This window comes from Jaculus jaculus, chromosome 18, assembly GCF_020740685.1.
Source record: "Jaculus jaculus isolate mJacJac1 chromosome 18, mJacJac1.mat.Y.cur, whole genome shotgun sequence".
In the NCBI taxonomy this organism is placed as follows: domain Eukaryota; kingdom Metazoa; phylum Chordata; class Mammalia; order Rodentia; family Dipodidae; genus Jaculus; species Jaculus jaculus.
The window spans coordinates 42,200,530-43,353,962 of record NC_059119.1 but is presented as its reverse complement, the minus strand read 5'-3'; the positions used below and the strand labels follow the sequence as shown (position 1 = coordinate 43,353,962).

Here is a 1,153,433-nt window from a genome sequence, read left to right as displayed (position 1 = left end):
AGTTATATATTAAGCAAGATTTGGGAGATCATGGTGAAAGAAGTCTATGGGTAGCACGAAAAAGTATGTTAGATGTTTGTGAGTTAGAATGGGGCATCAGAAATTGCTGTTTGAGTTTGTGATATAGAGACCTGCCAAAAGACTAGAAATGAATCAAGTGAAACTTGGCCAGTAGAGTATACTAATAAGAAGGAGGACATGTGGAGTAACCTCTAATGGAGGCTGAACACTTGAGCTGAAAAAGTGTATGTTTTCTAACTAATTAGAGAAAGAGAACTTTCTTTGTAAGTTGGTAACTGTTCAGAGGTGATATAGCATGGATATTACCATTAAGAAAGTGAAAGAGGGCTGGAGAGATGGCTTAGCGGTTAAGCACTTGTCTGTGAAGCCTAAGGACCCTTGTTTGAGGCTCGTTTCTCCAGGACCCACGTTAGCCAGATGCACAAGGGGGTGCACGCATCTGGAGTTCATTTGCAGTGGCTGGAGGCCCTGGCATGCCCATTCTCTCTCTCTTTCTCTGTCCCTCTCAAATAAATAAATAAAACAGAAAAAAAAATTAAAAAAAGAAAGTGTAAGAGATCTTTGATTTCAAAGTCTGAGTAAAAGTACTAAGCAAATAGTCAAAACACCAGCACTAATATTGCACACTTATTTTTTTTCTTCCAAAGCAAAGACTCACTATGTAGTTGCGTATGATTTCATGGCTTAGGTCGACCTGGGACTCTCTAGGTAGCTCAGGCTGGTGTTGAAGATCCTCTTGCATCAGTCTCCTGAGTACCATAGCATAACCGATAGTGGTGTACCATTCTTTCTAAGACATAGTTTTACCTCAATACTTCCATTAGACCCACTTTCCATAGTATCTAACATAAAGGAGATAAATAACATTTATTTCATTAAACCAGAAATTGTTGCTCCTGTTCTTGGAAGAAAAGGGATCAATATGCATCAGCACAAATAATTTATGTGCATCGCCTCTGCTTCCAAGTATTATGCTGGCTGGAGTCACTAAGTTGTTCAAAGTAGCAATCTTCCATTTGACTCATTTGCACACCTCATGTGCAGGTGACATCATCTGACATCTGAAGGAATAGAAATACTTGAGAATTAACTAGGTGCCCTTCTGACCACTGTTGCACAGCAGCTGCATAATCCTGTTCTCAACCCTGTTGCTATTGGAAGGAAAGACTTAACAAGGTCTTCACTGCTCAGACAAAACTTTCCTTAACTGTCAAACAAAAGAACAGTGTGTGTGGCTGTGTGTGAATGAAATTGTTAAACAATAAGTAAGTAAGTATTTTAAGCCCTATAAACAACAACTGAGAAAATTAGTTTCAAAACTAGGGATTCTAGAGAGTTTGTATATGTTTTTCATCAAAATGGGTTACATCTCAAAAAAACTTTTAAGAACAGCTATATTGAAATGCAGATGATACTATTTATCATTAGTTTACTCTTTGCTTTTTGATAGTAAAATAGTTCCCTTACTAGAAACTCATTGATGACAATAGTCAGAAACATAAGGACTTTGAAATATAATCTATGTTGTACAAATCCAGGGATTTTACTCCAAGAGAACCTCAGAACCTGGAATCAGGAATTTGGGAAGAACCTGGAATACACAGAGACATAGACAGACAGACAGATAGACACACACACACACACACACACACACACACACAAACACGCACGTGCGCACACACACACACACACAGCTTTTCCCTTATTTGACTATTAGAGAAAGTTAAGTCTGACTGGCAAAAGTGGCATGATCGGGCTGGAGAGATGGCTTAGTGGCTAAGCGCTTGCCTGTGAAGCCTAAGGACCCCGGTTCGAGGCTCGGTTCCCCAGGTCCCACGTTAGCCAGATGCACAAGGGGGCGCACGCGTCTGGAGTTCGTTTGCAGAGGCTGGAAGCCCTGGCGCGCCCATTCTCTCTCTCCCCCTCTATCTGTATTTCTCTCTGTGTCTGTCGCTCTCAAATAAGTAAATAAATAAAATTTTTTAAAAAATGTGGCATGATGGTCATAGCTAGAGAAAGGAATCCTATGCTCAGGAGAGTGTGAATATTGTGTCTCTTCCCCCACTTCTCTGACAGAAGTGACTAGTTGTCATGGTTTTTTTTTCCTCCCTCAAGATTTATAAGTAAATCCAGGAAGATTTTCCAATAACTTGGATTTAGGTACATGAACAGGTAGCATTAGCAAAAAGCCTCCAAACACCCTCGCAGACATTACCTCCAGTAGAGATTTCTGAAACTACTTTGTTGTCTACCGTTGTGAGTATTGTTCTACTGACCTCTTGCTCACAACAAACTCTAATTCCTTTTCTCATTTTCCCTGGTCAACGGTGATTGCTGTTATCTATTACTGTTACATAGTAGTCTCTATGTTGTGTAGGCTACATACATTATCTGATTTATTCCTCACCTGTCCCAGTTCTGTGGCTATATCGCAGAAAATGAGTGTCTCAAAGAGGTTTGGTAATTTAGGCTTCAAAAGTGGAGGGGCTACAATTCAAAGTCAGGTCTCTGTGTGACTATGAGTACTTTGTCATTCCCTGCTTGATCACTGTGTCACGCATAGAAAACAGAACACATTAGGCTTCTGTTCTCAGAGGTTTCCAGTTCTACCAATCCCGGCGATATTCCACCATATATCCTGCTCTATCTCTGTGTCCTCTGCTCTGGAATTCTGCGCTGCACTGACGCTTACAGAACCAATGCAGGGAGAGAACATGAATGTTGAACCAGCTGCTGGGTTCTAGGTCCAAGGGCTGCACCCAATTTGCTGCTTACAATGGATAACTCATCACCCACTGCTAATGTGTTTTCCTCAGAAACAAGATGGTAACACTTGAATGATTTCATGCCAGCGTCACTGTGACGTGGGACAATCAATGGGCCAAAGCAATCAGAAGATCAAAGGTCTTTATGAAAACATGACAGTTTATTTTCTATCTGTATCTCAGAGCAAGTAATGAATAGGCAGCTACCCCTACAAATAAGCCGGTTCTGGGCTAGTTCAGTTTACCGTGGCAGTGACGATGGGGACATTATGTCTGTGGGGACAGTTGTATCTGTGCCTTTCATGAAAGGAAGTCCTGTGAACTCAGGTGGCAGAAACAGTCATTCACATCACTGCCGTTTTGTTTCAGGCCATTAACTGCGGTGCTGGCTGTGTCGTGTGTTTCTGTTTATCTGTGAGACATTCTTTCTTCAATGGATCAGTGCTCTCTGGCTCCTATGGTTGGAGTAAATTAAATTTCTCCCTCCTTCAGAGTTTTATTATAATGGTTTATGTTTTTAGATGTCATAAAATCAATCATCTAAGACTATTCTTTGGTAATAGCTGGTATGTTTTATTATCTTGGAAGTAACAACTATTTTGACTAGGTTTTAGAGTTTCTTTCCAAAACTTGGTAAGTCAATTTTCCCCCACCTTCTGCCACTGGTCTGGAAGTGCATAGAGTGGCCCAGGTGTGAATCAGAGTGGCATTTTCCCTGGAGAGTGCATACTGACATAGCAGTGCCCCCCCCTTCTTGCCCATGGTGCCCACGTAGCATCCTTATAACCCTAGGAATTCTGGGCAGTGGGCAGAATGCAGTTGGACAGGTTCAGAACTGGGTATCACCTTGAGTGATCATCTTACTATTGTCATGCTAATGCTCTTTCAATTCTCTTTGGGGGAAAAGCATCCTATCATTTTTGGGAAACATGCAGTAGCCTGGGTGAAAGATTAGGCAGTGTTCCCTCTGAGCCCAGGAGAGGAGAGGCTGTCAATGCTCGAATTTCGAAATACGGAAGATAAGACAATCATCACAGGGCAGCTTCTATGGAGGCCGGTGTGTCCCATAAAAAAATAAATAAATAAAAACAAGACAATTCCAAGATTAAGCAGGTAGGATTATCATTCTTTGCCTCAACAGCTGGGGGGAGTCGCAGAAACAATACCCTAATTGTTTTGTCTTCCAAAAATAGGAATATACATTCTCTTCTCGCTCCACCATCATGAATGAATCCCCCTGAAACTGCATTATGAAGCTGTAGTGAAAATTTTTTTATATGGCTAGAACTTAGAAATCGTTATTTTTTTAAAAAAAAAAAAAACTTTCTGGGCTGGAGAGATGGCTTAGCAGTTAAACGCTTGCCTGTGAAGCCTAAGGACCCCGGTTCGAGGCTCGGTTCCCCAGGTCCCACGTTAGCCAGATGCACAAGGGGGCGCACGCGTCTGGAGTTCGTTTGCAAAGGCTGGAAGCCCTGGCGCGCCCATTCTCTCTCTCTCCCTCTATCTGTCTTTCTCTCTGTGTCTGTCGCTCTCAAATAAATAAATAAAACGTTAAAAAAAAAAAAAAAAACTTTCTAGGGCTGGAAAGATGGCTTAGTGACCCCAGTTTGAGGCTTGATTCCCCAGGACCCACGTCAGCCATATGCACAAGGAAGTGCATGCATCTGAAGTTCACTTGCAGTGGCTGGAGGCCCTGCCACACCCATTCTCTCTCTCTCTCTCTCTCTCTCTCTCTCTCTCTCTCTCTCTCTCTCTCTCTCCCTCTTTCTCTCTCTGTCTGTCACTCTCAAATAAACACATAAAAATAAACAAAAAAATTAAAAGAAAACCTTTCTAGATTATGAAATATCAATTACTAGCAGATTTACTTTCAATTATTATTTGGTTTACTACTTATTTGCTAATGCCACTAATAAAAACTAATTTATATCAAAATTTACCTGTAGAAGACCTGAAGGCTTTCCAACAACTGTGCCACTTTTATTTTTCACTCTGTCATTTTTATAAGCACAATGATGGCATTGTTACTTAACATTAATGTCATTTTGCAAGTGCTAAAAATTCACAAGTTCAATGATTCGCTTGGATTGCACAGTGGGTAGCTAAACTCGGATTTGAATTCACACATCCTGACTTCCCAAGTTCACTCAATGAAATAAAGCATATTAGTATGCTTGTAGATGCCACATTCATACTTATATTTCTCCTGTTTTATTGTTAAAATGTTTGGTGGTTGTTACTGACTTCTTTAACGCATGGCATTTCAGCCTGGATAATTAATGAAACGTCCTTGCCTTTGTTATTTTATTACCAGTGTCACAGTCTGTGAACGGATTCGAAGCTACTAATGATATTGACCGCATCAGTGGGTCATTTTGTTGGGAAGAGAGACTTGGGAACCCAGGCCAACAGTAGCATGTGCTCCTTGGGACACGTGAGCCAACATCAAGGCAGCAGATTGACTCTTCATGGAGGCAGCTGCCCTGGGGAGTAGGATATTCTGCCTCATGCTGGATAGCATCCGGGGGAAATGTAATTAGCAAGGTACCAAGAAAAACCACAGGAAACCAGTTTCATTATCAAAAGAGGAACTTGACACAGATTGTGAGAGAACAGGGCTTCATTCTTCCTGGATCTGAGGTTTTCCAACCCAGACAGACTTAGCCTATATGTTTCTGAATCTCCATTGCATTTTCCCCTCTCATGGTTGGTGAGGATTTTTGAGAATGGAATCATGCTGCACAGTCTCCTTCCCAAGCACAGCAGATGTGCGCCTCACCTGAGAACCTCTTTGTCGGCCCTTGGTCTTTTCTAGTAAAGATGTGATAGGAAAGATGTTTTTAAGGCTTTGATACTGGACCTGTGTAGGCTGCTTAAAAAACTTATTCGGAGGTCCTTGATCAATGGATTATTACTGTTATGGAGTATTGGAAAGTACTGTATTTGTAACCATATACTTTTTAAAAGGCATCCTTTAAAAAGTTATATTTATTTATTTGTGTGGTGGGGACACCATTGTGTACACATGGAGGTCAGGAAAGTTGTCTGCGCTTCAACTTCGTCATGACAGAGTCTTTTACTGCTACAAACCAGTCTGGCCTTCAAATTTTGGGTTCTCTGTCTTGTTTCCCATTGTTCTGTGGGCAATGGGATCACAGGCATGTGTCACTTTGCAGAGTGCTTTATATGGGTGCTAGGAAATGGAATCCAAGCTGGCAGGCTTTGCAAGCAAGTACCTCTATCAGCTGAGCCATCTCTGTAGCCGCTAGTCATGATTTTTAAAAAGACTTTCGAGTAAATGTTTAATCCGACTCAGCGAGCTAGTTTCCATGTTAATTATGGCATGCAGCCTATCCTGTGTTCGTGAAGATGTGTTAATAGAGCCCATTCTCTATAACCCTGAAACGGCTGTGTCCTCTTCACACAGATCAAATCTGTGCCTAAATGAGGGACTTCACCATGAAGCAGGATGATGAGGAACCTAATTATACAGCAAAATAACGCATGTGCTCAAACAGACCCATTTTGATTGTTCATCATAATTAATCATTAAATATGTGTCTAATACTATAGTAAGCCCTGCATCACCCCCCCCTTTTGTCAATTCCACAAATCCTAGTCTTTCCAGTTTTCAGACTGGGAAATGATTATCAAAACATTAAGTAATCACTCCAAGAGTAGGAAAGACCTGTATCTCAAAGTTCATCTGCTTCCAAAGTCCAGCTCATAATTGATGCTGCCTGTTTCACTATCACAAGTGTTAACGATATTGTTCAGAGCCTGAGATTTTCTAACGTATAACAAACTCCATTCATTCCACTACATTGAAAACCAAAAGTACAGCCAATGCACTCAGGATGGCTGTGAGTTCAAGGCCAGCCTGAGACTACCTCGTGAATTCCAGGTCAGCCAGGGCTAGATTGAGGCATTTCTTAAAAAAAAAAAAAAAGAAAAAGAAGAAGAAGGAGGAGGAGGAGGAAGAGGAGGAGAGGGAGGAGAAGAAGAAGAACAAAATACTAAAAACACAGAAGGGTCAAAATGATCCAGGATAAAGAGTTATCTAGGGAAAAATAAAATATGCAAATAGCTGAAAAGCTTCCTTCTAACTTACTTCTAGTCTAGTCTCTGTTAGATTTTAGGAAACTACCTCTTTTTGCTTTTTCATAACTGTGACGTGTAGCAATCCCAAAGGGCCCAGATCTGTAATCCTCGCCCTTAATTAATCCTCACTTTCCCCAGGGTAGAGGTATCAAAGAATGCTACTTTTTCACAGTTATTACCCATGGCTCTGTGTAGGATTATGATATTCTAGGCCTGACTTCCATTGGTTCCTGACGATCCAGCCACAGAGATGTGGGTCACTGAAGTCCGGCTCTGCAAGTCCTCAGCATCCCCTGCAGGGCCCTTCCTCACAGGGCAAGCTCCCCTCCCCCCAAATTCTTTAAATCTTCAACCTCCCTTTTCTGGAGGTTTCAAAACCTCTTTCCTTTGGCTTCAAGTCCTTACATTTTGCCTGGTGTTCCATAAATCTTGGGTCCCTAAGAAACAATTTACATTCTCTTAGTAGAAACACATTTTTGGCAAATGAGAACTAGGAAATTTAACCTCATTCCTCCATGCCAGGGGGTGGTCTAATCTATACATATGGTTTTTCATGTTAAGCTCCAAACTTTACTTTCCTTAGAGATATTTGTAATTCCAAATCCTTTCTCTGATTCTTTGATATGTAAATATTTTAAAAGTCTCTTGCCAGTTTCCTAATCTCAGACTATTTTAAATCAATGATTTGAGATCCATCAATTCACATGTAAACATCAGTGCATGTAGACTCAGGTGTTTTAAGCTTGTAACTTGGGTCTCCGGACCCCTGGCTGGAGGAGGTATCACTGGGGCTGGATCCTGAGGTCTAGCCTGAAGATTTGCAGACAGATAAGAGCTCTGGCCTCTGCTGCTTGCTGTTTGTGGCTTTGCTGGTTGGTGGTAGTTTTTCTCTCTGGATTTATGAATAGGATCCAGCTCCTTCCTCCATAGATGGAAATTTCCTCTGGATCTATGAGCTTGACATAGATCCGTCCCTCCCATAAACCAGGTCCAGTTTGGGTGTTCATCCTAGCAAAGTGAAGCTGTCTACAAGAGTGCTCTTGTCTCCCAGCCTCTGCAGAGAAGATCCTTGCTAAACTGCACCATCTCCTGCAGCTACAAAGGTGAGGAAGAAAAAAAAATAAGTTTCCTTTTGGGTGAATCCCTCCAGCCAGCACCCCTGGCCCTAAAGTCCTACATCCTTTCCCCCTAAAAACTCTCCATAAGTATTGTATTTTTACACATGAATCTATGACCTCGGACTAATTTTATACCTTCCTATTAATATTGTCTTGAATGAAAGTTCATAGCCTGTTTAACTTTGTTCCGTGTAATTCCCATTTTAATATCACCATGTTTAGAATAACAGACATAAAGAAGAATGATATGGGCTGGAAATGTAGGTCCATTACCACGAGGTCTAACACCAGGGTCTGATTCTTAGCAGAAGGAAAAAAGGGAAGACCAAAGGGAAGGAAGTTACATTGAGACTGATAACTGATGCTTTCTTCTGTTTTAAGCATATTCCATTTTCCTCTACCCAGTTTTCTGGAAAATTAAGTTCATGTGAAAAAAAAAATAACAATAATAAAATAGTTCTGAAGCCAGAATATTGTATCTGGACAGCCACCTTGTATCTGTCTGTATCTGAACTGCAGCCACTCATCTTGAATGGTGGGCAGGACCCTCCGTACTTGCTCAGTCATCGAGTGGTGACCGCTGCATCTACACTTCAGCTACCCATTCTGAATGATGCGTGTGGCCTCTCTACTGATTCAGACCCGGTACTCAAGAAATCCTCTCATGCCAAAATGGACTTGTGAGTGCGTTTTTTCTGGCTGTAGCTCAAAAATCTCCCATTTTTAACAGCAATGTGTTGGCTATTATGGGCTAATTAGACTCACTTTTGAATAATTACAGAATAAATAACCCAAATGTAAATGAAGAACAAAATTATCTTCTAATCAGACTCGAAAAATATGATCTATCAAATGATACGTTTCTTTAAATGATTGATTGAGATTACTTACTTAATGAAAAGATGAACCATGTTCAATATACACATCTTTATTCCTAATATGTTTAATGGGATCAGCTCAATAGAAATCCTTTGATCTTTTCTCAAAATAGCACACTGGAAAAGCCATCAAAATTGCAAGGCAATTGCAGTAAATTTACCCTAATGAATAGCAATACACGTAAAGGACCTTGCGCCATCAGATTCAAATTCATGCTAGGGAATTACTTAAATTAACATAAAAAAAAATCAGTCCTGTATTTGTGAACTGCCCAAATTCTAGGAGAACAACCCTCTGCATTCCAAGAAACCCGAAGCCTATTTTCTCTAGACCAGAACATCAGCTAGCACTTATTTACACCAAGTTATTTCTTCTCTCTGGACATTCTTAGCTATGAAAATACATAAAGTATTTTATGTATGTAAGGTAGTTTAAAGTATAGGAAGGTTCTGTTAAACCGTGAAATGGAATAATAGTGTTTGCAAGAACAGAAGAAGTTCCTCAGAAAATCCAGGGGACACATGTGGTTATCACCCATGTCACCTGAGCCTTGATCCACGTTCTGCAAATGCTGCTCAACCAACAGGCTCTCTGAGCAGCTGTGTTAATGGTCATACTCCCTGATTTTGCCAATCTTAAGAGACTGCACACACACACACGCGCACGCACGCACACACACGCGCACACACACGCACACACACATGCACACACACACGCACACACACACACATACACACACACACACAGGCAAGCGCACACTCACACACAGGTTTTGCCATCTCCTTTTGTGTAGCCATCCAATTTACTTGTTACTTAATAAAACTTCCTTTTTCTTTTTTAGTTTGACAAAGGTTTAACTGATTGGAAAGTGGTTCATCATTCAATTAGCTAAGCTTACCACCACCAAATGCAAAGAGAAGCAATCTGTTATTTTAGCATTGTAAATCTAAGGAAAAGTTATCCTTTCTAAATAGGGACTTCAGGAAAGAGAAAAAAGCTCTCCCACCCAAAGATGATCATTATTTTTCATGTAAGGTCCCAACAAACTAAAAAAAAAAAAAAAAGAAAAAAGAAAAAAAATCACATTTTGCAAAGTTCTCCACGAAGATTGAGAAAGTGTTCTATGAAGGACAGGACATAAAACTTTGATGTAGTAAGGCTACCTGCAAACTTAAGTCATCATTCAGTTTTGTCTTTTTGTGAGTTTTCTAAGTGAACCTGAACCTTCAGATTTCATAAAAATGTGGTTTACAAAGATACATTCAGGTAGGGGTGAGGGAAGGAACCTTGGAAAATATGCATGCAAGGAAACAGTATAATATGAAAGATAATTGACAGGAAATGAGCAAAACCATTTATTGTGAATCAGACATTGCACTTCAACACACTTTCACCACAATAATCCATTCATTCGAGCAACCACATATCTTGGCGAAGGGAAAAGACAGACGGTGCATATGGGCTTTTATTGTTTGTCTTGTTTCTTTTTTTAGAAAAACTATGAAGAAAAGGTCACCCATCTGTCAGGTGTTTATGCAACATAATCCAGGCATTTTTGGATTCTCATGGGGACCTGGGACCACCTGGGACCAAAGGTTGTTTTGGATGTCTACCTGTAGAATGTGAGTTGGGGTTCAGCTAGCTCTACTGAATTGCATAGCCTCCTTTTCTTCTCTAAGGTTCCCTTTGTACCAATATGGAGTTATCGCCCAAAGCTAACCACACAGAATGGTGAGCTAGAAGCAAATGTAATTGAGTTCCATGTGTTCCCACCCCAGGAGGTCATCCCTGATCTAGTTTCAGCATGTTTAGTTCGCTTTAGGAGGCTTGAGATGTTTCTTCAGTTGCCTACCAATTTTCAGCCAGAAAAAAACTATTACCAGTATGTAAAGAGAAAAAAAAAAAAAAAAAAAAAAAAACTTGGATATTATTGAACAGGAATGAATTGGGAAAATGAAAAGTTGCCGTTTGTGCTCCGCTTTACTCCAGGCATTGTAATATCTGCCTTCAATATATTAATTTTATTTTTTGCAACACTCCTGAAAAATAAGTGAAAAATAAGTCTTATGCACAAGGTGAAGACCCTGGAAATCAGAGGGGCAGGGCAGGGGACACCCTAAGAGAGAATGGAAAATAGCCCTTGATGTAATTGAACTCTAGGTACAAACTCTGTTTTTATTCCCAGGGGTTCTTGGGCATTAGTGTATTAGATGCATAGGAATGGACGCACATTCGTACATTATGACTCAACAGTACTTGAACAATGATGAAATTAATAACTCAGTACAAATCTGCCTGTTCATTAAGAGCTCTGAGTGGAATCACACAACAACTGAAATTTATGAAACATGATAAAACATATAATTTACTAGCATTAAGAAGATGCTAGATTTTTCCTGTTTTTCCATTAGCAGCTTTAAGAAAGCACCTCAATAATGAACATGTGACCCCAAAAGAAAGTGCTTCTGGAAGGTGAGGGGGAGGGTCTGAGTGATTAGAAAACTTTCATATGTAAATATTCAGGGAGAGTAAAAATACTCAGAAGCCTTGAAAAGGGCACTTAAAAATGAGTGCATCTCTGTTTTCACTATCATAGGGAATTTCTGATGCATCTAAGGCGATAAGGACATTTCTGAATATCCCCCTTAATATGTTACCTGTCTAGAAGTTGCTCTGCATCTATCAAAATTTAATGTACTTACAGGTGAGATGATAGTCTTGTGCATGCATGTGTTGTGTACATTCATGCGTGCATACACGTTTGTACGTGTGGATACAGATGTGTATGGATATGTACTTGTACATAGAGACCAGAACTCAACCTTGGGTATCAAGCCTCAGGAACACCCTGTACTTTTTTTTTTTTTTTTTTTTGAGATAGGACCTCTCATTGGCTTAGAGCTTACTAATTAGGCAAGACTGCCTATGCAGTAACCTTCAGGGATCTTTTACTCTTTCTGCCAATTGAGTACTAGGATTAGAGACCTATGGCATCACACCTGGCATTTTATGTGGTTACTGGGGAATGACCTCAGGGCCTCAGGCTTGCAAGGCATGCACTGTACTACTGTGCTAATTCCCAGATCTTAGTTTTAACCGGATATATCTAACAGTATCCAAAATTCAGTAATGACAGCAGTTATAATTATGACCAATATTCCTTTATGGTTATAAGCAAGGTAAGTAAAAAATAGGAAAGAAATGTAAGAAAACTGGTACATTCATGAACAATAACCTGTAGGAGTAGTTTCCAGAGTGGAATATTATTCAGATTCAATCAGGACAAAAAAAGAATAATGATATTCTTTAGTAATAGAAAGCATGTAAACAGAACTTTATTGGAAACTGTCATGTAAATTGTACCAATTTTGCTTTAGAAAAGCAATACTACATGGAACATTAAGGAAAAACATGGAAAAAAAAAACAGTAAATTGACTGTAAAAGTCAATGAAGAAAAAGATCTCATTAGCAAAATGCTGTATTGAAACAGAATCTGTCCGTCACACAAACTTTCAAGACTCACTAGAGAGGCTGATGGAAAATGACCCTACTGAGGCATCAGAGTTTGAAGTGCTTGCTTTAACAAGAGATGAACTGATGAGTGGAAAGCTAAGGAGGAAGGGAGGAGAAGACGAGAGAGCTAAATCAGGCGTGGCATGAGAGTGTTAGAGTTAGGGTTAGTTAGCTATACATCTTGTATTTTGGGCAACAGACAGTGCAGTAGAAAAGAATTTAAGCACCCTGCATCATGGTGCTGGCTCTCTTGTGGGAGGTATGGTGGCTATGCATTAGCAAATGAATAATACGTAAGTACCCAGGATGATGTCAGATAATGATAGACATGGTACGGAAGTCAGTACAGTAGGATCATCTGGAGCAGAACTGTTAGGAAACTTCTGCTCCCTTCCCACTCTATTAGGGTATTTATCAAAGCTGAGAAAGTCCAAGGAGATGGGGAGGATTATCTCCCTACTTCTCTCCTCTCCTCCTCCTCCTCCCCCACCATCCTGTTCAGAGGAAGACAGGGACCATAGAGTACTCTCTAGGGAACACTTAACAAGACCTATAAGCAATGGTTAGAATAATTGGACCATTTAGCTCAAGAAGAAAGAAGAAGTGACAATTTCAAGTGCAATTAGAGTCCTCACACTGGATTTACTGGGTACTTAAGGTAAGGGCTCTGTTTCAAACGGATGCTCTCCTATGCTCAGCACCAGAAGGATTTTAGGCTACTAGAAAATAGTAAATACTGTAATGACTAAGAACCCATCCAGATCCACTCACTGTCTAAATAATCTAAAAAATGCTAAAAAAAAAAAAAAGATACATTACCCTCAAAGTACACTAATTGTAAACAAAATCAATCACATGTACTCATACACCAAAATGCAAACATTGTTACTGGAACAGCCCATGCTATAGGATTTACAGGTGCGATACAAAAATACAATGTCTTTGTGTAAGGGGTCAATGCCTGAGAGCTTGGATATGTGGCCCAGGGAGAATGAAGGCAAAGAAATGGGAATGATGTAATGATGACAGTGATAACAATAAAAAATCTCCTCATTTAAAAGTAACAGAGAGAGAGAGAGTAGTGGGATTGTCAATGAAAACAGAGGTGGCGCTATGCACACAAACAAGAGGGAGAATTAATAGAGATCATGACGATGGGAGTACTGGATGGATGATCACCAGAAAAGTCAGCGCTATGGTGTGACAGGCGATTCTGGAACTGAGAGCCCTGTGAGTGGGTGGAAGGTGGAGCCCACTGAGGGAGGGCTGAAGCGCCCTTAGCCAGAGGATTGGATCCTGCACTGAACCTTGCTGGCAATGGACCATTGAACACCTGACCCCGGTGGAACTCGGCAGGTGTTCCTAAGAGCTTGCAGACACTTGCACAGGGTGTTCAAACACCAAATGCAGGCTAAAAACTTTTATAGTCAAATATCAGAATGAATAGACTTATTTCTAAGTGGCATTTTTCATAAGAACACAAATCAGCTATTTTACTGTGACAAGTTCTTTATATCAACTATCAGCATTTTATTAAAAGAAACAAGAAAATGGAAACTGCACTTCACCAAGAAAACTAATGGAAATGACCGAAATAGTTGTCTTCCTGAATATTTGCTATGAAACCCAGAGCGTGATTCATTCATTTTTAGGGTCCACAGTCTCCACTTAATGTCACAAGGGCCATATAGAAACAGTAGTTATATATGTCATTCACATCAGATAACACGCAAACATGCCCTGAATGGAAGGAGAAATTATGTGCTATCTGGAAGTAAAGTGCAGCTTACATTTTTGGAAACCGTGGCAAGACTCCACTCTTTGTCTATAAATCTGTCAAGTACCCTCCTGCTGTTTGTTTTACCTCTGTCACACACTCTAGTTTCCCAGGATCAGAAATATATCACTTAGGGAAATTTGCTACTAGAGTAAATGATGGGGACATTTTTTTTTTTTTAGTAGAAAGCTTAAATAATTTTTCACAATATACTGTAATTTTTTTTTCTTTACAATTTTACTACAAGTGACCCAAGGGGAAGCTCATTGTAACATTATACATGAAAATTATACTGTGAGGTAATGGGAAGTGAAAAGTAGCTTCCGTGTGCTACCCTTCATTCACCCATTGCTTCCTCTGAAATACATGTTCTTGATGGCTTGGGTTTGACTACTGAAAAGCATATAAGCATCCCATCTCCCAAATTCCGGGATAATAAGTAAGCGTCACCATGCCTGGCTTTAAAAAAAAAAAAAAAAAAAAAAAAAAAAAAAAAAAACAACTTTATATAATGGAGTAGCTCTCTAAATATAAATGGGTGGAACCTGTAAGGAATATAACATGCAACAAAGATTTACAGTAAAAGCAAGAAAGTAAGAAAAAAAATTTGACTAACCTAACCCACCTGAGCTCGGCTCACAGGGGTCGATATCCTCATCGTCGCTGGGACACTCTGCTGAAGCCACAAGGATGTCATCTGTCGTCTGGAAAAGAATGACGTTCAGCAGATTAACTTAACGTGCACTAAGAGATCCTCTCCTCTTGGTCTCACTGACATGTGAAACAATTCGAGTTTTCCTCCGAGACTGAGAAACCAAATTCATGATTTCTCTCCCCGATGACACAGAAATTAAGTTAGTGAACATATCTTAGATAGATCCCATGAGGATCTGTATGCAAATGCAGACAACCTCGTTTACGACTGTTTCAGATGAGCACACAGAGGTGGTGATCGACAGCCACAGACACCCATCCATCCATTCAACGGTGCACAGAAGCTCCCCGGAGCAGCAAGCCAATGTTTAAAGCAAGCTAGCCGAGACAGATACCTAGAACGTACTATACCCTGGAGCTACAGTGTGGGTATTTGTGCTTGGCCTATGAAAGTAGAACAGCCATAACCTTTTACACTCATGAACAGGTAGAATTTTATAAGCATTTTATTTATTTATTTATTTGAGAGTGACAGACAGAGAGGAGGAGAGAGAGAGAGTATGAGAGAGAGAGAAAGAGAGAGAGAGAGAATGGGCATGCCAGGGCTTCCAGCCACCGCAAATGAACTCCAGATGTGTGTGCCCCCTTGTGCATCTGGCTAACGTGGGACCTGGGGAGTCGAGCCTCGAACCAGGGTCCTTAGGCTTCACAGGCAAACGCTTAACCGCTAAGCCAGCTCTCCAGCCCTTTATAAGCATTTTAGATGTAGCATGTGATTATTAGAAAACACACACTAGATAGAGAACTAGATACTCATCACACCAATCCAAAAATGAAGTAAATAGTAAATGAAGTAATAGACCTTTTAAGGTACTTTTTCTTACTTTTTAAGCTTTTATATTCAAATATCATTTTCATAATGTTTAGATGATAAGTGCTGTTTCTCCATTGTCCTTATGATCACTAAGGCCTCATAATAAGTAAAGAAGTGTACTTAGAGGAGGTTGGAGGAGAGGTGACTGCTTCCTCGGTGACATTATAGTTGCTTCATTGCACTTACGGTTAAAAAAAAAAAAAAAAAAAGAAAGAAAGAAGGAAAAACCTGTCACCGCAGTAAAAAGCAGAGTGTGTAAATTCTCGCCGTTCGTCACACAGTCAGCACATTGGCAACTACCAAAAGTTGCGCTTTACTGCCACTTATGTGCAGCAGCAAGCTCAGCAGTTATTGATGGAATTTATGGAAGCCCACGTCAGATTTGGCTCATGCTAAGTAAGCCAGACAGAATACAAGGCACAAGAGGAAAAGCATCCCATTACATCTGCTGAGCATTAAGGAGACTTGGGTTGCTCAGAGGACACTCAACAGCCAAACTGATGCGGTCTTCATTTCAAAGTAGAAGTGAAATGATACGACATGAATTAAGCTCATTGAGGAGGCATAACATTGTCAGATACAATTCCAGGAAAATTAAGAAAGCTGAGGGATTTTGAAAGCTAGAGACAAGAAATGAGGCAATTTTAAGGCAAGCGGAGGTTTTAAACTCTTCCAAGTACACATTAGGCCTGTGGAATAGAGGATTTGTTTGGAAGCAAATGCTGCACCATATACCTTCAAAGAAACAAAGCCTCGAAGCCAGGCGTGGTGGCGCACGCCTTTAATCCCAGCACTCAGGAGGCAGAGGTAGGAGGATTGCCGTGAGTTCGAGGCCACCCTGAGACTACATAGTGAATTCCAGGTCAGCCTGGGCTAGAGTGAGACCGTACCTCTAAAAACCAAAAAAAAAAAAAAAAAAAAAAAAAAACCCTCGAAAAGAGCATGCTGACGTGTGAGTTCAGTTGTTTTGCTCATGATTCTGCTTACAGCATTTGTAGACTCTTTCATTCTGCTGATGTTATTTTAAAGAAATAAGTTCAAAATATTAGTTTTGTCTCAGGTGGGTGTTTTCACAAGGACACTGTCAGTAACTCGTATGATAGGTAATTTATCAGGCAAAAGCCTATCATTCAGGACAACATCCAAACTGATGATGGGAAAATGTCAAGTGATTGGATTAAGGGGTCTTCTAGGACAATTGTTCCAATACATTTCAAATCACGTAGCCATTTTCTAGATGTCAATGTCAGCAAGAGAGCTACTTTTGCCCTCATTTGAAGCAGGTATCGATAAAAGTTAAATTAATAATTAAGTATATAACACAATCTTTCATTTGTTTGGGGGAATTTAATACATATTGGTATAATCAGTAAAGTATTGCTGTTGTAACACTCTTGACAAGTGGTTGTGGTGTGAATAAATGATTTCAAACAGCAAGTGACTCTCATTTCAGTCGTGATATTGTACCCTTGGCCACCAATCAAAGCAAATAATATAACTTTCATGTGACAGGGAACAACAGCTTATTCTGGAGCCAAATATCAATATCTGTGGCTTGGAAACAGAGATATAGGTTACTCCAAATTTCATTTAAAATGAGGTAAGCATTTCCTGATGTCTTTACAGTGACAGGACAAAAGGAAGTCATGAGTCAGCACTGTCAAATGCTTGACGGGGAACATGGAGATGGCGAGTTACCACAAAGTGGAGAAATCAGGTACAGGACTAAAATGCTATTTCATAGGATGCTTAGCTTTTGGGTTGGTGGGGGCTAGGGACCAAAGGATTTCCCCAGTGGTCACAGGATAATGGATCACTCACAAATGGGCAAGAAATAGCTACTTAAGGAGTTAGTGATTTGCCTCTGGACCTGCAGCTTTCCAACTCCTCCCAATCACTGAAGGTCTAGTCTGTAATCAGCCTTGCAGGACACTCCGATAGATGCATCAGATAGATCAGATAGATGCATTTCCCTCTCTACCTGGTGGGGCTTTGGGAAGCGTTTACATATAAGTAAGGTTACTACTGGGATGGTGATGTGGGCCTGTCATTATGGGTACCTAGTGAGTAGAGGCCTGGGATGTTGTTAATTGTTCTAAAGTAGCACCAGAGCTCTATCGGCAAATAATTATCAATAGTGCCACCATTGAGGCACCCCGCTATTTTAAAATTTAACAGCTCTTCTGTGTTGTATCCTTTTTATCTGAAAAAAAAGTGGAGAGTCAAATAAACCTTTTAAGTACTAATCCAGAAATAATAAGCATATAGAAAAGAACCACATTGTCAATGTTAGTTGAAGTTTCAATATTATCAACATTGACTTTAATATTTCATGATCTTAATTAAATCATTTTATAGTAGATTTATAACTAAATAATTTCAGGTTTTAAGCTACAAGCTATAAGTAAGAATTATTTTCAACTGGAGACTAGCATTTATATTAACATTTATATTCAAATATAAGAGTTATAGCAGTGCTTTTTTTAAAAAGAGAGCTATTTTTATTTATTTATTAGAGACAAAGAGGGAAAAAAAGAGAGAGATAGAGAGTGAGATTGGGCACACCAGGACCTCTAGCCATGGCAAATGAACTCCCTGTACATCTGGCTTATGTGGGATCTGGAGAATCAAACCTAGGTCCTTAGGCGTGGCAGGCATGTGCCTTAACCGCTAAGCCACCTCTCCAGCCCCATAGCAGTACTTTTTACACTTAAATTTTTTAAATACTTTATTTATTTAAGAGATAGAGAAAGAAGCAGAGAGAAAGGAAAGGAGACAGAGAGAGAGAGAGAGAAGAGAGAGAATGGGCACATCAGGGCTTCCAGTCTCTACAAATGAACTTCAGATGCATGCATCACATTGTGCATCTGGCTTACTTGGGTACTGGAGAATTGAACCTGTGTCCTTAAGCCCTGCAGGCAAATACCTTAACCACTAAGCCATCTCTCCAGCCCCCTAGTATACCATTCTTATAGTTTGAAAATCATTAGAGAAATATAACCCTTTTCTAATACTGTTTGAGTTTTTTAATGCATTTTCCTTCTATAAAACATATATTCTTGACTTTATGTATTTTTATGTAAAAAAAATAAAAATAAACAGCAAAAGACTGGCAAATCAAAATCTCAAATCGATAGATGCCTTGATAGAAATCATCACAGTATGAAAAATCTGGAAGTGCTTTAAGTGTAGGGGAAAAAAAAAATCAAATTTCATTTGGGAGGCAGTTTTAACTGAACACTTTTCTAGCCAAAGCTATGTAATTGAAATTTAATTTACTGTGTTTTGAGCTGCCTCTCTCCCACTTACTGGTGAGAGATTTGTTGAAAAAAGCTCAAATATGTCACATTAATCAATTCTATTCTTTATTATGCTTTTGCTTGATGTTTTTAACCTTTTTCAGAAAAGGAATAACCTGCCGTAAGAGACAGAATAGTTATCAAGCAAAAGCATTAGCTTTACATAGCAGTCCATTTAGATAAATGTCTCTAACTGTGCATTTAACCACGTGCTGTCCAAAGAACCACAGTGATCTTCCCTGGTAGAGTGGTCCGTGCCTGCACATTCAGGCACCTTCTCTTGTTTCCAATATGGCTACAATTTAGTCGTTGTGCTTTTATGCAAAGTGATAATTTGGGCAGAAATTAAAAAATAACCAAAACTTGACCCACCATTTGTAGCATATACCCTGCTTGTTTGTTTTTAAAAGATGCCCCTTCAGGGTCTATCATTATGGTTGAAAACATATATATGGATGGATAATTCTAGTATGTAGCATTATATTCCTGCTAAAAACAAATTTCTAGGCTTTAACTTTCAAGATGATACAGGATTTCAGAGTTTAGGAGGGGTTCCCCTAAATTTATGAACCTCAATTTTGAGTCTTGTCCTATTTTTAACAAAGAGTTGATAAAAACGAACTCAAGAAGGATAAAATATGGATTGTTAACTTTATTTAGGAAGGGAGCACAAATAATGTGGCTTATTTAAGGGAAATTGGGATTTAGGAAGAGTGTGAGAGCAGTCATAAGCAAATGGGAGGTAGGGGATATGTATTCATGAGGAAAACACAGCAGACTTCATAAGACTCATTGAAGAGAAATTGAAGTTTTTAAGGAAAGACTGGAGCAGAGGCACAAGCATGTATTATTGATATCTTTCATTTATTCTGAAATAGTAAATAAAATTTTCTTTCTAAACTGCAATTGTGTATCCTTTTACATATATGTGTGTATATATATACACAAATACACACACACACACACATATATCGTTTCAATTCGTGTTAATCATTTGTAAAGTGCTGGTTGAAGTGCATTGCATTAGGTTAATTTAATTGCTAGTGATGGTTTTCTGTATGTGGAGCTCGTCTGAAAGAAGTAGGACCTTCTTGATTCACTTTCCTGACAGAATCTAGCAGTTCATTTAGAGATCACTACTATATGAGCTTCTTTGAAAAGGCAACTGACAGGATTCAGAATTGATACCAAAAATTCCACAAGAAGCATCCAATGCTTTGTACCTATCTCAATATGCAGTACTTAGGTTAAGTCCTAATTGTCACCAAGAGCAAAAACTGCAGAAAAATATATCACACACAGCATTCCTGAAGCCAGTAAGTAACTCGATTAAATCAAATCAATAAAGAAGTGCTTCAAGTTAGCAGTTTCAGTTAATGAACTATCTGCTTAGAAGGGCAAAGGGGAGGTAGACAAGACATTGATCTGAGGGTGGTCTCCACTTTTCGCATCAACTTTCGTCTCTTATTTGTTCATTCTTCCCTGAGTAATGGCTCCCATGTGAAGATAGCAGTCTCATGACTCGGTATGGAATAAAAATAAAAGTAATGACGTGAATCTATGGAGCATAGCTAATGCACATGAGCACAGGGAGGAACAATTAGTGACCAGCTATTTTTTTTAATTGTTTATCACAAGTCAAGGTCTGAATTTTGTTTCCTATTTCAATAACTTACTGCCCCCATTCTGTTCTAAAGCAGATGAACAAGGCCCTCGTCAATACAAACAGCAATCAAGTTACTCCAAATGGCACATTTTCACTGAAATGCAACAATGCTCCCCAATTTCTTACTTCACTGAATACTCACCAGCAGCATGCTTATCCAGAATACAGGTGGGAGCATGATACTTATGAGTATGATACCGAAGTGTTGCTCATAAAAACACCCACTTGTATACTCATTTACCCAATTTAAATGTGTGAACATTGGCATTCATGAATATTTAGGGCACAGTTTAAAATATCCTTGGAAACAGCCAACTTTCACATTTCTTTAATGTTCTTTCCTAGTTGGTACCCGAGGCTATGGCAGAAAGTGGCCATAAATCAGTTCTCTGCTTGGGGAAAAGACAGACTTAAAAGCCACTCAATTTTCTTCAACAATTTCTCAGCTACTTAAAATGTATGTAGTGATTTCAGAACAGCTAAAGTGGGTTTGAGTAGAAAAAATCCACCATGGTAAAAAGATCACATGTCTTAGAAAGTCTACCTATTATATTTATGGGGGTTTTTTGGAGGGGAGAGGGGTTCAGGGTAGGGTCTCGCTGTAGCCCAGGCTGACCTAGAATTCACTCTGTAGTCTCGAGTGGCCTTGAACTCATGGTCATTCACCTATCTCTGCCTCCAGAGTGCTGGGCTTAAAGGCATGTGCCAGCATACCTGGCCCATTCATATTTACATATATTTGGTATTAGTTTCCTACCAGGCAAAACTCAAAGGGAAATGCAAAGATGTGTGAATAATGTTGCAGAGAAATGAATTTGAAGGGAAAGAGAGAGAATTAAAGTGGACCAGCCACTGTTAACCCGAAAGGAGCATTGTTTTAGTAAGTTTATGCTAAACAATCTGTTAGAAAAGAAATCTTGTGTTACACAACTTGAAACTCAACATGTCTTAAAATAAAATGGCATGCGATTTTTATTACTTCTTTGAAGTACTGCTATTTTTCCTCTCATATTACATTTCCACTTTTGCCCAAAGTGATGCGAGATTTGACCCAAGACGAAGTGAATGCAATGTTTAAATTTTCCAGAAAGTGCCTGAATAATCTACCCTTGATTCTCAATAACCAGAATGTGGGGGTACAAAACTGCCAAATGCTGCCAGAGGATAACAGGTACCGTAAGGGAACGCGGACACGTGGCAGACAGTCAAGTGTGTTTCCCTTCCATTTGCTTTGGTTTTGGACGCATCACTCAATCAAAAGGTTTTAGCCATTTCCATTAAATAGTGACAGATGTTTAAAAATGGATATCTAGACTTTTAACAGTGCTAAAACAAATCTCTAGTCCAGCTATTATGTTTGAGTGGACTTATTAGTCACACAGGTTAAGCTGAAAATCCTTACTGGTAATGAGGCCAGACAAAATTTCTGGTTGTAGCATGCCAGTGGTGGATGGATTTAACCAGCATGACTCCAAAATTCTGGATTTCATTGTTGGCATATAATATGAAAGTTTGGAATAATGTGTAAGTTGAATAGTCCCATGTTTTCTTATATATAGGTAGACATTTGAGATCATTTGTAAAAGCCATTTGTAGTAAGTAGTAAGCCATTGTAGTAAGTATCAAATAACTGGAGCTAGATAAAATTTTAAAATAACCATAAATTATACTACTCATGAAGGGCCAAGATATGAAATTATCCGGTTTCAGTAGACTATAACTCTCTGTCGCTCCAGATGTCTACCTATCCATCTATGTATTATTCCATCCATCTATCCATCCACCCACCCACCCACCCATCCATCCTTAGGCATCTTCATTTCTTAATGATTTGATATGGTTTATAAATATTTATGATAAAATTAATTTGAAATCAGTGCAAACAAGGCAGAGGGAGAACAAGTCTGTATTGTAGACAAGAAATCCTTAAATGCATCAGGAGGAATAGACAAACATAAAGTGAGACAAGCACGTAGTGATTAGACTCTGACATGGTAGCAAACATAAAAAATGCACCAGGGGAGAAAAATCAATGCAATAGTTCAATTTTTAAAGTCTTGTGATAAAAATTCATCTTTTGACATTCAGAAACTTCTTAATTTACTTGGATCAATCATTTCAATATTATTTATCTAACTGCCATAAACACATAAATTCTTGGAGAACAGACAACGTAAATTATTGAATCTTTTTAATTTTTAGCCTACATGAATATCAAAAATCACAATCTTGTGAAAAAGTTAATACTGTGTGCTCCATTCTCCTTGATGAGCCACCAGTACAAGAATCCATTCAATGTGCTAGAGACACTGAGCAACAGTTAAAGTGCTTGTCTTCAAAGCCTGAAGTCCAAGGATTGATTCCCTAGTACCCACATAATGGCAGATATCCAAGATGACACAGGCATCTGGAGATTGTTGCAGTGGGTAGAGGCGCTGGTGCACACATTCTATCTGCTTCTTTCTCATAAATAAATACGTAAATAAATAAATAAATAAATAAATGAAAGAATAAGAAAACAAATCCATTCGATTTCCAATGTTTTTCTTATTAGGTACTGTCTTCATAAAGTAAATGCTAATCACATATTTCTGTCTGTCCCTCTAACACAACCATAATTAGGGCTTTGTCAAATTCATTTTTATTACATATTGGCATTATACAAACAGAAGTGGTAGTTTATTAGTAAAACAGTTTTTTTTTTTTTTAATATAGTCTAGACATGAGTTCACTGATCAAGTCTGCCTCCTTTTCATAAAAGCCTGAAATGGAAGTCCAAAATCAAAGGTGTTGGGAGGAACCACAGGCAGTTTTGAATAAACTATTTTTTGCTACTTTGTATTGCCACAATCAGTGTTCCCTCGATAGGCCTCTAACCTAGTGGTGTGTGCGAACTACTATCACACAAAGCTTGTAGCATGGAAGGATATAGAATATGAATGGTCTAGAGGACTTAGTTAACAAAAAGTTGAATTTGTTTTGTTTTAATCTATGAGTCAATTGTAGACAATGTGCTATACTAAGCTCCACAAATCTGAGCAAAACCACCATGAATGAATCTATGGAACAATGAATGAAAGTAGACATTATGACCACATATGTCATAGGCTCCTTTCTTCCTTTCTAAGAAGATTCACTCTTTGCTAGCTCCACGTAAGTTGGGGTACTAAGCTTCTGCATGTGATTTCTTCTCTCCTCTTGGGGTACATTTTGGTTTATTAAATGTAGCTGGGCCGTGACACTGCCACAGTGGCTAAACTCAATATCTACCCTGCTGACCAATATTGGAAGCAAATACTAGTTTAGAATACAAATCTTAGTTTTGGCTTTTGTAAGAAGTATGCTTTATTCTGGGTTGGTTAATGTATTCTAAATAGCACAAATGAGTACATGTGTGTATGTATGTATGTATGTATGTGTATATATATATATATATATATATATATATGTATATATATACACACACACACACACACACACACACACACACACACACACACACACACACATATATATATATATATATACATACGCATATGTATATAGTCCTGTGGCTATGTATATAGGATATATGACTATTGCTATATATTATATGACATATATATTTATGAGGTACGGTCTCGCTCTGGCCCAGGCTGACCTTGAATTCACAATGTATTCTCAGAGTGGCCTCAAACTCACAACGATCCTCCTCCCTCTGCCTCCACAGTGCTAGGACAAAAGGCGTGTACCACCACACCCGGCTCCAGAATTGTTTTAATTTTACTTCCACTACTTCTGTGTGGCACAGTTCATACTTATGTTTTGTGTCCAAAAAATAGTAGGGTAGTTTTAAAATATAATCATCACATAAAAACCTTACATCTATACATTTCGCAAACGTAATTATGAATGCACAAGTAACAATTTTGAAAATGGAATTCATCTTTACTTTAAAAATAGAAAAAACTTTACATATGTCACTTGAATTACTTAGAAGCATTACATTAAGCATTTATGAATGGGGAGCTATACTCTTCAGTGGTAAGTTTCCCATGTTAAAGAAAATAATTGCCCCCATGCTTATGCAAGTGACTAACTCAATGGGTTACAAAAACTAGGCAGAAAGAACCAAGAAAGTATGAAGGGTATTAGTTGGGACAAAGAATGAATGTAGAGGGAATAAGAACAGGATGGCAAAGGTCATAGGGATGGATATGAACAAAATACATTACATACATATAGTACATTGAAAAAATAGAAGAAGAACACAATCAATCATAACAATAATAACTTACCTAAGCTGGCTACAAATCTATTTGTAACAAAGCATCTGTCACAATTGCTTGTTCATAACAGCTCATTAAATCTCAAACTAATAGTGGTAAAGTATAGGTAATTTTCAAGGAATATGACACCTAAACCTGGAAGATATGCGCTGTGGAAAAAAAAAAATCATACTTTTTCAAAGATCCTATCTGCCTCATGGCATCTCTCTGGAAGTGACAGTGAAGCTTCAGAACCAGTTTTCACATTATAACACATGGTTGGAAATTCAAGGTGGAGAAAAAGGAAAAGGGGACATTGTGTTTCACTGAGAGAAGAGGGAAAGAAGGGCAAGCTGAAAATGTCTTTCAATCACTTGGTCTCCCACCTTTTGGGAGAACCCCCTCCAGTCCAGAGAGCAGGAAGGTAAAGACTTCCTTGTAGACAGGATTGTGAAAAAGTTCTCTCCTCTCTGTTTGTCCCTATGTGTTGTTCTTTAGTTGTCCCTCTCTGTCACAAGCTCTATGACCTTTAAAATGCTTTCCTTCAAAATTTTATGACAGAATGAAAGTTTCCTTTTCTTCCTTTCTTTTTCTTTCTGAAACAAGTTGCGTGAAAATGAGGACTGGCTGACATCAGCCATCCGATTCAAAATGAGATGTACATGCAGGATAAGCATAGCCATTGATTCCTATATAAACTGATTTATTTGTTTATTCAGCCACCCATATGCAGTCATTTCTTTAAGGTATTTGGATAATAAGCATTTCTACAAGGGGAAAATTAAAAAAAAGAGAGAGAGAGATAAGTTTCTGGCTTTGAGTATTTGTCCTGAAGTGATGGAGTGTTCTGTTGTCTTTTACAGTTTAAAGGTGACGCCTACATTTTTATGGATTAGCTAGCTTTGACACTATTGCAGTTTGAAGATTGACACTGTATATTTAAATTTGCTTTCTTCATTGCTTAATGTGGTTCTTAGCAATAGGGACAAATATCGGGCCCATAAATCTGATGCAATTCCAGCCAGTATATATGCTGTTGGGCTAACCAACAAAGTGCGGCATTTGGGCTCACTTGTAAAACTACAGGTTTTATACACACACTCTTCTAGTTATCATCACTGTGATTTTGTAAGTCTTTGATGCTTGGAAGTGTTGCTGTGAGAATGAATTTGTGATTAAAAAAAAAAAAAGGAATACTGCTTTGTTTCTCTAAAATTCTTTCTGGCACAAGGCAAGGGCTCTGTCTGTGTGGTTCTCCAGTATGAATGACTGGTATCCTATCAGGACAATTTGCCATATATTCATGGATGGTATGTGTGTGTGTGCTTAGGGATATTGGTAGCATTTAATAATTCTCAAATATTATTTCTTTTTATTTATTTTTATTTGAGACAGAGACAGAGAAAGAGAGAGAGAGAGGAAGACAGAGAGTATAGGTATGCCAAGGCCTCTAACCACTGCAAACTAATTCCAGATGCAAGCACCACTTTGCACATCTGGCTTATGTGGGACCTGGAGAGTCGAGCCTGGGTCCTTAAAGCTTGGCAGACAAGCACCTGAACTGCAAAGCCATCTCTCCAGTCCTCAAAGATGATTTCTAACATAGACAGGTCTTTCCATGGTGATCTTGAAATGCATGTTAAGTGACAAAATCTCCACGCTTAGAATTTTAAGTGGAGACCTTCATCAGCTTTGTGAGGGGAACCTCACTCTTTCACCTGCTCAGTATAGTTGGAGTTTGTTTGTACTACACTTGTACCCTCTAGGCTTAAATCCCAGCTCTGTCACTTACTAGATTGGTGGCTTTGCATTAAGTTTGCTAACTCCTCTATATTTCTTCCTGCATAAATGCGAAGTTATTTTCACTGATTAGATAGGAATATTAAAAGCATTAAATTCTCCTAGGATAGGCAAGAATGCTGCCTAGCATATCAGGTACATGTAATTGCTAGTGAGCATTACACACACACACACACAAACACACACACACACAGCTGGCTCTCAAAGTGGTCTCATTCTCACTTTGTTCTCATGGTAACATGGAAAGAAATAACTCCTGACGCAAGATTCTCTGTATGGTTAGGTGCAGACATTCCCCTCCCAGAAAGGACAATTTTTTTTTTTTCCTGACAAATTCACACTCCCATATTTACCCATTCTATAAACAGAATGAACTATATTTGATGTGAGACCATTTTTAACAAGCAAACACTTCAGGAAACATCAAAACATTATCCCTGTACTAAACATAAGGAGCTTCTCTACTGTTTAGCTGTGAGAAGTAAGTAAGCTTTCATCACATTTGCTGCTCTGGGAGCTGTCGCAGCACAAGCGAGGGAAGCCCTGGTTGGCCTGCTGAGATAGGGGTTACATGAGCAGGGACAAATCACCACTGTGCATGGTGTGGGGCTCAGGAGCAGATCTTAACCTACTGGCTTTCCATCCTGCTGGCATCTGACTCCTTCTGTCACTTTGGTTTCATGTTTGGATACAGAGATGATAAAAACAGCAGAGGGAAAGGGTTACTACTGGACTCCTGCACGTACATGATCTGCTCTCCTGCTTTATAGAAAGTTTTAGCGATTAAATGCAAGCATTTACCACAAGAGTAGTACATGATTCTTCCAGCAGTATTTATGTTACGCTAATTTCCTAATAGGCTTTTTCTTCTTATTTCACAAAAGTACAGGAAATCATATTGAAATTTTGATTCCTTGTTTCACAAGCTTTGTTCTTCAAGATCTAAACAAGTAGAAGCCCAAAATTCTTTATGTTCCACTGAGTTTGAGAAAAGAGAAATGGCAATGTATTTTTAAAAGGTTCCATTACTGTCTTTGAAATGTACTACATTTTGTCTACAAGGTTCACTGGCTTATCTAATGAGCACAAACTCTGACATGGTCACTCAAGTCTGGTGGTGTAAGTACAGATGAGGGGATTTATCAGGAGACACTGAGCAAATGGAGGGGTGCTCTTCCTAGCAGCCTTTCTTTTTGGCTTCTGAGGAGAAGCTGTTTGAAGTCTGGGCACTGTTGATGGGATCTTGTAATGGTTTACCCAAGTGTTCTGGTACACAGTGTGGTGTTGGCAATATCCAAGCTTAAATGCAGTTTTACCATTTAAGCTAATAGAACTTGAGAGATTTACATAAGAGCTTATTTGTAAGGTGGGAGGAATTCAGAACCATTATCTGCAGTGTAGCTGCAAAATTAAAAAAAAATTGCACATACTAGATGACATACTTAACGATGTTTCTGATAAATAATAAGCACTAAATAAGTCTTAGCTATTACCCTAATTAGTGTTTTATAACATGCTTCTAGCTTGTTAGGAGGCAACGTGTTTCTCACAACAGTGAGCAAACCCCCACGATCCTAATGAGTACAAGATACAGAGTGCACACTTCCTGACAGAGAGTATTGTGCTAAATGAAGGAGGGCTAAGTATTGTGTGAAGAATACAAATGCAGTGTGGTTTGTTTACCCTGAGTGTCCTATTTTGCTTTTCAACTTTAAACTTCACCTTATTCAGAACATACTACAGACCATTCTAAAACATTTTTTAGTTGAAAATTCTTTTTTTTTTTTTTTTTGTCTCATAATAAGCTAACTGCAGGTGCAAACTTGAGGGAGACAGACCTTAGAAATGTTAAGCATGTTGCTATAGCAATGGTTTGCAAGAATGTGTATGAATTCTACCTTAGCTCACAAGCATTCAAGTAGGTTCATATATGGACCTTCAAATCATGAGGCACAGAATGTTTGCCATTCATTGTGTCTTCAAAAGGTTTGGAAAGAACTGTGTGTTGCTTACAGCCAACAGAAAGACCTCAAGATGGCATTTATTTATTTATTTGCTACTTATTTACATAAATATAGAGATGTAGTTATTTATTTTCCATTCTAAACTGGCCTCTGTCCCAAGTTTGGTGGATGTAAGAGAAGCTGTATACATAAATTTTATAAAAATAACTTTTGCCATTCATGGAGTTACATTCATAGTAAGAATTTCTACTGATTTTCACTTTAACTTCCTCATTCAAGAAAAGTGCTAATTTCAGGAATTGTGAAGGATCTCTTTAAGAGGATCCCTTCTTATAGTGCAAGAAAGTGAGTGTATGCAACTCTATTCACTAACCATCACCCCTCCCCATCATTACCAACCACAGAAAATGACATGCACATGGCACCATTTTATCTCACGGGAATTATACTTCCCTCAGTTGTCCTGACAGGGTTTCACTAATGCTTATCAATGTTCAAACATGAAATTTGGACTCATGATGCAATAGGTTTGACCAAAGCTCATACTTTCAAAAAACAAACAAGTTTTGACAATTTTTGCACGTGTCATAGTATATTTTGATAATAATTCCCTGCCATCACTCTCTCATCCTCTGCCCTGTAAAAACCCATTCTTTCCCCCACAAAATGCTAAAATGTGAGAAATTAAAGTGATGTGTTGGCAGATGTAATAATTAATAACACAGTCTCTATAAATAATTTTTTCAGCCTCAATGGGCAAGACACAATATTTTAAATCAATTTTTTTTTAAAAAAATTATTCACCAGCAAAGAAAAGCTGTATTCCTCAGGATGTGTATTCTTCATTTTCTATAGTAAAAAAAAAAACACTTGCTGTGTTTCATCAGAATACGAAGTGCCCTGGAGAAAATGAGGCCACAGGGGGCTCCACCCACCCTTGTATTTGGCTACTCACAGAATCCTTTACAAACACTTTACTAGCCAACAAAGCATGACCGTTATTTAAAATTCGCTTTCCTGCTTTAAGTTTCACCCATCTTCCAACCCCCCACACACACTCACACACACACACACACACACACACATCCATGTAGACTCCTTGTATTTCCCACGCTACTTGCTTCAACAGGTTGCTCATGTACATTACAAGTGTTGTTGCACTCTTATCCTCCCCATCCCCAAAAGACCAACAGCAATAGTAGAATTAAACAAACGACAACACAATAATTAGCTATACAAACTGTCAAGTGCATCTACATAGGAAAAGAACCCAGAAGACAGGGTGATCATCATTTTCAAACACTAACAAAAATCTTCATTGAATTTCCATTTACTTTAAAGAAAAACAGATCCAGCTCTTTGAGAAATACTCACTGAAGTCTCTTTGGAAATAGGGCAAAGTGACTCATGTGTCTTTTAAATGTTAAATTTCTATTCTTCTTATAATATTCTATATTAGTTCTACATTCCTTCCAGATGAATTCTGTTCTCATCCTACTGGCAACTTTGAGTAGATAGAGAACATGTTAGTGGGTCAAATTACATTCTATACCCTTCCAGTTCCCAACTCCCCCTCAACCTAACCAAAATGATTTGATATGGGGTAGCAAAATGAAAGTGAGCTTTCAGTGAAAAAAAAGGAGGTAAAAATTCTCTAAATAGAAAATGTGTTTTTACAAATATTGGAGGGAGCAAGTATTTAGTTTTTCAGATAGAGAATAATAATTACATAAAAATGTAGCTAAATGTCTTGGCTTCTTCTTGGATAGTAACCAAATATATCCTTCCCGCTCAGCAACTATACTGAGTTCTTATGAGGTACATGGATAGTTCTGTAATAGACATGTTTTGTTCAAAATTCATCTAATGCTATCAGTGACTGTTAATGTTTCTTTAAACCATTTGCATCCAGCAACAGAATTGTAATATCAGAGTTTTTAAAAATTCACAATTTTGATGAGAAACAACTCAATTACTCCAAAGCATTTGCTTGCTTCAAGTCTCATACTTTAAAGTTGCTGAACATCTACCCTCTAGTTGAGAATATGATGTTCAAGGCCAGAGACTGATGCAAAATAGAACATAGTAATTAACTAAAAAGCTCTCTATCAGCCATCACACTCACTAAACTGGGCCAAATCCTTTCCTATTCCACTATAAGTAGGTTAAAGGAGATGAGCCTTCAGGTCTCTTTGAAAAGTAATGACTGTGAATAAGGCAAGGAAGCTTATGCTGATAGTATTGTAATTATAGTGATTGTGGCTCATTACGAGAAGCTGTACATATGATGGTATTGCAAGTGTTTATGCATACATGCTTGTACATACACACCCAATCACTACTGCAAGCATGACTGGTGCTTTTAGATGAGCACTCTGATTTATACCAACATAAATATCCCAGTTTGATACTGGGGTACATGAACAAAGTGTCCACCTGTCACAGAGGCTGAGTGGGGTCCAGTTAACTGAACTGCGCCTTTCATGTGTCACTCCCCTTAAACACCAGCTCATAAGACTGAAAGAAAAAAAAGTTCCCCATGGAGAATTTCCCTTCCTTCAGCATCTTCCACCAAAACTTAATAGGTTAAAACAAAGGAAGGTGGCTTCTTAACCAATCTTCCTGTATTTTGCTTTACAATTTTCTGTGAATTTGTGCTTATTTTACAATAAATAATCTTGTATGCTATGAACAGGCTTGATGACAGTCACAGATGCAATGATATACAAGAGCTAATGCTAAATGGAGTGGAATTCATTGACTGTGAACCACTTACTTTTCAGCTGAAAGGGACAGCTGCTACCTGAAATAATCACTGGTCTAAATGTAGTTACAATTTTTGACTATTCTCCATGATTCAAGGTAGCGATGTTCTCACATGACATACAATTACTTATAACGTATTTTCAGCTGCATTCTCTCATTTATGCCTAGGTGTTTAATCCTGAGCATTAAGATATAAATATCACTAAAAAGTTTGACAATAGGGTTGGGAAAATGGCTTAGCCGTTAAAGCACTTCCTGTGAAGCCTAATGACCCAGATTTAATTCCCTGGGACCCACATAAGCCAGATGCACAGGTGGTGAATGTGTCTGGAGTTTGTTTGCAGTGGCTGGAGGCCCTGGGATGCCCATTCTATCTGCCTCTTTCTATCTTCCTCTCTCTCCAATAATAAATCAATAAAATATTTTTTAAATGACAATAAAATTCTGTTTGTGATGTAAAAGACATAATGAAAATAAAGTGCAGATAAATAATATTTAAAACTAAAAATAAAAAGAGGTTAAAGGCTGGAGAGAAGGCTCAACAATTAATGCACTTTCCTGCAGACTCTAACAACTCAAGTTTGATTCCCCAGTGGCCACATAAATCCTGATACACAAAGAGGCACCAGCATCTAGAGTTTATTTGCAGTGGCTAGAAGTACCCATTCTCTCTCTTTCTCTCTCTTCTATATCTCTCTGATTATAAATAAGTAACTTTTTTTAACTACAGGGCCTAGGTCTGATTTAAAAATTAAACAACCAAATTTATTTCTTGATATTCTAGCTTCTGCTTACTTATCTATCTTTGTAGCATGTTATTTTATTTTGGAATTTTATGTATTTTATTATTTATTTATTTGACAGAGAAAGAGGGAGAGAGAGAGAGAATGGGCATGCCAGAGCCTCCAGCCACTACAAACAAACTTCAGATGTGTGCACCCAGCTAACGTGGGTCCTGGGGAATAGAACCTGAGTCCTTTGACTTTGACTTTGCACGTAAATGCTCTAACTGCTAAGCCATCCATCTGGCCCTATTTTGTGATTTAAAAATTCTTTAGAATTCTTTTCCATCCAATAATTACAATGAGACTTATATATTTTCTTCCAATAGCAAAGAGTTCAGCAAATTCTTAAAAATAATGACTTCCTGACAACAGTTTTATAACTGGTGGTATTTCATAATTTGATTCTTCTTTTTTTTTTTTTGGTTTCTTGAGGTAGGGCCTCACTCTAGTCCAGGCTGACCTGGAATTCACTATGGAGTCTCAGGGTGGCCTTGAACTCACAATGATCCTCCTACCTCTGCCTCCCGAGTGCTAGGATTAAAAAGGGTGCCACCACGCCCAGCTCAAAATTTGATTGTTAAATGACAAGGACAGAAGAAAGTAGAGGTGCCACTAAGCTTTGGGTGGGTTCAAGGTAGACGGAGACCTGCCAAGCAGCTCAAAGTGACACAGAAAGACAATAAGCAGAAGGAAGGAAAAGAGGAAAGATAAAATGTTCCCTCCTCCCACTTGGATATTTAAAGGGTCTCTTGGTCCATTTTTACAAGGAGATACATAATTCTTTCAGACATAGGGAAGTACAATTGATCTTTCACCCACTGATGTAGAAAATGCCTCTTGAGTTCAAATTCTAGAAAATGGCTTAAAAGAAAAGAAGCATCACAAGATGTACAAGAAATAGAGTTCATCAAGGCATCTCTGCTCTGGGACTAACCAGCCGAGCAGAGTCTGTTGGGTTTGGCTTTCCTAATACGAGTGAAGTCTTCACGACCCCAAACCATGTCTTAAATACAGAACATGAAGTGTCTTGCAGAGAACTCTCCCATTTTCACATGGCTTCTGGCAAAACTGAACAAGGTAAATCATGGAGGCCATTTCTCAGTCACTTCCATTAACATGGTCTGAGAATAAAGAGCAACGTGACGGTGCCATTTCACATATATTATACCCTTCCCAGAACTAAGTCCATCAGTTGCGATAAACTGAAAACGGTGACAGGAAATATTCACAGTAACAGTAGAACATAAAACAGATGTCTAGCTAAGCGAGACACTAGGAGTGGTAAGTGACTCACGTATCTAAGAGTTTCTGCAACATGTCAGAGACATAGTTTATGCAGCCACAGTTAAAAGACTGACCAAAAAGAGTGTATTCACCACACCTCTAACATCATACCTCCCTTTTTCTCTTTCCATTGAAGAGCTGCATTGCTTTCTTTGCCTATAAGGCCTGTTTGAGTGTTGACAGGTCTCACACTAACTTTGTTCTGGGAGCCAAATCTATCATTATAAGATTACCTTAAAAGCTAAGCTGCTACTGAAATGTCAATTTATACCTCAAACTTCTGGTTTCTTGGAACATTCTTTGAAACTTGGTTGGGGAGTAAACAGTCTCAGTTTAGATTATGGCAGCAAATGTTTAAACAGTGAAAAATACAATCTTCCATATCTTAAAAGCGTCTTGAAATTATAAATGTCAGTCTCAATTTTATGTCCTTGTGTCTATGAAGACTGTTTCCCTGCTCTGAGATTCCTGTGACTGTATACATTTGCCTGCTATTTTGGTTTTTATATACAAATGGGGAGCATGCAGAAGAACCTGCCTTACATGCTTAACCTTTCAGTCACAGTATAGAGCCACTTTCTTTTTCACTTATAAAAATATGCTTACAAAGTCTTTTTCACTGGGGAATTTTCTTCCCATTTCCATTAGAAGCCACAACATACCTTGCTTTTTAGAAGAGAATCACACTTGCTCAGTGTGAAGGACTTTCATCCCAGAGCTTACAGTCCTCAGTACAACATTTATTGATACAAACCCTAAAAGTCTAGGCAGTAGGTACAACATTCACCCTGGTCATTATTTATTGCATTAAGGCCTGATTTCACACTGCAGGGTCCTTATTAGGAACAACAGAAAGGAAATCAGAATTTCTTGACATACAGCAACAAATATTTTCATTTAAAATGAGTAATTCAGTTTGTGGCTTTCATTGTATGAAAAATAGGATTGGAGTAGTTTTAAGGTCTGTGCAGAGAAGTTTTGGGAGACAATGAGAGCAGGGAATACAAAGCACTGTTTTTGTTTTTACTGAGTGACACACAGTCAGGGTGCAAAGACGTTGTTTCTCCTACAGCATTTCCTATTGCGAGTTTCTAAGACTCCTAATCACTAGTTCTCTGAAGTCTGTCACGCTTACACATAGAACGCTAATGAACCCATGTAATCTTCATTATGAACACGCAAAACAGTGTTCTCTCTAATTAAGGGTAGCCATGACTGAATAATCCACACAATGCCAACATCATAACTCTGTAAGAAAATCATATATACAGTTCATGTGAGATGACTTAAATAATAAAGATCCATGGTATCTTTCTCCAGAAACTATTTTTAGAAAATTATTTATTTATTTATTTGACAGAAAAAGAGGGAGAGAGAGGGAGAGAGAGAATGGGTGTGCCAGGGCCTCCAGTCACTGAGATCACAACTCCAGATGTGTGCGCCCCCTTATGCACTTGTTTAATGTGGGTCCTGGGGAATCGAACCTGGGTCCTTTGGCTTTGCAGGCAAATGGCTTAACGTTTTAAAGAGGGCATTTAAAGTGTAGCATCAGAGCTGAATGAATGAATCCTCTCCTTACAAAGGGTGAAACCAAGTACCAAAAAAAGGAAAAAGAAAAATGGGTAGGTGGTCATTTAGATGTTGTATAGATTTTTCTAGTATACATCAATAGAAAAATATTTAGAAATGGAGTTAATATTAGGTACTTATGAAATTTCAGATGAATGATTCTAAGTGTACGTAGACATTTAGAAGAAAGGCTGGGCATTGGCATAGATTCTTCAAGAAAATCTAAGAAGAGGTTCTGAGACCCAATCAAGAATAAAACATTTATAAGAATAAGAAAAAAAAATAAATCTACAAACAAAAAGGTCCGTTATCCTGTCAATTGTATTTACTTATGAAATGTTCGATTGCTTATTTCTTTAGTGCAAACTCTGTGTGGTCCCTAGAGGAGGAGTCTCCAAACTAATGGGTAGGAACATGACATTAAAATTTCCCAAAAATGGCCTGACGCCACTCAGGAGCAGCTGCCATTGATGAGTGACACTGTTTATGATAATTGGAATCTTCCTGCCTATGTGGAAAACCAGAAAGTTGGGGATCTAGGGAACCCTTGTTGCCACAGATGCCTGTGTGACCTGAGCTTATTCATGTCTGAGACATTATGAAGCAATCAGAAAACTATTCAGTTTTGTGTTTTATACTAAAATAGTTTTCACTCATTTCAAATGAGTGGTTCTTGCAATACCCTGTAATTACTCAACATATTTAGCAGGGATATTCACTGAAGAAATAGTAGTATTAATAGCAGTTCTAATAACATGAGTAGACCCCTGCTACTGATAATGCCTACGTACATTCATTCTGCCAAAGGAAAAGCAAATCAAGAGATAGAGAATGAAATAGAATTAGCCTTATTGAACATTTGTTGGGTAATTTACAGACACAATGATACCTTAAAATCTGAGATAGTTACAGCAAAGCATGTGATTTACTGTTGGAAAACATGTTTCTATGCTAGGATTTCCTTCCTCCTCCTCTTCCTCTTCCTCAGTAGCTTGCTGGGTATTGAACCCAGAGCCATGTGTACTTTAGATAAGCATTCCACCACTGAGCTATACAAAAATATTTATCAACATGGCTACTTGTGATGAATAAAGAGAATAGTGTAAAGAGAATAAATTTTCAGATGATTTTTAAAAACATTATTTATTTATTTATTTGACAGAGAAAGAGGGAGGGGGAGGGAGGAAAGGAGAGAGAGAGAGACAATGGATAATGGGTACTCCAGGGCTTCCAGCCACTGCAAATGAACTCCAGATGCTTTCACTCCCTTGTACATCTGGCTAACATGGGTCCTGGGGAATTGAACCTGGGTCCTTTGGCTTTGCAGGCAAATGCCTTAACTGCTAAGCCCTCCCTCCATTGCTCAGATGATTTTTAAATGAAAATTTTGTACACATTTTGTATAACTTATTCACAAAGCATCACAGCTTCTTGGGGAAAGAAACTGACACATAACTAGTGAGCATAGAGAATAGCAGACTGCAACTTCGTCTAATTTTGAAATAAGCCCAGTGGGGCATTTCTTCATATTCACATAACTCAGTCATTCCACTGCCTCAGAATCTATGGACACTAAAACATGTGTAGCCCACAGCCCATATGATCTGACTTCACATTATCTTTTACTAGGCCTGCTTAAGCACAAGGAATGCATAGGAGAATGACATCAATTATTATTCTCTGACTCACACTGAACTATCTTTTGCTAAGCCATGACAACACGCCAACATGTGTTTACTGATTCATGCTATCAGGTAAGATAGTGCAGTCTTCAGGGCTTCCCTGGCTTATGAACAGCTTCCTTGACTGGTCAACTGAATGTGTAAGGTAGTAACTGTTTTACTTTCCTTTGAATGACATCAAGCAGATTTAGTGCAGACCAATAACCCAGTATGCATTGTATAGGCTGGAACTAACAGATATTCAAAACTACTGCAATGGGTACTAAGGAATTACATATGCAATATAATTTTCTGGAAAAGATAGCATATTTGCTATTGGCTAGGATGATTTTTAGCAAGCACAACAGTAATTATTCTCGGGGAGGTTTTTAGTTTGTCATGGACATTCTTCACATCTATTCTTTAATAACTACATATTTAGCCATGAAGAAAACAGATACACTTCATAGTACTATATTGAATTCTGAAAATATTACATTATTACTATAAACCTAATGGAAAGATGGAACATTCAAATCTAGCTAGACTAAAAGAAAAGTCATACTATGTGAATAAAAACAATGATCTTTTAAGCCAGTGAAGGATAGGAAATTAAAAAAAAATCGCAATATACTCGTGTCTCTTGCATATGAATCTACACTTTTGTATACACAATACTCTTTCCAAGTTCTTTAGTTGCTTACTTGGAAAACCATTTTTCTCCTTCTTCCTTTCTTTCTCTCCTTATTCCTTTCTTGTTCAGTACTGGGATGGAATTCAAGAGCTCACACAGGTTTTGCAAATGCTGTGCCACTAAGTTTCATCTCCAGTCTTGGCATTTTGTCTTGGGCTATACTCTAGAAGAGTTTTCAAAGTGAAAGGCGAAAAAAAAAAATCATCCTGACAAAGATGTTTCCACATAGCATTAAACCTTCATTTTATTCATGAGTTTACTGGCAAGTGTAGGTTGTAAACTCATATAACCATATTTTTGGCCAAACACTTGAAATATACTTAGCACTAACATTGTGCTTTAATAAGAAAGCAGTAGAAATAGAGGCATGTAAAATACTTCATGATTGACTTCATTAGGAACTGGTTATTTTGCTCCCCCAAAATAATGTTCAGTAGACTACTATTATAGATGTTGTCTTTTAAGCTAAGCAACATGCAAAGTGATATAATATTTTTAAATGTATTATGGTTGTGGAGAAATAGTAAGAAAACTAGTTTAGTGTTTTTTATGCTTTCAAGAAAATCATGTGGTTTCATCTAAAGATCAAAATTATCCTGAATAAATAACATTATTGGATTTTAAGAAACAGTTTCAAGATACTGATTAATATCTAATCAAGTGAATCCAAATGGATCTGAAAATTTCAGGACTAGTGGAGCGTGCAGGGGTGATCACATATTTTATAACAAGAATAGACAGTTTCCCATGGGTTCTTGCTTATACATGATTGCTATTCAGTTTAGACTCCTTCAACCTCAAAACTGCTGTGAGGTTCTAGAGATCCTAAGACTTCCTTCAATGACTTTGCATACTGGAAATTGCATACCTACTCCACCATAGTGTTCTTAGCTCCATTCTCTATGTCAGAATGACTAGGAAAGGAGGGAGTCCTTCAGGATATCCAAAAGTCAGCTGCAAAATAAAAGTGAGTAAATAACAGAGCCAAAAGGGGAATTAATCAGCCGGCTTCATTTATGGCTCCCCATAAGAAATGAAGGAAATTCAAAGGCTAAACATGGACCAGAACGTGGCACCATTGCGATGCTGTTGAACTAGTACCAAGATATTGTACGTGTTTAATAATTTTGAATTCTGGAGGGAATGATACACAATCTTTCTGACATATAGGAGTTTTGAGTCCATGTGCCATAAGTAAAACAGTGTAAGAGCGAATGTGGGGCAGAGAAAATGTGAGGCAAAAGATAACAGAAAATCATTACATGTTCAAAACACCACTCATTGATGGATTTTACTAGTTGTGCACAATGGTTGAATTAAGAACACCAATTTTTGACAACACAAAATATTGTTTCAAATGTGTTATTTGCCAAATCCATAATACAGATGTAGTTCTTAAAATATTTAAGTGTAATAAGATTATAGACAAAGGACTGAAGTTCTTGGGTACATGTTGCTGTTTCCCATATAAAAACTAAAAAAAAAATATAAGCTGTGAAGTTTTTATGTGTGTGTGCCACTCAATATTATTCTGCTTTCGGCATCCATCACACAGTTAATTGATTGCACTTGTGGTTTATAAATGTGCCCAGATGCTGAGGGATGAGCCCATTCCATAAATCAAAGGAGCATATGGAAGAAACACAGACAGTAGCAGTTCATCATAACTACCCCCAACATCTTGAATACGTAATGCTGTATCACTAATGGTTTTATAAGTATGTGAGCATTTCTCTCATTAGTGTTTATCTGAGGAATCTGCTTTGGCACATGAGTCCAAATGCTATTGTGACCAGATATTGAATAATGCTTCAGGTATTTTCTTGTGTTGTTTTTAGTCATTCTCTTATTTATTTTTGATGCTGGGTCTTACTCTGTATCTCTGAAGTACCTTGAGCTTGGTATATAGTCTGTGTTCTCTTTGCTCCTCCCAAGTACCTTGATTGGCATATGATGTATACTACCATGCCTGTATCTACAATTTTTCTAAGCATTTTCCTCTTTTCCTGTAGCCTATTGGACAACGTTGATGAAAAAATTATCCTTCATCACTGGGCCATTTTTCTTAATGGACATTAAGTCAACCCCACCCCCCTAAAATCTAAATATCTGTCCCCAATTTTAACCATAGATGCTGACTTCTTTCTAGAAATGTTAGAGGGGATTTTTTTTTATCTTTTCCCTCACTTTGTTTATTTTTGGTTTTTCAAGGTAGGGTCTCACTGTGGCCCAGGCAGACCTGGAATTCACTATGTAGTCTCAGGGTGGGCTCGGACTCCCAAACTCATGGCAATCCTCCTACCTCTGCCTCCCAAGTGCTGGGATTAAAGGCATGTGCCACCACACCCAGCTAGAGGGGATTTTCTAACTGGAGATCATTTTACTACTTTTAATTTCTAGGGGTGGTCCACACAGGAACAGGGCTAGACAAATGAACAGAAGTTGAAATTTTTCTTCAACTTCTGAAAAATATAGTATAAATGATCTGAGTAAATTATCTTCCATTTACCACAAGGTATCAAAGTTAAAGATTTTCATTAAGTTGTGTAGGTGAGAATTTTTTGCCTAACCAATCTTCAGAAGGCAAAAAAAGAGACATGAAACTGATGAAATTTCCTATGAGAATAAAAATTCCATTTGCTGGGTCTTCCAGCTTCATAATTAACCCATGACTGTGACTAACATAGACAAATAGATGTGCATGTACAGATAGATGAACATTAAAAATGTATTTATTAAGCCAGGCGTGGTGGCGCTCACCCTTAATCCCAGCATTTGGGAGGCACAGGTAGGAGGATCACCGTGAGTTCAAGGCCATGCTAAGACTACATGGTGAATTCCAGGTCAGCCTGGGCCAGAGTGAGACCCTACCTCGAACCCCCCCCCAAAAAAGTATTTATTTACCTATTTAATATTAGTTATTTAATATTAGTTTTACATGTGTATGTATGCATGCAGGTGCACATGTGTTCGGGTGCATGTTTGTGGAAGCCAGAGGCTGATGTCAGGTATATTTCTTGATCACCTTCCACTTTGTTTACTTATACAGGGTCTCACTAAAACTCAGATCTACTTAGCTTTTATTAGGATCCCCTGTGTATTACTTGCAGGCTGCCATGCCCACCCAGCATTTACATGGGTAAATGGATACAAACTAAGGATACAAACTTTGGTGCTCATGTTTGTACATCAAGTTGTACAATAAGCTGTGTCCACTGAGCCATTTTCTGAGTCCCACTGAAACATTTGCAATTTGTGTACCATCGATGTCATTGATTTGTACACCATTTCAGTCAAATTCACTTGTACTTAGAATTGGAGATGTACTCTGGGATCAAGAAAAATTTTATGAGGATCAGTAAAATCAGAGAATTCAGAAGTAAGTTGACATTTACCCTCTTTTAGACCTGTGATTTTTCTGGGGCAAAACTGGATGGGAGATACTGAGAGATTAATTTCATTTTATTGTTTGGACTGGTTAAACTCTCAGGATTCATAATAAAATTAACAAATACCTAAATAAAAATTGAAAGTATGAGCATCTACCTAAAAGGAGTAAGCCATAGTGGTTAATCTCCATAGGCTCTTAGTATTTTCAGAACTGAACAATTACTTAAGGAAAATTCTGCTAAGTCCAAGATCTGATAAACAAGGTTAGTGGTAACTGTCATATTTACATTTAGAGGCCACCACACCAACTCAAACAGCACAATAGCATCATTTTAAATTTGCAGCTACTTTTTTTTTTTTGGAATAAAGTAAAGAGATAAAAGGTTACAAACAAGACATAAGTAATGCATCTGGTAAAGTGACTTCTCTTCATGGGAAGTCTTCCCTAATCTGTGGAGCACAGGCTACTTAATTTACAATAGCTCTCACCACAGAGACAGCATTCTGATTCATAATTAAAGGAAGATGCAGTCAGGAGCTCTCCTAAAAAGAGAGACCAGGCTTCCTTCAATACCAGGCACACTCTTCCTTCCCCACCCCCAGCTCTTTTCTGACATGCAGTTCCTTCTGCCTTCCATCTGCTCCACCTCCACCTATTGTCTCCACTCTCTGCCAAGCATGCCAATCCCATCTGGCCACACTCTTGATTCTGCTAGCTTTAATTCCCTTGGGTCTAGGGAATGTTTGAATGCCAAGGCATTTTTGCTCTTCATAACCATAAGGACTAGCTAAAAGGGTACCAAACAATTCCCCAAGGTGCGCGTGTGTGCACGCGCGCGCGCACACACACACACACACACACACACACACACACACACACACACCACACTTGCTCATATACATAAACAGCAGTTTTTAGAGTGCTTTCCTCGGATAACATATTTTGGAAAATGTTTTTGAATCTTCATCTAGGAAGCATTTCTAAAAATCAAAACCTTGCTATCTTTCACATAATCAGCATTAATATTTCAAAAATATAAACACTCATTATCCAACATATACATTTTTTCCCAAAAACAGATTTAGTGAAAATAAGTATTACTGAAATCTTATCAACACTCAATATTTCCAGTAATCAAGTTTAATCAGTAATCACAAATACATTTAATGTTGTACCAAGCATGCATTTATTTTAGACAGTCCACCCTCACAAATTCTCAACAAAAATCTCACCATAACTAATAAAAATAAAATTAAAAAAAAAATCTCACCGTGCCGCAAAAGCATGCATGGTCAGAAGCTAAGCATATGTAAGCAAAACAAAACAAAACAAAAAAATCACACGAGTTCATTAACAATAAAAAAGCAGTCCAGCAAGTATTGAAAGCAGCGTTTATTCATGCTTTTACTTGAACCAAGTTAACACACACACACACACACACACACACACACACACACAAGTTTTGGTTGATTTTGCCTCAAGCATGCCGGAAAATCCTCTGAGGCTCACACGAAAAAGCAGCACACAAAACTAGAGGCAACCATGCTCAGGGTTTAAGGACAATTTCAAAAATTTAAAAGCTTTCTACATTCCATATAGAGAGCGAGCATAAATTTCACATGCAATCTCCGAGAAGAAATATTTCAATATAAATCTTAAAATCAGTCCATCCAAATGAGTTTGCTCGTATTTGCATTCTTGTTGATTTTTAAGCGTCTGGTATCTTAAACCCTGCATGGTGCAGACCTAAGCTGTGCTCGGCGGCGGCTGTGAGAGAAGAAGCTACCTGAGAGTTTTCACAGTGCCATCTCATATCCATGTCTGTCTGGCTACCCTGCGTGCTTAGAGCTTTTTTTCTTAATTCTTAATGGAAATCCTAGGAAATTTAGTCCATCCTCTGAAATCAATACTGGTGACAGGAGAGCTCCCTGACTCAGTGGGAGATCAAGATGATAAATTGCCTGCGCATCAGCCTGGCCTATCAGTGCCCTGCACACAGATGGGCGAGAAAAGACACGGAAAAGGCTCCATCCGTCACGTGTCACCGAGGAGCCAATGGCAGAGGCGCTGCTGCAAGAAAGGATGCTGCAGTTCCGTCTGCTGCTGACGACGCTGCTGGTACCCAGCCTAGCCCGCGCCCCGCTCAAAAAGTCCCGGAAGTCGCCTCTGGTTGCTTAAGAACCGGGACTACACAGGGGTACGGATCTCCCTTTAGCCCTGGCATTCAGATAAAGACCTATTTTTCGTGCACAGGAAAATTTCTCTGTATTACTTTCGAATCCATGTGATCACAAACTCAAAATAAAAACTATTTTTTAAAAAAACTTCAATATGCTTCTCTTTAGATGATTATATATTTTTGGCTAATATTAAATTAGAAGGCTTAAGTTGTGCAATTATCATACAACCTTCCCACTAGAATCCCCTCAAAGCTTTGTAATTCTAATTTTATTTCCAAGTCAATGAATGACATTTCCCCCCTGAATACGATGTCTATAAATGAGTATTTTTATGGGATGATTTTGTAAAGGCAATTAAGCGACATTAAAAAATACATTGTGCTTTTTTGCCAATCAGAATTGTTCTTCTAAAGATAATGTGTGTGTGAGTGTGTGTGTGTGTGTGTGTGTGTATAATCATTTGATCAATCACTAGAAATAAAAGCAAGCAGGAGGCATTACACATCTTGCTTCTCAAATCCTGAAGAACACATGTGGTACATAGCAATGTAGAGACTAGGGATTTTTGTGTGTGTGGGGGGGGGGTGCCTTTCTTCTGAAATTACGATTCATTTGTAAGCAAGGACTGAACATCTGGAATAACATCTGGAAGTATGCCCCCCCAAACACACCTGTTACCACTCATCAGCTTGAAATTATGGGTATGTTGCATAGCTCTTTCAAGTAGTGTGGGTCTGCTGGGCGTGGGGCAAAAGAGAAGAGACAAAAGTGTTTTTGATATGACAGTACCATGAAAATTTAAAGGGAAAAAGCTCAAAGAAACTGAACAATCTTCCAGAAGAAAATTTATATATGAAAAAAATGCTAGAAGCACTTTTCTTTATTGCTTTTCATTGCCATGCATTTTTAAAGGATTAATTCAAATGCCTGTTAGAGTTATCCAACGCTACTTATAAAAGGCGAATCTGAGAACAATCACTTAACAGGAATGAGCCTGAGTCCATGGAAGCTGAACTTTAGAAGGCTGAAATCATGAAGCTCGTTTTGCTTTAACTACTGCTAAATAACAATAAAACTGTTCCTTAAATATTGAATCCTGTCAAGGTTTCTGACATTATGCTTCCTCCCTTTAATCAGTATTACTATCAGAAAATAATAAAGCACTTTCTCAATTTCTCTAAAATATTTTGACTGGTACCCAGTATATCTATTTGACTTACTTATAATTTCAACGATAACCATCATCTTTGGCAATCAAATTTTATTCTTTTAAAGTAAAAGATGGATTGGGATACTTATTATAGAAAAAAATAATCAAATATTAGCACTAAGTTTATTTCAGCACAGCACTGTTTTGGCCCAAACCACAAACCTTGATAGTCAGTGAGATCAGATAGATGGTGTTGCAGCTTTCAGCAACATGCTGCATAGCCACGAGCGCTGTGCAGTAGTGAGGTACGCAGTAAACTCATGTGTGTTCAGAGGAAGATGTTTATGACACATTGGTACTTGAACAAAAATTCAAGGCACAAAATTTGAAATTTAGAACCCAATACCTAACACACACACGCACACACACACATGCACACAATACATGGAATATATGCTGAGTAAATTTCCATAAGGATGCATCAGTTCAAGGTGGCTAACATGAGGAAAGGGACTGAAATTTTTCTTAATAGAATTGAGATATAGCTTAATCGGGTACCATTTTATACATTTCCATCAAATAGTATGGATTTTCAAACTTAACAGCAGTTAAATAAATAAATCCTCTGTGTTTATTTATGTTTAGAAAAACATGACTGGTGTATGCTTTTGGGGAAAGTGTGAGTGGAGAGGAGAGGCAGGAGGAGAAAGGTGCAAGCAAGAAGAGCTACTAGACCCAGGGTCTGGAGTAGTTGGTCTCACCCTCAGCCTTTTATCACTAAATGCAAGCAATAACACCACCTTCCATGTTTTCAGACCTGTGTAGGTTGAGCAGCCTAAATTTTCTCTGATTATTACAGATGTGAATGTGAACCATTGAGATGCAAATAATTTCCCCATTTATCTAGATTTAGGGTAACTATCCCGTTCTTAGGTTTCTTAGCTGGACAAATAAGCAAGAAGAATCCGATACAACTGTGAATTTTAACTTAGGATATTATCGCTGCTTCAAAGGCAAGAAATGTGCAGGTTTATTTGTTAAATCAGTAACCGTTTATGGATAAAGAAGACAATATCAGTTTTCTTTTGTTCACTCGTTGGTACAAGTTTATTTCATCCAAATCTTAGAACTTAGTTTGTAGACTCTAATCTATTAGTGTTATCAAGATTCTCACATCACAGCTTTACGAGATTACAAGCTTAAAATAGTACTGAATTAGAACCTGGAGAGATGGTTCAGTTAATAAAATACCTGCTGTGCAAACAAGAAAACTAGAGTTTGTATCCCCAGAACACAAACAAAAGTGTGTGTGTGTGTGTGTGTGTGTGTGTGTGTGTGTGTGTGTGTCTACAGGCACACCAGGGTTTCTTGGCACTAGAAACAAATTCTCATACCACATTATTGGGTGACTGGGGAATTGGAATTGAAATGGAAATGACTGGAAGGCTTTGGAAGCAAACACCTTTAACTGCTAAACCATAAGAGTTTAAATAATTTGGCTTAAATTACATTTCAGTGGCATTCTTTGCCATCCTGTTCAATGGGTGAACATAATGTTGATTTTTTACTTTTTTTATTTTCAAAATAGGGCCTTACTCCAGTCTCACTCACTCACTCACCCTGTAACCCCAGATGGGCGGCCTTGAACTCATATTGCTCCTCATACTTCAGCCTTCCAATTTCTGGGAATAAAGACAAGTGCCACCACGCTTGGCTTTGAAGATTTTTTAAAACATCCAACAGCTATCAACAAGAATAACCTTTATGGATAGGGGAGAAGCTAATGTTAATCACAAGATAACAAAAGGCTTTAAAGCCCTCTCGATCTGCTAATGATAGTGAATGAACCCTTCATTATTCAGAAAAGATTAGTATCCTCCAAAACAGCTAAGTGATTATTTGTAGGTTATGAAATACAGACGGAGACATTTTGAGTTTTGTTTTTGGTTTCAATTGGTGGTTTCCTGTTTGTTTGTTTGCTTTCTTGCTTAGGGGCCTTATCTCTGACCTCACTTTGTAGGCCTGGGTGGCCTGGAACTCACTGTGGAATTCACATTGACCTTCAATTTGTGCCCATTTTGCCTCAGCCCCCCTGGGATTAGAGGCCTGAGCTGCTATGCCTAGTTTTTATTTTATTTTATTTTATTTTTGACTGTTTTCCTTTCAGAAGTATTTGAATGAAGATTTTTTTTTTAAATGTAAGTTCTCATCTGTATTCACACCATAGTCATGACAGATAGGAGGTGGGACGCATGAATGACTTTAAAAGACATATGTCAGGAAGGAAGCTCCTGTTGAGAGACAATATAGTAATTCTGGAACATTTGCTTTATTTAAAGAATGGGAAAAATAGAACTGGTATAAAAATCAAAGCAGTTTGACTTGTTTCAATTATTTCTTGCTTTCCTCCTTCCCTACAATAGCAGCACTTGTTTGAAGCCATGAAATATCACTGAATTCCTGTTAACCCTAATTTAATATATTCACATGTGGGTTCGTCAAAGAAAGGACTTCTTGATACCTGAGAAAAATTCCATAGTCATTGACTAATTTCCCTCACTACTCTTGTCCCCTCCACCAGCACACTGCTTATTTTTCTGGATAAATATGCTTCCAAAAGTAACAACGACCAAAAATGGCCCCATAAGTCTTTAGCCGTATTGTACCCAAGAAGTTATATCACGTTTAAAATCATGAAATGGAGACTTAGCAGTAGTTTGTGACGCTGATTCTGTGTTGGTTGGGCTTCCCAACTCAGAGGTGTATGTCATGTTATAGAAAAGTTATTCTCAAAATTCACTTAGGATCATCAAGAACCCTAAATGCCTGAATTTCTAGGAACTTCTCTGGAGACACTGATACTTTTTCTAATTTTGATGGAGCACAAGTCTCCTCTCTTAAAAAGCATTGTATCTTTAAATGTTAAGAACCACTGAACCATATTAGAATTTCAAATTCAGGATTCTTCTTCAGTAAAAAAAATTACAAAAAGGATTTCTAATGAGTAAAAATGAAATAAAAAAATGCCAATGGACAATAAAAAGAATATAGTGAGTCTATTTACCAACAGTGAAATTGGATTGGTGTCCAATTTCTTAGCAGAAAAGAAAAATAAAATGTAAGTGAAATAAAATCAACCATTACAGGTAGGTTCCCAAACTTGATTTTATTGTCTGTTTTAAGTAAAAACACTTCTGAACAAGCAATAATCATGCACATAGAAGAAATGTGTATATAGTGGCATTTTGAATAGCATGAGAGTTTGCTACACATGGTAGTTGGCTCAATTGGTTCTAACCTCATTGCAGCAATTAAAATCCATAATATGCAAGTACCAAGGCTGAAAAACTTTCCCTGTCCTAAGAATTCATTTGTACTGAGAGGTTTGCTTCGTATGGCTCTCAGACACTTTATATATAGGTGTAAAAAACAAAAAAAAAAAAAAAAAAACAAAAAAAAAAAAACTTTATTTTATAAAATCAGTCTTGACTGAAGTTTGATCAAAATGTTCTTGATTGCTTGACAATAAATACATACAGAAACAAATATCTAGTTCATCTCATTAAGAAAAGTGATTCTTGGACAGGATGAAAAAGTGTCCTGTACAGAAATGCCATTGCCTTCTTTGTTTGTCTAGCTAACTTCTAGGTACAAGATTGAATTTCAAAGAGTAACTGTTCTATACACGTGTTTTTGGGCAGACTAATCTTTTCAGGATTCACTCTAGGTTCTCTCACATATTTTTCACTTTTTTCTGCACTATTTGCCATATTGCATATTTCCTTGCTTTAAGATGAAGTTCACTTTTTTTTAATCTCAAGATTCAAAGAACAAGATTAATGTAGAGTTCTTCTACTTAGAATATAATGAGTAGGACAATTTTTTTTTTTTTTAGTAAAAAAAAAAAAAAAAAAAAAGTCAGTAACAGGGCTTAGTGGTTAAGGTGCTTGCCTGCAAAGACTAAGGACCCAGGTTCAATTTCCCAGAACAGACATAAGCCAGATGCACATGATGGCACATGCATCTAGAGTTTGTTTGTAGTGGCTAGAGGCCCTAATGCATTGATTTTCTCCCCCCCCATGAATAAATAAATAAATATATTTTTAAAGTAAATCATAAAGTACTTTTGGTCGGTGATTGCTGAAAAGCATTAACTACAAAACCTATAGTCTATGGTTAAGTCTATCAGGGGAAAGGTCCAAAAAAGGACAGAAAATAAAGGAAGGGAGGGACTGTTGTTTTGACTTGAATTTTTGTTCTTCTCTGTCATTTCTGCATAAACACATAATTTTAAAATACTATTTTTTTAAGAATTATTTATTTATTTATTTGAGAGCAACAGACACAGAGAGAAAGACAGATAGAGGGAGAGAGAATGGGCGCGCCAGGGCTTCCAGCCTCTGCAAACGAACTCCAGACGCGTGCACCCCCTTGTGCATCTGGCTAACGTGGGACCTGGGGAACCGAGCCTTGAACCGGGGTCCTTAGGCTTCACAGGCAAGCGCTTAACCGCTAAGCCATCTCTCCAGCCCTAAACACATAATTTTAAATAGCTGCAATAATATGCTTTTATTATTTTAAAAGTTACTATTCTACTGTCTATGCTGCATCTTAATTTAGAACAATTGTTATTATTCTAGTAGCAATAAAAATTAATCAGTCAAACAATGTCCTATGATTTATACAACTATCTTATATTTCTCTTTCTGTTTCTTAAATATTATGGATCTTTTTCTTTATTCTGGACTTTAATGGAATATGTTGGTATGTTTGCTTAAAAATGTAATAGGTGAATCCCTTTTCTTTCTAGGTTGTAATAACTAGGAAGGAAAACATAATTATCTTATATATTTCAGATAATAAACTGATAATTTTAATTTTATATTGCTGCTACTATAAATACATCTTTTCTTCTTTTGAATCTTTTCATGACATAAATTCCCACAAGTGAGATTGCTGTGCTAAAGATGTACATGTTTTTATAGATCTTGAAACAATCTGCCAAAGTACTTCTCAGAAGTCTTGTTCTAATTTTCACATTGTCTCCAGTATGCTATGTTCCATTGCATCTTCATAGTGTGAACATGTTGTCTTTTCTATCTGGGGATGCCCTTTTCCTATTTAAAAAAAAATTATGGTACACTCCTACATATGCGGCATCAAGCTCAAATGCTATTCCTTCTTGCCTCTTCCCAAGCTGGCAGGCAGTTACTCACCATCCCGACTGTGTTCCCATAGTACTTTGTAATAACTTATCAGATGATTCTGGATTTGTTATCACTTGTATATTTCTTTTTCTCCCTTCTAGAAGATTTGTAACTTGAAGGGTTAACTTCTAGCTCCTCATTGGAAACTCACAATGGAACCCAGGACCTGGTGTGTGTGAGTGTGTGTGTGGGTGTGTGTGTGTGTGTGGGTGTGTGTGTGTGTGCGCGCGTGTATGTACACATCTCTCTTTGGAATGTCAGCACAAAGCACAGGGATCTGATTATATTAGAGGTAAATGAATTGTTGTGCCAATAGGAAGGCATCAGGATGCCAACACGATGCTCAAGTTCAAGCCCATGGCTCCACATATGGGTAAAAACAATTTCTCTGTCTGACTCCATTATAGGCCACCTTCTGTAAGAAACAATATAATTTTGTAGGTCTTTTTAATTTTTTCTGTATTTTTAAATTTATATATTTTGTAGGTCTATATTTTTGCTGATCTACTTTTGGGCAGAGATGGCAGAATTCTGTGACTGACATGCTGTGAATGAGATCTCAGAGTTCTTAAATAACTTTTGGGAATATTGGACCTAGAAAATGTCTCTCTTTAGTCTAAAAGAAGCAGCTTTTATGAATTAAATGTTAGAATTAGTGAACAGGATGATAAGCTACTTGGGGAGATTATAGCAAGCCCATGACACCACCACAGACGATATTAAAGGCAAAAACAGCTGATGATAGATTACTCAACCATGTATCATCAATAATTGTCCTTCATCCTACATTTCTGTGCATTTTAACATGAAGTATTTCATTTTTTCTTTAGTAAAACTTGGTAGGAAATGCAAGCAAAGCAAGTATGCCAAAACTATAATGGGAAAGATGGAGAATCTAAAGTTAGAAGTGTGGCTTGCAAAGGGGAGAAACAGAGACACCATCCACATCTTCTGAGTCACATTTCAATACTCATTCTAATGGCATCATTAACTATTACTGAATTATTTTTTTTTTGGATTTTTCAAGGTAGGGTCTCACTCTAGCCCAGGCTGACCTGGAATTCACTATGTAATCTCAGGGTGGCCTCGAACTCATGGCGATCCACCTAACTCTGCCTCCCGAGTGCTGGGATTAAAGGCATGCACCACCACGCCTGGCTATTGCTGAATTTTTTTAAAAAATATTTTTATTTATTTATTAGAGACAGACAAGGAAAGAGAGAGAGAATATAGGGACACCAGGGCCTTCTGTCACTGTATATGAACTCCAGACATGAGTCACTTCACACATCTAGCTTTACATGTGTACTTCAGAATGAACCCATACACTCAGACAGTACCAACAAATGCCTTTAGCCACTGAGCCATTTCTCTGGCTGCCTGAATTGTTTTAATTAACCAAATTGTGAGTTGAGTTTTGAAATAATTTGTATTAGACTGGTATTTAAAAATTTTTTTGTTTATTTATTTATTTATTTATTTATTTATTTATTTATTTATTTGAGGGGGCGGGGGAATGGGCACGCCAGGGCCTCCAGCCTCTGCAAACAAACTCCAGACACGTGAGCCCCCCTGTGCATCTGGCTAACGTGGGTCCTGGGGAATCAAGCCTTGAACCGGGATCCTTAGGCTTCACAGGCAAGCGCTTAACCGCTAAGCCATCTCTCCAGCCCTAGACTGGTATTTTAGAATAATCAAAAATGAGGACAAATCTTTGACAGCAACGAAAACATTTCTTTTTTCCATAATGAACAGCTCAATCTGAAAACAGTTATCAGAGAACCCTCTCTGAGGTCGGAGGCCTTCTGGATTCTGCTCCTGACAGTTTCTCAGGCCTATATGCACAGGAACACTCTGCATCCTGTCCCAGTGATTCACCCAGTCATTAAGTTCTTCACTTAACAAACATTATAGCCTGATGAGGCACAAAGACTTGTGGGGAATAAACATGACATAAGAGAGAATCCTTCCCCATGTACACACCCACATTAGTGCAGTACATTATCATGTGCTTGAGCGGTAAGTGAGCATTCTGAATGTGAAACATGGTGACTCCCAGGTTACTCCCTGTACTGAACTCCAGACGTCCATGTCAGGAAGAAAATGAGGGCATACAAATGCTTGCTTCCTACTGCGCGACTGCGCACGTGTTGTGCGCTTTCTTTACAGTGGAAGCCCAGCGTCAACTTTGACTATCAAGTGCATGTAGCATTGGCTATGGGGAATAACACAGGCAGGGAAATCAGACTGAGTTTCCTGACTTTAGCCAGGTGCTCTGAATGGCTACGTAGCTCAGCTTCTCTGAGTCCCAGGTTAAGCATGCATAAAATGACAATAACAGTGGTGCATACCTTTAAGACACTTCCGTAAGGAATGATTGAAACAACAAATAACACAGAGCAGACAAAGTGGCACATATTTAGTGGTCAATAAATAGCAAATATCCTCATCTCTTAACACAAAGAAATTGCTTATAAGCACTATGTAGAGTCAACTCTGTTATTCTGATTAATTTCATTCTGATGTGCCTCACTCCTATGTAAGCAATTAATGTTGTTCAAAATTTAGTCAAGGCCAACAACTTTGGCTTGGTATATAAAGATGTCAAAATTTCCCTCATTCACAAACTATGTGGAGACTTACGCAGTCTTAGAAGGGTGCTACATTCTATTTTTTAAAGTGCTATATTTTGTCTATACTTGGGAACACACTAGGCTTGAGTTCATTTGTCATATGTGTGTAAACTCTCGTTAGATCAATAAAACATCAGTGACATTATTGTGCATTGAGCTCAGAGGCTTCTGTACATAACCCACACACTGCTGTGGAGATTTTCAAGTTCACTTTCACCTAACAAAGACACATGAAGGCCACAAGCACAGTCTACCACACAATACCAGGCACAATCCCAACAGGTAGGCTACACCCTCATCTTCTCAGTTATGAGGGCCTAGGGAAATGCTAGTAAAAGCAATGTTGCCTTAGATGTAAACTTGAATTCATACTGCTTGCTATGCAAAAGCAATAAAACAACTATTCATATACTCTGCACATTAAATATTATTCAAAGTACATCATTTACAGCATAGTTTACATCTTGAGGATATCAAGAAGTAACAAGTCATGGTATAGAGATACCCCATAGCATGGCCCAAGGAATAGCCAAGTCATCTTTATCTGTCTAATAATCAAAAACTCTTCCACTTTGTGAAGACAATATATTACTATCATGAAATAATAAAATGATGTTGTATCACATATTATGGGGATAATGCCACAAAGATGTTAATATTACCTGGGTCTAAATTAAACAAAAGCATAAATCATGTATAGTCCAAGAAGTCATGGATTTTCAAACCTATAGTCTTCTTTTCACTCTGAAAAAAATTACTAGAAATTCCAATGCAATATTGTTTAAGTTGATTATGTGTATGAATGTTTATGGATATTTACTGCACTAGAAATTAAAGATGAAAAATAAATATCTCATTTAAAATAATAAATCTATTAGTGTTAATATTAAATTAAATATAACTGAATAAAATGTCTTTTAAATATTTTATTTATATATTTAAGAGAGAGGACAATGTAGATATAGAGAGAGAATAGGCACACTAGGGCCTCTAGCCTCCACCAACAAACTCCAGATGCATGTGCCCCTTTGTGCATCTGGCTTACATGGGTCTTGGGGAATATAACCAGGGTCCTTAGACTTCACAGGCAAATGCCTTAACTGTTAAGCTATTTCCCCAGCCCCTAAAATGTCTTTTTAATAGCAGCTATCTATTTATTTGTACAGGTTTTTGAAACTAATCTGTTACATATCATATGCAAAGTAGTCTGAAAAAATGTAACTATACTCTTGTGAAAGAATGAGAGTAACAAAGAAAAATAAAATGTTACTATCATTATAAAAACAGTTTTAACATTATTGAAAAACATCTTACCTCAACCTTGACCCTGGCCACAAAAGAAAAGAAAAACAAAAAAACTTCTATCCTCTCAGAAATCCTGTCTATGGGCTAGAGGGAAGGCTCAGTGGTAAAGGAACTTGTCTGTAAATACTAATGACCTGGGTTCGATTCCCTGTAGCCACATAAAGCCAGGTGCAGAAAGTGGCACATGCATCTGGAGTTTGTTTGCAATGGCTAGACGCCCTGGTATGGCCATCTTCTCTCTCTCTCTCTCCTTTTATTCCCTCTGTCTAACTGCTTACAAATAAATAAGTTAAAAATTTAAAACAGGAGAACAGAAATACTGCCTAAAGTTTGTCTAAAATTTAGACACTGGCTTCATTATTAACTCTTGGTATCTAATTTATACTTATTTTTAGTCTTCATATTGAAATCTTCTTGATTCAGAAGAAAGACCAGGGCTGGAATTATAGTGTATATTACCATGTATATTTCATTACCTAATTAATTGATTTATAAGTTTAATGGCCTATTTAATGACCTTTGAAATATGTAATATAGAATTATTTGCACAGGTTTGTTTAGGTTGCTCAACTTTTGAGTTCATATATTGAACATTTCCTCAAAAAAAGGAAAATCTAGTTATTTCTGAAGTTATTCCAATTTAAGAAAAACAAAAAGTTCATTTCCTAGGCAGCAGCCCTGAATTTAATAAGGGAAATACACTCAAAGAAGCTAGAAGTCTAGGAAAGTTTTTATTACATTTATATTTAACCTCAAAAATTTTCCCTTACATGTCCTTTAGGCAGTATTCTATGTTATAATCAATTTACGTATTTAGCTGTAATTTCACAATTACAAAGCAATTGAAAGAAAATAACATGGAAAGAAATGTCAGTTTGTATTGGTTAGAAGCTATAGCTTCATATTATAATTATTTTTATTTGTTCTACTTTGAAATCAGCTCTTGTGAGAGACACCCACATAGGAACACAGAAATGAAAAAGTTATTTATTCACCCCTGCTGAATCCTTACAAAGTAGGATTGTAGGGAAAATATATATTAAACAATGAAATAGTCCTCCTAAATTAAAGGCTTTATTGCATAACAAATAATTTATCTGACTCTTAGAAAATGGTTCCATTATCTTATAATCAGAGGAGCCCACAGAGAGAGCGCGCGTGTCTCCCATTTCCTTGGTAATCAGATAACTGTTTTGACTAGTCTGACAGAAAAATAGTACACTGAATAAGAGGCTCTTTCCTGTTGAAATCTGGGTGGATAAAACAAAATAGCTGCTAGACAGGGAAAAAGAAAGGGGTCACACATCGGAGTTGATTCTTCCTTTGTTATGAGGGAGAGGACAGAAGATACAAAGCTGTATTTTGCTTTCAAAAGAGGCCTACATTGCCTGAACTCATGGCTGAATTCAAAGGATGATGCCTAAAGGCACAGGGGTTCAGAATCCAGAGGTCCCTGAGATATTTCATCTTAAACTAATTTTTCCTGTGACCTACTTAGACAGAAAAAAAGCCCCTAAGGCCTGCACGTCCACCTGTGAACACTTAACAGTGGATTGAGTGTTTCTTTACAGGTACCTTTTGAAAGCAATGGATAGGAAAAGATTTATGAACAAGTAATATTTGAGTTATAAAATGTATGTGTCTGAGATTTTGAGTAATAAAAAAAATGTTAGTTGATGGGCTAGAGAGATGGCTTATTGGTTAAGGTACGTGCCTATGAAGCATAAGGACCCAGGTTCGATTCCCCAGGACCCACATAAGCCAGATGCACAAGGTGGTGCGTGCATCTGGATTTTATTTGCAGGGGCTGGAAGCCCTGATGTGCCCATTCTCTCTTTCTCTCTCCATCTCTCTCTCTAATAAATAAATAAATGATTTAAAATAATGTTAATTGAAAAAAAAAAAACGCTGCATCATTGCAACCAAAGTAAGAACTTTAAAGAAACTAGATTGTAAATATTGAAAGCAAACATTGAAAAATTAGCTTACAAAGCATGTTGATTATTGTTTTGGTGTCTGTATGTTTAGTATGTTTGGTGTGTGTATGTGGGCATATATGCATATGCTACATGTAAACATATGTAGATGCACCATAACACACACAGAGGCCAGAGCTGAATACCAAGTGTCTTATTCTATCATTCTATTTGTATATTGTCCTGAAGCAGGTCCTGCCACTTAACCTAGGGCTCCCACCATTTCTCAGTTAGACGGCCTGACCAGGAAGCCTTCTGTTTCTGCCAATCTCAGCACTGGGGTTCCAGGCATATGTAACTATACTCAGCTTTTTATCGGGGTGCTGAGGATTGAACTGAGGGCCTCATGTTTGTGCCACTGGCACTCTTATCCACCTAGTTATCTCTGCAACCCCTCATATTAATTATTAATTAAAAAACATGTCCAACAGAAATAGGGTAGGTGGTCCTCCTAACTTGTTATAGAGAGTCGACAGTGGAAGGTTTCCAACCTTCTCAGCACAGCGATGAAAACACAGTCAATTCAATTTTAATTCCAAGTCACCAAAGTGTATGCTCTCTGTAACTTGGGTTATGTCTTTAATTCTTATTAAGAAGGCAGATAACTCTTAATTATCAAAGATCAGTGACTAACAAGCCACTTGCTTATACAAAAGAAAAGAAGCGCTTACGTTTCTGGCTCAGCTTATGATAAATCCAGTGGAAACCTGAGGTGTTTAGACCAAGGATCTGTGTTTGAAAAGTGTTCTAAAGCTTCTGAAATGTCAGTATAAAAATACTAAATAATACTTTTGTGCTGATCTTCTAAACAGAAGGCCTACTGAGGACATCTCAAATACAATTAAGAATAAGAAAAGGGCACTTCACTACTGGAATGTAACTTCTGTACCAAAGTCCGGAAAACCAACACCACTGCCAATGTCCCCCACCCAGACACCACTGAGAGCACACGGTGAGTTTTGAATCATGGTAGCAAGGGAGAACCCTCACCACAAGTTAACAAGAAGCATCTTGGTAAGAGAGAAACTCCGAGAAAGGGTTAAGAAAGCAAGGCTTTGCTTTGGATTAGGTACCATTGAGAAATGGTACTCATTTCAGACTTCTGTTCCTCAAAAAATGTCATCTATTGCAAGAACAAACTAGAGAAAAGATACATCATAGTTGTTAAAGTCCAACTCATTTAATCAAGAGATAATATAGCGACCATGATCCTGTCTGCTTTTTTATTTTTATTTATTTATTTTGAGGCCGGGGGTGGGGGGAGATAAACAGTGAAAGAGAGAATGGGTGCACCAGGGCCTCCAGGCACTGCAAATGAACTCCAAACGCATGCGTGACCTTGTGCATCTGCCCTCCATGGGCCCTGGGGAATTGAACCCAGATCCTTTGGCTTTGCAGGCAAGCATTTTAACTGCTAAGCCATGTCTCCAGGTCCCTATCTGCTTTTAAATGCAAGTATGATGTGGCCTGACTTGTCTGCCATGTCTCATATTACCATTGCCTAAGTTTTCCCTTGTGTCACATTGGTACTTTGCGAAATTGTTTCTGTCTACGGATGAGTAGCATGGTCTACCTTTGAGATGGATGCCTGCTTCTGAGGACATTTCTTGGGATAGAAGGTGGACTGGGCCTGAATTGAGGAGTGGGGATTTTCAAACCAGAATATTCACAGAATTTTACTTTTGCACACATTCCTCTCTAAATTCACAGAACAAAGTTTCATGGTAATTGGAGAGTAAATAAGAAGCAAAGATGGAAATTAGAAGGGTTTGAATATAAATGAAAGGTGACCGTAGTAGTTTGGACTAGGGTGGTGGTGATGGAGATAGCAAGAGGCACCGTTTTAAGGAGTTTTGAATGACATATGGATGGGTTAATTTGAGAGGTAGGGAGGAGAGAATGAGGAAGGGTGCTTCCACCAACTCTTGGGTTCTCAATGTGACTGATCACTTTTTGTTACTACTCTGGCTGATGTTGGCACTGTTAGAAAGCTTCAGAATTGTCCACTGCCGATGAGTTACACTTGGGGCTTGCTTCCTGACTCCATCTTTTGATTTCTAGGTAATTCAGCGTTTATGGAAAAGTGCAGAATACCTCAGGGCTGGAAATAACAACTCAACCTAGGTAGAATTTGCACAAGCGCTAGCTAAATGCTTCCTTTAGACTTGTAAATGGACAATCTAATAAACATGCAAAAATAGATGTGGAAATAAAATTAACAACAAATATAAAACTTTCTTAACTTTTTAGAATATCCAAAAAAATAACCAGTATAGCTAGCTTTATGTAGAGAATCATGAACTCCCACTAGGACCAGGAGTAAGGAATGGAAATCCTCTGTCAGCAGCCCCTCCTAACAGCAGACCAGGATTACTCACCAATATGTAAGACAAGGGTGAGAAATAAAACATATACATACTGGGATGAAGAAATAAAATTGTTCTTGCTTACAGATTACATATTTATCCATGTAAGAAACCTGAAGGAAATGAGAAAAAAACAATCTGAAACCCATTAAGCAATTGTAGCAGTATTACAGGATATATAATATAATATCACATAAGGCTGGTGCAGGCATCTAGGATGCAGTTGTCGTGGCTAGAGGCCCCATCATACCCATTCTCTCTGTTTCTTTCTTCTCTCTGTCTCTGTGTGCAAATGAATAAAATATTTAAAAAAAAACTTTTATGAGAGGCAAATGACCTAGAAAAACCAACATACTATTTAAAAAGAGGAAAGCTGAAGCCGGGCGTGGTGGCGCACGCCTTTAATCCCAGCACTTGGGAGGCAGAGGTAGGAGGATCACCGTGAGTTCTAGGCCACCCTGAGACTACATAGTGAATTCCAGGTCAGCCTGAGCCAGAGACCCTGCCTCGAAAAACCAAAAAAAAAAAAAAAGGAAAGCTGAAGTATTGTTATTACTCAAACTCAAGACTTAGTATAAAAATAATAATAATAGTTATTATTATTATTAGGTTACACCCATAATGAATACACCATGGTATTGGTGAAAGGAAAGACAGATGATCCCTTGAAGAGAATTCAACCCCCCATCCTATGCACGCAAATATGATCTTTTTGTTGTTGTTTTGTTTGTTTCTTTGTTTTTTGAGGTAGAGTCTCGCTCTAGCCCAGGCTGACCAGGAATTCACTATGGAGTCTCAGGGTGGCCTCGAACTCACGGTGATCCTCCTACCTCTGCCTCCCGAGTGCTGGGATTGAAGGCGTGCGCCACCATGCCCCGCTCAACTGGCCTTTTACAAAGACCAAAGACAATACAATAAAACAAAGACCAGGTTTTCAGTAAATGTTGCTGGGACAATGAATCATTCACTACAGCAAAATGAATATAGACACAGATCCCATTCCTCATACAAACAACAGTGGATGAAGGATCTAAATGGAAAATGTTAAGTGAAATAATCAACTTCTGCTTTCTGAGAGCCACCATCAAAAGCTTGGGAGGACAAATCACAGACTAGGAGGTAATGTTTGTAAGTGATATTGCCGATAAAGAGCTATTGTCCAAAATATGCCAGGAACTCTTGAACTCACCAAACTGAAAATAAAACAACCAAGGAGTGGGCCAAGGTTAACAGACACTTCACCAAACATAGACAAAAGGCAGGCAGTTAAACATGTGCAAAGGTGCCGTGTATCAGAGGTCATCAGGAAGCTACAAACTTAAGAGTAAGACCACCAAATACATGTTGGAATCGTGAAAATGGAATGCGACGCCACCACACACACTGACAAGGATGTGCATCAAAGCTCTTATTAGCTGCGGGTCTAAGTTCATGCCGTCACAGTCATGCAGGAATAGGCTTTGGAAGTTTCTTGCAAAACTAAAACACCTGGCCATGTGTTTCAGAAATTGGAGCTACAAGCTTCCGTCTAAACAGCAGCCTTGACGTGGACAAGAGCCTTCCCTCAGGAACAGCTAGTGAAGCCGGCTCTGGGGATTGCCTGAAGGCTGTGGTGGGAAACTTAGTCTTCCTGTGGGGAGATGGTCAGGACTCCAGCAGAAGGGGCCCGGGCCACTGAGCCATGCTACCTTTCTTTGTCCCCTCAAACTTACTATGTACCTGAGGATATCCTTACTCTTCCTTTCAAAATACACATGATAGATTTTTGAGAGAGAGAGAGAGACAGAGAGAGAAAGGCAGATAGAGCGTCAGTACCGCCATTCCCACCACACACCTCCAGCACTGCAAAAGAACTCCAGACACACGCACCACATTATTCTTCTGGCTTGAAGTTGGTACTGGGGAAACAAAGCCAGGCCTTTAAACATGTTAAATTTATTTGAGAGACAGACAGACAGACCGACAGAGTGAGCATAAGGTGTGCCAGGTCCTCTTGCAACGGCAAATGAACTCCAGTCATGCATGCCACTTTGTGCGTCTGGCTTTACATGGGTACTGGGAAATTGGACCCACGCCAGCAGGTTTTGCCAGCAAGTGCCTATGACCATTGAGCCATCTCACCAGCCATGCCACAGTTCTTTACCTTAGGGATCTGGCAATTTACGCTGCTGTTTTTACGTAGGCACAAATCAAGTATGGAATGTAAGTATGAGGTTTCCCTTCCTTCATTTTTCCTTCCCTCTTCTTTCCCTTTCCTTCTTTCCCTCCTTCCCTTTCTCCCTCTCTTTTTTTCTCTTTCTATGTTTAAGCCACATGATAAATAAAAAAGACAGAAATAGTCTATTTAGAAGGCTTTGTTTGCCTATGTCCTTGCAAGACAACAAGGAAGCACCTTCCATCCACAGAATCCCGTATCACGTGACACCTAGGTACAACTCCTGCAAGTCTAGCCAAAGGTATTTATTCATGCGTGCCCTTAGAGCCTATAGGCTTGCATATGTTTAGAATACACTCTCAAAAACTGCTGGAACAAACACACAAGACAATAACAGAAGTCACGTATTCATAACGTATCTGTGAGGACCTCATGTCCTATGAACTCATCACCATTGGAGGAACAAGTTTAAAGGAACAACGAGTGAACTTAACCTGTTCATCCTGAGGCCCAGAGGTAAACTGGCTGCCTCCAAGGAGCTTCCCTTGGCTATTAAGGCTCATTTGTTGTCATTCAAACCAGTTCTTTGAAGATTCAGGCAGATCTTTGTGTGAGGCAAAAGGTGAGATTGAATTTCTGAGAGTTAATAAAACATGTTATCAGTTTTCTTTCAGTTTGCTCATAGCACCATGGAAAAATCACTGAAGTGTTAAAAAAAAAAAAAAAACAGGATCCTGTCACAGGTGCCTGGCATCAATGTAGGGAGAGAATGAGATATCAGCATACTTACGTGTAATTCTCCTAATCCTGCTCAATTCAAAGACCTGACAGAAACATTTGTAAGTAACATTAAAACACCCAAGGAAGGGACAGGACAGGATCATTCTTCCTAACCTTCCTCACACCTTTCCCTTTCTTACAGCTAAGGATACACGCTTTTCATGGTGATTGAAGAGGGTGGAATATCTGTCAAGTCTGTACAGTCAAGACATGAACCTCAATTTTTAAGATCTCACTAGAAAATAAAAACTGGAGAAAGGTAACTTATGACTTATGGCAATTAGGTAGGTAGGAAGGAATAATTAAGTGCAATGAATGCTTTGGAAAAGCACAGTCCTTGACTTTAAAAGCAACTGAATCTTTACATTTTAATGACATTGTCGTGGGCATTTACAGAGGTGTTGAAATACTGCTTCCTCTTTTCTGAGTCTTAAATTTGTCTTCTGAGATAAAATAAAACCTTCAGATATAATGACATTCTTAAAAGGTGATACAGACTTATGCTTTTCATATAATTTTCCACAATTATGTCTGGATAGCCTACATTCTAAAAAGGGACTCATAAAAATGAGCAAGAAACTGAAAATAAAAGAGGAAAAAATAGAGTTTGGGTATATGCTCTTCGATTCTCATGATGGTCAAAATTATATGCTAAATTTCAGAAATTTATTAGTTCTTGCCACAAATCTTTACTGAGCACCCAGAGCAGGTGATGATCTGTGTAGGGAATCAGGGGTTGGATCAGAATAAGCACAGTCAGTGATGTTCAAAACATACCCTCAGGACAACCCAGTCAACACAGGAAAAAATAGGGTCTTTTTTTTTTTTTAATCTTGCCTTGAGATTTTGTGTCATAAGAAGTAAAGATAAGGTAAACTTTTAAATATGGAAAAATATTATGTTTTAGGGGGAAGAATTGAAGAGGGATCACCAAGGTCAACATAATTGATGTGCCTAAAAGATGGGAAGTCTTTGGCCAAGTACAGAAGGTGTAAAGACGTTTTCTTAGAAAGGGATGGCAGGACAAAGCCATGAAAAGAGACTCAGTTCACCCAAACTGAGAGAGAGAAAGAAAAAAAAAATACATAGATAAAGGATGTAGCATGTATCACTGTCTGTGCATGCCGTGTCCTAATCTGTGGAATTTAAAACTAGGTTACTTTAGCCGGAAAGGAATTTCCAGGTGTGATTAAGTTTTTTAGTTCTAAAGAGTGTCCTGGGTTCCCTGGCGTGTTGCGCGCAAACATGTGGATCTGTGTAGGGTAAGAGGGGGGTGCCAGACAGAGTCAGGGAAACAGCAAGCTAACCAGAGGTCAAGATGATGCCAAGGAAACACTGAGCCACGCCCTGCAGATGACTCCTAGAAATAGTTAAGTGCGTGCTGGAGAGATAATTTAGCGGTTAAGCGCTTGCGTATGGAGCCTGAGGACCCGGTTCAAGGCTCGATTCCCCCGGACCAACGTTAGCCAGATGCACAAGGGGGCACATGCGTCTGGAGTTCGTTTGCAGTGGCTGGAAGCCCCAGCATATTCATTTTCTCTCTCTCTCTCTCTCTCTCTCTCTCTCTCTCTCTCTCTCTCTCTTTCTCTCTCTCTCTGTCTGCCTCTGTCTCTCTCTCTCTCTCTGTGTTGTTCTCAAATAATAATAATAGTAAAAAAATGAAACAGGAAAGTGTGCAATTGCACAGTCTCCATAGAGGTGCTGGGAGTTGATTTCTGCTAATCCACTTTGGATTTCTAACCTCTAGAACTCTCAGATAAATAAACTCTAGTGCCTCAAGCAGCCACGTCCATGGTAATTATTATAGATAGTGGAACAACATTATATTATCAATAGTGGTTATCTATTCCTTCATGGTACAGCCACTATGGTTATTTCTTCTTTGATTACAACACTCCATTTTATTTTATATGGATTTGAGGTAAGGTCTCACTTTAACCTAGACTGACCTAGAACTAACTCTGTAACCCAGGATGACCTCGAACTCATGGTGATCCTTCTACCTCAGCCACCCCAGTGCTGGATTAAAGGTGTGTACCATACTACCTGGCTAACATTATATATATATATATATATATATATATATATATATATATATATATATATATATATATATATATACACACATACATATACATACATACATACATATATGTATGTATGTATGTATGTATATTTGACAGAGAAAGAGGGAATGAGAGAGAGAGAGAGAGAGAATAGGCACATCAGGGCTTCCAGCCACTGCAAATGAACTCCAGATGCATGCTCCCCCCCCCCCCAACCTTGTGCATCTGGCTAAAGTGGGTCCTGGGGAATCGAACCTGGGTCCTTTGGCTTTGCAGATAAATGCCTTAACCACTAAGCAATCTCTCCATCCCTAACATTTGATTTTTGAAGATTAAACACCTGTCTGCTATTGCTAAGTTGCCAAGAGAATAAATGTGGCATTATCAAAATATAGGAAATTCACACACAGGACAAGACTAAAAAGCAAAATGAATGCCAGGCGTGGTGGTGCATGCCTTTAATCCCAGCACTCAGGAGGCAGAGGTAGGAGGATCATTGTGAGTTCAAAGCTACCTTGAGACTCCATAGTGAATTCCATCTGCCTGAGCCAGAGTGAGACCTTACCTCGAACCACCCCACCCTAAAAGGAGCAAAATCACAACTTCTTTGATGGACATAATATATTTAAAATACCAGGGTTCCACATATTGAATGGACATTTGGAAATGAAAATTTCCATGCTTCCTAGATGAAGTTGGAGGTACATAACTCTTGGAAGCCATTACTGAATTTATTATTATATCTCATAAAATAGACTCACTCAATCAAGATCGCCTGTCTGCTCTGAGAAAACTTAGGTGGCATGCATTTATAAGAAGTGAACACTTGGGCTGGAGAGATGGCTTAGTGGTTAAGTGCTTGCCTGTGAAGCCTAAGGACCCCGGTTCGAGGCTCGGTTCCCCAGGTCCCACGTTAGCCAGATGCACAAGTGGGCGCATGCATCTGGAGTTCGTTTGCAGAAGCTGGAAGCCCTGGCGAGCCCATTCTCTCTCTCTCCCTCTATCTGTCTTTCTCTCTGTGTCTGTTGCTCTCAAATAAATAAATAAAAATTAAAAAAAAAAAAAAAAGAAGTGAATACTTTCATCAGGATATTTTGGCTCACTTTATTTGAAGAAATGCTTTGGTAGTAAAAGTTCCTGGCTGACAGATCACTGTTAGTTTCAAATCACCCTTAAGTTAACAATTAAGTAATCTGCTGAAGACGCACATAGGGATGGAGAAAAAAGATCTTTAAAGAAAAGCTCTGAGTTCTATGAAATATCTCCCAAAGGAGCAGCATTCCTTCAACTTCACCAATAGATCCTGAATACAAGTGCAAGGCAAGGTTCTCTCTTCAGTTCTCACCTAACCTGGTCTTGACCTTCAGAAGCCAACTGCTGTTTTTCACTGCTAGGTTTTGTGTTTCCTCAAAGTAGTGGGCAGTTAGCGAGAACGAAGCTTTCTCCAAAGGTGTGCAAGCCTTACGTCTCCCACAATTCTACAGGGCTTGTTTCTTGAGTCCATCTCTGTAGATGGGGGACAATCAAGGGGTACTGCTTGTGTAAGCGCTTGAAGGAAAGGAGTGGCTGCCTGCCCCGTGTTGCGGGGGCGGGGGGGGGGGGCATACACATAGAGAAGTGAGGCTTGTGGCAAGGGCAAGGAAAGCAACCTTGGCTGGTTTTAAGTCTTGGGTTGGCCTGGATTTACCACCACTTCAGGCATTTTTCTAAAATGATGCTATGCAACTTTTGCAAAAAAAAAAAAAGACAGCCTTGTCAGCAGTGAGGTGACCTCCACAGGGAGGATTCCCATGGTGTTTAGTCATCAAGCAGAAATTTCAAGGGCAGAAAGACAGCACACTTTCAGTTTTCCTGTCTTCAAATACAAAGCATGCAGGTAAGCCGTGAGAGAGAGAGAGAGAGAGGGAGGGAGAGCAGGGCAGAATGAAGGCCTTTACTGCTGGGCACTGAAATGCGTCTCTCTGAGCTGCACCCCACACACCTCCAGGGAGGCCTTCTCACATGATAGTCTGTATGTGAAAATGACTACTGATCTGACCAGAATATTTTCTGGCTGGGAGTTGTACAAGAATAAGCATGGCCTTCAATTTGTGATTTGTAGCATTTCCTTGCACACTCATATTTGATGGTAAAACATTTATAATGCATTCTTTAATCAAACCTTTTTTGAGGGAAACATTCAGTTCTTTTGCTGCTCCCAGCACATATGAATTGAACCCTATCTTTTCAAGTAACAATTAAAAAGTAAAATGAACAGACTTTGGCTGAAACCCATTCTAAAATTCATTATTCACTTCTCTGCCTTCTTAATCAAATGACACAGAACCCAATTTAACCTTTTTTTAAATAATGACATGGATTTCATTATTATGAGTGATAATTATTCTTGGCCAATGTGGCACAGAGACACCCTTAGGGATTGTCTCTTATATTGAGCTTAAATGTGGGCTCTCTGTATTTTTTTTTTTTCCACATGGAGTCAGATCTTTACATTTTTTTTTTCTATTGTTTCCCACCAGCATGATATGTTTTGACTGTCTTTTCTTTCTACTCTCTTTCTATTCAGTCATCACCCCCTGGCCAATCAAAATGAGCTATCCGCACTGTGCCCAAGCTCAGACATACTTCAAAGTGGGTTTTACAGCAATACTTCTCAAAGGTAAAAGTGCTAGCATAGAATGTACAGTCTGGAATGGGCTCAAAATGTTATGTTTCTGACCAGATTTGAGGAGATGGATTGCTGCTAGTCCTTTGAAAAGAGACCGTGAGCTATTAGGAATGCATAGGTTTCAGAACTGTCTATAAACTAACTATGACGGACAGAGTAAGGACTAGTCTCCTATGGAAAGGAATAAGGACCACTCTGCTCTACATAAACCATAGAAAACATATTGTAAAATAGCTGCCTTCAAAATGACTTCCTTATCAACCTGCCCACCTGCTGGCTCAACTGTGCCGGCATTCCCTTCTCTACAGGACTCCCGTCATAATTACTGTCTCTTTTACGGAGACTGTATCTTCAAACATTCTTATGATTATGTAGCTATGACTGTCATATCTGAAAAGCAACCAAGTTTTACATACTTGTGTTTCCCTGAAGCTGTACCATGCTCAGAAGTGGTTACTGAATAATGTGGAGATAAAGGAGTCAAGAGCTGCACAGTTCTTCCCATATAATTTTTGATTCTTTGTTGTGACTTTTTATACGATTAATTCATTTCTTTTTATTTGTTTGTTTGAGAGATAGAGAGGCAGACAGAGAGAATGGGCACGCCAGGACCTCCAGCCACTGCAAATGAACTCCAGATGCATGCACCACCTTGTGCATCTGGCTTACATGGGTCCTGAGGAATTAAAGCTGGGTCCTTTGGCTTTGTGGGCAAGTGCCTTAGCTGCTAGGCCATCCCTCCAGCCTGATAAATTAATTTCTAATAACCTTTACAACTTTGTTTTTACTAATGCCTTTTGTCTCAGTGCTTTCTTTGTATATCCCCTCTGAGTTAAATCCTATGGCTAGTAAAATACACATGTATGAGCGGGCACACACACACACATCTGAAGACATATCTATATCACATTCTAAAACATAGCTTCAAGGAAAGTTCTGACTTAATTTATACTAAAACACACACAACTCACTATAAATAAAAAATTGTTGCCTCCGTTTCTGAATATTTTAGCAAAAATAAAATCCTACAATGGAATATAGCAAATGAGCTTGTTGAGAAGACTTTGGGTTGTTAAAAGGTAAAGTAAAAGCAACATTTCCACAGAGGTACTCTGAATGCCAGTGGCATGTTGTTAGTGGTGGTGAACTCTTAACTTATTGCCGGCCCACAGCTTTCCTGCACCAGTGTTGAAGTCCATGCATTGAGACAAACTGCTTCCAGCTAGAAGTGAAGAATGAACGTATACAGAAAATGCCCATGGAAGTGCCCACTACAGAATCAGTCAATGCTGAGGCAGGGAAAACACAGAAATCAATGTGGCAGCTTGTTGGAATCTACACTGTCCTTTTATTCTGGATGGCAGATATGATTCATCATGTATTCGGGGTGGGGGGGGCACTTTCCAGCAACATCTATGTAATGAAAATAAATGGATATTTCCTAGACAAATATTTAGGTCACTTTTTAATCAATGAAGACGGACATAGTGCCCATTTCTGGGTTAATGGATACACTATTTACATAATTAATCCAGCACACAAACCTGCTACTTACCTCATAGTTTTAATTATTTTATTTAAAAAAATTTAGAGAGAGAGAGAGAGTTGGCATACCAAGGCCTCAGCCACTGAAATTGAACTCCAGATGCTTGTGCCAGCTAGTGGGCATGTGCAATCTTGCGCTTGCTTCACCTTTGTGCGTCTGGCTTATGTGAGATCTGGAGAGTAGAACATGGGTCCTTAGGCTTCGCAGGCAAGCGCCCTTATCTCTCCAGCCCTCATACTTTTAATTATCCGTGGTTATCAACATAGAAATCTGAATGTAATCCACCACAGGTGCTCCATGGAGAAAAGTGAGGCATAACACTCACAGCCATCACAAGGAAGAGTCATACGAACTTGGTGGAGGCTCAAACATGCTTGATAGAAGACAAGAAGGAAATGTCTCTAGATACTGTTACACAGTGCTGGAGACAGTCCATCTAATTACAGGGTACCAATGTGATGAAAACCACACTTAGAAGGTGTACATTTGCCTCTCCTGTCTCTCCAGATTGTTCATTATGAAACAGTAGGAAAGCACTTAGAAACGAGAGCACAGAGCCAGTCAGCAGAATATTCTAGAGCCACGAGAGGCTCTGGCTGGGACACAGGGAGGATGGCAACCAGATGAAGTTGCCATATTTGCTCTCTGCAGTCATTATGGAGTTGGTCAATTGTGAAAGACAAAAGTACCTTGATTGCAGATAGGATTAAAGACATACAATGGTGACTTTCCTTCTCACAACCAACCAAACACAATTCAACGCATTTTGCTGGAAAGACAGACAGAATCGGGTCCAGCCTGGCAGCGCCTAACATATTTCAGAGCAGGGTCACCCCAAGCCCAGTCTTTGCAGCCAAAGGGAACTGGATTTTGTCCCTACATCAAGAAATTTCTAACTTCTGTGCCCTTATCACCATGTGGACAGCAATCTCTACTTCATGGAGAGGCTATCAGGTAAACAAAATAACATTTATGAATTGTTTAACAAAATTGCTGCTTAATAGTTATCGCTACTTCAATGAGAGATAATCATATTCAAGTATAAATTTTATGATTTCCTTCAGTATGGATGAAAATTAAGGGGATGAATTAGATGCATGGAAAATATCTATAACCACCAGAGGCTTAAATGAATTAAAGGATGCAAAGTACTTAAGAGGTGCCATAAAACAGGAAGCTATTATCACAGAGAGATGATTAAAGTAGGTAAGATAGACTCTGGGGACTGAGCTCAGCCAGCAATCACTGTCATACCAGCATAAGGAACTAAGTTCAGACGCTCAGCACACACATAAATGCCAGGCAGGGCAGTGTGGACTTGGAACACCAGCACCCTAGGGGCAGAGAAGGCAGATCTGTAGGGAGAATCTCTAAGCTTTGAATTCGGTGAGAACCCTTGCCTCAAAAACATAAGGTAAATGTCGACCAGCCATCTGAAAGCTAGAAAAAGCTCCACTGTATCAGCGGTAAAAGCAGTAGACACTGGAAGCCTCAAGTTTGGCCAGACAGGCCAAATGACTGAACGGCTGCAATAATGGCATGTCTGATCTGGGGAAACCAACTGCTCTCTAATTGGACTAGAGGCCTGCTCTATGGGAGGAAATACATGTCTGGAACTGAAAATCAAAGCAAAAGCTGATGGCAGGGGAGGTCATGAGCCTTAGGGCTATAAAGCCTGCTCTTGTCTGGCTAAATGCATATATTATTCTCACCAAACTGCCCTGAAAGAACTACACTTAATGTTCACATTCATATATTAATGCTACTCTCACTTTTGGTTAAAGAATCTTCTCTTTTCAGATCGTGGTGACCACTAGGATGACCCAAAAGGCAACATAGCGCTGAGAAGAAGTAACGGAGGAGTGTTCATCACTGAGACTTATCTATCACACCCTCCAAGGCTCAGAGTCCATTGAGGAAGTGGTGACGGAAAGAATGTAAGAACCAAAGGAAGCATACCACACCTTGCAATGCAACTGTCCAGACAGAAATTGGCCTTGCTATCCATGATGCCACAGTGCCTAGCAATACCTTCACAAGACCCTCATAATAGGAGATAAAGATGATGACTTCAAAATAAAAGAGAGGAAAATGGAGAGAGGGAGGGGATATGATGGAGAGCAGAGTCGTGAAGAGGAAAGTGGGGGAGGGAAGGGAAATACCATGTCTGTAAATACAGAAGTTGTCAATAAAAAATTTTTTTAAATAAAGGATGAAAATATTTTTTAAAAAACTAATAATAAGAATAAGTTAGAGAGCAATTGATGAAGACATCACATGTCAATCTTTGACCTCCACTTATGCACACTTATGCACATGAACTCACCCGTACACATACAAACACACATACACATATAGGACACACAGATACGCATGACAAAAAAGAAAGAAAGAATGAATGAAAGAGAGACAGAGAGAGAAGATAGAATCTTGTGTCCATTATTTACTATTCCTTTCCTACTGCTGACTAGCTTTGAACAAGCCACTTAAACTTTCAGCCCCAATTTACTCACCTGTAAAATAAGAATAACAATACTAGCAGCTATTTATTAGATTGTTAAAGTAAGGTAATAGAGGTAAATAAGACAGAGCATGCTAAGCTCTCTTTAAGTCTACACATTCTCTAACAGCACCCACACTTGCTGCAGATAGATCTTGGAGTGAATGCCAGTCTCCCCTATTCCTCATGGCTTTTCAAAAACCCTCCTTTTGGGCTGGAGAGATGGCTTAGTGGTTAAGCGCTTGCCTGTGAAGCCTAAGGACTCTAGTTCGAGGCTTGATTCTCCAGGACCCACATTAGCCAGATGCACAAGGGGGTGCACGCGTCTGGAGTTCGTTTGCAGTGGCTGGAGGCCCTGACGCACCCATTCTCTCCTTTCTCTCTCTCTCTGTCTCTCTCTGTCTCTCTCTCTCTCTCTCTGCCTCTTTCTCTCTGGGTCTGTTGTTCTCAAATAAATAAATAAATAAATAAATCCCTCCTTGTGAGTGTGGACAGGACTCCTGACTTGCTTCTGGTTCATATTAAAGGTCAAAGTATGACCTCTTTGGTCAGGTTATGCTGTGAAGACAGTTTGGGGAAAATGGAGAGGTGAGTTCTCTCCTGGCCTTGATAGAGCAAGCTGTCAAGACAGATGCCAGACTGGGGAATAGGGTCATGTGGTAGAACTGTGGAGAGTCTCTAGACATTGCAGGCCTCAGGTCTATGACACAAAGAACTGAGTTCTGCAAAACCACACCAGTTTGGAAGAGGAAAGGAGCCCACTCTGGACAACAGTCTTCAAAGAGGTGAGCAAACCCGTGAGAGCAAGATATCACAAGTGTGTGCATTGCGCACACATTAACAGATGTTTGCTGCGATTTGTTACGTTGCAAGAGAATCAATATACATACTTCCTTGCTAAATTCAGAAAAGAAAGGGAAAGCGAATACATGTGCATTATCTCGACATCCTATGGGGCAAGTACAGGATGATCCATAGCTTAATCAAAGTCATCATAAGCATATTGCAAAATACACTGAGAATGGAAAGATCTGCCTTTGGAATAGATCCATATTCTGGTCCTCATTTAAACTTCAGCTTTCATGGACAGCACAAGTTTTGGGATATCTTCCCACTTCTGACTTGAGTTAAAATTTTAGTAAACAGAGGTTTTCGAAAGCCATTTTGAAAGCATAACTGGAAGCATGAAATATTTGTTCTTTGCTAACAAAACTCATCCTGCGTGACTGGAATTTTGATCACTTCTACCATCCTTTCATTTTTGTCTGCCCTTCTGGAAAACAGAGGAGGAGTGAATGGGGTTTGTGCACTGGTCTCGGCTGGGCATGGGGCTGGCTGTCTGGCTAAACACGAAGGTAAGACATCGTTGCTCTTATGGTTCTGGGGAAAAAAAAAAAACAGGTTAACTAGTAAGTAAAAATGAAGTTCTAGGAGAAATTAGTAGGGCAGAATAAGTTTAAAGGCAATGACATGGCAGGCTCCTCTGGAAAGCAATGGGAATCTGGTCAAAGATCTACAGAGCCCCAATCCTGCGTAGCAGCAGAAACCATTTTCATGCTTCATTTTCAAGCATGAGCCTGCTTATGCTTCAGAGCTTGGACAGGAGACCCATGGACACTGAAGACTGGAAAGTAAATTGTGTTTTCTCTTTCAGTCAAATGCGGTGTAACAATGGTGACTTTTAGAGTGTTAAATACAATACCAAGTCAGTAGGAGGGAGGACGCAGGCACTGCCCACTGATATTTGCTATGGCACAAGACAGGCCCTTGGCAGAAACATCATGTAGCCACATACTTCCTGCCTTTTCCTTCTAATCCAACTCCTAATTTATGCATGAGTGATCAGAGGCTTGAGGAAAAGAAATAGCTTGTTAAGCTTATACAGCTAGTTGCTTTCAACTCTGAACATAATTACAAAAGGCAATTTGTACGTTTGCTTATTCCTGTTAAGCATCTCTATTCATAATGCTAAACACAAATTTTTGCTACTTCTAAAGCTGTTTTATTTCTTAAATTTGTGTTGTCTGTTACATTTTGCCAGTGCAAGAAAATGAGTGTCTAATCTTGCCAATTTAATATTTCTTCTCAGTTCCTGCTATGTCTATTCCACTTTATCAGAAAGTTGATAGAATCTGCCACAACCTCCTAGAAGCTACAAAACAATAGCTCAAAGCCACTTGCAAAATGTTCAGTATGAATGGACTGAGGAACCCTTCCTGAGAATTTCCTGTCTTTAACTCAGTTATCCCAAAGTTGCTTGTAAATGTCACAGTGGTTTATTACTACTTTATATTCTTTTTATTTAATTTTTTTATTTATTTGCATGCAGAGAAAGAGAAAAAAGAGAGAGAGAGAGAGAAGGAGGGAGACAATGAGAGAGAGAAAGAGAGAGAACGGATGCACCAGGACTACTAGATGCTATAAACAAACCTCAGATGCATGTACCACTTTGTGCATCTGGCTTACTTGGGCACTGGGGAATTGAATCCTGGCTATCAGGCTTTGCAAGCATGTGCCTTTAACCACTTAGCCATTTCTCCAACCTCTATTTTATATTATTGTTTAATAATTTCCAGAACAGGTGCTGAAATGATTGCTCAGTGGTTATGGATCACATCTAAAATATATATTTCCAAATTTCCCTGACAATCATAGATAAGCACTTTGTACTTTGGGATGTAAACTACATCAAGTAACTTCAAGTGATCCCAGAAAAAAAAAATCTCAAAGATGCAATATTTTTCTTCTATTTCACTGAAAAGACACTCACTTCCGCTTAGAAGTAATCCCTCACAATAAAAATCAAACTGGAGGGCTGGAGAGATGGCTTAGCAGTTAAGTTGTTTGCCTGTGAAACCTAAGGACCTAGGTTCAACTTCCCAGAACCCGCGTAAGCCAGATGCACATGGTGGCACATGTATTTGAAGTTTGTTTGCAGTGGCCAGATGCCCTGGTGCACCCATTCTCTCTCTCTCTCTAATAATAAATAAATCATTATAAAATATATTTAAAATCAGACCCTTAAAAAAATCAAATTGGGGGGGCTGGAGAGATGGGCCTGTGAAGCCTGAGGTCCGTGGTTCGAGGCTTGATTTCCCAGGCCCCACAATAGCCAGATGCAAGGTGGCCCTTGCATCTGGAGTTTGTTTACAATGGCTGGAGGCCCTGGTGCACCCATTCTCTCTCTATCTGCCTCGAGGCCCTGGTGCACACATTCTCTCTCCATCTGCCTCTTTCTCTCTCTGTCTGTCACTCTCAAATAAATGAAATAAGCAAAAATATTTAAAAAAATCAAATTTGAAAGCTAGAGATGTATAATCTTCATGCAATGTGCTAAGTATTATTGCCTGGAGGTATGAAAAAAAAGTAGCCATGGGGTTCTGAAAAGGTAGGTGGGTTGGACCTCAGATTATTGCTAGTGTCGAGAAGTTAAAAGGTTAATGTTAGCTGTGAGTCAGTGGTAGAAGACATTGGAGACGGAGGCAGGCAGGGGCAAGGGGACAATGTGTCTCACCCCTTATCTTAAGGATCACAGTCAGTCTTGATCTTTTTAGCAAGAAAGTTAGAAGATCAGTAGACATTTTGGAAATTCCCGTGGAGGGAGGAAAAACTGTTGCTAAGTGACTCTTTCAACTATAATGAAATAGTTCCTGTACTCCATAGGCTTTTGTCACTCGGTGATATATTCATTAATTTCTCAGAATATATAAACACATATATGCAAACATCAGGTAAAAATTTTTTTAATATTTTTTTTAAATTTTTATTTATTTATTTATTTATTTGAGAGCGACAGACACAGAGAGAAAGACAGAGGGAGAGAGAGAGAGAATGGGCACGCCAGGGCTTCCAGCCTCTGCAAACAAACTCCAGACGCGTGCGCCCCCTTGTGCATCTGGCTAACGTGGGTCCTGGGGAGTCGAGCCTCGAACTGGAGTCCTTAGGCTTCACAGGCAAGCGCTTAACCACTAAGCCATCTCTCCAGCCCAGGTAAAATATTTAAAAGGTGTGAAAATAACTAGCATTCTTTGTACCCATCTGCCTGTGACTCCAGGCTTTACAGGTATTTTTGCTATTTGACAGTTGCTGTGATTTCCTTGAGTCTTCTTGGCACACCAGACATTACTGTTGCGAAAAAACAAATGGAATTTTAATATTAAATCTCATGTTGTTCATTTATATTTTTCTCTCTGGACATTTATAAGATTTTTCAATACTATCTCTTCATAACCCTCCTTTCCTACCTCTCTAAAAATAAGCTGAGTTAACGCATACTGTTTGTAGCAATAATGTATCTAATTTGACACTGAATTATAGTCTAGTCAGAGAACATTATGTGCAGAGTTTCCATCATCTTCTGCCTCCTAAACACTGGCTGATTATCCTTATTCATTCACTCTTTGCCATATGCGTTCAGTTCAAGTGCAAATTAAAATAGCTTCCCTCTCTTCAGGAAAGACTAGAGAGGCTAAAGGCAATTGCTCACCTCATTCCTAAACCTGAGAACCTTTTCTAAATTTCATAGATGGTGGTGCAATGAGCTGATTGTTTCAATCTTGCTTCATGAGGACACCACAGTTTAGAACACAGAGGGGCAGACTGTTGTCCTACAGAGAGGCAATAACCTAAAGTATTCAAGGAAATAAATGTCATCTGAAATCACTATCGTTCTCCACTTCAGTCTTGAATATTTTAAGTTTGTTATGCCAAGAAAGTATGCTGTGAAGAAAGTAAGGGATTGCCAAGTGCCACATAAGTAATTCTTATAACATATTATTGCATGCCAAACAATTGTAGGCAACTGAAGTGAATCAGAACTTTATATAACTGAATGCTATATAGAACAAGGATATGGTACCCTATAGAAGCAGAGAAGAAAATTATCGTGAAGAGATGGACTTTTCCACAAATATGATCACTTGATTTCAAATACATGAGAGAAGGGCTGTGTGCTTCAGCTCTTAAATGACTGTCTTTGTCTTGGTGTGTGTGGTACTCACGGGAGGTGCGGCAATCAGAGGACAGACAGTATCGCATGTCATACCTTGCCTTCCATCTTGTTTTAAGCATGGTTCATGAGGCTTGCTGGTCCCTGAGCTTCCAGGTGATTCTCGGGCCTCTACCACCCAACTCATGTAGCTGTGTGCTGGGATTAAAGACACCCTTCACAGCGTCAAGCTTTCTCTGGCTCTGGAATTTCAAACTCATGAACTTATGCTTGCCTGGCAAGTGCTTTATCCACTGAGCCATCTCCTCAGTGTCAATCTTTCCCTCTTTTTTCCTAGCTCACTGTTTTTCCATCGAGGATGAAGAGTATTGAATACCTGGGCTGTTAGGCGATTCTCCTCATTGTTACTCCAAGGCTGGAGACAGCACATGACTGAAGACATTATCCATGTTACACCTGTATTTCCCTCCCTTTCTCCTTCCATCTTTCTATCCGGCCCTCCTCCCTCTTTCTCTCTTTGCTTCCTTCTGTTTACTTTTCTTTGTTTTGTGAGACAGTCTCTTTTTGTGGCCCAAGCTGGCCTTGAACCCTGATCCATGTCCCTCTTTAGTGCTGAGTTTTCAGATGTTCATTCACTACCCTGTTCAGTCCCAGAGCAAATCCCTTTACATTCCTACTAAGAACAAAGTTTAAAAAAAAAAAAAAAAAAAAACTGAAGACGACAGCCTTTTAAGCTTCTCATTACTCACATAGTTAATGTCTAACCCAAAGTTATCCATCTCATTTCCCTCAGTATATAGTACAGTCCTGAAAAGCACTTTCAGCAACATATGTTGCTGCAACCCTAAGACTTGCCTCCCGCCAAAGCCTCTGTCTAGGACAATTATCTATTTTCACTCGCTGGGGCACTGCCCCGCCAGAGCTAGCATTTTATCACAGCTTGAACTGTTAGTTTCATTAGATTCCATTTTCAAATGTATATTTCCTTGAAAATATCATAGGTATCAGTCTGAGCTATGAAATTAGACAATAAATACATGTGGAATGATACTGGAACCATAGATTCATATATTTGGCTTTATCAGTGACTAGTCTTGTTTATTTTTAATGTATTTATTTATTTATTTATTTGAGAGCAACAGACAGAGAAAGAGGCAGATAGAGAGAGGGAGAGATAATGGGCACGCCAGGGCTTCCAGCCACTGCAAAAGAACTCCAGACGCGTGCGCCCCCTTGTGCATCTGGCTAACGTGGGTCCTAGGGAGTTGAGCCTCGAACCGGGGTCCTTAGGTGTCACAGGCAAGCACTTAATTGCTAAGCCATCTCTCCAGCCCGGCTAGTCTTGTTTTTAAGGCAAAAGTGGATGACTTCCCAGTAGGTACTGATGGATACAGTATTTCGTAAGATCACCTCATTCCTCTCTGATTCCTCCTCCAGTCTGCTCCCCCGCATTCACCAGCACTTCAGCATCTGCCGTGCCACACGGCACCCCCTGCCTATTTTCCCATTGGCCTTACCCGTGATCTAACTTCACTACTTCCTTGTGAACGGCTATGGTCGCCCCATCAGCTATTGATCAGGTTCCAGGCTCACCCTCCTTAGACCACCCTGCCTCCCCTGCGAATGTCGTTTGTCCAAAGTATGACTCTAAGAATTCCATTTTTTGAACTAAAACGTGGCTCTCTCATGCCTGCAGAACGAGTCTATTCACCTTTGTAGGTTTCATCTGTCTGCCATCTGCCTTCACACACTTGAGGCATTTCACATGCCAACCTGTCTCAGAATTACTGTGTGAGCTTCTCCACCTTTCCTGAACTGATCTAAGTTTCTCTTTTCATCATTTCTACCTGGTCATATGCTCAACTTTTCAAAAAAAAAAAAAAAAAAGAAAACAAGAAAATGTATTCCTTTGCAATTCATATTTTAAATATGCATTTTAGTTCATGCAGCACATTTATTGTATTCCTAAAAGCATACTAATTCACTCATGATGACTCATATACAATGCTGCTTTCATGATTAAAAGCTGCACAGCGGGCTGGAGAGATGGCTTAGCAGTTAAGCGCTTGCCTGTGGAGCCTAAGGACCCTGGTTTGAGGCTCCATTCCCCAGGTCCCACTTTAGCCAGATGCACAAGGGGGCACACGCATCTGGAGTTCGTTTGCAGTGCCTGGAGGCCCTGGCGTGTCCATTCTCTCTCTCTATCTTCCTCTTTCTCTCTCTGTTGCTGTCAAATAAATAAATAAAAATAAAACAAAAAATATTTTTTTAAAAAGCTATTTATTTTTTTGTTTCTGGAGTTAGACCTTCACAATATAGGTAACAGCTACACAATAAAAGGGTTTTTTTTAATGTATAAAAAGGAACAAACTTGCTGATAGTCAGCAGAGCTCAACAATGGATTAGGTTACATAAAGCATTAAAGGTAGTTGAGTAGAAGCCAGATGAGCCTTTACAGAGAATACTGAAGGGGATTTCTGTATTCTGCAGTCAGAGGGACTACTGCAATTCAAACACATTGACAACTTTTTAAAACACATTTATTTATTTAGTTGACAGTGGCAGAGAAAGAGGCAGCAAGAGAGAGAGAGAGAGAGAGAGAGAATGGGTGCGCCAGGGCCTCCAGCCACTACAATGGAACTCCCTACGCATGTGCCCCTTGTGCATCTGGCTAAAGTGAGTCCTGGGGAATCGAGCCTCAAACCAGGGTCCTTAGGCTCCATAGGCAAGCGCTTAACCACTAATCCATCTCTCCAGCCCTCATTGACAACTTTTAAGATTCTGTACTATCTTGGGAAAATCATGAGTTAACTTGCTCTAAATGTGAAATACGTGTGAAAGAACATAGTAGAATACCAACATAGGTCTCTCTGCATCGAGTTAAAACTCAAAGTATGTTAGCCTTGAAGAAAGGTGCTCTCCTGAGGAAAATAAAAGCATTTTTAGAGATGTATCATATATGTTCCCTTTATTAAGACAGAACAGTGCCTTATCCTATTGAAGTACAATTTTGCATTTTATATGCATACATACATATATAACATATGTATATATACACGCACATAGACACACGCACACACACACACACACACACACACACACACACATATATATATATATATACACATATACACACACACACATATATATGTCTGTGTGTGTATACTTGTGAATATATAAATGTTCAGAGTTATAAATTTTTGGACTGATTTATCTGAGAATCTTCCCTCTCCTCTCTCTCTCTCTCTCTCTCTCTCTCTCTCTCTCTCTCTCTGTGCCCATACATCTGTGTGCATGTGAATGCCCATGTGTATATGTATACATGTATATGGATGCATATGTCAAGGACAGAGGACAATCTTAGATATTGTTCCTCACATGTAATCAACCTTTATTAGATAAAGTCTCTTATTGTCCTGGAGCTTTCTAATTAGGCTAGACTGCTGGACAGTGAGCCCCAGAGATCTGCCTGCCTCAACCTTCCCCACTCCGGGATTATAAGCATGGGCCGCCTCTTATCTACTGGGCCTTTTCCCCAGCTCTGTTCCCAGAAAGCACTTCATATAGTGGCAAAAGTCGCTGTAACTCCCGGTGTTATCAAATACAATGTTAAACATCAGTGCTACCATCTGGCTATGGAGTATTCTTCAACAGTTTTTGGTTTTGAAAGTTAATTTCCAGTGAAATACCTTAGAAAGTGGTGGAGCCTTTAAGAAGCAGAACCCACTGCAAGCTGGGACACTTCCCTTGGAAGGAATTGATGTAGTTCTTGTAAGTGCTCACAGGAATGAGTTATTCTAAGACAGAAACACTGGCCTCTCCCTGTCTTCTGGCTTCCTGTTTTCCCATGCTAGCATTCCCTCTCACATATTATCCCCACCATAATACCATCTGTGACACAGCCAAGGTGGCCCCTGACAGAGTTTCGGCAATGTTAGCACCATACATTTCGACCTTCAGAACGATAAGCTAAATTAACCTCTCAACGAGAATTTCTGCCTCATATATGTTATTATAATAAAAAGAAGAGTCCTAGTATGTTAACCATTCCCACCAATCAATTCTACCTTTGTTTTGAAACTTAGATGTTAGTTCTAAAAACTCTATTCTAAGATCTCGTTTAAAAAAGAGTGCAACCTTTCTGTAATTTGTATAACTACCATCAAGAAAACAAAGAAAGCTATTCACAAATCAAGAAACTTTCTCCAGTGATATGTTTCTCAGGTACATAGATACCCTTCACAAAAGATTCAATTTTTTAAATATTTATTTATTTATTAGAGAGAGAGAAAACGGAGAGAGAGAATGGACACAACAGGGCCTTCAGCTACTGCAAACAAACTCCAGACACACGCACCCCCTTGTGGATCTGGCTTACGTGGGTCCTGGAGAATTAAACCTAGGTCCTTTGGCTTTACAAGCAAGGACATTAACCGCCAAGTCATCTCCCCAGCCCACCAATGTTTTAAACAACAGTGTGCAGGCACATGATTTTCTAACTGAGTTGGGTCAGAATGACACAACTCTAAAACAAAATCACTGGGTCCACCATTATTTAGGTGGAAAGAACATAAATTAAGGAAAAAATTTGAAAACTGAATTCTGTCCAAAGTTTGATTTTATTTATGTCCTGGGTAACTAGTTTATTACAGATGTAGGAAGAAGGTCACATGTAACAAACGTGAGCAAGTGTATGTAGAAAGTTGAGAAGTCAGAAACTGATGAAATCCTTTTCACTAGTAACTTCTTTAATATGACATGTTTCTCTTAATTCTTTTCCCCCTACATAAGTCCAGAAAGTGACTATGAACACCATGCAAGATACCTGAATTAACTATTAACTATGATCAATTGGTGAAAACCTATGTTTATGGAATCTGAAGTGGCCTACATAAATCAATATAACTGGAGATTAAGCTTTTAAAACTCTGAATATGCAAGACAGGAAGAAGGAATTGTCTGAGACTTTGGAGCTTTTGGTCTGCTGTGCTTATTACTCAACAATATTCCATCTCAAGCAAGATTTCTCTACATAACTAGTTATAATAATACTAGCATATATATATATGCATATATACATATATATATATAATCCTTATACATATATGTAATGTTTGTGGTTGGTGTTGCAAATTTTATTCATAAAGTATTTAAGAGTCAAGGCATGTCTTCATAAAAAAGCTAATAACATGAAATAGTAAGCATATCACTATGAGTCAGAAAACCCATGATGGTTTCAATCAATAGCCTATAGCTATGACTATTTTCCCCAAAATGTTTAATTAACAATGGTGATAATTTGGAGATCTCCCAATGAGATTGTTATAAGCTTGTGGCTGGAAGATTGTCCACTGTTTTTAAGGATGCTATTGCCACAGTCTCTGCATCAGTAATACAGAAGTTTTTCTCTGAAGACCTAGGATGGAGAAGAATTTCTAGGATCACACTTGGAGAACATTAAAGATAGAATCCTACAGTTCCCATACTCAGTCAATTAGAAAAGGGATAGAGGCACAGTGACTATGTGCCTTAAGCCTAAAAAAATAACTTGTTTGAAATTGATGTGCTGGAGGGAGGCTCCACGCCTTGGTTTTAATGATTCTCCAGCCAATGCAAACTGTCCTTAGTGGCTTTCTCATAAATTCCCTGCATGGCCTTCTTCCTTTAGAAGTGTAAAAAAGAATCCTTTCAAGAAATTTATGCCTGCATAGAGAAATTTTCTATTGTATACAATTAGCATATTTACTAAGGTTTGTCATTACCTTGGTAATTAAATTCATACAAAGAGAGAGACATATCCAATTCAAGAAAATTACAAAGTATAGTAACACAGTCATAACGGTCGCTTGACAATTATTAAAATATACCAATTCTTCCTTACAGTAGAAGTATTCACCAGAGTAGCTTCTGAATATGATCACTGCTGTGCTTTCTATTTAATGTTTTTTACATCACAGAAGATTATAATTACATTTGCATAACTACTATAATCAATCTAGAATTATGGTTGAAATTTTTATTCTGTAAATCACTATTCTTCCTAAGACTTCAGGAGTTCTGAGGCATAATGTGGGCTCATGGACTAGTGTATTAAATATCTTTTTGTAACCTTTTACATGAATAAGTTATTCTACAAGCATGTAGACAATAGGACTACGTTGTATAATTTCTGTCTTGAAAGAGACTACACTCTAATTTATCAAATGCATGTTATATAAAGCAAAACAAAATAAACACAAACAGCCAAAATAGTCACTCAAATTACAAACAGAGAATGCCACATGATATTCACGCTAAAGTTAATGGAAAGTTAAACAGGAATCTCTACATTTAGCATGCCCTGTACTTACTGAGATTAGTTGGGATGGCTGAGTTAATTTCTGCCCCATCTTGGGACCATAAACCAGCAATTAGTCTAGAATGTTCTGCTTTACTCCTGCTAAGTCCAACAGGCTTTTTGGAACCTTATGGCTTAGGAATATCTTTGAAAAAATCTGAGTCAGAGCTGACAAAAGTAATAAATACACCCCGAAATAAGAATCTGCCACCAGGCTTCCTGAAGAGTGGAATAGAAAAAAATTCTTTATGCAAACTTTCTTCTGGTCAGCCTACTGATAATCCAAGACCCTCATAGACAACATTTGTGGACGTCGTGTCTTAAGAGGAAAGACTGAGGTATAAGCATAAGGTGTTCTACTCTAAACTCCAATTTTATCTCTGGTCCTCCTGCAAGGTGTTTTTGGTTACCAAGACCAACTCCTCAAGGAAATAATATCTCCAGAGACCAGACCAAAGCAGAGTCAATTCTTAATAGCATAGACAATATATATTTACTGACAGGCATACTATGAAGTCACTATAAGAAGATGCTCAAGCATTTGTCTAACACAAAATTTCAAGCTTATAGCCATATGTGAAGATGGTAAGCCTAATTCAATTTCTTTCCACCTTGGAAGATTTGTAGCTGGGCTAAATATTTCACAGGAACTGTGCTAATGACTAATTAATTCAGGTTGGAGGATACATAGAAATAAACATGTTCAATGAGCAACATCAAGGGTCACATGGACACCCAAAGGTATCCTGAGCTTAAGAGAACTTGAGATGAGTGAAAGACGGGCATTAAGCTGGCAGTGGAAGTTACAGCCTCTGCAAATGCGCAGTCCCGTTTGTCTGTGAGCACGGGTGACGCCCACCATGAATAGCGGAGCCTAGCAGGCAGCTGCTGTACTTGTGTCTACACATTTCGTAAAAGTAGGTTCTTGCTTCATTATTTAGCAGTTGGACCAGCTTTCCCAGATGCAAGGAAGCATGGCATGCTTTAGGCATAGACTTCACATTCGCCCCAACATGCGCGAAACTAGACCAACCATATTCTCAAGACTTCCTTCTTTCAAAGAAGAAGACGACTTTTCACTTTTTGGAAAAGTGTAGAGAAGTATACAAAGGGTCTTAGAAAGTTGGAAGTGGATGGATATTAAGCCCATCCTAATATTTCCTTTTGTTTCTTCTCATTTTACGTGCATAAGACCTGGCGCTTAAAGAGATGAATGACGGACGCGGTGGCGCACGCCTTTAATCCCAGCACTCGGGAGACAGAGGTGGGAGGATCACTGTGAGTTCAAGGCCAGCCTGAGACTACATAGTGAATTCCAGATCAGCCTGGACCTTACCTCGAAACAAAAAAGGAAAGAAAGAAAGAAATGACCATACTTAGCCATAATCACATAGCTGGCAATGTCTAGAGCTAAATCACTTTCCATTGCATAACATCAAGTCTGAATAACTGTGTTCACATGATAGATGTTTGAGATACGTAATAGCCCAGGATGAACAGGAAGGGTGGGGTTTTCTGTGGTTAAAGTATCTGGGGTCCTTGAGCTTCGTCATATTGGTGAACCCTCTGGTGGTACACAGACAACCCACTGGGTTCCACATTCAAATGGAAACCTTTCTCATGAAAAGCAGTACCATCTACGTTCTGATCAAAGGAGGAGCATAAATTATTACACGACTGAAAGTAAATAAAAAATAACCATGCCATGTTCTTTGGAGGCATATTTAATTAGCTCCAATTATATATGCCCCTTTAATCTGATATTCAAGTGCAGGCTGTGAACCATCTATGTTCTAATCAAAGGAGGAGCATAAATTATTATGCGACTGGAAGTAAATAAAAAATAACCGGGCCATGTTCTTTGGAGGTGTATTCAATTAACTCCAATTTTATATGCCCTTTTAATCTGATATTTAAGTGCAGGCTGTGAATTAATATACTTATGGAAGAAATATGTTTGTCTCTATCTTTGTTAAGGATAAATACATTATAACTCATGCAAAAACATCAATTATGGTGCCAACTCTTCACTGGTTATATCTTCATATGTAGGTTACAGGCTATTTACCTTTTAAAAATTAGGGATTTGGATAATCATTTGAAATATTTTAATCAGTTAAGACCTTTCTACCTCCATTCATCTTATAGACCTTAAAGTCCAGTGATGATTCTTAACTGGAGAACCAGTCTTTGTCCAGATGCGTTATGTTGAATGTCATATTATTCTGGCTATAACAGTATATGTAAGCATTGTCTCACCTACTTAGTCATTGAAAAATACAATTCTACTACACACTGGGCTCAATACTACAGCCATGCATACTGTTATCAATAAAAATATAGATAATTTAGCATAATATGAATGAGGAAAAACCTATCTCTTCTTATCAATGCTCCAAGTACAAAGTAATTTTTAATTTGACTACATGTGTGTGTGTGTGTGTGTGTGTATACACACACACACACACACACACACACATATATATATATATATATATATATATTAGTTATCCAATGAGATGGAGTGGGTTTAGGCCAAGACGGTACTCTTGAGGGGAATTTCAATGTTTGTGTATTCATCCTGTCTCACTGGGGTACAGGCTGGAATCAGAAAGGGCTGTTGAGCCCTTTTCTAGGGAAGACCACTTGTTTAGGATACAGTCTAAGGACAAATCTTACATTTGCTCATTGACATGACCTCCTCTGCAAAGCCATTAACTGTCCCTCTAGCAAGTCACTCGTGTCATCACTTCATGTCTAAAGTGACCGTGGGTTCAGTTTCATTGAGTTTTGTGTCACTTTAAAAGCTCTTCAATATCAAAACTTTGAAGAAAATGCTCCAAAGGTGGAGAAGTTTTTGTCCTCCTCCTCTTCCTTCTTCTTTTGGTTTTGATGTAACTATGTAAAATGGCCTGGGGATATTTCTTATTTTGTGTAAAGTTCAACAATCTGCACAAATAGTTTTATTGGTCTTTGAAGCCCTTGTATTGAATAATCTCTATAGGATGAATCTAATTAGGTCAGTCACAGAATTCTATTTTAATCATCCTTATAACTTTTATCCTGATGTCCTATACCTTAACGTCACATGAGAAACTGCTACAATTACAAAGGACAAGTAAATAAATTTAAGCACTTCAAGCAAAACATGTGTTTATTAAAGGCCCCATACATGAAGGAAGCTATTGTATTTATTTGGTATGCTGAAATGTGTGCCACTATTTCCACTTCTTAGAATCTGCCAAAACCAGATTTGGAACCACTGTGCTGAATGGTCTACAAAATTCAATATAGTTCCATACAGCAACACCAAAAGCTCAGTGACTGATTTTCAATTTGGGCAGATTTATAAATGCATGCATGAAATAAACAAGGACATTCTCTAACTCTGAGATAAAGCAAACGTCCATAAAGGAGAAATTAATACAACTTGCACATTAATTTTTTTAATATTTATTTATTTATTTGTGATAAAGTGAGATAAATAGAAAGGGAAGGAGAGACAATGAGAAAGGGTGCACCAGGGCCTCCAGCCCCTGCAAACAAACTGCATACATATAAGCCACCTTGTGCATCTGGCTTATGTGGGTCCTGGGGCATTGAACCTGGGTCCTTTAGGTTTGTAAGCAAGTGCCTTAACTCCTAAGCCATCTCTCCAGTCCCACTAATTTGACAGAGGAATTGAAGAGTAGTAGAATGATGGAATGTTACAGACAGGTGAATGAAGTAGGAAGGAAAATTGTAAAAATTGATATGGGTCAAGAGCATGATGTACCTGTGGTAGAAATTAAATATTGAAGTTATAATAGCAGACACTATAGCATGTGTCCAGGCCAAATCAACACGTATGGGTAAAAAAGAAATGAAAATGGGGATATTGCTGTTACAGCTGAGTACACAGAGTTGAAGTACTTGTGAAGGCATTCAGAGTGAATGAGTAGGCGTGATTCTTTTAACAAAAATAATAACACAAAAATGATATAGGTGGGGCTGGTGAGATGGCTTAGTGTTTAAGGCACTTGCCTACAAAGCCTAAGGATCCATGTTCTACTCTCCAGATTGCAAGTTAGCCAGATGCACAAAGGTGAGGCAAGTGCAAAGTCACATATACCCACTAGGTGGCACAAGCATCTGGAATTTGATCACAGTGGCTGAGGCCCTGGTGCACCAATTCTCTATCTCTTTCTGTGTCTGTCTCTCTCTCCTGCTCTGTAAAATTAATTTAATTAATTAATTAATTAATAATGATACAGGTGGAAGATCAGTTACCAAGGCAACTAAACCTTAATGATAATGACTGACTAGGGCTTACTAGGTGCTTCATATATTGTCCAAGAACTACACACGCCATCTTATTTAATCCAAGAACTGTCAACCTCGGAACAAGTGACATTTAGAATTGGCTATTTTGTTTGTTTATTTTGAAGGCTGTTCTTTGCACCGAGGGATATTTAATAGCATCATTGACCACTGTGCACTAGGAGCCAGAGCACTTACACATGCTTGCAAGTTGTGATGATCAAAAATGATTCCAGACATTGTCAACTGCCTCCTGAAGGTAACATCTCCCTGAATGAGAACCACTGATTCGTTATCAATAAGCAATGAGTTAAATTTTATTAACCTTTGATTTATTAGGTTTTTTTTTTTTCAGATGAGGCACAAGAATGTTAAAGGACTTGCCCTAAGTCACAGTTAATAAGACAGTAATAAGGCTTGCCTGTTAAAATCTAGAAATTTGATTACAGGTCTTGATGTTTTAACCATGGTTGTTTGTTTCTTCTCCCAAATTTTTTTTCAGTTACCTGTCATGAACACTATTAAAATACTGATGCCTCCTTTTAGCTGAAATACTAAGATGTGATCAGACATCATTATTTTGGGTAATGTTATCACAGCTGTAGTCAAGATCATTGTCTCTTGTCATACTATTTATGTCGATACTGTGTGTGTGTGTGCATTTGTGTATGTGTGTTGTGTGTGTGTGTTGTATGTGTGTGTGATATATCACAACTAAGTAGAAAAAAACAAGGACTAGTGAAACCAAAAATGAAGAGAGAGGAACAATATGAAGCTGGATCCATAAAGTCCAATGGATTCAGGAATTCACAGATAGCAGGAGCCTGTTCTTGTCATTTGGGTGCATTTTCTGGAGTTCTAGTCAATACAGCTTGAAAGGAGATAAAGAATCCAATAGGGTGACAGGCATAAATTGCCAGGGGAAGGGGTGGCTGGGTGAAGCTATGTGTGTACAGAGAATAAATCAAGGATACTTGTATTCTGACATGGAAGCGAAGTCTGCCTGCTCCAGGACTATGTACAACGGAGAGAGGACTGCCAGTTTCCCTCTTCAAGACTTAGCAGTTGGCACAGCAGTAATGGTCATGACAATGAACCTGAAACTGATGGAATCCATAGCACCCATCCAACCTTCCCCCTGTCAGATGACTTCAGTCTCCAGCTTTGGGCTTTGGAGACATGCATCAGCTCCCAGAAACTGAGAGTGGACCTTTGATCAGCACTTCCCGCAGTATGGTTGTGTGAACTGTGAAATAATAATGGTGCCCTGCCATGTTTGAAGTGCTTTGGGTCCATCTGGATGGGAAATACGATATGAAGGGGATATGAAGGGGAAGTGTTACTGTTATTATTTATGTTGCTAATATGTCAATTCTAAGTCCTCTGACACAAAAGACACTTCTTTCAAATGTGCAGGAACAGCCCCCAAGTGACGCATTGTCAAAATATTTTTGAAATGAAAAAGCCAAATTAACCACAAACTATCCCTTTTTCTCTGTGAAAACAGTACAACACTATCAAGGGAACCAATGTTTAGCAGTAAAAGCTACAACAAAATAAAAACCTCAGAAATTGGAATGTGCCCTGTGTTTGGAAGGAGTCTGTTTTTGTAAATACCAACCATGATAATTTTGCTTTCCAATTAAAGTGCAATAGTGAAGGAACAAACTGTCACCCAGAGCATCTTCAAAACATCCCAGTGAAGTTGGGTTTGCCTTAATGAAGTCAAATTTTCAGCAGAGCTATTTCCCCGAATAAAGATTGAAGAAGAAATAATACTGTTTTGTTTTGTTTTTTACTGTGTGTTGTTCTTACCTCATTATATTATCCAACCCAGACATCTTTTAATGACTCATCAATTTATAAAAAAAATTCCCAGATTGGAAAGTATGTACTTAAATATAAAGTAGACAGCAAGTAACAAATTTTGGACCCCAGTTTTGTTTTTTATGTGGGAAAATCCTAGCACAATGTAATACACATTCTAATGTGGGTTATTCCTCAAGTCATTGAGCTTCCGCCTAGAAACAGGTGATATTTAACAATCCAGAAATTCATTGAGAGTACAGTTTAATTCTTGTTACCAGGAGATTTTGAATCATGTATGCTAAAGTATGCTATGATACTTTAAGAAAGGAGATGTTAATTTAAAATGTAATGGACTTGATTTCCTATAGTGTGGTTAACTTTTAATGGATGTAAAATTGTCGAGTTGCTTGCACTAGAAATGCATCAGCTCCTAGTGAGCTGAAAGAGTTAATAATCTTAAACACTTTGCATCAGGAACAGTAAAACAACATTTCCCTCAATAACACACCACGCGAGCACACTGCACACACAGCGCCTCTGCCTGGAACATCTTTAGATGATCATTTATAGGCTGGTTTCTGTCTCCTTGAGTTGACATTAATGTTCCATGTCTTCAGAAAAACAAAAGACTGCAACCTCTGTCAAATTACTTCTCAAATGCCAAAGCTCACTTTTCTGCCTCCTCAAAGGACAAGCAGGGGCTTCGGGTAGCATGGGGGGCGACTGGACTGCCCAGTGCAAAGAGATATGGGAATAAACATGAAGATGGTGACGGACCCATTCCAGCCATAACTTCATGACAAAATGCAATGACGTCAGCATCTCATTACTTGCTATCTTGTAATCTTTTGTATGATTACCATGCTTATTCCTTTTCTTTCTTGTATTCATTAGTATAATGGAAAAGAAGGTAAATATAAAACTTCCTGCAGTTGCATCACAAGTTGTCATAAAATTCAGAGATGGCAAAGTTAATATGAAAGGTATATATTTGCACAAATTAAGGATGCTAGTTATTTGAAACAAATTTGAAAGGAAAAAGTTTTTCTTGAGCAATCCTGCCTGGTGCATCATCTCACATCATATCCTTAGTAATCAACTGAAGCTGATTGTTGCACTAATATTTAGTTTCCCATTATATAAAATAGAATGATTGCATTAGCAATGAAATAGAGACATTGATTCAATGGACCCTTCTTGTTACTAATGTCAGAGTAAGTTGGCTGAAGTTACAATATAAGGAAAATATTAGGAACATCTGTAAGGTAAATAAAGGTGAGGGAGAAGGCAGAAGTCGAGTAGCTAGTACACAGAACTTTGAATCTCTTAATCGCTCCCTCTGCTTTGCAAGTCCTTCCAAAACATTAGCTCATCTGTGTTTTCAGCGTCCCCCAGTGTATAGGGTGCAATTACTCCTCCTATCCCTTTGCACAATGGAGACATTTACTTTTATTTTGCAACTGTAGTTGCCCTTCTATCATTCATTCAGCTTTGCACCTATTTGGCTTTCTTAGTTTTGTTTCTGTGTGTCTCGAGAACAAGTCAGAAAGCTGCAGAGGACAGGGACGTGTGTAGACCGTACTCCTCTCCTATTCCTCCTTGAAACCTTTGTGTTTAAGAGCTAGGTCTCAAGTGATTATCACAAAGCATGTTTATAGTTTTGGTTTTTATTGAAGGCTGCCTTTTAAGCATATTTGGATATATTTGCTAAATAGACTGAAGAATAGCTGTTCCCCATTTTATACTTAAGACCCGAGTAGCCGTGCCACTAAATCCCTCATCATTACTGTTATGTATTGTCGTGTGCTGAGGATTAAACACAAGGCCTCACACATGCTCAGCAATGGCTATGCCACGGGGCTACACTCTCAGCCCCTACTTACATATTTGTCTTTATAACAACATAAAAATAACATGTTACTCATACTGCATCATCAAAGAATGGCTATGTATCATTTTTATACAAAGATTTTTTTGACTACATGTTCAACTTTTAAGTGATTTTACCTTTTACGGTTGTAATAATTCTAATATAACTGACTTAGCACTCTAATGCTATGACAACTTTGGAAGTTCCACTTCTTTATAAGAAAATTTCTACCTTGCATTGGAGGCATATTTCCAACATGGTATTCATGTCCAAGCACAGTAATGGCCTGAATATTTTCCCATCTAGGAATATTTCCAAAGTAGGTTACTGTCAAGAATTAAATATAATTCATATGCCAGCCACTGGTGAAACTACATAATCATATTTCTTACTTGCTACACCCATAGTTACTTTCAATCAAAATGTCCAATATCATGCTTCAACACTAATTAAAAATTATTTATTTATATTTTATACAGAAAGAGAGAGAGAACAGGTATGCCAGGGCCTCTGGTCACTGCAGAAAACCTCCAGACACACGTGCCACCTTGTGCATCTGGCTTATGTGGGGTCTGGAGAATCAAACCTGGATCCGTAGGCTTAGCAGGCAAGCACCTTAAATGTCAAGTCATTTCTCCATCCCTGAACACTAATTTTGACATATTTGACACTTAGAGACAATCCCACATGAGGCAGCAATGGGCAAAGAAGAATACCTCATGCATGTTTCTGCATTCCATTTTTAAAGAAAAAAGTCTTCTCTCCTAAAAGTTTGTATCTATCATTCATCCATCTATCATCTATCCATCACCTGCCTATTATCCTCTGTCTACCTACCCACCTGTAACTCATCTATCTCCTATCTCTCTATCTTATGCATCTATTGATCTCTCTTCCTATCTATCTGTAATGTATCCATAGCCATCTAAGTATAATTGTTAAAAGGTCATTAAAAACCAAAATCTCTCTACTTATTAAAAGAAAAAAAAAATCCCTCCTTCCAAATTCCTTCTCCTTGCCATTCTTTAAATGACTTTAAATGACACATGTTTTCCCTGGCTGGAGGGCGGGGGAGGGGGGGATAACACGCATTCAGACTAATGTCAGGAAAGAATCCTTATTATGCTAATTTGGGTACAATATCAATTTTCAAATCAATCTAAAATTTTCATGAAATCATTAGGTATAGGAGGTTTAAGTGCAAAGCATATACTTTGAGCATTTTTAAACTATCAGTGTATACTGATGTCAGTTCTTGGCTGGCTGCTCCATCAAGATTTTATAAAGTATCAAATACCAAGGAGCATTTTAAGGAGTTGAGGGCAGGGTATAGAAAGGCCATCTACTTAAAACACAGCACAAATAGTGTTAATCTTAGATGCATCCTGTAATTTTCTAGTGTTAGTTATATTTTGCTTGTTCATTTTTCTCTTTGTAATTTAAGGACTAAGGTGCTTTGAGGGATCAGCTTCTCTTATGTTCTAAGGAGGACATGGATCTTTCCCATATTGTATGTAGCAAGACAGTGTAGTACATTGGGAAGATACTTCTGTTGGAAAATATACATACATACATCATGAAACAAAGTGTAAGCATGTATGTATGCAATAACATATGGGTGGTACTCCTGGACAAGAGTATCTTCCTTGGAATACATCATGCACTTATTAAATAATCTCGGTTAATAGACAATGAAGAACTATCTCTTCAAGAAGCAAATTACAAGGAAAAATATAAATAATTAAATTTGCAGGAAGATGGATGGACTTAGAACAGATCACACTGAGCAAACTCACACAAGCACACAAAGATAAATGCCACATGTTCCCTCTCATCTGCCCTTCCTAAACTGGAATGACTTGAGTTGCAGGTGCACCTAACTGTCAGCTGGAGGAAGAGATGAGATGGATAGAAGGGTTAGGGGATGGGGAACAGGAAGGACAAGGGACATGTACACAAATCCAAAATGAACCGGTACCATGGAAACCTTCCTCCTGAATAGCAGAATAAAAAAAACTAAGACTGGAATCTGGCAGAGAGCTGCTCCCCAGACAGCAAGCCTGGCTAGTGCTGGAAGGTGCTACATGAACTACCAGGGGAAAGTGGCCAACATGTATCCGAGCAACTCAAGGTCTAAGAGACTCAGAAGAAAACAACCTGAAGTGATGCTCACACAAGTGCAGTAGTGGCGCACAGCCATGGTGGGTAACCAACTGCTCTTGGATTGGCTGACAGATCTTCTCAGTGAAGAGGAAACCATATCTGGAACTGGGAAACAAGTCATAATCATATCTAGGTAACCAGTTTTCTTTCCATTGTCAAGTTTTCACTAATCTTGGGTTATAAGAGGGTCTACACCCAGTAAATTCTCTCTACACTAACAATGTTTATCTCATTTAACCTGTGTTGACTTCACTCTCCATTGGAATATCTGCTTCTCTTTTTCAGATAAAAGTGGGACTTGAGGAGAGAAATGACCCATCTCACTTCACCAGGGCCCCAGCTGAAACCATAAACAAATTGGAGAAATGAGCAAGAGTGCTGCTTCCTCCATGAACATGAAATCAGCACAAAGGTGAAGTAGATACACACTAATAATACTCAACACCTACCAAACCAGAGATCCAGAGGCTCCTAAGAGCTCATCACTGAAGTAGACTTAAAATGCACTCAACTTGGCTCAGGGAATTTCATGGAAGAGGGTGTAGAAAGATTGTTAGAGCCACAAGATGGGACATCATGCACAGAAACATTGTCTCTCCCCGTAACTGATGGCTGCTCCCACAATGCATGATCCACAATCCCCATGGGGATGACCAGGAGGGTCCCTTTGGAGGTGGGTGGTGTACTGTTTACATACTGAGTATGTCCATAACTAATAATAATAATAATAGCTCCAAATCGAGCATGGTGGCACACAGCTTTAATTCCAGCTCTCGGGAGGCAGAGGTAGGAAGATCACCATGAGGTGGAGGCCACCCTGAGACTACACAGTGAATTCCAGGTCAGCCTGAGCTAGAGTGAAACCCTACCTCAAAAAAATTAAAAAAAAACCTCCAAGATATAGTTCAAAACACTTCTCCACTTCTTTTAACCCATAAGAAGTGAAAACTTATATTCATAAAGAACGTATATATCCCTCAATAAAAGCATGGAGGGACCGTATGGGGTAAGAAGGGCCCTAGAGAGGGTGGGATAAAGCTTAACACTAAACCATTTGGCTGTGCTTTGCAACTCCTTGTACCAGAAACTGGTTAAAATGCACGTTAAGATATTGACTGGAGAGATCTACACAGTACCCAAAACAAGACAGACTTCTGTCAAAATATTTAACTACCTGCCTGAGGTAAAAGCTAAGACCCTATTGCTGAAGACACCACATGCTGCTGACACAGAGCACGGAAGACCTGGCTGAATCTGGAAGGAAGCCAATTCCCAAATGGTTAGCCCATGTGGTACTGAAAACTCACTACCTGGGATGCCAGAGGAAAATGGCTAACATGCTGGGAGCAAGCAGGGGGCACCGCTATATGAAAACAACCAACCTAAGAAGATGTGCACACATGTGCAACAATGGCACACAGCCCAGCCAATGGCTCCCTGACTGGCCATAAGATCTGCTGGGTATAAAAGCACCCAGACTGGAACTAGGGACCAAGCCAGAACCTTACGGAGACCAAGATAATGGACTCCAGTAAGAAGCTCCCACTAGTCTTTGTCCAAAAGTGAGGCTACATCCATCAAAATCTGTCTAAATTAACAATGCTAAACCTCTTTCACCTATTCTGATCTCACTCTTGGTTGGAGAATCTGTTTTTTAGTTTTTCAGAAAGCAGTGAGAACCAAGGACAACCATAATCTACCAACAAGACAAGAATAGACAGCTGACTTCCTGGATGGAGATGAACCACCTCTTACACAGCAGTCAGTGTCCCGGTGAGAAACCACAGAGGAACTGGCAAGATGAGCCAAGAGTGCTGTTTCCACTGCCAAGCCTGGGCCAGGGTGATGCAGGCAGACACTGAGGAGACTCAAAATGCACCAAAGCAGAAATTCAGAAGCTGCTGAGAGCTCAGCACTAAGGGAGACTTAAAGTACACCCACCACAGCTCAGGGAAGTTTGCAGTACAAGAGGCAGAAAGAATGTAAGAGCCACAGGATGAGAAGGAATATCCCAGAGACATAGCCCTCCCCACAATGACAGACTTCTGCTCTCACAACTCATAACCTACAAGTCCATGGTGAGTACCAGAAATCCCACTAAGGAGGGCACTCAGTGGAGTGGGGACATGGAGAAGGGAGATGATGGTACCAACATATGATGTGGCCATACAAAGCTTCTCCTGAAACAAAAATGTATTTTCAGGCGGAAGAAACAGCTCACCAGTTAAGGCACTTGCCTGCAAACCCTAACAACAATTCCCCAGTACCCGTGTAAAGCCGGATGCAGAAAGTGATGCTTGTGTCTAGAGTTTGTTTGCAGCAGCTAGAGGCCCTCTTGATCTTGTACTCTCTCTTGCAAATAAAGAAAAAAAGAATATTTTTAATTAAAAAGAGAAGTAAATTATGAGAGACCAAACTGTTATCTTTTATTTCACTAAACAGCTATAAGTAATGGGGCAAGGAAGTAAGTTCAAGCCAAGAAAATCCTTCAGTGCTAGCTTTCTAGAGTCTGGTCTTCCTAAAACATAGTCAATACTGAAGACACTGAGAAGAAACTTTTATATATAGTACACACATATTTTGCTAAATCTTCCATTCAGGAACCTTCTAGTTTGTAAGCCTACATGAAAATAATTCAAGTATAAGTGCAAATGAAAGTAATGTCAGCAGGTAATTTAAATATTTTTTCTTACTATTCTAATCTCGGATAAGGACATCTTAGTGCTTTTCTGTTGTAAAGTGTATTATTCTTATATTTCCTGATTAGATGCATAGGATTTTTCTAAGTATTCTAACAACTCATTAACAAGTATTTTATATCCCTAGAGATATAAGTGAAATATTTTAAAAATCACTTAGGAAGTACAGAATTATATTTGGCATCAATTCAAATTTCAGAACTAAGATAGCAAACATGAAATTTAATAAAATCATTGAAAATAAACTGCTATTTCTTCCCTAAAACTTTGGAATAAGATCAAAGCAATATAAAACAATTTCGAATTTATGATTCCTCAAAAACTGCTTATGTTTGTGTCCTACATTTTTGTTTCACTATTTCGCTGAAAATTGTGATGAGAAGTTGCTAAAATATCAGCAAATGAAAATAAATTCTTATTCAGTGACCTGTAAATGCATTGGTTGTCAAAATCTCTTATATAGTAGGAAAGCACAGAAGCCATGGGGACGAAATTCCAACTTAAGTTAGTGCTAAGATCGTGTCTAAATTTATTCCAAACTGCTGGATACATCATGCCGTATCACATTTTGTTGTCCTCCAAAGAACTGTTTCCTTCACTCTTTTCTGACACCCAGGAATAAAACAAGGATACACTGATGTAGTGATTTGTAGCAGATGTTAAAACTCCTTTAATATATGGTCATATGTGTTCCAGACTCCAGACTATACTAGAACCCATAAGACAGAACATAAATCACTACTAATGGGTTAGATCATCCTTTCAGGAAAGGACTTGGTGCACTTTGCCTGGTTTACTAAATCTCAGAGTTGTTTTTTTTTTTTTTTTTTTTTTTTTCCATTCCATATGAGGGCTGGAGAGATGGCTTAGCAGATAAGGCACTTGCCTCAAAAGCCTAAGAACTCAGGTTCGAACCTCCAGTTCCCGCATAAGCCAGACTCACAGTGACATTTGCACGTGTGCACAAGGGGGCACATGTGTCTGGAGTTTGTTTGTAGTGGCACACTCATCCTTCTCTCTCTCTCTCTCTCTCTCTCTCTCTCTCTCTCTCTCTCTCTCTCTCTCCATCTCTCTCTCTTTCTTGAAATAAATTTACAAAAAGAAATTCTATATAAGATTTTGGTTAATAATAACTTTATATGAAACTCCTCAGTTTTCTTTTTCAATTTAAGTATGTTTGACCACTGAGCCAGCTCTCCAGCTCCCATTTTTCTTTTTAAATGGTATTTCATGAGATCACAGTTGTCCTGACTCTTAAGTCCAACCAAGATCATTAAAGTGCTAGACCTCTCTCTCTCTCTCTCTCTCCCTCCCTCTCCCTCTCTCTCTCTCTCTCTCTCTCTCTCTCTCTCTCTCTTTCATCTAGGAAATCTCATCCATCGTGAATGTTTTCAACATGGGTGAACAATGATGGGTTTGGAAAGAGAGTTTGGTTCTGGTTTCTGCTTCCTTTGAATAAAAGGTTAACACAGGCTTCCTGGTCACTTGAAGAGCACATCACATTCAAATGTGAGGGACATGATGAAGAAGGGACTGTATTTACCTTTTGAAAGGCATTTTGGTGAGTACCTCCATCACACCATTAACTTCAGGGCCAAATGTGTTTATAACACTGATCTCTCTTGGCTGTTATACAAGTAAACTTAAATACTTAAGTATCAAAACCATACTGTGATAGATCTGGTGAACCTTTAGTGAACACAACTGAGTAAGTCTGGGATGTAAGTTTTACAAAAGTGAAGCCATGCTCTAATGTATAATATTTAATTAACCAGTTCAAATATGTCATCCAGAAATTAAAGAACTATTAACATTTACAGAAAATTTTATTACATATTTCAAGTAATCACCATAAAATCCATGTTTTAGCTGCTATTGTTCTTATCTTTTATGTGAAGGTTTTTGCTGAAATTGAGTAGTTGCTCATTATTCTGCTATCTCTGGAGGAACTGGGTGAGGGCCTTTCTTTATTGCTAGGAGGGATAACATCGGGATACATTAAGGACAGGGATTTGTGGTAGTTCTGAGGGTGGCTGGATATCCATACATATATGCATGCCAGAGAGGTTTAATTCATTTATCTTTAACCGCACTGCAGATCAGGTTAGGGACTGAGAGTGTAGAGTCCATTAAACAAAACCTGAGGTCCATTGTCAGTAGTGCTCGAGTGAACATTGGAATGCAGGTGTCTCTTCAGCACACTTCACGTCCGGCAGTGAGATTGTGCGGTCACATTGTCCTATTATTCGATTAGCAAGGAACCACCACACTCTTTTTCATAATGGCTATGCTAATTGACAGTCTCCCCAGCAGTGCACAAGGGACCCTTTTCTTCCACACCCTTACTGACATATGCTACGGTTTTCAGTGGGGTAATAGCAATTTTACTAGAGCAAAATGATATTTCACTGTGCAATTTATATGCAGGTCCCTGATTATTAATGATGCTGACCATGTTTTCACACATCTTATGGTAAGTCTTTGTTTGAGAAACATCTACTTAGGTCTATTTCCCAGGTTTAATATGTACAAATTATACAATTCTATTATTTTAGTTATAAAATAAATCTAAATTTTAGTAACACACAAATAAGCGGGCCTTGACTATTCAATTATAATTCCATTTAAAAAATTGGAAAAGTATTTGTCACAAGTGACTTTCTAAAATGTCTTATATCTACCAGTGTTCCAATATTAAACTTAAGGTTTTTATGAATTTCCCTTAGTCTAATACTCAAATTTCTTTGGATATATTTCTAAACACTTTTCTATTTATGAAAAAGCACACAATATATTTGCTACCCTAAGGGACATTAGAAGGGCTCTAAAACGGGGGTATTAAATACCTTGTCCAATATAAACATACCATTCCCATTTCTTCTTCCCCTTCTCCTTCTTTTTCTTCTCCTTCTCCTCCTCCTCCTCCTCCTCCTCCTTCTTCTTTTTTTTTTTTTTTGGTGTTTTTGAGGTAGGGTCTTACCCTCACTATGTAGTCTCAGGGTGGCCTCGAACTCACAGCAATCCACCTACCTCTGCCTCCCAAGTGTTGGGATTAAAGGCGTGCACCACCTCGCCCAGCACCATTCCCATTTCTACAACTAGTTTTGTCTCCAGGATAATTCATTTAATTCTTTAAATTACTTCAGTAAGAAAATCAGAATTCGAATGTAGCTGATGCATGAGATTCATCATTTTTAGATTATGTGATTATCAATAATATTGGTCAGCCTATGTATGTTCCATATTGTACTCAATACAACGAAGAGATCTACAAAAGCTGAGAAGACACAGTACAAGTCCTAAACAGCTTTATAACTTGGGGAACTCAGGGCTGGGAATGAGTGAAGAAGAGGAGGAACAAGGAATCTTTCTACAAGGAATGAATCTACTGATGTTACCTTTGTGAGTTCTGTAATAGACATATACAAGCTACAGTCTACCATAGTTTCATAGTTGTTCTGAGAACATGATACATAAAGAAGGTTTGGGACAAAAGTACACACAAATGAGTATAGAGATTTTTTTTTTTTTCTTTTACATTAAGACTACAGGAAAGTAGAGAGGAGGACTCGAAGACACTGAGATGGAATATAGTTCATACTTAATGAGGTAGAGAAATTAAATTTGCAAGTACACAGGGGTTGCCTTAACCGTGGAAGCCTTGGTCTTCAGGAAAGTGCTAGAGAAATTGAGGTAAGGGTGAGGAGGGTGAATGAGAACCAGAGTGTAGAAGAAAAATAGGACAAGTTCAATAGGAGGGAAATCTGAGTATGCTTTGGGACATCTGAATTTTAAAGCATTTACAGAAATGACAATATCAGCTTCTCAAGGGCCTACAGGTGCCAGCATTATTGCATGTCGTATCTGCTGGACTTTGTACAATTACCTTGAAAACTGAGTTCGTAGTTTCCTAATTTTGTGGATGAGTAAGCACATTAAGCAGTTGATCACTTGCTCGCTAGTGGGTAGCAAATCCCGGAACTGAACACTAATTTTGTAGCTGTGCACCAGTCACTTTAGTCTGTGTGTCTTAACAAAGACCAGCCACACTAGGGAACATTTCTACAAAGCCCTACTGCAATTCTCCACTGGCTCAGAGGCAGGTATCAGCTTTTTTTTATGTTCAGTGTCAAGGTAGATGAGTTGCGGACATAGCATATTTGAGCAGAAGATACTTTCTTAGAAAACAGCTTACTCTTACAGTTTAATGACTCTCTGCTCCTTGTCTTCTCGCTCTCCCCTGCTACCTGGCCATGTTAACTCAGAGTCTCTTGGGCTGCTTCCCAGTTTACCTCTGGACTAACAGTGGGGAAGGTCACCTCCCCCAACCCATTTCTCTGCTGACCACTGTAGTTCCCCTCTCACAGAGCAGTTACTTGACTCTTCTCATAAACTCCACTTCCTAGCTCAGCTTCAGTCCCTGTCTAGCCCCTCCTGCTACAGCTGCATGCATCTCTTTTCTTCCCATTCTTTCCCTTCTCTCTTTCTTTCTCTGGTGCACCCCCCTTTTCTCCCTTCTCTTTCTCCTCCTCCTTTATCATAAAGTTTTAGATCCAAGAAGCTGTCTGTCTTGGTTCTCCATTGAGAACCTCAAATTCTAACACTAGCTAGCAGCAAAAATTTCTTATTATCGTTACCCAGTCCAAGAACAGGAAGCAGGCACTCGGTGTGAACTTCAACCTCCATTGATTTTGGGAGCCCATGCTAATCAGAAACACCAGAAGCTTTGTTTAAAACAGGCTTTCTTTAGCAAGTTTAGCCCTGAAATGTCCTGCAGCTTTCAATGTCAAGAAACCATGCTATAGTGGTCTGGAGAGCCTGGTTCGTCACGAAAATGTGCTCTAGTTTTCACACAAAATTAATATCTCTTCCCTGCACATTGCTCAAAATATCTATTTCCTTTACATGGCTGTTTTATTATTCCTGTCATCACATCCAGCAATGTGAGATTTATTCAGGGGGACCATTTCATCAATTACAATGTATAAAACACACTCTGTCTCCCAAAGTTTCTAGTGACACCTTAAATAAGGCTTGAACTATTGAGAAAATTTCAAAGAGCATACTGTCCCTTAAAACCATTATAATTACAAATTCCAATTAGAAAAAAAAATAAAAGGCAAACAGATGGCCAAAATTTCACAGAGGACATGCTCCTTCATCTGGTGACTTGTTAAAAGTGCTATTATATAACTCCAGGAAGTTTATTCTTTCACTTCCTCTTTAAAGGATTTCCCTGAAAATATATCACCCAGGGCATGAAAAACAGGACAACTTGAGAGAAACTGATATAAATTAGCCAACTTCATGATATTTATGTGCTATCCATTTGCCTTGACATCCCTCCTTCCATGTTTGCCTCAGTGAAATTTATTTTCTACACGGCATCCAGAGTAATCTTCTTGAAATATAAATCACACTGCTTACTTAATGCCCTGGGGAGAAAACTGGAGTCTCCACATTTTCTAGAGAGCCCTGCATATTCCAGCCCTCTGCTCTAGTATAGGGCACATTTCTGTCTTAATGCCTTCGATCAATTATATTTACTTCTTACTTCTGCTCATATGTCCAGCCATCAGAGCTCCACTCACATATGAAAAGATTTTCCTTTCAGTGACAAATCAGGTCGTCTTCTTCGCTAGGTTGTACTGGCTGAGATTCTAGTTTTAAGATCATTGTGTTTGCTCGCTCAGTGCTTTTGCAGTGTCTTGGGGATAACACATACTGACACCGTACAGTAAAATCGAAGGTGAGGAAGGTCTGTGGAAAAATAAAAATCTGTTGGCAAATTCGGGGGTTCCTTTCCCTTACCTCTTAACTTATCCCTGAACATAATCATAGGGAATATCTACCAATATTTCAGAGGAAGCACATTCAGAGTAAGCTATTACAATGCTGCTCTTTGAAATGTCCTTGTGGTGAAATGAACAAAGCTTCTACACATCTAGAAATATAGAGAATCCTATGCATACTTCCTTCCCTAGTGTTGTTTGGTTTTGTTGTTGTTTATTTGTTTGTTTGTTTTTTGTCTTTGTAGCTACCTAGTAAGGAGAAAGAAAGACTTCTGTAGACATCACACCCACATTCTAAAGCAGTCTGTGTGTGTGTGTGTGTGTGTGTAAAATGTTCAAGATTCCAAATACCATATAACCAACCTTCAACAGCCATGTAATTAGGGATATGTGGCTTCATTCCCTACAAAGAGAAAGTCAATGTGATGACATATGGATACCATCGTTAAGATATGGGAATTTCAACCTCCAGCCACTGAGAAGGCAAGCCCACAGAGCATCTAGCCGTTATCTTCTCTGCATTGTCCAGACTGGGACAGTTCCAAGCAAGTACTGAGTACGCCAAATGAGCCATTAAATAAAAGGGTATGACATAAAGTTGCTACAGTCTTCAGAACTCTCTGACTTTTATTTCTCTTTTCTTTAATCCTTATATCTAAATGCTCCTATTATTACATTATTATTGTATTAGACACCTGTGATAATTAATCTCAGTTGTTAACTGGGTAGGATTTAAAATCATCATGGAGAGCTGGAGAGATTTTTCAGTGGTTAAAGATACTTGCTTGCAAAGTCTGATGGTCCTGGTTCAGCTCCCCAGTACCCATGTAAAGTCAGATGCCCAAAGTAGCACATGCAGCTGGAGTTCGTTGGTAGTGCCAAGAGACTCTAGTGGTCCCATTCTTTTTCATTTTCTCTCTCTCTCTCTCTTTCTCTTTCTCTTCTTGCAAATAAAATAATACTTAAATAAATCACCATGGAAATAAATTTCCGTTCATATATGTAAGGGATCATCTAGATTCGATTAGATGAGTGAAAAGAAAGACCCGCCCTAAATGTGAGTGTTGCCATTCCATAGGCTGGAGGCCCTGGACTCTATAAAAAGTAAGTTGGTCTAGAGAGACAAGTTAGCAGTTAAGACTCTTGTCTGCACAGTCAAAGGACCCAGGTTCAATTCTCCAGGACCCACAAAAGCCAGATTCACAAGGTGGAACATTTGTCTTGAGTTCATTTCCAGTGGCTAGAAATCCTGGCATGTCTTTCTCCTCTGTCTGTCTGTCTATCTATCTATCTATCTATCTATCTATCTATCTATCTATCTATCTATCTAGTTATTTGTCTCTCTAATAAATAAACCAAATTAAAATAGTTTTTAAAATGAAGTAAGCTAGCTAAGAACCAGAATTCACCATTTTCTGCTTCCTGGATGTGGAAGTAATATGACCAGCTGCTTTATCAGGATCTCACCATCATGAAGACTTCACCCCTTGAAACTCCAATTCATCTTCCTTACATTACTTTTCTCAGGTATTGGTCACAGCAACAATAAAAGTAATTAATACAACGCCTTGTTTCTTTTTTTAATTTTTACTGATGATGATTATGTGAAATAGCTAAGACTGATGGAAGAATCTTGGAGTCTTTAACTGTTATGAATTGAAAAATGAACATTTAAACCAAGGCAATGAACTAGGTTCAAGTTTAATCAAACCTTGGAATCAATCTTTACAGCACTTGCAATATTGCCAGTAAATGTAATAGCCATCTGAATATTGTGTCTCACACTAAATTTGAGAGGTGATTAATTAAGAGGGTGGTATCCATATCTCATCACACTGACTTTCTCTTTTTCTTTAATTTTTTTGTTTATTTTTATTTATTTGAGAGTGACAGAGAGAGAAAGAGTGAGAGAGAGAGAGTGAGAGAGAGAGAATGGGCCTGCCAGGGCTTCCAGCCACAACAAACGAACTCCAGACGCATGTGCCCCCTTGTGCATCTGGCTAACATGGGTCCTGGGGAATCAAGCCTCGAACCGGGGTCCTTAGGCTTCACAGGCAAGCACTTAACCGCTAAGCCATCTCTCCAGCCCCTGACTTTCTCTTTGTAGGGAATGAAGCCACATATCCCTATACTTTGCCAGTGTTTGGCTTACTCTCCTGTTGGTGTTGTTCACCTGAAGTTGGCCAAGAAGTGATGTCCACCCTCTGGTCATGCTGCTGTTTCCTCCTGTCATCAGGGGGCTTTCCCTCCAGTCTTTAATCCAAAATAAACAAAATAAAATAAATTCTCCTCCCATATGTTTATTTCTCTCAGGTTCTTTCTGCCAGCAACATGAAGCTAACTACAACAGTAAAATTGGTACCAGGAGTGGGATCCTTGTTGCTAGAAACCTGGCTGTGTCTTTTGGCCCTTGTGAACTGATTTGCAGGAAGAATATGGAATGATTAGGATCCTGGGCCTAAGAAGCAACTTATTGTGCTATAAGTACAGCTTGGCGGACTATTCTGGTCAAAGTTGAAAGAGCTGAATGCAGTAAGAACTATGGGCTGAGAGGCTTGGCTTATGAGGGTGAGAAAGAGCCTTGCCTGGACTGGGCTAGAAGCAGCTTGTGTGAAAAGCTTGCTATGTTCTGCCTGGTTGCATCATGAGAACTTGTGCAGGGTTGCATTGCATGGAAATGGACTGGTGTGAGCAGGTGGATATTATACAAAAATAAATGAAAGTTGCTAACTAAAGACAACATCTTTGTTCACCTGCAATTGTCTGAGAAATTACAATCTTTGAGATTGGGCCTGCTATTCTGCATTGGGATAGAAGGAAGAAGGTACAAGCTTTCAAAAGTAAGGGTCCTAAGTGCTAAAAGACTTTTCCAGCTCTTCATAGTTGCCTTTACCCTCTCCCCTCCCCCAGACTAACACATCTAGCAGACCACCTAGTGCTAGGGACTATAACAAATGCTGGAAAGAAAGGGTCATTGGGTTTACAACGTGGTTTTATGATTTGGAAATGGCCATGGGCAATAGGCATGTCCCTGCATGAAGATTCAGTGTAGATATGGGGATGAACTGTAGGTTTCAGTATAGAACCAGTAGAAATGCCAGGATTATGTGATGCCTGCCAAGGAGAGCTATCATCTCTGATGGGGGTTTTTCTCTGTGTTTTTGAGCAGCCCAGCTGTAGGGGTGGAATTGAAATTTCAGAGAGTGATTATAGATATCAGACTCGGAGCTATGGAACATGATTATGTGCCCTGTTTGTTTTAGATCTTGTATTGGTTCAATCTTTCTTTGCTTTGCATAATGCCATCTTTTGGAGAGTGAATGTTTATTCTGTGCCATTATGTGTGTGTGTGTGTGTGTGTGTGTGTGTGTGTGTGTGTGTGTATACATGTATGTGTGTGTGTGTGTGTGTGTGTGTGTGTGTGTGTGTGTGTGTGTGTGTGTATTTGGTATTATGGCTCAGTTAAAAGACTTTGGACTATGGGGCTTTGAATATTACTGAACTTGAAGTTGGACTAAATACACTATATTTTTCATTATGGACAATCATCAGTTTCTGAGGTTCAGGGCTGCAATGTGGTGATTTGAATGAGTTATCCCCCATAAACTCATGTGTTCTGAATGCTTGGTCATCACATGAAAGTCATTTGGGAATTGGAGAGTCATACCAGTGTGTTTTTGGGGGGAGGCTTATGTGTGTTAAAGCCAGCTTACCCTTTCCAGTGTTGGGCACCCTCTCCTGTTAATGTTGTCCACCTGATGTTGGCTAGGAGATGATGCCCAGCTTCTGCCCATGCCATAGTTTCTCCTGCCATCATGGAGCTTCCTGTGGAGTTTGCAAGCAAAAATAAACTCTTCCCTCCCACAGGCTGTTGTTGGATGGGTGGTTTCTGCCAGCAATGAGAAACTAACTGCAACAGCAAGAGCTGAAAAGACCCTAGTTATTCCTTTCACTAAGTGAAGACAATGTCAAAAGAACCAGGAAGCAAGACCTCACCAGGTAATCAAGTTTTTGTATTTTGACCCTGAAATTTCTTGGCATCAGGACTGTGAGAAGTAAATTTTTGTTTTCTACAAAACCTCTAATTTATGGTATTTTGTCAACCTCAATGGACTGAGATAAGGAGCAGTTGTTATGGACTGAATGGTGGCCACCCTCCCACCCATTATGTTAGAGCCCTAATTCCATTACTTGATGGCATCTGGAGGTAGTGTGTTTAGGAGATAACCAAATGAGATCATTGGGGTGAGGGCTCATTCTTAAGGGTAGGGCCCCAATTCATAGGAGACTATCTCTTCTCTTCCTAGCTTCCTTTACTTTTTCCTAAGTGTAGGCACGGTTGTCCATGTAAAAATACAGTCCAGCTGTTGTTATATACGAGTCAAGCCAAGATCCTCAGAGTGAAGCCTGAATCGTGACTTCTGGCTTTTCCTTCTCCAGCTGAGAGATCATTTAAGTTTGGTGGTTTACATCACTGAGTATTTGGTAATAACAGCCCAAGATGATGGCAGATGTTGAGTATAAAGGATTAAAATACAGGGAATAACACCAGTTAGTTGTCTGACTTGAGGGAATTTCTTAGTTATAGCCTTAATAAGCTCAAGTCTTAATATGATGAACCTTATAAGAAGAACTCAAAATGTTTTTGCAAAATGGACATGATATAAATAGTGCTCAGGCTAGAAGAATTAAAGATTGATCAAGACAATGAAAATATTCCTCTTAGCTTGTCTAACCTTCAGATAAGTTGCTTCAACAGGATGCTGCATGATTTTGTACACTACTCAGGCATGAAAATTACAGGCTTATTGATCTTACCTATGTAGATTAGCAAGCATACTTTTTCTTTTTCTAAGAATGTATTTTATGTGTTGATTTATCTAAATCAGGCTATTCCTATGTCCACTGAACATTTTATATATAATATATAATAATATATAATTTATATATAATATAATATAGATGCAAAAATTAGTGCAGGTGACTGGTCTGTATTGAAATCAGTTCAAAAGTTTGATTCATTGTTTTAAGCTGAAAATAAACTCTTTGTTATATTTGTGTTATAGTTAAAGTCATGTCATATATTTCTTCACCTGGTAATGAGGAGTAGATGATGATAAAATGAGAACATTTTCTTGTCTGCCTAATGACAGGAAGAAATAAAAGCTAATGCAGCTTCATGGCTTGAAGATAGAGGAGGGAAGTTAAGTATAAAGTTTAGATAATTTTCAAAAAGACATCATTTTATTTGGGGGGGGGTGGGGACCATGCTGGGAATTGAGCCTAGGGCTTAGGTAGACAAGAATATTACCACTGGGCTACAAACCAGCCTAGTCACATCTCCTTAGTTCTGTGGGATGTTCTCTAGTGTTTACAATTGAATTTCAGTATTACTCATGCCATAAGGTCACAATACTTAAATTAAAAAATCGTGTCTCCTAATTCTAATTAGTTGGTTTTATTTCTCATGTAATATGGAGTTTACTTGGTGCCCTCACTTCTTACAAAGGGTGGTTTCAATTTTTGTTTATTAAAATGTTTCCAGATTGTGCTGAAGAAATGGCTTAGTGGTTAATGTGCTTGCCTGCAAAGCTGAAAGGCCCAGGTTTGATTCCCCAGGACCCACATAAGCCAGATGAACAAGGTGGCACATGCGTCTGGAGTTCGTTTGCAGGAGCCGGAGGCCCTGGTATATCCACTGTCTCTCTTTCCCTCTGTTTCTTTCTCTTTCGATCTCTCTCCCTCTTTTTTTGCTCTCCAATAAATAAATAAAAATAAAACAAATATTTAAAAAGCCTGTTTTCAGATTATTAAAATAAATCACACCTGTGTTTTAACTTCTGCCAGATGTTTAATTAAGCAGATTTCGTAACAATGTCAAGGTGAATTTAAAAAAAAAGTGAGCTATACTGCAAATGAGAGACTGCTCTTCAGAGAAACAAACAATGGTCTTTTTCTGCATTCTGTTAGCTCTTCAACCTATTATTTGAATAAAGAGAGTGAAAAAGAATGTCTATGTCAACAAAGCACATACTTACAGAAAATAGCTTAAAGTATAAAATCGGCGAACAGGTAGGAGAATGTGGTATTATGTTTAACAGACACACAAACATTAACTATGGCAAATCTTTGTAATCAAGACCGGAAAATGAATGCATATGTGCTTATATATAAATATGTGTATATCTAGGTATATGCATATATTAAAGTTGTAGAGATTTTCCATTATTCAGGAAAAGATTTTCAACAGTCTTCATCTTGTGATGGAATGCACTTTGAATAGCGATCGCTGACTGTCACAGTTCACTGATGAATACCTCTAAGGAGTGGGAAGGACGCTAACTAAAGGATGGGACTTGCATGGCACCCAGTGCCTGCTAAACAAATTATCTGCTCTGATGCTTCCTGTCCTTAGGAAGAAGGGAGAGCAAAAAGAAGAGAGAGCAGGATTTTTGTCTAGGAGACAGTCTGCAGAGGAAGATGGGCAAAATGGAAGAGCTCGTATTCCAATTAACAATCCAGGAAGAGCCCATATACCAATTAACAATCCAAACAGTTCAAATTTTGATATACCTGGGTACACATTTGCTTGTTATCATCTGAAATTATAGCCAAAACCATTGCAATGTTAAAAGGTCATTTGGGGCTGGATTTGCTTACAGTGGCGGAAGGCCCTGGAGTGCCCAGTCCCTCTCCCTCGCCACCCCACCCGTCTTTCTCAAATACATAAAAATAAAATATTTTTTTTAAAGATCATTTAATGGCTGGAGATACGGTTTAGTGTTAAGTTGCTTGCTGGCAAAGCCAAAGGACCCATGTTAGATGCTGCATGCATTTGGAGTTCATTTGCATTGGCTAGAGGCCCTGGTATGCCCATTCTCTCCTTCTATCTGCATTTCTCTCTTAACTGCTAAGCCATCTCTCCAGCCCTTAAAAGAATTATTTATTTATTTATTATTTATTTATTTTTTTAATGCAGTGCTAGAGATTAAAGAGGCTCATGTATTAGACAGTTCACCCACCATTGAGCTATATCCCCAGCTGCCCTCCTTTTTTTAAAATCCATGTGTGTGTTTATTGTGTGCACATACGTCATGTGTGTATGTTATATACATGGATGGATGGATGCACACGTGCCATGACATGTGCATAGAGGTCAGAGGACAACCTCGGGGTCTTGATGTTTTCCTTCGACCTTGTTGAGACAGGATGTCTGTTGTTTTACTCCTACAAATGCCGGACTAGCTGATTCATGAGTTTTGGGATTTTCTTGCTGTACCTCCCATTGCCTTTTGGTTTGGGGGGGATTACAGACACTTGTCCTCCCTTATATGTACCTTTACGTAGTTGCAGGGGATCCAAACTCCAGGCAGGCTTGCAGAGCAAGCACTTTTAACCACGGAACCACCTCCTCTTAGCCCTCAGCTTGCTTTGTGTTGGGTTAGTTTCTGAGTTCTTTTATTTTTCACCAAAGAAAACAATAATATTGTTATAATTATCATAATTAAAACAAGTATTTATTAAGTCAAAAATAAAAACAAATACAGCACTAAATTGGAAACACAAAACTGGGAAATTGGGGGTGGGTGGATCTCTGTCCAAATGGGATCAGAGGCACTGAATCTGGGCCCAGCATGCCTTTATTCAGAGCCTTACTTATGCATGTATTGCAAACAGCAACCTTGACATAATACAGACTGTCAAGAGAGAGCTTCCTTGATTTTATGGCATGTGAACGTTAGAACATGGCTAATAAAAAAAAAACTTCCTCTCTTTCCAACACTACTTTCATATACTTTAATATTTCTGTTCCTTACTCTCTGGAACAAATTGAAATAGGACACCAAGATAAAACTACATCTGGGTTCTTCATTTTTGATTTTCTTCATTGTTGAACAGAGGGCTATGAAGTCAGAAATATCAGACCATTTCCTCCTAAGATTTCGTTGAAGATAAGATATTAGTGAGAGTGAAGACTATTGTGCTGGCTTAACACTTCATCTACTTCCAGCCATCAGAAATGAATAACAATAAAATAATGCAAAAGAACTCAACCCTTATCAACCAGAGTCATTTAGAGTTTTTGTGATTGCCCTTCTAGTGCAAACGCAAATTGCTAAACTTTGTCAAAGCGGAAGGATTAAAAATTAAAAGATGCCCTGAGGATATACCAGTGCAAAACTCTAAATATCCCAGAAGGGGAAGCAGCTTCAGGAGGTTATACTAATGGAGGTAAAACAGGGGGCTCAGAGTTCAGAAAACACCATATTTTCTTTTCTTTCTTTCTTTTTTTTTTTTTTTTTTTTTCGAGGTAGGCTCTCACTCTGGCCCAGGCTGATCTGGAACTCACTCTGTAGTCTCAGGGTAACCTTGAACTCACGGCGATCCTCCTACCTGTGCCTCCCGAGTGCTAGGATTAAAGGTGTGTGCCACCACGCCCGGCTTTCATGTTTTCTTTTTATTTCGGTGTTGGAGACCACTATCATATCTCAGTGTTGATGACAACGTAATTATACAAAAGTACATTGAGTCAAGGACGTTTATGATCTCAAAGCCATAAAGACACTCATGCCATCGCAAGTTGAGGAACACAGTTCTTCCTACCTCAAACTAGATGAGTTAAATCCTAACCACAGGACCACTAGCCAGAAACCTTCCTAGCAACCAAACCTCTTATTGTATAACCACGGGTGATAAAGTCAAGGCAGTGCTCTCATGATGGTTTGCATTATGACAGTTTTGTTTTTGTGATACATGCATAAGGAAGCCACAGAATAAAAACAAACACGGTGGGCCATGTTGAGCTGGGGTCGCAGAGAGCCCCCTGACTCCCGTCCTGTGTTTCTAAGTGACTGTTGTCTTTGTCTATGCATTGTGTCTTCCGTCTGGATCTGAACCCTTCAGCACTGACCACAGCATTTCAGAATATCCCCAAATTTGACAACTAGATTGATTAAGATTAACTGTAGTCACGGGGAAGCCTTTGCATCTGTAACATGACCGTGACAGGAAAATATCTGAAGTGCAAAGAATATTGTTTGCTGCACAATGATTTTGGTAGAGTGGAAGCCAGTGGTACCAAACCATCTAAAATGTAATTTTCTCAAGGGGAAGGAGGGATAGGTCCTTTTTGTCTCTGCATTCTAAGATCTCAGAAAAATTGTACCATGAATATTTTAAATACAAATAAAATAAATAAATAAATAAAATATTTTAAAAACCCAATCTCTCTCCCTGTCTTTCAAAATAAAATAAGTAAAATTTAAAAAAAAACACCCTCTCTCTCTCAAAATAATTAAATAAACAAAATATTTTTTTTAAATTAATTATTTATTTGAGAGCGACAGACACAGAGAGAAAGACAGATAGAGGGAGAGAGAATGGGCGCGCCAGGGCTTCCAGCCTCTGCAAACGAACTCCAGACGCGTGCGCCCCCTTGTGCATCTGGCTAACGTGGGACCTGGGGAACCGAGCCTCGAACCGCGGTCCTTAGGCCTCACAGGCAAGCACTTAACCACTAAGCCATCTCTCCAGCCCAACAAAATATTTTTAAAAAGCATTTTCTCTCCCTCTCTCAAAATAAAATAAATAACTAAAATATTAATAAAAAAAAACATTCTCTCCCTCTCCAAATAAAATAAATAAGTAAAATATTCTTAAAATTTGAAGAAAATAATAGTGAAATCAAAGAATTTGGGTTCCTTAGTGGAAAGCCAAAGGCAGATGAACCAGGGCTGATGAGTGAACTACACAGAAAGAAACACATGGGCCAGTGTGATGGGTGGACAGTGACAGTGATCTGGAAAAGATCAATGAGCCACGCAGAAGTGATCTGTTAAGATAATCCCAATTGGTATCTCCCTATTGTGATATCTGGGGGAGGGAAAACTCTGAGATGGTCCTCAGAGATCCTCAGTTCTTACATTCTATGCACTGGTGTAATGCCCCATTTTTGAGTGCGAGAGTAGATAGATAGCAGGCAGTATAAAATGTTACTTCTCTGATTGGGCTCCTAGGAGGAAACCTAGCATCCATTTGGTGCGTCCCCCCCCCCGCCCCCCCCCCCTTTCCACTTATCACTGATCCTGGGAAGCTACCAGATGAGGTGATGCAACTCGGTTCCCATAACTGAGAGACAAGACCTGACAAGAACCATGTAAATGTGTGGATGTGCTTGAGTGCAACACACTCACACACACACACACACACACACACACACACACTCAACTGGACCTTCATAAGAGACCTAGTGTCAGAGATACTCAGCTACATTTTATCCACATTTTTGACCCACACAAGCAGCAGGTGTCCACTGTTTTAAGCTCTCCAATTGAGGGATAACTTATTGTACAGAAATGAATAAGTAGGATAACCATCTAAAATATAGAGCAGAGTGTTGTTTATTTTTCTCCAATGAAGAAACAATCAAAAGAATAACATCTTTATCGCTACTCTTTTGTAAGCAAAGAAGCTCTGTGAAGCAAGGCAGGGCTTTTCCTTCAGAAGTTCCCTTGGATCTATCGTCTCTCACTACACTCATTTTGCACACTCTCAACTTGCCTTGGGTCTCCTTTTACCCTTCAGAGCAAGTAGCTCAGACTTATGCTCAGGAAAAAAAAAAAAAAAAAGATGCCAATGGAAAACATGTGCAGGGATAGAATCTGGTGATTGAAGGTGTGATTGAGAATTTAAAATATGAGGTCATAAAGGCAAGAGAAACAATGAAGGGGGAATAAAACTGCCAAGAAACTCCTAGAAAAAGAAAACTGGAAGATAAATATGACCCAAATATGAAACAAAATAAGATGACTGAGTTTAAGCAACTTGAAAGAAGATAATTCATTTGACCTTGGTCCTGGAAAAATTCCACTCTGAGTGTTCCAAGTGATATGATAATGAATCCTTCAGAAAAGAAAACCTTAACATAACAGATTGGTATTGAACAATATTTACACAGTAATGACAACCTAATGCTCTTCATTTTATTTACAATTTAGAATCCTCATAGATAAACATGAAAGGACGGGCTGCAGTTTCCAGACAAAATATTCCAGTGAACAGTCCTGGATGTACAACTAGATCATGTGATGTGGAAAAGGAGAGGTAAGGTAGAACAGAAGGAAAGAGCAGAATGGTCCCCATTGTAAGAGCCTGAAACGGTGAAACAGGAAATAGAGATGTAAATATATTATTTAAGGTAGCTTTGGGGCTGGGGAGATGGTTCAGAGGTTAAAGATGCTGCTTTCAAAGCTTGAAAGCCTGGCAGGGTTCAATTCCCCAGGGCCCACCTAAGGCTAGTTTCATAAAGTGGCAAATGTGTCTGAAGTTAGTTTGTAACAGCAAGAGGCCTTGGCATGTCTAGTATCAGTGTTCTTCTCCCTCTCAGGAAATAAATAAATTTTAAAAAATGACTTCCATTGAAACAGAAAAGAACAAACAGCCTATAAAATAAATACTAAAATGAATCTGTTTATATTTCAGAAGGGAAGAAAAGCATGAAAAAGAAAGGGGATTAAAATACAACCATAGGGCTGGAGAGACGGTTTAGCAGTTAAGTGCTTGCCTGTGAAGCCTAAGGACCCTGGTTCAAGGCTCAATTCCCCAGGACCCACGTTAGCCAGATGCACAAGGGGGCACACACATCTGGAGTTTGTATGCAATGGCTGGAGGCCCTGGAGTGCCTATCCTCTCTCTCTCTCTCTCTCTCTCTCTCTCTCTCTCTCTCTCTCTCGCTATCTATCTATCTATCTATCTATCTATCTATCTATCTATCTATCTATCTGCCTCTTTTGGTCTGCCACTCTCAAATAAATAAATAAAAATAAACAAAAAATTTTTTTAAAAATACAAACATATGTGGTAGAGGGTGAGGGTATGGTTCAGTGAAGAAAACACTTGCATCTGAGTTTGGATCCCCAGACTCCATCCACATAAAAAGCTAGAAGCTGTAGGGAGCATGTGTACTCTAGTGAGCTTACCGAGAGAAGGGAGGTGAAGAAAGGAGAATTTCCTGAAAAGTCAAGGGCCAGCTCCCTTGGCAAATGGAAGGATGAACAATGGGAGACCCTGCATCAAATAAGGTTCAAGGAAAACACATTCTTGAAAGATGTCCTGTGCCCTCTACATACATGTACCTACACACACACACACACACACACACACACACACACACACAATTAGTTAATTAATTTAAAAATCCAAGTTGATCCTCAGTTTTTGTCTTCAGGATGTAATAAATACTGTACATAAGGGATAAATGAACATGTGGAAACATAAGCTCATAGTTAAAAAGATATAAACTGAGGGCTGGAGAGGTGGCTTAGCAGTTAAGGCATTTGCCTGCAAAGCCAGAAGATCCTGGTTCATCTCTCCAGGACCCATGTAAGCCAGATGTACAAGGGGACACATGCATCTGGAGTTCATTTACAGTAGCTGGAGGCCCTCATGTGCTCTCTCGCTCTCTCTCTCTCTCTCTTGCTCTTTGTCCCTCTCAAATAAATAAATAAAAGTATGTTTAAGATATAAACTGAATTTAAAAAGAGAATTACAGCCAGACATAGTGGCACACACCTTTAATTCCCAGCACTCAGGAGGCAGAGGTAGGAGGATCACTGTGAGTTCCAGGCTACCCTGAGACTACATAGTGAATTCCAGGCCAGCCTGGACCAGAGTGAAACCCTACCTCAAAAAACAAAACAAAACAAAAAACAAAAAAGAGCATAACTAAACTATGTTATCCCTAAGCAATGAAACTGGGGTTCTTTGGGATGGTTAGAGGATTGTTCATTTTTATATACCATTTTCTAAGCTATACTGATTTTCTTTCATGTTCTTGTACTACCTTGATAATAATTTAACAATTATCCCCACTTGTTTAGCATCCGTGCAACAAAGAAGACAAGTAATTTTGCCAGCATTTTGCAGCTTATCTCAGAAATAGTACAAAAGGACATGGTATAATCAATGTTGCTATTAGCCACCCATTTTTAAACATATTGTATTTTTAAATAACCCATACAGCAAGAATAAATTCCTTTGGTATTTCCTGGGCTTTGTTGAGATTTGCCTGTTATAAGGAATTCATTCCACTTCCAAACTTCATTTATGTTTTTGTATCCAATTAGTGTTTATCTAACTTGCCCCTCTAATCTTCTCTTCTTATACTCCTCTAATTATTTGTAATCGGTCCTTATTTTAATTTGCCAACAAAATATATCAGAGCTTGTAAATGTGTTAGCGAGGGTGGTTTTAGAATGCTCTATACTTTGCCCAGTTTTGTGTTCCAGTGAAAGCCGGCACAATCTTGCTATGTAAAACTCATGGCCTTGTCAAAGATAACTGCTACCAACTGAGTCTACAGTGGGTCACCTAGCACAGGCTTCCTGGCTGTTTTCTTGGAGATTTTCACTTATCAATCCAGTGCTTCATAGTTGGTTAAAGGTATTAAAAATTCAGACTAACTACTTGAATGGGTAAATTTCTGACTACTCAAAGTGCACAAAAACCTCCAAAAGTCTGAGGTGTGGACAGTCTGGCCATGGCTGGACACAGCCAGCAAAGGAAAAGGATCACTTGACACACAGAGAGGCAAGTACTTCACTACAGGAAATTTAAAAATGGATCACAAGTGGTCATCATCTTCTACACACACACACACACACACACACACTAGAAATAATGTTTTTAATCCTAAAAAAAATCACACATAAATAAACCTGATCAAAAAATAGCTTGATGGAAATTCTTTGGTCGTGTCTACAACTTGACCAAATTCTAATCCTTTTTTTCTTTTTTTTAAATCCGAGGTAGGGTCTCACTCTAGCCCAGGCTGACCTGGAATTCACTATGCAGCATCAGGTTGGCTTCGAACTCATGGCGATTCTCCTACCTATGCCTTCCAAGTGCTGGGATTAAGGGCATGTGCCCCCATGTCAGGCTAACTTCTATTTCTAAGCAACACAAAGAAGGGACCATGAGCATACCAGCCTCACCTCAGCCAGCCACCATGATCTCACAGTGATGAAAAAAATCCCTGGAAGAGCCATCTATGACTTCTAACCATATTAAAACAGGCAGATTTAAACACCTCTGTGTCTTTATCCTTTCCATCTGGGCAGAAGTACTGTTGGAGCTTCCATTCTGTTCTTCCACAAAGAATGCCCAGAACATGAAAGAGAAATGCCCGGAACATGAAAGAGAAATGCTCAGAACGTGAAAGTGAAATGCCCAGAACGTGAAAGTGAAATACTCAGAATGTGAAAGGGAAGTGCCCAGAATGTGAAAGTTAATTGTCCAGAGTGTGAAAGTGAAATGCCCAGAACGTGAAAGTGAAATGCTGAGAATGCAAAAATGAAATGGCCAGAATGTGAAAGTGAAATGCCCAGAATGTGAAAGTGAAATGGCCAGAATGTGAAAGCTAATTGTCCAGATTGTGAAAGTGAAATGCCCAGAACATGAAAGAGAAATGCCTAGAACATGAAAGTGAAATGCCCAGAACGTGAAAGTGAAATGCCAAGAATGCAAAAGTGAAATGGCCAGAATGTGAAAGTGAATTGGCCAGAATGTGAAAGTGAAATGCCCAGAACGTTAAAGAGAAATGCCCAGAATGTGTAAGTGAAAAGGCCAGATTGTGAAAGAGAAATGCCCAGAACGTTAAAGAGAAATGCCCAGAATGTGAAAGAGAAATGGCTGGAATGTGAAAGAGAAATGCCCAGATCATGAAAGTGAAATGCCCAGAATGTGAAAGACAAATGCCCAGAATGTGAAAGAGAAATGCTCAGAATGTGAAAGACAAATGCCCAGAATGTGAAAGAGAAATGCTCAGAATGTGAAAAAGAAATGCCCAGAATGTGAAAGTGAAATGCCCAGAACACGAAAGAGAAGTGCCCAGAATGTGAAAGTGAAATGGCTGGAATGTGAAAGTGAAATGCACAGAATGTAAAAGAGAAATGCCCGGAACGTGAAAGTGAAATGGCCGAAATGTGAAAGTGAATTGGCCAGAATGTGAAAGAGAAATGCTCAGAATGTGAAAGTGAAATGCCCAGAACATGAAAATGAAATGGCCAGAATGTGAAAGTGAAATGCCCAGAAAGTGAAAGAGAAATGCCCAGAATGTGAAAGTGAAATGTCAGAACGTGAAAGTAAAATGCTCAGAACGTGAAAGTGAAATGGCTGAAATGTAAAAGTGAAATGCCCAGAACGTGAAAGTGAAAAGCCAGAACATGAATTTTCACTCCTGTAAGTCACACCCACACATTTTTAAAGATAAGAATGGACATAATATAAAAATCATATCATATTTCAAAATTGCCTTAAAGATGAAGTAAATTAAGCCTTTCGTCCCTTTATTATATTTACCACTTATTTTTATTTTTATTTTAGAGTCAGAGAGGGAGAGAGACAGACATTGAGAGAATTGGCATGCCAGGGCCTCAGCCACTATAATTGCACTCCAGATGCTTATGCCACCTAGTGAGCATGTGAGACCTTGTGCTTGCCTCACCTTTGTGCGTCTGGCTTATGTGGGATCTAGAGAGTCAAAAATGGGTCCTTAATCTTCACAGGCAAGTGCCTTAACTGCTAAACCATCTCTCCAGCCCTTATATATACCATGTTTATTATGTTCAAATTCGCATGAGGAAAATCAGGACTAGGCAACAAAAAAAAATTATCTTGGTGATGAACATGGGCTGTGTGCTGCCATTTATTTATTTTTACGAAACTAACTTACGAATCAGAAGGTATCATAGTGCTGGAAAGAAGTGACTGGAGGACTGAGTAACATCTTGATCACACCTTCCAAGTCTCAGGGTCTAATGCAGAAGAGGTGGTGGAAAGAATGTAAGAACCAAAGGAAGGACTCCTTACAATGTGCTCCCTCCAGACACAAAATGGCCTGGATATCCATGACCTCACAGTGCCTGACACTACCTACACAAGACCAGCATAAGAGGAGGAAAAGATCATGACATCAAAATAAAAGAGAGACTGATTGAGATGGGGAGGGGCTATGATGGAGAATGGAATTTCAAAGGGGAAAGTGGGGGGAGGGAGGGTATTACCATGGGATATTTTTTATAATCATGGAAAATGTTAATAAAAATTGAGAGAAAAAAGAAAAAAAACTAACTTACTAGTGCATGAGGAATTCTATATAGATTGATCAGGGAAATGTTTGCACTTTAAGATACTTGTCAGAGAAGATATGAAAGTTTCAAGCTCTGATGGATACAAACTTATCTTCCAAAAAAAAAAAAAAAAAAAAAAAAAGCCGGGCGTGGTGGCGCACGCCTTTAATCCCCGCACTTGGGAGGCAGAGGTAGGAGGATTGCCGTGAGTTCGAGGCCACACTGAGACTCCATAGTGAATTCCAGGTCAGCCTGGGCTAGAGTGAAACCTTACCTCGAAAAACAAAAAACGAAAAACAAACAAACAAACAAACAAAAAACCTTATCTTCCTATGTACTTACATTAATGTCTATTCATATATTTTTCTCAGGATTTATGAAAACATAAAACAGGTTTTCTTTAATTGATTGAGAAAGCATCAAGTAAAAGCAAAGTTTGAAATGCTCTTATACTATTCACATTAATACGTACTTTAAAATATGGAGTCTGTCACCTATAAGACCACATGTATGGTCTCAACATGGGGTGAAAGCGAAATGACCATGTGGAAGATAGGAAAGTCATGGCCAGAGGGGATATATGCAGAAACTGAATACAGAAGTTACATTTGGGTCGCTGTTATTTTGTTGTACTAATATTTTGTTATTTACAGCATACCAAAAACAAAGTTCCTGGTTTTTCACTGTGGCCTCTTTTTGGAATCAAGTTTCCAAATAATGCAGATTGCAAGGAAACACTGAAAAGTTTCAATTGACTTTTCCTCCAGCTGTTTACTGCTGAACATTGAATGCTGAAGACTTCACAGCAGCTTGCATGGCATGGGACAGACAGGGAGACTGTGTAGGAATCTTCTGGGCACTATCGGTATCACTGGCAATAGGATAGTGGTGGACAAATTCAGAACAATTGCTCTTTTTAAATATTTGAGTGATCATGTTTGAACCTGTAGTATCTAAGTGATGCCTAGCACATGGCAAGAAGAAAGAAATTGAACAGAGGATGAAGAAAAGGAGAATTGAGAGCATGGTAGAGACAGGGATGCCAGGAAGAAAAACTGACTACCTACTATGTATCAGATGCTGCGCTAAGAGCTGACAAATTATTTGATTCTTCCAAGGAGGATGTTAAGATAAATAGGTTCCCATCACTACTGGCTCACACTTGATGTAAGTGTTTAGCATTAGTGTTCATACATATATTAGTCTTGGAGTTTTTGTTTTGGGGGGTTTTATTTTGTTTTTGTATCACTTATCACTCTAGACCAGGCTGACCTGGACTTTACAATGTAGTCTCAGGGTGACCTTGAAATCACAGCAATCCTCCTACTTATACCTGCAGAGTTAAAGCTGTGCACCACTGTGCCCAGCTCTTTTGGGACTTTTCTTTACTTTTTCTAAAATTTTATTTACTTACTTGAGATCAAGAGATGGAAAGAGGCAGACAGAGAGAGAGAGAGAGAAGAGAGAATGGGCATGCCAGGGCCTCCAGCCACTGCAAACAAACTCCAGATGCATGCACCACCTTGAGTATCTGACTTACGTGGATCCTGGGAAATCGAACCAAGGTCCTTTGGCTTTTGCAGGCAACTACTTTGACTGCTAAGCCATTTTTCTAGCCCTCTCTTGGGACTTTTGAATGGTATAACGTGTGTTCTGTATCTCTCAGGGATTTTTTTTTTTTTTATGTTGCTATGCCAGAAACTTTAAGAATATAGGATAAGGGGCTGGGTTCATCAACTGTCCAGAAAGGATGAAGAACCTTTTTGCAACTTGGATTTTCAGCATGTCAAGGCAATTACAGCCAGGATAGTGTCTAGCACATTGCCAACACTTAGGAGAAAGTGAAATCATGAAGCGTTTTACCCAATCTGCTTGCTGTTTTGACAAGGGTGCCCTTTAAACCCTTAAAGTATTCCCTTTAAATTTGTCTCTGAGTTTCAATAGTATTAGCAATGCTGCTAATAACAGACTCCAAATACACCTTGCTACTGTGGATGTATACCACCTTATAATCTTTGTGTGCACTCAATCGTAATCAAAAGTTCTGAGAAAGGGTTCTTATAAAATGCCACTTTGGAAGCTACCTTGTCATAGTTCCTAGTAAAGGAAGTACAAATACATGAGATTCACGAGAACTATTTAGTAATCTGTAATTTTAAGTAAAAACACTGGGTTTGCAAGCTAATTTATAGCATGAAAACACAAAAATACATATTCACTGGCTTTTGGGAGGATAGGAGATTATAGGATAGGTCACCATGACTAGCATCTGTTTAAATGGTAACTAGAGAAAATATTGCTTAATCCAGGTGCTACCTACTTGAATAAGATTTTATATAAAGGGAAAACTGATGATGAAAATACATTGAGATATGCTGGTGGAGGACTAATGTAAGTAGATGAATTACCTAGACCTTTTCAAGTGATTCAAGACTGATAATGTTAATATGTTTATAATCCCTGGGAAATTTTTCAGCAGTAAGAACTGATATAGGCATAAGAAGACAAAATAGGTAAGAAATTACTATAGATATTTAATATAACCCTGACTTTAACTTATTGAATAAATCTCAATGATAAATATGTGTCATAAAGATAAGAGAAGTATTAACATGCAAACGTATAGAGACACATTTATCTTTTATGGTGATTACATGTAACAAAAGAATCAGCAAGTATGATGCAAACATAAACATATCTGAAATCTAGAAACTCACAAAATATTTAATATAAATAATTCGTAGTGATAACCAGAATAAAGACAATCCTATGGCTGGATTCCTTCTACACAGACACTGACTAACAAAAATAGATAGTCTGTTCCTATGGCTGAGAATGGAACTTTCAGAGAAATTATTTATCTCACCAATTTTCTCCCCTTAAAATTCCTGCCATGTGATGATTTCATGTAAATTTATCCTTTTGCTCCGATGCTGATTAAGATTATGTCAAGAGAGATTATATCAAGGATTATCAACAAAAATGTGTCCAAACTCACAGGGGAATATACTTTAGGACTTTTTTATACATTAGTATAATATTAATTTTTAAGCTTCCTAACCAACATGCTACCAAGGGCAGATACAGAAATCCCTGTTGCTAGATTCAGTTCCATAATTACATTAGTGTGAATTTGCTTCTTTCTGTCTATGACAACAGGGAACCAAGGACCAGCCATGGATGGACTGCCTGGTAACAACAGTACTAGGAAAATCAGGTACCAGTCACTGATGGAATGCCTAGAAACAGTATTATGAGGGTGATTAGGCAGGGGAGGATTGCTATAGTGTATGGGTCAGTGGCCAGTTACCCATTGTGTCCCCACATTGCTGAGTGTTAAGCATTTATGACTTTCTCCTACTCAATGCCAATGGCAAATCTAAGTTATTACTGGCCTTACACTTGCCCCATATAGACAACCTGAGGGGGAATGGTGCCACTTCACTCCAAAGGAAATTTAGGGCATAGGGAGATAACTTAGTGGTTAAGGCACTTGCCTGCAAAGCCAAAGACCCAGGTTCAATTCCCCAGGGCCCACTTAAGCCAGATGCACAAGGTAGTACGTATGTCTAGAGTTCATTTACAATGGCTAGAGCCCCTGTGTCCATTCTTTCTCTTTCTCTCTATCTCCTTTCTCTCTTTCTCTCTCTCTCTCTCTCTGTCTCCAGCTCTCTCTCAAAAAATAAATTAAAAAATAAAAAAAAGGAAAGCAAACTTTGTGTATGACACACAATCGATTTTGAAACACGAATTCAAAGCTATGTTTCCAAAGGCAAAGAAAATAGCTGTAAGGTAATAAATATGCTTTAATTTCTAGTTTAATGAAGAATGCTTCTCAAACATAACCAGCACTCAAAAGGTGTTTATGGCTGGGTGTGGTGGTGCACACCTTTAATCCCAGCACTCAGGGAGCAGAGGTAGGAGGATGGCAGTGAGTGTAAGACCACCCTGATACTACATAGTGAAGTCCAGGTCAGCCTGAGTTAGAGTGTGACCCCACCTCAAAAAAACACAAACAAAATAAGATGTTTATGTGTGTCACTTTGCTAAAGTATTTCCATTACTTTGTAGTTTAGAATGAGTAGTATAACATTTCCATTTATTGGCAGTAATAAAAATGTTCAGGGCTGGATGGATGGCTTAGCGGTTAAGGCATTTACCTGCAAAGCCAAAGGACCCAGGTTCGATTCCCCAGGACCCATGTTAGCCAGATGTACAAGGGGGCGCATGGATCTGGAGTTCATTTGCAGTGGCTGGAGGCCCTGGTGCACCCATTCTTTCTTTCTCTCTCTCTCTCTCTCTCTCTCTCCCCTTCCCTCTTTCTCTGTCTAATAAATAAATAAAAATGTTTTTAAAAATATATATTAAAATATATATATATATAAATATATATATTATAAAAAATATTCAGGTAACCCCACTTTTATGTAGTTCTCAATGATATTAAATATCTAATCCTTCCGTTGCGTGTGTGAGGCCACGGTGCCAGTTTTGCAAGTACAGAAATAAGGTCAGGAGAAGTCAAGGAACATCTAGTGTGTGGTACAAGGAAAGCTGTTATTTATTTATTTATTTATTCATTTATTTTATATTTATTTCCTGAGGTGCTCCTGTATCCCTTGACATTGGGCTGCACACTTCCTAACAGCCCACCAGAGTCCCCCTAGAGAACACAGGGTCTGTCATCTGATCCTGGCAGGTGCCTAGCATGGACCGTATTTATGAGCCCAGCCCAAGCCCACAGGAGGAGTGAGACAGCCCTGAGGCAAAGCTGTGCGCTATGCCACCCTGGATGAAGCGTTCAGGTCTCTTAGGGCAAAATTCCCTACCCTGTGACCCAGATATGTAGTATCTGGCCAGTGTTTCTTCAACAGAGGAACTACAGAAATTAGCCCACAGAAATAAAGAGCTGTGCAAGTGTATCTTATTGACAGAATGTCAGAGCTGGCCATCGCAGATTGTTTAAACCTACCCTTGTGAATCTGAGTCATAGAAATCAAGAGCTATAGAAGTTCACACACGTTGATGCCAGGGCTTCTGTTCAGTTTCACATGTTTTCATTTACTTATTGATGTGTGCATGTGCTCCAGTTGTACGACTATTTCAAACAAATGCCCATCAAACTTTATGTAGAATTGAACCCAGGCCAACTGGCTTTGCAAGCAAGTACCTTTAGGTTCTGAGCCTTTTCTTTAGCTCCAATGTTTCATTTTAAATATTTTATTTTAATTATTTATTTTACAGAGAAAGGGGAGATTGAGAGAGAGAGAGAGAGAGAGAGAGAGAGAGAGAGAGAGAGAAGAGAATGTATGAATGGGTACGCCAGGGCCTCCAGCCACTGCAAACAAACTCCAGATGCGTGGGCCCCCTTGTGTATCTGACTAACGTGGGTCCTGGGGAATTGAACCTGGGTCCTTTGGCTTTGCAGGCAAACACCTTAACCTCTAAGCCATCCCTCCAGCCCCAATATTACATGTTTTAAAAGAAACAACATCAACAACAACAGAGCCAGAGAGAAAATTTAAGGACATTGGATATTCTTTTGTTTGTATTTGTAGCACAGACATTTGATAATGACAGCTGTTTTTTAGGGTTCATTACTAACTATTGATGGCTTTATTAATTTTAAATGTTAATTTCTGATAAAATGCAAGTATAATTTATAAAATAGGATACCTGCTAAGGTTTTATCATTTTTAAAGTGATTGATTTAGGGCATTTTGTATTCATTCTAACAAAGAAAAAAAATTGGGGGGGTTATAAATACTGAACGATTAAATCATTAGTTGAGTCATTGACTTATTTATTCATTCAAACAATGTTCCAAGTACTATGCCTAACCTGTAAAATAGAAAAGAACATGACTTATAGCCTCCAGAAATGTAGAATCTAGTGAGAATGACACCTCACAGAAAATCCTCCTTAATGAATGCAGAAAACAGGATCTGAGTCAGCCTAGGAGAGATTATCTGAGAATTGCAGACTAGCAGAGGAGGGTTTCCATACAGAAGGCACGCCCTCTAGAGGGCACTGTCAGTAGTACAGTAAGATGTGGACACATGGGTGTGGAAAAGGACCTATAAGTAAGTGGACAAAAGTCTGGCTATAAAGAGCAGAACTTGGTGTCCACCCAAGGATCCCGTCCTTTACTCTACATATCCAGATGGGTTAATGAAGAGAATGATGTAATTATGTTAGCAGTTTTAAAAACAGTAGTTTGAGATTTAAGTGAAAAATCACAATTGATGTGTTTAAAATGGGAAAAGGCAGGGCTGTAAGTTTAGGTCAGAGGTTAGACACAGTCTCATGTACAATATCCTATTTGGATGGATACACCCCTCCCCAATGCTGAGTTCTGAACACAGACCACGTGCTGAGGCAGAAGATGAGATCACCTCAAAGTGCTCTGGAAAGAAAATGGTTGCATAGCCTGTGGTAAGTGACTTTGCTTCTGTGAGCCAGTATGCACATTGGTTAAAAGAAATCATGAGTAATGGGCTGGAGGGATGGCTTAGCAGTGAAGGCGTTTGTCTGCAAAGCCAAAGGATCCCTGTTTGATTCCCCAGGACCCACCTAAGCCAGATGCACAAGGGGTGTGTGCGTCTGGAGTTAGTTTGCAGTGGCTGGAGGTCCTGGCATGCCCATTCTCTCCCTCCCTCTCTCCCTCCCTCTCTCTCTCTCTCTCTCTCTCTCTCTCTCTCTCTCTCTCTCTCTCTCTCTCTTGCCCTTTCCCCCTCTCCTCCTCTCTTTCTCTCTGTCAAATAAATAAATAAAAATAACATGTTTTTTAAAAAGAAATAAAGAGTAATACCAAGCTGTACTTTTTGAGTTACCACCATTTTCTCAGACACCCATGTATTCTAGGAATGCATCATGCTTCTGATTTAATTAAGATACTTAGAAGTCAGAAGACCACACAGTCTAGAAGCTGAAAAAGCAAATCTCGGTGTCACTTCTGTCTTTTTTCCCTGTCTTCTACTTCTCTGAGTCAGTAATTAGCTACCCTGGTATCATCCACACAGGGTGTGACGCTGTGGACCTGAGGGGAAGTCTCACCTGAATAGTCACAAGTCAGTGTTCTCCTATAACTGATTGTTGCATCAGTAATCATCTATGCACATTTTTTGAAAACGAATTTTCATTTCATGGCCTTCACAACCACAGGCATTGACATGCAACCCTCCTTTGGTTTTCTTCTATAACATGTGAAGTTATGAGTACATATTCCTTTTACTGTTTATTCTTCATCTGGTTAATTTGATGCAGAAAAGTCCAATTATTCAAGGCTGTGTTTCCAATGCCTACTATAGTATCTGTTTTATAGTACTTGCTCTGCATATATATGTCCCTATGCTGTTGAGAAGACAGAAGGATGGAGATACTTTTTTGGGACAAGCTTTGTGAGAGAACATCTCAAAGCCCAGTTTGCATTCGCCAGGGGATCATCTTTTCATCTGCTCAGACTTCCAGACCCCCAAAAAAATGTACTGGACAGAATTTTCTTAAAATAAACCCTTGAAAGGCACAACTTAGGTAGTTTTGCTTGCCAGCAAAAAGGGAGGAAAAACACCTTCTAAATAGCACTTGCTTACCCACATTTGAAATTGCTATGAATTACCCTCTTCTCACCAGGCACCATTAGTTTCAGAGAACATGCCTTTGTATATATTTTAAAATCTATACCCAAGTGCTTTTCTTTCCAACACACACTACAACTTGCTATAAAAGTGTACATTAATTTAAGGGAACTCAGCAGAATGATTGGAGTATGGAAAAGAAAATTAATTATTCATGTCACCAGTAGTCTGAAGATGCACAGTGGTTATCAGGAACACAATAATTATACATAGCACGGTTACTTTTAATAATAAAGCCTCAGCAAAGGTTAATTATATTTTAAATAAAAAATAAAATTTTGTTCACGGGAGTCACAAAATGGATCTTGTTAACACTGAATATTTTTTCATTAAAATATGTGTATGCTTCATCTGCATTTTTCAAACAAATAGTATTCATTTTTCACAAGCAGCTCCAAAACATCCAGGAAGCAACAGCACAGTCTTAATACAGGAAGTACTGTTTCCTTGCTGGTCACACAATGGAGAAAGAAAAATCACCAGTGAAGATACCCAACAGTGGACACTGCAAGCCTTATATTTGGCCAGCTAGGCCAAATGAGCCAACAGGTGCAATAGTGGCACGTCTGTTATGGGGGAATCAAACCGCCTTCTAATTTGACTGGAGGCCAGTTCCATGGGAGAGAATACATCCCTAATACCGAAAGCCTACAACAGGGGTAGTCATGAGCCCTAGGGGTGTAACGTCTGCTGCTGTCTGGCTAAATGTATATGCTATGCTCATCAACCTGCCCAGTAAGCACTTCCCTTAATGTTCATACCTATATATTAATGCTACTCTCACTTTTTGTACAGAACCTTCTCGTTTCAGATGGCAGTGATCTTGGGATGACTCAGGAGGCACCATGGTGCTGAGAAGAAGAGACAGGAGTGCTCAGCACTGAACTCTCTCAATCACACCTTCCAAGGCTCAGGGTCCATTGTGGAAGAGGTGGCATAAAGAATGTAAGAGCCAAAGGAAGGGTAGGACTTCTTACAATGTGCTCCTCCAGACACAAAATGGCCTGGATATCCATGACCTCACAGTGCCTGACACTACCTACACAAGACCATCATAATAGGAAGAAAAGATCATGACATCAAAATAAAAGAGAGACTGATTGAGAAGGGGAGGGGATATGATGGAGAGTGGAGTTTCAAGGGGGAAAGTGGGGGCAGGAGGGAAGGAATTTCAAGGGATATTGTTCATAATTATGGAAGTTTTCAATAAAAAATAAAAAAAAAAGAAATGGACAGGGTGACATCTATGCCTTGTACCAGTAGTGATGAGAGGACCTAATTAGGAACATCATCACTAGATTCCATTAGATCTAAGAAAGACTCCAAAGACTCCCAGTGATCCATTCATGGCAGGGTCAACAAGGCAGAGGTACAAGAAGTTTAACCAATGTGTTCAAGCCACATGACAATGCAGCTGCTATGTGGAGGGTGTAAGCCGCTTCTATTACACGATATTCTCCCTAACAACAAAACAAATCACTAAGGTTCCAAGTTTTCTACAGTGTGAGCACAATATGTGAAATATTCTTGAAGGGAAGAACAGAAAAGGCCATTGGTATGCTATAAAGAATATTCTGGAAGAAATGTCACAAAGCTCATCTTAAAAGAAACAGCATAGCTCTACTTTCCTTTCTAACCCTACACAACAATAGCAATGAAAAAGCAAAGGAAGAGATAGAGAGGGAGGGAATGAGAGGCGGTAAAGGCAGGAAAGAAGGAAAGCAGGAAAGAGGCAGAGGAGTGAATGCTTTCTTTTTAGTCACTAGCATAAAGATACTTGCACCTCATAGGACACTGCCAGCATTTTCAGAATAGTAACTAGTACTTTGCTTCTAAGACAGGCATGGCATTCTGTGTTCCAAAACAGCTGCTTACATTCCAAAGGACATTATACCTTAATTATTATGGTGGGTTTTTTTTTTTTTTTTTTTTTTTGCAAATACTTGCATCCTGAGAATAGCCTTACAGAAAGTTTCTTACAAGTGATTCTGTTGGAAACACTTAAAAGAAATAATCTAAGGTGAACAAACTTTATCATCTTTATGTCTTTCTGCAAAAATTCTACTAATATTGTCATGTTCTCATTAAGAAACCATTTAATCAGAAGTGCTCTTTCATCATATAAAATTATGCTACTACCTAAAGTTAACCTTAGTATGAAAACTGAGCATCATACAGAAGAAAACTTCTTTCTCCCTTCCTTTTAAAAACACATTTACTTTTTTTTAAAATGTTTATTTATTTATTTATTTGAGAGAGACAGACACAGAGAGAAAGACAGATAGAGGGAGAGAGAGAGAATGGGCGCGCCAGGGCTTCCAGCCTCTGCAAACGAACTCCAGACGCGTGCGCCCCCTTGTGCATCTGGCTAACGTGGGACCTGGGGAACCGAGCCTTGAACCGGGGTCCGTAGGCTTCACAGGCAAGCGCTTAACCGCTAAGCCATCTCTCCAGCCCCCACATTTACTTTTAAGTAGGAATAAAAATTAGTTTTATGAAGTATTTTTAATGAAAACTCCTCTTTAACTGTGAAAACGAAAATACATTTCTCACCTACTCCTTGCCCTGCAGAATGGCTGAACAAACATCACCTCATCTATTTGAAATGAATCCAATTTACTTCTCCTTGACCAAAAATCTGTTTCCATAGTTCTATAACATGCAATCACCCCAAGGAACATTGCCATTGTCATATAAGAGGCTTGGTGTTATCACCAAGGAAAATACACTTTGATTGAAAAAAAGGTCCAGTGTGGCTTTTGAAAAATGAAATGACCCCTTCTGGTACACAATTTTGTAAGGCACATTATAAAAATAGACATAGTCACTATGGACAAGGTTTAAAGGACAGAAGCTTTGCCAAATCAATAAGAAGTAGATGAAGTTTATAAATTTGGGATTAGCATTACAAATCAGTCCAATATTTATATTTCCTGGATGTTTTTGTGTTTTTATCAAATAAACACTTTAAATTTTATATAGACCAGTAATGTATTACTTGTATTTCAAGGACAATTTGAAAAATCAATTGTGAAGTATACAAATTTTCAAACAAAATGTTTTATTATTCAAAAATAAATGGTGAGCTGGGTGTGGCGGTTCATGCCTTTAATCCCAGCACCTGGGAGGCAGAGGTAGGAGGATTGCCATAAATTCAAGGCCACCCAGAGACTACATAATGAATTCCAGGTCAGTCTAAGCTAGAGTGAAACCCTACCTCGAAAAAAAATAAAAATAAAATAAATAAATAAATAAATAAATTGTGTTCTTTCATAAAGATTTTCCTCTCCTTATAGCACCAGTTGCTTGGTTTCCTATAGTCATACAGATATCAATAGTAAAAGAATTTTAAACATGATTTTCAAACCTTAAAACATTATCGCCACCATTAAATATTGGTAGAAGTTGCAGCTTTGCACAAATTAATCTGAGTTAGTTGATTCCTATTATTTGTCTATGAAAATCACAGATTTGAAATATTTATTTTAAAATGAACCCTCTAATTTTTAAGTCAATATCCTCTCAAATGAACCAAGTAATTATGAATTGATTATATTGTTTACATCCATAAACTACCTCTGCCTTGAAACTTGTAATGTGTTATAATAAGAGACTATTTCACTGTCAACTAATAAATAGTTAACCATTTTCAGTTGTTTTAATTTATAAAATGCATACATTTTATTTCTATCTTCATATTTATTATCTTTTCAATCAGATAGCTCTTTGTACATTAACAAATTCCCAATATATAGTAGATATATATAAAATACCATTAAAAAATGTTAGTCATTTTGTCCTTCTATTGGGTCACAGGTGGTTGATGCGGGCACATTCGCAATTAAACCATACAACTAAGAAGAATAGCTGAATACTTCAAATTGTATTCACAGAAACACTTCCAACTTTGAATGGACTTGAATGTTCACTTATAAACTATTTTATGTAAAGGAAATAGTCTATTAATTTATTTGTGTTCAATTGTTCCCATCCCAGACTCACTTCAATATCTTAGTCATCGTTAGCTGAACAGTAAATCAACAATGGTAGCAAATCCATAATGAAATATTTAAAACACATCTCTAGCAAGGCTGTGAATGAACATGAGTCTATATGAAATCAGGAGTCTTTCTTTCTCCTAAGAGCCACATGTCATGATATCACCAGCAAACTTGTAAATCAAAACACAATAGAGGCAATCTGCTAAGTGATTCCAAGTGGGTGTGGGCACTTGCTTCTTTTTACCAATATTTCCTCATGCTAGAGCTACTGTCTGTCCCCAGGGTAAACAATCAGTGAATACATGCTGCTAGATGTCCTATGACAGTCCAGTTTAGATTGTGACCCAGTGCAAATAGGAAAGGAATCACAGAAAAACATAGATGGGAGAAAACGGCTTCACATGTGTGCACAATGTGCCATGTGACACTGTACCACGTGTAAGAATTTAAGTGATTTGTAATTTTGGTTCATTTTTCTTCTAGGACATTTTTCCTCTTCTCAATTTCCATGTAAAATTTTCTATTCAGAAATTAGAATGGATTTTGTTTTCCTTTAAAGTCGATCTTGATGCACAGAAATGACACAAACACGGTTTGCTTTCCATTGCTTTCTTTCCAAAGCTGATTCTTACACTATTTCAAACCTTGACTTAAAAGCAGTCATAAAAATAATTTTACCATTATTATCCCTTTAAATACGGTTCTACGGATATATGAGGATAATATAACTGGAAAGCCTTTATGTGGCTCCTGCTGAAGGCATTCACTATTAAAAGCAAAATGAAACAATTTTGAATAATGGAATTAACAACCGCAACTACATAAAGACTACAAATATCAAGACTGAAGGGACCAAACTGACACCATGACAGGCTTCAATAAGGTGCCACCTTAACTAGGCAAGTTCCAGGTTCCCAGAGAGGCAGGCAAGACTTCTGAGAAAGGGAGGGACTTTACTCAACAGTGATCCTGACATGTGGCGGGAAAAGATAATGGCCCAGCGGCTGAGTCAGCTCCTAGAGACATGCAGCCTTTCGCAACCCTTCTGCTCCAACCAATCAGAGATGCACAACTGTAATTGCTGCTTGCCTAGCCAATCATTGTAAAAATTACTTAACCCACAGGAAATTCCCCTAGATCCAGCCGGAGGAATCCTTAGGACCAATCAAAAGGGCGCAAGTACAACTACTGTTCAAATTAGCCAATCATGTTAGAAAAGACTAAGCCCACCAAAATTTCTCTAGCTGTGCTTAAAGGGAGACTGTGAGCTCCTCTCAGGGTCACCTTTTTGTATGAATGGTTGACCCAATGCATGCTGACTGATTCTGCAGAATAAGCACTCTTTGCTTTTGCTTACTATTTGAGTCCAGGGTCTTCAGCGATTCTTGGACCCTTACAAAGACATGACTAATAAAAGAATCTAATTCCATTTCAACAGCATCAAACACTATTTCATCAAAATATTTTTTTTTCTGTGTTCTTTGACATAATGGCAATGACTAAATCTGTACTTAATCCATAGGATGCAACCAACAGTATTTCTTCATGGAATCTATACACTTGCAAATTGCACCAATGCCATCTTTAAAGATTCTATTTCCTGGTAGTTTCAGACACCAAACTTAATAATGAGCTCAGCAAAGTGAATTCTAGGTGAGGACAATTAGTTTCATATCATGCAAGACATCTTAGCTCAAGAGATCTTAACTTAGCATACATTTGTGTATTCAGATAATATTGTGGAAAGTAGGCCTATCATTCGCCATGGTGGCCACATGCCTATCAACCTACTGATGTAAGACTTCAAAATACAGTAGCAGTATTACAAGCACTAAGCCGTCCCTATGGCCCACAAACACCATCTTTCCAAAGATCAAGTTTCGTTTTATTTAGGTGAAGAGCTGAGCCTAAACAATCTTGGCTTTGCAAATAAGTCGCTAATTTGCATTCATCTTAAAAACAAAACAGAAGGTTCTGCATAATTAGCAGACAATTTATTTCCACCTGGTCTAAGCCAAGGTCACTGAGTCCAGCTAACAACTCACAGACCTCTAGTGGACAACAAAGACTCATCTACTGTCCAGACTAAAAGCATGGCGTTCAGCAGTCTCAACAAAGCATGTGAAATCAGGAGGAAGAAAATCCGTTTAGAAAAGACACCTACATAGACAGAACACCTGCTTTCATAATCAACTCAAAATGCAAGTGTCACTCCCACGAGCTCACCTGGCTGATGGGTTCCTTCGTGGGGGGCTTTCCTCTTCTAGCCGTACTAGTTGCCAGGGTCGTGGTGGTCTCCATGATCGAGGTGGACATCTCTGACTGCATCGCAGTGGCTGTCGACTCGGTTGTCATAGAGGAAGGCACTTCACCAACCAGTCTCACGTTTCCCACTATGGCGATGTTGGCATCATTTTCTGCTGCCATGTTCAGAACTTTCAAGCCGTTGTAGTAAAGCCCAGAGAGCTGGCCCTGGAAGGGCTGGCCCTGATCTTTCCCGCCAATTATTATGGTTGCTTGGCTATTGAAGATTGTGAGCTGACGCCCTGTAAAAATAATATTACATACATGCAAAACTGTTGATTGTGAACGCTACATTCTACAAAGGATGATATATATATAACACATCTTTCATGGGGTGGATAATGAGAGCAATAAACTATAAGAGATACATTTGACTCATAATTCATTGCTTATAAATGAGGTGTCCATGAAATGCATAATTATTGGCAAATACTTATAAATTCTCAACTTATTGTAAATGTGGTGCTTTTGCTAAAAGACCAATCAAATATCCATAGTACAAATCAGATTTAGTGGACCCTTTTTCTCTTTGTCCTTCAGAGCTTAATATTATGGTTTTCTTAAATCTAAATTGTTAAATTTAAGAAGTGTGTCATAGCTGACTTTTCTAATAGTTGTCATCCTAAAATCACTTCTAAAGGAAACTAATCTATAGAAGCTAAATTCTAATTTTTAATTTTATAGTAAAATTTCAAAATTCACATATTGCCCACAGGTATCTGCATGGTACTCTTTAGAAACTTTTTTTTTTGAAAACAATAGTCCATTGTTATTTCAATTATTCTTTTTTTTTTTTTTTTCTGGCAATCACACTGAAAAGAAATGCATGGTTTACACTGAGCATGTCAGAGACAAAAAATGTTCCAAAAATATTTTTCTGATTGGCTTTCAGCAAGTCTATCAAAACAAAACGAAACAAATTAAAAAAATTAAACAACAACAACAACAAAAAAAAAAAACAACTAAAAAACAAGCTTCAGATGTAAAAAGCGGCTTCAGGAATGACATACAGACCCATGGAGCAATCATGACACATTTCTATCAAACAGTGACCTGAGCAGCAGGGCCATTAGCAGCAAACTGAGAATCCAGTTTCAGCAGATTTCTCTCTGCTCACAAAAAGCATGCACACAACTTGAAGTTCAGTTTTAAGTAGGGCAAACGTTAAAGGGACTTCATTTTGACTGGCAATCCATATTGCCCACTATTTAAGATTCCTAGAGTTTAAACAAAGAGTTTTGTTTTGTTTTGTTTTTTCAGGACCATGATAATGATATCCGAACTACATATGTTTAGTTAATAATTTAGAGGCTGGCACATGGAATATCATCTATAAATGATTTATCATTTTGGGTTAATGCTTACTGTGATGAGTACCTTCATAGATTGAGTTAGTGGATTATATTTAACAGTCCCTTTAACCTTAAGTTAACTGGGTGATATTATTAAACCGCTGGTACTTCTAAAAATGTATAGAAATTATTATACACGGTATGCAGATATTACTATCTACATTTTACTGTTTTAAATTTGTTTTTAATTTAGTTTTACGGAAAATTTATTTTTTATGTTTATTAGTGTTACAATGACGTACTACTTGGTTATGTTCAAATTATTTTTTTATTTGAAGTTTTAATCAATGTTTTTTACCTTTGTCGAGTAGCCATTCATCAACTACTCGACCAAGTCGATATGGAATTCGCTGTCTAGCAATCGCCAGGCGCTCGTTATCATTGTTTCCTTTAAAGTTTAAAGAGACATTTCATTGGTTAAAATCTGTAAGGTCAAAGGTTAAAAGTTAATACTTAAAGCTTGAGCTATACAGTTGCCACATGATTTTTTTTGAAATTTGGAATTTTTAAAAAGCTCTACCTAGAACATTTCATGTTTCCGACTTGTCATCCATTCATTTATTTTATTTTAGCAAACAAAATTATTCCTACGTTAATTGAAAATTAGAAAGCTGCATTTGAGCTAGGTTATTGAACTTATGTTATAGACAGACCCGAACAACCAATTTAAACAGCATATAATAGCTTTACAAAAAAATGCCCATTGACCTCAGGGTTTTGTCTTTTTGATGTTTCTTATTAACTAGTTAAACGTGTTCAGCTGTAACAGGTTTAAGTTTTCCAAATACATTCAACCTCTTATTCCAGAGTCATCATGTATGAACACCAAACTTAACATCATCTTTGGCACACTAAAATCATCTAAAATCAATCCAGCATACTTTATTTCCTGTCCTGAAAACATATTGCCTTATTCAATATATTTAAGAAAAACCACAAAGTCCAAACAGTTCTTGTGTATCCTATAGAAATTCATTTAATAATCGCTAGGACATAATAGGAGATTACATATCATCTAATACGTTTCAGGAAAAGGCTTTGACAAAAGTAACCTTGAGTGTCCTATACTTTCATTTAAAGCTTAACATGTTGAAGCATGTGACATTTGAAGAAATTGCATGTATGTTTTTATATACTAAAATAGCTGTTTTTATGAAGCTACTCTGAAAAAAATATGTGAGTTTAAGGTACTAATATAAGTTATAAATAATGGCTTTATTCATAGATCTAAACTGAATGATGACCTTGATGACCTTGCTTCTGTGAATAAAACATAAAACTGTCTTTAAATAATGTCTGTTAGAAACACTATTCAAATTCACCTTGAATGAAGCTTGCAAATAAATGAATGTTTTCTTGATCTATAAAGCACTTAGAAAGAAGATTGGCTGCGAACCCTGAGCTCAACATTGTGTATTATAAGGAAGAGTTTCTCTATTCTGTGAAAATGAGCTAAAATGGCATTTTTAATTAATTAATTTCTTTATTTATTTATATTTGAGAGGTAGAGAGAAGGAGAAAGAGAAAGAGAGAGCCAGAAATTCTAGCCACTGCAAATGAACTCCTTCAGACACATGCACCACCTTGTGCATATGGCTTATGTGGGTACTGGGGACTCGAACCTGGGTCTTTAGGTTTTGCAGGCAAGCATATTAACTGCTAAGGCAGCTCTCCAGCCTCTAAAATAGAATTTTGGGCAAAGGCATTTTTGGCAATAGCTCAGATGAAGACTAAGAGGTGAAGAAAAAAACAACACCTTATACGACAGTGTTACCTATATTAAAGGACTGTGACATTGTGCTAGAGAAGAAAATGAACTGTCCCCCCCTCAGATTTAGATTTGCTTATAAAGTACTTTCACTTCTTGATGATAAGATACCACAGTGAACAGACCCTAAACTTGCCTTTGGAGAAAAAGAAAAGAGCTAACCTTTAGATTGTTTCAATGTGTCTTTCAAATGTCACTGTGACAAAATATTTCAAAAAGTTAATATTCAATATAAAATGCAATTTTCAAAATTGCGACAAATATACATGTATTAATATAAACATTGATTTGTATTTATCTGTATTATGTAGTTATGTAAATACTATAAGTAGTACTTGACATATAGAAATGTATTTTTAACAACAATCATTTTTTGAAGGATGCATACAGTAAAAAAATCCAACTCTATCTAACTTTTAAAATGGGTATGGAATTTGTGTTCTGTGTGATTGCCTATATATTAAAAATATTGTTTAAGTATATGATTTTGTGTTATATGTGATTTATATAATAATCATGTTTCACATGCACAATTTGAAAATCAAATGAGAATACATTAAAATAACACATATCTTGGGCTGGAGATATGGCTTAGAGGTTAAAGATGCTTGCTTGCAAAACCTGCTGGCTTTGGTTTTAATGCTCCAGTACCCACATAAAACCCGATGCACAAAATGGCACATTTCAGTTTCAGTTTCAAGAGGTCATGGCATGCTCATTCTTTTTCTCTCTCTTCGCAAATAAATAATATTAAACACGAAAGACACATCTTTTTTTGTTGTTGTGGTTTGAGTTGGGGTCTTGTTCTAGCCCAGGCTGACCTGGAATTCACTATGTAGTCTCAGGGTGGCCTTGAACTCACGGCAATCCTCCTATCTCTGCCTCCCAAGCACTGGGATTAAAGCAAAAAGACACATCTTTTTTGATGAACTTCCGTTAGTCAATATTCCTTGCCGTTTTGTGTGGCATACCTTTTCTAACAAATTTATGGTTTGTTGCTTCCTCGAGTTATTTTGTTCCCATCATCACTAAAGGCGCATATTCCCTATGACACCTTCCAAAGCCAGGATATATGTTTCTCTTACGAGCCTGTGTCTCCTTGCAGTGGGTCTGACTCACTTCCGTACATCAATGAGCATGTCAGGATGCCACTAGTACACCCTCCCCACAGCCCTCAGGACAAACACCTCAGGCCTTTAATGAGTTGTTTGAGGACAGCCGTGGTCTGTTCTCTTTCTACCTTCACTGCCTCATCTCCTGGCCATCCTTTGACTTGCCCTCCACTTAGCCCCATGGGGTGATCTCCAGCTTTTCTAAATCTCCTCTTTCTTGCCTCTGGGCATTTGTAGCTATAACTTCTTGACATACCATCCCTTACTCCTAGTTCATCTCCATTTTTTCTCAGCCACGAGACTACTGGCTCCTTTTGTTTTATGTTGGCGTATGTCTTTTCTAGCTCATTCTTGGGAATGTCTTTCTTAGTGTTCTGTTCCTCTTTCATCAATTATAATTTTGCCTTTCGAATCAACAGTAAGAGAAGCAAATTTTTAAATGAAACAAAATTAAAATGTTTTCGATGAAATTTTTATGTTTGATCCAATCTCTGGAGCCCCTTGTATGATGGAACATGTCTATATATGTTCTGCCTATAATGTTGGGAGTGAGATTGTCTTCATGGGCCCACAAAATCATCGCTCTTTCACAAATCCTTTAGGATTTACCAAGGACATTGTTATTATCATTTACATTTCGTAAGGTAAGATGGTGAGGCAGAGGTAAGTAAAATTATAATACCTAGTACAGTTGAGAATCCAGAGAAGAAAAGAAATTAATTTGTTCCTTTTATGACCAAGCCATGCCATCCACAGCACCTTGAGACATAAAAGGTTCCAAACATTCCCGTTCTCCTGGAAGACAAGTTGTGCTCACAATGATCTACTGTGTCCTAATGGTTTGCTACCGGCCCTGTCCAGAGACAAGCTGGAAAGGAGAGAGGGTCTAAGTTGTGAGTCAAAACCCCAGTGCATTTCACTGGCCTGCGAAAAGAGAGCCTGAGCTCTGAAACGTGTTCAAAACTAATCTTGGGTGCTTGGTCGATGGCTCAGCAGCTCACCCTTCTCTCTGTGCAGCCATGAAGACATGATCTCCCTCTCCAGCACCCATGTGGAAAGGTGGACATGGCTGCACTTGCCTGTAAGGCCAGGTGTGAAGTGGATAGAGACTAGAGAAATCCTTGGCCTGCTGGCTCACCAGTCTGATAGAAAAATAGCAGCTCCTCCTCGTTCAGCAAGAGAAACTCGGCCTCGAGGTCATGGAGCTAAAGAGCCGTAGAGGTGGACACTCAGAGTCTTCCCATAGACACTGTAAAGTGTGCACATGGGCACACATGTCATCATTCACATGTGTATACCGCCTCCCCACACACACACCACATGGACTGCACACACACACGTGCCTCAAAAAATGGTAAAAGTAAATAAATAAATAGACTATTTTTGTTCTGGCTCTGTATTTGTTCCTTCCTTCATAGTAGCTCATCTCTCGTCTCTGCTTCTCCTTCGACCCACTTCCAGATCCCATGTTCTCATGTTGCTGCTAGGGAACTCTACTGTACATCTGTCTCTCCTTTCTCTGTCCATATCTCATCGCCTTCTGTAGTTCCAACTGGTAAGCTCCTGTTTCTTGACAATAGCTGGACTAGATGGTAGAAAAGCCATCTGACCCATCAAAGTGAATTCATAAGCATGAAGGATGTGCTCTGATGAAAGCATTGAGTCAAGTGTCCATCAGCACATCACATGCACTAGACAATGGAAGGGCGCACGCTGGGGGGGGGGAATCAGTGTGAAACAAAGGGAAGTTTAAAAATAACAAGTCTAAGTCAGTTTCATAAAATAGATAACTTGCCATAAGCATGCAATTAACCACTATGTGAAATGGAGCAGGACAGCAATGGATTACAGGTATGGTCAACCACGAAGTACCATACATATAGAGAGCAACCTCCCTCGGCTCAGTGAGACAATGGCTGCGTATCAGTGTGTTGATAATATAGAGATTAATCTCCAGAGGATTGATAGTGGATCCTTCTTTTAAGTTTCACAAAGCTATTCATTTCTATATGAGTTTTGTTTTTCAATAAACATACTTTGCCATGAAATGTAGTCTCTGAAATAATTATAGATATGAGAAATGAATACAATGTTTATGCCATGAGACATAAGCAAACTCTTAAAACTACTGACTAAAGTATGGTGGAAACCGTCAAGAATTTGAAAGATACATATACGTCATAATAATATTGGTCTAGAGAGATTGTTTAGCGGTTAAGCTGCTTGCCTGCAAAGTCAAAGAACCTAGGTTCCTAGGACCCACGTAAGCCAGATGCACAAGGTGGCACATGTGTGTGTAATTCCTTTGCAGGGCTGGAGGCCTTGGTATGCCCATTCTCTTTCTTTATGTGCCTCTTTCTCTTTGTCTCTCAAATAAATAGAATGCAAAAAAAGAAATTAAATAAAAATATTGCAAGAATTGGGGCTGGAGAGACGGCTTAGTGGTTAAGGTGTTTGCCTGCAAAGCCAAAGGATACTGGTTCAATTCTCCAGGGCCCACGTAAGCCAGATGCACAAGGGGGTGCGCGTGTCTGGAGTTTGTTTGCAGTGGCTAGAGGCTCTGGCATGCCCATCCTCTCTCTTTCTCTCTCTATCTCAAATAAATAAATAAAATATATTTAAGAATGGATGTTGGTGTGGGCCATTTAAAAAAAATTTAGTGCTGCATTATCAGTAAAATATTTATACATATTTTGTTTGCACCCACTGCTCCTTTAGGAACAAAGACAAACATTTTCTCTAAATTAAATACAGTGTCATGATGCGATGATATGACCCACGGGCCCTCAGTTAGTTCACTTACCACCCGGAGCCGCAGCCCGTAAGCAGCTCATTGTGAAGCGGCAGACCTTTGTATCCCATGAACAGTATCTCCTGCGAGACTGCTGCAATAGTGGCATCGAAAGCCGACTACGAGCTGCAGAGTTCACTGGTGACTTGGATGATATAAGCTTACTGCGTCTCTAACTGGCTTGAGAAATTTCTTCAAGTCCCTCTTTCATATGGATCTAAATTAAGATATCTAGTGTCCCTTGACACAAAAGTTTATAGAATTACTCATTCTTATTAGCGACTTACACTCAAAGCGCTTCACGTATTGTACCACCAGATTAACGACAAACAAAATGGCCTTTGCACATGTTGGATCTCATTGCCTTATTTATAGAATACTCATTTCCCTAAGCTTTTACATGACAAAAGACGGGATTGGCCTATCAAAAACCAGCAGCGAGAAATGAAAAGCAACAAGGACAAGCAGATAACCAAATGCAAAAGCTACTCTGATAAATTAAAGGTCATGATTTGTTATCATGCAAACTAAAGAGGCCTTTTGTGCTCTCCATGTAGCATTTAAGACAGAAGAATAATTTAACAGCTACAAAAATAGACAAAGCCATGACAGACATCACTAAACAGAGAAAATTTTCACAAAAGGAAACATAAGAACAGCCTCATGCCCCTCACAAAGGGCATCTTGTTGTTTTCCAGACGTGGGACTCTTGAGCATGGTTCTAATTCATAATGCCATAACATTTCTGCTTACATGCCCTAATAAGAACTCATAATCACTAAGCCATCTTTTCCCAGTTCTTGATGTCTGAAAAGAAAACTGTGGTTCAGCTGGCATTTCTACCATGCACACCAACCTTGGCTTCTCATCTAGTCTTCTTAAAATGTAGATTTTTTTTTTTTTTTTTTTTTTTTTTTTTGGAGAAGGGAATCGGGGAATACCTCATGCAGAAGTGGACGTGGCCTGTAGATGATGCATGCACAGAGAATTCACTGTCCTCACATGAAGAAAATGAGCCCGTTAAGCGGAGCCTTCCAATCTCATTTTCCATGGATTTAAATCTATTTCTATTCACTTGCAACTTGAACGCAGAAAATTGTTGTTTTCGGTTAGAAAGGCGGGGTCTGCCAACTCTGCACGAATTATTTAAGATTAAATGGTTTGAATGTTGAAAGGACAGGCTTCTGGGTCGTTGTTAGCCCCCTTCAGTTTTATAAAAGGTGAAAGCTCTTAAATACAAAAATAAATAAATAAAAATTTTTGTATATGAAGTGAACATTTTGAGTTATAGTTGAAATTGTTAAACTAACTTGTTTTGGAGTATGTAAGTAGTTCATGAGATTATAATGGTGCATGCCCGTGTGTGTGTGTGTGTGTGTGTGTGTGTGTGTGTGTGAGTCCAAGGGGTCCACATGACCACATGTGTGGAGAACAGTAAAGGACACTAAGTGTCCTCCTCTACTGCTCTTGCATGTCATTTCCTTACCAAACCTCAAGCTCACCCCACTTAGCCTCCTGTCTTTGCCCACTCTGAGCATGAGTGCAGAAATCAAATTCAGGTTCTTCTATTTATTAGCAAGTACTCTTACCAGCTGAGCCATTAGCCCAGCACCCAAAATGTATTTACTTCATCAGCAATTATTTCCTGAAGATCAGTACCCATATGATCAGCCTCACTGTGAAAAGAGAATGCCTCCACATTAAATCGCAGCTTCGTTATTGACTGGCCCAGCAACAATGCATGGAGACTATGGCATCTTGGGCTCTAGTTTCATCAGGATTAAAACGGTACTGGTAAGCATATTGACATAGGTCATTCTTACACAGGGCCTGGTACTTAGTAAGCTCTGAGAAATATTTGCCTTCATTTAGTAGCAGTGCCATTGTTTAATATCTGTCATGACCTGCCCTATGTGTCATATCATGGAAACTATTTTTCACCTGCCTGATCCTATGAAGGGAGGTGAGGGAAGTGTGACTAAGAGTAGAAAATAAATGTGTATTTCTTTCTTAGGGTGAATAACAGCTTGAGAGCTGGCCTTATTATCAGCAGTGTCCTGAAACTCATAGGTGTTTTATCAAAATTACTTCACTTCCCCCAGCAGTTGCTGGGGAATCACACAGAGGGAATAAAGCTAGCATACCTTCACTATTCAGGCCAAGGGCATGGCAACAAAATCTCCTTCTGGTCTAAGTAGTTTAGACAAATGAGAAATGGGCATTTAAACCCATGCATTGATGCCTCAAAGAGATCAGCTTCAAACAGAATGCTACAACCCTAACGTCGTGGCAAAGGGGGACGTATTAATTTTCAAAGGAAGCAGATGCTATGTGTGACGGAGTTGGTGGGCTGGATGGTCTCAAGGGGAGCCTCCAAAGCTAATGAGCTTGGTCTTAGGCTCTGGATTGGATGACCATATAGACAAGCATTAGGCAACAGTGTGGGATTGCGCTGGGCTTTCATACGGGAACTGAGTTTAGAGACGTGACAAACAAGAGAACCATAAGTTGGTTCCCGCTTGGCAAATATCTTTAGAAGGCAGTGAAATCTTTGACTTGGCATGTACTTTTTCTTCTTCTTCCCAAAACTATCTTATGGTGCTTAGGCAATTTTATGAAGTCTTCCAGTTGTCATCTGTGGGGATCTTTATAATTAAGCCATTACATTTTTCTGATCTGCTTGATATAATAAGCTTCTCTCTCTCTCTCTCTCTCTCTCTCTCTCTTTTTTATAAAAAGCTTATAGATACATACTTCACTCACTACCTAGTCATTTCTCTGGATTCCATCTACCGCCCACTGGAGCCTGTCATGGCTCTGACAGCCATTTCAAAGGAGACAGGCAGGCGCAGGTTAGGATGTAGAACATTTCGGTTTTACACAAAGTAGTTAAGAAGGTGGGAAGGGGGCACTGGAATGTTAGAAAAAAGAAAAGCGGTCTGAGTCCTCATTTGAAACTTTCAGCAAGAAGCAGGAAAAAGTGAAAAATCAAAAGAGAAGCTAACAGTCTGAAATCAGCGGCTACACTCTGCACACTCCTTCTGACCAACATGTATCAAAGTAAATCATTTCTTGGATCTGTCAAACAACTTCGTTCACACAAATTACACTGTTTCTGGTTCATCTCTCATCCTCATGCTCGGGTGAGTTCTCAACCAACCAAAATTTGCAAGTGGGCTTTTGTCATTTCTAGGCTGGGGGAAGATCATCAGTTGGGATCCAACGTCCTAAAGATTACAACAAGTCCAGATGACAAAATGTCTGTTGCATCTTTCAGGATCTCCTGTGAATTTCCTTCTGCTCTTGACACTTTCCCCTGAATTGAAGCTTCCTGGGATTTTTCCAGCAGAGCATAAATGAAGAACAGTGAGGAGCAGTAATGAATCGATTCATACATTTGTCTTAACAAGCTGAGCCGGTGATCTGTTAGTAAGGACTGTTGGACCTGGTCAGCGCACTCATTCTTGACTCTGCTAGGCTAGTACATCCATTCAGTTGTAACATATCCACACACTGGGAAGAAAAACTGGGAACTCAGCAGCTCAGTCCTAACTATCACAATATTTCCTGAAGTCATTTAAGCCCATGTTTCTAACTTGAGTAAAGATACCTTGTTTTTTGAGCCACGCATGGTGGCCCAAGCCTTTAATCCCAGCACTCGGGAGGCAGAGGTGGGAGGATTGCTGTGAGTTCGAGGATAGCCTGAGACTATATAGTGAATTCCATGTCAGCCTGAGCTAGAGTGAAACCCTACCTCAAACAACAACAAAATACTTTCAATGTCCTTCACACAACTCAGTAACAGCTACGCGATGGACTGTGTACCCTCAAGGTCTGTATGATGAAACCCTAACTATGCAGTACATTTGACTGTGATGTGACTATATTTGATACAGAGGCCTTCAAAAGAGGTTGATGGGTTAAAATGAACCATTAGAGTGGATCTTAATCTAATTTGACTTTGTTCTCAGAAGACAACGTTTGAACGCACAGACACAGCATGGAGGTTTATGAAGAGAGGAAAAACCAAGGACAGCCCACTGAGAAAGTGACCAGCTTTAAACTAAGGAAACATAACTCCAAAGAATCCACACCTGTTGACACCCCAACCCTTCAGCCTAAGGAGCAATGAAAAAGAAAAAAGAAGTGTCTGTTTTTTGTTTGTTTTTTTTTTTTTAATTTTTATTTATTTATTTGAGAGCGACAGACACAGAGAGAAAGACAGATAGAGGGAGAGAGAGAGAATGGGCGCGCCAGGGCTTCCAGCCTCTGCAAACGAACTCCAGACGCGTGCGCCCCCTTGTGCATCTGGCTAACGTGGGACCTGGGGAACCGAGCCTCGAACCGGGGTCCTTAGGCTTCACAGGCAAGCGCTTAATGGCTAAGCCATCTCTCCAGCCCAAGAAGTGTCTGTTTATGCCAGAGTCTGTGGCGATTTGTCATGGCAGTACTAGCAAATTATATGGAGATGATGTTAAGTTATTTTAAAATAGCTTAGTCACTGTAAACTTATTTGCAGATTTTACGTGTTAAGATGTGATAGTATTTTGCTGCAAAGTGTTAAATTAGTCTAGAAATAAGTACTCTTAAATTAGAGTTTCAGTAAAGTACTATGCTAATGTCAATAACATTTCCATTTCGATTACTGGTTTTAGTTTAAAAATGCATTGTGTTTTTTCATGGTTATGCTACAAATCAGAGAAGCCTGTACCAAAAACTTGAATTGGTTGGCACAACTACCGTCTCCCAATTTGCATTTTTTCCACTACTGATAAACTACAAGATAATTCAATAGATTTCAGAATGAAAGGTGTGAGTATGATTATATGTAATTGATTATGTACAATTTTCGCTTCAGGAATTTCAGCACACTTCATATCAGCATGTGACATTTTTGAAACAAAAGAGGAGTTTTGTGTTACTATCATTTTCTTTGTGTCTTCATTAGTACAGATGACTGTCCATTTAAGTTTTAAGTTAGTTTTCTTCTTGTGTATAACTGCATGTGTGTGCACATGTCTTGGGGGGGTATACATGCTCATGTGTGTATGTGGAGTGTGTGTGGAGGCCAAAGGATAACCTTATACACAATTTCTCAGACACCACTCACTACTTTTAAGACAGGATCTCTCATTGGCCAGGAATTCTCCAAGTAGGCTTGATTGGCAGGCCAGCAAGGCCCAAGGGTCCTCCGCAACTGCGGGGATTACAAGTGCTTGCCGCCACACCTGCTCTTTTCTTTCTTCCTTTTTTTTTTTTTTTAACATGGATTCTGGGGAAAAATCTCAGGTCCTCATGCTTGCAAGGCCAACACTTTATTGACAGAGATAATCTCCTTATTGTGTGATTTCTAATTTATAGACATTCCCAGTGCTAAACAAACAACTCAACAGAACAACAATGGGTAAAACAACTCTCTACACACATTCATGACTCCAAGGGGTGAGAGTCTCTTGAGGAAAGATATGGTTATCTCAATATGTCAACTACTGTGCAATCAGAAAAGGTTTATTGCATCCATTTCTAAAATTCTAAATCCTACAAGCTAGCTTTTATTTATTCATGCTAATTTCTATTCTTAGGACCTGCCTGAGGAAAAAAAAAAAGCTAAACATTGGAAATAATTATAAATGGTCATAGTTAATTTTGGTAAATTTCCAAAGAGTTGTGCAAAAAAAAAAATAAATAAATAAATAAAACAACCAGCAAAGACTGCTTGAATAGAATAATTACCTTCTAGTCAAGATTTGATGAAATTTGTTGGAAGTTTAACTCTCTTCTACTGATTATTATCACTGAGGAATTATGCTTGTTAGAAGCCCAATTCAAGACCTGGAGGCTACATAGCTCAGTGACGCTTGGATACAAATGATGGACCCTGACGGAGACACTCAGAGACAGCGAGACCCTGACCAATAGATGGATAAAGACTTGATCTCTGTGTACAAGGGACCATCACAGGATTGCTCATGTATTCAACAGTGTAGACATAGCTATGCAATCAGGCTTCAGGAAACATTTTGGCCTGAGTTTTACATGGGGACATTTTTGGAAGAAGTTAAAGACAAACCTGGATTTCGCTTTTACTTTCCTCAGACATTGTGGGGACTTGTATCTAACATCTCTGGAGCCTGCGTCTTTAGCAAGAAACAGACATTCACTTTCTTTTATTGTAGATAGGCTTTGTCAGATTACAGATAGAATTTAAGAGAAGGAAGGAAGGCAGAGCTCTTGCCCAAGGAGGAAAGATGGGATTCCTGGAAATGGATATGCCTATGATAATCGCTTTCAACACCACAGTGTCTTTTCAGTGTCTAGTTCTGTGCCATAGCCCAAGTAACACCTGGGCTACAAAATCGCCTCTGTGGTCCCTTTACACTTTCTCTCTGTCACTGGCCTGGCTCCTACACTCTAGCCCCAGGAGGTACTTGATGTATGTTTGATACGTTAGATTGCAAACACCCTGAGAGCAGAGGCTCTTTGCTTTTGATCACCACTGTTTTCCCAGCAGAAGTCCAAGCACATGGTGGCTCTTCCATAAACATTCTTGAGTGGGCTACTGAGTGAATTAGTGGACTACACCTCCTCAAGCATTGTCTTCCAGGTCCCTTTGCCCACGCAGGCCTTCCCACAGAGAATCTGCAGCCAGTATCAGGATGAAGTCATAATTATAGCCTTCCTTAATCCCAGATTGTGGTGTTGTCTAGCGTTCACACTGGATCCTCTTTTATTGTTGGTGGAAACAGTTATGCCCTAGAGTGATGATTCCTTTTCTCCTCGATGCAGCATAAAAACAGAAGTAATTTAACAACACAATGAGCTGTGGCGTCAACTTGTTTTATTAAGCGTGACTATTTGGGGAGGTACGCCACGACAGCTTGGCAGAAAACTTTGGAATCAATACAACGCGTAGGGCTGCTAATTCATTTTTAGTAAATCTTTGAGCATCTGATAAGAAACAGATCATAGGCAAACGCTGAGAAATGACTGAGGAAAAGGTTGCTGGTTTCCATCACAAAACAGACCACGATGGATAGAAAAGAGTATGTTTTTACACGGCAATCAACGGAGTTCATGCCCAAAGATACTTATTCATTAAAAGTGTGTGTGTGTGTGTGTGTGTGTGTGTGTGTGTGTGTGTGTGTTTAATTTTCCTCTTCTTCCCTTGTTACTGACTGCAAAAATGTTATTCTAGGAAAATAAAAATCTCTGGCCTGAAACCATAAAGACATTATTGAGTCCCAGTTCTGCTATTATTACAAGTAGACCTATCAATGCTTTATTTGGGTAGCTATTAATATTAAAAATATTTCATGTTGCCACACTTTTAGGGAAGAAACTTCAGTTGATGACTATGCTCAGGGAATCACACTATAACACCAAGAGTAGTCCACTTTAAATATAATTTATGTTGTCAGAATAATTTATGTGAAAATCATAGCACGGGTAACTTTAGATGATATATTTCTCATCATAGTAATTTTATTTAAGTATACTACTTTTCTTTAAGTGACATGCTACAGATACTTAAAATATAAGCATATTACGATTTATGGAGGAGGATAGTTAATTCTGTTTGATTTTTATGGAGGAAAACCCCCTAGGTTAAAATTCTAGTAATGTATACACTCATAGACATGTCACCAAATTTTTCCAAGTCTTATCACATCTGCAATATGGGGCCATTTTATCACATTATTTTAAAGAATAAGATGGGTATATGCAAGGCAGCTGGGCACCTTAGTGGCACATAGTAGATGATTAAAATGATTGTGTAACTGGCTTGAATAGAGTCATATGCCTTGAGAAATGAAAAGATCTTAGTTAGATTCCAGTCCAATCCCCATGTAATGTAGAATGATTTGTTTGATAAACTTGATGTCTAAAGTCTATAGTACTATAAGAATGTCTGAGAAGTACCTTAAGATCATAACAGTTGAGGTAAATTTTCTCTACAAACTCCTCTTCATGACATATTTTTCCTCAAGTATATGTAAATGTATATAAAGAACATCACCACCTTTCATGGAAAAATATAGTACACCGGTTGTTTTGGCTTGACTAAACATTGAACTATTTTAATTCCATGTTGCCATTAGGGATTTTGTGGTATCACAGTTTACAACCAGGGCCTTGTACGTGATAGGTAAGCACACTCCCAACTGAGCTTATCCTTAGCTTTCCATTTTCAAGTATTATTTTTTTCCTGGAAAAGAGGGTGCTGAGATATTACCCAGGTTGGTCTTGAACTTATGACCTTCCCACCTCAGCCTCCCAAGCAGCTGAGAGTCCAAGTGTACAGCAACTGATCATTCTAATGTTTCAGCAGGTTAAGGGCTTTTAAGTCTATTCAATAAATAACACAACAAAAAGTTCAAAGTATTGAATTAAAATGATAAATACAGTAAAAATAATAAGCAAAGGTGTAATCTTTGGTTTTCTTTTGTAAGGAAAAAAGATAATAACAAAATGCTTAGAAAAAATATGAATCAGAGAAATCAGATCTTCAAATAAATATATGATTCAAAAAACCAACTAAAATTTGAAAAACAAAATAACATTACAGTATATAAAAAAGTAGACCTGTGAGAGACCACTGGATGCTATACTACATCTCTGTTTACCAATATTAATTCTTTTTGTAGTCCTTTGTAGTAAGTCAGCCTAGTAATGGAGAAGCAGGGGAAGATGATGAAAACAATTCTTTATGATATGCATCTTGTCTGCACATGAGCCGGATTAAAGCATTGGAGTGGAGAAGAATGCAGATGGTTTATAGGTGATAAGAAAAGATGCCTGCCTGTACAAACAAAACAGATGCTTGATGAAACTAGCATAATGTCAGCACAGATAGAAAGTGATAGCAATGGGAAACTGACAGGAGAATCAGTGGAAACGAAAGTCCAACACTGTACCTAGTGACTAGTGTGCTTTGTTGACCTAACAATAAAGCTTTTGACACATGGGGTAGCCAGAAGTATGATCTTAACAACACAAAACAAGAAGGCAGAGGATGGCTAAGAGGGCTTGGAGAGTTAGAAACTTAGTAACAAAGTTTATATGTGAGCATCATTCAAATTTACTAAGCATTCATTAAACTATAGCCTATAGATAACACAGGCAGGAATTTTCTGGGTTTCATCCAAATAGACAGTTAATTTCCCTTGTTGTCATAGACTCAGAAACTCTTCTCATCTTATCTTGAGAGCCCAGGAGACTTGAAGTGGAAAGCAATGTGATGTCTCTGACTCCCAAGACATCTTGATGCCTCTGAAAAAAATTTCTATTGCCGCAGTATAGGCAGAGACCTATGACTTTATTCACTAGGATCATTACGCAGATTATTAAAAACACTTCATCACACAGACAAATATCATTTGTGTGGTACTTTATAATTCACGGTCCCTACAATGGGTACATAAGTTAACAGATGTGCTTATTGCCCTTCTAGACTAGACTGTGGCCTTTTTTTTTTTTTAATTTTTAGCATCGTATGTCTCATCTCCCATTTACTTCACATGTGTGAAGTTCTGCAATTTATGTTTAGTGTTAGGAAAGATGGCATTTCTAGTAATGAAAATTACTTCTCTAATTCATCCTTCCTCCTACGTTTACCCCAGACTCCTGAAGGACATAGTAATTTGTTGCTTCCTCTGCTCCTCCATGGGTGAAACAGATCTTTGAGCCCACTCACTAAAACATGGGGAGAAAGTGAGGCTTGTAGATTTGCGTTAGAGACTCAAGGTACAGTGTGAGTCTCAGTGCATAAAAGAAATGAATGGGCCTAAGACCTGAGTCTATTGTTAACACATTCAGGAATTGTATCCTTTTTCCTATGTTTTTTTATGCTCTTCTTGTTGTATGTCTAGACACAATGCTACTTCAGAATGAGGATTTGAGAAAAGTATATGTTTGATCCAGAAGTAAAAAAAAAAAAAAAAAAAACATTTAAAATAATTGTATGAATTAAGATGTGACTCTTTGATATGCAAAGGAGAAATCAAGCACAGATTTAGAAATGACTTAAGGTACATTACTATACCAAAATATTTTATAAGGATAAAAAAAGAAAAAGAAAATCTTTCAAATCGGGTAACAACTGCTATTCTAAATTTAGCCTTTCAGCTTTCCCACTCCCCACTGTAACATCACTAATAGACAAATTATAGTCTATCCAGGTATAAAGGTAAATAATAGCCTTAGTTCTACCAGCATGCCTGGCATTTTGAGGACAAGTTTGGCAAATGCTCTAGAGAGCCTGGAAAGTCTGTTTCTATCTTTACTCCAGGAGTAACCAGGAAGACTTTCTCTTACTCCCTTGGAATTGTGCCTGTTTGGATGATAACTTTTATGTTGCTTATTGGATGCTGGTATGTGAAACAGAGCAAGGAAACATGCTGATGGTTTGACCCTAGGCAAAATATTTGGGAAGCCTGGCATGCTCGGTGAAAAGGAACAGATACTCTTCCAGTGCCTGTTCCCATCAGGTCACGTAGTCAGGAAACCAAAACTCAGGTTGGTGTTCACCCCTGTCTTCCCACTAAGGGGAGTCTGATGAAATTCTCAGAGGCTATACCTCTGCCCAGGGGTCTGCTCACCAGCTAGCATGGTCTCCCTCATGCTCATTTATTAAAACCCAGATGACTCTCCAACACACAGCCATTTTACCCTTCTATAAAGAGTAAAGTCAACCTTAAATCACACTAGCCACTCCTCCATTTAAAGTTTTACAAACCATACTTTCTGTACCAATAATCTCACCTAAATTACATCTTTACAAGTGATGCTTTGAGACTGATTAATTTATAAATTAGGCATAGTAACCCATTAAGAGCATCAGTCATAATATTAATATATTATCACAACATATTGCCTTAGAATTTTCAGCATCCTTACTATTATACTTTAGTAACTTTACTAAGAATGATGGGCAGCAGAACACTACCCCTGTAATATCAACAGCTTAGGTCTAATCACCAATACGGCAATTTACTGACTAATGGATGTACTGGGTAGTATACAAGGTGCAGATTCTGAAAAAGGGGATAATTCATATCTGAGACAGGGAAGAGCAGGGAGAGATTTTACTACATTACTCAGAATAGTGAAAAATGAAAAAATCAAGAAATTCTTATTTCTATAGTGTCCAGTTTGATATTTTCAGATCATAGATGGCTGGGGGTACCTGAATACATAGAAAACAAAAAACAGGTAAGGAAGGAGTATGGTATACACAGACTCAGGGAGAAGAACCATGGCTGAGGAAAGCCAGAGGCTACTATACACACAGCCTCAGAAATAGCAGAGATCGCAGTATAGTCAACCTAACTACATTACACACTGCATCACAGGGACCAGAGCATACATTCCCCAGTGCATCACAGGAACCAGGGCTTTCTGTACACACTGCCTCACAGGGATCAGAGCGTTGTGAAGACACAGCCACACAGGTATCAGAGCCTTCTATACACACCGCCTCACAGGGATCAGAGCCTTCTGTACACACTGCCTCACAAGGACCAGAGCCTTCTGTACACACTGCCACACAGGGATCAGCGCCTTCTGTACACACTGCCTCACAAGGACCAGAGCCTTCTGTACACACTGCCTCACAAGGACCAGAGCCTTCTGTACACACCGCCTCACAGGGATCAGAGCCTTCTGTACACACCGCCTCACAGGGATCAGAGCCTTCTGTACACACCGCCACACAGGGATCAGAACCTTCTGTACACACCGCCTCACAGGGATCAGAGCCTTCTGTACACACCGCCTCACAGGGATCAGAGCCTTCTGTACACACCGCCTCACAGGGATCAGAGCCTTCTGTACACGCCGCCTCACAGGGATCAGAGCCTTCTGTACACGCCGCCTCACAGGGATCAGAGCCTTCTGTACACGCCGCCTCACAGGGATCAGAGCCTTCTGTACACGCCGCCTCACAGGGATCAGAACCTTCTGTACACGCCGCCTCACAGGGATCAGAGCCTTCTGTACACACTGCCTCACAGGGATCAGAGCCTTCTGTACACACAACCTCACAGGAATCAGAACCTTCTGTACACACTGACTCACAGGGATCAGAGCCTTCTGTACACACCGCCTCACAGGGATCAGAGCCTTCTGTACACACCGCCTCACAGGGATCAGAGCCTTCTGTACACACCGCCTCACAGGGATCAGAGCCTTCTGTACACACCGCCTCACGGGGATCAGAACCTTCTTTCTGTACACACCGCCTCACAGGGATCAGAGCCTTCTGTACACACCGCCTCACAGGGATCAGAACCTTCTGTACACACCGCCTCACAGGGATCAGAACCTTCTGTACACACTGCCTCACAGGGATCAGAGCCTTCTGTACACACTGTCTCACAGGAATCAGAGCCTTCTGTACACATCACCTCACAGGGATCAGAGCCTTCTGTACACACCGCCTCACAGGGATCAGAGCCTTCTGTACACACCGCCTCACAGGGATCAGAGCCTTCTGTACACACTGACTCACAGGAATCAGACCCTTCTGTACACGCCGCCTCACAGGGATCAGAGCCTTCTCTACACACTGCCTCACATGTCAAGACGTTGAGATAGAGAGGTTAGGGCGAATGGCCCAGTTCAGATAATCTGTATTTGATCTGTGCCTTGAACCCAGGCTCTCTGATCCTGAGACTTCTCTTAACCTCAAGCCATCCTGGCTTTACCCTTGCACTTAAGTTTGCAGGGTTTGTCTGAAGTTTGGAAACCTGCGGTATGGTTCCTATTCCCTGTATCAACTTCAGTGGAGAGATGTACAACCTGGACTGAGTACTGTTTGTTACATGTAGATTAAAAATATAATAAATTAACCAGTATAGAGGAACAGCATTATTGTAAGAATGTTAGAATTACAAGGGGCTTTCAAATAGCCTTCAAAGATTTGAACAGAGGTAATAAGAACTATGATCAGCTTGGCTGTGCATGGCAGAGAGCCTGCCTGGCATTGACTGGGCTCTGGGTTTTATCCCAGCAGTGCAAATAGAAACAAAATAATTGGTATCAACGTCTCAACACATCAAAGGTCTAGGTGTTATCTTATCTGGTAGGGACCAGCAGTAAATTTTTTTTGTACTTATTTTCAAAATAAGAAACAGCAAAAATTATGACACACACACACACACACACACACACACACACACACACGTGTGTGTGTGTGTGTATGTATGTATGTATGTATGTATGTATATTAATCAGTCTGTGCATTTTAACATAAATTTTTAAGGAGATGTAGACACACTGTAATGTATACTTTACAGCCCAGTGCCAGTGTAGAAGGTCCATGTTGTCTGTTCAAATCAGCGGGTGCACATGTGACATCCTATGCTAGGTGAGGTTTTTAAAGTGTGCTGTGGGCACCTGGAACTGGGAGCGAGCTCTGTTTCCTCTTCTCCCAATGCCAGTGCAACACCAGTTTCCTTTCCTGAGTTAAGGCGATGGATTTAGACGTCTTTGAACTCCATTTCCAGATAGCATGAGATTTTGCCTAATTATCCCCCAGTCTGCCTCCCACTGTAATAGTGACCAGTTTATCCCTATTGTCAGCAAAGCAAACCTGTGCATTTTAAAAAGCTCTCTGGTGTTTGTTTCTCCTGTTATCATAAATTGCACTTTCATCCAAGTCCTCTGCCAACCAGAACAGTAAAAATAATAAATGAGAGGACTGAAGTCTCTGCCTGGACTTCTAAACTGCTCCAGCAAAGGTGACCCTGAAAAATTATGATAGCATGCTATCAATTAGTTGACACAATCTAGAAAAATGAAACCAAATGTTCTTCTGTTCTGTCTAGTTTTATGTCTCATAAATCCACCCGAAATACTTCATTGAAAATGCACATGGTAAGATGTAGATGGGCTTCTGTTATGTATATTCTCTTTTGGATTCTCAATGGACATTTTAAATCATCAGGCCACCAGTGTAGATAATGTGCTCAAGATGACGAATGACTCCAATAAAACTTAACGCGAAGAAAGTCAGTCTCAGATACCCAGGGTTGGGGGAGCTCAGCTGCAGTGTTTCATGCAGGGATATTCATAAGCCCCAAAACAAAACAGACTTTAAAATGTTTGAGATAAAAGTCTGTCTTTGGGAACTAGTCTACCCATGAGGCTAAAAATGACACAAAATATTCATCATCACAATTTAAATTTTAATATATGTCCTATTTAAATGCTTCATACTGCAAAAGCTTTCACATTTATTATGTCATTGTGTTTTAATTAAGAAACCTCTATAATATTAGGTTTGTTGAGATCTTGGATTGTTAACAAAGTGAAGTTTGTATTCCTTAAGAATAAATGTACTTTTCCAATAATCACATGGGAACATACAGTTCACAACAAATACATGTGAACTAGCAATCCTACAAAAAAAAAAAAAATGACATTTTCTTGTTTAAGTTGTCTTTTCCTGGAGAGCATTGTGATATGAAGGTAATTGAACAAAAGTGTTTTTTTGTTGTTGTTTTGTTTTTATAGTGGAAATCATTTCTAATCTTTTTTTTTTTTTTGGACCCTCAAGCAGAGTGAAGTTTATACAATGTAAAAGAAACAGGCAGAAAGAACAGGCTCTGCATGGGTGTAGGGCATTTAATGATTAATTATTTAATTATTAATTATTCTAATTAACAATGAACAGAAAGTTGCAAGAGGTTGGCAGTGAGAGCCTGAGGTGCCTTTCATCCCCTTCCCCGCAACGCCGAATTAGAGACTTCAGCAACGCTTTCGTAATCCTCTAAAGCAACATGCCGTTTTAATAGTCAGCTCTTCTGGACCCTGACTCAGACCCCGCGGGGCACTAAATGCCGTGTCTTCCCAGTCTCCTCTGATCTGTCTCTCCTTGTCATCCATGCACCGGATGCCTGCCCAGGGTGCAAGTGAGTGTCCGGCCGCTTGGGCATGTCACGATTAGAAACAGATTATGGATCTTGTAGACAGTACAAAAATGTGAATCCTGTCAGGAAGTATACAATGTCAAGGCTTTTTAACATTTTACTTTTTTATTTGCAAGCCATGAGATACAGAGAGAGATAGAAAGAACAGAAGAAAGGGAGAAAGAAAGAAAGAAAGAAAGAAAGAAAGAAAGAAAGAAAGAAAGAAAGAAAGAAAGAAAGAACATGCGTATATCAGGACCTCTGGCCACTGCTCATGAATTCCAGATACATGCACCACTTTGTGCTTCTGGATTTATATGGGTACGGGGTAATCAAACCTGGGTCACAAGGATGAAATAAAATATAAAAGTCAGTCTTATTAGATTAAAGGAATATTATTTCATATGAGCTGGTAAAGGTTCTGCTGAAAAGGCTGTCTGTGGCTAAAAGATATGACAAGGTTCATAAAGGGTAGCTAAATTTTGCTAGGGCATGATTCTCATTTTCCTCTAAAATATCACCACCTACAAATGTCACCTGGAACAAAGGTGCTGACTAAGGTAAAGAGTCTTATAGATATTGAGCTACAAGTCCTAAAAGTCATACGCATACTTTAATGTTTAATTCAAATACATTATATTTTCTGAAGATACTGCATTCTACTTCATCAGAGCTCTATAGAGGCACTAATTTAAACAAAGTCAAGGAACACTGATCTATATCATGTCTACAAGTGAGCATGTTGCCTATTGAACTTTGTACCTTATCTAGACCCTTCACACTAGGGTATGGAATTCTAACCTTTCCAACACTCTACGGCCTTGGGAACATTGGCATTGCTGTCTAGAAATAAATGGAAAGTAATGGTGACTACTGATATATTTCTGAGCTCATAAAGAAAGGGAAGTAGGGGCTGGAGAGATGGCTTAGCGGTTAAGTGCTTGCCTGTGAAGCCTAAGGACCCCGGTTCGAGGCTCGGTTCCCCAGGTCCCACGTTAGCCAGATGCACAAGGGGGCGCACGCATCTGGAGTTCGTTAGCAGAGGCTGGAAGCCCTGGCGCACCCAGTCTCTCTCTCTCTCTCTATCTGTCTTTCTCTCTGTGTCTGTCGCTCTCAAATAAATTAAAAAAAAAAAGAAAAGAAAAAAGAAAGGGAAGTAGGCAGATGGATGGCCAAAGGGAAATGACATGAAGTGCATGAGCCTAGCTCATGATTGGTTTAAAATGATGACATTAAACTTGAGAGAAAAAAAAGGAGGCCTGCATTTTTCATTGCCACATCATTCACAAATATACTAAGTGTTACCTGTATTCATCATAAAATATATCAATATTTCTGGGCAATTAAATTAAAAGCTTTTGAGAAACTGGTCTATTGAGAAAGTGTTATTAGAGAGGCTGGTCACTGAGTTGGGAACATGACTTATCTTCCATTAAACTCAGGTAATTATTAACTTCAAGATATGAGAAAGACAATTTTGGACAATAATTGAGTTGTAAAAGCACTGTCACAGGACTAGAAGTTTTATTAAAATCAACCATACACACATGGAAAAATCATTTGAAGTTCATTGAAAGCCTCATATTAAAAATGTAATTTATCTGGCCTTTAATCTTTATTTTCTCTGTTCATTCCTCTGTCTGTCTCTCTCAACAGGGTCTCACCCTATAGTTCAGGCTGTCCTTGAACTTGTGGCAAACCTGCCTCAGGCTCCCTAATTCTGGGATTTTAAAAATGAGTCACTATACCTGGATAAGTATTCAGCTATTTTTACTGTTTCCACTTCACTGACTTATAATTCAAATTTGTATTGACTGTGACAATTGATCTCTTTATTGTTCATTACTCTGATTATGCATATCAATTTATTTCATATCCTGACTCAACTTAAATATGTTTCAGGAATAAAATCTGAATATCCTTTATCACAATGAGAATTTGTATTGCTAAACAAAGTATACATTGGGAACAGTAATGAGGGACACGAAGATGATCAGAGAAATATGGGAAATACGATCTTATTTTGTATGTTGTAGCATAAGGTACACTCCACTTACCAAAATTTCTCAGACATAGCAATGGTTAATAAATATTGACTCGCATTGGCTGACCTCCACGTATATCTTATGGACAACGATTAATTTATTTTAATTTAATTTATGAGAACCTGGTTCAAAGGCAATGAGGCAAACAGTACTAGGAAGCAGATAGCATCAAATGTAAGATAACTGTTTGGAAGTCAGGAATAGCTCTTATTCACAAGATTCCTAGTTTGAAATATGAAAAATATTCCCATAAATTCACAAGAATGAAACAACAGGGCAACTTATCATCAAACTACAAGACTTCAGTTTTATAGACGGAACAGCTCAGCCTTGTTGACAAGATGTTCTTGCGCCATGAGAAAATACCTGCATTATCTGTGTTTGCCTGTGCATAAAATCTAAAGTCCAAATCCCACCACCACCTCAGGGTAACATTGCATTAAACAAGAACCAGCAAAGAAAAACCAATATTCCCTACAGCACATGTGAGAAGTCTCATCCAGGTCACGGAAGATCTAAAGATGTGAGAGCCAGAAAGAAACCTGACAATGTGCCTTTCATGTCTTTGGACTTACTCTCTTCAAAGCCAGCTAGGATACTTAGGCAGCTATTTTTAACATACTACTCAATACAGTGGTCACTGCGCTTCATCAGTAAGAATAGGCCAAAAGGGCTAGCAAAACTGACTGCACAAAATGACAGTTAACACAGAAGAAACAAGAGTTTCGGCCACTTGTTCTCAATAACATTTCTCAGTGTCTCAGGGATGGTGGAATTTTTGTGTCAACAGGCATTTGACTGCATCGAACAGATGCCAAACATTTACGTATTGAAATAACTATCCATCCTATGTGTAAGCATACTTTGGCTGAAAACCACAGATGAGATAATGCTTTGGTATGGAAATTTAACCAGGAATCTAGAATTTAATCAACACATGTTTCTCACATCTCTGCTATGTATGTGTGAAGACTTCACCATTGCTTCATTTGTTGGACTCTTTTCAAAGTGATAATTTATTTAAAAATTTATTTCAAACTTCTGAATGGATTATTAGTTACCACAGTAGCTAAACTTTGTATTTTGCCTATCTCATATTCAGACTGAATATCTTATATTCAGTCATACATTTTCTGTGTTTATATAATTAACCAGAACATAGAGAAAGCACTTTTTTCTCTCAGAGAATCTTTAAGGATCCCAGGGTTCTAATTCTAGTGGTCTATAATGAATTTAATTAAGTTGTTCATTAACTTTCTCAAGTAAAGTTAAAACATAGTAACTGCCGACTACTAATGAATACTACTATTTCAAGCAATTGGGAAAAACCAAATAAGTGTGGCTTTGTTAGGAGGATATTTTTATTTCATGTGTAATTGTTTAATACTCATAGTTTTCTGTGAGTAGGAGTCAACAGAAACTGCAGACTGTGCATGACTTGTGACCAATCATGACAGTTCAATCTTCTAGCTGTGAAGGATACATTGAAGATGTCACCTTACCTTGGTTCTGTGAGCTATCTGCAAGAATCTGCATGCAGTTTTGACTTAGCTACTCATCTTACCTTGTGAAAATCGGCACACCTTACCAAAATTGTATTTGGTTGTTTCACAAATGAAGAAGGCTGAAAAAGCTTTGATGTTCCTCCCCTCTTTAAAATGTTGGAAGCTAAATGGGATATATTTTATTGGTTGCATCATACCCAGTAAAAATTAGGTTAAATTAGGTGAGATTTTCTTCAAAACCCAAATCATCAAATTAATCAGTATATGTGTGCCAAAAGAACATTGGCTAATATATAAATTGGCTTAGATATATATTCAATGTAGTAATGAGAACATGAATTACAATAAATTAATCAGTTACTCTAAAAAATTGTATAATTTAAAGGAAAGTCATATAAGGTTTCCCCATGACCTGAAGTATTTTATCAGTTTTTGCCAATAAACACAGAGCCAAGATGTAGAGATGTGACTTATAAGACCTTTCACATGGGCTGGAGAGATGACTTAGTGGTTAAGCGCTTGCCTGTGAAGACTAAGGACCCCAGTTCGAGGCTCATTTCCCCAGGACTTAGGTTAGCCAGATGAACAAGGTGGCACACACATCTGGAGTTCATTTTCAGTGGCTGGACGCTCCCATTCTTTCTATCTGCCAATTTCTCTCTGTGTCTGTCACTCTCAAATAAATAAATAAAAATAAACCAAAAATAAATTTTTAATAAAAAGACCTTTCATGTGGTACAGAAGAAAAGTACTCAGGCTATTTCTATGGTGTCCTTGGGCTATTCTTTCCCTTTCAAATGGGTTCACTGCTGATGGATTTATGTTACTGCACCACCTGGGCCGCCTTGCTCCTTTCTTTCGACTTGATTTTGTTAGTAATCTTCATCCTTTTTGTCTCCCAAGCAGACCAGCCTTACAGCAGAAAAATATTCTCCACGTCTTTGACAAAGAGAAGTTTGTACACCAGTACCTTACTGCCTCCTAGTGAAACACTGCGGTATTAGAATATTGGGTAGCTTTTATTTGTAAAACGGAATGGGGGAGGGGCAGCAAAAGATAGGAGAAGGGAGAGAAGAGGAGAAGAGATAAAACGAAAATGTAGTTCAGTCTTGCTCAAGTGTTCCATACTCATAATGCTTACAACGGTACTTTTTTCTTAATCATTTTTCTTGTAACATTTGAACTTTTTTATGGTTTTCTAAGTGCATTTGAAGTTTCTATCTTCTCCTGCTAAACCCTGAGGCTATACATGAATGCATGCTTTGCAAGTCTCAGATTTGGGGGTGGAGGGATCTTAGCAGGTAAGGTACTTGCCTGTAAAACCTAAAGGATCCAGGGCCCACATAGACAAGATGCACATGGTGGCAAATGTGTCTGGAATGTCTCAACAGTGGTTAGAGGCCCTGGTGTGCCCATTCTCTCTTTTTCTCTCTCTCCTTTTCAAGTAAATAAATCAAATTTTTTAAGACCAAAATTTTACTCACTATATATTTTTCACAGTCTTGTTACCTCATTCATTTCAAACTGATTTGCATTCCTTGGAATATGTTGCCTTTTACTATTTATTTTTGCAAATCTTATTTTTAGTCAAATATAAAATAGCATATACTTCCCTACCTATTACATTGTTAATCATGAATATTATACAATTATTTCTGTAACCAGACTATAAGCACAATCAATTCCTTTTATGTATTACATATTCCTTACATATTTGGGTGCTTGATGTGTTAATGGGAATAAAATGAAATTTTAACCTTGTATAGTTACAAAAAATATCTTTTTACATAGTATGGTAAATAAATGCAATCAAAACTTTATTTTTTAAAATAACTAATTTTGGCAGGAGAGATGGTTCAGCAGTTAAAGATGATTGTTTGTAAAGTCTAGTGGTCTGGGTTCTATTTTCCAGTATCCACATCAAGCCATATGTACAAAGTGGTACATGCATCTTAAGTTTGCTTGCAGTAGCAGGAGCACCTGATGCACTCATACTCATTCTTACATAAATTAATTAATTAAATAACCCAATAAGTTTCTAAATTAGAAAAATGAATTCATTTGGAATAATCTGAGATACTGGGCAGGCAAGAAGACATTGGATTCTGCAGATTAATACCAGGAGAAGAGGTCTATTTGTTGTTGAGTGAGAAAATTTTGCTACCTAATTGTAATTACAGACAAATCACAGATTAATGATGCGTTATACTCTAGAACTTTAACATGCAATCATAAATAATTTTCTCTCCTTTAAAAGCCTTGTAAAATATTATTTCTGTAGCATGTTCCATGTGAAGAAAACAGTGAAAACCACCTCTATTAATCATAACACTCAATATTTCTTCTGAAATGTGAATTGTTGGGTTGTAAGAATATTTCACTTTCTCCAAAAGAGCCTAAAACCTACTTGTACTAATTAGTTTCTCCGTGCAAGCCTTGCAGACAATTACAGGGTAATGCCACTGGTCAAGGCTTTGCGTGCATTTCATTAAAGGTATAGTGTCGTTACTACCAGATAAATTGCTTCATATAAAAGCACTTACCACAGAGCTCTATAATGGAAGGTTAAGTGCTATACTTAATTACTAATTTCAACCCTTATTACCTATATTTTGCAGTGCAGGCACTTTAAAATGAACCAAATATAGTCTGTTGGTTCCGTTCCTGCTTCACTGATTACAGGATTTGGTGGTAAAAGCATTAGTCCAACTGCTTTTTTAATGAATAATAACCTCCCCAATTCTTAACATGATAATAGCCAGACCACAAACTAATATAAAAGATGGATACTAACTTTGCAAATGAACTCATATTTAAAGTCACTTTGTTCCAAAAACTTTAATTTAGAGGACAGGACACATACTCCAAAATTTATGGCCAGCTAGAGTGCCATTGTTGCAGATGAAGTGTTTTTGAAGTTTCTGTGGCTTCTTTTATTCTCCCCCAGCATCATGGTAAAGTGTGCACACCAAAGCTGATGACTCATAAACAATTTGAGAGCGACAGGGGTGGCTTTGCTGTGTTCTTACATCATGAAGGTTGTATATGTACTGGATATGTGAAAATTTTTACGTTTTTTTATGTGTGGTATGCATGCAAGCTTCTCTTATATGTCTACATGTATAGTATAATGGAATTTTATCATTTTTGTGTGTAGGCTACATATAGACGTTTTCATATTTCTATGATGTTCTTTGTGTGTGTGTATGTGTGTGTGCATGTGTGTTGTACAAATGGTCACATCCATGTATGTGAATGTGGACATGTGGATTCCAAGATGTGTGTAAAGGTGAGGTGTGCAGGTTACATATAGACTTTTTCATATTTCTATAATGTTATTTTGGGGTGTGTTTTTGCGTGTGTGTGTGTGCATGTGTGCGTGTGTGGTGTGCAAATGGCCACATCCATGTATGTGATTGCAGACATATGGATTCCAGGATGTGTGTGAAGGTGAGGTGTGTGGATTACATATAGACTTTTTCATATTTCTATAATGTTATTTGTGTGTGTGTGTGTTGTACAAATGGCCACATCCATGTATGTAACTGTGGACATGTGGACTCAAGATGTGTGTGAAGGTGAAGTATGCAGTTTACATATAGACTTTTTCATATTTCTATACTGTTGTTTTTTAAAAAATTGTTATTTTTATTTATTTATTTGAGAGTGACAGACAGAGAGAGGAAGAAGCAATAGAAAGAGAGAGAGAATGGGCACCCCAGGGCCTCCAGCCACTGCAAACGAACTCCAGATGCGTGCACCCCTTTGTGCATCTGGCTAACATGGGTCCTGGGGAATCGATCCTCGAACTGGGGTCCTTAGGCTTCACAGGCAAGCGCTTAATTGCTAAGCCATCTCTCCAGCTCATAGTGTTCTGTGTGTGTGTGTGTGTGTGTGTGTGTGTGTGTGTGTGTGTGTGTTGTACAAACGGCCGCATCCATGTATGTGACTGTGGACATGTGGACTCAAGATGCGTGCGAAGGCGAGGATCGCTGGCGGATGTTTGGCATCACCTTCCACTTTGTTGGCGGCGGGGTCCCTTGTTCACTGCTGTGTGTGCCACTGGCACATGTGCTTCTGGCTTCTCCTCCTGTCTCCACATCCCATTCTGCAGTAGGTGCTTCGGGGTCACGGTTACCTGTGTTACAGCACCTGGCGTCGACACGTGTTCTGGAGATCCGAAGGTAGGAGCTCACTCTTCTGCAGCAATCCCTGGACCCACCGAGCCACTTCCCAACCCTCTGGTATGATGTGCTTGCAGGATCCCTCTGTGCATTTTCCCTGGAGGTAGCTTCTGTGATAATTGCAACTTTGTTCCCTCCTGATTAATTAATATTGCCTAAAATGCTCATCAAGAAAAGGACACTTAGGATCCTTGACTACTTATTAATGGTTATAACTAATGTAACTGTTTCAAAGGATTTGCTCCTTAGTGATCATGCCACTGTCAGCTTCCAATATTTAAATTTACTTTATGTTGTGTTCCTTATTCTGTTTAGTTGAAAAATGATATGCATTAAAATATCTAAACTAGCAAATTTGTGAATATTTTTTAAACTTCATTTTATATTTATTTATTTATTTGAAAGTGACAGACATAGAAAAAGAGAGAGAGAGAGAGAGAGAATGGGTGCGCCAGGGCCTCCAGCCACTGCAAATGAACTCCAGACGCATGCACCCCCTTGTACATCTGGCTAACGTGGGTCCTGGGGAAATCGAGCCTTGAACCAGGGTCCTTAGGCTTCACAGGCTAAGCCATCTCTCCAGCCCTACAATTATTTTTAAAATAGTTACCTAATATTGCATGTTCAGGTAGGAGTCCTAACATTAGACATTCACCTGTCATAAGAAGGTAGGGACCATGGTTTTCTAATTTTGGGGGGAGGGTATGTTTTACCTAGTACATGATTTCTGGTGTATTCCATTACAACAGTATGTATTGCATATATTCTGTAAGTGGCAAAATGTGGATCAAACTAAAATTTTAGAACACAAAGTGCTGACTAAAATGCACTGATGCATTTTAGAAACTTCCATTTGGATCGTCCGTGCCTGTGAGATGTGCATTTTGTTTCTCTTCTGAAGAGGTATTATGTATGTAAATAAAGTCTAAATATGGATAGTTTTAACATAGTTCAGCCTAGAATTTTGCAAAGTAGCTTTAGTATTATTTCTCTCTTTCCCCTGCAGATAGCCATTAATAACCTCTAGGACAGAGCTCCTAAAGATAACACTTAGGAAAGTACTTACAGTAAAATTTACTCTTGAAAGACATTTTTCATGCAATAACTGTTGAAACAAAAATAGGCTGCCAGAGGTTACTGCCACACTTTTTTTGTTTGTTTATTTTTATTTATTTATTTGAGAATGACAGACAGAGAGAGAGAGAGAGAGAATGGGCATGCCGGGGCCACCAGCCACTGCAAACAAACTCCACATGTGTGCGCCCCCTTGTGCATCTGGCTAACGTGGGTCCTGGGGAAACGAGCCTCGAACTGGGGTCCTTAGGCTTCATAGGCAAGCATTTAACTGCTAAGTCATCTCTCCAGCCCACTGCCACACTTTTGAAGTAACAGAAGTGGTAGTTTTCTATCTTGAGCTTGACATCTCATTGGCTGAGGAAAGACCTACTCACACTTTTTGTTTACAGTGGTGTTGAGGGCAATGACTTCTTCAAGACAGTAAGAATTGATGGACCCTTATTTTGGGAACATTACCAGTTGATTTTTCTATCATTTTGCTGAGGTTATGGTACTAGTTTTCTTTTTATTTGAAATTTTTTATTTATTAGAGAGAGAGAAGAAAAGTAGGGAGTGAGAGTGAGAAAGAAGAGAATGGGCCACCAGATGCATGTACCACCATGTGGATCTGGCTTACGTGGGTTCTGGAGAATCAAACCTGAGTCCTTAGGCTTTGCAGGTGAGCACCTTAATGGCTAAGCCATCCCTTCAGGCCCCCATCCCCCCTTTTTTTGTTTTCTGAGTTAGGGTTTCACTCTAGTCCAGGCTGACCTGGAATTCACCATGTAGTCTCAGGCTGGCCCTGAACTCACGGCGATCCTCCTACCTCTGCCTCCCGAGTGCTGGGATTGAAGGTGTGTGCCACCATGCCCTGCCAGTAAGTTCTTTTTATTTTCACTTATTTATTCATTAGAGAGAGGGAGGAGGGAGAGAGAGATATATATAATAGGTTAACCAGGATCTTTAGCCACCACAAATGAATTCCAGACTCATGCACCACCATGTGCATCTGGCTTATGTGTGTTCTGGAGAATCAAACCTGGGTCCTTAGGCTTCGCAGGTAAGCACCTTAAATACATCTTTCCAGCCCTTCATCCCATATTATTAAAAATATTGGTACAAGTTTTTAAAAATATTTTATTTTTATTTATTTATTTGAGAGCAGGAAAGAGGCAGAGTGAAAGAGACAGAGACAGAGAGAGAGAGAGAGAGAACATGGGTGCACCAGGGCTTCTAGCCACTGAAAACCTACTCCAGATGCGTGTGCCATCTTGTGCATCTGGCTTACATGGGCACTGGGGAATCGAACTGAGGTCCTTTAGCTTTTCATGCAAGTGACTTAACTGCTAAGCCATCTCGTCAGCCAGGTACTACTTTTTAAAAGTACATTTATACCAGGGTTTCAGAGAACATGTGGAGATTATTAGCAGGGGCAGTGTAACACAGCACATAGATTCAAGTTAGTGTCCTTTCAAATTTTCAGTTATTTCCCCTTGGCATAGATGGTAATAATAACCGTGTCTAGCTACTTACAGTGTAGAATTGTGACCATTCCCAGGACACTGATTTGGCAAATATTTATTGAATGCTTACTATACTCAGTCCCAGACATGTTATTACTTTTCTTGATTTTGAATTTTGTCATAGAGCATTCTCCCCTCTATTATTTAATTCAACAAATATTTTCAAAGCACTAGACTTTTAGAATAGATTGAAACTGAGGCTTGAAGATGCAAAATGACATATATCTGAAAACATTCTGAAGCATCCCAGTGCTTTCATTCCATTGTTGCGACTGAGTCTTAGAGAAAAATTGGTATTTATGTAATCAGTTACTAATTCCATCAAATTATTTCTTCCAAGAACCAAATGATTCTAGTAATTACTTACATATACCTCTTGATTTTCCCTTTTATTGTACAAAATGAAATACTGTTTTATTTTTTTTTTCTTGTTGGGAACTCCTTTATTGACCATTGTCACACCAATTTCAATTTTTTTTTTTTTACAGTGTGTGATAGATTGTATACTGTAGCAAACCACAAAGTTCATTTTACAGTCTTCAAATGAACAGAATTGGAGAGTCCTCAGGAACTACTGGTTATATGAAAATGAAACAAACTTCTATTATTAATGACTGTTGTTTTCGTAAGTGTAGATTTCTGAGTGTTCCTCCCCTAACTCCTGCTCTTCCTAAACATTTTATGAGTTTCAGATGTGCATCAACATCAAAGAGGCAGTCCAGCCTCATTTCTTCCTGAAAAAATACTGAGTTAAAATATTCCCTTCCTTCATTTTAAATTTGGTTACTTTTGACAAAGCCTTTCCTTTGTAAAAATTTAAAGATTCAGTAAGAAAAAGAGCCGTTGACATACTGTGTCTTTCATGTATGAATTTTTTTTCCGGTTTCACTGATATCCTGGATTTTGCAAAAGAGAATGTGTGCCTTAAAGATCACCTACAAAGTGCCATTTTTTACATACTAGCAAGAACAGTTTAGGACAGCAATTGACAGGAGTCTAAAGTCCAATAAATACTCGATGGTTTTTCAGAAAACCACAATGTGGAAAAAAATGGACACAATACAGTGCTTTTTGCTTTCCAGTTTGTTTTTCATAAAATCTTTCCCAGATCCATATTCCCCGGCTTACCTGCAGGGTAACGCTCGATCACTGGCCAGCTGTCCACCTGTAAGGTGGCGTTACCCCCACTCCTCGTGAAACGCACTACGTGGTACTTCCCATCATTAATGATTGCATTGGACTCTTCAATGGCGATGTCGTCTGTACCAACATTAAACTTAACTCCAATTTTTCCTTGGTGCTGTTAAGGAGAAAAACAAAACAAAAAGAGGTGCATGAAGTCAAAGCGATTAGTCAGCATTTGATTAAGTATCCCATATAAGGTAGGGTCAAATAAGAACATTTTGGACAGTAACTGCCCTCCTCTGATTTTGCTTCTCTAAAATTGCTTGCGGTAGAAGCAAGAGTCTTGACATCTGGATGAATCTGCGATATCTCTTTCATGGATAATTGATATTCCAGAAGACACACTTCCAAGGGAATTGGGCTGCCTCCTTCCCAGAGGCTAACAGAGAGGGGACACAGCCGCCTGCATGAAACGGCATGCTTTCATGTCCTTTAACACAGCTCCTTTAATCCACCCTCCCCACGTCACATGAAAAAAAAAAAAAAAAAAACAGGCTTGAGATCCCCCTCCCTTGCAATAATGGGTAAAGTCAGAAAAATGTCTGCTTAGAGCCAACAGACAAATGCTTACGATGCAAAAGATCACCCTGAGAGGGATGGGCCCAGAGAGGCATTTGCTGCAAGCCAGTCATTAGTCCTCAAACTGTCCACATCCTAATAGCTTAGCACTTATTCAATGCCTTTGTCTTACAGATGATGAAATGATGGCATAAGAAGGTACAAAGAATTACAATTACATAACTCAAGAGACACGTGCTGCTAGAACTAAGATGCAGTCCCCTCATGTTTAAATTATAGCTAAGATGAGATGAAGCTAGTGTGATTATCTAGACTCAACTCCGTCTCTCCATGACGTCATCCACCACAGCGAGGGGAACGCACACTGCTGTCCTCGGCTTGAGTGGCACTCTGCACCAGCAGGACCCTCAACGCTGCCATGAGATGTGCTGGACTTTTAAAGCGTGTGGACTGGCCTGGGCAGAGTCCATCACCTCCAGCTGTCTGTGGCTCACCATTGGTCAGGCCTCAGAAGGCAGAAATGACACGGGGAAGAGGGGTTTAAAGGACACACAGCCAGCCCACCTGCACAAATTTTAAATCATGGTGTGAAAAGCTGGAAGGTTCGGACCATATTGTCTTCTTGCTTTGCTGGATTCTCAGCACTGAACTAGGCAGCGCACAGAAGCCATTACACTATATTGGGAAGTCTTGTCAACACTCTTGAATAAAACTGCATCAATTAAAGGAAAGTATTCAAGATGCAATGTATAACATTGCTTGACATCTTAAAGATTTCCACCCAAACATTCCTAGTGTCAGGAAGGGGTCTCTTGAAAGTTAGTTTCAGTTCTAATTGTTTGTTTATTTATTTATTTTGGTTCAGGCTTGATGTATGAAGTGACTTTAAGAGATCATGTTTTATTTCTGATTGCATCTATGTGTTTATTAACTAATAGCATTACATAACTTAAATCAAAAGTCTTCAAATTTCTTATGGTGTTATGTCTTATACATCTTAAGATTACACACACATGCACACACACACACACATGCACACCTCATTAAATAAATAATTGAAAAGAGGAAAAATAGAGCTTCTCCTAAAAAAAGGAAATAATGAGTGTTCACAAAAATATTTGCCATATATATATATATATATATATATATATATATGGCAACATGGTAGAAAATAAAAATTTATCCAAAAGAAACAATATGCTAGTCTATGCAACTATAAAGTTATTCTAGCCCCTTTAACTCTGTTTCTAAGCAGCCACACACATGTAGGCATTTCATCAACAGGTACCTTATAATACTGCCATAAAGGAGGTATTATTTTATCTTCCTATTATAAATGAGAACATTATGGCACATAAAGATTAAGTAACTTGCTCACACTTTTAGAAAAGCTATAACTCTCTCTCCAGAGTCTGCTTGGTCACCATATGAGGCTGAATTTAGGAGTACTGGGCCATTCTACAGTAACAGCTAGTTGAGTTGTAAGTCAGCATTTTTTTTTTTTTTTGCTGTTTTATCTCTCCTGCTAACGTAGCTGCACAATAGTGCTTTGTATTGTGACTTAGAATTAGTAGATACCTATCATTTAATTAGCGCTTAGAATAATCTCACGGTGCATGGTATACAATGACCATGTGAATGTAATAGATATGAAAATAGATTCTTTTTGAAGTTTTAGCTGTTAGCATGAGATGCTAAAAATATACTTTTAAGCCAGGTGTGGTGGCTCATGCTTTTAATCCCAGCACTGGGGAGGTAAGAGGTAGGAGGATCACCATGAGTTCAAAGCCACCCTGAGACTACATAGTGAATTCCAGGTCAGCCTGGGCTAGAGTAAAGCCCTACCTTGAATGAAAAAAAAAAAAAAAAATATATATATATATATATATATATATATATATATATATATATATATATATGTATATATATATATACACACACACATACATACATATATACATATGTATGTATATTGAAAATCAGACTACTGTTTTGATGTTTCAAAATTAAAAGTAAAATTGCTTGAGCCAGGCTTACAAATGAGCACTGAGAACTGCTTGCAGGGTCCGAATACGACTGAGGAAAGCAGAAGGGAGTGCTAATTAGAAGAGGATCGCTCGCACATGGTTCGCTTGCCCACAACAGCAGGGCAGGTCCTGACCACCACAGCAAAATTCCTTTTATCCAAGGGCAGGAAGCAAAGGACCTCTATGGAGTGCCTCGGAAAATTTGCTGTGTTCTACAATTGTGCCGTGGTCATCAGCAAACTGGGATTTGACTAATCTTTAAGGGCTTAGAGAGAAGGTGGCTGCCTGGTGCCCTAATGGCCAAATTAAGGGATATTCTAGCCATGTGGGCTTTGAAGGTGGTTAAGACAAAAGATACTGAAAGGGTGATGCAGAGCTGTGAAGAGATCTCAGGAGGAAGGACTTGAAGGTACAGCCGTGGTTCCCCAGTGCCTGAGGTAGCGATCCTACAGGACCGTCTGAAGGAGGTGCATTCAACCCCCGCAAGGGAATTTCTAGTGAGGAATTTCTGGTGATGCACATAGAAGTTCGATAAAAGCACACCAAAAAGTGCTGTCTCAAGCTGGGCATGGTGGCGCACGCCTTTAATCCCAGCACTCGGGAGGCAGAGGTAGGAGGATCGCTGTGAGTTCGAGACCAGCCTAAGACGACATAGTGAATTCCAGGTTGGCCTGAATTAGAGCGAGACCCTACCTCGGAAAACCAAATAAGTAAATTAAATAATTAATTAATTGAAAAAAAAATATTTTAAGTGCTGTCTCAGACTGGAAACATGGCTTAGTGGTTAAAGTTGCTTTCCTGCAAAGCAAAGGACCCATGTTTGATTCCTCAGGACCTAGGTACCTATGTACAATCTGGCTTGTGTGTCTAGAGTTCGTTTGCAGTGGCTGGAAGCCCTGGCTGCCCATTCTCCCCCCACCCCCCCAAAAAAATAAATAAAAATAAAAAAGTACTGTCTCAAGAGTTTCAAATATGGACTAAGTCCAGCTCCATGCCTGTTGTACCATTAGACATACAGGGCCCGTTGTGTTCCTTCTCTTTCCTATTTCTCTGCCTTATCACCAGAGGATTCCAGTATGAGGGGTAGAGACGAAAATCATGGAAACAAGCAGACCAACTGTGTTCTACGTCTCTGCGCAAGCTGTATCTCCAGGGTGGCCCAGGCGGAGAGGATGGAGAGGTTTTGAACTGAACCCCTAATTAATTATTACTGTGGATGACTAAGACAAGTTACTTTAAAAAAAATCTAAAAGTGAACAGATGGTGTTTATAGTATCCAAAAATGACCACAGGAATATAGAGATCCTGCCTGGACTTATCTGAGAACCAGGACAGATTTGAATTCAGGTGGCATCCTAGGTTGCTGCCTTTAGTGTAGTGCATGAAGATATTTATCATAGGGCTGGAGAGATGGCTTAGTGGTTAAGCGCTTGCCTGTGAAGCCTAAGGGCCCCGGTTCGAGGCTCGGTTCTCCAGGTCCCACGTTAGCCAGATGCACAAGGGGGCGCACGCGTCTGGAGTTCGTTTGCAGAGGCTGGAAGCCCTGGCGCGCCCATTCTCTCTCTCTCCCTCTATCTGTCTTTCATTCTGTGTCTGTCGCTCTCAAATAAATAAATAAAAAATTAAAAAAAAAAAAAGATATTTATCATCTGAAGTCACCAGTGCTTAGCAGTCTCCTGGTAGAAATGTGTTCCTTACATTAGGAAAGACTGAGAAAGATATTGATATTTCTTTCTTGTTCTCAAAGGAAAACCACAGTACTATATTTTCCTCAATTTTTGACGTTTTTGTTTTTTTTAATGTTTTTCAAGGTAGGGTCTCACTCTAGCCCAGGCTGACCTGGAATTCACTCTGTAGTCTCACGGTAGCCTTGAACTCATGGCGATCTTCCTACCTCTGCTTCCCAAGTGCTGGGATTAAAGGCATGTGCCACCATGCCTGGCAATTTCAGACTCTTAAAGAGGGTAAATATTTGTGAATAGAAGCATCTCAATGTTGAAGCTAAAAAATGTCCTAAACTTGCATAAAAATCATAAAATACTTCTATATTACAACATGGAATTTTTTTTTTTCTCTCTAGAGTACACAAAATTTCTGATTTCATAGGGCTTTATTTATGGTACATATTAAATAAATCAGAAATAATGAAGTTGACTGATGCTTGGAGAGCCTTGGATTTTAAGTCATGTTCATCTTTTCTTAGGGTGACTTCTACCTCAACCTTCAATATTTCTCATACCTTGCGAACTCAATGTATGTAGAATAATTAATATGGAGCAGAACATTGCCAGGTTCTATCCAGTAGGACCTATGCCGTGCCAGGCGTCGTCTACTCCATTCTACGATAGGCAAAGGCTTGGAAAGAAATTTAACTGTGATGGCTAAGGGGTCACTCCCCCTGGAAAACACATTAAATGTAATAAACTATTAACATCAAGCATATTTTATAAACCCAGTATTTCATGCCACATGAGAAACTATAAATATGCTGAAAACACAAGCCATGTTGACAGGATCCCAAGTTATTTCAATTCTATCTATAAAATAAAAAAAGTTACCTAAACTTTCTTGTCAATGGATAACAACAATTTGAAAGAATTCATTTCAAATCTTCATTCTTGGGGATTAAGTGTGATTGTCCTGGCACATTCATATGAATATTACATTAGCAAAGCCAGCAGTCATTTCACTGGACAGGTACTGATCTCTTTGTATTGTATCACCCTTGAAATGAATAACTGGCTCACACCATAATTTCGAAAATCTATTATAAGAATATCAGTAATGAGGTAGTTATAATTTAATGAAGTCTTTCCATGGATTCATTAAATAAATACTGACAAAAGTAATTATTGATTTTTTTTCACAAAAGCTCATTTCTGAATTGAGATTATAATATTAAACCAAGTTAAAAGAAACATCATGAAATGAAACACTGGGAAGGTACTTGAAATTTCTAGCAAGTGACACTGCACTATCTCATTCCATCTGAAATAACATTCACTTGAAAAATATGTTTGAACCCAAGTTGAGATTTAATGGTATTCGTGATACCAGGCACATACTTCAGCAAGATGTTTTCATCTCCCAGAGGCAGATATGTTTGCATCTGGTTGCATGTGAACCAGATGAAATAGAATTCACATGTATAAGGATTTGTCCATAACATATAACATGCAAATGTGCCATACCAGACTCCAGTGCCATTTTCCTTTGTTTATTCTGGGGTTATTTTGTAGCTATGCCCAGAAAAAAAAAGACAGATTTTTAAAAATATTTAATTTATTTATTTGACAGAGAAAGAGTGAGAGAGAGAATGGGCACACCAGGGCTTCCAACCACTGCAAACAAACTCCAGACACATGCGCCCCCTTGTGCCTCTGGCTAACATGGGTCCTGGGGAATCACACCTGGGTCCTTTGGCTTTGCAGGCAAACGCCTTAACTGCTAAACCCTCCTGCCCAAGACAGATTTTTTTTTTTTAAGGGGGTTGTGGAGTTAGCTTAGTCCATAAAGTGCTTGCATTGTAAGCATGATGACCTGAGTTTGATCCCCACGTTCCATATAAAAAACACAGAGCATCCCTCTAATCATGCCTCTAATCCCAGCACTGAAGAAGTATAGACAGACAGATCCCCAGAGTTTGCTGGCCAACCAGTCTGGCATAATTGGTGAACTTCAGGCCAAGAAGAGAACTTTCACAAAAAAGCTGGATGGCGTTCCTGAAGAGCAACACACAAGGTTGTCCTCCTGCCTCTATCTGCCTAAGCACAGGTGTGCATGCACATTCACATATATGTGTAAAAATGAAAACTGTCTTCCTTTTCTTACATTTTGCTTATCGTGTTTGAGAGGATTGCCAGACAGGACGAAGTGTGCGGCCCTAGGGTTGTGTAGATCATGGGGCGGGGGGCTCTTATATTCAGTAAGTTTCTGTCACACACATAATGCGGTCTCGTGCCCCAGAGTCCCCCACTGGTCAGAAAGAGACAATACCCTCGGTTGTGCTCAAGTCTGTGCTCATATCAGAGACAGAACGACTCCCAGAGTTCAAATCCACATTGCCAGTCGGAACTGGAGTCAGACTGAAGGCTACACTTTGCTTCTGCAGAGACTAATACACACCAGGAAGCCAGGGCTTTATGGCATGGGGGTGGGGGACTCTGCGGCCAGAAGTCATTGTTGCTGAGGGAACGACCCTGCAGAGACCACCAGACAGCCACATGTTCTTCCACCTTAAAACACATGCACTGATTCTTATAATTACATTTTTTTGCTTATTTTTATTTATTTATTTGAAAGTGACAGACAGAGAGAGAAAGAGGCAGTTATATAGAGAGAAAGAATGGGCACACTAGGGTCTCCAGCCACTGCAAACAAACTCCAGACACATGCGCCCCCCTGTGCATCTGGCTAACATGGGTCCTAGGGAATCAAGCCTCGAACTGGGGTCCTTAGGCTTCACAGGCAAGCGCTTAACTGCTAAGCCATCTCTCCAGCCCTGATAATTACAAATTTAACTCAAACACATTTCCAGATGAGTGATTTAGAGGCACTGCTGGCATCTAGAGACTGTGGTTATCTATGAAGATATTCTCTAATGTTAAGAAGTGGTTTTAGGGCTGGAGAGATGGCTTAGCGGTTAAGCGCTTGCCTGTGAAGCCTAAGGACCCCGGTTCGAGGCTTGGTTCCCCAGGTCCCACGTTAGCCAGATGCACAAGGGGGCGCACATATCTGGAGTTTGTTTGCAGAGGCTGGAAGCCCTGGCACGCCCATTCTCTCTCTCTCCCTCTATCTGTCTTTCTCTCTGTGTCTGTTGCTCTCAAATAAACAAATAAAAAATTAAAAATAAAAAACAGTAACAAAAAAAATAAAAAAAAAATGAAGTGGTTTTAGTCTATTGCTTTAATTTGGCATTGAACTGAAAATCTACCTGACTAGTCAACAAACTTCAAAAAAGAAGTTTCTATCACCTAACAATCCTACTTTTACCATTGAATCATATTTTTATTCATTCAGTAAGTACATAAATATTGTTATTACTATTTTTGGTTTTTCAAGGTAGGGTCTTATTCTAGTGCAGGCTGAACTGGAATTCATTATGTAGTCTCAGAGTGGCCTCAAAGTCATGGTGATGCTTCTACCTCTGCCTCCAGAGTGCTGTGATTAAAGGTGAGTGCCACAATGCCGGGCTTTTAATATTACATACTTGATATGCATCTTACATTGTCCTATGAGAGGCCAATACAAAACTGCAAGGGGAAGCTTTCAATCAAAATGGTAAGATAGACCATACATCACACATGCATACACTCAAACCCACAACAGAGCCGAGCGAGTGTCTGGGAGTAAAAAGTGGTAATGGGGGGAAGAGTTTGGGGATCACAGGAAGCCTCCCACTGTGGATCCACATTTGGCTTGAGACAAATGAGGAAACTGAAACTCAGGAAAGCTGAGCATCTGGCCTATACCACTGGACTCTAGACAGTAATTCTAAACCTTCCATGAAGTCAGTATCTGCCTGGGCACCTCTGAATGGGTCAATGATGTGGGTGTTCTGAGATAGTCTTAGTAAGCTTGTTTGGACAACTTCCTTTTTCCCTCCCATCTCAAGAACACTTGGTTATAGAAAGATTCTAAATATAAAGCAAAATAATTAAGAGAGAGAAAAAACATCACCAGTTTGATTTTTGATGTACAGCAAACACACCTAAATTTGAATCTGAGTCTCTTATATTTTCTTCAGTATTGGCTAAACAAATAGACTCTGATTTTGTTTGGTTTTAGATGGAACACTTCTCTGTTTTTGGAGGGAAAGAGAATATCCTATTAGATTGATATATCAATATCGTATGCCCTTTGAGACGGTGTATCTTGTACCAGCTTTGGGCATTGGAAGGACTTGTTCTTATTGCTAAGAACCATTGCCTTGTGAAGTCTGGAGGCCTTGAAGTCATGAGTGAGAGAATAATCAGTGAGTTCTCTTGAACTGTAAAATAGACCCTGAACTCTGTTGAAAAGATCATGATCCTTCAGTATTTCTATTTCTTCACATATCTCTCTTTAGATGAAATATGTCAAAAATCAAAATAGTGTCGGGATAACATTAACTGACACAATGTCACTGTGGTATCTTTGAGTGAACCAATATTTGTGATGTTGGTACTTTGAGCCAGTACTCAATTATTTCTCATGTTATGTATATGAAAATATCCTTAAACTGTCGGAAAGCTTTCAAGCATGGTCATGGGTTCGAGGGTACATCAGGACTTTGTCATGATACTTCCCCAGTGGGATCAGCACATCTCTGCATGGTATCACCTGAGCTACAGAAAGAAAGAAATCTAGCTCATCCTCATGAAAAGCAGTCCCCTCACTGAGCTCATTAATGTTGCCTGCTGAACATTAGCCATTAGCAAGTAGAAATACCAATAAATAAATCTGTATGTATAATGTATCCCACTATTAAGCTTCTCATTCCTAATAATCAAAGTGCAGAAGTAAAAGAGAGGAGTAACTGAACACTAGCTTGGTGCCCCATGTAGTGTTACTAATGTCTCAGGCCGACAGTGCTACAGAGTTGGAGACTTACCCTTGTGTTCCTGCATTGCGACAAAGTATCAGAACTGCTGTGTGGAGTTCTCAGATCCACACCAGCTCAAGTGAAGCCTAGTCCAGAGTGCAGTGAATAGGTTAATTAGATATAAATGGTTTACGTTGCTGTGGATGGTTTTCATTTTCATGACTATAGCTTAAAAAAAAAAAATGTTGGTTTACTTTTAAATGTGTGCCTTTTCTCATTGGATGATTATTTAGGGAACCATATACAGTAAACATTGTGCTTCATGTGGTGATTAAAGTCATGATCTTTATTTCTCTGTTTGTCTCTGGGTTAGTACGCTGCTTATTTTTAAACTTCACTGGGAGACAGACGAGAGACTGTCCTATCCATTCTGCAGGATGTTGGCATTTTTAGAAAAAAAAAATTTTTCTATAAGAAAGGTTTAAGATTATTTGTGGATTTCATTTACTTTTCGTATCCCAAGACTATCATTTTCGTAAAGAACTCCCTACATAATTACAGTTTAACTCTAGTGTTCCAAACTTCCATAGCTTAGAGCATAATGTTTTTCAGACAAATATAGAAAACATCTTTGGATAGTAATTTCAGCCCTGTGCAGGGGAAATGTTACCCAAGTAATAAGGTGGTCAGTATAACGTAATTAACTTTTGTAATTAAAAAAATTTTTTTAACCTGATAATATACCTGAAGAGATTAATGAATTATTTTTCATGCCTCAGTTGATATTCAGGGTAATGTAGGAAAGGAACAAATAGTGTAGAGGGAGTATTATTGCTTAAAAATTTTGTTTGTAAATTGTGACTTCCAACCATGAAATAACGGGGAGTTGGTATCAAGTGTGTTTGAGGGACTGGCTTTATGATAATGTGATCTTAGTGTTCCCAAGCCTCAAGCACAGCCCTGACGTGAAATGCATCCGAAGGCAGCAGCTGACATGGCTACCTTTCCACTTCTTCTTGTCTTTTTCTTTTCCTCATTGACTTGACACCTAGGACTCCTTGTCCGACTTTCTCAGAAAAGGGAAATGTATCTATGTGGGCATAGAAATGTCACTTCGACACTGTTTTCTATAGAATCAGCAAGACTGTTCTCCCTGGAGTGGTAACTAATCATTCCGGCAGCCATCACAAATAAATCCATGTTTGTGTGTGTGATTTTGGTACAGCAGAAATTTCAGAGAGAATGTAAGAATTTTCAAGGCTGATGTTCCTCATGACGATGCCCTTTACTTCATCTTTGTAAAACGATATGCTCTTAAAAAAGTCAAGAAACTGATGAGTGGATAATGAAGATGTGGCACATTTATACAATGGAGTTCTACTCAGCGGTAAAGAAAAATGAAGTTATGAAATTTGCAGAAAAATGGATGGACCTGGAAAGTATTATACTAAGTCAGGTAACCCAGGCCCAGAAAGCCAAGCGCCACATGTTCTCTCTCATATGTGGATCCTAGCTACAGATGACTGGGCTTCTGCGTGAGAATGAAAATACTTAGTAGCAGAGGCCAGTAAGGTAAAAAGGAGACATAAAGGGTAGAGAAAGGAAGGGAGGAGGATACTTAATAGGTTGATATTGTATATATGTAATTACAATGATTGTAATGGGGAGGTGTGGTGGTTTGATTCAGGTGTCCCCCATAAACTTAAGTGTTCTGAATGGTAGGTTCCCAGCTGATGGAGATTTGGGAATTAATGCCTCCTGGAGGGAGTGTATTGTTGGGGATGGGCTTATGGGCTTTATAGCCAGTTTCCCCATGCCAGTGTTTGGCACACCCTCCTGTTGCTGTGGTCCATCTTATGTTGGCTAGGGGGTGATGTCCACCCTCTGCTCATGCCATCGTTTTCCCCTGCCATCGTGGAGCTTCCCCTCGAGCCTGTAAGCCAAATAAACCTCTTTTTCCCAGAAGCTGCTCTTGGTTGGGTGATTTCTACCAGCAATGCGAACCGGACTGCAACAGTAAAGTGGTACCAGGAGTGGGGTTGCTGCTAGACACCTGACTATGTGGCTTCAGCCTTTTGTAGCTGATTTTCAAGAGGAAAGTGGAAGGAGTTGAAACCTTGGCCTAAGAGATGCCTTGCAGTGCTGTAAGTACAGCTTAATGGACTATTCTGGTCTGAGCTCTAAGACCTGAATGCAGTAAGAACTATGGACTGTGAGGTTTGGCTTATGAGGGTGAGAAAGAGCTGCGCCTGGACTGGGCTAGCAGTCTGTGTGAGAAGCTTGCTCTTGTGCCCATGTCCTGAGAAGTTGTGCAGGGTTGCTTAGCGTAGAAATGAACTGGTGTGTGCAGAGGGATATGGCACAGAAAGGAAAATCTTTGGGTGAACTGCTGCCCGTTCAGCTGCAACTGAGAGATAACAACCTTTGAGACTGGGCTAGCTGACCTGCGCTGGGGCAACAAGAAAAATGTAGACTCTTTTGAAAGGGCCTGAGTGCTCAAGGAGTGTCCTGTTCTTCAAAGTCTGCTTTATTCCCCCCTGGATTAACAAATTGGCACCCTACCTGGTATCGTGGAGTATAAGAAATGCTGGAAAGAGGGTCATTGAGTTTGCAACACGGTCTTGTGTTTTTGAAATGGCCATGGGCAGTGTGAAGCAGGTTTGCTGGTTGCCTGCATAGAGACCCCATGGGGCCATGAGGATGAACCGTGGATTGCAGTGGAGACCCAGTGGAGATGCCGGGACCATGAGATGGCTGCCGAGGAGCTGCTGGCCCTGATGAAGTTTTCCAGGACTGTGAGTAGCCTAGCTGGAGGGGCGGAATTGGAATGACAGAGACTCGTTGCTGGTTAGAATTATCAGACTTGAAGATTTGTCACTGGTTTGAGTTGCTGGACTTGAAGCTACAGAGTTTGATGTTTGCCCTGGTTGTTTTAAATCTTGTATTGGTTGAATGTTTCTTTGCTATGCCCAATGCCATCTTTTGCAGTGTGAATATTTATTCTGTGCCATTATGGGTTTTTTGAGGTTATATTTTGGTATTATGGCTCAGTTAAAAGATCTTGAGCTATGGGGATATATGAACATCATTGAGATTGATAAAAACTATGGGGACTTTTAAAGTCAGACTGAATGCATTGTATTTTACATCATGTATGGATATCAGTTTATGGGGGCCAGGGGCGGAATGTGGTGGTTTGATTCAGGTGTCCCCCATAAACTTAAGTGTTCTGAATGGTAGGTTCCCAGCTGATGGAGATTTGGGAATTAATGCCTCCTGGAGGGAGTGTATTGTTGGGGATGGGCTTATGGGTTTTATAGCCAGTTTCCCCATGCCAGTGTTTGGCACACCCTCCTGTTGCTGTGGTCCATCTTATGTTGGCCAGGGGGTGATGTCCACCCTCTGCTCATGCCATCGTTTTCCCCTGCCATCGTGGAGCTTCCCCTCGAGCCTGTAAGCCAAATAAACCTCTTTTTCCCAGAAGCTGCTCTTGGTTGGGTGATTTCTACCAGCAATGCGAACCGGACTGCAACAGGAGGTAATATGATGGAGAATGGAATTTCAAATGGGAAAGTGTGGGGGTGGGGAGGGAAGGAATTACCATGGGATATATTTTACAATCATGGAAAATGTTAATAAAAATTTAAAAAAAAAGAAATTTAGGTCAAAATTTATTTTAGATACAGTACCCTTCTGAATGTACTCTATACTCTTCCCATGATGCTCTCTGCTTTTAAATTTGCATTGATGCTTGAGACCATAAACATTCATTTCCCTTAATTGCAAGGTTTTCTGGTATAAGTTACACTAAGATGCTCTGATGAATGAAGCATAACCCTCACATGTTTGTTTGTTTATTTACTCATTCAACAATTCCAAATGAGGTTCAGCGAGCTGGAGAGATGGATCAGCAGTGAAAGGAGCATGCTTGCAAAGCATGACGGCCTGGATTCAATTACCCAGTACTCACATAAAGCCAGATACATAAAGTAGTACATGTATCTAGGGTTCATTTGTAGTGGCAAGAGGCCCTGGTACACCAGTCCCCCCTCATTTGCAAATAAATAAATAAAAATATTTCTTTAAAACATCTAAATGGTCTTTTTGTTACATGCTTGTTGCTCTGTAAGTTCTGGAAAAACTGTTTTACAAAGCCCATGATGTGGCTACCATCCACGGACTTGATATCTCACACAATTCCTTCACACGTTAAGATTTACACTAGTGTATAACATGTGAATCTCAAGCAGGAAAAAGGCAAGGTGCTATGAGAGGGACTGACTGCTAAGCAAAGTCTCTTTGAGGAGCTAAAATGAGAATAATCAAGAACAGACAGCACCCACAGTGAGGTCAGGGGAAGAGATTGAGTAAAGGAAAGGTGGAGGGAGGGCTAATCAAAATCTAAGAGGATACAAATAAATCATATGGAATCCTCTGGTTTCAGACAACTGAACACTCAGGAGCCATAGATCATTGTTAGAAAAATTTCAGTGCCAGGGATGGGATACCTCCAGTGAGTTGATGGCCAGAGAGGTCCCTGATGCCCCCAAAACATTATAGGCCATTGCCAAGGCCCTTGGTTTCCCACAAGGAATAGAGGTAAGACCCTATTGCTGAAGACTCCACATACTTGGGCTACAAGGCCACTGAGAAATCCTGTCGGAACTGAGTTGATAACTTCCTCCATGTAGACCAGCTGATAGAAAGCTGGAAGAAGCCATTCTACATGTAGTTCAATGGGAGAAAGAGATACCACCAGTGAAGATACTCAACAGTGGACACCACAAGCCTTATAATTGGCCAGAAAGCCCAAATGAGCCAATGGGTGCAATAGTGGCACATCTGTCATGGTGGAAACCGTCTGCCCTCCAATTGGACTGGAGGCCCACTCCATAGGAGGGAATATATCCCTGATACTGAAAACTTAAAACAGGGGTAGTCATGAGCCCTAGGGGTGTAACATCTGCTTGTGTCTGGAAAAATGTTTATACTATGCTTATCAAACTGCCCAGTAAGCACTTCTCTTAATATTTATACCTTTATATTAACACTACTCTCACTTTGGGTAGAGAATCTTCTCTTTTCAGATAGCAGTGACTTTGGGATGACTTAAAAGGTATCATGGTGCTGGAAAGAAGTGACTGGAGTACTGAGTAACATCTTGATCACACCTTCCAAGGCTCAGGGTGTAATGCGGAAGAGGTGGGAGAAAGAATGTAAGAGCCAAAGGAAGGGTAGGACTCCTTACAATGTGCTCCCTCCAGACATAAAATGGCCTGGATATCCATTACCTCATAGTGCCTAACACTACCTACACAAGACCATCATAAGAGGAGGAAAAGATTATGACATCATAATAAACGAAAGACTGATTGAGATGGGGAGGAGATATGATGGAGAATGGAAATTCAAAGGGGAAAGTGGGGGGGGGGTGTATTACCATGGGATACTTTTTTATAATCATGGAAAATGTTAATAAAAATTGAGGGGAAAAAAAAAAGAATGGACAGCATGCATTATATGCCTATGGCACCAAGGGAGGAAAATACATGAACATAAAGGTGTGTGATTTTATGCACAAGTAGAGATACAAATACAAACATAGAGGGATTCGACAGAGATAAAGATATGTAAATTATAAATGGACATGAGAAGGTATTATCCAGATAATTTGTCTAGGAAGGTAAACTAGGTTATGGAATTATTCATAAAAACTAAAATGTATCATTTGCATAAACAAAGTGATTGAAAAATAGATGGTTATGCATAGTCATTAAATCTTCCAATTTGAGTGGAAATAGTTGCTATAAATGTAGACTCTAACAATATGCATCCTGACATTCATCTGATTGTTTGTTCCTAAATGTCATTCATCAATGTGCTTTATGAAATATAATATATAAAAGTCTTTCTGAATCAACAGGGACTCACCACATTTTCCAAAAGTCATTTACTTCTGCAATGTCAAAATATGATTCATCATTCTATGCTGATATTTCAAAGCTAATGTAATACGTTTAGTTTCTTTGTGAGGTGGAACGTCTTGTTAACTTATTTCTCTAGAGGGCCCTTTCATCTCAAGATGTAGCAAGAGTTCTTCATACAATTTCCATCTTAGAAATACAGTTTGAAATCACTTGGCTAGTTTTTCAAGTATCTTTCACAAATTAGTTGAAGGAAGAAGTTTTCACCTACAGCAAATTTAATTTAATTTGCTGTTCACTTGGAGGAAAAGATAAACAGCATTTTATGCCTATGTCCCAAAATATAGTCTTTGAGGTAGTAAATAATAAGTCACTTCAAACAACATATAGATTCTGTTGCAGTCAGGTTCACGTTGCTGGTAGAAATCACCTGACCGAGCGCAGCTTGGGGGGGGGGGGGTTATTTTGGCTTACAGACTCTAGGGCAAGGTCCACAATGGCAGTGGGGAAAGATGGCATGAGCAGAGGGTGGACATCTTCGCCTCACCAACATAAGGTGGACCATAGCAACAGGAGAGTGTGCCCAACACTGGCAAGGGGACATTGGCTATAATACCCATAAGCCCACCCCCAACAATGCACTGCCTCCAGGAGGTATCAATTCCCAAATCTCCATCAGCTGGGAACCTACCATTCAGAACACCTAAATTTATGGGGGACACCTGAATCAAACCACCACAGATTTTTTATCCAATTTTCATTCAGGAAAATTTTAGACCAACAAAGACAGATGCATATGTGCCCTATAATATGGCCAAGAATTCTGAAGCAGGAAACACACAGACATGCAAACTCAACAAATTCTTGGACATGATGTACTTGAGATAAATATTCACCTCTAATGATGCCAGATATACAACCCCTGGAGGGCTCCCGAGGGCATCCCTTCTCACTGTTCTCCCAGAACAGCCAGAGGATATGTCAAGAAGAATCGTGAAGCCAGGAGTGGTGGCTTACGCCTTTAACCCCAGCACTTGGGAGGCAGAGGTAGGAGGATCGCTGTGAGTTCGAGACCACCCTCAGAGACTACACAGTGAATTCCAGGTCAGCTTAGGCTAGAGTGAGACCTTACCTCGAAAAACAAAGACAAAAACAAAAAAATTAAAATAAAATAAAAAGAAGGAGAAGAATCGTGGATATTGACAATAAAGAGCCTGAGGAATAATTGGCTGGGACTGAGTTAAGTTAGCTGTCATGTAACAAAAGAGCACATGTTCTTTTTTATTTTTACGTTTTACCTGCTTTCCTTCCTTGCTGCTTTAACGCAGGCCTTTCATGTCTACAGACATGTCGTGTTCTGTTCCACCAGCATCTTTGCTGTTTCTTATGACAGCATAGTCTTTCTTTGCTTTGCCAAGGTGCACTTTGAGAACTCTTTGATGGGTCTAGGTATGAAATCTACTGAACAAAGGGACAGTTTCGTCTTCGAGCATGCCTCCTCCATGAAACAAAGACTTCACCCACTGGCTTTAAGTATTAAATACCAGTGCAAGATGAATACACTGATCTCACATGAAGCTTCATATATCCCCTGTCAGGCATTTCACCAAGAAAATGAACACGCCATCCCCTTTCAGTGGGTCCAAGATGCTTAAACCGGTTGTGGCTTAACTGTGATATCAGCAAGCCCCTTGGAAAGAAAAAAAATACACTGAAATTATTCTTACACATATCCAGTAAAATACCAAGTGCTGGGCTGGCGAGATGGCTTGGTGGTTAAAGTGTTTGCCTGCGAAAGCCTAGGGATCCCAGTTTGACTCTCCAGAACCCACATAAGACAGATGCACAAGGTGGCGCATGGATCTGGAGTTTGTTTCCTGGCTGGAGGTCCTGATGCTTCCATTCTCCACCCCCCCCCTCTCTCTCTCATTCTCTCTCTCTCTCTCTCTCGCCTTCTCCCTGGCTGCCTCTTTCTCTCTCAAATGAATAAACAAAAGATTTAAAAAACACCCACCAGATGCCTTCAAACCTGCACTTCACCTACAATCAACTCCATTTGCCTTTCTCAAAATGTATAACTTGAAGAAATCTGAAACTCAAAATGAGTAGGTACTTCTCTGAAGTCACACAGTTAAAATTCTCCAGGCCATACTGATCTCAAACTAGCTTCCTTGCTTCCTCCCTTCCCTTCCCTTCCTTCCCCTGTCACTTCCTTCTTCCCTCCCTTCCTCATTCCTACCTTCATATTTCTTTTGTCTGCTTGCCTTCAGGCTATGGATATGTATATGTGTATGTGTATGTATAATGTTTCACCATCACCTAAGTTAGCCTGGCACTCACTACATATCTCAGGCTACCCTTGAGATCATGGAGGTACTACCACTACATTCTTCTGGTAGCTGGGATTACAGGCAAGAGCCACAATAGTGTGGCAAACTAGCCTCTTCCAATAAGACAATGCATTCTCCCTCTATGGACTCTTCAGTGGTCTTTAGGACTAGAACATGTGATGTGAACATGTCCTGTGACCTCCAAACCCTGTCAACCTACAAAGTTTATATACTGACAGACTTGCCAAGTCTGGTGGCTCCTTTTTAATGGTCATTGGATGACGCTGCATGTTCAGAATTCCTAAGAAGCTCTCTTGTGGCTTCTATGTGGACCAGAACACAGTTGTTTATATTTTCAGAACCCTGTGAACAGATATAGTAGCATGAAATATCCTTCAAGTTTAGGTAAAATTTTGGATTATCACCAGATGCTGACAGACTTCAGAAAGGATGATCCACTGAATAAAGAGCCAGTGTTTCTCCTCAGTAACCCCATCTCTGCATTCCCATAGTTCTCAAGTGTCTTTCCTTTCCACAGTTAAAAAATCTCTTTAAATAATTTTTTATCATTGGATACCACCTTAGAAAGTTGTCTCAAATTTCCAGACAAATACTATAGAATTCATTATGTCATAACAAAATCAGTTAAGGGTTCTGATTAAATAAAATTTATTACTATATAATCACAGATTTTTTTTCCTAAAGGTAATAAGTTTGATGTTTATAAAGTATACTAATAGCTTCCCATAAATTGGGTCTTCCAATGTTATGATCAATATTCAAATAAATATAGGTCTTAAATCTGTAGCCACTTTCTATCAAAACATCCACTGTATGGTACTATTATGCAAAACTATCAAATAGTTTAGAGTAAAATATATGGACATTAATAGCTACTTCTTACAAACAGTAGTAAAACTAATTTAATCTATTGAGTTTCTGATATTTAGAATATAAATTGAGGCATTGGATTTATTTTTCTAATATATTTTCTAAACCCTTCTAGTTAATTCTGGGTTATGATAAGAAATGCCAATGTTAATGTTATTTCTTTTCTGTTCCCATTTAACCCTTCCCTTCAAAATAAGTGATTACTTCTCAGACCCATTTATCTGTTCCAGTCTATGAATGTTTTAAGTGTAAATTAAAATGATTCAAATAATTTCATTTTTCAAATCATTTAATTTTCCCTTAATTATTTGCAATCAGTCATTTAATCACCATCAACTTCTCACTATGCATAGGCTTGTAAGCATAGGTCTAAGCATTTAGTAATATTATTTGATATTGACCTGGTTTAATTCAAGGCTGCATAAAAATTGACAGTTTCGAGTAAATACTTCATGTAGAATGTCATAAAGTTAACCTTGGTGCTCTCCTGAAAAATGGACCAAAATTAGGCAAAATTCTTTCTCCTGAAGCATAGATCATTCTCTTATTTTTTTTGTTACCAAGTAACAAAACAAATATTTATTATTAACTCACAGTATTTAGAAAGTACATTTAATGATAGGTGAGTATGAGATGTAGGAAGCATTTAATCTTGGTCGAAGATGAATAAATATGAACCTAGTACATTTTGCTGGCTAATATTACATAAGCCTTCCTATTCAAAATTTAATCATTCCATATCCCTTTGAAATAATGATAATTTAATTTTCTGCTTTAATTAATTCCATTGCTATCTTAAACTTTGCTAAGACAATTAATTCTACACAAAAATGCTATAAGAAGAAATTCTGAGGTGTTTCAAGACAATCACATACTTAATATTTAAAATAAATTTGTCATTGTAGCATTTTATTGTTTTAGTTTTTAGTGGCTTGTTGACTCACTGTTAAGCTTTTCAATGTCCAATCTAATGTCCAGTTTCAAAATATGAACTATTTTAACTTATTTTTTATCAAGTGACTATACTAACAATAGTATGGGCCAATAAAACGCACTAGTTATAGAAGGTAAGTACATGAATAATGCAAACAATATCTGATGATAAATACAGTATGTAGGTGATAGTTATCAATACTCAAGTTCTCTAAGTTCAAAAAGAGACACAGAACGATGACCTCCTAAGATAATTTTAACCCTTTGTGCTCCTTGGAAGAGCAGTTACATTTGACATCCTAAAAAAAAAAAAAATAGCCATCTCACATATTGTGTAAGGTAACCTTTTTCTCTTTTAGGGTCTTTTAAAACTTAATATCATTCAATTTTTCACTAGCCTTAGGAATACTGTCCTATACTATCACATGCTATTTTTTAGAACATTCTTTTTCTCTTACTTAAGTACTATAATGGTAATATTATATAGCCAACCTTTAAAAAAATATCTATCTGTGTGTGGAGCTAGCTATATTCATATATTGCTGCAGAACTTTGAACGATAAACTAAACAGTTAATAAAACCAGCACAGAATGAGCTTCAGAAATTACCAATGTAAGAGGTTTGGATCTTTATATCTGAGCTATTAATAATGTCAACAATAATGTTAATAAACTTTATTTGTTAATTACTGGCACTTATACTTGAATATCAGTCCTTAAAATATATCTTTGAACTCAGTAGTTAGCTCATAGTAATAACAAAATAAATACTTACTGAATAATCATTGCATCTCTATATCAATCCTATGGGCATATGCTATTATCTTCATTTGACTGATAAGAAAACTGAAGCATAAAAATATTAATTGCTCTGGTGGTTTGAATGAGATATCTCCATAGCCTCATGTGTTTAGAATACCCAGTCCCCAGCTTGTGGCAATTTGGAATGTGCTATATTGTTAAAGGAGGTATGCTATTAGGGGTGGACCTTGAGGCTTATTTAGCACAGTTTTCCATACTACTTCTGCCATGATATTTGACAAACTTTCTGCTCATTCCATGATAAAACTTTCTCTTGGCTTAGCAGTTAAGCACTTGCCTGTGAAGCCTAAGGACCCTGGTTCAAGGCTCCATTCCCCAGGACCCACGTTAGCCAGATACACAAGGGGGCACACTCGTCTGGAGTTCATTTGCAGTGGCTGGAGGCCCTGGCACACCCATTTTCTCTCTCTCTGCCTCTTTCTCTGTCTGTAGCTCTCAAAAAAATAAATAAAAATAACAAAAAAAATTAAAAACTTTCTCTTCCAACTGTAAGCCTGAATGAAATCAACCCTTTGCTTCCATATGGTGCTTTTAGTTGTACGCTTTGTCTCACCAACAAAGTAACTAAACTTGCCTAAAGTCATTAGGCTTTGAATCAAGGTTGCTTTTTTCTCTAACATGTGTGCTCTTTTTTTTTCCTTCTCTTTTTCTACATGTATGATTTTAAGCCTGATTTTATATTGCCTTAATATAAAAATCCAAGAAACAGAAAATCTGTTTCACAGCATAGATAATGATAGACAACATCTGAATTCCTAAGATTAGACCATCATTATACAGGGACAAGTGAAGTGTTGAGTGCACATGAAAATGCATAGACCAATTTATATTATAATCATAACTACAAAAATCCTAGTGAACAAACTTTCTACATGTAACCAACCATACGTATGTCAATGAATAATCAACTAGAATAATGGCTGTGCATGCAGAGCCATTTGCCATAAGTGAGTCCATAGGACACTTTGGATAATAATCTACTTTTTCTTTATAATCCCAAGGCAACAATTTCATAGGTGAAGTAACATGGTACAAGTGTGCATGACCACTAAGTGTGAACCAGTACTGGAACTGAGTCTGTACCATCTTATGCCACATACTATGTATCTATGGTTGAGGCAAATATAAGCAATTTTGAGATGTCTCAAAATTAGGAGATTATTACCATGCATCATAAAGACGTTTGAGAAAAAAATAGAAATCGATTCTTTAAAGGTACTTAGTAAGCTCAATATATATTCTTGATTTTTTAAATTTTTTGTTGTTTATTTTTATTTATTTATTTGAGATCAACCCAGAAAGAAAGAGGCAGAGAGAGACAGAGAGAGAGAGAATAGGCACACCAAGGCTTCCAGCCATTGCAAACGAACTCCAGATGCATGCACCCCCTTGTGCATCTGGCTAACGTGGGTCCTGGGGAATCAAGCCTTGAAGTGGGGTCCTTAGGCTTCATAGGCAAGTGCTTAACCGCTAAGCCATCTCTCCAGCCCACATTCTTGATTTTAATAAATAACTACAAAAAAATAGAACAAAAAAAGTTCTTGGCAAAGTAAAGCCAAATTTCTTTGTAGCCAACAGCCATCATCATCCGACCCTAATTAAACTTGGTGGCCATAAAACAAACAAAAAATCAACAAAAAAACAACAGCAACAACAAACAAAAAAACCCAAGAACCTTGAAATGGGAGCAGACTAGTTGTGAAGAAGGAACTTAGCAGGATTAGGAGGGAGATAAGTAAATGGGGACTAAATATGTTTAAAATACAGAGTATAAACATATGAAATTGTCAAAAACAAAATAAAAATTGAGAAAAGAAAGCAGGCAACGAAAGCTGACTTCTTTCAGAATGCTGAGGGGCCTTGATAGTAAGTACTCCAGAGACTGGCGAAGATGCTACGTTCACAGCTGACGTTTCCTATCACAACCCCAGCTAATCCCACTTTGGCTGAGGTCAGAGGACTAGATTGAGGTGCTATAAATGTATCCAGGAAGTAATGGTTCATTATTATTTGTAGAGTGGATTTATTTTCATTTATTGAAGCAACACAAAATGTTGCTTTCCAGGTTTCTGCTGCATTTAACCTATGAAAATAAATATAGTCTAAACCACACTAAGGACATATTTTATGACTCTATGAATATAGTTTTAAATTTATATATATTTATTCTTCAAAATGCTTATGTAGTGAGCACCACAAGCCTATATTTTCTCTGCGAAGGGAAGCTTTGTTGAGCGTAAAGAGATGACATTAGGATGTAGGAACTTTTGTCATTTTTGTCAAACCGGCTGATTCACAATATGGGATATTGGAACGTGAGGAAACCTAGTCACCATGATGCAGAGAACCTGTGTCTCATTTGTTCAGAAACAAAGAATGATGAGAAAGTAGACCTTTTATTTGCATAACCTTCAACATGGAACATAACTTTTTAAATAGATTTTATTTATTTGAGAGAGAGAAAGAAGAGAGAGAGAGAGAATGAGAATAGGCATGCCAGGACCTCCAGGCAATGCAAACAAACTCCAGATGCATGCATCCCCTTGTGCATCTGGCTTACATGGGTCCTAGAGAATTGAACCCGTATCCTTTGGCTTTGTAGGCAAACGCCTTAGCCATTAAGCCATTTCGCCAGACCCCAGGCACATAATTTTTGTTTAATTCCTTTCTCAACTTTGTTTGTGGTATATGATTGTGCATGTGTGCATGTGTAATCTTGGGCAATAAAATTTGATGGGAGTTGGTATTTAAGGGGCCAATACTTGTATCTCTTTATGTTGTTTATATATTATTGGGTAAAAGTGGTTACCAAATATAATTCATAATATAGCAGAGTGAAAATCTCCCCCCTAGGTCTTAATTTAGAGTACACACTTTGTGTTGTAGTTATTTGCATTACTACTCATAAAAATTTCTATTTCTCCCCTACTGATAATTTAAGAGAATGGCCATAGCTGGCTTTGCTTTAAAAAATAACCAACACGCAGAAAGATAAAATGTCAACATCTTTTGCCTGTTCCTCCTAGACTTATGAATTGAACCTCATTAGCTATAATGCTTTATTTACATCTTAGTTGTTCAGGTAACTTAAAATATTAAGTTGCAAATAGTTATTTGGGAAATCAAAAGCCTAAAAGAGGTCAGAATTTCTTTTGTTCTATCAGGTTGGTCTGTGGTACATTAGGAGTAACTGGAGAGAGAAATGAGAGGGAGTTAATGATGAATCTTAACATTCTGAATAATTAAACAGTAAAAATTCTTAGAGTCAGGATACACTTTGGGGCCTAAAACCAGCCGCATTAGTTTAAAAATCCCTTAGTACTGAAAGCTACCTCATTTCCCTGTGTTAGCATGATGTGCAAATAGAGTGAAACATGCTGCCTCACACATGACCATCCTCCTTTGATTTAAAGACATTTATCCAGGACATTTTCCTACGTCTTCAACTCATCTGCTGCTGAAATGTCATGTCCCATTCTCTAACTATCCATCTATGAATAGTTTTTGTGACCATTCATACAGTCTGCTAATATGCTTTGATTCAAATAGATATTAACATGATACATTAACAATTCAACATGTGATTTGAGTAATAAATAGTGCTTGTGTCCCTTAATGAGACTCCAGCCTTCCATTTACATTGCCTGGGTTTTATAGACAGACAACCACTCACTAGTTTCTAAGCTACAATCCCCAGACCTGGGGATTAGTTAGTCACTAGTCAGATCTTCCTCAGAGTAGAAAAGGGAATTATATGACTTTAGCCAGCACCTCCAGATCTTCCATCTGTGTTTCCTTTGCTCCAGTATTATTCTTCATCCAAAATACTGACCTTTCATCTGTACAGTGTGAAACAATGATTCTCTTGTTTATCTGGGGCTACAGACGCTCCCAAATGCTCAAAGCAGAGGTAATGGGCCATTCTGGAAGTAGTCTGGAGACCAGAATGCTGAGAAATGTAGACAGTGGAGGCCAAGGATGCCTACTGTGACACTGTGGTGAGCAATGTTAATTTTGTGGATCTTTTCCTGGCTTGCCCACCGCTACGGAAGTTTATCAGAAAAAATTATGACACAGTTTTGTCAGCTCTAGTAAATGACTTTGGGATGTTGCGAAAACTCAAGGAAGTTAGTTACTACCTGAACTTCATAGAAATAATTAGAGATATAACCTAAAGTGTTAAGTCAGCTGTAAGGAACAAATAATCAATTAAAGCTTTTGTCAATACTTAGGGAAGTATGTATTCCAGAAGGAGGGCAGAATGCTGTAATAAAAAGAAATTATAGATTCAAACACAAAAGCTAAAGACCTCAAAATCATTTCTTACACTCTCTGAAAGTTTCAGTGGGTAAGCTCACTTAGGAAACAATACATGTAGGTGATCTCAGAAAGGTACAGAAAGTGCTTTCCATATCTGAAAGAGGACGGACTACAGGTATGGGACTCCAGTAAGCCAAGGAATACTTCTGTCTCTTTCCCAGATCTCCACTTCTGAGGAACAGGAAATGTTTTCTTTCCACTGAACTATTTGAATCTATACCAAGCAAAACAAGTCAACTTTCTTATAAAAACACTGCAGTATGAATGAGGCAATGATTCCCAAATACTGGAATGCTGCTACTGTTATTGGCACAGGTAGATTTCCTATATGTTTCTTAGTCAACTGCTTGAGATAAATCAACTGAAACAGACGCTAGAAACCCTGCATCTTTGTGGTATCTAATGATGAGAGGCAGTGAAATGAGAGATAACCTTTTTTTACTGGTTTCCTTAACTAAGTTGCAAAAGTAAACAGAAAATTGCTTTACATGCATGTATGTTGAATGTAAACATGCATGAAGGCATTAGGGGTAAAGGGAAAAGTAGACATTTTCAGAATGTTTGATAAAGATTGTTTTATCAGAGCCTGTTTGGACAAGAAAATAATAACTGAAAGCAGACATATGCTGAAATATTGTCAGCTCATATCCTGCCACTTTCATGTTGGAAATTGAGAGCCATAACATGATAAACACCCATCGGATTTATGGAATTTCTTCTGTCAGCAAAATCCCCAAACTGTTGTGAAAAACAGCAACAACTTTTGAAATAAAAAAAAAAATGATTAGGATTTACTGTGAAAATTATTTCACCAAGAGATAAGGAGAAGAGGCCATAAAGAAATCTGGGAGGAATTTTAAAAGCAGACATAAACCATGAGTAAGAAATGTAAGCGTTTGTGGGCAGCATACATTGGAGCCTGAAATGTAGAAGGTAGGGCTTGAAAATAAATTTTAATAAATCATATACTATGTAAGAGACAAATACCAAAGTAAAGATAGCACTTCAGAACAACTACTAAATGATTGTACCTGCTTCCAAAAACCATGTTGTAGCAGACAGCTTCAGGTTCACTGAGATGAACTTTCAGACAAGGCACAGTTATGGAGGAAGGGATTTATTGAAGCTTACAGATCCAGGGGAAGTTCCATAATGGCAGAAGAAGCTGGCCTGCTTTCACAGGACCAAACACAGAGAGAGAAGCACAAGCCTAAAAGCCAAAAGCCACAGCACGCTTCAGGAACTCCAGCTAGGCACACTTTGCATATCTTTAGATTGAAAAGGGAAACCTATCACCACAACTTAAGATCCACCCAGTCACATTGCCTCCAGCCAGGTAGCCAGAAGATGCAAACTACAAACAAACAACTGAATATATTGGGGGCCATCTATTCTATTCAAACCACCACACATGCCTTGCTATGTGGCTCAAAAAGGAAAAACCTATTTTTGACAGTATTTTAAGCAACTTGTGTGTGTCTTCATATAGCCACCAGAGGTGAGTTTCAATGAGCGCTTTTCACTGATTCAGTGAACCAAATCCTAAAGCCTCAGGCTGTCAGAAAAAAAAAAAAATTTGTACATTTTGACAAGAGCAAGACAAACATATATATTTGCCAGATTTCTATTGTGAAAATACTACTACTGGCCTATAGCCCTGCATTTCTAAGAGATTTGACATAATTAATTTTTTATGGTATTGTCTCAACTCTATAGCACTGGCAGGATTTTTGTTATATGTCTATGCTTGAAATCAACTAAATAAAGACCTAAGTGTACTTCTTCCTATAGGAAGAACTATTCCTACCCACAAAATATAAAATTTAGCTTAGTAAATGTGTATGAAGGTGACAGTGTTTATGGAGAAATGTGGACATAGAGACCAGTGTTCCACTTAACAGAAGACGTCCTTTTCTGAAACCATTTCAAACCACTGCTGTGGGACAGAGATTCACACACTTTAATGTGCTTAGGAATCTGGAGAGTTTAGTAAAGAATAGAATCCAACAGAACAGACCTGGGTATGACCCTGAGTATCTGTACTTCCTCTAAACTTCCAGGTGACCACGTTCTGCCGGCCCATAATTCACACTTCGAACAGTGAAGTTATGATATGCAGAAAAATTTTAGATGTAGGATTAACTATCTTTAAAAAAATCTGTAAATAATTGAAATTTGAATTATATTGGGAAAACCATCTGTGCAGACTTTCTAAAATCACAGGCTAGGCATGGTGAGTAGTTTTATAAGACAAAAATTTGAGTAATAACATGAGAATGTCATTCTAATGAGTGGTATTATTTTTAACTGAAGAACATTTCAATGAGAGCATTTCTAGCTCTGTGTTTGATTTTCTTTTCTTTAATTAAAAAGAAAAGCTCAATCACTATGTTTATCAAATATAAAGTCAACTGCTCAGTTCTTTATCTCAAGAGATACAGGGACTCTGTGGACTTGGGTTTCCACTGGCTGTCAAATGGACAATGGTGTAACTGAGTGACCAAGACCATGCAGACCATTCTGAGGCAAAGACGCAAGCTTTTATTAGGGAAAAACATGAGCTGCCAAGACTGACTCAGGAGCAGAGCAGTCAACTTGGGGTTACAGATAGTGGGCTTTATAGAACTCTTCAGCTGGGGGAAGGCAAAGAAGGGAGAAGTAAAGAAAGGTTTCTTTAGGGAAGGTCTAAGATAGCCAGAACAGTAATGGTGGTATCTTGAGAGATAAGGGGGCAGGACACCTAGACCTGGGGCATTGTTAGGCAAGGAAGGGATAACGGCTGGGCAGTTCCTTGAGGAATGTGGATGACCCATTTTCTTGTATCTGCCACTACCCTGATGTCTTTGGTGACTCCATTTTGGGGAAGCTCATCTTGACCTAATGGTAACCAAGCTCATCAATCACATCCTTATTCTAACATAAGTCAGAAACACAGTTTAGTTCACTAAGACAGGAAACCTTTGCACGCGAGAGTACAACACCAGCTTTGTTTTTGTGTGGGAGGCTTGGTGCAGATCCAAAACCACCTAGTATCCTGTTGTCGGTGTAGTTGGCTTGAAGACCTTCCGAGCAGCTTCAGGTAGATGCACACTGGCATTTCTTTCAGAACTGGTGCTCCATGGCTTTGACAGTGGGAGCGATCTCGGAGGGCTGGCCCTTGTTCAAGTCACTCCACACATTAGTTTAGAAGCTAGCTTGTTGAAATTTAATCCTAAACAGCCACTGCTTCTTTTTATACTTTGCCAAAATGTCTAAACATTAATACTTCTTGTTTTTTCTTTTTTTAAAAAGTCTTTGTTTATTTGCTTGCTACAAAGAAGAAAAAAAAAATTGCACACCATCCAAATTTATTCATTATCTCATGAAATAATTTTCCAGGTAGAGGTATTCCCAAAGGTGATTGTCCTGGGGAGGGGCGGTCTTGTATTTGGGATTGATAAACTGAGGCCACAAGTGAATGTCTGCATAAGGCATGAAAAGCCTCAAAAGAAATGAACTGGTAAATTTCTCCTTCTCTTTTGTTAGAGCTGTCTTTGCCATGCCTAAAGCCTGTGGCTTGGATTAGGGCAGTGAAAAAACTTCCTGCAAACTGAGAAGAGTGCAAAGAAAAGGGGGAAAATAATTCTGTCATTTGAATGTAAAATGTAAAAGTGACTCTACAAGTATGCATGGAAAAATATACTGAAGAGTATAATCCTAGCTCAAGAGATTTTGTTTTAAAATCCCAATTCATCTAACAAGGCAAAGGGAACTAAAATGCAAGGGCGGATTTAAACCTCCTGGCTCACCTGCCAGTCCTCACAATTGCCATGTAAATGATTTATTTTGAATGCTATTCCCCCATATTCTTGAGTAAGTGTTTAGACCATTTTTGTATTCTGGTTTTGATCTTAATCCTTTTTTTTTTTTTCTGCTAGAATTCAAGTAAATAATGGAAAAAGGCATTTTCATAATATTATTAGAAGGTGCTTTCATACCCCTACCTCTGGCCATTGTTTTGTTTCGATGCAAAGCCTTTAACTAGCTTTTCTGAATTCTATCCCACGCTCCCCTGGGAGCAGCCTACAGATTCTTGATCTATATTGATCAAGAAGCCAGTAAGGAAAAGGTAAATAAATAGATGGCACCCCATTCTTAATCATTCGTACTTTGCTTTCAAAGAATGTTTATGTGAGGTGCAAGAAGAAAATGTCAATAAGTTATTTTTTTAATTACTATACACTAATGCTTTTTGGAAAAAAGTTATTAAAGTACTCTGGAAAATGTTCAAGAGCTCAAACACATACATGCATATTCACACCTACCCACACACATGCATGCATTTACTTAGGTAGAACTAAGGCCCAGGAACAAGTTACTGATCATCATTGTTTAGTTGTTTTGGAGGGAGGGCTAGAGTTAGGGAGAGACTGGACCCCTGGAGGTTAAAGTGGTTAAAGAGGAAAGTTTGCACTTGCTAGAAATCAAAGATCTGATTTCTTATCTCTTGCCTAGACCTATTTTTCTACAGTCAGGACCACTCCTGGGAGGAAAGTCTTCCATAGGATTTAAACAATGTGGTAGGTCAAGTTCTGCTCCCAGAATTTTTTGCCAGAGCTAATCTCTTCCTGAGTCGCTCTCTCAGACCACTTGGGAACTTCCAGGCTCAAGCCCAGGCCCAGGCCCAGCCAGGAGCCCCCTCCCAGCCCTTACTCTTAATCCCCTCCTGCTCCCCACATGGAGGGATCTGTTTGAACTTCCTTTCCTCTTTTCTTTCCACACTTTTGTCCCCAGATCCACATCTGGTCACATGGACTCCTGAGATACATGTGGCCCACATGGGCTTTTGGGCTCCACGTGGTGTACTTCTCTTCCCCTCACTTTATCTCCCCTTACCTCCCAACCTTTACCTTTCCGCACTCTTTTGTAAAATCTGAATAAATGATTGCTATTTATCTTCGAATGTAACGGGAGGCATGATTTATTTTGAATTTGTATTATGTCAGTCATTGTTTTAAGCAGGTTACTTGCCTCAGCTAATCTTTACAATTGCTTTGAAACAGAGCTAGTGAATTAAGTTTATTTTGCAGATGACAGAACAAGGGTTAAAAGTTTTATTATTAATTCTCTGAATAAACACTACACTATACTGTGACATAAAAGTTTTATAACTAGTAGAGAAAAAATTATAGTCTGAGGAACATAGACTATAATTCTTTTGATTAGAATAGAAAAATAAACAAACCTAACAGCACTTTGCTATTAAAGCTTGCTGAGGCTGAATGATTGGCACACTTGAAGCCAACCTGTAGTACATCAAACAAAACAGAGCTCTGCTAAAGACTGCCTGAGGTCATTAAAGTTATGAGTTATCACAGTGTGATGTAACAGGAAGCATCATGCTAATGAGAATGGAGAAGGGCACATGCGATAAACGTCTGCAAAGAAAAATTGTCTTCATAAAGTTCCTCGTGTACAAAAGCCTTTGTAGGGGAAGTGATACCATCGCAGAATTTCACAAAACATCTTTTGGTGATAACATATGCTGAACACAAAGGAAGGCAAGTCCTTCAAGTCTAGACAGCTAAGCCTCGCTACAGCAGATCCACTTGCTATTTAAATATTCTCTCAAAAATCCATTTGTTTACCAAAATCCATTCCTACACTTGAGTGCATATTTCCTTGCTTTCTGAATGTGACAATGAATCTGAAGAGCCTTTCTCTTCGGTTACCAGACGTGGTAATGGGGAATCACATAGCCTCACCAGAGGCTGGGAGATGTCGGCTCATGGCTCTTGAGAGCAAAGGCTAATTCTCCCAAGTAAAAATCCTTCCCCCAGGCTGGAGAAATGCCTTAGTGGTTAAAGTGCTTCCCTGCAAAGCCTAAGGAACCTGGTTCGATTCCCCAAGACCCACGTAAGCCAGATGACAAGGGAACACATGCATCTGGAGTTCATTTACAGTGGATCGCTTTCTCTCACTTTCAAATAAATAAAATATATATATATATATTTTAAATCCTTCCCTGAGGAGTTCTGTTAATGTGGTCCCTGGCAAAACCTGACACTTGACTGCTCTAATTATATCAAGCTCCCTGGAAGGAAGCCCCATTCCCAGGGGTCTCTGGCGAAGAGGTGCTCCAGTGAACGGCAAGTTTCTTCCTCACTTTGGTGGTGTGTGAAGGGGACATTTTCAGCTCATCTGTTGTGAGCTGCTTACACTGAAGGTGTGCGCAGAGCAGATGGGAGAAGCGTCCGGCACTTAACTCTGCTGGGCTCTGTAAAGATGGTTCACACAACTCAACTTTTCGTTCTGAGAAACAGAAGCCATTGTAATCCTTGAAAAACCTGCCTTTTTCTTCCCAAATGTGGGATTAGATTTATACTTGATATGTCCTCAATACCCTAAATTACCAAGTAAGACGTCTACCTACATAAGCCTTCGGTTGACGGGCAACTTCTCCACTTATGTGTGCAACACGTCTGTTGGGATCATTCCACATCCAGATACCAGGCTAAATTTTCTTTTTACTGAAACTTTGCTGAGAAATTGAGCCCAGGAAATGTATTTCCTAAAGAAACAAGAAGGCATCTGTAGCACTTAGTCCATTCAATATCATTGTATGCATGTGGGAGTGTGCATAGGTGCACATACGTGGGCGTGTGTGCGTACATGTGCACATGCTCATGGAAGTCAGAGGACAGCTGTGGGCATCATTTGGAAACTTCATTCGCCGCTGCTGGGGGCACTGTTTGGAAAGGCCGTGGAAGCGTTGGGAGGTGAGGCCTTTCTGGAGGAAATGAGTTCCTAGGGGTGAGCTTGAGGTTTTCAAGCCTGTTTCTTAACTGCAAAGTGACAAGCCAGATGGATCATATGCCTTGCAACATCAGCTGGAGTAAACCTTTTCCTTCTGCAGGTTACTCCTCATCAGGGATTTGATCACATCCATGAACAAGTGACTAATACAGCCACAGACAGGTGTTTGAGACAAGGCTCCCCCATTGGCATGGGTGTCATCAGACAGGCTTGCCAACAAGCTCCAGCAAACCTCCGATCTCCCCAGTCTGGGTGCTGGGATTACACATGCACACACCTAATGTTTCTTACGTGGTTTCTGGGGGGATCTATTGCTTTCTACGTTCTCAGTTTGGCAAGCACTTTAAATGACTGAGCTATCTCCTCGGTCTCCCGTAAGTTTTTTTTTTTTTTTTGAAATATTTTTTGTTCAATTTATTTATTTATTTGAGAGTGACAGAAGGAGCGAAAGAGGCAGATAGCGAGAGAGGGAGAGAATGGACACGCCAGGGCCTTCAGCTACTGCAAATGAACTCCAGATGTGTAGGCCCCCTTGTGCATCTGGCTAACGTGGGTCCTGGGGAATCTAGCCTTGAACAGGGTTCCTTAGGCTTCACAGGCAAGTGCTTAACTGCTAAATCATCTCTCCAGCCTCATAAGTTTTAATGTATGCATGTTTACTCACTCATCTCAAATTTACTCAGTACCGTCTATCTGTCAGGCAAGTTTCTAGGTGTCCAGGAGATAAGAAATCACTGAAACATATAAGAACCTCTACCCCTCTATAATTTTCACTTTAAAAAATGGATAAATAAAATGATAGTAAAGGAAGTATGATTAGGTGGCACTGAAAGACAATATGGCTAGAGACAGCCTTTTTGCAAAGAGACTGGTACAGGTCAAAGGAGTTAAGCAAAGAACCATGCTGATGTCCAGGAGCAAGCAAAAGTTTTCACAAAAAGTTCAAAAGTAGAAGTTAGCATGGTATGCTGGGGACGTAAGTATGGCTGGAATAAAAGAATTAAGGGGTGAACTGAAAAAGACATAGGTCCTAAAACCACATATGAATTTACAGGCCAGTAGAAAGGTTTCGAACTTCAGCCTGGGGATATTAGTGATCACTGAAGGACTTTGAATGGAGAATTAATAGTCAAAGTTTTAAAGAGCTTGTGAAACAAAACAAGGGATACACAGGCAAAGTCGAATATATCCTGGATATTGAAATTAATATAATTGTGGGAGATAGGATATAAGTCCACATTATGGAAATAAAATTTGGAAGTATCAAATATAGGTGGTCATCAGAGCCAAGGGAGAAAAGGTCTCTCCAGGGATGTGAGTATAAACAGTAGTGTGAACAGGGCCAGTTCGGAGCTCCCAAAGCTTCTAGCAATGATAAGTCAGGCACCCAAGGAAGGGCCAGAAAAGGAGATTCCACAAGAAGAGCAGAAGATAACCTGGGGAAGTCTGCAGATCCAGAAACCAACGCAACAAGCCTTCCAGCAAAGCCCCTTCGGCCATGTGGAACGTTGCCCATATCCTACCAGAAGAGGACTAAGGACTGGCATTGTCTCCTGCTGCCTTGATGACAGTACTGACTGTGTTGTTGCCCTTGGTTCTGCCTTGGTCCTTGGTCAGACCTCTAATGTCATACTTCGGTGGTAAGGAATTCAGAACATCACCGTCTCTGATATCCTATAGAGAATATAGGTGGCTTCTCAAGGAGCCTACTTCTTCCCAATGCTAACACATGGAATCAATCCAAACTAAAAGGATCCATTAATCTTTAAGGCAACAGGTTTAGCAGTTGAGATGCATGTATAGGCTACATACCCACTATGACATTTCCATCACCCCCCTCCAAATTTCACTGCATAGTCGATTCCCCAGGACCCACATAAGCCAGGTACACAAGGTGAGGCATGTGTCTGGAGTTCATTTACAGTGGCCAGAGGCCATTCTCTCTCTCTCTCTCTCTCTCTCTCTCTCTCTCTCTCTCTCTCTCTCTCTCTCTCTCTCTCTCTCCCTCCCTCCCTCCCTCCCTCCCTCCCCATCTCTTTGTCTTTCTCTCAAATAAATAATAACAAAATATTTTGAAAATTAAACACTTTTAAAGATTATTTCACGGGGAAATGCATACACAATTTTATTCTAAATGTTTGAAGTTATCTTTCTCTACCACAACTCTGAACCAAAGATGATCCTCAAAGACTCCATACTATCTTCCTATCACCTTAGGATCTAAAGGCTACTCTGAGCTTGTTCAAGAATGAACTCCCAACACACCACCCATTCCTTAATCAAACATTTATTGTTCTAAGTAAGATTCAGAGCCACTCCCTGGTTGCTGCTCATGCACGTACAGACTGTCACAAACACTGCTGTTTCGGAACTGTCTGTCCCTCCGCATTCTGACCACTCAGCACAGTACCAGAACGTGAGCACTGATGTTTGTACTCCATTGAAAATTTATTGGAAATGTGACAGCAGTGCTATATCCTGAATCACAGCGTTGTCAGCAGTTCTAAATCCAGCTCTAGCATCTGAATATAAAATGTACAACTGAATATATTCTATATCTTTAAATTTTTTTCAAAGCCCTGTAACATAGAAGTATGTTTCCAGCTTTCTCTCTCTCTCTCTCTCTCTCTCTCGTGTACCTTTAAGCATATAAAATTAGATGTGTGGCATTGCGCCAGAAACAGGGACAGAAAGGATATGATATCCTGGGGATAAAAGGGATCTAATAGATCCTTTTTCGAGAAATTTTTCTTACAAAATGAGCCAGAAAGTGAAACTGGGACAATTCAGTGACAAGAATGCAAAGAAAAATCATGTCTCCTTCCTACAAATACATTAGCTAAAAATCCCATTGTTAATATTAATATTTTTGTTACAGCTAGGCTTTAACATTGATGGAATTCTCATTTGTATGCTAATCCCCAGCTATAAATACCAAGTTGCAGATGGGATAGACATTAGCAACAAAGGAAATTAGAGAGAATGAAAAATTCCCATAGAGTTTAACACACATAAATGTATGCCCACATTCACACCAGGGTGATATGAAAGGCCTCGGATATTTTTTTCAAAGTGACCTTTTTTGAAGGACTTCATACTATTCATCATTTTCCTGTGCTTTCATGTGGCATAACCTAGCTAAGACTTTTTAACAAAGTGTAGCTTTTTGTTTTGGAAAATTATGAGTGACTTATGAGTGACCTGTTTGCTGCATTAGGAAAGATGCTGTTTTATTCGAGAGACCATAGGAAGGGAGCAAAAAAAAAAAAAAAAAAAAAAAAAGGAACAATAGCAAAGAAAGGAAAATTATGGTCTTCAGAATAAAAACGTATTTCATCCATTTTGGCACCAAGACTGACTACTAAAAGGCTGCCAGTAGGCAGGATTTTAAACATATGCCCTTTTCAGCATACAATCTTAATATAGAACTTGACATATTGGGCATGGAGCACATATTAGAACATCACTCTTTCTGCTACAGATGTGTTTGATTGACCTTGAATAAATGTTAAGAAATACACCCTGCCTGTCCATTTTTTCCCCATGTATAAATCACTTTTCTTCCTATGTAACTATTGCTCCATCATTTAGCATTCACGTTGTTTAAGTGGTAGGTTCAAGAGGAACTCTGCAGATAAAAGAAAAATCAAATTGTAATATATTAATTTTAAGGGAGATCTTTGGATATATATATAGAGAGAGAGAGAGATAATATAACTGATATAACTGTATTTCCTATAGATTTCTTGGACTTGCAACTGTTGAAAAGCAACTGAGATATACTAGAAGCAAAAATAGAAAGTGAATAAGTTCCTGTCTTTGGAGTCAGTATATTTTATTACTAGATATTCATTCTCAGACTATATTGAAAAATACTTGAAGCAAATGGAGATTGGTTTTCTTTTCTTTTTTTTTAATTTTCTTTGAGAAAGGATCTCATTAACATGAATAGAAACTATGCCCAGAAAAATCCATTAACATTAATGGAAACTATGCATAGAAAAAGACTTAGATTAGTTTTTGGTCTTTTAAGGAGCATATGTATTCATTGGCTGGCTGTCCCAAAACCAAAGAATAGGAAGATTCTAAGCATATCCTGCCTTGTTTCTATGATTATAAATTTCATTAAATTATATTTAATGAATCATGAGTTAGAAAATGCACAAAAATATCTTAAGCTGTAATAATATTTACTCTCCCAATAAAGCAGGAGTTTTTGCAGCCCAGGCTTCATGCTGAATGTCACTGGGCAAGTGATATGACCATGGTTCTCATGAGCATCTTCTTTGTGTTTGAGATTAGGCTGTGTGCTAGGAGTTGAAATGATAAACAGTAAATACAAACCTAATGGCTGTGCCTTGCAGATCCCTAGTTATTCTTGGTTCCTCTCTCCACTGGAGAGATAATGTGAATCAGATGCTACCAACTCGATGTATGACCATAGTAGAATCTGAATTAGGATGAAGGAGTACATTCAAAAGGTAAGGTAACATTTTACAAACAATATTTATTTAATACTCACTTCATCTTTGAATGAAAACCAAGCTCTAACATTTTTTTAAAGACAAAACTCAAAGCATCACTAATAACACAGTACCTACAATGTTTTGAAAACCTGATAAAAATCAGTATTGAAAAGTATGGAGGTGTTTATGGCTTAAAAGTGGATTTTTAAAAAATATTTACATGTCAACCATAATGTAGCCTAGCATCAAGGGCTTCCAAACCCAACTTCTGAAAATATGCCAGCGTTGTTTCACCCTCTTTCATGTTTTCATTACAATATCCCAAGAAATAGCATGGTGGACTGGCTCAATATTATTTTCTCTTCTTCTTCTTTCTTTCTTACTTGTTTTTCTTTTTTTTTTTTTTTTAACTTGTTTTTGTTTAGTGGTTTTCAAGGTAGGGTCTCACTCTAGCCCAGGCTGACCTGGAATTCATTATGTAGTCTCAGGGTGGCCTCGAACTCATGGCAACCCTGCTATGTCTACCTCCAAGTGCTGGGATTAAGTGTGCACCACCATGCCCAGCTGACTACTTTCTCTTCTTAATAATGGGCTGGAGATATGGCTTAGTGGATAAGGCACTTGCTGGCAAAGCCAAAGGCCCAGGTTTGAGTCCCCAATACCCACATAAGCCAGAGGCACAAGGTATCACATGCGTCTGGAGTTCCTTTGCAGCTGCTGGGGGCCCTGGGGTGCCTTTCTTCCTCCCCCCTCCTTGCAAGTAAGTAAATAAAATATATTTTTTTAAATACTGTATGATATCATAGCACTCCTTCCATATCAGAGACACTAGAATTGAAGCTTAGTGAAGACTAAGAATGATTTTGCCTAATCTTGCAGTAGAATGATGTTGTAGTAAACGAAATATAAAATCCTTATGCTTATTTACATTTAATGAAGTTGTCTTAAGAAAAGGGAACTATTTTCAAATTTTCTTATATATGCAATAAAGGTTAGGTACCATAAGGAAGAAAATGACTCAGGAAATAAAAGAGGACTTTTGAGCTTAATCTGATAGCATAGAAGTTATATATCCCAAGGTTAATCAAGCAAAAATAAGCTTGGTAAAAAAGAACTTCCCTTGACTATGCTCCTCTGTTACTGCATTCCTTCCTATGCCATCCTGTACCATTCCTTATCTCAGAATACAGTCTCTTTTCCATCACTAGCTCATGCGTTAAACAGTTGAAAGACTGGTTTCCTTAACTAAGAATTAAAAAAAAAAAAAAAAAACAAGAAAACAAAAAAAACAATAAGGCTTGGCAGTTTGATCAAATATTCTTAAAGCTAATATACTGTAGAGGAAAGTTTGAACCTTACCATGAAAGTCAGATGCTTGTCTTGCTAAACACTGCCTAACCCCGGACAGGTATTCTGACTGACAAGACAAACCTGAGGCAGTGAGATGGGTGTCAGGGGGAAACAGCATAAGAAAACAGAAGTTGAGAAGACGTGTTGTCAGGAAGCTTCTCCCACATGCTTAATGTGCAAACTTTCCTCAAGTTCAGAAAACAGATGCTTTCATGCTTTTGCCAGACTGAGTTAAAATTTTCTTCTTTTCCATTTGAAAGCATTCAGATAATGTGCAACATGTGAGTCAAAGGTTGGCAACTTCTCTATTTTTTTTTTGCAATGACAAGCAGTTTACACTATAAATGTTTATACAAATATTTACCAATTGCAATTCTAAAAAGGTACTAATGACTTGCCTCTTTATAAAATGAGATGGAATAAGTGTCTGATATTCAGACCGAGTTAGGGCTATATTTATTGTTTAAAACCAAAGGTTCGTAAGAAAGATGGTATCAAATAAGTTAATGAAGCAATCCTTGAGCAACAAACCAAACTGAAGGAAATTGATCACCAAACAGTAACAGGCAAAGGAGAACTTTTTGATTTTGCTTATCTAATGAGCTGATAGACAGAAGGGAACTGAGACTATCCACACATTTCATTTTTACAATATTTGTTTCAATAGAAAAGCATTTCTGTGGGAGTCCAATTGATATAAAACTAGAAGGAAACAAAGGCAATGTCCTCTGTTCAAAACTTCTGTTATTTCCTCTGTCCAAACAAAATAATTGGAACTGTTTCTGACTCTTCCACATACATTTTCTCACTAAAACTGGATAAAATTTAGTGAGGCAAGATGTTGAGATGTGTACTGCCTTGGCAGATTTCCACTGGTTGTATAATTAAAAGGCTAGTATTTCACAAAGAAAATAAGTATGGGAAATAAAATTCAAGTTTATATAGGAATTTTACATAAAAAAATAATAATCAGTTACTCAGAATGGGAAGGGTACTATCAACTTAAAGACAACATTAATTCTTCTGAATAATATGCTAACTTCATAAAAGTCACGGAAAGTGATGTGGAAACCAAGCTGAAATTGTCACTTTTAAAAATGGAGTCCCCTGCTGGAGAGATGGCTCAGCAGGGACGATCACTTCCTGTGTAAGCATGAGAGCTAAAAGAGATGGGGTGGGTGGGGCAGCCACGAGACCACTGGATTTCAATCTCCGAGACACACAGAAGTGTTTTGGTATGGCCACCTGTGTCTGGAACCCCAGTACTGTAAGTACGTAGAGAGCAGAGAGCAGAGAGAGTCTCCGGAGCTCATTCATGACAAAATAAAACACCCAAGGCTTGTGATCAGTAACAGACTCCAACTTAAATCAGAGCAGATGGAAGACATGGCACCCATGGGGCTGCCCGGCTGGCATTCTGCTCGGGACAACTGCAGGTGAGAGCAGCCTGACTCCTCTGTACAAAGGCACAGGGCGCTGTGTCAGCACCGACATGTGCATACAACACACGTGCACAGGCATGCGCGTGAGCACACACACGGGAAAAAAATGGAGTATTCATAAACTTGTCATGAAAAAAAAAATTAAAAAGGTCTGTTTGGGGCTATGTGATGCAAGTGCCCAGTGTTAACCAAGACATTTTGGCTACTTCATAAATGGATGAAATAAATAATAAAGTAGCCATTTTGATGATAATGAGAAAGTCTTCATGCTTTAGGGTTTTTAGAATTTTTTTTTTTTTTGGTTCATTCTCGCCAAGACATAATTAATACATGATCCTTGACAGCCAAGTGAACCTAAGTATTATTTAAATCCTGTCCATAAGCCTAATAGACTACGGGGCAAATGGTGGACATGAAGATCAACACAAGTTACCTTACCCAAGCGTGTGTGAGAACTCTATATGCAGATTGGTCCCGTAGTCTACAGATACAGGACTCACGTAGTGATTACATCTTCCCAGGGACTGTGTTTCCCCTGTGTCTTCCTCAAGTGTGAGTTGGATATTTTCCCATGTGGAAGTTATTCTTAGCCGCACATGCACTCTGATCCGTGTAGTCAACTCAAAACAATTCATTTCCTTGCTTTACCCACAAAAAGGAACTTTTTCTTTTCTTTTTTTTTTTTTTTTTTTCTGGAGATGGTCACAAACAGCAGGTGGTGTAAGCATTAATAGCAAGAGCAACAATGTTTTTGTCTGCTTGTTTTTCTCCAGTTTTTGTCATTCCCTCAAAAAACCAAGATGCACCCTGTTGAAAGGGAGCACCCACATTTCCTTGACTGTTCCTGGGAGCTGAGAGACTCACTCGAGGTCACAGGGTCAGAGATTGGAGCCAAATTTAAGTGAAATGCCTGACTGGAAATTGAAGGGAATGTTCCAGCAGCTCCCCAGCTGTGCTCCAGGGAATGCCTTTAGCTACAAAACAAACAATACCACAGACAGCAACTGAACAGTAAGGTGCTCTGAGCAGAGCAACTTGGGGGGTGAAGGGGGCGGCTCTAGGGTGCATAATGATCAGCTCTCTTCATTATGAACCACTTATATACGAATCAATGCTATAAACCCCACAAAGACTGCAAGCCTGCCTATAATCCACACAAGTCTTTCAAATTCCTGGTCCATGAGCAGACTTGAAGGAAGTCACACAGTGCCATTTCCTGAGGGTTCAGAAACGTTGAACCCTAGCCAGTTCTTTTCCAGATGTACTTATGAATATAGTACGCGATAGTAAAACTAGCAAAACGTGTGCGCATAAACATAGCCCAGTATATTTAACCTAGATATATCTTCCCTGATATCACATGTAAAGATACATTCTTTTTTAAAAAATTGTCCATCAATTTATTTGAGTACTATTTAAATAAGTTGTTGATCCGTTCAATGAGGTTCTTTATCGTTAATCTAACTGAGCTATATCAATAAATACTATTATATTGATTAGCAAATGCTGATTACAATTTCACAAAATAAATAATGACAGTAGAAACACAGGTTTAAGTAAAATAATCATTTTAAACTAGAATTTTTGCTAGAGGTTAATAGCATCCTTCCTAACATTTAACCAGTTCCATGTTTAGAAGACTAAAAAAAAATGAGACATTGTTTTCCTCATTACAGTTCTTATCTTATTTTTAACTATGTCATAATCTAGTTACTGTCTCTTCACAAATTATTTACTAATGATGTGTTCTTTCTTGAACTCATGTTTAGTCTAAGACTAAGAACTTCTGAAATGTGAATGAAAGCTAGGCATAGTGACATACACTCATAAGCTACGTAAGCAAAAGAGCAAACATTTGACGTTGGCCGGGGTTGCATGCAAGACTACAAAAAAATAAAATAGGAAAAGAAAAAAGAAAGGGAATGACAAACTAAGAGAATAAACACGTAGGTTATCCACAAAATAGAAGCATAGTTTGAAACATATAAAAGTATTATCATGGCTATCAACAAAGACCTGATAGACATGATTATTGATCTCTAAACAAAAAATACTAAAGGAAATACTAAATGACATTATTTTGGAGCAATATTCATAGATTTCTGGAACAGTCCCTGAAGCTAGAGTTTCAAGCACTATCCATTCACTTGAATGCCACTGACAAAACCCTACTACATTTGCTCTGTTAGTGTGAAAAATGAATTATACATTTTTCTTTTCTTTATTTTGGTTTCTTGAGGTAGGGCTTTATTGTAGACCAGGCTGACCTGAAATTCACTATGTAGTCTCAGGCTGGCCTCGGACCCACAGCGTTTCCTTGCTTCCTGAGTGCTGGGATTAAAGGTGTGCACCACCACACCCTGCTAGAACCACATTTTCTGTAGTAAATGTAAGGCATCAAGACAAGGCCAGTGTTGACGTAGTCATCAACTCCCCACTTTGGCAGGATCACCTGGCATTGTGGGAATGACTCTTCCAGAAAAGAAGGACCTTGTCTTATATATCCCTGTGATCTCTAAAGTGCTCTGCACAGAATTGACGCTAAGTTCAATAAACGTTTCCTCAATAAAGGAAGAAATGTTCCGCTGCCACTTACAGTGCAAAGCTGTTTTCATCCTCAGAGCACTTTATTCGCATTAATTCAGCTATTTACATCTTGCTGATGGGTAAATGGCTATAGGGAGGCTAAATGGGCTGTTAAAGGCCAGAAAGAGGAAACCCTGCCCGACAGGAATAGAAAAATGGCAATTTCTGATGGCCGGTCATAGGTCCTGTTTCTTTGTTTTTGAAAAGATAAATAAATAAAGATAACACAAACAACTCCCATAACACAAGCCACACAGACACTCCTGGACATCCTAATGCCAGGACCAGTCAGTAGACATTTAAGAAACAAGCCCATTTCAGGATCCCAGCAGCTCTATGGAACAAGTGCAAATAGAAGTTACTTATGTGTGTGTTTGTCAACAGTTTTGACACACACAGGAATGCAGAATTACCTCTTCCCGTTTTCAGCTTTAGAGCAAAACACAGGTGACACATTCCACTTACACAGGAATTAAGACACAATGGACCTAAAGCTTACCATGCTCTTGCAAGGTGTGCCAACTGTGGCGAGCACAAGGCAGGCATTAGCACGATCACAACTGCAAACAACACATGAAGGCCATGTAAGTCTGCAGCCACCACCATGGATTAAAATACACAGAGCGCTGGAGAGGTGGCTTAGCGGTTAAGCGCTTGCCTGTGAAGCCTAAGGACCCCGGTTCGAGGCTCGATTCCCCAGGACCCACGTTAGCCAGATGTACAAGGGGGCGCACGCGCCTGGAGTTCGTTTGCAGTGGCTGGAGGCCCTGGCGCGCCCATTCTCTCTCTCTTTCTCTCTATCTGCCTCTTTCTCTCTGTCTGTTGCTCTCAAATAAATAAATAAAAATAAACAAAAAAAATTTAAATACACAGAGACTATGAGGGTGAGCAGTGACGCGGCCTCGTACGTTTCTGTTTAAGGTAATCTCCACAAATTCTTATGGTTTAAGAACACCTTATTGCGGTGTACATTTGGAGGGAGGCTCCTTGCTATGCATGACTCAATTTGCAGTTGTGTTTTGACCTCGCCTTTCCCAAAGTAGCTTTTGTTACACAAAGCTTGGGAGGGACTGGGGCACACAGATCACGAAAACAAGGATGGAGACTCATCCCATTAGGAAAGGAACTTATGTTAAGTTTACAAACTGGCCTTCTGGGCTGGGGACGTTGCTACATGTGCCCCATCTCCTGCTAAAATCTATGCAGTTAACTCACAACAGAGGACTTTCTCCACTGCACAAGGATACCATCATCAATACATGTGGGATAAAGTGGAACGTCATTTCTACTTAGTCAATGGCATTACATTCATAACATTATGCTTGGTTTGGGAGTAGTTTACTAAGGAGGTGTAGTGCAATGGAGAAGGTAAGACCGAGAATAAAAGAGCAGACCAAGTGATCAGCTCTTTTTGTTCAGGTATCAGATGAAGGCAGCAGACAACGCTCTTCAGATAAATTGGAGATAGCTAAGCTTTATGTAGTTGGCTAAGGCTGGGACTGGCTAGGACCTGGCTTGCAAAGTTGAACAGGGCATGAGGCTGCAGCAGGGAGTTTTCTTGGACAGGACTGACTGAAGTCTGTAGATCTCCCCCCCCCCCACCCCGGGTTTACTTAGTATGTTGCTAGGAATGACCTCAGTGCAACCTCTGGTATGGAGATTGATGAAAGTTGGTAATATGGATTGTAGAAATTTAAAGATTTATTAGATTAGAACAACCGCTCTGAAGTCTCCAAGGAAATGATTATTTTCATAACGTGAAGTAGATATGTCACATGACATCACACCCATCTCTCAACCAGCCTGCATAGTGCTGGATGAACTCTTTTGTAGGGTTTAAAGATCTTTGGAATTCCTGACAATTCTTAACTTCTGACCCAATGTTACACTTAAAGAAACACATTTATAAATACGTCAGTTGGTGCTCTGGAAAAGAAAGGTAAAATGTCATAGACAGGAGAGAAGGAAAAGTTGGCTCTCGGCTAAGAGAAGAGGGCCCTTCTACCGTCCACTTGTAAATGCACAAGTACTCCAAGAAGGCCAAAGGGCCACCTCAGGAAGCCTTAGTGATCACCTGGAGCAACATTGACTGCTAACTCATTATGAAATGGAGGCTTGGATGAGTTATTACCCAAATCCCACATCCAGTGGGAAAAGTGAAGACTAGAAAATATTTCTGTGCTGGTGTCTAGAATTCCTCCCAAATCTGAGGTCTCAAATGAAGCAGGGTGCCTGCTGAAATTTAGTTTAGGAACAGGGACTGTGGAGACCTTTGCTAAACCCCTGGCGTGGAAACATCTCTTTCACTTGCCTGCTCACATACATGTAACTAAACGTACTCTTGTATTTGCACAAACAGAAGAGCCCCCGAGTGTGGAAACCCCACAGTCCTGCCTCAATGAAATCAATTAAGGAATTTGACTGTGGAAAGTTTCTGTTATATTTAGCTTAGACTGTTCCTTGAAGAGCTAAAGTTTTGAGCAACAGCTGCCAGCTTACAGTAAAAGGAACTCAAAATTTATCCGAAGATTTTCCTTAGCCGGATGGCTAACCAAAAGTCATCATGTTATTACACACAGCCTACAGAGGCCATTTGAGAAAGAATCCAATACAAATAATAGTCTAAGAGAACCTTATTAATTCATCATCTTTACTTGGGTTAGGTTTCATAAGAAGGAATGCAAACTATTAACAAGGATTTTGTTTATTTTTATTTGTTTATTTTAGAGCCATAGAGAGAGAGAGAGAGAGAATGGGAGCATCAAAGCCTCCAGCCATTGCAAACAAACTCCATACACATGCTCCCCTTATGCATCTGGCTTACATGGGTCTGGGGAAATCGAGCCTCAAACCAGGATCTTTAGGCTTCACAGGCAAGCACTTAACTGCTAAGCCATCTCTCCAGCCCCTATTAGCAAGGTTTTATGAACTGACTGGTGCATTCATGATCACACAGTGGAGGTCATTGCCCCCACAGGACCTACACAGTTCTGAGCCAATTAACACTTTGACAGAGAGGATGGAGGAGGACACAAAGAATAAGATATCGAGACAGAAGAAGGACTGCTTGGAAAGAGGAGGGTGCTCAGTGGAATTGAGGTGGGGGAGAGAAGGCAGGAATATGCTCATGTATTAAAATTCTCAATGACAATAACTTTTTTTAAAGGCTGAAAACTCTTCACCATGCTTTGGGAAGACACTTAGTAAGACTGATTCTAAATGTTGAACAACCTGGATCCAAAAAAGCAAAAGCTTTAGGTAGGTTCCCAGCCACAGACCGTGTGAGAAGTATGAGCATCAAGCCCAAGAAATCATTTTCTCTGTCTTCCCTCTTAAGACATGCCAGATGATTTTTCTCTTGGATCTACTTGCTGAAAATGTTGCTTAACAAAGTCTGTGTTACCTCCTTTGACCCCCACAAACTCATTCTCAGGTTGCATATTTTTGATGTCATTGACAGAAGCCTCTCATGACTTTAGAAAACCCTAAAGTCATATAAATGCTATATACCTGACAGGTGATGACTTAACATACCAGCAGATATGATGTCTCACCTAGTTTTAAAAGTCTTAGTGGTTCACCCATCTTCAATCCCTTTTCCCTTCACACTCCTCAATTAGTGCAAGGTCATTTGGGTATTTCAGATGAGTAGCAGAAGTCTGAAATGTCAAAATATAACATGACCTTTCTTTCAGTCCCCAATGCTATCATGAGCAGCTTCAAGGCTATAGGAAATATGCTGCTTATTATTTAAGACTTGACTGAATTCTGAATAATAAGTAATTTATTGAATAGATATTTACTGATTTATGCTATCACATACTGGGAAAAGTGATAAATTCAGTGAGATCTAGTTAGGCAGCAACATTTTTCCATAAGCCATTATAAAATATTTAAACAGCTGTAGCAGGATGCATATGAATTAAAGAAACAGTTTAGAAGCCCCGTATCCAAGAAGAAACAAGCAGTGACCATTTTTCTTACTGTAGAGTAATTAAATTCTCTATAAAAAAAAAAAGTAAGGGTTATCTCATTTGTCCTGGTGCAAACTTACTCTCCATTGGATAATCTGCTTCTTTTTTTTCAGATAGATATAGATCCTAAGAGAGCCATCCCATCATACCTCAAAAGGGCCCCAGCTAAAACTAAGAGCAATTGGCGAAACAAGCAAGGGTGCTGTTTTCCTGGTGAACTGGATACCAGCACAAGGGTGAAGAACAACAAAGAGAGAAATCAACCCCTCCCAAATCAGAGAGCCAGAGACCCAGAGGCCCCCAACACCTCATCACTGAAGCAGACCAAAAGTGAACCCAACATGGCTCAGGGAAATTTTGCAGAAGAGGGGGCAGAAAGAATGTCAGAGCCACATGTTGGGTCATGATATGCAGAGACATTTATCCTACCCATAACTGAGGGCTAACTCCACAATGCATGACCCATATACCTCAACAAGGAGGGGCCAAGGGGGTGGGGTAAGTCATAGATGCGCCTAATAATGGTACCAAGCTGACTGTGTTTGCTGAATACAAAAGTAATTAATAAAAAATAAATAAAATAAAAAAAACTGTAGAGTATAAACAAACTGCCAACTAATGTCTGATTGAAGTAGAAGTGATGACTATTTTAGCTGCAGCGTAAAAAAACTTTCCAGTACAAGTGAGGAATATTTATGGATCCACTAATTAGTTTGTAGTGAAATGATTCTACTGAGAGTGAAAAAAGAATTTTCACAGGAAAATTGAAATGTAACATGGATATTATAAAGTCTACATTTAAAATTGACAGATTCTATCATCTGTGTTTGTGTGTGTATGTGTGTGTGTGTGTATGAGAGAGACAGAGAGAGAGAGAGAGAGAGAGAACGTGTTTTCATGTGTGCATGCATAATATATTGGAAAGGAGAAAAAAAAAGTGGTTCACAAATGCAACACAGGAAATTGCTGCACTTTCCCACTGTCTTCAATACAACAGTTGTTCATTCTCTTCTTATCTTCCTTAATAGTATCTCTTTCTTACAAAATGGCAAAGGAATACAATGTTGAACACTTTGTCCCTTAGTTAAGTCTTCCTATCATAAAACCATTTATTTAATTATGGAACAGGTAATGGATCTATGCATTAAAGTAGAATATGATGGCTCTGTGTATACAATTTAGCTTTGTTACCTCATCTAATAGTGCTTGTCTCAAGTACCACAGTTCATAATTTCTTAAAAGTTTCTGATAACTTGTGAATTGGTGTGGACTAGTAAAGACTTTATACCTACTTGCTTCCCCAGAAAACACTGCTAAGGAACCATAGGTATGCAGCAAAACTGCTTAGAACATGGGACTGCAGCTTTAAAGCAAAAAGAAAGGAAAAATGTCTGAACTAATCAGGCATGACAGCCATGAAATACTATGTGCAAAATGAATATGAAACTAATACTATTCTTACTGTCCGAAATGCATTATCTGTAAGATTGAATAAATAAAAAAATAACAATTTTTTTATGTGCTATGGTCACAACCAGTACCATGAAAGAAAAGCCCAAGAGAAAGAATATAACAGTATTCATTTGTGCACATCTCAGACAGAATAAATAGCACACTTTAAGTTTGAGGGCAAAAACTAAAATAATTCTCCAAATAAATGTCCTATTGGTACACCAGTGCTAAGTTCATTGTTTGATATGCGAAATATCAAACTATTTCTATGACTCCTAAAGAAAGTTGTGTACACACATATACAAAAACATAGAAAGTATTTGTAACTCAGTCCATTGAGAATTTTCCTTTGTTAACTTTGAAAAGTAAGGAACAAACCAACTGAATTATCTTTACTTTTTGCAAAATTCATTTCCGAATGTAGATATATAACAAAACATCAAATTGTTCTTCATAAATGTGAAATGCACACAACTATTTATTAATTAATTAAAACTTAACAACGAGAGTGTCTCTTAAAGCCAGCTTTGGTGGTTTAGATGTAAACTGTCCCTTCATAGTCTCATGTGGTTGAAAACCTTTTCACCAGATGGTATTGCTGTTCGGGAAGGTTGCAAAACCTGTACGAGGTGGCGTCTAGCTAAAGGAAGCCTGTCACATGGGACAGGTTTTGAGGGTTTTGTTTTGTTTTGTTTGTTTTTCAAGGCAGGATCTCTTCCTAGCCCAGGCTAACCTGGAGTTTGCTATGCAGTCTTAGGCTGGCCTTAAACCCATAGTGATCCTCCCAGACCCAACAAGGCTTTGAGGTTTTGCAGCCCTCCCCTGCTAGCAGTTTCTCTCCTTTTTCTGTGCTCCTGTTAAGATGGGAGCCAGCTTCCTGCCACGAGGAAACCTCCCTTCAAAACTAAACCCTTTCCAGGCTGGAGAAATGATGCAGTAATTAAAGGCACTTGCTTGCAAAGCCTGATGGCCCAGATTCAATTACCCAGCCCTGACGTAAAGCCAGATGCACAAAGTGGCGTGTGTTTCTGGAGTTCATTTACAGTGGCAGGAGGCCCTAGTGTGCCCATTTTCATTCTGTCTGTGTCTGTCTATTTTTCTGTCTCACTTTCAAATAAAGCAAAATAGTTTTTTAATTTAAAAAATACAAACCTTTTTTTCCTTAAGCTTGCTTTTAATAATTTTGTCCCAGCAACAAGAAGATAACTTATGAACTAGCCAAACTCCAACCTGGCATGCCTGTGATATAAATAGTGTTCATCAAATCTTCTCTATGGTTACTTGGGGAGAACTTGTGAAATGGTCAGCCTCGACAGTTACTATTACTTTGAGACTATGACCAGCTCTGATGGCCAGCCTCCAGAGGTCCACTAACATGGAAAGATGATCATCTCTTATGTACATACAATGAATTTACAAATGAGTTTTCTTGGTTTAGTTAAAATTGTCTTGTACTTGACTATGACTAAATTTACCAATTTCATGTGACAAAATAAAAAGAATGTAATAACCTTAGTGTTTTCTTCTAAATCTAGCAAGGCCAACACTTCCATTCAGCTTTATTAGTCAGTTCATCTCATAAGTATTGCCTAGGTCAAAGATTTGCCTTCCTGCCACTTACGATATCATTAGCTGGAGTGAAAAGAGGAGGCAATTCTGAACCAGAATACAAAACATGGCAGACTGTTTATCAAACAATGTTAGAACAATAACTTCTTAAATAGAAAAAATTAATAAACTCCCTTTTGGTTTTCTCTCTGCTTATAGCATTCCTCTAAACCATCTCTAGCTATTTCATGATGTGAATTCAAGTTACTAGATTTGATATGTGTAGATAAAATTCTCTACCAGGAGCCAGACGTGGTGGTGCATGCCTTTAATCCCAGCACTCAGGAGGTGGATGACCACAAATTTGAAGTCACCCTGAGACTCCATAGTGAATTCCAGGTCAGCCTGAACTGTAGTGAGACACTACCTTGAAAAAACAACAAAAAAAGTCTCTACTGGGTAAGAAAGCAACATTTACTTTTATGCTGTTTGTGTCACTTCACATGGACTTCGGTAATTTCAAATCCCACATAAGCCAGATGCACAATGTGGCTCATGCTTCTGTAGCTCATTTACAGTGGCTGAAGACCCTGGCATGCCCATTCTCTTATGTATCTGCCTCTTTCTCTCTCTTCAAATAAATAAATTTTAAAAATGATGCAAATAAGAGAAGCTAGAGAAAAAGAAAATCTCATCATTTTAAGCAAACTAAGGCAAAATATACTTAGCATCACTTGACTTTCTACATTTTTAATTTACCAACTCTGTCATCCTCTTAGTGCCCCATGCTTAACAAATTCAATTGATATTTTTTGCATGATTTCATAAGCATGCAAACTTTGGAGATAGCCTCACCTATACGGAATTTCTGTATCTGGATGAATGAAGGTAATTGGTATGTGACTGAACCATTCTGGCTTCCAAGAGTTTTAAATGTTCTCTATACAACATCAATACCAATTCTCAATGTCAATACGAAATATGAGGGAGGGAGGAAGGGAAAGAAAAGAAGGAGGAAGGAATGGAGAGAGAGAGATACACCCAGAGAGAAAGAATTGTCTATACATTTTGAAGGACATACTGAAGGTGGAGTAGGAAGTAAAGAATTGTCACTGGGCATTTGGAAGACACTAGTGCTAACACATAAATGTGGCTTGTGATTAGACAGAGCTGATATATCACAGGAAAATCCTTGACAACAAGGTGTGAATCATCACATCTCATTGCATCTGCTAGGAACCTAATGGTGTATCCATCTTGCAATTCTCATCTTACATCCTTTACTTATTATTTCTTGATTAGTCGTAATTTTACAGAAGAATTATTCTTTGATCACAATTAAAATAAGATTGACAGTTCTACAGATTTGTTTCATACACACTTGCATTTTCATAAGGTTCACCTTGCGGGAATTACTGCCTGTTGATTATTACCCATCAAGCCATCTTATTTTCTTGTTCCATTTTTCTATCCACACTCAAAGGGTCCCCAAAGAACAACCTTCTGAAGTTAGGAGCAATGGTCCCATTAGTTTGTCATAAAAGCAAAATGATACATGTGTTTAATAACAGAATGTGAACCATAAAAATCTGATTTCTCAGTTGGGATGGTTCTTTGAAATAGTAGTGCAGAGAAACCAGATGCAATGTGCCCAGTTGAGAGGTAAAGATAAAAGATTAAAAAATACTTCTCATAAATTCATGCAATTATCAATGTCCAGAGGGCACATAAGGGTGTTCCTCAGGCCATCCTGTGAACCTAAACTTATGTTATCCCAGGGCAATTCAAAATAGTCTGTGAGTTAAGTTATTGGCCAGGGAAGCCCCTGATGTCTCCTAATCATTACAAGCTATTGCCAAGGCTTTTAGTTGCCCACCAGAAATAGATGGTAAGTCCCTACTGCTGAACACTCCACATACTTGGGCTGTTGGTCCCTGAGAAATCAAGCTGGAGCTGAGCTGGAAGCCCCTCCCTGTTGACTAGCTATCAGCATGCTATCACGAGCTATGCAACCCCTTGCAGGACAGAAGTCTTCAACAGTTAACCAACAGTAGACACTACAAGCCTTACGGCTGGCCAGCCAGGCCAAATGTGCCAGCTGGTGCAATGGTTTATATGTGGTATGGAGGAAAGTGACCACTCCCTGACTGGAGCTGAGACCTGCTCCACCAGATGGAATTCATGCCTGGTAATGAAAACCTGAAATAACCTATGGAGGGGGAGGTCATAAGCCCTAGGGAAGAACTACTACTGTTGTCTGGCTGAATAGGTAAAGCCTGCCAAACTTCCATCTAAATACATATGCTGGTTATATTAATGTGATGCTCACTTTTTATTGGAGAAACTTTTCTTTTTAAAAAGTGGCGACCAATCCCAGCACTCTGGGGGTTAAGGCGTTTGCCTGCAAAGCCAAAAGACCCAGGTTCAATTCCCTAGGACCCACGTTATCCAGATGTACAAGGGGGTGCATGAGTCTGGACTTTGTTTGCAGTGGCTAGAGGCCCTGGCTCTCCCGTTCTCTCACTCACTCTCCCTCTTTCTCTGTCAAATAAACAAATAAATAACAATAAAATAGTTTTTTAAAAAAAGTGGCGACCACTGAAGTAACTCAAAAGTCATCACAGTGCTGAGAAGTGGGAGTGGAGTGTTCAGCACTAAGTGAGACACCTCTGTCACACCCTCCATGGCCCCAGTGCCACTGTGGAAGAGGTGGGGGACAGAATGTAAGAGACAAAGGAAGGGGGGGGGGCGCCTACAGTGCTGTCTTCCAGACACACATTTCCAGTGGCAGTCATAACCTCACAATGGCAGATGATAACTGCACAGAATCTCCATGATAGTAAGGGGGAAAAACCATGACATTAAAATAGAATAAAGACTAACTGGAAAGAAATGAAGATTCAGTGGAGAGTGGATTTTGAAAGGGGAAAAATAGGTATGGTGAGAGGGGATTGCCATGGTTTATTATCTATACTTATAGAAGTTGTCAAATAAAAGTTTTTTTGTTAAAGTTTGTGAGAAAATGTATTAACCTTGATTTTTAAAAATATTCTTATTTATTTATAAGGAAAGAGAGAAGGAGACAAGAGAGAGAGAGAGAGATGGGTGGGCACACAATAGAGAATGGGTGCACGAGATAAAAAAGAGAGAGAATATAGATGTGCATGCCAGGGTCTCCAGCCACTGTAAATACATTCCAGACGTATGCACCCATTGTGCATCTGGCTGGAAGTGGGTACTGGGGAATTGAATCCAGGCTGTCAGGCTTTTTAAGCAAGTGTCTTAACCTTATTTTATTTTTAAAAGTCTGTTTAATTTTTTTGTTCCAAAAAGTGCACTGATAATTGTTAGGACTTTGCACTCTAGTCCCCATTCAATTGTCACCAGAACAGATCCCTTAGTCACTATTAACTGACTCTGTTAGAACAGCAGAGTACTTCAGGTGAAAATTTAACTCTTTCAATATCCAACCTGATACATTCACAGCCTACTGGTAATGCCATGCATTTTTTATTTTTATTTATTTCTTTGAGAGAGAGAGAGAGAGAGAGAGAGAGAGAGAGAGAGAGAGAGAGAAAGGGTCCACCAGGGCTTCCAGCCACTGCAAACGAACTCCAGACACATGAGCCCCCTTGTGCATCTGGCTTACATGGGTCCTGAGGAATTGAACTGAGGTCCTTTGGCTTTGCAGGCAAACACATTAACCGCTAAGCCATCTCTCCAGTCCTGCCATGCATTTTTAAACAGCTACCAATAATGGTGTGATGAATAACATTAAACTTTACATAGATTTGTTTTGCAACAGTCGTTGTAACTGGGCAATTTCAATGCAAATAGTTTTTTTTTTTTTCTTTTTGGTTTTTCAAAGTGGGGTCTCACTCTAGCCCAGGCTGACCTGGAATTCATTGTGAAGTCTCAGGGTGGCCTTGAACTCACAGTATCCTCCTACCTCTGCCTCCTGAGTGCTGGGATTAAAGGCATGTGCCACCACACCCAGCTCGCAGATAGTTTTATTATACTAAAAATGTCTCATAAGACATTCCTTTCATATCAACAGAAAAGAATCATCATGGGGAGAAAAGTACTATTTACTAAGTGTAACTTGGGTTTTAATGAGAGTAAGTGAATAGGGCTGAGTACTGACATATATCAGTTTAAGCAAAAAACTATCGGTTTCTTTTGGTAAGACTGATCATTCTTTACTTCTCATCCCAGGATATATTAACTTTACTAAATCTGATTGATTAATACACATATTTTACTTTTAAGTAAATTATGAAGAACCATTCAAGAATTAATAAATGAGGAAAAACAGAAGACATAAATTAAATGTTACATGTCCCAATATAGTACAAGAGACTGTTTTCCCAATAAGGATTTTCTACCTTGAAGTGATCACTATTGACAATGAAAGGAGTTCTACCCATGAAAATTTAAGTTTGGCTAAGTTCAGGGACACAGAGTTTGAAGAACTTTCCCTAAGTACAACCCGAAGAGCATCATCATCACCGATTAGCATTCTTTCAAAATGCAGATTCCTTAGATCGCTGATTGGGCCTCAGCACATGATCCAGAAACTCATGTTTTACAATTTCTTCTTTTCCTTTTCCTTTGTTGTAAGGCATGACACCATGTAAGCTAAGTAGATCAGTCTGGCCTTGAACATGCTATGCCACGGAGGGTGACCATGAACTCCTGGTCCGCCTCACTTCCGCTTCCCAAGTGCTAAGATGACAAGGACGTGCTACCACATCTGGTTTCACGCAGTGCGGAGATCAAATCCAGGGCCCTGTGCATTCTAGACAACAGTATAATTCCTGAACGTCATCCAACGACCCTGTCATTCTTATCCCTGGAGTTTGCTCATCACCACACTTTCAAGTTCAGGGTGTTACTAAGTATCTAAGATGCTCAAATGCATATTTATCTAGGCATTTAAGACAATAGTTTGAAATGCAAGTACCCAGAGAAGCCAGTAAGCCTTTCTTGCCTGTTGCCAGGAATAATGACTTACAATGACTAATTCTGTGCTTAAGGTGTGCAGACCACTTCAAATCACTTTTTCAGATAGTCCAAGGTGTTTTCTTGTTTCCTGCTTTCAAAAATATAGGAGTTATATTGATATTCATTGAAAATGACCTGATTCTTGAATATTGACATCTAATTTCAAATACTGAAAATATGTTAAAGGTATATACATATGTATATGTATATATACATACATAATTTAACTTCTTTTTTTGCTTACCTATGTAAGTCACAGATAGAAAAGTCCCGTGTCTGCATAATCAATGCTAGATGCAAGTACTTTGGAAAGATAAACATATACCATTGGTTCTAGCTACAAATAAATTAGAAACTTATCAGAGAGAAAATCAATAGGTTAGCTTTTAAAAATATTTTTATTTATTAATTTACAAAGTGAGAGAGACAGAATGGTCACACCAGGGCTTCTAGCCACTGTAAACTAATTCCAGATGCACGTGCCACTTTGCGCATCTTGCTCTAAGTGAGTACTGAGAAAATAAAATCAGGTTTTGCAGGCAAGGTCCTTAACCACTTCAGCCCCCCTAGGAAAGCTTTACACTGAGTCAGGGACTAAATTAGACTACAGTTACAAGAAGGAGTGATTAGATGAGATGGGAACAACACAGACGCTTCCAAGAGAAGTTGTGCCTTAAATTGATGCCACAAAAGGTTTCTAAGTTTATAAAGAAATAAGTTGCAATAACTTTATTAAGAAACACTTTAAAATCTTTAATGCTAAAAATCTTGCCAGATTGGTTAGTACAAAGACTTACTGTAGGACTACATGATTTTTAAGGTACTAAAAATTTTAATCAAGAAAACATGCAGGGTGTGCTGGATTTACAAGGAGTGAAGGTCAGAAAGGACACAGCAGGCAGAAGCAGGACAGTAAAACTGGACATCAAGTTCAGCCCAGTCATCACACCTGCAAAACGTGGCCTGGGAAGCAGTGTGAACGGTTCTGTGGCAGTTTGCTGCTCTCGCTATCATTTTATCCATGAAATAGAATTCTAAGAAAAGAAATCAGGAAAAAGCAATATGACAAATTGTATTTTTATAAGCCTGGTTGGTTATATTTTATGCTGTCCAAAGACAGTCCAAGTGACTAAACCGATAAACATGGAAAAATGAAGAAGAAATTTAGAAAGCACAGCCATTAATCCTTCATAAGGAGAAATTCTACAAGGACATACAGAAAAGGACATGTGGGGAAATACTGACCCATTAATCTCATTAGTAAGCCCAGCCTAGAAAGTAATGGCTTAACTGCAGTGTGGAGAATTCTACATGAAATAATAGGAAAGAACTTCATAGTTATAAAAGGGCACTCAGGTGAGAGATCATCCAATCATGAGAATTTAGAGACACTCTTGTATGGAAGAGTATTTTTTTCAAGACTCTAATTTATTATGAGTTGATTTAAGTATAATTAAAATCAACCCAGATAGCATATAGGGGAAAGGCTATGTAAGTTTTAGCAATCCATTTATTATCAAAGGGCAGAAAGAGGAGCACATGAGTAAAATTGCTGTAAGGCTAGACTAATAACCTTTAAAAGTTCTATGTTCACTCCTCTTGGAAATCGCCACATGACCCACCCAAACTCACAAGCCTGTGGTTCAACGACCACATTCTGACTCTATTCTGATGCTCCAGCCATCTTTCCTGATCCTTCTCAACGGTGGCTATCCACACCCATTAGGGCACCCACTCCCACCTCTCACAGGGGCCTCTGACTATTGACACCCCCCAAAAAAAACTTATGTGTACCTTTCCAACCCTAAGTGTTGAAAACCAGTCTTTCCACCAAACTCAGTTATTTAATAGGGCCAAGTTCCCCTGGGAACTCTGGATTCCAAGCTAGTCCTTTCTATTCCTCAAGACTTCAACAGCAGTTCCTGCCCAGTTTCTTCATGTGAGCCCTCTTGCGTTGTTGCATTTTATGATTGAAATATTGCATTTCACCTTATATTTGAGTGCTGATGGTACTGTCGGAAACATTAGTGCTTACATTTAAGGGTATGTGATGTTAGTCCTTGTGCATGCTGAGTTTTTAATAGGCTCACTGATTAATCTTCAAAACCACTTCAAAGCTCTATACAGTCGATACCAATTCTGATATTATTCCATGTAGAGAATCTATACAGATCATATTAGAACAGTCTCCAGAACTCTGCCACATTTTTCTTCACTTCCCTTCTCATTCTTACGACGATTGTCCTGTGGGAAGTGCTAAGCTCCCAGAAGCTGATACATGACATTATTTCCTTACATGAGAAGTAACGCGTGCCCTGTCTTTCTCATTTCAGTGCAGACACAGCTCAGCTATGGCTTTGGGAGGATGAGAAGAGGGCCGATTCAAGGAGTCAGATTTGGGATGCACAAAATCTTTGCCATCTCCACTGTGTTTCTTTTCTGCTATTATTATTATTAAATCGGAGAGCAGCCGTGAGGGATGCCGAACCAACAGGATGTTTCTGCATGGGTTTGGGGTGGTTTCCCTCAGCTGGGTCCGTAACTCTGATCCTATTGTCACACATGTAGACAATCATGGTGCCTGTGGTGCGTGTGTGTGTGTGTATGTGTGTGTGTGTTTCCTGACTTCCCACAACAGCAGGCAGAAAGAAAATCCAGGGAACTGGAGGGAATGTTGCTGCACACAAAAGCTGTGGCAGGTACTGTCTGTCACCTACAGGGATTATATAAACTACTGGGATTAATCACATGCCCATCTCAGTCAGTTGAAAGGAAACTCTCGTTGGGATCCTGGGCATATCTAAACTACATGAATATGGTAAGGCTAATTTTATCAAATTATAATCTTTGATTTAGAATGTGGAATAATTATACACTTAAGCTAGGCTATATCGTCATTATGAATATAGACTTTTGGATTAGAGAAGGAAGAACATAAAACACCATATTTGAATATTTATTGTACAATACAATTCAAATCTATGATTTAAAACTTCATTTGAAAAATAATTTCACCACATAAAAAGAGCACAAAATAGCACATAAAATCCCTAAGAGAAATTCATCAGTTGTTATTCACATCTTAACTAATTTGTTTATTTGTTCTCTCTTTCTCTTTCTGTCTTTCTTTTTGTACACAAGTTTTTTTTGGGTTTTTTTTTCTTGGTCATTTCATACTGCATACATCACAGGGCTCTGACCTTGGATACCTATGCGTTTCCCAATAAGAATATTTCCTTACACAATAGCGGTATGGTTAGCAACATGATACAATGTATTAGTTGATGAAAACTACCACTTATATCCACATTGTTGCCAGATGATCTAGAAATATTTATCTAGAAATATTTTTCTTCTTGAGATAGGATACAGTATAGAAAATCCAGAACTTTTTAAAAGTTAAGTCTTGGGCTGGAGAGATGGCTTGGCGGTTAAGCGCTTGCCTGTGAAGCCTAAGGACCCTGGTTCGAGGCTTGGTTACCCAGGTCCCACGTTAGCCAGATGCACAAGGGGGCGCACGCGTCTGGAGTTCGTTTGCAGAGGCTGGAAGCCCTGGCGCGCCCATTCTCTCTCTCTCCCTCTATCTGTCTTTCTCTCTGTGTCTGTCGCTCTCAAATAAATAAATAAAAAATTTAAAAAAAAAAAGTTAAAAGTTAAGTCTCCTTTTGTGAGGAGAGGATGAGAAAGCATTCAGTTCCTTTAGCTGTTTAGGCTATGAGCTGGCGACACCCACTTATCTTTTGAATTTGTTTCTTCCTCTAATGAATGTTGAAATGAAGATTATATAATAGGCTATTTTGTAACTACGGATGCATAAAATTAAGTACACAATTTGAAGAATGGGATAAATACCTTTTATATGGTCAGAGGACCGATAGGTTTTTTTTCAACAGATATTTGACAATTCACGAAGGATTTTGTTTATCTCCTGCTACGTTGCCTCCTCCTTATACGCAGGTAGAGTTTTCCTATTTTATTTGCTCATAATTGCATTCTGTCGGTGTTGGTGGGAGAAGAGGAGAAGAAATCAGCTGCTGGGACGTGTTTAGTACTTTATCAAAGTTGGCAAACACTTGTGAGGACCGTGGAAGAACAACCGTGACAATGTCACGGGGAGAAGACGGCTGGTGAGGCTGATGGGCCAGCAGCAGGTAGCTGAAAAGCTGGTATTCAGTGTGCGCAGGAGAGCAGAGGGCGGCAAGACTAATGGCCACGATTCGTTCAGATAGTGCGCCCCGCAGGATTACCTGCGCGTGCCAAGCCGATATGCAAAACTTCTAAAGCAACTTAGGAAAGGTAATTGAAAAAGTCCGAGACTGTTTTGGCCTATTACTCCTGGTGCGACGAAGCACAACTGTACATGATTTCAGTTTCCTCAAGGGAAATTTTTCCAATGAGATCGCCCCCTGCCCCCGTACGGATCCATTACATGGGCAATGGAAGGTACTGGATGCACCAAACCGAGCCACAGAAATATGTCAGAAAGCCCATGCAAGGGCAATAAAGACTGATTGCTTAGAACACAAAACTAGCAAAACTTCTTTTAGCTAATCATTTTGAAATCTAAACTTTTTCACCTATATTTTATTTCCTACAAAAGAAAAACATTATACATTTTAGCTGGAATGCGTCTCAATATGCTTTGGGTTCGTTTTAAGTGTACATCCTGTCCACGTGATTGCAATACAGAATCAGTGAAATAATTGCAAATGACAGTGGAATTCTATGTTCTGCAGTGCCCTGAGTCATTCAGAACAATGTCCAAGTGCTTGCCGGTGCACTCCATTCAGCATAGGAATATGAAATTATACATACTAGAAAAATTGCAACACTGAAAATATTCTAAGAGGCTCTCCTTAATAATGAACGAAACAAAACATGTCCTATCAAAGCATTTTGGTTAAATGAGACTTCAGTGTACTTAGTAACCTTTTGGGAAATTTTTCTTTTGTTTGTTTGTTGTGCATCAGGTATAGGTGTTTGCGGTGTGTGTGTTTTAATGTTGTGCGGGTATACGTGTGCATATGTGTGTGTGAAGACCTAAAATTGGCATTGTATGTCTTCCTTACCTTTTTTCATGAAGACAGGGTTTTACACTGAACACCCATTCAGCTACTTGGTCTAGCCAATGATGAGCCTCAAGGATTCTCTGTCTCTTCCCTCCAAGCATTTGGATGATAAGGTGTGGTGGTTTCAATAGATGGCCCCCAATATATTCAGTGTTTTATTACTTTGTAGTTTGCATCTGCAGCCACCTGGCTGGAGGCAGTGTCACTGGGCGGATCTTAAGGTGTGGTGGTGTGTTTCAGATTTCAATCTAAAGATATGCAAAGTGTGCCTAGCTGGAGTTCCTGAGTGTGCTGTGGCTTTTGACTTTTAGGCTTGTGCTTCTCTCTCTTTGTTTGGTCCTGTGAAAACAGGCCAGCTTCTTCTGCCATTATGGAACTTCCCCTGGATCTGTGAGCTTCAATAAATCCCTTCCTCCATAACTGTGCCTGGTCTAGAAGTTCATTCTCAGTAAGCCTGAAGCTGTCTGCTACATAAGGGTATACCACAATTCTGGACAACTTTCGTAGATTCTATGGTTACAAACTGTTCACTTAGGAGGAGGGGAAGACTTTAATTTTAAATACTTTTAACGAGCTTCTAGAACAAGTGAACACACACATGCAGGTGCGTGTGCGCACGCACACACACACACACATGCTGCGTAGGAATGTGTGTAAAGTGCAAATATTGTGCTGCAGAGCTGCAGAAGAATGACAGCATTGGAAGTCTGTTTAGTCACTTGGGTATATGAGTAGATTTAGGAAATAAAATCAAGGAGAAAGAAAGTCCTGCTGTTTATTAGAAGAACTTTGGAATGCCAGGCTTGCTCTGGTCCCATTGAAAGCACAACAATATCCTTTTAAACATATCTTTCTTTCTGACAGCTTTTAATTTAATGTTACAAGTCAGAAATCTGGTTAAAATGGACTTACCCTCAATTTGCCAGAGGTTCAGCTTTCAAATTCTGTAACAGCATTACGTTCTGATGTCATTAAAAAAGAAACAAACAAAAAAAAAGTAGCAAGTGTCTAGGGGCAAGCCAGGATATATGAAAACAAAGAGAGGAAGAATATGTACTCTCAAGTTAACACGTTGAACACTTTCTTATAAAATACAACCTAGGGCTAGAGAGATGGCTTAACCATTAAGTGCTTGCCTGTGAAGACTAAGGACCCCAGTTTGAGGCTCGATTCCCCAGGACCCACATTAGCCAGATGCACAAGGGCGTCGCATGTGCCTGGAGTTTGTTTGCAGTGGCTGGAGGCCCTGGAGTGCCCATTTTCTCTCTCTTTCTCTCTGCCTCTTTCTCTGTCTGTCTGTCACTCTCAAATAAATAAATAAAAAATAAACAAAAAATTAAAAAAAAATACAACCTAAAGAATTGCATTTGTTGCATCATGAACACTATCACAACCTACAAGTTTACCCATTCATTGCAATTTCCATAAAGGTCATTTTGCTACTACCCAAGTAAAGGAGAGTTGATCTGGTCAGTATAAACATTTGAAATGAAGACCAAGTACTGAGCAGAGCAATGTCCACATTCACCAGAAGAATGACTCCTTTTCTGGTTGGCATTGTAATAAAGCTTCCTGCATCCCAGTTCTGTATTATGTATCCTTCATATCACAACAGCTTTTCTCACGAGAAATTCCCATGAACCCGTCCTTCATAGCTTCTTTCTCCCCCATACACTCTATACTGCCTTGCTTCCATTCACTCCTGCCTACCCCGTTATGAGATTTTTCACTTTTCTGCCAATACCTTATGCACGACACTTTCTTCAGAAATTCAATCATCTCCAAAAATACAATTTTATTTTCTCTGAGTTGACAAGAAGTTCAGACATTTTAAGATTAAACATGGAATAATTTCTTTCTAAAATTACATGTTACAATTACTTAGCGTATCTGATTTAGACAAAGTAATTTCATTCGATTGTGCTGAAGGCGTTTGGTGGAGTGACACATCTTTTATCTTTAATGAAACAAATCAGTGGTCAAAGGTAAATTCATCTGTAATGCATCTTGGGAAAAGTTTGTGTGTGTAGAAAAAAAAAAACTGAAATATTGAAGAGGTGTATGAGACAGGCTGAGTTCAAGACACGATTCCAGGAAGATCAGTGGAAATTTTCTGTCTGGATTAGAGGCAAATTATTTCTCAGAACTTTTCTTCTCAGAACTTTTATTTTTTACCACAAGCCCCTTCACCACACCCATACATCATTCCTATGCAGCATCATCTAAGCAAATTGGAGAGAATGGGAGGGATAAGAGAGGGTATAGATGATAGATAGATATGATCAAAATACATTATTAAGCTGGGCATGGTGGTGCACGCCTTTAATCCCAGCACTCTGGAGGCAGAGGTAGGAGAATCGCCGTGAGTTCTAGGCCACCCTGAGACTACACAGTGAATTCCAGGCCACCCTGGGCTAGAACGGGACCCTATCTTGAAAAATAAATCTATTATATACATATGTAACAATGTTATAATGAAAACCTACTATTATGTATAATTAATATATGCTAATAAAAACTTTAAAACAGAAAGAAAAATCCTGCCTGATAAGCTAATAATTTCCCTCAGGGCTTATGTTATTCTCTTTGGCTATCCTTAACATCAAGCCCATAGAGCAGGCTACCACACACTTCTGAGTATGAATGGATATAATACAAGTGATGGAACTCCAAAAGAAACCCAATTTTGTTGTCCTAACACCAACAGATTATCAACTCTGAAAAGTTTATTATATATTGATTTTATTCTATTTTATTTTTTTTACTTTAAGTGCCTTTACCTTTAAGCTTTAGAAAAACAAGCTCACATGAGGGCTAAAGAGATTGCTCAGTGGGTAAAGTGCTCACTGCTCAAACTAGACTACCCAAGTTCAATCCTCAGGCTCCACATGAAAAGCCCAAAAGCCACAGCTGGCTTCTGTAACCCCCATTTGCAGATTCTGACAGTGAGCGGGAGAAGGTAGAGACAGGGAAGCCCTGAGAGGATCAACTCAAAAGTTGTCTTCTGAGCCCCCACACACCATGCCTATCTGCTCCAACCCTCACACACAAAAGGGCAGTCAGTACAAGCTGTTAGGAGAAGGCCATAATGATGCTGTGTTTTTCTTTTTTTTTATATTTTTATTTATTTATTTGAGAGCGACAGACACAGAGAGAAAGACAGATAGAGGGAGAGAGAGAGAATGGGCGCGCCAGGGCTTCCAGCCTCTGCAAACGAACTCCAGACGCGTGCGCCCCCTTGTGCATCTGGCTAACGTGGGACCTGGGGAACCAAGCCTCGAACCGGGGTCCTTAGGCTTCACAGGCAAGCGCTTAACCGCTAAGCCATGTCTCCAGCCCTGTGTTTTTCTTAAATAATTGATCCGGAAGCCATCCATGGACAGTTGATTTGAAAACAAAACAGAAGATCAGACGCAGATCAGGTGTTTTATTTCACTTTTGCTCTTCATAGCATCTATTCAAATGGTTTGCCAGCCATATTATAATGAATTATTATTGAATCAACAAACAAATGACCGATCATTGGAAACAAAAGAAATAGACATTTCCATAAACAGGCCCAGTAGACACACATCAACTCTGTGAGATACAGGCCTATGAAGTGTAAACACCTAAAGAGCTTTTCTTAAGATACATGGATAATTGAACATGCTCTGGACAGTAACACATTTCAGTGGTTTCTGTACATAGGGTCCACCTCTGGACACTTGCGTCCCAGAGTGAGTGGGAAATAAAAAGGGTAAAAGGAAGAACAGGCATTGGATTTGGGAGAGGAGATTCTTCAACGGTCAGTAAAAATCACTCCTGTTTATCTGCTTGATAATAATACAAAATGATCTGTTGGAAAAAACAAAACAAAAAACCTCTCGGGCTGGAGAGATGGTCTAGCACTTAAGACTTGCTTGTGCAGGCCAAAAATCCAAGTTCTATTCCCCAGGACCCACGCAAGCCAGATGCACAAAGTGGCACATGTGTCTGGAGTTTGTTTGCAGTGGCTGGAGGCCCTAATATGCCCATTCTCTCTCTCTCTCTCTCTCTCTCTCTCTCTCTCTCTCTCTCTCTCTCTTCATCTGCCTCACTCTCTCTCAAATAAATAAAAAACAAAATATTTTTAAAAATCAAGTTAAAAATTTTAAGAAAGAAACTTCACCCTGAGTTAAACAGTAACATTCTTGTCATACAAAATTCTATAACACACTGGGAAAATCAGGGGAAAAAAAAGTCAACTAATTTGGTTTGGCTTTACTATGGTGAAGAGACACTTGTCCCATGAAGGAACGTGTAGTACAGGGCTTTTCCTCTTTCAGCAACAGGAAATGCAAAGCAGTTTTCTCTGCAGAGCTCATGGTGTCTTTTAAAACAGAATTTTTAGACCTTATCGTTGAAACCCCTTAGGGTGACGTGAGCATCCTGCTTGCCTTCAAGAAGAAAACTCTTAGCTCACAAATAGAATCTTGATGAGAAATGAATCCTGGGCTGAAGTTGGGCATGTAATATAGGTTTCCCAGTCTCTTGATTTGAGAAAATGGTTCTTGCTGACTTTTAAGGGTGTCTATCCTGACATTCAGCTTACTGATACCTCATTAAAGAACAATAGAGGGCTGGGGAGATGGCTCAGTCAAGGCACTTGCCTGCAAAGCCTAAGGACTCAAGTTTGATTCCCTAGTACCCACATAAAGCCAGATTCACAATGTGGCACAGGCATCTGGAGTGCGTTTGCAGTAGCTAGAAGCCCCGGCGCATCCATTCATTCCCTCTCTCTCTCTCAAATGAAGAAAATATTTTTAAAATTTTTAAACAGGGCTAAAGAGATTGCTTAGTGGTTAAGGCACTTGCCTGCAAAGCCTAAGGATCCAGCTTTGATTCTCCAGGTTCCACATAAGCCAGATGCACAAGGTTGCACAGGTATCTGGAGTTCATTTACAATGACTAGAGGCCCTGGCATGCCCATTCTCTTCTCTCTCTCTCTCTCAGTTTCTAATAAATAATTAAATAAAAATAAATATTAAAATTTATTTATTAAACAAAGAACAAATGTAGTATAGATGATAACCAGATACCAGTGAGGACAAAATGTGTGTGTGTGTGTGTGTGTGTGTGTGTGTGAGAGAGAGAGAGAGAGAGAGAGAGAGGTGGGGGGGAGGTTAGGGGCTTTCATGGCAAACCACATTGACATTTGCTGAGTACATGACCTGTCAAGTTGCTTAACCTCTGTATGCCTATTTCCCAGTGAAAATTAAAGGGGAAATACTACTTCTACTTCATAGGGCCCATATAATGAATAAAGTTGCTATTTACATAGAATGCTTGCTATGTTGGCCAATAAATGTTAACTCGTCTTGATACCATTATCGAGATACGTGAAACACAAGCTAAAGTGCAACTTCTCCAAGAGACACTTGTTAGTTTCGTTTTCCTTCCTGTCGACCCTGCATTGAGTCTAGTTGCTTGTCTTGTCTTTAACGCATGTCTAATACTAGGCACGAACCTACTTATCCAGGCGAGCCAGCCTTCTGGAAATTTCCCAAATATTGGCATCCCCTATCTTTCTCTTTGATGGGCACATGATTTAGAATCACAGTCAGAATGCGTCCCTGATGCTAATGTTTTACACTATCAAAAAGATAGAAAAATAAAATGGTAGATATAATAGGATAAGTAATCAGATACTCATTAGCAATGTGCTATCAGTTTGTATGATTGCATATTAATTGTGGTAAGACCTACCCTATAATTTTGCCTGAGTATTCACCCATTTTCTTGGGTACATGATAAAACAGGGCTTCAGGGAGCACTGGGCCACACAATGTATGTCTACTCTGATGACGTCAAGCTGTCTTGTGACATGGATGTGGCAAAGGAGGAGTAAGTGTGCAACACCCGCAATCTTCCCTGGGTTGAAAGCCTACTTTCCACGTCGTATGAACAACAAGTTTTCCTCACGAGCCCAGCATTAAGTAGTGACGAGAGGCCCTTGGCAGTACCAGCTTTGTTCTGCAGCGACAAAGCTGAGCGGCACTTATAGCTACAAAAGAGGCTGTTTCCTCTTTCTGATGCATAAGTTCACTGATGACTTGCTGCAGACATCGATGCCATGGACATAAATAGGCATTACTGTATAGAGCACACTTTTCTAGACACTGGAGCCACATGCTTATGAAGGGAATAAAGTAGAATTCCAGCAATGACCAAACCAAAAAGACAAAGGGTGGCCGTTATCTTAGACAGTTTTAACACAAAGAAAGTGCTGGCAAAGAAATGGACGTACATCCATATCACCTAATCATCACAACCGAGAAGTAACTCAGAGAAGCAACCGGCAGAGGTGACAAATGGAAAGATGTTCATTTCACAGAGAAGCAAGTTATATGAGATGTCACGGGCTAGAATAGCAATGCCAGAATAAACTCATTTCCCATAGTTTCTGCCCTCCTGTTCAGAGCACTCGAGATGCCTCTACCATGCTTACTGCTCTCCAGGGCCTAAAGAAGAATGATTCAAAGATAACACGACACCGAACATCTACCAGGACAAACGTAACCTCAGCTTATGCCCAGACTGACAGAGAGTAATGACAAATACGCAGACTGTGTGCCAGGAAATCTTCCTCATAACTGTCTAGGATTCTGGATAAAGACTCTGAAAAGTGTGACATCGGTGCCCCACCCACCAAGGTGGAAGCAATGGAAGGAAAGAATTCAGTTCTCCATGGATGCTTTTACCCTTTCTCCCTGTAAGGGGATGAGTGGAGATCCGAAACACTTGGTGGGGTTCTGGAACATGTGGTATACAGGTCACTGTTTTCTCAAAATGAGGTTTTTTTTTTTTTTTTTTTTAATATACCCAGAGCTCCAGGTGTTCAGTGAAATAACTGGTATAAATTCTCATAATGTAGACAAAATTTCTAGCTTCATCAAAGCTCAAGGAACAGAGATACTGGCGGTGCTACGATGATTCTTGTATTCCCCAGGCCTTTCCTCAACTCGCTAGTCTAGACAAACTTGTCCAACCTAGATGTGAAAATGATAACTTAACCAGAATTTTACAAGGGAATCATTTAGCACAGACTTAAACTTGCCAATTCACCACTTGTTCCAAAGAACTTAACTTATTCTAAGCAACTTAATTTCTATGATTTTCAACTTTCCTAAATCTTAAATTCTAAGCATCTTAATTTTATTATGTGAGACTCTAAATCTCAAGTGTTGGATGTGCTCTTTCTCCTGCAAAAGGAGGAAATTTTATTACTTTTTATATCCAGCATTGGGATGACTTACGTGTACCACATTAAGTATATGTGTCTTCCTTGATTCTTTCTGCCTGCTTGAGCCCGGTCTCGTGGGTGCTTACGGCTGCGCTGGCCTCCTCCTTTAGCCACGTAGAGCTTTTGCTCAGCCCATCTTAGCTTGGCCTTCCTCTCCTCGCTCATTTCCTTCATAGGTCTCTCCTCCTGCAGTCCATCTTCACAGAGGTACCAGAAGCTCCCAGAGAAATAAATCCAGCTCGACGTTACTCAGTCTCACTCTTCCTGACCCTAGCCTTCTCCCCTCTCTCCCGTAACAACCTGGGCTTAAAACCCACTTCACACTTGCTCTGTCCAAATGACAGCTATTAGTGCCAGGTGGTGATAAAAAATTAATTAAAATATCAGTTATTTGGTGATATGAGGCCGCATTACACTGTCAGTATCCAGTAACAATGGGCTTAATGACTTCATGTCAGACAGTGAAAATGTAGGCAGTGTCACACAGAGTTTTACTGGAAAGACGTGGTTCTCATGGACACTGGTTGCACTGAAATTCGACTTTCTGAATGGCCTTGTAGCATCAGACCTTTCTCATCTAGAGTGCTTTCCTCATCTTCTGGAAACAGACTCAGAGCAACCTCATGAGTGAGGCCATAGCTGGCACCTTCATTCTCATGCTGTTAGACACCGCGGCTCTGCCCAGCCAATTCTGACAACACTTACTCAAGCACACTCTTTCTGTTTTCTGACCTAGCTTGTCTGCTATGCTAGTTAGGCACAGAGACGGTGGCTTCTTTATTTTCAAATATTTTATTTTTATTTATTTATTTGACTGAGAAAGAGGGAGAGAGAGAGAGGAGAGAGAATGGGCACACCAGGGCCTCCAGCCACTGTGAACGAACTCCAGATGCGTGTGCCCCCTTGTGCATCTGGCTAACTGGAGACTCGAACCTGGGTCTTTTGGCTTTGCAGGCAAAAGTCTTAACCACTAAGCCATCCTTCCAGCCCTTCTTTGTTTTTATAGATGCAGCTTTTAGCTCAGCAATAAACACGTAGAAAGTTCAGAAATATCTACTATTGCCTGAATTCTCTGAATTTATCTTTGGTAAGATGGTTTGCTTTAAAGCAAGAGTCCACCTTAAGAAAAGATTTGGCCCCCAGGCCCAGTGTCTTTTCATTATTTATTGCTCTCCTCACTGCCTCCATATAACCATCACTAATCAGTAGAAATATTGATGCCAGATGGAACTTGGAGTTACCATTTATATTAGCCTGTGGTTCTAACACAAGTCGAAAGTCTACACCTTTTTTAACTTATAATTTCTTTTTATCCTGTTAGTGTATTTCTCCCTTTAGCCCTGGGGAGCATTGATGATTCTCTTCTCTGTGGACTCCATTACTTTAAAGAAATCATGCTTGATCACTTTGAGGAGATCTGAGCTTTGCTCAAACTGCAATTTAGTGAGCTGACCTAGAGCTAATCATTCATGCTTTACCAGTTCATTTATCAAAGAGACAAGCACAACGAGGGATGGATCCTGGCGCAGAGTCGTCTAGCGTCAGCCGTATCAATTAATTCCTGTTAAGGAGGTTTACGCAGCACTGTTGCAGTGAACGCGAAAATCTATAAACCCGGCCCGTAGCCTTGCTGTTCTGTCTACACTTAGACATCATCAGAACTAGTGAAGCTCAGGAATAAAAATGCTAAAATGTATATCTTAAATATTAAATTATTTTCATATTAAACAAAGCTCATTGACTTTTACAAAACACTTACCTATTAATAATTTCACATTTTGTAGATTTTAATATTTTCTTGACGAAGCAAAGATAACATTGCCAAATGTTACTAATTAAAAAAAACACAAATTCCAGAAGGCTTCATATGTATGTCATTTTGTACACTTTCACAATTTCTGAAGTGTATGAGGTTATTGGGTCTTTTAAGGTAAGAGGGAGCTGTTCAGGAATTATAGGTTAGAGACATACTTAATTTTTCATTTCTATTTGGCACTGCTTTTTTTCTTCTGGGAGTCAAACTACACCTTCTTGGGCTGGAGAGATAGCTTAGTGGTTAACATGTTTGCTTGCAAAGCCAAAGGATCCCAGTTCGAGTCTCCAGTTAGCCAGATGCACAACGGGATGCATATATCTGGAGTGTATTTGCAGTGGCTAGAGGCCCTGGTGCGCCCATTCTCTCTCTCTTCCCCTCTTTCTCTCTCTCAAATAAATAAACAAAATACATTTAAAAAAAAAAAAAAAAACCTGGGTGTGGTGGCGCACGCCTTTAATTGCAGCACTCAAGAGGCAGAGGTAGGAGGATTTCCTTGAGTTCCAGGCCACCCTGAGACTACATAGTGACTTCCAGGTCAGCCTGGACCAGAATGAGACCCTACCTCAAAAAAAAAAAAAACAACAACAACAACAACAACAACAAAAACTATGCCTTCTTTTGCAAGGATGTGATTCTGCTCTCACTGAGACTGACGGTGTGGCCCATCTCCCTAAGAGTATTCAGCTACCAGCGAAGCATGCTAGATACAGTTAAAAACGGTAATGCTCATGAAAGGGGTCTTTGTGAGCACCCATTTAAGTTTACTTTTCTTCGAAATAAGATCTGTTCAAGGCTGTTGGTTTGGTTCTGAATGGCACCTTCCAGTCCCATCCAGTCTGCCCAGCTGCTTTGAGCACAGCATGGACCTGTCAACTGGAACCCCACTGGACAGTCGGATGGACAGTCATTGTTGGAGTCTGGCTGCTTGGGACAAGTCACTGGCTGCAAGGACTACTGCAACCAACTCGTACAGATGCTGCAATGCCTGCTTCATGAGCTCTTTTTCCAGCCACAGTTACTTCAGACAACCTCCCCTGGCTCTGGAAGACTTCACCAGAGCGAGGCCAAACCTTGGGGAATTCCAGATGACACTGCTCATTGTGATCCAGTGAGGCGGGCACTTGCCCTTGGTCTCTCAACACAAGGTCTGAGATTGGTGCCCTCCAAAGCTCCTCTGCAGTGGGGTGAGGATTGCAGCCGATGCCAGGTGTACACACTTCCCTCTACTTACATAACCAGCTTGGCTGGGGGGCGTGCCCTGTGTCCCACATATACACGCCTTGTTCTTGAAAGCTTCAGGCACCAACCAAGCTTTTGCTTCCTTATGGTCTTAAGGGGAGGCTGAAAAGACTGGGACCTTGATGATACAAGAGAAGTGATAGAGGCGGAGGCAGCTGGTGTCCCATAGACCAAAGTTGGAGACCAATCCATACACAAAACTCAGACTCGAAAACAACGTAAGAAGCCCAGAGAGTGAGTGTGGGCAGAAAATGCGCGAAGATACAGAGCCGATGTAAACACTAACAAGGCGAGGCAGGATGCAGAAAGGAGAGCCATACAAGACAAGAGGGCTAAGCCAAAGCTGAGCCCTTCGTGGCTGAAGCTTCGGTCATTACAAGAGTTCAACAGAGCAACCAGGGCCTAAGGGGCAGATGGCCCCAGCACCCAGAGCTCCCGGTTTTGAGATGTGCCCTGTAAGCTTAAGGCCACCAACACAGAGAGCTTCCCCTTGCCTATCCACATACAGCAAAAAAAAAAAGAAAAAAAAAAAAAAAAGAGCCACCAGACAGGTATTTGTAACAATTCATCCACGGGATTTGCTGTGATCTCACACGACACTATCCACCTGGCCAGTGTTGACATGTGCCGGGGTAGGAACCTCATACACTTTCTTTTTTTTTTTAAACATTTTATTTATTTATTTATTTGAGAGCGAAAGACACAGAGAGAAAGACAGATAGAGGGAGAGAGGGAGAATGGGCGCGCCAGGGCTTCCAGCCTCTGCAAACGAACTCCAGACGCGTGCGCCCCCTGGTGCATCTGGCTAACGTGGGACCTGGGGAACCGAGCCTCGAACCGGGGTCCTTAGGCTTCACAGGCAAGCGCTTAACCGCTAAGCCATCTCTCCAGCCCCCTCATACACTTTTGAGTGGTCTCAGTGTGGGAAATGCTCCTAGCTCATTGCATCTCGAGTCATAGTTCTATGCCCATTTTCTTCCTCTAATGTTTGGCCTTTCAGATACTGCTCTGAAAATAAAAGGTATGTTTCTCGTAAATGGCAATGGTTTTAGCCACAAAACACAGGAGCCACCAGAAACCAAGTTTTCTGCCCTGTGAAAAAGTCCAGTCGGAAGAGAAACAGAATGAAGCTGACAGCCAGAGAGAGGCGAAGTGTCAAAGAAAGTCAGGTTGATTCTTGACAGTCGCAGGATCCCGGGAGTTGGCTTTCAACATTCTTTTTCCTCCAGCTCAGTTATCTGAGTCTCTCTTTCATTTTGGGAGCCGGTAAATCTCCCTCTTTGCTTAAATAATAGAGGTGGCTTCTCTGAGAGCTAAAATCCAAACAATATTAAATTGTGTTTATTAACGCTCTGTGGTAGCATGCTCAGGCAAAAAGAAAGTTATATTTTAGATTCTTCTTCAAAATTAATGAAAATAACAGCAGTTTAAAACAGACTGTTGAGCCAGGCGTGGTGGCACATGCCTTTAATCCCAGCACTTGGGAGGCAGAAGTAGGAGGACCACCATGAGTTCAAGGCCACCCTGAGACTACATAGTGAATTCCAGGTCAACCTGAGCTGTAGTGAGAACTTACTTCAAAAAAAAAAAAAAAAAAAAAGAAAGAAAAGAAAAAAAAGTCATAAAACACAGTGTTAATAATCACAAAAACAACATTCTTATTAACTCATAGTTCTCTAGCCCTTCCACTGCAGTTTTAAAGTGTATTTAACACGAGGGAACTTAGAAAGACAAGATCTTAGGCTTCTTGTTTTTAGTGTCCTTAAATAGAAAGGAACTTTGAAAACAAGTAAGAACTACAAAGATTTAAACCAAACAAATAAAAAAGAGATCAATAAATAATATGGGATAGAAACATAAACAGATTAGTAAGTGCCTGAGGCGAGGGAAGGAATGACTCAGAATGAACACAAAGTTTCTTTTTGGCTACGAAATACAATCTAAAAGTAGACTGCAGCAGAGCATGGCGATGCGGGCCTTTAACCCCAGCCCTCAGGAGGCAGAGGCAGGAGCTTCACTGTGAGTTTGAGGCCAATCCGAGACTACATAGTGAATTCCAGGTCAGCCTGGGCTCCAAAGAGACCCTGCTATGAAAAAACAAAACAAATCAACAATAAAGTTAGACTTCAGCAAAGCTTTTGAATAGTCTAGAAGTTCACACACACACACACACACACACACACACACACACACACATACACACACACACACACACACACACACAGAATTGGGCAGTTCAAAATGAATGAAATGTATGGCATGAAACATACCTCAGAAGGTAATGCCATAAGGAAATAAGCAAACAAATCTTCATATATGGGCCCTTGTAAATATTATGGACAGCAACCAATAATATTTACCAATTAAAGTGGAAACAAGTGGAAGGCAGTGGAAAAGTAGACAGCTAATAAGGTATTTTTATTTTATTTTATTTTTATATTTTTTGTTCATTTTTTATGTATTTATTTGAGAGCTACAGACACACAGAGAAAGACAGATAGAGGGAGAGAGAGAATGGGCGCGCCAGGGCCTCCAGCCACTGCAAACGAACTCCAGACGCGTGTGCCCCCTTGTGCATCTGGCTAACGTGGGACCTGGGGAATCGAGCCTCGAACCAGGGTCCTTAGGCTTCACAGGCAAGCGCTTAACTGCTAAGCCATCTCTCCAGCCCTGATAAGGTATTTTTAAATAAGTATGTTAAAAATTTACAATTTTAGTCAGGTGTGCTGGCACATGCTTTTAATTCCAGCACTCATGAGGCAGAGGTAGGAGGATAATGGTGAGTTCAAGGCCATCCTGAGACTCCACAGTGAATTCCAGGTCAGCCTGGGCTAGAATAAAACCCTACCTCGAAAAACAAACAAATAATAATAATAATAATAAAATAAAAATAAACAAAAAATTTACAATTTTAACCATTTTGAAGTATGTCAGTCTATGGGGATGAATGAGTATGTTCATGGCGCTGCCCATCTCCGTAACTGTTACTGTAAACTCCCATAACGCCTCTCTCCAGCCTCTGGAAACAAACACTGTCTTTTCAGTCTCTTCTTTTGACTACTCTAAAGTCACATTTACCTGGCCTCTTGAGCTAGTCATTACCCTATAACTAGGTCTCACTTTGCATGTCTTCAAGGTTCATGCATGCTCTTTATAGGATTGCTTTCATTTTTCAGGCAGTATAGTGTTACACTGTATGTTTAAGCTCCATTTTACTTCCTTCTGCCTTCATTTATCAGGGATTATCTTAATTTCTCATGTTTTTTAGAAAATATTTATTTATTTATTTGACAAAGATGGGGGGATGGGCATTTCAGGGTTAGGGTTGCAAATAAACTCCAGATTCATGTGCCCCCTTGTGCATCTGGCTAATGTGGGTCCTCGGGAATTGAACCTGGGGCTTTGCAGGCAAATACCTTAACCACTAAGCCATCCTCCAGCCCATAATTTCTCATGTTTAAAGAACATTTTTTAGCCAGATACAGGATTTTTTTTTTCACAAATTTTCCATTTGTTTGGGTTGTTTGTTTATCTGCTTGTTTTTGCACTTGGGTCTGGTTTCCAGAGTTTCCTATGGGAGTTTTCTGATCTGCATTGAAAATCCCAGAAATGTGATAAGTTGCTCCTATCTCACTGCTTTTAATAGTCTTTCCTTGTCTTTGACAGGTTTGTTATGCTGGTTATAACTGGTCTCTGTGGTGTATCTTTGAATTTACCTTACTTGGAACTTCTTGCCATCTCCTCAATTTGGGGCAGATCTTGGCTATTATCTCTTCAAATAATTCTCCATCATGGTCTTCTCCCATGACATCAGCCATATGTATTTTGGTCTAGTTGATAATATTTTAATGTTTCTATTCCTTAGATGCAATCATTTCAACTGCCCTGATTTCCGTTCACTGCCATTGCATCTTTCTAAGGAAGTTTGTGCTTCTGTTATTTGACAATTCGGCTCTATAATTTCAGTTTGGTTCTTGTTAGACTTTTCTCTTTGTTAGCAATCCCACGCTGTTCTTTCACCACTTTCTGAACTTTCAACAGTCCGTTCAGTTCGTCGAGCAACCGTCTCAGTCCTTATCTAGTATGTCTGGCATCTAGGTTTTCAGTGAGAGAGTGGCTGTTAGTTTCTTTTTATGTAGTCATAGTTTACTATTTTCTTTTAATCTTTAATTTAATTTAATCTTAGAGAGTGAGAGAGAAAAGGAGAGAGGGAGAGAGAGAATTGGCCAGGGCCTCGGCCACTGCAATTGAATTCCAGATGCTTGGACCACCTAGTGGGTATGTGTGATCTTGCATTTGCCTCACCTTGTGCACCTGGCTTTCGTGGGATTTGGAGGGTTGAGCATGAGTCCTTAGGCTTTGCAGAGCTGCAGCAATAGCTTAATGGTTAAGGAGTTTACTATTTTTTCTCACCCTGTGATTGTTGTCATGGGAAGACATGAATACAATCAGGTAGGTGTTCCCTTTTGTAATCAGACTTCTTTCCAGGGCTTACTGGCTTGAAATAGGTTGTTTTGGTTTTGTAGTTGTCACCAGTTATGCTTTGAGTATGAAATGTCTTCCATTAGCTCAGATTTCAGTGCTTGGTGGCCAGATGATGGCGCTGTTTGTAAAAGGCACGGAACCTTTGGGAAATGGAACCTTCCACTTGGCCCCTCCCTCTGCTTCCTGACTGTGGATACAATGTAACAAGCCGGCTTCTCACTCCTGCTGCTATGCCTCCGTACCATGATGGAGTGTACTCCCTCGAAAAGTTAGCCCAGAGAAACCCTTTCTTTCCTTCCCTTCCTCCCTCCCTTCCTCTGCCTCGTGTGAGATATGTAGCCACGACAATGAGTATAGTAGTTGATTCACCATCCTTTCATGCCAAACATGAGCCTGAGGGATAGACTTCCTGAGTTCTCAGACCCTTTCAGACTCTGTACCTCTCCCTTAGTGGGCACAGTGACTTATTTCTCCACTTCCTCTGCAGGAGTAATTGCTATTAAATATTGTCATCTTTCTTGTTTGTCTTTCAAGAGTGGGGACAGGAAAGCAAAGATGACGCAGAGTTAAGACTCCTGGAAATGCATTCAGCTAGAGTGTGGAGTACTTGCTTGCAAAGGTGGAGGAACAGGTCACAAAGGATCCCTGCCTCTGGAGCTGAGAGCACGTGCTCAGAACCAGTGACGGGAGCACAGACCCACCGCCTGGGCATGATGGGATCCTGCCCTGACCACAACTTTCATAAGCTGCATGCAATCTTGAAACAGACCTGGAAGGTTAGTGGCATTTGACAGGTATAATTGATGCCTAGGAAGGAGATGAAACTAACTGAAATAAATCGCCACTTATCACATAGCCTTTCTACTTTATTCTCCATGGCTCCAAAAATAATTACTGAAGACAGAGTTGACCAATGAAGCTGAATATGAAGGAAGGCACATTCTTGGGGTTCCTGGTTCTGACATCTTCCCAAAATCCTCTTCGAAGGTTATTTTTAATCCTGATCTAAATATACCTTTCTCCAATGCAGATATTACTTAAAATTATTTTAAAACAATTGAAATATTAGGAATTATAAATCATCAAAAATGGGTAAAAAGTAGGAATTGCACGAGATGATGAAATGAATAGAAGTTCACAAATAAATTTCTGCTCTGGAAAATCAAAAGTGATAGTGTATTGTTTAAAAGAAAGGAGTCTAAAGGTTAGAAAGTTTGGATGGCAAAACAATTCTGCAGAGAATAGCATAGTATTTCAATAAGAAACCATTTTTATATTTACAGATGACTCAATCCAAGAGGTGTAATTCATAGAAAACAAGAAAACAAAGACTTAAGAGATCCTTCAGGTAGAATGTGACTACAATTTAATAAAACATTTTATAAAGGACTTTTATAAAAGAGATTGTGGTGCTGGAGAGATGGCTTAGTGGTTAAGCGTTTGCCTGTGAAGCCTAAGGACCCCGGTTCAAGGCTCGGTTCCCCAGGACCCAAGTTAGCCAGATGCACAAGGGGGCGCATGCATCTGGAGTTCGTTTGCAGTGGCTGGAGGCCCTGGAGTGCCCATTCTCTCTCCCTCTCTCTATCTGCCTCTTTCTGTCCCTTTCTGTCTCTCTCAAATAAATAAACAAAAATAACAACAACAAAAAAATTTAAAAAAAGAGATTGTGTGGGAAAATGTGGATTAAGATTAATTCAGAATATGAAATAAAATTTTACTATCAAAAGTAAGAGTATGATCAATAAAGCAACCAAATGAAACACATATAAACAGTTCAGTGATCAATATTAGCATCATTATTACTTATGTATAAGTTACATAAAATAACCTTATCTTAAAAAGAAGAAAGTAAAATCATTCATATTAACATATACAGAATTTTATAGTCGATAGAAAAGAGGTTAACTTACCAAAGGTATAACTATGATTCCCCCCCCATTAATTGTGCTCCTCCATTTTAAAGTTGATTAAAGCTGAAAACAACTTACTCTGCCCTAGGAACGTCACTCAAACTTTTTATCTTTTTCCAAGGATTGATCCTGTTTTTATCATAGGAACAAGACTCTAAAATGCCAGCTGATTAAAAATGCAAGTCTTTCCTTAATATATTCCCCCAGGCTAATTTTTGGTTGTAAATAAAAAAGATTTTCAGATAAATTTCCTGTAGCACCAGATCTCTGAAATGGGGTGAACAAATATGAACAAGAGAGTATTTGGAAGTGCCAGCGTTTCACTAGGAACTCTCACACATGCATATGAGCTACCTGGTATTCTAATTAGAGCACAGACAAAAGAACACAGACAGCTCAAAGGGTTATGTTCACACATGGCTCTTAGGAGCACAGAATGCTATGGTGTAAACTGACGTGCCACTTCCACAGAACAATGAATAATGAATGGCTAAAGCCTTAAGATTTCACATGCTCTTTGATCCTGGCTCCCCCCCACCTACTCTCTGGGATTATTTTTAATGAAAAACACATGGATGCTATATTATCTAAACAACAACAAAAAAAGATGCTATCCATGAAAAGAAAGAATGAAAAAATGAAACCTCCTTGTGCATTAAACAAAAGCGTATTAAATTACTGCTATATGTTTATGTAACCGAATTCCAAATGCTTCTCCATTGATGACAGGATTACATTCTGGGACAAATCCATTGAAAGATGAGATATAATGAGGCCAAAACACATTTACTACAACCACTGTCAACCTTGTTTAGCTATACAATACTCTGTGGATTAATGATTGTTATTTTCTTCTGATTATATGTCTCTCCAAGGTATTGTGGTCCATTGTTACTGACACTACTATATGCCATTGGCCAAGGAAAATATAAAAGTTAAGTTAAAAAGTTAATGCATGTAAATTACATGGATATCATTATAAAAGTCATAAATGGGGCTTGAGAGATATGACTCAGTAGTAAGGCACTTACCTGCAAAACCTAAAGACCTGGGTTCCATTCCCCAGTACCCATGTAAAGTCAGAAGCACAAGGTGGCACATGCATCTGGACTTTGTTTGCAGTGGCTAGAGGCCCTGGAATGCCCATTGTCTCCCTCTCTCTCTCTCTCAAATAAATAAATATAAATAAAAATCATAAATGTATGCATTGTAAATCATGAGCTATTATTGTTGCTAATAACCAGTACACATAATAAATATATTTTATGGTAGATTGAGTGAGAAATTACATTATGATATATTATGTACAGCATATTTCTAGTGATTAAAAATGGGTTATGAGATAATACACATAAAACTACATACATCTTGAATTTGAATGGAGTAAAAATGCTATTTTATTCTGTTGTTTTTGGTTTTTCAAGGTAGGGTCTCACTCTAGCTCAGGCTGACCTGGAATTCACTATGTCGTCTCAGGGTGGCCTCGAACTCACAGTAATCCTCCTACCTCTGCCTCCCAAGTGCTGGGATTAAAGGCGTGCGCCACCACGTCTGGCCTTAAAAAATGCTATTTTTAAGGTCAAAATTGTAAATAAAAGAAAGCCTTACAATGTAAGTTCTATGTGAAGGCAACTTGGGAACTACAGCAAAGGGACTTGTCTCTGTGTTGTGAATTCATGGGCTACGTTTGCCTGGGTTTTCCCATGAAATAAACAGAGTGGTAGGTAACATGGTGTATGAGAAAGGCTAAAAGGCTCAAGTCTAGAAATCTTGGATTGACTCAGGTTTTGTCATTTGTTGGAAGATTGAGCAATTTTTGTTCTTCATTAATTTCTCTTTTTTTTCCACCTGTAGAAAAATATACAGATTTTTTTTTCTTCTCCAAGGGTCACTAATATTCTCCAAGCGTTCTAATATGTGAATATAGCTTATAACTATAATGATAAAACTGTAATGATTTCTTCATAAAATATTTGTTAAAGTTACAAAAGACAACTAATTGAATAGCGAAACTTCAGCAAAGCAAAAAAAGAAATAATCCTTAAAATAAGTTAGTAAAATACAGTCTTGCAGTGAACACTTCAAATCTGTGTAGTTCTGTGCAGCTGCAGTAAGTCCTTTGCATGTCTTCACATAGCACTTTGCTGCATTATTACGAAGTCGGTATATTTAAGTATAAAAGTCAAGGACATCAAAATTCAAAGGCCAACAGAGACTTGTGTCCATTTGAATGACACTCGTTTTAAGTGTCTTTTGTCATCTTATATGGATAGATATTATGACTGGTATGGCATGGCTTTTATTTCTATTTTTTAATAGTTTATCTACTTATTTATTTGAGAGAGAGAGGGAGAGAGAGAGAAAGAGACAGAATAGGTGTATCAGGGCATTCGGCCACTGTACTGCAAAAGAACTCCAGACACATGCACCACCTTGTGCACCCGACTCACATGGGTCCTGGGGAATCCTTTGGCTTTGCAGGCAAACGTTTTAACCACTGACCCATCTCTCCAGCTCAGGGCTTCTATTTCTACAAATAATAACATTCATGAGCAGAAAAATACATGCAAACATTTCTAAACAAAAATTGAGATAATTTCATATAGATTTCTTTCCTAAAGAAGTTGCCATTGTATCTGTATTTTAAATACAAGTATTTTTTTTTTTTAATTTTTGATATTCATTCAGGCAGAAAAAAAAAATGGTATATGCCAAAGTGTTGGAAGTGAGTTGGAAGCTCCTCTGTGCTTATGAGCTGTTACAGTGTGGGAAATTGCTGGGTAGGCTATTGGTGGAGATAGCCCGTCCTGCTTGCTACACAAACTGACCGAGAGGAACTCACTGGTGCATCATGTGCTATTATGTGCATCAGCAACTGCTCTTCTGTTTGCATCTGGGACCTGCTCAGTGGGAAGAAATTCGTGCATAATACCAAACAAGTCCATGGCTGAGAAGGTCAGCCCTCTCAATATTTATATTATATGTATTCCCATAGCTGCCTCGTTGTTAACCAGAGAAGTTGCTTTTCGCAAAAGGTGGTGGAGTACTTGGACACAAAACTCATCAAAGTGCTGGGAATAAGTGGCTGCCGAGTGCTCCGTGGTAAATGAGACATCTTTAGTATCCCCTCTGTGGTAGTTTGAATGTGATAGTGTAACTTGTGTGACTTTATGTGCCTGTAGACTCAGGAGCTTCATTAAAACTGAGCTGGCAACTTCAGCTCCTCACAGACCAACAGATCCCTGCTAGAGGCAGGCATGGCCCTGGAGATGCATCCTGGGATCCAGCCCTAGGGTGAGTTTAGAAGGCAGATCTTCAGTCCAAGGCTAGACAAGTGTGTGGCCAGGAAAAGCTCGCACACTTTTATGGTGTAATCCTGAATTTATGGAAGAAAAGTTGCTGCCATTTGATGAGAAAATATAGGATTATTGGGATTTGACCCGTCCTGGGAACATTTTCATGACTGAGATACTAGCTAAGGGATATGGAGTTGGGAGTAATCTAGAGTCGACAGATGAAAACTTTAGGAAAAAAAAAAATAAAATGGAGAATTATAAAAAAAAAAGAAAAGAAAAGAAAAGAAAAGAAATGAAGCTGGTTCAAAATAAATTTCAGGAATATTAACCAGGACTGTGGGTGAGCGACAAATTTAGGAGGGGGCAATTAAAGGATCACAAAAATCTGTCCCATTTCCACAGCACCTTATTTACGTTTTCTGTAAATGTAGACAGAATCCACAACACTGGCATCCCTATGTCTCTGTGCACCAGGAGGATGTGAATAGAGAAGAAAGTGCGCAGCTGCGTGTTTCTTGCTTCAATGGGGTTAAGAGTGACCCGCCCCCTGTTAAGCCATTCGTCACTATTGGCTGACAATTTGCAGACTGGAATTTCTTACAAACGTTTCTTCATAAAACTCCAGGAAAATTCACAGTATGTTGGAGCAAGGTGATATCTAGCACAATTGGAAGATAAAGACGCGTTCTTGACATGATTACCTCAATATTAATGTCCTGATCCTAATTTTCCTTACAAAAGCAAATGGTCTGCTTTGAAGTGGCTGGCTAATGAATGTAATTAACATCCAGGGTTCCTTGTGAAGAGAAGAAAAGTCTTCTCTTTGGAAAGCAAGAAGCTCAGTATTAAACTATTGTTTTGTTTCTAGTATAGGTGTATTTTATTCCATGGCAGTACTTACAGCATCACATGGAGAATATTGCTTATAATTAGGGGAAACTGCTGAAAACATTTGTTTAAGAAGAAACAGCTTAGCAATTCATTCCTTCTCTACCACATACTGTGTACTATGTTTGTTAAACCAGAGGCACTTTTTTATATTTGGAAAAAAAATCAATTCTATAAAGTATTATATGTCCATAGGGAAGGTGAATCTTTCATTGTTTGAATTAGGCAAAAACTGCCTAAAATAAGGACAGCTTAGGATCGTGTTCCATTCATCACGTGCAAGGTAACTGCCTTCCTTGAAGTTAGCCCAAGCAGAAAATGAACAGCTGTCCATGATAATCAGAGAGATTTAAAACTACCACTTCTAGGAATGAAAGTCTCCCTTCCTTTCCTTGTTAAATTAAAACTATTCTATGGGAAATAACAAGAGGCCCAGACTTGCTGAGATCACAAGTGTAGGACTGCTCAGTTGCCCTTGATATGTTTACACAATTTTATAATGATATTACCATCAGGTGCTCAAAAGTACTTTCCAAGCCAGTAAAAGCAAACAATCTGTTTTTGATCCTGAGTGCATTATTTTGAATTTTCAAAGCATATTATTCCGAATGAAGTTTTACTGAGATAACAATCTCTAGATCTCCACCATTTGGAGGCTTATAAATAATGGTAATTTACCATACTAGCATTTGAAATTTTAAACGTAGTTTTGATCTACAAAACTAAAACCCTTCTTAAAACAGAGATTCTATTTCAAAAGTTCAACTTCTGCTCCAAGTCTGTCTAGTCAGAGGATACAACAACTACCAGTACTAGCTAATTATTCAGGAAAAGAAAAAAAAAAAAAAACTATGCCATTCAATCTCAAACTACTATTATGAACACTCTGAACGAAGCAGTAGGTATAGTGTTTTTAAAAAATATTTTTTGTTCATTTTTTATTTATTTATTTGAGAGCGACAGACACAGGGAGAAAGACAGATAGAGGGAGAAAGATACAATGGGCGCGCCAGGGCTTCCAGCCGCTGCAAATGAACTCCAGATGCGTGCGCCTCCTTGTGCATCTGGCTAACGTGGGACCTGGGGAACCGAGCCTCGAACCGGGGTCCTTAGGCTTCACAGGCAAGTGCTTAACCGCTAAGCCATCTCTCCAGCCCAGGTATAGTGTTTTAATAAGCGACTACAGGCAATCAGTATTTGAAGAAATGATTAAAAGACACACAGCTCCGTTCTTTACTATCAGGTTCTGTCTTCATGATAGTGGCTATGGATGGGCAGATGCAAAATAGATTAAGAGTTAAGAGAAGCATCCCTGAAAAGGAAGGATGGGCCAATGCTAAGGAAGCACTTTTACTTTGTGGCCGTCTATTGATGCTGGAGAGAGTTCCACAAACATTCTGAGAGACACGACAATGCTGTGGCTCAACAGTGCCTTTGATACACAAGACAGTGTATTTTTAAATATTTTTTGTTCATTATTTATTTATTTATTTGAAAATGGCAGAGAGAGAGGGAGAGAAAGAGACAGATAGAAAGGGAAATGGCACGCCAGGGCTTCCAGCCACTGCAAACAAACGCCAGATGCGTGCGCCCCCTTGTGCATCTGGCTAACGTGGGTCCTGGGGAAATGAGCCTCGAACCGGGGTCCTTAGGCTTCACAGGCAAGGGTTTAACCGCTAAGCCATCTCTTCAGCCCTGACAGTGTATTTTTAAAGACTTGTCCTCATCGTCCTGGAAGCCATGCGTTCTCAACTTTACCAAAACACATTCTGTGATGAGCACTGTAAGCAGCAAGGTGAGGAATCATCCAGGATTTGTGACTTAAGAGATTTTGTATCATACTCAGCAAGAAATAATCTGTGGGTTTATCCACAATGCAACCCAAATCTTAGTATTGTTTTTATTTTTTCCTTTCATGGTCTCACTCTAGCCCAGGCAGACCTGGAATTCACTATGTAATCTCAGGGTGGCCTCCACCTCATGGTAATCCTCCTACCTCTGCCTCCCCAGTGCTGGGATTAAAGGCGTGTGCCACCATGCCCAGCTTCTTAGTGGCTATTTGACACCACAGAGTAATAGATGACAAGAGATCAAAACATACAAAATTGAATGGATCAAGGTGTTTTACCTTTTCTTATAATTAAGGAATATACAACTGCTAGCAGTGACAAGTTACAGAGAAAGGGTCTTTCTGTTACCAAAATTCAAATGAGTTATTTGTCACGGGGAAACTTATAAGTGTGAACAGGAAAATAAACCCTGAAGGAACTCTTCAAAGGGAGGCACTTGGGTACAGGGCTTCACAATGTGCTATCAGCGATGCTTGGTAAACTTTGACCAAAGAACCTAGCTCAGGGTGGTGAGTTTTCTGACACCTTTTCATTTGCTGAAGCATAAACAAGTCAGCAATTTTGAAGAAAAGAAATCTATAGGGTTTGCTATACTGCTTGGCACTAAGGAAAACTGCTTGAGGTTATTTCTTAGGCATTTAAAAATGAAAATCGTGACACCTTTTTCCTTTTGAGAAACATTTAAATAGTGGCCTGAAATATAATAATGAATAACTAGATTGACTTAAATTTCATTACACACGGTGTGTGTGTGTGTGTGTGTGTGTGTGTGTGTGTGTGTGTGTGGCGGGGGTTATCTATAACTGTAGATAGGAGGCTGTTATTTACCACTGTAGTCTCCATTGGAATAGCATTTGGGGGAACAATTAGATTTGCTGTGTCTCCTTTAAATTTATACAGCCTATTCTAGACACAAAAGCCATCATACTCCATCACAACTGCTAGAGCTGTGTGCAGTGCTTCAGTGGTACGGTACAGTTAATGTCACCACCACCCACCACCCATCTGCACAATGCACTTAACGCTACAAAGAATCTTTGTGTCTATTATCTCATTCCATCTTCAAAATGGTCCTATAAGGTGGGTAGAGCCAAGTCTATGAACTGAGTTTTACTTAAAGTGAGGTTAAATATATATTGATGGCAAAAGCTGGATGCAAATCACGTGGCACCGAACCAGTGTGTGCTTCTTGTGACATTTCCAGGGACTCTATACAGTGGTAACTCAGCCCATGAGGTAATAATGCTGAGAATGCTGGTGAATGTCACTGGGGTGAAGTGTATCCTTATTCTTCCATGTTAAAATCCACTAACTGAAGAGACAGAATGGAAGAGCTTTGGCATGAAAACTACTTTAAGATTTTGTTTATTTTTATTTATTTATTTGACAGTGACAGACAGAGGAAGAGGCAGACAGAGAGAGAGAGAGAGAGAGAGAGAGAGAGAGAGAATGGGTGCACCAGGGCCTCCTGCCACTGCAAATGAACTCCAGACGTGTGCGCCCCCTTGTGCATCTGGCTAATGTGGGTCCTGGAAAATTGAGCCTCGAACCAGGATCCTTAGGCTTCACAGGCAAGTGCTTAATCGCTAAGCCATCTCTCTAACCCAGGAAAACTACTTTAAATTTACACCCAGTCAGGTTTCCTCTTGGTAAGGCCAAGCTCACTAGTCAGTCATCTATTACATATGAATTATACGTAATAATTTTGATTCATCAAAGTACCCAAATAGTTCCTCATCTAGTCGAATTGATTTGTATGTTTTAGCTTCCTGAGGCTGATCTTTCACTCAGGCCAATAAACTACAAAAGAACTAGGGGTGTTTTATATGTTGTTAAGAAGAAAGCTGTACTGTTGGCACTTGTATCAAATAAAATTGCTTCCTGTGGCAAGCTAACTCACACTAGGAAAATGAATTTGTTGAAACTCTTTATAAACCATATATAAACCCTACAATATCCTAAATGTAAAACTCTGCTTATAAACATTATCAGGGCAAAATTTCATCTTAAAACAGAGTGATTGCTTCTATTTTCTACAATGTTTACACAGCAACTACCATGGAATTACTCTAAGAAAGAGACAGAACAGAAAATCAATAGCAACACTGCACTATGAAATAACTTTTGCGGCAAGAACGGAACCAAAAGATTAAGGTAAAACCATAAAAGTATGAAATAATAAAATGGCACCAAATGCAATCCTATAAAAATGATTGAAGATGATTTCATAGGAAGTTTTACATATATAAACATTGGGATGTAGACATTTCAGTATTTCACAGAAACATTTAAATTACTAATTACCATTATTCTGCCTAGCATTTAGAATTTACATTCCTAAATTAATAATACCAAACATAGATTGAACACCTTAATCACATGTTATATGTTAAAATACATTTGACAGCACTATTGACCATACTTTATTTCTACCTAAGTAATTTTTAAAGCTGATGTCGTTTCTTTAAACACAAGTGTTTAAATTAAAAAAATACCTACGCTGTTGTTCAGAATTCCAAATACTAGTTATATAATTAATCATTGCTACTTTTTCTATTTGTTGGCAACCTTTGTTTATTTTTTTATTTATTTTTTTAATTTTTTTTTTTTATTTGAGAGCGACAGACACAGAGAGAAAGACAGATAGAGGGAGAGAGAGAGAATGGGCACGCCAGGGCTTCCAGCCTCTGCAAACGAACTCCAGACGCGTGCGCCCCCTTGTGCATCTGGCTAACATGGGACCTGGGGAACCGAGCCTCGAACCGGGGTCCTTAGGCTTCACAGGCAAGCGCTTAACCGCTAAGCCATCTCTCCAGCCCACCTTTGTTTATTTTTAAGATTCCCATTTTTATCACTTCCCACAAGTCTAGAGGTATTATTTTAAGACTAAAATTTAAAAGGCATATTAATTTTTTTCTTCAACATCATTTCCCTTTCTAGATGAAAATTACTTTAGAAATAAAGTAACAAAAATGACATATATATATGGCGTTAATATATGTGATTATAGAAATTTTAATACTCTAAAATTTAGAAGCTGAAATAAACTTGTGTGTGTGTGTGTGTATGTGTGTGTGTGTGTGTGTGTGTGTGTGTGATTTAGCCTAGCAGGTCTCTGAAGCTACAAGTTTGAAGGTAACTTCTCCAGCAGTCACCTATGACCAACTATCAAGTCTAGTGAAAACTAGAAACAAACATCTTTCGTCTTCAAATTGTTCATAAGCCATAACTCGGCTGTCACATTCAAAACAATGACATCTGCTTCTTGTGGAAAGATAAAGCAAAACATACTTAGTACCAGTTCAAAACTTATCAACATTTGACTTCTCTAACATATTTGAGTCATTTTAGCCAAAGTGCTTCTGCCTCAGGGTTCCAGGCTATGAAAATGTCTTATATTTTCTTTTGAATTTGATAAATGACACTTTTTCCTGTGCTTTCATTGGAAAGTGCTTCTTCCAAAATTTTCGAGTCTGACATAAACTTTACACAAACAGAAATCCATCACTACTAAATGTGAAAAAAAAAATCCAAAAACTTCTTTTTCTTGATGTGAAATATACACATTTAAATCTATCCATGATATTATTAATTTAGGAATGTAAACATCTACCACCTTACAAAAAAGATAATATAGATTTATAAGGCCAAACCAAGTTCATTAACAAGTTGGGACAGACTCCACAGTTGATCACAGAGAAAGCAGTCCATGGAGCTAAGTTCCTGGCACTCCAGTGAAGAAACCATTACCCCATCCTTCCAAAGACAAGTGCATCCTCTAGGGCCTCACAGACCTTCTTCCCCCTGAGGATCTTGATTCATGTTGCATTTCAATTTTTTTTTAATTTTTATTTATTTATTTATTTATTTGAGAGCGACAGACACAGAGAGAAAGACAGGTAGAGGGAGAGAGAGAGAATGGGCGCGCCAGGGCTTCCAGCCTCTGCAAACGAACTCCAGACGCGTGCACCCCCTTGTGCATCTGGCTAACGTGGGACCTGGGGAACCGAGCCTTGAACCGGGGTCCTTAGGCTTCACAGGCAAGCGCTTAACCGCTACGCCATCTCTCCAGCCCTGCATTTCAATTTTAAAATTCACATCAGACAACTTTTACATTGTTCAGTGAATCCTGATATATATGATATGAAAATTAATTGTATTATGAGCAATATTCTGTTAGATTCCCTAATTACACTGACATTTATTGCAATTACTCACAATAAATTAGACACATTTAAATGAATTGTAGCAAGTATGTAAGTCAATGGGAACCACCTGGCAGAGTGACTAAAGATGGTGCTTTATGCAGAAGCAATGAGATGCACCATACAGCCTTCATGCTAAAACGAATTGGTTTGATTGACAAACATGAAAAGATTCACTCCCTGGTCAAGTTATTTTCACTCTCTTTTGCTTAAGAGTCATGGACCTTGGGGTGGAACTTGGTGTTAAGAAGTTAGAGAAGATTATAAAAAATATGGGACACCATAATTTTCTCTTCACATTGAAGAATTATCTAAAATGCCACATTAGTCTCTGACAGCAGGGTTAATGGTCACTTATTAAGTGCATCCTACACACTGGGCACCTAACTTAAGGATCATATTATCAAATGAACTTTTCACAGCTAGAGCACACTTATCAGTTCCAAGGAGAAATCAATACTTTATTTTCTTAATAATACGTAGCTGTAGTCCTGACTGAGGCTGTGATCAACACAGCTCTCACCTCCGAGCTTCTCTGAAACACATTCCCTAACCCATATTATATAAGTTAAGGGCTGAGACAGCACAAGGTATTACTATTGTAGATTCGCTTCTGTCCTACTCCAACATTAGATGACTTACTGCACTCGAGTCTCAGTTCTGATAGTTTCTCGGATATCTGTTAGTTGACTTGAGGTTTTTGAATGTCAGCTTTATTTGATAAAATGAGGGAGACAATCTTGAGATCATTGGGATTTTTATGAAGAGTAAGTCAAACCACACATTTAGAAATGACTTCAAGTGATTACAATATGAAGCACTGTTATTCGATGGGTGTTATCACCTGACTTCCACCTTCATGACTTATCCTTGTCATCTGATCATACAATCATACAATAACTCTTAGGTTAGTCAGGGTCTCTCACACAACAGAGAAGCTGGCATGCCCATATTCTCTCTCTCTCCCTTTCTTTCTTTCTCATAAATAAAATACTTGCAAAGCAGAAAAAAATAATTGTCTTTATATGTTGGTAGAAAATAAGCGTAAGGGTATTCCAAAGAATGAAAACGGCCAAGTTTTAAAGCTGAGTTTTGAGAATGAGGGGACCACATGTACATGTCATGACCTGCAGCCAGCCAGGAGAAAGAGACCTCAGAATGGCTTCTTCAAGGAGCTACATTCTGCTGAGAGCTGCAATCAATTGAAAAGACTTTTCCTCTAAGGCTTCAGATAAGCATCCAGCCCAGCTGGTGCTTTGAGCTCTGCTTTGTGCAGCCCTCAGCAGAGAATTCGTGTAAGCGCCACTGGACATCTGACCTGTAGAAATGTGTGATAATAAATAGAGATTGTTGAAAGGCTTTAACATTGTGATGATACTGCTCAAAACAATGTAGCGCTGTGAAATCAATATAGGTTTTGGTACCAAAAACTAGTGTGCTGCTCTGCCAATAACTAAGGTGTTGGTGTAGCCAAGGGATTGTGTAGGAAGTCATGTTAGTGAAATCCAAAACGTGAAGAGAGTTTGCCATGTCACTGCTAGCTTGAAGACAGAGAACAGGATGCGACATGGTACAGGGCTGCTGAAAACCCTCCTCTGCTACAACTCAGTGACCTGCCTATGCAGAATACTGTGCGCTCTGACAATCTGTAGCTTGGAAGCAATTCCATCTCCAAATGTACCTCCCCCCCCACACACACAAAAAGCCCAGAATCACTAATATTTCAATAGAAGTCTTCCAAAACCCTAAGCATAGAAAAAACTGAGCCCATCAAGACTTCTGACCCACAGAAATTTAAGCTGACTGGGGAGAGGGGATGGTTTTAGGTGGCTTACTTTATATCATTCTATTAGGCAGATACCACAACCTATTATTGAATAAATAATACTTGTTAAAAGAAAGCAATTAACTGATTGCTCATGAAGCAACTGGTATATAACATCAGGAAATATTTCATGGAAAGACTACACTTAGTATTTATTTTTTATTTTAGAGAGAGAGAGAGAGAGAGAGAGCAAGATGATTGGTGCACCAAGGCCTCAGCCACCACAATCGAACTCCAGATGCTTTCGCCACCTAGTGGGCATGTGCAGCCTTGCACACTTGCCTCGCCTTTGTGCATCTGGCTTATGTGGGACCTGGAGAGTCAAACATGGGTCCTTAGGCTTCACAAGCCTAACCACTAAGCCCTAACTGCTAAGGTCTCTCTCCAGCCCAATATTTTTCTTTGACTGCGCTTAATATTAGCCTTCAAGAATTTTGAGTTCTTGATTGTTAGAATCTGAAAAAGAACATTGAAGGCTAATTGCAGCTACAATTAACATACCTGGTGCTATGGAAAAGATAGGCTGGTAGTGCTGTGGAGTTTTCAGAAAGCTGCAGTCAAACAGGATAGAATCTCAGCCCCCAACTTCCATGGCTTACTCATGGGATCAAAGCACTCAGATTACTTACAATGGAGTGGTAGCATCTGAGCTTTAAAAAAAAAAAGAAGTCCAAGAATAAGTACAGGAATTGATCACTGGTTTGAAATGCCTTTCTGGGGAAGGCAGGACTTGCATGGAGTCCCAATGCTGAGTGCCAATGGCTAAAATAAAAAGAACACTCACGATGAGCTAACACAAAACTATAAAAATGATCAAATATGTCCTCTTCCCTCCCCAATGCATTCTAACATCTCATCACTCCTTGTCGAAAAGAACAACCCTCTTATTTTAATCTATCTCTGGGGAATATGATCAAAGAAAACTCTCTTGGGAACTTCATTATACTTCCTTGGAGGAGAGCCTGTCTTTAGTCAGGCAAAAATGTAAAGGTGACTTCATTTCACCCTGCTTACCATGCCCATCTTTGAAGATACGCTTGCAAGTTAGAAGAGCTGGAGGTGCAGCTGCTAGCCTGGCATATAGTAGTACAAACAGCCAGTATGGGGTTAACTACCCACAGGAATTAACATGGGCCTTTTCCTAAAAGACAATGCTATACAGACGATCTTCACAAATTCCCTAATGTGCGAAGGAAAGAACATAGTTTTGTCAACTATGTCAGAGAACTAATTGATAAACATTTGTTGACAAAGTATTTTTAGAACAATGGTTCTTGAATTTGACTGTATATTGGGATCAGCCAAAAACATTTAGCAAATTCTGAGGCTAGGGTTCTACCCCCTTGGAAGTTCTGATGCAATTGCTTTGGATTGTACTATGGGAATATTGTTTCAGGATATTCCTGGGTGATTCCAATTGATTACCTATTCATTAACAGTCTTATTAAATATAATTTCTTTTAAGAGAGAGAGTCAGAGAGAGAAATTGGCCCACCAGGGCCTCAGCCACTGCAATCAAACTCCAGACACTTGTACCACCTACTGGGCATGTGAGACCTTGTGCTTGCTTCATCTTTGTGCGTCTGGCTTATGTGGGATCTGAAAGTAGAATGTGGGTCCTTAGGCTTTGAAGGCAAGGCCTTAACCACTAAGCCATCTCTCCAGCCCTAAGACCTACTTCTAAGCTAAGGTTCAAGATTACTACCCTGATTCATTTCCAGAGAAAGAAAACTGAGACTACCATATCAGAAGGGCTGGATTCTATAAATATTTCAAATATAAAATTCGAGAGTGTTTGTTCTGCAATGAAAATGCTACAAAAAAAAACTCCTCTGAATGCTTTTTGCTTTCCAAAGGTGTTTTTCATCTTGTCTGATTGCATCAAGAGTATTTCGTGTCTGAATTAAACTTGAGTCTTCCTTTTTAGTAGAAAGGATTTGTCTTGGTTAAAGGCAAACACTGGCTTAGGGAGGAGGTATAGTGAGCGGAAGGGGACATGTGCAGCACCACAAGCATACAACACCGGTCCTGGAAGCTAAAAACTTTAATAATTACACTTTTTTTTTTTCAGTTTGGAGAAAAAAAACCTCACTAGGTAACCCATGATTACCTACTCATGATCCTCCAGTCTTAGCTTTCCAAGTGCTAAGACTGAAAGCATTCAACATTGTGTGTCCTTAGTAGTAATAATTTTTAAACCAACTTAAATGGTCACAGTAACAAATTTAACATCCTTTATCTTCTTTTATAAAAAAATATTTTATTCTTATCTATTTATTTGACAGAGGAAAAGAGAGAGAGAATGGGTGCGCTAGGACCTCCAGCCACTTCAAATGAACTCCAGACGCATGTGCCCCCTTGCGCATCTGGCTAATGTGGGTCCTGAGGAATTGAACCTGGGGCCTTTGAATTTGCAGGCAAGCACCTTAACCACTAAGCCATCCCTCCAAACCCAACTTCCTTTATCTTCTATAGTAATTGTAAGGAATCTATCTTCCAATAGTGAGAATACTCCAGATAGAGGATAGCTTTATACCTCACTGTGCCTGAAAAATGGGTAGCAAGACAACTTGTCTTTTTCTATTTAGCCACTGCAAATGCACTCCAGAAGTATGCACTACCATGTGTGTCTTGCTTATGTGGATACATGGGACCTGGAGAATCAAACCTGGGTCCTTAGGCTTCTGTGGCACATGTCTTAAATGATAAGCCATCTCTCCAGGCCCTGATCTGTCTTTTAAAATCAAGAGTTCATTTAAGGTGAAATCAGTGTAGAAAGGAGAGAGGAAATGAGTGAGAAAGATTAGACAATAATTTAATGTACAGGCAATGGGATTAATGGAGCTTTGATTTTTTTTTTCCATCTTACATTTTGGTTTTACCCTCATATACATATTGATGCTGAATCAATTGAAACATTTTTAAGTTTGCCAAAATCTAACTTTAGAGCTTAAATTAGGTTGTTTTCTAGCAAATTGACTGATGTAGAATATAAACTGGAAGGCTGGGGGCCAAACCCATGTCTTACAAAGTACTTCTGAACAGAGTAGCTGCCAAGCCCAGGACTTATGTATATCCAGACACATTAGAAAACTTGGAGGTATTTATTTAACACCCCAATACATCCAAGATTCTTGCTTGAATTTTAAAGCAACTACTGGCAATTTTCCTCCCTGTTTTTACAATCTATTCAGTTTTCATATTAAAAGAAAAGAATTTAGGGGCTGAAGGGATAGCTTAGTGGTTAAGGTATTTGCCTGCAAAGCCAAAGGTCCCAAGATCTATTCCCCAGGACCACATTAGCCAGATGCAAAAGGGGGGGCACACATCTGGAGTTTGTTTGCAGTGGCTGAGAGCCCTGACATGTCCTCTCTCTCTCTCTCTCTCTTCCTCTGTCAAATAAATAAAAATAAAAATATTTTTAAAAAGAATTTTGTGTTCTTTTTCTTTGAAATACTGATAGTTCATTTTTTAGGAAATTAGACCTTCAGACAAGAATGGATGAATGTATTTGTACCATAGGAGATAGAAATTGGCTAGACAGGAGCTAGAGAGATGACTTAGCAGTTAAAGTGCTTGCCTGAGAAGCCTAAGGACTCACCTTTGACTTCCCAGGTCCCACATAAGCCAGACACAGAATGTGATGAAAGCACACAAGATGGCACATATATCTGGAGTTTGATTATAGTGGCTGGAGGCCCTGGTGCACCAACTCTCTCTCTCTCTCTCTCTGATAAATAAATAAGTAAGTAAATAAATAAATAAAAGAAGTTGTCTAAACAGTTTAGGGTTAACTAAACTCCAAAGTGATTAGCCTTCTCCTAAAAAAAAAAAAAAAAAAAGGCAGAGCTGTGGGCATGGGTCAGCTACACCATTTTTTTTTTCCAGGTTAAAGGCACTAGCTTGTAAAGCCTGTTGTCCTGGGATTCAAATTACCACCCACCTAAAGTTAGATAGACATTCAGTTGCAGAAGCCAGTGATCCTGGTATGTGTGTGTACATACATACACACATACACACACACATGTGCAAATGGATGCACAATGTACAATTTTAAAGATCAGTGCACAGATGGAGCAGATTGGGGGAACATAACAAACTCATGGGGAATCATCAGAAAAACAAAGGATAAAGTGAAACAACATGAAATAAATGAGTAACTTTCACAGTGCACAGTGACCAGCTCGCCATAGTTAAGAGATCGCACGGACGGGAGAGGTCACTGGGGAGGCATGCTTCTGAATCATACTGAGTACTTTTTATCCTATAGGTTAGAAACTCTCAAGTACTTGTTTTGACTCTGAGCCATAGGGGAAAAAGGACACCCATTTTACATGGTAGATATCATATTTTATATTAATATGTATCATATATTTGGTGCCAAAATTGAATTCAAAATTTAAGAAAAAAAAGTAATCTTTACTAAATTGTATTGTATATTCTATTTTATAATCATGTCATTCTGACTTGTTTAGGAAATTAGTATGACTCTCTAAATATATTTTTAGGTCTAATTAAACAGCAGTAATCCGCAGTTTGAATAATGCTGCTGTGAGTATTATAATTACATGAGTGAACATCAAAGGGTTTTGGTCACAGAAGACTCAGCCTGACAGTCACTTCAACTAGGTCAATGTGATGGCACTCATTAGCTGTGAAGGGAGCATTTTGAATTACTTCTCAAGCTGATGTAAAAGAGGGCAGAGGAGACAAAATCCAATCCAGCTAGATACACAGTGCATCCATTAGTAGGATGATTTGATATTAGAAGCATGCTAAAGAAACAGTCATAGAACCATACCCCTGGACATGTTTAGCAGTCAGGTTCATATTGCTGGCAGAAGTCACCCAGCCAAGAGCAGCTTGTTGGGGGGAGGGGTGGGGAAGGTTTATTTTGGCTTACAGACTCAAGTGGAAGTTCCATGATGTCAGGGGAAAATGATGGCATGAACAGAGGCTGGATATCACTCCCTAGCCAATATCAAGTAGACAATAGAAACAGGAGAGTGTGCCAAACACTGGCAAGGGGAAACTGGCCGTAACATCCATAGCCCACCCCCCAATAATTATTGCCTCCAGGAAGTATTAATTTCCAAATCTCCATCAGCTGGGAACCTAGCATTCAAAACACCTAAGTTTATAAGGATACCTGAATCAAACCACCACACACCACCCCTGGCCCCCGTAAACTGATAATCATACATGATATAAAATGCAATGCATTCAGTCCAACTTTAAAACTCCCCATAGTTTTATCAATCCCAATGATATTCAAACATCCCTGTAATCCAAGTTCTTTTAACTGAGCCATAATACCAAAAGTAAAAAAAAAAAAAAAAAAAAACCAACATAATGGGACAGAATAAACATTCACACTGCAAAAGATGATATTGGGCATAGCAAAGAAATATTCAACCAATTCAAGATTTCAACAGGGCAAACATTAAACTCTGTAGCTCCAAGTCCAGCAACTCTAGTTAGTGACAAGTCTCCAAGTCCAATAATTCTAACTCCAGTCTCTGGAGTTCCAATTCTGCCCCTCCAGCTAGGCTGTTTATAGTCCTGGAAAAGTTCTTCCAGGGCCAGCAGCTCTCATTAGCAGCCATCTTGTGGTCCTAGAATCCCCAGTGGGTCTCCACTGCACCACAAGGTCCATCCTCATGGCCCCATGGGGTCTCCATGCCCGCATCCAGCAAACCTGCTTCACACTGCCCATGGCCATTTCCAAAACATAAGACTGTTTTGCAAATTCAATGACCCTCTCTTTCCTGCATTTCTTATACTACATAGTACCAGGTGAGGTGCCAATTTGTTAATCCGGGGGGGGGGTGGAAATAAAGCAGACTTTGAAGAATAGGACACTCCTTTAGCATTCAGGCCCCTTCAAAAGACTGCATTCTTTCTGTTGTGGCAATGCAGATCAGCTGACCCAATTTCAACGGTTATAATCTCTCATAAAATTGCAGATGAACAGACAGAAGCTTCAACCCAAACATTTCTTTCTGTGCCATATCCCTCTGCTCACACCAGTCCATTTCTATGCAATGCAACCCTGCACAAATTCTCAGGACACCAGCATAACAACAAGCCTCTCACACAAATTGCTTCTATCCTAGTCCAGACAAAGATCTTTCTCACCCTCATAAGCTAAACTTCACAGTCCTTAGTTCTTACTTCATTCAGCTCTTTCAACCCTGAACAGAAAAGTCTATCAAGCTGTACTTGCAGCACTGCAAGGTGTCTCCTAGAACAAGGTTTCAAATTCTTTTACATTCCTCTTGAAAATCAGCTCTAAAAGGCCAAAGCCACATAGTCAGGTGTCTATCAGCAAATGACACCACTCCTTGGTATCAACTTTACTGTTGCAGTCAGGTCCACATGGCTGTCAGAAATCACCCAACCAAGAGCAGCTTATGGGAAAAAGAAGGTTTATTTTAGCTTATAGACTTGACAGGAAGCTCCATAATGGCAGGGGAAAATGATAGCCTGAGCAGTGGGTGGACATCACCTCCTGACCAACATCAGGTAGACAACAGGAACAGGAGAGTGTGCCAAACACTGGCAAGGGTATACTGACTGTAAAACCCCTAAGCCTGCCCCCAGCAATAGACCACTCTGGGAAGACTTAATTCCCAAATCTCCATCAGCTGGAAACCTAGCATTCAGGGAAAACCTAAGTTTATGGGGGACACCTGGATCAAACAACCACAACATGTTTAAATGTAGACTGGAGCTGGGGCATCATCTCAGTGGGTGAAACACTTGTACAAATGTGAGAATCCAAGTTCACATCTCCAAACACACACATAAAAACTGTGTCCTGTGGTAGGCATCTGTAATCCCTGCATGGCTACAGCAAGAAGGAAGGCGGAGACAGTATAATTTCTCAGAAGCTCAGCTAGTGAATGCAACAGTGAAAAACAATGAGGAACCCTTCCTGCTTCAATGTGGAAGGCCAGGGCTAAAACTTGCAGCTGTTCTCTGACCACGACACTACATGTGTGCAACGGTACATGTGTACCCATGCTTGCACACGCTCACATACATAATACAGTCATATTCATCAAAACACAAAATAAGTATAATGAGAAGTCAGTTGCTTTGGTGGGGTTACTGACACATCCAACAAACAAGCCTGACATAAAAGGAAAAAAGAAGATGATCGTTGGTGCTCCTTTGGCTCTCTACCTATATTCCTGGCCACTGACCACCTGAGAATCAAAAGTCAAATGTGGCCTGGAAGAATGGCTTAGCATATAAGGTGCTTGCCTGCGAAGCCTATGGAGCCAGGTTCAATTCTCCAGGTTCTACATAAGCCAGATGTACAAGGGGGAACATGTGCCTGGAGTTCATTTGCAGTGACTGAAGGTTCTGGCATGCCCATTCTCTCTCTCTCTTTCTCTATCTATGTGGATGTGTGTGTGTGTGTGTGTGTGTGTGTGTGTGTGTGTGTGTGTTTGTTTGTGTAGAGAGAGAGTCTGCCTCTTTATTTCTCTCTTTCAAATAAATAATTAAATTTTTAAAAGTCAAATGTATGCATGATTAACATGAAGAATCGCCTATGTGCATTTATTATATTAGAAATACATAAAGTAGCATGACCATCTCTTCCCAATCCATTTCTCTACAAATGTCTCTACAGATAATTACCAGAGTAGGCTTAAAATATATTTTCTAATCTAAGAATATGATGATGCTCCTATCGGCTCTTGAAAGACAGTTCTATGAACAAATGCTATTAAATATGTTATAAAATGCAATTCTATCTTCAGAAATGCTGAAAATTGACTAAAATGCTATTCATGTTTTATTGCTATTGCACAATATTTCCATAACTTTAAGTATTTTAATGTGTGTGTGTGTGTGTGTGTGTGTGTGTGTGTGTGTGTGTGTGTGTGATTGCTTGTGCTCATGTGGGAGTGCCAGGGTCTCTTGTCTCTGCAAATGAACTCGAGGTTCATGTGCTACATTTTGCTTTTGTTTTTACTGGTACCACTGAATTGAACCTGGGCTGCCAAGCATTATAAGCAAGCACCATTAACCACTAGAACACGGCCCCAGTCCTGTTTGACTAATTTTAACCAAACTAGTGTATTTGGACTGCAACTGTTCTCTTAGTCTCTACCTTATATTTTATTTTTATTTATTTATTTGAGAGTGACAGACAGAGAAAGAGGCAGAGAGAGAGAGAGAAAGAGAGAGAGAGAGAGAGAATGGGCGCACCAGGGCTTCCACCCACTGCAGATGAATTCCAGATGCGTGCACCCCCTTGTGCATTTGGCTAACGTGGGTCCTGGGGAATTGGGCTTCGAACCAGGGTCCTTGGGCTTCACAGGCAAGCACTTGACTGCTAAGCCATCTCTCCAGCCCTTCACCTTATATTTTTGCACGACTTTAAATGAGAAAAATAAAGCCTAATCAATAAATTCCCATGTGAACCCATGAACTGAGCCTAATGAAGGCAAAGCGAGGTTCTTCAATTCCGCAATCTAAGTTTTTCATAATATCGAAGTCAGGAGACGAGTCGTAAGGTTAGTATGTAGAAGACGGCAAGGAACCAGACTCCAGGGCTGATTCCCCATAGGAGCCCACTTAGTGCCACCCCCTCCAACACAAGCAAAGAGTAGAAACACAGCTAACAATGGTGCCAATTCTGGAGAAGCAAGGCTTCCTGTTGACCTCCAGCTGCCAGAAACCTCACTCACTTTATTGCTTTATGTGGATGTATATGGGGTATTTGTATGGTTCTACACATGTGTGTGCATATGTTTAGAGGCTAGAGGTAGATGGTGGGGGTCTTGCTCAATCACGTGCTACTTTATTTTTGAGACGGGGCCTCTCGGTGGACCTGGAGGTCACTGGTTCTGCTATACTTGGCGGCCGACAAGCTCCAGGGACCCTCCTGTGTCTACCTCTGTACTTGGCTTTTCACGTGACGGCTGAGGATCCAAACTTAGCTCATCATCATGCTTGTGCAGCAAGTACCTCACTGACAGATCCAAACCCCCATTCCTTCATTCCTAAAGGGAGTATCTGATCTTCTCCTTCATAAAGAACACATGCAGAACTTAGATTTCCCCATTACCCTATTGAAGGAGAAAGAGGAGAAAGCTAGCTTCTTTTAGTTTCAGTTAAATTTGAGGCCCAGAGAGAACCAGGAGATGCCACCCCACATGCCAACCCCTCTGTGGCAGGAATGGAACTCATGCCTGATGAAGGCTCGTCTGCAAAGAGCTACAGTGTGCCCTGTTGCCCACAGTCTAGCATACTACCTAGGTGGGCTGCCCTCTGGGTCTGCCCTCCGAATGTACAAACCAATCAGGTCTTCCCCTTACATACCTGAATCCGAAAAATTTTTCAAGTCACTAGAAAGGCTGTACTTGGCCTCCTGGACCACCCCCTGTCACTCTGTGATTATTGGGGCCTTACCCTGTGTTACTTGGATACACATGAGTCTGGCTTTTCCCCAGCTGGTCTGGCTGAGAGAGATTAGCAGTGCTTCTTGGTCTGAATAATTCTCTGCCGGCCTCTGTTTTGCACCTTGGTACAACTTCTTACTTTAATTACGTGTACAATTTTCCTCTGGTCTCTGAATCTACCCCATGCACATCTCCCTTGCACTCCACATCTACCACATGGGTGCTTTCTCTAGCTCCAGGCCAGTTACCTGTGTAACCTCTTTAAGCTTGGGGTAACCGTGGGCACTGCTCCCTTCACTACTCATTTCTCATCTGAATTTCAGGGTCTTTGCTTTGATGTTTTCCCTCTGCTATTCTTCCATAAGCTCTCACCATTTGTCCTCACCTTCCTTCCATGAGAATGCGCAAGGGGGATGCTATGTGTGTTTTGCCTAAATCTCCCTATATATGCATCTAAGCCACATGCTCGTGGCTCAACTCCAGTTCTTCCTTGACAGCCTCAACTTCTCCTAGATGGGTGTAATGAGCTCTCCTCCAGGTGCCTGTGCCTCTACTCTAGTCTGTCCTTTAAAAACCTCAATTTCTCTTTAAAAAAAAGCCTTGTGAATTATGCAGTACTTTCCACATGAACGTGTTTCCTGCTGCCCACATATTTATGACTTTGCTCTATCCTGCCTAGATCCCAATTTACCTGAAATAAACTTCACAATTTGTGATTTCTCCATAAACAAACTTAATAATTCATAAGTCATCTTTCTTGAGTCTATCTTTACTATTTCTTTGTTAAAGGTTGGGCAGGACCCAAAATTGGGACTCATAAACTTGGGGGATCCATCCAGAACCCCTAAATCGTGCCTCGCAATGACTATTACCTGCTTGGTGCTATTGCGTCTCCTCATCTAAGCGCTGACTGATTGTAATTGCCAGAGCAGACCTGAGAGATTGTTCATGTCCCATCTGAAGCACCACAACACTGCAATGAATGATGAGGAAATCCCCAAACGACAGCTTCCGAAGGTATTGGAAATTCTTTTCAGACAAGATATAGGCTATAAGCAAAGAAATACACACAAACAGAAAGCTGCTTTCCCAACAACGTTGCCTAAATCTGACTGTGGTTTGATGGGAAGGCTTTGATTCAAGTGCCTATGTATTCCTCCCAGTTCAAATCATCATAGGCTTCCTCCACGGGCATACTTTAAGTGGAATGACACAGGTTAGATCTTCATTTGGTCAGCGAGGCAATCAGAACACCAGTGACACCAAGCACCCCTCCTACCTGGCCGTCCGGATTTAACGGTGTCTCCCACACTGGCTGTGAAGCAAAGTTATGACCTTCATTTAACCCCAACTACCTGATTTTAAGTGGCGACTTGCTGACCACACTGTCTCTGTGCAGAAGATCTTGCTTGCAAATTATTTTAAATCATTAGGAGGTGAGGCACACCTACACGCATAATCAGTCTGTTTGGTTAGCGTACCCCAAAGGACCTTCCTGCTGCACATTTCATACTGCTGTTGCCTTATGCTTTATGTGTCTGCATTAATGTTTTAATTTCCATATACACATCCGTAGGCCATTTTATGAAGGACATGACTTTTAAAACTAAGTCAATATATTAAATTAATGTTAAAAAAAAAAGTCATGTAGCAAGTAGTCCTAAATCAGGTCTCTGTGTACATTCAAACTTTCCAAAGTAATAATTTATTATCAGCAAAGCAGAAGTCAGATCTGGATTCTAAACTCTGGTCATCTTTCAAATGAACATGAATATACACTGAGTGTCTTTCATCAGATGGTGGGTCCTGGCATAAGTCTCTAAATTAATACACTAGCCTCGTCTCCCACGAGAACTAACGTAACCACAACTGGTTTAGAAATGTACTGGATAGAGCTTTGCACTGAGTTATTCTTACAATACTACCTCAACACCGCAGAAAACCTGTCCAGTATTATGTAAGCTTGTAATAGTAAATATGATGAGATAGTGACAGAGATATGGAGAGAATAACATGTGATTAGAAATAAAGATACTAGAACAAAAAGTCTCCATCAGGCCAGTGCAGCAATAAAATTTATCTTATTGCTTCATCTCTTTCATCTTCAGTTTCTTACATTCAAAATAAAGATAAGAAGAAAATGTACCATAATGCTTTTTTTGTAAAATAAGCATCCATGTGAAACATTTATATCTTATTCAAACTGTTTATTATTATTATTATTGCTAGTAAAATGATGACTTCAAGAGTTGCTACTAAAAATTAAGAGTTAGGGGCTGGAGAGATGGCTTAGCAGTTAAGCGCTTGCCTGTGAAGCCTAAGGACCCCGGTTCGAGGCTGGATTCCCCAGGACCCACATTAGCCAGATGCACAAGGGGGCGCACGTGTCTGGAGTTGGTTTGCAGTGGCTGGAAGCCCTGGCGTGCCCATTCTCTCTTTCTCTCTCTTCCTCTCTCTCTCTGTCACTCTCAAATAAATAAATTAATTAATAAAATGAACAAAAAATTTTTTGAAAAAATTAAGAGGGATCCAGATGCTGAAGTTAAACTGACTCAGTAAGGAATTGCACCTCTCACACTCATATAATTGTATCACATACATGTCCTCACAGTATAGCAGTTCAGTATAAAGGTTTGGTATTAAGTCCTAGCTCTGTCTTTTATAAACTGTTTTATTTGTAATCTCCACATGTCTGTAATATCGTTAATAGTATTATCTTCTTTCATAGTGTTGTTGGGTGGGTTAAGTAAGCTAACATATGTTTGGCTCTTAAAAGGATAAAATATATTTCAGAGCCATAGATATTTGCTGTTTTAATTATATAACTTATTTCAGAAAGGAGAATGTCTGACTGTTCAACCCAGTGGAACAAAAGAACTAGCATAGTAGTGATTAAAACAAAAAATAGTTTTGAAAACCTAATAACCATTAAAATAGCAATGCTATACTTAGATCAGGTATTATATGTATAATTTCATATATACTATCCAATATGGGCTTCTTAGCAAGCCCATAACACAGGTAGACTGTGAATTAATATCTATATATTAAATGCGTGAACTGGGAACTCAGAGGTCAGTGACTTGGGGAGCCATACAATATAGCTAGCTAGCATCTAGATTTGGGAGTCCTGATCCAAAGTCCTTTCCATTAAAGTACTTCTCAGTAGCTAAAGTCCGAAACTCAAAGCCAGGCCACCCAATATGCCATCCTGACATTCCTTTAATAGTCAAGACAGCCACACACGTTTTAAGAGCGTAGTTTCCTTAGTGGTACAGTTGTAGGGGAAACATAACAAACACCAAAACTGCGCACACTGAGTATCGCTACCACAGAGATGCATCTTAAAGCTCACCAGCTTCAGGAGACAAAGCCACCAGAGAAGAACTTCCTTTCTATCATCTTTATACTTTAAATTCACTTTGTCTTTCAAACCTGCCAATCCTTACTTCTAGCTAGGTGAAGCTTTTCCTGAATGCATTGTTTTTAAAAATCTCATCTGACTTCTAGTTTTCAATCAAATATTAAGATTCACCACTTTCAGTTTGTTTGAATCATTTAAAATATTTTTTTTATTTATTTGCAAGTACAGAGAGATAGAAGAGAGGCAGACAAAGAGAATGGGCATGCCAGGGATTCCAGCCACCTGCAAACTGACTCCAGATGCAAGCACCATTTTCTGTACCTGGTTTTATGTGGGTACTGGGGAAGAGAACTCAGGTCACTAGGCTGTGCTGGCAAGAACCTTAAACACTGAGCCATCTCTCCAGCCATGTTTTAAGAAGGAGTCAGGCAGCTTTGTTAGGCAGTTGGGCTGACTGGACCCCTGAAAGTACCCTTGCTATCTCCACTTTGCTAGAGATCCAGGTGTGATCTCATTTCTTATCTCTTCTCTAAATCTGTTTTTCCACAAACAAACTGGGTCCCTCCTAGGAGCCAAGTCGTCTTTTCTTAGGATTTAATCCTAATATTGGGGTTGGTCAAGTTCTGCCCCCAGAACTTGGCATCATACGTAGCATCTTCTTGAGACAGCCCTAATTCCAGACCAATCTGGCTGTATCTCTGGCTCTTGGTCTGGAAGGTAGGGCCCACCAACATAAGGTTATACGAATGTTTTCCAGGGGGGGGGCAGCTCTCTTGGCAGCCTGCTCATCAGTCACGAACCTCCAGTTCTGGTGAATTTCCCCTCACCTCAGCATGCCTGGTATGAGAGGTGGGGAGAACTCACTGTCCCCTACTTTCCACATTGGCTCTTTACCCCCTCCTGCTCTTAACATGGCATGAGCTCTTTGTAATTTCTTTCTTTCCCTCTCTAACTCTCTTTTTATGTTTCTGCCAGGGTGGGCTTTCAGACTAAATGGGTGTATTTATTTTCCTCTGCTTGGTTCTGTAATTCCCTCAATAAATATAATAATTTAATTATTATCCTACTCAGTCTTATTTTATCCAATTGTTTGGTTAGAAGTAGACACAAACCTGTGGTCTGGGGGGTCAAGGACTTTCCTGAACCCCTAGCACCCGATTTCAATATGAGTCATTATAACCTATGGAATGTATGTTAAAAGAACATACACACGAATCCATGTCTGTGTGTGTATGTGTGCATGCGTGTGTGTGTGTGTGTGTGTGTGTGTGTGTGTGTGTGTGTGTGTCGTTACCTATATAAATACACAGATAAGTACTAGAAGCAATATGGCATCTGTCACCTACCAAGGTAGCCACTTTCCTTCATATGTTAAAAAAAAAAAGGCTTAATTTTATATATTAGAGAATCAGGCCAGGTAGCACTCAACTGAGAATCCATGCAGTAGTACTGGGAAGGGAGAGGAAGAAAGGGAATCAGTAAACACACAGATATCACATTGACAAGCTGCCTTTTCTCCAGCTTTCCTTCAAGTTAACACTGATGTTATTTTCCTATTATGGGCGTCAAATGATTTTGCATAATTTTTCTCCTTCTGGAGTGAGGTCATCCCTGTCATCTCTTTTTTGAAGGGAGTAAACAACTCATGGATGCTGTCAACAATATCAAGTCAATTGAGCCCTGAGCTGGGTGCCGAGAACTAACTCTTGCTTAGTGAGAAGTGATACATTGAGCCTTCCTGCTTCTCCACTGATTCCCTCATATTATAAATGATATATATTTAAAAAGAAAAAGAAACTCTCATAATTTTTTGATCAAATACATGATGGCGTCATATAATGCAGCTCTGTATATAATTTTATGGGTAAAATTACTTTATGGCATGTAAAATTTTGAAATTTACAAGTAAATAACCCTAGTAGGCTGTTCAGAAGGATTCTCAAAAGCTAAGCATTTTAAGCTAGTGTTTCTTAAATTCTTTACATGTTGGGTCAGATAGCTCTTGGTTGGGGGAGGGTGCCCTGGAAAGTTTAAGTGGTTAAACAGCACTCCAGTATCTATCCAAAGACAGTGCGCTGTGACAACCAGAACAACTCCGGACCTTGTTAAAGTCCTCCTGGAAACAACACTATTCCTGATTGCTAAAAACTTCTGTCTAGAGAAAACTTCACAGGATGAGAAGAACTACATTACAAAGGCACCCTTCACGGTTGGCATGTAAGGGCTTGGGGGCAAATTACCTGCAATGTAAAATAAAAAGTCCTTTTTCTTCCTCACTCCTTCCCTCCTGTACCTTCTCCCTCTCTTCTCCTTTCCTCTACTTGTCAAGTAAATGAAGAGGCATGGAACAGAGCAAAGAGCAGGAAAATCATGAGAGACCTAACTGATTTGAGGTCTAGCTTGTTTAGAATTTTAAAAGGTAACCTTAATCTATTATTTCATTGGCAATTATTATTATTACTACTATTAACACCATATTTTGTATAGATACAACAGGAGTTGACACCCTCTTTTCCCTCTTCTTTGTCCCCATTCAAAGCAAAGATCCAGAAAGTGCTAAGAGCTCAACACTAAAGTAGACTTAAGACACACCCACCAAGGAGCAGGGAATTTTGCAGAAAAGGGGGCAGAAAGATTATAAGAGCCATCGGTGGGAGGTCTGACTGCTGTTCTCACAACTCCTAACCCACAACTCCATGGGGAATACCAGCGGTCCCACTAAGGAGGGCCCGCAGTGGAATGGAGGCAGGGAGAAGGCAAGTGATCGTACCCACACATGATGTGTCCATACAAAGTTTCTACTTAATAAAAAAAGAAAAGCAGGAAAAAAATGGCGTGCACTAAAAGTTACATAGAGCCCCTTCTGTTCAGGCACCGTTGAATTACCAATGTGTTTCTAATAAGCAGAACTGAGTAGGAGAATTATCCTGCACGCGAAGTTCTAAGAAACCCAAATGAAGTAAGTTACGCTGGAAAATAAGGGTGGGCTTCAGTTCTGAGCGTAGCTTGCAGACTGGCTGGATGGCAGTGCACGGAGAATCTCCTCAGTGCTGTCTGCACAATCTGGTCTATACATGTTCTGCCTGGAACAACTTTAAATTTCGGGAGCTTTAAACATTGCTCTTGGTGTCCTCTCCTGCAGAGAAGACAATCTGTGACAAATGTCATATTCATTAAAAGTCAAGTTCTGCAAAATTCTCACACTACGTTTGATCTACAATACTGCACTGACTTTGAGACTTGCTGCCCCCAAAATAGGAGGTATAAAAGATTAGAGAAAGAAAATATACTCTCCTCTTTTGTGGGGGGGGAGAGTTTTATCATTAAATGGGGTTCCAAGATGGGGTGGGAGAGTTTTATCATTAAATGGGGTTCCAAGATAATGTGTTAGAAGTATACAGAGAAATTTGAATTACAAATGGCCCAGTGGTGCAATGAACACACTTAGTGTCCTAGTAGCTTGACGTAGGACATCAAAAATGACAGCTGGAGAAGATTTTGTTAACTATAAATTGGTGAGGCTATTACCACATCCCTGCTGCGTAAGAGGGAATTGCTGTATAGAGACCACAGTGTTTGTACTGGGAGCATCTCTAAGAAGCAGCAGTCAGAGACACAAGTTATAGCCAGAAGCAGACAGTAGCTTCTGGAATAACATAAGAGCCGAAGAAAATGCCAAGTACAACTTTCCCCCCATCTTCCATTTCAGAAAGGCACAGAGGGAAGTAACAAGTAATGCCCGAGAACACTTTACATCCAAAGAAAACACTGAAGACCGTACAACCAGACATCAACGTTCTAAGAAGCCAGCCTCGTGGCCAGCCTCACCAGAAGTCATTTAGGACAACAGCAGTGGGTAAGTGGCCATAGGAACCATTGAGGAACACACCATAAAACTTCAATAATGCCTAGCATGTCTCTCCTCTGAAGGATGGGGCTGTTCCATGTTTCTCTTTCACAGGTGGGGAAAAGTATATGTGAATCAGCCCGTTTAGAGTCTGTGGTTACACCGGCATGTCAGCCACAGAGAAACAGTATAGATCAATTCCGGGACCGCCTGAAGTGACTTGTTGATCCGCTGCATGCAAGATCACTGCTTTTGTTGCATTAATTTTAATTACCTGTTGTTCTTTTGCCCTTATGACTTGGGAAGGAAATTAGACCTCGGTAGATCATTTTCTTTTACGTCCCTCCTCTGAGGTCACTAATTATTTTTCTGAAAGTGATACTGATTTTTACGGTAACAGGCACAAAGGTTTTAATCAAGAGAATAGATGCTTTTGTGAGTTTGGGAAAGCTTATAAAGTACCTCATTATTACACTCTCCCAATCCATGACCCCAATAATAGAAATCCCTAAATTATAAATAAATTAGATGTTTAAATCATTGACTCTTTTGCACAGTACACATTGAAGTACTCTTCACAATTTTCATGAGAGCCCTTAAGGGAAAAAAAAAATTAACAAGAAATGTGGAGAATGAAAAGGAAAAAGCGGAGGCTGCCTAGGGGAGCTTAACCTAGAGGTGGGACTCCAGAGGTCCCGACTTCCCTTCTCCCTCCCTCCTCTGTGCCTCACGGTGTACACATACTTCGGATGTACTGCCATATATAATTCTACACTTAAAGCACTATAGCAACTGTTTGTGAACAGTTATTTTGTTTTATTTTCAAGCAACTATTACTGAATTTCAACTTTTATTTATTTTAGAGCAAAAGGAAGGGAGATAGAGAGAGTGCGCGTGAGAGAGAACTCAAGCGAGGGTGGGCACACCAGGTCCTCCAGTCACTGCAAATGAACCCCTGACACATGAACCATCTTTTGCATCTGGCTTATGTGGGTACTTAGGAATCAAACCTGGGATCTTTGGCTTTGTGGGCAAGTGCCTTAAATGCTAAGTCATCCCTCTAACCTCAACTTTTTTTTTTTTTTTTTTTTTTTTAATGATACAGGTAATTCTGGTGAGGCCTTTGAAGCAGAACTCCAAAATCTTGCTAGTGTCCACAAAAATGTGAATAATTCTGCAACTGCTGGACTGTGTCTCTTAGATACCGATATGCTAGAAAGTTACTCCCTGGTATAATCATGTTCGGGTGTCGGCATAACAGAAGAGGTTAGGTGATGAGGAGCCTAGTCTCATGTAAAGATTATTGACATGCTAGGAGGAGCAGCTTTCTTTGGAAGATGCAAAATTCAAGGTGCCATCTTGGAAACAGAGCCCAGGCCCTTATAGACACCTGATGTCAATGCCTTGATGTCATCTCGGAAACAGAGGTCAGGCCCTTATAGACACAACATGTCAATGCCCTGATGTCATCTTGGAAACAGAGCCCAGGCCATCACAGACACAGATGTCAATGCCCTGATGTTGTCTTTGAGGCCTCCAGAACTGTGGAGTTAACTTTCTGTTCCTTGTTTCAGGTGCCCCCTTAGAGTAGTATAGGAGGACTGACACAGTCTTCATTTTGCAAAATATCTTAGTCTGTTTGTGAGGGTGCTGGTACGTCAGGACTGCTTGCTACTGCAGACAAACTTCAGATGCATGCACCACTTTGTATATCTAAACATGGATACTACAGAATCAATCCTGGGCCAGGAGTTTTTTTTGCAATCAAGTGCCTTTGATCACTGAGCCATCTCTACAACCCATGGATGCCTCCTTTAAACAGTTTAAGAGCTTTTCTGTGCAATAGTGATGACGCCTGAGGTGATTCAAGACTCATCCAAGTGCTAAGGATAACTGAGGCTGGAGTGCTCAGTGATAAATGAGACTGCTTTATCAATTCCCCCCATCAAGACTCAGCGAGAAATATGAAAGAGGGACTGGAAAGATGAAAGCGCCCAAGGAAGAGGAGCAGTGAATGCTTCGACCTACTGTTCTCCAGATGTGACATGGCCTTGATATTCATGACCTCACAGTGACTGTCGTAACCTGCACGAGATCCATACAATCCTGGGCCCATCAAGGGCATGTTCTGAATAGTGGAGGGAAGCACGATGCTCCTGTCCCACCCTGAGAAATTATAGCTAATGATGGCTGTAGCGGTGGAGAGCCAGTGGTAGGACCAGGGGCTCCGGTAAGTAATCACCACCCATGCCCATTCAGAAAACTCTGAGGGTCCCACCCACACACAAGAAGGAAAAGAGAGATGGAAAAGTAGAAAAGGGACGAGTTGAGAAGAAGAAAGGGTTCAGTGGAAGGGGGAATCAGGAGAGTCAAGAGAAGGTGATGGGTAATTATTATTAAAATACATGAAATGCATGTATAAGAAACTGCCGACTAAGAGGTGGGATATGCATTGCTAATGTTGATACGGTGAAGAGAATCACAAGGAAGAAGTTGACCTAACTAAATTATCATTTTTAGCACATGTTTATTATTCAAAGTAGTGATTATCTTATGACATTTCCATGCAAGCATATAATCAACTTGATGCCATTCACCCTTTCCATTCCATTCTTCATCCCTCTCCAGCTCTCCCTGTCCCCCTTCCACATGCCTCGCAGTTCCTCCTTTTTTTTTTTTTTTTTGTTTATTTTTCTTTATTTATTTGAGAGCAACAGACAGAGAAAGAGGCAGATAGAGAGAGAGAGAGAATGGGCGCACCAGGGCTTCCAGCCTCTGCAAACGAACTCCAGACACGTGCGCCCCCTTGTGCACCTGGCTAACGTGGGACCTGGGGAACCGAGCCTCGAACCGGGGTCCTTAGGCTTCACAGGCAAGCGCTTAACCACTAAGCCATCTCTCCAGCCCACAGTTCCTCCTTTTTAAGGAATTACCTTACATGAAAAATTGTTTTTTGCACATAGATTTTTCAAAAGCATCACTGATAGTGTTTGTTAGCGTGGAAAACTCATTTGATAGATATTTTCTTATACTTGACTATTCTCTAATTTTTCTTTAAGAAGTATTTAGTAATTAAAACACATGTGTTGAAATATTTTCAATTCTATTTATTTGTTTGAGAGAGAGAAAGAGGCAGAGAGAGGGAGAAAGAGAGAGAATGGGTGTGCCAGGATATCCAGGCACTGCAAACAAACTCCAGACACATGCACCACCTTGTGCTTCTGTGGGCACTGGGAAATTGAGTCTGGGTCCTTTAGCTTTGTAGGCAAGCACCTTAACTGCTCAGTCATTTCTCCAGCCCACATGTTTTTAAAAAGCACTCTTACTTACTAAGACAGGCATCTTTGAGATGCTCAGTGATTTGTTAGAGTTGAGTAGTTTTAACAACTTCATTTATTTCTCCGTGCATATGACAGTGTCTGAGGACATGGGCTGAAGAATGGAAGGAGAAACAGAAGTGTGTCTTAGAACATGGAACAAATTAAAGGTCATTTGAAGAAAGAAAAAAAAAAACCACAATTTTGTAAGTTGCAGTCAATAGGGAAATCCAATGTTGGATACAGGCTTGAAGTTTCTCTGAGGCCAACATTATGCATACGCAAATGCAGTTGTTTAATGGGTACAGAATTGCTATGGTAGAGCATTTTATTTTGAGCACAGACCCTTGCTCCCATCCTGCTTCCTATTGGCTTCATTATTAAGGGTCTGGTGATTTGTGTTCAGCCAGCTTCCTATTGGCCTCATGATTTTGGGCAAATTGGTTACTTTTTCTCTCAGGAGAATGCTAGATGAGATAAACATTGGTCAATAACAGCTATGAGTTACACCTTTCAATCTTTGCACTACTAATTCAAAATTAAATACTCTCTAGCACTACTGATAAGCTTTAAGGATAAGGAATAGAAATGATAATAACACTCAATTTATCAAGGTCTTAATTCCACAGTTCTAGTAATGACTGTCCTATCAGATGAGCTTGTAAAATGAATATAGTGTGTGAACTTTATGACCATTGGAAAGGTCATTCTTAGCAAGATCCACGACAGCATTAAAATGCTTATAAGTATTAAGAATGTGTTGTTGATACTTAAAATTTAAACAGCCAAGTTTTTCATACCTTTTTTGTGATATATAATGGAAAGAAGAAAAACTAAAGAGAAAAAAAAAATGTTCTTTTTCTTCTGTAATTACATTGAAAACTGTTCTTCAAATTATTACTATTACTCTGCCTTCTTAGATATTTATTTTTAGAATCTTTTGTAACCATATTGTTTTCCTCTGATTGACATAGAAAGCTGCTTCGTGTTTGGCACAAAACAGGATAGAGTCTCGATAAATGTTTCCCACTTTCCTCTCCAGTCTTTCTTATTTCCACGAGCTAAGTTTTGTTTTATAAGGCTCAAATGTCGACTTAATCGTCTAGATCAAAGAGTACATCATGTACTGGAGAAGACCAAAGTTAACCCCCCCAGGAGACTGTTACTAAGCCTGACTAGCTCCCACACCGTGGCTGCTCCAATTCCACGGGCCATGTGGTAGCTGCCGTCGGTGGTGTGACTTTCTTTCTCTCTGAGCCGAGTGCTCTTCCAAGCCTCACAATTCCTTCATCAGTTTTACTCTATGCAATGCTTCCACAAATCCAGCCTGAGTTCAGATGGATTTGCCCTCATTTTGACACACTGTGCCATTAAATCTATGCTACCCCTTCTTCAAGTGGCTTTTATGCTCTCAAAGTTTGTTGAGCTATACTTCTGGCTGAGTGTCGCCAAAATACATAAAATACATTCATGCTGGATGTTCACGACCATAAATATTATCACAGGATGATTTCACAAAGATCTATATAGCTCATTATCTAGGACAGACAAGTAAAACAGGAAAATCCTTCCTGAGAAGGACTCCATGGTTATGCTTTCCAAAATTCTTGGGAATGATCTCAGGAATGACTCCACCGCCATATTCACTATTGAGCAAATTCAGCCAAAGAAGGATATTAATCGGAGTACTTGCATGAACATTAAGGAGATAAGACATCTGAAGGGTCTTTTTCTAAGCTGTTCTGTCAAAGGGTGTTGCAATGTGATTCTCAATAGAGACGTTGTGGGGAAGCTGTTACCAGGTTAAAATGACAATTAAGTGCAAGCATTAAGGACTCACGTCATTAGGATTAGGCTGTGACATGCTTCAAACAATTTGAGAAGCGGTTTAGAGCTATGTGCTTCCTGATATTTTTAAATGATTTTTAAATGTGAGCAGGGAGGAAAAAGACAGAAGATAAAGCTACCATTTATTATTATTATTTTTTTTTTCCTGTTAGGGCAACATTGAAAATTTGTCAGAAGCATCTGTGCTTTAAATGACACAATAGACTGAAAATTGTCACATGAGGTTTTGGAAGTTATTTTCAAAGGTTTATTATACCACAGGGCTCATATTTAGCAGCTGTCAAATCGTCACTGACAACTGTAATAAAAATCAGCAAAACCTGAAATCTTCCCCTGCCAAAGCAGCAGCTGTTTCTGAACATTAGGAATTTGGGGGAGTTGTTGCTTTTTACAGTAAACTATCATCTATTTGAGAAGCACACTATTTTTACGTACTGTAACAACTTCACTTGAGAAACAGAAGAGACTGATATTATTTGACTGTGTATTGAAAGAGTACACTTATGAAAAACAGAATGCCTGTGGGCTTCTTGTTAGTTTGGTAATTTGTCCATGAAGACCAGAGACGCTGCGTTCAAGCACTGCTGCCCAGGATGGTCCTCACAGGGCAGGTACCACTGACCCTGTCTCCTGCGCCTTCCCTGAGCAGCCTCATTTCAAAGGACCCAAGGGAAGGCAGGGAGACTTCAGATAGGGTTACATTTCGGGCTTTACCAGCCTGATTTTCCATCAGAATTTGTTTGGCAGTGAGTTCCAGCATGCACAGACATGCTGTTTGAACAACAACATCAAGCTCCTTCATCTGAAAGTGCAGCAAGCACATTTGCACTGATGTAATTAAGTTTGTGTCAGCACTTATACTGAATATGTTTCTATGTACGACATTTTATAACAGGGCTATAAAAATGAATCTTTAGCTAAAATTGGACAGGCAGTTTCTTAGTTGAGTAGTAATTATTTTCCAAACGCACGTGAGTTAATATTCCATGGACTCCTTAGTTCATTATCAAGTTGATATTCACAACTTGAATACAATTTTACTTCTTATTACCAATCACTTTCTTAGATTGAAGATATTTTAAAACACATACATATCAAATGATCATACAACTAGATTATTTATTTCTCAATGATAATTTTAAGGGTGGTAAATCATAGAAACAACCAAGTTCAGGTTAGGAATAAGGGCTAATACCACATATTTTGTTGTAGGCAACTCTCCTTCCATTACCATAAAGTGCTTTTACACTAATATCAACCTACTTAAATATAAATGTCATTTAGCATGTAAAAAAAAATACCTTCCGAAATAAATCTAGTCTGTTAAAATAAGAGAGAATGAGGCAGATGGAAAATGTTAAGATCTAGGTCTTCTAGTTATAATACACATCAATTCAACAAAACTGCTTTGGACAATATAATCACTAAAAAGAGATGCAGAGAAGACATATTACATGATGAATTTCACTTAAATTAGGAACTTATTTCAAAATCTTAAATCTTGACAACTCTCTCCTTTCACTGGACCCTTCACAGTAGCGACTTCCTATACTTTTCTTAACAAACACTCATGTAGCTCTGACAATATGCCTGAAAAATGCATAATTGTTTCATGGACATTAACTCATCTAATTCTCTCAATGACCTCAGCATGTAGGTATACATGCTATGTATAGTTTACAAGTCATGAGACTGATACATGCAGAGATTAAAAATTTTGGCCAAGTTTTCACAGCCTGGGGGCAGAAGAGGGTTTCAGCTGCGAGCCATCTTACGCCAGAAACCTTGTCCTTTAGCCCTATGTGGGATTTACTGTTTTTTGTTTTTCATGTAGCACTGCACCTTATACTTACCCTAAGCATGCCTCAGCGGTGTGTTCTTGGAAGGTTTCAGTTAAGTCAAAGCATACGGGAAAGTGGCAGTTAAAGAGGTTGCCCTCAACAGTCTACAGGCTTGATCTGCCCTGCAAACCTTTAGAATTCAAAATCCAAAAAGAGGGAGTTATGAAAGACTCACTAATAACTTCGATCACTAGTAACCTGACCAACAAGGAGAAGCAGTACAGCCTGCTGCTAACGTCCAAGGACACTGGAACATTTCTCTTGGTCTAGTTTCTTAGGTCTGAATTGTAATCATTATATTTCTTCAATACTAGATAGAAGTGTTTGCTGTTTAAATGATGCCATAAAAAGAAAACTAGCTTAATAGCATGGTTAAGTTTTATTCTTCCCGGGCATGCCCGATCATATTTCCCTACTTCTGTCTAAATGTGGGCATGCTACTTTTTCTCATGGACAATATGAAACTGGGCATTCATTATGTGATAAACTCAACCCAAGGTTCATAAATGCAAGTATGTCCTACTTTTGTCTATGTTCCCTTTCCTAACTTTTTTTTTGTAATGTGGATGGAAAAGATGTAGTCATAGCTGAGGCCTTCAAGACTTTAATGGACAGTGAAGCCATATAATGAAAACCTTCTGTGTCCTATTTACAAATAAAAGCCTGGAAATGAAATATATTTGTTGATGTTGTCAGCTAGGAATAAGTGGTTCTTTTTTTTTGTTTTTTGTTTTTTTCCTGATTTTTCAAGGTGACCTGGAATTCTCAGGGTGGCCATGAATTTACCACAGTCCTTCTACTTTAGCCTCTGAGTGCTGGGATTAAAGGCTTGTGCCACCACAACTGGCTTAAATATTTTTAATACTAAGGCACTGAATTTTGGAGATCTTAAAATAATGCCCAGTTTTTATTGTACTGACTATTATAAAAGCATATCTACCATCCTAACAAAACCATCATTCTTTTAAACTCCAATATTTCTTGTCTTAAAACAATTTTATCCCATCTTCATTTTTCTCCAGAAGAGCTTTGGCAAGTTCCATGATCCATAAGCTGTTTTTCTCTAGTAATACCTTCTCTACACTGAGTCACTTTAATATATTTTGTAATTTCAAATGTTAAAATGCATGTATGGGCACAAAAGTTAAATATTTATGTGGAAATTCGCATACTACTAGTACAAAAATAAATAAAATATATTGAAACTATCTGCCATAAAATTTGACCATTTTATTCTTTGAATGTGTGAGCCATCTGGATGAATGAAATGAAATATGGCTTCACAGCACAAAATATAAGGCCAGGTTCTAAATAATACCCTTCTTTTTGCAAATATTATGCTGCTTAAAACTAGCCAATAAACCTTTACTTTGCTATCCCCAACAATATTAGTGAAAAAGTTTAGGTTTTCACATCAGTATTTCAAGAGGAGAACCTTAATGCTTGTAAATTGCTGAAAAGATCAATTTCATACAACAAGTTCTTGTAAGAAATGTTGTGTTCAGGTTTTCAAATATGAATTCACTATGTTCTCTTTAAAGGTAACATCACCCAAGTCTTTGGCTTGTGCTGGTTCAGGGTCAAGAAGAGGAACGACTTGTGTATTAGCCATAGCAAATGAGTAGATTCTCCAAATGTCTCAAACAGTTTTATAAGTAAAGGATCATTGCTGCCTTTGGCCACTTTCCACATTACATTTACAGTAACAATATCAAAAATGTATTACGCTATTTATCATACACACCTTACTCAAAGATTAAAGAGATATAATATTCATATATTTTATTGCAAATATATAAGCAAATGGCTTTCATTACATACTTCAAATTGCCTGTCAAGGAACAAAATCTTTCAACAATTTGAAAATGATTCAACTAAATATTCCCAGATTATAATTTGCTTCAAAAACACTTAAAATTTTATCTCTTCTAAAATTGTTTATTTTGTCCTTTCAGGATATTTTTTTTTTTATGATGCATGATCTGTGCGCAAAGTCTCATGTGGTCCTTGACTTTAATCAACATATACAAACTAAAGAATATTGAGGAAAGAGATATTTCTGAAGGTGAGGTCTAACAAGATAACATAAAATCAAAGATAATTAAATCATAAAATCACTGGCTGTGTCTGTGTCTTAAAATTAGATGACCAAAGTAATAAACATCACATAAATATAGAGAATATAAATATTATATCTCTTGAGAAATAGCTGTGAGATGGCAGTCTTGATCTCAAGTCTGCAAACTCAATTTGTATGAAAGGAACAACACTGAAGATTTTGCAAATCAAGGTCATAATGCATATATACATTTAATTAGTGAAATAAATTGTCCAGTATGCTTTAAACAAGTTCATTATGTTCTATGTCAAGGTTAGTAGAAGGAGGTTTTCAAGCCCTCTATGAAACTGATAGAAATTTTTAGTATGTAGTTGATATCTATATATGAAAATGTCTTTTCTTAATTATTGGCAAAATAAAATTTACACCAAGAGCATTTATTAATTTATATAATATATATATATATATTACATCTACATATATATTATGTATATCATTTTATATTTAAAGATATAACAAAACAAGTCACTATACTTAGTAGCAAATAGTCAATTAGAGAAGTCTTCTGGAAAGAACTATTTCAAAACTTTTCAGAAGATAATTCATCAGCAGGAAGGGAATATAGATGATAGGATATAAAAAAGTTCCCAAGTTTAATCACACTTCTGCTCATTTTGCATAGCTGATGACTTCACATAGGGATTGGAATTCCTCATCCTCACCAAATTAGTTCATCACATTTTAGTGAGGGAAGGGGTTCAGGCTCTCATACTGGCCTCCTTCCCAGGGCTCAGTGTGTACATGGAAGTGTTCTCACTGGCTTTCTTCTTTCACAGACAATTGCCAAACAAACTAACTTCAAACAAGTTCTGATCAATTAGTAGAAAAAGGATAACATAAAAACTAGAAGTGAATTCTAATCCTATATTACTGAATAACAAGGGGGCTTTATGTTACTAGCTTTTACAATGCAGATGATACGTTTGCATTCTTCCCAACTTCCAGGACTATTTCTAAACTCAGGTGAGAAACTGAAAGGGTCACTGAACACTGCAATTTATTATTTCTACTTGTCACGGGAAGTTTGACATTTCTCTAAATGATAGTGTGAATGAATTTGGACTAATTTTTCCTGCAACTTTGTTTCTTTTAAAGGGAAATACAACTATAATTCATAAATGAGTGAACACTTTCTAAATATTTTACATGTTTTCTGGGAAACCTAAAACATTCTTCACGCATGCATTATAATTTCAAAGATTCTTTTGTCTGAAATAGATGTGGCACTTGAAACTCTTGAGCATATGAGCAATTATCAGAAAGAAAAGGAGTCTGAAGATGGAGTTCTCTGGTGGTTCTCAGCATTAACTGAAGTCTTTTTGGTAGCAGCACAGGGATCTTAAAACCAGGAAAGCCCAACATTCTTTTCTGTTGAGTTCACTCTCTTCTTTAAAGCTACTCAACTTCTAATATTAATCGCTTCTAACATTTTTAATGTTTTCAGGTACATCATGTATTCATTAAATTTTTATCTTGAAATGTAAAGTTGAACAATGTACCAGAAAGTCCTGGGTGCCTTTCACTTCGTACAAATGATATCACCCTACATATGAGCATTGAAATATCAAACAAAGGAAACTGACTCTGACCAAAGGTTCATTTCACTTTCACTGGTTTCACACACACCTAGTTGTGTGCCTGTGTGCACGCATGCTCACACACTTCTAGGCACTGTTATTAAACGTGTAAGTATATGTGAGCACAACCAAAATCAAGATCATAAAACTGATTGCACCGCCACGTGGCTCCATCCTAGCCACCACTTCAAGCCACACACAAGCCCTTTCTCACATCCATCATTACTGGTACCGAGCTAAATGCTTTCCCATCACCAGAATTTTGCTACTAAAAGAATGTCATGTAAACAGAGTCGCGTTTGTGCAACTACTTGAGATGAACATTTCTTGCTCAACATTTCTCTTGGGCTCCATTTAAGATGTTGCATGCATCTATAATTTGTTGCTGCTATAGCAGCATCATTCTACTATATAATTTAATAAATAAATGTAGCATTATGATTATTTATTCATTTACTCATTTATTTTGGGGGGTAGCATCTTTCTGTAGGCTGACCTGGAACTCACTATGTAGCTCCAGGCTGCTCTTGAACTCACAGTGATCCTCCTACCTCAGTCTTCCAAGTAGCACAGTGCTACTTTTAAGACAATGTGTGTCTTTTGTTTTCAAATATATACCACTCCAAAGTAAAGTATCAATTAAACGATATATTCAAATTATAATAAACTATTTTTATATTCTATATAAACACATTTTAGAAGAGGGCTTATTTCCATAGCATTTGAAAAAAAATGCTCCACAAAGATTATTTAAGTTAGAACTCAGTTACTGAGTTCTGAAAGTGTAATAGATTCTGTGTAGTAGCTTAATAGTTAGGCATAAAATTGTTCCTATATCCCAGAAGTTCTTATATTTTAGACTGCATTTTAGCATTTATTTTTTTTTCCATATCAGACTAGGTTAGGTTGTTCAATATGATCAGGGATGTGATAGAAAAGTTAGCTTTTCCATAATTGATTGTTATAATATCATTTTCTTCGAAGCATGACATGCTACAAACTGCAGAGTAACTTTGCTGTGATGATATTTTCTTTCAGTTACATTATGAAAATAATTTGATTAAAGTAATTAGTGAGCATCCATTCAATATAATATGTAGCAATTTAGAAGGATAATAAAGGCATATAATTTAATAACACATGAATATATTCCAGAGCTATTTAGTCATTGACATAGCAGATTGCAAAGGAGTTTTCATAATATGATCCTACTTTTTAAAAATGACACGCACATAATCATACAGGTATAAAACTGAGTAGATTATTGCAGTAAAATTCCATATTTTAAAAGAAGGAGGACAAGAATACATTGATATATCAAGAAGAAAGAACTGCTGTCTACCAGGAGATGGGTCACCTCCACTTCATCTGTCCACTAATACTGCTCTCCCAGGTAGCCTGACAACCAGTCCCAGGGAAAAGGTGACAGATACTGTGATCACTCAATCAACAGAGAAAGAAACACTAAATCAGATCTCCACCTTCCCCACCAAGGCTCTGGGAGCATCTCTGAAGAGGAGATAGAGAGATTGTAAGAGCCTCAGGGAGGGTGTGTGGGAGCAGCCTGGGACACCATGTTTTTCCCCATCCTTGCAGAGACTGACTGAGGACTCTGGGTCCCCACAAGGAATACCAACACCCCTACCAAAGACCCTCAACAGAATTGTCGTGGGAGAAAGATGAGGTCTATGTGTCCAACCTTTATAAAAATGCAATAATTTTTTTTTAAAAATCAGACATTCTGAGCACTCACGTGGCATATTTGTGTTGAAGTGCTTTACAAGGAACTTAAACCCAATCCTGTGTGATTAGTGTTGTCATGGAAGGATAGTGTCTTCCTCTCATACCAGGGTCAGTATTCCCATTCAGTAACACCGCTCTCCTTTCTTACAAGTTGCACCTAATTTTATTAATTACCATGTTCTTTTCATTCATCCTCATTAAAGTAACCCACCCTGAGGCTCTTACAATCTCTCTTTCCCCTCTTCCGAGATGCTCCCAGAGCCTTGGTGGAGAAGGTGGAGATCTGATTCGGTGTTGCTTTCTCTGTATACTATGGATCTCTGTTTTTATGAAGATTGAGTGACGACAGTGTCTGTTGCCATTTCCCTGGAACTGGTTGTCAGGCGAGCCGGGAGAGCAGTATTACTGTCACCACTCAAAACTCTTTTCATATCTTTGTCACCAATAGTAGCACTGGTTGCATAACTGATTGAACACATTGCTTCAAATCAAAACTACAGTAATGAAAGACTTCCATGTCTCAGTTCTTGTTAATCCACCAAATTCAGCATTAAAAAAAAAAAAATGTAGAGGTTCTGAGCACATCCGTATTGCCCAGTCACACCTTATAATTTGCCCTTCCTTTAAATGTAACTAAGCCACTCTACAACTGCTCGTATATTTACTATTAATCCTGCTTATTTCACCATGGCTTTCCTAAATTTTCATGAAGTTTTATGGATTAATATAGTACATAGCCTTGGGTGGAGTTCCCAGCAGGCCCGTACTAAGTGCCCTCTCCTGTCCCTATTAGCAACATATAAAGACTGCTAACCCAGTTCACCTGCTGTGACTGTCCTAAGTGACCTGACAACTTCTGATAGCACTAAGGTTTAATTTTCTTTTGAATTAAAACATGCCTTTTATATATTAAGCATCAGTATTTGTGCTTCAAAGGTATCCATTACAGCATTTCTCAATTAAAAAATAAAGTGGTCACAGCATAATAAAGTCAATTACTAGCTAGCATAATTACTTTATTTTCGAATTTCACATCCATTTTCATCCTGTAGCCAGATTTTATCTCAAGGACATACTGTATTATTTTTGAAAACATAGTTGGGTCATTTAAAGTCGTATTAACTACTTCTAGAAAACTAATATTGATCCTACACTGTTGATAATAAAAATACTACTAATAATAGTTCATACTTTTATATTAAATACTATGTTACCTACTTTTAACTACTTTTTATTTTCTTCTTTCTTTTTTAAATACTTTCCTTTATTTGCAAAGAGAGAGAGAAAGAGAGAGAGAGAGAGAACGGGCATACCAGGGCCTCCAGTCACTGCATATGAATTTCAGATGCATGCACCACTTTGTATGTCCAGCTATACATATGTGGGTCCTGGAGACTCAAAGCCAGGTCATCAGGCTTTGCAGGTAAGCATCTTAACCACTGAGAAATCTCTCCAGCCTTTCTGTCTTTTCTTACAGGGTCTTACTGTGTAGTCCAGGTTGGCCTCACCTTAAAATTCCCCTCTTTCAACTTCTAAGTGCTGGGATTACCCCACCATGCCTAGTAATAGCTACTTTAATTTCTTTGGTCTTAGCAACACCACTGTTATGAAGCAGGCTCGTCAATGTAACTAGTCTACTCCAAGTCACAAAGTTAGCAGATAGGAACACTGCAAGTTGCACCCAAGTGGCCCAAATCTGACTACACAATCGTAGAACGGTTATTACAATTTTGAAAAATAGGAACCTCATCAATGTGATATTCACCTAAACCTTTTGGTCATGGTTTCCCTGACTTGCAAAGTTTCCCCTGGCTAGGCTGATGATCGCAGAAACTTCACAGGTTTTTCCAGAAGTTAACACAAAGCTTCAACAATCTTATATGGACAGTACAGCCCATCCCTTCACCATATTATGAGCCTCTGTACACTTAGCACCATGTACACATTAAAGAATAAGGGCTGGAGAGATGGCTTAGCGGTTAAGCACTTGCCTGTGAAGCCTAAGGACCCCGGTTCGAGGCTCGGTTCCCCAGGTCCCACGTTAGCCAGATGCACAAGGGGGCGCACGCGTCTGGAGTTCATTTGCAGTGGCAGGAAGCCCTGGCGCGCCCATTCTCTCTCTCTCCCTCTGTCTGTCTTTCTCTCTGTGTCTGTCGCTCTCAAATAATAATAAAAAAAAAATTAAAAAAAGAATAAAAGCCCTTGATTTTCAGCTACTCTTATGTCAAAGGTTGCCTATACATTTGCTTTGAATTAAGTTACAATTTCAAAAGTTGGTTTCGCTTTTCTTACCTCTCCTATTCTCTGAATTCAAAATACTGGCTACGATCGTATGTGCAATTCCATGCTGCACATGTTGCATTTCCTTTTGAGAGCTTGTTTGGAGGGTCTAGCAGGGGAGCGCCTCTACTCATATTTCCCTGGCCGAAGACCAGTCCTCCTGTATTTGGGAAAAGGTTGTTCTCTTTGATCTGAGCACACAGCATTGGGAGGGACATGCATGGAGCTGTGAGGGAGAAAGTGGACACCCACCTAGCCAGCCAGATCAGTTGAATCAACCCTGGCGATCAATGGGGTGACAGATCACCCTCACAGCCAACATTTATTTCCTTTTGAGAACGAGTGTCTGCATGTCAGAGAACTTGGATGTAAACCATCAGTTCTCTAACATCAGTAATTTACTTCCCCTTCCTGCCTTTCCTTTACCACACTCGAAGACTTACCTTTATAACTCCTATGCAATTGACTCTTTTATGGCAGTTTAATAATCCAAGAGGAATTATAGTTTTTAAATATTTTTAACATATTTTTATTTATTTATTTATTTGAGAGCAACAGACACACAGAGAAAGACAGATAGAGGGAGAGAGAGAGAATGGGCGCACCAGGGCTTCCAGTCTCTGCAAACAAACTCCAGATGCGTGCACCCCCTTGTGCATCTGGTTAACGTGGGACCTGGGGAACCGAGCCTCGAACCAGGGTCCTTAGGCTTCACAGGCAAGTGCTTAACCGCTAAGCCATCTCTCCAGCCCAGTTTTTAAATATTTTTAAATTTATTTATTTGCAAACAGAAAGAGAGAGAGAGGGAGAGAAAATGGGTATATCAGGGCCTCTGGCAACTGCAAACAAACTCCTGATGCATGCACCACCTGGTGCACCTGGCTTCACGTGGGTACTGGGGAAATCAAACCTGGGCTCTTTATCTTCATGGAACAAGAGCCTTAACCACTAAGCCATCTCTCCAGCCTTGTATCACAGGATTTTTTTTTTTTTTTAATGATGGCCACTTTAAGGAGCAACTATTGGAATAATTTTTCTTTCAGTTCTCCTTTCATGAATGATAAGAGGTAATTTTAAATATTTTACAGCAAAAACAAAATTAATTGACAAAGTTAATCTATATAATTTCACTGTCTAATTTATTTGAAGTCTTCTTGGGAAGAAATATATTAGCAATTAATATAGTGTGGAGATGAAGAGTGCCTAAAGATCCATGCTCTGAGCTCATTGACTGTAACTAGATGATCTGTGGTTGTCTTTTGCACCAGAACAGTTAAATCTTTAAGCATATTCTGAGTTGAAGCTCAGCTCCTATTTCTCTCGTTCACACAAAATTAGCATCATCCTTAATCTGTTTTCTGTCAAATATATATAGGAAACAAAATGAGGACCAAACCAATGGATCGCAGATGCTCCTTTAGCTTAGCTAAACTTTCATAAGAGATCACTTCAAAGCCCAATTCTGCATTCCACAGAGTCAGGTTAATCATTGTACTTCATCAGCCTGGTACCTGCTGCCCTGCTACAGCATGCATGGCCCTTGATGCCTATAATACCACAAAGTGCAATGCATGATTGGAAATTCTGCATGCTGTGCAAAGCTTCAACGTCCATGGCCATTTTAGAGGCTAGTGAGCGATTTACTATGTATCTAGAAACTATCACTCTTTTTCTTTTCCAATCAATAAAAGGGCTCTGTTTAGATAAAGAGAGAGAGAAAGTCTCTTTGAAATATTTACAGGACTGGATAGATGGCTTAGTGGTTAAGGCGCTTGCCTTTGAGGCCTAAGGACCTAGGATCAACTCCCCAGAACTCACATTGGCCAAGTTCATATGGTGACACATTAGTCTGGAGTTCATTTGCAGTGGCTAGAGACCTTGATGTGCCCATTCTCTCTCTCTCTCTCTCTCTCTCTCTCTCTCTCTCTCTCTCTCTCTCTCTCATAAATAATTAAATGCACACATACACACACAAATAAAATATTTTTAAAATATTTACAGGTCTACACATCAAAATAAAAAAAGAAAAAAGCTGTCTTACAAACATAGCTTTCTCTCACTGGCATTACTCTGTTCCCTCCAGCCAGCCATTTCCATAATTGCTCTTATCTTCGCAGGCTGGGAAGGTAGCAATAACTACCCTTGTCCCGGCAATTGTCCTGAAAGGAAAAACGCACCTAATACCTGATAGTGGAATTGCCTAATTATTCAACTTGCTGCTACTACTGGAAAAACTAACAACATTAACGCCTACAAAACATCAATATAGTTACCATTCTGATTTTAGAATGGAGGAAAATAGGAGAATCAGGGCTAATCTAACGGAGTTCCACTGTCTGCAGTTAATTCCCCCGTCGTTCTCTGGTCACGGAAGTGTTCCTGAGTGCTCAGAAGTGCCTTAAGATGCTCTGGCTTACAATGCTGAGACACTGCTACCTCCTAGATGGCCAGAGAAATCTCCCTTGCACATCATCAAATGTGGTATGGAAAGAACATGTGCTTATATCTTGTCAAATTTTAGTCTTTCATTATTATCTAATGTGGTAGAAATATCTGTGTGTATATTAAGTGATTTTCCATGGAATCTTTCTGCCATGCACCTTTATTGGGTTGAAAGAACACAGTAATAAGTACCACTGTGACCAGCCTGGAAGTTCAGTAAGAAGGTATGGGAATAGAACACAGAGTTAGTCATATATGCACAAAGGTGTATGTGTGGTACAAATGTGTTTTGTATATACAAAATGTATCTATATTCCCTGTAATAATAAAAGAAATTAGTTTGCCCACTTTTAAATGTTTTATCAAGTGTTATACTAACATATACATAATTCACTAGTATATTTTCTGTCAGAAAATTATAGTGTATACTTGGTGCTTATGATTTCAGAAATAACCAATCCTTTAATTTCACTGCCTATCTTTTTTATTTCAGATGAGCATAATAGTTTAAATACTTTTTAAAAAGTATATTTTATTTATTTATTTGAGAGAAAGAAAGAGAGAGCGAATGGGCACACCAGGGCATCCAGCCACTGTAAACAAACACCAGACACATGTGTCCCCCTGTGCATCTGGCTTACGTGGATTCACGAGAATCCAATCAGGATCCTTAAGCTTTAGCAGGCAAATGCCTTAACTGCTAAGCTATCTCTCCAGCCCTTAAATACTTTTTTCATTGTGTTTTGCCTCCTTGAGAAGGGTGGAGAGCAGGTTGACAGTGGGCTGGGAACCTGAGCGACTCTTCATGACTCATTCTTAGCTGCCCCTTAGCACATCAATTATTTCAGATACTTAAGTCAAGATGGGTTTTAAATAATAGCAATACTTCTATTAGCTTTTTGAAAAAAATCAGTGCTTGGTATTGAACCCAGGACCTTTCATTTGCTAGGCAAGCTCTCTACCACTGATCTACCTCCTTAGACTTTAGCAGTTGTTTTAATTGACATATGACAGTTTTGTATATTTATGAGATATAGTGGGACATTTTGATATGCATGTGTGTGTGTGTGTGTGTGTGTGTGTACATATGTATAGTACACAATGTATAGCATTCAGCAGGTATTTGTGCTAGGACCATTGAAAGTCCTCCACATTTGGCTGAATGGCTATCAAATTAAATTATTTTACTCTGCGATAGAGCATTAGAACATTTTTCCTGAACCCAGCTGCACCCTGGTACCTAATCCTCTCTCCGTTCTTCTCATTGTTGCTCATCCTAAGACGAAAAACCTGCGTTAGTCTTTGAAGAAACTTCCAGAACAAAAACATGGATGAATCAAGAGCCATCCTTTAATTCACTTAAAATGTAATGTTGCTTTTGATGTCTGTGTTAAACCCATTATAGTCATGCAAATGTATCCCTCTTATACTATTATTGTTTCTGAAGTTCTGCTTTAAAAGTTCACTTTTTTTCATTAATTTAAATCTTACATTTTCTATCCTTGAAGACTTCCTTTTGAAGATGATCTTTCAGTGGTAAGTAAGATCTTATTCTCATGTAAGTGCTTTTTGTCCCTTGCATATTTTTTTTTTCTCATCCTGGACAGACACCAACTGTGCTATTTCTCTATTCCAAGCACAATTCTCCCCTGAGATTTTCATCAATAAATAAAGAGACATGCTGCTATCACAGCTGCTTGACACCAGCCAAACCCCTCATTAGCTTCTGGACTACAACATGAGGAAGTGATATTTTAAAATCCTTGTTGAAAGTCTGATCACAAAGCTACATTTTGCTTTTTAACATTCTAAGTTAAAGGACTTAATATCCGCCTGCGTTTGGGAAAAAAAAAAAAAAAAGAAATCAAGTTTTATCAAAGGAAGCAGCAGGGGTTTGTGCATCCTTTGTTACTGACACCTGTTTTGTAGCTCTTAGTTGAGGTGTCCACTATGTAAGAAATAAATAAAAAACAACATAAGCAGCTAAGATTGCCACGTGTACTTGCCACTCTTCAATCAATGAAGAAATTCTGTTTGATTTCAAAACCTAACATTTTTTATCTTCTTTCAGTGTGTGTGTGTGTGTGTGCTTGTGTGTGCGTGTGCACATGCAAATGCATGAGAGAAAGGCTGTCTGCTCATAGACTCCATTCAGCTACCCCAGAAGTTTCAAGACCATGTCTATGCCATGGACATTCAATGTACAGTGTCCTGCCTTTGTCCCTATGTCACTGACCACCTGCATCCCACAAGCACATTGAAGCCTCGTGCCTTCAGGGTGTCCGTGATGTACCACCATCCTCAAAAAGCAAGCTAAGGGCAGTAGCCTAAGGCCTTGACATTTTATTTATACAAATTTAGAAGAATGGAATTATCTATGAGTTGGCATACTTATTCATACAGATCAATCAGATTGTAGGCAAACAAAGGACCATTAAAATAATTTAATCCACTCTGCTCAATCTTGTCTCGACATAACCAACCTGTCGAGAGCAATTTCTCCTATTCCACGCCAGCATTCGACTCTTTGTATCTTATGTCTTCTAAAAGCATCTTCAATATTTTTCCCACGATCAATTAAATATTTCTGTTCTTCCCCAGCTTCTTGATATCCATGATGTAATTGGGGAAACAGTATAATTCTTCAAAAGTAATTTTGGCTTCTAAAGAGAATTCAGCGATGTTAAATTGTACAGGTACAATTTTTTTTCTTTTTTTTCACGTGTGTGTGTGTCTTGTTTGTGCGTGTGTGTGTGTATGTGATCATACACGTGTGTGTGAGGAGGGTGCATGTGCATAAATACAGAAGGCAGAAAGAAGTGAATGTCAGGTGGGCTTCTCTATCATTGCCCACCTTGTTGTTTGAGACAGTGTCTCCTGAACCTGGAGTTCATTTCGCCAGACAAGCTGGTGAGCAGGGCCCAGGGACTCCCTGCCTTTGCTTATTCAGCTCTGGGGATATAGGCATGCACCACCAGGCTTTTACCTGGCAGCTGGGGTTTCAAACTCAAGTCCTTATGTCTGCGCAGCAGTACTCTATTTGTGACCCATCAGCCCAGCTTTTATGTGGGCACAATTTTTAAACCAATTTTTTTTTGAGGTTGCCCAGGCTAGCCTGGAATATTGGAACACTATCTCCACAGGAAGGGCTCACCTAGAATTTCTGATCCACTTGCTCTATCCTTGTACTACCAGGACCCATTTATGCTGTGCTAGAGACCCTACAAAGGGCCTTGGGCACACTAGGCAAGTATTCTACCACATGAGCTATATTCTCAGGCTCCATGTTTGTTTTGGCATAAGCTTTAGTTAGAAGCATCACTCCAGCAGCTGAAGGTGCCAAGCAAACAGCCCTTTATTATTCTGGATGTCAATATGAAATAGTGATTTAAAAGAAAAATCACCTTGTATTATTATTTATGTAAAAGTATTTGCCCCATGTCATTGCACTTTTATTCTGAAGAGTTTTGTTAAGCAAGTGGTAGGTTGTTAGTATTTACATTAAGATTTACACAGGACTGTCTCCATAGAAACAAATGCCTGTCTTTGTCCCCAGAGCCATAGGGAATCCCAGCAGGACCCACATGCCCTCAGGAGGGGCGCTACAGGTGCCTTGACTGGCTGCTACACTGTAGGAACAAAGAGTCCAAAGTGGCCAAAGCTGTAAACTCAGTTCCTTTCCTTGCTACCTGGGAAATAGCTCATCGAGCTTCCAATTAGTACCTGTCGTCAGGATGCACTGTTTCTCACAGAAATATATTGGGAGGACAACTTTATTGCACATTAGTTGGATGAAGTAAAATCAAATTCCTTCTAGTTAGACTTTTGTTTGGAGAGATTGAATCTGAAGGTTCATACTTTCATCTTTGGCTCAGATTTCATTATAGTGACTTCGGTCCAATGATTTCTGCAAAGATGTTTTGTAAAGCTAGTATTTTAGAAATCATATTGTGAAACCAGACTGGCTTCAATTTAGTGCCTTGCCAGAGAAATATATTTTTGAATCTTTCCCCCAAATGAAATTTGTGTTTGAGGGTGTTAAAGGATTATGGTTTATACAGGAAATTCAACAAATTTAAGGAAGTGAATGTGCACCCAATATCTCTCCCATTCCCCTCCTCCTTCTCTTTCCTTCTCTCCCTCTCTCTTTCTCTCCCTCTCTTTCTCTGTCTCACCTCTGACATAAACAGGTGAATAATGAGGATGTTAGTGTTTTTAAATTTCTCACTGAAAGCAAAATTCTTAATGCAATTTTACAAAAGATTTGTCTGTGAATTCTTTCCAAAGTAGCAAGAGAGTAGGCAATCCTGTTTTTTTTTTCTAATTATAATTTATACTATCACTTTGAGCTACATGAACCAGTGCATTAACTTACTGAATGACACAAGATGCTGTACTTCTGCTTTCCTAGAAAAGAGAGACATTCTCCCAGAGAGACCATATTAGATGCAATTTGTTCTGTTTGTCTGAACAACTTCATAAAGCAAAAGTGGAAAATTCACCCTAGAAAATGAGACATTACAATTCTGTAATATCATTACTATTTATAGACAAAGTTTCCTAATATACCTGCAGCTTTTGATTGTGATTCACAATGTCTGCAGTGGGAAAGTCAATGAGGAATGAATTCACTAACCAACTATATACTGCTGAACTTAGTTAAGAATCCCTTTATGGGCTGGAGAGATGGTTTAACGGTTAAGCGCTTGCCTGTGAAGCCTAAGGACCGCGGTTCAAGCCTCAGTTTCCCAGGACCCACATTAGCCAGATGCACAAGAGGGCACATGCATCTGGAGTTTGTTTGCCATGGCGGGAAGCCCTGTGCTCATTCTCATTCTCTCTCTCTCTCTCTCTCTCTCTCTCTCTCTCTCTCTGTCACTCTCAAATAAATAAATAAGAATGAACCAAAAAAAAAAAATTAAAAGGGAATCCCTTTATTTTCATATTTACTACTCCCTACTTTATGAATGACAATCTAATCATTACTTAATTTTATAAATATTTTGATTTAGCTATGGAAATGGACATCATAAACAACACAAGAGATTTCTTGCAATGATTAGCACCTTTAAATGTATATTATAGCACATGCTGCTTGCTTAGACTTATTTGAAGGGCATCTAGTTACACTCTTAATATTACCTATATTACCTGCTTGAAAACTTAAGATTATTTCTGCTTTAAGTCTTTTCTCTGCCATCTACAGTTATAATGATTCTATCTCATTGATTTTTCAACTATGAAATATTGTTTTCAACATTATCCTGACCTGAAATAGGGAAAATAAAACTATAATTGTGCAATGGAACTTGTCTGAGGATAATATAAAGAAATCCATGTTTTGGGAATAGTTGTGACAAGTCTACAGAATATATTTCATTAATAGTGTCTAGAATATATTTTCTTGTTAGAGAAATGGTTTAGAGGAAACCAAATGAGAATGTTCCAGTTTCCCACAAAAACTTTGAATGCTTCTGACATGCTAGCTAGTGGGAAGTATGAGCTGAGATTGGTAAAAGGTTTATACTGATGACAGTGTGTTTATATATTCCGTGAATTGTGTATAGGTATCTATCTGCAGACTCTGTGAATTGCGTATACACTCTATGGATTGTGTATAGATATGTGCAGACATATTCAAATTGCTTCAAAATCTTAGTAAGAAAACCAAATGAAGCCATTGTGGTGGTGAATGCCTTGATCCCAGCACTGAAGAGTCACAGGTAGGAGGATCACTATGAGTTTCAGGGTCAATTTGAGGCTACGTGGTAAGTCTAGGTCCACTTGGGTTAGAGTGAGAACCTCCTCGAGAACAACCAAACAAACTACCCAAATGCATTATCATTGCAGTGAAACCGACCACACTCTGTTTTGTTTAGTTTACTCCCTGTTTCAGAAACCTCTGGTCAACAGTCTGAGCACGTGTTGAAGAACTAAACAATGAAGTGGGGGACACAGGCCAAAAGATTAAACATAACAGCATCAGTGGGGAAAAGAATGAAAGGTCCCCGTGAAGGCAGCCTAGAAAACGGCAGGAAGCCCCTCCTGGAGCCCTAGAGGATGTGATGGACAGGCAGATAGTGCAGGGCCTGAAGAACCTCAGTCACAACACAGAGGAAGAGCTAACAAGCTTATTGTCCGGCCTCCTGACAAGGGAATTAAAGCCATAATTGAGTTCTTAGGGTCAAAGCTTGAAAACTTGGTATCTCTTAGTCTGAAATAAAAAAAAAAAAAAAAAGAAAGTCAAAGATAACTTGCACTTTCCCTTAAGCTTTACAGAGGGAACAACAACAAGTCAAAATTGGTCTAACCTTTCCTTAACAGGTTAAGGTAGAAAATAATAAGTTCCTAAAACCAGCAGTCACACCAGATCTATAGCTTCTGTCTGTAGTCATGAATGTGTCTTCCGTTACAGCTGAACTGTGGCCGACTCCATGTTGAAAGGGTTCAAATATTTCCAGGCTAGTCAGCGCTCTTCCATTCTAGTGTAAGTCAATATTAAAGTCGACGTTAGCTGACATTTCCTCCCACTGAGTTTGTGGGGTGTACTTGTTCTCTGGGTGACTCTTGACTTGTGGTTGCAATTGTAGTTACCGTTCTATCCTTAGCATCATGTCGAATCTAGATCTGACACACAGGTTCCATCACAATGCTGATTAACTGTGTGCTTCAGACTTGTTGACGGAATAAAAGGGCAGATGCATGTTCAATTTGTGTTGCCATATGTTATGCAGGTTTGTACGCAAAGATCATTGAAGCAAAGTTAAAACCATACAACGGAGATAAGACGCGGACAAACAGCTTCCAACGACCAGCTGTTAACTTTATGTTACTAAGAACCATGATAACAACAAATACTAAGGCTATAAAGTTCACCTTTTTGGAACAATACTCAAAATTTAAGAAATGATAAGACAATATAGTTATGTAAGTTTAAACCTTGAAGGGAAATAAACAACAATAGTTAATTCTTTGTTTTTGTTTCTTATTTCCTTCAAGAGAAATGCATTCATTTAAGTTACAAAATGTGTCTGTGTATTTATGTGTGCAACGCATACAAGAAAAAGTCTAGAAGATATAAAAAATTCTTCTTTATAGCTCACATGGAAGTACTGTTTAAATTATGGCCTTCCAACTTGTCTCCATGAGCTCAGAAACATGAGACCGTTGACTAAAGTACTGCTCCCAAAGAACAGTGAGAACATCAACCTTTAGAGGGTGTCTCAAAAACGAAAAGTGTTAACAGAATTGATATTTTAGTTGTGTGTGTATATGAACTTTTCTGGATATGACTTGTCATTTGGTTGGTTTCCTATCTTTGGCCCACGTATGTGCATATGAATATGTGTACTTCATATATGTGAATAAATCTTGGCCTTTGGGTTATTTTTGGCTAACTAGTAAGTGTGAAATTAGACATACTCAAGAGGCCAAAAATATCCAAATGGCAAGCCAATTATATAATTGTAATCTGCCTACAAGAGAAAACCTTGATTGGTTATAAAACTGTTAGTCCTAGTTACTATAAGGACTTTTACTTCTGATCCTACAGCTAGTCACAACACTAAACTCTACAGAGGACATTATGATTTGACATTGGTGAAGTGCCCCAAACTATCTTGCTCCTGCAAAATAATAATCTTACCTATGAGTTAAGTGCTAATAGCAATGCTATGGGAAGAGCAGAAAAGTGATGTCCAGAATATCTTGGTGGCGATGAGAACCCAGATACACCGAGCAATCGTTGGACAAGTGAATTGCATAGACATCTTATTAGTACTACATCATGTGGCACTGAGTACTGATAAAGAATTCTGCACTTCAATTTTATTATCTGTTAAGTGTGAATGATCATAGCTACATGTATGAAAATGCTATAAAAATGGAAATGGGTGTAATGTGTACACAGTGGCATTAAAATATATTTCCATCTCCTATAAGACCAACAAGTCAATTGTTTTTGTATCAACCTCACAAAAAATACTAATGATCAGATAGAAGACTACAAAAAAAAAAAAAAAAAAAAAAGCTATGGTTCAGTTTATTTAAGATTTTTTGGGTTTTTTTGTTTTTTGTTTTTTTTTTTTTGTTTTTTGACGTAGGGTCTCACTCTAGCCCAGAGTGACCTGGAATTAACTATGGAGTCTCAAGGTGGCCTCAAACTCATGGCAATCCTCCTACCTCTGCCTCCCGAGTGCTGGGATTAAAGGCGTGAGCCACCACACCCGGCTTTTTGATTTTTTTTAAGAATTCAAATTACCTCAAATGTCTAAAATTTTAAAAATATCTTAAATAAAGCCGGGCATGGTGGCGCACGCCTTTAATCCCAGCATTTGGGAGGCAGAGGTAGGAGGATTGCCATGAGTTCAAGGTCACCCTGAGATGACAGAGTTAATTCTAGGTCAGCCTGGACCAGAGTGAAACCCTACCTCGAAAAAAAAAAAAAAATCAAAAAGGAGTACTAACATAATGTGTGGAATATATTGTGAAATTACATATTATATATACACACACACACATATATAATTTCAGATAGCTAACCATCCACAAAAAAAAAACAACATGTCCATTAATGACCACATCATTAGTTATAGTATGTGCACATAGTTTAACTCCTGTAGCATCGAGATACATGCAAAAACATGGATGAGGGCTGGGGAGAGGGCTTAGTGGTTAAGCTGTTTGCCTGCAAAGCCTAAGAATTCACGTTGAAATCTCCAGGTCCCACGTAGCCAGACGCACTTTGATGCAAGCACGCAATGTGTGCAAGGGGCACGTGCATCTGGAGCTTGTTCGCAGCAAGCTGAAGGTCCTGGACCGCCGTTCTCTCCCTCTCTCTCTCCTCTCTCTCTCTCTCTCTCTCTTTCTCTCTGCCTCTTTCTATCTCAAAATACAAATAATTTTAAAAAAGTTTTTCACCATTGCTTAAAGAAACTGCTAAAATATATGATAATTCATATAAACATGTATACAATACAATAAATAACAAACACACATACATATATACATACATGCACACATACATACATACTTTTTTCCTAACTATAACAGTGAAAGTAAGTATTAGCATAGGTTCTTAAATTAATAATTATCACTAGATAGGGCAATTTTAAACTATACAGTTCTTGGTGCTTTTATTTTTTATTTTTATTTTCTCATGTGAGAATACATCGGATGGCAATAAGGACTCTGAGGACAATTTTACTTGCAAGTCAGTTAAAATTCTCCGGACTTACTTTTGACCCATTACTCCTTGTTATTTCTCTTTGGACAGCCTCATTGCATTTTGTGCTCAGTGGCCATCTCTTCTACTTGAAGCTGAGCACCAGCACTTCATGTCTTCTGTAGTCACCACCACACCTCTGCACCACATGCGCAAAGCTACTGCGGTCTCCCCATAAGTGGACACCATGGAATCTCAGGCTTACAGTGTAAAGTCATGTCTGGAAGGTATTCCTTGTTTAGCCTTGTTCTGGGTTTCAAGTAATATATAAAAATGTTGTCACTTGTTTAATTGCTACAACAAATCAATGTGTACCCAAAACATATATAGTCTATATGTGATAAAGAAGTTACATACACATTTAGATGGAATGTTTTGTTCTGAATCCAATGAACCTGGTGTATATGTACCCTGGAAACCTTGGAACTTCTCACTTTAGATCCATATGAAATATTTAAATCTGTACTTTTGGGTAAATTAGGTTAAAAATAGCTTCTCACCTAACACTCTTTTCCTAAACAAAACCCATAGAATAAACTTAGAAAAGTAGTCTAGAGGCTAAAATTCATCAGGAACATACTGACAAAAGCAAACAAGTTTAATCAAAATGCTTTATTTCAGGAGTGATAAGACTGTGTTCACCAAAGCTACGATATTTTATCCCCCAAATATTAAAAAAGAAACATCCTGACTTTGTAACAGATTCAGAGAGAGAAAGAGGAAGGGAAAGGGAGAGAGATACACATATATATACTCTGAGTTTGTGGTCTGAGTTAAGTTTCAGGACAAACTTATATTACATTTTAGATAATATATAATAATATATATATGTATATTACATTTTAGATAATATTATATATATGTTATATATATATAAAATAACAGATAGTATATGCTACATATTTGCATGTATATGGTATGGTATATAGTATATATAGAAAGATTCATATATGTATACGAATCCACTAAAAGTATTTGCAAAGTACCATTAAATTGTTGAGAAATTTCTCATATTTACATGCCTTGTCAAAAATGTATCCATAAAAATCTGGCAGTAAAGAGGGCTGGAGTGATGGCCCAGCAGTTAAAGGTACACGCTTGCAAAACCTGAGGCATTGGGTTTGATTCCCCAGGGCCCACATAAAACCTAACACACAAGGTGACACGCACCATCTGGAGTTCATTTGCAATGACAGGAGGCTCTGGCATGCCCTTTCTCTCCCTCCCTCCCTCCCTGCCTCTCTCCCTCCCTCTCTCTCTCTCTCTCTCTCCCCCCCCCCACTCTCTCTCTCTCTCTTTCTTCCTCTATCTCTCTCAAATAAATTAATCATATTTTAAAAAATTGAGCTAGGAAGCCAGGTGTGGTGGCGCACGCCTTTAATCCCAGCACTTAGGAGGCAGAGGTAGGAGGATTGCCGTGAGTTCCAGGCCACCCTGAGACTACATAGTGAATTTCCAGGTCACCCTGGGCTAAAGCAGGACTCTGCTATGAAAAACAAACTAAACATAATTGTCATTATAAATTCATTTTTGCCCCAAACAAACAGGGAATTACAGATGTTAAGTATCCTGCTAAAGTTCACAGGTGGTGTGAACACAGTTTGAGTTTAAATGAGGTACACTTTAGATTTCAAAACTTTCTTGTTCTTCAATGATATAAGTTGTCTTCCAAAAAGTATCCTGATTTTTGCAGAATGACAGCTCAAGAAACAATTGATCAGCTTTTGTTCTTGCAGTGACGGCCTCATTCTAAAATCTTCTGTACCAGCCACAATATTTACTAATAGCTCACAATAATATCTTAACCAAATCCGTAGCTTTTCAGCCATTCCAAATCTCCTGGTTAATCACCCAACCCAAATAAAAAGCTCACTTGCTGCCAGAGGAGTAGAAGGGTACCAACTGAAGTTGGAGTACACATGTATCCTTCTCCAGTTTATCTAGATCCAGCCTTGTAGGCATCGGTGAGGAAGAGGAGGAGAGCCGACCTTTCCTTGCTGGGCTTTCTAGGCTTATCTGGAGTCAGCCTTGTAGGCATCGGTGAGGAAGAGGAGGAGAGCCGACCTTTCCTTGCTGGGCTTTCTAGGCTTATCTAGATCCAGCCTTGTAGGCATCGGTGAGGAAGAGGAGGAGAGCCGGCCTTTCCTTGCTGGGCTTTCTCACTGGCAGCCTTCCTTAGCTCCGCAGAGTGCTTCTCTTACCCTCCTTCACTGACAGGAACAAGCACCGGCCTGTAGCCAAGTGCGGTTTTTCTTCTGAAATGCATACACGGACCCCCTGTACTGTAAAATCAGATCACACCTTCTAAGCCCATGGAGGGCAGACTTCCTGTGGCCAGCTTTATGGTGAAGTGTCTAATGAACAGGCAACGATAGGAACCTTCCCGCCTCACCGGTGAACGTACAGAGAGTGCTGCATCGTCCTCCGCCTCCTATCAGCTCAGTGGTGGTCCAAGATGACTTCAAAACCAAGAAATGCAAAGCTAGTCCTTTCATTACACAGTCATCTCCGGTCTTTACAAATGTTTCGCAGGGAGTTTCCCTTTAGATCTTTGAGAAGGCAATGGTATTTCTTTATCATGTTACATTCACTAAAACTCCATCTGCTCAGATCCCTCATCATCTTGATTTACAGGACAGATGATAGTGGAAGGGGTTCTTTTTGTTTGTTTGTTTCTGTTTTGTCCTCCTGACTACTAGCCTGGAAGGGCTGTATCTCGTTCTCCTTGCAGAAGCTCTCAAGAAATATCAATCTCAAATACTACTGTCCTCTTAGTTTGGGGCTGAGCTCTGTTACAGGACAACGGGAAAATACTCATTCCACATTCAATACAGTTCACTACAACAAAAATCTTTTTTTTTTTTTTTTAAATTACAATCCACATTCTTTAAAAGAGAACCTAATATAGTCTCCAAAATAAATATGCTAACATGAAATGGGGAGATAGCTCAGTGGATAAAATGTTTGCTACTCAAATCAGAGTCCTGGAGTTCAGTACTCCCCAGAACCCACAAAAATAAATTTTAAAAAAACTTCCTGAAACCCTAGTGGGAGTCAGTAATTCCAGTATTTTGACAGCAAACAAGGGGTGGAGACCTGAGAGTTTCGTGGAAGCTCTTGTTGAGTGCAGAGAAAGAACAACAGAGGAACATTGAGGAAAATCATGCCTCAAAATGAGGTAGAACAGAGAGAATGGGCGTGGATGCTGTCCTCTGACCTTCACACACACACACTGGGACATGCAGGCACCCCACTCCCTCCTGCACACACAAACACACACACACCCAAGCACATACATGAGCACAATTTTTTTGTTTGCTTTTGAGGAAGGGTCTCACTCTAGCCCAGGTTGACTAGGAATTCACTATGTAGTCTCTGGGTGGCCTTGAATTCACAGTGCTCCTCTGACCTCTGCCTCCCAAGGGCTAGGATTAAAGGTATGCACCACCATGCCCTGCGAACACATTTTTTTTTTTAAAAAAGAAGGGTAAATGTATGCTAACATTTATTTGTTAGTTGAACCATTCACGTTTTGTCATTCAGTTTAAGAAGTTACAAAAAATGAATGTATTTTAAGTGCAAAATTCTTTTATTATGAAGACTAAAGATATGTAATTTCCATTGAAAATTTTGTAGCAAATATAACTGACATATCACTTATTTCTTTATCCTAAATGTGATGTCCTGGCTCTGGTTTTGATTCAAGATCTGGGAAAACACAGAGCCACACTCCAAAGGGGACGATTATGATTTTGAAGTACTCTAAACACTGAGAGGGCAAGTATTGTAAATGTCCCGTGCTGTTTACCATGGAGTGCTCCATTTCATTAAGGCTACTCTGCTCACAAAAAGCCTAATAAAGTGACAGGCTTTCATGCATCTTGGATTGAAAGGGGAAGTTATCTTAGGTTTCCAATGAGCATTGAGGACTTAGTATTTCAACATGCATCACAATTGAAGTCTTTTGGACAAAATGATAATAATGATCACTTATCCAGTCCTTACAGTGCTAGATCTTTTAAGGCCTTTTGCCGTCCAATCTAGCTTTATTTTTAGAGTCCTCATAATACAAATAAATTAGGATTTAGGAACTAAGAAATTCAGATTGTCAAGGTAGACAACAATCCAAATTTATGCATTAAAAATAATTTTTAGCCATCTAGATTATTGTGTCTTAATAATGCATACTAAAGTAAAACAAAGCAACAAAAAACTACTGCACTGGGAAGTCCCCTTTAGTTTTGTCATAATTTATTTTTAAATATTTTTTGTTCATTTTTTATTTATTTATTTGAGAGTGACAGACACAGGGAGAAAGACAGATAGAGGGAGAGAGAGAGAATGGGCGCGCCAGGGCTTTCAGCCTCTGCAAACGAACTCCAGACGCGTGTGCCCCCTTGTGCATCTGGCTAACGTGGGACCTGGGGAACCGAGCCTCGAACCGGGGTCCTTAGGCTTCACAGGCAAGCGCTTAACCGCTAAGCCATCTCTCCAGCCCAGTTTTGTCATAATTTAATCTCTGTATTCTCATCATTAAAATATGTGTGTAATTAAGACCTATGTCAATAAAAATATGTCTAACATTTAACAAATATTTGATTTATTCTCACAGAAAGATATTTGATATTTGGTGTTTCCAAATTATTTGCTTGCTCCAATAAAATGAGGGACATGAAACACAATAAAAAAAATTAAATATTACTTGTACTTAAAATCTTGGCAGCAATTAACACTTTTTTCAACCATTACATATTATTATTGGTATAAACTAGCAATAATAATGAACAATTATGCTGCCATAGTTTATGTAGGTTATGTATTAATAGTATTAATGCTGAATAAATGATATTATTAATTCTCTTTAACTTTCAACTCTCTAATATCCATTTACTGTGCAAATAAAAATTGTAATTATATGTGTGAATATTATCATTTTAGGTAAATAATGAGAATCTGAAAATAATAAAATTCCAGTTAGTCCTAGGCAACAAGGTTCAGTCATGGGGGTCTTTTGACAAAGTAATAAACTCTTTTACTTGATTTTTAAGTAATAAACTTCTACTGGCTTCAGTGTGTGTGTGTTTCTAGGGAACAAAACTAGAGCTTGGCACAAGGAAAGACCTTTCACTGAGCTACAACTCCATCTCTGGGTCTGATTTTTAAGTGTTTTAATGAAAACCCATGTATTGAGAATTCATTATCAAAATAACATCTCACCATCCTACTACGTTTGGTTTGTTTTTAAAGTCCTCTTGAAATATAAATTTAACTAACAAGAATAATACATTTTTTCTCTACTGGCTTCCTATAATTGAGAGCATTGGTGGCACATGAGTCTAAAAGTTAACTCTGATTAATATTTAATTACATCCATATTCACCAGTATTAACTAAGAGTGCTTTTCTTACATCCCAGTTATTGCTGGAAAACTTAAGAGTGAGTTTATAATTAACATAAATGAACTCCAATGCTGAATAATCACTGATAACAACTGTTGAGTGGACCATATGAAGATAACACTTCTGATTCATATATTATTTTTTTATTTGAGAGACAAAGAGAGAGAGAGAGAGAGAGAGAGAGAATTTGCATGCCAGGGATACACATATTCATTATTATCATCCCTTTAAGACAAAGAGTACAAGACAGGCGTGGTGGCATGTGCCTTTAACTCCAGCACTCAGGAGGCAGAAGTAGGAGGATCACCATGACTTCGAGGCTACCTTGAGACTACATAATGAATTCCAGGTCAGCCTGAGCTAGAGTGAAACCATACTTCAACCCCCGCCCCCAAAAGACAAAGATTACTTATTCCTGTCTACCCATTTATGAACATGTATTTCATGACATTTTGACTGTGAAGAAAATTTCCCCTCTGCTAAATAATTTTTTAAAGATTTTATAACTAATTGATTCATTACTACCTATGGGATTATATAAAATATAGTAAAAACTTGCACTGTTAAACCTTACGTGCTTATTGTAAGATAAACTGAGAATGAAAGGTATAGTTAGTATTTAAGAAATAAAGAGGGAAGCAGAGATATTCATTAGTAGAGCATGTGCCAAGCATGCACAAGAATGTGAGTTCAAGTCTTAGCATTATTATACACATGAGAAAAATAAAATAGAAACTTAAAAACCCCAAATCATCATCATTACTTTTAGGTAATGGAGATCTGTAGCAAGTCTTCATAATACTCAAAGATTGTCACATAAATGCCTATGATTCAGCTACTTTAACCAAGTCAGAATAATGAATACATTCTAGGAGTTCTCAAACATCAAAATTAATGCACGGCTAACAAAAGTTCTATTAAAAGTATTTCCCTAAACATTGTTAGTATAAAATACTTATAATAAATTTTATTTATTTATTGACCTGTGAGTGCACACACATTCATATGTATGTGCCAGGGTCTCTTGCTATTGCAAATGAATGCCCATCTGACTTTACATAAGGTATCTAGGGAATTGAGCCAGGTCAGACAATCTTTGCAAGCAATTTGTTTTAACATTTTATTTATAAGCAATGAAATATAAAGACACACAGAGAGAGAACAGCATGTCAGGGCCTCCAGCCACTACAAACAAACACATCCACTACTTTATGCATTATGTGGGTGCTGGAGAATCAAACCAGGGTTGTTGGGCTTTGCACTGAGCCATTCCTCTAGCCCACAAGCAATCTTTTAGTAACCACTAAGCAATTTCCTTAGACCTCACAAAGGACTTTTTTTAAATAATAAAATTTGGAGTTAGGAAATTAACTTGAAAAAAATTATAGTGGCTACAAGAGTCAGATAGTATTTATTTGGTAGAAAACTGAGGAAGGTCAGTTTTACTCCATATTCAAAATATACCCATGTCTCAATTCGTCATAAGAACACTTAAAAACTGCTACTGAAATGGATCAATGGGTTCAGAGGAGCACACATACACACACATACATGCACCCCAAAAAACTCATGTTGTACTTACATTATTTTAATATTGTTTGCAGTATGCTAAATTTAATAGCACGTTGGAAATCAGAATGCAAAATAACATAAATAATTATTTATACTTAAAAAATATTCATAGCACTGGAAAGATGACTTACTTCTACATAAACATTCCAGTAATCTGAATTATAAAGGTTTTAGTATGTATGCTATAAGATAATAGCCTATGATAAGTACTTAATCACAAATGATATATGATTATGTAATCAGAAATATTAACTTTCATGTGTATTATAATCTGCAGAGCCTTTTACATTCTGAATTTCTCATTAAATGTAATATTAGCTATTAATTTCATGAGAAAATGACAGTATAGTAAAGTTTGAGGTTTAGAAATAATTCAAACTGTCAGGATAGCATATTCTTCTGCAATCAAAATCATAAAGTATTGAATACGTTCATTGATTATGTGTATATATTAAACACACGCACACACACACACAAAATATGTTTATCACTCTCAGTTCTATAGACCAGAAATGAAGTGTTTTTCCAGTCAGAGTTTTTTTTTTTTTTTTTTGAGGTAGGGTTTCAGTCTAGTCCAGGCTGACCTGGAATTCACTACCTAGTCTCAGGGTGGCCTCAAACTCACAGTGGTCCTCCTACCTCTGCCTCCCAAGTGCTGGTATTAAAGGCCACCATGCCCAGTTAGGAAGACTTACAAGCAAGAATTTTGCTTCATTATCTACAAAGGGGAAAGACAGAAAGATTATATTGCTCTTTAATCAATAAATGTGTTTTTTGAAAGGTTAGGGATATGCTGTACCTATACCACATATAAATCTTATATTTCCTTATGCTTATTGGCAGAAGCAAATCTGTGTGAAGGCCTGATGATTCTTAACAGCTACATTACCTAGAAACCTTTGCTTATTGACAAAACTATTATTCTGTACTCACTATTAAAGGTTCCTTCCCCTTTTACTGCCCCTCTCAGGCTCTAACTTACAAGCTTTCATTCCCTGAATTCTAGAACAAAACTTACATCTGTTTAAAAAGTCAGGAGCTATCTGTACTTTCTATTCAGTTTTAACTTATACTATTAAATTTTTAAACAATGTCACAGAAACTTACAGAAAGAAAGCCAAAAATCTGCAAGAAAAGCAGTTTCAAGATAGCAATCAAAATACACTTTAAACTTGCAAATAAATAATTTGCCTAGAAAGGAACATATCACCACCTTAACCTCAAGATAATTTCACTTATGGCATCTTATGCCTTGGTTAGCAAAGCAGCTGATCTTGAATGCTCACATGCAATTCTGAATATCCCATGGCATTCCTTTTGTCTAAATTTGAATGCTCACATGCAAGTGAGCATGTCCCATGACATTGCTTTTGGGTGCTTTGTCCTCTTTTCAAACACAGTTCCCAAAAAGCTGACAAAACTTGGAGCCATTTGTAAATAGCTTAATTGGAAAATAATAAGTTTCATTATTTATATGTTTGTTTAAATCTCTGACATTTCAGCCTGTCAAACCATTTGCAAATGGCATGGGATGTAAATGCTTACTTCGTTTCTGCAAGTGATTTACTCAATTTTGGAAGCAACTAAAACACATGGCTGGTGTCTACTGGAAAGAAGAACCAAGGAGATGGTGCTAGATGTCCTTATCAATCACCCCCAGACCCTTCACTCTGCTGGAACTTGCTGGAAGGAAGAGCCAAGGAAGGAGGTAGATGTCCTTATTAACCACCCCCAGACCCTTCACTCTGCTAGAACCTGCTGGAAGGAAGAGCTAAGGAAGGAGGCAGATGCCCTTCTCAGTCACCCCCAGACCCTTCACTCTCATGTGGTTCCCTTGCTTCATGTGTGCTACAGGCAAACTTGGAGCTAACACTGAACCGCATTTCTGCAAAGCTCAAGAAACAGGTTGTAAATGACAGTAAAGTGGTCATTCTTGTGTCACGGCTGTGAGAACATGCCTGAAGATTGGTTAGAAAAACAGTCCTTAAGTAAAGATTTGGCCTTTGAAATGCTTTCCCAGTGGCTAATTTTTCTAAAATATTTTATCATTGTAATTTTCGAAGTCAACATTGATACAAGAGCAGAGAGAGGATGACTTGCCATTTTGACATTAGAACATGGTAGATCATTGTTAAAGAAATGTTGGCTAACTGAACAAGGTGAGACCAATAAAACTGACTCTAGACTTAAACTGTAAAAGAGCAATATCCAATACTCCAGTAGAAAAATGTCCTTACACCCAAAAGGCACTTATATTACTACTTTAAGAAGGAGCTAACTCCATCTCTAAAAGCTCTAATTGTTACTTGGATTGTCATCTAGTAATGCAAATTATCTCATAAGTCCATAAGCAAAAACCCCAAACTCTTTTTTTCTGATGATTATATAATTTAACCTGTTTCCCATTTTTTTTGTCCTCCTTTAAAGATTTTCTGTTTAGAAGGTATACAAACGGGGCTGGAGAGAGAGTTTAGTGGTCAAGCACTTGCCTGTGAAGCCTAAGGACCCCTGTTTGAGGCTCGATTCCCCAGGCCCCATTTTAGCCAAATGCACAAGGGGGCGCATGTGCCTGGAGTTCCTTTGCAGTGACTGGAAGCCCTGGTGCACGCATAAGCGCTCTCTCTCTCTCTCTCTCTCTCTCTCTCTCTCTCTCTCTCTCTCTTTCTCTTTCTCTGTCTGTCACTCAAATGAAAATAAACAGTTTTTTTTTTTAAAAAAGAAGGTATACAAATGTAGCATCACCCAGATTCCTGATGAGCAGTCAGATAAAGCAAGAGAAATCCATCTTTTCCATCTTTCTTAATATCAATACATCCTTAAGTAGTAGTTACAGATGGAATAATACTACTACTGACAATAGTGAGTGTATATTAATATAGTGTATATTTTATTTGTTTCCAAAAAACATTACTGTTTTACTCAAATGTGAACCTCAGATTTTGTGGACTTACAATTCATTTCAGCTTGGGTTATTCACAATTAGCCATAACTCTGGTTATTAACTAATGTACAAATAAAATAATAATGCTATCTTCTGTACTTTCTCATTAAAAAATGTTGAATAATTTTCACTACAGAGCAAGGAATAAACTTTTAGCAGGAAGTAAATTGCTCACTGGGAGCTCATTACGCATAGCTATTGTCCCTAAGTGGGACAATCTTGAGCACAAATCTATGTTTGTCATATAGCTTATGTTAGAGAAACATTGCTAAGTCTGACTAAATCTTTTCAACAAAATCAGCAACTCTATCTTCTGTGGTTTCTATACTTAATGATAAAGTTGCCAAATAATTTGGATCATGTTTGTCCAGAAAGAGATAAATGTGAACATTAGCATGAGTAATCCAAGCAATTGCAACAATATTAATTGCAGAAGCTACAGAACACAACCATTATTTAACTACAAGATTGTGCTTCAGGATCATTTAAATTGCCTTTCTTGTAAGCACTTCAAGCTCTTATATAACTCTTGGTTTTTCTTAGGTATCTCCTAAAAAAAAAATCTCTTAGATTCCATGTGAAAGTAAAGACATATGTTATACCATATTTTATCAAAGTGAATGTGAGACAATAAAATTAATTTCTTGCATGATTTTCAGAAATAATAAAACTTTACATTATGTATGTTTTCAAAGATTCAGGGAACGTGCAGAACATTCAGAGGAACAGCACATTTTGAAATTGTCAGCTGTGGTCATCTGATATTTGCGATAATTCTATGGAGTAGAATATGTAGGTGACACTATTTTGACTTTATAAACCAACAAAGGATGACATGAAATATGCAGCATTTCTGACCTCAGCTCACTTTCATGTCGTCGGGTCCTTGATTTGCACTGAGCAGATTACTTGTCTCCATATCAAAGACAGGAAATGCATGGGTATGACCATCAAAAGTTGACTTCAGGGGCTGGAGAGACCCTCAGTGGTCCAGGACCCACATAAAGCCAAATGCACACAGTGGCCTATGCATCTGGAATTCATTTGCAATGGCTGGAGACACTGGCATGCCCATTCTGTCTGTCTTTCTCCCCTCTCCCTCTCTCTCTCTCTCTCTCTCTCCTTGCAAATAAACAAACAACTTTTTTAAAATTCATTTCAGCCAACTCGTTATTTATGTACCTTGCCCTTTCCTTGTCCCTGCAGAGTTGTAATTGCTTTTTGATGTGAGTTTTCTTTATTTTTATTGTATGGCATGCTGAACTTTTAGTTCTATCTCCATTCCAATTATACTCACATTTCCTTACCTGATTAAATAAACTATCCTCTTTTTACAACTACATTAAAAGAAAAAAAGGCTGTTATAAGATCTTTCTGAAAGTAGCCAGGCATGGTGGCACACATCTTTAATCCCAGCACTTGGGAGGCAGAGGTAGGAGGATTGCCGTGAGTTCGAGGCCACCCTGAGACTACATCGTGAATTCCAGGTCAGCCTGAGCTAGAGTGAAACCCTACCTCAAAAAAAAAAAACAAAAAAACCCAAAAAACAACAAAACAATTATTTTCTGAAAGTGAATAAATAAATGCGTACCGTATTAAACCCCTGGGGCACATTTGACGATGGAGACCTGTGATAAACAGACAACATGTATCAAGGACCAGTGAAATTCACGACCAACAAATGAATCCAATCAAGCAACGTGGATCACTATCAGATATAAATACTACAACTCTGCACCCAAGATTGCCTCTATCAGGTAGCATTGAAAAGAAATGGTTAGTTTATAAAAGTAGGAGAAAGGTCATTGGATTAGAATCAAAGACCTAGATTCTGATTATAGGTCTCATCTCACTAATTACGACTTCCATCCTTTCTATGTCTGTGTATTTATCTATTAAATATAGACAAGAAATAGCTGGGCTGGAGAGATGGCTTAGCGGTTAAGCGCTTGCCTCTGAAGCCTAAGGTCCCCAGTTTGAGGCTCGATTCCCCAGGACCCACGTTAGCCAGATGCACTAGGGGGCGCACGTGTCTGGAATTCGTCTGCAGTGGCTGGAAGCCCTGGTGTGCCCATTCTCTCTCTCTCTCTCTCTGCCTCTTTTTCTGTCGCTCTCAAATAAATAAATAAAAATGAACCAAAAAAAATTTTAAAAATGAAATAGCACTCTATACACATTTAGGAATCATTTCCAAGAGATAAACTATAAGTGCTATGAACTATACAGTGTATAAAGCGATCATAGTATCAATATTATTAAATTTAGAAATTACACTTATGTAGTAAATCATTTAGCAGGAAATTATTTTTGCCTATTCTTTACTGTGCTCAACTATTATGCCTTATGAAAAGTAATGTTTAACAAGCATATAGTTGACATGGTTATTCTGGTCCCTAGTTGAACTTCAGATGGTTAAAATGATTAGAGGAAAACAATCATACTTTGGAAATAAGAGTTATAAGCATAAGAAAGGTAAATGTAGTCATAATTTTAGGTCCATTGGACTGGGGATTTTTTTTTCCAAACTTATTACATGAATGGGTCAATCATGCCTGGTTATTCCTTAGAGAATTGTACAACTATCAATAAGTAATAAGAAATAGAAATTGAATTCACCAAATAAGTGGAAAAAACTCAGATTCAGTGGGTTAAAAACTAGAAGCAGTAGAGCAGAAAGGAGACAGTGCTTAGTAAAGTCTCTTTTTAATATTTTAATGACAAATTGAGTTTATACATTTTTCCTAATTTTTACTGTCTTATGAATATTATAATGCTGATGCATTTTTCAACTTTGATATTCTAATTTGAAATACCAAGAAAGAAAGTGGTCTAACTTGAAACTTTTGATTTTAAAGGTGAATGTGGAACCTGTACTGATACTCATTAACCCAAACCTTTAAAGTATTTAGACACAAGAATCAAACAACTGACTTACTGCCTTTGAATTGCTTTTCATTTTTATGATACCAAATGAAGAATTGTTGTAACAGACACAGTAAAAGATGGAAATGAGTAGAGCCAAAAGACAATCTTTTCTCTTACTTTCTGTTTTGAAGCCATCAAAAAGTAGATCAGAGTGTTTTATGGTGTTCAGAAAGACACAGCCCTACAAAACCAATGAACTTCCACATGGATTCTCTGTATATAATCAGTGGACTGGAAAGTTCACCTCACATACAAAGATCAATGGTACCACATACAACCTCGAAAAGTGAGGCTTCAGACATGAGGGTACTGAACATGCACCAGCTTGCCTCAAAGCAAAGGACTCAAGTCCAGAATAATCACAACTTCTGAATTGCATAGAGCATATTGTGAAATATCAATATTATTTTTAGAAAGTAAAGGCATATGTATTACCAAACCCATTTTGTATGTTGTCAGCCTATAAAAGTCATTGCTAAAACAACTTCTCTGTAATATTTTGAAAGGCCAAAAGCCATCACTTTGTCCTGTTCTGACAATCCCAGTGTAACATCTGGTCAGATCTTAGTGAAGATTAACATGGTGATTATGCATGCTGAGGGTCACAAGTGTCATTGTAGGAAGACAGAATTATTTATTACAGTGCCTCTTAATGCTGTTGGTATCTCTAATACTCTTCTAGTTGTTCATTGTGAGAACCACCATGCATGTATTTTGTAGAATAAAACCTGGAAAAATTAAAAATAGCAAGGGCTTTTAAATAGAAATTTATTTACTATCAATTGAATCTTAAAAATATCCTCTGAGCAGAATGTTTGGTGTACAGGTAACAATGATGTTTCCATCCCTTTATCGTTATCATGTTGCTGCCTACTGAGTAATTTGAAAGACCAGACAACTGGAAACCAAGATCTAGAAAAATCCCTAAAATCATAGGACCCTCATGTATAAAACTGGATCATAACTACTTGCTTTGAAACTCTTTATCCAGGCATGCAGTTATACATAACAGATCCTAGAAATAGGGGCTCAATTCTCAATTTTTATCATCTTGCAGAAATGCTTAAAGAGATGGAAAAAGGTAATTATAACAGGGCACCCCCCCAAAAAAATAAGGAGTCCTAGTGGAACAGACCTTTATGTGGCTTCCTACAACATTTTGTGACCACAACGTATGTGTAATGGTCATTTTTATAACCCACAGGACTATCCTGAAATACATCTGCAGTAAAGATGTGTGCTATTGCCTTACATAAGAAATCGTGTATATACTTCAAAATAATCTTTCTGTTCCTTGTCTTTCATTCTAAATGATTATTATTAATAATAAACTAGCTAAGGTTCACCCTACATTGTCCATCATTCAGAACCATTGATTGGTGAGTATTTGTGCTTTATATAAGAGCACACAATTAATAAGGCAAATCATGTTATATACAACAACACAGCTTATACTGTTCCTAATAGCCAACTCTGTTTAGCTTTGTCAGGTTAGCAAACTTCTCTGTCACATGTCTCAGCTACTTCCCTGGCAAAGTTGCCTTTGGAATCTCCAAGACAAAAGGTTTCATGCTGTTACTCTAAGTTCCAGGTCTTTAATTAATGCCATTATTTAAACATTTAATGTTGTTTGTTTAAAAGGCTGTCCCAATAGTCTTTGAATTTTTTTAAGTGTATACAATATTTCACCTAAAACTATATTCCAACAGATTAGCAAGGTTCTTTGTCTTTAAAAGCACACAGAGAGTGTTCATGAGTCAGGCATGGTCACACACCCTTATTATCCCACTAATGGATGGAGGCAAGAGGATCAGGAATTCATGGTTACATGGTTACATGGTGAGTTTGAGGCTGTTGATAATAAAATGAAAACTTGAAACAAAAGGAAAAGCAGAAATATAAAGAAAGGAGGAGGGGGGAATAGAGAGATAGAGAACAAAAGAACAGAGCACCTACCTGGCAGGAAAGGAAAAGAAAAGAACGAAGGGCAAAAGACCGCAAGATAGAGAAGAAAGAAAAGAGAAAGAACAAAAGGAAAGAAGAGCTGGAGAGAAGTCTTAGAGGTTAAAGTGCTTGCCTCTGAAGCCTAAAGACACATGTTTGACTCTCTAGCTCCTGTGTAAGCCAGACACACAAGGTGGCATAATTGCACAAGGTCACACATGTGTCCAAGATGGCACACCCATCTGGAGTTTGAGTGCAGTGGCTGGATGCCCTGGTACACCCATTCTCTCTCTCCTTCTCGCTCGCTCACTCACTCACTCTCAGAAGAAAAGGAAAGAAGAAACATGGGAGGGAGGTCTAGAAGGAGTATAGAAAGAGGCAGGGGAGGAAGGAAGAAGGGAGGGAGGAAACAGAAATGATTCATGAATGAATGAAAGACTTTTCCTCCCATGGGGAAGGCAAGTCAGCTGACTTACAGTCACCATTCTCAGGAAAGATCTACTCTACCTATCAAGTCTAACGTGGATTAGTCTATCTGAATAGACGAGTAACCACTATATTACATTTGAGTTGTGTTTCTTTAAGTATAGTATCTTTTTTGTTTCCCTTCTCAGAACCCCCAAGCTGCATGTTCAGTGACGATAAATATAGCCTCCACCAATAGAAAGACTTGGGAGAGAAAGCTGTTTGCTTCCCTTGGAGTATAAGACAGAATCTAAACTGTCTGCAAGGTGATAACTTGTACAGCAGTGAGATCCTCTGACTTCTCAAAAAGTAATGAGCTGGGCGTGGTGGCACATACCTTTAATCCCAGCACTCAGGAGGCAGAGGTAGGAGGATCAGTGAGAGTTCAAGGCCACCCTGAGACTACATAGTGAATTCCAGGTCAGCCTGGACCAGAGTGAGACCCTACCTAGAAAAACAAAACAAAAGAAAACAAAAAAAGAGTAGGGTCTTTGATGAGGATTTACAATGCAGGTCATCAACTAAGCCTGTTCCTTTCCAGATCCTGAAACCTACCAAGAATTAGAAAAACCTCGACTTGGTTCTTCATGACATTTTAATTGGTCTTCTTTTAAAAGCCTGTACATAACCTTCCGACATATGCAAAACAAAATCGTATTGCATGCTTTTAAGATAGTTTTAAACAAAGACATGTTAATGACCTTTGTATCTGTTTCTCTCCTGCCAGGCAATTTAGATAGATGCTTTACTGTGGCACTCCAAATGCAGCCCCAGTGGCCAGAGGATCTGCTCTCTGCAGGAACAGTGAGCACAGTGAAAAGACTGGCTGGATTTTAAAGTAGGTTGAGCTACATTGACTACATTCAACCAGGCTCAGATCCATCTCTCTAGCGGATGTAGCAGAAGACAAATAACCACTAGTTTGCTAATATCTAAATAACTCTGTAACCCCTCAAAGATGGTAAAAATGTTTGTGATGGCACTCCATCTGTATGCGCTCCACACAAACATTTTAAATACTGCCTTCCTTTGCACAATTGGGGAGAACAATGTTCTAATTCAGATATGAATTTCCTTTTGTATTGGGAAAGGCCCTTAGTCAGAACATGAAGATTTCACCAAAAATAATTTGTCATAAAGCCTATTAGGTAAAAAAAAAAAAAAAAAAAAAAAAAGTTCTATGGGGGTAGTTTTATACAACTCTTCTTTTTTCATGTCAATAAAGTGTAGGATGAAAAACAAGGTTATATCAAGAGTTTGTATACATCCCACCTTAATGTTTTGATATTCTTAATGTAATGATAGTCTCACTTTTCCTTCCAGTTAAACAGAAAGCACATGACCACTTACTGAGGAATATTTGTTTTACAGACAAGCTGGCAGTGAATTAAGGATCACACTACTAGAAAGCATAATCAGACCAATTCCCTAACCATATGCTGTGGAATCAGGGATTTGGGGAACACAGACAAAAAGAAAAAAACATCAAAACGGATTCTCTCACTTGGGCAAATGAGGAGGACTTCCCTAAGGTCTCCAAATATATGTGGATTGTTGAGGCAAGAGCAAAATGTACATGCTAATCTTGGTGTCAGGAAATTACCAACTCCATGATGCTTTACTGATTAGTCAAAGATTATGCAAATACTGCTAAGATGATGCCTTGAAAACATTTCGGAATCCCTGAACCACACTTTTTTCCCACATCAGATACTTGCTCTATTCCATGAAATTTGAATCAAGCCTTGTCATGTTCTAGATTCTGGGCTTGCATACTTCCCTCACCACACAGAGCAAATTAGGAATCCCTCACTTCAATTGGGTGTATCTAATTTCCACTACCTTACAATTTTCAATATAGCTGTGCGGGATCTTGTTAAGGCCTATTTCAAGTCATACACTCTGATTCCACATACTTCTGTGACTCTCAAAATATACTAGCTAGACCGTTATCTTATTTTAGCTTTAGAATGTATACCAGGCACTTTTTTTCCCAGACGCAAAGCAATTAAAGGATTGGAAAATAGCTCATGCAAAGCTCCAAAGAATTGATCTTCAGAGAGCAAATCTTGTAACACCAAAAAAAAAAAAAAACCTCAATTTCCCTTGGGCTCCTCTGCTGACAAGAGTTATTGCTAGTTAAGCAAACCAACCCAAGGATATGTACACAAACCATCACCATTAAGTACCCTCCTTCCCACCAAACAGAGACCTGCTGAGAAGCTGGAAGAATTTCTGACCAAGCTGTAGTTAGCACATGGCCACCTTACAGAGCTTCCCTGAACGTGGCACTCTGCCCACTTTGTATTGAGTACATGTATTTTGTAGCTGTGCGGTTAGTTGTGTTGTGTGTTTGGCCAAGTTCCCCTAGTTATTTTACTTGATAATCTCATGGGCTTTGTATCCTGAAGCCAAACAACCTGTTGGAAATAAACAGCAGAGAACAGAATCCCTCTTATCTGCTTGCTGCCTAACAAATCAAGACACACTGAAATCTGGGATTATTAGAGAAGGTTTGGGGATAAAGAAATAAAAAATAAAACCCGACTTGTCAAATGGGACTCCCTGCTGCTCAGGACCATGTGGTACCATAGAAAACTGCATCTGTCAGCTTTAAACGTGTTCTGAGTGTGATGCATGAGATGGCTTGGGGCTTTAATATTCTTACCCCTTTTCAACTCTTTGGTTTGCATATTGCATATGTAAAATATCACCACTGCTCTTCCATATTTCAATTTTCTCCTTCATTAATAAAACTGAAGGCTAACATATCTTGTATACAATTTTAACATGCAAAGAAAGGTAGTCTTGATCATATTTAATGTGTTTAAATTTTATCCATGTATTATTTGAAATAAACAAGTAGCAAACTAGCCAAGTTTCCTAATGTGTTTTTTACTCTCAGCTGTGATTTAGCTGACAAGAATCCTTAAGCAAATTGAAAACTTGAGGAATGCTCCATCATTCTGCCCATCCTATTCCCTTTCAGTCCAGTGTTAGCCATTATCACATGCTGCAGAACCTATGAGCTGTGTGAATGCAGTCGACCCTTCAAGCTTGAGAACTTTGTTACTTAAATAGGCTTTCAAGAGATAAGGCACTAAACGCTTAATAGAAGAACACATCTGTTGTTATTCTGTTTGTTATATTAAGATTAATCACAATAAGGCTGAATATTAATGCATTTAATAAGTTGTAAAGTTCCACCTCTATTCACGAGTCCTGAAGACACTATGGTTGAAATAAGAAGTGACTGGGGGCACAATGAAGAATTATGGACTGTGCAGAAGAACCCAGAGGCACACTCTGAATCAGGATCCTTTTCAGTAGGACACTAACCTCTTGCCTTCTTGTCTATTTGCAGTCATTACCATTTTATGAGAAAAATCAGATTTGATTTGTTCAGTCCCTTGCTGTTCTGAGAATGCCATCTATCAGGAGAAAGCCTGAGACTGAAGGCAAAGGGGTTCATGTCACCTGTATTCTGGTATAATTATAAAAACGGAAAGAATAAATTGGGTGCAGTGATGTGCAAGAGGAACGCCAGTATGTAGTAGATAGAACCAGGAGGATCCCAATTCAAGGTCTTTAAAGGGCCTTCCTGGGATAAATGCAATATTAATATCTGTGTGATCAAAAATTGTGTTGGGGGCTGGGGAGATGACTCAGTGGTTAAAGTCACCTACTCACAAAGGTTGCTAGCCAGCGGTCAGTTCCCCAGGACCCATGCTAGATTCAACATGGTTTCACATATATCTGTGATCTTCCTGAAAGCCCATGACAAGGGGAGGTAGAGCCAGCAAAGTCCAATGCTCATGGCCAGCTAGTGTTGGATTTACTTACTGTTTGGCAGTTTGAGTTCAGGAGCAAGGAATCCTGCCTCAAGTAAGGTGGACCACAGGCACTCTGAAGTTGTCCTCTTACACATGAACAGTAGCAAACCCCCCACCCCCCACACATACACATGTTTATAAAGTGTTTAAAATATGGGCTGGAGAGATGGCTTAGCGGTTAAGCGCTTGCCTGTGAAGTCTAAGGACCCCGGTTCGAGGCTTGGTTCCCCAGGACCCACGTTAGCCAGATGCACAAGGGGGAGCACGCGTCTGGAGTTCGTTTGCAGTGGCTGGAGGCCCTGGCACGCCCATTCTCTCTCTCTCCCTGCCTATTTCTCTCTCTGTCTGTCATGCTTAAATAAATAAAAAATGAACAAAAATATTTTTAATTGTTAAAAATATTAAACATTATGAATTTCTTTTAAAAAATGAAATATCCTTTAAAACCATTAAATTTTCTGCAAATTCATTATTTTTCTTCAATATACTTTATAAATCATTACATCTATATATTACACCATTTCCTACTTACCACATATTATCCTATACTGTGTGTATATCCTATTTATGTTTGGTACAACTTACTGAACCATTTCCTCTTGATTAATATCAAAACCACTTCAGAATTTTTAGTATCATAAACAATTTTTAAATGGGTATACGTGAGGGGGGACTTGCATGCCATGGCACATGTGTGTACATATGCAACTCTCTCTCTCTCTTTCTCTCTCTCTCTCTCCATATACATATAAATATATATCTTATATAAAATTAAAATATGACTAAAATTAAAGAATTTCAGACAGAATAGAAAAAAGTACATGACATGAAGCTTTAAATTTTTATTCTTATCATTGTTGTATGATCAAAATTTTTCAGTGAATACTTCTATGATACAGAACTAAAAGGTATTAAAAATATGACATGTTTTGAAAAGCAAATGGAGTCTTTCAGCCATAAGGCAACAAATAAAATTCAATTCATTTTCAAAAGCCTGCTGTAAAATAGTATTGGCCTTTCAGACCAAACTCCATGCATCACTAGTCTATTGAATCCAACGATGTCTATGCAAAAAAAAAAGAAAAAAAAGTCAGCAAATAAATAGAGCAGTTAAGTAATGGAAATACTGTCTACTGAAATGAGGAAGTTCACTCAAAACTAGGTAATTATGAAGCCATTGATTATAATATATTTCTCTCATAATAATAAGCAGCATTTATGTAGCAATATAAAATGACTAAAAGCATACCCCACTAGTTGCTTATGCAACACTCTTTGCAATTGACAGTTACAGATGGCTGAACAATTCCAGGTCTTCAGTGGAGCACTGGGAGGGGACTGGAAGTTACAGGGTGGAATGTCGCTGCAGAGTCCGCTGTTTAAAGATTCCAGGAGCTCATTTCTGAAACCTGCTTGAGAGTGGCCTGACCTTACTCCACATATTACTACTAAAATTTCTACTCCATTTCCCAGGCAATGCCCCATGGGATGGGGAACCCCCAAAGCCTGCCTTTTACTGATAATTGACAAAAAGAAGTCGGATGACATACTTTTCCCTTGAACACATCTGTGAGGAAAACGCCAAATGACGAGAGCTGCAGCTATATACAAATTCCCTTTATCTCACAATTGCATGCTTAAATACATGACATTCTCTCCTACCTTTATGCTAAAAAGATTAAAAAGAAAAAGGTAGGTCATACCGTCTAGGCCTCATGCTTCAGTTTTAGAACCTGGGAAGGCTGCACTGAGACAGCCAGCACAGTGTGGGTGATTTTGATCATCACCTCCACATGAGGCGGAGACTTTCGTGGCAGTATGATTTAGTGCTGCATTTAAGCACAACATAAAACTAACAAAGAAACCTGCAATGCTACTCATTAAGGGGGTTCTGCTATAAGAAGTCACATACTATATGAGGTCACTGTTGTCATTTAGTTCATTCATGTGTAGGGACAGAATTCCTGGCTCATGTCTTGATGAGTAACCCTCCCAGCACATTAGGTTAGAGGATCATTTGGAAAATTAGCTGGGCTAACCATAAATTTTCTCTTACCCCCACCCCCACCAAATAAAGAAAAGAAAACACCTGAAGTTTTCAAGTTGCATAATACTGGCTCAAATCCAGTCAGTTATTTATTAGCTATGTGATATTAGTCAATTCATTTTAAACTGCTATTCGCTCATCTGTAAAATTGAGACAATAATTCTATCTTCAGTGGGTTACTGAGAGTATTAGATAAGATATAGATTTTATGCAAAGTATTTGAATTAATGTGCGGTTCATAGCAAGCACACAATACATATTAAATGTTAGTTAGTTATCATTTGTCTTACTAAGGAAATGAATTAGATATGTGTGATTTCAGAAAGAAGGGGGAAGTTAAGCCCAACATAACAATTAAAATTTACTCATTACCTCCAGGTATTTAATATATATTAATTTCAAACTAGGAAAACCTGGGCTGGAGTGATGGCTTGGCAGCTAAGGTGTTTGCCTGCAAAACCAAAGGACCTAGGTTTGATTCCCCAGGACCCATGTTAGCCAGCTGCACAAGGGGGTGCATGCATCTGGAGTTCATTTGCAGTGGCTGGAGGCCCTGGTGCACCCATTCTGTCTCCCCATCTCTCTCCCCCTCCCTCTTTCTGTGTCAAATAAATAAATAGTATTTAAAACTATGAAAACCTTTTAGTCATTAGAGAATTTCACCATTTACATAATTGTCAGAGTTGGCAAAGGTAGAAGAAAATATAAATAAATACAGGCATGACGATCCATGCTTGTAATCCCAGCACTAGAAAGGCTGAAGCAGGAGAACCATGAGTTTCAGGCCAGCTTGGGCTACACAGTGAGATCTTGTCTCTAAACCTCCAAGGACTGAGAATGATGCTCAGTGGTAACCACACCACACTTTCAACTCCCAGCACTGGATAGGGGCTTCCACATGGATATTGAGTCATTTCATGAAGGACCTCAGCACTTGGGGCTCTGCCGTGTGTGTGTGTGTGTGTGTGTGTGTGTGTGTGTGTGTGTGTGTGTGTGCCTCAGTGGGTGTAGTTGAAAGTCCCAGCAGAGCATCACATGTTTTCACCGATGTCCTCTGGGAGTCTATCTCATATTATGCTCCAAGGAGCTTACTGCTGGAGTTTGCAACTGTACTACAATGGAAAACTACCAGCAGGCGGGTAAGAGAGGCCATCCTCCAAGGAAGGGCACAAGGGAGCTCATCTGATTCTCCTCTCCAGTTCCTCCTATACCAGTAACTATTCATTGTTTTCTTCATGCTAAGGTCTGCAAATATGGAGGTACAAAGATACATTGTACATGCTCACTGACATAGAAGAGTTCACAACTTATTCAGGTACAAGGGCATATAATAAAATAGTACAGTAAGCTGTATAGAATTGGTTCTCATATAGAAGAGAACTAAAAACAAGGAGGTGTAACAATACCAGAAGAGCACGGTGAGTTTTGTCATAAGGGACAAAATAAATCTTCATAAATATATGAAAAAAAATGGATCAAGTACTCCAGGGTAGAGAGGAGAAGAGAGCAGACAGGAATGAGAAGGCATAGGGAGATTCCAGAGTGGAATTAACATGAACACAGACCCTTTGGGAAGTCAATTTATACTGCCATGGATGACGAAAATATATCATTATGCTTTTCTATCTTTAAAATTGTGTATGCTCCCAACACAAAAATCAAACTAATTGCTAATTTTGACTGAGCTAGCCACAAAAATTGTTATAGAAAATGAGTTAGATGACTTCTATGCACTTAATTCACCAGAAGACACGATTCTGTGGCAGGTGTCTTAAAATGCTCCGTAATTTACAGGGTATTGGTATGTTAAAGCTAGGGATGTTTGACTTTACACACATGTACTGAACACACCAAAGTCAGGTTTAGCCTGATGGGAATGGTCTTTGCACTCTCAGCTGGTGCCTCTATCACATGAGCTGGTTGAGCATAAAGACAGAGGAGTCAGACTGGATGAATTCCACCAGCTTCATCATTTTGTCATTAACTAAATGAGGTTAATATTTTATTTTCACGGGGGGGGACTTTAATGCATAGTAGAGGGGTTCAGAACAGTTATGGGGGTGTTGCTTGCTTTATCAGGGCTACACTGAAAGACTGCTTCCTGATACTCAAAGCCCTTTCTTTGTGATTCTACACCAGAATGATTTGAAATACCAGCCTAGGAGCTAGAGAGAGGTCTCAGAAGTTAAGGCACTTATCTGAAATGCCAGCCTGTATGCCAAATATTGTGGCTATAGTACCGGGAGAATGGATTTTTATCTATTAATTCCAAGAAAGTTTGGGTCAGAAATCAAACTTATCTGAATCTGTATGTCCCATGCCCTTCAAAGATGCTTGGCACATAGACACTTAAAAAGCATAAAAAAAAAAAAAAAGCTTTGTCAAGGGCATAATACACTAACTATTTGGAAGTGGAGTAGTTGGAAATTAAGGCTGAAAAATATGTCCAGACTGTGCATGAAGTAAGACCAGCTGGAATTTGGCTTTCAATTTATTCATAGTGGAGTAGGTTAAAATGTAGTTCATCTGACTTTGGCATTAAAATATCAACCTCTAGATAGGGAACAAACTGCAAACATGCATTGAAATTAGCTAAAGTCATCATCTATAAATGACCCATGACAAGTTAAATGCACACAAACTTCTGAAGGAGAGCATGCCTTTGACTTTTGCAACACAGATCCATTGCCCTGGACATTTTCAGAGGCTAACAAATAGACAGAACCTCCAGTACCCCCAAAGTCATTCCAACCAATTATTAATGCCTAGCTTGCTAAGTTCCTAGCTCACGCAGGGCTCTGGTACAAAATGGAGGAAATGCCTTGCCATCATGAGACTTATCCCCTACCCCAACACACACACACAAGTTCAAGGTCTGCCTAGGCAAGACAGGTCCCCAAGGTGGGGGAGGGAAGCAGAGTGGCCAGGATGTAGCTCAATGGTAGAGCAATTACCTGGTATATACAATGCCACAGATTTGTCATCAGAAAGGCAACAACAAAAATTAAATATGTTAAACCAAATCTAAAGTCTTGCCTGCCTTACAGGATTGGCAAATAAGTCAGAAGAAACTAGAAAAACTAATTATATCTATATCTATCTATATCTATATCTATATATATATGTAATTTTTATTGGTGGTGGTGGTAGTGGTGGTGTTTTGCAGGTTTCCTCTCCAGGCATTAACTTTGTCTTAGAGAAATAAACTATCAAATATCTATGTATATAATTTTGATAAATATACAATGAGTTTCTCCATGAACTTCATTAAAAGGTTTCCCCAAAAGAAGACAGATTTCTGTCAGCGTACTTGATCACCCGCCAAAGATTAGTGGTAAGCCCCTACTGCTGAAGATACCAAGTGCTGTTGGCATGTAACATGGAGTGACATGGCTGGAAGCTAGGAGAGAGTCAGTCCCCAGACAGCACATGTAGTGCCAGAAGGTGCTACATGAGCGACTGGGGAAAATGACCAATATCTGTCCAAGCAACGCATGGTCTAACCTACTTATCAGCAAACAACCTGAGGTGATGCTCACACAAGTGCAATAGTGGCGCACAGCCATGGTGGGAAAGCAACTGCTCTTGATTTGTTTCAGTGGAACAGAACCCATAGCTGGAGCTGGGAAACAAGTCAGAACCAAATCCAAAAATGAGCCCACTTTCCATTATCAACCTCCCATGAATCGTGGGCTACAAGAGGACCTATTAAACTCACTCTAAAAAATAATCATTATCCCATTTATCTGGTGCTAACTTTACTCTCCATAGGAGAATATGCTTCTCTTTTTCAGACACACGCAGATCCTAAGGAAAGAACCACCCCATCATACCTCAAAAGAGCCCCAGCTGAAACTAAGAGTAATAGGGGAAACAAGCAAGAGCGCTGTTTTCGTGGTAATCCTGGGACAATCACAACGGTGAAGGAGATAGACACAGAAAATAGTCAACTCCTACCAAACCAGATATCCAGAGACACAGAGGCTCCCAAGATCTCATCACTGAAGCAGACCTAAAATAACGCAACATGGCTCAGGGAAATTTGCGGAAGAGGGAGCGGAAAGAATGTCAGAGCCACAGGCTGGGTCACTGTGCACAGAGACATTGCCTCCTACCCATAACTTATGGCTAGTCCCACAATGCACGACCCGTATTCCCCACCTAGGAGGGTCCTTGAGGAGAGGTGGAGGACAGGGAGGAGGCTAACAATGGTACCAACTTGACTATATTCACTGAGTACAAAATTAATCAAAATAAAATAAAATAAAAATCGGAAAAAAAAAAAAGAAATTTCACACCAAATCAGTCAGCAAAGGGTGCCAAGCCCATCCCTCACCAGGCTTGTTAACTGGCTAGGTGAGATGCAGAGCGGTAGGAGGATCCGTGTAAAACAGGCTCAAATGAGCAGACCTGTATGTAGCTCAAAGCCACTGCTTTTGCTGACTAAGGAGCAGCCCCGTACTGCTGCAGGTGAGAGGCTAGGCTGTCAGCCTGTCCATCACAATGGAATGCATTACACAGGAAGTTCAAGTGCCATTTGTTTTTTTTAATTTTGCAGCACCATTCTGTCAGTAAGGAAGATGAATTAGAAAGGGGTTGATCCCATGATGAGATCCATTATGCTGTATTTGTTTGCTAAGCTGAAATTCTGTGTAAAGGGGGAAATATGATCTTTGGAAGCAGAGAGATCGATTAGAGACCCCTTGCAACCGTTCAGGAAGCTGTTAGGAGAGATACAAAGACCTCAGGTGAATGCTAAAAGTACTGTTCAACATAGTAGTCAGGAGCTGCATGAGCACTTGAAATGTAACCATGAACTAACTTCAAAATGCATTTAACATCAATCAAATTAGAAATAAATTTAAAACTTGTAAAGGTTCCATTATGAAAAGGTTTTTTTTGAGGTAGATTCTCACTGTAGTCTAGACTGACTTGGAATTCACAATGTAGTCTCAGGGTAACCTCTAACACAGCAATCCACCTATCTCAGCCTCTGGAATGCTGGGATTAAAGGCATGTACCACCACACTGGCCCATTGTGAAAGTTTTAAGTATGCTTAGAATAATTCAAGTAAGTGAATCTACCTCTATAAGAGCTACTTTCTTGAGTAATCAAGGATTTTTTTTTTTTTTTTTTTTTTACCAAAAATTAGTTTATCTGTCAATCTTTCATTTCTTCACTTCAGTGGGCAGGAAGGATCTTTTGAACTGGTCCAGGAAGAGTTTTGATGGGAAGAGCCTACCTTTAATGTGTATACAAATCTAGTTGTAGTTTGATCTCCCAGGAGAAGTGAATATTCCCCACCAGGACTGTACTTTGTTGGCTGGAAGATTACTCAACTTGTACAGGTAGGCAAAGGCCTGCTCTGCTCCCACAGCTAAGCTAAGGATCCCCAGCTCTTGCAGACTACCTCCTAAAACACCTTCCGAAAGACCATTTCACAGCCTTTTTATCAAAAATATTTTCTCAGTGGCTACAGAGATGGCTTCATGGTTAAGGAGCCTGCCAGCAAAGCCAAAGAACCCAGGTTCAATTCCCCAGTACTCACACAAAGCCAGAGGCACAAGGTAAAGCATGTGTCTGGAGTTCGTCTGCAGTGAGGCCATGGCCTGCCCTTTCATTCTCCCCCCCCGCCCCCTCTCTTTATCTGCTTCTTTTTCTTTCTCTCTCTCTCTTTCTCAAATAAATAAATTAAATAATAAATATTTTCTCAGGCTTCATGAAAATTATCTCTAGTTTATAATGATCTCTGCCTCTGGTTTATACTTCAGACTCTGTTTTCAATAGGAACATTCTCTAACACATCCTACGGTACTTCCTTTGTTGAGATGGATTGCTCACAACCTGAATGGTCCACCATCAGCATGGGTAATATCCATAGCATCTTGTTACCTGGTCATTGGCCAAAACCTTTGCTAGGTTGCTTCTATGATTTTTTAATTTAAAAAAATATTATTTATTTGAGAGTGACAGAGAAAGAGGCAGAGAGAGAGAGAGAGAGAGTGCGAGTGAGCACCAGGGCCTCCAGCCACTGGAAGCTAACTCCAGACATGTGCACCCCCTTGTGCATCTGGCTAATATGGGTCCTGGGGAATTGAGCCTCGAACCCGGGTCCTTAGGCTTCACAGGCAATTGCTTAACCACTAAGCCATCTCTCCATCCCTGCTTGCATGTTTTAAAACTACTACAGCCTTTCATTTTTCTTATGGCTTTCAATATGATTTTTTTGTTGTTATTTTTTATGTACAACACCAGGCATTTTCCTTTAAATACCTATTAACATTGAGCAATGCCTTCATTCATTTTCTGTCAATATGTATTGAATTTAGAATTTCATAGAACTTGCATCCTTAATCATGCATTTGCATATACTTAACTCTTGCTCATTATATTTCTAGAACCCACAGACTCTGTCTGGATGAAAGGACATATCAGATATCTTCAGTGCACAGAAGTTCTTAGTCATTATTTCTCCCCTAATAAACTAGTTAGCATGCCCTCAGTTTCCTGAGCCAGCACAAGATTATAAATGATTTCTTTTTTAAGTCGCTAAGTTGCAGGAAAATTTGATACACAGTAATAAATAACCAGTGTCCTACAGTGTCAATTGCAATACAGGTAGTCCATAATGGTGTGTTGGATTGGCCAAAGAAAACATTTTTGGAGGTAGGGTTTTGAAAACTATTTAGCTACAGAAGAAATAAAGTTGTTATAAGTAGCTGTAAAAAAAAAAAATCTGGGCTGGAGAGATGGTTTAGTGGTTAAGCGCTTGCCTGTGAAGCCTAAGGACCCTGGTTCGAGGCTCGATTCCCCAGGACCCACGTTAGCCAGATGCACAAGCCAGCGCACGTGTCTGGAATTCGTTTTCAGTGGCTGGAGGCCCTGGCACACCCATTCTCTCTCTCTCTCTCTCTCTCTCTGCCTCTTTCTCTGTCTGTCTATTGCTCTCAAGTAAATAAATAAATACATGAACAAAAAAAAAATCTACAAAGTGATCCCTTACCTTGGCTGTTTAGCTTGAGAAAAGAAGGATGGCTAAGGCAACCCATCATGGTTTAGCTTACAGAATTTAAGTGATTCAACATGATACCCTGGGGCTGACTACAAAACAGTGGATTAGGAAGAATAGCAATCAGAGAAAGGACCAGTCTATGTACACCATTTTCTTTAATGTAGAATGTCTGGGGAATGCTTCTATGGCTATTCCTACCAGTTTTGGAAGCCCTGACTTTTATTTTTTTTCTCTCTCTCTCTCAGCTCAGGATGTGAGAAGAAGGAATGCTCCCAAATAGGAGCATTGGCACAGAAACTTTGAGGACAGAGAAGAATCTATTTAGTGAAAATGGGACTGAAACTTGTGGACATGAATTAGAAATAGAAGGGAGGAAAAATACATTTTCTTTAAAAGTGGGTTAGTACATTTTGTTTGAGTGGAAAATTGTGATGGAAATGTGGAAGATGGGTCTGAAAGCAGAAATTGAGATCAGAATTTAAAAGGCACTACACTTGGACAGGTAATGAAGTCTTCCCCATTCACAGTTGAGAGTCATCAGTGTTTTGTTTTTTTTTTTAACAAGGAATAATATGATCAAAGAAGTAATTTAAGATCAAAGGAACAATTTATAAAATTAACCAATATGAAATGGACAGGAAAGTGTTCAGTACAGAGATAAGAGGATAACCAATAAGGTGAGGCAGAACATAGATATCTAAGTGATAAACACGAGAACTGAGGCAGTACCAGGACAAGTCACTGGCTTTGCATCATTTATTATTTTTTAAAAAATATTTTACTTGTTTGAAATAGACAGAAGCATATAGAAAAAAGAGTATGGACATGCCAGAGCCTGTCTCCTGCCAATGCAGAAGAACTCCAGATGCATTGACTTTGTGCATGTTGAGTCACTCAAGTACTAGGGAATCGAACCAGGGACAACAGGCTTTGTGGGCAAGCGCTTTAAAGCACGGAACCTCTCTCCAACTTCAGCCCCCTCATGTAGTAAATTTAACATCAGAATTTCAGATGTGGAATGAATTCTAGAAATGTATAAGTCAGTTCAAAAGATTAAATGATGTATTGAAGGTAATTACCTGTAAATTAGAAAAGTAAGAAACTGCATTAACTTCTGTCCAAGAAATGTGAAAATTGTCAGAATCAAAGTTTGGTACTAATAGTACATAAATTTGGACAAGAATTTTACAGCAATGATGAAGCTCATTTGCCTACTCTTTCTTTTCAAATTCTAGCTAAATTGGCTACACATGTTCTAGTTAACCCATAAAAGAACCAAGAAAAATCCACATAAAGTATCTACTATTCATGACTTACAGATAAGAATTTAAATGTTATGTGGCAACATGAAACTCATAGGAAAGTGCATTTGTTCATTAAGAAGAACTTTACAGATAAAAAAAAATTCAATTCAAGAATAGCCTGTGAGGGAATAATTGTGTATGATTTCATTTATATTCACATGTACCCAGACATAATTACTGACGTTAAAGAGATGTGTTTGGATTGAATCTTAGAATGGTAAGCTAAAGTGTGTAATGTGGATAGAGACAGAGAAAATGAGAAATGCTGAATGTATCTCAAAATTGACAAGTAATTTAGGGGCATGCAATATTTACTATGGCCACACTTTCTAGTCTATCCTAAAAATGCTAATCAACAAAATCAATTAAGAGCTTGGCTTCCATATACAACTTCCAGCCCACCAAAGTATAAAGAAGGAACACTTAAGGCAAATATGTACAACAATTCACTAATCAGATTTGTAATGCTCTTTCATGCTCCCAAGATGAAAGGATTTCAAAGAACACTCTTCATTCCTCCTCTCCTCCAATCTTCATGGTTAGAATCAATGCACCTTTAATATTCATGGAAGTGAATAAGCCTTCATTTGTAGTGGCTTTCTTCTATAAATCAGAGAGGTATTAAGGAACCTCCAATTAACATCACTAGACTAATATAGGTAAGAGGCCTTTCTGAAAGTGACAGAACTGTTAAAATTACATGATATATCTGATAAAAAAAAACTTTAAGCTCAATTTTTGCTGCTATAAGAAATTATTGTTTAATATTGATTAAAAAATCCTCAACATCACTAATTTAGGTGTTTATAGTAAAACATGCTATAGCTTAAAAGCCCCTTTATAATCTTCATTAAAAAGCCATGATTTGTCCATTATTCTTACATATATATTAGACTTATAAATGCAAGGAGAGATGAGCAAATATCAAAAAGTATCACTCAGAGTAGGACAAAAAGTATACTGTAAATACTCTAGGCTGTCTACTGATATCCCAGCTGGTGTGTGTTCATTCATTTATCCAGTCAATATCTATTGAAGCAATTGGTAAAGTAGCCAGTTTATTCATATCCACAAAGCCTAACACAGGACTGAGTTATATTAGGGCTTAATAAGCATTATTATTTGTTGTTTTTTTTTGGTTTTTCGAGGTAGGGTCTCACTCTGGTCCAGGCTGACCTGGAATTATCTCTGTAGTCTCAGGGTGTCCTTGAACTCATGGCGATCCTCCTACATCTGCCTCCCAAGTGTTGGGATTAAAGGCGTGTGCCACCACGCCCGGCTTGATAAGCATTATTGAACAGCCTTGTAGAATGTACCGCAAGTGGTAGCAAGCCATATTTTATATAATTTTTCTTATTAATCTTCACCATTATTACAAATCAAGTTCTCTGCTATCAGAAGGTTCACCTCTATCAGAAGGTAATGGAGGTCTGAAGTGTCTAGCGAGCAAGTCCTCACAGAAACTGCAAGGTGATACATGAGGTGGGGCTGGAAAGAAAGCAGGAGTTTGAAAAACTCAATGCAATCCCCAGCACTGACATTACAGGCCAAGTGTGGCCACACATGCGTGCATGTGACCCAGTGTCGAGGGAAGCAGACACAGAACAGCAGGATTTGCTGGCCATCCAATCTGATGGAAGACATTATCTGAAATCCCCGTCTTATGAACAAGAAGTTCAAACATGACAGCTGACACTGATGTTCTCTGAACCCCACTTGTACATGAGCAAACAATACACAAAAAAAACAATAAAAATAATAACAAATGAGATTTTTTTCATTTTATTTCATTTGCAAGCAGAGAGAGAGAGAGAGAGAGAGAGAGAGAAGAGAGAAGAGAGACAAACAGAGAGAACCAACATGCCAGGGCCTCTAGTCACTGCAAACAAAACTCCAGTCACATGTGCCATTTTGTGCATCTGGCTTTATGTGTGTATTGTGGAATCTAACTCAGGTCATTAAGGTTTGGAGGCAAGTGCCTTAACAGCTGAGCCATTTATCTAGCCCAGTGTGGTATTTTGAGAGAAGTAACAATTTTTTCAACAAAACAAGCTTACCACAGAGTTTCTTTGAACAACCATGATCAATGTGTAGTTGAAGATTTATGAAATGAGTTCACATATATTACTTTTAAATAATATAACTGTATACTGACTGTAATGCTTTTTCTACATTGCCAACAAGAAGTTAGATGACTTTGTCATAATTACATAGAAACCAAATTGCCATGTTTTGACTATTTAAAACTTTTCAATTTATACAAAATCTAAGCCACAATATTTACCTAATTAAGTCAATTCATCTTTCTGAAAACATATTTGAATACAAACTTGGCAGATATATTAATTTCTCCTTACTTCATGCCTTTATTATTCCCTCAATTCCTAGCAACCTCTTGTAATTTCAATAGTCATGCCACATGGCTTTCACTTAATAGTGGTAGCATTTATATCATTGTGACAAAACACATCCACATGCACAAACTAGGCCAACTTGATTCAAAGCCATCTTGTCCAATGTGTCATATTTTTAAGAATACAGTTAATCAAAATTTAAATGTGACTACATTTTCCTGGGAGATCAAACAATCACTCTGAAAAGCCATGTCAAATATTCAAATGTTTGCTGAAATGAGATTCCAATCAGATTTTTACAGTTAAGTATTTGCAATTATACATTTCAGCAAGAATGGAGATTCTTGGGTTGCAGAGATGGCTTAGCAGTTAAGCACAAGCCTGTGAAGCCTAGTGACCCTGGTTCAAGGCTCGATTCCTCAGGACCCACATAAGCCAGATGCACAAGGTGACACATGCATCTGGAGTTCATTTGTCATGGCTGGATGCCATGGTGCCCATTCCCTCCCTCTCTCTCTCTCTCTCTCTTTCTCTCTCTCTCTCTCTCTCTCTCTCTCTCTCTCTCTCTCTCTCTCTCTGTGTGTGTGTGTGTGTGTGTGTGTCTTTCTATCTGTCTGTTTCTCTTTCTCTCTCTCAAATAAATATTTTTTTAAAGAATTGAAAAATAGAGTGGATATTCTTTTAATGAACACAATCAACTTTCCTACTCATTGCCACACTATGACCGCAAGATGAAATAAGATATGTTTTCAAATTACATCAGTACATAGTTTATATTTTTCTGACTTTGGAGGCTTACGGAAATGTCCCTGTCAGTTTGGTAGATAAGCAAAATTTCTAACTTTTATAGATAAGATATATCAACAACCATATAAGTCAGAGTATTTTTAAATCAATGATTATCAAAGACACACACAAACAGTAAAAACATAACATTTAGTAAGTCTTGTTTAACTTTTAAATTTCCAATCCTGCAAAGATGCAAAAGAATTAATTTGGGAAGCTTAGAATGAATGTTACATGTCTGGAGTTTGGCTAAGATGGCTGGAGGCCCTCATGTGCCAATTCTTTCCCTGCCCACTGCCAATTTACCAAAAAAGGTCACACACACACACACAGAAAAAAAAACCACAAAGGCACGCACAAAGACAAAAGTGCTGCTTTTATCACAGGTATTGTCTTAAGTCTCTATTCTCTCCTCCCTTCCTTTCTCTTGTCTTTCTGCCTTCTGAGTTTGTTCAATCTTGCATTGTAACTCCTTTCTCTTGTTTTAAGCACTGATTTTTTTTTTATTAAAAAAATAGAGGCCAACTTCAATATTAAATACATGCACACCACAAATACCCAAGTTAGTTTTAGGTGCATGTTGAAATACGGAAAGAAGTGCTATTTCCATATAGATGTCTTTTGAGTTTGAATGGCTAAGCCTCTTTTGGAGGCTGTGGACATAAAACAGGGAGGTGGAGGTTGGCCAGATTTACAATAACACTGGGGCCCAACGACAGGATATACAAGAGTGATAGGTTTGAAAAGAAATGAATATTTGGGGCTCCAAGGAACTAATTATCCAATTCCCATTTAAGGGAAGGCTCTAAGATTATGAAGATTTCAAATACAAGATGAAAACTGTTTAGAGACAAGCACTGAATCAGAAGTGAATGGCCAGGCTGGGTCAAGGGAGATTCACAGAGAAGCGGACTGCTACGGGGCGCCTACAGGGAACCCACCATCAATGGGAGTGCTGGGCATTGAACTGATTCAGATGTCACAGACGTTAGGCGGTCACTGGCTTACTTATGAAAGCACCCTAAACTCGTGTTAGGGTAGAATTGGAATGAAAATGTACATCATTATAGACTCAAACTCTGTTCATAAAACAAAAAGCAATAGAGTGACAAACTCAGGAACAGTCCTTCTGATTTGAGAGTGATCAGTGCAGAACTTTTTCTCAGGCTAAAAGTATAATTGGCTATGGATCAATAAGTAATTTCTTGTAGAAGAAAAAAGCTCCCGTTTTCTTTCTTTTTTTTATTTATTATTTTGAAGTAGTAAGGCTTTTGTATGAGAACTAAGCAAATATATTTTGAAAGTTGAGAGATAACAGCAAGATTCCATATTTCCCTGTTCAGTTTATCTCAACTGATATTTATTTATGCTGCCATAAAAAATCCAAATGCTTTCAATTTTGATTGTAAGATACTTGCTGAAAGGCAGCTGGCATTACTTTCCCCAAGTTCCCATTGTTTGACAAATGTACTTTGAATGGAAAAGTTACTATGTTCAATAATGTTTGTGCTGAGGACTTGCTTTCTGCTTGTCTAATTTTTTTCAAGGTTAGAGATGAATTCAGCAGTTGGTGATCTGTGTAAACTTCTACCGAGCTTATTGAAAATTCTAGATATCTAATATAAAAGTAAAATTAAGAGAAAAATAACAAAGTCTTTGAGAATAAAAGCCCTGTTAATCCATGTCAATGCAGTTTGGTGTTCGGTGTTTTTCATAATTATTTTAGGACTAGCCTAAAGGCCACTGTGTAACAAGAAAGAGCATGCTAACCTAATCAAATGTCCTTTGGGGCCTGAGTTCTAGTAAAGGCAGAAATTTAGGCCAAATAAAATGGATCAAAATGTCAACAAAACAGAAGAGGGACTAGTTGGAAAGAAGGACTTCAGTGGTAGAGGGATGTGCAGGCAAGTCAAAAGAAAATAATGGGAGAAGATTGTAATCAAAATACAATGTAATATTATGAAAATTGTAAATTGAAAAGTTAAGAAGGGGATTAGAGAGATGATTTAGTGGTTAAGGTGCCTGCCTGAGAAACCTAAGGACCTAGGCTCAATTCTCCAGTACCCACATAAGCCAGATGCATCTAGAGTTCATTTGCAGGGGCTACAGGACATGGCATACTCATTCTCTCTCTCTCTCTCTCTCTCTCTCTCTCTCTCTCTCTCTCTCAAATAAATAAATGAAAATAAAATATTTTAAAAAGATAACTTAATTTTAAAAAGGGTTGGAGGAGTGGCTTAACAGTTAAGGCATTTTCCTCCAAAGCCAAAGGACACTGATTTGAATCCCCAGGACCCACATTATCCAGATGCACAAGGGGTGCAAGTGTCTGGAGTTCGTTCACAGTGGCTGGAGGTCCTGGTGTGCCCATTCTCTGTCTCTCTCTCTGTTTCTCTCTCCCTTTTTCTCTGTCAAATAAATTAATTAATTAAATTAAAATATGTTTTTAAAAAATGTTAAAAATGGAACAAATAAATGTGCATGATCACAAAGGCAGAAATGATAAACAGTACTGAAGGAGAAAATAGAGGATGGAGACAATAAAATGCTTCTGAAATTTCAACATGATAAAGATTGTGTAAAAAAAATGAGCATAAGACTCTGAGAATTTTTCATTTTTTGGCTTGTTTTTAACGCTCCTGGGAATGGAACACAGAGAATTGTCCAGACCAGACAAGTGTTCTACTACTGAACGCTTCCCTCCAGCCATTGATATGTAATTATTGTATTTGCATATACAGTAAAACATTAATACTCCTTAGCAGTGAAACCCAGTGAGTATCTTTGAAGGAAAGAAGATAACAAGAAAGAATCATAATAATAGTAATTATTTGAAGAAAATCCTTTTCATTCATAATTATTTACCTTTTACTAGTGCTGCGTAAATTCTTTTCTTTTAATGTTTATTTATTTATTTGACAGTAACAGACAGAGAAAGAGGGAGACAGAGAGAGAAAGAGAGAGAGAGAGAAGGGGGGAGAATGTGCACGCCAGGGCCTCCAGCCACTGCAAACGAACTCCAGACGTGTGCGCCCCCTTGTGCATCTGGCTAAAGTGGATCCTGGGAAATTGAGCTTCGAACCAGGGTCCTTAGGCTTCACAGGCAAGCGCTTAACCACTAAGCCAATTCTCCAGCTCCTGAGTAAATTCTTGTGTGAGTGTAGAACTTAAACAATAAAGGAATGAATGCCCTCAGGCGAGATCTTAGAAGCAGCCATAGCATATTCCCTGGTATCAAGACAATTGTAATCATTACATGAAAATATTCCATTTTGGCCATTTTTCTTCTTAATCTCTTCAATATCCTTCAAGTTTCCCTTTCTTTCTTCCACATGATGTAACTTTTGATAATTCCCCCCACTTTCTGGCAAGAAAAGAAAGTAAGAATCCAGATCTTTGGATGTCACCAACATTACAACCTCCTGTTTGTAGCCAGATGGTATAGTTTCTACTGAGCAATAACTTACTTTATTAACTTGGCAAGTCTGCCTAAAGGCACTTAGATTGCTTCAAAATGTCTTTGTGCACACAAAACTGAGATGAATTCAGATTCAAAAATAAAAAAAAATAACTCCTCTATTATATAGAAAGTGTTAACAATAGTAACAGGTCTGTTGATTTTATGGCTCTAAATTGTAACTCATATTTACTATAACAAGCTGTTGGTTTCTGGAGAAAGAAGACATCTATGAAGCAAAAGTTAACATTGAGAAGAAAGTAATGAAACTTTTTTTAGAATGTACTTACTATGTGCAGTTCTAAGTAGTCGCCCAGGCCTGAAGAACTGTCCACTCTCACCAAGACAGCCTCCTTCTGAACAGTGCTGAATCCTATGGCCAGTCTGTCTGCTCTCGTACTTGGTCTGTCATTAGGAGGCCACTTGTACGTGATTTGTCCGCCGCCTTTGCTAAAGATATATGTTGTCCCAGCTGCAACACAAAAAATAAGCCAATTAGTCCCAATACATTGTCTATACTTCCCTGTCTTTGCCATGTTGGCACACCAATAAAATACTGACTTTATTCAAAAAAAAAGAAAGAAACTATGGCAAGCCAATAGTAGATTTCAACCAAACATGATCACTGGAGAGTTGTTTCAAAAATAATGGAAGAGAGCTCAGTTTGTAACACGCTCATTAGGTCCACCCGCAGCTGTCTTAGAGTAAGGGCAGATTACACATTTTTCAATTAAGCTGGGCACGTGTGGAATGTAATGGGTTCCATTTTCTTCCTGCCATTTTTAAGAAGTAGTTTGGGAGGAAACATTGATGAGAGACCTCAAAAACCAGCAGAAATATATATCAACTTGTTTTTGAAACAAGAGCCGCATGCAGATGTGACAAGGTCATCTAGTACAGTGGAGCAAATTGCAACGAACACACTACAAATCAAACTTCTATGGGGAAAGAGTCTATTCACATACGACACGGGGTGACTTATGACTGAACAGCCACAAGCCCCTGCAATCGTGTCAGGAAATAACAGATAACAGATCCCACCCACGGAATTCAGGTCTTATTTAACGAGTACTATCTAGTAGCCGTCAAACCACTGAGCATCAAAAGTCGTCTTCATGCTCCACTCTCCTGGGTGAAGACCGGGGTTACAGCTCAGAATAATGCATGCCTGGCTCTCGTTCTTTGAGTAATCAGAGGTCACTGCATAGCAGTGATCTTAATTAATTATCTATTTAATAAAAGCAATGCTTCCAACAACTTTATGGAGCTCCTGATTTACTTTGTGATTCTATTTCATTGCATTACAACTCCTTTGCCATTGAATAAAGGGAATTTCTTGATTCAGAATACTCAAAACAGGTTTACAATGTCCTATGTAAGAGGAAATAGGGGCAGGTCTGACAGTACAGCTTTGTAGCACTACGAATACTGATGGAGGAGATCACAAGTTCAAGGTGTTTCCAAGCCAGAGTATGTTCAGTAAGACCAAGTATTGGAAAGAAAACGGGGGGAGGGGTGCATCAGTGCTTACTTATTACGTGTAAAGCAGTAGATTCAATCCCAAGAATGAGACAGAAAGAGAGAGATTCTTCTACACTAAGTGGGATTAAAGAAATATTTATTTTGGAATATATTTTAGAGAGAATATATAACAGGGAGGCTAGCCTTCTAATATATATTTATTATGTATATACAATGATGATATTTTATATACTAAACTATTTGGTCCATGGGAACACCCTAATATCTGGTAAAACATTATTTCTGCTTTCTGTGAGGTGCTCTTAGAAAAAATTCACATTTGGATCAGTAGGAAGAATAAAGCTGTTGGCCCCAGGCAATGTGAATGGACATAATCCAATTCATTGGAAATTTGAATATAAAAAAAATTGGAAGGATTTTTTTTCTCCTTTTCTTTCTGAGTACCTATGCTTATACATCTTATTTTTTTCTGCCTTCATGGAAACTGGCTCCCACATTTTCATAACTAGACCAGAAGGGGACGTATAGTGTGTCTGGTTCCTGGGCATTAAAATCACACCACTGGTTTTCTATCTTACAAGCAGTAGTCTATTATTTATATGACTATAGATAGATGGTAGACGGATGAGTTTACAGATGCATAGAAAAATAAGAAAACAAAATGTTCAACATTGGCTCTATTTTGTCTGGAGGATCCTTAACCACATAAAATGTGTCAAATATGAAAGAAATTAAAATTAGAGAATGCAAACATCCATTTATATGAGGAAAATGCTTCTGTAAAGAGCAATATTTATATGAAAGTTGTGTGTGAAGTGATATGCTTTTCTGTGATTATCATTCTGCCAATTAAACAAAGTTGACCTATTGTCACATTTGTGTGAATTTAATTAAACAGATGATCATTTTGTTCTGGGGGGGGAAACTAATCTTTGTTTTCCATCTCAGAAATTTCAAATGGTCCTTGAGAGGTTCTAAAAACTCTGCAAGCACCTATATCACCTGGCTTTTTACAAAGTCCTCAGTATGAAAAATTTCCCAAAGGAACATTTCAGAAGGTGCTTGCATGTAAGAGACCAGCCAGCAGATTGTCAATAGAAATGATGCAGAGAGCTTAGGTACCCAGGCTCACATAGCAATACCTTTATCTCTCCAGTGGCCTTTTTTTTTTTTTCCAATGCATTTCAAGACTTGCTAGCTTGAGCATGCAACTAGTAATTTTTCCTGCTTACAGTGGCTTTACAGTTCTTAAGCTCTACTAAAACAAACAGAAAACAGCCTGGTTATCACATCTCGTTTTCTTTGTTCTTCAGATATGTCTGAAGGGCAGTGTTTGCCTTTTTACCCATGTACAATGGTACATAGGTTGAGCGCATCAGCACAATTTCGTAACAAATGGGGGAATCAGATGCTTATACATCCAATAGCTCTCCACCACAGACATTCTATTTTCTTTTCTCAGATTCCACTTTTCATAACTCTGCTATATCCTTAAATCCCTCCTTCATTACTCTAGACATCCATTCCCACTGGCTGAAATTTAAAAATCTACTTCATTTGAGTATTTCTTTATAAATTGAGATGACTTTTAAAAATATTTTAATTTATCTATTTGAGAGAGAAAGAGACAGATACAGAGAGAACAAATGGGCTTGCAAAGGCCTGTAGCCAGCAAACAAACTCCAGATGTATGCCCTACCCTGTGCATCTGGCATAGCCACCATGTGCATCTGGTTTCTCTGGGTACTGGGGATTTAACCTGGAGGGTTCGCAGGCAGGTGCCTTAACTTCTAAGCCATCTCTTCAGCCAGAGATGATGTTTCTTTACTTATTTATTTATATATTTGAGACAGAGAAAGAGGCAGATAGAGAGAGAATGGGGGCTCCAGCGACTCTAGCCAATGAAAATGAAGTCAAAAAGTATTTGCCCCTTTTTGCATCTGGCTGTGGGTCCTAGGGAATCTATGCTGGGTCCTTAAAGACTTCACAGCCAAGTACCTTCATGGCTAAGCCATCTCTCCAGCCCGAGATGATGTTTTAAAGTACACCTGAATTACTTAGAAATTAAAGAATGTGAACTCTGGTCTCAGACAGACCTGGGTTCAAATTCTAACTATATCATTTATTTACCTTCCTGACCCTGGGCAAGTGGTTTCCTCTAAGACTGGAGTTTCCTATCTGAGAACAAGTAGGAATGATAATGAGAGGAAAGTCGTCAGATAGCTTACATGGGGAAAGGCTTCCAAGAGAGAAATCTTACATCACCCATACGCCCTGCCCTGCCTTAGCAGTAGAGCTGGTGTTCAGCTCTCTCGTCCCCTACTCTGAAGCCAACCCATAGCTCAGACCAATCACACCTCTCTGTGGCACACATGGTCCCCAGGGGTGTGTGTGTGTGTGTGTGTGTGTGTGTGTGTGAGAGAGAGAGAGAGAGAGAGAGAGAGAGAGAGAGAGAGAGGGAGAGAGCATCTTCTCTGAGACCAAGTCAATTGGCTCTCCCACGGTGCCCCTGTGCCAACCTTTTCTGGAAACAGCCCAGTGACTCCACATAAATAGATGCCTATGGGACCCATGGAAGCCCTTTTACAGCTCCTTAGCTGTCCGTGTCTGCATGCCTGAGTCTGGGGGGGGAAGAGTGACTCCCAACTCTGGTAGGACCATGTCCCTCCCATTGTGGGAAGGATATTCCTCTGCTACTGTTTGTATGGGCTTTTTTTGTTTTTAGAAAACCCCTTTTCACATCCCCAACTCTCACCTGTTCCCTGAACTATCACATGGGCTCTCAGACCCCCTGGGGTGTCCATTCCTCCTTCTTTGGTCAGCAGATCTTCATTGTTCCCCCAACCACCCCAAATAATGTAATAGTTTAATAGCTATCCTTCTCAATCTGGTTCCAATTCTTAGTTGAAAATGGATGCAAACTCGGGGTTTGGAGTTTAAGGACTTTACCTAAATTCCAAAAACCCCATTCTAGTAACACTATCTTATAGGACTGTTAGCAGGATTAAATGACACGCTACCCAGAAATACCTTAGTAGCCCAGTTCCCTAGTACTTGGTAACTGACCAAAAAAGCTTAGAGAGATAGGGTGTGTGTGTGTGTGTGTGTGTGTGTGTGTGTGTGTGTGTGTGTAAAGAAGCAAAGTAACATTGTAGCTTTGTTGTTTTGTCTTATAGACCTTTCAGAAATATTGGATGTATTTCTAAGTTATGTTCAAATCAAATACAATTTCAAGAAGATGTTCCTACATCTCAGTTTTTATTAATCTCTTCAGTGTGTCATTTCTTGTGCTATCCCTTTTTAACATACCATATTATTACTTACTTCACTAATACTTGACAATGGTAATATTATTACATTTCATCACATAGATTCTTTCAGGAGAAATTATATCACCATAAAACATGTAGCAGGGCAAGATGTAAAGCACAAAGAAAAAAAAATTCTCTTAACCATTAAGTGAGGACTAAGTCTACATAAATTGCATTACAAACTAGCTTTACTTTTACTTTTTATCACTTTACTTTTACTTATTATTTTGATAGAAGTATGTATTACCTTCTTATTTAAGTGAATTAAATACAATAGCAGTACATCTTAATCACAGTTCCAAGCTTTATATCAATATGGAAAAGAGTATGAAGGAGTGTGGTGCCTTTATTATTTATGCATGTTTCTAGATAGCAGGCACTAACACATCAGTGACATGGCTACAAATGGATTCACTGCAAATTAACCTTGGCATCCACCACCTCGCTAAATGTATGGATGACTCACGCATAAAGTGGTTTTCAGCAATCTCTCCATTTAAACTGTGCACAAGTCTAAATTACTCATTAACAAAACTGCTTCCATCAGATACAAATTTAATGGTGTCAACAGACTCTACATTGAAATAAATGTTTGCAGAAATTATACATGGGCTCCACGTTCTGTTTGACTTGCCTGTGGATGTAGTAAGAAGAAATATTTTCAGATTCTATTGAACATACTATTTACATAAAGGGCACTCTTCTCACCTTATTTTTCTTATTAAAACCCTCCATTCTATAAATGCACCCACCTAAGCTTCACTTTATTTCTGCAAAGGCTAATATATTCTCCCAAGTGGACTGAACCTTTCTGAAAAAGAAATTCAATCAGCAGGTACAGGATTGTTCGATTATTGGCTTCTCTGGATCCTTGCTCCCCAAACAATGATATAATTAACTTCTGAAAAGATTAGCTTCTAACCCATAAGTGTATGAATAAAAGGAACTCTTTGGAAAGGCTGTAATTCTTCAAATGTCATCGTGTAGCCAACATGAAACATTCAGGCCATTATGATTCTATTAAACCTTACAAGGATATAACACTTTATACAGGGAAAGTTTTCCAGGCAGTCAGATGAAAATTAAAACAATTATAAATAAGAGTGTTTTCATTCTTCCTATGGCCTTGTCAAGATGCCACTGCTAAATTAAATTTGCCAAACATTTTAAGCTATGTGGAAATATTCTTTAAAGTATATAAAAAGTAAAGGCAATCAAAAGTCTACCTCTTATGCAAAAAAAGCTTTATAATAATTGTAAATATCTAAATTGGGGAAATCAACAAATTAAAAACTTAAGCAGTAAAGCAAACAACTAATTTTAGCTCACTGTCTTTTAAAATAATTATAATTTTTCATACCCACAAAGAATTGTTTTGTGAAACCTAGAACTATCAATTTTCTAATTACTAAGTTATTTAAAAATAATTTCAAATTTCAGAAAAAAAACATATTATATTAGAAGAGATTTCGAGTCTGAATAAGAGTTCCTACCAATAATATGCAACTAAATCTAAGAATTTAAAGCAAAACTTACCAATATGAAGAAGTAAGATTCAGCCCTTGATTTGCATATAAGGATGCCAAAATTAGAGGAAAGATAAATACTATATAAGTTGAGACTTGTGGTGGAAGAGGCAGACTTAGGAGAAAGGACAAATTCATTCACCTATGCCAAGAGACTAGAGTATAAGATAGGGTTTTAGCCACACATCTTTAAGAGAGAAATGGTAGGCCCTTAATAGAATAAAAGAGACATTAAACACGCATGTAAGTGAAATAACTAGACATTGGTCCAATAGTACTGATCAGAACAAAGTCAAAACATTCAGATTTTTAAATAATTCTATCACATTGAAGGTTTCAATATGATGCTCAATTTAGACTGAAGATATGTTGTAATATAAGAAAAAAAATGTATAATGTTTCAGAATCCTAAACTCTTAGAATTAAGGAAGTTTATTGAACTTTAAAAACAACTGAGGGTTAGAGAGATGGCTTAGCGGTTAAGTGCTTGCCTGTGAAGCCTAAAGACACCGGTTCAAGGCTCGGTTCCCCAGGAACCACATTTGCCAGATGCACAAGGGGGCACACACTTCTGGAGTTCGTTTGCAGTGGCTGAAAGCCTTGGCACACATTGTGCTCACCAAACTGCGCTGTAAGCACCATTGGTTAGAGAAGCTTCTCTTTTTAGATGGTGGTGACCAGCAGAATGACTCAGAAGGCACCATAGTGCTGAGAAGAAGTGACCGAGGAGGGCTCAGAACTGAAACCTCTCTATCACACCTTCCAAGGCTCAGAGTCCATTGTGGAGGTGGCGGTGAAAAAGAATGTTAAGGCCAAAGAAAGGCTAGGAGTGCTTAAAAATGAGCTCATCCAGACACAGAATGGCTCGGAATCCACGACTCCACAGTGCCTGGCACTAGCTACACAAGACCCTCCTGATAGGAGGAAAAGATGATGACATCAAAATAAAAGACTAATTGAGATGGTAGTGGGTGGGGAGATATGATGGAAAATGGATATGTGAAGGGGAAAGTGATGGAGAGGAGGGAATTACCATGGTTTGTTGTCTATAATTACCGGAGTTGTCAATAAAAGGTTTTTTTAAAAAAAGACACGCAGTTTCAAATTCTCAATTCTATGAAATGAAGCCTCCTTGGCCAAGTCAGGGGTAATCTTGGTCCACACATTAGAATGGCCTCAGCCATGTTTCATCAAGCAATAGTCATAAATTTCGTTTGGGTACATCACAAAGCTCTAGAGTCACAGCAGAATCATATATACTGTTACAGCCAGAAGGTCCATGAAGACTGATTAAGGATTACTAACTACTACTGTTCAAACTGGGCATGGCATGAAAAGAGGCGAAATTACTGAGAGCTCAGAGTCAGCCTGGAAGACATGCAATCAGAGAGAATCCTCTTCCATAACCCTACATAAGATTCCACTCTACCCATAGCCAAGACAGGACTTCAAAATGAAAAGCATATGAGCTTATTCAATAAGAGACTTCAATCGAATAAAAGTGTAAAGAAAATGGAACAGCAAAAAGCTATCATGATTCCAATGAAATCAGGAATAATCTTTTCTCTGTAAAGTGATTTAAATAGTAACTATGCACTTCATTAATAACAAAAGTTCACTTGTCTATTGGTCTGATACATGTTTTCTACTAAAAATAATTTTCTAATAAACATCTACAAGCACTTGCCTGTGAACCCTAAGGACTCCGGTTTGAGGCTCAATTCCCCAGGACCCACGTTAGCCAGATTCACAAGGGGGTGCATGCATCTTGAGTTCATTTGCAATAGCTAAAGGCCCTGGCATGCCCATTCTCTCTCTCTCTCTCTCTCTCTCTCTCTCTCTCTCTCTCTCTCTCTCTCTCACTCTCACTCTCTCTATGCCTCTTTCTCTCTGTCACTCTCAAATAAATAAATAATAAACAACAACATAACAAAACTTCAATGAGATTCACATGAGTGAAAACTATCTTATAAAGTCTATGAAATAAGTAATATATCATTTATTGACTTCTTTTTACAATGTATTATACTAGGGATTGAACCTATGGCATAGCATATGCTAGACAAGTGTTTTACCACTGAAGTTTCTTCCAGTCCATTTCTCACTTTCATTTTGAGACACAGTCCCCTGAAGTTACACAAGCTGACCTTGGCCTTCCTCAGTAGATCATTCTGGCCTTGGAATTATGTTCACCTGTCTCAGCCTCTTGAGTAGCTACAATGACAGAATCATACCATCTACTCCTGAGTAAAAGATTTTGTTTCAAAAATTACCTTTTTTCTTGAGAATATTTAGGAACCATCATTCTAGGAATAGCTGGGTCACGTAGTTTGAGACACCAAGTGTGACAAACGTTTCCCAGCATGAAATTCAAAGCCTGGGGACCTGTTTGAAACGTCTCCTGGTCTAGAGTATGTGATGGAGGATGTAACGGAGGAGGTACTGAACATCCTGCCACTTGGACTAGTGAAACTTCATAGACAACAAAGTGATCTAGAGCTAAAAATAAAACTGAGGAAAACTTTCCTCTAACCAGTAACCTTAAGAACACCAAATGCTTGTCTTTTCTTGTGAAACTGAACTCCCTCAAGCACAAGGTGAACTTTCAGGTCTCTGAATAGTAATTCAGTAATCAATTTTCATTAATGCTAAAGGCATCAAAGATATATCCAGAAGACACTCTCTTGAAATGTGATTTTAAAGAGCATCAGATCAGTTGTATAAGTTTCTATCTATTCTTCAATTAAGTAATGAATCACAGAAGTTATGGCTGTCCTGTGACATCCTTCAGATTATTAAGTGAGAATGCCACGAGCAGACCTTATTGGAGCTTGTTCGCTTCAATGTGAACTAATTCCTTCTTTACATTTGGAATCTAAGAGGGACCTGCTGTCACAAAGAAGCTTCAAAAAATACGGCAAATGTGAACACCACAAGTGGAGGTGAAATGTACTTTAAATAAACAAATAAGTAAATCTAACACACTAAGTACCCACAGATTTGTTTTCTTTTGAAAATGTATCTCTAATTACTGCCCCTTTCAAAGTTCTAGAATAAATTAAACCATTGTCTACCACATTAAGTAAAGATTCTTTCTTAAGGTAACTTTGAATATTCCCATATAAACTGCCTTGAGGAAACCCACTTGTCTCTCAAATAACCCCAAATGCTTTTTGGAGAGAGATCATTTAGCAGAGTTCTGGAAAGACAAGAGCTGATTCTGTCGGCAAAATTTTCATGAAGAACAGAAAAGAGGTACAAAATGTTCTCCAAGAATAGGAAGTAAGTAGATAACTAGAGTAAGTGGAAATTTTTTTTTTAATTTTAAAAGACGAAATCTATGAAAACCACTGTTTCTTATCTCGTTGTCTCCTGAATTAGATCACTTGATAAATACGAAAGACAGCCACAGAGTAGGAGTGTTGACTATTCAAGGTCAGAATTTAAAAAGAGATTAGATAAATGCTAGCAAGTCATTACACTAGGAATTCTATGAAATGCAAATTTCCTTTAATAAGGAGTCACATTACTTTAAAAATAGAAAATGAGTTATTAATGTCATAAGAGATTGCATTTAGAGTGAAAAAGGAAACCAGTTTTCAGTTTTTAGTCCTAATCTATGCTTAGTAGAATAACTAATAGTTGCAGCTACATTAATAAAAGTATGAAAGGGGCTGAAGAGATGGCATAGCGGTTAAGGTGCTTGCCTGTGAAACCTAAGGACCCCAGGTTCGATTCCCCAGTACCCACATAAGCTAGATGCATAAGGTAGCACATGTGTGAAGTTCTTTTGCAGTGGCTGGTGGCCCTGGCATGCCAATTCTCTTTCTCTATATATGCCTCTTTCTCTTATCTGTCCCAAACAAATAAAGAAAGAAAGAAAGATTAAAAAATAAAACAATAATAAGATGTACATAACTTTGGTTTGTTTATATGTTCCTCAACTCAGATTCAGAAACAGGTTCAGGAGATCACAATAAGTAGAAAACTGAGCTAGTTCTGTGAGGGACCAATCCACACATATTCATAATGACACCTGTAAGAGACAGAAAGCCTGGGAAGTTAGGCTTCTTACTTTGACAAGTAACTGTGGGTATATATCAAACGCAAAATCAAAGACGGAAGTGTTGGAAACCACAATATGCCTTAGCCAATAAAATTCAACAAAGGAAATGAATTTTGAAAGTGCCAGATTTCAAAAAAAAAAAAAACTTTTTATTGACAACTTTCACACATGCACATAACGGATTTTGATAAGCATTCCCTTTTTATAAAGAGTGGATATCTGTGAAGCTCGTTATATTCCATGGGAAAATATTGTGTATGACAGTATTTGTGATTAAACATGTGGATTAAAGTGTGAAGTCAGAGGAGCAAGTCAATGTCAGAGCTCCCTTCTTTCCCATCAGGTTCATGATATTCTCCTTCCCAGATGGGGATAAGAAGACAGGTCCAGGGTGCACCTCAGATCTCTGAATACTCAAGTTCTCTCCAACCTCAAGACCCTCAGCTTGAGACATAAATCTTTACACTCCAGAGTCTTCCGGAAGCCTCTATGCACACAGTTGAAGATGTACAGAGCATGCCGCGTGCCAGGGCACTGAGCGTGCCGCGTGCCAGGGCACTGAGCGTGATGTAGGCGTAATGCTTAAACACTTGGGTTTAGGGTCATTTTAAATTATTTAACCCATTTAAAAGCAGTTATTTTATTCAAATAAAGTTGGCCTGCCATCTGTCTTTAAAGTGATTTAAATTAAGTTTTATGGCTCTGATGGGAAACAGAGGCCATTTCTAACTCAATATAGTCTGCTAACTACCATCAATCACTAATTAGAATTAATTATTAAGACTTCAGTCCCTTTTTTTCAAATATTCTAAGCCATTTGTCAAAGGATGACTTGGCTTTCTGTTCCTTCTCTAGCATATTGAAGTCATCGCCACATGACTTTTGGGTAAATGCTACTGAAGTGATGATTTAGTCAGATGTGTAACAATCACACTACTAAAAGCCACACTTAAACAAGAGAGCAGTATTTTTGGAACAGCAGGCAGTATAAAAGTGCTTTGTGAATATTAACATATTCTAGCAAATTAGTTTGCGCTCATTATCATAAGCAATTACTTACTGTTTAGATGCAGCTTGTTTTAAATTGGCAAGCAATTTGCAAGAATTAAAACACAACATTGAGAGCTTTCTGAGAATTCAACAGTATCCAGAGACAAGCACCATGTACTAAACACACTTAGTCATGAAACATATTTAGCATTGGAATAATAAGTGGGTGGCTATAGGAGCATCTCATGCATGTTATTTTGTTTGTACATTATCAGTGAATTGTGCATGAGGAAGCAGTAACAGAAAAACATAGAAACAAGCTGGAGACAAAAGTGGAAAGTACTGCTTTCTAAAAATAAAATAGCACTTTACTATACTTCAGTAATTTTATACCCCATGGCATTGACTGAAGCTACTTGGGAGTACTCACTCTGTCCCCTACAAGAAGTGTCTGCTGCCTTGACAGTTCTCTTCAGTTATCTGTGGAGCAGAAATGGAAGATGCTCCAAGCCAGGCAGATAGCTGTAGCTACCGAGGTGAGCCTGTATCCCCCTCTGTCTTCCCCCCTCCCAGACAGCTTGACTAGCCATGTGACAAAATGGTGGCTAATAATACATGGACAAAAATAATAGATGAGCCTTCTGGTTGGGGCCTTGACATGCTCTTGCACTTTCCTCCATCTATCCCTCTTTCTTCTTGCCAAGTCAGAATCCCAAGGTCGGGAAATGAATAGACTTCAGAAAGATGCCCCCACTGTTTTCTGGAGAAAAAAGAGTGGGCTTCTCACCAAAAGTCTCTCAAATAAATTTGCATATGCCCCCTTTACCTGCAAGCTGCTCTCACTGTTGGTTGGAGAATCTAGAGAAGGTATAGGAGAACCAAGTTCCATCAATATGACAAGAAGATTGCCGACTGCACACCACGGGATGTGACGCCTCTATCAGGAGAAATTGCAGAGGAATCATGACATGGGCACTGCTTGTACTGAGAGTCTGACAACCAGCTCCAGGGTGATGGTGACAGACATGGTGATCCATCAAAACGCATCAAAGCAGAAATCCAGAGACTACAGAAAACTCAGTAATAAATCAGACTGCCGGCAGACCTGCCATTCATTGCTCAGTGAAGACTGCAGAAGAGGGGAAGGAAAGATTGTAAACTGCCACAGGGAAGAATTCCCTGAGACCCTGTCTCCCTGCCTGCAACCCACAGGAACTGATTGAGGCCTACATGACCCCACAGTAAATACCCTAACCCCACTGAGGAGGGCCTCCAGGAAAACAGAAGCATGGGAGATGGGGATAAAAGAGTGTAACTTGGGCTGGAGAGATGGCTTAGTGGTTAAGCACTTGCCTTTGAAGCCTAAGGACCCCTGTTCAAAGCTCGATTCCCCAGGACCCACGTTATCCAGATGCACAAGGGGATGCACGTGTCTGGAGTTCTTTGGCAGTGGCTGGAGGCCCTGGCGCACCCATTCTGTCTTCTCTCTCTACCTCCTCCTCTCTGTCGCTCTCAAATATAAATAAAAATAAATAAACAAAAAGAACTTTCTAAAAAAGAGTATAACTTGTTGTACTATATAAATTAATATAAAATTAAAAGAATCTTCCTTTGAATATTAACAGTAATCACCCTTCTCAGTGTGAACTTATGTTACTTGCTATGTCTGGAGGTCATGTGTTATTATGCCTTCACACCACTTCCAATCCTTTCTGCCTTACAAATGCAAAATAGCACATAACTGCAAAACAACCTAAAATTGTATTATTTACAACTCTAAAACTATGTAAAATTAAGGGAACCACACAGTCCCCTAGCTTGAATATTAGCATTTATTTAGAAAACTTGTAGATACTTTCTCTGGCCTATTTTCATGTAAAACTCCCAGCATCTTTTCAGTTTCACAATTCCAAGGGAGGGAGCCATCCCTCTGAAATTCATTCATCATTGAAGATTATACTTAGCTCCTAGTCCCTACCCAGTGTACAATGGACTGACGTGGCCTAATAATAATGATCATTCCCACTAAATCCTCCAGCATTTTCCCGCCAGCTCATCCCAGAGTTAAAAAAAAAAAAAAAGCTGGCAGTCTTTTGGTTGAGTTCAGTTCCTCTGCAGTTCTTCTTTTTCTGTCTAATTTGACGGTTATGAATGTTCTTGAATACCCATGACCTATTAATCACATTACTGACATTTAAAAGCCATTTGGCTTGAAAAAGACCAAGAAAATAGAGTTAAGTTAGGAATAGGAAAGTCTTTCTTCATCTGAATTTCCTCATTATTCACAGAGAAAAATCCCTCCTTCCCCATAGAAATTAAAAAAAAAAAAAAATTCTCCAGGAAGTTAGTTGAATAGGCATTTTATTTTATTTGGAAATATTTTATGCACTAGTCAAGATGCTAATGTTGTATAGAAATACTGTTAGATAGATTTGCCTAGAGAGAATTATTAGAAATTATATTGCTTTCCTGAGTATAGCCCAGGTGATCTGAATTTCTACCCTGCCCTGAACTTGTTATCTTGGAGGACAGGTTGGTTGTGGCTCAGAACTTCCTCTTCAGGTGGTGTGGTGGTTCGAACCAGGTGTCTCCTCTATAATTATGTGTGCTGAACACCACAGCTGGTGGAAATTTGGGAGGTGGGGCCTTGCTGAAAGTGTTGTGTCACTAGTGTAAACCCCTTCTTCCCAGAAGCTATTCCTGTCTGGGTGTTGGTCCATAAAAGCAGTACCAGAGGAGTGAGGTCATTGCTGCTAGAAACCTGCATGGTGTTTGGACTTTGGGAACTGATCTGTGAGAGGAACGTGGAAGGATTCAACCTTGCAATAAGAGATGTCTGTAGTGCTATAAGAAGAATTTGATGGACAATCCAGATGGGTGTTTGAGAGACCTAAGTGCAGCAAGAACTGTGGCGTGTGAGGTTTGACTTAGGAGGGGAAAAACGAGCTTTGTCCTGACCAGGATGGAGGCAGTTTGTGTGAGAAGCTGCATTCTCCCCATATCCAGGGAACATGTGTGTTGCATAGAAATGGACTGGTGTAAGCAGGGAGACATGGCATGGAGAGAGATGTAAGTTAAGGCTAGAGAGAGTGCCTGTTTAGCTGTGTTTATTGAGAAATTACCAACATGGAGATGCAGCCAGCTATTCTGCATTGGGACAGCAGAAAAACTGCTAGCACTTTTGAAAGGCAGGGGCCTGAATGCAGAGGAGTATCTAGCTCTTTAAAGTTGGATTTATTCCTCGTCCCTCCCCACTAATAAATTTGGAAGCCCACCTGGTACTTTGGGAATAGAGCACATGCAGGAAAGAGCTGGTCATTGCATTTGCAAAAGTTTGTTTGTTAGAAATGGCCACTGGACAGTGTGAGGCAGGCTTGCTAGAGTTCATGCATGGGGGCCTGATGGAGACATGGAGGTGAACTATCGGTTGCAGAGGAGACCCTAGGGTTTTATTGACATATCATGTCTGTGGGTTGGCTGTCAGGAGAGCTGCCAGCTTAAATGTGAGCAATTCAGCTGGTGTGGAAAATTTGAATCACAGACACTTTGTCACTGGTGAGAGATGCCAGACTTGTAGCCACAAGATTTGATGCTTGCCATACTTTTTTAGGTCTTGCAGTGGCTCAATCTTTTTTGGCAATGAATGTCATCTTCTGCAATGTTAATGTTTACTATGTTAGGTGTTTTTAGTTTTACAGGCTCACAGTTAAGAGACCTTGAATTGTGAGGGTGTTTAAACAATGTTGGGATTGAACAAACTATGCAGATGTTTAATGTTGGCCTTAATGGATCACATTTTACATCATGGACGGTCATCAGTTTGTGGGGTCTAGGGGTAGAATGTGATGGTTTGAATCAACTGTCCCCAGTAAGCTTATATATTCTGAATGCTTAATCCCCACCTGACAGCAAGTTGGAGGGGGAGCCTTGCTGGGAGAGGTGAGTTACTGGGAACAGACACTGAGATCTATTAGGCCCCAGAGCCAGTTGGCTCACTCACCTGCTGGTGTTGTACATCTGATGCTGGCCAGATCATGTCTATCCTCTGCTCATACCCTGCTATCATGAAGATTCCCCTCAATACAGGAAGCCAAAATAAACCCTTTCCTCATACAAGCTGTTTCTGGTTGGGTGTTGGTCCTTGCAATGAGAAGTTTGCTGCTACAGGTGAACTTGCTAAAACTGGTCTAATATGGCTACCAGACAGACTGACTGCCAGCGAGCTCGTAACTTTTTCCAGAATGCCATTTTCATGTGAAATCACAAATCCTCCAGTGCCATGCCAGTTGACAATTGCCCTGGTCATGACCAAAATGACCACAAAAGGGGTGGAAATAGATGACATTCCCAAAGACTCTCCACTATTTATCAGGTAGAACGTGAATAGTCCTCCTCTCTCTTTCACTCTGTACCTATATGCTTTCTACCCCTGAGGACTGAAAAGATGATTTGCTAACTTTTCTCCCATCCCTCCTATTTTTGGCCAAGGACATAATTCGCCTTGCCTGTGAGAGGCAATTTAGAGATACTGGGACCTCTGCAAGTGAAAGTGAGGAATGCCCGTGAGCGTGGAAGGAGAATCTTGTCCTCCCTCACATCTCTACAAAGGAGAATCCTGGAACACAAGACAGAATCTTCTTTCTCCTGACCTCTTTATTCCTAGAAGAGAAAATTGGTGAGATGATTCCCTTTACTGGAAATCTGACAATGCCAACACACCAGGCATGGGAACTGGATGAACCAGCTTAGTCCTTAGACAGTAAATTCCCTAAAAAGACCACAGTCTGGGTCAGCTGGTGGGCCTTTCTATTCCTAGGAACTCCTTCCTACCTCCTGTTAGGAACTCTGTCTTCTTTCCTTTTCTTAAACTCCATCCTATGTGGTCTGTGGACTTCATTTGGTAAAATTCATAACACAAGAATCTGGAGACCACTGGCTTAAGGGAAGTTTGATGTGGCCACAAGCATCTGGCTCCCTAACTGCTGAGTTACAACCCAACCAAGAGCTGAGGAAAGCTCTGTGGCTCTCAAAGACACCCCACCTTTCCATATTATATCAACTGTTCTGACAGTGCTCAGTTTTGTTACTGATTTGACGTTTCCAAAAGGAAAAAAATATTGGTTTACAGTATGTCTTCCAACAACAATGGATATTCTATTTACCTTTTAGATGATAGTATAGCAAAATAAAATAAATAATTACAAGTAAAGTATATCCTGCATCTTTGATTTCATATTTGATTCATATTATTTCTTTTTGTTTATTTGTAAAATTGGATAAAAAGAAAAATAATATTTAAAATCCACATGTCAACCACTTCTTTTTCAATATCTTCTAAAGTCATAGAATTTAGAAAGCACTGTCAAGGTACTATAAACAGAGCATAGAGAAGAAACTATTTCTGAAAATACTGTAGCTGATTTATTTTTCAAATGTTAACTTTGGATTGCAATGGTAAGTTTTAATTTGCTGGTGATATTCTTTTTTTTTTTTTTGCTGGTGATATTCTTATATACTACATGGGAACATACTTTTGCACATCTTCAAGTAATTATATGCATTTACACATTTTCTCTTTTTAAGCTCAGTAAGTGTGTGTTGAGATTGACATAGAATAAAAGCTATTCATAGATGTAGAATAAAAGCACATGTATCAAAGAATTAAAATGTCATGGTTACTTTCATGTCAGAACAGGTGAAATTCTGGATTTCCAATGCCAGAGTCAGAGCAGACAGAGGAGGGAGAGTGAGAAACAGAACAAACGAGAGCCCATGGGGCGCCCAGCTGCGCGCAGAAGGACACAAAGAAAGCCTCTAAATCAGAGAAAAGGTGTCAGTCTTGCATGCCAAGTGTCCTTATGCAAATCAGCATCTAAAACTTTCCATGATAAATAGGTCATTCAAAAGGACAGAAAAGAAGTTTTGTTTTGTTTCTTTGCTCATACAAGATGCTAGTAGTTTGTTTTCAAGCAAGGTCAACAACTTTCTCAAGAAAGTTTCAAGCACTTTGTTTTTAATCCTCTGCCATTTTATTATTTGTAAGAAATATTTATTTCCATATTCATTTATCATGACCTTATCTATTTGACAAATATCATTCCTCCTCCATGTACTATATTATGCTTTTCAAAATGTAGATTCCTAAAATAGCCTATCATTTCCCTTCTATTCCTAACAGCAATAGGAGACCAAAAAATTCACAATGTCTACAACCATGAGTAAGATATATGGAATAGATGAAGTTGGAAATGACAGATTTCACTGTGCCTTTATAGGGCATACCCCAAAAATTGGCTGCTGGTTTCTGTGCCCATAACAGGCTGAAATAACTGTTCAGGAAAATAAACAAAGTAATGATATTCCTTCCAAAGCAGCCTTGTCATTCACCCTGGAGAAAGTTGTTTCTAAGCCCTCTGTTAACTTCTTTTCTCACTTGTGGTAGTTTGAATGGATGCCCCCCGCCCCAATATATTCAGGATTTTTATTAAAATTTGTAATTTAGATCTGCAGCCACCTGGCTGGAGCAAGTGTCACTGGGTGGTTCTAGGGTCCAGCCCTAAGGTGAGGGAGTGTATTTGGAATTATAGTCTAAAGATACACATTGTTTGACTTTTCCCTGGAGTTCCTAAGTGTGCTTGCTGGTGGAGCTGGTGTGGCTTGTGGCTTTTCTCTCTCTGCTTTGACCTGCGAAAGCAGGCAGGCTTCTTTTGCCATTATTGAAATTTCCCTGGATTTGTAAGCTTTAAATAAATTCCCTTCTTCCATAAATTGCTCTTGGTTTGGAAATTCATCTGTGGTGGTTTGATTCAGGTGTCCCCCATAAACTTGGGTGTTCTGGATGCTGGGTTCCCAGCTGATGGAGATTTGGGAATTAACGCCTCCTGGAGGCAGTGTATTGTTGGGGGCGGGCTTACGGGTGTTAAACCCAGTGTCCCTTTGCCAGTGTTTGGCACTCTCTCCTGTTGCTGTTGTCCATCTTATGTTGGCCAGGGTGTGATGTCCACCCTCTGCTCATGCTTCCCCCTGCCATCATGGAGCATCCCCAGAAGTCTATAAGCCAAAATAAATTCTTTTCTGTTTTCTTTTTTCTTTTTTTTTTGCCAAAAGCTGCTCTTGGTCAGGTGATTCCTGCCAGCAATGCAAACCTTACTGAAACATCATCCCAACGACTGGAGCTGATTTCTACAGAACTGGTAAGAGGAGAAGGGGTGGGGCTGAGATGATCTGACCATGTGGATTTTGGTCTTTTGGCACTTGTGTGCTGGAGGAATGGTAAAATTGGTGCTCATAACTGAAGACACCTTCTGGAGTGGTAAGCCAAGTTTTATGAACTACTCTAATGAGAGTTTTAAAATGCTAAGTGTAGAGAGAAGTTGCCTTGTAGGCTTGGCTTATAACCTTTTAAAGGGGAAGAGAAAATGGCAGAAAACTTCCTTGGAACTGGCCTACTGGCATAAAGGCTGGCTGTGTTCCGCTGCCCAGGACCAAAGAGGTTGGTCAAGGTCAAATCCATAATGGACTCATGCACTTGTCTAAAGACACTGGACTGAGAGATTTAAGGTTTTAAGTTTGGAAAAATGCAAGCAAGTTCAAAATTTACTAACACAGAAACTAGTTTTAGGTACTAAAGCTGCTATTACAATATACATTAGCAATCTCATGGAAGATGGCACAACTGTTTTACATTAAAACTATGGAGAGAATGCCTGAGGTGATTTCACCCCAGAAAGACCATGACAGAAGTGGGAACTCTTTGGGAAAAGAGTTGATTGGAAAAGGAACCAGCTTTTCAAAGTCACAGTTTATTTAGCCACTGAATTAAGGATATGTCTGCATCTTTCACACCTGGCATTGACTTTAGAAGCATGAAAAATACGTGGAAGTCTGCACAGTCCCAGCATCTGCTCCTGAAATGCAGCATATAGGCAGGGCATGATGGCCTTATTAAGCGGAGGGGGAAGCCACTGGAAGATGGACCATGGTTTGCAGTGGAGACCTAAAGATGTTTTGGATATGCAAGGGGTACCATGAAGGCTGCTGGCCTGGGATAGAAGGCTTTCTTCTGGCTATTCATCCCATCTAGAGGGGTAGATTCGGAAAACCAGAGACTGGTTTTGATGCTGGACTTGAAGTGCAGATATTCAATGTTTGCTTGATGGTTACTGAGTTTGCATTGTTCCAGTCTCTCCAAGTCATGCCTTATAGCAGTTGAAAATGGTTACTCTGTGCCCTATACATTGAAGGTGTATAACTTGTGATTATATAGTACTCACAACTAAGCCACAATCTTAAATCTCAGATAAGACTATGGGGACCTTTGAAGTTGGACTGAATACAATTTACAATGTAGATGACTATGAACCAATTAGGAGTCGGGGCAGAATGTGATAGTTTGAATGGATGGCCCCCAATATATTCAGGATTTTTATTAAAGTTTGTAATTTAGATCTGTAGCTACCTGGCTGGAGGAGGTGTCCTGAGTGGATCCTAGAGTCCTTCCCTAATGTATGGGGACGGATTTGGAATTCCAGTCTAAGGATATGCAAAGTACCTGAGCTTTGCGTGGAGTTCCTAAGTGTGCTAATTTATGGTGCTGGTCTGGCTTGTGGTTTTTCTCTCTCTGCTTGGACATGTGAAAGCAGGCCAGCTTATGTCATTAAGAAAATCCCCCTGGATCTGTAAGCTGCAAATAAATTCCCTTCTTCCGTAACTTGTGCCTGGTTTGGAAGTTCATCCCAATGACTGAGGCTGTCTGCTGCAACACTCTTTTCAGAATGTTAAGCAGGTCAAAAGACAGTCATACTAAAAAGTATAAAGTTCATATTAAAGCAAAAATGAAAGTAAGTAGATGAATTTAATTCAGGAAATGACATGATCAGCTTTGAAATTTAGCAATATTTTCATGTCTTCTATATACAAACAGGATATATGGAAAGAAGCTGAGGGAAGGAGGCCTTCAGATAGCTTTACTCAGAAAAAAAAAATGCATTATAATGACCTAAAATAAGATAATTTGACAGTAGGCATGGGAAAAAGTTGACAGATATGAGAAACACGGAGGTAGTGATATCAGGGTTTTTGTGGGGAGGGGGAAGTGGAAGAAATTAAATGTCACTCCTAGGTATCAAATTTGGGAGAGGAGTAGATGCTGTGTCATTCACTGAGATGGACAACATCAGAGGAAGGAGATGTGGAAGAAATAACATGAATTTGTTTGAATTTAAACCTTGGCATTTCTTTAACACTTAGTATGAGATTTAAAGAAAGCCAAGTCTCCTTTCAGCCCATTCCCAACACAAATTGCCAGAACCAAATAATCCTTATCTATTTACTGTTAAGGAAGTTTACTGAGCCTTATGTTCCAGGGTTTCAACCTCCCAACCACTACCTGTGGCCCTGGGCAAAGATGTAGCAATCCGGACCTTAGCTCCATACAGAAGATTCTATAGGCATTCCAGAGAACCCTAATAACTAGCCATAATGTCCAGACTCAGAAAAGGCAATGTCACACAGGCTTGAACTACCTTGAGTCACAGGTGTTCAACCCTCTTCCCTTAAAGTGTCAGTTCTCCTCTTCGCTCACTGGAAAAGGCCTTTATTCCTCTGCTGGCTGATTCAGAGTCCCTTTTCCTCTAGCTTGGAACTCCACCATTTTCTCTCCTGGCATAAAATAAAATTTGAGCCCACAAAACTGTCTCTCTAGGTACTCTGTGGCAAACTTGGTAGTAATGCACCCTTAGTTGTGCATGGAAGATGTCTTTCCAGAGCCATGCTAGCTAGTCAAGGTTGCGATTTAGGAGAGATATCCAAATTCAAAATATTGTCATGGCTATTAATATTGGAAAGACAAAAGTAATAAACACACACATATATGTATGTATATATGTATGTATTTCATCTTTCTTAAAAACATTTCAACATATAATACTGAACTTTTCATGTGACTTTTCATGTGGGTGTGGTGGTGCATGCTTTTAATCCCAGCACTCAGGAGGCAGAGATAGGAGGATCTTTGTGAGTTCAAGGCCACCCTAAGACGTCATAGTGAACTCCAGGTCAGCCTGGGCTACAGTGAGACCCTGCCTCAAAAAAACAAACAAAAAATCTTAAAACTGTTCCCTAAAGAATAGGTTCTAGGGGGCTGGAGAGATGGCTTAGCAGTTAAGGCATTTGCCTGCAAAGCCAAAGGATCCCAGTTCGACTCTCCAGAACCCATGTAAGCCAAATGCACAAGGGGTGCATGCGTCTGGAGGTTTTTTGCAGTGGCTGGTAGCCCTGGTGTGTCCATTCTCTGTCTCTCATATAAATAAATAAATAAATATTTTTTAAAAAAGAATATGTTCTACTTGGGCGTGGCAGTGCATGTCTTTAATCTCAGCACTCTGGATGCACAGGTAGGAGGATCACTGTGAGTTCGAGGCCACCCTGACATTACATAGTGAATTCCAGGTCAGCCTGAGCTAGAGTGAAACCCTACCTCAAAAAAAAACCAAAAAGAACAGGTTCTGTTGATAATCTCCACTCTGATCTGTCAGTTCCCCTCCAATCAGAAGTCCATAGTATAAGGCATATGGTTGCTAGTAGCAGGTAAGATACCTTTAGGCAGAGTAAAAGACAACAAATTTTCCTCTAAATTCTTTAATTTTACATGTTGAAAACAAATCATTGTAAGCTGAATTTTTGTCATTAAACGGAATTTACTTGCATTATTTTTTCAAAATTGTTGTGAAGATTTGAACATAAAATGTCCCTCATGACTGAGACTCATACTTAATCCTCTACAAATTGTGGCTTCGGGAAGTGGAGCTTTCCTGGAGGAGGTGGGTCCCTGGGACAGACCTTGAAGTCTTATCGCCTCACCTAAGTGTACAGCTGCCTCATTCTTGGTGCTTTGTCTCAGCTGGTGTGAAAAGGTGTGTGACATTCTGCTGTCTGTTGTGCTTCCCTGCCTTCGATAAGCTTCCACTTGAAACTGTGAGCGAAAAATAAACCCTACCTTTCTATAAGCTGCTTCTGGACAGGAGTTTTGTTCCAGCAATGAGACGTAGCTGCAATAGCTTTCATATCAAATATAAAAGTCTATGGTGGTGGCAATGTGATTGGAGCCACCTTCCCACATGCAGATATATGTGTCAGTGGCATCTGTCTGTGAGATGTTGGTAACCTTCAGGATTGGGCTAAAGAAATTCAACTCATCCCAGAACCAGGTACTCTGTGGAACAGAGCCAGGATCTTCAACAACAGGGTCATAAAGAGACACAGAGGGCTGGAGGGATGGCTTAGCGGTTAAGGCACATGCCTGAGAAGCCAAAGGACCCAGGTTTGATTCCCCGGGACCCACATAAGCCAGATGCACAAAGGAGTGCATGCATTTGGAGTTTGTTTACAGTGGCTGGAGGCCCTGGTGCACACATTCTCTCTCTCTCTCTCTCTCTCTCTCTCTCTCTCTCTCTCTCTCTCTCTCTCTCTCTCTTCTCCCCCTCTCAAGAAAATAAATAAATAAAAACAAAGAGACACAGAAAAGAATACTGAGTCCTCTTCAGTCATTTTCTTTCATGAATAGCACGCACCATTAGTGAAAGAACTTCAAAGTTTTCCTGAAAGAAAAAAGCCCTTTGTACATTCAAAATCTGATCATCACAGATTTAATTTTTGGAAATGAAATTCCTGAAACGGAGAGAGTACCAGAGCACTGCTAATCATGTTGCACAGGAATTAAACCACAACAACTTAAAGCATGAATTTGATCTATAGACTTCAACAAGCCACACACATGACAAAAATTTATTTAAAAAAAGACACTCAATATCCCCAATCTCCTCTATTCCTCCATGGCGCTTCAAAGCACAGATCCAATTTGGAAGTAGGTTAAATTGGGGACCCAACTGGGAATATATGGTTAATGAATTTTATGCCATCTCCTTTCTTTGCAACTGGAAAGAGATAGAAGTATCAAAAAGATTTGATAGGTTTCACTGTCTTTCTAAAATGCCCCCAGCACCAATTGATTTCATACCCTGGTAGAGATAACCAATCTACTAATTAAACTATTAACCCTTTCTTCTAATTTGCAAAGCTTTTAAACAATGAAATTCCTGAAGCTGCCCTGAAGCCCCTAAGGATGCAGAATTTCCACAGATATACACATGCATATTGCCCTAAGCAAGATGTGACCTTGTAAATGCAGTGGCATTCACCAACTTGCAAAATGTTTAATTTTTTTTTTTTTTCCTGACTTTGCTTAACAAATTCATATAACAAGGAAAGCCTCCAAGGTAGACCCAGAGAGGTTCCTTACTCTAGCAGTTAAATTGAAAGGTGACAAAATGAAATCTCCTCTATGACTCTTTTGAAAGCTGTGATATTACTTTCCAGCCAAAGGAATGTGTGGCTGATGTGGAAGAAGGTGGCAGTTTCAGATGTAGGAAATGTGTCCAGAAGACGGACTTCAATCTCCAGACATCAGCATACTCATGGAACAGTCATCTTTAGATTCTGTCTTAAAATAATGAGATGTTAAATTTTAAAGCAAAAGATATACAGTATTCTCACTCCTAATGCAGATTTAATTTTAAAAAGATATCACCAAAAACCTTTTCTGTTCTTACATCAAATTATTTATGTCACTCTCCGGAGCCAGGTCTAACATTATTAGTGCGTTAGTATGCTTGATCTATTTATTTTTTAGCATGGGTAGAAATAAATGCACACAGTTAAAAGGCACTCATGGAGATGCACAAGGGGGCGCATGCAACTGGAGTTCGTTTGCAGGGGCTGGAGGCCCTGGTGTGCCCATTTCCTTCCCCTCTCTCTCTGCCTCTTTCTCTCTCTCAAATAAATAAATAAAAAGCCCTCATGGTACATGGCAGCACTCAACCTTGAACTGAAAAAAAATGTGGATCCAGTGCTAATTCATTGCTCTGTGACTTTACAAAAGTTAAAATGTTCCAAGAATCCTCATTTCCATCTTTGTAAAATAAGGGGTGGGGGGGTTGTTCCAGATGATCTCTGTGGCATTACCAACTCATTCATAACGTGTAAAATATCACTCTTCTAGAACTGGTGCTGGCCTTGATTTGATGCTGGCATTGCCCTGAGCATGAAGAGTTTGTATTGGCCGGTGAAACCCACGTAGAGAGCATCCCATGACTTCCCTGGCTGGGTCTGTCTGTTTTCTTATTTGACTTTAAGGAATTGTTCAAAAATGCTTCTGGAATTTATGGTTCTAAAATGATTTAGTAGATGTTATTTTATTTAGTATTGTACATCTTCATATGCTTTTAGGGAAGTAAGACATAAATGCAGAAAAAAAAAATAAGAGTATTGGCTGAATGCCACTAGCAGCTAACATTTTTAATTCCTGAAATCACATACCTTCCTTGACTGCTCTTGCAGCTCCACCTAAATCAATGCAATACAAAGCACACAGAATGATAGTCTAACATGAGACCTACATTTATTCAAACCCAGTTATGTAATTACTGAGGTCTTCTCTTTCTAAAATCTATAATTACAGCAGTTAAACTCAAAAAAGGTTGGGTTAAAAGTTATTAAGCAAAAAACCACCCTGGTTGATTTGTTTTGAGAATACATGTTAAGATAATTCTTACTTAGATGAACAGACTCATTCCAAGGTGGAATTTATTTTCAGCCTTGGTAGGTTCTATTGTCACAAATATGACTCAGATCTTGCAAAAGGCGTGTTACTATAGTTGAGACGTCAATTTAAGTCATGAAAATATGCAGAGACCTCAGAGCAATTACATTCGTTACATATTTAACTGTAGCGACACCATGTTCTGCACTTTCCTGAGTAGTTCAGAGCTCCTTAAATCTCATTTAAAGGCAATCCTGGGCTGGAGAGAGAGCTTAGCAGTTAAGTTACTTGCCTGCAAACCTAAGGACCTGGGTTTGATTGCCCAGTATCCACATAAAGCCAGATTCACAAGGTGGTGGGTGCATTTGGAGTTTGTTTGCAGTGGTTTGAGACCATGGTGTGACCATTCTTTCTCTCTTAAATAAATAAAATACTTCTCAATTCTGCACATATTCAACATAGCCATAGCTGTTTCCTTGTTAATGTCCCTATGTTTGGGGAATTAGGCAAAATTACTCCATATTTTTAGACCCTAGTCAAGTCCTTACCGTTCTTATCTGCTTCATTGAGAGCTACTTTTAAAATTTCATTAAGCCCTTCACATCAGAGTAGAAAAGCATGATTTTTTTTTTAAAAAAAGTTATTGAACCCCACATGTTGGGTGACTTTCATCACATTTCATTTGTATTTCAAGTACTAGATGGAAAAAAAACCCAGCAAGGTGATAAACATTTTTAATATGGAGAAAATACAGATACACAGAGAGCGGATGACTCATCCAAAGTGATAAAAGTAGTCACTTAAGGGCTGGAGAGATGGCTTAGCAGCTAAGCGCTTGCCTGTGAAGCCTAAGGACCCCATTGGAGGCTAGATTCCCCAGGACCCACGTTAGCCAGATGCACAAGGAGGCGAACGCGTCTGGAGTTCATTTATTTGCAGTGGCTGGCAGCTCTGGCACGCCCATTCTCTCCCTCACTCTCTCTACCTGCCTCTTTCTCTGTCTGTTGCTCTCAAATAAATAAATAAAAATAAAAACAAAAAAAATTACAAAAAAAGTAGTCACTTAAGAATCCCTTAAGTAATTTACGTCTCAGATTTGAAAGTATGTCTTTTTATGGTTTCCACTATTATATACAGCTGTTTTAATAACTGTCCCATATTAAAACAATAAAGAATAATGCACTTAAAAGATTCTACCACATACAATATAAATGATCAACAAATAAATGTATTTATAGCAACCTTCTACTACTCATGGATTTGAGAAGTCCAAATAGCAAAAAAAAAAAGGCCTTTACATACTAATGGTTGTTTTTCAATACGCCATCACTGCTATTGGGAACATTAATATGTTACACATAACAGGATCAATTATATATTTTGTGACTAAATAATTGTCTATCTGTTCCAGAAACCATAGGAAGTACAAAAATGTATAAGATAGGAACTTTAAGAAGACAAGGGAACTTTCAAGTTATTTGCCTCATGGAGAGTCACAGCAAAGCTGTTATTTTGAACTGAGAAATCAGAGAATATATCTTTCTGGGCTTCTCCAAGATGTTTATGTTTAGGGACTGCACTCACTTAAATAATGCCACTTGTCTAATAACAGGCACTTGCTACATTTATAAACAGCAACATAGCTTTTTCCTAGTCCATTCACTGACTCTTTGACTTGGGTCCAGGACAGAACAGGCCTGGTCCAGAGGTTGTGGTTTTGGTTTAGAGACCATTTAGTAGGTGACATCATGGGAAATCAATGAAATGATACGGCTTTCACCTTTCTCAAGTTCAAGATCACAAGGATCATTAAGAGTGAAAGAACATCCACTGTCTGTTGGGCAAAGTTTCTAACTTGATTTCTCTTAAGAAAAATAAAAGCTCAGGCTGGCATGGAATCCATGGTGATTTTCCTACCTTAGCCTTCCCCAGTGTGGCATTAAAGGTAGGCGTGCATGGGAAGAAGGGATGGTTTAGCGCTTAAGGCATTTGCCTGCAAAGCCAAAGGACTAAGGTTCAATTCCCCAGAACCCACATTAGCTAGATGCACAAGGGGGCGCACGCATCTGGAGGTCGTTTACTGGCTGGAGGCCCTGCCACATCCATTCTCTCCCTCTCTCTCCCTCTTTCTATGTCAAATAAATAAATAAAAATAAAAATATAGGAGCTGGAGAGACGGCTTAGCAGCTAAGTGCTTGCCTGTAAAGCCTAAGGACCCTGGTTCAAAGCTCAGTTCCCCAGGACCCACATTAGCCAGATGCACAAGGAGTTTGTTTGCAGTGGCTGGAGTCCCTGGTGTGCCCATCCTATCTCTCTATCTGCCTCTTTTCTCTCTCTCTCTCCCTCTCTCTCTCTCTCTTTCTCTGTCTCTCTCAAATAAATAAATAAAAATAAACAAAAAAATTTAAAATAAAATATAAAAAAGTAAGTGTGCCATACCTTGGGCCATACTGACAATCTTTTAACAAAGGCCCCTATGATTACATCCTAATGTTACATGTGCTATTTCTATTGTGTTACACAAACAAGCCACTGGTTCCAGAGAGAATGCCTAAGACTCTCTTATGATACGTGTTTATGATTCTATAAATGGCAATAAGAAAAGAAGGAAAACACAGGAATTGAAAACAGGACACAGCCTGATTCTTCAGATAATGATTATTCTAAGCAAGAACCATTGCCTTAAAGTAGAGTATAGACAAAGGCATTTTTATAACAACGCAATTAGATACAAATATAAACATGTTTATTAATGAAGTGTCCTAATGAAAAGGTGGAATAATAGTCTCCATAGAACACTGATTTTTTTTTTCTTTTACAAAAACAGAGGTGATTATTAGACACAGATCAGAGAAGTTTACCTTCCTGACTAAGGCCTTCCACACAAACACACAACACACACACACATACACACAAACACACACAAAACATCTTACTCAGAGGTCGTGGAAGCTAACACCTATGTTTCAAAATAACTTATTGGCTTAATGAATGGCTACTCATATTTTTTTTTCAAATGCAAGAAAGAAGTATGTTATATGTCAAAAAGGTGACATAAAGGTCAAGGTCTGAGTCTCAAGTTTGAGCTGATTCTAGTTTTACAAGAAGCACTTTAAATTGGACAAGACTGGTTCACTCTAACTGAAGGGAAGCGGAAATACACCCCTATATTTGCCACAGCCCTAAGAGCCAACAAAGGTCAGGGCTCCAGGATGACATCACAGATCATACCAGAGAGTATTCTTTTGTAGAGATACTTAGGAGTGGTAGTTCCAGTAGAAGAGAAGGAGAGAGAGAGAGAGAGAGAGAGAGAGGGAAAGAGAAAGAGAGATAGGAAGGAAGGAAGGAAGGGAGGGAGGGAGGGAGGGAGGGAGGGAGGGAGGGAGGGAGGGAGGGAGGGAGGAAGAAGGGAGAGAAACAACTTAGTTGCCAAAATATTGGCCAAGGCAACCTTTGACCCTATTACTTTCCTTTCTTTTTGTCTTTCCTCAATACAGCCTTGCTTCATAGACCCTCTCTAGCATGTTGAGTTTGTGGAAGCAGGATGGCTTGTAGCTGTGGCAAAGGATATGCCTGGTACTTAAGAAAATAAAGGGAGAACCTACTAAGTTTCTCTGCATCAAAGTTTCTTGCATACGTAGGTTTAGAAAACTGGGCATGCTCTTGTTCATTGTAGCAATCTCTAGGAATATTCAGTGTAATCCCTGTGCAGAGACGGCATAGCTACCTAGAGAATTAGTTATTTGCTTTGTGCGCACCTTACGATCAGGTCTTGTAAAAGAACTCCCAAAGCAATCTTTTGTACAGGTCCTCTGCTATACCGTATTTCAGAGCCTCGTGTGCTCTGTGAGGTTATTATAAAGAGAAAAATAATAATCAGTTGTTTCTTTAAGTAGAGAAGCAGGTAAGTAATTCAGACAGGAAAGTACAGGGAAATTAGCATAAAGTTAACCACGCCTTTGTTTTGTTGACTGCCTTTGACCCATGGCAAATGGATTGCCTTGTCTCTGTCTATATCTTCAAGAATAAATGAAATTCATATTTTGTCAACACATTAGCCAGGCACGGTGGCACATGCCTTTAATCCCAGCACTCAGGAAGCTGATACAGAAGGATCACTGCGTGAGGTTGAGGCCAGCCTTACAAAACTGACTTACAGAGTGACTGCTGTGTCAACCTGGGATAAAAGGAGACCATGCTTAAAAAAAACAAAAAAAGAAAAGAAAAATAAAATCAATAAAATCCACATTGTGTTAAGTACATTAACACATGTCTGAAAAATATATAGCTTGGAAGAAGGTTCATGGTGTTTGTATTTCTTCAGTGTAAGACAAAAGCATTCATTATATTAATACCTCAAGTGAAAGTCAAACCATAAGATATTCTGGATGGTCCCATAATTGAAAATAGAAAACATTTGATCTTTACCTTTCTCAGAAGAAAAAAAAAAATTCTCTTCTTTGTGGGAGGGCACAATGTTAGATTGTTTTCTGTTTGAGTTAGCAGAACATTGCTATGACTCGGTACTTGATTAATAACTAATCAAGACATACTCATTTCATACTGGAGGGATAGTAAGGAGATCCTAAGGGAGTAAGGATCGCCTCACAAGCATAAGGATCTGAGTTTAAGGATCAGGTAAGGGTTCCAGGCGTGGTGGCACATGGTTGTAATTCTAGCACTGGGGAATTGAAGGTGGGGATTTCTCGAACTCAGGAGCTAGCCAGTCTAACCTAATTTATGAGCTATTGGCTCTGTCTCAAAAAAGATGGTCTGTGTTCCTGATAAATGTCACTTGAGGTTGTCTACTGGACTCTCACATAATGTACACATGTGTGCATGCACACCTACGTACAAACACGCTTATTTAAAAAATCCCTATGCTGCCATGTACTTACAAAGATAAATACTTATAGCGTGTGAATAATTATAATTAAGAAAGTAAAGGCTATAATCTGGATGTGTAAGAGCCAGACCTAGGGCAGGAGTAATCGTCCTGTAGCTAACACGTTTCTTAAGCATTGTGACTCTAAAAATGTGATCTCCATGTGAGCTTGGTAATGACAGAGGCCCAGAGGCAGGAGTGGCTGATTCTAGGAATGTAGTTCCAAGCTGGCACGGGAGAGAGGAGTTGGCTTTGCACACTGAAGAGAGTGAAAGACGGTTTTGACCGAAAGTTGCACTGAGTTTTACTTTCACAAGGATCTACTTGGGCTCTTTAGGGACATACATCCAAGCTTTCTTATCGTTGTCCCCATTTGGCTCAGCGCTCCACTGAGCACACACTTGAAGAACGTTTGCTGAGTCCATCAGTGGGAGGGTCTGTCCCTCTGAGCCCTCCTAACTTCATCATTAACTGGGTGCTTTACAACACAGCCTGGGAGTTTGGGGTGTAGCCAATGGAAGGCATATAATAGAGCTCACGGGCTCTGAGTCTATCTCTTCACTTAAGGTTCATTACACTGGCTCCCAAGGATCCCAGGGGTGATTCCTTCCTGCTCCAAATCCCAGTAGCTCATGTCACCCAGACAATGCTTACAGCATGACATTAGCATTTTAGGTGCACTATGGTCTATGAGCTCTCTGTCCCTCAATAAGTCCATGTGATCTTTGCCTGGCCTCCCAATTAAAGCTCTCCTGAGCTCCTTGCAAGCAGGAACCATACCATGGTGATGCTTCGACTCAGCCACAGAGCTGCTGGCAGGTCACCTGACATAGCACCGGTGCAAGATCAAGTCCGCTTAGCACCTGTAAATTGCCAAAGCTGCTGCCTACCTGTGTCAAAGAAAGAACTGTCTCCTGCCTAGATTTCAAAGGAGAAACAAAACCCACACACAATCGAAATCAGGGCACACACAATTCTCACGGTTTCTGATGATGATACCAAGCCCGCTTAACTTTGTGCGTGTGGCAAATTACACTGTGAAGATACTAAGGCCTGCATTAAACGTTCCCATCTTATACTTTTGCTAGTCAGACAAGGGGAAAGTATGGTCTAAGATCACAACTTACACTACACAGGAAGAAAATAAAGTAGCACTTGTTTCTGGGCTCAGCATATGGTAGGCAATTTTATTTCAAGGAATAAAGAGACACCAGATGTGGGTCACATGGCTTCCCAAAACTCCAGCTGAGAAAAACCACTTGGTGGTATTCCAATAACAGCCAGCACAGGTGTGGGATACTACAAACTCCTTTGTTTTCTTTTTGTTGTAGTATTTCTGCCAAAAATCAAGCAAATATTTGTATTTTGCTACACAAAAGAAAACCATGTGTTGCTCTGATTAACTTAATAATGAAGGGTTGAGTCTGCTGTTTACTATGAATGCTCCAAATCAACCTCTTGTTGTTTTTCATTGCTCCTAAAATGCAGAAAAGTGAACAGAGATATTTAACTTTCCCTCTAGCTCTTGCTTTTTAGTATTTTTCCTCTGGACCAAAGAGTTCCTTGATTTCTTTCTTTCTTTCTTTTTTTTTTTTTTTTTTTTTTTTTACTATACTATATGCTTTCTGTCCAAACCTTACCATTTTTCCTCCTCAATCCATTAAAATTTACTCACATTTCCCATTTTTAGCTACTGTTCCTTATGAAAATCTCTTCTACCCAGTGTTCCTTCTATTTATCTCATACCTTGAGCCTCACTTATGTTCCTAGTAAACTTTCCCCACGTGCTTCGCATGAGTGCAATCTGATAAATGCGTATCCAAGGAAGTCAACTCCCGCCATCTCTCCATGCACCGCACAATGCAAGGGGCAAGTAGGTCCTGCGTTCCTTTCCCTTCTCTTTCCATAAAACGCTGTGTCATAACTCTCACTTGGGTCCAAGAGCATTTACCTTTGTTTGAAAATAAAAATATGTTGTGTGTGTGTCTGTGACTGTCTGTCTTTAAATCAATACTGTTTGACTAACTACAAAGTTGACACAACATTCAGGGAACTATATCAGAAAGGAAAGCACACACTTTGGATTTTAGCACTAAAAGTTGATGTACCTTTCAATCTAAGACTTAATAAGAACTTTAATCCATTACAGATATATACAAATTTGTGGCATAAATTTTCTCATCTCATTGTGATTCAGATGTCATTTAAAAGGAATTGGAGCTGGGTGTGGTGGCACACGTCTTTAATACCAGCACCTGAGAGGCAGAGGTAGGAGGATCACTGAGAGTTTGAGGCCACCCTGAAACTATATAGTGAGTGCCAGGTCAGCCTGGACTAGCATGAGAACCTACCTCGAAAAACCAATAAATAAATAAGTAATAAAGGGAATTGGATGGTTGCAATCTAGGATGCTTTAGTGAATTCTCAAATTCTAGAGGGTGGTTTTCCTTGGGTCAAGGGTATCTTCTGATGTCAGTGGCATTAGTGCTAATCTTGCAGGAGTATCATGAGATACTTCAGTGCAGGGGCTGGAGAGAAGATTTAGCAGTTAAGGCATTTGCCTGAAAAGCCAAAGGACACCAGTGCAGTTTCCCAGGACCCACGTAAGCCAGATGCACAAGGTGGCGCATGTACGTGTAGTTTGTTTGTAGTGGATGGAGGCTCTGGCGTGCCTGTTCTCTCTTTCAAAGAAATAAATAACTATAGAAAATAATTTTTAAAAAGATATTTCAGAGCAGCATGTGTCTAAAACTCTAGTGTCAGTTTTAGTTTTTATATGGAAACTCGTCTCGTCATACTGATTAAAAATATTAAATGCAAAAATGTATACTCAGTCTACTAACATTGTATTCTGTCTATGTCTTCATATACTCTTTTGTTTACAAGGTAGGGTCTCACTCTAGCTCAGCCTGACGTGGAACTCACTATGTAGTCTCAGGGTGGCCTCAAACTCACGGCGATCCTCCTACCTCTGCCTCCCAAGTGATGGGATTAAAGGCATGCACCACCATGCCTGGCTCCCCATATTCATTCTTTAAGGCATAAAAAGGAACATGCCCAAAATAAGAACTATGATTACCTTTGGTCAATATTATAATAAAATATTTTAAATTGGCTTTTTGTTCTACTTTTTAAAATTTTACCATACTTCCTATATTGTCGGAAACATATATACATACTTGAAGTTCATAGTCAGGAAAAATGCGCTTAAAAAAAAAGAGAGACTGTATACTTGCCACGTATATGAAAACAACTGCGTAGACTAAAATTTGAGCTAGAGGTGTAGTGATGTGATAGAACCACACAACCTCAAGGGCTCAAAGGGTTGGAAGGGGAGGACATCCATCGCGGCCTTTCTGCAGAAGGGCCACTGACCTGGAATAGAGGTCTGAGAAAGCCATAATGTAAGTTGGATATATTTTCATGAAATTTCTTATAGATTTAGCAATGTTTTAAGGAAAATAAAGTGCAGCTTTCCACTTTGGTCGGCAGCAGAGAAATAAACAGTGTCACCACGGCTGACACCTCACCTGGGGGACCCGTTCTCTGTGGAGCCACTTAGGACAGCAGCCATCAGGAAGGAAACCTCGTCACAGTGACAGATGAGTTGGTAAAGATGGAGAAAGAGGTCAAAGGTGAACATGTTGCTGACTTTTATTTAGCTTACTGGCCCAAGTTATTATTCAATAGAACCTGACTTTCTGAACAAGAGCACCTATTGATGAATCACAGGGAGTCATGTGACTAGGCAGACATGCATGATGATAAAAAGCCAGAAAAAAAATTCTTCCATTATTTTTGCTAAAAACTCTGGAAATGTGAATCTGTTAAATCAAAAGAAAACAAATGGATTTAGTAAAATAAGAATTTAAAAGCCGGGCGTGGTGGCGCACGCCTTTAATCCCAGCCCTCGGGAGGCAGAGGCAGGAGGATCACTGTGAGTTCAAGGCCACCCTGAGACTCCATAGTGAATTCCAGGTCAGCCTGGGCTAGAGTGAGACCCTACTTTGAAAAAACAAAAAAAGAAAACAAAACAAAGAATTTAAAGAGTTGAACGATACAGGGTAGAAAGGAACAGAGAAAAAAAAAAATAAAGATCAACTAGAAAAATATAACAGAATTAAGACCTGATATTAGAGCTCATTCTTCTCCTTTCAGCATGAAGAATTAACAGATTGATATAACCTAAACTTATATTCCTCAAGAATAAAGATATATATAAAATATATAAATAAAATATATAAATTACAAAAATCAAAAACATCAAATATACTTCAGCCTATGGTTATATCCCTCCACAAAATAAATTGGTTTATGTAAATTACAAAAATTAATTTTTCAGATTTAAAATAGAATTTCACAAAATTCTCTTTCTCTCTCTCTCACACACACACACACACACATGTAACAAAAGCAGACTTAAAAGAAATTAAAAGGAAACAATGAAAAATATATAATTTCCATAATATATACAACTAAATATATGTAGGACCATAGCTATCCCAGTCACTAAGGAAAATGCTCACATTGGGCTGCAAGGTCACTGAGAAATCAAAGTGAAGCTGAGCTGTAAACGCCTCCCTGTAGACCAGCTGACAGAAAGCTAGAAAGAAAAAAAACAAAGCATGCAGCCCCATGGGAGAGAAAAGTAAACAGTGAAGATACTCAACAGTCCACACTGCAAGCCTTAAGTATGGCTAGCCAGTCCAAACAGGCCAATGGGTTTAATAGTGGCATTTCTGTTATAGGTGAAAACAACCACCCTCTAATTAGACTGGAGGTTTGCTCCTTGTTGGGGGGGAATACTTCCCTGATACTGAAAACCTACAACAGGAGTAGTCATGAGCACAAGTGTAATGTCTGCTGGTGTCTGGATAAATACATGTATTATGCTCACCAAACTTCCCAGTAAGCCCTCCTCTTAATGTTCATACCCTTATATCAATGCTACTCTCACTTTTGGTTAGAGAAACTTCTCTTTTCAGATGGCAATGACCTTGGGATGACTCAGGAGGCACCATGGGGCTGAGAAGAAGTGATAGAGGAATGCTCAGCACTGAAATATCTCTATCACACCTTCCAAAGCTCAGGGTTCATTGTTGAAGAGGTGGCAGAAAGAATGTAAGAGCCAAAGGAAGGGTAGGACTCCTTACAATGTGCTCTTCCACACACAAAATGGCCTGGATATCCATGACCTCACAGTGCCTGACACTACCTACACAAGACCATCATAATAGGAGGAAAAGATGATGACATCAAAATAAAAGAGAGACTAATTGAGAGGGGGAGGGGATATAATGATAAGTGGCTTTAGGAAGGGTAAAGTGGAGGAAGGGAGGAGGGGGAAGTTGTCAATAAAAAGAGAAAAAGGCTCACAATCAAATTGCAAGTTGTACAAAAGAGTTGCACAGACATTTCATCAACTGCAAAACACATCTTAAAAATACATAATTGGGGGCTGGAGAGATGGCTTAGTGGTTAAGCTCTTGCCTCTGAAGCCTAAGGACCCAGGTTTGAGGCTCGATTCCCCAGGACCCACGTTAGACAGATGCACAAGGTGGCGCATGCATCTGGAGTTTGTTTGCAGTGGCTGGAGGCCCTGGTGCATTCCCTCTCTCTCTCTCTCTCTCTCTCTCTCTCTCTGCCTCTTTCTCTGTCTGTCATTCTCAAATAAATAAATAAAAATAAACAAAAAACGTCTTTTAAATACATTATTGCATTTAAAACATATGCCTCTAAACATACAAAACATGTTCAACGATATCAAACTAGAGGGAAACTGATGACAATACTTTTGTAGTTAGTTACATTGGTTATAAAAGCATGACAGAGAGCACCCTGGGGTGGGGGAGGGGGGGAACCAGCTCTTCCGGGGAAAGAAAGCGTCGGTATGAGCACACTGAAGAACTGGCAGTCTCTCAAAGCGTGACCCATACAAGTCTTTGCCCCACTAATTACGCATGTAGGACTTTCTCAAACAAAGTGAACGCAGCCAGTTTAATTATGCTGATCCTGCACCAGAGCTGCTCCTAAGTGGGCTCCTTTAACCTGCTGCCATTTGCTTATTCCTCACCTCCTTTCTTTTCTTTCTGTTTCACCTCCAAGATTGTATGAAACCTGCCTTGACTACTTGTCCCAGATGTTCTCAAGGTGCTATTGATAAATCAAGTATTGGGGGAAAAAATGTGGAGATTTCATGTTTACAGCATTTTCTTATTTTTTTGATCAGTCTCTATATAGTATGTAGCTCAGGCTAGCTTAAAATCTATGCCAATCTTCCTACATTGGCCTCCCAAATGCAGGAATTGTGTGAATGACCATAACTAGTTTCTCCCTTTGTTAAATTTATATTTGGAACTAATTGGATGTGGTGTGTGTGTGTGTGTGTGTGTGTGTGTTTACATGTAGGGTGCATAGGTAGGTGTTCACATGCATATGGAGGACACAGAACAAAAGCTATAACAATAAGTGCATATATTATGCCTAGAGTTCACAAATTAGGCCAAACTGACTGGCTGGATGGTGGTACCAAAGGATACAACTCTCTAGCTCTGGCATTACAAGTGCACACCAGCCACCGTGGTCTGCATCTTCATGGCTCCTAGAGATGGGACTCAGGTCCTTATGCTTGCAAGACAACACATTGCCAACTGAGCTATCTCCCCAGCCAACAAGGGCATCCTAGGTAGGAAAACAACCTGCTAATATTTTGAAATAATTGAAGCAGTATGTTATGCTTAGTTTTTGCATACATAACCCTACTTATTTTATATTTTTATTTGCTTATTTATTTATTTATTTATTTATTGGGTTTTCGAGGTAGGGCCTCACTCTAGTTCAGGCTGACCTGGAATTCACTACATAGTCGCAGGGTGGCCTCGAACTCACTGCCATCCTCCTACCTCTGCCTCCCGAGTGCTGGGATTAAAGGTGTGTGCCACCACGCCCGGCTTTTTATTTTTATTTTTGAGTGAGAGACAAGAGGTAAGGATAGAGGGAGAGAGGGAGAGAGAGAGAGAGAGAATGGGAGCGCCAGGGCCTTTCAGAATGCCAGTCACGTGCGCCCCCTTGTGGCACGTGTGTGACGTTGCGTGCTTGCATCCCCGCGTCTGGCTATGTGGGGCCTGGAGGTGCAATCATGCATTCTTAGGCTTCGCACCACTTACTAAATGTCTTTCAATTCCTCATAAAGATGAAGGACTTGGGCCATGCTGCTGAACAGAGATTCCAAGCCCACGTTATAGCTCTGCGGAAAGGAAGCAGGTCAGAATCCAAAATGAGGCTTGGGTATGGCAGAAATCTTCTCTGTGTGTGCTTTGTTCAGGGCAGAAGTGGAGCATGTGTGACAAATCTGTTACCTAACAGCTTAGAAGACTTCATGGGTTTTGAATGACAAGGTATTGACCATGGTTTCTGCAAAATAAAAACCAATTCTTTAAACACTTAGAATATCATCACTCTATTTGTTCGGTTGCTTCGCAGGTCCTGAGTAATTGGAAATGAAGCTACTGGACAGCGGTGTTATCTTTTACAATGAACAACCAAATTTAGATGTCAGAGTGACGGTTGAAGAAAATTGCTTGAATGGAAAATAAATGAGCAACTGTAGAGTAAACCAAGTCTGCTTGCTAAGCCTCGTGTTATTAACTAGAGACATGATTATTGTAGCAAGGAGCCAGGGCTTATAAAAGTTCTGTGAAAATCAATACAGGTTTTCAGACTGTAACTTCAACAGAGATTTGATTTGTCAAACATTAGTCTTTCTTGCTTTATTCAGAACATGGAATGGAGTTCTGAAAAGTATTAAATGAAAATATTCACATTGAACTACAAATGCTGTTTGTTTGTTTTTTTTTTCCAGAACACTTGAAACTCAAAGTTTCAGACAGAAAAATAAATCTGTGCATGGGTAATAACCTTCACTTCCAATAGCAATGAAGGCATAACTCGCTTTTCCCTAACACAGGCACACTTTATGGTGTCAATTAGTTATTGAGTTCCTTCTCATTTATTTACATTTCTGATTGCTGTTTCATCTTGTTGAAATTCACTTTTTTGAGTCCAGGTATTAATATGGAACCCTTTGAACAATCCTATAATCAAAGAAAAGCACTTAATTCTAGCATCTTTGATTTTTGACAGCTGGTCATCAATGGAGCATATTAAATATTACAAAATATTTTGCTATGTAGCAGTCATTTCAAAGGCCATGTTTGCATAATGTCACATGCTACAAAATGAACTGGACCACTTCTCACTCTTTCTCATGATGGCAATAGTGATCACATTATTGCTCATTACTACCTTGCAAAACAGAAAAAGAAAAATAACCACATATTGCAGTTTTGGTGCCAATTTCAATTGGAAGACCAAAAGTAGAAATATTTAAAGAAAAGCATCCTGTGATTTTCGGTAAGGCTTGCCTAGCAATGCAAAGAGGAGACATTCAGTAAAGGAGAAAGAGGCTCCTTGCTGCTTCTTTTGATTCTAAGGGGACTTGCATCTATTTATAGCTTGATTTTTATGTTCTTACAGACAATTTCTTGCCTTATCAAAGCCACACACCTGTTGCTTATTTGTTTGTTTATGTGTTTGCTTGTTTATTTTAGGGTTTTCCGAGGTAGACCAAGCTAACCTGGATTCACTATGTAGTTTCAAGGTGGCCTGGAACTCACAGCGACCCTCCTTCCTCTGCCTCCCCAGTGCTAGGAGTAAAGGTGTGTGTCTCCACATGTAGCATCACACATCCGTTTTCTATAGCAATAAAACAAAGTGAAACTGAAAGGCCCGAGACTCATACGCAGAAGATATAACACAGGAGTGCCTGAAGAACCCCCTGTTAAGCATTGAGATTTTTTCTCACTTAAAAAAAAGAAAAGAAAAGAAAAGAAAAGAAAAGAAAAGAAAAGAAAAGAAAAGAAAAGAAAAGAAAAGTGTAATATTCTGCTCTGCTTCTTGAGGGCTTCCAAGCAACAGGGGCTGCCTATACTGCTTGTACAAGGAGTCCAGAGATTTTCATCTCTCATCTTACTTTTTGAGGCAAGAGGTTATAAGGAAGCATTATGAAGGCCATTTTGTTGCAAACATCACACGCAAAAGGGAAGTTAAACAGTTTATTTAAAAGGACATCCCCACGGGAGTTTGCAAGTGAGCTAACAGCGAACCCTCAGTACATGGCTTTAATGGTGGAGGGAAGGCACTCCTCTTGTTTCTATCCTCATGCACCTGTCCTCCTGTTTGATCCCATTTAATATGATCTTCTGTAGTCAGAAATATATATATTTATCCCACCATATGATGAAAAAAAAAAAAAAGCAATGGAATGTTCCAGTCAGCAAGCAAACTATTACAATTGGTTCAAGTCTCCCATGAGAACCAACTTAAAGGCCCCAAAGGGTGGCCAGGGATCACTGTATTTTTCCACACAGTGTTAGAACTTACATTTACTATGAAGCAGCCTACTGGATCATGGGGCCACTTACTATTTCTTATCTGAAAAAAGCACCTATAAAAGTATTAACATCAATGGAGCATATTAAATATTACAAAACAAATATTACCAAACAAAAATATTACTAAAATATAAAAATATATTAAAAATATATAAAAATATTACTAAACAAAGCCTCTCATACTTGCAGAGATACAAGGTGTGCCAAATACTGAGAGTGCATGCCTTGAGATAAGCAAGGGCCTTAAGAACTCACTCAGGGGAATCATAGTGAAAAATTATTTAAAATACAAAAGAACTTATTAATGGCTCCCTGGCCTGAAAAAAATTTATTAAAAGAATCTAGAAGTAGAGTTTTAATTACAAACATATTCTCTTGAAAGAATAATTCCTACAATTAAAATTAAAACCACTGTGCTGATCCAATTATGTTTCACATAAACTAGCTAAAGTTTATGTGTTCTGATTTTACACATTAAGTTTTAAAAGAATCTCTGTTCAGAGAAATCAGTTTGATAGCAGTAGCATCTTTTGTCAGGGCTTCCCGTGAACAAGTGCTGAGGGTCCACTCTTCAACTCCCCTGCCTGTCCAAAACAGAAAGGCAGCTATGAGCCGGGCGTGGTGGTGCACGTCTTTAATCCCAGCACTCGGGAGGCAGAGGTAGGAGGATCACCATGAGTTCGAGGCCACCATGAGATTACATAGTGAATTCCAAGGTCAGCCTGGACTAGAGTGAGACCCTACCTCGAAAAACCAAAAAAAAGAAAGAAAGAAAAAGAAAGGCAGCTATGGCAGGCATCCTCTCAATGCACAGCACACCACGTGCTTGTAAAATGAAAGCGCCATCTACTCAGCTGCACTACGATGTTGATCATCAAATTTATAAACTCACGAGATTCAAGATCTGATATTAAATGTAAAACCTATTCAAGTTAAATAGCACCTTTAAAGTTGTGAGATGTATCAATATAATGTGTACCGAGATGACAAGTGTGCATTGTTATAGGCTTGAAAATTAATATGATACTAGTAAACAACATTCTCCACTAGGGATTAAAAGTCTCTATTTGTATTATATACATGCACACACACACACACATGCTTTTCCACCAGAACTTAATATTTTTTATTGTGTGCCTAAGGATCATGAAAACTGTGCCGGTGATCCTGAGACTAGGAAAGTTATTGATAATATAATGATTCACTGATCATATTTCCACAAATAATTCATGAAACAAAGTTGATAGACCTTTGTAAGTCATTAAGCTGAAATTGTATTCTGCCATGACATTAAAGGCTTCATAAAGCTTCACCTCAAGCTTGCTTATTGAAAGATAACATATTTGCTTTGTAGCTCTTTATTGTTGACAAAGGGCCAAAAATTATTTTCAGATTATAGAGACATAAGATATTAAGTGATTTATAAACCACCATAGGAAACAGAAAAGTTGAACACAGACTTGGAAACATTTTTACTTCTAAAGATTGCAAAGTCATTTTACAAAAGCACTAACACTAAAGCATCCACTTGCATTTAATTCATGTTAGAATTTTAGTCCCAGTTTCTCTGTAATTATGAAAAGTTAGACTTAAAAAGCAGATATGTTAAAAGTCAATTATTCATCTTACCAAATGCATTATGACACTACAAATTGACTTTTAAAGTTTGTTTTAACTAAATGGGATTCAAGTCGCAAATCTCAGAATTTTTTTTCTGAGGTAACCATTTATCATCTATCAAGAAGAAATGCCACATAGATCAGGCTATAGAATTGGCATCTACAAGGCTGGGGCTGAAATGTCTCTTACAGGATTTTCTATTGGGGAAGAATATTATTGAGGAAACCATTTTATTGTTCCCCTACTCCCCCCTTTGGATTTGGCTGTTTACTTATCTTTTTCAATATTGAAGATTTGCCACTAAACTTAAACAAGTGTAACTTAGAGTTTTAAAGATGTATGCTAAATGGTCAGGGTCAAGGTCAATTTTATTTTCAGTATCATGTATTAAAAATCCTTAAATGTATCAAGACCACAACAAAACATGTTCTGTCACAGGTATTTGGAACATGAATGTGCTACACAGAGCTTTTGTGGATGAAAATGATCTGCTTGGAAACAAATCCTATGTTTCCATAGCCCTAATGAAGTCACTTGTAATGCGGGACTTTTGAGGATCAAAGGAGAAACTACATAGGCTGTTACCTGATACTTTAATAGATATCTAGTACATATTAGGTATGTTTAGCACTGACGGTAAACATGTCTCCTATCTCCTGCCCTAAAGGAAGAAGAGAAGATCTGCACTTCCACAAACCAAGAACTCAAAGACAACACCTTTTTCCTAATTAGCCCAAGAATGCAGATAGGTTATGATCAGAAAAAATAAAATGAAATCACCTCTAATTCATTAGCTTACATGAACTATTTTAGAATCTGAATTTGTACTATGGTATTTCAGAACATAAAGGAAAGTACTCTTTATGAGCGAAAGAAAATGTATAAACAAGAAAAACCTCTTCCCCAAAACATTAAAGATTCATCATCCTAAAAACTATGTACATTTATCATATACATAAATATACATAAAAAGATGCCACTTCATACTATTTAAAGAAAAAATATTTGTTACTTGGAGAAATAAATTCCATCATTACTTACAAATTAATTTATTAAAAGCAAATTTCTACTCTTTATGAGACAAGAGATATTGATATAGCTATCAAAATATTGTAGGGGCTGGAGAAATAGTTTAGCCGTTAAGGCACTTGCTGGCAGAACCTAATCACCTGCGTTTGATTCACCAGTACCCAAAATAGTCCAGATGTACAAAGTAGTGCATGCATCTGGAGTTCATTTGCAGTGGCTAGAAGCCCTGGCATATTCTCTCTCTCTCTCTCTCTCTCTCATAAATAGATAAAACATATTTTAAAAAGAGTTGTCACTTTTTAGATTTATGGTCTTTGCTGTATTTGCATATATTTACAGTAGAAGACATGACCAGGAAAGAAAAATTTATATTTAATTTTAAACAGATAACTCAATGTAAAGTATTTCTACGCATTAATCACAGGCTCTGAGTCATATAATTTGAAGTGTGACACATAAATTGTATTTTCACTTAGTGTTTTTATTTAATTTGTGTTCTTTTACATACATATATATGTATGTTGGTATTTGTGTCTGGTGTGTATGCATGTTCATATGCATGTATACATGTATACATGTATGCATGTAGTCAGGTGCACATGTATGTGCATACACTTGCATGTGTATGAGCATGGGTGTGGAGCCCAGAGGTAGACAACAAAATTCCTTACTCACTCTCTTCTTTTTATTCTTTGACAGATGGCCTTTCATTGAGTCTTGAGCTCACTGATTCTGTTAGGCTAGTTGGCCAATGAGCTTGTCTCCATCTCTACAGTGCTGGGATTAAAAGCATGTAAAACAATGACAAGCTTTTCATGTGAGCTTTGTACATCCAAACACGAGTCCTCATGATTGTATAGCAATCAATTTGCCCACTGAGTTGCTGCTTTTCTAGTTCTTCTTTTTAAAATATTTTGTTTATTTTTATTTATTTGAGAGCAACATACAGGGACATAAAGAGGCAGATTGATAAATGGGTGCCCCAGGGCCTCCAGCCACTGCAAACAAACTCCAGATGTGTGCGCCCCCTTGTGCATCTGGCTAACGTGGGTCCTGGGGAATCGAGCCTTGAACCGGGGTCCTTAGGCTTCATAGGCAAGCACTGAACCACTAAGCCATCTCTCTAGCCACTTTTTAAAAAAGTTTTTTAAATTTTTATTTAGTTATTTGAGAGCAACAGACAGACGGGGAGAATAGATAAGTAGAGAATATATTTCTTTCTTTCATAATGTGAAATCAGAAAAAAAGAATTTCAAAATATAAATCCAAATAAATTTTTACATGATTTAATGAATAATTAGAGGAATAAAATAATTTTGAGTATGTGAGGAAGATATGCTTGCTAAGGGAATTTGCTAACAAGCATTATTAAACTTCATCTCACTTTTAAGTCAAAGAGTAAATGAAATCAAGATGTACTTTGGCATAGAGTATAAAAAGGCAGATGTCTTTTATCCTAGTCACTAGTTCATACTCCTTGGATTGGTAGAGCTATCTGTCATATAAAATAGGGATGACAGGGTAACTGGCACATGGCCGTGGTAAATGAATGAATATAGGAAAGGATTCCTAAGTGAGAGAATGAATGAGAGAATGCTTGGTAAATCTACACAAATAACAAAATGGTTAGTTAATACTATTTGTATTTGCTTCATTTATTCTATAGTATAAAAGTTCATTCAAATAACCAGTTGTTTAGCTATACTGAAGAAGCAGCATTTTTTGTTTAAAAAAATACAGAACTTCCATCCCTGAAGGTACTTAGTAGTCTATACAAATGCTTAAGAAATGTAAAAAAAAAAGTTCATAAAATCCTATTGATTATATTTTAATGCTTCAGTTAAAATGCAAAATGTATAGGAAAAGATAAATTAATAACTTCCCTTTCTGCTACAAATTTTTAAGGCTTCAATTGGATACCCACTAAAAATAATGAAAAATACATTAATACAATTTTTAATTAGTATCCATTACAGCAAGTAAAATAAAATGATAGCTGGTGTCTTATGTATTTGTGATTTTTATTTTTAGCTCATTTAAGCTTTTTCATTTCTGCTACATAGTTGAATGAATATATGATTTTAATGTATTCTCTGGCTGTAATACATACATTTTTTCTGCCTAAATTCCTTCTGAAACTCAACCAGCATCACTGGTGGACCTCATAATTGTGTCTGTCTCTAGATCCATGTCCCTCAGAACCTCTGGGCTCATTTTGCTTGAGGCTACATTGGAGGACTCTCTACTTCCCTCTTCTCTCTATGCTTTACTTCTCTTAACCAGAATGTTCCTTAAGAGAGGTGTTTCTTTCCTACGTTCTACGTCACAGCAAGGACAGTATCAGAAATATCTAATGGACGACATTATGCATTGCTATGAGACATAGCTGTCACTATACACTCATGATTAGAGAATTTTCTCCTGCAAATCGTGGTGATCATTATGGCTTTGGTCAGGTGACCTTTGATGATTCCATCAATGGCCATGGAAGAAGGATGTAACATTTCAGTTCCCTGAAAGTCAGATTTCTCCCCAAACCTCAGGGTTTGTGCTGGGGTTGCACCATCAGCTTGGACTCTTGGAATCTTGGCTCTCTGAGCTCTCTGACGTCCCACCCACCCGGCATATCACAGGGTACACTCTGCCAAACTTTAGCCTCCGTACCAGGTCAGCACCACCTGTCCAGGGACATTACAGTTTCAAAATTCCTTCCTTTCTGATAATTAGTGATGGTTTTCCAATTGTCACTTATTTTGGATTCTTTTAATAATGGCTAATTCCCCCAGTGGTCTGTAAACACCAAAGGAGTAAGGGAGACCTTTCTCTGTGCTCTGTCTTTCCTTGCCAACTCAGTTTAGCTTCTTGGCCACTTGACACAGGAAACTCTCTGGGGCAAGATGGGAGTTTGTTTTAGATATATTCAAATCAAGTGAGAAGTAAATATTTATCTTTTTTTTTTTTTTTACTTTTTTAAAAAGAAGCAGCTAGGGCTGGAGAGATGGCTTAGCGGTTAAGCGCTTGCCTGTGAAGCCTAAGGACCCCGGTTCGAGGCTCGGTTCCCCAGGTCCCACGTTAGCCAGATGCACAAGGGGGCGCACGCATCTGGAGTTCGTCTGCAGTGACTGGAAGCCCTGGCGCGCCCATTCTCTCTCTCTCCCTCTATCTGTCTTTCTCTCTGTGTCTGTCGCTCTCAAATAAATAAATAAAATATTAAAAAAAAAAAAGGTGTGCGCCACCAGCCTGGCAGAAAGTTTAAAAAAAAAAAAAAAAGAAGCAGCTAGTAATTTAATTGTCCCAGGATGCGAGGTATCTTTCCAAAATCATTCTGTGGGACTCCAATTTGAAAAATATTCCTAGAACTTTGGAGTTCATCTCACTTGCATCCTGCTGGCTATGACATTATTTACTGCATCTTAATATCAATGTATATTCTCTACCTTCTCTAGTTAGGACCCATACTAAAAATTTCCAAACTACCCAATTCACCTTCCGAAACCTGGAGTTCCATTAAGCATCCTGGAAAAAAAAAAAGTTTATGGAAAGGGGGAAAAACCTTGAAAAACAAATAGCCATGTGTGATAGAATCAGATGTCCTCAAATTGGTATTATGACATCTTTTCATACCTGTGAGAGTGTATTCAAAAATATATGAAGAAAAATTATTGATGTGTACTTGTAAAAAAAATATGTCAGAAAGCTCATCTTATACACACATATAAATTTGCACTATTTTAGAAGGGATAAGATAAAATTAGATTTCATGCTTTAGTATTCTCTTGATAACGGAGTAATTATTTTTAATTCCTATGAAATAACATGGCCTTCTCCAATATTTTATAATACAGACTGATGCTCATTTTGGCGTTAACTATTAAGCTTTGATGTATAGAATCTATATTTTATTTAAGAAGTTTTGAAGTTATAAAACCTTTTTTGTTAACATATACATAAAAACAAGTAAATGGGCTGGGGAGCTGGCTCAGTACTCTGAGTACCTGACTACAACTCCCTATGTCCCATACTAAAGCCAGAAGCTATAGTGGAAACTATAATCCCAGTGTGCCTTCAGCAAGAAGGGAGGAGGACACAGGAGAATGTCCCAGAAGCTAGAGTAGAAAACAGCACAGGACACCCTGCCTTAAATTCAGATGGGCATAAGATAAGGACATACCCAAGGTTGTTCTCTGATCTCCATATTTGTCTATACTCTCACACACGAAACATGCAAACCATAAATAGTTGAAAATAAATAAAAGCAAGTAATTATAAAAACTTGGAATTATGTGCCAAAGCTGTCCAAATTTTGTCACTTCCCAACACCTTCCACGTTTTCTACACCTAGGTCTTATATTTAGTATCATTTCCTAACTTTCTAAATTGAGACTTACTTTGCTTTCTACATTCTTCTCCCAAATGTCAGGACAAACATGTTTGCTTCTTCTCTATGAATTTCAATATGCCATTAGCATTGGAAAGCGTGCATAATTGTATAACAGGAGTAACTACTGAAGGACAGAGATTGTTCTTGTTGTCTCCCACAGTGTGGTCACGCCACTTCTCCCTTTCTTAAGACTGACTCTACCTACTGTCCTAACTAGGTACCTGCCACTGCCCTTTTAGATTCCAAAAGTATTTGAACAAATGTTATTTCCCTGGCACTGTCCAGAGCTCCTAGATCGTCATTGTCTGAATATTAGCAAGTCTCATCTTCCGAACATGGAAACTGACAGACGGAGGACCACTAAAAATAGCATGTCTCTCAAGATAAGTCGGCTTCCTACCATCTGACTAAGATACAGTCTTCATCAGGGTACAAATGTATTATAATGGGATGCTCTGGTCTCTGTTTCCATATTTTATCATTCTTGCAGTCTACCACATGTCAGATAAAAGAACATTTTAAACAAATGAAAATAAGTGCTGGTTGCTGATAAGAAGATTCAATTTCCCATGTGTTGCTGCTTGCTTTATTCATTTGAGAAGTGTTCAAAAATATTATTTAATATGTATTAACTTCTTCCCTTCAGTATCCTGGGAAGATCTCTAGGCTATCATTTTTCTGATACATCAATTTATAAAGAAACTTGTAGTTTAACTTTTAAATATTAGGCACACTTGTTGGGAAAAGCACCTTGAACTTGCATATGGTAGGATTGGACTGAACCAAGAGAGAGGTGTCTGAGATAAAAACATACATTATTGGTGAACAGTCATAGCTAGTCAAAACAAAAGCCAGAAGAAATTTGTATCTTATATTTTTAAACAGCAGGTAATTAAATCATATCATATGAGTATTTTTCCATCAAGCAATTACTAAGTATATATTTGCTAGAAGCTATATTTTAGCACAGGTTGTACTTTATTGCTACAGCTAAGGAAAATAAACTAACGGATAAACTAAGGAAGTTTTGCTACTTGGAACATTTGACAATGTCTAATGACAGTTTTGATTATAGCATCAAGTGGGCAAAGGCCAGAGATGCTGGTACATCCTACAGGATGGCTAATAGCACAAAGAAGTACCCAACGTCAGCAATGCCAAGACCAAGACTCTCAAGTATAAAGACATGTGGATGATTTAAAGTGGCATCCAACTGGAGAATGAATGCCTTCTAAAAGAAAGATTTGGGCTGGAGAGATCGCTCAGTGATTAAGGCACTTGCCTGTAAAGAAAGCCTCAGGACCCGAGTTTGATTTCCCAGTATCCACACAAGCCAGGAGCACAAGGGAGCACATGCACTGTTTGCAGCAGTTAGAGGCCCTAGTTCACCCATTCTCTCTCTCTCTCTCTCTCTCTCTCTTTATCTCCATCTGCCTCTTTATCTTTTCTCTCTCAAATAAATAAAACAATAAATAAACTAGCCGGGCGTGGCGGCGCACGCCTTTAATCCCAGCACTCGGGAGGCAGAGGTAGGAGGATTGCCGTGAATTCGAGGCCACCCTGAGACTCCATAGTGAATTCCAGGTCAGCCTGGGCTAGAGTGAGACCCTACCTCAAAAAACCAAAATAAATAAATAAATAAAAAATAAAAAGATAAACTATTTTAAAAGAGGTCTAATTTCATTGGAAGAGATATCTGAATTTATGGCAGTTCTGGTTGGAGAACTCAAGAGTCAGGTGGAGTTGTAAAAGGGAAAGACTATGGACAGAACACAGTGGATCTGAGGGAAGCCATTCAGAAAAAGAAACACACAGTGATTCCTGGTTTTCTAGATTTGGGGATTTAGTAGTGATTCAATATGCTGACACAGGGAGTGTATAAGGAGAAACAGAATAAGGTAGAAAATTGGTTTAGTTTTAGACTTTTTGAACCAGAAGAAACTAACAATTAAGAGACTTCCATGAAGGGAACCATGCATTTTGTTCAGTGGTAGAATGCTTGACCAATATTGAGGACTCCCTGATTTTGAGTTCAATCTCCAATACCACCACCACCAACAACAAAAAATAAAAATAAACAATAAAATCATATAAGGTTAACCAGTCATTGAATTAATTGAACATTTAAACATTCGCTTAACTATTTATTAAAAGAGGCAATACTTAGATGCCCGTTGCATAATGCGACCAAAACAATTGGAGCTGATAATTGATTTCACCCTCTGGGGTACATGTCCCCTTCAGGACAAGCACTTCATTTGTGGTGATAATGCTGCCTTTGCCTCACTAACTTTCTCCATAGAAACCATTATTTCTAGGTGTGATTATATGAATGTGTGGTATGAAACTGGACTGATGAAAACGACACCTCATTGGGAGCCAGATAATTTCAATGTATTACCAAAGCTCTGTACTATTTTTTTTTCTTTCCTGTTACACAAAGTAGACATAATTTAATTATAATCCTAGATATAACCTAATTTTATCCTTGACTTTTTTGGGGTAATGGCAATTAATCAAGGACACAATTAAGATACATATGTCATGTCTATGCATTACAAATACATTTATATACATTATATATATTCATGCATATGACTTATAAAATACACAGTACTTCACTGCAATTGATCACAAATAGGATCAAGGCTTTCAGCAAACACAAAGGAAATATATCTGTAAATTTCATAATCAGATGTCTTATTGAGTAATTCAGCATTTTCACATAGGTAAAAAAGGTAATATTCAGAATTTGAGCCAAAATCATTATTGTTGACACTTACACCTGAAGAAACAATTAAAAAATTTTTTCGAGTGAAGCTGAAGTTTTTAGAAGACAACTAGAAAAATTAAATATACTGGTAGGAAATAGCTTTCAGGTTCGCTCCTAATAGATATCAGATATTTGCCCCATTATATGCATATACTAAAAATTAGAAATTTCAAAAGTTCCTATTTAACCCCTCGCCAAAAAAAAGAAAATCAACACAAAAAAACCCATGTGAAGCAGATGAGAACTAATGAGAAGTATTCCTGTCACCCATGAAGAGAAACAAATCACAGGGCTCTTATTTCATTCACCCCATTAATCATACAAATTTGAAAGGGCTCTTTGCCATGAACAACTAAGTAATTCGACTGGAGTGGCTTTCTTGAGTTCTGTATATAACAAGTGAGCAAGAAAATAAAAAAAAAAAAATTCTAAACATCATACTCCCCTCCAAATTTTATTCTGCAAAGATATGTCATATGCATGATTTCAAGCCTTTGAGGACTGCAGTCATTAATTTGTTCTGTGTGAACCTTTCTTCTGATTCATACCCCTTTAGTTACTGCACACACATATATTAATATACGTAAAGCCATGGCTGTGCAGAGGTGAAAGAGACGGTAGGGCAAGGGGATCTCCAGGACAGGAGAAAAGGCCAGCATCTACACTGAGACCACACAGCACAAGGAGCAAGTGGGAACTGCTTCGTGGCTCCTGGTGATCCATTGCTTTGGAATTAAAAACACTGAGTTAGGCCAACTCAGAAATGGAATTAGGTTTTAGACAAATAAACAACACTGCAAAATCAGATCTCGTTTGGACAAAGAGCAGGACCAAGAAGTGAATGGAGTAGGACCAAGAAATGAATGGAGCTGTTATAGAAGGCACTTTGCTGTGTTCTTGACAGGTTGGCGGGGGGGATGAGAGCTTTCTTCAAATGAGGCTGGCAAAGGAAACCTTTCTAGTGTTGTATTTTGTCTCAAGGCCCATTTGCCTGCAGCTTAGGTATCATTACCAGTAGAAAGTATATGTAATGTGGCCATGTGATGCCAGTATGTTTCTATTTCTAGAATGATAGTGGGGAAAAAAAAAATCCCCAGAGTAATCATGTCAATGCATGCTTACTGTAGGAGGGAAGGGATTTTTTTCATTTTACTCCTGGAGCTGAACAAAGTTGGGAGGAAAAGTCCCTGAATTAAAGCAGGGAAAAAATCCTGATGTTGGGAAACGCTAGCTCATGTGTCTTCGCAAGGCCAGAAACTGAACAATTTCCACTAATAGCCTTGCTATAATTTGGCTTCCCAGATACGTCTATTAAAGCACTCATCTTTATTCAAGCCCCAAGATAAAACGCGCAGCATTATTTTAGAATGAGAGGACAATGTAGTCTAAGATTGTGTTCTCGCCTGTTCACTTAGATACCCACTCTACCGATGGTTGGCATCACAGGGAATCTGGCCAGCTTCACAGGAATTTATTCAAGCCTTACTTGGCCACAGAGAGACCAAAGAGGTCACATGTTCTGTAGTGCCTTTGTATTTTGACAGAACTCATCTCTGAAACACATCTCCCTGAAAAGAAGTCATTCTCCCATGAGTCACATGAGACCTCTCCCTATATATCAGCAAAGAACAATTTAACCATGCCAGAGGCCTGCCAAAATTTGGAGAGATGGAGTATTCTGCGCTCTTAAACGTATTGTTCCAATATTTCTCCCATAAGGGCAAAATCTCTCAACAAATCCAAAGTGACTTTTATTTGAAAAGACTAAGGGTGGTCGGTGTATCTGGGAACTTAAGCCATAGGAGCAATACTTTCTCACACCCTGCTTCACCCACAGGGCTGGCAAAGCCCTGTGTGTATTCCCACATTTGCACAGCAGCACTGTGAGGGTTAAGTGCCCAGCATCGCTGAGCTGTGGCCGGCTGATTTAACCTCAGTGGCCATCATGAAGTGCTTGACCCCACGATGGCAAATCACTCACTCACAGCATGACTCCCTGCGTGCTCGACTAGGCCTCCTTCAACTTCAGAGGCTTGCATGCTCACTTCTACATTTAAATCAAGCTTTGTTAAACTGACATTATGGACGAATTCTCACCCATGACCTCTTTCTGCATTACCGGTGAGAGAAGAAGAGTTGTGCATGTTTAACTGTGGGCGAATGAAAACTACAACACAATGCAAAAAGGGTAGCATCCACTAATAAAGCCATATTGGAAAGCGGGTGAAGACACTCATTTCCATATTTTCTTTCATATCTATACCTATATCTACATCTATAGCTATATCTATATATAAAAATAATTTTATTTTTTTATTTGACAGAGAAAGAAGGAGAAAGAAAGGCAGAGAATGGGTGTGCCAGGGATTCCAGCCACTGCAAACACAGTTCAGACACATGTACCCCCTTGTACATCTGGCTAACATGGGTCCTGGGGAATCAAACCTGGGTCCTTTGGCTTTGCAGGCAAACATCTTAGCTGCTAAGCCATCCCTCCAGTCCCATTTCCATATTTTCTATGATGGCTTTTCTGTGACTCACCAGAGGCCAGTGATTGTGACAGACATCTAGAAAACAATAGTTTACCATCTGGGCCTTTGAAGAAAGTTTTCTGATCTTTGATTGAAAGTGTCATAGGTAATTTTCATCCTTTAACAGGTTCCAAAATGTATCCCCATCAACCTAAAGGGATCTGGGTCACCTTTTCTAGCCATTAGTCAAGCTGACCGTTTTCCCCATTTATATCTGCTGTCCCCAGTGAAGTATCCTTCATGCATGCAAAAGCTCCGAGATTAATTGAGGCAATATCTAGTTAAAGGTTTTATGATGAAAATCCTTCAAAAGGATCATTTTAAATTCTTTTATAAGTTTTTTGCTTATTTTTTATTTTTATTTATTTATTTGAGAGCAACAGAGAGAGAGAGAAAGAGGCAGAGAGAGAAAGAGAATGGGCACACCAGGGCTTCCAGCCACTGCAAATGAACTCCAGATGCATGCAACCCTTTATGCATCTGGCTAACGTGTGTCCTGGGGAATCCAGCCTTGAACTGGGGTCCTTAGGCTTCATAGGCAAGCACTTAACCACTAAGCCACCTCTCCAGCCCCATTTTGAGTTTTTGTTTGAAAAGAATCTACCAGTGTTCAAACATCACTGTAGTGAATCTCTCACGCTACCTTCAGAAACTCTGAAATTGTTTCAGGGGTGCCAAATCTTGATCCAGTAAACTTGAGCTTGATGCACTATTTTTTTTTTTTTTTTTTTTTTTGGTTTTTTGAGGTAGTGTCTCACTCTGGTCCAGGCTGACCTGGAATTAACTCTGTAGTCTCAGGGTGGCCTTGAACTCACGGCGATCCTCCTACCTCTGCCTCCCGAGTGCTGGGATTAAAGGTGTGTGCCACCACGCCCGGCTATTTATTCTTATTTATTTATTTATTTATTTTTGGTTTTTCGAGGTAGGGTCTCACTCTAGCCCAGGCTGACCTGGAATTCACTATGTAGTCTCAGGGTGGCCTTGAACTCACGGTGATCCTCCTACCTCTGCCTCCCAAGTGCTGAGATTAAAGGCAAGTTCTACAGAATGACAGTTTGTGAGAGAGAGAGAGAGAGAGAGAGAGAGAGAGAGAGAGAAAGAGAGAGAGAGAGAAAGGGGGACACATTCCCTGGAATAGAAAGTGACCTCAATACATGTTAGTGAAATGACTGGGTCTGGTTTTACACAGAGTGAGACTAATGCAAGCTAAGGAGACGCAACCCAGCAGAGAATACTCCACACCCCCCACCCCGCCACGTGGCCCTGGTGGTTCTCTATGCTAAGGATTTCTGGTCCTCCTCTTGGTCATCTGTTTCTGGACTTGGGATTGCACAAAGGCTCTGTTGTCCACCTCGAAGCCTGTCTCTTCTTACGTGCAGCTTACTTTGAATGTGGCTTGACATATGGTTGCTCCCTCCACGCTTCTGTCATGGTAGCTTTCTTCTGTCTCTCTGATAAACTGTGATGGACATATCTAGGTGACTTGAAAGCAAAATTGTACCAGGGCTAGTCCTCAACCTAACGTGCCATCTATAGCGGCGGGTCTTTCTGAAGGCAGTGGGTCTCAGGGCTTGGTGTACACAATGTTCTGAACTTTATGCCATCCTTGATCAACTGCACAGTGGTCAACAGCAAACACACAGTGTTTGACAGGGAAGATGGCAAGGTTCTATGACGCGATATGGCGATAGGCACTCTGACTGGACTCCTCTTATTGTAAGAATGTAGAACTTCCCTCAGGGGGGACATGGTACAGAATAACCCATGATGGGAAAGTGAAGAAAACATCTAGAAAAGGAGAGCCCAGTGGGGAAAAAAGAAACAAAAAAGCAGAGGCTTATTAGAAGGAGAACAACACCGGCAGAAATCAAATAGGAAGAAGTACCGTGGAAACGATGCTTTCCCTGCAACAGAGCGAATAGTAAAATGACCAACTTAGTGCATTTATCATGGGAGCTCAAGCAGTACCATCATGTGGTAGTTATTAATGATGGTTGACAGAGTGGCAGATAGGAAGGTGTCCTGAGTTTTATATTTTTTTTACATTGCCACTTTTTCCAGTAACTTAAGTGATCCTCTGCTTTCTCACAAGCCTGTGTTCACAGAAATAGTGATTTCCTATTCTTTTAGTAATTTGCTCGGACTTCAAGAGCGTGTTCTGAGTAACCAGTGTCTGCATACTACATCTGTTCCCAGGTGGCTTCTTAAAGGATAAAACTAATTTTGAACCTTGGATAAGCTTTGTAAAAAAGAAAGTTTCGTGACTTTATAACCATTTCTACTTAATGTGCCAATTTATGGAATAAGGTAACATGAGATCAGATGGAGTCATTTACAATGCTTTAGACATAGATTAGTTTGCCTCAGTTACCTGTATAGTAAGTAGATGTTATTCCTGACTCTTATTTTCTAAGGATTTATCAATGTTTCCTCTATGTTTAAACAACCATAACAACTACAAATTCTTTAAATCATCTTAAAATAGAAATAACTTATAGATTCACAATACTTCATATTCTATTACAGAAATAGAAAGTAACTGATATATCCCAAATAGCTGCTTTTACTTCTGTATTTTAAGAGTTCATTTATTATTGCTAAGAACTGAAGACAATATAAGATACTGACAAAATTCATTGTGAAGAAGAAAATCATCTAAATAAATAAGAGAGAAAATGGAAAGATAGATCAGGAGGGGCAGCCTGAGGAGAAAAGAAATGGCATCTTAGGTAAGTCTTAAGGGAGAGGCAGCTCCTTTCTTTGTAGGGACAGGCTCCACACGACGTTTGATGAGAAAATATAATAGGACCTCCAAGCCAAAAGGGCTCCATTACTGATCACTGAAAGGAACAAACAGGAGTAGAGAATTCATTTCATTGTTCAGAGTATCAAGTCATTCTAGGAAGATTTAAGTCTCAGATTTGGCCAAGTGAAACCTTATTTCTAGCTACCAGTAGGGGAAGATACTGCAAAAGTACAAAGAAAACAGAAAGAAGAATCTTGAACCAGCCCTAACTGGTCTTACAATCCCATAGTTTGTAAGAATTTAGGTTGGGAAAATTATCAAACTATTGGAAATAACTTGCCTGTGTATAATTGGTAGTGATTAGGAGCAAAGCCATGTTGCAGGAAGTTAGGGATGCAGACTACCCCCCCCCAAACACAGAGACATTAACCACCCCTGCTGAGACTAGATATCAACCCCAGTCTGAACCTAAGCCTGACTCATCAAGGTGACAATCAGGGACACAGCTCTCTTCCCTCTGGTTCTTCAACCTTTCTGGAACTTTTTACTGTACATTTTCTCATCTCTGGGGATCTATATTCCTTTGTGTAGCACATACTTTCACGGGCCTCCATCTACATTCCAAGTAACCAATGCAATTCACCCCCAACTTAGTGCCTAGTTTACATCCCTGATCCAAATCACTATGCAGATTCTCACTCAGGCCCCTCCAAACACAGCAGCTTGGTGCTTAACATTCTTTTCTAAAATAAAATGTTTGTAAATGGCACTTCTGCAAAGTCTGCACTCAACATTCATCACAAGACAAAAAGTTATTTTAGTAAACATTAGGCGTTACACATCACATCCTTTGCTCAAACCATACAGTTTGATTGTAAGGAACCAAGAAAGCTTAAACAGGCAATTAAATGCACCTCTACACCTATAAATATGACTCAAGGTAAGTTTATTCACTGTGAAAAATCATTTGTCAATATTGTTAATATTTTTAATTTTTTCTGGACTTAATGATACAAAGTAATGATATAGAATAAATAGTGGTGTTTAGTGAAAAAATTCAGCTTATTACTACAATTGCATGGCTGAAAATATAAATAATATAAAATAAATTGGAATTAATACTCGTTTTGTTGAGTTTAATCTGGTATGAAAAAATACCTTCCACAGATATAGATTCTGAATTTTATTATCCTGATATTGTTTAAATTTTAAAAATTCCAAACCAGTCTTGTGGAAGATTTGCAGACTGGCTGACTTCTAGAGCAATCTGGCAAAAACAACTCAAAATCTCAATGAAGATGAAGAATTCCTCTCTGAAGAGATGATAAATCAGTAAACATAAGGGATTTCCCCACAAAACACAAAACACAGTGCAGACCACTTCACAAAACCCAGCAGATCTTAAACTTTTATTGCGCTGGAAGACAGGACAAACCTCCAGTAACTTGTAAAGATGCCACTCTCGTTTATCACAGTAGTTTCCCTGGAATTCACGCTAAGGCCATTTAAATAGGACAGGACCTTTAAATCTGCCTTAATTACCAGCATATGCAAACACTGTAGACCTGTTTCTTTGTCACAGCAGATGCAGGACGGGGTGGATTTCCTCATGGGCCTACTGGTCCTCCAGCTACCCATTGTGGCTCCATGATGAATGGAATGCTTAGGTTTCATGGCTGCTTAGTCCGTTATTCTCTCAGGAAAATTCTAGATTGATTGGATTGGATTACAGAACCATAATACGCATACAGCATTTCTTCCTAGCATTTGTCACACACCCAGATGACTTTGAACATGAAGGAGGCCACAAGAGAACAGATGATGGAAGCATATGCTCCCTAAATTACAACTTCACGAAGCTGTCGCAAGAGCTGTGGTTAGTGGGTTAGTATCCATGATGATGAGGGGTCCGGCAAGAATCTGAAATACCAGTTTTGCCATGAGCTTATATATGAATTATTCATAGGTAATAATTTTTATGGATTGAATATACTGAGAGAGAGATGCAATTTTCAAAAAGCTACAATATGGAAAACTCAAGTTCAAACCTAGGTGTGTCTTATTTCATAATGACTATACTCATTCCACTCTGCCATGTTTCAAAATAAACGTCTCGAGTGTCGAGAATCAGGAGGGCCTGGGTTGCAGCTCAGTGACAGAACATCTGCTAAGCACACAGGAGGCTTTAGGTTCAATCTTTTGCAATAAACAAAAAGAAAAAAAAAGTCAAGAAAAACACCTGGAGTGAGGGATATATGAGTTATTTTGATTCTATAATTATATCACATGCATATATTTGAAAAGTCACACTGTTTCCCAAATATATGCACAACGACTATATCAATTAAAATATTATAACATAAGGAGTCAAAGGTTTAGGGGCTGCAGAGATAGCTCAGAGGTTAAAACGCTTACCTATAAAGGCCATTCTCTCCATCTGTCTCTTTTCTATCTATCTCTATCTCTTTTCCTTGCAAATAAATTGAAAAAGCAAAGAGTCAAAGGTTGGGAAGACGGCTTAGTGGTTAAAGCACTTGCTATTCAAGTATTTTTTGTTTTTGTTTTTTTTTTTTTTTGGTTTTTCAAGGTAGGGTCTCATTCTAGTCCAGGCTGGTCTAGAATTCTTAGGGTGGCCTTGAACTCACAGTGATCCTTTTATCTCTGCCTCCCGAGTGCTGGGATTAAAGGCGTGCACCACCATGCCCAGTGAGCCAAGTGTGAGTTCTTGAGTTTGGATCCCAAGAAGCCTTGGAACGCCAAGACACTGTAGCAGGGGTTTCTAATCTCAGTATGTCTGCTGTGAGATGGGAGGCAGAGAGCAAACAATCCCCCGGAGCTTGCCAACCAGCTAGCCTGGTGCAGAACACGCTGATGAATAGGATAGACCCTGCTTCATACAGGAAGGGAAGGGCCACCCTGAGGTTGTCCTCTAACCTATACACGCAGACGTGCCCTGTGTGTGTGCTGCATACTCACATATTGACAGGAAAAATGAAATTGATTTTTTGTAAGAAAAAAGTTTTAAAAAAATTTTTTTTTATTTTTATTTATTTGAGAGCAACAGACAGAGAGAAAGAGATTGGGCATGCCAGGGCCTCCAGCCACGGCAAAGGAACTCCAGATGCGTGCGCCCCCTTTTGCATCTGGCTCATGTGGGTCCTGGGGAATTGAGCCTCGAAGCGGGGTCCTTAGGCTTCACAGGCGAGCGCTTAACCGCTAAGCCAACTCTCCAGCCTGAGAAAAACAGTTTTAAACGGGGCATGGCAGTGCGTGCCTGTATCCTAGCACTCATGAGGCAAAGGCAAGAAAATAGGTTAAGGCCAGTCTGGACTACATAGTAAGACCCTGTATCAAAAAGAAAAAAAACAAACAAGAAACTCTAAGAGAAAACACTAGGTGATCTATAACCAGTATAAAGTGAATGAATTCCTGGAATATTGGATTACATTATAGAGTGGTAGTTCAAAAGTATGGCTCCACAGATGCGGGTGTTTTATTAACATTGAGCTCTCAGCTGCAGCTCCAAGCAGGCTGACTCCTGCTACAGGGTGGGGGTGGTGGGTGTCACTGGGGACGGACCTACATTCCAGCCCAGATGTTTGCAGAGAAGTTTTTGAGCCCTGGTTATTCACAGAAGAGGAGGGTTAATGCTCTTCACTCTGTTAAAGGTATTTCAGAATGAGGTCAACTATGTAACGTGCTGTAATGGCAGGTGGGACAACCCAATAACGGGATGGGATGAAATGAACACCACTCATTCATTCAACAGTCCAAAACGGTCCAGGAGTGGTTGCCTTCATAACCTCCCTTTTTCTTGATTAACACATCTCAACTCTTTAGCCTGCCACGAAGCGCCTGATTTTAACATACACATTAGATCTAATGAGAGGAGGAGAGTTTGAAGCAGCAAACTAATTCTCAGGTGCTATTTCCATAAGTGCTGGTGCGACACAGAACCAAGGGCTAAAAAATAATGAGGATTGAGACAAATCAATTTGTTCCCTTTCTTCGATGTCTCTGTGTCTTTGCCATGGACTTTTGATGGATTGATTTAGCTTATTGTTCAATTTGTGGACATGCCCTCATGTGTATCTGTTGGGGGTGGGGGGTAGGTGTAAACAGTCTGGAGGCCAGAGAAGAATGTCTGCTGTCCTCGTTCTGCTCAGCATTCTGTATGGAGTTTCTCAGTGAACACGGAGCTGCAGTTTGAACTGAGAATCCCAGGGACTCTCCAGTCTCTGCCTCCACCCAGGGGCCTGAAATTTATGTTGATGTTAGGGAGTTGAACTTGGGGGGGGGGTCTCGCAGGCCCTCATGTTTACACAGCAAGTGTGCTTCACCACTGAACTGTGTTCTAGGTTTTGAATTTTCTTTTTTCAAGACTTGAAAGAAGAAAAAGAGTGAAAAATCAACCCAAATGGAATTACAAAGATAAACAGTTCAAGATACTGACACATCTCACTTTCACTCCTGACTTTTGAACTCTAAGCGTAACTATTCTATAGGCTAAGGTACTCAGTGCAATGTCCTACTTTTTCCCCTAAATATTTGCCAGCTTGGGGGATTTCCAAATAAATAACTTAAAAACTATGGGACTACTCAGACAAGTAATCAATACCATGCTAGATATTTGCAATATCATCATGAGTTTATGAATTTATTTATTAATTGGTAAGGCTAAGTCATACACTTGCAGTCTCTGTAGATCCTCTGAAAAGGATATTTTACCCTCTACAAATTTTCTTCCCCCCAAAGCACAAAAGGCTTCTCAAATCTGGCTTCTAAATTTTCTGCTGAGTATACTGCTTTTTCATTTGCTACATAATCTATTAGCAATGCCTTCTTCTACATGGAATGATGTTAATGGAGATGTGGCCTCATGGTTTGTGACTATATCCCTTACCTTTTGGAAGATTCTCAAAAGTGACTCTTATTATTAAGAGGTGCTTCTGCTGCTAACCCCATGTCACCCAAATTTTCCTTTTGAAATGACCATTTATTTCAGATAATACATGCTCTCTATGGGTAACCTGCCCACTTTTCAAATGTAATGATTCTGTCTTCTATAGATATGAAATTTTCAAAAGATATTGGCATAATGTAGGAGAAAAATGCCATCCTCTCATTCTGGTCAGAACTGATCTGAACCCAGAGGGGAGCTCTGGGAACTGGACTACATAATCATATAGGCACTTCAGGAAATGAATGACTTATGGATATAAGATAGATAGATTGATAGATAGATAGATTGACAGATAGATAGATAAATAAATTTCACACCTTCACACTCTGGCTTTGCACAATTGCATTCTCTGTTCATTTCAAGTGAATTTCCAAAGTCAGAAAGCTATCTATGGCAGGAGGGCTGAATTTCAACACCAGCTAGAAATAAGTCACCGGCTGCACCTGGGCTCTAGTGACGCTGTGTGTATGTTTATCCTACATCTGCATTCAGGGCTCTCCAGCCGATCTTCTGCAGTTCGCTTTATGTGCTGAGTAAGAGGAAACTCAAGATAATTTCATACCCTAGTCATTGTTCAATAGTAAAAAAAAAAAAAAAAAAAGATCTCTTCTAAATGTATTATCCAAAAAATGCTAACACTTCTTCCCTTAGTCAATAAGAGTTTAGTAAGTTGGCATTTTTTAAACACTTAGTTTCCATGAAGTAGCTCATCTTTATTACAATTTCAATATGCAAATCATACTAAAACATAATGGATAACAAACCCCTATTTTAACTCGAGTTTCTTATTATTCAAATTATTCCCTATTTTTTAAATGTGCTCAGCCTGTACTTTCTTACAAAGCCATGAAAAATAGTGCATATAAAACCTGCTATTCTGCTTAGTTCCTGTGTTTTCCAAATGGCCGTGTTATAAACTATTAAGTCTTTATGAACAAAAGTAAGATTTCTGAAATTAGAATTAAGGGAAGACAGAGTTAAAAAAATGGATTTCAAAGAAATAGCAGTGAAGTACAGAAGACCAATGATCAAACTTCCAATATTATGATTCTTAGAAAGCACCCTTTGAAATTTACATTTGGGAGGTTTATAAATCATCCATTTTGAATATCAAATAAAAGAGAGCAAGGGAAGAAGGCAAAAAATAATATTAATTTAGAAAAAAATGTGAGATAGTGCAATATAAAATAAGAAGGGTAGTTTTCTCTGGAGAATTGTCTTTAGTGGATGTGTATAGGAAAATAAAACCAAGCTAATAAAATAAACAACAAAAAACTTCTGGTTCTCAAAATTGAAAAAAAAAAGAATCATTTGAAGATATAAAACTGGATTGAATAAGTTGATTAAGACGATTCTGACACTAGAAAGGCTAAAAACACTCGTCTTGAGCAATGTGACTTGTTTCACATGGCTGAGAAGTGAAGCGGTACCACTCCCTCACTTGCTCAAGGGTAGCGTGGTAGAGTCTGGGCTGCAGCCCAACAGCCGTAAGCAGGAGATCCCTGTCTGTGCTTCTGCATGGGAAGGGAAGCCAGGCTGATGGCTCTGCCCCTTATGCATACATACGCAGCTGCATATGGACATCTGAGATTAAGTACCCTTACTGCCAAGTGTCACCTTGACACATCTCACTTTCACTCCTGAGTTGGGCCAATATCATAGCAGAAGGGAGGGGTCCACTATGTAAGCCATGCTCTGGAACGGGGGAGCTGACCCGGGGCCTTTTACACAGGAGTATTTTAGTCAGACCAAGCAGATAAGGACACCCCACAGGGTCACCAGAACAGAAATGCAAAGGGAGATACTGGAGAGGTGGGAAGTCAACTATGTTCTGAAAATGTTCTAAGTGTTCTCAAAATCACTCAGAAATTTTTCCATGGACCAGCCAGTATATGTGCTTCTTAACATATTTTTAATTTTATTTATTTATTTATTTGTTTGAGAGAGATGCAGAAATAGGCAGGGAGGGAGAGAGAGAGAGAGAGAGAGAGAGAGAACAAGAGAATGGGCATGAGCCAGGGCCTCCAGCCACTACAAATGAACTCTAAATGCATGTACCCCCTTGTGCTTATATGGCTTACATGGGTCTTGGGGGAATCAAACCTGGGTCCTTTGGCTTTTTTTATTTGAGAAAGATACTGAAATAGACAGGGAGAGAGAGAGAGAATGGGCATGCCAGGGCTTCCAGCCACTGCAAACGAACTCCAGATGCATGCATCAACTTCTGCATCTGGCTTACTGGATACTGGGAAATTGAGCCTTGAACCTGGATCCTTAGGCTTCATAGGCATTCTATTAAGGACATTTCTATCCTTCATTTTCAAATTCAAAAGTTTAGTAACAACTGAGCATTTGTATCCATATTAAGTTTCAGCTTTGATATAAAGGTGGTAACTTTCAATCATCATTGTTCAAATTAAAAGACTCCTTTTTTCTGTATGGGAATAGCAAATACATGGCCGAAGATATTTTTCACTGTGTTCAAGAATAATTGTTTTTACATGGAGTTTAAGTCCTTGGCATGTTTACAAAAATACATAAATAATGCTTAGAATAAATTTTAAAGGGAAGAGAGAAATAATATTTCAAAATACATGGCTCAATCCTTTAATCTCAGCTCTCAGGAGGCAAAGGTAGGAGAATTGCCATGAGTTTGAGGCCACCCTGAGACTACATTGTGAATTCCAGGTCAGCTTGAGCTCAAGCAAAACTCAACCTCCCCACCCAAAAAAAAGTCACTGCAAATTTGAGAAATATTAACTTATTTAATTCAACTTGATAGGCCATTTTCCATCTATCTATCTATCTATCTATCTATCTATCTATCTATCTATCTATCTATCTATCAGGGCATTCATCCACGCATACATACATATCACATATTGCACTTTTTAAGAATTGAAAATTTTATGGAACTATACTTCAAAGGAGAAGCCTATAGCATCACGTAGCCTCAGATTGTCAAGAAAACCATCTATGGATTAAAAGAAAACACCTGGTTAATTGTTAAAAACCTGATCTTCAGGGCCAGGCACAGTGGCACATGCCTTTAATCACAGCACTTGGGAGGCAGAGGTAGGAGGATCACCGTGAGTTCGAGGCCTCCCTGAGACTACATAGTCAACTCCTGGTCAGCGTGGGCTAGAGCAAGACCCTACCTCAAAAAAAAAAAAAAAAAAAAAAAAAAAAAAAAACCAGCCTGGTGTGATGGTGCGCGCCTCTAATCCCAGCACTCAGAAGGCAGAGGTAGGAGGATCTCCATGAGTTCTAGTCCACCCTGAGACTACATAGTGAATTCCAGGTCAGCCTGAGCTAGAGTGAAAAATAAATAAATAAATAATCCTGATCTTCTTTATATCTTAACAAACTAAGATCCATTCATTTCTCAGCCTCCATGTATATATCACCACCTAGTATGTTCAGTTTGTTCCCAGCCATCTGTATTACTAATCAGTCGCCTCTGAGTTCACTATACATGTACCCAGGCAGAATACACATATATGTTATAGTTATGTTTGCAAGAGTAGAATTTAGAATGGCTCATTTCTGACAAGAAGATGGCTGTTAGTTTGCTCAAAACCAATAGTTGGGGGCTAGTGAGATGGCTTAATGATTAAGGTGTTCGCCTACAAAGCAAAATAACCCAGGTTCAATTCCCCAGGACGCATGTAAGCCAGATGCACAAGGTGGTGCATGCCTCTCCAGTTTGTTTATGGTGGCTGAAGGTCCTGGTGCATCCATTCTTTCCCTCTCCCTTTCACTCTTCCTACCTCCTTCTCTTTCTCTCTCAAATAAATAAAATAAAATAATTTTTTAAGAAAATGTTGGGCTGGTGTTGAATGACACATTGAGTATAATTGTTAAAAGATTCACTAATTATCTTTCATAATGGTGGACATATTTCTTTTCTTCAGCTGCCTGCTGTTTTAGAGTCAACTGAATTGGTTATCAAACATTAATCATGAAGTATGTATCATAACAACATACTTCCACAATCAGTTATCCTCTAAATAACAGCATTTTGAACTAAAGCCTTAAATTCTCTACAAACCACTCATATATATGTGGGTATAAATGATGAAAGCTTTATACAATTATTTTATGCCACAAAAATCTATAACAAGTTGGTTTGTTGAAGATGTTTTGACTTTTGTTACTAAACCTCACAAAGACAGAGGATTACTGACCTCTAAATGCTTTTGTATACATTTTGAGCAAAATAATAATTTGATTTCTACTTCTTTACTTACAATCCAAGATATATTCTATTCCAGTACACCAATGGAATATTTTTAACCTCCTTTTTGCATTTATAAAATGTGATACCTACAAGCAAACCTAAGCAGTCTTCTATTGCAGATAAATTCCAAGAGTTACCATCAAAAAATATCTTGCAAATTAACTTCAGATCAACTAGCATTTTATAGATCACATCATTAATTCAAACAAACATACATAAGTTATCCTAATTAGCTGGAAGTGTTGACATGAAAGATAATCCACCAAAGATCCATTAAGATACAGCAAAAATCTACAGCCTTTTGAAGACTAGTTGCATTTGTTATGATTATGGAAACTGGAAAAATGTGTTCTCCTGTAATCTATCTTAAACAGAATACTTTTCTCATCTGAATTACTGAAATAAATTGTCAGCCCAACCTTAGAGAGTCAAAACCAAAGGTGCTGAAAATTCTGCATATTAAATAAATTTTCAATGGAAATCAAGGACAAATTGGTCTATTAAGTAACCCAAACTTGCTGAAAGGCTGAAATCCTCTAGATTCTCTGGAGCTCTGAACTGCCTTTGATTAAGTGCGGGCAGAAAATATTTTGAAAATCAAGGGTAACAGGTAATGTAAATGACGACGTTGGCGCAGGCTGCTCCTGCCTCTTCTGCGTGCAATTCTCAAGTCTCTCGGAGCCAAATAAAGCCACCATCAGCTCTACTGTTCAGTGGTTCTACATGCCTTGTGGTTGGGGAAGATACAACAAAATGCCCCTCCTTCCCACTTGTACCTGGACAGAAACGATTTTAGTTACAGTAGCTGAGCTTATTAATTAAAGTATTTTTCTGTACCTCTCTTAATTTCCTTCCCTTTATTATTTGTGGCCTGTGAGCTGAAGAATGGACTCTGAGTAGTTTTATTTATAAAATGGGAAGTAACTATCAGAGTGTTAAATTAATTCTGAGTACATATATTCATTCTCCATTAACATAAAGCTGCATATTGTTCCACTTGTATTCCAAGGTTTGATAGCTAACACTAAGTTGTATCCTAAACACCAAAGAAAACCCAGAAAAGACTATTTTAAATATTATTTCAGAGACTGAGTTTATTCTTTTTGTGATACTAGAGTGATCTAGTTATTAACTTTTATTTTATTTTTTTCATTTTATTTGTTTATGTACAAGCATAGAAAGAGATAGAGAGAAGAGAGACAGACAGAGAGAGAATGGGTTGCCTGGGCCATCAGCCACTGCAAACAAACTCCAGGTGCATGTGCCCCTTGTGCATCTGGCTTATGTGGGTCCTGGGGAATGGAACCTGGGTCTTTTCGCTTTGCAAGCAAATGCCTTAACCTCTAAACCATCTCTCCAGCCCTAACTTGTATTTTAATAATATCCTTCTTGTAAGGCTTAAACAAGAAGGCAAATTACAATAGATATGATTGACAACTCTTTTAAAACTCAAAGAATCAGTGCATATTAAATATCCAGGTCCCTGAAAGTCAGATATCTATAGTTTGATCTAATCTCATGTTCAATTGGTTCATGTTATTCTAATGGTAACCTAATAAAACTGATTCAGAATTGAATAATATCAAAAATACTAGATACATGAAAAATCTTATTCATTAAATTTAGAAATCATGTCACAATTTCAGGCCAATAGATTAAAAAATTTTAAAGCTGAATAGAGTCATTAATATTAAGTAACTAGTGCCAAAAATATCCTACTACAATTAGTCCATATCAAATGACAAGTTGATTGCTAAAAAGCAGAGCCCATAATTTTATGAAAAATCTGACTTGAGGTTTGATTTTTTTTTCAATATTATTATCAAAGCACCTACTCTCCAAAATCCAGACTTGCTTTGTTTGAGATCACACTAGACAAAGATTTCTATAAACTGGAGTCCCCAGATTATCTTTTCCACATGAGCTAAGAAAGCTGGAAGAAACCTGCCCAGCCATGTTTTTTCCTTCCAGATAAGAGTGGACTCTTAGAATACTAATGATTTCAGGCTAGAGAGATGGCTTAGCAATTAAGACGCTTGCCTGCAAAGCCAAAGGACCCAGGTTCGATTCCCAAAGACCACGTAAGCCAGGTGCATAAGGTGCAGCATGGATCTGCAGCTTATTATCAGTGGCTAGAGGCCCTGGTGTCCACTCTCTCTCTTCCTCTCTCTCTCCCCCCCAAATAACTACATAAAATAAACATAAATCACATTTATCCTGTGTGTGTGTGCATGTGTGTATACATGTGTGTGCGTGTGCACTTTCTTTATTTCACATACAAAGTGGCCCTATCTTCATTTTTTCTTAGATGGATTGCCCTTTTCCCATGCTCCCTTATGGTTGCATTACATAAAATCAAAGCAATAAACCTTGCTAGATACAAGAATGTAGGGATGTTAAACACTACACCACCTACTACAGAAGAAGCCTGTAGACTTCTGTCTTACAAGATAATTAAATGCTAAATTACTAATGAGATGTACTGATACATTAAAGGTCTGAAAATGGGACATGCTGAAAAAAAAATAGCCAAACAGTACAAAATAACAGCCAAACATCAGTGAAATCACTAAGTAGTTTGGAACTATTCTTTAAGTCACAATGGCGTTATGCTTTTATTAATAAGGCAGATGACAACTAACTTATTAAAGCGACACTGTCTCTGATTAATTCAGAGAGCCACATCTGCGACCCCAAAGGAAACCACCCCACCCCATTCAAATGCAGCTGATGGCTCAGGTGTGCACAGAGGCCTTTGTCTTTTCATCTGGCAAACACTTGACTCAAAAGATAATTCCGTCATTCACAGAAGAAGCTATTTTATGGATAAAGATTATAAATTTCACAGCTGACTTGAGATACACTCAAGCCAACAACATAGGCTTCTACTTTGCAAGTGGGATTTGTTCTGTCAATGCAGATTTCTCAGTAAGTACTTTTCCCTTTCAAAGGCCAAGTCAAATTTCAAAGAAACATTTACATTTTTTAATACAAATCAAGTCACTTGATTATATTAGCAGAAATTCAGAACCGATGCACTCTTTGTGCCCTTCCTCCCACACTTCAACTAAAATAGAGGAAGACTTCATTTCCAACTTTTGATTTCCAACGTTTTTGAGTACAATCAAAATGTGGAAGTGTTTGCTAAGATAGAATATTAAACAGAAGCATGGGCTAAAGGCTACAGTAGCTTGTTCTTATTGTTTCTCTTATTGTAAATACGATTTTATTTTCCTAACAAATACTTTGGCAGGTTTTTAATGAAATATAATAATAATGAAATCATATATGTTATGCACACCATGCATGAAAACACTGAGGAAATATCTCCTCTAAAATGTGCATTTGTTTTTGTCCTTTTATTTAGCTTTGATTTATAATGATCAGAACATTAGTCAGGTAGAAGATCAAGAAACAGCTTCACTTCCTGACTGGAGGGGAGTAGACACCTGTGATCAGCTCTAAAACTGAGAAAGCAACGTGATGAGGAGAATTCATATGACAGAGACCCTAACTGATCTTACTCATAGCCACTGACAGGAGTAGGGGAAAGGCTGTGATGAAGTCATGATAAATGTAACTGATAATTCTGGATTTTTGTAGGTCTGAGACCTTGCCTTAAACTCTGTTGCAGTTCTAACCAATTCCATTTTCCATTGTAATGGATGACTAAGCAAAATAAACTAAAACCATAAAAATTTATTTCTTGGAGTCCTGTTTGACTTCATTCACTGCTATAATGTGTTTTTAAATTTTTTTTTGTTTATTTGTATTTATTTATTTGAGAGTGACAGACAGAGAAAGAGGCAGAGAGAGAGAGAGAGAGAGAGAGAGAGAGAGAGAGAGAGAATGCGTGCACCACAGCCTCCAGCCACTGCAAACAAACTCCCGACACGTGCCCCCTTGTGCATCTGGCTAACGTGGGTCCTGGGGAATCGAACCTCGAACTGGGGTCCTTAGGCTTCGCAGGCAAGCGCTTAACCGCTAAGCCATCTCTCCAGCCCCGCTGCTATAATGTCTTTACTTAAAGCCATCCTGCATCAAGATAACTCATGACTTCCAATGGCTCTCCTCATCCTGTCTCTGGATTTAAACATGAACCTCTGGAAAGAATGGAAGAGAACTAAATAAGAAGAAGGAATAAGCTCCAGGCTACCAGGGATAAACCCTTACTTCTACAACAGATGAAGTGATTTCATTTGTGGAGGCTTAACAGCACTGAACCTAGGTCACCATTCATTTTTAATTACATGCATTTAATGTGTACAACAAGAAGTTGTATACACATATAAATAGCAAAATGATTACTCCCCTCAAGTAAATTTACATATCCTCCTCCTCCCCACACAGTTAGCTTTTCTATGTGTGCTGTCGTGGTACCTGATATCTGAAACTTTCCAGACAGTACAGTGTCTTTAGCTTCAGCCACCTGCTCTCCACTGGACCCTGGACTTACTGAGCGGACATCGCTGCTACATCATGCCCTTTGTGCATGTTGCATAGAAAATTCCTCCAAATTAAAGTATTCCCTCTGAAGGAGAAAGGGAGGTTCTGGAGTCTCAGCAGGTCAAGTGTGGGGGAGCTGGAACGTTAGGAGGTCACGTGCCCTCTCCCCAAGCTCATAAGAGTGGTAGTCAAGTGTCCAGGGGCAGACTCTGACCAGTGTGGCGTAGCAATTGAAACATTCATTCTTGGGAGGTTGGGGAGAGGAAGCCGAGGGGACACAGGAGGTCACCAGGTCTGCGAAAAAGGTTTCAAGACCCTATACTGAAGACATCTAAAAGATAAACAATTGCTTGGGAAGAGACCGCCAGACCAGGGGATCTCCCTCCAGGCTGTGGCACGTGCCTCAGAAGCACAGCTCCCCTGAGTCCTCACCTGTGCTAGGAGGGTTTGAGTCATCCGTGCTCTGTAAGCCACCCCCACCCTGCTCTGTAAGCAACCCCAATAAACGCGAGGGCTCACCAAAACCGGTTTTGGCGCAATCATACACTGGTCTCTTGTCTGACCCCTCACCGGGGTGGATAACCATATGTTTTCATCTGCCCAGGGGGAAAAACAGTTTCCCAGAGTCCATCTCCCCCTTTGAAGTGACACCATGCAGCCCTTATCTTTCCATGCTTGGTCTGTTTTGCTTAGTATGATGTCCCCGTGTTTCTTGTACCTACGGAGAGGCAGCATGAAGAGGTGAGGACATGGAGGGCAAGGACACGGATTCAAACGACCTGGACTCACTCTCTAACTGTAATCTTGAGCAAGCTTCCTAGTTTCTCCTAGTCTTGTATTCTTCAGCTACAAAATGAGTCATGCTTGTGAATCCTTAAGGATTTGCTATGGATTAAATGACATATGTCTGTTAAGTACATAATGAAATGCTAGACACACAGAAGCTGCACACTAAATATTAGCATATATATATATATATATATACTACAAGGTGTGTCTCTTATGAAAAATATTAACTGAAAGTAAGGACACTTCCACAGCATAATAATTATGGAGATTTGAAACAAGATTCTTTACCAACCATGAATTGGTTATTTGGTGCATTTTGTTTTACTTTCTATGAGGAAAGTTGAAAAACACTTCTGTTGTCCCAACTTGCATTATTATTTATGGTCCAAGCTGCAGTATAGTCTAAGCAGAATATTCCTAAGAATCAAAAACCGAAAATACTAAAACATCAATTAATTTCTTTAATGTCGATTTTTTTTTTCTCTCCCTAAGTCACAAGTTTCTCTTCCAAACTAGTGGAAAATTCGGTGTCTTGGCTTTCACAAACTGTGTGGGCTTTGAACTCCTGGGTTCAGGATTTCAGGGTTTGGACAAAACAACTTTGTAGGTCCCTTCAACATGTTTGGGAGCTGGTTCAGAATGCAGTCCTTTGAGTTTGTGAGGAAAAAAAAAGAAAAAGGAAAAAAAAGCTTTCCTCCTGTATGTGATGAATACTCACCTGTGGCAAGTTCCCCTTCCCAAGGAGTACATCTTGCCCCGGTTTGCTGTTGAACCCCCACATCAGTCGCAGTTTGAGTTATGCACAAAGCAGGCCAGCCTGCCACCCAGGAAGGCAGAGGCGACAGGATCCCAGCCTGCATCGTCTAGACTAATTTCCTTATTTCCTTTGATACCACCATGGGACCCTTGCCAGCTGTCTCGCTAGAAATCATTATTAATTGCACTTGCTCAAATTAGCTTCCTTCAAGGCCCTTCCAAGATCACACTACTGTGCTATCCTAAAGGGAGCCACTCCAAGCTGCACAATTTCTCTCCTTCCAAATAGATTTCTGCAAAGATGCACCTAGATAAAATAGACCTCAGACCACATATGCCCTAAGGACCACATTCAAATATAATAACGTATGTTATGATGTCAAACGTACATGATAGATCTGTGGTAATAGATGGGGAATCTAAAATAGTCGTTATCTTATTATTATTTTATTCCTATTGTATAGAGGAGGATTTCACATTCAAATTGGCTCCAGTAGTTTTAGTCAGTTTGGGGCTCATACATTCACCTTCATGGAATAACACTGCTTTAACAAATGTTGGCTCCAAATTACCATAACCTGTCTAGTTTCAGCGGGTACTGATTTGCGGTTAGTCCATGATTTAAAGCGTTCATTCATAGAGCAGCAGAAACCCCCTTCCACGTAGTCTAGTGTTTACTAGGGGCAATTCTTACTACATAAACTGTTTTCATGGCCTTCAGTTCTTAGGCCTCTGGTTAGGTTTTAGTTGAATGAAATGAGACAATTAGAAACGGAGGAATAAGACGCCATATAGTCTGTTCCCTAATTTTATTTAACTGTGCTTGCAATGACAAACTTTTCTTATTGTTATAAACTGTGCGTGCATTTCTGTGAGCCATTTAGTAAATACATGAAAGCTCTGTGTCTTGTCCTTCCTAGGCATCATGGCATTGAACTTCAGAGGGAGGTCAGGTTTTTATAAATATTTGAAACTTTCTGTTTAACAGGAGTCTGAATTCTCATTGGCTTTAGGTTTGTCGTTACCACGGAATCTTCCCAAAATAGCCTAAAGCTTAATACCCAGGCTTCAATATAGGTATAGATATGAACATGAGCCTTCTCCTTTGCTGCCTTGGGCTTCCTTCTAGGGTTTCGGGAGCAAGGAGGACACAGAACAGGCAGCGAAGGGGAAGCTTACTCTCCGCCATGAGAGGTGCAAGGGGAGGCGCCTGCAGTGTTACTGGGACATTTACCTAAAATCATTGACCCCTTACTTCCTTATGTGGATAATTTAGCTGGCCTGGTGGAATGATTTACGTCCCAATAGGCAAAATGAATTTTTTTTAAAGTCTTCTCAGCTTAGAAAATTAAAATCAGAGCATTGTGAAAGGAGAAAAAGGTAAGGAACTTCCACTTAGTATATTTCATTCTGAACAAGACTTGGAAGGAAGCAATGATCCCCAGCCTGGGCTGCTCACATGAAACTTTGTATCTCCTGCTACCTTCAGTACTTTCTTCCTATTTGGGTTCCAGGATGCAAAAATAGAGTCCTCCTCGGGCAAATGTACAAGAATTCAGCATACTTGTCTGCACAGAACTCTTGTTTCAGAGTAATTGACATATTATGTCATATACTATTACTTCAAAAATTAAGTTATAATTATTTGTCAGTGTATTTTGAGTTATTGAGCAACATACCCACATTTAATCTATAAATTGACTATGTATTATCATTGCCTAATTTTTAAAGAAAAATATATATCCATATATATGTTTATATGAACTCATAGAGATATTTATATTTTATAAGTAAAGTGATTTAAAAGCTGAGAAAAGGGCGGGAGGGATGGCTTGGTAGTTAAGGCACTTGCCTACAAGGCCAATGGACCCAGGTTTGATTCCCCAGAACCCATGTAAGTCAGATGCTCAAGGTGGCAATGCATTTGGAGTTCATTTGCAGAAGCCGGAGGCCCTGTCATGTACTTTATCTCTCTATCTGCCTCTCCCCCACAAATAAATAAAATAAATAAATAAATAACCATTTTAAAAATAAAATAAAAGATGAGAAAAGTGTGAAAAGATACTGCCGGAAGAGATAGCATGACCATTGCACCCTACCTGATGAATTCATCATTATCACATGGTATTGGGTTCTTTTTTGTTTTTATTTTGCACCTGTAAATAAACACATATGCATTGAAATAGCCTCTTTATTTTATAGTGGGGAAAAAGAAAACAAGGTAAAGAGAGCAAAACCATGTTCTCTTTGTCCTTCAGGTATTAGATAGTGCCCACTTACAAACTCAAACTAAACTTGCCTCATGCGTTCTTTGTGGAAAACAAAGCTAATTTCAAAGAGCGCCTAGTCAATTCACAGTGGAGTTTCATTATTTTCAATTTGAATTGAAAAAATTCTCAACCAAACAGAAAATCCACCATGAATCATGAAAGATTAAATCTTTTTCAGATAATGAACTGTGAAAAGTAATTTTGGAGATTCTCTATTTAAAGACTAGGAATGCAATTATAATGTTTAGGGACATGTTCTAGAACCAGCAGAATTCTATTTACGAAGATAAATTGTGATTTCCTAAGTCTCCCAAATCCCCATGAGACCAAGAGTGAAGAAATCGCACACTACAATCTGATCCTGGACAGATCATTCCGGCCGACTGTGTTCTACACCAAGAAGAGCAGGGGTAGCCAGCGTTCACGTGGGCCTTCACAGTATAGTGCTGCTGGTGAAGAATGAGAAACGTGATGGAGGAAAGACAGCTGTGAAGGGATTGAATAAAAATCAATGTTCTCTGTGCCCAAAATTTAGTTCTGATCCTAAAAAGTAAGTGTAATTCTAAAGAAAAAAATAAAAGAGGGGGGGGGGGTCAAACAAATTGTACTTAGGACTTCAGCATGTAAAATACATTTAAATGCTTACTGGATATGGACTAAACTATACCTTCAAATCATGAAAATAAAGAGCAGCTGCCACAGGAATCCTTACTTCCACATTCAAGTATTCAACCACATGTCTCCAGTGTAATTTGTCCCCATATGCAGACAGAGGGAGCACATTTTTTTTTTTGTATTTGCACCCCCAACACACACACACACACAAATACTGAAGGAAGCGCTCTTGGTGAGTTGCATCACTAAAAAATAAAAGGAAATGCAAAAGGTGACTAAATCACTATCAAACTAACACATATTGAAGACATTTATATAATATGAACATGCAAGTTAGGATGGTAATGTAAAATTTCCATAGTCACTTTGGGAAGTGGCATGATACCATCTAATAACTTTGTAGATGTGCATACCCCATGGGGACACATGATATCATCTAATAACCTTGTAGATGTGCATACCCCATGGCGAAGCATGCTACATTCTAGTTCTGCCTGATATCCAATGGAAAACTTGTCAATGTCAATGTGAACCACGACAAATCTAGAAGATTTTCTTAAGAACCATTCCAATAGTACAATGCTAGAAAAAGATACACTGTTCTAAAAATAAAAATTAGGTAACTGTTTTTTGGTATATTTAGAAAAAGAAAACATTCTAGTAGTATATGTTAATGGCAAAGCATTTTCTGAGCATGCTCAAAGTCTTGGTTTCATTCCCTGCAAACATACACACACACACACACACACAGAGAGAGAGAGAGAGAGAGACAGACAGACAGACACACAGACAGACACACACACAGAATAATTACTGCATAGTGATTTTTTAAAAAACATCTTATTTATTTAAGAGAGAGGAAAGAAAGAGGTAGATTAGAGAGAAAATGGGCACCCCAGGGCCTCTAGCCACTGCAAACGAACTCCAGACACATGTGCCACCCTGTGCATCTGGCTTATGTGGGGACTGAGGAATTGAACCTGGGTCCTTAGGCTTTGCAGGCAAGCGCCTTAACCGCTAAGCCATCTCTCCAGCTCCCTGGATAGTGATTTTTAAGTAGACTATAGTTACCCACACAATTATATCGGATTCTTACCAAAGCAAATTTGAGTTCAAAGAAAGCCACCACGAATATAGGCTTTATGATGCATTTATATAAACTCCATATTGAGGAAAAATTAAACTCTAAAAGTAAAAAGAAGTTATCCCTGGAGATAAGAGATTGTGGATGATTAGGACAAGGAACATGGAGAGTCCTTGAGTAACATGAGTTGTATGCAGGTATTTATTTCACAATAATTCAATCTACAATATAATTCATTCCATTCAAATTCATATATGTTTGAGTATATTTCACAAAACAAAGAAGCCAAGTAAAATTAAGAAAGTGGAAAATTATATAGTAACTAAAGCCCTTTTATGTCTACACAGACACATATGAATCATGTGGATTTGTTGCCCATTAAATTAAGTTTGCATGAACACTAAACAACTTAGCCTATCTCATAGGATCCACCAACTCAAGCAGACTCTAGAGTGATCTCCATTGTTGTGTCATGACAGCCTTTATAGAATGTGTGGCCAATAAGCTTTGTGTTTTAAATGACGGCAGTGATCAGTGAATGATTACAATACATAAAAGTTGGGGATAGGTGCATTGTTTTAGAAAGTTGAGAGATTGTTTTCATTCTTACTTCAATTCTGTGGCAGGGGATTCTAAGGTACTTATTATCATGGCCCACCAATTATCTGTACTTGAACTGCCAAAACACCAATGGATATGTGTGTGTGTGTGTGTGTGTGTGTGTGTGTGTAATATGCATATGTGCATGTATTATTATAACATAAATGTATTAAATATAAATAACTCTGCAAGGACTTTCAGGTAGTGTATTTAAGAATCAAATGATCATGGCTTAATTGTGAAAAGCTAGGGTGAGTGAGGACAATGAAGACAGAAAGAACTGAGTTAGTCAGCCACCATCCTGGCTTCATTGATAGGCACTGCTGAAGCAATTCTTTATCATTACTGTTAATCCTGATATTAATAGACAATTATATGAGTTTCATCTAATGTATACATTATTGTGATTTAACTTGATTGGCAAATTTTCCTCTGGGCAGGAGTGCTAATAAGTAAGTTTACCCTTTTCTGTGCAGCTGAATTTTGAGATTTTGCCTAGGTTTCTGCCTTATTGGAGGAACCAGAATATACACACATTCAAAATCTTGCGTATTTTTTTCTTCCAAGTACTTAGCAATTGGAGATTAAACATAAGCTATGCAGGGCTGGAAAACAGTCATAGTATGATTGGAAAATCTATAAGAAAATTATATGAACAACTAGGTCTGTGAGTTGAGGTTCTATCCTTTGTTGTTTTTAATTATGGGAGAATTTGAAATTTGTGTGTATTGTCATAACAATATGATTTAAAGGTTTTGCCTGGTTATTTTTGACAGTGCTTACATTTTTCAATGAATTTTCTATTTTTACTCTGAATTCAGGTTATTCTATTGAGTAAACATTCCAAATTCCCATTTCTGACTCCCACCATGGAAACCCAGTATAACTGAAATATGTTTTGGAGGGGAAGGAGGAATCATACTACTCCCCAGAATATTTTGAACTGCTCTTATCCAGTCACTAGAAAATGGTTTCATCTGATATGTCCCTGTGACGAGACAAACAACCCTATTTAATTTCAGCTACCTAATTCAATCAGCAACTCAAGGCGAGCCAAGATAAGCAAACAAAAATAAATGAAAACAGTAAACTACCCTTTAACTCTTATCTGGAAATTATCAGAGCTAGTGGTTCTAAGACTTTAATGCATATGAACAGTATATACACTAATTGCTGGACTATGCCAGGACCCTGAGAGATACACTTTAGGAAGAGAAGGCTGAAACACAGCTGGAAATATGGAGACAATAGATAAATAAATAAATAAATACTGTAAAGAGTAAATGATGGTAACAAAAAAATAAGTTGATTTTGATGTTGTGATAGAAGTAAGATTTTTTTTTTTTGATGAAGTTCGTTTTTACCTAAGCTAGAAAATTATACTACAAATGCTAATATATCAAGAATTGTTGCTCTAGAGTTTATTGATGAAGACCAAGTTGGTGGTGAACTGTGTCTGTGGTCATGGCTTCCCCTTTTGTCCACTTTTTCTTCCCCAATTCTCACCCTGATTTCTTTTTTTAATATTTTTTTTAAATTTTATTTATTTATTTATTTGAGAGCGGCAGACACAGAAAGAAAGACAGATAGAGGGAGAGAGAGAGAATGGGCGCGCCAGGACTTCCAGCCTCTGCAAATGAACTCCAGACGCGTGCGCCCCCTTGTGCATCTGGCTAACGTGGGACCTGGGGAACCAAGCCTCGAACCGGGGTCCTTAGGCTTCACAGGCAAGCGCTTAACCACTAAGCCATCTCTCCAGCCCACCCTGATTTCTTATAGCTGTACTTTGATGACTTAATTTTTCCCAGTGACCTCAATATTCTTCTTCCAAGTGTGAGGATGGAGAAGTGTTGGATAATCCGCAAGCATGGACAGGCAAAGAGACCCAAGTCCAGTGTTCCTTGAGTTGTCTCCCTGTCCAGAAGGTGAGGGCCTGGAACTCATTTGCCTTCTGATCTGCGAATGCCAAGTAAGCTTAGATCCCTTGGGCATGTGGCAGTGAAGGAACTGTGAGCAGCAAAAGCCTAAGCTTAGCAAAAGCTGGATATTGCTCAAATAGTAAAGCTCATAAGGGTACAATGTCCTGACATAACTGCTGAAATCAGTAACAGCTCTCTGTTAAATGAAAGTGTTGGTGATTACTATCAGGCACTTCCTAGTGTGGAAGACATCGGGACTGCAGGCATGTGGAATATCTTCAGAAGAGACAAAGGATGGAAATGACTTGAGGACATGGAATATACATGTCACACACTTCCTTGGTTTGACCTGGTCCCCTTACACTGGGCAGATAGAACAGTTTATAGGATTTCTCTTGACTGGAATCATGCTCTAAGTGATTCATATATTAGAATATAAGCACTGGCCATAGAGAATATGTAAATCTAAAGTACATAATGTAAATGTTGCTTAATGAACATAATTATGAAAAAAAATAACTTATAGGCAATTGTTTATCAGTCCTGAATATCTGGGAACCCAAAATAGTAAACTAACTCCCTGCATTGTTCATACTGAAGACAGACATTTTAAATAGGTAATTTGCATTCTAAGAGGGTCTCTATCTTAATTTTTATTGGTAGAAGCCAGGATTCCTTACCTGAACACTGAAAAAGCCTAAGCAATGCTGAGAAGTTTTGGAAGTTTAGCTGTCTCTAATCATCAGCACTAAGGCTTCATGATTTTGGGGTCAGTGTATGGAAATCAGAGCCTTGAATATGCTTACATGTATACAGAAAAAGTCCTCATGTCTTCATCTGTACTACAGTGCTCCTCAACAACTCCTAATCGAACATGATGCATTCTAGAAAACAAATGCAGAGCACCATAGATTTCAATGCAACTATAATTATAAAGAATCACTTTCTCTACAACTTCCTTGCCTGCTTCAACATGATGAACTTTACTTTCAGGTATTTCTCACATGGGCTCTTCATGGTTTTGTCTGTGAGAAGGGAAAGAGGAGGAGCTACTTCTGTTTTTAAAAGTGTGTGTGTATGTGTGTGTGTGTGTGTGTATACACACACACAAAACCTCCTTTAAACACTTCATCCCAACTTTACTGTTCTTTCTCAGCTCAAGACAGACACAACTCATCATGACTAAAAGGGGCTGTTGGCTCCTTCTTACCTTTCATCACTCACAAAGCCAGACGAGCTCTCACCGCTCAGCTGGAGAAAAGTCATTCCCTATAATTATAGGTGCATTGAAATCTATGGTGCTCTGAGTTTGTTTTTGTTGTTGTTGTTTTAGAATGCTTCATGTTCAGATTAGGAGTTGTTTGGTAGCACTATAGTACAAACAAAGACTTGAGGATTTTTCGGGTAAGAATGTAACTGTAAAAATTAAAGGCTCTTATTTCTGTGTAGTGACCACAACGACCATGAAGCCTTAACAGTGATGATTGGAGACGCTAACCAGTATTTGCAGCTCCCAAAGAATCCTGAGAGGCTGTGAGCAGTTTCTGCATCTCTCTCAGCTTTAGTTTTGTCAGGTTTCTTTTTCTAAATTTTTATTTATTTATTTATTTGAGAGTGCCAGACAGAGAGAAAGAGGGAGAGAGAGAGAGAGAGAGAATGGGCACACTAGGGCGTCCAGGTACTGCAAATGAACTCCAGATGTGTGTGCCCCCTTGTGCATCTGGCTAATGTGGGTCCTGGGGAACTGAGCCTTGGACCAGGGTCCTCCGGTTTCACAGGCAAGTGCCTAACCACTAAGCCATCTCTCCAGCCTCAGTTATGTCAGGTTTATTATGAGAATGTTGAAGTAAGTGATCATAAGTTCCTGTTTTAAATATTATTGTTCAACATTCTGGTTGCATTATTTATTTCCAATTATAAAGTAACATAAGCTTAGAATAAAAACAAAATAGCAAGGTAATATACATGGCCAATAATTCCACAACTCACTAATCATCAGTTTGGTGGGCATTCTTCTAGCTAATATCTGATTCTTTAGCACACACACACACACATGCACGCACGCACACACGCACGCACCATGGCAGCCATGATAAATAAAACACAGTGGAATCTCCTTTCTGCTTTATCTCTCTAAAGACTAGATGAGCTTTTCCCCCTATTTTAGTATCTAAGTGCTCAACAATTGAGGTTCTGGTGACTAAAATTGCAAAGGCAGCAGCTCCATTTTTCTCAGAATCAAGTGAAACTGAACAGGCAATTAAAAGTTACTGAACTGCAAGGTAAAATTACTTCACTGCTCAGCTGCTGTGTGATTAAAGAGGGGAGACAATGGGAAATGCAAATCATATTTAGAATTAAGATAGAATGGTAGCACATAGCAGCCTGATCTATTAAGATGGACTCTTTCGGCACCAGATGTAATGGGCAGCATCTCACCGTGCTCTCTACTCACAATTAGATGGAAGATTACACAAAACAAACACGCAGTGTTCAAATCCATGGCATTGCTGCTTAACTGAAGGCACTGCCCCCCAGCCCATACAGTCAGAGAAACAGTCAGAGCCTGTTTCACAAATGGGCTATACTCCAAAAGTCACTAGCTATTCCTCACTGTACATTAACTTTCCCAGAGAATGACTCTTAGGAATGGTGCTCAGGTTCCAGGGCTAGCCCACACAAACTCATTTATTAATAGATGTATCAACAAAGGGCACCTTTGAAATAACCATCACACCGATGCTTCCGTGCAATGTGCACAGGTCCATCTTGGTGGTTTAGCAGTAGCGCTCCTCTCCTGAAGGTTACTGCTAATTGTTCTCATTCTTAGAGACAAATGATAAGATGAGAGGTTAATGATCAAAACTTCTCAGGAATTTAGTCAGGGGTTTCGGGGCCAGGATTCTAGGAAAAGGGGTAATATTAAATTGGGAAGGCAAGAAATGGCATGAGGTAGAGAGGCATTAATATTATAAATTAGAAAGCATCTGAAATATGATTAGGAGTGTTAATAAAGGAGGGTTTCTTCTAGATTATTTTTCTCTCTGACATGGCTTTGAGCTCTTGAGAACTAGAGGACGATGTTGGCAAGGATGTGATCTGTTTCCTATGGTAACTAGAGCTGTGGAGAGAAAAGGGTTTTATAAGATTGGATGAAGAAAGAAATAATGCTGTAGAAATCAGAGGAAGATGTAAAATGTTTCCATTATAACTACAATTTTATACCTATCACTTGCCTCTCTATTAATGGCCCTATCCTTGTCCAGTAACATGAACTTTGGTAATAGGCAACAAGCCAGAAAAACTTAAGTGGATTTGAAAATGAGAATCTCAAGGACTCAGTAATATATCTCAACCATCAAACCATCAAACAATAATAAAAAAACAAACAGGAATATGTATGGCAAGCAAGTAAGTAACATGTGACATCCAACCATAAAGAATATCACAAAATTAGACTTATGAGACATATGAGAACCTCTTTAGGACACTATTTTCCATAATTAGATAATAAACATGAAATATACAAATGATACTACATAATAGACTTACCAAGCATTCTTTTTTTTTTTTTTTTCTTTTAGGTAAGGGCTCACTATAGCCCAGACTGACCTGGAACTCACTCTATAGTCACAGCTGGTCTCAAACTTAAAGCAATCTTCTACTTCTGCCTCCTGAGTGCTGGGATTAAAGGTGTGCACCACTATGCTTGGCTAAAAATTCTCATTCAATTTCCACTTTGTTTTAAACACTAAGAATGAACTCCAAAGTTGAAGGGATAATGTGTTCAATGTCACCACAACTTTAGAAACAGCAGATATTCTGTTCCAATTTTCTTATACCCCAGTGATAGAGACTCTCAAAACAAAGTTGAACTGCTGTACATTCAAACCTACTAGTAGGAAAATATATCTAGAGAATAAAACAAATTCTTAAGAATCAGTAAGGACAAGAGAAACTACAACAGCAAAAGAAAGACTAAAAACTGTGTCATCAGTATTTCACACAAGAGAAAATGCAAATAACCAAGCACAAGTGGAAATGTGCACACCTTCATGAGTAACCAAGGGAACTGAAGGGAAATTACAAAGGCACATGTCATAGAAAGCCTTGGGTTGCTGAGATGAACCTCGAAACCAGGCATAGTTCATGGGGAGAATGGCGTTTTATTTGAAGCTCACAGATTCAGGGGAAGCTCTGTAATGGTGGAAGAAATTACCCACCCACCTTTTCACAGGTCAAAGCAGGCAGAGAAAGAAAAGCCAAGAGTGATCAACACCGGCACAGTCAAGCACCCTTCAGGAACTGCAGGCAAAGCTCAAGCACTTTGCATATCTTAGTCTGGAATTCACCAAACACATCATAGGGCTAGACCCCAGGGTATACCCCCTATCCAGGTGACTGGAAATCCAACAAGGTTTAATAAAACTCCTGAATCTTATTTCAAACTGTCACAACATGTCATTATATTGTCACCAGAATGGCAAAATTAATCTTGAGACAAGTACATGCAGCTTGAGGGTATGTTTGTACTACCATGGAGACAGGGTGAATGTAAGTAAAATCCATGGGAAAGGTAGCCTGTGCATTCTATACATATTTTTTATACTCCAATAAACCTACACCTAGGTAAATGCCCTGAAGAAATTATTATGCAAGACTCAGTGTCATACTAAAGAAGATTCAAGGCTGGAGAGATGGCTTAGTGGTTCACGTGTTTGCCTGTGAAGCCACAGGACCTCAGTTCAATTCCCCCAGGCCCATGTAAGCCAGATGCACAAGGTGGTGCATGCATCTGGAGTTCATTTGCAGCGGCAGGAAGCCCTGGCATACCCCTCCTCTCTCGCTCTCAATCTCTGTCTCTCTTCCTCTTTACCCCTCTCAAATAAATAAAAATTAAATTAAATTAAATTATAAAAGGAAGATTCATCCAGGTATGGTGGCTCACATATTCTGTCCCAGCACTAATGAGACTGAGGTAGGAGAACTGCCAAGTTTGAGGCCAGCCAGGGCTGCAGAGTCAGTTCCAGGTCAGCCTGTTCTAGACTCAAACCATGCTTTGACAATAAAAAAGAAAATGAAAATTAAGATGCAAGGAGTACTATTTGTAAAAGTAAACACTCAATACCAACCATCCATGAATGACAAAAATAGTGCAAGTTATTCTTCAATAGTTGCATTTTCAGTGGTAGTAACAAATGAGTTAAATGATATAATCAATCAATAAGTAAGTTTAAGAGACAAAGACACATAAAACAATACATGAAAAAAGACACACAAGATAATGTATGCTACTACTGCTATATAAATTTCAAAATCATGCTAACTAAGCAATGCAGCAATTGTGAAACATCCATATATGTTAATTATTTTTTAAGAAAACTGAAGGAAATAGCAACACAAATTTCAGGATGTAGTTAGTATCCTGAGGGTAAAAAAAGACAAATACATATAATGCTTAATGCTTCAGATACTGATAAATGTTCTGCTTCTTAGACCAATTATTATAACTGACACATTTATGTGTGTGTGTGCATGCTTGCACATGCATTATATATCTCTTTAAAGTAAAATATTTCACAAGAAAGGAATATATTTAATATTATTAATTATAATTAACTGATTTAAAATTAAGAATAGCACTGCCCTTAAATGTAACATGGATATAATTTGGATCTTTATTTAAAAATATATATATCAGTTTTTAAATAATGGTGAAACTGTGGGTTAAAGTGAGGATGTTCTTTGAGTCAAACATTTTCTGTGTCAGTGGAATAATAATGACTCTAGCTATACCAACTGAGAGCTGAAAATGTCTGTTTGTTTAATTATTTTAGTTTGTGGCTCAGTTTTATAGCATTTCCCCGTCATTAATTACATATTGCAGTTGCATAATGCAAAACGGAAACAAATAAAATTAGAACTACTAATGTCATGTAGCATAAGCTTACAGAGGCTCCACCCCTCAGTCACGTTTGAATGTCAAATATTGTTCAGCCAATGCGTTGAGATATACTCACCTCAGTTTATTTTATCTCCAAACTATCTGAATTGTGATACCACAGAATTCTGTCATAGATAACCATGACATGATATGACGTCATGAGGCCTCACCTGCTCCCGAGGAATTATAGGTAGTTAATGGTGGCTGGGGGAGAGGGAGACAGTTTCTGCAGTAGTACACCAGTTGGGAAGAACCACATGATCTGTTATATATTCAACCACCTGTGTCTGTGTCCATACAGTCAACACTAATTGCACTTAGCAGACTATATCCACACACAACAACAACAAAAAAATTAAAAAAAAAAAACACAGACATAAAATTAGAGGGTAGGATTGTCAGTCAGCAGAAGGAAGTCACCAAAAGAGGACTGGGAAGGGACTCAAGGTAATTGGAGGAAATTATGATGAAAATCCATCATATATATGCAGTAAAAGTTATAGATGAGGTTAAAAAAGAAAAGACACTGGACCGACTCAACCTGTAGGAAAAGAATTTGTTCAATTTACGAGGCATGTCTGCTCTGTCATACTTTTATCCATCCCAACTACTTTCCTGGGCTTGCTGAACTCATGTCTGAGAATCCACAAAATAAGTTAAGTAATTCTCCAGGCATTCACCATCACTAAGGAAAGACCCTGTGCGGGGAAAACTAGGTCAGGACTGGTTGGCAAAAGCCAGAGGCACCACGAAAAGGCCCAGTGTCTGAAGCTTGGATTAGGTAGGTCAACCGTGCTCTGATGAAATTTTTCAGTTCAAGCACTAACGTGGTCTCTGCTCACTGCCGTCTAAGCTCAGGCTGCAAAGCCCAGCCACCTTCTCCTTCTCTACACTTGCCTCCCAGAGTTCTAACTGGCATCTCTAACTTCCAACTTGAGCTATGACAAAGTCACTTTCACAACACACAGCTCCTCTTCTATCCAGAGGACAATCCTATAGCAACAGAAGGCACATGCAGCCAGCACAGTCATAAGCATACGTTTTCCTGAGAAGACACGGCTTTTGTTGACTTCCGGTCACCATCTCCTGCAGTGGGCAGTGGGCTTTTCCTAGAACCAGGACCAGTTCAGAGACAGGCTTAAGGATTTAGAAGGAAAGACTTTCTGTAGCCTTCAAAAGTGATCAAGCCACTAACAACCCTAATTCAGAGGGCCTTGAATGATAACATCTATAACAACTGATTTCATCAGGTGAGAAGACAATTATTTTACAAGTTCCTTTAGTTTTATGCCTGTGGCAGGGTCTCACTGGAGCTAAGGCTGGCCTGGAACTCACTCTGTAGTCCCAGGCTGCCATCAAATTTACAGTGATCCTCCTACCTCAGCCTCACAAGTGAGTGCACCACCACACCTGACCATACTAGACTCTTATATCTGATACATGATTAGCTCAGTTTAGTCCAGGTGGGTGTGTTTGGCAAAGCAAAAGCAAGAAATAAAACATAATATTTTACCATAAGGACTACCTTCAAAGGGGAATAGAAAAAAATATGGGCAGCAATTTAATAACGTGAAATGATTTGGGAATGACTGACACAGAAGCTCAAAGGACAGACGGAAGAGTGTCTAATAAAGGCTTCCAAGAGGAAATAGGAACTTGGATGAACAGGCGGGAGCTATTAAAGGCAGAAAGGAAGGATGTTAGCATTGCTGGCTGTGGAAGCACAGTGAGGAATTCGGCTCATGCTTGTGAGTTCGCCCAGAGCCACTGACCATGAGAACCGCAGGGGTAGAAGGGTCTTAGTAGCGGCTTGGATGAGGAAGAGGATGAGGTGACAAACACCCAGAAGTCTGGCTGCTTTATTCACTGAACTAATGGAATCTTCATCGAATGCCATCTGATTCGAACAGCCACGGCTTGTACTCTCCCATCCTCTGATAACTTGCTGGCAGCACGCACCTTCGGTCGTGCCAAATTACCGCCACCCCGAAGTTGTACAGGAAAAAGAATCTGTGGTGGCAAATTAAGTCCTTGTCGTCCTGAAAGCATTGGGGCATTCAGGAGTGATCGTGCACAACTGGAAAGCTGAGGGAGCAGAGAAAAAATCATCACCCTGTAAAGTCACAGTGCCTGAGCCAGTAGCCAAGTAAACATCAGCATCAGGCTGCTTGGAACAAAAGCATCCCTTGGCCTCCACCATGTCCAATTCACACACATAGCATGGGACCTAGACAAAGCAAAAAAAAACCTGAAGCAATGGCTGTCACTGGAATAGATGACTCGACCCAAGGGACATAGCAACTACCTTACAGTCACTGAATGCCACACAGTCACTGAGCCAACATACTGGCTCCCCGTTTATAGTCCTAAATCAAAGAAAGTATGTAAGGAACAGGGATTATGTCCTTTGGATGCAGTATGTCACATTAAGACAGGGGTGAAATTCTTTCTCTGAAAAACAAACTGAAGTTCATGGCTCAGGTTTGGAAAAGTCATCTTTTCCATAAGATGGACCAGTGGCACAACATATACATTTAAACTTAAAAGTCTAAACAGTACAAAGTTGCAGAATTTTGAATTAAGAAACAGAAAGAATTACATACTTATGAAATGAAGATTAAAAAAAAAAAAAACAAAAACTAGTAGTCGATTGCAAGATGTGAAAGGTATTACATAAGCCGGGTGTGGTGTTGCACACCTTTAATCCCAGCGTGCACGAGGCAGACGGACAAGGATGCTGAGTTCAACAGCAGCCAACATAGTGAACTTCAGGCCAGCCTGATCTAGAGAGAAACCCCACCTCAAAAAAAAATAAATAAGAAGGAAGGTATTAACTGTTGGTTCCCTTTCAAACGATTTGCTAATGAAGCATAGTGCTTTTTGTTTTGGTTTTACTTTATTTTTTATAGATATTAGATTATTAGATATTTGCAACATTTACCTAAATTTTCAGTAACTCTAATTTTTTTAATAATAATGTTAGGATAATATTCCTTTCCACTTTAATACAATAAAGTAGCAAATTTTTATAACTACATGTTTCAGATGCAACAACATTAAGTGATTTGAAAATATTCTTAATTAATTTTCATATTTATTGTTATATGCATTATCATTCTCATTCTAAAGATAACAATTAGCCAGGTTAACTAAATTGTCCTGTAAATATGTGCGTCTATAGTCAAACGGACGCCAGTCTCACCTTTTGTTAGAGAAGCTTCTCTTTGCAGAGGGTAACGAATATTAAGGAGACTCAAAACTCAACAAATGCTGAGAAGAAGGGACTCTGTAGTGCTCACTGCTAAACGGGACATGTAAGTCACCCCTTCAAGGCTCAATGAACAATGTGGAAGAGAGTGGGGGAAGCCTGTTAAGAGCCGAAGACTGGAGAAGAGTGCTGTAGAATGCTGTTGTTCAGGTAGGGCGTGGCCCCTGCACACATGGCCTCACCGGGACTGTTGCAACCTACCCAAGACCCATACAAAACCTGGCCCTGCCGGGCATGGTGGCACACGCCTTTAATCCCAGTGCTCGGGAGGCAGAGGTAAGAGGATTGCCGTGAGTTCAAGGCCACCCTGAGACTACATAGTTAATTCCAGGTCAGCCTGCGGTCAGAGTGAGACCCCACCTCAATAAAAAAGCAATGCTGGTCAACATTGCCTCATGTATGATGGAAGACAGCATGCAGCCTCTATCCCTGCCTGAGGAATTATAGATAGTTACGGTTATTTGGGGACGGGGAGACATTTTAAACAGTGGTAGAGCCCTTGAAGCAATTCTCATGCTCTGGTAAATTCTCAACCATCTGCAGCCAAACAGACAAACTTAGTAAGCTCCCTAAGTTCTACCTACATACAAGGAAAAACAAACAAGAAAACATTCAAGTGGAAGAAGGACTAATTGGTAGGAAGAAGGAGCTCAAAGGAAAAGAGACAGGAAAAGGTGTTGAGAGGCAAAAATGAGAGTTAGAGGGCTCGGGGTGAAAGAGACTTGCTCCTAAATTACTCGGTACCCATGTAAAACCAGATGCACAAAGTGATGCATGTGTCTGGAGTTCATTTGTAGCCACACGAGGCCCTATGCACCCTTCTATCTCAATCTCTCTCTTCTCAAATAAATAACTAAAAATATTTTTTAAAAGATACACTAATAGCAGATTATAATCAAAATAAATTATCCACATGTATAAATTTGTCCATGAATAAAAAATAAGTATTAAGGCCAGGCGTGGTGGTGTACGCCTTCAACTACATCACTCAGGAGGCAGAAGTAGGAGGATCACTGTGAGTTTGAGGCCACCCTGAGACTACAGAGTGAATTTCAGGTCAGCACAGACTAGAGTGAAACCTTACCTTAAACCCCCTCTCCCAAAAAAATAAGTATTAGCCAAATCATAACTACAGTTAAACTTAACCAAAAAACTTCTTATGGTCACAGAACTAAAAAACAGTAAATGAAAAATTGGTCTTTTCTGTATCTCCCAGCTCATGGACTCAGCCTGATACAGAACAAGTCTGGCTTAAGCACGCAGAGATATAAAAAAGCAAGAGTAGATTTCTAAGCCTAGGGGGGACAGAGGTGATCCGAAGTGACTACTGGGAGGAGGGAAGGTTGGCCTGTTTGCTTGTTTGTTTTGAGAAGGCAATGGACAAGTGTGAAAATGTCCTAATATTGTAGTAAGGGTTACATTATACTAAAGAGTATTGAATTATGTGTACTATAATGGTGACGTTGTAAGATATGTTTCAATACAGTTGAGAAAAAGAATATGAATGAACAAACGAAACAGACCTAAGTCCTATGCTCTTCTCACAGAATTGAGGTTAGTATTAAGAGCTAAGCACCATCTGCTTACTGGTCATCAAGGTTTCAATAGGTCAATATCGAAACAATGGTTAACTAGAAGGTCACCCCAAGCGTTGCTAAAAGCTACTTACATTTTTTTTTAAACATTTTTTTATTTTTTTTATTTATTGGTTTGAGAAAGACAGACACAGAGAGAAAGACAGATAGAGGGAGAGAGAGAGAGAATGGGCACGCCAGGGCTTCCAGCCTCTGCAAACGAACTCCAGATGCGTGCGCCCCCTTGTGCATCTGGCTAACATGGGACCTGGGGAACCGAGCCTCGAACCGGGGTCCTTAGGCTTCACAGGCAAGCGCTTAACCGCTAAGCCATCTCTCCAGCCCGCTACTTACATTTTATAACCTCAACTCTGTAACACATATAAAAAGTTTCAAACAATCACTTCAAAGGGTTACAAAAAACAGAACCAACAAACACTTCCGCAACCATGTTATGCTGGGGTGGGGTGCAGGAATGTGGCCTGAGTTGGAGATCTTGGCCCCACAAGAACCTTTCTGCAAAATGTAATGCATTTGATCACTAGAAGATACATTCTTCAATGTGCATGTACATCTTAAATGAGAAACTGATAATCATGATTTCTTCGACAAGGTATTTTTCAGGTAATAACTCATAGAATTATGCTACTTTCTAATTAGGAAAAGCTCCTTAATTTATCACTAGATTTGACAACTAACAAGGGTGAGTAGAGGCAAGATGTGAATTTAAAACACATTCCTCCCCTGCCTTTACCATAATGTACTCGTAAATCAATGTTACTTCATTTTTTCCATGACCAATATTTTTAGTCACTCATCCTATCTCATAGAAAACAGTAATTCTTGAAAAATTAAATTCTGAAGCCACAATACAGTAAGTGAAACTAATAGAGTTAAATTTTATATGATATTATTCCTGAAGAACAATCCATTTCTTAGTAGCACTGTTTTATTTGTGTGACATTCTATATTAATCTACCGGTTAACATTTTAAAACATACTCTAAAATGATTATTTTTCTGCCAGCTAAAACAATCTTAGTATTATTTTTCATGATTAAGTCAGAGTTTTAAAAGCTTGAATGATTTAGTTTTGTGACAGGGTATATTAAAATTTAGTAGCATGCATGTACAAAAACTATTAAACAATGTCTTCCAAAATTGAGCTCATAGGTCATATCGTCCATAAAACTTTAATCAGAATTCTTCTTCTACCTAATTGAAAAATCCTTGTGGGGTCATGATACCCTTTTCAGTTGTCAGGCCTGCCATCGCTTGAGTAAGGCAGTATCATAGTCATTCGCAGTCCTTAACACACAACAGTACCTTCTTGAATGCTGGCTAAACTTCCAGTTCTGAAAACTTGTGCTTACAGTTTCTTCATAGCATGAGTTTTATTGAATAATTACTAAGTCAGTAGACAATATTCTCAGCTTATCAATGACTCCTTGAAAAGAATCTCAGTTTAAAGAAACATGAACATTTTAAAATCAATGTTTGATCAAGCTTCTCTAGATCTATTTTAAAAAATAACTATGTATATACATTAAGTAAATATTTGTTAAATATAATCTATAAGCAAGTGAGTCAGTCAGAAACCAACTGCTAGAACCAGAAAAGTCTTTCTAGAAACCCAACATAGCTTGATAAGAGTGGTGAGGTAAATACTTCATAGGATATGATGGGAAAAGATGTCAAACTATATATGATAAAAAATATATGAGGTTAGGGATAAGAAGACTTTGGGCTGTAAGGTCTAAGCACCTGAATCACTTGAACTCACTTTGACAGAAGTGATGCAACTCCTAGAATAGTGGACGTGTGAGCAGATATTAGAGACAGGGAGATGAGAAAAGAAGTGACTGGTATCTACACAGAGGTCTCAGAAGCCTAAACCAAGTATTGACAATAGGAAAGAAAGACCAAGAAGGTAAAATAGGAATTAGGAGACCAAAGAGAAAAAAGAAATTAATGCAAACAATTTCCAGTTCTCATGTAACAAAGTCACAAAGCCAGAGTCAATTTATTTGTATAGTTAATGTGCTTCAGGGGGCTCACATGCAAGGCTTTGACGAAACATGACTTCTCAGTGAACATAGCCACGTGTTTCATAAGATTTACAAAAGTCGTTTCTAACTCAAGCTCTTAAGTCTCTATTCCGGTTTACCTTTTTTTGGTCACATTTTCCCTGACACTTGGTGCCCCTGGAGGTGTTACGGTTACGTTTACTTAATGTTTGAAATTCTTGTCCGTGATTGGCACTCTTTGTTACATTAGTATGGTGGTTTGAATAGAACAGATAACCCCCAGTGTATTTCCTCCATAACTGTGCCTGGTCTGGAAGTTTATCTCAGCGAACCTGAATCTGTCTGCAACAATTAGCCTTGAGGTCTGACCTGTAGGAAAGGTTTCTGGGTGTGTGAAGGTGTCTTCACTGTATTCTTGAAGCTTCTGGATACGTGAAGGTGAGCCTACTTCGCGCTTTTATTCTTGCACCTTGATGTGATGCCCAGATTTTCAGGTGGAAGAAGCCCAGCCTGGATTTGAAGATCCGGCAGAACAGCTGGGAGTGGGGAAATATATGAGAGTGCTTAATGAAATCACTAAGAAAGAGAAGGCAGACAGAGGAAAGAAAACCCAAAATAGAATGGGTACATTCTAGAGCAGAGAGAAGAAGGAGAAAGTGGGGAAGGTGGAGAAGTTGGCACACTCAGAATTAGAAGGAACCACGTAGCTCAGCGCAGTGGACGGCCAGGAAACAACAACTCACAGAAAATAGGGTTCTAGACTGTTCACACTGATGGAAAGACCAGAAAGAAGGGGTGCTGACAAGACAGCCCCACTTTGCAGGTTTTAGAGGACAGGACAGCCCTATGTACAAATGTTCACTGCCAAGCAGGAGTGTCAGCGGATAGGGAGGAACTTTTCAATGTCTTCCTCTGCATCTGACCTCGGAGCTCAAGAATGAGCCTTCCAGGCCTTAGTAAAGGGCAGTAGGACTAAAATGTGTTGCTATATAACTGACAAGCACTTTACCGATCTACTGAAATATGATAAGGAGGTGAGTTAGCTCAAGTCTTATTTATAGGTGAGAAAATTTTGCCGCGTAACAATGCCAAGTAGAGCTAAAATTCAATTCCAGGTCTGCCCAAAAGTAACTTTATTTACTTAATTATTTATTAGAGAGAGAGAAAATGGGAACAGTGCCAGGACCTCCAGCAAATGTGCTCCAGACACGTGCATCACTTTGTGCATCTGGCTGTAAGTGGGTCCTGGGGAATCGAACCTGGGTTGGCAGGTTTTAGAAGCAAGTACCTTTAACCACTAAGCAACCTCTCCAGCCTGTAAGTTCATTTATAAAGCATATATTATTAGCAATGTATCTGTTCATCTTCCTTAGTAGTAGCAATCTTATTCATGTAATTTTCTGTATTTAGAATTAGAAGGAAATGACTATTAATAATTTTGAAGCTATTTCATGAGAATCCAGTTCAATTAAGTACCTGATGAGTTCACTGTATTGCCTAGCTTATATTTTATATTCGTGCCATGCTTTATTTTTTTAAAAAATCTGGTGTCAATGAACGTGTGTGAAAGCTAAGACATCAACATATTATTTTGTTTTAAGCCTTTGTGTTTGTTTTTCTTTTTGTTTTTTGTTTGTTTTTGTTTTGATTTTCCAGGTAGGGTCTAGCTCAGGCTGATTTTGAATTCACTCTGTAGTCTCAGGGTGGCCTTGAACTCACAGCAATCCTCCTATCTCTGCCTCCCAAGTGCTGGGATTAAAGGCATGCACCACCACGCCTGGAAATATTATCTGTTTTTTGACTATATTTCTCAAGAGAGATATAAAGTAAGCATCTGACTCTTCAGAATTTACAATGTTTATCATTTTCCATCGAAACAAAGAAAGTCACATTATTTTGTTGTATTTTTTTTAATTTGGAGGACTGACTTTTCATATTGAAAAATATTTTATTCATGTCCACTGTCTAATATTAATATTTAACACATAGATTAATGTATTTCACACTGTGTTAAAAGATGAAATGAGTAAATGCAAGAAATTATTAACAAGAAGTTTCAACTAAAACTATAAAATGATTTCAGCAGTAATTAAATAAAAAAAATTGTTCAACTTAAAAAAATTAATTTTTTCTTCACATGTTTATTGAAATTATTACATTATACTTGCTCTGTGTGAAGACAACACATATGCACATTAATAAACACTTTTTGAATAGTATTGTAACTTCTTAAAATAATGCTTCACCATTACATGAAATTGCAGGCTGTTAGCTGAAAGCTCAGACATGATAATGAAAAAGAAGGGGTAATCAAATGAGGGCAAGTGGCCAGAGGAAGGGACCTACGACCTGGTGATTCTGAAAGTTTCTTATGCATGTATGGATGCATGTATGAATGTATGTACATTGGTGCTGGGGTGGTGGGACCAGAACCCTGGGCTAAACACGTGTGCAAGGCAACTGCTGTAACATTAAGGTATGTCCCCATGGCCTTTTTTTTTTTTTTTCTTGTATTTATTTTGAGACAACTTTTCACTAATAGTCAAGGCTGGTCTTGAGGTCACTCTGTAGCCAAGCTAGATGTTGAATTTATGACCCTCTTGCCTCAGGTTCCCAAGTAGCTAGGTCTAAAATCCTGTGCCACCGGGTATGGTTACCTTGTATATTTCATGTAAATTTTATTGAATTTTCAAAAAGGAAAAGTTTGAAAAAAAAAAAAAAAGCAGTCTTTCAATAATATATTCCTTTTAAGGAAATTTCTAATTGGGATTAGAAAGATGGCTTAGTGCTTAAGGCACTTGCCTTTGAAACCTAAGGACCCAGGTTTGATTCCCCAGTCCCCACGTAAGCTAGATGGCACATCTATCTTCTAGCATCCATTTGCAGTGGCTAGAGGTCCTGGTGCATCCATTCTTTCTTTCTCTGTCTGCTTCTTTCTCCCTCTCTCTAATAAATAAAAAAAAAAATTAAAAATTAATTATGTAAAGATGAACTAACAAAAACTATCCACCCAAATTTTAATAGCAATTTCCTTTGGATATCAAGATTAAGGATGCTGCAATTTTCTTCTCAAACATTCAAATCTTTCATAATGATACTGATAATCAGTTGTAATAAATATTACTAAATATTCCAACAAGTTTCAAATGTCAAGGAACTTGCCGGAACAAGGTTGAAAACATAACACGGTCCTCAGGGTTTTTTGTTTCTGGAAGTGATAGATGGTTAAAACAAGGCCAGGTTCTTCTACATTCCCTTTTCATCACCAAGGACTTTCACATTAGAAAACCTTCCACCTGGTGCCCGTTCCTCATCTCTCCCAGCCCTGGTGCTATTGCCTCTCTAATTTACAAATCTCCATCGTATTATAAATTAAGCAAGGAAACATTTCAAACTGTCAGCCTAATGGTGCACACAGGAGTTACGGATGCTCTCGGTTCAAGTAGATTTTATAAAGTAACTCAAAAACAAGAGAAATTCCTAAACAATAAATGGAAAGCTAGTTTAGTACCTCCTAACTTGTTCCTGCCATGGGAATTGCTTGCTTTGAAATTCTTCATAAAGAATGGCTTAGATATGTTCAGATTGCTCTGTGTTTGGGGCGATTCATAAAAAATGCTGAGAGAAAGCCAGTACAGAACTGAGGAAGGACCTTAGAGCTGGGACACCTCTCCTTGTCTGAGAGCTTTATTCATAACATTACAGTTAGAACTGGTTAACTACTTAAACCTCTCTTCATATCCCAAGTTTCTGAGGCTGTAACATGTAACCTGGGTCTGAGAGTCTTTATTGGTCACACTGGGGTAAGAACTAATTAACTACAGAAAACTCCCTTCCTATTTCTTGTTTCTAATTCTAGAGGTATATTTGTCATCTCATAAATTCAATAAGAATAAACAATTGCAATCCCATCACAATGTCATTTTACAGAGTATAGCTGATTTAAGAATAAGACCAACAAAGAAGTTTCATAAAATATTAAACATTTAAAAATGCATAAGCAATAAAGGAGAGGAAACTTGGGAAAGACATTACAAAATCTAAAACATTATAAATAGGACATGATGGGATGCATGCTGAAATAACACCTGCTTCAAAGCTTTCTTGGTCAAAGAAAAAAATTAAACATTGAGAGGTTTTCTTGGCTTAAAAAATACCACCTTAGATTGCATAATGGACAAAAATAATTCTTTCTAAGGATATTGAAAATAGACCAAGAATGTTTAAATAGAAGGACAAAAGAAGACTGCAGACTAGGATGTATGTGTGTGTGTGTGGTGTGTAAACATAAACCCTCAAAGTAGAACTCTGCAGCAAAAACAGAGGTCACTCCACCCAAGACACTTTATGCCATCAAAACAATGGCTGTGAACCTTTAAAGGGAATCTACATGCAGTCTAGTTCCTATACAAGTGATTTCTGCATATAACAGACCTGCGTAGGAAAGAGCAATGCATTTAATAGCAAGTTTGTATCCTTGTTAATATTAAACTCACAGCATTTGATCACTAATATCACAAGAGTGAGCATATATATATATATATATATATATATATATATATATATATATAGAGAGAGAGAGAGAGAGAGAGAGAGAGAGAGAGAGAGAGAGAGAGACAGAGAGAGAGAGAGAGTGGGGGCGGGGATGGCTACAAGATTCTGCCTACAACCTCTAGATATAGAGCAGTATCTGCTAAAACTTGTTCATGAGGTAATATGTGTTGGAGACATGCAAAGAGCTGGTAAGGTCGTCAGTTATGGCTGGTAGTATTTGATAAGGGCATAAGCCTTTTTCCTCAAAGATTTGTGCAAAGACATTAAAATCTCCTAAGGTGAATATGTAAAACATGGAAATTCTTGAGCCCTGCCCTGCTTCAAATTTTCTTAGTACAGTCTCTTCTGTGCCACAACCCAGTCATTTTAGGATAAGGTCCCTAGGTGATTCTGACAGAATTTTCACTTTAGCTGGGCATAGTGGCTCACACTTTTAATCCCAGCATTCAGGAGGCGGAGGTAGGTGGATCGCCTTAAGTCTGTGGCCACCCTGAAACTACACAGTGAATTCCAGGTCAGCCTGAGCTAGACTGTACCTCAGGGGAAAAAAAAAATTACAATTTAACAATTTAATTTTAACAATTTAACATCAGCTTGTCAGGTCAAAACATTGCTCCTTCCTAGATGATACATTTACTTTATTATTATGATGCTTTTATGCCTTTAAATATAATTATATGACATTTTAAGATCACCAGCTCATGTATTCCTTAAGTAATTTTTAAAAATATTTTATTTTTACTTATTTATTTGAGAGAGAGAGAGAGATACAGAAATAGGCAGGGAGAGACAAAGAGAGAGAGAATGGGAGAACCAGGGCCTCCAACCACTGCAAATGAACTCCATACATGCATGTACCACCTAGCTCACATGGGTCCTGGGGAGTCAAACCTGGGTCCTTTGGTTTTGCAGGCAAGCACCTTAACCACTAAGCCATCTCTCCAGCCCTTCTTATGTAATTTTGCACAATGAAAAGAGGGATCAACATTACTTAAGAGAGGCCATCCAACCATTAGCTGGTATGCCACAGCTCTAATTGTCGAGTTATTTTGTGAAAGTAAGGAGCATCAAGGGCCTTCTGTGTTTCGGGCTAATTTCCATGCTGGCGGCTGATTCCTGCAGGCATACCCCCTCACTCAGCTGGAGAGACAGCTTTGGGAGGGGGGGTGGTTACGGACATTCTTGTAAGCCAGGCAACATCCTTTGTACTCGAATAAGCAAAGGGCATTTTCACAGCAAGCCTCTCTTTGTAAATGTCTTTGTCATCTCATGAAGAATCCAATGCTTAAATTATTAAATTTTTAACAAAATATCTCAAATTACCAAATGGTCTTTAATAATTCCCTACAAATAATTGGGTATTCTAATTATATACAGCTTCTTCTCGTTGTTCATCTTAAAAAAAAAAAAAATTACAGCAACAGTTAAACAAAGATATGTTAAGCCTGAGTGTTTTCCTAGATTGTATATACACATTTCCACACTGATAAAAATCCTGTGTGTGCATGCTTCAAACTGGAATCATTTCTTTTACCCAAGATAAAACCTTGGTAAACCAGAAAAGGTAATCATACAAGCAAATGTGTTAAAAGACAAGAGATAACCCTGAACATCACCCCAAACTATTTTGACAGGTTTTGTTTTGTTTTTGTTTTTCGAGATAGGGTTTCACTCTAGCCCAGGTTGACCTGGAATTCACTCTGTATTCTCAGGGTGGCCTCGAAATCATGGAGATCCTCCTACCTCTGCCTCCCAAGTGCTAGGATGAAAGGCGTGCACCATCACACCTGGCTTTATTTTGACTTTATTTGTGTGTCAGGGGGAGGGGGGAGGGTGTCGCTTCATTTTATCTTTTTCTACTGGCCCAGCATTTCTAAGGAGAGTGACATCTTTCACAGCTCCCTTCCCAGATCTTGTAGTATCACTGGGTCTCTTCAACTCTTGGCCTTCTATAGACAGACAATAAACACCTACCATGCTTTTATCAGCATGGGTGACACCAGCCCCACTGGACCCAAGGGACCTGCACAGTATGAGGGAGTTCCAGTTGTTCAGGCTGCAAATGTGATGAAATCACTTAATGTGATCAAGTCCCATGATCTCCTGAAAATGAAGTAGATGCCTCCAAGCCCAGTGTAAAGACTTCTTGTCTTCTTGTGGCTACCACAGGAGATAAAACACAAGAAACCATTCTGTAAGCCTGAAGTGACATACAAATACGGAAGTGGAAATGTAACCAAAAATGGCCCAACATACGGAGGGTCAGTCTCCTATAGGAGTCTCTCACGAGACAGGACAGCTTGGGGACAGCACCAAGGAGCCCAGGGGATGATGAAAAAGAAATTGTGTTGGTCTGCTTTGGTGTCACTCCAGGATGCAGAAAGTGCTCTCTGGGGTGCTTACAGAGCTGGAGGCAGGCAGGTTCAGTGTGAAAGCCTGGCACAGCAGAATGGACTTGCCAGAATCATTCAGGTCCCTTGGCAAAGATGAAGATAATGCCCTATGCCAAGCACCGGGCTGTTGATCAGCACTTGTTGATTGACTAATCACTTCATTCTTGACACTCGCTAGAATAGCGATTTACCAGTACAGACTCTGAAACATTTTGAAACAACCTAAATATCTGCGTTTTGTGGATGAGGCAGCTAAGTGAACAAAATTATGTATGAAAAGACAGTTTGATTCCTGCACATAGGGTCATCCCCATTCTATGTGCCAACGTAGGGCCATTTCCAGTGAGGGTATCAAGGCGTCTTTCAGAGAACAATGGAGACTTTTCCCTGCAAGGGTGGAGTTTTTCTCTGCATGTCTCTGTCATTCAAGAATGTGTTCCTCTCTGGTAGGTCCCGGCCAACATCTAGAGAACAACCTCACTTTCCTGCTGAAGTAAGAATCAGGTTATGGGCCGGAGAGATGGCTTATTGGTTAAGGCTCTTGACTGTGAAGCCAAATGACCCATGTTCAACCCTCCATATCCCACCTTAGCCAAGCACACAAACATGAGGCAAGGGCAAGGTCGCACATGCCCACTAGGTGGAGCAAGCGTCTGGTGTTCAATTTCATGGCTCAGACCCCAGAACGCCAACCCTCCCTGTCTCTCAAAATTAAAAGAAAAATAAAGAAAGAAAAATAAAAAAGAATTAGGTATCTTTTATACTGTTTTTTTTTTTGTTGTTGTTGTTGTTGTTGTTGTTTTTTACTAAGGCCAGAAAAGTAATTCTGGATTGTTTGGATGGTTCCAAAATCTTAGCAATAACACTCTCTGAAACCCTTCTCCATCTGAAAGCCTTTCTCCAACTCCCATGCTGGAAATTGTTTCTTTGGTTTCTACACAATTCTACTGCCATGCAGCAAATTGCTAGGGTGTACTGTTTGGGGGTACTCCTTTCCCCAAACAGCAGACACACCATGTGAGGGAGGGTATCCAGATTCACTAGGGAGCCCATGAGCCTGTGAGGTGGAATCTAGGGTCGAGTGTCAGCCCCACATGAGCTGCCCCGAGCTTTCCTAAAGAGCTCACACTGGGCTGGAGAGATGGCTTAGCGGTTAAAGTATGTGCCTGAAGTGCCACAGGACCCTGGGCAACCCATGTAAGCAAGATGCACAAGGTGGTAACACGTGTGTCTGGAGTCCATTTGCAGTGGCTGGAAGCACTGACATGCCCATATTCATATTCTGTGTCTCAAAATATAAATTTTTTTTTCTAAAAAATGCACTCTTCCTTGTGATGTATTATCTAGAAAGTTGCCTTCCATCAAAAAGGCTTAAGTCGGGCTGGAGAGGTGGCTTAGCGGTTAAGCGCTTGCCTGTGAAGCCTAAGGACCCCGGTTCAAGGCTCGGTTCCCCAGGTCCCACGTTAGCCAGATGCACAAGGGGGCGCACGCGTCTGGAGTTCGTTTGCAGAGGCTGGAAGCCCTGGCGCGCCCATTCTCTCTCTCTCTCCCTCTATCTGTCTTTCTCTCTGTGTCTGTCGCTCTCAAATAAATAAATAATTAATTTTAAAAAAATGCTTAAGTCAGGATACCTGGCTTCAAAGAGGACAGGAGGATCACTGTGATTTTTTAGGACAACCTGAGACTACAGAGTGAGATCCAAGTAAGACCCTACTTCAACAAAACCTGAAAAGTAAAATAAAATAACAAAATAAGGGCTGGAGAGATGGCTTTCTGATTAAGGTGATTATCTACAAAAGCCAAAGGACCCAGGTTCAGTTCCCCAAACCCATGTAAGCCAGATGTACAAAATGAACAATGGAGTTCATTATGGCTGGAAGCCCTAGTATACCCAATATCTCCATCTCTCTCTCTCTCTCTCTCTCTCTCTCTCTCTCTCTCTCTCATAAATTAATAAAAATAAAGTATTTTTTTTTAAAAAATAAAATAAGTAGAAAAATATAGCTAGACTTAAAAGCCCCAGGCCAGGGAGGATGGGTAGTATTGTAACTAAGTAATTCTTACTTTTTCAAGAGCAAAGAAGGTCAGTCTTATTTTCTTACTTCAAGATGCCACAATGTAAATAGGTCCTGTGCCAAATACTGATATAAGGTGTCACTTAAGGAATTGGAGAGGTATGGAAACTTGCCCAAGGTCATTTTTTTTTTTTTAATTTTAGAGAGAGAGAGAGAATTGGCACAAGAGGGCCTCGGCCACTGCAATTGTTATATCTTTGGTAGAGCATTTATGAGTGCAAAGATAACCCTTTATGTCACAAGGGAAAGGGAATTTCCCAAAATTCTTGTGGTATTATTTTCAGTGAAATGTTAGTAAATATGATGAAAATTTTGGTGTTAAACTGAAAAGGAATTTAAAAAAAAGGTATTTATGAGACTTACACCTTAAAGTAGATATCAAAGTTTCTAAATAATGGCCTAACTTTTAATAAGTCCAGTTCTAAAACTCACCAGAAATAAATATTGGAAATGCTTAAATTCTTCATACACTCATACACATGTATAAAAACCCAATTTCATTTTTAAAATGTTTAAGGCTTCTTGATTAATAAACCATAATGAATATTTGTATATTTAAGCTAATTTAATTGTCAATCATTCTTCTGTATCTTGGCTTTAGAAACACACAGTTATCCTTTTATTTAAGCATGGAAAGAAGGGTTCCTTTCATCCTGGGAGAAGACAATCACTTAGCCAGGATCATTCCAGCTGTTACCTTTTAACTGTAAATCTTAGCTGTACTTGCAAATGAGTCTATTATTACAGCAGATAATCAGTTTTGTGGGGACTGTATTTGTTGAATTAATAAACATTAATAAACATCTTAAATCAATTATTACTTTACTCTCAATGTGGAGGCAGATATGGGGATTCATAAATCAGTCAAAACTAATGAAGTGGTGGGATGGGGGGGGTTAGAGGCACAGGAAGTTTCTGGATGTTCTGTGTAGTTACAAGGCCCAGAAAGAAATAGGAAGGTAAGGTAGTGGTGATATCATCTTAGAGAAGTGATATGCAGGAAATTATACAAAGTACATCTCAAATTAGTACAAAGTCACCCTACTGGATCATCATGGACCACTGGCAATAAAGGTTTGGGAAAAAAAAGACAATGTTTAATTAATGACAATAAATTATGTATAAGTTAAGAACAAACTTTCTGGAGAGTTGCTTGCATTTATATCCAGGCCCCATGTAAAGGGACTACTTAATAACCTTATTCTACCTGGATATCTGTATGTGTGAAATGTAGGATTAATTGTGACTAACTCAGAGAGTTAGTGGGAGAATCAAATGACTTAATATTTCATGAAGAGTTTAGGACAGTACCTGCTCTATAATAAGCACTAAGCAACTATCCAATAATTGGTTCTTTATGACCATTTTTGTTCACAGTCCTAACCCTTTGTTTCCACTCTTTTTTTTTTTTTTTTTTTTTAAGTTTTTCGAGGTAGGGTCTCACTCTAGCCCAGGCTGACTTGGAATTCACGATGTAGTCTCAGGGTGGCCTTGAACTCACTGCAATCCTCTTACCTCTGCCTTTTTATTTATTTTTTTTTTGGTTTATTTTTATTTATTTATTTGAGAGCGACAGACAGAGACCAAGGCAGAGAGAGAGAGAGAGAATGGGCTCACCAGGGCTTCCAGCCACTGCAGACGAATTCTAGATGGGTGCGCCCCCTTCTGCATCTGGCTAACGTGGGTCCTGGGGAATCGAGCCTCGAACCGGGGTCTTTAGGCTTCACAGGCAAGTGCTTAACCGCTAAGCCATCTCTCCAGCCCCCACCTTTGCCTTCTGAGTGCTAGAATGAAAGGTGCGTGCCACCACATCCAGCTATTTCCAGTCTTTTAATTGGGTTAAATTAGGACAATGGATTCATTATCCTATTATAGTCACTTCCTCACTGAAATACAAGACTTGGATTAATTTCATCTTAAAAGGAATTACAATTTTAATATACCTTATTGAACAAAAGATCACAGGCAAGAGTTTGATTCCTGGCAAGAACAAATAGACTATCTTGTCCTGTGTTTTAGCTATCACAATGGCACCTGTATATTTTAATATATACATGCATATGTGCTAAATTCAAGGCTTTTATTTAAAGATGCCCATCATTAGTGCTCCTCACTTGATTACATTATTATAAATTGCTCATAAAGCACCTCAGACCTCTGTACCCACTTAGGACAAGCCCCAAGGAAAAGAATATGTAGGGAAAACAGACTGTTTGCATATTTACTACAATGTCCAATTAACCGTTTTGCTGACAGAGATTATTTTAATATTCATCTTTTTTGAGCATGTATTATGGCTTGGTTAGTAGACATGAAAAATGAGTGATATAGCATATTGAAATATTTAAAATGTGAAGTGTGAACTTCAAGGAAATATACTTTACAGTATTGAAGAAAATGTCTCTAAACTTTGGAAACATATAATCCTCCCCAAAAAGATCTATTTTCAATGACTACAGCTGTATAATAGGTCAGATAAAAGACTTTTAGAAACTGGGCTGGGGCAATAGCTTAGTGGTTAAGGTGCTTTCCTACAAAGCCAATGTTACAGGTTCAATTCCCTAGGACTCATTTAAGTCAAATACACAAGGTGACACATGCATTTGGAGTTCGTTTGCAATTGCTGGAGGCCCTGGTACACCCATTCCTTCCATCTCACTTTCTCTCTCATAAACAAACAAACAAAAAATATTTAGAAATGAATAAGAAATATAAAGGCTTTCATATAGTCTATGAAATAATGTCCTGCACCCAATTAGAAAGTTTAGTACATATATTTTCTCCACACACACGCATACACGCACACACAAATCCAAGATGAACTTAAATTAATCATGCTGTGAACTATTGTTTCACACCAGATTATAACTCATTTGATCACTAGGAAAGATAGTTACACATAAGATGGCATAGATACATAGATATAAACTAAAGCCTTCCTCACATTAACAAAGTCAAATCATGTAATATTGCGAAGTGAAATCCATTAGGAAATCTACACCATTCAGTAAAAGTTGCTACTGCAGGCTGAAATAAAAGTACGGACAGGCTAAGATGAGAATAACATGGTCTGGGGTTGCCACACTTGCCCCCAGTGAGCGTTTCAGAATAACGTCACAACCTTCAACAGTGATGCTTTCCAAACTCTGTACCTATACACACGTTAGAAAGTAAATCTTAACGTAAAAAGTACCAGAACCCATAAGTTTCTGTTTATGGAAGAATGAATGCCACTACTTCTTTTGTATAACTCAGCCCTGTAGACATCTAAAAGTATAAGGGATGATGATCAGATGGTTACTCACATCCATGGCAAGCGTGTGTGTGTGTGTGTGTGTGTGTGTGTGTATATATATAATAAAATCCATAACCAAGGGCTGGAGAGATTGTTCTATTGTTAAAGATACTTGCTTGAAAATCTTCACAAGCCCAGCCCAGTTGCCCAAAACCCATGGAAACCAGGCACACAAAGTGGTGCGTGTGTCTGGAGTTAATTTGCAGTGGCAGGAAGCCCTGGTGCATCCTGAACTTTCAATCTCTCTCTTTCTCAAATAAATAAAAAATAAAATTTACAACATTATTTTAAAAATTACATCATATCACAAAATGCTTTTAACTCTGGGATTCCATGCTTTTTAGTACAATCATTTTAGATGATGAAATTTCTCCGAGGACTTTGCTTCAAGCTGAGTTTGAAAATGGTCTTCATTTATCCATGCATTTCTACTTCACTAGTCATTTATTGACTAACAATGTGTGATTAACTAGAATTCTCCAAGTGAAAGACAGATATAAATTTCCTATTTATTTTCACTTGTAATTTTTTTTTAAAGCTTTCACTTCCAAGAAACATGGCAACTGTTTGAGGAGTTACGTAGCCTTACTCAGATTTGAACCCCACACACACTGTGCGTACAATATGTTGGCACAACATGTGGTACCATACAAACTTACGCCTTTTTAACGTGTCAACAAATAAATAAACATACATATATGAAAAATATTGAGAACTATGTGAATTAAGTATTTTTGTTTGGATTTTATGGACTATTTTATTCTCAACGAAAAACAGCACTTTTTATAACTAAAGTGGAAAGTAATGACACCAGGACAAAATGTAGGTCTTCCGCATCCAGATGCGGTGCGGTTACCAAGCCTCCGTCTCATCATATTGTCATGGAAAGAGACAAAAGTGGTGGCTTATTAACTAAGGGGCCCTGGAGAAATCACCACCCTCCTAATGTGTTCCTTCATCGGCACAGTAATGACCCTGGCTGTGATGACCAGGGGACGCTCTACAAGCTGTGTGTTAAGGGGCCAGAGAATATGGACTTTAAAAGACAGCTGTTTATATGCAGTTCTGTCAAAAGTGGACAGATACATTATTGTGTGATAAGCACTAAAACAAATCATTCATTTTGGAGTATTTTAAAAGGTTAGTACAAGTTTCTCTGTGGAGAGATATCTTGTACTTTACATAGACTAGAAAGGCCCAGGCTAAATGTCAAATGAAAGGAACATGTGCTTTTCTCAAAGATCATCCCCGAGGCCTCAGCCTAGAGGAAGTGTGAGGAAGTGGACTGTGAGTCTGATTCTTACAACAGGACTTCCAGACACCTAGAAGAGCCACTCTCTGAACAAGAGTTAGGACAATTAGATCACTCAAGGAAAAAAAGAAGAAGAAGAAAAGAAATTCAGTTATGGCACACCTAGAATCAATAAAATTACTGGAAAAGATGACCAACGCATGAGGAATTTAAGAGAGTCTTATGTCCAAAGGAGTCTTAAAGACCTACTTGTGTGTTTTTATTCTTTTTGAGAGGCAGGGAGACAGGGAAGAGAGGAAAGAGATGGAGCAGCATATGGCATGTGATTGACAAAGCAAAATAAAAACCATGCTTATTATTTTTGAGATTGTCAACATTCTCACAAGGGACCCATCCTGGAGATGTTCAAGAGATAGATGGCAGGCAGGACGTTCTGATGGAAGAGTGTGGTGATCGACAGAAGGAAAACAGGATACTGTTTCTACATAAGTCAGGTTTAGAGGTTCTGTTCTCAAAAATGTCACTTCTATTGCAGTTAATCACCTAAAAAGACCACCCACATGTGATAATAAATTGTCCAGGGTAAAGTGCAGATGAAGGAGGGAAGTCCTCCTCAGAAGAGAAAGAAGGCTTTATGCAGTATTTCAGATGAGTTAGAAGACCCAAATGGGCCTTCCAACTGTCACTGACATGCTCTGACCCAATGTGCCAGGGTCACTCACATTACTTAGATCTACATTGTTACATTGATAAAATGAAAAGGAGATACTCACCAGACTTCAGAGCTAAAATGGAACTGCTGTTTAAAGCAGTAACCGACTTCCATAAGTCAAACAGTTAATAATGTTAATAAAGGGGCTGGAAAGATGGCTTAGTGGTTAAGCACTTGCCTGTGAGGCCTAAGGACCCTGGTTCTAGGCTCAATTCCCCAGGATCCACATTAGCCAGATGCACAAGGGGGTGCATGTGTCTTCGTTTGCAGTGGCTGGAGGCCCTAGTGTGCCCATTCTCTCTATATCTGCCTCTTTCTCTCTCTGTCTGTCACTTTCAAATAAATAAAAAAAATAATTTAAATGTTAACCAATAATGTTAATAAAGGTAATAATGGGCAGACTTATGGCTAAAAGTCCATCCTTGAAGTCTCTCAGTTACATATATATTTTGAGGAGCAACTATAGTTTGTGTACTTTTCAAATTCATCACCTCACTTATTCTTTCCAGAGTTATAACTTATTGTATATTCATTTTATGGGTTCAGAAAACATTCTTAGGGGAGATGAATAGCTTAGCAAATTTACACAATGCTAATAAACTGCAGTGGCCAAATTCTCACATAGATATATTTCTGAGAACTATCTCCACCAGACCAAGATGACTCAATTATTTACACATTAGTATGAATTTAAATCAATGAGTCCCCCATCTTAAATACATTTGCACAAAAGATTCCTGTCTCAATTTGCAAAATAAATGCTCTATGTTTTCCTGCAAGAAATATATGTAGCAACTAGAAAGAAAACACTTTTCCAGGAAGCGCTCTCTAGAATATTAATATTAAAGGACAGTCAAAGGTAATGTGGATAAGATTTACTCATTGGATATTTATGTTGCATCACAGATAACTACTACCTTTACCTAAACTTTATGTTATTTTTTTAGTTATGTTTTGAGAGTACTTTTTTGTTAAACTATATTTCATTTATTTGAGAGAGAAAAAGGTAGAGAGTGAGAGAGAGAGAATGGGCATGCCAGGGCCTCCAGCCCCTGCAAACGAACTCCAGACACATGAGACTCCTTGTGTATATGGCTTACATGGGACCCAGGGAATCGAACTGGGGTCACAGGCAAATGCCTTAACCGCTAAGCCATCTCTCCAGCTGGAGACTACTTCATTTTGAAGAGAAATTTTGTTTATTTGTTTAAGGGTTACTCTTTCTAATAATAATCTGAATTTTCAGAACTAAGTGATGAACTTGGTATTTGGGTTTTGAGTGGCTGGCTTTTCCTAGATGATCCTTCCTCCCATTATTCCCAATATTATCTGGCCCTTCTGAGTACCTGGTACACAGATGTAAATACGTTTCCACAGAAGGCATTTATTGAATGAGTGAATGAATGAATGAACGAATGGATGTTCAATCCAAGAGATGAACACAATAATGTTTGGGAAATGAAAAGTTACTCTCGAATACCAGTGGTATGGAGCAGGTAAGATTTTTTTAAAAACTTGTTCCATAAATATAAGCAGGCCACCTTGCTCAGAACAGCATTTCCATGTTGTACTATTTGGTTCAGGAAAACAATGGGAGAAGCGTTGAACAGCGGTGCCTATTTCAGTAGAATATTTCAGTCACAAAATTTGCAGTCACATATAGGAAGTGATAACAAAATAGTGATATATATATATATATATATATATATATATATATATATATATATATTCATCAATGTAGAGACTGGTGTGAAAGGTTTTCCTAAGCCTCTAGCCTGCACCACAAAAGTGTTCAGAGATCATCCCATCCAAGATCAACCCCCTGCCTCCTGGTGAAACAGCGGAGGGATGAAAACCTCCTCCGAAGTATTAATGAAGGGATCAGCAGGACACCAGTTGAATTGTCATCGGCCTTTCTTGCAGCATGCATTACTGTTGTACACGCTGGAAGAAATTCTGGGCTGTATTCCTTACAGTGAATTCAACTCCGAGAGCTTTGCCATTAAGCCACACAGAGGACCCTCCCTGTTCTGGTTTAAAAATCTCTGAGGTCATGGAATTGCTCTTGGCTATGGGCCACAAAGCTTTGATTCTAATTTCTCTTTGACTCTGATCAGGGATCTGGCTCCATTTTTTTTTTTTTTTTTTTTTTTTTTTTTTTTTGGCCCATCTCCACTACTCTACAGTAGCCTCACAAGGAAAATGATATTTAACCCCCCTGCAAGACCCACCACCACTCTCAGAAGTTTACTGCATGCCTTGAAAGTACATGAGAAAGAATAACGTTATAAATTCAAGATATAATTGTTAGTCCTATACAACATCATTGAGCTATTTCAAATACAATCTACCTTTAAAATCTGTTAACATTTCCTTCAGGGAAAACCCTTTTGCCCTCTAATAGTATAAGCTCATCATTGCAATAAAATTTTCAGAACTCATATTTGTGGGAGGAAAGAGGCTGGCACTGGTGTGCTCATCTTTCTCGGATGGCTTTCTCCTTCCTTTGTCTCCTGAAAATATTGAGAGGCTCTAAGGTAATCTCCTAAAGTATGCAAAGCAGAAGTTCTTAGGAAAGCTGGGAGCTGATATGGGAACCTGAGCATTGCACTGACATCATTCCATGCTCCGCACATATGGCAAAGTACAGAAGCAACACGGGCTCAGCACACGCATCTATTCTGCGCTTTTGTTGCCTTTAATTACAAGCAAGCTTCTTATCATTTACAGTCACACAGTTCCCCATTGATTTAACCAGAAAAAAACATATATCTCTTTTCCTATGGAGGGAGTTTCACCATTTATGTTTATAAGTGCATGCAAAATATGGGGGGGAGGGGTAGGTGCTGAAATGTTCTCAGACACTGATTCTCATATATATGCACTTAACAAACCTCATCATCATCACCGAAAGTGGGTCAGCTTGCACAAAGATGTGGGGAGGGCGCATGAGCTCCCCCTGCGCCCTGCAAACCTGGTAAGTGACACCTCATAATAGCACAAATGAAGCATGGCGTGATGAGAAAATGAAGAAGAATGAACCTAGACAGTCAACCCAGCAGTTCTCTAAACACAGGAGACTTGATTTTATTCCTAAAATTATTCCACAGGAATTTTTTTTCTCTTACACATTTAAGCCTATATATTCCCATGATGGAATAAAAGGGGGGAGGATTATGATTCTGAGATATCTTATAGACAATCAAGTAAACCCATTTATTCATTCACCTATACACAAACGTTCGCAATAGTCTCACATTTTGAGCTAAACCTTACTTTACCAGCCTCGATTTTCTGCTAGGAATTTATCTCATCGTCATTTACTTGTCTTTTGCCCCATCATCATCTGTGAGATTCGACCGCTCTTTTCTAGTGCTCCTTTGCCCCAGTAAAGAGCTACCTAACTATTCCAGGAGCTTATTGACCCGACAAATTCAACATCACCTCTGTCTTATTAAGTTTCTTTGAAGCCATCACCCTGCTCCGTCCTGCTCTGGGCCCCTCTGCACTCCATCCTCACCCCTGGGTCCTGAATCCATCACCTTCAGAGTTTGTCTCTGTCATTATAATATCCCTAGCTTGTTCCCTGTAGAGTTAATTCCCCTGTCTTCAAGGGAAGGAAGGGATGAAGTATAAAAATTCCACATCTGGCTTTTATTGAGGCGATTGGATTCTAACTGGTTAGTCTGGATCTCAGAATACACATATATTCAAGAAAGAGTGACAGGAGTCTGATCCACAGAGAGTTCCTGTGAGAAGGCCACGGAGAGTTAGTTCTACAAGTGACCCGAGGATAGTGCGTCTGAAGGAAAGAAAGTTCTCTAGCCCAGAGGAATTATCCAAATCTCTCCTTCCAGACTATCTTCTCGGCTATCCCCTGCTCTCTTATTCAGTGATAGATGCGCCTGATTTTTTCATTGACACAGACTCACTGTGTTCTGGAGGGAAAGACGTGTCTGGGCAGGCCAGCAGACGGCGTCTGCCCGGGGTAGGAACCGCAGTGGGAAAAGAAGACCAGCCTGGCTGGCCGCCTGGCGCTTTGTTGGCCTCTCCCACCTCCTTGGGCACTGGGCACTGTCCCCATTCAGTGGCCTCGCCTTTCCGCAGAGGCACAGCCACCGAGAAGTTAATACGCTGGTTGAGATGATTAGCCTGGATCCCACCCCTGGTGCAATTAGGCGCCGCACCCACTCGGTGCCCCCATCTGGCTCGCCACTCCCACCCACCCGCGCTCTGTCTGGCCCTCCTGCGCCCTGGCTCGCCTCCCTCCCACCGGACTCAGTTCTGCTCAAAGCCAGGCAAGTGGTTAAGGCTGAGGAGCCCCCACCCCCCTGGGGGGGAGAGGGGGTCGAGGGGAGCAACAAGCTCTCCGCCTACAGGGAGCCAGTGAGGAAAGCACCAAGAGCTCCTGCCTGTGTCCCAGGGATCCACCCTGACGCCCAGAGCTCCAGAGTTCGGGTCTGGGGTCTGCGCGAGAGAACCACAGCAGGAAGTGGAGGGGGTATGTCACGACTTCACTCTCAAAGAGGGCTTGCCGGGGCGACTTGGTGTCCTTTCAATAGATTATTCTGGCTACTCCAAACTAACCACAGTTGTTACCCGGTAGGAAGCCTGCGCTGAGGGCACCCCAAACAGCACCAGAAGCTGACCCCCCACCCCCAGGAGAGTAATTACTTGGAAGAAAGTCAAAGGATCCTGGGCTGAGCAGAGACTGAGAGGTGGATGGGCCCTGCCGGGAGAGGCAGAGGCAGAGTCAGAAGCACAGCCAGCACCTCCAACTTCCAGTCTGCAAAGAGTGGGCTCTATGCTGGGGAAGAGAAGCATTGGGAATGTCGAAAGGCAGCCTACCCTCCACCGCAAACACACACACACACACACGGGGGGGGGGGGGACCCTATATGGTATTTTATTTTTGGGAATTCGGATAATCACAACTATGCTCTCATCTAAAGATGAGGTGAAGGCGGCTCACGCTGTTGACCCCTCTGGAGAAATAAGCAGGAAAGTGTGTGTGTGGGGGGGGGGGGCTTTTTCTATTCTAACTTCTCCTCCTCCAGGCAGAACTCCTGGCTTAGCCCAGCCAGCATGCACTCTTTTACCCTCCAGGGAAAGAATTACATGTTGACAAGAGAAACCAGGACCTCCTCATTCCAACAGTTTGAATTCAGGTAGACACCCTCCTCCCCAACACACACACACACACACACACACACACACACACACACACACACACACACAGGGGAGACTAGTGAAGGATCTCCGAGTCCACGGAGACTCAGCGCAATGGCCAAGAGACAGAAATATCTGTGTGGAGCAGGGGAGGGAGGCTGTCCTGGAACCCCTACTGTGCAGGACAGGGGCTGGCCAGCGTGGAGAGGGTCCCTGGCTAAGCTGCCACCTCCTCTAATCAGGGCAGGAGAGGGGTAAGAGGGACTGGCCTCCTGTTGAGTGGGTTCCAGGTCCCAGGGCTGCTTTCCTACCATCACTGCAGCCCGATTGCACGCTGGACGGATGCACGGGGCTGGAACCTCTCTCTCCCTCCCCCCCCCCTCTCCTCCCTCTCTCTCTCTCTCTCTCTCTCTCTCTCTCTCTCTCTCTCTCTCTCTCTCTCTCTGTTCGCGGCCAGGGAGGCTGGACAGAAGGTGGGGCAACGCATCACACAGACAAAAGGTTCCGCAGAACCCTTCTCTCCCGCCCTCGCGCTCGCTCTCTCTCGCTCTCGCTCTCTCTCTCTCTCTCTCTCTCTCTCTCTCTCTCTCTCTGGCGCTCAGGGTCCCCAGGCTGGGCGCTGAGCGCGGCGGCGCCCCATCCCGCCACCGAGTGACCTTCCAGCGAGTGACGCCCCCTTGCAGCGGGGCCAGGCGCCCTGCCCAGGCTGGTCCTTTCATAGGTGCACGCCGCTTTCCGCACCTCGGTGAGGAACGCCCCTCCCTCCCCTCGCCACCAACAAACCCGCGACGCCTTCACCCATCCTCTTCTATTGTCTTCAAAGACACTAAGTGGCTCCCACCAAACACACACCCCAATGCACACCTCGTCTCCTCGGAGCTGCCGTTTCCCCGAGCCTTAGGGGGCCCGAGAAGCGAGGGCAGCTCACGGTTGCAAGGGAGGGACCGGGGGTGGAGAAGGGGGTTGGTGGGGTGGGGGGGAGAGAGTAAAACCCGCAAGAACTTGGCACATCGCAGACCCACCGTGTCCGCCTCGCAAGGATGCCGGTGACCTGTAGATTGCGATAGGCACTGAATGATGCTTGCTGCTGCCGTGAAAATGGTGGATGTGGTGCGCTCCCAAACTGGACGCTCCCCAGGCCACCCCGAGGAGGCCGCTGAGGGTGAGCGGAACTATCCAGAGCAGGGCCAGGCGCCCCCCTGCGCCGCCGCCGCCGCCGCCGCCGCCGCCCCCGGGCGAGCCCAGCTCGGCGCCGCACCGGAGCATCCTCGGGTACATGGCGGGGCGCCCGCCCAGGGGCCGCCGCGGGAGGCAAAGTTTGGGGCGCAGGGAAAAGGAGAGCCAGGAAGCGGCCGGGGAGCGGGCGGCGCGGAACGGGCTGCGGGGTCCCGCCGCCTTCACCGCTCCAGGGAACCCATCCTTTCCCTCCTTCGGACGGTCTTCTGGGGGTCCCGGAATCTTCTGTGCCTTGCACCCCAAACAATCCGAAACATCGCCGAGGAGAAATGCAGCTGGCGGAGGGGTGTGGGGTGGGGTGGCGGTGTGGGTGTGTGTGGGGGGGTACTTCGGAAAGGCAGACCCCCGGAGAACAGCGAAGCGCGGGGAGGAGGGCTTCTGAGTCCAGATTTCCAGGGCTCGGGGTGCTCCAGAGATGCTCCCGGAGTTTCGGGCGAAGAGTGCGTGCCTAGGGTTGTGGGGTGTGGGGGGGGGCGGTGCGGGTAGCCGGGGAAATTGTTTAAAGCTCCTCCCGGAGGGTCCTCATTTCTACATGACAGCCATCCACCGCGGATCCACTAGGTAAATCCATTCAGCATCGTGCGTGGGGACAGGGGAGGCCACTTCGCCGGCCCAGCATCCGCTCAGAGGAGAAGCCGAGCGCACCGACTCCCGGCGCCCCTTCTTCCCTCCATCGCGCCCCGGCCGGCTCGCCCGCTCGCGCCAGCCTCCCCCGGGCAGCAGCGCGCGGAGCAGCGGCGCGCATCGCCTGCTCCCGAGGCGACCTCCGCGCCCGCCGCCTCCCCGACACTGACGCCCCGGAGAAGGGGGTTCACGGGGAAGAGGGGGCACCCCCGGGGAAAGCGAGCCGGGACCCAGCCAGAGAAGAGTGCGCAGAAGAGAGGTGGAAGATGACCCAAGGAGTGGTGGAGGAAACAGGAAAATATAAAAGAAAAAGAAAAAAAGAAGAAAGAAAAGAAAAAAAATTTTTTTTTAAAGAAAGCAACTGCAAGCCACACGCGCTGGCGGAGCCAGGGCTCTATGCAAATCTGCAGTCTCCCACAGCAAATCACCGGAGCTCGGATGCAATGCAGAGGACGAGCCTATGTAACGAGGGAGGCTGCTCTGGCTTCCCGCAAAAATCGCCCAGCTTCGCCTCGCCCTGGCATTCTCCGCGCATCGCAGGGACACGTGTACCGCGGTGCCGGGCACACCTACAAAGCAAGCCTCCCTCCCCAGCCAGGTGATACTTCAGTCTGAATTACAAGGGAGAATGGCAACCCCTCACCCCTCAACCAGATCCCTACCCCCTTTGGCTTAGATGTAACCAGTGTCTTCAGAGCTCTGAAAAGGGAAAAGAATTCGACTCTTTTCATTGGACCAAACTTGTTTCACCAGGTGTTCAAAACCAAACTGCTAAATAAGGCCTGACATCATCTGCCGAGGCACGGGTTCGGATGGTCTGCTCAGTGCACGCATTACTTGCAAACAAAGAGCCCTCCTTTACACATCCACCTAGGGCACAGGGAGTTGGGGTGATGGAGACAGATACTCCAGATGAGCAATTTTCTACCTGTTGGCAGCCAAGGGGAGAACGAAAGAGAGGAGAGAAAGGACTAGTATTGAAAACGAATGCTCTTTCAGTCGATCAGCTGGGCTTGTTTCAGAACTCCCAATATGTCTAGAAGGCTGTGCTGATCTCCTGTAGGAGCGAGGTCTGCTCTCCAGTCCATCACAAAAGAAACCACAGTTCCAGACCAGAGTGTCCTCGAAGAAAAGAAACACACCCACTGACACTAAAAATCTACCAAATTCATGTGAGTGGACAAGGAGGACCACACATACCAAATTACAATTGAAGGGCTGGAGAGATGGCTTAGCGGTTAAGCGCTTGCCTATGAAGCCTAAGGACCCAGGTTCGAGGCTCGATCCCCCAGGACCCACGTTAGCCAGATGCACAAGGGGGCGCACGCGTCTGGAGTTCGTTGGCAGTGGCTGGAAGCCCTGGAGTGCCCATTCTCTCCCTCCCTCCCTTCCTCCCTCCCTTCCTCCCCCCCCCCCGTGTGTGTGTGTGTGTGTGTGTGTGTGTGTGTGTGTGTGTGTCTGTCGCTCTCAAAAAAAATAAAAATAAACAAAAAAATAAAATAAAATAATTACAATTGAAATGTTCCCTGCTTCCCAAACCGTGGTGATAAAAGTAAGATCGTGTCGGGTGGCTGGAGAGCTTTGTTTTTCTTTCTATCTGAAGGCAAAGAAACAATTGAACACACACACAGCTTCTCATGAGTGCCTCGCCGTCTGTGTCATCTGCTATCAACAAATGTAAACTCCTGTACTTAAAAAAAAAAAAAAGAAATAGGGCTGGAGAGATGGCTTAGCGGTTAAGCGCTTGCCTGTGAAGCTTAAGGATCCCGGTTCGAGGCTCACTCCCCAGGAACCAGGCGTCTCTCCAAAGTTCACTGAAAAGCAGTTCTTCAGTAGTGGGCTACTGCGCATGGCAACACACGACCGACAGAACACACATCCGGCTTGCTCTCTGTGCTGTTTCCACCCTTGTGCCCATGCCATCTCCTCTTTGTTTTCTTATTTCCGTAATGTGCATTTTAACTCAGTAGTGAGAGTCATCATTATTTTCATGTATGAAGTCAAGAGAGAAAAAAATAAAATGAAACTATCCCCCCACTATGGTTTCTAGGCTATTGGTCCGTATTGTGACCCTGACATGTCCGTGACATCCTGGAAGGAACTGTGGATTGGGAGTAAGGAAACCTGTTATTCTTTGTTGGCATCAGCATTTACTGGTTAGGTCACAGCCCCTCACTGAAGCCCCATGACTCCATCCATAATCTACACCTGTCACTGTCCTTGCTAACAGCCCTCCCAGGAAGAAAAGGTACAGTGCATCACTATGTTAGAATACTCCCCACTTCACTTAAGACACAATGTCTCTCCTCTCATATAGATATAGGATAATTGGACTGTTAGCATGAAAAATACCTTTAGTTCCTTTTCGTCTGTAAGAAATATAATGCTTTGCTCTGTATTATAACCACCACCCTCACACACACACACACACACACACACACACACACACACACAGATGGTGTAATTTGTTCTCTCCTCCTCAACTAGCTGGCAGATCCCCAAAAGGGACAGGAACAAAGTCTTTATTTGCACTCCCTCTAGTGTCCAGCATATGTGAAACAGAAGTTCATCTCACTGCATGGGGCAGTTCCCCATCATTTTTGGTGGTTATGGTCTATAACCATTACCATGGTTGTGGTATCCGTGGACCCTGAAGTAGCAGATATTGAACCATTGCTCCTACACAGAAATATGGGGTTAGGGCCTTGCCAACTGCAGTCCGAGCATTTTGAGCCTCTGGTTGACAACCTTATTTTACATGTTTGTGTTTGAAGACATTATTTAGGACACACCATTATTGTGACCTGAATGCAGCTGCATTTTGTCAGGAACACTTCGGCCCTCATGCACTTCAGCATTATTCTTGGATACTAATTTTAAATAGGGAAGCCACTAACCAAAAGCACAAAAGTGGAAGGAAAGCACTTGGGAGGTAAGACTGGAGTAGAAGTGTCTCAAGTTTGAGGCCAGCCTGAGCTACAAAGACTTACAGCCTCAAAAACAAAACAAAAAAGAAAGGAAAGAAGGAAGGAAGAAAGAATAAAAACAAGATAAAAATCAAAGAAAAGCATATGACTGTGGCACTAAAGAAACCTCAACTAGGACACTTCGCTACATATAAGACCTGAAATAAGAAAGCAGAGAAAGTCGCCCTCGTCCAATTTTAACTAGAAATATGCACTGGGAACTCAAAAGACTTTCACTGTTCTTTGCAAGGCCAATAATGACTGCCAAAGTCACAGGTATCATTTTGCAGTTACACATGCATTGAATAATAAGGGGTGATGAACCCTTGCATGTGAATCAGCTGTTTTTGTTATTCTCTTGACTACTAGCAAAATGTGGGGTAGCATCTTTGGAGAGACACCTTGGAAGCCAAAGCCCATGCGAACAGTCAGAGCGAAAGCATCTTAAGCTTGCACAAGAAAGAGTGTTCGGTGAGGAAGCAGGTCCTTCCTCTTACATTATGGAAGGCCCTGGAGGATGAAATTTGGGTTAGGGAAAGGATAGTCAAGAAATCTCAGTTTTCAGGGGTCTCCGGAGCTTAAGAAGAAATATTTCTGGCTGCGTTGAAAGAGGAAATTGTAGCTATAGTCTTTCAGGCAGCTGTCTAGGGCACCTTTGGAATCCTTAGGAGGTACAGGGGCGGATGCTCTGCTGCAGTAGCAGCAGCAATATTTGTTATAAATGGAAGTAATTTTCTGGAACAAGGAGCAGTTCTCTGTCCAGATAGTGGGGGGGGGGGGGCGGGGGGAAGTCTTGTGGGCAAACACATGACTATTCTGGATGAGGCAAACAAAGCTTGTGCTTACTTGTTAATTTATGTTTTTTCAGATGGCAAGTCCTGGAGCTTACAATCACATGAAGGGACACTGTGGTTCATCTGAAAAAAAAACTGCTTTTAGATGAACAACAACAAAATGTTGATGGAAACGGGACTCGACAACCTGTAACTTACTTTTACATATTACAGCATGTGTGATGTAAGTGTGTGTTAGCATTGCTCTGTGTCCCGTAAGAGTAAACGGCTGCAAATAGAACTTTCATTTGAAGAAGCAAACTGTTGTTCTGTTGTTCAGCCTGGTCTTAAGTAATCCTCCCGCCTCAGCCTCTTGAGCAGCAGGGACCACAGCAGCATGCTAGCTCTTCGGGTGGGTGTAATTTACCCAGAAGCCAGGGAAGGTTTCTGGAAGCACTGGGCTATGACCATCTCGGATCATGATGTGGTTTTCTTCCTTAGTTAAATTCATATTGGAAATTGGTTATTAATGAGGAAATTAATGTTTTGACAGTGGGTTCAGTAGAGATTCTCTTTGTTGAAACTATTAATCTGTAAAATGTGTAGATTTAGTTAGAATCTTTTATAGACACACACTATTTTTACTTGTAAAATCTATGTAAATTTGAAACGCCTCTCACCCTTTGACCTAAAGAATTGTGTCAAAATAATATCAAGAACTCACAGTATATGTATAGGGGACACTCTTCTGAGAATTTTACAGGTATTTACTCATTAAATGTTAAATGTTAAATAATTATATGATGTAGGCACATTGGCTTCAACAATTTTTTTTTTTTTTTACAAGATATCCTGCAGTCTCCTAAAGAACAAAGGGCTGGAACCTCTTCAAGCTTTAGAACGAGCTATAAGATTTCATGCCTACTTGTTAATAAACACCCGTTTCTGTTGCAGAAGTTGCCCTGCCGTGCAGCCACTGTGACTAACACTTGTGGGATCCCTGGAAAGAGTAGCTAATCCTCACCTGCCTTTCATAATGGGGCCTCCTAATCTCCACCTGAAAGAATCTAATGGTTCTGCTTATAAATCACCCTAAACCAATTCCCAGGTGACAATTTATATCAACAACAGCAACATGGTCTAAGTCGGACAACAGTGTTAAGAAGTGGGCGGCAAGAAAGTTGGGCTGTTGGGCTGTGGAAAATGAAGGAAAATGAAAAGAGAGAAGGTGGGGAGGGACAGGTGGAAGGGAGCTTGTGGAGAAATGGAAAAAGGCCATTCCTATTGTTTTCTCATATTCCAAAGTCAGTGTCTGTCTCAAAGAATAATATGATTATCAGGCTGAAGTTTCCATGTTTTTCTTAAGCTTAATTGGAAGTCTTTACAGCTCAGTATTAAGCATTTTAAATGGAAAAAAGTAGACACTGAAAGAGGCAGAGGGGAAGTATATTAAACCCCAAAGGCAGCACTAATCTTTTAAAAATTAAAAATGAGTATGGTGTCAGTCTTAACGTTTTGCATTTCTGCTGATGTCAGCATAAAGAAAAGATGAGCAGAGTCTATATAATCATCTACCATTATTCCTCAGCTAGAACTAAAACTAAAGATGTAGAGAATCAGAAATCCACCAAGTCTATGAGAGTGGTAAAGATGAACCCTAGATCCTGCTGTGTCTATGATATTGTAGGTCTTTAAGGGTATTCAGAGAAAGAAGATCAGAATAGGACAGTAAGAACACTGAAAGAGAGAAAAAAAAAATGTACTAAAGCTCAAAACATCCATGGACATTCAGCGCAACCCCTTCATCATGTGGAAGATAAGGCTGTGTAGCCAGGGAGCACTTTTATTTATGATGTGTTTACGTATCTGAAAGTTCACTTCCATCTCTCACCACTCATCACCCAGTCCACAAACATACACTGGTAAGCCCAGTCAATTTATTAATTAGAATATCCTTACTGATATAAGTCACAGAGAGTAGTGAGGGCTCAACAAAAGCCATGATACCCAGTTCATTCAAATTAAATTAAAGCCTGAATGCTTAGCTTGATTTTATTTAAACCAAAGATGGGTTGTATTTAGGACTGGGGCATTTTAGGACCTCTGTGTTTCTTCTGTCCTATTTAACAAAGACATATTTATGATCTCCTGCATAAGAAACCTAGATGTTTGGCACCAGGGCTGAGTCATAGTGTTCTGCTGTAACTGTTTCTTTAGATACTGTTAATAACTGCTTGAGCAGCAATCGTATGCCATCTTTCTATCATTGCCAAAGAATATTGCTTGTGTTGTTGTTTCAACAAAGTTACCATCTTGACAAATTGCTCGATGGCTCCACAATCTTCCGAGATGGGTGTGTTCATAGCAGTGGAAAAGCATGTTAGCTGGAATGGCACGATATGAGTTAAAATCAAAGCTCTATTATGATTGGTGTGGGATTGACATGACTTAGAAATAAAGCTCTGTTATTATTGGTGTGGGATTGGGTCTCATAGTTTCTTGACCCAGTATCCTCATCTGCAAAATGATTACACTATGTGTAGCATAATGGAGGTTTTAAGGTATATTAAGGACTTATGTTAGTCCCCTTTATTTATACATGTATATTATAGCTAGCTGCTCAAGACATAAGAACAATGAGATCTGATGTGGGTTTTAACTTAAACTTCCTGTACATAGTCTCCATCCAAGCTCACCAATATCCCCAGCTGTTTATTACTTTGTCTTCTATTTCCCTTCATCTATGATGCTCAAATCTTAGCATTCAGGAAAAATACTAAGCACTATGTTAAATCCCAGGTTGCTCTGGGATCAAGCTCCTTAATCTTTGGCTGTTGCTGCTGGCCCAGAGGAACAATGCTTAGAACTGCTTCTCTGAATGTCATGGTCCTTGGCATACGTTTATTAATGAACATATGGAATACTTCCTCATCAAGTCACTTACCAATGGTCTCACTTTAAGCTGCTCCTATAAACTGCATTAGGTCAGCCTGCATTGCACTTAGATGGCAGTGTTTTGCCTTTATCTCCCTTTAAAGCATTCTTTGAAGATGGCCTGATGTCTATTATATAAATCTGTTCATCCTTACCTCACACCATCTAACTATGCATTCTCTTTTTCAAGTCTGCAAATCCATTACACTTTCCTTCTCAATTTGCATCTCAGTTCTTCCTTGGTTACCTATGCCAGTAGCTTCTACTGACTTGCCAGTTATTTGGCCTTGGGAAGTTATTTATATATACAATTTTCCCATCTATAAAAGAGTCTGATAATTGTAGGGTCATTGTAAGGATTAAATCGGGAGACAAATGGAAAGCATTTAGCATAGAAAATTAGCTCGTTTGTAATATATGTATACTGACTTTATTGCTAACAATAGGCTATTTCTTTCATAAGAGGAAGAAAATAAATCACATTGATACTTTTTTGTCTCCAAATTAAATCTAACTTTTCTTCTGTTCAACTGGTCAATCAACATAACAAAAGAAAGCAAGGCATCCTTCCAGGTCTCGCAAATTGGGCCTCCAATCTTGCCAGCATGAGCTATAGGAAAGATGCATGTCGCAAAGTGATAAGCTGGGACCTGTGTGCCTATATTCATGAGAACATGCATCATGCATGACGAAAGCGGGATGAGGTTGTTGATGGAATCAAGCTGAGACAGGCAACCACAAGACAATGTAGACCGATGTTTGAACTGAAGTATAACTGGCCAGTTCTCTGGTGTACAAAGATGTTCAAACCATGAACCAGAAATCACATCTAAAACATATGTGGGCTGGAGAGATGGCTTAGTGGTTAAGCGCTTGCCTGTGAAGCCTAAGGACCCTGGTTCAAGGCTCAGTTCCCCAGGTCCCACGTTAGCCAGATGCACAAGGGGGCGCATGCGTCTGGAGTTCATTTGCAGTGGCGGGAAGCCCTGGCGCGCCCATTCTCTCTCTCTTCCTCTATCTGTCTTTCTCCCTGTGTCTGTCGATCTCAAATAAATAAATAAATAAAATGAACAAAAAAAAATTAAAACATATGTTGACTTTCCCGATTGTCCAGGTACATAAAGCATAGGCCAATTTGATCCATCTTTGCAAATTTATATTCAGGAATCAATGTTACCATTTAAATCCAGTGAAAGGAATTCAATCATGCAATTTGGATAGGATTTTAAGTAGCTTTATCTGGGATTTATAATCCAATCCCCACCCAATTCAGGATTTATTGGATTACATATATATTAGATTTCAAATTTTGTCGGAATGATATTTAGATGTTCGTTAAGCTGATATGACTTCATCATATTAAATATCTCTTTTCCAAGTAATGTTCTGTAGCCTAGCTCGTTAAGCACTGTAAAGTGTGCAGCCATGTAGCCCCTGCTTTCTTAGCTTCAACTCAGTTTCTGCTTTCCCGACAAATACACTGTACTCTGGCCACAAAGTCTCACTCATCGCTAAAACACTGTGCTTCTGACTTTTTTAACATTGCTTTTAGACACTGCCCATACACTTACCTCTATTAAAAATAATAATAATAATGATAATAAAACTATTTTTCCTTCTTCCTTCCTAATATCTCATTCATTCTTCTATCGATTTTTAACATATTTTGTTGTTTAAAAATTTTATAAACCCTGCCAGATGTATTGCCAAATAAAAAATAAATATTTCTAGAATATTCAAGACATATAATAATGTGTTCATATTACTACTACACAGAATGCATGAAGTCTTCAAGCCTATAATTAGGTCTTACTCCACATTTAGGAGTTTAAAATGATCAAAACCAATAGAAAGGGGATGGAGAAATAGCTTAGCAGTTAAGGTACTTGCCTGTGATGCCTAAGGACCCAGGTTTGATTCCCTAGGACCCACATAAGCCAGAAGCACAAGATCTGGAGTTCGTGTACAGTGGCTGGAGGCCCTGGTGCTCCCATTCTCTCTCTCCCTATCTACCTGCTTCTCTCTCTCTCTTTCTCTCTCTCTCTCTCTCTCTCTCTCTCTTCCCTTTTGGTCTCTCTCAAAAAAAAGGATCAATCAATAATTTTAAAAAATCAATTAGAGAAAGGAAACAAATCTTCTCCGATTCATCCGTGCACGTTTTGTGAGCATTTCCTACAACTTACAGCATACTGGCCACATGGAACTTTCGAGCTGAATGTTAACTTAACTGATGATAAAGAACAATGGAATTCAGTGTCATATTTTCCTACTGTTATGAGCAGATGTCATTCTTTCCCTTACTTTGTGGAAAACAAAATGCCACCAGGCTAAGATGCTTGCTGCCAAGTTGAATAGCAGAGCAAATGTTTATAGCCAAGTCATAAATTCTCGATTAGAGGACTTTGACATGGGAAGTTTGTTGCCACCACCACTATCACCATCTAAATGATATCACCATCAAAAATTTATAATAATCAATATATTTGCTCTTGGATGAATGAGGGGAGAGGTGGAGGAGTTGGAAAACTTTCAGTGATTTAAGTTCAAATTTAAGTCTCTGAGGACATCTAGTTCGCTGTGAATAGTATATGTTACAAAATGTTTATTCTCAAAAGACAGGGGATTTGGGGGTACTATAGAACACATACACACATATATGTGCCTATATATGTATGTATGTAAGCCATACATACATACATACTGAAACATTTTGAAAAAAACATTAATCAATTCTTTCATAACTGTCTTCTTTGCGCTTTCATGAAAGGATTACTTTCCCTCACATTTTCTGGGTTTTCTGCGGAGCTGATTCCCCCAGAGAGTTGTGTGTTGATCGTGACAGGTGTTCATGGATCTACAGACCTCTGTGGAGTTGTTTCTGCTGGTGGTAAGCTACAGCAGAAAGTATGATGCCCGCAAAGTAATGAACTTGCCTTATTGCATCCTAAATAAAATAATCCACACAGCAAGTGGAATTAATGTACTAATGTCTTCCTAATGAAGCTTTCATTAGGCATATGGCATGCCCTGCAATATGTAACATAAGGTAGATATTAAAACCAAGCAAACATGGGATGATTTTTTTCAAAGCATAGCTGATGATTGTCTCCTAGTTTCAAATGAAATATTTTACCTTCTTGTTATTTTTGGCACCTTATCAATGAGATACGCGAAACATTTCTAGATAGGAAAGTTTTAAACAACCTCAAATATAAGAAATAAATGTCTCTTGCAATATTCCTCCTAAACAATTAAAACTGGATTCGCTGTTCTCATTTTTTAAGGGAAGGTAAAGAAAATAATAATTTTGTGTATGCTGCAAAATTTGATGGATTAATAAAATTCAGGATTCAAAAGATGATAATTCAAATGTTTTAGCCTGGCTTACAGTAATTTACATTAAAAAGCAGTGGTGGGGCTGGAAAGATGGCCTAGCGCTTAAGGCATTTGCCTGCAAAGCCAAAGGACCTCAGTTTGATTCCCCAGAACCCATGTAAACCAGATGTACAAGGGGACGCATGCATCTGGAGTTTGTTTGCAGTGGCTGGAGCTCACCCAGTCTCTCCCTCTCTCTGCCTGTCTCTCTCTCTCTCAAATAAATAAATAAAAATAAAGTTTAAAAAGAGGAATGTTATTAACTTGCATAGAAAATATTAGCAGATGCTAAAATTGATAGTTTAATGGCAGTGGAAGGTAAAATACAACACAATCAGGCTCTCTTCGTATCAGTAATATTCTGATTTAGCATGTGTCAATATCAAAGACAAAATTCAAAACATCTCATAGAAAAACTGCCTCCTTCAGAAAATCAGTTTTGGAGCACAGACTGCCCTCATTCAAGCCAACATTTATGTAAGCATGGAGAACGTTTATGTAAGCATACAGAACAGTTACCAATAGGCCACATCATGGCGATGCTGTGCCAAGTTCTTAATTTCTCATTTCAGTTTCTCTTGCGAATTATCACACACCATACTGTTATCATTTAAATTTACTCATTCAACTATTATTTCCTGCCACCCTCTGCAGAAGCAAGAAAACAGACATGGTGAAAAGGAGAATTGAGGTGGGTCTTTTCTTCCTCGGCAGCAGCCAGGAACAGTATGAAAGCAATGGATCATGAAGAAAAGCAATTTCCTCCTTGAGGGATTAGACACTATCCTCTTTTGTATGGTTCAATCAAAGTTTTAGTTATTTTTTTCAAGTAATACTGATTTTTTTTCAATTTGCATAAATCGTCTCTAGGGTAGCTACAAAAGACTTCCTATTACGCATTCTCCCAACCAATCACTACAGGAATAGAAAATACAAACAAAATAAAGAAATAATGTCCTTTATGTTGTACTGCTTTGAGCAAACCCTTATACAGCAAGGGGATTATAAAGCTAAAAGTCAAAGATAATTAACTCAACAAGAACAAACTTGAACGGACCTACAAGTCACTTGTCCTCTCTTTACAAATAATAATAATAATAATAATAATAATAATAATAATAATGCAGGTGATTTTTAACTGGAAGCCAGTCACATGTGTTAGCAATAGAACAATGAAAGATATGTCAATTTCGGCCACTGTTTGCTTTTCCTTTTAGGTTAAAAAATAATACTTGGCTGGAGAGATGGCTTAGCGGTTAAGCGCTTGCCTATGAAGCCTAAGGACCCCAGTTTGAGGCTCGGTTCCCCAGGTCCCACGTTAGCCAGATGCACAAGGGGGCACACGCGTCTGGAGTTCGTTTGCAGAGGCTGGAAGCCCTGGCGCGCTCATTCTCTCTCTCTCCCTCTATCTGTCTTTCTCTCAGTGTCTGTCACTCTCAAATAAATAAATAATAAAACAAATTAAAAAATAATACTAACCACTGCTATCAGCTAGTGATAAGTTCAGATTTGAGAAAACATAGCCAAAAACTGTCCTAAAGTATCATGGCAAAATCATATTTAGTTTTAAGTGGATTCACATTCATGGGGTAAAACATCTATTAAATAATAAATGCAAATAATTGATGCACACACAGAATGTGTGGAAAGAGAATAAATAGCCTGTTTTCACAGTTAATTTTTAAAATATGTCTATTGCTTATGTGAGTTTTATTTAAAGAATTTTCTACATTGACACTATGATGCTACGTTTTTACGAAAAACAAGCCTCCAATAAGTTCTCAGTTACAAACCTTTATAATTCCTTTTGACATATTCTTTAATCATTTATTTTTATTTTTATTTTTGAGGTAGGGTCTCCCTCTAGCCCAGGCTAACCTGGAATTCCCTACGTAGTTTCAGGGTGGCCTTGAACTCACAGTGATCCTCCTACATCTGCCTCCCAAATGCTGGGATTAAAGGCGTGTGCCACCACGCCCAGCCTTTAATCAGTTTTTTTTAAGCTATTTTTATGCATTGATTTGCAACTAGAGAGAAAGGTGGGTGTACCAAGGACTTTTGACACTATAAAAGAACGCCAGCCAATCATGGTGGCACATGCCTTTAATCCCAGCACTTGGGAGCAGAGGTTAGGAGGATTACCTTGAGTTAGAAAACAGCCTGAGACTAGATAGTGAATTCCAGGTCAGGCCAAACTAGAGTGAGACCCTATATTGAAAATAATAAAAATAAGGAAAGGAACGGAAAGGGAAGGGAAGGGAAGGGAAGGGAAGGGAAGGGAAGGGAAGGGAAGGGAAGGGAAGGGAAGGGAAGGGAAGGGAAGGGAAGGGAAGGGAAGGGAAGGGAAGGGAAGGGAAGGGAAGGGAAGGGAAGGGAAGGGAAGGAAAAGGAAGGGAAGGGAAGGGAAGGGAAGGGAAGGGAAGGGAAGGGAAGGGAAGGGAAGGGAAGGGAAGGGAAGGGAAGGGAAGGGAAGGGAAGGGAAGGGAAGGGAAGGAAAAGGAAGGAAAAGGAAGGAAAAGGAAGGAAAAGGAAGGAAAAGAAAAGAAAAGAAAAGCAAGGCAAGGCAAGGCAACTGAGCCCTTACAAACTATACAGCATTTCAACATGAAATCATGCTTCCTAAATACCTCAATTTGTGATTTCTTCCTTAAGTAGACCACAAAATTTGTGATTTCTCTCTAAGTAAATTTAATAATCCATAATTTATCCTTCTTGAGTCCATATTTATTAATTCTTTATTAAGTATAGGTCAGAACCCAAAACTTGGGGTTCATAAATTCTGGGAGACTCTTCCTGAACTTCAAAGTCCTGCATCACTATTACATTTATTTGCAAAAACTAAAGGTATTAGGAAACTAGAAACAGAAGCCAAAGTTAAAAAAAAAAAAAAGGTCTATACCAAGAAGAAAAAAAAAAAGATGTGACTATCAATGAAATAAACTTAAAAGAGAGTCTAAGATATTAAGAATGGCTACAATAACTAGAATTTGATGAGATGCATATTGCTTCTACACAATCAAAGTTACTCTATATAAATAATAAATAACAACAACAACAAAACAGCACAGTAATGAAAATGTGCATTCACTGGGTTTCTGGAATGGAATTAAAAATAAATAAATAAAACAAGAGTTGGCTTGTTAACATAAAAGAAAGTAGAAAATACACAGAGTTGGAGCCATAAATTGTTACTAGAAAATTTTCAGTGCCAGGGATGAGATTCCTTCCAGTGAGTTGTTGGCCAGGGAGGTCCCTGATGTCCCCTAAAACATTACAGGCCATTGCTGAGGCCCTTGGTTTCCCACCAGGAATAGATGGCAAGACCCTATTCCTGAAGACTCCACATAGTTGGGCTGTAAGGTCACTGAGAAACCCTGCTGGAACTGAGCTGATAACCTCCTCCATGTAGACCAGCTGACAGAAAGCTGGAAAATGTCATGCTGCATGCAGTTCAATGGGAGAGAAAAATCACCAGTGAAGATACTCAACAGTGGACACTGCAAGCCTTATATTTGGCCAGCGAGGCAAATGAGCCAAAGGGTGCATTAGTGGTAAGTCGGTTATTGGGGAAGCCAACCAGTGTCTAATTTGACTGGAGGCCCGCTCCATGGGAGGGAATACATCCCTGATACTAAAACAGGGGTGGTCATGAGCCCCAGGGGTGTAACGTCTGCTGCTGTCTGGCTAAATGTATACACTATGCTCATCAAACTGCCCAGTAAGCACTTCTCTTAATGTTCATACCCTTATATTAATGCTACTCTTACTTTTGGTTAGAGAAGCTTCTCTTTTCAGATGTCAGTGACCTTGGGATGACTCAGAAGGTATCATAGTGCTAAGAAAAAGTGATAGAAGAGTGCTCAGCACTGAAATATCTATTACACCTTCCATGGCTCAGGGTCCATTGAGGAAGAGGTGGCAGAAAGAATGTAAAAGCCAAAGGAAGGGTAGGACTCCTTATAATGTGCTCCTCCAGATGCAAAATGGCCTGGATATCCATGACCTCACAGTGCCTGACACTACCTACACAAGACAATAAGAGGAGGAAAAGATCATGACTTCAAAATAAAAGAGAGACTGATTGAGAGGGGGAGGGGATATGATGGAGAGTGGAGTTTCAAAGGAGGAAGTGGGGAAAGGGGGAATTACTATGGGATATTCTTTACAATTAAGGAAGTTGTCTAAAAAAGAAAAGAAAATACACTGAATTACTTGCATTTCTGAGCTGGGCATGGTAGATCGCACCTTTGATCCCATCACTTGGGAGACTGAAATAGGAGGTTCACCTTGAGTTCAAGACTAACTAACCTTGGCTACAAAATGAGTTCCAGGTCAGCCTGGGATAAAGTGAAACGCTTCCTCAAAGAAAGAGAGAGGATAAAGAAAATAAAATACAAGCAATGTGTTACACCTCACTCCCCCTGGTTAAGCTGTTGGCAGTTAGTGGGAAGGAAATTCCTGCTTTTCAGTGTTGTAGCTACTGGACAGTTACATTGCACATCCTTCAGTAGATAAATGTCCCTATGCTCTTGCAAACAACCCTAACTTAAAATTCAGTGGATCTCAAAAAGAAAGAAAGAAAAAGAGGGAGGGAGGGAAGAAGGAAGGAAGGAAAGAAAGAAGTAAGGAAGGAAGGGAGGGAGGGAGAGAAGGAAGAAGAAAGGCAGGGAAGGAGGGAAGAAGGAAGGAAGGGAGGAAGGGGATGCAAGGGAAAGGAAGAAGAGAAAGAAAAATAAAATAGGAAGGGACTTTATTGGGAAGTTGAGGCTTCATAGGAATGGGAGGGGGATGAGAGAGTAATGAGAGTGAATATGGTCAAAATATATGCACTGTGCAATTATTAAAAAGAAGGTTAAATTAAAACTGTTTTGAAAAGTTGGGGGGCTGGAGAGATGGCTCAGCACTTCCGAGTGCTTCTTGCCTAAGCATGAAGGCTTGAGGAGGCTTACCTAAAAGTGTCAAATTCTATTCCCCAGCATTCAGGCAACAAGCTGGGCGTGGCCGCGTGTGTCTGTAGTCCCAGTCCTATTGCGAGCAGAGACTGCAAAGTCACTGGTGTGCACAAAAAGGGCAAGCTCTGTACTTAGCAGGGGACTGTCTCAAGGAAACAGTTGGATGAGCAATGAAGGAGGACAGCTGAGGTTCCCCTGTGGCATCCACGTGTGAACCAAGCACGTCCATGTGTGCGCACACATGAATACACCACATATTCATCACACATACTGTACATACATACACACACATGGAGAAACAATATGAAAAATGTGTGAAACTGATATGCATAGTTATGAGACCCAAAGACCTATTAGGTAGTGTTCTGCCTGGAAACAAGATCATTTTAAAACGAGTCACAGCCGCATTGTTATGTCTTTGGAGCAGCCTCATCCTTTGCTTTCTAGAGCAAGCCTGACGTGGAGGCTAGGTTCCAATTTTGTATTCAATATCTAGACTCTCTTCTATCTGCAAAGAGGACGATTTAGGGGTATAAAGGAGGATTGAGGTCCCAAAATATGCCCCACTAAAAATATTTTCTTTCTTTCTTTCTTTTTCTTTCTTTCTTTCTTTTTTGGGGGGTTTTTCAAGTTCGGATCTCTCTCTGGTCCAGGCTGACTTGGAATTAACTATGGAGTCTCAGGGTGGCCTCCTGGGTCTCACAGTGATCCTCCTTCCTCTGCCTCCCAAGTGCTGGGATTAAAGGCATGCACCACCACACCCAGCTTTAAAAAAATATTTTCTTTTCCAACCTTCTTACAACTGCATTTCCCCTATGGTCCTGGGTTCCCTTTTAGTGTTGAGAGCATGTGAATGTTGTTCGGAATGTTTCTTGAGAAAGGAAGATTTGAGCTCGTGACCGTCAAGGCCACTTTTCTCAGGAAGACAACAAGGTAAGCACTCCTTCCCTTCCTGTGGCTCATACACTCTTTCTGCAACAGTCCTTGAGCCTTGGAGGGTGTCACAGAGATGTCTTGCTTAGTGCTTAACACTGCACTGTCACCTCTCAGTATTTTGGTGAGTTCTGAGTGCCTACACCAGACCTGCACAATAGGAAGAAACAAAAATAATGACACCAAAAATGGAAGAGAGAGTAGTTGTAAAGAAAGAATTCAATGGGATTTGGGAGAGGGAAAATGGAGGGTGGTGGAGGGGATTGCAATCTTCGAATATTGTTTATATTTATGGAAGTTGTCAGTTAAAGTTAAAAAAGAAAGAAAGGCAGTTTTAAACAGTATATTTTTTCAGCTTTATCTTTCTTTCTTTCTTTGTTTATTTATTTATTTTATTTTGGTTACTCAAAATACAGAGTTAATTCCTATGGGCAATATACCCATTCTGAGATCACACAGTGAAAACAACCCATTAGGGTGGGAGCCACAAAGGCCCAAGGGGACTGACTAAATGATGTTGTTCTGCATACATTATGTCAGCTCTGCCCAAATTTCTTAAGAAGTCCAAATAGGTGATATGTGAACTTCTGAAGAAATTTGAAAATAAAACTGTTTAATCTAATGTAAATAAGTTTGTCAGGCTTTGGAATCTAAATATATACCTGATGGATATGACAGTTTCTTAGGAAATTGATTACTGAGATTTGTGGGTCAGCCCACCTATGCTCCCTCCCAGGCATGGATGGAAACAATTATTTATTTTTTTTCCCAACAAACAAGCACATAAATGAAAACCAGGTAATAAGTATATAATATGCCTTGGGTGCTTCCAGAGCCTTATGCATTTTGGGAAAGTTATGATTATTGTTTAAATACAGGAGCCTATTAAGGATAGTAATTGGGAAATAAGACTCTCTTGAACAGAAGCAAATGTGTATGAGAAAAGAATGTTTTAGACCTGAAGGGAAGTGCTTGTTTCTTCTTCTCTGGACATGGCAAGACATAGGAAAAGAACATTGCATCCCTGCAGATAGAAGTTAGAATGTACTGAAGACAGACTCATCACCCTCTCAATGATAGGGTCTCTAGTATTAGTAAGAAACACATCTTTCCAGCAACTCCACTCAAATATACCTGCAGGATGCTACACATTCATTCACACATATGTTCGTTCCAAATTGTTTCTTGGCCTAACATGTGTTTGTGGAACACGTACCAGAAAAGGACCTATAATGGGCCCCTGTCTAATCCAGAGAGGTTTGTTTCTTGTTGAGGAAGTACATATCTGGATTCATTGTCTCCTCATACTGAGCTGGGTAGTTCAGGGAAGGATGATGCAGATTGGTGACCTAAGTGTGGGCTACAGCAGATCTCTGCATGGAGCTAAAGGAATACTGCCTTAGCTATACACTATAATGCCCAGAGCTCAGACCTGCTTCTTAAACAGGTGATTACCAGCTATCCGGCAAATGCTGTTTATGAAGCTTTGAAAAAAAGAAGAAAAATCAAATATTGATTTTAAAAAAATTCCCTTGAATTTAACATTCTGTCATTCTGCAAGGCTACTATTAGTTTTGATATATACATGCAATTACTTGTCCGTCTAGAATTTTAGTCACCCTAACTCGTGGGCACAACACCATGATTAAATGCACATAAGCAACATGTTCTTGACTTGGACAGCCAGACAACCACTGTGGCATAAGATCAATAGTTTCATCACTTTCCAAAGAATATCTTTGTCATTGTGTTCAAAGGCCCAGATAAATGTTCCTCCCATGCACATGTTGTTTGTTCAAATGAAGCCAAAAAAATACCTAGGAAGGCACCAGAGGGTTCACATAGAAGTTAAGATTGCTTAAATTATTGTAGGATTCACAAAACACATTTCAACAGGCAGGACATCTTCACCATCAGACACCTTATATGCTATAGAGTAAGAGAAATTAACAAGCATAAATGTAAACCCCGCATGAAGGTTTGAGAAAATCAATAGCATAACAGAGAATAGCAGAGAAACAATGCTGTGACTTTTAGTGTGAAAAATAACCAAGAGATTTTTACTGAATAGAAATGTAATAATAAGCAAAGTTTGATGCAGTTGTGTTAAAAAAGCAATGTTTATATGAATTGAATTCTAGTGCCCATCCTATAGAGGTTAAAAAAATAATAACTGAACTTTACCTAAGGTATACAGGTGTTATGATTTGAAATGTTAGGCAAAGCAAATTCTGTTTTATCTTTCTATATAGGATCCTTGCCTCTTATATTTCTTTAAGTAATTTCTTTAGATAAAGAAATAAGAGAGTTTATAAAATAATAAGGTGATGTTAAAGGTAATTGTTGGCCAAGACAACTACAAGCAGATTTATGGATGAGAATATGTATCAATAAGAATATAAAAGAGGGCTATAGAGATAGCTTAGCAGTTAAGCACTTGCCTGTGAAACCCTGGTTCAATTCCCCAGGACCCATGTTAGCCAGATACACAAGGGGGCACACGCATCTGGAGTTCGTTTGCAGTGGCTAGAGGCCCTGGCACACCCATTCTCCCTCCCTCCCTCCCTCCCTCCCTCCCTCCCTCCCTCCCTCCCTCCCTCCCTCCCTCCCTCCCTCCCTCCCTCTCTCTCTCTTTCTGCCTTTCTCTGTGTCTGTTGCTCTCAAATAAATAAATAAAAAATGAACAAAATATTTTTTAAAAAAGAATATAAGAGAAAAGAACACAAAGATTCCCAGTAATGTATTGTATGTGGCCTGGTTAGTTATGAATTTATCTTCAAGAATTATCAGACAGGCATGGTGGTGCATACCTTTATTCCCAGCACTTGTGAGGCAAAGGTAGAAGGATCGCTGAAAACTGAAGGCCACCATGAGATTTCATGTGAATTCCAGCTTGGGCTAATGAAAGACTCTACCTTGAAAAAAACAAACAAGAAAACAAACAAAAAAAGAACCGCAGGGTGTGGTGGCGCATGCCTTTAATCCTGGCACTCGGGAGGCAGAGTTAGGAGAATTGCCGTGAGTTTGAGGCCACCCTGAGAACACAAAGTTAATTTCAGGACAGCCTGAGCTAGAGTGAAACCCTACCTAGAAAAGCCAAAAAAATAAAATAAAAATAATTATCGTGGGGAGCTAGATTAAGTGTTACTAAGAAAAATAAACTTATGGATATATACATACAGATAGATAGATTGATTGATCGATCGATCGATCAATAGATAGATAGATAGATAATTCCTATCTGTTTTCATTCATACATTTTTGATCTTAGGGGAATAAATTATATATTCTTCAGGAAGATGTAGGGTAGTGTATCACTGAATATCTTAAAACAACAACAACAACAACAAACCCACACAAAACTTTAATTCCCAGAAGACAGAATCAATAACCAACAGTATAGAAACATAAAAACAAATAAGGTCAAACATAGGGAAAAGGGCTGGAGTGGTGGCTTTGTGGATAAGGCACTTGCCTGGGAAGCCTAAGGACCCATGCTCAACTCTCCAGATCCCACGTTAGCCAGATGCACAAAGGTGAGGTAAATGCAAGATCGCACATGCCCACTGGGTGATCCAAGTGTCTGGTATTTTATTTCAATGGCTGAGGACCTGGAATGCCCATTCTTTCTCTCTCCCTCTCTCTGTCTCCCTCACTCACTTTCTCTAAAATTAAAATCTAAAAAAAATCAGGAAAAGGTAGATCTTGTGGAGAGTAGAAGACAGCAAGACCATAATGAATTGTTCTTCATGTGTGCCAAATCACATGTGTTGATCTTGCAAGAGCAGGAGAACATCATTGAGTTTGTCATAGTGTAGTCTTCTAAACTGTGGTAGAACTGATGGACAGCTGCCTCAAGTGCTTTCAATATTCTGCCTTTCTCTTTTAACTCCCTTCTACTAACATTCCTTATAGTCCCAAACACACACACCTACCTATTTGAAATTAACTGAAATCTTGATAGTAGATGACACTATCATCGGACCCATGGCTCTGGAAGAGAGGCAACTCGACACAGCAATGATCCTTTCCTACCTATTTCTGCTGGCTTTACTTCTTCGCTGTTTAGTGAACACTCTTGACGACAGTGATGAGGAAGAGGAAAGGGGAGAAGGAATACAGCGTCATAGCTGAGAAGCTGTGATGTGAGCTGAGAGGTTTAGAACGTATAAACATAGGCCGAAGTGCAACAGTAACCATAGTAGGTAGACAAAGATAAAACATCTCCTCCTAAAACTGTTATATTTCCATGCCTCACCTCAATCATTTTTCTATAAAGCCCCTATCTACTTCCCTACTGTAGTCACATATTTTTATGTCATTCATGTCACAGGATTTTGGCTTCAGTGTAGTGTGGCTCTGTCTCTGGATGTATACACATTACTATTCCATCTACACCATGAACCATACGAGATTATGAAGCATGGGTCAATTACTTTGAATGTTCCTGTCAATAATCACAGGACAGTGGAATGCCATGCTAGGAATGAAAGGAACACTAGCTCCCTTCTGGCTAGAACTCATAATTCTGGAGACCATGATGGGAGCTGTGGAAAGGAAATGGTCATGAACAGCATGAATAAGCAGAGGACCCTGCAGACCATGAATGAGCCAGCTGGACAGGAAGTACACACTTGTGCAGTAGTGACACACAGCCTCTGTGGGTAACCAATGTTCTCTGATTGGACCTGAGGCCTACTCAGTGGGAGACAACTCATACCTGGTGCTGGAAAGCAAGTCAGAATCCCATGGTCAGGAAACTCAATCTCCAGAGAAAAGCCTCCACTGTTATCTAGAGAAGAAGAGTGGGCTTGCACACCAACAATCTCTGAAATGACTTTGCACACCCCCTTTAATCCAAGCTGCTCCCATTCTTGGTTGGAGAATCTGTTTTGCTTTACTGATGACCAAGAAAACAGAAACAAGACAGCCGCCTCTACCACATCTGCCAGGGGCCAGACGAAATTGCAGAGGAACTGGTGACATGAACACTGCTCTTATTGCTAGCCTGACAACCAGCTCCAGGGCAATGGTGACAGACACAGTGATTAATCAAAACCCATTGAAGCAGAAATCCAGAGGCTACAAAGAACTCAACACTTAATCCCACGGCCAACAGGCCTGCCATGGCTCGGGGAACATTGCAGAAGAGGCGACAGGAAGATTGTAAGAACCACAAAGTGGGTAGGAATACCCTGAAACACTCCCCAATCAGGCTACCCCATAGGGATTGACTGAGGCCTTCATGAGCCCGCAGTGAATACCATAAGGCCAGTAAAGAGGGCCATCAGACCCCAGGGTAATGGGAGTAAGGGCAAGGGGATAGAAGAGCATATCGTGCATATATATGCAATAATATTTTTTTAATGTAGCCTGCAAGCCACTTGTAGCACTTTACTGTAAGGTCCAGGTAAGTACATTCTTACAAAGACTGGGCAACGCGTACTCATGGTTGCTGTAGTTTAAAGTCTGGCATGCAGCAGCTGCTCACGATGGTCTGCTGGTGCTGCTGGGTTGATCTTTTCTGGCATATCTGTATGCATTTATGTGGAACAAAGTAATGTTGTTTCATTCAAGGCGACCTCTCTTTGTCACTAAATAGTAAATATCATGAAGGCAATGTTCTTTCCCAACAGCTTTGGGTAATTCCTTTTCATAGTTCACCTAAAGCTCCAGACACTTCCTAGAATAAACCATAAATCATCGTTTATGTTAAGGAGGAGAAAAGGAAAGGTGATGAAGGAAGGATGAGGGAGAAAAGAAAGCAGATGAGATTCTATTTGGGAGGCACCGAAGGGAGGTACTATTAAGAAATCACCTTCGCTTTAATGGACTGGAGTCAAAAGTGCTAATGAAATTTCTTCTTTTCTCCTTCACTCTGCTCTTGCTTACACGCTAAGAATCACCATCCAAAAATACGAGAGCAGTAAAGACAGTCTTGGGTGGCATGAACTCAGACCACAAACGACTGACATACAATAAATATGTCTGGGAACAACAACAAAAAAAAAAAGAAAGAAAAAAAAATGGTGTGCATCTCCATTCATCCTCTTCAAATTAAATTCAATGAAGTAATTCCTATTTCAATACACACATGCATGTTTGTCCATGTATGCATGTATAATTACTACCGATGGATAAACTCAATCATGATCTCAGGCAATTAAGGTCAGGGTTAATGAGCTATAAAATGAATTTGCACAGGTACCCATTCCTTTAAGTTGTGATTGACTATAAAAGGCATTCTGCATCCGTAATTTATTTTTTAACTCCCCCATAAACCTTCTGTACCTTTGTTTTACGATTATCAATAGCTAAAAGTCAAAGTTGTTCATGGAGACTTGAGAACAGGTTGCACATGTCTTAAAACAACAGGTAATGAGGCTTTTATTTAGATGTCAATTTTCTAAATTTTAAGAAGATACTCAAGAATTGATTTTTCTATTTTCTTACATATTTTTATTAATTTATTGGCAATGACAGAGAGATAGAGAGAGAGAAAGAGAATATGAATATGGGTGCACCAGGGCCACTGCCAATACAAGTGAACTTTAGCGGCATATACCACTTTGTGCAACTGGATTTACAGTGTACTGGGGAATTGAACCCAGGCAGTCAGGCTTTGCAAGCAAGTGCCTTTAACCATGCCATCATCTCTCCAGCCCTGTTTTATTAGTTTTTTTTCAAGGAAGAGTTACACTGTTACCCACAAGGGAGACTCTCACTATTGCCCAGATTGACCTGAAACTCACTCTTTACACCCAGGCTGGTTTATAACTCACAGTAATTGCCCTTTCTTAGCCTCTCTTGTGTTGGGGTTAAAGGCATGCACCACCACACTTGGCTCTTTCTTTTCATTTTAGACAGGTTTTCACTAGGTAGTTCAAGATGTTCAAGTTCAGTCTCCTAATCCTCCTGCCTCAACTTCCTAAATGCTGGGGACACAGAATATGATATCACATCCAACTATTCTAAGAGTGTATCTTAATTTAAAATAAAATTTTTTTGGAAGAATGGAATGCTCTCTCTTGATTGAAGATTGTTGGTTTTACATTATTATGGGGACTGTATGGTCTACAATGCGAAATGACCTACAGTTGTAAAGCTAATTAAATTATACACCAAAGCCGGGCGTGGTGGCTTATGCCTTTAATCCCAGCACTCAGGAGGCAGAGGTAAGAGGATTTCCATGAGCTTGAGGCCACCCTGAGACTCCTTAGTGAATTCCAGGTCAGCCTAGGCTAGAGTGAGACCCTACCTCAAAAAAACAAACAAACAAAAAAAATACACCAGATTCTTATTCTTAGATCTATGATTAAGTTTTAAAGTGTCCACACACTTTCACACTTGTGTGTGAATTTTGTGTATGCAGTTGTTCATCATTCATGGACAAAATGATATTGATTTGGGGGAGGTAGGGTCTCACTCTAGCCCAGGCTGACCTGGAATTCACTAGGTAGTCTCAGGCTGGCCTCAAACTCTCAGAGATCCTTCTACCTTCCGAATTAAAGGCATGTGCCACCACGCCTGGCTTAGGATCCATTAAACATTCCTCCACATAGTTGGGGCAAGGATGGTTGCAAGTCTAACTTTAAAGATGTCTTATCTCTACAAAATATTCTTAAATATTGAAGGTCTCTCCATTGAATGGAAGTGGATGGAACATGACCACAGACATCTCTTGTGTCTGTGACTCAGAACTTGAATCACTAGAAAGATCGGCAGCATGTTGCTGCACACGCTCCTTCCCACATTCTCACAGTATGCTTCAAGGGATTCTTGTACTGCTTTAAGACACAAACCCACTTTTGCTCACTCTGAGTATCTCTGAAGTATTTGAAGATGACTATGATAATGTCCTATGCATGTGCCTCTCTGGTCATAAGAGCCAACATCATTCAGTACTTTAGATGACTTTTTGGACCAGAGGTATTTCGAGAAGGAAGGGGGCATGTTATCACTTGTTGGCCTCCTCTGAGGATCCTGCAATCCCATACTGACAACATCTGCTTGCACTCTGTTGCCCATGACTGCTTCTGTCTGTTTCTAGGGACACTTGTCTTCTGTGAGGTAGGAGAGGTAGTGGAGAGAATCACGGTGTTTCATGATGAAGCTGCCAACATCAGAGGTTGACTTTTGCAGAGATTTTTCATTTGAGGTGTAACAGAACAAGATAGGTGAGATGGCTATATTTAAAGGTTTTTCATGATGATGTTTGAGTGAAGAAAGGCATGTGATACATATGGCTAGAAGAAAAATTGTAAATATTTTGATAAAAAGACAGGGCTGGCTCTTCTTCTATATGCTGACTCAGAAATAAAGCACTGAATATCTTTGCTTTATAACATGATGAGGATTCTTCTGTTTTGACTGTCAAGAAAAAAAAAAGTGGTGTTTAGGACTTGATTACAAACTCTAAGAAACATGCTTGTTTGCTTGTTTGTTTTGTGTTTAAACTTTGGCAGCTTAGCAGAGATCACACAAATAACTTAACCTGGTAAGCGGACACCACCCATCAGTCAGTTCCTTCTGTTGATTGGTCACATGACCATCCATTCCCCCATAGCGGTCAGAAACCACAGAGATTCTAATCAATGGTCAGGGAAGATAGATAGGCAAATCCCTTCCATGTCTCCTCCTTGTCTGTGTGATTCCCACTGCAACTTACACATTTCAGGCTCCAAGAATCTCTTTTTTTTGTTGTTGTTGTTGTTGTTGATGTATTTTGTCTGTCTGTTTGTTTTTCGATTTCTTGAGGTAGGGTCTCACCCTAGCCCAGGCCAACCTGGAATTCACTCTGTAGTCTCTGGGTGGCCTCGAACTCTCAGTGATCCTCCTACCTCTACCTCCCAAGTGCTGTGATTAAAGGTGTGTGCCATCATGCCTGGCCAAAAGAAAGATTCTTAAACTAGGCGTGGTGGCACAGTCCTTTAATCCCAGCACTTGGGAGGTAGAGGCAGGAGGATCACTGAGAGTTCAAGGTCACCCTGAGACTACAGAGTGAATTCCAGGTTGGCCTGAGCTAGGGTGAGGCCCTACCTCAAAAAAAAAAAAAAAAAAAAAAAAAAAAAAAAACAGAAAAAACAAAATAAATAAATAAATAAAATCTCTCTTTTTAAAGTACTAGTATTCCACAGGGTGTGACCCAACAGACTGGATCTCCTCTTCCACACTGATTTAGTTCATTAAATTTCTATCAAGTCTCCCCTCAGTCTTGGGGCCCGAGATGGGGTTTTCCATGGAGAATCCTCTGTTCGTGTCCCTGGGAGATGCACTCTGCTCCCAGAATGGGCTGCCCAGTAAGAAAGTATCTTAATGTCCTTAAGGTCAGGATGTTTTTACTAAAGGACTTTTCTGCCCAAGATCTAGGCAGGTGGCCTTGTGAGCAGACTGGGAGCTGTGCTGCGCCTGGCAGCTATGGGGTGACGTCCATGTGTCTCACCACCAGTTGCCACTCTCTGGCTTATAGAAAGAGATAAGAATGATGCTCATAAAGATTTATATACCAAGGAAATCTTAGTCAGCAGGGCCACACTGGGTGCTTTGATCCCATTCCTAAATAATCCTACATTTCTAAACTCTAGAGCAATTTATGCGTTGCTTTTTGGAGAGTGCTGGGTGGTACATCATATTCGGGACAACCCAAACATTTCTAGCTCTTGTGGGTAACATCAAAAATAACACCAAAGTTATCATGGCCATTGTTTTGTTAGGTCCACTTTTTTTTTTTCTTTTTCGAGGTAGGGTCTCAATCTGGCCAGGCTCACCTGGAATTAGTCTCAGGGTGGCCTCGAACTCATGGCAATCCTCCTGCCTCTGCCTCCTGCGTGCTGGGATCAAGGGCAAGCGCCACCATGCCCAGCTTGGTCCTCATATTTTAAGCATTTAAATATGCGTGACTAGATAAAGAAATATATTGGATTTCCTTCAAAGTGACCCAGTTAGAGGGTGGATATGACACAATTTCAGGTTTCAGATAAAACTTTTGTTTGCCAAACAATTGTTAGCATTGGTGACATTCCTTTGATTTCTTTTAATTAATCTGTCCCCTTCGCTTCTCTGTGACTGATACGTCCTGTGACTGAAGTTAAGGAATAATGAGAGGCTCTCACACAGAGCCACCGACTCTCAGAAAACATAGGCACACAACGAAGAGCTGGAAAGGTTGATTCTCATGGCCATGGCATGTATAACTATAACCAGCAGGGTTTTTTTTTAAGGTACTATGACCACCTCCAACACTCATACATACCATCTTCCTAGGCACACTGTTTACCTGAGTCAGTGGGTGATCTCATTTCAACAAAGAGACAATATCGAAATAATCATAAAACTACAGTGACCATATGATACCCTTCATATGTGGTAAAATTTTTAAATCAATATCAAATACAGAATTAAGAATCATACTTAATATTTGACTATTTGGTGAGTGGCAAACAATTTCAGTTTGAATGTTAGCAAGTGCAACAAGTCTCTGTGAAAGCTTTGGACTTTAAGAGGCTTCCTTCTGACAGATTTCTTAAGTTATGGAATGCAGCCATCAGCAGTCTGTGAACAAAATGAAAGGCTGCAAGTCTATTTTTATGCGGCTGGGATCAAGCTACTAAATGGATCAAAAGAAATAATTTCTTTGAAGAGGTGGTTGTTGACACCAGTGCCCTAAAAATAAGTGCAATTTAGTGGGTACAAAAAACTTGTTTATATCCCACTGGAAGCGACTATAGATATATTTTCCATATATACACTCACACTCAAGACATATTGGATGCCTATTTGAACAGATTTTAATATCCCTCAGCTTAACAGTACTATTATTAATAGGATAATTACATGTTCTTGTCTCTGTAATTGACACAGCTCAAGAGTTATTCCTACTGAGCTTAGCTTACTGGGGTAATAGTGAAAACAATGACAATAATTTACCCAACAAAACTCTTACATTGTGCTCAATGCCATCCAGAATTCTAGTATTATTTCACTCGATTTTATAGATAAATTTTATTTTAACCACCACATATTACTTCCATCATTTTATAGAGGAAGCAACTTATTGTTTCAAATGTAGCTTGTCAAAGGCTACAGACAGAGTACACATCTGTGGTGGAACTGGAAAGAGGGGTCTTTTAATTCCAAATCTCTGAATTCCTAAGTTATATATGCTACTTCTTTGCGATAGATACTATAATGGTTGTTTTCCAGATATAGGGAAAATGTTAAGAAGCATCTTTTTAACCTCCTCACAGGTGGAAGTAAGCTTGTTTAGTGAACAGTCTGGTCAACTGGAAGGTGACAGCAAGAGACAAAGTATGTCAAACCCTGTAGAGCTTGAGGGGATGAAGATGCCAGGACAGCCAAACAACAACAATATGACATGAGCTTTTCTTTAAAACTAATAGAATAAAGATTCAGAAAGACCACTGTGCGATACCAGAGTGACTGATCTAGGAGTGCAAGTGAAAATATTTAAAACACACGTTTTTTAAGGGAAACCTCTTCAGGCTCTGAGGGAAAAAAGCAAAATGCGATACATAATAGACACTTATCAGTGAGACACGCACAAAAACACCAAGAGTAGCCATAGCAATGGTTTTTCTAGGTGATTGTGTCATTAGGGAGAACTTTGTTCCTTTAAATGAGGTAGGTTGAAATTATAGTTTAGGATCATGAGACTTTCAGAGTGATATGATTCCTCGAAGACAATTAGTAACTATTCCAATCTCCTTCATTTATTGTTGATGTAGATGAGTCCCAAAAGTCTGAACCAAGTTTTTATGTCTGAATAAGCCACATACCTTCTGTGGCCTTCAACGACTATGTCCTTAATTGTGATAGACTGGAAGAAGTCAAGCTGTGCTGGGCTGCCATGCCAGACACTAGTTTTCTCATGCTTCAGAGGGTAGAATGAGTGGGCAGACACCCAACTGAGGTCTCAGGCTTTTACCACTCCGTTTTCTAATCTGCTACTCTTCCTATTTCTTACATAATTCACTCTGTACATACTTGTGCATGTGGAAGTGAATACCAGGTGGGAAGAGAGACAGAGGGAGAGAAGAAGTGATATTTGTGAAGGTCAAGTTCATGAAGAAAGGATAAGGTGGTTGAATAGGATCTGATATTTGTGATCATTCCAAATTAAAGGGAGGGAAGGAGAAGGATTGAAGCTCCATAGTGTCCATCCATCAGAAACAGGGAAATCCCCATAGTAAGTAGAATTTTTAACTTTTCTTTTTATTTATGTATGAGAGAGAAAAAGGAAGATAGACAGAGAGAGAGAGAGAGAGAGAGAGAATGGGCTCACCAGGGCCTTCAGCCATTGCAAATGAACTCCAGAAGCATGAACCACCTTGTGCATGTGGCTTACGTGGGTCCTGGGAACTTGAACTTGGGTCCTTTGGCTTTGCAGGCAAATGCCTTAACTGTGAAGCCATCCCTCCAGCCCCAAGTAGGATTTTATTTAAGTGTTTATGCTCCATGATAGTATCACTCATCTCTATGACTAGAAGCATCAACCCAGATTCTAAGTCAATTAAATCCTAGCTAGACAACCAAGATCCAAAGGACAAGATGATCATGTATTATCAGTTACTTACTACATCGCAAGCTACATCAGCCATGGACGTAAGTGTTTGGTGATAAGCTTGCTGCCTAAATGAACGGATATGAATTTTAACCCTTCCTTCCTGTCTTCCTTCCTGTCTTTCTTTTCTCTTTCTTTCCTTCTTTCTTTCTTTCTTTCTTTCTTTCTTTCTTTCTTTCTTTCTTTCTTTCTTTCTTTCTTTCTTTCTTTCTTCTTTCCTGGTAGTTTTCACAGGTATATGTTTGTGCAGTAACTTCATGAGCATTTGCTATATGTAGATACTGATATTCATTGAACATAAATGATATCAGACAAGATAAAAAGAAATGTAGATGGCCCATTCGTAGTTTCGTAGATAAAGCAATTTATTTTGAAAAGTGATTATAATCTTGAAATTCATGAAAGGATTTTCGAGTTATAATTGTTCATATAACCATGAGATGCAAGTCTTTCTAGACCTACAAGCAACCTCATTTCACATACTCACTGCTCCCAAGATTTTCCTTCAACTAGGTTATTTTAGCATTTGTTGTTGAATCATTTGTTTAAAGTAAATATTCCCAGATAGATCAATAGCCTTGTCTTGCTCATTGGTGCAGCCTCAGCGCTTAACAGGGCATCTGTCATGCAGCAGACATTCAATAAACGTTTGCTAACGGATGGAAAGTCTGTGTCACAACGGATTTGAAGAAGAGAGAAAAATGAGGAAAAAGGCAAAAAAAACCTCACAAAACTATGGAGACAAAAAAGTGCTAAAGAGATTGCTCAGTGGTTAAGGCATTTTCCTGCAAAGCCTAATGACCTGGGTTTGGTCCCCAGTACCAAAGTAAAGCCAGATGTACAAGGTGGCACATGTGTTTGGAGTTCCTTTGCAGCAGCTGGAGTCCCTGGTGCACCCATTCTCTCTTGCTCTCAAATAAACAAATAAACAAATTAAAATAAATATGGAAAAGAGAGGAGAGAAAGGCATCACCCAGAGAATGTGGGTAAAAGGCAAACAGAGCACACAGTGCCAGAGAACATCAAATTGAATCTTTTCTCATACATCAGCTCAAATCCCGTACACACCGTACACATGCAGGGCTCTTCCTGGCTACTTGCTGTGCTAGAAATGCTTGCAGAGAAGGCCTGGGAAAAGGGGTGGAAAATGAGCATTCGAGAGGTAAATACAACAGCGAACTAGACAAACTCTGGTGCATACAAGTCCACGGTCAACGATTTTCTACTTCCAGGAGCATCAGTCTAGCTTGCAGGTAGAGTATTGACTGCTAGGCAGAACACCACGGCTATAAAACAGACCACTGAGCTAGGCAATAAAAGAGAGAGAGAGGATAAGAGGTCTAATGTCTTGTTTATGTCCCCTTTATGGCATCACTGAGATGCCTTGCCGTCCCACAGCTGGCTTTAGCTCATGTGCTTTTCTGATGAAGGCAAAACTTACTAAAGCAATGTAATATTAATGGGTAATGGAGAGAGAAAAAAAGAGAGAAGGGTATATAGAAACCTAGGGGAAATCCTCACAGGCAGATTAACGAAACAATAAAATGATGCAAATTTTACTTAATTCTTTTATTTAAAACACAGGTTTTACTATTAGTACCTTAAGCATTTATAAACACCCTGTTCTACCATAGTGTGTTGGGGACACTAATCCTTGTTTATAGCCAAGTCCTTTGGGAATGATATTATGTTCCTAGTGAATAATAGTACCAACAAATTTTATTATAATAATCCTGATTACACATTTATATAACCCTTTAGTTAAAAAAATAAAAATGACTAGGATAGCATTCACTATGAAAAACTCATGTGAAAATGAATTTGTTTGATTAAATGACTCTAAAATTCTTTCAATTTTTTTTTTTTTTACAATTTTAATTAAGCACCTAGCTACTATTTTTAACCTGACCACTGGTTTTACATTTTTAACTATAATATTATGAAATTAAGAGAGCCCATAGAAATATGGGCACCAGATACCAATTTACTCACACGTTCAGCTCTTCACATTACTAGTAAATGAATATATATATATATATATATATATATATATATATATATATATATTATATATATATAATTTATTTTTGCCCTCAGAGAGACTGTCTAAGCTCTGCTGATAGTATTGAATGACACAGCAATGTTATTTCAGCTGTCAGAATGCTCCTCAGGTTTTAGTGCAATGGTTTCATATAAGCAATTCTTTTGAAAATGCTATGAAATTATTGGCTCAAACCTTTACATTTATATTGATTAAGACATTACAGTCACCAAGTGAAGAAATTTGGAAGGAGATGGCTATCATCTTGAGCCAGCCTAGAAGATCACCTCTTTCCTCATCCATGAAATGGGAAAGGTACTTAGGTCCTAGGTACTGTGGCAGAACTGAACGATGTGCCTCGTACAAAGTAGCAGGGACTGTCTTGCCTGGCACATAATGCACACTCGATACCTGGGAGAAATTCATGACTGCCATAAATGACTGCCAGTGTTAATGACAGAAGCCACCCCTTACAAAGCACTGTTTCCATCACGAAGCTTGATGCGCACCAGTTCTTAGAAAGGCTGTTTTGTCCCTCTGTTCGTGTCTGAAAGTCTTCTTATGTCATATCATTGTCACTGACAATTATTTCTTATAAGCCAAATATATAAGGCTTTGCTTTAGGCCTTCCAAATAGTATTGCCAGAATCAGTCTTTCTCTTCTGCTGACTCTATCATATCTTGTAACTTCCTGAGCCATGGTAGTTATAGCTCATAGCATGAGGCTTTATTTGTATTTTACTTGACCCACTGGCGGGTCTGCTTTTATGGGCAAGTCTTGGTCTATGTCCCTGGCACCCAGCATACTGTGTGGAACACACTCTCTGAAATAGATGCTTGCCCGATGTTGAATGAACATTTCTAACCTCATAATATTCAAGTTAAATAAAGTGAGTATCTGCATTTAAAAGGTCTGCGGGATAAGATGGAATGTCACATATGTATGTGAAAAGAAACATGGAGTGGCTCTTGCCAATTCATGTGTGAAGCCGTCTCCTATGATCATGACTGTATTCTGGCTTCTTCTCTCCTAGGGTGTGTATCAAAGAGCTTACTACAGAGGAGGGAAGGAGAAACTTGAAAGATGAATGATCACATAGGACCTGGGGGTGGAGAGAGAGACTGTGCCATCGCTCACTAGTCTTGGACCATGCCATTCTTGTTAGTTTTGCCAAGAAACTGACAGGTAGAAAAGAGGAATTTAGCAAGAGGTCTAAAGGAGATGTGGCCTTTGAAACAGGAGGAGTATCAGCTTCTGATTGCAGGATGTCACTAGAATAATGCAGAGTGGCATCCTTGAAAGTAGTGCCCACCGAGAGAAACTTGCTCTAAATTTTATTTCTAACTCTAGGTGAAGGATCCAAGTTTAATCTGCAGGTAGAAACAGGCCCCCTGGCTTTATCCATCAATAGCAAATATGCTCCAGTGTGAGTCAAGGGACTAGAGGACTGCCCTGGGACTGGGTGTGGATAGTCTAGTGTGTAAAGCCATAGACGTGTCCGAAGAAATGATCTAGGATGGATCTTCAGGCCGATTCAAGATCCTGTGAGTCTTATAAGGAACAGGTGCAGGCTAATTGATGAAGTAATTTGGTCTTCAGATCAATCAGGACTGGGTTCTTGGTAGAATCTGAAGGAAAGGCTCTGCAAGGCCCAGGGGAACCATGGGGGAGGGATAACGTACAGCTTCTGCTCTGAGGAGGCAACACAGGAACTTGCCTTGCCACACCTACAAGTAGCCATAGATGGACTGCTGTGAGGCTGCAGTCTACGACTGAACTAGAGATAGGCAGAATGGCTCCACCTACGGCCAAAGCCAAAAGAATCACTTAAGAAGGAGGTTATAAGAAAGCTCTATAAGGTGGGGGTGCTGCTCAGTAGTAGAGGGCTTACCTAGCACGAACAAGACCCTGAACACCATTCCTGTCACCGTGCCAATGAACAAGGGATGAGAAGCAATCAGTGAGATTAATGATGGCTGTGGCAGTTCACACCTGTATGGCAGCGAGATTATTGAAGCTGGGTGTGGCGGTTCACACCTGTGTGGCGGCATTCCAGAGGCTCAAGCAGAAGGATCCTAAGTTTGACAATAGATTAGAATAAATAGCGAGCCTGGGTGACATAAGAGACACTGTCTTTAAAAAGCACAAGAGAGCTTAAAGCTCTGCAGTTCTGTTTCTATTTAGATGGAGACCAGAAACTTGATCACTAATATACAATGTGTACTACAAAGCAGGCACTCCATATATGTCTATTAACTTACCTTCCCTTTTGCTTCCCCCATTGTATTGCTTTCTCCAGTGACTGATTAAATACCATGATGTTAGTTTTCAAACAGCAATAGTTTCCTTATGACACTGGGACATCAGGCACGAAATAGTATTCAGCAGGTAAGTGCTGACAGTTCTTGAAAATCTACTATGTCATAGATGTGAATTATCATGGGGCATAAGGGGATACTTATCCAGGGGAAAAAAAAAAAATGCTTCCTATAGTTGACAGCTTCAGGTCCCTGAGATGAACCTCCAAGTGAGGCACACTTACGGAGGAAGGGCTTTCTTGAAGCTTACAGATCAAGGGGAAGTTCCATAATGGCAGAAGGAGTTGGTCCTCTTCCACAAGACCAAACAGAGAGAGAGAGAGAGAAGCCACGGCCACTACCAGCAAGCCAGCACGCTTAGGGAACTCCAGGCAGAGCCCAAGCCCTCTGCATGACTCTAGACTGGAATTCCAGATCCATCCCCACACCTTTAGGCTGGAGCCTAGGATCCACGCACAGTGACACCTCCTCCAGCCAGTTGGCCACAGATCTAAATTACAAACTGTAATAAAATCCTGAGGGCTGGAGAGATGGCTTAGTGGTTAAGCGCTTGCCTGTGAAGCCTAAGGACCTCGGTTCGAGGCTCGATTCCCCAGGATCCACGTTAGCCAGATGCACAAGGGGACACATACGTCTGGAGTTCGTTTGCAGTGGCTGGAAGCCCTGGCGCGCCCATTCTCTCTCTCTCTCTCTTCCTTTCTCCCTCTGTCTGTTGCTCTCAAATAAATTAAAAAAAAAAATTAAAAAAAATCATGAATATGGGCTGGGGAAATGGCTTAGCTGTCAAGGCGTTTGACTCTGAAGCCTAAGGACCCCGGTCCAATTCCCCAGGACCCACGTAAGACATATGCACAGGGGGTGCACGCATCTGGAGTTCGATTGTAGTGGCTGGAGGCCCTGGTGTGCCCATTCTCTCTCTCTCTCTCTCTCTGCCTCTCTTTCTCTCTCTCAAATAAATAAATAAATTAAATTTAATTAATTTTTTTTTTAATCCTGAATAAATTGGGGCCATCCATTCAAAATACCACACTACCCTTCTTCCAAAGTTTTGGGAAGCCATCCTCCTGAGTGTCACCGCTTATTTAATCACGTATGGATGTTTAACAAGGGTATGCAGCACGGCAGGTCTGACATCACCTGCGGCCACACACTGTCACCTCCCTCTCGGGCATCTTTTCTCTCACTGGGTCATGACTGATAATGAAAGTTGTCATAAAAGGTGGGGTCCACCCATCGGGGCGCCCCATGGGCATGCCAGCTCTGATGCAAATGAGGGATGTGGAGTGACTAGGGCATGAGAGGGCAGTTCTACCATGGAAGTCGGGTGTTTTTAGGTCCTTATTCTACTCGGAAGTCATGGCTTTTACTCACAATGTTGCGAAGGCAAGGCTACCCCAGGAAGAGCCTTCCCTTAGGAAATGTTCTCATACTCCCTCCTGCCCACCACACCTTGACCTCTCCAGTATTCTCCTCCTCCTCATCCTCTTAAAATTCATCCTATTCATTTACATTTTCTTGCTTTTTGTTAGGATGGCTCCCTATTGTGAGATATTTATCAATCGTGAGGAGCAGGTGTGGGTAGGGAGTGTTCGTTTTCATTTTCATCATACTCTTTCTGGGTCATTCAGGTTGTTAGATGAATGGATATGAATTATGAATTGGCATTTTCATGGAACTTTGAGCCCCAAGTCTTTGCCATGCGCTGTGAGGACTTCATTGGAGTATGTACAGGGACGCACTGCAAACTGGCCGGTGTCATCAGCCTTGAAAAACCAAGAAGCTACCTGGAAACCAGCTCTTACCTGCCTGTTTCCCTACCTCCAGCAGCTAGCACAAGGTGAGTAGTAACAGAGAGAAAAACCAAACATGAACAACTGTTACTTAGAGAACATCTTTCAATAATATATTTCCTAAATAACAACAACAAAAAAGTGAGAGTATCTCTTTCCATTGTGCATGGGCCGTACATCTCACAATCTGTCTTTTCCTCTCTCAAAGGAAATCACACTGATAAAAGAATGAGAAGAAAATAGATTCTGACCTTCCCTGAAGATAATCTTTCCTAGAAGTTGGACAAATATTTCGCAGAGCATCTTGCTTTAACTGTAGAATTGGGTCTGCAGTACGGAACAGACTTGCGGAGTCTATCAGCCCGGGCCACCTTGCTGGTCCTGCCCACTGACCACATCTCCACCTGACATCCTTCCTCGCCTTGGGACCTACAGAAACTCTGGTTGTGAAACGGCAGTGTGTGTCGTCCGTCCCCCTGAGAGTTCTGCTGGAAAAGCCAACTCAACTTGAGTCCCCTTCTGCATGTTGGACTTGCCTGGACGGCTGAGCTTTGTCACGTTTTGAACATAAGGGAGAGAACTAAATTCCACCCACTTCTCTGACGCCTGGAGTACTGGATTAGTGTTTAAGGACCTTGTGGCTGTTTTTGCCTTTTGCCTCAGAATATAGATTTCCCTAAGTGAGGTAAACGTGCACAAGATAGTAGTGAGTAAACATATTTTTCCACCTGTTGACACATGATAAGGATTTGCTGCTGGGCATGGAGGCTCATGCCTTTAATCCCTGCACTCGGTAGGCAGAAGTTGGAGGATCCCCAGGAGTTCGAGACCACCATGAGACTACACAGCGAATTCTAGGTCAGCCTGGGACAGAGTGAGACTACCTATAAAAACCAAAAAAAAGAATTTGCTGGCTTAAAAAAAATAAAAAACACACTATATTCTCTGCATCATGTGTTGATAAAGCCTAGTTTTCCACAGCTGGTCTGTATGTCACCCGCCTGTCACAGAAAAGCTCCCTGTCTCCCTCAGACCTGGAAGCCCCACTTCAGGTTGCTTTTCTTACGGACACTCTCTTTAATTCCACGACATTCACGCCACCATTCTTTTTGGCCAATATCACTAAACCGTGATTGGCGTCGCTTTTAGAGCTGTACACAATTCTGTCTTGACTCTGACGTTTCTCCACCTGCACATGTGGGCTCACTCCCTTTGCCTCACCCAGGTCCACCCCAGCTGCTCTGCGGGTTCCTTCTGCCTCTCCGCTCTAGGGCAACTTTATCATTGCTGTCCCTTAATCGTGGAAGAGCCTTCTGGTCGCTGTGTTCTGAGCTACCTTCTAACATCACAAAGAAACAGAAGTCCTTAAGCTCCATCTGTTTAGAGAAAGCACTGAATTTCATCAGTCACTGTCCTACACACTTTAAAATCTTGCTGTCCTATGTAGGCTCGATATTGGCTAAAGATCCATGTGTTAAAGTCTAGGTCCGGGGGTCCTCTACTGGGAGGTGGGTTATGTGTTAAAGGCTAGTTCCAGAGAAAGAGTTCCCTACTTGGAGATGTTGGGACCCTTAGAGGGTGAGGCTTAGTGAGGGTCGGTGGGTGGAGAGGGACTTAGTTCGTTTCTGGATGTCCTGTCAGGCATTTCTGGGGGCCACCTTCTTCGCCACCAGGGCATGAACCACTTGCTAACACATGCTGTCCCCACCACTGACAGCTGGCATACCAGGCCCAAAGAAACGATTGCTTCCATTCATTACTGGAAACCTCCAAACCATGTGTCACAGCCCCTTTCACTTTACAGATTATCTCCAATATTTGACATGAATATGAAACTAAATGAAATGTAAATGTTACTCTTTAACACACAAATCAGGAAACACTTCAGATTTTGCCCTAATACCTACAAGTGAGATACAAAATCTTAAAGTTTCTCATTTCATTTATTTATTTTTAAACTTAAAAAGAAAAGTTTTATTTATTTATTTGACAGAGAAAGAGAGAGAGAATGGGTGTGCCAGGGCCTCCAGCCACTGCAAACGATCACGTGCCCCCTCGTGCATCTGGCTAACGTGGGTCCTCATTTATTTTTTAACGTTACTCACTTATGTGTGCAAGGGGTTGACGGTGCCCTTTGGTAGCTGCAAACACACATGAGCTACTTTTATGTCTGGCATTATGGTGGTGCTAGGGAATAGAACTCAAACCGGTAGATTTTGCAAGCAAGAAGGTGGACCCATCTCTCCAGCCCAATTTTCCCATTTTAAAATTGAGGGCTGGAGAGATGGTTTAGCAGTTAAGACACTTGCCTGGGAAACCAAAAGAATCAGGTGGATTCTCCAGGACCCATGTAAACCAGATGCACAAGGTGACACATGCGTCTGGAATTCATCTGCAATGGTTAAAGGCCCTGGTGCACTCATTCTCTTTCTCTGTCTGTCTCATTCACTTTCACAAATAAATAAACAAACAATATTTTTTTTAAACTCAGATTGCTTTTAATGCTTGTGGTCGTTTGATCCAGGTGTCCCTCATAAACTTAGGTGTTCTGAATGCTAGGTTCCCAGCTGATGGAGATTTGGGAGTTAACGCCTCCAGCAGGCAGTGTATTGTTGGGGATGGGCTTATGGGTGTTATAGCCAGCTCCCCCTTGCTAGTGTTTGGTACACTGTCCAATTGATGTTGTCCACCTGATGTTGGCCAGGGGGGTGATGTCCACCCTCTGCTCATGCCATCATTTTCCCCTGCTATCGTGGAACTTCCCCTCAAGTCTGTAAGCCAAACTAAACCTCTTTTTTCCCACAATCTGCTTTTGGTTGGGTGATTTCTGCCAGCAATGTGATCCTGACTGCAACAATGCTGAACTCAAGAAATGAATCTCATGGCAGCCTGGGTGTCAACGCATGAGTAAAGCCACATTTGCATTGCTTTAGGAAATTTAGGGCGAAGACACTGTTCTGTTCCTGCCCATATAGTTAACAATTTACTTCCTTCCTACAGAATTAAATCTCACATCAGAGCCTAACAAAGCAAGTAGTATATGGGTGCAATCAGCTTCTAGTTAACATCCCAAACTGTAGCAACTTAAAAAAAAAAAAAAAAAACTTATTTAGAAATGTGATTATTGAAATTTGATGTTTCTTCTAAACACACAGAGCTTAAGGAAACCTTCCCTTTTGAAGTTAGAAGATAGCTCAAAACACAGTTAACATAGTTAAGTCACTCAAATGAGTCCCTTAATTCAGAACTGCCAGAAAGCATTTGAAAGGAGGCAAATCCCTCAGTCACTTACGTATTCAGCTAATGAAGCTCAGATATCAATGCCATGGGGGAGTGGTGATGGCATGTGATTTTTAACCTTAGACCAGCACCGTCAGTGGGTAAGCCAGGAGCGGCAGTGTACCATTTTCTGATTTCTTTCTCTGCCCTGCAAATTGCCACCACTTTGCTTTCTTCCATAGCTGATTCCCTTTCTAGGAAAGTTTCCAAGCTCTTTTCTTTCATGTGTAAAAGTTGTCTCCTAGCCCCCCCCCACCTTCTACCCATGCTCAGAATACCAACCACCACTATCATATATTTCCCAAAATGCTTTGTCATTTTATCAAGGAAAGGTGGTAAAAAATATCAAAATAGAATAATTATGGTATTTCATTATAAAATTAATCATGGACTGGCTATACACATATCTAAGTTCCTACTTCTTCACTGAAGACAAATCACAGAACCCAGCACTACAGAGACACCAATGGCTATCGTTCAATGCATTTGTCACCCTCACTAAGCATTTATCAAGTGCTTTATAAATGGCTCTTGCAGATTAAGACCCCACATCAAAATCAGTACAAATATCTTTGTTTTTCTTCAGAATTTCATGAGTGAAAGTTTCATTCTTACTGTGGACTGTGCATCATCAGCTCAAGGACTTTTACCTTTTCTTAAAAGAAAGACATTCATGCTTTCCCTTCAGCATGTCTGGACTACCCGTCTCTCCAGTGTTGTATTTTGGGGACATTACTGACATCTCAACAGTCAATCTGACAAATGAGATGGCTTACCAAGTGACTAAGAGTCTTACATGACATTCAACATGGCTATGACAGACAAAGCAATGACTGACATTAGAGATAGGGAGAATGAAAAGGACACAAGTTTTCATCTAGCTATTCAAAGTGATATCCAGTTGAAATTTACAAATTCTTTGTTATTGACATTTCCATATAATATATTTGGACCATGGTGGACTGTGGATAATCGAAACCATAGTTATGAAAAATAGGTGAAGTGGAGAGCATTATGTATACATCAACGTACAACATCTGAAGATAGAGCTCTATAGAAAATCCTTACATACTCAATAACTCATATTTAATCATGATATTACTTTGGTAACAATTTTTTTGATTAAAAAATTCTTGGGATGGAGAGATGGCTTAGCTGTTAAGCGCTTGCCTAAGGACCAAGGTTCAAGGCTTGATTCCCCAGGGCCCACATTAGCCAGATGCACAAAGGGGTGCATGCATCTGGAGTTCGCTTGCAGTGGCTGAAAGCCCTAGCGTGCCCATTCTCTCTCTCTCTCTCTCTTTCTCTCTCTCCCTCTTTCTCTCTCTGTCTGACACTACCAAATAAATAACTTTTAAAAAATTCTTCATGATTGAAATGCATTCTTTCAAAATATTAAAGATTCTTGTTATCTAAAACTGATTAATAATTGTTAGCAAAATAATATTTTAAAGAGATACAGAAAAAAAGTTGCTTCACATAAGTTTTAGATGATGAAATATACAAACACAAAGTGCTGAGGGTCTGACTTAATAGTAATTCAGTTAAAAATACCTTAGATATTTTAATTAATGTTGATTTAGCATAAACCGATCATATGACTTGGCTGCCAAGAAGATTGAGTTCATACATGGCTATTTCACTTTGAATGTTGAATCTGGTTGCAGATGGAGTTGAGGTATTCTCTTTTTTATTATTCTCAGAATAAAAGAGCATCAGTTATAGTAAAATTAAGGATCAATAAGATTGGCATAAGAAAGTATGACCAAGTCCCAAATTGAGGTCTTCAAGCCAAAAGTAGAGGTAGTGACCGTGGCTCTTAAACTTCCTTGAAACCTGCATTCTTTATAATTCCACCATGCAATGGTAATGGGAATTACAATTGCTGTTTCCTGCTGAGTTAGGCATCCACTTCCCAGTGAACTTGTGGGACCAGCACACTTGGAAGAATGCCGAGTTGGCAGGGAGGATTTTGGATTCTGGGCTAGCCATGGGCAAGGTGTTCAGCCTCCAGGTGAACTCCATCTTTTTCACCTATTTGGTGCTTTGCTACAAAGGACCAAGCATGAAACCAGATACTTTACATCTACTATTATATCTGTGTCCCTCATAATACTACATTAAAGCCATCACTTGTCATTTTCTTTAGTTTATAGTTGACAGAATTGAGGCTTAGTGTTTGACAGTACTTTCCAAAGGAGATAATTACATCCATCTCAAGTTGCCGCTACAATGAAACATGGTTTGATTCATTCCATGGTTCCTCACATTTCCCACTTATTTCTTGTATCCATGGTAATCTACATTTGTCCAATGTTATCAATAAAACTATAGATTTTACATGAGGAATAAAAAAAGGAAGACAGTGTACAAATGGAAAAACAATTCTTTTATTCTGAGCTAAAGCAATTTGTTTTTGCATTCTCCACATCCTTTAAAGTATAATCCATTTGTAACACTGCAATGGATTTCAGAGGGCAGAGTAACTTAGTAAGAGATAATAAAACAATCTTGTCTGAGAAAAAAAAAATCTATATCTATTTAATTGATCCCAATTGAATCCTCTCCTCCCCCTGCAGCCATCCCTGGGACACTCACTGTTCAAGGGGCATGTGGACATGAAGCACTTAGAGCAAAGGTGACTAGACCCGATAGCAATCAAATTCATTATGCCTCTTTACCAATATAAGAACATCCTGTCCTTTAAAAATATATGATTTTTTAATTTTGCCTATTGTATTTACTCCAAACTAAATAAGAACTTCTACTAAGGTGGGAGAAATGGATACCCAGTTTAATTCAATTTTGTCACTTGTGCTAAAGGCTAAAATTACAGAAACAGCATGAAAAAAAAAGCAATTGACAGATGAAGTGTATGGTCCCGTGAAACCTCTCTTCAGGGAATCTGAGATTGCTCCTAATGGTATTAAAAAATGGCCATGTTAATTTTTAAGACATTTTAAAACAATTGATTATTTTTAAAGCAATCAGTACCATTACAAACTCCCAGGAGCTTCTGAATTAAGAAATAAATACCTTTTATAACATTTTATAAAACATCCACAATGGACAGTATCAAGTCCTCTGAAGTCCAGATAACAGAATACAAGACGTCCTCAAAATTAGGTCCTAAAGATCATGATATAATTAAACACAATTAACTTTTTCAATTAATCCTATAGAGATAAATAAAAATTGGCCTTCGTTTTGTCTTCTACTTTCCGTCTTTGACGGCTTAAAATTTCTGTGAATCGAAGAACATGAATCAAAGTAAGCCATTTCAGAAAACAACTATTTATACTACATGAAAAGACTTTTTGTTTTTGAGATATGGTGTGATTTGAATGAGTTCCCCAAAGTTCATGTGTTGGAAAGCTAGTTATCAATGGACAGTATTGCGAGGTGAAACTATTCAGAGCACATGAGATCCTGAGAGAACGACACTGCCATCTTGGTAGTGGGTGTGTTATGCTGACAGGAAGTTCCCAATGTGAACAGACATAGTTGTTGGATCTTGCAGGCATGACCCATGAGTTACATAATATCCTTTACAGAGGATCCAGCAGAAAGTGCTCCCTGTAGCTGGGCACCTCCGTAATGGACTTCCAAACATCCAGAAATGTGAGAGTTTATTTTTTTTAATTAATTATCAAGTACAGGTTATTGCTGTAGCAAGAAAAACACACTAAGACATGATTTTTTTTTCAATCAGATCATTCATAATTAAGTAAACAAAATAACAGATAATAGAAACGTGCCAGAGTTGTCATTTCAGTACACCGGGCTGACACCTCCGTACTTACACTTGGGGGGTAAGTACCATGCACTTATATCAGTAATTACATGTAGTCACTACCAAGAACCCTGATTTTGACTTTTTTTTTTTTTAATTTTTTGAGGTGGGGTCTCACTCTAGCCCCTGCTGACCAGGAATTCACTATGGAGTCTCAGGGTGGCCTCAAACTCACGGGCAATCCTCCTACCTCTGCCTCCCAATTGTTGGGATTAAAGGCATGGGTCACCATGCCTGGCTCTGATTTTGACATATTTGATAATGGTCTAGAAGCTCTTCATTCTGTGGACAACCTGCCTCAGCTATGTCCAGTCTCACCATCTGTTACATGTGCAGTGGCTCCTGCAGAGCGTTCCGGAGCACATGCTGATGCTATGCTTTATCCTTGTCTCACGACCCACAAGCCAGTTTGCCATTCTTGTGTCCTGATACCGAAAACACCTGGCCAAAACGCTTCTCATCAGGGAGTTGGCAATAGCTCTCTGAGTTCTCTGAGAAGATTGTTTCTTTGGAATTATAATTTTATGCTCCTTGATTCCATTCTATTAAAATGAAATTTATGGTTTTTGTTGAAACCGATCCTTGTTGTGTAACAATGGAGGGGCATTCTTCGCATCGTTTTTCAAAGATACTTTAGATCATTGTCTCCTTCTTCATTTAGTTGACAACTTTTTATGAATCTATAATCAATACAAGTCCTCTGATAGACTTTATGATCACAACAGCAACACAACAACCAAAACCTGGTGGCTGCTTTTGAGAGATTTGTAATCATGTTATATATGTGATTACCACAATAAGTAAAACATATTTTTCATCTTTTTGCATATAGTTACAACTAGCAAATTAGGAAATAAGTCATGAGGTAAGGTACACAAATTATTTGCCGTCATAACCAATAAAGGAAAGTTTCATGACATCAATACTAGATGAGGATGTCATGATAAATTAAGAAAATCTTTTGCTTAAATCTTAAAGTATGAATAGATAGCATTGTCTCTTTTTCTTCCCTTTCTTCCACTAGTTATTTCCAACTATTTGCTAAAGTCTCAACTATATCGATGATCTTCAGAGACTAACACGAACTTAGTAGTTCTCTGAATACTGAGGAAAAATGTTGTTGAAGAAACCCAAACTCCCAGACAGTGTTCATACTGAAATGAAACTTTCAACATTACATTGAGCCTTATATACATGACACTGTGAAATAATGTGATATCCAATTTCTTTTCTTGAAATCATTAAACTGACACATAAAAATATCAGATTATACTAAACTAATCATAGGAAATATTTATATCAAGTTAGTCAATTAAACTTATTCTTGAAATATATACTTTTTTCTTTAATGGTTTGGGACTATGTGGACTATCAAATTGCATGATAAATGCATTTTCTTTCAGATAAAATGTTCATGGTAAAACAAATGTGATTTTCTCCCCCCTGTATCATCTACAGAAAAGTCTTATAAGTTATTCATAAGTTTAGCTGTTTATAAAGGATTCCACTTAGCAAACAGAGGAGGACATGGGACCTATGAGAAAGCCTCATATGGATGCATGGGGTTCTCCTTGTCTTTCTTCCTCTTTTGTTCTGTTATTAGTTTTGAAAGGTAGCTGCTTACGTACATTTTCTGTTATCACATAGAATCTATTTAATAAGTCATAATTTAAGGTAAGTCTTCTGTTGTGAGGAACATGTTTTTCTTACATCTGAGAGTAAATGGTCTACACAGGCTTATTATATATCTGTGACACTGATTGATTTGAGAAAAAGTCTGTGCTTTCAGTCTTATTCTTCCAAAAGTAGGTAAGAAAAACCCTTACTAAGTCATATTGAGAGCTCATAATGTCAAGGAAGAGGAATTTTAAGAATAAGCATGAGCACAACACTGATGTTGTTTAACTTACTCTGATTTCCACAGGATTTACAACTCTGGTGAATTTACCCCTCCTGGTTCTGCTCACACTGCCAAGAAATCATGAGGTCCTGGGAGTGGAGCAGGACAGATAAATACTGAGGAAGTAGGCTTAGATGTATTAGAGAATCTCTGAAGAAATGAGCCAGCAGAGTTAAGAGCAAGATCAAGCTAAATGATAAGACTGAGATAAAGTTCTGGAATCAAGAGAGGCTCCTGGGGATGACTGAGTATTAGTGTGAGTAGGAAAGAGGTGGGCAAAATCAAGTCTATAAGGACAGAATTTTAATAGTAATTTTGGTTATAGGTATTCCTAATCATATGCTTTAAGTGACAACTCACATTATTCAGAAAAGAAATACTTGTTATTCAGATGTTATTTTATTTAAAGTAGAATAACAGAACCCTGTTTAAATGTGTTAAGATCCTATCATTTGTTTTTAAAACATCTAATATGTGGCATTGAAGATTTAGGAACATTGGGACAATGTTGGTCTTTATTAGAATGGAACTTTCTGGCAAGAGCTCTAATTTTAGTTTATTTACTATGCTCCAATGTAGTAATAAGGCAGGCTAGCTCTAACAATTGGATCAATGAGTCCTAATCCTTGATCTGAGACTCTCTGCTGGTTACTAAACTCGTAATTTACAGAGAAGAATGAGAATTAACATGGTCAGGCAGCCACAAATGGCTTAGAGAGGAATGTAAAATAATTCAAAGTGTTGTCCTGCATTTTGCCTTTCTTTGCTGTTTACAAGCAGATTCTAAACAATTCAGAAAGAGATATACAGAGAATCACCTCATTTAATAATATCTATTCCTGATAATAACATAATGTTATGAACAATTGACTTCTCTTCATTTGCAAACATCTGTGTAGATTACTTTTTGTTATTGTTTAATGAGGCAACTTATAAAACTTGCTTAGCAATTTATCAAGGCTGTCACCTGTGATCATCACTGAGGGATCAGTTTCCTGAGTTAGCATCTGATCACCACTGATGGACCCAAACCTTGTCTTGTGAAATGACTCAGTCATTAGATTTACGTAACAATTAGTGAGAAAATACCAAGTAAACAAATACGAGTATTTGCCAAAACACCCTAAACAAGAAATTAATCAGAAAGTGCTTTTTTTTCATGGAGCATTTTCATATGATTATTTTGTTTTATAATCCTTCCCTCTACCCTTTTACTATTCCCAAACAAAACAAAGAGATGACTGAGTTAAACCAGGCATGGGGATGCATGCCTTTAATCCCAGGACTCCTGGAGGCAGAGGTAGGAGGATCCCTGAGACTACACAGATAATTCCAGGTCAGCCTGGACCAGAGCGAGACCCTACCTAGAAAATCCAAAAAAAAAAAAAAAAAAAAAAAAAAAGACTGAGTTAAGACTAATTACAGAACACCTAGAAAGAATGTCATTGTTTTCTCTCTCTCTCTCTCTCTCTCTCTCTGCTTTGTTTTGTTTTGTTTTTGTTGTTTTTTTTTTTTCTCTAGAAAATTGCTAGGTAATGGAAGAGAAATAGAAATATCCATGCATTTAATTCATGAGTCGGTGAAACAGAACAGTTATATAAATATAATACATTCTAAATCTGTATCAGTACAATTTGAAGAGTTATGCTCTCATTTTAGAATATTTTGAACATTAGAGGAAAATGACTGAGATGAAGTAATGTAGGGCAAAGAAAGAGATAACAGCCAGAGTAATAGTCTTCATATCCCTCATGATTGGTGCCTGTTACATACCTATTCCAGACATGCATAAGCAGGTGAAAACAAACAACCAAGAAACAGAAGAGAGATTTCAGACAAGCAGCCCTTAAGGTAAATCAGGGCAATTAAACTAGGGGGGGGGGGGGGCTTTGTCCAAAGAAGCATATTAAAATCCAAAGTGAATTGTGATTAAAATCAATATATCTTACTTAAATATCTCCATGTCTTTAAAAATCTGACCACAGGGCAGCCATGGCAGCATTCTTGGGAAACAAGAACATGGAAGAACTTTGATAAATACATCACAAGCAACAGAGAAATCCAGAGTGCTAGTTTCTAAGCAACAGGTGCTGGAATCCGGCAAAGGCAGTTTCCTGTGCCTGGCTGGCATCAGTGGCTGGCACGTGTACTCAGAGGGCTCATCTGCACCAAAGAGCATCTCCATAGGTCAAGAAATCCTCCACGTCCCCAGTCTCCAGCACTGGGAACCTCTGGTTTCCCTCTCTTTGTAGGATTTGTTTTCAGGGCTGAGAGGTCTCGCTGGACTAAGTTGTATTTATTCTTTTGTTACTTCTGTTCTTCGTGGAACGTGAGTTTGGTGGCGCTTCAAGTAAAATATTTCAAGAAGCAAGTACTAGAGGGTGTCATGCTGATTTTAAAGCAGGGATTTCTTATTGTTTTAAGATTTTATTTTTATTTATTTATGATAGTCAGAGACAGAGGGAGAGAGAGAGAAAGAGAGAGAATGGGCGTGCCAGGGCGTCTAGCCACTGCAAAAAAAACCTCCAGACGCATGTGCCACCATGTGCATCTGGCTTACGTGGGACCTGAAGAATCGAACCTGAGTCCTTAGGCTTCACAGGCAAGCACCTTAACCACTAAGCCACCTTGGCACCCTTGGGATTTCTTGACTTAAAGGGGCTTTAGATTTGCTGAAAATGTGAAATATATACTAGTCATTTTTGCTTTTATTACAACAACTTCATTTTTTCTAGAATCTCTTCTTTATTCTTTTTAAATATTTTATTATTTATTTGAGAGAGAGAGAGAGAGAAAGACAGGAGAAGAGGCAGATAGAGAAAGAGAGAATAGGTACACCAGGCCCTCCAGCCCCTGCAAATGAACTCCAGATACATGCACCCCTTTTTGCTTCCGGCTTACGTGGGTCCTGGGGAATGGAACCCGGGTCCTTAGGCTTCCCAGACAAATGCCTGAACCGCTAAGCCATTTCCTCAGCCCCTCTCCTTTATGTTTTTTTTTTTTTCTTTCAAAAGGGGTTCACATATCCTGGGCTGTTCTTGAACTCATTATGTAGCTAAGAATGGCCTTAAACTTCTGATACCCATGCCTTCGACCTCCAGATTGTTAGAAATACATTTGTGCATCACTACACCCAATTTTACACAGTTCTAAGGACCATATCCAATACTACCTTTATGCTTGGCAAACACTCTTCCAACTGAACTATATCCCCAGTCACATTTTCTCTGAGTATTCCTGTTCTCTGAGGTTTTACTACATCAATGTGCCCCTTTAATAGGAGGCAGATATGAAATACAGGCTTAATTTAGAATTTCTTCATGACTTTATTGCTGCATGGGAATCTGACCAAATTTCTCTTCATATGCTGCTGACGCATACATTTCCCAAGGAAAGAGGGAAATAAAAGGGAGAAATATGCTCAACAAATGGGAGGCGGCAAATAAATCCGACATTTTCAAACCAACAGGTGGCTTCTCAAGACATCCACCTTTTTCATGTCGGAATGTTGGCATTTCCTGGATGTTAAATAATTGAGAACTGTTTCTCATCCCTCTATAAATAAAGCATCAGACACAGGAGATTATTCTCTGGCTTGGGATACCTTTATTTCCACAGCTTCCAGGATGCTGCACACAGGTGCCCTTTCTACTACCTTGCAGAAAATTTATTCTCAGACTCTTTGGCCAGAATCTCTTCTTTTCTTTCCCCTACTCCCACCCCACCCCCGAGAAATGTAAGACTCGGTTTTTCCTCCATCTAGACTTACATTTTGAATAATTTCATCTGGCACTCTGACTTTAATCAAACCATATTGATGATGCTTAAATTTCTATCTCTAGCCCATACTCTTCCAGAAAATCTAGACTCAGCTATCCACCAATGTAGGTGGCTTCTCCACTTGGACACCTACTAGACACAAAAGTAAATTTTAGATTTAATGTCTCAGAACCAAAAGCTATAAAATCAAAATTACCTAATACCCCACCCCCCAATGAAAGGTTTAAAAAAGCTCTTAGTTTTCCATTCTTAAGCCAGTCTACTTAAGTGAGTGACATCACTATTCTCAAAACTACACAGGTTCAAATTAAAGACTATGGGCTGGAGAGATGGCAGTTAAGATGCTTGCCTCCAATGCCTAACGACCCGAGTTCAATTCTCCAGTGCCCACGTAAAGCCAAATGCATAAAGTGGTGCCTACATCTGGCGCTTGTTTGCAATGGCTGGAGGGCTTGATGTGCCTATACTGTCTCTCTCTCCCTCCCTCCCTCTCTCTCTCTCTCTCTCTCTCTCTCTCTCTCTCTCTCTCTCTCACTCTCTCATCTATTTAATCTATCTACCTCTATGTAACTATACCCTCTCCACTTGGCCATATTGCCTGTGCAGCTTCAAGAGGTGAGGAGTCTAGAATGTCACTACATCTTGGCTAAAGCCTCATAACCTCCTAAATCTCTTAGTTGACTCCTCTTAGACCATCCTCATCCCTAATTTTCTTTTTTCTTTTTGGATGCTATTATCTACTTTGAATCTAAGGTTATCTCCCCCCCTCCCCTTAGCAGAAAAGTCATTCTCAGGATCAAACGCTACCAAAAGTGTCTCCTCACACTAATAACCAAATAATAATTCTTTTTTGCATAAAATCTGTGGTGAAGTTTTGACCGCTCAGTTTCTGGCTGTTGCGTTCATTCCTTCGAGGCGCTGCTCCTCCCACTCCCAGCGTTTGCGTTTCCTTGAGATCTGCTTCAAGACCAGCACGTCCCCACCTGCCTTCGCTCACGCAAGTCCACAACAAGCATCCCGGGCTCAGAGCGCCATTCCCTCGTGTTCATCTGTAGCCTGTTTGTACTTTCTAGTGCTGTGTATTCTCATTTCCCATCTGTTTTCCATCATATAGATTTTGTTTTCTTCTGAATGATTAACGTGTTTTGTTTTTCATTTGTATACCATATAGTTATACCATGCTAGATGGAACCAAAATCTTTCTAAAGTTTTTTTTTTAATTATTTATTTATTTATTTATTTGAGAGCGACAGACACAGAGAGAAAGACAGATAGAGGGAGAGAGAGAGAATGGGTGCGCCAGGGCCTCCAGCCTCTGCAAACGAACTCCAGATGCGTGCGCCCCCTTGTGCATCTGGCTAACGTGGGACCTGGGGAACCGAGCCTCGAACCGGGGTCCTTAGGCTTCACAGGCAAGCGCTTAACCGCTAAGCCATCTCTCCAGCCCCCTTTTTTTTTTAATTAAGAACATGCTTTATAAGGATACATCATGTGTTGGTACCATCTTTTCCCTCCTCCCCCTGCAGTCAGGACAGTATGATCACATCAACTACCACTCAATATTCGCACATAATTTCTCTTGTGCAACAGAAACACTCACATGACAAGGCAAAGTGACATCAGTACAGCCACGGGCAGGTGTGGTGGTCATGGACTCACCACGGCAGTCAAGCCCACCACCATGTGTCAGGCAGGACATTTCTGGAACGTGACCGTATTTTGTCAAGTACAACACTGAAGGCTGATCTTTCGTTATTCTTCATGCTTTCTAGGAAAGATTTCAGAACAACCCTACCTGTCAGAGGAGCATTTTACTTTACTTGGGGGTTAAGATGGAAAACAACCACAGGGGATACTAGAGGAGGAGATGGAGGAGGACACATCTGCCACCTCCACTTCCTCGGAGCAGGGAGGTCCCATCCAAGCCCTCTCTTTGCATGCAGAAATTCCTGGGCTGGCACCGTGCTCCACACCTTCCGTGGTGGCCTCTGCCTTCTTTCGTATTCCGCTCCTTTGGCACAAACCACGGAGAAGTTAAGAACTCCACGAACGTGAGAAAATGGAGCCATTATGCACCTTTGAGAGACCGTTAGTGATGCCGTGCCTCCACCAGCCTCTCTGGGTTGCTCTGTGATGGAGACATGTGACGCTCACTGGTCTGCCTTTACTTAAGAGACTTTGAAGGCTCTTGGTCATTGGAAGGTAGAACAAAGAAAAAAAAAAAGACAAGGACAATGGGCATCTATTGAGTGCCTACTATGTGCAGTGGACACTGGAGTGTGTCATGTATGGGTTGACTTAATTCCTTAATGCTAACAGTAACCCTGAGCAGTTTATTCACAGCAAAAAGGATAGGCTTATAGGAAAATAGCTGTGTTGAAAATGGTAGAGATAAAAAAAAAAAAAAAAAAAACAATTGGGCTGGAGAGGTGGCTTAGCGGTTAAGCGCTTGCCTGTGAAGCCTAAGGACCCTGGTTCGAGGCTCGGTTCCCCAGGTCCCACGTTAGCCAGATGCACAAGGGGGCGCACGTGTCTGGAGTTCGTTTGCAGAGGCTGGAGGCCCTGGCGCGCCCATTCTCTCTCTCTCCCTCTATCTGTCTTTCTCTCTGTGTCTGTCGCTCTCAAAATAAATAAATAAATAAATAAATAAATAAATAAAAATACTTTAAAAAAAATTAAGATATTTTAAAACTTCATTCCTTATTTTACTGGTGCCACGTATTGACCTAATGTTATAACAGAAATACATATACATATTTTTTTTTTAAAAAAAATCCTATTCTAGGGTTGGAGCAATGGCTCAGTTGCTAAGGTGTTTGCCTGCAAAACCTAATGGTTTGGGTTTCATTCCCCAGCACCCACATTAAGCCAAATGCACACATCTGGCACATACATCTGGAGTTTGTTTGCAGCAGCTAGAGGCACTGGTATACCCATTCTCTCTCTCTCTCTCTCTCTCTCTCTCTCTCTCTCTCCTCTCTCTATTTTGTATGTCTCTCTGCTTACAACGAAATAAAAATAAAAATCCTATTATAACTAATAAATATAATAAAATTGCCAATCCCAACCCTGGAATGTTTTTTTTTTCAATTTTATTTATTTATTATTTATTTGAGAGTGACAGACACAGAGAGAAAGACAGATAGAGGGAGAGAGAGAGAATGGGTGCGCCAGGGCTTCCAGCCTCTGCAAACAACTCCAGACACGTGCACCCCTTTGTGCATCTGGCTAACATGGGACCTGGGGAACCGAGCCTCGAACTGGGGTCCTTAGGCTTCACAGGCAAGTGCTTAACCACTAAGCCATCTCTCCAGCCCTAACCCTGGAATGTTTTGAAGACTGTTTTTATACACCCAAACAAGCTTTTATGATCCAACAAATAATGTGAAGACATTAAGAATTGTTTGACATAGGATGTGAAGAATGCTAGAAGAATAATTATCCTTCACTTAAATCTAAGCATTGCTTTATACATGAGCAAATGTTAGTAACTATGCATCAAGAGGTTCAGTCACTTCTCAGATTCATAGACTGTTAGGCTGTTTTCTCTTGTTAAAGAGAATTGATTTATTGGTGCTGTTTTCCTCATTAATCCCCAGCATATATAGAACTGTTTAGCAGATCTGTATTATTTCAAGAATCGACTGTGTTTGCTAATCCATTTTGTAGATTGAAACAACATGGAATTTAAACATTTTTCCCTCTACTGAAGTTCACTGCCCATTGTACTCATTATCTTAGTATTGTTATTTCTCCTGAGAGAGTGAATTTGGTAAAGTACGACAATGAAAGAGAGTGTTCAATATCATGCAAGCATTAGAATACCACTTAAATAGAAAGGAAAGAAAATATAATCAATAGGTGTATTATGTTAGGCAACGAGGTAAAAGGTAGCCAGTGGAAAATGTATGTGTGTATTTCACATTGGTTGCACATGACACCTCAGAAAGACATGTGTATGTTTTCAGAAATGTCAATCAGTTATCAGGATAGGCTGAACCGAGAAGGAACGCCTATCTTTTGCCATGTATAAACAGAGATGCATAGGGGACATTCCCATTTTATTTGCAAGAGTCTGGACAAAGGGACTACAGGATGCTGTCTATGCACAGGACTTACTTATCATGAACAGGTGGCTTCTTCAAGTGCTTGCTCTCATCACTCCCAGAATTCCACTCCACTCCTTCTGGCCCAGTGCTGGGCTGTGTGTTCCCCGGTCTCAATGAGACACCGTTTCTAGTGATAAGATGGGTGGAAGGGTGGGTGTGCAAGCACATGGAATGAAACTTCTCCTCATTTGCGGTAAATAATAACATTTAACATGTATGGACACATGCATGCATGACTATTTTCAGGACTGATTTGAGATCATCATGGATTTTAAAAAGTAAAACTGGGGCTGGAAGGATGGCTCAGTGGTTAAGACATTTGCCTGCAAAGCCAAAGGACCCAGGTTTGATTCCCCAGGACCCATGTTAGCCAGATGCACAAGGGGGCACACGCATCTGGAGTTCATTTGCAGTGGCTGGAGGCCCTGGCACACCCATTTTCTCTCTCTCTCTTCTTCTTTCTCTGTCATATAAATAAATAAATAAATAAATTTTGTTTAAACCAAAACTGAAGCAGAGACTAGAGTTGACTACTCCCTGTTTCTTTGTTTCATCTAGACTTTAAAAGATTGCTGGAAAGACAGCTCACTTGAAAAACTGTTTGCCATTAAAGAACCTGAATTGGATCTCCAAAACCCATGCAAAGAAAAATAAATAAATAAATAAGCCAGATCTGTGAGTGTGTTGGTAAACACTTGTAACCCTAGCACTAGGGAGGCCTTGGTGGACAGCACCTAAGTCACAAGACTCAAGGCTGGCCTCTGGCCTCACCACTCTCTCTCTCTCTCTCTCTCTCTCTCTCTCTCTCTCTCACACACACACACACACAGACAGAAAAGGTTGGTAGGAAAGTTAGTCATAAGTCTTGCATATAGCTGGAAGCTGGTTGACACAAGGCAAGAAATACTTTCAATTATTAAGCAGAGTGTCATCTCCTAGGAGATGGGCTAGTTTGACTTTATTTTACCTTTGAAATTGTTGATCAACACTTCCACACTTTTCTGGCAATACTTTCTAGCAATGTAAAAATGGATACATTGGCTACATTTTTCTATTGCTTTTTTTTTTCCCTGAGCAAAGACCTTATTACTATTTCTTTTTCAGTTTTTAGCTTCTCGCTATGCCCTTATTATTATTATTATTATTATTGTTATTATTATTTTTTTCTACTATGCCTGAGAAAAATAACTATACATGTTTCACTACATTCCATATCAGTCCCTTTTGTGAGAATTTCTTGGCAAGGTGGAGGTTCCTTTGTTCATTAAAGATCTGAGACCCTTGTTTGCCTTGGGCCCCACACTTCTGTGGCTGGGCGTTAGGAACACCTGACCAGGTGCTCAGTTACACGGCCACGCAGCTCTTGTTGCTAAGCTGGGCTGTTCCATTGCATCTTGGTGCATGTGTTCTTGAAAAGTTTGATATTCAGTAAAAACACTACTCCATACCTATTGAACTGTGATCACCAGAGCATTCGAAAAGATAATTAAAATATCAGGAGAAAAATATCATTAGTGAGACTTACTTTTTAAATGTATACATACGGAAAAACGAGGCCTACAATTAAAAATTAAAAGGTGACTGTTGCTCATGGATGGGAGGCTAAGAAAAAATGTTGAGATTAGAAAGCTCAGGAAACAGGTACAAAATGCACCACCTTCAGCAAGTGCTGCACGATCAAGTCCTGAACACCAGCTCCAGGCCTAACTGCATCCTGAATGCAGCCTGAATGGATACCTGTGTGTGGCTCGCTTACCTGGCTACGTCCTTTGCATGCAATGGCTTACGTTTGCCAGTATAAAATATTAGCAAGCCAAGAATAAACACAGACAAGAGAGGCATAAGCGATTCCGTTCTTCAGATATGAGAGACGTGGGCAGATAGGGCAAAGGTGGCGGTTGTCCGCTCTTTGCCTCACACCACCCTATAAATCTCCAGTTGTACAGAATCCCAGAAGCGAAAAGGTGTAACTTTGGGAGGGGTCCTCAGAAACTGTGGTAGTAAATGCTAATAAACCAGAGAGGCAGTTAACAATGCTCAGATTTCTGGCTGTAACGGCCATGACTAAAGATTGCTAGTACAGCTTTAAGAAATAACTAAGGCCAGGACCTGGACAAGGAGGTATGATCTTCATTAGCAAAACCACAAGGACACGGATCAGGAAGCTTCAGGGGGAGGGGGTGAAGGAGTAATGAAATCAGAATCCATTAACAAACATGTCCATGAAGACAAATGAAGTTCTCATCTTAACCTACAAACTTACCAAGAAAGTAGATACCAAAAACTTTGAATGCTGAAACTTAAAATTTTGGACAAAATAAACAAATGAATAAACAAAAAAATAATCTGAATTATTAACAAAGTAAGAATTATATAAGATTTGGTAAAAAGTGAGGCCACGACTATATTAAGCAGGTGTTCGGCCAGGGAGTGAGTCTGACCCTCCATGACCATCAAAGACAGTCTGGGCTGGTGCGCTTCCAGGCCTTGCTGCTGATGTATGAGACTATGTAAGCCTCTCAGAGGGGAACTCAAGGGCAGGGAGTCTTGTGAATCTCACCGAGGGAGGCTCCTTCTCACCGAGGGACTGCAACATGTGCTCCCTTTCCAAATCTCAGAAAAGTGGATTAGACAATGTCATATCTCAAATGTAAACTGTCATATAGTTTTTTAAAGTACAATTGGCCCTTTACCATCGTCATACTTGACACCTCACTTCTTTTTTTTTTTTTTTAGATCCTTTTTCACACTGACTCTGGGAAGGTATTTACACTAATGTGTTTTATGCTGCAAAAATGGGAATAACATTTAAGACCTACGTTTTGAGATCAATATACATGCTATTAGTCTAAATTTTTTAATTTTTAAAAATAATTTTTTCACTGGGGCTGGAGAGATGGCTTAGTGGTTAAGGCATTTGTCTGTAAAGCCAAAGGATCACGGTTCAATTCTCCAGGACCCACGTAAGCCAGATGCACAAAGGGGCGTATGCGTCTGGAGTTCGTTTGCAGTGGCTGGAGGCCCTGGTGCGACCATTCTCTCTCGGTTCCTCTTTCTCTTTCTCTGCACCCACCTTTCTCTCAAATAAATAAATAAAATTAAGAAATATTTTAAAAAATATTTTTATTTAGTTTTTGGGGACAGCGACTTGCTATGTTGTCCAGACTAGCCTCAAACTCCTTATTGTGCCTCAGTCTCCCTAGTGTTAAGATTACTAAGGCATCAGTAATCTGATCATCATCACGTTACTGTATGGGTTTGAAACAAGTATCTACGTTGTTTTTGGTTTGAAAACACTCCTCAGACAAGGGTTGAGAACTACCATAGAGTCAGGAGATTAGCTTCTGGCTTCTATCTGAAGCTGGACAGGTGTCCTTTGATAAATGTTGTGACTAGGGACCTGACTTCTTCACTGATGAGAGGGAGAACAGGGTGAACTTGTGTGCCTACAAAAGAAAGACTCAGAGATTTATTCCAGCTGAGACAGCTCTATGATTCCACACTGTTAGACAGAATGACTCACAGAGACCTCATGGACACTGGACCAATGCACCACAGGTGGGCTACATGAGGAGCCTTCAGCTGAGAGAGAGAGAGTGTGTGAGTGTGTGATGAAAAGCCAAGTGTCGAGAAAGGCTGGTCACTTGCAGGATAGGCTTGCTTGGTCTGTGTCTTGCTTTGTCATTTAAAAGCAACCTGGGGACTGGAGAGATGGCCTAGCAGCTAAGCGCTTGCCTGTGAAGTCTAAGGACCCCGGTTCGAGGCTCGGTTCCCCAGGTCCCACGTTAGCCAGATGCACAAGGGGGCGCACGCGTCTGGAGTTCGTTTGCAGTGGCTGGAGGCCCTGGCGCGCCCATTCTCTATCTGCGTCTTTCTCTGTGGCTCTCAAATAAATAAATAAATAAAAATAAATTTAAAAGCAACCTGGAACAGAACCTGGTGCTTGAGCTTCTTTCAATGTCATGTAAATTCGATGTCAGGCAAAGGCCACAGCCTCCTTGCCTCTGGGAAGACCTTCCTCGGGTCTTTAAGCCCCAAGGGGTTGACTTTGCTGGCCTAAGAGGAAAGAGCAGGCAGAGAAACCCTCAGTGAGAGAAGGCCGGAAGCAGAGAGCAGTGGGACTTGAACCTGCCTAGATCAGCACTTTCACCTGTGCAGAAGCAGAACCTAGAGGAAGCAGTTATTCTCTTTTATCTCCTCTTCTGCGTACACAGTAAAAATCTGTGGCATCAGACAAGTACTGCAGGCATCTGCAAGGCCTCTGTGCCTTTAATGTTCCTTCATCAATTTGTTATACTTGCTAATTAGCGAGACATAAATGTTCGTGGAAAACTTTTTGAGGGAGATGCATTTGTTGTGATTTTTCCACAGCTTCTCTTTACATTAAAAGAAAAAATTTTAAAAAGCTTTACTTAAATAATAAGATACAGTGAACTATCTTCAATGATGAATATCAGCTGTCAATCTAATAAATGTGAAAAAGTGAAAGCATAGTGGAGGGAAACTCCCTTCGGATTGCTAGTCAGCAGGAAAGCTTAATTTCCTAGTCTATACTGCCCCCTGCTGGGACATCTTGGAAGCGACACTTTCAGAACAGGCTACAGGGGGAGGGCATCAGGTTTTAAAGAAAGTTACAGGGAAAACAGTTAAGTATATGCATTTTTTAACCTTTTTTTTTTTTCTAGTTTGGTCATTTCTGCTGATGAAAGGTGACTGGAAGAGAAGGACTTTGTTACTGGTAGAATCTCAAGTTCGTGAGAAGAAGTGGGCTTGGCTAAAGACTCCACTATATGATTTTAGCGTCTCCTCTATAAATCACAATTACTATTAATTTACGTCCATCAATAATTAAGTGAACTTTCATCACGGTCATGAGGAGGATATCCATAGTGGACACCTCCCGCATAAATGCTGAGCCCCAGCCTTCCAAATTCCCATAGCATCCCTGCTGTCCAGTAACAGACTGCATATTGTTGACAACCATGCCTTTAAATTGTTTATGAAACAAGGGGTCTAGTAGATTAGTCTCCCTTCTCCCCAGGGACACATGCCAACCCCCCCCCCCGCCCCCAGCCGAGGACGCCTGTGATTTCAGAATCTTCCATCCCTCCAGACACTTAGGTCTCCCTCTCCCCCAGCGTCGCTGCCTCCGGGTCCAGAGCTAGTACGCCTGGCCTGGTTTCATTCTCCAGTCTTGTCTTTGCGCCACTCCTCTGGTAGTTTTTGGATATTGTTAAGCAAATCAATGTCTTTCTGAACATAAGGTCTGTGAGTCAACCTGATAAAATAAAATAATAAAGGTGAAACAACTTTGGTTGAACAGACCCACGGAGCCATAAGAGATTAAAGATTAATGCAGAGCAGTAACTCAAGCCCGAGGACAGGATTCTAGTAAAGACATCTGAGGTTAGTCTTGCCCTGAGGGCAAGGTGGCCTGGTACTCCATACAAGCTTCATCCGGTGTTTGCTCTGCACAAGTTCTGCATTTGTAAACCGTGCTTGCTTGCCCTTGCAAGAGATAATGGGGGCAGGTGGGGGGTGGGGAGTAACTGAAGAGTGAGGGATTTTGCCTTTAAAAACTCACTGTAAAAGTAAGAGGGGGCAACTGTCTAAAGACTCTCCTTTTTAATTGTTTTGTTTTGTTGTTGTTTATCTGTTTTTCAAGGTAGGGTCTCACTCTAGCCCAGGCTGACCTGGAATTCACTATGGAGTCTCAGGGTGGCCTCAAAATCACAGCGATGCTCCTACCTCTGCCTCCCGAGTGCTGGGATTAAAGGCGTGCGCCACCACGCCCGGCCTCCTTCTTAATGTTTATTCAGGTAGTCTTCTGTTCGTTTCTTGTCTGGGACTCCTGCCGTAGTGTATAGATACAAGAGTCAAAGGCATGATGACTCTTTTCAAAATGTTAGTGTGAAGTTTAAGGCTTATGAATTATTTTCTTCTAGATATTTCCATTATATATACATATATATGTATGTGTATATATATGTATATATCTATATCTATATCTGTCTAGCTGTCATCTGTCTGTCTGTCTGTCTGTCTGTATGTATGTATATACACGTAGTTGACCACAGGGAACTAAACTTCCAGAAAAAATAACTCTTCATAAAGGGTTATGTTTTCCAAGTGACCTCTGCTGGTTAGAGAACAAAACGATGGACGGACAGTGCTACAGGAGAGATAAAGGACACTTATAAGCGCTGATGCTTGAGTTTCAATCTGTGTCACTTGAAGGTTTATCTATTAAATGAAGAATAATGAGTCTCATTCTATACCTACTAATCAAGAATGCATGCTTCACCATATTCTACACAATTATTTTTCTCCCATGTAATTTATATACATTCAAGTACAAAAACCTCCACTTCTAGTCATTTAGGTATAAAGTTTGACCAAATATCAGTCATACCTAGGAAGTCCATATAAAAGTTTTTTGTTGTTGTTTTAATTTCAAGGTAGGGTTTCACTTTAGTCCAGGCTGACCTGGAATTCACTATGTAGTCTGAGGGTGGCCTTGAACTCATGGTGCTCCTCCTACCCAGGGTTAAAGGCATGCACCACCATGCCTGGCTAGAAGGTTTTTGGTTTTTTTTGTTTGTTTTGTTTGTTTGTTTGTCTTAATTTTACTTCATTTTCACAATGCATTTGTAGCTGTGAAATGCTGCTGGTCGAGAAGAAACCTAAGGCTAAAGTTAGTTAATTGTCATGACTATCAGAGGAGATAATAATAAAAATGGGGTTTCTAAACATACATTGTTTTAGACTACTTCAAGTATCTTATAGCTTGTTAGTACTAGTCTTAAAATAATCATATATATTGATATTCATAAATTAATCATTTTGTATTTACCTTGTGTTGAATGAATATTTAAAAGCAAATTATTTAACTAGAAAGGGTATTAGGAAAAAGAACTAAAAGTAAGAGGCCTTTTTTTTTTTGAGTAATAGACTTGAAATACCAACAAAGATTGTAAATTCCATTAAAAGTATAATCTAGCCAGATATTGTGGCAGGAGCTCACAGTCCTTCTCCGCTGTATACTGAAGAGGAAGCCAGCCGGAGCCACATAGAGCTTGCTCAGAAAATCATTCAGTTAATTAATTAATATACTCTACCTAATCATTTGCCATTGTCCTCTGAACATAAAATAACGTCTGAGGCATTAGAACTGGACTATGGTAATAATATCGAATGTGCCAGAACATTGAAGATAATCGCGAAGGATTGGCAGGTGGAAGAAAAGACGCCCTTGACCCTTTATTCTGGCCCTGATCCTATTTCGACCCCTAACTCTCATCCCGTACTCTGTTGCCTTCTTCCTTCAGCCAGGCTTCCCTGTCTTTACTTTGCTGTAGGGTTTCCATCTAACAGGTTGAAAGACCTTCACAGCAGTGGTACACTTATGATAATGCCTTCATAACGCACTCTTGCTATAAAGTTATTTGTTATTTTTCTGTTATTTAATGATATGGACATAAGTGATTAAAGCCTCTAATTAACACAGTGTATACTAAATTGTACAGTCACCTAACAGTCTTTTTTAAAAATATTTTTGTTTGTTTTTATTTATTTATTTGAGAGCAGCAGACAGAGAGAGAAAGAGGCAGATAGAGAGAGAGAGAGAGAGAGAGAGAGAGAATGGGCGCGCCAGGGCCTCCAGCCACTGCAAACATACTCCAGACGCGTGCGCCCCCTTTTGCATCTGGCTAACATGGGTCCTGGGTAATCGAGCCTTAAACCTGGGTCCTGAGGCTTCACAGACAAGCGCTTAGCCACTAAGCTATCTCTCCAGCCCTAGAGCTTCATTTTTTAGGACTACTTTCTTTCTGAACTTCAGCAATTGCTCAAAAGTAGGCATTTCAGAATTTGTGCAATCCCATTTTCTGAATACTTTAAAAAATTATGTTTCCAGTCACTGAAGTCGATGCTAAGGATCAGGAGAGGGGCCTGTGGCCGTCATCTTCGAAGTGTGGGAATTGTGATTCTCTGGTAGGAGAATCTGTACTGCTAGGAGGCTCTGTAGGACGGAGATGGAACTTGATTTAAGAGGATACCAGGAGTTCTGTTCTTCTGGTCAGTTCATGGGACTGAGTTCAGCTTGGGCTCAGGGCAGCATTGCTGTTAGGGTTTATCATACTGATGTATCCTGCTGCCTGAAGCTAGAATGCTGAACATATCTTTGAATATCTTGGAAAACTACCTCTTCTTTGCTTACTATGTCAGAGGAGGGACCTTGGGAAAAAAAGACAAGGTGTGGGTAGTATTGTTCCTCACTATTCTTTTCACAAGCAGTCAAAGTAGACATAATTTTCTGAGATTTTCCACAGAATACACTAAGCTTCTCATGGTTTGCGTTTAAAGTAAGACCGTGGGGAACTTTCCATTTTCCACTTAGAGGATGGATAGTCTTTGACAAAGGCAAGTTATATCACAGACTTGTAATGATGATGTTGGCTCAGCAAATTTGTCCACCAAACAGCAAATTAAAATATTTGAGGAGAGAATTAAGGACAAAAGACAAAGTGCAATGCTCCTGCAAATAATAGTGTCATGTAGCTCAAATGCTACTCTTGGCATAGAAGCTCACAAACTTCCAATTAAAGAGCCTCTTTTTTTTTTTTTTTTTTTTTTTTTTCAAGGTAGGGTCTCAGTCTGGCCCAGGTTGACCTGGAATTGGAAATCAATTTTGTAGTCTTAGGGTGCCCTCAAACTCACAGTGATCCTCCTACTACCTTGGTCTCCCAAGGGCTGGGATTAAAGGTGTATGTCACCATGTCTGGCCCTAAGGAGCCTTTTTGTGTTGGTTTTTCGAGGTAGGGTCTCTAGCTCAGGCTGATCTGGAATTCACAGGGTAGCCTTGAACTCACAGCACTGCTCTTACCTCTGCCTCCCGAATGTGAGGATTAAAGGCATGTGCCACCACACCCAGTTTGGAAGAGCCATTTTTAAGAGCAGGGAAAGTGAGATCATGTAACATGTAGAAAACAATAAAAATGGATCAAAACTCAATTTTCCTTGTATAAAAGTGACTACATGTTGCACAGAACTTATTTTGGGGCTGGAATAAACAGGAATTAGATGTTCTTGTCTGTCTTTTTGCTTCCATGCGGGTCCTTCATGCTTTATGATCTGTCTGAATTATTAGTGAAAACAAAAATTTAACATTAGATTTAAGAAAAAAAAAAGTTTTGTTTCTCTTTCACAATATCATTCTTTACCTCTTAGGTATTTGATGATAGTAATACACTAGGTCCATTTTTATAATGAACACCATTTGTCAGGGAAAACTGTCTTTGATAGACTATAATCAGAAGGAGCCTTCATCACTGCATAGCCAGGTGTAGGTGGAAAATGAGCGGAAACACAGAAAATGGATAACAGCTAAAGACATGCCAGGCAATAGGTATGCATGTAACTTATATGATTAATTTCCATTTGATACAGTGTTTGCACAACCCTGACCTATGACACTTATTCAATAACTGATTCTTTTCCATATACCATTGAAATCATTATTGAGAAATGCTCTAATTCGGGAAGGCGAAACACAAAGACTATGCTATAACCCAAGTTCAGGTTCAGTTTAATCTACGTAATCCTTTTTCATAGTGCATTCATAAAATTCATCTGTGGCACTGATTGATCACCCTGGGAAGCAGGAAGACTACATGTCAGCCTTGAGTATGGGAAACACACATTGCTAGTAGCTATACCAATTCCTTCTGAGGTCAAGGGAAGTGATACGGGATATCATTCCTGTAGACACCATGACAAGCATGTGAATATTACTAACTATATGTAGTTTAAAATGATCAAATTATCCATTTTTCAACTGCTATACTCCTATGACCCAAATATCCTATTCTATCAAATGACAGAAATTCTAAATTATTTCTGTAATCTTATTTCCTCATATTTATAAAGTTAAAAAAAAACTATGTAACAGGACACATACTATTCTCTGTCCTTGCCCTAAGATTTTCTTTAAGATTTTATTAATTTATTTTGTTTATTTTATTTATTTATTTGAGAGTGACAGGCAGAGAGAGAAAGAGGCAGAAAGAGAGAGAGAATGGGTGCTCCGGGGCTTCCAGCCACTGCAAACAAACTCCAGATACGTGCACGCCCTTGTGCATCTGACTATCGTGGGTCCTGGGGAATTGAGCCTCGAACTAGGGTCCTTAGGCTTCTCAGGCAAGCGCTTAACCACTAAGCCATCTCTCCAGCCCTCTTTAAGATTTTATAAACTAGTTTCTGTTGAATAATTCTCTCACCAATCTGCCACTTTACTAACTAGAAACATACAGAGACTTTCAAATAGAAAATGCCACTGTTTTTCTGTTTACATATTTAAACTTCACATCTCTCAACACACAAACATAATTCTGTACCTATGTAATGTCCACAGCCTCATTGACATTGTGGCTGTCTTAAAAACCATAGCCTGGAATCTCGATGTGTGGTTTGTACATTATCACATTCTCATATCTATCATTTCATATTCATTTCTGTGTCTTTCCTATTCAGTTAAGTTATATGCTCAATAATGACGGCGATGCCACTATTAAACAATCTATCCTTTCTTCCTCATTCAGCTACTGCTTTTACTATGTACTGCTTATGTGCCAGCCGGGGAGTCGTAAGAATGAATACGATAGGATTTCAATCTTATAGTTGAGCCTGGTAAAGTCTCACTATAGTGACAGGATAAATTGAGTAAGTATCTTCTAAGGGCCACGGAGAAGAATACAAATTACACTCCACAAAAAGTGTTTCCACTTGTAATAGCTCTGTTTGGCATTATGCCCACACACGATCATGCCAATATTGTTTACTGAGCACTTACCATGGGTGCAAAATGAGTTCTCCCCTCTAGCGCTCTCCAGGTTGCTAGGCACTGGTTTATTTCACCCGTGTTTTCACAAAGCTTCGTGGGTTGGGAGGGAGAGCCAGAACTTCCCTAGACGTCCGGGCCAATTTTAACGTGTCTTCATTACTTCCTTGTGCTTTCTAGGTACTTTTTAAAGGTTTTTTTTTTTAAATTATTTTTCTTTTATTTTGGACAGAATGAAATGATACAACATGAACTGCATGAACAGTGGCAGTGAAATGTACATCCTCCAGTGGATTCTGAAGCTGAAAGCCGCTCAGATTCACTACTGCTATTTGCCAGTAGCTAGGAAACAGTTACAAGTTGAAAGTTGGATGAAAATCTCAATTTCTCTCATTCTGCTTCTCTTTCCTTTCATCTACCCATCGTCTGTGTACTGTCTAGTCAAAATTCCACTGCACTTTGTTTAGAACATCATACAAAGAATGAGGAAATCCAATTATGATTGCTTGTGGACAAAAGGAAAACTTGTGGGCTTAGCGGTTAAGCGCTTGCATGTGAAGCCCAAGGACCCCGGTTCGAGGCTCGGTTCCCCAGGACCCATGTTAGCCAGATGCACAAGGGGCGCACGCATCTGGAGTTCGTTTGCAGAGGCTGGAGGCCCTGGCGCGGCCATTCTCTCTCTTTCTCTCTCTCTCTCTGCCTCTTTCTCTCTGTCATTCTCAAATAAATAATAAATAAAAGTAAAAACAAAAAAATTAAAAAAGGAAAATTGTTGACATGCATCAGAAATTTGTAGTAATGTCGTGTCTTATCATTTTTGAAGGGGAGAGGGTTGTTAATGGACGAGCCCACTTCTGATACATACCACTGCCAAAATGTTTTCCCCTCATAGTTTTCTTCTAGATACTTCCCATGTGGTCCTCAAGCGATTGGCCCTCTTGGCTAAATGCTGTAAAACCTGTCTTTTGATTTCACGGATGGAAAAGACTTATTAGCTCACGATGTTCATGCCCCTCAGGAGAAAATAGTCACCAAATCCCATTTACCCAGCCTTGCAGTTTTGAGGCCTTCTGTATATTCTGACCAAATCTAGCTTTTCTTCTTTTACTCACACGACATCCCTAAACCAACAACAAAAGTCTCTGTTCTGCTTCGCTTCCAGTGGTCTTGAGTCACAGTCCCTCCTTAAAGAAAGCATTATTATTATTATTTTTTAATGTCCTGATGCACTACCAGAAGGTAGGAGGAATTGTCCTTTGGCTCCGCTCAGGTACAATGAGGTTTGCCAACCACAAAACAGCAACAGTAAAGAGATGTGCCAAGGCATTCTCTTTTTCTATTGGCACAGCTTTGACTGAGCCAAATTACAGTTTGCTAAGAGACCATAACTGCACTCGTGATCAGGGTTTAAAGAACACGCATCTTGGAATATGAAACCTATTGTTTGATTTTAGCTCCACTACTAGATTCATTACAGAAGATGACATTTTAAGTTTATTCCAATTGTCATATGTGAGAATGAAGGGGGCTGCGTCTGCATAGACAAAAGTGTGCATTTGCCATGAGTGCTAATACACATGATTAGTATAAGCTTTAAGAGTGGATGGATATTTTATCCAATTACTGTTTAATTAAAAAAATATATTCTCTGGTCCCCACAGTCCCAGTTCTGTCCTGTTTTCAGGTCTTCTCCCCATCCGACCGGTCTCTGACGTTCCTTTCGTGAATCCCTTTGTCCCTTCACATCAGACTCTTTTTCCTGTTACTGTACACAGCTTCACACTGCACGAAGGAATACCCAAACCAGACACAATTTAGGGGAGGAATGGGTTTATTTCAGGCTTACAGATAAAAGGGAATTTCTGTGACTGGCAGAAGAAGCTGGCTCCCATTCAGAAATCCAAGGAGTGAGAGAGAGAAACAAAAACAAGCAAACAAGCAAACAAGCAAAAAAAACCCCCAAAAAACAACAACAACAACAACAAAAAAAAACCACCAGCTGCCAGCAAACACCAAAGCAGCCAAACAGAACTTCAGCAAGCAGGAATCGAACCAGGATCCTTTAGTTTTGTAGGCAAGCGCCTAACCACTAAGTGATCTCTCCAACGCCCCTCTCCCCCACTTTAATTTTTGAGACAGGCCAGACTATCGCTATGTACAGAGATCCCTGACCTGGCTAAATAAATAAACTAGCCAGTGAGCCCCACGTTTTCTCTTGGCTCCTCTTCCACAGCACTGGGATTACAGGTTTGTGCCACTGTGTCCAACATTTTACATGGGTGCTGGAGCTCCAAACTCAGGGTCTAACACTTGCCTGACAAACACTTTACCTATCTCTTCAGCCTTTGTTTTTATTATCTAAAACATATACCTGTCATTTTTTTTTTTTTTTTTTCCCGAGGTAGGGTCTCACTGTAGCCGGGGGCTGGCCTGGAATTCACTATGGAGTCTCAGGGTGGCCTCGAACTCATGGTGATCCTCCTACCTCTGCCTCCCCAGTGCTGGGATTAAAGGCGTGCGCCACCACACCCGGCCCTGTCATATCTTATCATTACCCATGAGATTTTTTTTTTCTCTTTGCCTCTCATCACTACCCAGGATGCCAACTGCACATGTGTAATTTTATTTTATATACTGCCGAAAGGAAGAGGAAGGAAGAGACAGAGAGAGTATGGGTGTACCAGGGCCTCCTAGCCACTGCAAATGAACTCCAAACACATGTACCACCTTGTGCATCTGGCTTTATGTAGGTACTGGGGAATCAAATCCAGGTTCTTTGGTTTTGCAAGACAGCACCTTAACCTCTAAGCCTTCTCTCCAGCCCCTAATGCATATTCCTATATGCATGCAACTCTAGTGTTTATCTAGGCTCTGGAGGGAGCTCCTATTCACACAGTTATTCTCTTGCCACAAAGGCTAGAACCCTCCACAGTCTGTACTTAGCCAAGTAACATGAATGGATGGATGGGTGAGTTGAATAAATGAATGCAGGAATGAGTAGCAGAGACATATTTTGATTAAACTACCTTTATATTTGTAAATATTTTAGAATGGAGATAAAAGAATATAGTGATAATAAAAATGGTCTACATTATTCTGCTGATCTTGTCAAACAGACATGAGGGAACAGTATCACTTACAGTGAAGCTCCTGAGATGGGCCTCACCCATCTTACAGACAGACCAGAAAACTCTTTCTTTGCATTATCATTCTGTCCTTTGTCTCTGAATCTAAAGGCAAGGAGGCAATTTCTTGCCTTAAATAAATTATTTAGAATATTGATTTAACTGCTTGAACTGTGTTAAGTTACATCTGACCCAAAAGACAGCAATTTGCATTTCTTTTTATGGAACTGGTGAATTCAAACATGTACTTATGATCTGAAAACAAACTGTTTAGAAAGATATCTACCCAGCTTCATTTAAAAATACACTGTTAATGATAATAATCATAAAAAATTAGAACGTTAATTTGAAACAGTACATATCAGATTTTTTTTTTCTAAAACAACAATGGTTATGATATGGTGATACAGGACATTCATGCCTTTTTTCAATAATTGTCCTTTGAAAGTTTCAACATAACAAACAAGCCACAAAATACAGAAAAAAATCTGACCATTATTGATTTTTTGTTAACTAGAAATATTAAGGATTTTCCTCTAAATTTATGCTATCAATTATAATTGCTCTAAAAGTATAACAAGTTATCTATTACTAGCATGACTAAAAGAAAAAAATCAATAGATACTACTGCTATTTAAAAAGGAGAGCATTTCATGGCTATATGATATTTAAAAGCATACTTTGAGTTACCCTAAATACTAGTTAACTTTATTGAAATGAGTTTTTATGTCCTGTTTGGTTTTGTGTTCTTTGAAAAAAAAAAAATTTACACCCATCCACCCATACATATATTGCAATTTAATCACATAGATCCTCACTCACTTATTTTATGTTGTGAATATTTATAGACCCAAGTATATAAGTAAGCTTTAAGAATTATAAGGATAGACTATGTTGGAGATGCACAAATTTCACATGAAAATGACTAAATTTAGAATCAACTCTCACATACACCAGAACTTCTTTGTAGAAAAGTTACTATGAAAATTCTTTTGATAGAAACTCTGAGTATTTCCCATGATTTCCTACAGACTTCACTGAAAGTGGGGCAAGCACATTCGACAAGGTTCTCCACGAAGGAGAACAGCACACAGAAGCAGTGGGTGGGCGACTTCAGTATTTCTTAAAAATCAGTGAAGAAGAAAATTATTCCTAATTGAAGATTTTTATATAACATGAGGATAGCAAAGGGTTCGTTTAAGTAAATTAAACTGTAGATAAGGTTATTCTTCACCTCACAGTTTAATCCATTTTCCATTTGTTAGATCTTGTTTCTAGAAATGTCTGTTAGTCTGGGTCAAGAGTGGACGTACAAGGTGTGCTTTCATTGCTCACATAAAACTGGATCGTCATGTTTCATCGGCCTTCATGGATGCCTTGTGGATGGGTGAGGATGCGGTCTTCCAGTGTGAAGTCGATACACTGTGTGCTGCAGAGGTCCTGAGAGTGCTTCGGTGCAGGAGGATGCCAGTGGGAACTGTCTCTGCAGCTAGCACCTCTTGGGCTAAGGGCGAACCGGGGCCATGTGTGATAACTGGGCACAGAAGATGTCTCAATAGCTGTCTACTTTATGGAAACATTTTCTAAAATGCTAAAAGAAAACTAGTATGGAAACATCCACCTTAGCCGTGTTACGCTGTATGCCGCCATAAATATTGACTCCAGGACTGCTGTTTGTAATTCAAAAAGATTTCTCTAAAAAGATGTGTTATGTTTAACAGTATTTAAAACTAGGGAAAAGTAGGCACAATTTGTAGGCGTTTGCCAGTTTCTACAAGCCTGACCTTTAAATTTTCTGCTCTGATTTTTATGTGAGTTGGTAGTTATATAACAGTATGAGAAAACCAAATGGGATAAATATGATTTATTAGTAATAACTGAATCCATTCATTGAGATGAGCGTGTCCATATATTTATGATGGCTTCCTTTGGATATATGCTTAATGTGCATGTGTGGTATATATGCATGCATGTATGTGTGTGTGCCTGTGTGTGTGGGCGTGCATGTGCATAAGAAGGGTGCATATACATGTGTGTGGAGGCCATAAGACAGCCCCAGGTGTGTCGTCCATAGTAACAGTGAGCTCACTGATTAGGTCAGACAGGCTGGCTAGTGAACCTTAGGGATCCTCTTGTATTTTTCTCCCCAGTGTTGAGATGAGAAATGTCATTGAACCCAGCATTTATGTCAGTACTGGGAATAGAACCCATGTTCTTATGCTTATGAGGCAAACACTTTTTACTGAGCTCGCCCCTCAGCTCTCTGGAATTTTGTTGTGAAAAATGATTTGATTCACCTCAGGTCAGATTTCTGTGGGAAATTAAAGCTTATTAATATATGTGTGTGTGGGAGGTGTTTTGCCTGTGTACATGTGTGTGCCTTACACTTAGTATAAGACAATTTCACTATCCAAAGTGACACATAAATAACAAATTCAAAGCTGAAATTACCATGAAATTTCCAACTGAAACCATATGTATGTCTGTACTTTGTGTCTATCATATATCTATCTACCATTTATCTATATTTTGCCTCCCTTTATTTCTCTTACAAGCCAGAGATATTGGCCAAATATAGAAACAAAATAAATAAAGAATGTATAACATGCAAATATTGTCTGTGGTATTTGTTTTATAAAATGATAGTAAAGAAAATACATGGGTGGAGAGATGGCTTAATGGTTAAGGCTCTTGCCTGCAAAGCCTAAGGACCCATGTTTGACTCTCCAGATTTCACATAAATCAGATGCAAAAATGTGAGGCAAGCACAAGGTTGCTGCCCACTAGGTGGCACAAGCATCTGGAATTCGATTGAAGTGGCTGAGGCCCTGGTGTGCTAATTCTCTCTCTCTCAGTCTCTCTCTCAAATAAATAAAAGTAAACGAATGAAGAAAAGAAAATACAGTGAATAGGATGAAGTTAGGAAAATGTCAGGCAATCACATGCAAAATTAATGTATTCCTTAATAGGTGATAGGTAGGAAGAGAAGTAGACAGATGATTTGGATTATCAGGGAAAATAAACACTAAAAAGAGAGAGAGGGCTGGAAAGCTTGCTTAGCAGTTAAGGCGCATGCCTGTGGAACCTAAGGACACGGGTTTGATTCTCCAGGTGCCTTGTAAGCCAGGTGCACAAGGCGGCACATGCATCTGAAGTTCGTTTGCAGTGGCTGGAGGCCCTGGCGTGCCCATCCTTTCTCTCTCTTCCCCTCTCTCTGTCTCTAATAAATAAATAAATAAAGATAAAATCTTAAAAACAGAGAGAGAGAGAGAGAGAGAGAGAAAGCTAGGCATGACGACACATCCTGCAATGCCAGTACTTGGGAGGGAGAGGCTGGAGGGTCAGGAGTTTGAAACAAACCTCAGGGAGATAATGAGTTCACGGCCAGCCTGAGCTGCATGAAGTAACGTGTCAAAAACTGAGAGAAATGTGAGAAAGGGAGAGAGTACAAGAGAGAATGAATGAGAGTGAGAGTGAATGGAGTGAACCAAGAATGTTAATGCTGGTGAAAGTGATGGTAAATTCACTCGGTGATGTGGTCAGCAAAGTCCCACTGACAGAATGAAGTGTGTGTAAGGAAGGCAGAGACAGAAGAGACAAGAAAGAGGAGGTTTGAGAAGAATAGACTACAAGCAGAACTACTAATGTGGCCTCCTAGTGCGACACCTGCTTAAGTACCTTTGAATTTTCTTCACTCGTTCTAGGAAATCCCTGCAGATGTCCCTGCTCTGTTCTGATGACCCATTTACTCACTCACTCAGTCACTCACTCAGTCATTCATTTCGTGAATTTTATTTTACTTTTTTCTTTTTTAGAAGACTGTTGTAGTCAGTGCCATGTTGCTGGGATGAACCTCCAAACACGTTTATTTCAGGGGTACAGATCCAGGGGACATTCCATAATGGCAGAAGAAGCTGTCCCCCTTTCACAGATCCAAGCAAAGGGACACAGCCATACAACCAGCAGCCGGGACCCAGGCAGAACTCAGTCTGCATACCTTAGACTGGAATTCCGTTCTTCCATTCTCCACCTACAGACATGTCTCCTGCCCCTCCAGTGTAGCGGCAGTCTGTCGGGTAGGGGCAGAAGCTGCAAACTCAATTTTAACAACACCTGACTCTATTGGGGCATATGCATCAAACTACCACAAAGATGGACATAACGTAGTTGTTCACTATTATGTAAAAATATATACATAGCCTTTTTAAAAAGCGCGTTCTGTATTAGATCAATAGATGGAAACTATAATGCCTTCAAAGGTTCATTCTGAACCTAAATCCAAAAAGCTTGCTTTTACATTATTATGTCTAAAATGTAAAGAGAAACCTGCCCATGGGATCCATCTTGAATGACAAAAATAAAATAAAATCGTATATTATCTTTGTCTCCCCTGTCTGTTTTAATAAAAGGGCCAAACCACTGTTTCTGACAAAGTGATCTCCAGCTACGGGTGTATCCCCTCTGCCCCTGTCCTTCCCAACCCTAATCTCGGAAGGAAAGTGGAGAAGAAAGGATTAAGGTGACAGAGGCCTCCTGATTCTGTCAGCCATTTGAAACAAAACACAATTGACAAATCGAAAGTTGAATTGCAGGCAGGAATAACTTAACATTGTGTGCTCTTTTATTAAGAATAAAAAGGAATGGTAGCTGATTTATGATTCTTGCTCTATGTTTTGCTTTCCTAAAACGTCTGCCACACTGCTAAGGTTAACAAGGGCAAGACACTGCATTATTTGCTTTTCTCATTTCCATAATCAAGTGCTTGGCAAGAAGCTACTTTGAGGAAGGACATATTTTCCTTCTGGTTTGAGGTACTTCATGCATGGCAGCAAAGTGTGGAGACAGGAGCTTGAAGCTTTACTCAAATCTTGGTGGACCTGGAAGTGGAATGAAGGGGAATGTTAGCATTTAGCTGACTTTCTTCTGCTTTTTCCCCTTCTTCTTCAGTCTGGGACCCAATACATGGGGTAGTGCTACCCACAGTCAAGTAATGGGTCTTCAGGTAATTCTCTTTGGAAAACAAAACCCTGACAGAGACAAAGTTGTGTTTCATTGATTCCCAAGGTTTTGTTACTCTAACCACTTTGACAATTTTAAAAAGCCAGCCATAATAGTCTGGAGTGCAGAGTGAGTTTAAGAGCAGCCTGGGCCTTGAGACCCTGGGGTTGAGAAGAAAGCCTCCTATGACTTTTACTAATGTTAGAACCTTGCTGTTCTGTTGGTTCAATGACTGGTATTCCAAAGACTAGCCCTCTGCTTAGCAATTGGGACTTACATTTCTTTTATTTCTTCAAACGTGAATCCCTAGCTATCATAATTATAAACAGTGTAAAATTCCCTAGAAAATATATGGCGAGGGGGCATAGCATACTTGATGGGAACAAGGGAGGCAACAGTGTCTGGAAAAGCAATACAATTGTAGAAATGAGGAGAAAACAATATATGCTAAGTCCTGAAAATTATACGTTTCAAAGCTGGAAGTAAGCTCAGGAACGGATAAAGAAGTCTGCATTGAAAACAGAGAATGAGGCAAGGGGCTGAGATGGTAAAAAGGTGATAATTACAGGCAAGGAGTGGCAGACTACTTAGAAGTATGAAGTAAGAAAATAAGGGGAGCATCTGGGCATTTTAGAAAGAGTGCTGGGGAGATGGCGCAGTGGGTACAAGTGATTGCTCTGTGAGCTTGAGGAGCAGAGAGTAGGTACGTCTCTAGATCCTACAGAAAGCCAGAGCCACGTGGTAACAGGGGCATGCCTAGCAAGAGTTGAGAAGTAGAGTCAAGAGAATCCCACAACCATACCACCCCGCCTGATATCTTCTGATCTTGGAAGCCAAGCAGGGTTGGGTCTGGTTAGTACTTGGATAGGAGACCACCTGGGAATATCAGGAGCTATAGGCTTTGGGGCTGGAGAAGTGGCTTAGTGGTTAAGGCACTTGCCAGCAAAGCCAAAGGATCTCAGTTTGATTCCCCAAGACCCATGCAAGCCAGATGGACAAGAGGAACATGCGTCATAGGTCATTTGCAGTGGCTAGAGTCCCTGGTGTGCCCATTCTCTCTCTTTCGGTCTCTCTTCTCTCTCTCTCTGCTTGCCAATAAATAAATAAAACATTATTTTTTTTAAAGGAGAGAAAATTCCTGAAAGTCTGTAGGCAGATAGCCTGGCATATAAGGTAAGGACTGATGGATGCTGTATGCCATGGAAAATGCATGTGTGTGTGTACATGTACACACACGCACACACACACACACACACACACACGACTCAAAACAGAAAAGAAAGGTTGTAAAAGGTTCTGGAAGCTTCCTGAGAAGTCACCATGATAGCGACCTGGGACATGTCAGAAGCTGGGGAAGAAAGAAACATTTTTTCTATTGCACTGGAGTCATTTAGAAGATTAAATCAGGGGTGGCTGGAAGATGCTCTGCATGGTTTCTCACATGGGCCACTGCATGCACTCCTCTCTTTGTGTCAGTGACAAGCAAGAGTCTCCATGCAGCCCCTGGGTCTGCAATTTTGAGGTTTCATCAAGAATGAACGTGGTTCACACTCACTGATCAATACATTCTTCCTCCTGTGGCTTCCTCTAACGCAGGCTTGTTTTACTAAGGGCTTGTAGAACACAATGGTGTGTAAACATTTACCAACCGTCAGACCTCCCAAAAGTGTGCTTTACATCTGACAGATCATTCGTAATTAATGGACACTTTGATTAGTGCCTTTCTAGGACCCTGGTGCCTTCTAATTAACTAAATTATTGTTCTTTCTTTGATTTTGTAATTGTCAATACATAGTGAAGTCCAAGAGAAGTAAGGGAAGGACATCTTTTAATTTAAACTCTTTGTATATGAGATAACTATACAGTTTTACATCATTATTAAATTTTTAAATTTTATTTATTTATTTATTTTGAAAGAGAGAAAGAGGGAGAGAGAGAGAGAATGAGCACACCAAGGCCTTCAGCCCTTGCAAACGAACTCCAGATGTGTGTGCCCCGTTGTGCATCTGGCTTATGTAGGTCCTGGAGAATCGAACTGGTATCCTTTGATTTTACAGGCAAACACCTTAACCACTAAGCCATCTCTCCAGCCTCTATTATTAATTTTTAATTGTGGTACAGAAAATATTGTGCAACTCAGATCAAAATACACATTCTTTAATATCTAGGATAATTTAACCAGAAAGAAGCTATGGTATGTATGGCAAGCCTACCAACCTACTTTGAAACACCTCTTTACACATGTGGATCTTTAAGTCGTTTATCATATTTAATATTTTAAGTGAAAAAAATCTTTTAATACGGTTTTATCATTTAACCATAAGTTTGTCACATCTTAGTTACAAAAGTATTTGATTATTAGTATTAATTTTTTTTGATTTTTCGAGGTAGGGTCTCACTGTAGCCCAGGCTGACCTGGAATTCACTATGGAGTCTCAGGGTGGCCTCGAACTCAAGGCAATCCTCCTACCTCTGCCTCCCAAGTGCTGGGATTAAAGGCGTGCACCACCATGCCCGGCTTGTACTTGATTCCTGAAAATTTCTAAGTCATTTCCATGAATTAAGACTAAATCAACGTGAAGACTTTATGATTTGCCTCAAGACTGCCGTCCTTGAAGGAATCTAGCACTCATGCCTAGAAATCAGATGTCCCATTTGGTCAGTTAATTCTTCCAGGTTTAAGATAGAAACACCCACCTTCAAGGCATTGTCTCTGGGGCATAACAAGCACATGTCTAAAGGAGACTGCGGAAAGCAGATACCAATTCTAGAAGACATACTTGTTCATGAGTTTCGGACCTGGAAAATGCACTTTTGGGCATAGTGTATGATCATTTGGCTGTGTGGTTTCAGCCTTCTCATCCAGTCATTTATCCTTATATCAGCTTAACAAAGAATTTGGGTACTTCTTACTTAAGTTGGCTTATGTCAACACATACGACATTTTTATCTAAGTCACTGCTATTAATTTATAGCGTACAGCTTGCATTGTAGATATTTCATTACATCCAACTTCTATTATTTCCAAATGGGATAACAAAAGGAAGGATGGAAGTACGGAAAGGGAGGTAAGTATTTTGAAAACCACAATTTCATGAATTCAGCATTTAAATATATAGTAAATATTTTTAATATAATTTAATATATTTAACATAAAATAGTTTATTTATTCCAATATGTAAAAGTTTTTTTTTTAAAGCTATCATGAAAACATAAAAGATTTATATTTCCTCCTGTAGTATGCTCATATGAGATAGATATGGTCAGTGGATTTCATGGCCAATATACTTCTGTTTGCAGTCTCACCTTTAGTTGGTAGCAATAACACTGAAATAGCCTCTCTCATGTCCACTTAACATTCCAACATTGCACCAAATAAATCTGAATGTACTGGGGAAAGAGAATGAGCAATCAGGACAGCCTTGCATGTGTGATGGGAATCTGTATTTGGGGGCAGGGCAACAGAAATAGAGAAGAATTGGACTAGTGATAAACTGTGCATAACACTAAGAATTCGCATACAAAAATAACAGAACTAGAAGAAGGAATACAAGAAAATAAGATAACCAATACTTAGAGAAGAGCAGAGATGTAAAAGAAGCCATGGAAATTTAAAAAAAAAAAAAAAGCAGAAATTCCTATTGAAAGCAAGTTACTGATTTTGGTTATTGGAGAGTTTGTGTTTCCTTGACAGCAGCCAATTGAGAGGCCAGGGTAGATAGAACACCTGTTCCCATCAATTAGCCTCAGGTGTTTTTTCTTCTGTGTTCAATTGGATATTTGAAATATCACATATAATGCCCCAATATCCTACACTATTTAATAAATGAGTCCAAGGGAACCCACACATTTCCCTAGTGACCCAGGATGCACTCATTCATGCACTGATGAGCCAGACATCTGCCCTTGATCTCTGTCTCACTATGTTGCATCAGTAGTAGGGTCATAAAATGAAAAATATGTGCAAGAAGTGAATATTAATAACTATCATCAATACACAAAGAATGAATTCAGGTTGCCCCACACAAACAGATGTCTCTGATTAACCTTTTCAAAATATGTGGGACTGTTTTTTCACACACCATTTTATGCCTCTGTCTTCCCTTATTCAGATTCGTAGCATTTAGCAATTGATACCTTGTTGTGTTATGGGAAATGTAGTCTAATTTGCCAATTTCTGTTTCTGAGTGCATGTCAAAGGGCTTTTACACTAAGGTTATAGTGCAGTACTTTTCTATAAAGCTCAACATTGTGTCTGCTGTAAGAAAAGCAATTAATTGTGGTTTTTCCACTTTACATGCTAAAATAGCAATTTTCAATTTCAACCTGTTATACATTTCCGTAAGGGTATAATTTACATCCATTTCCCCCTCCCCCTTCACTTTTTAAATGGAGCTACATTGTAACATAAATTCATACAATATTAGATCAGTGGGAAAGTAAAGGCTTTCTTTCGGCTATTAAGCAAAGAATACATCTTAGAAACACCATAAATCATGCTTGTCAGAATATTCAAAAGAATTGTTCTGTACAGTTTCCCTGTCTTTTATTTAGAAAGCACAGACATGAAATAATATAATTCATTTTGGGGCTGCATGCACCTGATTTACATATGCTGTGTCTTGTTAATCTGAGCTTTCACAAGAAGAATATAATTAGCGAGTTTCAATTTATCTTTAAAACCACTGAAGTATGTTAATTTCCTAGGATGGCTTTACCCATGTACACTAGCAAGTTCGGCCTTCTAAACAGAGTGATGCAGTGGATGGTGTAGCTAAACAAACACATTACAAGCCGAAAAATGACAAACTAATGATCCACGCATGTTATAGGAAGGGATCTAAACTGCGGGATTACCCTATTTTTCCTTTAATGAAACAGGCTATTGAAACAAGCCATATACAATTCTGGGGGGTTGGGTTATAAATTGGAGATTATTAATTTAAACATGTACATAGTCAAACCCTTTGGTGGTATTGAGTGAATATATTCTTTGTCCTTGTCTTTACTTCCCACATATGCTGTGGTAGTTTGAATTGATGCCCAACCACAATATAGTCAAGAGTTTATTACAGGTTATAATTTAGATCTGTAGCTCCCTGCCTGGAGGAGGTGTCCCTGTGGGTGGATCCCAGGGCCCAGCCCTGAGGTGAGGAAATGCATTTGGAATTCCAGTCCAAGGATATGCAAAGTGCTTGAGTTTAGCCTGGGGTTCCTGGAGTGTGCTTGCATATGCTGGTTGTATAACTTTGGGATTCTGGCTTATGGCCTTTCTCTTTGCTTGGTTCTGTAATGGGGAGTCAACTTCTTTAGCCATTATGGAATTTTCCCTGGATCTGTAAGCTTCAAATAAATTTCCTTCCTGCTATTACTGTGCCTGGTTGGGAAGTTCATCCCAACATCTGAAGCTGACTGCTACAGAGTTGTTACCAAGGAGTGGGATAGAGTTGCTGTGCCATGAATATGAGAATGTGGATTTTGGTCTTTTGGAACTTTTGTGCTTGAAGAGTGGGAAATTTGATGCTTGCAACTGAAGACGCCTTCTGGAGCAATAAGCCAAGTTTTATGGACTATACTGATGAGAGTTTAAGAATGCTGAGTGAAGAGAAAATTGTGTTTGGAGGCTTGGCTTATGAATTTTATGGGGAGGAAGACTACAGAAAACCTTGGTTGAACTGGGGCTACTGGCTTAAGGGCTGGTTGCATTCTGCTGCCCAGACCCACAGAGTTTGATGAAGGTTAAATTTTATTTTGAAGGTTATTTTTTTTAATTCTTATTTACATTTCTTTTAAAAATTATTATTTTATTTTTTGAAGGGAATGCCATAGGCATTTTATTTTTATTTATTTATTTGATAGAGAAAAAGGGAGAGAGAGAATGGGGGCACCAGGGCCTCCAGCCACTGCAAACGAACTCCAGTCTTGTGCCCCCTTGTGCATCTGGCTTACTTGGGTCCTGGGGAATTGAGCCTGGGTCCTTTGGCTTTGCAGGCAAATGCCTTAACCACTAAGCAATCCAGCCCTGAAAGTTAAATTGTTAATGGACTGATGTGCTTAGCTAAAGATAAGGGACTGAGAGATTTAAGATTTTACATTGGAAAACTCAAGCAAGCTTAAAATTACTGGTGCAGAGCCTGGATGCTGAAGCTACTATACTATTGTTACATACATTAGCATTTGGAAGGAAGGTGGTCCAACTACTTTATATTGAAAGAATGGACAGGATGCCTGAGGTAAGACCATGATAGTCATGCAAAGTGTTTGGGAAAAGAGCTGATTAGAGAAGAAACCTGCTTTTAAAGAACAAGATATGTGCTCTCAGGTCATTAATTTTTACATATTCGAGTATCCTTGATCCACAGTCTCAAAGGTCATTTGGGCCAGGGTGTTTGACTTTAAATGATAATAGCAAACATCACATATGAGATGCCAGTTATAACATGTATGTTTGCCTGCAAAACCAAAGGATCCCAGTTTGATTCTCCAGGACCCAGGTAAGCCAGATGCACAAGGGGGCACATGCATATGGAGTTTGTTTGCAATGGCTGGAGGCCCTGGTGTGCCCATTTTCTCTCACTCTGCCTCTTTCTCTCTGAAGTAAATAAATAAAATTTAATAAAATAATATGACATGTATAATTTATAGGTTGATAATATTGTTTAGTGATATTTGCTTTTTGATAAAATTTGATAAAAACTTTTTGATGAAATTATTAAAATTCAAATGTGTAGTTTGGGGATGTTAAAGTTTCATATTGCAAACAAGTAACATGAAGACCACATTAATTTCCCCCAGAATATTTATACCTTAATGAAACCTAGTCCTTTCCTCTTTTATTTTTTTCTTCTTTTCTTTTGCTCTCTCGCCTGCATGGGATTCTGTCTTCAGTCCTCAAGTGTTTAGTTTTGCCCTGTGATTCACCCTACTTCAATAATCAGAAGTAAACTTTGAAAAGAAGGGATGCATCTGATTTCCCCACCATGAAAATACTATGCGAGCTCTCAAATACTTAAGATTGATTGGATGCCCTTGCATCAAATCTCATCTTTGTTACTGTGGTTATTGTTGTAACCATCCCATCTCATGACATTTCCTTAACAGGAAATGCTGATTTTATTCTGCTGTGTTTCTCTTCAATGCTACCTGTCTCTGTGTGCAGTGCACTAACTTCTTTATCTTTTTACCCAAGAAAGACCTTAAGAAGAGAAGCATGTATGAATGAAGAAAAAGAGAGGGGAGCACAAGCTCCATCATGCTGGGAAGGAAATAAGGAATATGAGGTATGAAAATTTTTCTCATAAATAAATAATTTTAAAAAAACCCTTTACTTGTGCCTATTATATCTATTAAAACTGAAACATGAAGTAATCCATAAAGCAGAGCCGGTCCTTGTCAGAGGGAGTGGAGAGGCTCACGGAAGTATGTCAGCAGTGCTTAGCGTTCCGGGCTTTCTAGGAAAGAGTTATTCAAAAGGAATAATGCAGAATCAGAAAAGTACTCTCTGTAGAGAGGCCATTTCAGAGCAGATGTGAAGGTGACGGGCTGAGTAATCACTGGTGTATCGGTCACTGTCTCAAGCCAGTGAGAACAGCACGCCCAGCCAGAGTCAGCTTAGGGAAGGGTTCTGTCTTCCGGTTGGAGAGGGTTGAGTCCATCATAGCAAGTAAAGCGTGGCAGGAGAAGGACCCTGGCGTGTCATGAGCCCACCTTTCCATCAGCAGGGAGGAAGGACAGAGAGAGGAAGAGTGATAGACAGCAAGCAGGCCTTGGCTGTAACCGATTAAGGCTCATCCCCAGTGACACACTTCCTTCTTTCCTTCTGCAAGGCTCCACCTCCTAAAGGTTCCATAACCTTCCCAAACAGCATCAACAGCTGAGAACCGAGAGGGAAGAAGACACATCAACCTATAGTGGGTGTAGGAGACACTGGTCGCTGGGATGAAACTCCAGCCCAGATACAGCTTATGGGAGGAAGGGATTTATGGACCTTATAGAGAGAGGGGAAGTTCCCTAATGGCAGAAGAAGCTTGCCTATGTTCACAGGTCCCTGCAGAGAGAAAAGCAATTACCAACTGGGCAAGCAAGGAAAACTCAAGCACTTTGCATTTCTTTAGACTGGAATTCCAGATCCATTCCCCACTAGCAAAGACCTTAGGGCTCTACCCCAGAGCCCGGGATCCACCCAGTGATGCCTTCTCCAGCTTAAATTACAAGCTTTAATAAACCCCTGAATGTACTGGGTGGGGGGATATCATCCAAATGACCACAGTGGTGCATTAAGTTCAAACCGCCGCAACTGGGCATCCAGCAATTTCCTAAAAAGATGCCAGAGATGAGAAATGCAAAGTGGTGCATCTGCTCCAGCACATAAAATGCCCAGGACCATGGAGAAAAACAGTGTGCGATAGGCTGGAGTCCAGTCCTGTCAGTCCTGTGGGATAAAAGTTTGACATTTTTTTCATGTGCTAAGTAAAAACAGAATGTCATATGGAGTAGAAAAAAAAAAAAACAAAAAACTGTTCTTTACTTTGTACCAAAGAAAATGTAAACTTCAGGAAGGGAAACCATATGAGCACTTAGAGACTGAACCATGTAGGGTCTTCTGACATTGAAGAGGACTGACTGCCAGTCGCTGTGCGGAATTCCTATTTAGTGGGCTGAGTGCAGAAGATTACGGGGAAAATGTGATAAGGGAAAACTCCTACTATGGATTCCTGACAATAACTAGTAAAGTGCTTCCTAGGCTAGCTCTGACCCTGATGGTCCGTGGGACTAATAAATAGACAGCAACAAGATGCACCGCTTGACTTAATTAACCACACGACTTCCATTATCATTTTATTTATACTCATTGTTTAAGATAAGCTTTTTAGAGAATTCAAAACTGTTCTGCCCACCTCTAATGACTTGGGGACACATTGTACCAACGAATCCGGCTTATTAGATGGTGTCAAAGGTGTTCTTTGTTCTGATTCTAGTTTCCCACTCTTGTGTAAGTCAGTAACAGTTTAATATCACCCATGGATTAGTTACTCTCCATTGCATAATGTATTTATAGTTGAAAAATACAAATAAATTAATTCACTGCTGCTTCCATTCTATCTTTCAGCAGCACAGCTGCCTGACACATCTACTTGTTGCCTTACAGCTTCCCAACTCTTTAGAAAGGAGAGACAGGGTGCCAGTAATAAAGAAAACCTTCCTGAGAAATAGCTTGTCATTTATACCACCACATCAAGCTGTATCGTGCACTTTGCTAGAAAAATTAAAAATGCCAAATGGGATAATGAACGTACCAATGCCTCCTGAGCTCTTCTGTGAAAGTAATAATTAGCTTTAAAATATTCTGTCAGGTTTCTAAGATGTAGCCTAAAACATGATCACTTGTATTATGTGCTGGTACCTGCTCATAACAACTGGGGCATTAAGACTGTATATGGAACAAAGTCCCTTTTGTTAGATTTTGATCAATGTCTTGCCAGGGAAGACAAGCCTTCATCATTTAGCCGACAAGTCTGGATAGCTGAGAAGTTTCACCTTTTTTTTTTTTTTTCTTTCTTGATTTTTAAAATACCACATTTTATTTAGATTTTACAAAGGAGTGCGGAAAGGGGAAGGCTGAGAGGCAAGGAGAAACAAAGTGGGGAGAAGTACACATTTTCACCTTTTGACTTGTTTAAATTATTAATATGCATTCTATCTAACAGGCTTCCTGTCCTACAGCTCCTATCCAGCTACTGGCTCTGGAGCCTGCAAGTTATTCTTTGTATTAATGACCGTACTCAGCTTTTTAAGGCTTTGGAGGGCATGGGTGCAGTGATAAGAGGTTTAGAAAAGTATTTGCCACTAAAACCCATATTGAAGACAGGACCCACAATTACGTATAGCTTTATCATTGCAAATTAAGAAATGTAGAACTTTAAATACTGTTTGCTTTAGCCTTAGTACAGATGGGGATTCTGATTGTAAACATGCTCTCAGTGCCATTTTCCATAAACCAAAAACACAGACCACAAGAATAAGGGCAAACTGTGGGCTTAATAAACCCTAACCCACTCTTGGTTTGCATTTACCCATCTTATTTGCTTCAGAGACACTTTGAAACCCTTTGCATAGGTAACTGTACCTACTGCTTTTGTAGCGTTTGAAATCAAATTATGTCATTGGAAAGATATTAGTTAAAGCCTTCTTGGTAAACTAGTTTTACCTTTTTTTAAAAAAAAAAATTGTTCATTTTTATTTATTTAGTTGAGGATGACAGAGAAAGAAAGAGGGAGAGAGAGAGAAAGAGAGAGAGACAGAGAGAGAACGGGTGTGCCAGGGCGTCCAACCACTGCAAACGAACTCCATTCGCATGTGCCCCCTTGTGCATCTGGCTAAGGTGGGTCCTGGGGAACCGAGCCTCGAACCGGGATCCTTAGGCTTCACAGGCAAGCGCTTACCTGCTAAGCCATCTCTCCAGCCCTGAGTTTTACCTTTTCTTGTTGTCCTAAACAATTGTGTGAAAATTCCAGCTCACTTTTCTTACACAAGGAGCTTATGAGACTAACTGCGGGAGAAGGCTGCAGGTGTTCATGCTGAGAACCCAGTGGTGCCCACCAGCTGTGTGCCTTAGTTGCCACAGCTACAAGAGGCTGCCGACGTGAGTGAGCTAACTTGGCCAATACAACAAACTAAACATAAATTTTGTCTAATTAAAATAAGTGTCATTCTAGTGTATAGTTTCACAGAAAGCAACATATTTTAAACTTCCTTTAATGCAACAAAACTCGTTTTATTTATCTGATTAATTTTTTGTTTTTTCAGGGTAGGGTTTCACTCTAGCCCACACTGACCTGGAATTCACTCTGTATTCTCAGGGTGACCTCGAACTCATGGCGATCTTCCTACCTCTGCCTCCCGAGTGCTGGGATTAAAGGCGTGCGCCACCACACCTGGCGCAGCAAAAACTCTTTCTTACTTTGGGTGTGTTATGTAAATGGATTTCAAAGAGCATATATGCTTTGTACAAATTCTATGGAAACCAAGTGTGATGTGCCTTGTTTTCCACATTCACTACTCCATGTGCACAACGGCATCTATTTTAGAATAGACAGAAATTTCTGAAGCATAACTGAGTTGTACAAGGACAATTTTCACAGCTAATGTACCAAATCTTTAGAGGTCAGTCTTGAAAAATCTTTTCTCTCACTTTTGTTGAAGGAAGCAGTTATTTTCGTTGCATTTATTCCCAAAAAGTTCCACTGAAAATTTAGTCTCTGACTCATGCCAAGGAAGAGAATATAACCACCCAAACCTCAGAATGGTTTTATGACATGATATGTTTTTGCACTGTAATTGATACCCAGCACTACTTTACGTCCGCTCTCTGTCTTTCAAGACTTAAAAGTTTGGAATGATGAGGTACTGACAGAGCATTTATTTAATGTATGTGTAAGAGGATAAAATTAATTTTGTGCTTATTTTGTGTGGTTTTTTTGAGGCAGGTTCTCGCTCTAGCCCAGGCTGACCTGGAATTCACCATGTAGTCTCAGGGTGGCCTCGAACTTCAGGCGGTCCCCCCCTACCTCTTCCTCCCAAGAGCTGGGAGTAAAGGCATGTATCACCATACCTGGTGAAATTTTGTGTTTTGATCTCAAAAGACGAAGACAAGGCTAGAGAGATGGATCAGCAGTTAATCTTGCAAAGCCTGACAGCCTGGGTTTGATTCCCCAGTACCTACATAAAGCTGGATGCACAAAGTAGCGCATGCATACATCTTGAATTCATTTGCAGCTGCAAGGCCCTGACATGCCCATGCTCTCCCTTTCTTTCTTTTTCTCTCTTTCTTTCCATTTGCCTCTTTCTCTCTGTCTTTTGAAAGAGATATGCACTGTATAGTGATATGGTCTGAATTAAAATGATGGATCCAAATTACAAACTTGGGCAATACTCTAACTCACGGACATCATCCAAATTTGTCTTTTTATAGCAACAATAACTTTGGTAATAATCCATGACTCACAAGAAGTTATAGACCAATGTGCAAGAGAGAAACCATAGGCATGTAACTACATGAAGTTGGGCAATAATTATGAAGGAGGAAGGATAATGCTAGCTTCTTAACACAGTTTTCCTTAGAGATTGAGGCCCAAAGAGAACCAAGAGGTGCTACCCCACATGCCACCTCACCCTGACAAGAACCAACCTTTAGAAGAACCGGAACTGTGTCTGATCAAAACTCATCTACAGGGTCCCTGCTTTCCACAGCCTAGCTACTACCTAGATGGGCTGGCCGCGTGGGCTGGCTCTGGGATCTGCCCTCCGTAATTACAAACCAGTCCGGTCCTCCCCTTGCCTAAAAGGCTGCTGTCATCTTCCTGTCATTAACTCTGCTCTGCTCAGCTTTTCTGGCTCTTCTCTGCCTGCCTCTCTTCAGTGGGCCACAGAGACACACATGCGTCTGCTTCCCCCTCACCCAGCCTGGCTAGGTGGTGCTGGGGAGAATATAAAACTGTTTCTTGGTCTTGAGGAAAACTTCTGCTTGCCTCTGCTGTATAGTTGGGGTAATTTCTCACTTTGATCACATGCGTGATTTTCCTCTGCTCTCTAATCTACCATGCGAGTATTTTCCTTACATCCCAGTTCTGCCAAGGGTGCTTTCTCTAACTCACCAGGTGGGTGTTTCCACTAATCCCAGTCTTGGTACCTGTGTAGTTTCTTTAAACTTCAGGTAACCCTCTTTATTACTTATTTCTGGTCTCTGCTTTAATATCTGCACCCTCATTTTTTCTTGAGCCTCACCATTTGTCCTCCTAACTTGCCTACATGGAAAAGCAAATGGCAGAGACCACGTTGGTTCCTTCTTGTCTCCCTACACAAGCTCCTACATTCTTCTCTCATGGTTACGGCTTTACTCTGATCACTCCTTCAAAGCCTCAGTTTCTCCTAAGACCATGAGCTTGCAGCTCTACTCCAATCTCTCTTTAAAATCCTGTTTCCCTTAGATCCCAACCTCCCTTAAATAAACCCCCCAACTTGTGACTTCCCCTAAGTAAACATAATAATTCATAATTTAGACTTCTTAAGTCTGCCTTTATCAATTCTTTCAGGACAGAACCCAAACTTGGGGTTTATGAATTTGCGAGACTCCTCCGGAACCCCCAAAGTCCTGCATGAATAACAAGGTAAGTTAGTGAATGTTTGTTTCTCTGGAACAAATTGTCAACACATAATTATGTACTTAGCTTGGGAGAAGGTCCTGCAATAGATAATCGTGAATTCCAACAAGAAAACTCTATTTTGGCAAGTAATTGATATCTGCCACTCTTCCTGCTATAACTGGAAAAGACAGGGATGTTGCGGTTTGAGTTCTGGTGGTAGATTCAGAGTGTTGGGAACCATCAGGCTGGTTTCCATACTGTAGTGTAGAACCAAACATTCGTCATCTTTGGTCAACAGAGTGTGGTCAGAGTGCATAACACTCGTACTTAAGCCATGACTTCTTCTTTTCCTCCAACAAGTTGAGCCTTACTTTCACAGTGTGAAATTTCCCATCCCAATCTTGAAAAGTGAATGTAGGAGTAGCCTGTTTGTAGGAGGGTTAAAAATCAGAAGTGTTTATGGCTTGATCACTGTTTCATTCCCTCTCTCTCTCTCTCTCTCTCTGTGTGTGTGTTTGAAGTAGAATCTGGCTCTAGCACAGGCTGACCTGGGATTCACTGTGTCATCTCAGGCTGGCCTCTAACTCAGTGATCCTCCTGTGCTGGGATTAAAGGTGTGGGCGACCATGCCTGGCTCATTCTGTCATTCTATTTTTCTTTATATGAAAAACCTCTGGTTCCTCCTTTCCCTGCAATTCAGAATTCTTTGGTGGATCATCAATTAAGGGAAGCTAGGGTGAGAGATGAGAGTGCTCACTGCTAAAGTGCTTGCTGCACGTGTGTGAATACTCAGGTTTAGGTCCTACCTAAAAGCAGGAAACTATGGTGGGCTTCTGTGATCCTAGAACATTTACAGAGAGTTGGGAGACAGAGGCAAGAGAAGTCTGTGGAAGCTGGAGGGTCAGTAAGCCTGGTGAATGCAGCCGTGATTAACGAGAGATTCTACCTAAACCAGAGTGAAGGCCAAGACTGATGCTCAAAGGCGTCCTGGATCTCTACACACGTTCCATAGCACACGCATACCTTTGCTCACACACATGAGCATGAACACGCCACATATACACGCACAGACACAGAAAGGGAGGGAGGGAGAGAGAAAGAAACAAAAGGAAGTTCACGTTTGCATTTAGAGGAATTTTAAAGCTTAGTTTTTATTTGTTTGCTTGGTGTTTTTTTTTTTTTTTCCATTTATTTATTGATTAGGGAAAGAGAGGGAGAGTGAGAATGGGCACACCAGGGCCTGTTGCCACTGCAAATGAACTTCAGACGCATGTGCCACCATGTGCATCTGGTTTACATGGGACCTGGAGAATCAAACCAGGCTCCTTAGACTTCACAGGCAAATGCCTTAACCACTAAGTCATCTCTCCAGCCAAAGCTTAGTTTTTAAATGTAAGGTTTTTCCCACATACATTTAAATGGTTCTAATTTGTACACTAGCTCCAACCATAAGATGGTTAGAAAGCTATTTAACCTAGGCTTTCCTATCCTAGAAGAGGCTCTTGTGTGGTCTTCACATGTAAACTGCCCACAAGGGTGTCTTGGCCCACAGTTATCTGTAAAGAACTTCTCACTGTATAGTGGGGAATAGAATTACATCTGATCAGGGTTTAGGTGTCGGAACAAAACACGATGTAAGTTTTAGCCTTCAGATCAACAAAACCAATACTGAAAATCTTGTTTCATCACATTTGTCCTTGTGCAGAAGAGATTTACAATCATTTTCTCACTTAAAGTCCATAAGCGTGTAGTGAGACAGGCACTTCTATTAAAAGCATCAAAAAAATAAAAATAAAAGGTTGAACAAAGTTAACTAAAGTCCCCAGTACAATGGAACTTTGAGGCATCTTATTTATGTACTTATTTCTGTGAACAGAACATATTATCTAAATAATATAAAGTACATATGAGCAAATAAGTAAGGACACCTTAAGGAACGTTTGTGCTGATGGTCGTCATCTTTGCCTCTGCTTATCATTGCATGCAAGAGCACACTGTGACATCAGACACCCTTTCCAGACATAATTTCAAAGACCTCTTCTTATATCACATTTAGAATTGAAGCTGGTAATAATAATGGGACCATTCTCACTACTTTTCATGGTATTTTTTGGTGTGTAACCAAGAATGTTGTCAAAGTGTATAGCTTCTACCTAAAACATACAAATCAAATCCTTGTTGAAGAAAAATGGTAATATTCTTTAAGTCTTATTTTTTTATTATTATTATTATTATTAATTTATTTACTTACTTATTTATTTGACAGAAACAAGTGGAGAGAGAGAGAAAAAAAAAAAAAAAAAAGAATGGGCACGCCAGGGCCTCCAGCCACTGAAAATGAACTCCAGACGCGTGCACCCCCTTGTGCGTCTGGCTAACATGGGTCCTAGGGAATCAAACCTGAGTCTTTTGCTTTACAGGGAAATACCTTAACCACTAAGCCATTCCCCCAGCCTGAAGACTTATAAAAAAAAAAAAAAAAAAAAAAACTAGATCTAAGAGATATAGGTCAAAAATAACCCACACATGATCTTCCTAGAAATAACATGTTTTAAGGTCTTAAAGAAGAAATATTTAATATTTTGGCTAGGAGTATAAATTAATGAATATTTGAGGCAACTGGTCAGTAGCTATCCCAAAGGAGTGACCCCCGTTTCTGCACTTCCGGTTCTGCCTAGCCATGCCGCTTTGACAGTGGGTGTAAAGGAGCAAGAGCAGGGCGCAGAGATTAGAGGAAGCACTACATAGAATTAAAAACCGAGCATGCTACCTGCTGGATTTGCTTCCTGTTAAGCTCTTCAATTAGATGCCCATTATGGAAAATTGCACAGATTTACATATTCATGTTCTGCATTTCAGCATGTGCCCTTTATGTTCATACAAACCAGAATACACTCTGTCACACACATTTAACCTCCATGACTCAAGCCGTTAAGCTGAAATTTGAGAGTGGGAGACAAAAGAAAAAAAAAAAAATAGAGTCTAATGAATACAGTTGTTCTCATTGTTCTCTTCTGTGCCTTGCGTATTAAATCCTTATCTGTCAGTTAATTCAATTCTATTTTTGTCAGTTTGCCTATCAGGCATAAAGGAGAGCTTTAACCTAGCTATGGGCTCTCTTTAAGCCACGTTTCTACAGTGGTCTCAGGGGCTGGGGGTGGGCACCTGTGTACAGATGTTTAACACCATTCTGTAGGTTCACTTTAATTGTAGTGGCATCTGGAAGGTGAATAAAGATGAGAAGCTTCCCGTGCATCATACCAACATTGTCCAAGAGAATTTTCTGTGATGCATATGCAAATGTGCATGTATAAGCATGTAAAATGAGCAGCCTAAGCCAATGGAAACTACAGCCACATGTTACTACTACACAGCTAAAACATGACTAGTGAGTATAACTGGGTGGCTCTTTCAAATTTCATATTTATTTTAAATTTAAACAGCTACATGTGGTATCTTGGCATGGCTTATATTTGTAGCAGTAATGTTTGATAGCACAGGCGTGTTCCATGTCCCAAATGTCTAAGTCACTGTGGAGGGAAGACTCTGCAGGAGATGCTGTCTGATTCATTATAGTCACATGGGTAAACTGCCAGTCTCACAGTCTATTTTTTTTTACTGCTAAGGCAGTATCTCAGAATCTCTGCAAGGCAGGGTGTGTGCCGCCTCGCAGGACCCTCTGTGACACTTGGATACCCTCCCGTTCTTTTCACTTGAGGCTGGGGCAGTGGGGACAGACTGAATTATGTCCACCATCAAGGCTGTGGCTCCTCCTCGCTCTCCCTTATGTGCAGAAAGGGCATGGAGGTCAAGTGAAAATAATGCCTCGTTCACAAAGGAGTCCGGGCCATATGCTGTCGGCTCTGCTGATAAACGTCCCTACCAGCCCTCGGCAGTTTCTCTCCATCCTTGCACTTTCTTAGTCAACACAGATGTCCGTGCTTTACCGAAGCTTATCCTAGGCTTGCGTCATCCTATGCATCACTCAGAGATCATTTTGTTTACTCTTCACTAAATATATTTTTGCTTTTTCTGTCCTCAGGCTTGGTCTACTGACGGATCTCCCCACTGACTACACACAGAGGATCCTCTGTGATCCTTTCCATCGATGGCATTCAGCATGTCATGATTGTGGTGTTTTGACTTTCCCTCAGCACTGCTCTAATCAATACCCTGACAATTACCTAATCCAATTTCTTTTTTATGCTCCTGTGGCTCATTCTGCATCTCTTTATTGCTCATTCTTTTCTTTCCCCCCCTTTTTGAAGTAGGGTCTTGCTGCAGCCCAGGCTGACCTGGAACTCATTATGTAGTTTCAGGATGACCTCAAACTCATGGAGATCCTCCTACCTTGGCCTCCCAATGCTGGGATTAAAGGTATGCATGTGTCACTTTATGCATCTGGCTTTATGTGGGTACTGGGGAATTGAACTTGAGTTGTTAGGCTTTGAAGGCAATAATGAGCAGTTTCTTTCCCTGATTCATTCCAAAAATAATTACTTAGGCCTGAATTAGGCATGCTTTCTATTTGATTAACTTTGCTCTCTTTCATTTATTTTCCTTTTATTTGATTATTACTAACCTCTCCAAAACAACACTGGCTAAGCCATCTTACATATTTGTAACTCTTTAGGAATCTAGCAAATGCTTATCAAGTTAAAATGCTTATCAAATATCCTATGGCCAGAGCCCTCCATGGATGTTAATATCTAAAGAGTAACTTCTATTCTTTAATTGGTATTTATATTTATAAACTGGTGACACTAGATAATAAAAACAGAATGCATAAAGCTAGCTTGGACTGCTCATTAGGCCTTCTTCTATGAGCTATTTTTTCTTTCATTTATATCTGATTACTTGCAAAAAGATATTTTACTTTCTTCTCTCTGAAGCACATTTCTTTCATGTTTTTTTTTTTGAATTCATTTTAACTGCCTTACTCAATAGTTATTGTAAGTATCTAATTTGTGAAAATCTTTGAAGTCATGGGCTAATTTTACTCTGTACATAAATGCATATACTGCAACATGCATACTGTTTGAGGTATACTTGGAACGTTGTCTGTCCGACAGCTATACTCTTTCCTCTACAGACAAGAGAGTCCCCATTTTGGTCCATCTATTGGATGGAATCCTTTCAACTCTTACCTGCGTTACCTCACCTATGGTGGCATACTCAAAGTTGACAGAAATCACTTAAAACCAGGAGTGGTGGCACACACCTGTGAACCTGTCACTTGGGAGGCTGAGGCAAACATTTCCCAAGTTCATAAGCTTGAGGACATTCTGGGCTATATTCTGAATATCATCTCAGAGCTACATAATAAGCCCTGTACCCCCCAAAAAAGAAACCAAAAATAAATAATACCCCAAATAAATAAATAAACAAAACCCCCAAAATAACTGGTTTAGTAAAAGAGAATGTAACTTCAGAGAAAACATTTTCTAGCCAGGCATAGTCATGCATTCCCTTGATACAGGTACTTGGGAGGCCAGAGGTAGGTGGATGACTATGAGTTTGAGGCCACCCTGGGACTACATAGTGAATTCCAGGTCAACCTGGACTAGAACGAAACTACCTCAAAACAGGAAAAAAAAAAAAGATTTTTTTTCTACTTAATAAATACAATCAATACTGATGATTAGGAAAGAAACTTTTCTTTGCTAGGAACACAAGCTTTCATAAAGGAAAGGAAATGGAGAGTCTTCACATACATAGGACAACCTCTTTTAGCTCTTGAATTACTAAGTCCAGCTACAGTCTTATCTGCAGACTTTTATTGAGTAAAATAAATCTATGGCTGCTTTAGCTACTTTTAGCTGCTTTTCCATTATTTGCAGTCTTCCAAGTGATTCACTGGCCAAATATTCACTCAAATTGAAGTTTATTAGTATGCATTGAACTATGGATATGATATTATACACATTTATATGTGAGTGTTCTATACTTGTTTACGTTCTGGTCCTGCACTTTAATAGTGGACATTACATTTGATTATGTCTTCAGAATCTCTTTGGATGGAAGTAAAATTACATGTACATATTCATATTTTTTTTCATTAAACACATAGGTACCTAAAAGCAGCCCACTGGTTGAGTATATTGACAAATGTTGAGTGAGACATAGAGATAGGTAGTTAGCAGGAAGGGGGTGGGATTTCTTTCTGATTTCTTCTGGGGTTGTGATGTACAAGGAAGATTTAGTGAAGGGCTGCAGAGATGGTTCAGCAGTTAAGATGCTTGCCTGCAAAGCCTAATGACCTGAGTTCGATTCCCCAGATGTAAAGCCAGATGCACAAAATGGCACATGCATCTGGAGTTCCTTTGCAGCAGGTGGATGCCTTGGTGGGCCTATCCTCTCTTTCTTTTCTCTCTCTTTTCTTGAAATTATATATATACATACATACATACATACTTTGGTGGTTTGATTCAGGTGTCCCCCATAAACTTAGGTGTTCTGAATGCTAGCTCCCCAGCTGATAGAGATTTGGGAATTAATGCCTCCTGGAGGGAGTGTATTGTTGGGGGCGGGCTTATGGGCTTTATAGCCAGTTTCCCCATGCCAGTGTTTGGCACACCCTCCTGTTGCTGTGGTCCATCTTATGTTGGCCAGGGGGTGATGTCCACCTTCTGCTCATGCCATCGTTTTCCCCTGCCATCGTGAAGCTTCCCCTTGAGCCTGTAAGCCAAAATAAATCTCTTTTTCCCAGAAGCTACTCTTATTGGGTGATTTCTACCAGCAAGGCGAACCGAACTGCAACAGTAAAGTGGTACCGAGGAGTGGGATTGCTGCTAGACACCTGACTATGTGGCTTCGGCCTTTTGGAGCTAATTTTCAAGAGGAATATGGGAGGAGTTGAAACCTTGGCCTAAGAGATGCTTTGCAGTGCTGTAAGTACAGCTTGATGGACTATTCTGGTCAGAGTTGAAAGACCTGAAGGCAGTAAGAACTATGGACTGTGAGGTTTGGCTTATGAGGGTGAGAAAGAGCTTTGCTTGGACTGGGCTAGCAGTTTGTGTGAGAAGCTTGCTCATTATGCCCATGTCCTGAGAAGTTGTGCAGGGTTGCTTTGCGTAGAAATGAACTGGTGTGAGCAGAGGGATATGGCACAGAAAGGAAAATCTTTGGGTGAACTGTTGCCCGTTCAGCTGCAACTGAGAGATAACCACCTTTGAGACTGGGCTAGCTGACCTGTGCTGGGGCAACAAGAAGAATGTAGACTCTTTAGAAGGGGCCTGAGTGATCAAGGAGTGTCCTGTTATTCAAAGTCTGCTTTATTCCCCCCTGGATTAACAAATTGGCACCCTACCTGGTATCGTGGAGTATAAGAAATGCTGGAAAAGAGGGTCATTGAGTTTGCAACACAGTTTTCTGTTTTGGAAATGGCCATGGGCAGTGTGAAGCAGGTTTGCTGGTTGCCTGCATAGAGACCACATGAGGCCATGAGGATGAACCGTGGCTTGCAGTGGAGACCCAGCGGAGATGCCGGGACCATGAGATGGCTGCTGAGGAGCTGCCGGCCCCGGTGATATTTCCCAGGACTGTGAGTAGCCTAGCTGGAGGGGCGGAATTGGAATGCCAGAGACTTGTTGCTGGTTAGAATTATCAGACTTGAAGATTTGTCACTGGTTTGAGTTGCTGGACTTGAAGCTACAGAGTTTGATGTTTGCCCTGGTTGTTTTAAATCTTGTATTGGTTGAATGTTTCTTTGCTATGCCCAATGTCATCTATTGCAGTGTGAATATTTATTCTGTGCCATTCTGGGTTTTTTGAGGTTATATTTTGGTGTTATGGCTCAGTTAAAAGATCTTAAACTATGGGGATGTATGAACATCATTGAGATTGATAAAAACTATGGGGACTTTTAAAGTCAGACTGAATGCATTGTATTTTACATCATGTATGGATATCAGTTTATGGGGGCCAGGGGCTGAATGTGGTGGTTTGATTCAGGTGTCCCCCATAAACTTAGGTGTTCTGAATGCTAGCTCCCCAGCTGATGGAGATTTGGGAATTAATGCCTCCTGGAGGGAGTGTATTGTTGGGGGCGGGCTTATGGGCTTTATAGCCAGTTTCCCCATGCCAGTGTTTGGCACACCCTCCTGTTGCTGTGGACCATCTTATGTTGGCCAGGGGGTGATGTCCACCTTCTGCTCATGCCATCGTTTTCCCCTGCCATCGTGAAGCTTCCCCTCGAGCCTGTAAGCCAAAATAAATCTCTTTTTCCCAGAAGCTACTCTTATTGGGTGATTTCTACCAGCAAGGCGAACCGGACTGCAACACATACATATATATATATATATATATACACACACACACACACTGTATATTACCGAGGCAGAAGTGAAGGCGATAAGAAAAGAGAAGGGGAACTGAGGACGGCAAGAGGAGGAAGGAAGATGTTTTTGCAAATGATAAACCAGTTGAATAGGTCAGTTGCCTGGTACTGAGGCCGCTTCAGAAATATAAGCAGATGGCATAGAGCTTTTGGTTTTCTCTCTTGGCCGCAAAACTCCTGCTAATTGAAACAGCAACTGAACAGGCTGTTCTTTCACTCCCTGGAGATATTGATGTTTCACTTAGGTGTGACATTCATATTAAACATGGCCACACCTCCTGCTTACTCACTTCGGCCATCTAAGCCACCCCCTTCAGCTGGACTTCTTTCTTCTGAACTTTTCATAGAGGTAGACAAAGGCATAGGCTGCCAGGCATTTCCTTGAGTCTCTCCCAAGGCTGAATGAAGTTCCCTGACAAAAGTGATCTGCTTTGCGTGGTGTGCCCTGAATCAGAAATGCCATTCTCCTACAAACTGATTTCACTCCAGGGAAGCTAAATTAAAGGAAAGTGGATTTTTTAAAAAATTTTTCTTGCCCGGCATGGTGGCGCACGCCTTTAATCTCAGCACTTGGGAGGCAGAGGTAGGAGGATTGCCATGAGTTCAAGGCCACCCAGAGACTCCATAGTGAATTCCAGGTCAGCCTGGGCTAGAGTGAGACCCTACCTCGAAAAACCAATATATATATATATATATATATATATATATATATATACATACACATATACATATATATGTTTGTGTGTGTGTGTGTATGCATGTATGTATGTGTGTATATATATATATATATATATATATATATATATGTATATGTATATGGTATATATATTCTTAACTGAAATTATCCTTACAGACATTCAGAACAATTTTTTAAAGTATTTGTTCATATTAGAACTTGTGAAAGTATAGGATAGAATTATGTTACCTCTAGCAAATCTTTCTTGAGCAGTACTGTTTAGAAGTCACTTACAGCTATTCTCTTACGACTGGTATTTTTTTTTTTTTTTTTTTTTTTTTTACTTTCTTTCCTTTAGTTCAGACTTGTACTTCCAGAAACAGAAACACATTAAAATGGCTGAGAAATTTGTCAACCCAGCTTGCCCACATATTTATATGTGTGTCAGGATGCAGTACTGTATTTACCAAGATTAAATTATCTGCTGTCAAGACTCAACAGAACTCTTGGTGTACAGAATCATACTTTAGAGAATGTAAGCACCCATTTTCCAAAATGCAAATCACATACCAAAATGCTTAAGTTTACAGGAGGATTATATTGTACAAAATAGAAGCATTCTGAGCACTTCACACACACCACAGTCAAATCTGCTTCTTCTCAGACAGGGTGTATGTGGCTCCTTGAGCACAGTCAGCAGAGATGGGCTTAAGCTGTCACTCGCATCTGGGTTTTCACATCAACATTTAACAAGTCATCTATAGCTCCTGCTTTGACTACTTCAGTAAGATGGGGAAAAAATGACATGTGAAAACATTATACAAACTCAGAATGTGTAGAAATAAATGGCAGAAACTTTGAAAGTCAACAGTCTTTAATTCATCAAGGGCTCAGATTTAAGATCTAAGAATTGATTTATTTTTTTTTTTGTGCTGGAATCACAGAATTTTAGAAGTATAAACAGCAACCAAAAGTCTTTATTTTACAGATAAAGAACCTTAGAAAATTTTAATAATTTACCCAAGATTGAAAATAAACTTATATCAACCAAGCATGGTCGCACACACCTTTAATTGCAGCACTCATGAGGCAGAGGTAGGAGGATCACCTCAAGTTTGAGGGCAGCTTGAGACTACATAGTGAACTCCAGGTCAGCCTGGGCTACAGTGAGATCCTACCTTAATAAATATATAAATAAGCATATAAATAAGTATAATCACTGACTGGATAAAGGAGTCTGTTAGATCATATATTTTTGATTTTTTTTTTTTTTTGTTTTGTTTTTTTGAGGTAGGGTCTCACTCTAGCTCAGGCTGACCTGGATTTCACTATGTAGTCTCAGGGTGGCCTCGAATTCACGGCGATCCTCCTACCTCTGCTTCCCGAGCACTGAGATTAAAGGTGTGCACCACCTTGCCTGGCTAGATCATATTTTTTCTAATGCTAATTCTTTCCTGATGCTTCTTATTCTTCTGCTCCTAAATGCACAAGTGTTAATAGAACTTGCCTTAAAAACAAAGAAAACAAACCAAAAAAACCCTCTTATATTGTCCTTGAGACTCTTTCCCGCCCAGGGCAAATTGTGAAAACAGATGATTGTTAGAAGAGGGCAAGTCATATACTACAGAACTTTAGTATTTCCCATTTGAGAGTAAATAATCTTGTACCCAAGTTTAGACAAGCAATCTATATATAAATTAATGGGTCCAAACATAAACCTTCTGGGAGTGGTGCACACATTTAATCCCAGCACGCAGGAGGCAGAGCGGTAGGAGGATCACTGCGAGTTCAGGCCACCCTGATACTACAGAGTGAACTCCAGGTCAGCCTGCACGAGAGTGAGACCCTACCTCGAAAAACCAAAATAAATAGATAAAAGTAAACAAAGAAACACAATATGGAAATAGGATGGGGAGAAAGAAGGGTTTTAGTGAACAGGGAAAGGGAAAAAGAGAGGGTTAGTTAGGAAATCAAAATACATCTTAGTTGTGTGTCAAAAGTTGGAAAAATAATAACAACTAAAAATATTGTAGCAATGAGGTTTTTCTTTTAGTTCCCACACATATTTCAATCTAAATTCCTCTCTTTTTTATTTTTTTTAATATGTCCTAGATTGATTTTAGGGTAGATATCACTTTAATTTAGAAGTAAGAAATTTAAGGACAGAAAGATGAGTAACCGAGCCAGACATGGTGTGTTTCTCTCACCTTTAAGCACTTCCCTACAATACTCTGTTTCTTTTAATAGTGCAATGTACTATATCTTTGAAAAACTAGGGCAGGGTAAAATTAATTTTGCTGGAATGGTCTTGTGATTCCCGTTGCAATGTCTGGAGATTCCCAAGGGCATCTCAAAACTAGGATGGAGAAGGTTTATATGAGATTATTCTATCTCCCCAAGTAATTTGTCTCTTAATAACACTCCTAATTACCTTCGACGGTGTTCAATCCCTAGCCTCTCTCCCAAAGAAACTATTCACTACAGGTAGGATACCCATGATGAAACCTCCTCAACAACATGCTGCTGGAAACAGACTTTCATTCTCCAAATGCATCATGCGACAGACTCACATGGGTATGAACTAGTAGACTATTACATGAATATAAAAGCTTAATTCATTCTTATAAAATCCCTTGTTTTAGGAGAGTCTATTTAAGTGAAGTACTTATCTGCTAAAATGTGAGGAAACAGTACAAATGCATACAAAAATCTGTCAAATTACCATTCTTACGTACTAAACATACTCATAAAGCCCTAACTAAACTTTTTTTTGTTTTTTCTTCGCCCATTTACTTTCTTAGTGGTGTTGGGGACTAAACTTCAACCTCTGGGCATGCTCAGCAGACTTCCCACCATGGAACGGCCCTCCCCATCCATCAGGCTCTCCTTTTGTGTCCACATATCATTTTGCCCCTTCCTCTCTCCTTTATACCTACACAGCCACCAGGTATAAAGGTAAAAAAAAAAAAAAAAAAAAAAGATCCAACTCAGTGACAATTAAAAAAGCATCAGGCGGGCTGGAGAGATGGCTTAGTGGTTAAGCGCTTGCCTACGAAATCCTAAGGACCCTGGTTCGAGGCTCAGTTCCCCAGGACTCACGTTAGCCAGATGCACAAGGGGGCACATGCGTCTGGAGTTCGTTTGCAGTGGCTGGAGGTCCTGGCACACCCATTCTCCTCTCTCTCTCTCTGTCGCTCTCAAATAAATAAACAAAAACAAAAAATTAAAAAGCATCAGGTGTCCTATCTCAGTTCACTTAGTGCAAGGTCCACCTCTCTTTTATTAGTCCATCATGGTTTTGTTTGGTGACAATAACTTCCGGGTCATGAACATGTACTGGCGTCATGTGCTCCTGTGTTCATGCCTCCATCTGTTGTGGGTGGGTAGAGAAGAGCTGGATCCAGAGAATGGCAAGGGGGCAGTAAGGACAGAGTCTCCTCTCTCGTCTTGAAACTGAACTAGCAAGTTTTTAAGTACTTAACAGTTTAAGGGTCTCTATGTACATTTTTTTTTTTCTGAAAGATGACAAGGGAAAATTTCGTAATTCACTGATATATTGGCAATCAATAAAACAGCCCAACGAAAAGCTGTGGATAAAGCATTGATGAAATATTTTGCAACTTTCACAACAGAAGCTGACAAAATCCATTAAAGTTTGTTGGAGGATGTTCAGTGTACAGCGGTCATCAAGATCAAATTTGCTCCAACTAAACAGAAAAGCTTTTCTGAAAATTAGTAGTGCAGCCAAGCAGGAGAATCCGGTGACCTCAATTAGCACAGCACAGTACACTGACTGTGGCATCTTCTTGGAGCTACAGTTAGAAGTATCAAAAATAAATGACTGTGTTTCCCATTTGGGGTTCAGCTTTCCTACTACCCAGGAAATGGCTTCTCCCTCCCAGCTCCTGATAGAGTCAGAATATTTTCTTTCTTTTTATTTATTTACTTATTTTGTATACTTAACAACTTCCATGATTGTAAACAATATCCCATGGACAGAGTCAGAATATTTTCAAAGCCTGGCTCCGTGTTGCCTGCTTGCAGGTGAGCCTGGGATTTTACCTCTTACTTTGCTTGATGGGGATGGTTTGATTCAGGTGTCCCCCATAAACTGTCCTAAATGCTAGTTCCCCAGCTGGTGGCAATTTGGAAATTGGAGCCTCCTGGAGGCAGTGTGCTATTGGGATTGTCATAGCCAGCTTCCCCTTGCCAGTGTGTGGCACAGTCTCCTGTTGCAGTTGTCTGTCTGATGTTGGCCAGGTCATGCCCACCCTCTGCTCATGCCATCCTTTTCCCATGCCATCACGGAGCTTCCCTTCCAGTCTGATGCCAAAATAAACCCTTTCCTTCCATAAACTGCTTTTGGTGGGGTGTTTTCTGCCAGCAAGAGAAGCTGACTCCTACACCTGACTTGCTTACAGACATAACTCTCCAGATGCAGAAGAGAAGGGGTGGGGACTTGTTTTGAATGAACTGCTTCATACAGACAGAACTAAACGTGAAGCAATGAATCTCAGTTTTCAACCTGCCCAGGATTGGCCCTGGAGGTCTTTCAGAGTCTCCTGGGAATGGAGAGAGTGGCCAGTTTTTGAGTTGACTCAAAAGTGCTGACAGAGATTGGCCACCATCATGAAAACAAATGATCATAAATGTTGGTGGGGATGTGGAAAAAAAGGAACCCTTCTACACTGCTGGTGGGAATGCAATCTGGTCCAGCCATTGTGGAAATCAGTGTGGAGGTTCCTAAAACAGCTAAAGATTGATCTACCATATGACCCAGCTGTAGCACTCCTAGGCATATATCCAAAGGACTCATCTCATTTCCTTAGAAGTTCATGCTCAACCATGTTTATTGCTGCTCAATCTATAATAGCTGGGAAATGGAACCAGCCTAGATGTCCCTCAACAGATAAGTGGATAATGAAGATGTGGAACATTTATACAATGGAGTTCTACTCAGCGGTAAAGAAAAATGAAGTTATGAAATTTGGAGAAAAATGGATGGACCTGGAAAGTATTATACTAAGTGAGGTAACCCAGGCCCAGAAAGCCAAGCGCCACATGTTCTCTCTCATATGTGGATCCTAGCTACAGATGATTGGGCTTCTGCGTGAGAATGAAAATACTTAGTAGCAGAGGCCAGTAAGGTAAAAAGGAGACATAAAGGGTAGAAAGGAAGGGAGGAGGATACTTAATAGGTTGATATTGTATATATGTAAGTACAATGATTGTAATGGGGAGGTAATATGATGGAGAATGGAATTTCAAATGGGAAAGTGTGGGGTTGGGGAGGGAGGGAATTACCATGGGATATATTTTATAATCATGGAAAATGTTAATTAAAAATTAAAAATAAAATAAAATAAAATAAATTTTAAAAAAAGTGCTGACAGAAGACAGCCGCCCTCTGGCAACAGTCACTTCTCTCATGTGATGAGTACATTTTGCCAGGTGCTATGCAATGCTGAGGTCATACCATGCTTTCTTGTTGTTACTTTTAATTTTCTTTTTTTGTTGTTGTTGTTCAAATTATAAGAGTGATGGCATTCTCCAATATATGTTGAAGAAAAACCTTGACCGTAAGTTCTACTCAGAAATTTAACAACAACAACAAAAAAGGCTCAAGAAATATTTATTAATTATCAGATCAGGGATCTAATTTCTACCTTTCAGATGATTTTTGTACATATGCTCTAAAATTTACAATCACAGAAGAAAGTAAGACAGCATTGAGAGCTCTATGAATTACTTTTGCATAGCTGTGACCAAATGCATGGCAGGAATATTTTAAGAGAGGAAATATTTGCTAGGACTCATGGCTTCAGGGGAGTTTCTGTCTGTCAGAGGGGGCACAGCAGTTCCATCCACTGTATCCATTGTTGGGGGACATGAAGCCAGAACTAGAGCCAGGCTTCCACCTGCAAAGCCCTATCCTCCCTGATCCATTTCCTGCAGCCAGGTCTCCCCCTGTAAAGGATCCACAGCCCTCCAAAGCAGCAACACCAGCAGGTGTATGAACGTCCAAAACATGAGCCTACTGGGGATGTTTTATATCTTCGCCATAATGAAGGAAAATGTAAAAAAAATTTGTAAAACAGACGGTCCAGTGGCTTTTTCTAAGGTCACGATACATTCTGTTGTCATTTTCATTTGCCGTTTGGCAACAGGATTATTACCACCATCGTTACTATGGAAGGTTGCCACGGCTGCCTAAAGTCGGTTGTCACTGGAGTGAAATAATTGTACATAAAACAATACCTCAGGGTCTGTAGGGACAGTCTGGCTTCTGACACAGCTTCGCAAAACCACTCATGTATCTGTAGACATGGTGGTCCTCTTTTCCAGCTCATATCTTGACATCCCAGTGACAAGAAATAACTCCAGTGCTGGGGTAGCAACAGGATACCATTCTAGTCACAGAACTGGCAAGCATGATCAGTAGGACAATCTGTCTCTAAATCTCTCTGATGCCCTGTGAATGTATCGCATACAGTTTGCACTGTCTTCTAGGGTATCAAGAAGTACAATATATAGCTATTGCCTCAAGGAACTCCAAGATGCATGTAAAGGGAAAACTACAGTCAACCAATATGAGCCTATATCACAGCATTTTGAATATGCTGTACTGAGTTTCTGATGCTCTAGCAATCTCAGAAAGTAAAGAACTGCACATATGCATAATCTTACACATATATACATACATATAGATAGAGAGATAGGTGTGTGTGTGTGTGTGTGTGTGTGTGTGTGTGTGTGTGGTGTATATAATTAGCTGGAAAAGCCTGATTTTTAATGAGTTCTAAGTCTACCTATAACATTTTAAATTATATATAGTTATATTTTTATGCATTATGTGTTTATAACCATCTTCTATGAATGTAAAAGAATTTTCACTGAAAGGTCACTGTATGCTCGTCCTTTTCCATTATAATACAGGAGATGAAAAAATAAACATACATTTCTGTTTAAGTTATTACTAGAAGTTTTCATAGCTAGTAAATTAAGCAGAGGCTGGATTTGAACCTGTACGATCAGTGGGCTGGAGGGATGGTAAAGATGCCAAAGCCAACCCTGGGTTCTTCATAACTGGATAGACAAGAGGAGGTATGGGGAGGGAGTGACACTTAACTGATACTAGAGAAATTTCAGTCTTTTCTTGGTGAGGAGCAAGATAGCAGGATTTTTTCAGGCACGGTTTTCAGAATAAACAATGGAAACAAGGCAGGGATTCGTGTGCTATGCAACGAGCATGGAAGTCAGACTGACTAGAAAGGGGGAGAAGAAAGCAGAAGGGGAGGACGGGGAGGACGGGGAGGACAGGGGAGGACAGGGGAGGACAGGCTACTGATGAGACAAGGCATAGAACCGGCAGTGAGGTATGTTATAGTCGGATTTAAGCTTGGCGATGAAATGCTAAAGGTTCCTGCAGTTGCTTAATATTCCTTCCCAATGGATCTAGTTTTCTAAAACTTTGAGTGCAGTTTTCATTTCATTTTATTATTAAAAGATAGACACAAGAATAGACCAAACTGATTACATCCCTACTCGTTTGAAGTAAAGACAGAAAAAAAAAAAAACCCATCTCATAAACACTAAAATAGTTTAATAATTTAAAATACTCAATAGTTTAATAGGTGTGGGTTAAGTTAATAGATAAACAATAATGAATGAAATGAGACTGAAGTGCCCCTGGTGGAAAGGAGGACAGGAGACAAACCCAGGAAGGGGTCACTGTCCTGGTCTCCATTGCCCTTCTGTCTCCCCATCCCTATGGTGGGATTTGACCTTATCACAAAGATCTAGCCACCAAACCGGGCGTGGTGGTGCACACCTTTAATCCGGCAGTCAGGAGGCAGAGGTAAGAGGATCGTTGTGAGGTCGAGGCTACCCTGAGGCTACATAGTTAATTCCAGGTCAGCTTGGACCTTAGTGAGACCCTACCTCAAAAAACAAAAAAACAAAACAAAACAAAAAAAAGATCTATTCACCATATTATGTCACCAATTTTTAATTTAGAAAAGCATATGCACACAACATTCAGCCTACAAGTCTTTATGTAAAAATTTATGCAACTATTTTTTTCTGCTTTTTTTGATTACACGAGCTATGGTCTTTCTCTAGCCCAGACTGACCAGGAATTCCCTATGTAGTCTCAGGGTGGCCTTGAACTCACAGAGATCCTCCTACCTATTTCTGCCTTCAAGTGCTGGGATTAAAAGCATGTGTCATCACGCTCAGCTAGGTAATTGTTTTCAATTTGCTCAAATTATTTCATTTGATATATATATATATATACATACATATATATATGTGTGTATGAATATATTTTTATATAAATATAAATATATATATGTATATACATATATTGAGGTAGGGTTATTCTATCCCAGAGTGACCTGGAATTCACTATGTAGTCTCATTGGCCTTGAACTCATAATAATCATTTTACCTCTGCCTCCTGACTGCTAGGATTAAAGGTGTGTACCACCATGCTCAGCTCATTTGTTTTTGGTATGGATTTAAAGTCCATCTATTGCATTGGTGAAAAAATCTGCAATAAACTTTCTGTGACTCCAGTTCCCTATAGATCTTGATCAGGTTATTTCTCCATGATTCATTTGATATAACCTTATTTATTTATTTATTTATTTGAGAGTGACAGAGAGAGAAAGAGGCAGATAGAGAGGGAGAGAGAGAATGGGCGCGCCAGGGCTTCCAGCCACTTCAAACGAACTCCAGACGCGTGCGCCCCCTTGTGCATCTGGCTAACGTGGGTCCTGGGGAATCAAGCCTCGAACTGGGGTCCTTAGGCTTCATGGGCAAGTGCTTAACCGCTATGCCATCTCTCCAGCCCAACCTTTTTTTTTTTTTACATGCACATTTAAATAGGTTTTACCAACTTAAACACAAAGTATGCTATCAACTTTCTGATTCTTCAGATCATTCTGGATTTTTTATCTTTTCTTCAATAAAATTCTTGAATTCAACTTTTTAACATAAGACCATAGAAGATTATATATTACTTACTGATTATAGAAAATTTTAAAATGACAATTCCTAGTTTTGCTTAAATATAGTGACTCTCTCAATATTCTTCAATTTATTGATTGACTATATAATTTATATTTCATAGTGAATGCAACACCAGTGGCATTTTGCTTCTCTGTTGTCATTGATTATTATCACTTTTTCTAATTAGTTCACTTTAAAAGCAGTATTCAGGCATAAATAGGTTTATATATTCTTAACATCATTTTAAATAAAAATTATATACAACTTTCCAATGATATGGAATGTTTAACCAGGTTTATTTCAGTGTACCATAAAGAGTTACCAGCAACATTTTAATTGGGATACATCACATTTGTTCTTTCTAGCAGTAGGTGGGAAAGACAGAAAAACAGTTTGTATTTCTGAAAATTTAATAGGAAAAGAATGGATTTGTACATTTTGTCCAAAACTCCCACTCCATGGAAACAATAAATTGTACAATTTGTTCTGGACTTTTTTTTGTTTTAAAAATCAATTATTATAGTTGTAGGAGGAAGAAACAAGGAAGATGTCATATAGACATAAAACAGCTTCGTATTATTTTGGTTCTCAAGTACAAAAGTAATGAAAATGTTATTGTCAATTTCTGAAAACTTCAGGAGAATTATGATCATTCATAAGCATCTGATTTGTTGGATTCCTGCTCACCCAGTGGACACGCCCTACACTTGTGTCCATAATGCCATGGATTCCTGCTCACGCAGTGGACACGCCCTCTACTCATGTCCACACTGCCAAAGACATTGGAAAGAATGATGAGATCATATAATAAAAATTTAGCTCTTTCAGGGCTGGAGAGATGACGTAGCGGTTAAGCGCTTGCCTGTGAAGCCTAAGGACCCCGGTTCGAGGCTCGGTTCGCCAGGTCCCACGTAAGCCAGATGCACAAGGGGGCGCACGCGTCTGGAGCTCGTTTGCAGAGGCTGGAAGCCCTGGCGCGCCCATTCTCTCTCTCTCCCTCTACCTGTCTTTCTCTCTGTGTCTGTCGCTCTCAAATAAATAAATAATTAATTAAAAAAAATTTAGCTCTTTCAAAGAATTATCAAACTGTGTAGACCTGGATCCAATGGTAATGTCTTTCAACTGGGCTTTTCTAATCAACCTCCCATGGTCTGTTTTAATGACGTATTGCCTGCCTATCTATCTATCTATCTATCTATCTATCTATCTATCTATCTATCTATCTATCTTCTTGTTGGGCCCTGAAAGGCCCAGGCGTGAGGCCTAGTGGAACTTCCTGAGCCTAGCTAAAGTTTGGCGACCTGTCTCTGGCCAGCTAAGACTCAGCAGGATGCCTAAGGGCTTCTGGCCTGCTACTTCCTCGTGGTAATTGTAATTACCATTTCAATAGTTAAAGTTTACTATTGGCCCTTACCTCTGCCCCCATCCTAAAATCCCCGCCTTCATCCCCAACATGATATAGGCAACTGCTCAGAGTAATAAAGCGAGTTGTTTCTGCATGGAAAAGACTCCCGACTCAGTGTGGTTTGTCTCCGGTGGCCAGGAGAGGTTCTGAGTCGTCCGACGCTCATCATCCCCTCAACCCCTAGGGAGGAACCAGCAGGCCTGGTCCTTCCCTCGGCACTACCTGTGCGGGAAGGAGCCCCGCATCTGGCGCCTAACGTGCGGCTCTGGGACCCCGACAGACTAGTGCACCCCGTGAGAGGCAGTCGTTGAGGAGGTAATCGGTGTTTGCGGGTGAGCGTACCCTCATGAGTTATGAGGTAGTCTTCCTATTTACTGCACTAACCTTTGCTTCTATAACCTGAATTTACTTGTCGACATCTCTTCGTTCCCTTTCTCTTCCCCTTCACCTTCGGTTCGCTGGTGGCTTTTGTATCTCTAAAGGCTCGTGCTTCTCTCTCTCTCTGCTTGGGCCTGGGAAGGCAGGCCAGCTTTTTCTGCCATTATGGAACTTCCCCTGGATCTGTAAGCTTCAGTAAATATTCCTTCCTCCATAACTGTACCTGGTCTGGAAGTTTATCTCAGCAAACCTAAAGCTGTCTAATGAACTGAGATGAACCTGACCATGTGGATGTTAATCTTTTGGAACCTTTATTTTAAAGAAATAGACATAAACTTAATGCTTACAACTAAATGTGTCTTCTGGAGTGATAAGCCAAATTTTATGGACTATTCAGATAAAAATTTAAAAATACTAAGTGCAGACAGCATTAAACTTCAAGGCTTGCCTTATAAGCTTTCTAAGAGGAAAGAAAGACTACAGGGAACTTCGTTGGAACTGGGCTACTGGCATAAGGGCTGGCTACGTCCTGCTGCCCAGGCCCAAAGACTTTAATCAAATTTAAATTTGTAATAGACTGATAATGCTTTACTTGAGATACTGGATTAAAAAATTAAATATTTGTTTTTTCTTTGTTTTGGTTTTTTGAGGTAGGATTTCACTCTAGGCCAGGCTGACCTGGAATTCCCTAAGAAGCCTCAGGGTGGCCTAAAACTCATGGTAATCCTCCTACCTCCACCTCCCAAGTGCTGGGATTAAAGGCGTACACCACCACGCCCAGCTGAGATTTAAGATTTTAATCTAAAACACCTCAAGCAAGTTACAGACACTGAGACAAATTTTAGGTTATGACGGTTCAATTTACATTGTTTTAGTCTCTCTTTGCTATGCCTTATACCAGATAAAAATGTTTACTCTGTGCCTTTATATGTTAAGTGTTTAACTTTTTTAATTTTACAAATCTCAATATTTTATATTGGTCAAGACTGTGGAGACCTTTAAAATTAAACTAAGTACAGTTTATAATATATGATAGTTATAAATCTATTGGGAGCCAGGGGCAAAATTTGGTAATTTAAATAGATGGCCCCCCTCTTGGCAGCCTGTGCCTGACCCTCCCCTACTGGGAAATGGCGGACAATCCACCTTCTAGGAGACTGCCACATGGCTCCCTTGGACTGACCCAGGTGGAGACAAGGGAAAAGTCCACCCTCTCGTGGTGACTGGGCTCACTGCTAACTTACTAGGACAAGACATCCTTGGAGATGCCGAGGCTTTCATCACTACTGATCATAAGGCCTTTTATAATGATTTGTTAAATAAAAAAAAAATATCAACAATGGTTTAAGGAAGGGAGGGAATGTCATCCTAATTACTCCAATGAATACCCCCAATTCTAAGGGCCACTGCCCAGCCCCCCCCATTTAAAATCCAGTGGAGACTGGGGGACCCTATATGGGTTGAGCAGTGGCCTCTCCCTTCTTCTAAGTTACACCAACTCCACATACTTATTGATCAACAGTTGGAGGCCAGACATATCCGTCCCTCTCCTAGTCCCTGGAACTCTCCTGTCTTTGTCATAAAAAAGCCTAATGGGTCCTGGAGATTTTTACATGATTTAAAAAAGATCAATAAACACATGATCCCCTTTGGAACCCCCAGAGGGGACTCCCATGGATCCCAGCTATTCCCAATATATACCATATTACTATCATTGACATTAAAGATTGCTTCTTCTCTATCCCTCTCCATCCAGGAGACATGGAAAAATTTACATTCTCTGTACCCGCTATTAACTTTTGTGGCCCAGATAGGAGATTTGAATGGACTGTCTTACCTCAGGGCATGGCTAATAGCCCACCCATTTGTCAATATTACCTGTCATCCATTTTCTCTTCTCTTTTCAATCTCCCCAATACCCTGTTTTATATCTACATGGATGATATTATTCTTGGGTGCCTAGATTCCTCCACACTCCAGGACCTTACCCATCAATGTCTAACTATCCTTCATACTCACGGCTTTAAAGTAGCTCCTAAAAAAGTTCAAACTATGCCTCCCTTTAAGATCTTGGGCTCGACCCTTACTCTAGATACAGTTTCACCTGACTTCAGAGAAATAATAACAGAGTTGCTACGGCTCTCGAGGGGTTTCTAGGTAAAATTAATTGCCATTATGGCCCCCACAAATGGATGAGTTCTTTCTCCAGGTTAGAATGGAAGCCCCCCAGGCTTTTTCTGTCTCAACCTAACCCTGACTTTCTTACCGTGTTTACCGATGGAGGACACCTGGGGGCTTCCCTAGTCATTTACCCTCCTTTAAAACAGAAAAAAGAGCCTATCCCCATAAAGTCACTCTCCCATGAGGTTGAGGGGTCAGCACAATTCAAAGAACTATTTGCTGTTGTTCTAGCTTTAGACACTATTCAAGAGCCATTTAACTTATTTTCTGACAGCCTTTGTGTTGTTAATTTATTACCCAACCTGGTTAAAGCCCATATTAGATTGGACTCCAACCCTATATCTCCTTTGATGATTCAAGCTCGTTCCCTACTCAAAGAATCAATCCATTTTTCTTCAACATCTCAGGGGTCATCAAAACTTACCGGGATTTCTCTCTCAAGGAAACAATTTGGCTGATAAAATGGCTTCTATGCCTCAATGTAATACTATTACAGAAGCTACACACTTCCACTTATTAACCCATGTCAACTGGAGAGGTCTCCAGCACAGGTTTCCACAGGTACCAGTCAAGAACCTTAAAAAAATTGTCCGGACTTGTAAGTCCTGTCAGCCTTTCCTCCAAGTACCCCCCCTTCAAAATACAGGAAACAATCCTCGAGGGCTCCACCCTAATCATCTTTGGCAAATTGATGTCACACACTATTCTCCATTTGAAAAGCTTAAATATATCTTTCCTTCAGTCGATACCTTCTCCCGCGCCTGCTGGGCATCAACACATGCCGGGGAAAAATCTAAACATGCCATTAGTCATATACTTCAATGTTTTGCCACTCTTGGGCTACCTGATCACATAAAAACAAATAATGGCCCCTGCTTCATAAACAAGGCCTTTATAGATTTTCTCCAGACCTGGAAAATTTCACATTCCACAGGCATCCCATACAACCCCCAGGGCCAAGCTATAGTTAAAAGATATAATCAAACTCTCAAGTCTCAATTACAAAAACAAAAGGGGGAATCCTTACCCCCACATGACCAACTAAAAAAGGCATTATTTACCCTAACCATTTTAAAGTTTTTTAAAGAAAATAAACAATTATCCCCTTTTCAAAAATATTGGTCCTCATCTGTTACCTACAGTTCTATCTGGGTAAGATGGAGAGACCCATTGACTGGGGCCTGGAGAGGGCCTGATCCGCTCCTCACAGCAGGGAGATGGTTTGGATGTGTCTTCCCTCAAGATGAAAAAAGACCCATTTGGGTACCAGCGAGGGACCTAAAATATTTGTCTGAACAAGGGGACACTGACAATCACTTTTCTAGGGAGTGTCCCGCCCCTGAGGACTGTTCCTAAAATGGTCCTTTACCCTGCTAAATTAAATAGCTCCCTCCCTTGTGGAGGATTGCTGGCTTTGCCTCCAATCTGGGCCTCTCTGGCTGATTGCAGTACAGTTGTCCATTCGACCTTAAAAAGCTGCTCAGCCACCTTCCCCATCCCCGTCCAGCTTTTCCCAATGTTCCCTCTGGGCATTTGGGCCCTTCCTTCTCCTAATAATTCCAGTATAGATGTGAGATACATTCATCCTTCCTTCTGTAATTTTAACAAAACTGAGCCCAGTGCTCAATGCTGCACGCTTTCTGGAATGGCTTATGTTTACAGAGGCAAAATGGCCTGTAACTTTCTGCCCAGCAATTGGATGGGCCCTTGTGCCCCAGCCACCTTAATCCCAGATGTAGATATCATTCCTGGAAGCTAGATTCCTTGGCTAAGGTAGTCCTACAAAACAGGAGAGAACTAGACCTACTAACAGCCGAAAAGAGAGGCATATGTTTGTTTTTACAGGAAAAATGCTGCTTTTACACCAGTAAATCGGGAATCGTCCAGGACAAGATTAAGAGGCTCCAGGAAGACATGGAGAGGAGGCGATGGGACCCCCAAGACAACCTGCTACAGACAGGCTTACATGACATCTTACCTTACATCCTCCCTCTACCTGAACCCTCCCCATCCTTCTCCTCCTTCTTCTTCTCCTTCTTCTCCTTCTCCTTCTTCTCCTTCCCCTCCTCCTTATCCTCACTGTCCGGCCTTGTGTAATTAACAAAATTACACAATTTATTCACCAGCGGCTAGAGGTAATAAAACCTCATCAGGTCGAGATATCACAGGCTGACAACTCAGAAATTAAGCTCCTCAGATGACCCACTGCCACCTCCCCTGCCCTCCATGTGACCAATGACGGGTAAGATCCCCAGAGGAGGACAACCTAAGACAGGCCGTGGAGTGGCTCAGTGAGCTAAACACCTGGTACTCAATGACGGGTAAGATCCCCAGAGGGGGACAACCTAAGACAGGGGCCACGGTGACTAATGCTCTTACAAAAACAAAAGGGGGAGATGTTGGGCCCTGAAAGGCCCAGGCGTGAGGCCTAGTGGAACTTCCTGAGCCTAGCTGAAGTTTGGCGACCTGTCTCTGGCCAGCTATGACTCAGCAGGATGCCTAAGGGCTTCTGGCCTGCTACTTCCTCGTGGTAATTGTAATTACCATTTCAATAGTTAAAGTTTACTATTGGCCCTTACCTCTTCTCCCACCCTAAAATCCCCGCCTTAGTCCCCAACATGATATAAGCAACTGCTCAGAGTAATAGAGCGAGTCGTTCCTGCATTGCAAAGACTCCCGACTCAGTGTGGTTTGTCTCCGGTGGCCAGGAGAGGTTTCTGAGTCGTCCGGCGTTCATCATCCCCTCAACCCCTAGGGAGGAACCAGCAGGCCTGGTCCTTCCCTCGGCACTACCTGTGCGGGAAGGAGCCCTGCATCTTCTATCATCTATCTATTGTCTATGTCTATCATCTATCTATCTATAATCTATCTTCTATCATCTGTCTATCTATGTATCTATCTATCTATCATTCCTTACTCATTATTTATCCATTCCTGCAGTGAGACTGGAAACACTGAAAGACAGTATCACATAGCTTTACGAACAAAGAGCCAATAATCAGACTGTAGGGCTCTCATCACAGCTCTGCCTGTTAATAATTTTATGATGCTGGACTTTATTTCTGCGTATACTGTTTTAACAATATGTAAGATTTCTTCATGTACCTAATTAAATATTAGCATCATGTAGAGCAGATAAAGGACCTTATGCATTGTCTCTCATCATTGTTACTTCTGATGTATTGACATCAGAAGTATTATGACACCTACAGATTGTGAATCTGTATGATTCTTAAGGAATTGGCATCTACACATATACCAAAGCATCCTGTGCCTGAGCTTAAACTTGTTTAATACATTGCTATTTTTGAAGTTTCTAATGAATGATACAGCTTACCAAAGAAGGGAAACTAAAGTATCATTTACTAAAATGGGAAGTCTTAGTTTGGCATAATGGTACACACCTTTAATTCCAGTATTCACGAGGCACAGTTAGGATCAACATGAATTTGAGGTCAACCTGAGACTACATAGTGAATTTCTGGTCAGCCTGGACTAGAGAGAAAGAGAGAGAGAGAGAGAGAGAGAGAGAGAGAGAGAGAGAGAGAGACCATGCCATAAAAAATAAAATAAAATGGGAAATATGATTCCCCCCCTCAATTGGCTTAGAACACCTGGGCATCACTGAATTTTTGCTTTTTCTTTGGTAAAAAAAAATATAGTAATTGGGAATATTTAAGATGACTAATAAATGACCAATGTCACTATTCATACTTAAAAATTACAAACTGCAGCTACCTCATAGTTGCATATATAATTATCTATGTTCATATACTATATGTGTAAAGGACTTTAGATTTTTTTGTTTTTATTTTTGTTTTTTGAGGTAGGGTCTTCCTCTAGCCCAAGCTGACATGGAATTCACTATATAGTCTCATGGTAGCCTTGGGTTTTAGATTTTAAACAGTTACCTGTGAAGATGTTCTCCATTTGTTACAGCTTGTCATTTGTAAATTTAAAAATAAACTTATGGACTGGAGAGATGGCTTAGCGGTTAAGCGCTTGCCTGTGAAGCCTAAGGACCCTGGTTCGAGGCTTGGTTCCCCAGGTCCCATGTTAGCCAGATGCACTAGGGGGCGCACGCGTCTGGAGTTCGTTTGCAGAGGCTGGAGGCCCTGGCGTGCCCATTCTCTCTCTCTTCCTCTTTCTCTCTGTGTCTGTCACTCTCAAATAAATAAATAAATTAATTAATTAAAAAAACTTATTTATTACTCTACTGTTTTAACTCAAAACTGTGCCCAAGGCACAAAATGTAGAATTAAAAGTTCATTAATGTGAAATTTTGACATTAAGGATGGACTGTTTCTGAGAAGAAAACAGTGGCATTCCCTATGATAATATTCATCGAGGACTTTCTACCTCCTCATCCTCCATTGTCTTTGTGACTTTAAGTGCACTTTATCAATTTTCTTCCAGTGATAGCACAATTAAAATTGTTGCACCGATTCTTTCAGTTATTTTCTGGCAAAACACTTGATTTTTAATTAGCTGAAAATGTAGTAAAAAGTATTTAAATTCAGCCCTATCTGGTTACACAAAAAATAAAAAACACATAAAAGTAATATACTCTCATTGCAAATACGGAGCTGCCTGGGTTTTATTTTCTGCAATGCAAGGACTAATTAGCTGCTGGGTTATGATTGGTCTGTTGGGAGCTGAGTCCTTCAGTAAATTGCTGCACGCATAGCAGAGTCATACAGTAAACCCTATTTGTCTTCTGATTTACAGCCTTGCAGACAAATGATGAGACTGTGGATCAATTCTACAGGCGGCCTCCATCACAATGTAGCTCTTGTTCCACCTGAGGGATGTGCCTGTCCATTGGACCTTACCAACGCAGGGATCTAAGGAATAGGATGAGACCATGGTCTCAGGAGCAGTATTCGAATGGACACCAAAACCTCAGGAATCAGGATAAAGAATAATTTAAAGCAAAGACTTACAAAATGACAACAAATGTTTTAAAGATGAAAAATTGGGATCAGGCAGGTTGTGCATAATGAATAAAATACAACATTTATAAATGAATGAAGTAGGGCTGGAGACAGAAAAACTTGATGACACTTGTATATTGTTTACTTATATTATTGTAGTTTTGTCAAATATTGCAAGGAAAAGTAATTGATTTTGATTACTGAATTCCTCATGCCCCATTGGATTATGCTGCTAGTTGGGTGGGGGGGCTCACTTGTGTTAACCTAGTCTGCCCTTTAATTTACTAACAAAAAATCAGGAAGTTTTGCACCTCAAGCTTATTCTTGTTGCCCTAGCAGAGGGAAAGTTATTCTTTGGAAACCGGTCACCACCAGGCCTCCCTTCTTTTAGTTTTGCTGATGGCTCACAATAACCTAGAGAGCCAGAGCCACCCACTATGGCAGAAGGTAAAAGAAAAAGAAATTTCATATACTTCTCTCAAAATCAAGACATAGTTACAAATGATACACTTGCTAAGAAGCCAAGGTTTTCAGCTGGAGGAAGTCTGTGAGTCTCATTGTGCACGTGACCAGCCATTGTAGACAGTAGCTGATGCCAAACAAAATCAACTTATAAGGAGGATGTATCCAGCCTGTGAGATCTGCAAACGAGCTCTCTCGATCTGTGAACTACTGCCTAAGTAAAAAAGATTATGTCCTTGAGGGGAAGAGCCATGGATTCATATTTGTCCATCTTTGTGATCTTGGTAATCAGGATTGGGCTCTTAACCTTTATACAATCCATGAGCAGAGAATTCCCACAGTGTAGGTGGTTGGGCAGACTGTTGGTCATGAGGTGTGATGTGGGAAATGGATTTTCTAGCTAATGAGGAGAGGATGTATGTATTGACTCAGGTGTCCCCCATAAACTTAGGGGTTTAGAATGCTAGGTTCCCAGCTGATAGAGATTTAGGAACTAATGTCTGCTGGAGGTGGTATATTGTTGGGGGCGGGCTTATGGGTGTGGTAGCCAGTTTCCCCATGCCAGTGGTTGGCACACTCTCTCGCTCCTGTTGTCCATCTTATGTGGGCCAGGGGGTGATATCCACCCGCTGCTCATGCCATCCTATTCCCTGCCATTGTGAAGCTGCCCCTTGAGCCTATAAGCCAAAATAAGTCTTTTCCCCACAAGCTGCTCTTGGTTGGGTGATTTCCACCAGCAGTGCGACCCTGACTGCAACAATGTAAAGGGAAAAAGACATGAAATTAGTGTGAAGATGCCTGTGTCAGCCTCTTCAACTAGAGAGTGGCATGACTTCTTTAAAAAGGTGCGCCTAGGCTGCTCTTTCACCCAATGCCTTTTCACGAAGTAGGTTCTGAAACAATGTTCACACTTCTTCAGATTCCCTACCTCTGTAAGTGGGCAGGATAGGAATAAATTTTAAAGCTTCCGTTAGTTTACCTATTTATAAGGCCTATGAAATTTATGTTATATTCTAGCATGTTCTTGGTTATGTATTATATATGCATTTTTGCATCACTGTGAATACATAGAAGATAGAAACAACTTTAAAAATGAGAGATGTATTTGGGGCAAGGAATAAGAGGGTCAGGAGAGCTGTTCATACCATAGTGGACAGGAAACAGGGTGGGAGACAGGAAGGGAACATATACTAGATACCCCAAGGACCTACCCCCAGTGACCTCCTACCTCCTCAACCTCGATCTTACCTCCTGAAGTTTCCAGAACCTTCCAAAATAATGCCATCATCTCTCTCTCTCTCTCTCTCTTTCACACACACACACACACACATTCTTTTTCTCATCTGAAAGAAAATATACTGTGTCTTTACAAAACTGTACAGTTCAGGACTTGAAATTCCTTTATACTCTTGTTAAATAGCATCATCTCTTTGACATTAGACTATATTTTAGATCTTTATGACAAAGCTCACAATCTTCATACTTCAAGCAGAATCCATAATCCCTCAAACACCCATGATAGTAAATCTGGGGTCTAATATTTTGACAATAATTAAACAAAATGGAAACTGTAACCTTCTTTCCTGATCCTATCAGATATTTAGAAAGCAGCCTTGCTCTGGAAAAGGCTGACCTGGAAGCAAATAGACACGCATGTCTCTGAGGTGAGCTCTGCTTGCATATGTGATTTTCTTAATTATTTCTTTCATACAGTCAGAATTATCACTTGGCCTGTCTTAAAAATGTATTTAGCTAATATTTGTGAGTGCTCAAAGGTACAGGCGAGATTTGGAAATTTCGCACAGTGAATGCAGAGAACATACATCATATGACTACAGATGCTTTAAGAGTAACCTAAATCTATTGTCTGTCCCACTTACGGCTTTTAACAATTGAAATTAAAAAAAAATCTAACCATAAACGAAATAGAAAACTTCACTAATTTCCACTCCCCACCATGGGTTATTTAATCCAAGAGATGTGTGAACAAATATGATAACAAGCAAGTACAGCGCATCGTAAAATACCCTGTATTCATTTATTGTAACAACTGGGGTGTAATTATACTAGGAAACGTACTGCATTTTAGTCAGTAAAAGTAATAAAATGTGAACACCAGGAGACCTTTCTATACTGTATGCTGTTAAACTACTTTTGAGGAGAAGGAGAGCAGTCTAAAAATATGGGAGAAATGTTCACTTTTATAGATGAGCAAAACAAGGTTATTCAGAATTGCTTATAGTGTAATAAATAAATCCTCTGTTATTTCTTCATTAGTTGTGGTTATAAGCACCAAATAGCTCCTTTCAGCTCCTGGGTAATTATAACCCCTAAATTGTATGCTTTACCTACACAATTCATCTCCTTTTCTTCCTTCAATTATGGAAATAAGTACAGGACAAAAACAGGAAATGCTTCCATGGAGCTCCAAGGAGAAAAGCAGGAGGGAGGGGGGTAACCAGTAGAAAGATAAGGAAACCAAGACACCTGGCAGATGATAGGGCTGCAGGATGCTGAGTAGGTATAATGATTAAACCTTAACGGAGGTCACTAAAAAAAAAAAAGCGCAAGAAGCATGTAATTCAGGTTAGGAAATCCTCTGCTTCCCAGAGAGAACCAGTATTCTTAAAAGTGTAGTTAATTGAATTTTATGAGAGTTTTAAGGAAATTAAAATGCATAGATTTTATTACCTTAATAGTATATTGCTACTGTAAGATTTATGTGCAGTAATACACCAAGAAGCATATGCAAGTTCTCACTAAACAGTACAGAGTGGCTCACAATGGTTGCCTCTTGTGCTTTGGCATCAGACAATCAGGATCATAATTACAGGATTGGAGCCACCTGCCAACTCCAGGCTCAGAACCACGTGGCACTGCATAAAATAAGAGCAATTCAAACATTCAAAAATAATGGGTGTTAAGCTACAGTGGCCTTCAGGGACTGCCTACGGAAAGCTGAGTATTTTTGTTTGTTTGTTTGTGTTGTTTTCAAGTAACAAATGGCTGACTCTTACATTATCTTCTGTTATTGGCCTAGAAAGGATCAGGGTCTGCAAAGCCCTTTCCGGCTCAACTCGATTATCTAATAAAATACCCACATTCCCGGTTGCTTGGGAGAGGCCTATAGAGTCCAGACCTCTATGGTCAGATGCACAGAGGACCTTAGGTTTTATAGGTTATTTCATCTCATACTTTGCGGCGGGGGTGTGGGTGTCACTTGCCTAGAACATTTGCTGTTGTGTGTGTGTGCATTTAGCTTGCTAACCCACTGGAGAGTCCAAAAGTCAGGGTGATGAAAGTGGTTATGAAGGTGAATCTGTGTAGAATTTTCAATTTTGAAATTCTGATTTATGATGGCTGATCCGTGAGAATGCAACACTTTTTTTCTCATTTCTAGTAAATATAAATTTCTAAGAGAAACCTTTCCTTGTTCTTTTTTGAAAAATTTACGTTATTAATTTGTTAGAGACAGGGAGAGTGAGGAGGGGGCACCAGGGCCACTAGCCGCTGCAAACGAGCCCCAGACACATGTGTCACTACGTGCATCTGGCTTACGTGGGACCTGAAGAATCAAACCTGAGTCTTTTGGCATCACAGGCGAGTGCCTTAACCGCTAAACCATCTCTCCAGCCCACCGCTCGTTCTCGATGGTCCCTCTTTATCATCCTGTATTGCCTGCATTCGCCCTTCCATTAGACTTCTTCCACTTTAATGGGCGTGTGGGCCATCCGGGAGCTTGTTAAGGCCCATCCAGGGTCAAGAGTGTGTGGCAGGGGAAGTCTATGAGTCCGCATCTCTAATGAGAAAGCAGGCGCTGCTGATGCAGCTGCTCCTGACCATTTTTTTTGGGGGGGGGGAAATGCTACTTATTAAAGCAGTTTTTAAATTGTCCTGTAAGGGTCTACACAGATCAGCCATTTCTTTCTGTCTGCAGTGCCTTGGAAATACCTGCGAAGGCAACATGTCCAAAGGCACCGGTGACAAAGGGCTTCTGGCTCTAAGTCAAGCCCGGGGTGATCATATGTTACCCTTCGTTTGTGAAACACCCCTGAAGCCCTATTCCTGTGTCACTGATGTAAAAGTGGACCTTGGGGTAGCCAGTCTGCTAGGGCCATGCATGTATTGGGCAATGATCAGGACAAGTTTGCATCTTCCTCTAAGGTCTGCGCTCTTTCTCCTGACCCCACACTTCCCCCCATTGACTGCTGGCTCAGTTGCTCAGCAGGGCGCCCATGTTATAGTTGGGGCTCAGTAGACGTGCTGTGAACTGTGAAAGCTTTATCTGTAGGTTCCCTTTGGCCTACACCGTCTCTTGTGGACAGTGTTCTTCTTTCCCTTTATCTAGTGGCTCCCGCTGTTCGTTCCCTCTGCTCTCACACAGACTTGTTTCCACAACGTTGAGTGTTTGTCACGAGTTACCTTGTGAACAGTATAACTTTTCCCAGGAGTACCTAGTAAGTGAGAACTTCGTAAGTAGCAACCAAGCATTTGTGAGGACATTAAAGAAAGGGGAGGGGCCTGGAGAGATGGCTTAGCAGTTAAGGCATTTCCCTGCAAAGCCAAAGGATCCCGGTTCAATTCTCCAAGACCTACATAAGCCAGATGCACAAGGGGGCGCATGCATCTGGAGTTCATTTGCAGTGGCTACAGGCCCTGACATGCTCATTCTCTCTTTCTCTCTCTCTCTCTGTTGGAGACGAGGAGATGAGCCCTGAACAGACCTTTGCCCTGAGATAACCTCTGTCCTGAGCAATTTCTGCCCTGAGCAACTTCTGACCTTTCCTCATCCCCCCACCCTGCCATACCTAACTGATTCCATCCCCTCACCCCGCCACACCTAACTAATTAACACCCTGCCTGGCAACTGCAGAGACGTGAGAACTGTACCATGAATTTTTGGAATAACCGCAAACTGTCCTAGGCCAAAGGCCAAGAAGATTCTGTAACTTTCCACCACCTGCCTCCTCCAGACCCCCCCCACCCAAAACCCTAACCCTAACCCTAACCCTTAAAAAGGCCGCTGTGGCTCAATAAAATTGGACTCTTGACAAGTGTACATTTGCTTGAGTCTCTTCCTCTCTCTCTCGCCCATCTTATTTCAGGTTAGGGCCCTCCTCGCCCCCATGAATAACTAGGTCCCGCGGGACGGGACATCTCTCTACACCTGTTTCTCGCTCTCAAATAAATAAATAAATACTATTTTGGGGGCTTGGACACATTCATCTTACTTTTTATATCTTCACTGTGCTTTGGGTATAGTAACTGCTCAATTAATAATAGTCTAAGGTTTGGATAATGTAGCATGCCAATAAATTCCTGGTCTATGGGAGAGGTGTCTGGATTGTCCTCTGTTCTGTCAACTGGAATATGATTTTCTAACTATCCTTCATTTCCCTCCAACAGTGTCTTAGGGCACATAGAGAAATTGACACACCCAATGGGAGCATATGTATCTTATATGTGTATTTTTTTTCTTTTTTCTTTTAATATTTTATTTATTTATTTATTTGACAGAGAAGAGGGAGAGAGACACAGAGAAAGAATGGGCACAGCAGGGCCTCCAGCCACTGAAAATGAACTCCAGACATGTGCGCTCCCTTGTGCATCTGGCTAATGTGGGCTCTGGGGAATCGAACCTGGGTCCTTTGGCTTTGCAGGCAAATGCCTTAACTGCTAAGCCCTCCTTCCAGCCTTTTTTTTTTTTTTCTTTTTTTGAGGCAAGGTCTCACTCTAGCCCAGGCTGATCTGGAACTCATTCTGTAGACTAGGTTCTCCTCAAACCCATGGAGAGACTCCTTTTCAGCCTCCCAAGTGCTGGGATTAAAGGCATGTGCCACAATGCCTGGCCTCTTGTGTGTTTTAATATCTATTTTTGACAATGGTTCAGTTGACTAAACTTTCTTCTGTGTTACAAGTCTTTAGAGACAAGAATAGCACCTCATTCTCCAACCTGTACAAATGAACAGAGCATTATAACAAAGAATCAAAAAGGTAAGAATAGAAGGACATATACTTGGGTGAGGTCATTCTCTTCATACTGCAGTCTAAGCTGCCTTGAAGTAGATTTTTCACAGCATGACTAGTGAGCATGTGAACTTTTCAAACATTTTCAAAATTGCCCTCCAACTGAGGAAGCTTATAATCCAAATGAGGGTTTGTAGTTTTTCAAATTACCATGTATGAAACACCCAAGATTGTATTTAAACCTTCTGAGAAATGATGTGTTACTTACAAAGATTCCACAGGAACAAACTTCTTTTGTACTATAATATGAACTATTTTATTAAATGGAGGCACGGAAGAAAATAAGCCTCTTGGTTCTCAAATGTGAGGGTCTATCAGAATGACCTGGAGTTTCTTAACATACAAATATGCTAGCCTTGTAATGTTTCAGGCTGGGGAGGTCTGGGGTGGCACCTGAGGATATGCATCCCAGCAAATTCATAGGCTACACTGACAACAGCAACCCCGGAGCCCAGGTTAGGACAATGGATTTATATGAGCCTCCATTTAGCCACCTTCTTTTTGAATTGTGGAGGAAAATTCCAATTAATTCTGTTCTCAGCAAATAGGTTGTCAACTACCCAGACAGAAAGGATGATCTTCAACTTCTGGTTAAGCTGACTTTTGGTATTTTTCTCTATTGTGCCAAAGCAAAGGCAGCCTCACTACTGGGGTACAATTGTTTATAAAAAGTAGCATCCTTAGCACATTTGATGTGGAAAAATATCTGCCAAGATATTTTGAATTCCATCCATAAGTCACCATGTGGGCAAGGGGCTCTTCTGTAGCGATTTACAGTGGAGACACAGGTAGGGAATTATTCACGGAAGCTCATGGACAAAGACAGGACACATAGTGATCTACTGTTGTAAGAGACAGGAGATGATTTTTTTTTTTCCTAGAGAGATTGTTATTTCCAGAAAAAGAAGTCACACTATTATAAAAATCTCAACTCTCAAATGAAAAGATCAAACAGACAGTGTAGCATTTCATAACGATGTGACTATTCCTGCAGGTATCAGCTAATTAATGAGAAAAGGTAAAGTGAGCAAAAAAAAAAAGAAAAAAAAAAAAAGTTGTCTTGCAATGACCAGAGGTTATAACCCTTATAAGATTTAAAGTGATAATACACAAAGCAGGACTCCAGTGGAATTGAAGGAAGTGGAAACTGATGCATGAAAAGTGCATCATCCCCCATGTATTTGTGCTAACACACACACACACACACACACACACACACACATTCAGTACTGTCTGCCTATTTATATAAGACTCTCATTTCACAGGACCATTCAGGGCAGGAGAGTTAATGAAAACGCATCTGTGGGCTGGAGAGATGGCTTAGTGGTTAAGTGGTTGCCTGTGAAGACTAAGGACCCTGGTTCGAGGCTCAATTCCCCAGGAACCACATTAGCCACATGCACAATGGGGCACATGCATCTGGAGTTCATTTGCAGTGGCTGAAGGCCCTAGCGTGCCCATTCTCTCTGTCTCTGTCTCTCTCTGTCTCTCTCTCTGCTTCTTTCTCTCTCTCTGTCACTCTCAAATAAATAAATAAAAATGAACAAAAAAAATTTTTAAAAAGGAAAACCCATCTACCATAATATGAAAAACATAAGTCACTCCTGCTCCGTGTCAAATGATATGTATATGTTTTCTTTGAGTCTGTATGCAATGTTATGATATGTATTCATGTTCGTATGGGTGTTATGTGCACATGTGTGCATTTGGAGGTGACAGGTTGGCCAGAAACCATGGTGGAAGTCCGTAACTCCAGCATACAAATGCTGATACTGACTATGAGATGGGAGTTGGAGACAGAATTCCCCAGGGTCAGTGGTGAGTGAGATTTTAGAGAGAGAAAACCAGCCTCAAATGATATGGAAAGATGAGAACTGATGCTAAAGTAATCCTCGGACCTTCTCATATACACATGCCATGGCACATGTGTACCAATTCTCTCTCTCTCTCTCCTACACAAGCACACACAATAAAATAATATTATATAAAAGCAACAAAGGCACAGGGAACAGTGTTGGCTACACTGGTGTGTCTCTATGTGCCCATGTCAGGCAGCACATGAGAAGCAATAAAACATGCTTTGGTAATGTACAAGTGAATAAAATTGTGATGGAATTTAGTGTTGAATAAAAGACTATGACAAAAAGATTGCCAAGGAAATGAGTGTCAACCAAATAGTGGCAACCTTCGAAAAGGAGATAGGATAGCAAGGAGATGGTTTTTGCTAGTGACCTTAAAACATATAAATTGGAGCTCGTACTGAAGCCCACTCCATTTGCATTTCCATGCAAGGATTCAGCTAACGGAATTCTAATAGTGGCCATTTTGCTTACAGGCCATGAATTTCTGGAGAGGTTACATCCAAGACCTGGGAAACAGCTTTTCATACTGCACCTCATAGATCAAGCTTAGTTTCCTGCGATTCAATTTCGGGAACCTGGGGTTTTATCTTTAGCACTTCAGCCACGCTGATGTTGCTTCCAGGTTTTGATTTACAGAATTATTGTCACTGTCAATAAAATGAGTGTGCCTGACACGCCAAATCCAGCTTAATTACTTCTGTGATGTCTCCTGTGGCTGAGAAGAAATCGTATTTCTCTAACCGCTTTCTGTTTTTAATTTAGTAGAATCAAGCACTTCTCCTGAATTGGACCTAGGAGATCTGACTCATGACTGATGGCCTGGCAGAAAGACGGGCCGGATGGCATCAGCAGCACCAAGCCACGCAGCTGCACAGTGTGCTCATGTGCATCCTCAGTGCAGCATTCCTTCGCTTGGGCGCTCAAGTGACCATCAAGGACTTGACGAGAAGAAGAGGTTGGGATTTTCAGCTTCGTGCCATGACCTGGAATGGTTCTGCCAACAAATCAAGCAGTATTAACAATACCGGCACTGTCCCAAGTGTCAGGCGAGGCACGTGCCCACTAGAAGAGCACAGTGTGCCTCTCTAGCCAGGATGCCAGGCTTCAAGGGTCACATGTTATGCATGTATCAAAAGCTTTGTCCTCTATGGAGCAGTTTTCACTGCTCCTTGTTCATGACTCATTTTTTTTTTTTAAACATCTCTAGAGGTCAGTGATCCTTTTATTACATGGGTTCCTTAGTAAAATCATTTCAAGTTGGGAAATGCCTTTGTACCTTCCAATCTCACCAAATCCTGTGGAGATGAAGCCTTATACTCTATAGTTCATTTCCGGAGGGATGTGGACTTAGATCATTAGAGTCATTAAAATCATACTGTCCGTACATAGCACTCGGAGGTAACACGTCACTCCTGAGTTTTGTGGTGGTGTGAAGTATGACCAGAGAGATGAAAATGTACAATGAGTCAGGAGAGAAGACTTCAATTCCTCCCCCCCAAAGAGGTCTGTGTTTTTTTAATTGCTATAGTAAATCTCATTACAGACACACTATGCTTTGTTTAAGGAAGGAAAGATGGATCATGGATGGGCACGTTTTCTTCACACTAATATTTTTTATCTCTTAAAATGTGCATTACCCCCCTGATGAAAGCACAACACTTTTTTTATTATGGCCTTTTCCTGGTCTCTACCCATCCCCTGAAAGCTTCTTCCCTTCCCCCACAGATATGAAAGGTCCTTGGTCTTTCCTAGTCATCTTGTGGTGATCCTTCATGCCTGGGTTTTGTGCATTCTCTTAGGTGTCTCTTGTATATCTTACAAAGATCTTCAAAGACACATTATTACATTCTGATTTCTATTACAGCCTCAACTGTATAAAAAAAAGGCTGAGATATAATCGAAAATAAATACTTGGAGCACACACATAATGCTCAACATAATCCTAGCTCTTACCTGTGCCTTTCCCATGACATACACTGTGTATCTGACTTAAGCCAAGAAATGTTGAGAAATATTTTGACTTATTCCTTGATCAAATGTTATTATTTGTGAAAGGCTGTCACTTTAAAAAAATAGAAATTTCCCATCTCCCCTTCATCATTACTATATTTTATAACAGAATTGAAAGCTGATGCCAATATGCCATCAACGCCTCACTCTGAATTTCTAACTCCTTTTTAGAAGCCGCAATGGGACACAAAGCATGTTTCAGAAGAATAATGATTAGAATTGAATCAGAAGGGCATGGGAAAAGTTGCATAATGTTAAATTCCACTCAATATTAGCTTCTTCCAGAAGTGTTGCTGCTGTGGAATTTCCATAGTACGGCAAATCTATCTCACTTGTGGGAGAGACAGGGGGTGCAAAACAGAACGTGCCTTGAAAGTAGACTTGTGATTAAATTCTGTTTCTTCCAATAACTAAACATTTAAGAATTAGAAGTTCCTCTCTATTCCCATTTTAAAATTAAAAAGAGGATAGAGCCACCCCATCATACCTCAAAAGGGCCCTGACTGAAACTAAGGAAAATTGGCAAAACAAACAAGGGTGCTGTTTTCCTGATGAACCAGATACCAGCACAAAGGGGAAGGAGACCAACACAGAGAAAAATCAACTCCTACCAGATCAGAGAGTCTGAGCCTCAGAGGCCCCCAACACCTCATCACTGAAGCAGCCCAAAAATGAACCCAACAGGGCTCAGGGAAATTTTGCAGAAGAGGGGGCAGAAAGAATGTCAGAGCCACATGTTGGGTCATGATATGCAGAGACATTTATCATACCAATAACTGTGGGATAACTCCACAAGGCATGACCCTTATACCTCAACAAGGAGGGGCCAGTGGGGAGGGGGTAGGTCATGGATGAGCCCAATAATGGTCCCCAACTGCCTGTACTTGCAGAATAGAAAACAATAAAATAAATAAATAAAATAAAATAGAACAAAAAACTAAAATTAAAAAGAGGATGAGGGAGATGGCTTTCTGGACTATGCAAGCATGAGGACCTCAGTCTGAATCCCTAGCGCTCGTGTATAAAGCCAGCATGGACACACCCTCCTGTAACCCAAGCTCTGAAAGGGGTAGAAGCATGAGGATCATTGGGGATCACTCAGGGAGCTCAAGCTTTAGTGAAGGACCCTGTCGCTTGGAACAAAGAAGAGAAGAGGACCCCAGATGTTCTCATCTGGCCTCTACTTGGTGCACACTAATCTGAACACAAACATGCAGTATTGTTTATAACATAAATGGGGGATGGAGAAATGGCTCAGCAGTTAAGATGACTTCTTGTGCAAGCATAAGGGTCCGAGGATGCTCGAAAGAACTACTTAGTTCTATCACCAAGAGCCACATAAATCGTAGGCATGGGCCACAGTCTTGTTTAACTCTAGTACCTTAAGGGAGCAGAAGAGAACAGTGGACAGCTGGACCTCCCAGTAAAATGGCAAACTCAGTAAGAAACTGTAGCTAGGAAGAGGTGGAAAGAATATAAGTGCCACAGGGCAGGAAGGAGTATTTTGGGTCACTTCATATGTAAACCAAACAGTGCGTTCATGACCCCACGGTGGTAATAGTTACCCTCACAAGTACTGCACGGTTCTGAGTCCATGAATATTTTGATATTGAAGATAGAGGAGGACAAAAAGGAATGAGACATTAAAACAAAGGAAGAACTACTGAGCATAAAGAGAGTCCTCAGTAGAATAATGGTGATGGAGTGGGAATGAAGTCAGATTACACTGTATTCATGTATTAATGTTCTCAATAAAAATGTAAAAATAAGTCTAATCAAATATATATGACAGAAAAATGATGAGCAGGACACTTGAGCAAGCAAATGCATGGGGCACTGTTTGGGTTCATACTGCACACACACACATGACTACATGCACACAGACACACACAAAGCATGAATGGCATACAAAAAGTGTTCTAACTTAAGAGCCAATGAAGAGGGTTAAGTGGGAAAATGAGAAAATATTATCGGGCAAGCTCAGATGTAAACAGAGTATTCTGAGTGTGCCTTCCTCCTTCCTAGTTTCCAGGGTCAACTTTAGAGCATGTATACAGAGTAACAGGCTGTTAAATCAGGGACCACGTTGCTGGTGCCTATTGCCAAGAACTAATCTGGATTATTCTACTGTAGTAATGCTCTACCCTACTGCATTTTGGAGGGTTTTTTTTTCCCCACTTAAGCTTTCCTATATTGGTACAGTCTGGCTTCATTATTAAGATGCCAAATTACAGTGAGAGAAGACCAATGCATGCTTTCATGCCTCTGTGTTGATGATATTCCCTGTCAGCAAGAACAAGGATAACTCCATGTGGAACAGTAGGAGGTAGCAATTCTAGTATGGATGACATGTCTGTCTCATATATTGTGCATATTTACTGTGTTTTCTGACTTCATATATATATATATATACATACATACATATACCCTTCAGTTCACCTGAGACAAGTCTGTCCCTGTTTCCATACAGGGAGTTTTTCTACGGTGTTATCAGTAAAAATTGCTTAGGAATTGCTTTAGAAAGCTTAAAGGCTACCACGTAGAGGGCTTCAATGGATCAAGACTATTGAGATGATAGTCACAATGCATATTTGGTTGTGAACAGGGCTAACTGAGAAATTTTACTCAGCCCTTAATATTAGCAAATCCACCACTGGCAGCTGTAAATGAGAGAGATGTTGTTAGACCCAAGTTATTTTTTATGTGTACTGTGATTTACTTCCATTACTCCAGATTTTGATTTCCAGACACCTGACGGTGACTTCTCTTTTCAAACAACAAAATAAAATACAAAAATTAAGATGTTTGAAAATGTCAAGGTAAAAAAGATTCAGCCAAATGTATTCCACCTTTGTTTCAGCGAATATTTGTAAATTACACACAAAAGATACAATAGATTCCTATCAGAGAGATTTCTTTCCATTCGCAAAGGGGATCATTCTGAAAGTAGTCTTTTCACCGAACAGCCCTCACCCTCCTGAGCCATATCATCAAAACAACAGCACGCTGATGTATTGCTCCCTCATGGTAAAAGACACCATTGAAGCTGAACTGTAGTTTGCACACGACATTTCCATACTAATGTGATGTGACAGTGTTAGGTCTGGTGTTTTCCATGTGATCATACCGACATTCGTCTTCTCCACCCTGATGTTAAATTAGCTAACATGGTTACATTTTACTCGGGAACAACTGAATGAGAGTACAAAAGAATTAATAGACAACACACTGGTTTGTGAAGGGTGAACAAGTGTTTGAGCATGAATGCATGATACATAGGTATTACAATGAATGCAGGCTGTTAGCACAGAACATAGTGAGCACTTGATAAACAGGGTCACACACCTGGTGTGGTGGAACACACCTTTAATCCCAAAACTCCGGAGGCTGAAGTAGGAGGATTGCCACGAGTTGGAGAGTTTGAGGTCAGCCTGGGGCTATAGCGTGAGTTCCAGGTTGGCCCTCGCTTCAAAAACATAAATAAATAAAAATAAAACAGAAAGTTCGGCAATATCTAAAACTTTCAACGCTGTGAGATAGTGCAACACATTTTTGCCCAAACAATTCAAAAGAAAAAACAACAAAAACGTGATGTCTGGTGGCTTGGAGCACAGAGAACCAAGGGAATTTCCAAGGGATGAAGCATTTTAAGGAGAAATTGGAAAGGAAATAGTATTTCTTCAAGTAGATATAGTGAAAGGAATGTACTTAAGGTGAAATGAAAACATTCCCTAGGTCAGGAAATTGCAAAGCGTAATGTTGCACAGAAAGCCACCTTAAGTAAATGGGTAGTAAAACACTGTATGGACAAGGTTTTACAGTGGGTAAAAGTATGGAAATGAAGACCATGGTCAGTCCATAGCAGACTAAAGAATCTAGAGTAGTGTTGGACACTAAAGATATGTGAGAAATCTTCCTGCAAGCTTCACGCATTCAGTCAGCAATGGTTTAGTGAGTTCCTCTTACTACCAGTAACATTATATTGTTAAAAATCACCAGTCTTATGATCCAAAACCCAATCAAACAGTGATCTAAGAATAGAAATGGGAGGCATATACTCTTACAGAGAGATAAGACCAAATGTAATCTGTAAGGTAAAGTGTGATGGGTGATAGGATATAGATACATATCTGCATATTTCTATATAATAAGATATAGCATATATATATGTGTGTGTAAGATATAGAAATATATTAACATATGATACAGAAAATCAAATTGGGTAAGAAACTGCCTCTGGTTGCAACAATCAGGAGATGCTAATGACATTTAAAGTAGGAAGAATGAAACATGGTAGGGGTGAAGGATGGACAAACAGAAAGACAACAAAAGAAATTATTACAATGAGCCAGAAAAATGATGTGGGAAATCTGAAAGTTGGTACAAGACAATACCCTACACACACATGCAGGCGCGCACACACACACACACCTTTTCACGTGTTCACATGCATACACAAGCACACAGACATGTGTACACACATGAACAACAACTGTTAGGGTAATGAATATCTCGCTAGGAAGGCAGTTTTCCTGGAAAGAAAAGGTTTCTCATGAACACATTTCTTTAAAGGTAGCCTTTGGCACCACTTTGAAAAATGCCTCATTTTTGAAAGATTCCTTTCAGTTCAATTAATTAGTATGATTTATCTAAGATTGCACTTACAAGTTACAAAGCATTTCCATCATCCCATTGTTAATTATATCTGCAGGCTAAGATGTAGAAAAATGTCTAGTTACGCTTACTTATTAGTTAAAACTTTTCAAGTATGTGACATTTAGAGCCTCTATTCTGGGAAAGAGTTCTCATTTCAATGTGTGTTCGTTTTCCTATTAAAATATTTGTTTCTATTTCCTTTTGATATTTGTTTGTTAGGAGATGAAGGCTGTAGTCACAGAATTCACAGATCAATAATTCAGCCAGGGATGAAATGCCATTAGGACATGCCCTCAGTGGCCTTAGGGGTTTCTGTTTGTTTATTTTTAAAGTCAACCTCAACACAGGAAATGAATATGATAAAATCTAATGAATCAGATTATTTCTATTTGTGCATCTTACTGACAGTGAAATTACAAGACCATGTTTGTTCAGTTTTAGAAGGGAAAAGATACTGAAGATCCTTCATCTGCTATCTTTAATTCACAGGCACTCAAAATAATAATCACAATTGTAATTTCTACAAATTAGAATTGACATGAAAATAAGATTCCCTTTTAAATATAGTTAATATTTAACTATTTATATTTACCCACAAATCCCTATCACTGTAAAGCTAAGTCTGTGCAGCTAATATCACATTTTCAGAAAACCAAGTATGAGGTAATGAATTAATCAAAATGCATGTATTCTGAGAACCCTCCAACGTAATTTTAATGCTGATTTGAGCAAGGCTTATCAGGAGACATATTTATTGGATGGCATTTACCTATTTGTAAGAAAATAACAAATTGCCTTATCGTCATCATCACCACTATCACCCAAGAACAGCATTCTGCAAAACATGATTCTGAGACAGCTGGATACTGAAGGTCAGATCTTGATATTCCTTTAGGAAATCCTAACAAACATGTACAGAAAATTGCATTCTTCATATTTGCCTGGTATATGAGGATACACAATCCGACAAATCCAAATGACAATTGTTTTGTAAAACATGGAAACTAGACTCAGCCGAGTTTGGCAGTGTTCTTCAGCAAATGAAAAAATATTTTCATACCAAAAACCCCTCTCAACTACCACACGTAGTCATACATCTGTCAGGATCATATTCCAGACTAAAAATTTGCAATACTCAAAGCTAAACAGGTTTTCAATCTTTCAATCTTTGGGTTTCCTTGAAAATAGGTTTATATTATTTTCTATGCACTATGAGCAAACACTTGAAGTTTGTATGCTATAGACATAATGCTATTCAAACTACATAAGGTTTATAAATTTTTCCCTTGCCTATTGTATATATAAGTATGCATTGAATCTGTATAAGATTATTTATGTACTGCAAAGGGGGATTTTTTTTTAATTTTTTTTTGTTTATTTTTATTTATTTGAAAGCGCCAGACAGAGAGACAGAAAAAAGAGGCAGATAGAGACAGAGACAGAATGGGCACGCCAGGGCCTCTGGCCACTGCAAACAAACTCCAGATGCGTGCACCCCTTGTGCATCTGGCTAACGTGGGTCCTGGAGAATTGAGCCTCAAACCGGCTTCACAGGCAAGCGCTTAACCGCTAAGCCATCTCTCCAGCCCAAGGGTATTATTGTTTTTAACTGTGATTTATTTGCTAATATTTAGATATATGCTGGTTTGAAATTTTTACCGCTACAAATTTACTATCATCCTATGCCCAATGATGGAGATCATATATTTTTGCTGTATTTATGGTGGCACTGTCATGAAAGGCTATTTTCAGGTGCAATTTTCATTTTATAAATGTATATGTTGCTTGTGATTCTTATAAATATTTTTTTGACAGAGACCCAAGACAACTGGTTAATTATACTATATGACTAAGATGCAACAACTCAGCCCAATAGAATATTTCAGTTTGCCCTCATCTTTGATATTGTGATATGCACACCTACTGAGTATACATACAAAATGGTTAAAAACAACAAAGTTTAGAGACCCATTAAATCTACACTCCACTATACCATCTTCCCACAGCTTTGGCTCCAACAGTTATAATACCAGGTATGCACTCTACCAACAGAAGGGATATTATGTTACTACAGAAGAAACAAATATCAGGTAGGAAGTACTTTGAGGGTTTTTTTGTTTGTTTGTTTCGAGGTAGCTGAGGCTGACCTGGAATTCACTCTGTAGTCTCAGGGTGGCCTCGAACTCATGGCAATCCTCCTACCTCTGCCTCCCAAGTGCTGGGATTAAAGGTGTGCACCACCACGCCCGGCTACTTTCAGGATTTTTATGAAGTGGACTTATTTGAAAGTTAAGAAGCCAGGTTTCATGTCAGGGACTAGCTAGATACCTCAACAGCTTCCCTACTGTGATACGGATGGGCTCTAGGGAAGGTGCTGTGGCATGCTGTGAATACTGTCTATCATTACTGTGCTCATCTTGGGAGAGTAAACAGGGAATATACAAGCGGATAAGAGACAAGGCACCTGAAGGACACAGATCAAATGGATTGCTTCTGAAGTGAAAGGTAAGGGTGGACTTATAGGGACGTAGAGAGAAAATCATGAGGCTTGTAACCATTTGTAAAAATCACAGCCCTCAAGATAGGATCTTATAAAATTAGGTGAGAGTACAAAGCAATGCAAAGTATCAAAAAAAAAATTGTGGAAATTTACATAAACAGGAAAAGGAACGGTGTTCTTTCTACCAAAGCGGCTATTGGTAACTAAAACAGAAAATTACAGCCAACTGTAGAAAGAAACCCAATGAACTACCGTCAAATACCTTGCGGGTGGCAGCCTTAGAAAAGTGATTTAATATTTCAAAAATGCCCTTTTGGTACAAAGCACCACTTCCCTTTGCTGTGACACTTAGAGATGACAGAAAGCCTCCTCGCTTCACACCCTGAGCATCTAACAGCAGCTAGAAGCACATGACAGTATCCGTCCACGTTTGGACGGGTACTCACGGTCATTGCAGAGTGGCCCGCTGAAAGAAGTCATGCTACAGTCACAGCTGAAACCATCCCACTGCTGCAGGCACACGCCTTGATTTGAGCACGAGTCCTCCTGGCAGGTTGTGCTGGGTCCTGTGAAACATACCAAAAGAAACTTTGGTTCTTTTAAAAAAAAAAAAGAAAAATCCAAACTGTTCCATACATGAGTTAGATCACATATAGTAGTTGCCAACACCTCAAATGACATACCCAAACCAGTTTTGAAAGTTCCAGTTCACACACCTGAATTAGGAACTGAGAAGCTGTAACATGAAGCCCTTCTTAAAGTTTCCAGCATGGAACAAATGTGTCATAATCATAAACTAAACCATCAAATAGTGAAGCAAATGTGAAGTTCCAGTATGATCATGGTAGCAGGTAATCTCATTCCATCATTAATAATTCTCTGTCACCATTTGGACTTTAGAAAAGTGAATGGATCTTCTGAACTTCTGACCAATGAATAGAGACATCATGAGAAATGGAGGATTTAAACTTCATGATATTGAAATAAAGATTGGCAAAAATAATGAGAGTTATGCAAAAATGGCCTAGAGGTTCCAGCAATTTCCCTGTACAAGCCATGGATAAAATTATGATAGCTGGGTGTTTTGGATAGGTATGTTGGCAAGTATCAATTCACATGCTTTAACGATCATGCAATTAAACATAAAATGAAGAATTCCATATAAATGTCATGCCCCCATTGAACGTACAAGTAAAAGGACTGCTAGTCTATTTCTAAAGACTTATAAGTAAAACACTGAAAAACAAGGAATTAACATATGATCAAAGCACTAAAGGCAATCACTGTACAAACATATTCAAGACTGAAAGCCTCTATGTAACTATGCTACAAGATGAGGTCTCTTGAACAATGCCCAAGGAGGTAAAAACAAAATCTGAACTCAAATAACCCGTTACTGCAAATGTCTAAAAAAAAAATTTACTATTTTAGGGCTTCCACTGTGTTGCATGGGGTTTCAGTCTTGTTTCGTACACACAGGGCTATCTACCTTGCAAGTCAGCTTTCATCAATGCAACTTTGTCAGCAAAATAAAAAAAAGCAAAATATATTAAATGTTAGTAAGCAATGCTGAAATGGGGCAAACAAAATGTTCAGATTAAAAAAAAAGCATGCTGCTGTAAGGGGAAAAAATGCTATGTACAGCAAATAAATTAATACCAACAGTCATAAATCTTAAGAGAAGCCAAAAATAATAATTTACCATATATATATATATATATATATATATATATATATATATATATATATATATATATATATTTATATATATATATGATGGTTAATTGATCCCATGATATGTAACGGAGGAAAATTTTAAAAGCTTTGTAATTTTTCCTCTCATAGATAGATTTGAACGAATTACTAACGTGAGTGTTGCTTATTTTGATCATGCAATATGTTCTCCCCCTACATTTTTTTTTTCCTAAATCTTTCACTTGTAACTAAGACTTATGACTGTAGGGCCAACTGTTCAGTACCACGAGCAGGGATTTGCAATGTCAACAAATCCCAAAGGTATGTATGATTTGAGGTGGATGAAGAAAGTTGTATAGCAGGAAGAAAACAAACTTAAAATTCATCTTACTCTTAACAGGTTCGGTGCATAACTCTACAACTTTGAAAACAAGTGTCTGTGTTTTCTACACCTTCATAACAGTCCTCAAGTCTAATAAAGTGGTTTGCAATTGTTACAGAAAATGCCACTAATAAGGATTTTAAAGAGGGCGGCAGGGAAGAGAATCCACGTGCCCTACCTAAACAATGGCACAGAATAAATGAGAGATATTTCTGGTAATCGTAATTGCAAACATTTTCTGAAAATATTAATATAGACCCCAGTTTAATTAAATACTGTTTATACCGAGAACTACTGAGGTCCATGCTTTAGTGAGTAATCAAAATTATCTGTAATTAGCCTTTGTATAATTGTCGGTCTGATATTATGAGTTTTAAATGTGTGCCATAAAATCACATCTCTATGACAACTTTCTCAGTGAAGGCTTTCTTCACATAAAATTACTGAAGCTAGCTGAACCTTTTCACAAATTCAGAGATTAGGTTATAAATCCCAATTACACATTACTAATTAACATCCAAATAATAAAGAAAACAATAATTTTGTAAGGTATGGCAGTGATAATAATGATCGCCTAGGTCCAAATACACTTGAATAGGTGAATTAGGTTGTTGGTCAACTTTACCATCTAAGAACTGAGAAAAATTATCTTGCTCAGTATTTACTGTGTTCCAAATGGTGAGAAGGAAATAGTCTACTGATCTTCATTCCTGGGTTTAGAGGCCAGAAATAATCCAGATAGAGGTAATAATTTTTCATTTCTTTTTGAATGTGTGCTTGTGTGTGGTATGTATGCATACATGTACATAGGTTAGTACATGTGGACCACCTGGGTGTCTGGAGGCCAGAGGAAAACCTAGGTGTTGCCCTTGGGATTATAACCGACATCTTGTTGAGCACCAATTAAGTTAGACTAGTTAGCAAGAACACCCAGGGACCTTCCTGCGTCCTCTTTCCACTGTGACTACAGGCAAATGATACCATGTCCAGAATTTTAAGTAGGTACTGAGGATGGAACTCAGGTCCTCAGGCTTGCAAAACAAGTGTTTTACCCACTGGGCTTTATCTGCTTCAGCATTTGGTACTGATTTAAAGAAATAAAAGTCTCTCTCAACACCGTCTTCCTTAGCCTTTTCCTTCCTGTGATGAGTGAGGATCAGGTATGGTTGAGCTCCACATAGGGGCAAAGCTGTCTCAGTGAATAGTTACTAGGTGATCTGCACAACAACAGGAAAAACAAGGAGGAAGCAGGAATTGATGACAACCGAGAACTGATGACAACTCGATGGGTTTTTGTTTTTCAAAAAGCATCAGAAATGGAATCATTCAACAATGATAAATCCTACACATAGGAAGATTGACTGCAATGTGAGACATCATTTTGCCCATATTGTAGAGCCAAAACTCAAGTGCCTAGCTGCCTGTCCATGAGAACACCAAAATATAGTTTTATTTTTGTTATTGTTTAATTATCACAATAGACTTTATAGTCAGATATTACAGAGGAATGCGTAACTCTGTCTGACAAAACACACTTTTCAAAACATCATCTGGAATAATACTTAAGCACAGGTCAAAAGCTTGAATATACTTTTTCTTTCAGTTACATGATTTCCCTTTCATTTTATCACTGACTATCATTAGGGACAAGCCAAAGGGTATTTGCATTAAGCGATTCTTTTTAAAAGACTATGTCTGAAACTGAAAGGAAAATGAGGTAAAGCATAAAGTCTGAATACTACAGGATAAGAGAGAAAACTGACTTTTGAAGCTTGGGCTTTCAAGTAGAGCATACCTGAGTTTGAAGCCTCTATCATCCACTTAGGAGGTATATAACTGTAGAAATGTCATCTTATTTCTCTAAGGCTCTGTTTACTCATCTAAGAAATTTGGTCATGCCCAAATTACAGTGTTTTGACATTTAAATAAGATGGCATATGTAAACTTATTGACAATTTGTGTAATCAGTGAAAGCTACTATAATTAAATAGAAAAGTATTTCTAGCGGTTTAAGGTGTTTGCCTGCAAAGCCAAAGGGTCCCCATTCGATTCTCCAGGACCCACATAAGCCAGATGCACAAGGGGGCACATGCATCTGGAGTTTGTTTACAGTGGCTGGAGGCCCTGATGTGCCCATTCTCTCTCTCTCTTTCTCTTTCTCTCTCTGCCTCTTTCTCTCTATCAAATACATTTAAAAAATAAAAAAAATTTTTTTTTAAAGAAAAGTATTTATGTCTCAAAGCAGTCTAAGGTGGGATGTCTGAGTCTATAACCTGTCATCTCAAATATAATAACATGATAAATTTAGTTCCTTTATTGGTTGATCATAGTTCTCTATTTATGCTATATATGCATAAAAATGGTATCATAAGAAGTAATTTTAAATTTGTGGACCCTATAGCCAGGCATAATTCAGGAACTTGTTGAAAATGTAAATTCTAAGGAATCTTTTCCTAGGTGATCTGCCCAACAGTTCTCCTAAATCAAAGGCCCCAGTGGTCAGATCTGTTAGCATAGGTTTTAATGACCACCCAGGTGTGTCTGAGATAGGTCAAGGCTTGCAAAGTATTAATCCGGCTTGATAAGAGCAAGGTCTCTTCCTAGGTGAGAAACATATCATAAATAAATCAACCATTGGACACTGAAGTAAGCTAGAAATGAAATGTAACAAGCAATTACTGAGTGAATGTCATAATTTTTTTTTTGCAAGCTATTAAGTTGGAGCTCTGTGAGTCTGGGCTAAAAATGATACAAAAACCCTAACCAGCTAGGACTTGCCATCATCAAATTCACACTATTTCTAATGAACATGGAAGTAAGTAATTACAATGTTATTAGGATTTAACTTCTAAGAAATAACTGTCTTTAAAGAGTCAATGTATTGGGTCTATACAATTTAATTACTAATCCCCCAAAAGGAATATCATTAATTACACGTATAACAGGTACATTCTAAGATTATTCCTAGGAACCATTTGAGATAGAAAAGTCCAAATTGAAATTCATGAGAATTTCATGTTAAAAATGATAGAATCAAGGTAATATTAGGGCAGAAAGTCAGGAATGTGTTAGTGCTGTGAGAATAAAGGGCCAGAAGTGAGGAAGGGTGAGACTTATTACAGCAGAAATATTTAAAGTTTCCTAAGCAGGCATGCCCAGAACCATGTCATACTCGACCAAATAAGTTCAAATGGTCAACTAGTAGTTTTAAACTACCCAACGTGATTAATTGAGTAGGGGAGATGGCTTAGTACTTAAGGCACTTGCCTGCAAAGCTGAAGGACCCAGGTTCAATTCCCCAGGTTCCATATGAGCCAACTGCACAAGGTGGTGGTGCATGCATCTGGAGTTTGTTTGCAATGGCTGGTGGCCCTGGCACACCCATTCTCCCTATCTATCTGCCTGCCTGTCTGTCTGTCTGTCTATCTATCTATGTATCTATCTATCTACCTTTATCTTAAATAAGTGATTAAAATGAGCTAGAGATGCATATTCTTTAAAAAGTAATTAATTATCATAACCAAATGGCCTATGAGATTAGGTTGAAAAACAACAATTATTATTATGGAAAATATTCTCTGTAAGAACATCTTGTTCCCGTTCCCCTTCCCTTCCACTCCATCACTAGCACCATATATCGACATTGGGGCTACTTTGTGCTTCTGTCTTAATTTATACCTCGAGAGTGCTTAGTTGTCAGTATGTCTCTTTTTCTGCAACAACAGTTTCTTATGTAGGTGAAAATGTACTTAATAAGCAACCTGTAGGAAGGTCTAGTTTTGAAAATTATCCAAGAGAAATTTATAGTACATTTCCATTACAAACAGGTAAGTAAATGTATATAATCTCACTTACTATAATTCCAAAGAACTGTTATGTCCCAGACAGACTAGCAAGGAGAATTTATTCACCTATTTTCTTTCCATTACTAAATTAATAATAAAAGAAATATCATAATTGTTCTTTGCTTTAACATATTATGCCAGAAATTGAAATTAAAATAAATATGGTTATAAGATTTAAAGGAATCCAATAAAAACTTCCATTAATACCCCCTTATTTTTGTAATATTGCAACATTAGAATTTCACCTAAATTTTCAGAGAAACAAAAGCTTCAGACAAAGAAGTTTGAAATTTCAAATAAAAATTTTCATAAATACAGGCAATTAACAATTACAATGGCATTCTTTTGGGAAATAGGAATCCATATAGTTTCTTTGTTTTTTCCTATACAAAATTTTCTTAAAATTCCAAATTGGACTGAACAGTGCTCAACATTAAAGGAGAAGTAGCAATATTTCAGAGCCACACAATTCACGACAATGCAATGACATTACATTTATGGAGGCAGAATTGGCTGAAATAATTTGAGATGTTGAAGTGAAAATTACCTAAAATGAAAGAAGCAATCAAAAACATTCCTATAGATCTTGGATTGATAGAAAGCGTGAACCACAATGGACAATACGTGAGTGCATTTCTGAAGTGTGGTGCATTAGCCTTAAAAAAAATTTTTTTTTGATGATACAATCTACTTGCTTCCAGATATACACACCTCCAATGGTGATGTGAGAATGAGTAGCTATACATCTCATTTTCTACACCATTGAATGTAGGATTTTAAAAAATACATTTTTTAAGTTAATGCAATATATATATATACCTGATGTAATATATATATATATATATATATATATATATATATATATATATATTCAGGTATCTGTTTAATGAAAGCACCACAGAGCTGATTAATACACTTTTAAGGATAATTAGAAAACACAGGGGAAAAAAATAACTAAGATCCATAGTGATCGCCACCATTTTTACACTGGATATTATCATCATCTTGAAAATAGTTGCGAAAAGTTAAGATTTATGCGATAAAAAAGTTTAAACATGCATAAGGATTTCTACTTTCTATGTACACATTGTATGTCAGTAAATTTGCTCCTGATGAGTGAGATTAGAATCAGAGTGTGACAACAAAATTCTAGTACCTTCGCACCCTCTCTCAATCTGTCCATTGCAGAAAAGAGCATCTGAGATGAGATCTGGAAGGCGACCATTTAAGTCCACAGATGCCAGGCAGCCTTGAAAGCCTTCCTTAGCATGAACGAGTTTGGGTAAGGACTTATATGTTTCTTTAGCCACTCCACCAATATACAGGTCACCTGCAGAAGATCAAAATGTTTGTCACAAAAGTAGCATGGCATTGACTTTAAACATACAAGTAAATTTATGACTTGCTGTTTGGTTAGCAGTTCAAAACGATATAATATTTGAATAACACATTGGCATCAAAAGTGTGTTTTTAAAACTACTACCAAAATAAAAGCAGCAGCTCCCCATGGGATCCCCAAATGGAAGGAATATGACCAAGCAGATGCATAACTCAGCATTGGGATCACAGCTCAGAGATTTCCTACGTGTATGGTCCTGAGAAAGTCCTCTGATCAATGGTATCATCATTTTCAAAACAAGAATTATGAAACCTGTCCTGGGTGGGTTGCTATGAGACAGCGCCTAGAAAATGCTTACCAGAGTAAACATAGGCAGGAGACAGACACCTTATCATTAATTAATCTTCTGCCTAGAGGGTCTCTAGGTCTTTCCCTTAAGAAGAACATCAAGGTCTCTCTGGTGACTACAGTCACCTTCTATACCATCTGAAGCCCACCTTCTGCTTTTGTGCTTTATTCACCAACTCACTCAAATAACGGTCTCTGTTATAACTGAATATGACGCAAGTGTGCAAGGGTTTCTTTTTGTTTTGTTTTGTTTCGTTTTTTGTTTTTCAAGGTACGGTCTCACTCTAGCTCAGGCTGACCTGGAATTCACTATGTAGTCTCAGGGTGGCCTCAAACTCACAGCAATCCACCTATCTCTGCCTCCCGAGTGCTGGAATTAAAGGTGTGCTCCACCAGGCCCGGCAAAGGTTTCTTTGATAAGTGAAATAAAGAGTACCACTGTTAACTCTTTGTGCTGCTCTGGTATTTGTCAACAATTGTCAGTTTTTTTCTTTTCAAAATTTTACTGCAGTTTTATATGGAACAGTTGGCTCATCTTTATTGGCTTCAGGTCTCTTGTTTGAGAACTTTAGGGATCACACTTAAGACAACCACTGCAACCCTGTTTCATGTTGCTTGTTTCCATTGTGGATTATCCAGTGTCTGGATGACATTTCATAGATCTAGCTGACATTTAGTGCAGAGCATAAGGAATAGTAACTCCAAATTCCATAATACACTGCTCTTGTCTCTAAGTTTTTGTGACTTACTTTTATCAACTCCTTCTGTAAAATTTCTTAGCATTTGAATTTTCTTGCTCACATTAATCATTCTAAATAACCTCATGTATCTTGGTATCTTTTCCACAGGATGGAAAAATCTTCTATAGTCCTAATGCTTATTTGGACTCCTCTTTGTTCTCTTTGGAAACTTGAAAACAGGAACTAACATATGTGGTATTTGTTGAGGTGTAAGTAACAAAGTCCTTGCTCAGTCTTCAAACTGGATATTTAATGTCTTCAGAGCACTCATGAAATTGTAATCAGCTAGGTAAAGTAAAATTTCAGTCCTCACCCTTGTGAATTGTATTGAGCACACTGTAGCAGAGAAATCACTTGGCATTGAAAAACAATGTCATCTGGCCTCAGAAAATGAGAAACCTAATTCCTCAGCCTACTAACGAAAGGATATTGCACTGTACATATTGCATGTAATTAGTGCAGAAAATACTGGCTGTGTTTGCTTCTCTCATCTTTTAAATTGAGTTGAATAATAATCATTATCCTTAACATTTATGGATCACATGGTTTTGGTTTTAGAGAGGATGCTACTTTTGTTGAAGTATTTGATTTTTGCTTCATATTTCTGTTCTTTACTTTGTCTTTTGTCTCACATAAATCCAAGCCATAGCATCTCAGCTTCCTCAGCGAGAACTTAAGTCATAAATCAAAATTATAAAATTATGGCTGGAGAAATGGCTTAGCGGTTAAGTGCTTGCCTGTGAAGCCTCAGGACCCCGGTTCGAGGCTCGGTTCCCCAGGTCCCATGTTAGCCAAATGCACAAGAGGGCAAACGCGTCTGGAGTTCATTTGCAGAGGCTGAAAGCCCTGGCACGCCCATTCTCTCTCTCTCCCTCTATCTGTCTTTCTCTCTGTGTCTGTCGCTCTCAAATAAATAAATTAATTAAAAAAAGTTATAAAATTAGTTTTCTGCATTTGAGCCTTGAAATTTTAGACTTTTCTGGAAATGAGATAAAATTTTTAGTCATTTGCATAAGGAGAGGAAATCCTTTCTGCACCCCATTTGGACGAGCAGGGGAGAAGTTGCAGGAGTTTGGTCATGTGATCATGGTCATTGGTGGCTGTCCAGGCTGAGGGCTGGCAGAGTGAAGTCTCAGGCAGATCTGTGAGCATTCCCTCGGGAGAACCCAGGGCCATCTGTGAGATCCTTGAAAATAAATGGCTGCACTTTAGATACAGATTTCTTAGGACTTTCCATCCTCCACTGTGGTGTGTGAGCAGGAGAACAATTCCTACAGCGACCTGAAACAGCAGCAATCTAACCTGAGCCATGCACATGAGAACAAAGAGTCTTGCTGCAGTTCATTGGGAACCCAAGGTGCAACTAGAGTGTTCATGACCAGCTTCTAGGCTCCTTCTCTTTATCCTTCTATTCCCACGAGACTGGCATGACAGAAGTTTCTTGTGCTTGCCCCTAGCAATTAAGTCATAACTCCAATAAGAGAAGGGAACACTCCAAAATTTTGTTTTCTTTAAAACAAAGAATCTCAGCCCAAAACAGAAATAAAGATGTTACATATAAAAAGAGTTATGTTTTGTACCTAAAAGAATGTGACTTATGATTTATACTTTCACGTGTCTAACATCAATGCAGGGAAATATTCCCTGCATTCATTTCATACTAAAATTATTAGGAGGGCATAGCTCTCTTCAATGACTCAAAGACACAGTATTAGATAAAGATGGGGAGAACTGGGGCTGGAGAGATGGCTTAGTGGTTAAGCACTTGCCTGTGAAGCCTAAGGACCTAGGTTCAAGGCTCAATTCCCCACTACCTTCATAAGCCAAATGCAGAAGGTGGTACATGCATCTAGAGTTTATTTGAGGTGGCTGGAGGTCCTGGTGCACCCATTCTCTCTCTCTCTCTCTCTCTCTCTCTCTCTCTCTCTCTATCTATCTCTCTCTCTGCCCCTTCTCTGTCTGTTGCTCTCAAATAAATAAATAAATTACAATAAAAATTAAAAAAACAAAGATGAGACTGCTTTAACAAAAAGAGATGGAGAATGGAATGAAAATTTTTATTCACTGCTTTTAGTGTTTTCAGATAAAAGTTATATAGGGGATACTGAATATTTGGTAGTCTATATTTTTCTTCCCGATTCCAACTTCCTGGAAAAGAACCCCTGAGTACTTTTTTTCAGGTAGTCACGTGCTGCCTGGAGTTGGACAGTGAGCACAGTGGACACACAGTAAACACTGTTCACTGCCCAATAGACTGGGGTTGAAGCAGGAAAAGGAAAGGAAGAATCACAGCATGGCGAGATACTACTTGGGAGAGAGGTAATTGGAAGATGCCCACCCGTTCTTTCCCTGCCCATTTCCAACCACAATTGCTATTTCCAATTAGTAAACTTATTTTGCCTGACAACTTTTTAATGACTTGTTGAAGAGGAGTAGTGATCTTTTCCCCTGAGTTACCACAGGGTAGAAAATATCAGGCAATGCAGGATATGAGATGAGCCTCAGACATGCCAGGCACATGAGTCTGTCTTTAGAAGCTATGACTCATTTTCATTTTCATTACTGAGGCTGCACTTAGCACCCTGACTTAGTGCTGTCTTTATAAGCTCTTGATATATCAGATAGTGGTCTTCAGACCCTTGGACTGTCATTTGGGGAGAACAAAGGAAACTCTTAAGTGGTCTCAGCCCTATGCATATTACCACCTCATCAAACATGCAGCTTCCCCTGTGATCCTTGGAATGATGGAAGGAAAATGACCCATTAGCACTAATGGGTCCTCATTGGTAGTGTCCTTGCATATGAAGCAAGATCTACTTCGTAATGACCACACGTGTGAGCAAGAGCCTGGGTGGCATCCATTAGAAGTTTCTAATACAGTTGCAACTAACCTGTTGCCTGGAACTCATGCTGACTGTCTGGTTCTTATTACCTGTTAAGTAGACCACAGACAGGAAATGGAAGAGTTGGGATATTTTCAGGCAAAGATACAGAAGACCTTTTATAAGGTAGCCAACTTTAGACATTCAGGAAGTAAGTTTCTTGTTCTTTTGTTTTGTTTTGTTTTGTTTTGTTTTTATTTTTTGTTTTTTGTTTTTTTGAGGTAGGGTCTCACTCTAGCCCAGGCTGAACTGGAATTCACTCTTCACTCTGTAGTGTCAGGGTGGCCTCAAAGTCATGGAGATCCTCCTACCTCTGCCTCCTGAGTGCTGGGATGAAAGGCGTGCGCCACCATGCCTGGCTAGAGAGTAAGTTTATTAAATCTCAATCATAAACTGATATAAAGCACTGGATATACATGAACACTGTGTTCCTCTCGAACCATCTTGAAATGATATCAAAGTAACTATTCCCTAGTAGTTGTGGGATGATGAGTAAGGAACATATACAAAGATTTTAGTTATATCTGACTAGAAAATCTGGTCTTGTCAATTACTCGTTCCTGCACTATAATTTTTTTTTTTTGTTGTTGTTTTTTTGGTTTTTCGAGGTAGGGTCTCACTCTGGTCCAGGCTGACCTGGAATTAACTCTGTAGTCTCAGGGTGGCCTTGAACTCACGGCGATCCTCCTACCCCTGCCTCCCGAGTGCTGGGATTAAAGGCGTGCGCCACCACGCCCGGCTGCACTATAATCTTTTTAAATAATATAATTTCTTTAAGAATCAGGTTCTCCTGTGGAGTGGAGTTAGTGGTGCTAATAATGTCTGCTTTGTGAAGTCATGCGGCTTATAGAAAACATTTGCAAAACAAGTGGTGCAAACCAAGTACTCAGCATGCAACTGCTTCTGGTGTGGCAGTCTTGTCGTCTGGTAAGAGATGTAGGTCCCTGATATGCCTTATCTGAGCTGGTCTGGTCACACTTTGAAACTCAGAAGAATGAGAAGGCCAATTTGTCCCTTTGTATCAAGTACAATTAGAGTGACAAGATGTCAAGTTTGTAAGTCTTTCATTGCATCCACTTGGTTTGATTTAATTTGTAGTCATTCGTGTGCTGAAAATATGTCTTTCAGTGTTCTCTCAATGGGTCAGAGAACTCCTTCGACCTACTCAATTTGAACCTCAGCTGCAGCGGATCCAGTAAGGTGAACCGGAATGGTATGTGATAAATGTCTTCTGATTTAATAGAAACAGATTGAAAGATTACAAACCATTCTATAAAGCCTAAGGGCCAATTTTTAAGCTTCGGCTACATGATAGGCTATAGCCTATCAAGAAAATAAAGGGATCCATTCACTCTGTATGTGAGGTGAAGGATCTCGGAAGAGCTGCACTCAGAGGAAAAATAGCAGCACACATTATTTTGGAATGATACAGGCTTCAGGTATGGGAATGAATGCACTGAAATACCAAGAAGAGGACCTACAAAGAAGGAACCAAGGAGACAGATGGGAAGGAGAGAAGGGAAGAATATTCAACTATTTATTCAATAACGCAAGCAATATTGGATAAGGAGAGAAAGACAAAAGAAATCTTTCAAGTGAAAAGTAATAGGACCTGATGAAACTTATGACTGCTGGCTGGTGGAAGGAGAGAGAGAGAGAGAGAGAGGGAGATTGAACAGGAAAGAAAGAGTATGAGACGCCCAAGGATAGAAGTGAACGAGGGAATTTAAGGTAGTCAATTGGGGAGATGAAATTGTAGCAAGCATTAAATGAGGAACTGGAGAGCTAGTGTGTGATAAGGGACCCAGTGATGTTGAAGGAAGACAGGAGAAACCTAACTTTATTAGGTAGTCTCAGTTTGGGATTGGGGTTCAAGGAGAACCAAGAAGGGTCAGCTGGCTAGCCCTGGCACCAGAAACTTTTGACAAGAATGTCTGAGTGAGACGGATCCACAGCACCCACTGCCCACAGACTACTGCGTTACCTGGGCTGGCTGACCAAACCCGGCTGACTCTCCGGTTTATCCTCCAAATTTTCCAGCCAATCAGGTCTTCCCCTTACATACCTGAAACCGATGCTGTAAAGACTCCAGCCTTGCAGTCTCTTCCTCTCTTCCCTCTGGACATGACCCTCAGAGTGTGTGTGTGTGTTTGTGTGTGTGTGTGTTTGTGTGTGTGTGTGTGTTTGTGTGTGTGTGTGTGTATTGTGTATTGTGTATGTGTGAATCCCTTTGCTTGGGCCACAGGGACACATGAGTCTGGCTTTCCTGCGGAGAGCATAGCACCATTCCTTGGTTTGGATGGCTTTTCTGTTTGCCTCTGCTCTACAGTTATGGTAACTGCTCACTTTAACTACATGTGGGATCTTCCTGTGATCTCTGAATGTATCACGTGCTTTCACTGGCTCTGGACTTGCTGCCTGTGCACTTGTCTAAACTTGGGGTAACCATGAGCGAAACCCTGTTCACTCAGTTCTCCTATGAACTTCTCTCCGGCTTTCGCACTTTTCCTATGCAGGAAAGCACACGGCAGATGGCACGTGTGTTTTCTGAGCCGTCCACATATACATCTAAGCGCCACTTTCCATGTGCTTACAACTCTGTTCCGGTCCTTTCATAAAGACCTCAATTTCTCTTAAATGAACCTTAGAAACTATATAGTGTTTCCAGAGGACAGCATGTTTCCTAAACCCCACAATTTCTGATTTCTCCCTTAACAAACTTAATAATTCAATTAACAATTTATCCTTGACTCTGCTTTTATTGATTCTTTATTAACGATAGGACAGAAGCCATAACTTGGGAGTCCATAAATTCTGGGGGAATCCCTTCTGAACCCCCAAATCCTGCAGCAATGTGATATGGTGTTTAGGGAACCGAGGTTGGAGCATGGAGTCATCCTTTGGGAATCATCAGCCAAAAGCAGAAAAAAGAAGTCTTTTCTCTGCACACAGGGGCATAAGGCAATCAAAGCACACTTGCAGTTCTGCCTTACACTAGGAGAATATAAGTATCAAGGTATAATTAGTCCCTGGGCTCAGCTTTTTTATTTATTCATATGTACTTTTTTGCTTCCTCTTAAGCATCCCATTTTTATTTTCATTAAAAAGAGCACACAAAGGGCTGGAGAGATGGCTTAGCAGTTAAAGTGCTCGCCTGCAAAGCCAAAAGACCCAGGTTCGATCCCCCAGGACCCACCTAAGCCGCATGTAAAAGGTGGCACATGGGTCTGTAGTGCATTTGCAGAATCTAGAGACCCTGGCACACCCATTCTCTATCTATTTCTCTCTCTCAAATAAATTTTTTAAAATGCACACACAAAAGACCACTGTTTTATAGATTTGAATAGCCCCAACAGGAAATGTAAGAAGGCTCTCAAAAATTCTTAACAGTGGGGTTTTGTAGGGAAATTGAAATCATACACCCTTGCTTGTTGTCCTATTGCTGATCTGGAGAAAGTGTAAATAAGACCTCCTACCAACCAGGAGGAAAAGCATCTGCAGGACTAGTCTCTGAGAGTGATTGTAGTCTAGTCAGTCAGGATATCTTTCCTACCTCAAGGCTCTGAGCATGTCTGCAGTGTATACTCAGGGCACCTCTCCTCACCCCGAGGGATAATTAACCTCTGCTCTCAAATTCACATTATTATCTCTATTTTTTCATCTTTCGTTGCAGAACCACAAAGGAGCATACAAAGGTCAGATTTTATAATGGTATATCAAGGTCACTATTCTTGGGGAGACAAATTAAATCTAACCCTATTTGTATGAAAGGTATATTCTATTACACAGAAAAAAAACCATTTATCATCCACTGGGAACAAATCCTATTATTTACTTAACTTTTTTTTTTTTTTTTTTTTAGCAAAACAGACAAAAAGCCCAGGGGCTTATGTGGAAATAGTATTAAATGACTGAAAGCAAAAACAAGAGATGGAAAATATTTTTTACAATACGCATGAGCCTGTGAGTAGATATCTCGTATCTTTATGACAAATCTCATATAAAATGGGTCAACATACAGTTCAATGGGAGAGAGAGAAATCACCAGTGAAGTTACTCAACAGCAGACACTGCAAGCCTTACATTTGGCCAACCAGACCAAATGAGCCAATGGGTGCAATAGTGGCATGTCTATCACGGTGGAAACCAGCTGCCCTCTAATTGGACTGGAGGCCCGCTCCATGGGAGGGAATACATCCCTGATACTGAAAACTTAAAACAGGGGTAGTCATGAGCCCTAGGGGTGTAATGTCTGTTGCTGTCTGCCTAAATGTATATACTCTGCTTATCAAACTGCCCAGTAAGGACTTCTCTTAATGGTCCTCTCCTTATATTAATGCTACTCTCACTTTTGGTATCTTCTTTCCAGATGGCAGTGACCTTGGGATGACTCAGAAGGCATCATGGTGCTGGGAAGAAGTGACAGGAGTGCTCAGCACTACAATATCTCTATCACACCTTCCAAGGCTCAGAGTCCGTTGCAGAAGAGGTGACGGAAAGAACGTAAGAGCCAAAGGAAGGGTAGGACTGCTTACAACATGCTCCCTCCAGACACAAAATGGCCTGGATATCCATGACCTCACAGTGCCTGACACTACCTACATAAGACCATCATAATAGGAGGAAAAGATCATGATATCAAAATAAAGGAGAGACTGATTGAGAGGGGGAGGGTATATGATGGAGAATGGAGTTTCAAAGGGGAAAGTTGGGGGGAGGGAGGGCATTACCATGGGATTTTTTTTTTTTTGTGATCATGGAAAATGTTAATAAAAAATTTTTTTGAAGAAAAAAAGAATAAAAATAGCTTTTACATTACAAGAAGAAAAAAAAACAACACTGGTCAACAGACTCTATCCAAGATCGTTTCTAAGTTCAGAATATGCCAAATGTTCAGCATTTAAGTGTAAAGAAACAATTCAAGTAGCTATGTTGCTCTTAGAAGATCTGTGTCTTAACGACCTCTATGAAGGAATGCTTAGTGGCCCTGAGTTTTTAAATTGCCAACTTCACACATCATAGTTTTCCTTGTTACATGAAGGAATGGACCCTATAGCAATGTAGTTTTGATTTCATGAAAAATGTCTCCAAGCTGGGCAGGGTGGCGCGTGCCCTTAATCCCAGCACTCAGTGGACAGAGGTGGAAGGATCACCATGAGTTCGAGGCCACCCTGAGACTACACAGTGAATTTCAGGTCAGTCTGGGCTAGAGTGAGACCCTACCTTGAAAAGCAAAAAAAAGTCTCCAAGTCCATATCTCTGTTCTTACCCTAGATTTCCAGGTTCAGCCTAAAATCAAACCGACATTGTCTTCTCCTGTGGGGACTCTGGACAATCACCTCTTCAGCATCTCCTGGTTTGCAAGAGGCCTGTTGCTATCACCCTGCTACCCTGACTGAAATTCCAAAACCACTTGTGTATTCTGGGTCTCATATCTTATACTGAAACTATTTTTGAGGACGGATGACTTAACCTTGTCATCACTTCTAATACTGATCTCTCTATTTTCCTTCTTTTTATAGAATGGACATACCAGGGTCTTCAACCACTGCAAACGAACTCCAGACATGTGTGCCCCCTTGTGCACCTGACTAATGTGGGTCCTGGGGAATCGAGCCTCGAACCAGGGTCCTTAGGCTTCACAGGCAAGTGCTTAACCACTGAGCCATCTCTCCAGCCCCCATTGACAATAATTTCTAACAAGGGTTGGGAGCATTCTCCACCTTAATTACTATAACCATTATTAGTGTAATGGCTTCAGTTTTACTAAGCATTTGCATTGACATTGATTTATTTGTTTGTTGTCTGGTAAGTTATGAGTGTGAAAAGAATACCATAACCATATTCTACACTTATGTTAAGATTGAAGACAACAATCCTGAAAACAGCAAAGTTTAACTGAAAGCAACATCTTCTAAAACTTGACTCTCTCCACTTCATCCACAGTGTCCTAGACAGTGGGCACTCCAAGTGACAAATACAGGGAAGTTTTGGAGAGTTTGGTCTAGCTGAAAAAAGTATTGTTAGTAGGAATTCCAAGCAGCTAAGTCTCAGGGTCATGAGAGATTCATAATAAGGGATGGAAAAAAAAAACAGTAAATTTGCTCCCTAATTATATAAAATATCAAATTCTGACTAGTGTGTTAAATTCTTATGACACAAAAATTTGACTTTTAGAATTGTTAGCTACTTTTCTATTGCTTCTCAAAAAGAATGAAGGCAGGCATCTGAATGCATCATAGATCCAACCTAATACGAATACCTCTATATGATGGGTGAGGTCACTCCAACAAGGCTAGACTTCAGGCCTCAGCATTTTCCTGTATTAATATTTTCTTTTGAGAGTTCATGTTTTCCTTATTTTTGGGGGCAGAATGGAGAGTTCTTTCCATTCTGACATTTTGTTTCTAGCTTAAATTTTGAAGTAAAATTGCCTATAGGAGGATTTTTGTTTGTTTGTTTGTTTAAGTAGGATTCTGAAATGTACCAAATGAAGACAGATTTTGTTTGTGTATTTGGCCAACAGACTGAAGAAACCTGGTAGGCATGCTAAATGGGAAATAATAAAATGAAATTGCTATGGGTGTGTGTGTGGTAATCCATCTTCTTTTAAATCCACTCTGTGCCAGTGACACTGGCAGATGGGGTGTGAGTTCAGGCATAGAAATTCATGCCAAGCTAACTTCACTTCGTCACTTTAAATTTCCAAATTTACCTTTAAGTGAAAACCAGGCACAAACATAACCCACATTCTTCCTTTGCTCCCATCCACGTGGCAATAGCTGACACAGGCACCCTTCACAGCAGATAATTCTGCTGCCAAGGTATGCTTTCTTCTCTTTTTTTCTCTTTTGACTGCATATCTCTGTCTGGAATTTCAGGTGGGTCTATAGAGATTCCAGACCTCACCTATGTGGTTACATCTTCCATGTGGATTATGACTTGGTTTGGAAGAGGCTTTGAGCTCTGTTCCATCAATTCTAATGGCAACCATTTACTATACTATGGTGGTTCCTATCACCCCAACCAGTCAAGTGAGTCAAGTATCCAGAAAAGGTCAGTCACTGGCTTTGGACAATACATTCATTGCAAGGAAAATGATGCTGGATTTTCAGTCCCCTGACTTACAGGCTAGTTCTTTCCTTACTACCTAACACTGCCTTTTTTTTTTTTTTTTTTGTCTTTTAAATTTATGAAAAACATTTTCAGTGACAGAAAGAGAATAAGTAAGTAGGAGAAATATAGCCTCTGGAAATTCAGAGTTGTAAATATGGAATGAACAATAGGACGTATGAAAGCTTGCTATTTTTTCCTGAGACTTTTGTATAGTTCTATATAAAATTTTGGTTTTCTTTTCTAAAGCAATTTTTATTCCCCAAATTTTCTCATCTCAAAATAAAGGAGGGCTGGAGAGAAGGATTGCCTGAGAAGCCTAAGGACTCAGGTTTAATTTCTCAGTATTCATGTAAGCCAGATGCACATGGTGGCACGTGTATGTGGAGTTCGTTTACAGTGGCTAGAGGCCCTGGCACACCCATTCCTTCTCTCTCTTTCCATATATATGTATATATTCTTGTCAAATAAATAAATTTAATTTAATTTAAAAAATAATGGAAAGTTTAGCCAGGTGTGGTGTTGCACTCTTTTAATCCCAGCACTCGGGAGGCAGAGGTAGGAGGATTGTCGTGAGTTCGAGGCCATCCTGAGACTTCATAGTGAGTTCCAGGTCAGCCTGAGCTAGAGTGAGACCCTATCTTGAAAAACCAAAAACAATAAAACAATAAAAAATAAAATAAAATTTTAAAAAAAGAAAGTTTATTCCATGTGAGTGGACCTCCTGGTATTTGAAATTTAAAGAATACCTTTTTCCTATAAAAATGGCATATTTTTTTTGTTTGTTGTTACTGGTGGTGGTTTATTGAGATAGTGTTTTGCTCTAGCCCAAAGTGACCCATAACTCACTATGTAGTCTCAGAATGGCCTTGAACTCATGACTGTCCTCCTTCCTCCCTCTGCCTCTCCAGTGCCAGGATTAAAGGTGTGTGCCATCACGCCCGGCATAATGGCCTAATTAATACAGGTCAAATATGGGACTTACTCTCTACTTTGACATACAGGATAAAAAAGGTTTCACCTACCAACACTTGTGTGATTAATGTGAAAAGACAGTGTAGTATGTAGAACACATACTCACAGCTTATGCACATGGCCAAAGATCTAAAATATTATGAGCTTCATAGAATCAAATAAAACATTTATTTTTCCATAAGCATCTAAGCTCTTTGTAGCTTTTGTTTCTCTTTAAAAGGAATCCTTCTATGCTGCAAGATGGAATATTCCCAATATGATCACTAGATCCTTTTGGAGTAGTATTTTACCCTGTGTTATGTCTCCAAATACTTCATTTTTTCAGTAACATGTAAAAACAAGGACCCATCTTCAAAAGCATGAGGGGGAGAACTTGCCCTAAAGGCTTAGGAAACAAGAGGGCTGTGACCACTGAAGAGCTAGCGATGGCCTTTGGATCAGTTAGTGACTGATCGACAGGCCAAGCCCCAACCACTCAACCAAGTATGTATGCTTGCATCAGTTTGTTTTAAGTTCCTATAGATACAAATGTTCTATAGGATAGATGGAAAATACAGAATGATCATTTTTTATTAGATAAAATTCAATGCCAATGTAGGATTCATTCTGTTGGGCTATTGGGCAAGGAAATCCCTGATGCCCCACCGACCCCCCCCCCCGCCAAAAGAAAAAAGAAAAAAAAAAACTACAGGCTATTGTCAAGACTCTTGGCTGCCTACCAGAACAAGATGGCAAGACCCTATTGTTGAAGACTCCATGCGCTTCCTCTGCAGGTCACTGACAAATCAAGCAGAGGCTGAGCGGGAAGGCCCTCCCTGCTGACTCGCTGTGAGGGTGCTGGAAAGAGCTATGCTGAATGCAGCCTTATGAGACGGCGACCTCTCACCAAGGGTGTTAAATAGCCATGGATCCTGAAAGCCTTAAGATTGGTCATCAGGGCAAAGTGAGGCAGCTAGTGCAAAAGAGGCATGTTTTTTATGGGGGAAAGCAGCGGCTCTCTAATTGGAGTAGAGGTCCTCTCCATGGGAGGGAATGCATGCCTGGTACTGAAAACCTAGTCAAAAGCCTATGGCAGGGCAGGTCAGGAGCCCTCAGTGAGTAACTCCTTCTGTTTTCTGGGTAAATGCATATATTATGCCCACCCAGCTGCCCTTTGTGTTTACACACATATATTAATGCCACTCTCCCTTTGGTTACAGAAAGCTCTTTTCAGATGGTGGATATCACCAGGTTAACTGAAAACTGGCCAAAATGGTAAGAAGAAGTGGCAGTGCATTGTTCAGCACTGAGACATCTCTATCACACCCCAAGGCTCAGGATCCATTGCGGAAGCAGTGGCAGAAAGAATGTAAGAGCCAAAGGAAGGATAGGACTGCTACAGTGCAATCTTCCAGATACGAAATGACCTTGATATTCACAACCTCACACTGACTGACACTAACTACATCAGACATTCATAATAGAAGGTAAAGATGGTGACATAAAAATAGAAGAGATATTAGTTAGAAAGGATAGGGGATTCAGTGGAGGGTGGGTTTGAGAGGGGAAGAATGGGTTGGGATGTGGGAATTATCATGGTCTATTTCAATATTTATGAAGGCTGTAAATAAGTTTTTGAAAAGGTTGTCCATAGTATTTGATTAGAACTTCAGCGGCTAAGAAGATAGAATCAATATATATTCTCAGAGCAAGGGTAAAAACATATGAAAAAATAAAAGCCAAATATCTCATTTTATTTTCAACAATAGGGAGCAAAATTTTCGGCATTACCCAATGGAGTAATGACATACAAGTTTAAAAACTGAGTTGTATATTGAAGACAATGTTTCATTTTATTACGTGGCATCCAATGGTTAAAAAGTAAGTATTATCTTTTATTTTAAATTCATAAAAATGCTTCAAATATGTACACAAATATCTATAGTAACATTTAAATAATGCTATAAACCTTAGTTCAAATCTTATATTTGCAACTTGGTGCTATGTAAGGGCAGAAAACAATGTTTCTGAATCCCCATTTTCTCATCTCTACAGTGAGGGCACCAACAGCTTGTGTTATTGACTATGTCGTGATTAAGACACCATACTGTGAAATGGATTGCTGAGAGTTCACTTCTGACTGAAGTGCCAATAAAATAAAATATCATCAATAAAATCAACAAAATAAATAACAACAGGCCTGGGGGGATGGCTTAGAGGTTAAGGCATATGCCTGCAAAGCCAGAGGATCCAGGTTTGATTCCCCAGGACCCACGTTAGCCAGATCCACAAGGGGGCATACATGCCTGGAAATTGTTTGAAGTGGCTGGAGGCCCTGGCGCACCTATTCTCTCTCTCTCTCTCTCTCTCTCTCTCTCTCTCTCTCTTTCTCTCTCTCTCTCTCTCTCTGTCAAATAAATAAATAAAATATTTTAAAAAATAAATAACAACAAAATATCAGGCAATGTAAATGTGAGACAGAAATATCCAAATGTAAAATACCAAAGAAAAGATGAATATTGGTTTTCTGATTCTTTTTTTTTTTTTTTTTGGTTGTTTGGTGTTTTTTGTTTTGCTTTGTTTTGTTTTGTTTTTGTTTTTGTTTTTGTTGCTTTTCCAGGTAGGATCTCACTCTAGCTCAGGCTGACCTGGAATTCACTCTGTAGTCTCAGGGTGTCCTCGAACTCATGGCAATCCTCCTACCTCTGCCTCCCCAGTGCTGGGGTTAAAGGTGTGCACCACCACGCCCGACGGTGTTCTGATTCTTGAACTTCTCAGCTACATTAAAACATATTAGCAAGAACAATAATAAAATAAATGCAATAATAATAGCTAAAAAAATAAAAAGGTATCTGAGGTTTTAAAATGCATTATGAATGTCACTGTAGGAACACACTGTATGTTGGTCATATTTCCACCAGGCTATGCTCCTGTATTCCTTGTCCTCTGCTCCCATTCCACCGAGGGTCCTGCTCAAGGAGGTTATTAGTAGTCACTGTGGAATCATGAATGCATCAGTCACTCTCTGTGGGAGGTGGGGGAATGCGTCAGGACGGTATCTGAGTTTTTAAAATTCATTTTTTCTCAGTGTTTTGTTTTGAGACAGGTTTCCTTGTACGCAGCATTATCTGTAGCATTCTACTCACTATGTAAACAAGACTTCCTGAAACTCACCACCCTTCTGTCTCAGCTTCCAGAGTGCTGGATTACTGGTATGTGCCACCAAACCTGGCTTAGCTGAACACTTTTTCAAGGAATCATCATTTTTCAGTGGGCTTGTGCCAGCCTCGTCCTGGAGATGAAGCTTTGTGCCCTCCTTTGTTGTGGGATTCTGAACAGGTATGAAGTATGCTGAGGTCAGCTAGAGGTAGCTGAATTGAAATGAGAGAACTTTGGGCTGGAGAGATGGCTTAGCGGTTAAGGTGCTTGCCTGCAAAGCCTAAGGACCTATGTTCTACTACTCTCCAGATCCCATGTTAGCCATACACAGAAAGATGAGGCAAGCGCAAGTTTGCACTTGCCCACTAGGTGGCGCACACATCTGGACCTCGATTGTAGTGGCTGATGCCCTGGTGCAACAACTAACTCTCCCCCCCCCCCTCTCCCTGTGTGTGTGTGTGTGTGTGTGTGTGTGTGTGTGTGTGTGTGTCTGTCTGTCTGCCCGTCTTCCTCACTTTCTCTAAAATTAAAATGAAGGGCTGGAGAGATGGCTTAGCAGTTAAGCGCTTGCCTGTGAAGCCTAAGGACCCCAGTTCGAGGCTCGGTTCCCCAGGTCCCACGTTAGCCAGATGCACAAGGGGGCGCACACGTCTGGAGTTCGTTTGCAGTGGTTGGAAGCCCTGGCGCGCCCATTCTCTCTGTCTCCCTCTATCTGTCTTTCTCTCTATGTCTGTCGCTCTCAAATAAATTTAAAAAAAAATAAATTAAATTAAAATTAAAAACAGCCAGGTATTGTGGCTCACACATTTAATCCCAGCACTCAGAAGGCAGAGGTAGGAGGATTGCTGTGAGTTCGAGGCCACCCTGAGACTACATAGTGAATTCCAGGTCAGCCTGGGCTAGAGTGAGACCCTACCTTGAACCCCCCCTCCAAAAATAATAAAAAATAATAATAATAATAATAAAAGAAATGAGAGGCTTGTGAATGTGTAGGGAAATGACGCATGGAAATTACTCATGGTGAAGAGTGGGCCCCACGTGCCTGGGAAGCATCTAACTGGACCGTGGAGAGACAGTGCCGGTAAGTAACCCTGGATAGAGCAGAGTACTGTCTACAAAGGCTGACTTTGAAAGTCAGACAGAGAAGTCATGGGTGAAACCAGGAAAGTACCAGGAGAGAAGGAATGAACTTGACTAATGCGGCAGACGGAGAGGCTGGCCTCAGATCTAGCCTGAGGAAGCAGGTCAGGAACACAGCAGCAGAAGGCTGCAGCAGTTTGAGCTCATCCTTCCACCACCACCAGGAATTGTTCAGAGAAGGTCACAGCTTTGATTCTGATACTTGACTGATAATTTAGATTGCTTATTTTTAAAACTTTTAAGACTGTGGATGGGGTAAATACCTATAACACTGTCTAAAAGTGAGTGCAAGCGCCATCTTTACACCTGTACATCTCTCAAACACCCCAACACATCTTAAAGTGACAGCTTGAGGTAAAAATATTGTAATTTGATTGTACTTGACCATAATGCCTATTTTATGTAATACTTCATAGATATGCCTTTACCACGGTGCTTGACGGCTAAGAACCCCATAACTGATAGCATGAGTCATAATTATGATGAAGATAGCAATATGCAGGTTATTTTTCAGATGTTTGATTAGTAAATAAAAACAGATCAAAGTCATGCATCTTTCATGAAAATATTCAGTTGGGTTTGTCACCCATTGCTGTGCATGTTTTGGAGTTATGCCCCAGGAAATATACAGGTAATTACGTCATGGACCATCAGGTTTACTCAAAAATACATGGAATCATACATGTTAAAATTATAAACATTATGGTCTGTTGTATTATAGAAATGACACATTAGTCTCAAAACTTAAAGTGTTTGCAGACACTAGCTGGAGCACTTTTTGCCTTTTAATAGAGTGAGAGGAGCCTGGTAAGAATCCAGAGGGCAAAAATCTAGTGTCCACCTTCCCCTGCGTTCTTCAGAGACTTTGACTACTGCTTCTCATCTTTCGGCGGCCACTTCATTATAGTCTTTGAATCCACCAACAGAACGGTCCTCACAAAGGCATTTATGAGTTGTCCCACCTGATCCACATAGTGCTCAGATTTTCACCACTTTCATTACTTTAGATCTTTTCGTCAGACCCACTCCATAATCTGGCAAACGCTCTCTCTTGACTCCTGAACAGAGAACAGCCTGCTGGAGCCATCTGTGGTATGTTTCTCTTGTGCCTCAAGTAGCCTACCCAAATAGTCCTTAAAACAAATTTAGTGTGTTCACTATTGCACAATGTGACCTTGTAATCTGTCCCACATCCTGGCCTCAGAAAGACATCATGCTCTAATCAGATGCGCTTTTCTGAGTTTGTAGTGTTAGCATCCAAAATCCAAGTGAGGGCTTGAGTTGGTCAGAGGTGCACAGTCAGGTCTGGTAGGCCATGCTTGCTGAAGATAAGGAGAGAGAGAAAGCAAATATGTGGGGAGCAGGAAGGCAGGCTTATAAGGAAGCTAACAGGGGCTGGAGAGATTGCTTAGCAGTTAAGGTGCTTGCCTGCAAAGCCAAAACACCTTGGTTCAATTCCCCAGACCCACGTTAGCCAGATGTACAAGGTAAGGCATGCGTCTGGAGTTCATTCGCAGGGCTGGTTTCTCTGGTGCGACCATTCTCTCCCTCCTCTCTCTTTCTCTCAAAAAAATAAATAAAAATAATATTTTTTTAAAAAGCTAACAGAAGGCAGATCAAGAGCCAACAGACAAGGGTGGCACCATGCTGGCTTGTGTCTGACCCCTTTCTAGAACCCAGATTTCACTGAAGCCTGGTTTTACTCTTTCTCTCTCTCTCTCTCTTTTTTTTTTTTTTTTGCCTGAAGGTGCTTTCAGTGTTATAATAGTTCATTTCTCTCCCCCTCTTTCATCTTTTTTTTTTAAATTTTAAATTAAACTAGTCAGATTCGGTTTAAGCTTCTTGTATTGACTTTCTCTTAAGCAGAAGAGGGTTCTGAGAACGACAGGAATGGCAAAGACTGGCCTGCGGGAGCCAGAGCTCAGCCAGGGCTGTGAGCAGAAACCAGGAAGCCCACGGCGGGCATCTCCAAGTTGGGAGGACTGAAGCTCTCAAGGTGGTGTCATGAGCGGTCAGCTGAGGTCTCCCGTGGCCACCCTGGTATCTAGACAAGTCATCGATTTCTCATGAAAACATTTCTCTCAACATTGAACCTAACTGGCCAGGCCAGAGTTTCTCCAAGATCTTTCCTTCCTTCCAGATTCCCATGATCCCAATAGTGCAATGGGAAATCTCAAAGGGAATTAGAGAGTGATGAAAAAACCTAATATAGGAAAACTCTGCCTAGCGCAAGAAAACTTCCAAAATGAGTGAAATGGACATAGGGATTAAAAAAAAAAAAAAAAAAAAAAAACAAACAAACTTCAGGGGCTGGAGAGATAGCTTAGCAGTTTGTCTATACAAGCAAAAGACCCAGGTTGGATATTCCAGGACCCATGTAAGCCAGGTGCACAAGGTGGTACGTACACCTGGCGTTTGTTTCCAGTGGCTGGAAGGCCTGGTGTGCCCATTCTCCCTCTTTCTCTCTCTCTCCCCCTCCATTCCCACTTGTTTCTCAAATAAAATAAATAATAACCAAATAATAAAATAAATATTTAAAAAAATTCAAATTCATTAGTACACAGAATAACTAACTACATCAATCTTTGCTAGTCTAAGCTGGCCCAAGGTATACAGGGGAGGGAGGGGGAAGATTATTCGGGCACCTGTGAGGAAGGAGCCCTGGATAATTATACCTGTGAAAGAAATGATGTCTTATTCGGAGGTGGGGAGGTGAGAGAGGATTAAAACAAACTGTCAAAGGCTTTACAGTAAAGAGAATAGATTGGGACTGATTTCTGCAAAGCCCCGGAATTCAATGAAGATGTCAAGAGAGAAACAATGGTTTCATGTCTCTAATTGTCTTTCAAGTAACCACACTGTAATTCCTGTGTGGGAAAAGGAATAACAAAAATGTCAAGTTTTACCTTGACAAAGTTGAGCTTTATTGTGTTTGCTGGGTGCTATGGTGATGACCTGTAAGGTGGTCCCCGTTATCTGTACCCAAGGATAAGTGTGAAGTGGGCTGTAGATGCTCTTTTCTGCTTCAAACCTTCGCATTTGCTCTCTGCTCGCCACCTGTCAGGGGGTCTTCACAGCTGCTCTGCGCAGGAAGTACCTTTCCCCCTCGCAGCAGGCACAGGGGCATCTCGGCCCGCCCGTGGCCTTTGCAGGAGGTTTGAATGTGGTGTCTTGAGATGTAATCTTTACGGCAAATTGGCGTGAGAAAGTGAGGCTGGACACAGCAGCAGGGGAAATGCTGTTAGTTCAGGAGCAGATGGTGGCAGGCCTTCTTGCTGTGTTAAGTCCTGTGTTAAGGTCTTTCAGTCAGGTGAATGGGAGAGTAAGTAGACAGAAGTGCACCAAGGAACAGAGAGGTTATCTACACCCAGAGACAGAGAAGTTACCTAGGTTCAGTGTCAGAAGGTGAGTAGAAGCAGGCCCTCAAGGCTGTAATGCTGAGTCAACTGGTTAGGAAAGGGTGCATATGCAGACCCAAGAGAATATTCGAGGCACGTATGAAATCCCAATATGATTAGAAAATGTTTTCATCCTTTGAGGGAACTCAATGCTCAGCTGCTGGGTTTTGTTTTTCTGTTTTGTTTTGTTTTTGTCTAACTTCCTAATGGACATTTAAAATAACTTCTCCCAAACTGAAATAATGTGAGTTAGTAAGTATATTTTCCTGACAAACAAGAAATCTAACAAAGGTAAATTAATGAGGACCACAGGGTACACCAATGGCAAACTGTACTTGAATATTGTATTCGAATGTTCTCTAAACATCTACATAAGCAAACTGTTTAGGCAAGGCAAGTGGGCTGCAAGACCCCATATGAGCAAAACATGCAAATCTTGGGATTAAACATGAGGGGCATTTCTGAATAGAGTCCAGTCACTCAACTACCTCAGTAAGCATGTTCAAGTGGCAAGAACAGGCACTTCTGTAACAACAGCTCAGAGATTAAAAAGAAATAAAAAGTGGGGGGAAGTCTGTTCTCATTTATTTGCTTAGAGCTGGGATCTGTAGGAATGGAAAGACTAAGCTGCTCACCTCTGATCAGGGAAATCTTCAGTGGATTGTGAGCAGGATCTACCTTCAGAAAGCCATGCTGGGAAGAGTGAGGAGGTGAGAAGGAATGGGTCTATCTTCTAACAGCCATATCAGGATGACTGAGGAGGTGAGAAGGAATGGATCTACCTTCAGACAGTTATGTCAGGAAGAGCAAGGAGACAAGGAGATGGGAAGGAGTGGATCTACCTTCAGACAGCCATGTCAGGAATACTGAAGAGGTGAGAAGGAATGGGTCTATCTTCAGACAGCCATGTCAGGAAGAGAGAGGAGGTGAGAAGGAATGGTGCTACCTTTAGGCAGCCGAAGGGTAAGGAAGAGCCAAGGAAATAGACATGATCATTATACAGCTCGAAAGTTCTGTGCAAGAGCAAAAACCTTAGAGTCTGAGAGAGATGGAACAACGGTAGAAAGAAAGAACGAAGTATTGCTTAGTTGACCAAGACTTAATCCATTAATGAATTACCAATTTAAGTAGTTTTGCCTAGTGGCCACCCGAGGGCGCACTCTCCTATGCACGGGAACAAGTGGAAGGATTAAGTTAATATCTTAAGTAAGGGTATCCACTGAAGATGGATATTTAAAACTTTTTTTTTTCTATTTTTGTTCTTGAACTAGATAAATGAATAAGCAAGACCGACCTCAATTCAAATCGCAAGGATTACTACAATAACCTCATTTGAAGCTATCTAGTCATTAGTAGGGATTTAATGAATATTATCTCCCTCCCATAGGCTACTGCATACAAAGATGTCATATATAGGACAATAGAAGCATGAAGATGAACTGTCTCAACAAGAGGGGCCAGGACTCAGAAGTTCCAACATGAATAGAAAGCCATGCTATGCAGTCGCTCCAGAGAGCAAATTGACTTGAGAGCTTTCACTGAGTGCCGGGGGCAAGGCAGCCCGGAGACCCAGAGGACAGCGCAGGGCATCCGCAGGGACAGACCGTCGGGACAAGGTCATCTGCGTGCGCGCTGCCTCCTCTCCGAGAATTCTTTATTATGCCCCTTGGAGACCATGTCCATCTGAGACAAGCCGGGAAGGGAATGCATGGCTCCTGGCTTTCAAATTTCTACACCAAGGTTCCGACTGTGAAGAGGAGCGCCCTCACAGAGGAAAGCACGCGTCAAGGCTAAGTGTGGAATTTTAGATGTCTGCAAACAAAGAGATTCCGTCTCCCGGTGCAAATGGAACGAGCTGAGCGCCCACCAGCGTGCAAACGTACTTCGCGGCCTTATGCTGCCCTCTGGTGGGTCTGTCAGGTATAATAATGGATGGGAAGGGGAAAAAAAAATCTGATCCCGAATAAACCAACAAATATGAGACTTCAGTTCAGGATCAGTGAAATAAAAAGTAAGCTTCAAAGCCGGGAGTGGTGGCATTTGCCCTTAATCCTAGCACTCGGGAGGCAGGGGTAGGATGTTCGCTGTGAGTTTGAGGCCACCCTGAGACTTCATAGCTAGTTCCAGGTCAGCCTGAGCTAGTGAGACCTTGGGGGAGGGGGAGTTTCAAGAATCCTGAACTGTTTCGGGACTAAGTTACACATGGCATCTGTGGAGGTGCACACCTTGAATCGCAGCACTGAAGGGAGACAGAGGTAGGTAGGAGAATTGCTGTTAGTTCAAGACCACCCTGAGACTACATGGTGAATTCCAGGTCAGCCTGGGCTAAAGTGAGACCCTACCTCCAAAAACCAAAAACCAAAAACAAACAAACAAACAAAAACAGACAACAAAAACAAAAACAAAAAACCCACTATTGGTATAAGGCAATTCTTTCTTTCTTTCTTTCTTTCTTTCTTTCTTTCTTTCTTTCTTTCTTTCTTTCTTTCCTTCCTTCCTTCCTTCCTTCCTTCCTTCCTTCCTTCCTTCTTTCTTTCTTTCTTTCTTTCTTTCTTTCTTTCTTTCTTTCTTTTTCCTGCACTTATAGTGGTTCCATCCCACATGACCACCATACACTACAGATTGAGGGTGACAAGTTCATATAGCAGCTCTCTTAGGTCCATTAGCTCCTCCTAAATGCCTTTGCCTGACCTGATGGGAAGAAAAGCAATGCCTGGCTGTTTTTATTCATCCTTAACACATCCCTTCAGCTTGACTTCCTCAGAGAACCTTTAAATTGTTTTTGGCCTTAACACCTCAAATCTGGCTCCACACTATCCCTTCTCTCTGCGTCCTATCTCTGAGCCCTCAGCATCAGCTGCTTCTAAACTCTGCACTGTAGTTTAACTAAATAAGGTCAGTGTTAAAAGTACAGCCCAGCTGGGCGTGATGGCGCACGGCTTTAATCTCAGCACTCGGGAGGCAGAGGTAGGAGGATCGCTGTGAGTTTGAGGCCACCCTGAGACTCCATAGTGAATTCCAAGTCAGCCTGAGCTAAGAGAGACCGTACCCCGAAACAAACCAACAAAGAGTATAGCCCTGCAGAGCAGAGTAGGGAAAACAGGACAAGCGTCAAAGCCTCCACGTTCTCTTTCCAAGCCTCTGTGGTTGGTGACAAGAGGGATTTGGGGGTTATTTTTACCACAGATCAGACCCTAATTTATAAGCCAAAGCTTTGGGCTAAACTTAAGAGTTCTCACTTACTGGCCTGGTCAGATTTTAAGCTCAGCAACACCAGAATTTAAGGAAATAATCAGGACCAAAATAAGAAAAAATCTAATTGTTCACTTGGAAGACTCCCCCCTCACTTAAACTATGCATCAAAAAATATGCATATGTACTCAGTAGGATTTCAGTACTTTACATCTTAATATTGTGTGTTATTTGTGAAATGCATAGTGTTATATTTTTTAAATTTTTTGTTTATTTTTATTTATTTATTTGAGAGTGTCAGACAGAGAGAGAAAGAGGCAAAGAGAGAATGGGCATGCCAGGGCTTCCAGCCACTGCAAACGAACTCCAGATGCGTGCGCCCCGTTGTGCATCTGGCTAACGTGGGTTCTGGGGAATAGAGCCTCGAACCGGAGTCCTTAGGCTTCACAGGCAAGCACTTAACCACCACGCCATCTCTCCAGCCCCATAGTGTTATTTTATTTTATTTTTTCCAATGGAATAGTCTGTTTTTAAGACCTGAGGAGATGGCTCCCTGGGTATAAAGTTCTCGCTGTGCAAGCATGAAGGGCTGAATTTGGATCTCTAGCACTCACACTGAAAGCCAGACATGGTGGTAAACTTTGCAATTCCAGCCCAGGGGAGTTAGAGATCAGAGAATCCCAAGAGCTTGCTGACTGTCTGGTGCAGCTGAGTTGGTGAGGTCAAAATTCAAGGAGAGACCCGGTCTCAAAAATGATGGTGGAGAGTAGTCAAGAGCACATGTTGACCCCTGGCCTACACAGTAATGCGCACACACACACACACACACACACATGTGCACCTGCACACTCATGTGTCTATGCACAAATGTGCAGATTTATATACACACAAGCATACTATGCTCACATATATACATGAAATAATAATAACCTGAAATATAATCTATGTTTTATGAAAAATCAGCTGTGCTGGCATCTAGGATTTATAAAGGAAACCCTAACTTCATGGGTCCTAATTATGAAGAATGCTGTCTGAACCTCTTCATGAGGTCCCACTCAGTTTAGTGAACAATAAACAAATATTCACTTTGAAGGAGACAGTGCTCTCCATGTTCAGATTTGCCTGACATCGCTCACGTGTTCTCAGAGCACATTCCAGCACATTCTCCAGCATCCTCATCCCTTTACACTCTATGAGATCTCTCCTGTATGAAAGAGACACTGTTTTTGTTTTCTGTTGCTGCTGTTGTTTGTTATGTTTTGTTTTGTTTTGCTTTGCTTTGCTTTAGCTGCGGTGGACAGCTTTGACAGTGACTTTCTAAGTCCACCATGCCAAACAGTGTCACCCTCCAAAAGGGGACGAAAACGCTACCGTAGTTAACTTCAGTTGCAAAGAAGAAAGAGAAACAGGTAGTGCTTGTTAAACTGCATTTCCTTTGAATGTCACATTAGTTTCTGAGCTAAGCTCTCAGATTTGTGGCACAAACAAGATCCCTTTGAAGGTAACAGGAGGCTTGCTGTGAAAGAAGCAAGGCAGCCATTACCTCACATTTTATGTTTGGACAAATGAGGAACCAGTATTGTAAATATGCTCTGCAATTATAGAAAGTGATACACTCTTCTTTGTTCTTTCACCTTATTTACAGGGAGTATTTTTTCCTCTAAGAAGACTTCCGTTAGATTTTCTTTTTCAAGTTTCCTCACTCCCCAATGTATTTACCTTTTGAATCAAAGGGAAGGGTCCATTCAATATAAATGAGTAGCTCTTTCCAAGCAAAATATCCTTGCAATGATACCTAGGGGGTTCTCAGTGTATCAGCGTGGAGCAAGAAGGCTGATGGAGGGTGTGTGTCTGACCTGGATGACCTTCTCTGTGCCCTTGTGGTTACTTTATACTGGCTGTGTTACTCCAACGTAGACCTCCTCCATTCCAAATAACACACCAATAACGTTTTCTCCAATGTGATGGGAAATACATGAATTACCATCTATAGAAACGTGTGCTGTTTCCTTCTTTTATTAACATGTCCTCTAAACATTTGGACTTGCTCATCTGAGCAACCAAGTGTCAGTGAGGAAAGAAAACAAACACCTGCTAAGGTGTCGTTAACAGCTGGTGAAGACAGCATTTACCCAGGTGTCTATGTGTTTGTGTGTGCGTGTGTGCGTGTGTGTGTGTGTGTGTGTGTGAGAGAGAGAGAGAGAGAGAGAGAAAGAAAGAGAGAGATAGGAAGGAGGAAAGGATAACAGAAATCACTGTTGGAGACATTTGTTAGCACCTAGAAAACCTGAGCAAGAATACTAACAAAATCTCAGAGAGCACACTGTGTGTCCATATGGACTGAAAACTGTTGGGACTTGAAATGTACTTTCCTTTACAATATCGAGATTATGAGCACATTTTTCATCATTCTTTAAACTTTAATCACCCATGCATTCTTAGGTGTTGCATTTTTGAGCTGCTATTAAAAATACATATCTTCTTGGCACTTTAAAGGAGGAGAGAGGCTTGTGTGTTGTATTATTAATGGGGTGCGAGAAAGGGGACTCTAGCCAGCCATTGCTGAGGGCATGAAGGCTTCTCGGCGTGGGTGGAGAAGGCGAGCTGGGGTCGCGGGGGCGCGGGGTCTGGTGAGTACTCACTCTTGAGATCTAAGTTCCTGGCCCCTGCCGTGATTTGCGTTGTGATCTTCGTGTCGATCTTGACAGTGTGCAGGTTGCTGGTGTCCCGTGAAATCATCACATTGTGCCACTGATTGTCGTTGAGTGGCTTATTTGAGCTTCCTTTGATGAGGTTAGCACCATTTCCCAAATCGAACACATAATGTAAATACCTAAAACAAAGGAAACAAGGGAAAAGTGTCACTGCCTGTGGGCTGAAGGTTCATGTCCAGGAAGTGCATGCAAATGGGATTCCTTCAGGCATTCCTTCTCCTGCAGGTGCTGAGAGAAAATGACCTGGATGTGGGGTTTCAGAAGGGATATGAAACCTCTGTTTCAGTAAAAGGCAACACCTTCAGCTAGGTGAGGCGGTACGCATGTGCAAAACCAGCATTTGCCAGGTAGAGCAGGAAGATCCGGAGTCCAAGGCCATCTTCAGCTAAACAGCGACCTCCAGGCCAACCTAATCTACATGAGACTGCATCTCAAAAAAATCAGTTTAAAAATAAATAACAAAGAGGTTCCACTATCCAGGCTGATTTCCCCCATTCTAGCAAACCACACTGTGACAATTCTTAGCTTCCTGCACCTGCTTTCCTTTCGCAATGTGAAAACCTGATTCTGTGAAGAAAACATGTACTCATCCTGTGTGCCAAGCACACGAAGCTGCTACACACATGGTTATGTGTTTCTGGTTTTCCAAAGACTCCCAAGTACACAGTGATCTTAGGGATGTGTTGTTCCTCACGCTTCTCTGTTGCATTTCTACAGTGGCACTTACACATTGTGTGTATGGGTGGGAATTTGAGATAAGGCACATGGCTGACAAGGGAAAGTACACACCATTGTGTATTGCCCAATCTATTGTAAACACAAAGTATGGTCCCCTGAGCTGATGCATAAACACACAAACCAGTGAGGAGGCACCAACTTGTGCTCGCCCTTTCAAAGAAATGTCACTAACATGGCCTTCTTTCTAAACTGCTCAAGGAACCCTACCATCCCACGAAACTCGAATGAAGTGGAATTTTATGACGTAAGTCATTAGATCACTTGAATTACATATTTAATTTAACACACACTAGCTTACGAACTTGTGGCAATTCTTTTTCTAAACGGATTCGTGCCAAGTCAGAAGCACGCAAGTAGAGTGTGAGGTTCATGGGGAGTCTTTCATAAACTGGAAGTGGAACCTCAGGTGAATAAGTATAGATACAAACGTATCCATATCTATGGGAGCTGTGCAGTGAATTGGAGGAACAAAGGAGTTGTTGCCTTTCTGCCCCTCCCAAAGCCCTTATAAGCCAGTGTGTTCTGTTTCCTGCATGTGTTTTGGAAACTGAAGTTCCTCTTTACAGAGTAGTATTTATTTGTCATTGAACTGACATATACTTACCCTTTAACTAACTCGACCACAATAAAGTCATTTCCATCCCCACTGTTATATAGGATGAGTCCGTCTAGGGATGTGGTCTTGAACTGGAAAAAAAGATGCATAGACGTGTAGGCTTGCAACGTAGCTAAGGCAACATAGCTTGATTTGGTCTTGAAGGTGACAGGATCTGCTATGATGTTCCTAAAGCCAAATCTGGCGTTGAGCTCACAGTAATATATGTCACCATTTTTACACAGGTCGATGTATGCCATTCCATTAAAGGTCAGGCTCTGCAGATGCCCAATGAAGTTGGAGGGGACAGAAGAAAGGTACCGCCGCTCTGTAATGATGCCCGTCTCTATGTTATGAAACTCCAGCCTTGTATGGTCGCCTGCCATTTGCCCTAAAAATAAAAGATAACTTATTATTTGCTGCTTCAGAAAGATACTTTCAACTTCCGAGTTTCATAGCAGGAGTACACTGAACACAGGAATCTGAATTCCTCTTTGAAAGTCAACTGCATGGAGTAAGAACACTTAGGAGGAGTTAGTGCATAAGCTCGTACAGATAGTAAAGTTCTCCCTGTTTGGATTTGGATCACTTGTTAAGTGTTAGTTTTAGTAAGGGTCATGCCCATCCCTGGGTATGGTGGTACACTCCTATAACCCAGCTCTTGAGCAGTCAAGGCTAGAGAACTGACTATGAGAGGCCCGCTTGAGTTGTGTAGTGAGATTCAGGTAAGCCTGAGCTACGTGGAAAGACTGCAAGAAAAAAATATATTAAAAATACTTTGCTGTTTATCAAGTTATGCATTCTTTTTTTTTAAATTTTATTTTAGAGACAGCAAGAGAGATAGACACACAGAGAATTGTCACACCAGGGCCTCAGCCACTGAAATCAAACTCCAGATGCTTGAGCCACCTTATGGGCATATGCAACCTTGCACTTGCCTCACCTTTGTGCATCTGACTCACGTGGGATCTGGAGAGCTGAACGTGGGTCCTCAGGCTTCACAGGCAAGTGCCTTAGCCGCTAAGCCACCTCTCCAGCCCAAGTTATGAATTTTTAATGAAAGAAAGAAAAAGAGAGGAAGGAAAGACTAGAGGAAGGATTAAAAGAAGGAAGGAAGTGAGAAAAGAAAGGAAGTCAGGGAAGGAAATAAAGAAGGGAGGAAGGATGGAAATGGGGAGGGAAAAAGAGCAGGAAGCAGGGAGGGAGTAAAGGTAAGAAGGTGGTAAGGGGAAAGAGAGGGAAAGAATGAGGGAGAAGAGGAAAGAGGGGACAATGAGGGACAAAAATTGCACAATTAGGAAAAAAGGAAGGGTATAGAGAAGGAGAAAACAAAGGAAGGATGGAAGAGAAGGAAGAAGAGAGGAAAAGAAATGGGGGATAGAGACAGAGGGGGAGTGAAAACTGTGAGTGAGTGTTCTAATGACTGCTCACTCCCTCATAACAAAATTGATACATCTCAGCCTCTTGGTTAGCTGATGTTTCTATTTATATATTTTTTCTCCAGGGAATACAAGATATGATGGCCGGGAGACATGGCTCAAAGTTACGTGAGCTTCTTGTGCCAGGATGAGAGAATCTGAAACCACCTGAAGGAGAATCCCCAGGGCCTATGTAAACATCTGGGCCTGGCATTGCACAGAGGTTATCTCAGTCCTTTGGAGAGTTTCAGCATGAGGGTGGGGGTAAAAAACAAAACCAAAAGGGGCAAGCTCCAACCTCCAGGGTCAGTAAGAGACTGTAGTTCAAAACTAGAAGAGGTGGAAGAGTGATGACTCAAACTTTCAGCTCTGGCCAGTGCCGGCTAGTACAAGGAGTGCTGCAAGGATACATGTCCGTGCGTACACTACACTAAACACACAGAACTCCATATTATTATATATTTTTTCCCATAGCCAATAGAAACAGTGAAAAGTTCCTAATTTTTTTTTTCTCATAATGAACCACTGAAATGTGTCTCAAGGTAATTCTGCTCTATGCACATTCACTTTCCTAAGCTGACTTTCCTTTACACTGTTCTCCCAAGTTCTTTATCTGTGGACCTACATCATATTTCTGTCACTTTTGTTTCACATGGCCAATCTTAGTCAAGATACGAATTCAAAGCACCTTCAATTTTGAGGGTGCAAGCAAAAATAGCCTACAAAGTGTAATCTCTAAGCATCTTAGTGGGGGGAGCTTGGGCGAAGACGTGTTCAGCCCACACCCTCAATCTCACCACACTTATCTGTCAAACCAACTATGACAAGACAAATCACACGTTCACCGCAGGAGTGATGACTGACTCTTTTCCGAAGGTTGAAAGCAAATGAAAGAAATGTAAGCTTGTTTTCCACATTAAAAAGCAGGACTTAAATAAAAGTTCCACTTTGCTTCTGGTTCATTCCCAGCTTCTTGTTGGAAGCCTAATTAAAGTGTGGGCCAGTCTGGGCGGCAGCTCAGAAAGATCACTTTAATTGCAATCATGCTCTTCCAGCCGAGCTCTTGGCTGGTTTCCCTGTCCAATTTGGCATAATTGGAAATTTTATCAAGCTTATCCTATTCTATCACCCATGACATTAATGAAAATATTAATTAGGGGCAATCTCAGAATCAGTCCCCGAATAAGCACACTGAAAACTCTTCCTAGGTGTGATCCAGACCGAGAACCTGTCTACGTGGGTCACCTTAACCTGCTGACAGACTCCCATTGACTTCATGGGATAACAACACTCTGCATAGTATCTGAATGTTTGAGCTATAAAGTATGAAAGCTATGCTTTGGGCTATTTTAGAAACACTGTTTACATAATCAATTGACTTTGATGATTATAAACTTACTGGGGTAAAAAAAAAATCCTCTAAACTGTACATCACTTAATTTCAAACATTTTGAAACTCTTTAATCTTTTGTAAAGGCATTTCAGTTATCCTTTTTAGCCATTGGGTTGATTTCTTAAAGATAAACAAAAATATCACTTTATTTATTTATTTCTTCACTCCCCACACCCCACCACAATGTGTCTGGTTATCTGATATAAAATACTGTTTACTTCTCTTCAGTTCGTATACATTGACCTCAATATTGCTCTGTGGGTGCTCTACCTCTTAGGGAACAGATGAAATCAATCTTTAATAATTTCCATGTATAAAGCTCTGGAGATACCAGCAACACTGAATTAATAAGCTATATGGAATGAGGAAAATGAAAGCTCACTTGGGCTCTGATATTGATTGTTTAGATTTTTAGTTTTGCTTTCTTCTATATTAAAATCTGAGTCTTAGGGCTAGAGATATAGCTCAGTGATTAAAGGTGCTTGTTTGCAAAGCCTAAAGATGTGGGCTTGATTCCTAAGTACCCACTTAAATCCAGATTCACACAGTGCCACATGAGTCTGGAATTCATTACAGGGAAAAGGACCTGATGCACCCATTCTCTATCTTTCAAATAAACAAATAAAATGTTTATTAAAAAATATGAGTTTTGGGCTGGAGAGATAGCTTAGCAGTTAAGGTACTTGCCTGCAAAGCCAAAGGACCTGGGTTTGACTCCCCAAGACCCATGTAAGTCATCAGATGCACAAGGGGGCACACACATCTGTAGTTCACTTGCAGTGGCTAGAGGCTCTAGCATGCCCGTTCTATCTCTCTCTACCTGCCTATGTCTGTATCTCCCTCTGTCTTTTGGATAAATAAAAAATAAATAAATAAAAATATTTTAAAAAAATCTGAGTCTTAAATTAGTGAGCCAAATTCAACCCCACAAGTGCATGCTTCCTAAGGGCTTTATTGTGGAACAACTAATAGCAAGAAAATATTTAGAAAAAGGTATTTCTGATTCTTAAAATCAGTATTCCATGTTGTCAAGACCTTGGTCGTTCCAAAAGAGGAATCAATATTTTGTTTAGTATGACTGAGAAATTCAGTGATTAAAAAAATCAAAATATCTGTTTTCACTTCTCAAAGAAATACAATTATTAATGCGAAAGATAAGTAATGAAAAAAATAGTGACATGGTATAGAAGCAGCCATTCCCCCAGTTACAAAAAAAAAAAAAATGTCCCCTGTTCAAAAGCAATTATTTCTCCAATAAGCATACAAAAATGCCTAGGCTGTACTGAGAGACAAGCTGAACTCACAGAACAGAATGGCAACCTAAAAGCAATTTTCCACCAAGAAAACACTGGCTCATTGTTGTCTGCAAATATTTCTCTTTTTTCATTTTATGTTTTTTGAGGTAGGGTCTCACTCTAGCCCAGGCTGACCTAAAATTCACTATGTAATCTCAGAGTGGCCTCAAACTCATGATGGTCTCCTATCTCTGCCTCCCAGGTGCTGGAATTAAAGGTGTGTGCCACCATGCCCAGCTGCAAGTATTTCTTTTTACTCCATTCAGAACTTACTCCTGTGTTTAATCTTTATCAGTTCTATTGCTAAGGGTGTTGAATAAATAAGAAAAAAAGAAGAAGAAATTCAAGGGATAATGTTTTCTGTGAAGATTTTACAAAGAAAGACTTTTATGCTTCTAACTATTGAAATGTTCTGTCTTTTCCAGAAATTGCATATGAGAATTTTGGATTAGCAAAACCAGGTGTCTTGAGAATTCCAGACTGATAATGATTTCTAATATGAACCAATCAGTAGATCATTTGTTTCTATTCGTAAAGAATACAGAAATTGAGTTAACACTTTTCAACAAACTGGATAATAAGACAAACTATTTTGGGTTCGCCCTTCTCTGACCTGGGTTAAGTTCCGAGGGACAAAACAACCACTAAGCCTTGAATCCACTTGTTGGTGGAGTGAGCGGCACATAAGTCTATTGTTGTGGGGATGAAGTCATTCTGAGAGGAGCAGATGTGGCCCCTTCCTCAAAATAAATCATATTCTATTGGGGGATGGCAGGTAAAAAGAGGTAAGCATTTAATTAAATATATAATAAAACTCAGAAAAAAATGCTAGAAATTGGATGAGTGTATTGGGGCACTGTACTGGTAAATACAGAATAAGGACATGTCCAAGTTACATATTTGAAGGATTAAAAAGACAAAAATTGGCCTGGAGATTAAGAGGATCTGCACTGAAGATCCCTGCTTATATAAGGGACCTGCCCTTGTATTACTATATTACAGTAAGGGGACTTCCCACATTTCCTCTGGTGTAAGACTTCACATTCACCATTTAAAACTGATTCGTGTGAATGTGCAACAATTAATAGTCCCCACATGTGAGAAAACTTTGTACAACCACAAAGAACCAATGAATAGAAGGCCATGATAGATCAATGAGATGGTGGTGTGCTTCATCTGATCTCAAGAACGATTCCTTCAGAAGTTACAATCCTATATATGTTTTGATCACCTTGAATAAGCTCCTTATTCTTGGAGCATGAGGACCCTCTGGACATTCAGGGTGGAACAATCTGTCTCCTCTGGACAAGACCCATCTTATGATTTGTAGTAAAATAATCAATATAGAGATTTTCTCTTCACAAGAAGAAAGACCTCATCTAATATCCAAATGGGGTGAATGGTTGGATTTTTTTGCAGAAGATAAAGTTGTACTCGTTCCTCTTTCTTATGGCTTCCAAGTTTCCAGAATGGAACTTTATTTAACTCAATTTAAAGTGGGGATTGGACCTAACATCTTCAAAGTTAGTTAAATCAATTGAGCTAAATGACCAAAAAGTGACCCAATATAGCCTAAAATGTACAAGGAGTTCATTGGACAGAATGCTAGTACATCTATCAGTTTACTTTGAAGCAAAAAGTGTACAACTTGCTCATCACCAAAATATAGAGAAAAATGACAAAACTGAAGGGAAATTGACATCTACAAAATGACTTTAATTCTTTTAGGGGGCAATAAGATATTTATCAAACTACAAAAGTTAAAATATACTATAGTTTCTTCTTGAATTATTAAAGTTGAAAGAACATGGCACAGAAGCATTGTTCATTAGGGAGAAAATACTTAACATACTGCTTATTAAGTACAATGCTTAGTAGAAAATTGGGGATCTAAATATACAGTGAATATAATAACCTTCAAACTAAGTTATCAGTCTTGGTTTAAAAAAAGCCACCTGTAAAAAAAAAAATACACATGAACAGGAAATCTTAGTACAAGAAACTAAACAGCAGGGATGGAAAGTTTACCTGTCATGGCTTGTTGATCGTCCACTGTCAACTTTAAACTTTTTCCTCGACGGACTACACGCACTGTGTGCCACTCATTATCATTGAGGTTATAGCCAGCAAAAAGGGTCTCGGGACCTTTGCCTGTGGAATACGCCAAACAGTCATTATGGACAATCAGAATGAGGCAAGAAAGTGAGCCTCACAGAAAGTGAGAGAAAGAGAAGGTGAAAGCAAGAGAGAGGGAAAGGAGAAAAAAACATGAGAGAGGAAGAGAGGAAGGAAAAGAGGGAGGGGAGAAAGAAAGAAAGAGAGAGAGAGAGAAGGGAGAGACTGGCTGGAACCATTTGAAAGCCCAGTAGAGTTACAGCAAGCAAGGAAAATGACAAGTTAACACTTAGGTGTGACAATTTAGGAATCTTTGAGCTTATATATTGATATGACAGGTGAACTAACCTGTTGTCATAAATAGGCACAGTCAATACAGCATTGGGAAACCTCCCAAATTTGCATGCACATTTTTAAAGGAATTGGACAATGATGGAAGTAACCATTTTCTTACTCACAAAGTGGCCAGCAGTCACATGGCCTCAGAAACATTTGATTATGGGACATGAGCAGTCCATTTTCAGGTGAGTGAATAACTAGGTCACTGCATCCTCATGGGAAGTTCAACTTGCTATTTGTGTGATGACTGCTCTTCAGTTCTCATCTCACGAACCTCCAGGATTCCCCAAACTCTTGGATTAATCTGCTTCCTATGGACCTTTGTGTCTGAAAGAAGCCAGCCTAACACAGCGCCTTACAAACTACCAGCTCTGCACGTTGCCATCTTTGTGTATGGTAGAGGTATGTCTGCACATGCAGGAAGACACAGTGACCGGGAGGGAGGAAACAAAAGGGAGGCACAGACCGTACAGGGCCAGATGTTGAACGGAAAAGGGAAAAAGTGAAGCTAGCCAACAGGGATTACAAAGTAATGGTCAATGAAAGAAAGCAAATAACATGGTCAGCAGGTAAAGTAACTCTCTAGGACTCCATGTAAACCTATGCAGAGAATTTAAATGGATTTGGAGCAGGCATTCCTCAGAAAAGTGTTTAGTGGAAATTACTAAAGGACTAAATGGGACTATATCTTCAACTTGAAAACAAAGGGAAAATATTGATAGAACTGAACTGATATGAACATCAATGTTTACTAATCTAACTTTAAGATTCATTCAGGAGAAGACTATGTCAAGTATACATTTTTGGTAATCGTTTCCTCTCATACTCCCTTTTTGCAGAAACTGGCTGGCCCAGTAACACAGCAAAGGGGAGGTTATCTTAAATCATGACTTTCTGCTGATAGAGGATACGGATTGCTCTTGCAATTTCCTTAACCAAATTTTATGAGGAAAACCAACTGATTTATAAAGGTCACAGGGCAAATGAAGGTGCAAAATATAATTTGAAGACAAAGAGAAATAACAGGAGAAAACAGTAAGTTAGGGGAGCAAAGAAGTCCACTCTCATGGCTTATTGCTTACTGCGACTTCGTAGATTCTGCACACAGTCCTCAACTTCCCATCTATGATGCTATTGATAACACAACTAAGTGTTGCTTTCCTTTGGAGACTAAAATGAAGTAATAAAATTTTTGCATGATTCACTGATTCAATTCTTTAAAAAATGCCAACCACCATTAATATGATCATATTCTCTTTTTTGGGGGGTGGTGGATGGTGGGGTGGGGATTAAATGGTATATCCAGACATAATATAAACTATAATGAAAGGGAAAGTTTTGAGAAATTGATCACTAACTAACTAGAGGAAGCCTGTTAGTTTAGCAACTGCAAAGATGCTGTGAGAACACATTTTGAAAGCCAGCTCCAGGATCCAAGAGCTCTTTCTAGTTTCAATAGCACGGAAAGGTACGTTTAATAACCCTGCCACAGCTTAGCATCCTGCTGGCAGCCAGGGTCACCCTTAGTTTTGATCTCTGAAAACAGAATGTGTCATTTTAAAGCTATTTTTATAGGGGAGATATATTTTTCTTAGAAATGTGTACTTTTGAAGCAGATTTCTGTCTGCTCTGTTAAGCTCATGTGTTTGGTCAAGGAGAAGCCTAATAAGGATGATGTCATCACCATCCATTCCAGGCTGGCTGTTCAGTCAAGTCATAATGCTCCATCTATGAAACAAATATTTCCATAGCAACGGGCACAAAATCCAATTAAAAATAAACCTTGGGTTCATAAAAAAAATCTCTGTAGGCCAACTTCAAGCTTCTTTCCTTGCATTATTAAAAATGTGAACAGATTGATTTTAGAAGACAAGGTTATTAAAAATGCACTTAACAGTCTCTGTTCAAAACATTGTTGCTCATGTAACGTGAAATGTAATGAGAAGCGTGAGGGGCTGAGAGTTAAGAACTCCGGACGCCCATCTTGGATTTGCTCCTACAAAACAGCCGAGGTTGAGTGCTCATTAGGCACCAGGAGCTTTTCCTCTTACATTGCTTCATCTCTATATTATTACCAACTTGCACACTTAGAACTGAAGGTCTGCAAAGCCAAAACTACTTGCCCCAAGACTGCGCAGCAACGGAGTGCATTTCCCTGGTCATACTTTCTCAAAGGCTGCTTGTTTTCCAACTGCAGTACGCAACTTCCTAGTCATGAGACCCCCTGACCAATCATTTAACTTCCCAGTTCCTCCATATATATGTGTGAAGGATGAGGGAAGATGTTTACGTTCAGCTGTCCTAAATAACAAGGACACTGTTAGGAAAATCTCTGGAGACTCTGCAAAGTGCCCCGTGAAAAGAGTAGCAGTGATACACTATCGCCTAAGGATGCTTAAATCTCTGCCTCGGAAGACCAGTGCAGAGGAGCGGCCATCACTGTATGGACTCGCTACGCATTCAGCAGTTTTAGCCAATTTTCTGTCCTATTAAACTCATCCATAAAGTGAGGACAGCACAGGCTCCTCCCCCAGTTCCTTTACAGTCTCTCATCATTGCAGAAGTTTAAAAGATGTGGGATTAGTAAAGAAAGATGGCTTAATGGTTGACATTTTTGAGTGGGGAGTTGCTTCATCTCTTGCCAGAAAGTTAATGATGAAACTACAGCCACCTAAGCAGTGATACACCTGAATTCTCTTGGGAGACTTTTTTAAATTTGAGGTTATCAAAAGATCTCCACCATACTATTATTTTTTTCTCCCAGAAATACCTGTGACTCCACCTTAGATTCACATGAGTTTTCAACCCCAATGTGGTGGTGCTAAAACATGGGAATATTGAAGGGTAACTATGTTTAAGGAAGGTCACCAGTGTGCAGCCCAATGAAGAGTTGAATGTCCTCACATAAAAGAGAAAGTGGGGCTGGAGAGCTGGCTTAGTGGTTAAGCGCTTGCCTGTGAAGCCTAAGGACCCTGGTTCGAGGCTCAATTCTCCAGGACCCAAGTTAGCCAGATGCACAAGGGGGCGCACGCATCTGGAGTTCTTTTGCAATGGCTAGAAGCCCTGGCATGCCCATTCTCTCTCTCTCTATCTGCCTCTTTCTGTCTCTGTCACTCTCAAATAAATAAATAAAAATGAACAAAAAAATTTTAGAAAAAGAGAAAGTGGACTGGGTGTGGTGACACAGGCCTTTAATCCCAGCACTTGAGAGGCCGAGGTAGGAGGATCACCGTGAGTTCAAGGCTACCCTGAGACTACATAGTGAATACCAGGTCAGCTACAGTGAAAACCTGCTTCAAAAAACAAAAACAAAAAACAAAAAAAAAAAAAAAAAAGAAGAAGAAGAAGAAGAAAGAAAGGAAGAGAGGGAAAGACAGTCTTATTCAAGTCAGGAATGGGGCTCTTTCCAAGTGTCAAACATCTCGCATTTTGATCGTGGACTTCCACGTTGGTGAGAAACCTTCAGAAAACAAGTCTGTCATTTAAGCCACAAAGTTCACGCTATTTTGTTACAGCAGTTTGAGTGGCTAAGATGGAACAGTGTTCTTCTACAAGTATAAATGTAAAGAATTGTTCCTAATTCCTTTTATGTTGTAGGGAATTGACTTATATGCAACTTTATGATTTGTTCTTTTTGTGATCTATTTAAGCCATACATATCATTTTTTACTTAATAAAAAAAAAGCCAATCTATAAGGGTTAAGTGAATAGCAAGTCTCACTTGCAGCAAGCAACTGAGTCAAGGTAGCTTTTTAGAACTCTCAACCCCAGTGATCTGTCCTTTACACAGAAACCATAGTGCAGGAGGTGAAAGGTGAAATGGGGCTGCACTTCACAGCTAGGAATTCACTGCATTGGGTCAGAACTTATCTCCACAAGCTGTTGTGATTTGAGATGTTTTATAAGTATGAACAGATTGGAATAAAAGTTCCCTGAGGCACATGTAGAATATAAAGACCCTTGATACCACACGGCATCTCTGTGGTCAGAGCTATTTATCTGAAAAGTCCAGGCTCCAGATTTACAGCCTAATGAACTTTGAGCAGTTCTCCCTGTCATATTATAGCAATAAAACGTGACCTTCTTAAAGAATGCCAACTCTATGATGTGGTCACTAATGGCTGTTTATTTGGTATCAAAGGTGAACGCTAAGCAGGAACAAATTTAATTTAGTCAGAACCACTTCTTTTCAATAGAGCTTAACCTGATCCTTTTATAACCTGCTCACACATGAATTGTAGGCGCCTCTCAGACTTGTCCCCAAGAAGTGGTACATTTAACTAACTTAAGGTATTGGACAGAAAGATGCAAGTAGAGTGTGAGAGAAGGGGTGGAAGACCACATTTTCATATCCATACTTTTTTTTTTTAATAGTAAGACTCAGAAGAAAGAAAATGATACAATATAGTCTGTAGACCTCACTTGGGAAGGGTAGTAAAGAAAACTTGATTTCATTCCTAGTATTCCCTGAACTAATCATTTCCCTTTGGGGTTTGTTCCTTGTTCCTACTGTTATCTATAAAAGGAGGGTAGTGGATAAAAGCTTATAAAAAATAATTTTTTTGATCTGTTTGGACAGAGGCCAGACAGTACCATAAAGAGGCTTTTCTATCCTAAAATTCCTATAGTGAAGTGAATGCAGGATAATTTTGGTATGGGGTGATTTTACATCGTCAAACACTAAACAGGAGGGCTATGCTTTTATGAACCTGATTGCCCTCACAAAATATAGCACCAAATAATCCGTCCATGTTCAGTCAGAAGCAAAGATGGCCCCATTCTGTACAAGAGTGTTTCCTTTGTTCGCAGCACACTCTGGACATGAAATCACAGAACAGGTGGTTATACCAAAGTTATCTTTAAGGAACATTTTAGCTATGGTAAATTATTTTGTCCCTTGTTCAAAGAATCAGGTCACGGAAGAGCAGTTTTGGAGGATCTGACAAAAATCATTCTCCATGCTTGTCTCATGCAGGACAAGGAGGTGGTGTTACAGGAATTAATGAGTCAATGAGCAATTAGAATAATCAGGCAAAATCTACTACAGAGAGAGGCAGAGAGCCTTTATTCATTTGTGAACCTCTACTGGCTATTGTTAAAAAAAAAAGAAACCTGACAGAGGCCCTGAACTCAAATGGTGTTGGACTTATATACCTTTTTAGTCATTTGTCTGAGTTTACCCACACTTACAGAGGGGACAGCGTAGGGTTCTGTCAAATAAGATTAAGTACAGGAAACTGTCTCCTGAGATAAGGTCATTATATATTGTCCAAATGGGTCAGGCTCAGAGTCACAGAATTCTTGTCAGCTACCACCAGAGGAATCTCCCCACTGTAGTTTCAGTGGAAGGAAGTGCAAAATCTATAGCTTCAATGGAAGTCCTAGGCGCATTTACATTTCTTATAGATACATTGATTCTATTCCATCTAAACTAATGTAAGCTAGGAACACTGAATATATGGGATTCCTTTAATAGTAGTACCATATGAAAATACAGGAGCTTTAAATGGGGACTGGTTTTATCTTATTTTTAAGTCAAAGCATTACTTTATGCCACTGTATTTTGGTGGAAAAAGATGGCTGAGAGTTGAAGACAAGCCCAGTGAGCCTTGCAGCAGCCCTTGGACCTGGACTCCAGGGAGCCCTTCCCGATGTCCCCATTTTCCCCTCAGGTGGCCATTCTCATCAGAAACTCCAGAGAAGTCTTACAGAAGACACCTGCAATTAAACCCTTATTTTTAAAATCCCATTTGGTTTATAAAAATGGTTTTATAGTTTATGACCTAAGAATTATTTTAATGATATTTACTCTGTGTATACATGTACTGAAAGCTACCATCATTTGTGACATCAGGCTCTTAGCCTGCATTCCAAGTATTCCCTAATAACAAATTGAAAAGATTTGTCTCACCATGGGACTTAAGATGCATGGTCTTTTCTAATAGTCCGTCCTTCAGACAGCGAAAATTTAAGATTCATAACATATTATGGCAAATCTGATTATCTTCTTTCCTCTTAAAAATTGTATATTGGCCCTTTTCCTCAATAACCTATTAGTATTTTTTTTTTTATTGAATGACTTTAAATTCTAATTGAAAGTTCTGGAACATAAAATGATTTAATGACAAAAAGAATAAATTCAAGTGCTACAGAAATAATTAATACACTTCGATTTTGAAGATAGCTCCACAACAGGCCATCGGTGTGAATGGAATACCTGGGCTCCTGATTTAGTTAAGATAAACTTAACATTGTAAGGTTCAGGAGTGACCAAGGACAATTGAGACCACTCTCAGGCAAAGATGAAGTTTTTAATTTGGTGGGAGGGAGGATAAACAGGAGCTGCCAGGACTGACTCTCACAAGCACAGCAGTCAGTTTGGGGTTACAGATAGTGGCTTTATAGGCTCTTCAGTTGGGGGAAGGGTGAAGAAGGGAAGGAATTTCTTTGTTGGGGCAGTAAATCTCTGTTCTTTATATTAGCCATATTCTGAACTTTGGCCATGCCAAGTCCAATTATTTGGAACAGTTTCCCTTGTAAGCTTATTTTTTACAACATTTGTTTTTATTTAGTTACTGTGGTAGTTTAAATGCAAGGCCTTCAATGTAGTCAGGATTCTATTAAACTTTGTAATTTAGATCCACAGCCACCTAGCTGGAGGAGGTGTCACTGGGAAGATATTAAAGTCCAGCTGGCCCCAGGTGTAGTGGTGGATTTGGAATTCCACTCTAAAGATATGCAAAGTGCCTCAGTGCTGCCTGGAGTTCCTGAAGTGTGCTTCTTTGTGGAGGGATGGATCTTTTGGCTGGTGGGCTTTCTATCTCTCAGCATGGACTTGTGAAAATAGGCCAGCTTCTTAGGCCAGTTTAGATCCCCTGGATCTCTAAATTTCAAATAAATATCCCTTCCTCCATAACTGTGCTTTGTTTGCAAGTTCATCTCAGTGACCTAAGGCTGTCTGTTACAGTTACCAAATAATCCAACCATCAATATGAAAATAAGTTTAAGACAGACTTGCAAATAAACTTGAAATTTGTGAGACCAAAACTTGCTTAACATTGATAGGAATTTTGGAATTTGTTGATAGCAAACTGTGTTCAAATATTCTGTGAGCTGCTTGTACCCTTTTGTGAATGTGGGAACAGTGAGAAGTTAATAAAGGAAAATAAAGTTAGGGAACTTTTGAAGTAGACAAGGAAAGACCTATAGAGAAGAAATTTGTAACTGTTTTGGTAACTGAAAGAGACATATAACTGGATAGAGAGAAAGAAATGAATCCAATTTCAACTTGGATTTTCAAGTTATTTAGATATGTGTGCCACAAGGCAGAAAATTATTACATTTCTATATACCCTTTAGATAACTATTTGCCTATAGTGATACACTTCAAAGATGCTAACTACACAAATGGACCATCTCTATTGTATATTCTGTCTCTTACATTGCAAATGAAAACTCTCATTTGCAGCACTTCATAGTCAGCTCACTGGTTAATGTGCTTGCAAATTATACTATTTATTGAACATGAGCATTCTGGTGGCTGTTCCTGCAAATCATTCTCCTCAAAACTGCAGAAATGATTGGCAGGTAGAATCCCACATAATTTGCCTTCTAGAAATGATTCACCTACTCTCTCCATTTTATTAGTGATAGGCTATATTATATCACAGTTATCTTGGCTAAATATTGCCATCAATGTGAAAATGGATGTTAAAGTTTCCATAGTTCTAATATGCATTCTGAAAACTTTTGTGAGCATTACATTACACATATAAATTGATTCTGCTTTTAAACATGACTGTTAAAATTTTAGACCATTAAGATATTTATAACTCCCTGTAACTAGAGTGAGGACACAGCAATATACATCTTAAAGTTATGAAAATCAAAACTGTTCCATATAGTGACTTGTTTATTTATTGTACATAATTATTCTTATTTATTCTGTGTTATATGACACTCTTATTTTATTCCTTTACTTAAAAATATATACTTTGTGTTCAACAGTGCTTTTAGTACTGGGAATACCTTGAACATCTGAGGAAACATACATCTTGCATCATTGTTTTAAAATATGTATTTTTTATTTATTTGAAAGAGAATGAGGCAGAGAGATAAAGAGAGAGAGAATGGGTGTGTCAGGGCCTTCAGCCACTGTAAGCAAACTACAGATGCATGCACACCCTTGTGCATCTAGTTTATTTGGGTCATGGAGAATCCAACTGGGATCCTTTGGCTTTGCAGGCAAATGCCTTAACCACTCAGCTGTCTCTACAGCCCAACATCTTGTATTACTGTTGATCTTAAACATAACCTTATATATTGTAATTAGCCTAAATTTTACTGCTATGGGTCTCAGGTTTTTTTTTATTATGATTAATAGGCTTTAAAAGACATACATCAACTGCAAGGTTCCAATAATTCTCAAATCTTGAATGCATTAATTTTCTTTGGTTTTTCTTAGTCTACTTCATTTAAAAGCATGATATTTATACATATGTGTTGTTTTAATGTATGTATGTATGTATGTATGTATGTATGTATGTATATGTATATTTCCCAGGTGTTGACAAGGTTTACTTTGTAGTTCACTTACCCTGTGGTGGGAGGCAGGACCCTGTGGTTATCTAGAAGCACACCTTGTCAATGTGACAAGACAGAAAGATAGAGAAGCCCTGGAAAACAGCAGAAGCTATGGCAGCCTGATGTCTGAGTCATGGTTCTTGTCAGCCACACTTCCTACTTTCTAGTGAATGATAGACAATTATTTGTCAGGAGGTCATTTTGACACCCTCAGTCTATCATATGACTTGGCTGTTAGTTTCTGGTTTTAAAAATAATTACTTAAAAATAATCTGACCTCTGCTTATAAAATATAGCACCAAAGCACAGTCATGTTTCATTAAATTTTTCTATTTGATCTTTTCAATAGTGACCTAAAAAAGTAAAATTTTTCTGCTTTAATTCCTCCTATGAATCAGCTGGAAATTTAATTGCACCTTAAAATTAGGCATAGTAAATCACACTTGCACACGTTCCTTTTTGCTGCCCCGAACCTTACCAGGGGCACAGCAGGATATGTAACATGCATGTTCAGCCCTAGCTAAGTGAAAACATGAGACCCTTCAAAATCAAGACCTTAAAGCTGGTGATAGGAGAGCCTTAATCCCACCACACTGCCTCCTGAATGCAGGATTACGGGTGATCCCATGAGTTAGATATTATTAAAATCAGTCCCAAGTAGGAGTATAATTTTGTCCTTAGTCATTTTGAAGTATCTTTAGTAAGGTATGCTTACAAGAATGTGGAGGCAAGGCTGTGGGCAAACCCTTCATGTATTTAAGTGGCACAGTTAAATCACTTTCTTTATAGTCTCTGCTCTTAATGACATGGTCACTTGAGTACAACAGAAGCTGACCCTGCTCTGTCTTACCTGGTGAGGCTTGATGCCAGTCACAAAATGAGCTTGGTGACAGACCAATTGCCCTAGGAACCAGTAGCTAAAATGACCTGCGGAGCTGTGTAATTTCCTCCCTTTTCTCTATCTCTCCTTAAGCTCTCCTCAATTCAGCTAAGATTCACAACTACTTCAGAAGGAGCTCTTTGTCTTTGCTTTACAAGAAGACAAATATTGATAAGAGAACTAATAAGGGATACATATTTTCTACTAGAATATTTAAGTATTCCTTTCCTATCAAAAAGTAAGTTAAGCAACAATATAAAACCAGACATGAATCTTGGATGTGTCTATTTTCCAAAAACTGAACACTGATCCCAGAGAAAGACATTCTTATAAACTTATGAAAATCCACTAGAGAAATCAGTCATTTTAATTTCATTGTTGTCACTTTCATTGGATTTTTATCTATGTTGTCATCATTATTATTACCTTTTCAATGAGTTCAGAATCTCAAGGAGGATATTCTGTATGCCCCTGCTAAGTACCTTGAACATAATAATCATTTGATAAGTATTTGGCAAATAGGTTTATTTGTTTAGATTGTGTGGGATTTTTTTGTTTTCTGAGGCAAGCCCAACAGACTAGTCTTTCTTTTTATGTAAGAGAGAGAGAGAGCGAGAGAGAGAGAGAGAACTGACATGCCAGAGCCTCCAGCCACTGTAACTGAACTGCAGACACATGTGCCACCTTGTGCGTGTCTGGCTTATGTGGGATCTGCAGAGTGGAACATAGGTCTTTAGCATTCACAGGCAAGCACTTTATCCACTAATCCATCTCTCCAGCCTAAGATTTTGTGGGATTTTTTAATGGCAGACAAAAGATCTCTTGAGAGCAATTTAATCTGAGTAATTAATGAAAAGTACATCCATCATGTTTAAATGCCTCCACTCACAAAGCGTCACCAGACAGAGACCTCTGTCACTTGGTTTTATTACTGTGAAATGAGCTAAGTTTGATACTGGAGAAATTGAGTAACCCAATGAACTCATAATTATTTTGACAGCATTTCTGCTTAGCTGCTTTGAAAGTAAACCTAACATGTATGGCATAGGAGAGCAAAATGGCTTAAGACCAGTAGTCAGTAAAATTTTAGGGACAAAGAAGTTAGTTAGCTTAGACACAGAGGAAATGCAAGCTTAATGAAAAATTACTTGTAAAATGAAAAAGAAAATAAGTAAGCATATATTGTGTTTTTCTGTAAGAGGATCAGACACGAAGGCGATATTAAAATGTCTATGTTGGGTTCTCTACTGCTGTCCTATGTCACATTAACATTATTATATTAACCTCAAAATAAGTTTCACAATTTGTAGATGCCTCAATTTCTTTTCCATTTGTTGGAAAATATCATACCTACAGGTAAATTAATAAAATTTATCTGCTAAAAACTTTTGGACTCTAGATTCAATATTGATTGTACCCATTTATGACAGATCAGGATAAATATATCTTATGTAAATATTTTTCAACGTGAATGACATACATTTTAAAATATATAATTTACCTTTCAAGTACATAATTATGTTTACAGCACAGTAAAAATGATCACAAGTTAAACAAATATATTGCTCTAAAATGTTTCAAAATTAGATCTTCTTAAGTCTAATCTAGCTCAACTGGTAAGTTTAGAAATATGCATAATAAAACAAGCCAATTATAATAAAAGTAAAAATTTGGACTGTGATTTTATTTTAAGGACAAAGGAGTTCATTTCCAAGAAATGCTTATCACATAATAGGATAGCTTACAGGTATAAAATTCAGTATTAAAGAACTATTTTTGATTTGAAATAAGTGCTGTAGACTGGAAATGTAATCCATTTTGGTTTACGTGGGGGAAAAAAAAAGTTATATTGACTTACATTACTATTTATGTAAACAAATCCTATATTATACAATGCCAATCCATCCAAATGAAAAAATAAATTATTAAGCATATTGGTACTGATCATATGAATATTTGCAATTATATAAATGGACATTTCATAAACAGGTATGCTTATACTCACAGTGCAAAGATTATTTGATCAATTCTTATACAAATACACTATCATAATAATTATAGATTTTAATTTTATGAGTTAAAAAGGATTGTGTATATTTACATAATTCAAGAACCATGGTGTGGCTTGTGTTTTGACTTCAATATCTATCTTATGTATTTATGTTTTCTTATCTAAGCTGACTATCATTAAATTAAAGACTGAATCTACAAAATTTAGATTGTCCTGATGTTTTGGGTATATCTGTTGTTGAGTTTTCAGTTATTCTTTTTGCTTGTTTGTTTTTAGCTGATAGGATATGGTACTTGTAAATCTGTGTCAGTATTTATTCTAAACTTCATAGACCTGTGTGTTAAATATTTCCAGTCAATGATAAAATGACTTGCTGAATTCTGCCATATCTGAGTGTCAACATTGCAGTGACAGATTGTGATGATTATTTTTTTTAAAGAAATTGCCAACATCTGCTTCTTGTTGATCATTGATGGTTCTGCCATGCTAGACCTGCCTCAGGAGGTTACAGCCAATGATAATTCACATCAACATATCTAGAAACATCCCAACTATGGCTCTTCCTGTTGGTTTTATTTTTCAAGATCTTGATCACTGACCATTATTGCCAATTAAGATTACTTGAGAAAACTGAGGCCACTGATTAATCATGTAGAACTTGCTTTTGTGCATTTATATTCCCTCCTGCTTATATGTCTCTCTTCAAGTGACTCAGTGGCCTGGCATTGATTTATATCATATTGGCATGTAGCATTAGATAAACAATAGATTCAACTTTAAAAGGATGTGTGCTATTTTCAAATGCAGATCCAAATGCTTAATATGGGGCTAAACATGTATTATGTTCAAAGTATATATGGTTAAAACACTTACATACAAAATAAACAAAACCAAAAATTATATATTATATATTAAGTGTATCCACTGCACAGTCCATGCTGTTAGAGCACTTAATATGTTAGTAAAACTTTCTATGAAGATTGAAATCATAGATTGCTTTAAATTTTTTTTTTGTTTCAACTATCCTCCATGTAAGACTATTATTTCTAATTAGATACCAAATGTTGTCTTAAAAGCCACATATTCTAATTTTTTGGAAGGTCAAAATACATGAGATATTTAATATGTAACAATTTTAAAATATGCATGAATATATGATACTCTTAAATTATTCCAGTAATAGTGGAATTAGTTTCAAATATATGTTAACAGAGCATTCACTTTGACTTGTTTCTGATTTTCTTTTTAGATTGCATATGGAAGATAAGTTCTTCATTGAACAAAACATTAGAAAATGGAGGTGATGAGCAAAACTAACAAATTAAAACTTGCCACCACCTTATCAGCTGTAATATAGAGATTGTGAAAGATTCATTTCCACAAACTATGGAAATATATTTTATAGTAGTGCCTTGGTAGTTTCATAAATGACATGAAAACTTTATTTCTAAAACTAGAGAAAACTGTATTTTATCATGTTTTCTTGTCAATTTTATAATTGATAACTCAAAACATAAGAGATCGTGTTTTATTATTTTTTTTTCATTTTTTTCTCATGGCTAGAGAAGTCAGGTTTTTGATATGCAATAGTAGTACCATACCAGTGAGATACCCCATCCCAATACCAATTATTTCTGTACCACTAAGCTATATCACCTAATGCTGATTAATTTTTTTAATTGTGTGTACTCACTTTACTTAGTTGATCATGTGGTATTAAAATACTGGCAAAATATTATTTTGGAGTGTAAAATTTCTCAATAGATATGCCAAGCTGAATTTTCAGAAATAAAACAGTTGAGTCAACGCATGTAGGCTATAATAACACACTTCTGAAATGCATAACCTATAGTGTTATATTCATCCTTCATTTCTGTGGCTATTTTTGTCATTTTATAACTATTGGGTGCTTTATTGGTCAGCATATTTCAGTACTGTTTATTATGTAAATATGTTTGTTTTCCAAGAGAGTGTTTCAATAAACATCTCTTTAAATGGCATGTTTATAACTTGTGACAATCTATAGCAGTAATTTTGTGCCTATAGCGTGTTAGTCCTCAATGTTTAGTTTTCGTTTTCATACATATAAACAACCTCACTGTCTTTCTACCAATGAAACATAAAACATTTCCACGTTCTTCAGATACTTTTGCAATACTTACTCATATCAATTTCTCCACATCACTCCTTAAGGAATGAATTTCACTAACATCCTACACCATACATACATAAAATTTAAGAGACATTTCTAAGTCTTACCTTATGCTTATACTGTTCATTTTCTTTCGTTCTTGATTTATTTTTCCTTTTTGAGATAGGGTCTTATGTAGCCCAGACTGGCCTTAAGCAGGATGACCTTGAACTCCTGATCCTCCTGCCTCCACTATCCCCAGTGCTGGGATTATACATATTTACCACCAGGCCCAGTTACATTGTGCATTAGAAATGCAATTGATAAGTTATTATCTATACAAACAGTCAACATTCTTAGAAGCTTCACTGGTTTGCACAGTATTATGCATGAAGTATTTTAAGGCTATATTTAAGTCTAAGATCAGTTAAGTATGATGGGAAAGTAAAGAATTCTTACATTGGAACAAATGGTACACTCAGAAAACAACCAAAGGTTATCCAATTTGGGGGAGAATAAAATATAGTGATTTAAGTGCCATTAGAAGCAACAAGTTCTCTGAAGTCATTATTATGGACAAAATATCAAGGGCTGAAGTTCAAATTCTTTTAACCCTTCAAAGCACAAGAATCAGAAACAAAAGAGAGAATCTGAAAATGAGTTCTTCTTTTTTGCTTCTTTTTTGGAAACGTATTTTCATTATGTATTTCATAACCATCTTGCTCCTTGCTCCCATTCATAACAATTAGACATAAGGATGGGTTCGGAGCATGCTGAGCATTTCAAGCTCCAAGTTCTCTGATGACCCAGCCTTGCCCACTTGAATTATCTCATGTGTTGAAGAGACTGCAACACTCCTAGATACTTCATGGCCACAGTGAAAGCAAATTTGCTCATACAGGTGAGTTTTTGTGGAAGTCCGGCTGCTCTAACACTCCTCTGAGGAGACGATACCTTTCTGCCCTAAGGTTTGCTGCCAGCTGACTGGATCATGAATGGGGATCTTCCACCGAAGGAAATAATGGGTGAGTGGCTTAGGAGATGAACTGCTTTGAAAACTCTGCCCAGGAGGACAGGGGTAAATAAAACATTCACTAGATTCTTCTAGGAGAGTTTAGTTACACAAAATATGCAGAGTAACAGTGACTGGGAACAGTGACAACCAAAGAACACGCACAGCACAGGCAGCAAATGGAAACACACTTAAGTCACAGGAGACACCATGACTCAGCAGATACAGGGAGCCCTGGAAGCCCTAGCCAAGGCAGAAGGAAGCTAAGAGAAAGGAGAAGAGAAGTAGAGAAGATAATAATAAGGACAACTGGAAAACACTGAGAATGGAATCTTGAGTGACAGTGTGTGAAGGAGGGGTTAGCAAGATGTTCCTCACCATAAAGGCAATAGTGCGCTGTACAATCTTACAATCCTTAAATTCCATTTTAATGCTAGTACCTGTCTATGGTATCAGTTCTTAGCGTGTTCTCATAGGAATAGATTCATCAACTAAGATAATCTGAATGTGTGTAGCCTTAGGTAATGAACACATTTAGCCCAGTATAAATCAGTACAAAATACTGTGGAAACAAAATTATTTTATAATATCAAATGTTGACTTGTTATTATTATTATTATTATTATTATTATTAAATGCTTATGAACAACTTTTTGCCTATTAAATATTGTGAGTTAACTGACTGTGTTTGTTGTTTGATATTATCCTACTAAAACATACTTGTGAGTTAGTAAAAATTCAATTAATTTTCACTGTAGTAAAAATTTTTAAAAACTTTAGTAAAACTAACAGAAAAACATGAACACTATCATTGATCTGAAACATATGCATATATTTACCTGACCTAATTTACACATCTCCACAATCAAATAGCAAAATCTGTTTATCTAAGAAAAAAAAAAAACAAAAAAAATCCTCAATTATACATTTTCAAGTTCTTCAAATATATTTTGTGTTCCGCATCTTAAACTATGGTGCTTAAAGAACATGCTCGCTCACGTACTTGGGAGCCAATCTACAAAGCCAACATTCCTCTTGTCTTAACAGGAGTGATATGTATGCTACCATTGTGCTATAAGTTATGCATCTTCTTTGTAGGCCTGTGACTATACTTGTTTCCATATTGCCAGACAGTTAAGAAATTGGTAAGGTATAAATTATTGCGATGCTCTTTTGGATAAAATTAGCAATGCTAAAGTTTGTCTTTTGTCTTTCTTTTTTTTTTTTTTTTTTTATTTGAGAGCGACAGAGACAGAGAGAAAGCTAGATAGAGGGAGAGAGAGAGAGAATGGGCGCGCCAGGGCTTCCAGCCTCTGCAAACGAACTCCAGACGCGTGCGCCCCCTTGTGCATCTGGCTAACGTGGGTCCTGGGGAACCGAGCCTCGAACCAGGCTCTTTAGGCGTCACAGGCAAGCGCTTAACCGCTAAGCCATCTCTCCAGCCCCTTGTCTTTCTTTTTAAGGTGAGTGATTTGATGGAAGCTGGATAACTCCTGAATGTCAGTGCTTCCTGAAATTAAATGCTGATTTAGGCAAAAATTCATGGTAGTTTTGAGTCTTTTTGATCTTGTAGACATCATCCCTCTATTAAATTGAATCATTATAAGCACAAAAATCCAAATACAGAAAAAAAAAAGTTTTTCTTCCACAAAGCTACCAAAACTATAATCATACATCTACCAATGAGAAGACTAAATATGAAAGAATAAAAACACATGTCTTTTTAATAGTAAGTAATGTATGGTCCTTATATTTGTTCTTGATTTTCTGGAACCATGACAATCTTAAAATGCTGCTTCTTTCCTGAAAGACAGGGATATGAAGAAAAGAAAGTAAAAGAAAGAAAGAAAGAAAGAAAGAAAGAAAGAAAGAAAGAAAGAAAGAAGGAAGGAAGGAAGGAAGGAAGGAAGGAAGGAAGGAAGGAAGGAAGGAAGGAAGGAAGGAAGGAAGGAAGGAAGGAAGGAAGGAAAAAAAAAAAAAAAACTCAAAGTGACGAATTCCTTCTGCAACACAACTATCTGGCCAGTCTGCTAAGGCCTCTTCCATGTGGAAAAATCTGGTTGTATGAAAGAAAATTCCCTTACTACACAAATAAGTAAAGAAGTATTAAATTCAGAATATTTTCTTCAGAGACATTCTAGAATCTTCTGACAATTTTTACCTAGGCCATGGTTACAATAATAGCACTCAAAAATGAAAGAAATCTTGAATTCTTTCAGTATTAATGTTGAATTCTGCATTGCTTTGAGGGTTGTCTTATGGAGTAAACTGGTTTCAATGTGAGTTCTTAACCTGTACTGTAATGTTTAAAACATTACAGCCTTTCATGATTGCATATGAGCACGCAATTGATTGTTTGTGAAAATAGACCCTAGGTCACTTACTTTTCAAGCCCAACATTATTGGTTGACCTATCTATTTAGCTTTTGAAATATGCAAAGACAAATATTCTCCCTTATTATCTTCATAACTGCTAAGTTGTGTAGGAGTCACATGGGCTTTTTCCATTCCAATTTTTGTAGGTTTCTAAAAGGTTCCTGGCTGAATTTATTATTGTGTTTCTAATTTTAGCTGTTTGTTTTCTGTTAGGAAACTATGGTCTCCCTCTATTATTTATTTATTTATTTATTTATTTATTTATTTATTTTTTATTTGAGAGTGACAGACAGAGAGAAAGAGGCAGAGAGAGAGAATGAGCACACCAGGGCCTCCAGCCACTGCAAACGAACTCCAGACACGTGCACCCCCCTGTGCATCTGGCTAACATGGGTCCCAGGGAATCAAGCCTCGAACTGGGGTCCTTAGGCTTCACAGGCAAGCGCTTAACCGCTAAGCCATCTCTCCAGCCATCCCTCTATCTTTTATAATAAATATTCTTAAAATTTGCTGAAGATAATAAATTATTAAGCTGTCTCTTTATTCCCTTTTCCTTCATAGAACAGCAGTAATGGCAAACTCAAGTTCCCTGAATGGATCTTTCCTATCTTCCTTCATTCCTGGAGTGGCTCCTATCCCTAGCAGGTAGACTTGAGTCACCGAGAGGCAATGGCTGACAAACTCCACAAAGCAAGTTGTCATTGTTCTGGTGAACAGGCAGAAGACGCCTTTCTAAAATTCTCTGCTCTGCACTTACCACACGGCTGTGCACTGAACACTTGCTTCACAGAGACAAGCGCCAGCCTCCCCAAATTTCCTATCTCCATGTAGCCAGCCAAAAGGCCAGCTGGACATATCACTCTAGCAAGGCTTCGGGGTCACTGGCTGATGTGGGGCACCCTTTTATTGCTTTCCACTTTTATCGACATAGCAAAATTGGTGATAACTAATATCCAGTTGATCTTTTCATTCTGCTAATAAAAAGATAATACAAAGATCTTATTATCCACCCTAGACATCAATCAAAGTCCGTTATCCAGTAACATACTTCTCAGAGTGTGCCTTATCTCTCCAAGTCAAATATGAGGTGAAGAACTCATTTTCAGATTCTCTCTTTTGTTTCTGATTCTTGCGCTTTGAAGGGTTAAAAGAATTTGAACTTCAGCCCTTGATATTTTGTCCATGATAATGACTTCAGAGAACTTGTTGCTTCTGCATCTCAGAAGCCAAATGGGGGTAGAAGTAACCAGGCCTTCTTAAGGCCTAGTGTGCTTATCCTTGTAAGAAAACAAAAGGAAAGGGAACTGGAGAAAGAAGCACTCAAAATGGAGAACAAAGCACAGACAACAGCAGAAAGAAGGAAGAACGAGTGATTGGAAGAGACAAGACATTGAGCTGAAGGACACAGACAAGCAAAGCAAGGATGAAGGATTTATCAAACATCCATTGCTATGTGAATGCAGAAGTGACTCCTGTTCTTCCTGCTGGCAAGGAGATTATGAAATCATGCTATGAGTTTTGTAATACAAAAGAAAGTATAAAAAAGTTCAAAGAACAAGATGCATAAAATCCTCACTTGATCTGCTCTATTTTGAAAGTAGTTACTAAAATAGACTTTAGGACTCACCTAAAATCAATATATGCAAGTTTAGTTCCCAAATTCTCAATGTGTCTAAATCTTCAAAATTATCAAACTATTTTTAAGATTAAGGGAAGCATGAACCCATTTGATCATGTAATATACCACTATAAAAGCCACATTTTCAGACAACAATTAAATGCAGTCTCATCAGTTTGAAAGTATAATATATTTGGAGCCACTGGGCATCTGGTTTAAAGTTGAGACACTTTTAGAAAGTCCACCAGTTTTCCTAGGGTACTAGGCTCTGTATTTTTGCAATGATAAAAAACTCAGAATAAGACCAAATTCTCTACAAATCTACTAATAATAGCACATTAGATAAAATATTTACAAGGAATAGAAAATTCCTTTGGTATTCTTTATCTGTAAAATAACGAAAAATCTAATGTTATGGACCAGGCAAAAAACTGCCATTATTTACACTTTCATGCAAAGTGTTCAGACCTGAGTCAAAGGGCACTTTCTTTAGTATGATTTGATTTCTCTTGACAGTATTTGTTAGTATTTAAGGGATGTTTTTGTATAGGTTTTGTAATTGCCTTTTTTTTTTTTTTTTTTTTTTTGGTGTTTCAAGGTAGGGTCTCACTCTAGTTCAGGCTGACCTTGAATTCACTATGTAGTCTCAGGGTGGCCTCGAACTCATGGCAATCCTCCTACCTCTGCCTCCCGAGTGCTGTGATTAAAAGCATGTGCCACCACGCCTGGCTTTGTTATTGCTTTTTTTGTCAAGTAATCTATATTTACTTTCAATAAATTCATGTATTATTCCTCTTTATGTTATATAAATGTGACCTTATAATCAGTTCCCATCAAGCTTTATTGAAGCATCCTAAATTGTCCAGAAAAGAAATTATCTGCTTTAAAATATAGTGCTCAATTAACCAGGGTAGTATGAAATCATTTGATCAAAACAGTCTATTCTTCTCAGTAAAGAAGGCTGAAGGATGCAAAGTGCAATCTGACTGTCCCCTTATTTTCATCCCAACCCGTGGACAGTGGAGGACAAACGTCCCTATATCATCTGTCGGTACACAAAATTTCAAAAACTGACCTAAATCTAGTTCTGAGTTGTAGATAGCAAATACATTTTAGTGCTGATATAAAACAAGGTATGCCAGTGAACTGAGACTGGCCTGAGATTATATTCAGACAATTGTGTTTATCTTCTAAAACGTCAAAGTCTTGATTTCGACACTGACATGACCACTATTCATAGAGAGGGATCTTTTTTTTTTTTTAAGTAACTTATCCATACACAAAAGTAAACGGTCAACTTAAATCAAAAGTAGCCTATTTCTTTCAATTAAAAACGCTCAATAGCTTTTCCTCTGAGGAGGAGAAATGATGGCAAGAAGGACTGGAACACAGATGGCCCTTGGTATTCGAATGTCCTCTCTCGGAGGACATCTAACAAAGCCTTGCGCCCTAGCCCGTCCATGGAAGATTCTAGCACTACACTTACTCTGGTGCCATAGGAATAACAGAAACATATCCGACATCTCTTATAGTTGGGCAAGTTTGAATATATACATGGCAAGGTCCTCTTTCCACCTCATCCATGTCTCAATACAAATGATTGGACAATGTAACATTGTATGAAATTCTCCTTCCATGTCATGGACAGACATTGTAAACAGGAACGGAGCACAGGAAGGAGAAGATGACTGTAAACCCTGCAGAATATTTCTAAGAGTGATTTGAAATTTATCTGATAAGGCTTCCATTCAGACTTAGTAATTTTGAATTTAAGATTTTAATTGTCAGTGTGTCAATGTAAGAAGCATTTCATGTCATCGTTAGTTTATTTCCTATAGCATTATTCTTAAAAGAGATCTTCTGAATTGTTTCATATTAATCTTGCCATATGGTGGATATCATAGTTATGGCACAATTTTTCAAGACAGTTACATAACTGTGACTTAAATGTCCATTAATCTTCACAGTCTCAGACAAGCTTATGGCTCACAAAGGTTATATATAATAAATGACTTTTCCAAGAAACTCTTAATTAGATGGACTGACATACAGTAATTTCTAATTTATTCTACGTTGGGTAAGAAACATTCCATGTGGAACCTCTGCCCATTTAATCATGTTGAGATAGGAGATAGGTTCAGGATATTTTGCATTTAAATTTCTAACTTCCCTCAAGGTTGACTCTTCCTTATTAAACTTGAGTTGCCAACTGCATCTGCCCACTATTCTCCAACTAAAGCAAAGTCAAAGGAAATAAAACAAACAAATAAATAATTAAAACAAATAATAAAGGGAATAAAACAAAGTCAAAAGGGAATCGGTCATTGAAGTGTTCTTTTCAGTGACTGCTGTCAAGCTAAGGCATTGGCGGTCCTGTTCAAGGTGTGCACTGAGAACTTACACCCATCCATTTCTTTCAAGTGCTCAAATGTAACAAACGCTACTTGAAAGGGGGGAGGGGAATCACTAACCACTGGAAACCTTCGTCTTCAAAATTACTACTGCGTGAAGCACATGTGGAGGAGGAGAACCACCTACATACCAGAGTCTCATACTGGGCAAACAAGGGCCTGATTCTGTCAAAACTAATTTAAATTTCAACACATGCATCTAAAATTCCTTGATGGAGCTAGAAAACAGAAAATTACACTTGATGCGGTTAATTCTCCCCATTGTAAAAGTTTGCACTATTAATTTTAAAACTTAAAATTCAATGATTCATTGAGTACTTAACACACAAAATACAAATCAATATGGCACATGTCTAGAAAGGGATATTTTCCCCATGTGTATTTTCTGTAGTTCGGGACGGAGCAATGAAACCTACAACTGCAAAAAGGCACAAACGTGTTTGGGAGAGAGGACTCCGTGAGGTGCCACTTTCCTGCCTGAGAACAGTGGCGTTATCTCAGTAAAAGGTGTACATCTATTAAAATATGTACATCAGAAATACAAGAAGCAGATGATGCATATTTGAAAATTCCATTTGTGTAGGAGCCTTTAGAGATTATTGCATGCACTATCCTGTTTAAGATTCCTTTTTAATGCTTGGCATGGCTGGTTATAATTTATAATTATGTTTTATTACATGATTCATTTACTTTTCCTTTGTTGTGATTGGAAGCACTCGCCTCTATGCTATTTTAAGATATTAAAACACACAAGGACCAATATGAGTTGCATGTAAGCAAATATGAGCATGTGAAATATGACAAATTTTATTAGAAAACTTATGTTCCACTTGTAACTTAAGAACATTATTATGTTCCTCAGAGAATGGTATTGCCATTTGGAAGCAACCAAATGTTTGGGAAATAAGCTCCAAAAACTCACATTCAGCTTTCTTCCGGGTACAAGGAACAATATTTTTCTGACATTGAGAGATTAGAAGCTTATTAAAACCATTTGTTCAATAGCTAATAACTTTGTGATCACTGGGGAGCTTTCTTTATGTGGTCAGTAAAACCTGGAAAAGAAAAACCTAAACATTGATATGAGGAAATAAAATAAATTTACTTTTCAAATAATGTTACAACTCAAAATAAAATCACAGTCTTTATAATCCTTTAGACCTTCAGTCTAAATTCAAATAAAACTCAGTCCATGCATCTTTGTGACTCATCATTTGGCATGCAAATCACAGATTTGGATGGTTTTAGTTATTTTTGCAGATATATGATCAGGATGTAAAAATTCATCATCTAACTTCTCTTAGTCATCAAGGTTGAATTCTTAAGACCAGTACATTTCTGAGAACATATAACTTGAAAAAAACATATTTTGGTACATAAAATTTCAGCTGCATTTAGAAGAATTACTAGTCATTCTCAAACTAAGAAAAATTATGACTTTTTTTTTATATTTGAGTTCAGGGATAAAACCAGAAGGTGCTGAGACCAACAACAGTATTTTATCTTATTCAGTTATAAAGAGATCTCCAGAAATCCAAGATCTGACAAAACACCAGTGCAATTAGCTAAAGGTGTTTGTATCATCTGTTACAAAATACTTGTCATCTCTTCCCACATAGATCAAAGGGCTTCCATGGGAAACTCTTAAGTTGTAGAGAGTTATAAATGAATTTTTACAACCCAGATGATGGACTGGTGCACTTCCAACGTGAGCTCAAGAATTTAATTAATACATTTCTCTTGCTCTCTCTCTCTCTCTCTCTTTCCTTGACTAATTTACATTGTAATGGAGGAATAACATTTTAAAAATTTTGAATAGGCACTTACTGGAATTACAGTTAATCCTGATACAATCTAGATGGGGAAGAATAGATGAAAAATGAATATTTATCCTTCAAGGTAGTAGCTGCAGACATCCAATAAAATCACAGTCCACCCTTCCGGGGACAGACACATGCAAATATGGCCACTCCAGAACATTATTCTGCATATGCTTCTCAAACCCAGATCCATTGTTGTAAAACTGCACCATTGAAACAGAATGCTTTTAAAAATGGCCAATTCAAACAAAGCTACATGGTGACAAATCTAAGTGACTTAAAGAATAGTTAAATGTCAAAGATGCTTGACGTAGACTGGCTGCAACCTTTTCCCCATCTGTGAAAGAACAAATCAGTATTTTCAGCAAAATTAAAAAGTGCTCCGTCACAATGGGGTACAGTGCAAGCTCAGCTAGGCTCAGACATCTTGGACCTCCAAAATCTAATATCCCGCAAAGGCCAACAGAATGTTTTAGAATTTCAGTGGTCAATTGGTGAAACAAACTTAAGGTTATTCTCATCTCACCCTAATATATATATTTTTTGTATATTTGTCTTTTAAGTTTATTTGTCTGGGGATAAAATGTTTACAGCCAGATGTGGGCTAGATTGAATAGCTTGTAGTAATTGCAGGATGTCAGAAACAACCATGTGCATCCTTTAGAAACTAAGGTGGCTATGGAGTAGTCACTCTTAGGGCATACAAAGTATGCCTGTCATAGGAGCTACAATGCTATCTCTATGCCTGAGTGTCATGGCTATCACCAGTATTGACTTTGTGGTTTGTGTATACCTGCTTCACATGAAAGCAGATATAAACACAGAATGTCTGATGTGGATAACACAGACTGTGATTATGGGGGTTATTTTTAAATAACTCTATGGGATGCTTTGTGTTTATGTTATTTATAAATATATGTTCGTTAGCTTTGTTTGCTATTTAATGCCTTTGGGGAACATGGAAAATATAAACCTAGATTCTGTTTCCATATAGCTGAGTTTGTCATGTGTCGTCAACCGCATCAGAAAAGTGGTTGCAAACAGCCAAGGACCAGCATCTACACAACTCTTCCTACAGAATGCTTTGCTGTTGAAAAATTCCCACAAGTTCTGTTTTGAATTTTTCATTTTGACTAGCACATAGCATCTTAATGCAAGTAAGCAACTTAGATTCTTGTAGGGACCTCTCATTGTCGTTAGAGGGAACTAAAGGGAACTAACAGAACTGTAAATAGTGTGTGTTCATAATAATAATAAAAAACCCTTTTATCATTTAATTTAATTTCACTAGTATTAGTTGAATATATTGCATGCATTCTTCAACAGGCTCATCTTATGTTTTGTGAGCTAAAATTCTGCCCAGAATTATTTGGAAATGTAAATAATGCCCTATTGTATCAAATTTTACTTATCCTTTAAAAAGTAAATCTTCATAGTTTCAAACCTTATTATTTCCCCTATTTATTCATTTGTGTGTGTTTAATACTTTCATGATATACAGTAAAACCTCATTAATTTTTACTCCTCTTATGTGGAGTTAATGATAATATTGAAATTTATTGGGCAGAATATTAAATCTTTATTTGGAATGATGAGTTCTCCTAGGGTACACTGTATTAAAACATACTTTATTTTGAAATATCAAGCTCAGGAAAAAAATAACTGATCTCACGTGCTCAGTGCCAGTGGATGGCTGAATTCATATGAGACAATTGGGGATCATTCTTAGGCAGTCATTAACATCATTCTAGTAAGTTCTTTTCATGATAAGATTATTTCTAGCTTGGTTTTTAAATTTTAATTTTACAACATAACAAACTGCTTAACTTTTAAAGGTCTGGAATTCAAACTTTGCCTTATTTAGACTGACATCTCCGGCTGGGTGAGGTTTTACTGTAACGCCTCTAGGTGCTTGTGAAGGCAGGAAAGCATTCTTTCTGCAGGAGAGCGCGCCTCCTTGCTGTTCTCATGGCTGTTTGCTGAGGGCCGCAGACTTTGCGCATTGAAGGGTTGTGGATTGTTGTTTGACAGGAAAAGATCCCACAAGGTACTTCAAAACAGAAAGGGTGGATGACAACACGGGTGGCTCTTCAAAGGAGAAGCCCATGGACGAGAAGCTGGACAGCTATTGATCTAGATAACACAGCAGAAACTGGACATTCCACTTGCGTGTTATCTAACAAAGGACGTGCACATATATTCTATTTAACTCCATCCGTCATCCATCAGAAAGTCAATAATAAGAGCATATTCAACTTAAGGCATCTGTAAGCCTTGTGATTTACATTTTCAATTCAAATCACTGATGGATTGGGCTTCCCTTTCAAGAACCTTCAGTGGGAGGAATCACAGAACAGTGACTTGTGTTAAACAGAAAGGAATAAAAAGATGTGCCCTTCCCCCCCCCCAAAAAAATTACTAAGTGAATATAAATGACAGGAATAAGAGAACCAAGTATTTTAACTCTCCATGGCAAACAGGCTATTTGATCGATGTTTGCAGGCAAAACTGAACACGAAGTGAGAAGCGTTAGTTCAAGGGTGGAAGGAAGCGGTTACCTAGGTTGACCGTGAGTTTCACACGCCCTGCGTCCAGCTCCAGGCGGAGGGTGTCCGCTGAGTCCCTGGAGGTGGTCGCCATCAGGACGCCGTAGGCACGCTGGGATCTGAACCTCAGGGACACATCCTCAGCCTCAGTGTGCATCACCACGGGAAGCTGGATTTTCATAAACATGCTGCCGTCGTAGCTCAGAACCGTGGCCTCTGTGCAAAGGGAAGGGGGACGTGCCATTCGTTAAGGCATTCAGACAGGGAACGAGGTTGCAGAATACGCACATCTCCAGATCTGTCTTTCTTCCCTTTCACCCCCTCACCTCTCTTTTTCTGAGAAAGACCAGCCCTAGAGAGACAACTTCCTTCTGTGAAATATCCAGCGAGGCTCAGATAGAGTTTGCCGCCCACAGTGTTAATGCCACCTTAGGACTGTTTGACACATTTCCTTCCCATGAGCCCAGCAACCTGGTCCACCAGCAATCACGCAGCACAAGTGCGCGAGCCAGGAGGGCACCGGGAAGTTCTGCAACGCTTGCCTTGCCTCTGAGTCTTTCTTCAGCGATAGCATGTGGAGACCGCCAAGTCTCCGCCTCTCTGAAACTCTCTGGTGTGAATGGAATTTTCTGTTAATATTTTGTCATGATTTCTGTCCTAAAAGGCAAGAAATTAGGCTCTTTATTAAAGTTGATGTTCAAATTTATATATAAATTGATAGTGTACCACCAAGCCACAAATTATGCTTTAAAAAAAAATTATTTAGTTAAGAGAGAGGGAGACAGAAACAGTGAGATGGAGTGGGTGCGCCAGGGCCTCCAGCCATTGCAAATGAACTCCAGACTCATGCACCATCATTGCTTCTGGCTTACGTGGGTCCTGGGGAATTAAACATGGGTCCTTGGACTTCACAGGCAAGTCCCTTAACCTGCAAGTCATCTCTCCAGCCCAAATTATGCTTTTTTTTTTTAAAATAAAAAAAGAATTGTAGTTACTATGTTGAGGATGTCAAGTTTTCAAAAAATATTTTGAGTGGTAATCTTATTTTAAAGTTCCTTTACAAGAGTAATAAAACATTTATGTGACATGGGTTGAAGAGATGGCTTGGCAATTAAGGCACATTCTGGCAAAGCCAAAGGACACCGGTTCAACTACCCAGGACCCACATAAAGCCAGATGCACAAGGTAACGCATGTGTCTGGGGTTCTTTGCAGTGGCTAATGGTCCTGGCATGCCCATTCTCACTCTGGCTGCCTCTTTGGATCTCTGTCTCTCATATAAATAAAATATTTTTTTAAAGAATGAAAAATTTTAAAACATATTTAAAAAAATAAAAGCATAACAGTAGTGTCCTTAAAATAGTAAATAATCACCAACATGTCCATAACCTCACCTTTGTTACACTAAATGTGAATAGGAGTGTGACTGAGGCTCTTGTGTAGGGACACACTACAAAATCAAGGTCAGTGGGCTTAGCTGGGATAAAGCAGTGAGTTGCAAAGACTGCTGATAACAAATTACTTTCAGAAATATCAGCCCTCATGCTAAGCACCATATGGTAGTGGAATACAAAACAAGTCTGAGTCATTTTGCTTTCTTATTGGTTCTTGTAGTTCAGAATGTCATTTAATAAAAGAAAAACTACCTGAAATTAAAATAAACTAGGAAATTCTCATTATCTGGGCTATTTATACAGCACGGCAACTAGCTTTATTGAGACAACTGTGCTCATTATTCAGAGTACACTCTGGTGGTGTGGTTTTGGAAGTTTATCTTCTAGAGAGTTAGGAAGGTCAAGTATTGTTTCTAAGAGACTTTATTAGTTGTTGTCATTCCAGGGTTGCATGTGTAACTAGAATCTCCAAGAGCCACATGCTTTATTCCAATTCTTCCTCCTCCACTCTTTCCTCTTTTCTTTTTTAAAATTGTTTATTTATTTATTTAAGAGCCACAGACAGAGAAAGAGGGAGAGAGAGAATGGGCGCGCCAGGGCCTCCAGCCACTGCAAACGAACTCCAGATGCATGCGCCCCCTTGTGCATCTGGCTAACATGGGTCCTGGGGAATCGAGCCTCGAACCAGGGTCCTTAGGCTTCACAGGCAAGCACTTAACCACTAAGCCATCTCTCCAGCCCCTCTTTTCTTTTTTTAAATATTTATTTATTTAAGAAAGAGAGGAAGAGACAGACAGAAAGACAGAGCGTGAGGGCCAATGCACTAGGACCTCTTGCTACTACAAACAAACTCCAGATATTTGCAACATTATGAGCTTCCAGCTTTACCTGGGTGCTGGGGAATTTAACCCAGGCCATTAGGCTGTGCAAGCAAGCCCTTTTAACTACTGAGCCATCTCTGCAGCCAGCTTTCCTCTTTCCTATGGACCCCGTGGCTTACAGGATCTCCATCAACTAGCGAGCTCACTTTATCAGTCTCTGTCATTCCGGATGTCTACTGGACATCTCCAGTTAGAAAGTGATGGTCACTTTACTCTTGCTGAGAACAAACAAATTCAAAATATGTTTGTTCTTCAATTCTCTCCATTTCAGTAAATGGTTTGACCCATTGCCTTTGGATTTTTCTTAGTCTCTCTGTCATATCAAATCTAGTCTCTTTTTTTTATTAATTAATATTTTTATTTATTTATTTAAGAAAAAGAGAGGGGGGGGAATGGGCATGCCAGGACCTCCAGTCACTAAAACAAACTCCAGATGCATGTGCCCCCTTGTGCATTTGGTTTATGTGGGTCCTGGGGAATCAAACCTGGGGCTTTGGTGTTGCAACTAAGCACCTTAACCACTAAGCCATCTCTCCAGCCCTAAAAATATGTTTTTATTTAATTTTAAAGAGATTGAGCACAGGCATGTGCAAGAGCCTTCTGTTGCTGCAAATAAACTCAGACGCATGCATCACTTTGTGCATCAGGCTTTACACGGGTACTGAAGAATTGAACACGGACTAAGTCATGCTGTCAGGCTTTGTAAGAAAGCACCGTTAGGGCTGAGGAGATGGCTTAGCGGTTAAGGCATTTGCCTGCAAAGCCAAAGGACCCAGGTTTGATTCCCCAAGAAGCACATAAAGCCAGATGCACAAGGTTGCGCATGCATCTGGAGTTCATTGGCAGTGGCTAGAGGTCCTGGCATTTTCTCTCTTCTTTACCTTTCTGTCTCTCTCTCTCTTCCACCTCTATCTCAAGTTAATAAATAAATAAAATATATTTTAAAAAATAAAAAGAGGGCTGGAGAGATGGCTTAGTGGTTAAGCGCTTGCCTGTGAAGCCTAAGGACCCCGGTTTGAGGCTCAATTCCCCAGGACCCACGTTAGCCAGATACATAAGGGGGCACACATGTCTGGAGTTCGTTTTCAGTGGCTGGAAGCCCTGGAGCGCCCATTCTCTCTTTCTATCTGCCACTTTCTCTCTCTGTCTGTTGCTCTCAAATTAATAAATAAACAAAAAAAAATAAACTTCCTTTTCAAAAAAAATAAAAATAAATAAAAATTTTAAAAAAGCACCTTTAGCCACTGAGCCATCTCCCCACACCATATCCAAGGTACCTTCAAATCTACAAATGTTCAGGCTATAGTTCTGAACCTGTTCCTCAGTTAATTGTTTCTCACTTAACCAGTTATAGCATCTCAGGCTCTGCTTCCAACTCTTACCTAGACAGCTGAAACTGCTACTGAGTGCTGTCTCTGCTTTATAATTTACTCTGCACACAGCAGCCAATTTACACTCTTAAAGATGAAAACCGTGGACTTGAGAGATAGCTCAGCATATATAGGCATTAGTTTGCAAAGCCTGTCAGCCAGGGTCCAAGTCCCCAATACCCATGGGAAGCCAGATGCACAAAGCCGTGCATGTGTCTAGAGTTCATTTACAGTGCTAGGAGGCCATGGCACACCCACACACACACCCTCTCTCTCTCTTTCCTACTCTCTTTCTCTGTTTGCAAATTAATAAAATATTTTTTAAAAATATGAAAATTTTGCTGGATCAGTTTATTGCTAAGCATACCCATACCCAGGAATTTTTTTTATTGCATTAGAATAAAATATGTGTTTTTTTTTCTTTCTAAAAATTTTAAACGATAATGCTGAGTATAATTTGTCCTTACTCACCTCTCCCACCCTCATTTGTCCTGCTGCTCCCACCTCATTTTATGCTGCCAGTGAAGAGTTTGAACTCAAAAATCCCTATTGGTTGAAAAGTCTCACTGTAGATATTTTAGATAGGTTCATTCAGAATTACAGTTTCTGGTTAAACTTTCCTTGTCCCACTTCCATCTGTTTCATATCTAACGACAATTTCATGTTTTCATGTCACCATTTCTCATTTGCAGTATGATATCACCTGGATTCGTACTTCGGAATGCCAGTGTCCCGAGGGAGCGCCACAAGAGTGAGAGCCTTAGGGCGGAGCTGGGACAGCTGGGCAGTTCTGTCACCATACGTATTTCTTGCAATAAATAAATGCTGCCAATACTGGGAATAGGTGAAGAACTATGTGAATTTGTATGCAGTGCTTGCATTAATACCCTCCAAAGCAATGAGTCATATCATATATTCTGCCTACTGTAAATTGATTTGAATTTTGATAATGTGTGACAAGTTCTCAATTCTCCTGTGAGAAAAGGTATTCATATATCAAAATAGGTACCCCACGATTAGGCGTTGGCCTAGCCACTAAGAACATAAAATATGATAATAGTTATACTTGTTCTATATTGTACCACATTTTTTTCAAGTAGATTAAAAGTATTTCTAGCGGGATTAATATTGAAAAGGACTGAAGTTAATGCACATTACCAAATAGTAGCTGCTCATAAGTTGTTAAAACTTATTGTGAACTTTAAAGCTAAGGTACTTTTTTGTTTATCCTCAAATATAATTTGGCATTTGTTTATTTACTCTAAAATTTAGCCAATCATGCAAAGCAACAAATACTCAATGAAAACACATGAAACTCTGAATACAATAAAATTATGAAATTTTTAATTACCTGGTTATCATTTATGAAAAGTACTAAAATAGGGATTAGTTTTCTTCTGGCTATTCTGTACAACTACTCATTATATTTTATAATAGAATTGTTCAAATAACATCATATTCTTTGAAAAATAGCTTAATTTGAAAAATAAGTGTGGGCCACGTTATTTTAGAATATACAATTAACCATGAGTTATAAGTATAATATGACATATAATTTATAGAAGAGAAATAATCAAGATCATCAGCTTTTAACATTCTTCAGAAAGCTGTGGAAATGAAATAACAGTAAAGTAATAAAGCTGAGTGCCATTTTAAATAAGTCCCAATGTGAAAATAACTTGTTGATAAGCAACCACTGGAAGCCTAAATGATTCCTAATAATTCAGGGGAATGTTTAACTAGAAAGGAACTGAGAAATGCACAGGGTTGTAGTCCAGAATTGCCAAATAAGTGTTAGGCACTTCCTGATATTTGAAAGCTCTGCTGTTTGGCAGCATTCCTTGACATTAGTAAAATTATTTTGTCACTTAGAAGGTAAAAGGGGTCCTTTAGAAGGAGAATTTCAATGCACTACTTCCCAGCAGGGGAGAAAAACAGTTTTAGTTTTGTCTTCTATATCTCTTTCTCCTTGTCATTGAGTTTGATAAATTTGCTTTTCTGCATTATTTCTTGCAGTCTAAAGTGTACACCTGTGCTCAGTTTTGCCGAAAGGCAGTCGCATATTGTGATCAACGGTGAAATTCAGACAGGGAGCCAAATTATATTTTCTGACATCTGTCCCTCCATCTGTTAGAGTTTTAACAACCAAGTAAAAAGTAGACCTCTAACTGTACCAAGGCTCTTATCTTACATATCACTGAGAACAATTTTACAGGATCAAGTGTTGGAAAAATCTTTCTCATTAAGATTAAAAATAAGAGCCAGGCGGGGTGGCGCATACCTTTAATCTCAGCACTTGGGAGGCAGAAGTAGGAGAATTGCCATGAGTTCGAGACCACCCTGAGACTATGTAGTGAATCCCAGATCAGCCTAAGCTAGAATAAGACCCTACCTCAAAAGCAACACAAAACAAAACAAAATTTAAATAAGGTAGAAAGACGGTGCCAAATTTAATTCCTCTTTAGGGACATTACCACTACTTTATTCTATTCTTTAAGATCAATACTCAAAGAACAGAATATAATTTTTCATATCTGTCCAAATTGGTAAAGATTGTTTTCTTATAAATTTCTTTGCTTCCTTGTCCCAGGGTGAATATTTCCTATAAATATAACATCACTCTCCATGAAACACTATCCAGAGACTTGAGTCATCTTTTCAATTACTTTCAACAATAAAACAGAAACTTCATGTGCTTTCTTCTTTACTTTTATATATTTTTATCGTGACAGTTGTCAATCCATTCCTGAAAGATCAACAGGCTAATGTGATCAGAGATCAATGTGTCTGGAGAAAAACACTTTCTTTGAATCAGAAACTCATGATCCTGTGATTGCCAAAGTAGGGCAGAGCAGAGATGTGGACAGAAGCCAAATTCTGTGGCCTGGAGCAAGCCTATATCCCCCTTGCTTTCAGAAGGCTCCATAACATGAGTAACAAAATTAATCCCCCAAAGAAAAAATCTCTCACAATGTGCCACTGTAGCCCCCAAACAAGGACCACATGAAAATGACAATTTTGTCACCAAGAAACAACCATCCTTGAGCCAAAGAAATCAGCAGAAATTTTAGCAACCCATAAAATAAAAATGTCTGCTAAATCACAGTGGGATGGTTTCTACTAAATTCTCCTTTGTAAATCTGCCAATGCTTGCCACCCCTCCTAATTATTGCAATACATAAATATTCCCTTTCCTTCTTTCTGCCTCAGAAAGCTCTCCAAGTTTTAGTTTTAATTTTTTTGCCATATGTAGTAGCAGAATATCGCCACAGGGTGGTACACCATGCATATTTAACTGAAGGCTTTTCTAATTCAGATGACAGTTGAGCTATACACTTTTTCCAGCCTCACTTAACCAGGAGGCATCAGGATCATTGGCAGGTTTCTGAGTGATTAAAATTAAAACAAAAATTTAAATCAAGCATGTCTTTTAATCTCATATTACTAAGTCTATTTATTATAACTTGTTAGCTTTTTATGTTTTTAATTTTTTCCTCTTTTAGCAATTTTCCAATGCCAATCTATATAAACTAATTAGGGAGGGAAAGGCAAAAAGGAAATTTATAAACAGTACCCACAGAAACCAAACTATGCAGAAACAGGTAAGCTCTAATGACAATTCACAGGAATTTCAATGTAGTATAATTGTAATGAGAATGGCTTTATTTATGTGCCATAGAGCCATCTATTACTGATGTAATTGCATAACACAAGAGAACAAGAGTTTTGTTAGCTAATTCAATCGTCATCCTGTCAATGTGTTATTAGCAATATTCATTCATGTTGATATAACTGATAAGAGTATGCACTTAAAAAGGATAAAGAATCAAAGTTATCAGTTTGACTTTTACAGGATAACTACTCTTTACTTTTGATGTTTTAGTTTAAATGAAGTAAAATCCTTCAGGATTAAAGAAAAATAATGAATCATACACCACTTTATAAAAAGGTGTCAGATACCTTTTAGGCTAAATACCTAAGAGAGCAATATTATTTGTACCGTATGAGAACAATGGGGCACCTCATCAATAGCCTTTTCATATTGATTTTTAGTTCCATTGTAGAAAATAAGTGACAATGAGTGTAGTGATTAAAGCATTTATCTGAAACATTGGATCGATGGAAAGACGTGTTTGGAACTGCTTGTTCTGCGGTTCCTTCTATTAGCCTGGTCTTCAGATGTACTGTTAAAAGCCATCACCCTCAAACTTTCTTTAACAGATACCCCTCTCGTTTAAAGGGGAGAGGAAAAGGAAAACAGTGAAGCCTGCTTTCCTCCTAGTGGAGCAAAGAGAAGCTCCTCGTCAGGGATGCAGCATGTACCACATAAACCTTAAAATTACACATGTAAATCAATTTGGGATGAAGCTATAAGTGACAGGTGATTGGAATTTCACTCACTTTTCATAGAGTAGTTTTGCATCTTGGATAAACTGACCGAGGGAAATGAGGATACCTGAGATTCACCACCGAGTGTCAGAGAAGGTACAATTTAGTCTTACCCTACTTGAATGTCATTTCATAACATAGATTCTAGCACTATAGGCGTAGTAAACCTCGTCTTTTTTACTCTCTCACGTCTTTTCTTGGGGGGGGGGATTCTCAGATTCATTTATTTATTTATTATTAACAACGTATTTTGTAGGGACGCATCATGTGTTGGCACCCTCTTTTCCGGGGTCCCTGCCCTTATCCCCCTGGGGATGCTCTGGAGGTAGTCCCCACGGGGTTGTGGGATATGCGTCGTGGCAGCGGCAGTCAGGTTTTATTTTGGGGGGAGAGCTTGGGGAGACTAATGTCTTGCAGTTAAAAACTGGGCCAGAAATATCAGTTATCTGTCATGCATCTCAGGCTATTCCCCAAGGGGTTTCTGAGGACAGGACCCACATTTGCATCCTTGAAGGGAGGAGCCAGCTTCCCCACAGCCAGGCCCTTTCCCAAGCCCACTAAATCCTCACCAGTTAGCCATGGACCGCCTGGGGTGGGGGCTCAGTACAAGTTACCTCACTGGGGTTCACGTTTGAGGTTGGCGTTCAAGATTCCTTTTCCTCTAGGGGAGTCGCTTGCTGGGCGCGGGAAATCCTACCTCTCTCGCAGGATCTGCCGAGGTAGCCGGTTCCCGAGCAGTCGCAGACGTATCTGTTCCAGCCGTCCCTGCACAGGCCGTTGTTCTTGCAGGGATTGCTAAGGCACGGTTTTGCGGCCTCCCGCGAGCACGAGGGCTTCACGCCGGCGGTGCTCTGCGCTTCGGCCATTTGCCGGATGTCTTTGCTCTGGCCGTCGATGAACAGGTCCCGGACGCAGCCCACGTAGCCATAGTTGAGCAGGGCAGTCCACACCTCGGTGGGGAAGACCAGGCCGGCCTTGTTTTCCGGCAATCCCCCCAGGTACAGCTCGTCGTCCAGGTCCAAGATCTCGCTCTCACCCGGAGCAGTGTAGGGCGTGCGCAGCGTGTTGACAGAAATGGTACCTGTTGCGGACACAGGAGAATACGTAAGTTTCGTGTGTGGATAACAAGCTAATTTGCAACGGGTTGATGTCCGCATAGCCGAGGGCTGGGAACGGGGAAGACGGTGCGCCTTGGGTGGCGCGCAGAGCGCACGGGGAAGTCGCCAGCTTCTCCAAAGATCCTGCCATCTCAGCTGACTGAGCTTGAGTTGAACAGCTGACTCACAACCACGGTGGACATACAGGAATCAAGCAACCCGTGGTTTGTCACAGATTGAGAATAACAAACATTTTTCAGTTCTGCTAAGACTCCGCACAGCTTGTACTTTCTTGACCTTGAATGGAGAACCTGCTGATACATGGAGCTTCACTCCACGGAATCCCCATGGCCCCCCTTTAAATCATACTTTGTGCACTGAATGTTCATTTAGTGCAGACCCTGACACACACGGTGTAGACCGAACGCCACCTTTTCTCTCTTGTCTGCTAGATAGTGAAGTCCTTGCAGCCAGTCAGTTCCCATTCCTTCTTGCATCCCAGTGTCTGGGACTTCCAAATGGAATTAATAAATGTATGAAATTGTGTCACTAAGAAATAAAACAGATTGTAGCTAATATGGTCACATTTGGCTTTGATGAAAACCAAAGTGTTTACACAAACAATATAGTATGTGTCAACTTTTAGCAGCTCAGCCTTACATAAATGCAGACATACATTAAAAAAAAAATGACATCTCTGGAATCAAGTCTAACTGTCCCTGGTTAGTGTTTGATTGCAAAGTCAGTATACATCTGCAAACCAATTAAAGGCCTTGTGTCTCCATATTTGACTGGCTTGATAATTTTGGTTGGTCACAATTGATTTCCTATGTCAAGCCCAACTTTGTCATGCCTGGCTGTATTGTCACTATTTATTGACTTCCGTGGTCTGGGTTTCCTTGTCCATAATCTGGGTATAACAATATTCGCGCCTAAGAGCAAGTTCTGCATGATAAACAAAACACACCACCGTCCGGATCAAACCAAGCACCACATGGATGTCAGTGTTTCCCTTTGGTGACAGACTCAGGTGAACTCACTTTGCCTCTGTTTAAGCCAGCTTATTTATTCAAATCAATAGTTTCCTTGCCTCTTGTCAAGTACTGCAGAGAAATAGCTATTGCTTTGTAATTATACAGGAATCTTACATCTAAGAATTAAATGGGCAGGAATTCATTTATGTAGAAATATTTCAGGGTTACAGAGACATGTGGATTTATGAAAAAAAAAAACAGAAAGAAAGAATGAAAACACATTCCTACAATTGGCATGCATACTGTGAGGCTGTAAAACTGTTTACCTGGATTCTATACCCAGAAAGTGATTTATAAACATACAAATATGATAGAAACATTGAGTAACTCAAAGACCTATTACCATATTACCCGGAATTTATTTTCTAGGTCTAAATCATAATACAGAAGAGACAGAGGAGAGGGAGACGGAGAGAGAGAAAGAATGAGAATGAAAATAAATGAGTAAAAAAATGTCTAATGTCAGGCTCAGGGCCTGGGAGTAGACTCAGAACCAGACAGACGTGATGCACAGAAATCAGGTTAGTAAGAGGGGGGTGTGAGTAGGGTGGTATGCTTGTGCCCAGGAAACCCAAGGCCTTTCCCATGTGAAGACATGTATCTGAATAAAGATGCCAGGCCTCTGGCTCGTACATTGTGGTGTCCAGGACTTTTTCTATTTCAGCTTAAGGGCACTAATGGAGTTGGGCTGCATAATGAGATCTGTCTCTCTGAGGGAGAAGGGCATGAAATCCTGACAGAGACTGCCCAGGTGCTCAAGCCATTATGAGGAACTTTGAACTCTCAACCGTAGACAAAGCTCCCATGGGGAAAAGCCCTCCAAGGCATCACTGCCTTGGTCTTCTGCATGGTAAGGGTGGTTTGGGTTTCTGATGGTGGAAGGAAAAGAACAAGGTGTTTATTTCTACTGTTCACTTTTGTGCAAGGGTATACAAAAAACTCTCATTTAGAAACACATAGGTTGCATAAAAACTCATTAGAAAAATCATTTGGTAAAGTATATAATAATGAGGAATATAACTTAAACAGAATGCAAACTGAATGCATTAAAACTTATTTTGTGTATAGTGTTGTTCAGCATGCCTAAGAAATGAATAAACGGTTGCTTCTGATTCGTTGTAGCTTCAATGTAAGTTATAACATAATGAGGGGAAAAATGTGTCTTAAAGACAAAAGAGAAATGTGTCCTTTTACATACCATCTGTTTACATGGGAAGCAAAGTATCCCCTGTATGAGTATAGTGACATTACATATATATATATATATATATATATATATATATGTATATATATATATGTATATATATATGTATATATATATATGTGTATATATATATATATATACATATACATATATTAGTATCTTTGTTGTATGGACAAAACATGGCAGTCCCATTCCCCTTTTAATATCCTATTATAACTATACTTAATATCTTTAATATATGCTTCTTGCCTCTTGGTTGGAGACAATTTTTTGTTTATTTACTTGAGAGAGAGAGAGAGAGAGATGGTCAGAGAGAAAGAGACAGACAAAGAGAGAGTAAATATGGGGGCACCAGGGCCTCCTGCCCTTGCAAACAAACTTGAGTCACATGCACCACTTGTGCATTTTGTGGGTACTGGGGAAATCAAACCCAGGATGTTGGGATTTGTAAGCAAGCACCTTTATCTGTTATCATTCCAGCTTATATATTTAAGATGGTACTTTGGGCCATTTAGTTCTAGAAGGCTTCCTAAAAAGCAACAAAATTTTTGAAGATTTGATAAATTAAATATATAATAAATATAAATATATAAAAAATATAAAAAATAAATATATAATATAGTGATAAACTATGAGACACAGGGTTTAGCAAACAAATAATGACACAAGCATTGTGAGAAAGAGGGTATATTTAAAAATAGATCTCCCACCCTTAATTCTCCCTTTATTTATGGAGCAACCATAATTCAGTTCAAGAAGTTTAAAATATAAGCATTTGGGGACTGGAGAGATGGCTTAGAAGGTAAGCGGTTGCCTGTGAAGCCTAAGGATCCCGGTTCGAGGCTCAATTCCCCAGGACCCACGTATGTCAGATGCACAAGGGGGCGCACACACATCTGGAGTACGTTTCCAGTGGCCAGAGGCCCTGGTGTGCCTATTCTTCCTCTCTCTCTCTCTCTCTATTTGCCTCTTTCTCGGTCTATCATTTTCAAATAAATAAATAAAAATTAACAAAAAAATTTTTAAAAAAGAGTTTTGCAAAGCTGTACTGTGTTTATTCATAATATGATATTTCAGAACCAGAGAGGACAGTCAGGGCACTCCCGAGACACTGGCTGCTGCCTCTCCCGCTCTGTCTCCTCATAGCACAGAGCACCCTGTCTGCACTCTTAGAATTGAAGCTGCTCCCAAGTGTTCAAGACAACCATGTGGGGTGAACTTACAGTGAGGATGGAAAGACAGGTCCTCTTGGTTTTTATTTAGGGTGTGTGGTTACCTGCTTTGAACAAAGTATTCCAAGAAAGTTCAGATATGATTCTATGAAGGTACTTAGTGCCATGGGAAGACAAAGATGATCCCTATTACTTCATTATTATATTGGTTTTTCATGATAATTTGTAAATAAGTCTATTGTTTTCATATAGCCAGGATTCACTTATACACAGGCGTACTCATATGAAACTAAAGCTTAACAAAAATAATATTGAATTCTACTATCTTTAAAATATACTGACTGATATTTCCTATGACTTTTGCTAATAAAAACCAAGGCTGGAGCATAAAGTAGATTTTAGAACTAGCAAGTTAAAAGCAACAATTCAGAAAAAAATGATGATGGAATATCACAAATTGGGTTTCTCCACAATTCCATATTCCTTTGAAGTACAATTATTAGGGTTTTCATGGAAAGGACAGACAATGAAACATGAGGGAGAAAGAAAATATAATCATTTCATAGGTAATCCAAGAGATGTTAGAACTTTAAATTAGCCCTATATTCCAAGTTAAAGAGATACATTAGGGCTGGAGAGATGGCTTAGCAGTCAAGCGCTTGCCTGTGAAGCCTAAGGACCCTGGTTCGAGGCTCGATTACCCAGGATCCACGTTAGCCAGATGCAAAAGGGGGCGCATGCGTCTGGAGTTCGTTTGCAATGGCTGGAAGCCCTGGCATGCCCGTTCTCTTTCTTTCTCTCTGCCTCTTTCTCTCTCTGTCTGTCACTCTCAAATAAATAAGTAAAAATAAACCAAAAAAAAATTTTAAAAAGAGATACATCAGACAAATGTATGTTTCAGATATAATATGTGGAATATTCTTCAAAGAGGATGAAGAATGACTGAAACTTCAAACAATGTTTTTTTTTTTTTTTTTTTGCATGTGTTGTTATCCACATACAAACTTGGTAACAGAGACAGCAAACAAGCCAACAGGAGGCAAGCATGCCCATTGCATTTACTTGAAACATATGTAATTCTTTATATATTTTGAAGATCTATAGAAAAATCAACTATTAAAAATTGGACATATAGAAAAATTTAAAAACATTATTTAAATTAATTGCCAAGTTAAATTCAAATAGGTATTTGCATTTCAACCTACACATGGGATAACCTCCTGAGCTATATTTTAATAAATAATTTGAATTTTGTCCTTAATGATTTTACTACACATATGAGTCAAAGGGACATACTCACGTGAGCACCAGAGTCATCACAGAACCTGAGTTAGTTTAAATCAGTTCAGTAGATACATATGAGCAAAGCAAAAATTAAATATTGAGATTCCCAAGTGTACATTTCACTATAATTGAGTATAAAAAGTAGTGCTTACCAAGAACACATGAAATGACTACTTAAATATATTCACAGAAAATTAACATTTGAGTAGTTGTCATAGGCATGTACCTCAATATAAATTGAGAACTTTCTAATGGCTAAAGTAAATCAATTTTTGTCAATAATATTTTATGAGAAAATAAAACTCAAGATATTATTGGGTCATCTCCTTATCTTTCTCTGGGAACACAAAACTTGGTTGTTCTCTGGTTTATTTCTAGGTGTTTTAGAATTGTTTATTTATGAGACAGATAGAAGGAGGGAGGGAAGGAGAGAAAATGGGCAAAGCAGGGCTCTTGCCATTGCAAATGAACTCCAGATGCATATGACACATTGTGCATCTGAATTTACATGGTGTGGTAATTTGAATGGATGTCCCCCAACTGATTCAGGAGTTTTATTCAAGTGTGTAACTTGGCTGGAGGAGGTGTTACTGGGCATAGATCTGACTTCCTGCCTAGGATATGCCAAGTTTGAGCTTTGCCTGGGTTTATTGGCATATACTTGATTGTTCTGATGGTGGTAGCTTTTCTCTCTGTATGGGCCTGTGAAAGGGGCCAGCTTCTTTCACCACTGAGGAATATCTCTCTAGCTGTAAGCTTCAATAAAAATCCCTTTGTGCATAGTTGTGCCTGGTTTGGAAGTTCTTCCCAGCAAAATGAGGCTGAACTACTAGAGAACTTGTACCAGAGAGTGAACTGTCCCTGTGTGATAAATCTGACCGTATGGATTTGGGTCTTTTGGAGCTTTTGTTTCGGAGGAGTGGCATGGTCTTTGTACTTGCAACTGAAGATGCTTTCCAAAGTGTGGTTAGCCAAGTATTTTTGACTATTCTTGTGAAAATTTAAATTGGCTAAGTGCAGAGAGAATTGTATTTGGAGTCTTTGCTTATGAGCTGTCTAAGGGGAGGGAAAGATTGCAGAGAACCTTGTTGGAACTTGGCTACTGGTGTAAGGGCTGGCTGCATTCTGCTGCATATGCTCAGAGTTTAACCAAGGTTAAATTTGTAATGGGATGATGTGCTTGTCTAAAGATATGGGACTGAGAAATTTAAGATTTAAAGATGGAAAAACTCAAACAAGTTTAAAATTTATTGGCATAGGTTGGTTTTTGGTTACTGAAGCTGTTACGGTTAAATACGTTAGCGATCTTAAGGACGATGTCCCAACTACCTTACCTTAAAAGAATAGAGAGAATGCCTGAAGTGATTCCACACAGGAAAGACTTGAATGGTGAAAATGCAAACTCCTTTATAAAGAAGAAAACTGTTCTTCAAAGTCATTGAGTTAATTCAGCCCTGAACTAAAACACTGATGTGTTCTGCACACGTGGTATTGGTTTCTGAGTCATGAAAAATACATGGAGTGGGTCATGACGTGCACACGATTCCAGGTGTACCTACTGAGACACGGCAAGAGGCAGGGCATGTTGACCCTGATGAAGAGACTGGTAAGGCCACTAGATGAGGGATCATGGTTTGTAAGGAGGCCTGAAGAAGTTTTGGTTCTACCAGGACTATGCAAGGGCTACCATGGAGAGCTGTTGGCCTGGCATGGAGTTTACCCTGGCTATTCAGCCCAGCTGGAGGGGCAGACTTGGAAAAATGGTGACTGGCAGTCACTGGTTTAGATATTAGACTTGAACTGAGGATGTCTAATGATTGCTTGATGGTTACTGAGTTTGCATTGTTCCGGTCTTTCCTTGCTATGCCTTCTAGCAGCTGAACATGCTTACTCTTTGTCTTTATATGTTGAAAACATGTAACTTGATTTGGTTTTACAGGACTCACAGCTAAGAGACAGTCTTAAATCTCAGAGGAGACTTGGGACTTTAGGACTATCTTAAGTTGGTAAAGACTGTGGGCAACCTTTGAATTTGGACAACACAATGTACAACACGAGATGGTTATGAATCTATTGAAGACCAGGGGCAGAATGTGGCACTTTGAATGGATGTCCCCCCAATAGAATCTGGAGTTTAAATCAAGCTTGTAACTTAGCTGGAGGAGCTAAATTCCAGCCTAAGGTATGCAGAGTGCTTGAGCTCTGCCTGGGGTTCCTGGAGTGTGCTGCTCAAAGGGGCTGCTGGTGTTTTTTTTCTCTTGGCATGGACCCATGAAAGGGGACCAGCTTCTTCCATTATGGAACTTCCCCTCTAGCTGTAAGCAACAATAAATCCCTTCCTACATAGCTGTGCCTGGTTTGGAAGTTCATCCCAGCAATGTGAGGCTGATTACTGTACATGGGAACTGGGTAAATGACCCCAGGCTAGTAGGCTTTGCAAGCAAGCTCCTTAACTATCAAGCTATCTCCCCAGCTCCTATGTTCTCTTCAAAATAGTTTGGGTTTTTTCATACATTCTACCACTTTCACTATAACTGTAGTAAGTTTCTGGTAGATAAAATTAATAGTTTGGGCTGGAGAGATGGCTTAGCGGTTAAACTCTTGACTGTGAAGCCTAAGGACCCCGGTTCGAGGCTCGGTTCCCCAGGTCCCACGTTAGCCAGATGCACAAGGGGGCGCAAGCATCTGGAGTTAGTTTGCAGAGGCTGGAAGCCCTGGCGCGCCCATTCTCTCTCCCTCGATCTGTCTTTCTCTCTGTGTCTGTCACTCTCAAATAAATAAATAAAATTTTTTTAAAAAATTAATAGTTTATATAAACATTATTTTATTTAAGTCATTAACATTTCTGGATTATAATATTATTAGGTAGTTGTATATGGAAATTTATTTAGATGACCATTTCATGATCTAATATTTAAGATTGGAAAGGACTTGATTTATTTTTCCCTTTATGAAAGAACACAATTATAGCTTAATAATATCAAATGTACATATTTTGTAATTTTATCATTCAAGCCACATTATACATTAGCATTTGAAGTTGGCTTTCAGTGGCATTTGTGAAAGGATAAAAAGTTGATAAGCAGACAAGAAATATTCACATAGAAACATTTAAAAGCTTAAAAATATATTCAACTTTCATGTAAAAATGTATATTGATGGTAAAAGATCTGCTGTAAACAGATTTTAGTTAAAAAGTAGAAATCAAAATTTTCATATGATATACATAATATTCTATTTTCTTTTTTTCTTGAATATTCTATTTCTCTAATAGTTTAATGGGAACATAAAAAAACTAGAATGAAGTTAAGTCAATTTGGGTTTAGCTATTAAATTACTACATATGGTGGTTTGATTCATGTTGTACCCCATAAACTTTTGTGTTCTGAATGCTTAGGTCCCCTCCTAATGACAGTTTGGGAATTGAATCTTCCTGGAGGCAGTGTATTTCTGGGGGCAGGCTTATAGCTGTTATAACCAGCTTCCTCTTGCCAGTGTTTGGCACACTCTCCTGTTACTGTTTTCTACCTGATGTTGGCCAGGAGGTGATGTCCACCCTCTGCTCATGCCATCGTTTTCCCCTGCCATCATGGAACTTACCCTCAAGTCTGTGAGCCAAAATAAACCCTTTACTTCCCACAAGCTGCTGTGGTCGGGTGTTTCCTGCCAGCAATGTGAGCCTGACTGCAACACTCCAGAAATTTAAACTGCTCAGAAATCAAGGTGCTATGAAGGAAAGCGTGTTAGCTGGTGAGAAGAAGCTGACATTCATGGTTTAGCTCTTCAAGCAGCTAGCTGGCCCACTTAGCCATGTGAGAGGTTGCTGAGGTCTCACTGTGGCTTTTACAAAAACTGAAAGAGGTGATGGGGACATGGCTCAGAAGTTATAAGTGTGTGCTTGAAAAGCCTACAGCCTGGACTTCAGTCCCCTCGTACCCATATAAAGCCAAACAGAAAAAGTGGCATATCTGTCTGGCATTCACTTGCAGTGGCGAGAAGCCTTGGCACTCCAGCATGGGGGCAGGGAGGGGCACACATAGGCACGCACACACAGATGAATAGTAACTTTGTCTTGAAGGAGGCTAAAGGAGGGCTAGAGAGATGGCTTTGCAATGAATGCACTTGCCTGCAAAGCCAGAGTACCCAGGTTCAATTTCCCAGTACCCACATAAAGCCAGATGCACAAGGTGGTACATGCATTTGCAGTTTGTATGCAGGAGCTAGAGACCCTGGCACACCTATTCTCTCTCTCTCTCTCTCTCTCTGCCTATCTAATCTCTTTTTCGCTCACATAAATAAATAAATAATTTTGAAAATATAAAGGAATTGGAAAGATTATTTCTAAGGCTCCATACTGAAAACAAAGAATTGGAATTACTCCATCAAATAATTATTAGTTAAAGGTCAATCTTATCTATCCATATAATTCTGCTCCAATGCTCAGTACACAAAACAATCAGATTCTAAAAGGTCACAAAATTTTCAAGTTCTTATTGTATTAACAAATTCCAACTCAAAATACACAACTGGTGTCACAGACAGTCCCACAACGCTGGGATGATCATCCACCCAAACACAGCTTTGGGGAGGAAGGGATTTCTTTCAAGCTTAGAGATCCAAGGGAAGGTCCATTAATTTTAGGAGAAGCTGGCCTCCTTGAATCTATCCAAACAGAGAGAGAGAAAGAGAAAGAGAGAGAGTGAGAGAGAGAGAGAGAGACTACCAAAATGCCAGCAAACACCCAAATGCAAGCAGCAAGCAAACATGGACTGAACCCAGCAGCAAGCAGGACATGCAGAGTTCAGACCTCTCTGTGTACCACTGGGCTGGAATTCCAATCCACCACACAGACAGACACCCAGGGAGAAGTCTGCCTGCTGGGGACTGAAGCTACAAACTCAATTTTAATGCAACACTTGAGTCTAGGGGAAGCATATAGCCAAACTACCACAAGTGGCAAATGCAGTGACAACATCAACAATATAATGTGATGTGAAATGCAATATATATATAATTCTTACAAAATTATTAAAAATTAAAGAAAAAGTGAAAATATCAATAAAAGTTATTTTGAGTGAGATTAGGCCTGATTGTAAATTCACATATCTTTTTTTATTATTATTATCAGGTACCTAGTTTATAAAAAGAACAGACATTAACTGAAATAAATGTCATTCAAGAATACAAATATAGCACCTTTATTTCCTGTTTTACATTTAGTTGGATTTTGTGAGCTACGAACTTAAGACATATGTCTCACATAAAAAATTTGAAATGTAAAGGTCTGACGTTTAATATGTGCCAGAGAAAGGGGAGAAGGCTCTTTAAACACTGTAGATAAGAATAAATAGAAATACTAGCTAGTAAAACAAACATGGCCTTGTCTTTCAAAAAAAATACACAGTTTTCTTGATGATACCTATTGTGACCAGGGTAAAATCTAAAAGTGGTTTTAGTTTCTATTTCTGATGGGTAATGATGGTGAATATATTTTAAAATATGTGTTGGTCATTTACCTCTCTCTCTCTCTCTCTCTCTCTCTCTCTCTCTTTTCAAGGTAGGGTCTCACTCTAGCATAGGCTGACCTAGAATTCACTAAGTAGTCTCAGGGTAGCCTTGAACTCATGGTGATCCTCCTACCTCTGCCTCCCAAGTGCTAGCATTAAAGGCATGTGCTACCATATCTGGCTCATTTATGTTTCTTTTGAGAACTATTTATTGCATTAGCCATTTATGGATTGGCATAAATTTGCTAGAAATTGACTTGATATAAAAATATACTAAGTGAGGTAGCCCAGGCCCAGAAAGACAAAAATCACATGTTCTTTTTCATATGCAGATCCTAAACTTAGATGTTTGTATGCATGTGAGCAAGAGAGAACAGGTATGGGATACGAAACTGGAGAGGAGACCGTTAGCAGGAACAAGAAGTGATGACTGGAGAGAAGGAAACAAGGAGCATGAAAGCTGGAAGGAGACTCTCAGAGGGGACGGGCACAACGGGGAGAGACACTGAGGAGAAGCTGGAAATAGAAGCAGAAAAAACAATCGCTTGAAAAATACTATAATGAAGCCTACTTTTTCATATGCTAATATATAAAAAATATCCCACACAATTATCCAGCCAAATCAACTCTCCGAATGTGCCCTACAGGGTTTCTGGCTGATATATTACATGTGATTATTACAAAATAAGCAGTTACATGAGCAGTAGAGGGATAATTTAGTAAGTATCACACCTGTGAATATGCTCATACAATGATGCATACAGAAACAACTTTTCAACACCAACTCATTTTAGTGGAACTTTTGAAGATGGCCAGAATGGGCATGGTAGTTTGAATAGATGCCCCCCCACACACAATATATTCAGTGCTTTGCAAGCTTGTAGTTTGGATCTGCAGCCACCTGGCTGGAGGTGGTGTTACTGGGCATAGGATCTTAAGGATCTTAAGGTGTGCTTTACGATTTCAATGTAAAGTGATGCAAAGTGTGCCTAGTTGGAGTTTCTGAAGTGTGCTGTGCTGTGTGGCTTTTGGCTTTTGACTTGTGCTTCTCTCTCTCTCTCTGTCTGCTCCGCCTCTCTCTCCTTGGACCTGTGAAGGCAGGTCAGCTTCTTCTGCCATTATGGACCGTCTCCTGGATCCATAAATGTCAATAAATATCCCTTCCTCCATGACAGTACGTGGTCTGGAAGTCCATCTCAGCAAACCTGAAGCTGTCTGCCACAATGGATGAAAAATATATGTGACAACTCTTCACTTATTTGTATGTTGAGCTAACAGAATGTGTTGCATACATTCATGCATATATGAATATATGACATATAAAGACATTTACACACACATTTGTATCAACCTATATTCACACATAATTTTTTAAATGGATATAGCCAATGCTTGACAACTAGTCATACTGATAATATTGAATATTAGCCAAGTGACATTAGTAATTGCAATATTGACTTCTGGAAGTTGTGCATATTTCCGCTCTGCCCTCCATGAGTGAGGGTCATTGAGCCTGGGTATGCATGTAACCACAGCTCCTTCTGGTGAGACTGAAGTCATATTCTAGGATCTGACCCTGAGGACAGACAATTCAAAAGAAGTGATTTAGTACATTTAGAGAGCGATTTTCCATCTCCCAGGGTTTTTTGTTTGTTTTGTTTTGTTTTGTTTTCTGAGGTAGGGTCTTACTCTAGCCCAGGCTGACCTGTGTAGTTTACTGTGTAGTCTCAGTGTGGCCTAGAACTCATGGCAATCCTCCTCCCTCAGCCTCCCAAGTGCTGGGATTAAAAGAATGCACCACCACGCTCAGCCATCTCCCAAATTTCATTGCCATTTAAATCCAGAAGAATGGCCCAGGTATGGTGCCATGTGCCTTTAATCCAAAGAATATTTAGTCAAATGCTTAGTGTTTAACATAAAATGCCAAGTTATCAGTTCTTTGAGAGAAATTATCACAGCTCATGAGGTACTTCGAATTAGTTTTGAGACACCAATTTGTAATATTATACATTTATGATAGATGTTTTAATTGATACGGAAACAAAAATATGTGTGCATTATCTCATTCTGCTGCCACCAGACTAACAATGGACACTATATCTAATTCAGAAGAATGTTTATAAACCAGGGATCCTGAATAAAAAGAGCTCATTAGATAAGCCAATGTACACTTGTATTGACCTAGGGTGGCTTGACACCCTCATCTCAATTGAGATGCTCAGCTTCAGTGGAGATGAAGGTTTCAGCTACCCAGGGCTATACTTGGAGGACCTACATTCCCCCTGACTTTCTTCTCTTTAGACATGTGAAGATATTTGGAGTACTAAAAGCCCTAGTTTGTAGGTAACCCTGCCAGGAATCTTAGGTTCCAATTTTGTACCTGCCAGAAAATAAATATTAGTACTTAGACATTCCTCAATAAAAAGACCATATAACATCAAATTAAGTGAGAAGCCTGAAAATTATGGGGATACTGCAATTTCAACTTCACATATATGTACACATTAGTAATGACCAAAAAAAATGCACAAAATATAAATGTTTTAAACAAGATGGCATAAATGACTTTTCTTCTTTAAAGATGATTATAAGAAGTACATTTGACCATTAATTTAATAAAATTTAAAATAAATTTAATTAATTTAATAAAATTTTATATAAAAGTTTTATGCCAAATTGATCCTATCTGGTCAAATAATTAATAACTTTCCATCATGATGTTCAGTCTTGTCATTGGTAAGGTACTGATTTATTGACATAGCTACGGAACACAGTGTATTAGTAAAATTTGCTTAGAATGATCTCAATGTATACAAGATGCTTGCGGAAAGAGACTTGGTATAGGAGGAACATGCAGTCAGAGGAAAAATTCTAAACAAGACCTAAACAGAGAAATCATCTAATGGTCGTTCAAGTAGAAATATCTAAGTGTAGTGGTTCATGAATGGTACACACAGAACTCAATGCTGGTAACAGATAGCTGAAAGTGCTGTTCACATCACACAGTGATTACTACAAACCCCTAATTATGTGTTCTGGAGAGAGCCTTGTGCCTTTCCCACTATAATTTCTAGTTCTTAAGCTGGAACTCTACGACTTCAATTCAAATCTCAATGGCTTCTTAGCTGTTAAATGCAGGCTTACCCATGAATAACCTCTGATACAATCTGCTGTACACAAGCAGAACTTGACAAGAATAATGAGTTTTCTCTTTGATTTCAATGTGTAATGATAGTTTGCAAAAAGAGAAAAAAAAATATGACTGGCAAGCTTGCTGTAAAAATAGTTGAGAGGATATCCTTGACTGAGCTAAAGAGCTTAATGTGAATTTAAACAATATTCGTGCCCTAAGAAAACAGTCATTAACCTCATCTTAATTGTAGGACAATTCACACTTTCACTAAGTACCTGGACAGCTGTTTTGTGTCATGGTTGGGACCAGCTGGGAGAGAAAACGGAGCCTGGGGAGGGAGGAGGAGCTGGTTCGGAAGTGTTCAGATTTGAGTCCTGCAAAGTTGGCAAAAGTCTGCCCCTCTTCAGTCTTATTAATTCAACAACCAGGGTTTTGTTCCTGATAGCGAAGCTATGCAGGGAGCTGATCTACTTTACCAGGACTTAAGCTGCCCACTCAAATCCATTAGGTCCTGCCTGCTTTTTGTGTGGTAGGCAGCTCCACTGCCAGCGTAGTGCTGGACCAGACAGGCCATTTATGGATGGCTTAGCCACTGGGCCTCCAATGCCACTGGATCCGGGCTGAGCAGGCAATGGAAAAGCTACTCTGACAAATTGTATTAAATGTGGGAATTAAAGACCTCCTTTCTCCTCTATGTTTCTGGATGAGAAGGGACACCTGTGAGCAAAAGCCTGACACAGGTACTTTTTCTGAAACTAAGGAAATTCTAGAAAAGCAAGAAGATAAAGAGTATTTTTCATGAACCAAAGGGCTCACATACTCATTTTAGGGTCAAAGGAAGGGTCCCCACTAAAGACTCTCAGACAAGGTGACTGTCTTCCTTGTTTCTAGCATGCTTACTGTGGTTGCATGTCCCATTTCTCAGAAGGGAGTTGATAATCTCCCAACGTGCTTAATTTTTCTTCTCCCTATAGGTTAGACTGGTGATAAATGAGAATCTTGTTAATAGCAGAAGTCTTGCTCTTATAACAGTGTGCCATCCTTGCATTCACTTGCAATGTTGATTAGCAATGGCTTATCTTTCTTTTTTTTAAGAATACATACATATATATGTGTGTGTGTATTTTATTTTTAAATATTTTATTCATTTATTTGAGAAACAGAGGAGAAAGAGGCAAATAGTGAGGAAGACAGAATGGGTATGCCAGGGCCTCTAGCCACTGCAAGTGAACCTCAGATGCATGTGTCACCCTTGTGCATCTGGCTTATGTGGGTCTTGGGGAATCAAACCGGGGTCCTTAGGCTTCAGAGGCAAATGCCTTAACTGCTAAACCATTTCCTAACCCCTTTTTTTTTTTTTTTTTTTTTTTTTTTTTTTTTTTTTAGGCAGGGTCTCACTCTAGACCAGGCTGACCTGGAATTCACTGTGCAGTGTCAGGGTGGCCTCAAAGTCATGGCAACCCTCCTACCTCTGCTGCAATTAAAGGTGTGTGCCACCATGCTTGGCTTAAAAATGGATTATTTTTCTCAGTGAATATTTTTAGATATCTGGGTTTGAAAGATGCCACTGCATTTACCAAAGGACTCATCTGTAATCCCATACTATATAGTCTACTTTTAAGAGGTAATGTGACTTAAATAAGCCTTTTAATTTAAAGAAGTTGCATGTACAAATAAATTCTTATTATATTTCAAATGTAAAAAAAAGTGATATTACTCTTTTCATTAGGAGTATTTTGGCACTGTGCTCTCCGTGTTTTTTTATTATGTACCCAATATACACATTTCAAATGTTTTGGGAACAACTTGGAGCCTAAAAAAGTATTTAGAAATGCTGATTATGGAACTACATAAGATATTCTGTATCTTAGATTAATTCCCATTATAAACTACTCATTAAATATAAAAGTTCTGCTATATGTAGCAAGATACTTTACTTACGATTAAGAAAAACAATGTTTGGATATCAAACTATTTGTTGTTGGTCCATTATATTCTTCTTATGGAGTAGGTGGCCAATGAACCAGTAACTCTTAGGTTTGGGCCGATCCACTTGATTAACAGAAGTTATATGGTTATGTAAATAGTTCTCAACAGTCAGTTGTGGAGTAAGTCAGGAAATTCATGAGTGCATCTTTATAAGGGTAGGAAGGCAGGCAATTCTGCCTTGATGTTTTATCAGCACTGTTCTTTCCCTGTATCATATGGAAAGTAGTTTTCATTGAGCCTCTGAATATAACTGTTGTGAAAAATGGGTAAATTTACTTTAAAATCCCATGTTACTTACTTTGAACTGTGCTGTGGATGTTAGCACTCCAACAGCAAATATTAAATATATTCTTTAGGTAAAATGAAAGCTAATATAGCCATTCCTTCAATTTCTTTAAACAGCAGGTCTATACCAAACTAATGCAATGTGAAAATATATAACTTAATTAAAATAAAATAGATGAAATATTAAAAGCTGTAGCTATTAAAATTATATTAAGTCTCCTTGAGCTCACATAATATCAGCTTCCCTTTTCAATTTGCTAAGGGGTCTTCATATAGTTTGTTCCAATCACTAATTTGAAATTTTAATCTCATAAAAATACTTTACCATTCAAACACCACCAAGCACAATAGCTTCATTTTTTTTTTTCCAGTGAATTCTTTTGCCGTTTGAATGTTGTATGTGTAACAAAGGCGTTATGTGTTTGAACACCTCACCCCCAGATGGTGGCGCTGTTTGGGAAGGTTGTGGAACATTTAAGAGGGGCCTTTGAGGAAATGCATCACTACGAGGTTTTATAACTCAGCTTCACCTCCCATTCACTCAGCTTCCTGCTCCAGGTCAGCTATTTGCTTACATCAACAAGTAACTAATACACGTTCTAACAAGCTCATGCTTCGTCTTCCACCTGAGTTTGTAAGTAAAACTTTCTTAAGCATGATTCCTTTCGTTTGATACAGAACTAGGTTTTGTAAATTAAAGGTACTGTTTTTGTGATGCTCCAAAGTGGATTTAAATCGAGTGGTTTATGAACTACTAGCAATCTGAATGAAATAAACAGGGTTTACACACACACACGTATGTAATAATGCCTTGAGAAACAAGATTCCATCAAACCTTTTTCTCTAAACAGACTGTGTTGGAAAACTCGAGTTAGTTGTTTTTGTCTTTAGTTGACTAAGTTTATGTACACAAGTGTGTGCATGCATACCCATCCACATTCGCAAATGCAGACATCAATCTTTAACACATCTCAGTTTCAATAGGAATGGGAGAATGAGGGTGGGGTGTTCCTAGCACATAGCAAACTGTTCAATTACCTGACCGTCCATCGCGTTGGAAGTCCACGTGGTACCATTCTCCATCATTCACTTTCTTCTGCAGGGCTTTTATTTTGATGGTACCTGACCCCATGTCCAAGAGGAGGTACAGGTGGCCATCTAGCATCTCGATAGCAAAAAAGTCAACCTTTATCATCTGCGGGTGCTTGGCATCTTTCTGGTGTCTTGGCTTGCCATGGCTAAATAAGATGAGGCCATTTGGCTCAGTTGTTCGAAAATCAAATGATATGGAGCCTGTTTTCTTAGCGTTCCACTTAGGTAGAGAGATGAAAGACTCTGGTGTTTCAAAAGTGATTGGGTCTAACGTTGCAACATTTTCACACTTAAATGCCACTACTCCATGGATCTTCATCTTAGGGTCTCCTTGTTTGGCAAGTCGAGATAATTCCAGCCGGACATCATTATTTTTATACACCACCTGTGTGGGCAGAGCAGAGTGGTGAGAAACTTGACCCCAGATCAGAATCACGGGAACTTAGTATCAGCTCATATAATTTGCAGGTAGATCATTAAAAAAGTACCGAATTAGTTCATTTTGTTGTCTAAAGATTTTATCAAACAAAAAGATTTAACTATCAGCTAACTGAACAGTAACCAGTGTATATACTTTTTGACTGAGGCAACATATTTAATTCAGATAACAAAATTCATCTGCATATTTCATTACCATGCCCAGATTACCATATGTAGACTTACATGTATAGAAGCTATTTTATTATTCATGCATTGCTTTTATATTAAACAAATACATTATGTGAATAATTAATATATTATATATATTAAAGGAAATAAAGATATTGAGGTCATTCAGATTCTCATCATTAAGATAGTCCCTCAAGTGGAAGGATCTCTCTTAAAATAGATTGATGTGCCAGGCGGGGTGGTGCACGCCTTTAATCCCAGCACTAGGTAGAGGTAGGAGGATTGCCATGAGTTCGAGGCCACCCTGAAACTACATAGTGAATTCTAGGTCAGCCTGAGCTAGAGCGAGACCCTACCTCGAAAAAACAAAATAAATAAATAAATAAATAAATAAAATAGATTGATAGGCAATGGATGATAGATTGATGTATCAATAGGTAGATTAGATAGACAAATAAATGATCGATATGTTAATATTCATGTTGTATACTTACAAAATAATCTGACAATTTTTTGGTGGAGAGCAGCTGAATTTCTCACTGTATAGCTGTGAGATGACAGCACTCTGTCCTGTCTGGTCTGTGTTTTAGCTGAATGCTGTTAGGAAACACAGAGCCTCCATGAAAGGAACACTGTGCTCACTCTAGATCCATTCGCTCTGGGCCCTGGTATGTCACTGTATTTTTAATGTATGCAAATGCTCCTGTTGTCTTGTTTCCCCAAGACAGTTATCCAAAGTGTAAGAACAGTTCTTGGAACTTGTTGAAAGTTCTGTGGCTTTTGGGACACCAGATAACACTGGGTAAACTCACTAACAGGACTCATAGTATTAATCACCTGGATGTTTAATAAATGCAGGGGTATTTGACATAGGGATAGAGAATCATACCCTTTCTCTACTGAATGCATACAGCAGACAATCACATTTGTAAATACAAAGCGCATACCAACTTCAGGACAAATTAGTTATCTACGTCAAGAAAAGTATTGTCTTCTACAAAGGAACTGAAAATCACAACAACCAATATTGTGAGGTTGTAAATTCATTTCTGCACATATAAAAAGTGTGTATATATTAGGGGAAAATAAGACAGTCTGTGTCTGATTGATTAGCGATATATGTCATCAAGCCAACACAGTAGTTATTTCCTTCAAAGCCATGGCTAATTTAACCAAGAAATCTAAAGTATGAGCTAAAGCAGATGTACTTCCAGATAGGACTTCTTATTGAATGCCTTCCTGTTCGGTAATTAAAAGTACAAGGTCTAGGGCTGGAGAGATGGCTTAGCAGTTAAGCGCTTGCCTGTGAAGCCTAAGGACCCCAGTTAGCCAGATGCACAAGGGGGCGCACGCGTCTGGAGTTAATTTGTAGTGGCTGGCGGCCCTGGTGCGCCCATTCATTCTCTCTCTCTCTCTGTCTGCCTCTTTCTCTCTCTGTCTGTTGCTCTCAAATAAATAAATAAAAGTGATTTGAATATTAAAAAAAAGTACAAGGTCTAAGCCAGGTGTGCTCAACACTTGGGAGGCAGAGGTAGGAGGATCACCAGAAGTTCAAGGCCAGCCTGAGACAACATAGTGAATTCCAGGTCAGCCTGAGCTTGAGTGAGACCCTACTTTGAAAAACCAAAAAGGAAAAAAAAAAAGTGCAAGGTCTGGTACTACTGGACTCCCAGTGTTTATAATTATTCTGGTCACAGCATTACCAAAAGGTATGGCCATTCTAAGTTTAATTTTTCTTCCTTAAAGAAGATAGGACTTCATGAGATGATCATAACGATTAAATGAGAAAACTCAGGTGTGTATTCTATACAGCAATAGTTAACAGCAACTGCTGCAACCTACATAATAATGTCTTCTCATTGCTTTATTATATCAGAGTATTTAGCACTACATTTTTCCATGACAGGAACATGTTAAGAAGTGAAAACCGCACGTATGATTGGTTTTATTTTCAATTTGTAGCAAATAAATAAATCACAGTTTAATGCCAAGCCTTCGGTTTCAGCTTTCCTTTATCTTCAGGGAGGATTGCTGTGAAGAATGCGGTGTGTTTTATTCTTTGAATAAATATGTACAATGACTTAACAGACATCTATTGGCAACAAAAGAAAATGATCATAAGCAATAACAGAAAGGAATTACATTAATTCTTAAACATACTCTCTTGAAAAGGGACAAAAAGCTATTAAGCCTCAGGGAAGTTGATTTAGGATTTTCTTTCTTTGGAGATTTTTAGAAGCAGAAATACTACTTTTCGTGAATAATTTTTTTCAAATTTCTAACCTCACAGTTTCAGCCCTACAAATTTTCATCCTTCCTGGTAGTTTTTATTTTAGTATTTGGAGATAGGTTAGACATAGATATTTATCAGCACTAAATATTTTCTAACCTCTAAGATCCACATGTTTCTGTTGTTCTACAGTAACATAATGCTTACAGAGTCACAATCCCTCAGTATTTCTGACATGAGAAAAATGGGTGTGTAGCTACTGGTACGTCTCATGAGCATGATGTCAGGAATGACAAGGCTGAATGATGAGGCATTCATGCAACTGTTGGCAAAAGTTAATGACCGTCTTGAAAGTGCATGTTTCTTAGTGATAAGGTCATTTATTAAGATTTGAGGTGGGGAGGGAGGGAATTACCATGGGATTTTTTTTTTATAATCATGGAAAATGCTAATAAAAATTTTAAAAAGTTAAAAAAAAAAAAGATTTGAGGGAGCAGAGGTGATTTCCTTGGTGGTATTATTCACAGTGAACATGAAATCCACTCCTCATAGAGACACGTAATGAACCCCAGCACACACACTGCTTTGCCCTGGCTGCTATTTGTCTCAAGATAGTTCAGAAACAAGATCAGGGTCTGGCACAAAGTGGATATTCAAAAAAAAATGTTGTTAATAGTCAAATAAAATTCTTTTTTATGCTTTAAGACATAGGTCTCAAATTATAGGTTTCATTAATAAAATTGTAATTTAGGCATGCAATTGAAGTACAGCAAAATGTGGTGTTGTGGACCAATCTCACAAATAAAACATCTAATTTTGATTATTTTTTTTTCATTTTGAATTACTATATAGATAACCACTTCATAAATGACAAGCTGCCAACAACAGTGGAAAAACTCATGTTCAAATTCATATTGTGGCATGTAACTTATTTTTAGAGTGAGTAATATATGGGTTATAACCTGCACAAAGTGTATCATTTTCTAAGCTCTGTGTGGAAGAGAAGCACAGTACATATTTTTCTTCCCATGTTGCATTCATCGAAACATTACTCTAGAAAAGAGAAAAGCAATTTTAGAGGGATGAACTTTTAACTCTCTGCTGATTATTGTATCTGACCCACATTTCATAATTACTCGACTTTTCTAAAGTTACACTTTCTCTTTAAATGACCTGAATTTAGTTCAATTAGAATATTGAGTAGCTCTAAGTATTCTAAATCTTCTTAAAATTCACATGCAAGCTAATTTTGCCTCTTTCTGAAATGACATGGGACCTCATCAAAGGATCACTTTATAATTGCTCACATATGATTTTCTTATGAAGAAAATTCTAATTTATGTTTCATTTTAAACAAAAACATACATGTACATATGCACATATAGTTATGTATAATCAACATAAGCATTGGTAATACTAAATAATCACTGAGATCTGTTTTAAGAAAGGATACTTTGGGGATTTTTATTTTATTTATTTATTTTTTGGAAAGCAATTCAGTGTACTGAATCTTGCTTCCCTGTTTCATGGGCTTTTATCTTAAGTATCAATGTGATAGAGATGAAAAAGGCTTTCAGGTTTGGTTGTTTCTATTTGTTTTGTCTGTCCTATAATTTTAATGCATTATTATACTAGCCTTTTCCACCACCCCTTTGTTAATAGCTTTAAAAAAATTCAAGAATGGGATATAATGTTTGTGTTTTGACATTTTTGACATTTCTAGGTTTGCTATTTGAGGCAGTCAGTCAGAGATTACAATAATCCCAAGAAATGGGTAAACAATGCAGGTGAAATGGATGAGGAAAGGAAGGTATATTTCACCATACATATATAAACTTGGCTTGTTCTAGGTGTTATTATTGAATCTCAGTGGCCTAAACTCTTTATGTAGAAGGTTTTTAATTTCTAAAACTTACATCTAAAAAGGAAAGGCTTGTCACATCTGTAAATTCTTAGGTATCTTTCCTATTCATGTATGTGATTTGAGCAAAGATAAAAGATGCTTCGATAGTTTCTTCCATTCAGATATTTCTGATTGGGGGTGTTAGGATATTGCTCTCTATTCTTCAATATACTGAAACACTAATCCATTAGCAAAGAGAAGGCTGAGAGCATCTTAGGATATACAGATGGCTTCAAGCATTATGTCTCTGAGAGACTGTTTTGTGCAGATGCCATTGAAACACCAGGGGGGTTTGTAGTTAGTAAGGAAGAGGGACATTTGCCACTCAGGTATATATTTTTTTAAATAACAGTCACATCAAATTCAAAATTTCAGTGAGGCTTTTGCATTAATTAGCATGAACTAATGTGGCTTTTCATCCTTAGCAGTGTGGAAGTTGTGCAGACTACCAAGGGCCAAGCAGACGTTCAAACTGAGTTACCCATCCTCCCGGAGAGATCCTGAAGGCTCAGTTTAACCTGTGTGGGATTTCCCTATTACACTTCGAAATGATAACAAGTAAGGCTGTTTCAGAGAGAATTCTAGTTCACCCACATGATAACCTATGACCTTGAGTCACTTCCCCAACCTTGCTGAGGCTCAGTGTTTCATCTATAAAATAGGATAGTGTTATCTGCCATGTAAAGATTGCTGAAAATGACAACTTTATACTTGTATTTCAATTAAAATGCTAAGAATATGGTGTTTGTTTCAAAATAAGCAGTTAAGTAAGTAGTAGCTGTTGGGAAAATAATGCTAATATTCTTATACAGAACTGATGGAATCACATAGAGGACTGCCGTGAGTTTGAGGCCACCCTGAGACTACATAGTGAATTCCAGGTCAGCAAGACCCTACCTCAAAAAAGCTGATCTACTGTCTGTGGGCTGGACATTTTCACATTTTCAGAGTGAATAAAATGACATTTTCTCATGTGCTCTGCCTTTTTATGTGCCTAACAGGCACTTCTCTATCTGACTTGATTATCTCAGTATTAAAATGTAACTTCATATTATGCATGAAAGTTAAGATGCATTTCATTTCTTATTATTTTTGTTTCTAATTTTATTTTCTTATTTACATATTGAGAGAGCAAGAGAAAGGGAGAAGAGAGGGAGGAAGAGAATGGGCATGCCGATGACTCTAGCCACTGCAACTGAACTCCAGATACATGTGCCACCTTGGGCATCTGGCTTACATGGGTACTGGGAAATCCAACCTGGGTCTTTAGGCTTCACAGGCAAGCACATTAACCACTGAGAAATCTTGCTAGTCCTGTTTTCATTTCTTTTTTGAGCTTTTTTTTTTTTTTTTTTTTTTTTTAATGCCAAGGCAAATATAATTTACCTGGTGTTTAGTGGCATAGTTTTTGACCTGGAATTCACTATGTAGTCTCAGGGTGGCCTCAAACTCACGGCAGTCCTCTTACCTCTGCCTCCCAAGTGCTGGGATTAAAGGTATGCATCACCACACCTGGATAATTTCATGTAAATATTTGCTGTTCATATATGTTAAGAGTATGTATATGAGCTGATTGTGGTGGCGCATGCCTTTAATCCCAGCACTGGGGAGGCAGAGGTAGGAGGATCACCGTGAGTTCGAGGACACCCTGAGACTCCATAGTGAATTCTAGGTCAGTCTGGGCTAGAGTGAAACCCTACCTCGAACCCCCCCCAAAAAAAGTATGTACATGATATGTAGTCATACACATAATTAATAGTATTTACAAATAACCATACATCATCAATGTGTCATCTAAATGTTTTATATTTGTTATCATTTATGTTTATAATATAATTTTATAATGTAGATTATAAAATATGATGCATCCTCAAAAGTATACAAGTCCATAGTCTAGCTCTCTTTACTACAAACACAGTACAATATTTTTATAATTTTATAGTTTTTATAATTTGAAAACTTAGAACGCTTGGCCAAAATACTGAAGTAGCTTTGCATATTTGGTATCACATATGTCTTGGACTAAAAGTTTGTAATAAAGAAAGAAAAAAAAAAAAAAACAAGGGCTGGAGATATGGCTTAGCAGTTAAGGCGTTTGCCTGCAAAGCCAAACTCCAGGACCCACGTAAGCCAGATGCACAAGGGGGTGCACGCATCTGGAGTCCATTTGCAGTGGCTGGAGACCCTGGTGCACCCGTTTTCTCTCTCTCTCCCTCTTCCTCTCTCTCAAATAAACAAATGAATAAAATATATTTTTAAAAAAACAGGGAAAAATATTCTTGTACCCTTTAGTAGAAAATTAGGGTATGATGTCACACGCCTGTAATTCTAGCACTGAGGACACAGATTTGAAGCCAGCCTTCGTGAACTTCAAGCCAGCTTTGGCTAGTGGGATGCTGTCTCACAACAAAAGAAAAATTAGAAGATTAAGCATTTTCTTTCTGTGCCTGCAGTCGCGAAGAGAAGGTTATAAAAGCAAAGCAGAGCCAAGCCACTGCGGTCATGACCTGCCTGTTACCAACATCCTTTCTTCTGACACTTTTCTAGCACCATGGGTCTAAACAAAAACCTGATCTATTAAAAATGTAAACGAAAATGGTCCTTGAAGTTAACTGTCAAAGGATAATTCAACAGGGCTTTGTCATTTAGCGACCTGCAACAGGACTGAGCCCACCTGGGGCAGGTATGCATCCAGTGTGGAACAGACCGTGGAGCTGACAAGAAAGGGGCAGTGCTGGGAGCAAAGTACCCAGTGCAGTCTTAAGAGCAGTACTTAGCACGGACAGAGTTCAGTTTTGAAGGCAGGCACATCAGGAAGTTTAGAAAAAAAAAAAAAAGAGCTTTCTTGGAGGAAGGAACCAGTGCTTATTCCACAAAATAACCTGATTCTGAGGTCATTTTAGAAGACATTTTCACTAGTTATGTCATTTTTATCACATTCAAAATAACAAAATGTTATGAAATAGAGCAGAATACAATAAAATCATCTCTCAAAAAAAGCTTGTGACATGTAATTTAATACCAAAAACGAATTCGAATCTGGACAGAAAAATAACAATATTTTATTTAAATAATCTAGAGAAGTGTCTTTTGATTTAGTTCCAATTAAAACCAAACAAATATTCAAAAACAAAGAAATGAAACTTATTCTTGCTTTTTTTCTCCCCATATTCCGCTGTTTAGAAAAATGCCTAGGTTTATTTAGATAATAATATTAAAATGGCATCTAAGAAAGCTGGACTTGGAAGAGTAAATTGTCCCTAGGTTAAAACTTCCACTTAAGTGAGCTTCAGAGACATGACGTATGTCCACCGAGGTGAGGTCTGTTCAACAGCAAGGTGTGCAAACAGGAGGAGCCATGAGTCACGAGTAACCTGAGAGTCAGAGGTTTTTTGTTTGTTTATTTGTTTGTTTTGTTTTGTTTTGTTTTTTGAGGTAGGGTCTCACTGTAGCCCAGGCTGACCTGGAAACACTATGTAGTCGCAAGGTGGCCTCAAGCTCACGGTGATCCTACTACCTCTGCCTCCCAAGTGCTGGAATTAAGTGTGTGTCACCATGCCCGGCTCTGAGATTCAGAGTTTTAATGAAAAAAATGCAGAATACGATCAAGTCTCTTATGTTCTGATGAGGAAACTAAGGCTCAGAAAATCTAAATGAACTATCCAAGTCATCATCGATCTCTGATTATAAATAAATAATTGGGACTTTGGCGTTCTTTAAATAGAAAAGTTGAGCTGGGCATGGTGACATCTGCCTTTAATCCCTGAAGTTAGAGGATCTCTATGAATTTGAGGCCAGTTTGGGACTACAGAGTGAATTCCATGTCATCCTGGGTAGAGTGAGACCTTAACTCCAACACACACACACACACACACACACACACACACACACACACAGAGAGAGAGAGAGAGAGAGAGAGAGAGAGAGAGAGAGAGACAGAGAGAGAGAGAGAGAGACAGAGAGAGACAGGGAGAGGGAGAGGGAGAGAAATTAAAAGAACACTTTCTCTGTCCTAAACCCAGTTACAGACGCTGGAGCAACTGCAAATGAAAAGCAGCGCTCTTTCTCTTTCTTCAGCCCTCTTTCCTGAGAGAAGGAGCTTTACAAGGACTCATAGCTTATTTACAGGCAATTCCAAAACTAATTTAGCTTCGCAATAAGAAGATGCTCAAATGTGAACTGAATGTCCTGAGGGGAGAAAAAAAATCCTTGCAGTAATTTCCCCCCACAGTTGGCATTTAAGAAGACACTGAAGTGAGTGAACTAGAAACAAGAATGTTTAATGTTATGTTTCGAAAAATAAGCTATTTTTAGCATTAGTCTCTCATGAACTTGCAGAATGTAACACAACATAAATTAGGGTTTATAGCTTCTATTTCAAGCTAGCAGATGCTGCTCCGAAGGGCAAGGCACAGTGGCTTTATTTGATTTTTTTTTTTTAAATACACCAATCTCAAGGCAGAACAGGTAACAATGATAATTATTTATTTATTTATGTGTGCGTTTGTGTTCACGTTTGTGTGTGTGTGAGAGAGAGAGAGAGAGAGAGAGAGGAAAAGAGAGAGAGAGAGAAGATAGGAGGAGTGGTACCTGTGCTACAACGAATGTGTGAGGTCAGAGGACAACTTTCAGTTCAGCCTTCAGTTTGTAACGCCCACCTCCCCGAATTTCCAGGAAACGCTCCTGTCTTTGCCACCCATAGCCACCATCCACTTGCTAGGATCACAGAAGCTGTTTTCCTTTTAACTTTCACATGACTAGTTCATGAGCTCTGTGAAATTTCTTTCACCTAATTTCATACTTTTCATAAGGCAGTGGCAATTTGTAAAATGTAGATAATTATTAAGCTTGTATTTGCAAATTTAAGACATATATATATATATATATATATATATATATATATATATATATATATGGTATATATGTATGTATGTGTCCCTTAGTAGTAATTCCAGTCAGTCTGTCCTTTTTTTGTTAGCTTGCACTGACACAAGGTGTATTATTTAAAATATACTAAACAAAGTTCTAACATTTCAATTTCTTATTATTTTTTATCATGGCCATCATCTTCACCCACTGTTATTTTTTTGACTCTACATGGGTACTGGGGAATTGAACCTAGGCCATCAGGCTTTGAAAGCAAGCACCTTTAGCTACTGATCCATCTCTCCAGCTCATTCACCACGTTTAAATTTAGAAAATTCTTTTCCAAGGAGGTGTGATAAGCATGGTACTTTGGTATAAATCATTAATTACTTGATTATAAGTACTTATGAATGTGTAACATCTATTTGAAACAATCACTTAGTAGGCGCTTTTGCTAAAAGACTCCTGATATGTGCCTGTAAGGTAACTCTCCCTAGGGTCCAAGCCTGGCATCTGGGCCTTCATTCTGGATCCTGTGTGTTGGGTCTCCTCCTTAATTTGCATGGAAGAATGTAAGTTACTCAAGAAACGTCTGTCTAACTTTATCTCGGCACCTTGAAGTCGCAGAGATAGGTCACTGCTCTAAGCTAAAAGTCACCTTGGATTCCAGGACTGGTAGAATCTTAAAGGACAGACACCCTCCCATCTTCAAAATTGTGAAGCCGAATCTTAGAGCGGAAATAATTGTTTTCTGACAACCGCATTCACTCCTTGTGCTATGACAGCAATAAAAAAAAAAAAAAAAAGAAAATCTCTCTGAGCTCAAGCCAGGGCTGCTCTGATTCACCATACCCCTTGTTCCTTATTCCAGTTCTTCCTCAGTGAAAGTTTGTGACAGGATCTAACCACAGAGAGGAGTGAACGGGGGCAGACAATGAATGCAGCTGTTAACACATCTGTTCTGTTCTGGTGACTGCGTGGCCCTGGCGGGGTTCCCTGAGTGAAATTACAGGAGTGGATGCTGGTGCGTAGGTGAGGATGTGTTTGAACGGCAGCTTCCCAAGGTGAAGTCGCTTGCCAGCAACCGCACAGCCAGTGCTTTTAAGAGTCAGCAAGTAGCCGACAAGATGGGATCTAAACGTTTGACAACAGGGCCTGAAACACCCTCTTTGAACTGTTAGAATTCCTTTTACGGCACAGATTTTTTTAATTTATTTTTATTTATTTGAGACCTACAGAGAGAGGGAGAGAGAAAGAGAGAGACAGAGAGAATGGGTGTGCCAGGGCTTCTAGCCCCTGCAAACAAATTCCAGACCCATGTGCCACCTTGTGCAACTGGCTTACTTGGGTCTGGGGAATCAAACCTGGCTCCCTAGGCTTCACAGGCAAGCGCCTTAACTGCTAAGCCATCTCTCCAGCCTTTTTGAAAACAGTTAATGTTAATACAAAAAAAAAAAGAAAGAAAAAACAACTGTAGGACTCTATTAAGCTATTAAGCCTCTTCAACCTGCAGCTTGAGAGCTGTTTAACCAACTTGTAGATTATCCAAATTGTGTGACCCCCTTTCCTTTGCTGGCAGCCAAATTGCAATGCTTATGTCAGCCTCCACCTGCGAGCTCTCAAAGCCACAAGGAGAGGCTGGCATTTCAGAAAACGCTGCTGCTCGCAGCACCTGCAGTGAAAACCCTTTGCAAGACGGACTTGTTCATGCAGGGTTTCTGTTGGTCTCTTCTGAAATTTAATATCTGATGAGTGAAATCCATGATAAATATTTAGTCAGTCGTAGGTTTACTTAGCTTAAAACAAATCCATGTTTTATTGGGTTTCTGGTGAGTGAACTATATGTTTCTTTTTTTGAGATAGGGTCTTGCTCTAGCCCAGGCTGACCTGAAATTCACTCTCAGTCTCAGGGTGGCCTTGAACTCACAGTGATCCTCCTACTTCAGCCTCTCAAATGTTGGGATTAAAGTCATGTACCACCACTTTCTCTCTCTCTCTCTCTCTCTCTCTCTCTCTCTCTCTCTCTCTCTCTCTCTCTTTTAAATAAAATTGAGTATATATAACAGTTGCTCATTTATAACTTCAACAGGCCTAGAAAGTATAGAGACCCCAGGTTAGCAACTTTTATTTTCAATTATGATTGCTAAGTGCTAGAGTATTTCTGTTTAATGCATTCTTTAATTACTTCCTTTGGAAGGTCCCTAGTGCTTCAGATGTCAGATGGGGTGTGCCTTCTGCCAGAGGTTGCTTAGTTAACTGTTTATTTAATGAATGGGGTTTTATGTGCAGCTGAATTTCTCATGGCACATGTTAGAAAATTCTTGGCAGCTTTTAAATTGGAGAATGGAGAAACATATTGGCTCTACGGACGCTCAATCAGCTCCCAGGCAGGAGCAAGGCTTTTGCCAAGGAAAATTCACTAAAATGAAAAACGCAAAGCCCAAACTCCTGCACAATGCATGGAAAACCACCTTTGACATCATGGTTTAAATGAACAGTGATTTCCATTACTTAAAGTGGTCCAAGAATGTGAGGTGGAAGGGGCCTTACGACATTAAGAGACATGTAAATATGAGACCTTCTTGCCTTAGAGATAGTCACATTTTTTTCCCTTTTCTTTTTCTTTTGCGGGGGGGTGGGTGGTGGTGGCTGGGAGGAGGTTAAGGCAGGTTCTCATTCTAGCCCAAGCTGACCTGGAACTCACTCTGTTGTTTCAGGCTGGCCTTGAACTCACAGTGATCCTTCTATCTCTGCATCCCACCTGCTGGGATTGAAAGTGTGTGCCACCATACCTTGCCTACATTATTTTCTGATTGCTTGGAAAACAACTAGCTACTGGGAAATAAGAAAATAAAGTCTCATGTCTTACATGTTTCTTTCTTTTGGGGCTGGATGGTGAATAGTTGCTAAAAATATGAGTAATAAAATGATAAATAAGAAATAACAGTTGAATCTTTAACGTCCATAGCCATTCCTAAATGTCCAAGAGTAAATACACACGCGGCTACTTTGTTTTCCGTGATTTGCCTACATACCTACATATATAAACATTGGTCACTGGGTATGTATTCTCTGAGGTCTGGGAATAGGAACAGTCTATGACATGTTGTCTCACCTGGACTCTGAAAAAAATCCAAAACACATTAGAAGTGATGCTACAAAATGAAGGGTAATTAGCTTTTAAAATTAACACAATAGTTTGAGAAAATAAACTTGAGGGAGTATCTATTCACAATTTTAGATGACCCTCTCCAGCTGTCTGGCTAGAAGAGGTGTCCCTGGGGATGGATCCTGGGGTCCACACCAAGGTGTGTTTGGGGGTGGATCTGATTCCCAGCTAAAGTTATACAAGGCTGTCTGAACTCTGCCTGGGTCCCCGCTGTCTTGCCCAGTTGTGCTGGCTTGTGGTTCTGGCTGTTTGATATTTTTTTTTCTGCTTGGATTTACAAATGGGAGCCAGCTTCTCCCACCATTGATGGAATTTTCTGTTAGATCTGTAAACTAAAATAAACCTTTCCTCCTATTTTATTTTTAAAGAATAGATGATCCTTCTTGTTATTCCCATAGAATAAGCTATATATGTATTCCCATGTGGAATCAAAGCCACTTGACATCCTCTCACCCTTGCAAAAGTGGCATAACTTCCTCCCTTCAATACTCCGTATTCAACAGCACATGTCTCCGCCTCCTGCCCGCTGCAGGGGGCAATTTCCCTATGAGATCTGCTGTCTCTAGCCCCATCAGAATGCTGCATAGCTCACTAGCTCCCTACACCACACTTGCATACTCTCTGGTCCTGCTGGTTCCTATTTGGGTGGTGCCAATTTTTTTTTTTTTTTTCCATAAGTGGACAGGGCTGAGCTCTTCAGCACAAAAATGCCCATCCAACACTGGCTTAGGCACTGTTGATGCTGTAAATAGACAGGTGTCCTCCACTTCAGCCCTAACCACTTGACAGCCATCTGTGCTGGCTCTATTGAACACATTTTCTGCAGATATTCGCTTCGTCCCTAACTGTCCTTGATTAGCTGGTGTGTTGTCTGATATGATATGATATGATATTAGTGAGTTAATGCAGCACTAAAACCCAGCCATTAAGAACCCGCTATGTCCCTCTGTCTGCTGAGCTATTACCTAAACTCTCATATTTCACAAAAGTCTTGGGAGGTGAGCCTTTGTATCCCCATAATAAGGTTCAGAGAATGCAAAAAATAATTTATGTAAATTACACAGCTAATGGCTGACCAAGCCGACCAAGGACCAGGTTGTGGAGACCAATGGGATAAGGAACTTACTTCAGATGCATAATATACAAGGATATAATGAACTCTCAGAAACCAAACAAATAGTGTTGCAAGGCAATATTTGAAAAACAATATGAAAAAAAATCTATCCTAAGTAAAATATTGGTATTTAAATAAAGATAGGACTAGCATAGTTGCTTTTTTGCAACGTCCTAACACAGCACTGTAATAGAGTATTTTTCTAGGATTAAAGAATACAATCTGATCAATCTGTGGAAATGGCTTCACTGAAAGAAATGTCCCGTATCTAGCAGTTTGGGGGATATAATTAAACTTAGGACCACAGTGCATTATTAATTTTATGGTGTTATGCATTAATAAAGTGAATTTTATTTAAAGGGTAATGATTACAGACACAGACTTTTTAGTCAGACACTATTTTACATAATTTCCTTCATATATTCCCCAAGATAATGGCTAAGATGAAACAGGCACTATACAGGAGGATTCTAGTAGCATACTCTCAAAACAACACTGTCCTGAGGATCTGGGCTGGCCAGATACTCTTGGTAAAACTGGGGAACCCATCATAAAGGGAGGTCAACAGACCAGACTCACAGTAAAAATAGAAGAACTACATTTCAAATTCAAGAAGTCTAGATCCAGGTTCTTTGCTCTTAAGCATATTCTAGAAACAAATCAAGACCTTCAAAAAAAAAAAAAAAAACCCAATAATGAATCTTTATTCCTATCTCACTCTCCACACAACTCAGCTCCCCATTATTGCTAACTTTTCATAGGAATGAATCTTATAATAAGACATTAACTTGTACAGGAACTAGTTAAAACTTTCAGGCAAGAGGGAGATCTGGCATTCAGGTTTCAGGTTCATGTATTCTGACTTCCTCTTGACGCTCTAGTTAGTCACACCAGCTTAAGAATTACAATAATTCTTTGACATTCTCAGTTAGTGTGCTGTTCAGATGTGAAAAGCAGGTCTCAACACTTAAGAGATTAGTTTCCCAAAACATTTTTTAATAAGTTGAAGTTAATTCAATAGCTTTAAGTTCACCCCCTAGTTTACCGGTGTTAGAACTTTTCCAAGTGTATGGTAATAATATTCCTCCACCAGCCAACCAGTGTGAAAATGGATATTAGGTATTAACTTTAGCACTTCATATTAAACATCATATATATATATATATACATATATATATATATATGCTGAAAATATAGAATTGTGGTAAATTATAAACAAAATAACATGTGATTCAAATAAAGTCTTGAGATCTTTTCTCATAAAGCAGTCCTCTTAAGTAACTGCAGAATGTTATGGTGAGCCTGATCATCAGCACCAGGGTATAGGAGACAGACCCTGAGGACAGTCAACACACAACAAAGCAGAGATCCAGAGGCTCCTAAGAGCTCATCTCTGAAGTAGACTTAAAACTCACCCACGACAGCTCAGAGAATTTTGCTGAAGAAGGGGCAGAAAGATTGTAAGGGCCACAGGTTGGGACATCATGCCCAGAGGCATTGCCTGTCCCCAGAAACTGACTGTTGCTTCTACAACACATAACCCACAACCCCATGGGGAATAGAAGCAACCCCACTGAGGAGGGTTCCCATTGGAATGGAGGGAAGATGGAGGGAAAGGATGGTGCCAACACATGATTTGTTCAGACTAAGTATGTCCACAATTAATAAAAATATCATAGGTGTTAAGCATTTAACATTATTTGTATGTTGACAGCAAAAAATCAGTTAATTGACAGTTACAATTCCATTCAGAATGAATTTCTTATAAATGTGATGAATTCAATAAAACTCTGCTCTTCCCTAATCCTAACACAACATTTAGGGAAATCTTTCCTGGGTGACTTGTTCCCACACTGTGCCCTGCATGAGTCCTGACTCATGTTTGGGCCCTAGGAAGCAATGGTAAACTTGGAAGCTAAGCTCACATGAAGAGTGATTACTGAATGTGTTTGTTTATTAGCCAACAAAGACAGGAGAAAAACGTAAACCAAACGGGCCAACAGGATATGATGTGATGGAGGCTTAGCTCTATTTTCATTACATATCATTACTATTTTACATGTATTTTAAGACACAATTGTAACCCATCTCCATTTTACAATGTTCATTGCACCGTGTAAGTTGTTACATAAAGACTCAAAGTATGGCCCATGGATACGAGCATTTTTATTTTTATTTTTATTTTTTGTAGCATGGTTACTTTGTTACTGAATCTGGGGAGATGTGTGCCTTAGAACCTAACACTATGCTAGGTAGATGTAAATCTTTTGGTAGAAGAAATAATTTGGACAGTCATTAATTATAATATTAATCATCTCTTTTCTGATCGACTCATAGAAAATCACATAGCAAAGATTCTTGATAATCAGGTTTATATTTAGCTATCGAACCAAAATGTTTACACTGGCACAAAAACAAACAAACAAACAAAAAAATCAAGATTCCACTGCTCATGGCTTTCACTCAAATTCAATGTGTCTGTGTCCTGAAGCGTCTAGTTGACAGTGGAGGTACCAGTTTAGTATCCCAATATAAAATGCTGACTACAGTGATGCTTAGAGGAATAGGTGTTGATTGTTTAAAAAGGTAAATACTGAATCATATTCAGAAGACTGATCAGCCGGGGAAGGACAGTCAGTCAGTAATTTAGGACTGTGAGGAACTGCATTGAGCCTTTTGTATCACAAGAAGACCACAAAAGAAGTGGCCGCTACAGTCTTTGATACCATGGGGACAGAATGAATTAGAGTTTCTACTCTGCATAATCCTTTTGCCGAATTGTCACAGAGGATTTTTTATTTTGTTTTTGTTTTTTGAGGTAGGGTCTCACTCTAGCTCAGGCTGACCTGGAATTCATTATGTAGTCTTAGGATGCCTGGCTTATCACAAAGGATTTTTGTCTAGTGTGGGATCTGTGTTTTGTTTTCTGTGTGTGTGTTTCTGGCTAAACATATTTGAGAAATATATAGCCCAGCTCAATTTTGGACCTGAAATCATTTACTTTAAAAGTCCATAGTGAGATCAAACAATGAGAATCTGTTTCGATTCCAAATGCCATAATATTTGAGAAGGAAAGTAAACACTTAACAGGATTAGCGTACTTTAGTATTTCAACATAGGATGTAGTTTCCCATTAATTACAGAGTGTATTCAGAGCAGCAAATGACTAACTCTCGGATTCCTGTTGTTTACAAAGGAGAAACACATTGAAATGCCTGGAAGACAGAGGGAAAAATGCAGGGAAGAGAGGCGCTAGAGTCAACCTCCTCCCCACTGGAACTGAAGTTAGAACAGCAAACACATCAGACCCCCTGCTGGGGCCTGGGAGGTGGTTCAGGGGTTGAGAGTGTACTTCCTCAACAAACAAGAGGACCTGGCTTTGATCCCCAAGACCCACACTAAAAACTTGCTGTGGTGGCACACATCTGTACCTCCAGTGAGGGCACAGTGGGGCCGAGAAATGGTGGCTGCTATGGCGTGCTGGTCAGCCAGTTTAACCAAAAGAGGAGTCCAAGTTCTAGGCTCAGTTAGAGCCTCTGCTTAAAATAATTAAGCTGCAGAAAAGAACACCAAATGTTCTCTTCTGGCCCCTGCACATGGGCACACGCAGGACGTGAATGCCACGCACATCTGCACAATCTCCCACATCACACATATCACACCACACACAAAGAGGAAAGGGTGGGGGGAGGACCGAAAGACAGACCAAAGAGGAAGGAAGGAAGGAAGGAAAAGGAAAAGAAAGAAAACAGAAAGAAAGGGAGAAAGAATGATGAAAAAGAAGGAAGGAAGAAAAGACGGAAAGAAGGAAAGAAAGAAAGAAAGAAAGAAAGAAAGAAAGAAAGAAAGAAAGAAAGAAAGAGGGAGGGAGGGAGGGAGGGAGGGAGGGAGGGAGGGAGGGAGGGAGGGAGGGAGGGAGGGAGGAAGAAAGAAAGAAAGAAAGGGAAGAAAGAAAGAAGGGAAGAAAGAAAGAAAGAAAGAAAGAAAGAAAGAAAGAAAGAAAGAAAGAAAGAAAGAAAGAAAGAAAGGAGAAGATAAAGGAGTTGGCTCTTGAATCAGCTCTAATTTTGGCACTGTGCTGTGGGAATTGAGGTCCTAAGGGCAGAAGGTCTCCAGCTGATTGCAAAGAATTTCTTCCTGTTGACTCATGACCCCAGGTAACCCAGGAATAAGAGAAGCCCAGAGCCCATGTAGATTTTGAGACCGAAGATGTTCTTCAAATACAAAGTGTAAAGGACAGGGGCCTGCCCAGTGACGGGGCCACCAGCCAAGGCATTTTGTAACACTTCAAGGATGTGTCACTAGAGACAGGAGGTCCACATCATCCTCCAAGCTCCTTCCTGATTCATTCGGACTGAACTCACATAATGAGATGGCTTTCTTTTTCAAAGCAATGGCGTCTTTCTGGTCTGATCTGACTCTAACAGATGAAGAGACTTGACAAACTGACACACTGAATGGTCTGTGACAAAAAACATTCTCTTTCTTCATACCGAACCTATTGGGCATTGGAAAGAGGATCAATGCAGTGAGAAATATAAATTCTAGTCACAGCTATCCCATTAATTATGTAATTTTGTGCACGTGTTTTCTCATCTGTTCAGGATAACAGTTGATTCAGTTTTCACTTAGTATTTCAAGTATTTCTAACCTTGTCTTCTTGCTATAGAATTGGGTAATATAGTAAACAGTTGATGGTGAATTTAAAATTCCTCATTATATTAATATGTAAGAATCGTGTCAGATCAAGGGTTGCTGGAGACAATGCTGGTTTGCAGACATTGTGGCAAAGGTTTGTCCAGGTAAGACAGATGGAATGATAACAATAGGCTGGGCAGGGCGAGCCACCCTGGGCTTTGTGGGCTTCCCAGCCTGAGGGTGGGGGAGGAGTAATGGACACACACAGCTAACAACAATGATGCAAGAATCCAAGGTGCACTGGGTTTCAGAAAGACTTGCATGGGAGTGTCTGTGTGATAGTGGTAGCTTTTTGATTGATTTGTGGGAAATATAGACAGGCTAGAAAACGCAAAACCAATTATCCTGAGTTCTGATATTGGAGGAGTTCAGAGTCAAGCTAGCCTAGAGTTTTATATGCATCACAAACAGCGAAATAGAAGAAATGAAGCACCTTCTCATTGGGGATGGAAATGGGAGAAAGAGTCCGAAGCTAGACAGATTAAAAACTGTGATGGAAAATTTGTTTCCTTGACATGTGGGTCTCACACGCATGTAATGATAATAGCTGCCACGTGTCAGATATTTCATGTTTATTATGCAAAGCTTTAAATACTCAGTTTTATTTTCTTGTGTGTGTGTGGGTGTGTTTCGAGGTAAGGTCTCACTCTGGCCCAGGCTGACCTGGAATTCACTATGTAGTCTCAGGGTGGCCTCAGACTCACAGTGATCCTCCTACCTCTGCCTCCCGAGTTCAGGGATTAAGGGCGTGTGCCACCATGCCTTGATAACAATAAACTAAATTATTCATATCACAGGCAAGAGAAATGGTGAGTCAGAAATCAAATAATTTATTCCAAATGCAAGAACCATACATCGAGCTAGAAGTGCTGACATTTAAACCCAAATATGACCACATGTTTCCCACTCCTAATATCGTGCTGCCCCAGGACTAGCCAATTTATGAGCTGCAAAGAACACAAATGGCGTACATTGCTGGGAAAGATGCTTTTGCAATGAAGGCTGTATTTCAGAACTTACACTACTTTGCAGCTATGCACAATAAAGGCAGCTTGTCATTGAGCCAGGATAAACAAACAAAAAAAATTAACTTCCTTTTTACAAGTTCTTGGAGCCAAAAAAAAACAAAAAAAAACAAAAAAAAAAAAAAACAAGCCCACACCTAACTACAGGGAATCAGCTATGTATGGCATGTCGCAGATGCACCTAGGATCCAGTGTGAGAAAGCATGTCCTGAAGGTTCTCCACTGCCGGGAAAGGGCAGCTGTCTTTGGGACTCCATGACAAAGGCCTCTATACTTGATGAGTCTTCTACACAGAATTGGTCCTTAGCATAGTATAAAGATCACGTGTTTTACTGAAATGGATTTTAAATTTTTTTATTAATTAATTAATTAAACAACTGGAGAGAGATAGAATGGGCACACCAGGGCGTCCTGAGGCAAATGAAGAGCAGATACATTTGCCACTTTGTATTTCTGGCTTTTGGTGGGCACTGGGGAAATGAACCTGAACCAGCAGGCTTTGCAAGCTAGCACCTTTATTCACTAAGCCATTTCCACAGCCCTTGTTGAAATCTTTTGGTATTTATTTTGTTGTATAGATAAGAAGACCCTCCAACAGTTTTTTTTTTTTTTTTGTTTTGTTTTTGCCTAGCATACAATATAGCACTGGTTCCAGGGCCTAACTCTACTGACAGAAGTCTTGGACTTAAGTAATAGTTCTTTTTCACCTATCTGCTAGCATATCTTTAAATGAGCAATAAATATAATATTAATAATAATAATAATATTAATAAGGAGCAATTCACTTTCATCTATCTGGTAGCAAATCCATAAATGAGCAATAAACACAACACACTGGTCATGTAAAAATAGCAGTAAAAGGCAACAGACTTACGTGCCATTTAACCAAGAGAAAAAGAAACATTTAAAATTTCAAATATGTATGTGAGGATATCCCTCAAATTGCTTGAGATATTGGCTTTTGCCAAGGGAAATAATCTGAAGTAAAATTTAAGTATGCACTGAAAGCTGAAGTTTTCAAGGTCTTTTCAATTTCCTCCACTTTGCAGGTTTGGAAACTGAATGGTTCAGCATACCTTTAATAATAATAAAAAAAATCTTCTCCCAAGGTTCCTTTTCTATGCAGACAAAATCGAATTAACTGCACACACAAAGAGAGTATCAAACTGCAACACCTCACTCTGGATCTCTAAGGTCTTTCAATATCTACCCTGGAGAGAATCCCAAATCTTGCCTTCACTCGAGATCCCCCCGAGAAGTCTAAGAAGTATGGCTTCAAAAGATGATAGCACGGAATTAATTATTTCACCGTGCTGTGAGGAGGCTTTTCACAGACGATACTGTGATTTTCCAGACCTTACTTCACATGCCACGTCCACCAATTGGCTTCAAGTCTTCACTCTCACCCTGTACATTGATTGCACAGTGCCCCAGCCTTGACAGCTGGTCTGTCATGTGAACCAAGGCATCCTCCAGCCTAGACGGGAGGAGCTGAGGTGATCAGCAATCCCATCTCAGCCATGGGCTGCTGCGCATGCCACACAGCTATCCTCCTCCACGATGTGCCCAGTGGACGCGCCCCTGGAGGGCACTTGTGTGCATGTACTAGACCAGTATGCCACCAAAATCTTGAAGCTTACAGCACACATTGCTTTGTACGAGAGAAAAGATTGACAGAAGCACATTTTAAAGATTTACTTTCTAATGTTTTGTATTAGATGATGTCTATATCAGCTTTTTGGTGATTTGGAAGATACTCAACGGCGTCTTTCTGGTCTGATCTGACTCTAACAGATGAAGAGACTTGACAAACTGACACACTGAATGGTCTGTCATTCTCCCACAGCATTCCAAAAATATTTGTTCAGTATGCTAAGTCATGCTTTCCATTTACAGTGCACCCATTTCATCAGCAAGTTTTTTTAGAAGTCTAGCTTGAAGCCCCTTTAAGTGTGATTTTTCTTTCTCTTAAAAGTTAACTTGTAGCTGGTTGTGGTGGCACACACCGTTAATCCCAGCACTCAGGAGGCAGAGGTAGGTGGATTGCTGTGAGTTCGAGGCCACCCTGAGACTATTATATAGTGAATTCCAGGTCAGCCTGAGCTACAGTGATACCCTACCTCAAAAAACAAAACAAAAGTTATCTTGTCTATAGTAGTGGCTAATAGTGACAGTTCTCTTTGAGAGAATAAGTCTAACCTATAGATAGTATCTCAAACCAAAATTGGACACTGCTGTTTATTTATATAAAAGAAAGTATGCTTGGAAGAGAAAATAATTTGATTATCATTCACAGTAGGAATAGCCAGGGTTTTTACAGATGATAAAATGAACTTGAAATTATCATTTTTCAAAATTAACTTTTCAGAAAATTTTATTTTCTGAAAAAAATGTATTGCCACATAGAGTTTATGCTATGAGTTCAACTATAGAAGGCTTCCGATATCTTCAGGTGAGAAGTTCTCAGAGGGTTGAGGGCACCTTAACATATGGGTGGTTCCTATATGCATCTTCAACTGAAGTTAACTGACACATGAGAAACCTGAAGACATTAGCAAATTCTTTTTTTTTTTTTTTTTTGGTTTTTCGAGGTAGGGTCTCACTCTGGTCCAGGCTGACCTGGAATTAACATTGTCATCTCAGGGTGGCCTTGAACTCATGGCAATCCTCCTACCTCTGCCTCCCAAGTGCTGGGATTAAAGGCGTGCGCCACCACACCCGGCTAGCAAATTCTTAATAGTTATAAAGATCAGCCATGGCTATGGGTTATAATAAAGTTGTAAAGAAGAAGCACCTCCAGTCAAGACGCACCGTCCTAATCTGTTATCTTGGTGTGATGATATCATTGCTGCAACCACGAAGCACTTTATAGCTTTACTCTGCAATCTCAATTGTTCTTTTGAGGCCACAGTAAAGGGCAGTATTACATGAGCACAATTACTGGGATGGAGATGTTGTCGTGATTAAAAAAAGAAGTGCTGGGGCTGGAGAGATGGTGTAGCGGTTAAGGCTTTTGCCTGCAAAGCCTAAGGACCCATGTTTGACTCTCCAGATCCCACATTAGCCAGATACACAAAGGTGAGGCAAGTGTGCAATGTTGCACTTTTCCACTAGGTGGCGCAAGTTCAATTGCAGTGGCTGAGGCCTCCTCTCTCTTTCTCTCTCAAAAACTTCTCATAGGCATTATAAAGAGGTGGTGGCTGAAGGTAACTAGTACATAACAGCATGACTAATGTGCAGAGGACGACTCATGCCCTGGCATAATAATAAATATATGTGTGTGTGTGTGTGTATGTGTGTGTGTGTGTGTGTGTGTGTGTACATATATATATATATATATACACACATACACATACACACACACACATATATATATATATATTATAATACTCTGGTAGGACAATATACTTCAACAAGATTTCATAATCCTACTCAAAACTGTGTGTAACTTAAAGCTTCTGAACTCTTTATTCCTGTGATTTCCATGTGACCATTTGGGGCCATGCATCCCTAGGTTAACTGAAACTATGGAAAGCAAAAGTTGGTCTACTTCATTTTCAATCATAGACTTTGGTGGCTGTTTTCTGGGGCCTAATGAAAGAGAATCAAGCAAAATTAATTTCTAAATTACATGTCAAACTATGGTTTGATTTTTGACAGCCTTGCTAAATCAAATCTTCATTCGTATTTTCTCCTCCCACTATACTTTAATCTTCAAATCACTTTAATTTAAGGCTATCTGATGAAAAGTAAGAGCTGGGTGTGGTGGAGCACCCCTTTAATGCCAGCACTCCGGAGGCAGAGGTAGGAGGATCATCATGAGTTCAAGGCCACCCTGAGACTACATAGTGAATTCCGAGTCAGCCTGGGCTAGAGTGAGACCTAACCTTGAAGGAAAGAAAAATAAAATAAAATAAAATAGAATAAAATAAAATAAAATAAAAAAATTGCTTGAGGACTGAATAGATGGCTTAGTGCTTAGAGAAAGAAAAGTAAATCATGCTTTACTTGTAAATTTAATTGCTTCACCTTCTGTAATTATCAGATATACAGTGGACTCCTGGGTGTTTACACACAGTGCACACCCTTTTCTAAAATGCCATCGCATTTCTTTTATACATTCTGTATCAAGTAGGTGCAAGTTCTGCAGTGCATATAGTGAATTTATTTGCATGTATCTTTTCAGCATAAAATGAGCCAAGATGTCCCTATTCTTCGTCCCACACTCAGCGTTGTGTTTCTCGGTCTCTTCGTGTGGCTTCCTTGTTCTCCATCCCCCTTATCTACTTTGTGATGAACAAGCCTGTCGTGGGAGCTGCCACCGGTGAGCAGCGGACATCTGCAATGGAACTTGATACATCCATGCTAATTCGCTCTGCTAGCTCAATAACATACTTCCTGTGCTCAGCGTCCTCCCCCAGGACTTCCATCACAGCCCCCCATGGCACGTCAAAGGCTACTGTCAATTGTTTTGTGAATATTTTGAAACATTCATCTATTTCCTAATAACAGCTCCTTCACTGCAACATCACTGTCAGTAAGACACTTCATACACAGAAGACAAAGGACGGATAACAGCCGTGGGTGGACAGCGCCAGAAATGATGTGCCTTGCTGAACAGCACAGGGAAAAACGGTGGAAGGCAAAATACAATATGATGTGTCTATTAATATAAACAACTCCTTTCTACTATAATCGATATCTTATGAGATGTATATACACTTATTAATGTTTTTCAAGTGTTTTCAATCACCATCTTCATATATGTGAAAGGGATAGGATTCTGAATGGAGCATGACTGGGTCAGCAAATACCTTGCCTCAGTTCCATAGCATGTAGACCCCTGACTGAGATTCACACAGGAAAGATGGAGGTGCACTACAGACACCAGGAAAAGGCTGTATTTTCTTATAACAGGTTTATAAGACAAGTGTTCTAGAACAGCATGGATGTTTCTCCTCCAAGATATTTTTCATGTGCTTTATTTCTCTTCTTATATTTCTACTTTCCCCATGAAGTTTGAGAACAAGTCTTATTCTTTATGTCTCCTTTGGATTTTAGTAAACTTAATTTTATGTAATTAATCTTAAAGTATTTCATAGAGTTATATCATGTCTAAGCTTCATATTTGCAGAAAAAAAGGATGATGGTATTTTAAAAGACAAAAAGATGCCAAACAGACCTGAGATATATAAATTCAGGCATAAAAATCATCTGAAGGCCAGATCTAATTCTTCATTTTACCTCTGTGTGTAGCCAGCATCCATTCTTTCCCCAAGACCCTCACTCAAATGCCTAGCAAAACTGTCGTCCATAAATTTAGAAAATGAACATTTAAAAATAACCTTAAGGGCTGGAGAGATGGCTTAGCAGTTAAGGTGTTTACCTGCAAAGCCAAAGAACCCAGGTTCTATCACCCAGGACCCACATTAGCCAGCTGCACAAGGGGGCACACGCGTCTGGAGTCCCTTTGCAGTGGCTGGAGGCCCTGGTGCACCCATTCTCTCTCTCTTTCTCTCCCTCTTTCTCTGTCAACTAAATAAATTAAATTAAATATTTAAAAAAAATAACCTTAAGGTGGAAGGAGATGTGTGTGTTTGAAATCCCAGCACTGGGGGGTGGAGATAGGAGGATCACTACCCAAGTGTGAAACTGTCCAGTCTAAATAGTGAATTATTGGCCAACCAGGATTATAAATTGAAATCCTGTCCTGAAAAAAAAGTGACCAACAAACAAATCAAAAATAAATAATAAATGTGACATTACATTAATTTAACACTGGCTCCAAATAACTAATTGCAAAGTAGAAGTATGAATATTTATTGCTAATTGTTATCTGATTAACAAAAGGACTACTATTTTCTCAAAAAGTAACACTCATGGGCTGGAGAGATGGCTTAGCGGTTAAGCACTTGCCTGTGAAGCCTAAGGACCCTGGTTCGAGGCTCGGTTCCCCAGGTCCCACGTTAGCCAGATGCACAAGGGGGCGCACGTGTCTGGAGTTCGTTTGCAGAGGCTGGAAGCCCTGGCGCGCCCATTCTCTCTCTCTCCCTCTATCTGTCTTTCTCTCTGTCTGTCACTCTCAAATAAATAAATAAAAAATGAACAAAAAATATTAAAAAAAAAAGTAACACTCATAGTTGACAAAAATAAAAGTTATAATCTGAATTTTTTCCAAAGGATACTAAGGAAAAGAGATAAAGACTAATAGGAAACACTGACCATCCACTGTGCAGCAGGCCACGGGAGCAATGCTCAGTCCATTCCCTGTGCTGGAAAGCTGAGGCTGCCTCGTGTCTAAGGTGGGGTGCAGCTCAGGTGGATTCTTTTCTCTCTCTTCATAGACCCTGGTCCCCTTATGACTACTGCAGGTTGGTGAGAAGGGCTGTGTCTGGGCTGAAGGTACAGCATCAGTAATGTCTAGAACACTGCTTGATCTAACTTCACACTAATTAAAAAATAAAAGAAGGGGCCTGAGGGGTGGCTTAGCGGTTAAGCGCTTGCCTGTGAAGCCTAAGGAATCCGGTTGGAGGCTCGATTCACCAGGACCCAGGTTAGCCAGATGCACAAGGGGGTACACCTGACTGGAGTTCCTTTGCAGTGGCTGGAGGCCCTGGCACGCCCATTCTGTCTGCCACTCTCTCACTCTCTCTGCCTCTCTCTGTCACTCTCAAATAAATAAATAAATAAAATAATAAAAGAAGGTTGGGCATGGTGGCACACGCCTTTAATCCCAGCACTCGGGAGGCAGAGGTAGGAGGATCCCCGTGAGTTCTGGGCCACCCTGAGAGGATATAATGAATACTGGGTCAGCCTGGGCTAAAGTGAGACACTACCATGGAAAACCAAAAAGTAAAATAAAATAAAATATAATTTGATAGAGTTACAAGACAACACTGAGAATATGACCACATGCTTGACTCAATTACTTTAACTGAGGCTTACATAACCTTTGAAAAATTCCTTCATTTAAAAGTAGCTTGGGTAAAAAAAAAATTATCCTGTAAAAAATGAGTAGAATTATAGATTTTTAGATTTTAGGCTTTAGCCTTCTTTTGTATATCTAAAACCTACAAAGGTAAAATGCAAAAATGTATAACTCTACTGAATCTCCAGAATTTGAGTGTTTTTGTCTGTTTTGTTAATATTTCCTTGTTTTTTCACCCATGTTAGTTCCTAAAAATAATAGATGACAAATGAACTTCTGGCTAAAAGGGAAAATTTCAATAATGCAAGTATCCTTATCCTTCTCTTTTTCCTTGATTTTACTATTTTAAATTAAGAATATTATTCTTTCCTGTTTCATATGACTTTTTAGAAATCTCCTCTGTGCATGCAAAAGCCTGTTAATGACTGACTAAATAATAATAATCACATTATTTGTTAAGACTAATAATGATAATCACATTACTACTATTCCAACTTTATGAACAGATTATTCTTGTCTTTTCAAATAATTAGAATCAGATTAAAATTGGCTATCTGCACTTTTCTGTCAGATCCATAAAACTGAAAGCATATGGAAATATGGGAGAGCCCAGAGAGAGAAAATGAGGGGGCTGAATTTGTTTACTGTTTCCAACATGAAAGTATATGCTCAGTTTTCTGTGAAATTCCACTTTAGGTGCAAAGAATACTACTAAGCAAGAATAATTATAATTGATATATATTTCACCCCCTGGTAAGTGATTTATCCAATAACATTCAGTAACTTAGGGGTAGCCGAGATTCTAGAAAAAGTGCCATCAGCTAAGAGCAGACACATATTTTATTAATTGCTGACAAGTTTCATTTGAGCTTCTCAAATGTTTATGAAAATGCTGAGCTGAAGGATTTCCTCAAGAGAAACTGAGGATTTGGTCTTTAAGTCCTAATTTTGTGTGTCTAACAAAAGTGTCACCCTTGGGGGCTGGAGAGATGGTTTAGCGGTTAAGTGCTTGCCTGTGAAGCCTAAGGACCCTGGTTCGAGGCTCGGTTCCCCAGGTCCCACGTTAGCCAGATGCACAAGGGGGCGCACGCATCTGGAGTTCGTTTGCAGTGGCTGGTAGCCCTGGCGCGCCCATTCTCTCTCTCTCTCCCTCTATCTGTCTTTCTCTCTGTGTCTGTCGCTCTCAAATAAATAAATTAAAAAAAAAGTGTCACCCTAAAAGTGGGTAATAAAAATAAATCACTGGGAACCGGGTTTGGTGGCGCACACCTTTAATCCCAGCACTCAGGAAGTAGAGGTAGGAGGATTGCCGTGAGTTCGAGGCTACCCTGAGTTATTTCCAGGTCAGCCTGAGCCAGAGTGAAACCCTACCTCGAAAAAACAAAAACAAAATAAATAAATAAATCACTGGGTTTAGGACTGTCCAGCTGGTTTTCACATGCTCAGAATATATAGCTACTTCTAAATATTAAATAAATAGATAATATATTTATCTCCTATAACCATGTAAGTTTTGCTATTGCATTTAGCAAATTTTAAATTATTTTATCTTTTATAGTAAATCAGAAAATAAAATGATGGTTGACCTGTGTAGCTGGAAGGAAGTGATGTGGCATTGGAGCTTAATGGGAACAGCATTTCTCGCTTGCAAGACAATGCTATGGAGATCTGCTGAACAATAATGTGGATATACTTCAGACTGCCGCATGGCACAGTTAAAGTTGTTACGATGGTAAACCTTATGTGTTCCTTTTTGCAATTACAAATCACATCTGCTGATGGGGTAATAGGGGTTACGACACTGAGCATGCTCACCGAACATTTTACCACTGTACTGCATCCCTCAGCTACTATTTTAATAAGGCATAGAAAGTACCTGACACCGTCAAGTGCAGTATAAGGAGAGCGGTCGAAAATTCAATAACCCAACGGAGGAAGCCGACAGAAACATCTCCTGAGTTGGCCAGTGGGCACTCGTTCTTTCCCAGGCGTGGGTTTGGTGGTCTGACTGAAGAGAAGGGTGGCGCTTATCCAGATGGGTCACTCAGGAGACACGGCAATGGCCTTCCTTCTTTTAGTGAGGCGGCATGGTACAGCTTAAGGAAATGCCACGGAGGGGCTCACTGAGTGATATTTTGTGTCATCCACACACTTAGGCATCTTGGCAGGTGAAAACAATTTGGTAAATGCCTACTGAGAGCAGAAGTAGACTGTTGAGGATAACAGTCTGGTGGCATGTGTATAATTTCGGTGGGGCAAGTAACCCAAGGGCTATGAGGACTGACTGTTTCCCCTCCCTGCCTCCTGGGTCCATCTTTCCTCAGTTTATGTGCTCTGTCTCTTAGCTTCTCCTGGTATTTCTGGAGCACGTCAGAAGCACTCACTCCTCAAGGTTTTGGCGCTCTCTGTTCTGTCCATACACAATGGTCTCCCTTGCCATAGCGATGGATACCACTCTCTCACCCCACCAGGGCTTTGCTCTCACACACTCTCTTCATGGAGTCCTCTCTGTCAACCTGATTAAAAAAAAAAATGCTTCTTCTGCCCTGGAGTCATGAACTTATTTTTCTCCATGTCATATTAGGTACGCAGATAAATTAGTTTTTAAAGCATTTTGTAAAGTATGGATTTCTTTTTTTAAATTTTATTTCTTTATTTGCAAGCAGAGAGAGAAAGAAAGAGAGAGAGAGAGAGAAAAGAAATAGACAGGGAATGGACATAGTAGGTCCTTTAGCCACTGCAAACGAACTCCAGATGCATGTGCCCCTTATGCATCGGGCTTACGTGGGTCCTGATGAATTGAACCTGGGTCTCTTGGATTTGCAGGTAAACACCTTAACCACTAAGCCATCTCTCCAGCCCAGAATGGATTACTTAATAAAGATGGATACTTTTCTCCTCTCTTCACTACTCGTTTCAATGTAGAATAGAACCTTTTTTAATAGACTAAAGAAATAATAAATGTTATTGAATCAGAGAATGTTTTGGGGCTGCAGAGATGGCTTAGTGGTCAAAATGCTTGCCTGCAAAGCTAAAGGACTGTGGTTTGATTGCCCAGGACCCAAGTAAGCACATGTACCTGGCATTCATTTTCAGTGGCTGGAGGTCCTGGTGTACACATTCTCTCACTCTCTCTCAATAAAAATAAATAAATAGCCAGGCGTGGTGGCGCACGCCTTTAATCCCAGCACTTGGGAGGCAGAGGTGAGAGGATTGCCATGAGTTTGAGGCCACCCTGAGACTACAGAGTGATTTCCAGGTCAGCTTGAGCTAGAGTGAAACCCTACCTCGAAAAAGCAAAAAATAATAATAATAATAATAAATGAATGAATGAATAACTAAGTTTTTAAAAGAATGTTTTGGTCCAATCCCTATTAAATTAAAAAAAAATTAATAATGGTCTAACTAAATGTTCCACCTACAATGGAAATATCTAAGAAAAAAATCAGTAATCCTACAAGTGCAGAATCATTCTGCATTAAACTCAAGTGCTTTTCTGCTTCAGTGAAGTGAAAGTTTTTATATCTGTTTCTCTTTATTTCCTTAATTAGAAGGGCTTGTAGGACCTATAAGCTAGTTTCCTGATGGTTGTTAAAATAACTTGTGTATTTAGAAGTAAGTAAAGATATTTATATCTGGACATGGTCATACATGCCTGATCCCGGCACTGAGGATGTTGAGGCAGAAGGATTGCCATGAGTTTGAGGCCACTGAAGAATAGGTACATCGTGAAGTCCAGAACGACCTAGGCATAGAACTATCTCAAAAGCCTAAAGATGGGCTGGAGAGATGGCGTAGCAGTTAAGCGCTTGCCTGTGAAGCCTAAGGACCCCGGTTCGAGGCTTGATTCCCCAGGACCCACGTTAGCCAGATGCACAAGCGGGGGGGGGGGGCGCACGTATCTGGAGTTCGTTTGCAGTGGCTGGAGACCCTTGTGTGCCCATTCTCTCTCTCTCTCTCTCTCTCTGCCTCTTTCTGTCTCTGCCACTCTCAAATAAATAAATAGAAATGAACAATTTTTTTAAAAAAGCCTAAAGATAAACAGGGAAGGCAGGAATGGAAAGACAGATTCATTTATTTATTTGTGATTCAAATCATATGATACGGTATCTTGCTTCATAAAAAGATTCCTTTGGGTCCAGGGAGTTGACTCGCTGGTTAAGAATGCTTAATGTAGGCATGCGGCTTGACAGGGCCTGAGACCACTGGAGTTTGATGCCTCACCAACTACATGAACAGTTGGGTGTAGGATTGCATGTCTATAACACCTGCCCTATGGGGAGCAGAGATGGGAGAACTACGGTGACTGGGAAATACTGCAGCTCTCACTTAAGAGAGGGATTCTGTCTCAAAGAAGCACATGGATGAGCGATAGAGGAGGAATGCCATGTTTTCCTCTAGCTTCTACAGTGCACGCACGTCACCTCACACATACTACACACGCGCATGCAAAACAATACTGGTTTGTGGGGGAAACCAACAGTATTTATAAAAAATATATGTGATTGTACTGCTACTTGTGTCCGCTTGTTTTCACCCTATGTTGGGAGGGAGAACTTCCAAGGACAGAGAGCTTGAAAAGAAATTACGCCAGTAGAACCTGTGTTCTCAGGCTTTCTTTGTTTCTACCCAGCATTTCTGACATTTGGCAAGAACTAGTCTCCCTGTTTTTGGCCTCACTAGCTGTGTTACAAGGCATAACCTGTTCAACTTCCCTGAGTCTAAAGATTGGTAAAATGTAGATTAAATCCTTGATTCAACTGGGCACAGAAAATCACACCTGTAAAATTATCATGTGCTAGGCTGAGGTAGGAGGATTGCCATGAATTAAAAGCCAATCTGTGACACATAGTGAGCTCCAGGACAGGATGGACTATCTTCTTCTGAAAAAAAAAAAAAAATCTCTCTTTTACCATTTTTACAAAATTTCTTCCCAACACCAAAAATCCGGCTTCAGCTCTTGGGGATACCAGATGCAGGCAGGCGCATCAAACACACATTCATGCCTGAAGAATAAGTATTGGAGAATGGTTTTGGAGGATAAAGGTGGTTCCAGGGGCTGGAGAGATGGCTTAGTGGTTAAGCGCTTGCCTGTGAAGCCTACAGACCCCGGTTCGAGGCTCGGTTCCCCAGGTCCCACGTTAGCCAGATGCACAGGGGGTCGCACGCGTCTGGAGTTCGTTTGCAGTGGCTGGAAGCCCTGGCGTGCCCATTCTCTCTCTTCCTCTCTCTCTCTCTCTGCCTCTTTATCTATCACTCTCAAATAAATAAATAATTTAAAAAAAGATGTGGTTCCATGAAGAATGTGCCGTAAGATGAAATTAACTTAAAAATAAGTTAGATGTAAAATATAAAGTAAATGACAACAGAGGTGACGCATACATATGACCCCATTGTGCGCAAAGGATATGAGCAACTGAAATTTTGGGAGAAGTCTACTGCAAATCAGTTGTGATGATACGTGACTGCCCTTTCCAAAGCTGTCTGGCCATTCACTGTTGATGACCCTTCTGACATAGCTTCCCAAGTGTTGGTGTTACAGCACCATACACAGTTTTTCTTTTCCTTCATTTTGTTTGGGGGTGGTGTTAAGTCAAGTTCTCCCTCCACATCCCAAATGGAGGCATTCGACCACCACACCCGGTTATGGTTAAGCGAATGCTTATAATTAAACGGAACAGAAATGAAGGGCGACCAAGTGGACTTGACTCATTTCACACATCTGGCCATAGATCAGTTCTGCTGCTCCTAGATCAACCTCCAAAAGACATAAAACTTCAAAAATGTCATTCAGAATTAAATTAACATGTTTTCAAAAGCCACAGGCAGATCCTACAAGGGAACTAGCTGTTCTATTACCTGCCTCTTATATCTCCCCAAGGAAATGCTGTAGAAAAGCAGACTGTGGGTTGGAGAGATGGCTTAGTGGTTAAGCGCTTGTCTGTGTAGCCTAAGGACCCCCGTTCGAGGCTGGATTCCCCAGGACCCACGTTAGCCAGATGCACAAGGGGGCACACGCGTCTGGAGTTCGTTTGCAGTGGCTGGAAGCCCTGGCGCGCCCATTCTCTCTCTCTCTCTCTCTCTCTCTCTCTCTCTCTCTCTCTCTCACTCTCAAATAAATAAATAAAAATGAACAAAAAATATTTAAAAAAAAAGAAAAGCAGACTGTGAGGCTTATTGATCAGACTCAAATATAAAACAGCAGTATTGGACTCAATCAATAACTGGGCTCTGTGATCTTTGACCGAATTCAAAGAACCTGCCCCTTTCTAGATCACACTTTCAGTGAGCAGGGCACAGAGAGGATAGAGTCAGGGTGAAACATGGTCATGTTGCATGAGCGCCAGAGAAACTCTACAGCACTCGGCTCTGAACGCCATGCAGTCATAAACATTGTGCTGCTGCTGAGTTCCGGCATCTCCTTTCAGTACGCTGGGTTTTCTGAATTTATGACATCTATTTTTATTTCCCAGTTTTTCTAAATTTAGATTACCTTAGGCTAATTCTAAATTTTATGTGTTAATTTTATACCCTGCCATCTTTCTGAAAATAGACGCTGGATCTGTTATGGGCTCTCTAGACATATATCTCATGTATTTGATTGAATCTACCAGGTGAATTCAGAAACTAGGTCTCTATTCACTGTCACATCGACAGTACTTGGTGTCCAGCAGGATGGTCATGGGTGTCTGAAATAATGGACGCATGCATAAATAACAGTGCTGATGTATCACCCAACATGTGCCAGTTACAATGTAAAGTTCAGAATTACGTGTATGTGAATCATAGTAAAGGAAGGGGTGCCGGGTGTGGTGGCACACATCTTTAATCCCAGCACATGGGAGGCAGAAGTAGGCGAATCACTGTGAGTTCAGGGCCATCCCTGAACTGAAATAGTTTCATGATAGCACAATGATGAAATGGGTTTATAGGACATAGGCACTCTTTTTATGTATCTATTAGCCCAGTGAGCTTCTGGCTTTTTGTAGTATTATTTGCGAACCTTTTTCTTTAATGAATTTACATCTGTGTGATATTCTAGAGAATTTCATTGGCATGCTTGGCTCTCCTATCGTTTTGGATGGCTTGGGCCCTTTAGTGTGCCTGATCAATGAGAACATGTGGGTTACATGTGATTCCCCAAGACAGCTAGCATGAATTTCCACAGTACAGACTAAATGTCTGCATACCGCCCTACTTACACCACACTATTTATTTAAAACCTATTCCCTAATGCCACTGTGACTGGGAGAAGTGGTTAAATCTAGTAGATTTAACCTGGATGGGGTTAGAAGTCATAAGTAAACAACAACACTCTCAGAACATTCCCACGGCCTTCTGTTAGGTGAGAACACAAGTCACTGTCTGTGAATTAGGAAGGTGGCCCACCCCAGACACCAAGTCTGTCAAATCCTCGATCCTGAATTCATCAATCTCCAGGACAGTGTTGTTGTTTAAACCACCCAGTCTGCGTTGTTTTCTGTTGGAGTGTCCCAAATGGTCTACAGCGTTTAGCATTCCTTGTTTGTCAAGCTCTCTCTTCTGAATGGAGAAGTCGTCCATGAGCAGGGTTTCCCTCAGTGAGGCCTCCACTGTTTTGTGAGCAGTCTTAACATAGTGGCTGACAAGACATGTGATCAATGTACCACAAAACACCAAAGTGCCCAAGGTGTTCCCGGGGGTCAACTAATAGCTCACTTGGGAGATGAGACAGTGTACAGCCAGTTCTCTGATGCCAACATCTGAAGATTGTTCAGTATTTTACCCTCATCTCTGACCCTTTTTTTTCCCTGTATACAAGCAAATAGTAAGTTCCTGATGAATGTGTATGGAAAAATAATAGATACATAAGATAGAGAGGCTGTTTCATAAATATAACAAAGGAATCTCTCAAGTATATAACACACATGCACACACATGCACTCAATACACACACACACACACACACACACACATACACACACACACGGAAGTATTTATATAAAACATGCAGTTTCAGAGACATCTGGGTTATCTATTTCCATGGAGATTCTTCCTCCTCCCTGCTGTTTTATCTAATCCTAATCCAGTTTTTCTCCTCCGCTATTGTGAATCTCTCCTGTGTCCTGTGGCTTGTTCTTAAAATGTCCGAGGACGGTGATGTCTCAGGAGAAGAAGATGCCCTCTATTTGGTAAAACACGTCTTCCTCATCCCTCAGCAAATGCTGTCAAAGCCCAGCAGGGAAACACCCCAGTCTGCATGCTAAACACAATTCGGGTGCTCTTCAGCAAAGAGTTAGCTTGGCTTCCTTCCCTTAGCTATTAAGCTCTATTTCCACGGAATTACTACATGTCTGAGTCTTCTAAAAGCCTTTGTGTGGATCTCAAAGAGTTATTGTGCAGGATCCAAGTTCTGACCTTGGCTAAGCAAGCTTCAAGTGCTTCCAACCCTGCCCCTGGCAGTGAGGCTCCAAGGTCATGCAACGAAAGGAAGTGGCGAGCATGTCCCCCGATTCCTCACTGCAGTCCATTCATGGTGGGAACTGTGGGTGATGACTCATCTGATTCTCATCCTTCACTCAATGGGCTACAGACTAGAGTTGATCGTACTGACGTTGACTAAGTGATGAGAAGCAATACCTTGAAAATAAGAAAGGTCCTCAAATTATACAATTAGTACATAAAGCCAGATTTGAAACCATGCCAGTAATCTTCCAGATCTGGCTAAGCCAATGTCAAGTAGCAAAGGGTAGAGAAAAATAAGCTGAGCACTGGAAGAGAGGGAGAATGTGAAGGCAGGTTCCTTCATAGGACTAGAGTTGAACTCTAACAAAAAATACTGAAGTCCCAAAAGCTACTGGGCAGGAAGGTTCCCCAGGCATCCACAGGGCAAGGGGGTCAGGGGTGACAGAGCCATGTTGGAGCAAAGCCAGTTCTCATCTCAATGTGAGGGGCAAAGACCAAGGAAACGCCTCGACTCCCTCGGCTTCTATCCTTAACCAGGGTGGACAAGCCTGTGACCTTCCAAGCACAGTCTACTAGTTTATAAAAAAAAAAAAAAAAAAAAAAAAAAAAAAACTGCAATTTCTTGGTAATAAGCTTGCTTTAAAAAAAAAAGAAAAGAAAAGAAACCTAGATCAAGAGAAAGGGTACACACAGTGATAAGAAACCTTGCATGTGGTTTTAATGGGTGGTACAAGGAATATATAGACAAGATTTCTGGCACAGATATTTCCTCAAAGCACAGAGAACAGAACTGGCATTGCAGAGGGAAGTTTGTCATGAAGAAAGGGCGGCAGCACAGGGTCCTTGGCCATTTATTGAGGAAGGCATCCTAGCCAAAGGGACCAAAATCAGTGTTGGGAATGACGGTGACGAGTCCTCAAAGGCCCTGGCATACAGCGAATGAGCACTCGTTCTTCTCCTCCACTCTGACAGCTTGGGCCCAATCATTTTAACAGGAAATCGTCACTGTCAGATGGTTTGTGTCATTCCCCTGAACAAAGCCACTGCTTCTTTATTCTTGTGCTAGTTCTTAAGATAGGTGTCAACTTGAGCATGGTGAGGTGAGTGACGGCTGCGAGGCTTCTCCCGGGCCAGTAGTCCCTCGGGACTTCGGCGTGGACTGGGAGCTAGAAGCGGACCCCTGAGCCGGTGTCCCCTGGCCCTGCCACGGCTTACCATAGTGCACCTATGGGCACCGAACTTACACGTAGGAACAAGAGTCTATCTTTTTCCTTTTTCTGTTGTTAAAGCAATAGGATTGGTGCAGTACAAAAATCCAGTGTCATTCAACTTCTTTTTACTTTGACATTATTAATTTTACCAACCGCCACATAAAATTTATGTGGAGGAAGGGAAACAAATTGTAGTCCAAATAGATCCAAAAGCGGCATAACACTCTGATCATGTTTCTGATCTCTGTGGCTAGTGGTTCTCACAAAACACTTTTTGTTTGTTTGTTTGTTTGTTTGAGGTAGGCTCTCACTCTAGCATAGGATGACCTTGAATTCACTATGTAGTCTCAGGCTAGCCTCAAACTCATGGTGACCCTCCTACCCCTGCCTCCCAAGTGCTGGGACTAAAGTGATGTGCACCACCACACCTGGATGTTACAAAACATTTTATATATTGAATGTGTGATACTATTTTATTTACTTGTTACAGGGAAGAAAGTTAAAAAAAAAAAAAGAAATCACTTGAATTAATTGGTAACATCAATACATTTTAACTGTGTTTTGGACAGTAAAGAAGTGATATAAATTGTACCTGATTGTTGTCCTTATATCCAGCATATATATACGCTGTTACAAACACTTAATTGCAACAAAGTTGGAAACACTTAGAATAATTTTGTTTGTTTGTTTGAGGTAGGGTCTCACTTTAGCTCAGGCTGACCTGGAATTCTCTATGTAGTGTCAGGTAGGCCTTGAACTCACGATGATCCTCCAACCTCTGCCTCCCGAGCTCTGGGATTAAATGCGTGCACCACCACGCCCAACTACAATAAAGTTTTTTTTTTTAATTACCTATGTTAAGCAACATTATAACTTACTATGTAGCATAGCTAGATATTCCAAACTGACAGGGCATATCTGTACTGAAGAATATATGCTTGCATTTCCTTAGTTTTGCATTTGATATTTAATATTGAGGTTGACCAGGGCACATGATGCTACATGCTTAAAAGAACTGAAACTTCATATGTCTGTGCATTGTTGCAAGAAAAATACATCTCAGAATTATTTGGCAACCTTTAACGTCTGTAGGTATAGTACAGCTGAGTGTTTAAAAAGCACTGTTTTCCAACTATAAAATATGTAATAAGGGGCCTCGGATGATTTTGTAAGTTGTGACACCAATGCTACGCTAAAGCAAAGCCAAGCTGTCCACACACAGCGTCTGCAGAGAGCAGCTGAAGGATGTCTTTTCTTAAGTTTCACCGGAGTCCTAAGACGAGGTTTGCTGCCACCTGATCATTGGAGAAGCAGGTATGTTTCTGTGTGATGCTTGATTCCATTCAGTCTGCATGTTTTTGAGTCTTGTAAAGAGACTCAAAGTAGCATGCTCTTTCTCTTCTTCTGTCCATCCTTTACCACCGCTTCCTCATCTATCTCCTTCCTTCCACCTCATCACATTGGTGAAGCTTCCCTGCACCTTAGGGCCAACCCCTCCTCAGTGCTCAGATCACTGAGTTATTTGGCGGTCTTGTTTTCTGTCTGTGTCCCAGACATTTTCTAGTACTGATAATTATCCTACGGTGAGTTAGAGCTGACCTCTGTTAAAGATGCCAACAAAACACTAACCTGTGTTTGTGTTTACCTACACCTCTGGATGAGAAATTCACCCCATGCTAGCAGAGGCTAAGCGCTGGGTGAACATTTTAGTGAGGACCTGGTGAACCCCTGAGACAAAATGATAACCTCTTTGGTTTTGGAAATAAAGTGTAAGACGCCTGTGTCTGCACTGAGTAAAGTAAAATGAACTGAGCCAAGGCGAGGGAAATTTTTCTTAGATTATAACTTGATTTGACAGAACATACATCTGAGTTTTAGAGAATGAAAGGAGTTTTGTCCAGAATTACTTGCATTTATTATTAAATTTATTTTTAGATGAAATGCTTTCATAGTTAATCAGTTATTCTCTGAGCCATTATTTTTGTTATAGGGCATGAAGTAAATTTAACCTTTCCCGACTGTAACTGTAAAATAAGAACCATCCCCCTCCAGCCATCTTGCCTCAGCTCCAAGCTTTACCTCAACCCAGTGCAGTATTGCTTTAGAGATAAGGATTAGGGGAGCAGCTGCTGAGGGGCGCAGGGTCACCATTTGTGGTTAGAAGTGTGAATACAGTTCAAAGAAAAACTTCCAGAAAAATAGGAATATCAGCCTCAGAACACACAGTATGTGGAATTTTACCATGTGAGAGGGACACATCCCAACTGCTTATCTGTGTGAGGCTTAACATCAAAGATGATTTTTAATTTCTACTTTTATTACTGTCCCTGTTCCTTAATAGTTTTCCATCAATCTACTATGGCAAGTATAGGTGAGAATCAAAATGTTAAAATAATATCAGTAAATAATTAATAAATCCTACAAAATTAGAACTATAGAAGATCTTAACCTTTTATTGTTGTGAATCCTGCTTTCTGAATAACTTCCTAAAACTTTTCTGGTGAATTGCTATGTGGAAATTAACTTTTCTAAAGCACATTTATTTCTAGCCTGGTTAGACTGGTTTCTGCATTTGTGTTTACTTCACAGTTAGGATCAGGAGTTTGAAACTTCCCTTTGGCATTGGAGTTCTTATAGCAATAGTCCATCTTTCTCCCTCTTAATTTTTTTTAAATAAATTAATTTATGTCTTCTATCCCTTTCCTTGACCTCTTATTATCTGAGTTCTTGGTACAATTTCCCTTTCTGGGGTACTTACTGCACCTTTGCTTACATTCATGTCCCTCCTCACATCTTTTTCCTCTTTTATGTTTGCCTGTCTATGTCATTTGTGATACATGTCACGTGATTAAAAGTTACTGCTCTTTGGAGTATCTATTCGATGTTGACTTGTTGATGTGTCAGAATATCCCTGTGTTTCCCTCATTCCATTGCACAGGAAATGAACGTGAAAGCATCTAGCATTGGAAAATAAACGCATCTAGCTGCACCCTCACTGTAGATAATGATAACAATTACTCCACTGCCACCCCAAGAAGACAGAGATCACCAGAAAGAGGATACAAACAAAAAGGCTTGTCATGTCTCAGAACAGATGGTGAACCTTGGCAGTTCTTGCTGGGAAAGGGGATCCATCTGCTCAGCTGGCTGGACTGATAGCCTGCAGGAGGCCCACCTGGGAGAACCTTGCAGTAGGGTTTCCCTAGGCTGCTCGGAAAAGGAACCGTGGATGGTTTCTTGGGTGTTGAATGGGGTGTGTACCGGAGAATGTAGGATTCCTAACACATGCTTCATAATGAACAAGGTCATATGGAAAGACTTTCAATGAGAAAGGGACTGGCTGGGACTTGGGCTTTTTCTGCGTTTCTGCCATGGGTACCTAAGAGGAGGCTAAACCTCTGGCCCTGTGATAATCTCCCAGACCTTCCACTGACAACCCTTACGTGTTTCGGCAGCATAAAATTGTTTTTAATCATTTATGTGCATCTGGATTACATGGGACCTGGAGAATCAAACCTGGGTCCTTAGGCTTCATGGGCACAGCACCTTAACCACTAAGCCATCTCTCCGAGCCTTTACTTATTTATGTGAAGACATAGACCCCGTTTTAAGCTGCCCCTCTGACATGGCATCCCAACACTGCCATCTATTAATGCACAGCTCTGCTTTCTGACCGGCCTGTGAGTGCTTCTCAGTGTCCCACCAGTGCCTACTTCTGGTGCCTCTCTGCCAATGTTCTCTCCCAGGACCCGTGGGTCCTCACTCTCGCAAGGCCTCTTCTCTACAACTCGGCAGCGTGGGACTTGTTTTTCTGCAGGTGTTTAAGAAGGTGCAAATATGTCACTTTTTTCCTGTCCAACATTTACGTTCACTCAGAATGCTGTTTAATGTTGGATAAGTATTTGTTGAATAAACATATAAACAGGCTTAAGAAATGAGTCTTTGCCTATCTCACCTTATTGTCTTTCCAAAGAACATGTCTATTCTAAAGCCTGGTTACCTCCTTGGTGGGAATTTTTGGAATAAATAAATGAATGACTCTAAATAAAGCAAAGCTCATTTTTGACACCTCTATCCAATGTTCTTCTGGCCAATGCCCTATCATCAGACCACAGGGGAGGGAATCAGACTGTCTAATCACAATGAATATGTTTGTCTTTAGCCAGCCTCTTAATGGGATGTATCTTTCAACAAGCACTTTAGTTTATGTGAAGCTTCTCCATAATTTAGTAATAATACCCATAATAACTAGATTACATTTAAAAATAAAAGGGAAAATTAGTATGAATGTTTACATAATGTATAGAATGCCTCAGCAGCAGTAAATAAATGTGTGTGTGCATATATCTATATATATATTTCTACCATCTATCTATCATCTATCCATCTATACCAGCTCTCAGGTTTAACTCTTCTATCTCCTCTAAAGGTACGCTGAAAACCTCATTTCACTCAACATGAATGATGGGGGTACACATTTTTACGTCTGTACTATAGAGGAAGAATCAGAGGTACTCAGAGTATGACTTACTTGTCCCAGAAAATGAATTCTCCGCAGTGACATTTCAGGGTCCATGTGACAGGCAGTGTTATCCCAGAGCATGTGACAATTCACCCACAGCCTTTCAAGACAAGTCTCTAAAAAGACCTTAAACTTCACACCCTATAATAATATTTCATAATTCACATGACTCCTAGTGAACTTTTAGAGGATGTGAGTTACTGAAAGGATAGGCATGTAGGTTTACCTATTCAAACAAGACTTCTCAGTACAATGCTAAGCTATTTCATTAGGAAGTTTATATCTCAAATTATGTACAGCACAATATACCCAATAAATGCATTCACTTATTATCTCCATCAAACTTCCATTTTAAACTTCCCAGAAGGAGTTGCACCTAACCTCTCTGCTCTGAGGCCCTCTCCTCAAAGTTTCACCAGCACAGAAGCCCTCATCCTGTAGGTATTTCAGGACCTGCAAATATGCAATCTTGTTAACTTTATCATGGTGCTAGGGGATCAAAGTCTGGTCCTCTTTCATAAGACCTACACTCTTTACCATTGAGTTACAGCTGTAGGCCCTTCATACTCTTGACTTCAAGATAATACACTAAACATACTTTGAAATACGTTTTCAAAGGCAGGGCAGGCATTGCATAAAGAAGAATTTTAAGATAAGAAAAAATTAGAAGCACAAGTAATTCAAAGGAAGCCTGCTTCACTGAAAACTGTATGAGTCAATGTCCCAGAAACCAAGTAATAACATCTTCATTAGAATAGGAAGCACATGATTGGGAAACTTGCCCTGCTAATTGAAGTTGAAGAGGTTGTAAATGATGAAAAGAAAATCATAAAAAGAACTGGATCTTTTCTATAAGAAGTGAGGAAACACATTGAAATGCCTGTTGTGGATAGGAACTTAATGCATTTTAAACAGTGAATAAAGGGTAAATAATTGTTTTGTCAGATGGTGGAGTAGATTTTAGTCATGTCAATAATTATATAATTAACTGAACAAAAAGGGGGAATGGCATACTAGATAATGGTAGATAGAAAAGCAAAGTGAGAAAAGTACTTGATAGTTTTTATAAAAATTAATATCATAAATTACCTAGGCAGAGCTTTAATAGGAGATAAGGTACCAAAATAACATTTTAGAAGAGATATGCTTGCTTTTAAAAGCAAGACTAGTTGTTCAAATGCAGAACATTGTTGAAAAGTTTTAAAAAACTGACTGAGCTATTTTTTTCTGAAATGATTAGAATATGCACAACATGATTGCTTAGCGTTCTATTATCTTATGATAGTTATGTGTATTTAGTGATACATATAATATCATGGAGTTTAGTCATGGTTAGATAATAAAAATTGAGGGTGGGCTGGAGAGATGGCTTAGCAGTTAAGCACTTGCCTGTGAAGCCTAAGGACCCTGGTTCGAGGCTTGGTTCCCCAGGTCCCACGTCAGCCAGATGCACAAGGGGGCGCACGTATCTGGAGTTCGTTTGCAGAGGCTGGAAGCCCTGGCGCGCCCATTCTCTCTCTCCCCCTCTATCTGTCTTTCTCTCTGTGTCTGTTGCTCTCAAATATAAATAAATTTAAAAAAAAAATTGAGGGTAACTGTAAGTAAATTGTGACAATTCACAAGTCATAATAATAATGCCAAATAATCCTATATCATGAATGCTAAATATCTTATAACTTGGAAGAAAATGTTTCTAGAGAAATGAATAATTTATTTCTACAGCAATACGTGACTTTCTAATACCATGTACTGATCCTTGATGATGACAGACAAGAGGTCAAAGCTAGTTCAAGATACACACAATGTAAAATTATGTGATCCTAAAGTCCTAGGAATTAAGGAAAGCCAATTTTTAATAGACAAGAACTGGAGTCAAGCCAGGTGTCCATCATTGGACAAATGGATAATGAGGTTGTGGTACATTTACACAATCTACTCAGCAGTAAGAAAAAAATGATGCAATGAAATTTGTAGGAAAATGGATGGACTTAAAACAGGACATACTCAGCAAACACACAATCACAGAAAGACAAGCACCACATGTCCTTACTCATCTGTGGTTCCTAGTCTGGAGGAGCTTAAGTGGATGGCATACCTGATAGGCAGCTTGAGGCCGAGGGAATAGGGATGGGAGGGTATAGGGGCTAGGGAAGAGGAAGTTTGAGGAAAATAAACACAAAATTAAACCTAAAATGAACTGGTACCATAGAAACCTTTCTCCTTGAATGTAAACTAAAAGATTTAACCCTCAACAGGAATATAGGGCAAATGGTCCTGGAGAGGGTGGGATGAAGCCTAACCTTAAAAAAAAAACAAAAATGACTCTGACCTTAACTCCCAGTACCAGAAATCACATGCTACCCACATTAAGCTCTTGATTGGAGAGACCTATGAGGGCGCCAAAACAAAACAGGGTTCCGTCAAAGCACCTGAAGTAAAAGGTAAGACTATATTTCTGAAGACACCACATGCTGCCAGTGCAGAATATCGAGAGACCTGGCTGGCATCCGGAAGAGAGCGCTCCCCAGATAGGTTAAGCCTTTCTAGTGCTGCAGATCACTGCATGGGCTCCTGGGGGAACAGTGGCCAACAACGGTGTGAGCAAGCAGGAGCCCAAGCTACTCAGAAGCAGCCAGCCAGAGAAGAAGTACACACCAGTGCAATGGTGGCACACAGCTTTGGTGGGTAACCAGTGGCTTTCTAATTAGCTAAGAGATCTGCTCAGTGGAACGGAACCCAGAGCTGGAACTGACAACCAGGTGAGCCCTATGGAGTCAAAGATTATGCTCTCTAATATCAAGCTTCCACTAGTCTTTGACCAGAAGACTCCCAAATTAATAATGCTTATCCTGTTTAACCTAGGCTGAGTTCACTCTCCATTGGAGAATCTGTTCTTTTTCAGAAGGTAATGAGATCCGAGGAGATAAACGACCCCTCACATTTGATCCAAGGCACAAGAGGAACTGGGGAGATGAGCAAGAGCGCTGCTTCCATGATGAGCCTGACAGTCAGCACCAGGGTGAAGGAGACAGGCCCTGAGGACACATACGCTACCAAGCCTGCTCCCAATAACTGACTGCTGATCCCACAACACATAACCCACAAGCCCATGGGGAATACAAGCAACCCCACTGAGGAGGGTCTCCAGAAGGGTGGGGGTAGGGAGGAGGGAAAAGAGGTCACTGACACCAACACATGCTGTGTTCATACAAAGTATGTTCTTCATAAAAAAACTTAAAAGAATTAAGAAGAGGGAAAATGACACAAATTTGTATTTGTCTGATATTTTCATAACTGGCAAAGTGAAAATGTCTTTTCATGTTATAAGTTTATCTGGGAATAAAAATTTTAGAAGAAAATATATTAGGGAATGGTAGGAATCCTTCTACCAAGGTAACCTTTTTGTGTACATTCAATATTTCATTGAATATGTCAAGAAAATCTATGAAAGAAAAAATACATATAGCTGGGCGTGGTGGCGCACGCCTTTAATCCCAGGACTTGGGAGGCAGAGGTAGGAGGATGGCTGTGAGTTCAAGGCCACCCCGAGACTCCATAGTGAATTCCAAGTCAGCCTGGGCTAGAGTGAAACCCTATCTTGGAAAACCAAAAAATTAATTAATTAATTAATTGATTTAAAAACATATATAACAAATAATAATTTGAAGGAAATTACTTAATTTTTCAATTCCTTTCTTTCCACATTTGTATAATCATAGTTTATTTTCTATTACTACAATATATACTTACTACTATTTTGTTTTTGTCTGTTAACATTTTAGTTTTGCAGGGTGTGGTGGCATATGCCTTTAATGCCAGTACTCGGGAGGAAGAGGTAGGAGGAGGCTGCCATGAGTTCGAAGCTAGCCTGAGACTACATAGAGAATTACAGGTGAGCCTGAGCTAGAGTGAGACCCTACCTCGAAAAATTGAAACAAACAAACAAAAATAAATTGGTTTTAAAGCATAACATGGAATGTTAAGAATTTCTACTAAAGAAGTTCTAGGTAGAGACAAGAGGTTGCAAAGATTCCAAATGTTTAGGAACTTATCTGGCTGCTGGCAACCTGGGAAATACGCAAGCAGGTCTTTTGAAAATTTAACTATTGCATCTTAAGTTAGTCAATGTTTCATCTTTTTTTTTTTTCTCAAAATATTGGAGCAAACAAGTTAAGAGAGGAAGGGTGAGGGGGCTGGAGAGATGGCTTAGTGATTAAGGCATTTGCCTGCCAAGCCAAAGGGTCCCGGTTCGACTATCCAAGACCCACATAAGCCAGATGCACAAGGGGGCGCATGCATCTAGAGTTTGTTTACAGTGGCAGGAGGGATTTCCTCCCTCCATCCCTCCCTCTCTCTCTCCCTCTCTCTCTCAAATAAATAAATAAAAATATTTTTTAAATGATAATAAAAAAGAGAGGAAGGGCTTATGTTTAGTGATGGATTCAGAGGTTTCAGCACATGGTCATCTAGCTGCATTATTCCTGGGACCTAGGAGATGAGAACATAGTGAAATGGTGTTATGGAGGCAAGTTGACAAGAAGCTGAGAATGGGGAAAAACACGAAATCACATCAGTAGTAAATATTTTTTATAAAGTTCCTATCATCCCCTACTAACAAATAACACTGGCAACTGGAGACCAAGCTTTCAATACAGGAGCCTTTTACAGGGCAAGCAGTAACTAACCCCTCCTGGAAAGACCCTCTTACAGAAAGTGTTGTGGATGCTTGGCACATGTTTTCCTGCGCAGCTACCGTAGCAAGAAAAATTCTGATGAATGGTGTCAGGGAGAGTAGCGAGGTTCTGAGTTATCTCAAATGATGGTATTCTCTCTCAAGATTATAACCTTGGGCTCCATAATGTAGTTATAAGAAAGTCGCTATTAAAACTGTCCATAAAGGACCACTTTTGGCAAATGCTTAATGGATAGAAAGGATGATTGTATAATTTGAAATTTAAAATTAACCTCGTCTTTAAAAGTGTTCACGACAAATTGACTTCGAATAAAGACCCATTTAGAGGGGATGCTTGGGCTGGCCTAGAGAACTGAAGACAACTTCGCTGTCGTTAGAGCCACGTAGCCATGTAGGACTGTTTTGCTGGCTTTAGGGAGCTTGCAAATGCATTCATAAGGTGAAAACTGACGGAGAGTGTTATGGGCTCCGGGGTCCACAAGATCTGGAAGTATTTGTAATAGCAAGACCAAAATATGTCCCTCAAGGTCTCGATTCATTTGGAGCAAGAGGAAATTATCCTTCCTTTTTTTTTTTTTCCTCACTCTGGTCCAGGCTGACCTGGAATTCACTCTGTTGTCTCAGGGTAGTCTTGAACTCATGGCGATCCTCCTACCTCTGCCTTGCAGGTGTGGGATTAAAGGCATGCACCCTTCCTCTTTTTTTTCCTTTAAGATTTAATGGATTTGTGCTGTGCATGGTGGTGCACGTCTTTAATCCCAGCACTTGTCAGGCAAAGGTAGGAGGACCACAGTGAGTTTGAGGCCACCCTGAGACTCCATAGTGAATTCCAGGTCAGCCTGAGCTAGAGTGAAATTCTACCTTGAAAAACCAAAAATAAAAATAAAAAGATCTAATGGACTTATAAAAAGAAGGCTAGAAGCCTACAAAGCTGATATTTAATGGAGTCTACTAGATTTTAACCAAATTTGGGAAATTCACCATTCACCATAAATTACAGATGATCATTCATGACCTGTACTGGGTAAGGACTCTCAGGACAAAAAAAAAAAAAAAAAAAAGGGCGACAATACAGGAGGTTACAAGGAAAGAAAGTGTGAACATGTTTTACTGCACTGGGCAGGGGGATAGGGGAAGAAGGCATGTTTTCATATCAGTGAAATGCAATTAAAAGTTTAATGGTATCTCCACGTTTGTTTGTTTGTTTGTTTGTTTTCCTTTCAAACCCCAAAAGAAATTCCTTATATTTAAATTTCAGATTTGCTTAGCTTATTTTTAAAAATCGCCTCTTCAGGATATCTGTCCTTGAATCATCATTTACTTTCTTACAGATGCTCCTAATATTGAACTTTGTACATTGCTATTCCTGCCAAGGAAGTAGATCATTAAAGGATCTTCCCTCTCTACTTCTTTTCTCCTTCCTTCTCTTCTCTCTGTTTCTGTCTCACTTTTAAACACACACACTCTCTCTCTCATTTCTTTCTCTCCTCCTTTGCTTTTATTTCTTCAAGATTAAGCAGGGCTCAGGCTCAGAAAGACATACCTTCTCTTCTCAATAGAAAACACACATTTCGGCAGAGATAAACTTTAACAACGGTGCAAATGAAAACAGGGTCTGAACCTCTTTCAGGTAGCTCATGATTTAAGGGAGGAGTCGCATTGTTAAAAGGAACATCACTGATCCCGGTGCCAGTGACGCAAACACTCCATCCTAACAACAGCCGTTACTCTATCAGGTGCCACAGAGACTTCTAGAAAGACCTGCAACAGGATCAGCAATTCCTAGTAATGAATCAAGCCTTCCTCAGTGGGAACACAACCCAGAAACACTTCAAAGGTAGGTTCCCAGAAATGAGTTTTATAGAATGAAGAATAAAAATGAAAAAAAAAAAAATAACAAAGTCAAAATTTTCCTATTTCTACCAAACCAAAATAATCAAACCGAGTATAGTTAATCTTTAGTGTAGAGTTAGAACTGGTTTTATGAAGAAAGGAATGTGACTTCTGGAATGCAATTCTAAATCATTGAGATTGCTCAATTCTAAAAGTGAAAATTACAGCTGAAGTCTAACCTATTGCAGTTGACAGACTGAGCCCTGGACTTCTGTTTGACTGTTTGTTTTTCTTATTAGGAAAAGGGATTAAACTTTGTATACTTTATACTCCCTTTCTACAAGAAGATTTAAATGTTGAATTAAAAAATACCTTACTGTGTAAGTAGCTGCAAACACAGAAAAAAGTAATTTAAAATAATGCTGCCTTCAATTCCTTTACCAAAAGTCAGCGTCCTAACTCATTATAGAGGGTGACTTCAATTATCCTGAATAGATAAGGAAGGTAGGAATTTTCCACAGCCACTCCTGGGACCAAAATCAAAACAAAACAAGTAAAAAAAAAAAAAATACAGCACTCTTAAAATCAAAAAGTATGCTGAAAGAGACTTCTATTTCCCTGCCTTATTTCTTTCTTTGCAGGCGGGCAAAGCACCCAGAGTAAGGTAAGCAGGAGCAGGTCTAGAGGTGGAAGCCGGCCTCGGCATGTGCCTGGCACTCGGCTTTGTGAGGAAGAGACCTGCTGTGATGTCAGTAGACGGCTTCTCATTAAGTTTTACAGATTTCCATCAAACAGCTGCACTCCTTTAACCCTGTGGCTGGTCCCAAGATACAAGCGTAGGACAGATGATCAAAACACGAAGGGTCTTTTAAAATTCAGAGAACTAGAAATGTTCTTCCCTTCTGCATATTTCTCTGTATTGCAGCAACTCCACAAACCGTAACATAACCTCTATTGTGGAATTGTTTTTCTGTTTTCTTTCTTTTCTTTTTTTTTGAATGTGATGGGTGATGAACCAAGCCACTATGCTCGACGTCCCAGCACTAAAAACGAACAGGTCCCAATCCTTGCTCTCAGAACAACCTTCCCCTGGCTTTTCTCAGAGTCCTCATCTGAACTTCAGAAAACAGACGATGATTTTCCGAGTCCTTCCCAGGACATTGTAAGTAGCTTGCTGCGAACAAGGGATGCATGGGGACATTACGGTTTCATCTCAGAAGCCCCCCAGCCCCCAGTTGACCAGACGCTGGTTGATTACATGGTAGAGGAGGTGCTGTGGTGCTGCTAGGTCTAATGGAGGCGAAAGAGCAGACGAAAGACTTTCTCTTAGTTGCCTGTGGACTTTCCTCTCTTGTACCATGTCTTCACTCTACGCTTTCTTGTGGAAGCACACGCATCAGGGCTCATACAGGTCACTGAATACGTTCCTATTGTTGAATTAAAGACACTGAAATTCACATTCAATGGTTGTGGATACTTGGAATGCCGCTAAACACCAAAAGAATGCAAATCAAAATTATCATGAGCTAACACTTCATAGTAGATAGGGTGGTTATTTTTTAAAGCACTGAGTATGTGGCTCAGAGGGACAGTACTTTCTTATCATGACTATGACTCTGGCTTTCACCTCCAAGCACCATAATAATGCCAGTAATAGTCATGCTTTATTATTATAACTAATACTAATAATAAGAATAATAAACTGAAAGGCAAATGTTGGGAGAATGTGGGAATCCAATTTTACCGTAGGGATGCAAAATAGTGTAAATGATATAGAAAAACATCATGCCAGTTAACTAAAAATAAAAAGTAAAATGGCATCATGTGATGGTTTTAATGACATGTCCCCATAGTCTCAGGTATTTTTGACCAAAACTGTTTCCTATTGAAATCTCTAGTAAGTGAAGCACTTATGGAAGAAGTGTGTCACCAAGTGTGAACCTTGGAGTGGGGTTCACACCTAAGGTGTGAACAGAGCCATCCTGAACACTGGCTTCTCTCTTTGTCTCTCTGCTATGGACGTGTGGTGAAGGGCGCCAGCTCCCTGCACCATGAGGAAGCTTCCTCTGGAATCTGTAAGCCTGAAATAAACCCTTCCTTCCGTAAGTTTCCTTTAGTCGGGTGCTTATCCCAGCCACAAGATAAGACAAATAAGGGGCCAGAGATGGCTTAGCAGCTAAGGTGCTTGCCTGCAAAGCCTAAAGACCCAGGTTTGATTCCCCAGTGCTCATGGATGGCAGATGCACTAAGTGGTACGTGTGCAGTGGCTAGAGGTCCTGGCATGCCCATTCTCTCTCTCTTTCTCCTTCCCTCTTACTTTCTCTGCTCTTACCCTCTCAAACAAATAAATGAAATATTTTTAAAAAACTGAAATAAGGATATTAAAGAAATGTTTGGTGTCATATTTATGGTAGCCCTATTCACAAAAGGCAAGATTACAGAAGCAAGCAAATGTATCCTCATGGATGATTGAAAACCATTATGTAAACATGTAAACTATTTGCCCCCCTCTAAAATAATTTATGCAGCAGTTAGTCTCAATGCTGCTGGGATGAACTTCCAAACCAGGCACAATTTGTAAGAGGAATGGAATATCTTTGAAGTTTACAGGTGCAGGTGACGTTTTATAATGGTGGGAGGAGCTGGCCTCCTTTCACAGGGCCACATAGAAAAGCAAACTCCACCAACACAAGGGAACACACTCCAGGAACCCCAGGCAGAGCTCTAGCACGCTGCATATCTGTAGACTGGAATTCAAATCCACCTCCCACACCTTAAGGATGGACCCTAGGATCCACCCACAGTGGCACAAAGTTACAAGCTTGAGTAAAACTCCTGAATCTATCAGGGACATTCATTCAAAGTACCACAAGGTATATCCTGCATTATGTGACAAGGATGAAGGACACCATGTTCAATGCAATGAACCCGTCACATAATGTACTGTGTGGTTTCACTTATGTGAGCTGTGCCAAATAGTGTAATCCATAGAAGCCAGAAATGGAAGTGGTGGCCAGGATATGGGGGTGGGGGAGGGAGAAATGGGAACATTCTTAATCAACAGATATACATTTTGCCCTATGCAGGATAAATAATTTTTAGAGATGTGCTCTACCACATTGGGACAGTTTGTCACAGTCCTGTATCAGACACTTAAAAAACATGCTAAGGCAGTAGACCTTATGCTATTTTTCCTAATCACAGCAATGTTTTGAAACAATAATAATTAAAAGAAAAAAATATCTTCTTTCCTACAATATTAATCTGCTAGATGACATTTTACTTTATCCCAAGATACCCAAGCTACTGTCTCATTTTTCTGTCAAACTGAAATATATACAAGAATCTTTTAAAAGTGAGGGGAAAAAAGAAGTGTTAAAATTCAAGGAATATAAAAATTACTTAAAAGAAAATTTACATTTAAAAACCTCCCCTGTTGCTTAAATAGTCTCCTGTGTTATGTGTATTTCAAAACAAGGGTAAAAGTCTGTTAGCACTGCAAGCAAAGTATTGTAAAATGAAAAACAACCCAGAATTAAAAAAACAAAAAAACAACAAAGCATTTTCCTTGTTGGGTGGAGGACGTTCACGTCATGTACCCCAATCCATCACAGAAGGTGTCTAGGAGCTCAAGAACAAAGAGTCTCTTGCTGCCAGGGTTTTATAGTGAGATGGGGGAAAATACAAAGTGTCATAAAATTCTTGTTTTCTGTAGAAATTTTGAGGAAATCTGTGATACTTTTTCTACTGAAAAGTCTGTCACCTTATGTTCTGCTAGAAAAGGGAAGTAAGGCCATACACTTTATCTGGGAAAAATGCTATTAAGAATTATGTTAGCAACGGCCCTCCTTTACCTATTGAGTCAAGAAATTCCAGTCTCCTATGCTGGTTTAGAGAGGTGCCACACTTCACAATGGACTCTAGGGGGCGGGGTTTGGAAAAAATTAGTTGCAGAAGGCTCCTTCCCCTAAATGATTTCTTAAATTAGCTTAAAAGCCGTCATTGTCTAATTTATACCCAAGGAAGACTTCCTTTAGGGAACAATGCTCTGGAGTCATTAAAATGGAATGAAATACATAGAAATCTGCTTAAATTAGCAAATTGTGGTAAGGTAAAATAATCCTTCCTAAAGGATTGCTAACAAAAAAAAAAAAAAAAAAAAAGGATTTGACTTGAGGCCTGCTCCATGGGAGGAAATATATTCCTGATACTGAAAGCCTACAACAGGGGTAGTCATGAGCCCTTAGAGGTGTAACGTCTGCTGCTGTTTGGCTAAATGTATATATACTATGCTCATCAGACTACCCAATATGCACTTCTCTTAATGTTCATACCTATATGTTAATGCTACTCTCACTTTTGCATTAGAGAACTTTCTCTGTTCAGATGGCAGTGACCTTGGGATGACTCAGAAGGCATCACAGTGCTGAGAAGAAGTGACAGAGGAGTGCTTTGGACTGCAATATCTTTATTACACCTCCCGATGCTCAGGGTCCATTGCAGAAGAGGTGGCGGAAAGAATGTAAGAGCCAAAGGAAGGGTAGGACTCCTTACAACGTGCTCCTCCAGACACAAAGCGGCCTGGATATCCATGACCTCACAGTGCCTGACACTACCTACACAAGACCGTCATAATAGGAGGAAAAGATGATGACATCAAAATAAAAGAGAGCCTGATTGAGAGGGGGATGGAATGTGATGGAGAGTGGAATTTCAAAAGGGAAAGTGGGGGGAGGGAAGGAATTACCATGGATATTGTTTGCAGTCATGGAAGTTGTTAATTATAAAAAATGAAAAAAAGAAAAAATGTAAGAGCCAAAGAAAAGAAAAGGGAGGATAGCTTACAGCACTGACTTCCAGACACAAAGTTGTCTTGATATTCATGACTTCACAGTGACTGATGCTACCTATACAAGATGTGCATAATACAGGGGGAAATAATGACATCAAAATAGAAAAGAGGCTAGTTGGAAAGAAGGGATTCAGTAAAGAGGGCATCTGAGAAGGTGGAAGGGAAGGTGGTATGAGATTGTTATCACGATATATTGTCTAAATGTATAGGTTGTCAATAAAGAATTTTTAAAAAAGAATTCAGCATTATATTATTAGCTTGAAAATGATAATTCACTGAAGGAAATCTACATACAGCATTTGCAGTACTTTGAAAAGGCAAAGAATTGTGCTATGAAAAAAGTACATGAGGAGTGAAATGGGAAACCTAGTTTAACTTGTAATTAAAACACATGCTCAGGCTGGAGAGATAAATGCCTTAATAGTTAAGGCACTTGCCTGCAAAGCCAAAGGACCCAGATTTGATTCCCGGGGACCCACGTAAGCCAGATGCACAAGGTGGTGCATGTTTCTGGAGTTTGTTTGCAGCAGCTGGAGGCCCTGGAGCACCCATTCTCTCCCTCTCTCTCTCAAAAATAGATATAAGTATTTAAAAAATGCTCATTTTATTTCAATGGTCATGGCCTTAGTTCCAACTATTTAAGAATGAAAAGTGGTGGCTCACGTCTTTAATCCCAGCACTTGGAAGGCAGAGATAAGAGGATCACCATGATTCTGAGGCCACCCTGAGACTACATAGTGAATTCCAGGTCAGCCTGGACTAGAGTGAGAACCTACCTCGAAAACCTACTTTGAGAGAAGATACACTTCATCCTGGAACTGAAGTTCCTGCACAGTACAGATGGATGGGTAGGGGAATTGCCTGGTGATCTGTTCTCAATCCAACCTGGGAGAAGAGCCTGACTATAGCCTCTGTAAGAAAACCAAGCCTTCTCAAAGGTTCGCGGGGACCAGAGCTTCTGTGACATCTGACACTCTGAGTCTCAGTGAAACCCTCAGAGTGAACCCTGAGGTGCTGAGTTTTACAGAGCACCTCTCCAAAATCCGGGTCTTCTACGCTGAAACCCGAGCACACGTGCACATCCAGGTCTTCTAAGACCATGGATACCAGGAGCTCCCCAGCTTAGAAACTCTCAGACTTCATTCCCAATCTCAAATCCCCTGGAGGTCTTATTGACAGTCCTTTAAACAACTGACTGACCTGACCAGTGTAGCATTTACTTACATGTTCTTACTCAGAAGGTTTTATAATTTCATACAGTGCTGCTTGCTAGTAAGCAAAATACAAAATAATGCCTAAAAGATTGCCAAAAGCAATGTCTACCTCAGTCCTTGATGACTAAGCCTCACGCTGGCTGGCCATACATTTTAGCCTAATAACTTTGGGAAAGAAAATGTTATAAGTCAGTCACATTTGGTCTTTCACACATTCAAGTTTTATCTGTATGACTCATCGACAAGTGGTGAGTATACAAGAGGAAACAATGGCTATTTCCAAAACAGGCATTTTCATTGAGCTTGCTGACAACCATGGCACCATTCTTAAAAATTGAAAGATATTTGTATTTGGACTGTAACAGTAAAGTGACTGTTGCAAATTCAGGTTCTTAACAAAGTCCTTGTGTTTTTGAAAATTTTTCTGCTTTTGTCAATTGTCAATTAAGGTTTCTAATTTTTGATACCTGAGAAGATGAATGTTCCAATTTAGGGTAACCAAAGAGGAAACAATGCTGGGCATTGTGGCAATGAATGAGGAGTCCCTTCTAACTGCTTTTGTATACTGCTATTGTGGCCATGATAATGTTAAAAATAATTTGAATTTCCCATTTAGTTCAATTCAATTTTCTAACAAACAAAACTGTGAGGAAAGCTCTGCTAGGGATTGAATTAAATGAAAAAGAATTAAAATTAAATGATGTGTGCAAAACCTCTGAAATTCATCAGCATCAAGGACAATCTTCATATTGTAGGTATCAATTAATAATGAAAATGCAGATCCCTGGACTGGAGAGATGCTTAGTTGTTAAGGCTCTTGCCTGCAAAGCCGAAGAACCCAGGTTCAATTCCCCAGAACCCATGTAAGCCAGATGTGCAAGGTGGCACAAATATAGAGAATTTGTTTGCAGTGGCTAGAAGCCCTGACATATGCATTTTCCTCTCTCTGTATTTGCCTGTTTCTCTGTCTCTCTCAAATAAATAAATAATAAAATAAAGAAAAGGTGGATCCCCTTATTCAAAGTTATTAAGGGATGTGGAGGACCCCATTAAAAAATAAATATATAAATAGTAAAAATTTTAAAGGCTAGAGAGATGGCTCAGCAATTAATATGCTTGCTTGCAGAGCCCGTGGTCCCCAGTACCCAAGTAAAGCCAGATGCACAAGATGGCACATGTGTCTGGAATTTGTTTGCAGTGGCTGGAGGCCCTGGTGATCCCATTTTCTATTTGCCTTTCTGTCTCTCTCTCTCATCATATATATATATATATATATATATATATATATATATATATATATATTAGAAAAAGCTGAAAATTTCAAGATGGTGATAGGGAGATACTAAATCATGAGTGGGTTACTGCTTTTGTGGGGTTCTATGTGACTACTTAAAGTCACAAAGCCCTACGTGCAGTACAATTCCTAGCTAACAGACACAAAATTGAGACATACTCATATAGCTAAACTGTACTGAAATGCTACTGTATGCCAGATGTTAGTGTCTCAGTGGCATAATCCTGTTCAATCCTTTAGATATTAGAAAAAAATGAAGCAAGGGGATGTAACTGTTTTTCTCCAGTCCTACAGGTACCAATTCCATGAAACCAGGATTTGAACCTAGCTCTGTCTGGTTCTAAAACCATTCTCTTTAATGACTTTAATACAATTAGTTCTCTACAATGGGTTATGTTTGATGACCTTCTTAATCAGATTTAGAAAATTGGACACAAATCTCATTGAGGTACTTAAATAACAGCTCAGGCATTATAACCACGATCAGATGACCTGTGTCACCCCAGTCACCTGGGATCTCTGGATCTTCACAAAAGTCTCTGGTGCCAATGGACACCTAAGATGAAAAGCACAGAGCAGCCCATGTCACTACACAGAGAATACTTAACAAACAAAGATAATAATATCATTTTTGGACTGCAGACATGACTTGGTGCTTGGCTGCAACACTTAGGGACCCATGTTTGACTCTCCAGATCCCACATAAACCAGATGCCCAGAAGGCGAGGCAAATGCAAGGTCGCACATGCCCATTAGCTGGTGCGAGGGTCTGGAGTTCAATTGTAGTGGCTGAGGCCCTGCCAATTCTGTCTCTATCTCTGTCTTTCTCTAAAATAAAAATAAATTAAAAATAATATCATTTTCCTATTATTTAAAATCACATACTTTTGAATCACTGAGTACTTTCCATTTTAAAGTAACTTATTTGTTTTAAATCTGTTTTAATAATGATGATGATGTCCCTGGAGGAGGGGGGAAACACCAATTATAGTACAGAGAGGTCATTTTCTCCTAAACATAAGCACTTGGCTTGAGAGGAAAAAATAGGGGTGTATCATTTCATAATAGAACTTAAGAAGAAATTTTAAAAACTCACTTTTTTTGGATAATTTCACATTAATGTGACTCAAACAAAGTAGGGAACTTGCATTTCCATATGGCCTTTTGTTCTTGTGTTTGCATTGTATTTTATAACTGATCAGTCATGTAATTTCATCTTTCCTATTAGTTTCCAAGTCTGTTAGTGAAACTGAGTTAGTGCTATTTTATTATTACATTCCATAAAATAACATTTCCAAATAAGGACTTTAGAAAATGTCTCCTTTTCCTTGAACCTCTTAGGTTTCCTTCTGCAGTGCTGACCATGGCTCCGCCTCCACCTCTAGTGTAATTTTCATACTTCTGTAGAGATGCCCACTGCCCTTTTGTGCTTCTTTGGCTGAAGGCGCAGTGTTCTGACTGTGCTCTTATTTACCGGTGTGCTGTCAGCCTCCAGCACAGACGCTGGCATGTAGTAGGTATTGATGGAATTTGACTAACTGTATCAAGACGTGCAAGTATTACTGCATAATCTAAAGAGCCCATTTGCACAGGGCACTCTCTCCATTTAGATCTGAAATTAAGAGGTCATATTCAGTTTTAGACACTGGGCATTACAGCTCTCTGCTGGGTTGAAAAATGTCATATTCTATAAAATACAACAAGCCCTCAGAAGTATGTCATTGAGCCCCCTAGCAAACACGTTAGGCTAGCTTGATATTTGAAAGCACTACAATTCATTATGCCAACTGCTGATACATTTCCAGGCTTGGGGGCATCTGCTGAAAATGATGGAAAATAAAAATCTGTGGGTACTCTGGATTGGAGGCTGCTATGTCTGAAAAGCTAAATTCCAGGCAAGAATTTACCAGATGCTTTGTGGACTAAAGTGCCGAGTTCCAGTTCCTTGGGGAACTGAGCAGATGGGACTCCCTGAACACAATCTCAGAGAGGAGTGGCCATGGCAGGATGCCCAGTTTCTGCCCCAATTGCTTATTCCCCTTGTCCCCAAGGCTACGATGAACAGAAACGAACTGACTCTTAGCAACTTATGAAGTCAATGCTTTATGGAAGTCTACAAAGTACTTCCCAGTGTGTTTTCTGTTCTCAGAGTTGGTTAGACTGCACAGGGAAGTACTAACAGCTTCATCATCTCAGTCCACCACAGGAAGCAGAAAGGTATGCCCTGTGGAGCAGAGTTGGCTCGCAGAGGCAGCAGCTGGGCACCAGTCAGGATGGAGGGCAGAGCTCCATCATGTGCCCTTGCATAACTTGGCATCTCAGAAATGGCTTCAGTTCCTCACCCTGGCAGCCTCTCCTCCAACTTTCTTGGAATCCAGGTTGCACTTTTGCTTTTTCTTCTCTAACACTTCTTACGAAATCCATTTTGTCTTATTTCATCTTGATAAAAATACTGAGAATGAAGGAAAGGGAGTGAGACAATCCTATAGCATGGCAACCATATAGAGCAGCAATAAAGGACAAGGATTTCTCAAGTTTGACTTTTGGCTATTAAGTGATTGCTTTCCCTGAGGCTAGTTATCTAACTTCTCCAGTGTCCATGCCTTCATTTCCCAAACAGGGACAGTATTTGCTATGTGAGAATCATCATCGTCAGGCCAGGCATGGTGCGCACGCCTTTAATCCCAGCACTCCAGAGATAGAGGTAAGAGGATCACTATGAGTTCGAGGCCAGCATGGGACTACAGAGTGAGTTCCAGGTTGGCCTGGGCTAGAGTGAGACCCTACCTTGAAAAAAACTAACAAAATATTTACTAAGTATCAAGTTATTTCATACAAATTCATTAGTATATTCTTGAAAAGTTTATAATATTTATATGTTCCTGGTATCTCAAAGCACCTGCCTATTAGGTGACTCATTAGATATTATGTCATTTTTAAGCACTTGTTTTAACATTGGTGTTACTCTGGGAATAAAGATAATTCTCCAGGAATAACCTGATTCCACATGCACAAGGTGGAGCATGAGTCTGGAGTTCATTTGCAGTGGCTAGACGCCCTGGTACATCCATTCTCTCTCACTATCTGCCCCCCTCAAATAAATAAAAAAATAAAGTAAACAATCCTTTATAGTGATTCAAACAAGGACATACTGTCAAAGCCAATTCAGTATCACCTCTTGTTCCATAGCAATATGTTGAGCAAAAAGTTGTAGATGTACATGAGAATGGTTAAGAAAGAATGGAGCAGTGAAGCAAAAGAAGAAGGAGGAGGAGGAGGAGGTGGAGCAGCGAAGCAAAAGAAGAAGGAGGAGGAGGAGGAGGTGGAGGAGAAGAAGAAGAGGAAGAAGAGAAAGAAGAAAAATAAAAAAGAAACCTTTTCCCTAAAGACTCAAGAAAACATATGGTAAGGCAGTATAAATTAATTATAAAATGCTGCCAACCGGGATGGCTTAGCAGTTAGGGCATTTTCCTGCAAAGCCAAAGGACCCAGGATTCCCCAGGACCCAGATACACCAGGTGATGTATGCATTTGGAGTTTGTTTGCAGTGGCTGGAGGTCCTGCCACATCCATTCTCTCTCTCCCTTTTCCTCTGTCAAATAAATAAAAATAAAATATATATTTTTTAAAAATGTTCCCAATCAATGGTAGGCCACGACAACCACATAGAGGAGGAACTAAATGCCAAAAGGCAGAAACCCATACAATGTGACTAACAGATATCACTGAATATCTCTTCTTTCTCTGGGTTTCTGCCATCTCAGTTTTTCCAAAGAAGTTGTAGTTTAGGATAGGAAACCCTAAATACAAGCCTAGCCCAAAATGCAGCCTTCCATTACTGTTTTTCTTACACATAAATATTATTTCTGTACAAAGAGCAGGATAAGCACAGAAGGATTTTTGAAGACCTGAGTTTGATGACCACAAAGACTGATAAACAGAGAACACTTCACAATCATGAGAAGTCCTCTGTTGTCCAAGAGAAGGAAGATAAGGGACTAAATGGCATTTGCATAAAGAGAATATTTCACTTTTTCCCAGCATCAATGCCAGTATGGTGTGGTATTTAGTGTGACCATCGCATGAGACAGAATGGAGCATGCTGACAAACTTAGGTAATTGGCCATTTTCTTTTCATACTGAGGGGAAATGCTTCTCTGAGACTGGCTATTTTCTGATCCTAACCCACCTCATAGCATCGTACAGATTTTTAGTGCAAAAAGACTTTAAGTGTAATTAAAACCAGAGTTGACCTAATTAGGTTGATGAAATTTTCAGTAGGGATTTAATTCCCTCTACCATTTCACTCATTTTTTTTCTCTCTCTAAAATCCTCCCAGGGGCTCCTTCTGAGCAGTCTTAGTGGCAGCATTTTATAGTGGCCTCACACAGGCAGAGGCTCAACCAACACAACTGATTATAAAACCTCCAGCAGGTCTATATGGCTGAAGCAAACATCCAGAGAAAGTGTTTTATTCAACATATACCAACCATCCTTTCCCTCTACTTCTTTTGTTCCATTTCATTTCCTAAGTAGCAAGGTAGCATAAGAAATGTCCACCAACTCAGGGAGGGGTTTTAGCGTATTTGCTGGTACAAAGAATTTAAGAAGCATGTGACATGTGAGCAATGAACGAAACAGGAGATTAAGAAGGCAGAGGCATCACGCTTCCAAGCAGAACACTTTCCACAGAAGCCCTCATAATCAGAATATTGGATACAAATTCACACTAGTAAGATTTCATCTCTATTTGAAGATTTAAAAGCAATGTCCAGAGGACATATTAGGAGTTAGCTCTGATACTTATATAAAGAAAAGGGCTTTTCAAGTTGTCTGAGGTGATGGCAAGGCTGTAGAGGTCCTCAAAAAAACTTCAAGCATCTCACCCACTAACCATGACTTTTCCTTATGAGTTACTCAGATTTCCTCTCCTATTGGAACAGTTAGTCAAGAGCACTTTATTGAAAAAATAAATTAAATGTTCAAAGATTCTTAATGAACTTATCTCAGCTTTTAGTCAATGGTTTCAAAACTACAAAAAAGTAAACAGATGCTTCTGTCAAAGAAACATGTGCTCTTTTCATTAAAATGAAAATTAATAGATCATTTTTCAATGGCTTGCTACCCTGTAGGAATTTCATAATGACAGGCTGGATATAATGCTCATTTTCACAACTTTTCCTTACCTTCTATGGAATTTATACCTGTGAAGGTTATATTCATTGACCTCAAATATTTCTCAAAAGACTTTTTTGATTTATTAGTGATAATATTATAAACATTTACAAAAATATTTTGGGGTGGGAGGGATGGCTTAGTGGTTAAGGCATTTGCCTACAAAGCAAAAGGACCCAGGTTCAACTCCCCAGGACCCACGTTAGCCAGATGCCCCAGGGAGCGCACGTGTCTGCAGTTGGTTTGCGCTGGCTGGAGGCCCTGGCATACCCATTCTCTCTGTCTCTCTTTCTCCCTCTTTCTCTGTCAAATAAATAAAAATTAATTAAAAATATATTCAAAAATATTTTGGCCCTTCTAGTTGAAATTTCTGAGCACTCCAGATTTCCTCTCATTTTAAACTATTTGAAATTCAGATTAGGTTTTACCAAATTGTTGAGGTTTTTTGCTTGTTTATTTATTTATATTGAAATTTGAGGATGGCTTTAATAAGAGTAACTTTCTTAGCAAGGTTCAGTGAAAATTCCACAGCAAATGCGGTGCAAGAGAACTAGGTTATCTCTGATAAAAATTAGATTACAGGGATTTTCTCAATATATTAAGAAATTTCTTTAGGTTTTACTTTAATTTTTGTCAAATAAAGATGTAACTCTGGAAGACTAGCAGACCATTTCCAGTTTTGTAAAGAGTGTCCCTGATTATATGACGCAGTCATCCCGTCAAGCATGTTACATATGTCAGGGTTCTGTCCTCTGATTCTGCCCCACCATTACTTCCATTTCCCTACATTTAAAAGAAGGATATTGAATTTGGAGAGTCCTTTCCAGGACTGTTCCAACTCTAAAATATCTTCTAGGACTTTAGACAAAGTACTTAGAATTGGGCTGGAGAGATGGCTTAGTGGTTAAGTGCTTGCCTGTGAAGCTTAAAGACTCCAGTTCGAGGCTCGATTCCCCAGAACCTACGTAAGCCAGATGCACAAGGGAATGCATACATCTGGAGTTTGTTTGCAGTGGCTGGAGGCCTTGGTGCACACATTCTCTCTCTCTCTCTTTCTCTCTCTCTTTCTGTGGCACTCTCAAATAAATAAATAAATAAGTGCTTAGAATCTCCCATAGGAGTGTTTATCCTAAGGGTCTTAGAAACTAGATTGAAAATAAAAATACACTGAAGTTATAATTAAGGCATTATGTATGCAACACACTAGAGGCTAGAAAACGTAAGCTAGGAATTAGGGAAACAAACATAATTTGACTTCTAAGAGAGATTCACCAACTCTACAAAGTTGACTTATTTAAAATAAATTGATTTAGCCAATAATCCATGGTACTTTGTCACTATTTCATTTCATAAGCAGGCAGGCAGCAGCATTATAAATGATATTCCAGACAAAGATGGAAATTATAAACTATCGAAACAACGTCCAGTGGAGGTATACTTGGATTTCTAGCTTGCTGTCTGTAAGTCCTTGAACCCTCTACTGAGCCCGAGGAAAATCAGGTGAGAGACATTCTACACATCAGCAAAAGCTGACAGCACATGCTTCAGATATATTTCCCAGGCATGGAGGGGAGAAGAGAGGGGAGTGACCACTCAAGAAAAAGTCATGATTTTTATCCAAAACCTCCAGAAAAATGGAGCAAGAATGAACTTTCTTTTGTCCACTGATTAGTTTCTAACTAAAAGGCACTTGGAAGTTGACCTATTTGTTCTTTTTTTGCTATTTTGTTTTTATGATTGATTTATAAATACAAATAAAGATGAATAAGGAATATCATCTCATAAACAGTTAAACAGTAAATATGTTAATCTGAAACACAGCTTAATTCAAAACCATTATATTAGACTATCACAAGTGATTGCAGTTTCATAAACCCAAAACTTATTTGTCCTGTGAAGAATTGGAATCAAACATGTGTTTCAACGGAACCCAGGGATCACAGAAATCCTCATTCTCACAGCATGTCTAAGATGTTCCTTAACTAGATTTCCATTTCTGCTAAGGGTCCACCAGTTTCTAGTCCTTTCCTCAGTCTACAACAGGCTTCACCATTTACAAGTAAAGCAGGGTCTACGGTTAAACAATGGAAAGGAGGAACATAGTATGTTTGGTTTGGAATCTGGTTCTGACACCACTTTCCACAGCCGTGAAAGGGCTTCAGGAGTCTACTTGAGAAGTCAAAAAATCACTGGCCATGTATCTTCCTCACTCACCTGAACTAATTTCTTCTCCTGCAGCCAGTACAAATAATCTTCATTCTAGACTCACACATTCTCTTTATGTGTTTTCCTTGCCCATTGGAACTCACTCTCCTCTCTCCCTTTTTTAAATTCACATGAGCATAACTTCCATAAGGTTTAATATCCCATTAATCGTTTATAAAAGCTGTTTTGCTTATAAGACTTTGGGGGTTTGTACAATGCACTATGGCAATGACATAGCAAATTCTCCTATGGAGACTTGGTATATCATGGTAGCTATGAGCACAGATGACACTGAAATCAGATACCGAACCCAAGATTTCAATAATTAATAACTATGAGTTTTCCCTCAAGAAACTATCTGTTGTGAACCTCAGTTTCTATTAGTTTTCTAGCTTGCAGAGTTCACCACCAACTGAACTCATGTTCCATATGTATATAGAGTCAGATTCACTCTCTACTCAGTCACCTGTAACACACTGTGTGAGTCATTGATGCTTGTCTCATCAAGTTTATATAGTTAAAGTATTTTCCTTAGAATAAACCAAACTATGCCACTGTGTATCAGTAATGCCTATGGCTAAGTCTAAAACTATTAAGCATTATATTTGGTAGTATGCATCACTAAATTGCAGCCCTACTTTGTAGAAAGAAAAGAAAAGAGAAGAAAAGAAAAGAAAAGAAAAGAAAAGAAAAGAAAAGAAAAGAAAAGAAAAAAAACCTCCTGGTTCTGGTAGCCAGAAAAAAAATTGTTGGTGTCTGAATAGAAAAGAAAATATCAGTTTTGATGAAAATAACTTTCCAAGTTGAAATTCAAGGGCTTTCTGGTCTTTCAGCGCAAATTGAAAGGCTATAAAAACGTCAGCAGATGATGCCAGCTGCAAATATGGGATGAAATTCAGTCATTTCCCCTCTTATTTCTCAGATTCATATCAGGTAAACTTACCAGATCACAAATGGCACAAATATTCCCTTCAGGATCTTTTCAAAATATATGGACAGAATTTTCTATGACACATACAGCCTTATTCATTTGGTTGTGCTTTATATAGTGCAGTTTTCTATTGCACCGTCTTTTTTCGTTTCTTCCTTTCCCTTTAACTCTCAAACAGTCACCAATCTACATACAGTGCCTTAGACAGCGAGAAATGATCAATTAAGTGTGCTGGTTTAACAACTCTTTTTTTTGTTTGATTTCCTCGCTTAGCTGATGCACGGACCTCTGTGCAGTTTTCCACTGTGAATTATTTACAGACCAGCAAAAAGAAAGCAGAACTTAATTCCTTCCCAACAGCCTCTAAGCTACCCTCACACTGCATAAACCGCAGCACAGCGCTGAATTTCACGTGGAGCCCTTTGACTCTGCAGACATCAGGTCTTCAGCAAACGAACTCTCCAGTTCGGATCTGAAATGATGAGATCGTGAGTGGGGAATGGTCCCACGGCCGGGATATTTACCTCTTTCAGACAGCCCATAAAGTTGTTACTGACTGGTGACCCGGGGAGGTCTGCTGTGCTGGGGCTGCCTCCAACATAGAAAAAGTCATCGGAGCCCAGCATGGTATAATCTTCTTGCGTGTAGCCCGTGGTGGTCAGAATGCCGTCCACTGATATAGTGACCTAGATAACAAAGCACAGGGAAAGGACACGCTATACTCAGACCTAGATACTGGGATCCTGGGATATGCCTGTTTTGTGTTTTGTTTGGCTTTATTTATTTAGTTTTGTTTTGCTTTTTTTTTGTTTTGTTGTTGTTGTTTTGTTTGGTTTTCTGTTTGGTTTTCAGTTTTAGACCTATGGCGGAACCCATTTTCATGTCTGTTTCAGGTTGATTCTTGGATTCTATGGCGCTAGCCCTGAGACATCTAAGCTAGTTAGAGGAGTTAACCGATTATTGAACTTGTGTTAGCATCCTCCCTGCTGCAACTCAAAAGTCATTGAGCAGACACAAAAATGGTGTTAGTAAAATGCCTCCTGGGTTAGTTTGGCTGGTGTACACATTAGTAAAAGTTTAGTCGTCTGTTATTCACTAACAACAACGTGCACCTTGTCAACATAAAAGGCGCAAGCTTGTGTCCAGCAACGCCACTGTTTGCACTGTTGAGCAGCGAGTGCCCAGCATGCAAGCGCCTAGGTCATGCCAGGGGAGACGAGGCAACGCAACCAGTGAAGCGGTGCGCATGCAAGAGGGGACAGCACGGTGGTTCAGAAAGGAGAGGACAGAGGACAAGGGCAGAGCCAAGGTGAAGGTAACGGCTCGGTGGCGACGGGGAGGATGAGTGGATGTGGCACCCCCAGCATCACCAAAGCAAGACCCCCCCATGCCATGCATCATGAATGGTTGGAGCCTGGCTGGGCCTGCGCTCACGCCGGCCAGCCACCATTTTCTGATCCCGTGTTAACCACAGCTGGATGCAAAAACGTTCGAAACGTTTAACGATGCCCCTACAGTGAGTTGGAAAACAGAAGTTGACAGGAACAGGTAAAAAACATAAGAAAGTCCACAACAGATGGAAAGAAGGAGGTCAAAGGAAGCAGAAAAGTACCAACCGCAGTTCCTCTTTTGTTAATGATGTCTACAGTTAAAAGAAAGAAAGAAAACACACGGCAAACCCAAAATAAGAAACAATTAGAATGATATCTACCGAACAATGTAGTTTGTTTACCATAGCGTGTCCAATGCCTGAGTGCTTTGTGGAGAAGGGGGGAGAAAGGAAATTAAAAACTGTGAACAGAATAACGATCGTTACTTAAAAAATATGATGGTCTCTACCATGTTAGTACATTTTTTGATTCAGGTAACGGTTAGTAGAATGAAACATTCCATGAATGACATGTTAGTTATTAAGCATGTTAGTAACATAGAAAAAGGGCAAAAAAATTTTACAAGAAAAAAGCAGACTAACAAATAGGCCTCCCACAGAGGTAATACGTTTTTTTTTTTCCTTTTTCCTGCCATTAACGTTCATATCGCCACTACACATAAACAGACACATGGCAACGCTCCCTTTGTTTTCCTGAGGCACATCTGAGAGACGTTGTCAACGTCTGAAAGGGATTCAAAGTCTAAAGCTCCTCAGCTGACCACTGCCACCCTATGCCCGCCATTGTCCTCCCTCCGCCCCACCCTCCCCAGGCCCCAGCGAATTAGTAGGACTTGGTTGGCATTGCTACTCAATTTTACAGCACACAAGGACTCCTCCTCAATCCAAAACTTCCTTCGGTCATATTGATGGGCTTTAGGGTCACAGTTTACTGCAATGAAACAAAGCAAAGATCCTGACACACAGAATGAGTAGAATGGACTTGTTTTGATCTGTCCTGCCACACATGCAACCCGGCTACAGAAAGACGGTGTCCTTGGAGCTACCAATTTGCAGTTGGCTTTGTAACCTGGGCAAAGGCACATCTAGAAAGCAGGCTCCTGAAGACCCACCCTTCCTTCCGGCTCCTCCCAGGGACCTCCAGTCTCTTGGTGAGTGTCTGAGAGGAAAAATGGAAAACCAAAGAGACAGACTTACAGGGCCCTGGAGTCTACAGCTACACTGCATGTGGACTGTGCAGCCCTTCCCACGGCCATCTGGGAGTTCTTTGGGGCTCTGAGGATCTAGTGGTGTTTTTCATCTGCCTGAGCTAGACTGGATCTACATTCTAAAGTTCCCCTTTACCCCTCTTCTCAGATTGCTTAAGTCTACCAGAAGGGGAAGGGGAAGGAAAAGGTTAGTTAACAGCTCAGAAAGAAAGGGCTGTTTTCGTAATGGTAAACCAGAGAAAATCGGTCATTCTGCAACTGTTCAGAGAAACAACAAATATGTTAAGGATATTAGTTTGAGATTAGTTTAGCATTTACTGTAAAATAATTAATTGTGTCGACACTTAACAAAATGATACAGTGTAATATCATAAACTTGCTCATAACCAAAATTTAGGATGATCTAAATATAAGAACAATCTATTTTGGTTCTGCACATACACTGCAGTATATCTCAGTTACAAACATACAGTATATGGAGATCCACAGATCTAGGGAACATGGATATACAGAGCCTCATTTGAGGTTTTTTATTTATTTTTTTGGTTTTTTGAGGTAGGGTCTCATTCTGGTCCAGGCTGACCATTAACTATGTAGTCTCAGGTGGCCTCGAACTCATGGCGATCCTCCTACCTCTGCCTCCCGAGTGCTGAGATGAAAGGCGTGCGCCACCACGCCCGGCTTATTTGAGATTTGTATAAAACATGCAATCAAATAGAAATGGGGACCTAGAAGATGAAGTGGCCTTCCAGTGCCATTTGGAATTGAACTTGAAATATCTGTGCTACAAATGAAAATATCTTCATAAGCAGAGTATTCAGATGGTAGTAAATCCCTAAAATTGATTAATCCCCATCAGGGATTTATACTCCTTTTGCAGGGGTAGGGGGTGGAGAGGGCATAGGGATTGATTCAATCCCAGACCTCACTGTTTTAACTACAAAAAAGGAACTGTGATTTTAATGACCCCAATGTGCATGCTTCCAAATGATCACTATGGAAACTATAATTTAAAATCAAACAAAAACCAAAAAAAAAAAAAAAAAGAAAGAAAGAAAAAAAAAACACAACAAAATCACACACAGCACAGGAAGGGCAGGTCACAAAGATATTGTAGCAGCCCTCTGGGAAATTGCCATATGTCACTGTATCAAAAGAGCCTTTGGGTCCCCAGAACTTTCTAGATATGCCCCTGCTCAAGTATGGCAGGAAGATTCCCCTCAGAAGAAAAAAGCTCGTCTGTAAGTGACTCTGAGGATCCCTGAGTCATGTCCCTAGGGTCTCAGGTATCACACACACAGCTGTAGCGAGAAACAAAGCCAGTTACTCTCTTATCCACTGCTCTGTTACCTGACGCAAATTCCTGGTGACTTTCACATCATGCCAGGCATTATCATTAAACTTTCCATTCACGGGCTCCACTAGTGCTTCAAAGGCCCCTGATCCCAAATTAATGACCAGAGAGACAGCTCCATTTTTCAAGGCAAGGTTGACATAATCGGCTGATTTCCCCGTGTGAAGCATCAGTCCGTTCCTCTGAAGAGTTTTAAAGGACAGTGTGATTTCATCGCTGCTGCTTTGAATGGGGTTTTGAGACAAGTCATAGCAGAAGTATTCAGATCCTTTGAATGTGGCAATATATTCTTCTTTTCCTAGGGGAAAACAGATGTACACAAGCATGAATAAACAAAATGCACAAGCTTAACAAAACACAAACTTACAATAAACCCCTTGCTTACTTAATATTTATGACAAATGCCTTGTCAAAAGAATCAGATGCAGTAGGTGGCAGTATATTTTAAATAAATCTCCTCAGCTATTGGGGCGTCAACTACAGTAGCTAAAAGTGACATTCTTGAAAATTCAATTAATTTCTAAGTATCACTGCAAGAGCTCTGAGCAGACACAGTAATGCTGCGCTACCTCCAGGGTGAGTCAGGTAGCATGAGTGCATACTGGATGGTTCTACTCTGCTGGGAGCAATGAAGTCCAACATCTTTGCAACGTTCTCTCTATCCAACTGGGGAGTTATTTTAATTTTCAGTGAGACATTTATGTTCAAAGATCTTTCACAATGAGGAGACAAATATTTTCATCACTGAGAGACCATAACAAATTACATGGTGAGGAGGAAAGAAAAGATTTGAAAAAAAAAAAAGAAAAGAAAGAATTTGATCTGGGAATAAATAGATCTCCTACTGAGCATGTGCGCTCCCTCCCCAGATGGAGGGAGTAGTTATAAAACGTCTAATGGAGTCAGCTGGGCTGTTAATTCATTCCCTAGTCTCGCCAAGCAGATGGTAGTGCTGGCTTTTATGAGACTGGTATGAATTCCAGAACATCGTCTTGGGAATAGCATGTAAATGAAGTCTTGCATATCTCAGACTTTAGGATATTTAGGAGTAACAATGTGGATACTACAAGATGCTAGATGGATCAAGCAAGCTATTTGACTTTTGGAAAGAGCAATCTTCCTCGCTAATGATGTAAGTCTGAAGAATGTAAGCCACAAGCCCCTTTGACTTTCCATACGATGAAGACGGTGTGCCCAGAAAAATTTATGAGATGACACAGTATTGTTGGGAATCAGCTTGTGATGAACTGTAAAAAGAATTGTCTATGTAATGCTACTGGAGAAACTGAATGGTTCCACTGACAAATGGCGTCCTTGTATGTATTAATTAGAAAATCATACACCAGAATGCATTCGCTTCCCTTGTCATTGCCTCAAGAGGTTTCGTTTTTCTTTTTGCTGTTTTGTTCTCTGCTTTCCTCTGTTCTGATCTCTTGTTTTGTTTGAGTCACAGCCTCAATATGTAGGCCATTCTGTAATCCTAGTTTATAATCATTCTGCCTCAGCATCCTGAGCAGCAGGATTATAGGAATGTGTCATCATGTCTATGTTGGCCATGCGATTGAGTTTCAGGACTATTTGCATTTGGTAGTTTAACTCATGGCCTGCAGATAGAGCTCAGATGAAAGTTTCAGCGCCCCCTGACAGAATGGCCTGACTTCCTTGATGAAGACTCTGCTCCCTAGTGGCCACTCCAGGCAGGTGAGCCACGGCCCTCAGTAATACCTAGCAACTTCCACAAGGGATGGAGCCTGGATAGGATTCTCAGTGACTATTTGCAATTAGTGAAGACTACCACAAAAACAAAACCCGCCACCTTCTAAGTGAGTCATAGGAAGGAAGGAGACCCTCACTTCATGCATTCTGAATTGACTGAGCACTTCCCAAGAGCTGGGTGCAATACTGAGTGATCTGGAGTGCACAACGCAGAGCTAATGCCTGTGTGGGAATGTTCACAGAACCGGTCAATTCAGCGTTATGGGTGGTTTAACACTGGGAGTCACCAAAATATAAGCTTAGACTTCAACTGGACCACTGATAATTGTCACTGGCACAAATTACACACTTCTTAAAATCTTGGTTTCTGAAAATGGCTAAGTGATACTGATCTTTTAGGACTGGTGTGAGGACCAAAAGAGCCACATCAGTGCAGCCACCTGGCCTCATTGGTGAATGGCTGTCATCTTCCTCCATGCCTACCTAATGTGATAATGATCAATGTGGTGATGCTCAAAGCACATGCTGTCCTTAATAGTGAAATCTACAATCTTCTCCTTAAGATCACAAACGGAACAAGGATTCCTACTTAACACATTTTGATTTGATAGCATACTTTAAAATACACCTAGTATAAAAAAATCAGATAAAAATATGACCATTGTAAATATTATAATTGAGGAAAATAATGCCACATTTACTAACATGGCTGTACAAACTGAAAGACCAAAGTGACTTGTGAGAATGATTTGGCTTAGGAATACATTGCATAAAGACAACAGGGTTCTGTAGATGCTGGGGACATTCAGCATTTTAACATACATGAATAGCTTAATAGGATCAGCAAAATACTAATGAATTCGAATGAAAACTTTAAAATTATTGTGTCAATTTGATTTTAAAGTTCTATTAAAAAGACCCCAAAAGTGCCAAAATAATTAAAACATGCCATAGAAACAAGAGCAAGTGAGTTAATATGTAAATACAGACATTTGTTTGAAATTTGTGATAATTACATGAGGGAATAAAATAACTAAAATATTCCCAAGGATATATGAAAATCACTTATACTAACTTAGTTATTTTATATAAATGAGAAAAGGACAATTTAGCCAATAAATGGTACTGGGACACATAATTAACCTGCAAGAAAAAGGTGGAAAAGATTTTTTAACATCATATTATTGACAAAAATCAAATCTAGCTGGCTAAAGATAACATTTGGAAAAACAAATCTAAATGATTTGCAAGGAAGAGAATTATGATGCAGAATTATGATGAAATTGAGAATAAACTAAAAGAACAATTCTAAATCTTGGAAAATCTGTTAATATATTTAGTATTATCCACTGCTAATATAAATAAACATAAGATAAAAATTGAGCAAAAGAAATAAACTGTTTGACTTTACTTAATCCCATGGGAATTTCACACATTACAACAACCCTGAGGTCTTAGGCTTTAGGAAATAGTTAACATGGTCTATAAAAAGTAGTTCCCTTGGGCTAGAGAGCTTCACCCATGGTTAAAGACCCTTGCTTGTGAAGGCTGATGCCCAGTGTTCAGTTACTTAGTTCCTTTGTAAGGCCAGATGAACAAAGTGGTCCAGGAATCTGGAGTTTATTTTCAGGGGCAAGAGGCCCTGGTGCACCCACTCCATTCTCTTTCTGTCTCTCTCCTTTCAAGTAAAATAAAAATAATTTTAAAAATAGCTTTCTCCAAGAGTTTTAATTTTTTATATATATTTTAATTTTTATTTATTTATGAGAGAGAGAGAGAGAGAGAATGGGTGTGCCAGGGCTTCCAGCCACTGCAAACAAACTCTAGATGCATGCACCCCCTGGTGCATCTGGCTAACGTGGGTCCTGGAGAATTGAACCTGGGTCCTTTGGCTTTTGCAGGCAAGTGCCTTAACTGCTAAGCCATCCTTCCAGCCTTTTTCATATGTTTTTGAATGTTCATTGATTCATAGATATAGATATAGCTGTATATATTAAATGTGTGTGTGTGTTCACACACATACTATCACCTATGGTGATATAGAGGTGTGAGACCCATTTCTCAGGGTGAGATGTAGAGACATCCACTTCTCTGAAGATATTCAACACAATTTACAGTCCTACTGATCATTCAGAATAGATCTCTGAGCAAAAGGGAGTTTTGGAGACTATCTTCTCATTTAATCCTTCATTTTCATTACTGAAAATGATGAAGCTTGCATGGTTATCAAGTTCAAAATATTCACCAGGAGACAGGCCCAAATAGAGTACCCTGCCTACTAATAAGTTCCTCTGACAGACCATGTTGCCTGTAGAAAGGAATGGTGTTTAACACACTGAGAACAAAGGAAAAATACAAAACTTTTTGTGAATAGATTTTAGTGATAAAAGTTTAATTATAGTAGTCTACTGTTTAAGCAGGCAGAGAACCATGTTTAGAAATACTCTACTTGGGCCGGGCGTGGTGGCGCACGCCTTTAATCCCAGCACTTGGGAGGCAGAGGTAGGAGGATTGCCATGAGTTCAAGGCCACCCTGAGATGACAGAGTTAATTCCAGGTCAGCCTGGACCAGAGTGAGACCCTACCTCAAAAAAAAAAAAAAAAAAAAAAAAGAAATACTCTACTTAAATAACTTTTTAGGGGCTTGAAGAGATATAGTATAGTCAAGACACTATAATTTTTTATTTAAGATACCTCATATATTATGAGATAATAACAGTAGAAATAATATATAACCTCATGCAGATAATATGATAAAATATAAACTTCATACATAGTACAAATATGAAGTTTACAAAAACTAACAGACATGAGGGTAATAAGCTTCATCTTGAATAGGAAAATATGAACAATATATTGGTCATATTGTTATAGTTATTAGTAAAAAACCAAAAATAATATTGTTAAATGTCTTACTTAAAGACTTTTCAGAACATATTAATATTATTATTATATGCAGGCTCCATGGAAATAATGATAATGTGTGAATTCATGGTTTGCTGTCAAGGCATGGGACAGATAGAAGCACAAAAAAACATTAAGAGAAATCTGGTTATGAGTTGGAGTACTTATTTAAATATTACATATTGCCTTGCTTTTGTTTTGTAGCAGAACTGAATAAAAAGACCTAAGCTGATGCCATTGGATTTTCTACACTTTCTAGCTATCCGGATCTTAGAGAAAAATTCACTTCTCTTGGTTGGTAATTTTCTGAGGGACAATTCAATGAAAGGACTAGAATACTATATGTTGGTGATAACTTTATCAAGGTTAAATTTGAAGGGACTAAACCTGACCTTCCTTCTCAGATTTCTTGTTACCCAAGCAAATCAGTAATAGTAACAGGAAAAGAGGGGTTCTCAGCAAACTCACAGGAAGACTCTTAACGTGAATAAACAATGTGAAGACAAAACAGCTCTGTGCAAGCACAGAGTGCACTACTGAAAAGACTGAGGACAGCATGGTTCTGAACTTCAGTGCTTGCCAGCTCACACCTGTATTCCTAGTCTCCTCACACACACTGAAACGCTTGAGCATTGTCTGAAATGACAAGAGACTTCTAGCCGGGCGTGGTGGCGCATGCCTTTCATCCCAGCACTCGGGAGGCAGTGGTAGGAAGACTGCCATGAGTTCGAGGTCACACTGAGACTCCATAATGAATTCCAGGTCAGCCTGGGCTAGAGTAAGACCCTACCTCAAAAAAAACAAACAAACAAACGAACAGAAAAATTAAAAGTAAAAAAAAATAATAATAAACTTCTAAATTAAGTCTGCTGATAATTCTTTTTAATTTCTCTAAAAATAAAGAATTAAGGAATTTATTAGAATATTTTCACATATCAGGACTCATGTCCTTTTTGGGAGAATAATGCTACTCTGTATCACATGAGAGGTATAAATAAAATTCAAGAATTGAAACATTATAATCCATTAGAATGAAAATTTTCTTATAGCTATCAAGAAGCTGAAATGCCATCTGACACAACAAAACAAATTTTTCAGAAAGAACTTAAAGGTAAGTCATCCACTTAATTGAATGCCATTAAAGGTATTCAATGCTTGGATGGGAAGGTTGAACAAATGGATTTCTTTCAACACCAAGAATCATTGATTTCTACTTTATACAAAGGATAGTAGACAAAGAGGTTGAATGACTTTCCACATTCACGCAGAAATTGATTCTTAGGACCATGTTCTTTTCTTTTTTTTTTCTTTTCTTTTCTTTTCTTTTCTTTTCTTTTCTTTTCTTTTCTTTTCTTTTCTTTTTTCTTTCCCTTTCCTGTTCATGACATATAGACTCAATAACTTGACGTTTTATTTGCACAACTTCCAGGCTCACTAAACTTCACCAAGTAAATAATCTCTAAGCAAATTATCCAATATTGTATGAACACAAATGGACAAATAAGTCCCACTGAGCCTACTGACAGAAGGAATTGTCAGACTGTTTCCCTATGCTGAGAAACTTCCTGCATGACTGTTCTTGACCACTCTGCTTTTCATGTGAAATCCCAGATCACACCAGTGCATTAAAGCTGTGTGATAATCATGTGATGCCAAGCCCACAATCAACAGAAACCAGAAACTAAAACCAATAAATGGAAAAAGCAACTGCACAAAAGAGAACATTTGAGTGAAAGACCTGCTTCATTTGTTTTTATACTTCAAAACCAAGTACACAGAATATTGTGACAAAAACATCCTTGACTCAACAAAGGGACACTCTAGAACTTGACATTATTATCTTAAGTAATAAGTTTAGCTGTCTCAGTATATAGAGATAAAATAACAAAACAAAAAAGCCATAGAATTTTGTCTGTTGAAATTCATGTCTAGTTAGATCCTTACCAGGAAATGAAATTATTTTATTTGCCACATCTGTATAATTTAGGAATTAAAGGAATCATTATTATAAAGAAAATAGCATTACTTCAAAGGAAGAGTAGAACAGTTTCTGAATTTTGAGACCCTCATGCAAAAACAAAAAATAAAAAAACCTAGACTTCTTAAGTATAATTGAACCTATATTAATTCTAAGGCTAACTTCCATTGTTTTGTAGCAAAGAATTTTGTTTTGTAAAAATAGTCACTCAGGGTTTCATTTCATCTTAGGTAAACCTCAAAGCAACAAACTCAAAAATAAAATACCAAGCTTAATTTAAATAACCCAAAGGAAGAGATAAGTTATTAAAAATATACTTGAGAAGATTAAATATGAAAGATAAACAAGACCTGAATGTTATTTTGATCCATACTGTCAAATAACAGGGTGCCAACTCAATAGAAAATATTATGGGCTTTGACCACAAACCAGAACATAATAGTTCCTCTCTTCATTCTACCTTCAGACTCTTCATTAGTTTCCAGATATACCTTCAGCTAAGCCTCTATGTAGAGACTCAAAAATTAAATGCAGCTGAAAAAGGAGCAATTTTTTTTTGCAGAAAAAAAAGACATGCAATGACTTCCCAAACCTATAGTGTAACTAATTTGCATGTTTAAGTAACAACAGGCCATGGAAACCAAGCAGGTTATTATATGTCCTCTGGCCTCAGAGCCAGTCAGTTTCCCGTGGATCTACAGGGAAGGCCATGGGCAAAGGCCTTCATTCACTATGTGACCAGCATCACCATGTCTGGGACTGTCGGCGCAAGTCCCAACAACTAGACATGGCATCTTTTAACCTGGAGTAAATAAAAATACATACTATAGGAATTTAAAATGATTCTCTGAAAGAACTTGGGAAACCTCTGGGTGCCAATTAACGATTAATTGTGAAGTATATGAATACAATTATATTCCTAGCAGGTATTCTGGGTTTATAGACAATCCTTATTCATGAAGTGACTATTCACACAATTTCAAGTAGGAAATCACACTACTATATACTTGGTTAGGGTGACATATAGTGGGAAATTAATGCTTCAAAGAGTAGCCAAAGGATATTTCTTTTCCCCAGAGTCAGAGTGGTATTGCCTTTAACTCTAAAAAATCTATAATTTGAATTATCAAAGTAATTTCTTCACATAGTAAAACAGTCCAAACTACAGAATGTGATTTTAAAAATTGATACATTAATGGCATTTTGAAAAGTCAAAGGAGAGTGGAGAACTTAACAGGAAAGCTTTAGTTAAAAGAAATCATTTATAAAATGTTCTCAACTCCTGTTTTTCAGACTGATCTAGGAACCATGTCATTAGTGTGCCATGGAGCATATAAGAAATGGAGGTCTCTGTATTCTCCCCAGCCAAATTATACAGCATCTACAATATTATGTGAGCCTCCTGTTGACTCTAATAGGAACTTCGAAATGTCACCCTATTGTGAAACAGAGAGCTACACTGTTGCAATGCAGGATGTCTCTCAGAATGGTGGAGGGTGTTTCTGTGTCTATTACAACTGAGTTAAGTAATAGAAATTAAAGGATATTGACGTCATGGCACTGTTCTTACTGGATAAGCATACAACTCAATTATTTTGCATCTTTTGTTTGTAGAAAGGAAGCCTAGAAGAAAAAATGTACAGTATAGATCTGATCGGTGTGTAGATGTGTCACATAAGTGTTTGACATGATCTCCGGCAGAGAGCCCAGCCTGTACATCATTGAAAATAATGGCTTATTATTGTTATTACTCTACATGTGTTTCATTGTTAGGCACAATTACAATAGAATTTTTAGTGCATTGGGAAACTTAGTGGTTCTCTGCTACATAAATCAAAAGCACATCATCCCCTGGTATAGTCTAACAAGTGGTCATTATTTGTGAATGAACGTAATAAGGCTTCTGCCACCTCATATATAGTTCTTTCTCATAATATCTGTATCCACTATTGTAATTGGGAGCAATCATGCATCCTACATGTGACTAGGCTCAGTGAAAATAAATGGACCTGGGATGTCATATTTTCACTCACTGTCTAAGTGAACTTGAAACATTTTTTTAAAACATGTTATTTTTATTTATTTATTTGACAGACAGAGAGAGAGAGAATGGGCACGCCATGGCTTCTAACCATTGCAAACAAACTCCAGACACCTGTGCCCCCTTGTGCATCTGGCTAATGTGGGTCCTGGGGAATCACACCTAGATCCTTTGGCTGTGCAGGCAAATGCCTTAACTGCTAAGCCATCTCTCCAGCCCAACTTGAAACATTTTAAACATTAATAACACCTAGGAACAAAGGGCATGTACACTATTAAGTGTAAGTTTACTATGTTTAAAACAAGAATGACAGTTCCACAAATGTGGAAGTTTGTTTCTCATATTACCAAATGTCTCAGGTAAAGGAGAAAGTAAACATATGTGTTATAAATCCAATGATCCTTTATGCTGAGATCAGAAAAGATGTATTTGTACAATACCATTCAACCCCTTGCTTCTTCTTAGAAGTTTTAGCCAAGGTTTTAGGTTTTTGTCTGTGACAGTATGATATGAACTACTAAAATAACGCCAATGGTAAGTTGGAATATAATAAAATCTATTTAAACCAGGAGCATCTGGATTATAGAATATCATTCTCATTAGTGGAAAAAGCAGAAAAGAAATGATGGAAAATCATAGGCTTGTCTTATTTCATAACAAAATAAATATTGAATCCCAAAGTAACAAGTGCCAAACACCTACTACGGAGTTTGCTATTAAGAAGATTAATTTTCACTCAGCTCAGTCTACAGTTACATATGAGGTGCCAACAGTCAGGAGGCAAAATGCAGGTTAGGGAAACACATTAGGAAACAAAGCCTTCAGAATTTCCCCTCCAATGAAACTAATGTGTAAACAGTCATTGTGACAGTGAAAAAATAAAAGTGCCAATGACCAGGAAAGCGACATGAAGATGTGTCTAAAAGATGTCATTTCAACTGAGTCCTGAATGCTGACGAAATGTTTATAAGATGATCTAGGCAAAGACACTGCCCAAGGACTGAGGGCTCAATGCATAAACAAACATCTATTTTCTTCATTACACAAAGAGAAAAATAATCTGGTGCGTGTAGAGCCAAGAGTGGGACAAAGTGGAATGGGATCTAAGTTGAGAGGCGCGGATAGCACGGATAGCATACGGACGGCCTTCTAGGTCTTGTCTAAGTTTTGGATCTTGTTCCTCATACAATGGGAAGCTGTTAAATTGTTGTAGTCTGGGGAGTGACGGTTGATTTACATCCCAAAGATAGGTCTGGTGGCTGCATGAAGAATGAGCTCTGAGAGTGCTGGGGAGTGACAGCAGCGAGCCCAACATTTATGAAGCATAGAGCACAGAGGCTTGAGCTACGCCCATATTAATGAGTGCTTGGGCAGGCAACCAGTCACGTCAGCCTCTGTGTTTGTACCAGTAAGCGGAGACCACCATTCTGGGATCTATCTCCTAGAGTAGTTGTGAAGACTAAATAGTATAATGTGCATATAATAATACACTTATAAAAGATCATTAATAAGTTTATGGAGTTTATGGTACCATAGCCGTTTGGGTCTAGATTTGTGTTTCCCACCCCTCCGTTGCCCTTAAAATTCTACTTCCTAAAAGGCAGACCAAATGGCTGAACCTTCACCAGGCCCTTAGAGGGAACACCTGAGCCACAAGACACTGGAGAGGGTATGAGGAAGACTAACCTTAATCTTCTACAGCTTCCCGCCCTCCCTCCCCCCCCCTCTTCCTCTCTCTCTCTCTCTCTCTTTCTAGCTCTTGTATGTTAGTTATCTTTTTCCTTCCTACACTGACCTGTAACTCCCAGTACCAGCATGTGGCTATCATCCACAGTGAGCTTTTGATCAGAGAGTCCTACAAGGTTTCCTAAGAGAAAGACAGATTTCTGTCAGAATACTTGATGACCACCAAAGGTTAGTGGTAAGACCCTACTGCTGAAGACACCTTATGTGGATGACACGTAAAATGGAATGGCATGGGTAGAAGTTGGAAGAGAGTCAGTCCCCAGACAGTCAGCATGTCTAGTGCCAGAAGGTGCTACATAGGCGACTGGGGGAAAATGGCCAATATCTGTCCAAGCAACTCATGGTCTAACCTACTTAGCAGCAAATAACTTGTTGTGATGCCCACACAAGTGCAATAGTGGCACACAGCCATGGTGGGGAACCATCTGCATTTGATTTGGCTAACTGATCCCCTCAGTGGTAAGGGACCCATAGCCGGAGCTGCAAACAAGTCAGAACCATATCCAAACATAAGCCCACTGTCCATTATCAGGCTACCATCAATCGTGGGCTACAGGAGGGCCTACACCTATTAAATTCTCTATAAAAAAGCAAGGGTTATCTCATTTGTCCTGGTTCTAACTTACTCTCCATTGGAGAATCTGCTTCTCTTTTTCAGATAGATGTAGATCCTAAGGAAAGAGCCATCCCATCATACCTCAAAAGGGCCCCAGATGAAACTAAGAAAAATTGGCAAAACAAGGAAGGATGCTGTTTTCCTGGTGAACCCAGTACCAGCACAAGGGTGAAGGAGACCAACACAGAGAAAAAATCAACTCCTACCAAATCAGAGAGCCAGAGACCCAGAGGCCCCCAACACCTCATCACTGAAGCAGACCAAAAATGAACCCAACATGGCTCAGAGAAATTTTGTGGAAGAGGGGGTGGAAAGAATGTCAGAGCCACATGTTGGGTCATGATATGCAGAGACATTTATCTTACCCATAACTGTGGGCTAACTCTACAATGCATGACCCATATACCTCAACAAGGAGGGGCCAAGGGAAGGGGGTAGGTCACAGATGAGCCTAATAATGGTACCAAATTGACTGTATTTACTGAATACAAAACTAATTAATAATTTTTTTAAAAGATCATTAATACATGGGATATATTTAGGGGCTATATATGTAAAAGGTTTATTATGTATATGTATGTGTTACATTGTGTTAGCCACTGCTTTGAAACATGCACACTCATTTCTTTTTCCACTCTGAAAACAGCATCTTGAAAAAAGTATTGGCCCCTCTGGGCTATGTAAAACTTTACCTAATTTTTAGATTTAAGATGAGATTTGCTAAGAATTTCAGTCCTCTTCTTCACATAGTTTTAAAATGAGATAGAGAGGTATACACAGCATATTATTAGCCATCATAACTTCTACACACCTACCCCCACAAGAAGACAGGCTTCTTCTTCTTCCTTTTTTAAGTATTTTTGTTTATTTTTATTTATTTATTTGAGAGTGACAAACAGAGAAAGACAGAGAGGCAGATAGAGAGAATGGGCACGCCAGGGCCTCCAGCCAGTGCAAACGAACTCCAGACGCATGTGTCCCCTTGTGCATCTGGCTAACATGGGTCCTGGGGAATTGAGCCTTGAACCAAGGTCCTTAGGCTTCACATGCAAGCGTTTAACTCCAGCCCAAGACAGGCTTCTTCTGTCAAAGCAGTTGATTACTCACCGGAGGTAAAAGGTAAGACCCTATTGCTGAAGACACTACGTGCTACCCACACAGACCATGGAGTGGTCCAGATCAAATCTGGAAGGAAGCCAGTCCCCAGAATGCTTGTCCTTATACTGCTTCGATTCCCCATTACCCACATAAGCCAGAAGCACAAGGCGGCACAAGCATCTTGAGTTCATTTGCAGTGGCTGGAGGTGCTGGTGCGCCCTCTCTCTCTCTCAAATAAATAAATGTTAAAAAAATTCTTATCTTATTGAACCTATTCTTACCTCAGTCACCTTTGGAGAGCCTGTTTATCTTTTTCAGAAAGCATCTAGAATAAGGAGATAAACCACCCCTCACATATCAGCCAGGGCGAGGTGAAACCACAGAGGAATTGGACAGAGGACGAAGAGTGCCGCTTCAAAAGAGAGTCTGTCAACCAGCATCAGGGTCGTGGAGACAGACACTGAGGATACTCAAAATGCCCCAAAGCCAAAATCCAGAACCTGCTGAGAGCGCAACACTAAAGTGACTTAAAACACGCCCACCATGGCTCAGGGAATTTTGTGGGGGGGGGGGGTGGAAAGAATGTAAGAGACACAGAGTAGAAGGGAAGGAACGTTCAAGGCACTTCAAGGATTGACTGAGGCTCTCACATCTCATATCTCAAAACCCTACGGGCAATAGCAGTAACCCACTGAGGAGGGCCCTCAGCCGAATGCGGGCAGGGAGGAGGGAAAGGATGGTACCAATATAGGAAGTGTCCATACAACTGTACACTTAAGAAAAAGAAAGGAACAAGCCCAGTTGGGGTTCCTGTATGTCCCACTGGGTCTTAAAATGGATCCTGAGAAGATACAGAGAGTACGGGCTGTATTTCTGTTGCTGTCCTCTGTCCACCCTGGAAGTCCCCACTGCCACTGTGCCTCACGCCACCTTGGAAGTCCTTAAGGCGTCAACAAGCTCAGCACATCAAGAGTGCACAACATGGATTCTTCGTCTGTGCCAACACACACACCCTGCATATGATCCCACAGTGGTCTCTCCTTCCATTATCTGCCTGTGAACGGAAGACTTTCAGAAGTCCTGTGACTTTGTTACTCATGTCTCTCTATTCCCACCTCTGCTGCTTAAGTGGGAAGTGTGGAAGTGGAAAGTACACCCAAGGCAGCTTGACAGTCACATTTATCGTCATCCAGTAATTTCTGAGAGGACTGACTAAAATGAGGGAGGTTCTCTTTACAATGTAGCCTGCCTTGCTTCTCATTTCAGGAAGCTCTTCTCTGCAAAGAATTTCCATTGAACACACTATGCCATGTGTAACATCACACCTGGACATTTGGCATTTGGAATTAATATTAGATATTATTATGTATACTAAAGTAACTAAAACTTCGGCAGTATAAAGGACTGACTAACAATAAAAAGAAAACAATGATTGCCAAATGTTATGTTGCTGTGAATATCACTATGCCTAATACCCTGAGTTATCCTTCTTAACCTTTCCATCTGTACGAGTTGTAAAGTCATTTTGACATGTTTGCTTTAGGTTGATTTATTTATTTTTCACTTTCTGTGGGGAAAACATTAAGCTAAAAGTCATGAGTATTGAATAGTGGTTTCTTCTCAGCCACTTTTCAGCGCTCTGCCTTTGGCAACACTGCATAGGATCAATGGGTCTCATTTTCCTTCCTGGTGAGCCATATAGCTGGACTAAGGGATCTCCAGTGTTTCCTTCTGTTCAAGCCTCTCTGGTTCTACAGCACTCCTGGTTTATGGAAACACTCCTTTATCAACCCACACAATAAACATTTACTGAAACCTGGCTGTGTGTGTCAAACTCTTGTGTTCTTTCCTGCTGATAATCTCAGGCAAGATGATAGACTTAAAATGCCTTTATGAGAGCTGGAGAGATGGCTGAGTGGTTAAGGAATTTGCCTGCAAAACCAAAGGACCTTGGTTCGATTCCCAGGACCCATGTAAGCCGGATGCACAAGGGGGCACATGCATCTGGAGTTCATTTGCAGTGACTGGAGGCCCTGGTGTGCTTATTCTCTCTCTCTCCTGCTCAAATAAACACATTTTAAAAGATTAATATTTCTTTTTAAAAAAAAGCCTTTTTGAGGGATCTTACAAGGGATCTTCCATACCAGCCTTGAACTTATTGGACTCTTTCATGTTGAGGAAAATGAAATTTCAGGAAGGAACTCTTCTCTATGGTAAATTTTCTACTTCAAGCATGTGTATCCCACAGCTTAGGAGAGAATCCCTCCAATTGATTTTTGGACTGTCAGAAAAATACATTTGATGGTTATTTCTTGCCCCCAATTTAATTTTTTCATTTAAGTGAGGTTTCATTAAAGATGAAATATTTAAAGGGAAAGCTAATATTATTTGTCCTCTGTTTGTGTGAATATATTTGATTATAATTATTTCTGCAGTAAAATTATGGAAATATCAATCAACAAGGACTAGTATTTTCTTATGGATAGATCTCTTCACTTGCTATCAGGAACATTAGGTTCTGTTCTCCACTTTCTATTTGGTATTACGTGACCATGGGAGAGGCAATGCTGGGGAGTATGACTTGATTTCACTGCAGTGGATATAGTCATTGAGTTAAGAAACACTCAGATTTATGAAAAATGCATTATTATACTAATTAATTATATACAAACCTTCCATTACTTTACCTCACCATCTATTACATAGTGACATTCATAGATCAACATTCTCTGAGTCAGTATTGCCTGGCCCAGGTTCTCTATCCCATTTAAATGCTGTTTTCTTAATTCTCCTAAGAACAGTACAAAACTACACCACTTTAGATGCACAAGACTGAAGGTTGTTCATTAAATGCAATGGATTCCTTAATGTTTCATTCCTTCCCCAATTCTAGTTTAAGTTCAGTGACTCTGAATGTATCAGGGGTTTAACAGGTGTCTCGCTAAAGAAGGAATTGTTAAATCTTACGATATCTTAAAAAGGAATATATTCTAATATAAAAGCTCCCAGAGCCTGAAGTGGTGGTGCATGCCCTTAATCCCAGCACTCGGGAGGCAGAGGTAGGAGGATTGCCATGAGTTTGAGTCCACTCTGAGACTCCATAGTGAATTCCAGGTCAGCCTGGGCTAGAGTGAGATCCTACCTCGAAAAACTGAAAAAAGTTCCCCAGAGAAGAATTTCTGGTATCTTTGGGATTATATTCACTTGATCCAGGTCCACTGAATCCCACTCTTGAACTAATTTGCTTCAAGTGCTCAATTCCCCCAAAGGACAGAGGTGACTTGTTCAAACTGCAATAAGTGTCTACTCGAGGATCACTCTTTTGCTATAAGAGTAAGGAAATAGGGAAGGGCTAGAAAATACACTCTGGTGGGAAACTTGTGTAAGACGTTTGGCCATTCATTAGTACTGTATTGTCCACAAATTATCATGGTAATAAAATATTAAAAGAACACATGTCTTTGGATGTACACATGGTTGCCCATCTCCTTTCTAGTTTTACATATACATTTAAATCTTATGATTCAATGTAAGTAATAGACATCAGCTAATTTGCAGCTAAATTTATTTGAACTGTGAAACTTCATCAGAGCTCTCAATCAACCAGAGGATTGTAAATGTTAGCATTTCAAAAGAGAGTCCCATAAACTTGAGGAGATTTTCTCTGGTGTCTATGGATAGGCACTGCTGAAACTGGAGTAAAAATCTGGGTCTCTAGAGAAGTTGCTCTCAAGGAAAGATGATGGTCAGAATAATCTGGAAAACTTCCTGAAAACTGGGTTATTGGCATCTCCTTCTTCACATCCTAGCATGTTAAAACTGAGGTGGATCTTTTGATATTTTGCTGTTATATATTTAATTTATAGTTAACGCAAATGACTATTTGAGCTTTAAATTTAATGTGATTTTGTTTGCTTGCTTTCTAGTTTGTCTTTTTTTTTTTTTTTGTAAATTACTAGATATTTCCAAGCTTTCCTCTTCATTAAAATACCTGGATTTCTAGTAAGAATAACATGTACAATAAAATGGAGGCAATATAAACAATGTAATAAAAAATATAGCACATTTCTACCTTTTAGTTTGGAAGCAATTGGAATGGTTAGTACTACCAGATTCAGTAATGCACCACTTGAGTCAGTAGGCAGTCACAGTTCACCACACATTCATTAGCGCCTCATAGTGAGATACTGCCAGCATCAAGGAGAGGACATATTTCACATTCGTGGACATTAATACATTTTTGTTTTCTATTTGTTTTGAATAATCCACATACCATATTTAAACAAGTTGTTTTCCGAAAAAATGTAATAACAACAGCATTGTTTGCCTTGATAATATGTGGCTAGAATGTTTGATATAGTTGATATCCCACTCTTGAGATAAGTTCCCATGCTATAGGCCTTCTTCACAAAAATTCATAAAATCTAAAAGTTAAATAGATTTTCTAATTCAAGAACTTGCAATCGTTTCTTCTCATTTGTTTAGAACTATATACATCACATAAGCCTTTTCCTATGATTTTTTTTTTATTTTTATAAAAGTAGGCATTATTCCAAGTTGATTTCAATATCCACTCACTATGGACTCAAGCGGTGACATTACTATTCAGTTTCTAATGGATGAAAATATTTATTTTGAAGAATAAAGATTGACTGATTTTCATATCATGACTTTTCATCATAATATAATCTCTTTTTAGATACTCATTTTTGTCACTCCTAGAGAAAATGCATAATGTGATAATTTTATATCTTTCATATCACCAAAATTCTCATTTTTCTTATCTACAATCTCAAAGCGAAGTAATTATACAAGCTAGTTAACCATATTTAAACTAATTGGGTGAAGCTTCTCAACCTCAAATTTGAATTTTTGTAAATATATATATATATATACATATATATATGTATATATATATATATATATATACATGGTGATAAAATTTTTCCATAAAGGGTTTAGAGATACATGTCTTACACATATAATGTGTAATAGCTTAGCTCCATAAGTAATGTAGTTATGTAGTTATGATAAATTAATAGATTTTGTACTTTTTTGGCCTTTTGTGGGCCTTGTTTATGTCTAATGTTATCATATACTTGTCTACTGCATGGCTAACTAACTAGTAAACATTCTTTCCTTTCATTAAGTGAGAGTGCTTGAGTTTTCACTTTCCCCTTCCAGTACATTTTTGTGGCATTCTCAGACCAACCTTAGCATACATCTGATTTTAAGTCATAGGTTTCTTTTTAAGGGCCAATCTTTTATGTAAAACCACAGGAATCAATATGCAGCTCCTTCAGAGCTAAAAGCTTCTCAAAGGAAATATGATCTGGGTAGCAACAGAGGGCTGTCCTGCTATCCAAACATAGACAATCACAATCATCTAAACACACAGAAGTGCTCAACTAGGTGCCTCTGTTTTCTTTTTGAAATTGCAGTCATTCACTAAAGTTCATTAAACAAATATATAAAGTTGACTTATTTTTGGCCAAAAGTCATGCAAATATTAATGGAAGACATAGGTTGCCAGTCCTTAAAAGCCCACAGTAACTTCTATAACCTTTAGTTGCTGCTCAGAATGAAACCTGACACTGTGGAAAAGTATCTCACTATGAACCCTGGGAACAAGATATTACATTCACTAAGGAGAAGGTCATTGAAGGAAGTCCTGGATCCAATAAATAGATAAAGACACAGGACAAGAGCTAGTCCAGAGACAGTTTATGAGAAGATACAGCACCCTATCCATCACTAGCTTCTCCCTGACAGGCTCATCTTTCCTGAACACATTGACACGTCTGAAATTTTGAGTGGCTAAGCTTCTCTCCATGCTTCTAAGAGACAAATACACTGAGAATGGATTTCTGCTTTCCTTGCTTCTGCACCTGTAAATAATGGGCTCAGGATCATAACACAGTCAAATGCTGACTAAAAGCCTCTTCACAAAAGAAGAATCTTGCAATAAAATTCTGCTTCTATATTTTATTTTAGTTTGGAGACAAAGAGTTTCTCCTCTTGTTGCTTCACATAAGACTGTATATTTGGCTAGTTTCAAACCAGGCACATTGGATGCTAGAAGGTTAGAATGGGCAAGAGTGGGTCAACACTGAACACCCTCAGCCCCGTGAGCCTTGCTAATCTCCTCATTGAGACACATCTTTTTTGATCTACCTAGGATTTGAGCAAACCATAGAAGAAATCCTTCAGCCTTTCCTACCTCAGATCAAATCCTTTTTATACTTGGCATGGAACTTGGAAATGGAAGCAGATTTCTGTGCGAAATGGAAAGTTTGATGCTTCTAAGCAATTCAGGTGCATTCTGTGGTCTACTTCCTGTGGGCTGCTTGAGCAGATTTGAGGCATCTCTTAGGGCAAAGTGGTTTGAAAGCTTTGAGGTTTTCTTGGCGACTGAGAAGAATAATTTGACTTCTCTTGGAATAAGATCACATTCAGCAGTAAAGAGGTAGTGTGTTCAAGGTCATGGATCACGGTTCTGTGGATGTTCCGTTATTCAGTACAATAGCCAATCTAAGCCTTCAAAGCTCTTCTTGCTGTTGCTGCAGATGGTGTGGGCAGAGACATCCCCAAGGGGCCCAGGATCCTTGTGTGGACATCTTCCCTTCTTCATGCAGCCCACTGCCCTCTCAGAAAACCAGCTTCCTCTAAACCTATATACATCTTTCTCATACTGAAAGTTGTCAGTGAAACGTGACCAAGATTTGTGCAGGCACAATGCACATGAAAACGAATAAATAAGAGGGGAAATTTAAGAAGAAGAGAAACCATAACTGCTGTATTTCAATGCTTAAAGTGGCTTAATCATTCGGCATGCGAAATAAGCCACGGGAACCCTGAGAAAATAACATATTCATTAAAGGAGAAAAAAGTAAGGGCCTACTAGCCTGCTACTTGTAAAGCTCTGTGCATTTTTGCAGATGTTCACAATGCAGAGGGAATCAAGGTACATAAAAAGCCAACGGTGGAGTTGAGTTTGGATTTTCAGCACCTGTGAAAAATGCCAGGCATGGTGGTGGTCTGCCTATAATTCTACTGCCTGGGAGTCAAACCCAAGCAGATTTCCAGAGCAAATGGACGAGGTAGAGTAGTCAAATCGATGAGCCATCAGTTTTTCTTCAATGAAGAAATGTGAACAATGATAGAGGGAGACATCCTACGTTGACCTCTGGTCTCCACATGCATGCCCACACCAAGAAACACATATACGCTCATGCACACCTAAAAATGCCTAAACCCGTGCATACCACACATGGAAAAAGAAAACCAATGTCAAGGGTATTAAAATGTAAGAAAGAGGGCTGGAGAGATGGCTTAGTGGTTAAGCACTTGCCTGTGAAGGCTGAGGACCCCAGTTCGAGGCTTGATTCTCCAGTACTCACGTTAGACAGATGCGCAATTGGGTGTATGCATCTGGAGTTTGTTTGTAGTGGCTGGAAGCCCTGGCACACCCATTCTCTCTCTCTCTATCTGCCTCTCTCTGTCACTCTCAAACAAATAAATAAAAATAAACAAAAAAATTAAAATGTAAGAAAGACAATTTCTACTTAAAACATGCCAGTATGTTTTCATAACACTAGTATAAATCACACAACATCTGACAGACAAAACGTGTAAAAATTCAGAGATTTTAGGAAAAGACTAGCAAGGGGAAGAATAATAAGATGAATGAAATTCTGAGTTTCTTAAACAAGTAATACATCTTCACTAGAATCAAGATATCAGGATGAAAACAGTTCAGTGAGTAAGTGTGTTCTGGGCCAGATTGGGAGAAGTTTGACTGTGCAACAAACAAACAAATAAACAATAGCAACAACAAAACACTCTCATAAAGACATCAGGAACGTCCCTCAGGAGAGTGATGACTTATGAACATATATTTATGGGCCATTTCACTTCACGTATTTTGTTTTGAACAATGTGACTTACCAAAGGTAAAGATGATAAAATGTGGAGAGCTAAAGAAAGCACTTTCTGGGCTGGAGAGATGGCTTAGTGGTTAAGCACTTGCCTGTGAAGCCTAAGGACCCCGGTTCGAGGCTCGGTTCCCCAGGTCCCACGTTAGCCAGATGCACAAGTGGGCGCACGCGTCTGGAGTTCGTTTGCAGAGGCTGGAAGCCCTGGCGCGCCCATTCTCTCTCTCTCCCTCTATCTTTCTCTCTGTGTCTGTCGCTCTCAAATAAATAAATAAATAAAAATTTTTTTAAAAAAAAGAAAACATTCTCTAAAAAAAAAAAAGAAAGCACTTTCTAGGTTTAGTGCAGAAAGAAGGCAGATAACTATGGAATGGATATCATAAGACATTTTTATTCTTATTCCTGATCATATAGTCCACCATGTATTAGGGAATAGCCATTATGGATCAATGCTTTTTTTGTGGGAGGTTGAGGTAGGGTCTCACTCTATCCCATGGTGACCTGGAATTTACTATGTAGTCTCAGGGTGGTCTCGAACTCACAGTGACCCTCCTACCTCTGCCTCCCAAGTTGTGGGATTAAAGGTGTGCATCACCATGCCAGGCTGATAAATGTTTTCTTTAACTCTATTTTTCCAGTAAGGTGTTAGGCTTATTCATATAAATAACCTATTCCTACAAATAAAACAAAGTTATATTCTATGCACCCATAAGTTATATTCTAGTAGATTACAGTAAAGGTGACTAAATACATTTAGAAAGAGACTTTATGGTCATTAAAAGTAAAATGCTATTGGATCTGTAGCCACCTGGATGGAGGCAGTGTCACTGGGTGGATTCTTGGTTCCAGCCCTAAAGTATGATTGTGGATTTAAATCTTCGATCTAAAAATGTGTAAAGTGTCTAGTTCTGCCTGGAGTTCTTGAAGTGTGTTGTGTGGTTTTTGGCTTGGCCTATGGCTTTTTTTCTCTGCTTGGGCATGTGAAAGCAGGCCAGGTTTGTTTTTTGTTTTTTGGTTTTTTTTGTCATTATAAAACGTCTCTGGATCTATAAGCTTTAACAAATACCTCTTTCTCTTAAAAAAAAAAGTACTATGTTAATGTTGGTAGTATTTGCATACGTCTAGAATCTCAGCTTTTAAGAGGTAGAGGAAGGAAAATCCTGAGATCCAAGACTTCCCTGAGCTACATAGCAAGTTCAAGGTTATCCTGAGGTATAGAAAGAGATATGAGAAAGTTAAGGATGAGGATGTCTAGTACTCATCCAGCCCACGTAAGACCCTGGGGTTTATCCTGCGGGGGCGGGTATGATATCATCGAAGCTAATTTTTAAATTAGCCTGTGTGCATGCCATCTTTTTTAATCTTTAGAGAAAGAGTTTAACACAATTACATGTGTCTGCACACACATGCCTCTGTGCTCCTAGTGCTGTGCATCAGAATTCAGGCTTTAGAATAACAGGAGACAAAAACCAGCCTTCACATCGCTGACTAGTTGTGGTTAGGGCTAAGGACATTAAACAAACAAATCTTACATTTCCTCCTCAGTGAAACAGAAAGCCCGATGTTTACGCAGAGGTTAAGTATACCATCTTTATAAAATCTTTACCATAAGCCCCAGGCACAGATGACATCCACCCTCCTATTAACATCTTGCCTTTGCTTTTTTCGTCTTACATACCAGATTCATCATAATTACTTCATGACAAACTGTTTTCTCTTCTTGGTCAGTAAGCATCTCCACTCTGAAAATCATAAAAGTGCCTTCCTTCTAGCATTTCTATAATTTACAATTGCTTATTCTTTATGTTTATAGGTGATTGGAGTGAAAAGTAAGTTTACCTTACCTTTCCACTTTCATATCCAGTTTTCCCAACAGTATTAAATATCACAGCTTTTCTTCACATTATTTATATGCCACGTTTATCAGTGACTAAAGTTTACATGTGCTTTAGACTCACGTCTGTACTCCATTTTCACTATGCACTCTTAATTGTTTTCTGTGTCTAAGCAGAATGCTTCACCTAGTCCTGTCAAGTAAACCCTTTGTATAATTGTGGTACCTTATCCAAATTATTTTTTTCAGAAATAAAATTATACCTACACATTGATTTTATAATCTCTCAAGTCTTCCAGTGTGAGATAATGAGTTCACAACAATATGAAATAAAATTCAGATGGTGACTTTGCTTCCCTCCTCTAATTTCCTGTCTTGATTAAGTTTCATAGCTGAATTTGAGAGTTGAAGAATTATTTTACATTAATTCATTTATTATGCATTCATTATTTATTTATCAATATTATTTTCAGATTCTTATTCCTAGTGCCTCAGCATCCACAGCACTGATTTTTCAGTCATGCACCGCCAGGTCCATGATTTTCTTTATATTATTCTTTCTGATCTGATAGGCTTTCCCATTATATTTGTATATGCATACTGGTAAACTATAGGATATATGATTTTAACATGATATTTATGTCAAATGATAAATTCTATCAATATCTGAGGTTATCAAAAACAAAAACAATAATGAGAGAAAAACAATTAATTCCCATGTCTTAATGATGCAATATAAGGGTTAATCTACTACGCAAACTGAATTCTCTTCAATCAACTCACTGGAGATTAAATTTTCCTGTAAATTCTATTTTTGTATTTAGTCTATCTTTCAGGCAGAAAGAAAGCAGTTCCTCATTGTTCCTGACCAAGAACAAGCCTGATAGATATAAAATTACACCGAAAGCACACATGGCCACCTCCTTCCTGAACACTATGACTGACTCCTGCACTTATATTAAGTGCAAGCTCACATAAATAAATAAAACCACAATAAATTAAAAAGTTGCCCTTCAAAACGATTCAGGGATATGGTTTGTTTTGTTAAACACGTATATACTTAAACATATATATTTCTTGAGTTTGATATTTAGAATAATGTCAAAGTTTAGATAAATGAAACAAATGTGACCAAAACAGACATTCAAAGAATAATTTCATAAATCAGTATTCTTTCTATAAGATATTTTGAAAATGCCTCCACGTCTTTATTTCCAAAAGTAATTAATAATAAAAGAATAAATAACTAAGTTCTCCCTCTGGAATTAACGAGACTGGCAGCCTCTTTATACCTGAACTATCAGATACATGTTGACTCACATCTACCACTAACAGATGCGCTCCTCACAAGGGCAGGGGTTCTTGCTGTGCCAGTTTCCAGAGCACCTTCCAGGGACTGGGGAGTTCCTGGCAGATACATAGAAATATTTGTAGAAATACATAATGAACCATTTGAACATGAACCTCATAGCCTGTTTTAAAATATAAATTTCTTGTCCTTATTAGCCTCTATTCTTTTTTTAAAATATTTTATTTATTTGAGAGAGAGAAAGAAAGGCAGATATGCATAGAAAGAGAGTGGGGCATACCAGGGCCTCCAGCCATTGCAGATGAACTCAAGAGGCATGTGCCACCTTGTGCATCTGTCTTGTGTGGGTACTGGCGAATTGAACCTAGGTCCTTAGACTTTTCAGGCAAGTGCCTTAAGCACTAAGCCATCTCCCCAGTCCTAGCTTCTATTATTTGAAACACACTATACTTTTTAAAAATTATCAATTTAAGATGGGTAGTGACAGGACGTATGGTCAGGAGGCTTTTAACTTGCATATTTGCTGAAGATGCTAGCAGGACCTCAAGCCCGGCCACAAGACGCTAACCTGCTTAACTCTCTTTCTCAGAGCTTCTCTACAGTTTTATTATAACAGATCTCACAGTTTTATCTGGATTTCATATGGTTCCCTTGGGAAGATGGAGAGAAAAATGTCAGGTGACAGGTAGGAATGGAGAAGGACTACGCATGTACGAGTATAGTGTCTTTCTCGAGAACTTCTCTAAGGAGGACCTGGAAGATAAAGTGACTCATTGGGCATTGTGATTTAATAGTTTTAAATACCAATGCATTAGGAGGTCTTCTTCGATGCTTAGCTTCTAAATAGGCCATATACATCAAACAGTTCTGTCAAACACATTCGTGTAGGTTATTCTCTGAGGTCTGTCATGAAGAAGAACAAAAGGAGAACCATGGAGCTCAGCACACATCATTTTGCTTATTCGCCTGTGTGTGGGTGGGTGCACGTGTGAGCGTGTGGTGTATGGCATCTGCACTGTGCATAGTCATGTGTGAGCAGATGCCCATGCCCACGTGCATACATGCGCAGGACAGAGGAGAATGTTGGGAGACAGAGACTCTCACTGAACCTAGACCTGTTGCTTTTTGGTCATACCAGCAGATCAGTGAGGCCCAGCCGTTTTCCTGTCCCCACCCCACTCACCTCCTCTGGAGTCAGTTACAGATGTCCATGGCCATGCCTGGGTTTTATGAGGATGTTAGGATCTGACTCAAGTCCTCATGTTTATACAGAAAGTGCTACTACCCAGTGAGACACCTCCTAGGCTCTCTACCCACCTCCCACAGATACACACACACACACACACACACACACACACACACACACACACACACACACACCTCTTTTGAGACAGGGGACTTGCTATAAAGCCCAGGCTGCCCTTAACTGTGCTTTCTCCTGCCACATTCTCCTATGTGTGGAGATTACAAATGTGTGTCATCATGTCTAGCTTGGTTAGTCCCTTTTACAGGCATCTTTTTTCCTTATTCTCAAGACAAAATGATACATAAATTAGGTATGCATTATTAGCATTATTTAAAATAGTTCAAAAACATTGACTCTGAAGTAGTGGGCATAAGTCCACATGCCTGTAACTCCAGGACTAAGGATATTGATGGAGGAGGGATCGAGTTGGCAGCGAATTTGGACTTTGGAGTGAGTTCCAAGTTCAGTGTGGTTATAGAATGATGCAGTATCAAAAATAAATAAATAAATAAATAACAAGGAAGAGAGAGAAACTAGGTAAAGAAGATTTAAAAAATTGAAAATCAGTGATCAGTAACTCTAAGGAAATCATAAAATTTTGAATACATCTGCACATTTAAAAACATACAGGAGGGCTGGAGAGATGGCTTAGCGGTTAAGCGCTTGCCTGTGAAGCCTAAGGACCCCGGTTCGAGGCTCGGTTCTCCAGGTCCCACGTTAGCCAGATGCACAAGGGGGCGCATACGTCTGGAGTTCGTTTGCAGAGGCTGGAAGCCCTGGTGCGCCCATTCTCTCTCTCCCTCTATCTGTCTTTCTCTCTATGTCTGTCGCTCTCAAATAAATAAATAAAAAATTTTAATAAAAAAAAACACACACACAGGAAATGTAAAGACATTTCTGTTTTGTCTGCAGCTGAGAGCATTCAACCCTGGTATAATAATAATAAAAGCACTTCATAGGCTTGCTATCTTGCTGAAAAAAAAATCAGTTATACAAACTATGGGAAACAGAAGCTGTAAATTTATAGTGTCAAATAAAATGTCTATCCTTTTCTCAAGAACTTCTCTTCCCAATAAGACTTATGAGGGAAAAAAAATGGAGCTCTAGATACAAATACATTTACTGGCAGGTCCATTACAGACTTACAAATCAGAAAAAAATGCAACAATTTAACAGACACTTATGTGGACATACTTAAATAAACAGTGATAGAGGAGTTCTTCCCTTGTGCAGCAGTCTGAAGCCAGGTCTTAGTGAATGTCAAGCAAGCACTCGACCACTGAGCAATACCCTCGGCCTAGAAGATGTCATATGTTGGAGTCAATAACAATCACTACTGACATTCTGCTGGAGATGAGAAATATCTCCAACAGTAAGTTAAGCCAAATAACTATGGGATATATAAACTGTATTATATTTTATTATTGTACTTATGTATGTATAACTGTATGCTTTATACAAACATTTCTAAATGTAAACATATTTCTAGAATGAAACAGACCAGAATGTTACCAATTCTGTGCCACATTAACTTATTTACTTTAAATCTTTTCAGATCTTAAAAATTTTCTACAGTGAACAGTTTTTATAACCTGGAAAAGCTAATAAGATTAAACGATTAATTTAGACTGACACAGACATGTGCATAAATTATCCAACAAAAAATAGTTACGTTTTACAAGTCAAGCCAATGACATGTCAAACCACATCGAGCTCCGCTGAGACACAATTGCCAACAACAATGACATAATGTAGAACCTCCCACAGAGACCATCCTCACTTTCACACAACACCGCTCTTTTTTTTTTTTTTTTTTTTTTTTTTAGCAATGTTTAACAGTTGGCAATGCTGAGAAGCTATAGATGAGATCATTAGTAGACAGTATTTTCCTTCACACTTGTGTCAGGGAAAATCCCTTAGCAGATCTATTTCTGAGTTATATTTTTCCCCGTGCTGACAAAGCTCCAGGCAGTGTATAAAGCATGTATTTGCAAGAATCTTGCCCTACCAAATGGAATTCAAGTTAGTTATCGCAGGACAAAGGTCACTTGTCACGGGCTTGCCCTCTGCATGGCCCTGTGTTTGGAGTGTGTGAGAGGCTGCATGACAGGACCGGACAAGGGCTCAGACAGCAGGCCCTGAGCAAACACTGCTCCTCACATTTACCAAAACCCAAGGAAAACATCGCATCATCGTCGTCGCTGCAAAGTTCACAAAAATTCAAAATGCTTTTGGGTCCAGTAACTCTCTCTCTACCGCAATCTGCCAGGCTAGACACAATGGAACGATTCATTTTCAAACCAGAACCTCTGGCCTTTTCTTCAGTATTTCTAACTTTTCACTTTTTTTTCTCATTTTATTATTTATTTGCACATGGGTGTATGTGTTTGGTGTAGGTGTGCGTGTTTGTGTGTGTGTGCACACAGCACACACGTGGAGGTCAGAGGACAACCTCACGGTCTTCCTCCTCCCCGTCCACCTTCTGGCCGCAGGGTCTACCTTGCTGCTATGACTGCTGCTCAGCCGCCCCGGAGCACGGCTCTGCCCTGTTGTCATAGTCAACACAACACTAAGAACTACCAGCGCCTTAGGTCGGGCTTTAAATGAGTGCTCAGGAATTGAACTGATGACGCTGGCAAGCTTGAAACAAGAGCCTTTAACTTCTGAGCCTTCTCCCTGCCCCCACTCCCCCAGCCCATCTTTGCATTTGGTTCCTGAGCACTGCTGTTTTTGAGTATGCACACACTCATGTCAATTTTCAAAATCAATCGACTCTGTGCTCTTTCTTGTAGTCAGCCTGGAGGGCCGCCCCTCCAATACCTCACTGAGAATCCTTCTTTCCCTGCAACCCCAGCAATAAATGCAACGTTATTGAGTCTCAGATTTCCCGTTATCAATTCAGTTCTAATACAATTACTAGAAGTGTGGTAAATTTTAAATAAAATTAACTATTAGTTGTGTGTGGGGGGGCTCTGGAAAGGAAAGATTATATAATTTACACATAAACACCTAATGACTGGATTTGTCCCGTCCCTTCCTTCTGAATTTACCTTAGAAAGCTTCTTTACTTATACTGTTTTGAAAACACTTCCACATTATGGTATAACTTCCTGGCCTTGCAAACATACGGCATCTCCCCAGACTGCCCAGGATCTTGATTTGAGGTGAGAGAATCAATCTTCAAATATAAATGGATATATATATATATATATATATATATATATATATATATATATATCCATTCAGTTACTGAAATTACTATGCTTTAAGGATTGAGCTTCTGTTTTAGTCAACTATTTTGTGATTTGGGATAAATCATTTCAATGCTTCAAGAGTATGCCAAGTGGGACCTTTTATTTTTCTTTATTTATTTGAGAGAAAGTGGCAGATACACACACACACACACACACACGCACACACACACACACACACAGAATGGGCACACCTCCACCCACTGCAAATGATTTCCAGACGCGTGTGCCACCTTGTGCATCTGGCTTACATGGGTCCTGGGGAACTAAACCTGCGTCCTTGGGCTTTGCAGGCAAGTGCCTTAACCACTAAGCCATCTCTCCAGCCCCTCAAATGGGACTTTTTAGTGCATATTTAATTTTTGATTCCTAACAAAGTCAAGTGTGGTCAGAGTAGAATGAAAGTATATATACGTTGTTGCCTGAAAATTCCCACCCTAGGAAGGAACTCTTTCAGGGTAAGGAAACTGTGCAGATCACTTCGCCTCCTCCCGACGCCACACAGAGCTCCCTGATTAGACACTGACTTCCGGGTTGGAGGTGACAAGAAGGCGACTGCCCTGGCCCACGGCTCCTGAAGTGGACAGCAACAAAGCAGCTGTGGCCATCCACAGCCACAGGAAGAGCTACAAGCAGTAAAGCTTCGGAATCAAACAGAAAGGACAGTAGGTGTGTTTCAGCCTCTCCACTTTACGAATAACAATAACCTATGCTCTCAGCTCTGAAGGGTTTAAGTCCTCAGTCAATGGTGTGCTGTGCTCTGACAGGTGCAACATATAAATGAACACTGTGAGGAAATGTGTGGAGGGCACCGTTTTAAAAATACTTATTTTACAGCAGGGCGTGGTGGCTCACGCCTTTAAGCCCAGCACTCGGGAGGCAGAGGTAGGAGGGTCGCCATGAGTTCGAGGCCACCTTGAGACTCTATAGTGAATTCCAGATCAGCCTGGGCTACAGTGAGACCCTACCTCAAAAAACCAATATATATATGTCTTTAATTATTTTAGAGAAACAGACAGAAAGGTAGAGAGAGAGTAAGGTTGGGTGCATCAGGCCTCCTCCCCCTATAAAGGAGCTCCAGATGCATGCACTACTTTGTGCATCTGCCTTTACATAGGTACTGAGGAATCGAACCCAGGCTGTCAGGCTTTGCAAGCAAGCACCTTTAACCTCTGAGTCATCCCTCCAGCCCCACCATTTCTGTGTAAGCCATTATGAGGTAGCTATGGTAGTAATTCTGAATCAAGGAATGAACCTAAGTAGGAATCTCAGGTTTATGACGCCAGGCCTCTTGGGCATACCTCTATGTACATGGTGTCTAGGAGCTCGGCCAGAGAAAGTGGGGTTGGAACGGTGCTTGGTGTCATGTGGTAATACCCTGCAGCTTCTGTAGAGATCACAACACAATTTCTGAAGGATGACTCCATATTTCTACCTTCCCTTACCTTCAGTTTTCATAAGAACCCGCTTTGAAGTTTAAACACTGAATAAAAATGCTTCCAAACAATTGACTGTGACAGCATACATGCGAATAAACCTATCTGCAGCAGCCCAGTATTTTACTCTGGTCTTTAATGTCGGGTTGCCTGCTTATTCTAGAGGTCAGGCAAACAAACACTCTGTGAGATCATTATGTGTATTCCCAAACAAGCAGAAAAATAGGCGCCTTTCCAAATGCCAGACAATGAAACCTTGGGTTTTTCTTTGTACCTCACTGTAATTCGGGTGATAAAATGCTTGCTAATGCACACTATTAAAATAAGCCAACCAATAAAACCAGTCTCCCATAGTGTAGTGCAAAGCACCTTGCTGGGCTCTTAATTAACTGCCGACTTGGACGCCAAAGACACCAGTTGAGAACTACAAAGTTCTATTAGCTGTTTTACTTAAAGCTTGAAAGATCTTGGGTATTTGCCGATGAGAAAAATTATCACAGGAAACAATAGATAATACATTTTAGCCAACATTTTGGGATTTAAAATTTTAAGTGCTAAAACACTACACAATACAAACCCACTTTTCAATGGTTTCTGGTAGGTAATGAATTGGATCCAACACGGAGTATTTCTTTCAACCAAAGTGGGTTTTTTGTTTGTTTGTTTGTTTCAATAACGGATAAGATTGGTTGATATGCATAACAGTGACTCAAAGACATTGTAAGCATTCTAGGAAATGAATGATGGGAGAATAAGAAATTCTAAGTGGTTTTCTTTTTAGGGTTATTTCATTTCCCTGTCTTCAAAAAAAATGAGTGATCTATAATTTGTGTGTGCATATGGTAATTATTTTTCTGTGTGTGTGAGGTGGAAAGTAAAATTTGACTTGTTATCCATGAGAGCTTTTCTAAAGAAAAAAAAAAGAAAACGTAATTTCTATAATGACTGGGCATGCTGAAAAGGTATGTTCCCTTCCGCTCTTCCCAGTCCCCCACCCACCTCCTGGTTCCCCGTCATTCACAATAATGGGATTAGTACAGTGTGTACTTGGGCTCCAGAGCTGTAATGCACATGGAACAATGTTGCAATCCTCATTAACTCGATTAAATAAGCACGGCACATCCACCCGGAGTTGCCCTGAATAAAAGCAACAAAACCCTACTATTCTACGCATAATGGACTCTATTCAAATGAGGAGATTATAGCGTGGTTTTAGTAAGCTACCTTGTGACCACAGGGCAGGTATTTCCATCCAGACAAACTGGGAGTTCCCTGGCAGATGCCTGCAGGTTGGACTGCAGAAGAAGGGAGGCCCTGATAAACTTAGAGCTGACATCAAAGGCTTGCTAGATTTCCTTTTTGTTTTTCATACATGCTTTTGTGTGACATCCCCAGTCATCTCGCCTCTCTTTAAAACATTGTCTTCTTTGACAAGGTTTATATTTTTGAATTTATCTTATTTGTGTCTTTATTTTTTTTTCCACTTCTTACATCTTTTTTCCACATCCTCCCCCTTCCCACTAACACCCTTCTTCTTCCCCATTAACCAACCCCTGTCTGACTACTGTGCTTGTTTGTTGTTTACCCACTGACTTAAATGAGGGCTGCTTGCCCCACCGTGGGTGGAGTGCTGTATACTGAGGTATGGTCAACGTACCAGGGCTACACCACTGGTGATACTTAGTGATCCCGCTCTGAGAAACCATGTGTTGGCCATTAGCTACTTTGGGAAGTGAGGGGGCTCTTGAGCCCTTCCCCAGTCATGGCCAAACGTTGACAGGCCCAGTCATGTGCTGACAACCCTCAGCTGCTGTGAACTCCTAAGTGTATTGACATTTCACAGCCTTCTTCCCCATCCTCTTGCTCTTACATTCTTTCAACCACTCTTGCTCAAGGCTCCCTGAGCCATGGAGGAGGTTTAGACGTCCTGCTTGAAGCCAAGCACACAGCACTCACTTATTTTTGGCTACACTGCCAGCTACAAATATTTGCATTGACTTTTGTCCACTGTACTAAGAAACTACTCTGTGACTGAGGCATTAGGTAACTAACTTATAGAAACAAATATTGATATTTAGAAGGCATTTTTGAAATGCTGTCTGTTTAGCATAACTACAGGATTAGGTTATCTCCCAGGGCCCATGTCCCTAGTTCTAGACTTTTGGCTATGAATTCCCTCCTATTGACAGGTCTCAAATCCAATGAGAGTGGTTGGTTTCCACCATAACATTCAGGCCTCGATTGCAACAGAGGACACATGCTACCTGGCAGGTCAGCTGTGGAGTAAACAGAGTCCCCAGCTGGGTAGGCCTGCTAATGGCTTTTCTCCCCCAGCAACTTGGATAGTAGCACCTTCTCGTAGGAAGAAAGCTAATTATCAGGGAGGAAAATTCCACCTTAGTCTTTAGTCCTACAAATGGAGCTCATGGTGTCCTCAGCAATAGGGACTTAGCATCTAGTTTTGGTGGGCAAACAAGAGCAATGGCAATCAACAGCCTACATTGTTGCTGCTGTGGCCTTCCTTTACCCACAAATTATTGGCAGGAATCTCACCTTTTGCAGTGGAATTTATAATTAACCTATGGCTTACAGGAGAAGCTTTGTCCACTCCTACAGGGAACCTAAGTTCAAACACTTTTAAATTATATATATATACATATATATATATATGTATATATATATAAAATATATATATATGTGTATATATATATATATACACATACATACACACACATACATATATATATACATATATATATACACACACACATATGTATATATTATATAATATGTACGTATATATTATATAATATATGTGTGTGTGTGTATATATATATATATACATATATATACATATAATAATATATACATATATATATAAATTTGGCAAGTGGACCCAATAAAATTTCTTTCTATGGATATATACTGAATTTTTTAAAATTATTTATTTATTTATTTATTTGAGAGCGACAGACACAGAGAGAAAGACAGAGAGAGGGAGAGAGAGAGAATGGGCGCGCTAGGGCTTCCAGTCTCTGCAAACGAATTCCAGATACGTGCGCCCCCCTTGTGCATCTGGCTAACGTGGGACCTGGGGAACTGAGCCTCGAACTGGGGTTCTTAGGCTTCACAGGCAAGTGCTTAACCGCTAAGCCATCTCTCCAGCCCTAGTTGATAGACATTTGACTTTTCTATTTCTTGCTGTCATTACTAATTTTGCTATACTGTATTTAATTTTCCTTAGAAGCATGTTTTAATTTCTCTTGTGTGGGTATTTAGGAATAGAAGTACTGACTCAAATGATAAAGCTATATTTAATATCTTAAGAAATTGCCAAACTTTTGTCCTGACCACTTACAATGTGTTAATTTTCTTTATTTTCACGAATACTTGATGTCTATCTATCTGTCTTTATGATAGCCATCCCTATGACTGGGAAATGTTATCTCAATGTGGTTTTTCTTTTCTTTTTTTTTTGCAAGGAAAGGTCTCACTCTAGCTCAGGCTGACCTGGAATTCACTATTCTCAGGGTGGCCTTGAACTCACAGCGAACCTCCTACCTCTGCCTCCCAAGTGCTGGGATTAAATGGGTGTGCCACCACACCCAGCATGGTTTTTATTTTCATTTTCATTATGATAATGACATTCAGCATGGCTTATTTGTGTCTATTATTTCTATGGTTTAGTTTTCTTTCATTTTGCTATTCACTAAATTTTCTGATGTCCCTTTTTCCTGAAACCCATTTCTTGATCCATATGAACCATGCTGGCTCCAACTGAAGTGTAACTAACTGTCATATCTACCTGCTGCATGTTGATAGTGGCTGTTCTCAATCTACTCGTCTCTATGAGGTAATTAATACTAGTAATATCACTTGGAGGAGAAAAAAGGCTGTTGAAGCTTCAATGTACAAATGAATAATGGAAAGAAGTTCAAGTTCATCTTGATTTTACATATGCCATAATTAATAGTGTTAACATACTACAATCATTTAAATCATTGGTAACAGTTTTGACACATGATTAGATTTGCTTGTTCTCCTATTGGCTCGAGGACAATATATTTATCAGTAAGTACTTTAAATTCGGAGTCTGACAGTAACTATTATTTCGTTGGCTGCCTCACTGATTTTTCTTCTTTACTTTTCTCTTGAAATATAATGGCTCTAACCAAGGCACACAAATACAGCCCATGATCCCTCCCTCTCTTTCTTCCATTCTGGATTTTTCATCTTCTTGCCAAGTCATTAGCTAATATAGTAACTCCACATAAACGTTCAAATGATGCTTAAACAAAAATTCACTTTACATTTTGGAGCCAAGTGAAGACTGGGATACAGGAGAACAACAACAACAACAAAAAGACAAAATAGCAAGAAAAGTCAACGTAATCTACAATCTTCGAACAACAAGGCATACCTTGATGGAAAATAGAAAAACATGGAAACCATGGATTGTTCAATGTATAGTGGTGTGGCCAATTCAAGAGAAAGATTAAACTCAGTGATTAAATGGTAAATTCAACTGATGAGCTTAGCTTACCTTAGCTTTGCTTTTGTTTGTTTTTGTTTTAGAGAGAGCAAAAGAGAGAGAGACAGAGGGAGAGAGAATTGGCATCCTAGAGCCTCAGGCACTGAAATCAAATCCCTGACATTTGTGTCACCTAGTAGGCATGTGCGACTTTGCGCTTGCCTCACCTTTGTGCGTCTGGCTTATGTGGGACCTGGAGAGTCAAAAATGGGTCCTTAGGCCTCACAGACAAGTGCCTTAACCATTAAGCCCTAGCTCTTCTTTCTAATAAAAAGTAGAAAGCATTGGTCAAACATACATTTCTCCTTTTCCCCTTTACATTTTTTTTAATTCCATTTTTTTTCTTAGGAAAAAAAAAAAGCACACTTTTCCAGACATTAATAAAGAATCAAGATGGGGGCTGGAGAGATGGGTTAGCAGTTAAGCGCTTGCCTGTGAAGACTAAGGACACCGGTTCGAGGCTCGATTCCCCAGGACCCATGTTAGCCAGATGCACAAGGGGGCGCACACATCTGGAGTTCGTTTGCAGTGACGGGAGGCCCTGGTGCGCCCATTCTTCCTCTCTCTCTCTCTCTATCTCCCTCTTTGTCTCTCTGTCTGTCGCTCTCAAATAAATATAAAAATAAATAATTTTAAAAAAAGAATCAAGATGGACTTCAGGGGATGTATTCTTACTTCAATGAAGATTTCCAATGTTCTGAGGACATTGTTTCTGCAACTCAGATTTGTTCAGTCTTACTGGCTGGGGAGAAGAGTATTTGATTTTCTACTAAGAGTAAGTCTGAGAAATTTTGATGACTACATTCCTAGTCAGGGTAGCCTAAGGGTATTGTGATACTTGTTCCAATGTAAAACATTTAAAGTGAGATGGAAATCATTTGGTAATTGCGAAAACACTTTTTTGATATGACTCAGCTTAACAGCTCCACCTTGGCATCTTGGTAGGAAGAAAGCATATGTTAAGAGTAAATCGTTGTAGGTTTATTTATCTCTGTGTGTCTTAAATGAAAGAGCATAGACCCAAATAGGACTTCAGTACCCTGGATGCTGAGAGTTCATTACTCTCATACCAGTCACATCAATATAGTTAATGGATTCTGCAAGGGTGTGAATAAATATGTTCTTTTCAAAAGTTAACAAATTACATAGTTTTGGGAGAAAAGTGAACTGTTTGATCACTGATGGTCTAGCAGGTGAGCCCAACCTTTGACCAGTACTGCGCAATGTTATCGTCTACAAAGTTTACACTCCAGAACTGGACATGCAAGACACAGAAAAAAAATATCACCAAAAATCTTAGAATGTTTTAAGTAATTTTAGTATTTTTGTGTTGGACTGCATTCATAGTTTTCCTGGGCTGTGAGGTTGGACACCTGAAAGGGATATGGACATGAAAATGAGATGAAAATAAACTAAAACCACATTTAACTGTCGTGACCAATTAAAAGAATCAGGTGTGTATTTACCTCTCAGTTTCAGGAAGCTTATAAGGGTATTAGCTCTAGGAGCAGAATAATCACTTTTCCTCACTTCAGTCACTGCTACTGTGATGTGATGTGGCTCATAAGTATTTTCTAGGAGTTCTGAAATAACCCACAAATTTGCACCCACTAGTTTCTCTTCATTCCACAAGGAAGCTAAGGAATCTTTATGTAACCCAGTCATGGCACTCCTTGGCTCAGAGCTCTTCCAGAAGAAAAGTAAGAAGCAGTTTACAGTTAGAAGAGGTGCCAAGAGGAAAAGAGTAAGTAACTCTTAATTTTGAATTTCAAAGAACGCGGACTCTATGCTAGTGCAGATCCTATCAGAACCATGAAGATGGTCTAATGCTTTTACAAGATGAAGTTCATATAAATACATAAGTATTTATAAAAATGGAAGCTTATTATAAAATCTGGGAGCATCAACTTTCCAGATGGTATATAGTTCTTGCTCTATTTAAACATATTTTCCTTGTCTGCTGGAAGAAGGTGAAGTTTACTTATCATCTAAGTTAATACTTGTATACAATATGTAGGCAAGTATATTTACTAACCTGACTTGCCTCCTCTGGCCCATCCTTCCCAATATAACAGGGGTTGGTTTGTGATACCCTAATGATCACTGTCAATTACCCAGTAGACGAGCTAGTGACAGCCTCTATGATCCCACCATGCCACCCAAACTGGAGGGCTACTGACATTCTGAAGCAGTTTACAAAGCACACACAGACATGATGTTAAGTGGTGTCACCATTGAGCCTATCTCAGTGTTGCATGTTTTAGAAATCACAATTAAATGAAAGAAGAAATTAGCAATAGCCACCCTCTTATTGTGTCATGTATGTTTCCTCTCCTGTATCATCCAATTAAAACAATACCTTCATTTTAATATCTCATTAAAAACTCTAAGAGGACTTGTATCTCAGTGGCAGAGGTCTTGGCCCTGGGTGGTAAAGATAGCAGCAAATAAACTAGGCCTGGTGGTGCATGTCCACAGTCTCAGCACTTGGCAAGTGGCGGCAGGAGGTTCAGGAATTCAAGGTCAACCTTGACTATTTATTGAGTTTGCATGAGATCCTGTGTCAAAACAACAACAATAATGGGGCTGGGGAGATGGCTTAGCTATCAAGCGCTTGCTGTAAAGCCTAAGGACCCTGGTTCGAGTCTCGATTCTCCAGGACGCACATACGCCAGATGCACAAGGTGGCACACATATCTGGAGTTGTTTGCAGTGGCTGGAGGCCCTGGTGTGCCCATTCTGTATCTACCTACCTCTTTCTCTCTCTGTCTGTCGCTCTCACATAAATAAAAACAAAACTATTTTTTTTAAAAAAACAACAATAAAATAAAATTTTAAAACACTCTTCAGAAATTTAAGAAAAGAATGATATGCTGTTTGGTGCCTTACTACTCTCTTAGAGATGCCCAGATGGCAAACAACTTCACACACTCTGACTGCCCCTTACATCAGCGATCTCATCTTCCTCCAGCCAGGCCCACTCTCCTCATCTTCAGCAGGCTGCGTCATGAGCGTGCAGTGGCTCTGGCCTTCCCTTGGTACAGCCTGCAGATGTCTGCCTGGCTGGTTCTTCACCTACTTCAAGTCTTTATCCGGCTGTCATACATAATTTATTGCCTCTTTGATCTTTTTCCTCCATAGATACTATGTGCTTCTCAACATCGTAGTCAGCTACTTATAGCTCAGTACTTGTGGTCTGCTTCCCACCATGGATGTGTGGGGTAGAGGATGGAGTTTTGTCTCCTCGGTGTCCGCAAGGCCCGGGCTGCTGCTGTACTGTGATCGGCAACTCTTAAAAGATTGTTGTCCCTACGTATCTGAGGGCAGGTGTAAAATGGGAAAGTCTTTTCTTCTTTTTCCTGGAGAGAAGCTCTGCATCTACGGACTAAGGTCCAGCCTGAACTAGAGGGTTCATGTGAGATAACAGTTCTGTCCTCTGCCCTCAAAAAAAGAAAATTTAAAAAAAGTTGCATGTCCTTTTAACTCTTTTACACTTGAAATTCTCATCCTCCTTTAAATCACATGGATAATCTGTTGACCCCGACAATAGCCAGGAGCTATTATTATCCCTAGTTGAGAGAGAAAGCAGAAAGCTGTACAGTTTATTGAGGCTGTAAGTGGCAGAACCAGGACCAGTAAACCATGTCTCTTCTCTGCAGTCACAAAGAACTGCAGCTGTAGCGCTGACCAAGGCGAATTCCAAGTCCATCAGAATCTTGCTCTCTATTGCAGAGAGGAGGTGAGCCTGGGCAATTAGCGTCTGATTAAAGACTTGGGGACAACTATTTCATTGAGGGGCTTTGGGTTAAGTCCTAGCCTTCATTTCTTTCTATGGTTTAGTTATGGGGTTTGATTTAGTATAGAGGTGTATTGGGGTCTGAACTTTTATTTTACTTAAGTTTATTTTATGATAAAATTCCTTCAATCATGCCAGTATCCAGAAAGCATACACATGAACAGAGAATTTGCTGGAACAAATCCAGTGTTCTTAGCTTTCTGGGAATGCATTTAAATTTTTGAGGACTTTTTGTTTTGGTTGTTGCGAGACTTTTTTTTTTATTGTGGTGAGGATGACATAATGAGAAGTATGTCAGAATTGTTCTTACTAAAATGCCTTCTGGAAATATACTCATCACAATTGCATACTGCTGACACTTCCTGCTGCCATAATTTAAAACACTGGATTTGGAAGGTCGTTTCCATTTCTTTCACCACCTCCTGTGGCTGGATTTGCCTCCTTCTGCAACACTGGTTCTTCGTCTTCTTCTTCTCTGCCATCGCTAGGGAGTCTGTGCCAGATTTCATGTCCAGACTTATCCCTCCTCATCTTTGTTCTTGATTGTAAAGCTGTGTCCTTTACCAGCTGTCTGTACGCGCAGCAGATCCGAGGACCATCCTGTTCAGATTTATGCAAATGGCCCAAGAGCAGAGCAGGCTGAGTCATCTTCAACCCTTATGCACACATGTCAGTGGAATTGCAAGAATAGCACTGTTTTTTGTTTGTTTGTTTGTTTTTAACATGGTGGACACACACATATGTAAAGAATGAATTAAAAAAAAAACAGTACTGGGATATTTAAAGAATGATCTAAGGAAATAACACTGCGTGAGGGATGGGACTCCATAGTAGATGTCTGTTTGTCACGCACAAGGTCACAGGATTCATGAGAACCCACCACAGCGTAGCTTCCAGGAGTCGTTAGAGAGGGTGGCTCTGGGAGGTGCCTGCTGGCTCCTCTTCACGTCCCTCAGCACTCTTCACCTTTCCTCAGTTCCCTCCTCCACCCCAGCTTGCAAACAAGATGGCTTTGAACTATGACAGGCTATTACTGTCACGTATGGTTAAGTATGTTAGATGTGGAGTACATCTGTAACATACTGGGTCGGGATCTCATTGTACTTTAATTATATAAGAAATCCTTCTCTGATGAATAACCGCATTTTCTGTAGTAAACTATTTTTTCACTTTTTTCTAAACATGCTTTTATAAAATTTGCCCATTACTAAATCTTAGTGTTTAAAATGCAGTTTGGTCTGCACTAATGATATGTTTATTTGTTAGGTCTGCATCTTAATTTCTTTTATATGCACAAATTGAATATTAAATGCCCTTTAAAAAAATAAGAGGTTTTTGGGCTGGAGAGATGGCTTAGCGGTTAAGCGCTTGCCTGTGAAGCCTAAGGACCCCGGTTCGAGGCTCGGTTCCCCAGGTCCCACGTTAGCCAGATGCACAAGGGGGCGCACGCATCTGGAGTTCGTTTGCAGTGGCTGGAAGCCCTGGCGCGCCCATTCTCTCTCTCTCTCTCTCCCTCTATCTGTCTTTCTCTCTGTGTCTGTCGCTCTCAAATAAATAAATAAATAATTTAAAAAAAAAATAAGAGGTTTTTGACCCAAAGTTTTTGTTAAGTACTTTTTGTGGGGTAAGTAACAGATCAATTATTGACTTAGGGTAAGTTTGATTAGTAGAATTAATCTTGTTTGAAAATCAGTTGGTGGGCTGGAGAGATTGTTTAGCAGTTAAGCTCTTGCCTGTGAAGCCTAAGGACCCCGGTTCGAGGCTCGATTCTCCAGGACCTACGTTAGCCAGATGCACAAGGGGGCGCACGCGTCTGGAATTTGTCTTCAGTGGCTGGAGGCCCTGGCGCGCCCATTCTTTCTCTCTCTCCCTCTCTGTCTCTTTCTCTGTCTGTCGCTCTCAAATAAATAAATAAAAATAAACCAAAAAAATTAAAAAAAAAAAGAAAATCAGTTGGTGACATAAGTTATTGAGTATTTCATAACATTTAAAAATTACAAATCCTTAAATTGAAGAGCCAAATATATAATGCCATGGAAACTAAGTATATTTTGAGATATGTTTTATAGGAATTATATATTAACTTATGTTTTCTTAAAGAAAAATTAGGTGTTTATTCTTCAGTTAATATGAATTGTAGTTTTCTATTTTGTTGTGAATCTACACCTTCAGAACTCTTCCACAAGACTTTCTCCATGGAAAGTTAATGCCTTAGTTAACATTTCATGGTTAAACTAATCATTTATACTTGATTTTACTTTGATTTCAGCTTAATTAAGTTTCTATTATGATTAGAGGTTTTGAAGACAATGGAATCTCTGAAGTATACTTTTCCTTCATATTAAAAAATGTAATTCTCACTCTAATGGTCTTGAGTCCCAGACTTTTCTCCGTCTGTTTCACTGTTTTCTCACAGACATTAGAACAATGCCTGGCATGAGGGGGCACTCCACTGGCACCCTGAATGGACGGGGCAGACGTCTTTTACCGTGGGTAACGCAGGCTCAGAAAAAACCTCTCAAGCTGCTAAGCAATGTGTCCACCCCTATCACAGTGTGGGTTGAAAATGTTTTTTTATCACTATTCTAAATAAGAGAACAGAAACATCCAGGAATAGAGGTGTTTGTTCATGATGACAGAGCTAATAAATTGAAGCGTTAGGATCAAAGAATTAATTCTGTCTGTTCAAAATTTATGGCTTCTTAACTTCAACTACTCTATTACCACACTGCACAAGATTGTTGAGCCCAACCGAGATAAAATGACTTGGACAAAGTTTTTAAAAAGTGATTTAAAAAATGTTCCCAAGCTAATGCCATTAACTTGCTTTTTTTTTAATATCACCCCTTCCCCAAAAAAAATCTGTGAAAAGGATAAGCATGAGGTTCAGGAAGAACAAGCAAGAAGCTCGGCTATATGAGCATGACTGGGTGCTGCCAAAACGTCTGCAGGTTGGAGTGTGGGCAGAAGTCGGGGCCAGGAATCTGCCTTTCTGCCTTTGGTTTCCATTGAAGATCACCAGGATACTCACAGAACTTCAGCATGTCTAGTTGTCCATACACGCAGCAAAAACGCATGGCACTCAAGTACGTGCTAGCCACTGAATTTGGGGTCTGATAAATAGTTCTGAGTTGAGAAAGTTGACAAACGTGTGTGTGCGTGTGTGTGTGTGCGTGTGTGTGTGTGTGAGATTGAGAGAGAGACAGAGAGAGAGAGAGAGAGAGACTGACTCAATGTTATCAGGTTCTTTATGTAGTTAGAAACTGAGGGAAACATAATCTTTATCTCTTGGATTTATGGCTGATGTTTTAGTTCAAGTACAAAGTATCTGGCTAGCATGTTTCTAGTCCTTATTTCTATCCTTATTTTACAGGTGAAAAAAAAATTGGTGTTTTAGAGACATCATAGGACAAGACTGAAAACAAATGCGGCCATATTCAGGATAGGAAGTTCTTCAGTACGATTCAGTATCAAAGAAAACTAATTCCTTAGGGAAGAAGAAATTCAGGAAAAGGACACAGAATTAAGTGACAAGGAGGTATGCCTTTGATCTTATTTTGGATTTTTGTTCTTTTCTCTTTTTATTTTCTCTCCCTCTCTAGCTCCCCCCCCCTTTCTTGTTTGTCATTGTGGCTATTGAGATAGAGTCTCATGTTGCAATTTGGTTATTCAATGTGTATGTAACCCATCCAGGTTGGCCTTGGACTTGCAGCAATCCCACTGCCTCAGCCCTAATCTCCAAGATGCAATTAGAGGTTCGTGAGCCACCATATCCACTTCGGATTTCTATTCTTCCCCCACACTGCTTCTTCACCCATACCTCAGTTTATTAAAGAAATTCTGAGTCTAAAACCAAATCTGTGTGTAAGTATCTCTGTTCCCAGAAACCATTAGTCTCACTGAGCAAACATGAATAGTGCTTTTCGCTGTCACGCTGCTCAAACACAACTTAGTAAGGGGCCCTACATTTCCTTGCTTGTGCTTTCAAAATCCCTAGTAACTTCCCAATGGCTATGTAGACACCTAGCTGTGGAGGCAGGTCTGGTCTTCTGTTTGCTGCGCTAGAATAATACTATGGTACAGTCGCATGAGTGACAGCATGGTCATGCATTCATAAAGTGTTGACATGTTATACTGCAGGAATTTCCCTTTCCTTCCACAATAATCCCATTTTTCTCATGTTACAACCAAAAGGAGCATATATTTTCTCCTAATGAATCCTCTGGAGACCATCTATGATGGTTTGATTTAAGTGTCCCCCATAAACTTATTATTCTGATGCTAGGCCCCCAACTGGTGGCAATTAGGGAATTGAAGCTTCCTGGAGGTGATATATTATTGGGCTTATGGGTGTTATAGCCAGCTTCCCCTTGCCAGTGTTTGGCACACTGCTGTAGCTGTTGTCTACCTGATGTTGGCCAGTGGGTGATGTCCACCTTCTGCTCATGCCATCGTTTTCCCTGCCATCATGGAGCTTCCCTTCTAGTCTGTACGCCAAAATAAACCCTTTCCTCCCACAAGCTGCTCTTGATTGGGTGATTTTTGTCAGCAACACAAAGCTGACTGCAACACTATCCCAGGTACTTCTATATTGATTAGCAACTGAACACATGACAGGCAAAACTATGCCATGTGGGCTGGAGAGATGGCTTAGAGGTTAAGCGCTTGCCTGTGAAGCCTAAGACCCCAGTTCGAGGCTCGATTCCCCAAGTTAGCCAGATGCACAAGGGGGCGCACACGTCTGGAGTTTGTTTGCAGTAGCTGAAGGACCTGACACACCCAGTCTTCCTCTCTTTCTATCTGCCTCTTTCTCTGTCTGTTGCTCTTAAATAAGTAAATAAATAAATAATAATTTTAAAAAAACTATGCACATATGCATCACCTTGTGCATCTGGCTTACTTCACAGGCAAGCACCTTAACCACTAAGCAATCTCTGCGGCCCCATGGTCTTTGTTTTGTTTTTATTTTTTTCAAGGTAGGGTCTCACTCTGGGCCAGGCTGACCTGGAATATACTATGTAATCTCAGGTTGGCCTCAAACTCATGGTGATCCTCCTACCTATAATTCCCAAGTGTTGGGATAAAGGGCGTGCGCCACCACACCAGGCTACCTCTTCATTTTGTTCAAAGGCTAAGTATCCAGCAGATTCTGATACAGAACATTAGGATAGGTGACTCCATCCTGAGGAATGATGCTCAGGAGTATAATGAAACCAAACAGAGGTGGCAGAGGCGAGAGAGACAGACAGCAAGCAGACAGACTGAAGAATTTTCACATACTGGACCAGTTCAATTATCACACCCTTTAAACATTTCATCCAGTGTTTTCTATTTCCTTTTTATTTTTTTAACTGAAGAAAACTAAACAGCAGCAACAACAACAAACTGGGTCTAAAGCCGCTACCACAGTGGCCATGTATGGCATCAAGTTCGATTCTGCAGCTGCTGGCGTGACGTCAAGCCTGTGTGGTCAATTCCATACCTGCCATCCTGACTGTCACCTCCGCGGGCTTCTTTTTCTTCTGCTGCTCAGACTTCTGTTTTCTTGACCCCCCCACCCTTCATCTCCAGTGATGGACGTAGCCATGTCCAGTCTGGATGTCACTGATCTTGGCACAGTGGGTGAGCTGCTCCAGCTCAGCTGGGCTACTTCTCATGCCTTGGTGGCTTTTCCCAGAGGCCACTGGTCTGGGTCTCCAATTCCACCTCTGTGTTCCCCGCTGTGCCGTTTCCATCCCACCGCATGGGTCCCTTCATTTGTGCTCATTAAACACCCATCATATGCCACACGTTTCTGCCTCCACAAAAGCCCCCTTTTCTTTCCTTTGCCGCTTTGATGTTTGTACTCACATTTCTCTGTCTTTTAAGTTCCTGGATTTTAAAAGGATTTATGGGTTTTTTGGTGTTTTTTTTTTTGGAAAGTGAATAACCACCTATTTTAGGGGGGCTTCTTAGACATTATTTTTTCCCTTCAGATTTTATCTATGCTTCCTTCACTGTTTGGGGCATATTGACTTATAAAAATTGGCCACTCCAAGTCTGAACAAATGGAGCTTTTACAGTGCAGGGTGACAGAATTTCACATATATTCTAGGTTATCTGCTCAGATAAGTAAATAATTAGAGAACACCAAAAACTGAATGTGTTTGGCACTGTCTCAGCTAAGAATTACCTTTCTAATTCTATTTGACGTTGATCTTTTAGGATATATGTATATTGGTGCAATAAAAGTAATCTCCACTCATTGTAGTCTCCATGATAAATTTCAGCTGGAATTTTCAAATGCATATTAAAATATTTACTATATATATGTACTTTATCTGCTCTGTTATTAATATAATGCAATTCTCTGAATATACATCCTTTATTTTTCTGTATTTGAGTATAAGTTTAATCATGTTCATGTAATGTGCAAATAGATTTGTGTGTTGGATATATGCACACATGTGTTCTTGTGGAGGCCAGGGGACAGCCTGCAATGTCAGCCTTAGGGACACCAACCATCTCCCTTGAGGCCATGCCAAAGAAGCTAGACAGGCTGCCCAGCAAGCCCCATGATCCTCCTGTCTCTATCTTCCAGCCATGACATTAGAGACATGTGCCTGTGTCTGGCATTTTTTTCTGGGAATCAAACATGGGTCCTCCTGTCTGTGAGACAAGCATTTTAATGACTAAGCTATTTTTGAGTCCCCATTCCTGAGTTTAAATGCAAACATACTTGTATTATTTTAATAGTTCTTATTTTAGTTTACTTAAAGAAGCTAGGGCCAGTTTCCCCAAAGGTGAAATCTTACTTTTTAATTCTATACATCTGAAAGTCTCAATGACATTCATCTCTAGCAATACCAATCTTTAAATGCTAAATATATTTTGTTATCAATTTCACTAATACATTCTTCAGTACACATTTATTTAGGGATCTTCTGTGAGGACTTAGGCACTATGATTAGGGACTAGAGCACAATGGTGAGATAGCAGACCTACACAGGGCTTACACTCTATTGTAGCATGCAGAATGCAAGCCTATTGTTTAAATAAACTGTAAATCCTCACTGTTAACATGTTAATGTTAATTTTAACACTGTTAACATTCTTGGAAAAAAATATTATCTCCATTTTACAGTTAGAATACATGGCTCCTTTTTTCTCTGTTGAAAAATATGGTAATACCATACAATCAAGAACAGTATGCTTCCTCCTCCAAAAGAAACTTATTATATAAACCACCCACCAGAATATATTATTCCATTACATATAGCTTTTAGATGAATTGTTTAGAATTCAAAGCTCAAGAGATTCTATAAGAAGGTGTCTGTGGAAAGGACAGGTGTACAGAGACTGGGGACTTTTCTTTGCTCTGGTGAGTAAAAGAGCATCCTTCTCCAATTTTGGCTACAGAATTACCATGAGAAATCTGAGACAATTCCCTGGATTCTTTGGGAAGATTCAATGGGAAAACGTATGAACTTAATTTTGGCTTATTCAACACCGTTTATTGACGGGATATCAGCAAGCTAGTCCCCACTCTAAGCGGAAACTTTGTTATAAGAATAGAAATCAAATCACAGACTCCGATATTCACTCTGAAGCAGGAATGAAGCTTTAGTTTGACATCATAGGAAACGGAGTTATTCTCATAAAAAGCTGAAGTTGGAGAGTACATTTTAGTCCTATTTTGCACTAAAATAGTCTGCTATCACCCTTTGTGCACAACAATAATGCTCAAAAAAAGGGCAAAGAGCTGCTGTTCCTTCAAACTGAAATTGTCTGCATTTTTTTGCTTCTTTCACATCCATACTTTCTGAAGACAAAAATGATGCCAACTTCAGTGGCATCAAAATGTGAATAAATGACTGCCAGCATAGCTAAGTGTGATCTCTGTGCATGGCGTGGCTGTGACAGATTCCAGTTCAGTGATGTGTCCACAGGCCACTTTCTTTGTCCTTCTGCACAGATGAATAAGAGATTAAACAGTTTCCATGACCTACAGAAAGGACGCCATTTAATTATTATGCTAATTTCATGCACAGGATTTACTACTTTCTTATTAGTTAATGAAACAGATTCCAAAATATTGTGTGTGATGAAAAGAGGATGCCCTCTGGTGACAGAAGTTCATCTGTTCAAACAGCTGTGGAGTCCAGCAGAAAGTCTTGGCCAGTTTATTGTTTTTGTTTTTTTTAAGACTTTTTTGTTGTTTATTTTAATTATTTATTTGAGAGTGACAGACACAGAGAGAAAGAAGCAGAGAGAGAGAGAGAGAGATTGGGCGTGCTAGGGCTTCTAGCTCCTGCAAATGAACTCCAGATGCGTGCGCCCCCTTGTGCATCTGGCTAGCGTGGGTCCTGGGGAATTGAGCCTCGAACCCGGGTCTTGAGGCTTCACAGGCAAGTGCTTAACCGCTAAGCCATCTCTCCAGCCCCAGCTTATTGTTTTGTTACTATGTTTTCTTCAGAAAATGTACTACTATGTAGCTCACACGGGGTTGGAACTTACAGTGTACATTAAGCTTAGAAGAACTTGAAATCATCCTGCCTCAGCTTCCTCAGTGCTGGGTTAGCAGCATGAAGTGTGCCTGGAAGCTTTCTCACTGCTCCTTGAAGGCTGATAAATAACAATTAAATTGTTGGATACAACTACATTCTGTCTATATTTTATTTTATTTTTTAAAATAATTATTCATTCATTTATTTGACAGAAAGAGAAAGAAAAAAAAAAAAGAGGCAGAGAGAGAGTGTGTGTGGGCATGCCAGGGCCTCCAGCCAGTGCAAACAAACTCCAGTCACATGGGCCGCCTTGTGCATCTGGCTTACATGAATACTGAGGAAATCACACCTGGGTCCTTAGGCTTCACGGGAAAGTACCTTAACTGCTAACCCATCTCTGCAACCCCTTAACTATATTTTATTGATAAATCTATTTTTATAAAAATGTTCAGAGTATGGGCTGGAAAGGTGACTTAGCGGTAAGGTGTTTGCTTGCGAAGCCTAAGGACCCAGGTTCGATTCTCCAGGACCCACCAAAGTCAGAGGCATAAAGGTGGCCCATGTGTCTGGAGTTCATTTGCAGGGGCTAGAGGCCCTGGTGCACCCATTTTCCCTCACTATCTCTCTCTCCCTTTAATAAATAAATAAATGAATGAATACCTTTAAAAAATTGACAAAAAGATTTCCAGAGTAGATACTCTCTCAAGTCAAGTAACTGATGTACTAACAATCTACTAAACTTTCAAATAGGCCTGAATGAATTTACTAAACAAAATTCTAACCTCCTGAGGTCAGAAATACAAATTGTGTGCTTTTTGAACAAGTTCTATAATGGTTTTTGTGAGCTCAGGCTAGAGAGATAGTTTAGCAGTAAGGTGCTTGCTTTCAAAACCTATGGATCGGTTCCCAGAACCTTTGTGAACCAGATGCACGCACTGATGCATGTGTCTGGAGTTCGTTTGCCGGGGCTAGAGGATCTGGCATGCCCATTCTCTCTGCCTCATAAATAAATAAAAAATTTTAAAAATTTTGGGCTCAATACTGGCACAGTAATAATTTAGAACAATCACGCATATGAAAAGGGGATAGATTTGGCTGTGTTTTGGGAAGATCTTTACAAACTCCTTTCTAATATATAACAACTTAATCAACCAAAACCCCATCTTTGACTGGGTGATTTAATTTAAAATTTGAGCTTGCAGCACCAAATAGTGCAGAAAGTGATCTGATAAGATTTCTTTCTTTTCTTTCATTAATAAACTGCATCTCTCACTCCTTACACAATAGCTTCTTGAGATGCTACAAATACTCTGTGATGTGAATATTTAAGCTATTAACTATGTTAAGCATATGCACAGATCCATGAACCTGCCAGCATAGTCAAGCTAATGAACATAACCATTACAAGTGTGTTATGCCTTCTAACACCTCACACCCTCACCCACCCCTCCTCCTGGCGCCGGATAACAACCGGTCACTATAGACTTGTTTGAATTTTCTAGAACCTAATTTAGTACTTCATAATTATTTCGGGTTCCATCCATGTGATCATGTGTGACAATGGTTCATTCATTTCTAGTAGAACTCAAAGTATTCCATCGTATGGAAAAACCACTTTTGTTTGTTCATCCTACTATGGATAAAATTTTGGGTTGTTTTCAACATTTTCATTTATAGTAATCCTCACAATTGGGAATATGGTGATATAATAATCCTTATAATTGTTACAATATTTAAACCACCTATCCAGACTGGGTCAGAAAAGGTAGCGCCTATACATGCATTCTAAATTTACAGAGGATAATACAATGATTTTTGTGTGAGTTGTGAAGATCATCCACCAAACTTTGTAAGTTCCAGGAATAGAGGACAGGGCATTGATGTGGGTAAGTATAAAAGATAAGAAAGAAATGACCTCTTTTGTTTCTAAATAACTAAGGGAAACCTTTCACGTTTTAATTACTTTAATACAGTTTGATTACTGTCCTACATCCCTCTATTCTTCAGCAGTTATTGGAATGTTTAAATCACTTATCAAATTGTATTTTTATTCAAGATACAAAATTTGTAAAGGTGAAAGATAAAGGACTTCAGGAAGAATTAGGACAAGTTTTACCTTTTTTTTTTTTTTAAAGAGATTTCACTCAGTCAATAAACAGCACTTTTATTTTTGGGATGATGCATCCTAATTGCATAGTATCAGCATGGTTTGCTGTTCATTAGGGACAATTATAGAATTGATGTCTTCCCACAAGTAAAATGACAGAGGACTTCTATTAACATTTAATAAAGTGTTACAAATGACACGGAGTGAATTAGGGCTTTGAGTTATTAAGAAAATATAATATTAGTTACACATGCTCATAAAATAACACAGGTATTTTAATTCAATTCAATATATCAATTTTTATGAAACAAATAGCCTTTCACAAGCAGCATTATGTTAAAAGGGTTTATACCCCTCTGCTGTTTTATAGGAATCTGAGGAGAATTTCATAAAAATAGATGAAGCAAAGGAAGTTCACTGAGACTCCACAACTTCCAATCTAAGTTTCCAAATTTCCCCTCCTATTCATCCTTCAATTCTCAGGACAAAATCTAAATTCATCTGGGCATGGGGTGCATGCCTTTAATCCCAGCACTCAGGAGGCTCACTGTGAGTTCAAGGTCACCCTGAGACTACATAGTGAATTCCACGTCAGCCTGGGATAGAGTGAGACACTACCTTGAAAATTCAAAAAAAAAAAAAAATTAACCTCTCTTCAAATTTGCATTATTGTCTGCACTTATGGATGCCTTCCTTCTGTAAATTACTGCGCTCTTCCCCATCCTCCTTCTTTCATATCACTAGAGATTTGAACTGCAGTCTTACAGGGGATCTGGCAACTGAGCAGAGGGGACTCTAAGCAGGAAGACTGCGTGGCTGGAATTGTGGTCATAGGGAGTTGAGGCTGGCAGTTGAGAAACTTCAAGGAAGAAGTAGGGAGTTGTAAGCTGTGAACATCTAGAAGATAGGATCCATTCATACTCCCTCTGTGCTCAGTGACACATGTGTGTACTGGAAAATGATGGAGTTCAGATTTTACTAAATAAGGAAAGAAAAGAATATTTGCAAAGTGACAGTCAAGTTAGAAAAATTGAGTTTTATCTTGTTTAAGGTCATTAAAGAGAGGAGCCAAATTTTCTAGATATGTTTCTGAAATATTTTATTGTATAAAAATAGACATAATAAAGATACAAACAAAATTAAAGTTTTTGTACATTTCAAACTTTGTAAAAGATTTTCATAATCATATTTATTTGCCATCACTTGGCAATATAATAAGCAGCTTTTATTTTAACTTCAAGCAACACCCCTGGAAAGACAATTTTTCATAAGAAACTTGTACCATACACCTGAGCAGGTGTTTTCTCATTCTGCCTGGCTCCTGATGGCTAACTCAAGCTGGAAATAGCAAGCATGTGCCAGAGTTTCTCTTGGATTGAGGAAATTCTGTTCATATTTGCCTATTACCAGTGTCACATTAGTTCATCATATAGTTCATCAGTGGTATGGACTTTTTAAAAAATGTAAACAGTATGTATAAAACAGACATTTTTTCGTTAGTAACTTTAGACTTATAGAGGAACTGCAAAGATACTACAAAAATTTATAACACATGCTCTACATGTAGAGTCTCCTGCTAGTATTTATATAATCATTCTCTCAAGAAAGTAACATGTTTCAGTAATCTCAATCAAACTGCAGCCTATGTGGATGTTTCCCACTCACAGTCTCATTCAGAATGCCATCCATTCTAGTTGCCATGCCTACCAGGTCTCTTGGGCGGGGGATGATGATCAGACATTTTGTAAAATGTCCTTCAATTTGGACATGACTGATGTTTTCTCTTGATAACACTGAAGTTACATGGGCTTATATGTGTACCACACAAGAGCTATGGCCTTCCCAGTGCATTATGCTGGTAAATGTATTGCTGTGCATTATTACTGGTGATTAGTTGATATACTGCTCTGTTTTTCTAAAGTAAAAGTAAATTTCCATTTTGTATTGATTAAAAATCTTGGGTTGGGCACTGAGACTGAAAATAATATCCCCCTTTTTATTCCTTAAGATCTAGCCACTAGTTTCGGCATTCATCAGTGTGCTTTGATTTTTTTTTCTGTAATTCAAAATATGTAACTGGAACATATCTTTGAAATCTTGTTATCTAAAAAGCTTAAGATGTATTTTTCCCTATCTATGGCAGTGAAAACAAATGTTGGGAATTTCTCTTGAGCATAAGATCTTTCAGGTTGCTATAGAAACTGAGTAATGATGGAGAAGATTAATAACACTTTACATTCTGCACATTGTAGAAGGAATTCAATAGATTCTTTTCCTTTTTAATATATTTGACTATTTGATGGAAAACCATGCATCATTTTCCCTCATGTTGATAGCTAAAATTCAGAATTTCCAGCAGCTGACTACAGTGGAACAGTACAATGTTAGCATACAGCTTCTTGATTTATTTTATATTTTCAAGTTTATTATTTTCCATTCACTCTCCTAATGATAAATATTCATTATATAAAATTTATTAAATATTCACTATGTTTCAAGCCACATAAATAAAATTTTGCTTATTGCCTGCACATCTTGTAACTAAACATATGTTATCAATAGGAAGAAGAGTGCCAGCTTCCATTGTGGAAAAGATTTTGTGTTTAAACGTGATGCAACATTTAAGTAGATAAAAATTAATGGTTGGAACAGACTTTTAGTTACTTGGCAGTTTATTTTTAACCAGCAATATTTTTATATTTTGTTAAACTAACAATTGATGCTTCCAAGAAAGTAGTTACAGGTGCAATAAAACCTTGATAAATAGGAGCTGGAGAGATGGCTTAGCGGTTAAGGCACTTGCTTGCAAAGCCAAAGGACCTAGGTCCGAATCCCCAGGACCCACATAAGCCAGATGCACCAGATGATGCATGCGTCTGGAGTTCGTTTGCAGTGGCTGGATGCTTGGTGTGCCCATTCTCTCTCTCCTTCTCTCTCCCTCTGTCTAACTTTGTCTCTCTCAAAGAAATTTTAAAAATATTTCATAAACAATGACAATTTTTTTTATCAGTTTTCATGACAGGAATAAACCCAAAATTATAAGAGCATGTGCATAGTAAGATTTAAAATCTTTGCATTTCTTCTACTACCATTACATTTCTTCTGACCCTTTCTAGTTGCAAGTTCTCAATTAGAGTGCTAAATATTTGACCTAACGCCTACCCTCATGTAAAAATATATGTAGGCATCAATGAGAACAAGTCTCTTTATGAAGACCCATCATATTGAATGACTACAAAATTAACTTTAAAAGCATATGCACTCATAAAGTGCTATTATAAGAATCATTAATATCCATTGAATTCACTATGTACCTTAGGCTTACTTTGAACTCATAGGAATCTTCCTGCCTCAATATCTCAAATTCTGGTATTAAAGGAATGGGTCACCACAACTTGCTTACCTGTAATTCAATGTTAAAACATGCCACATCTCAAAGTTATTACAGGGAGGATGGCCGAGTGGGCAGTGGGGTAAGGGAAAGAAAAAAAGTAAAATACAATGACATATGTATGAAAATGACACAAACTTGTCATTATGCATATTATATTTAAAAAGGTCATGAAAAATCTTCCCACTACCTAAAAGTTATTCCATTAAAAGCTTCTTGTGGATTGTTTGTTGTTTAAAGTGAGATTTAATTGCTGAAGTTAACTTACAACTGAGAATGCATTCAAAGATGGCCAGACTTCTGTTTTATAAAGAGCATCTGTCTTAGTCACATAATTTCAGAGTTTGAGGAGTCACTTGCTTGTTGAATTGCTTTGCAATAACATCAGTGAATTTCAATCCTAAGAGCATGAACATGGAATTCTTCTCAAACATCTCAGGATAATGCATGTTATCCTGAGATATCATCATCATCTAGCTGGGCATTTCCTTAGTCTATTTCAGAAATTTTTGAATAAACTGAACTTATGAATCATTTGCCTAATAAAAGTTTGAAAAAAAAGTGCAAAATAAGGAAAAAGTCTGCCATATTGAAGTTAGCATCTCTGTTTCTGATAAAATGTTATGCAATTTTCATGACTGAAAACCAGGCTTATTATTATCACATTTAAATTAAATATATTTTAGGTGGCTAAAAAAATAGTGGAACTTTTACATGATATATTCTGAATAGAAGCATTGGTGTAATACATTAGCTATTAAATCAAACATGGTATTCTAAGAATTATCATACATTTATAATCCAAACATATTTTTATATTTGCAAAACACCACATTTAGATCAATCTAATGCAATACAACCATCATTTGGTTCTATTTTGCTAAGCTGGAAAATGGACTATTTATTTAATCTGGTATTATTTAATCTGTACTTATCTGCATATATTAAAAAGCAGAGAGCTATGGCAGACAATGTGAATATTGGAAGAAGTTAATTAAATATAGAAAATGACTTTAATTAAAACTGAGAGTATATTAGAAAGCATTCCATTCTCATATTTGTCTCCTCATCTCTCAACATAGATGTGTAAAGACAATGCTACTCTGGCAGAGAAAGTGATCCAAATTCTTAATATAACTTAATATAATATATAAACCATCCTGTTTATTAGTGAAAAATTATGATGTTTATGAAGCCTCCTAATAAATAAGATGTGAGTTGGAACACAACACAGTCAAAGTGCATTCTGAGGGCCAGAGTTAGGATCCCTGGGACCTATGTAAAAATGTCAGCATGATGTGTGCCCCTGTTATAGCAGTAGTGGGGAGACAGCGATAATTCTTAGTGTTAACTGGTAGCTAGTTCAGCCAAGTAGGTGAACTTTCGTTCATTGAGAGACTTTGCCTCAAAAAATAAGAATGCGAATAACTGAGGGGTACATTATTAAACTGTGGCCTCCACACCACACACGCACACATGCATGTGTCAATCACATGCACTTAATAAAAAAGAAATACTTAAACCTAATAAGTTTTTCTGCCCATACTAAATAAAATTCATTTATTGTTCCAAATTATATATGTATTTGATTGAAAATAACATGGAGTCATTGCACCTGAAATAAACCTGTAGAACAATCTTTCATTGCTTGTTTTTTCTACTCAAAGTGAAGTGGACATAAAGACAAAATAAGGTTTCCATCTCTGTAGGATATTTAAACAATGACAATCTTCACGGCTGTCTCTAAGAGTCTTTACCTTCAGCAGTGCAGGAATCATGGCTGGCATGTTCCGGAACTAAGGTGATTCAGGGAGGTTGGTTTTATTTAGTCTTACTTTGGAGTAAAAATACATAGTCAGAAAAATTACGTTAAGTTAAACTGATTAAAGTCAGAATAAAAAGTGGAGCCATCCGTTCTTCAATCAGTTGTATCCATTTGACTTTAAGTATCTAATTTATTTAGAGGACAAATTATGATAAAATAAGTTATGGTCCACCATGTTTAAGGATGACCAGCGCCCCTTGGTGATGCTGACTGGAAGGCAAAGGTGGAGGAGGGAAGAGAGAACACACTGTGAAGCTTGGTGTAAGAGGCATGTGAGGGAGCAGTGATCAGGGAGAGCCAGCCCTACAGGAGTGTGAGTAGAAGTGAAAGTACAGAATGAAAACACAGGTGTTGGGCTGGAGAGATGGCTTAGCGGTTAAGCGCTTGCCTGTGAAGCCTAAGGACCCTGGTTCAAGGCTCGGTTCCCCAGGTCCCATGTTAGCCAGATGCACAAGGGGGCGCACGCGTCTGGAGTTCGTTTGCAGAGGCTGGAAGCCCTGGCGCGCCCATTCTCTCTCTCTCCCTCTATCTGTCTTTCTCTCTGTGTCTGTCGCTCTCAAATAAAAAAAACAAAACAACAACAACAAAAAAAAAAACACAGGCGTTAACGCCAGGAGACAGAGGACAGTTCAACTCAGTCTTCCTTCTGTGTTCCCATATCTGCCATGTTCCTGTTCTTAACCTACGTGGGGGGAAAAAAAGCTGTGAAAGAAAGAAGTAAGGCTGTTGAGACTGCTTCACAGTTAAGGTGCTTGCCTATGAAACTTAAGGACCTTGCTTCAGTTTCCTAGTACCTATGTAAGCCAGATGCACAAGGTGGCACATGTGTCTGGAGTTGGCTTGAAGTGGCTGGAGGCCCTACTATGCCCATTTTCTCTGTCTCTCTCTCCTTCTCTCTTTCTCTCAAATAAATAAATAAAATAGTTTTATTATTTATTTAATTATTACAGAGAGAAAGAGAGAGAGAATGGGTGCATCAGGGCCTCTAGCCAATGCAAATGAACTCCACACGCATGTGCCATCATGTGCATCTAGCTTATGTGGGATCTAGAGAATCAAACCTGGATCCTTAGGCTTCCCAGGCAAGCACCTTAACTGCTAAGCCATCCCTCTAGCCCAAATAAAATGTTTTTAAAATAATGAAGTAAAATAGAGCAGCAATCCCATGAAACACAAATATTATTTTGAAAATCAACAATTCATTTGAATTGATTGACAATACTATTTGATTCTGATATGCTGTTCAAGCATTTTGGACAACTTGTCAATAATTGATAACACAGGCAGATTTCAAGAATGATCTAATTTGTTCTACAAGATGACCACTGCATGGAGAACAATATAAATTCATGCTGTATCAGCCTATCTAAATATGATCAGGTCTATGCAAATATGGTCTGCATATATAAATAAATAGCACAATTAGGGGGAAATCAAGCATTTGCATCTTTCCAGAGGAGTGATGAAAAATAGTATATCCTTTAGGTTCAAGAGGAAAAGATGTTATTTAATTCTATTAATATGCAATAAAGACAAATGATATTTATATACACCTTGAAAGCATCTACAAGTTAAGGAATCTAACCTCATGTGTAGTGGTTTAAATAGAATAGATGGCCCCCAATATATTCAGTTCTTTATTGTTTGTAGTTTGCATCTGCTGGCTACCTGGCTGGGTGATCTTAAGGTGTGGTGGTGGGTTTCTGATTTCAATCTAAAGATATGCAAAGTGTGCCTAGCTGGAGTTCCTGAAGCGTGCTGTGGCTTTTGACCTTTAGGCTTGTGCTTCTTTCTGTCTGCTTGGGCCTGTGAAGGTAGGCCAGCTTCTTCTGCCATTCTGGAACTTTCCCTGGATCTGTAAGCTTCAATAAATCCCTTCCTCCATAACTGTGCCTGGTGTGAAAGTTCATCTCAGTGAACCTGAAGCTGTCTGCTCCATCATGCTTTAGTGATATAGCACACAGTTGACATACTTGGCTATGGGCTCTATATAGAGCACCAATAATAAGAAAAACGAACTCACCAAATAAACAATGAATCATCACTGTCCGGTTTCATGTTTGCACATCACAAATGATAACTGAACACAGGCATAGTATTCTTTAATAAATTTGAATTTTAGTAACTATCAGAAGAGCATAGGTTAAACTGAAGAGTGTCAAGACTATTCATACTTGAGCTGGAGAGATGGATTTGTGGCTAATGGTGCTTGAAAAGCTCCAGGTTCAATTTCACAGTATCCATGTAATGCCAGATTGCAAAGTGGCACATGCAGCTGAAGTTTGTATAAAGTTGCAGAAGGCCCTGGTGTGCCCATTCTCTCTCTTTCTTTCTCTTAGATAAACAAATAGATATTTCAAAAAAAACTTTTAAACTTAAAAAATTAAAAAAATATATACATAAATGACTGAATTTTATGCTAGCAACCTGCACTCTGGTTAGTTCTACAAAGGACACAGTATACATAGAGTAAACCAAGCTTAGCTGTAACCAGGAAGGTAAAGCAAATTTTGATGTAAAACAATTAGAGAACATCTCTACATAGCAGACACTATCACTTAATGGCTAAGAGAAATTACCTTCATCTGTATTGTAATGGTTGATTTTCAGTGTTGCTCTTTAAGTAGCTCTATGATGTTGGGCAAGAAAGATACTTACCTTCTGAAACTTTCTCATTTTTAAAATGTGACACTAGGGATGGAGAGATGGCTTAGTGGTTGAGGCGCTTGCCTGCAAAGCCAAAGGACCCAGGTTCGATTCTCCGAAACCCATGGAAGCACAGATACACATAGTGGCACATGTGCCTGGAGTTCACTTGCAGTGGCTGGAGGCCCTGGCACACCCATTCTCTCTACCTGCCTCTGTCTCTCTCTTTCAGATAAATAAATAAAATATACAAAAAATCAATAAAATAAAATAGGATGCATTTACGTTTATTTTATTAGTTGCTGTAAGAATTAAAGAAGATAATAATTGCAAAGACAATACCCTGAATATAGTAGCTATTTAGTAAGTATCCCCTATAGCATTCATATTTAGTGTAATTGTCATACAAATTAGATGCCAAATGGTGAAGATAGTTATGACAAAATAAGCGGTCAGCAGGAAGGACAAGGACAGCTAGGCATATTTGCCTCTGTGCTGATGCTTTAAAACATCCCATCAGCTTTAAGAGGTACAGAGGAAAATAAGCCACTTCAAGTTTCTGCTACGATCCATTCATTGAATATCTATTACTTAATGTTAACATTGCATGTAAGAATATTGAATTACCTGATACCAGGTGTTAAGGGACCATGAAGTCCTAAGTTCAAGTAAAATAATGTTTGTTCCAAAGAACAGAGAGATATGAATGAATACGTAGCTGCTCATGGATGACAGAAGAGGGAAGAGCCTGTATGTTTCTCATTCCTGAGTCCTTTGCTCCCAAATAAGCATGAACTGTACAATGAGCCAAGAGGGGACAAGATAACCTGTCTTTCTCTTTCCGTCTTTCCTTCTGGAAACGCTCGTGCTAAAAGTCCCTGTCAATGGGGAAAGCACATTTCTGGTAGGGAGAATCATGGAGAAAGGCCAGAGGGGAACCCTAACCCTATTCTTTGTTCTGGCTTTGTAAAGAGGCTTGTGGTCACGTGGCAGGTTTTCATAGCTGACTCAATTGACCTTCTCCCCCAGTATTCCACCTGAGCACACTGGTGGCAGCCACAGAACACCTCTGCAGTAAGTCAGTGGTGTCATCACTTGAAGACACAAACGTCCTAAACTGGTCTTCCTATTTCCTTGCAAAGAAATTCTACTGTTTTTCAATCTTTTAGGCTACCTTGAAGTTTCTGTGTTAAAAAGTCTACCATTTGGCTAGATTTACTGGCCTAATTCAGTCATACAGACAATCAACTTAGCTAATTCAATTGTCCTGGAGAACTTTCACTGAATTAATTGATTTTTTTTTTAACCTTAACTGGCTGAGAGACTGGACTTCTGGAAATGCATTCTCTGAGCACATGTAAAATCAATTCTTTCTTCTTAAATCCTGTTATTTGTCCTATGAAAAAAAATGCATGGAAAAGAGCCTAGTCATAAGATAAGATTGTAAGTGGATATTCCCTTTCTGTGGTAGATACATGATAAAATAAAGTTTTAGTCTCTGATCCTTCCATATCCAAGTCCCTCCTACCTTTCACATTTAGCAATGGGTGAACCATAAGAAGTTTATAACTAGTGTTGCCTCTGATATTTGTACAAAACAGCATTTTACTTCTAAGTGACAACTTAGGAATAATTTTGAATTGTGTCAAAGAGGAAGATGTATTCTAAAAACAAAACTTATGAATATTAAAAGAAATCCTTCATATTTTTATTCTAACATTTAATTTAGCACACAAAATAAAATATCAACTGAATCAGGGTTTGAAATATTGTCAGGCCAATTTGTTTCCTTCCTCTCCAAATGCTAATGACATTTATTTAGAGCATTCTATTTTCTTTTCTATCCAATGGGTCTAATTTTAACAAGTCACCATTCTAAGAATTACATCTGGTGTTTTGTTTTCTGGAGCAGATTTGTTGGTTAAGTTCACCAACACATTGTGATAAAGCATTGTTTGGATTAATACAAAATGAATACACAGGACTGCATTACAATCAAAGTTTTATTTTGCATTCAGAAAGTTCTCCATCATTGGATTTAGATGATGTTCGTGGTTTGTTAATGAATATCTTTACAATGTATCCAATTATTCTAAGAGGCACCCTTGTAAAAATGCAGCACAGTTATAACAGCAAATGCACAAGTCATTTTGAAGTAATTTTCTTTCTGGGGGAGAATATTTTTATTTTAGGTATTTCAGTTAGAATAATTTGTCAATCTGCCTTAATCTATCTACAGCACTAAATAAAACTGTCATATCTTGTTTTTAAGTTCTTAGTGTTACTTGATGCATACAGCTCCTCTCTTCAGAGGATCTTTTAAATTTTTTTTTTTTTAATTTTTTATTTATTCATTTGAGAGGGACAGACACAGATAGACAGAGAGAGAGAGAGAGAGAGAGAGAATGGGCGTGCCAGGGCTTCCAGCCTCTGCAAACGAACTCCAGACGCATGCTCCCCCTTGTGCATCTGGCTAACGTGGGACCTGGGGAACCGAGCCTCGAACTGGGGTCCTTAGGCTTCACAGGCAAGCGCTTAACCGCTAAGCCATCTCTCCAGCCCTTAAAATTTTTTTTAAATATATTTTATTTATTTGAGAGAAAGAGGCAGAGAGAGAGAGAAAGAGAAAGAGAGAGGGAGGGAGGGAGAGAAAGAGAGAGAATAGGCACACCTGGGTGTCAGCCACTGCAAGTGAACTCCAAATGCATGTGCCCCCTTGTGCATCTGGCTTATGTGGGTCCTGGAGAATTGAAGCGGACCCTTTGGCTTTGCAGGCAAATGCCTTAAGTGCCAAACCATCTCTCTAGCCCACTTCAGAGGATCTTTTATATCAGAAATTATCATGTCCCCAAATTGGACCTTCTTAGCCTATTGCTAGTACAGTTTGCCATTCTCCAAATTTAAAGCAGATTCTTAAAGTATGGCAAAAAAAGTTGGTCTTTGGGAGAAGAAAAGCTCAAAGAAGAGAGTAATAGGGAAAAAAAAGAAAAAAAAAAAAACCTGAACAATGAATTAGAACCTAGGACTAGTATTACATGATTTAGTGCCCAGGGAGATAGAGCTCAGAGTATTTCAAGACTGCGAGGCTATGAGGCTGTAAGGGAATCTCCTCTCTCTGTCTCTCTCTCTCTCCCTCTGACACACACACTCAAGAAAGCAATATGGTAATTACAGAGTTGTCACGGGAAGTTCTGTCTACTGGTTATAAGGCGTGCCCTCACTCTGGAAGCCCGCGGTTGGCGGCTCTTGCCGCCGCGTGCCACATACTTGGTGCCCATTTGGGTAGTGGCTGCATTGATATTTTCTTCTCTGAAATGCTTTGTTTGCAGAAGAAGCTAGGCAAAGACCATTTCCAAGGAGGAGAGAATAATGAGGTACATATGAAGCAGAGATTGCAGATGATGAAGAAACTCTGGAGCTTTGGGAAGCCTTTCCTGAGCAAGGTCTTAGGCAATGGGCCTGAAATTTCCCCTTATTGGGATGAGAGTTATACAACCAAACACTGCACAACGACACAGTTTGTCGTGACCAAGGAAAAATAAAGAGGTCAACCCTAAGGCAAGGAGAGAAGAGTAACTGCTGTAGTCCTTCTAGAGGAAGGGCTCATGGCGCTGCTTTCCTTCAATAGACTGCAAACTGCCCAAACATGCTCGCACCCAGCACACATGACACGTATCAGCACCAGCGAAAGATGACTGTAGGGTGTCTTGCTATTGACAATTGAGAATTGATGGCAGTAAGACACTGTAAATTCCTTCATTGACTTACATAAGAGCGCACAGATGTCAAAAAAAGTAAATAAAATTATCTTTATTTTATTTCAGGGGAATTCATAAGAAGGAAATGTATCTTATCAAGGTTTAAATAATTTCCTCTGAGTGACATGGTTGCCAACTGTTAAAATCATGACTTACTTTTCTCTTTAATATCCTATCCTGTACATTTAGCGCCTCTAAATCAATCCTTATAAATTCAGTAAGTGCTACAACATATTTTATTAAATTTATGAAATTAACATGACATGTATTGCCATAAATATGACAGTGAATCCATAATTACAATGTCTCTTATACATAGATAAAGTAACCTTAGTTAAAAAAAAATTACAAAAAATTACTTTTGTCTTTTATCAAGTTTATTACCCTAGAACTCTCAAGCATCGCATTCAGGCTTACTAGAGTTTTAGTTCTGATGTGACTTGTCTTTAAAATTTGAAAGAAAACAAAAACAGAGCACGTGAGAAATTTTTGTTCTTGAAGAATCAAGAAATAGGCATGGACAAGATGAACTTCAGGAGAAACACAATCACAATGTTGCCATAAAGCCGAGCGCAGAAATAACAATGCAAATTTCAAGCAACTGGACCCTTGCCACCTGCTTCTCCTAATGTCCTTTTGTCAACAAATTACTTACTTTTCTTCATGTGTGTGTAGCACGTGGGTGTCATGTGATACATATGTGGTGTATGAACGTGTGTGCATGCAAAGGACAAAGAATGTCAAGGGTTTTCATCTACAGTTCATCGGCATAGTTTCTTGCGGTGGAGTCTGACCATGGCATTGCTGTTTCTTAAGAGCTCCAGTGATTCTCTGATCCCCACAGGACTGGGGAACAGGGCAGCGTGGTCATGGCCAGCTGTTTACAGGAGAGCTAGGGAAGTGAACTCAGTGTGAATCGGGCCCTCTCATGACTTCATGCTTGTGCAGCAAGGACTCTTATCGGTCGATGTTTCTAGCCCAAATTTCTCACTGTTAAATGTCATCACCAACAGAATGTTATCAACATCATACTAGTGCGTGGAAAGCATTATCAGACATCTGCAGAGTACTAGAAGGAATGGAGCTGAGTTACAATTAAAATAAAATAAAATAAAGCACTGTATGGGAAAATTATAATCTCTGTGGATTCAAAGTTATGGTACCCAATCCTCAAACTATCACTCAGCATGCATAGCAAAATGACACTCGGCTATCTTTTTTTCTTTTTTGAAGAAAACATTTTTTAAATTTTTTGTTTATTTTTATTTACTTATTTGAGAGCAACAGACAGAAAGAGAAAGAGGCAGAGAGAGAGGGAGAGAGAGAGAGAAGGGGTGCATCAGGGCCTCCAGCCACTGAAAACGAACTCCAGACGTGTGTGCCCCCTTGTGCATCTGGCTAATGTGGGCCCTGGGGAATCAAGCCTCGAACAGTGGTCCTCAGGCTTCACAGGAAAGCGCTTAACCGCTAAGCCATCTCTCCAGCCCTTGGCTATCTTTTTCTATCATTGAAATTTGAGTTAAGATGCAGGACAGCACTTACTCCACTTAAGTTTATTTTTTCCTAATAGTATAAGACTAATAGATAATTTTTAAGAAAAACCGTGTCCTAACTTCACATAATATGAGTTCAATTTTTTTTCTTTGTTTCTTTATCATTGCCTATTTTAACTCCAAGGACTTATTCTACCAGCCAATCAAAAGTAAGATTATATTATCAATTACTTTTTTTTAGAAAAGGATTTTATTTTTTTATTTTTATTTATTTATTTGACAGAGAGAGAGAAAGAGAAAAAGAGAATGGGCATACCAGGACCCCCAGCCACTGCAAATGAACTCCAGATGCATACAGCGCCTTGTGCATTTGCCCAACATGGGTCCTAGGGAATTGAAACTGGGTCTTTTGGCTTTGCAGGCAAACACCTTAACTGCTAAGCCATCTCTCCAGTCCATCAATTACTTTTGCCCCTTGTCAACTATCAAATGAAAGCACATGAAGAAATAGGATCTTGGTACTACTGAACTATTTAATGGCATCAATAGCACTTGGCAATTAGGACATTTTATGACTAAAGGAGATTTTATAACTAAAGGAGATTTTTTAAAGTCAGTGGAGTTAATACACATTTGAAGTTTTGGATGTGAAATCAGCATGGAAATTAAAATTGTTCTGATGCTTACTATGCAAGTGTTCTTGGACAAGGCACATTACTTTTCTAAGCCTGGAGCTATTTCATTTTTAAGAGACTCATCACAATATCCCTTCAACAGCTTTTTGGGTGAGGTTCTCCTGAGGCATGAGGAGAACATAAAACACAGTACCTGAAACAGGGGGTAAGAGACAGAATGGCGGAAGGGGCCATGTGAGACAAAGCCCACCGACTCATAGACTAGTGCATCCTGCCTAGAAAGCAGGCATTAATTCACGACTGGACTAATAATTCCCATCTTCCATTTACTAAAACTATTTAATACAGCAGTCCTACCTGGGAGCCAGGTGAAAACATGCAGATGTTCTAGCAAGCTATCCAGATGGAAAATGATCACACCCATAGAGAATCATGTTCGTATACACAGTGAAGCCATTTTTCACCGTCCTTGTTTGCACAGACTTCCAATATCTTCTTACTTTAGTAAAAGAAGCTAAGAATAAACTTTTAACACAGGGATTCATTTAAATATGAAAATTATGAAGCTAAACTTCCTTGGCTTGAGATTAAATAAGGGCAAAGAAACATAGTAGTTTACCTGCCTGGTCAGTGCATGTAAGGGCACCAGTGGTAAAGTGAAAGTATTTTGTAGCATTTAATAGCACTATAATTTGGTATTCTATTCCAAAATAGAAAGGTTCAAACAGTGAGTCGTGGTGACATGTAGCATTTCTCTCATTAGCAGAGGATACATCATCATACTCTAACAAGCTGGCACAGACTGGGGCTTCAGTAGCTGAGATTTCCAAAGGCCCACTGAGTCACCACACAAGAGTATATGCCATATTCTAAGGTCTATGGGAATCATAAAATCAATCTCCATAATGCGGCATAATTTAACAAGATATAGGTCATACTTACATTTTAATGACTGCATTTTATCTTCATAAATCATGATAATTATGAGGGCTGTGATCTTAGTATTGTAATCAGCCTCACATATTTACACACTTTCACACACATGTACATATATGACTACATACTAAGATGAGTGTAAAAATAAGTACTTACTCATCATTCAACCACTGACAGTGTGCTAAGCGTAGGGTAATATGCTTAGGTAATATGTAATATGCTTTTGAAAGAGGCAACACTGAGCTGTCCTTGGGTACTGATCACATTGGTCTTGGAGGGGTCATCTTGCAATACTAACTTTCAGGAGCCCAGAGAGGAAAACAGAGAAGGAAATGAAGAATCTACATTCTGAAATAAGGAGGACAAAATGCTATAAGTATTTGTCCAAACTTTCTCTCTGGAAGCACTTTTCAGAACCTGCCTCATACTACATTAGTTTGGTCACTGACAGAATTCTAAGCTGTTACTTTGCCATCCAGGATCAGAAGCAAACAGCTGCTCTAACTGAGAAGTGGTTTCCAGAAGGAGCACTGGAGATAACACCAAGCACTTGTTTTCTTCATAAGAGAGAAAGATTTTTCAAACGACGTTCAGAAGGAAGCTCCTGGAACGTAGAAAACACGGCTGCTTAGCATGTGGGCAAGCAGCTTTGAGTATCTCAGCAGCCCCAAAGGATTTATGCATCAACACACCACACAGTGCAGGGAGAAATGTTCCTCAGGATGACCTTGAGTTATCAGAAAAAGGCTGAAGTATGTTAGCAAATCCACATTAACAAGGTAGGAAGGGTGTATTACTTCCAAAATGGTAGGAGGATATAGAGAAGTTTATTTACATTAAACAGAGAATATTACCTATGTGGAATGTTTCCTTGCATAAAATCTTACTTAATGGTGTCGTATGGTACATAAATCCACTGATCTTTCTACACATTTTATTTACTGGAATTTTCTCCATCCTTTTAGCTGAGGTAGATCATCCCTCCTGCTATCACCATGCACCTAAACAAACTATAATAAAATATACTAATTAAGGAAATAATTCTTGTGGATAGGCATCTAATTGTAATTTTATTTTTAGACTGTCTTAACTTAAAAAATTATGTCAAGGTACATTTGTGAAAGCTGAAAACTTGCTGCAGAAAAATAAGACGTATGGTTACTACATCTTTGCACCATTTTTTTTCATTTAGAAAATCATATCAGATTTGTTTTGACATCTATGTTTTGGATATCATCAGGGGCTACATATCTGTTTCCTGCTTTTGTCAAACACTCAAATTTATCCAAGACAAAAATGCAGATCCTGATTCTGATGACAGATTTGGAAAGCAAAAAAGCTTTTGCTAAAGCACAATTTCAGTGCCTTAGAGCTACTTACTTTCCCTCTCAGGCCGATTATTTTTATGCTGCTTCACAGAGCCCAAACTAGAAATACATGCCTGTAAATTTAAAGCAAGATTCCCATACCCTTCCACATCATCTCCTTCTAGCAAAAATTACCTGACCAGAAAATATTTCCTATTTGAGTTGGTTGGTTAGTGTTTTAAAAAACAAGAGCTGCATGGTTGTCTATATTTATAAATGATAGGTCTGTTTAAGAAAAATAACAAGATAAAAACAAACAAAAAACCCAGAAAATTCCAGGGGCAGAGAATGGAGCTGGCTTTCCATGGAAAGTTCCCTGGAACAGATATGCTCTTGGTATGCATATGGAACAGTATGCTCTTGCTTATCGTTTTGTATCAAAACTCATTTACTTGTCTATGTTATCTGTTAGGCGTATGATTCTGAGACACCTGCTTTATTTTACTGGTCGCTTATGCCTTATAAAAAAAAATATATTTGGGCTAGAGAGATAGCTTAGTGGATAAGGTGCTTGTCTACAAACCCAAAGGACCGAGGTTTGATTCCCCAGGACCAATGTAAGCCACATGCACAAGGGGACGCATGCATCTGGAGTTTATTTGCAGTGGCTGAAGGCCCTCTTACGCTCATTCTCCCTCTCTCAATCTCTCTCTCTCCCTCTTTCTGTTTCTCTCTCAAATAAGTCAAATCAAATAAAATTAAAGTTAAAAAAGATTAAAAACAGTATTTTGTGAGGAAGAGGTGGTGGAAAGAATCTAAGAGCCAAATGAAGGGTAGGACTCCTTACAACGTGCTCCCACCAGACATAAAATGGCCTGGATATCCAGGACCTCACAGTGCCTGACACTACCTACACAAGACCGTCATAAGAGGAGGAAAAGATGATGACATGAAAATAAAACAGAGACTGATTGAGATGGGGAGGGGATATGATGGAGAATGGAGTTTCAAAGGGGAAAGTGGGGGGAGGAAGGGTATTACCATGGGATATTTTTTATAATCATGGAAAATGTTAATAAAAATTGAGAAAAAAATAAATAAAAACAGTATTATGGCTGGAAAAATATCTTAGTGTTTAAAGTGCTTATGTGCAAAACCCCAGGACCCAGGTGCAACTCCCGAAGACCCACATAAGCCAGATACACAAGGTGGCGCATATGTCTGGAGTTCATTTGCAAGGGCTGGGGGACCTGGTACACCCATTCCCCTCCCTCTCTCCCAAACAAAAATATTTTTAAAAATTTATTTATTTATTTATTTATTGAGAGAGTGAGAGAAAAAGGGGGAGAGAGAGAGAGAGAGAGAGAGAGAGAGAGAGAGAGAGAATACGGGTGCGCCAGGGACTCCAGCCACTGTAAATGAACTCCAGATGCATGCGCCACCTTGTGCATCTGGCTTATGTGGGTCCTGGGGAATCGAACTGAGGTCCTTTGTCTTTGCAGGGCAAACGTCTTAATGGCTAAGTCATCTCTCCAGACCCCAAAATAGTTATTGAGCTGACTCCTTCGGGATTGGCCTTAACAAAAATCACATGGATTACAGGGACACTAACCTTTATGAGAAAGGGGAGGGGAAGAAGGCTGAGAGTAGATGTTTAGAAGCCATGACTTTGAGACGGCACAGGGGAGGACTGACCCCCTCTGCTTCCGTTAGCCCCCGATCTCTACTGCGAGAGCCACGCCCGCCCTGGCAGCCCCTGAGAGCGCTGCGTGGAAGTTTCGTGGGAAAGAACTGCGTGGCGAGAGAGCCGCAGGCAAGCGAGAGAAACCAAATGGGCGCCGGAGGAAGGAAACAGACCCTCGCTACAGCAGCCAGCTCTTCCAGCTCAGGGTTCTAACACAATCTGAAGTCATCCATCTGCACCCCGAGAGAGATTCCCTGGGGAGAGCAAGGTGCTCCGGCGGGCAGGTTCCATCTCTGCTGTCTCACTGCATGCTGCAGGCTGAAGCTGCGAAAGCGGGAGTTACAGCCCGCTCCCGCATCCTTCCTGAGCCCTTCTGAAAGAAGTCCTTTTCCAGGGAAGTGACTCTATGGTGCGCAGGTGAAAGGGCCACTGCAAAAGCAGTCTTGATATTGCATTATTTGCAGTGGCTGAAGGCCCTCTTACGCCCATCCCCCCCCGCCCTCTTTCTATTTCTCTCTCAAATAAGTCAAATCAAATCAAAGTTGAAAAAGATTAAAAACAGTATTTTGTGAGGAAGAGGTGGTGGAAAGAATGTAAGAGCCAAAGGAAGGGCAAGACTCCTTACAACGTGCTCCCTCCAGACATAAAATGGCCTGCATATCCATGACCTCACTGTGCCTGACACTACCTACACAAGACCATCATAATGGGAGGAAAAGATGATGACATCAGAATAAAAGAGAGACTGATGGAGAGGGGGAGGGGATATGATGGAGAACGGAGTTTCAAAGGGGAAGGTGGGGGGAGGGAGGCCATTACCATGGGATATTTTTTATAATCATGGAATTCTCATCCATCCATCCCCTCTCGCTCCCCTGGGAGAGGGTGGCAGGAAGAAAGGTCACTAGTCAGGGCTGTCGCCAAGGCTGCCACAAGATCTCGCTCCAGAGCCGCGTCCGCATGAGCAGTAGTGGCTGATTAGCTCACCGCATGTTTTTTTGTAGTATGCACGTGAGTGAGAAGGAATGTCCCTAGTGCCAGCAGCCACTTTGTGGAGGTGAGTAAATCTGAAAGCCCAGAGGCTGGGAACTCGGTCAGGTGGGAACTACTTGCCATGCAAGCATCAGGGCCATGATTTGGTGGGCTGTATGGAGCTCACCAATTGCCTCAGCTAAGAAACTCCTCCACGTGTGTGTTCTTAGCACTGAATACAAAGAGCAAGCACCTTTCACTGGAAATGCATTTGGTTTGTTTCCTCTTCTATCGGGTTAGCACTAAAAACCTATTTATGGCGAGGCTACAGGAAAAAAGTCAGTTGGATGTTTAAAGATGGGATTAGTCACACCTCATTTACTGGGTATTTCTTAGACTGGAAAAGTGAATTTTTCATGTTGCTGAAGCGTATGATCATTTAAGGCTTAGATATTAAATATCAGATAGAAATCTTTATAAAATTCCTAAGTTCTTGATTTCCACCTTCCTATGTAAATATCTCTAAACATATTTAAATGTATTCCTTGATGCTTCAAGGGTCACCTTTGTGAGCATTTATTAATGTTTGTATGGATATATGGTTCTGTGCCTGCCTTGTTTTTTTCGTTTCTGTAATTTCAGGCTTCCTGCTGTCACTTCGGCTGTCACTGTGCCTCTTAGCATTTCCTTTAGTATTTCTAATCTGTTGTGGTCTGTGAAACCAGATAACAAACTCATTAAGACCAACATACTGAATCAAAGTCAGTAAGGCTCAGAGTGGGCACTGAGAACTTTGTGTGTGTGTGTGTTCGAGTGTGTTTGTTCAGTGGGAAGTTTTACTGTGAGTTATTCTAGATAGGAAGAAAATAATTTCACTTAAAATTATATTTCAGGAGGTTGGGGAGATGGCTTAGCAGTTAAGAGCTTCACTGTGAAGCCTAACAACCCCAGTTCAAGGCTCAATTATCCAGGACCCACGTAAGCCAGATGCACAAGGGGTGCATGCATCTGGAGTTTGTTTGCAGTGGCTGGAGGCCCTGGCATGTCTATCCTCTCCCTTTCTATCTCTCTCTCTCTCTCTCTCTGTTGCTCTCAAATAAATAAATACAAATAACAAAACTATATTTCAGGCAACTTCTTTAAGGTTGAGGTCACTATTTCAGTGAGTAGAATATTTCTACTTTTAATATAATTTCTCTATACTAGACATAATATTGGTATGATATATGTAAGAGAAGCTATGCAACCCATTTGGAAGGAAAAGAATTAGGTGGGGCCACACTCACAGCTATATACAGTGAGCTATATAGAGATCAAACTATTCCCTTGGGCTACCAGGAATTCTCCTTTAAAAGTGGGAGGTCAGTGGGGTTTGATGACACACGCCTTTAATCCCAGCACTTGGGAGGCAGAGGTAGGAGGATTGCCGTGAGTTTGAGTCCGCCCTGAGACTACAGAATGAATTCCAGATCAGACTGAGCTAGAGTGAGACCCTACCTTGAAAAAACAGAAAAATAAAAGTAAAAATAAAGAGTGGAAGGTCGGGGCTGGACGGCTTAGCAGTTCAGGGCTTGCCTGTGGAGCTTAAGAACCCTGGTTCAAGGCTCGATTCCCCAGGAACCATGTAAGCTAGATGCACCGGGTGGCGCATGCAACTTGAGTTTGTTTGCAGTGGCTGGAAGCCCTGGTGCGCCCATTCTCTCTACCTCTCTACCTCTCTACCTCTCTACCTCTTTCTCTCTCTATCAGTCTGTCACTCTCAAATAAAAAAAAAAAAAAAGTGGGAGGTCAACGCCTGGCACAGTAAAATTAAACCAGTCAGTGACACTGGATTCTGCCAGGGTCTCTCAGAGCCCATCCCCATTGTGTACAAGGATGTTAGCCACATGAGGTCACCCTAATCGTAGACGAAACTCAGGGAAGTGGTGTTTTTCCCTCCTGTTATCCGATCTGCCATCCTGTCCTTTTCCATATAAACCCCCAAGTACATTCTCTTGCCCTGAGTCCCTCTTTCCCTCAGGCTATCTGTGAAAGTAGTTCTGGAGTTCTGGATACTTAACTTGTGTTAAACAGGGATTCCCACATCCCACATCACTACAGCCTGGTGCTAAACAGTTTCACTCTTATTGTTTGTTTGTTTGCATTTGAATGGCCTCATGACTTGGTTGCAAGTCCTATCTTCACCACATCTTATCTTCTCCTCATCTATCTGGCCTTTGTGCTTGTCCCTATGTTCATTTGTGCAGGGTTTCATGTGTTAAATCAGATCTTGTGATAGGCTGGATGCAAAGGACAAATATTTATTTTGGCTGTCCTTGTTTTTATAGGATGTATTTATAGCCTGGTTTTCAGCGTGATCAGTAAGACCTGCTCATATCCTAGCAGAGATGAAAGCAATAGGAAATAGTATCGCTTGTCTTATTAGGACTTTTTTTTTTTTTCCAGTGTTAAATGGACTTTGTTTGACTGTTAATGCCAAGTTAAAAGCTAGATAGCAAATCCCTCCATGTTCCAGACACTGTTAAATGTAAAATTATTGCGGGCTGTTGATATAGGCTTGTGACAGATTATTTGTCTAACACGTATAAGGCCCTAAGTTCAAACCCCAGAAGACAGTGCCTCAAAAAATGAAATAAATAAATAAATAAATAAAACAAATTATTTTGGCAATCCAGTAGAACCACACATGTAAAAGCTGAAAGGCCACCAGGAGGTACACCATGGCTGCCTGCTGCCCACCACAGTCAGGCGCTGTCTGAACACACGTTGCATTTTAGGGTTGCTTCGCCCTATTAAGCTGTGCTTGTTTTCTTCCCACACATTGCAGGGAGTTTGGATGCCAATCTGCAGACATAAGAACAAATAGAAATCCCCCACAACTATTAATTGCTGCGTTTTCTGCAATTGGACCTCAGATAGTTAGGACCATCAATTAAGTTTGTTTTAGAACAACATTCTGAGATCAACCTCAAAGCCGTTGAAGGTAACATTCAACTACCTTTAATATATGCAGACCTGCTCCATTAAAAAGCAAACAGAAACAAAACTGTCACTGTCGACCCACATTATAACTATGCAATCTCTATACCTATTAATTTATCCTTTCTTACAGAAATTTTAAATAACAGGCTATAAAGCAAAACACTTATAATAGTTCCATTAGTGTCACTGATTTCAATCAGCAAACCAAGTCCCAGGAGAGCAGTCACTTCCCCACACTGAGACAAATCTGCTCTGAGTACTGCGGCCAGGTACATGACTGGATCCTACTTTCATATTCTTGATACTGCAAAGGTGATCTCAAAATCACGTCTTTAGGAAGTTAATTCCTTATCCGGGAGTCTTTCATTTATATTTTGCCTCTAAGTTTGGCACAATTCTTCAATCTTGTACTCTGTACTCAATGTAGTCTTGTTTCATTGTTGCTGACTATTTGCTTGTGTTTTGTTTCCTTTCTTAAATATTTTATTTCATGTATATATTGAACAAACGATACTCCTTCATCCCCACATCCCAGCTCCCTTTACCCTGGAGACCCTCCTCCCTCGGTGGGGATCCTTTCCTCACTGAGGGGTCATGAAGGCCTCAGTCAGCTCCTGTGAGGTAGTAGGAGAGGGGACCATGCCTCACTGTGTGGCTCCTACAGTCTTTCTAGGCCTGTTCCCTGAGACATGGCAGGCCTGCCTGTTCGCAGTCTGAATTAGTGTCAAGTTCTCTGTAGACTCTGCATTCTGCTATGACAGTTTTTCTTTGGTTTTGTTTTTTTGAGGCAAGTCCAACAGGACTGGCTTTTTTTTTTTTTAATTTTTATTTATTTATTTGAGAGCGACAGACACAGAGAGAAAGATAGATAGAGGGAGAGAGAGAGGGAATGGGCGCGCCAGGGCTTCCAGCCTCTGCAAACGAACTCCAGATGCGTGCGCCCCCTTGTGCATCTGGCTAACGTGGGACCTGGGGAACCGAGCCTCGAACCGGGGTCCTTAGGCTTCACAGGCAAGCGCTTAACTGCTAAGCCATCTCTCCAGCACCCCTCCTTTTTTAATGCAATAGAGAGAGGCCAAGAGAATTGGAGCACCAGGGTCTCCAGCCACTAGAGACTTAAACTCCAGACACATATGCCCCTTTGTGCAACTGTGTGACCTTGCACACTTATCACCGGCTATGTCTGGCTTATGTGCAATCTGAAGAGTGAATCTTGAGTCTTTAGGCTTTGCAGGCAGGTGCCATCTCTGCAGCCCTCTGTTAGGTTTTGAGTGAATATAGTGAGTGTCACGTCACGCTGGAGCTGGTTTACAGGCAGTGTCATGTTGCTGCTTCCTCTGCAATTTCTCCTGGGCCCTGGCAGATGTGATAGATGTCTCACGGGGGGCAGCAAGCTATCTTGTCTTACTGGTGGATCTTGGTTCTTCTCCATTTTCTGTGCTATCTCTCATTGACACAGACCTATTCTTATTTGCTTCTAAATCACAAAATCTCTTCTGGGGTAAATAAAAACTACTGGACGGAAGAGAAGAGGTTCTTTCCATCTCTGAGTTCTCCTGAAGTGCCCTGTGCACAGGCTAATGTAGGAAACCTACTGCATTCAGGACTAATATCCATCAGTTTGTCTACAAAACAATTATTCTGAAATGAGGAAAGAAAAGCTAAGAGTTTTCTACACCCAGCTAAGGATTCTCACCAGCTCACATTTTGAATAACAACTGCAAACAAAATTCAATGATGTTAACATTTCATCTTTACATCAAATTTTAAATCAAACACAACTTTCCAAAAAAGACAACTTGCTAGACAGTAATTGTATATAACAATAACCTGCAATGCCAAATATGATGGAGAATATGGTGCTATAAAACAAAGAACTGCAGACATGCATTAATATGCATTTTATGGCCTATTCTATGGATAATTCTGCTCACAGGCCTATGAAAGTCTGATGATATTCTTTATGTATCAAATAAAAAACATTCAGATGAAAGAAAACAGATGAACTTCCTAACACATTTCACCATGAAGACAAGATATGGTAGGAATAGGAAGACATTTGCATATCTCTGACATTCTTGGGTTCTTTATGCAGCAATGTCCTACAGAACTGTCTTCCCACTATCTGAATGATTGTGGGAAGTACAATGTGTCTTGTAAAAGTGACTTGGGGCTGGAGAGATGGCTTAGCAGTTAAGGCACTTGTCCGTGAAGTCTAAGGAACCAGGTTCAATTCCCCAGATCCCACATAAGCCAGATGTACATGGTGGTACATGCATCTGGAGTTTGTGTGCAGTGGCTGGACGCCCTGGGAAGCCCATTCTCCTACTCACTCTTTCTCAAATAAATAAATAAACATAAAATATAAAACGTGGCTTGGAGGATGACTATTTGAGTAACAATGTAATATGTACAGACACCAAAGTTCTCTTACTTCATGTCATGTCATGGTACAGATCTGATCAAGCTTTGGGATTGAAAACTATAATTTCTTTATCTGGTGTGGCATGAATCAGCAGGGCACTGCAGTGTGTGAAAGCTACTTGGGATATAGAGACAGAAGGATCATGAATCTGCCCCAGCCTGGGCGACTCAGAGAGACCCTGTCTCAAAATAAAGTCAGTGGGATCAGAAGAAAAAAAAAAAGTCTAGGGACATAGTTCATGGCTAAAGCATTTGCCTAGTGTGCATGTGAGACCCTGAATTCAATCCTCAGTAGCAAGAAAAATGTGGCAAAATCCAAACATGACAAAATATTCAATTCTTTGTTTGGTTCTCTTGTTTACAAAGGTGCATTTTAATTGCGCAACTTTCTTCTCTTTTTTTCTCTGAGTATAAGGGTTACTGAACCACTGTGCTGCCAGCACTACAAATGTGAAACTCTTGTCCCTCGTCAGTGCAGCAAGGTTACATGATGTTTCAGCTGAGTTTAAAACCAGAATACTCTTTCAGTACCTTCATTGCCCTGGCATGACATTTTTTCCAAACATATTTCCCTTTAATACATCAAAAGTCAATGACTACATTTTCTGTAGAGGCAGGACAGGAATCCTGAATGACCACTCTCTTTCCTTCCTTCCCCCCTCCCTCCCTCCTTCTATCCCTCCTTCTTTCTCTCTCTCTTTCTTGCTGAGAATAAAAGGCAGGGGAGAGAGAGAAAGAGGATGATATGATAGGGCCTTAAGCCACTGCAAACAGAATCCAGATGCATGCTGCTACCTTGCACATCTGGCTGTACATGGGTACTGAGGAATCGAACCTGGGTCCTTGGCTTTGCCTGCAAATACCTTAACTACTAAGCCATCTCTCCAGCCTCACACTCTCTTTTTAGGAAAATGCATAGAGTGATATTTATAAACATAAAGACATGAGGAAAAGGCACAGTGGGATTCACACACTAAGAGCTATTTGGAAATGAAATTTCTCAGCTTGACAGTAAACAGAAAATGAGTGAGAGGCCTGTTGTGAGGAGAGTGTCTCAGGAACCAGGCTTGACAGACTGAACAGGACTTGAGTAGGACATGCAACCTTAAATGCTCTATCTCAAAATACTGTTTACAGGGTTAGCTTTCTTTAAAAAATGTGTCAAACCGAACTTTTTTTTTTATTATTTTAAGGTAGGGTCTCAGTCTAGCTCAGGCTGACCTGGAATTCACTATGTAGTCGTCTCAGGGGGTCCTCGAGCTCACAGTGATCCTCCTACCTCTGCCTCCTGAGTGCTGGGATTAAAGGCATGTACCACTATGCCCGGCTTCAGACTGACCTTTCTATGACATAAAATATTTTGGTATCAATTCAAGCAAATTCAATAACTGAGTTCCAAAAAAAAATACTGAAGTAGAAAATTTTAAAAGTCTTCAAATGTTTATTTCATTATTTAGGAAACATAAAATGACTTATTTAAAAAAAAAAACTATTTATTTGCAAGTAGAAACAAAGAGAGAGAAAGAGCATATGAGCATGCCAAGGCCTTCAACCTCTACAAACAGAAGTCCAGATGCATGCACCACTTTGGGCATCTGTCTTTACATGGGTACTGGGGAACCAAACCCAGGCTGTAGGGTATTGCAGACCAGTGCCTTAACCATTGAGCCATCTCTCCAGCTCCTAAAATGCTGGAACACATTATTTTTTTTTTCATGTGGAATGTGCTTATTTGCTTACTCTTTTTCTGTGATGATCAGGGTTGCTAAATTTTCACTAAAGAATAATAAATATCACACTGTACAGAGCTCACACACTAGACATAGAAAAAACCTGGGCACCAAGTGACCATGTGGTTCCGCCCAAGACACTTGCCCTCAGTGCCCTCTGCAGTCACAGTCACACTCCTCATGGCCATGAAGAAAGAGAGGGCAGACTTGAAACCCCTTCTGTGGAATCCCTTCCTCACCTTCTTGCCTCTGCTCTGAACAGCTCCCTTCTCCATGAAGAAGATAAGGCTATGTTGGGTGCAAATTCCTCTAAAGCATGCTTGGCTTTTCTTGTATGCCACCTGAAGCAATGCAGATGGAGGGCACATGTATTCAAATGAAAAGCTTTCCATTTCTATCCTGTACTGATCTGCCTGGCTTTGGGAGACATGTCTGTAGGTGGAAACAAAGATACTTCCAAATGAACTGGTTTGAAATCATAAAAAAAAAAAAAAAACCATCAGAGAAGCTATATGATACTAAGTACCCTGACTTTCTTTAACTTTCCACATAAGCGTCGCTAGTAAAAAATGTAGAAACACTGTCTTAGAATACATTGCCTCAATGTTCCTCCTTAAGAAACAGGCTTTGTTTCATAAATGGAATAAAGATCTCCTTGAACATTGTTAAAGATTACATCATTATATCATCGCTTTGAACATAATTTTGTTTCATATTCTGGTCGTTTCTTTGTTATTGTTGTTACTCTATGGCACACAATCGTGTGCTCTGAGTCTGTTAACATATATAACATGCTGATCTTAGCTTGCTCTGGATTTATCTTTTCAAGGTCAAAGCACTGCAGTCTGCCTACGAAGCTCCTCTGCGAAGATCTTATTTTTCATAAGTTCTATTTCATCTTAATTCCCAGACATGCTTAAAATTCTAACCAGATTGTTAAAAGCCACACTTAAATCCAGTAAAACACAGAAAATTAAAATACGTCATTTACCACTTCTTGTCCCTGTTTATTTCATGACCCATGAACACAAAGCTATTTTTGAAATCTCAGGATATTTGCCAGCTATAGTGACCTAAAAATAAAAATTGGGGAGTGATTTGTGGTTTTTATTCCTTTTCCTCTGTCTCCTACGGGTCCCTGTGGGTGGTGAGTCACCCTGTGGGGACTGCGCTCAATGGCTCACATCCCTTCTAATCTGTCCTCATCAGCCTTTTCATGCTAGCACAACAGGAACGGGCCCAGATCAATCACCGTTCCCTCATCTGCCAGTCAAAATGTTCATTTTGTGGATATTGGCCAAGCATCCCAGTCTCTGACAATCCCTGACTTTCATATTTAATGTACAAAGATCAATCTGAGAAAGACAAAAACCCATCGGTGGAGTTTGCACATTGGAAATGTTAAGCCACGAGGGGCCTTGTGGGCAGTATTGATGGGTGGAGTACGAGAATACCTGCCCGTTCACATCAGGGAACGGAGTGGCAGATGGCTGCCAGCCCCTTAACTCACAGTGCTGACAACCACATGCTGATACTCACGGGGCAACATTTTTCACATCACAAGGAGAATGCTGGCTTAAAAGGATAATATCCAAAAGAAAAAAAAAAAAAAGCACAAACATATATAAAGGGAATATATTAATCTTGTGAGAAGTTTTGAAAGAAGGGAAGAGAAAAAGAGAATATCACTGAGTGCCAAAATTGTAGATAGTAAATAAAAGGAAACAAAGTTCCTATGCAAACTAATTCTACCACAACAGGCTCTGAAGACGACAGGCTAGCCAGGCCCAGAACAGCTGCACATGGCAGTGAGACACAGACGCCAAACAGCCACCCCACCTACCTCCTGGTTTCTCCCAGGTCCTTTAAGATAAAGCTGAGCTCTGGCCCTCCATTTCTCTATCGACTGCAGTGCATCCTTCTGCTTTCTCTCAATACCAATATCCAGACAAAGAATAAAATGTATGGCCACAACAACGAAATCAGTAAGTGTTTACACTGCTGAGCTAAATACTTTGAATAAGTGAATTCTATTCTGGCAATAAAACATGAGCATTGGGCTGGAGAGATGGCTTAGCGGTTAAGCGCTTGCCTACGAAGCCTAAGGACCCGGGTTCAAGGCTCGGTTCCCCAGGTCCCACGTTAGCCAGATGCACAAGGGGGCGCACGCGTCTGGAGTTCGTTTGCAGAGGCTGGAAGCCCTGGCGTGCCCATTCTCTCTCTCTCCCTCTATTTGTCTTTCTCTCTGTGTCTGTCGCTGTCAAATAAATAAATAAATAAAATTTAAAAAAAAAACATGAGCATTGCTACCCTTAACTATGAAGGGTGGGAAAGATGGTAACTAGGCTACAACGTCTGCGTTATCAACACAGTACCAGGCAGTGGGTATATTTTCACAAGTGTTGATACGTCTGCAAGTCAAGCATACTTCGCGGCATTTGATGTTGAGCCTTGGGAACTAAAAAATGTGTGATTTAATAGATAAAGATGAAAGGAACTTTTAAACAATTGATAAAGATCCATGAGCTGTTGTGTGAATGCAATAAATTTATAAATTAATATGTTAGACTAGAGGGGGAAGTCACAGGAAAGGGAGGGGGAAAGGCAGGCTTTTCCAGTGTCTGCTGCATTTACACATCATGTCTACCTGGGCAAGTTACCTGAACACCTTTGAGCCTATGTTCTATTAAAGGGTGGGTGGACATTCAGTAATGGACACTTAAACCCAAAGTATACTAAATAGACAATTGACATAAATAACAAAAATCTGGGAATTCTGCCTAGCTCCCTCCCCCTCCTTTAGGTGGGGTCTCCTTCTAGCCTAGGCTGACCTGGAATTCACTATGCAGTCTCAGGGTGGCCTCGAGCTCATGGCGATCCTCCTACCTCCACCTCCCCGGTGCTGGGATTAAAGGCGTGCGCCACCACGCCTGGCTTTTGACCAGCTTTTTGTTGTGATATAAATGTTAGTACATGTTGACGGAAGTAATTCATTCCGAGTGTTGTCTGGGTGGCAGCTGTGTCTCTGTCCTTCACAGTCTACAAAGCATGAGTCCAAGAAGAAACAAGAAGCAAGTCATCCAAGGGGCAAATCAACTGACTTCATTACAAGAAGGTGACGAGCAGGCTTTGTTCGACTATCTTTTGTTTTGTTTTGTTTTTGGTTCTGTTTTTCCAGCAGGGTCTCACACTAGCCCAGGCTGACCTGGAATTCACTATGTAGTCACAGCGTGGCCTTGAACTCACAGCAACCCTCCTACCTCTGAAAGGCGAGCGCCACCATGCCCAGCTGTTTGTTGTCCTACTAACTTTGAGTTGAGATCAGGTATTCATTTTATCTCCAATCTTCACATATAATGACAGATATTTTCTACAATACAAAAACAATCCCTAAAAAAAAATACTCCTTTTATTTCTCATGCTAGTGATGCAATTATCCCCTGGCTTTAAAAAAATTAAAAATAAAAAATAAACTGCTAATGGAACACTTCAAATCTTGGTGTTTGCCCCTACTGAGCAGACTGAAGGACAATTCCCTCATCTTATGCTGCATCACCCCCATGCAAATTGATCAGAGTGCCTTTAGAGTAAAATCAGCTGGATTCTCTATGGCTATTTGTGAGTCTAGTTTCCTAGGCTTAATTTTGATTTATAACTACTGAAATTAAATCAGGCATTTTCACTATTTAAAAGGGAGGCTTTGGTTTAACTGGTGCACTTGAAACACTGCAGCTGCCTACCAGCATATTGTGTTAGTAATGTTTCAACTTGGCAAGGGCAAAGAAAAAAAAAAATGACTTCCATGTTTCTACTTAAGATTCTTTCAAAATGTATAATACCTGAGCTGAAGCATTTTATACCCATCAAATGGTAAAGCCTATGTGGAATATCCAAGCAGCATTTCCTCAGTGATCCTTCAATCTCTTCACCATAGGTAATTGTTAGTCAGGAAAATCTTAGTAAGGATAGAAACGAGGTCTCTTGACTTATAGCAAATGTCATCAGTTTATTTATCTCAAAGGAAGTTCAGTTGACAAAGAGATTGGCTTAAGTCTTTTCTCTAAAAGGGGGAGAGTACAGAGGCCAGTTGACAGCCCCTTCTATGGAGTATTGGCTTGCATTACATAATTTGTGCTACAATACACTTAAGGAAAATATGCAAAGAGAGAAAAAGATTGTGGAATAAACAACATATGTTAATTATTTCAGCAGCCCAAAGAGAGCGTCATCTAGGACATAGTGATACAGTGATAGTGGCTAACATGCAGTGAGAAGAGATGAAGACAATGACCAGTGAGGATATTTCAGATCAATGACAACATGCACTCATTTCCAGAGAATCAGCTTTATTGGTATTAAAAAGGCACTGTGGGACCAGAGGGATGGCTTAGCGGTTAAGGTGTTTCCTGCAAAGCCAAAGGACCCACGTTCAATTTCCCAGGACCCACGTTAGCCAGATGCATAAGGGGGCGCATGCATCTTGAGTTCGTTTGCAGTGGCTGGAAGACCTGGCATGCTCATTCTGGCTCTCTCTCTCTCTCTCTCTCTCTCTCTCTCTCCATCTCCCCCTGTTTCTCTGTCAAACAAATAAATAAAAATAAAATATTTTTTTAAAAAGGCGTTGTGTTGGTAAGCCAAGTTGGTGTGACTGGAGATTTTGAAAGATTTTATAGTAGGTAAAGCTTTGAAAAGCATAAAATATTCTCTCTGTATGAGATGATAATTAAAATTAAAATGTAGTCAAGTCTCTACTGGATCCAGGTGGCTGATAGTATTAAATCTCCTTGGTTACAGATGTGGGAAAGGCATTTCAGAGCTAAGCAACAAGCTAATGAAGAGGTAAAAATGTCATCCTGAGTTTTAGAGCTCTGTGCAAATGCCTCTTTTCAGGGAGTTACAGTTCCATAAGGAGGTAATATGGGTAAAGAGAGGACAGGGATCCTGAGATACCCATGTAAGCTAGGCACAGAGAAGCGCTTCCACATTTGCTTCCAGGGTATTCACTTTCTTCTTAGATACCAGCTGCTACCCTGGACTGTCAACATAGCTCTCAGGAATCAATCAAACCACAAATTTGGGGAGAGTATCTGTGGGGCTCTTATGAAATGATACGATTTTAACATGGAACAAACTTTTAATTGCACTAGCACTGAAGCAATGTAATTATGGAGCTTCGTACGTTTGTGAGAGTTACAGAGGAAGTATTTTGGACTTTTCCTAGACCACAAAATGACACCATTTAGACAGTTGCTTACTGACATAATTCACACAGAACTTTCAATAGAAACTCGTATCATTCTTAACTTCAACTTCTGTGTCCTAAATTCCGCTTTTGGCTCCCTGGACCCTACTCTAAGCACCTTCACATGCAAAACTGTCTGTGGTGGTTGGATTCAGGTGCCACCCACCCCATAAACCTTGGTGTTCTGAATACTAGGTTCCCAGCTGAAGGAGATTTGGGAATTAAAGCCTCCTGCAGGCAGTGTTGTTGGGGTGGGTTTATGGGTGTTAGGCCCAGCTCCCCCTTGCCAGTGTTTGGCACATTTTCTTGCTGCTGTTGTCCACCTGATGTTGGCCAAGGGAAGATGTCCACCCTCTGCTCATGCCATCATTTGCTTGGCCACCATGGAGCTTCCAGTGGGGACTGTAAGCCAAAATAAACCTTTTCCCCAAAAGCTGCTCTTGGTTGGGTGATTTCTGCCAGCAGAACAAACCTGACTGCAACGCTGTCTCACAGACACACTTGTCATTATAGACACAAAGTGATAAAACTAACAAACATTCCAGCACTTCCCAACACCAACAGTCAAAGATATATTTGGAGGACACGGTTTTGGAAGTAGAAAGAGAAAGAGTAAATATGCTTTAAATGGAACAGTTTTAAGTATAGGTGCCATGTTTTAGGTTGTATATATGTAAGCTTTACTGATTTCCTTTACGAATATACAAGAGAAGTTATTCTAGAAAAGCTTCACAACTATAAGCCACTATGGTAAGTTATGACATTATTATTCCATAATGATGTCTGAGAGAGATGACACTCATTAAAGATGTGTGTGGTAAAGTTTGGATAGAGTATTAAGACACTGAAAGATTGTAACGTATTTCAAAGTGAGTTTGACAAGTTAGAGAAGTGGTCAGGCAAAGAGATGAGTTTTAATAAGACTGAAGGGGCAATTGATGTGAGTTCCACCTATATCCTAAACCTGGTGACTGCTCACCATTACCTCTGCCCTAGCGTGGCACTCCAGTGAATGACAGACCACTTCACAGCTAGAGGGATTTCTGAAGACAGAATTATACATGCCATTCCCTTTAAATCCTCAAAGAGGCTTCTTTCGGTTAAGGTGGCAGCATAGGAACCACTCCAAAGCAGCGTAGGGGAGAAAAAGAATAAAAGACAAAAAAGAAAGAAAAACCCCAGCAAAATAAACTCTTCTACTAAAAAGTGAGGAATATAAGAAATTATCAACAGCAGCAGAGAAGTAGGAGAGATCCAGAGCGTCTAGAGTCTACAGAAGCAGGCAGAAGCAGCTCCAGCAGCAGGGGCACCAGGTCCCTGGGGCCACAGCTTCCAGGCTGGGCCTGAGCTGCAGGAAAAGCCACGTGAGTGGATTTTCCACTCACACCAGAGCTCCTTGCAAGCTCAAGAAACGTGGAGAACCGCAGTGAACAGGGAGGAGCAGATCACAAGGTAGAGGATCACGTGGACCAGAGGGAGAACTAGAGCCATTATCCATAGCCTCCCCTCCCCCACCACCAGTGCAAGCGCCAGCAAGCACCAGAGACCAGGGGAAGGGAGCTCACAGCACCCAGCACCGGTGACCAGAGCAGCCATCCAAAGACCCAGCCAGCCTACCTGAACCCACAATGCACCAAAGAAGGACCCAAGAAGGAGCGCAGCATAACTGAGACCAAACTCATCCCAAAAGGTAACTGGGGTTACACCAGGTCAGTCAGTACCCTCCAAATCCTCAAAGAATGTCTCTCTCAACCCCTTGCAAATAAATAAATGAATAAAAATATCTTTAAAATGTTCCACATGATTTCAGCTGTAGTCTCTAAGTCTACTAATGACATTTTCCTTCCCACCTCATTCTTTCTAGCTCACTTTCTCCTTTTTGTTTCACTGACTGCTCCATTTACCTCAGAACCTTTGCATGAGCTGCTTCCTTGATGTGCAGTGATCGCCTCAGCTCTTCAGAAGGCTGCATGTTCTGGAGTTCTCAAAGCCACTGCTTTATGCAGGCTTCCTTGTCTCCAAATCTCTCTCTCTCTCTCTCTCTCTCTCTCTCTCTCTCTCTCTCTCTCTCTCTCTCTCTGTGTGTGTGTGTGTGTGTGTGAGATCTTACATAACAGATAAAAGTCCTGTTGCATTCTCAATTAATTGTACAAGCACAAAGGATCCAACCATTTAAAACATAATAGGATATCACCAAATTTATTCCTTTGAGAGTATCCTATATATATAATTTTTAGGATATCACCAAATTTATTCCTTTGAGAGTATCCAATATATATAACTTTTGTTAAATGACCTCTTATCTTTGTTATTAACTACTTAATTATATCTCTTCTAAGAATGCCTTAAGGCTATACTAACCTTTCTCCATATAGCTAACCCATAGTCCCAGCACCAAAAGTTCTCTCTCTCTCTCTCTTTCTAGATTCCTTGAAAATATTAATTGCCTCTAATACCTAGTGACAACCGACAACTTGAATTCTTACTTATCTTCCCTCATGGCATGTAAGCCTCTTTCAGGGCAGGAACTAAGAATGTTTATCAAACAATAATAGTACAGAATGTGTGTTCCATATGAATACAATACAAAATGGGCACAGGGACTGAAGAGATGGCTTAGTGGCTAAGGCATTTGCTTGTGAAGCCTAAGGACCCGGGTTCAACTTTCCAAATCCCATATTGGCCACAGAGGTGAGGCAAGCACAAAGTCACACATGCCCACTAGGTGGTGCAAGCATCTGGAGTTTAATATCAGTGGCTGAGGCCCTGGTGTGCCAATTCTCTTTCTCTCTCTCTCTCCTTCTCTCTCTCTCTCTCTCTTCTCTCTCTCTCTCTCTCTCTCTCTCTCTCTGTGTGTGTGTGTCACACACACACACTCTCTCTCTCTGTAAAAAAAATAAAAAGTAAAAATAAAAAAAAATGGGCACAGGATCTCATCAATAAATTTATCTTCTAATGTTAAGGATTGGGTTATAACAAGTAATTTACAACAATAACACTAAATTGTTTCTTCACCTTAATATTTTTATTGGTTTATTTACTTATTTGAAAGAGAGAGAGAATGGGCATGCCAAGGTCTCCAGCCACTACAAACAAACTCGAGACACATGCACCACTTTGTGCATCTGGCTTACATAGGTACTGGGGAATCAAACTGGGTCCTTAGGCTTTGTCAGCAAGCACATTAACCATTAAGCCTTCTCTTCAGCCCTCTTCACTCTAAAATTAATCAATTATCTCTACTTGGATTCATCTCCTGGAGGAAACTTATCCTCATCATCGCCATCAGACATCATCATTACTTCATGGCAAGACATTTTTACTTGTACCAAATGTTGTGGATCTGAACATCAGGAGATAATTTTGTGAGAGCAGGATTGACAAGGTGATGGAGCAGTGAGAGAGATCTGCAACCCGAGAGGGACTCAAGTTCCTTGGGCTGGAAAGCATGGGACAGGGCACTTGGGAAGCATGGAGGGCATAAGGCACCTACCAACCAAAATCGCCTTTACTGACCCACAGCAAGGAAACTGAGTGTCAGACTTGGCATTTCTTTAAAACATTTTTGGTAAAATTTATAGCAAAAACAGGAAATTAATACATCCATGATATGCTAAATCCCAAAATCTTTACACCAGGAACAAGAAAAACCATCAACACACTGTGCTCTTTCTGCTCATTTTGCTGTTTTCCTGAGCACACAAAATATCCATACGGTAGTCATGCTTGCATATTTGAAGACTAAATACAAATAATAAAGTGCTTTAAAAAATACATATATATGAGTTCTTTTTTCTCCCTCTAACTTGTTCCAAATATGTCACTTTCCAGCCATAAAGACCATTGATAAGATTGTAAGAAAGATCACACATAAGTGTCTAGATCAGGGAAATTGAAAGTGGATCAGAAGACATGCTCAGATCTGAAGTCATCTGTATCATTGACAGTGTCAGGTGAGGTTGCACAAAAGTCACTGGCCCTGATCTCCAGCTGAGTTTCATGTAATTTAGTTGTCAAAGTGATGGAGAACAACTCTTCCATTTAATTTATATGAAACTGTTATCAACTTGATGGTACTCCTTGCCAAGCTAATACTAATTTTCCTGGAAACAGTATTCTGTAAATGGTGTGTCCACAAGAAAGAATCAAAGAAAACATCAAGAAAAATAAGAAGTCAAATAAAATGTTCCCTAATGGTCCTAAATTTAAAACCTATCTTCATGCTAGTAAAGCTCAAAATGTCTATAAATTTGTTATACCTGAAAGAATAACAGTAAGCTGAGAAGTCCTTGGACCCTTTCTGTATCAGGTACCATTGACTAAGTAATAATAAAACATCAGATTTTTATTCCTATTATATTATTTTATAGGACAGAACTTAGAATTAAGAAACAAGCCAGGTGAGGTGGTACACACCTTTAATCCAAGCACTTGGAAGTCACAGTTAGGAGAATCTCTGTGAGCTGAAGGCCACACAGAAGACTACATGGTGAATTCTAGGTAGCTTGGAATTGAGTGAGATTCTACCTCAGGGAAGAAAAAAAGAAATAATGGTTGTCCATGTTCATTGATTGCTTAATATCTTTAGAAAATGTGAAGATGAGTTTACATTTTTTATTCCTACAATAAAGGATATCTTTGGTGCAGGCATTAGGTTAAAAAAAATTAGATTGTTGCAATAGACCACCACACATCACTGGGATGAATTTCCAGACCAGGCACAGTTATGGGAGGAAGGGATTTATTGAAGCAGGGAAAGTTCCATAATGGCAGAAGAAGCTGGCCTGCTTTCACAGGTGCAGGCAGAAAGAAATAGCCACAAGCCACACCAGGATCATAAGCAAGCACATTTAGGAACTCCAGGCAAAGCATGGGCACTTTGCACATCTTTAAAATTCCAGATCCACCCCCACACCTTAGGGCTGGACCTTTGGATCCACCCACAGTGACACCTCCTCTAACCAGGTGGCTGCAGATCTAAATTACAAACTTTAATGAAATCCTGAATATATTAGGCGACATCCATTCAAACTACTCCAAGTGTCCAAAAGATAATGCTTATAGCACATCACAGAGACAAGCAAAATCCAGTCCCAACTAAACCACTGCTCACTTTGAAGTTTAAAAAGAAAGAAATGCATTTGCACTAGACCTCCTTATATTATTACTTTTTCCAAAGTTATCTGTCACACTCTATCTGTAACTTTTTTTCTTCTTTAAATAGGTAATGCTTACACTATTTTTAAAATTTATTTTCAGAGAGAGAGAGAGAGAAAGAGAAAGAATGGGTGCACCAAGGCCTTCAGCTGCTGCGAACGAACTTGATGTGTGCACTCCCTTGTGTGCATGTGTGACATTGCGTGTTTGCGTCACTGTGCATCTGGGTTATGTGGGACCTGGAGATTCGAACACGAGTTCTTAGCCTTCACAGGCAAGTGACTTAACTGCTAAGCCATCTCTCCAGCCCACCTCTGTCTATTTTTTAACAAGCATTAAAATACACATAGAGAAGTTCCTTTCTCATTTATTTCTTGTATTTATCTAATTTCTTTTGTTCAACTACCTATGATGATGGTGGTTATTCTTATTTATTATATCATTATTATCATCATTACTTTAATGCTTTATTTCTTTGAGAGAGAGAGAGTGCTGGGAAGAGACAGTGAGTATGGGTGCACCAGGGCATCTTGCTCTGGACACATGTGCCACTTTGTGAAACTGGCTTTACATGGGTACTGGGGAATCGAAATTGTGCTTTTAGGGTTTACAAGTATATACCTTTAACCACTAAGAGATCTCTCCATCCTTGTTATCATTAATTTTATTATTGTTATATCATCATAATTTTTTTTTATTTTAGAGAGAACAAGAGAGTGGGGGAGAGAGAGAGATAGTTAGTGTGCCAGGGCCTCAGCAGCTACTGAACTTGAACTCCAGAATTTGTGCCACCTGGTTGGTGTGTGCGACCGTGTGCTTTGTACACCTGGCTTACATGGGATCTGGAGAGTTTAACATGGGTCCTTAGACTTCACAAGTAAGCACCTTAATTGCTAAGCCATCTCTCCAGCCCATAACTTTAACAGGTACAGGCCTCAAGGATATACAAACAAAAATGAGTCTATTAATATTATCTTCTTTCCACATACATGGCAAAAACCATTATCAACAATTCTTTACTGTGAACAGTTCCTAGGACCATTTTATAGACTGGAATGCTGAATATCCCAGTAAAGTTAAAACATCCACCTAGCTCTGTTCAGACAGTGTGATGTGTGCTTTTCCCAAGTTTTATCATATTCATTTTTTATTTATTTTTTATCTTATCTCTGATACCTACAGTCATGCCATTCTTCACTATAAGTACCATACATAAAAATCCTGGTCCTCAAGAGAAAGAAAGACCTATGGGTTCATCTGATCCATCAATTCCTTTTTATTTTGTATCACATGGTAACATCCATGCTGTTTCAGTGTTTGCCTACCTCCAGTAAAGCTTGAGCCCCTTAGCATTGGAGATATGCTTCCTGCGGCTCCATTCCTCCTTCTCACTCATCTAGATATTCTAGCTTCCCAATCAGGATTGGCACACTGAATGAAGAATCATTCATATTGTAACCCTTGTAAGATGTCCCTGTTAACTTATACTTGCTTTTAGATACAGTGGATAAATAATACAGCATGACCATTCATTACTGATGTCCTCATTGAGAATAAGACCTCAGAAAAGGAAAATGTTAGGCATGCTGCCAGAATTCTTTAACTTGGCTCCCAAAATGGTTGCTTCATAGATATTGTAACTGAATGATAGTTTGAGGAAAAAGCATGACAGGGTCACAGGAGTTCTGGAAATGTTACCTGTTCCTGGAAGTTAACAATAGCCATGCTTATGCACAAAGATCTAAGAAATGAGAACTTTTCAAGTGATACACCTTGAACATATTGGCGCTTCTAAATGACATAGGTGAGCATCCTGTAAATCATTTTCATTACCATACTAAAAATCTATTATTAAAGATGACCATCTTGAAAGTTATTACAGTTTAAAAGTAACCAGCCTTAGCACAAAGGAAACAGGGCAAAAAATGTCACAGTTCAATTCTACAAGCCTCACTAAGCTAGATATATTATCTCTTCAGTATAACTCAGAGAAAAACCTGCATTTTTTCCCTCTGTAAAATATATTCTTAGCCTCACAGAGTTTATAATATTTTAGCCTCCACAGCTCAAATTGGAGATCAAAAAACAATAGTATTTCATTATATTGTCATGATTTAAAAAAAAATTTCCCTAAGGTCTGGAGATATTGTTAAATGGTTAAGGTGCTTGCCTATAAAGCCTAATGACCTGGATTCAATTCCCTCATGTCAAAGTAAAGCCAGATGCACAAAGTGGTACATACATCTGGAGTTTGTTTGCAATAACTGGAGGCCCTGGTATGCCCATTCTCTCAGTCTGTCTTCTATCTCTCTATGCTTGCAAATAACTAACTAACTAAATAAATAAATAAAATATTATTGCTAGTTTTGGTGGTGCAGACCTTTAATCCCAGCACTTGGGAGGCAGAGGTAGAAGGATCACCATAAGTTCAAGGCCATCCTGAGACTACATAGTGAATTCCAGGTCAGCCTGGGATAGGGCAAGATCCTAACTCAAAAAACAAACAAACAATAAAAAATATCCTTAGAAGCTATGAAATAGTATGTTGCTGTGTTGATATTGTGTAATTATTCTGTTATCTAACTACTTGGAGAAATGTCCTGGAATAAGGAATTGTTGCCAACTTTATATTTTGATTTTTTAATTGGATAGCCTTTTAATAGCAACATATAAGAAAAACTGATATTTATTCATTATCCTTTTATAATTATTTCCCTCATCTTCAAAGAAATCACACAATTTTTTTTGAGGATTTCTCTCTTTGATTGAATGCCTCATCAAAACACAGGTTTTTATTTACTCCACCCCCCCCTTCATAACAAGGTATAAATAAAAGATAACAGTTAAGTCTCCACTGAGACGAAAAATAAGCCTACAAAATAAAGAGTCCATGATTGTCCCAACATTCTCAATGTTTTACTAAAATACTCAATCACTGTTAGCATTGCTCGTTTCATTTAATTGTAAATAAGGTGGGTTTTGCATCAAGGCGCACTAATGACAGCTCCATATCTTCACAAGGACAAACAGTTATGAGAATATCTGTTCCTCAGGGAAGCTACTAAGGAAAAAGTCAGTGAGACTCCCCAGAGTAAGGAGCAGCTGGAATGGGCTTGAGCAGCGGGTGACACTGGATGCAGCCGCAGTGGGGTCAGTGCCCTGCAGCCCTTACTGTCCAGATGGCAGGTAAAGGAAAGAACAAGGCCCAGTTTCTGGAGAGGAGGGAAAAGGAAAAGGAGAAAAGCTGTGTCACCACCACAGGTCCTGAGGCTTGTTCACAGCTCAGCTTACTTGGACTGGTTCGCTTGGCATCCATGGTAGCTTAAACACCCCTGTCTCAGAGAGGAGACCCACAGAGGACCAACAAGGGAACAAAGAAGATACCTACAAGCATCTGCCCTAACAGAACACTTAAGTTAAATGGGATTCGTGTTCTATATTTATTTAGTAATCTCTGGATTTGAATCAGGGCTTACCTGGTCCTCCTGCCTCAGCCCTCTGAGTAGATGGGACTGAACCTGTATGCACCATGCCCGTTATTTAAACCAGCAAATGAATACATTGGTTTTGCTTTCAGTAGGATAAACTGACTCAGACTGACAAGGTCAGTGAAACATTATGAATACATTGGGGGCATTGTGGTGAGGATCACATGTGATTGTGCATCAAAACACTTAGAACATATGAGAGTAATGATGTATTTTTTGCCATTATCCACAAGTAGTGATTGGATGTTGGAAATAAATATACAGGTGAGGACCTGTAAACTAAGTAACTTCAAAGTCTCCTTACCTATGCAATTAAGTTCTTTTTACCTACATGTATATAATATTTATCTTGATTCATTTACAGAAAATAAGAAAAGATAAGCTATACCTCAGAATCTCAGCTACCCTTTCAACTCTATTAGTAACACGTTCTTCTTCGGTCTTCCACCCACAGAATGCCTCCATCCAGACAAGACTGCCAGTGGTAACCCACCCTACGGCCATACATGATGGGTCCTAGGCTCACTACCTGCTAGCGATTGCCTGTCAGTAGGCTGTCACGTAGCTGCTAGCGTACCCACATGTAACAGATCCGCATACAAAGAGTGGTCAATCAGCTGAGCTTATTGGAGTCTCTCCCACAAGCTCGAACTAGAAGTACAAGTAGAATAAAGTATACGAAAATTATGTGTAGCCCGCTGAAAGGTAAAGGGAGCGCTCGAACACAAGCTCCAGGCTCGGCTGTGGGTCCCAGTCAGCTTGCCAGGTGCCACCTGTTTCTCCCATGACTGTCATAAAGTACTCCGTCTCAGGCTGGAGAGAGGGCTTAGCGGTTAAGCGCTTGCCTGTGAAGCCTAAGGATCCCGGTTCGAGGCTCAATTCCCCAGGACCCACGTTGTCCAGATGCACAAGGGGGCGCACGCGTCTGGAGTTCATTTGCAGTGGCTGGAGGCCCTGGCACGCCCATTCTCTCTCTCTCTGCCTCTCTCTCTGTCACTCTTAAATAAATAAATAAAAATGAACAAAAAATTATTTAAAAAATAATAATACAGTACTCCATTTCCCTTGAGGCCTGCTCAAGCCTGATCGGTGTCTTTTTTTTTTTTTTTTTAAATTCTGTGGCTAATCCTCAAAATGCATTCCCATCATGGAAAAAAATATGTAAGATCTCTCTTTCCCAACTAACAAACTAGTTTACCAAATTCAGTGGACTTTTGTTGTAACTACCTTCGGGGCTATCTAGTTGTCACCTATTATGAGCTTATGCATGGGACATATTCTAGCAATTTTTATCCAATGGGTGAACAAATGTCTTTTGTTCATGACAAGGACACTTTGGCCTTACCTATGATCTCGGCTAATTGATAGGCAATCTTCAGAGTAATTGGAAAATTGGAGATTCCCTGCTAATAAACAACTGGCAACTGTACTCACTGTGACGATAGACTTTAAAATAATTTTTGATAAAAATATATGTTTTTTTGCTAGTTGTGGTAGAGGACACAGAAAACATTACTAAGTAGTCTTTGAGACTCATTTGTAAGGCTACTTAGTCAAACATCTTTAAAAGATGCTTGACATCTTTAAAATATTACAATAGAGTGACTAATGTATCTTTAATCTCAATATTATAGCAAAAGTAAACGGCAGTATTATCAGGATTTAAAAGCTTAATGGAGTTAATTCGGATTTATTTATTCTTCACCAAGAAGGAAAAGGACACCTGAAATATTTCCATCTCAGAATCAACCTATTTTTCTTCATTGTTTAATATGCAGCCTCTTACATTTAGTTGTTCCATGAGACATAAACCATGGGGTGGCATTAGCTACTTATTTATGAAAAAAACATAAATGACATCATGGATAGAGCTTATTTGGAGAGGTTTACAATGGGAAAGCTGCAATATCTGCTGGGCATATTCAACTGCCTTTAATGTTCCTGGTCATAAGTCTTTCCCTTCATTGTCTGAATATATTCTGGGGCAGCAAGAAAGGAAACTAGGGATGCATGTATCAGTGTGGCTTAACTTTGATCTGGCTTGCTGGCTTTCATCACCTTTGGAAGAAACTGCATTTCACACCTAAGCTGTTCCGTCATGGGCTGAAAAGTGATGACTGTGCTGCGGTTGTCACAGTGATGCCAGAGACACCCAGGTGCTCCTGTCCTTTGAATCGGAGCCCAGCTAGCAGCCCCTCTCACATCTGCAAAATTACTTTTGGGAGAGTCAAACCTGGATGACTTCAAAGCCGGTTAAAAATAATTCTGCAAGAAAAGTGCAGGGTAGGTTCTTGGTGGTGGAAGCACAAGTAATGTTCAACTACAGGAGATTCCTTTCACACTGTCCTGACACCCGTTTCAACTTCCAAATTTCTTGCAGAAGTTATCTTGTGCTTTCAGCTTTCTTCTGATAAACATATTGAAAATGCAGTCAAGCATCTTTTTATCATTTCAAAACTTGAGCTCAAATTTAATCCTGCTGTCCTGACAGGGCCCCGGAAGCTGCACGGGCATGGTCATGACATCCAGGCCTGATGGCACAGCTCCTCGCCATTCCTCACTGCTCTGGCAGCATCTTTCATCTAGACCAACGAGATGGATCCAGTGGAAGCCAGTGGCAATGAACTCTAGGTCCTCATACTGAAGAGAATATTCTATCTACTTGAAATATGTTTCCTCTATCATTCTTAGTCTCATGATTAGTATTTCAAACCCTTCAAAATCCTTCATGGAGTTATTAACATTGCTTTCACATAAACTCAGTAATCAGTATAGTTGCACAATCTCTAGTTAACAATGTAAGAATCGTCTGTCATTAATCACATCCTCTTCCTGAAAAAGAAAATAACTATATGCACATTTTATTTCTCCTAAGATTTTCAGAAATATTTTGAGCAGTCTATGAATCTTTGATCTACATATGAAGTGGATACATGGTGTCTTAGGACTATTTAATAGAAATAACAAGGATAATTCTTCCTAGGCTGGCCATTGCTCTTCAGATTAAATAATATAAAATGAATTTGAGAGATAAATAACTATCGAGTTAGGAATAACTATTTAGATTGTCTTGTCATGATTCCTAATCTAGATTTCTCAGGAAATCTTGGGATAGACAAGTAGGAAATGTTCATTCATAAGCTGTTTATCAAGTCAGAAAAAGGCATGTAAATAAAACATCATATAAAATGTAAATAATGGACATGTATTAGCACAAATGTCCATTTCAGCAATATTTGGTTGGACCTTATCAGTTCTGTATAGCACAGCTTTGAATTTATTCTTTTGTATGGTTTATTTCCTCTGTGATAACTGCACTTGATTATAGTTAATATGCAAAGAACTTGAGATCTCCCCAATAGATCTTTGCTACTAGGGTGAAGTATACACACACATTAGAAGACAAGCTTCATAGAATGGAGAGATTGCTTAGTGGTTAGGGCCCTAGCTTGCAAAGCCAAAGGACCCCGATTTGACTCCTCAGGACTCACATAAGCCGGATACACAAGGTGGTGCATGCATCTGGAGTTTGTTTACAGTGGCTGAAGGCCACTCTCCCTCTCTCTCAGCCTCCATCAACCACTCTCTATTAAATAATAAACACAATTTTAAGAAGGGCATGCTTCACAATTTAAAGTCAGATTCCTAACCTTGACAAGCAGCCCTCCATTAAGAGAGGGCGCCCATTACACAGAGAAATTATAAATTTCCCCACAGGGCATACTTAAACTTCTACAGGCAGTTCCATTATGTGGGTAAGAGGTTTGAGGTTACCAGGGAGGATAGAGAAAACATACAGCAAAAGTTGGGATCTAGTCTGACTCACTATTCACTACCTTAGTCCCTTATCCGTGGTTTTCCTGGAACTCCTTAAGGCGAGCCAGGAGAGGGACCCCCGGGTGAACACGGTGCAAGCGCAAGACCTAGTCAAACACTGCTAAGAGCAGAGGAATCAGTTACCTTCCACACCTGCATAAGCACAAGCTTCCAGAACTGACGCAAGTGCAAGATTCCCCAACACAAGAAAGCACTATCTTACGCAACCTACCTGACACCAAGATTTCCCAACCTAACTAGACAATAGCTTCGGCAATCTACCTAAGCACAAGCTTCCCCACCTAAGTAAACACTGCCTTCTACAATCTACGCAAGCACAGGCTTCCACAACCCGTCTAAGCACAAGCTGCCACAACCTACTTAAACACAAGCCCCCAGAACCTATGTAAGCTCAAGACTTTCAGACCTATGTAACCATGAGCTTCCACAAGCTAGGGCAGCACGAGCTTCCGCAGACTACAAAAGCGCAAGACTCCACCTCCTGGGTAAGCACAAGCTTCCTCAATCTACGTAAGCATGAGGTTCTATGACCTACGTAAAGATCGCTAAGTGAGCCTCCAGCGTGGTGCAAATCCAGCCACTTCCTCACCTACACAGGCTCAAGCTTCCCGAACCGACTTCAGCACAAAGCTTTCCCAACCTAGGTAAAGATCTCTAAGGAAGCCTCCAGCGTGGTGCAAAGCCAGCCAGAGTCCAGGACATACCAAAGCACAGGCTTCCCCAACCGACATAAGCACAGGGGTCTACAACCTAAATGAAGAGCAGAAAGTGAGCCTCCAGCGAGGCGCAGAGCCAGAACGTTTCCCCACCTAGAGCAGCTTCCAGAACCTGCAGAAGCACAAGGTTCCCCAAGCTCAGAGAGCTCTGATTTATGCAATCTACTAAGACCAAGCTTCCCCAAGCTAAGTAAACACTGGCTCCCATAATCGACCTGGCCACAAGCTTCCCCAGGCGATTTCAGCACGAGCTGCCCCGGCCTTCGAAAGCACAGGCTTCCAGGAACTGCGGAAGCGCAGGATCCCCCAGCCTGCATAAGCCCACGCTCGCACAACCTGTGTAAAGGTGGCTTGGTGAGCCTCCGGCGTGCTGAAAATCCAGCCAGCTTCCACTCCTACATGAGCACAAGCTTCTAGAACCTACTTGAGCACAAGATTCTACTCCCTATGCAAAGACGGTGTAGTGAGCCTCCAGCGTGGTGCAAAGCCAGCCAGTGCGCACAGCCTACCGAAGCACGAGATGCCCCAACCTTAGGCACTATCTGACGCAATCTACCTAAAGGCAAGCTTCCCCAGCCTACGTAGTTAGCTTCCGCAAACTACGTAAGAGTACACGTCCCCAACCTGAGGAGACAGTAGTTTACGCAATCTACGTAAGCACTACCTTCCGCAATCTACGTAGCCGTAAGCTTCCCCAACCCAAGGAAAGACCAGCATCGGCAGTCTCCGTAAGCACCAGCTTCCTAACCTATTTAAGTACAATCTGCCGGAACCTATTTTAGCACAATCTCTGGGAACCTACGAAAGGACAAGATTCCCCAACCTATGTAAGGAGAAGCTTCCAGAAGCTACCTAAGAACGGCCTATGTAAACAAGTACAAGTTTCCAGAAACTAAGAAAGCACAGTCTTATGCAATTTACCTGAGACCAAAATTCCATAACCTAAGTAAACACTACCTTCCACAGCCTATTTAAGCACAAGCTTCCAGGACTTAAGTAAATACAAGATTCCTAGGTAAGTAAGCACTATGTCACACAATCTTTGTCAGCACAAGCTTCCCCAACCTAAGTGAACAGAAGCTTCTGCAGTCCATGTAAGCTCAAGGATTGGCAACCCATATAAGCTCAAGCTCCCACAACCTACCTAAAGACCGCTGAATGAGAATCCAGCAGAAAGCCAGCCACCTTCCTGCAGTTATAAACAGGCCTCTGCTACAGACATGGACTTTTGTTAAGATGAAAAAGAACCCATAGATAGTCAGATAGATAGATAGATAGATAGATAGATAGATAGATAGATAGATAGATAGATAGATAGATAGATAGATAGATAGATAGATCGATCGATCTCAAATTCCGTGCTAACTTCTGAGATGGAATGTTCCCTCCTCTTGCCTTCACAAGAGTCTGTGAAGAATTTTGCACAGTTTAGCTCCCCTTGCCCCCATGACACCTGTAGATGCTTTCAGCTTCTCCAACAAGTGACTATAAAGTTATCCGCTGAGGATCAGGATTGATATGCACTGGTTAGCCATGCATGCAATTGTTCAACAAATATTCATTACATACTGTTCACTGACTTGCAGGACATTGATGTGTTTCTTTTCTTTTTTTCTTAACTACATATTGTCTCTATCCTGTGGGATTTATCTTGTAACATGAAAATAATGCATAAAATATATAGCTACCAAAAAATTACCTATACCTTGTAATTAGAGTGAAGTAGAAATAAATAATACAATGAGAAATTACAAGAGGAGAACCAAATCTGTTCCAAAGCATCAGAGAAAAGCTTTCCAAAACCACAGATATATGATGGATATCATGGGAGAGGGGAGTAAGCTATATAAATTATCAGCCTATATGGAACACTTTAGACAATTACTCGCAGAATACCAGGCACACATAAGGGTGGTCTGGTCACCTGAACTATGGCCTGAAACAATACATCAAGAAGACTGAGAGCAATATGAATATTTCTGTTGCCTGAGACAATTGTTTTGAATTTATTCTGGCAAATTTGGAGCCTATTGGTCAATTCTTATAAGTGGCCAACACTTGCCAGAAGATAGTCCCTTAATTTCACAAAATTTTCTAAAACTTGCCTAGGACTGGAGAGATGGCTCTGTGGTTAAGGCACTTGCCTGCAAATTCAAAGGACCCAGGCTCGATTTCCCAGGACTCACATAAGCCAGACATACAAGGTGGCACATGTGTCTGGAGTTTGTTTGCAGTGGCTGAAGGCCTTGGCATGCCCATTTTCTCCCTCCCTCCCTCTTTCTATCTCTCTCTCTCTACCTCACTCACTTGCTCGCTCTCAAATAAATGTTTAACAAACTAACTAATGAATGGATTCTCCCTGGACCATTTCTCCACAGAGTTGGTCTATTTAATAACATATATTTGTTGGCTGAAGGGTGAGAAGAGTTCCAAGAAAATGCAAATTATTAAGTAGAAAATACCCAGAAGAACATGTGTAAAGATATGACAAGCCTCTCCTGTAAAGAAAAGCTAGGGAATGTGGAAGAGTGGGTGACATTGGCTGGTCACAACTTGACATTATGGTAAATGGAGATTTGCAATGAATCTGCAGAGTAGTGTTACCACTGAAGAGACTCACCTGCCAACCATACACCAGGAAAAAAAAAAATACTGAACATAAATAATGGCCAAAGAGATTTTGTATTTCAATAGTCCATAAAAGAGAAAAAAGTTAGAAACTCTAATCTTGTCTATAAAATGTATTCATTCTGGGTGAATAAAGAGAACATCTGAATGTCTTCTGTTATAAACTTATACACTAGTTTTTTATTTCTTTCATGAAGCACCCATCCCACTACACACACACACACACACACACGTTTTGTACAGCATGAAGCTTATGAACACTGTTCTTGCTCTGTCAGTTTCTTGAATTTGACATTTGTAATTTTTAGCACTCCATTAGATATTATTAATACTCTCTACAATTTCAATAGATTATTCTTTGGGTAAGTTTCAGACACTGAAATTAATGTCAAATTGACATTTTTTAGTCAAAATCTTTGGAAAAAGTTATGCATGTGCATTAAAAAGTGTCAAAAATAAATTAACTCAACATTTAAATTGCATATATTAAAAGTACATATGAAATCCTTTGCTGCTGAGTGAGTACATAGGGCTCAGCTGTAAGCATCCGTCCTGAATTCTACTTTCTTCTCTGCTGAGAGGATAGAGCAAATCTTTTATTTTAAACTTTTAAATTTTTTTGATATATTCAATTCCATATGTCTTTATGGAAAAAAAAATTAAATAGCACACTGATCTCCTTTATGTTTGGTACCGTATCCCAAGTGGCAAATTACAACTAGGTGCAGTAAACTTTGAAAACCTGTCTCTTCAAGGACTCTAGCTGAAGAAAATTATGATCATTTAGGATGCTGGGGTAATGAAGCAAATGACTGTGAAAGTAAACAAAATTAATACAAGTCACAAGCTCCCATGGACATGACATGATAGTTCAGTTTAATATCAGGTTCCAGCACATTCTAACTGTGAAGCTGAGCAGGTAAAGGTGAGCTTCTGTTCTTCTGTTTTCAAGGGTTTCTACACAGGCATTTACTGAAAGCACTTTTTTGTTTTGTTTTGTTTTGTTTTTCGCGGTAGGGTCTCACTCTGGTCCAGGCTAACCTGGAATTAACTCTGTAGTCTCAGGGTGGCCTTGAACTCATGGCGATCCTCCTACCTCCTGCCTCCTGAGTGCTGGGATTAAAGGTGTGCGCCATCACGCCCAGCATTGAACGCACATTTCTAAACCACGTCTATAGAAAGTCTATTCTAGTCCTCAAGAATCTGCACTTTTATTTGTCTGGACAAATGATTCCAAACCAATTTTGCAAGTACTACACTTTGAGTATCACTATTGCACTGAATATATTCCCCCAAATTCACATGTGGGACACAATCCTGAAATCCAACAGTGTCGAGCATAGTGTATATTGGAGGTGTTGAAGTAATGGAGGATTTGCTTGTGATTGGTTTCATGGCTCTACAGACAAAGCTAGAAGAAATGGGCTTTCTCTCTTCTGCATTGTTAACACACGAGAAACGATGTTCCCCTTAGTTCCTCTTTCTGTCTCCCACATCATGAGAATGCAGCCAGCAAGCCTTTGCTGGATCCCAGTGCTGGGCCAAGATGTTGGTCAACTCATTCTGCAAAACTCTGAGAAAGCACGCTCTCTTTCCTGCATCCAGGCTGTGGATTACTTTGTAGCACCACAGCACAGACTAGGAGACTGTCCAGCCTTACTAAATCTGGAGAATCTCTCCACACTTATTTCTAGACACTTCTAAATACTCGATGGTATGTAGAATAATTTCACTTTCAAGAATATGTCATGAATCTGACATTATTTATTCTTTTAAATAATGTCAGTGTGTTCAGAAAGTTGAATGAACACACAGATCACGGAGTGAATACATCAGGCTTCAAACAAGAGGTGCCAATCAGATTCCAAAGTGTCCTCTTTATTTTCCAAAGGTCCTCACCCTAATCCAAAGCAGTACAATTAAGTACTGCTGTTCAAAACACTTGTCTTTATTTTGTTTTTGTCTTTTGCCACATCCATTAATTTCAATGGACCTCAAGAGAAGTTCAGTCCATGAAAAATAGCCAATATAAGTTATTATGCATATAGTCATTTTTAGAGATAATAAGAATGTAGAGATTAAACATAGATGAGTGGAAGCTAGGGGCAGAGTGTAGCTGGCAGAGCATGAGTGACCCCATGATGATGGAATGATGTGCACCTTTATTTTAGTGGTGTGTGACAGCTACGTAGAACCGCACACACACATAGGCACACACACAGATACAGTGAAATCTGAATAGGGTTTGTGGGTTGCACTAAGGACTTTTCCAGATTTTGATATAGGACTAAATATTTAGGAAAGGTGCTACCATTGTGGAAAGGCAGATGACAGGCATCGGTGGTGGTTCGATTCTGGCATCCCCCATAAACTGAGGTTTTCTGAATGTTAGGTTCCCAGCTGATGAAAATTTGAGAATTACTGCCTCCTGAAGGCAGTGCATTGTTGGGGGTAGGCATATAGGTGTTACAGCTAGTTTCCCTTCGCCAGTGTTTCGCACACTCTCCTGTTGCTATTGTCTACTCTTGTTGGTAAGGAGGTGATGTCCACCCTCTGCTCATGCCATCATTTTCCCTGTCATTGTGGAGTGTCCCCTTGAGCCTGTAAGCAAAAATAAACCTTTTATTCCCACAGCTGCTCTTGGTCAGGTGGTTTCTGCCAGCAATGCGAACCTCACTGCAACAGTCAAGTTGGTACCAAGGACTGGTATCATTTGCTGCTAGATACCTGACTGTGTGGCTTTGGCCTTTTGAAGCTGATTTTCAAGAGGAATGTGGAAGGATTTGAACCCTCAGCCTAAGAGACACCTTGCAGTGCTGTAAATACAGCTTGATGGACTATTCTGGTCAGAGATGAAAGACCTGACTGCAGTAACAGCCTTGGACTATGAGGTTTGGTTTATGAGGGTGAGAAAGAGCTTTGCCTGGACTGGGCTGGAGGCAGTTTATGTGAGAGGCTTGCTGTTATGCCTATATACTGAGACATTGTGGAGGGTTGCAGTGTGTAGAAATCGACTGGTTTGAGCAGAGGCATATGGCACAGAAAAAAATGCAATCTTTGGGTGAAACTGATGCCCATTCAGCTGCAACTGAGAGATTATAACCACTGAGATTGGACCATCTGACCTGCATTGGAACCACAGAAAGTATGCAGTCTTTGGAAGGGGCCTGAATACTGGAGGAGTGCTCTGTTCTTCAAAGTCTGCTTTATTCCCCCCTGGATTAACAAATTAGCACTCCACCTGGTATTAAGTGGGAATCATTGAATTTGCAACACAGTCCTGTATTTTGGAATGGCCATGGGCACTGTGAAGCAGATTAGCTGGATGCCTGCATGGAGACCCGATGGAGCCATGAGGATGAGCTATGGGTTGCAGTGGAGACCCAGTGGAGATGTCAGGACCATGAGATGGCTGCTAAGAAGAGCTGCCGGCCCCAGATGAAGTTTTCCAGGGATGTTTGTGAGTAGCCTAGCTGGAGCAGTGGAATTGGAACTCCAGAGACTTGTGACTGGTTAGAATTATCAGACTTGGACATTTGTCACGGACTAGAGTTGTTGCAGTTGGAGCTACAGAGTTTGATGTTTGCCCTGTTTAAATCTTACATTGCTTGAATATTTCTTTGCCATGCCCAATGCCATCTGTTGAAGTATGAATGTGTATTCTGTGCCATTATGGATTTTTTTGACGTTGTTACAGTATTATGGCTAAATTAAAAGATCTCAGACTATGAGAATGTTTGAACATCATTAGGGTTGATTAAAAACTATGAGGATTTTTAAGGTTGGGTGAATCATTGCATTCTAGCATTCTATATCATGGATGGTTATCAGTTCATGGGGACCAGGGCAGAATGTGGTAGTTGGATTCAGGTGTCCCCCATAAACTTATGTGTTCTCAATGCTAGGTTCCCAGATGATGGAGATTTGAGAATTAACATCTCCTTCAGGCACTGTATTGTTGGGGGCGGGCTTATGGATATTATAAGCCATTTTCTCTTTCCAGTGTTTGGCACACTCTCCTGTTGCAACTGTCCACCTGATGTTGCCCAGGGGGTGATGTCCACCCTCTGCTCATGCCATCATTTTCTCCTGCCATTATGGAGCTTCCCCTAAAGTCTGTAAGCCAAAATAAACCATTTTTCCTGGAAGCTACTCTTGGTTGGGTGATTTCTGCCAGCAAGGTAACCTGACTGCAACAGTGTCTTTCCATAAATTTTATTTTATTTTATTTTATTTTTTAATTTTTATTAACATTTTCCATGATTATAAAATATATCCCATGGTAATTCCCTCCCTCCCCACCCCCACACTTTCCCATTTGAAATTCCATTCTCCATCATATTACCTCCCCATTACAATCATTGTAATTACATATATACAATATCAACCTATTAAGTATCCTCCTCCCTTCCTTTCTCCACCCTTTATGTCTCCTTTTCAACTTACTGGCCTCTGCTACTAAGTATTTTCATTCTCACGCAGAAGCCCAGTCATCTGTAGCTAGGATCCACATATGAGAGAGAACATGTGGCACTTGGTTTTCTGGGCCTGGGTTACCTGACTTAGTATAATACTTTCCAGGTCCATCCATTTTTCTGCAAATTTCATAACTTCATTTTTCTTTACCGCTGAGTAGAACTCCATTGTATAAATGTACCACATCTTCATTATCCACTCATCTGTTGAGGGACATCTAGGCTGGTTCCATTTCCCAGCTATTATAAATTGAGCAGCAATAAACATGGTTGAGCACGTACTTCTAAGGAAATGAGATGAGTCCTTTGGATATATGCCTAGGAGTGCTATAGCTGGGTCATATGGTAGATCAATCTCTAGTTGTTTTAGGAACCTCCACACTGTTTTCCACAATGGCTGGACCAGATTGCATTCCCACTAGCAGTGCAGAAGGGTTCCTTTTTATCCACATCCCTGCCAACATTTATGATCATTTGTTTTCATGATGGTGGCCAATCTGACAGGAGTGAGATGGAATCTCAATGTAGTTTTAATCTGCATTTCCCTGATGACTAGTGACGTAGAACATTTTTTTAGATGCTTATATGCCATTCGTATTTCTTCCTTTGAGAACTCTCTATTTAGCTCCATAGCCCATTTTTTGATTGGCTTGTTTGATTCCTTATTATTTAACTTTTTGAGTTCTTTGTATATCCTAGATATTAATCCTCTATCAGATATATAGCTGGCGAAGATTTTTTCCCATTCTGTAGGTTGCCTCTTTGCTTTTTTCACTGTGTCCTTTGCGGTGCAAAATCTTTGTAATTTCATTAGGTCCCAGTGGTTAATCTGTGGTTTTATTGCCTGAGCAATTGGGGTTGTATTCAGAAAGTCTTTGCCAAGACCAATATGTTGAAGGGTTTCCCCTACTTTTTCCTCTAGCAGTTTCAAAGTTTCCGGTCTGATGTTAAGGTCTTTAATCCATTTGGACTTAATTCTTGTGCATGGCGAGAGAGAAGAATCTATTTTCATCCTTCTGCAGATATTTATCCAGTTTTCAAAACACCATTTGCTGAAGAGGCTGTCTCTTCTCGAATGAGTATTTTTGGCATTTTTATCGAATATCAGGTGGCTATAGCTACTTGGGCTTACATCTGGGTCCTCTATTCTGTTCCACTGATCTACATGTCTGTTTTTGTGCCAGTACCATGCTGTTTTTGTTACTATGGCTCTGTAGTATAGGTTAAAATCAGGTATGGTGATACCACCAGCCTCTTTTTTGTTGCTCAGTATTATTTTAGATATTCGAGGTTTTTTGTGATTCCAAATGAATTTTTGGATTGTTTTTTCTATTTCCATGAAGAAAGCCTTTGGAATTTTGACAGGGATTGCATTAAATGTGTAGATTGCTTTAGGTAAGATTGCCATTTTCTCAATATTGATTCTTCCAATCCAGGAACAAGGGATGTTTCTCCACTTTCTAGTGTCTTCTGTAATTTCTCGCTTGAGTGTTTTAAAGTTCTCATTGTATAGATTCTTTACTTCCTTGGTTAGGTTTATTCCAAGGTATTTTATTTTTTTTTGATGTAATTGTGAATGGGAGTGATTCTCTGATTTCATCCTCTGTGTGTTTGTTGTTAGCATATATGAAGGCTACTGATTTCTGTGTATTTATTTTGTATCCTGCTACATTGTTGTAGGTTTTGATCAGCTCTAGCAGCTTGCTAGTAGAGTCTTTAGGGTCCTTTATGTATAGAATCATGTCATCTGCAAATAATGATAACTTGATTTCTTCCTTTCCAATTTGTATCCTTTTTATGTGTGTCTATTGCCTTATTGCTATGGCTAAGACTTCCAAAACTATATTAAATAGAAGTGGGGACAGTGGACACCCTTGTCTTGTTCCTGATTTTAGTGGGAAAGCTTCCAGTTTTTCCCCATTTAGTAATATGTTGGCTGTAGGCTTGTCATAAATAGCCTTTATTATATTGAGATATGTTCCTTCTATTCCCAGTCTCTGTAGGACTTTTATCATGAAGGGATGTTGGATTTTGTCAAATGCTTTCTCTGCATCTAATGAGATGATCATGTGATTTTTGTCCTTCAACCCGTTCCATAAATTTTATAATGCAAAACAAGAAGAATATTTAAAGGTACAAATCGTTGCATATGTTTAGTTCTACCTGCTAAGGAGGCTGAGGCAGGAAGGCCAACTGATGTCAGGAGTTCAATATTAGTCTGGGCATATGGCAGAAAGAAATCTCAAAAACTGGTTAAAAAGAAAAGCAGTAGAACAAAGTACACAATATGATTCAAGTTAAAAGGCTCATTATGTACTTTGATATACAGTTTTAATATTCATAGAACATATCTAGACACCAGATTACAGCTACTGACCTATGAAAAAGAGGAGGAGAAACTGAACTCAGGACATAATATGCCTTTTTAACACTATTTTACGCTATTTAGATGTGACTTGTAAATGCACATAAACTATGTTTCATTATTTTGAATCATATAAACAGGTCAAGTGGCTGTAACAATGTCAATGAAGTTATCACATCCCTTTGTAAGTAATGCAATTTCATTTTCATAGTAGTGAAATTGGTATAAATCTATGCGATTTAACATAAAAGTCAAGGCAACATGTGTTTAGAAAGACTGACAGATTGAGCAAAGGAATTCCTTCCTGCAAAGTGTGAAAACTCCACTCTATCAGAGTTCAGCCTGGACCTGTGAGGTGTCTGAAATTGAAACCAGTGCACATAGGGTGAGCTCTCTACCAAGAAGCCACAGCCCCACTCCTGCCCTCAGACCTTCAAGATTTGCAATCATTGCAATGACAAAGGAACATTATGATGCTGACTAGGAACCTTTTGTTGGTTATAACATAAAAGATGGGACAGTGGGAAGCATTTTGTATCGAGGTCTCAATTCTGCTGCTCATGGAGTACTGTGGTGGTTTGAATAAATGGCCCTCAATATATTAAGTTTTTCCTTTGTTTGCAGTTTGTATCTGCAGCCACCTGGCTGGAGGCAGTGTCACTGGGTGGTTCTTAAAGAGTGGTGGTGGGTTTCAGATTTCAATCTAAAGATATGCAAAGTGTGCCTAGCTGGAGTTCCTGAAGTGTGCTGTGCTATGTGGCTTTTGGCTTTTTGTCCGGTGCTTCTCTCTGTGTGTTTGGTCCTGGGAAAGCAGGCCAGCTTCTTCTGCCATTATGGAACTTCCCCTGGGTCTGTAAGCTTCAATAAATATCCCTTCCTCCATAACTGTGCCTGGTCTGAAAGTTCATCTCAGAGAACCTGAAGCGGTCTGCTACAAGTACTCTATATGCAAACCCTGCTTTCATATATTCAAGTAACTTCATCGACAAGTGTGAGTGCAAAAAACACCTTCCAAGTTCCATCAACCTCAAATCAAAAAAAAAAAACAAAACAAATCAGTCCTTCCACCAGGCTCTCCTTTACTGGAGCTTGATAGTGGTTCAGATTCTGAGTAAGCCAGAAGTCACCATCTCTGCTGACAAAGGCCATGGCTCACTGTCAGCCAGCGCAGGCTTCAGGTCACTTCATACAGCCTGCCACATTTTCCAGTGAGCTTGTAGATATGTCATCTCAATTCTTGTAACAATGTTGATAAATCACACAAAATGAGTGACATCAGAACAGGACTCTCACTTTTCTCCCTAATTTAAAGACATCATCACCTTGAAACTTTAACTCTCCTATGCAAATTTTAGATGAGTTGTTCCCTGTCCTGTGAGCTTGCTAGCTCTGCAGCCTTGCATAACTTCTGGAATGCAGCACTCTTCCCAGGGGGCCAGGCTACCAGCAAAAGATGGTCTTAATCAGTATTTGGCTGAAATGCTTTGACATTGCTTTTCTCTGGGAAAATATGTAATTGCAGACAAACTAGTCTGAATTGTTCAAATTTAAGCATTTCATTTGAGCTGATGTTTTGTATATATTTTGTGTTTCATTATAAAATTGTAACTTCATATTTGTGCTTGGCTATTTCATAGTTACATTGAGATTAAAGTATTACCATTACAATGGAAAATTAAGCCTCTAGACCTCTTTGGAAAGAAGTTTATTCTAATGCAATGTTTTTATAAAAGGTAATGGAATTTTATCAGAAGCCTTAAACTGTAATATTGTATGTACACCACAGAGCCTAGACCTGAACAGGACCAGAAGCAACTACTGACTCGCTGCTTTACTGGTTTACTTAGCCTTGGATTAAAGTCAACACAAAGTGAAAACAATCCAATTATCCTTCTTTCTCTCAAAGCCATTTTGTAACGTTTCTACTGAAAAATGTGTAGTAATGTATATTGCTTAAAAATGTGTGGTATATATGGACATGTCAGTGTTTGTGTGTTTACTTAAATGTATTTTACAAAAGTAGTGAGACGTTGTTATATCACTAATAGTATTTTTTTCCAAAACACTAGCACCTCATGTATATTTAAGATATATTTGGTTAATCCAAGAGTATTTTGTAAGAAGATAAATTCATCATGTAGCCAAAATTAACATGACACTGCTATATTTCTTATAAGAAATACAATATAAATACAACTTAGTCATTGTACCCACTTGATATACCCATGTATGATTTTGATCTTTTTATTATAACTCAAATATAAAAAGTCACTAAATTTCAACTATACCATCACATCTTAGAGAATGATTCTTTAATTATCAAAGGAATAGACAGGTGAGCAAGAATTATAATAGCTAATATGATCTTAGTTTAAAATTTAGGTTTCACTTTAACATTTGGGAACAAAATAATAAAACATTACAGAAGGTGGCAAGGTATTTGATCAAGAACAGTGTGAATTGGCATCTGTCTTGCAGATGCCTGCCTGACATCATTTCCAATGGCTAAATTAACTTTAGTCAAGGTTAGCTAACTCTGTTCAATTGCCGTGGATGAGTCCCTCAGCTGTACACTGTTTACTTTAATCCTCCTGGAAATTGCAAGACGCCAAGTGAAAGCTTTCACATATGACCAGAAGGAAGAGAGCAAAAAAAAGTCATTAACTCAGACCTCACTGCAATATATTATAGTGAAAGTTGTCTCTTTTCAGTGTCATTGCCCAGAATAGGAGCCCTCTCTGACTCAGCTCAGAAGCAAAGCTGGTGCAGGTAGACTGTCAGGGCCACAGCCATTTTTCTTTTATACTGTTTATCTTTGTAGGGAAGACGACTTTTCTCTCTCCATCAATCCTTAGTCTCAAGGTAAGAGGCATAGTATACTACTGCCTGAGCGAAAACTAGATGAATATTAATGTGCGCATCCTGTAGACCAAGTGCAATGAGCGAAAGGACTAAAATTAGTTCAGAATTACAAATTTCCAACAAAACACCAAATATACCAAATTATTAATAGATATTTTCATAAGGTATGCGCTAAACTGTACTACCAAATGTCAGTTGCAATTCTGGACATCCTGGAAAGCAGATGACTCGTGTGTTCTGCTGAGCATTTGGAGTCAAGATACCTGGCTGGTCCGTTGGCATGAGCTACAGGAAGATTACTCTTTTCACTTTTGCACATATATTAAGTGGGAGTTACAATGTGTTATTCCCCTTATACTTATGCGAAAATGCCTGAAAGGTGCAACCTAAGAGAAGGGTTTCTTTCGGTTCACAGCTTGAGGGCACAACGCATCAAGGTATGGGTGTGAGGACAAGAGCAGTCCACTTCTACAGAAACAACACTCTGCTGTTGGCAGGCAGGAAGGAGAGAGAGATGGCAAACAGCCTGAGTGTGGGCCAGGACGTCACAACCAGTATCACCAGTCACTTGTGACCCACTTCCTCCACTTAGGCCCTACTTCCTGAAAGTTATTTTTTTTTTTGATGCATTGTTTTGAGGCAAAGCCTAACAGACTGCCTCTTTTTAAATGAGAGAGTAAGAGAGTACATGTGTGTGTGTGAGGGAGAGAGAGGGAGAGAGAGAGAGTGAGAGAGAAAGAAGGAGAGAGAGAGGGTGGGTGTGTCAGGGCCTCCAGCCACTGCAAGCGAGCTCCTTATCAGTGGTGAAGCACAGGGGTTTCTGGGGAACCTTTCACATGCTAGTCACAACTATAACATCTGGTCTTTTTGTGTTATTGTGTTATTGGGATATTATAGTTCAGTGTAAGGAAAAGAAAATGTAACATCAACTTGAACAAATTAAAGGTGTTGTATGATTTTGGTGTTGTAATGATAAAGCAGCTTGTACACCTGGTGTGGTGGGGCACACCTTTAATCCCAGCACTGATGAGACAGAAGTAGGAGGAGGGCAGTGAGTTCAAGATCAGTATGAGACCACAAAATGAACTTCAAGTCAGCATGGGCTAGAGCAAGACCTATCTCAAAAAATCAAAACAAAAAGTAACTTGCTACATTCTCAGAGAAATTTGGGTTAAAATCTGTACATGAACTATTCATTAGTAGAAGAGGTAAAATCACAAAGATACTATGTTCCTATCAAAAACAATGCAAAGAATCTCTCCCAATCACAGGGATGAGCTCACATGGTCAGTGGTCAATCTTCAAATGTCTTCTGACAGACAAAGTGCGAAGGTGGAGTGAATATGTCATTTCGTGTCATATTTGCAGTCACAGCTGTATGCAGACACTTTGTCCTTTTGTGACAGTGGTCAAGCTTGGATTACCTGACCCTCAGTTTTTATTATATTTGATTATCGTAAGACTGTTTCTCAGAGGATTGCTCTATAAATTCAATGTTAAATTAGACATAAAGAAGAAGCATCAGCTAGAAATTGTTTAAAATTATTATTGCTATGTGGCCATTGAGGGTACAGAAAGGTACAGTTTGTTTGTGGAAATGAAATATATTCTGAAAGTTTATCTAATCTAATTTTCCATAAATCTTTTAGTGTTCTGCACAATGAGGTATATGTTATAGTAGATCCATTCTGAATGGCATCATTGTCACCTGCCAGGTGCGTTTGCATCCTTTTGCTTACTGCGCATGTCACACCCTTCTTATGTCTATGCGAAACACGCTTTCTCCTTCTCACCGATCCCTCCTTCAAGGTTCACTTCAACTGTCACTTCTCAGACGTTCTCCCTGACCATTAGGCTTCATATTTACAGATTCCTTTTTTAACCCTATCTGTGATTGAAATCTTAATATACTGCTTGCTGGTGCCACTCTTTTGACATTTTCAATACCCACCTCCTCTGTCATACTTATCTTTTCAAATAATGTGTATCTTATCTCTAACATTAGGATACACAGTCCTTCAATTTAGATACCATGAATCAGATTTTGTATCCCAATACACCTAGGAAGGTGTCTTATAAATCACACTCCCTGTGTATTCATGATGACTGATGTAAGTAAAATAAATGAAACTGGGGTTATCAGCATAAAATAAAGACAAATATCTATTCTGTTTCCCAGAGAAGTATTCGAAAAAATAGCATATTACAAAATGATTTTTTGAGCTATAATTTGTACAGTATGTCATTTTCACTGTGCTCATCTGTAACAGTACAGCCACAAGAGAAGCTTATATAAAGCAAGCCATTTTAAAGTTAAAAAAAAAATCACAGATTAAAGTCAATTTTTCTACAAGAGGCAGGTGTATATTAGAAGGTGAAATTCACCCTGCATTTGTAAGAAATCTATGCAGTATTAACTTGGTTAAAATAAAAGTCAAAGATGGAAATGAACAGATTCAGGTAACTATCCAGGCAATAATGAAAAATATCGTAAGGACATTTGAAAAATAATATAACAGTCCTCATTTTAAATGAGAAATTGTGAAATAAAAACAAAGGAAACACAATACACATTTACATTTTTTTATAACTAAAAACTTATTTTCCAATGGGCCATATTTCTAATGCTTCAGTATTTTGGCTCAAACAGAAAGACATTTTAGAACCGGATCAGGTGGCCCTTTCTCTTCTTGTCTCCTCCCAGGTCAAAATGCTTGCATCTCTTAATGGCCAGCAGCTTCTTGGATCTGCAGGTGGGCTCCACATACTCACAATCTTCTTGGTGGTTTTGGCCTTCTTTCTGAAAATTGGCTTTGTCTGCTCACCAGACCACTCTGCTTCCCTTGGGCATGCAGGGAATCCTTGCCCTTCTTGAACTGGGTCACTTAGTGGGGCTGCTGCTTGCCACACTTCTTACAGAGAGCACCAGGGGCTTTAGGTACGTTGACCATCTTTGTGGTGTAGAGGCACCCACGCAAGGAAAACAGGAGACAGGGAGTCCATGCTCGTCAGCACGCACCTCTCGCACCTCACAGGAAAAAGCCACCTTTGCATGTTGAAAACATTTTTTAAGCTTATTTTTTTAGAGAGAGCGAGAACCAGAGAAAAGAGAGAGAATTGGCACACCAGGGCCTCAGCCACTACAATAGAACTCCAGACACTTGTGCCAGCTAGTTGGTAGGTGTGAGCTTGCGCTTGCCTCACCTTTGTGCCTCTGGCTTATGTGGGAGCTGGAGAGTTGAACATGGGTCCTCAGGCTTTGCAGGCAAGCGCCTTAACAGCTAAGCCATCTCTCCAGCCCAACATTTACATTTTAAAGCAGGGTGGACCCTATCTGCCAGCTCACTAGCTGTAATAATGAGGCTTGTTATGTTCAAGTTATCTAAATCTTCATATCCATCACTGCCTATTCATCGCTATCATCATCATCATCAGTGAGGGGAAATGACTTACCCAAAACCATCAGATTTCAAGGACTAACAGTTTTAGTTATTAGATTTTTTTCGGTATTAGTCATCATGATGGAAACATTTATTTAATTTTCACTAATCCTCCCAATAGTCTTCTTTTAAATTTCTTAACTATCATTAATTTGGAAATGGAATACTGTTTTGCAATATTTCTTATCTTTTAGTTTATATCATTGGAATTGTCACTTTTTTTTTTCTGGTTAAATATTCTTTCCGTGTTTAGATTGCCACTTTTTCCGTAATGTCTCTTGGGCCCTGGAAGATGTGATGGAGGTGCATAGACTCTTGTGTGCTGCTTTCCCTGCTGGCCAGACCATCTGCTCTAGGGAGAAGGTGATAGACACTGGAGATACTCAAAATGCTTTGAAGCAGAGATTCAGAGATCGCACAGAGCTAAACAATGAAAGTAGTCTTGTAACACACCTGCCAGGGTTCACGGAACAATGTGCAAGAAGGCACAGAACGATTCTAGGAGACACAGAGTGGGCAGGAGTATCCTGAAGCGTTGCCACCCCCACCTCCTGGGCGCAGAGACTATTTGATGCATTCAGACCCCACCACAAGCACTGCTGACTTCGCTGAAGAGAGCCCTCAGAGGACTGGCAGTGGGACAGAGAAGACACATCAGTGTAACCTGGAGGGGCATATGCCCAACAACCAACATGTTCATATGGCAAAATTCATAACCAATAAATCAAATAGTATGACATTACTAGGAGGGAGGAATGGTGATGCAGGAATATAGGGGAGAAGGAGACAGAGAGAGCTGAGGAGACTGAGAAATACACCTGTACATTATTAATAAAATTTGTAAACTGTCGATAAAAGCTTTGAAAATATTAGATGCAGAAATAAGAAAATCCAGTGTACTGCTTAACAACAAGAGACCCTGCCTCAAACAAAGGTGAAGGAACACGTGGATACACTCAGTGTTATCCTCTGATCTCCAAACCTGTGCTGCGTCAGCACATACCCACATTTACCCCCATTCCACACACATATGCACAGCAAAAATGAGGGGGTGGGGGGAGAGAAATCATAGAAAGCTTACCTTAAAACTTTTCAGTGGGGCTGGAGAGATGGCTTAGCGGTTAAGTGCTTGCCTGTGGAGCCTAAGGATCCCGGTTCGAGGCTCGGTTCCCCAGGTCCCACATTAGCCAGATGCACAAGGGGGCACACGCATCTGGAGTTTGTTTGCAGAGGCTGGAAGCCCTGGCGCACCCATTCTCTCTCTCCCTCTTATCTGTCTTTCTCTCTGTGACTGTCACTCTCAAATAAATAAATAAAATTATTAAAAAAAAAAACTTTTCAGTGACCTGATAGCACAATGAATATTGATCTATAAATATTTTACGCATACTCGTGGGTTTGGGAGCCCAGAAAAGAGCTTAGCCATATTATTATGTAGAAAGATGGCCATGAATTGACACAGACCACAGCGTGGCTTGGAGGATGTAAAGGAAAGACATGCAGAGAGACTACTGTGACTCTGCTCCCCCAAAACAACAATAATTGGTCATGTGATGTTATTTCATCCACAAGTACACTATATGTAATAATCTGTAATCTTTATGTTACACAGAAGAATTCAGACATAGAAACTTTAACTAAGGAGTTTAACTCAGGATTTGAAGAAGATCTACACTACGTGAGCAAACAACAGCCTTCACTAATATCTCTGCGAGGAATGCCAGGAACTTTCAGGGAAGGTTTCCAGCTCAGCAGCTTTTACGAGCCAACGTCTGGGCAGAGGCATAAAGATATATACTTGCCTTGGGCTGCTATGTGTGCGCGATCTAAACAAATAAGATTTCAGGAAACCTTAGGAAACCAAAGTCACACTAACAACCCAAAGCCAGTGACATTTATTTAGCCTTCTGTCCCTTCTGCCCACCCCTTCCTAATCTCTCTCTTCTTTCTTTCATGATCACTAAGTTGATTACACAAAGCATGCCATTTTAACCCATAACTAAGTGTGTGTTACAAAAATGTTGCAAATATATAAATCCTACAATTTCTACCATTGTGACTGCACTGGGAAGATATTCACAGACTTGGGGAGATTTGATTTCCCAGTGTAATGTGAAAGGCAGGTAATCTTCACCCCTCAACACAGATAAGGTGTTTGATGATAGTTGTCCCCATCCTTTCACTCTCACTAAGACTCACTAAAACTCGTGACTTCCCGAATCTCTGAACCTGAATAAATGCTAGGAAGGTGGGAGGACAGGGGAGAATAGTACTTGGTCAGTTATAATCAGCTTGCTCAAGCAAAGTATAAAAGAATCTTAAATATATATACATATATATATATATATATATATATATATATATATATATATATATATATGTATGTATGTATGTATAATAATACAGTTCATCTGTGTCCTTCTAGTATGGAGGTTTCAGAGAAGTTATCCACAATTGAAAATCCAAGGACTCAAAGTCTTTAACTTCCTTAACTTGGTCTATTTCAATTATTTCCATGTCTTAGCGGCCTGTTAATTCAGTAGCTTCCCTGAGATCTTCCCATCACTGTACATGAAATGCTTGGAAATGTGGAAGAAGATGACAGAAGCCACCAGCATATACAAAGTAGCCTCTGGGTTTATGAATGAACACAGAGAGGGAACTGTTTTACAGGACAAAGTATTTGGTAAACCATAAATCACTTTAGAGCGTTAATTTTCCAAACAGAACCATAATACCTAATTCTTTGCCTTATGTCCCAGTGTGAGTTTATTAGCATACAATCTCAATTTTATATCAGAAAATGCAGATTTCATGCATAACTTGTTTGTTTAAATGCTGTCTCTGTTAACCTTATTTTGGTTTTCTACTTAAGCTATGCTTTCAGTCTTGGAGAAACTATAAGAGGGAAATTTATTAAATTACAAAAAAACTCCATACTCCATACATTATGTACTGAAGAGTTTATGCAAAAAGTTCTTCCTTTTCATCCCAGCTACATGTCAACCACATTTTAAAAAACTTTGTGTTGTTTTGAACTCTTCCCCTTTGTAACCATGATTAGTTTATTTGAGAGAGAGAGAGAGAGAGAGAGAAAGAGGAGGAGGAAGAGCCAGATAGAATAGACACACCGGGCCTCCAGCCACTGCAAATGAGCTCCAGACACATGTGCTATCTTGTGCATGTGGCTTACGTCAGTACTGGGGTGTTGAACCTGGTCCCTCAGACTTCATGAACAAGCACCTTAACTGCTAAGCCATCCCTCTGCTGTCAACAGTGTCTCTTTTCTTTTCTTTTTTTTTTTTTTGTTATTGTTTATTTATTTGAGAATGACACAGAGAGAAAAGGAGGGAGGGAGAGAGAGAGAGAGAGAGAGAGAGAGAGAAAGAGAAAGCATGGGAGCGCCAGGGCTTCCAGCCACTGCAAACGAACTCCAGACGCGTGCACCCCCTCGTGCATCTGGCTTACATGGGTCCTGGGGAACCGAGCCTCGAACCAGGGTCCTTAGGCTTCATAGGCAAGCGCTAAACCGCTAAGCTATCTCTCCAGCCCAGCAGTGTTTCTTAGGCAGAGCCCTTGACAGGGCAGGGAGGGGAGGCAGCGAATGAGACAGGGATGCGCCTTCTTGCGTGTGCGTTCATGAAGCAGACCCGTGCTTAGCCGCAGCATGCTATTTGTTGGGGATCAGCCCCTTCAAGTCTCTCTGGAATCTCAGCATGCTTACCAAAGATGTCCTGTTCCCATGACTGAGGCTTTGAATATGTGGAAATAATGAAGATTCAGAGCAATGCTAGACCAAGATTCCCTTCCTCCCTCCCTTCCTTGTTTCCTTGCTTCCTTGCTTCCTTGCTTCCTTCCTTCCTTCCTTCCTTCCTTCCTTCCTTCCTTCCTTCCTTCCTTCCTTCCTTCCTTCCTTCCTTCCCTTCCTCTCTATCTCTTTCCTTCTTCCTCCCTCAGCTCATCCTGAACACTGAGCCAGCAGATTGGGTTAGATGATTAGTCTGAGTCATTTTCAGATGCGGCACAATGCCTACATCTTACTGCAACTAATAATTCAATTCCACTCTGGAATCTGCCAGCAGTTTCTTGTATGGTTCCTGGGGGTTCGAAGTCTTTTCTGGTCCATTTTTGTATTTCAATCCATTTATCTTGGAGTATTCACAAGATCTAACATTATAAAAATAGATATGAGCATGCAAACTGTGACCCTAGCTGAGCTACTAGATGACTCAGTGGAATGGGCAGCTCTGATTCCAAGGGCAGCTGCTGTATCGGCCCTCTCAGAGCAGGACTTATAAACCCCCATCACACAGACAGATTTCTGTCAGAGTACTTGATGACCCACTAAAGGTTAGTGGTGAGACCCCACTGCTGAAGACACCATATGCAGCTGACACATAAAATGGAATGGCATGGCTGGAAGCTAGAAGAGAGTCAGTCCCCAGACAGTCAGCGCATCAAGTGCCAGAAGGTGCTACGTGGGCGACTGGGGGAAAATGACCAACATCTGTCCAAGCAACTCATAGTCTAACCTACTTAGCAGCAAATAACCTGCTGTGATGCCCACACAAGTGCAGTAGTGGCACATAGCCATGGTGGGGAACCAACTACTCTTGAATTGGGTAACTGATTCCCTCAGTGGTACAGAACCATAGTTGGAGCTGGGAAACAAGTCAGAACCATATTCAAAAATTAGCCCACTCTCCAACATCAAGCTACCACCAATCATGGGTTACAAGAGGGCCTACACCTATTAAATTCTCTATAACAAAGTAAGGGTTATCTCATTTGTCCTGGTGCTAACTTACTCTACGTTGGAGAACCTGCTTCTCTTTTTCAGATAGATGTAGATCCTAAGGAGAGAGCCACCCCATCATACCTCAAAAGGGCCCGGGCTGAAACTAAGAAAAATTGGAGAAACAAGCAAGGGTGCTGTTTTCCTGATGAACCGGGTACCAGCACAAGGGGGAAGGAGACCAACACAGAGAAAAATGAACTCCTACCAAATCAGAGAGCCAGAGCCTCAGAGGCCCCCAAAACCTCATCACTGAAGCAGACCAATAATGAACCCAACATGGCTCAGGGAAATTTTGCAGAAGAGGGGGCAGAAAGAATGTCAGAGCCACACGTTGGGCCCTGATATGCAGAGACATCCTACCCACAACTGTGGGCTAACTCCACAATGCATGACCCATATACCTCAACAAGGAGGGGACAGGGGGAAGGGGTAGGTGACGGATGAGCCTAATAATAGTACCAAACTGACTATATTTGCTTAATACAAAACTAATTAATAAAAAAATTAAAAAGAAAACATCACAGAGAAAGATACCCAATGAAGCATTCAGTTTCCTTTGGGCTGTGAACTACATGTTCTTTCATATGCCTATCCTTTTTACATTTGGCTGTAGCTTATTACAGGACGTGTGAGAGCTTGAGAACAAGATCTCGAAGCACAGATTTCAGAGAAGCCTGCCTGGCCATACAGGACACCCCACACAGAGCATGCAGCTCCCCAGGCAGGCAGTGACTTCTCTAAATACAGCTACTAAAAGAAAGAGAGACGAAAAAGCAGAGGCAGACTCAAGTTGCATTTCTTTTGCATAAATTGTGCCAAATAATGAGAACTAAAATTAAAAAAAAATAATCTTAGGGAAACTACCTTACTGTTCTTCTTTTTTAATGTGGAATAACTTCTGAGTGTCAATAGGACTTTAGTACAGGGGAAACACAAATTAAGTTATATATACTGATTGACCTACGTTTCTACCTAAATGCATTTTGTTATACTTTATTACTTTTTTACTTAAAAATATTAATTAGTTTTTTTCCTCATGAAATTTTGGGATGGACATCCCTGGTTTACATTTCATGGAAGGAAAACGAGAACTGTTAAATAATTTGCCCAAAGCCACACAGTTGCTCACGAGCAGAGGCAACAATGACGACCTACAATGCATTCACCAGGGTTCAGCTGGGATGACTGTGGCTGAGGTCTTGGGCGACAACATCCCTTGATGACAAGGCAAACTGAAAAGACACAGCTCTCTGCAACCCTGTGTCTGCCAGGGGTGTTCAGGCCTTTCTGTTGCTCTTGGAAAGAATGATGGTCACAATGGAAGGGGCATATTTGCAAGTGAGCCCCGCACCCCACAGGACACAATGACTCTTCAGTCTGCTGTTTTTCTTACGTGTTAAAGATAAGTGTGCATCAAACCTGAGTTTTTGGGCTATTTATATAATTTGATTGCATCCCTAACATTTAGTGTGTTTTGTGCAGACTAAATAACTTGAACGATATAAAATCCCAAAGCTGATTTTTTTTTATTAGTTTTTTACTCAGTGAATATAGCCATGTTGGTACCATTGTTAGCCTCCTTCTTGTCCTCCCCCGTCTCCCTGGCCCCTCCTTGTTGGGGTATACGGGTCGTGCATTGTGGGGTTAGCTCTCAGTTATGGGTAGGAGGAAATGTTTCTGTATCATGACCCAACGAGTGGATCTGACATTCTTTCTGCCCCTTCTATTGCAAATTTCCCTGAGCCATGTTGGGTTCATTTTAGGTCTGCTTTGGTGATGAGGTCTTGTGAGCCCCTGTGTCTCTGGATATCTGATTTGGTAGGAGTTGATTGTTCTCTGTGTCTATCTCCTTCACCCTTATGCTGGTACCAGTTCACCAAGAAAACAGCACACTTGCTTGTTTCACCAATTATTCTTAGTTTACTGTGTTTTGTACAGACTAAATAACTTGAATGATATAAAATCCCAAAGCTGAGTCTCTCAGCAAAGAAAAAGGCAGCAAATATATACAACTAACCACAGAGTACTGAAATTTGATATACTAGCAGAGTGCAAAGAGGTCATGACGGAGGAAATACTACAAGGGACTAGGGGCAATAAACTAAAGGAGCTAGAAGCTCTTGGTCTGGTTAAGTATGCAGGTTTGCCCGATGGGCTAGTAGATGGCAGCTAAAACTTATCATGGCAGCAGAGGCTCTAATGACTTTGGGATATTTTTATTTTAAATTAATGTTTAAGCCATTTAAAAATATGCAGAACGGTCATATAAAGGTAAGACATTATATTTTCTGTGTCTCATTTTTATGTTTGTATTTTTAAATATTTAATTACTTTATTATTTATTTACTTATTTATGAGAGACAGAGAATGGGGGAGGGGAGCATGGGTATAAAATGGCCTTCTGCCACTGAAAATGAAATCCAGATACCTGCACAGTTTTAGCTGTTAACTTGATAAAATTAAATGTTTGCTGGTGCTTATCAATATAAAGATGTATTAGGTCAATTTTTATTACAAAAAGAAAGTATCTGGCTATACTGATGCTCTCTTTTTAACCTTATTGTATATGTATAAATAATACACAAAAAGTAAATTATTTTGCTACTCGAGAAGCAGGTAAAATGCAATCTATACTATTTTGAAATCCAAGCAAGAAAAGGGAGCATATATGTTTGTTTGTGGTGGTGAATTAATTACCCAATCATTCATTTATTCAAAGCATATAGTGAGTATCAAGTACAGGCCAGTTACCATTCTAGGCAGTAGCAATGCAACAGGGAGCAAAAGGTCAAAGCATCACCCTGTTGAAGCATTCTGTTTCCATTTTCAGGATTAGCTGTCATGACTCACATTAAGATTTACAACTCGAGATTCCCTTCATTGACAATGCCAACCTGCTTTATGTGAACAGTACAGAGCTACAGGAAGAGAGTGAGAGGTCCAGCTTGGAGAGTAATCTCCATATGACCTTGGCCTTGGATTTTAATCTCTGGAAGACAAATATTCATCTGTCATTGTTGTTGTTATTAGGTGACCTCTAGTATCTAATGAAGATAGAAAATTCTGTAACTTTCTGTTCCTGCTTTTTAAAAAAAGTGTATGTTTGGCTCATGTTAGTTTATAATGGTTACTAGTGGAAATTAATTAAGACAATACAAAAAAAGACTAATTGCAACCCAGAGCAAAGTGAGAAATGAACGGCAGTACTTAACACCATGTAATGTGAAGCAGTGATGGGCAGGTCTGGGCACAGAGCATGGGAAAAAAAATCACCAGACTGATTACAGCCATTGTGAAGGGTTGTCAGAAACAGCAAGCAAATTACAGAGGAAGAACCCACAGATCCTTTCCCGAAAATCACTACTATTGTCACAGTGTTAACTGGGTAATATTTTTTTAGCACAAGGGGCAAATGCATTTTTAAAAACATAATCAGTAGGAGGTACACATAGAAAAATGTACTTCTTAAAACAGCTAACCTGAAGATATTTATTCAGTAAGATAAGTAAAACCAAAAACACATGCTATATATTAGTCACAGAGTCATAGAGCTTTATTTATAGGACAGGGGTAAGGAAAAACAATCTAAGAAATCAGATCTCACATGGTAAAACATAATCAATATTAAAGATGAGATTTATAAAAATTTCGAATTAATTATGTGTAGAGATGACTACAAAATGGAATTAATTTTTAAAGGATTATAGTTTAAATAAACTAAAGTCAGATTAAGGCAATTTTACCCTTGGATTCGTAGAAGATTTGCCATAGGTTGTTCTGCATACAGTATCAGTGAGGATCACGTCCCCATAATTAAAGGTCGTATCATGAAGCCACAATTCTCACTAATGTAATTACTTTGTGTTCTCTTTTGCTCAAATAAATTCTTTACTTCATCCATTTTAACTGTGATTTATAGTTTCCAAAGCATTTGTATATTCACTTTGTTGTTGAAATTTCAAACATTTCCTTGAAGTAGCTTTCAAATTCTCTAAACTTTAGTTTCCTTGTATGTAAGAGCAGAATCATCATAACTACACCTGAGGTTCTGTGCATATGAACTGAGACGATAATCACAATGATGATAGTGACACATCTTCACAACTTACTATTATAGACTATATGGGCTCATACTAATTTAATTGTACTATGTATCTTAATGTGTTCCCTCCTCATAGTAACTCTTCATAATAGGTTATATTATTATGCATATTTGATTGTATAAAACAATGAATCACTGAAAGGTAAAAATGCCCAGAACTGTACACACACACACACACACACACACACACACACACACACACGATCTATAAAGTCACGATCAATGCCACCTAGAATTGTCCTAGGCATCACTCCCCTCTGTTGACAAACACATTCTCACCTTGACAAATGGCTTTAAGACTTATTTAGGGTTGGAAAGATGACTTAGCAGTTAAGGAGCTTGCCTGCAAAGCCAAAGGACCCAGATTCGAGCCCCTAGTACCCATGTAAGCCAGATCTGTGGCACATATGTCTGGAATTAGTTTGCAGAGGCTGATGGCCCTGGTGTGCTCATTCTCTCTCTTTTTCTCTCTTTCAAATAAACAAATAAAAATAAGCTTCGAAAAAGAAAAAAAAGACTCTTATTTAATAGTTTCAAACCTCTTATTAAAATGAAAGCCATTGATATTGTCCAACACAAATTCTATGTCATGTAGTTGAAGAAAAATGAATGCATGAAATTGAATCTTATTCATTAATATCATGTGTCATCATCATGAATATACTTTTCCCAATGTAAAAGAAATTAGTATAAGGATAAATGAGTCAAAGAAGACTAAATGAATAATAAATAGTCTAAACATTTTAAAACATGCTTTGGAGCTTGTGGAATTGCACAGTTAGAAAACTGAGTTAATTTTTTAATGTTAAACATTCCACAAGAATAAAGTATTTTTAAACATTTTAAGAATTGTAACATGTATTTACATATCCATATTTAGCCCCGTAGATTAACACTGCTTGAAGCCTCCATCTAGAAATTTCTTACTACAACAACCACAATGTGCAATGGTTAACACAGAGATGCATAGCTGGCAAAGTTGCTGAGAAGTGACTGCCGTGTTTGTAGCCTCACACAGGAAAAGCAGCCTACATCTTCCAAGGCCTAGGGAATATCATAGAAAAGGAGAAAGGAAGAAGAAACTGTAACAGCAGGAGGGTGAGGAGGAGGGCTGCAGAGTGCTATCTTCTAGATACAACATGACCATCACAATCATGGATTTATGGTCTTCCACACAAGATAGTCAATGGATCACCTTCAATGAGGGAAGGATTCATGGGACAACAGACCTCCCAGAGTAGCTAATGGCAGCCAACAATTGCTTGGGGTTATCTGGGGTCACTATTCTTGTAGTCATTGGCAAGTTAACTGTCCTCTGGCAAATAACCTTCTATCCACGATCATGCAAGCAACCCTAATTTAATTTAATAGGTTAAAAAAATGAAAGTAAGATAGTGATTAATGGGGCAGAAAAGGGTCTTATTGGGAAAGGGGATAAGAAGTTAACTGAAGGCAATAAGATCAAAATACATTATATACATGTATGAAACTGACAAAAATGAAAAAAAACATACAATTTAAAAATATAAAACTTGCTTTCTAAAAAATCATACGTTTGAAGAATCACATTAGAAAATATATTGCTACTCATAAAATCACAGGTCAAATAATTCAGGTTTTATTCTAAGCAAGGTGTTGATCACAACACATATACTTTTAATGACAGTTTTATGTAGTCTGAGACATAGTTGGTGTTCAGTTACTTGTGAAATTTAGAATTTCTGACATGTTTCTGCAGTTATATTATGTATCATTAGAAATACACACATCCTCCTATATAGCTAAAGTTAAATTTTATTTGCTCATATTTCCACCAATAACTATTTTTTTAAATTTATTTATTTATTTGAGAGCGACAGACACAGAGAGAAAGACAGATAGAGGGAGAGAGAGAGAATGGGCGCGCCAGGGCTTCCAGCCTCTGCAAACGAACTCCAGACGCGTGCGCCCCCTTGTGCATCTGGCTAACGTGGGACCTGGGGAACCGAGCCTCGAACCGGGGTCCTTAGGCTTCACAGGCAAGCGCTTAACCGCTATGCCATCTCTCCAGCCCCACCAATAACTATTTATCAAAAATTGATAACAGTGATTCTTTGACATCTATCACTCCTTACTGAAAGAAAGAACAAAACTTCAACCTAGGTAGTGATTTTCAAATATAAGAGTAAAATGTATTGATTAGCATAGTGAGAAAATAAAAGTATTCTTTGAAGAACTCTGAAAACTTCAACCTACTTAGAAGATTTATATTTTTTAAAAGATATTCATTTGTTTGTTTATTTATTTGAGACAGAGAGAGGGAGAGAAAGAGTGATAATGGATGCATCAGGGCCTCTAACCACGGCAAATGAACTCCAGATGTATGTGCCACAATGGGCATCTAGCTCACATGGGGCCTGGAGAATAGAACCTGGGTCCTTAGGTTTTGCAGGCAAGCACCTTAACCACTAAGCCATTTCTCCAACCCAAGATTTATGTTTTTAATTAAGTCCATTATCATGGTGATACAGGGTAATATAACAGCTCTACTGTTACAGTTAGTAAAGCTAGCATGCTTTAAGGAGAGGAAAAATAAACATTAAAAAGTTGGACAGGGTGAAAGTGTGAGGATACTAAATCATGTGTAGTCTTTTTTTTTTTTCTTTTTTTTTCAATGTAGGGTCTCACTCTGGCTCATGCTGACCTGGAATTCACTATGGAGCCTCAGGGTGGCCTCGAACTCACAGTGATCCTCCTACCTCTGCTTCCCGAGTGCTGGGATTAAACTAATATTGACATCTAACTTATTTTCCCTTTAAATATTTTCTTATGTTTACTATTTATAAATTCCTAACAATTTTAATCCTAATTGGTATGATCTCTCTTTCATTATCAATTTTTTTGAGACCTGGAAGATGTATGTAATTGAATCCTTACTCTAGAAATTCAGCTAAATACCTAATGTTTCACTAGGGATTTTACTGAGGTCTTCAATATCTGCAAAGTTCTTCAAATTAGTCTTACTGGATACATATAACATTGAAATTTGGATAAAATTATTTGTTGTCATTGCATAGGGATGAAGAGCTAGGATACACAGAACCCTAATCTGTGCAACCAAGATCTGAACTCAAGAAACCTAACTCCAGATCTGACGTCGTCACCACAATGCAGACTCTACTAGACTCCCTCTGCATGAGGGTCTTTTGTGAATGACTTCTGAGGGAAGTGATGTGGAGAATAATGAATGGATGTTCGCAGCAGTGCTCTGTCATTTGCCCCTCCTGAGCTTGGGGCACACTTTCACCATCAGAACTCCTCGCCCTCTCTCCTGCAGAAGGAGTCACATCCCTGGAGGACTGCGGAGGGTTGCTACCTGGCACCACGGAGAGCCAGAGCTTGCTTGGCATTCTTCCTGCAACTCTATTCACCAGCCTGTCTGTCTACTTCAGACTCACAGTTCTCTTCAGGTTCGGTTTTGAAAGCGAGCGGGGCTCGAAATGTCTTTTCTGTGAAGTTTTCGACCCCTCAGGTTTAACAGCACTGCCTTGGCATGATAGTGATGTCCACGCTCATTTCCGCAGCTGCAGCTGAGTGAGAGCTCCTCTTTAAAGGCCATCTTGACTGAAGCCATTCTTCTCTTTACCTTGGTCATCCTGCAGCCGTTCTCAGAGACAGATGAGGCACTTGGCATGTTCCTCTTCTATAACATTTACACATAATTAATGGGAACACTGGCCAGTATTCCAAGGATGACATGGAAGAAAAGCTTGCTCACATTTTACAACATAACTCTACAGGACGATCTTAACTATTCTCATAAACCAGGTTCCTTGTTTCTCCATAGCAAGAAATGCCTTTAATGTACTGCTTCTGAAAAATTTTTGTTTTAACCATTTTTTTTAATAAAAATTTTTTTTGACAGTCTGGCTGGTATTGTGAAACTGCATCACTGTTATCGGAACTAACCGAGAATCATTATAGCCTCAGTAAAATACCGTGTGTCTAGAGACTATTCATTACACTATGAAAAGGTGTTCAGCAGAATTTTAATGAGATTTCTCAGACTATGTCTGTGCCTGCAAGACACATGGCTCTGTCTAGTACATCAGAGAAGCAGAGCTTTCCACAGCCTCTGCTCATTATCTGCCCACTGACCAGTGTGGCCTTCCAAAGGAGCCAAAATCTTCTACATTTCTCAGACGCAGACAATATGTAATTATGCACTGCACTGGTCTGTGACAGTTTCTTTAGTTTCTTTTTCTTTAGTTTCTTTTTCTACTCTGACTTCATTTTTTTTTTTTTTTATTTCTCTCGTGACTTTTACTCTGGATTTGAGCTTCGTCCTTGACTGTAACTCAGAAAAATGACTCATTATACATTCCTTTAGGCCTTTTGGCCTCCTGATTTCTGACTTTCTATACCCAACTTGCTGTAACCATGGCAATGGTGAATTTAAATTCTACCACAGATATGCTTGCACATCCATGTTTATTGGTACTCTATTTACAGCAGCAAGGAAATAGAGACAGCCTAGATCCATCACAAGATGAATGGATGATGAAAATGTGCCATGTATACACAATGGAATTTTATTAACCCAAAAACAAAAATGAAATTTGGAGGGAAACAGATAGATCTGAAAATTGTTGCATTAATGGAGGTAAGCTTGACTCAAATATCGCAAGTTCCCTCATTTCCTTTTCTAGCTTTTATTTCTTATGAGTATTTAAGTAGGCATGCATGTAGGCATGGGTCATGAAAGGAGACTATGAGAGGTAGGAAAAAGAAGCTTAAGAAAGAGAGAGTATAATAGAATACATGAGACATGAAAGTAAAAATGGGTCAACTAAGAGTGAGAGGATTCAAAGAAAGGTGGGGAAGAAAATTGGTACAAATAAATTTTGTATAAAAATGCCGCAATGAAACTTATTATTTGTATGCTACATATAAAACAAATATTAATTTGAAGAAACAGCAATAAATTTAAACTTTGATTTCATTTATTTATTTATTTATTTATTTATCACAGACAGAGAAAGAGAAAGAATGGGTGCCCCAGGGCCTCTAGCCAAAGAAAACAAACTCGAAATGTATGTGCCACCATATGCATCTGGCTTATGTGGGACCTGGAGAATTGAACCTGGGTGTTTAGGCTTCACAGGCATGTGCCTTAACTGCTAATCCACCTCTCTTACCCTGATTTTAATTTTTCTATAATACCTATTTTTCTCTCTATGTAAAAACAAAGATAAAAAGGATAACTCATCTCAAATAAAAATTATAATAAATTAAAAGGAAATATAATTCACAAATTGGGATTTACACAGTGGGAAGAGTTTTTATTTTTACTTATTAAACCTTTTTTTTTTTAGAATTTGGATACATGTATATATTTTGATCATAGCCCCCTCTGGATATCTTCTCATGTCTCTCTAACATCTCCCTTCCACCGAATCCCTCTTACAGTTTGTTTTCTACTACCTTTCCTCCTTTCTTTTCTTCTCTTTCCTCCCTTCCTTTCCCCTTCTCCACAACCCATGAAAAAATATTTTTGGGACCAATACTACATATGTCTTGTACAGGTAATTCCATTAGCTTGAGATCAGAATGCAACAGTTACCTATGTTTGAAAGTTAGCATCTTAAAGCACTCCCCTCCACATTTTGCCTCTTTTCCTTTCTATCCCTTCCTCCTCAGCGCCCACTGAGTCTTTGAGGGCAACGTGTAGCAGTGAGCATGCAACAGTCACTTATTCTTAGCATTTTGATAAGTTTTGCATCTCCCTGGTGGTCATTGGACAAAGGTGAGAGCATCTCTGGACAAAACTGTGAGCAGCTCAAATCTATGGACATAAGCAAGTATTTAGAGGACAACTTGACAGGCACAACATATTCATTTAGCCAATCAACAGCAGAAGTTTCCCCAGTTGTGCCTAGGACCTTCCCAGCCATATGCTTTTCACTAGATTTTCAGAACCAGGATTGAAGTTCACACACACCCTCCGTCTGTGGTGCAGGCCTGAAATCCAATCAGATGTGATTTCACTGTCCCTCTAACAGTCATGCCACTATTGCACCAGTGAGAACATCCTGCCTTGCTGATCAGTTGTCTACTGGCAGAGTCCATTGCTGGGCTACTGCCTTTCCATCCCAGCAGCCTACCGAGCACTTTCCAGCACCATGACACCTAGCCAGCAATGAGCAGGCTTCCGCTAAAGTTCCCACTTGATTTCTCAGTGTCCTGTGAACTGTGGTTTCTTCATCGGTAGGGTCCTGTCACCTACTTTTGCTGGTAGGAGGGTAAAGAACATTAACACTTCCAAAGTGTTTATAGGAAGTAAACATTTCTGGAGCCCAACTCTGACCTATTTGTTTCTGACCTCAGGTATGAAACCACCCCAAAGCTCCATTTCAACATTTAAAGAAATTCTCCTGGTCATCCCACAACCAAGCTAGCTGTTCATATCTATCAACTAATACACAGTCATTTATTTGGAAAGAGATAAGTCATATATAGAAATACAGATGCATATCTATATCTATCTATCTATATATTATATATAGCTAAATACATAATAGGTATATAAATAATCCATGCCTTATGGAAAGTCATCTTAAATAATTGATTTGTAAACTAAAACATTAACTTTTGTGCATCAAAAAATCTATTGAGTTTCATGACTTATTATTAGTAGTCTTAGTGTCTGTTGGCTGCTAGGCAAATGGACCAGGTTCAATATTTACAATCTGGTCTATCTGTTGTTCCTGTCAGAAGAAAAGGCTAATTTGAGTGCCCTTTGAGATATCGGCCTATTACTATGATATAAGTTAGGCATGACCTTTAAGTTTTTCGTATTTTCTTAAAAATATGTCAGTATCTCTCATGTATGTGTGTGACCAATGGCTTTCTCTCTATCATCATTCAGAATGAACATATAATCTCATGTATATATTCCACCTAATGAAGCAGAAAATCAAATATTTAATATATAATTCATTCCCATTAGTCTTACATGTAGGTGTTCATAGACATAAAAAATAGTATATTTCTCCCCAGATAAAGAGAAAAGATAAAGGAAATGAAAATGAAATAGTCAATTAAAGAAGAGAAATAAATTTGTTGGAAGGTACCATTCTGAACCCAGTGCTTTCTGCACCCAGTTGAGCATCATAATTTCTATCACAGTGGGTGCACTGCGGGCTGGCTTGAAGTCAGTGACCAGCTGTGAGAGAAGCAGAGACCATCACTATCACCAGAACATGAGGACGGACCGAAGCACTGAGATCGGCACATTTAAACGGAGTGAAACACGGCATGTTGAGGTTATGCTTTCTTTTCAAACTTTCTGCATGTCTTGAATTATACATAAATATGTACTTACCAGATTGCCTACATGATGTATGGAAGGGGAGCTGTTTAGGTTGGAATTCATCCTAGACTTAATGTGGAATAGAATAAAACCAATTTCCCCTTTACCTCGCAAAAACAGTATTTTTAAAACTCAAGTAAAAGAACATCCACGTAAATGCAACACATTCTTTTTGTAGTCCCGTTTCCTTTTGCTGTGTACCACCCCCATTCATTATAACTCCTCCCTGACCCTTGGTTTTGTAGTTTTAGGATGCATCTCTTTTATGACTCATAATACATCCAAATTAAGAAGAGTCACAGCAGAATCAAAGCTGAGGATACAAACAGGAAGGCAGAACTGTGTACAGTTGTCTTCCAACTGCACTTTCTTTTCTGATTCACATTCAGCGATTTGTGTACTGCCCCATCAATTAGCTCAGATTCCAGTATGGCCAATACTTTCAACACCAGACACTAATTTGCTATGCCTAATTAGAAATATGGCAAGCTACCCCAAGAATAAAACTATTATTATAACTATGTTGACATTCATTGAAAGAGTGTCTAATGAGGGAAAAGCCTATGCTAATTATACTATAAGTAAATGCAACATTTCAGAACCTTAAATGATGCAAGGGGGAAACATTTCTGTAGATGGGAACTCATTTTACTGTTGATTGGATCAGTAGTCTATAAGGTTGCCAGGCAATGAATCCATAAACTTATAGAAAACAACAAATTTCATTAGATTAATTCACTCACACACACACACACACATAAACAACAACAATGTAGTCAGGCATAGTGGTACAGGCCTTTAATCCTAGCACGTGGGAGGCAGAGGAGGATCACCATGAGTTCAAGGCCACCCTGAGACTACATAGTGAATTCCAGGTCAGCCTGGGCAAGAGTGAGACACTACTTGAAAACCAAAGAAAGTGTAAAAAAAAATCATTCGCTTTTTTAATTATTCATGTCATAAGCTAAGTGAAAATTATTTAAATTATTTGATTTGTTTCTCTTGTGTTATGATAGGTGAATGAAAGTAAATACATTTTCCAACATTTTTCTCAAATGATAGAGGAAATGAACCTTATGTGATTAATGTCCACTAGTGAGAAATTAATAATTTAGTTATCTCTGTAGACACTTATGATTCCATGTAGCATTTTGTTTCTCTAGGAATATAAGGAATATAAGTTATTATGGTTTAGACATGACTTACTAAGTTTATCAGGGTACAAGAAGAAATTGTCAGACAAAGAAACAAGTGTCCATTGAGAAATGACATGTTCTTCCCAATTTGCTCATCTTGGAGATATCATTACATGATAATATGATTTTGATAATGAACAGCTTTTGAAAGGCAAATTATACTAAACATAATCAATTTTTACCAGGTTTACTCAATGGTTATGAAGACATTTTTTAAAAACAAGGAATTGATTTAAGTAGCAAAGATGTTGCTTTCAACCTGTTTCAACACAGGTACAGTGTATGTTTTCAAAATAGTCCATATATATAAGAACTCTATTTTCCCAACTGTATACATTTGCATCTATAAGTATGGTGGAGGTAATTCTGGGTGTTTGTATATCATAGATTTTGTTGTCTTAATTATTAAACTTTATGCTACAAAGCCAGTGGTTTTAAATTCAATGTGACTCTACCATGAATATAGAGGATATTCAGTAATACATAGAGAAAAAGGTTTCTTAGTCACCACTGAATGAGCGCTGATAGTGTGCTGAGCATCTGAACACCTGTAATACACAAGGCAACCTTCATTAGAAAGTTCCTGTGGCCCAATATACCCAAGGCAACTGCCCAACTCTGCCTTAAATCTTTGTACTTGATCCTTAACTCCTCTAACCCGGAATATGTATACAATCCTTGGAAATTTTGGGAACAGATATTTGTTCTTCCTTTCATGAAATTTTAAAGAAGAAACATATGTATACATACATACATACATACATACATACATACATACATATCCACAGAAATGTAATTTTACAAATTTAAGAAGATTGTATTACAATAAGGTGGGTCAATGAATTGAACTCAGTTATCAAAATGAACCAAAACATTCATTATCAAGAAAAATCTTGGACTGGAGAGATGGTTTAGAGGTCAAGGTACTTGACTGTGAAGCCTAAGGGTGCAAGTTTGATTTCCCAGTATCCACATAAGTCAGATATTCATGGTGGTAACGTGTGTCTGGAGTTAGTTTGCAGTGGTTAGAGGCCTGGGCCCACCCTTTGAACCTCTGTTTATCTGCATCTCTCTCTTAAATAAATAAAAATAAAATATTTTTTAAAATCCCATATGCATAACAAGGTTCACACATGAAAGACATTCTTTCTCCTAAAAACTTCTTTTAGAAATCAAAGGCACATTATATAAATATATCATATATAAATATATGTATATATATGAATATCAAGGGATCTGAGAGACACAGGCTGATTAAAAATTTCTGAAAGGCAAATAGTGCCCCAACTTGCAGACTCTGAAAAGTAAAACAAGGTAAGGATGAACCTTAATAGGAAAACATAACCATAAATGACTTCAGAATTGTGGGTGCTAGAAAACTTTTAATTACTTAATGCCATTTTAGAACAAATACACCTTTTTGACACTGAAATACAACTTATTAATAAAGAATGCTGAGATACGTTTTTGATGACCATTTCTCACTAAATTGATGGTCAGACACTGCACCATTGAATTGTGTGGCATTGTGCTGAGGCTAATCTATTTGCCACTGCTTCCACAAGCAGATTGAAGTGGAAGTTGTATATGTATTTTTTAAATGCTTTTCCATTTCAACTGATAGCCTCTGTCTGCATTTAAACAATAAAAAGTCACTGAGTTTCCAAACTATATAAAACTGGAAGAATGTCACAAAAACTCTGCTCATTTTGTAGAAAGACCAGTCTGAGACTACACAGTGAATTCCAGGTCAGCTTGGCTAGGGCAAGACCCTACCTTGAAAACAAAACTTTGAAATATTACACAATCTTTTTTTTTTTTTTTTTCCATTGGCAATTCAATAATCCTTTAATTTTGAGGCCAAAAGAAGAAAATGTTTCCATCATCAAATATTAAATAGCTTGTTAAAGGAAGGTTAAGACCTTTGGGATTAACAGGCAGGCTTATGCTTGAAAAGAATAGTAAGACATAATCAATACATGAAAAATAGTCCTCACACCCATGATGGAGATAGCGAAGCAGGACCCTAGGATCTCTGCCTGACCTGTGCCTACAGTGGGCCAAGGCCCAGCCCTTGGACGTTTTGACTAGCCAGGGCATTCCTACTTTATTTTTCCTTCTAAAACCTATAATTGACTTAGAACTTGGCTAATGAGACTGGAAGAAACCTGTTGTGAAATTGGAAGTAAACATTCACATTTGAAATATATACATACAGTGCCTTGTATAACTTTCAATACAGTCATATGAGGTTGTGATATAAAAAGTAAGAGTCAGGAAAAAGTCGCCAGGCTGAAGATAGCAGGTCAAAGAAGGCCACAGTCAAGACTTTGTTGCCTCTGCATTTTATTTGTATGATATTTTAAAAGTATCCTTTTTTTTCCCTTTAAAGAATAAAGTAAGCCCATATTAAAAAACTAAGACTTATTTTTTTCCCTCTAAATCTTACCTCTCAAGATTGTAGTAAACTGCATCATACTAAACAATAGACATTAAGCATTGAGGAAATTATCACTGAGTATATGAATGGAAACAAAGTAAGTACTTTCAAAGGCCATCTAAACACAATGAAGCTGATGATTTCACTGAGTCAGAGAAACTGATTGATCACAGGGTCAAACAGCGAGACCCCAAAGATAGCAAGTATCTTTGAGCTTGCATGAATGCATTTGAGTTTGTTTACATCCACATATAATAGTCACTCAGATGGCTAATAATGATTTTTCGAAAAGAGGTTTTCCACAGTATTTCTTTGTTGGGTAAATGAAAGGAGTTATAACTTTCCTCACTTTTCATGCATGGCCCAGTACTTAGTGTAGGGATCTTGAAAGAACAAAGAAGAAAGAGGAAGAGGAGGAGAAAAGGATTTAAAGATCAAATTGGGATCAAAAACTGATTATGAAGAAAAATGAGTTTAAGCAATTCAACCATCAGAATCGATAACTTCCCACAGCTTGGTTCATGAACCTTAATTTTAGTTGAGCTGGTAACAAAGGAAACAATTAGACACAATCACCAACCTTTTCATGCATTAATGCCAGTGCAAATTAACTCCTACTAGTAAAATTACTCCTTCTGTCTGTCAAAATCTGTGAAGGCTATGACTTACTGCACTCGGGGCATAATTGTGTCGCCTTGCCTACATGAAACTGACACAGAAAAATCAATATTAATTAAAACAAGATCAAAACTGTCCTCATTATCCTATTTAGCTGTCTCTTCGAAATGGGGTTACCTTCTATGAAACAGGCTCAGAAGATTCTGGACGTAATCAGTTCCCTCTGCTAAACAATAAATGTTCCTTTATTTGTTAGGTAAAAGTTTTTATTTTCCCAAGACAGGCCTTCTGGATACTTTTATGCCAAGAGAAGCTAATGTGTAACTACAATTTTCCTATACAATATTTAAGAGAAGTTCCTATACATCAATACATCTGAGTCCTCTCATCTATTCTCCCCAAAAGTGTCCTTAAAGGAGACAAGGAGATAGCTCTGTCAGGAAAGTGCTTGCCCCACAAGCATAAGGTCCTACGTTCAGAACCCAGAATGCAAAGCCAAGCATGGCAGCGCATGTCTATAAACCTAGTACTGGGGAGGTAAAGAAAAGAAGGTCCTGGGTTGAATGCATTCTAGCTAGTCTCTGTGAGATCTGGTTCAGTGACAGTCCCTGTCTTGACACCACGGTGCTGAGAAGAAGTGACAGAGGAGTGCTCAGCACTGAAACATCTCCATCACCACCTTCCAAGGCTCAGGGTCCATTGCAGAAAAGGTGGTAGAAAGAATGTAAGAGCCGAAGGAAGGGTAGGACTTCTTACAACATGCTCTTCCAGACACAAAATGGCCTGGATATCCATGACCTCACTGTGCCTGACACTACCTACGCAAGACCATTATAACAGGAGGAAAAGACGATGACATCAAAATAAAAGAGAGACTGATTGAGAGGGGGAAGACATATGATGGAGAATGGAGTTTCAAAGGGGAGGGTGGGTGCGGGGGGTTACTATGATTTACTGTCTATAATTACGATAGCTGACAATTAAGGAAAAAAGATGGAGTGTGATTGAGAAAGATACCTGACATTTACCTCTGGCCTCTCTAAATGTACTTGTCCACCTGCATACTCATAAACACACACACACACACATCAACAACAAAATGTCCTAACTAGAAAAATAGTAAAATTTTATTTCAGAAGTCTGGCTTCCTGTAGAATGTACAAAAATCAATCTACTTTATATTGAAATTCATACTTTTAAATTTTGTTCTACAGAAATTTCGTTATAAAAGCAATTGCTTGAAATATTAAAGAAAATAGATGAAGCACAGAGATGCCTTAAGTTGACATTACATGGGTGATCAACCTGCCAAGTCTCAGGACGCCTTTGCTTTACAGACTTCCTCTGTTTTCTTCATTCCACCTTTGCACGGGGCACTCATAAAGGCGACAGTAACAATTTGTGAGAAGGTTACTATGGCTGAGACACTTTCTCTGGAGCCCTAACCCTCATCAAGTAAATCCATACACCACCAGAAATAGGAAAGGCAAGACTGGATCTCCTTCCCTTCTCTCCTGGCTGCACTAGGCTTTGAGACTCTCTGGCACTGGGAGTCCTAGTGGTCTGATACAGCTTGTTATTATGGTCACAGCCCATTCACATTATACTAGCTTTATTCTTGTTTTTTTTTTTTTAGAGAAAGAGAGAGGGGTGGGGGAGAAAATCGGTATGCCAGGGCCTCTAGCCACTGCAATCAAACCCCAGATGTGTACCACCTTGAGAGCATGTATGACCTTGTTTACATGTGACACCTTGTGTGTCTGGCCTGTGTGGGCTCTGGAGAGTTGAACCTGGGTCTTTAGTCTTCACAGGCAAGCACCTTAACCACTAAGCCATCTCTCCAGCCCTGCACTAGTTTTAATAATGCCCTGTCCACTTAGCAACAGCTATCTTTACCTAGGTGTATACCACTCACAAATAAAAACATGAAAGAACATGAGCAAGAAGCATGTTCCACCGACAAAACTCCCTTAATGGAAGGTAATTTTTATCTCTTATCCCATTTTCCCATTCATGCAAAGACTTAAAAAATGAATTAGAACGAAAACTTTTTCCTAAATGTTGCCTATTGAAATAGATGCACCTCCATGAATGCCACACATCTCCATATATAAGACTGGCATGCTGCCCTTGGTGCTAATGAGGCGCTTTGTGGATATACACATACATGTATATGTATGTATGAGAGAGACACAGAGAGAGCCAGATGGACAGCCATTCCTCACCTGATACATATAGCACATGAATTAGAGAGTGAAGTGATTTGGTTTGTAGAAACTCCCTGTCTACTTGAACACAGAAAAAATTTCATAAGTTCCAGTTCTCACTGTTCACAACTAAAACACGGCATAGAAATCATTTTGCCCCAGTAGATGACTGAGAGGATCAAGGAAGTGCTCAGTGCTATGAGCAGCAAGCAGTACTGTGGCTTCCTCACCCCGACCACACAGACAGGGCTGGCAGGAGACAGTTCCCATACCGTCAGCTATTTCTACTTTCTTATTCGCAAGGTGATAAAAAAAAATTAAGATAAATGCATCATCCAAAAGTACTTCACGTAGTTAAGTCACATAGCAAGGCTTTGATCAAGGTTTCTAGAATGTGGTATATCTCATTTCAACATGTGATTAAAAAAATGCATAAGGAAGGATACAAATTTCCTAAATAAAACTTATTTTTATTCTAGAAGATATGAAAAAAAAAAAAGCCAAAAGAAGCTAATGTGTAACTACAATTTTCCTTGAATAAGGTGTGGCTCATCTTCCATGAAACAGCCTCACTCACTCTACTTTCGCATCAGTGAGGGGATTTGTTATTTGAATGAAGGTCTAGGTGTTTCCCTACCTCATACCTTTGTTGTTATTAATGAAAACAGCTTAAATCAATGTTCTCTGGTTTCCTTCTAGAAATTAATGAGCTATGTACTTAAAATCCCTGAAATTTTAAAATCTGCATACTCTACTAACAAAATTAATAAAGAACTGCTAATGGAGGGTGGCAAATTAAATCTAGGGAACTGATCAGCACTTTTTTGTCAGAAAATATATCAAATAAGATTATTTCTTGGTTCAGTACTTTATGTTATCTGAGAGATGGGGAAGGGAAATAGAGGGAATGTGTGGAAGAGGGAGTTACCTAACAAACATTAGAGAATCAAAACTAATGCTCATCACTTCCCACATCAATTATGTTCCCCCAGAAACCCAAGGACAACTTTTAGACAGAAAGGAGCAGAGTTTGTTACTTTCCAAAAAGACAAAGACATTCTTAGAAATTGGAACCTTTGATGATTCAACCACCACATGATGTTTAAAAGCTGGCTGGTGGTTCCCTTTCTGTATCACACTACCATTTCTTTTGGTTCCTAAATGCTAATCTTACTTAGGTACGGTCAGAAATGACGATTTTATTCTGAATTTTATTCAGCAGGAAACAATTTGAGAGTAAACTTTCAGAAAGTGTGTCTTTGAGCATGTAGATAAATGCAAGTGCCTCTTCCCTTACAATATTCCCACACTGAGTGGCTTCATATCTGACTGTGCCCTTAATTGAAGGCACAAAGCAAATGAACTCACAGATGCCAAATGTGAAGGGTTAGAATTCTCACCCTCAACAAGCCTTTTCTTCTGAAGGGTATGTCTAACTTGTCCAGGTCTTGAAAACATTTCTAATACCATCCAGGCCTGAACTAAGCAAACAAAAGAGGTATTACTTGGGAAATGTAAGCTGTGTCTATCAGAGTAAGAACTATTTTTATTACAGAAAATAATGACATAAACACTGTTCTAGTTAGTTTCCATTATGTGAGGGATTAAAAAAAAACAGACCAATGAATCTAAGTAATATTTGTAACCATAGACATTTTCCCTCCTCAATCCTATTGGTAATAGAACACACTTCTCACAGGTACTTATCTCCCTACATATAAATAGCTGTTTGTTGTATGTTTCATAAGGACATATAGTCTTTTTCTAGAAATAATAACCATGCTAGTTTACCTGAGACCATCACTAAATGCCACAGCCATATCTGTTGAGAATATGTTAAACCTGACACACTCCAGTCAGCACCTCATGTTCACATCCACCGATCCTGACAAGATTGTTTTCCACTGTCTACAGGTGAGACAATGAGATCCACGCTATTTGCATGCCATGCATGGCATCTGCAAAGCAAAATGCAAGCTGAGTCAATTCATCGCTCTGGTTTCCCCCCACCCCTTTTATCTTAAATCCCTCAAATGATGGAGCCAGAGAGATGTCACCTATGTGATGACTGTCTGCATTGGGCTTTAGATTATGAGTAGAGGACAGACTTTGAGAATATGATTACAGTTCTATGCAGCTGCAAAAATGCTGTCCTTTCCTTTGAAAATACATAAAAAGCTGAACACAAAACATTAAAAGGAATACACAGTAGTACCGGGTAGGATTATTTTGCTATGAAGCTTAAAATAGAACCGACCACATACAAGCAAAAGATGACTGAATCATGATGTTCTGCCAGACGTGGGTGATATTGTTCTAATCATAGCTTCTTGTGTCATACCCTGGCCTCTCAATGGAAAACAGCTAGAGCTACGTAGTATCAATGGAAATGCCAGACACGCTTCCAAATCCAACAGGCATGGTGGAACAGTAGCAGCCTCCCCGGCTAGCTACAACTGTAAGCAAGGTGCTTAATCTCTCTAAACCTCCACTACTCAGCCATAAAATGAATTTGACAATACTTACATGAAACAGCTATTGCTAATGTTAAAGTGAGAAGGTGAAAAAAGCGAAGGGCTAGAATCGTATGTGGTTCACAGTAGGTATTCAGTAAATTGTGGGTATTTTTATATTTATAGCTGCCTCCCCAGGGTTCAGAAGGAACCTGCCCCACCTTTTTCCTTCACAGAGCCACTGCTAACAACTACCATCCATGCCTGTCACTTTCTCCCCTACGTTTTCCTCATTTCATTGCAGAACCCAACTCTTAACTTAAACATGGCCTTCCTCTTTCCGTCCTGACTTGCCCTAGCATTGAGTTTTTCATTTCCGTATCCTTTTTCTTTCTTTCAGTTTGAGTGGCATCTCTCTCTCTAGCTCAGGACGACCTGGGATTCGCTATGTAGTCTCAGGGTGGCTTCCGACTCATGGTAAGCCTCCGACTTCTGCCTCCCAAGCACTGGAATTAAAGGTATGTGCCACGAGGCCCGGCTTTTTTCCTTTCTTTACATTTTGTTTCATTTTGAGATAACATCTCATGTATCCCAGGTTGGCCTCAACATTTCTTTGTAGCTGAAAATGATCTTGAATTTTGGTCCTCCTGTATCTTCTTCCCAGGTGTTAGGATATCTGGCAGGTACTAGTATGCTGGCTTTCTGCGGTACTGGGGGTGGAATGCAGAGCTGTGTGCATGCTAGATTTATTGAACGTCATCCTTTGTCTCACAAGATTAATGGCAGTGGCAGGAAATACCATGGATTCAAAAGTATGTTGGGTAGGTACACGACTCATCGTGTACACAGCATACATGCTGGGCAGCTGGTCCCGCCCCTTCCTGATCAAACTGGAGAACCCTCCAGGGAAAGCATGATACTGGGGAAGCTTCATTATAGTTTATTAACTATGGGATATTTTTCTCGCATCCAAATTTGTATTTCTAAATGAACTTTGCCCTGAAAAGTTGATCTGAATGGTGGCAAAAATGTTAGGTTTGTTATGTAATTCCACCTGACTGAGGGACATCGTTAAGAGCCGCAGGCGGTCACTGTCATGACGGGTCTGGTCTGAGGAACTGGAGAGCAAGAGTATCAGGGTATCTGGGGAAAACCGAGGTCTTGTTTCAAGCAGTCATTTTGCAGACACACTTACGAAACAATCCACTCACAGGCTGGTTTTGGCTTCCCTTGTGTCTCTGGCTATACCTCAGTGTCCACTGGAGGGCTGCTATGAGTCGTTGCCTGTGTGAGAGGCTCTTAATAGTTCTGAAATTAGGAAACATTTCAAGGGCACAACCATATTTTCCTCTACTCCTTCATCATCTGCAGAGAAGAATGTCTAGAGATGAGAAAGACTATTTCAGGAGCTGATCAATACCTTGTTGTGGGAGACAGATGAAGGCAGTTTGGTGGAAGCAGTATTTTAAAATTTATACAAAAGCGGCAAAAATGGGAGCTGCTAAACATTCCAGTTAGCTTCTTTATAAGGGAATCAGTGTGTCATGGACTGTTCACTTTGTGCAGATGAATCCAACTCACATGCTGTGTTTATGTGGTCACAAGACCTGTGTGGTAAAGCAAGGCAGAGACTTCTGTTATACAGTGGGCCTCAAACAGCTCTACATGGCATGAGTCATTTAACTTGTGCCAGAGCAGAAAATGACGATGGAACTCAGAAACAGTTTTTCCTTTATGGGACACCTGGCTCGACCTCCTCCCCAGCCCTTCTCCCCCCGCCCCCACCGTTTGTTGTTTGCAGGGTCTCCTTTCAGCACTCGGGCTGGCTTTGAAGACACAAGGTTTCTGCTTCTTCCTTGTCTCTTGGGTGTGTCCTGCAACAGCTAATGAATCTGTCCTGATACTGCTCATATATATATATCTATACATATATATATGGTGTCAGGAATTGGAATGGCAGTTGAGAAAACTAGGCTGCGAAGGAGCAGAAGATAATTTGTACTTGGCATCAGGTTCCAGATAGATTCCTCAGTTCGTTCCTGTACATGTCTTGTGAACGTGTGAAGTAGTATAGCTTAGATATTCCCCCACAGTCCATGTATTAAAAAAGCCTGGCCCCCAGCGTAGTGATCTCTGGAGGTACAGAAACTCTTGCGTGAAGGGGCCCGACAGGATGGCTGCCCATCACTGAGGAGGAACCTGAAGTCGAGCAACTGCCCTCGCTCTCTTGTTCCCTGGCCTTGAGGTGCGCAGGTCTGCAGAGTGGCAAACCCCACCTTGACATGCTGCCTCGCTATACGCCCCAGAGTCACGGCTTCATAAATCATGGACTAGAACTGCCAAAACCGAGTCAAAATGACATTTCTGTGTCTTGGTTATTTCAAGTACATTGTTAAAGGAACAGAAAGATGTCTAACATAGGAGAAACAAAGCTCCTTCCATTGAATAAAAACATCTCCTTGTTCTGGGCACAGCATAAATAACCAAGAACGTGTGCTTAATTTCTGAAGGTTCTTCCTCTTTCATTCCTCCATTAACTATATTTCCCCTTGTCAAGGATAAGACAGAATCACCAGGTTGTCTTTTTATTCTAGATATCACAACCAGGGACACCCTACATGCTTTCTAAAGTCTTCTAATAACTCTTCTTGATGTAGGTGAATTTATTTTCTTTGGGATTTTTTTTCCCCACTTCATCATTCATGAATTGACTTTTCTACGTAGGTTAAAAGTAGCAATATTAGTACTTCTCTGTAGTATCATTTGTTTACTTACATTAATTAATTTGACCCTGTGCATAACTCAGGAAAGCTACTCACAGCATGTGTCAGGAGAACAAACTGGAACACAGTGTGGTTGCCAAAGTTACCCATGACTCACAGCACGAAGGAGGTGTCTGTGGCACATGGTCCCAAAAGTCTAACTCTCCCTGCCATGAGCCTGGTGCTGCTGACCACCGGCCAGTGCCATGACCAAGCCATGGCCACCTCCTAGCTGTACCAGCTGTACAGCAGACAGCGTCACCTGACAGTCCTCACAGCAGGACTAACGGCAGGCATTCTTCCCTTGGGTACCTGAAGAAACAGCGTTCTTCTCTTTCTGGCATTCTGGTTGTTTCTAGTTAGATCACCCCTAGAGCTGGACTTTCAGCCTGCACACTATCCCGCTCCTCTGAAGGTCCTAGCTAACCATCACCGAGGACACCGTAGATTTCTTGAAGTGCAGTGTGCACCACTGATGAGGTTAACAGCAAGGGTGATTATGCATCAATGCTTTGCTAATGTCTCTCATAATAAAATGTCTACTTGATTTTCACCAAACCTCAAAAGAATCTGATTAGCAAAGAACCACTGAAGTATTATTGGGAATTATGCTCTATAATTATGGCTCCTGTTTCTGTCATTGGCGTGCAGCCTTTCATATTTAGTCCTATTAATTAATCCCCATAAGCATAGAAAGTTATAATCAATACAATAAGACTCTATGGTAAATTACAAGTAATCCCCAAATGCTTCCAACAGTTTTCCGGGCTCCTTACACCTCTTAGGTTAGGAAATGGTTTGGAGAGTGAAGAGTCTGTAGTAATTGATAGCTCTTCACCCTGAATCACCCATCTCACTAATGTTCCTAATTAGGGAACTGATTAAAATTGGAGTCCCAATTTCCACAACAACTATAAATTCCTTTAGGGCAACAAATACAATTAGCTGCTTGGATCAGTAGTCCCCAAAATCAAAAATCAAAATATAAGGTTTTAATTCTCAGAGCCATGTATTGTTTCAGGTAAGCATAGTCAATGAGTGTCTGATTTTAGTTTTGCAAAAGCTGAATGGCAAATATGCCTGATGTTGGATGCTCAACAAGGAAAGCTGCTTGATGGCTCAGTCTCACACAGCAGTGGCACCTGGCGGTGATGCCAGGAGACTGGGGCTGGGTGAGAACTGGTCTCTGGAATTCTTAACTCTGATATATGCATCTGATTTTTAAAATAACAGCATTCATACATTTTATCTGAGACTCCCAGTGTTTAGTTATCCAGTAGCCTCAGAAGTGGTCCACTGCAAAAACAGTCTGAGCATGCTTTCTGCACTGAATTCTGAGGCCCTGCTCTATGTCAGGGTCTAAAACCCAATGAACCCTGTTCCTTTTGCCACATAAAAGAGGGTCATAACTTGTTCTAACTTGGCACACCACACCCCTTCCTGATTCCATTCCTGGCCTGGATGATTTCCCAGGAGTTAGTGTGTAACCCTTGGCAGTTATCTAGCCTCAGGAAAAAAAAAAGTTGGATGGAGAAAATAGAGGCCTAAAATTTAAAAAAATGTCCATTGAAACTTACTGCATTAAATAGGACAGAGAAAAGGCCCATCTTGAAAGACTGGGAAATGAAGAAGACAATGAAAAATATAGACAGTACTCATCATAAATTATCTTTGGATAAATAATGGCTAGTGGATAAAAAACAACTACCTTATAAATTGACAGAGTAATTTAGCAGAGTTATTATTTCCACACTCTGAAAAGGACCTTAAAGTTCATCTGATGCTAGACTTTCACTTTGTTAATGAAAATTTTGAGGTTCATAAAGAATAAATAATTTATTCAGATCACTGAGTAAATTGGTGGTGGAAATTTGCCTGATAACTGAGATACCGTGCCAACTCCATCTGGTGACAATTCCAACCTATATTACCATTTAGTACAATTTGAAAAATTTATTAGAAAAATTACTGTAGACACAACTATTTACACATAACTTTAGAATGAAAGATTTAATCCCAGTATCAACAGCAGTCATTTTTAGCATGGATTCATCCTCCTATGAAAACGTACATATGGATGGGGAGTGGGAATATTTCATAAAATGCCATAGATTGTGGTAGATCTTATCAGGTGCTTTGTATTGAATCCTCCAATGTCACTGAGTTTCAAACAAACTAAAATTCTAATATAAAGATGAATAACAATGAGAGGAGCCTGTGTTGTTTCAAGGCAGAATTTATCACATTACTATTCAGAATGCTCATCTGACCATGCATTCAATGTTTTTTGTTTGGCTTTGTTTTTGGTGGCTCTTCTAAATTTTTACCATGTTTTATTTCCTAATGTTGTCGCCATATATATATGTGTGTGTACACACACACACACATATATATATATACTATATTATATATATTATACATATATATTACACATATAAAATAAATAGATAGTACATATTATATATGACATATAACATAATGTAATATATTATTATATATATTATATATGTGTTGTGTGAGCATAGTTCAGTAATTCAGTTGTAGAGTACTTACCTAATATATGAGGCCAAGTTTTATACTCAGCACCACCAAAAGGAAACCAAAGTATCACATAAAATCTGAATACAATGGTTATTCTCTAGTTTATTAATTAATTAACCTCTAGTTTATTAATTAATGAAAAGCAAGGGGAGAAAAGAGGAATCAGCCATGTTTTTGTTTCTGACTCTAATACATAAATCAATATACATATATATATGTATATATATACATATATATGTATATTGATTTATATATATATATATATATATATATATATGTATGTATGTGTGTGTGTGTGTGTGTGTGTGTGTGTGTATATATATATATATATATATATATATATATATATGCAGTTTGTTTGCTTGTTGATTTGAACCAGCCGCTGGTATTCCCCTTTCTATTCTCAAATTCTAAGAAATCAAAGTTTTCATAGTCTAAATTTAAACAAACTTATCCAGTACTTGTCTTGCTGTGCTTAGGGTATTATGTTTAACACAATGTCTTGTGTTTATCCAGGTTGTTGTAAACGGCAGGCTTTCTCTGTTTCCATTACTTCTATAGAGAGAATGGCACGCCAGGGCCTTCAGCCTCCGCAAACAAACGATAGACGCACACGCCCCCTTGTGTGTACGTGGGGCATTGCATGCTTGCGTCACTGAGTCTGGGACCTGCAGAGTACAACACGGGTCCTTAGGCTTCGCAGGCAAGTCCCTTTAACCGCTAAGCCATCTCTGCAGCCCCTACAGCATATTATTTATCCATTCATTTATTGATGGGCAAAGATTAATCTAACATCTTGGCTCCTTGGAAAATGATAGGTATAGTAGTTATGAAAGTATTTTTCTTCCACATTTTGATTTCCTTTCTCTTGGATACATGCCCAGTGGCTGGATTATAAACATCCTGGCCATTTTGCCCATTTCCATTTGCTTGCTGTTTGGTTGAGTATCATATATATTTTTACATTATCATATATATTTTTACATTAGCCCTTTATTAGATACATAGTTTTTAAATGTCTCCATTGTCGTCACTTTTCTCTGTTGCTACCTTTATGCTTTTAAGGCTGGTAAATCCATGTGTCTTATTTTTGTTATCTGTGGTTTGGGGTCTTACCCCCAAAGAAATATGTCTGTTCATTTCAACACTCTGAAGAATTTCCCCTATGTTTTCTTCTGGTATTTCATTATCTTATGCATCTTGGTAATTAAGTCTTTAACCCATTTTGAGTTGATTTTTGTGTACAGGATAGTTAAAGGATCATTTTTCATTCAAGTGGTTTTGACTGCAACCAAAGCACGCAAGACTAAATGTTTTAACATTTGTAGATTTCCTTGACTTAAAAGCAAGCTATATCTTTCTATCACTGATACAAAATAAAAGTCCAGAATGTCATATTCAAAGATGATGCCTAGCAGAGAGCAGTGGACAGATCACATGGCTGAGGATACATATTCCTTACCGGATAAGTCCTTCTTTTGTTTCACTTTATTCTTCCTCAACAACTAGTTGTGCCCTAACCACAAACAACATTATAAAAATGTAAGGCAAAGAAGACACTCTTCTTTATGAGGACATGGAGGAGGAAGAGAAGATAGTGACAGACAAGGGCACAGGTGTAAATGCACAGTCTACCTGAAGATCCTCCCCTGGTGGGGGAACTCGAGTCAGGCCAGGGTGTTAAGGGGTAGCTATGATGCCCAGCCTTCTCCCCTCGGCTGTCTAATAACCCTCATGCCCTTGGCCAGGAAAGAGAGGAAAGAACATCACACAATTAAATGACTCATTTTCTAAACTAAAGGTGAACTTGAAACATGACTCATTAAAGCATAACTTTTCTGCAGGTGGCACTTCTCCGGAGTACTTGGGAAGGGCCCATCCCACCTGTTTTGAGGCTTTTTCGCTGTTTACTTTTGGCATGACACCTGCCAAAAGGCAAGAACCCAGAAATAGGTACTGAATGGAAATTAAATCTAGTCTCTCTGGTTTAGATCAGCTACTCTGAGCCCAGAATCTATGAACTACTTTATACACAGGTTGTTACAAGTGCTGACCCATACTTGATCAGCCCTGTTAGCAACTTTAGTTCTAATTCAATTGAATAACTTTGTAAAATCTGCCACGAAAATAATTTCACATCACAGGGAAAAGAGCATCTAGGTCCTCCAGAAACAATTCCTTGGCCTGTCTATCATTTCTATTTGTATCGTTATTCTGTTCCTCTAAGGTTAGCAACACTTTGCTTTCTGAAGATGTAAATATGCCGCACGGGGTATTAACCTCTGCCAGTGGAAAGAAAACTGTAATTGATTTGGTTCTGAGATTACTTAACATACAAACATGTACTCATTGAGAAAAATGATTTCTGGACAACTGACATTGTATTTCTGCCAAATACAAAGCTGATGTTCACAGAATCTTCCTGGAGGGCACCCAGTGCTAACTATAGGGTTTCAAGCTGCTGATTTGCAGAGATGAATCATGAACCAGTCTTCACTATGTGGCTAATCAGAATTCCCATCCTTACCCCTGCCATGAAAAGAAGCCTAACTTTTCTACTTGGAAGCCATTTCCAGAAAGCTTTCATTAATTTATATTTCAGAGCAGATTTCTCCCCATTATGTGTATTCAACTGAAAGCCTATTAAACACAACACTATGATAAAAGTGAAAAAAATAGCATGTTTTTATTCAAAGCATCCATTTCATTTTTATTCCAGAATCTAGAAGCATTGAAAATCTAGAAATTGAGGTATTGCTTAGAATGTCTGATGACCAGAAAGTATGGGTGGTAATTTAATGATTTCCATTCTCTGCAATTTGCTTAACTTGTGGGACAAATGACTCAATGTTCATTACATTTGCCTCAAATTAAGCAGCTTAATAATTGCTGATAATGCCTTTAATTCTTATGTAAAGACCATCTCTTCATTGAAATAGCATTCAACTAAATCTTATTGTAACTCACATGGTGTATTTATTACATTTCATCTGAGGAAAATGTCCATATTCTAAGAGCTGCAATATTTAAAATTGATACTAACTTACTAATATGCCTAATGAAGTCATAGGTTCAGAATTATCATAGTTTTGTCAAATATATACATTACTTTTTCTCTTCTTTCCAGTGAAGAAAGGAAACAAAATCTTTCACTAGAATTTTCAAGATTATAGAACAAATAAAAGTTATGAAAAAGGGCTGGAGAGATGGCTTAGCGGTTAAGCGCTTGCCTGAGAAGCCTAAGGACCCCGGTTCGAGGCTCGGTTCCCCAGGTCCCACGTTAGCCAGATGCACAAAGGGGTGCACGCGTCTGGAGTTCGTTTGCAGAGGCTGGAAGCCCTGGCGCGCCCATTCTCTCTCTCTCCCTCTATCTGTCTTTCTCTCTGTGTCTGTCGCTCTCAAATAAATAAATAAAAATTAAAAAAAAAAAAGTTATGAAAAAAATGTGAAAGGCTGATATGGTATAATTCCCAATGTTATACACATATACTAGAAGTACAAGTTTTGAGGAAATCACGAATAGAAGTGAATGTGGTGAGCATGTTGATCTGGGTCTACTAACAGCAAATACCCATGAGATGTGGCTCAGCCTCTCTGTCATGGCCAGCACACAAAGAGGAAAGAAAATGACAGCAGGGTAATGAGCTACAAATACCCAATCACTCCTATGCCTGTCTTGGTTTTCAGTCTAAAGCCGGGCGTGAAACCTGAGGGACTCTGCCACCCTCCCAGGTGAGCATCACGTGACACACTATGATTATTAGCAGCCTCATTTTCGCCACGTCTGGGTATTATTTCTCATCTCTGTCCTGAAGCTGCTACAAAAGGAAATCACCTGTAAAGGGAGAAAACAAATGCCATAAAAGGTAAAGTAGGAAAAATTGTATGCTTTCAGGATTTTTTTGTAAGACTGATTAGGTAAGGAATAAAAAGTATAAAATGATTATATCATGTTGATGCAGCTTGACAAGGTAATCCCTCAGTGGAGAATTTTCAGCTGCAAATCTCTAGTTGTGTGTAAAGTGTGACTGGCAAACCACAAACATAAATGACTGGAATGAATTCTTTTTCAATGTTCTAGATTTTAAAAAAAAATCATGATGATAAGTTGAGGATTCCTGAGGCATGAATGGGCCAGTAAAATGGGAAAAATAAAATACTTTCTCAGGAAACTATATGGCTCTGACAAAATTATTCACTTAATATACTACGAAAATAGGTACGTGATCCATTCACTATTCATTTTTAATTTCTTCAGTTATAAAAAAATGAAGGCAGGTTGCTCCCTTTAAAAGATACAAAATGAGCTGGAGCACGCCTTTAATCCCAGCATGTGGGAGGCAGAGATAGGAGGATCACTGTGAGTTCAAGGCCACTCTGAGACTACATACTGAATTCCAGGTCAGCCTGGGCTAAAGTAATAAAAAAAAGGGGGGATTAAAAATGCCATTTTGTGGCTTGATAAGTCTTTTTGAGAGATTTCTAATCTGAATGGATTTGGAACTCACTTCTAGTTATTTTAGTATTATAGTTCATGGCACATATACATATATCTTACTATTTATTAAACATAAGTTCATACCAAATTTGTATGCATCTCTAAGAAATTGTGTAGGAATTCTAATTTAGCATCCCATACTTATTAATGCAAAACTGAAGAGTTCAGTGGGCTAACTTAAATTTCTTATCATTTTTCAAATGTTACAATTTTTATATCCCATAAAATCATAAGGAATATAATAATTAGGAAAATTTCCCCAACTGCCTAACTTGGCAATATGAACATTTACAACTACAAATGCAAATGGAAAGTGTTTTAAATATATATCAGACTAGTGTAATCTAAGCATATTGGTTTGCTGTGGTTCCCTTTCAGAAAATAATACCAAGACAGTCCATTGTGTGGAAAGCCTCTAGCTTTCCAAAAATCGAAGCCTTCTCCAGTAAATCACAACTGTTTTACCATATGCCTCTTTGTTCTGCCAAGAATTACCAGTCTGCTCTACTTTTAAGCAAATTTCATTATGCTATAGCTCAGAGCAATGCTCATTAAAAAGTATTACTGACAAATGTCAAGTTGTTTTTATATAGAAACTGGAATTTATTTTCTACTCAAAGTCAGATGTTTATGGAACACAAGACATGTTTTAAACATTGCTCTCATTTCAGAAGTCACTTCAACAATTTCCATTTCCTTAGTTTTATTTTTATTTATTTGAGAGAGGGAAAGGGGGGGGGAGATAATGAGTGCATCAGGGCCTCCAGCCACTGCAAATGGAACTCTAGAAGCATGCACCACTTTGTGCATCTGGCTTACGTGGGTCCTGGGGAATCAAAACTGAGGTCCTTTGGTTTCATGGGCAAACCGCTAAGCCGTCTCTCCAGCCCAACAATTGCCATTTCTACCTTGATGGTGAGAGTTCAAGTTCTCATATAAAGTCCCTTAGTAGTGCTTGTCTCTCACAACAAGTAAATGGACCACTGTTAGGGATCCAGCCTGGACTCTAGTTAGGGGGAAATATCTCTGTATCTTCATACCTTGACCTCCCATTAACACATTAGCCCATTCTCCTGGCCCCAGCAAAAGCCTTCCTGAAAAGTGACTCTCAGTGTGTACATTAAGTCACTTCATTATAAGCTGTTCATTTTATATAGTGTGATTCCATCAAGGAAACAGTGGACCATGAGTCTCAGTCGCACCACTTTTTGTTGCATGCGCAATTTAGCCTTTCTTAGCCTGTTTCCTCATGTACCAAAGGAAGGACAACACCTGGCCCACCTTTTGAAATCCAAATGATGTGAACAAAAAATTAAGTAATACATGATCTCCCAGTATATATCTGACTATCAAAACCAAGCACAAGGTTAGAAAGCTCCATTTGGAAGCATCATACTCTTTCCCATTAAATCATTTCCTTTCTCTTCAAACAGTAAAACTCACTAGTCATAATGAGTCTGCTATCCAAAATGGGCAGATGAATTTTTGTTGCTGATTGTAATTAACTTTAATGTTTGCTTTTAGGTCCAATGAGCTTCCATAACATGCTGAGGTTTTAGGCTCCAAAAGGGAAAAGTCCTCTGAGAAGATTTTGTTGTTGTTTTTCTTTTGTATTTTTAAGATAGGGTCTTGCTCTCACCCAGGCTGACCTGGAATTCACTATGCAGTCTCAGGCTGGCCTTGAACTTGCTTGCAGAGATACTGATACCTCTGCCTCCCAAGTGTTGGGACTAAAGACTTGTGCTATCATGCCTAACCAGAAGACATTTTTTTTTTTTAAATCCTGTGAGAATAATAATGTATCTTCAAGCTAGATGCTACTATCCAAAACGAAAATGAACAAAACTTAATCCAACCCTTCTTCACTCCCAGGCACAACCATTCTTGCAGACTCCTGGAGCTTGCCTTAGATGAGGGTCAATCCTGAAGATGAGCAAAATCATGTTGTGAGGCCTCTTCTACTTTATTACATTTTATGGAGGAAAATCTGAATAAAATGTGAAGCAAGGTCATTTTTGATGGAAAAAATGATCAAAACATAGAAAGAAGGTCAGGAGGCAACAAAATAGGGATGTTTGGGCTAGAATAGAGTCCCTTAGTTTGACTTGCTCATGCTTATGAAAAGACTCTGAGAGGAGAAATGCCATCAATACGCGTCCCTCGGGCCTTCACTCTCGTCTGCTACAATCTGTCTCCTTCCCACAGGGGTCTTACTCATCTCCTTAGTGAAGCGCCAATGGAGGCTGATATCACAGCCTGTCCTGAGCCTGTCAACTCTCCTCAGAAGGTATGTCTTCACCTAAAATGAAGTTAGAAGCAAAGAACGTTTCATTGCACAAATTCAGGATGCAAGTGAAGTGCAATGAAAACTAAAGAATATTCTGGGTGCCATTATACAATTTTGTTCATTCAAGTACAGTAAAAGCATTCTTTTTTTTTTGTTGTTGTTTGTTTGTTTTTTGTTTATCAAGGTAGGGTCTCACTCTAGCCCAGGCTGACCTGGAATTCACTATGTAGTCTCAGGGTGGCCTCAAACTCATGGCAATCCTCCTTCCTTTGCCTCCCATGTGCTGGGATTAAAGGCATGTGCCACCACCATGCCCGGCTAAAAGCATTTTTTGACAAATGAATTTATTTCACTCAAAGAAGAGATATGAATATTTTCGATATTAACCAAGAGATAGATACTTGTGAACAGCAAGAAATCTATAGCCTTTGTTCTAGAAACTCACATTAAAGAATCTCTAAAAACATACATTATTTTGGCATGAAGGTGTTTACTGAAAAAAGTATTTAAAAAGAGAAAGCCTTTAAAAAACATAAATATCCAGCAACTTAAAAATATTACATGTATTAAGACACTTATGTAAAACAACAAAAGATAGTTTATAAAATGTTAGAGTTATAAAAATATTTTCATTCTTTAAGAACAACATGATCTCACATACTCTTGTTTGTCATATACTTGTAAAAGAATAGGACATCAAAACAAAACTTCTCCCTTAATACACTTTTTGTATGATCCTCTTTAAATTAATAGTTAAATATAGTTCATGCATGCTGAGAATTTGTGGGTTAAAGCGAAAGCCTAATTTTAGCTGGCCATCTAAGGAAACTAGCGGGAAGAATGCTTAAAACCACAAAGCGTGGCAGGCTGATGGGAGAGGCGTGGCTCGTGTTGAAATGGGACGGTTCTCTTAGAGACAACCTGAAGTCAATTAGTTATTTTTCCTCTTGAGTGGCATGATTTCTATATTAACGAGTTAATTTTGAGGGACTAGGGATGCAGATCAGTTGCCGAGTGCTTGCCCAGCATGCACAAAGCCCCAGGTCGTACCCCAGCTGTTACATAAAAACAAGCATGGTGCTACCCACTGTAAGCCCAGTACTGGAGGAGGTGGAAGCAGGAGGATAAAGAGTTTAAGGTCATGTTTGGCTACTCAGTGAGTTTGAGACCAGTCTGGGATATAAAACAAGGAAAGAAAGAAGGGAGGGAGAGAAGGAGAGAGAGAAGGAAGAGGAAAGAAGGAAGGAAGGGGAGGGAGGGATGGACGAGAGGGAAGAGTGAGAGGGAGAGAGGGAAGGAAGGGATATAAAAAAGCAGAAAGAAGAAAGGAAGGAAGGAAGGAAGGAGAAAGGGAAGCAGGAGAGGAAGGAAAGGAAAGAAGGAAGGGTGGAAGAAAGAAAAAGGGAAAGAAAAGAAATAAGGAAGGAAGGAAAGAGAGGGGTAGGGAGAGGAAGGAGGAATGCAGGAAGGATGGAAGAAAGAAGGAAAGAAAGAAAAGAATTAAGAAAGGAAAGAAAGAGGGAGGGATGGAGGGAGGGAGGGAGGAAGGAAGGAGTGGGGATGGAAAGGAAGGAAGGAAGGAGAAGAAGTGAAAACATGATATCTTCTAATTGTGCAGTACAGAGAATGAACCAATCAATTTTGTTTGTATTTAAAAACTAAAGAAAGTCAGAGGTGTTTTTGATGTGTCCAGGGAAGGACTGTAGGGGAAAGAAAAAACAAAGACAGAGAGAGGAAAGCAGATGGCATGGAAAGACAGAGAAAGCAAACTGATCAATCTGCAAAGCTCTTCAACCCTGGCACAAGCAGAGGGCACTGAGGGCAGCAGAGGTGCCCACCCAGCGCCCTCTCCGTTCAAGTTCCCAGTGAAGTGCTTCCATCTAATACTGTTCAGGAGGGTGCGCCTGCAGGATCTTCGAGGGGTCATGCCCAGGATAATCAGGGGCTACACGATGGGAAGAGACACAGCTACACTCTTTCCAAGAACTGAAACCTCTGTCCAAGATCAGGCCACTCGTCCTCAGGGTACGGTCCCAGGAAGACATCAGCAGAGTATCATCAGCATGTGTGCTTTTAGGAGGTGACAGCCGCTCTGCTGTACCCCGGATGGGTCAGCACGCCACACTCGAAGGGTGTTAGTGAGCTCCTCAGTCCTCAGAAACTTTCAGACTTCTCTGAATCGTAAATGGGAGCAGCCATGTTTAGCAAACGCAAAGGCCTTGTGTAACGATGCTGTCCTAGCGTCGCTGTCTTTGAATCATGAATGCTCAGTCCTTGTTTCCTGTCAGCTCTGGGCAAAGCTCCAGCTCCAGAGCCTAGAACTGTCAACCTCCGCTCAATGGCTCACTTCCTGAAGAGCAAGACGAAGTGCCTGGAAGACCAAATCTAGACGTGAAAGGGAGGTTATGACCTATCTATCATCTAGGGAAAGAAGGTTGATTCAGCAATGAATAGGGAAAAAAACAAAACAGCTGACTATATTAACCTTCTTACAAGCTATTTTTCAAAGTACCTTTGATTCTGGATTTTTTTTTAGTGCCATAAACGACGTTCTGCTGTGCATTGTTTCTCTTGCCTTTTTCTTTGTTCACAGACATACTATGAGTCAACTAAAGAGGCAAATTTAAAACTAAAGTCCACATGAAAGCTGTCACTCACTGGTTCTCACCCAGCCAATCTCAAGGCGGTTAGATGACAGACAACGTGCTTATTCTAATACAAGCTCTCCACATTAGTGGAGAGTAAATCAACAAGGCCAGTTGCTAATGTGAGTTTTTAATCTCATAAAATGGTTGTGGCTCAGGAAGATGTGTCAGAAACCGTCCACAAGAACTTATCTGAGGTGCTTATTAACATGAGGATCATCTTCAACACAAGAATAAAATCAATCATTGAGGCCTGTGAAAAGCATAAATATGAGAGCCAATATTGTGCAGGAATGACTTTCAAACCAGTAAGCAACTGTCAATACGTTTTCACAATAAACATATCACCTTTAATAATCTTACTAATAATTTTATTAGTGGCATACTACATGTTAACTGGACATTTAAGCTGAGATCATGACACTCTGACAGAGTTTCATATAAGGAGATTGCCTTTTTAGCTAAGAACTCAAAATCCCTTACCTAAATTTTCTTTTCCTTTAATATTTTTGGTTTATTTTTATTTATTTGAGAGCGACAGACAGAGAAAGAGACAGGTAGGGAGAGAGAGAGAGAGAGAAGGAGGGAGGGAGGGAGGGAGAGAGAATGGGCATGCCAGGGCCTCTAGCCGCTGCAAACAAACTCCAGATGCGTGCGCTCCCCTTGTGCATCTGGATAACGTGGGTCCTGGAGAATCGAGCCTCTAACCAGGGTCCTTAGGCTTCACAGGTAAGCGCTTAACCGCTAAGCCATCTCTCTAGCCCTTGCCTAAGTTTTCTAGGTAACTTGCACATATCATCAACACTGTGAAAGAAAAGGCGCCTACTCTGCAACATCTTACTATATGACTTGTGGCAAGCCAAGCACTCACTTTATGTTCCGGTTCTGGATCTATCACACAGGGGAATCAAGTTGTTTGCAGGAATCCAGGGAAACAATACCGGAGGTGGGGGGGGGGGTTAACATTGAAAGTAGTATGATTTGAACGTTCAAGACCTAAGATAGAAAAGGGTTACCACGGCAGGAATGTCACAGGGTTTCAGAATAAACCCCTAAGGTCTCCTTTTGGTTCAGCTGAGGTAGAGGGCAGCATCACTGTGACCAACAGCTAGGTTAATTCATCTGGAACCCTCACTCACTAATACTTAGCATGACCAATCTAACCAAGCCCTGTGCTTCACGTAATAGATCAAGGGATGACAAATAATGCTTCCATGGCAAAGATCACTCCTGTGGCACATCCAGGACCACCTGCTGTTTGGAGAGACAAATGTTCTGCAGTCATCAAGTCTCGGGAAGCTGTCACAAGGAGAATTACAGCTCTGGCCCCAGCAGATCATAGACTCAGTTTACGCTTCAAGAAACTCTATGTAGTGGTGACTGCACATAGGTCATTTTAAAAATCTCTCTGCACACACACTGATCACATAGTGCTCAAACATGACAACTGTTATGATTCATTCTTCTTCAAAGGCCTCAAATGGTGTTCAATATTCCACTGGGAGCCTGGTAAACAGATCTGTCCCTTCTCAGAATTACTAGGCAGGTCTTACCATGGTTTTCATCAGAAGCAGGGTCCAGAGAGCCCAGCATGTGCATGTCAGAGAAGAAACTCAGCATTTCCAGCAGATGCAGCAGGTATTTAGTTGCATAGGTTTCCATTCAGGCTCTTCCCTTAGCTCTAGCTCTCCTACCAGCCAATCCTCTAGTCAAATCTTACTTCTTCCTCAGACTGGGTCTTACCTGTTTTATGAAGTCTATTCTAAGGGAAATATCTCCTCCATTTCACTTTATGCAGCTCTTGCAAGGTCCTCTCATCCCTCAAAACCATCACTTCTGCTTTTCCACTGAAACGTTTGCTCCAAACGCACTCTCAACCCTTCGTGAAAGCATCTTAAAAGTCTTGCAGGATCACCAGATCTCCGATAACCACACTTTCATTAAAACAGAACTAACGATCAAATGTTAGAGCCCACTGTATTTTTCAATTATGTGTAAGTAAGTTGGGGGAGGGGCTGGTTTATGGGGAACATAAAACTTCAGTGTTGGATGTGGGAGGCAGGTGGGTGTGGCATGTAGAGTCCACGGAGTCCTTTAAGAGGTTAGAACAATTGCTCTGAGTTATCAGCTCGGCCTGTCTGTTCACATTATTCAGCTAAGGGCCTTCTATTTTCTCACCTAACACTCCCCCCTCCTTTTTTTTTTTTTTTTTTTTAATTTCTGGTCTCAAGGCCTTAATCATGGCCCCAACCAACCAATTCATTTTCTTGTTTTCCTTTCAGAATGACCTTTTTAAAAGTCTGCTGTAGCCATGTCCTCCCTTATGTGCATCCTTTCAGCTTCTCTTCAGTCCTGTGAAGACTATGTCTAAACCTGTCTGCAAGGTAGACAAAACTGTCGCATCACAGGGCACAGCGGCACACACGTCTACACCTAGGACTCAGGAGGTATGCTGTGAACTTGAGACAAGCTGGGATACATAGCTAGACCCTATCTCAAATGGAGAAAATTAACAATAAACAAACAAAACATGAACAGTAGAAACTGACTAGTTCCATACTAGCCTTCCCTTGATTTCTATGCCCTTGTTTTCCCATTCTCTGCTTCCCTCTTCCTTTCCTAGATAACCTCCAGCAGTCAGTTAACCCAATAACTTTATGGGAAGGCCTCTTTGAATATTTACACAAAACATTCTTCTGACTGACCCCTGTCTGAGCGCACTGGCTGCTTAAGCCCCGCTTGGTGGAATGGCTCCTCAAGGTGGTCACCGTGTAGCTCAGGAGCTGCCACCGAGCCTCAGCCCCAGCACTGCCACGAGGCTGTACAGCTGCCCCACACCCAAGTGGCTTGGCTCCCATCTTCCCTGAACTGCCAGCCTTTAAATCAATGGAGTCTTATTTATCATTTTCTCTCATTTACTTTTTTTATGTACTCAATGTATTTAACACCCAAGAATGAATGAACAAATGAATGAATGATGATCAGACATTTTGAACAGTCATGAAAAAGTAAAGTGGGGCAGGGTAGTGAAGTGAAAAAGGAATGAAACTCACATTCAGCGGTTTTGTGACTCTGTACATGCTAAACGACTGTAGGGCCAGCCCTCTTAACTTCATACAAGGTAAAGTATAATTCCTGGTCTACTTCTCTAAGTCTCTGTGAAAATCAAGTCATTCCTGTAGTTGAAAGCTATATGATGTTACTCTTAATTAGTCCCCACAGATCACCTCAGATCTTGACTGCCCCAATCCATCCTTGGACTTTGAATTTCCAATTTTTGTGTCAGAAAGGGCAGAGGGAAGTGCTATATGGTATTTTTACATAATTACCTGTCATTACAGTTCTTTAGGCCTCCATGTTCCCATCTGTAAGGTAACAATGGTAGCCCCAACTATCTTAGTGGTGACTAAGTGAGACAGTGCTCAGATGGAAGCCAACTTAATTAAATCCTAACAACGCTGGGATTTAACTAATGCTTCCCCTGCCTCTTTCTCATTCAGATTATCATGACTCATTACAGCAGACACTAAATAAAGAATTTTATATCAAGGAACCGAATTTCCAATTTGCGCCCCATGCCAGGATGAGGAGGGGAGCAGAGGGGCCCAGAAGGAGGCTTCGTTCCTTCAGCACACGACAGACCACTTTAGCTAGCCCTGGCAGCTCTGCCTGTGGAGGGAATGCGTAGTGATTTGAACGCAGTGCCCTTCACAGCCTCGGGTTTGAGAAAGGGCACTTAAAATGCCCTTTCCTTGGGCTTGAGAGTTGGCTTAGTGGTTAAGGAGCTGGCCTGCAAAGCCAATGGACTCAAGTTCAATTCCCCAGGACCCACATAGGCTAGATGCACAAAGGTGGCAATTGTCTGGTGTTTGTTTGCAGGGGCTAGAGGCCCTGGAGTGCCCATTCTCTGGGTCTCTCTGTCTCGATCTGCCTCTTTCCCTCTCTCTCTCTCTCAAATAAATAAATGAATAAAATATTTTTTGAACGTCATTTCCATGTATCAGTACAACCTATTATTTATAGCCTAGCTTTAAAGAGAAATATTCTGTTTGAGGGGGGGCAGCAATCTCTTAACAACTATTTCACCTATGGAAACATTAGTAAGACACCCTAAATATTTATTATGTATGTGATATTCAGCTATGTCTTCTCTAGGTCCTTTAATTTATCATGTGCAAATAAAAACCCACAGTGTGTGCTTATCACTCTAAACATTTACCATTTGAAGACTCAGACAGAGAGTATTTCAGTCATCTCCAAAGTTATACTGTTAGGCATGAGCTCAGACATGGAGATTAGGATCCATTGCTTCAGAGGTTGTTTCAGGGGGGAAAAAAAATCCCCTCTGGGTGTGGTGGCATACACCTTTAATCATAGGACTCCGGAGGCAGAGGCAGGAGGATCATTTTGAGTTCAAGGACACCTTGAGACTACATAGTGAATTCCAGGTCAGCCTGGGCTAGAGTGAATCCCTACCTCAAAGAACGAAAGCAAAAAAAAAATAAATAAATAAAAAGGATTTGACAAGCTCCCCAAAGCAAGCACTGAGCAGAGGAGGAGCGAGAAGTCCCAGCCAATGGCAATGGAAGGAGGAACAGGAGTAATGTCTTAGCCTGTCGCTTGCTTCGGATCACATGTGAAACTGAAGAGTCTGTGAGGATGGATTAGTCTTTACCCCTAGGACAGACAGGAGATTTTGAAATGCCTGGTCCTTTGCAATTGCAATAGGAATTCAACTGTAGAACACATGTGCTACAGCCCGGCTCTCAGCCATGATGAATCGTACCAGCACTGATTCTAAAAGAGGATTCACAAAAGCGGAAGGAAGCTTCTTAAGAATATGCTGCTTCCACGTTTCTCCTAAGAGTCTCAGAAGCTAGAGGAGCTGGGAGCAAGGGGTCCATCCACTGGAGATTTTGACCAGGTTGGCAAAGCATTTTCCCTGTGTTTCAAGGGCTGAGCTGTCACACAAATGGGATGAGATAGGACTTGTGGAACTGAAACTATGATCTAATTCCTTGTAAATATGCATATTCCTCTCTTATTGTTAAGGTGCCAGTTCTCTGTTTTTAATATTTCTTTTATTCATTTGCTAGCAGAGAGAGAGAGAGAGAATGGGAGAATCAGGCCCTCCTGCTGCTGCAAACAGACTCCAGATGTATGCACCACCTTATACATCTGGCTTTACGTGGATACTGGGGAATTGAACCCAGCCGTCAGGCTCTGCAATCAAGTATCTGTAAGTGCTGAGCCATCTCTCTAGACTAAGACACCAGTTCTCAAGGAAAAGCCCCCAGGGATGAGCAGGATATCTGAGCAAAGGCACAGTGGCTGGATGAACCTGGGAGTGTTCAGTACAACAGGGTTACAAGCGTTCTGACAAGCCAAACACGCCTTAGGACTTCACAGTGTCACACAGAAATCCTGGAGTTAATAACAAAATAGTTTGATTTACCATAATAGGAAATGATACTAATAGTAGAGCTTGTTGTTGACCAACCTCAGCTATACAAACTTTAAGGATGGCCTTTTAAAAAGAAATAAACCCCTATAAGCAGCTAAACGACACAAGTTTAGTCACTAGAAAAGGTCAGCACACAGGACTCGGCCGTTCTGTAGTTCAGATTAGCAGACTATACAGGAGGACACAATGGGTAAGGGAGAGAATTCCTGAACACTAGGCAATGTACTATTTTGTGAGCATCAGACCTGTGCAAAACTAACTACATCAGAGTTTTGTTTGTATCTATACCATGCTTTAAAACATTTGAGTCAGTCAATGAAATGCCTTGGAAACAGTGAGTATGAGAATAAATACTGATCCCAATTAACTGGAGATTTTAGACAAGTCAATTAGCTTAATCAGTCCTACCTACATGTCAAGATCAGCTGCCCAGGAAATTTGCTTAGGATCTGCTTAGGCAAGTTGAAAAGATAGCACAGGTACCATATCTTTAGGGAAAATGAACAGATATTATTCAAGTACATGTCTTAAATATTATAGTTCAAATTATCTTAAATTTTACAATACATATATATATATATGCATATATATATACATACATATACATACTTTGGTTGGTTAACTACAGTAATGTAACATATTATACCACATATGGTACTCTAGTCATCTAACATCTTATATTTATTTTATTATTATTATTTTGTTGTTGTTGTTGTTTTCCTGAGGTAAGGACTCACTCTAGCTCAGGCTGACCTGGAATTCACTATATAGTCTCAGGGTGGCCTTGAACTCATGGCACTCCTCCTACCTCTGCCTCCCAAGTGCTGGGATTAAAGGTGTCCGCCACCATGCCTGGCCTCACATCTTTTTAAGGTATAAATTTGACTGAAGAATGAATTCATTAATTTAAAAAGCTACTGTTCTAGTATTTAGTGTGACACTGTACACATTTTCCATAAATAATTGCATATCAATTTGTCCTTCTAAATATATATTTGATGAAAGGAATTTGTATTAAACAATGACCATACTGTAGTGACTTCCAGATTTTGGCACTGTGCTAAGACCCTGAGGATTAAAATATGAATAGAAAACAATTCCTACCCATAGAAAGCCATGGCCCAGGAGGCCACGAAAGCTCTGAGTATATAATAATCCTAGAGAAGGGCTGGAGAGATTGCTTAGTGGTTAAGGCACTTGCCTGCAAAGCCTACAGACCCAGGTTTGATTCCCCAGTACCCACATAAGCCAGATGCACCAGGTGGTATATGCATCTGGAGTTTGCAATAGCTAGAGGCCCTGGCGTGCCCATTCTTTCTCTCCCTCCCCCATCTGCCTCTCTCTCTCTCTCTCAAATAAATAAATTAAAAAAATAATAATGCAAGTGAATAAGTGTATAATAAACATGAATTATTTAATATGAATAATTCACTGAATTATACATTCAGATTTCAGATGTCCATATTTTCAGTTTGTTTCAATTCATGTATACATTATAATTGGTATTATTAATTCACTTTAGCCTTAGGGTATATAGATAATAAAAATGATGCCATTTTCATTAATGTTTTAATTTTAGAAAACAAGCACTAAAGTAACTAATGACAAAATATAATCAATTTTTTTTATTACAAACCTATCTAGTCACATAGCTGTATACTGATGCAACACACATACTACAGTTCAGATTTACATGGGAATGCTAAATTTTTATCAGACCGTGCAATCCTGCCCTATATTTTATCATACTCTCCATTTGTTAATATCATGACAAATTGCAAGGGCACTAACTAAATTTCAGAAGCAAACAGGATTTTGCCTGGAATTTTTACCCAGACCTAGGAACATACATTTTTACCAAATGTGTATCCAATGCTGTATAAATCTGACTTATTCTTTGCCCATGGCCATTCTAAAGGCTGGGAATGTTCAAAGTGCTCTGTGGAAGGCTCTGCAGGATCCTTCCTAAGCAAGTGGAAGAAGTAAATGTGGTGCTCTAATAAAACATTTCTTGGACATGAGTGACAAAATGAAATAACCTTTGCTAAGTCATCTATTTTAGATTTCTGCTCATTCCCCTGGAAAAAACATTTGACTAGGTTGTTTCTAATGCCACTTCTCACTCTGAGCCTCCCGGATGCAGTGATGAGCAGTTTCCTTTGAGAAGACTGTATTTGGGAAAGATGGCTGCTCACACTGCTGTCACTGAAAGTCTCAGATAGTGAGTTCACTCCCTTAATACAAGGGGTTTTTTTCTTGTATTGTTATCTTATCATTTCTCAACCTCATGCCCTACCCTCACTCCATCAATTTCCCCAGGTGCATTTGTGCTAAGAAATATGAGGGAATAGTGAACACCACCATAAGCATCAAACACACTGGAAAGTGAAATGCAAAATTTTTCTTGGGATTTTCAGAATATGTTCTCAGCCATGCAACATCCTGGGAAATAAAGCATGTGGCAAATGTCTGTAACCCAAGCTTTTCAAAAAGATCTAAGTGGTTCACTTAGTGTCCTCTTAAGAGGACTTTACAATACTAAGGTTTGCTGAAGAGACCACTGCTTAGGATGAAAACAGAACAGAAGGACATTAGAGAGAAGAGGTATGGGAGGTAATGGGGCTGAATAAGATCATTGCACGTTACATGCACGAGTGAAAATATAACAACAATGCTCATTATTCTACATAATTATATGATCTAATCAAAATAAAGCAAATTCCTTTTTGTCGCCTAGTATCAACACCAAAAACCAGCTCTTCCAGCCTGTCTGCAGGGTGCAGAGCACCTGAGCTGAGACTTAACAGGAGCAATCCAGAGTGAACCTATAGGGTCACAGATAGATTCTCTAGCTCAGTCACAGACATTGCCTTGATCTCCAGCAAAGAAACCTACTGTCCCTCCAACATACTCACATCATTTCCCGGGTGGGAGGGGGGCAAGGTCAGATTTCCCTGCATATCTTAAGTATTAACTATTGTACACTTTGGGAAGTGAAAGTGGAGGATAAATGTCTCAGTCAGAAATGATTCTGAGAGTTGCCTGTTTCAAAGAAATGCAGGGAGAAGCACTTTTTCTTGTTTTGTTTCCCCCAAGGTTTCTCACCCCTGCACAGAATGAGATCCCAGGTTTAGAGACAGGAAGAAACTAGTAACCACAGGACCCGTTGCCTGGTAACAGCCTGATTGCAACCAACTCACAGCTACAAGGAACTTCTATTTGTCAAGCTTCATTATACTGATAAAGAAAAATTATATTTTTTAAACCCTTCAAAATTTATTGCCACAAAACTCAAAAAAAAAAAACAAAAAATCAAACAACCAAATCTTGACATCTGCTCTGGAGAAGAAATAGGAAATTAACATGACCATCCAGTGTCAAAACCTGACAGCCTAGACAAAATAAAGAAAAATTAGTTCAGCACTATGCACAGAATTCAGAAATCAAAATTCCAAAATCTAGTGCTGAACAAAGAACGTCTGAGAGCTGCCGTGTCTGCCACGGGAGTTGGCAGCCCGCAGGCGGACGGACCCGAGGACGTGTGTATTCCCCCGCTGCGCCTCCTCTCCTGTGCCCGCCTCCTCGGCAGCGCGGCGCCAGACAGATGCTCTCATCAGCAGCTGCTTGAAACTCATGCTGCTTGGTTTTGTTCTGCCCTTACGGGTGGGCAAGACTTGTCAGGACAGTGACTTTACAAAATTTTAGAAGTTTATCAAGAATACAAGAACATTTACATTTTAAAAATATTTAATGATGAGTCTAAAATGACAGGACATATTTATACTTTAGTGAAAGACTTTTATAGCTGTGCAACTGACTATGTGTATGTTCGCCTGTATATATACAAATATGCACATGAATATATACAAATAATGGCTTTAATTTTTATTTTTATTTTGGGTTTCTTTTTTCAAGGTAGGGTCTCACTCTATATAGCCCAGGCTGACCCGGAATTCCCTAAGTAGACTCAGGGTGTCCTTGAACTCACGGTGATCCTTCCAGGTGCTGTGTATAAGGCATGTGACACCACCCCCAGCTATATTTTTTCCTTTCAAGAACTGTGTGAATTATCTAGATATTTTGGTAAATCCAGGCTTTATTAACATTTTTTTCTATTGCTAAGGACAAACCTGCAGATACAAAAGTTAAGATGCATCTAATATAACAGCTTGGATGTTGCTTGACACCCATTATGAGACAAACTTTTCCTTCCATGGGATGCCTGATCAATTTTTAGATGCATTGATCACACTTTGGTGGACTATAGGCATGTAAATTTCAGGAAAATTCAACTTCCATGATATTGAATTCAATTATTATACCCATTTTAGGAAAACATATGTTCACTCTTTTTAATTTTAAAAATTTGTATTTTGTTTGTTTGTTTTTTTGAGGTAGGTCTCACTCTGGCCCAGGCTGACCTGGAATTCACTATGTAGTCTCAGGGTGGCCTTGAACCCATAGAAAGCCTCCTACATCTGCCTCCCAAGTGCTGGGATTAAAGGTGTGAGCCACCATGCCCAGCAAAACTTTGTATTTTTAAAAATACTTTATTTTTATTTATTTGACAGAGAAAGAGGGAGAGAGGAAGAGAGAGAGAGATAATGGGCACGCCAGGGCCGCCAGCCATTGCAAACAAACTCCAGATGTGTGCGCCCCCTTGTGCACCTGGCTAAGGCGGGTCCTGGGGAATCGAACCTGGGTCCTTTGACTTTGCAGGCAAATGCCTTAACCACTAAGCAATCTCTCCAGCCCAAGTTTGTATTTTTTTAAAAAAAATTACTGTATGATTGATTAGTCCTTTCTTTAATGATAGGTAAAGAAATACCAGTTTAGTGAGATAAGAAGAAAGATTTGTGAAAGATAAAAGCCAGGGTTATAACTTAAATTCTGCTGTAGACATTACTGGAAGTAAACGAGTTTTACTTTGGAGGGACTATGTCTCAGTATTTTAAATTCCAAGCGTATCAGTGGCACTACCAAGTATGTCGCTGAGTCAGTGCCCTGCAAATTCTGGGAACATGTCCTGACTATATAGCACCCTCAGTATTTACTTATCACACTCCTAACACACAAGAACTCTCATCAAACCTTTGCTGAACTATCTAATCAAGGTGCTGCCACTTTTGGAGTCAGTGATGCACTATGGTACAGATGAGAATCGAACAAGGGGCTATAGACGGTACCAGAAGGAATGTCTACAAGCATGACGGTGGGAGGCTACATGGGGAAACAAGTCACAGGAAGAAATCTTTTGATGATGTCCCCACCTCTGTGCCTGCCATTCACTCTACATATTATTAACATGATCATTTTCCAAAAGCAGAAAATCACAGTACTACTAAACTGCTTAGGAACTTACAAAGGAAGAATGAATAAATTAATGGGTAAAATTATCTTTGTCCTCAAGAAACTGAGAATTTGTTTGCCTGGAACCTAGATGGAAATAGCACATGATAGTTTTAATAAAATATGAGTTGAGAAAAACAACCAGGACAGTATGAGCTGATCTGTCAGCACAAGCTATTTAATAAAGGCAGGATTTGAAGCAGGTCTTTTTATTTTAATGAATAAAGGAGAAGGGGAAGGTCATTTCCAGGTTACAAGCACAGAATATAGAAGTCAGAATTTGAATAGCACACGGGGAAATGTATTGTAATGGTTGGATCCAGGTGGCCCCAGAAACCTAGGTGTCTGAATACTAGGTCCCCAGCTGAAAAAAATTTGGGAATTAAAGCCCCTTGGAGGCGGTGAATTGTTGGGGACCGGCTTATGGGTTCTATAGTCAGCTTCCTCTTACCAGTGGTTGACACACTCTTCTGTTGCTGTTGTCCACCTAATGTTGACCAGGGGGTGATGTCCACCCTCTGCTCATGCCTTCATTTTCCCTGCTATCATGGAGCTTCCCCCTTGAGCCTATAAGCCAAAATAAACCTTTTTTTTTTTTTTTACATCCACAAGCTACTCTTCGTTGGGTGTTCTGCCAGCAACGTGAACCTGACTGCAGCATGTGTAAATAGAAATTTGGAGAGAGATGGCTGAGAGAATCGGAGTTTAAGGTAGAAATTGAGGATGAGTGAGAATTGTTCAAGAAGAAAATTAAAAAGTGTTATGAGTTTCTAGGTACACTGGCAAGGGACCTCTGAGGAGTACCTGTGATGAGCCTACGGGTATACATTTAGTTGACACATTTATCTTCTGAGACCTGGCATGTTTCACACTTCCACCTAACCACTGACGATAACTGAGTAAACAGAGCATTGCTGTTTCAATGCATGGGGAAAGGTGGACATCTCACAACAAAATAGGTAAGTACACAGAAAATCAAAGTGCACAGAGTGACTAGCTACAACAAGGGAAGAGTGTTGGAGAACAAGGAATGTATTTTATATTATTAAATTTTTGCCATCCTCAAAAAATATATCCAGCACAGATGTGGACATACAATAGAAATACTAGTTGATTGGGCCTCAGTCATGGGCTTGTGGGATCTTCCTACAGTCAAAATGACAGACAATGGAACAGAATTTCTGGATGTGTTTTCATAATGCTTATGGCTAAGTGGGCCTAAGCAAATCAGCTTAAGATATACAGATGCCTGGGGTAGGCTCTACCGGGGCACAAAGCAGTGTGCATTGCATGCTTTTCGGAACTCTTCCTATATTGGATCAGCTGCTGCTGCTGAACACCTACTTATCAAATATGTCAGATAATATGCCTACCACTGTTGTCTGTGTTATAATAAAAATTAACAAGAGGGACTGTAGAGATGGCCTTGTGGTGGAGGCGCTTGCCTACAAAGCCAAAGGACCCCCAGGTTCGACTCTCCACTACCCACATAATCCACATAAGGGTGCACACATCTGGAGTTTGTTAGCAGTGGTTAGAGGCCCTAGAATGTCTCTCTCTCTCCCTGCCTATTTCTCTATCATCGAACTAAATAAAGAAAAATAAAATATTAAAAAAACTAACAATAGATGTTGTTGGTATTACCTTTCTACCGTGTGTGTGTGTGTGTGTGTGTGTGTGTGTGTGTGTGTGTGTGTACACATACATACATACATACATACATACATACATACATACATATATACATTCATACCTACATATGGCTTTCTAAAAATCTGGAAAAGAATTCAGAAGGCATGGAACTCTTTAATACCATCAAAACAGCACATGAGTGTGATTTATTCATGTAATGCCAAATTGGTTGTGACCCATTGTGCACAAGTGGTCAAATCTTCCACATCTCTGAAATCATCATTCAAGTACAGTAAGTATCCTTATCTGTGAGCATTCAGCGCAGATGGGAAATGGCAGTGCAAATTGTGCTGCACATGTCCAGCAAGACGGAGCACGAGGAGACTGCTCTCGCTGCCCTACAAACAGAGACAAAAGGAAGAGCTTTGTCCTCACCTTGCCAAATAAAGTACATTATTTGAAAATGTAAAGGGAAAACTTTCCCTTCTTTGTGTGCTCTGTTCTTTCTACCATGTTACTAAGTGAAAGGTCATAAACTATAGCACAACTTCTTCACCAACTTTATTTCCTTAACCATGAGAATATCCCTAGCTCTTCAAGTTTAGTAGTTTGGACTCCAGCAAACACGTCACTTCATCCCCTCTCCACAGTAGGAGCACCATCCCTCAAATGGCACTCCTGCTGGGGCAAGTATCTTTTCTCTTCCTCACTCAACTTTACAGTCCTTCAGCCTTTGCCCAACATGTCTTTCTTTCTTGTATTCTGTTTGGCTTCTTCATTTGCAGCTCTCAATATTTATTATTATTTTCTAGGGACTCGAAGAAGAGCATAGAGTTAAATGTTTTCACAAACAGAACTAGATTCCTGTTGCTTTGCAGGAGAGGAAAACACAAAGAAGAGCTGTCAAATAGAAGGATGGAAATAAATGACTTGCACCACCCATAGCTGAATTCTCCCTCTTTTTCCAGAATGTTTCATAAGAGAGAATCAATAAAAGCTGAATGTGAAACATTGGTGCCGTGTTCTAGCTAAGCCCAGTGAGCTCCTAAACTAATCCTGTGTTCTCAGAAGCTATAAGTGTAAATCCTTTCACCTTTGCTCAGGGGGATGAGCTCACCACAGAAATTGGCCTGTTTTTTGACCTCAAAATCCAGGTGGGACAGGGTTGGGGATAGCAAAAGCAAGGGGAGGGAAGATTTCCAGGCCATTTGTTCTAAACTGAGGTACTTCGGCAGAAGGGAAGGACAAGGTCGAGTCTTCCTGGCCCTGAGCTGGGTCACACAGCTGGAGTCACACTTTGCTCAACACAAATGTCTTTTTCTCATCCAGAAGCAACACAAGGACAGGGACAGAACACCGCTGAGAACAAACAGGCCCAGTGCCAACGGCCGTGTTCATTATCTAAGCTACCCAGTATAGTAACCCCCATGCAACCTGGTCAAATAAGCCTTTATGTCTTTTCCCTATGACTGTCTGATTAATACAGTAAATGAAAGTAGGATCAAAATGAATTCAAGAAGTATGAGGTGCGGCATTTCCTTTTGCAGAGGTATCTGGGTATCACATCAAGTTCATTTTCTTTTATGATACAATTGCTTTTCAGAAAAAATACATGCTGAAATGTCATCATTATTTTTAAAGAAGTATTCCTTTAAAAAAATGTTTGCTAAAAACCACCAAATAGCTGAAGCAATTCTAATTGAAAGGTCAAATTATAAAATCACACAGACTTAGGACACTTAGAGCAATTCAATAGTATAGACACTTTGCTTTTTTTAATATTACAAAATTCTCTGATATAGCACTGAATAGTATCTGAGTTTGAGGGACACATCTTTTTTAAAAGAAAATTCATTTTTATTTATTTGTTTGCAAGCAGAGGGATAGAGGGACTGAGAGAAAGAGAGAGAGAATAGACGTACTAGTGACCAAGGCCTCCAGTTACAGCAAAGGAGCTCTAGATTCATATGCCACTGTGCATCTGGCTTTACATAAGGACTGGGGAATTGAACCCCAGGTTGTTAAGCTATGCAGGCAGGTCCTTAGCCACTCAGCAATCTCTACAGCCCACATCTTTTTAAAAGTGTGTATGTTTATTTTTTATGATGTATTTTAACTAGCAATGAATTAACCCTTAACAGTGTGTTTTATAAAATAATTTCAACCACACAAACTAAATTATGGCATATATTATATTACAAAATAGTTCTCACACTGGAGAAATGACTTAGTGGTTAAACTTGCCTGCAAAGCCAAAGATCCAGGTTCAATTCCCCAGGACCCAGGTAAGCCAGATGCACATGGTGGCACATGTGTTTGGAGTTTGTATGCCATAGCTGGGGGCCCTGGCATGTCCATTCTCTCCCTCTCTCTCTCCCACTTTCTCTCTCAAATGAATAAAATATTTAAAAATTCTCATTTTAATAATTGTGATCTACTTATGTTAGTAATTTTAATTTACTTATAACCAGCACACAAATAACCAACTGACTATACTATGCACTTAACATATATTTCATTACATATTTTCAGCCTTTATAAGAATCCTAGTTCAAAAAAGGAGACCATTCTCTCTCTCTCTGCCTCTTTCTCTGTGTCACTCCCAAATAAATAAATAAAAATAAAGTAAAATTAAAAAAAAAAAAACTAGCAGCTAAGTGCTTGCCTGTCAAGCCTAAGGACCCCAGTTTGAGACTTGATTCCCCAGGACCTACGTAAGCCAGATGAACAAGGGGGCGCACGCATCTGGAGTTCGTTTGCAGTGGCTGGAGGCCCTGCTGCACCCTTTCTCTCTCTCTCTCTCTCTCCCTCTTTCTCTCTCTGTTGCTCTCAAATAAATAAATAAATAACTTTTAAAAGGAGACCATTAACGTTAATCAGAGCTCTAACAACCCAAATCCTGCTTCCTTTTGAAAATGTCTGGGAAATTTTATGTGAAGTCCTTGTTGTGACAAAAAGTATTAGAGATATTAGACACAAAGGCATTCCTCAGCCCATTCCAATCACCAGTGAAAAATCCAACTTATTTTTCTATAAATTATAACAAACACCAACCAGAAAAAGCTTTTATAAATCCACCTTTACATTGACTGTTTTCCCTCTGTCTTCTTCCGCACAAGACCTCTACTGTAGCCTCTGATAAACATTTCTTACAATATTAACTCATCGTGGTTCTAGGGTGGTTTCCTAAGGAATAAGATTGTTTTCTCTCCCACATTACAATCTCTATCCAGGACATCAAAGAGCACAGTCTACCAGTTAATAAGCAGCATACACACTGACTGGGACTCTAGTGACAGAAATGCACCTTCCTTCATCACCAGAGGTCCCTGGAGACACCATCAGCAGCACCGTGTGCTCTTCATTCTGTGCTATCCCAACAATTTCTTCACCTGAGGCAATTTCGTCTTTTTTTCCTTAGGTTTGTGTTTTTAAGTTGACTGAAGAATTTAGAATCTACTGAGATTTCCTTCACTCCTCTGTGTTTAATAAGCATCTGGGGAAAAATAACCTACATTATCTTCAGCACGTTCTCACATTTATAACTGCACATAACACACAAAACTGTGACTGTTCACTGAGTTGCACCTTTAAAGACACAAGAAGTGATATTAAGGAACCCCTTCTTCAATAGCCATCCCTTCCAACTAAGCGTCCACAAATCCACTAGTGAACGTTCTCTCAGTGAGGCTAAGGTAGACGCTATCAATAAAAGTGCCAAGTAACCATTTACTGAGTAACCTTAAAGGCAGTCTAAAATGTTCGTCAGGCAGGGAGAGGATTTGGCAGTTCAAGGAACTTCCTTTCAAAGCTTGCCAGCCTGGGTTCAATTTCCCAGACCCATGTAAAACCAGATGCACAAAGTGGCACATGCATCTGTAGTTCCTTTGCAGTAGCCAGAACTCTTGGTGTGAATCTTCTCTATCTTTCTATCCTTACAAATACATAGAGTTATAAAGGAAATAAAATGAAATGTTTCTCACACACAGAGAAAACACTTTGCCATAGTGTTTCCATCATTGCACTTTCAATTCAAATATTTTCATCTCTGCAGGGCGTGGTGGCGCACGCCTTTAATCCCAACACTTGGGAGGCAGAGGTAGAAGGATCGCCTTGAGTTCAAGGCCACCCTGAGACTACACAGTGAATTCCAGGTCAGGCCGAGCTAGAGTGAGAACCAACCTTGAAAAAAAAATATTTTCATCTCTTTCAACCCCTTCCTTAATAACCATGCCTTCCAAGTAAGAACCCAGTAGACTACTCACGCTGATTTTTCTCTGTGACCATGGCAGATATTAATCCAACCCTTTCTTTAACAGTCACCCCTCCCAGCTAACCACTCACAAGTCCACTCATGGTGATTCTTCTTTGCTACAAAGGAAGATAACAATTCTAAACATATCTATGTGTTGCTTGATTGGACGGGGTGTAGTTGTGGGCACTGTACTGAGAACTTTTCATAGTCTGTGGTCTCTGGATCCTTAAAAATCTAAGAAAAATTAAATATTTCAAAATGTAGACCTAATATGTAAGGGGCCATTTAAAATAATGCTACAAACAAAGCTGGCCGTGGTGGCACACACCTTTAGTCCCATTATTTGATAGGCAGAAGTAGGAGGATCAGTGTGAGTTCAAGGCCACCTGAGACTACATTGTGAATTCCAGGTCAGTCTGGGCTAGAGTGAGGGCCTGTCTTGAGAAACCAATAACAATGATGATGATGATGATGCTATGAACAAACTATCACTTTGACAGTGTTGAGAACAGATGTCTCTTCACATTGTAGTTTGTCTTGCATCATTAGTCACAAGTTTGAACAATTCCAAGAAAAACTTATAAACAAATAAATATAAAAAAAATAAAAATCTGATGCAAAATATCAAGGAAAAAAACATGTTTTTGAGAATAATATACTTTATAAATAATTTGTTACATACTTCTATAAAAACTATTTTCTGTTGGATTTATGTGGACTTAAATGCTATGTTACTATTATGGAAACTGACATGGATTCAGTTTTTGCCAGAAACTGTTATGATTTGAATGCACAACAAGCCCCACATACTCCTTGTTGAACACTTCAGCCCCAGCTGGTGGTGCTATTTTTGGAGGTAATGGAAACTTCAGGAAGTTGGACCTAACTCACTCGGGGCATATCTTTTAAGGTAATATCTGGTGATTAAAACTCTATCTCACATTGATCGTACCAATAACTGTGGGCTAACTCCACAAGGCATGACCCATATACCTCAACAAGGAGGGGCCAGTGGGGAGGGGGTAGGTCATGGATGAGCCGAATAATGGTACCAAACTGCACGTATTTGCTGAATAGAAAACTAATAATAATAATAATAATAATAAGCAAATTAGTTAATTTACAAAAAAAAACCCAACTCTATCTCCTCTGTATCTATCTCTTCTTTCTCTCTCTCTCCCTGTCTCTCTCTGTCTCACACAAAAGTGCTGAGAAACGAAGACGGTCTCTACAACATGCTCCTGCTTTTGTCATGATCTGCCCGAGCTCACGGTAGTAAGCAACTATACACTGAAGCTTCTGAAACTGAATCGTAGTAAATTTTTCCTCCCTTAAGATGTTCTTTCAGGTAATTTGGCTACAATTAATACAATACCAAGAAAGCAACCGAGGCTCGCAAAGCCCGAGGACACATCACAAGTTGGTGAGGATTAGGAGGGACATTTTCTTCAGCTGGTGAGGCCGAGGGTAAGTTGCCAGTGCTCATGTAAACACCCTGCTAGACATGCTCCTGTTAGTAACCTAAGCAAGTCATCGCTTACAGAGAGGAGAGAGGACAGCATGAAAGGAGAAGGGGGAAGGAGTCTACCTGGGAAGGGAGATTAGTGAGTGATGAAGTAGGGACAGAAGAGGATAATAGGATAAATATAATTAAAACGCACTTCATACATGTGAGAAATAGCATGATGACATGTATAATTATATATAAGTAATGATTGATATGTAGTCTAATCACAGTTTTCTTTTTTTAAAGAATGGGCCAAGGTAGATGTCCATATACTGCAGAGATTCAGTGCTGATCTATGGCCCTTTAGAGCTCTCATTTTCTTATCTTTTCTTTTTCTTTGTGTTTTTTTTTTTTTCAAGGTAGGTTCTCACTCTAGTCCAGCCTGACTTGGACTTCACTATGTAGTCTCAGAGTGTCCTCAAACTCATGGTAATCCTCCTTCCTCTACCATCCCAGTGCTGGAATTAAAGGTGTGCACCACCACGCCTGGCTCATTTTCTTTCTAATGTTACATCAAACTTTCGAGCAATAGTGGTGACATTTCCATTTGATCACACATATTGACAAGTGATTAGAAATACCTCTTTGAAACTGACCAAGTGTATATTATACACAATATTATTATAATTTATATGTGTAGGCCAACAGATATTTCATTTAGGAATATACAAAACTGCAAGTAAAATGAACCTTCGTGCAGCCATGTCTAAAGTCCCATGACACTATATGTAGATCTGGGAGGAATTCTCTCCCAGGTTTGCCCTCCTGCCATTTCATGGTCAGAGTCCAGCATCTGGGATTCTTCAGGGCAGGTGTCCACTGACCCTACTTCCACCTAGGAGAATGGGATACAATCAAATGCTAGCTCTGAAAGCACACAGCTGCATGCTCCAATCATAGGTTAAAGGGACCATTTGTTTTGTCTCATATCTGTTTCAGAAAACCCCCTACCAGCCAATTTTCTTCCATCAGAATTGGCTTTCAAATCAGGATGCCATTTGCATACTCACAGACTAATGCAACAATTCCAAATGATGGACAAGTACACGCTCTGAGGTGAACATTTGCTTTCTGAGAGTGTTAGGTAGAATCCAGTTATTCTTATGATTTTCCTTATTGTTTAAAGAAACTCCTCACCCCCACAGCCACACAAAAAAAAAAAAAAAAGCCTCTGGGAGGTGTTGCAGTATCAGAAGTATCACCATTAATTTCTTTCACTTACTTGGCAAATGGGAAAGTAAGTTTAAGTGAGCCAAAGAAAATCAAGTAAGATATTTATGCATACGGTTTTCCATGGTCAAATGGTTCAAAGCAAAATTTTTGCAGCTGGTTTACCACAATGTACCAAAGCTGACAGGGGAGGCTTTTTGCAAGAATGAGGGGTTGGATTTTTAGACTGGCCTTACAGGTTGGAACTCTAAAATCCTAATAGCATTTAGCCATCAGAACTGCTTTAGGGTTGAGCCCATCTTGATCATCAGTGGCTCGCTGGGTTCTGCAATACTTTTACAACTGTCTGGGAAGCAAAGTGCAGTAGGATCATAGCACTCCACCACACATTCAGGGTGTCTGGGCTGGCACTGTGTGAGGACCAGGAGGACATCTTAATGAGCAACACCAAGTACTTGATATGCCTATAAAGTAACAAGCAGAAAAATAACATGTACCCCCACCTTTCTTACAAGCTATACCCTAGCCAATATAAACCCAAGGTCAGGAAAGCAGTAGGGTGTGAGTGACAGGACACAGGGCTGAGAATTGAGTCTAGAGGGAATCAAACACATTCTGAGCCTCGTACCTTTCAGCAGGTCAATAGGAATACTGATTTTGGCTCTGCAGACCTCGCGGGGTATTATAATGATGAAAACCTGAATGTGAAAAAGGTTTCTTTTCCCAAATTCTTTGTGTGTAGTATTCAGGGGTGTGTGTGTGTGTGTGTGTGTGTGTGTGTGTGTGTGTGTGTGTGTTTACATTTCAGATAAGTGTGGGTCATATATGTGTGCAGTTGCTCATGTACATATGCATGTGTATGGAAACCGGAGGTTAGCATCTTTTGTCTTTCTCGTTCTGCCTTGTTCTTTAAGGTAAGGGATCTCACTGAACCAATCATTCCATCAGACTAGCCAGCCAGTGTGCCCCAAAGATGGCCTGTGCACACCTCCACTGCACGGAGATCGCAGGGGTAGCCACCAGACTAAGCATTTTTACACAGATCTGGAGATTGGATCTTGGGTCCTCATGCTTGAGTGGCAAGCACTTTAGCCACAGATGCATCACCCTACCTCACGAAAAGGCTTTAAAATATTAACAGTTCAGTACAATATACTAGAATAGGACTCATGCATTGTGTTCTTAATAACATGAGTTTGGAAGACCTTTTAGAGAGCACCCTTTCTTTAAATACCTGACGGTAATCAGTCACTAAACTCCTTAGACACATTTAGCCACATCAGAAGCAGCTGCTGCTGACAGTCATGTCTGATCCCACAGCAACCGAGGGTGTAGAGGCAGTGAGTCATTACAGGTGCATGAGACTTTCTCTATTCAAAGAAGAAATGAAAAGAAGACACAATTCAAATTTAATAAATCCGTTGTTCACAGAGACAGATTCACCTGTAATTTAATGGTGTCTTAAAATAGTTTTCTACTGTCTAGCTAGTACCACCTCTTTCTCTCTCTTCCCCACCTCTCTCTCTCTCTCTCTCTCTCTCTCTCTCACACACACACACACACACCCCAGCTGCACTATTTAATAATGCAGATCTGGAACACAGTGATAGCACACAAGCAAACACACAGAATCTAGTTAAGAGGACAGGTGAGCACTGAAGGCTGCTGGACTGAGCGGGAGGAAGGGGGGAGCAGGAGGAAGGTGTTCTGAAGGAGATGGCGTTTGATGTAACTATATATCTTTCCTGGCATTTCTTCAGGAGAAACAAGAATGAAGATAACTGAAAGGATGATACGTTCATTCTTGATAAATATAAAATAGCTCAAGAACCATTAGAAAGTAGACACAATTACATAGGCATTAAGGTCTAATGTTCTACAGAACTGAGAGATGACTATGGTTCACACTAATTTATTACCCATTTTTATTTATTTTATTTTATTTATTTATTTATTCATTTGGTTTTTTAAGGTACGGTCTCACTCTTGCTCAGGCTGACCTAGAATTCAATATGTAGTCTCAGGGTGGCCTCGAACTCATAGTGATCCTCCTACCTCTGCCTCCTGAGTGCTGGGATTAAAGGCGTGCACCACCACGACCGGCTTTATTACACATTTTTAATATTATCGTTATACTTAGAGAGAGAGAGAGAGAGAGAAAATGGGCATGCCAGGATTGCCAGCTGGCTGCAGACAAACTCCAGATGCATGCGATCCCTTGTGTGCATGTGTGCCATCGCATGCTTGTGTAACTGTGTGGCTGGCTATGTGGGACATAAAGATTTGAACATTAGTTCTTAGGCTTCACAGGTAAGTGCCTTAACCATTAAGCCATCTCTCCAGCCCTACCATATATATATATATATATATATATATATATATATATATATATATATATATATATATATATATACATATATATACATATATATATATATATACCAATTATTTTGACTTTATCACTATACATTGTATTCCTGTATCAAATTATCACACCAGTACATAAGCAGATACTATTATTAAAAGTCAATGAACTAAAAAAACTATTTTGTTACAGTTTTTTATCCTCCTTGACTTGTATATGCTGCTGCAAACAACTGATGTCCATTTATTATTAAGGTGAGATGGATGAACTAAATACAAAATAATTCCTTTTAAACTGGAAAACAGGACATTGAGTCCCTGCTGAATAAAATGAGATTTTTTATCATATGTAGTAACTATTTTTAGAAATAATAAATAAACTAGAAAATAGAAAGGCAGTAAGCTAGAAAAGAGATATAAAGGAAATAGAAAGGAAGGGAGGCATACTTAACAGGATGGTATTGTATATATGTAAAATAGAAGAATAGATTAATGGAGTGAAAAGACCTAAGTGAGGTCAGGAGAAGAGATTGAGTAAAGGAGAGGTGGAGGGAGGGCTAATCAAAATCTAAGAAGATATAAATAGGTCATATGGAAACCAACTTTTTTGAACAATGGAACACTCAGGAGCCTCAGATTGTTACTAGAAAATTTTCAGTGCCAGGGATCGGATACATTCTAGTGAGTTGTTGGCCAGGGAGATCTCTGATGCTCCCAAAACATTACAGGCCATTGCCGAGACCCTTGGTTTCCCACCAGGAATAGATGGTAAGACCCTATTCCTGAAGATTCCACATACTTGGGCTGCAAGGTCACTAAGAAATCTTGCTGGAACTGAGCTGATAACCTCCTCCATGTAGACCAGATGACAGAAAGCTGGAAGAAGCCATTCTGCATGTAGGTCAATGGGATAGAGAGAAAACACCAGTGAAGATACTCAACAGTGGACACTGCAAGCCTTATCTTTGGCCAGCCAGGCCAAACAAATGAGCCAACAGGTGCAATAGTGGCACATCTGTCATGGTGGAAACCAACTGCCCTCTAGTTGGACTGGAGGCCCTCTACATGGGAGGGAATATATCCCTGATAATGAAAACCTACAACAGGGGTAGTCATGAACCCTAGGGGTGTAATGTCTGCTGCTGTCTAGCTAAATGTATATACTATGCTCATCAAACTGCCCAGTAAGCACTTCTCTTAATGTTCATGCCCATATATTAATGCTACTCTCACTTTTGGTACAGGACCTTCTCTCTTCAGATGGCAGTGACCTTGGGATGACTCAGAAGGCATCATGATGCTGGGAAGAAGTGACTGAGGAGTGCTAAGCACTGCAATATCTTTATCAAACCTTGCAAGGCTCAGGTTCCATTGTGGAAGAGGTGGCGGAAAGAATGTAAGAGCCAAAGGAAGGGTAGGACTCCTTAGAATGTGCTCCTCCAGACACAAAATGGCCTGGATATCTATGACCTCACAGTGTCTGACACTACCTACACAAGACCATCATAAGAGGAGGAAAAGATGACATCAAAATAAAAGAGAGACTGATTGAGAGGGGGAGGGGTTGTTATGGAGATTGGAGTTTCAAAGGGGAAAGTGGGAGGAGGGAGGGCATTACTATGAGATATTGTTTACAATCATGGAAGTTGTTAATTAAAACAAAATTTTTAAAGAAAATAGAAAGGCATAAGACTAACGGTGTGGCTCAGTGGTAGAGAGATTACCTAGAATACACAAGGGCCTAGTTCAACCCTCAACACCATTAAAAAAAGACAGAGAGAAAGAATAATATTCTATAAAAAATTTCTCCCACAATTTATCAGTATGTCTGAAAAGCTTTTTATGGTATTAGACATACATATTCTACTACTGAATTCATAATATAATTTTAGTGGCTCCCTGGGATACTATTATGAAAGATGCCTATAAGATTGATACATTAGTATTTATTAATATTTTATAAACATTATTTTTGTATATATTATAGTAACATTATTATGCTATTAGATTAATCTTTATGTAGGTTTTATTTATGAAACTAATTGTAGAATTCAGAAATCCCAATTACTAGCTTCTTTGTTTTGTTATTTTTATTTATTTACTTGAGAACAATAGACAGAGAAAGAGGCAGAGAGAGAGAGAGAGAGAGAGAATGGGCACGCCAGGGCTTCCAGCCACTGCAAATGAACTCCAGACGCGTGCGTCCTCTTGTGCATCTGATTAACATGGGTCCTGGAGAGTCAATCCTTGAACCGGGGTCCTGAGGCTTCACAGGCAAGAGCTTAACCACTAAGCAATCTCTCCAGCCCTGATTACTAGCTTCTTTATAATTTCCAAAATAGTTATGCTGAGTTTGATTCTATCATTAATTTGTTATATTCAAGTTTTCTATAAACTTATTAATATTTTGTTTTATTTATAGTTTTTCTACGTTGAATACCTAAGTTGTAATGTTTTCCTGTTAAATATGTTAAAAATTTATGTGTGTTTATCTTTGTATGTTAATTTGAATTTACCTTTGTATATGTTTATTACTAAGTTTATTATGATACAACTGAACTTCCATTAAACAGCAACAAGTCCATGTTGGGTGTACTTTGTGTATGACCATCCTAGAAAGCTCATTGCTAGTTGTAACCTTGCATCATCCTTCCGTGGGCTGCATTCCTGGACTTGTGTGTCTATGTGTGTACACTTACGTCAAGGACCACAAGTGATCTGGGATTTGATTCACCTTGAAAGCAAACAACATAAATATTGCTACTTCACAAATATTGGTAGAAGATTCCAGATTTCCAAGTTAGAAACAAAATGCATTACCTGTAGCCAAGACAATCTGCAGAGTTTATATAATATTTTTTTTCTGGTCCATTAGTGGGAAATGCAAAGGAAGAAAAGAATTTGCTGCCTGCTAATACAGAGTGCTTGTTACAAGAGGGGAATGCGGAGCTTCCTGATACTCAGTATTTTATCATGACAGACAAGTTGTGTGTCCTTTGCTTCGGTGGAAAAATACATTTATTGTACTCGACAGTATGTGTGCATTGAAGGAAAGCCTTTATCTATATTCCAAGGACATTCAGTGTACAAGTAGCCTTGCAAGTATACTCTGGAATAACAAGGGAGTTGGTGTCTTTCTATACAAGAGATGCTTCAACGCAAAGGATGATGGGAATTGTTACTATGTACCACTAACTCAATGGCCATGAAGAGAATAAAAAAATCACCAGTAACATTCAGCATCCAAGCTTGGTCCTGGACATATTCCAACCTATGGAGCCCCATTAAATAACACATCAGTAGAAAGAAAGGACATGAGGGCTAACTCTTGGTTGAGCCATTTATGAAAACTAGACCCTCTAAAAAGCTGAATGGACAGTGATTTTCCACTTCATAAAACTATTCTCAACATGATTCATTTAAGTATTCAGTTTCCCTAGTAGATTTGAAAGTAAGTTAACCTGCAACACTCTACCGGTTCTTTTAACACTTCAGTTAAGGGGTTGTGCTCAGGATTAAACTGCCCTGATCCATTATGAAGCCTGGCTCTATTTCATTCTTCCGTAAAGTGATACTGATGGACGTGAACTCCATCTTCACAGAGCTGTGCAGCCTGAACACACTAACAGATATATGATGGCTTGGACAGCGCCTCGTACCCAAGAAACACTCAGTAAACACGGGTCATTATGACTTTTATTACCAACTAAAATAAGATCATTAATTTAACATATTCTTGTCGACGTTTTGCTCTGTGCGTACAATTAAGGACAAAATGCTTTCTTGACTTACAGCACAGATGTTAAATGAAAGAAGTTTTCCATTAATAGAAGTCTAATAAGAAAAACATTGACATTAGTTAAATACTTTAAAAATTATAAACCTGTGGAAACATATTAGAAAGGAATGGTAAATAACTAATGTTGACTTGTATCAGCTATACATTGTTATATAGTTTTGCTAACAAAAACTACAAATATGGAGAAATGAACAGTGCTCTATAGTTTAGAAGGATCTGTAGAGTACCTTTGACTTTCACTTAAACCTTTGAAGCACAGTATCCGGGAATTAAAATATTAGTGGTGGGAGTAAGGCTGGAGGTTCTGCACTTTGTTTTCTAGAATTACAGCTGGTCTCTGAAACCTTATTTGTGGGCTTTGATACTTTTCTAGAGATTCTGAATTATAGAGGAAAGGCCATAGTAAAAGCCAAAACAAGGCTTTGAGGAACAAAGAGAACTCTGTACAAGCTAAACAATGCATCTTTCCAGTTGTGTAGTGGACATGCCCACTGTAGGGATGTGGAAACAATGATTTTGTTCTCCTTTCACCAACACCTGACTTTCCTATCATTGTGCCTATTTTACATAAAAATTTAGTAATATGGTCAAGAATCTAGGGTTTCAATTTTGGTTTTAAAAATTCAGGGGTGGGAGAGATGGCTCAGCGGTTAGGTGCTTGCCTGTGAAGCCTAAGGACCCTGGTATGAGGCTCGATTCCCCAGGACCCACATAAGCCAGATGTACAAGGTGGAGCCTGTATCTGGAGTTCATTTGCAGTGGCTGTAGGTCCTGGTGTGCCCATACTCCCCCCCCCCTTTTGCCTCTTTCTCTCTCTGTCACTCTCAAATAAATAAAAATAAAACAAAAAAAGCTTTAAAAAATCCAAGTTGCACATCATTTGTATTATGGTGTATTGTCTTTGCTAACCTTGACTTCCAGCCAAGAGCTTCCCCATCTGAAGCCTAGGCCACAAACCAGTGAAATAACCCTGGGCCAGCTCAGGTGTCAGGCAAAGAACGACCTCACCACCGGCTCTCAGCCAGCACACGGTTAATTTACAAGTATCACCTATGCACTCTCTTGCATGGGTATCCTTCTGACTATATTTGGATTATTTTAGAATTTTGGTTGGTGATTCTTTATTCACTTTACTCCTGGCTAAGTCCTTGACCGTGTAGAATAAAACAGAATCAAAGATAAGGCTGCTCTTTTTATTTAGCCCTAGACATTCTCATTCTCTGTATCCTCCAGATAAATTGCGGGTCCAGCAATTCTAAGGAGAAAAGAGATGGGACAGGTGACATTAAAAGAAGCACCTTTCCCACACTGTGGCCACTGTTCTCAGAGGTCTGCTGCCCAGGACATTTTTCTACCACATTGACTACGTAATGCACTTGGTAATGTACAACTAACTTATTGTTCTTCAAACAACATGGTGCTACTTTCCCAAGAGAAGGAATAACTCATGCTGAAATACCAGTTCCCAGTACACATTCATATCCCTTCACTTGGCCTCTCCTGCGGCAGGATTTATAGGACTAATGCAGTCATTTTTTATAGTAGTGTGTTTGTTACCATTTTAACCACTCAAGCAGACCAAAAATACAAATTCTGAAATAAATGTGCTCTGTTTCTTATTCCTAACTCAACCGCCTGCCTCATACGTAAAGGTTCCATTATGATTTTCTCATGGGCACAGAGTAACAAATATTCAAGTGTCACTAAATCAGTTCTTGCATATCTCCTGCTAAGATCACAGATCTGGATCTGAAGTGGGAGGGGGGGAAGAAGTAAAAAAAAAAAAAAGAAAAAACAAAGAAACCTTGTGGAAAAATGGCCCCCAAGCAATGTTATGATTTGCTGGTATGTGGGCACACAGGGGGATGTAGAGACGGCAGAGGAAGACTATGAAGGAGAGGGACAGACTATTTCTTTCACACTATATGATGGTGCCCCTAGCATTTATCAGGCACTGTGATTGAGTAGTAGGAATATCAAATTAACTTTTAAAAACATTGACTTCTGGGCAGCCCCTTCACTTTTGTTATCATTTCACTATAGCATCAGAAATGTTAGAACAGCCGGGCATGGTGGCACACGCCTTTCATCCCAGCACTCGTGAGGCAGAGGTAGGAGGATTGCCGTGAGTTCGAGGTCACCCTGAGACTCCATAGTGAATTCCAGGTCAGCCTGAGCTAGAGTGAGACCCTACCTCGAAAAAAAAAAAAAAAAAGAAAGAAATATTAGAACATAAATGTGCACAGGTCCACTGGGGGTGTATGCCTAAGAAAAATGAATGTGGGTAGTCCATTCCAGAATTCATAATTACTGAGATGGGACAGCTTGTAGTAGAAAATGATATTCTGGAAGCCTATGAAGAAGACACCATGGAAGACCGTTTAGATGTAATAAGACACTTAACTCTTAACCTAGAGGGTATGAAGATTGCTAAGGGTTCACTACTGAGAGTGACAAAAATCATATTTGCCTTTGAGTCTGATGAGCCAAGAATGAGAGAGAATGGAATGAGGTCAAGATCACAGGCTGAAATCCAAAGTGAGGCGCTAATGAAGTCGTATCAAAAAGGTGGGATGAGAGATAGGAGCACTCTGAGAGATCCTCCCTCCCCAGAAACACAGGACAGCTGTGACGGGCTGACGAGTCACCCTCAAACCCCTAGATGCTGGATGACGAAACCCCATTGTCAACTTCATTAGAACTTTAAGGTGCTAAATGAGGTCACATGTGGTCGTAAGGGGGGGGGTGCTTGACTTGCAGAGCATTTCTGGAGTGAAGGAGGGTCATGGGAAAATTCCTTCCTCTGGTACCTAGTTCAGAGAAGTGAGGTCATCTGGGCCTCCCCACAGAGGCTGCGTGAGCATCCAGCAGCTGAGACTACTGTCTTGAATGTCAGCCTTCAGACTTGCGAGCAAGACAACATGTTTCTTTTGGTCAAGTCAACTCACTCTGCCAGTCTATGGTAGTTTGAATGTGACAAATGTATGGCTCCATAGACTCAGTGATTTTTTTAAGGTTAATATATTTTTAAATTTTTGTTTTTATTTATTTGCAGAGAGAGAGAGAGAGAGAGAGAGAGAGAGAGAGAATAGATGTGGCAGGGCCTGTAGCCACTGCAAGCAAATTCCAGAGACACGCATTACTTTGTTCACCTGGCTTTATGTGGGTACTGGAGAATTGAACCCAGGTCATTAGGTGTTTTGGGCAAGTGGCTTAATCACTGAAAAATCTTTCCAGCCCAATTTTTGTTATTGTTGTTGATGATGATGCTATTGTTGCTTCAAGGTAAGGTCTAACTGCAGTACTAGATGACCTGGCACTCACTCTTACTCTTACCCCATGTTGGCTTCAAATGCACAATAATCTGCCCACTGCTGCCTCCCAAGTGCTGGTATTAAAGGTGTATACCACCACGCCTGGCTTGGTTGGATGCGTGTGTATGTGTGCATTGCATGCATGTGCTTATGTTTGTGTGCTTATGTGTGGGACCAAAACCCAGCAAATCAGTCATGTTTTATTACACTTCCTTTTTGAGCCCCTAAGAAGGGTGTGTCATGGGGGCCGGTCCTCAATTCCAGCCAAGTGGGTGGAGAGAGCAGTTTCAGTTATGGTGGTTGGTGCTGGCTGTTTACTTGTGGTGCTGGCTATTGGTGGTATCTCTCTGCTTGGAGCTATAAAAGGGAACTAGCTTTTTCCACCATTGATGGTATTCCCCTGAACTCTGTAAGCCAGAAACAAATCTCTTCCTTCCATCAACTGTTTCTTGTTGCGTATTTGTCCCAGCAATGAGGAGCTGACTGTAAACACAGCCCCAATGACTATAGAAAAAAGAAAACTCTGAAGGATCTGCAGTAAGAAACTAAAATTCATAATTTAACCTTCCCAGAGTCCATTCTCTCAGTTCTTTGATAAATGGACAAGAATCTAAAAGCTGCGTTCCACAGGCCAGGGGGGAAAAAATCCCCTGTACCTCAAAATCTTGTAACAGGACTACAGACCATTCCAGAGCTGACAGGATCAACTAAACTGGCAGCAAACTCTACTGAACTGTAAATCCACTTTTACTCCTGAAGGCTGGGCTGCAGCCATGTCTGGTTTCTTGTTCCATTTGCTTCTCAGTGTGAGGTACCGGCCATGCCCCTCCAGCATTAATCCCAGTGAGCCAGTCGGGTGAGCCCAGAAAAGGCAAAGTGGAGAAGGAGCGCCAATATAAGACGTCAGGGCGAGCAATGGAAGCAATGACCCTGAACTCAAAAATACTTGGGTTTGTTGTGTCACTGTGGTGGTTGATTGAAAAATGCAAGCCCCTCCTCCCCACCCCATGTCATGTGCTTTAAATACTTGGTCACCAGCTGGTGGCAGTTTGGAAGTATTATACAGCCTTTGGGAGATGGAGCCTTGCTGGAAAAGGTGTGTCACTGCGGTGGACTTTGAGGTTTATTACTCCAGTACACTGGGGGTTCATAGCTAACTGTCGACTTCGGCTGCTGTGGCATCTGGCTGTGTACTCTGTCAGGCTTTCCCCAGAACGCTAAAACTTCCCCTTGAAGCTGTAAGCTGCAGTGTCTTTTCATCCCTTAACCTGATTATGGTCTGGTATGTTTTTATCCCCCTTTCCCCCCACCCCAGTAAACAGAAGGTAACTGCTATAATAATAAAAGTAAATTGGGATGGGGAGTATATATATGATGATTATTTTAACAACACTAATTACAATGCCAGGAAACTACTTGTGTATACAGTGAGAGCCTTAAATGTAACACAGGAAGTGAGGCAAGATGCTGTCTCTAAATGAAAAGGGTCTCTTTTATAAATAATATCGCAAAAATCTGTTTTGATTTTCCTTTGTAACAGATGAGCTCAGTTTAAATGCCAGGCTATAAAAGGGAGCCATCCAGCTCCTAGTGACTCCTGGTTGTGAAGAAGAAACCAAGGAAAGCTGAGAGCAGTTTTTTGTTTTTGTTTTTTTTCCATCATCAGTTGACCTAGAGCCCACGTTTTCAGACTGAGCTTCATAAATGGCAAGAAGGAAGAGTGAGGCCCCTTGCCTAACTTCAGTACCATCAGCACCCCATCAACTTGAAGAAAAGTGAGACTGTAGGATGTAGACAGTCCTTGTGAAGGAACTGGAAGTGGATTATTCTACATGCTTAAAAACAGCTTCAGGCCAGGCGTGGTGGTGCACCCCTCAGATCCCAGCACTGGGAGGCAGAGGTAGGAGGATTGCCATTAGTTCAAGGTCACCTGAGACTCCATAGTGAATTCCAGGTCACCCTGGGCTAGAGTAAGACCCTACCTCGAACCCCCCCCCCCAAAAAAAAGCTTCAGTTTTGATCTGAGGCATGTGACTGTGTGTGTGTGTGTGTGTGTGTGTGTGTGTGTGTGTGTCCAGGGTAAGCACACAGAGAAAACTTTGTATTTCCATTTCCCCTTTTGTCTTGCACATTAGTGCATTCCACCTGTGCTTTTTAACTTCCGAATGCTATCATATTTTAATGATCCCGATTAGCTCTTGCATGAGAATTAGAAATGGTAAACCAACCTTCTTTCAACTTCTAAGTCAGTCTGCTTAAAGGCAGCATAGTGCAATAGGACAGAGGCTTAAACCATACATGGGATGGAAATGTCTTCATTTGTTTATGCTTGTGTGCATTTAATTAAAGGCGACAGAATGCACATGTCACTCTTGGAGAAGCAGGTACAAGGTGGGAAGTTGGATGCATTTGCAGCTGTAGGTGCCACTCCTGCTTCAACATTATTACTTTGACTACATAGAAAACATCTGCACAGAATATAAAGAGATGGTTGTTGTTATATCATAATAAAATTAGGAAAAGATGTCAAGGAAAATGTGTCTCAATGTTCAGATAGCTTTATGAAGCGAACAAATGTATGCTACAATTGCTATGAACAAAGATTCCAATTCTCCTCTAAAACATCTCACAGTATCCCCAAACCGTAGTCCTAAGAATTTCTGGCAAAGCAAAAAAACAGAACAAACAAACCTCTAACTTAATTTATCGAGTAGTTTGAAGTACAGCCATTTCTTCCAGACCACCTTACTATGAAAACGTAGTTAAAAATATCTGTTCCAAGAAAACCAAAGAAAGCAAGCAAGCTAAGGCCTTATAACAATCCCCTGAAGTCTTGAAATCAGGATACAATTGTTTTTTGTTTTTTTTTCCTGAGTAGGGACATGTGTGAGGCAGAGAGGTGAGCACTTCTCCTGAAGCTTTGGACTCCATGATCCCCCAGTGCATCATCTGAAAATGGCGTCCACTCCACTTCCCAGTACGCCAGAAAGGTTAAGTGGCAAGGTGGGGATGAAAGCATCATGAAGAGTTTTGTACTGTGAGTGGATAGCAATAAAGACCCCCAAGCATGAGAGGGCTAAATACTGATTTTCAAATTAAATACCATAGCTATCCTCACTTGTTTAAACATTTTTGCTAAAAAGTTTCTACTAACAGTGTATCAATATCATAACAATTCCAAAGAAATACTGTTGGTATGACGGTAATGCCAGTGTATGAGGAGAAGTTCATTTCTGAATGACATCCCCGATTGCATCACAGGCTCTGGCTTCCAAGATACCTACTAGTAGAAGAGAGAGAGAGAGAGAGAGAGAGACAGACAGAGAGAGAGAGAGATTGATTGATTCTTAGAGTGTTCCTCAAACCAACAGTAAGGTCACTTCTGGAAATAACGTAGAAATTCAAATGTACCAGTAACAGTCAACCCGTGTGTTTCATGTGTCCCAAGAACTAAGCTTCAGGAAGACAAGCAAATGAAGTACTGTGCTTATCTTTTCCACGTGCAGACAGTGGAAGGGAGAAAGGCAGGTCGGTTAGAGGAGTCATATAAGCCCTACAGTAAAGGTATCTATTGCCTTCAGTGGTTACGGGTAGCTTCTTACCGTGGTGCTGCCTCAGATTCCTGAGGGAAGAGAGGGAGGGGAAGAGATGTGAAGTGGAGCAGTATGAGTGCAAAGGAAAGGAAACTGGTGGCAAGGAAAAAGGAAGAACACCACAGAAAAGGGGATACCTTACATAAGATCTAAAGGTTAAGTATTTAAAGGAATTTCATACTGTCCAGAATGACAAAGTTTGAATTATCATTTTACATCTGTATATTTTTCTATAATGTCAATAGATATCTCTTTATATCCTTATTGCTTGGACTCAAAATCTAATTCATAGTTTCTAGTTCCTCCACATACGAGCAGTAAGAAAAAGAGCAAACAGAACATGCCTGTTATGTCCAAAGAGGCTTCCTTCTATTAAATACAACCGTGAAATGACACAGATTAACAAGGATTCATTGAAGCCTCATCTTCCAAGCACAATGTGAGTTTAAATAGATTCTGGCTCCATTCAATCTCAGCTACGGGGCAATCACAACTGTAACTAACTCCTACGTCTTTCATCTTTTGACAATGAAATTAAAATATTGCTTCATGCTACAGGAGGAGAGAACACTCTAAAATAAATAATCTCGAAGCAGAAATAAAACCTAGAGTAACAGCAGCACCTTTCTCAGACAGTGGGCGGTGATCCTAATGGATGGAAGCTCTGCATACAAAGTGAACAAACAGGCATTGATTTGAAAGGAATAGGGAGAAGCCTGAGTGTAGGCAGCCCGGTGTTCAGAGCTGAAGGCAAATGAACCAATTTGTAATAAAATGCCAATATTTTCTAAAAGAGGAATACATGAGGAAGTTGAGAGAGAAAGTGGTTATTCGCTTGAGATATGCAATTACAGAAAATTCACAGGAAGTTTTAACTGTTCCATATCACACAGGGGAGATGGAGATCACTGGAGAATTTTAAATCCTCCCTGCTCCTAGTGTGAACTCCCTTAAGTCTTTCCAAATTATGTCTTTTAGAGGAACTGGGTATGTTTGCCTTCGGCACCAGGCGGGACCAGCCATTCTTGCAGTTATCTGTGTTGGTGCTGCCTGGCGACATGCTAAGCTCTTATTTCTGCAAACCCAGCCCTTTTGTTTCCATCTGCATCAGCCTAGACAGGTATGTCAAAGGGAGGTGCCAATGCATTAAACTTCACTTCTCCTCATAATCACATAATCTCAGGGTGTGCCTGGACCATGGAAGCCTAGTTCTGACCTTTAATCAACTGCAGTGCCTTCCCTGGGGAATGGTAACTCATCCCAAAGAGGCCTTGTAATATCTTCAGTGAGTTCAGTGGAGCTGAGCATCTCTTCCATGACTTGAGGCCTCTTTCCCCATAGCTCTTCTTTGCTATGAAATGTTGGATTCCCCTCAGACAATCTGATTCTCCTCTACATACTACCCTCTACGTAAAATAAAGTAACACCAAAAACATTAGCTATCATCTCAAGGAGTTACCATAGTGTCCAGAAGGAGTTCACTGTGTTTTGGGAACAGAAACACACTATCAAGTCGTGATCCCTGATGTTTGAGGTTTCTTTCTTTGTCTGTGTGTGGTAGGGGATGGGGGAGAGGCGTTCCTAAAAAAAAAGAAATCAAAATCTCAACACCTAAGAGAGAAAAACAGTAACTGATTCATTTCTTTCACTGGTAAATTCAAGCAGAATGGGTATAAAGGCATGCAGAAGTAAGCTATGGAGAGCACATGCACCCAGGAGCAAAAAAGCAAAAGCTGGAGGCTGGGTGAGTTAGACACTGCAATTCAGTGTGGCCAGAGCAGTGTGAAACATCGATCTGGTGACAATGCAAATTCCCTTCTGGAGCAGAAACTGTCAAGATGCCAAGAGGATTCCACACCACCTGATATCCTCCTCCCACCCCCAGACAAAAGTTCTATCAGTAGCGCTAGGATTCTTGGGCGTGAAGGGGGAATGCGGTCTTCAACTCTCAAGGCACACACAGAATGATAACAGCACCATCTGCTCACCTGCTTTTCAGGGGGTGCAAAGGAAAGAACCCCCCTCAGCCAGGTTCTGCTCTCACTGTGGGCCTTCCCCTTCCAATCAGTCCTAAGTGCGCATGCCTAAATTTGCCAACTATACCAGGAGACGCTGCTGAGGAACAGCGATAATGGGATTGAATTTTTATGCTTTCAGAGGTTCTCATGGGGGTTGATAAAATTCTATGCAGTGTTTTCAGATTGGATAGCCCTGATATTCCCCCTGAATTAGAGAATTTAGAAGCCATTTTAAAGTAAGTGGTTCATTAATGAATACTCTTTGCATAAAAGTTTTTTAAAAAAATACCCTTTGTGCTAAACTGCTATTTCTATAGATCTTTGCTTATATGAATTGAAAGAGAAGGGTCTGGCTCTCATTTGTCATTCCAAACCACAAGGAAACTCCTAGAAGCATGGATTTCTGTGCTGCTTATGGGTTCCACATAGGCTTGCAGTGCACTCTAGAAATAGGCCTGCTATGGCTGAGATTGTGTTGGGTTTGTGTGTAAATAACTAGGAATGTAAAAAACAATATGGATCAAAGAATTTCATAATAAATAAATTATGCTAAATCCCATTTGAAACAAAGTACATTGGAGAAATGTTAATCAAGGCCTCTACAGCAAATTATGAGTCTAAGCAAGACATAGTCTCCATGGATATTTATGTAAAACTAGAACTTCGAGTGTGAAAACTAAACTTTAGATGATGGCAATTTATCATAAAGTAAAATGTTGGATAAAAAGTTTTGAATATTATCATTAATTGAGTGATATAAGTAAAATAAAAAAGACTAAACGTGCTTAAAAATCCATTTAATCTGAAAGGTCCCAGTATCGATGCAGAGGTCATGTTGATATAGGGTGCAGTATTAAACTTATGGTGCCTAGTACCCTGAAAAGTCACACTGAAGTTTTGAAGAAAGACTAAAGAGTTTAAATATATGGCCTAGTATTGCAATAGAACTGTGGTTTTGTTTTCAGTTCACGACTATTAAAGCAGATACAGATGTATTTTTGTCCAACATAAAAATCAGAAGTGATGACACTAGCTGAGTGTGTAACTAGAGAAAATTTAGATTTGCATAAGAAACAAAAATCTTGGAGTGGGAGCGATGGAGCTGGTGACGTGCTTGCCGCACAAGCGAGAGGACTTGGGTTCGGATGGCCAGCATCCATGTCGAATGCTGGGCACTGTAACACACGCTCGCAAACTGAGGAGCTGTGCACAGGAGCACCCCGGGGCTTACTGGCTGGTCCACTTGAATCAGGGGGAGACCTTGTCTCCAAGACAAGCTGGAGGACAACTGAGCAGGATATCCATCACCAACCTCTGTCCTCCACATGCACATGCCCATGCAAACATGTGAACTTACACATATGAACATGTATACACACATACACACAGCATGTAACACATACATGCAAAAAATGATCAAAAAGGAAAGAAATTTTCAGAAATTGTATTAATAAAAAAATATGAATTCAGTTATGCTGACAGCAAAGATTTTGGTCATGAAAAAGGTCAGCAGTTACTTAAAGGTAAAATAAAAAGACAATATGATAAGGAACATAGTGCTAGATACTTCACAGATGACTTCTCAGTGTTGCATGCTATGCTTATTCTAAATGAGACTAAATTAAACTAGGTGGAAGTTCGGCGTCTTGTCCATAGCATGCAAACTGCAATCGGAACTCAGAGTCGAGTCATACTACCACTGGACCCGGCCCTTTTCCCAGTACATATCCCTTGTTCGCTGAGGGTCTCCCAACTGCATGGTCTACTTGCTCATTCTGGGAAGGAAGTGAAGTGAACTGCTGGCCTCAGCGAGTGAGAGAGTTTCCTCTAGTAACTTTAAACATGAGGTTTATGATTCCTCTTCTCAAGTTGATATGACGTTTTCCCAAAGGAAACACAGCATTTCTTTGAAGTCTCTCATCTACTCATGATGCAGGCATTGTGTCAAGAATAACCAAAACAAATTCTTCAGGAGCGATGCTTGGGGAAAGCCCATGAATGCTGCTCTGAGTCAAAGTACCGAAGTGCCAAGGGTCTGGAAATACCCAGAGGAGTCATGCCTGGATAGCAGAGAAGCAGGTATAGGGAGTCTGTTGGGTGCTCAGGAGGAAGCCACTGGCCATTGCAACAGCTCTATGCTTAGCAGAGGGAGGGCAGCCACCTTTGAGGCCTTGGCTGAAAGTGGGGAGGGGAACTGAGCTTCTAAACACTCCACAGGCCTCTGAAAACTTTTATTAGACTCGTGCGTTTAACTTAATTGACATGGAAGTCAGTAGAAAGTTCTTCAAATGTAAAGGGGTGTGTTCTTCCAATAAATAAAGAATGGAGTGAGGAAGCTTTCTTCCCTTAAACCGAAGCTTGGAGACTAAATAGAAGGTGAGTGACAAGCAGGTGTTGATGAACAAGAGGAACACTGTAGGCCCCTGGATTCCTAGACGAGAGAGGAGCAGGGATACAAGACAAAGCCTGGGCCCTCGTAAGGACAGGAGCCTGATGAGCAGGAGTACCCCGGCCATCCTGCTGGACCCCCCACAACAGCACACTAGGGTTACTGTGTGCAGCAAGCTGTAGCAGCCTACGTTCCAAGGAACTGAGGCCATGGACCTCCCTCACCCAGAAACAACATTGAGCCTTGGGAACACTGGAAATTGTAGATGTTTTTGGTCATCATCACGTGAAGAGGTTTTGCTTCCGGTATCTAATGGGCTAGAGACAGAGGCTCTGCTACAGTTTATAGGATAGTTTACCCAAAATAGCAATTGATTAGGGCCCAATAGTAAGAATCAAATAACTTTATAATAGGTATTTTTTCTTTCAGGTTTCTTTGCTGTGTGGAACTCAAACAGGGTCTAACTGGCAAATCCAGGGCTGATTTTGCATCAAGGTGAGTCCTCACTCTCTACCCTAAAATATACCATTCTTTATTTCACCCTCTGAAGGCATCTACAATTTAGCAGTCAGGGCATGTTATGGCTGTGAAATAGTTGTTCCTATCACACCACATTAGATAGGAGAAAAAACACCCTGCAGTGTTCATAAGTCATGAGGAATTCTAAATACCCCCCACTCAACATATTCAGGCAAAATGATGGCATAATTTCTGTGTTGGGTGGCGTTCTTTCTAGCCATCATGTGTCTCATGAACCAACCGTAGGTAATGCACTATCTTTCTTTAATCAAATCTGCATTGGTAATTTCTATAAAAAAAATCAATTAAACACAAAGAGCAATTACTTATTTTTTTCATCACAGCATAATTTACTTTCCTAGAGGAGCAACATGAAAATGTGAGGGCACAATCTCATTTTCTTTAGTATATTTGAACAAAGCAGCATGCACATATTTTAAAGGCATACAAAATAAACTGTGCCAACCATACAATATTTTATCCACAATTCTTCATACACATTAGTTTTAATTTACAATATAGGTTATAGGGCTTAATAGTAGAAGTATAGGATTTTAAAGAATTTTTTCTTGGTTAATGTGATGACTTAAAACCATTTACAGAGTCATATAGTGAAATCATAATCAGACAACAATTTACTCATCAACCTCATAAAATGAGTCTCGTAAACGACCCACTAAATGTGTCAAATCAAAGCAGGTGTTTACTCTCAGCTGCAAGATTCCTCCCTTGTATACATTTCCATATGCATATCTATTCATTACTATAAAGAAACCGTATCAACTACTTGCTTAAATTGGATTTATGTTAGGAAAGGAAACCATGGAGCTAACCCAAATCCTTCCATCTGGGACCACCAATCTTTTCATTTAATCCATCATATGTTGCTGTGGACTAGCAATTTGCATATCTGAGCAGGTGAAGAATCACCTGAAGGATTTCTTAAGTAGATGTGGAGGGCTCCAAATTTTGCACTTCTAGGAAGGTCTCAGTTGATACATGACCATTGAGTCTGGGATTCTTTCATTTTTATTTTTAATTTTGTTTAAATTATTTATTTATTTGTTTGCAAGGGGAGAGAAAGAGATAAAGAGAAGAGAGACAGATGGATGGAAAGAGAATAGGCATGCCAGGGCCTCTAGCCACTGCAAACAAACTCCAGACACATGTGGCCCTTGTCTATCTGGTTTATGTGGGACCTGGGGAATCGAAACTGGGTCCATTGGCTTTGTAGGCAAATGCCTTAACTGCTAAGCCATCTCTCCAGCCTAGATTCTTTCATTTTGTTTTAATTTTTTTTTATTATTATTATTTGAGAGCGACAGACACAGAGAGAAAGACAGATAGAGGGAGAGAGAATGGGCACGCCAGGGCTTCCAGCCTCTGCAAACGAACTCCAGACGCGTGCGCCCCCTTGTGCATCTGGCTAACGTGGGACCTGGGGAACCGAACCTCGAACCGGGGTCCTTAGGCTTCACAGGCAAGTGCTTAACCACTGAGCCATCTCTCCAGCCCTCATTTTTTTTTTTTAATGCAAGAGTGAGAGAGTGAGAGAAAATTGGTGCACCAGGGCCTCCAGCCACTGCAATTGAACTCTGACGCATGTGCCTCTTGTGCATATGCGTGACGTTGTACACTTGTGTCACTGTACACCTAGCTTATGTGGGATCTGGAGAGTTGAACGTGAGTCTAGGCTTCATAGGCAAGCGCCTTAACCACTAAGCACTGTTAGTTGCCTAAACTTGTTTTCTTCCCCACGCTTTTATTTTGTCAGCATCTCATCTCACCAGAAAACTACGGTCAATACTCTCTCACCTGGATGACCTTGTTTCCCTCAGTCTTTCCTTCCCTTATTTCCTCCCTCTCTTCCTTCTCTTCACCGTTTGTTTCTCCTCATCCCCTCTTCTCTGTTCTTGCCAACTCTCCTGTTCCATTCTGTAACTGAGCTCAAAATCAAAGCTCATCTTAGCTGTAAAATCAAGTCTGACAAATCCAATCTCATATAATTTGTGCTTCTGTATTGAATCATTTGCTAGTTATATTCACTCCTTTTTTTTCTCGTCTAGTGTTTTATCTTTTTAGTGATAGATGTTCAATCCAGAACTTTGTGAATGCTAAGCAGGTGCTCTAACCTATAGTCCTGTATTCACTTTTTAGGCACTTCTTTACATTCTGGAGCATTACTCAGTGAATTGTGGCACTTGTGTATACCATCAGTATGTGGTCTTAATTACAATGTTATTTGTTATATGTATCCTTATTTGTCATCATTATAGCTGTTGAATGATTGCCTCACAATCAATGCATAATAAACTCTGTTAAGATAATAATGTGGTGAGCCAGGAACAGCAAGCAGTATTTCATCACTCAGTGACCCAAGCCCCGAAAGAGATCTAAGTACCACTAAGAACAACAACACCAGACAGGTCAGGAGGAAGCTGGCTGCAAATTACAGTGCTGCTTCGTGTTCTGCTGACAGGCTTGTGTTAATGAGAGGACTCCATGGAGAAAATGCTGTAGAGTCTCAGTGTGGTTACTAAGCTATCTGCACGGTCCTCCAAGTCAGAGATCTTGAACACCACAGTGTGAAGGGAAAGATAATATTGCATGGGTACGTCTTATGCTCCCTTATTGGAATAGTTTATTCTAAAGAAACTCATAACTGCCAGTGATTTTCACTATCCTACCATATTTTTTTGTGCAGCTTGGTTCTGATCATATAGGTAAGATATCATAGAAAGGGGAACTGTAAAATAAAGAAAAGAAAAGGTAGAAACAGAAGGCACTGAAGGCTGATTGTGCTCTTCCTGTTTCTTCTCTTTCCCTTTCTTTATAAGAGCTGAATCTTATTCGGTTTTTGGAAGCTTATAGGATTTCAAACTTTATCATTAGTTATCCAAAAGTTTGTCTTCTCCCTAGAAATTCCACATAAATGAAATAACAGAGCAACTCTCAGTGTTAGGAATTTCTAGGAAAATGGCAAGGTTTTTATATTTAAATGTTTCTGATCACATTGAAGGGGTTGATCATATAACTGTCTGCCTGCCTCACCTGACTCACCAAATTTTCTACCTTCACTTTTGGGTGATGATGTCATAAAATCATGGTTTTGAGAGTTTTTTTAGTGTCTACATCCATTCTGTGTAGTAAATTAGCTTAGATGGGATCATTTATAAACACTGACCATAGTTCCAGAGGCTGGAAAGAATAACAGATCTTGTGAGGTTAAGTCTTTTCTGGCCTGTAGACTATATACCTTGTTGCTTCCTCACATGATAAAGCCAAGCAAACCTGCTATCACAAGACAGAAGAGCAAGCACCCTCCCCTCAACCTCTTTGAAAAGGGACTGTCCCATGCATTAAGGCAGAGACTCTCAATGGCTTCCCAAAAGGCTTGCCATCTTAATGCTGTCACCCTGGCTACTGAACTCCAATTGAATTTTGAGACAATATTAAGACCATATAATTTGGTCTCTTTAGAAATGTAGTAATGGTACTAAGCAAAAATTTGAATTAGTCAGTGATTCTCAACCATGAGGATGTTTACGTTATGGATGTATTTGAAAATGTCTGATGAGATGATTTATTTATTTGATTTAAGATCTCCCTGTTTAACTTAGGCTGGCCCCGTAGCTCACATTTTCCAAGTGTGGTGCTGGGATTAGCTGTATGAGTCAGTAGGTCTGGCTCAGATAGGCAGCTGATTTTCACAAGAGTCTATTCACGCCTAATGAGTTTAGGCAGGGCATCATGTAAAAACGCAGACAAAACTCAGAACGTTCTCCAAACAGTGTAATAAACAGTGTAAGAAACTACGTAGGGGGAGGGTGGCAAGCAGAGTGACACCAACTTCAAGATTGGCTACAAAGTGTAAGTGGACATGTGTGAACTTTGGACATATGTTCAGCCCGATTCCCATGTCTCCCATGTTCACTTGGCCATGTCAGCCAGGACAAGTCAGTGCTTTATACAAAATAACTTATAAGTACTACTGCTCTGAAATCTGCAGAGCAAAGACTTCTCTGCAGAGCATCGAAACAAAACTGAGCCCTGGTACATCTCAGTCATGTCATGCTAAATTTTCCATGAGCTCAAATGTGTTTTGGCTACAAATTTCTGGTTATATGTTCTGACCATCCTGAGTATAGGAACCTCTGGCAATACCTGTGTTTCCAGTGTAAGCTAAGAGATCCATCATATTACATAGAGATTTGGACGTGTCCAGACTCCCTTGCTCTTATGATGAGAACTCAACTATGTAAGGATGTGAAAACTTCATGAGATAGTTCCTATAAATTTGTAAAATTTTTATTAAAATAATGGAAATCCTAGTTTATAGAACTATAACCACTCAATAAACTTTTCACTTAAGAGAAATGGGTAAAATTTGGGGGAAGGCTGGAGAGATAGTTTAGCAATTAAGGCACTTGCCTATGGAACCAAAGGACCTGGGTTCAATTCCCCAGAACCCATGTAAGCACAAAGTGGGGCATGCTTCTGAAGTTTGTTTGCAATGATTAGAGACCCCGAAGCACACATTCTCTTTATCTGCCTCTTTCTCTCGTAAAATAATTAATTAACTAGTTAATTAAATATTAAGAAAATTTAGGGGAATTTTTAGCTATGTATAACCCATGAGAAGACTCTAAGAGCATTAGCAGTACTCATTAGCATAGTTATTATTTGGAAAACTTAGGTCTTCAAAAATCTCAAACATTTTACTTTTCTCAATAATTAGGCAAAATGTGTACTTAGTTTAAAAATTACCTTGGGAGCTGGAGAGATAGCTTAGTAGTTGAGGAACTTATCTGTGAAACCTAAGGACCCAGGTTCAACTTTCCAGAACCCACATAAGCCAGATACATAAGGTGATGCATGTACACAAGGTCAAACATGCCAACAGGCGGTGTCTGGAGTCTGATTGCAGTGGCTAGAGGCCCTAGTGCACCAATTCTCTCTCTCATTCTGTCGCTCTCTCTTTCTCTCTCATAAAAAATTAAATAAATAAAAATTATTTCAAATAAATTGAAAATAATTTTGTAACTTCTTAAATCTGCTTGTCTCTGATACCAATTTTAGAGGACCAATGAATAATTTAGAGGAGCCACTGGGCTTCACATAAGAAAGGTGTGCTAACTTCACTGAATCAGGGCTCGACCTCTGGCTCAGCATTGCACAGTTCATCTTTACAAAGAAGGCTAGAAAGCGTTGGGAGGCATACCTCAGTGAGGAGAGCATTTTTCCAGCAATATGAAGTGCATGGAGGCCATGCACTGATCTATAGCTCTGCACAAGTGAGCTAGAGCACACCAGGCACTAAATCTCAGGTATGGCCACAACTCCACTGCTATGGAATTACAACAGTCTAGATCTATTCTCTTCTGAATACTGATTCACACAGCCATTACAAAAATCTGAATTGTAAATAAATTCAAATGTCAACCTTTGAAATCAGATGATTAAGACTTTGAAAACATAATTTGAGAAGCATTTTCTTCATTAGCACTTGTTATTGGTCATGATTGCTAAAATTCTTCATTGGTACACTATATCTTAAGTTGGCATTATCTATTTACCAATATGTTTATTCCCACAGCACTTTTCTTGAAAGGCTTGAAAAAATTAAGATGGATCATTTTCTTATGGCCATTTATATATGCAGGATGATACAATATTAGTTTATTTGGTAAATGGATGTTTTTGGATTTAAGCTTCACCAAAATCTTACAGCATATCTGGATTCTTGTAAGAAGTAGGGTTTTAGTTTATACTTAAAGGGCAATAATTTTATGCCTACAGGCTAGCAAAACTGAAAATCATGCTAAGTAAAAGGAACTAACTCCTGTACTAGGGGGCAAAGGATGGGGTAAAGAGCTTAATAGCAGAGAGAACAATGGTGTGAACACTTTATAGCAAAGCCACCTTGACTGGATTCAATTCAACTACTTAGGGAATATTAATTCTAAATAAGAATAGAGACAGTATAAATGTGATCATTTTAACAATTTCATTTTGACTCACTCTTTATTAATTCCAAAGGATTTAATATGTTTACTGTGTCCATGACCATACACAGCATCAGAATTAACAGGGATTTTTTTTTTTTAAACTTACTTCTTTCATTAAGCTAAAGTAATTGTAGAATTTTCTGGACAAAGTCATAATGTATACTTTTAAAATTTCTTAACAGATTATTGCATTTAGATTATCATTAAGAATTATATTCCATTCATAGTGGATAGCTTAAAAATCACTTAGTTTTATCTATATCAACATTAGGATGCTCTCTGTCATCATAGAATTTTGATTTTGTAATTGCTATTAACATTGCTACTAAGCCAAGTGTTGCTGCTGCTTCTTGTTAGTGTGCAAATAATGGAGTTTTTGTTGTTGTTTTATGGGTGTTTTGGTTGCTTGCTTTTTGGATTATTCACACAAGATCTCACTCTGTAGCCCACCCTGGCCTTGAACTCATGAACGTCCTCATGCGTTAGTCTCCTAAATTCTGGGAGTATAGGCATGAGTCACCATAAACAACCATATTCGACTCTCAAATAAGTTTTATTCAAGATAAAAATGTATCTCTGATAAACATTAAGAAATTTGAGTAATTTTATTGGTGATATTGCTAACAGCAATATATGTTGTGAGTTGTCTTATTTCTTGTGTGTGGGGGGAAGTGGTGTAGAAATTGCAGAGTTTTTAGATATCTCCTGTGGTGGGGATATGCCAGAGATGGGTAAAGTTTAGTGCCTATGGGTATAGCAGGCAGAAACCACTGGCTGAAACACCTCACACTACCACATTCTACCTTGACCTAAGTCCCGTTTAAAAAGTAAAAAAAAAAAACAAAAAAAAAAACTGGGTGAGGTGGTGCACACGTTTAATCCCAGCACTTGGAAGCAGAGATAGTGGGATTACCAAGAGTTCAAGGCCAGTTTATGGTTACATAGTGAATTCCAGGTCAATGTGGGCTACAGCGAGACCCTACCTTGAAAGCAAACAAATCCAACTCTAGCTAAAAGATGTCCAGAGAAAAATAGTGTTTTCTTACTTTTTTAACAGAAGCATAGTTTTTTTTTTATGTATTTTCTGTGATTGTATTTTTGTGATTTCAGATGCAGGTTTAATATAAAAGAAACAAGGATAGAATTTTTTAAAACAATGAGTTCTTCTGAAGACAAAGAAATAATCTGCATAAAAGTTTTTGAGAAATGTTTATTTTCTTGCAATCAGTTACCATTAAATAAAATGAAACTGTAAGGACACCTTGGTTTCCATGGTTCTCTGTCATGCAGACAGACCTTTAAAGGAAGATTATCCCAGAGGCTTTTATACAACAATGTCATTACTGCATCTTTACTAGGTTATAACTGTCATCTTTTTTATTTGTATGATTTCACATTTATTTTCACAGAAAACCCTACGTGATGGGCATAGAAACACAAGGTTTGCCCCATCACCACTTTGGGCCATGAAGAAATGTGTTTCCTAACAAAGTACTTGCAACTCCCAATCCTCAATTTGTAACTTTATTTAGGCATGGCATTTTCACTGAGATAATTACAATTTTTTTTAAGTAGTCAGGATCTTGGTACTTTTGTACAGCCACTCTAATATACGAATGTATCACATTTCCTGATATTAATCTTGATAATTGTGAACAATAACAAAGATCTATTTTTCTGCTTACTCGTATGAAACATGACAGGCATTCATTTCCTCTGATTTGATTACATTTACATACAATTTTATTTAAAGAACTACTAATAAAAGTTTCAAGTACAGGAAGAAGTGCAGCTAATGAAGAAACTCATGAAGATTTGAGAAGTCTTTTACTTTTTTCTTTTTTTTTTTTTAATTTTTCGAGGTAGGGTCTCACTCTGGCCCAGGCTGACCTGGAATTCACTGTGTAGTCTCAGGGTGGCCTCGAACTCATGGCAATCTTCCTACCTCTGCCTGCCGAGTGCTGGGATTAAAGGTGTGTGCCACCACGCCCGGCTACTTTTTTCAAAAAAAAGTTTATTAGTATGTTTATCATTCTGTTCTGAAGCTGGGGAGATGGTTTGGTGCTTAAAGGTGCTTCTTTGATGTCTCCTATTCTGTTATTACAAGAAGAATGGGAAAGATCAAAAATACAAAACAAAGTTTTTTTTTTCTGGGTCAAATTGTTCAAATAACAGTTAATTTTCAAGGTAAAAGTATACCTCTGATATTGCCTGATTTCAGCTGTTTCTCTGATTTGGTTCTGTCTACCATCAATGAATATCAACTAAATACTGGCATTCAATCACTGCAAGAGTTTGCCTCACTGCCTCAAAATTTATCTTTCTTTTCTTAATCACTTAAAGCATCTTACCTTTCAATGCATAGTTTGTGTAAGTATTCCTAGTGAAATATTTTCTGAGATGGTTTCTAGTCTGAGAATTAACTTGCATTTGCTTACCTAGCAGGCAAAATAAACTTCAGGACAGTTTCCAAAGCATATCCTTGAAAACAGGGATTGCTACCATTGCACAGCAGGCTATTTGAGGCCATCAGAGCTGAGGGTTGCAACTTGCATCATCAACTACCAAGTCCCGGAGAAGGCTCACTACCAAGGTGCAAGTGGAATGTTAGCACTGCTGACCAATGTCTTTCCACCCTTAGGACACAGGCTGCAAAAACAACCTGCATGCTTCTACTTTTTGTTTGTTTGAGACGTGATTTTGCTATTCAGGGATCACAGTAGTGCACCACCAATGTCTGCGGATTCCCTTGAAAGCCCAGAGCTCTGAAGCTGCCCTTTCTCCTTAGTGCTTCTGGACTGCTCTTCTGACGGATGAATGTATGGCGTATCATTGTGATAAGCCTTCAAGGCTTGACTTTACTTCCCTTTAGATTCGTTCTCAGCTGACATTTAGAATGAAATTCATTCAGCAGCTACACTCGGGGAAGACAATGAGAGAGCTAAGAAATACCATGGTGATTAATTTATTGACATATACTTCAGTCTTTCAAATAGCAAATCAATTTTATAGGTGAAATCAATTACTAGTTATCAAAATGGTGGCCAGTTCCTTTCTAATTAGATTAATGTTTTGCACATATAAGATTTTCTTGCTCATACTTTTGTATTACGTAGACCATTGGACCCATTGGCATTAGTAAAGGAAATCACCTTTTTGATAATAAGAATTCAGGGTCTAGGGCTGGACAGATGGCTTAGTGGTTAAGCACTTGTCTGTGATGCCTATGAACCCTGGTTCGAGGCTTGATTCCCCAGGGCCCACGTTAACCAGATGCACAAGGGGCGCACGCGTCTGGAGTTCGTTTGCGGTGGCTGAAGGTCCTGGTGCATCCATTCTCAATCTCTCTCTCTCTCTCTCTCTCTCTCTCTCTGCCTCTTTCTCTCTGTTGCTCTCAAATAAATAAACAAAAAAAAATTAAAAGAAAGAAAATCAGGGTCTATTATGTGGAAAGAGCCAGTATCAGGTACTTTGCAAGTATTAACTTGCCTAGATTCAAAATTAACCTATTTAATATATTACTTTTCCAATTTTACAGGGGAGAAATGTAGTCTCCAGTGCCATATAGAAACACATTTCAGAGCCGGGATCTGAAACTAAATCTCTCAGAGTCCAAAGCTTTTCAGTTAGGCTTTCTCTTTTCCCAGAATGACACTTTTGACCCTCGCCGTAAAGTCCTCACTTTGCCTTTGATGATGGGAATTTAACTTACAAGATCCATTCTGAACAGTGAGAAGAGGACATGATGGATGAGATGGATCTGAAGGAAAAGGAAGACTATTCCAGCCTGTCCTCATCTGTCTCCTTCTGACTTATCCTTCCACCTTCTCACCCGTGGTTCTTCCATCTTCAGAAGTCTGCACCTCTGAGGATCCGTCCTTACTGACTGCCCCAAAAGATTTTCTCCAATGACATTCACCCTGGGTTCTGAGGATTAGCTCAGTGCTAAAATATTTGCCTAGCCTGTGTCAGGCCCGAGGTTAGATGCCCAGTAACAAGACAAAAGAAAAAGAACAGAACAAACAAAAAACAAATTATCCTATAAACCATGATGGCTCATGCTGGTCATCCCTATACTCTGCAGGCTGAGGCCAGAGGCTGGTGAGTTGTAGGCCAGCCTGGGCTGCCCAGCAAAATTCTGTTGCAAAATTAAAAACAAATGGAGCCGGGTGTGGTGGCACACACCTTTAATCCCAGCACTCAGGAGGCAGAGGTAGGAGGATCACCGTGAGTTTGAGGCCACCCTGGGACAACATAGTGAATTCCCGGTCAGCCTGAACTAGAGTGAGACCCTACCTTAAAACAAAACAAAACAAAAAAATGAAAACAAATAAACAAACATTCAAACAAATATCACCTTTAATAGGGCCAAGATCACCAGTTGTTATCCAATGAATTATTTCTTTGAGGCCAGTGTGTAGGTAAGCTAAATATAAATACATAATCAGAGAACAAGTTGAGTCTCCGCTCTACTTCTCATTAACTGTGCCACTAGCTAGGTCTCAGCCTCTTCGTGGTTCACACTCAGCATCATAGAGAAGTGCTTTCCTGAGGGAAAAGCTTGGAAACACACTCGACGCACAGTCAGTTGTTGACTGTTAGTTACTGTTACCATCCAAGAGTATCTTCTATCCACGACAGCACCCATTAAAGCAGATCTGTTAATGAGGGATTGTGCAGAGCACCATGCGAGGGCATGAAAAGGGACTCTGAGAGTATCTTATACATCTCTATGATCTTCGCATGTGAAGACATTCCCCACATCATATTACTTCTAAGAAGTTGATTGAAAGTATGCCGGTTAGCTTAATGTTCATGAAGTATGTCAAAAATACTTTCCATTGTTTACTCATTTTGAATTCTGGTAATGAACAGGGAATAAGGAAATAGAAGACATTTAAACTTTAAGCTTTAAAAAAGATAGAGTTGGGCTGAAGAGATGGCTTAGCGGTTAAGAGCTTGCTTTGAAGCCTAAGGACCCTGGTTCGAGGGTCGATTTCCCAGGACCCATGTTAGCCAGATGCACAAGGCAGTGCACGCGTCTGGAGTTCATTTGCAGTGGCTGGAGGCCCTGGCGCGCCCATTCTCTCTCTCTATCTGCCTCTTTCTCCCTCTGTCTCTCTGTCACTCTCAAATAATGTTTTTTAAAAAGATACTTATTTAGTTTTCAAATATGACAAGACTGGGCTCTACTACTTAGCCTTCTCATGCCTGTCACACCCCATTTTGTGAGTATTTTGCTGGTGGTCTGTCTACTCTCTTAGTTTCCAGGTTTTTAACCACCAAACAGAATATATCCTTTACATCCTTTGTGATGAGTCATTATCTAGACACGTCCATGCTAAAGCAGATACAATTGGCATTGGTAACATTTTCAAAGACTGGCAATGTACAAACATGTTTACAAAAATGCATCGTGCTTTACGATCTACACTGCTTACTATAAATCACCTGAAGTCGCTATTCTAAATGTAACAGCTGGCATAATTCTTTCTATTTCCATGGAGGCATGGCTTCAAATGACCCCTAAAGAAAGATGGCCAACTTTATTATAACAAGGAATGAAAACTTACCACATATCAGCCTGAGTTGGAAAACTACAGTGAAGAAAATGTTTTGCAACCACAGTAATGATGGCTTTCACTGATTGTCAACCATTGCTTTGTACTTTTGTACTTTGATATGTAAACGTACTTCAAAATATTTTATGGTATATTTCATTATAACATATATGCTACCCTTATTACCTCACCTAAGATGACTTTGCAGTATCTTACATAAATATCATGCTTGTTGTTTTACTTAAGATTTATTCAAATAGTTTACTTTTTCATAAGCTGAATTTTCTCAGAGCTTGTTTGGAAGAAAATACACAATCCTTAAAGAAATGACGGATCTATGACTTATGCCTTTCTCTGCAAAATCCCTCAGGCATATTACCACAATGAGAAAGTGAAGTAAATAAACATCTGAGAAGAATTTTAATGTGCACTGTGCCTATTCATTGTCGGTTGTTCCATATCCCACAGGAAGTCAGAGGGTTTCTATACCATTCTACCACTCACATAAAGCCTCTTCTTAGTATTCCAGCCTAATATGATAGATTTTTTTCTATTTCATCTAAATTTAGAAATATGTGATTTGATACTTGAATATAATCAATCCTGCATTGTTCACTTTTGTTGGTCAGCTCTGAGACAGGGTTTCACTATGTAGGTAGGGCTAACCTGGAACTTGTTATGTAGCTCAGGCTGATTTTACACCTAATCCTCCAGGATCACGTTTCAGAGGGCAGGACTTACATTCACAAGCCATCATGCCCAGCTTCTACTCCGCGTATTCGTCTAGACATTGACGTGCAGTATCCTGTGAGCTCCTCACTCGTGTCACATCCCTAACTCACCTCACGTCAGATCTCATCCAGCATGAAGAATATGGACCACATCAAAGATATAACATGTAATCATTTGTTTTTAAGTGGAGTAATGGGAGTATCACACATACCTATGTGCTGTGAAATTTTTATATAGGGCATCTAGAATGTTCTAGAAAAGGCAATGGATTATTAAAATCTCCTAAACCTCTGACTAAGGTTAAAGTATTTTATTACATCTCATTTTCTCTTATTCCTTTATTTCTAATATGTCATGAAGAAGAAGTAATAAAAATATAAGAAATACTTGTTTGTCTCTGGTTTAGAAAAATAATTAACTAATAAAATGAAGGATAAGGACAAAGATAGCCAATCACAAGTTCTGGCTTTACCTTAGTGGGAGGGAGCCATCTAATCAATTAACCAGCTATTGTTAGTGTAGGGTGCTTATGCCATTGATCACCCTGAGTTTTACACCCGTGTCCCAAAGGCATTACAGCTATTCCAACTGCTACAAATACTGAAAGTCCATAAAGAAATCCAGTGGCTTGTAAAATAGGTCTGGTAAATGGTTTTCTCTGAAAAAGAGTTAATAATAAGGGATTCAGCCAGCACACAGTAAAGCGATCTCTCCTACAGGCAGAGCTCTCTCCCTGTTTTTTGCTGCTTAAACAGACCCTCCACCCAAGCATCCATGTTGATTCCATCACAAGTGGTTCTTCACCTGACTAAATTAGCATGAAATAACCTAACTTTAAATAGCACCAAGGGTGGCAGATGTAAATGTCCAAAGGAAACAGACAGGAAATGTAAATGTTTTGGACAATAAGATGAAATATAACTAAACCAAAAACTGTAGGGTGTTTAGACTCTTCCCCAACTTATCCAGATTTACTCACATAACTAAAGTATCACTTAGCACAGTAGATCTGCCTGACTTTTACCACATTAGTTGAAGATCTTAAAATGCACATGGCATTAATGACTTTGTGAAGAATTAGGATTTTGCCATGGACACCAGGTGAGCAATACCATCGTTGGTAAAAACAATTTCCTTATGACACTTATTGAAGAATGTAAGGTGAAGTTTTGTGTAACAAAGAACATTTTAGTAAAAGGTAGAATGTTCCTAGCGAGGTCCGTGAGTAGACTGGGAACTACATTGTTAGCATGAAGCAGACAGTGTTTAGAAAATGATGTAGAGCCCAAAGGTGCCCTTTGGTGGAAAAGAAACAGAACTTAAAGCTAATTAACAACCTTGCAATATGTCAGGATCACCGAAATCTAATCTTCCTTTAGTATAAGTTTCATGTATATTTTGCAAAAAGCTATATGGACTGAAACATAATATGGCATCCTATAATTATGCACAACATAATGTTTTCTTTTTAAGTTGTATTCATTTAAAATAAGTCTGATAAGAGAATACAATAAAAGTCTTCAAAGGAAACAAATATGACTAAGTGACTTTTCTCTTAAGAAACAAAAAGGGCAGGGCACTTGTTGACTCCTAACTATATATCCTGAGAGCCATATCCAAATACCCATTTGCTTAGAAATTACTAGTATACATTAAGGATTCAGTGCCAGATAAATAGGGAAAAGCAGGGTTGATTATTTCATAGAGAAGACAAAAATCAAACACATTTCATACTTTATTCCATAAATAAAGTACTCCTTTGGCAAACATTTTGTTTTTATATGAATAACTGCTCTCATAATGATATATAGAAGGGTTTATTGTTTTTGAGGATATTAAAATTCTTGAGGTAAAATTTGATTTGTTATACATCTTCATTCTCAAAGAAACATCAGAATTTAAATTTATACTTGAAGAAACAAACAACTTCTGAGGAATAGTCAGTCTGCATGTCCCTGGGTCAGAGAAGAGGATGACAGTTTGCTGTCAGACAACATGTCTAAGAGGGACAGGTCAAGGTCACTGGCATATTCACATTAATTGTCAAACAACTGCCAGATGACAGGGGTTGAAGGTTGCTACCTCTTATGAGCGAATCTAAATAGCTCTGTGAAGGAGAAATCACACAGTAAATTTGTTCCTTTAACAGTAAAAACAGGAAAACACACAATTTACTATATCAAAGTACATCATTCAATCTATTCACTTGAGTGGATTTCAGCTCTGATAACTCAATTTCTTTACTGAATCTTCCAGGATCTTCCTCTGCCATGAAAACACAGATTAAGACAGAAATATATACGCAAGTCATGTATAGTTGATAATATTTTTTTTGAGGTAGTGTTTCACACTAGCCCAGGCTGACCTGGAACTCACTATGTAGTCTCAGAGTGGCCTGGAACTCACGGCAATCCACCTACCTCTGCCTCCCAAATGCTGGGATTAAAGGCGTGAACCACCATGCCCAGCAGTTGACAAATGTTTTAAAGCAATCTTTTCAAATCAGATTTTGACTTAGACACTGAGGTCCAACCAATTCTAAGCATTTCTCTGTATCTACAGACCTTTCTTGAATGCCACCGAAATGAGTTAGCATCAGTCATTCTATTCTCTCAAAATCTTTCAAGAGATTTCCTCAAACGTTCCAAAAAACACCAGGGTTTTAGATATAAACATATATAGACAGAGAGATATAACTATTGAATAAAGTAATATTTTGTAGTGTTTGGAAACTGGACAGTGAGAGAAAAGAGATTAACCACTGCATGCTGGTGTCTTTTTGAGCTAGCACAATTACTTCAGAGATTTAGTGCCTCTAATAAACTTTTTATATACAAAAATGCCTTATAAAAAAGCATGCTAAGTAGTAATATTAGTAGACAACTTTTGTTGAATTTGATACATATATTCAATTTTCTGAACACCCTCTGAAAATAATACTTCCTGCTTGACATTAAATACAAATTAATTAGCATAACAAGTAAGCCAAGACTTTAACTTAAAATTATTTGAAGCTGGGTATGGTCGTGCACACCTTTAATCCCAGCACTTTGGAGGCAGAGGTAGGAGCATTACAGAGAACTTGAGGCCACCCTGTGATTATATAGTGAAATCCAGGTCAGCCTGGGCTAGAGTTGACTCTACCCTGAAAAACATAAAAGTTGGCCAATAGACAAATGTATGGTATTTTTGCGTTTATTCCTTCAACACAACATAATTTCTTTCTCGAAGTACTGCTAAGGTAACTGATTCCTTGGTTAAAAACATGGTACTTTATGATTTAAAATTCCTAAGAACTTTGGGGGATTGGAACTTACTAATTTCACTCAGTCACTCATGCTTAATTGTTCTTTAGTTCTTCATAATTTTTTAAAAAAATATTTTTGTTTATTTTTATTTATTTAATTGAGAGTGACAGACAGAGAGAAAGAGGCAGAGAGATAGAGAGAAAGAGAGGGAGAGAATGAGAATGAGAGAGAACGAGAGAATGGGCACGCCAGGGCTTCCAATCACTGCAAACGAACTCCAGATGCGTGCACCCCCTTGTGCATCTAGCTAACGTGGGTCCTGAGGAATCCAGCCTTGAACTGGGGTCCTTAGGCATCACAGGCAAGCACTTAACCGCTGAGCCACCTCTCCAGCCCTAGTTCTTTATAAATTTAATCATTACTCTACGTAACCTAGATAGACAAGCATCTGTTTTAAATCAAAGTAAGATTTGTTTCTGAATACAAATTAAGTGATGTCACACATAAAGATGCTGGGCTTTCTCATCCTTGAATATGATCATCTCAAAATTTATATATATGTTTTTAGTTGTTTCTGGTTTCTTCTCTCTGAGCCAATACTGGCAATCTCCACTGGGTCACCAACAAGAGAAAGTGTTGGGACAAATGATCTACAGTCTCTTGTGCATGCTCTGCCAAACAAGTGGGAGTAGCACTGCTGCCTTCCCCCTGCCAGGGAAAGCGAGCACACAGGTATTTATTAGCTGACCTCACAAAGGGCTTGTAAAGCCTGCACTGTCTTAGCATGAGCTTTCATTTAACTCCAGTGAAGGATAATAACCTAATAGAGACCCTCAGAAAGTCAAATATGAAAGATAACCATGTTTTAGCAGTAATCTTTCCGCTGTAAGAAATCGGAGATCATCAATTTCAAAAATGAACATATTCGGTAACATTAATGTTTGACTATTAATAGCCTATTAAGAGAAACAATCTAAAGCACAAAAGTAATTTCATAATATTTGAGCTGTTGTGAGGAAATGAAAACTTCCCTGCATGGAAGCTTCTAATCTGCAGGCTAGCTTTTTTTCTGGCCAGAAAAGTCACTGGGGAAGAAAAGCCATCAAAAGTCCTACCCCACCGTGGACCCTAGATACTCCATCTACAACAAACCTAGCAGACACGTTAGAGCTACTCATGTTATGACAAGAACGTGATGGAGCACCTGACTATATTGTGCCTGGGTCTGACAACCGCTTCACAGAAAGGAATTCCTGAACAGTACTGTAACTCTGGCCAAGAGCCTCTGGCTAGGGGCATAGAGTTTATGGGGAAACCTACTATTTCCTTCTAAATGTTTATATTTGTTCACATAGTGTAGCACGTCTTGAAAACCTGACCACAGAAGTTTCTTCCTACAGTAGTGGTTAATGGAGAGACGCACAGGTAGCAAAATTGCTGCTGAAAAGTGGCATTGCTGCCAGGAAATGCTCAGATTCGTTACACGTTTCACTTGATTAATATTGGGTTGTTCCACATTCAGAAACCTTTTACTGTTGCCAAACTTTTTGCAAACCCACATTCAGTTACACAACCCAGTGTGGAGTAGCAACTCACAGGTCAAGAGGCTCTGTGCTAAAAAAAAAAAAAAAAAAAAAAAAAAAGCGCCTTGGAAATAGGGATTAATGTCCACACAATCGAAAACCTGTAACACAACCTGGGATTTACTATAAAACACCTTCATGATTACCTGTCTAGTTGTCATTCTGCATCAACAATCTTATTAAATAAAATTTTGCCTGAAATTTGGATAATTGTCTAACAACATGTCCATGTATTACTTTGTGAATCCCATGTGAGGATTTAAAATAATTGAAGATGAAAAATATATAATGTCTGTAACAAAAATACCATTTAAATCCTGTGTCCTTTCCACTTACTCAACATTGCTTTGGTAATAAAATGGAGTTTTTCGACTTAGTTGCCTCATTGGGAGAAAAAAGTTCTTGGAAAAAAATACTTTGAAGAGTACATTGAAGTACTTGCTGAATCTGATAGAGAATTGGGTGCCACATAGAGATGCATTGTTAGAATTACAGAATGACGTGTATGTGGCAGAACTGTTTTAATATTGCAATCAGAGGAAGAACTGCTACATTCCTTTTTTTTTCTTTGTACCTCTTTGTGCTATAATCAGCCTTAGCTATTTGCAATAAGCCCACTTCATTCTTCTTGAGAAATTCTGCTCCTTTCTTTACAATAAGCAAGTTTCATTTTTGACACTGTTTTCCAATTTATAGCAGGTGCACTCTGGGTGGCTGTTTGTCAGATGCACAAGTGAAGACAGACTTTTATCTCCAGTAAGGAGCAAATATGTATGTGTGTATAAAAATATATACATATACATATATATATATATATATTTTTTTTTATCTCAAGCCACATTACTTTAGTGCTTAGCAGAAAGTTTGATGTCATAAATATCAATCCGTTCATGTAATTACTCAGAACACTCAAGTACAAAGAAGCAGGTAACTTTTATAATTAAGAACGTGGGGGCTGGAGAGATGGCTTAGTGGTTAAGCGCTTGACTGTGAAGCCTAAGGACTCCGTTTCAGTTCGAGGCTCGGTTCCCCAGGACCACGTTAGCCAGATGCGCAAGGGGGCGCAAGCGTCTGTAGTTCGTTTGCAGGGGCTGGAGACCCAGGAGCACCCATTCTCTCTCTGTATATATATCTGCCTCTTTCTCTCTGTCTGTCACTCTCAAATAAATAAATAAAAGTTTTTTGTTTTTTGTTTTTTGTTTTTTGTTTTTAAAGAACATGGAATCTGGGGCTGGAGAGATGGCTTAGCGGTTAAGCACTTGCCTGTGAAGCCTAAGGACCCCGGTTCGAGGCTCGGTTCCCCAGGACCCACGTTAGCCAGATGCACGAGGGGGAGCACGCATCTGGAGTTCGTTTTCAGTGACTGGAGGCCAGGGAACGCCCATTCTCTCTCTCTCACTATCTGCCTCTTTCTCTCTATCAGTCACTCTCAAATAAATAAATATAAATAAAAATAAATAAATAAATAAAAAGAATGTGGAACTTTGCCCAACTTTGTTTAAATCCTTCTACCATGAAGCAGCTATGTGGAATTGGACAAACGACTCAAGGACTCAAGGTCAACGAGATTACCTTCTCATCTGAAAAGGCCAGTAAAAATATCCTTCACAATACTGTCCTGATTGTCACATAAGTTCATGTACACAGGGCGAGAGATGTTGGGCAGAGGACACGCTAGAGAAATGGAAGCTGTTATCACCTACGTGAAGTAACCTGTGAGAATGAACGAGCTGGGTGGCACAGGAAGTGTTACTTGACGACAAGATGATGCCCTGAGCTGTCTAGCGAAAAGCTTTACAGGAAGATAAGACACGTAAGTACTACACTTGTGAAGTTAAAAACAAACATGTAAGAACACTGCAGAGGACTGGTACAATACTGGTTCATAATTTCCACATGAGTTGCATGTAAGGCACTGAATCACAGTAGAGGGTAGCATATCATAGACTCCTCTGGGAAATGCCCAAGTACGCCCTGCTCAGAATTTCCATTATTACAGTAGATGAGCCACCCACAAGAAGCAGCTAGTGGGCTGGAGAGAGGGCTTAGCACTTAAAGTGCTTGCCTGTAGGCCTAAGGACCCGTGTTCTACTCTCCAGATCCCACAAAAGCCAGATGCTCTACATGACACAAATGCAAGGCCACACATGTATGCAAGGGGGCGCACATGTCTGGAGTTCTACTGCAGTGGCTGGAGGCCCTGGTGGGCCAATTCTTATTTTTTCTCTCTCTCTTATTAAAAAAAAAAAAAAAGTGAAAAAAAAAAGAGAGAGAAGCAGCAGCTAGCCTATAAGTGCTTCAACAACCAAGCAGCCCAACCTAAACAAGCTGAGACTACAACAAAAAGCAAAAGGCAAACTCTTATTGGGTCCACGTTCATTCTGAGAAGCAGGAAAGAAGAGATAATGTATCCTGTATATAATATAGAATAATTAGCAACTTGGATAACATTGTCCTTTCCATATTAAATTCTCATGCTCTTTCTTCCTTATCAAACTGTAAATAGATCTCTATATACAGAGTTCTACTGCATACCATTATCATTTCACGAGGGAACACTGTGATTGTATGAGTAACAGATTGCTGGTGACCGAGCAACAGAAAGAACAATTGCATTCACAGCATTAAGTACGCAGCATATTAGGCAGAGAAACACAGTAAATCAGCAACTGACAAACACATATACCATGGCATCTTAGGCAGTACTGAGGCTGAGAGGTTTCAAGGGTCTCTTCTGAGTTGTTCATTTTAACACCATGCATCATCAGATACCATGGAGAGGCAGTTTGAAAACTGATGGGCAGACACCTTCATATGCAATGAGCCTCTGTGATGCACAAGTGTATTTTAGGTTTCATACAATTTGGAAAGCTACAGACGATTTAAGTCAATCTCAAACCTGCCAGCGTGACAAGATGGAGTATCTAGAGCCCTTGGCCACCAGGTGTTTAAGGTGTAAAATAACACAAAGGAATGTCTTCCTGGGAAAACAGCGGAAAGGGGCAGTGTGCAGCATCATGTAGTACAGCAAACTAACAGCGTCAGAAGGAAAGTCATCCCATAAGCCACAGATGCTAGCAGGCTTTGTAACTATCAGTGGCAGAGAAAATACCAAGATGCATATTTCTGCTTTTATAATCCTATTTGTCATACGCATTACTTTTTTCTTCTCAAATTTTTCACAGGAAAAATCAAAACAGTGTACCTTTCAATTAGAGCCCCTTCCTCTGCAAACTATTGGTCAAAATTTAATTTTTCTATGAGACAAATCAGAAGTTATAGGCACTAAAATGTGAGCGGAAAGGTGTTGAGTTCCTAGTAAATGTTCAGCAACTTGTTACTTATTGCGGACTCTTGAGGAAGCCCACACAGAAAGAGGTCAGTAATTGAAGAATCAAAGAGGGATGGTGAATGGGATCAGGGGGTATAGCTTCCCTCCTGGAGGTAGATTTATTTTGAACTTCAAATTTACATAAAAAGTTCTGGGGCATGAGGAACTGGGCTTCTGTGACCAGCAACACTACCACACGTGTGGCGAACTTGGCCTCCTTTTCTGTCCCCAAGGCTTTATACATGCATGCCACGGACAGTGATGCTAGGGAAAGAATATCTGTCACATTAATAACCTGCTGTTTACAGGGTTGGGATTGCTGGAGAAGAACCAGAAGAACCAATGATACACAAAGCATGGGTCTGTTACCCAGCTACCCCTCTCATACGGAAAGAGAGAAATAACATCATTGACTCCCGGTTTATAATGGGCAAAAAGGTTATTTTTTTGAGTAAACAAAGAGAAATAAAATAAGAGTATGGAATTATATTATCATTATAACGAGTGAAGTCTTTAGAATGAGGATGTATGGGGCATATCTGAGAGTCAGAGAAAATTGTTCAATGCGCAAAGAGTGCAACATTTCATACAGCTTGTCTTCATGACAATTATCCCTTGGTACATTCTTGCTCAGAATTCAAATCTAAAAATATAGAGAGCAGGGCTGGAGAGATGGCTTAGTGGTTAAGTGCTTGCCTGTGAAGCCTAAGCACCCCAGTTAGAGGCTTGATTCCCCAGGACCCACATTAGCCAGATGCACAAGGGGGCGCACGTGTCTGGAGTTCGTTTGCAGTGGCTGGAGGCCCTGGGGCGCCCATTCTCTCCCCTCCCCCGCTTTCTCTCTCTGTAGCTCTCAAATAAATAAATAAAAATAAAAATAATAAAACACAAAAATTTTTTAAAAAAGATATGGAGAGGAGGAGGAGGACCACGCTGAAAAAGTTTACTTTTTCTAACATTTTATGATTTTACAATTTGCAACACAAAAACAGGTCCTTTAAAAATACTAGTATGTGTCTGAGCTGTGTGATTTCCTGAGAATGGAATATGCCAGGATCCAGCAAAGGATAACAGAACCTCTGCCTCAGGGTTAAACAAATAAGCATGTTGAGGACAGAGGCACAGTCAACAGGTCAGGTCCTTGAGAAGACAACACAGTTCCCACCTGCAGCCTCCATTTAAACCTGTGGCTCAGGCAGGAAATTACTGATTTCTCCTGGGGCTTACCAGGCAAAAATAGACCAGTCAGCCCAGGAACAGGGAAAGAGAATGAACTAGCAAGATTCTCCAAAGTCAGGACTGGGCAAGGTGTTTTTCAATAAGTAAAAAGAATGATGAGAGATGTTTATATAAGTTTTTATTGATGAACTGAAAAATAAAGACCAGTTTGAGCATCCACAATTTACTATAATGCTTTTGAAGTTTTCATATTGGAATTTTCTTTTGTATTTGAAATGACCTCCTAAATGTGACCACATCATTAAATTAGTAAATGCCTTCATAAAATTTGCCACAATTTTTCTCTGGATGCTTCCAGTATATCCACAGTTTATGCATTCACTGAGCCAAACTAAGTATCTCCTTTATGAGGCAGAACTTATACACTGGAAGTGTAAGTGAACAATATGGATGGTTTGTCTTATGATAACTATTGTTAATAACTGGAGATACACATACATGTACATATTTGATCTTTATCCCCATACCCTGACATATAGCTCCCAAATCCCTTGGAAATCTCTAGAGTGAGGAATAATGGTTGTCTTTTGTATGCTAATGAGGGACCGTTGGCTGGCAGTGCCTGGTTACCCTCAAAAGGTAACAGCTCACGGAAAAAAGTTAGGCATGTTTCAAAGTTTGGAACTTTCAGCCTTATGCCCAAGGAGAGAGAGAGAAAGAGATCCTGATTGCTCATTGGCCATATTTGATGAACCATGTCTATGTAACAAACCCCACTCCCAAACTGTATTCTGGGAGTTTCAGAAGTGCAGTGGACCACAGGGAGGTTTTGTTCTCTTTGCTCATCGGTCTGTTTGTACTCCCTGCAACATTCTTCATTACAGATCAGAGAAGTACATAGCTATTTCCCGTAGTTTGTGAATGACATTATCAAATTAATCACGAGGGAGTCATGGGAATCACAATTTTTAGCTGCTCAATTAGAATTACAGATAAACAACCTGATATGATCTGACATCATGGCCAGGGCTGAAAAAAACCTTCAATTTTCTATCGGGGTATATGTGCATTTGTGCATTTTCAGGTGAGAGCCATTAAGGAATCCAAGAGCTATTTTAGGCGTTTAGCTTCAGCAATAAGGCATATATTAATTGTAATTACTGATGAAGAAACAGAATTTCAGTTTTGAGAAACAGATATCCTTTGCATATTTTTAATTTTTTTTTATTTTTGTTTGTTTACTTGAGAACAACAGACAGAGAGAGAAGAGGCAGAGAGAGAGAGAGAGAGAGAGAGAATGGGCATGCCAGTGCCTCCAGCCACTGCAAACAAATTCTAAACACATGCGCCCCCTTGTGCATCTGGCTAACATGGGTCCTGGGGAATTGAACCTCGAACCGGGGTTCTTAGGCTTCACAGGCAAGCACTTAACCACTAAGCCATCTCTCCAGCGTTAGTGGAAATACAGCCAGATATTCAAATACATAAACTTAATTCATCGCAGAGTTGAATATCAGAGATACACCGTTGTGACCCATCAGTACGAAGACATTATTAGAAGTCATAGCAAAGGGACACCTAAGGAAAAGCAGAGACAGTTTTTCAGAGCAGCATGCATATATCAATGAAAGGGAAGAGAAAAGACAGAGTAGATACCAATGCTATAGCCTTCAATGTGTGTGTGACTTATGAATGCCATGTCAAATAAAACAAGAACAGAAACATGATCACAGGGTTTAGATATTGTGATAGTTAATCTCTCATTGTCAACTTGGCAGGATTTAGAATCACCATGGTAACAAATGTCTGGTCAAGTCTATGAGGGCTTTTCTAGAATAGATTTGTTGAGGTGGGAGGACCCACCCTAACTGTGGGTGATACCATTCATGGGCTGGGGTTCTGGTTGGTATAAACAGAGAGCCAGCTGCATGCTCAGCATTCATCGCTCTTTCTTCTTCCATCTACAGATGTGACCATGTGGCTCTGGCTACCTCTTCTCACCATGGTGGACTTGCTCTCGTAGCTGTAGCCAAGATAAGAACCCTTTCCTTCTTTACTCTACTTCTGCTTGGTATTTTTTCTGAGCAATGACAAAATAACACACAGATACAGTGACTTTGGTAACAGGTTATTCAGTTAATAATGGCAAGTGTCCATGGTAAGTGCCTGAAATACAGTGAGTCTTACTAAAATACAGCCTTATTCACAGCACAGAATGACATTAATTTTTTCCTATGCTATACTTGATTTCATTCATACCAAACATAGGAGTAGGTTTTGATGTTTTTTAAAGACAGTTAAAGTCCACAATAATTAACAACAAATAAAGTTTATAAAATGCTTTGGGGAAATATGCAAATAAAAGAATAAATTTGATACCCTGGCTAGAATAATAAAAAAAACTTAAGAGGAGGAATAAAATAACTTCTTGCAATACTTATTTTCAAATGTCACCATAACAATAAATTGATTTCTACATCTCAATTTAATTTAACATTTACATTTGTGAAAGACATTAAATTTTAGTTAACATAATAGAATAACTTTTCTTTAGTGACCTTTTAAGTTTTAGAAATCTAAAGTTTGAATGAACCCAATTAAGTGTGCTCTGTGTGTTTTCTCAGTCGCCCTTAGCAAGGCTCACAATGTGAGTTCTGTACTACTTGCTATCAGAGGAAACCACACAGGAATCCAGAGAATACTGCCTGCCGGAAAAAAAAAAAAAAGAGCTCATTTCTTCATAACATCTCTGACTGCGTCCACAGGGAACACAGCAGCTGTTTATAGATCCTCCCAACTGGCGCTAGGCCATTGTCTGGGCTCTCACTTCTTCTCTCGCAAATGCAGCTCATTTTTACTTGTGCTCTTCAATGGGTCCAGCCACAAACATGTTCAAATTTGGATTATGGAAAATTATCTAGACAGGTAATAAGAGCTGAAATTTTGAGACAGTTCAGTGGTTTAGCAGGGAAAGGGAGGGAGGGTTCAAACTGCCTTGAAGGAGTAATTTTTGAAAAGGAACAAAAGCCCTGTCTTGTCTTTTGAATAATAAAAACACTCATCCGCACACCGACTCCACGCAAGGATTTTATTATCAATTGTCACACACAGTGGTTTTATTAGTACCTACCCGAGACTAAGCTAATTTAAAAGCACTTGAAACCTTAGGCAGATGTTCTTAAAAGGAAGAGGAAAAAGTTGGGAAAGCTCTGTGTCACACACTATAAATACAATAAGGTTCATTTCTTCCTCTGTCTAAAAACACATTTGTTTCCTTATGAGCTGCCTGTACCAGGGTCACCACATCATTCTTCGGGACAAGTGTTCCCTACTCTGTCAGAAAGTAATAGCATGCAGTCTCTTCCTAATTTTAACTACTAGTCCATTTAATGTCATCCTGCATCTCCTCCCACATTAGATTCCTATAAAAGGTTTCCGATATTGATTTAATTAAATTCACACCTTTGAAAACCTGGGGGTCTCTTCATAAAGTGCACATAAACATGCTACATAGCATAGATTTTTCCATTCCCATGAACAGACCTGGTAGAAAAGATCATACAGACTCATCAAACGTCCACGGCAATGCAATTTCTTTTTTAAAATTTATTTTTATTTATTTGAGAGAGACAGAGAAAGAGAGAGAGAGAGAGAGAGAGAATGGGCACACCAGGGACTCCAGCCACTGCAAACAAACTCCAGATGCATGTGCCACCATGTGCATCTGGCTTATGTGGGTACTTGGGAACTGAGCCTTGAATCAGGGTCCTTAGGCTTCACAGGCAAGCACTTTACCTCTAAGCCATCTCTCCAGCCCAGGAATTTCTTTTTATTTTGTTTATTTATTTTTGTTGTTTTTGGTTTTGGTTTTGGTTCTTTGAAGTATGATCTCCCTCTAGCTCAGGCTGACCTGGAACTCACTATGTAGTCTCAGGGTGGCTTTGAACTTATGGTGAACCTCCTACCTCTGTCTCCTGAATGCTGGGATTAATGGCGTGCACCACCATGCCCAGCCGGCCATGCAGTTTCTAATGCCCCCAACCAGAAGCTACCTAAACACAACCAAGAGTGGAACTGATAAGAGGAGAACCCCATAGAAACACACTGTTTTGGGGCATGAGCAATCTATGCTCATCAACCTGGAGAAATAGCAAGAACAGATTTATAAGAAAGTGCCAGAGGCTTAGGGGAATTGCTTCATTCCACACTGCCAATACTATGCGTTAGTTAGCAGATCTGTTTTCATCAGAATGTTTGGGACACTTTGCCTAATGTGAGCATTTCTGACTATTCCCTACAAACGTAGCTAAACTACACTGCTAGAAAACAGAACCAAGTTTCTGGTCTCATAATATGTACGTATTTGACAATGTGTACAGTAATGCCTGGATGTTACTGCCACACCAAGATCCATTTTGCTTCAGGAACTAGACTGGGCATTTGCCAGAACAAGCCCATTTCTTTTGAGTGTATTCATGGCCCTGGTGAGGACAAAACGTTATCAGTGAAGGTGACTGTGCCCATGCAGTAACGGTGACGAGTACAGCAAGGAAATCAGAGGGGAGATTTGCAGGCCTTGAATCGCAGGTGTGGACACTACTTTCCAGACAATGGCAAGCTGGAAGGATTTTGGGTAGGGTGTCAATGGGCATGTTCCTTCAGACTTGCCCACATTCCACACTCGGGAAAATCTGAGCTAGCCGTCAGGACAGGAGGGTTGGCGTGTGTGAGAAGACACGAAGGCCTCAGCTAGAATGACGGTGGGACCAAAGGAGGCGTGGGATAATCTCAGAATCTAGAAGCTGACATTCAAGAGTGCTGGAGGAATCCAAGAGACTCGGAACTCGGGGAAAACTTGACCAAGGAAGGAAACTCTTACAGGCTAAACGGGTTAGGAAGGCAGTGAGACAATTAATAGTTCCTTAGGTTAAACATCAACACAGGATCAGAACAAGTGTAAGACTCTGCTAGCGCGTGTCCATTGTCTCTGCTGTTCAATGTTCTATAGTTAAGGCACTATAGCATACATAGAAAAAAAATCATTTAAAATACTGAACATCGGGCTGGACAGATGGCTTAGCAGTTAAGCATTTGCTGGTGAAGCCTGAGGACCCAGATTCGAGGCTCAGTTCCCCAGGACCCATGTTAGCCAGATGCACAAGGGGGCGCACGCGTCTGGAGTTCGTTTGCAGTGGCTAGAGACCCTGGCATGCCCATTTTCTCCCCCCCCCCCTTTCTGCCTCTTTCTCTCTGTGTCTGTTGCTGTCAAATAAAAAAATAAAAATAAACAAAAATTTAAAAAAATACTAAACCTAACAAAATTTAAGCATTTCCGTTTGTAAGCCACGGTTCAGAAAAATGACTGATCCAGACTACAGAAAGAACATTTCAATCTCATAAGTAATAATAATAAGACCTACAGTTCACAATTTTAAAATGGAATCGAGTAAACATTTAGACATGAAGTATATATGGCCAGTAAATAAACAGGAAATATTACTCACACCAATAAGTATAAATTAATACTACAATACAACACCGTAGTACAGTAATTAAAATAAAAAATACTGAAAGCCAAGTACTGGGAAAGCTACGAAGCAACTTTCTCTCTAGTGCGGTGCTGGTGAGGAGGCAAGTGGCAGTCACACACAAACCAGTTTGGCAGTTTCCTGCAAAATTAAATATGCGCTTACCATCTGTCCCATCAATTCTATTCTTAGATATCTATCTCGGCACGAAGGGAACGCATTCAAACATTTTCACTTAATGCTGGTAAGCGTTCTATTCATAGTTAGCAACAACTGAAAACAATCTCCTACATGTAAATGTTCGTTATGTGGTACTTGGTAAACAAACTGTGGCATTTCCCTGCAATGGGATAATACTCGATGTATCCATTACCTTTTCATTGCTTGGATAAAATACTTGACAAAAAAAAAAAAATCCATTTATAGAAAGAAGAATTTCTTTCAGTTTGCAGGTTCATGTTACAACCCATCAAAGACAGGAAGGCATGGTCACGTTCAGTCCACAGTGAGGAAGGAGAGAGCCACGACCGTTGCTCAGCCAGGTTTTTTTTTTATATCCCAGGACCCTAGCGTGTGAATCGGAGCTACCCACAGTTAAGGTGCATCTTCCCGCATTGATTAACCTCATCTAGATGATCCCTCACTGACATTCACGGAGCCTACTATAATCCACATAATACCTTCACAGGAAATTCTAAGCCTTGTCAAGTTGACAATCAACATATACTATCATACTCACTGATGAATGATTGAAACACACAACTTCTAGGAATCTCAAAGGTAATACTCAGGGAAGACTGGAATGGTTACATACAGTATGATTCCACTTAAGTGATAGCCTCAGAATGAGAAACTACAGTGTACAAGACAGTTCAAAGAATTTTACTAGCTAAGAGGTGAGGGAGGCTGCATCTATAAAGATAATCTGGGAGATTTTGTTGTTGTTTTCTTTTATTTTGTTTGAGGTAGGGTCTCACTGTAGCTCAGGCTGACCTGGAATTCACTATGTAGTCCCAGGGTGGCCTCGAACTCATGGTGATCCTCCTACCTCTGCCTCCCAAGTGCTGGGATTAAAGGCGTGCGCCACCATGCCTGGCTCAATCTGGGAGATTTTTTTGAAGAATCAGGGAACTTTTCATTCTGATTATAGTGTTGGTGATATAAATGTGCTTGCTAAAATTCACAGAACTGCTCAATACTTCCGTTAAAAAGTCAACTTTATAAAATGTACTTAAATATCTGCATGTGGGGGCTGGAGAGAAGCCTTGATCCAGGCAAGTGCAAGGTCACACATGCCCACTAGGTGGCAAAAGCGTCTGGAGTTCAATTTCAATGGCTCAGGCCCTGGAGCAGCCAATTCTCTATCTATTCTCTGTGTCCCTCTCTTTCTGTAATGTTTTTTAATCTGCATATGTAAGTGTGTGTGTATGTATGTGATGTGAGGAGGGGAACTTTGCATGTGAGTGTGTGCATCTGGAGACCAGAACATGTCCTCCAGTTCTCTCTACCTCTTTGAAGTAGGTTTTCTCACTGGGCCTGGAGCTCACCAATTAGGATAGACGGGTAGCCAAGAGATCTGACTGTGTCTACAGCCCTAGCTCTGGAATCACAAGCACATACTTCCATACCCAGTATTTACAAGTGTACTAGGGATCCAGCTTGTAAGAAAGGCACTTTACTATAAGTTACGTTAACTTTGTAAAATACAAATTTGTGAGAACAGGCATTGATGCAAAGCAACTTTCAAAACAAGGATGACGTTTCTTTTTTTTTTTTTTAATTTAATTTATTAGTTTTCTTTTCAGTAAATACAGGCAGTTTGGTACCATTATTTGGGCTCATCTGTGATCTACCCCCTCCCATTAGACCCTCCTTGTTAATGAAAATGGGTCGTGCATTGTGGAGTTAGCCCCCAGTTATTGGTATGATAAATGTCTCTGCAAATCATGACCCAACATGTGACTCTGACATTCTTTCCTCCCCCTCTTCCGCAAGATTTCCCGGAGCCATGTTGGGTTCATTTTTGGTCTGCTTCAGTGCTGGGGTGTTGGGGGCCTCTGAGGCTCTGGCTCTCTGATTTGGTAGGAGTTGATTTTTCTCTGCGTTGATCTCCTTCCCCTTTGTGCTGGTATCCGGTTCACAGGAAAACATCACCCTTGCTTATTTCGCCAGTTGTCCTTAATTTCAGTTGGGCCCCTTTTGAGGTATGTTGGGGCAGGACGTTTCTTTTTTAATGTGAATGTGAATGTGAGTGAGAGAGAGAGAGAGAGAGAGAGAGAGAGAGAGAGAGAGAGAGAGAATGTGTGTGTGTGTTTGCTTGTTTGTGTGTTCCACAAGTGTGTGTGTGTGCATGCGAAGACCAGAGGACCTTGGGTGTCTTTGTCAGTAACACTATCCACTTTGGCTTCTATTCGTTTCTTGAGACAAGATCTCTCAGTGGCCTGTAGCTTGTCAATTAAGCCCTTCGACTAGTGGCTGGCATGCTTATTACACCTGGCATTTTGACATGGATTCTGGCATGAAAATTCTACCCTTATACTAGTGATGCAGGCACTTTGCTGAATAAGCTATTGCACAGCCCCAATGCCAGGATTTTTTTTTACATGTTTGATTTCATAATACATTGAGTATTATTTTTCTAACAGTATGTAACTATTCAAAAATAATAGGTCAGATATTTACTATTAAACCTTCAGGATTCATCTGAAAAAGACATAAAAACCAACAAGCCAAGAGAAAAAAAAAAAACTGTTTATCCTTCAAAATTGAAATTATACTAGATGGAACAAAATATTTAGTGTAAACCTGGTTATGAAATCTAGTTACAAATATACATGGGCTCTTCCAGAGCTGCTGAATACCTCGCTGGATATGTGTGTGTGTGTGTGTGTGTATATGTATATGTATATGTATATGTATATGTATATGTATATGTATATGTATATGTATATGTATATGTATATGTATATGTATATGTAGAGAGAGGGAGAGAGGGAGAGAGAGAGAGAGAGAGAATACTGAATCAGAGAGAGACAGAAAGAGAGAGAGAGAATGCTGAATCCAGGATACATTTTGCTTCTGCTTTTAAGATAGTGTATGATTGGTTCTGATAATCTAAATGGCTTATGTTTCTAGATGAACAAAAACAATGTTCAATCATAAGTAAATGAAAGATAGCCAGTTTTCTGTAGACTTAGTAGGGAATTTTTTCTAATCTAAAGGATTTTTTATTGGATTGTTGTGTGAGTATATAAGCATGCATACGTATATGTGTATATGTGTGGGTGCACGATGTGTACATCTATATCAGAGGATCATCTGGAGGTATCATCTCCTTGCAGCTGTTTTGAGAGATTACTTCTTGTGCTGCTGTGTAAGCTAGACAAACTGGCCCAAGGGCTCCAGGTTTCTTCAAGCTCTGCCTCCCATTGCCATAGGCATGGTGGGGTAGCAGACATGTGTACACTTTGTCCCTGCTCTATGTGAGTGCTGGAGAGACATGAACTTGGCTTGACAGGCCTGCAAGTAAGGCACCTCACCTCTAAGCATTCTCCCCAAGCTCCGAAGGATTTTTTTGTTGTTTCCCTTTGCATTTAAACTAAATCAACTGCTCGAATTTAAGGGGAAAAAATTTAACAAAATAAACTGGCACTGTTTAACTATGGTAACTTTGTGAAAAACTTGGTCTAAATGGTCAATCCACGTTCATGTCATAGCATTACTGAAGCAAGATCAGAACACATAATATGGAAATTCACAGAACCTGCATTTGAAGGAGATATCATTGCCTAGGTTTACTGATTAAACCTCTCTGGGTATCAGTTTAATCACTTCATTTTACAAATGCTTCAGTTTGATAAGTCGATACACTTGTGTGTGCTTCTGCATGTGCATGTGGCTGGGTGCATGGGCGCCTAGGTCTGTGGTGCCCCGCACCAGGTCTGAGTGGAGCCAGTGATGTCTGTGTAATAAGGAACCGTCGCAGTTCCTGCAGCCCGCTGGGGACACACTCTTCGGTAAGGGTTTCTCTCTCCTGCCAGTTTTGTGCTCTAGTCTACTCAGTCGCTCTGTGGCTTGCATTCCGGTTTGTTCTCCTTCACATCAGAAAGGCAAGAAATTACTGATATGTCCCTTAGACCTGCGTGTTCTCTGAGTAATAAAGATAGCCTTCGACAGTGCACGGCCAGATTACTCCTCCCAACTGCTTTCACGTGGAGTCTCTTCTATCCTTTAGGCTCATCTACCCTTTGCACTTCATAATTCAAACCTGCCTCCTGAACCATAATCCAGCTTAAGGAAGCCACTGTTTGCCTTGTGCAAGATGAAACAGTATGATATAAAGGAAAATCTAATGATACCCTTAAAATGAGGTTGGAAGCAAGTAAAAAGGCTACCAAAGAAACATGTTTTTGTTAATTTTAATTTAATTTATTTATTTGAGACAGAGAATGAAGCAGATGGAGAAAGAAAATGGACATGCCAGGGCTTCTAGCCCTGCAAAGGAACTGTGGACGCATGCACTACCACCTTGTACATATGGCTTATGTGGGTCCTGAGGGATCAAATCTGGGTTCTTTGGCTTTGCAGGCAGGTGCCTTAACCACTAAGTAATCTCTCTAGCCCATGTTTGTTCTTTACTTTCAATGTGTTATGTATTTTTTTCATTGTTTTCAACAATAGAGAAAAATTGCATTTAAAATATTTTCATATTTATTTGAATGGATTCTACTGTTAGTCCTACAGAGTGGTTTTAACTTTATTTGAGAGATAAAGTAAATTCTTGCAGATTAATCTTGGCTTGTGACTTAAAAATGCAAATGTTGCTAGTAATAATGATAATTGACTTGCCAGCAGATGACATTTGCTTTGAGAATATTAAAGTTGTCTAAGCAAATATGGGCATAAACATTCAAAATTAAACTTTGACATAATTAATTGGATTCATCCTAAATGAATAAACCTCCAAATATAAAAATCATTAAATGCTAGAAGAAAAACACTAGCATAATAACATTAGATTGTACTGCCCCAAAATAAATACTGACTGAAAGAAACTTGAGAGAGTTATTATGGTGAGACTTATGTCCAGTTCTAGCCAGAGTCAGATGCAGCTACAAGGTTTGAATCTAGGATTTTGTCCTTACAAACTAAACTGTTAGGAACATTAAGTCTGCTGAGTTTCTTGATCAATAAAATAGGAAAAACTTTAAGCATATCACCAAGTCTCTATACTAAATCATTGAATGTAACATGAGAGTAGTTAAGGGCCTCTTTAAATTACAATGTTCTAATACCTAAATTGTGTGTGATGTTTGACAATTGTAATATTCTTTTTGCATTTTTTTAAATGTTAAAATGTATTTGTGCAACTATAAACTCCAAAATGAACTGTCAAATTATGGTCTTAAACATGACTAAGGAAGAGAGGCACATTTTCTGTTTTGTTTATTAGTTTTGTCTTCATTTTACTTTCACTATTTTCTATAATAATGATCTTTAAAGTTAAAAATTAAAATTGGATTTCTCCAGTTTTGATATCTTTGATATCTGAGAACTATTTAGTCACCAAAGGATCTCAATTATTAAAAAGTACATTTTTGCTTATTCACTTTACTTTTTAATGTTTTGTTGACTTACTTGCAAGGAGAGAGAATGAGAATGGGTGCACTAGGGCCTCTAACTGCTGCAAACAAACTCCAGATGCAGGCACCACTTTACATCTGGTTTCTGTCAGTACTGGGGAATTGAAGCCAGGTCATTAGGCATTGCAGTCAAACACTCTGATGACAGGGCAATCTCCAAACCTACTTTTTTTTTTTTTTAGGTATGGTCTTACTCTAGCTCAGGGGGACCTAGAACTTACTCTGTAGTCCTAACCTTGGCTCAAACTTACAGCGAGCCTCCTACCTCTGCCTCCCAAGGGTTGGGATTAAAGAAGTGTGCCACCACACCTGGCCTAGAACACCTTTTGAGTGGATATTGTCTATGGTAAATATAAAGAAAAAATAACTTGATGACGCATATTTAAAAATAAGTAAGATATGATTGAAATCAGTTAATTGGTTCAAACATTCAAATCATTAGCCATAACATGTGGTAATGCAATGCCAAGAGTATGAACCCTGAAGATAGCCTGTCCTGCCTCACCATCCCTCTGTGACTTGGCACTATGAAAGGCAATTCTCTCCAGGGATGGGCTGCCACTTAAAAGCTGCTAACTTTTGGTAACTGATCAATGACCAGTGTGTAACAGCTCTTAGGAAACAGGGCATAGATGTGCTTCTATATGACTTTCTGGATCCAATCCCCAGAAGTGCACTAATAAAAAAGAAAACATTGCAGGAAACAATCATGTGATGTTAGAAAGATGTTATATGCCTGTTGCCTACTTAGAGACATCTACGAATCCTACTGGAATACACTGGAGTATAGCAAGATCGTGTAACCCCTTTAAGATATATCAAACTTTTTTACTAGACACTAAGTATTTTCCAAAAGCAGCAAACTTGGTTCTTTGAGACAACTGTTTTTGTGTGTTATGACACATTTTTGTTACAAAACTGATGCAGTGCATTTCATCTCCAACCTTACTAAAAGATAAATGTCATTCCTACTATAATAGCTATACTCCATCTGTTTAAAATAACCAATTGAATGATAGGCAGCTTTCCCTAAATAGTCTATCACAACTCACAGGAAGATAACTTATGAATATTTTTCAAAGCACACAAGGTCTGTTTGCTTTGTAACTCCCTCTTACTCTACTTTTTGTTGCTAGGACCAAGATTCATCATAACTTATGTTAGAGTATGAAAACACTACTCTTCTTTCATATAAACTCCAACATCCTTTAGTAACTTGAAATTATTATCTTATATAAATCTCTCCCATTTGGCCTTCCACACCATCATATCATCTCCCTTAGTAGACCAGCTGATTCCGATTTTATCTCTGCAACTATACAATGAACTCCTTAAAGGTAAATGTTGTGCTTAGAAATTATCATTTGTCTTTGCTTTATTCCAAATGCTGCCCTCTAACAATATTAATTCTTGTTATCATTTTTTATAGTTGACCCTTTCCATTTCTCATCAAACAAAATAAATGCACACAATGGCAGGAGCTACGTTGTCTAGTATTTGTCATGTGCTCCTAATCAAGTGCATATTGCATTGTTAACTGTGGTTGGCCACTTGAATGATAACTGTCTTATGAAATAAATATGTGAGGACAAAAGAAAGTGTGCTCATTTTGATTGCTTCTGTAGCACCTTTGGGCCTTTCAGAAAATATCTGGCTAACATATGCACATTGTTTTTCTACCTCATATGAACTAATTAATTTGTGGGTACATATGTGTGTGTGCACGCATGTCATAGTCTCTTGTCATTGCAAATGAATGCTAGACACATGTCACTTTTGGCTTCTGGCTTTACACTGGGTACTGGGAAAGCAAACCAGGGCCAACAGGCTTTGTAAGAAAGTGCCTTCTCCCCAGACCCCAGCCTTCAGTAAATATTTTTTCAAGAAGATTTATAGCTTTCCTCCTACACACACATCTACCCTTACGAAACTTCTGAGAGCAAACATTTAAATCCTTCTGTAGCAAAACAGATAGCTATCTCCATCTTTATTTCAAATAATTTACCATTGTGTCTTCATAACTGTACTTGTTTGTCAGGTAACATGCTTTATTACAAGATATTATAATATTAACCCTGAAAAGATGTCAACTCATACAGATGATAATGACCCTAGACAGATAGATATATACATAAATATATAGTTATTTGAGATAAGAATTAATATTTTTCATGATTGAACTATTTTATGTGATACAATATACTTATAGTTCATTTAAATGGAATGGTACTTGTGTGGCTATAAATATAACATTTATATTTTTGAGTGAGTTTCCCATATATAGTATATTTATATAGTAAAATAATATAAATCATTACTTATAATTATGTTGCCAAATGATTTCTCATATAGAATTATATCACATATAAATTATCTAACATAAACTTAATTGCTTACATATATAAACAGAAGAATTATTCAGGCAGAAAACACAAAAGAGTGCTTCAGTGTGCAAGGCACATTGCTAAATTCATGATGGGTTACAAGAAATAGTTGAGAGATTTTTATTATGTAGTGTTTGATGTGACAGTGTTTTGTACAACTTGGATTTTGATACTTGTGCTTAAATCAGCACAGGAAAATTGTTGATTGGTGTTAATTTTATTGTTGAATAATTTCTCACCACACCAATTTAACTAAATATTTCATATTATAGCTAATTCTGTTCAATTAGCTAGGTGTTCTTAGTTCAAGAGACAAATCATCATAAAGCTGACTTTATAGGAATTATAATAGTTTTCTTCATATTTGATAATGTCTTCAAGAATTTTTTGTGGAAAAATAGCTTTTCATAAAAATTTATACAACATTCATAGTACAGTTCACAAGATGCATCAAATATGTTTCCTATAGAAGTCTGTGAACTATATGTCATCAGTTATCTCAATGCATGCATTATCCCTCAATGCTGATTTTTGGTGAAAATTTTACTTTTGCACATGCATCTCTCTGTATATGTATAGAGTAATGTATATACTATGTCAAAAATGTTGAAAACATAAACTTTGGAAAATTATATTACTTATACTAGTAATAGCAAGTATATTTAAAACAAATATTTAAAAATTCTTAATAAAACTAAGTTTTGCATGAGCCCAAATAAAGAGAATGAATTTTCACAAATTTAGGTGGTTCTAGAGCTCTTGTCATACATGAAAATGCAGTATTTGTTAAAGAAGAAATAACAATTGAGTTTTTATACTTGCATAGAAATCCATTTCAAAAATATAGTTAGAAATATCTTAATGTGAATTTATGGTAATCAACAATAGATTGTTCATTAATTTGATATTCAAGTAGGTCTCCCAACATTCTGCACTGTTGGCCTCCTGAAAATTATGCTGTGTAAAACACAGCCCAAAATGCACTACTCTGATTTATTCTCTAGTAGCAGTGAGTAAATGCTGATCAGAGTTGGTCAAATTTTGTACAAATATTTCATTGTCTCCTACTAGTTACATAGTGCACTAAAATGTTGAAATCATCTTTAGCATATTTTTTTTTCAGAAACCATTATGCCAATGCAAAACAGGCATGTAAGTCATGGAAACTGTTCCCTTTCTCATAATAAACTAATAAGCTTTTATATTAAAGTAATGGGGAAAAGGTTAAGAAAAAAACAGATCTATTTCAAAAGAATATCTTTGGCATATAAGAAATCAATAAGCAATATAGAAATTGTCATTGTTAATTATCCTTGATGTGGCTTAGAATTGTAGTACCTAGTGAAACTGTTACAGGTTGAATGGTGTCCCCTTTCCAATGTGTCTGGTAGCCATCATCCTCAGAAAGTGATGTGGAAACAGGAATTCTTAAGTTAAAATGAGATCCTTGGGGTGGCCTCTAATTCAATAGGACTGGTATCCTTTAAAATGGTAAAAAGGTATCACTGATGAGGGCAAACATCCGTAAGTGCCAAAAGCCGTAGAAGACAAAGAAGGATTGCCCACAGCGCTGTGAGAGAGAGAATGACCTTGCCAACATCTTGGTTTCAGACTTGAAATTTTAGTTCAGCATGCAGACCTGTGAAACAATGCCCACTGCTTTATGCCACCTAGTCTTTGCTCCTCTGCCACTGCAGACCTAGAGGACAATGTGCGGACCTGAGATGACATTGAGCCTGTCAGCCGTAGAGCTGAGGCTGAAGAAGGTGAAGGCACTTGCTGCCCAGAACTCCACAGTGAACCAAGAACTCACTCCAAAGGCTTGTTTTTGTTGTTGTTTGTCGGTTTGTTTGTTTGCTACGTTGGTTTGAGGCTGTGTCTTTTCCCTTTAAAAAATAGCAGTCTGAAAGTTCACAGTTCTGCAAGGCTCATCAAAATGTAATGGAGAAATTCTGTATAAATTGAAAGTAGTGGTTTGTTGTTTGCATTTTTTTCTCTGAAGCCATGCTCCGATTTCTGAAGCTATTTTCGTCAAATTTCAAGATAAATTTTGATTCCTCTTATTAATTCATTTAGTATTTCATTGTTATCAATGATCCCTTTGTTGTTACATATAAGATGATTTGAGATTTCAGTTTTTTGAAATTATAGAGCATAATAAAGAAAAAAAAGGACGGTGGCTCACGCCTAGAATCCTCGCGTTCAGGAGGCTGAGGTAGGGTGACAGCCTTGGGTTTAGCACCAGATGGGATTACAGGAAAGACTTCACTAGCATGAGACCCTGCATGAAAAACCAAATTAATAAAAAAGATTGCCCGGGCATGGCGCACGCCTTTCACACCAGCACTGCGGAGGCAGAGGTAGGAGGATCGCTGTGAGTTCTAGGCCACCCTGAGACTCCATACTTAATTCCAGGTCAGCCTGGGCTAGAGTGAGACCCTACCTCGAAAAACCAAAAAGAAGAAGGAGGTGGGGAGAAGAGGAGGAGGAGAATAAAGAAAAGAGGAGCAAGGAGAGAAGAGGAGGACAAATAAAAAGTATCTTGCATAGATAGGTATATTTTTAAATTTTATTTGCAAGCAGTGGAGGTAGGGAACAGGCACACCAGGGGCTCTAGCCACGGCAAATGGGTTCTGGGGAATCAAACTCGGGTCATTAGGGTTAGCAGGGAAGCGCCTTAATCATTGAACAATCTCTGCAGCCCAAAACATAGGTTTGTAAATTACATTTTATGTAGTTTTTGAATTGTAACTTCATGAAGCCCTTATCTAACACAAAACAACATCACAGAACAACACTTTTTCATAGTACTTGTGATAACAATTACTTTAACAAATTTGTAAGTGACCTAACGGCAGAGAAGAATATGTTTGTTTTTGTTGGTTTTTTTTTTTTTTTTTTTTTTTTTGCATCTCTAACAAATAACATCATGCCCAACAGCCAAATGATGCTCCTGATGGGTGGGTGATAAATTCAGCTGACAAACAGACATATATTAAGAGTGCTGCAGTAAAAAAGATATGCAATAGAAAAACACCTTTACTATTATTGAAAGACAGAGAAGAAGACGGTGACTGAAGGCCATGTACTAGGAGGTGGTGAATACAGCAGAGAAACAAAGCCAGGACCAGGTGTGGAGCACTCACAGGCTGTTTCCATTTGCCGTCGTGTGGCAAGGGCAAGCTACAGAACTTCAGCTTGACATCTGACACTGGAGCAAGTCTTAAGGGACGCGTGTCTGAGAGGCACTCTAAGCTTTAAGTCGTCTTTTCATTGTAAAGACCTGAGATCAAGCGGCCTCTGGGTTTCCCAGCCCGGCCTTAGTTCCTGTATCTCTTACCACAATAAAATTTCTAATAGCTCTTCCTTTAATATTTATTCCAGATTAAATGATAAATTATGTATGACACTTATTTAGATTCTTATCCCTACATTAGTGGGATTAATGAAGGATGCAAGAAAAAGTGTATCTTCATCTCATATCTCATCATTTGTCCTTTGTCAAACTGTTTAAACTCCCTGAACAGCAATTCTGCATCTATTCTGAAACTTTGAGACCAGGATTGATGCTGGGACATCTTTCAATATCCTTCGGTGAAAAACTCAAAGATATGATGAGCATCAACAATAATTTTCTCTCACTATGTAAGCTTTATTTAGTTTCCTCCTTGTCTTTCATTTCAGGGCTGAGACCAACATCTTTATAGAGGTCCAGATGGCGCAGAGTGATTTTGACAATGAAAAGGAGTTCATGCCGAGGGCCTTAAGGAAGAACAAATCATGGCCTGCCAGAAAGACCAATTTCAATTACAGCCTCACGATGCCCTTATCAGATGTGGAGATCGCTCTGTGTTATGCCTCGTGCATTCTAGATAACCTGACCTGGGTTAGTGGTTCTCCACTGAAAAGGAGTTATGTTGGTGATAAAACTGCTTCCTACATTAAATACACTGCATGCAACCCACAAATATGTACCGAAATTAATTAAAAATACCAAAAAAAAAAAACAAGCTGAGTATTCATCAAAATGACTGCATAGAAATTTCATGGTAATGATCAGAAAGAATGACTTAAAGAAGACTTTAGGGTTCTTGCTCAGAGAGGAAGCTGGCCCAGCCAATTTGTATCAGCACGTTGTCAGGAGACTGTGACTCTAATATGGAACTTTCCCTCTTCTGTTCAGATTCAGGAAGAAATGCTAATTAGAAGTGAAGTAGCATTTTAGAGTCTGAATAAATTCAGCCCCGGTGGACCACTATATGTCAGCCCCTCTGTAAAGTGGGCAACACTGATGTCCTGCAGATCAGGCTAAGGTGTCGATGCATGTACCCTCATTTAGCACTTTAGCGCGTCCAGGAAAATGACAATATGAATGAGCCATATTACCTAGAGGAAACCAGTGGACTGCATGTGCCCTTCCACACAACTTAATATGCAGCTAATGTACAACTTACGCAGAGCCTTCCACACTAAGTGACAGGCAATTTATCTCCATATCTCAGCATGTGTCATGAATATGACACAGTTATACTGTGAAGGAATTTGAAATTTCCAGCCACAGCTAGATTTTCCCATTTTCATTTATTACCAAGTTTCTTGTAGAAATCAAATTAGTTACCACAGTCATGACTATTCCTCTATTTAATTAGTTTTGTTTAAGCTTTTCTTCTCTCCTGCTGAACTCAAGCCATGTGAGAGGTTGGGTCAAAAAGTGGTGAGGTTACACATGTATGTGATGTGAATGCACAGTCTGTCATTATTAAATCTTCTGTTTGTTACATAAATTATCAGTGCTACTCATAGGACATTTACCTCAAATTAATATTTACTATTTAGAGTGTTTTCTGGCAAGACAAATATCAACATTTTTGAGGGGGGCGGGGGGTTGAGGTAGAATCTCACTCTGGTCCAGGCTGACCTGGAATTCACTATGGAGTCTCAGAGTGGCCTCGAAGTCTCGGCGATCCTCTTACCTCTGCCTCCCATGTGCTGGGATTAAAGGCATGTGCCACCACACCCAGCTCTCAATTTTATTTTTTTAATACTAAGTACCTTTGATTATATAGCTAGCAATTATAAAATAAATAAATATACCATTTTTATTATCTCTTTGGAAAAAATCGATCTTGTTAGTTACTTTTTATAATGAGAATGCACATATTTTTGGGGGGAAGAGTGGTTTTGAAGTAGGGTTTCACTCTCCCCCAAGCTGACCTAGAGTTCACTATGTAGTCTCAGGCTGGCCTTGAGCTCAAAGTGATCCTCCTACCTCTGCCTCCCAAGTGATAGGATTAAAGGTGTGGGCAGCTTAGAATGCACATATTTGAAATTTAGTGAATGTAGTCAAGTTAGGTGAATAAATCCTCTGTAATTTCTATAAGAAACAAAGTCTCTTTATGTGTTGACATACGTAAGCCTAATTAGACAAAATTGGTTATATCACCCAACTAACAAAATTATATCAAATGGTTCTTTCATTTTGATTATATAACTGCACGTAACCATAGTTTCCAGGCCTTCTGACTAAAATCAAGGCTAACAAAAACTAGCTCTAGGGCTGGAGAGATGGCTTAGCGGTTAAGCGCTTGCCTGTGAAGCCTAAAGACCCCAGTTCGAGGCTCGGATCCCCAGGTCCCACATTAGCCAGATGCACAAGGGGGCGCACGCGTCTGGAGTTCGTTTGCAAAGGCTGTAAGCCCTGGCGTGCCCATTCTCTGTCTCCCTCTATCTGTCTTTCTCTCTGTGTCTGTCTCTCTCAAATAAATAAATAAATAAAAATTAAAAAAAAAAAAAAATAAATAAATAAAAAAAACTAGTTCTACTCCATCCCTATTTTGGGAGCACAGTCTTCTCTTGCAGAAGTCATTTGGGGCTATTGCCATATATCTTTCTAGACATTTCATTTGTGAGATGACAAGTTACTTGTCACCAACAGAACTGTCCACCAATTAACCTTCTATTAAGTCATTATGCATCAATTGATCCTACTATAATTATCCGCTACAAATGGCTTTGCTGTCATTCTGCAGTTTGATTTGGATTACAAATACATGTTAACATTTTTTAAATCTGGAAATCAGAAAGGCCCTGCTAGCACAGCATTCTAACTGTTAATGGAAGAAGGAATGTTTCTGCAGCATTTTTAATTCATTGCTAAAGGGTATACGAAGACAAAATGTATAACATGTTGTAAGTTCAGGGATTCTTTGGATTTGATTCCATAAGTAAACTATAGACTACCTCCAAAAATTTTTGGGATCACAATCAAAATGACATAATGGAAAATTAATGATACTTGAAGTCTGGGTATTGACTTTAGGAAGATCAGCATCAACATTTAATTTTTTTTCTTTTTTGCTTTACAGAGAGACAGACAGACAGACAGACAGAAGGAGAATTGGCATGCCAGAGCCTCAGCCACTAAAATCAAATTCAAGATTTTTGCACCACCTAGTGGGCATATGTTACCTTTTACTTGCCTAACCTTTGTGTGTCTGGCTTACATGGGATGTGGAGTGCAGAACATGGGTCTCAAGCTTTGCAGGAAAACGCCTTAACTGCTATGCCATCTCCCCAGCCCCAACATCTAAATTTTAATTCCTCTAGTCCTGGACACAATCTTAATGAGTTTTATAGTCTGGTAAATTTGCCTATAGATAATTAACTACTAATTAGAAAGAAAATTTATGAAAATGGTGCCAAAAATGGTTAATCTCCGGATAATTAAGACATAACTCTGTAAGATTAATTTCATCAAAATGTCCATCAGCATTATTGTCTTGATAGAAAAATGTCCTCACAGACTCATCTAAAGCCTTGGTCCCCAGTTAGTGGTGCTTGGAAAAGTGACTGCATAATATCCTAGCTAATGGGTTAACTCACTGTCAAACTCATGACTGAATGAGCTATTAGGAACGAAGCAGGTCACTGAAGGCCTGCCTGTGATGAGTTTTTTCACCAAGACTCTACCTCTCCCAGTTTCTCCGCCACATTTTCCTCTCCCACAATCTCCCTTGCTGTTTTCTGGCTACTGTGAGGTGAACACCTTTGTTCTACTGAATGTTCTCCTCCTTGATGTTGTGCCACAGCACAAGCCGAAAGGAATGATGGACTTGAATCTCTGAGACAATGAGCAAAGTACATCTGACTTTCCTTAACTTGAATTATCTCATTGACTTTGCCACAGCAATGGTAAGTTGACTATCCTGTTACATCTGCTAGCAAAACAAGTCTTTTGGTAGGTATAACCACTCAGTTCTATTACAAGAATTTTGCAAAGGTACTTTCCTTTTTCTTTAACAACAAGGTACCCAGCAAGGTATACCTCCCAGGAGGTATAATAAAGGTGGAAACTGCATCTATAGCACTCGTCATCTCTAAGGAAAAAGAAAGAAGGAAGAAACCAGGAGCACAGAAGAGCACATTGGTCAGCAGAGATTTAACTTATGTGCTGAGGTCTATGGGCAAGGCCAGGAATCCAAATTTCATTCAAGCTCTGTCTCCCTGAAAGTGATTTCACCATGATTCCTTTGCCACAGGCCACTAACTCCACCAATTAAATTGCATTTTTCTTAATAGAGTCACACCAAAAATGCTCTAACACCCATACAAAGTTAATCCTGGGCATAATGCACAATGTTTCTCAATATATTAAATTTTTACTCCTGGTATTTAAGACCAGTTTTCCCAAGTGATAGAATAAACCTACTGCAGGGGCTGAAGAGATGGCTTAGCTGTTAAGTCACTTGCCTGTGAAGCCTAAGGACCTAGGTTTGATTCCCCAGTACCCATGTAAGCCAGCTGTGCAAGGTGGGGCATGTGTTTGGAGTTCGTTTGCAGTGGTGGAGGCCCGGGCATGCCTACTCTCTATCTTCTTCTATCTCTATCTCAAATAAATAAATAAAATATTTAAAAGAAGAAGAAGAAGAAGAAAACAACAGGCTCACAAAGCTAAGACAATGGAGGAGAAGCTGCTGCAGTTTTAAGCTAAGTGTGGTAGGATTTTCTTCTGTCATAAAACTTTAGACTACTTTGCTATTTGCCTGTATGAAAGCTCTTGCTTTCCTCTTATAAAATGTTCCACTTACCCCAAAATTCATTTCTTTGATGAGGGAGAGAATCCCTGCTATGGTGATTCCTTGTGAGAACTGGCCCTGCCTGTCCCCTCTAAGTTGACTGCGTGTATAGTCACGACCCTTCTGCTTCACTGTCCTCATTAGTATAACTACTGTAAAACAATCACGTTCAAGCAAGTAACTCCTACCTGTAGGAAACTCCCCCACGTCCCAGCCCTCAGCAGGACCCATCAATGGATCACGCTCTAAAACACTGACTCCCTCCTTTCAAAATGATCTCAGTGTAGTTACTTCAAATCCTCGAATGTTACCTCACACCCTTTCTTACCCTTCTTCACTCATATTCAAGGCCTCTTCTTAAAAGACCCTTCTATACATATCGGAGGAAAATACAGACCTGTTGAGCACATCCATATGTGCATTGTGTGCATGTATGTGTGCATCTGTATTTGTACCCATGTGGGCACAAGTATGTGGGGTGTATGTGCATGTGGAGGCAACTGGATGACATTTTGGTCTTAATTCTTCTCCAATTTATTGATGCAGGTTCTCTCACTTGAATCCAGAGCTTGTCAATGCAGTGACTCAGGGATCCTCTGTCTCTGCCTCTTGCACCAGGAGGAACTGAGAAAAGAATGTAGCAAATTCACTGCAGTTCTTTCACTGATCCTCAACTATCCTTGAATGAAAACTATTACCTTTGATTGGGAAAAGAAAGAGATCTGTGTCCAGGGGATCATTTCAAGTATTACATTTACCCTAGGATACGGAGCCAAGAAACCATTATCCTAGCAAATATGATATACGGAATTTTGAGCCACTGAGTATGGCCCAGGCACGTAAAATGGGTCATCTTTCTCCATTTTCACATCAGTTGTATCTGGTCAATTGGAGAGTCATCAATTGCAGAAGAAAAAAAATGGGCCCTATAGATTTACAGCCTTTCCAGGGCCACCCAAGCTGAAATTTCTCCACCCCAGCCACCTTCTACTGGAACGTGTGGTTTGCTTCCTTCACGGCAGCCTTGACCATCTTGAAATTTTCCTGTTTGGTTCATTACTAGCTTCTTAATCAAATATCCCTATCACATTCACTCTTTTTTTTATTATACTTTTGATTTTCAAGGTAGGGTTTTCATTCTAGCTCTAGAATTTACTATGTAATCTCAGGGTGGTCTCAAACTCATGGTGATCCTTCTACCTCTGCCTCCCAAGTGCTGGAATTAAAGGCACACCTGGGTGTTATTTATTTTTTCTTTTCTCAATTTTTTTATTAACAACTTCCATGATTATAAAAAAAAAAATCCCATAGCAATGTCCTCCCTCCCTCCACTTTCCCCTTTGAAACTCCATTCTCTATCATATCCCCACCCCTTCTCAGTCTCTCTTTTATTGTGATGTCATCATCTTTTCCTCCTAGTATGATGGTCTTATATAGGTAATGTCAGGCACTGTGAGGTCATGGCTATCCAGGCCATTTTGTGTCTCAGGGGAGCATGTTGTAAGGAGTCCTACCCTTCCTTTGGCTCTTACATTCTTTCTGCCACCTCTTCCGCAATGGACCCTAGGCTTTGGAAGGTGCCTATCACATTCACTCTTGAAACCAGAGAACAGTTTTCTCTCCATTGCTTTTGACTACAATGGCTCCTCAGGACCTGAAGGGTGCTTATCACACACTAACGGCTACAATAGCATGGCTCAAAGGGACAAAGGATGAAATATGCCAGAAAAATTTCTCCACGCAATTCTCATGCTTACCTCTCATACACCATGGGTGTACTTAGTATAAATAACTTACTCTGATAACCGAAATGAAAAGAAACCCATTTTCTTTCTATGAAAAACAATGGACAGCTCACATGAAAGCTCGCTTTGACAAAAGGGACGGTTCTCTAGAAATACGCAGCCCATGAGTCTGTTCAGTTATGATCAACTGTCAACAGGGAGTCACAGTATTACAGTACTGGTGACTGGCTTAGAGATCACTGTTTCACTGCTGTTTTTCACATTATAATATCTTTCAAAACATTAAACAATGAGTGATGGGATGTGGGAGCAAGAAATAGCTAACTTCCACTGAGAATGCCAGTAATTTCTTATATGTCTTCAGATATGCTAGTGACCTCTACATGCAAACACTGGCTCAGTTTTCACTTTATTTATCACTGTTTTTGAGCATCAGTAAAACACAGAGTCTTACTGAATTCTCAGGAACTGAAGCTGTCAGATCTGCCTTGAGTTGGTATTCTCATAATGTCAATCAGGTGGCTTGAAGACAAGGAATTCTCTTTACCCAAATCAATTTGTTCATTCAAATCCATCTATTGCACAAGCCTGTTTCTGCAAGCAAGTTTTTTTTTTGCTTGCTTGCTTTTAAGCTTTTAAGATGTGAATCCTGTGGTATATTTAGCTCATACAATTGTATTCATCTTAATATCTCGTAAGAAATTGCTGTGCCCTTCAAAAGACCCAACATATATTTTCAGAAATGTGCTGAGGATAGACCTGACATCCTAAAAACCATTCTAAAAAAATAGCACAGGACAAAAATAAAAAGATACAGAATAATTTCCAGGATTAGTCATGTCAGTAAATTCCCAAAGTGAGTCTTATGGTTGAAGCAATAAGTTAAAACAAAAATAATAATTCAAGACAAAAATATGATTTTATTTATGATTCCCTTGGTACAGGGGGTATAGATATTTTTCCTCAACACTTTCTGTAATACATACCTGGGGTACCGACTTAAAAAAAGAACGTGTTAAGAGAAAAGCATGCCAATTTACTTAATAGAATATTTGAGTAATATGCAGATCTTAATCTGTAGCAGACAGCTTCAGGCTCACTGAGATGAACTTCCAGACCAGGCACAGTTATGGAGGAAGGGATATTTATTGAAGCCTACAGATCCAGGGGATAATGTCCAAAGGAGGTGGCTTGCCTTCACAGGTCCAAGCAGGGAGAGAGAAGCACAAGCCAAAAGCCAAAAAGCACACTTCAGGAACTCCTGCTAGGCACAGTTTGCATATCTTTAGATTGAAATTTGAAAACCACCACCACACCTTAAGATCCACCCAATGACACTGCTTCCAGGCAGGTGACTGCAGATGCAAACTACAAACAAATAAAAAACTGAATATATTGGGGGCCATCTATTCAAACCACCACACATGCCAATTTACTTAATAGAATATTTGAGTAATATGCAGATCTTAATCAGAAAATAAAAACCAAAAGAAACATGTGAGGCCATCCATCTTGGGCTGGATAGTCATAGATATGACTGGGTTAAAAAAATAACAAAAGCATCATTTACTCCAGAGATGGTGGCACACACCTTTAATCCTAGCATTCAGGAGGCAGAGGCAGGAGGATCATTGTGAGTTTGAGGCCACCCTGAGACTCCATAGTGAATTCCAGGTCAGCCTGGGCTGGAGTGTGACCCTACCTCAAAAAAGAGCATCATTTATCACCACAGTGAAATAATAGATGAGACAGTAATAGCAAGGCCAGCGTGCACACTGTTCTTTTGACCTTTGTGAGAGAAACAGATGCTTCCACTGGGATTTTATGACCTGCTTTGTGAGGAGATCAGAAAGCCCCTCCTAGGTCTTTCTGCATCTGCCATTCTGTAAGTTCATTCAATTTAAAATGTGGGGAGGAGCATCCCATGACCCTCATCACCTTGCTTCAGTAAAGAGGGAACCTGGAGGCTAGGAGGAATGCATCATGTACAAACATCCCCAGTCAAGTAGGTAAAAGAACTTAGACTGAAAGCCAGCTGCAACTCAAAAAACAAGCTCCACTCTGCCAGTCCTCTGACTATGGCCCTGTGTATCCTTGCTTTCCCTAGGGAAGTTATTCCCCAGAGGTGAGAAACATCAGCGGCACACACATGTTCTTGGCAGCAGCCAGGACTGTGCGTGTGGAGGGAGAGCTGGCGTCCCTGGTTCAGCAAGGCTGCTAGCTCTTCCCAACGCAAGTTCAGGAGCAGGGGAAAGTCTGAAGAACAGCTGAACAGCAGTGGGGGTTAGAACAAAACCAGAAAGAGAAGCTCTGAGATGTCCAGCTAATATTCCAGAAAGAATTCACAGATTAGAACTGGGGACAGTGATTTGCTCCTATTAGCAGCTTGGACCTGAAGGTGATTGGAGGAAAAAGCCCAGTGAAATAAACCTACAATCTGTCTTTGTGAGCAGCAAAAAGCCCATGCAGTCTGTCCTCCGTTTTACGCTTCTGGAAGGATGGGATCACAGTGGCCAGCGAGCACACTGGCGGCATGAAGCAGGTCAAAATAGATGGCACTCGGGGTTACTGGAAGGTTCTGAAGCTGACCTAACTCAGCACCGCTTCCTCTGAGCAACAGATGCTGTGGAGGTCCCCACACGCGTGTGTTGTATACTACTGCCGCCACTCACTGTGCTGTTCAGGGAAGAAATGTCTCCTTCCTTGAAGGTATTGTTCAAGATGCTGCAAAGAGCAGTTCCAGTCATTTCTTTCATTTCCAGCATCTCCAAAACCCCACTGCCAGTGCATGTAGAAATGCACAATTAAGTTCAATTTAGCACGGAGTTAAGAAGAGCTCAACTCAGGTTTAAATGGACTTGCTCCGGTTCAAGCCCTCTGACCTCCCTGCTCTTCAACCAGCCTTGCTCTTCAAAACACGAGCAGTCGCACTCTTTCTGTGTTCTTTTGATATAGAAATCTCCTTCCAGTCCTTTGTCAGCTTTGTCACCCAGAAATCTCCTTCTCAGAGTCCTGAGCACCATGTCTCTGAATTTCAAGAAAGACATGCCACTCTCCTAATGTGAAAGTATGACCACCACTTGTATAACCTTCATTTGCCACACATAGGTTCGTCACACAGACCAAACAAACCTGGCCCCTGTCACCATGGCGATCAAACATTTTCTTAAGTTTTGGTTCATGGAGTTGAGGTCAGTCTCCCCACTATTAAAGGTCATAACCTGCATTTACAAATACCTTAATCCTAACTTCCTTAACTGATTCACTTGTTTCTCTGTGATAGTCTGTCTTTATGCAAATTTTTATAGATCAAAATGTAAAATCCTACTAAATATTATGCTCTTTCCTAAAACTTGGTGAAAATCTTCCATGCATTCCTATGTTTCTACTTCCATCTTCCTCAATACACACACACACACACACACACACACACTCACACCTTTCATATGACATTCATGAATTTAAATTTAAGTATTTGTATTTCTCTTTCACAGAGTTTTTCATAGGCATTGAGTGGCTAAGAAGCAACGAGTAAATACGACCTTCCTGGAGGTGGGGCGCATATGATTTTCCTTCTGTAGATCTCAGTAAACAAATTAGTGATGAGAAATATATAAGAAACCTACCCATTTCAGCCATTTCTAGCCACATGGGCTCAGAATTCCTCTCCAAATTCTAGGATGTCCATACTCTGCACACATGAAAAGCTCATTGCCTTTGTTAGACTAAAAATGCTCTTATAATCCAAGGACTATTTGTCAAGATCCTTCATCCTCATGCTTAAAAGGCCATTTATTATTTGGTGAGCAACCTTTTTCTCATTCTTTAAAAAATCAATATCAAGGAATAAAATATTCTACTGTTTTTTTCACACATTAGTGTTGTGAAAATTATTGACAGAGGGCATCTAAAATGAAGCAGATCAAAATACTTCAAAACAACAGATACTGTTTTCTCTTTATAAAAACGTATTTTATTTATTTGACAGAGAAAGAGGAAGAGAGAAACAGATAGAGAAAGACAGAGAGAATGGGCATGCCAGGGCCTGCAGCTGCTGCAAACGAACTCCAGATGTGTGTCCCCTTGTGCATCTGGCTAGCATGGGTCATACGGAATCAAACCTGGGTCCTTTGCCTTTGCAGGCAAGCACCTTACTTGCTAAGCCATCCCTCCAGCCCCAGATACTGTTTTCTTGAAAGAAAGTACCTTTCCCAGGCAGTATATCTTACACTGAAAGTGAAGCCTTTGGAATGTCGTCATCTGGGCAATTCCCTCCATGTTTCCTTACAGAGAGCTGCTGCTATTTATGAGGAGCACACATGGACAGTGATCTTGAATAGAGCCACTTTTGCTCATTATCTGTCCACACCCTAGGATTTAGAATTTGAAAGGGAATAAAAAGAATCATTCTAATGGATTAACATTATGAAACTCAGGCACAGTCAGAGAGGTACACCTACAAGGTAAAAATTCATTCCACAAGGTAGTGGGGTGGCAAGTCACCATGGAGACACAGGGCACTATTTCTCCCCTGCCTCAGGACATAAAGGAGGCAAATATGGTTTCCTAAATGGTGGCAACAGAGAGAAGGGGTAAGATGAGCTTCAACTGTAAGATTCCACTTGTTCCACTTCCAAGATAAAGAGTAAATGACAGCAGGGCACGGTGCCACACGCCCGTAATCCCAGCACTCAGGAGGCTGAGGCAGAAGAATGGCAATTTCAAGGTCAACATGGGACATTTATATAGACTCTGTCTCAAAACTCAGCAACAAACCAGGCATGGTGGTGCACACCTTTTATCCCAGCGCTTGGGAGGCAGAGATAGGAGGATCACTGTGAATTCAAGGGCATCCTGAGACTACATAGTGAATTCCAGGTAAGTCTGGGCTAGAGTGAACCCTACCTTGAAAAACAAAAACAAAATCACCAACAAAATAAAAAGGTAATCAGAGTATCTCAAGGATTCTCAAGAAAATTGTTAACAACCATTAGGTAAGTAGGTTATACATATATACATTATGTGTTTTAAAATGCTGTTTATTAGTCTCTGTAATGACGCAATGTGTCTCACTGCAGGGAATTTAACAGACGTGCTAAGTGGTTGCATTTTTATCTCAAGACTCTTCAGTCTTCTTACATCGGAGAAGACTTCTGACTCGAGATGACCAAAATGATTTTCAAAGAATCTGCAATTCAACTTGGATTATTAATTTATAATAGAGTGAAATGATTCCTAAGCAATAAGACATGACCTGAATGCAAACAAAACATGAGAGAGACAAACGTGTGGAAGTGAGAAGAACATGTCTATCAAACACACTAGCCTGCTTTCCCATGACTACCTCAGACTTATGACTACCTCAGGATTCTTAGACAAACCTGTGACCTCATACTTCACAATTTTTGCTAACTGTAACTTAAAATATGTCTTCAATTACAAAGAAGCATTATTATGCCCCTAATGGTGGCTACTTTTATTGACATCAGTAAGTGAAAACATTTTAAAGGACTTAAAATTCTTTCCTAGCTACAGAAAACTGCTGGAGAAAGCTGTGCTGGAGATGGGCTGAAAGGCACAGAATCCAGGTTGGAAGGGCAGCTGGTGGCCAGAAGGCAAAGAAATGAGCCAGGTTCTTGGCGAATCTGGGGTACAGAGAAGGAAAGTAAATGGGATGCTGGCCAGGAGACAGCGGGCCACACAGGATTTGACTGGGCAGAAGTCACTGGTCCCTCATATGGTAGCTTTATACTGTTACTGCTGCAATGCTTCCTAATGATTCCTAGCATAGAATATACAAAGGAAATTGCCCCTTCCCCCATCACATACCAAAGCCAAGAAGGAAGCAACTCTAATCGCTATTGGAAATGATTTTTTTTTCCCCTCTGAACAACTGATTTCACAAACCTGTGATATACCTTTCATTGCTTGTTATTTTGGTATTATACATTAGAGTGCATAAAGCATAAGTTTATAATTAAAATATATTTGTCTATTTCTCAGACCCTGAAGATTATTACCACTGAAGTGATTATAGAAACAAAATTAAGTTGTGGCTCAAGAAATTTTATGACTTAACTATTTGAATTTGCTTTACTATTTAAGGAGACAACACAATTATACTGGCCTTTCATACAATCCCAAAGTTGTTAAAAGAAAATCTTAAAGACTATCAAAATTAATTTCTTAATCATATATGTGCCCTACCCTTCATTAATATTCTGTACACTTTCTTTTATTTTTAAAAAATGTTTTATTTTTATTTAAATTTTAGAGAGAAAGAGAGAGGGAAAGAGAGAGAGAGAGCACACAAATGGGCATGCCAGGGCCTTCAGCTGCTGCAAACAATTCCAGAAGCACGTGCCACCTTGTGCATCTGGCTTATGAGGGTCCTGGGGAATCAAACCTGGGTAGTTGAGTTTTGCAGGCTAGTGCCTTAACCACTAAGCAATCTCTCCATCCTGATACTTTCTTTTAAATTAAATTCTTTTTTATCTTTTTGCAGCATTAGAATAGAATGTTAAATCACTAATTTTAAAAATAGCAGCCTTTGCCACAAATAGAAAGCATTCATTTAAGAAACTGTACATCTGAGAATCACCTAGAATCAACTGACATACACACGTTAGCAAATGTTGTTTGAGCTAAAACATTGACCTTTCCTCTCGCTGTTCAGTAAACAGATCATAGAAAGGTTTTGTGCAGTCCTGCTCTGGCAGGGAGGTGTCTGTTTATCCTAAACTCCCTCCCAGAAATGGCATCCCATGAGACTGATTTCATTTGCTCTTGCAGAGTCCACCTGACTCACTGTGAGTGTTTCTTGCTGACAACTATCTATCTATACCCAGGAAGATGCTGTGCCAATCCAAGAATGGCTCTTTTCAGGATAGGTACTTTATAATGATGTTATCCATGAGTGTCTGAGGACTGTCTGTGTATGTTGACTGCTTGCACAAAAGGAGTTGTTAGGCATTCTATATGCTTACATTTCCTCCTCTTACTGAACAAATCTATTTCACAGTAGGGCACCACTGAGGATTTCATAACGGAAATCTGCATGAAAGCACCAAAATAACATGCTACAGTGGCAGAGGGGAGGGGGTGTGCCCTTCACAGCCAGGTTCTCCAATGGATCACGGTATTATTTTTGAAAGGGAAAAGATTTACATGATTTTCTTTACATTAGTGCCACACATTCCATTTAAATTGTGTCTCACTTTGGAATTTACAAAATACAGTACAGTTTATAGGGAAGATAGTATGCGAAACAGCATGCCAAATGACATTACTAGTAAATATTTCTTATTAACTTCATGTGAGAAATGGAGCCTGAGCAAAACACAGCTAGAGGGCAAATTCTGCATTATATGATTATGACTCTGGACTCATGAAAAAAGATCTCTTTTCTACCTGTGATCAGCTCACATATATAGTTTTTTCCTATAACTAAGCATATTGCTTATAGGATAAATAGCTCTAAGAGGTTCTCTATGCACAGTATCATAAATAAGCACAGGCCTTCTAGTCTGTATTTGTCTCTGTTATTTTCTTTAATATACGGCAATTCCAACCAGCTTTAAATAAAAATAGTCTCATAATTGAAAGGAAGAGTATACAGGAATTTCTTGCCAACATAAAATGTTAATTTTTGTAAAATACACTTTATAGATTCTTCCTAACTTCCGTGCTTATTCTCAGTGTACCTTTTCCAAAAATAATGCTTTTAATTAATTTTTTCCATTGGATGTCCAGTTTTCTTACTTTAAATGATGACATTTGAATCTGAAGTGTCTTGTAAAAGTCTCATTGACAAAAGACAAGATTAAGTTCACTTTTATTTTATGGAAATCATATGACCATCATAGCAGATACAGAAATAGATATTTTATACTTAGAAAACTGGGAGTTTATTTGTATAGCTATGAAAATTGCTACTTCATTCAAATTTCAATATGGTCATTCATTACAAATATCCTCAAAAAGGAAATAAATTGGGGTTAGAGAAATTAGTCAGTAGTTACAGTGCTTGCCTACAAAGCCTAACAACCTGGCTTCAATTCCTCAGTATCCACATAACACCAGATGCACAAGGAGGCTCATGAATATGGAATTTGTTTTTAGTGGCTGGAGGCCCTGGTGTGCCCATTTTCTCTCTCTCTCTCCCTCTCATTCTCTCTCTCTCTCTCTCTCTCTGTGTGTGTGTGTGTGTGTGCGCTTGCAAATAAATAAAGTATTTTTTAAAGGAATAAATAGATGGAACCAACAAAAAAAATGCTTAATGCTATTTTCCAACCATTCTATTCCACACAGAATGTGACTTCTCTATGCTGCAGTATCTAAGCATACCCACAAGCTGTGTGTACAAAGTAAGAAAAAAAAAAATCCACCGGAAACGCACTATATCCATCAGCTTCGCCCTGCTACAGAAAGCATATGAGAGTAAGCTCTGAACAGCAACAGCCTGACTTCCTGCTGCATTGTTTTAAATATTTCAAAGCACACTCTGAGTGAAAGAATAGACTGGTTATTTCCAAGATGAAAAGTTATTATAGTTTGAGGGAAATGAAACTTGGTGCTGTGGTGGAATAGCCAAAGGCCTTCTGCTTGTCTGAATGTATATTCAAGTCTCCCTTTGCCTCACTTGACAGACATTGCTCCTTAGTATCTTAAGAGGTTTCGCCAACGCTCTGACAACTATAGATTTCTCCCAGGTGGGATTCTGCTCCTCAGGTCCTGCAGGGACACATGCCTGGAAAATATAATACTGTTATAACTATAAATGTATGTTTATCAAGCTACCCAAGTGCTATGCATTGTGAGGAGAGGAGTAATGGTCAACAGGCCAGGAAAATTACTTTAAATCTGACCAAGTACCAGAAAGCTACTTTTAAAAACAAAACATTATCAGGTCTTCTCTTGAGAGGTTTGCATTAAGGGCATCTGGGCAGTAGCATGGGAAAGGGGTGGAGACAGGAAACAAATTTCAAACAATCTCTCCCTTTTTTCCCCCTTTGAACACTGACTGCTCAGTTCAAGTTCAAGTTCAAATAGCCTGTCACTAGAGCAGATTCCAACTAGGTAACAACGCCAGGGAAGAACACTAGTGGATTATGCGCTTAGTGCTGTTGTCACGTGCTTACTTTGGGGTGTGCCTGTGCCCATCTTTTCTGTTGAAAATAGCCACGGATGAATTCTCCATGGCTCACAGAGAAAATTATTTTGCTTCATTTATTTTTACTTTGTTATTATGTGTGTGTGTAAGCATGAGAGAGAGTATCCATAGGCACATGTGTGTGTGCACAAGTGTGTGTGGGTATGCATGCAAGCGTGCATACATGTGAAGGCCTCAGTTGTCCTGCTCTTCACTTATTTTAAGAAACAGGGTCTTGTCTCGGGCTGAACGCAGAGCTTAACAATTTGGCTAGACTAGGTAACCCCTGGGAGCCCCTGGGGTTCGTGCTGGGATTAGAGGAGCATGCCACCATGCCAGGAATGGAACAGGGATACGGGGCATCTGGGCTCACTCAGGTCTTCACGTAGCATGCCAGGCACTTTACCAAGAGAATCATCTCCCCAGCCCCCACATGAAATGTTTATGAAAGGCTATGTACGGGCATCTTAAAAAATATGTTAAAAGGTAAGATCTAGGATTTAGAAGTGTACTCACAGGCTAGCATTTCTTTTAGAAAAGACACGTAGAGCCATTAATACCTCTGGAGAAGGCTGCGTCATTCCCTATGAGTCAACAATTCCTCAAGGTCTCTGTCAAGGACTCTTACCTGTAGAAAGCCAATGCTGATTACCTAGGCCTCAGCAACCTTTTCCCTTCTGAACCTAAACAATTCTCGCCTCCTGTGCCATTGTGAAACTATTGCCTAAAAAAGACAAAAGATGAGCCTGACAGCAGAATGGAATGAGGACCAGAGCCTAGAAAACATGTTATTCATTCGTCAGAGCCTGGATGATGAGGCTAACAACATCTGCCTAACGTGATGCAATGCGGTGCAAGCATCTTTCCCATTACCCTGTGCATGCGTTTCTCAGGGCTCTGCTCACACAGCTGGGTGTCACGGCTTCACTGATGGTTGAGCGCTCTCTTTTTCCTATTCCTAAAATTACTAGGGGGTAGCTCAGCATGTTTCACCCAAATAGGAATTTTTTTTTTCCTGACTAGATTAAGACAAACTTCCTGTGTTGGCAAATCTCACCAGGCTGGTTGAATGAAACTGTGCATAGACTGCCATAGCCATTGTTAATAAAGATACAAATAAGACAAATCAATATTTCTAAAAAAATCCGTTCTCAGAAAATTTCTATGAGGTTCCGATAAACAGAACATCAGCTACAAGAAGAAGCAACCTTTTTCTGTGTTTCTTTGTGTTTCATGCCAGTGTTCCCAGAACATCTGTGTTTGGTCTCCAGCTTCCAAGGCTGCTGTCTGAATCAAACTCAAGCTCTATTAGAAAAAAAAAAATCTGAATTATGGAACCTCATTTAAGTTGCAAAACAGCTTTTTCCAATAAAGTACAAGATGCAATTTATTTTACAGTGTGAGTTTACTATCAAAGTTTGGCTTTGAAATAAAGAAGTCCTGATCAGCACACAGTATAAAAAGGATTACTTTTAAAAGAATAAAGAGCTACCAGGGTGTGGTGGCACACGCCTTTAATCCTAGAACTCGGGAGGCAGAGGTAGGAGGATCACCATGAGTTCAAGGCCACCCTGAGACTACACAGTGAATTCCAGGTCAGCCTGGGCCAGAATAGACCCTACTTTGAAAAAATAAAATAAAATAAAGAGTCCTTTGCTCAGGGAAAAGGGAAATACACCTCATTTGTAAACCATCTTATCATTTCAGAAATTCTGTGGAGACTACATAAGCTCAAACCACTAGAGATGTGAAAATTTCAAACTTTAAATTGGAAATCAAGATAATTAAAATTGTGTTTCAAAATCCAGTATCTACATTAAAGGCTCTCTAGATAAAACTGCCCTATGATATCCAGAAGAGAACGTACCTTGCAGAGTCTGAGTGATAATGATTTGTTTGTGAGCCCAGAAAGTGGCAATGAAATGAGATTCACTTTTTCTTAGAAGACAATATTGAGTGAAGGGCAGTCTCGTTGGTGAGATGTACCCTGGGATAAACCGCACAGATTCCTGCACCGCGCGGCTGGAATCCTTGCCTTCGCTAAGACTTAAAGCCGACGTCATTACTCCTTTGTGCTGAGGTAGTTCCAGCCCTGTTCTGAGTCAGTATTTCAACATAATGCCTAGAGATATTTACAAACTGAAGGGAAGAAAATTCTTCCTTCCTCCCTCATTTTGTCCCTCCCTTCCTTCCTTCCTTCCTTCCTTACCTTATCACTATCTCTTCCTTCCATCCTTCATTCTTCATCTTCCTCCCTTCCTTTCTTCCCTCCTTCCTTCCTTCTTTAGTCCCTCTCCCCTTCCTACATTCATTCCTAACTCCTTTCTCTCTCATGTAATCCTCAAAGTGCCCTCAAAGTAGGAGGCCTTGCTAATGCTGGAAACAGTGTAAGGAAGATAGAATTGACCAGAGAAGGAAAAGAGAATATTTTAACTGTCAACTTCCATTGTGTGCAGCATCATTTTGCTGATGTTACTCATATTGCTCATTTTATGTAAGGGCTATTTCTAGGGTCCATGAGGACTGAATGCAAACATATAAGACAAACACGGGACAACACGATGATTCAGAGAAACAGAAGGAGCACAGGAACAGAGATGTCACTATAACTGGAAGGGATCAAAAAGAAATATTTACAGATTGGTTATAGCAACATGGCTTTTTTGTTTATTTTATTTATTTATTTGAGAGCAACAGACAGAGAAAAAGAGGGAGGAAGGGAGGGTGGGAGAGAGAAAAAATGAGAATGGGCACACCATGGCCTCCAGCCACCGCAAATGAACTTCAGATGCATGCTCCACCTTGTGCATCTGGCTTACATGGGTTCTGGGGAAGTGAGCCTCGAACTGGGGTCCTTAGGCGTTACAGGCAAGCGCTTAAACACTAAGCCATCTCTCCAGCCCAGCGCCATGTTTTTTTTTTTTTTAAATTTTTGCTTATTTTTATTTATTTGAAAGCGATGGACAGAGAGAGAGAAAGAGGCAGAGAGAGAGAGAGAGAGAGAGAGAGAGAGAATGGGCGCACCAGAGCCTCCAGCCACTGCAAATGAACGCCAGATGCGTGCACCCCCTTGTGCATCTGGCTAACGTGGGTCCTATAGAATCGAGCCTCGAACTGGGGTCCTTAGGCTTCACAGGCAAGCGCTTAACTCTAAGCCATCTCTCCAGCCCCGCCATGGTTTTTAAATGATAAATAAACAAGTCCACAGACCTGCCAGTGAAGTAGACAGACATTGAGCTCAGTGTCTATTGAGGATGGCCCCCATTTCCATTTTCTCCCATAAAGAGAGCAAGATGGAGGTGTCAAAGCTTTTCGAGGGACAGTTACTTCCTGGTCAAAAGAAGAAAATTAAGTTTTACTTCTGCCGCTGAGTAGAGACATGATATTCTAAGTCACCCCAAACATAAGTTTGTGGCCCTCTTTTAAGAGTTAATTCCTCAAAGCCTGTTGCTCTCCAGACCAAAAGGCCAAACCCCACTCAGACTTGCTAAGGATGTGGGAGGAGTGCTTATCCGCATCGTAAGACAACGGACTGAGGGCAGCTGGAGCCCCGCCTTGGAAACACAGCTGCTTGCCCACCCTCACTGCCAAGCCTCCTGTTTTTCTGAGCCCTAACTCAAAATGTGTTAACTTTCCCTTTCTAACTCTTCTTTGAGATTCTGGCCAAAATCCTACCCACATGTCCCAGACAGTGTCTGTGCTGTCACTTTTTCTCTGAAGATCCTGCGTGTCTCAGACAGCTGCTAGCCATCCTTCATGGAGCAATCTGCCCGCGTTCGGGACACCAACTCAAAAGCCATGGCGCTTTCTCTTCCTGTCATCCAGCTCCCTCCTCAACTGCTGGGGAAATTGGCAGGCTGCCACCTTGTTGCTTTTCTCTCAAAGGCTAATAAAATTGTACTCAAGTCTTATTCTGAGTCTGTTTTGAAATTCTTTTATTAATGAGACTGAGAATCCATAAAAGGAAGCCCAGAGCTTCCCTGTCACACCAGTCATGAGGCCACAGGCTGCACGCCCAGCACCCCATTTCAGGTGAAGAATGCCAACACAAGTGGAAATTATTTCAGAAATTGTATTTCTGGTTGAGTGTAGTTCCGTGGCACTTACTTAGCCTGTGTGAGGCTCTTGGTGATATTCCTACCACTACAAAACAAAATATAACATGCAGTTCCATTTTAGGTACCTACAAGTTGCCTGCTCTGTGTGGAGAGAAAACAGTCAGCCATAAGAAGTTACTGGGAGGAGAGGGGCGATTTCGGCTTACGGTGTTGAGGGGACACTTCACTGTGGCAGCAAGAGCGAGCGCCCAGCACTGGCAATTGGGCTGGACGATAAAACCCCAAGGCCCATCTCCAGTGACACGCCACCTCCAGCAAGGAGCTTCCTCCCAAACGCTCCACCAGACTGGGACTAAGCATGAGGCTTATTCACAAACACGTGAGGCTACAGGGGACATTTATCTTTAAACAATCACACATATTTTTGGATATGTGTACATACCCTTTTAAAATACATTTTCTCTCTTAGCATCAAATTCAATGCTACTTGCATTTTTGTTCTTTTTGAAGCCCTTCTTCATTATATAATTTTTTTTTTAAAAGAAAATGATGCAAGAAGGTCATGAATATAACTCTCAATCAGTTGACAACTATTTAGTGGTTATCCGCATCTGATCAGCATTATGCTACTTCTTGGTGATGAGGATTCAATATATTACATTTACAGCTTACAGTATCAAGAAAAACAAAATCTAAGTGGGAGGGAAAACACCTTTCTAGATGTCTAATAATTTGATTTTTAAGCACCATATCCAAGTAATTACAACTTAGTATTTTCATTCTACTTATAGATATCAGTGGCAGAAATGATTTCAGCAAAGAGACATTGATTTAAGAGAAAATAAAGAACAAAACAAAACATGGCATGAAATGGGATCTAATAATGTCACATCTCATGTGTGTGTACTGATGTCTTGGGTCTAGACTAAGTGTATTAATTTCTGATCTACTGCCAATTCTAACACTCGGTAAGTTAACTTATAGTCTCTGCCCCTTTTTTTCCCTCTAGGTAAGGAAAGGTACAAATAAAATGTTTGTGGTAATAAAAAGTTTCCATTTATCTACTGAGTAAATAAATGTTAATTTTTTCAATTACTAATAACAATAATATTTTTGTGGTAGATATGACTCAAGTCACATTACAAATAAGAAAACCAAGGAGTAAAAACAGAGATATGCCTAATACTACACAGTAAATGGAATTCATGATTTTCACTCTGTCTCCAAAACTCATGTCCTTCTCCAAAGTATCAAATGTGCTGCATGTCAGGAAGAAGACGGCTTCGTTAGTCTGCCCTGCATTTAAACACTTCACAGTTTCATAGAGCTGAGATATTGGTTTTAGGAATTTCAGCAATGCCTACCTTTTTAAAGGATTCAAAGGGCAATGAGCTAACTTTAAAGAGAGTAGTTTGGTTTTTCAGATGACCTTTCTAAAATGATTATCAAAATGTCTGAATGGCTAAGATAAGTAATTACTCTACCACAACAATTTCAGGTCTGGTCTGCTTCCTAAATGGAGACCCAAGTAAAGGTCTTTCAAGACACTTCCACATACTCTAATTAGCTGATTGGGGTTGTGTGTCTTTTAAACTATTTTAAGTTTCAGAGGCAATCGGCTTCAGAGTCAGAGAGACAAACCGTCATTATTTGTTTGGCAGAGAAAAGGTACAGTTTCCCCTTTGTACACAGGGCCTTCACTGTGGCTCACAGCATGCCCCTTCAGATCACACTCCAAATGATCTTACATTTTGAGTCTAATCAATTTGAATCTGATGCAATTTGACTGTTTTTGTTTGTTTTATTCTGACACATAGACTCCCCTTCCCGGGTTCTACCATCATTACAATCAGGAGTCCCAAGTGAACAGCACGGAACCGTGTGCTTATCAGGCTGTGTTTGTTAACTCATTTTATCTGAACAAACAAGCCTGAGAAGTGGGTAAATAACACAGAAACCAAAGCATATAGATAAGGACATTAAGTATTAGATAATTTATCAAATATTACAGAATTTGAGAAAGTGCTAACTTTACTGCTGCACTAGCATCTTTAGCATTGTTTTTTCTCTCCTCGTACCAGCTACCGCCTACCACTTGACCAAAGTAGTGTGTTTCTGGCCACCTGTTTTATTTTCTACTTATGATTCTACAGAATTAGGGCCTCCGCATCTAGTGCAACATGCAAGCAAATCACCCCAAAACATGAAGATTCAGTACTGTGGAATGTCTGCCACTGTGAAAAGTTGGGAAGAATTCCCCATTGAAACTGAGGTTCATGGCTGAATTGTAGATGATTTATATCTACATTTCATTCCCAGTTAATGTGAAATAAAATGTATCTTTGGATACTTTTCCATTCTCAAGATAAAATGAACCTGAATAAATTATTATAAATTATATACTGTCAAGTGACAGTTTTTCTGAAGTTGAATTCATTAAGTACTATTATCTGATAAAGAAATAATTATATTGAGATAAATGACCATGCAGTTGAGTTACAAATTCACAAGAAAACCAAGGGCAGCAGACCTTGACCAAGGTGAAGTGTTATGATATATGGATTTCTTCCCTGCAGTGACTCTAGAGATGTTAAGATTCCAAACTAGTCATCGGGTCTCAGCTCAGAAGTTGGAATGTGTTACACATTACAATTTGCATATCTACACAGGGCAAACACATGGCTGCTGCTTCTCCAAGGTGGGTGAGGAATAACTCTGGTCGGCAATGGACAAATTGAATTTAAGGAAAAGACAAAGAGAATGCTGGGTCATTATTAGAACTCAGAAAGGGCTGGGGAAATGGCTTAGAGGTTAGGGTGCTTGCCTGTGAAGCCTAAAGACCCCGGGTTCGATTCCCCAGGACTCATGTAAGCCAGATGCACAAGGGGGCGCATGCGTCTGGAGTTCGTTTGCAGTGGCTGGATGCCCTGGCACACCCATTCTCTCTTTCCCTCTGCCTCTTTCTCTCTCTCTCTCTTTCTCTCTCAAATAAATAAATGAATTATTTTTTAAAAGAACTCAGAGAATAAGGTCCATTCACACAACTGCAGAGAACACCAGTCGGCTATATATGCTGTCGGCACAGGGGGAGAAACAAAGCAAAACAAACTATTATCTTTCTTTAAATTTGGAGAGGCAGGGGGTGCCAAAGTCTCAGGAATCTATTTTTTCCACATAACCACAATTAATTGATCCTGTGGCAAAGGGCACTGCGTATTTCCCCAACAATCTGCTAAATTATTTGTTCCCATCATACTTCTTCCTTTTAAATCTGGAGCCCAGATTGGCCTCAAACGTGCTATGTCATTATATATGCACTGGTCCTCCTTCCTCCACCTCTCAAGCAGTGGGATCTCAGGCATGTACCAACCATGCATGGTTTGAGCTGTGCTGGGGAGTGGACCCGGGGTCTCACAGGCATCAAGTAAGTACTAGTCTAATTGAGCTACATGCCCACACATTGCCCATTATCTTTAAGGATAACTCAAAGAAATTGCACAATCAATGTTAATTTTATCACTGAAATTTACTTAGCTTTCTTTATGCATAAGGCCACCATGGGCATTATATTTCTTTAGGCATTTCACTCATGTCCGCACTTGATATATACCATTCCAAAATGATTCAAATCACAATGTTACCAAAATATTTCTGCAAAAATCTGTTTCCTATCCCCATGTAAAGACAGAATAAATCTACCAGCATCCAGGACTCTAGCTGAGTCCTATCCTTGGGAGTTCATGGGACTCAATTTAAACCACCTGCTTCCATAGCACATTGAAATCAATGGAGTATTTTTACTCTCTCGCTGTCATTGTACAAATGTTCCTTCACTGAAGGGAAATGGCTGAGAGGGGACAGACGGAGAACTGTGAAGAAATTAAAGGGCCTTTAATAGATTAAAAACAAAAAGGCATTCTGCTCTCCAGGGTGCCCATCTATTTAGCTACATTTGCTGAAAAGTATTCTCAAGCTTCCAAATTCAATCAACCAGAATGACTTTGAAAGAAACATTTTTTCTAATCTACAGCAGAACTATGCCTTTATATGATTATTTAATGACAATTATCTATCACATAACTGTAACATAAAGTTTATATATAAGCATAACAGGGCGTGGGGAATTTTCCAGTTAAATGTCTCCAAAGTATTTTGTAAAGCACTTTCACTACATTTTAAATCTAATTAAACACTCAAACAGAAATAACAGCTATTATCCTTAAACAAGATCCATAAGAATGGATAAAATTAACAAAGAAATAATTATCTGAAATATACTTAACAGCAACTAATTTTCCAGGGGATATTTTTATTTCCTGTATCCAAAGAAAATATTTTCAAACTATGTGGTAAAGGGTACTTTTTAAAGAAAAATTCTTCCAGTGAGTTTACCTGAATCTTGGAATATAATTAAATTATTTATTTGTTATCACTCTTAAAGCAATTTAATAGCATTTTCTACAACTTAAATATGATTTACAATTACTTTCCAGGACAATAAAAATTATAAAAATAGTTCTAAAAGATCTATTTGTAGAAGTATTAGAATTTACTGATGAATATTTATACTTAATGTAGACTAATGGCAATATTTGTTTTCTGCTTTATTTGATATTATAAATGCAGATCAAAATGTATAAGAGAGTCACGATGTTGGCAAACACTACCCTTTCTTGGTGGTCAGGTGAGGAAATGTTGGCTACTCTCCCTCACTGTTTTTAGGCATAACCTTTGGCTAAATAATTCCTGAAAACTAAATGTTCAGTTACAAAAGAAGGGGAAAAGGTAAAGATGTATGAACAGCTTGTAATCTCAAAAATGATACTTCTTGAACTTTTAAGGAAAAATAATGCATGAAATTAAAAAAAAAAAGGTTATATTCTATAAAACAAAATAAATGTGGAATTCAATCCTTTTTAAAACCCCTAGATTGTGTTTTCTTCTCAAATGGATGTTTTTTGTTGCTATGTGATTTTTCTTAAAATGACTTCAAGTTTCTTAATGATAAAATTATTAACAACCTCCAAAAAGTTAACTGACATCTGTCATTTTTCACATTTATTTTATTTATTTATTTTAATATTTTTATTTTATTTATTTATTTGAGATAAAATGACAGTGAGAGAGAGAGAATGGGTGTGCCAGGGCCTCCAGCCATAGTAAGTGAATTCCAGATGCATGTGCCACCTTTTGCATCTGGCTTATGTGGTTTCTGGGGAGTCAGACTTGGGTCCTTAAGCTTTGCAGGCAAGCTCCGTAACCACTAAGCCACCTCTCCATCCCATAGTTTATTTATTTTTGAGAAAGAAATACAGAGAGAGAGAGAAAGAGAAAAGGGGAATACAGTGGGTGTTCCATGGCCTCCTGCTTCTGCAAACAAACTCCAGAAACATGTGCCACTTTATACATCTGCCTTTAAGTAGGTACTGGGGATTAAACCCAGACCATCTGGCTTTGCAAGCCAGGCCTTTAACTGCTGAGCCATATGTCCAGCCCCACATTAGTTAATTTTCAGGAAAAACAAATTCATTATAAATGTTTTCTTGAAGGTTAATGGGTTGAAATTATTGTTTATATAATAAAATGATGCAAAATTAACATTTTTTATACATTTAAAGATATTTCTGATATGTTACTCATAAGTCTGCATATATTTAAATTTAGGATCACAAACTTCAAGCCAGATCACTCAGAATAGAATGCTAACTCTATCATTCACTAACATGAGCAAATTAATCCCCTTGAACGTGAGGATCTGTATCTGGATACTGAGGACATGGGTGAGACCTATCTCAAAAAAAAAAAAAAGAGAGAGAGAGAGATTATTATATGCTCCAGATGAGAAAACATTTTTAAAATAGTAGAATGGAAGTGCAAGATCATAATACCACATGAGTTATTAATAAAATTAACACCTTCTTAATATTAGTACAAACAAATCTTGATTTTCAAAATGGCTATTGTAGAAAAAAAATTCATGCACTTTGAAGTGACTGCTGACTGGCTCCTAAGTAAATGTATCAATATGTGGGTTTCTATGAATCATTAAAATGATGAAATAAGCAGGTTGATTATAATTGTACTATTTTAGGGCTGATAATTTCAGTGGTTTGGGACCAAAGAAGTATATAGGTTCTGGGTCTCTTGCAAATTGGAGAGGGTTGGCTATGCCTTGATACCCAGGAGCTTCACTTCAAAGAATGTGGAGAAAGGCTCAGCAAAATCCACATTCCAGAATGTCTTTGCATTATACACAAAATGCTTAATAAACTGCAAAAGATTGAGTAACTTTTCAAAATAGCCAAACTACAGCAGTTATGTCATCAGTAATTAGTTCAAAAATTTCATAGTACACATGAAAATGACCACATATGTATTCTTCTGTATTTATAATCAAGGTTTGTCATTGGAGAGTTATAATGCACTGTTAAAGACAATGCTGCCACAGCTGAAACCACAGAAGGATGGGAATGGGAGATGAGCAAGAACGCTGCTTCCATGCTGAACCTGACAATCAGTGCCAGGGTGAAGTTAGACAGACCCTGAGGACACTCAACACCTACCAAAGCAGAGATACAGAAGCTCCTAAGAGCTCATTACTGAAGTAGACTTAAAACTCACCCACCACAGCTCAGGGAATTTTGCAGAAGAAGGGGAGGAAAGATTGTAAGAGCCACAGGTGGAGACAGAGGCCCCCAAAATAACTGCCTGCTGCACCCACAACACATAAACACAACCCTATGGAGAATACCTGAAACGCCACTGAGGAGTGTCCCCAATCGAATGGGAGCAACGATGAGGGAAAAGAGGGTACCAACACATGAGATATCAAAATATGGTGTTAATAATAACAATAATTAAAAAAAAAAAAACAGACAATGCTGACCTGGAAAGAATACCCAGAGATAGAGTGCTCCAAAACCCATGGAATGAAGTCAATTCCTTATGGCCTACAGCTTCAGGTTCACTGAGATGAACTTTCAAACCAGGCGCAGTTACAGAGGAGGAGATATTTATTGAAGCTTACAGATCCAGTGGAAGTTCCATAATGGCAGAAGAAACTGGCCTGCTTTTGCAGGTCCAAACAGAGAGAGAGAAGCACAAGCCAAAAAGCAAAAAGCCAAAAGCCACACAGCATAGCACATGTCAGGAACTCCAGCTAGGCACACTTTGCATATCTTTAAATTGGAATCTCAAACCCACCACCACACCTTAGGGCTGGACCCTAAGATCCACCCAATGACACTGCCTCCAGCCAGGTGGCTGCAGATGCAATCTACAAGCTAATAAAACAATGAATATATAGGGACCCATCTATTCAAACTATTACATTCCTATTCTTCATGGTACTCCAGCCAACCATATTAGTTCATGACCTATTTGTTTCCAAATCCCTTAACTCAATATTAATAGAGCTCCCCAAGAGAAAATTATTTTCTACTTACAAGATTTTATAGAATATAACATAATATTTTGGCACATTATGCATGCTAAATAAGTATTTGTTGCAATAGTAAAAATAATTCTACTGGTGGAGTTTTAGTATGAAATAAGACAACTCTATCTCACCCTCTAAGGTTCAGGAGCCATTGTGGAAGGGGTGGCAGAAAAAAATGTAGGAGCCAAAGGATGAGCTGGAGGGCTCTGGCATGCTCTATTCCAGACACAAAGTGGAATACACACTCATAACCTCATGGCAAGTATCATTACCTGCACAAGACCTGCATATGAATCATCCCATAAACACACTGTCATGCATGTTAGAGGAGGGCAGGAAAAAGACAGCAGAATATAAGGGAATAGTTGGAATGAAGTTAGTTTTCACTGGGGGGATGGTAGGGCAACAAAGGAGAGTGGTGGGAATAGATTACATTATGTAATATTTTTAATAAAGCTTTTAAATTAAAAAAAATAATACATGGTTGGAGAGATGGCTTAGTGGTTAATGTGTTTGCTTGAGAAGACTAAGGACCCTGGTTCAATTCCACAGTACCCATGTAAGCCAGATGCGCATAGCAATACATCCATCTACAGTTCATTTGTAGTGGCTAGTTTATAGTGGAGCCTTTCTACCCCCACCCTCCGTGTGCCTCTCTCTTAAATAAATAAAAATAAAATAAAAAAATAAAAATAATACAACTAAATTCATCAACATAGCCAGTTTTTCACTGGGCAATGAAATGTTCTTGCAAAGAATCACTTTCTTGTCTCTGCTCAAATGCCAACCTGATTTCTCTTTTTTGTTTGTCAGTTTCTTATAAGAAATAGAAAATGCTATTTAATTTTGACCTAGGAAAGTATCTCAAGTAGTTTAAGTTGAATGTGTGTGTGTGTGTGTGTGTGTGTGTGTGTGTGTACAAGTTTTATAACACCAATTTCATGTCTGGTACAATATAAATTTCATATGAAATCCTCATAAGCCCACTATAAAATGGATATTTATGACTCGGTTTTACAGATAAGGAACCTGGATCTTCAGTCACACAAGAAGAAATGACTACATTTTTTCCTCCTTCATATTACCAATAAACCACTTCACTATTGGTCACTCATTACGAGATTACAGTCTACATTCCCATGTGCTATAATCCTTTCAAAAAATAAATGTATATTTGCTGTCAAATGAAGTAGTCATAATAACCTCAAACATTTTTTTTCTTTTTCTTCAATAGTAAGATGGTCTTCTTAGTAACACATAAGAACATTTTATCATAGAAAAATGTCCTTAAAAGCACTAGGAGAGAGTGCCTAAAACTCATTCAGTTTTCTCTAAGGCTCTTCCACGCTTACTGTCAACGGACTGCCACAGTTTTTATTTTCTTCAGTCCTCTGAGTATCCTCCATATTTTCAAATTCTGTTTTGAAAAGTGGGAAATTGTGTTCACCAAGGAAATAACAAAGAAATACATGTATCTATAAAAAAATTAATAGGGCTTTCTTTCCATGCTGATAGCACTCCTGCCAACATGGTGAGCATCCCTAAAACTCGCCGGGCTTTCTGCAAGAAGTGTGGCAAGCACCAGCCCCGCAAAGTGCCCCAGGACAAGAAGGGGAAGGACTCTGCATGCCTATGGAAAGCTTCCTTATGACAGAAAGCAGAGTGGCTGCGGTGAGCAGACTCAGCCTATATTCCGGAAAAAGGCTAAACCTAGGAAGAATATTGTGCTGAGGCTGGAGTGTGTTGAGCCTAACTGCAGAGCTAAGAGAATGCTGGCCATGAAGAGATGCAAGCATTTGAACTGGGAGGAGATAGGAAGATAAAGGGCCAAGTGATCCAGTTCTAAGCCAATTTTGCTATGAAAACAATAAAATGAGATTATATTCGTAAAAAAAATTAATAGATAACTTTATAGACTAAAAGTGGTAGGATCACAAATTAAAATGACAAAATGCCATTATCATCTATCCATACAAATGCATTAGTATTATATGTTATCATTTATAATAATATTATTTTAAAATATTTTAAACAAGAGGATTCTGATTTCAGTGGTTTCTTTAATTACCACAAACTCTTATGAAACATTGAAACATTTCCTTTCTCCTAGAAAATGCTTTTTTTTTTGCTTGTTGTGTTATATGTATAGAATATATTTAATTTACAACCTAGTTTCCTGTCAAGTTGGATTTGTCCTTGGTTTCACCTTAATAAAATCTGAATTAAATAGCAGTAGGTTGTTGGTTGCATTATTTTATCTTGTGTAAATATACCAAGATATTTTAAATATAATACAAGAAAGCAAAAAAAAAAAAAAAGAAAGAAAGAAAAAAGCTTACTTTTTCCATATGCTTCACTTAGACACTAAGGCACTATATTGTCTATTATTATAAGTTCTAAAAGACATGAAATATTTAACATAAGAGACTTCCTCAGTAAATGTTAACAATTATTAGTTACTTAATCACCAAACCCCTATGCTAAAAGTCAGCATCTCCTCTGCAGAGTTTTCCTTTTCTTACTATGTAAGTTTACTCTAAAGAAACAAGGTAAGAGATCTTAAAAACAAAGCTCTTTATTTACAATTTTATTTCTGTTCATAAATAACATCCTCTCCATGGGATTTTGGTAAAGGTAAGAAGAGACCAAGACAACAAAAGCTTCAGGCAGGAATTGTGATTTTTACATTGGCAAATAGTCAAACCAAGCCAATGGGTCACAGAGACAAGTAGCATCTCAGTTATCTTTTCTCCCTCAATCAACTCTGATCTCGTCTTCAGTTTACAAAACACTTCACTGACAAATCAAAGCTGAAATCAAAATGAAAAATTCCACTTTGAACAAAAACCAACACTGTGGTTTGAGCCTACGGACTTGAAGACATCAAATATTTTAAAACCCAAAGTTTCACAATTGAAATTCAATTAAATCCAACAAGTACTTTTGGAGTACCAATGATATATGAAAACACTGTACTAAACACTAAGAAAAAAAAGTGAGTTGAGTCCAGTGTCTAATATAAAACAAAGACACTGGCCTTTTTCAAGTTTACTGTTTTGTTTGTGTTGTTTTTGATTTTATTTATATATATATATATAAATATATATATATATGATAAGTTTTATATATATATATATATAAAATCAAGTGTGTAGTACACATTGTTCATGAGTTTTCCATTCTTTTTGGTCTGTTTTTCCCTAATTATATTAAAGCATCTAGAATTCTTTTTTTTAAAATTAATTTGTCAGCAGAGAGAGAAAGAGAGAGTGAATATGCGTATGTCAGGGCCCCTAGCTTTTGCAAATGAACTCCAGATGCATGTGCAACCCTGTGAATCTACATATACATGGGTTCTGAGGAAACTAACCCAGGCTGTTAGGCTTTGCAGGCAAGCACCTTAACTGCTTAGCCATCTCCCAGCACCAGCATCTAGAGTTAAAATGGAATATATAAATGATATAGATTCAAATGTTCCCAGTAGTCTCCATATTTATTCTTTTGCATTATATTTATGAGCAGTGGTAATTTGGCAAAAGTGGCATACACTGTCTTAATGTTCTTATGAAAGACAAATTCAGTTCCATTTTCCCCAGGACAGTGGTATGTATTGCCATGGGTCATGAAGTACATAAGTGAAGCCAATTCAAAGCAGAAATGTTATCTGAGAGTTATGTTTCTAATTGAAATCTCATATCTTTGCCAACAAATTTTTTCCTCTCTTCTCCCTTGACATATTCATATTAGTAGCTGGGGCATTTAATTTGTATTGAAGTTTTCAGATTTCATTTTAGTTTTAATGTCACAGCAATACATCTGAAGAATGGTGTCCTCTTTGAATGTAAATGACTTGTTCCACATAAAAATTCCCTATCCAGGGCTGGAGAGATGGCTTAGCAGTTAAATGCTTGCCTGTGAAGCCTAAGGACCCAAGTTCGAGGCTCAATTCCCCAGGACCCATGTTAGTCAGATGCACAAGGGGGTGCATGTGTCTGGAGTTCATTTGCAATAACTGAAGGCCCTGGCAGGCTCATTTTCTCTTTCTCTCTCTCCCTCTTTCTCTGTCTGTCACTCTCAAATAAATAAATAAAAATAATTTTTTTTAAATTCCCTATCCACATAGTCTCCAATATTCTGATTATTTTAAATATTTTATTTATTTATTTGAGAGAGAGAGAGAGAGACAGACAGAAAAAGAGAGAGAATGGGCCTGGCAGGGCCTCTAGCTACTGCAAAATAACTCCAGATCCATATACCCCCTTGTGCATCTGGCTTTACATGGGTCCTGCAGAATCAAACCTGGGTCCTTTGGCTATGCAGGCAAGTGCCTTAATGGTTAAGACATCTCTCCAGCCCTTGATTATCTTAAAAATAACAGCCTGTGAACATACCAAGATGCTAGGTCAGGACAAAATGGAGTCACAGCAGGAGGGCAACAGAGATAAGGAAGTGGGTCGTCCACCTTACTTGTTCTACAAACCTCACTTAGATACTAACGCACTATATTGTCCATTATTATAAGTTCTAAAAGACATGTCATATTAAACATATGTCAGTAAATGTTAACAATTACTTAACAGTTACTTAATTACCAAACCCCTATGCTAAAAGTTAGCATCTCTTCTCCAGTGTTTTCCTTTTCTTAGTATACATGTTTACTGTAAAGAAACAAGGCTAATGTAAAAAACAGAGATTTACTGCTCTAATAAAGAAATTCCTTCCCTTGCTCACCTTCCTCCAAGTGAAGAGCCTATAAAGCCACTATCTGTAACCCCAAGCTGACTGCGCCACTCTTGAGAGTCAGTTCTGGCAGCTCATGTTTTTCCCAGAACAAAATCTTCCATCTTTGCCTCAGAGTGCTCTCTGTGGTCTTGGTCACTCCTGAACCTTACACAAGTCACTACTGCATTCTGTACTCAACACATAACGGGCTGGCCAAATGGTTGGCTGTAACGGAGGATACCTGCACGGAGTAGAAATTTCTATCATAAGAACAAAACATGCTTCTTTCCATGTTCAAATACTGAATTGTTTCCAAGCCCAGATCAAGGTCAAACATTCCCATATAACTGCCATGGACCCCCGGTGTTTCCTTACTTCTGTGAACTCTACATGTGATCAGTCCTGACAATTTAGGAGCCAATTCTATATTTCTACTGTTTATTTATTGCTTTTTGCATCCATGACTTTCCTTTTTATTCTGAAACTTTTGTGAAAATAAAGTGGTAATTCTTTTTTTAAATATTTTATTTTTATTTATTTATTTGAGAGAGAGAGAGAAATACAGAAATAGGAAGGTAGACAGAGAGAATGGGCGTGCCAGGGCTTCAGCCACTGCAAATGAACTCCAGATGCGTGTGCCCCCTTGTGCACCTGGCTAACATGGGTCCTGGGGAACCGAGCCTCGAACTGCGGTCCTTAGGCTTCACAGGCAAGTGCTTAACCACTAAGCCATCTCTCCAGCCCTACAGTGGTAATTCTTGATAGCATTTGAAGGGTAAGAAAAGTGTTACATGCTGATGAAGGCCAAGGGTCAAAGTTGTGTCAAAGCCAGAGCCGCTCAGCAAAGCCACGCTCTATAGGAAGAGTGCAAAAAGCAAAAACATCAGGCATTTTAACATTATTTTGTTGTCATCAACTCTACAGACATTAAGCCATGTAGGCACTCCATAGATGTTATTTGATTTTCATCAACATATTTTACTTTCATGAATTCACATCCAACCAGTTGCCACTGCAGCACCCTCAATGCTGAATTCCAAAAGAATCACAAATTTGTTTTTCATGGTCCCCTGCTCTTGTTTCTTTGGAGTCTTTATTTTTAAGGTAGGAGGCTAGTTATTGGGGGAAAAAAAAAAAAAGCAATAGAGTTCAAGTACATAAACAAGTAAATAAATATGAGTGAAAAATTTCAGTAAGTACCTAGAAACAAAGGGAGTGAAAAAGTCTTTTTAAGTAAGAATTGTAAACACAGAAAATGATTCTGGCTTTGTTGAGTTGTCCATTGTGAGAACCCACTGTCACAGGCTTAAACTTTTCACTGATATGAGGAGATGACCTGAGGCCAGAAGCCCTTCTAATTTCTCCTGAGTACAGGGCTGCCTTGGGAAGTAGCTTTAAAAGTCTCAGGATTAGCGGGGTTAGAGTTTTTCAGACAGTTTCTTTGACAAGTTATGGTATCTGCCACACACAGTCCTCCTCTTCCCCAACACCTACAGCATTACAGTTTTAGCATAGTCTACAGTTCCTATCTCTGGTTTTTGGTTTTTTTTTTTTTTTTTTTCCCCTCAAAAGTAATCGGTGTGGGTTTAGTATTCTGGCTTTTTACAAACACTGTGATTCTGGAACCCTAGAGATCATAGAAACTAACTACTAGCTCTTTAAAAATGATGGAGCTATAAAAATTTAATTAAGGATAATGAAGAAATTGCACATTCATTTGTATATGTTTCCCTCTTGCCAGCCAGAGAATCCAATCAATGGAACGGCTGAGTGAATGGTTCTTAAAAAACCTTTCATCAAGTCTACTTGGAAAAGCTTACACTTGAAAAATAAACCACTCTTAGGGTTACCTGTGGAAAGTCATCAAGGCAACTTTCTATTTCCCCAGAGATCCTCATGCATGAAGAAAAAGCTTTACCAATACTGAGAAGACATGACTTTTATGAAAGCGGGTGAGCATGTGCTCATCTGGCAAGACTGCTGTGTTCTGTGGTTCCGTAAACACTAGTGTATAAGTTTGGGGTGGATGTGATTAACATTTGCTATCAAGGGAAGATGACTCTCCATCATTTGAAAGGGCCACATCTAGTCTCTGGAAGGCTTTAAGATCAAGGTCTAATGTTTCTCTAAGAACAAAAAGTTCTGGCTCCTGACTATGACACGGAAATTCTAAGTTTTCAGCCTTTACATTCAACACTACAATATCCAACGGCAATCAGAATCACCAGCTTGCCCAACAGATTTGTCATTTGTTTGTGATTTGCCAGCCCCCAGAATTACAGAACTCTTTAAAATCCATTTCTTACTCTACTTTTCTCTCCCTCTGTATGTATCCATAAATATCAATCTATCTGATTACCAGAACACATGTTTGATTTCTCTGGAGAAACTTATAGCCCTTACTTGAAAATATTTGTTTATAACAAATCAACACAGCTGATTACTTTATGGTATTACTACTATGTATTTTCTCTTTAAGTTACTATTGATAGTATTTTAGCTTATATAATTGCTCAAAAGAGATTATTTTCCATAACTTGGACTTTACCTCCATAATACATTAAAGTCCTTTCTTAAAACATCCCTTCACTATGGGAGGTATAACAAAACATGTAAAAGTTGTATTTTAAACTACAAATGACTATAATGAAGCTAAGTGTTTCAGAGGGAAGATTGCAACTATTTGCAAAAACTATGCTTTCCCAGTTTTGACTGTGTTCTACTATGTGAAGAGATGGGTACAAAAGTAAGACTTCTTTTTCTTGTTTGTTTTTTTAATACATTTTATTTTTATTTACTTATTTGACAGAGAAAGAGGGAGTGTGAGAGAATGATCACACCAGGGCCTCCAGCCACTGCAAATGAACTCCAGATGGTGTGCCCCCTCATGCATCTGGCTTACATGGGTCCTGGAGAGAGGATCCTTTGGCTTTGCAGGCAAATGTCTAAACCACTAAGCCATCCCTCCAGCCCTTGTTTTTTTATTGACAATTTTCATAATTGTAAGCAATATCCCATGGTAATCCCCTCCCTCCCCCACTTTCCCCTTTGAAATTCCACTCTCCATCATAACCCCTCCCCCTTGCAATCTATCTCTCTTTTATGTTTTTTTTTAACCTTTTTTTTTTTTTTTTTTTTTTTAGAGAGAGAGAGAGACAATTGGTTTGCCAGGGCCTCAGCCACCACAATTGAACTTCAGACACTTGCGCCCCCTAGTGGGCATGTGTGACATTGTGCTTCCCTCACAGCTGTACAACTGGCTAATGTGGGATCTGGAGAGTAGAACATGGGTCTAGGCTTCACAGGCAAGCTCCTTAACCGCTAAACCATCTCTCCAGCCGAATTTCTTGTAACTAATTTTGTTTTCTTGTCATGTGAAGGTGCTTTGATGGGCACCTAGATATATGTGGATCTATGTACCTGCTACAGGAAAAGAATATGGTGTCTGGGCTGGGGCCACTGCCACAGAGCATTGAATTACAACTATGGCTCAGAGGCATCTGCTCTTGAGACCAGTGCCTGCCCTACATGACGCTCTGCTATTTGGGTTCCACACAAGTCAGACAAGGCAAAAAATAAAAACATGTGCCGACATTTATTTAATGAAATCCTCTGGCCCGGTGATCTGTAAGAACAGCAGCAACAGTGAATAGACACAGTAAATGACACTGACAACAGGTCACAGGGACATGGTGAATGACACTGACAAACCAATCTTCAGCACACCGCGCCATCAGATGTGGTGACAGTAGAAACGTGTGATTTGGTATTACTCCCAAGACATTCAAAAGACAAAGCAGCTGCTGTTTTCTTGTGAAATAATCAATAGGAAGTATAAGATTGGAATTAGCAATTTTATGAAATCATTTGCTGCTAACCTGTCTCACAGGCTCAAATGACACTTGGCTCAAATCAGATACTTTCATTCCTCTTTGACCAAATGAAATTAGGAACAAATGTATTCTACAAGTCCAAGATAATAGTACATTTCTTACTGACCGAATATAATCAACAAAAACTAAGAAAAATAATAACCAAAAACTGCCCAAAGAACTGATAATATTACATGGGAATCTTCACTTCCATTAGCCATTGTATCTTCCAAAAATAAATCAATCCTAGGATACTCACTCATGTTTATTATGTGAGTGAATTTTTTTAAAAGATATATACTAATGCAATCTCCATGATTTCCAAGATTTTCTTTATTCTAGACAAGAAACTCTGGTTCCAAGAATTTTCTGGAGGTTAACAAATAGCAGTGACATTTCTTTGGTTTTCAGCCTAATATGGTGTTTCTCCTAGTTATAAACAAATGTAGGTTGACAATGACGATAGTTTTGGAACTCAGGTCTCTAGGAACATTCTAAGACTATGGCTGCAGTTCTTAAGCAGGATACAAAACAAACTGAAACTGCTACTGTAGTAACATTTATACAATGCTTGTGAGAAGCCCCCGGGAAGAATCATGAGTAAATAAGACACAGTAGAGTCAAGGCATCCACAGTGATGGGAAACAAGTAAGTCAAAAGGTATGGACCTAGGGACCAGTTAGGGTCTGAAATACATGGATTTCTTTTTTATTTTATTTTATTTTTTTGGTTTTCAAGGTAGGGTCTCACTCTAGCTCAGGCTGACCTGGAATTCACTATGTGGTCAGTCTCAGGGTGGCCTCAAACTCGCAACAATCCTCCTACCTCTGCCTCCCGAGGGCTGGGACTAAAGGCATGTGCCACCATGCCCTGCTGGGCTCTTAAATCAGGTTCAAAACTTGCTTTAAATTAATGCATCTAAATTTCTGAGACTAAATTTTTTTTAAAAAAGAAACTTTTCTAAAAGATTTACAATTCAAGAGCTTTTTTCTGTTTAAGAATGTAACTCATTAAAATCTCATACGAGTATGTAATACAAGGTTAAATGTTTTCGGGGAGGTTTATGTCCCTAATTTCTCTGCAATCTACTTCTCTTTTGTCCTTAAAAAGTATAGTACTATTGTCTCAAGGCAGAATATTACTTTTCTTCTTGTTACAACTCATCAGATTATTATATGGTAGAAATTGGCAGTATTTTTAAAAGCCAGAAAAGCCAGGCACGATGACACATGCCTTTAATCCCAGCCCTCGGGAGGCAGAGGTAGGAGGATCGCTGAGAGTTCGAGGCCACCCTGAGACTCCATAGTGAATTCCAGGTTAGCCTGAGCTAGAGTGAGACCCTACCTCTAAAAATAAATAAAAATAACCAGAAAAGAATGTCTCATGAAAGTAGAATCTTAGATTCTGACCTCTACTTTTTGTCTTATGGAGAATTGGGAAAAATTGGAAGATATTTCTTACATAGCTCTGTAAGAGAAAGTCGTTGCTTGTATTTACCTTATCTCTCAAGGGTAATCAAAAATTAAGGAATAAATCATAGTCTCTCAAGAGCAAGATTTTCAAGGAATTATTTTAAAAGCTCTAATTAGGATTTAAAACAACAAGCACTGTCAGTAATGTGGTTTCTACAAAATATTTTTTGATAATATTAAAATTTAATGGATTGAGGTATGGATGGTTATCTCTACTACATGTATAGTTTTCAAGTTTAATCTTTAAGACAGTTACATAATTAAAAAAAAATTATTTATGTATTTGTTTGAGAGAGAGATACAGAGGAAGAGGCAGAAGGAAAGACAATGGACATGCCAGGGCTTCCAGCCACTGCAGACAAACTACAGACTCATGCACTCCCTTGTGCATCTGGCTAATGTGGGTCCTAGGGAATCGAACCTGGGTCCTTAGACTTCACGGGCAAATGCCTTAACCACTAAGCCATCTCCCCAGCCCAATTACATATAACTTTTAAGCAATCAAAATGTTCAATGCCCACACATGTTTAGTGGTACTTAACTAGGGACTTCAAATGAACTTGAGAAGGCCCCTTTTAAAGAAATCAATTTATCATTCAAACTGTCCATTTGTGAGCAACACCATTTCTTCACTGATTTCTGATTAAAAAATAACCCAGCAGTTAGTTTTGGACAACTATAGTTTGATGGCCTATGTATGAAGTAACTGGCTTTTCTTCCTCTCTGCTGAAAAAAAAAAAAAAAAAAAAAAACCTGTGAAATTGCACATTGGATAATTTCCTGACTTGTTACCAACAAGAAACCTAACAGTGAATCTAATTCAGTGGACTAGGAAAGCACATTGGTAATTACATGCAGGAAAACATCCATTCTTTCTATAAATTTTCCTTCTATGGTATCAAAAAACACCCAGCAATTAAATAAAAAATATTTATAAAACTAACAGTCTAACTTTTCTACAAATGCTAGCCAACAGTTTTCTGAAAAATATCTCTCAGAAATATTTCTGAAGTAACTTTTTTCTGCCTATTGTGTACATTTATTGCTTAACATATAGTTAGCATTACTGCATGTGTTCAATGAAGGAATTAAGCTAGCACCTGTACAGAGAGAATAAGCACATAAATTCTTGTTTCATAGGTTAAGTGACATGCAACAGCCCTTTACCAAAAAAAAAAAACAAAAAAAAAAACTCATTCAAATAAAGTAGATGCCAACTGTGGGTTATAAAATGAAAAAGGAATCAATCAGTGTAAGAAGTATTTAATAAATTATCAGGGTGACTACAGGACTTTCACTTTTAAGCACCCAATATTAATATTTTATGAACTGTGATTTTGAATTTTCTTACATACACATAAATAAGGATCATTTCAGTAGCACACACAGCACAATTTGAATAGCAAATATCTCAATTTACATTAGCTGAACTAACAACTTTCTAACTTGCTCAAATAGAAAATCATTCTTCAACAAGCATAACCTGGCAATTGAGTGTAATTTTGTTGTTGTTGTTGTTGTTTGCTTTTTGTTTTTGTCTTTGAAGTAGGGTTTCACTCCAGCTCAGGCTGACCTGGAATTCACTATGGAGTCTCAGGGGTCTCAAACTCATGGAGATCCTCTTACCTGGGATTAAAGGCATGCAAGACCATGCCCAGGGATTGTAATGTTTTTAGGGGAAACAGCCTGCATCTGGGTGAATAGGGATTAGGAAGTAAACAAAATTCTAAAAATTCACTAAAAAATGTTCTTTTATTTGCAACAATTAAAACACACAGAACTATTCTACATGTAAGAAAAATACATGTTAAATTGTGAGTTTCTTAATCTAAACTGAAAACTGTGTACTACATACAGTAATCCAAAAGGAATGCTGCTCCCTATAAACCAGTATTCAAAGACATCTTTTACTTATGGCAAAGTGAAAATGCTAATTTCAGCACAACCTATACTGCGTGCTTCCATTTAGTCAAAACAGCTCTCTGTGGTAAGTTTTGAGAGGCAGAAGAACGCAGTTTTGAGATCAAATACATAAGGGGAATTAGAAGGGAAAAACAACTTATATTTTCTTTATATAACTGGAAATGTTAAAATTAGACCACATTCATACTGGGTTTAAAATTGGTAATGTATGAACAGTATCAGAGCAGTTTTGTTCAACAAAAAATTTTTCTTTCTGACATATTCTTTACTTCTTTACTATGTTTATTTCACATAAAAATTATTTTGATTAAAAAAATTGGCCATTCTAACTACTCTGAGAGCATAAGTTTGTGGTATTCTCTAAAATCGCAGTATTAAACAACTGTCATCACTGTCTGTTACTGAAACTTTTGAATTTTTTCAAACAGAAATTCTCTGACAATTAAGCAGTACCTGCCTACTGTGCCTTCCCCCAGACCTCAGCCCCTGGTGAAATCTAATCTGCTTAGTTCACTATGAGTTTGCTTATTCTAAATATTATATACAATTGCATTCACATTGTTTCCACCAAACTCTACCATTGTCCATAGCATCTACATGACCTTCCTATCAGAAATATGTTTAAGTTCCAACTTTCCACATGCTGACCAATACTGACTTTAAACTTCTGGTGGTGAATCTGATTGGCATTTCTCTAACACAGTGATATGTGATATCTTTGCTTGGGAGTATTGGCTATGTTATTGTCTTTTTTTGTGTGTGTGGTAGGTCTCCCTTTAGTCCAGGCTGACCTGGAATTCACTAGAATGTAGCCTTGAACTCAAGGAGATTCCCCTACCTCTGACTCCCTAGTGTTGGGATTAAAGGTGTGTAACACCATGCCCAGCTTATTGTCCTTTTTGAGTACAATTCTATTCAAGCAATTTGCACAAAAATAACTGGGTTATGTTTTCTTTGAGTAATTTTAGGAATTCATCTTCACATATTCAGGATATTAATCCTGGCAGAATTTTTCTTCAACTTCTGCAAATTATGTTTCACTTTGTAGCTTCTATCTCTTGATGTGCAAATGTTCTAACTACCAATTTACTTTTCCCTGTGTTGCTTATGGCTTTTGTATCATATATAGCATATATAAGCATCCACTGCTGCACGCAATGCAAAGAAATTGTTTCCTATATTTTCTCCTAAGAAAATTTAGTCCTTTGTTTCAGCCAATGATGCATATTGACTTAAATTTCATAAATGGCTTGAGGCAGGGGTTCAACTTCATTCTTTTACCTATGGAAATCCATTATCTCAGCACATTTTTTTTTTTCCAACTGAATGATAAAATTCAGTTGTGCACAGGCGTCTGGGTATTTCTGGACTTTCAGTTATGCTTTGGGAGTTTATGTGCTGTCATACTATGTGCCATCAGTATGACAGTACCAGCCTTGATTGTAGCTTTGCACTCATTTTGAAAATGGAAAATATGATTCCTCCTTCTGGTTCTCAGGATTGACCAGTCTACTGGAGACCTTCTAATTTCACAACCTGACAGAATTTTGCATGTGTGGAAAAGAATGCCGTCAGGATTTTTCCAAGGATTCCATTGAATCCAAAGATTGCTTTGAGTAATATCTACATTTCCCATCCCAGAGACATAATCCTCTATTTCCTCAAATTTTCAATGTCTTTCATTATGTTTTGTAGCTTTCAGAATAGAATTTGATGGTCTAGTCTGCAACTGATGAATTGATAGGTTTTAGGAATTTTCTTATAATTCTTATTTTTTGTTATTTCTTATATTTTTTCTATGTTTCTATAGTTAGTTGGTCTGTGAAGAGAAATGTTACATTTTAATTTGGATGTCCTTTATTTTTCTTGCTAAATATCTCTACATAGAACTCCTACAATGATGGAAAACAGTCATAAAAGCAAGTATTATTGTCCTCTGGAAATGCTAACATTAGTGTCTCATAGCTGCTTCTTTCCCATGATAAACTTCCCTTCTTACTTTTCTTCTATCATCAAAGGGTGTAGGATTTTGTCATCATGTGTCATGCCTCTCCTATAGAGAATAAGATGGCCACATATGTTTTCCTTCATTCTATTAATGTGTGCTACCCTGACTTTTTAACTTGGTAAGTCTGACATTCCTGACATTTTAATCTGTTCCTATAAAACCTTTAGGTTCCTAGAGTAGTAACAAATTTGGTTCTGGTCATTTCTTTTTGTGTTTTGATGTGTTTTGGGATAGTATGAGCTTGAGCTATGCTTAGCTGACATCCATCCTCATATTTTTTATCATATTCACAAGAAAATTTGTCATACTGTCAACATTTTCTTGGTTCCTCCTTTTATATACTTTATGACACACTGATCTAATAAGCCAAATTCTTCTTTTAAACTCCTCCAGTCCTTTTATTATTTTAATCTATAAATATAATAGATGTGATTCCATGCAAACCATATAACTTCCCTTCACTTAAGTATACTATTGAGGAAATGCACATACTTATAACACTAGTCAGCTCCATGAAGTTAGTGAGGGTTAAATAAATAAATCAGTGAATAAAGCAGATACAGTTTCTTTACCCAATCTATGCTAGCTATTGACAGCATCATTGTTTGTGTGTATGTGTGAGTGTACTTATAACCATTTAGCCTAATGTTTTCTTTTGATTATTTGTTGATAAACTTTTGAGCACATATCAAATATAAGGGACCTAGACTTACTAAGTGATATGATGAAGCTCGAACATATTTGTTCTAGAAAGGAATGGACTATGATGTAGACATCCAAGTTAGGTTATAATCTTTACAAAATGCAAAAATATTTTCACAGTGTCATAAGATTTGTTCAGGTACTCAGAGAGAATGCACATCACACATAAGTGTGGGCCTCAAGAGAACCACAAGTACTTTAATATAGGGAGCACCTTTTTGTAGCCCACTACATGTGTTTATAGGAAAGTGGAGTGGAAGCAGTACATCACTAGAAAAAATGTATTCATGTTTCAGACCAAAGAAGTTGTGTTGTATTTTTTGTTTGTTTGTTTTTGTTTTTCCAGATACGGTCTCACTCTAGCTCAGGCTAACCTGGAATTCACTATATAGTCTCTGGGTGGCTTCAAACTCACAGGAATCCTCCTAGCTCTGCTTCATGAGTGCTGAGATTAAAGGCATGTGCCACCACACCCAACTGTGTTGTAGTTTTATAGGAAGTGAACCTGGAATATTTTACAAAGTCATAACAATGTCTGAATGAAATTGGAGCAAATCTCATGGAAACTTCCAATTCTGTGAGGTTCAACCTTGTTGTTCATAGAGACACACGATTATTCCTGAAGCTGAGTTGCTTAGTCACAGGGTTTCAATGTTGTTACCTGGAGTCTGCCAGTTGAGAAGATACTGCCTTTTTAACAAATGAGATACTTACTTATTTTCTATTAATTGGAAAACAATGGGGTGGTAACAAAGGCTTTCCCATGCTGAGTATCCAGAAGCAGAGCATACATTCAATGTTTTTGTTTTCAGTTCAGAATAATTTATTTGTGGAAAGCAGACAGAGAGATAGCAAAAATAATTGAGAATCTCTTACAAAGAAGATTATTTTCAAAAGAGAGATTTCAGAATAATGTAAAATGAGACTTTGAGTTTTGTACCTACTACTACTGAGAAAAGTTAAATTCTCATAAAGCAATATTCTGTAATTATAATAACCATGTAAGGTAGCACAAAAAAGGCTCATCTTTACAATATTTGTTATCTTGGATGTGACAATATGGTCTACAGTGGCATCCTAATCTATAAATATTATTGGCTGTAACTAATGTCTTATAACTTATCACTCCAGAGCTCAGTTCAAACAAACATATTTAAGATTAATATGGAGTACCTCAACAGCTTGATAACTGTGAGTGACAAAAATTAAAATAGTGATGTCAGCTTTTATGATATTACTATTTTAGGCATAATTAATATGATGAGGACTTATTTCAGTGAATTTGAAGTCTATTCAAACCGCTATGACCTCTTATTAAAATTTTCCAAAATGATATCCTTTTAGCAAAAAAACAGACAAAACTCTGACATAATTGGATGAAAATATGAAAATGAAGTTGTCAGGGAAGATGGGAAAAGAACAATACAGAACCCAATTTAAAATTCCTAAGTGGGCTGGGCTGGAGAGATGATTTAGCAGTTAAGGCACTTGCCATCAAAGCCAAAGAACCCAGGCTTGATTCCCCAGTACCCACTTAAAGCCAGATGCACATGGTGGCACATGTGTCTGGAGCTCCTCTATAGTGACTAGAAGCCCTGGTGTGCCCATTCCCTCTATCTTCTGCTCTGCATCTTTCTCAAATAATAAGTAAATGCCCAAAGGGGGGGCCTACTCTTAAATGATAACTGTCTTTCTGCTCAGAATGACTAAATTATAGATGATATTTGAATAAACATAATATGCTTATCTGATTTAGTTTGGTTTAGAGATTCTGGAATTCAAAGTTCACAGTAAACTAGTTATGGTGGAGCAAATACATTAGACTAATATGGTGGCATACATCTTTAATCCCAGCACTCAGTAGGCAGAGGTAGGAGGATCACCATGAGTTCAAGTTCACCATGAGTCTACATTGTGAATTCCAGGTCAGTCTGGGCTAGAGCGAGACCCAATCTAGAAAACAAAACAAGCATTACAGTTGATTGCATCTCCTTAGAGGATTCTTTGAGGTAGGAAACTAAACAAAGAATCTGAGACATATTTTAGCAGAACTACAGTATTAAAAAATACTAATTTGTTATTAAAAAAACTCATACAGACATTTTTATCTGATTATTTTATAGACTAGTAAATCCTTTTGTCTGACTCCTTTTAAGTAACCTACTGGGGAATATAAATATCTGTAGTGGTCATTTAATTATTATGAAATCTCCTGCAGATGTGTTACTCAAGCACTAACCAACCAATGGTTAGATCACTTGCATTATTATAAAATCTCATATAAATGTGTTATTCAACCCCCTCCATGAACAGTCACATCATTTGCATTATTATAAAAACCCATATGGAATGGTCAGTCAAACACCTTTGTGAATGACAGATAATTTTTGTTAAACACAACTGAAAGGCACATAGAAATAAAGAACATAAAAGAAAAAAAAATGAATGAAGAAAAAATAAAATAAATAAATAACAAAAATGTTCTTAATATTCTATACATTGTCAAATTGTTATCCAATGGGTTCTTTGTGAAAGACAATACAGTGATATCTTTAATCTGCAAGCCTGGAGGGAAGGTTCAGTGGGGTAAGTGTGCTTCCTGCACATCATGAGTGACTGAGGCATCCCGAGGCCAGCAGAGTTGAATCTCTGAATCCAATGAAAAGAGCTGTAACTACAGACCAGTAAGTCAGAGCAGAGACCAAGGAATAGCCTGGGCTAACAGAAAGATACCAATTCCAGTATCAGGTAGAGATGATGGCTCAAACAAGAACAAAGAGAAGTGCCATAGAGCAGGACATCCCAAGCTCTCCTCCATCAAGAGCAGGCTAGCAGGCCCACTGCAGACGTGAGTGGGGCTCTACAAGGGCACATACATGTTCATACACATGCACCACACATACCACATCTCTACCGCACACACACACACAATGCCAGGTGTGGTTGTTCAGGTACACTCACCACCACTTTTTAGAAAGGGGGCGTCTCTTATGGGGCTCAGATGTTATAATTCGTCTGAACTAGCTGTCTACTAAGGGGTCCTCCTGCTCTGCCTCCGCAGGGCTGACACTGCAGGCATACTCAAAGCACCTAGCATTTTGACATGAGTACTGGGGATGAACCTCTGTTCCTCATGCTTATGAGGCAAGCATGTTACCCACAGAGTTATGTCCTCAACCCTATTTTACTGTTTTTGATTCTAAGGATAAAGATATTCACATTTAGAAAACCTAAGTCCTAAAATATTGGAAGAATAAAGTTGGGTTAGTATCCCTATAATCCACGCTTCAGGTTTCTCTAATTGAGATGTCTTTATGCTCTGCTTGTCTATATTATGTTAAAAAAGAAGTAGTTGGGGCTGGAGAGATGACTTAGCGGTTAAGCACTTGCCTGTGAAGCCTAAGGACCCTGGTTCGAGGCTCGGTTCCCCAGGTCCCACGTTAGCCAGATGCACAAGGGGGCGCACGCGTCTGGAATTCGTTTGCGGAGACTGGAAGCCCTGGCGCGCCCATTCTCTCTCTCTCCCTCTATCTGTCTTTCTCTCTGTGTCTGTCGCTCTCAAATAAATAAATAAATAAATAATTTAAAAAAAAAAGAAGTAGTTGAACTTAAAGGAATTTACTCATAGTTTGCTGAAGCTGATGTCAGAAATGTAACAGAAAACTGGGGTTCAGAATCAATACTTATTTTATAATTCTTTGAGATAACATAGTTTTCTTGAGAAATTGTATGATAATCAAAAAATCAAAACCACTAGCATTATTTTACTCAAATAATATATCTTCAGCATCTCAAAGAGGCTTGGCAAACTCCAATTTTGCATTATTCCTAAACAGAACTCCAATGTTGAGAGAGTTCTACCATCTCTCATATACTTGATATCATAGAGAATTATAGTTCACTGTTGTTTGCTTAGAACACCAAATTTCGTATAAACACAAAGGGCTTGAAGCCAGGCAAGGTGGCACACGCCTTTAATCCCAGCACTTGGGAGGCAGAAGTAGGAGGATCACTGAGAGTTCAAGGCCACCCTAAGACTACATAGTGAATTACAGGTCAGTCTGGACTAGTGAGACCCTGCCTTGAACCCCCTGCCCCCCCACAAAAGGGCTTAAATATCTTAGCATGAGTATCAGTTTCAGGTATACAATATTCTCTTAAATATTATTTAAATGAGAAAGGCAACAGGATTTGTAAACACTTAAAATAGCAAACAAAAAGCTTCTGGGGATCGAGCCGGGGTCCTTAGGCAAACACCTTAATGACTAAGCCATTTTCCCAGCCCTCAAGTATATTAACCACAGTTAATATAACTGTCATGTATTTAACTTTGATACAATTTTTGAGTCATTAAATTCATGCTCATGATGAGAAAATTGTGGCTTAGTTATTAATGGAGGGTTCCCACTAGATTTAAGGGGCCTTTCATTTTAATTTCAAGTGTTGAGTCAGACTTCAAAACTGTTAGCACCAAATCTTCATACCAACTTCTAAAATAGTTCATTCTTTATTTATTTTTATTTTTTTTTGTAGAAAACAAAAAGAACTTTCAAGGGGAAAATAAGTAGAAGCTATCTACTAGTAGAAGCAGCAGTTTTATTTTTTAGTTGGATGTGACATTTTCTGTTAGTCACCTTCCTTACACTGAACAATGTCTTCTCAATTTTGGTAGACATGGATAGTGGTAGATATGACTGCAAAAAAATGAGCAGGAATGTTTTAAAGCTGGCAGGTTTGGCTGGATTTGTAGTTGGCCTGTGCAGCTTGTTTAAGGTGTGAGGCCGTGGGTTAGATGTTTGCCACAAAACGTAAAGTAGATTGAGCCAGAAGGCCACTCAACGGAATACCTTCAACCTCTATGTCCATGTTCAAACTGCGTGAAACTTTTCTTGAAGTTCTTCCTCCTCCCCCAAAATAGTGTATCATTCTCAAACACCAAAACACACGAACTAAAGCAAGAACAAAATCCTTTAAAAATTTCAAGGAAGAAAAGGAAATAGTTGAGACACAAAGTATGGAAACTGTAAAAAAAACATTTCATGCAGTTTGGTCAAAGGCTATCATTGAACATTTTGCTATGTCCTCTGGTCAGTGCTAAAGGAGAGGAACTGACTAGGTATGAAATGGATGGGATAGAAATGAAAGGAGAAGTGAATGGGAGGCCTCCAAAGTCAGTCGAGTACATGAAAGAGTCATTCCTCTCTTTCTCTTCTTCCATTACTCCCCCCCGCCGCCCCTCTCTCTCTCTCTCTCTCTGCCTCTCTTCCCAAGAAACTCTTTAAGTGTAGTAAACATGTTGTATTATCAGTCTCTTCGAGTAAATGTTGCTTGCATCTCAAAACAAATTCTGTTTTGATAACAGCACACTTTTAATTGCCCTGACAATGAACGCTGGATAATGATACCAACTGAGAACAATAACACAGGTAAGCAGTTTGAATTCACTGGTTTCACTCTTAACGTAATTAGGATATGATAATTAGCATGGATCTCTGCTTAGATTCTGCCTCTGATTAGGAAATTACTTCTCTTGACCTGACTGATTTGATAACTGCCTGGTTTAAGAATTTGTTTTCCTGTTATATTGTCTTTGAATGATTATTACATCATAGCCAGCCCCACTGCTGCTGGGAGATGCTCAATTCGACCCTTACTTGATATGCAACACAGCGTTTTAGACTGTGTTGGCTTAATGAGTCAGATGTCATATTAGCTTCACACACAAGTTCTCATTATATTAACTCACAATTTGATCACTTTCCAATATTTATGTAAAAGCAGTTCACTCTGGAAATGTTAAAGTTAATAAAGATACCTAACTTTGTAAATTATAATTTTGTCTAACAATGATTTCATCTATTTAAAAATTCCAGTAAGATTCTAAATATTCTCCTATCAGACGTGCCTCCAACTTTTTGTACTGTTCCTCAGGCTGGACGTGTGTTCTGAGTTCTGCAGAACATCTGACTACTCTGTGCTGTGCTTTCATGTGTACTTCTGCACACTAATCTTTCCAGCTACATCAAGATGGTGTCTGTAATCTCAGTTCCTTAATGACTCCCACCACTGACCTCAAACATGGAGCTGATGCTCACTGTGCGTTTTCTTGATTCATTCATGATAAGTGTAAACTGTCTTCCATTAAACTGAGTAAAAAAAAAAAAAATCTGGCAACAGCTTCCTTCCTAATTTTACTTGTATATTATTTTCATAAATAAAATGTGACTTTGGATGTAATTGTCATTATCTATGTAACTACGTATGATATAGGCATTTGACTAAATCTAAGGCAATTAATATAACAACTAAAATCCTTACATATAACTTTTCACTTAAATATACAAATCAGATTGTTGAGTCAGTAGTTTATGTTCTAATACTACATTTTCAATGAACTTTACAAAATAGAATACTAACACTGCTACAAATTGCATTTTCCAAAGCAGTTATCAACACATCTTCATGCATTATATAATATAGCAAAATATATCAGTTACAATATTGAACCACACTACTGTTTAAAAGACATGTAAGTATTTTCTATAATTTGCTCTCCAATAATATAAAAACAGAATTTTCTAAAAATTTAATACATTCAAATAGCCAAAATATTATGAGTTTAAATCTTATACCCTGAAAGTTTTACTTTTCAAAAAAGTAATTTAATTTTAACTCAAACAAATGTGTGTTCTGAGCAAGGTTCTGAACATATCCTTTATTAGGCATCATCTCAATTTTAAATATTTTGGCTGTCTGCTTGGTTCTTTAGAAAGATGTATAGCCCTGCATTATAATTAAAATGAACACTTTGTAAATGATGGCAAAAGGAGTCAATATGACCTAAGAACACCCTGTCCTTTAGAAAATAAGCACTAAATAAATGTAGCAATGAGATGATTTCCCACATCAAACAGAAAGAGTTAGATACAATAAAAAGATTGAAAGTTACACCTTAATGCTGTTCATGTGAAGAATCGATTATTAATTTCAAGCTTTAAATGTGCATTGTTAGCATGTTTTGTCAAAATATACTTGCCCTTATTTACTCCTCAAGTGGATATAAAATTCCCTAACATCTTAAGCCTATGTTCAGATAAATCTAGGATATTTGTCAGCTTACATGAGAGTGAACATGATTATTATATCAGAATTTATGGCTCTTCCTAAAGAATAATTAATGGTTCTTTTTAAAGAAGTACAACACAACTTAAACATTTTAATCCAGGGTTACAGACAATGTAACATATGGTAAACATTTTACTCAATAGGAACTCAGATTTCTAACTCTAGTCAAGGAAATTCTATAACCTGGTTGAAGTTAAGTCTTTTAGCCACGGAAGTCCTATGTCAGTAACTACTGATCATGGGGAAAGCTGTTAATGATTTATTAAATGCTCTGCACTTCTGTCTTCCAGTAGGAGAGGGAGAGCTGGTTCAAGGGAAGTACGACACACCAGCAGGGAAAGAACAGCGTTTCCAGTACCCATGCTGCAGTCGGAGCAGCAGCAGCCAAGTGGCTGAAATCGTGAAATCAATACCAACTTCAGCCATATGGGTAGGCTCCTTCTTAATGACCAGACTGACCACTAAGCACAGGGTGCTATGTCAGCTGCAGGGGAACATCTCTCTCTTTTCTTCATTTATACTGACCATGAATGGAGATACTGGTATTTATTCTCAAATCTGTACAAATATTTGCCCAAGCAATGTGACATGACTGGAATTCTACTGGTCTGGCTGATAGTTATACCAGTTGAAAGATTCCCAAATGCTGGAAAGGTAGAGCACATCTACAAAAGTAATCACTATTTGAAGCATCAGCTAATTAAAGCAGATTTCTCCTTTAATGAAATCATGTAACAATGTTACAGAAACATGCTTTCTAAGCTAGCTCATTAAAAAGTCTATTATTAGAAAAAAAATCTTTTTCTGCCTGATAGTATACTTTTTTTCTAAACTGAAATGTATCATGGGCCTAGACTTAGGTAAACTGCTACTTTTATTTTTAAAAATATATAATTTTGGAAGTGTGTGAGATGGGCAAAGACCCTAACATAGTCTTTTCTCATCCATTCATCATCACATTGCTCAATGAATTCTTTCAAACGTCTATTACCTGTACATATGTGATTATATAAGCTATGTAAAATAATGTCGCACTAGGATAACTGTCACTTTTCCTAAAGGGGAAAGGAGAAATGATAATGAATAAGGCTGCTGTTTCAGAACAGGTGGACGAGGAGACCTTTTTAAGATGGTAATATGAGGACAAGGATTAGCTGAAACAAACAAACAAAAAAAAGAAGTTGTGCTGCCAATATCTAAAGAAAGAACCCATGTGAAAAAGGTTTTGACACAGAAGTTGACGTTGGTTATACATAGTTCATTAGATAAACTTCTATATAGAAGTTGCAATGTTTCTTACAGCTGAAGATTACAAAACTGGGTACTAACAATTTCTTTAACATTAAGAATCACAATCCATTTATCCCTCTCAGCATGCAATGTTTCTTTTCTCCACTCACAGGGTAATGTACATTGGTGCAGGATGGATTTGGTGAGAGTACAAAGGCATTGGCATTTGTGCTTAGCCAGGGGCAGAAACAAAGAGCCATCCTGACCTTACACAGACCATTAGTTTATTAAATGTATCTTTTCCAATCTTTGAGGACTATCTTTTTGTTTTTTGAGATGGTATCTCGTGTAGCCATGGATGACATTGAACTACAATTACAGGCAAGTACCGTCAAAGGTGGGTTTTCAAAACCACCTAGACATGGTATTCTTAAACCATACAGAAAGACCTATGACCACTGAAGCTCGAAAGAGCAATACTGCAAACTGTATGAATGCTCTGTATTTAAGTGGAGGAGTCAGATCATATTAACATGTATTCATTTGTTTCATATGTATGTAGACTTATTACATATGGGAGCACCCATGAATGTGTATCACTTTCTCATGAGAGCATGGAATTTGCTGTAGAATATTTAATGAGAACTTTTGTACCAAAACAGTTTCAAAAGTATACTTTCCTACAAGATTTGGTTTGGTTGTCACATCTCGACTTTATATGTTTGGGGATTTTTTGGCAAGGGGAGTTATTTATTGGTTCATTTATTTATTGAGACAGGGTCTGGTGTGGTCCAATCTGATCTTGAATGTCTCTAGGCGCAACTTTGAATTCCCATTCTCCTGCATTCAATGCCTGAGTGCTGATATAAAAACATGTGGCCCATATTTCCTGGTTTATGTAGTGCTGGGGATCAAACCAAGGCTTCATTACATTGACCAGCACTCTTAACAGCTGAGCCACATCACCAAGTTCTATATCATCTTAAAGGACTAAATAATGCTTTTAGAAGCTGTCATCGCCTTTGAAATATTCTAATGTCATACAGGTCAAATATTTAGGTAGAATAAATCTTTTTTATTAGACACTGTTTGTCGTGCTTCAATAGTATCATCTTTGATTGTGTTCAATAGTAGTATACTTAGCCATAACATAAACATATGGCCAGGATATCAATTCACAGGTATAGAGTGAGCTTTGGTAAATTAAACTATTTCAACTTATTCATAAAGATTTGCATGTTGCTACATACACCCTTCAACATTTCCCAAGATCTATACCCACAGAAACAGATGGTATAATACAGGTGAGATTTTACTGCATAAATTTACTTCATATTGTCTAAGGTCTGTCCATTAAGCAAGGAAAATATTTACCATCTCATGCTATGAATATTTAGGCAAAAGCTAACGGAAATATAATGGTGGATTCCCTATACAATTTTATAACATACAAAAATTAATAAAAATAAAATTCATCAAAAAAAATTTTATACTACTCAATCAACTAGAAGAGATCGCCATGTGATAAATATTAGTCTAAATTTTAAATTAATTGAAATTAAATTTGGCAATAGAAGTTTTGAGGGATAAAGTATATCAAATATAGTGTAAAAACTCATGAAAGACTTTTCTGAGCAGGAAATAAATGTTTCCTGGCTTTTCCCAGAGAAAGTTTTCTTCCTAAATTTATAAAATGACACTGCTATTACACCTTCAGGTTAACTCTTCATGCCCCACTTACATCAAATGTTAACTATTACTGCTTTTCAAGAGCCAAATATGGAAATCCAATCAATCAAATATTCAGACTGTGAGCAGAGTTCCCACCACCACACATGATCTGCCGTACACACATAAATCAGACATGACTCATTCACTTTTCCCTTATACATGTGACGGAACCCTTCTGTTCATCCTGAATCAGTTAAGAATAATTTGTGATGCTGAAAGGAAGTACACCATAGTTGAGCCTAAATGACCAAAATAGTAAGTCATTTTATCAGGATATCAAAACTCCAATGAGAAAGCTGTTCTAGAAGAGTAGAAACGATAACATTTTCCAGCTGACCTTTTCTTTTTATGACTAGCAAATGCTTCCACACACTGATTTTTTTTTTTCCTTCTATAAGGAAAATGGTGCCAGTTATTTAACTACAGCCAGGTTGCTTCCTTGTTAGGTCTGCTCTCTCTCTCTCCAAAATAGGTTGTGTTACAGGTCTAATTAACTACATATAGGGACCAGGTACTGAGGTGAGTGGGTCAAGGTCTATGTGATTATTTATATTGTTATCAACTTGACAGGATCTAGATTGCCTCTGAGGAATTAACTAGATTACAACAGCCTCTGAACTTGCCTCAAAAAAAAAAAAAAAAAAAAGAAAAATCTGGGCATGGTGAATCATGCTTTTAATCCCAGCAGAGATAAGAGGATTGCCTTGAGTTCAAGGCCACCATGAGACTACACAGTGAATTCCAGGTCAGCCTGGACTAGAGTGAAACCCTACCTCAAAACACCAAAAAAAAAAAAAATCTGTCCACAAATTTGATGCTGACACAAAAAAAGCCGTCATGATTGCTAACGATGGAGAGATGAGCCCACAGTTACCTCTTACTGCAGTGTCGACTGGACACTTAAGGGTAAATAAAACTGAGATTTGACATGTCACCACAACTTCCAGCTACAACCCCATCTGCCTTTGCCCTAAAAGTTTTGCCGAGCTGTGGTGGTGAGTTTTGATCACACTGATTGAACCCTTCGTAACTCTGTGCCTCCATTCTTTTGTTCCTCGGACAGGAATTCCTTCATCTCCTCACTTGTTTTATTCTTTTTCTGCACTTTCCCACTTGGAACTGGACTTCTGTAAAATTTCAACACTCCCTTACTGATTTCAGTGCAATTCAAATATTTTTTAAGTATTTTCATTGTACTAAGGCAAGCAATTACAGCTTCTTATCTCAAACGATGTATGTGAGAAATGAGGGAGTATCTTACTTTTGGAATCAGAAAAAGGACAGCTTTCTAAAAGATTTTTAAAAATAACTGTATTTATGGGCTGGAGAGATGGCTTAGCGGTTAAGCACTTGCCTGTGAAGCCTAAGGACCCCGGTTCGAGGCTCGGTTCCCCAGGTCCCACGTTAGCCAGATGCACAAGGGGGCGCACGCGTCTGGAGTTCGTTTGCAGAGGCTGGAAGCCCTGGCGCGCCCATTCTCTCTCTCCCTCTATCTGTCTTTCTCTCTGTGTCTCTCGCTCTCAAATAAATAAATTAAAAAAAAAAATCTAAAAAAAAAAACAAACTGTATTTATTTATTTTTTAACCAAAGAGAGAAATATATATAGAGAGAGAATGAGCATATCAGGGCCTCTAGTCACTGCAAAGGAACTCCACATGCATACACAACTTTGTGCATCTGGCTTTACATGGGCACCGGAGAATGGAACCCAAGTCATTAGTTCTGCAGGCAAGTGCCTAAACTGCTGAACCACCTCTCCATCCCCAAAAGATTTTTATTTTAAAAGCTATCATTTGTAGATTTCCAAAATCACATTTTTAATAAAATGACTAATAAAACAGATGCATGCTTTCCTAAGGAATGATAATATAAATTGAAAAGGAATATTATTTAATTTCTGTTACCCAGTTGTATTACACCTTCTATGAGATCATCACCGAAATGTTGTAAGGCCAAAAAATCATTCTATTGACAATTTTATATAAAACTAATCACTTAATATGAATTTTTTTGGTTTGAAAATATTTTTATTGATTACTCCCCAAATAGTAATTCCAAAAGCATATTTAAGTGTTCATGGAGGATATGAATAGTCAGGTATTGTATAAAGCATAAAATTTTAACCAAAAAACAGAAACTAAACAGGATCCATCGAAGATTTCTGTTCATCATAAAAATATGTCTAAGGGGTCTGAAGAGATGGCTTAGCAGTTAAGGTGTTTGCCTGCAAACCCAAATGATCTCAGTTTGATTCTCCAGAACCCACAGAAGCCAGATGCACAAAGGGGCAAATGCACCTGGGGTTCCTTTGCAGTGGCTTGAGGCCTGGCAAGCCCATTCTCTCTCTCTCTCCCTCTCTTTCTCCCTCTCTCTTTCTCCCTCCCTCCCCCTTTCCTTCTCCCTCTTTCTCTCTCTCAAATAAATAAACAAAATATATTTTAAAATATGTCTAAAGAGTCATACTAGGTTTTCAGTATAGTACCTCTTTTGAGAAGAAAATTCCAGATTTCTGTAGACAGATTGAAATTACTTTCCAATATAGATATATGAAAGAAATGTCTGTCAAACAGTGAGCTAAGACGTCTGAATGCAGACACAACTTTCAGAAGACAACAATGTATTTTTCTATGCAATATTTGCCAGAGAACTACTCAGCAGAGATATACATAAATAAAACTTAACTATAGACACAAAACAAATGAATCTTATTGTGCAAGAGTGGGTTACATTTTAACACCAATTTGCACATATATGGAAGGCTCCACAACCCAAACACAGCAGCAAATCCACATCAGTATTCAAATTAGCAGAGCCGGGCTGTAGTTGCTCCAGTGTCATCACTGGAGCAACCACAAGAAGGCCGCTGAAAATGCTTCATACACAATTGACCTCAGAGGGAAATACAACTTTGACAACAATGAAGAAAAAGGGGTAAGGACAATCTTCATACTATACTGTGTTCATTAAATTCCAGACTCCACTCTACCTATTTCTAGGTCTTGTGATGTATTTCATTCATAACCAGTGTTAGTAGAATTGACACCCACTTCACACCAGCTGCCAACACTGTGTAAGGACGTCTCTGTGAAAAAAGAGGCTACGTGGAAAGAGGAGCTGGTCTGTGGAACTGGGGTGGGGAAGGGAACTGATGAGGATAATGGAAGGGGATTATGATCAGATTAAGGTATGTTCATGTATTAAATTTCTCATTAAAAAAAGATCAGCAAAATAAATAAAAAAATAAAAGCAAACAGGTAAACTATTTTTTAAAACTTCTTTTAAAAAGGGGGTTTGGAGGGCTGGAGAGATGGCTTAGCGGTTAAGCGCTTGCCTGTGAAGCCTAAGGACCCTGGTTCAAGGCTCGGTTCCCCAGGTCCCACGTTAGCCAGATGCACAAGGGGGCGCACATGTCTGGAGTTCGTTTGCAGAAGCTGGAAGCCCTGGCACGCCCATTCTCTCTCTCTCCCTCTATCTGTCTTTCTCTCTGTGTCTGTTGTTCTCAAATAAATAAATAAAAAATTAAAAAAAAAAAAAGGAGGGTTTGGAGGCTGGAGAGATGGCTTAGTGGTTAAGGCATGTGCCTGCAAAAGCCAAAGGACCCAGGTTTGATTCCCAGGACCCACATAAACCAGATGCACAAGGTGGCGAATGTGTCTAGAATTTGTTTGCAGTGGCTCAAGGCCCTGGCGTGTCCATTCTCTCCCTCTCTCTCTCTCCCTCCCTCCCTCTCTCCCCCCACTCTCTCTCTCTGTCTTCTCTACCTTTCTTTCTCTGCTTACAAATAAATATATATATTTTTTTTTTTAAAAAGAGGGGTTGTGGAGCCAGGCATGGTGGTGCACACCTGTAATCCCAGCACTCAGGTGGCAGAGGTAGGAGGATCTCTGTGAGTTCAAGGCCACCCTGAGACTATAGTGAATTCCAGGTCAGCCTGAGCTAGAGTGAGACCCTATCTCGGAAAATAAATAAATGAATAAATAAGTAAGTAAATAAGTAATACAAGCATGAGAACCAGAGTTTGGATTCCTCTTTGAAGAAGTGCTGCCTCCACCCTGACCCCCACCCAATACTTCGCTGATATATAAAGAAAATCTGTGGAAAGACAGAGGAGGTGAAGTGCCATAAAGTTGACAAACCATATCTATATTCTTGTTTAAGGTGCTTTGTTTGACATAACATCATGTAGGCAATATTACAGAAACTCTGTGATCTGGCAGAAGTAAGTCAAATATAGGAAAGTTAGCTTAAGAAGCACAAATGCCAACTCTCTAAAACCTTCCACACCAACACAATGAGCAGGATATTTTAAAGATAACTATGACAGTGTATCAAGCATCGCGGGAGATACAGAACATGTGATTTCTGGCACACGGGTATTTTAAAAATGTGCACTGAAAACTGAAGGAGAGAAGAAAGATAGCAAACAAGAGTATATTTGTATGTACTAAGTATCTGAATATAAAATAATCAAATGATTAGTGAATCGATAATAACACACATGATATGAAGAAAAACTATGCAATATAAGCATGCTTCCATGGCAACTAGCATGAAATTCAAACTTTCAGCACCTGAATTTGCTTTTAGCCGGCAGGAATCAATACAGCAATAATGACGACAAAGCTGGATATATGAGGCATTATTGATCCCAAACATTTTAAGCTGCAGCCTTCCTCAGAGCCCACATTGCATTACAATCCAACCATCCAAAGGAAGAGTCTGACATTCACCTTTTAATCCATCAACCTAAAATCCTAACTTTGAACTCAGATTTAGCCTCTTATTGAATTTGTCAGGTCTAAATTTCACTTGAATTATAATGGTTTTAGTTAATATCAATTATAGGGAAAAGCATTTAGAAAACGGATGTTGTCTGAAAATGATGAAGGAAAATACAGGTAACCCCTGAACTGGAAATCACAATGACTGACTCAAGAAGTCATGAACCAATATCTTTGCTGGCGTCGGAGTTCTATATCAAGTCACTAGACAGAGGACCCTTAACTATTATAAAAATAAAAGTATATGGTTTAGAATTCATGTGAGAGGCCAAAAGGAACCCTTTGCATTTCAACTAATGGGCATTCCATGATCACCATATAAGCCAGGGAGTCAGAAAGGCAACTGAGGGATCACGCAACGTAAGAATGAGATGATGCAGGCGGGCACTGGGGCTAGAATGAAATCACTAGAAGTGAAAAGGAGTGGACATTTCCCCTAAGAACTAAAACAGTGGAACTTCAACACAATTACCTAACTTCAACACAATTACCTCCGCAAGTCTCTTCTCGTGTTTTTCTGCTGAGGAGGGTCTTCCCTCATAATTTCATGTAACAACTACACCTACTTTCTTCCTTCATCAGATCATTCATACCCTAGAAATGGCTGTATGAATCTTTGTGGAATATATCAACTTCTGACACACTATCTGATTATTCATTTCTTTTATTAATGACTGGTTCACAGTTTGATTTTTTTTTTTAATTTAATTTATTAGTTTTCTTTTCAGTAAATACAGGCAGTTTGGTACCATTGTTTAGGCTCATCTGTGATCTACCCCCTCCCATTAGACCCTCCTTGTTATTGAAAATGGGTCGTGCATTGTGGAGTTAGCCCCCAGTTATTAGTATGATAAATGTCTCTGAGAATCATGACCCAACATGTAACTCTGACATTCTTTCCGCCCCCTCTTCCGCAAGATTTCCTTGAGCCATGTTGGGTTCATTTTTGGTCTGCTTCAGTGCTGAGGTGTTGGGGGCCTCTGAGGCTCTGGCTCTCTGATTTGGTAGGAGTTGATTTTTCTCTGCATTGATCTCCTTCCCCTTTGTGCTGGCATCCAGTTCACAGGAAAACATCACCCTTGCTTATTTCGCCAGTTGTCCTTAGTTTCAGTACCCAAACACAAGCCCACTCTACAATATCAAGCTACCATCAATCACGGGGTATAAGAGGGCCTACACCTATCAAACTGTCTATCAAAAAAGTAAGTGTTATCTCAATTTTCTGGGTGCTAACTTACTCTCCGTTGGAGAATCTGCTTCTCTTTTCCAGATAGATGCAGATCCTAAGAAGAGAGCTGCCCCAACATACCTCAGAAGGGGCCCAACTGAAACTAAGCACAGTTTGATTTTAAGTGCAATGATTTTGGTAAGTTTAATTCTCAGGTCCCTGGAGCCAAACAAAGATTCAACAAGTTTCACATAGAGTAAACTGAAGGACTATTTCAAAAAAAAAAAAAAATCAAACATCAATGAGGCAACATCAATTATTTTTTAAATTACTTTCAATGATAGTTACTAATATTCTGGCTTAAAATTCACAGGCAATAAAAATTGAATGTGATCTCAAATTTTATTATTTCAAAAGGAAAGCTCAACAACAGTTGAATCTCATAGGACAGACAACATGAAGAAAATTCAACTTGTAGATTAGAAAGCAAAAATAGGGGCTGGAGAGATGGCTTAGTGATTAAGTGCTTACTGTGAAGCCTAAGGACCCTGGTTTGAGACTCGATTTCCCAGGACCCACGTTAGCCAGATGCACAAGGGGGCACACACGTCTGGTGTTCGTTTGCAGTGGCTGGAAGCCCTGGAGTGCCCAATCTCTCCCTCCCTCCCTCCTTCCCTTCCTCCCTCCTTCCCTCCCTTCCTCCCTCCCTCTCTCTCTCTCTCTCTGTCACTCTCAAATAAATAAATAAAAATGAACAAAAAATATTTAAGCAAAAATCTAAGGAAACTGCTCATAGTCTATATTTTGATTAGGAAACAGGAATTATACCAATACTGTTTCTAATTTATATTCTGTAAATTGGTTTTCTCTTAGAGATTCTGGGTATTTAAAGAATGACTTCATCTATCATTGCTGCATGTGGGTAGAAAAGAAGATGGACGTAATAAAGTTGAACAACCTATCTGTATCCTCTATGTGGTTCTTCAAAAGAAAACTATAGCCATCAGAACTGGGAAGTTTATATAAAAATCTATTCCATACTGGGGGATGGTGGTGCACACCTTTAATCCCAGCACTCGGGAGGCAGAGGTAGGAGGATCACCATGAGTTCAAGACCACCTGAGACTACATAGTGAATTCCAGGTCAGCCTGGGCCATAGTGAGACCATACCTCAAAAAACAAAAACAAAACAAACAAAAAAAAAATCTATTCCTTTCTTTTTCTTTAGAAGGCCTAACAACAGCTGTTGAGTAGATGTCTTTATGAGATTACAATGAATTTGTAAATGCCATTAATGACCATTATTAATATTAGTAGTGTCTAAAAGTATTAAAACATGGGTAAGAAAACAAAAGTTAATTTATCATCAGAAATATTCATCATACCAAAACATTTACTCATTCTGCTCATAAGGATGAAGTAAAACTCAGATTTTCAAAATGCTAAATCACATTTAGAGTCATGGATACAGTAAAAAAAAAAAAAAAAAAATTAAAAAGTTTTCTCAGGAACTGAAACACCAAAACAACAAAATGGTGACATCACAAGCATTAAGGAGCTGGATCTCCACACAAAGATCCAGCCTCAAGAAGAAAGTTTCAAAACCATACCAGAAATCATTTGATTTTGAAAACTAGTCCGACTGTGAAAAGTCAGTATCGGTTAACCGTGACTCTACTTGCATTTGTGGAACATCCTTGACTGTGAACCTGTGCATTCCGGACATGAGCCCAGCTGGGAATGCTCCCAATGCAGCCCAGCGCCCAATGACAACAGAGCGTGGCCCCACTATGTGACCTGCAGAGGTCAGTGTCTTCATTACTTTCTCACGTACCTACAGTGAGCCAAATATCATTATACTTGCACCTCAGAGTTATGGGACTATGGAAAAATAGCTGGCCAAGGTGACACAGTACTGGAATCACATCACTTGGAAGGCTGAGGCAGAAAGATCCTGAGTCCTACACCACTAAGGAATGCTTAGCAAGTTCTCAGCCAGTTTATGCTACATGGTGAGGCTTTGTCTCCCAAAGCAATAGGAAAATAGATTACATATAAATGTACTGTTTTAATCTATAACTTCACCTTGGTCAGAACTACTAATTCTGGTACAACTGAAAAGAGATGAAGAATGGAGGAGTAGGTAGATAGAACTACTGAAAAAAAACTTCTGATCTTCCTGCCTCAGCCTCCCCAGTGCTGGGAAACAGCATGAATGGTCTTTGTGCGTGCCTGGCAAGCATTCCATCAACTGAGCCACATCCTCGCCTCCAAGAGCAGGTGCTTGTTTCTGCTGATGAGCGTACAGAGCGATAGTACTACCTATACATGTGTTTAAGTGTGTATTTATTCCAACTCAGCAGGAAGATATTAAAAGGACAGAACTGAAGAGATGGCTTAGTGGTTAAGGCACTAGCCTGTGAAGCCTAAGAACTCAGGTTCGAACCTCCAGGTCCTACAAGTTAATTTGTAGTGGGTGAAGCCCTGGTGTGCTCATATCCACCCCCCTATGACTCTCTCTCTCTCTCTAACATTAAAAATAAATAAATAAATAAAAAGAATAAAAGGATAACATAAATAAGACACATGAAGCTATTTAAATTTAGAAAGGACTAAAACTTTAATCTCATATGAACTGGTTACTCAGATTAGTTTAGGGGTCCTATTAAAACCTCTTTGTGTTTTCTACTTTCCAGGTATTTGGCACTCAGACTACCATAAACTGTTTTTATCATTTCTTTATAGGGTTGTTGACCAATATGAGTTCAACCTAACTAGAAGAAGACAGTAATCACATTCAAAAATGTTTTGGTTCTCACTTCCTCTCTCCTCTCTGATAAATAAATAACAATAAATTTTAAAAAGGAGGGGGGCTGGAGTGATGGCTTACTGGTTAAGGTACTTGCCTGTGAAGCCTAAAGACCCAGGTTCAATTCTCCAGTTCCTACATAAGCCAAATGCACAACATACTGGTGCCTGAGTCTGGAGGTTGTTTCCAGTGGCTAGAGGCCCTGGTATGCCCATTCTCATTCTCTCTCTCGCTCTTTCTCTCTGTCCCTAACAAATAAATAAAAACAAATTTAAAATATGATTTTCTATTTCCATTGAGTTGATGGTCTCAAAGACAATTTTATGTTTAAAGAAATACTTTTAGTAGGAGAATAATTAGTAGCAGTAGTAGTATTGGTGTGTGTGTGTTGTGTGTGTGAGAGAGAGAGAGATCACTCTTGGCTTTTAATATAACCCTCTATCATACCACCCTCTAATTTGTCCCAAGGGATTTTCAAGTCACCATTTTCTAAAAAGTAGGACCTGGCTTCCAAGCAGCAACTAAACAAACAGAAATCGAGAAAGACACATGGACTTTTTTTATTGCTTCCAAAATGAATGTCTATAGGACTGCTTGTACCGCCTGCTCAGTGGCAAGCCTGGCATTTGCTGGTGAAAGCACACGATTCTCTCCACTCAGTGTGCTCTTAGGCAAAGGGAGCTGCGCCGGCAAAGCCAGAAATGCTGCTCACCATAGGCCCTCGGGGCCCTAAGATAGTCTTAAGGTAAAATTGAACTCGCATTATTAACTCCTTTGGAACAATGAAATTTGGAGCACTTGAACGTAATCCAAACATTCAAATGCTGACTGTAGTCCTTAGATTAATAATATCTAGCAACAGTTTTCAAGTATTTCTGAAGTAAAAGACCCTTGCTATATACAAATTCTTGGGAGAAAATTCAGTATTAAAATAGATAAAAGGTTACTGTCTGATTCTGGACAAGGCTCAGAGCCCGGCCCTCACTGAACTTTGAACCTTCAAAGTGGTACACATACATCTACCCAGAGCCATCAAATTCCATAAAGACCACCTGAAATCGATTAAGTTCATGCCATCTTTATAAATTGAAACTGAACTATATAATTTCTTTCATAGCAGGAATATTACTCAAAAGTAGTACAAATCAGGGCGGCTGGGCTAATAAATCTAGTGGTGTTGAATGCATTTATCCTTGGCATCCCAGTTCCTTTCTCCAAGGTCCTAAAACTTAAGACGCTCTCTTGTAGTCCCTAAGTAGTACGCATCCCTCTGTGATTATTTCGATGTGGGAACAGAAGTAGGGTTACAATGGTCATTTCTTATGTAGACACTGGATTGGTGTGAAAGCCTGTAGGGAGAAGGCCATGCCGTGTAGTGCAAGCTGTCAAATATTACACCTGCAACTACTTCTTTTACTTGCTCATTAATGCTGAACAAAACAATTCTTGGTTTCTTCATTAATAAAACAATAGACATGTACCGTGTGGCCTGGCCTTTCTTTTTAAAGTGGTTTTTAATTCATCAATATTTCAATGTTGATGCTTTTTTTAGCTGGGTTGAAATAAGTTTAAAATTCACATGTTCCTCTTCTACAGTGTCACCCTATCCTGCTCCTCATCCCTATGCTGAGGACCTTGTTTCTACTTTCACCTATGTGTTGACGGTACTTATTTACCTTGGAGTCTTCTAAGATGAGAGTTCTGCAAACTACTTCACAGCATGATCCTTCTAGGTACTTAACACTGAGGCCCTTAGTCACCTTCAGCTCCTGCCTGTCACCTGTCACCTCTAATTCAACTCCAATGTCTTGCTTGACTGATTTATTAAACATTTACAATACAAAGAGCATAATAAAAAGAGTAAGACCCAGAGCATGCAATGAATGAACTTTAATTTTTCACCTGTGATACCTCTTTTTTAGTATTATCATCTCAGTTCAGAGCCCTTCAACTTTTATCTAAACTGGTTAACAACTCATCATCTCCTGATGATTCCATCCTTCTTCAACACACTAATTTACAACCTGACATTAACATAGCTCTGTTTAAAAACTTATTTTATTTATATATAAAATAAAGTCAGACAGAGAAAAAGAAAATGAGTATGAGTGCACCAGGGCCTCCTGTAGCTGCTATCAGACTCCAGCTGTATGCACCACTTTGTGCATCTGGGTTTATGTACTTACTGGGGAATCAAACTTGGGCCATAAGACTTGGCAAACAAGTGCCTTTAACCGCTGAGCCATCTCTCCAGCCCAAGATATTCCTAAAGGGGGCTTTGCCAATGCTCTGACCCACACAAATGTACTATAAGTATGATATTGGGTCTGAAGTTTCCAAACCTAAGTCATAGACTGAGACACTTGGGCATCTGGCAAGTGATATACACGCATGACTCTCATTTGAGTGATAACAGTTATAGAGTATATGGAGGTCCAGAGAATTCCATAGAATGCCCACTATGTACAACTATAGATGAGAATGCTCAAAGTTCTTTGTTTCAAATCTCCCTTCTAACTACTCCCTCCCATGGTCACGTTTCCCATGGAGTTTCAACTTCTCATGATGATGTTCCTCTTGCCCAGTGCTCTCTTACCCAGTGACTCTATCATCACTGTTCTTTTCTTCAGAAACATCTTTCTGTTGAAGCTTTCCTTCCTTCAGTAAGAACTTCTCCAGTGCCTTTCTAGGTGGCCACTCTGCTTTATATATCACTCATATGGACAGAACTTCATAAATAATGTGCACCTAAATGATGCATATTGATATGAAAAACTGACAGAATAAATTACTTGACACTACTGAATACAACTATTTTGTCTTGATGATTTAGAAAGAGTCTAGTGAGTGCTTGTCTACATTTCTTAAGTCATGTTTGGAACCTGAGAATATTCCAGAAGGAAATATTTTGCAAAGAGATATCCAGTATATTCTAACTGACACATCTGAAAGTCTGGGAGTGGTCCTACCACACTTTTATCTAGTAAAAACATCAAATGGATGGACAGCATATTTACAGAGGATACTGGGTAATGATTATATGACAAAATAGTTTTATTGCAGCTACAGGCCAGAATTAACACCAAGTTATTTCCCTCCCCACACCTTCTCTATACATTGTAAATGATACCCTTCCATAAAACACTTGTAATGGTAACACTAGAATCTTTTTTTTTTTTTTTTTTCATTTTAGTCTTCCTTTCACTCCTATTCCTATTCAGACAACAAATCCCACAGGATCTATCACCCGCCATATATCCTGTGAATTCTTTTCTTCATCACAGGTGCTCAAAGATTTTCTGTTAAGTTCTTGGTATCTTCTGTACCAAATCCCAGTTGTTTTGCTTCTTTTTTCCTTCTTGTTTTATATTCACCACCTCCTGTATCGTTAGTATGAACTTTCTAAAAGGCAAAGTCAACCATCTTCCTTGAGCTTTTCATAATGTTAATCCATATCTATTTTCCAGATTTATCTTTTAGGCTTCCTTTTGCAGTCATATTCTGCTCTTTCTAGTTTTTAGACTAAGCACTTCTCTAACATGTTCCAAGATATTTTTTATTCTTCCACCAGAACTATTTTTATGTATAGAAGACCAAAATGGTGGCACCCACAAATGTCCACTTTCTAATCCTCAGAAATTTAGAATTAATTAGAATAAAAGACAAGGCAATTAATTTTGTAAATGTAATTTTAATTGATAGTCACTTGACTTAAAAACAGGGAATGTAGCCTGGATCACCTGAGTGCAATTTAACCATACATCTCTTATAAATAAGACTGAGAAAAATATGATCACAAATGGTCATAGCGATGTAAGGTTGCTGGTTCTGAAGACAGAGAAAGAAGGTCACCAGTCAAAGCACTTGGATGGCCTCAAAAATGAAGAAGGGAGGACACTAATGTTAGCTTGGGACAGGCTCCCAAAGTGGAGTCACCAAGGACAGCAGGATGGCAACAGACATAGGAAGTGGATTATCCACATTCCTCAAGAAACCACCCAGCCCTTATCCCTTCCTTGCCTAACAATGCCTCAGGTCATGGTTTCCTGCCCCTTTACCTCATAAATCCCTGCTCACTATTCTGGTCTCACACCCTGACTATTTGTTCTTTTCCCTTCCTCACCTTTCCCCACCTGAAAAGCCCTATAAAGCACATTATCTGGAAACTCAGGTTGGCTGTGCTCTGTTCTTGTGAACAGCTGGTGTCCCCCCCACCCCCCGAATAAAAGCTTTCATTTTTGCCTCACAATGGTTTGCATGGTCTTGGACATTCCTGAACCTTACAAGTACTTCTTTCCTAGAGACTGCTCTAGGGTTGTCCCAGTGAGAACTATGTTGGACTTCTGACCTACAGAAAGTAAGATGCAAACAACCCCTGGTGAACAGACCTAAGGGAAGCCATCTTAGGCCACTCAGCCATCTTGACATTCTCAGGAGCCATAAAAGATTGAAGATTAGTACAGAGCATTAATTATAAGAATGAGCATGGGTCCCAGTAAGGCATCTGGTGTCTGCTCTCACCCTGAGGTCAAGATGTCCTGATATTTGGTATTTGCTTTGTACCTGATGCTAACTGCAAAAATTCTTTTGTAATCATGTTTGCTTGCTCTTGCTAAAGACAATTGTAGATGTAGAGTAGCTAGGGGGTTTTTCAGATCATTTTAAAGGAATGTAGTTTTTGCCTTTAAAAACTCATTAAAAGATGGGGCTGCCAGCCAGTTTAATAAAAACTCCTCAGGTGGTCTTCTGTTCATTTTTGTTCTGGGACTCACTACAAGGTAATAAAGGTGCATTGCTTAAAATTCTAATTTGTGATTTTTTTTGTTTTGGTTTTTCGAGGTAGGGTCTCACTCTAGCTCAGGCTCAGTAATATGGAATTCACTATGTAGTCTCAGGGTGGCGCTGAACTAACAGCAATCCTCCTACCTCTGCCTCCTGAGTGGTGGAATTAAAGGTGTGTGCCACCACGGCCGGCTTTAATTTGTGATAATTTATATGACCTTAATAGAACATTGGCAATCATTCAACCATCTCATTGTAGTGGACAGCCATGATTTCAATGAAATTAAGCTACTGGGCAATGTTCATCCTTGTAAGTAACTCCTATTATTATTGTTAACTGCTGATGAAACTTGTATATCAAACTATCTCCACTTACTGAGCTATACACGTGTGACAGACAGCTTGCCCTCTTTACTTTTGATGCATGATTCCTCGGTAGGACACTTAGTGAACAGTTTTTGGTAATGAGTGAAAGTAGAAGTGAACATGGATCTTTCTTGAAATTCGCTAACATGATGAGCTATTGAACAGAGAACGAACTGGGCAACAAAAAAGTTCAGTGTGAGTCAACACGTACACATGGACACACATATGTGCAAGCACATAACACACATACGTGCACAGGCATACAGTTTACTGTGTCCTGCTCAGGTATTAAGAACACTGAGTTTAAGAGCTGTCCTGACAGCTAAATCACAGTCAAGACAGAAATGATTCTCAACGAACTAGAAAGTAATACAACATTGTTTGGGATACGGTAAGAGTCCAAGATGTGAATGTTGGGAAAGAAAGCTCTAGGTTTGAGTGTGAGAGCAAAGGAGGTCTGTATTTGTAGAAACCATTGATTTATTTAAGTACATACAGAGCTAGACATGTTGTGCTTACCTCTAGCAAAACTGGAAATACAGGATACAGCACATTCAAGAAACTCTGTTAATGTCTTAGGATACAACAACAACATGGGGAATTGATGATTTCATCAAGCACATTTTGAATAAAGTAACAAACACTTTAATAATGACAATACTTCTTACAAATTGTTACTTTATGAGACAACTTTACTCTGCTTCTGAGCTCACAAACTTGAGTTTTAGATTATTATGGTTAGAGATTTTGTTGAGAGAACACTGAACTAGAAAATTTTTAAAATTTTGGCCACAGTTATGGTTCTACTATTTGTTAACTGCGTAATTTCCTTTCTCAAAAAATCTTGAATGATTTTCTTATCGTGCTGAATTTCACAATTATCTTAGTTTAAAACATATGCATTCATGGTTCCAGCCCCCACCATCCCCAACAAGCCTTATTTGCTCTGTTATAATTATCTCTTTCTCTCTTAACTTTCATATAATTATTAACTCTCCCAAACACACTCAGGCAGGGAACTCAAGGACAGGAAGGGATTATGGATTTTTTTTTTCTTTTTAGCATATAGTGCCTTTTAATGAAGAAAAGCAATTAAGCAAAACAAGTCAAAGGCTAGGGGAGCTTTTCTTCACTGAGCAATTAGAACAAAAACCTTATCTGATTTATGCTAAAACTGGTTCACTGTAAACAGGATTTTAATATCCTAATAAAGGAAATGAAACTGTAAGGCAAAGGACAACCTTTTGCCTTTGTTATGTAGAGCCAGAGAAGACTCTCAAAATCATCACCCCTTAGTCAACATTTCTATGCTCACCTAGGCACAATGTGAGGCTTTTTTTTTTTTTTTTTTTTTTTGGTTTTTCAAGGTAGGGTCTCACTCTGGTCCAGGCTGACCTGGAATTAACTCTGTAGTCTCAGGGTGGTCTTGAACTCATGGCGGTCCTCCTACCTCTGCCTCCCGAGTGCTGGGATTAAAGGCGTGCGCCACCACGCCCTGCACAATGTGAGGCTTTTTGTTGCTGTTGCTTTTTCATTATTTAACAATAGAAGGGAAGAAAAGTATTACCCAAGATTTGCAATTTCTCACTCTCCCTAACACCTTACTTCCTTGATCAACACCTACTCCTCAAAGAGCTTAAAAACCAGGTATACAAATAATATGTATCTTGAATTTTATCTTTTCTTTATATGGTTCAAAATGTTATTTTAAGGCGCATGCCTTTAATCCCAGCACTCAGGAGGCAGAGGTGGGAGGATCACCACGAGTTCCAGGCCACCCTGAAATACAGAGTGAATTCCAGGTCAGCTTGGGCTAGAGTGAGACCATACCTCGAAAAAAACAAAAAGCATCAAAATAATGTTATTTTATCTTTTCCTTGAAAATGATTTCAATTTCTCTGAATCATCAATAGATAACCTAATACTCTACCACATCTTTCAATTGAGCGTTTTATTATTCTCCAGAAATATATTACATATTTTAACTTAATCTCCACCAAAAAATACAGGTAGATATTTCTGCCTGCATTTCACATATACAGAAAATATTGGATAGGCCAATTGCCATTACTAAAGCTGCACTGCTAGTCTGTAGACAGTTTGCAGGTGGATCTATGCCTTGCTTTGAGATTATCTCCCACTTTAGTGTCTGTCCTCAGTACAAAAGTAGAAAAAAAACTCTTGCCTTCCACGTCCTCACATTAAAATTGCAGTGACTGGGGCTGGGGGATGGCTTAGTGATTAAGGCTTTTGCCTGCAAAGCCAAAGGGCCCTGATTCAATTACCCGGGACCCATGTTAACCAGGTGCACAAGGGGGTGCATGCATCTGGAGTTCGTTTGCAGTGGCTAGAGGCCCTGATGTGTCCATTCTCTCTCTCCCCCTTTCTCTGTCAAATAAATAAAAATAAAATATTTTTAAAAATTGCAGTGACTGAAAAGTAATAAACAATACAATTTGGTAATTTTATTACAGAAGTAAGTATTAGTTCTAATATTACAGAACACTTTTAATTATTTTGATGCACAGTGTCAATGTATTTAATGGTTGTTATTTACAGGTGTCATAAGTAGGTAATTCTTGACCAAATAATAAGATCCAAGTTCACTTTCTTTGTGACTCATGCATCAGCCATGATGAGCTAATGGCTTCCACTTCTGCAGAAACCTCACTATGACTAACTCAAAGGCTGCACAATGTCATCTAATAGGTGTCACACACATTAAAATGTACTTGTCTATTATCCCATATCACCAGATAAATGCCTAAGGAGCTCTCTCTCTCTCTGTATGTATGTATATATATACATATATATATATATATATATATATATATATATATATATATGTGTGTGTGTGTGTGTGTGTGTGTGTGTATATGTATGTATATATATATATATATATATATATATATATATATATATATATATAAAACTTTTGAATATTTTATGTAAATTTTCTGAGGCAGGACCCTGAGAGATTCTTTTACCTCTGGGGAGGGGTGATTCCCGGTGGTCGTTCAAGTGTCCTGACCCTCAGAGCACGCACACAGGAGCTCGCATAGACCCTGGACATGCTCTACAGCTGCCACCAGGGCTTTCCCACATCTTCTCTCCGGGGAAACACATAATCTCTCAATAGTCACTGGCCCTGACATGAGTTTGGATTTATTACTTTCATTCAGCACTCCGCTGCTTCTTGCACACACACCTCATTTAACCACTTCCTTTATAGGATTTTCAAATTATATTTACCTCCATATCATTTCAATGCCTGGGTCAATCATTTATTTATTTTTTAATAATTTTTTGTTTATTTTATTTGAGAGCGACATGAGAAAGTGGCAGAGAAAGAGAGAGAGAGAATGGGCACATCAGGACCTCCAGCCAATGCAAACGAACTCCAGATGCATGTGCCACCTTGTGTATTTGGCTTACATGGGAACTGGGGAATCAAGCCTCGAACAGGTATCCTTAGGCTTCACAGGCAAGAGCTTAACAGTTACACCATCTTTCAAGCCCTGGGTCACATTTCTGTCATATCTCAGACATTGTATTGTCTATGCTTTTTAAATATACTCCAAGTACTAAGCTACCAGAGCTGGCCTACTCCAAGATGCATGGTGTTTGCACAAATGACATATTCCTATTTACTGCTCTCCACAACAATCTCTAGAGAAATAAAATAAAATGAAATGTTGATATAATCAGTTTCCATTGTACACATAGATGTTTTGGAGAGACAATTTTTGTGGGCTCAGTATTTTTGTTCAGCCTTAATCTCTTTATCACAGTCAATTATTGAGACTGATCCTAAAATATATTGCAAAGAATTCATGGTTAACATTCAAAAAAATCCAAAATTGTCATATATTTATTTGATTTTTGCTTTTTTCTCTTAAAAAATCTGAACTTCACATGACGAATGTTTTGAGGACCTTAATAGCAAGGTCTTGTGGGGGACCACATTAGACAAGTAGGTTTTGGAGGCAGACGGAGATGCCCCGCCTATCTCAGTTCACCCTACCTGCTTCAGTTGCTAAGATTCAATGTCTGCCCATCTCACCCAATCAGATCTCTCTGGAGCATGCGCCCTGCCCAAGGGTGCGCGGATTCCTCCTCAGAGCTCGGTGCAATTGGTTGGGACGCCTGGTGCAAGTGTGCCCATGTGTGCTGAGCAGGGACTCTAGTAAGATATACCTTTAGGAGCCGGGAGTGGTGGCCACGCCTTTAATCCCAGCACTCGGAGGCAGAGGTAGGAGGATTGCTGTGAGCTCAAGGCCACCATGAGACTCCATAGTGAATTCCATGCCAGACTGGGCTAGAGTGAGACGCTACCTGGGGAAAAAAAAAAAAAAAGATATGCCTTTTGGGGCCCACTGAGAAGCTTCTTAGCCTCTCCAACCCCCCTCCACCCCACTCCCGCAGGAAGCCTGGCAGGTGGGAAGGGAAACGGTTTACTGTTTTTATTCCCTCTTTTTTTGGAGGAAGGGCTCAGGTTGACCTGGAATTCACTCCCTAGTCTTAAAATGACCTCGAACTTAATGCGATACTTCCTCCTGAGTGCTGGGATTAAAGGCATGCACCAACACGCCTGGCTGTTTTTGTTTCTTTTTAATCTCTTTGGAAGTGCACACTTTTCTTTTAAACTCCTCATATATATTTCCCAAATCTAAGGTCCATGTTTGGTTATGTGGGCTCCTAGACCATGTGGCGCATTTTCTTCCCCCCCCCACTTTAATTTCCCTTTCTCTTCCTCACAGCCCTGTGATAACTGAATAAAATGTGATTTAAAAATTATTTTCTTGGGCTGGAGAGATGGCTTAGCGGTTAAGTGCTTGCCTGTGAAGCCTAAGGACCCCAGTTCAAGGCTCGGTTCCCCAGGTCCCACGTTAGCCAGATGCACAAGGGGGCGCACGCGTCTGGAGTTCGTTTGCAGAGGCTGGAAGCCCTGGCGCGCCCATTCTCTCTCTCCCTCTATCTGTCTTTCTCTCTGTGTCTGTCGCTCTCAAATAAATAAAAAAAAAATATATATATATTTTCTTGAGCCTGGCATGGTGGCGCACAAAAGCATTATTTTCTTTAGTCTAGACTGTCAATACTTTAAATAACTTGTAGACACAAATTCGGGGCTTGGGGTTCTAGGGAGCACCCCATTTAAGGTTAGCTCCCTGTTTCAGTTTGGAAAAGGGCATTTACTTCTTAAATACTGGGAGAGACAACTGTTTGGTGACAGAGCTAGGACCTCGACTAACGAGAATGTCTTTCTCAGGCCTTTCTCACTAGAGGGCTTCTCCTAAAGGACACTGATTACTCTTTTTATCATGATGAAAATTCTTTTACACAGACACATTGTGGTGTGAGTTGAGGTTTATGCATTACTGTAAGAACAAACAACAAATAAAACCAAAGTTCTAATTCCAGGCTTTTGGAGGGCAAAAGCAAATTAGCTGAGTTGGTAACAGCTAATCTGTATCTTGAATAATCTGGAGAAAGAGGCATTTTTGTGTTTTGTTTAAGTTTGTAGTTTTTCATCTTAAGTACAGGATTCCAAAGTGCCATAGACCTACTGAATAAAAATTGTTAAGTTCCTTAAATATCTCTATATTTAAAAACATGCCTATGAAGCATTAAGGACCCAGGTTCGATTCTACAGGTCCAACATAAGCCAGGTGCACACGGTGGCACATGCATCTGGAGTTAGTTTCCAGTGGCTAGAGGCCTTGACGTGCACATTCTGCCACTCTGTCTGTCTCTAATAAATAAAAATAAAATAAAATAAAACACAAATAACCATAACAACAACAACAAAACCCCTCACATATAAAAACGAAACAAAACATGGCCCAGCTGACTTGGGGGCTTGTGTGCACTGACAGGGACAAGAAAGGGTAATGGAAAGGAGGAAATACGATCAAAATACTGTGTGTGTGTGTGTGTGTGTGTGTTGTGTAAACTTCCCCTCCTTCACCTGATTCAGCTGCTGGGTTCTGGACACCCAGAAATTCCCATAACAAGAGCTTGAGGAAGACACTGACCTTGAACTCTGACTTACACACACACACACACACACACACACACACGCACACACACGCACATGTGCGCGCACACACACACATGTGCGCGCGCACACACACACATGTGCACGCGCACACACACACACACCCTGTACACAAGGGAGGGAGAAAAAGAGGAAGAGAAAATAAGAAAATGGAAATAGTATCAAGGTTTGTACTGGTGTGGTTTGTAAGCAAATGTTCGTTTGTCCTACCAGGGAAGAGAGCAATTTAAAGTGTGGATTAAAGAGTTAAATTCTAGAGAAGGCATATATCTCAGGTTAGAGACTAGCATCTTTGAATAGTTGGGGCGGGGGCACAGAATTTAACCTAATAGGTCACTGATATTCCTCTTAGAAAATGAGGGGGAAAAAAACGTCAAAAGGAATGAAGACCCCCATGCTTGTCAGCTCAGAGAGGAGCCGTTTGGGGGCCATTAGCAACTCTATTTTTATGTTACACTGACTGACTCCTATCATCTACTTATCCTTTGGGAAAGAATGCTGCCAAGTTTAGAAAATCAAATGGGAAAACATGGTCAAATGACCAGGTAACTGAGGCCAAAAAATAAAATACGGCTTTTGAATCTCACATAATACCTAAGGTGCTTTCATTTTGTAGATAATCTTAGTCATTGTCTTAGAAGCATAATTTTGGAGTCTATATCTAAGCAATGTAATAAAGAACGGTAAGATGAAAGGAAATAGTTTCAAGTCACAATGGGGAACATCCTCACTCTCCTTGGATGAAAGTAAATGTTGATAACTTCTGGTGATGTCTTCGGCTGCTCTAGTTCTGAAATGGGGTCATGTGGTCAGGAGTAAAGACCAACTCTTAGGCAAACAAGCAAACAGAAAAGGCAGAACTACATTTGGTAGATGCCAGGGGCTTTTTGTACAAGTAGATATAATACAAATGTGTAGAGGTTGTCATGAAGATTTATCCTATCATCCATGTGGTTATATTCCTTAATATTTAAGAAACCTTGACAACATCTGAAAAGGCATGCCTTTACCCCACGGGCAGTAATGTCGCAGCACAAGTGAACTCGAGTCTCCTGAGTGACGTCAGTCCTGATGAGGAAGACTGCATCAGAATTCCCTCCCTCGTCCTCAGCTCTCTTTCTCTTTGTCTTGCTGCCTCTCTCTTTTTAACAACAGATCAGATAATGATACTGTCTAAACCAAATATGGCCTCAGGTTCTGACTGATGTGTTGATGTTTTCCTGCCTTCACTGCACCTCAGTTCAGGCTCTAGCTAAGGCACACCTGCTGCAAACCTGCACTCAGGATTACAGGCGCTATTGAGAATGCAAAAATAAGAAATCTCATGTATTTCTGAGAGAAACACAGTCCAAGATCTCTCAATTCCCTTTTAGATTCCCAGGGGTCTCCTAGATTGAACAGGAAGATCAAAAGCATCACATCTGACTTCTCCTCACTTCCTAGTTGTGCAGCTGTAATTCAGGTTTCCCCAAAAACTCAGGCGTTCTGAATGCTAGGTTCCCTAGCTGATGGAGATTTGGGAATTAACGCCTCCTGGAGGCAGTGTATTTGGGGGGCGGGGCTTATGGGTGTTATAGCCAGTTTCCCCTTGCCAGTGTTTGGCACACTCTCTTGTTCCTGTTGTCCACCTGATGTTGGCCAGGGGGTGATGTCCACCCTCTGCTTATGCCATCATTTCCCCCTGCCATCATGGAGCTTCCCCTCCAGTCTGTAAGACAAAATAAACTCTTTCTTCCCCAAGCTGCTCTTGCCTGGGCGATTTCTACAGCAATGCACACCCGACTGCAGCAACAGTCACTGAGAATATACGTCTACTTTTATTAAGCTTTTGAAGTTGTTGTTTTTTTGTGTTTTGGTTTCTTTGCCCTTCTGTGGAAGATTCACCTTAGAGCAAAAGGAAAAAGAAATTAGAAATGTATTGTCCTATGAATAAAAATGAAACTAACATCCAAAGTAAAATTTAAAAAGATAATTTGCAAACTTGTTCAACCAACCCAATAAGCCATCATTACCCAAGTATTGAGCCCCACTTCTGCTAGCCTGTTCTAGAGAATTTGAGATACACTGAGTCAGGGTAAGAATTCTGCTTTCAGAGAGCTTGTATTTTGAAGAGAGAGAACAAAAAACAAAAATATGTTAGATGATATGTTAAGAAAAATGATCTGTGTATGGGAGTTGAGAAGAAAGTAAAACTATAGTATTCAATAGCTAGTGTAATTCTCATTGGGAAGACACAAACTCAAGAAGTATATATGAAATCATGTCAAGGTAACTAATGATATGTTAAGCTTTTTCAATTTAGGAACCTATGAAAGGCTCCTGAAAGACTCAGTTTTCAGCATATTTCAGTATGTAACTATGTGAAGTCAACAGTGAGGCAAAACAAGTTCCTCACTATTTCTCTTTCTCTCTCTCTCTCTCTCTCTCTCTCTCTCTCTCTCACACACACACACACACACACACACACACACACACAACACACACACTCACTTAGGTTTTGTCATTAGTACTCCCAGACCACGGGGAATTCAATACCTCCCTGCTCAATTCAGTGCACACTTTTGCATTTACAGCCAGCATGTTGCCAATGAGCTCCTAGGTTTGCTCAAAGTGAAGTCCAGTCCATTTCAGCTGCATCACTGTATGCAAGAAATGTTCACCTGTGAAGAGTTACAAGGATACAAACCTGTAACCATTTTTACTGATGTTCTCTGGAATATGGCCATGAGGACACTAAAATTTAGCTAGTTACATGCTAAAATAACCCATAGATCGTAAGTAACAGGATATTAGTGTAATAGCAAAAAAGCAGTAGAATAGTACCATGTTTGTTAAACTTTTAGAAGATTATAAAGTATTCATTTTCAAAACCATTTAATTAGCATGTTAATTGTATATTTATCTTTACCTTGATTAATTATCTTACATTCACTTCGGCAATGTGTTAGGTCATATTACCCTCAGCCATGTACTATTTTTACTAGCCCATATTACAGATAATAAAAATTACATAGTTGAGGCTAAATTCTTTGTGGGTTTTTGCTGTTAACTCCTTGTTTTGTGGTTGGTTAGGTTTTTGACAAAGGGTTGCACACTGTTGTGTAGACTGGACTCAAGCTCATTGCAATCCTCCCACCTCAGCTTCGTAAGTGCTAGGAATATGGCATGAAACAAGGTTAAGTTCTTTGCTTAAGAAAGTAAAGAACAGGTATGGATTTAAACCTAGGTCTCATGACTTCATGACATTTTCCCACCATATATACTGGATATGTGATAGCACCAGAGCTGAGACAGCAGCAAAAGTCATAGAAAGTGCTATGGTCTAAATGTCAGTGTCACCCTAGAATATGTGTTTAGATTCTAATCACTAGGTGGTAAGTTTCCATGGGAAATAAAGAGGTCACAGGAATGGAACCTCATACATAGGATCCATGTTCTAATAAAACACATTACAATAGCTTTGTTGTCTCCATTTAGCACTTGGGGACTCAGAAGGATGATTCCCTTCCCCGAGTCACTGAACCTATCCTCCACAGACACAGATACATGAACTACCTGATCTTGGATTTGCCAGCCTACAGAACTGTGACAAATCTGTGGTACCTTGTTACTGAATACTGAATGAATAACACAGGCATGAAAGAAAACATAAAAACTTCAAGGAATTTGTTTATGTATATCAATAATATTAAATTTATTTTAGGAAGGGGTATAGTACAGATAAGCCTTTAAAACACATAATGATAAATATTGCCTGCTTATCAATTAATTACAAAAGGTCCAGTACTCACTAGCTATGAGAATTTTTTTTTTAATTTTTCTTGTGAATGACTCTGATTGGATATCACCAGTTCATTACTATCATAGGGGTAAGTAGGCATGTTTGCTGGTTGCACTTACAATACAGAAATCATGGGTAAACAAACATAGTAAGTGCTCATGGGAGAGTGAAACAGACAGTTGCTGCATGCATACTTTAGGATTTATAAATATAAGTATATTTAGTATTGTAAGTCCAGACATAAAATTTTTATCACTCATACCCAATTTAAACTTAGGTCTTATGGCTTATAAGAATTAAAACAGAGATTCAAAAAAAGAATACACTCAGACACCACATAATATAGCATAACATCAGATCTAAATTTCAGGAGACAGTTACAAACTCATGAATAATTAAAATATAAAAGTAAAATATGGTTAGTTACCCCTGTGATAGTAAATAACATTAAAAATGCAAACTATTAGGGCTGGAGAGATAACTTAGTGGTTAAGGCAATTGCCCACAAAGCCTAAGTATCCAGGTTTGACTCCTCAGTACCCACATAAAGCCAGATGCACAAGGTGGCACATGCGTCTGGAATTTGTTTGCAGTAGTAAGAGGCCCTGGCGTGCCATTCACTCCCTCCCTCCCCCCCCCATCAAATAAATAAATAAATAAATAAATAAATAAATAAATAAATAAATAAAATGCTTTAAATGTAAACCATTAAATGCTAAATACACTGACTTAATTTGCTCTTTCTGTCCAAGGGATATGGAACTGATGTGAGAATGAGGCTTTGCTAGAAAGACAGAACAGCTTTATGAAAGGATATGAATAGAGAAGAAAAGGAAAGTTTAGAGAAAGACAAGTTCTGTATATTCTTTTGCTACCTTTTCCTTTGGTTAGCCAAAAAAAAAATCAATGTTTTATACCCCTTATTTTGTCCGCTTCAACCCTGTTTCCCTCTATATTTACTTCTTCTAAGGCACCCTCAATACATGCTTGTCAGGAAAATGAAAAATTCAAAGTACAGGGATGAAAATATTTTAGAAAGACAATGGTTAATAAGAAACACAAGCTTCCTGCCCTCATGGAGCTTCCACTCTACTAGGAATAGTAGAACACAACTGTACATACGAATGTGTGAACACAACTCTATTTGTTGTGAGGACAGACCTCATCCCAAACATGGACATGAAAATCATTCTTCTGCTGGTCAGCTAGTATTCTGGTTGGATTTGAATGTATAACTTACTTTGATTTCTTCCTGGTTTGAGGAGTCATTTATTCTTTCACACAAATCATTAGAGTGAAATACAAATAAGAATATAAAGGGAAAAAATGTTGGAATTTTCTGAACAGTTACACATATATTTTGCGCATATTGATAAACTTGAGTTCTACATAGAAAAGAGAATAAAATTGCATTATTAGTGACCCTAATAACAACAGCATTCAAAAATTTCAAGTGAAAAAAGTGTTAGCAAAATTTCCTAAAGGGTGGATCTACCTACCCACAACCAGCAGCAGTAAGGCTGGTTGCGGGCAGATGTGAGACTACTGAACAAAAGCTTTAATTCCTCCACATGAAGTATCTTCCTAATTCTATCTAGATAAAGGTACTTAGAAATCCTGAAAATAAATTCAAGATATTAAACAAAGTTTGGAAAAGACTAGTTAATTAAGCTTGCTTTTTTTTTTTTTTTCCCATTCATGATGATTTTGCTAGTAGAGAGCAACACTCCCTAACACGGAGATCTAACTTAGCCATCTGTCACATCCACCCAAGACCTGAGACACTAGGGAAGGTGCTAGGGTCCATGCCAACCCGGGGAGGGCATGCTACAAGAAGGACGTCCGTCAGGGCTGACCTCTGGAGGAAGGGATAGCAAGGAGGATGAAGCTAACCACAAAGACTCTATTGTTGTTTTTTAAAATAATCATCTTTATTCATCTATTTAGTTAGGTGGAATGTATTCATCTCTGCTTGGGCATTTAAAACTTTAGGAAGTATTAAAAATTCAAACAGAAAAAATTAAAGTTATAATGATGATAGTTTTGAATTTCGTTTGACTTCTGGATTCATCACAGGATACATTAGTATACTGAAGTTCATTTCAAAAGCCCTGACTTCATGACTACAGAGAAACATGGTATTGCACACTGATATAATAACCTGACTTTATAGTGCAAGTCAGAATGACACAGAAAATCAAACTTTTGTCCTCTACAGTTTTTGTTCTAATGGTTTATAATGGATGAAAATGGTGAAATTAAAAAATAATTTCTGTTGCATATACTAACAAATGTATTTAAGACTGATATAGTTAAAACTGAATGAAGTGACGCAACATTAATTATACCAAATACATACCAGATGAACATGAACATAAATTATTCCATCTATATTCAAATAGTATGTAATTAGAAAATTACTTCAAGAGTTTATTTCTAAGAGCACAATAAACATGTGTGTGTGCACTTAGAAAATTTATGTCTATACACATGCACATAACATATGTGCACATAGACAAACATTTTTTACTCAATGAATCAAAATATACAGTTTACTCTGTGCCATTCTGAATACTGAATCCAGGTACTACAGAGGGTGTAGCACATACCAAGTGAAGTGTTAGGAGTCTATGGGAACCTAACTTTGAGCAAAAAGGTGTAGGATGTAGGTCAGATTGTACACAAAACCTTTGAGAGAATTGGTGCATATAGTTATTCGCATAGTTACTAGACTTGAAACACAATTAAGGTACACTGGAAACAGCTGATCCAAACAAAAACTGCAAGAGCCTATGTTATTGATGCAAATATGCAAAGTGTTTCTGAAGCTTGATTTTATACATTTAAAAATGATGTTATTTCTTACTTATTGCTTGGCTCATGTTCAGAGGCTTTTTGAAGGAGAAAAGTTTCCCTGCTAAGTGACAGAAATGTGACAGAGAGGAACTCTGATCTTCGTTCCCATTCACTGTGTCAATGTTTACAGCAAAAGATTCATCGAATTCAAAGACACTTTCCTGTATTCACAATAATGGTAAGGATTTAAAAACCTAGAGACCAAAGGCACATTCAGTAATGCACACTTAGAATAGGTAAAGACAATTCTATGCATTTTCTAGGGTTGCAAGTCACCTACTTCCTTTTAATGACAATACAATACACATAACACAACGTAGATGGCTCTGTGTAGCAAACTAAACATGCTTCTGAGTTTTATGTCAATATCACCAAATTCCCATGCCTGACTTACCAAGTGACGAGGGAATGGATAGCTGGTTAGTGACACTGTGTGTAGTATGCACAAAGAAAGGGGAGGCTTGCTTTGCTGTGGATCTGTTGTGGAATTGCCTTTTTAAGTCAGCATGTGGTCAATGAACATACATGAATCTGGCTGAAAACAAGGGACAGCACCATGGCAGGGCGCTTCCGGTGCTGTGCACATGCTTCAGCTTGGGTCTCCGTACAGAATCACTGGGGCAGAGAGGAATGGTCGAGGAGGAGATATTTATGGTTACTACACTCATTACATTGCTACTGTTAAGTGAGGCAGCAGAAAGTAACACAAAAACCTGTAGCTACTTTCTAAATGTACTAATTGCAAAAACAACTGATCTGGAAAAAAAAAAATCACATCGAATAGCAAAATAAATAAATAAAAAGGGAAAGAGGAGGACAAAACAGAAACATTTTGATAGATTTTTCTTACCTTATATTCATAAATATTCATTAACACACATACCTACCGCCCAGAACCCATTACCAATGCCAAAAGGTCTAAACACATTTGTATAACTTAGACATTGTATAATTTACACAGATGACACTAGGAAGAAATAAAATAATGTAGTACCTTTACTTTTACCTATGCATTTGATGAAATGGGTCCATGAAGAAAGGTTTTCCAGACAAAGAGAATAAAGGAAGAAAACAACAAGAAAAATTATGAATATATGTAAATGCACTGCTCTCTGAAAACTAAACAAGACTAAAAGGATAAATAAGGTTTTGAATACAAATGGAAAGGCAATTGGCACATTCTGAGAATGCCGCCTCTTTCTTAAGGCACACACATGCAGGGGGTTGGAAAGCCCATGCTCACCTGTAAAAAGATTACACAAATGGAAGACACACCATGGATGACCATAAGGAGAAAATGTGTTGACTGCATGAAACACTACACTCAGCATTCTCAAAGCCCAAAGCCAAAGCTGTCTGCATGTCCCAAACTGCCATGCATGGATGGAAAATGGATTCTTTGGTGCAGTACATTAAACTGAGTAGTTCCTTCCAGATATTAGTTTTCTGATGGGTCTCAAGTTTATTTACTACAACCACCTTCAATGCATATACGAATAAATGTATTCAAGGTTTCAATCACAATTTCTTACGTCTCATTTATTTGCAGATATTACAGTGCAAGAAATGAAGGAAAATAAACGTCATAGGAACAATCAAACTCAAGCCAATAAATAAATGGGAGGGAAACAAGAAAATGTGAACAAAAAGTATGTAGTTCATTTGCAGCCATGTAATTTGCAAGCAATTGCCCGGACTTTGCAGTGATGGGAGGAAAGCAGCTACAGAACAGGAAACACTGAAAGCAGAGTGGAAAAGGAGCAGAGCCCATACCTTGGTCGCCCATCATCAGGTGCGCCAGACCTTGAAGGGAAACAAGAGCACAGTCAGCAATAAACAAGGGAGCATGGGAAAGCAGGGTTGTCACGGTGACAAAAATGTTCAGTGACAGACACCGTGTTTCTGGTGAGAAAAGTCTGTATTACACAGCAAATCAAAAAACATCCTCTCAACCCCTTTTTGGAATGCTTTGGGGCAAAGATTTATAAGACTACAATTTAAACACTGGTATATGCTGTACTGTGTATTTCTTCGATGTATCAGTTGGAACAGTTAAAGTATAAGAATGACTAAAATCCAACCAATCACCTTAAGTATTGCATTTGTCCTCGGTGCCCTTTGGTGAGATACTTGTGAGCATGCCTTCAGAGGGCCTGCCATTCTTCAGTGACAAAATTACATTTTTAAAACTCAAAGGAATACCTGCAACATGGGCTGGGTCTGATCTTTTTCCCCTCATCAAAAATGAGCACTTTATAATTAAATGGGAAAAATACGTAATCACATTGAAATGATAATGCAGAAATGTCTCCTTGTCTGATGCATGAACAATTGACCAGGTTCATCCAAATACAAATAAAAAGATCATTAGGCATGCAGTTGTAAGGCTTGGGTTTACCACAAAATAGTGTGTCTAAAAAAATATAGGTCAGCTTTAACTAGGCTCAAGAAATTTTCCATGGAAAATAAAATTATTTAGCAGATTACTTAAATGGTCCATGAGGTTTGTGTTGTGCCGTTAATTAGTATGTGTATTTGGGTATCATTTCATGAACATATTTTTTTCTGAAGATAATTTTCTAAAGAATAATGCAATGGCTATTTTTTGATGTTGGGGTTTTTGAGGCATTGTCTCATTTGGTCATCTAGGATGGCCTCAAATTCACAATCCTCCTGCATCAGACTTGTAAGTGTTGGAATTATAGGCATGAGCCACAATGCTCAACTTAAAAATTTCTTTTAAAAAGTTGTTTTCATTATCAATATGGTATATTTTACTGACTGTCATGAGACTTAATTGCTTATTTTAATTTCAGGAAAAAAAGAAAGCTACTAATTTATATCTCAAGAATTTTTAAAAAGTTGTAACAATCTAGTATACATACATCAGATTGTTAGTTTTTCTTTTCAATGCCTAGTGATATTTCAGATATGCTTGAAAGCATTTTTGCCATATAACATTATGTACAATGCAAAAATTGTCTCACATTTTAGGGGTATTCAAACATCATTGCAGTGTAGATATAATTATACGTCATGATAAAATCACAATATAATATGAAATTATTTAACAGAAAAGTTTATTGTTTATGAAATGTAGCCTTTCTTTGAATTTCCTGAGAAATTACAACAAATTCTCATAAGCAGTATTATATATATGTATGTATATGTATATATATTACATATTTAATATACATATACCTAGCACTGGGGAGGCTGATGTAACAGGATCACTGAGTAGAGCCCACCCTGGGTGGTGGTGCATGCCTTTAATCTCAGCATGAGGGAGACAAAGGTAGGAGGATAGCTAGCTATGCCTGAGCTAGAGGGAGACCCTACCTGAAGAGAGACAGAGAAGGATCACTGAATGGTCAGCCTGGGGCTACAGAGTAAGTTCCCAGTCAGCCTAGACTACAGTGAAACTCTACCTCAAAAAAAAAATTAATACATATGGTGACAGTTTTATATTTATACATTTTTGTAGACTACATCAGAAAATAATACCTTAAAAGATATGACTTAAATTTAAAAATATATATATTTAAAGTTAGGGGCAGGAGAGAAGGCTTAGCAGTTAAGGCAGTTATTTGCCTGCAAAGCCAAAGAATCCCGGTTCAATTCTCCAGGACCCATGTAAACCAGATGCACAAGGGGACACATGTGTCTGGAGTTCGTTATCAGAGGCCAGAGGCCCTGGTGATCCCATTCTCTCCCTCCCTTCCTCCCTCTCTCTCTCTCTTTTTCTTTCTCTCTCTCCCTTCCTCTTTCTCTCAAATAAATAAATAAAATATACTTAAAAGTCTTCCAATGGTATTAACACTGCATTTACTCTATAGATTAGCAAGAGGCTAGAGAGATGGCTCATCAGTTAAAGAGCTTGCCTGCAAAGCCTCACCACTGGAGTTTGATTCCCCAGTACCCACATAAAACCAGATACATAAAATGGTACATGTATCTGCAGTTCATTTGCAGCAGCTGGAGGCCATGACTTGTCCATTCTTTCTCCCTCTCTTTTTCTGTCTGTATCTCTCTTTAACTAGCAAATCCCCAAAGATTTTACATTTTTCCTGCTCAATTTCCTACCTCCAAAGTGGCTTGACTACATTCTCATGGTCACGTTGTAAATATACATGTAAAAGTTATGACTGAGGGCTGGAGAGATGGCTTAGCGGTTAAGCGCTTGCCTGTGAAGCCTAAGGACCCCGGTTCGAGGCTCGGTTCCCCAGGTCCCACGTTAGCCCGATGCACAAGGGGGCGCATGCGTCTGGAGTTCGTTTGCAGAGGCTGGAAGCCCTGGCATGCCCATTCTCTCTCTCTCCCTCTATCTGTCTTTCTCTCTGTGTCTGTCGCTCTCAAATTAAAAAAAAAAAAAATTTAAAAAAAAGTTATGACTGAATAACTTTATTATAATCGATTATGGGCCTATATTCTGATAATTGTATCAAAGTTTTGTACAGACAGCCATCATGCTAATCAGTCTAATTTTAAAGCCCCTGAAAATGCAATTGGATTTAAGAACAATAGAAAGAAGAAACAACAACAACAAAAAAAAAAAACTTGGAGCATTTCACATAATGGTTAGGATATGAAAAAGAAACTGAAAAGTTACCTTTGAAAAACAACTTGCATATTCAATTAATGATTATAATTCACCTGCAACAGACTTTGGAAGATATCAGGCCTGAAGGGTAATATAATCTTTTAAAGTTTATTCTCACACAATTAAAATTATGGCACACACACAAAAAAGAAGCTCTCTCTCTCTCTCTCTCTCTCTCTCTCTCTCTCTCTCTCTCTATATATATATATATATATATATATATATATATATGACATTTTGAGGAATGATTTTTGAAGTGTATTTTGTATTCTATCCTATTTAAATAAAAAGAAAACAATTCAGTAACAATAATAATATTGTCCATGGAAGAATCACAAATGTGGGTCTGAACACTGCTAGTAATCAATGTCCTGTTATAATGAGAAATGACCTTTTAGTAACCATACTATCTGTCACTCTAGATATGAAACTTGTGTTTTATAAGAAATGCCTCATTTTATAGAAATGTACATGTTTTTAGAATGACTATATTTCAAAGTATAGTAAAAAAGCATGTGAAATTCTGTCTTTTAGAATATAAATATTAGCAAATTATTTATGTAACAAGCTGGAATCATTTAAAAAATCGTGCAGAAGAAATGGTTAAAATTTCTCACCTTTATTTTGCTATATTTAGTTCTTTTTGTATGTTTTCCCTTTAAATATTTGGTTGATAGTACACACACTGAAGTACTGGGGGTCTTTTACAGTACAATGTGGAGATATGTTTGTTGGAGTTTACAAGAACATTTGTGACATTCTCAAATTTCTATGACAGAAACAGTATGAGAAAATTTGAATAAAATGTTACAAAAGTTTAACAGACACAGAATGTTACAAATATACTTACCAATAATCTCATGATAGGAGTACTCTGTGCTTTCATTTCCACTGGCCAATGACAATTTTAATCTAAATTTATGCCTCTCACTTATACTCAATAGTTTATTCTGTTCTTTTTATATATCACATCATCTGAACCAAACCAATGGGGCTGAAATTATATAATAATAAGCATTTCCAACAGAAAAGAAAATATTTTCAGTATAAAAAAATAGAACAGGTTCATGCATTGTATTTAGAAAGTGCAAAGAAATGCATTTTCTTTTAAAGTAAAAGAAGTAGTATCATTTTTTCCATACAGAACATTACACTCTGTAATCTTGGACACATGTTGAAAGCAGAAATCCATCAAGTGCTGGAAGTGAGACTGATGGAGTTTTGTGCCCTTGGGGCCAACAGAGGGAGGGAAGGTGTGTATGTGTGTGTATGTTCTGTATGAAAACTGATACACAACCAAAAAAAAAAAGTTAATCAATGTTCAGAAAGAATTTAACTTACCGTCCAAGTTTGAGATGTGCTCTATTAACACTAAGAAATAAAAGGCAAAGGAGAGTTGGAAATAAAGCAGAAAGCACCCACCTTCCACATTGTTGTCTTCTGAAAGCACATGACAAGGGGGAGAGAAAAGGAGAGACATTCATTAAGCAGCATGCAGACTGGACCTGGCCTTTGCATGGCTTCCGCATGCAAGGCACCAAACACATCATGCAAGTGCTCCTCACTGTCACTCAAAGGGAAGCAGGACCATGGGAACAGCTTCCCTCTGCAGCACGGTCATGGCCCCAACAATGGGATTTTTACAAGTCCTCAACTGTCCTGGGGAGAGCAAGCCCTGTTACGACACATAACTGGCGAGGCCTTTCCAGGCAATTCTTTTTAAAAGTTTTTGTCAATATTTATTTTTTAGTAATTCTACAAGACTGTATTGCTAGATATCAATTTTGATTTGGACAAAAGAAAATCCATAGGAAATAGACATGAAACTTTTTAAGTCATTCTGCTTCTATCGGATATATTGTCCATTGCTGCCTTTTTACATTTCAATAACTCAACTGATTTCCTTAAATTAACAAAACCTGAATTGTTGCAACTAAAACTCTACAGTATTTGGTTCATTTATATCAGTCAACTTTTATTCAAATGATGATTTAATATAATTCACTCAAAAGATAGGATTAAAAAATGGTAAGTGACCACTGCAAATTGGGAGTTTTTCCTAAGGCTAAGGTTACCATGATTTAATCATTTCATAGTTCTGTTTAGTATGTTACTGTGGTTAAGGTAATGGTAGTATTTAATGAATGTGTCCCTTGTATTTACATATATCTATAAAATATTTAGATTAAGTCATATTTCCATGTGTACATATGTATATATAAAATAGATTTTATATGCATTTAATATATATAATCCATTGATGCACACAGAATTTAAACTGAGATTACTCACTGGACAATTCAAGTGCTTTTTGAGATATGACCTGGCAGCTAAGATAGAAATGGAAGGGGAGGCTATCAGAAGCCCTAGGCAAAGAGCCAGGTTTCAATACTTTTCAAAAATGTTCAGTAGCTAATTATATTGATTTAAAATTCTTGTTTTATTCTTGCATTTTGTTTAATTAATGGTACTTTATCAAGTGATCTCCTGATCAAATGTAGATCCAAGAATGAAATAACATATAAGGAACTTGAGTTGTCCACCATGGTTTTAGGGTCAATGAATGGGAAACTGATGGATAAAATTAGTAATGAATTAAAATTTACTAAAATTATTCAAATGATACTAGCTAGAAGCTTAAATATTGACACAGGCTCATTTAATGATACAGAAATGTTTCAGTAGCTGACAATCATGGCCTTAATATCTTTCCACAACTCTTGATTTTCCAGAGCTTATTTTGAAAAACAAAAGTGGCAATGATTCAAATAAATGGTATACAATACTCACTTAAAGTGTGCTTTTGATTTTCAATCTACATTGAATTTAATGCTTTTTATCAGTGACTAAGATTAGAAATATTAGAAATATACAGATAATTATAAAGTTTAAGATATATTTTCATCGTATATTAACTGCTTCTTGTAATTATATTTCCTATTTGTGGTACTTAAAATATTATGTAACATGAATACCACATTAAGATCTCTGGTTGTGAAGAGAATCAAGGAAGTGTATCAATTAATTTGATTTCCATGAGCAAAAACTAACACATAAGAAATAAGGCTGTGAGTAGTACTCACACCAAGGCTTCTGATAAAAAGCTGATCAGTCTACTAGAAGAAAATAAATAAATTATGAAATAAAAGAGGTATAGGCTTGACACCCATTTAGAAAAATTTGAAATGCGCAATACGACATAAGTTGTGCTTCTGAAGTCCAGTCCCTATAGAGAGTTGTCCTGTCACTGTGAACTGAGGCCAGATGATCTGTCCTGATAATCCAGACTGTCTCAGTTCTCGCTCAGGAAAAGAAAAGGCTTAAGAATACTTCCTGTGTGCAAATGAAAGCCAGGCCTACTATACAAGCAAATCCTAACTTTTATATGCTCAGAAAATTTGTCTTCAAAGATCTGAATTTTCCAAAGGGCAAAATACTGGAACACAAGATAAGGGGACATACTAACTTTAAAAAAAAAAAAAGATAGATGAAGAAAATTGGCCTGGAGTTCCTATAAATTTCAGATTCAATTATAGAAAAATAGAAACACATGAAACAAACAAAAAACCAATCTTCTTTCCTCCATTCTTCTCTGTACTTTTTGGTATCCATTTGCTGGTTACAGATGATTTCAAACTTTCTGGTCTAAAGACAACCTTTGTGTTATTTGGAAGTCACTATAACCGGTGGTCCTCTGTCTTTGCCATCTACTCTCCCTACTTTTCCTGTTCTCCATGCTTCTCAAGTGTTTTTAGACTAACTTTTGAAAACCGAGTTAGAGGACAATTGTTTTTTCTCGTATCAACTTGAGCTGTCTGTTTACATACTGTTATGCAATCAAATTCTATTCTAGTTTTGAAGACAGTTTCTAGTTTCTAGCAAGAAACAGAGAAGCTGTATTTTGGCATGCCACGATATATAAAAAAGAAGTTTATTTTGGTTTAGTTTAACATAGAAAATCATCTCTTTGGCCTTACCTGTGCAAAAAACTCTGGCCTCTTTGGGTTGTAGACCTAATGCTTACCGAGTTCATGAGTCTCACTAAGTGATTTTGGTGACCATGCCACCTACAGGTCCTCCTGCTTTGACTATAAGAGTCATGAATCTAAAACTAAAGAAAGCTACTTTAGGTTTTTATCTTTCTTTCCTTTGAGATATGCCTCTTTCATACAGATGGGAATCACATGAGGAAGGAGGCTGCATGCTGATGTGAAGGGAAGCAGCTGTGCCATCCTTTTAAAGGACTACAAGAGAGATTCCATACAAATTTATTTCTTTGGCCTCAGCTTATTAGCATTGAAGGACAGTAATTTATGATGACAGTGTTCTTTAGGCTTAGAAGTTGCTTTAAAAAATTTAAAAGAAAGTGTTGACTTCTCTCTTAAGCGCACAAAGTAACTAAATGCAGGATGAAAACCTGGCCACCCTCTGCCTGCATCAGCTGTTTGTCTCCTTTCCTTTGGCTCAGACCTACCTAAGCTACCTTCTCCCTCTTCTAGCACGAAGCCACAGAGAGAAGCCATCAGCCCAAAGCCTTGAGGACAAACACCCGTGTTCCCAAAATGAAGGAGTGCAATCCAGGGGTATAAGGCTGCGCCATGGAGGGAAAGCAGTCACACTGCAGGAACCCAGCTGGCACTCAGCAGACGGCAGGGAACTACCATCACCTTGCGTGACCTGAGCTGAGCCTATGAGGAGCCAATGACAGGTGGGACCACATGTTGAGCATGACTGCTTAATTATGCATACTTCTATTTGGAGCTCATCCTCATGTCAAGACTTCTCAGACAGACTTACGGACACTGGGCACCCTTATCTGTTTCTCTTCCCAATATATTCACCATTATTGGACTCTGCTTGGCATAGCTGGACAGGTAACCCAGCCTATCCTGTTGGGGCTGCTAAAACTGAGGCTTTTCACCTAAAGTCTCTAGATAGATTCTTTCTGAATAAGCTTAGTTATGTGCATCTAAAAAATAAATATGAAAGTAAGTGAACTTGTTTTACTATAAAGAAAATCAGAAGCTTAATATGAAGTGTGAAAAAATACAAAGTCTAGAGAGAAATGTCCTAACACCTTTCTGTACAATCGAGTTGAATGATATAAATGTCTTCATCTCAGTATGCAGCAGAGGCCACACCAAGGGCCGCAGCTCACAATAAGACTTAACCAAAGAAGCTGCCAGACACCACTTGGGCATTTCACCTTCTCTTCTTCTATTTCTTTCCTTTCCTGGCTCCCTTCATTCTCTTTAACTCCCTCTCTCTCCGTCCAAATTGTGACTGCTGTAGGGGACTTGTCACCCAGATCCAAACTCTCCATGATTTGGTACACAGCCTCAAAATTGGTGGAGGCAGTAGCAAGTAGGAGGAATTAAAGTAAGGTTCTGTGTCCTCTTCCTCGCAATGAACCTGGAGGCATCTGTCCTGGTTATCTTTGCAGCCCTCCCCATCACGTCTGGACTTTACCACCATTGCAGGGTACATTCCAGCACTGCACAGCCTGGTTCCCATGGTGGTGCAGGATGGAGCTTTGATCTGCTCTGGTTTCCTTTCAGTGTTACGAGTGAAAGCCTTTAGAAAGACTAAATGGTCTGGGGATGCTTCAAGGGCTGGGGAATGGAGGAAGCCATTGAGAATGGATTTATGCCACAGTGAGCCAAAGGAAGAGACACACTGGCCAGACTCACAAGGAAGTGCAAACAGAAAATGAAGAATGAAGACTAAAGGTCCATTATGGAGACTGGAAAAGGAAAGGAACAGCCCTGGGCAGGAATCCGGCAGTTACAAAACTTCTTTTTACAGATGGCCTCAGCTCCTTGTTCCAAACCCACCTAAATGAGATTCCAAAGCACTGCACCCTGCCTGCTAGGACCCAGGGTGAGAGTCTAGCCAACTAGAGCTGCCAGTGTATCTCCTCCTCAGCTCAGGTGGAAAGAAGGGATCTGCCGCTGCAGCAGGGATATGACTGGGCCTTAAACACAGCCTCTAAGAAATCGTGTGCGTGTTTCCAAAAATATTTAGGGCTAAAAAATCTAGAGTATTTAATTCAATTTTAATCCATTTTGTTAAGGTAGAACATCAAATAAAGGAGAAAGGAGCAAAGAAAAAAAGAAAAGTAAGGGGAAAAGGAGACCAGAGGGAGGAAAGGAAGGGTGATAAAAACAGGGGAGGGAAGAAGGAAGGGATGGATGAGGAAGGGAGGTAGGCAGACAAGATTAATGATATGATATATTCTTCTAATATTTAAACTGTTTTTGATGAATCTGATAAAATTAATAATTAACAGTGAATATGTTATAATGAATTACTCCAAAATCATAATTAAAATTATTTCATAAGAGACTACTGCATGGATTGTTTAAAAATTTGTTTTACTTTCGCAGTCTCAAGTCTGGCTTAGATCTAAAAGTTAAGAGTTAACATTTTCAAATTCATTTCAGCAGTTAACAATGCATTTAACAGTGACAGCAAGATAGTGACAAGCACAATCTAGGGTGTGTGCTGCTCAAACCACTTACTTATTTTCCTTGCTTACTGAGAAATGTGATGCTTTCTGGTGTGCAATTAGCAGAGAGCACTGAGCAGAGTGTTTACCAGGAACTCTCCCACCTGAGCCGAGCCACCACTGCTACAAAGGGCTGCACAGAACGCTGGGTCAGTGCCTGCCCTCTAAGAGCCAGAAGTAAGAATATTTCAACAGCATCGCAGGACAGCTCTCGTAAAGATTATAAGAAGAAGCTTGATGCATCTCCCTCCCCCTTCCCCTCCGCCTTCCCAACCTGTCACAATGCTAGTTGCCACCTGGGTGTAGCAATACTCAGATATGGCTTTCTCTAGGAACAGATGACTATCAGAAGCTATTGCTTTACATGCTCACAGCAGAGAATGTTCTGCAGCATATCCTAGTTTCTCCATTGCTGACATGGAATGTAAGAAAATTCCATGCAAGAATGCCTGTCAGCCCGCATTTGAAGGCAATGTCAAACATCTATGAGATGTTGAATTTTTTAAACTGATTACTACCACAAAGTTTTTCAAATAAACACTGAAATACTTCTGACTACATTCATCTATGCTTAGGTTCTTAGAAAAGTTGAAAATACATCTATTTTTCCTGTGAAAACTAAAGTATTTTGTGATGAAATTCAGAGGGATTTGCATAAACTATGCCTAAACTGTATTATAAAAAGAAGTCCTAAATATAGTGATTACCCAATTAAATTTGAATATATTACGTAGAAAATAAAACTGTTTATATAATACAACTGGCCTGCCAACTATACAAACATTCAGTAAGATTTTTTTGCAGATGGTTTAAATACTTGGCAGAAAATTTACTGAGTATTAAAACAAATGTTTAATTGTTCAGACTTTTCACTAGTTCCTGTTGTTGGGCATGAAATCTCAAGATATCTGTATAGAGAACACATTGCAAATATTTATTGGCCATTTTTACTTGCTCTTTTGAGAACTCTCTGTTCAGTTCAATAACCCAATTTTTGTTACTTTTTGATTTTTTAAATGTATGTTTGGAGATTATGTGCTGTGATAGGGTGTGACCTGAGGTGTATCCACATGTATGTGTGTGTGAAGGTATATGCATTCCAAGTACACGGATGCAGAGGCCAGAGAAGCGTGACAGGAGTCCTTCTCTTATCACTCATGTATGTTATTGACATGGGGTCTCTCCTTCAACCTGGAGCTATTGTCCTTAAAGGGAGCCTCAGTGACTCTCCAGTCTCCAGTTTCGTGATACCAATGTGAATGGCCACGCTCCACTTCTTACCTGGGTTCTAAGAGTCAACACTGGTAGTCTCCAGTCCAACAGGCCCTCATTATTAAGTGTTAAGCACTCTTAACCACTGAGCCATCTCTTTAGCCCAACAGAGCCCTTTTTATGGAGCCATTCGATTATACTATATATTAATTCTCGATTAGAACTATAGGAGGAAAATACTTTTACTCTTCTCTAAGTTGCCTCTTCACTCATTAACAGGTTGCTTTGCTGTACTAAAGAACATGTTGTGCCCATCTAATTGCACTCAAATATATGTTTCCACCCATAGATCAATGAGCTCTCTCATCTTTGGTTAGAGAAAACTCATTTTGGGTAAAGTAGTAAGTACTAAGGGAATCCAAAACATATAATAGTGCTTAAAATAAGTGAGTGTGGAGTCCTCAGTGCTAAATAAGACATCTGTATCACTCCTTTTGAGGCTCAGTGAACACTGTGGAAGAGGGAAAAGGAAAAAAAAATGGTAAGAGGGCTGGAGAGATGGCTTAGGAGTTAAGAACTTGCCTGCAAAGCCTATGGACCCCAGTTCAAGGCTTGATTCTTCAGGACCCACGTAAGCCAGATACACAAGGTGGCACATGCATCTGGAGTTCGTTTGCAGTGGATGGAGGCCCTGACATGCCCAGTCTCTCTCTCTGTCTGCCTGTTTCTCTGTCTGTTGCTCTCAAATAAATAAATAAATAAAATTTTTTTAAATGGTAAGAGCCAGAGAATGGGGAGGAGTGCTTTGTAACATTGTCTTCCAAGTAGGACATGGAAGTTGAGTTTATGAACTCATAGCAACTGTCATTACCCACAGACCAGCAAAATATGGGGCCTATCAACATTGCACAATGGTTAGTGGAGACGACCATGATGCCCACAGTCCTCCATGCGGCGTCACTGGCAGCTCGTGGTTGCTGGAGGAACAAGAGGCATGTCCTGCAGTGGTGCAGCTGCGGGGAGGATCCAAGTGCTCAGGTGAGCAGTCTCCACTCACGCTCTTGCAATAAGTCAGCGGATGAACACACACAAGAAAAACAGGCATCAGCAGGGCACGGTGGTGTATGCCTTTAATCCCAGAGGAGGCCACCCTCAGACTCTATAGCGAATTCCAGATCAGCCTAAGCTACAGTGAGACCCTACCTCAAAAAAAAAAAAAGAGACAAATAGGCATCAAAATAGAAGAGGAACTAGTTAGAAAGAAGAAGGGGTTCAGTTTAATGGGAAGGTCATGGAGGAATTATGTTCAATATATATTACCTGCATGTCCAAAAATTGTCAATAAAAATGGAAACGTGGAAACAATAAAAGATATATGTATTTTAGTTTATTGCTTACTGTAAAATTTTATAGAAAAAGTTAAAAGCACTGTTTCTTTGATAAATGAATTATGTCATATTAAAAATTTCCAAGAACCTCCCAGGCTTAAGTGAAGTACTACTCATAAAAATAAGTATTTATTAGTATTTTCAACACAGATCATTTATAGGAAGAATGTTTTATAAAGAATTTTTTCATTCCCCCAAAGATTGAAATAAATTAGACTAACAGGATCTGATGCTGAACCTTATAAAATTACTGCTTTTAGATCAAAATTCGTCTAATATAAAGTTTCCAGGGAAAAATCTAATATTTTACATTCATGGTAACCATCCCACTTATACTTCCTAAAAGTTAGAAGGCAAAATCAAGTTTAACCCAAACTTAGTGTATAAGTTGAAAGCTATCAAAAAAATGTAACATTTTATAAAATAGGATTGTTAGGAAGTCCTCAAATAATTTGTTCCAAATGTCCTACAGAATAAATGAATAAAAATTAAGATAGTAATACATGGGTAGTCTTACCATTGAAATGACTTCTCACAAATGTGATCATACTTAAGTGCATATGTGTCACTAGTTGACTTGGTGTGGATGAGGGAACTGACAGGTTATTCCAACAAAATCAAAGATTTTGTGTATATGTATCAAGGTACCTGACTCAAGTTTGTACATTTTCAGTGTTTTAAAAGAAAGTAAGCATGAAGGATGTGGACCATATTAGGAAAGCTGGAGTGTCTAAGTGGGGACCATGTCTCTACAACTCTTCACGAACTATCTACTGGTATGACCTTTGTTAGGCGTGAGGGTGAAGCAGCTCAATTACTTTAGGATGACTGAATAGTCTCATTGCTCCACTTGCAAATAGGCAGGAAAATGTTAGGTAAAACTTCTCTTAGTTGAACTCACTTGTTGGTTCTATAAAACCAAAGGGAATTCTTTTTACTTAAAAGAATGCCTCAGCATTCTTTACCATATTACTAGAATGACACAGTCCCCAGGGAAGGAGAGGATGACACATTCAAAAAAATCTTCACCCAAATATAACAATCAATGTTACGCCAGCTTAGGGTCTACAAGTGTTCACCCATGGGCATTTGAACAACTTAAAGTAAAAGTGACATTGTTCCAGAAATTTCTTGCTGGTTTTAGAAATTAAAGAAAATTATCTGCTTCATTCACAAGCCATAAAATTTTACTTCTTTTGAAAAATCTAAAATAAAATGCATTTCTCTTCAAAGCCAAGCATTCTGACAGGTGAGGCAAGATAATATAAGTTTTCCACATGAAGAAAATTTTTGCTTTCATTTTAGTTATGGAATTAAAATACAACAAGAAAATGCCATTCTGTTTATTCTCTAGAGATGTGGTAAATTCCCCAAAAATAAGCCTTAAAATTCAGATCTTTTAATCAATGACAAGTGGAAACGAAAACATAAATACTTTGTGTAACTCTTTTAGTTTTATATTTTAGAATAGAAAGAAAACAATTTGTTCACACATACAAACATTTTGATTTCTTTGAAAACATCACATGTGTAGTTGTTTAGGGTAATGCCAAGTAGCTTGTTGCCTCATTAACCCCATTTAGTGCTAACCCTCATGGAAGAGGGAGCTCTGGGCTGCCTTATGGAACGTTTCCTGGAATGGGGAGGCCCTGCTTCAGCAGTGTGTATGATACAAAGAATAAATTTATTCTTGTGATTACATCAGGCATCTGGAGGTGTTAATTCCACCATTCAAAGTAGTTTGTTTCATTTTTTAATGGCATATTAGAAATATGATATACATAATTATTTATTGACATTTGTACAAACTGGTTTCTAAGACTGACAAAAACTGCATCCTTTGGACATAATTTCAAAGTTCAAAAGTTAATTTTCAAAACACTCTCAACAAATTATGACTTGTTATATGTTTATGTAAAATGCTAGGCAAGAATATGGCATCATAACTACTTCAATTCAAGAACTCCTTTTTAATCCCCAGTACTCAAAAAATAAAAAGTAGGGCTGGACATATGGCTTAGCGGTTAAGGTGGATGCCTGTAAAGCCAAAGGACCTCCATTTGATTCCCCGGGACCCACGTAAGCCAGATGCACAAGGGGGCACATGCATGTGGAGTTCATTTGCAGTGACTGGAAGCAATGGCGTGTCCATTCTCTCTCCCTCTTTTTCTCCCTGCTTCTTTCCTTCTTTCAAATAAATAAAAATAAAATATAAAATAATAAAGTCAACCATGTAAAGCCCTAAATAACAGAAAACAAAAATCTTACTAGAAATATCAACATAAATGTGCTATTTCTCTGACATGTGGGTAGACATATATACATCTAACAGCTTATAAAAAACAAATGAACCTTGCTTCTTCATCAACAAGTACTTTTTTAATGTTAGCATAGTACAGTATTGAAACTGTAATGTCTTTATAATATTGGCAACAACATGGCTCAGAATTAATTTTGATGCCCATGGGGCTGGGCTTGAACATCAGGTGACCTTAGCTTCTTTTGGAAATCACTTGTCCTTCTCATTATTTAGACCTATATTACCAGACAAAATCTCATACACTTGGGACATCTGAATTAAATGTTATTCTGTAACTAGCTGAGACTATAAATATACTTTTATCTTCATTCTGAAATTGCCTAATTTATTACACTGTAATAATGGAGTTTTGATGTCTCTATCTTATAATGAAGGGCATCTTTTGATGACCAATGAACAACATTAATCTTAGGAATTCTTTTGATTCTGAACATTAACTTGGAACATCTAGTTTAGCTTTTTGTAATTTATTTTATTTATTCTTCATGTAATAACTTTTTGGCCATCAGTTCCTGAAATTTCTTGTCACATTTTGCCCTATTTCTATCTCACTATATTTATGTCTAAAGTTGTTTCTCTGCTCTTCCTTTTTAGTTTTTATCTGTTATATTAGTTTCCACAAAATACCCTCTTAGCACAGCATAACTCAAGGCTTCTACTGCTTTATTTTTCCTTTTATGTGTCTGTGCTTCATTTAAGTCCTATAAAAATGTTGGTTTTTCTATTTTTTCCTTGGATATAATGACTAGGAACATCTTTGATTTATTTTAAATAAGATTTGTTCATTGTAAATGATAGTATCATAGGGGATACATTTTGCCATCTTTTCTTTTTGGGGGGGTTCAAGGTGGGGTCTCTCACTAGCTCAGGCTGACCTGGAATCACTATGAGCTTTAGGGTGGCCTCGAACTCATGATGATCCTCCTACCTCTGCCTCCTGCATACTGAGATTAAAGGCATGAGCCACCACGCCCAGCTCACTTTGCCACTTTTAAAAGCACTATTGTTATTAGTCCATTATTACTTAAAAATTGTCATAAACCAGAAGGAAAAGGCAGTAATACTGGGTAAGTTTAGGAATAGTGGGAGAAGATAGAAAGATTATGAGTAAGGAGGTATTACTTTACTAAATTTAATGTACTCAAGCAAACAAAACGTACTCTGAATGTGATGTAATGTTTAAGAAAAAGGACTCAGGGTTAACAACAATAATTATACCAACTTTAAATCACTCAAAGGCATTCAAAATTCATATGATAATCTTGGGAATTATTTGTAAACTATTGTTACCACTTTGAAACAAAAACAAAAGTACTAGCCAGTTCTCCATATGGCACTAGTGCCATAACCATGTCTGACTTAAATCGTTCTTTTAGAATGCTACCGTGAATTTTAGCCATTTCCTTTTATGAATAATGAGAACATGTATGAAATAACAAGGAGGCAGTTTGTTCTTATAACTGTCATTAGTGCTGCCAAATGAAATTTTCTGTGATGACAGAGACATGTGTAATGTGCCTCCCATGCAGGTATCCAGTGAATATATCTGGATGCCGACTATATGAAATCCTGCAGATGCAACTGAACAATTGATTAATTTCATTGAACTTTAATTGAAATGTAATTATCTTTCTTTCTGTTTTTTTTTTTTTTTTTTTTTTTTTTTTTTCCCTAAGGTAGGGTTTCACTCTATCTTAGGCTGACCTGGAATTCACTGTGTAATCTCAGGGTGGCCTCACACTCACAGCAAGAAATTTAATTATTAACACAGCATTTGCAGTTTCTGTGTTGGACCATGCAATTAGAAGAAACTTCTGTTAGAAAGTGGCATACACCTGTAATCTCAGTACTTAGGAGGTTGATACAGGAGGGTTGGGAGTTTCCAGCCAGCCTGGGCCACAAAGCGAGGCCCCGTCACAAATGACCCAGGGCTGAGGCTGTTACTAAGTGTCAGAGTGCTTGAGATATGTCGATATTTATATGTGCAAAAAATTAAAACCAAGGTATGAAGACATTTATAACTTGCTCAGTGTCTATCATCAATACGCGAATATTTTCAGTAACAGAAAGAACTTGTGACCTAGCATGGACACCATATGGCTTGTCTAATCTCTGTAGGCAAACCATAGCTTGGCAGTACCTAGTAGCTTAGGCAGTGGATATCTTACCAAGCAGAGTATGTTCAAAATTCTCAACACTGAAAGTAATACAACATGGGAAATAAATGTGATGGGCAAAGAGTGGCCACTTCACCACTTTCTGAAACACTAAACACACAGCTTCACCTGTTCTTTCACAAACACACTTCCCCTAGAAGAGTGTGGTAACTCTCTTGGACTTCGTTTCAAAGACTAATTTGAAATGAACCTAATAATAGAAAATAAAAAATTGAAATTCGCAGCTATATATAGAAACATTGCTATAGTTAGAGAAAAAAATATTTGAATAATCAGTGCCAATAAAATAACTATACTGCATTCTTACCATGCTTGAAAAGGTGACTGATATACAAGTAATCGAGTTATGAGAGGTCCACAGTGCTGCCTCATGGATTCAAAGTGTCTAGTCATGTATTTTAATTTTTTTTTATTTCCCACCTGCTAAATGTTTAACATGCTCCATGTTGTCACTGTGGCTTAGCACAAAAGAATCTGAACCCACTCATTTAATAATGGCAGAGTGTTAAGCATTATATGAATAGATAATACCTATTTCACAATGTTATCTGTTAAATTATTTCAACTGATGCTTCCTTATACAGATGACAGTCTCCTTAAGTACAGTGCATTTGCCATGCTTTATTATTCAGCTTCTAGTAATAGTGTGTATAAGCAGGGATTGCTTAATAAATGTGTGATCAAGTATTTTATTAGTTACTATCTTAATTTCTTGGTTTTTATGAAGCCAGCAGTGGGATGGAGAGGAGTAGGTTTGTCACAGGTAGGAATTCTTTGTCACCAGGAGATTTTTTAATGCAACATTCTTATGCAGGAAGTCTTGAATATTAATTTAACTGGAAACATTACTTTTGATGAAGAGGAGGATCTTAACATAGTTCCCACTCAAGTTATCAGGCAGTTCAAATGCCGTGAGCTATGCCTGCTTGCTTCGGTGAGTGCTGACTAGAAGTGACGGTGGTGGTGACACAGAATGCACTCACCACAGACCCACCACCTTAAGAAACAAAACAAAATGAACACCAAACACACTTGCCGCTTTTGATCTGGCTAGAGAAATGAACCCTGGCTAGCAGGATTTTGCAACCAAGTGCCTTTGACTTTTGAGGTATCTCCCCAACCTCATCACTTTATACACATTTTAGCACAATGCTTGCTACAGAACAAACAATAAACATGAGGAACTCAATGAAGAATGGTTGACCACATGATGAAATCAAGCTTTCTGATCCCCTATCCCATGTTCTTTCTTCAGTATTACTAAGGTCTTACAAATTAATTAGAAGTTCAAATTAGTCACATATGCCCTAAAGTCTACAAGTATATTTACAAAGTAAATTATTCTAATTTTTTAAAAAGACTTTACATAGAAGTAATCTAGTCCAAATAATGGCTAATCATGAAGCCTCTTATAAAATTTTCTTTACCATATTAACATCATTTACTGAATACAGTTATACTGTTTTATAATAAACTAGTACTTACTTTGGATATAAACCAGTCATATGTGATTACTTCCTATTTATACCTATTTTGGCTCCTAAAATTCTAACTGAATTTATGTTTTTACAATCAATAAACTTACAACATAACATATTCAGGAAAACAGATATTTAGAATTTTAAAACAGAAATGAATATTTAAAAGACAACAAAACCAAAGGCCCATCTGTGCAGTACAATATAACTTTGGTTGCATGTCCTATGTGTCACAGCTTTGCATGGGACTCGAGAAGAAATGGCCAAGTTATTTGGAAACTTCAGGAATTAAGGCAGACTCACTTAGCTCCGTCCTTAACTGAAGGCTAAAATCTAAACACAGCTAACTTTTCTGTTTTCTTTTCCAATAAGCTTAGATAACAACTGGCATTCTAATTTTCTTTGCAAACAAATTTCTGAATTGAAAGTTAGTAAGAAAATTTCAAGAAAAAATAATACCTACCCAATCGAAAAGGGCATAAGAAATAATTAATAAAGAAAAATTTTTTCCTACCTCAAATTAAAGATGGAGCTCATATATAATTTCATTTAACAAACCAAAAAAAAAATCATGGTATAGAGAAGTTAAATTACAATTAATACACATGTGCTGCTAGCAACCAGAAATGCTTTCTAAGAACCTTAGATATTTCCTTCTGGACCAGCACTAGGAGACAGAAGCGACTGTAACGAAGGATATGCTTTGCCAAAGTGAGGCTGGAATTATGATCTTGAGCTAGATGAACCATCAAAATCTGTTTGCAGGTAGAACCCAATCTAGAAAATATTCTGCAGTCCTAATAAACATTTGAATGAAAAGCATTCTCTCTAACAAGAATCCCTTTGCTAAACCTTCTGAGAGGTTGTGGTACAATATTAAAAGCCTATGGACCAGACCAAGTTTAATGTTACGCTCAGAAACAGCCAAAGGTAAGGTGAAAAACTCAACAAATTAAAAATTCACCAAGATTACATACATTAGAAAAAGGCAAAAATACCTAAGAGCACATTTTCTAACTCTTTAAAAAAATCCTTAGCACAATTACTTTGGCAATGTCTGCCTGTTGGAAGGCCAGAGCATTTGATGTATGATGTGATGGTAACACGCTTGAGAGGAGAGATGAAGAACCACTTGGCATTCAAAATACACAATGTTTTGTCTGTTTAGAGAGAATTAAAATGTAATTTAGAGAGAATGGGGTACAAGCCATATGCTTCCTGTGAAAACTATGTCTTGAGATTTTAGGTTCTTATTAGGCCCCATCAAAAACTGAATTCTAATATGACCATGGGTAGGTCACAGAACACGGTGAGCCTCACCTCAGCGTCCCTCTCTTTAAAGTAGGGGCAATGAATGATATTTGCTTTACAGGATTATTGTAAATTAGTAATAATCATGTAAGTTGCACACAACAGATAGCCAGTTACTTCCCTACTTCTATTCACTATTTCTCAGTGATTAACTAGGGAAATCAACTATGTGAGATGGGATTTTAATGTTAACATATTTAACATTTTTTTTTTATCTATACAGTATTCCTATCTGGTAAATGGAAATCATACACTGAATAACAGCAAGAATCTGAATGCCAACTGATTTCCAAAATGGTGCGGTATAATTAGGAAATTCATGAGTCAAATTCCTGTTTATGCCTGTACTGGAAAGGCTAATCATTTGTTTGTTTTCTATAAGAAGGACTTGATTAAAGCCTCTAGCAGCAATAATTAAATAACCCTGTGCTTGAAGGATGCAGATTCAGCTCGCAGTACTGTAGCATGCAAAGCCCGTAATTCAGGCACAGGGATGCGTATAAATTAGCAGATGAGTGTCATTTACACTAACAGTACAAATGTGAGCTCTTTGGGGGAAATTTCCTCAGTGATGCTATTACTCTTTATATATTATAAACACAGTGTAACATAAACAGCATTCTAAATTCTACATGCAGTCTGTAGATCAGGCCCTGGTCTAGATGTAGAGTTCAGACTTTTCTAGACAGGATCTAGGGGTTTTCAAGTTTGCAACTGTTTGACTGTGTCACTGCAGTGGGAAAGCAATCACAAGAAATGTATAAGCATATATGATCATTCCTTTAGAACTTTACCAAAAATAGGCAGTGAGACACACTTTGCCATAAGCTGTAGCTTGCCTACCCCTAACCTAACTCTGATGAACCCTAACCTAGCTACATCCTAATTCTTAGCTAGAACAATGTGTTATCTTAGAAAAATAAAAACTATGATTATCAGGTAAAAGCAACAGATATAAACATGAACACATGACAACTTTCTGAACTTGAAGTTATTCTCCTTCTTTGCATGTTAATTAGGAAACCATGATGGGTTGAATTTTCTAGAGCTCACTGATGATTTAGTGATTCAAATATTTAAATGCATATATATTTGTGAAGTATTATTTATAACGATGGTTAACCGTTGCTCTTTTCTACTGTGTATTTTAAGACTCCTAGATTTCCAATCTACTCTGAGATAAACTCAGAGAATAGCAACAGTACAATCTCCCAGAGCTGACAGGAATGGAAAAACTGCATTGATGCAGGGGCCTCTGGGGCTTCCATCTTAAAGCAGACCACTCTCCCACATTCCAGATGAGCATTAGTCATCAGAGATGTTTGTCAAGAAGCCCTTGACAATGCATTCAGAAAATGCTGCAAAGGCTGTTATCGGCATGAGCTGACATCAGGAACACTGATCCTGAGGACACTGTCCTCACGAAGTTCTTGATAAGTAAGCTTAGAACACTCTCACTTCTCCTTCACCCAGTCACAGTGTATAATTTTGAATGCAAGATGCCCAGATGACCTGAGTAAACCAACTAATACTGTAATGGGGGAAATTAGGGTTCTTGGGTGTTTCCTGGAACCCCAAGCACTGAGATCATATCTGCAAACTAATCAAAGAATTGACAATTCCAGACTCAAGAGAATGATTTTCTATATATTTTTGTTTGTATTTACTTGAGAGCAACAGAGAGAGAAAGAGGCAGAGAGAGAGAGAGGGAGGGAGAGAATGGGTACACCAGGGCTTCCAGCCACTGCAAACAAACTCCAGATGCATGCTCCCCCTTGTGCATCTGGCTAACGTGGGTCCTGGGGAATCAAGCCTTGAACCGGGGTCCTTAAGCTTCACAGGCAAGCGCTTAACTGCTAAATCATCTCTCCAGGCCAGGGAATGACTTTTAAAATGCCACATTCTATTCAGATTTTACAAACTAGTGCGAAAAGGGGAAGGCTAGGAGGTAAGGGAAGATAAGATCTGGGGGAAAAAGTGTGGAAAGCAAAGAGAAAAGGAAGTTCAAGGAGCTCCTGCCATGTGGGGAGCTGTAGGGGGTAAAGAACCCTTGAGGAGAGTAAGGGCTAGGGGTCCCTGTTGGCCTGAGCTATGGCCTAGGTCAAGGCCCTCTGGGCTGAGCCTGGGCCTGGGCAGAGTCAGCCCAGAGTCCAGCCAAGGCATAAACTTCTAGGAAACAGCTGGAAGTTCCCAAGTTCTCAGAGAGAGCCTCTGCTCTCCCCTTGCAAAGGTATTTATCATCTTAGGGAGGTAGGCTGTCTTTTGGCCAGGTAAACCAGAGGGCCAACTGGTTGGTTAGGGCTAGGGGCTGTCTCAGGAAGAGATTAGCTCTGGCACCAAGTTCCTGGGCTGAACTTGACCAACCACAATGTTTAAATCTTATGAAAGACTTCCCTCCCAGGAGTCCTGATTATGAGAAAACAGGTCTCTAGAGAACTAAGAGATTTTTAAAAAATCAGATTATCTTTTATTTTCAACAAGTGCAAACTTCACTGTCCTTTTTTTTACCTTCAGAGTCCAGTCACCCTAACTTTAACCCCCTTCAATACCTCTGGCCAACTCAGTAATCCACAAATGTGTTTCCACAGAGATACTTTATTTGCTGAGCACCCCCTCCCACCCCCCGCCCCTGCTCCCCAAGGAACAGCATTCCCAGAACACGCGCTGGCAAAAGCTTCCATACAGTCTATTCTGGATTATCCTACTCCTGGACCCTAAATATGAGGAAACAGCCCCCAGAAAACTCAGTATAAGAGCAAAGACAGTCACTTAATTGTTATTTGTGTTGTATTTCTGTATCACTATACTAGAACTTTAACTTAAAGGCAAGCATATGAAAAACATTTCAGATTCGTAAAATGACTTAGCAGTATCAGAATTATACTCACCTCAATTAAAAATACTTTAAAAAGTAGATGTAAAATATTTTCCCAACATTAAAAATTTCTGAGTTGAATGTTGAAAGGAGACAACAAGAATACTCACTGAAGACACTGCCAAGACACAGACTTGCATAGCTTTGTGCCAAAGCACCGAAACCCGCTAAAATCCAAATAATTCTCACTTTTGCTGTAGCATTCAGCAAGACTGGGAAAGAACTGCATAATTTATCACTTCCTCATGCATACAATTTCCTAACAAGTGTCTTTTTATATTTCTTGATGTTTCCTTCACTTACAGCTATCATAAGGAGAAACATTTTGTTTACCTTGATTCTGTACACTCAACGTGGACTATTCAAAGACTGACTTCTAGAACTAAGCATACAAATTAACCAAAATCTAATTACACCAAAAGAAAATTAAGTAAGCATCCTTTCTCCAGCCTCTCACAGTTTGGCACAGGCCCTGACATGTACTAGGCATTCAGTAATTTTTGGTGAGTGAATAAATGAATGAATGAGTCAAACACACTTACCAATTAGTTATCTCAAATGCATACATTTATAAGTAACATTTGTGGACTAATGAAAGTTATAACCTGCCACAAATGCCAATTCAAACTAATTGAAACAAAATTATAATCTATAACAATTACTCAGTTTTACCATTCTAATTGCTGATTGTTCATGCATAGTAATGGAGGACGAAGAGACTTTAAGCTAGATGAATAACTTACATTCCCAATACACAGACATGAGGTAGGATAAACTGTTTATTATAGTGCTCAAGATTATCTTGTAGACTCTACTTTAGTACTCTGAAACATAAAAAAAGCATCAATGCCATTCCAACATTATAAAATTGTCTCGGAGAACAACAGAATAATCTTCTATTAAATACTAAGGATAAAGTGTACATATCCAAAGAGAACCGCTGTACAGTCTACAGAACCGTCCCCCATTCCTAGTGAAATATAAATACATAAAATCTGCCTAATATATGCTTGAAAATATTTTTCTCAGATTAGTATAAAAAAACAATTTTATCATTGCATCATTTTTATGTCTATCCAATATACAATTTATGGGTTTTATTAAGACAGATGAAATGGTTTTCAACATATTTATTTCTAATTAATGAAATACTCAATTATCTCAAAATAAAAGTTGTTTAAATAAAAACCTATTTTCATATAATTCTGGCAAGTGAACCATTTTATTTTGAAACATGTTAGTATTTCAAAGCATATCCCCAGGACAGACTTATTACATATATTACCTTCCTCTGGTGTGAAAATGAAAATATACTGTCTCTAGAAAAACTTTAGAGACTTTCTCAGGTAGTTTGTTTTTACCCCTCCCTTAGTACATTCACTTAAGTTTTCTATAGTGACAATATTATTGGTGTCATGTGAATCTTATCTATTATAGAAAAAACAAAGAACTCTGTCACCATTTTGAAGAGATTCTAAACTTCACAAAATTAAATCAAATCTTATTTCAATTATTATATGCACTAATCGGTAATTTGTAAATACCCCTTTAAGAGAAATAGGTAAGTAACAGATTAAAAGGAACAACAAAGAAACTGCATTAATCAAACTGGACAAGGAATACAATTACAGTTTGAAATACTTAAAAATACAGTAAGGGCTTTGAATTGTTGGAATAAAAAGCTAACCAATGTTATTATTTTTGTATATCTTAATTATTTTTAATAAAACCTAACATATTATTTGGAAACAAAATGAGAACAAAATTACTAATATATAGGACCCTGCCACAAACTCCTCCCATCACTTCAGATGAAGGCTCTAATGACAGTAAGAACTAATAACTCTTCTTGAGCCTCCCTCAAAGCCACATACCTCAACTCTCTCGGGCAGCTGGAATGTGAACCCTATTACTTTTTGTCTACCTATCAAAATACCAAACTGCCACCATACCATCCATCCTAGGACTGAGGTAGCTGAGGTAGAAAAGCACCTTGGGTTCCAGGCTCACCTAGGCTAGAGTGAGATGTTGCCTCAAGCTAAGGAAAACAGAAAACTGCAAAGGCATTAACGGGGTCCTCCATTTGAATTAAGAATGCGTAGATCATTTGCAAGTAGCGATAATGACTAAGACAAACTTCCCCCCTGAAGAGTTCCCAGAACAGACAGGTTTTTCAAGGGACTTTACACAACTTCAGTATGATATTTCCACCAATTTTAAATCTTCTTTAGAGGCGCACCTTGAAAATTTACTACCAAAGCACAGAAAATCACAGTGTCTATTCTATATATCCAGGGGAGTAACTGCAGTTAATTCATCTAGAAAGTATTTTCACATGAAGATTTGCATTAGAACTATATCTGCAGAGGTTAAAAAGAACTTGAAAACATCACTATCTTCTCTCCTTTATTTCAATAATAAATGAACTTTTAAATATATATTGCGACTTCAATGGTAATAATTGAAAACCAACAGGGAAGAGAAAAATCTATTGAACACACAAGATGGAGCTGAAATATTTAATTAAACAGAATGAAAATTTGTTTGGTTTCAAATGTGTCTAATTTTGTCACTTACCTTTCATAACAATTCTGATTTTTCCAAGGTGTGAAAAATGACATCAAGAAATAGACTGGACGGAACAATTTACACACTCACAGTGAAAACCATATTCTTTAGGAGCTATGATAAATACAGTTAGCAAAATAAAGCTGAGGAGTTTGAGGGCTGCAGCAGACCACACTGTGGTGGAGGAAGACCTTTTTGTCCCACAGGGGCCACATGATTCTCACACTCCCTTCTTCCTGGTACAATGCTTTCAAGTAGGACTCATGGTAGGTAGGATTGTCGTCTTTCTACTCAGACCTTCCTTGTACTAGGAGCTTCTCACTGTTTCTGCAAAGAAACAATCTTCTGACACCCTGTAAATGCTGGGAGCTCAAAACAAAACAACAACAAAGTAAACCTTTCCTAGAGAGCTTTCACTTGCACAGCCAGAAACTGCCATGCACTAGTATTTCTAACCTGCACTAACCAAGTCAGATATTCCCAAAGAGAAGTGTTACAGAGCCACAAATGGGTGTTTCTTGATGTTTTTATGTAAATTTCACCAGCTTTTCCTCAGCTGTGTAGGTGTAGTGCAGGTTTTGAAAAAAAAAATTACAATGGGGTTTATCACCCACTAAGTCTCTACTTAATTTAAATAATGGAAATGTATAGAAGATTAAAAGACAGATTTTCTACTAAGTGCTTGTACTTGTTAAGCAGAATAACAATACTGGAATCATCTAAGTTAATGTTTAAGGCAACAAAGAAATGCCTAAACAGTTTTTTTTTTTAAATTTATTTCTTCTTTTCAAAATAGTGGGAGAAAGAGGCTGTATTGTATCAATACTTTCTACAGTCTATGAATATAAATATGTACAAGACAATTAGCTTTAGAAAATCTTCAAACAGAAAAGGTATGCAAGTGATACAGTGGAAATGTATCAACTTTGAAACAGCAACACAAATTAAAAGATAAAAATGGTTGGGTGAGGTGGCACACAACTTTAATCCCAGCATTTGGGAGGAAGAGGTAGGACCACCCTGAGTTCAAGGCCATCCTGAGACAACATAGTGAATTCCAGGTCAGAGTGAGACTCTACTTTGGGCAAGGGGGGGGGGGGATAGAAATATGTAACTATGTCAAATTATACCTTGTTCTTATCAGTTTCTCAGAATACTTATTTGATAGTTCAGGCTGACTTTACATTTACTTTAAATACACTCACAGGAATTTTAGTTTAGCACACGAGCTTTCCTCTTTAATAGTGAAAGGGAGAATATGAAAAATAAGTATTAATCTAATTAAAAAATTCTTGGGCTGGAGAGATGGCTTAGTGTTTAAGACATTTGCACGCAAAGCCAAAGGACCTTGGTTTGATTCCCCAGGACCCACGTAAGCCAGATATAGAAGGTTGCACATGCACCTGGAGTTCATGTGCAGTGGATTACAGGCCCTAGCACGCCCATTCTCTCTTTCTCTCTCTCTCATAAATAAAAATAAAATAAAATTCTCTCACTCTATGTATGTGTATGTGTGTAACAGTATTATCTCTGTATAGATACTATGAGCTGAAAAATTATTTCTTGTACACACTGGTCTATAAATAGTAACCAGTCTTCATAGGGTGTTGCCACTAAATGACAGTAGTGTCCTTCCAAAGAAACACTCTCAATTTTAAGCTAAAAGGCAAAAATTTTGGAAACAATGTCATCAAATGTGCTGTGTTTAATATAGAATTTGCATTTACCACTTACTTTATATAAAGGAAATCTGAAATATGTACAGACCACAATTTAACTTATTATTTCCAATTTTTAAATTTAATTTAGACAGAAAGAAAGAGGCTGAGAGACAGCAAATGGGTGTGTCAGGGCCTTCAGCTGCTAAAAAAAAAAAATTGCACGCTTGTGTCACTGTGCATCTGGCTTATGTGAGACCTGGAGAGTAAGTGCCTTACCACTAAGCAATCTCCCTAGTCCTATTATTTCCATTTTATCTAAAAGGGGCAATCAATTATCTGAGAACTCTGGTTCATAATAAATAGTAAAATTATAGAAAGACTATACTGAAACATAGCAATATATCGAAAGCATTTACCTCATATACACTTATAGTTAATCAGGGACTGAGTGTTGTGAGCTTCTGTCAAAAATATGAAGTCTCTATATACCAGAAAACATAAATTATTGTATTGGTATTTAATTTATTAGATTTATCCAATTGTGCAGCTGTATCAATTTGAGAGAAAGTTTGGGAAGGGACACTTCCAAAGCTAAGGACACTTCTTTAGGGTGATATTTTTGAGTCCAATGAAGTCCAGTAAGGATGGCAAAATAAAAGGAGACTGACCAGAGGCAACAGTGTTGGTGGTAATGAGCTTAATTATCAGAGGAGAAATGCGTATCTCAAGTAATGTTAGGAGAAAATAAATAAAAATTTCCTCAGTTTCTGATATATTTATGGCAGTAGTTCTAACAGAGGAGAGGTGTAGAGCTACCTCATGGATACAAATCTTGTCAGTTTGTTCTCAATATGTATATAGGGATTTCACAGTGGCAGGGGTTGTGTTGAAATTTGATTGCAGGAATCAGAAGATCATACTTTCCCTACAATGCAAAGGATATTATAGCAGGTACCAGGGAGCTTTCAATGTCTAACTGGTCACTCCTCTACAAGGACAACTTAGTTTTAATGAGAGCAAATTTAATATTAAGTAAACAAACAACTATTTCTGCACACTTTTACAGTTCTCAGATTTTTTTTTTTATTTCTCACAATACAACTACTACTATGTAAACCTGCAAAAGTTTAAAAGTTATTTGCACTGGAAATTTACCAGAATTTACCATTTCAAAAAGAATTTGTCACTACTATAACACCTCTCATAATGAGTCACCAACACAACATGCATCTATCAGTGACAAATGTATCTTCATAATTATGATGCTTCCCCTTTTAGGTACAAGCAGCTGACTTCATCTGTATGCCTTATGTGGCCAACATGCATGAACATCTGCATGCTATTATACATACAATCTTATAAAAATATTCTTCATACTTCTCTTTTGTTATTATCATTACATAATTATATTTATTTTTAAAGTTGTGTTTCTTATATAATCTATGGTACTGCATTTATAATTAGATTATCTGTTCTACAAATTTCTATTTTAAGGAGAGCAAAATAAAGACTTTAGAAATATATTGGATGTGCTATATCCATAATCCTGTGGAAATGGTACATTTTCATATACATATAACTTCAATTAAATAATATATAATAAACAGCTATGGCTTGTAGCATTGGACCAAATAATTTGTGGGTAAAAGATGCTCCAACAGTATCAAGTTCCTTAACACAACCTGTGTCAGTGGTGAGAAAACAGAACAAAGGCTGGTGTTGCTTGTCACGCCCAGGTCCTTCACTGAGATGGTGTTAAGTGCCCGCCTCATGCTAGTCACAGACACAGGTGTCAGAGCTACAGAAGTGAACAACTCAGACATGATTTCTGTCATCACATCATTCTCCTTTAAAAACCCAACAATGGGAAGAAAATGAAAAATTCACATAAAAAGCAAATACCTCAGAAGAATGTGCAGAAACAATGCTTCTGACACTCTGTTGTGAGATGAGAGACCAGCATAAAATCTAGACTAAATCTCTTCTCCAGTGTAACTCCTGGTGTTCTGCGTAATGAATGTTCCACCTTCCCTCACCTCTGCTGAGATGACAATGACTTCAGTTTCACCCTCCCAAATGACATAGTGTACCACTTTAATTACTGTTACAGAGAAAGTTGCCCCAACCAGATAGTCAGCTTCCAGAAGGGAATGGTGTCTTCCGTTTCTTTACTCCATGATGTGTCTGGTGGTGCACTTTTCCCAGGAGTGGATCCACAATGGTCAATGCTTATGGAGCAGAAAGTACTAAGAGAGGAGTGCTTTCTCTCTGGACAGACATGGAAGGCTAATGGGAGATTTAAGAAATAAACTCTGATTTTCCCTAAAAAACTCATTTCCACATCCTGATGGAATGTAGAATGGGTAAATTATGGCCCTATTATGAATATCAGATTCACTGAATGGAGCTCAATATCTGTCTAATTTTTTAATTTTATGCAAATTCTCAATGGTGGTTAGTTTCCTAAACAGAATGCACTGAAAGTCTTATGAAACTGTACAAGGTAACATTTTACAGCATTGGCCAACTGTCTGGAGAATGCTAACAGGTAAGCCTATGTGCTTCAGCTCCAGTTCTATAAGAGTTGGGCTTTCCTGGGCTGGAGGGCTTGGTTTAAATACTGCATATGTGATCGGGCCATAACTAAAACATAACCGAAACATTATATGTGGACAATCTAATACTTGGGGGAAATGCTATGATAAAAAGGAGTCCTATGATGTGTGTAATTAAACTGCTTGATGGAGTCATACCAATTGCCATGATATGATACCCTCCATTAAACATAAAATTTTTCATAAGAAATCTGCCTCTGGAAACAAAATGTAGCGATTTTTCGTCACAAAGATATTTGTTTGATAAATGCCCCCTAAGCACTGGAAGAACTCTGACGCCCTTCTCCCTTACAACCACACACAAAAAACATGAAATTTTAAAAATAATATGCAGAGACCTAAAATATTCATTTTACTGAAATTGATAACACTTTGCGCTTCCTGTAAGGAACTATAGTGCTTATCATCTTTAGAAATTATATATCATCAAGGCCAACTGATTATTCTATCATTAAGTCATATTATAGAGTATTAAGTAAGAAAGTCATATGCCACAGTAAAACTGCTAATTAATTCTCACTTCAATAAAATTATTTGAAAGATATGTGGTCAGTTCACAGAATTCCAGTTATTCTCACTCTCTGTGTCATATTCTCATTCTCTGCTCACTGGCTAGACAGCCTTGTAGAAATATTAATCCCAAATGTCCATCATGTTGCTGCCGACATTCAGTTCTCTATAGAGTTTGTGGGGTGCCCTTCAATGATGTAAATCTTGACCACAGTTTGTCCTAGGGCTGGTTCAGTAGTATATGGAGTAGAACAGGAACATGTAGGAATTAGGACATGAACATCAACTGAGTGAAAAGGCAGCTGAGAAAGTTCTAGCACTTCTGAGAAGAAAGCTGCAATGGTGGGCACACAAGCCCCTATATGAGTCGACTATGGGAGGGTGGAACACCAAGAAAGCAGAGATGCAGACAGGGAGGCAGGAGCAACAACTCTGGCACAGTGTGCCTGGTCATGCAGTCTTGAACTCAAAGCTCAGCTTCAGCTCTTTGTGAACTGGAAATCAAGGCCGAAATGGCACTCCTACTGAGTGAGAATTATACATAAGCTTATTCCCCAAGAAAAGCTCCTTGTAACAAATCCAGGACTCATAGCAAGAACTAGAACAGCAAAATGAAAAACATGATGGTGTTGCTTGTCTCATCAGGATGTAGATAGTTCCAGGACTGGAGGGGTTGGTGGGCAACAGTTTCAACCCTTTCAGATAGGGATCAAAAAGACCATGAATGTAGACTCACTGCGTACCTCCAAGTGAGGTGCACAGGTATCTATGACAGGTGGGAAGGCAAGCAAAGAAAAAGAACCAGGTACTGCAATCCCAATCTCTCCCCCATCTCTGTCTCCTTCCCTCCCTCCCGTTTTCTCTCTCACACACATCATCATCATCATGTGATCAGAGAAATAGAATTTATTCCACAACTGACCTGGATCATGACTCATACAAGAAAGACTATTAAGTTAAAGCTGCACACAATTATATACCAGAGATATTGTAAGATGAGAATTATAGTTCACAACACTGTTAGTAAATGAAAACCAAAAGAAGCAAGGGCTGACCCTGTCTGTCACTAACAGTGTACAGTCACAGCTCTCTCCAGTAAAGTTTAAAGAGTAATTACAGAGAAGTGAGTTAAGCTCTGTAAGTGGTGTTTACACAATTTTTAATGAGATAATCTATTTAGCCATCATCATCCTTTAGAGTAAAATATCAAAGTAGACTTTTAAAAAAGTGATGTTGCAGTATACCAGTTAAAAAGTAAATTTTATTAATCAACCATATATGTTCACTTAAACTGTTAGTTCTATATGTGAGGGAATAGCACAGAAATGTTAAACTGTTAGTTCTGTATATGAGGGAACAGTACATACATGTCAAGTGCCTCATATACAGTCAAACCACTAGATAATGGACAAGTGGAGATTGGAGGGCAGTTCTATCGAGTGGATGCAGTAGTGTTAACTTTTACATCCTTAGAATCAATATTATACTTCATCCTCACCCAACACTTGCACAAGACATAACAAATAGAAAGATTTAATCAATATTTGAGGATTGAAAAAAAACCAATGAATTTCTGTAGGCTTTCCTAGAGCCTGTGGTAGCACTAAAGAATGAGACCAAAGTTGTTGGCATCTCCGGCCAGGCAAGAAATGGGGTAGGAGAGCATATGAGGCGCCCCATGGGAAGCAGTGCTGATGGTGACTGTCTGCTTCCTAGAGATCCAGAACCGCCAGGTGTCGGAAGTCCAGCAAGTGCTCACGGGATGCAAGTGATTGACTAGCATCTGATGTAGGACATCTCAGATTTTAAAACTAGTCTGACATTAATGGAGCTCCATGTTGCATTTGGGGTTGTAAATGCATTACACATGGTATCCTGTCTTATCCTAACACAAGGTCTTGCTGACATTATGCCAGCCCATGTTTCCATTTGCAGGACAGAAAGGTCAATCAGCAGAGGCTGTCTGATTCCAGAGTTGACCACACTTTTAGCTCAGCTTTACACTGCCTCTTGATGAAATGATAAGGACACAAGAAAAATAAAACTGGGACTATCAGGTCAATAAAATGACTAAAACATTACCTGTATTTGGAATAGTAAAATAGTCTTTGCCATGGCTTCTTTGTGAAGTAGTCCTCTCTTTTTTGTATGTGTACTCTTTTTTTAAATTCCCACCACATAATCAGAAAAATAAAATAAAATAAAATAGAGAATATGAAGACTGAGGCATTGATTCGATGGATAGAGTGCTTGCCAAACAAACATGAATATTTGGATTCAGATTCTCATCACCCACATAAAGTTGTTAAATATGCCTGTAATCTCTGTGCTATAAAGGCAGAGACAGGTAGATTTTTGGGTCTTTATGGCCAGTTAACTCGAATCAAATCAGAGAGCTCTTGAGTCACTGAGAAATGTTGTCTTAAGTAAAAAGGTGAATGAGCCGGTTGTGGCAGTGCATGTTTTTAATCCCAGCATATGAGGTAGTGCTGGGAGGATTTCCATGAGTTCAAGGTCACCCTGAGACTAGTGAATTCTAGGTCAGCCTGGGCTACAGCAAGACCCTACTGCAAAAAATTAATTAATTAATAAAATGAAAGTGAGTGAAAAAGATACTCAGTGTTGACAACTGGCCTCCACAGGCCTGCATACACACACATGCATGAGTATAAACTACTCATATGAGAACACACTAAACACACCACACACATAGACTCACACAGAAAAGGAAGAATACATAGGTCAAAACAGTGTATGCAGGCATCAAGATAAACATGGTTTCAAAATTTTGCTTCTGGCATTTGTGAGTTTTGTATCTTTGAAAAGTAATTTGATTTCTCTTAGCTTCACATTTAAGATCAATCATAATTGTACCTTTCTTAAAGATGTGACAAAGTTGCCAAGTTCTCAACCAGGAGTAACCATGTCCCCAAATGCCTCCCTGATTATTGTAACTGGGAGAAGGTGCTACTGGTGCCTAGTAGGTAGGTAGACCGGTGACGTACCACTTAGCCTGCAATGCACAGAAGAGCTACCACAACACAAAAAAGGATGAGCATGACGTGGCCCACAACGTCGAGAACATTAAGCAGGATAGACCCATTTACAATATGCCTGATGCAGCATTAGCAATTAGTAGTAGCCTTTATTATATCTTATCTTGGGTATACAAGTTTAGATATACTTTAGACTGAAGTTCAAAATACTAAGATAAAGAGTCTAATACTTCTGGGATCTAGGAGAGAAAAAGTCATCTCAAATTATGTAAGTGATTGACTGCCTTTGTGAATTATTATTTTGATATTCCTACATTAAACATAACTAAAATTTATATGACATTTAAAACAACAAATGATTTGATCTATTATTCTGGTCCTGAAGACTTAGTACTATATAACATACTTGTAATATACTCTGGGAACAATGGGGTAATAGTTTAGTAATGAAAGAGTTAATGTTGTGGTAAATCCCAGCTTAGGAAATAACTGTGACACTCCTTTCAGAGAACATTAGAGATCAGAATCCTCTGTTTATTTTTCTTGTTCAACTGCTCTGAGATTCAGTGTTTCTGGGCCAAAATTTGCTTTCTTTCTTTTTAAGTAAAAGGATTAGTCCTAGAAATTGGACTGTTTTCCTGGAATGGCTGGAAAGATGACAGTCAGGAAGTAAGGTCAAGGGAACAGGAGGTTCCCATGTTCAGCAGAGAAAATACTTTCAAAAGTAGTAGCACATTCTGTACTTTAGGGTTCAAAATTAAAAAGCTTTCATTGTATTCAGCACTAAGCTGGAGACACATAAGCACCACCAGAGGACCTCAACAACTCTGGCTTTTGCAAATCCTATCTCTGTCTTCATTTCTGCTCTCAAAACTTAGCATAAAGGACTGATGATATGTCTCAAAAGTAGAACACTTGCCCTCCATGCAAACAGGGTTTAATGACAGCATCACAATGTTATTAATAGTACAGTATGTGCTCACCATGCAAATGGGCTTACTGCCAACATCACCAATAGTATCAATGGTAGAGCACTTGCCCACTATGCAAATGGGTTTACTACCAATATCACCAATGTTATCAATGGTAGAGCACTTGCCCACCATGCAAATGGGTTTACTATCAGCATCACAGACCTGCCCTGAGTTTACTACCAGAAACAACACATACACACACAAAATAAGCATTTTAAATGTTTGTGCTTAATCTGGATAGAGTATCTGTAGAGTCCAGGAAGTTGGAAATGGGCCCTAAGAGGATGGTGAGATAAGGGGAGGACAGGAACACATGTGTCATGAACATACAGGTGGGGAACATTGTGGGAGAGGCTTAGTTAGGGATAAAAATGGTATAAAGGGGGAGAGGGCATATAACCCAAAACTTATGCTGAATGAAAAAGCCATATGGAAACCTACTACTTTGTGAATTAATTAGAATATAACAACAATAAGAGTTTCAAGGAGTGTACCTATGCTGGTTAATAAAACTGTTCCCAGAAGTAACAGGTTACTTAAGGAAAACCCCAGTGTCTGCTGTGAGTTGTTGGTTAGGGAGGCCAAAACAATACAGGCTAGTACTATGGCACATGAGTGCTCACCAAAATTAGATGGTTGGTCAATACTGCTCAAGACAACACACACGTTAGCTGCAAAACAGAGATAAGCCAAGCTGGAACTGAGTTAGATGCTTCTTCCAGACTGGCTAGTTTTCACAGTGCCAGAAGGTACTGTGGAGGCTGCTGGAGGATAAGTTATTAATAGTCTCACCCAGCTATAATTACAGAAAATGGATGATGGGTAGAACCCAAGCTAGTGTATTTAGTGCATAAAGAAGAAAATTCCAATTATGAAATAGAGAACAATATGGAAAGAATGGGTATATCTATTGATTTCTAGACTGCTTACTTGAAGAGTTCACTTTTCACCTATTGGGATTTATTTCAGAAAATCCTGGGTGAGAAGAGAGTGCTCAGAATATCTGCACTTGGCGTCTGGGTCTATGTTTGTATCAAGAGACTGACATCTAGTGTATGTCCAAGACTGTTTACTCAGGAAATGTACTGCAGCAATTACTGTCGAGTTGAGATTTATTCATAACTCAGTTCACTTCTTGTACCAGGTTCTTAAAAACTTAACGCTAAAATTCTGTGGTCTCTCAAAATGATGGATGCTTATTTTCAAAGTTACATTTGCAGTGCTCCAGGGGAAGGGGAAGAACTAGGAGGAGGGAAGAGAGAAGCCCAATAAGTGGTTTTTGAAACTTCTGTTGACTGACTCAAAATGGTAGAATATTCTCTTCTTCGTGGAGTTGAAAACTCCTCACACCAGCATAAAATAAATGGCAGGCAGGTTTAACCTATACCTCTGTTCCTTTTCACAACGGAGATGCCCTATAGCTAATTTTAACAAAATTTCCATCTCCCTTCAGATTATAATTCCCTCTATGCCTACTTTTCATATGTACTTTTAAAAATTATTTTTATATTTTTATTTATTTGAGAGAGGAAGAGGCAAATATAGAGAATGGGTGCACCAGGGCCTCTAGCCACTGCAAATGAACTCCAGATGCATGCTCCACCTTGTACATTTGGCACATGTGGATCCTAGGGAATTGAACCTGTGTCTTTAGACTTCTCAAGCAAACACCCTCATATCTACTTTCCAAGTGAAAGTCAGATTATCTTCTAGAGTCTCTCCCAGGTTCCTATTTCTTTTTCAATAGTGGCTGGGTGAGAACTGTACAAGTGCTTTAAGAGCAATTCAATGACGGAGCCCGACATAATGCACAGAAACTTAAACCCAGACTTGACACAAAACAGTTTCTAAGATAATGACCCTCACTCCAAAGCTAGGGATGTTCAGTGCTGATTTTTTTTTTTTTTAAACATCCCAATGTAACTGTGGTCAAGGATCCAGGATCCATTTTCACATTCCTTACCAGATCTCACTCCCTCATGTCTATGTTCTTGAGTTGCCCCTGACTTAATTTTTTTCTCAGAAACTGTATTTTTGCTATATACTGTCTTCAGTTGAGATTTCATGAACAATGTCTACAAAAATAAATTACGCTTCCTTCAGAAATCAAGTTCATTAGTGATTTCATCAGACTTTTATTTTCAAATAATGTCAGCATTCCTAATCATAAATGAGTTGTCCAACATTCAATCCAAGATTAGTCCTTCCTATCTCTCTGCCTATACATTCAATAGTGATCAAATGGTAAAAAAAATGAGAAAATGCACACTGTATTTTCTCTAACATACCTTCCTTCATGACAAAAGCAATCCCCTACTAAAATGCCTCTGATAACTTATTTTTCCATATTTGATGACTTTATCACACACACACACACACACACACACACACACACACATACACACACACACACACACATACAGATAAGACAGACAGACTGAACGGATTGACTGACTGAATTGAACTATGCTCTTATACACGTGGAACTTAGGGATTCTCCAGCTATAGCTCCTAATGGAGATGCGACACTCTCACTGAAGACGACACTACAGGGAAGACATGGTCATGGTTTTCCTCTAATATATAAGAGTAGACTGGCTGATTAGCAGCATTCTTAAATAAAGCCTCTGGAAGATGAAGTATGTATATTTTCCAAGAAAGTTGAATTTGAAAGTGTTTTTCTTCTATTCGTGTAATACCTTACAAAGCAAGGGCAGCTTTCTACTTACCTTATACAATGTGTGGCAAATAGCTGACTAAATAAATGCTTGTTTAATGAGTTATGACATCCCTGTACCAAAAACCTTTCCAGTTTAATTTGAGCTCACATAATACTAGACAAAATATATGCCATTTTTCCTGATGAATAACACACCAATATGCTAACCAGCATTTTAACTTATGCCAACAATGAGGAGAAACAGGAAGGGAAGGAATTAAGGTTCCGTTGTGATATTTATTCAGCAATCATTACAAATTCTGTCATCTGAAATTCTGATATATTTAAAGTAATCACATTCAGACCATTTCAAGTCACTTCAAATTTGATACCACAATAAATTCCTGAGTAGACTAAGAGTTAAACGGTGCATTATACTGAGGAAGAGGATGGCTATGCCTGTTTTCAAAAATGATTCTATGTGTCAGGTGATCATTAAATAATAAGTTATTTTTCAGGGCCTTTTCTGTTTGTACCTGATGCACTGAAAACCTGTATTCTGTCTTTTCTCTCCTTCAGGGTGGAGAATCAAAAACTAGTCTGTCTTTCCAATTAAACGATACATTTTTCATTTCTTTCACTTGAATGCATCACATATTGCGAAAACCTGATTTATGAATATCCAGACATATAAAATAACTGAAATCAGTCAGTGTCTCCAAAAAGATTTTGCATTTTGTAAATGCCCTGCTATAGCTTTCTTATGAAAAACACATTTCAGTGTTATTCATTTTATATAAACCTGACTGACAGCTTTTCATTTAGATTCAATTTTCTTTAGAGATAGTGATGTGGAAAATAAGCATACATACTTTATTTCAGATGGATTTTTATCATTGGGTACATTCCCACATAAAAACATTGTTATATAATTAGGTATTAAATCTAATCTGATTCCAACTTCCATTATAGTCACTTTAGAGAAGAATTCCCAATGTGGAGTATATGAGACAGACACAGAGAGAGAGAGAGAAAGAGAAAGAGAGAGAGAGAAAGTATGAAAGAAAGAGAGAATATCAGTATTCACTTTAGCATGAAAAAAGTGAACAATGAGAAACATGTAACATTTCTCAGTTTTCATTAAGCCCATATATCTACATTTTAAGATAAAAAGAAATAAAAACATAATTTACAGTTTAAAAGTCAATAACTAAGTAGCATATACTGGTTACATATACTTCTTGTTAAATGGAGAGGTGTTATGGTTTCAATTAATGAATAAAATAAATAAGACAATCATTGCCAATATATTCCCACAAAATATATTAAACTACATTTAAAGCACACTTTATTACAAACACATACATAACTATAACAACTCATATTTATATATTTTATATATAGACAGGACATTATATATATGTTTTACATATATTTGCAGATGCAATTTGTAATTAATTGATCCAAACCATTTTTTATTTTAAAGATTTTAAGTTCTTGAACACAAAAGGTTTCATTTCACTGAGACAGAATCCTGCCCTTGGGCTGTAAGGATGGAAAATATTAGGTAAATTAATGCTTAGAAATGCAATAGACTGTCATAAAAATTATCATCATGTTGACTGAAATTCTGTACAGGTCTGTTTTTAAACCTGGTGGAAAAAATTCTATGAAAGGTTTCTGCGTAGCAGTCATTCAATTACACTTTTTAATAATGATAAATTTCAAACCAAGGTTGTTTATTTTTTTCTTTTGGTTTTTTGACATAGGGTTTCACTCTAGTCCAGGCTGAGCTGGAATTCACTATGTAGTCTCAGGGTGGCCTCAAACTAATGGCTATCCTCCTACCTCTGCCTCCTGAGTGCTGGGATTAAAGGTGTGCACCATGATGCCTGGCTTCAAACCAAGGTTTTTAATTGATTTATGTTATTAAAACACGTTTTAAAAATTATAGAATTATTATTTAATGGCTCAAATTACATTTGCTTTTGGTGGAAAGGTCTAAGAGGTTTGATTTCTCTATAATTTTATATAAATGATAGAACTTCTTAGATATGGTTTATTGCCAAGCCAGGTATGTGATAAAGTGAAACCTATAACTCATAGTGTTGACAAGTTAGTAGAGTGTAATAAATAGCAAGCGTTAAGTTTGTGTACCACGACAGCCAAAGGAATTAAAGAAGTTATTACAGCCTTTACGTTCCTTACAAGTTTATCTGTGAATGTTATTATCTAGGTTAAATTAACCTGCGTGTTCACGTGAGTTACACGCTTGCACGTAAACATGAAGGTTTTAACTCACATGGAATTTTTACATGAGTCTAGTACACAGTTTGTAACTCCTTTGTTATCACATGCTGCCCTGTCTTTAAGCTTGTATCTCCTACTTTAAAAATGCAGATATTTGAAACATACAAGAAGCATGATCTATCACTGTCGGCTTTTTGTGTTGTTTGTGATAATAGCAATGGAATACAAAACTCACCTTATTTTTAATATTTTCTTTCATTAATTCAGCTGTTTGAACACTTCCTATGCACCGTTTCAGGAAATTAAGGCTGCATCATATCTCGGGGATGTTTAGACCCATACTCTCTATATTCATATAGAGGGGGGTAACATATATGTGTAATCTTCAGCTGTTGTGAAATATAAAGGGTTGGAAATTCTTAGCAGAGCCAGCCATAAGCCAATTAAATCTCTATGGCGCCATCTCGACTTCCCCCAACTCCCAACAGACAATTAAAAAAATAAAAAAATGAATAATATTGACAATTACTAGCATTCCTGTAGCCTGTAGGTCTAGCCTGTGTCTTTGGTTCTCCCCTGACAATAATGGAGGGCTTATTATTTTGTTTCCCTTGGGTATTTGTTAGGCTTGATGAGGAAAAGGTTTATACCTTCTGTGGAAATGAGAACAATCTTCGGCTCTCTTCTGAATGTTAGATACTTTAATGGAAAAGCATCGCTACCTATTATGCTACATTGTCCTAATTTGAAACTCTATTTTCATGTGATTGCCAAAAAAATTAGTGCCTGTCATTTGACAAGACTGAGAGTGGGATTTGTTAAATATCAGTAAACAGAAAATATGAGGAAAGTGCTTAACGAGTGGACTGGCTGCCAGTGCGCAGAAATAAATGGGTGGGAATGGAAATTAATGGGTAAGGGAGATCTTCAATTTATTTTGAAATGAACTGCATCTGCTATATGCATCACCAAGTGAGGCTTCATTATACTGTTTAAAAAACACATGTGAGGAGCCAGGCGTGGTGGCGCACGCCTTTAATCCCAGCACTCAGGAGGCAGAGGTAGGAGGATCACCATGAGTTCGAGGCCACCCTGAGACTACATAGCGAATTCCAGGTCAGCCTGGGCTAGAGTGAGACCCTACCTCGAAAAACCAAAAAAAAAAAAAATACACACATGTGTGTGTGCACGTACACGCACACGCAGCCCGTGTATAGAGCCCAGTGGTTGGCGTCATATGTCTTCTCCAATCACTCTACGCTTTATTCACTAAGACAGTTTCTTCTGAATCCAGAGCTTGCCAGTTCGACTAATCTAGCTAGCCAGCATGTGAAAGGAGACGTCTCTTATCTGTGTCTCCAAAGTGCTGAAATTATAAGGAGCCTCCGTTCCCACCAGTTATTTATGTCAGAGATGGGGATCCAAACTCCACAGCACATGTTTGCATGGGAAGAAGTTTAAAATACTCATCTGTCTTCAACCGGGAGGTATTTTTTATGAGATAATACACTTACCTAAATAATCTAATACACATAATCAAACTGTTTTTTGTTTGCATCATCTGTTAATATTTAACTTAAAATCAGTTCCAACTATAAACAATGTAGAAAAAAGTTATTAAAATGCCATTCTCCCATTTATTGTGTTAAATAATAAAAATTGTTAAGAAAATGTTTCTTTTCATTTTTAAAAAATTTGTCCTATATTCCATTTGTCATTGTAATCACATGAGCCACTGATTTTTTGTTAATGCTACCCAAATGCACAATTTAAACCTGTAATAAAGGGAGGCACTTATGTCTGAAACACAATGTTGTTTTATAAAAACTATTTCGGTATTACACAACAATATTTACCAAATCCAGACATTCAAAATGATTTCCAATCTGTGTTTCTATCAAATTTTCTTTGGAGAAAATTAGTTAAGTCCACCGCCTGAAGTCTGTGATCAGTTCTGACACCTTAAATTCATCTCCAAGCTAGTTCAAGTAAATTACCCATTTATTATTTCTCATAAAATCTGGTGTTGGTTACGTTTTAATAGCTTTTTATTATTGGCATGAATTAACTGTACATATTAATGGGGTTCAGGGTAATAATTCACACTGCTCATACAGAGCATTAGAATGCCCTCCCCTTATCATTTATGCTTGTACCTATTGAGCGTTTCAAGATTTTCAAAACTCAGTTATTGTGAACCATCGCTAGCCCCTGTGTCATGCAGTACCAGAACTTATTTCTTCTGAGTTTGAGTAACTGTTACCCAACCTCCACTTACCCATCACAACCCCACCTACCTTTCCCAGTTTCTAGTGCCAGCTGTTTTATTTCAGGTCAACATTTTTTTTGCAGCTAAGTTTATAAAAGGAACGTATCAAGTGAGGATGTCCTAGGAGGACAAAGGGGTTCTCTAATCATTAATAATACTCCACATGAAGAATGAGAAATATTATGATTGCATTCAAATGCTAGGTGGAATAGTGGGATGGTTCACAGGGAAGAGAGAATTCTTTCTTTGCCCCTTTTGTGATTAAATAGAGTTAATAGTGCATGGGTAAGCCATTATCCCTTCTTAAGATTTTTTTTCAACTTTGGCAAGAGACAGTGTAAATCACTGGATGAATCCGTACTATTTGCAGGACTTTTTCTCTGCTTGTCTCACAGTAAGCTAAAATTATGAGATAAAAACATCAAAAGGTAAACTGAGTATAGAGGTAACAGCAAGACATGAAGTCTATGAATAATGATTGCATTCCTTAGTAAAGTAATTAACAACTCCCTGGGAGGTTACACGTTACTTTAGAAGACTATTTTAAAAGGAGATTGGGTTGGAGATTTAAAGTAAAGCAGAATATTACCAGTTTTAGTAATAACTCCTTATGACAGACGGAAAGAGAATTTAGTAGACTCTCCCAGAAACTTTAGCCCCATCCATCCTGTCTTTACAGTTTCTTGTCCAAGGTTCCCATGCTTTTTCCTTTACCTTCTACTGACCTACTCAAAAGAATATGATGCGCATTTGAGTAACATATGGCTTACATCAATGCATTATTCATATGCTTGCTAAGGATAACAAAGTATAATTTATTTCACTCTACACAAACCACCCATCCTAGTCTACCCATTAATCACTGAGAAAACACACATAAGCTCTAACAAGCTCCTTTCATTTCTGACCATTGATTTCCCATTGCTATCCCTCCAGACCTTGCACTGTGTCCTTTCCTGTCAGACAAACAATTGCTTTTCACCCACCAGACACTGTAGGCTTTACCTGTGGTTACTGGAATTCCACCCCTTTGTTGTTACTCAAAGTTGTTCCTGAGAAAAATAAGTTCTTCATTTGAATCACAAATTCTCTTTTATTAGACAATTCACATCAATATTCAGAAAAACTATAGTACCCCATTAAAATGTTACATAGAACCAAAGTTCTCCTGCTGCTTCCTCAACTCTTTGTTCTTCATGTAAAATTTTCTCAGTACATTGTCTGTTTCATATTTTCTATTCTTTTCTAAGCTTTCTCCAGTTGAATTGTGTCCATAGCACTTCACTAACCTTTTCAAGTCACCAGCATGTGCCATCTTGCCTTGCTCACCAGCCACTTTTCTAATCTGCGTCCCACCATCACTCTTAAGTCAAGCACTGGCCAATAGACTTATATGAGTTTAGAATAACGTTTGGGTATCTCTCCTGGCTTTGAATCTATGTGAACTCTAAGTCCATTTTGTCACTTCTCTACCTTACTCATGCACTAGCACAGGCCCAGGGACACCAAGCTCTCTCCCATTCTCTCTTGTCCTTCACGCAGCCCTGCTGGAGGACCCTTCAGCCTGTGATATCCTGTGGCTGCCTCATCCTTGCCTTTCAGTTCTTATGTCTTCACACTTCCCAAATACAAACCACTCTATACTGTTCTAATTCTCTACAGGTCTTATCATTAAATAATATTATACTATCAATTCTTTTTCCAAAATAATGTAATGTCCATAAGATAAGAAATACTGTGTTGTCCTTACTTCTGTTGTCCTAGACTAGAGAACTATCTGGCACACGGCAGTTACTCAGAATACTAGTTGATTGATTTTTCTCATCCTAGTAGGTCACATATCATATACCCAGTAAATGATTAATAAATGTTGCTTGGTATATTATTATAAACTCTCTTGATGAATTTCCTTACACTATTATTCTATTATTGTAACTTGCCGGAGATTTTATTAGGTGTTAATATATTCCAGGAAAGAATTGGACTAGTTATTAGCATACAAATTCAAGCAAAAAGTCGATCATTTGGATCTCACTAAATTATTCACAATTTAAGGAGGTATGGTATGAGGGTTAAAAAAAATGAGAAAGTGAAAATAGCTTGTTAAATTTGTACACTCATCAAAGTTTAGAGCTACAAAGGCAGCTCTTGCTTCAGAATTTCCTATTGCTTGAAAGAGAGCTCCTTCAGAAGGATGTACTGTCTCACACTTTGGTATCCACTCGCCAAAGTAAATTCATAGTACAGAAAGAAAAAATGTTTGTGGGATGAATAAGTAAACGATAAGTCATAATATCTGGTACATTCATGTGAATGAAATATGTGGTACATTTCGTAGACAACTAAATTTTCCTTGAAAGCACTCAAGTCTTCCTCTATATTTTTACACATCTTCCAGTTCTATCTTTCAGACTTCTTTCCAATTGCACTATTACTTTAATTCCTCAACTACACTGTTATTTCATTTTCTCAAACATAGACACACATTTTTTTTACTTCCAGTGTGTGCATGTGAGTGTGTGTTATTTTTGAGAGACAGTCAGTACACATAGTGATGTATTTCTTAGATATTTTCCCTCAATTATTTACTCTGACCACATTCACCCAAATACCTTTCCCATTTTCCCCCTCCCCATCCCATTCTTTCCCTTCCTCCAATCTCATTTCTACTTGCAAGTGTATATAAGTAGATATAAATATATATAAAATCTAGGATCCACAAATAAGGTAAAACATGCAGTATGTTTCTTTCTGAAACAGAATATTTCATTTAATTTGATGGTTTCCAGTTGCATCCATTTTCCTGCAAAGGACATAATTTCACTTGTCTTTTAACTGAGTAAGCCCCCATTATGTAAAGATAATTCATTTTCTTCATCTGTTCATCACTTTATAGATTTCTAGAATGGTTCCATTTTCTGGCTGTTGAGACTAATCTCTCAATAAACATCAATGTGAAAGTATCTCTATGGTATGTAGAGTCCTTGGATATTTACCCAAGATGATGTATCTTCAGTTCTAGCTTGTTTCTTGAGGAATCTCTGTACTGATTTCCACAGTGACTGAACTAATTTACATTCCTCCCAGCAGTGTGAAAGGATTTCTTTCTCCCTAGGTCCTGGCCAGCATTTGATATTACTTTACACACACATTTTTGAGAATGGTTTTCAGGGTGATCTATAAATACTATATAATTGATACTTAAGTTTTTCTTAAGAATTCCTTCTGAGCATAGTATAGATAGAGCTACAATTTTTCTCGTATTTACCTTTTTATGGCAACAGCTATTTCCAGTACTCACTGTACCTGTCTGCTGAAATATATTCTTTGGTTAGAAATGCACTGTATTTTCTCAAAATTAGGTATTACTTCCTGTGTTCACCATTTCAGTAAAGAAGGAAAACTATTCGAAAGATGTATCCATTAACAGATACTAGATAGACAAATGTCTACAGGGGTGCAAAGATACACATAAAATATATTTGTGGAGCTGGGGAAATGGCTTAGCAGTTAAGGCTTTGCCTGCAAAGCCAAAGGATCTAGGTTTGATTCTCCAGGACCCACATAAGCCAGATACACAAGGGAGTGAATGCATTTGGAGTTGGTTTGCATTGGCTAAAGGCCCTAGCATGCCCATTCTCTCTCTATCTCTCTCCCTCCCTCTTTCTTTCTCTCAATAAAATATATTTAAAAAATAAAAAATGAAATATCTTTGCACAGTTTTATACGAAGCCAATTTTCCACTGTTAATTTTTTTTTTTTTTTTGCAATTGTGGGCCCTAAATAATATCTCCTTTTTGTTTTGCAGGTATATAAGCCGAATCCTTTACTTTGGAATCCAGACAAAAGGTTCCTCCCCTAGCAACATAGCCTTTACATTTGAAGACAACTGTCACCTCCTTTATGAGTGTCCTCTTAGATTCAACATTTTTTATTCTTAATCATATGCCAAAATTTTATATCTTCCATACCATGCTATCTTTTTAACTAGTAATTCTCATAACCCGTTTGAATACAAGAATGTAAATGAGTTTTAATATTCCCAGTAAAGTGAAACTAACCCAAATTGGAGCAAATTATCATTTCCTTCAACATCTCTTTTCTACTTGCAGAGCAAAAATTATGGATAAAGAATGTGTGTTCCTGCTACAAACATGAACTCTGATGCCATCCTTGACAATCTATAAGGCTTCTGATGTTTTTAAAGCATGCTAGCAACAACACAGAGAGCAAATATTTTAATTCATTTTTGTACAAGTAGAAAATTTAGGACCAATATGTTTTTACTATAAAAGTTTATAATTTTAGCTTTGTAAGTCTTGTCACTTATTTCTGTAATTATCTGTGGAATCTAAGAAGTAACATTAAAGTGTCAGGGTTCTCTAGTTTTTCATATTGAAAGATACAGATGACATTTTTAATTCATCCCTGTAGGCTCAGAACTATGGCATGTGATGTTAACCTATAGAAAGAATAAAGCACAGAGCAATGAACTCACGAGATGACCTACCTAGCAGAGGCAATCCGGTGATTGGCAGATAACAGAGGATACCAAGACATGCTCCTCCACTTTGACTGATTCAAGGTTCTCAGCACAGTCGGTCACAAAGACTTCCCCAACTGAAGTTCATTAGATTATTCAAACTGACATTTTCCCTGTGATGTGGATACTATTTGACTATCCCAATAAACGCTATGATGATTAATAAGGACTTTTATACTAAATTGCAAAACAGGAAGAAAAGAATGAGCTTCTGCTCCATATTGTGCTCATTTTGACTATGACGCATTCTCATGTGCAGGACAGATGCAGAACAGGCCTTTGGGTTAGAAAAGCAAAAGGTACCAGTAACTAGAGATTGCAGTTTTTTCAAACCTACATGAGCAAGATAAGAAGAAAAGAAGTCAGAATTTACACCTAAGTAACTGCAAATAACATATTTATTAGAGTATGAGACATATAGTTTTGCTTGAGAGAACTGTCCCGAAATGGCTAACTATTGCAGTTTCTTGTCCTGAACCTTCTACAGCACTGTGAGCTCTCAGGGTTTTATCCTCAGTGCTGAGACCCAAGAGCTCCTTCTCTCCCTGAGTTGCTGCTTGCTTATGGCATCATGTTAAGGAGTCCCTTAAGGACATGCCTGGGTAAGTGTTAACTATAACCTCTCTTTTTTCTACACAAAATCTAACTGTTATCAGGATATGGAATACATGAAATATAACTATGATTTTTAAAGGTGATTTTTTTTTTTTGCAGTCTAGTAAGTGCAATTTCTCAACATTTAAATTTTTTGAGATATCCCCACACTGATTTCTATGGTGGCTACAGAAGTTTATAACCTACAGTGAATAAGACTTTGCTATTCCCCACAAACTCACCAGCAGCTGTCATTGTTAATACTTAAAAAAATTGTTTTATTTATTTGAAATCAATGGAGAGAGAGAGAGAGAGAGAGAATATGGGGGTGCCAGGGCCTCCAGCCACTGCAAATGAACTCCAGACGCATGCACCCCCTTGTGCATCTGGCTAACATGGGTCCTGGGGAATCAAGCCTTGAACTATGGTCCTTAGGTTTCACAGGCAAATGCTTAACCACTAAGCCATCTCTCCAGCCCCACTGTTAATATTTTTAATGATGGCCATTCTGACTACAGTGAGCTGAAATCTCAAAGTGGTTTCAATTTGCATTTCATTGATGGCTAGAGATACTGAATTTTTAAAAAATATATCTGTTGGCCATTTGTGTTTCTTCTTTTGAGAATTGTCTGTTCATTGATTAGTCCATTTAATGTCTCACAGATTTGGGTTTTTCTTATATCAAATTATTACAGTTCTTGATATATTCTAGATATCAACTTCCTCGGTCAGGAATTCCTGGCAATCATCTTCACCATTCTGCAGGTTTCCTGTTCACTGTACTGATACTTTCCTGTGCTATGAGAAAATGTTTTAATTTCATATTGTTCCATTTGTTGACTCTGGGATTATTTCCTGTGCTATTGTATACCAATCGCACCGCTTCTGGATATGAATTTAAACGACTCCATAACCTACAGCACAGAGACACTGTGTACTGTTCATTTCTGTTATATTCAAACAGCTACACAGTGAAATCAACCTACAGGTCCATAAGCTGATAACTAGATAAGGAAAATGCGGAATGCATACAAAATGGAGTTTTACTCAGCAATAAATAAAAATGAAGTTATGAAATCTGCAGGAAAATGAATGAGACGGGAAAAATGTATTAAGTGGGATAACCCAAATGAAGAAAGTCAAACTCGTATGTTTTTTGTATATAAATATGTGGATGTGAGGCTGAACAGGCACTCAGTATCAAAGAGCACAAGTGGGAAACAGGAGGTGATTTGAAAGGTGGTGGGAAAACAGGAAGTATGCAAGAGAGAAGCAGAGAGGATGCTCAGTTCAAGGGGGAGGACATAATTGGGCAGGTGGAATGAGGAGAGACAGGAAGGGAAACAAAAAATAATTTAAAACACAATAATAAAACCTAATTTTTATTGTAATAAAAAATTAAATTTTACATCAATTTCTAGGCTGGAGAAATGGCTTAGTGGTTAAGGAGTTTGATCGTAAAGCCAAAGGACCCTGGTTCAATTCCCCAGGACCCACATAAGCCAGATGTACAAGGGGCTCATGCATGTGAAGTCCTTTTGCAATAGCTGGAGGTACTGGCGTGCCCATTCTTATTCTTTTTCTCTCTCTCCCTCTCTCTCTCCCTCTCTCTCTCTCAAATAATAAATAAATAATATTTTTTAAAACATCAATTTCTTTTTTTTTAATTTTTTTATTTTTTTTAAATTTGATTTATTAGTTTTCTTTTCATCAAATACAGGCAGTTTGGTACCATTGTTTAGGCTCATCTATGATCTACCCCCTCCCATTAGACCCTCCTTGTTGATGTAAATGGGTCATGCACTGTGGGGTTAGTCCCCAGTTATTGGTATGCTAAATGTCTCTGCAAATCATGACCCAACATGTGACTCAATCAATTTCTAATGACAAACATTTTACACTATGCTTTCAGAGTTAAGTGCACAGATAAATGTGCATCAACTCACCCAGCTTTAAATTTCATTAAGAACTCTTTTATTCTTATAGAAACTTCACTCATATTTTGCTTCATTTTTTGTTCCATTCCGTAAATGAAAAACATGGACCACAAACTTAATTTCCTAAACCTGTAAAGTAATGATTCCTGAAATGTGACTTCATGGGCCTTGGGTGGACACATGACTCTTTCCAGGGATCCAAGAGCCTAGCCGTCTTTGCATTTCAATATGAAGATTTATTTATTCTCATTCCCACATAACATGATAAAGTAATTGATAGTAGCTAAACTATACATGTATATTCCTCTGATGGAAACATTTATTATATTTAATTTATAATATAAATATCAATTAACATGATCATATACAGAAAGCTCCATGAGCTTTTCAGTAATTCTAAGAATCATAAATGATTTATGAGACCGAAGGTTTAAGAACTACTGATCTTAAGACAAGCTTCAGTTTGAAAAATTCTGATTTAAATTCTACTCATCCCTACCCCTTTCTCTATAGCTTTCTGTGGTCAAACACAAACTGGTTCCAAGTGTCTTTCAAAAGTTCTGCTGACTCTAGCGCACATGAACAACTCTGCTCTTAGCCTCTCTTATAAGCTCCTGAACACATCTTCTTGTCTTCTGCCTTTGGGAATATCTGGAGCCCTGTGTTCTGATAATGCTGTGTATCTGTGCGGACATTTGTGAAAGTTTTGATCTGCTCTATGGCCTATCCTTTTGGTAAATGACCTCTGAGTCTCTTTGAGTTAAATGTGGAAATGTAAATTACAAGACTGAGGGACCATCAGAGGACACAGTTCTTTAGGCACAACCACTAAGGAAGTATGAAAATTACATGGACAGCCAACCCAAGAGCTGTCCTGGGAGCTTGATCAATGCCGAAGGACGAAGTCAAGCTCTTTTCTCTGAGGTAGCTCATGCTCGGACAGGCAAGCGGAGGACAGCCCGAAGAAGCCCACTTCTGTCCCATTATGGAAGAAGCCCTCTTCTGTACTGTTCATAACAGCTTGCTTTTCTGACACTGATCACGCTAATGCCTGTCTTCTCTGCCACACAGTGCTGTGGATCCTCTGTGCTCTGAGGAGGACCTGGACTGTTTGTGAAAACTCTCCATGTAATATTTCCTTTGTGTCTTCATGTGCCTTTTAGAATCAATGGGTGCACAAAGGAACTGACTCTGGTTTTAAGTGAGAATTCTTTCCTTGCCTAAAACTTTAAATGGATCCTAAACTTTAAGATGATTTGGATCCTGTTTCCTTGACTTTTTTTTTTTAACTTTTGAGGATGATTGACAAATTGAATGGTTTATCTTAATTTCCTCATATCTTTCTAGATTATTGTCTCACATAAACATGTTTTTTTTTCAGTTATGTTTGGAAAGGAAAAATCTCGGTTCTGTGTGTGTGTGTGTGTGTGTGTGTGCGTGCACATGCGTGCGTGCATGCAAGCCCATGAATGCATGGGGGTAAGTCAGAAGACAACCTTCAGTGTAGGTCCTTACCTCCCACCTGCTTTGTGACAGTCTCTTTGTTGATTTTGCTCCTTGCACCAGGCTAGCTGGCTTATAAGCTTCCGGGGAGTCTCCCATCTCCACCTCTCATCTTGCCTTAGAAGAGCTGGGATTACACACATGGGTCAGTGGGTTCACCTTTTAAGTGAGCTCTGGGGATCTATATGCAAGTCCTTACACGTGCCCAGCAAACATTTTTCCCAGTGAGCTATCTCCTCAGGCCCATGAGAGAAAATCTTATACTTAACTCACACATCATGTTATGTCTTCATGATCTGTAGAAAAAGAATTCACAGTTAAAAGACCAAAGTAAGTTACTTGATACTTAAATGAATAGTCGGAAACATCTGAATTAAAAATATGAGAACCAGCCAGGCAAGGTGATGCATACTTTTAATCCCAGCACTCAGGAGGCAGAAGTAGGAGGATCACCATGAGTTTGACACCATACTGAGACTACATAGTGAATTCCAGATCAGCCTAGGCTAGAGTGAGACTCTACCTCAAAAAACAAAAAACAAAAAAAGAAGAAAAAACCATGATAATCAATTAGTTAATTTTCATACTAATATAAAAAGAACATGAGTATTTCATTTCTATGCTGCCAAAGATCAAAGCAATTATAAATTGTAAAACTGTGTGTGCTTTTCTAAGAAACAATTATAAACAGCCATAAACTATTTGGCATTCCAAGTTGTTCTAAGAGAGCAGGCTTCCCTGCACATGCTAGGAGTCACACTCAAGATAGGGCCTAAAGAATTAAGAGATTGGTTTCCCCTCCTCCCCCCCCCCCCTTCTCTGGAACTTCCAGCTGCGGCCACAGGGAAATAGATTCAGACTGTGTGAGTCACTACTGTGCCATTCAGTGAACAGTTCTGGGAGACAATCTCAACCAGCTCATGCTCAGATGGTCCTGAAACGATCCAACTCGATTGACCTGGTTTCCCTCAAATGCTCCCAAGCACAAGTCCACAAGAACAACCCTGAAGGTAACCAGACTGCTATGTGCACACTGCTCATTAACTCCTTATATTTATTCTTTTTCCCCAACATTCTCTTCCAAGACTATCTTCCTGCACTTCATCAATACACTTGTGGGGTCTTTAGAGTAGTTTCCCTCTCTGAAAGACTCTCTAACTGCCACAAACAACTTCATGCCCCATCCAGCAGGAAACAGTTAATGATCTGACATCACTGCCCCTTGTCCTCTAAGAGCCATTAGAGTGTCTTCACATGAAAATGATGAAAATGATGGGGGTGGTAAAGTTAGGGTGACTGGACCCCTGAAGGGCAGGAAAGTTTGTACTTGCTAGAAATCAAAGATGACCTGATTTCTTATCTCCTACCTAGTTCCCTAGAACTGTTTTTCCATAGTCAGGACCACTCCTGGAGGGCAGGTCTTTCATAGTATTTAAACATTGTGATTGGTCAAGTTCAGCCCAGGAACTTGGTGTCAAAGTTAATCTCTCCCTAAGACAGCCCCTAGCCCTAACCAAGCAGCTGGCCTTCTGGTTCATCTGGGCCAAAAGACAGCCCACCACCTTAAGGTTATAAATACTTTCGCAAGGGGAGGACAGTCTTTCTTTCTGATCACTTATGAATGGCCAGCTGTGGGTAAGTTTTTCCCTTGGCTAGGCATGGGCTGGCTCATCCAAGGCTCAGGCCCAGGCCTACCTGGGAGGGGTTTGGCCTAGGCCCTAGGCCAGGCCCAGCCAACAGGGCCCCCTAGCCCTTACTCTCCAGAAGGGCTCTTTATCCCCTCCAGCTCCCCACATGACAGGAGCTCCTTGAACTTTCTTTTCTCTTTTCTTTCCACACATTTTCTCCCAGATCCGTATCTGGTCATATGGATTCCTGAGCTACACATGGCCCACATGGGTTTTTGGGCTCCACATGGTGTACTTCTCTTCCCCCCACTTTATCTCCCCTTACCTTACCTCCCAGCCTTCCCCTTTCTCTATGAAATCTGAATAAAATGTGGTACTTAAAAAAATCAAAAATAAAAAAAGGAATTAAGAGATTTAATTACCTCCTTCAGAAATTAAGAAGAACTCCAAGGTCAAATATGCGCTAAATATTGGATTTACATATTTATAGGACATAAGAAATTTCCAATAGAGCTGGCTGTGTTGGTGCAACCTTTAATACCAGCACTTGGGTGGCATATTTAAGGAGGATCACCATGAGTTCAAGGCTACCCTGAGACTACATAGTTAACCAGGGCTAGAGTAAGACCCTACCTCAAAACAACCACCACCACCACACACAAAAAAAACCCCACAATATTTTTGATTATGCAGATAACTACAGAGTTTTAAATTTTAGTTTTGGGCTGGAGAGATGGCTTAGCAGGTAAGGCCCTAGGCTGCAAAGTCTAAGGACCCAGGTTCAATTCCCCAGAACCAACACAAGCGTGAAGCACAAGAACACACATGCACATGACACTGGCATCTGGAGTTTTAATGCAGAGGCTACAGGCTGTGATGCACCAATTATCTCCCTCTTTCCCTCTCTCCCTCTTCCTCTCTCTCACATACACACAAAATAAATTTTAAAAAAGAAATTTAAGAATTAGTTATAATGACATAATCAGTAATTCATGGAACTCAATATCCTTTGGTCTATCAGTCATAATGATATTCTTTTCTACTTCCTTTCCTTTCTCCTTTTCTCCACTCCTCTCTTTCCTCTCCTCTCCTCTCCTCTCCTCTTCTTTTCTTTTCTTTTCTTTTCTTTTGAGGTAGTGTCTCACTCTAGTCCAGGGTGACATGGAATTAACTATGTATGTAGTCTCAAGTTTACCTGGAACTCATGGTGATCCTCCTACCTCTGCCTCCCGAGTGCTGGGACTACAGGTGTTCACCACCACATCCAGCAGTCACAGTGATATTCTTCATGGCCATGTAAAACAGCACACACAGCACAAAGAAAAAATCTCACTTAAGGTTCATTCTTTAAGTCATCTTGATCTAATTTACAAATGTAACAAGAGTAATATTTTTGTTTAATTTTCCATAATGAAAAGAAAATCTTTCTTACCTAAAGCATGTAGTTTTATTTTACTGGAAACATATTTTATAAAATATGATTATATTTACATATTTTATATGATAAATTTTTGCATTACATAGAATTTTTGTGAATTACTTAAAATTTTCAAAGTACATCTCACATACCAAGCATATTCATATATGTCTACACATGCCTCACTAAGGAATACAAAGTAAAATGGTTCATTTTCACTCAGAAAATATGTAAGTATAAATGAGACAAAGCTCATATTAATGAAAAAGAGCTCCTCTATCAGAAGAAATAGTATACATCTTGAAAGCTGAATAAGCCTCCCCAAGCCAACCAACACTCTTCTCACCTATTTTCCAGAATCTGAGTCAGGTTATGAATCCATCTCAGTCACTCCAAATGTTACCTGTCCAAAATCTAAGGGCAAGTGCATTTTTGATGGCTCATGTCACTTCACAAATATGCTTCTTTTAAAAAGTCATCTCACACATGACTACACCAACACATATTTCCTTATGTCAAAAGAGGTTTGTCATTAGAAATGATATATTTTGATCTAAAGCAAATGAAACACCTGAGAAAGGAAAATTGTAATCTCTTCTTGGATTCACTCTGACTGTTGTAGCATGCTGATGACTTTACTAAAATGCTCATGCCATTTTCTGAATTCAGCAAGAATGGGACATCTGAGGGTGCCTTATTTTCTTTCTATAACAACTGATATATCCCATATATATATATATATATTCCATATATACATGTATATATATTCACATACATACATATATATATTACCTGTAGTCTGAAAGTAAATACCACTAATATACTGGCACAAATAAATCACTCTTGAGATTGGCCCATAGTGCCATATTGGCATGTAGTAAGTAGATAAATTTGTTTTAAGATACAGTGGCTTTTATTTTATTTTATTTTATTTTATTTTATTTTATTTGGTTTTTCAAGGTAGGGTTTCACTCTAGCACTGATTGACCTGGAAAATTCACTATGTAGTCTCAGGGTGGATTCAAACTCATGATCCTTCTACCTCTGCCTCCCAAGTGCTTGGATTAAAGGTGTACATCACCACACCCAGTTTGTAGTGGCATTTTTCAATATTATGCCACAGCATGCTTTGTTTTTTTTGTAATAGTAACATATGAATATTTCTAGGTCAGTAGTGTATATTAAGATGAACTAAATCAAAGTAGTTTGAAATGTCTCCATAATCTATTTAATGACCATACAAGACATCAGTAATAAAATTACCTTTCATCTATCACCTAGTCTCTTTCTAATTTCTCATATTGTTATAAAAATGCTGAAGTAAATATGTAATTGTTGTAATTTGCATATTGTTCCGATTGTTTTGAGTACAATGCTTCCCTGATACAAGGTGTCAATAAGTATCTAGGCATGAAAAAGTAGATGAATAAAGTAATAAGTATAAGCTAAATAATTTTAGGCAAAAGAGTATATTTACCAATTAAGTTGAATCAACACATTTCATGTATTTCTTTTGCATGTTCCCTAAGAAATATTCTATAGAAATCCTGCATGATTGTCAAAGGACTTTCACCGCAGAGGGTCCTCTAACGCACGTGACACTACAGGATTATGATGATTAGTGAGATAATATAACTGACCACTGTTCTGAGGGAGCAGAAAAAAATCCTGTTCTTAAAAGTAACATTTAAGAAAATGCTATAATTTAAAATTTTGCTTCCTACATTAAGTATGTATAAAGTCTGACTGGAAAAGATTTTTCCATATAATTCGTATGTCTCATGATGACTCTTTGGAGTTTTCGAAATTTCCTTCAATAAGTATCAGTTCAGCATTCTAAACATTATAGAGAATTTGCAAAAACTGATGAAGCCAGAACATTCTTCTCCATTATGAAAAAGAAAGACTGTGTGGACGATGCAGAGGTGCAGAGCTCTCAGCAGCTGGGGGAAAGGCAGGACCTCCTCACCCACACCATCACAGCAGTCCCCCACCCCCCCACCCCCCGCTCAGCTCAGTGCTCTCCTTGTTTAACAAACACCTTGAAGCCTTCCAGGTTCCAGGCTTCCTCAAAATGGACAGTTTTTCACAATGAAAACAGCACGAGAGGTCAAATATATAACATAGAAGACAGAGAATCATTTCCTTCGTGATTAACTTATTACGACATTAAGGAATATAATGCATATTTTCAAGGGTAAATTTCTTCACAGGCTGACAGAACTTACCAAACTTCAATTGAATTTTGAAGGATATGCATATTACATTTAAAATCTTGTGCTGAATCACAAAGGGCTTACTCTGCACTTCAGCCACATATGGCAATATATCCTATTTAACTTATAAATGCCCCTGGATTTTCATGAGCACACTCAAAAAGAAGAAGCTGTATCTAAACTTGGAGAGGTTACTCAGTAAACAATGAACACCCCTCAATATGTTCAATGATATTTTCTTTCCTTTTCTTTCTTTCTTTCTTTCTTTCTTTCTTTCTTTCTTTTTGTTGTTGTTTGACGAGGTAGGGTCTCACTCAAGTTCAAGCTGACTTGGAATTCACTATGTAGTCTCAGGGTGGCCTCGAATTCACGGCGATCCTCCTACCTCTGCCTCCCAAGTGCTAGGATTAAAGGCATGGGCCATCACGCCCAGCTGACATTTTCTTGTGTTACTTCCCTGCCAACCTTATGTACCCATTTTCCTGAAACAGGATTGAAAGCATAGACACAACCATCTGTTGGTCAATTTTAACACATTTTCCCAAGATCAGGAGCCAAGTATTTTGAGCAATATTTGTTTTTATTCTCTGTAAGTAATGTGTTAAAAATTATGAAACATAATGAAAAAGTGAGAAGCAGCCAAAAGCACATATAAGATTAAACTTTGGTTAAGCTAATTTTACCCATTATTCTTAGTTTTCCTTCTACTGTTGATATAATTCCACCCAGCACAAAGTTCTTTAAGTAAGAAAACTTCTAATTAAACATTCAGAAATCGTGCTTTTTATAATCTTGTGAAGAGCTTCTGTACTTTGTCTGTTAAATAAGTAACAGATGTAACTGACTAGGAGTACCAGTGGATATTTTAACATTGTAAAATATTAATAACTTAATTCAAAACTTATTATGACTAAATTTAGAATATAGGAATAAATGAGCACATCTTCACATTATTTTTATTTAATCAAACTGATCCAATATACTACTATGCACAACAGTGGTACTATACCTAAAGCAATGCCTATAGTGAGAGCTCAAGAAATGTTAATGGCTTTGTCATGATTAGTACTGAAAAATAATTGTACATGCAAAGAAATCATATAACTTAAATATAAAACAAAACTAAATAGTCTCTTGATTATAATGAGATGAATATCTTCCTTCTACAAATTAAATTAAAAATGATTCATAAAAGATAATATAAGGTCTGGAGAGATGGTTTGGTGGTTAAGGCATCTGCCTGCAAAGCCAAAGGACCCTGGATCGATTCCCCAGGACCCACGTAAGCCAGAAGCACAAGGGGTGCATGCATCTGGAGTTCGTTTGCAGTGGCTGGAGGCCCTGACACACCCATTCTCTCTCTCCCTCTCTCTGCCTCTTTCTCTCCATCTCTCAAATAAATATTTAAAAAAAAAATCTAAAACAGGAATTAAAAATAAATCATTAAACCGGAAATACTCAAAGATAATTAGTAATGGTCAGTCACTTGCCATACATTTGGAAATCATATAGTGTAAGTTATACTTATTATAAAATAACTTTGATTCTTTGAAACATACACAGAAATGTAATCTTGGCTGCTGCTCATGTTTGACTCCAGCTGGACAGAACCACCCTCAGGCTTTCTCCATCCAACATCCCAGGAGCCATCCTACTGACATCACAGGAGCCCCTCACTGCAGATGGTCCCGGGAAGGTGAAGAGGACTGCTGCACAGTGCTCTCATTAATATCATCCCCAGCCCTATTTTTGTTTGCTGTTCTACTTATCAATGTTTCAACACTGATGAAACATAAAAATAAAGTAATCAAGAATACTATAAAACATAAAGTATTTGCTCTCTGTGACTTTCCAGAAAACATCTGTCATACTATGTAGCATTTGTTTGTTATATCTGGCTACTATGTACACAGTATTAGATCCCAGAATAAAGTAAGACAAATGATAAACTACATTGGCTTTTTCTTTTTAGCCACAGGCAGAATAAGAAGGGATGAGGTTTTCTAACACATTCAAGCTTTTTTTTTTCTTATTTAATAGTCTATATACAATGGGAAAAGCTTAACTTTCATATGAGCAAGGCACCAAGGTTGTGCTCTTATTTTAGCTAAAATTGATTTTTTTGTCAATTCAAGCTTCTCTGGTAGATATTCCCAAATCAACTGCATAGCAGATGGAAATGCAAAGAGAGGGGCCTTTTACTTATTTATTTATTTTTGATGTTGTTATTTCTTTTTACTTATTTGTAAGGAGAGAAGAAAGAAGGGCTTGCAAGGGACTCTTGCCACTGCAAATGAACTCCAAATGCAGAGGCCACTTGGGGCAACTGGCTCTACATGGAGTCTAGGGAACATATCAGGGCCATCAAGCTCTGCAAGCAAGTGCCTTTAATGGCAGAACCATCTCACCATCCCTGGAGAAACCTTTGAAAGAGTAATCAATTTCTGTTACATACCAAACTCTACTTATATCTCAATAAATTCATTCTTTTTATATTCTGAAGGTATAGTTAGAAACTTTTCAACAATATAATATTATGAGATGAACTTTTCATGAAAAATCTAAGGCTAGATTCAAATTTTAGAACCAACATTTGTTAGTAATCCTTTTTGGTCTTAAACTCATGAATGACTTTTGAAATTAAGAATATTGAAAGCAAAACAGAATGAAATTAACAGATGACAGATCTTGTGGGATGTATTAAACACATGAAGACCCAGGGAAAGATAAGTGAGTGCAGAGGATATTCAGAATATAGTACATCAAGAGAACACAGTATTGTAGATCTGAACAGCAAGCAAGCTCCCAAAAGACACTGCTTTGAGAACACCAGACCAGTCACAGCACCCCTCCTCTCCTTGGCACATGCTGAGAGAGAGGACTGAGCAGCAACGGGGTTACTCCAGGCAAAAGTAGCAGATGGAGTTGCTGAGGATGTGGATGCCAGACATGGGCAATACGTCCTGATAATTTATTGTCAGAACTGCCTCCGGAGCTTCTCCTCCTCCTCTTTCACAATCATCACATGCACCACCATTATTGCCATCATCCTCATCATCAACAATATCCGTTAAGTTTATTCCAGTTTTGTCACCACCTTTAGGCATTTATGTCTACGCTCTGACCAAATCCTTAAGTACAGAAGATAGATCATGGTTAACACAAAGTAAAACTTTATAAAACATAGAGTAATGAAGCTTTTCTCAAGGTTATGGAAGTTAAACTGTGGAACTGGTATGATGGTGAGGTTAGCCTGCGTCTAACCCCCAGTTACTTAACCACTAGAACACGTCATCCCATGGTACCGATGCTGGGGTTCCGACATCCAGTTTAAGCAGAATGCTAACAGATACTACACAACTGATAAACATCTCCTCTCTGAGAAATTTCAATTTCAACTAAAATTGTTCAAGTTAGAGAAAACAGAGTATATAAAAATGTATGTAGCGATTTCCACGCCAGCCTAGGCTAGAGTGAGACCCTACCTCGAAAAACCAGAAAAACAAAAGAAAAAGTGAAACAACTTTGAAGATGTATTCAGAAAATGCATAAAGGTTCTAGAGAGAGTACAATAAAAATTACCTATATTTGAAGGACAATCACACTTGCACCAGTCTCCTCATCTTCGACATTCACTAGCAAAGATCACAGCAAGATAGTCTCAAAGATCAGATTTTGATCCCAGGAGTTATGTTCCCAAGCAACCCAACATCAAGCAAGAGAAAATGAGAAATACAATGTTTCTTAACATCTGAGAGAATACAAAACCATTAATACCAACATCACTGTAAGAGAATTCCCAAAGGGTACTGCATAAGAGAGGAAAAAGGGGTGCTGCCTAGAAGCTTAGCACAAGAAAAGAAGTTAAACAAAATATTCACAAAATATGTGATTGGAATATGAGAAACTGTACAGAGAAGTACAATTCAATGAAATAAGAATGGGCTTGACAATTTTGCTAATGTAAAAATTGGAAAAAATAAAAAAAATTAATGGGCTGGAGGGGTTGCTTAGTGGTTAGTTAAGGCGCTTGCCTGCAAAGCCAAAGGACGTAGGTTCGATTCCCCAGGACCCATGTAAGCCAGATGCACAAGGGGGAGCATGTGTCTGGAGTTCGTTTGCAGTGGTTGGAGGCCCTGGAGCACCCATTCTCTCTCTCTCTTTCTCTCTCTCATAAATAAAGTAAATAAATTATATAATAAATAAATAAACTGTGACGCACACCTTTAATCCCAGCACTTGGGAGGCTGAGGTAGGAGGATCGCTGTGAGTTTGAGGTCACCCTAACACTACGTGGTGAATTCCAATTCAGCCCACTTTAGAATGAGACCCTACCTCAAAAAACCAAAGATATAAATAAATAAGCCAGGTGTGGTGGCACATCCTTTAATCCCAGCACTCAGAAGACAGAAATAGGAGGATCGCTTTGAGTTTGAGGCTACCCTGACACTTCACAGTGCAAGATCCTACCTTGAAAAATTAATTAATTAATAAATAGAAATGTTTAAAAAGAGCAACCAAAAGCTTGGAAACTATGCGTGGTATCTGGTAGACATTTTTGTTCTCTTTATAAATTACAGAAAAATTACATAGCTCATAAAAATGTTTTCAAACCTCAAACAAAAATTAATCATCAAAATTATTAAAAGAAAGTGATATTAAAAGGTAGAAATGAATGACAAGATGCAGTCTCTCGCCAACAACCATGAAAATGGAAAGTAAGCAAGAGCCTGCCTTCCTCCATGTCAGATATGAGACAGGCTAAGTGTAAGAATATTTTCCGGTGAGATGCATTAAAATACAGACTTTATTCTGTATAAAGTAATGAATCTCATTTAGTGTAATCTGCAATACTTATTAGATGTTAGTATGTTCATTCTTGTGAACCAGAAATTTTGTTCACAGCTGAAATAAAAGGTCCATGAGTAATGTAAATACTGCAAATATACAAAGAAGGCACATCATTAAATTATGTTAATAGTAAAGCAGGCAAATTAACATAATATTTACTAAAATGAATTGATAAATCACAGTAAATATATGTATATGCTTCTAACTGAGATAACACAATCAAATTTACAAAGCCTATAATGTAGAAATACACAAAATGTTTGTAAAGAAGTCTTACTTTTGCAAACAAAATGGCATTTGTGTGAAGTGTGCAGATATGCAGAAAAATTAGTGAAAAACTACCTAAAATGCTTGGAAATATCTAGCTTTATAGAGGATAATGATGAGGTGATAGATCAAGTTTTTCCCCACCCATAGTATGTTAGTATGCTATTGATCTTGTACAATAACAAAAAATGTATTTATGTGATCTGTACAATTAAAAATTATCAAGTTAGTATGTTAAATTATAACACAGGAAAGAAGTATGTTAAAAGTTCAAAATTTCACCTTCCCACTATCAAGATTAAGAGCAATTTTATTTTTTATAATGAGTTTATAGTAATCCCACCTACATTCACTACTCATCAGATTAAAACTTGGGATTCTTTGTTATGCATCAATTATGTAACATAAAATAAAATATTAAGAATGAAAAGCACCGAGTCACCGCGGTACTTGTGAAAAGTACCGAGTCACCGCAGGCGCAGTGGAACTTGTGAAAGGTGCCGAGTCACCTCAGGCGCAGTGGAACTTGTGAAAGGTGCCGAGTCACCTCAGGCGCAGTGGAACTTGTGAAAAGTACCGAGTCACCGCAGGCGCAGTGGAATTAGTGAAAAGTACTCTTTGTTTTTCACATCTTGAAACTAGAATTTGTGCTGACATATTTTGAAATTTAATGATCCCAGAATATTCTATTACAAATTTAGATCAAAATAATGAATGAATGTTCACATTTATACAGGTTTTTAATTTATTTTATTAAATAAGAATCTCACCAAGGGAAAAAGCTCCAAGTTGGATCTTCATGGCCACTGAATCCCCGCCTGCGCCACCACACACGCGCAGACTGCATGAGTGTGCTTAAGGAGGCTTTGGAGAGACGAGGAACACATTAGTTATTTTGGAACATGTGTCATTTGTTAGGCTGGAAGAGCTTTTCCATGAATGAATAATAATTCGGGATCTGGACATTTCTTTGGGGATTAATGGATGGCTAAGTAGAGCTCTTCACCCCAATCGGTCCCTGTCCAGTATGTGGCAGCTGCAGGAAGGGAGAGTACAAAACACAGACCTGCCTTTTTGGACTGTACTGACAGTGATCTTTCTTTTGCAAGGAATCAAACTGGATTGATTTTTAAGTCCAAGTTCACTATATTTTATTCATCTCAGAAAACCCATTAAGTCTAAGTCCAGAAGTTCACTATATAAAAGTTTATATAGGACTTAGGTTTATGCGGGGACATATGCAGGCTCTAAGAAAGTTTTGGGGATTTTTGGCAGGAAATGGATCCTTCTATATGGGTACTGTCTTTCTCACATTTGAGCCTGCAAGATGAATGTTCCATGTAGCAAAAGTCACCATCAAGCCAGACATGGTGGTGCACGCCTTTAATCCCAGCACTCGGGAGGCAGAAGTAGGAGGATCATGGAGTGTTCAAGGCCACGCTGAGGCTATATAGCAAGTTCCAGGGCAGCCTGGACTAGCGTGAGACCCTACCTCGAAAAATCAAAAATAAAGGAATAAATAAAAGTAACCATGAGGCCAATAAAGAAGCCCTACTTCCTACCCTCACAACCTGACAGCCATTGCTTACTGCCTCCATAGCTGTGTCTTCCACATTATCACATGAATTGTTACTGTGAGCACACAAGAGCTGGCTGATTTCACTTAGAAAGCAAAATGACTCACTTGTGTTGCTGTATATAACCATCGAGTGTTTTTTTTTTTTTTCACTGACTCTGAATTACATAGGCCCAACTTTGATTGTCCACTCAGTCACCGATGGAAATTCAGGCTGTATCTAGATTTGACTAATTCAAAAGACTAAAAAAAAAAAAAAAAAAAAAAAAAAAAAAAATCACACTCTAAACCCTAGACACTATTACTTCTATGGTGTGGCCAAGGCTAAATGTGTCCCCCAAAGGTTCAGGATATGAAAACCTGGCCCAGGGTGGCCATACTGCAGGTAGAACCTTTAACAGGTTAGTTCTAATGGGTTAGATTATGAGCAAATTACTTCAACAAGGATTAAAGCCACTTTTCATAAGAATGGGATCCTATAAAATGAAGAAACCTCAGGCTGCACATGGCTGGTTCATCTCTCCACTCTGTACCGCGTTGTGACCCAGCCAGGGTGCCCTTGCAGGATGGCAACTTCAGATCTTAGATATCCAGAACCATAGATAAATACCCTATCTTTATAAAATGTCATTCTCCAAGCTGGGCATGCTGGCTCCTGTTATAATCTCAAAACTCAGGAGGCTGAGGTACAGAAATAATTTGGTGTTCAAGGCCCGCCTAAGGATACAGTATGTTCCAGGTTTGCCTGGCCTAGAGTAAAACCCTGTCTAAAAACAAACTAACTCATTCTCAGGTAATCTGAGATAATGCTCCAAAGAAACTAAAACAATCCTGCCTGTTTTTAATTCTGGAGGTATAAGTATGAGGAACATTTACATTTGTATGCTAAATATGCAGAGGAAGAATTTTTGTAAGCATGGTATATTTTATCATCACTGGCAAAGTGACCCAATCCAACAATATAATTTTTCATTCTGCCAGCAATAAATGAGAGTTGAAGTTCCTCCACAACCTTATTGGCACATTTATTGTCAGTTTTATTTCTAATTTAATCATTCAAATGAAGATTTTATGGAAGCTTGCAGCCGCGTTCATTTGTTTCCTAATAACATGATAAGAAGCATATTTCACATATTGATTTGTCATCCATACATCTTCTTTGGGAATTGTCTACTTAAATATGTGTATCATTTTACTTTAAGATGAAAAGGTTTCTTTATATTTAAGATGCAAGTCCATTACATTTGAAAATTCCTTTTTTGACATATTTAACTATGTCTTTGAAGTCTACTGCCAACATTTTAATAAACAGGAAAATTTCACAATTGTATTTCCCCACATTCATGTTGATGGTATTTCATGGCCATGTGATCTAGAAAGCTGTGAGCACTTCTTACAAACACTTTTCTGATCTTTTTTTAAATGTCCGTAGTTACTTCACTCTCATGTTAAAATTTAGGGCCTTAATCTCTTTTAAAATTGCATAATTTATGTGGTAAGTTAGCTTAGTTGGTTTGAGCCTGGTGCTGATAAAATTGTGTAATTTTTTTTCTGGGTTACTTTGGAGCAACTTTTTTTGAGGATTCAGCATACCACCAATAGAACCATCACAAATGTTTAACCCAACTTGGATAGCATATCCTTTTCATATGTACTGTAAAGAAAATTCCCCCAAAGATTCAGACGGCTCTCATCCAGAAACTTTAACAAAGAACCTAACTAAACTGACTTGCAATCCTGTTGATAAGCTTGCCCCTTGGTTATCAGAAGGCCCATGGCAAGACAAGGACAGGGGTAAAAGAGCCTTTCAGGAGATCCAGCTATTGCTACTGCAATAGGGAAAAAGGCAGGAAAAATTGATAAAACACTTAAACAGCAGACATTCTCAACTTGAAAGAGAAGACCAAGCATTACTTTTAATGTACATCTGAGTGAAACAAGCGTACTTTTCAAATGTACCTGCAGTTATTGTCTGTATTGTGAGTGGGATTCTTCTGAGAACGCTGGCATAGGGAATAGTTATGACAAAGAGTTGATTCAGGAGTAATTCTTCCACTCTTCTTTTCTGTTGGTAATGTGATTCAGCAGATTAGGAAAGCTACTTTCTGCTACAACAGACTGTATTGAAAAAGCTCTGAACAATCTATATATGATAGAAGTGTGAGTTTGTGGTGTACGTGTGATGCATTTATTTTCTTTTGATGACACCTCTGTATTGTCAGCAGTGTGTTTTTTGAATGCATATGAATGACTTTGATATACTTGTACTCTTTGATTTGACCCAAAGAAGCATCAATGAGTCTCAGTCATTCCCATGAGCTTTACAAGGCTGAAGTCTGTGAGATGAAGTAAAATAACCTGAAGAAAGTAGAAAGGAGTTTCGTTAGTATATCATAACTAAAGCAGACAGTTCAGTTTTCTGGCCTTCAAAGTTCTGTAAACTAGGAAATCTTGAATTATTTTAATAGTCATTTGCAAATACATGGGCAAAGAGAAACTAACTAGAAATATGAAAAACTAGGCTGGGTGTGGTGGCACATGCCTTTAATCTCAGGCCTCAGGAGGCAGAGGTAGGAGACCTCCATGAGTTCCAGGCCAGATTACATAGTGAATTCCAGGTCAGTCTGAGCCAGAGTCAGACCTTAACTCGAATGAAAAAAAGAAAAAAGAAAAACTAAAATATCCTTAGTGAACAATTCAAAAGTTCTTATGAATTCCTTGCCAAGGTGGTAAACATGGCATAAAAGACAAGCTGCCCCAAGAGCCTCAATGCATCTCCAATCCATGAAGTTCTGTGAATGTCAACAGCAATTACTGGGAGAACACATACTCGGGGGAGCTGACAAAGTCGGCTCTGTGTTCTGGATCGGTCATGACACATGATCTGTTCTTTCCCTCTTACGCTGAATGAAGCACTCCTTGGCTACCTACTGTGTGCACTGTGACAGAGCACGAGAGAACCTTGGCTATAGCTATCCTGAGTCAGGTAATAAGCTGCTCTGGATATAACTTTCCTATTTAGAAAGAAAAATTCTCTGTTCATGCACTTAAAAATGTTATATAAACATGGTGTACCAAGAATATATAAATATATATATATGTATATATATATTTGTTTTTCAAGGTAGGGTCTTACTCTAGCTCAGGCTGACGGGGAATTCACTCTGTAGTCTCAGGGTGGCCTCGAACTCACTGTGATCCTCCTACCTCTGCCTCCCCAGTGCTGGGATTAAAGGCGTGTGTCACCATGTCCAGCTGAATATTTCTATTTTTAAGCAATGGAATAAAAGGTGTATTCTGTGTGTGTGTGTGTATGTGTGTGTGTGTGTTGTAGAGTTGAAGCTGTGTTGTTATTGGTGGTGGTGGTGGTGGCAGATATGTGTGTGTTTGGAGGGATCTGTCAGGGTAAGAAAATGGAATAGGGAGATCTATAGCCCAGGCTGGCCTCAAACCTCTGATTATCCTTACTCTACCTTTCCTACCATCAGGTACCTCCACCACAAGCTCATGTTAATTTTTTTAATATTTACTGATTTATTTGAGAGAGACTACGGGCCCACCAGGGTCTCTTCCCACTGCAAGCAAACTCCAGATACGTGTGGAACTTTGTGCTTTGGGCTTTACATGAGTACTAGAAAACTGAACCCAGGCCAGCAGGCTTTGCAAGTAAGTACTATAAGCACTGAATAGCCTCCCCAACTTGAGGGTACTTTTTCTAACCTTCCAGCCCCTATTTTCTGCAAAGGTTTTCCCTATGAAATAAAAGACATGTCCAGCTTCAGCATTTCACTGAAATGGATATTTGTGAGGACAGGGAACTAAATATAACAAAGCAGCCTAGAGAAATCACTTGCTGCTCTATGTTCTTGATAATATGTTTTTTATAATTATACTAATATAATAACTGCTCAATACACCCCCAGTCCAGCAAGTTGCCTTCCAAAAATACCATCAGTCTTTTTTTAATATTTTATTTTTATTTATTTATTTGAGAGAGAAATATACAGAAATAGGCAGGTAGAGAGAGAGAGAGAGAGAGAGAGAGAGAGAAAATGGACATGCCAGGGCCTTCAACACTGCAAACAAACTCCAGACACATGCACCCCTTTGGTGCATCTGGCTTACAAGGGTCCTGGGGAGTCGAACCTGGGTCCTGCAGATTTGCAGGCAAGCGCCTTAACCGCTAAACTATCTGTCTAGCCCATTGTTACTCTTATCCTGATGCTTTCACAGTCCTTTGAATTTCTCTTTAAAAACCCAAACATCCCTTTATTATAAACAGACTTTGCACATGCCAATAAATTCTTTGCTCCCAACAGAAAAAAACGTGGAAAACAGATGAGAAAAAAAGTTTGGCATTAACTACGTACTAAATTTCCAGAAAATAAATTATGTAATATACTTTGGGAATGTGATCTAAGGGGGTACATTTTACTGGGAAAACTAAAATGATTTTGCAATATAAGCTAGCAACAGGCAAAGATATGATACAGACTTTTTATTGTTACCTTCATTCTCACTTTAATTTACATAAAAGATCTCACAAAGCATGTTTTACTATGTGATGAATGCTCTACAGTAGTTACCATTTTCCAGACATTTTAGTTATTTTTTGTTTATATCATAGGGTATCAAAAGAAAAGTATGGATTAAAAGGGTACACAGACAACCTTTCAGTTTACAAGCCTAACAGTCAATCCAAGAGAAGGTCAGGTGAAACATTAGAAATTACTCAGTTTTCCTACATCTTCCTGGGGATGTCTGACCAGTAATTCACAGAAGGACAGGGAGAAGGGAAGAGAAGGAAGAGAGCAAAGGAACCTGGCTTCTATTTATAGTGCAATGGTCTCCTCAATAAGACCATTAGTCCATCCCATCATAAATTGGTACATGAATCCAATGCTTTCATAAAACAATTATCCCTTCGTGCCCATTACGAGTAGTACCCTATGCTCCTGCCCCTCATACCTGTTATGCTTGTTTTAGATTGTAAACTACTTCCAACACAACCATATCTAGGCCCTCAGACACGCACACACACATCATACATTCTCCAAAAACTGACTAGCATTAGTAATGAGTTTATTGTGCACAAATTTATCCTGAGGTTTCCTCCATTCCTTCACCCAATCACTTAAACAGATATGACCATTATCAGCATTTTATAGAAGACAAACTGAGATAAATAAAAATCAATAGCCTTGTCCAAAGTCTCACAAATTGCTAGTAGTAGCAAATAAGTTCAGTATTCAACCTTCAAACCTTTCCTTTCTGTTTTTCTTCTTTCTTTCTCCTTTCTTGTTTAGCTATGAATGTCAGGACTTTAAAAGGCTAACTCTGGTCACTTGGCACACCGTAGGCATATAAACAGAAAACCTCAACTACTGCATCTGTGAATCTCAAAAAAGTACTGGGTTGGAGAGATGGCTTAGTGGTTTAAGGTGCTTGCTGGCAAAGCCAAAGGACACAGGTTCAATTTCCCCAGTACCCACGTAAAGCTGAATGCACAAGCTTGCACGTATCTGTCTCTTTCTCTGCCCCACTCTCAAATACATACATACATACTGCAACTCATTATAGTGGTTACACCTACACGGAAACTATGCTGGTTAACAGGACCTGAGCAAAATCAGGAAGAGCAACATGAGTATTAAGAAGGTATAACAAGGGCTGGAGAGATGGCTCAGCAGTTAAGGCACTTGCTGAAAAGCCTAAGGACCCTGGTTCAATACCATTAGTACAGTACTCATGCAAAGCCAGATGCACAAAGTGGCACATGCATCTGGAGTTGGTTTGCAGCAGCTGGAGGTACAGGCACACCCATTCTATCTCTCACTCATCTCTAGCTCTCTCCACTTGCAAATAAATAAGTAGTAAGTATAATGAAAATCAGGAAGCTGGTTTAATGATAAAAGAAAACCCAGGGATGGAGAGATAGCTTAGAGGTTAAGGAGTTTGCCTGCGAAGCCAAAAGACCCAGGTTCAACCCCAGGACCGACATAAGCCAGATGCACAAGGCGGCACATGTGTCTGGAGTTCATTTGCAGGGCTACAGGTCCTGGCATGCCCATTCTCTGTATCTCCTTCTCTCTGTCTCCCTCAAATAAATAAATAAAATATTTTTTAAAAATCCAGTATACTCCATTTATTCTACCATTCCTTTTGTTTCTGACACACTCATACATGAAGTAACAAGTTTGTTTTATCATTGTAATTTTTTTCTCACACGTAGCTTAGAAACTGTTCTTCATTTTTTTTTAGTGAAGGATGGAACCAGAATATTTTATGGGAAGATTATAAGAAGAACAGATTATTAGTTAGTTCAAATGAGTCATTTTAACATATGGTATTAAATGCAATTGATATTTTAGAAGTTACTGATAAGCCATTATGCACATTAGTACGAAGGAGAATTTACCACATTCATGCATTCAAAGAATGACTTATCTCATTTCTGTTACTAGGAATTACATGGATTAAACTTTCTCTGGTGTATACTAAAATACCATATACAATGTAATATAGACATATAAACAAATATAAAGAAGAGCATTAATCCATAGGAAAGCATTTAAAATATACATATATAAGGAGTGGCTCTTTTTAAATGTTATTATTATTATTATTATTAAATGTTTTGTATGGACACACTATGTGCTGGTACCCTCTTTTCCCTCATCCCTGGCCCCATTCCCCTGGGGACACTCCTCAGTGGGGTTGCAGGTATTCCCATGGGGTTGTGGGTTTTGCATTGTGGGAACAGCAACCAGTTATTTTTGGTGGGAGGGAATGCCTCTGGGCATGATGTCTCAACCTACGGCTCTTAAAATCTTTCTGCCTCCTCTTCCAAAAAATTCCCTGAGCCATGGCTGGTGATTTATAAGTCTACTTCAGTGATGGGCTCTTAGGAGCCTGTGGATCACTGCTTTGGTAGGTGTTGAGTCTCCTCAGGGTCTGTGGGAGGGCTCTTTTACAAGGATGAAAGATGAAGCTCTATGATGGCAAAGGAAAGCACGGCATGAGCACAGAAAGGACGTGCCTCTGTCCCATCAGGCGGAGATCAACAGCAACAGAGTGAGTGAGCCAGTCTCTAGCAAGGGGAGGCTAGGTTCTACCACCCCAAACCTGTGCCCCAAAACATACCTCCTCCAGCAAGGACACACCCAGCAAACTCATCATTTAGGGATCAAGCATTCAAACCACTTGAGTTAATGGAGGACATCTGATTCAAACCATCACACAATTTGTTTATTCTAGTTAAATTTGTGAGTTAACAGAAATATATATTTAAAAATCTAAGCATAATGGAGTACTTTCAATATATATTTATATTAACAGCTTTTTATATCTTTTACTCATTAGCAACTAATTCTCTTTTTGGTATTATTGCAGTGTATTAACTAGGATTTAATTTTAAAACTTGCCATTTTTTAACTCTGTTATTCATTTTTTCTGTAGTACCTACTTTAGTAGTTACTGTCACACCTATAAGCTCATCCTAAAACATTTCTCATTACTGGTGAAATTCTACGTAAATACAAGATGAACACAAGTTTAGATTTCATATACAAGTGTTCTCAATGCTCACTGTGCTGTCCACAGTGAGGTCCATTACACACAATTTACAAGATTATTTTCCCTGTGGTGCTAGGTAACAAACTAGGCAATATGCTCCCCTTAAAAGATTAAGTCATACACCAGCAAGAAGAAGGGTTTGTGATTATCTTAGAATGCTGAACACCAAGCAATTAGAATTATTGTCCTCTGGCTGACACTTTGACTTTCAATTCCTCTATTTCTCCTTTCTGACAACTTTCTCTCTACTATGACAAACTTCCAAAGCACAGTCTCAGTCTCTATTACCAACATGCATACCAACAGAACCTAAAGGACAAGGTCTGTGTTTTAAGATATTGCTTATGAAGTTCTATGTTCATCCAGTTCTAGGAATTCCATGGTTTCTCATTTCAGAATAAGGACTGCCAACATATTCACACACGACTCAACTAAGCCTTAAAACAGACAGAGCTCCAGTATGGCTAAACCCAGGTAAACTAACTTTAAAGCCTGCACTCGTGAATACAGCTATGTGCTGTTTAATGAAAGGGACATATTCTACGAAATTCAACATTAGCCAAAACCAGGTGATCATCATAGAGTGTACCCAAGAAGGCCGTAGAGTCACTACACAACAGGCTCTTATGGGATCACCACTGAGCATGTACTCTATTGTTGACATCATTACAACACACAACTGTAGCAAGATCCATTACTAAACAAACAAACACACACACACACACACACACACACACACACACACACACACCTGCATTGAGGTTAACTTTCACATGCATTGCCCCTTCTATTCAAAAAAGAATATACTCATTAAAAGAAAAAAAAATGCAGAGTAAACTCACACTGGAGTTTTTCAGCTATATTTAATCATGGAGAGAAAGCCTTCAAGTTTGTACAGGTCTCTATTTATTATTAAGGTTTTCCTCTAGGGAAGAACATAGCCTAAAGTGCCACAGAAGATTGCATAAGGTGAAAATCCAAGCTTTTATCTGTTCTACAGCAAATCTCATCATATTCAGAGAAATGACTTTTAAAGTATCTCTTCAATAAGGTGAATTTCTAATCTAAATTCAATTCACTGCTGGAGAATGCATTAGTCCTGTGCCAGTAGTTCAAGAAATACTCAAGATAAATGTAAGCAGATAATTACCAAAGTTATAGATCATAAAAATACACACAGAGTACACTGGTGAGTATTTAAAAGGCATAAATTCAAAATTCAAAATGGAGTTTTGACTTTTTTTGAAGTTTAAATCATACAAAAGAACAAAAATTAACTATCTCAGAGGTACAGAAAAGGCAGAATACAAAGTAACCTGAACCTTGCTCGGTAATCAAATAGGAACAGGGATGTGGTTATACTACACTTTTTACTCTCAAAAAAAAATTCTAAATATGATTTCCAATTTTAAATGTTAAAGTCATTCATGCTTGAAGAAAAGTGTTTGCATTCAGGTCAAGAGAAATATGGGGTGATAATCAGGAATATAAAAGTTCTTTTCTGGCTAGAGAAATGGCTCAGTGGTTAAGACTCCTGCCTGCAAAACCTAAGGACCTGGGCTTGATTCCCCAGTACCCACATAAAGCCCGATGCACAAGGTGGTGCATGCATCTGGAGTTAGTTTGCCCTGGCATGCTCATCCTTCTCTCTCTCTCTCTCTCTCTCTCTCTCTCTCTCTAATAAATAAAATATTTAAAAATAAAAAGTTGCTTTCATCAAAGAAATAAACTGATGGGCAGTTATGTCAAAATGCAAGCTTGGGCTGTAGAGATGGCTTAGCAGTTAATGCACTTGTCTACGAAGCCTATGGACCCAGGTTAGATTCCCCAGGGCACACATAAGCCAGATGTACAAGATGGCATGAATTCAGAGTTCATTTGCAGTGGCTAGAGAACCTGGCATGCCAATTCTCTCTCTTTCCTCCTTTCACTTGCTCACTCAAATAAATCCCACCTTCTAACCTGCAGATGGTAACTGAGACAAAGAAAGCAATGACTACCTCAAGGTCACGCCAAATGAGAGGCAGAACAAAAGTCACAAGTTTTGAGAGGCATAAACATGACAGAACTGCATTTGAACACGGGGAACCTTGGGAGATGCCAGTGGTTGTTAAATAAATGCTCCAACCCTGGTCACAGTTTATTCGCTAGTCAAGGATAAATGCTTCTACAGAGCAAGGCATCTCAAAGCTCTGCAGCACTAATCCTTGTATGACTAAGCACAGGACTGCATTGCTTTTACAGTGCCTGCCTTACAGTTCACATGGTCATCCTGGTTTATTCTCACAGTATAGGAAGGAACTTTAGAGGTAATATGTATAGTTTTGTGGGAAAAAAAAATCAGGTGATTTTGACAGATACTTATTTAAGGAGGTTAGAGTCTTCAAATACCAAGAATTGGTGAATAAGGTTATTAAAGATGGGGGAAGCTGTGAACCTGTGGAATATATATGATTTTGATAATGAATAGTGCGTACATTCTGCAAGATGTCTTAGAAGCCCTAAGACAAATAACATAAGTCAGTCAGGGCTGTGGGTGCCGACAAAGAGAATGGCTCCTGTGGAAGGTAAGGACAGCTACTTTTTTTTTTCTTTTTTTTGCACAATGACATATATGAGTATGCATTCTGCTCAAACAATACTTAGTAAAAAGAAATTATCCTAGATTGTCTTCCAAAAAAGCAGCATAGATAATTTGAAGTATATGCGAGTTAGATTTGCACATGACTATGTATTTACCTATGTTCTTCAATTAGTGCCCAAAGTAGCAGAGATAAAAAAGAGCCCTCAAATAAAATTCAGAAAACTTAAGCTCACATCTCACATCTGCATCTACCAAGCTTCTGGTTAACCAGCGGAAGTAGAGCTTCAGAGTTCTGTAACTAGCAAACAAAAATTACAGACATCATTAGGGCCACCCTCCTCATTTGAAGGATTGGCATTATCCAAACGTGGAGCTCCCTAGCTAAGCTACAACTATGCCAGCAGGCACTCTAACCACGCATATCACCTGCTACTATGAGAGAAAGGCGCGACAAGTGTAACTCCCCATTTCAGATTCCTGACACGTTCAGACTCCTCACATGACCTAGGTTCTCTAGAACTCTGAGAGTGGGAAGCTACACATGAGTCACAGTGCTGCAGTCTGTCATTTAAGAAGGAAATGAGTCAATGGTGTTTCTTCCCTTCCCTTTCTATAGCTCCTACAGTTTTAAAAAGTTAGAGGGGGGAAAAGTTACAAAATCATGGAATTGTAAGAGTGTATATTGTTCAGAAAAATAATTATTTTTAAATTGTCTTCTTTCAATTTTGTAACCAAAATTTTCCAAAAATATTTCCAAATTTCCAATATTTAAAACATCTTTTTATCTATCTGAGAGAAAGAGGGAGGGAGGGAGGGGAAGGGATTGAGAGAGAGAGAGTGCATGCACGTACCAGGGCTTCCAGCCACTGCAAAAGAACTCCAAATGCATGTGCATCTTGTGCATCTGGCTTACATGGGTCCTGGGGAATCAAACTGGGGTCCTTTGGCTTTGCAGGCAAACGCCTTACCTGCTAAGCCATCTCTCCAGCCCCAAATTTCCAATATTTAAAGCACAAAACATTTTAACATGAGATAATTTAGAAAAATCTGAACAACGCATTTGAAGGTCAACATACAATGGATACACTTTTTAATTTTTATTATTATTATTATTATTATTTGCTTTTTCAAGGTAGGGCTTCGCTCTAGCTCAGGCTGACCTGAAATTCACGATGTAGTCTCAGGGTGGCTTTGAACTCATGACAATCCTCCTACCTTTGCTTCCTGAGTGCTAGGATTAAAGGCATGCTCCACCATGGCTGGCTTGGACAGATTTTTTTAAAAGAAGATATGAAGTGTTTACCCAGTTATATGTGTTTATATTTTGAAACGCCATAATGACTTCTGAATTGGTAAATTCAAAGAAACAAAAAGGGGAAAAGTCCTCTCCAGGAAAGCCACTCTGGCCTAGCAAAGAGAGACAGGTTGAATGCAAACAGCACCGAGCAGAAGCAGAGCAAAGCTATGGACAGCAAGGGTCTTTCTAGTTGCTATTTGAGTTTACATGGTACTTCAGTCTTTCCTTATTTAATTTTCCTTATTGACTATAAAGCTAAGAGTTTTTAAACTATTTTTAATTGTTATTTATTTGCAAAGAGAGAGGGGGAGAGAGAGAAATAGAATAGGCACACCAGGGCCTCCTGCCATTGCAAACAAACTACAGAAATATGAGCCACTTTGTGTTTTTGCCTTTATTTGGGTACTGAGGAATCAAACCAAGGCTGTCAGGTTTTACAATCAAGTGCCTTTAACTGCTGAGCCATCTCTCTAACCCCCATGCCAACATTTTTAATTATAATTGAATCATTGAGTCCAAAAACCTCCATAAGTTTACCAGAGACAATGTAAGTATTAGATCTTTTTTTTCTGCTGTTCTAAAATTAAGTCAAAAAGGATATTGAAGGGTGGCATTTAAGAAAACTCTTTTATATTCATATTTGTAATGGAAGTGCCAAAATGTTTTCTACTTGTTTATGAGTGGGTCATGTTTTACTACTTCTGAGGTCATGCTCATCCCTTATCATGTTTGATCCTAATAGGTTTTCAAGCAGGAGCTTTGTCTAGATAAAACATACGGACATTTTGTTAAGCGTAAGAAAATGCATGAGGATATGTATTTAAACTGTACAGAATTTTCAGAAGTTAGTAAGAGAAATATAATTGTCATTGTTGCTATTGTTAGAAAGGTAAAATCTTACACTGTGGTATTGAAGGTAGAAACACATTGTAGTATCCTATAAGTAGTGATTAATTATAGTATTTATAGGCTTTTACACAGACCATTCAGCCTCTGCTATAATGTGAAACATTTTAAAACAGGGACTTGGTGCACTTACAGCACATTATCACATGGATAAACATATAACCAATAAAAAAAGGAGAAAATGAATTAGGCCTATGTCCAATACAACTTCTTAAATACACAAGGTACTAAACAGTTGGGTAAAGACCGCTATGTTTGTATCATGTGTATTTCCTGAAACCCCATGTGTTAATGGCTTGCCCTCCACTGGATGGTCTATTGGGAAGTGGCACAACGTGGGAAATAAGACTTAGTAGAAGGAAACTGGATCATTTGTGGTATGCCCTTGAAGGGGATATGGTGATGCCAAACTTTCTCTCTCTCCTTGTTTTCAGCATACCATCAGGTGGTCTGTTTTGTCCACCAGTACCTGCCTCACTACAGACACAATGTCCCAAAGCCAAGCAACCATGAACTGAAACTTCCAAAACCATGAGCAACAATAATATTTCCTTCTTTTTGTTATAATTTTTTAATAATTTCTTTTTATAATTTGTTATAATTTTATCAGAGTGACACAATTACGACAAGTATGTTTGTGCTGGCAATAACACTAAGGCCTTCCTAGAAAAACCCACTGGTTTTACCCTTTTGTACAATGTGTTTGCCCAGGAGTTGAGGAAGGAAGGCAGAAACCACATTAGTGTGGTTATTCTTTGGTATATATTATTTGATCTGCATGTATCCAATATAACCATTTCCACAAATTCACTTATTTTTTCAATAGGTATGCGGTGAGTTCCTGTTTCGTATTGCATACAGTGGGTGTTCCACAGTAAGCCTGACAGATGCAGCTCATTCCATCCCCTAGTTTTAGCTTCTGAAGGTCATGAGGAGTGAAAAAATATATACGTATGTATGTACAAAATGGTATGTATACACATATGGATATATACATACATTTACATACATATATATACACATATATACATATACACATACATGGTGTGATCAGAATGGAATGAAAGAAAAGAGCCAACACTTCTTACAGGTCTCCTATTTTTCACTCTCACTCTGCACTGCAACCCATCAGCAAATTCTGTCTGTGCCACCCTCAAAATACATATTTTAGCAAGAACAAGAATCTTATTTTCAGCTGGCCATGGTGGTACACGCCTTTAATCCCAGCACTTGGGAGGCAGAGGTAGGAGGATCACCATGAGTTTGATGCCACCCTGAGATTACTTAGTGTCCAGGTCAGGCTGGGCCAGAACAAGACCCTATTTTCATACCTCTTACATGACTATCCTTGACCCACATCACATCTGCCCAATAGGACAGTTCCTCTCCTCCCTCTCTTATGTACCTGTATTCTCTCTCTAACGATAGAAACAGACATTCTATTACAACTTCATTAAAATACTTCAATATTTCCTGTTAAATTCAGAAAGAAGTCTTGACATCCATGTTGTGGCCTTGCCAGATGCTACTGAATTTGACCGCCAGTTACAATGCCAGTCTGCCTCCAATTCACTGCTTTGCTTGCTGTGTTCAACTGCTCCAGCATTCGAGACAGAGGCTTTATCCACAGATGGACCTCAAGACTTCTGCATTCACCTTGAGCCCTTTTGTAACAGAAATAAGTATTTTTGTTGCAGTCATTTAAATGCTACTGTTTAAAAGGGCCTAATATCCCCTAAGCTAAAATATAACTCTTCTCCATCCTCCAAGTCTGTATCTTTTATTTCATACATAGCACTTGCCACATTTTGACATTAATAACATTATACAACATTCCTATTAGTTTATTTCATTATCCCCTTCCTTCCTGCACAAACATATCCACAGAAGTAGGACTTCCATTGTATATGCTTCTATCCTCAGTTCCTACAATATTATTCAGCATAAAGCAAGAACTGAAAAGTATTTTTCAAAGAATATTTAACACTTACATTCCCAGAAGTTACTAACATGATTACTTTAAAAAATGGTTTATTTATTTATTTGAGAGTGACAGAGAGAAAGAAGCAGTGAGAGAGAGAGAATGGGCACGCCAGGGCCTCCAGCCACTGCAAACGAACTCCAGTTGTATGCACCATATTGCGCATCTGGCTTATGTGGGTCCTAGGGAATCAAGCCTTGAACTGGGGTCCTTAGGTTTCACAGGCAAGCACTTAACTGCTAAACCATCTCTCTAGCCCCATGGTTACTTTTTATAGACAAAAAGAATAAGTTAAGAAGAGATGGCACAAAGAGTTCTAGACACAGCGATAAAAGGATCCAGAAAGTGAGACTTGTCAGACTTTGGGATTCGCAACGGAAGACCAATGCTGTTTTCTGGATCTATGACTTTATTATAATGGGGAGAATGAAGTGGGGGAAGGAGACAGAGAAAACAGAAAGCAGGTGCATGCACCTGAGGGCAGAGAGAGATGGAAGAGACGTAGGGGATGATGCACCTGTAGCAGGAGAGCCAAAAAAGAAAGAGAACAGGTCTTGTGCAGGTTTTTTAAAAATATTTTTTTAAATTTATTTATTTGAGAGCAACAGACAGAGAGAAAGAGGCAGATAGAGAGAGAGAGAGAGAGAGAATGGGCGTGCCAGGGCCTCCAGCCACTGCAAACAAACTCCAGATGCGTGCGCCGCCTTGTGCATCTGGCTAACATGGGTACTGGGGAATCGAGCCTCAAACCGGGGTTCTTAGGCTTCACAGGCAAGCGTTTAACTGCTAAGCCATCTCTCCAGCCCTTGTGCAGGTTTTTTAAGGAGAGCTGGGAGATTATTCTGTGAGGGAAGGACACCGGGTGATGTGGGTATGGATTGGATGGGTATGGATTGGGCAATGGTGCCCTTCCTTCTCTTAGCCCAGAGGAATATTCAATTACCGTATCAGGAGGCAGTCCCACACAATCTCGGGGGTGGCATGACTAGGCTGGTAGGACAGAATGAGAGGAGATGCACAGAGAGCTCTGAGATGCTAACAGGGCTCACAGTTGATAATTAGATGCCCAATACAGGATTTTTAAAAGGAGGAAGGAAATTAAAATAATATGAAGTTTTAGTTTTTGCTGTTCCTTGTTAATTTATTTCTCTAATTTCAAAATTACAAACAATGTACTTGGGTAAAATATTGAACTGTGATTCTATAAACTCAATCTGCTAATTCCTGATCATTTATTAATGACCATGAACAATAATCATTATTTACAAACGATGAGAAATAAAACACAATTTTCTGTTACTTAACTACTACTAGATTTTTCTACTTTTATCACATCTGGGTTAAATTCTGAACTTTGTTAGGCCAGGCAGAAAACATAACTTGGAAGTAAAGAGTACAAACTGGCAAGGGTGCAAGAGCTTACAGCAGAAGAATGGCAGAAAGTGTTCTGAGAGAAAAGAGGCTTATAATACCTTTCCCATTTTGTGTGTGAATAGGTTTTATATTTTGTTTTTTTGCATAACTTCAGGGCTGAATGAATACTTTGTATAGTAAAGACAGAAAAGCTCAAATCAAGTTTACTGCATCCATATGGTTCTAACCACATATACACAACGGTGGATTTAGTGGAGGGAAAAATGGCTAAGTCGTTTTCCTAGAAAAGGCAATTGTGTTGTTAGAACTTTAATGAGCAGGAGTTCAAATGCAAGCTGGGGAGGAGTGGATAAGAAAAAATTCAGACTTAAGAGCATCATTTCTTTGGTGCCTTTCCAAAACAGCAATTTGATAAAAGAGCATCTGCAAGTCTTTTATTTGCAAAGTTAATTTCATTATCGTACTATACAGTACTTAAAATAAAAACAGATCCACAGTCTTATTAAAATTGTAACGAATGAATCACTTAGGCTTTGATCTTCTGCATCAGTTTCTGTGAGCTCCCCTAAAGGGAGATCAATTAAGCCTCTCTTTTCTCTGTTTGTTTCCAAATGCTCTTAGACAATGCATTGTACTTCACTTTATTAAAATGTAGGCACAGAAAACAAACTCTCTATTATTCAGGATTTTAAAAATAAAGGTAAGGGTACTGGTGGGTGGATCAGTGGTTAATCCACTTTCTTGAAAAGCTCTTCAAGGCCTGGTTTCCATTCCCCGATATCCATGTAAAGCCAGGTGCACAAAGTGGTGCATGTATCAAGAGTTTGCAGTGTCAACAGGGCTTGGTATGCCCATCCTCCCTCTCTCCCTCTCAAATAAATTCTGTGTGTGTGTGTGTGTGTGTGTGTGTGTGTGTGTGTGAGAGAGAGAGAGAGAGAGAGAGAGAGAGAGAGAGAGAGAGAGAGAGAGAGAGGGAGGGAGGGAGAGAGAGGAAATGTGTATGTAAAGTCTTGGCTCATTCCTGATATAAAAAAATAAAATTATACATGTGATGATGGGATTTAAGACATACTACGCCAAAATATAGCACATTAGCATATTAAAAGTACAGGGAAGTCACTCCCACCTTCATTTGCCTTCTCCCATGAAAGAGGGCATAAAGCCTAGTGAAAGCTTTTCTGAGGTGCTCACCCCAGGGCCACAACAAACGCACTTTCTTTACTCAGCTCTGTGGTCACAGGCCTTGAGGAGGGTCTCCCAATTTTACTATTAGTAAAATACCCCTTACATGTCCTATCATACTGCTCTACAAGTCTCCACTCATCATCAAACCTCACATAAAATACTTGGGTTTAACCATTTTTAGCTTATTTCTTATGAAAGCTCTGCACATGAAATATTCGTATGAGTTTTTCTAATGTTAACCTGTCTTGCAGAGATCTCAGCCACAAGCCTACTCTAGAAGGAAAGATGTTTTACTACTGACATCTCCCTGTAGTAATCCAAGACCAGCAAATACTGTGTGATTATAATTGATGCTCTAGGACACGGAGACTTTATCAAAAACATGATTACAGGCACTTCTCAAACTGACTGTGCTGTCCTGATTGTTGCTGCTGGTGACGGTGCATATGAAGCTGGTATTTCCAAGATGGGCAGATCCAAGAGCATGCTCCTCTGGCTTACACACTGGGTGTGAAACAGCTAATGGTTGGTGTCAACAAAATGGATTCCACCAAGCCACCCTAAGGCCAGAAGAGATATGAGGAAACTGTTAAGGAAGTCAGCACCTACATTAAGAAAATTGGCTACAACCCTGACACGGTAGTATTTGTGCCAATTTCTGGTTGGAATGGTGACAACATGCAGGAGCCAAGTGCAAATATGACATGGTTCAAGGGATGGAAAGTCACCCACAAGCGTGGCAGTGCCAGTGAAACCACACTGCTGGAAGCTTTGGATTGCATCCTACTACCCACTAGTCCACTTGATAAGACTCTGCACCTGCATTCAGGATGCCTGTAACATTGAAGATATTCAAACTGTCCTGTGGGCTGACTGGAGACTGTTGTTCTCAAACCTGGCATGTCACAACTGAGGTCAGGTCCGTTGAAATGCACCATGAGGCTCTGAGTGAAGCTCTCCCTGGAGACAACGTGGGTTTCAATGTGAAGAACGTGTCTGTCAAAGACGGTCTCTGTAGCAATGTTGCTGGTGACAGCAAAAGCAATCCACCAGTGGAGGCAGCAGACTTTACTGCTCAGGTGATTACCCTGAGCCACCCAGGCCAAATCAGTGCTGGCTATGCCCCTGGGCTGGATTGTCACACAGCGTGCATAGCTTACAAGTTTGCTGAGCTGAAAGAAAAGAGTGATGGTCTGGTAAGAAGCTAGAAGAGGAACCCAAGTTCCTGAAATCTGGCAATGCTGCTGCCATCGTTGCCATAGTTCCTGCAAACCCGCGTGCAAGGAGAGCTCCTCTGGCTACCCTCCTCTGGGTCGTTTTGAGGTGGACAGCGCTGTGGGTGTCATCAAAGCTGTGGACAAGACGGCTGCTGGAGCTGGCGAGGTCACCAAGTCTTCCCTGAAAGCTCAGAAGGCTAAATGACTATCAACCCACACCTGCCACCCAGTCTCGATCAGTGGAGAAAGAACGGTTTCAGAGCTGTCTGTCTCAACTGGTCATTTAAGTTTAATGGTAAAAGGCTGGGTAATGATAATAATGCATCACAAAATCTTCTGAAGGCAAGGAAAATCTTTCGTGAACTTTTTTTGTGTGTATGGGGAAGTTTTAAGTTATTACTTTTTAAAATAAGTACTTTTCATGGAAAATAACATGTCCAAACACCTGTCACAGAATTTTGATAACCATTAAAACAAAGTTTAATGTTGAAAAATCATAATTTTATCTGACAGAATATAACAAAACACTTAAAATGGTTAATTTTATGGCACAATCAATCTCAGTTAAAGTGTTGTTTCTATGAAAGTACTTTCCATCAAGTAACATGCTTTTCTAGAAAACAGAATCTGACTCCTTCGTGGGAAGATCTTGATTTACGTGCTGTAGCACACCACTGCCTACTCTGGGCTCCAAAACCATGGAGGACTCCTGCAATGTCTAATGTGTTAAAGTCACTTTCCAGGAGAAAAATCATGTGCTCCAAGTACTGGTAGGCACTTTGTACAAACATTAACCTTTCTTCCATGTACATGTGAAGGAAGTTACCAAATCAGCTCAGAAAGAGGACAGAGCTCTCTGTGAAACCCGAAGAGAGCAGAAGGAAGCACGTCAGTGGAAAAATTACATCACAGGTACAGAATGATGAAGTACAAGGCCTGAAGTGTTGTCTCTTTGATATCTAAAAATGGGGGAAAAACGGAATAAAATAAAATAAAAATAAAAATTATACTGGGTCTGTGCCTGTGTTGGATCTATGGAAATAATTTTGTGACATGAGAAGTCTTTAACTTTCTCTGCTGAAGTTTGTTCATGTCCACAAACGGTAATACTATAGCAGATACCTCTCATGGTTTATCTAAAATTCTATGGATTCTATAACTTGAACATTTTTAAAGATATTTTAATTTCTTGGTAAATTCTTCTTTAGTTTACAACAAATTAATAATCTTTTCAGCCATTAGTAGTCCAACTTCTTCAGCTGAAAATACCAATGAAGGAAGAGAAAAAGGAGATAATTTATTTATTACTGTCCAAGAATATCCAACATTCTACTCATCCAAGTATCTATCATATGCAGTCATATGATACAAACCAAACAAGAGGGTCTCAAAACAACAGTGAAATCTAAATTTGTAGTTTACCAAACTAAATTACTGACACCAGCCAATGAGGCAGTCAAAAGCACCAGTAAAGTAACACAAGCTCTCTGCTTAACAGAATTGCATTTATTATCTAGACTACAGCATATTAATAACTCAAGTACAAGGCTGGAGCAATGGCTTAGCAGTCCAGGTGCTTGTCTACAAAGTCTAAGGACCCAGGTTCCATTTCCCAGGACCCACGTAAGACAATTGCACAAGGTGGAGCATGCATCTGGAGTTTGTTTGCAGTGGCTAGAGGCCTTAGTGCACCCATTCTTTCCTCTCTGTCTCTCTCTCTCTTCTTCCCTCAAATATATAAATAAATACGTTTTTTAAAACTCAAGAATAGCAGATGCAAATTGAGAACACAATTCAGATAATTTCCACATATAATCTTAATTAACAAATATTTCATGATAAGAAGAAAATTATTAGAGATTAATTATTTGGGCTCTTAAAACTCCCTTTTCAAAATTTAATATCACATTTCAGAATCTAAATGTCCTATATTAAACTCATGTATTTAGTCATAGTTCACTTCCACATAAAACCTGGAAAGCTGGGCTGGAGAGATGGCTTGGTGGTTAACCGCTTGCTTGTCAAGCCTAAGGACCCCGGTTCGAGGACTAATTTCCCAGGACCCATGTTAGCCAGATGCAGAAGGGGCGCACACATCTGGAGTTCCTTTGCAGTGGCTAGAGGCCCTGGCATGCCCATTCTCTATCTATCTATCTATCTGCCTCTTTCTCTCTCTGTCTGTCGCTTTCAAATAAAAAAAATAAAAACTAACATAAACCTGGAAAGTTGAAATAGGATATAGAAAAAAGAAATTCTAATTAGCAATGACGATGACGACGGGGAGACGGCTTGATTGGTAAAGTGCTTATTGCACAAGCATGAGGGACTGAGTTCCGATCCCTAGCAGCTACATACGAACCCAGGCGTGCCAGTGTAAGCCTGTAGTCCCTGAGGTGTGGGCTGGCGGGGGGGGGGGGGGAAGAACCCTGGAACTAGCTGCCCAGACAGTCTTGCTGAACCAGTGAGCTCCTGGTTCAGTGAGAGGTCATTTCTCAAAACAGTAGAGTGCAGAGACATTGAGCAAAACACTTGACATCAACCTGTGGCCTCCACATGCATGTGGACATGTGTGCATGTGACCTGCACACACACATGAATATGAATGCATATGTACACTACATGAAAAAAAAATTAAAGAGACAAGCTGTGCAAAAAACAATCTAGATGTTCTCCAACTGAGAAGACTGTTTGCCTCTAAGCTCTCCCCTACATGGGAGCAGGGCAGCACATATGTACACACAATAGTAGCACATGTCGTTCTTGCCAAAGGAAGGAGGGGGTAAAGGATAAAGAAGGGGACAGGGAGGGAGAAAGAGGAAGGGAGGTTGATGTATTAAACTCTGATTTAAAAAGAAGCAATTCTCTATCTGCCTTCCTCTATCTCAAATTTAAAAAAAAAAAAAAATTAAATGGGGGTAGGGAGATACCTTAGCAGTTAAGATGCTTGCCTGCAAAACCAAAGGACCCAAGTTCGACTCCCCAAGACCCACATATGCCAGAAGCACAAGGTGGTGCATGCATCTGGAGTTAAGAGTTCATTTGCAGTGGCTGGAAGCCCTGACTTGCTCATTCTCTACCTGCCTCTTTCTCTCTCTCAAATAAATAAAATAACAAAGTGAGGTAGAGAAACGAAATACCATCACATTGATCTTTTCTGTTTTGCTTTGAAAATTGTTTTGATTTTTTAAATTTGTTTTGATTTATTTAATTTGCTTTATGGACACAGGATCTCAAGCCCAAACCTACCAGGAAATCACTCTGTAACCCCAGGCTGGCCTTGAACTCATTTAATGGGATGCTTCCAACTCAACCTCCGGAGTGCTGAGACCAAAGGACTATGCGCCACCACACCTGGCTTGCACTGATGTTTCTTTTCTGCTTGTTATTTTAACTGTCATCTTTTTAGCACATTAAAGTTCTCACTACCAAGACCTGCTGAAATCAATTTTAGCAATTCCCTTCACCATTTATCATGAAAGGTCCTTCATTCCTTGCTTCCTGAGGAAAACTTGGGAAATTTCCAGTCATTTGTCCAGGTTTCTGAGCAAAAAAAGCCTGACCTGGTTGACTTTAGGAAGACACCAGAGAGGAGATAAACTGCTTCTCCCACACCTGTCATGTGTCCAACAGTTGATGTCGGGCAACACAATAACCAGATCCCAGGTGAGAAAACAAAGAAAGTACACAGAACCTGAAGGACACATCGCAGTCACTAAATAAATATTTGCCTCCAGCAAAAGTCAGTTATGTTTTCTATTACTCCTTTTGACAGTATATTGTAGTTCATCAGTTTAAGTGTTATTTGATCATATAACAAAATAAGAGTATGTGAAGTGTCTTATTTTCCCCCTTACCTATAAAGGTTGAGGCAGATGTACAACATTGTGAAGAAAAGAGTACCAGCAGCCGAGGGACCCACCTCCTCCATTTAAAGAGTATTTTTCTTGTGCTAAAATAACTGAAAGTTAGGATTAAATTAGAAAGTGTGCTTGGTAAGCATGAAAATAGATCAAGGAAAGGGCAAAATATGAAGGGATACTCACTTTGGGCTGCAGTGAAATTTTAATGAATGAATCATGTCCCCAAAGAATAACAAAGCTGAAGTTACTACAATGTGTGTACATCCTTTTATTATCTATCTGTTTAAAAATATCACCACTTTTTACTGTGATATTTTTACCTCTACAACTTTTGTTTTCCTTTGATTGCTCCAACCTGACCTAAATCTTCTGAATTTCCTTCCAATAATCTCCCTGCCCCTCTATCTTTCCACATGGTTACCACTCCAATATATTCTTTTCCTAGTTGATTCAGTTCTATGCCTGTCTTTACTCCCCCAGATCAATCCTTCACTTTGTGATGGATTTCTAGGCCTGAGTGACAGCTGCTAAGACACCTGCAAGCATGTGCACATAGCTATTGCTAGTCATAGATCCTTCTGTTTTCATTTGGATCCACAGTATTTATTTCTAATTTGCCTCCCACCCAAGATATATCATCACCATAGCCATAGTGGTCTTAAAGTCTTTAACTGGATTCTGATCCTTCCAAAGGCACCACAAACCCAGGAGATAAGTTTCAATGCCCTTCCTTCAGCCAAATTTAAAGGGCTTACAAAGCTTAGTTTCCAATCTATGTTTAACCATCATGCACCAACTTTCCTCTTGTGAACCACAAATTCTACTTTTAAAGTTCTTCAAAAGAGATGGCTTCTTCTGCATGTTCTTTCCTCTTCTCTCGGTTCTTTTCACTGACTGCTATTCATATTCATATTCGCTCTCTGTTCTTTTAACTAGCTGCTATTCATATTCAAGCTTCACCTTAGCTGGCTCTCTAAGTTTCTGGAAATCCTTCTGTTTCTTAAATCTAAGTCAAATGTACCCTTTCATCATTTATAGCTGTATGATGAAAACTTTCTAATTATCTCTAATCACCTGTAGACGGTAACTTCAATACAGCACTGGCCTACACACCTAATTATAGATATCTCCAGTGCCTAAGCTCAATACCTTTAAGTGTAATTCAAAATGTCCTAAATGCTTATTTTACTTAAAGTTAGGGAACACTAGTTCAGGCTTCTCTGGAATCCGCTATGCAGTCTCAGGATGGCCTTGAACTCACAACAATCCTGCCACCTCAGCCTCCCTAGTGATGAGATTAAAGGTCAGCACCACCATGCCTACCCTACAACTCATTTTTTGATGACTTTGTTTAATGTGTACTGGATGTATTTTTCAGGTCATTCTCAGGTAACTAATAAAAAATTATAATTTTCTAAAGTAGTTCTGGCATGCAGAGATGTTAAAGAAAAACTACTGTCTGAGCAAAAATGCTGTGGTAACTATTTGGAGGTGTCGGTTGAGAGCTGAGGATTAAAACACGTGTTCTACTGAAAATCAGTAGCAGAGGCCCATAAACTGGAAAAAGGCCATAAGGGAAGGAGGAGAGGAAAGGACTTTAGGGGATGGTATTGTATAGATGTAAGTAGAAGAACAGATTACAGGGAGGGGAGAGGCCTAAACTAGGTTAGGGGTAGAGATTGTATAAAAGAAGAGTTGGGGGGGTGAATCAAAATTCAAGATATGAAAGGGGAAAGTGCGGGGGGGGAGGGTATTAACATGGGATATTTTTTATAATCATAGAAAATGTTAATAAAAATTGTGAAAGAACAAAAAAAAATTTAAAAAAAAAACAAGCTGGAGAGATGGCTTAGCAGTTAAGCGCTTGCCTGTGAAGCCTAAGGACCCCAGTTCAAGGCTAGATTCCCCAGGACCCACGTTAGCCAGATGCACAAGGGGACGCACACATCTGGAGTTCGTTTGCAGTGACTGGAGGCCCTGGCAAGCCCTTATCTCTCTCCCTCTCTCTATCTGCCTCTCTCTCTCTCTCCGTTGCTCTCAAAAAAAAAAAAATTAATTGTATAAAGAAAAAAAATTAAAATAAAATTAAAATTGAAAAAAAATGTTTAAAAAAATAAAAAAAATTCAAGATATTCTGAATAAGACATATGAAAATCTACTTTCTTGAATAACAGCACAACTAAAAACCATAGTTTGTTACTAGAAAAACTTTCAGTGCCAGGGATGGGATACCTTCCAGTAAGTTGTTTGGCCGGGGAGGTCCCTGTTACCTCCAAAACATTATAGGCTACTGCCAAGACCCTTGGTTTCCCGTGAGAAAGAGATGGTGAAGACTTCACATGCCTGAGCAGCAAAGCCATTGAGAAATCAAGCTGGTGCTGAGCAGAAAACCTCTCTGTAGCCCAGTCAACTGAAAACTGGAAAAAGCTGTACTATATGCAGTATTATGGGAGACAGAAGTTATCAGCGGTGAAAACAGTGGACACTGGAAGCCTCAAGTTTGGCCAGACAGGCCAAATGACTGAGCCAGTGCAATACTGGCATACCTGCTATGGGGGAAACCAACTGCTCTCTAATTGGACTGAAAGCCCGCTCTATGGGAAGGAATACATGCCTGGTACTGAAAACCTAATCAAAAGCCTATGGCAGAGGAAGTCATGAGCCTTAAGGGTACAAAGCCTGCTCTTGTCTGGATAAATGCATATATTACTCTCACCAAATTGCCATGAAAGCACTACACTTAATGTTAATACATTATTGTTCATATTCATACATTAATGCTAATCTCATTTCTGTTTAGAGAAGGTTCTCTTTTCCGGTGGCAATGACCACTAAGATGACCCAAAAGGCAACATAGTACTGAGAAGAAGGGACGGAGGAGTGTCCAGCACTGAACATCTCACACCCTCCAAGGCTCAGGGTCCATTACAGAAGAGGTGGAGGAAAGAGCCAAAGGAAAGGTACCACTCCTTCCATACAACTGTCTGGACAGAAATTGGCCTCGATACCCAAGACCTCGCAATGCCTAGCAATAACCTACACAAGACCCTCATAATAGCAGAAAAAGATGATGACATCAAATTAAAAGAGAGGCTAATGTAGAGAGAAAGGGGATATGACACACACACACACGTAATATTCAAAAAACTTCAGATACTTAAAAAAAATTCAAGGACTGGAAAGATGGCTCAGCGGTTAAGGAACTTGCCCATGAAGCCTAAAGGACACAGGTTTTATTTCCCAGAACCCACGTAAGCCAGGTGCATGTGGTGGCACATACGTCTGGAGTTTGTTCCCAGTGGCTAAAAGCCCTGATGCACCCATTCTCTCTCTCTCTCTCTCTCTCTCTTTCTCTCTCATAAACAAGTGAACAAAAATAAAATATTTTTTAAATTAAAAAAATATGTGCTCTATACTATTAATTTCTGAATTGTTTTTATGGAAATTTGATGATACAAATATGGAAACTAAGTGTATAGTTTCCTGTTTGGGTACATGACTTGCTTAAGAAAGCAAGGGCTGGAGGGATGGCATAGTAGTTAAGGCATTTGCTTGCAAAGCCAAAGGACCAAGGTTCAATTTCCTAGGACCCACATTAGACAGATCCACAAGGGGGTGCATGCCTCTGGAGTGTATTTCCAGTGGCTGAAGGCCCTGGCACATCCATGTTTTCTTTCTCTCTCTCTCTCTCTCTCTCTCTCTCCATCTTTTTCTGTGAGATGAATAACTAAAAGTGAAATATTTTAAAGAAACCAAGCTCCAATGTCAGAAGAAGTGACATGGCGATGTTTCAGAGTATAGAAGAGTACACAAATAACTATATACCCATTACAAATGAAAATTTACTTTTACTTTCTTTGTGTGTGCTATATTCATTTCCATATTATTTAAACATTTTTTTGTGAAATTACTGATGATTTTATGAAAAGAAAAAACCACAGATGTTGGTTAATAAATATTCCCAGGATATATGTTTTATATGAGAATTTACTTCTTAAATTGGGTAGTTAAAATATCATCTCAAAAGATATTTGGCATAAATATTGAAAAACCTAAAGGACAGTTTATAGAGAATAAGGATTCACTCTAATATTTACATTGCTTTTTAATTGCTGTCTAAAGTTATTGTTTGAATACAACTGTGATTAACAATAGTCTTGTTTTGTTTTTATTTCATTTATTTGCATGTGGGGGGAGGAGGGTACATGTGCCAGGGCCTCTTGGCACTGCAAACCAATGTCAAATGCACCAGTTTTTGCATCTGGGAAAAACCTAGGCCTGCAGAGTTGCAAGTAAGTGTCTTTAATCTCAGAGCCATCTTCCCAGCCCATAAAATCCCTTCTATTAAAAATGTCACAAGATGATATAGTCAGAAGGAAACAGTAGAAAAGGTTAAAAAAAAAATATCCTTTTACAAAGTAAAAGGAAAATGCATAGGCCAGAAATGAATCACCAAATCAAAACAGCAGAAAACAAGAACCTTATGTATGCTGAGAATGATCTGCAATACTACTATAGGATGTATGTTAATCATGGGTTCTTTGGCTTTGCAGACAAACACCTTAACTGCTAAGCCATCACTCTAGCCCAGGTGTTTTAAAAGTGGTAAAGAGCTATTTTGGGTGAGATATGAGAAACTTTACCCAACAAATGTATATTGTGAAAGTGCAAAATGAGCACACAAAAAAATTTATACACATTGGTGACTCAACATAGATGAGCTATTTCCAGAAGTTAGTAATCCTGGAGTAGCAGAAGAAACCAGTTTGAAAGGAACAGGAAGCAAATGAACTGCTCAGCTTAGTCATCCATTTGCAACTTTTCATGAAATATACATTTTTTCAATTTCCATTATTCCAACATAAATTTAGGCAAATTAAAGAGAGAACTAAGTAATTACTGATATTACCCATATATGTGTATATATATAAAATCTAGATAAGCTTGACCATTTAGAACTTTTCAGACATTTCTAATATTTCCATTTTGAAAAAGAGGCATCACAAGAATACTACACGTCACTGTGAAAGCAGTAGACAAAGACAGCACACTCTTTTCAGTTCTATGTCTGAAACGGGTCAGAGATACATGACAATAAGGAGAGAAGTTATAGAGGGAAAATTAGTACAAGTCATTGTGCTGAGGAGGAAGCTGTACCAGGTTCCAGGCCACTCATCTTCTAGGAGCCTTTCATTTAGCTTCAGAGGGAAAAATCAAACTGGCAAATGAGTACAGTTGATTTTATGTATTTCTTTATTTTTGCACGTGATAGGCAAGTGCTCTACCACTGTGTACACGTCTAGCCCTTATGTGCCCAAGTAAAAGAAGAAAAAGATAATGATTAGAGTTATATAAGATTTAACTCAAGAATTCTGTTTCATGGTATTCTTTAGAATATATCCTGAAGGTTCATGTCACATTCTGTTCAATAATATGAACATTGTGCTATTTCTAATACAGGATTCCAGTCTAGCATGATGACACAAACTTTAGAAAATTGTATTATGGGTCTCATATTCTGAAATGAACTATTGGTTTGACATTTCAAATGTCTCAGAAAATTCTACAACATGAAGAATTACCAACTTTCTCTGTTAATATGTTCTTGAACTTATAAATTCTATTTTTTAATATTTATTTTTAAATTTTTTGTTCATTTATTTATTTATTTATTTGAGAGTGACAGAGACAGAAAGGGGCAGGTAGAGAGAGAGAGAGAGAGAATGGGCGCACCAGGGCCTCCAGCCACTGCAAACGAACTCCAGACGCGTGCGCCCCCTTGTGCATCTGGCTAATGTGGGTCCTGGGGAATCAAGCCTCGAACTGGGGTTCTTAGGCTTCACAGGCAAGCACTTAACCGCTAAACCATCTCTCCAGCCCCTATAAATTCTATTATTGTGATGATTTAAATAGACTTTTTACGTACCTTCCCCAGTAAAAACACAGAAACAACTGATCTTTACAAGTTATTTTCTTTTTAAAATATTTGTTTATTTTACAGACAGGGCAAGAGAGAAAGAATGAATGGGCACCCAGGGCCTCAGCCACTGTAAATAACTCCAGATACATGTGCCACCATGTGCATGTGGCTACATAGGTTCTAGGGAGTTGAGCTTGGGTCCTTAGGCTTTGCCAGCAAGCACCTTAACTGCTAAGCCATCTCTCTAGCCGGTTATTTTACTTTTTAAAGATAAGTACATAATTTTGGCTTTGTACATATATATGCATGAACTTATAACTTGTTTTATATTCATTAAACAGATTTTAAACATATATTAGTTTATGTTGTAAGTCATTGTATGTAGTTTTACTATGGTCTATTTAGTCAAGTGTAGTATGCAGTAAGTACCAGTGCTAATGTAATTGTAAGAATTACTCAAGTATTTCTCAAGAAAAGAAGTTTGTAGAATTACTACCTGGGGGGGGGGGGAACACACATACATTTTCATTGCTACCATTCAAATACTTCCAAAAGAGTTGCAGTAATTTACCCTCTACTCAAATATGCTTTGCCATGCTTCTACCCAAAATAGATATGATGGTGCTTTTACATGTTCTCAATAAGCTAAGCAAGAAGCACAATCTTAATTTAATGCACGCTTTTTTACTTAGTAATATTGATGTTCTTTTCATATATTTATAAGCTAATTGAATGTCTCTTTAAATAATATTTTTGTTTGCTGGACTTTTGTCTTTGATACTTTTGGGGGGGGTGTTTCGAGGTAGGATTTCACTCTAGTCTAGGTTGAACTGGAATTCACTCTGTATTCTCAGGGTAGCCTCGAACTCATGGCGATCCTCCTACCTCTGCGTCCCGAGTACTGGTAATACTCTTAATATCTTGAAATTAAATCACTTATTAACATTTGTTGAACTACTATTGTTGGGGCCAAAGTCTGCCAGCTTTCACATGCATGATTTTAGGTCGAAATGCTCCTCTAACAGCTTACAATCAATGGAGGAAGTAGGTGGGATGATAAAAAACTGTAATATAATATGTTGAATGTAACAATGGGTTCTGAACAAAGCAAACCACACTCAAGGGAGAGACAGGGATAGAATGAGGGGTATCATAGAGGACTTCATCGTGAAGATACAGTAGGTGAGTTTTGAATGACAAGTAGAATGTCATTAAAAAGAGATTAGACAGAAAGCATTAGGTTTAGAAAGAAAGGCACTAGAAAGGGCCCCAAAACATGTAAGTGAAAATATTTCTCATAATATCAAAAATAATTGGCTTAGTTTTCAAGTTGTCAGATGGAAAAAAAAAAAGGTAAAAAAAATGAGATTGGAGCCAGCCGTGGTGGCGCACGCCTTTAATTCCAGCACTCAGGAAGCAGAGGTAGGAGGATTGCCATGAGTTCGAGGCCACTCTGAGACTCCATAGTGAGTTCCAAGACAGCCCGGGCTAGAGTGAGACCCTATCTCAGAAAACCAGAAAAAAGAAAAAAAAAAAAAAAGAGATTGAGCAGAGAAGCAAACTGATGAATAAAAGTGTTGGCTTTCTTATGAATGTGACCTATATCCCTTAGCCAAAAGAAAAATACTATTTCTAAAGGATCACCACAGCAGTAGAGAGGAACAGGGGTCTGTGAATGGATACGTGACAGTGCCTGAGACTAGGAAAGGGGTAAAGGAGCCGCAAGAGCACATATGATGGGCAGTGACTAGAGGCTAAGACGGCACAGTATCACGGATGGAAGAAACCTGGAACACTCTCTTTGTATTCCAACTTCTGGTGACACCACCAATTCCGTGACAGCCTTGATCACACACGTTGAAGCCTCACCTCTGCCACGGCACTCGACTAAAATGTGACATCCTTCAATGCACAGACTTAGCATTTCATCAAAACATAGAGTTCCACCAAAAACTAAACTGTCAAGTTTCCTGACTCTGTGTTCATATTGTATGCCAAAATAGACTTGAGATTTGTTAACTCTGTACCTTTTCTACCAAGTTCCTATAACCTCTACATGGCTGACTTAAAATTCTCTCTTTTGATATGGAAGGATCCAGTGATTAGAGAGATTTAAAATGATGCTGACTTAATTAAGAATGAAGACAACTGAGCTGGAGAGATAACTTAGTGGTTAAAGCACTTGCCTGTGAAGTGTAAGGACCCAGGTTCAATTACCCAGTACCCACATAAGCCAGATGCACAAAACGTGGCATGCTCTGGAGTTGATCTGGAATGGCTAGAGGTCCTGGTACACTCCATTCTCTCTCTTGCTTTCTCTCTTCCTCTTTCCCTCGTTCTCGCTCTCTCTCAAATAAATAAATAAAAATAAAATATTTTTTAAAAAAAGAACGAAGACAATCCATTAACTATTTTTAAAGGATCTGTATGTCTTGCACTCTACAGAGGCATACCATTATATTTGCACTTTCCAAAAACTAAGCCTCATTTTACTGCTATAGACATCAACAAATACATCCTATTACAGCTCTCATACACTGTGAATAACAGTAATTTTTATTCATATGTTTAATTTTTTTTACTTTTATTTATTTATTTGAGAGTGACAGAGAGGAGAAGGAGAGAGAGAGAGAGAGAGAAAGAAAGGGCGCGCCAGGGCTTCCAGCCACTGCAAATCAACTCGAGACGTGTGCGCCCCCTTGTGCATCTGACTAATGTGGGTCCTGGGGAATTGAGCCTCGAACCAGGGCCCTTAGGCTTCACAGGCAAGCACTTAACCACTAAGCCATCTCTCCAGCCCTTATTCATACTTTTGATGCTTGACTTAAGACTTGCATTTAGATTTCAACTATTTGGGCTCTCTAATGTCTAGCCTCCCAGGTCTAACAGTGCAGAGGTGAACACTGCTTAGGAGCTATCATCTGCTCTTATGACACCTACCTAAACAGGACTTTTGAATTAAGAGGTGAGAAATAACAAAGGGGTTACTGACAAAGCTGAACCTCTAGCTTGTGCAGCCAGTTTTGCTGGTACACTAAGAACATAACAGAGAATCTGGAAATAAAGATTTTTAGTTTTGTGACTACCTTGGTTGTTTTCTGGTTTTTGCTCAAAATAATTTTTCAGACCTCTCATTTCATCCTGCTCTAAGGAAAATTTATACCATGGTCAGAGCCCCTTTCACCCCAAGCAGTATTTCCCGAAGAATAATGACTAAGAGATTTGAGGGCAGCCCTCAATTATGCTACACTGAGCAGCAGCAGGGCAGGAACATGTACCTCCGGGAGGGGGCTTGGCACTGGATGCACCCCAGAGATGGCCCAGTGAAGAAAGGAGGACTTTCACAAAGGATTTTAGCCTCAGACAACAACTGTAACCTGAGCTCAACCAGGTCCAAGGAAACCAGAGCCCGGGGCAGTCCGCCGTGTAAAGAGGACAAGGGCGGCTGATCAAGGAAAACAGAAGCTGTGGGTAGGAACATGCTGAGAGTGTACTCTGGGGCACTGGCCTGCAGGAACTCCAAGTCAGGTCAGGCGGAGACGTAATTCCCTGTCACCTGGTCTGTACCACTTGGCACTACACTTGAAATGCTTCTTTTTCTTTCTTTCTTTCTTTCTTTCTTTCTTTCTTTTTTTTTTTTTTTTTTTTTTGGCAAGGGGTGGCTTTAGTGTGTATATAAAGTGGGTTCACTTAAGCTATTTTCAACACAGGATTTGGGATAGTTTCTCACATTTACACTTACTACAAACAAACAAATGTTTCTATTTCTTTGGCCCAAATGAACATATTCGTATCAAAATTCATTTAGGTCATAGGTCTTCTATGGACCAAATTATCATCACCAGTATTCCTTAGTCCAGATTCATTTTCCTGTTCATCATTTTATACTTTCCTAACACCCTTGCTTGCTTACCAAGGCAAGGATTCTGGAGCAGCTAATGACAAACACTAGTGAGAGGTATTTTAATCCATTGGGAGCAACACCCCACTGAGAATCTCATGCAGCCACTGTCCATGGAGGTCTAAGGTATCATGGGAAATGAGCAAGCGAGCGAAAGGCAGCACAGGAGGTGACGCTGCTGCTGCAGGTGGGCAGAACTGGACACCTGTGGCACTTCGGAAACCTGGCCTCCGGGAAAGCTCGTGACAGCTAGGCGTAGGTGAAGCAAATGGAGCAGAAGCTCTTAGAGGAAGCCTACAGAATGTCAGGCCAGTGTTCACGGAAGAAAGCTATCTATCTCAGCGCAGACAGTACTCTTTCTCTAAGCCAGAAAAAAGTAATTCAAAAGAGTCCTAACCAAATGGATTTCATTTCCACTGAAGACATAGCAAGAAATTAATTTATGTCACCTGAGAAAGCGTTTTCATTAAACTGAGGGAAAAATGCTGCGCAGGTAAAATTAATAAACAGATAAATAGAATTCTGAAAAAGAGAAAAAGCACTATGAAATCACATTAGCTAAACCAGAAATCTTTGAAACAGAATTCTGATACGTGACTATATGTAGAGCATATACAACTTCTACTTCAATTTTTAATAAAGGTATGAGCACATGCACAGAAATGTATAGCTTTGGCTCAAATTCTTGCTCCATAAATTTGTATTGTGTGAATATGGGGAATTTGTTAAATCTCTGTTTATGTCTTAGCTTCCTTTTTTAGAAAATGTTTAAACTAGTACCTACTTTACAGAGTTACAGGATGGGTCAAATGAAATAATATGTGTAAAAACCTTAAATACTGAACAACACAGATGTAGCAACTAAGAATCTACTATTAGCACTGACAATGAAGATTTTGCTTTTACCACTGATGTTGGTGGGAAAAATCCCAACCCTACAACGTGGTAAATTTGTGAGATAAAAGATGACTGTATGGGCTGGAGAGATGGCTTAGCAGTTACGGCACTTTCCTGCAAAGCCCATGGGTCCAGGTTCGATTCCCCAGGACCCACGTTAGCCAGATGCACAAGGTGATACATGCATATGGAATTCATTTGCAGTGGCTGGAGGCTCTGGCACACCCATTCTCTCTCTCTCTCTCTCCCCTCTTTCTCTCTCTCAAAATATATGTATTTTCTTTTAAAGAAGAAGATAATCCCAGATTGTTTAGCCCCAGTACAAACATCCACTGTCTTGATTTAGGATGAAATACAAACATTTCTGTGTCATAAAGTAAAAAAAAATATGTTCACAGTAACTTGTTGGGCCTGGGAAAAGGGAGCTGTCTATAATTTCTTATTTCTTTTTAAAAATATTTGTTATTTATTGACTTGTAAGAAAGAAAGAAAGACACAAAGAGAAGTGAAAGAGAGAATGGGTGCACCATGGCCTCCAGCCACTGTAAACAAACCTCAGATGCATGCACCACTTTGCATCTGGCTTTATCTGGGTACTGGAGAATTGAACCCAGGTTGTTAGGCTCTGCAGGCAAGCACCATAATCACTGAGCCATCTCTCTGGTCCCTAATTCTTTATTTCTAAGACAGCGGTGAAAGTGTACAGAGGTTGCAGAGGAACGCCATTACCAGGTGAAGAATACCCTTGTTCCTGAAACTTCCCCTATGCCTTCCCAAACATGTGAAGGAAATCAATGCAGAGTGTAGCAGAATATACAATGCATGAAATTCAAATGGGGAAATAAAGTGTTTAAATGTTACTGAAAGCAAAAATTTTAAACAGTGATAAAAGGCATGTTATTTTCAAATAATTTTATTTATTTGAGAAATAGAGATAGGAGCAGAAATACACACAGAGAGAGAGAGAGGAGAAAGGGTGCATGCATCTGGAGTTCACTGCACATGAACTCCAGATGCATGCACCACTTTGTGTATCTGGCTTTAAGTGACTCTTAAAGAATCAAACCCAGTGCCTTTAATTGCTGAGCCATCTCTCTAGCCCCAAATTATTTTAAAATTCCCATTTTACTTTAAATAAAGGCTATAAAAAGTCAAAGGAAAAAGAAAACCCAATGATCTATGCATTAAAAATACATAAAAATCGAAGTTGGACACAGAGTTATGTTTTGAAACTTATGTTAATTAGATATTCAAGACAAAGTTCTTATAGATTCTATAAGCATTATGGTTTAAAATATTGTTTTGGTATTTTTAAGTCTATTTAAAAATATTCCTGTAGTGGACTCTGCTTATTTAGAGCTTAGGAAGTGCTTAGTAAGTTTAACTTCCTAGTTTCTGGTTTTTTCTTAACTTTTAATTTTTTAAAATTAATTTGAGGAGAGAGAGAAAATGGATGCACCAGGGCCTCCAGCCTGCAAATGAATTCAAGAGGCATGTGCCACATGTGCCACCAGCTTACAACGGTACCAAGGAATCAAACCTGTGCACTTAAGACTTTTTCAACAAGTGCCTTAACCACTAAGCCAGATCCAGCCCCCTAGTTTTTTTTAATGCATGGAAAGTTTACAGTTTTCAATATTATTAGTTTTATGTGTTTATTTGTTGTGGTGGTTTGATTCAGGTGTCCCCTCTAAATTTAGGTGTCCTGAATGCTAGGTTCCCAGCTGATGGATATTTAGGAATTAATGCCTCCTGGAGGGAGTGTATTGTTGGGGGCAGGCTTATGGGTTTTATAGAGAGTTTCCCCATGCCAGTGTTTGGCACATTCTTCTGATGTTGGCCAGGGGGTGATGTCTACCCTCTGCTCATGCCATCACTTTCCCCTGCCATCGTAGAGCTTCCCCTCGAGCCTGTAAGCCAAAATAAAACTCTTTTTCCCAGAAGCTACTCTTGGTTGAGTGATTTCTACCAGCAATGTGAACCAGACTGCAACATCTGTCTTTGTTGATGTTTACACAACTTCTAGGAATGGCTGGGGTGATGTTAATCAATAAAGTGAACATAATATGATCTCTAATATAAATGTAATGTTTAAGATCTTACGTAACGAAACAAATACTAAATTATTTTAAATTATAAAGAATATATTTTGAGCAGGGCGTGGTTATGCACGCCTTTAATCCCAGCACTTGGAGGCCGAGGTAGGAGGATCACCATGAGTCCAAGGTCACCCTGAGACTACATAGTGAATTCTAGGTCAGCCTGGACTGGAGTGTAACCCTACCTTGAAAGACTGGAAAAAAAAAAAAAAAGAATATACTTTAGTGGCATTTTACTAATATGTATGTTTTTAAGATTTTGACAAATGTCAAGTCCTTTAAAAGTATCTTTTTGCTTGAAATATATCAGTTTCTTGCATATTTCACATCTTTGTGGATATCTCTGTATAGACAGATATGAACATATATAAATTTAGAGAACAGAAATAAATATCTTATTATTTTAAATATCACAACATTCCATTTCGCAGAAAGTTGATCCATCTTTTTAAACAGACATCCATGTGTACCCTAGCATACATTTAATTGTCTCTCACTTCAGTAAATTAAACATTTAGTATATAAAGCATCACATGTAATTTTAAATAAATAATTGCTTTCCTTTCAGGGAACTCAATTTTGAAGAAGAAAGCTGCAAAGTGGTGCCATCTACACGGCAGTTATATCTACAAGCTACCATGCCAGCCACATCCCCAAGGAGAGGGCAGGCATGCTTAATTATAGAGAGACATCATTACTTAGAAGAAAAACATGAGTCTGTAATCTCCTTGCTTCTGCTGGATGGGAGCTGTTCATTCTGCTGAATCTAGCAATGTCTGAGAAACACTTAAGCTAAGCTGGTTCCACACGGCCAGGGCCAGGTACTCTCAGGTCACAAACAACAGGACTCCTAAGCAAGCTCTGGTCAGTGCTGCTTCCCTTGTGGATTCCAGTCCGCACTGAATTCATTAAACAGAAAGCCTCTCCTGATGTGAGAATGCGAGCACAGCAACTTGGTTTTAGCCACTTCCTTCTATCCTTTGAAATTCCAGATCTCTCCGAGGATGCAAACTAGCATCCTAGCAAAGTAGCACTTCTTCCCATAACGTGGCGTCACCCGGTCTTTTCTCATTGTAGTCCCTCAATCAAAGATTCCAGGCCACGCAGTTGTGAACACAAGCAACTATTCAAAGAGTCCAGGTCAGCACTTCTGCTTTCCAGGTCAGACTTGTTTCCCTCCCACTTCTTTCTGTTAATACTTTCTCCTCTCTCCCAGAAACAACATAAAAAATGCATCTTTCTCACCACTCATAGACAATGGGTTGGGAAGCCAAACTCATTTACCCAAAGACAGGAAGTATTATCTCATTATGTAATTTCAATTAAGTGCCCACTGTACTTCTGAATGGACTGTTTTTCCTATTTCCAAATCTTCAGAGAAACCATGTATCACCTCTCAATATATTAATTCAGTGTGGTTAGGTCTTTACATTTTTGTGCTGAATCACAATAGACTTTAATAGTTTTCAGTAACTTTATCTCCCAAACTTTGAAACTGATGCAAATTTAGTGTGGCTTTTGTTCTCAAAAGGACAAAAAGTTGTCATAGCACGGCTTACATTCAACATGTAGGGGTTTCTTCTGGCCACAAGAGTAGAATCAACTCATTGAGCATAATTTAAATAGAAGGTTAAAAGGGAAGCAAGTAAACAAATGTTATAGATTCAAGGTAAGATGGATTCTGGGAAGCTATGTTGCTTTCTTTAGTGTTGTGGTAAGAAGTGGTACTATATAAAAAAGTCTGTCAAGGCCCTTAAGCCTGAAAGCTTGATTACAATCAGCCATATAAAGTAGCACCACACTGACAACTAGTGAGCAAACCTCACATGTACTACTTGTTGGGTGAAGGATATGTAGGCTTTGTCACAGGGTGGACAGAACTACGTGCTGAGGTACCAGGCATACATGGGCTCAAGCTCCAACTCTACCATTCATTGTGCATGGAACTTTGGGGGAGCAAGCTTTTCTAACCTATCAAGAAAGACTATTTAAGAAATAATTATGGTATGACAGACAAAGCACAGCATAAAATTCCTTTCACTAAGTAAAAACTACAGAGTAGTTAAAATAATAAGTAATGTGATTTCAAACAGAGTGATTTTAAACGCTACTCACATTTAAGAGGTATCTATTAAAAATAGAGTCAGAGCCATGCGTGGTGGCACATGCCTTTAATCCCAGCATTTGGGAGGCAGAGGATCACCACGAGTTCAACACCACCCGGAGACTACATAGTCAATTCCAGGTCAGCCTGGGGTAGAATGAGACCCTATCTCAAACAACAACAACAACAAAACAGAGTCGGTGAATGTAGTTTTTGAAATAGCTTGCCATATAATTCTAGCAACTAGGAGGCTGAGGTAGAAGAGTCACCATGAGTTTAAGGCTATCCTGAACTACAGAGTGGCCTCCAGATCAGCCTAGGCTAGAGTGAGACTCTGCCTCAATATTATATAATCTGTTTTATTTCTAAACATTACAAAGACATGGCAAATTAAAACATTAATAAACCTCAAAGTTACATCAGACATTGCAAACAATACTCTAACGAAGTTTGGATTTATGGCACTAGTACTAGATAAAAATTTTGTCTAAAATTTTTAATAGATTTACATGTTAGCTTTAAATGTAATGTGCAAGTTCACTGGTATATATCCACTGAGCAAAAATAATTTTTAATTTGAAGGATACTTTAAAGTTGAACTAGAGCTTGCACACACTAAAGTATGTGTGTCAAAGAATCTTGGCAAATATTTATCCCATACACCCATCACCCAGAAGCCACCTGAAGCTCCATGGTGGGCCCTCCTGCAGCAATGCTACACAATGCTCACCTAGGTTTGGCACCTTTCCCAATAGACTACTCCTGCCTGTTGTGGATTTCACAGATACAGAATCATATTGGTGGTTGTTCTAAATTATTTATTTCCTTTCACTTAGGTTCTCTCCCAAGAAGGACAAAGAGACTAATGTTGTCGTTACTCAGTTTATCATGCAACCACATGCCACTGTACAGTGATTAAATCCCACCAAATCTGATACATGCAGTTTGGCATCCAACATAATCGTGAACAGATTTACAGGAGCATATTTAACCTTTGGATATGAAGACTCATCCTACAGCCAGTTACCCTGACGCTACTGTCTCAAATTTTCAACCTTCTCTAAGAGTATAAATCCCTCATTTATACTCAAGCACACTGTGAGGCAGGTTAACAGAAGTTACTTATGTATTGGCAGTCTGACTAACAGTTTCCAATTTTTATCTTCATTAACTGAAAGACAGAATGTTAGAGGCCTTATTCTGATTTTTGTATCTATTTCAAGGCAAAACCACATCTGAAAATTGTTTCTTCAGATCTCAGTCATGTTCTGTTTATATAGAAAATATAAATAACAACACAGCATGAAAGGAATATGAGAGGCCACTTTACCCATGCCCTCCCAAATTCAAGTAGGAATATATAGAATTCAGACTCTAAAGAAAAGTAAAAGCTATGGAATTTATGAAAAACTCTTAAACAACTGAACAAGCAAAATTGTTTTCAAAACCTTATCAGAGGGATGGAGAGATGGCTCAGAAGTTAAGGTGCTTGCTTGCAAAGACTAACAACCCAGGTTTGATTCCCCAGAACCCACGTAAACCCAGATACACCAAGATGTGCATTATCTGAAGTTCACTTTCAGTGGCTGGAGGGCCTGGCATGCTCATGCTAATGCACATTCTTTCTCTCTCTGTCTCTCACTTTCACACTCTCTCCTTGCAAATAAATAATTTTTTTTAAAAAAAACCTTACTAGAGGGTTGAAGAGATGAATTAGCAGTTAAGGTACTTGCTATAATAAAGCCAAAGGACCCAGGATAAATTTGTCAGAACCCATATAAGTCAAATGCACAAGGTGGTGCATGCATCTGAAGTTCGTTTGCAGTGACTGTGGAGGACTTGGCATGCCCATTCTCTCTCTCTGTTCTCTCCCCCACTCTTTCTTTCTCAAATAAATAAAAATATAAAAATTAAAAAACCTTATTACAGCATTTTAAAGCTTACCATGTGGAAAACTATACATCAATTCCTACACTTCTAAGTAATAGACTAGGGACTGAGCCATGACATATAGAAAAATGCATTAAGAATATACACATGTGGGTTTTAAGTAGGGTACATTTTTAGTGTATTTGTCACATTTCATTTAATGTCTAAAACTGGAACATGATCACATGATCATGTATATAATTTTATGCAGAAAAATATAATCTTTTTATGATGACTATAATAATATCTGATTTGAATTTTTAAAGCTCAAATATATTATTAGCTTGTCTGCAGCATACATATAAATAATTTTAATTTATAGGAGAGCTTCAAAGGCAAATTATAACTTGGATACACCCATTTTAGCCATTAAAAGGATTCTAGGTCAGATGACAATATTAGTATAAATTTTGTGACTGTTTTTGTTTTTCAGGTGCTAGGGAAGCACTCCATCACTGAGCTACATCTGCAGCCCAGTGTAGATGGTTCTAAGTATGGTAGAAAAAGAAATCACTGTTTAAGTATATGATTGGGATAAAAGACAGACATTATATGGAGAGTGAAATGCACCTTTTAGAAATGCTTTTGTGCTAAATGCCTAATAAGTAATAAGTGTTCATATAAAGTACTATATTATTAATGGCATGTGTATATGAGGGTGGTAGGTGCATGTCACAGTGAGTGTGTGGAGGTCAGAGGACAACCTCGAGGTGTCTGTGCCCTTCTACCTTCTTTGAAAAAGGACCCCTTGCTACTGTAAACAAGTGCCAGATTAGGTCGCCTGCAAGCAAGCTTTGGATTCTCCTGGCTGCTTCCCATTGCCATACGCACACTGGAATCACAGATGCCTGCCTGTGTCAGTTTGCATCCAGCTTTATGGGGGAGCTGGAGAATCAACCTCAGGTAAGAAATCTTTGCAAGCAAGTGTTTTTCCCTATTGAGCCTGCATAAAGTTTTGTAAAGATATTTTGAATCACAGGTAGACTAAGGTGACAATAAAACTGTATAAAACAGAAACAGAGCCTCATTGTTTTCATTATCGCCTTTCTTCTTTCTTTAGAAACTGAATGCTTGGGCAATTAAAAAAAACATCATTACATTCGAGTTTCCATGAGAATGAAACAGTTGTATACTGGATTTTGCTTATAAATATCCTTAAAGAAGATGGTGTCAAGGACAAGAGTAATATTAGTTATAATAACAAAAGCAGTAATAGTCACTACCAAACACCTATGAGGTGCCATAAGCTTTTCTAAAAGTTTATAGGAAGTCATCTGCTTTGTTCTCATGAGAACCCTAGTAAGCAAATAATCACTGTTCTTATGCTAATTTCAGAGGATTACTGAAGAATCCACCTCAAAGTTTATATACTTCTAATCTTTGGGTAGTTTGATGATCTTTTTAAATTTAACCTCACCACAAAAACTGGTCCACAGAAAACAAACTCTTAAAATAATAACCTAGGAAATTTGTGGGATTCTAGAATGGTAAGTACATTGTGGTTATTGTACAAGTAGGGTAAGCTTTTAAAATGGACAGATCAGTGTCCAGAAAGATCCATCAAGTCAAACCTGTTCATGAGCTTTGTCCCACTCAGGGCTTTTTCAAAGGAGTTATCACATCCCCTTCTATAATGGTAGACTTCAGATCAAACTGTGGTAAAACTCTCTGTACCATTTTTGTCTGGTTATACACATTAGCTACCTAACTTGAAAAATATACAAATCATAAGTTTCTATATAACATCATCTAATTGGATTTTTAGAAACTAAAAATGTTGCACTAAGAGCAAATATATCAAAACAGACACAAAGCATAATTTATTGTACTTGGGATATATGAAATTATGGTAATTGCCACAGGGAGCCAGAAGCCAATAAACTCAATAGGAAAAGGCAAGAGAAAGCACATGACTGTCCACACAGACTCAGGTTAAGGTTCAGTGTCCTAAACACTGATTTCTATACCAGAAAAATTCTAACTGCCTTAAGTACAAGAATTCTGATTTGAAGAATTCCTTTTAAAGATTTTTTTTTTTTTTTTAAGTCCTGTTTGTTTCCCTACTGTTCCACTAGTTTGGTCTAGAGCTTATAGTGGGTGCTTAACAAATGTTGTTGACTGACAAAAGAAAATAATGTTTTCTCTCTTTCTATCTGCCCCCCTTTCAATCTGTCTCCTACACTGCAGTCAAAGTGACATTACTAAAATACAAACGTGACAGTGCCAGCCATCTTCATTTTCCACACAGTGCTACATTCTTTTCTCCATTACTTGTACAACGAAGCTTAAAATCACTGACACGGTTCAGAAGACCCATCATGGCCTGGCTCTACATTCTCAGGAGATCAAAACTCAGAGGACTCCCCTAAGGAGAATGCACATGCTGTGCCATCATCTTCTTTTCTTTTTTTAAGGTAGGGTCTCACCTGACCTAGAATTCACTATGTACTCTCAGGATGGCCTCGAATTTATGGCAGTCCTCCTACCTCTGCCTCCTTAGTGCTGGGATTGAAGGCATGCGCCACCATGCTTGGCTTGTGCCATCTTCTGTACAGACTTCTGTCTCTGAGTTTACCTAGCTAGCAATTCTCAATTTCCACCTGGTCAAATCCTTCTCAGATTTCAAATTCATCCTTAATGGTCACATCAGAATCACCTTAGTGGACTGTCTTCTCCCAGTATTTTAATTGCTCTCACTATTTTTAAAGATATACAATTATTGTAAATTCTTTTTTAAAAAAATTAATATGCCTTTTCAAAAATAGGAGGTCTGCTGTGACAGATAGGATTTTTGATTTTGGTCATCATTTTCTTGCATGAAACTAATACTCTGGCATGTGAAAAAAGCTAATGGCATTTTTTTGAAAAAAAAAAAAAGAATGGATATGGTCAATTATCTGTTCACGGCAAAGTCACAGAAAGTAGAGACTTTGTTACACAGCGTTCATCATACCACCATGTCCAATGTTATTAAGCAGTAATTTGAGTGTATGGAAATTTACATAGAGAAACTGAAAGAAAACAACACAGTGTGGTATGAAATTTTAATATGCAACCCTAAAGTGCTTGGGAATTGGATCTAAAAATGATAAGAACTATAACTTAATTTCTTAATGATCATCTGCTTATTCTTATTTTTAAGCCTGATGGCCAAAGAATTCCGTAATTTTTTCAAGCTATGAGGAAACTAATAGTACTCCTAAGTAGAAACATATTAAATGATAATGATGCAGGAGCACTTAGATGAGAATGGTCCGCTGAGCACAGCTATGTACCCCATAAGCATCCATCATTCAAGAACGACGACATTCTTGGATAGCTGGGGTCTGAGACAAACTTTCACGGTCAAAGAACATCAGTGATTCATACATTAGTTCTGTTCCAGGAATCACTCTCATATGTTATTTTTTTTTTCTTTGAATAACATTTTAACTTGAAAAGGTGTCAACCTGAAGGAAGTAGGCATATTATTCAGCAGACATGATGATACAGGACTTAGAAGTAAGGTTTTTGTGCTCTTATGCAGGCCTTCATGACTGACGCAGTCATGAAACACAACCTTTCTGGTGTTCTCTATCAGTGCATAAATAAATAAATAAAACTTACTAGGTTCAAACCAACACAGCAAGGATAAAAATGAATTCATTCTTCAAATTCTAGAAATTTAAAGACATAAATTGTTTCGAGCACTTAATGTGGTGATAAAAAAAAAAATAGAGGGCATTCTCACTATATTCTTCTGTCCTATAAACAGCAGTTGTTTGAAATAGGGAGCAATTAAAATAATAGGAGACTTTCTAAATTAAATGTAAAAGGAATTCTAATTGGGACTAGAGATAATTTGAATTTGTGTTTAATATTTGCTTGGCTATAGTCTTTTCCCTAAATTTTCTGCAATGAATCTACAGTTGTTTCTAAATTAGTCTTATAAAGAATGTGACAATCAGTATAAACACTGACAAGAGGCTGAGCTTTGTTTATACGTCTTCTAAATAGAAATCATCTACACCAGTCATCAATACATGATGGGTGTTGGGAGAGCCATCCACTCTCAATTAATTATTCAATAGTCACTTGACACACATGAAACGGAGAAAATAAGAAAAATGGAGCCAGTCCTTGGGGGAAGACAGACTATGCTGTATCATTCTATGTGAGGTTTGACAATCCACAGGATTCAGCCTTCTATACTCCAATCATGTCTAGTGGAGCTCATTGTACTTTTTTTAGCTCCAAATTTTCAAAATTAATCAATCCTGATGGCTTTGCTTTGGAGGGGGCGTGTAGGATATTCATTCTTCTTGGGCATCAGGTACTATATAGTTCTAATACTTATCTTGGTTATTCCAAATTATTCTTCTTATAGGAAGAACAATCCATTTGCCAAAATAAAATCCATTCTGGAAACATCTAATTCTGCTTCTCTTTAACATTACTTTTTCCATGCTTTCTGTACTTTTAACTGTTACTGATTATGCATGATCCCTGGATCCCTACATTAAAATGCACAGAAATATTTTAAAAATTCATTTAAAACACCTTCCCACACAGTACAAGCTGTCATTGTGTCATATTTGTTTCCTAATTTAAGAAAGGAAGTATATTTCATTAAATTGCTTTCTTTATCATTTAAAGTAGCATCAGAATACCCAGAGCAATATTTTCCCATAAAATAACATTTTCTACGAAACCATACAAATGCATACAATTTCAAATTATACTATTGAAATGATCTTACCTAACTACTATATTTGTATTACAATTTAGTGAGATTTGGTAGAAGAAAAAAGATGTCTCTATGTTGCTTTCGTAAAACGTAAAGACTGATTTTATGTCCATGGAAATTTACTGACAAAGGTGAAGTGCAGGATGGGACATGGGATATAGTTATCTATAATTACTTAAGTTAAAGTATACCTAAAGCAAAAACCATAATGAAGGCGGAGTATAGTTAAACATTGATTGACCCCCACCTCATCCCATCAAGGCTACAGAACTCTTTGTAAACACAGTTTTTTTTTTTTTTCTAACTCTCTTTACTGTTTATACAATTACAGATTTTATCAAGTCTTCCTTTTTTTGTTTGTTTGTTTGTTTGTTTTGGTAAAGCCAAATGAAGGAGAACTGCCAAGTCTGATATTTTACAAAGGTTGGTTTTGCTTAGCCATGTCAGAAAATAAATAAATAAATAAATGAAAATTTAAATTTGTTTTAAAAAATTACACAATAAAACACTGGGACACATAGAGCCTTGTGGTCCTAACACTTTTAAAATCAGATTTACTACTTATCCCTTCTCCCCTCATTTCAGCCACAAATGCTATAGATGTGTGCATTGATTATCTTGATTTCAACCTAAGCTATCTAGCTACTTTAAAATCAGACTTCTCTCTTACTTAGCCCCTTGATATATCAATGTTTCCTGTCCTCCATATCACTAATTCACTTTCTGTTCATAGGTTTTCCTGTATTTACAAAATATTTTTCCTAGTCATTAGCACATAATGTGGAAGAAACACACAGAAAACTAAAATTTAGATATTGAGTGGTGAAAATAAAGCAGGTATGTTTTGCTGCTTAATTTTATATTGTTTGAAGCCCCAGGAGGACAGAAATCGCAACTTGACTTCAGACTACTCAACTGTCATTAGCTAAACATCCTTAGAAAATGTCTTTCAATCACTCATATGCATCCTGTTTAGTAGACTGCTCCCAATTTAGCAACATCTAAAGTTCTCAACCTTTGTTTTTTTCTTTTGGTTATAAAGGCAGTTGTTGAGAAGTATATGATTTGTTCTCTAGCATTTCTAAACATTGGCTGGCCTGTCTCACACTGCAAGAACAACCAAAATCACAAAATTTGACTGAAGTATGGCAAATGTTGGACTTGGACATAACGATGGAATCCAATTATGTCTAAAAAAAAAAAACACAACAACGACAAAAAAAAAAAAAACTGTTGTAAAGAAAATATCCACATCCCTTCCTCGTTTTCAACTGTGCTCTGTTTCAAAGGACACAGGATTCCTATGAACACATATACTCTCCTTGACTCTCTCTCTCTCTTGTCTGTGCCTTAACCCCAATAACCATAAGGGCAATGTCACCCACCCCTTGCAAAGGCTCATTATTATTTTTTTTTTCCAGCACACACACGTTTATGTCCTAGATGGTGGTGTGCGTCACACAGGCACAGTGTGAGAGCCGGGCATGGTGGCGGCATGGGGAGAGCAGCCTCGTGATGAATGGGCGACAGCCCGGCGAATAAAGGCGGCAGCCAGCCAGCCAATGAGGCTGGCCGAGCAGGCGGCGAGCCGGAAGTGGCTGCTGCGGGAGTGGGCGGGGCCGGAAGTGGCTGCTGTGAGGGGGCCGCTCGCTCGCTGTCTGCCAGGGTGGGCGGGGCCGGGCGGGGCGGGGCGGCCTTACCTTGGCTGCAGTCCTTGCCGCGGAAGCCGGTCCTGGAGCAGTCGCACACGGCCTGGTCGTCCACCACGGAGCACACGCCGCCGTTGAGGCACACGCCGCCGCCGCGGTCGCTCTCCTCGCATGGGCCCGCCGCTCCCGGCCCGCCGCCACCGCCCCCTGCCGGCGGCGTGGCGGCAGCGGCGGCGGCGTCCTCGGCGTCGGCGTCGTCGGCGTCGTCGGCGTCGGCGTCGTCGTCGTCGTCGCTCATGCGCACGAGGCCGGCGTCGAGCGGGCGCGCGGGCGCGGCGTCGACCGTCACGCGTCGGATCCAGCCGCGGAAGGGCTCGCGCTCGCGCACGGCGGCCAGCGTGAGCTTGAGCGCGTTGGCGGCGGCGCGCAGCTCGGGCGGCAGGCCGCCCACGAAGAGCGCGCTGAAGACGGTCATGTCGCGGCGGCGCGAGCGCACCTCCACCCACTTGGCCTCGGCGCCGTCCACGAGCAGCGTGGTGTTGCGGAAGTGGCGGCGCAGGCGCACGCGGTGCCACGCGCCGTCGTTGACGGGCGTGTCGGCCAGCAGCGTGGCGGGCTCGGCGCAGAAGATGGAGAAGCTGAGCTGCAGGCGGCCGCCGCGCGTCAGCGCCAGCTCCAGGAAGTCGCAGAAGCCCTCGTCGTCCAGGTAGAGCACGAGGCCGCCGCGCGCGCTGCGCGTCTTCAGCTCGAAGCTCAGCTCGCTCTCGCAGCACGCGTTCCACTTGGGGAAGCGCGTCCACTGGCCCTCGGTGCCCGGGAACTCCAGCCCGCTGCCCAGCTCCGCCCAGCAGCCCAGCAGCAGCAGCAGCAGCAGCGACGCGCCCGCAGCCAGCGCGCGGCCCCCGCCACCGCCGTGCAAGGGCACCCGCACCCGCACGCGCACCGCCGGCGCCCTGCCGGAGCCCGTGCCCGAGCCCGAGCCCGAGCCCATGCTGGTGGCGGCCGGGGGCCGGCGGGGAGCAGCTGCGGACGACAGGGTGATGCAGAAGAGGCTGGCACCCTCCGCCAGCTCCTCTTTTCTTCTCCTCCTCTTCCAACAACTGCCTCGCTCTCTGTAGTCCCCCTTCCGAATGCAAACTGTAGAGCCCGGTGGGACAGGGCAGCCACGCAACTTCCACACCAAAGGGGGGAGATGCACTTTGCAAGCAACGTTCCGAAGGGGGCAAGAAGTCTGCGCAGAATATGGGGGTGGGTGGGTCACGGATCCATTGGCAGTCAACGAAAGGGCATCTGCAGTGCCAAATGCTCCATCCACTTTCTCAAGACCTTTGCTTTTGCAGGACCTTCAGCTGCCCGGATCGTCAGGTGTGGTGCCAGGCAAAACACAGCAGAGTCACGAGGCAGGAGACACTGTTCTCGAGGACTGTCAGGAAGCTGAGGTCCAGTGTCTTTGAATGCTAGGGAATGCCCCAGTCCCCTCCAGATGTAGCTGCCAAGCCGGAAGCAGAAAGGGATCCCTGTGACTGATGAACACCGAGAGTAGCTTCAGAGGCCTGTTTCTTCTGTCACATCACGGGCCATGTTCCTTGCACATGGTCTGCCAGGCTGGATGCACTTCCCAGCTAACCTCCCCTGACGATAAGATTCCGTTGTGAAATCGCCAGAAGCTGTTAGATGTTGAAGTCACAACGGGTCCTCCCTTTCTCTGCACCTCTACAAAGCCAAGCTAAGGTGCCAGCATATCATTTGGTTCTGTATTGGTGATGCATTTGGATCTCATTTTGTCTCTTTTAAGGACACAAATCTGCAGAGAATGAAAATACAAATTAAGGTTTGCAGTCAATCAGTATCACACGAGTCACCTCAGAAAACAGACGCTATTACTAAACAAAGAACCTGTTTTTGTGTCTTGACCAAATAAGAAGGCCTAATATTTCCTAATAGTTAACGTCACATCCTTTCAACAAGCTTTCACAACCCTATGTGTATTGCTTAATAGGTAACTCAAGTTTATTCAGATTTGTTTGTGGTTATTTTTATCCTTTTCCTAACAAAGTTTTAATTTCTAAATATATGAGAGAAATAAATATTGTTTGCTAGTTACATTAAGAGTCAAAATACAACCTATTCAAATCTGTTAATAGCAAAATTTGTAACTGGCAAAGTAGATCAAACTATCGGCAGGAAGCTGCTGGTTTTCATTTGCATAGACAGCTTCCCTGCCATTTAATTTTCCTCAGAGAAGGAATATTGATGGTTTCTTGGGAGCCTCCTTAAAATTTTCAAGCAAATGTATTCCTCTTTCTTTTTAATCAAAGGAATAATCTGATATGATAAAATCTAAATGGAGCCAAATACATATTTTTGGCAATACTTATGTCCCAGCTGCCATAATATTAGTCCTTGTAAAAATGGATATTTAATATTTTGCCTAACAGTGTAGTGACCTAACTCCTCAAGTCCTTATCTGGCTGTGAGCCCTGAGAATTTGTGTGGTCAGAACAGCAGTTGTCATGTATGTCACCTCGCTGCTGTGGCTCCAGGATGTTAGAATTTAAAGCCATATGTTTAAATCACTCACTTTGCTATTAAATCATTTCTCTTTATTCAACTCGAATCTGATCGTTTGTTGAAATGGTGAAGAAACTATGGGTTTTCTCTGAAATTTTTAAACCAACGCTCTCACATTTGGCAAAAAAGTAAAAACATATTTTGTCATAGCAAGCAAATATATTATGTCCCTCACCATTTCAGACTCCTCTACACCCACTGTAGCAAAACACACACACACACACACACACACACACACACAAATTCATTGCTTGGACACAGAATCTCACTATCCAATTAACACTTTTTTTTTCCTCCTACAAGCTGAAACTAGCAGTAATTTATGGCTCCGCATTGTGCTGCTGCTCCTCCATGAAGGGAGCTGAGAGCATTTCTCTTCAGTTCAGAGCCATCCCTACAGGTGTCAGCTGAGAGCCACCAACCTAGGGGATCCCACTTCAAGTTCCTCCCCAGGTGGAACTGATGACTGGTTCTCTTCTTTCAAACACACGCAGCACACGCACACGCTGGCTACTAGCAGAAGGAAATAATCTCAGTTGCTTATTTATTATGCCTGATACATTCCACACCATCAGCTATTACAAGTCATATCTTGCCTACTCTTGTCCCAAGCCCAAGAAAGATGCTCTTTAAAAAATCACCAATAATAGTATAGTATTGAATACGCTTTCATTTTAACGTAGAGTGAGGAACCTGATAAATTTTCAATAATTTGCAAAATAAGTCTAGAATATCACAATCAAGAGTAGTGCTTTGAGCCCTGTTTCAAGCTTGTATGTTAGAAAACCTTTGTGTGTGAGACCATCGGAGCTTAATTTATTAATTTTACTACATCATGTAACCGTTTTTCATCTCTCTCTCCTGCCCTCCTCCTCTAATGCACATCTTGACAATTGTATAAATGATGGTGGGAAGGGAGAAAACCTAGAGGAATGTATATATTCTTATCAGAAGGGAGGTCAACTGACTCTCCCAGTTCCTGGAGGAAGCTCATTGTGTGAGAGAGTATCTATTTATATGGAGAAAGAGGATTCTCTCTAGGTGCCCCGGAAAGACCTGGTGAGTCCACAAATTAGAGGATGAAATAAAAGGGCCTGGAAAACAATCGTACTGCAGCCAAAACAAAAAGCGCTCTAATTCAAAAGCTGACCAACAGCCTCATCAATCTTTCCTTTCATTTCCAGAACAAAAATCCATCCCCAAGTCCCTGGGAGGATCAATACAGTATGCTGATCAGCTGCAGTTGCATTAATTTTAATATGGTTATAGTAAGCCACACATGCACACACGCCCCTTACCATGAAGCCTTCAGTGTAGCATCATAAAAACCCTGAAATCTGTGGGAGAATTGGAGAAGCGCCTGTCTTCTTGCCCCTGGCTTTTACAAACTACCTCAATAGCAATGCACGCCCCAAATTCTCCCTGGCTTTCCCGCCTAGGCTCTGGAGCCAAATCTGTAGCACCAGTGCAGTTTCTTGGAGCCTGAAGTCTGCTGCACAAATTAAGGATGGGCATAGTGTGGGCTGATGAGGACGGAAGAGAAGGCTATCGATGTATGTTTTCTTCACTGTTTTGATTTCTAGCCGGCCTGTGCTGGCTTCTGATAATAAATCGCTACATTCAGCGTCTAAGTTACTACCCCGGTCCTCCCAGCTCATGGTCTTGCCATATAAAATGCTCCATGCAAGACAGCCACAAGATCTGCACTCCTCCACCCGTCCTTCCCAGTGTGTTTGTGGCAGAACCTGGCTCAGTCACAACAGCGAAAGCTATCCTTCTCCAGCTTGCCTCGCCCCATCCCCTCCCCTCCCCTCCCCCCCCCCCAAGCCCAAATCGAGTTCTTTACCTGCCCGATGATTTCCCCCTTAGCTCGTGCCAGAGCCTGAAGCATGCATCGGCCGGAGTGAAAATTTCCTGAGGTCTACGGAGAAGACGACTGCCGCTGTCTATCTCCAGGAGTGCGGGAAGGGAGGACATGCAGTGTGTGTTGGGGGGGCGGGAGGGGGGGGGCTGGGGAAGCAGGAGGAGGAGAGGGGAAAAGCTGGGAAGGAAGAGGCGGCGGAGCCCGAGAAGGCTGGGTTACGTGACGCCGGCTGCTGTCCTTCCGAAAGAGAAGGGCGGAGCTGAGCTCTCCGCAGTACCATGGAGAGCGGCCGGGCACGGGCTGGGCTGGGCTGGGCCCCGGGCGGGCGCTGCGCCCTAGCTCCCGACGCTGCGGAGCGCGCTGCTCCTGTCTGCCGGGGCAGCGTCCCCCCCTGCACGGGGGGCTGGGGAGCCCGAGCTTGGGGGCGGGGACGTGCCGCAAGCGCTTCTAACTTGTCACCACCGTCCCTCCCCCGAGAGAGAGAGAGAGAGAGAGAGAGAGAGAGAGAGAGAGAGAGAGAGAGAGAGAGAGAGAGAGAACACGAACCAGACAGCCACGGAACCTACTGAGCATGCCCAGGCCCCTTGCTAGACCCACGGAAATCTTAACGGAGATTCCACTTCTCCGGGGTTTCGTGATGATTGGGCGGGGGTACCTGAGAGGTGCCAGCAGAGGCTCGCCAAGCCCGAGCGGAGGAGCCCCGCGAGCTGGCGATGGCACACGAACGCGAGCCGGGCTCCCTCGGGCGCTCGTGCCCAGGCTCCCCTGCGCCGGACCCCAGCGCAGCGCACGGCTCGGGGCAGAAGGGACTCCCAAGGCAGCGTCCCGTGCCCCACCCCTGGCGCTAGTCCTGGCCTGAGCTAGCTCACCAGACCTCGGTCTGCTTGGGCTGTGACACAAAGATGTGAGAAGGACCCACCAGGCTAATGCACCAACTTGGACATCACTCTTGCGCATCTGCCAAGGTGCTTCTCTTCACGACCGCCTCGCCATCCTCCGGCATCCAGTCTCTCTGCCTCTGCCTTGGGCATCCTCAGCTGAACCAAGTTCTCTACCTGTTTAACTCTTCCCTCCGTCTCCTCCTTCCACTTGCCGCTGGTAAAACCTGGAGAAAGTGAATCCCAGTGTGAGGATCTTACTCGTATAACTGGGCATGCCCAGTAGGCATTTGTGGTCTGGCGAGAAAGGAGTTAACTCTAAGGGATCTTCCAGGCAAGCTTTTAGAGAAGTCTGGTGTCCGTGGCTTTAAATTATGCTTTGAGTTCTGTGGACATTTAAGCTCCTGTCCCTGTTATATTCCTAGCCTAGGTTAGTTTCATTTGGGGATTTTTTTGTTTTGTTTTGTTTTATTACAAGCAACCTCAGGCCCCATTGCTGTAAAGGAGGACTATCTTCTGCCTTCAGGTCCTACAAAGCGAGAATATAAGATCTGGACAGATTCAGGATCATTGCAACACTATACATCACAAATGCAATATTCGTTTACTGCCAGAGAAACCAGAACGCCTTCCTAAGATGAGCCTGTACACTTTCACTCCTTTGTTCAAGACTAGATGACCTAAAGGCAGGGACAATAGGCGGACACAGTGATTCCGGTAGAATGGCAGTTCTGGTGTAGTGGTTAAATGTATGGGAAATAGAGTTAGATTGGGTGAGTTTGAATTCCACCTCTGAAACTTACTAGCTGTGACTTTGGCAAGATACTTCACCCTTATCACTTATCTCGTTCATAAAATGGATATAGTCACGGCTTTACTTCATGTAAAGGTAAAATGATTAACTGAACCCAAAACATTTAGAATTGTGTTCCTAGTGATGTTTATTAGTGACCCCAATCCCACTCTCTATTCTTTGAAGCCCAGGACTCTTAACTATCAAATGAGAAAACTGATGACTGCCAGTTTAATGATGTTTTCAAAACAAAAGGGAAATTTTTAAATAAGTTGTAGCTAAACCTCACAAAAGTAATGTGCTTAAAGTTGTGATGTCATTAAGTGAACATGGAACCAAAACCAGTCTACTTAATTCAGTGCTGTTTTTGATTTTTCTGACCTCTTACCAATAGGCTCTAAGCCTCCAAATGGCACAGAAGAAACATAAATTAGAAAAGAGATTATTGAATAGTAAATGGAATGAGCATACAAGTGTCAGTAATATAATTCCAAAACACCCTGTGATGCTCTCAAGATCTGTGTACTCACCAGTAAAAATTATGGTGGTGGCAAAAGATTTCCTAGAGACGTGGAGGTGTTAAAGAACATACCTTTCACCTTTGCTTTTAATAAACCATTATTTGCCAAAGGGGCCTACGATCTGAACAATTGCTTACTCTATGGCATTTAGATGTACAAATTTTAATTATTTATTTATTATAAATGTGTGGTACTGGGAAATGAATCCAGAGTCTTGCACAAGGTAGGCAATTGCTATGCCCTGAGTTACATCTCAGCCCACTTTTACTTTTATTTTTAAAGACAGTATCACTAAGTTACCAGACTGACCTTGAACTTAGGCTCCTCTTACCTCAGACTCTTGAATAGCCAGAATTATAGTCCTGTTTCAGGAGGCCTAACTGTAAATTTATTTTATTTTATTTTTTATTATGGCTACATAGTGTTTCTACTGAATCATGGTTTTCCTTGGTCTGTCATCTGTGCTTTCCTGACTCAGATAATAATATTAATAATAACATTTGCATGCTTCATTTATAAATTTTGAAACAAAGCATTCTCCATTCTCATACAAAAACACACAAAAACTATATAAACTTAGAGACTAGAACATGCAGTTATTAGATTTACAGTGCCTACTATGGGTAGATGTGGTGTCACACATCTGTAACCACAATTATTGGGAATACTGAGGGAGAAGAATGGTAGGTTCCAGGTCCACTTGGGAAACTTAACAAAAGCCTGTCTCAGAATAAAGGCAAAAGAGCTGATGATGTAACGCAATGGTAGAGAACTTACCAAACAAGGCCCTGAGTTCAGTCCCCAGTATAACAATAAACACATACATAAATAAATAAATATTTACTGTGTCTGGTCTAAGTAACAAAGCCACAAAGGGGAAGCTATCAATGTATGTTTAGAATGAAATGAAACCAGAACATAATTTAATGATAAAAGTTATTAATTTAAAGCAATATTTCTCCTGTTGTCACTATCTCTGAACTTGAGTTTCCTCATCAGTAAAATGAAGATAAAGTCATATCACTTTCATGAGACATAGTAAGAATTATGCCAATGCTGAATGTTGATCATGAGTTTACTCTGATAACCGAACTTTGCAGTATTCACATTAATTTATTTAATTCCTACATGAAGCCTAAACCAAGAATCTCAGCTTCCTCTCATTTTGCCAATGAGAAAAGCGAAGCATGGAACATTAATTAATGTGCGAATATACATGCCAAGTAATTTCCTGTGAGAGCGTGGATGCGAGTTCAAGTCTTTGATCCCCAGTGCCTTGACCCTTCTTCCCTGAGCAAATGATCTAATGCACAAACCAGTACTTTAAGAACATAGGTACTGACATGTATTCATTCCTTTTTTCAAGAATTGCGTCAACAAAAAACTAGGAAACTAAAGGGTGAAATTTCAAATATTGCAGTGCCATTCCTTAATGACTAATACTATCAATTATATTTCATCATGTTTTACATATGAGTAATTTTATTCTTGTTGCTACCATTTCTAATTTGTGGAAAAGATGAAAGGTAACTCTTTCAGATCTGAATTTAAAGCAATTTTACATTTGTCAGAACAATCTAGTATTTTTACAGATGATTGGAATTAGAATTAATTTCTTTCAAGTCACCTTGGGAAATCTACCAATTCTAAGATACACTAATATGTAAAAATTAAAAAAAAATAAAAAAACTTTCACTCCTGGCCCTTTCACTGCTCAGAACAAATGAGAAAACTGTGAAATCAAGATGCCTGTTTACAATGATGCCTGATTATAGAAAACTTATGGCAACCCAAATATGAAAATATAGGTACTGTCTCTTGCCATCCATTAGTAAACCTAATATGAGAATGAGAATGGTCACCAAAACAAATATATGTCTACAAGTTATTAAATTGATATGTTATTAAATATAAATGTGCATACTAACTTTGAAACTATACTAAAAATAAATGAAACTAAATGATATAATCTTTTTTGACTGAGAAATGAAGCCAACAGGAAGAAGCTATGTTTGTTGCTGCAATCATAGCATATGTTTTAACATTAGGAAATCACTGTAAACATGTACTTTGTCAATTAGCATGAAGGCAAAATGGAATCTAAGATACCCATGAATGCTAAGATGGATGTCAATTTGAGGAGTGCTTTACCTGAATTCAAAAAGTGATATAAAAAGAAATAAATAATGACTGAGGGGAAGTTTAAGTAGCTATACATTGAAATGCCTTTTCACTAAATGGGAAATAATTTTAAATAACTAGGTAAGATTCATTACTCTGTGATAATTTCCTATATCTTGTAATAGAAATCATTAAAATGAAGCCATTTTTTTAAGCTAAACAATTATAGTACTAGGAAAAAATTTCAACTGTGCAGTTGAAATGCTCTAGTTTAGTTCACTTCTTTTATTCGAATAATGAATATAACGCTTGTAATTCTGATTATTGTTAAATGTCACTTGTTCCCTGTGTATAAATTATGAGGAATTTGTAGGATTAAAAGTCAATGAATAGGGCTGGAGAGATGGTTTAGCAGTTAAGGCATTTGCCTGCAAAGCCAAAGGACCCACATTCAGTCACCTCCCAGGACCCATATAAGCCAGATACAAAAGAGGGGGCATGCATCTGGAGCTTGTTTGCAGTGGCTGGAGTCCCTAATGTGCCCATTCTCTATCTGTTTCTCTCTCTCTCTCTCTCTCTCTCTCTCTCTCAAACAAACAAAAAGAAATAAAATAAAATTTAAAATACTTTAAAAAGTCAATGAATAGTTATTGAATATGCTGCTGTGGTTAATTGCATTTTAAACATAACAACTAGAGGAATCATAAGTGCAAGGAAATGAAATAAAGTCTAGCGCTATGTACTCAGGTATAAACTGAGGATTTGCATATTTAAAAAACAACACAATTTCCCTTGAATCGTATACATTACTTTTGAAAGAATGAAGCACACTGAGTATGTTAAGTAGTAGTGTATGACTAGAAAAAATTATTCAGCACAGTAAGTTATACTCCTTTCACATAAGGACCTAATTTTTTAGCAATCAGAAGGTAGAATATGATTTTCAAAGGACTATGGATCATTAGTGATGATTATCATGGTATCGAGCTGCAGCAGAAGAAGCATATGGGTAGGTACTTGGAATGGTGGTTAAGTCTAAGTGACACACCTGTCTGAGAAGCTTCTATGCTGGAACCCTGCAGTGTGCAGAATGAGAAGTGTCTTAGATGCAGGGCAGAAGTGGAACCTACTTATGTTGCAATATGACTAGCATCTCATCCTCGTTTCTCCAGGATCTCAAAACAAACCAAAAATTATTCTCTGTCTAAAAATAGCACCGGCCAAAGTTTGTGAGAAACCAAGTCAGTGGACTATTTCTCTCGCTGATTACTTACACATTACAGCGTTCCATTATTACCTCCTTCTTTGCTTTATTTCTCCTCCTCTACACACAACTTTTTACTGCTTCACACCCAACTCCCTGCACACTCAGTCCCTGCTATTCTCAATGCCGAACTCCAGCAAGGAATTTTTTTTCATTCAATGAACTCTGACCCCGAACTCTATTTCATTGGATCTCTGCAATTTAGTCCATTTGTTTGGTTTAGCCTAATCTGTTTAATTTTCCTTAATTTGGCTTTTAAGATATTTTAGGTAAGAAATTTGTACTAAATTCATGAATGCAAATGAAATTCAGAGACTTATTATGTCCTTACTTCATTCCTTCATTTTCTCCTCATAGAATCTAAGAAATCAATTTCTTGTGATACATCTTCAAATATTTTGTGGCTTTATCTTATATTAGTTTTTGTTTGTTTCTCATCCCTGTACTTTCCAAACTACTGTCCCTTCTTTTATCATAGTTTCATTGATGAAGACTCTTTATTTCTGTTGCCTCTGCTTAATATACTCTTTCACATATATGCATACCTCATGAACATATACAGATGGGTGTTTTAGCAAGAAAGAAATTTCTAGATACCCACATTGGAACTTCGCACATTAGGACAATCACACCTTATTTTGAGTAGAAAAAATAAAATCTTTTGCATTTGAAAACACTTGAGAAGCAGAATAGAGATGAGCTTGGTTTTGATAAGAGCTCTGACCTCACTAAAAACACAAAAATAAACAAATAAACAAACAACAACAAAATAAAACAGTGAAGTGTATATGAACCCAACCCTAACTGATATTAATGTAGAGAATATAGGGAGGGAGATTTGAATATAATAGTAGGCATAGTGTTTTTCTCAAGTCCAAGTAGAGAATTAAATGCATAGGAAAGCCTAGCATGGGTAAGATAAACCCACATAAGGATGCCATTGGAACTATGGATGATGCCCACAGAAACACTGGATATATTGCTTTAAAGAGCATTCACAACAGATCTAGCAGCATGTGCCCATGAAAGGCCAATGTTGCCCAAGCATATGATTGTTCAAGAAAATCCAGAAATCTAGAATTTTGTAAATCTCTTCTTAAAAAGTAAGAACTCTCATATCAAGTACAATGTCATTCAGAACGAAGCAGACATCTCTGCTAGCTGAAAATGTCACATGAGTTTCCAGCGTGTCACTATCCCAGTGCGTATATATGTATGCATGTGAGCTTACCATTATGGACCACTTGACTTCTATAATACATTTCAAAAAATACATTGATGTGTTCTAAAGCCAACCCGGGAACACAGAATAGATAAATAAATGTAGTCATAATACAAGTTTATTTTTAGAATATAAAGACAGGTTTTGAAAAAAAAATGGCTTGTTATATTAGAATCAGCTCATTGTGTCAAGATGTGTCCTGCCCACTTATCCAAATTCACTAAGCTCCCTTCTCCCATTCACCATAGGTAGCTGAAAGCCATACCATAGCAGGCCTCACTTCCCAACATTCCCCAAAGGCGCTTCCCTCTTCCCCCTGCCAAAGTGGACACTCCACATAGAAGTCAAACGCCAAATCCCAGCTCATGCCTCTCATATGACCTTGCTGATACTGTGTGTGAGCCCCAGCATTCTCAACAAGAATAACAGAATTCTCCAGATGGGAAAGTCCCACTGCAAAATAAGTAACACACACATGCGCAAACACACACATACACACAAGACAACACATCACCAGGAAAATTGTTCAGTCTGGTAGTACAGGGCCCTTGTCAGAGACAATTGAGGAAATTCCAGTCAAAGAATTAAAAAGCATGGCTATGATTAGTATATTTAAGGAACATAAAGAAGACATGAATAAGTGTCTGAATGAAGCCCAAGAAAGTACAAACAACTAAAGAACTCAATTATACAACAAAGACCACACACACACACACACACACACACACACACACACACACACACAAAATCTGAATGAACTCTAAGAAAGCACAGGTAAATGGAATGGAAAAGGCAAACCCAAATATGCGACTGAAACCCAATAAAGAAATAAAAACACTGAAGAAAAAGAGGTGGAAATGAAAAATGTACAAACCCACATAAAAAGTCCAATGGAAAGCTTTACAAATAGCATGTAAAGCATAGAATTTGTTAGAAATTAAAGACAAGGTAAAGGAAATATATCAGAGGGCAAAAGTGAATGATTAAGTTTTAAAAAATGAGTAGAGCATGAGAGAAATGTAGGATATCCTGAAAATAACACCTGTTCAAATTATATGTCATACAAGAATTTTAGGTCAATGACATTTGAATATATTTTTAATAAAATTTTCAAAATCTAGGGAAAGAGATGCCCTTGAGGTACAAGAGACCAGGTTTAAAAAAGAAAGAAAGAAAGAACCAAAAAGACAAAACCAGAAAAGAAATTCTCTAAAACATACTCAAAACAAAAAGCAAGAGCATTAAAAGCTGTAAGAGAAATAGCTCATCATATATAAAGATAAACCTCTCAGAATAACTTCTGACTTTTCAATGGATGTAGTAAAATAGGAGAGTTTGGAATGATAAATCTTAAGTATTGAGAGACAACAGCTGACAAGCCAAAATACTATACCCAGCAGAATTTTTTTTTTTTTTAAAGGTAGGATCGCACTCTAGCCCAGGCTGACCTGGAATTCACTATGTATTCTCAGGGTGGCCTTGAACTCACAGTGATCCTCCTACCTCTGCATCACAAATGCTGGGATTAAAGACATGTGCCACAACACCGGCTTGGAATTGTATCTTTTAACAGCGATAGAAAAATAAAAATAAAAGATAAAAATGTCCCATGGTAAAAGCAGACAACAGTAATTAATGATAACTAAGTTAGCCTTACTGAGGATACTAGATAGATTATTTCACATGATAGAGAAAAATATAAATATTCAAGAGATTACAGGAGGAAATGTGATAGTCTGAATGGATGACTCCCCATGCATTCAGGATTTTATTAAAGTTTGTAATTTAGCTCTGCAGCCACCTGGCTAGAGGAGTTGACACACTGGGTGAATCGTAAGGTCCAGCTCTAAGGTGGTGTGGTATTCTAAAGATATGCAAACTGTTTGAATTCTGCCTGGAGCTGCTGAAGTGTGCTTGCACATAGTGTTGTTGATGGCTCTTCTCTCTCTCTGCTTGGACCTGTGAATCTGGCCAACTTCTTTTGTCATTATATAACTTCCTCTGGATATGTAAACTTCAATAAATATCCCTTGCTCCATATCTGTGCCTGGACTGGAAGTTCACCCCAGTGACCTGAAGCTGTCTGCTACACAAGTGGTATAAGATGTGGGGTAGACAGTACTGAGATGAATCTGACCATGTGAATTTTGGTCTTTTGGAACTATTGTTTTGGAGGAATGGGCATGGACTTGGTAGTGTCAATTGAAGACACCTTCTAAAGCAGTAAGCCATTATTTTGGACTATTCTTGTGAGAGTTTGAAAATGCTAAGTACAGACAGATCATATTTGGAGTCTTGGTTTATGAACTTGGAGGCATGGCTTATGAACTATAAACTTTCTAAGGGGAGGGAAAGATGGCAGAAAATGGAGGAACTGAGCTAATGGGATAAAGGCTGACTTAATTCTGCTTCCCAGGCCTACAGTGTTTAATCAAAATTAAAGTTGACTGATATACTTAGCTAAAGAAATGAGACTCAGAGATTTAAGATTTTAAATTGGAGAAAACTCAAGCAAGTTTAAAATTAGTAGTACAGAGACTGGTTGCTGAACATGCTATTGTCAAACACATTAGCATTCTTAAAGAAGATGGCCCAAATTCTTTACATTAAAACACTGGCAAAGAAATCAGGGAAATAATCCACTATAACCACAAAATAAATAAATCAATATCTTGTAATATCTCTAACCAAGGAAGTAAATGATCTCTGCAAAGAAAACATTGAAAAACTCAGAAAATAGACATTGGGGAAGATACCAGAAGTGGAAAGATCTTCCATACTTATAGATTAGAAGAATTAATATTATGAAAATGACCATTCTACCAAAAACAATAAGCAAATTCCATTCAATTCTACTTAAAATCTTCAGATAATTCTTCAAAAAAACAGAAAACATAATCTTAAAAGTTATACAGAAGTGCAGTGGTCACAGATAGCCAAAAATTCCCTCATCAATCAGGTATAGTTATACCTGATTTCAAGATATATTACGGAGCTATAGTAAAAACAAACTAAAACAGCAGCAACAACAAAACCAGTATGGAAGTTACAAAACACCATGGTGCAAAATATATAAATCCTAGGACAAGAATAGAAGATCCATAAAGTTCATACAAATACAGACACCATGGCCATTGTTGACAAAGAGACCAGTTTCATACATTTGAGAAATGATACCTTTTCAACAAATGATGCTGGGAAAACCATATTTCTATAGGTAGAAGAATGAATCTAAACTATTATCTCTCACCATGAGCAAAATCAACTCAAAAATGGGTCAAAACCCTCAATATAAGACTTGAAACCCTGAAAAACTGAGTTAATGAATAGAAGAAGCACTTTGAGACACAGACATAGGAAAAGACTTTAGGAATATGACCCTAGAAGCTCAGGAAACAGGACAATTAATCAAAAGAATCTCATAAAAATTTTTTTTAAATGCTATTACAGGGCTGGAGAGATGGCTCAGTGGTTAAGCACTTGCCTGTGAAGCCTAAAGACCCCGGTTCGAGGCTCGGTTCCTCAGGACCCACGTTAGCCAGATGCACAAGGGGGCACACGCGTCTGGAGTTCATTTGCAGTGGCTGGAAGCCCTGGCGCGCCCATTCTCTCTCTCTCCCTCTATCTGTCTTTCTCTCTATGTCTGTCACTCTCAAATAAATAAATAAAAAATGAACAAAAAAAAGCTATTACGTAGTTAAGGAAACTGTGAGGCAAGTGGAGACAATTTACAGGAGGGAAGAGAATCTTTGCCAGCTATATCTGTGGTTGTTTGAATCTGAATATCCCTCATAGCCCCATGTGTTTCTGATTAATCCTCACATTCAGTCCCCAGGTGGTGACAATTTTGGAGGTGTAGTCTTGCTGGAAAAGCTGTGTGGTGATAGATCACAAGACCCCTTTCCCAGAACTAGCTCACACTTGCAGCTCCCTCCAAGATGATATGACAGGATGTGATAGCCAGCCTCTGTTCTGCCATGCCATAATGAAACTTCTCCTTGTGACTATGAACTGAAATGAACCCTCTGCTTCCATATGCTGCTGTTGGTCAGATTCATTATCCTGGAAATCAAAAGGTAATTGCAGTAGCATATTGCTAGAAAGAAATGGGATTGTGGCTGCTGTACACCTAACCGTGTAGCCATTAGCCTTTTGGAACTGATTTAAGGGAAGAACATGGAACTTTGGACTACACAGTAAACAGAGCTTGAGGGAACATTCCAGAGAAAGTTTGAGAGACTTAAATTGAGAGAAAGTTGTGGACTGTGGAGTTTTTCCTTATGATGTTTCAATGGGAAAACAAAACAAAAAGACTCTGTTGGAACTTGGCTAGAGGCAGTTTGTGTGACATTGTGGCCACATTCTGCCTGTGTCCTGAGCATTTGAACAAAGTTTATTTGTAATGAGCTGGTGTGTTTGGCAAACGAAAATTACAGAGCAGAAGGATACGGAAGACATAAAGTTTTGCAGAAACAACAACAAAAGTTTCCAGTCAGAGACTGTACCACAGCCCAGCTGCAATTCTTTGAGTGATTACACCGTTGATATTGGTCCAGCTGTTATGCGTTGGTACAGTAGGAAGATTGCTGATTGTCTTGAAAAGCAGCGTCCTGGAGGGTAAACAATTTCCCATTTCTCAAAGTTGGCTTTATTCACTGCTGGACTGCTGACTTAATAAGTTTGGTAATAATAGTTTTGGAAATATACCAAATGTAAGGAAGAAGGGTCAGGAAGTACACATGACTCTGGTGATGACCACTGAGCAATATAAAAGCAGGGTTGAATTCTCTGCATGGAGACCCTGTGAGGTGATGGCATGGAGCTGTGAAGATGAGTTGCAATAGAGGCTCCAGGACTTTGGAGCTACCAAGATTATAGGGCAGCAGTCAAGGGAAACTGCTCATTCTAGTTCAGGTGGATCGGCAGCCATGGCTGGAGAAGCAGAGGTTTGAACCCAAAATGTTATCACATGTCACAGATGGGAGGGATAGAGAAGACATGGAGTTGCTGAGTTTGATGTTTGCCCTGCCGGTTTTCTATCTTGCATTGGTCCAGTCTTTCCTTGTTATGCCTTCTCTCTGCAGTGTGAATGTTTGCTATGTGTCATTATGCGTTAAAAGTATGTAGCTTGTGTTTTGATTTTATAGGGCTCACAGTTGAGATACTGTTTCGAGCCTCAGGTGAGACTTTGAACATTGGAAGCTTGAGCAGTGTTGGGATTGATAAAGACTATGCGGACCTTTACAGTTGGACATAATGCCCTTTGCATTCTCAGATAGTTGTGAGCCTATGGCGGCCAGGGGCACAAGGAATTCTGAACAAGTTTGCATGTGACATGCCCTGTTCCCCCATGATCTCATGTATATGTGGTTAAGCCTCATACCTAATCCCCAGCTAATGAGACTCTGGCAGGTGGAATCTTGCTGGGAGGTACATCTCTCGAGGTGGACTCTTGGGTGTTATACCCTAAGGCCCACTTGCCAGAACTAACTCACTCTTGCTGTTTCCTCTCAGGTGATGTGACAAGATGTGATGCCCAGCTTCTGGTATGCCATGCCATGATGAAAGTTCTTCTGAAGACCGAAAACTGAAATAAACTCGTTCCTTCCACATGAAGCTTTCGGTAAGGAATTTTGTCCCAGCAATGAAAACACAAGCCGTCTGACTAACCACAGTTCTCAAAAGATGAAGTACCAAAGGCAAATAATTATTTAGAAAATGTTCAACATCTTTAGCCATCAGCGAAATGCAAATTAAAGCTACTTTGAGGGGCTGGAGAGATGACTTAGTGGTTAAGTATTTGCCTGTGAAGCCTAAGGGCTCCAGTTTGAGGCCCAATTCCCCAGGACCCAAGTAAGCCAGATGCACAGGGGGCACATGTGTGTGGAGTTTGTTTGCAGTGGCTGGAGGCCCTGGTGTGCCAATTCTCTCTCTCTCTGCCTCTTTTTCTCTGTGTCTGTCACTCTCAAATAAATAAATAAAAATAAGCAAAAAATTTATTAAACAAAACTACTTTG

The 1,153,433-nt window shown here is 39.2% G+C and overlaps 2 protein-coding genes and 2 pseudogenes across 7 annotated transcripts in view; 1 reads left to right on the top strand and 3 right to left on the bottom strand.

Moving 5' to 3' along the window:
* Nrxn1 (neurexin 1) overlaps positions 1 to 438,216 on the bottom strand; it is a 450,130-nt gene extending 11,914 nt beyond the window's left edge. The window contains exons 1-6 of one of the 6 annotated variants that reach the window (XM_045137745.1): positions 437,946 to 438,216; positions 328,881 to 329,062; positions 162,721 to 162,892; positions 130,998 to 131,087; positions 129,270 to 129,589; positions 14,792 to 14,879 (exon numbers count right to left, since the gene is read on the bottom strand). In XM_045137745.1, coding sequence (XP_044993680.1) covers positions 14,792 to 14,879; positions 129,270 to 129,589; positions 130,998 to 131,087; positions 162,721 to 162,892; positions 328,881 to 329,062; positions 437,946 to 438,201 — 1,108 coding nt within the window. In that variant the 5' untranslated portion in view covers positions 438,202 to 438,216. Of the gene's footprint in view, positions 1 to 14,791; positions 14,880 to 42,615; positions 42,778 to 129,269; positions 129,590 to 130,997; positions 131,088 to 162,720; positions 162,893 to 328,880; positions 329,063 to 437,945 lie in introns of those variants that run through there. The other 5 variants (XM_045137742.1, XM_004660157.2, XM_045137743.1 and 2 more) reach the window with 5 other exon arrangements.
* Positions 438,217 to 591,607: 153,391 nt separating this feature from the next.
* Positions 591,608 to 1,137,173, bottom strand: LOC101599863 (neurexin-1). Its single transcript, XM_045137280.1, has 16 exons — positions 1,136,470 to 1,137,173; positions 1,136,234 to 1,136,400; positions 1,034,098 to 1,034,115; positions 1,029,849 to 1,029,878; positions 1,029,070 to 1,029,081; positions 725,728 to 726,029; positions 723,512 to 723,535; positions 722,304 to 722,465; positions 658,809 to 659,247; positions 641,763 to 642,146; positions 633,045 to 633,248; positions 630,494 to 630,520; positions 607,219 to 607,341; positions 601,094 to 601,475; positions 599,680 to 599,870; positions 591,608 to 591,769 (listed from the first exon to the last, which is right to left on the bottom strand). Exons 1-16 carry the CDS (start codon positions 1,137,171 to 1,137,173, stop codon positions 591,747 to 591,749), a joined length of 3,192 nt encoding a protein of 1,063 aa, XP_044993215.1. The 3' UTR covers positions 591,608 to 591,746.
* LOC123455818 lies at positions 832,973 to 833,264 on the bottom strand (annotated as a pseudogene).
* LOC105944122 lies at positions 978,216 to 978,533 on the top strand (annotated as a pseudogene).
* Positions 1,137,174 to 1,153,433: the final 16,260 nt, after the last annotated feature.

Coding starts and splice junctions, on each gene's coding strand:
- LOC101599863 (XM_045137280.1), bottom strand. CDS start 1,137,173: ATGGGCTCGGGCTCGGGCTCGGGCACGGGCTCCGGCAGGGCGCCGGCG. Junction 722,466..723,511: donor CAGGCATTGGACACGCTATG/GTAAACAAACTA, acceptor TTTGTTATCTAG/GTCACTATATCAGTGGACGG. Junction 591,770..599,679: donor CAGGAACTTAGATCTCAAGA/GTGAGTACTCAC, acceptor CCTTATCTTCAG/CAAGCATGGCCTACCAGACC.